The sequence below is a fragment of the Pieris napi genome, chromosome 20 (assembly GCF_905475465.1).
Source record: "Pieris napi chromosome 20, ilPieNapi1.2, whole genome shotgun sequence".
In the NCBI taxonomy this organism is placed as follows: domain Eukaryota; kingdom Metazoa; phylum Arthropoda; class Insecta; order Lepidoptera; family Pieridae; genus Pieris; species Pieris napi.
Window position 1 is genome coordinate 72,402 of NC_062253.1, and position 1,131,686 is coordinate 1,204,087.

A 1,131,686-nucleotide genomic window follows, 5' to 3' on the forward strand; every position below is an offset into this window, starting at 1 on the left:
GATGGAACGAAATTCCTTTCGATTAATTTATATGTTAATTGGTATCATAACAGTATGATAGATTTTCTCGACACCAATCTTACGACGAAAAAAAAAAGCCAACATCACGAGGTGTTCCCAGGCGGTCACCCATCCAAGTACTGACCTCGCCCGACGTTGCTTAACTTCGATGATCGGACGAGAACCGGTGTATTCAACGTGGTATGGACGTTGGCGATAGCTAAATCGAAAATGTAAAATATAACAACTATAGCAAAAACATGGTTCTAGGTTACGTATTTTAAATGATGACTTAGGACTTGTAGCCTATAAAAGAGACGTACTGGTCATTTCTTAACTGATGAAACCGAAACAACTACTGAAGCGGTACGCAAAGGGAGGTCACAGAAAAATGTTGTTTACGGATGAGAATTTTTTTAAATTTGAGCAACGTTTTAACACACAAAATGACCGTATTTATGCTCAAAGCTCTAACGAAGCTTCCCAATTAGTCGACGGAGTGCAACATGGGCACTATCCGACTTCAGTGATGGTTTGGTGGGGTATTAGCTTACAAGTGTATCAAGATACCATTCTTGAGAAGGTTGTGAAGCCCCTTAACAACACCATGCTCAATAACCAAGAATGGTCCTTCCCGCAAGACTCGATGCCAGGTCATAAAGCTCGGTCTACGCAGACTACGTTGGATACGAACGCTTCGGATTTCACCAGACCTGGAGACTGGCCGTCGTTAGGGCCCGATCTCAATCCGCTGGATTATGATTTATGGTCAGTTTTAGAGAGTATGGCTTGCTCAACACCCCATGATATTTTGGAGTCCCTAAAACAATCCGCACGTCGGGCAGTGAAGAATTTTCCCATGGAAAGAGTGATATTCCATGGGAAATCTATTGATAACTGGCTTCAATGTTTAAAGGTCTGCAGCCAATGGAGACCACTTCGAATAAGAATTTATATTATAAATTGTTTTATATTTATGTATTAAACTAACACATTGTAAAAGTAATAAATGTTATTTGCAATAGAATTTTTTTCTTTGTTTCAGTATTTATAGCAAGACTAGGTATAATTATTCGCTATTTTGCGCTTTCGGTGAACAAAATTGATGTTGTATGACATCAACAGTCAATCCCTTTGTTTCAGGCATGAGGAAGAAGCAGAGGATTGTCGTCAGTACACAAACTCCGGCAAACATGTAAAAGATTGGGCCCAATCCTGCAATTAATTATCAAATTTAGGACATTCTTTAATTGAGTTGTATTAGTATAAGCAAATTATTTTAAATATAAATAAAAATATATACGGCTGCTGTCTTTTCTTGTCTATAAATAGTTTTTTGATATTTTAATACATAGTATTGTCTTTGATTAACATAACCTTTACACATTTAAAGAAACAACTTTTTACCGGATTAAAGTTATGTATTATTATAAGTTTACAATTATTTAACATAATTTTAAATTTATCAGACGTTTCGCGTGCTTTACAGCGTGCGTGGTCACGGTGACTGAAGACAAAAGGTGTTGGATGTCAAAAAGTATCACAGCTGTAGAGAAAGTTGCATTATCTGTATTTATTTCCCCGGAGTTGGTATCGACTAAAATGTTAAATAATTGTAAATTTTTAATAATACATAACTTTAATCTGGTAAAAAGTTTTTTCTTTAAATTTTAATACATACTATTTTAGTAAATTAGACCTTAGAACTTGGGTACTCAAAAACTAAAACGAGTTAAGATATTTTTTCTTATATGTTACGCAAATACTTAAGCTCGAGTCTAATTAAAAACAAAATATTGGAAATGAATAAAAATTGCATATTTTTAGTCACAAACAACGTAACGATATAAAAAATATCTAGATAAACGCGTGTAAGTGTAAATTAAATCATATTCTTACGCTCTCTTCTGTTTTCTTAAATTTTAGCATTTCAAACAACTCGCTAACAACTTATCACTACTCACCAACTGCAGCGACAATAGGATTATAAACAAATAAAACGAAGAAAAATCCAAGGAACAGGTACTCGAAAGAGACTATAGTTGCAAAATTCTTTATCTGAAAGAAGAAAATGGAGAAAATATTAAAGATATTGCAAATATAAATATATTAAAGAGAATGAAACCTCAATTAGCGCTGAGTTTGGGCAGCCCCAACAGGGACTGTAGACTCATCTGATGTTAAGTAAAACCGCCGCCCTTTGACACTCACATTGCTAGAGAGCTCACAAGTGCGTTGCCGGTCTCTTAAGAATTGGTATTGGTCTTTTCTTGAGTCCTTCAAGTAACAAGTCAAATTGGTTGGGTAAAACATGAGTGGACAGCTGGTACAACATAGTGGTGGTTCGCGCCAACTGCCTTTAAAAACGCTCAGTTGTGGAACGACGGACGTCGGGGTGATACTGGTGGAATTTTGTATTATGCCTCAACGTTCGATGATGAAACTCAGCTGCTAGTATTTATCCGAAAATCGCGGGTAGTGGATGGCTTGGAATATATTTCAAAAAGATTTATAAATTAACTCACATCCGGCAAGAATATCTCCGCGCTCATAGTGAAGGGTATTGTCCCGGCCCCCGTAGTATAGGTGAAGCAGAAGAGATAAATGAAGACGGCTGTGACCCAGTTAGGAGCCCAGCTGAACTGGATTTGCGAGCCAAGAGCGACCGCAAATACCGCCGTGCAAATTGACGAGTATATCATCAATGGCTAGAACAAGTTTAGTAGAATATCAAACATTATGCTCTACGGTGTACATCTCATCTAGGATAATATAGTTAAGTAAGATGCTGTTAATGGCTTAGTGGGCTGATCACCCAAAAAACATGATTTGGTATTGACAGGCACAGAGATTTTAATAAATTATGTTAATGAGAGCATTGTGGTGATTAACCGACCGAAAGCTTTACCTTTCGGTCTTGAGCTGGGGCCGGTCATCCATCTATGTGTTGTAGAAGCCCAACACACACAGACTTGTGCAATAACACCTCCTCGGTAAATTGGCCAAGTTGATACATTATTCTGAGTGAACTCACCCTTCTTCCTGAACTGTCCACCAAATAGACCACGAAAAGTGCTGCAAATATGTTAACAACAGCGAATAAAACGCTAGAGAGAGTAGCGGACATACTAGGAACCGCTAAGCTAAATAGCGGTTCCGCATAAACTTGAACTACTATTTGACCCTGAAATATTGCAGCTGTGTAGAGGACCAGCGATAATAGAAGAGCGCGACGCGTCGATCGGGACTTTTCTGTAAGAAGTAAAAATACGCTTAGAAACAGTAAAAATACAATAACGTTTTATTTATTTGAACTTCCTTAGTGATAGTGATATACTCTTATGATACTATAATAGCAGACGGACAGATTAGGTAAAGTAGGTATTTTATTAGTAGGTAGTTTCTAGCGACTCGGCGAAAATCGTACAGCTTAAAAGACACCGAATGAAGTTTACCTACACTGTAATAAAGGGCGGCAGCATTTCCTCGCTGTGTATCGATATTTATTCGTTGAGCGAGGAGAGTACTTGTCATGAGGGGGTCAACGGTACCAGGCGCCAGCCTGTGCCCTTTGAAAGGCCCAAAAGTCTCACAGGGGAACAAAATTTTGGAGGAAAGACTCTTTTATGTATAAAATATAAAGAACAAAAAAGTAAGATAGAAATAGACGCATAAACAATAAAATATTTCCTCAAAACCTATTCACTAGTTCTTAAGTTACAATTAGTGTAAATAATCCGACTGAATTTTATTTAGGCGCGTAGGTATATGTGAATGAATTAAACTTACTTAAAAATTGCCATGTGCTAAGGCTTTTATTCTCCTTCTTGTTCGGGTGCAGTTTTTCTGTTTCGCTCGTAACATCTAAAACATAAAGACAACTCACACACACTTAGGAATATTTCTGTTTTGTTTGTATGAATTTGTTTCTACAATTGTACCAAATGCTATTAACGTAGCGTCGCCAATCTTAAATTATCAAGAGTAAGTCGGCGTCAACTTTATCCATTTAATAGACAACGTTATTATAACCTTCCAGTTCGCTTGCACCGAGGACCCCAGCCGTAAATGTTGATGATGAACTGATGTTGTACAGTATTGTTATGTTTTTCAGAATGTTTATACATTTTATAATAAAACACAATGTGTACACAATGTTATTAAAACTCGTTTACCTAATTGTACATTCCTGGAATAGATAGCAACAATCATAAAGATAGTTTTAGTTTAGATTGTAATTCTACAAAATAATCATAAAAGTTAATGCGACAGTTTAAAAACAAATAAAGAGTGGTAATAATTATATCTCTGTTTCACCAAGGTCATAATATATCCGCGAAAAGAGTGGTTATAAATTATTACGTTTTGTATATTCGTCAAAACAATGTTTAAATCGTCGAAGACGAATGAAAATAGCTTTCATTGTAATGTATGCACATGCATGCTACATACATATGTAGTATGCAATAAATGAATGGCATCCAGGTAATAATATCCTTCCATTATTTTTCCTAAAAAATAGATTTTGCTTTTATAGTGCTTTTCATGAAAGAAGTCCCGCGGTGATTTTTGGAACTAAATTTGACAGGTCGGCAATGTTGTCATTCGTCGATGTTATCAAGTTCGTTTGTTGTGGTAGATTTTTGTGAATTTTTAACTAGCTTAGTGCATTTTAAAGATTGATTACAATGCCAAAAGTTGTAAAAAGTTCGGCTCGAGAAATGATATTAAAGGTGAAAGAGTTCTGTGAAGCGGAACATAAGAATCAAGGTGTTTTAATACCACTAAACAATGTTCGGAAGAGAGTTGCCGCCATAACAGGTACTTTTTAGAGTTGCTATTTAATATTTTTTTGCTGTATTGATGGGACTTTTATGATTTAAATTCGTTTTTGCGACAATATTGAATAAATACATAACGTGATGAAACTAGGTAACTGAAATTAAAACATATATTACATATTACATAAGCATTATAAACTTAAAGTTACTATTATTTTTAATTGTTCATAATTTAATTGCAGGTGTGTCAGAGAAAACTGTAACAAGAATTACAAACGAAGGTATAATAGTGGCGTGTACTTCGAAAAAAATTGTACCCAACAATTATTATGCAATAAAACTCTGAATAAAAAATTGTATTGCTTTTCTTTACCCTATTTTCTCATCTTTTCCCTGTAAGTAGGTAGAACACCGCTAATATAAGTAAATAAAAATATACTTTTTACATAACAGAAATGCAAACTTTTTACATGCGGAAAATAATATTATTTGATAAATTACATCTGCTAAATGTAAATAAAATAGGTAAATTTTTTACTCATAAATGGCAACATTACGTTATTCGATTGCAGCGCCGCGTCTGGGGGACTTCTTTCATGAAAAGGACTATACTACTGTGTTCTCCGGGATAAGCCAACTGTAGCTTACATACAAAAAAAGACATTACTCTTTCTCCTTTATTTATTTTGCTGCGCTTATGACGTTTCTTTAAAACATAGACAAAACAAAAGGAAGTTACCGTAAGACATGTCGGTTTCCTCACGACGTTTTCCTTCACCGTTCGAGCAAATGTTAAACGCGCATATAGAAAAAAGCGTCCATTGGTGCACAGCCGGTGAACGAACCTACGACCTCAGGTATGAGAGTCGCACGTTGAAGCCACTAGGCCAACACTGCTCAATTTATTTATTTCCTTATTTTCTTTTCTTACAGCAGCAGTAGCTTAATACTAATGAAACATAATATTATTCAGATCATTATTCAGTTCAGAGGAGTTATTCGGATTAACACCTGCAGCTGAGTTTCATTAATGGACATCTAGGCAGAATACGAAATTCCGCCTGTATCCCCTTGACGTGCGTCGTTCCATAAATAAGAATTTTTTCACTATTTGGTACCAGTTCCCCAATGAAGTAGTTAAGAACGAATTCGACTCAAGGTCTTCGGTCTTCAAGAAAAGAGCATATCAATTCTTAAAATGCCGGTAACGCACTCGCGAGCCTTCTGGCATTGAGAGTGTTCATAGGCATATATCACTTAACATCAGCCGCCTAGCCTGTTCTATATAAAAAAAAGGAAATCCTTAAAAATCTTACCATCAAACACAGGGTTGAGAGCACGTTGGATATTTTCAATTTCCCGTTGAACCTTTTTATTATTAACCTTTATTCCCCTATAGTGGGCTATCACTTCTGCCGCTTCCTATTAACATAAATTGTATGTTGGTGACAAGGTGGCCATCACAGAGTGTCGTCATGAGTTCCACATAAGAAATATTTAGTTCTGAATATACTAAACTATTATACCAGACCGTTTCCAAACCCTTTTTCATTAGATATAAAGGTGATTCTCGCAAGTAGAACATCAGCAGAGTCCCTACAATACTTATAGTGAGACAGACGTAGTTCATAGTATGGTACTCCAACATTCCCAGCAGGTAGCTGAACATCCAACCCACAGGAAATAGGACTAATACGCCTGATGTCATTGTACCTGATACAAGAAAGGTAGACGATCAAACAATTTTAATTTGCATTTATTATATTCGTAAGTAATATGAAATTTATAACAAATAAAAAAATTCAGTCACGTACTCTTTAACGGAACTATCAATTAACTCTAGTATTTACGAGATTTTTTGACCAATTTAGTTTACGCGGTGACGAAACAAGACATATAATATGATGTATAACTGAGCTGAATAGTTCGTAGGTAGAAATTTCTGTCCAGCGAGCATTCTCTTGGGGTTTGAGAACAGGAAAAAGTCTCTGGGGGCTTTGTCGATGTACAGCGACGTAAATTTTCTAGAACGCATTGAATACCTTTTTTAAGGTTCATAGGTGCACCGACAAGTCATATCTTTACCACGTAGTAATAATTTTTAGATATTTTACCTCGAATGCTCTCTTGACAAAACTCTCCAACATATACCGGCACAGAAAGGTAAATGCAGGACGATAGGCCGGTGATGAGGAAGCCAATAAGGGTTGATAACACGTAATCAAACGTACAAACTATTGACCACCCGATCTGAAAGAAAGCTGCGATTTTGACCAGGACATATGGGTGTCATACTTACGTAGATTTAAAAAATATTATAATTTTTCACACGTATTTTGTTATTAATCTTTCTTATGTTAAATATCTTATCAAGTAGGTACGAGATCCGGTTGCAGGATTATTGCGCTCATCGGTTATTTCCTAACAACTAAATTTTTATGTATTATATTTAGGAGAATGTATATGTACCAAATTGCCTGTCAAAATTTGGCCGCTAGTATTTTTAATGGAATTATTTTGAATTGATTTTTAGGCACCCTTATACGATAATTAATAGAGAAAAATTAGCTTCAATTTGATAAATCATTAATAAATGTACTTTGTGAACGTATAAATGTACCGCAATCATACCTGTTTACACCTGGCTATGAAGATGTGCGGCCAGATGGGCAACGGCATCTGTGATTTTTATAATCTTCATGTAAATTGCCGTGATGTAGACGATATTTTATTTAAATAACAAGTGAACGAAATGTTTTCCCTAAAATCAATTCAAAATAATTTCATTAAAAATACTAGCGGCCAAATTTTTATAGGCGACTTGGTACATATACTCGTACAATATACATTCTCCTAATGTAAACAAATCCGATACGACACAAGAATAGATAATGATGTAAAATAAACTGATAATCCCATATATGAAAGTAACATACATTAAGAGTACCTACAGCTTTATAGCTAACATAACTTTAAAATATCACTTATATAATAATAAAATAATATACATTGAAATAAATAACTAAACTTAACATAAACTAAAATATATCATTAAAAGGAGTCCCTTTAGGCAAGGTTCCGAAGATACTGACAGCGTTCCCCCTTTGACTTGCTAGACTAATTCTTTGTCCGAGGTAGAAAAAAAAAATAAAGCATGCAAGTACAGGGGTCTAGGCTCAGAATATGATTTTGTCCCATTCGGTGTCGAGACCCTTGGTCCGTGGGGTCCTAGCGCTTTAAGGCTGTTTAAAGAAATTTCAAAAAGGTTAGTCGACATCACAGGAGACCGAAGATCTGGCAGCTACCTCGGACAAAGAATTAGTCTAGCAATTCAAAGGGGGAACGCTGCCAGTATCTTCGGAACCTTGCCTAAAGTGACTCCTTTTAATGATATATTTTAGTTTATGTTAAGTTTAGTTTTTTCTCCTAATTATACATTTACATAAAAATTTGGTTTTTAGCAAATAAACGATAAGCGCACTAATCCAGCAGCCGGATCGTACACCATTAGTAAATTAGGTAAGACTACAATTATTTGCCTTAAGTTAAGCTAGATTGTAATGTTCCATGACGTCTTAGTAAAGACACATGTATAAAAAAATTATTAATATTATTAATTATTATTTTATTTTGATTTCCGTCTGAATTCCGTATATGTGCGTGATATAACTGCCACAGACATACAGGATGGCCGATAAATAGTTTCTGTGTCAGACATATGTCGTTATGTATGTTTAATTGATATATTTCTAAACATTCTCGCAACTCCTATTCCACATATATTAGAAATTCAATTAAACCGGCTTCAGGGTGATTTATGGTGGCTTTATTTCATTTTCTTTAGTTGGCCTTGGTATTCAAATTTTTCTTATTCTTTATTATTTATCATTTTAATCGACCCACACTCGATAAGACACTTACCACTTGAAGTAGAGAAATCATAAGTATCGTATATTTGCGCCCCAATGTATCAAAAACCTTCCCCGTTAAAGGAATGGTACAAAGAGCCCCGAAGGACGGTAAACCTCCAAGAAGAGATATTTCAGTCTCCGTCATTACTCTATTTAATGTTGTATTCTCGGAGCTGAATACTTTCATCACTGATGATGGCCAGCAGGAGATGATTCCGGTGGAAAAACAAAGGTAGCTCACTGAAAAAGAATTAAGAAATAACTAGTTAAGTTGATACATTATATTGCGAGAACTATAATAAATAGTGGGTTCTATTGATGTTTGGTCATATTTCTGTTTCCTTGATATATTATATATAAGCAAGTGGATGAATCGAATTATAAACCTGAAAGGAGTGCAACGCAGGATATTTTATAAGAAAGTATTTATTGCAGATAGATAGAAATGTTCGTTGGTACATTGCCGCGGCGTTGCACGAACTACCTTAAATCACATAGTGACGTGAGAAAAATAAAACATTAAGGAATTAAGGAAATTAAATCGTAGGAAAGGTCTTAAAGACAAAAGTCTCTACACTTGGAAGACGCATTTAACGTAAAGAACCAAGTCATGCCTCCAACAAGGCCATTTCCATTTTAGAGTCTTTTCTATTGTTTCGTTGCCGGATTGTTATATTATATGTCTACTATACGTACGAGAGAATGAACAATTAAGCGGGTCCTCTCTAACCACCAGAGGCGAAAAACAACTATAAATATTTCCTACGAATCATAGCCATTTTTTTTATTGAATTATTTAGCACGGTACTGCATAACTAAAACATTGTGTTGCAATTTAATACATAATTACTAAAATTAATAGATTTTGCATTGTTAATGTTACTTTCTACATACAAATATGTCGACACTATCGACATATATATATGTTCGCAGAGTGAATTCACAGTAGCGATATTGTGTATATAATGTGTTTAATTTTATATATGTACCTACTTTATTATATTTTATTTAATGTTTCTTGACATTATCGTATTGGCATAGTCTGTAAGGATAATGTATGTATTTCTGTAGTAAATAAATAAATAAATAAATTTCTATCCTTATCTGTTAATCACAAAAACAAACTGTATTTAAACATTTATTCAGCATAAATTTCAGAATTTTTGTATTACGTCAATTATAAGTACTGGTGCTCGGGAGGGCCTGGCGTAAATTCCCAGCGAAATTTTACCATTAAAAATGTCTAAAAACTGACCCAGAAATATGCCCGACCCATTCCCTAATATTTTGGCTCAGTTAATACTTAATTAAACAGAAAAATTCGTGAAATCGTGAGCGTAATATATAAGAATAGTTTTCTACCAAGGAATAAATTTTTAAATTTATTCAAATGTACGTTTTGTAGATTAAGCCGCAGCATGATAATATCTTCAATATATCGAAGATCTTTCACATCACTCGGTCTCATTCATTCACTCACTTTTCATATTATGAAACTTAAAAAAAAACTACTTTTTAAATTACATCCTACAAACCTTATCCGAACAATGACGAACAAACTTTTATAAATATGTTATGTAACTAGATTTTTATATAAATGATCTATGAATAATGGGTGATAACAAAAAACATGTTCTTTTATGCTTATTAAAATTGAAATCTCACAAACTTACCTACGGAACAGGCGAATACTTGATTTCGAATACCCATTTTGACTCAGACACCCACTACACATGATATAATTCATATAAATAACAGCAAAAACTAATAATACTCTGCATCATTCCGGTTTGTTTGTAAGGCTTAGATAAGTTTTACAAATACGATGTCAAATAAACTCACCGAAGCTATCAGCTGAAGATTAGGTTTATTAAATAGAATTTAGATTGAGTTTAAAAATTATATAAATGAGTTTAAAAGTATTTGTGAATGTACCTAAAACTTCTTAACAGTTATAAAAGCGAATTTATTATTGATGTTTCGAATGAAGAAGTCGTGGTCAGAGAGAGAGAGAGAGAAAGGACGATAATGTCTGTTATGTAGTTTCTCGCTTTATCACTTTAAATCGTCATCAAGATTATTGCATCCTAATTCACTTAAATAAGTCTAATGCTCTTAGGGTATCGTAAACTCGTATTAGTTCAATACATTTCATACATACGGGAGCTACAGTTAGCGAGTCTAAATACCTTACGCAAACTTCAAACACCTTCATAGCTCAGTAGTTATGTAAACTTGTTAGACAGAAATGTATTAGGCCGATGCTCCGTTATTGCAACCACGCCTAATTCGCTGTTATGTTTTTTGTTTTGTTACAAATGGTTCTGATTTTCAGTTTGATTAGCTAATGCAATTTAATTAGAAAAATTTCCCTTCCATGTTCCTGCCTATCAGACTCGTCATCAACACCAACTATGCAAACTCAGTTTTGTTTCGCGTAGCCCAGACATACAGCGACCGCTATTTAAGCCTTGACTTGTTTAAGCTATCGCGGAACGTGAATGCACCTGCATCATGAGCACACCCTCTTTACACACCATCACACAGCACATCCGAATAAGGTATTACGTATTTAATATATTTAATGTTTAAACATTTTTGTAAACAATATGTATTCCATTTAGGGCTATATCTTTAGTATAATTGTCTTTTTTTGTATATATTTTAGTTAGCTGTAGTATTACGAAATAAATAAAAATAATGACTGATAAATTTATTACTTAGATTGTTAGTAAAATAAAAAAAAAACATATGTTTGATATTTGAATTGAGCTCCATACACGCTCTTCGCTTCTTACCAAATCGAAAAATATGGGCTTTTTTTAATGAGGCATCAAGTTCTTTTAACGCTGCAATCAACCTTTCCTTGACGACTGATGATTAAAGATTTTAAGAGTGGAATTTTGGAGAATAGAATAGATGTTACGACTATGAAAAGATAATCAATTTTAATCTTGTGTTAAAATCTCAACAGTGGAAATAGAGCAGTATTTTTTATTTTTATTGGAAGCACTTAGAATATGCTATTTTTTTAAAGGCATGCCATGTCAACTTTGTATGTCAATTCCAATACGATTTTTTTGAAGTTTTGGTATTTTTTTTTATAAAATCCCTCCCAAGTGTCATTTTATGAAATCAAATCGTTGACGCCCAGTCACTTTCCGAGCGGATTGATGCCTTGGCATTGCGCAGAGATGTGCATCTGCATCTTCTACCGCTTTTACCACGAAGAGTGTTCAGCAGCTGAGTTTGCTCATCGAACGTCGAGGCTGAATACATCAATTCCACTCGTATCAACGTCCGTGGTTCCACAACTGAGCGTTTTTTAAGGCAGTTTTTGCCGCGACACTCCACTATGTGGAACCAGTTGCCCAGTTGTTGAACCAGTTCGACTTAGGGTCCTTCAACAAAAGAGCGTACCAATTCAAAAAAGACTGAGCCATCTGGCATTAAGTTTCTATGGGCGGCGGTATTAATTAACATCAGGAGACCCTCCTGTTCTATAAAAACCGTATAATTGTAAGGTCTATTCTTAGATTTCTGTTTCTATTTCGTGATCAATTATTTTTCTGAAAAGGCAGGTCGGTAATCTGTCTTCTGTGCCAACACATGTAGTTTTTCCATTCTAAGGCATGCTGGTTTCCTCACGATGTTTTCTTAGTGTTCAATGCGTAATTGGTGCACAGCCGTGATTCGAACGCGCGATTTAGGTTTGAGAGGAGCTCGTTCAAATTTGGATATTTGTCAGTTGTTCATTATATGCGTTCTATTCATTTGAGTATAAAATGTAACAATATAATCTGAATAGTTATTACGTAAAAATCCTCCTTTATCTGTAGAGTTTAAGTGAGAAATCTCTGTACAAACCTAATAAAGCTATAAAATTATGACTGTCCTATACTTTAAGATGTACTTTTTAAATGTAAAATAGCGAAACGTAGGGGGTAAATAGTGACGTAAAGTATCAAATTGTATGTAGAGAATAAAAATATTGTACTTTGGTCATCAATAGTGTGAGTCGACAAAACAAAGTAGACACATGACGTGTTTATTAAGTACGAGTAGTCATTAAATAAGCGCTTTGAGTTTAATGTTTTTATTCACAACAAACAACTAATTAAAATATGAAGAAGGATCGGGTGATGATATTCAATTTTATTCATTTTCAAAGGGAAGTGACAAAGTGTTGGCCTAGTGGTCTTGGGGTCGTAGGTTCGATAGAAAGTCAAGTAACGTGATTATGGCTCTGTTCGATACTACGGAGCTAGCAATGATAGCTGTTGCTTTAGATGAAAAAGAAGTAGCATCAAGGAAAAAAAAGAAAATGGGTGCATGAAGCATGGCAATTAAGAGAGAAAGAAGGAGAATTCATCACATTATACAAAGAATTAGTTAAAGATGAAAGAAAATATTTTGAATTTTTTAAAATGTCAGAGAGCTGTTTCTATATTCTTCTGCAATAAACAAAATGTTACACATAATAACGCGGCGTCAGTGATCTGACAAAAAATATCGTTGTCAACGAATCCGTCCGTGATTGTCGGTGTCGGCACTGACACTGAGAGCACTGTGTCGTCTCTGACACTGACAAGTGGGGATGCGTTCATAGAGAATGTATAAAAGAATATTTTGCACTGTACCGGTACTGTAGCTTCACTGATATGTGAATCGACCTTAATACAATGAATAAAACAAAATCCGTTCTGACCATAGTTGGTTCTACGATATAAAATAAAAATGTTGCTATTGTGTATAGTGGAACCTGCACACTGCGACAGGAGTTTGGCAGTGTAAGGGTGACATTCAGAAAGTATTCAATTTTGTCCTACGGAAGTCCTACTTCTAGCAAAGTCTCGCTTCTGAATCTAACCCTAACAAGTGATTAAAACATCACTTCACATTTGGACGTTCTCAAGTTATAAAAATCTAAAGTGTAGAGACACTAAATATGTCCCGTACACTTCTATTCTGACATACTTCCCCGCTATTATATGCATAGCATATTTGACATTACTTAATATGTCTAGACATAAAACCGAAGATCATCTAATAGAATAAATGTATATTATTAGGCATATTTCATTCCAATAAAAAGCATTAAAAAGCTTAAATTGTATCGCTTTTTATATACACATGCCTAACATTACCACTATAACATTCCACGTTGATTTGATTTAATTAATATGTTCGCAAGCGTTCATGTGCGTTACATTGTGTTCTGACAAGTTTATTTTTAAATTACATAAATGGCTATTATAAATCAAGTTTTAGCGACTGGTGTTGGTAAGTCCATTTAATGAAATTTTACAAATATTGGATTGTGCTTAGATTATAAAATAAAGTATATGTTACATTACTTACTGAAGAGAAAAACAACATACGTAATAACAAAAACTTAATAATAATACAAACTTCCAGCTTACGTTGAGTACTATTTTCGGCTATGAGATTTTATTAAATAATTTATGATTGTGAAGAGTTTTAAGGCTTTCATAATTTTACAACAGCCTATAATATAAACATATCAAACTAAGTCTAAGAAGCGGACGATTACTTGACAAAAAAACTGCACTTGTATATTTATAAAACTTTAAATTACCTAAAATAACCTGTATTTTTTTAGGTTTATTATATATCTTATCTTCTACTGTGATGTTCACATATTGGTATGATTTGTATAGTAAAAGTAGATGAAAAGATACTAAAACCTTTATTAAGCTAGGCATAATCGAATTATTACAAAGACATGCTGATGTGTGGGGATAATTTTAATGTAAGAAAACAAGAATAATTTAAAATTATATTTTATACATATGACTAGACTAATCTTCGACATATTTGAATATAGTAAGGTTTTGTTGCTTTTAGTAAGGTTCAAAACTCATACTAAACATATAACACTATATTTTTGACATTTCTAGAATACAGCCGTAGGCAAAATATATCCTTTCTTAAGCGTCATGTTTAAAACGTCTAGCTACGGCGTAGCGTCGCACGTAGTCTACTACGTAGGGACTGCTACATAAGTGATTAATTTATTCCCGAGAAGTCTATTAAAACAAAAACTAGAATCTTCTAGAATTTAAACAAAACATTTAATGGGATAACATTGTTTGTTTTTGTATCAAAGCAATAAAAGATTGAGTGCAATAAAATACGTTGAATAATACAGTTATAAAATTCAAACCAGATAAAACCTTAATAAAACAATTTACATACATAATTAAAAGTATTGTTTGTTTGTAAAAGTTTTCAGTATACAGAGGTATATGACCGAAGACAAAAATAACAACTATAACAAACAAAGAGTAAAACAGATAACGTGTTATCTCATAATTCCGCCTTATTTGATAGGATTAAATCGCGTTTCATTACGTGCGTTAGCGGATTTTGCATTCTTTGATGGACGTCATTTTGTATAAAGTACTTATTAAACGACCTCTCAAAAAACTTTCACGCGAGCTAAAGGAAACAGCTTTGATGGATGCACTGATTAACGCCTGAATGTGGGCTGTTTTAAGTGATCTTATAAATATAAGCAGGCAAGGGGACTGGTCATCGTATGGTAAAATGAAAACTGTACACATATTCACAAAAAGCAGTGCAATAAATACTTAATAACACAGTAAAGAACATTCTACTACAACTAGCACAACTAAAGCCCAAAAAAATAGTTGTGTTACAGAATTTTGCTCATTAAAGATTCTTAAGAAATATAAAGAATTTTGAAATTCTTCTTTTACCTATATATAAATTAATTAAAAACCTCTTTTTTTTCCTTATCTTACTCAAATTATAAACATTACCCCACCCTGTATACTCGTACATCTATCTAAAATCCGAACCGAATACGGTCGCAAAAATATAAGATCGCAGATGTACTCTAATGCAAAAACTGTGTACAACTGTGGTTATGATTTTATTTTTTATGTTTTTTAATATTAATATTTTTTTGTCATGTAAATCACAAGAGTGTTTTTGTTTTTAGTGAGAATAATCTTCTTTAAACCTTTATAGTTATTTTACTTAACGAAAGAAGTTATAATGAAATAATTTTCAAATTCTAAAATTTTTATCAGCTATATCTTTAAAATTACTTTACTATTCGTCGTAATTCAAAGTAATCAATGACGCATATCTTAACTAAGCAAACTTTTAATAAAACCTTCATGATTCAAATTCAGTTGAAGACTTAAAATAGATAACACAGGGACCAAGCTTTTTAAAATTTAAATGATAATTAAAAAGTTTTAATTTTCTACTTATAAATTTTTAATGATTATTACTATATCGGTTAAGAATATTGTAAATTCTGTACAGTTGCCAATTCTTATAGTCCTTTCTTAAATTGAGAAATATCAGAGATCATAGTTTAACACTATAGATTATTAATGTATCTAACTTATAGCATTTTAGAAATACAACTTATAAAGATTTACTTTTTCAGTCAGCTACCTTTGCATGACGATGGGTATTATGTATACTTGGCCGTCATCAGTGCTGGGTCTCTTCAGCTCCTCTAACACGACTCTAAATAGAGTTATGTCAGAGACTGAGCTGTCTCTCCTCGGGAGCCTCTCTTCTATCAGCGCGGTGGTCACACTCCCTTTCTCGGGATATATTTTAGATAGATTGGGACGGAAGTATACGTGTATCACATTCTCTTTGTTGCAAGTGGTAAGTCGACATTTCCAAGATTATTATCACAAAAGTACTTAAGGTACAGGCTCATAAAATGATTCACTGGACAGGACTAATTCGCGCGAGGGAAAAAAATAATGAATCAGTGGCGCTACAATCTTTTTAGATCTGAGCCTCAGATTTATGTATCTGATTCATGATCATTCGTCAATCTAATAGGCAAGTACACACGACGACTTTTTGGGTCTAAGACATGTCGGTGTCCTCACCATGTTTTCCTTCACCATTCGAGCGAATGTTAAATGCGCACATAGAAAAAAAGTCCATTAGTGCACAGCCGGGGATTGAACCTACGTCCTCAGGGATGAGAGTCGCACGTTGAAATCATTAGGCCAACATTGCTCAGGGAAACTCACTGCTTACGGCGAGGAAAAACATAAATATTTATAGATAACAAACCAACCAAAACAAGATATAATGTAACGTAGCTTTAAAATTTAATTTAATTTTTTCAGTCCAGCTGGGCTATTGTGATAGCCTTCAAGACAGTGGAGGCCGTGTTGACTTCAATTTTCATCTCTGGTGTTACCAGTTGTACATTCATCGTTATTCCACTGTAAGTTTATTATCATCTAAACTAATGTAAAAGATTGATTTAATTATAAAAAGCGTCAAATTACCCCATAGAGAAGAACAATCTGACTTGTTTTATGTAGAACGAAAAGTGAAGCGTAACGAATTAAAATGATAAATGACATTTTCAGGTACGTGGGAGAATTCTGTCAGGAATCCATCCGTGGTTCCATGGCATCTGGTGTGATGATGTTCTTCGGTATTGGAATGCTAATCTCCTACCTTCTCGGTGGTCTGGTACAGTACGAGATCATGAACTACACATGCCTCACTCTTACTGTCATTGGAGTACTTCTTCTTTGCTATGTTAGGGAGTCGCCTTTAATGCTGATGAAGAAAGGATTCGAAAAAGTATGTGGAAATGAAAGATAATAAGCAGTTTTGAGCGGTGTAATAAAACTACCTTCTACGACCATAGTGTAAAAAAAAATATATTAGTCACAGAGGCCTAATGTAATGGTCACCTTTCATGGTTACAAATGAAAATTGTTGAGATTTATTTATATTGCCGATAAATGTACCATTAATTGTAAATACAAAAGATTAAAGTTAATTAAAATAGAAACATACATAATATTATAAAATAATTATAATATTGTAGAAAACTAAAATTAATTTAAAAAGTTTGGTCCCTGATTACATTTATTTTATCAAATTTCAGGAAGCTGCGAAATCATTAGCTCATTACAGAAGTGTTCCAGTGTCATCAAAAGAAGTTCAAGAAGAGATGAACAATATCAGAAGGATACTGAATCCTCAATTAGATGGTACTAATTTGTTTTGAAACCTAATCCTGAACTGAATGTGATATCACCTTTTTTCGTTGACGTTTAATTTTCTTTTACAACATATACGTACAAGACTGCAGTACATAATATAAACAAATGAATCATTTATATCTCAGTACAAGAAATTAATGTAATTATAAAGTTCTTATTGATTTTTTTCAGAAAACACCCCTGAAGAAGAAAAAATGAGACCGGACTTGAATTCAGTACAAAAATTATCGATTTGGCAATTTTTCAGTAAGTTCCACTGAATTTGACTATCTCACAAACTATTTGTCTCCGTGAATATTTCATACTCTTTAATTAATTATTTATTATGTATATTAAATACGTTAAGAATAACCCTCAAATTTTTCACTTGGCTTAGGCCCGTGTGCAACAGTGTACAGTGAAACAGAGCTAAAGTAAAGCGCGCTATACTCGTAACCCTATATTTTGGCCTGGAGATTTTCTTGTTTCTTTAATTATTTTTATAGAAAGGCTTATAGCTGCTTTTTGAAGGATGATCTACCTGGTTTTCGGAAGGTCTAATAATTTGATTGATTCGTGTAACTGTTTTGGCGTTATTCCGGTGGTGGACAAAATGATAGGAACTATTGATACTCTGTTAAGGGTCCACATCCTTTGAATTTATTTTTTAAGATCAAAATCTTTCGTGATTTCAAGAGCTATTGTTTCTTGGAAGTCGTGAGTGTTGCATATGGCAATATCTATTAAATGTGTTCTTTATTGACTTCAAGAGTTACATCTGGTCTATTGCAGTGTATTGTTTTGTCTGTTATATAACTGAGTATAACTTTCTAGAATCGTTTCTGGGATATATTTAAAATTTTGTATGGGTTTAGAGATTTTAAGTTTATATTCAAAAGAAAATTTCTGGTATATTATAAGTGCAACCTCGTTTATTTGTTGCTTGGTTTTATTTTGGTACTATTGATTTGCAAGCTCCTTTAATGTGTTGTAGCATTTCCGACATTTGTCCTGCGTATTCGGTATTTTCATAATATGTTTTCTATAGTTTTGTGTCTCTATAGTTTGCTCATGTATTGCGATCATGAATTAACATTACTAAATATCTTGTATTCTAATTTAAAGACTTCTTAACTATTTCTTTCAGAAAAATCCCGCTCATCGCGTCGGGCCCTAGTCGTATCTTTAATCCTCAACTCAGCTGTGGTCTTCCAAGGCCTCGTGGTGGTCCAAGTATATGCGCAGCCATTATTCGAGCAGGCCATCCCCAGCATGTCTGCTACTGTGTCCAGCGTTATATTTGCCATCGTCACTGTCATTGCCGGCTTCTTGGCCGCGTATTTGGTGGAAGCTTTGGGGCGAAAGGTAAAATAAAAAAGTAGCTTTTATTCGAGTACTATAAGTTACATTAAATTTATGTTATTGTTAGATTTATTAGGGCCTCCTTAAAAATATAATTTTAACAATATACATGCAAGCCGTTTCGGAGGAGTTTGGTTACAAACACTACGACACTGGAATTTAAATATTCAAATTGGCTGTGATTCGGTTACTGAAAAGCACACGTAACGTTGAGGTGAGTGAAAGAAAATTCCAGTGAATCCGTATTATATTTTTTTCTATGTATTAAAACTCAATAAAATTTAGATAATAATATGCGTATAAACTATACCTGTGGATAGGTTTTATAAATCGCAGGTTTAATAACATCAATGTCACCTTACTATATTGTTAATATTTAAAAAAAACATTTATTTACTATCTTCTAGGGCCTGATGATCTACTCCTCTATATTGGCTGCAATATGCTGCGTCATTCTGGGCACCCAGATTCAGTTCACATGGGGTCCTCACTGGGTGGCCGCTCTCTTTATATATTTGTATTGTGTGGTGTATACAATCGGAGCCGGAACCATACCATATATTTACAGCGCAGAGGTGTTTTTGCCTGAGGTTCGTTTATATTATTTATGACAACTGACAAGTCTTAAGTATGAATAGCACCTGCTAATACACGAATTCATCGCAATATTTTTTTATTGTCTATATTATATCGAAATGAATCTCAAAATATGTGCTAAGGCTATACTTAACTCGAAAATGGAATTCGAGTAATTTTTATTTATTCCTTGAACTCTAAGGTAGGTTTTTATGGAGAATTAGAAAAAATATAAATAAATTAAAATGTAATTAATAAACTATAACTATTAAGCATTATGAACTTTTACTGGCATTTTTTTTTCAATAAGCTAACACTACTGAGCAGCCTACTGGTTAAGCGTGTCTGTCAACCTTTTAGTTGCGTGTTTAATAAGGTCGACTACAACTAACTAACTTTTTCATGTTTGCAATTAACACCTTCACTGACACAGAACCGAAAATCGACCTCGCTTTTTGGAAGGCTGGTCACCTACTTGCCTATTTAATAAGACAAAAAATGGATGCAATCTGAAGGAGTAGACTAAGGGTTGTAGCGCCACTGGATTAATATTATTAAGCTAACAATAAGCTCAATTTGGTGCTATTTAACATTTTAATGAAGTTATTTTTTTACAGATCAAAACATTTGCTTCCATGTTGATAATGGAATGGACATTCATGTGTTTCTTTGTCGTTCTTTTTATATTCAATCCTCTTGTTAACTGTATAGGTAAGTCTGGAACATAATTAAAACTAGAAATGACGTAGATGCGTTGTCTGCTCTGTAACTTAGACGTAGGGCGAGAACAATTGTATCATAATAATTAGAATAAAAATGTATTAAATCCTGGCCTCTTCTGGCCACAAACTAAGGTTCTGTACCTTAGTTTGTGCGAACTCTATAAAGTGAAGATTCAGTAGAGTTGTTGTTACATGAAAAGAAACATTACATTTTATGGATAAGAAAAACCATAATCAATAAACATTCATCAAAACAATGAGACCCCATCGTTTAATACTTTCTACGGTAGAGGGACTTAGGGCAAGATCTATAGAGCGCACTTAGACTTAGCTCAAACTGTACTCACGAAAAAGCTTTGCTAAGTGTACACTAAGCATAAACTATGATTTAGTATTTATAGACATTTTAACGGTGAGATTAAGCTAAGCACAAGCTAAGACAGAAAATGACAAAATACAAATATTGATGGAATTCATTTCATGGAATACCTTCTTTATTATCCTTTAAAAAAGTATAACAATAACAAATATTTAAACGTCTTAAACTGTACACATCTATCTTCTATGTATTGTTATTGATATGTAATGTCAATATTCAGTTACCCTAAAACTCTTGCGTCTTCTTGAGATTTGTTAAATTTTCAGGTCTCGGCGGAGTCTTCTACATATTTGCAGTAGTATGTGGCTTAACATCAATATTTTGTGTATTTTTCATGCCAGAAACTAAGGGTCTAGCCGTGGACGCGATACAACTGAAATTCGCTACTCCTAGAGCTCGTAATAAAGTGTAATAATGTTTGATTAACCTAAGCTTGTAATATAAATAAACTGATAGAAGACTGTATAACACGAAATTCTATATCATTAGATTGATAGGTATTGCTCTCCCCCCTGGACCGCGGAAGCGTTTAGACGTGTGCATTCTATTTGTTTTATAACTTAAAAATCAAATTAAAAATAAATTCCGTGCGAATAAATTAAGGTGTGTACCAGGAGCGCATGAGTTGCGTTGCAGTAAGTGCATCTGTGCGAACGGGACAACACTTGTGAGACAGCTTAAGTTGTACGCTCCGTCTGCGCGCATCATCGATACGCAAGCTTTGTAAGTTGCCGTAATTCATAAGCGATAGCGGGTAGCGGAAATTTATAGGGGGCTGGTCCAAGTTTATTTTTTCGTGTACTCTGGTGTCATCTTTTGTCAGAAATATGCCTCTTAAGCGCACACCTCCCAGCACCCCCACTCCCGAAGACTTAAAGGAAGCTAGGTTGAACGCGCCGAAAGCTTCTTTTTCGGGCTCCGCGCCAGATTTATCTAATGAGGAGCGAAGCAATGTAACTATGAGGCGCAAGCAGGATGAGTCCTATATTAAAAAATTCATAACCGAAATTAAGGATATGCTTGCTAAAGCAAACTCTCAAAATGAAAGTAAATTCACCTCCTTGCAATCCTCCATGAGAGAAATCTTGACACAAAATACAGAAATAAAAGACTCCATTGCTTTTGTCTCTAAGCAGTACGAAGATATGAAAGCTAAATACGAGAAGTTGGAAAAACAGAGGAATGAAGATCGTCTGTATATTGATCAGCTTGAAAAGAAAATCGAGTCGCTGGAACGAACGTCTGCCTCAACTAAACTTGAACTAAGAAATATTCCTAAGATTACCGGTGAAAATAAGGATAGTTTATGTAAAATTGCTTCAAAAGCTGCAGATGTTATTGATTTTCCCATACAGAAACAGGATATTAAGGATATTTATCGTACAAAAAGTAAAACTGGACATGGAGCAATTATTGTGGAATTGGGCAGCGTTATATTGAAAGATGGTATTATTGAAAAGGCACGCAAATTTAACAAAATGAATTCTGCTAACAAATTGAACACGGCACACTTAAGTTTGGAAGGACCAGCAAAGCCATTTTTTATTTCAGAATGTCTATCACCCTGCGGAAAACGATTAAATTATCTGGCTCGTGCATTTGCTCAGGAAAATGGATATAAATTCTGCTGGACCTCATTTGGAAGAACCTACCTGAGACAAGATGAAGGTAAACGGCATATTAAAATTGATAGTGAGGGTGATTTAAATAAACTTCGTCTAAAACAATGACTTTTTGAGGTCCCCAGGAAACTCCGCCGGCCTACGATAACTTTCCTGTTTGTGAAAATCCGGCACTTAATTATTGTTTTTATAGATATTATTTTATTTTTTTATATATTATATTATTGTTTTACTTTATATACATACTTATACTCTGTTCATTGTATTGTATTTTACATAACTAAAAAATTATACATTCTTAGTCTAGTGATCATGTTGAAATCGAGATCTTATCTTTGTAAAAATGTCAGCATTTCTCAGACACGAGTAGCTGCGACAAAAAGCTTAATATTTTACAAATGGCTAGATTTATTGATAATATAAATAATGATATTGATAATATAACAGTGGCAACTGCCTACAGTTGTGATATAAATAATTGTAATGATTTAGTAAAAAAATCAGGAAACTCCCTAAAAATTATAACACAAAATATCCGTAGCGTTTACAAAAATATTGATGCATTCTTGGCCCATATAGCTCGTCTGTACTTTGATCCAGATATAATAATTTTAACTGAATGCTGGTTAAACGATAATAAACCCATACCCAGTCTCAAGGATTATAATTCTTATTTCACAAAAAAATGCTTAAATCAAAATGACGGTATTATAATTTATGCTAAACAAAATATAAATTGCGAAATTGAAGAACCTAATCCTAAAGATGCTAACTTTCTGCTAGCTAAAATAGTACCAGATATTGTACTTTTAGCTATTTATAGATCACCATCCTTTTACTACACTGAGCGCTTTTTGAATGCTTTGAATGATATTGTTAAATCTATAAAATCTAAGAATATATTTTTAATAGGTGATATAAATATCGATATAAAACCTGGAAACGGTGACAGAAACAGTAACTCTTACTTAAATTTAACCAGCGAATTGGGTTTTCTGCCAGGCCACACATATCCAACACGATTAAGCAATTGTCTCGATCATGTAATGGTTAAAACTGTTTTACAAACTAGTGTTATAGTTATAAATTCCACCGTAACTGATCACGACTCTATTCTAATAAATCTATCCCTTAACAGTAAACGGACTAATACTCAGTGCCCTTCCATTGTTGAAAGAGTAAATTTTAGTGAAGCTATAAAATATGTTGAATTGGCTGATTTTACTTTTATGACTAACAAGCAAGACGCCGAGTCTGCTGCGACTCGATTTGTTGAAATTCTGTCATCTGCTATTAAAGCTAACACTGAAAAAGTCCGTGTACCCAGGCGCAAAAAATCTCTTAAGCCCTGGATGACTCCGGGCCTACTTCGCTGTATCCGTCACCGGGATAAACTGCATCTTAATTTAAAAAGGGACCCCCAAAATGAAATTCTTAAAATAACCTATAAAAGGTACAGGAATTTTTGTTGCTCATTACTTAGAAAATTGAAGCGCGAACACGATAAATTCTTATTAAAAAGTGCAAAATCAAATAAAGAAACCTGGGCTGCAATAAAATATGTCACCGATAGTTCAAGTAAAAAATCTTCTGCCGATGAGTTAATTAGGAATTGTAACGCATTGGATGCGGTTGAGGACATAAATAGTTATTTTTCTAATGTTGGTAGAGAGCTAGCTGAAAAACTTACAGGGTGTAAGTATAACTACATATGTACAAGATCTAATTGCTTGACTAACTCCTTCGTACTAATGCCACCAGATGAGGGTGAGGTGGAATCTCTCATCTTAAGCTTAAAAAATGATTGTGCCACTGGTTGGGACTCTATACCAGCTCGATTTCTAAAAATGGTAAGACATGTCATTGTATCGCCGCTTACTATCTTGTTTCAGACATGTTTTAGGGAAGGCTGCTTTCCAAAAGTCTTTAAAAGGTCTCTCATTACTCCTGTTCACAAGGGTGGGGCACGGGATTGTGTTGCAAACTACAGACCGATTTCTGTGCTTACAGCACTATCAAAAATCCTAGAAAAGATGCTTAACGTGAGGTTAATACAGTTTTTAAATCGGTACAATATTCTGTCCAGCTCACAATTTGGTTTCAGAATGGGTATGTCAACAGAAGACGCTGTGGGTAGCTTGATTGAGTTTGTCACAGAAAAACTTGACAGGAAACAAAAGTGCCTTGGTGTCTTCCTCGATCTTGCCAAGGCATTTGATACCGTCTCAATACCTATACTTGTGGACAAATTGGAGCGAATTGGAATAAGAGACTCAGCCCTGCTTATTTTTAAAGATTTCCTTAGTGGTCGGGTGCAAAGGGTTAAGATTAATAATTATATTAGTTCCGACGCAAATGTAACTTTTGGAGTTCCGCAAGGCAGTATTCTTGGTCCAAGTCTTTTTCTTATTTACATAAACGACCTATGTAATATGTCCCTAACTAGTTGCAGGTTGTTTACCTATGCCGATGATACGGCTATAGTTTTTTATGGGGACACCTGGACCGAGATACAAAATATTGCCGAAAGCGGACTGCAGAAGGTGGCTAGATGGCTCAGGGAAAATTTACTTACTTTAAATATTTCTAAAACTTCGTATATTCAGTTCCAAACTATTAATTCCCATATGACTGATATTAATCTTAAAATACACATATGTGTCTCTGAGCGCAATTGTACTTGCATTAATATAACAAAATCCAATACCATTAAATACCTCGGTATCGAATTAGATAATAAATTGAGTTGGCTTCCTCACATTGAGATTATAACGGCACGCACGCGAAAACTAATCTGGACATTCAAAAAATTACGTTATGCCGCGGAATTTGAACTACTCCGCACTGTTTACTTTGCCTTAGTAAAATCGGTTATTGGATACTGCGTGAGCGTGTGGGGTGGAGCGTGCAAGTCACATCTAATTCAGCTTGAAAGAGCCCACAGATCTTTACTAAAAGTAATGACTTTCAAACCCTACAGATTTTCAACCACACTTTTATATAAACAGTGTGAGCTCCTCAGTGTTAGACAGTTATTCGTCTTTAATATAATAGCCAAACAACATGTCCATACCCCTTATAACCCAGAGGTTTGCAGTAACAAACGCTGTATACCAAATGTACTCCCCACAGCAAAATTCCGTACTACCTTCGCAAGGCGACAACGAGCATATCTCTCAGTCTTTCTATATAATAAAATAAACAAAAAATTAAATTTCTACCCTCTTTCACTACATGACTGCAAATCAATTGTTAAGACTTGGCTTTTGTCCTTAAATTATGAGGAAACAGAAGATCTATTTAACTAACATGCTACAATAATATTTTAGTTATTTTGATTCATTAATTATGTGTATAATTTATATATTTATACTAGTGTTACATATACCCATATGTAAAATGTATAATTATGTATATTTATGTATTATGTATATTTATGTATTTTAGTATTTTATGTGTATGTACCTATTTTATTACCTATTATATTCATTGTAATTTATACTGAAACATTTTTTTCAATATATGTTATTTTTGTTTAAGTATATTATGTGTAAGAAGATAATTAGATGTAATATCTGGAATTTACAAATGTCTATAAAAAGTATTGTCTTGTAAAATCTTGAATAAGCTCTCTTGACACTTGTTACGAATTATATTGGGAGAAGCCACTGACTCCTGAGATACAGGCACTAAAGCCTAGTTTAGGTGTCAGAGTCTTCATAGGATTTCTGTAATTACAAATATGTCAATAAAGATTATTATTATTATTATTATTTGTGGATGCAAATGAATTATTGAAGTGAAACTTCTTTATCGACGTTGGAAAAAAAATTACGTACGCGTCACATTTTTCCGTTACGCGCCATCTTTTTCTTGTCCGGCGATTTGGGATCCAATTTATTGATTAGTTGCAAGATTTGTTGTTTGTGAAGTTTGCCTACCTCTGAAAACTAACTTCAGGCTTACCGCAACGTACTATTATTTATATTGGATAATTTTTTCACGTTATATTTAATAAATATTGCAGTATTTAATTTAGTTATAAATAGAAATTATGCTTTTAAATCATTATTATTTATGTCAAAAACCGTGTAGTGCGTTCATAAAATGTATAAAATTTATATTAATAACAAAAATATATAATAACGATAACAATGATAGTAATAATTCTATTACAATTAATGAAATTCTGTAATAATCTTAGTAGTAATAAGGTAAAATAATTTTACTTTACTTTATTTAATTTAATTATTAAATAATTGTATTATTTGTTTTCATGTCTATAATAATAAAAGCCTTTTGTTAAACTTTTTCTAATTTTATTGAAGTGAAACTTCTTTATCGGGGTTGGAAAAAAATTTAGTTTAACATTTTTTCGTTACGCGTCACATTTTTCCGTTACGCGCCATCTTTTGAAGTGAAACTTCTTTATCGACGTATGGGAGAAATTTTGTAGCAGGTTACGCGCCATGTTGCTTTTTGAAGTCAAACTTCTTTATCGGCGTTGGAAAAAAATTTACACACATTTGTCACATTTTCCGGTTACGCGCCATCTTTTTCTTGTCCCTACCACGGTTGATCCGAAGAGATTCGAAGCCATTAGTAACAAAAATATATAAAAACGATAACAATGATAGTAATACTAATAATTCTATTACAATTAATGAAATTCTGTAATAATCTTAGTACTACATAGTAGTACAGTAATAAGTTAAAATTAAATAATTGTATTTGTATTCATGTCTATGATAATAAAAGCCTTTTGTTAAACTTTATCTTATTTAACCAATTTCTATAAAGTTGTATATAGTAGATCATTTTTCGAAAAATAAGGTCATAAAGAGGTTTCACTTCTTACGTGTGTACATTAGTACATGCACACATTTTTTATTACTTATAAAAACATAAGATTCGAAGAAAATTCTTATCGATAGATAAAATTTAATATGATATCACTGTACAATTGGATAATTTTAGCCGGTGTTACCTTCTTATATAAATTGCTAGATAATCATATACAGAGCAGTGACCTCTTACAGGATATTAAAATTGTCGTCCCTTATTCATTCCATAGGTCTAAAATCAGCAATATTTTCCAAATTCCTTCTCCCAAAACCAACCTAGGAGTTCAGGCACCACTCGTTCGAATTCTTCGCGATTTTAACGGATTGAACACAGCTTATCCGGAGCTGGATATATTCGGTAGTGGGCTGATGGGTTTTAGAGAAAGCATTGTGGGGTGCCTTTCTCGAACCTAATTCGCTGTTTTGCTGATGATTTTTCTTTTTTGTCTGCTTTAATTACCAACAAATTTCTAATAATTTTATTTTATTGTGTGCTTATATTATTATCTTGTACCTATATGTTTTAATTGTATTTTTTAATTTCTATTTTTTTGTAAAATGTATGTTTACTTTAATTGTCATACATTTTAGATGGAAGATTTTGTAAAATGATCATGTAGATTTAGTACTATGTATGATATCGTAAACTTAATAACTAAATAAATAAATATGAAATGAGAGGCGAAAAAATGTTCTTTTGTATTTTTTCTTTATTTAAAATACGCTAGCCTGTTGAAACGTTCATAGTGACCCTGTACAATATTTTATTTTAGCAGTGATGTTTGAATCGTTTAATTATAAGCTACTAAATTAAATGTTTTTAGACTTAAGCCCTACCCTTAGTGCGTAATCTAAGTACTTATATTAATCAAACTATAAATTATAATAAACTAATCGCATAACATGTTACTAAGCTCAATTCTAGCATTTCTTTTAATTTATTCCTTGAACTCTGAAAAAGTTTTTATGGAGAAATCTAGTTGTATGTAGTACTTAGGTTATTATTTCGGTTAAGCGAACAGTTTCTATGAGGCATAGCAACATGTTCCATATGTTGGTACGTAGCTACTAAAACGGTCATATTAAGGCGAAACGATTTATGTTTCTGTGTAACTGTTATACATCAGGATACATCCAATATTAACTATACAGATTTTATTTGACTTTTATTGTTTCTACTTCAAAAAATAAAAATAAAATATGTTTATTATGGAACATAAGATACATGTATCACTTATTCCACGTCATTAAATTTGAGTCTGTAGGCAACCCTACTCATCGGCAAAGAAGACAGAGGGAAAAAGTATACTTTTAAAATAGCAAATCATCAAACAACACTTATTTTAAAACAAATATCGCAAATTAAGTATAAGAATAGTGATATATCTATCTGTGATCCTGATAAATAGAAGATACTCATGGCCACATAGGCACAGAAGCGGTTTACCAAAAATAGTCTTAGATAATAGTCTCGAATGATAAAATAATTCGAAATCAAATCATGAAATAAAAATACCATTTAGTATTACTTTTTACTTCGGGTAAATTAAACAAATGTTAAAATAAATATCTTCTTTGGTTCTAAGCGACAGAAACACACAATAATTGCCAAGATATAATCCAAACGGGCAATAACATCGTCGTCGCCACGTTGAACAACCAGTTTCCATATATCTGAAAAGCATTTTTATTATTACTACAAGATAAGTGTCGTTTCCATTCCCATTATTTCTCAAGCTCGCCCCGTGAAGGAAGACATTTTGTGGAAACCTGCGACAAACATACAGCGACTGTGGCACCACAGCTTAAGGCAACTTGCTGCAATAAGCCAAAAATTAAAAACTAATGTACTCGATTAGAACAATCAATGAATAATTCTTACCAAGGAATCAACAATAGAGAACATTATCGCTTGCATCGCCGCATCCCTCCCTCGACCTAACGCGCTCAGAAGTGGTTCTTCCGGGAACAGAACCCGGGAATACACCATCATACACACTGTTAATATCACCAATGGATTCAGCAGGAGGCATATGCCCCGTTTCAGATATGCTGAAAGTGACCTGTAAATTGGATCATTGATAATATGTATAACAATAAATCAGATTTGCTTGCTCTGTCTTATTCATTTCTAGGTCTATTTATATATTCATTGTGTTAGACTACATCTGTGGGGCTTAGGGATCACATATCACATCTAATATAGCTAGCTAACACATATTATATACAGATACTCTTGACATTTAAAATATATAAATTTAAATACACATTTCAAGCAAGTTTTACAGGCACCCTTGTATTGTATACAATTGGGATACTCTTCAAATAGCGATATAGAGTTTTGGTCCCACGCAATGTCAAGTTTCTCTATTGAAGAAAACATTATCTTTTACTAAATTGAAAGATCTCTCGACAGACCCACAGACTTAATCAGGGTGGGTACTAAGTAATTCTTAATAATGAAATTAATAATTTGAAAGTTAAATAACACCTTTTTACAATAATTAAACAGATGACGCCGATGTGTCGAGTCAGCTTAAGCTGATCGTAAAATAACCGTGATTTGTGAGTTTGTATCTGGAGAGTTTGACTATCTCAGAATCCATAGATTGGGAGATTTTATTACAACGAAAGGAACAAAATACATACATATATATATATATATAACGATATTTACCGTTTGAGTCCACCCTTTGCTTCTCGGACACCGACCAGTAGAGCTAACGGAGTATACAACGCACACACACACAGTCCCAATGATATATTATGCATACCCACACAAAGACCCAACGTGGACATCTCTATGAGGAGCAGAATGTTGATCTGAAAACAATATCATACGTCACTCCCTACTCGTATAAGCTTCGAAAAATATTAGACACACAAATTTATTCTATTTTTAACCTAAATCTTAAGCTAATAATGTTTCATTTTAATGTTTGTTTCATACGCCGTCTTAAAAAAAGAATCTCTTTTAACTGTACGTATATTGTAGGAACTGAAAAATAATAATTCATAAAATATCAAAATAAGTAAATTCATTAGATTAGTTAATAGATGTAAAAACTTGGTTGTTTCAAATAAAGGCTTCATTAATTCAACATATATATTATATATTATGTTTGTCGAAAAAATTTTCGGAAGCTGAGTCATATCGAGATACTCCTTTTTGATGTCAGGTATGCATATATATGAAAGTTAAATTTTCTTTAATCAGTTTAGTAATTTTAGAAGCATCCGCATTTTTAAAGAGTACACGATCTAAGTTCAAAAAAAATTACTTTCAGTTGACAGGTATTCGAAATCAGTTAATTTTTTCTAAATAATTTCTTCTTAATATAGAAGTTTATCAAAACGTGTTACTACTTTTGTATACAAATGGAGAATTTTAACTTACAATAGTCAGTTCCTCTCTGTTCGCGGGGCGTTGACGAAATAGCTTCAAGAGGAATGGCGATATAACCACTATGAGCGCGGACACACAAAATAGTCCGTAATAGACGGAGACTTCCGACGGCTTATCGAAGTATTTTGCTCCTGAAAATATCATTTTCAAATAAGTATTTTAATCAGAGGTGCATCCGATACCGATATATCGGTGATACTTTGGGTTTATCGATATATCGACATCGGCGATATTTTAATTGCCGATACGACGATACTTTTCAAATATCGCGCTTTAAAAAAGCAATTGCTAGCGTTTTGTTCAGTTTGTTGTCTCTCTCACCCGCTTTTTCACCGCGTATTCCATTTCGCTAGACACTTTAGTTGGCTTTTAACTGCTATCGCGAGTAGTATTTTTTCGATACCAAATTTAATAAAATACAGAATTATAAAAATCTTTTCAATATTAATTTTAATTATTTACAGTTACTATTTATATTATTTTAATTAATTTATTACTCTTAATTCTTAATTTTAATAACTAAACTTTTAATCTTATTTGTTTATAAGTTTGCGACTTAATATGTTTGAATAAAAATTAAAAACTTTAACTAAACTTTAACTATATTTTTACCTTAATTTAATTTTAATTCAATAAGCGTTGGTATCGGTATCGACGATATTTCTCTAAGAGTATCGGCATCGGTATCGTATCGACAAAAATGCGTATCGATGCATCCCTAATTTTAATGATAAAAAAATTAAAACTATTAAAATTAATAAATACACGAAATAATTTGATTAGTAATTTCTTTAAGCAGCAGTAAAAACTATTAATTAATTTCGGCAATTTTTGTACACCAATATTGGCCTAAAAAGTTCTTAAATTTTTTTTTTTTTTATATAAACTAAAGGTTTATGCAAGAGTAGAAACTAATTTTAAATTCTACCTTCATTTAGTTTAATAAAAATTAATTTATTATTATTTTAACTTACCAATATGACTAAACACAACAGGCGAATTCATAACACCCAACCCAATCAAATGCGCCAAAAAATAATTCGCCCCAATACTGACAATACTAATACTTTCTGTTTCTTTTATATCGCTGTCTTCTTTAAAAATCTTTTTATCTTTAACTTCTTTTAAGTCTCCCTTAACTCTTTTTCTTAACCCTTCACGATTTTCGATAACTTCACTTTCTTCGTTATCCTTTTCATCTTTATCTTTGTCGTCGTCTTTCTTATCTTCTTTTTTATCCTCTTCTTTTTGTATCGTCACCCATAGAGACAGAGCGCGAATCAGCATCGCCCCGCAGAGAAGGCACAGGGACGGCATGTACTGACCTTAAATTATTACATTTATTAATTCATTACAAAAAACTAAACATTATAAAACGGTAAATAAGAACGAGCGAAATGGATATTTTAATTTGGTTTAATTACAAATTAACTTTTTGATAATTATTGTTTACTGGATTTTAACGAAACCGACATGTAACGATAGTGAATATTATTTAATCAGCAGAAAAATGTCAAGCGATGCGTAGGAGAGAGGTATAACTGGTTTCCAGCTATAGAAGCAGGGCTCCCCCCTCCCCGACAAAGAGGCCCTCGGCAGACCGCGACGCGTCTTAAGGGTCCGATGATCCAATCAGCGAAGCCAATGATAAATGCAAAAGGCGCCGACTAAGGTGAACTTCAGGCGATGGTCCAGCCCGCGACGACACAAGCCGGTCCAAGTATTACGTACTAAAAATCCCAATAGGACATAGCTGGGCTAGCCAAAACGGCCCGAGCCGAGCTGTAAAGGCTCAACCTCACTTCTTCGCTATTATTTTTATTATTCAAATAGTGCTTTTCTTTTGGTAAATTAATATGTAGTCGTGTAATTGCTAAATAAAAATTGTTACCGATAGAAATGAAGCGATCGGTCGCTGCCAGCAAATAGAAGAAGTAACTTTGATGGAATCTCTCCAGCAAGTTATTCAAAGATCGGAATATGCTTTCCAATGCCGTTCCTAGTCTGTAGAAATTCGTTGCCGTCAATTGGTGGACCCTCGGGGGAATCCCCGCCGGGTCGTCGGCGTCTCGACCTTCGAGGGTCACGGCTTCGATTCCGAATCGATGGAAGAGGCCGTGGTTGCCGTTCGGGACCTGTAAAGTGATAATGCGTAAAATAGAATATCTATCGTTATTGAATTGTAAGTACATTTTTCAATGGAAAGCAGAAACGGTTACGGAAAAATGAAAGATAACATTATCATATCATGACCCTCAAGTTTTTATTAGCTTGTCAAAATGAGTTTGTTGCAAAAAATTTAATCCAAGATTTAAAAGTAAATGTTTAGATGTACAAAAATTAATAGATCATGACTTACATTTTTTTTTAAATTAAAGAAAAATTTACTTTTATTCCATAGTTAGAAATGCTGTTAAACAAATTTTAAGTTCCGAGAAACTTACCCCCGCTATTTGAGCCGACATCATCCCCAACATAGTCCACACTCCATCCACCCATCCGTCCATACTGTTACGATTTCTTACCCAGGCATAACTAGAACACAATTGAACTCTTTGGAAAAAAAATTCATCTTAAATCTGTACTAATAAAACCCTTTAGTTCTTTACTCAAAAGTTATAGGGAAGCTTATGCTAATGAGAACAGAATTTAGTACTGTTACCTGTTTTTATAGGAATGATGTATTCCAGACTTAACGCATAGTTTGTGCACTAAATTAACTAAATCTAAGTTCGGCAATTGTCCATTCAGACCCTCCACTTTCACTTCTATGTACTCTGAAATAAAGTTCATACAAACACCTGATTATATAAGATGATCAGAATACAGCATCTTTCAGATTAACACCCCAGGAAAGAAAAATATTAAATAAATAGTAATTATGATTTTTTTTTTAATATTTAGACTTTAAGCCGGCTTTTAAATTCTAGCCTTATGTGAATTCACAGCAGGTCAAATTTTTAAATAGAAATACATACTTATCTTTGGTGTATGAAACTCCAAATTAATAGCTGCTTGTATCGATCCTGACCTTCCTTTTAAAGTACCGGGATCCAAACACCGACTATGATCGGTCCATTCCCATCCTTTTTTCTTTGACTTCCAAAAACTACCAAGGTTGGTATAAAATGTGCCAGAATCACTTTGAAGACCGTGGTAGGCTTCGAGCCATGCTTGCATACCTAGTTGCTCATGTTCCGTTACTAGAAATATTATGTCCTTGGCCCAATACTTTTTAGCTGAAATTGTAATGAAACATTTATATTTTGAAATCAAAGACAATCCTTTACTTATTAATAGCTATTTAAAGTACTCAGTGAATATTAAGGTAAGTGATGAATATTTGGATTATATTTTTTTTACTATTTACCTATATTAATTTCAAGACAAAATATTTAAGAATTTACAATGTCTAAATTGCTACTCACGTCTAGCAAATTGAGCAAAAGCCAGCATTAGTGCAATACCAGCTGTAGTTCCCTTCTGATGAGAGGATAAAGGTCTATATGGAACTGTGAGCACCAGTGCTTCCAATGACGATGTTCGAGGTGCTCTGAGAATGCCATATACATTTGTTCCTTTAAATACCTGTAAAGATTATAATCAAACATTAATAATGGATACAAATACAAATAGTTGCTTGATGTTTTGAGTGCTTTCAATTATTTCTGGTCAGTTAAGAATCTACCACATCAAGTTAACAGGTGACTATTTAATCTAATTGAGCAGTCTAGTTCAACATCAAACTATGTAAATACTATTAATAGAGTTTGAATTAAATGTGTAGTACTCACATAAAACAATATTAACAGGTTCACACTGATCATTCTAAATTGTTTATTACCACTTTATAAAGTAGAATTTCTAATATATACAGGAAATACTATTGTGATGAAGATACATTTTCCCTGCTTCAGTGAGTGCAATCGTATTGCACTTTACTGTTGATAAACATATCTGATGTTTTATACCTGTCCTTGTCCAAGAGGGTAATTAAGTGTGAAATTGTGTGTGTACACTTCTAAATGAATCTGCGACATCTTAGCAACCAACCATGGCACTGGCATCTCATCCGTATCTTCATATTTATCCTGTAAGAATTGCAGATTTGTAACCAATGTTTTGTGTTATCAGTACCATGAAAAACTTAATTCATTAAATAATTCGCAGATTTCGTTTTAAAAACACTATCTATGTCTGGTTACACTAGACGGGAAAAAGTATCGCAATTACCTCAAGCTCTTGAAGAAGTTCATTATGAAATTGTTTCGCAGCTTGTTCTCCATTGAATTCATTGGTTACCAGGCCTGGCAGTAATGCATTTTCCGAGAAGTAAGTATCATTATTAAACTCCCGGTGCCCTAATAAAAAGAACCATACAATAGCACCAATGTAAAATAGAAAACACAGAGGCGAATGGATCCTTTTCAGAACTTTTATGAATCGCATCGACCCATATTCTGGGTCTGATAGAAGGCCCATCTTAATTTAACTTATTTTTAATAGTATTTGTAATTTGTGATCATTTATTTATTGTAGTTTTTTTTAATCAAAATGTTGACGAAAATCTAAAATCTATTTGAAAATTGAAACCCATTGATTATTTGATATTTCCAAGTCAATGTCACTGTCAGCAGTCAGGTATTAACAGTATATACAATAGCGGATATATACCACAGACTAGAATGCATTAGACAAGTGGCAACATTGCCTTAAAAAAGTAGTTCTATGAAGACGAAGACTAGACGGTATGGTCGGAAGAAGCCTGGGCCATGGGCGAAAAGAAAACAAATGAAATTGTAGTTTTAAATGTTCATAAACAATCAAACCCCACGAAAATACCAACTTTTTTTATCTATATATTGATAGTTTGATATTAAAAGTATTTATAAGTTACACTCTGGGAACGACTCCATACTGGAGAGAAGTACGGATGAAATTTTTTAATTTAAATCAACTGCGTCTTTTTGAAACGAGCCTTCTTGAGCAATTAACAAGGGAGTGGGTTAAAGTTTGCGCATCTGGGACACAAACGTCAACTGATTTACCAATCACGCGATCGACACGTCATTCTCCCGCCGCCGCGACATAACGCCTTACGAGAACGTGGCGACCAGATGTTTCGTCTCATCTGCAAAAAGGTGTGGCAGAGAGGAGTTTGGCCTTCGGAATAGACACAAACCATATTCACAGGCCCAAAAACCTACCGAAGGCCACGAAGACCAGGCTCGTGAAGACAGAAAATAGACGCTCTGGTAATGTGGTGCTGGAGGAGAATGCTTGGGGTTTCGATACTTTAAGAACTCAGTATTAAGCAGCGTCTGTTCTCAACAGTTCAATAGGAGGTGGAATAGTGTCTTTCGCGCGCGGTCAAATAAAAATAAAACGTCCCGATCCGCACGACATGTGCGCCTACTAATACTACTACTACATAGCGATCACGATCGTTCTGTCAAGAGTGTACCGGATAAGAAGAAGAATTGTGTACCTAAAGGAGTTCAGCTCGACGATAAGGGAAAATGCAAATTGTAGTGGGGAGATGGCGAATATACGATAGATTTTCAAATACACCAGCAGCCAGCAGCTCAAGCGATGCAAGTGGAAATGGATAGGCCATACACTCCGATAATATCGGATAATACCTTACGAGCGCCAAAAAATTAATATATATGAAATGCTTCTAATTTTACATTTACTGCCAGTTGTCAAATCAAGGGCGTAGAACGGAAGAGAAGAACTACCAATAAACTCTCCACCACTCTTTAATCGCCAAGTTTTTTGTTTTACACAATGTTTGTAACCATCATACTCCACATAACATCTTAAGTAATTAATAATAATAAAATAAATTAAAAACAAAGATTTGTCCTCTATAAGCAGGAGACATGGTGAAATAGGCGCAGGCACTTTCATTCTCGTAGGAACACCACGCAAATACATAGTCTTGGCTTGGCTATGGCTTTTAAGCACGTACTCGTAATAATTGTAATAGGTTTTTACGACATATCAGTTCCTTTTTAAAATTCATCAAACCAAAATTCCTACAGTTGCCCAAGAAGATACAGTTTGCGCGTTTTCCGATAAAAAAAATACCCTTTGTTGCTACTTTTTTCTTTAAAGACACTTTCCTTAAAGCCTCAACTAGCATGGAACCAGCTGCCCACTGAAGTATTTCCAATTATAAAGTATTTCCAATTAAAAATAAACCAATTCGACTTAGGGCCCTTCAAGAAAAGAGAATACCAATTCGAACTTGCGAGCCTTATGGCAATGTGAGTGTCCATTTGTGGCAGATCAACAAACATCAGTTTGCATAGTTTTAGTAGAAGAAAAAATCTTTACAGAAAACAAACCGTTATTCTAGTTCAACATTCACGATAAATGATTACCTTAGGCCGTTTCTCCACTGCTCCGGTCCGGCAAACGTTAATTGCCGTTCCGATTTAGAAACTCACAACAGTACTTACGTGCTTCTCCACTACTCCGGCATCCGGTTTTTAACGATCCGATAACTTGCTAGATCGGAACGCGGTGTTTTATCGGTCCAAGTATATCCAAGAGGTTATAAATTATTATTCATAGGTTTATTTATTTATAGTTATATTATATCATTCAGTATTAGTGAACTATTTATTAAGTAGATTATAATATTTCAAGATAGACAATATAAAAAAGTAATAAACTAGCCAGGCAATAAAATATTCAGAATTTAGAACGTTTTATTAATAAAATAAAGTATGTATATGGGTTTTAGTTAATATCAGTATTGTATGATAAATATACAAGTATCGGTTATTGTCGGATCGGATATAGTGGAGAAGCGCAATCCGGCTTTCCGATATTTTTTTAATGACTCATTCCGGCTTCCGACGCCGGACCGGAGCAGTGCAGAAAGGGCCTTAGTCTCGCAGCTTTAACGTCATGCTAAAACAATGTAGAATGCATAAGTTTGCTTTTTTAAGATTTTATTTTTAACAACACAATGCAGCAGTTTCAAATTACGTTTTCTTTAAATGTAACAATGCATTTCCAGATATACAAGAATTTTCAAGAGGGCAAACATTCTTCAAGAACTTTTGAGGTGTATGAACTATATATGTATTATGAAAGTTAAAGGATAAACCGCGATAACTGAAAATAGAGGATCCGTTTTATTAAACTTTATTAAGTTAAATATTGCTAACATTGGAGTGGTGGGAGCTGACCTTTTTCTCGGTTTTTATTAAAATCATGAAAGATATTCCTTCACTAAAAGATGAGAAGAATTCGCAAGTATTCCCGAAATATTGTATCGTCAGGGTGACGCGTGCCTCAGCAAGATAAGGCGGGCTCCAAATTCCATCGAATGACCTTCGTCATTAGGTATTTGATAATCTAAAAGTAATTTCACTTTTTAATTGTTAATTTGCTCGTTTTCAAAACTAATTATCTTATTGAATATTAATTGTTTTGTATTGAGTATAGGTATTATAAACTTAGTATTATGCATGGCCCCAAAAACCATTTATTTGCTAACAAATTATATTTATTGCTATTTATTTGCTAACAAATTATATTCGTTCTATTGCTATTTTATTTGAAGGTCCTAACAACGGAATATCATGAAATCAGAGAGCCAGCCTGAACCAGCCTTTCCCGAAGGCATGGAGCAGTCGAATAACCGCTTACTTTTAGGGCTGAAAATTAAAAAATTCTAAGGAAATCGGACTGCCGTATCCCACCGGGACTTAATTCTGAGATCCTAAACCTGTAGTCAAGTAGAAAAAAACCACTAGATAAATTTGTAATAAAAATAATATATGGTAAAACAAATTAAAAAAGTTTTGTCTGTGGCAGTGTACCTATAACGCTGACAGCTTTTCCTCGCTGTACGAGTATTGCTAAACTTATACGTTGAGCGAGGAAAGCACCAGCTCTGGGGTCACCGATACTATCTAACAGGCGCCATTTTAAATCTTTAATTAGTGCCTGTGCACTTGAACCCCACGACCCTCTAGAGTCTAGAGTCTCTACTCCAAAGGGAACTTTAATTTTTATTTATTTTTATTATTACTATGTAAGTTAAGAAAATTGTAAATATGTACTGTATTTGACTTTAGATCTAATAATTACTTGGATGTAATCCTTATTATGTAATATGTGGTATAAGGTGTAATAAAATAAATAATGGTGTTGCATGCTATGGCTATGACAGTTGAATTATAAAAAAACAATATTATCTTAATAATATTTTACGACATCTTGCACGACATTTCTGGACACCGGTTTTCTTCTTTAAAAACCATGGACATAATGGTACCTTAAAATAATTAATATATATTTATATTTTTTAAGCTATTGGGATTTTATCGCTTTCCGGGACCGAAGAAGCTCTAGTTGTGTCGTGAAAGACCAAAGAATTTATAGTGATATATTTCTTTGCATTTTTAAAAATTATACTAAATTGCATTGCTGGAGTTCCTAATTCCCATTTTAAGTTCTTAGCGCTACAGCTGTACAGTTGTATTATGTTTTTGTATTTCCGCAATGCAGTTGAGAGACTCGTCCTGTAACTGGTGTCCACAGGGAACGCTTGTTCATTTATGCAGAATATGTTTTATTATCTATATTCCTCACTGATAGCGTAATTTATTTGGATTTAGATTGATAATGTTCGATAAGTGAAAACGTAATTAAAATTACACCGAATTGTTCTTAAAACATTATAAAGAAAGAAAAATCTTTATTATACACAATATACAGGATATTTAGATAAAGTAAAGTGCACTTGCCCCCACACTAGGATTTCCTGTGTTGTGGGTAGCCTTTGTAGCTTCCTTTTGACATGTATGTTTACTTAATTATTTCTACATATCACATTCATTTTTAAATTATTTTCTTTCACAATAAGAATATTTTCAGTATCAGCATAGGACAGGTTAACAACATATTGTTTGAATGTATGTAATGTGAGTTGAAGGGCCTCGGAAGGAGAAAAAGCGTTGGGCGAAGAAAGTGCGATTTTTGGGTTGCTTATTGGTAATAAATATAATATGAATATGGTAAAACTTTTAGGTTTGCATTTTGTTCGATGTGGTTCGGCGGGTGTTTGTTTCCAAAAAAGTCTGCATATTGCTATTTAGTAAGTATATTTATTAAGGGTCTATTTCACAATGTACAGATAAGTTCGACATAAGTTCTAAATTAGCTATTATTACTTATTGGTAGGATAAACGCTATTGTTGCGTTTCACGAATGTCAGATAGCGCTATTCGTCACATAAAGTCCATCATAAGTTATGAGTCAATGAATGTCAAATAGCACAATTTATCTTCCAAATAATTTATGTGTTACATAGCTATTTGGTACTTTATACATACATTGTGAAACAGACCCTAAGTATAATAATTGTCTTACAGTTAAAAGTTTTGTTTCGTTGTACAATTTTGAAGTTGTTGGTTTCCTATAGGATATCTTAAGAGTGCGCTCAATTTTCAGCATTGAAGAAAATGCCGCTCCACCCCAAACCGATATGCAGTAAGATATAATATGTATATTGTATACCTATAATATCGACTGGCATAATGCAGTATACACTATCTTGATTGTATGACGATCAGAAGGTTTTCTAAGGCGTTTGAAAACATTTATTAGTTTGCGAACTCGAGAACATAGGTAGTTTATTTGAGGGCCCTTGAATCAATAATTAATCCCAGGTATTTGGTTGTTTTAGTGGGTTCCAGGAGAGGACAGTTGCAGTTGCTGTGAAGGTTCAAACATGAGTGTAATTTAAAAGGCGGGATAAGGTTTGGTTTGCTGGATTTCGATATGTGAAAACATATGTATATAAAAATTAATATTAAATAGATTATTATTTAAATATTTTTTTAATGTACAATGCCACAGGGACCAAACTTTTTAAATTTGTTTTGATTTTCTTTTTAATAATTTTTTATTATTTTAAGGTTAAGAAAATTGTCAGAATATATTCTGTATATGTGTAGGAAATATATTTAAATATTATAATTAGTATAATAATCTATTTAAGATTTGATATTCTGGTAGACAATACCGGTGACCCTAGAGCTGGTGGTTTCCTCGCTTAACGAATAGGTATCACAATACATCGTATCAATAATTTAGAATTTTCTTTAACAACAACCTTGGTTCGCTATTTCCAAACTATAATTTGGCGTTACCGACCAAATTTACATAACAATATACATTTAAATTGAAAATTAACTTCAAGTTAATCGCGTTTTAAAATTATTGTATTTATTTTCTGCAACTACCATTCTGGTTACAACTAGTTAAACATTGATCAAACTTGAAAAAGTAATAAATAATTTTCTGATACTCATACATTTATATTTATTCTAGATACTAAAAATATTTCTATGTAAAAGAATACATCGGGACATTCATTACATTAGGAGAATCTAGGACATTAGGATAACCACTCTCTTGTGTTGTGCTGTGCTGATCAATATATAATATTAATTTTATTTATTTATTCAAATCAGAAAATCATTAGTCCATATTTTTATTATTGTAATACATATTATATTAGTAGGTTAGCTTAGAGCTTGGCACATGTAGTCCATTGCCATGACCCATGTGAGGGCAATCAAGAATTCCCGCTACTGCCGCCAGCATGCTCCCACGCACGCGCCTTAACAGAGATGCATTATGGTATATTAGGTATTTTTATGCGGTGCGCATCGTGGCATAAAAATATCACCGGCCCATCAACATCCTGAACGAATTATTGAACTGAACACGGTGATTCTAATCTCACCTCTACGATCAATCCCTATTTTATTTCTTAAAAGCGTTGAAAAAAATGAGGTTAGAGTTAAAGATTATATAGAAAAATTCACAGAAAAATATAAAAAAAATTAATTCCGGAAAACCTAACAGTCTCTGAGGTGGCATAGCATAATGTTCCATGTTGGAATACAGTACTATAAATCACATTAAGGAGCAACGAAGTTCGCCGGGGCTAGCTAGTTAACGACTAACATTTATACATATAACATAGTCTCGTAACTCGATTCGCCCCATTTTTATACTTGTGATGCGACTAGCTATCTGTTTCCATACAAATATGGCCATGGGCACTTTCATTTTGAAAAAAAAAATGTCGCTCTTCGATTGTGCCAGGTCTGTAACATCTATCTATCTAATCATCGTTACAATTAATGTTTACTATTGTATTAGTATTACAGTCAAAACCGTTTATAACGACATCGTTTACAACGACCTATCGGTTATTACAACCAGATTGTATGGTCCCGTCCGAATCCCTAGTAAACTATTCAGTAAATAAACCGCTTATAACAACATCGGATACAGCGACATATCGCTTACAACGACGAAATTTTATCGATATTCATCGGATATAACGACCAACCGCTTCTTATCTCGACAAAACAAACGATTTTAAATCTTATTTATAAGCATTGAATGAATATTTAGGCATATTATTACCTACGCACTTTCTCCCAACGAACAGTTTCAGCCAACAACGATTTCCGAGGCTCTTAAAAAAATTTGTTGCCTTTAACGAACAGTTTGATACTGGTGATACTCATACCTTGAGGAGTATGAAACGTAAAATGCAAAAAATATTTGAGACTGGGCTAAAAAAAAAACAGACCAAAATGACTGATTACTTTTGTACCTAATTATCTCGTAATAAATATTTTTGTTTCTTTTTTGACTCGTTTACATATTATAATATTAACATACCATATTATAACCCATACCTACCTATTTTAGATCGATAACTATGATAATATAACTATGTACAATGTACATACATATGTACTGTACTTGTGTATATGACATTGCTTATAACGACTATCGGATATAACGTCGGCAACTATACGGTCCCTTCAATGTCGTTATAACCGGTTTTGACTGTATTTTACTGTAAGAATAGAAAATAAGGATTTTATTTTAGATTTCAGTTTAATTTAGTTTAATGTAGAAGTGGTATATTTCTAGTGTGACATGTATTTTTTTTATATTATTGCAGCACTTCTTGAACTTTACTCTCCGTAGGTGTTTCTTTTTTTCCATACACATGCCTGGAAGAAAACGCTTGTTAGAAATAAGTCCACGCGTTGCCGTGTTTATGTAACTTTTGTGTTGCTTTTTCAAAACAGGTTTTGTTACCTAGATTTCATAAAATAATTGTAAATTGCCTACAAAATTGTACAAATTTCTATCAATTCTTAAAATCCTTGAAACACATGTTAAAATATAATAAACCTATTTTGAGAACAAATACAAATGATGACTGATTATATGGTTTCGTTTCTATACAGGATGCTACCTTAAGCATAATTATATTAAATAAAACAAATACGCAGTGATACGAGTAAGTAAGTTTAGAAGAAAAATCTTTACTAATTCACAATTTTAACGAATTGAATTTCGCCTCTTACTGCTCTAAAAAAAGTGTTATTAAACTGTAGCAACAAAGATTTGCTAAGATTTTGAGAGTAACCACGATTTGCATTTTTCACTGAGCTAATCCATTACTGCCCCCGCGTACTACGTTTCGCCTTAATACCAACGTATGGAACCTTTTTCTATGCTATCCTATAGAGACTGTGCGCTGTAAGTCCTAACTAAATATGAATTCAATTTTTATATCCATAAAAACCTTCCGCAGAATTCAAGGAATAAATTAAAAAATACTCAAATTGGTCCAGCCCGAGACTTAGTAACATAGTTTGCGTCATTTTGATTTATATTAGGAAGACATTTCATCAAAAAACAATAACGTCACTGACCACATCTCACTTTGCTTCAAAGTTACTTAAATGTATTATTTAGTACATCATTTGGGTATAGTAACACTAATTACCTATTTGATGTTCTTATGTTCTTGAAGGACGTAGCCACACGCTGTTAATATTATTTATTCAGTTGATAATCCTACGCGCAGTGCATAGTATCAATATATAAACGAACAACAATTCAGTGTTAAACTTTAACTAAAATGAGATAATAATGAAGATAGCGAGCTATATTTTGAATCAAAACCCTTCTGAAGGACATACATATAAACAATGGCTGTTTGTTATTTTGGGTATGTATCGATTTTATTAATATTTTACAAAACTCAAAGAGCGATATTACTATACGCTACTCTTCTATTTACTCAATTTAGTGTTCTATTATATATATAAATATATCGACGGTCGCAACGTACAAAGCGACATGTCAGAAATAGAGATTTTCAGAAATTAACCTATTCAATTTTTGTTTTATAACATATTTGAAGTTTATGATTCTATTTATAATGTATACGTTTATACGTAGGAGATTTCAAATAAATTACATCAACTAGTTTTTATTCAAATTTATTTTAATATAATAAAAGGTACGATTTCAATATTTTAAGAATTTTACCCTTAAATGTGAAAGATTTACTTCTGTAGACATATTTCTCTATACGTGGTTATTTTTATCATAGTACGACTGCTTTAGGGGAATGTAAATAACGACGTGTACTGCATTAAAATAATAATCAGCATGATTTTTATTAACAAATAACATTTTTAACTAAATTGAATATGTTTAGTTTTCAATACTATTCTTATCTACTTTTTTAAAAAGGCACAATTAAATATGAACTTAAAATAGAAAACAACGCGACGGTGCAATTAATGCTTCACATTCAACCCTCCTAAAAAGAGATTAATAATAAAAACTTTAGAGGTGTCAAGGGAAGAAATTCCTTTCCATTAATTTATGTGTTAATTGGTATCATAACAGTATGATAGATTTTCTCGACACCAATCTTACGACGAAAAAAAGCCAATATCACGAGGTGTTCCCAGGCGGTCACCCATCCAAGTACTGACCGCGCCCGACATTGCTTAACTTCGGTGATCGGAGGAGAACCCGTGTATTCAACGTGGTATGGACGTTGGCGATAGCTTAATTGAAAATGTAAAATATAACAACTATAGCAAAAAGTGTCGTTACAACTTTTGGTCTTAATTTATTCCGTCTAGCCCCCTTTCGCAACGCTCGATAACTTCGTTCCAACAAGACTAATTTAGTTAAGTGATTCAAAAATAATTTTCATTTCTTATCCCTACAAAAAAAGCCAACATCACGAGGTGTTCTCAGGCGGTCACCCATCCAAGTACTGACCTCGCCCGACGTTGCTTAACTTCGGTGATCGGACGAGAACCGGTGTATTACAATAGCAAATAGCAAAAAAGTGTCGTGACAACTTTTCGTAAGAATTTATTCCGTCTAGCCCCCTTTCACAACGCGCGATAAGGAACTTTGTTCCAATAAACTATTTTATTATTTTAATGATCTGAAGATATAACTAATCTTATTTTCGTCACAGTTTCATTCAGACTGATTAGTATTATTATTTAATTTATAAACTATTAATTTTTATTTTTTCAAAATAAAAATAATTGTAGTCATAGATCAGTTTTCTATAGCTATCATCAATAAAATCATATTTAAATTCTTAAACGTATGGACTTTTAACTTCTCTTGTTTCCATTCCAAATATTTTTTTCAGAGTTCGTATCTTTTAGCCAGTATTATGTAGTACGATTAGCCATTCCCTGAAATTTAAATTAAATCTTGATCTATTTCTATGACTGTATCGGGAAGGACATTTTGTATCCCAACAAACCAGCGTATACCATTCATCAAGTATATAAATGATTTTGGTTTTAACTGAACTTTTTATAGGCGCATGAACGCTATCTGCCTCGTTTTGAGAATGTCCCTTTTCAAAGAAACGATGTCACAAGTCTATCTTAAATTTGTTGCTTAAAAACACGTATATAAATACAATAAGATTACGATTCTAGCCTGCGCAGTTGTCTGACCAGATTCTAAAATCTTTTACTCCGGCTACAGCCTTTTTTATAAAAGAAAACGAACAACTTGCCACTTCATTAGCGCCGCGTTTACCAACTGTTTCGTCCCACATGTAACAAACAGCTTCTTTTATTCCAGCACCAAATACCAAAAATAGTAAAATTATATACGGATATAATTTTACTACTTTTGGTTAGAACACTGATGTTAGCATGTGGGGTGTTATTCATTTTCTGAAAATCAAATATTGTTGTACAAATTTTTGGTAGATTCTATTGAGCTTTTATTTTATGAACGTTTCTCCTCTCTCTGCCTAGTTTTATGTTGTAACTTATATTTAAATTTCTCACTATGGAATCGAGAGGTATTGTTTTTAGTGACAAAAGTCACACTGATCCTTTTTCCGTACGTAAGAACGAATGTTTAACTGTTGATTGACGATATCATTGGAGATTTAGTTCTAATTGTCACTTCACTATATTAAAAACGTATTAGTATTCAAACTTTCTAAAATGTTATGTCTAATAACACTACGTTGTTTACGATTTTCTTATAGCATTATAGAAATAATTTACTTGCAAATACCCTTTTCATGTAATTTCCAGCCAACTTCGCCTTATTCGTTTACGGAGCGGAGAGCAGCTGGGTTTCACCCATGACAAAAATCCTCCAGGCACCTGATTCACCAGCAGGAGAGCCTTTATCTGACTACGCGATATCATGGATAGCCAGCCTTATGTGTTTCGCGGCTATGTTGGGAACACCTATTTACGCATACATCGCGGATAACTATGGAAGAAAGATTGCCGTAATGTGTCTTTTTTACCCACAGGCGGTAGGTATTACGTGGTGATTGATTGATATGATTCTACTATTCACTATCTTGCTTACAAGTCAAAGTAGGTAACTATACCATGTTGTGTATTTATCGCTCCCCGTCTAACCTTAACGCTGAAAATTTTATAGATTCATTAAATAGTCACTTAGTAACTTTACAAACTCAGAATAACATTATAATAACAGGAGACATCAACATAAATCTAATACAAAAATCCAGTGAAACATCTCAGGAGCGCTCGAACCGATTACATTACCTCAATATGCTAGCCATGCATGGCCTGCTCCCGGGTCATACACTGCCTACTCGAGATAGCAATTGCATAGATCATTTCATACTAAAACTTGATAGGTGCATAGGTACGTGTGCGTCTATTACCGTTATTGATTCTACAGTTACTGATCACAAAATGTTATTCTTAAAACTATCCTACCTCGCTAAGTCGAATTACAATACCTCGAAAATTAAATCTTCAATCAACATGGAAGGCGCTTTAAGTTATTTAAAAAACAGCAACATAAATGATCTAATTTACTATAATAACCCATAATCTTAACTAATAAATTAATATCTATTTTAAAGCAGTGTATTCAATCCAATACTATCACTAGAGCTATCCCGAATAAGGAACGCCTTATTAAACCATGGATTACCTTAGGAATTGTTAGATGTATTCGTAATAGAAATGCTATGCAAGCAAAACTCCGAGCTGATCCTCATAATGAAATTCTTAAAATTACATACAGGAGATATAGGAATTTCTGCAATAGTTTAATAAAGAAAGTCAAACGTAAATATGAAAATGAAGACCTTGCTAAGAGTATAAAAAACCCGAAAACTTTGTGGAAGAAAATAAATACCCTCACTTATCGTAACCAACCTAAAACGCAAAATCTAGAATTACTAAATTTAAATGTTTCTCCTCAAAATTCGGTTAATTTGGTAAACGATTATTTTTCAAACATTGGTAAAAACTTAGCTAAAGAGATAATTCCAGTTACGACGTTACATAATAGAACAGATGTGATTAGACCCAACTGTTCCCAGGTCTCGTCTTTTGTGCTTCTAGAAACTGACCCTCATGAAGTATACCTGACTATTGTGAGTCTCAAAACTGACAGTGCTCCTGGCTGGGATGGTATAAGCACCAAGTTTTTTAAATATACTAGGGAGCTAGTTGTGCCCATAATTACTCATTTGGTTAATCTCTGCTTCCGACAGGGAGTGTTTCCACCTGCGCTAAAACAAGCAATTATTACACCTGTGTACAAGAATGGTAACAGAGAAGATGTTTCAAATTATCGCCCAATCTCCGTTCTCACTGCCATATCAAAAGTACTTGAAAAATTAATTAATAAAAGACTAATTACCTACCTCCAGAAGTATAGTCTACTTTCAGACTCACAATTCGGTTTTAGACAGGGTCTGTCAACCGAAGATGCAGTTACCTCACTATCTTGTCATATTGTTAATGAAGTTGATAAAGGTAATAAATGTATCACAGTTTTTATCGACTTAAAAAAGGCATTTGATACGGTTTCTGTCCCTATTCTGGTGCAGAGACTAGAGAACATTGGTATTAGGGGTATTCCACTCACATTGTTCGCTGATTACCTCAGTGAACGAAAGCAAGCAGTTAAAATAGGTCAATACATCAGCGAACAATCTGACGTCACATATGGGGTCCCACAAGGTAGTGTTCTGGGGCCGACCTTATTCTTAATCTACATAAACAGCTTATGCGATTTAGGAATTGATAGTGGGAAAGTCTACTCCTACGCGGATGACACTGCTGTTGTCTTCACTGGGAAAACTATTGACTCGGTGCGTCGACATACAGAAATAGGGCTTTCCAAAATGGATAACTGGTTAAGAGAAAACTTATTATCATTAAACGTAAGTAAAACTAACTACATTTTCTTCACTAAATACAATAGCGCCCAACCTCAAACAGATCTAGAAATAAAAATACATAACTGTAGCACCAGAGTAAACTGTACATGTAAAACTATAAATAAAGTTCATCACACTAAATATCTAGGAGTGGTAGTTGATCAAAGAATGTCATGGCATGAGCACCTAGAACAAGTTATAAGTAGGATTCGAAAGCTTATTTGGACATTTAAAACTCTAAGGCACATCGCTGACAAACATCTACTAATACAGATATACAAATCGCTGGCTCAGTCAATTTTAGTGTACTGTATCCCAGTTTGGGGGGGTGCTACAAAGATGAAGTTCCTGGAACTGGAGAGGGCACAAAGAATTTTACTAAAAGTAATGATGTTTAAGCCTTATAGATTTTCCACCTCTGATCTTTATGCCTCTTGTGGTGTCTTATCGGTCAGGCAACTGTACATTTTTTGCACTACCTTAAGATTGCACAAGTCTCTTAAATATGATGGTCGCAAACTGAGCAAAAGACGCAAATATACTGTTGCTCCTGTTGAGAGATCTAAATCAGTTTTTGCTATGAGACAATTTCAATGCCAAGCTGCTAAACTTTATAATAAATTAAATAAAATATTAAATATATACACATTGAATAAACATGAATGTAAAACGTCGCTACTTAACATCCTAGAAACATTTAGCTATGAAGACACTGAAGCCTTTGTAGGTAATCATGAATCATAATACACTAGTAAATAGTCAACTTCTACAATCAGTCATGAAAATTCATTCTCATAAACACACAAACACACACACACACATACACATACACACATATATCATTATTCACATTTTAACCTTAGATTATGTTTAGTAAATTGTAAAATTGTAATACTTAGCTTAGCTATACGTGTTAAATTAAATTATAATTAGTTAGTACACCTATGTAATGGAAGAGCGGGTTCTCCTAACACAAGTGCTTATGCGCTTAAAAGGAGGTCCCAATCACTTATCAGCTATTGTAAAATCTTTGAGATAACGAATAAAGATTATTATTATTATTATTATTACTATACATCTAATAGCTGCAAAAGTAATAGCTATGTCCAGTTGTTCTGTCGAACCGAGAGTTAAGTTCGGTGGTGGTTTTTGTATGGATATGTTCAGATACATATTAAATGAAACAGTTTGTTTGAAGCTGGGTACCAACTGTCAATAGGCTGTCTTTAATCGTTTAAAATATGAACTTATGACTAACATAAAATTAGGAGTTGTGGGGTTGCGACGCTAATAAAAACTAACTTGGCTTATCTATGGGTTCATAAAACTATGTGGCACTACAATATTTATGAGTGTGGAAAAACTAAAGGGCTCATTTTGACTTCAAGTGTGCGATGATTGCTAACATTTGGTTTACTAATGTTAGGTTACATAACTCGCGATTGGACTACAAATTTCTAGAAACACGACATCGTTTTGTTATTTAAATCAAATTACCATATTCTTTCCCTTTTTAATTTTGAATTTTGGTAAGTAATAGGCATTGTTTATATAGTTGTGCAGGTGTGGACTGTTATACGCCACGATGCGCAAGAGAGCTGTATCTTTGTTAAGGCGCGTGCGTGCCCTAACAGAATGCTGGCGGTAATAGCGGAAAGGCTGGATTGTCATCACATGGGTCATTGCAATGGACTTCATGTGAATTTTAATTAACTAATATATTTAGGACATAGTAACCATAATATGGACTTATTATAATAATAAAATTATTGTTATGCTATTATTTCAGATGTCATGGGCACTAAAACTATACCCGACAACAGTAACTCTAACCTTATCAAGAATATTCGGCGGAATACCCGCAGGGGGTTGTTTTAATGTTGTCCCATTGTATGTGAAAGAAATTAGCCAGGACAGTATACGTGGTGTTTTAGGTTCGCTCCTTATTCTGTCACAGAATCTAGGAGTTTTGTTCATGTATATTATTGGAGCTTACTTAGATTACTATACAGTACAATGGGCAATTCTGGGGTTACCAATTGTAGCATCAGTGCTGATGTTTATAGCCCCAGAAGCGCCTATGTATCTGGTCAAGCAAGGTAAAATAGATGTAAGTAAATATCAAGATTTGATTTGTGTTCGTTCATTGAAGGTTCATTAATTCCATCAATTTATCTAGTTTTATTTATCCTTATTAAGGAAAGGAAGTAAGTCAGTAATTTTTATACTGATCTTTAACGACCAAGTTTAAACATAGTTTTAAAATTATGAGCAAATAGCTAAAAGTACTAAAAATAAGTGATGAAAAGAATAAAGAACTATAAAATTCAACATTTAGGCGTTGTTTTTAGGAAGCAATTGAAACAGTGGCTTCACTCAGAGGCCTGGACAAAAGCGACAAGACAGTGCAAGATGTAGTTGATTGGATGAAAAAGGAAGAGGAGGAATCCAATAAAACGCCAAATATCCCATTAACAAGTATCTGTAAGTATATTGTACAAATATCTATTGTTTCCTACTGCTCCTAAGAGTTGCTGCTGGTACAGGACTTGACTCGCTACAAGAGACTAACGGCCAACCTCCAGTAATGGATAGGCACTACTAGAAGTACCATCCGTATCACCTCGACGTCCGTCGTTCCTTGACTGAGCGATTTTAAGACAGTTTCTGCCGCGCACCAACACTATGTGGAACCAGCTGCCCACTGAAGTATTTCCGAACCAATTCAACTTATGGTCCTTCAAGAAAAGAGCATTCCAATTTTAAAAAAGGCTGGCTTCGCATTCACTGGCCTTCTGGCAATATTAGTGTCACGGCGGTATCACTTCATTAGGTTAACCTCCTGCCCATTTGCCCTTCGTTACATAAAAAGGTGGATGAGTTATATATTTTATTATTTTTTCAGTGATTGACAAGAAATGGCGACGCAGTATCATAATAATCTTCGTAGTAACAACGTTGTATGGTTTTAGTGGCGCCTTTTCAATAACAGTCTATGCTTTCACACTTTTATCATACGCAGGGACTGACTTTGAAATAAGCCCAGAAGTGCAGTCGTTTAGTTTTCCAATAGTTATGATCAGTGCTTCGTTTGTTCTCGCTTTTACTATAGAGAGGGCCGGTAGAAAGGTAATTAGTATTACAATAGTTTATTTACAGTTAATATCATCAGTTTATAAAGTATTCATACAAACTAAATAAGTCTAATTGCAGTTTTAACGAAAGTAATCTTACGTCTCTTTCTGTCTAATTATGCTTATGCTGTGAAGAAATGGAAGAAGTACTTCAGTTAAAACGGCACAATTAGACTGATATCTAATAAGGGTCTTCATGTGGGGTTTTTAGTTTAGAGGCTTGTTATATATTCATGGATAATAATAATAGGACTTCTAAGGAAACATCTACTTTTTAACATTGAACAGTCGAAACTTTTGAATATTGGAAACGACTGATATTTTTAAGTCTCTTATATCTCACATCATAGGTTTGGACCCCAGCTGTTTACAAATTAGGGAAGCATCGTGAAATAACCGTCTTTTATCTAATAAATCCACTGCTTATGTCAGGTAATGTTGGCCTAGTAGCCTCATCGTGCGACTCTCATCCCTGACGTCGTAAGTTCGATCCCCGGCAAGACCAATGCACTTCCTATGTTTCTATTTTAACATGCTTTAGACTCAAAACCTCGACGGCAGGTGTCAGGCACAGGAGGCTGATCACCTACTTGCCTACTAGATTGACAAATGATTATGAAACAGATACAGAAATATAAGGCGCAGACCTAACCAGATGGAAAGAAAGACGGAATCTTTGTTTAACAGACGTTTATAATTCTTTCAGCCCATACTTGTCGGAGCGTATATAGCATCTGCCATATCATTTTCAGTTATAGCGACATCTTTCCTCATTAAAAATAATGGTGGTTCAGTGCCAGGTTGGTTACCACTTTCGATGATGATTTCATGTGTTTTCTGCTTCGCTGGAGGGATTGCGTCTATAATATTCATATTGATTCCCGAAATGTTTTCCTTTCAAGTAAGTTATGCTTTAAGCTTTATATTGTATTGAAAGTAGCAAATGCTGTTCAAAACTCATGGATTTTATAAAAATTTGATGTTTGATAAATGTCATGAAATACTGTGATCGGACCACGATAAGTGTACATTTTTAACGAGACAATAAAACCTTTTTAATCTTGAGTGACGGGCAGAGGTTTATTTATTTATTGAAGTTTACCACATATTTACCAAGCTTTCTTTTCTAAAATATATAACAATTTTAGTAAACATAAATCTTACAAAAATTTTAAATACAAAAATATATATATGCTTAAAGAAAAACGCTTTTTACCGGATTAAAGTTATGTATATATTATATTGGAAGGGAGTTACAGATAGAATTAGCCGGATCCTAAAACCAGCTTCTATTCATACAATTTTCAAGCCGCACAAGAAGATTCAGCAATTCCTAAGACCAATCAAAAGTAACACCCCATTGCAAGATGCAGGTATATACAAACTGGATTGCGACTGTGGCCTGTCTTACATAGGGCAAACTAAACGCAATATGTCCAGCAGACTCAAAGAACACATTGCTGACATAAGACATAGACGACACACAAAATCAGCAGTCTGTGAACACATACTAGATAGGCCTAATCACTACATACGCTTTGACCAACCGAAAGTACTTGGGAAAGAGAAATGATTCTTCCCAAGATTTGTACGCGAAGCCATTGAAATCAAAAAACACCCCAATTTCAATAGAGAAGACGGCCTAAAATTGTCAAACACCTGGGATCCAATAATATCCAAATTAAAATCTCAAAAAGAAAAACAATCCGCGAAAATAGAGGACACCGTGAGCCATTTTTGCCAAAACCCTCCATCTTTTAGTCGATACCAACTCCGGGAAATAAATACAGATAATGCAACTTTCTCTGCAGCTGTGATACCTTTTGACATTCATCATCTTTTGTCTTCAGTCACCGTGACCACGCACGCTGTAAAGCACGCGAAACGTCGGATAAATTTAAAATTATGTCAAATAGTTGTAAATTTATAATAATACATAACTTTAATCCGGTAAAAAGCGTTTTTCTTTAAATGTGTAATAAGGGTTATGTTAATCAAAGACAATACTATATATATATGCAATAAAAATACTTAAATTTTTTTGCTTATTGTTAAGCACTTTTACTTTTTTAAACAAAGATCGACTTGATGTCATGTACTTAACCCAAGCTTTATTAAAATGTATTCTGGGTTTAGGAATAAAACCGTATTCCCCTTTTTTCTATCTTTCTTTTTGAGTTTTGTTAGTGTAGCCAAGTTTCTTTTGAATTGTCTACTCACATAGAACATAACAATATAGCGTATTTTAAGTATAACCTATGACATTCTAGGTGAATCGAAAAGGTTAAAAATATAATTTAAAAAAAACTTCCGCTTCATGTGGCATGACCCCTAAAAAAGTGTCCAACAATACAACTACAGTCGCTATTAAGAGGAAGTTCTCGTGTTCTATTGTTTCCCACTTACCTGTCTAGCTGTGTGCTGTAAAGCTAAGTAATAATAAAAAGCTTTTTTCAGATTTGCGGGAAAATAATGGGCGTTTTCGTAACATATATTTGGTTTATAGAGTTTCTACAACTGCTTCTTTACGCACCAATAATAAAGCTATTTGGTTACGATATACTTTTCTACTTATATGCCACTCTCAATCTCGTCAGTGGAGTTTTTATTTTAATATTTATTGTGGAAACAAAGGGGAAGACCGAGCAGGATGTCCAGAATGCTATCAATTCAAAGCGGCTGTTTAAGAAATAGTTGTACAATTTTTATTAAAATCGTAATAACCATCTGCGATGTTTTATTATTCCGTATCCTTGATGACCTTCAATCGTTGCCTCAGTTGGTATGACTACACAACATTGATCTTCATCTGTTTACAGAAACAGTACTTCTTTTACAATATCCGTTGAAGAAAAGGAAAAAAACTACCAAAACCAATTGACAAAGGGCATCTTTAAAACTTTTTATAATCTATAATCTATAATCTCTTTCTATTTATTCTTTCTTATTCTATTTCTTTTTTGACGTTCATAAGTGTACATTGTGTTACCTACATGAATAATGCCCGCCTTCATACATGTTTTCATACATGTGAATCATCGTTACGAGTATAGCGGAGTCCGTAATGGGTCCGTTCCGCTCGCAGTGGAAGGCGGGCATAAATGATTTTTGACTTTGACTTTATTGGTCGAACGTTAGTGATGGTCAAACACAACTATAAAGTGAAGCAAGCTTATGACTAACGTCCGTCCGGCACGGCTGCGTAAATCTATCTAAAGACTAAAACTATACAAATAATAACTTAAAACTACACGCTGGTAAAAGGGATCTACTGACCCTTCCGCTACCTGCGCACCCGCCGACCATTTCCTAGAACAACATCTTGCAGGCAGCTTCGTTCACCAGCTTTCTAAATTGCATTGTTTGTTGTCCGTAACATTCTCCCCTCAGTGTTACCTTCCTAAGACGTGAGGCTTTTCGTAGGTAGGACAACGATGCTCGTCAGCGGTCTCAGCTTATAAATTTTCTAACAAAAACATAATTCCCCAATATATTATATTTATAATAAATAAGAATGCCATATCACTAGTTGACATTTATTATAATTTAATGTTTCCTTATTATGTTTATGAATTATTGTATTATTCTCCTCTGCTTTTTGTTGTATAAAAAAAACATAGGTATTTTTCAAATTTATAATGTGTATATAATTTGAAAATATTATAATAACAGTATTTATTTTTTGTTAGTTAGGTGGACTGCATCCAGATAGAAAAAGAGGTCTTTATTCTCTCAATTCAGCGTTTGTCAGGTTTAAGCTGAAAAAATTATATATATATATAATTATTTATATCATATGAATTAGTTAACGTATAAACTGAATTGGTACAATTTGAAGGAATTCATTTTTATTATAGTTACTTATGAGTAATAAGTTGATTTGTATTATTATATTTTGCAAAGGGAATAAAATAATATATCGAATTGAATATCAGGAATTCAATTCGATATATTATGTATTTATTTTTAATAAACAAATTTGTGAACAATACTTACCCAATCATATTATTTTATAAGTTAATTAATTTCTAAAACTTTCAAAATTTGACGGAAACGTTTAAAAATAATAAGTGTCAACTATCATAGCACCAGAAAACTTTACGTTTAAAATATGTATGTCAAAAGAATAGTTTTATATTAAATTAATATATACAGGGTGGCCAAAAAGTCGTGGATCAAACGCAAATAGGGGATAGATGTGGTCATCATCTGCAAAAATTGTTCTACGGGAGGTCTCTAAGCTCAACCCTCAAGGAAATTGCCTTTTTTTTTCTAATTCTTATTAATATTCGAAAAAATCTACATTCTGTATCTTTTTCATGATATCCACAAGATTGGCACTGATGAGTTCTTGCGTTAGACATACTATTTAAAGTTGTTTATTGAGTGTATTGAAGATAATATTACTCGTAAGTTATACGATATAAATTTTTTTCAAATCATAACTTTTTGTTTATTTCGGCCCCCACTGTGAAAAAAAATTACTCTACCGAAAAGTGACCCTGTATTACACGTTTTGTCGCAATTAATAGGGATTCTGAAAGGTATTACATATGGCCATGAGTCTCTCTAATATCTTTCTAACCTAACCTAAACCTTATGGTTTATCTACCATAATTGAGGAAGTGCTCCGGTTCCGCTGTTCTGGCAAGCATTTGACGATACTCTTTTCACCGTCTGCTTTATCTAAGTCAACGGCGATTTTTCTTAAATATTCTTTTTCCTAATGCCACCAAGCGTTTTCGTTGTAGTACTTTCGATGGTGATTCTAACGCCACGCGTTCTGTCCGTTCATCGATTTCTTCTGCCCTCCTAGCTTTTCGGCTTCTTGCGTTCATATTGAAGTCGATTGTATTCTTCGCTATAATATAATTTATAGTGTTATTTTTCTCTGCATTTTTTAAAATTATACTTAATTCCATTGCTAGAGTTCCTAATTCCCATTTTAAGTTCTTGGCGCTACAGCTGTACAGTTGATATTATGTTTTTGGACTGAATTTTATTATATTACTTCCGCAGTGTAGTTAAGAGACTTGTATGATAATGTCCTGAATACGTAATGAAAGTACGCAAATAATGTATCTAAACCTAACTCAAATAATATTTTTGATCATTCACAATATTAATACTTACATGATATGAAGAAGGCCAGTTTCAGTTTTGCATCTGAATATATTTTGGCAAAAATAAATTAGTTAAACTACGCAGAACATGGTCTAGGAAGCAGAAACAAAAAAAAATCATTTAATCATAGGTAACACATTGTACACTTATGACTTGTCAGTAAAGAAATACATATTAATGCTTCTAATTTCACATTTAGTGCCAGTTCTCAAATCAAGGGCGTAGAACGGAAAAGAAGAACTGGCAATAAACTCTCCGCCACTCTTTTTAATCGCCATGTTTTTTTTTACACAACGTTTGTAAGGAGCTGCAACCAAACGTGTATGTATCTCACAATTTATTGTATTCATAACTGGTGTCCACAGGGAACGCTTATTCATTTATGCAGAATATATTTTATTATCTATATTTCTCACTAATAGCGTAATTTATTTGGATTTAGATAGATAATAATGTTCGATAAGGGAACGTAATTAAAAATACACCGAATTATTCTTAAAACATTATAACAATAAATATTAAATAGATAATGTATATTTAATATTTATTTAATAATTAGAATTAATATATTAAAAATTAAAAATAAATTAAAATATTATAATTACATAGTATAATAATCTAATTAAGATTAAGTATCACAATACAGCGAGGAAATGATATCAAACTCTTTAAATTTGTTTTAATATTATTTTTATTATTACTATGTAGGTTAAGAAAATTGTAAATAGGTGTATATTTGATTTAATTGTTGTGTTTAGGTTTTAATAAACAATTGCGATAAAAAAAATGTAATGTAATATAATATTATAATATAATTATTGTTAAATATTCTTAATAAATTTAAAAAAAAGTTGTGAACATCCAATCGTGCACATCATTGCAATATGTTAATCAAAAGGAGGAAAATTACAGTTCGTGTTTTAAATAAATTGTGCATATACTGTAGGTATACTATTATTTCTCTCGTAGTTTTCTCTTACCTGCAGCTAGGCTTCATTATCGGAAGTCGAGGTAGAATACAAAATTCCACCTATCTATATAGAAATATTTTTCAGCCATTTGGGTATCAATAATCTAGAATTTTCTTTAACAACATCCTTGGTTCGCTATTTCCAAACTATAATTTGACATCACCGACCAAATTAACATAACAATATACATTTAAATTGAAAATTAACTTCAAGGTTATTTTAAAATTGTATTTATTTTCCGTAACTACCATCAATTCCGTTACAACTAAATAAACATTAATTAAAGTTGAAAAAGTTATAAATAATTTTCTGATTATAACATATTTATTCTAGAAACTAAAAATATGTCTATATAGAGGAATACATCGGGACATACATTACATTAGGAGAATCTAGGACATAAGGATAACCACTCTCTTGTCTGGAGCTGTGCTGATCAATATATAATATTAATTTTATTTATTTATTTCAATCAGAAAATCATTAGTCCATATTGTCAAAGTATATTAAATGATAAAATTAAAAAGGGCACATGCAGTCCATTGCAATGACCCATGTGAGGGCAATCCAGCCTTCCCACTATTACCGCCAGCATGCTGTTAGGGCTCCCACGCACGCGTCTTAACAGAGATACAACTCGCTATTGCATCGTGGCGTAGGGACCACGCCTGCACAACCAACCATTGTAGACGCACTGCAATGGGGAGCCCCATCAACATCCTGAACCAACTATTGACCCTGAACACGAAGGGCATTTTACGATTTTTTGTATAGCAAGACTCCAGGCTACAGCTACAAGATGAAGTGCAATATGCCCTAAAAAGAGTGATTTTGAAGAGAGATTTGAGCTTAGCAACATATTTTGCGTCATTTTGACTTTTAGTAGGCATTTCATCACTGATCACATATCACTTTGCTTCAAATTAACTTAAATGTATTATTTAGTAAATCATTTGGGTATAGTTACACTAATTACCTACTTGATGTTCTTATGTTCTCGAAGGACGTAGCCACACGCTGTTAATATTATTTATTCAGTCGATAATCCTACGCGCAGTGCATAGCATCAATATATAAACGAACAACAATTGAGTGTTAAACTTTAACTAAAATGAGATAATAATGAAGATAGCGAGCTATATTTTGAATCAAACCCCTTCTAAAGGGCACACATATAAACAATGGCTGTTTGTTATTTTGGGTATGTATCGATTTTATTAATATTTTACAAAACTCAAAGAGCAATATAACTATACGCTACTCTACTATTTATTCAATTGATCGTGTTCTATTATAGATATTATATATCGACGGTCCCTACGCACCATGTCAGAAATAGAGGTTTTCTGAAATTAATCTATTACATTTTTGATATTTTTTTTTTCCTTAATTTTTGATTGTTTATAATCGTTTTTTTAAATATTTCTATTGTTTAAATAATTTTTAAAATTCTTTTTAATATTACAATTATCAAGTATACAGTATTTACAATTATCTTAACCTACAAAGTATCTAATAATAGAAATAATTAAAATTAAAATCAAAACAAATTTAAAAAGTTTGGTCCCTGTGGCAGTGTACCTTTTTTCCACCATTGTGACGCTGGTGTTGTTGATGATGCGCTCCACACCTTAAAGGATTGCCTAGCATGGGAGATGGAAAGGAGGCCTCTACTGGGCGTGCTACAGGGCGAGGACGCTACCCTCGATAACATTGTGAGAGTAGCAGTTACAAACTCGGACGGTGTCGGCATGTGGGTCGGCAGAGATTCTGTGAAGCCGTCATGCACCAAAAGCAAGAGGCGGAAAGGGCCAGGGAGGATGATCCTGCAGCCCACCCGCGTCGCCGTAGGAGACCACAGCGCCGCCGTTGCACCGTGCAACCCCGTGTGTAATCCTGGGCACGCAGTTGCTCCAGCGGGGGAACAGGGGTTCATGCGTCGAAAAGAAGGGATGCTGACGCATCCCTGCAAGCATCGTGCCCGGCCTCCCCCAGCTTTATAAACAGGGTGAATTGGCCGATGTGAAAGGCCCTTGCTGTGCCAAGGTCCATTCCACATCATTCGTGGCCGTAGAGGACCGTGATACTAACGGCTGATCGCGTGGCTGGATGCGGACAAGGCTACGCTGTTACCGTGTCCTGCCCCGGGCGATTGCTGGTGGCGCCGTGGGGTTTTAGTGGGTATGCACTGTTGTGCGAGTCCCACATAACCCTTCCCCACCAAGGTCAACCGTGCCGCGGGAGGGTATGCGTAACGCATTTCCCCACGAAAAAAAAAAAAAAAAAAAGGCAGTGTACCTTTAACGCTGGCAGCATTTTCTCGCGATACTTATTCTTTGAGCCAGGAAAGTGCCAGCTCTGCGGTCACCGGTACTATCTACCAATCGCCAACTTAAATCTTTAATAAGCGCCTGTGCACTTGAACCCCACGGCCCAAGAGTCTCTACTACAAAGAGAACAAAATCGAAGTTGGAGGAAAGACTGTTATATCTGTGCCGTTTGTTATTTTCTGCCTGCTCTGCGGCCGCGCCAGCTTTTTTGCTTGTCCGAAGGAGATGAGACGGGGCAAAAGTGTCTACATGGGTAGCATCCTATACTAAAGCCCGGCCCATTTTCCAAGGGATCAACGACATCCCATCCGGCCGCTTGCCATCGTCTCTTGCGATGCCCGTTGGCACCAAAATTGCTGGAACATTGACGGAGGCAAGAGAGCGGCGTCTAATGTCGCTGAGCGCGGCATGGCGAGGAAAACGACCTGCACTCTTTTGGAAGTGTTTGTAGAATAAGATCTAAGAATTTTACCTACCAGACTGCTAGATTTGTGAGCAGATGAGAGAAACGCTGGAAGAGCTATACTTGTTATCTTGCGTACCTACTCCTAATCCACCAAAGCGAATAGGGAGCGACGCTTGATACCAAGAAGGTGTTTCAAAGGAACATTTAAAATAGATTCCAAAGAAGTTTTTAAAAGATTCTCCAAATCACTTAAAAAAACTGAATGATTCCATAGAGGGCTACAGTAAAGTAAATAAGTTAATTTGGGAATAAAAAGGCAGAATTTTAAAATGAACAAAACTTGGCGATTAAAAAGAGTGGCGGAGAGTTTATTGCCAGTTCTTTTTTTCCGTTCTACGCCCTTCATTTGAGAAGTGACAGTAAATGTAAAATTAGAAGCAATATTTCTTTTTTTTGACGTTCATAAGTGTACATTGTGTTGCCTACATGAATACATTATTTTTGACTTGACTTTTTAATTATTATTATAATAAAATAATCACCAATAAAATTTGACTTTTTTTTTCAATGAATACAGAAGCTAATAAACAGAGAGTTAGCTCTAATTATCACTTCAGTATATTAAAAATGTATTTGTAATCAAACATTCTAAATTATTCTGTAAATACCCCTTTCATGTGATTTTCCAGCCAACTTCGCCTTATTCGTTTACGGAGCGGAGAGCAGCTGGGTTTCACCCATGACAAAAATCCTCCAGGCACCTGATTCACCAGCAGGAGAGCCTTTATCTGACTACGCGATATCATGGATAGCCGGCCTTATGTGTTTCGCGGCTATGTTGGGAACACCTATTTACGCATACGTCGCGGATAACTATGGAAGAAAGATTGCCGTAATGTGTATTTTTTACCCACAGGCGGTAGGTATTACGTGGTGATTGATTGATATGATTTTACTATTCACTATACATCTTATAGCTGCAAAGGTAAAAGCTATGTCCAGTTGTTCTGTCGAATCGCGAGTTAAGTTCGGTGGCGGTTGTTGTGTGGATATGTTCAGATACATATTAAATGAAACACTTGAAGCTGGGTACCAACTGTCTTTAATCGTTTAAAATATAGACATAGACATATCATTTATTACAAACAAAAACACTCACACATAATCACACAAAATAACAATAATCAAAGAGAAAAAATTAAATAAAAATATATTATGAGAGATATATATAATGGTATCAATCGCTTATACGATTACTGGGAATAAATAAGGCGCAACTGCGTTTCTCTGTGAATACAAAATATTTATTTACAAAATAAATATCTAATAATTTACATTTAATAAAAAATTTATTTTTACAAATTATTCACTCACCTGTGAATACAAAAGAAACAACATTTAAAGCCTATATTCTAGGTTTTATAAATGGCGCTTCTAAACGGGCCATGTTTTGCTGCAATTTATGGCTGCAACACTGTGGCCGCCAACATTACAAACAATAGCAGCCACACTATGCAATATTGCAGTAATGTCCCGGCCATATAGCCAAACATGTTTTGTATAGCCACATATGGCCGATGTTGCCCCGATGGGGGGCCGGACGATCGCTGAGCTATCGAATTCAACTGCAATATTGCACAGCCAGTTCTATTGTTGTTTCAGTCACTCTCTTTGTTATGGCACAGTGTATCCTAGTATTGTCTTTGATTGACGTAACTTTTGCTCATTTAAATAAAACACTATTTTGACCGGATTGAAGTTATCAGTGTATCCTTTTTTACGCGACATGAAGTTTGCTATGAGTGAAGTGTGCCTGTTGCTATATTCTGTGTTTTGCGATCAGCTGCATTTTGACGTTGCATTAAATATTAATTAAAATTTAGGCTACTACGTAAAAATGACTGCTACGTGGTCTAACGAGAAAAGTACTGATTTCATTAATGAAGTACATTAATTATACCCTGAGTTGTGGGATATAAAAACCGGCATATACAAAGTTAGTCATTACAGGAATGCTAAAAAAGATGCATGGAATGAAATCGCTGAAAAGTTTGGCATAACAAGCAAAGAGGCTTACAAAAAAATTATTTTTATTTTTGGTCCAATTTTGTTTAAAAGAAAGTCAAAGTCGCCTTTTGACATTCTTCTAAAGTTCTTGAATAATTTATTATCAAGGCTTATTTCAAGATTCAAATTGTCTACAGTTTCAGGCCTATTTAAGTAAGGTCGAATCCACAATCTCTTCTTTTTCTGTTTCTTTTTTAAAACAATATAAGCTGCTGCGATCAGTGTGATTTCGTCGGCCATTGTTGCCGGTTTGTGTGGCCCGTTTAGGAGTCTGCATCATGGGCCATACTATTGCAGACATATTGCAACACATGGCCCAGCCATAGATTGTTCGGCCATCAGCTGCATTAAAATATTTTTGTAATGGCCGGGCAATTAGTTGCCAACAGTGCAGCCATTAATTACAGCAAAACATGGCCCGTTTAGAAGCGCCAAATATAAAATAATAAAATTAAAAAATTAAAACATCTTACATCTATTATCTAAAGTGACAAATTAAACATCGTCGATCAGACGGCAAAGAAGAAAAATAAAATATAAAAAGAGTTTGTATAGGAAAATATATTTTCCTTACATATATATATTTTTTCCTTTTCACATTCGGTTCGTCTCAAGAATGTAATGCGTGTATGCTGTGGCTGTAATTGGCCCTGGCTCAGCATTATGCTGAGGAGAAAAATGTTCCACAGCGCTGGTCATTCTGCCAGAGACCACATAAGCTAGTTTGCGTTTCAGTCGCAAAAAAAATAAATACATTATTTTCTTTATATAATAATACTTAGAGTAGAAAATAATAATTATAATATTAGTAAAAGTTAGCAGTGTAGGTAAAGAATATGAACTTATGACTAACATAAAATTAGACGCTATTAAAAGTAACTTGGCTTATCTAAGGGTTCATAAAACTATGTGAAACTTCAATACAAGTGTACGACCTTGTTGGACATTATCGAAACAAGAATGTTGTATTACAATTTATGAGTGTGGAAAAAACTAAAGGGCTCATTTTGACTTCAAGTTTGCGATAATTGCTAACATTTGGTTTACTAATGTTAGGATACATAACGCGCGATTGGACTACAAATTTCTAGAAACACGACATCGTTTTGTAATTATTTTAAATTAAATTACTATATGCTTTCACTTTTCAATTTTAAATTTTGGTAAGTAATAGGCATTGTTTATATAGTTGTGCAGGTGTTGATTGTTATACGTCACGATGCGCAAGAGAGTTGTATCTCTGTTAAGGCGCGTGCGTGGGAGCCCTAACAGAATGCTGGCGGTAATAGCGGGAAGGCTGGATTGCCCTCACATGGGTCATTGCAATGGACTTCATGTGCCTTTTAATTAACTAATATATTTAGGACATAGTAACCATAATATGGACTTATTATAATAATTACATTATTGTTATGGTATTGTTTCAGATGTCATGGGCACTAAAACTATACCCGACACCAGTAACTCTAACCTTATCAAGAATATTCGGCGGAATATCCGCAGGGGGTTGTTTTAATGTTGTCCCAATGTACGTGAAAGAAATTAGCCAGGACAGTATACGTGGTGTTTTAGGTTCGCTCCTTATTCTGTCACAGAATCTAGGAGTTTTGTTCATGTACATTATTGGAGCTTACTTAGATTACTATACAGTACAATGGGCAATTCTGGGGTTACCAATTGTAGCATCAGTGCTGATGTTTATAGCCCCAGAAGCGCCTGTGTATCTGGTCAAGCAAGGAAAAATGGATGTAAGTAAATATCAAGATTTGATTTGTGTTCGTTCATTGAAGGTTCATTAATTCCATCAATTTATCTAGTTTTATTTATTCTTATTAAGGAAAGGAAGCAAGTCAGTAATTTTTATACTTATCTTTAACGACCAAGTTTAAACTTAGTTTTAAAATTATGAGCAAATAGCTAAAAGTACGAAAAATAAGTGATGAAAAGAATAAAGAACTTTAAAATTCAACATTCAGGCGTTATTTTTAGGAAGCAATTGAAACAGTGGCTTCACTCAGAGGCCTGGACAAAAGCGACAAGACAGTGCAAGATGTAGTTGATTGGATGAAAAAAGAAGACGAGGAATCCAATAAAACGCCAAATATCCCATTAACAAGTATCTGTAAGTATGTTGTACAAATATCTATTGTGTCCTACTGCTCCTAAGAGTTGCTGCTGGTAAGGACTTGACACGCTACAAGAGACTGACGGCGAACCTCCAGTAATGGACGATCCGTATCACCTCGACGTCCGTCGTTCCACAACTGAGCGTTTTTAAGACAGTTTCTGCCGCGCACCAACACTATATGGAACCAGCTGCCCACTGAAGTATTTCCGAACCAATTCAACTTATGGTCCTAAAAGAAAAGAGCGTTCCAATTCTTAAAAGGCCGGCTTCGCATTCACGAGCCTTCTGGCAATATTAGTGTGGCGGCGGTATCACTTCATTAGGTTAGCCTCCTGCCCATTTGCCCCCCGTTACATAAAAAGGTGGATGAATTATATAGTTTATTATTTTTTCAGTGATTGACAAGAAATGGCGACGCAGTATCATAATAATCTTCGTAGTAACAACGTTGTATGGTTTAAGTGGCGCCTTTTCAATAACAGTCTATGCTTTCACACTTTTATCATACGCAGGGGCTGAGTTTGAAATTAGCCCAGAAGTGCAGTCTTTTAGTTTTCCAATAGTTATGATCAGTGCTTCGTTTGTTCTCGCTTTAACTATAGAGAGGGTCGGTAGAAAGGTAATTTGTATTACAATAGTTTATTTACAGTAAATATCATCAGTTTATCCAGTATTCATACAGTTTTAAATGCAGTTTTAACGAAAGTACTCTTACGTCTCTTTCTGTCTAATTGTGCTTATGCTGTGAAGAAATAGAATAAGTACTTCAGTTAAAACGGCACAATTAGACTGATATTTAAGAAGGGTCTTCATGGATAATAATAGACTATAGGACTTTTAAGGAAACATCTGCTTTTTAACATTGGAAACGACTGATATTTTTAAGTCACTTATATCTCACATCATAGGTTTGAACCCCAGCTGTTTACAAATTAGGGAAACATCGTGAAAGAACCGTCTTTTACCTTACAAATCCACTGCTTATATCAGGTAGTGTTGGCCTAGTAGCTTCATCGTGCGACTCTCATCGCTGACGTCAGCTAAGTTCGATCCCCGGCAAGACCAATGGACTTCCTATGTTTCTATTTTAACATTCGCTCAAACGGTGAAGAAAACATCGTTAGGAAACCGGCTTGCCTTAGACTCAAAACGTCGACGGCGTGAGTCAGGCACAGGAGGCTGATCAACTACTTGCCCACTAGATTGACAAATGATTATGAAACAGATACAGAAATATGAGGCGCAGACCTAACCGGACGGAAAGATAGACGAAATCTTTGTTCAACACACGTTTATAATTATTTCAGCCCATACTGGTCGGAGCGTATATGGTATCGGCCATATCGTTTTCAGTTATAGCTACATCTTTCCTCATTAAAAATAATGGTGGTGCAGTGCCAGGTTGGTTACCACTTTCGATGATGATTTCATGTGTTTTCTGCTTCGCTGGAGGGATTGAGTCTATAATATTCATATTGATTCCCGAAATGTTTTCCTTTCAAGTAAGTTATATAGCTTTAAGGTTTCTTTAGTATTGAATGTAGCAAATGCTGGTCAAAGCTCATGAATGTTATTAAAATGTGTTCGATGTTTGTGAATGTGGATGTCATGAAATAATCAATACCTAGGTAACACTGAAAATATATATAAAAATAAAAACGGCTTAATGTAGAAAGTTGCCAATACTTTTATTGTTTATCGCAGTAATCTCCGTTCCTCTCTACACATCGTCGCATTCGATGGAACCACTGAGAAAAGCAGTGACCCCATTTTTCCTTAGAGTTCTATGGCATTTTCGTACGCTTTCACCGCATCTTCAGGGCTCGTAAAGCGAACACCTCGAATTTTATCTTTAGTTCTTGGGAATAAATGAAAGTCGCAGGGCGCCAGGTCAGGACTGTATGGTGGATGACTCATTATCTCGACACCTGCCATAGTCAAATATTCAACAGTCCGTTTTGAGGAGTGCGCTGAAGCATTGTCGTGGTGAAGGAGGATTCTGCTACGAGGGCGCTGCTGTCGAATTTTTTCCAAGACAACAGACAAACAGCGATTGACATACCAGTCTGTAGTGACTGTTCTTCCATTTTCTAGCACAACTGTCGCGAAATGACCTTTCAAAGAACGAGGCAATCATCTTTTTTCCTTGACTTCTTCCTTTCTTTACCTTAGTTGGCCGATCCTCGAAAGGAAACAGTCACTGAGCTGATTGTCTGTTGGTTTCGGGTTCGTAGCAATATATCCAGCTTTCATCACCTTTGACGATGTCAAATTCAGCATTTGAGTCACCGCCGTTGAACTTATCTGACATTTGGCGACACGAGTCCATGCTAAGGTGTTTCTGGTCGTTGGTTAAAGTATGGGGAATCCATCTGATACAACGCTTTAGCATTTTTTTAACTTGACTCATACCAATGCCCTTGCCCGTATCTGCTGATAGATCACTCTCTTATCTTCCTCTATCGTGCGTCGCACAGCACTGATGTTGTCTCATTAAACTCGTTAAACCAATAGTAAATAGTTACACGAGATGGGGCTTCATTAAGAAATGCTAATCGCAGCCTATCATAGCTTTGTTGTTAAGTAAGCTCACAATGAAAGTCAGATTAAATCATGGACCGAAAATTTTCTCGCGTTAGGTTCATTTTAACGTGTAACGCCAATTCATAAAATCAAATGACAAATGAATGCAATATACTACATTAGGTTACCAAAGAGTCCTAAAATTCAAATTCAAAAATAGTTTAATTAGCAATGTTTCTAACTGGCCAGTTCTAAACATTTTCAGTGTTACCCACGTATATCGAAAGCTGGCGCGTTCACAGTACTCACACTAATGCAATTTCACTATACAGTATGTTTAAAAATATTACTTTTTTGCCAAGCTATATATTTTAGTCTACTCTGGTTTTAGTAAGGTTGGGTGGGTTGTAAATAAATAAAAATGTGTCAAATACATATAAATATTATGTGCATACGAGGGTGGATCCAAAAGTTCTAAGCCCGACCAAGAACGTATAAGAGTAGTTTGTGTAAATAATTTTTCATTTTTTGACATAAGCTCCATCTAGCTCAACACACTTCACTTTTACTTCACTAACTATTCTTTCAATACTCCTCTTAGAAACCCCAGTCGCATCTGATGTCAAATTAAATATAACATTTTTTCATTAAACTGTTTTTATTAAGATGCTTAAAATAATTAAAAACATTGTGCACCATTTCACGATTTCAGATTGCCCTGGTAATGTTTGAAAAAAGATCAACATGTATAAAATAATAATAATATAAAACAGTAAAGATCAACATAAAGAGTAGCAAAAGAAAAACAATAACTGTCTCTTTTATACTCATAAGCTTGACCGAGCGCGAGAGACACGGGCAGTCTTTTCGTGATATATTTGTGATTGTATTTCAGTTTGACATCACGTCTCGCGCTTATTCACAGACACTACACAAGCACAAAGTGTAAATGTGTTGAAGCCGCCAGCTTTAGATAACATACCTATACCACGTTACATATGTATACGTTTTTTACGAAACAATAAAACTTTATTAATCTTGAGTGACGCGCAGAGGTTTACCACATCATACATAATCTCTGCGCTTATGTTACAAGCTATCTTTTCTAAAATATATGACTAATTTTACTTTTTTCAACAAAGATCGACTTCATATCCCCTAACCATAAGTATCCCAAAACTATCCCAAGCTGCACTAAAATTTATACTGCGTTTAGGCATAAAACCGTATTCCCCTTTTTTCTGGAATTTAGTTAGTGTAGCCAATTTTATTTTGAATTTTCAATTCACATAGGACATAAGCTAGCCTCTTTTAAGTTTAACCTATGGCATTCTAGGTGTCCCACTTTACAGTATTCCATTGTTTTCACTTACCACTTTCTAGCGGTGTGATGTGAAGCCAAGTAATAATAAAATTCGTTTTCAGATTTGCGGGAAAATAATGGGCGTTTTCGGAACATATACTTGGTTTATAGAGTTTTTCCAACTGCTTCTCTACGCACCAATAATAAAACTATTTGGTTACTATATACTTTTCTACTTTTATGCCACTATAAATCTTGTCAGTGGAGTTTTTATTTTAATATTTATTGCGGAAACAAAGGGGAAAACCGAGCAGGAGGTCCAGAATGCTATCAATTCAAAGCGGCTTTTTAAGAAATAGTTGTGAATGTTTTTATTAAAATCGTAATGATTTATTAAAACCTTGAATGTTTTATTTATTATTCCGTATCGTAGATGTATCTTGATAATGCAAACCAGAGTTTAATAACTTATATAAGTTACTACTTGACATTAAAATGATTAAACGTCCATGCTCGAGCAAAGGATCTGATCCTTAATTAAAGCAACGCACATGCAATATAAAATAAAAATATCTTTATGGATTTTAAGTAGATATTCTTTGTTAAGTCTTATAATTAAAGTTTATGAGTATTTTTTTAAACATTGGCTATCTATACACATGGTGCTATACGTTATATCGTTAGTGCAGTAAAAGTAGGATTTATTATCTAAGGACTACTCCATAACTCCAAAATCCACACGCATACAAGTCGGGCTATTCTTGAAATCCTGAAATTTGGCCTGTGTGTGTGTGTGACTACATAACATTTCCAGTACTTCTTATACAGTAACCGGTGAAAAGAAAGAGAAATAAAGTAAAGACTCCTTGTAAGAACCAAGTGACATAGGGCTTAAGATCTACTTTAACAGCGAGTCTTTGAGAAAATCAAGATCTTTTAAATGAAAGGTACTTCAGGTTAAGTTGGTGTATCCAATTTTTTTAGCCACCCTTAGAAACTGATTTTTTAATTCTTAATGCTGCATCATGAACACTCGACACCCAATTATCAGACGCTTGTCACCTTCGTAACATTACGCACGCTTAAACAGATTCATTATCCTTGTGGATTCGTTGTATGTATTAACTCTCGAATCGAAAATATTTTCACAAATGCTATGTTTATATTTTAACATATTCGCCTTGTTTCAAATATTTTAAACTATTTTAACGGTTACCTGTTTACTTGTGAGCAAATAGTATAGATAATAATGTCTTAACGTGCATTTAGTATTGTCTTTTATTTAATAACATTAAATTTTAATGTGCATTATTTTTGTTTAATTGATATACATGGAAATTCCTTTGGAGTGTATGGCGTATCCATTTCCACTTCCGTCGCTTGATGGCTAATCGAGACACCTAGAATACAACAGAACTCCCGTAGAATAAAAATTTGATCTACGTAGAAAAATTAAAACCACCTTTAAACATTAACATTAACATCCGTGAACATAAAGTCACGTTCCGGCACACCCTGAATAGTAAGGTTATTGAATTTAAAAATAAAACGAGAATATTATCGCTTTAAGTAAATAACATATTAACAATTTTTTATTGTCTTAAAAATTAAATATAAGAATGTTATCTTTCAATATGTTTATTTTGGTTTAATGCTATTTATTTTACGGCGATTTTATAATTTTTTATACAGTTTTGCGATATGAAAAGCAAATAGCAAGGTCTTAACATGTATGATGAAATGTTGACTAGATTTTAAAGGCGATTTTGATTTACATATTAACCAATATTTACTATGTTACGCTGATGGTTAAACAAAATAGTCGAATATTATTTTAATACATTGTTTCAGTCGAGTATTTAGGTGAGATCGATACAGCTTTGTGATTTTTTAACTCGTATGAAGCGAGTCTTTCGCTGACTACGATTGCTGAAAAGCATTGGCGGTATGTCCACATGAACTGGAGCTCCCTACTAAGGGATGAATGGGGCGTTCAAACACAATTTCGACGTCTAAGCTTCTTTAGCTACGTCTTTCTGACTACAAAGACCCCGACACATTTTAATAGATCCGGATAATCGGATCACAGCTGATGATGAATTAAAAGCCGCCAGGTCAGATTAGAGTAAAACATCGCCTTTACCGGGGAAGGCGAGATCACTTACTTCGAACTTGTCTTCTGTCCTGCCTCTCAGGCGATTTACCATCCACGACGGTCCAAGCCGAGGTCTGAGTCTCACAGAAGGTCGTCCGTTGTGGTAGTTGTGGGAAAAGCCCATTTCCGACAGAGCTACCCTGTTTTACTAGTGTTTTATTAAACTAATTAGTTGATTACATTAATATGATTTTTGATTGATATTTATGTTTATCCCTTGCAACATAATTCTTAAAGTACTTTGCAGTTTTAACAAATGGAGTAGCATTTGACACGTTTGGAGTACATACACGCAACTTGTTTTGACAAAGAGTTTTTGAGTTACAAAAACTGTAACATCTGTTTCTTGTGATTTCTATTCCATGGGAATGGCATTGTAGAAAAATACAACGAATATTGAAATCTCAGAACTAGTGGTTAAACAATGTATTATTAAGCAAAAATAGAATAATTTCGACATATTTTTTGTTTGGTGCATTTTAACTATTCGTTATTATGTGTTCCGTTTGACGCCCAAGGTGAGATTCATTATGAGAGTACCTACATCGTTTTCGTTTCCACTCAATTCGCTAGTATCCGACCCTTTCCCTTTACGTGACACCGCCTTCAGCGCCCAGCGGTCGAAACTGAAACTTACTTTTTACCGCGTTAAAGCATGCTGCCAGAATTCTTCGTTTATTGACACATTAACCAATGCAAACTTTAATACTAGTAGTAAATTTAAAGTAATATTGACCCTATATTTATTTAAGTAGAAAAATTATTGCGTAAAACGTATACAAAACAGCTGATAAGAGTGCACACGTGGTGAGTGAACAGTCAAAAAAGATATTGTTTCTGCGTGTTCTGATGAGCCAAGTTCTTAGCAAAGTCTTCAGTACGAGTAAAGAGGGTGAAGAACCGCCGCAAAAACAAAGAAATAAACAGCACGTGCGCAGAAATGTACGTGATTAATAAATTAGTAAAATATAATAATGGCTAATTAAGCCAGCCAAAAGCTCAGAAGTTTCCTACGACCTCACTGCTCTGAGAATTTCTGCTTTGATGCAATCTGATGGTAATTATTGTTAATTCAAGTGAAAAATAAAGCCTGGCGCCGGGGCTTCATACTGTTACTCATGGCACGGCTAACCCTGACGTGGAATGGTTCCTTCGCGATCGTCACCTACGCTTCAATAGTCCTACAGGCCACAGGCTCCAACCTGAGCATCAGCCCTGAATTACAGTCCGTCAGTTTTCCAATTATCATGATTATTGCATCCTTCACGTTGATTGCAATTTCCGAAAAGTGTGGTAGAAAGGTGAGCTTTAATATTTTTCAATGCGTTCGATAAAAATGATTCTTACAAGGTATGGAATTGAATACCTAAAAAAAATTGGTCTGTAAATTCGGTTGACACACGATAATTTTCAATTGATAAAAAGTGAATTGAATTTTTATCACTAAATTATCATTATTTTGTATAATACAAGGAGTTAATTGAAAATTATAATTTTTCGCTAAATTAACATTATATTTGCCCTCGTTAATGGAGTGGAAGACAGATAAATGTCACAAGCCAACCGCATAAGCCGATGGTACCTACATCTATATCGCTTGTTCCGCGCTCTCGCTTGCACGCTGGGCTCTGGCGGAACACAACATTGATGACCGGGATACACGTGGCTAGTTTTTCAAGCTAGGATAGCAAGCTAGTACTGTCCTGGCTTGCTGACCTGGCTTGGAACATGCTAGTTCTTTTTACATGAGGCTAGGATTATTTTAAGCTAGTACTATTGCAGTGACTTAGGTAACCACACGTCCAAAATGAGCTGCATGCGAAAAAAAACACTATTCAAAAACTGTGCCAATTCGCACTAGAATTTTTAGTAGTGCTGAATCACGTTTAGATATTTCGTCTTTAAAACTTGGAAGGGTTGAAGGGTATGAATGTCTGTAGAACGCCTACAGACATTCATGGTCACGGTACAGTTGTACAAACTTTAAATTAATATCCATACTTAGTTTGGGCATCTTAAAATCTCAAAAACACGTCGCGGTGACAAAAAGAAACAAAACGCGTGGTTCCTGCTTACTAGCCAACTGAAAACTAGCTTCGCCGGCCATACGAAGCTAGTCCACAAGCCAGGATAGTAAAATCAGTGGTGGGGGGCCCTACTATCCTAAAAAATAGAACTCCATCCTATTAAAAACTATCCTGGCTTGTAAACTAGCTTACTACCTAAGAAATGAAGCTAGTTTTGTCTACACGAAGCCAGAAGTACTAGCTTGCTAGCTTACTGACACTAGCTTGCTATCCTCGTGTATCTCGGGCATGAGTCATGTTTACGTGCGTGCAGCCGGCGTTCATCGATTTATATCGCGTCAAAAGAAGCCTGAGTAAATCGATAACATATTAAAAAATCTATTTGGCATATATATAACTCAACTATGTTTTGTGAAGATATATGGAACCAGGTGGAAAAAGGGCAGACGTTTTATATTATGAATGTTGCCTCATTTTACTTAGTTTTAAGTTGTATTTTTTCAGCCCCTCCACGTTGGTGCATATCTTCTGACGTCTATCGGTCACACAGGTATTGGAGTATCACGGTTACTTATGCGGGTCGGATATTCCATATGCTCATGGATTCCCATTCTGTTTATGATATTAGCTATTTCCACGTATGCGGGTGGAGTCAGGCCGCTGCCCTATATCATTAGTGTTGAAATGTTCAACTTTCAGGTAATATATATTCTTGACTTTTAAATACATTTCTTACATTGTAAAGTGATTTTTAATTTAATTGCGATATACCATTGGTATGATTTTAAATAATTTATGAAATAAAAGGTTGGAAACTTATTACAGAAAATCCGCTGACTTTTACAATACACAAACCAACTAAATGTAGTGTCTTCATATTGTGCTATTTTTTGTAATGTATGAAAGAAGTCTTGTTACCACTTCCGGTGGGGCAGATTCTGCGTCACTCTTCTTGAAGCCCACTGTGTTATTTTGCTGATATTAAATCTCAGCTTATCTGTAGTACTAAATCTAAGACCTAAAACTCGTAGACTACAAAGGCACAAATGTGTCCTCGTAACACCCCAAACTCATTATTATTCCATTAATATATGCCCCACTGATTTAATTATTTTAAACATGATTTTTACAGGTACGAGCAAAACTTTTAGGCCTACTACACACCTTCGGCTGGTGTTCAATGTCATCTCAGCTCTTTGCGTTCGGCCCACTTGTGGACTCATTTGGACTACATTACACGTTCATTCTTTTTGGAGTTATCAACCTACTTGGTGCCTGTATTGCTATGTTTATACCGGAAACGAGGGGGAAAACGGAGGAAGAAGTTATGGGAAAATTGGGCAAGAAAAGAAAATGCTTTTGATGCATGATTTCAGCGGTAGGAACCCTTTCGAGCAGGGAATCTGTAGCCATTTGGATGTGCTCAATGAGTCGGTCAGTTTCGGTATTTCCGCTATGGGACCTATACAGGCATGCGTAGAATCGCGGATGGTCATCGCAGTCTACGCGCAGCCAGAGGTTAGATAGGTCCCTTCCTTCAAGCGTCCCGAGGCGACGAGAACAGATGTCCTCTCTGACGTACACGCAAACTCCCGCCCGCGGCACAAATGAATGTTCCAATTTGTACCCCGGGTAGGAGAGGTAGGAAGTATCATATCTGAGTCTCGGTAAGAAAGAGCAAGGCCGGCTTCGCAGTCTCTAAGTGGTAGTGGACAGCGTTGATGTTGGAATTGAGCCCCCTAACATTTGTGGGCTCAAGGGGGGGGGGAATGGGCTCCGGGAGTCTCTCTCACCGCACGAAACGCGAGTACAATAAGGCGAACTTATTGCATCACTTCACGCCGGTTTTCTGAGAGACAGTGGTACTGCCCCGGTCGTGCCTGCCCATTTGGCTGAAGCCCGAAGGCAACAGCATGGCACTCCCACTAGGAAGGGGTTGAATGATTGCGCTGATGAAATAACCTCTGTCACAACCTGTGACCCCATCGCCCACTGGTGAAATAACCATTTCACCAGTGGGCGATGGGGTCGTCACGTCCCGAAGCCGACTATTATTGTATATTAATAATTTATTTTTATTTTTATTATTTAATTAAGATCTATACCTATATAAGTTTAATTTTAAATATAAATAACGTATTTATACTTAATGTAAATAATAATAAAAAATTGAAAATATTGCGATACACATTCGTTAAACGAGGAAAGCACCATCTCTGAAGTCACCGGTACTACCTACCAGGCGCCCACTTAAATATTAGGCCCTTGCATATGAAATAGCGTTTCGTCGTTCTTCGTCGTTAGGAATTCCAAATTTAATTTTGTGCAGCTATTTGTGGGCATTACATTTTCTTGACCATGAATCTAATTAAGTGAGGGCCAGCGGTGAATCCAAAAAAAAACAAAATGTGTTGAAATTACTTTAATTAATCACTGACAATAATTAAGACTTAACTAAATATAAATATTTAATCAGGAAATTGGAAGGACATTTAAGGAAATTGTAATACTTATAGAAAGCAAGAAATAAAAGGCTTTTTATTTTTTATTTATTTATTAAATATTTAATCGGCCCGATATTAGGTGCACGACAAATAATCTCTATTATAAACTTAACTAGTTGAGAATTGACCGGTCCGATGTGAGGTATCCGATCAAAAGCTTCTGATCTCTATTGTCCATTTCCTTTTATAACGGTGTTGCGTAAGAGGGGTACAGGTATTGGTTATGCGGGGCAAAGGGAGTGCAATGGATAAGTAACATTCTTATAATATTTTTTCTTTGCGTCACTCTATTTATAAAATTGAAAACATGAAATATCGCGTTATGTACGAGTACGATTTCCACCGTGGTACCAGTGCTGCAGAAACGGCTCCAAAAATTAATTATGTGCATGGTGGCGCTGTCTCTAAAGAAAACACAGTGCGTTTTTGGTTCCAACGTTTTTGTTCTGGAAATTTCGTCCTGGCCGAAACAAGCGCCGTCGACGGCCGGAGACCAGAGCGAATAACGAAGAATTGAAGGTTATTGTGGAAGCGGATCCATCGCAAACTACGTCTGAGCAAGCTGCAGGCTGCGCTGTTAGTGATAAAGCTGTATCAATCCACTTGAAGTAAATTGGGGAAGGGGAAAAGCTAGCTAAGCAACCAAGGCTGGTCAATCACTCTAGGCCACTACTGCTTACCGATAACGCTACACCACACACTGCACAACTACCTTAGGTCTCTTGGGGCAGTCATCCCGTACTTATTTATATATTCACTATTTATGTGTTAGAGTACGTCTGTAGGGCTTAGGGATCCGTATGGTTGTTAGATTCTTATGTCTCACCCTCTCTTATATTTAGTCATCTAGTGCAGCTTGCTCAAACATACATTACAGATACTCCTGACATTCAACATAATATATAAATTCTAAACACACAGTCCACCGACTAGCAAGCTGTAAAAAGACCTAAGATTTAATTAGCGCCTGTGCACTTGAACCTGACGGCCCAAAAGTTTCTACTCGAATGGGAACAAATCAAACTCCTCGCACAGTTTTGAAGTTATACTTCTTTAGGCGCGTTATGAAAAATAAATGAGAGTGAAATTTTACGATGCGCGCGCACCTGAGACACAAAGTTGTCAGTGTGATTATAGCGTGCGCGAGCGAGATGGGAATAAGACAATCTACAAGTAAAAAGAAATAGAATATGCGTGAAGTTAGCAGCTATGCCAAGAATTTTGAATGAACATAATGACATAATTACCTTTTAAACAAATAAAGGAGTTTTAATTATTTTTTCAAAGAAATTTAGCAATGCTTTTTCACAAAGACCTATTGTTACTTAGTTAAAAGGTTATGAAACATCCGTAGTTTTTAAATTATTAAATTGAATGAATAATATAATAAAATAATAAATAATAATAATTATTAATATTAATTAATAATTGAATAATAAACTAAATATTAAATATTATTAAATTATTAACGTTAAATATTTGTTATTAATTATTTAATATTTTAAAAAATAAAGAAAGCCAAAGAAGTATAACTTCTTACGCGCGTACATAAGGACACGCACCCTTTTTTTATAACACAACATCGAAATTCGAATTACAAATCTCTTTTATTGCAATTTTACTCTCTAATGTCCGTTGCAGTTGAATAATAATAGTTCTTTTTATAAGCTTATCATAAGTTGTGGTGCTACAAATGAAAAATAAATAAAATGACAATTGTTTGCTTAATTCGATGGGGAGCAATAGCAAATTATCATCGAGCAATTTGGAGCTGTTTCATTGCGGCGCCGCGGTGGCGCGATCGTGGACTGTGAGGATGATTTTACGTTTTCGGTTATCTTGGTTTCAGAAATTTTAGTATACAGGTGTCCCATTAATCAATCGGTACAAGTCGGGTATGTTTTTCTGTGTAAATGTAAATTACTTTGAAATTGGGACTAAATACGCCATCTTTTCGTTCACTTGCCAACTGCACACATTTTTTTTACAAGATTGAATAGTTGGAAACAATCACAGAAAGTGCAACTAACAATAAATAAACGTGAAACAGTATAGCATATTAATACATATTTCAATGTTTGTCATAAGTCTGTAGTGAAGTTTAATTGTCGTCTAGTGATATGTATATTTATGCTTTAGATAAATTTGTATGTGCCATTTTGAATACGGCACGGCCGAGTGCTATACCGGAACTCAAATATTCGTTTAACAGTTGAAAACGTTGAAACTGTTTTAATGAGTAAACAAACTGTACGAAATATTTACAATAATAAATTGTTATGTATTTAAAGTTGAATACTTCCAGCGGCTTTAGACAATTTTTTTTAAATCTTCATTGCTTGGCTAAAAAATGTTGACATTTATGTAGGATATATTGTAGAGCACAAATATGAAAAACACATGTACCTACCATTCTTTCAGTACTCACGTATGCTATTGGCATTTGAATTTTCATATATGGAAGTACTTCGACTTCGCTTCGACTTTTGAATGAAAAAAAAAATGTATGTGTGTGTGAGGTATAGTTGTCGGTGCAACGCCACTCTATTGAGACGTGATGAAGGTCTTTATTGAAGCCGTGAGAAAATATCCTTGTTTATGGAATACAAATGACAAAGATTATCGTGTGTGAAATTCACAAAAAACGTCTTGATGCTACGAAGGGCTGCCTAATACTGGTGCTCAGCTCCCCGCTCGCAAACGGACGCACAACCTTGCTGGATGGAGCGAGAACTAGGCAGAAAATGAGCGGAGTAGTCGTTCATTTCCCGCTTCCCGCTCCGCCTAGTTGACCTCGTTGACAGTGGAAGGCGAAATAAATTATTTAAAAAACTCTTTCTTACTGGAAGGCAAAAACTATTTTCAAACTCCGTTCCGCCGGTCAACCATTTCCCGCTCAACACTTACGCAGTGGAAGGCGGGCATTACACTATAGTAGTAACACAGAATATGCGTTAACACGATATTTACAGAGACTCAAAATACACTACAAAAAATATAATGAAATATAAACAATAAAAAAACTTGATTTATACAATAGTGTGTTTCTGTGCCATATCTTACCGGTTGCCAGATTTGGACGTTTGATTTAAAAACAAAACAAGAAGATAGACAACAGGCAGTCCTGCGATTACGCGAATACCAGATGTGGATGGTCATACCCCTCTCTGCTGACTTCGCATCCGAAGAACTTCCAAGTTGACCCGCCATCCGGGTAGATAGGATCATGGCGTGGCCCGGAGCATTGTGCCCTTCACGCGCCCTCTACGACCTCGCTTCGTGGGCTGTCGCCGCGTGTGTAACAAGTCAGCAAATTGGGATAGAATACGGTCTTAGAGTCAAATTCTAGCCTTGGTTAAAACGTTCTTGCAATGCGGCCTTGCATCGTAAGCGAGAATGCTTTAGGTTTAAAGACTTTATTTCTCAAAAAAGACAAAAAATGTCACTTACATGAGAATAATACTCTAGATAACATAACATTGTAGTCGTTCTTAAAATAATCACAATAAAATATGCTTTTAAATCCTGGGCAGAGTGGTAACATTCTGTGATGCGTCTGTCCTCGAAAAAAGCATACAACTCAGCCTCCAGGTCCCTCAAACGGGAAATCGCTAAGGCAAAGTTACAGCACATGGCCAGATTTGGCGAAATTGCCCCCCTCCATTTGGAGGATGACTCGCTGGCCCATATCCAGAAGGAGAAGGCCGATCTTCTAGGCTTTGTTTTTGCGTCGATCACCACTTTGTATGAGCAAGGGAAGGCACCACCGACATTATTGCGGTGTGATACTACGTACGTGCTTTCTGCAAAGCATTATCTTACGAATTTATACAAAAGGACCAGAATTAATCAGGAATATTAATCCACTTACACTACGATTTAAGCTTGAAATCGGCCAGACATTGCATTGGCACCTATCCATTACATTTGCATTACATCCGTTACAATTTTAAACATACTGTACGTAATTATATATCTACACAATTAAATACAACTGTATTATCAACTTGTATATAAGATAACGAATCTGAAACTATTAACCATTCGTTTTAGCATTTAGGTGGAAGAGGTTTAGAATGGCACCAGAAAAAAAGGGCCATACATACATACAATGGATGTATTCGATTATAGGTAAGTTTGATTCATGTTATTTATTATACTCCATTAGTATCGTCCTCGGCGGTGAAGCAATGGACTTTTTTTCAATGTGTGCATTTAATATTCGCTCTAACGGTGAAGGAAATCATCGTGAGCAAACCGGCTTGCCATAAACCCAAAAAATGACGGTGTGTGTCAAACATAGGAGGCTGATCACCTACTTGCCTAGAATAAGAAATGAACATGAAAAAGATACAGAACTCTGAGACCCAGATTTAAAAAATTTGCAGTGCCACTGATTTATTTTGTTTTTTATTTTTACTAAATCAGTCTTATCTCTTGAATTAAACCATCGAATTAAGAATATTTAATTTATTTCTATAAAGGAGTATCTTTGTTCTTCCTCTTCTGATATTCAAATCAATTTTAATAATTTGACGTATTTTAATTCTGCTAATTTGGCCTGGTTATTCTAATTATTGTTTGTTCACCTTTTATTTGAGATAATGACTTAACACAAATTTTGTTTTAATGAATAGTTACATAACATGTCTTTAAGCGTTACCTAAAGACAAAAATACCAAAACAATTTCATAATAAAAATAATTTCCATAGTAAGCATCGGTTTCCTCATATATGGATTGGAGATTGGATGGACGTCTCCAATGCAGAAAGTTTTACAAGCTGACACCTCTCCTCTGGGTCATCCCATCTCCACGACCATGATATCCTGGATTGCCAGTATCGTTGTATTCAGTTCTGCTGGTGCAGTACCAATCTACTCATACATGGCTAATGTATATGGGAGGAAGTGGATGGTTATTGCAACCACGATACCTCAGATGGTGAGTTCCTCGCCACACCGTTATAAATACCGTACCCTTACCGTTTTTTGTGCTCACACTCGAACTTTGAATTCATGCCCTTTGATCAATGTCACTGATGATGTAGTGAAACGCATTGTAGTAAACCCTGAAGAATTTGTTAATTAAATCTTAAGTTTAGGTAAGGTAAGGTAAAAATTAATTGACTCGAAAAGTGAATCTTTTTATTTCGAAAATGTTAACACTTTACTCTTTATATAGAATATAGCGAAAATAACTGAGCCCCGAAGACCATAGACAAGTATTTTGATAGAGTAATCGATTAACCGAATAATTAATGTCATTATCGTTAGTGTATGAAAAAAGCGGTCTTTTTCATATTATAAAAGAAGCCTAGAGATTGCGCGGTGACGCTACCGCGGTTATTGTACTCCAACTGGTAATTCAGGTTGGAACATGACAGTTTTTTTGTAGTATAGGGGAGAAAAGCCTAGGAGACAGCCATAAAAGGCCTTTGAGAGAGAAGTAAGCTCTCTTTTCAAATAATTTGAGGTCGGTAGGAGGTTATTCTCTGTATACTACACGATAACTAAGATCCGAATAACTGAGGGATCCAATTTTCATTGTATTATATTATGGTAGTGTTCGCACAGAGTATTTAGCGGAGTTGTTCGGATTAATACCAGCAGCTGAGTTTAATTTATCAACTTTTTATCGCACCTTGAACCGTTAATAACAAAATAAACGTGAAACTTTATCAATTTAAGTAAATAACGTTAAATATGTTAAATAGCTGCTTTATTTGAAATTAAATATTACAATGTTATCGTTTTGATATGTCTATTTAGGTTTACGTTTATTTAATTAATAGTTGACTTGAATTATTATATATGATAGGAAAAACATAAATCCGAGGCGGTGGCTTCCATTAGTGGAAGCAGTAACCGTTATGCAATAACACAATTGCACAACTCCAAGGTTCCTCCCTGATTTGTGAAGGAATTGTGTAGCACAAACACAAGTTTATGTCTTAACTTCTGTGCCAAGAATACTATCATTAGTATATCTTCAAATTTAAAATGTTAAAGAAGAACATATCTTTTTTTAATTAGTTATATTATAGACTTAACGAGCTAAGGGTATTAAGGGGTTAAGCTAAGATCTGGATTCATTTATTCAATATTGTTCTTTGCTGAGATATTATTTGAAATATTTGTCATTCTAATAACATCAAACTTTTTAATTGTAGATATCGAGCAGTATAAAAATATTATTTCCAAACATCACAGCGCTATGCATAGCCCGAACTTTAAGCGGTTTTTTCACTGGGGGCGTATTCGTAGTTGGGCCAATGTATGTGAGAGAAATCAGCCAGTCAGACATGATAGGATCCTTAGGATCCATCCAGGTGCTACTGCAGAATATGGGCTTCCTGATAATATACTTAGTTGGTGCGTACATGGATTATTTTCAAGTATTGTACGTAATGGCTGCGTTCCCAGTATTGATGGCTTTGCTGATGTTAAGAGCGCCGGAATCTCCGGCTTTTTTGGTCAAGTTGGGGAAGATTGAGGTTGGTTTTATATAAGACAATATTAATTTGGGGTCCCTTATGAAATTTGACGATGACATTGATAAAATATTGATTGATTCGTTTCAGGAAGCACATAAAGCTGTTGCGTATCTTCGAGGTTTGGATACGGATGATAAAATTGTGATAACAGAAGTGGAAGCTATGCAGCGTCAGGAAAAAGAGTTTCAGGCAATGCCTAAGCTCGATTTTATTAGTATTCGTAAGTCATTTTACGAATAAAAAGCTGTATAATATATTATTATTATTAGTATTTATGTTAAGAATGTAAATAAATATATTTTCACATGTTTATAGATATGTAATATTTAAACTGTTTGCGTATTACCTTATATAATGCCTTCAATTATTGAACATAACTCTTTTTTCAGTGAAAGATAAAGCTTGGAGACGTGGTCTTATAATTATCCTCATCATCTTCACGTTCCACGCTTGGAACGGTGCTTTCGCGATCATTGCATATGCGTCTGCCATCTTGTCTTCGACGGGGGTAGATTTTGGTATAAGTCCAGAATTGCAAACGCTAAGTTTTCCTATAGTTAGTATTATGGCATCATTTACTTTGACTGCGGTTGCTGAGAAGTTTGGAAGGAAGGTAAGTTATGTTTAATATAAAGATATAGTCAAAGGCAATCTGTTTTTTGTCGTCAGAGGTGTGGTGACTTACCATCAAGCTAATGTACATCATCGAAAGATGATAAACAGAACAGCCTTTCAAATCAAAACATCTTTCTCGAAAAGATGGTTTAAGGAAGGTTTACCAACGGGCATTACAATGACAGCTTACATCTAAGAAAAACTCTAAAATAACTACTTTTACACCCTTTAACAGGCAAACATATAATAATAAAGCCTTAATTTACACATCAAATGTTGGTAGTAGTATTAGTATTTACTTATTTACCATGTGGACCCCTCTATTTATCTGGCGTTCGTGAGTTCAAAACCCGGCTGTGTTTAAGAATTGTTTTTATGTGACCTTTTACCATTTAAGATAAGAGATGCTCCTCAACTACCAAAATGAAGATGTGTCAGGCACTGCTGGTCAATAAAAACAGTGGCGTTACAACCTTTTTACGGCCTCAGATTTCTGAATCTGTTTTATGATCATTTGTCAATCTATTAGGCAAGAAGGGTTGCCTTAGGGCAATCCGGTTTCCTGACGATGTTTTCCTTCACTGTTCGAATGAATATTAAACGCGCGTACATAGAAAGAAAGTCCATTGCCGAAGATCGAACTTACGACCTCAGTCACTGTCTATAGACCAACACTGTTGTTGAACATGTTTAAATAAATTTTACATTATTTGATACTTTCCAGCCCTTACTAGCGGGAACCTTCTTCATATCAGTATTTTCTCAATCAATCCTTGGTATCGCAATGTTGATGCAGAAATATGGGTATGTCATACCAAGCTGGCTGCCAGTTGTGTGCATGATTGTATCTGTGGCGACCTATGCGGGTGGCGTACGCCCTTTACCTTATATAATATTGACGGAAATGTTTAGTTTTCAAGTAAGTACACACTAATGAATATAGACCTACTTTGTAACCAAAAAGTCATATAATCTATATACTACTATTAAACTTTGAGTTATAAGTTTTTTTAAACACATACCTAACTTCTCTTTTAAAACAAACAGAAATTCGGTCGTAAAAACACCTATTTCAATAAACAATTTTGTTTCAATAAGTCCATAAATGTATGGAATTGAGACTACAGATACGTAGTGACTTCTACGAATAATACCCATCTTGGTTATGGATTTACTGCCTCATATATAATTCCAGGTCCGAACAAGACTCATGGGTTGTGTCGTAACCCATGCGTGGATATCCGGTGCTATTCAGCTTTTTGCATATGCACCTTTAGCTGATGCCTTCGGTCTACCAGCTACGTTTATTCTTTTTGGGGTATTCAATCTTTTAGGCGCAATTGTTACCTTCTTCTTACCCGAGACCAGGGGAAAGACTGATGAAGAGATTCAACAACAGTTGACAAATAGCCCCAAAGAGACTAGCACGGTTTAGTTTTTAATCGTTAGAATTATAAATTGGAAGTTTGAATTAACGAAATGTTCAATTTGTTTTAAACTTTGTGACAGAGGAACCCTATTATATTGCGTAATTATTAAGTAAAGCAAGTAGTTATTCATATACTATGGTATAAGTCAGATATGTTTTTACATATAAAAACTTATTTTTAATACTGTTTACGTACCTATCTTTTCTGTGCTCCTCGCGGTATGAAAATATCGTGGTTTAATATGTCATTGGTTAATTCACTTTGAACAATTTTTTGTGAGCTACGACCTTTATGTAAATACATGTTTTGACAATCTTACTTCAGTAATTTGTTTGAATATCGTTTAATATTTATATTAAACCCAAAAGCATTGCGACGTGAGCTGATTAGTTAACATGCGTAGTAAAATGATAGCATTAAGGTTCATTTAAGATTAATAAAACTCTAATAATTAAATCGTATTTTTTTATGTTTCATTATTATAATCCTACATATGTGGTGCTGCAAATCCCACAGATAATTTTGGATTTAAGATATGCCAGTTTCCTCACGACGTTTTCCTTCAAGCAAATATGAATAGCGTAGTTTTATTTAGTATATGATATATTCCAGTTATACCAGTTCTTTATTTATAATCAATTGGCCATTATAAAATTTCGTAACCAACTCTATATCTACTCCAAACAAGGAAGGCTCTTTATCTAGCACCTAATAAAATTAATTCCCAAACCACACTTCCTAACCCACAACACTTCCTTGCCTGTGCAACAGATTTTGAAAAACGCGAACGAAAGTTTACTTAGGAATTCTACGTCAACATTATAACATATGGTATTTACCTCATTCAAAAGAAGCTGTGTTGTCAATTTGCATATTCAAGAAATCCCGCGTTTCTCGAATTAATGGATGGATAACATATCCAGGCAATGGATTTTAGGAACCGAATCAAGGGGAGACCACTTCCAAACTTATACTACCAATAAATTTTCACTCTAAAAATCTACAATATTCACCCCACCCGGGAATCGAACCCGTGCTTGCTGCACGGGTTGCATTGTGTATTTAGACTAAGCCGGTAGTTATAAAATACTTAGCCAACAAACAAAGCAGGTGTGACTACGAACAATGCACATCGTTTTTTAATCTTTCTTTTTTACACCTGTGATCACTTGTTATAAAACGATTTTACATTATACGAGTGTCTTAGTATGGATTCGAATTTTAAATCCAATTATATTGAACTAGTCACGTGCGTGTAAATTCAGAGCCTTAGCCATATTTTATTTTTAAAGTTAGATCGATTATCAAAGTACTACTAACCTGAATTGTTACTTAGAAATGAAATACCATATATATGTCATTCTTCTCCTATTCTACACAATAAACGCAGAAGATTATAAAGAGGAAGAGTACGATGGAGATACAAGTTCGTCAGTTGATTCTGAGAGTAATGAAGTTTTTAACAAGAGTTTATCGCAAAAACCAAAACGGGATTTTAAAGAAATGAATGAAACAAAACTAAGTAAGTATATATTATTCACTTTGTGCATTTAAGTCATTTATTAAAGCCTTAAATCTGTCGTAACTGAGTATATATACAGTTAATATCCCATGAGAGGTGATTTATATGTGGACTGTAGTTACAGCTTAATAATTTCGGCAATAACTAACCTTCTTGAAGTGTTACAACTGTAACATTATGTAGCATTTAATCTGTATTTGCCCCACTTTGTCAATGGTGTACGAGTAAGTGTTAATTGCGAACAAAAAAGAAATTAATGTCTCTTAAACAACCAGAATTTTACGCACGAACTGAAGATGGCAATATATATTTAAAACTATTCGGTGTATATAAGTTACTTTTATTTTTGTAGATGAAAAACCTATCAAACTAGAAAATAAAAATGATATGAAAAAATCAAGCTATCCATATGCTGTGTCGATACAAAGGAGGAACTCGCATTTTGCGTCTGGAGCTCTTATTGACTCCAAATGGATTTTATCTGCAGCTGGGGAGTTTTATAAGTAAGATAAAGAACATATATTCCCTCTGTAACTTAGTTTTATATAAGGTGATTGAGCCTCAAACGAAGACCATTTTCATTATATATATATAGAAATATATTCCTTTATATAACATACTTCACCAAGAAATCATTAGTAAAATAATGTCCAAGAATATTTATGGTCAGTATACGAGGTTGTTAGGTTAACTACTTACCTGATAACTTAAAACAGAAGGATCCTTAAGTAGGGACTGAATAGACCGACTTGGATCTCACTATTTACGGTAGAAGAACTGTTTTTCATGGAAATGTATGTTAATCTTCATATGAATAACCGATGTCTACCCGGCAAAGCTATTATTTATTATTAAAATTTGTTTAAATACGCATTTATTGTATTGTCATCGTAACAAATATGTTTCAGTATCAGAGAAGCAATCAAACAACTCAGGGTCCGTCTCGGCACTTTTAACTACAAGAAGGGTGGTGTTCTGATGGCTTTGAAGGGCATCGAGATCCACCCCCTTTACTCCTATCAGCAACCAAACTATGACCTAGCCTTACTAAAGCTAGCTCAGCCAGTGACTTATAGTGCTCAAATCAAGCCAATACCTATATCGACGGAGGCAGGAGAAGTCGTTAGTGGAAAGTTCATCGCCACTTATTGGCCAAGGCTAATTGTAAGTTCTTAACTTAATTCTTCTTTTCCGGAAGCCTTTTTCTATGAGAAAAATCGGTTGTCTGTAAAGTCGGTTTACTGACGATAGTTGAACGTGACAACGTCACGAATCGGTCACTCAAGTAGGAGAGAGACAGATGTCGAACGCTGAAGAGCGCGGAGTCCGATTGTGCCTCTCTGTCGCTTCGCGCTCTCGCTTGCATTTCAAGCCTTAAATGGAACGCCTCAGAGCGAGGTAACGCCGCATGAGTAATGTTTTTTCGTTTTTCCGTGCAGCCGGCTCCATCGAATTATTAGACGTTGTCACGTCAAAAAGAAAATTGAGAGAAATAGAGTGAGGTGTAAGGTAAAACAAACTCACATTCGCTGTCGCGCTAAAACTAGACAGCTGATTAGCGACTGAACACTTTCAGTGATTTTTGATAAATATTGAGAACAAACTCAATGTTTAATGTTTATCGAGCTTATTGTACTTCTAAACACACGCCCATAATTTCAGGTGAATGGTCAAGTTTTATCAGCATCAGCTAAAGAGAGGGTGAAATATAATAGCATGCGTGTGTCCACACAAAAGTTGATTCCCTGGGCCAAATGTCTGAAACAAATGAAGCATTTGAACAAAACACTGGACCAATCTACGATGTGTTTAAACCCAATCGTCAGCCTTCATAGTCCTTGTATGGTAAGTTTATGGTATTTATTTATATTGTAATACTTACATAAATCATACTAAAGATATAGCCAAAGATGGAATATATATTATGTATATTCAAAACGGTTCTAACATAACGAAAATCTATAAAAAATATTAAATACATCTAAGTAATGCTCATGATGCAGTTTATTAACTAAACGGCGCTATTTAACTAGCGGCCTAAAAGATGTTCAGCCGTAGCGTTTGTTACAACATTTAATTAACTGGCTGGCTAATTCTTAGGCCATTCGTACGATAGAGTCATTGTGGGCAGCATTGACACAATCGAGACTTTGACTAGGCCACTTCAACCACCTTAAATAATCAAGGGTTTTTTTTCAGCCGGATGTAGGCGCACCAATAATAGCTGACGACCTTCTCTGGGGAATAACTTCGGGTTGGCTTTCTGACTCATGCGCTAGTGAATCCAGTCCTACACTCTTCACGAGACTTTCCGATGAAAATGTCAAGTTCTGGCTCAACTCAATACGAGATATAGCTATTTAGTATTACCATTGTTTAGTTTAGAATAAGAATTTCGAAGCTATGGTAGCTTGGAACATAAATATTTAAAATGTTTTGAGTGGTGGCCAACCATTATGCACTTTTAGTAGCAAAACTCCTAATGAACGTCACTGTATCTCATTACATTTAACACGTAGTAGTATAAAACCTTCGTAACGGATATCAATTTAACTAATGCCATTGTCCAACACGTTCCTGTGATATCTTTAGGGTCTCAGCTATCTTAATCAGAAATTATTTTGTGGACTTTTTTGATGTTTCTTAGCAAACCATTTCTCAACGGTTGATTTTCATGGTGCAGAGTCCATATAATGATTATCGAGACACGCCTTGGCGTCAGAAGCATTTTTTTTTCTCTTTAAAAAGCATTTTTTTGACCTTTAAGTATACTTCAATTGACAAATTGAAAAAATGAGCCAGAACTATTTTTCACGTATTTTTCTATATTTGTTTTGTACTAAGAATGTTGTAAGTAAATAAAATTTCTACTTTTGTAAAAAAAATCTTTTCTTTTTAGACAGATATTCCCGTATAGCGGAAGTATATTGTCCTAAGTATTTATGTCATTTAATTCAGGTTAGTGTGTGTTGATTTCAAATCCATTTTTCACCATTAACATTACGTTTGTTTATTGTTCTTACGTCTACATCTTCAAATTGTTTACCTGTCAAATACTGAATACTTTTAGTTTTCGTAATCGCTTTATTTAAAAGAAAGTGTGAATTTAATACAAGGCCATCCGTCGTGCCCCATAGACCGGGACGTAAAATTAATTAAATATTGTACTGAATTTACTGTCCTAACATAACTATGACACCACTAGTTTATTTATTTATTTAGTTATAAGTGCCTAAATTATATGAATGCTAAAAAATTAAAGACGATATGGCCTTACAATTTGTTTATATATCGCCGCTCATGGGCACTCTTAATGTCAGAAGCTAGCGAGTGCGTTGCCGGCCATTTAAAGTTTGGTACGTTCAGTCTTCAGTCAGCTACAAGGAAACATCTGGATCGGACAATCTGTTTCCACCGGTTTCTGTCCAGCGCCTCTCGTGTGTGTTTGGATTATGACATATACAGAATCAGCCAGAAATAATTCCTTTTCCAGAAATAATAACGAATGCAGTTTTTGGCAATTTAGGGATCTCTTAAATACTCACATATTAATTCTTCAGAATTCTAAAAGGTTGTAATGAAACTAATCTGTTTTCTGTATTAGAATGGTACAAACCCGAAACATTTGAACATTCTAACTTTTATAAATATTTTTTTTTATACTTTACTAATAAGTTACTTGGAGCAGTAAGATCGCGGGTAGGTCGGGTATGCCTGGCAGGGTAAAGGAAGGAAAGGCGTAAATATGTTTACGGAGTTATTATTGTCCTTTTTCTTTCTCTCTTAGCACTCATTGTCCAGCAATTTTAGAGCAGAATTTCATTCTATGCCCTAAGCATTTAAAATCTCACTTTACCAAAAAACAAGCTGAGCGAAACATTCCAACTTCTAAAACCACTTCGAATATATTCAGGATGTTTGAGACAATCCCACTCGAAGCTAATAAGGTACAAGGTGATGTTTTGTGACTGTGTAGGACAGGACACACATTTATATGTTCAGGGTATTGATTTACAAGTATTACAAATAAAATCAGTACTTTCTTGCACTTGGCCTGAGTTGAAAATGTTTTAACCATCATATATACGAGTACCTTTTGTACATCCGAACAATGTCGGTTTTGTAACCTGAACCTAAACTGCGCTAACAATGTTGTTCCGGCCGCCAAGAATATATACAACTTCTCAAACTTAGCCACTGGTTCTCACTTGAGGTTGGAGGAACAGTAAATCTTTCTTCTTTCACAGATATTTTGGCTTTCTTACGTTGTTTTCCTTCTCGGCATAAGAAAATTAATTGAGCACATCTCGTATATAAAATTGCATTAGACATAGCCTCTATATGTCAGCAAGTACTAAGTTAACCACCAATATTGACTTTTTAAATTCAGCCGTTTTAGTTGGGTAGAAACTAGATGCTTAAATGTTAAAGATACCTATATTACTTCGTATAATATTTTGGAAACCTATTTATAAATTAAAAATGAAGTTTTTTATAAATGAGCTGTTACTGATTTTGTGTACTTTAAAAGGCATTATAACTGTAATTTTGTTTTTGATGTATTGTATAAATTTATATTTAAACTAGACACGTCGTGGCCAGAGAAGTAAATAAATAATCACGAAAACAAGCGTGAAAAAGCGTGTCTAAATAAGGCAAAATAAATTAAATGGTGTTTTTAAATTCTAGCCACTACTTCATTCAATCAGAATATTTGGCGATATTTTGCATTTTAATAGTGTTTAGGAAACTATTATATTTCATACTATACTCCATATACACTTTTATTTATATTTTACTTTAGTCAAAATTATAGGGCAAAGGCCCACTTCATATTAGGTGATACCGCCGCCCTCACACTCAATGCCAAAGGGGAGTGTCTCGCGAGTTCGTTGCCAGCTTTTTAAGGATTGGTACGCTCTTGTGTTGAAGAACGTCTGTCTGGAGAAGATTTAGTAAGATTAGCAGCAGATATTCTATTATATTTTCAGGTATAGAATTCGCCTTGTTTGTTTAATAACAACATAACACAAGAAATGTCTAAACAGATGAATTTAAAATGACTTTAAATTATGATTAGCGCCAACAAGGCCACACATAATGCCTAACCTAAAACAGAGAGGGAAAGAAACAAGTTATATACCATTTATAACCAACGAGTGGCCTCGATAGTAGGTGTGGACGGCACAAACATAGTGCTTATATGTTTACAAAGTATTTATTAACGTTCTACAAATATAGAAAGCTAAATCAATACAAGTGAATATGTGGATCCCCAAGGATGCTGGTGGACCTCGGAGGTACATTATTCTAGGACACTGATAGTTTCCCATAAGGGAATATTATAAAACGTGTTTTGTATAATGTGTAGTATTATTACTTGATAAAAAAAAAAACATTATTTAAAAAAAATGCATTCACCTTGAGATTGACATATTGTGTAATGCAAAATGAGTTCACTTCTGAATCATAAAAAGTACGAACGCTCTTAAATGATTAATGTAAAAATATTTAATGATAAACGTTGAATAAAATAGGTGAAAACACATTACTTTATAAAAACAGTATAATTAATTGCCTGAGAACATTTGAATAAATATGAATAAGAAATGTAATTGTTTCTGCTTTTGAAAATTATAAATAGTGAGCATTTAGTTTTAATGATACATGCTTGTTTTGTGAATATGTTTTTTAAATTTAATGGCGGACATACCCTATGGCAGTGGCTGTTTGGAATTATTGGTAAATATGTCAATCGCTTGTGACCTTCTCAATTTGCGCATAGATAAACCAAATTAATATTTTCAATTTGTTTTTTATTTAAATAAAAGATAAAGCACTATATATGTTTAATATTTATGGCGGAATAATGAAATATGTAACTAAACAACTACAATATGTTTAAAAAAGATTTAGTTCCTGATTTAATTAAGAGAGTAACTTTCCAGTTATATTCTGTAACTGTTGTCTTTCGACCAGAGGCAAGCGTTTTACTTAATTTGTGTTTAAGTATTGTTTAGTTATTTTCGTAGTATATTTTTTAATTATAGACTTATAAAATAGAAACACGAAGTAAAATGTATCTGCTGTCAAGTAAAATAAAAATTCGGCGCATATAGTCCGAACTCCAAAGTTAAATTTAAATTAGTTATTATTCAAATAATAACTAATTTAATAAATTAAAATAAATATAATAAAAAAATAAATAAATATAATAAAGTTAAATTATTTTTTTATTTTGTAAACAAATACGTAACTTACAAACAAAATAAAGATTTATCGCCTAACTATTAAATTTATATAAAATAACAAAGCTTAGAAAGAGTTTATTTTTATAATTACTACTTTTCAGGATCGTTGGGATACCTTCTCTACGGCCTAGAGGCAGCCTGGCTGTCTCCAATGACAAAGTACCTACAATCCACTGAATCCCCCTTGGGATATCCCCTTTCCAAGTACGCCATATCCTGGATCGGTAGTATTAACTGCTTCGCATCAGCGTTTTTCGTCATACCGTTCTCCTACTCTGCTGATAAATTCGGCAGAAAATGGATTGTGATTGCTACTGTTACTCCAAGCATAGTAAGAGTGTCTCATTTATGGTTAAATAATGTTTATTTATCTTACAACTTAAATTTTTTTATACAAAGAAATATTAATAAATCAGTGGCACTACAACTTTTTTCGGTATGGGACTCAGATTATTGAATCTGTTTCATGATCATTTGTCAATCTAATAGGCAAATAGGTGATCAAACACACGCCGTCGACTATTCGGTTCTAAGACAAGCCGATTTTCTCACGATGTTGTGATGTTCCTTCACCATTCGAGCGAATGTTAAATGCGCACATAGAAAGAAATTCTATTAGTGCACAGCCGGGGATCGAAACTACGATGTTAGGGTTGAGAGTCACTGAAGCCTAGTGGCTGGTATATAAATGTAAGGGAGTAGTCTCCCATACATATAAAGCTTACAACGAAACAACAACAATGACTAATAAATAGAAGTTATTTAACAAATAATACACAAATCTATAATTTCTTGTCAGTCACTTCAATAATTGCGCTCCCTCAAACGTAGTTTGTACGAATTTTTGTCAAGGCAATGTAGCTTGCTCACCTATTAACCCGACTCCTAATGTTTTTTTATTTTTATTTTTGGAATAATCAGATTATTATATATAGCATTTATAATGCAGCAGCGCCTTACTGAATTTTTGCTTATTTACTAACCGTTTATTTCAGATTTCCATACTTCTGAGACTTTTTGTACGAAGCCTAATAGTGTTGCTTGTAGCGCGGGCCCTCGTCGGCATAGCGGGTGCCGGCATCTTTGTTGTGATACCGATATATGTGCGTGAATTGTGCCAGACTAATTTAATAGGTATTTTTTTTTCTTACAATTAAATTCACGAAAGAGAGTGATTTACATCAATCACAATCTATACAATAATTGTGGCTAATAAGTTATATATTGATGACTTAATTTTCTACAAAACTAGTTAATAGCTTAAACTAAGGTTGTTCGTTAGCAGTCTTAGTGTAATGTTTTGACACTATGTTCGCGTGTCCGACCGCTCTAGCAATATTTATAAGCGCATATTTAATTATTATTATGTTCCACAATCCCTTTTCTTTTTAGAACATCGATCAGTCTTCAGTGAAATGCGATATTCTAGGTAAAAATGTCTCCTTGTGCTTTTCTTTTACCGTCTAGCCTTAATTACACTTGAGAAATAGTGCCTAGGCGAGGTTGTGAATTGCTTAACCACCCACCCACTTCGTCTGCTTATCCAGCTAGCTATTCCTTCGGTGTTTTAATAACCATGTTTAGTGTTAGTGCTATTAAGAATTATTGGAAAATACATGGTTGTATAGATGGATACAATATGTATATTAAAATCTATGAAGATTGTCATAAAAAATCTCTTCCAGGTACCATAGGATCTTTGGGCGCCCTTTTACAAAATATTGGAATTGTTTTAATGTATCTCCTCGGAGCATACTTCAATTATTATACGTTGCTGTGGATCTGTTTAGCTTTTAACGTTTTTATGGCGACAATGATGATATTTGCTCCTGAATCACCAGCGTATCTCGTCAAACGTGGCCATATTGATGTGAGTATTATTTATTTAGTTATTAAGTTTACGACATCATAATATTTAGTACTAAATCTACTAATTATTTTACTAAATCTTCCATCTAAAATGTATGACAATTAAAGTAAACATAAAATTAAAAATACAATTAAAACATAAACAAGGTAATATATAATTTGCTTTGAATTTTTGAAGTTAAGAATACTTCGTTAGGCGCGTTATGAAAAATTGATGAGAGTGAAATTTTACGATGCGCGCGCACCGTTACACAAAATTATTAGTATGAAGTTAGTGGCGTATGCCAACATACGCACACCGTCTATGTTCACTGTGTATTTATATTTATAATATTTATCCACAAGCTTTGAGTTTCTACATTTTAAACACCTGTTTTCATTTTGTTTTCATTATGTAAGTGCGAATTTTATATGTGCGTCTGAATTATAATCAGAAGTTATTTAAATTGAATATTTATTTTAATATTATTATGTTATTTATTTAATTTTTCAAATGTAAACTGAGCTTTATTGTCTATAATGACTCCTTTTCCAATCTTTGATTATTTAATTGTATCTAATTAATTATTTGCATGCAATCAAAAAATATTTTTATTTATACCAAAGAAGTGTAACTTCTTACACGCGTACATATTAAGTACACGCACCTTTTTTTTATACTTGTAACTTTATGAAACTTTAATAAAACGTATCCAAGCCAAAATAACGAAGATTGATGAATTTAGATTTGATGATAATTTTAAGACTTTTGTCTTTTGAGATAAATATTAAGGTACAAAGTAGTATTACAGAAAGTTTTGGCAACTATAGTAGGAGATGATTTAGGACTGTTCCTACAAAATCATTACATGATTTTTTTTATAATATAACTTCAAAAAAATATTTTGTTTCAATCTTATAATTGAGCTTTATTGATGTATATTTAGTGAAATATAGTTTTTTTTAATAACATAAATTGGTTTTAAATAAAGAGCAGTGTTGGCCTTATGGCTTCAGCGTGCGACTCTCATACCTGAGGTCATAGGTTCGATCCCCGGCTGTGCACCAATTGACTTTCTTTCTATGTGCGCATTTAACATTTGCTCGAACGGTGAAGGAAAACATCGTGAGGAAACCAGCTTGACTTAGACCCAAAAATTCGACACCGTGTGTCAGGCACTGGAGGCTGATAACCTACTTGCCTATTAGATTTAAAAATGATCATGAAACAGATTTAGAAATCTGAGGCCAAAACCTTAAGAGGTTGTAGCGCCACTGATATATTTATTATTTTAAAATAAAGTTCCTGACAATTTTATAAAAGCAAAAACATCATTTACGTACAGTGACATAGCACTTGGAGGAATATTCCTCCTATAACATCTATATACACCTTGCAGTATTCTTTAAAATCCAGAATTAACATTTATTCCCGTTTTAGAAAGCATATTCAACTGTAGCGTTTCTCAGAGGAGTTAATGAAAACAATGCCATTGTGAAAAATGAAATAGAACATATACAACGAAAGGAGGAGGAATATAAAAATATACCTCGGCTGGGTTATAGGGAAATATGTAAGTATTTATTCACCTAAGCATTGAAATTATACACATAACATGACAAAAATGATTTGGCTCAAAGTCACCAAGGCTGCCGATTTCAAGCTATAACGATGACTTTTTTATACCGTTGAAAAATGTATATATTAATAAATTATGACAGGATTTATACTTTTTGTTGTATTGCTTTTTAGTCAATATCGTACAGAAAACCATAAATTCGAAAACGTTTATCCAAGTATGATAAAATAATCAAAACCAAACCAAAGTACTTATATATATTTTTAATTAACAAATAAAGTTACTAAAAAATAACAAATAAGTTTACATTAAATTAACCACACTGTATCTGTTAATTTATAAACAACATATAACCATTAATCGAATAATAATAGCTATTACTTATAGTTCTTATCTGGTGCGAGCGTTGAAGAAGTATTGCGCACTCCTATGCATCACTGTAAAATTTTCAGCCTATAATATGTATTTGGAATTACATCAATCCTTATATTATAAAAAGGAAAGATTTGTAACAAATTTACTCCAAATATCCACTGTTCGAATGCTTATTTACCTCACTTTTTGTTGAATTGTGCTTACGCTGTTATGGCGGGTCTAAACGGGCCATGTTTTGCTGCAATTGATGGCTGCAACACTGTGGCCGGCAACATTGCAAACAATAGCAGCCACACTATGCAATATTGCAGTAATGTCCCGGCCATATAGCCAAACATGTTTTGTAAAGCCACATATGGCCGATGTTGCCACGATGGGTGGCCGGACGATCGCTAGGCTATCGAATTCACCTGCAATATTGCACAGCCAGTTCTCTTGTTGTTTCAGTCACTCTTTTTGTTATGGCGCGTCTAAACGGGCCATGTTTTGCTGCAATTGATGGCTGCACTGTTGGCCACTAATTGTCCGGCCATTAGAAAAATATTTTAATGCAGCTGATGGCCGAACAATCTATGGCTGGGCAATGTGTTGCAATATGTCTGCAATAGTATGGCCCATGATGCAGACTCCTAAACGGGCCACACAAACCGGCAACAATGGCTGACGAAATCACACTGATCGCAGCAGCTTTTATTGTTTTAAAAAATAAACAGAAAAAGAAGAGATTGTGGATTCGACCTTACCTAAATAGGCGTGAAACCTTAGACAATTTGAGTCTTGAAATAAGCCTGGATAATAAATTATTCAAGAAATTTACAAGAATGTCAAAAGGCGACTTTGACTTTCTTTTAAACAAAATTGGACCAAAAATAAAAAGAAATGATACAAACATGAGAACAGCAATATCTGTTACCACGAGATTGGCGATAACTCTACGGTTTTTGGCAACTGGAGATTCATTTAAAAGTTTGATGTACCTGTTCCGAGTGTCAGATGCTTCGATTTCTACTATTATTCCAGAGGTGTGTGCAGCTATTATAGAAGGATTAAAAGAATACATCAAGGTAAGTTGACATAGGTTTATTAAGTTTGCTATTATAAATATTATTAATAAGGAGTAATTAGTAATAAAGTAATTATTATGTACTTTTTAAATTTAATAATAAAAGGTTTCTAGTAATAACAATTAGTGGCTAATCATAGTAAGAAATTTGGTAGTCCTTAAAAATACTAATTTTCAGTTTCATGCATCATTTTGGATAGTAAACGACACAAGTTCTTCATAATTTAATTTTGACTGTGTTTTATCTGAAACGGCGTTATCTTCAGATTGAGGATTTTGAGGAGGTGGTGTGGATAAATCTGAATATAGACTTTCTGAAGTACCAGCTCGAGTTCTGTACATTGACATGTCACATTCAAATAGTATTTTCATGATTTTCAATTCAGCCTGCGAACGCGTGTAGTCGTCATATTTACTCATTTTGTTGGCAACATGCTCTCCGAAAGCAGCATATTCGTTTTTTTTTTCGCCAGCATCGCGTATAATATTTTGAGCCTTTTCTAATAGTGGATCTGTAGTCTTGGACCTTTTAGTTCGTGGTTTTGGTGTAGTATCGACGGCATCCAAAGAGCCAGTCGTTTCTATTTCTACGAATTCACGTGGGTCAGCATTGATGTCAGTGTGTGTAGTTTCAGTCGCCTGTGAATACATGAAATTGTTAGTATATCTTTAAACTTTTTCAGAAGCCGTCAGGAGTCACAGAGTGGAAACAAGTTGCAAAAGATTTCAAGGATCGTTGGAATTTCCCTCACTGTTTGGGTGCACTAGATGGCAAACACGTCGCAATTACCTGTCCACCGAACAGTGGCAGTCAATATTACAATTATAAGCAGTTTTATAGCATAGTGCTATTTGCTGTAACAGATGCACGTTACAATTTTCTTTATGTACATGCTGGAGTTCAAGGAAGTATATCTGATGGGGGAGTTTTTAGACATACAGCTTTTGGGAAAGCACTTCTGCGTCAAACTCTCAACATACCACACCCTGAAACCCTTCCCGGCCGAGAAATGTTAACACCGTATATTTTCCTGGCAGACGATGCATTTCCCTTAACAGAGAATATTTGCAAGCCCTATACGTTAGATTTGAACATAGGATCTCCAAAACGTGTATGTAACTATAGAATATCTCGAGCACGCCGTATTGTAGAAAACTCTTTTGGTATCTTGTGTTCAGTTTTCCGTATATTACACACAACTATTGATGTTGAGTTAAAACATGTGCAAGATATAGTTGTGGCTTGTGCACATTTACATAATTTTTTGCGACGAAATACAAGAGCAAGATCTCTGTATTCACCTCCTGGGACCTTTGATAGTGAAGATATTGACGTTGGTAGAATAATGCCAGGCTCATGGAGAGATGACGAACAAAGTTTAACAGATTTAAGAATATTGGGAAGGAATGCAACCACAAGAGCAAAAGCAATAAGAGACGAATTTATGCATTATTTTATGACAGAGCAGGGGCGAGTAGCATGGCAAGATAAATATTTAGAAGGAACAAGTTCAAGATAACATAACATTCAGTAACATAACATAGCATTCAGAGGGAAGATTTTTAAGTTATCAATCGATATGATGCATACTTAATACACAGATATGTACATTTTTAATTTCTAAAATACTTTATTAAAGATACTTACGTTAGAAGTTGCATTTTCACTATCTAATCCTATATTAGCGGAATTTTGTTTTAAGAGAAACGATAGCGCATCGTAAGCAAACCACTTTACTGTTTTACCGCCAGCACTACCACTTTTCTTCTTTTTCTCCTCATTATTTGCGTAAGTTCTTAGGCTTCTGAATTTTTTGTAAGCCTCGTTGCTTGTTATGCCAAACTTTTCAGCGATTTCATTCCATGCATCTTTTTTAGCATTCCTATCTTTGTATATGCCGGTTTTTATATCCCACAACTCAGGGTATAAATGTACTTCATTAATGAAATCAGTAATTTTCTCGTTAGACCACGTAGCAGTCATTTTTACGTAGTAGCCTAAATTTTAATAAATATTTAATTTAACGACAAATACAGCTGATCGCAAAACACAGAATAAAGCAACAGGCACACTTCACTCAAAGCAAACGTCATGTCGCGTAGAAAAGGATACACTATGCCATAGCAAAGAGAGTGACTGAAACAACAAGAGAACTGGCTGTGCAATATTGCAGTTGAATTCGATAGCCTAGCGATCGTCCGGCCACCCATCGGGGCAACATCGGCCATATGTGGCTATACAAAACATGTTTGGCTATATGGCCGGGACATTACTGCAATATTGCAAAGTGTGGCTGCTATTGTTTGCAATGTTGCCGGCCACAGTGTTGCAGCCATCAATTGCAGAAAAACATGGCCCGTTTAGACGCGCCATTATGGCATAGTTTATCCTTTTCTACGCGACATGACGTTTGCTTTGAGTGAAGTGTGCCTGTTGCTTTATTCTGTGTTTTGCGATCAGCTGTATTTGACGTTAGATTACTACGTAAAAATGACTACTTTTGACATTCTAGTTCTTGAATAATTTATTATCAAGACTTATTTCTAGACTCAAATTATCTACAGTTTCACGCCTATTTAAGTAAGGTCGAATCCACAATCTCTTCTTTTTCTGTTTCAAAACAATATAAGCTGCTGCGACAAGTGTGATTTCGTCAGCCATTGTTGCCGGTTTGTGTAGCCCGTTTAGGAGTCTGCATCATGGGCCATACTATTGCAACACATTGCCCAGCAACAGATTGTTCGGCCATCAGCTGAATTAAAATATTTTTGTAATGGCCGGGCAATTAGTGGCCAACAGTGCAGCCATCAATTGCAGCAAAACATGGCCCGTCTAGACGCGCCATTATAGAAAGAGCCAGTCATCTAAAACTGTTCTGTGTTTTAGGCAAAACTGTGTAAGACTAATATAACAGACATGAAAATAGTATTTTTTTCTACCAGATAACTTCTTAATTAGCAATTATTTGTACTGAAATTTGTATAATGGCGCGTCTAAACGGGCCATGTTTTGCTGCAATTGATGGCTGGACTGTTGGCAACTAATTGTCCGGCCATTAGAAAAATATTTTAATGCAGCTGATGGCCGAACAATCTATGGCTGGGCAATGTGTTGCAATATGTCTGCAATAGTATGGCCCATGATGCAGACTACTAAACGGGCTACACAAACCGGCAACAATGGCTGACGAAATCACACTTGTCCCAGCAGCTTATATTGTTTTAAAAAAGAAACAGAAAAAGAAGAGATTGTGGATTCGACCTTACTTAAATAGGCGTGAAACTGTAGACAATTTGAGTCTAGAAATAAGTCTTGATAATAAATTACTCAAGAACTAGAATGTCAAAAGCAGTAATTTTTACATAGTAATCTAACGTCAAATACAGCTGATCGCAAAACACAATATAGCAACAGGCACACTTCACTCATAGCAAACGTCATGTCGCGTAGAAAAGGATACACTGTGCCATAACAAAGAGAGTGACTGAAATAGCAATAGAACTGGCTGTGCAATATTGCAGTTGAATTCGATAGCCTAGCGATCGTCCGGCCACCCATCGGGGCAATATCGGCCATATGTGGCTATACAAAACATGTTTGGCTATATGGCCGGGACATTACTGCAATATTGCATAGTGTGGCTGCTATTGTTTGCAATGTTGCCGGCCACAGTGTTGCAGCCATCAATTGCAGCAAAACATGGCCCGTTTAGACGCGCCATAATTCATATTCCTATCTATTTACGTACATTTAAGCCTAGTGTAAATATATAATTTAGTTTGTGGAAATATCAGTATTCTTATCTCACTAGCGATAAGAGTCAAAAGTTTTGGAATCCAGGTAACAATTTTCCGACTTATTTTCAAAACATAATTAATAATGAAAACAAAAAAATACTATGAAAGAATATTATGTGGAATGCATTCTTGCGCTATGTTAGATAATTTCCCTTGATTCTACTTAATGGACACCTAAAATATATACGTTTTTATATAAGGGGCGACGTGAGGCTCGTCTGATGTTTAGATACCGCTACCATGGACACTCTCAATGCCAGAGGGTTGCGAGTGTGTTGCCGGCATTAGAATTGTTATGCTCTTTTCTTAAAGGACCCTAAGTCGAATTGGTTCAGAAATACTTAAGTGGGCAGCTGGTTCCACATAGTGGCAAAAACTGTCTTAACAAACGCTCAGTTGTATGTTGTAGAATACTGTATTTCTACCTTATACAATAATGTAACTTGTTCTTTTTAAGTTAAAAACAAGTCCTGGCGCAACGGTTTTATAATAATGATGCTAGTGTGGACCACATATGGATGGAATGGTGCCCTCACGATCATTACTTACGCTTCAGCTGTACTTGAGGCCACCGATTCTAACATTAATATCAGCCCGGAAATACAATCCATCAGCTTTCCCGTTGTATCGATTATTGCTGCCTTTACTTTAACCATTGTTGCTGAAAGGTGTGGAAGAAAGGTAAGTTGTATTAATAAAATTATTCGTATGATGTGTAAGGATTAAATTATCGACGCCAAATTAGCCTCTAAGAAGCTTGGCGTGCTTAGCAAGGCGAGTCGACACTTCACTCCGGGCTACCGCTTGCAACTCTATAGAGCGCCAGAAGTCGACCCATGGAGTACTATTGTCACTTTGGCTGGAGTTCCAAATTAGCTCCTCAGCTCTTTCAAGAAGTGACAATTTCAGTGTCTATGGACGGCGGAACCACTTAATATCAGTTGAGCCTCCGGCCCGTTTTCCCCATTTTATATAAAAAAGATTAAATAAATAAGTGAGTATAAATTGTGGCAACCACGATCGGCATAAATGTTATTTTTTTTAAATCAATTTATTTTAATCTTTATAAAAAGCGCATATAAACATTTAATAGACCATTCTAAGACAGAAAAATAATAACTACCTACACAATACTTTCAAATAATTTAAATTAATATTGAGCTATACGTATACTATAAATATATTATAATCGTCATCCTTAGTTGGATAACAGAATAATAACGCTCGTATCCAGAAACCCCTGGTTAATCGTAGCGGAAACTGGTTCCTATATGCACCTATGCACCTATTGTACACACCGAAAGTTAACACCAATCACAGAGGGAACAACTTTATGGTTAGGGCGGCGAGTAAGTTTAATAGTCTAACTTGTGATATTGACCTATTCGCCTCAAGTGTGGTGTCGGCAAGGAGAGCTATGACATCTGAGCTCCTCAGTGGAAGGAATGATGAACCATAAGTTTTTATAAGTGTACATATAAGTTATACTAAACTGTTTAGCGTAACTTAACCAATTTTTACTTAGTTTATTACTTTCTTTGATATATATTTATTTAATTGAATAAAATCATTTTATTGTTACCAATACAGTTAATATTATTAGTACCTAACTATTTGTAAAGATTTATTTAATGGCGTAAAAGAATATTGTATTTAGTAAGTAAGTTAGTAATAAGCTGTAAATCTTTCTCAATAAATATAAAAAAAAATACTATGAATACCTGTTTCAGGTTCTTCATGCAGGATCTTATGCTCTTTCTGGGTTATCCTTTAGTCTACTTGGAGGAGCAATGCTGTGTCAAAAACTAGGCTACATGATCCCTGGCTGGCTCCCAATCACGTGCATGATCATCGCAGTTGGCATGTTTTCTAGTGGAGTCAGGTCTCTTCCGTTTATTATATGCCTCGAGATGTTTAATTTTCAGGTAATTATTGTTATATAGCCTTCCAGATGGTATAGCCGTCAAATTCTCAAAGTAAATAGTTAATAACAAAACTTCCTCTGCCGAATATTGGTCTAATGGAGACTTTATACAATGGTTAAGTCAGAAGTACTTAAGGGCTGCTCGTTATATCATTAGTTACAAGATGTGGGAATATGTTTTTTTATTTCCAACACACAAATATACAATGTTTACAATATTCTTAACTTACCTAGTAATAATAATAATTAAAAATTTATTATTTCTTTAAGAATTCTCTTAACATTTATAAGTACGTACATATCAGAAGTGAAACTTCTTTGGCAAACAAATTTTTAAGTCTTGTTCATATTTATACAAATTTAAAACTTTAGATTTCCGAGACTTAGAGGGAGGGAAAAAGGACAAATTAAAAAATTAAATTAATTAAATAATTAAATTAATTTTTATGTTATGAAATTAAAGAATTTAATTGTCATTAAAATATTAAAAATTAATACAAATTATAAATTAAATTTATTTCTTCGATAATTACAACACGTGGCATTTTAATTTACAATTCGTCATTTGAGATTTCAATACATTATTTTGCATAAACTATAAATACTAATATTTCATTAATTCTCTTTACGAAATTTTAATTTTAAAAATATAATTTCTATAAGGTGTTTCGCCTTTCTCACTCTCTCTCAATCGCTCTCTCGATTTTCTTCGACAAAAACGCTGCACATCTTCGTGACGTTTTCGTAAAAATTTACCCTCATACGCCTTAAGAAGTTTCACTTCAAAAATTAATAATGAAGCAGAAAGGTAACTGATTTTGTTCAATACACATATCACACTATCTTTTGAAAACATTATTGAAACAAGTTTGTTTAGAACAAATTAAAATCAACTTTGACTAAGTTCATCCGAGTTCATTTTAAATGATATTTACTTTTACTTGTGTGGTTATATTGTTCAGAATCATAATGGAGTTTATTCAGAATAAACGAAACGAGCGAAATTTTTAAATATGACTTTAAATCTGTTATAGGTTCGAGCACAAATCACAGGAATCATACAAACGTATGGATGGGCTTTGGCATCGACACAACTTCTGGCTTTTCCCACACTTATTGAAACTTTTGGTCTTCATGTAAGTTTCATCATTTTCGGTGTAATCAATTTTACTGGGATGGTGATTGCTCTTGGTATACCAGAAACTAGAGGCATATCTGAAGAAGAAATTTTGAGAAAATTAAACAAATAAATAATAAATGGTGTAACGGTGTATCTATGTAAAAATAGTATATACTTGTAAACAACTTTTATAAGTATTTCATGTATGATGTTTGAGTGCACAAATAAAAGAATATAAATGCACACTTTTATTTCATCTGAATACTGCGAATTAACAGTAGTCGTAGCGTCGGTGGTGTACAGGTCTACGCAGTGTGTAGAGGAGGTCTACGCGATTGTACCCCGCTACGGCGTGGGCCTATTAAATAATATACGGAGTAAAACGATATGCTTCTAACTTAAAATATACATCATAAATATTAAAAATATATTTTCGAGATAATAATTTTATAAATAGTATTTATATAACGTTAAATATTGATTTAATAAAATGGTAGTAGTAGTGATAAGAGCTATAGTAATAAGCAAATAAAAAGAATAAACAGTGCTACATAATTATTTATAAAATGTGCATGATTAAATTAATTTAAACACGAAAAAGGCTAGTAACTATCCTTGACCGTGTCATGTCAAATAGTATATTTTTTATCATATCTATATAAAAAGGGGTTATATGTTTATAAGGGTTGAGTGGTTTGAATTTGGAATGTGAACATTCACTCATTCATCACCAAAGACATCGATCAGGAACATAAGAAAACATTATTGGCTGTCAAAAATAGAGAGGATTAAATTAAATTTAAAATTGTTTGTAGTAAAAAACATAAAAATTCTTTCTTGTGTTGCAAATAATACTTTCTTAACACTGCATAAAAAATATGGAAAATCAAGTTGCATGCGGCGTTTAAATTAATATCAGATTCAGCATAAAATAAAATAGAAATCAAATAAATAGACAAACAATAGTTTCATTTAATTAGAGTTTCAATTACTACATAAGCTATCCTTTTTATTGGCAGGTAATTAAGCGATTGAAGGAGCCATTCGCCATTTGAAATGATGTTATAATTCTACAGTATTCAACAACTGTGAAAATTAATCGTAGTAAACAAATTATTTATTTGATTGTTTTTATCTTTTTAGGGTTTATTTTGTGTATTCTAAATATAAAAGCGAAAATAGATTGTATAATGCACTTGCAACTCCATGTTTAATGGTTAAGTGAAAGCCAAATATCGGTGTAATGTAAAAAAAATATACTTCCGTTTCCGTACAAAATATAAGAACAAACAAATACTATTATCTATCATAATATAACATTTTATTTAAATACAACTTCTTTAAACGATATTAACGCTCGTTGATTACATCATTTACATAACTAGAAGTGAACAAGGACTTATGTTAATATGTAATTAATTTTCGTATATTTCTTTAACAATTATTTTCGTGAAATAAGTCAAATTATTTTCTTAACCGAAGTGCCAGACAGTGTAACATTTAAATTTAGTTTTCACCACTATTTACTATTATTTCATATTCTAATCAAATAATAAACATTACTTATTATAACACACTATCTACATCAGTTTGTTAATGTCAATGCTCTTCATTGCACGTATATTGCGAATTAAATTCAAAAATGGTGGTGGAATTGAAGACGCAACTACAAAACTTAAAGGGTCATACATATTGGCAATGGCTTTTTGGAACAATAGGTAATTTATTATTTGGTTTCACTACTGTCGCTTGAAACCACGCTGTTTTAAGACGACTACCTTTTTAGGTCTGGGCCTCAGATTTCTGTATTTGTTTCATGATCATTTGTCAATCTAATAGGCAAATAGGTTATCAGCCTGCTGTGCCTGACGCCGTCGAAGGTAAGCCGGTTTCCCTAGGATGTTTGCTAAACAATATATATAATAAAAGAAAAAACTAAACTTTTGGAATTGGATTTGGAATTCACTAAATGTCATGTATTTTTGTACATTAAATGTCTAGGTTTACGGACGATCATTTTTACGCGATAACGTCATAAGAAAACATGATCTATAGCTAAATTATCATTTTTTTGCATAATACAAAGAAGAAGTTAATTGGAAATTACAATTTTTTCAATGAATTAACATTTATTTGCACTCGTTAATTTTTTTTAATCATTAAAGAACAGGTATATGATATTATATCGATATTCATTTAAATTATTAAAATGCAAATTATTTACCGTCTTTGCTGCAATTGTTGTTGTAATAAACAATGGAATTCTCACGAACTCTTCTCTTCACAAAAAAGGCCTAATCATGATATACGATAAGTGTGCGTACTTATTTATCTCGTACTTGGTTGACAGCAAGTTTGGGCTTTTTGGTCTACGGCCTGGAGGCAGCCTGGTTATCTCCCACAACAAAGCACCTTCAATCGGCCGACTCTCCTCTGGGCTACCCCCTTTCTAACAGTGCCATATCCTGGATTGGGAGTATAAACTGCTTCGCGTCAGCGTTCTTCGTAATCGCCTTCTCTTACTCGGCTGATAGATTTGGAAGGAAATGGGTAGTGTTTGCTATCACTATACCAGTAATGGTAAGAAATTAATTTCGATCTACTTATTAGAATCATAGACAATGTCACAAACGCAGCGTTTGAAAAACATTTATAGGACTTTTTTAGCTTATGCTCGCATTCGATTCGAAAATGGATATTTTTCATTATATGTTTTGAACATTTACTTACTGTGTTTCGTTTACAATTTCCTAGTATTCTGTTCCTAAATACTGTCATTTATGTTAATAAGTCTTAAGTGAAGGATTCAATTTTTAATATTAAAAATTATGAATATATTGAGTTACACAAAAAATTTTGGGAAACACTAGTTCTAATGTTAACCTAACGTGTGCGGTAATTAAATTCCTTAGGTTTCATAACTAAGAGATTAAAAACTACTACTTGTGTGGACACATTAGCCCCGTCTCATCTCCCTCGGACAAGCACTAAAGCTGGCGTGGCTGCAGAGCAGGGAAAATAATAAACGACTCAAATATAAGTCTTTCTCCAAGTTTGTATTTGTTTCCTTTGGAGTATACTCTTGGGTTTAAGTGCACAGGCGCTAATTAGATATTTAAGTTGGCGCCTGGTAGGTAGTAACGGTGAGCCCAGAGCTGGTGCTTTCTTCGCTCGACAAATAAGTATCGCAATACAGAGAGGAAATTCCAGCATTAAATTTTAATTTTCTATATATCAATTTATTATTATTTTTAATATACCTATTGTAACTTTTGTATATTTGTGTGAGGTCAGATTAAAATAGCGTATACAAACTAAGAACTCGTTGCTTCCTTAAAATATGTTATGGAAACAAAATAAGTAAAAATCTTTGAATGGTATATTTTGATATATAACAGCTTTTTTTTCAACTAACGCAGCTATAACCTGCAAGCAAAAACAAACTACAAAAAATAAGCTTAGTACAACATTTTTGAATTATTTTTCAGCTTTCCATTCTCTTAAGACTGTTTGTGCCAAACATAATAGCTTTGTTGATCGCTCGCGCCCTCGCAGGCAGTGCAGCCAGTGGTGTCTTCGTAATTATCCCTATGTATATACGGGAGTTGTCTCAGACTAACTTAGTAGGTAAGCAATATGTATGATTATATTGCCTTGAACAATGGGCTTCCTGTCTGTATATAATTATAGTAGGATTCTGGTATTATGGTTCTTTAAGCAACACACATTAAGTATTAAAACATAGCGAAAGTTGTAAAACATTACTGTTGGGAGATAATGTATAATGCATGAGAAACTCAGCATGTCTTAGACCTCAGAATTGACATTTGTCTGACAGTGCTGATCTTCAAGTAGTTAAAAAACCCAATAACATGCACAGAAATGTGTCCCATGCTTTATTAAGGGGACGGGTATTGAGAAAGAACTTCAAGACGCTGAGGCATCTAAGTACACATTTAGATTATAAATATTTCTCAACGAATACGTTCAATTATAATCTTTTGATAACTTTAGGTGCCACAGGATCGTTGAACATATTGCTCCAAAATACTGGCTTCCTCATAATGTATCTGATAGGAGCATACTTTGAATATTATACTGTGTTATGGATATACTTGACCATCACAATTTTGATGGCGTGCTTAATAACGCTTGCCCCGGATTCACCAGCTTATCTCGTGAAACGAGGACGGCTTAATGTAAGTATGTACATTTTAACTTACTATCGAAAATGCTTGTGAGAATCGGATACTTTTTCACTTTCTTACGATCACATCACTACTTTTCGTAAAAAATAAAATAAAATAAAAATAAATATAAGTCTCAGGTTTTAAAAGCAGGATAGATTTGTTTTGTAATATCATCCATTTGTTTACCCGGTAATTAAAAACAAGTGAATCCGCAGTCAACAGCTTCCTAACAATATGGGCGTTAATTTTTCTAGTACACGAGATTTGACTTTACAATTGTTTCATGAAAATTTTTGTTCTTTATCAGGAAGCCTATGCGACAGTTGCCTTCTTGAGAGGTCGCTCAATAGATGACAAGGAAGTAAAAACAGAAATTGAGTCCATGCAACAGCAGGAAGAGCAATTTAAAAACCAACCCAAACTTAGTTTGAAAGAAATATGTAAGAAAATTTTTTATGAAACTTGAAAAAGGCAGACAATCTTTATTCATCGAGAAATCTTTATAATCTTCATTTAATCTTCATCTACAATAACCAGCTCAATTCACCGTGTATTTGATTGATTCGGTTTACTTAGGTACCATTATGCTATATGTATTTTTTACTTTATATGAGCATTTTTTTATTTATTAAAGAATGTTTTATAAGAAGATCCCAATACAACAAGTATTATAATCAAAAACACAAAAAAGATAAAAATACCGTAGCCATTAACATTAAAAAATCCATTCATACATTTTTTTATATTAATTAAGTTGGTATATTGTGTGTTGGTATTAGTGAGTTGGGTTAGTTTCATCATTTATATCTCGAGAACCGAGATTTGCTTTCTTTAAGACCGATTTCGTCACCGGAATAGGATGATACATATAAAAAATTACGATGTATCAATAAATCATCGAGCCATTTATGTTTAATTAATGGCGTAACAAAAGGGTACATGACCTGTCACGTAATGTTGTCTATGGTTTGTTTTGAAAGTAATGTATAGCTAATAGTAAAACGTTGAGATTGGAGTCTCCCGGGCGATGTTGTGATTGAACTAATAATGTTGAATCAATTTTAAAATCATAAATCTGCTCATTCATTAACTGTTAGACGGAACAAGGTTATCCGGGTCAGCTAGTAATGTATATAAATAATTAATACCACACATAACATATTGTGATCCCAATGTCATAAAATATACCAATTTTATAATATACGCAATTTAAATTTCAGTCAAAAATAAAGCATGGCGCCGTGGTTTCATTCTCTTAATGGCATCATGGGTAACCCAGACATGGAATGGTTCCTTCGCTATCGTGACCTACGCTTCAATAGTCCTGCAGGCCACAGGCTCCAACTTGAGCATCAGCCCTGAAATACAGTCCGTCAGTTTTCCAATTATCATGATTATTGCATCCTTCACGTTGACTGCAATTGCCGAAAGGTGTGGTAGAAAGGTGAGATTTAATTCAAAAATAAAGCAAGAACTCTTTAGGGGTTTCGGAAGAAAAACCAAGGTTTTACTCGACAGTTATCAAAGTTTACCTGGTGGCCGATAAAAAGTAATTATTTATTGAATATCTCGAAACTGAACACACTTTATTAACTAACACTTTCAACTAATTATTTAATTGAAGTCGCGTTCATTCAAAGATAATCAAAGTAATCTTAAAATAACTATTATTAATGCTGGCCATAAACATCTTCAACTTTATATGGTGCTGCGAACATATTATGTGAAAATTTCAGTTGTAGCACTTATATCTCATGCCAGCGAGATCATACTGCACGTAGTCAATGAAAACGGACCTGCAATGGCAGATTCCAAAAGTGCAAGTAGTTTGTTTAAAGCCAATATAAGATCTGAGATCACCTGTGGATCTACTACGAAACTGGGAGTTCCCAAGCACCTAAATTGGAATGTACCTCATCCATTGTGAGGTTCAACCGTATGACTTCCAACCTATTTAAGCCCGAAAGGGGATTTTAGCAAATAATAGGATGAAAAAGTAGGATGTTAATTTAACTTATCTTAATAAAATCTTAATTTAATTTTTAAATATACAGTTTTGGTTTTTTGTGAATGATGTAAAGGAGCACACGGTCGGACACTCAACTGAAGTTAAGTAAAATCACCACCCATGGTCACTCAAACAGCCAGAAATTGTGGTGATATGGTAGACACACGGTCCATTATTCCACATAAAGCCTTTTATGGATATATAATTTTGTATTTCTCCATCTCTTTCAGCCTCTCCACGCTGGTGCATATCTTCTATCATCAATCGCTCACACTGGTCTTGGAGTATCTTTATTGATTCAGCAGACCGGATATTCCATTCCCTCCTGGCTTCCTATACTGTGTATGATTCTAGCTGTGGCCACATATGCGGGCGGAGTGCGGTCGATGCCCTATATCATCAGCGTTGAGCTGTTCAACTTTCAGGTAATATATTCAATAGATTTGTGACGATTATTCAAGCGAGATTAGTGTTTCAGTTATAATTAAACTATAGTAATAATTATAACACTGTGTGATAACTTTGCACGTCAATATCATTTAACCTTCGGCCTAGCTCCTCCAGAATTTTTCTTCTGGCTTCTGGTTGACTTCTGACTTCTGACTCTTCAAAATTTTTAGTTAGAGTTTTGGTACTCCTCTGTTTGTAACAAAAAATAATTATACTAAAGATATACCCAAATATGAAATACATAATATATGACCTAACTTTTACAAAAGAAAAAAAATCCTAATTCATTAAGATTCCGTGATAGCTTCAACAAGTCAAGGTTTAAATAGCGGTCGTTGTATGTTTGGGCTGCGCGATACAAAACTGAGTTAGCATAGTTGGTGTTGATGTGAGGAATGTGAAGCAAAACTATTTTTCTAGAAGTGAGCTGCAATTCATTTTATTTGAGATGATATCATATTGTAATACATATAAATCGTATTGTTTTCGTCGAGAGCCTAAAGTGTCAATTTTAAAATGTTCACACGCGTTTTAATAGGTATTAAACTTATTATGGGCCTTATCGTAGATAAATTTGTGTAACTGTAATGTGTGACTAGGTGACCAAACCGAGCAACCATATTCAAGAACAGTTCTGACATATGACGTATAGTTTAGCATTTATTCTTTCTTCATGAAAATGTTCACTGACACGTCTAACAAAAACAAACTGCTTATAGGATTTGTATATCTTTATAGGTACGAGCAAAACTCTTGGGCCTGCTACATACCTTTGGCTGGTCGTCGGTGTCATCACAGCTCTTCGCGTTCGGTCCCCTTGTGGACTCATTTGGACTACATTACACGTTCATCCTTTTTGGAGTTATCAACCTTCTTGGTGCCTGTATTGCTATGTTTATACCGGAAACAAGGAGGAAAACGGAAGAACAAGTTATGGGGAAACTTGACAAGAAAAGAAAATGTCCTAGTTAGTCCAACAGAATCTCTAATAGAAAGTGTAGAATGTTCGTTTTGTATAATTAAATGTATAAATAAATTGCTACGAATTGTTATTTTAGATTGTTAAAACAATTAACTATTCATTATTTCCATGTGATTACTTGTATTCGTTTTTATAAAACCCAAACCGGTTTTTATAAATTATTTTTTTTTGTTTCAAAATATAAATTAGTTTTAAAATGAAAACTAAAAATTTGATACAATTGACAACATGTTTTAATACACTACAAATTTAAAGCTTAATTTACATGAATACGTATATACTAAATTCTTCTAATTAAACTGCTTTATAATTCAGTTTCTATTTGACAAACTGTATACTGAAACGAAAAGGACAGATTTGTGCTTTTATTAAAATTATGGTTTTAGGATTTCCTCAATAATTGGTTGGAACTTGTATCTTGGAAACTTGGATCTTCATTGGAATATATCAGTTAAACTTTTAATTTCCAATATTATTACCACCTCCGTGATTTAGTAACCGCCATAAGTCGATGGTGTCGAAAAACAACCTAGTGGCTGAGGGAAAACATCGTGTGGAAACCGACATGACTTAGACTGAAAAAGTCAAAAGCGTGTGTCAGGCACAGGAAGGTGATCCTTACCTATTCGATATACAAATGATCATGAAACAGATACAGGAATATGAGGCCCAGACCTAAAAAAAGTTGTAGTGCCACTGATTTTATAAGTCGGAGGGCCTGGGTCTATTTTCTATAGAAATAGGATACCAAAGGCGACGTGCCTTTGGTATTAGAGGGAAATGCACTCAATTATACACAATAATCAACATCGACTATACTCGTAATTTATGAACTCGACACTTTAAACTTTAAAGGTAGGTAGTAAAGGAAAACAAACAAAATAACAATGGTTTAAAACATTGCTTATCAGCGATGTTGTGCAAGAAACCTCTAGAAATTAGTGTATTTTGAAATGAAGCTGAGAAATGGCTGTACAGAGTGTATTTTTAGCTTATTTTCTAATTTTTCTTAAAGATTGGACCATATGTGGTAAGTAATACAAATTTTAGAATTTTATATTGTTTAAAATAAAGTCACTGTTTAGTACCACTGTTTGTTACCAATAATAGACGCATTTAATTTAAATGACGGTGTTTCACCACATATCAGTATCCCAATACAGCCTGCCTGAAAAACATTTTATTTTAATGTATAATTTTACAGTATTTAGTATTTGTATGTGTTAGATAGTTCTCTACTTTTGCGTACCAATTCTTAAAAGGCCGGCAACGTACTAAAAACGTTAAAGAGCGGCGGTTACTTAAACAAAAGTTATAATATATTAATTAATTTTTAATTAAAAGATATAAAAAGTATAATTCAGTTCCAACTCTAAAGTCATCATTCTCTCGTGATTTATAAACATAGATGTTATAACTCTCTAAAAATAAGACTGAAAAAATTTCACAATTTTTAAAGCATCTACAACAGCAAAATCTGAGTTAGAATGCGAATTTCCCCCAAAAATGGAAGAGGATTTGACCCACGTTCGGCGCAAGCGACTTACAACTGAGATGGGGCTAGTTTGTCTCGAAGACTATCCTTACACTGTATCAATAAGGTTAGTTATAAAAACATTATCTAATAAAATAAAAAATCAGTAGCGCTACAACCCTTTTAGGTCAGGGCCTCAGATTTCTGTATGTGTTTCATGCTTAGGTTATGCCTTAGACACAAAAAGTCGACGCCGTGTGTCAGGCTCAGGAGGCTGATCACCTTGCTCTATTCGATTGACAGAAATTTGATTATTTTTTATATTTAAAAACTTGTAGTTCAATTAACCTGTTAAAGAGAATATTACATACATTATCTGTATTTATGTTGACGTAACAGCTCTTGTTCAGTTTATAAACCATGTATATTTGTGTACATTAGGTTTACTTTGACGGTATATATTTATTTAAGAGTTATTTTTGATAATGATATCTTTTTAACTAAATCTCATTTAAATAAACGACTTATCAATGACACGATAGATATTACAGAGTACATATTTAACAAAAATAGGCTGCAAAACCTATTAATTAAATTAAATCCTACTCGTATATCTATAAATAAAACATAAATTAGTAACTTTTGACTAAAGCAGTGATGAAAGGAGATAGAATTAAGCCTGAATAATGTTTCATCAATTTGAAATTACGTGTAACCCACCCACTAAATAAATTAATCCAAAATTATGTTACTTGTACCTACCTGAAATGTACTATTGTAGAATAATAAAAGTGCTGTAGTAGATCTTAAAACTGAGATATCGTGAAATCTTATGTAAGTCCAACAATTTTGGATAACAAGTGAATTCGAATTATCTCATAAGTATAATATTATTATGCCATTTACAAAATTCCGCCGGTCCGCGTTATACAGACAACTACTTTAGAAATGGTAATTTGTATTTTTTTTAAACTTTATTTCTCATTACAAAAATTATTTTTTATTCATATGAGAAATTTAATATTATATACGAACGAGATACACGTCGCCATCAGCAAGCCCAATTTTAGTCTAATGGGCTCCTTCTGATGTGTATCTTTAATGCCCTTTTGAACTGATTAATCACGCTAATGTTCGAACCTTAGACGGCAACTGTCTAAACAATTGTAACACCCTAATACCTAATAGATCTCTTTAAATAATTTGTGCGTGGCTTTGGCAAGACAAGCAAACTCACTCGACGAGTATTGCGTGTAGTGATGTATTTGATTTTTTTAAATGATAAGTTACTATGGAGAGAGCTATTTTTTTTTTAAATAATGATACAGGTGTAAAAAACATATAGTTGTTTAATCGTCATAATTTTGGTTTCTTGGTAGATTTTATTAGTAGGTGTTAAAAAATTGTATCTAAATAGTGCTTTTATTAATTTATTTTGTAGTGTTTGTATCTTAGAAATTTTGTTTTTGCATGCTGTACCTACTCCATATTTCAATGAGGTACCTATATGAAATGTGGCTTGACTAAACAATTATAAATCAAATGACGTACAGATTGCGGGATGCATATTGCATTTTGATATTGAGCAAAATCTGCCTATAAGTGATTTTAGTTTGGTAATTATGTGGGATATATGAAAGTTCCACTTTAAATTTGTATCCTTTCTAAGACCCAGATATTTCTCCCATTTTTTTGCACTATATTAAGCAATATTAACATTTTATTTACATAAGATAAAAACACGTCAGCGTGAAATAACTTCAAATTTGTTGCATTTTTCTTTTTATAATTCAATAAATTTGAAATTATAACAAATTAATGTCTAACAATTATTGTAATATTTAACTTTTAGCGCCATCTGTCAATAACTACAATAACAGTTAACAGTACGGTTATATCTAGCGGCTTAATTTAAACTCTTTTAATTGTATACCTGTACGGTATACTCAAAGTATTGACCATTTTAAATTAGTTCGGTAAAAAGTATTGTGTTGTATGTGAATTGAGAATTCAACATTATCAGGACCTGTAGCATGATAGTCTGGCGAACGTCGAAATCTTGAAGAAAAAAGGAAACCGACATATTTTGTTGCCTGGAACAAGCAAGTCATACAACAGAGATAGTCAGAGATTAACTAATAACTGCCAATTCTATCTTATCTTATCACTCCGTGTATCTATCAGCGGCCAGACATGTTGAACGTAACCTTTCGGCTCGTTATAATATTATTAATAGTTTCAATCACTTCATCACTGTACTATATCTACCAAACACGACTTTACGACATAAGAGCAAATCGAAAAAATATTATTTCTTATTTAAATCATACGGAGTTAAAGTATATCCTACAATGGACAAGAAGGTTCAGCGCGCCATTCGACTACCTCGAAGAAGGGAACAGTGTTTTTATAAAACACAAGTGCAAGTACACCAACTGCTACGTAACAGACGACAGAAACTATTTCCTAGACTTGAAAAACTTTCAAGCGATTGCTTTTAATGGAAGAGATTTAGACATGTGGAGTTTCCAATTACCACAACAGCGAACGCCGGAACAGAAGTATGTCTTTGGAGCAATGGAGTCACCTGATTTCTTTCCAGCATGCAATGAATATTTAGATGGCTTCTTCAATTGGACGTGGTCGTATAAACTCGATTCTGACTTTCAATGGGGGTACATAACTATTTATGATTTGGAAGACAATCTAATTGGACCAGCAATTGATATGAAATGGATTGAGAATATGAAACCAGTAGATAATGCTCTAAAAACTAAACTAGATAGTAAGAGTAAAGCAGTAGCATGGTTTGTATCACATTGTCACACAAAGCGTGGCAGAGAAGACTTTGTAGAAGATTTGGGCAAGGAGTTAGACAAATTTGGATGGACTATTGATGTGTATGGTAAATGTGGGACTCTGTCATGCCCCTTTAGAGGAGAGAAGTCTTGTAACAAGATGTTAGAAAATGATTATTACTTTTATTTATCATTTGAGAATTCATTTGCTGAAGATTATGTGACTGAGAAACTATTGACTGCTCTCAATAATTATGCGGTGCCAGTTGTTTATGGCGGTGCTGATTATTCAAGGTGAGTTAAAATAAATAATATGTTTTAGTAACAGATTTTATTAGGATTATTTTGTTGTTTTGTTTATGGTTTTAGTTAATAATTATGACTCTTAATAACTTATTTTAAAATATAAACAACATAGTGGTCAAATTGTTTATATATTAGGTAATATATTTTGCTGTATGGTTTTTAAAAAAAAAGATAAGAATATTTAATTATACTTCTATTTATTAAAAATTTAAAAATATAAGATCCATATACTAAAAATAAATGGACCAATTTAGTATTAAATCAAACTCTGATTGTCCTTGTATTTAAAAATTATTCACTACTATTTAAGCTATAATATTACACATAAATGTTTAGTATAAGTGCCTATTATAGTAAAGTTAAAAAATGAATTTCCATAAATGTTTAAGAAGATAGAAGTTAATATTAGTTAAGTATATTTATTATACTCATATGTATATGTATGTATATATATATATATATGAGTATGTTTATTAGGCAGTATGTTTAATTTTATACATTGTTATCTGTATTTCAGATTTCTACCCGAGGGCAGTTATCTCAATGCAATAGAACTTGGTCCAAGAAGACTTGCAGAATTAATGGATGAAATTATTTTAAACAAAACTTTATACTACAATTTTTTTAAATGGCAAAATCATTACAAATACAAAAGTGCAGACCATGTGAATGCATGCAGATTGTGTGAACAGTTGAATAACGATAAAAAACTGAAGAATAGAACTGTATGGAGTGTTTTTAGAGAGTGGTGGAACGGTGAAAGATATATAGAAAACTGCTTTTAACGGTTTACTAAAACTTTTGAAACTAAGAAAGTCCCACCGATCTACGTTATATTATTTAAAACCCTTAACAATTAAGTTTTTATACATTTATGATCAACATCCCGTATCCCGAGTTGGATCGCGGGTCGCGTGCCGTATTTAATTGTTGTTATAATAATGGTGCTAGAACTAAAACAGCGACTGTGTCGAAGTCAATATAATTATTATAAATTACGGTCTAAAGAAAGTACAAGGTTTGGTGGTATCAACATCGCAATTCGCATCGTAATCACATCTTTAGTCCACGTTTTCAATAAATTCTAAACGTTATTAATATAACGTGGAAAGTAATACGATAATACCGCATGTGTAATTTAATAAAAAATTGTAACAAGTACTACCGTCCACAAAAGAGCGTTTTATTTTGGACAATTTCCTATAATAACTATGAGGCGTGTGATCATTCATCCTCCTATAACATGATATTATCACTCCATTGGGGGATTCCCAATGTATGTAGAGTGAACCCACCTAGGTACACTTAAGTGTAATATTCTAAACTATTGTGTGCAATTATCAAGTGTCCTTTATAATAGCACACGAACACACTAGTCAAAAGACCAAACTATGTTTAAATATGCCTTATATCTTAGGCTTTACAACTATGAATTGTACTTCAGATTACATGGAAAGCATTGGTGCGGAGGAGCGATTGTCGGTAATCAATGGGTATTAACGGCAGCACAGTGCTTTGATTAGTAAGTTTTTACTTTCCTACATTATTTTGTACTTTCCTCATTATCCCTTATTACACTAAATTTTAAATTGCTAAAAATAAGGTGTACTAAAACTGCCTACTAAAAATTTGTAATTTTTAAGTGAATATACTTCTGCATTTGCATACATTTTTAGTGTGTCTAAAGAGGAAGTGACTGTACGTATGGGTTCAGTATTTCGTGACTTCGGCGGGAAAATTCTTTCCGTTATTGACATTAGACGACACCCTGAATACAGGACGGATCAATATTATCCTGAACACAATTTAGCTATGATTAAGGTAGATATGATTCTTCATATATTTAAAAAGTACGCTTTTCATCCTCAAATATATATTTGTACCATATGGTACGGGATAATAAATTGCGCCTACGTAAAAGTAATGAGCAAGCAAGTCTCAAATGTCGTGTTTTCATTATATTCAACCTTTTCAGTTAATAACAAACGCAAAATTATTATTTAATAAGAAACAAGATTGTAAATGACTGTTAACTTTCAATAATTGGAGAGGCATCACAAGAGGGAGAATAATATATATACGTATATATTATACATCGAACAATTCTATACAAATAAAGAGCTGCTGCATAGGTTTTCGAACATCCGTGCGCAATTGTAAATAAATAAGATCTACGATTGATAGTTGAGTAGTTTAACTATAATATATTTCCTTAGCTTAACATACCTGTCACGGTCGGTAGCCGAGTTCAGATTGTGTCAGTTGCCACTCCTGGAGCTGAACTTCCCTCTGTCTTCGGAGAAACCATAATCACTGGATATGGAAGCGTGGTAAGAATCTTGTAGTTCGTATAAAAAATAGATGTTTTTTAGGGGGCTCATCTGATGTTAAGTGATACCGTCGCCCGTAGACACTCAAATTGCCAGAATGCTCGCAAGTGCGTTCCCGACCTTTTAAGAATTAATTTTAATTAAATTAAATTAATATTCTAGATAGAACAAGACAGATACTGATTTGCCTCTCATAGTCGCTAAATGGTATTTTAAAAGTGCGTAAAAATTATCGAGAATCTTTATTAGTTATTAGGGAAATAACGTGTTAGTTCTTCAGGTAACAGGTCAAATCCGTGAAGGGCAGAATCAAGAACTTCGTCGTATGATAGTAAAAGAGATGCCTCGACCAGATTGCAGGTAACCCCGGACCAATAATAAGAAAATCAGTCTGAAATGTCATTTTTTCACCTTTCCTTCCACTTAGCTATGAACCTTAGTAATGCTGGATCTCCAGTTCCTCTGTCAGCTATTCTATATTTGCCTATATTTTTTGTTTGAATGGCCTCATATTTATAAAAAAAATGGCGCCTGCTAAAAGTTGATATGAGTTTGGTTAAGGCAGTACGCTGGTAAATCAAGACAATTCCTATTAAATTACTAAACTCTTTGAAATAATAATCAATGTTATTTATATTTTACAATGCATAATACGGTCCTGTTTCTTTCAAAAACAAGTTCTAGAGCCGCTTATCTATATATATAAAAGAAAGTCGTGTTTGTTACAACACTTATAACTCGAGAACGGCTGGACCGATTGCCATGGTTTTTGATTTGTTGGATTTGTTTCCGTCCCGAATAGCAGAATAAGCAATAAAATATCGGATAAGTTATCGAATAACAATAAATTAATTAATTAATTTTACGAATGCAAAAACCATATGGTGCCATCTGTTGACAAAACTACGCATCATTTTACGTCGAATTCGTGTCAGTTCAAGAAATTCCGATCTTGAGGTGAATGAGGAGATGCATAACCATGCTTTGATCCTGATCAAAAGATGTTGGATATCAGAAAGTACTTAACATGCAGTATCGCCATATTGACGCTAGAGAGAAGATGCCTAATGTGTAAAACTGCCATTCTTCTTTCGCAATGGCAAGCAATAAAACATTTCTGTATTTGCAAAAAAGTTGTATTAATGTAATACTTAACATTAATGAAATCCTAAAATAAGTTAAATTAAAGTAACAACGATATTATAAGGTTGTAGGGCGGAACGAAGTTAGCCAGGTCAGCTAGTATTTCAATAAATTAAACAACTTTTCTGAGACCGTTAAGTTTGTGAACTTATTTATTACGATTCTTTTTATTCTAATATTTTCGTTTAATTGGTTATATTCTACATGAGCTTATAATATTTTGTTTTTATTAACATTCAACAATGTTATAAATAAATACGCAACTGTAAATCTTTACAATATTATAATTCAGGCGTATTTACGGAAACGAATATCGACTACAGCATGACCACATGTGTCTTCAAAGCGTGATGAGAGGTGTCGCGTTGTGTGCGGTGAGTGTTATAATACAACTATTATTAGCTTAGCAGTGTTGGCTTCAGTGTGCGACTCTCACCCCCGAGGTCGTAGGTTCGATTCCAGGCGGTGCACAAATAGACTTTCTTTCTATGTGCGCATTTTACATTCGCCCGAACGGTGAAGGAAAACATCGTGAGGAAACCGACTTGCATTAGACCCAAAAAGTCGATATGAATCAGACAAAGGAGGCTGATCACCTACTTGCCTATTAGATTGATAAATGATTATGAAACAGATACAGAAATCTGAGGCCCAGACCTAAAATGGTTGTAGCGCCACCGGTTTATTTATTTTATTATTAGCTTAACCATCTCATCATTCTAAGCTATTATTTGCACTATGAAATTACACATTTATAATTAGTCAAATCATATTCTACCAAATATCACTTTCATATGTAGTCATTTAACATGGATTTTAAATGGCCTGATATACTTAAATAAAAAGTATTATAATTAAATGGCCGTCAATCCACGCGTAACCCTCCCAGCGCTACAAGTTAAAGCAGCGGTTAACACTTCGTCCTATGTGACCCGCAAATATCTTGGACACCTAATTAATAAAAACTAATAAACGCAAGAGTTTACTAATATTGTTCTTTATTGAAGCCAGTATTACTTTAAAAGAAAACGCGATACATGCCCATGATAAATTTAGCAAAACTTAATAATTTTCTTGAGAAAATATAATTCTTTGTGTAGGGTGATACGGGGGACCCAGCAGTCCATTTTAGTGGCGTGAACCGAGCGGGGACGTTGTATGGCATTGCTCTCTTCTCTGGCACAGAAGAATGTGCCCATAAGCAGAAACCTGGTGTTTATGCTAAGGTAAAACAAATATAATAATAGTTAAAATACTATTCGAATAAATAAATGCGAATTGATCGTAACGTGCCTTCGCTATAATTAAATATAAAAAAAAATATTTTATTACCCTGTGTTATTACTGAAAACAATTATCAATGATGTGGAAATAAATATAATGCTTACTATCCTGGTAGTTTATAACAATTAACAGCCATTATTAAGCGCACATCTAAATGAAAAGGCTTCGAAACTAATTTCACTATTGGACATTGGTTACCTACTAGCGAATAGCTTTAATCTACGCAAAGAAACGAAAATACTGCAGACATATCTCATATACTATTAAGATTTATAAGAGTACTAGTAGACTCGGCCAAGCGTTGCTGTGGCTAAGATTTTTGTTATATTCCATAGTGCTTTTTTGGTGGTTATGCTATTAAATTGTAGCTTATGTGAAACGTTGGGACATACTTTCAACACAGCGCCATCTGTTAGAATTGCGACTATCAAATAATAAACAAATATTTTGCAATTAAATAATATTGCGGGTATAAATTGAGATGTAAGCTATCCTATCTTTTAAGTTGGATCAAACTACACACGGTGTGCAAATTTGATTGATATCGGTTCGGTAGTTTAGGAGTCTATAGCGGACAAACAACGTGACACGTAATTTATATATATTAAGATTATGAAATTAATAGGTACATTTTTGAAGTGAAAGTTCTTTAGTCGCATGAGAGTAAAATGTTTACGGATGAAACGCAATAATAATATCAGCATCACGAAGATGTGCAGTGTTTTTGTCGAAGAAAAGGGAGAGAGCGACTGAGAGAGTGAGAAGGGCGAATTACCTTATTTTATTTTTAAAATTAAACTTTCTTAAAGAGAATTTATGAAATATTAGTATTTTATGCAAAATAATGTATTGAAATCTCAAATGACGAGTTGTAAATTAAAATGCCACGTGTTTTATATGATCGAAGAAATAAATATTAAAAAAATTAAATTTATAATTTGTATTAATTTTCGACACTTTTAATATTTTAATGACAGTTAAATTCCTAATATATTATCTTCCTTAAGATTCGGAAATCTAAAGTTTTAGATTTGTATAAATATGAACAAGACTTAAAAATTAGTTTGCCAAAGAAGTATCACTTCTGACATATGTACTTTGTACGCACGCACTTTTTTGTTCTAGGTCTCTTATAGCAAAGGATGGATTAGCAACGTATTGAACAACCAGGATGTTAACGAAAGCGTGGACAGTGGAGATAATGCAATACCATTAGATATATAATTACTTTTAAATTTTAATAAACTATGCGAAATGATTGCAGTTGTATTATTTAATAAACGATCCAAAGTAAATCTGAAATTATGAGAAAGTATTTGTTATCAAACTATATAATTTCGTAAAATGGCAAGCGTGGCGTTTCCTGGCTAAATTTACAATTCAAAGCCATTATTAGGATTCCACGCAATGGAAGTTAGGTCAAGCCTGGCAACATCAAAATACAATTTAACACTATTTGTATTTTGATAATACAGCATAATGTAGCAGACTGCAGACTAACAGTTCTTTAGTTACTACTTACTTGCTGTTTGTAGAAGTACAATCATTAATCACCTCGAGCTTTTCCTATTTTTTATTTTCTCACATAGTTTTTCAAGTGCCAACTGCCAAACTTCCAAATATCTGTCATGTGTACAAATACTTCTTGTCACTAATTAAGATAGTCAACCAAAGTGACAATTGCTGATCAGCTGTACTAAGTTGTCAACAAGTTAAAGTTCCTCAAATTCTAAATTAGGTTATGTTTACTTTGGATACAATTTTACTTAATTTTCCTAAAATTATTTAGCCATGATTCTCAACTCGTCCGAAAAAACAAAACGATTTTAAAGTTAGAGTGCAACTTTTGTTATCAAAGTGGCGTGCATAACTATGCAGGCAATCACGATCTATTTTGAGAATAAAATATTTCAAATGGATTGCGGCCAAAGGTTAAATTCTGAATGAATTTGGTATGACTTATTAGTCTATTTGGTAGAGGGTGACCCTCTGTAGTGATAAGTATTTGATATGGATGGATTTAAGCACAGAGCTGGAGAAAAAATTGATGCACTTCACGTAAGTATAATTCTTACCTGTATAGTTTCTGTATGTAAACAACTTTTGTGGCGGGGAAAGTCTTTAAGATTTTCACATTTTTAAATGTCGTCACAGTCGATCCAACCAAAAATCGAGCTATTAAGTAAAAACATTGGGTTAATATTAATTATTATTTATTACCACAATTTGACCCTGGAACTTACGTAACTCCATTCGCGCCAAATGTACCTCAATTATTCATCAATGAAATAATGTGTAATGTTTTATTTTCGTAATATCTACTTTTAAGTAGTTTTCAACCTTATTTTAGATAGTTAGTGTAATAAAATAAGTTAAATAACATGCTAACATATTATTTTTAAATGGGTTGGTTATTGATTACCTAAAATAATATTATGATATACTTAATATTTTTACCAATAATTTTTTGTCCATTTTCAGGATGCTGCAGTAGTTGCCGCTTCAAACAGTAAAGTTCGTTTGGAAAGTGTTTATCAGCAAACAACAGATGCTATACTGAAGGTATATTTGATTTCTTCAACAATGAAGTTATCACCTCACCTGGCACTCCATATCAATTTTTTCCATATAAAGTTTTCTGTTCTGCATCACAACTTTAAAAAAAGCAAGTACTTCACAATTATTTTGGCACATGCTTAGTACATAAGGCAAAGCCCTTGTAAGAATCCTAGCATTACATGTTTAAAATATTATAAAAAGAAAAGATAGATATTTTTGTATATATTGAAATAAGGAACCTTTTTGAAAAAACAATTTACTAGACTGGAAAATAATTTTTTACCTTTAGTACGCTATCTTATCCCTGAGAAGCATAGGCTATACAAATGTACAATAGTGCTATAAAATCAATTTCAGATTCGTGAACTCTTTAACGAGATCTGGCATCATGAGTTAGTAACAGAGGGTCGAGCTAGGGCTGTGGACTGGGGTCGTGAAGCAGCCAAGCGCATACGAGAAGGGGCTCTACCCTTATCACCCGCTGTGCTGTATCAGGAGCTGGTCACTTTATTAAAAGATAGAGGTAGAAAGATTGTTTTTGAATTTACTAAAACTAATTTTAATATATAACTGTTTAGTGTCGTTGTGCTTTATTAATGTTTCTTAAATTAAAATATTATTACAATATAATTGATAATCAATTTTAGTTTGGTCTCTGTCACATTCAATGAACTTCAATTAATTATTTATCAACAGTGAGACAACTCAAAATAAACCAGTATATGAACCAGGACTACTTAACTTTAAAACTATAACATAATATTCCAGTATGGCGTCGCAGCATGATAATATTTGCATGTGGAGCAGTTCTCGGTGGCAGCACGGGGCTGGTGATAGGGCTTCGCACTGCGACCCGAGGCCCTAGTGGGCCCCACGCTAGGGCCCTACAGACACAAGCAGACCAGAGTGTTATACTTGTCGAGGATGCTGTTTCCCATGGTATATTTTTTTACTTCAAATTAAAGTGGTAAAGCTTAGAATGTGCAAAATTTTAACCTTATTCAATTAAGGGTTTATTTATGATCTCGTTTCAATGTGTCATGACATTTATTACATAGCTCAAAAATGCATTTATATATTTTATTCTTTGTTGTATGTAATTATGTTAAATTTAACTTAATAAACGAAACATGAAACCGCAATGAAGATACAACATGTTATCATAATAATAATTCTTATTAACTACCAACTAGAACCATTAACGATAAATTATTTTCAACGGTTTTTTGGCGAATCCCTTTGAATGTTACATTACAAGTCAGTCGATGCCTGCGTTGTGCGCTATAGCGCGGTAATTTAAATGCAGAGGAGTCAAGTGAAAACTCTTTTATTTATGGATAAATACCGTAATCTACCCCAACTGTGGGATCCTACACATCCAGATCATTAAAATAAACTTAATCGCGAATATTCAGGTGTTGTGAGCATTCTGACAACAAACAAATATTCAATGGCAGTCGCCACCTTTAGGTATAACATCTTTGTAAAGTAGATATCGAACTGTCAGGAACTGCAGGACGGGTCAACAATACCAAAGAGTTTCTATTTCGGCGCTCAATTTGTAGTCTATGGCCTATTTTAATTATCTATGTCAATTTATCATAAAAAGCTTTATAATCGTAAATGGATAGGGTAGAAGGACTCCTTTCTCCGCAATTAGACTCGTGGTTGGTCCGTTGTGCGTACATCGTAAATGGTTATTCAAATACCCAATAATAATTTCTTTAGGTGCGGGTCCGAGCGAAGTCCTAGTCAGAGTGCAGGCCTTTTCGGTGTCAACGATAGACCGCAGCGTACTGAGGGGTAGGGCTTCGGCCCTCCGGTCTCTCGTTACTCGCTCGCATGTCACTGTCGGGAGAGGCTTCGCTGGTAAATATTTTAATTAAAACAATTGGAATCACTAATACTTAATGTGAAAAAGAGAGGCGCAGAGTTTATTGCCAGTTCTTCTCTTGTGTTCCACGCCCTTGGTTTGAGAACTGGCACTAAATGTAAAATTAGAAGCATTTAATATATATATTTCTTTTTTGACGTTCATAAGTGTACATTGTGTTCGGGAGCGTTCAAGTATTACGTAACGCATTTTTTTAAAATTATTGATTCCCCCCCCCCCCATGTTACTCGCCGTAACGTTTTTCAGTACCCAAGTACAGTAGTCTACCCAAGTATAGTAAAACGTTTCGTGACCACCTGGTGACTCTTCAGTTACTATTATGTGGTGTAAGTAGAAAATAATATTAACAATAACGTGTAATTCAATCCCCGCCCCGCATCGTAACGTTTTACAAAAAATTTTCTTAATCTTATTTCAGGCGTAGTTTTAGACGTCGGCCAAGGCGTAACAGAATTCGAAATGGGTGACGAAGTTTGGGGATGTCTTAGCGAATGGAGTGGAGGGGCTGCTACCGAACTACTGGCTGTGAGAAGGTATCATTTATTATTTTACATTTTTTTTTTCTTTTGATCGACACTTACAGAGAGAGAGCAGTGCTGGCCTCGTGGCTTCAGCGTGCCACTTTCATGCCTGAGGTCGTGGGTTAGATTCTCGGATCGCCCCAATGGACGTTCTGTTAATTTAACAGTGAAGCAAAACATCGTCAGGAAACCGGCTTGCCTTAGACCCAAAAAGATCGACGTGAGTCAGGCACAGGAGGCAGATCACCTACTTGCCAATTAGATTGACAAATGATCAAGAGGCCCAGACCAAACTAGGTTGTAGCGCCACTGGTATTCAACAAACAATTATTGTACGCGTATTTTAAATTCCAGTTCGCGTATAAGCAAGCGTCCGCGTACGTTGGGCGCGGACTCGGCGGCGTCCCTCCCTTGGGCGGGGTCCCTCGCTCTCATCGCTCTCGACGCCTTGCGAATCACTCCCGACTCTTGCAAGGGCAAGCGGTAAGTGATTCCATAGTAAAACTCTTTTTTTTTTGATTTAATTCACTTTAGCTTAGATCAATAAAATATAGTTTAATAGGTTTTATATTAAACTATTTTTTAAATATAATGTATATTTAAACAGGGGGTAATCGGGCAGAAGGCTCATCAGATGTTAAGTGATATGCCCATGGACACACTGAATGCCAGAGAGCTCGCGTCGCCGGCTAAAACCTGTTATCGTTACTAACCTTCGGAATCCATCTGAAGTCAAGAGTCCGGGGCGCCCTCTATAGAAAGCTCTAAGCTCAGTTTAATTAACAGTCCAGTCTTTTATGAATTATGAGTGAAACATGATGCAATCGTTCCTGTCGTGTGGCCACCGAGCCTCTCGAAGACTTAGCCCGCTGGGGCTTTGGGCAATTTTATCTACTTATTTCTTTATTTATTTCGTAAAAAAAATATATATAATAAAAAATAATTATACTAAATAATCAATATTTCAGCATATGAGCAAAATCAGGTTTTTGGTTTCTGCCTTCTTTGTGCAATAGAAATGTGTTCACAGCGTGCTCGTGGCGGGTGCGGCGAGCGGCGAAGGCTGTGCCCTGATCCAGCTGCTGGGGTGCTGGGGAGCTCGGACCTCTGCCGCTGCCCCCAGGCATTCCAGGGACACTCTGAGGAACTTAGGTGATGCTTCATTTCAGTGCTCGTGTACTTAAGTATTGAGTACTATCACCTTTTAGACCTGTACAAGTGTTGCAATGGGGTTGGAAACATATTTAGATGATTTAATTTATCGTTAACTTAGGGAACATTCAAACTTTCATCAGACTTGGTTTAGTTGTTTTTACGGTACGAACAATGTACTCATTTCTGAACTATAAAATAGGTAAATAATATTGACAGGTATTCTTGTGAATATTTGTGATTTAGTTAAAATAACCTTTTATTTTATCATATAAAAGTATATTTAACCAATTACAATGTCGCGGTCGTCCTTTAAAAATATAAATCCAGGTGCCCAAGACTTCATGGAGCTGGAAGGCCAGAACGAGCACTCGGCCGCCTCTTGGCTGGTGGTGGAACAGCACGCGAGTCGCACCGGGCCGTGGGACGCTTGCATCGCTTGCGCCGGGGCGCCGCCCAACCGCCCGCCCTACAACACTTTGCTCAAGTGAGTACTATGGCATATACATGTCTCAGTAAAGTAGTTATATCAGAGAGTTAATTGAATCTTTAGATAGTTAATTAAAGATCGATATTCAATGAAGTCGCTAAAGTTTCGTCAGACAAGTGAGTAGGGGAGACCACGATGCTAAATGGGGATTTACTCGAGCGTTATAGAGACCAATTGGGTCGAACCTAAGACAATTATAAGAAAATAATGTTCTATAATGTATACCTTTTCATCGGTGAGGGCTATAGACTTTCAAAAATGTAAAAAAAAACTGTGCCATGGACATCGACTCGGACTCGAGCGCGTCAGATATTGATAACATCTATGTCCTACGTATTTTTAATAATGTACGTATGTTAATCTGATTGTTTGCGTGGTGGGGGTGGTCGTACGTAAGGGTTGAAATGTAAAAAAAAATTAATAGAGCATGTCAGATTGTCTAAGAGGGTGTTAAGTGAACCTAAAAGAAAGCTCTCTTCTTATAATTTGACGATTTGGATGTAACGTAAACTCGAGGTTATTAAATGAATGTGCAAAAAAATTCGTCATTTTGACATACTCGAGCGCGTCAGATTAAAATATATACATATCGAATTAGTGAAATATACACGTCTTAGCATACAATTAACTCACCTACTTTAATCTGACGCGCTCGAGAAAGTCTGATGATTAATTTTTTTACTAATCTGATCCTTTATCCTTGACGGGCGGCCATGTATATGGAGCTCATATTTAGTGGAGGTACTTCACTAGGGAGGTGCTTCAAGGTATCCCCCTGTATATTAACCTGCCACGCTGTACTAAATCCCGAAATCTCCGCTTGGGCTCCCCTACCATAGGCAACAAGACGCATTTCACTTTGTTAGGGTGACCAAGATATTTGATTGGAAAAAAATGTATGCTTAAATCTTTAAAACTACGCAACGGATTTTGATGCGATTTTTTTTAAATAGATAGAGTGATTGAAGAGAAAGGTTTATATGTATTATTAAATAGTGGAGAAATACTGTTATTTTTGAGGTTTCTAATGTGATGTCGTAAGTATTTACATTTTTTTCGCTTACATTGCAAACGCAGGCGAGATTTATCAAAATAATGTACTAAGTATTGTACACATTGAAAAGGTCTACAGAAAACTCCGCGATGGTATAAGTCTATCTCTTATGGATATCCCACAATAACATTTTTTTGTCATTTACTTTTTACGACAAATAATGCCTAATTTTCGAAGCGATTTTAACCAATACAGCATTAATCCTTATCCAATTACCTATAACCTTAAAAACATTGTTGAAATAATATAGATCTTGGTATATGCCCTTTACAGCAAATTTTACAAATTACGCATTACAAAAATTGCGGGATGTAGCGTCGGCGGCGGGAGCGTGCCTATAAATAGCGTATTTAAATATTGGTTGTATATCAAAAAGTGATTTAAGCTGCAGTATCGCAATATTGGCGCTACAGAGAATAGGCCTACCGCATAATGTGTAAAACTGTCATTCTTCTTTCGCAAGGCAAGCAAAAAAACATTTCTGCCTTTTTGGCGGGAAGTCAAACTAAGCGGGTGCTTTAAATTATTGCGATTTTTCAATAATTCTTTTTTATTGTATATAGTTGTATTTAAAAAATAGACTGGACAGGAATTGTAACATTTTGTAAATAGTAGATGATAATAATGGGTGAAAACAGCGCCGGGAGGAGGCCCCCCGGTGACAAAGACGCCGAGAAAAGAAAATTAGAGGTCACTAATGAAAATTATAGTGTTTACAAAACCGAACTATAAAAGATAATTTCCAGACAACCATAACACGGTGTGGTTTATGTGGGACCTGGGAAAATGAGAAGTATTTACGGACTATGTTAAAGGAATAGAAGGAGTTCACCGAGTGAATGCACACAACATAGGCATCACTTTCAAAAAAACCAGCACCGGCTAATAATTTCCTAAAAATGGACAGTTTTCTAGGGCGACACAAGCTTAAAGCTCTTGTTCCAGCTCACGTGACCGAAACGACGGGCGTCATACGATATGTGCCCGAGGAGCTAACGAATGCGGACATATACAACATTATGTGCAATACGGAAGTGATTTCAGTGACTTTTGCTACCCTATGCATACATACAGATGTTTAGATACCCGATCCACATATTCCACCACTGCTGCAATGCCTCAGATGCCAGAAATTCAATTACTCAGCTCGAGTTTGTCGCGGAGAGCGTTCCTTGTACTCCTTGTAGGAGTGTGACGTAGGTGAAATTATTTGGCAATCTCCAGGGATTGTCCCATTAAAAGAAAATGGAGGAAAAAAAGAGTAAATTTCTCAATGTCAACCGAAGTTATGGCACTGTGATGAGTACAACTCCCATAGCCCCTCAAAGCCGAACAATAATAATGTGAGTACAGGCCCGTTCAATACACAGCAAATTCTCAATAACGACATTATCATTGACGCTATTAAATCTCTTATTACTCTGGATAATGATAAAAACGACACACTCATTACAAATAAAAAGATCCAAGAAATAGTTTTAGCTGATTTATTCAATTAAATAATTGATACATTTTTAAACATAGCACAGTTTAATATACAAAGCATACAGAGTAAGGCCGTTTCTCCACTGCTCCGGTCCGGCAAACGTTAATTACCGATCCGATTTAGAAACTCACAACAGTACTTACGTGCTTCTCCACTACTCCGGCATCCGGTTTTTAACGATCCGATAACTTGCTAGATCGGAACGCGGTGTTTTAGCGGTCGAAGTATATCCAAGAGGTTATAAATTATTATTCACAGGTTTATTTATAGTTTCTTTGATTTGAAAGAATCTGGATAACCTGGACCAAACCAAATTATGTTGCTATTTATTTATATTTTTATACCTTTGTATTAGTGAACTATTTATTAAGAAGATTATAATATTTTAAGATAGACAATATAAAAAAAAGTTACAAACTTGCCAGGGCAATAATCTATTCAGAATTTAGAACGTTTTATTAATAAAATTAAGTATATGAGTTATATAAGTGTTGCATGATAAACATACAAGTATCGATTATTGTTGGATCGGATATAGTGGAGAAGCGCAATCCGGCCTTCCGATATTTTTCTCATGACTCATTCCGGTATCCGACGCCGGACCGGAGCAGTGGAGAAAGGGCCTAAGAAAGCCTTATTGAATATTTTTTTATCGGAACATAATATTGATATCTGTTTATTAAATGAAACTTGGCTTAAAATACAAACCAAACTTTGCACCATATAACTTTATACATAAAAAATCCGTTAACACCCATAATGGTGTGGACATACTAATCAAACAAAATTTACAGTATGATATAGTTAACAGTACTTTTCATGAATCTGTTCAAAATATCTGTGTAGCAGTAGAAACATCTATGGGCAAATTGCACATTCTTTGTGTATATTGCCCTCACAATAATCATGTTAAAAGGTTTAATATTTACACAATGAAAATGTTTTACGAAGTACCTGAGCCATGTATAATAATGGGAGATCTAAATGCACATCATATAGTTTTTGGGTGTCAATCAAATAATAGTAGAAGCAATAGTTTGTACAATCTCATTGATGGACTAGACTTGTGTATTTTGGACAACTGTTCAAATTTCAAACAGAAATGCATCTGCTATCGATGTAACTTTGGTTAACCCAACAATAGCGCCTCTTTGTGAATGGCGAATTCATGATGATCCGATGGGCAGCTACCACATATAAAGTCCGGCCTGTGGAAGAAAAATACATATATAGTAAGGCTGATTGGACTGAATATTATAATTTATCTGAAACATTTTTTTATCAGTTAGACACCGAAAATACAGAACCAATTGCTTTATACAATAATTTTATAAATATTTTGTGTGACATCAGATCAAATACCTAAACAAAAGTCTAGGCAAACTGTGAACGTCATGAGGAATCCTGTTCCCTCGTGGAACCAAACATGTCACGATGCGGTTTGAAAGTCCAAAGAAGCCCTTATACAGTATAGAGCATTTCTAACTTTATTAATTCATGGCACAAATTATGTAGTAGTTTCAATAGAATGACACCTGTTTTTAGAATATGGGGTTAAGTACATGAAAAGGTTCAAGAGAATAGATTCATGTAATGATAGATTTTGCCTGCCTTCATTCCTAGATAACATCTCTGATTCAAATCAAATAAATTTAAACAATATAAGTGGTATTTTAAATAATTCATCTGAAAGTAATTCCTTTCTGAATAAGCCATTTACATTAAATGAATTGTACATGGGATATGTCAAAAGCAGAAAAGATACAACACCAGGGTTGGACAATATACCATATATTTTATTTAAAAAACTACATACTACACTACAACTACAGAAATCTTATTAAATATTTATTATATACTATGGGAACACCTGTTAATACCAGATTCATGGAAAACTTAATGCATAATTCCCATCTTAAAGCCAAAAAAACTGCAAATAATCCATCATATAGACCCATTTCATTATCATCGTGTTTAGGTAAACTCTTTGAAAACATGCTAAAGATAAGATTAAATTACTTTGCTGAATCGGAAGGAAAGTTACCAGATATTCAGTTTGGATTCAGGAAAGGTAGAAGTTGCTCTGAAACCTTTGTATCTTTCATTGCTGATCTCAAAAAAGCTAAGATTAGACTCTAATGTGATTTGTGTATTCTTAGATGTTAAAGGTGCATTTGATAATGTTGATATTGAGAGCCAAATCAAAATTTTACATAAATTGATTATACCAGGAAAAACTCTAAATTGGATTTTCAATTTCTTAAACGACAGGACTAAAATATATTATGTTAAATTTAATAATAAGTTACATGGACCTAAACAGGCCAATTAAGGAACAATGCAAGGTGCAACTTTGTCAACATTGTTGTTAAACTTGTATACATCCCAAACAAACACTGGATTATATAAATAAACCCCAGGTTAATATATTGCAATTTGCAGATGACTTGCTTTTGTATAGTGAAAATCAAAGTTTAAACAAAGCGGTAAATAGTATAAACAAAGCATTAAATAAACTTCAGACTTATTACAGATTTTTTTTAAATTAGAAATAAGTTCAGAGAAAAGCTCAGTATTAGTATTCAGTAAAGATCCATTTGCATTTCCAGTAGATATTTAGCAAAGAAACATTATATAAAATTAAGGATTTACTATTTTTATTTCGAGTTTCGACTGCGAAACGTTTAACATCCAACGTTTATTACTTGTCATTTGTCAGTGTCATTAGTGATGTCGCAGAAGAAAATTTATTAAGTGTTCCAAATTCCACGCCGCCCTCAAGATTTATTATCTAATCGTGCTTTTTCTTACCTGTGTTTAAATTCATTTCTAACACAGTTGAACAAATTTAATTACATTGCATTAGTAGGAATATTGAGTTAGGAGAGAGAAGAGCAATAAAAAGTAATATTTTATCACGAGCAAATTATGCAAAAATCGAATAAAAAGTCACTGCATAAACTTATTTATTGATGCAAGATAAACTGGTGTGGCACTTAGAGCCGCAAAGCACTTTATTTTTATAACATGCACATCTGTTTGTGAAGCATTGCTTCGGTGCCGGCTTGCAGGTGCACTTTTGGAAGCCCTGTCCTCCAAATATGGACTCATTCCTAACAGCTTCTCTTAATGAAATTGGGACATCCAATAAATCATCATGGTAATCATCCACCGGCTCTTGCAATTCATGCCTCGGAAACCAGTTTTTTATAGTTCCAGTTTTCGTCCCTACTCTATAAACACCATTGCGGATATCTACAACCCTTCCTCTTATAATTTTGGTGTCCAGGGGTCCTCGATCCACTTCAGGCACGTTGATAAGAACGCTACTACCAAGATTCAGTGGTTTAAATTTTTTGGCAGTATTGTCTATCATTATTTCTGCCGCACGCTTTATGCCAATATGCGCTTGGTTCCTGACAAGCTGGGTTTCTTCTGGTTTATTTATTAAAACATGTACGTCCATAAGGTGGGTTTCTTCTGGTTCCTTTTTTAAGACCGGTACTTTCACAAGCTGGGCTTCTTCTGATTCATTAATTGAGACCTGTACAGCTTCAAGCTGGTCTTCTTCTGTTTTAACCTTTGGAATTTGTTCGTTCACGATCTCGTCACTTTGAATTGTAAGGGTTGTAGCCGCGTAGTCATTAGAATTACTAACTTGGTCTGAAATAATTTTCTGGTCTGGATCATTACCAAATAAGGCTTTATATGGTGAGCGGCCAATTATCCGATGGAATGATGAATTTTTTTGGTATTGAACATAATAGCACCCGACTGACCAATTAGTTGATTTATTATCTTTCATCCACATTCGCAGCATGTTTTCCACATCCCGGTTACTTCTCTCTACACTCCCTTGCGTTTGAGGTCTTCTTGGGCTCTCGTGTATAATTTTGAATTCAGGCCACATTGCAGTCAGTTCTTCTATGATGTTTTCTGTAAACTCACGTCCATTGTCTGATTGTAAAATGTAGGGCGCCCCAAATGTCATAAATATTTTCATGAGCTCCATGGCAACTTCTGATCCTCGTTTAGATTTCAGGGGGCGAAGACTTACAAATTTGGTGGCATTATCCTGATAATTTAATAACCACTTGAAGTCACCGTCGGAGCACGATTGAAAGTCAATCAAATCGACTTGTCCTCTAATATTGAAGTCTTGTGACACGATTGGTCGCGTAACTATACTGTTTCTGGGAGCGTGTCTTTTTGCGTCACACGTAGGGCACAGAGCTAAGAACAATTGAATTGCTCTTACGGGTATATAAAATTTTGATTTCAGGGAGTATACTATTTTATCTCGCCCTCCGTGTCCACAGCTCTTGTGGGCACTCAGCAGGATGTCAAAATAGTCTTCACGGGCAACAATTTGAATAATTGGTTCTTCTGCCGCTTTTCTTTTGAAGGTTAAATATTCTTCACCACCTGTCGTCATTATGTCATATTTGGCCAACCAGTAATAGTTCATGGACGTTTTATTTCCCCGTGTAAGCATGGTCACCCTAGCATTCTTCACATTGTTGATTACGTCATTAATTCTTTGCCGCGTCCAAGACTTTCTTGTAGATCCTACAAGAGAAAATACACAAAAGCGTTAGTGTAGAAATGAATTGAGCTTATTTTAATAAGGTAACCAATATAAAACTAACGAAATAAACTCACAAACCTACCTTGATGTCGCTCATCATCTTCCAAAAGCTTTTCGTAAAATGTTTCTTTGAACGAACGTGTCGAGTCTTCTACTAGTAAAGTCATGTTTGCGACAAGAACTCACTACAAAAACTAGGCTCTTCTTCTTAATTTTGCTGAGTAACCATTTACAATAAAACAAAACACGTAATTTCCAAGCTCTCAGTTCTTCACAATCACACCGAAATAACAATAACAAACGAAATAATCATGGCGGAGTCGACAACAAGTTTACAATTTCACCAAAGACCACAATTTGAAACAACAAACCATTAACCAACGTTGCCCAACGTTCGCCAAAGGAAAGACTCTAAAAGTAATCAGCTGTTGTCGTGACCGCCATCTTGTTTTAGATGATTAATCAACACGCTGGCTTTCGGTCAGACAGATAGTTAACTTTGACGTGATTGAATATCGATCTTTAATGAACTGTCTAGGGATTCAATTAACTCTCTGATTTAACTACTTTACTGCGTCATATATATGTAATTAAATTAATTTTAAAGATATTGTTTGGTGGTAAGTGTAAGCTGTTAAATTTAGGTCTGTAAAATTAATAATTTTCTTAAATATTTCCGTAAATTTTTCCATTCTGTTGCTAATTATTTCATTTGTGCTGTGTTAAAATAGGATTTTGCTAACAAAATTAGGGTCTAAAACGCTAATATTGTGACAAAAAGTTAGGTGTCAATTATGTTGAAAAAGAATTCAATTTTTAAGAAATATCTCTCTATTAAACTTGTGTCAATTAGTGTTTTGTGTATCATACATATAAATTAAGTACTACTTTAGGTATATATAAAAGTAACACTAATAGACTTGTACCAATAGTTTATAATCACCACTTATTAACTTGAGCACCCACACTTCTTATTGGAAGCCAATACAACACCTTTCTAGCAATATGCTGACTCGCAGAGTCTAAACGCTTCCAGAGAGTTATGAGCTCAGTTAACACTAGAGAGAGGACAATGAAAGAGAGCTGTTGGATGTGCTAGAGGCCAATTAAAAGCTTAAAGTCGAACTATCATTGATATTTCAGCAAAATAACACACTCCACGATGAGAGTAACTTGATAAAAAGTCAATTGCACAAGCTTGATGGCTATGGCTTAGAATATGAAAGTGCCTTGAAACGCATAGCTGATCTTGAAAGGGAATTGTATGAGGCTAATCAACATATTATCATAAAGCTTGAAGAAGCCTCACACCAAAAGTCAGAAACTTTAACACAAGACCTTTTTAAAGACTTAGTTTGCAATGGTTCACTTTCAGAATCAAATTCCTCTACAGCATATAAAAATTTTAGTGGATGTAGTATATAAAGAATAAAAAAGTACATTAAAATCAATAAATTTGTTACTAAATCACAAAAATTTCTTAAAAAGCACAACATTGTATTAGATAATAAAAAAATTATAAAGGAAAACATAAAACTTAAAGCTAATATTGATATAAACTTAATTGAACTTGAAAATGTTAGGATTAAATATGAATTTGACACCCAACAATTGCCAAAGGAGATCTTGGAACTTCAAAAAATAGCAGATTCCATGGTATCAAAATTGCAGGAGTCTCAAAGCATGATCTCTAAATACTTGGCTGCTATGGAAGATCTTATCAAGATCTCCACACATGCAGCACAATGCCTTGAGTGTGGAAAGTCAAGCCAGGCTCTACAGGTGGAGGAACGTAATTTATGCTTAAAATAAATGTCTTTATTTATATAACACATACAAAATGACAAACAATATATATTTATAGGTTACCCTTTTGCTTGTAATAATATATAATCAGAATACAATTAATTAATATTTATTTATTATAAATAAAACTAAATAATGTCGATGCGATTTCTGGAAAATAAAAAAGGAGAGGAAATTTTAATATGTGGTCTTGAACGTAACAAACGTACATTACAGAGCCACCGCACCCCGAAGAGCGGCGTTGGAGCTTCGCCCTGGGGCTCTGGTGACGGATCGGCTGCCTTCTCCCCTCTGGGCGGTCTTCACCGTCTCCTTCTATTCTCTTCGCGTGCTCAGGGTAATACGTCTCTCGTTTATTATAAAAATATATCTAAAGTAATATCGAGAACATTTTTTTCGACTTGTTTAATTAACGAATTTGTGGATAAACACAGACGTTTTAACAAAGACCCAGAATATTGAAACTAGACTAGATTTTTAAGTAACAAACTATTTTTTTTTTAATTAATTAATTTACCCTTTAAATTGGAGAATCGTTTTCGTAGGTTATATCTCGGGGGAACCTATTATCGTCTCTTAGATATTTGAAAGAGTTGTTCTAACACCTTTATTTTGCAGTGGTTGACGGGCCACGGCTGGCATTGTGACTGGTTCGAGTCCCGGCATCGGTTGAGCGACGGACTCGACACCCTGCGCCACCTGGTGGAGGGGGGACAACTGTCGCCCGTTCTCGACAAAGTGAGTGAAATATTGTTTTGATTTTTCTTTAAGTGAAAACGTTTATAAAAATTGTAGCTTTTGCCTTTATCTTATTTTTATCCCAGTAGTGCTGGGTTCGATTCCCCGCAGAGTCGTTATTTCGAAGGCAATTAAAATCACCTTTTTGAGTATGATATTTTTTTTTTTAAATTACAGGTTTATTTCCCTCAAGATTTTGAAGCAGCGCTTGCGCACGCTTGTAGCGACAAAGCGGTCGGCACCACTGTTATAAGATTTCCCTGAGACCTAATGTGATATGCACAAATGTATTGTCAAAGAAATGTATATTTATATGAAATTATATACTTTTAAACGAGGCTCAAAGAATTGCACAATTTGTGCTTTTACTTCGTATTAATAAATCATCATTTCATATTTATAAAAAAAATAATATTAACTTGTAAATTCATTATTTTACAGATTTTTTTTTATATTTTGTTCTGAAGTAGCGAATTTATAATAAATCATACCAGTGCCATCTATTCGATAAAAAACATAACTTTTCCGGGATTATAAAATAAAAAGTGGTTCTTTATTTAACCAACTGCGAAAAGTTACGAGTTAACGTAATGTGTTCATAATATTGTATTATTTATAATTATCTTAGAAATATGGGAATGAGATGTGATGTGATTTTCTATACATTTATTAAGTCGGTATTCCCAAAGATCGATACCTAAAACCTAGCACAATAATATATCTAGTATAAACGTTATTCCTACAACAAACAATAATATACAAGTATTATAGGAATCGCAATTGGGTCTATAGCTGACTGTTATGTCTTTATCACTCTCATGGTACTAGAATAAATAAATGCGACAAAACATTCTCGATGTTTTATGTACTAAATGTCCATTTTCGGTTCCTGAATATATTTTTGTAAAAGGTTTAAAAAATAAGACTGCGAAATAGTAAACTGATTATGTAGAAATAAGAATTGTAAAAATTCATTTCAAATGTCAATATTACATCAAAGTTAATTTATTTTTAATATATTTTTGTATATATTTAGTTTCAAATAAAATATCTTATTATTCCGTCGTTTCATTTTTTTCGTTTCACTAATGCCATTTATCAGCGAACATATTTTTAAGCGAAACACAAACTATTATAAAATTATATGTATAACCTGTTTAGGCGTGGGCCTCAGATGTCTGAATTTGTTTCATGATCATTTGTCAATCTAATAGGCAAGTAGATGATCAGCCTCCTGTGCCTGACACACGTCGATGTTTTCGGTCTAAGGCAAGCCGTAATTCCTCACGATGTTTTCCTTCACCGTTAGAGCGAATGTTAAGTGCTGGATGAGAGTCGCAGGTCGAAGCCACTCGGCCAACACTGCTCGGTATCTGCAATGACCAGGTACTGAAGAATCGTTAGAAATAACACAAACTTTGATCTACGTAATAATTTATTAACCTTATAACATGTGTAAGTACGAATAACAATAAAAAATAATATCGAAAGCTACATTTTACAGAAAATGTAAAAAAGGCTAGTCGAGAGAAATTCCTACAGATTTTTCATCTTAAAGGAAGAAGGTAGTGTTTGTTTTAAGTAAGAGATTTTGATAAATAATTTTTATTCAATTACAACTCCTTCCGTAATTATGAACCATTAAACCGCTCATAAGGTGTCGTCTATCGTAATCCACAGCTTAGGCGAACGGTTTAAATATGCTAAGCGAACACTTTTTGAGTTTGATCAAAAAAAATTAGACAATTGTCTATGGAATGTCATTATTACTCGGAAAAAAGAAACGAGTAAAAGAAAAAAAACTTTATCTTCGTGAAATTCAGACGGATTGAATGATAACAGAATCAGTGATCCGCAATATAAACTTGTATACTCTAGGGCTCCGATATCGCCATTTACCGGCTTCGTTTTCTGTAAATTGTCTATTTTCACACAAACATCTATGAAGAGAATGAAAAATAAGGAATAAGTGAATTCACACAAAGCGCTTTTACATATTATGTGCTTACCGTTAGTGAAGCAATATATTAAGCGATATATCACTCGTGCCGTATTTGTTCACTTTCAAGTATGAAGGAAGATTCCAACCAATATTTATTATGTATTTTGTGTTTATTACTACAAAGTACATTGAATTTTAATTACCAACTATATGCTTGATAATATTATGTTATAAATGTTACTTTATATTTGATTAGACATAGATTTAGTCTGTCTAATAATTATAGATGTCTACAAGTTTCTTGGAATTTTTTAAATGCAATTCAACCCCATATTAAACAATTACCTTTAAAAAATAAAACCAATACGAGTAATACTCAAAACTCGAGTAAGTCTCGATATATAAACGTTTTAATCGAATCAATATCGCAAAGTTCACGCCAAAATACGATTCGTATACGTGTACGTAACATATTTAACGCACATAAAGAACGCGTATTCAACGAGATGAGCTATACACCTCTCACTGTAAAGCCGACCACGTTCCTTAGACATAGAGAGAATACTATAGTGTGATTTTTTAATGCAACAATTAAGTGTCCTATTTTTTACGTTTACTATTCGATGTTACGTATTTGTCGTCCTGAGTTATCGTTTTCGTTTGAGGGACATTCTACCTCTGGATGAGATAAGTTTATAACACTATCACCCAAATTCCTAGTTAACTTAACCCTTTTGAAAATTCACACACCGTTGTCTTAATTAATAAGTGACCCCGAAAGATTGGCCTGGAAGAAGAATATATGAAGATGCTCTCATAAATGAAACCTTTAAAACAATGTGTTTTAATCTTTCAATTTCACTAAATCGGCTTTTAAATATTGCATTGCCTTTATTACTAATTTCTGGAAAACTGCGAGAAAAGTCCACTACGCCCTTAAGTATGGAACTGCTAACCATATTCCACCTGAAAACATAAATACTAATTAATCATCTCTATTGGGAAGAAGTAGGGATACGAAACGGTCAAGCGATCGAGTCCGCTACCTCAGTAGAGAAAGAGCTCCGTCAAATACTTGGTGTAAGGCTGGTTCTGAGTCTTGCCCGCGGGGGAGCCGGCTCCGATGGGCAGAAGGGGCTCCTCGGAGATGGAGTTGAAGATCTCTTCCAGCTTGTCTTGGATCTCGTACTGAGGGTAAACATTGCATTTAAAACATTTGCCAATATATAAATTAAATAAAAAAAAACAGTGGCGCTACATTTTTAGGTCTGGGCCTCAGATTTTTGTATCTGTTCGTGATCATTTGTCAATCTAATAGGCCGTCCACTTTTTTCGGTCTTAGGCAAACCCATTTCCTCACGATGTTTTCCTTCACCGTTCGAGCAAATGTTAAATGCGCACATATATAGAAAGTCCATTGGTGCACAGCCGAGGATCGAACCTACGACCTCAGGGATGAGAGTCGCAACGTAAAGTAATACTAGGCCAACATTGCTTTAAAAATACATATATCTAATTTGTTAAAATTTGAATTTGTGTCATTTTAAGTCTTAAGCAGTTTTAGTTATGCAAATTCTAAAACAAACACAATAATAGATTTATAAAACTCTTAATAATGAAGACGTGGAAGAGTGTAAGTCTGATACCTTGGGCTGCGTGATGTGCAGCAGATGGTCGAAGGGCGCAGTGCGGAAGGTGTTGTTGAGGGACACCTTCCTCCTCTCCGCGTCTCTCCTCTCGGCCTCGCTGGGCCCGCTCGCCGCCCGCCGCAGCGCCTCCAGGCTCACGTTCTCGCTCTGCGTGGGGTGCTGCGGCCGTTTATTAATTACGCGTCATCATATATATAGATATAAACACATGTATGTATGATGAACTACGAATACGTGGTCGAATGATATCGAGACTGAACGAATACCACACTAGTCCGCGTGTCGTGTACGCTAGCCGTGTGCGCGTCTTCGTGGCCCCAATGCCAGAACTCATTGTCCGTTCGCTGGAGGAATACGGATTTTCAATATTATCAGAGACGCAAATGTATTGCGTTAATCATTTTAAAGTTTTTTACTAAAGAAATGAATGAATTACATAAGTCCCAAAGTGGGGCATCGAGGGCCGGTGGTTGTAGTTGTACTTTTCAATGAACATTCGGTACTCTTCGTCCAACGCGTCGTACTGGGTTTGCTGTCATAATATATAAATTATTAAGGAATATAATACATATACGAGAACTTATAAATCGTCACATTTCCCAACAGTTTAATATTGGTTCATCGTCGGTCGCGGAGGCAGAACCGAAATTCCGTATCACCTCGACTGAGAGTTGTTTAAGGAAGTTTTTGTCACTACTATGTGGAACCGGCTGCACAATAAAGTATTTTCGAATTAATTCTTAAAACGCCGGAAACGTAATCGCGAGCCTTCTGGCAATATAGGTGTCCGCGGGCGGTATAATTCAACATCAGATAAGCCTCCCGCCCGTTTGTTATATAAATAACTCACCCTCTGTACTCCGGGGGAACTGTTGGCGCTGTCGAGTTCGGTGACGGGTCCCGCGGAGATGTCGGCCAGGCTGTCCCTGCCCTGCGTCGCTCCTGAAAGGGGTTTAACGTCTTACGAAGGCTGCACTCACTTCACGGTTCGAAATAGATACGATACGTTACAACAACTATTGCAGCAAAAAAGGTAAAAGAATTCAATTAAAGATATAATCCCATATTTGTACTTTGATTATTAAGAAAATATTGAATTAACGAGTACAAATAGATGTTAATTTATAGAATAAAATGGACTGTCAATTAATTATTTCTGTTAATCTATGCAATTTGTTATTTCCATACATTGTGTGATGTGTTCCCTTTTCGAGTGGTTAGTTTTCGCCGTAAGTTCAGATTTCATTTGAACCAACTGCTGACATGGGTGTTCCAGTAATATCAGCTGAAGATGCGATACACCGACACAAGAATGATATGTTGTAAGAAGTATTTATGATGTATGTAGATGTGATATAGCGCTTACCGGCTTCCACCCAGCTGTGGCGATGGGCGAGGCCGACGGCCGTGCCTCCGGAGTAGGGGGACGCGGTCTGCAGGCGGCTGGGCTCGATGCCGCACGCCTTCAGGCATTCGCCCAGCGCCATCTGGCGGGAGGTTCATATTAACAGCATATACTTAATTAAATTTGTTTATGATAAAGCACACATTATTTTATATGAATTAAAATTAAAATTATTTTGTTCCTTTTGAAATGCATACATAGGCACTAATTAAAGATTTAAGTCGGCGCCTGGTAGATAGATCCTAGAGCTGGTGCTTTCTTAGCTCAACAAACAAGTATCGCAATACAGCGAAAAAATGCCAATATTAAACACTGCCACAGGGAACAAATTTGTGATCAAAATTATACTTTAATAAGAAAAATACATTTTCTTTGATTTTAAATTTTGTATGTAAGAATTTATTACGAGACAAAAATGGCCGGCCCGAGAGGATCACCTCGTCGAAAACCACTTCTAAAGAGATTATTATTATTACTATGTAATGAGAATATTGTAAAATTCAAATAGAAATACCTGGTCGATCATCAGGTAGGGCAACTTGTTCGGCAATTTGTTGGGCGACACGTCGTAGTCGTCCGAGAGCGGCGGCAACATGTGCTGGGCTTCTTCGCGACGAGCTTCTATTATCTGAAACGGTTTATATTCCAAATATATATTTAATAAACAAAATACTTTTTTCTTCATTACTAGCTTCAGCAAGCGAATCTCATCAATAAACTTTCTTTTGTGTTTGCGCTTAAATGCGCTCGTACGAAGGAAAACAAAAATTGTTACATTAACAAACGATCACGAAACAGATATAGAAATCTGAGGCCCAGACCTAAAAAGGTTGTAGCGCCACTGGTTTGTTTTTCTAACGTGGAGTTTTAAAAGTGAATTTAATTAAAAACATAAAAGTAAATCTAAATATTTACTTACTCAAGTGACCTAATACAAAAATAACAAATATTTCAATATCACGAACAACATATCGAATTAACTTTAATTACTATATTTGATTCTTTAGCTGGCATCATTGCATACTAATTCTAGGTTTTAAAAATAAATAAAATAAAAATCATTTAATCACATAGGTAACATACATAATGTACACTTATGACTTGTCAGTAAACCTTTAAAAAAAAATAAAATGATATCTTTACTTGTGTGTTTTTTGTTTGTAATGAAAAGGGACTTAAATATCACTCGCCATTAAATTACTTTTAATGTAGAACACCGCACTTAATAAAATTAATATATTAACTAACAATAAAATGTATGTATGGACTCAGATGTTCAGAGTCGTATTGAAATAAAAAAATATGCCCGGCCAAAAAAGTTTGCCATCTCTGACATGTCAAAAAATGATAGCTGTCAGAATTCTACGGAATTAAGAATCAGAGTATAAAATACCTGTTTAATATAATCGCCGAGCGGCGGCAGCGCCAGCACGTGCGACACAAGAGCCGCTAGCGCAACGGTTATGGCGTGGAGCTGACACTGTTGAGCCGTAGACAGGACCGGGTTCGATATCGCCGACTGTTGGATGCTGGAAATATTAATACATACAAATTATATTCACCATTAGCACGGCCGTTTTCAAAAGAATAGAGAAACTCACGCCAGAATGAGTTGAAGCATGTCGCAGACGGTCTCCTCGGAGGCCAGCTCGATGGCGAGCAGAGACAGGGTGGTGTAAATGGCCGATATGTTCTCGGCCGTGTTCGATTCCAGTTGGAGCCCTGAACGTCGTTTTAATTAACTTTTTTATGTAATATTGTTGGCAGAGTGTAATTGAACACCATTTACTTGTGGAAAAAAGTTGTATTGTTTTAATATAACAGAGATTACGATGGGTACAATTAGTTTATCAAAATCATCAAAAGGAAGTAACTAAGTTTAGAGTATAAACGGACCACAGACTATAGAATGCGCCAATTTTATTTTTAATAAATATATTTAAATAAGATTTAAAAAAAACATATATGTCAGGAAATGTTCTAATCGAGTCAATTGACGTTGATTTGGTTAATCATTGAGATTCCTGATTCATATTTATTTTAAGCATCATCATTGAAAACGTTATTATTTAATTGTTTCATAGTTTGGAATTATTATAACGAATAAATGTACGAATATTCTTGCGACCACTTTTGGTTGACATTAATATATTTTTCTACGAATATGTACAAGATATATGCATATATTTTTACGATAATTATCAAACACATATTATATTTAATAAAAATGTGTCCAAATAGCACCACAGTATGTAATATATTATATACATAGACATAACATTAATTGTTTGTAATAAATGTTATGTCTATGTCTAATATAAATAAATCTAAGCATGAAATATATTAAGAAAATGTAAAAATGGAAGTGAACGTATACCTTCATACAGCGAGCTGAAGATGGCGTGGCCATGTTTGCTGATGAAGATCAGGTCGGGTCGGGAGCATTTTTCCACTGTCAGGCCTAGTTTTTCATACTGCACCCTGAAATTCATAATTACTAATTATATATTTTAAAATTGGATCTATCCGTTTGATCGTCAAATTATTTTTATTGTAAGTACATTACATCGACATCACACTTAACCACAAAAAGTGGTCTCGATCGTTTCGCGCGTACGTGTGCGTGCACGCAAGTGAGTGGAAATAGTGCGCTTTCCGATTTATTCGTGAATACCCTTTTGACTCTCACTTAATACACTTTACCTTTTAAAAATATCATAAATCAGTGATTTACGTTATTTCTCTCCCATTTCAAAAATACTCACGTGGGCACAAGAAGCAGCGGGGCGTTCGCCCGTCTGTCGAGCAGCGTGTGCAGGATCCTCTGCAGCAAGGCCCTGGTGCGAGCCTCGCTGGTGCTCGACACGCGCAGCAGGGCCTCGAGGAAAGCCGCGGGGAAGGCTTTACTCAGCTCCGTGGTCTTGTACGTCGTTCCCACCTTGTAACCACGTACAGACATAGTAATGTTTGTCTCTTTTCATCACAATTTGAGAGAGAGAGATGAAAACATACCTTGAGCAGGGACTTGAGCAGAATGCTTTGCAGCATACAATCGGCCTTGGTGGGTTTCCCTCGGCCGCTCGGTATTTTGCTGACGATGAACATCATAATATCTATCTTCTGGAAGTCGGGCAGGTGGTCCGCGAATTCGCCCAACGCGTTGATCAAGGCCTCTTGGTAGAGACGCTCGTCGGACTCTTTCTGGAAAGACAACTATTGCATGGAGGACTTTTAGTTAGTGGTCAGGGTGACGCTTCATTTTCAACGAAATATGTCTATGGCTATGTTTAGTTGCTTATCAACTGATCAATTTAAAAAAAAAACATTGTAAAGTACCCATCTGATACCTAATAGTTAAATTTGAAATTTGAATAATTTATCATAATTGTCATATATTTTATAAAAGATAGCTCGTAACATATACTGTAGATATAGCATTATGATGCGGAACACTTTAATAAATAAATAAACAGTTATTTCATAATTTGTATGTATTAAAAAACCATTGTCACAACATCTAGCTGATTTTATTTATTAATAAAAAAAAGGTGCGTACAAAGTACACAGAAGTGAAACTTCTTTGTAAATTAATTATTGAGTAATTAAGCCAAATACCATAATTTAATTTTGCCAGTCAATAAAAATATGCCAAAACCGCTGCACATCTTCGTGACGTTCCGTAAAATTTTTACCCTCATGCGCCTAAAGAAGTTTCACTTCAAAAATATCTATAGATGGGTATATACGTCGCCAGCCTTTTAATAACTTTTAACCAATAAAAAAAGCTGTTTGTTTTTCTCTGATCTAAAATTTCGGCTCAGCGATTAGGAAAGAATAGGAAGAAAGAAAACACTCACTTCGGAATCTCGAGCTACTGAGGCTCGGAGATTTGTCAGGAGATTGTTGATTATTTCCAACACCGACGGACCTGGAATATTTACGAAATAGACTTTAGCATAGAGTCATCAAAGGGAAAAAAGTAGGATTCGAGACAGCCATTAAAGGCAGTTACGTGGACATCCAAGTTAGTGGATGCGTTGACGGCCTTTGAGGCAGGAGTTCGGTAGGCCTCCACTGATCGAACAGATTCCCCAGCTCGCTAGTTGTAATAAATAAACTCACCAACACTATCACCGGCGGCGATAGCTACGATATTACTAAGTACTGTGGCTCGAGCGGCGCGGACACGCGTGCCTGACCCCCCTCCACTGGCGTCCAAGTGCTGCATCAAGGCCTCCACCACGCTGTACGAGTACTGCGCCTGTAAGGTGTCGCGCAAGGGTCTCTCACTAGTCCTCAGTATAAGATGTCAATCAAATATGTATGAATTTCAAAAAATATATCTGGGGAATTTATGTTATATCCTGTCTCTCTTATTGTTGGATGACGTCAAAAATGGACAAACTAACACTTATTTTAAATATTTACGTCTACTTATTAAATTTACTTTCTTAGAATATACGTTATTTAGTATATGATCATTACCTGAATAGAGAACATGATAATCTTGAATATGTGAACGGCGAAATCGCACGGCAACCACAGCTCGTGGCGATCGAAATGCCTAAAAATACGTTAAAATAAGAAATAATATATATACATATGTTTTTTGTATGGTACTATAGAATTAGACGACGAATGGTCCTTACGTAAGTACGGGTCGTAGAACTGATCGGATGTGTCCGTAGGAGGCTCTCCCGACCAGTTCCCGGAGACAGGCTTCGGCCAGTTTGGGCGGTTCCTCTATCCCTTCCCTCGTGTCCGTCTCTGACTCCAGACACGACACCGTCTCGTATTTCTCTGCGCCCTGATTGATTAAAATCCAAAAATCCATGTCAAAATGATGTTTATGAGTTGTTTAAATACCTATAACTAGACTAGACTATAAATTTATCGAGAAGTATTTGTAATTTAGCTGTAGCTTAAGAATTAATATCAATTTGCATATGTATTGTTCTTAGTATAACATATAGAAAATGAAAAAGATATTATATGTTGTTTCTTTTGTATTCACAGGTGAGTGAATAATTTGTAAATATATATTTTTTATTAAATGTAAATGAATAGATATTTCTTTTGTATTCACAGAGAAACGCAGTTGCGCCTTATTTATTCCCAGTACTCGTATAAGCGATTGATTACAATATATGTATTGTCAAAGAGTTTACCTGCATATTATATAACAACGAAGGCACAATCTTATCCATGTGTTGAGCCTCCCAAATATTCTCCACCAGATCGTCAGACACGGTCTTCCTTATCACCCCCTGAAATATTATTGCTGTCATACAATCGAAATTAAATTAATTAATTAATATCGCACCAAGAAAAAGTATTTTATTAGCAATACGTTATAATTTATAATTAGAATTATGTTATGTATTCCATGTTTAAATTACTCCTTTTCGTATTGACTAATAATAATTATCTATTTTTGGGAATAAATAAATAAAACATGTTTACCACATCTTACATAATACTATATCTACGGTATATATTACAAGGTCTTTTATCTAAAATATATCAGTTTTAAAAAGGTACAAAAAATATGACCAAAACAGCGAATTACGTATGAGATAGGCACTTGAATATATTCTTAATATGTTGCTATCACTTAGTAAAAAATCATCTTATGGCATTTTTTTATTTGTCAAAATACAGATTAAATATTTACGTCTTTTGTACCTCTCCTGATTTATTAATCTCTCTATTTTGATCGCAAGAAAATATTTTTTGGCCAGCGCAGGAATGTGTTGTTAATTTTTTTTTATATTACTGAAGCAAACCGGCAGGAGGCTCACCTGATGTTAAGTGATTCCGCCCATGGACGCTCTCAATGCCGGAGATATCATGCCTTTAAAAGTTGGTACTGTTATATCATAGCCTTGTACCCTATCTGGCTGACACACTAATATCTTTTGTCTAGTCAGCATTTCCCACCGAGAGGTGAAACAATAACTAAATTATGAAATTAGTTCGGTATCATCCTTCGTCGCGGAAACACATTTATTGGTTTTCATTTTATTCTGTTCTTATAATTAATTAATATTCAAATAAAACTTCAATTGATTGTATTGTGAAATCATTTTTCTTTTTTTAAAAACCCAATCACGCAGTAGTGTGAAGAGTATCAATGTCTATTGCTAACTTGCAACATATCATTAATATGCAGAAGACGGAAAATTCTAAGCAAAGTCACCTTAAAGGTGACATAACGAAAATATTCACGTAATATAAGAAGCCGAGCGAATTAATCTCAAGGCTGTATTTTGTTTTAATCTTGTAATACTAAGCTTACAAGGTTTCACGCTCAATTTATTCATACGTAATTATTAAGATAAAGTAATTATTTTATAAGATACATAAATGTTCTTATATAAAATTCTTACGACGCGGCTTTATGCTTTTAAGATATAAAGAGGTAGTTTCTTTATTTCTTCTTAAATTTAAGAAGTTAAAGTTTAGAAGGGCAGGTCAAAAGGACTCATACCTAACCGAGCGTGTTTGGTGTATGATACGAGTTAATTATTCAGGGAGCATTGCAAGCAGAGGTCTCTGCCCACCTGTTAGGTTAACAGGAATGACTGACATAAATAAATACATATAACCAAACGACAATTAAATTAATAACTAACAAATTTAATGCTAATTGCGGGTAGTTACAAGAAGATTGATTAAGACAGTGTTGTTTAAGGTAAAAATTGTGTGTTATTTTGTTAAGCGCCTTAAATTTTTATTATTTTTTGTTAATTGAATTTCTTTATGGTATATTAAATAAAATCTTTTTTAAAAATTAAAAATTATATTAATAAGAGCCTTAAATCTCGCAAACAATCATTCAATCTTTCATTCGTTCTTCGTTCATTTACCTGCAACCCCCTTATCCCGGCGAGTCGTATACTATCTCTTGTGTGTTTGTCTGTATGATTGCTGTGACACATGGCAGAGAACTTGGACACGAAGAAGTCATACCGACGGTGGTATGATGGCGTATCCTCTTCTATATTCGCGAAACGGACGAACTGGAAACGATATATACATATTTTATAGAACGGGCAAAAGGCTCATCTGATGTAAGTTATACCACTGCCCACGGACACACACTTCTAGAGGGCTAGCAAGCGCGATGCCAGCCTTTCATTTTTTATCACAGCTGCTGGCTATACCAAGCTTTGGTTAATATATGACGATACTGTAATATTACTAAATGTAAAGTTTTACTCTCTGAGCACAGAAAAAGTCCAATATTAGTTTTAACTTTGTTAAATAATTGTAGAATTCGTAGAATCAAGTCCCAAGGCAAAGACCCAACAACGTAAAAACACTTTTTATTTTAACATGACGTACATGATTTAATTGAATTAAAAAAAGAAATAATACAGAGTTTAATACAAATTACACTTATTCCAGTCTTTATTTGATTGGTCCAAAATCTTTAACGAATTTAGCAAATATAAAAAGCAGTAATGTCACTCACGCTCTGCGTCGCAAGTATCTGTAGTTGAGGATCTGTGGACTCCAGTAACTTCTGCACCATTTTGAGGAAGCTCTCTACGAAGAGGTTGAGAGTCTGCGAGTGACACGCTAAGAGGAGCTGGTCCATTGCCTCCATGGCTATTATTACGAACCTGGATAAATACCCTCCGTGTGATGTAAACTCACTTAAACTAAATTACATGATATACATTTACGATTATTACCTTATATAATTTAACACATTTTAATTCTTTTCTTACAGTGGTTGCCTAGAAAAGATCGCTCGAAAGCGAAGAGGCCGCCAGATGCCCTCCTTTATATTTAATTATGTTAAATTTTTATATTGTAATGCAACGAAGTGTTAATAAATAAAATACCTTCCCTCCTATATACCCAATTCAGATGGATCTCTTTTACATATTTTTATATGAATTTAAAAGTGTAAATATTACTGTTTTAAACATTTAACAAATTGCTTAAAATAATTACACGATTCGAGATACACGAACGAATTACAGATACACCTTTTTAAAAGTAATAACTACTTATGGGAGGCACTCTCGCATTGAGTACTGCCAATTATGATATAACACAATGTATTGCCTGCCAAGTATCCTTGCCCAAACTAGACCAATCTGAGATTATTGTGTTTAGGCACTAAAATTTAAAAAAAAATTCAAGTTATTGCAGGAATTTTATTTCACTAGTAAATTCGCAATATAGTTTATTAGAACATATGTATCTATAATTTATATAGAATAATAATATCAGATTCCTCAAATATAAACAATTTTATTAAAACAAGTGTTACTACACAGTATGAACTTTTTTGTCGGTTGTAATTAGCATAATTGTCATTGCCTTTAAATCTCAATGCTGTTTCTAAGCCAGGTTTTCTAAATACGTTTTTGCTGTAAGTATTAATTACGGACATAGAAAAACAAGTCCAATAGCACTCAGCCGTGATTTTAACGTACGACCTCGATTGAAAGTCGCTCAGACCTACTACTACTTTGCTTTCTTGGTCTCATAATAACCTGAAAAGATTTTATAACCATACCCATGTCTTCGCCGATATATATCCCTCGAAGCCTTTTGAAAGAGGTAGTCCCCGATTCTATCGAGTTTCTCCGGACTGGAGAGTGAGTAGAACGTAAGCTTCTCCATATTTGACTTGACGAGGCCATCTTGTGGCAACGCGGGGAATATATTGTCAACCAAACGTTTGTATCTTGGCCGAAGTGCGGAGCAACAGCCACAGCAACCTGAAATAAGTCAAATCCACAAATTCATACATCATCATCGACATCCTCTTGGTTGGAAATGAAAGTTAAACTCATCAACTTAAAACTAATAATAATTAAAATCTAAATATGAATTATTAATATACCATTCCGAACCCATATTATGTAGTAAGAAGTGACATAAAATATAGCTTTGGTTTTAAATCAGTAGTAGCAATAGGCGACCACAGCCCTCATAAGTGCGATAGGTTAGCACTGAGTCAAACAAGTGCTAAATAAGGTTCATGAATACAATTATTGTAAGGATCGGAATGGAGCATTCAAAATCAGGAGACACCCTATTTTATCAGTTGACTTAACATTAGATTAACTTACACGTTATATACAAAGTCCTACTCATCATAAAGCAAAGACGATGCGCAATTTTGTTCACCGGCAGCATAATCACTTCCTATTTAACACTTCAATTAAATTTGCTAAACACTATTTAACTTCTATACACAATTACAATTAATTTTAAATATTTTTCTATGTGTTATTAAATAAATCTACATTGTAAACACGATTAAAATAGCAATCTATGTGTATGACTTGCTATACTATGTCAGAATTGTGTCGTAAAAGATAAGGTTAAGATAACATTTATTTAGTTAAGTATGATAGTTAAATGTTTCCGCGGGTCCGTACGGATTATTATTATATATTTATCAATATTTACTATTGTTAGATTTCACCTTTCAATATTATTAGACAATGACTTTAAATATTTTAGTTTTATTTTCTTATCCTCTACATACTTTTAAGACCTATTATTATTCCTGAACCACCTGAGACTATTTGATTTATATTGAGTACTATGAAACATCTTAAAAACATAAAATGACATGTTTATTACAAGTATAAAAACTTTAAATTAGACCAAGTAAATTAATTCTAATCCTATTATAAAGAACAAAAATGTTTCACAAATACATTATATTTCTTTCATTGCTTCTTAAAGAATTAAATATGACATTCATATTCTTAATTTAATTTCAATAAAGTTGATTGCTGATACAATGCCAATAATCCAAGAAAATGATAGTATGAGAATCACTAATAAATATGGTAGTTTTTATTTAAGTTATTTTAGAATTAACACTCAAAAACTTCTAAACTCACTATAGCAATACACCAACTACAAACTCCAGATGTAAAAGTTATTTTTAACTCTTTAATACATCAGTTAAAAATAGAAGCTGCTTGTGACATTTTATATTTGACAGCATGAGTTATGCTAAGTTTGCCTAATAGATAGGGCTAAAAGAAAATGTAATAATATAATTAGGAAGTATTTACCTTGTATGATGCTATGCTTAATTAGGTGTCTGTATGTACGTTTAGTAGGGACTTTTAGGTTCAAATTTTTTAAAATAAAACAAAAAAATCCTTTACTGGTTTTTTAAATAGCACAATTTGTTAATTAATGTTTTCCAAATTTCTAAGTTCACTATAGCATTGTATACACACAGGTTGGTTACGCTTATCTTCCTGATAAAATACAATTTATAAATCACAAAATTTAAGATGAACAATATTTCAAAAGTTCACAATTAAAATATGAGTATCAATTATTGATATATACTATACTATTAACTAAATATTAATGATTTAGTTTATTGTTAAAAAAAGAAGACATCTCATTACATATTTAGTTACATATATTATTTTGTAGGCTAGAGTGGGCTTGTAAAGGTATAAAAAAATTATTTAAATTCCATAGATTTGGAACAATTCAGCAATTGCTTTAAAGCATTGCATGCACAAATTTGACTTTTTTACTTAATAATTATTTCAAATCTTGTTGTAAAAAAGTTGTGTCAGTAATTCAGTCACAAATGTAGTTCATATTATAGAAAAAAATTAAAAGCCATGTTGTTAAGTCACCTTACTTTATTTATACATTTAATATACTATTTAATTAATGAATTAATGCTTTCTCTTATCTTCCCTACTATCCCTACTTGATTTTGACCGCTCATAGTCATCGTACTTTCTGGAGGATGTCCGACTCCTCTTATCATCAGACCTTCTTTCCCTTGACCTGTCTATTTCCCTTTCACGAGATCGAGACTTGTGCCTTTTGCTGGAGTATTCCCGTTTTCTTTCATATGGTGAACGAGACCTCCTCTCCCTCTTCTTATGACTTGTATGATATTTTGAAGATAATGGTGGTGTCTTTGGAGACTTTTCATTCTTAGTTTCTCTCTTTGTCTCCTTTGATGTTGATGTTGAAGGCTCACTTTTTTTCTCTTCTAACTTTGCTTCTCGTTCCTTCTGTACTTGCATTTGCCTATTAGCTTGATAAACCCGTCTAAGGGAATCTACTTTGCTCTCCAATTCTTCAGGATTTACTTTAGTCCTTTTGTATAGTTGTAGGATTCTTACACAGATTTCTCGAATTTCTTCTTCGGTTACTTTGAATAACAAGAACCAATGGGGGTTATTTGGGAGTGGTAATCCAATTTTCCGTGCAGTCAAAAAGATACAAGCACATGCTATAGTTTCTGGGGGAAATCTCATAAAAACATCAGTCCTTAGAGCATCATTCATGTAGTTCCAAGCCATTTGCATAAGCGCTTTATTCTTTTCATATTGTAATAATTGCAGATAGACTACAATGAGTTTGTGTGGATGTTTTACATGAACACAGAAACCAAGTTCCTTAAGAATGCGTCGTTCAGCTTTAATCACTTGATTTTTGAGTTCTATGTAGTTGAGGTCTACTATTAATGGGGAGATTGTTTTCTGAGCTCTTACTTGTTTGATGTGATGAAATACGTTGATGACGTCACGGATACGACACGGCTTTTCCTCAACCTTGGATGCTAAATAGATGCTTCCCATTGCAGTGGTTTCCATAGGATATCTTACAAATGATTTTGAATAGTAGAATCTTTGAAGATACATTTGGCCTGTAGCCATGGCAACTTGAGGCAGTTTGAGCAAAATTCCAGCGGTTTGAATCATTTCACAACCAAGGACTCGGAGATCAATCTCAGTTTCTATGTCTAACCCATCTGCTTGTGATGGCGTCTCCTTGAACGTAGTTTCCGGTAGTAAACAGTTATGAAGCGTTAAGACTATTTTTCCATAGTTCTTTGGAACCTTTGTGGCTGTTGTTCCATTATTCTTCGCTTGATTTTGAGTAGTCACTGTAGTGGATGTGGTCATTTTGGAAAATAGCTCCAACTTACAGTAACCAACACTTTCACTGAATAGTTATCACTTCATTAAATAATCTTACTTTACAATTAAAAAGAAGGAACTATAGAGTTTTAATAGAAATTAATATTTGTTGCAAAAACGCGGTTTGACAAGGCAATCGAAGAACGACTATAATGAGCAAGATGGCGCCACACGAACATATGTCAACAGTATTTTCTCTTCATTTCGAAGGAAGGCATTTTTTATATAAAGTTATTACTTACCTAGAGCCATATTAAATAACTCCTGATCTTGTTATTATATATTTAGCCATTAACGCTTTTTATAGAAATTAGGGCGTAGTTTTAATGATTCAGAAATCAACAATCAATTCTGATAGGCATTTTTCCATAGTCAATTGTTTGTCTATGGAGTACTTACACAAACAGTAGCCATAGATTAGGCAAAACGCTAACGTCGTCCAACTTAAGACGATTAACCTATTATCATTCAAATTATATTTTAGTATGAAATTTAAGGCATCATATAAAATTGTCAAATAAAATACATAGAAAATAAATTCTAACATTACCTCTAGTTTCCCTAATTAGTAAAAGAAAACCTTTATTTTAATACATAAATATTTACTTACTACAGTAGCTTTACACTATCATTATTACGAGGCATTAAAAACTAGACAAAGGTTATCCGAAATATACATTATATTAAGACATAATGAAGTTTCTGAACTGTTGACGGAAACGGATATCAAATTATTGGCGCCAAGCGACAATTAATAATCAATACCTAGTTTTGTTATTACATATGATAGATTATGGTGACCTAATTATATGAACCACCAAAACATTTCAAACCTATTTTTATGTTTTCAATTGAAATACGTTTAGAAAAATATTTGGGCAAATTCTCTCTGACTTAAAATAAAGTAGGACATAATTCTTCTTCACCTCATTCATTTCATCTTTACAATCATTATTATGTTTTTTATTAAACTAAAATAAAATATGGCAATTATATTAAGTTATGGAATTGACGCTGAAAAACATACTTACAGCCAGGATCGGTACATTTTTGCACAAATGATTCCAGAATGTCATGACCTTCGCCAGCATCAAAACAACATTTTACGAAAGACATAATATTTGTCTTCTACTTTTTACTTCGATAAAATAATTGAGCTTTTTACGTAAATTCTTAAAACAGAATCTATTCATAAACTAATATAGAAGATAATAATCTAATAACAGATATCACTTATTTATTTATTAGATAAATAATTATTGCTTTTTTTTTATCCTCGAATATGTAAATAAAATTTTATTCAAGATATCACAGTGAAATTGAACTAGAGACGAAAATTGAACTCAATCACCCACATTATTGCCAAAAGGTGTACTTGTTTAGCTCTTTTTATTGAAAACTGCTATAAATAAAGCACTTAGATCTTGAATTAGGTCAAACATGTCACGTCATTTCAAAAATAGGCAAAACATGTAGCGGAATGTATGATAGTCGACGTTCAACTGACTATAAGCCAACTAAATAAAATAGCTTGCTTCACTTAGAAGTTTACTATTTCGATTTGATGTGTTCCTTTCAATTTTTCAGTATAATGCGCAAAGATAATTTATGCGCAATCTTGCTCGTAAAATCGTCTACAAGTTCTACGAATGGCACATGCATTTACAATAAATTTAATCAAATAATTATTGATTAACTTTACGTTCTCAATTCTTGCACAATTAGTAACTTTAATTTTGCTACAGAACTATTGATATTTCTTTTTATTTTAAATCTCGAAATAGGCGCCTACAAATTGCAAAAACAGATGCCGCTTTTATACGTTACGAGAATACTTGATGACAATAGTTAGTCTATTGTCTACGAGATGGCATTACTTGTATAAAAAATCTCTATATTATAGAACTTTATGAATATTGTATAATAATGCTTCTAGAGCATTTTTGCGTGAATTTTAATGTTTTGAATGTGGTTAGCTGTTTTGACCATCAAGGGCCTATAATTTCGCCGGCAACCAGGGACTTTCGAAGTTATACGCTTATTTCATTATCCACTAGCCACACAATCACGTGACAGTTTTAAGATAAACTTATTAGTATGTTTTTAAGAGTTCGAATGCTTAGCTTTTCCATGCAATTGGTAGTTTACTTCCAATTGTGTACGTTTTTTCAACAAAATCCCTAGTGTTGTCAATAAATAGATTTATATCGTACATTAAAGTAAAACTGCTATTATAATATAAATGAGTATTAAACGACCCTAGTGCTTGGATATGAATTGCTCCAGTATAAGTAGGTAACGCGACTGAATCTTTCGGCTGCATTTCCAGACTCTGGGGCGATCGTCAACATCCACGACTGTTTTAAATGAAAGTGGGAACAAACCGTGATCCATGTGGTATCAAATTATTTCAGTGTAATTAGTATTATTATTAATGCGCTGTGGCTGCGTCCATGCGCCGGGTTGTCTCTCTCCCTAAAATATGGCGATTTCGACTATGTATTTGCGTGTTGTTTCCTCGAAAATGTAAGTGCTGATAGAGGACAAATCTTTGTTTTTAATTTATTTTATTGGTCTAAGATCCCGATATACAACGACCTTCACCGAGATGCTTATTTAATGAAACTTATTTTATATTTAATTTAATATGTCAATAAATATAATCCATATGGGTTGCCTAGCAAATTTCAGTCCAGAGTATTTTAATTAATATTTTAATAAAAATATTTTTGTTATATATCGGGATCTTATACTATATTATTATTTTTAAGATGTCACATGGAACATGGTGTAATGGTTGCAGCTCCTTACAAACGTTGTGTAAAACAAAAAATTTCGCGATTAAAAAGAGTGGCGGCGAGTTTATGGCCAGTTCTTCTCTTCTATTCGAAGTCCTTGATTGAGAACTGGCAGTCAATGTAAAATTAGAAGGGTTTATTGTATATTTCTTTTTTGACGTTCATAAGTGGACATTGTGTTATCTATATGAATAAATGATTGTTGACTTTTGACTCTGACTAAACAAATATTTACAAAGACAATATAGAATAATAGCTAAAAAGGTTAAAAGTTATCAGCTACCAACAGGAGCACTTCTCTATTACTTTATCCATTCAAATAACGTATTCAAGGAACTGGTTCAAAGGGTTTGAGCCAGCATAATCTCAGCTGTCTTGTGTATAACATCATGCATACTCTTGACGCGCGCCTCGTAGCTGCCCGAAACTTGAGAAAGCCCAATACATTTATTGTATATGTCAGGTGGCTTTAAGAATCGTTTCTTTCGAGCTGATATAAACATCACTGTCATCACACTGCTGTAGTTTGAAGAGTGCAAATAAACAAATTTAATTTTTTCAATTAGGGGATTATTAATTAGATTTCAAATCCAACATCATTAATAAAATACTAACTACTTAAACAATCTCTTTTCTTGTTGTGTAGTCACAAAAAAGTTAAAAATGATTCTATTCAGACTTTGACTCGCTCTACTTCTAGGAACTACTATAAACAAAATACTTCACTTAGATCTGAGATCTAAGTTTTAAAGTAAACGTGGAAATAATTTAACTTATTTCGTGACAATATTTGAATTCCGACCTTCATAGCCAGACTAGATGACAGATAATAGCACTGTTATAATTTGGCTGCACGACAAAAGCTGTGTTTCTTAAAAAAGTCAACATCGAGAAGTTTTCCTTGCGAACGCGGCCTCCTTAAAATTATTCGCAGTGGAGCCTTTACACGTAATACACTCACTACCATTTTAAACTTCAGTCGACCTCGGCGCACCGAAGAGAATGGTCGCTCCCGCCATTTTAGATGTCAAACAGTGATAGTGATAAAAAAGCGCGAATCGCCGGCTCATTAGTGGCCAGGTTTTATTACCTGTGATTGGTTTGGATTAGTCTGTGATAAGTGAGTGTTTTTTTTTTCGACTTTGAGCTGTCACTGCGGATACGATTTTTGTAAGTAGCTCTAGTCTTTGTTTAAATTTTTAAATTGAATTATTATCTGTATATAGAGTTATATATAACCTATTTAGCTCGCTAAATAGTAAAAGTAAAAGGGACATAAATCAATGTTGCATTAGATTGCTCGGTAAAATATATTAGTGGTTTAGTTTTGTAACTGCGCTCTTTAGAACGTCAGTACTAATATTGTGACTTCTAAATATATGTAATGAAGTTGGCATTTAAATTTATGGTTGTATGGATACTGGTATCATAATTAAGATTACTTTAACAAATAGTCAAGAATAAAATTCTGGCTATAAACTGACTGCAGAATTTTATTATAGGAAATCTACTACTATAGGAAAAAAACTGCATTAAAAACTAAGTAACGTATCGCAGAAAATGATGACTCTATTCTGTATTTGTTACGTTATATATATATATATATATATATATATATATATATGTATATAACGTATATATATACGTTTGTATTCAATTATAAAACTCTTACAAATATATAAAACTCTTAAAGTTAACGAGAAGGTCGGCAAGAAACTCAGTAGTAGCACAATTTTTTTTATCAAAAGTATTTTTATACTGCTATAAATAATTATATATTGTTTGTTCAGATTGTATTGCAGACATTAATTCAATAGATTTATAGTAAAATGTCTAATTTTTATACGAAAATTAAGTGTTCGAAGCTTTAAGCGCGTTGAAATCTAATGTCCCCAATTATGAATTCTTAGATTCGTTTTTTAATAGTATCGAAAAAGTAATAATGTTTTTATTATTACATCATTAAAATATATAAAACGTTAAATAAATAAAAAACTTTGTCGCAAAACTATGAATGCGAATGCTTTCTACTAATGCACACATTATACTTATAATATACACACATATGACTTGTATAAAAGTAATAATAAATTAGTGGGACAAGGGTCTACCTTTTTACCTTAGTTAGTTAGCCTATAGTAGGGTTAACTTATTGGAGAAACCTAGGGCTGTTCCCAACTAACCCCTTTCGCATCAGCTATGCTACATTTTCCTGCCTTAAAAGTACCTGTGAAGGTTCAGAATAAGATGAATTACGCCATAAAACCACAATTAATACTAAACAAGTAATGTTATCAAAACCATCTATTTCCTATTTATTAAATACTAAATTATGTTCTAAAATATCAGTAGCAAAAAGTCATTTCCTCCCTTTGTTGTTTTTCTTATGTTATTACGTATTAAATGATTTATCGCATATCTGTCCAAAATGTAACCTTGAGTCTGTGGGATTATTATCAAAAGGAAACGTAAAACATGAATCAAGTTTTGTATTATGCAACATTTAAATAATAATTACCTTGACCCTACGTAATGAGTCAATTTGTGATGGGTAAAGCGAATTTAAGGCATTATTATCCGTTTTTTTACGTTTTCGAAAAGAAAATAATTCAAATATTACAATGTTATAATTAATTCTCGTTTTTTGTAGCAAAAGTCTGGTCACACACGACACAGGGTCGACCAGCGTCCTCATTTATTCATTTAAAGATTTTTTTTTTTTATCCAAGGTCCTCTTATTGAATATACACCCCTGTGTATTAAAACACTCAGTGCGGGTGTGTCTTTTAGATATAAATATATATAATATGTAGTTTTTTTAGTATAATGTTACTCTGATTATATACGTAAATACAAAACTGACTGGTAAAGTGTTTTAAAAATATGTTGCCGCAAACACAATTTCACAAATAGTAGCATATAAAAGTATTAATATAAAAAACAATAATTAATATTCTAACTATAATAAATATTAATATTCAAGAGATCACCATATGTTATTTAAAAAAAAATAGATTTTTCAATACCGCGTCGAATTATCAATATTCAAAATTAACAATAAGCACAGGCCGAAAAAACGTCGTGGGTGGATATTAATGATAAAATAAATCATTAATGACGTCATAAGGAGCTGGTGATGCGGTCGTGGCCCACGCAACGCCTGCGCTGACACCTTGCCACATAAAACCTCATTCTTATGTTTTTACATTCGAGTAATATTTTTTTCAATTATTCTAAGGGGTAAAAAGAGAAACATAGTACTCAAAAAGAACTAAATTTTGGTTCTCATTATTTAAATAAAACTATACTTATTAAATTATTGGAGGAGACTCTCGCCGACCACCATTAGTGGAAAGCTTAAACAAGTCACCTTTTAATATTATTTTGTTGCCAGGTTCTCTACCGTCTCATGCCGCCAATATTTCATGGTTTTTATTTTTGCTCTCAAACATCACACGTGTTAAAATGAGGACCATTAGATACTTTATCAAATATGTTATAGAAAGGATATACACGTGTGAAAATGACATGAGAACTTAAATAGGCGCAGCGCTAACCAGATCCATGCAACTTCCTCACAATCGTGTAGCTCGCAATATTGTAGCACACAATTTACGAGGGGACTCTTGCTATTAAAGAAGTCCGAATAAACACTAATACATAATTGTGTAGTAATAAAGAAAACAATAATATTAACAAATAATTAACACAGCAAGGTTGCTGAAACGACTCGGCAAAAGGTATCTATGGAGCTGCTGAAAATGTCCACCGAGTTTCATCACAGTTTTATTGTAAATCCGACACAATGTGTTACCAGGACCATTAAATGAAGAGCACGAATTTGCTATCTTCAAGGTTAAATATATGTCTAGTGTAGACCGAACCAAACAACACAACAATTTAGTAGTTAACGAGCGCAGAACGCAATATTTGGCCCTCCGAGCTTAACATGTCACCTACATAGCAATAGAACAAGTCGTGACAAAAATTGAACACTTACTGCAATAGGACAAAGAATTTAAAAGCTTTATCCGTCCGTAAAAAGAGTTTCTCTATTATGTTTTCATAGTAAGAAATAGTTATAATATATTATATATTTAAATTTTAATGCAAAAGACGCCAAGAGTTTTAAATTTAATAATAGGACTCCTACATAGTAGCCTAACAGACACGCGATCAGGCAGATCTGTGGCTAAAGCTAGGCATCAGTTCAGAGTCAAATCTCCCCTTTCCTAGTTTCACGAATTTTATTATAATTATTGACTTGAGCTAAAGTCTGCATTAACAAATATAACCTAGATTTATCCTAGTTTTGAAGGTTATTAACAAAACCACTTAGCCCATGTCATTTTATGTTTGGGAGGATGAAACTCAAAATCTAATAGACCGATTTAAGAAGAGAATACTCCTCTCTTAAATACCCTCATAGCCACTATTGATGAGTTTCAATGGTCTGCGAAGACTGTCCTTTTTGGGACTCCCTATGCTATAAAAAAACCCTTTTACCATTGGAATGTTATCGCGAAGTAACATAGACTATATTTATTTCCAACATAATTTACACACTTATAACAATCAAAAGTGATATCTTAATTTGTTAATGACAATTATTTTTATCTCCAAAGTGTGCCGAGCCAAATCAGGCAGGTGGTATGTAGTTTATCTTTCGAAATACGGCCTTCGGTACCTTGTTACAGGTGCTTAGCTTATCTCAGATATGTCAATATGTGCAATTATAAATCTGTTTCAATACAGTATATGTAGGCGTGAAGAACTAGTCAACATTTATTTTGATTGTATTTGAAATGCGCAAGGGTAAAAAATTCGCAATACAGCGGAAGTACTGCCATCAGGGTAATCGTTACAGGGACCAAACTTTTTAAATTTTGTAATAATTTTGTTTACAGCTCAGCAATTATACGTATTTTTTAATTATTAATTGCCTTATTTAATTTCATTGCTCGTATTGATATCAAAATTCAGTTTATAAAGTTTGTCAACCTTGTTAGAAACTAAACTTGTTTTTACGTATTTCATTAATTTCTAATTACTTAAATTGTAAAAGCGTTTAATATGTAAAAAATGAAATTTAAATCTTATATATTCATAAAGGTACCTTAATTTATTTTAAAAGTTCTAAAACAACATCCTTAACAAATACAAGAAAATATGACGGTACATATAACATATCAATTAAATTAGAACATAACAATTTCAAAATAGGAAAAAACTTAAACCTCCTTAAGTAATACACATAATTACTGTAAGTAGGAAAATTGTTGTGAAATATATTAATGTAAGTAATTCAGGTGTAAGAGAGATATAATATAGAGCCTATTCACACTATTATTTATTAGGTTAGCATGCCGTAGGTAGAAGACTTTTAGTTCTAGTAACTCTAGGAATACCAAGAATGAAAATTTTGTAAGATGTCAGTAAATACAGTAACTCAGCAACTCTTTTATTGCCATATTGTTTGTTACAAGTACACCATGCTCCACATGATATCTTGAAGCAATTAATCATAATAATTTTCATCAGCTCAGGAGAATTTTGGTAACAAATTAACAAAACCAATATGCGTGTAATGCTTCGATTTTGCAACTCGTAAACAGTACATCTTGATGTCAACTACGTGCCAGTACAGTTTCTTTTGTAAAACCTCTCCTTGGCCGAAATGTCAACACGATCTCACTCATTTAAATTAGCTTCAACTATTAATTATATTCAAACAATGGAAACTTGTGTTTTTAAAGCGAAACAAATTGCTTTGCGTCTATAATCATGTTAATATAATATCATTTAAAATTATATATTATACAATATTCGAGATACAGTATTCATACATCCAACCACTACAACACAGGTCACGACCAATACATAGACTACAATTATAAATATATATATGTTGGGACGTGTTGCCTTTTTTTTTTGTACCCACAAGTGTCATTCTGATTATTCACCGGCTATACGCTGTGTTGTTTTAATGAACCTTTTAATCATAATAACGAATTAAAAACATCCATTTATTGAGTTTAAGTCAACTGAATTGAAGCGTTACTTTGTTTTGCCCTATGTTATACAGTAGGTATATATGTGAAGTACATAGGTGTAGGTAGAGCATGCCTCAATCTTAATTATGTAGTTATTTGCACATATAAGGATCTGAATATGGATATAGATTGCAAGACTAGATCAAGATTCTTGCCACTGCAAGTATTGCTTAACATCGCTGATCATTCGTACTGACACGCTGTATGAATGTGGTTTAAATCTCGTGGGACATGGAGTTTCGAACCAAGAACCACATAACGCCATGTTAATCGTGATGTCACGGAGGAGTAAAGTCCATTTAACTATAGTTTTCAATTGTTTTCTCGCTTGCTAACGATATATTTTCCTAATACGAAAATATAAATAGATTTTTACACATGTACGTAATGAGGAAAACTGCGCAGTTAGTCATAAATTTTACATACAGATATTACGTCTTTTTATAGAGATTTCATAGAGTAGGCAATATTTAAGGCAACGTAATCAAAGAACAGTACTTGTTCTTATACAAATAAACACGTTAAACTTTGGTCTTAACATTATTTATTATTTGAATATTACTGGAAATTCAAGAGTCACTCTTAAAAGGCCCGGTCCTTTAGCAGGCTTACGTGGGACAGGTCCAACACGCAGAGACTCAAATCATTTATTACGCTTTTAAACACCATATTTGTCGTGCGGCGTATGTGTGAGTGCAACAAAGAGTGCAGGACTTCGTTACGTTATGATACAATCTAATCTAACACTTGAACAATCAAGTCAAACATTTTAACATCTAAGAGAAAGAAATTGATGGTTACCCGGATGGGTAATTTCGATGACACTAACCCCGTTAGGTTGATTCCTAATCTGAATATCCTTGAGGATGCTGGAATACCATCATAAGAGTTAGAAACCACGGGGATCTAAGATTTAGAAAGTTTAATGGTTTTAAAGGCTAAAGGTTCTATTGTAAATCTATTCCAAGACATGTTCTGCATCTTTATCTACATTTACTATGGAGTGATCAGAGGAGTTGTTCGGATTAATTTCTGCAGCTGAATTTCATCTTCGGGCAAGGCCGTATACGAACTTCCACCGGTATTACCTCGATTTTGCCGCGCACCGACACTATGTGGAATCCACTGAAGTATTTCTGAATTACTTAGGGTCCTTCAAGAAAAGAGACGTTACACAAGATGTTAATAGAAATCTATGTTATCTTCAATATTATCACGTGGTTATTGTTTATATTTAATATTTTTCAAGATACGAGGGTCTTGAAGTTTTGTGTAATTGAAATTTTAGAATGCAACCCGTACAAGTGCAGTGTTCTCACAGGTGCAAATTTGTCCCGGCTATGACGTCACTCCTGCCCACTTCAGCACGAAATGCAAATCGCGTCCTTTATCAATGTGTGCCGTTATAACAATAATGGAACACATAAATACTGTTATCACACGATTTGTGCGTAAATTATTGCTAATAAAATGTTTTATTTCGTTTCCAAGTTATGTCGAAACCCGAGACAAGTTGAGAATAAATATTATATGTATATCATCATATACATTAAAGGTACTGTGTGTGGTACGGTGTTGCATACATTTTATGATTCATATCAAAGTTGTAGGGAAAAGAAAACATCATTATTTTTGGTTGTGAGGTAAATCTATATCCGCGTAGTAGATGTTCGAATGCATGACAGGTTTAAAAACTAAGCTCTATGTATAGCTTAGTTTAACTATTATCTGTGGAATGTATTTCTAAGTGAACGTAGTATAAAAAAATAAAAAACCAGCTAAAATATTATCCTGAATTCATAATTGCAATTGGTTATAAAAGTTATAAAAGTGAATAGTTACTTCCAATGCAATTTCAATGTAGTTCTCGTAGGTCCATATTTCAAGATAAAGATCATCTGAGACCACATTTGGGAACAGATTGCTACTCAATTAGCTACTTTATTCTAGTTTGTGTTTTAAGCATCGATCCGTTGAAACTATGTAGTTTCTAAGTAACATATTTTGATTAATTACCAATAAGGGTATGCTTTATTCTGAGGTGGCAATTAGCAATCCATTGCGTTTTTAATATCAATAAAACTTTCAACTTTATTACACGCTATGTGATTAATCAGATTAAATAAATAATAACATTTCCATTATATAATCTGTATTTATTTAAAATAAAAAAATAAAAACTCTTTGCATTAGGATTCAGAAATATTGATCGTTTAAACCAGTTATTTTCATTGAAATAAATATTACTATGAAACTACGCAAAATGAAATGGAAGAATGTCTATTGTCACAAGCTGAAATTACTTACTACTCTCTAATCTTAAGATTATTTTCATTAAATCGTACTTTAGTCCTATAACCTAAACAACATTATATTTTGTTTCCATATTTTTCATTTCATATCTGTAGCGCTGATGTCGCATTTTGAGCGCGGTACAAAAACTCAATATTGCAGTTGGTATTGCAATCGATATTGGGAGTTTTAGGATACTGGTATAATTCTCCGAGCAGCGTAAAAAGCGTGTCTTGGACTTTCTTTTCAGGTTGTCCACTGAGCACCCGAAATTAATCATAACAACTTAGTCTCTCTCTTCAGTTGGTAGCTCATATCTGAGCGTCGTGGTCAGCAAGGAACATCTAGAGCGGACAATCCGTTGCTATCGGATTCAGTCCAGCGCCTATCTTATAACAGTATATAGCTTTGAGGACGATGAGTCTTGCCCTTGATCGGTGGTGGTTGGTGAACGACCACGTGATTGCGTTCTGTGGAACCACGATCAGTATCTCCAAATTCTTATCGCCTTTGGGCATATGTATAGTCGCATAGTCGCTTGGTTTTATATTTGAATCACTGAAAGGTTTAGAAAGTGCTATCCAGCTTAATTTCCCTTACATTGGGACGCTTTGTAACAGTATTTACGTTGGAGTGACGCCAATATGATCCTTCTGATTGCATCAATGAATAATTACTAATTGTCTTTTGATAATTAGCTTTGTATGTAAATGTATAGATTCAAAGATAAGAATACGGATTCATATGTTAGATTTTATTATAACTTTATGAAGGCGAATTGAATGTTTTGTTTAGAAGAATAAAATTGATATACTTAATTTCAGGCATATATAATTAAATTATTATGTAGTCAACTCAAAATGTCCTGGATTCGATTTACGACGATGAAAATATTAAACATGTGGTAATAATAATAGCCTTTTATTTCAGATACTTTTACACTATAAGATATTTATATTTTATCTCATTATTTTAGGTATCTGTGTGCTCCATTTTTGGTAAAGGCCTCCTCCAAATCCCATCATTCCTGTGCACCGTGCCACTCTCTGCCATGTATCATCTACTGTTTCCTTAATCTGGTTTATCCACCTTTTTAATTGTCTTCCTCTTTTTGGGTACCAGTTTAGTACTTTCTTACGCGACTAATATGTATTTGAACCTGGTCCTGCCTACTCTTGAAGAGTTGTTCAGTATAGCTAAATATAATTATGAACACGTTATATGAGTAAGCTTTTGCCTTAACATTTTAGGTCAACCGCAAAGGCCCTAGAGGTCTAAAAATCCGCAGGTGACATGACATGAGACCGTGCGTGCATTGACCTTGAACCAACGGTCACGAAGAACTGACACCAAGGTCAAAGCGATATGGGCGTTATTCTGTTTACTATTAGACCAACTAAAGTCAAAGGCTTCTTTTTATTTAACAAACAAAAAAGTGTGTGACTACAAAAAGATCTCAAGATTCGCACCAAATGCTTTAAGGGATATCTTAAATAGTTGTAGATTAAGCCGTTAAACAATTGAATAACAGCTTAATTAAAACTTAATTACAGCTAGTACTTACATGAACAGAGTATGAATATTCCACATACGTTGGTAATTGTATATACAGTAGCCTTGCTCTAGCATATTTATCTTTAAATGGTCGCGCGTCGTGGTTTCCTTTAATAGATATCTTGAGTGACTATTGTTAAATGTATGTAACAAAGCCTTTGTATTTTTTATCACACTTTTTCATTACCAATAAGCAATGTGGTCTCAATTCGATTCCAAAAGCTTCAGAAAGTAAAATATTACAAGTAAAATGAGGGGAAACATGTCTAATACCATTTTTGATTTAATTTTATTACATTTCAACAAAGCAACACGTTTTCTACGTATTGGAATATATGTACATATATATACATATATATTCGTTAAACTGGTTTTGTCTACAGAATGTTAAAAATATACATAATGGATATTGGAAAATGTCAGGCTTACAAGACACTCATTAAAAATTACTCTTTGTTTCCTGTATTCCCTTTGGAGTACAGACTCTTAGGCCTGGAGTTCAAGTGCACAGGAGCTAATTAAAGATTTAAGTTGGCGCCTGGTTCTTCCGGTGACCCCAGAGCTAGTGCTTTCCTCGCTAAACGAATAAGTTTTGCAATACACCGGAGAAATCTTACCAAACCTTTTAAATTTGTTTTAATTTTCTATTTTTAAATATTTATTTGTTATTATTATAGGTTAAGAATATTTAATGTTTTATATTTATTTATTCTCTACCACATACATTATCAATGCATAAGAACTAAATGTTTGACTGTGTTTTAACTTTGAAAACATAAACACTATGTCGGTGACTCAGTCAATGGGTTTAACCTGGAGGACCTACGTAACCAAAATTCTCCGCAAAACAAAATTTGTTTTAGTTTGATCATCACGTGCTTGATACTAACGTGATTGGTAAAATTGAGACAGACAGGCTATCAGTGTCTTCCTATGGCTTCATCATTTTTATACACTAATTAAATTGAAGAATATTTTTCGGCGACTGATCTTGTTGAATAATTGAATTATGAGAGCAGCAATCCTACAGTTTAAATGACAAACTGGTTGCTATTTAGAGCAAGTGAGCGAAGCAAGGTCGCGCCTTTTACTTTTTGTTGGGAGTCAGGTGGAATGTTTATAAAAAAATGCGGAATCCCTTTTTTTAATAAAGAATTAAATTCGAATTAAAATTCTATAACTTCAGTATCGAGTATTAATTGTTTCCGAAGCAAAAACAATACGAATTTCAATTAGGTATTATATTTATTTTCTCATATATTTTTATGATAAAAGTTTTACTATAGATACATATAAGATGTCGTTAGTCAGGGTTATCCAGATCACTTTTTAAATTTTATTCGTTTATTGTTTTCTTAGGGACTCTACACTCAACAAATACGTAAATAAAAATAAAAAGGAATTATTTTGATGATCAGTTTTCTGTGCCTGACACACGGCGTTGCCGTTTTAGATGTTAGGCATGCCTGTTTCCTTCACCATAGCATTACAGCGAATGTAAGTTACAGAGTACACACACAGAAGTACGAAAAAAAGTACGAAAGTACTAAGGAATGAGAGTCACTCGGCAAATACTGCTACATTTGCTTGAAGTTGGTAAATAATATAAAATTAATTTGTATGTATTAATAATAATTAACTATATTTGTCACTGTTACGAGTAATTAAAAATAAAATATTTGGTATTCAATAATGAAAAATAGTAATTTACAATATCTCAACCTTTAAAACCGCTTACATTGTGCTGAATCAGGTTTCGTCAATCGTGGTTCAGAATATTTACCAATTTTCAAGGAAATATGTCTTATTGAAGTTTAAATTTGTTTAAATAAATACGTGTATTTAAGGGAATTCAATTTAAGTTCGAATAGTATTTAAGACAAATCGCCTTTTTTGTATCTTTTCTTATATTATTTTATAATGAAATTTTGATTGTCATTTTCTGTTTCAAATAAATGCATTTATTTGTATTTTATAACAAGTTACTGTTTCAATAAGCTATGACATCCTAATATTCAAATATTAGTAAAAACTAGTTCAGGATTTTTACAATAAATGCTCTACAATATAAGTTGGTCACCTCTGCCTTATCAGCCAGGAAGCGTTGCAAAGGACACTGCGAACCGGTCGCCGCGTTACATAAACCCACGTTCTGATTGGCCAATTCCTTACTATATTATTCCTTTTCTTATTTTATCGCCACAATTATTAAATATATTTTGTTATTTAATATATTAGGTCGGGCTTTTGTCGGCTAGCTCGTTACAGCCAAGAGGAATATCAGATTGATATTTCTTTGAAATCCAACAAACGGTAGTAGTGGAGTTATCGCCTAAAGGCGTTTAAAGGCAAATCGTGCTAAAAAGAAGCTAAGAGAAGTGTAAATTTTTTTTTTAAATCTTTCATCCATAAGATGTGATTTTTTCACACGTTGATCACGATTTTGAATCTTTTTGTCAAAGGTTGCAAAATTTCACGTATTTCGAGTAAGTATTCAACGTATACTTACCATTTCACGTATACTTTAAGTATGAAAATAGCTTAATAATAGACATTATTGAGATGTCATATTAGTAAAAAATAGTCGAAACAAATCCAAGGATAATGTATTCGAAAACCCATAATCACCGTGAATTCGCCATTCGTTATTGTAAATGATATTTAATTAGTTCGTTAGAAGTGACAGGATTGCCTTGACCACGGCTTGTTTTATAGAATAACAAGTCTTATATTTGTCATTAGATTCTCACTTGTATTATGTAGAATTTTTCTTTAATATAAATATGTTCACTGATTGCCCATGGACTCACATTGCGAGTAGGCTCGCAAGTGCGTTATCGACTTTCAGTGGGCAGCTGGTTCCAAATAGTGGTGGTGCTCGTTATAAACTGCCTCAAAAAACACTCAGTTGTGGATGTCGAGGGGGTGGGATTTCGTATTCTGCCTCCACGTCTGATGATGAAACTCAACTGCAGGTCTGAACAACTCCTCAGAACACTCTTCACAGTAATGTGATAGACGATGCAGAGAGACTCCACATTTTTACGCAACGTCGGTGTGTGACCGTGTGTCTGGTGTCTGGTCGTCGACGATTCGAACCGCTCTTCGTTGAATACGGCCAAGTGGAAGGAGCTGGTACTGGGGAGCTCCCAATATGATTTTAATAAAAAAATTAGGAGATATTATAATTTAAAAATAACTTTTTCTTTTGGCTTGGTGGATCTCAGGCAGCAGGTGATTGTGGCCCAGCAAACAAATTTACAGAAAGGGCTCTTACTGACCTTAACACAAGGTAATCGGTCATCTTACCTTGTAAGTCCATTTTGAGTCATCCGCCATTTTCGTTTCCGTGGGCCGAGCAATGACAACCGCATGAAATGACGCGGCCATTGAGAAATTTAACTGTACGCAAAAATGGCGTGGCATCAAAAACAATATAAAATATTTTTTATTATTAAAAAAAGGGAATTTAAACTAAGCCAAGATTTCAAATAATATACTTCTATATACAGAACAAAAGTAAATAACCTTCTACAAAAATTCAAGAAAGTAAAATGGAAAGTAGATGTATTAGGCAAAAGGAAGAGGGGACGTCAAGTGGTCTCCCGAAGAGATGGAGCAGGCTGGCCAGGATAGAGCAGAATGGGCTAAAGTATCGGAGGCCTATGTCAGAAGACCTGATCATAAAACTGTTTTTCTTACCACTTATTTATTATTTTGTTTGTCAATAACAGTCCGAGAATACAAGCTTTATTTATTCAACACATTTTCTATATACAATTTTTGGGAATATATTTTTTATACAATAAAATATTTCGTTAAAAAAATGGTGATATCCTTATTTAAAACATAAGAACACTACAAGATTATTGGAATAATAACTTAGAATCTGGTTTTCTGTTAACATTTTTAATTAATTACCAAAATAGAATTTGATAAATCAGGTCGAAGCAGGTTTGATAAATGATTAATTGGTGATTATAAAAAGTCTATTCTATTCAATGTCACACTTCCGCATCTCCTTTAAAGCATATGTCTGTTTAGGCAAGTCGAGATCAGCCTTCTGATCTTCATCTTTACCATCGCCGTAATTAAATGACACATACAAAATGCTCAGATGGAGGGGAGGTACAACCAACGAACTTACAATAAATAAATAAATCAATCAATGGCGCTACAACCTCTTTAGGTCTTGGCGTCAGATTTCTGAATCTGTTTCATGATTTTTTAAATCTAATAGGCAAGTAGATGACCAGCCTCCAGTGCCTGACACACGCCGTCGACTTTTTGGTCTAATACATGTCGGTTTCCTCACGATGTTTTCCTTCACCGTTCGAGCAAATGTTAAATGCACACATAGAAAGAAAGACCATTGGTGCACTGCCGGGGATCGAACCTACGACCTCAGGTATGAGAGTCGCACGCTGAAGCCACTAGGCCAACACTGCTCAAACTAACAACTAACTTACAACCTATATAAAATAATCTATAACATATTTATGATATATATAAATAATATATAAAATAAACAAAATGTTTATTTTTAATATGACAAGGCTTTTATGAATTAAAATGCACCGAAGTACCAGGAAAGCAGAAATGAGTAAGGTCAGCGCCTTGCTTCAACCCACAGCTGCCTACAACACATCGCTTAAGGAAACAACTATTTTAAATACTTGTGTAATGTGTGAATTTCAAAGTGTCAGCGTGACCTTCGCGATGATACAATATTATTGTATTACATAAGCATTACGCCAACATCGAAGCAACCAACAACATATTATTGTAGCGACTCAGTGGTTAGACAGGTTGAGGATCCTGCCTTTCCGAGAACCTTCCTTCTTAGTTCGACTTCCTTTAAGAGCGAACCAATTCTTAAAAGGCCGGCAACGCATTCGCGAGCCTTCTAGAATTGTGAGTGACCATGGGCTTATTACTTAACATCGGCTGAGCCCTCTATTCTGTATAAAAAAAAACACAAACAGATGGATTAAAAAGTCAGGAGCGTTTCAAAACCCAAATCTATGAATCTAATAAATAGAAAATTAAATTGTAATTTCCAATTATTTGGGGAGTTACCTTGACCGGGAAACGAACTCTGCCGTATTAATCAAAATATAAAAATATCTGAACATAAAGCAAAAAAAGTCGGAACACGAAAATTTTAAGTAGTTATGAACTAATGATGATATTAATGAAATGTGTATTTGTTAATGATACCCTAAATCCCTCGTAATCAAAAAAAAAAATTACACAAGACTTCATATTAAGGAAATCTTGCGCAAAATACTTGTCCAGATATTTATTATTGCGTGTGATGGCAATTTGGTCAGTGCTTACGAAATCAAGCTTTTACACGAATATATGAGCTTAAAGCCTAATCATTTTTGATCGTTACTAAGTCTAAATTGGTTTAATGATATTTTAACTGAGAATGCTGAGTTACATAACGTGTTACGAATCTAATTCCTTCGTCAATCAACCATGATATTACAAATATTTGAATTATATGACAAACATGAATTTTATATGATTACTAGTAGACTCGGCCAAGCGTTGCTGTGGCTAAGATTTTTGTTATATTACATAGTAGTAAACTATTCAAGAGAAAAGGCAGGAGAACACCAATCCACCATGCTTTTTTGGTGGTTATGCCATTAAATTGTAGCTTATGTGAAACGTTGGTAATTATTTGATAAGGATCAATACCTAGGTACGAATAAAGAGCCTTTTCTAGCGGTGGTATTTGTGACGTATCTTTAAAAGATAGAGACATGCTGTCGCGACATTTTTTATACATAATGATGTGTCCTGAAAAATTTTAATACATCATTTTGTTCTATCATTAATAGGTTTTTGTTTATTTTTTACACCTTGGGTTAGATTATTCAAGTTTTAGTAAGCATCCCTAATTTTTTTGAAAATGAAACGTAGCCTATGTCACTCGGGAATAGTGTAGCTTGCTAGCTTGCTAGCTAGCTTTATTTAATATCTTATATATTATTTAAATACGTGTTTTACAATTCCGAGGCATATGTGATTTGAATCTATATATTTAGCGTTATTTTTTATTCTTGCTCTGAAAGCACTTCATTAAGAAGTAACCTCATTGAAACCTATAAAATCCTTACTGGAGTTAACTCTAGCCACTATAGTATTCTAGAAATTTAGATACTCCACTATAGAATTCTAGAAATTTAGATACTACAAATACCCCAAAGAACTTTCTCCCAAGCCGAGTAGTGGCTGAATAGGCTTCCGGAAAGTGTAATTAGTGCTCCCTCTATGAACTCTTTTAAAAAGAGGTTGGATAATTTCACCAAATCTGCATATACGCGCGCATCAGATTAATAAGCTGTTTATCTACATAAAAATAATATTAAAATAAACAGTATCTTCATTGTTAGGCAAAGTGAAAAATATACATCTAATGCAATTAACAATTAACTAAATATTGCAGGAATGTATAAAATTTATAATAACAATAACTTTATTGTTACAGGTCAAAATGCAACCTTCATAGGCAATGACGAAGCCGGCCTGCGTCATGTCGATATTACACAATACTGTAAGGTAAGGGTAATTAAAAATATAAGCTACGAGCTGGCTAATCATTTAATTGTACTGAAACCATGTTTTATGAAAAAACTAATTTATTCGAAGAATATCTTCGAATAGAGTTAGTTTTCTTCATAAAATCGTCGGAAATTTATTTTATTAATTAAAATGTTTAATGTCCTCTTAATGGGAAGCTAAATAATTTAAAGATTTAATCAGGGCAGTGTTTATTTTTTAACTGAACGGTAACGGTATACATTATTAGCCAGGTCCTAGACTATAATTATTACAAACAGAAGATATCCTATAGTTATTTTCACAGATAACAAACTGATGCAACGAGAACAATAGACAACGAGGTACCATAAACTAGGTACCTCTGTACTCAATGTCCAATGAAATTAGTCATAAGGCAGACGCCCAGCAAGGCGATGAGATAGCTACCGAAACCGAAACGAAAGCCGGTAATTCCGAACCAAAACCCGGTAATACCGAAACGAAGGAGCCTAACAAACGAACAGTGTCCTTTAACAGAGACGTTCACGTTAAGAGATTTGGTGAGTGTTGAGATGTTGGGACTGACTAAATCACCAGACTAATATTATGCTCTTGTCAGAAAGATGTTAATGATATGTTATCTGTATTAATCCTCGATTAGGATAAGCTATTTAATCTGATAATAAAGAGCGCTTAAACCATTTAAAATATACATAAAATATTCTGCCTTAACCCCTAATTCCCAAACCCCAATTGGAGAAATTGTTGCTTTTCTTTAAAAAGAACTTTTCGAACCAATGCTAACTAAAATCTTAGTCCAAAGTAGTTATACGTTTATAAAGGTATTAAATATAAAGATTTACATAATTTTAACTGTAGGAAAATCACGTTTTTCTGACAAGACCCCGTCTCTACTAAAAGGACTAAACTATCACTGTTCATTGACTACTTACAAGTTAAACCAAGTCTACCCTCAACTGTAGATCGTTTTTGCATGTCTCTTACTGTCTCTTTGTACCCTTGAAAACTTCTTCAAGTTATTTACGTAGGTAGTCTAGCTCCTAAGATTTTAAAATGCAAGATAATTTCCGTTGCTGAAGAAGAATGAAGATCTTTGGACATTCCGCAAATACAATATGACAACATACCAACAAAAATGCTTACAAACATTATGATCAAATACATCATAAAAAGATTTATATGTATAAGATAAACTTGACAACTTGATTTGACAGCTCCAACGCTTAAGGGCCTGTGCAAAGTTCGTGCTTTCGTTTAGTTTAAAAACTCTCGTTTGAGCTATACATGCAAAAATTAATTGTTACTATTATATAATATATTCAATCTTACGTATTATTCGGGCTGAGGGTACTGGTATGACTGCTCTATATACAAATCAATCTCATTGAAGAATTACAATATACGAGGCTACCGTGGGAATTTATCGGGGTCAGATTAATCACGATCAGCAGGCAAAAACATCGATTGCAAAATTGGAGGAAGTCCTGTTACTGTTATTGGTGTATTGAATCATATTTAACAATTTCTATTACGTTATTATTAATCATTATTTCATAATAATACAGAAATTGACTCAGTACTAATTAAGTTCTAATATTTTCTGTTTTCACTTACTTAGTTATAAAGGAGAAATACAAAGATACTTAGCAAGTCAAGGTCGTCACGCAATAACATCAATTTGTTTCACTCTATCCATACCTTTATTTATGACACGATCATTCAATTTCTAGTTTGTTAAATCCTGTTTGTCATTAAATCATTATTAGTCCTTGATTTATTTAATGATAATATTCCCCAAATGTATTATTTCTGATAAAAAAATAATTAAAAGTTTAAAAGGAAGAAGGAGTATTCTAACAAAGCTGCTAAGTAAAAATTTGAGAATCTTTATCGTTTCAATACAAATACATTGTAAATTCTATACATAGTTTTAATTAAATTACAAATAGTACTAAGGAGATAGTACTGCCTCCGTACTATTTGAAAAAAAACATGTTATAATATGAAGGTAAAATACGATTTACAATTTATTATATAATAATAACTACTTTCAATGTTTTTACCAATAATTACGCAATTACAAACACGTCAGCAAAATTGAAGCTTCAAGCAAACATTTGTACATTATCATATAGATTATTCATAAATTAAAAGAAACAATTCAGTATAACTACACCGTTTTAAATAGGGTCTCAACTGTCACTTTCAAACACAGCGAAAATACAACCTGACAAAATTCTTCGGAGTTTCTTCCGCTCGAAAATAAGGAGAGCAAGCTCGTCCTTCTTGCTAAGAACCCAGGTTTCAGAACCACAAGTGAGCACTGTTTTATAATACGTCTTTTGATTATTCTTGGGTTAAATATCAAAGCAGACTGCGACATATAAAACTATGTTTTTGGGTCTAAAACCTGCCGGTTTCCTTGTAACTGTTAATAACGTTAATATTATCCATTAAATGTACTAATATTAGAACAGCCCGGCTTTTTAACGCACCGATATCTCCGAATGTTTCATGGCAATAAATTTCGCAAAGTAATTTGAACGTTCTTTCTGACGACTTTTAGGAGAATAATTGGTTTATTAAAAATCAAATAGAGACGCAATAGTCGATCGCAATGGCTACTGTGTAATATAAATCTTTTCTTCTATTAAGGAGTTAAACTCGAGTCAAACCATGAGTTTACAGCCATAATTCGGATGATGAGCACTTATTAAGTGGGCTGTAAAGTTTGTTGGCAAAAAAACAATTTTTTTTATAAAATATGATTTGATTATTTACGTTTGAGCGGTCATACAATTTTTCGATACCAATTTTATAATACGATTTGTCTTTAGCGTTTACTTCCTACGTCTTCAACGACCATTTTGTTTATAGTTTCATGGGGTTATAAGGTAAAATGAGTAATACAAATTTCTCTTGAGTGAATGTTGTAGCCTGCGCCTGCCATTGCCAAATGAGATTTTTTCACGGTTTAATGGCAGACGTGTTGCAATGCAAAATCTCGACAGTAGCGGATGAAGGGAAAGAGTCAAGCGTGTGTTTGGAAAAAATAATTTCTGAGAATTTTGGTTTTGCTATACCTATGTGATCTGAGGCAAAGAATATCTGGAAATATTTTGGGCATAATTTAAAACTATATGATATAAATTAAGATGTTTTAGCCTATATGTATGTTAATGTGTTTTAGTGTTAAGTAGACCCACTTTTTATTATTTAAATCAAGTTATTTTGTATGTATAATATATAAAAGTTACTTATGTTAGTCAATGTGACATGAGACCCCTAAAAGGCTGTGCAAAACCGGATCTGAGTTGCGCATGTTTATTTCGTAGAGATTGAATTAGATGAGGTTATACCCAAATATGGTATGTTTTTTAAACATGGCGCTTTCGCGTTCACTAGCTTTGCCATGCGATTACCCGCGTTATTAAATTAATATAAATAAATAAACATAATAAGAAAGCACGTTTATTTCGAATCATTACATATGTTTAATATACAGTTCAGATTTGTTATATACACATGATCGGAACCCATTCACGGGTAAAGGCCTCCTCCAGGTGTTTCCAAATATCTCTACGCGTGGCTTTCTTTCACTTCCTGCTAAAAATAACTGCATTTATTTATTCATTTACCTTTACCATTACCTTAATGTAAGATTTTAATTGAATATTATTATATTTATTTATGCATACGCCAGAAATAGTTCAACCCCCAGAAATATATAATTATAACAAATGCGACAGCGATAGTGAAATAATCTAATAAGCCTATAAATTACTACAAGTCTTTAAATAAAGTAAAAGGAAAACAGTAAAGAACAGTTAAAACGGTCATATAGGATAATTACAAACACAGATCACCTAAATGTTGTCATTGTCTTCGCAAGCAGGCAAGTTGTAAGCGGTAGTAAAAGTTATTTACTACCAAAAAGCACTCGATAAGTGTCCAGCACGAATGTTACATAATATTGGAACTCACAATTTACAACATCTTAGTAAATACGTTTAGCAATAGCTCCAGGCAGACTGATACCGGTAGTTGAGAAATGTGTGTTAAGTAGGTACTTCTATAATAGCAGAGAAAGATTAAAGAAACCAAATTACGCTAGTTGAGAGTGCGATTGTGATTTGTTTTGCTTTCCACGCGGGCCTATTATTACATCTGAAGCTTCGTGACTATGGTATAAAATAATAATCCTTTGCTAAGTTTTAATGCCATAATTGTTTTGAAACTTTTAAAGAAATATTTACTATAAATTTACAAAACAGGTTTTTACTTTACGTTAATAAAAAAATTGGTTTGTCGAGTGTTGGTCATCCACATCCTATCGATTTTATATTCAAGAAGTTAGGTCAGTGACGTGCTGTTTTCAATCATCATAATTCAAAAACATTTATAACGAAAACACGGCATATTCATGTTTGCATAAATTTGACATGAATCATTTCACAACGATTGGCGTTAATGTACTTTTAATACAACAATAAAATCCGGCTATTGGAGCTCGAAACGTGGATTAATAAAATTGGTCCAAGAGCGTTACCCTGCGGCGGTCCATTCGTTTTTACGCGTGGGGGCGGGTGATTTCAATCTGACGCTTCTCAGACATACCTAAAAAGGTTTCCGATGACGATACAGGCCGAACACACCAATAAAGGATTGGCATTGACCTGTTCGAGTCATTCTTTTATGGTCAGCTCTGACGAAAGCTCGGGTGCATTCAATTTGTAACACATTTTATTGAATATTTTATTGAGATTCATGACTATGGCTTCATCATAATTATATAATGTTGGTTTTCCTGCTAACCATTCATTTTCCACCACTTCCCGCAATTATTACAAGCATTTTTATTTTACTTTGTGGAAACAAAACATAAGTAATTGGTTTATGTAAACAAATTAATATGTCATCTCTAATTCTACCTAGGTACATGTCTGATTGCTGTAGTTTATTTACATAAAAATGGAACCGGAACTAAATAATGTTAAATTAAATCAAATATATAAAGAACGTGTGCAAACAAAAACATGAAATCTAATGTTATCTCCAAATAATTAAACTAGATGTTCTCCGTTAGCTAAACATTTGCTCTGGCCTCCATCTATTTATCATTAATTTTACATTTGTAGGCTGTAGCTCAGTCTAATGTATCGATGACATAAGCACACAGAATAATTTTGGATCTAAGTAGATCACTGGAATTTATGCGGCTAGAAGATTTAATGATGTTATTTATTTAAACTATTTTATAGTAGGTTAAAATGCAATTTATTCACGAACGTGTAACAACAATAAACCAGACTCATTTCTGAGTCTTTTGAATTGATTATTCTTAGACACTATGCTGAGCCTAAACTAACAATAATAGCGTTAATTATATTTTTTATGGCACACTAGTTACAGCCGCCTATTGGTCGGGTTGACTTCCGACATAGGACCTTGTTTCCTTTCGTCTCTTTTACGAGCCTACACCAGCTAACCTATTTGGGGTAAGCTAGTGTAGGCATTGCTTATACTTCTAAAACAATTATTGTTTAACTAAAAAACGAACACATGATCTCTGCGTGCATACCACACTATGATCGTTAGCTACTAACGAATTAGAAGCAAGGCTTACCTGAGGCTGACCTAAGGCTTTGCGGGACAGTTCCAAAATCTAAGATGCACTATCTTAGATAGATGATAATGTTACTATCAAATCAGTCAGGAAATAGTATAATATTCTACTATCAATAATAATCTCTAAACTAATAATAATGCAAATATTATAGATATAGTATAAAACATTATATGTTAGGTCCATTTTCGCGGCAAACAGTTCTATCCTTCATCGTGCTAAATGTAACCTCGCGAATACTTAAGAGGCATTATGAATTAAAGAATTATCCACATTTGGCAAACTCCTAATCTCACTAAATACAGCTTACCAATGCTAACAACAATTCAATCAAATCGAAGGTCCTTGTTTTGCATACCGTTACACTCATAAAGATAAGAATGATGTACAAAAACTGCGTAGGCGTCTTTAGTCTAGGAGATTTTCTACTAAACAGCTCGCCTTATCTCAATGGACTATGTTGTAGACATTCCTGGATCTGTTTCACTAGTTTTTTTATTTATAATGAAATAGTTCCGTATTAACAAAAATGAGTTAAAAACCAAACTATAAACTCGCTAGTTTATAATCAAAGTTAAATGTAAAAAGAGAAGAATATAAATATATCCTCCCTTTAAGGCTGGCAATGCACCTACTGAAATGAGTGACCATGGGCTGTGATGACTGCCATTTTTGGGCGTCCTGAAAGCTCGTTTCGCCACCTATCCTATAAAAAAGGACTACAAATTACCGCACCGATACACATTGAACATTAGACTATTAGACACCACGTAGCAATAATAATGAAATATTACTTGCCCACTTCGTCGTGCAGGCTCTTAGGCTATAAGTAGCGCCGCTGAAGGGCACGCGCATACATTTCAATCAACTTGCTCGCATCTTAATTGAAATATTCTCTTTAAGATTCAAGAGAATTTACTCCGCTATTTTTAACTTTAAGATTAAAAGCTACATCGATCGTATACATTGTTAATTACTAAAATGTATTTATAGCCGATTTTAAAATTAGGTTTAATATTAACTTATTTATTACGAGTCTTAAACGATTTGATATTTAATTTGGATGAAAATAATTTGGATTCTTTTACATAGTAAAAAAATATCGTATTTTAGAACATAAAAACCAATTCGAGAAATGTTTAAATGTGCTAAATTAAGATTTTAAAAGAAGAATTTCTCTCTTGTCTATGAAGTTTGACAATATAGACAATGCTTTAAAATAGATTATATCAGCGTTTGATCTTGTCTTTGAATGGATTTCATTATTTTCACGTTTATATATCAATATTTATTAAATTAATTCATAATAAAATAATTTCATATTTAAAACCCATGTGATTTAAAACGAGTTAACGAAAGATTAAGTAGCTTAAGACGTTTTAATTGATTGGCTATTTGGTCGCTTTTGACAAAGCTCATACAATTTAAAGGCTTGAGTCACTTGAGATGTTAACGGAAGCTGTCAAGGCCCAGCCCACTAAGCTGAAGTCTAATTAGCGCCTACAACAACGTACTCGTTGTATGAGGAAGATGTAGGAAGCACGTGTGCCTGCTATGACAGCGAGTAATTGATTATCCGGTGGATGCTTATTGCAAATACATTCCTATGAAAATTAACGCGGTTTTTAGTACCACGTTTTTATTTGCAAACGGACACCTGATATTAAGTTATACCGCTCATTGACACTCTCAATGCCAGAGGGATCGCGAGTACGTTGCCGGCCTTTTAAGAATTGGTTCGCTCTTTGAAGGACACTCTAAGTCGAATTGGTTCGGAAATACTTCAGTGGGCAGCTGTTTCCACGACATTGTGTTTGTTAAGATTTACGACAAATGTGGTTACAATTAAAATAATTAGGTAAAGCACTAAACCATATGCTCGGGGTTATTATCTATCGATATTTTAAAACATAGTTTCATATAAGACTGACCAATCAAAGATTACGCAGATTTTAAATATACACGAGAAATTAGATTTTTTGATTAAAACATTCGTTAGTTGATTTGCTCAATAAACAGCTCGCCCATCGCTCGAACTAAAGCAACACATATCTTGAATTGACCACAAAGAAAACAGTAGCTCGTGACGTCATCACTTCTCGCGTCTATGTTTGTTCAAGTGATGTGTATCACGCGCAAGGACATCGCTTATTCCTTCATTACTTTATACGTTAAATGGATCGTATTTACTTTATAATACCTTTCTGGCTTAACCAATCTTTATGTAACATTACTTAACTTAAAAATCTATTTTGTACTACACTTATAGAGACAAGATTACAATATTTTTAATAAAATATTAACTTTAGTCATATTGCCTATTAGTAGACATATAGGATAATTACTAAGTCAGTATTGTTAGACATTGTTATTAATCTATGCAATAGCCTATGATCAGGGTCTCAACTACTTATACTTAAATGTATTTGAATAGTAAACAATTCAACTTTTATTTCTGTTTTTTGTACCATTGACGCGATAGAGATTATGTAGGTACGTCTGTGGTTTGCACTTGTCAATAAATATCATCATTCCTATTTTAAAAATATTGCATTATGCATATTCTATAGGTCATTGTTTATCGCATCAATGGTACAAAAAAATAAACCTATCTATCTAGCAAATAATGATATAAAAGCGGTTTTTTTTTGCAATTTAAATACATTTTAGTATAAATAGATGAGACCCTGTTCCCTGAGAATAAACTAAGTTCCTTGTTCTCTCAGAATCATAAGTTTGTTATATTCAACGTGTTAATTCAAATTATCTTCTCGTCAACACACACATGAAGCCCGTGAACTGTCGATATTTTCGGCAACATTATTCACGTCATAAAATACAATTTAGTGTTTAGACCATCTTGAAGAATAAAATTGCAATTTCGTTAAGCATTTTTGGCGCTTTGAAGCTTCGCCGAAGTGAATTTATTTGACATCTTCGAAACCTAATTTATTTTGATTTAGCACTTAATGGTGACATAAAATATTAACTGCCTGAGATAAAAATTATGCATTTTTATTGAGTCTTTTAACGGCGTGTTGCTAGAAGGAAAATATCATGGGTTCACAACGTTAGGACGGGTATTGCGACTCTGGAAGCGTTGCTGCATCTGGCACAGCCCTGCGATTCTGTAACTCACTATTCGAACTCACACAATCTGAAAAGGTGGGAGCTTGTAGTTTATCGTTTATTAGAATGCCAAATCATAAAATGACTGCTTCACGACTGATTTCAGAGCGACCGCCGATGCGAAAACCGCTGTGTGAGTTCGAAAAGTGAGTTACAGAATCGCAGGGCAGGAAAAGATATGCCTCTCGAGACTGACGACCAACTTACAGTAATGTAGAGGCTCCAGAAGAAGAAGAATTGTGTGACGTTTCTGTTTGTGTTTTTAGTAGGCAAGTAGAAATATAGCATTTTGTGCTAATCAATCGCGACTATCTCGGCAGAATCAAAGAACAAGACCTACTAGACCTACTTTTAATTTTACTTTAAATGTTTTGTTATGATAGTACAATCATTACAATTAGTTTACGATCCTCCGGTCGGTACGAAACTTTGATTTGTTCCCTTTGGAGTAGAGATTCTTGGACGCTTGTGGACTTCAAGTGAAGAGGTGCTAATTAAAGATTTAAGTTGGCGCCTGGTAGATAGTACCGGCAACCCCGGAGCTGGTGCTTTCCTTGCTCTTAGAAGTATCGCAATACAGCGAGGAAACGTCAGCATTAAAGGTAGACAGGGACCAACCTTTTTAATTTTCTTTTAGTTTTATATTTATCAATATTATTTCTATGTAGGTTAGGACTATTGTAAATACTTTGACCAACGTGATGCCTTCATCCTAGCGGCGAATTGAGTCTCTCGATACTAACTCAAATGATATTTTAAATACACCTACATATATTACTCACTGAGTCAATCGTTGAACAACGCCAAAATAAATATGAAATCATTTATCTGTAATGTTCATTCACCTTTAAGGATATTGAAACAGTGTTTTAACCAAACATTTGAAGAGGAAAGATTTTATAATACGCCCGGGTTATACAAGTCAGTATTTCAAGTATTAAAAAAAAACCAGCCGTTCAGAGACAGGCCGATATTCAAGATATAATAAGAATGATCTTCCGGCCAACTCGGCACAAGTTATATCTATTGAGACTGGCCGTGTAAGCAAAAAATATACGCTGTACGCACGGTGCACTCACTATTCTAAAAAAAATTGGGTTGCGATGTGTCTTTTATCTGATTAAAATGGCATATCACGAGATCCATCCTGAAAGAAAACCATTAAGATGAAACTTTGTATGTTTCGCATACAGCCTTAATTTAGCCTTTATTAGTCATGAGTATGCTACTTTTATTTACTACTATTATTCATAATACTTGTAAGTAGCAGTAGCTTCAGAAGTTCAAATATACACATAACTTTTCACATTTCAATATTATTGGCAAAATACCTTTGACCGGTTCCACGGTTCATGTAATTTAAAAAATCATAATATTAAGTTTGATATCCAATGTAATTTGAAGTGAAAAATCTGTATTGTATTACTAATGCGCAGTTAGTAAAAATATTAAAGAATTCTCATCTTTTTATTCTCTAAGTCTACTTATACTTATTACTAGCCGTTTCGCGCCCGCTTTGCTGGACGAATTAAAATAAATTTTATGTTTCATTATTTTATTTTATTTTCATATTTTTATTATTCTTCTTTTTAACTTCCCGCTAAGAAAATTGAAATATTTCGAAAATCGGAAGCCTTCCCGAATGTTTCCGCGGTGAAGTCCGTATGGATAAATTTTCATAAAAGTAAAACAGCAATAAAAAAATGAAGGAACGTTGGAATTTAAAATAAATAAATAGCCATAAACCATCTAGGAAAAATTTTCATCGAATGGTGGTAGTTTCATGTCGATACGATCAGTGGTTTAGGCGTGATTGAGCCTCAAACGAAGACCATTTTCATTATATATATATATATACTAGCCGTTTCGCGCCCGCTTTGCTGGACGAATTAAAATAAGAAATAAATAAAATTTTATGTTTCATTATTATTTTTTTCACATTTTTATTATTCTTCTTTTTAACTTCCCGCTAAGAAAATTGAAATATTTCGAAAATCGAGTTTTTAACAGATGTTGACGTTTTGCGGTTCTAGGAGCCTTAGCCTAGCCTCTTTTGTTTTTATTAGCGGGAAAAAATTTCATAAAAGTAAAACAGAAATAAAAAAATGAAGGAACGCTGGAATTAAATTAAATAGCCATAAACCATCTAGGTTGTAGTAAAAATTTCGCATCGAATGGTGGTAGTTTCATGTCGATACGATCAGTGGTTTAAGCGTGAAAGAGCCTCAAACGAACACCATTTTCTTTTTATATATATAGATAGATTATTATTGTTCTACAGTTTCAGTTTTACTGAATTAATAAAGAGTATTTACCATGAGATACAAGATGCTGAACTAACTTTGATAATTGTAGGTACATATTATTATTAAAGTATTTTAAAGAACGTTACCGACGGTAACTAACTTAAAAATCAACCTCCTGACAGTAGGAACTAGGAACTTTGCAATTGTTGACCTAAACAATTTTGAGGACCTTGTAGCCTATCAGTTTCGTAAGCGGACATAATACCGTAAATATTTATTCTATCACCGTGAAAAACACATTTTAAATATGGCATTTCAACCCATCGGAGACTGAATTTTTTTTAAAGAATTTATGGTCTAAATTTGCGCTCCCCGTGAAATGCCAACGGATACTCTTAGTTCAATAACGCTTATCGGGGTTCAAAGAAGGAAACAGTTTCCAGATTTGTCGTAAGTCTGGGCCCCTTATATAAGCTTGTGCGAGCTAAAATATTTTGCTACGAATGTCGACATTAGACTTTGACATAGGAATTAACTGACCTTGATAAAGTCAATCAAAAAGGCATAATGTCGCAAAAAGTATAATTCAAACTAAATCCAAGTATCATCGTCCGAAGTAACGCAAAAACACTTGTTTTGACGTCTTGATTAATGCGTGGAGTGACCTAAGCATAATAACATCATGTACGTCAAATCAATTTAATTCGATAGCTAGAACTTAGCAACTGTGTCTATAACTCTATTGCTTCGTATTGCGGTTCTTGGCTAAAATATATTAGTTAATTTTTGTGAATACTCCGATGACATCTAAAAGTCCTTCAAATCAGTAAAAAATTTAATGTTGTTATCTATAAAGCTTTAATTTATGAAATCTCTCACCTATTCCTATATTTGTAGACTTATTCAATCCATATAGGCTTTTAATACAAGTGTTTCCTAGTTGTGAGCTCGAAGCTGACTTCTAATAACATTTATTACGTAGACTTTAGACTTATCTACAAAACCTGTTCGATAATATCACACTTAATAATATTTTAACCCGTTTAGTTATTAACAATCTAATGAATTTCAAATGCTTTTAATGTCTTGTGTTTAACAGCACCTTGTCCAACCTACATTTTGAGCATCTAGTTAACCATATCTTCTCAATGGTTATAACGCCATAACGTTTTTGATACCTTGGTATATTACTCCTGCTTGACTATTTCCTGAAATGTAGTAACACTAACATCTTATTTCCTTGCAGGTAAACCACGTGAGCGGAGTTCTATAGAAGCAGCACCAAGTATACGAAAAGAGCCATTTACCCACTTATCTGAAAAGGAATTGATAGAAGAGGCTAATAAAGTTATAGCGCAAGCTCAAAGTGTAACTTGTACAGCAGATAATCCTCCAGAAAAGTTCTTTTCATTACCACACAGAAGGAAATACAAAGAAGACAGATCTGGAAGAAGAAATAGTGACGACGCAACATCTGCAGATGGTATCGTTAAAACACCACTGGGTCGGTCCTCAAGTGATGTGACTTCAAAAAAGAGAAAAGAACGTACTTCACTTTCTACGCTATTCAGGCGAGGTCAAAGAACAAAAAGCCCGGATACACCTGTAGTTGTCAAAACAAAACCAATAGTTGTTGTGAAAAGAAGTAAAAGTGATGTGTCTGATTTAAAGTCTAATACAACGTTGACAAAAAATAAACCCCAACGAAAAAGATCTGGCAGTGAAACCGAAGAGTTCCTTAAGTCTCTAAGAAATAAAAAGACTCAACTATCCCCGATAATTGAAAGTTCTCCTAGAGAAGATTACTTTAAAAAGGTATCACCTTTAGATGTATTCCAAAAAAAACACCTCACTGAAACAGAAACTTGCAATTCTGAATCGGAACACTCTATAAAAGGAATTACAAAAGTAAATCCTATTGAGAAGCCACCTAGGCATAAGGCTCAAGACTATCAAGAACCGAAACCCCCCTCAAGGACAAAGCGTGAAAAGTCTAGTGAAATAGAAAAAGAATCGTCACCCCCAATCAGTGAAACTCCAAAACGTTCAGTAGAGGTAAAAAAAAATAATCTTGCTAACAATATAGAATTGTTGAAAGAGAAAGAAATTGTTAAAGACAAAATAAAAGATAGCATTAGAAAGATTGAGGAAAACGTCTATGGAACTAAGGATATGATACATAGTAGTCAACAGCCACCTAAAAAACCCCCATTAACTAGAGGGCATACTGTAGACCATATGGTTAGAATTCTCAAAGAAGATCAACAGTCCCCTCCACCAAAGTCGCATTTAATTTCACCTTCTCACGGGAGTAACGTCAATCAGCCATTTTCTTATACAAAACCTAGCACAAGTCCAGATCCCAATCTTTTTGTTAGAACAGCAAGTCCAGAGAGGGCTTTAACCCCAGTTAATAAAATGGTCGACAAAGGTGTCGTTTATGCAAAGGTCATCAAAGACCACGATGATTTGCGTTTAAATTTTCCTAAACAAACAATGTATAAGACGTACTCTCCTCCACGAGATAAATTAGGTAATTTTTCAGATGAGGACGAAGGTTTAGGATATGAAGATAGATACAAGTACAATAATAAGTTTGGAGATAATATTCTTGATTATGACTATAAAAGAGAAAATAATTTTGACAGCATCGATGGATTTAATATTAAAAAGTCGCCCATTATATCTCGATTCAGTGAATATAAATTAACGAGTTATGATGATGAGCCTACCTACGCTAACGAGGATTTCAAAAAAGAAACATTACGCGACCCTATAAATACCTTTAGAGGAAGAGCAGATGGCATGGATACCAAACCAAAAAAGCCCTTTGAAACGGATACAAAAATAGATTTAGATTTCAACGAGTTAAGTCACAGGCGACAGTTACTGGAGTCTCGTTTAAATGCCCGTAAACAAGAACGAGGACGATTACTTCCTGCAGATGAACCTGTGTTGCGTTACTTGACCGAACCAGATCCTATCTATGAAGCCGAGAAACGTATGAAACAAACAGAAAAGTACGTAAATGACACCGTAAAGTACTATCGTCATACTTTAGAGAGAGAAGGGTTTGAGAACAATGTAACAGATTATAAATTTGACACCGACAGTCAAGTAAAGTACAATACAGAATCAAGATCTTATCATAAAACTACTAAAGAAGAATTGGACAGACGTGAATTTATAGACAGCTTGGAGAAGCCGAAAAGGTTGAAAGACGAGAAGAAAGTTTTTCCACCAGAACCTGAATATGAGCCTCCAAGCTTAGAGTCTAATCCTGGGAAGCCAGTATCACCGCTTGAATATAAAGAGAAAAAGTACAAAGTTAAAAAACCATTCAATTCTAGTCACGAACATTTACATTCTGGTCAGAAATATAAAGTTAAAGACGATTGGTTCGGAAAAAGAAAAGGTCATTATTCATCTAACCCTGAAATAGCCCAAGAGCGTGAAGATGAATATGCAAATCTAAGATATAATCCAAAACAAGAAAGCTTTCATAACTCACTACGTCGAGTAAAAAACAAAGATACTACGAATTATAATAGTGTCAGACGACACGATTCTGGTGACAGTAGAGATTACTATCGTGAACAATTATCGCCGCGGCGAAATGATTTCGATAGCAGATTGGTTGATTCTGGAATCGAAAATGATTTTAGGCTAAACTCTAGCGGGGAAATTCATAAATCGAGACGTAGGATACATGAGAGCGATGATGATGTCCGCAATACATCGCTCTTTTTAGCTAGTGAGAGACAGTTTGCTGAAGATAACTATCCAGGAGAACAGATATATGCAAACAGTGACTATTTGTCAAAACGCAAATATTATAAAAATGATAGAAGATATGCAGTGGAAGGAAAAGATGACGATTCGCAATTTGATCCAAAACCAGCGAGGTACGATAAAAGTCCTAAACACGATGACAAAACTAGTGCGAAACCGCCAAAGGTGAAAAAACTTTCGGGACTTGAGAAGGTTATAATTTTTAGATACAATTTTGTTACGCTTAAATTGAATATAATCCTTTATCTTAATATTAATTGCATTATAGGTAAAACAGCTATTCTCTCGCGACTCTTCAAAGAAGAGCAAGAAAGAGAAAGAAAAGGAATTAGTCCAGAAACCTCGCACGCGGGTGCTCAAGAGCCCTGAACATCTTGCCAGACATGATTCAGACTATAGAAGGTACGTCACTTAAGCTACCTGTAAAAATTTTGTTCGTATATACTTACTTCCTTATTGTTATTAGCACAGGTTGAACTAAAGAACTCATCTGTCTCAATCAATCAATTGAATAAATAAATTAATGTTTTAAGAATTAAGGGAAACCACATCTATAGAGCGATTTTTCTGACAAAAATTAATAATTATAACTTTTAGGTACACAGATCCGGAACCCAGTGACACTGAAGTAAGAAAAAAAGACTACCGAGAAGATAGAAAATATAGGCACTCCCGAGAAGATCTAGATAGGTACCCGCGTGACGAGAAGAAAAGAGAGGAGAGTTATAAGAACACAGATGTTGAGGAAAGGTATAAACAGAATTTATGCTTAAACCAATTACTAAAATTCAATAATTACTTACATTAATATATATTGGATTAGATTTGGCAGAACACTTAAAGAAGAAAGGAGATACAAAGAAGAAAGAAGACGGCATACGTCTTCAGAACGAGAGAGTGACCACCAAAGGACGGAAAGAGAGAGTGAAAGAAGAACAACACGATCCAGGACTGCGGGGCCTTTGGACTCTCCTGCACTGGTATGTATTTATTTTAAACTAAACAAAACGAAAAGCTGTTACCACAAGTAATGGGAATACACACACACGTGTTACACACAGAGCATTCACAATATTTGTGTATTGCGTATGATCTTAATAATATAAGTGAGTTACCATTATGCAATTTTAAATATTTAACTATAATAAAAAACATCTAAATAGCATCTGTATTGCCTTTAATAAGCTCGAACCGTCTGTGTACGTACTTTTTGAATTAAAGTAAAATTAACTTAAGGACCTTATCAACTCCTACACTCTCTTCGTAACTTGCATAATTGATTCCAATATTTTCATAATTAAAAAATATCGGTCTCTGAGTGAGTGAGTGTGAGTGAAGATTAAATAACTCATAAGTATTTTTAAAGCGCAATAGAGTCGTTACAAACAAAAGCAAACGTTATGTGAACAATGACTATGCTGACCTATGCAATCATTAAATGTCGCAGTTCAGCTCTGCCCTGCACCACTCCCATCATAGCAATAATTACACGCCACAAACTAAGGTATTCTGAGATAAGGTGCGTTTCATCTAACGATAGGAAATGAAAAGATTTAATCTTTTGAAGGTTCTTAGCACACATTTCTGTTAGTTGATATTTTTTATAGAGAAGCATATCATCTTTTTTGTAGACATATGTTGTCTATGTTTGAGTCTAAGATATAGAAAAGATTCAGCCGGAAGTAAGTATCAGTAGGAAGAGGAAATTGTGTTCATTGTAGGAAAAATCCTTTGGCGCGTTATCCGCAACCCAGCGTGTTATAAAATATGATTAAGTATTAATTATAAATATACACCTAAATGATTTTCCAAATATTCGATTTTTATAAATTAATACGGAAGTCGAAAAAATATAAATTAAAATAATATGTTATATTGTTTTAAACATCTTTTTACAATTTAAATTATAGTTTTATAAACAAAACAAACCCTAAAGCATTTTCAATTCAACAGAATGGACGTGAAGTTTTAACTTGATTGTACTGTCGCGAACAATATTATGTATGTACGAGCCATTGCATTGCTTTAAATTTGGCTCACTCAAGCTTTCTCAGATTTATAAGTATAGCGATACGACTCCACAAAAGAGGGCCCCCACAATAGGAGACTTCGGAAAAAATGTTTAAAATTCCGGACTAGTTAACACTAGTAAACAAAATTTTTTTTTCGGTGTTTTACCTTTACCTTTGTACAGACATGATTATATGGTTCTTAATTATTAACAGAAATCATTGATCTGTATTTATACGGCTTTGTCTCTGGTCTTCACCCTCTGTCTTCTTTGTCGTTGAGTAGGATACGTAGAAATAAATAGTACAGAAGAACAGAGTATAGTATAGAACACTACTTACAGTCACTACTAAGGAGGTCTTCCCCTTAAATGTTAAATCACTTATTAGTCTTAAGTTAGGCTAGATCGTAATGTTAGATTATGTCTCTGTGCAGAGACAATTTATTTTAAAAAATCCGATTTAAATGTAAAAGTATTATACAATCATATATTTCAAATATATCTCTATTTAACTCTAAATGCTCAATTAAATCTTTTTTTTTATTCACGACTGTACTAATTGCAATTCTAGTGATGTCCGGACAATCCATCGATAATTCAGTGCGTGTATGTCGATGACTGATACATCACGGTTTATCGATACTTGGAACTCATTACACGCGTGTTAACATATAAATACTTCGTACGCTCGTAATTTATTTTGGGAATTAAAAAAATATGATTAATTGCTTTGAAGAATAAAAAAGTATTACCTTAATAGATTTCGAAAAGGTTTTAATGATTGGGTATAAGGACAAAAATCTCTAACTAAGACAGTATAACTAAGAAAGAGTATATTAAACTATCTTATGGAAATGAGAAATAGATAGATAAAATTAAAATGACCTCCAGCTATTTAAAAGAAAGGCCTTCAACGCATCGACTAACAAAACGGTTGTCCATAATGCGATGCGGATGCGATAGCTGTCTTTTATGGCCGTAGGCTGGTTTGAAAAAACGAGTTAACGAAATAAACCCTAGACCCTTTGATAAATAATTGTGGTTGTGTTGTAAATTAACTTTACGTCTTGTATAAGTAATTTAAATTAAATACCAAAAATAATTAATTTCTTAACAGTATGTTTAAAATAAGTAAAAATTTATTTATTATTAATTATTATAAAGAAAGGCAAGTAACATCTCCTCAATATTAAATTTTCGATCCCTCATTACCATGCCAAAAAACGACCATAACAAATTGCCAGATAAAATTAATGAGCCATAATACAGGACCACAGATTATATATAAACACCGATGACATCACTGTCAAACCGACATTGACCTTAGGGTGTTGAACCGTGATTTTGTGCTGTAGCTAATGTACGTACATAATTTGTTTAATCAGGTCCTTCAGGCGCCATTAACAACACATTTTTACGTATATAATAATAATAAACACCTCGGTTGAAAAATGGAGCCACAGATCCACTTTCCTGTAACTTGCTTATAGAGAATTCCGTCAAAATCTTGCTGTAAGTTCCACTGCTTGTTTAAAATTTAAACGACTCCAAAATGCACTAAAAGATTTTTATAACATTGTTTATATTTATTGCTATTAAGCTCTGAGAGAATCCTATTAGTTTTATTTTTTGAAGTCGTCTGTATAAAGTCTATATTATGGCTCGCACTATTAAAAAGTTCTCAGACCTCATGTACAACTCCTAACTCTTCAAGCAAATTCAAATGAGGTAAAACATTTATTCACTGTTCTTCCCTTTATAGCAACGAAATGGTTGTTAGAGAAAGTGATCAGCGATTATTTACCTAAACAGCCAGTAGAAAATCGGTTCCTTTTTCAAAATACTCTTTCTCTTCAGTCGGTAGCTCATGTTTGAGCGTCGTGGTCAACAAGGAAACATCTGGAACGGACAATCTGTTACCACCGCTCCTGTCCAGCGCCTCTCTTATCACAGTGTACAGTTTTGAGGACGATGAGTCTTTCACTTGATCGGTCCACCTGGTTGGTGAACGGCAACTTGATCTTTTGCCTTTTGTGTTACCAACCACGATCAGTTTCTCCGAGTTCTCTTCGTCTCTGCGCATTGTATGGCCGAATATAATATAATTCGTTCCCGGCATATCGAAATATAAATAAACATAGTATTGTTTATAACAAATTATATAATTTAATGTTATCTATTTCCGACTCAACACCGGCAGTTAAAAACAATTAGTCGAAACATTTTGATAAAATCTTTTGGAGGATGTGATTATTCCGTTAGTTTTTGTGCGTCTTGTTACTCTCATTGATGACGCATTCATTGCTGGTGCTGGTCTCATATCGATTCTTATAGACTTATATATTTATACATATATAGTATTAGCTACCTGGTGCAGCACGGTCAAATTTCATTCAGAAAAATGGTTTGACAGCTCTTAAAACTATTTTTTTGGTTTCATATACTAAGTGTCTACTTGTCTACAAAGATTAACTATATTATAATAATAAAGTATTTTTTTTTATCTTATGACGTTTCACTCCGTAAAGCAAAAGATTATGCATTTGGGTAAATACTATTCGTCTAACTGTGAAATCAATCACAATTTGGACACCTATAATTATCACATTCTTGACAATATGTGATAATTGACGAATACTGTTATCTCCGTTTAACTATGTTTACCGATTTAACTGGTTTTATGTATGTCATAACAGAAATTTATCCGATCCAAATGTTTAAAAACCAAAGCGTTTATTATTAGTACTAGTAGACTCGGCAAAGCGTTGCTGTGGCTAAGATTTTTGTTATATTACATAGTACTAAACTATTCAAGAGAAACGGCAGGAGAACACCAATCCACCATGCTTTTTTGGTGGTTATGCCATTACATTGTAGCTTATGTGAAACGTTGGTATTTATTTTGATAAGGATTAATCCTACCTAGGTACGAATAAAGAGCCTTTTCTAGCGGTGGTATTTTAATAAAAAAAAATTAATAAAAGGACGCTTATTGTGACGTAACTATAAAAGATACAGACATGCTGTCGCGACGCGTTTTAATACATCATTTTGTTCTATCATTAATAGTTTTCGCAGCGCACACGATTGAAGGACGTTTTTTGTTTATTTTTTTACACCTTGGGTTAGATTATTCAAGTTTTAGTAACTAACTAACTACCCTAACCTAATTTTTTTAAAATGAAACATAGCCTATGTCACTCGGGAATAGTGTAGCTTGCCAACGGTGAAAGAATTTTTGAAATCGGTCCAGTAGTTTCGGAACATATTCGTTTCAAACAAACAAAAAATCAAATCTTTCCTCTTTATAATATTAAGTATTAGTATAAAGCCATGAAGTGAATCGCCGAACACATACACATACACAATACAGTGTTTATTGACATGTATCGCAAATGTAAAGGAATTGTAGACTGGAGCATCGCTCGCGTGCATCTCGTATCTATATTTTGGAAAATCTTTGGGATACCTTCAACATAATATGTATTCCTAGTTAAGACAATTGAGTGTCTGCAAAAAGAGTAGCAGTGTAGTAGTTATGCCAACTAGTATAAATCACTACGCGTCATTTTATTTATTCACTAAAATTTGTTTAATACTTTCTTATTGAGTATTAAGACAGTCTATAGAGCAGTATTGGCCTTCAGCGTGCTACTCTCTTCACTGAGGCCGTAGGTTCGATGCCCGGTTGTGCACCAATGGACTTTCTTTCTATGTGCGCATTTAACATTCTCTCGAACGGTGAAGGAAAACATCGTGAGGAAACCGATGTGCTTTAGTCCCAAAAAGTCGACAGCGTGTGTCAGGCACAGGCTGACATTGAAAAAAAGTCATGAAACAGACAAAAACATCTGAGGCTCACAACTATAAGGAGATCCTCTAACAGTGTTGCCAACATAACAAGAAAGGTACTGTAGTGTGGACTCAGATTCCGCACTTTGACGCACATTTGGTGCGTTGTCCTGGCTAATTCAGCCAGCCAGGGCATTTCGCAGGCTTCACTGAGCCACCTCACTATTCTGAGAATTTCTGCTCGTTGGCAAACCACATCTACGAATTTCAGGATTATGTAGGCTGATTCTTTTGCGCTAAAGTAGCCTCTGCACAAGGGACTTTGTCGTGCCAAGGACAAAGATTATATTTATTAATTGTTGAGGCTTGCTACTAGCAGTTTAATGCAAGCAGTGCCATTTTGGACGCGTTTTGCGACCGACCATGATTTTGTAGTTCTGTGGATTTTTGCGAATCGCACTTGCGACAAGGGCAAAAGGAGCAAGAAATAATCGCAACTACGGTTCTCTTTACGCACGGACTACATAAAACAATAATGGCTAGGTGTACCATCGCCTTTTCTATAAAAACTTTTACAGTCACCAGCCAGTTTAACGGGTCAAATAAATAAAATGAAGCGTACAAAGTAAAGAATACTTAATGGATATAACTGGTCCTGAGCCAAATTTGCATATCCTTCGTCAGGATTTGAACCGGTTATTATTTGTCACAAATTTCCTACTAATATTTATTTTGCTTTAACCGTAATTTGAAGAACTGTATTCTACGAAAATGTCTTAGCTATAAATTTTAAAAGTCACTACACCGATTAACATAGCACCTTACCTGGAAACATTCCATCCTTCTTTGCCTAGAACTTATCTTAAGTTTACATACATTTCACAAATTTTGTTATTCTATTATCTATGCATATATTCTTATAAGGAAATTTTAAATGACAAATCAAATTAGCAAGCAGCAAAGTTAGGAAATACCTTTAATACATTGTAAATCTGAAATTAATTTAAATTCGAATTCGTGCACCTGTCAAGATATTTTCACTTAACAGTAAAATGTAGATCTAACAAACATCTAGGCTAGAAATAAACATTGCGCAAACGCATGACTCAGACTGCACCTAGCGAACTAAATATGGCAGGTCAGATTTCTTGATCCATAATCCTTTGTTAAACACATTCATTCTGTACCTAATTGCTTTATTTTCTTATCTTAATCATAACACGATGGGTTTTGGGGAAATCATTGTGGGTCCATTTATTTTTCAATTAAACCTAATTATATGTTGCATTCCTTTTAATCGCGAAACATGATAAAGTTTTGAGAATTCTGTGTTTTTCTTTTAGGTAGGGTAGACTTCTATAAGCTCAAAAATAGCTCTATAATTGAATGTTACGTTTAGTTAGTTGTGATCCCTACGACATTGTAGCATTTATTCAGGCAATTCCACGCTGTATTGTGATACTTATTCTTTGAGCAAGGAAAGGGGTCACCGGTGCACTTAAACCCCACGGCCCAAGAGTCTCTACTCCAAACGAAACAAAATGCTTTACAATAAGTTTGAACTATGACCGATTGTTTTAACTTTGACTATCTATTAAAGGCAAACAAAAACCATATACCCAAACTAATACACAAAACTTAACCAGCTCACCACCAGTATCACCACAGCGTAAATACAATATTTTCACAGAACAATTATTCTTTTTACAATGATACAGAACTGGCACACCAAAACCGCAATGGAAAAATGATGATTGTAAATTCTTAAACTTACTTTTATCTACCAATATAGTTAGTCTAGTGTTAGAGCAATTGATCTCCTCTGCCCGTATTCTGTAACTTACTATGAGAAAAAAAGAAAAAGAAAAAACTTACACTAGCCCCCACACTTGGGTTCCCTGTGTCGAGGATCAGTCTCTTCCTTTTGACAAGTTAACGGTAGGTACTTGACAATAATTTCTACATAACATTAACATTTTATAATTAAACTATTGTTGCACAATATGATTGCTTTGTGTTTCAATATAGGACAGGTCGAGAAGGTGTTGTTTAAGATAGTTATTGTATATATAAAGTTTTAAAACGTTAGTGAACATTTTCGTGAAATAGCGATGACGTAGCGCTTAAACTGGGATGTGCTCTATAGACTGTCTATGTGCGCAATAAACAATTGAAAACACTTGAAGAAAACTATGTAAAGACACAGCTTACCTTCTTTTTAAGATAATAATAATCAAGGAAATCTGCGAAAGTAAAACTCGAAAGGTTAATATTGTTAGTCATGATGTCACAGATAAAAATGTTTTATTTTATTGGCGTCATAAACTGTGTCTTATCCCGCTATTCCATAACTCAATGTGGTCAGTATTAAGATCGTAAAGTGTTGTCGAAAACGTAATCGAAAAAGGAATATCTGATAACATGATTTAATCGAATTGATATATACGTTTTGATTCAATAATAATCGTTAAGGAAAAATTACAATATACAGGGCATTTAGTAACTTATTAAACATAACTTAAAATTAATAAATTGGTTTAAAGCGTTGTTCCTACTCCATAATGATTTTAGTCTCAATACTCATTTAACAACACACAGCTTTTAACCTTCAAAAACCAAATTAATAAGCAATTCTCGGTTAAAAAAATATTGTTTTAACAGTTTACTTACAAGTTTGTGTCGTCTTAAGTAATCAAATTATTTAACAATATTGTTTATGAATGAGATCTTTTATTTATGGCAAAAGCAAAATCATGGGTTTTAGAGTTAAATCCCAAGTAAAATCGATTTAAGCCGATAAGGTCACGCACCATATGGTTCGCGGCCTTGTGTCGTGAACGTCAACTCGTTCCGGCTCAAAGCTATATATATAATAAAATTGTACCTTACCAATGTTTATATATTTATTGACACTGTATAGAACAAAACAATAATCAACATTCGGTAGCAATTCCTCCTCTCACCTCTTCCTGGAACCAGTGCCTAGTGACCTAAAAGTAAAACAGAAAAGTGCAAACCGTACACATACTAATGATATTCATACAACATTACATATAAAAAAATATATGAACTCGTTGTGTATAGATACAGTAAAAATTAAAGCAAGCAAAGTTATGACCAACACGTTTGTCTGTACAAACAGTACTTATAGGTATATAAGTACCAACTTAATTTGGCCACATCTCAATACATGCAGTCGGCGAAGTTTCATCTGGCGACGACGAGAGTGGTAATAAACTGGAGGCTTTTGTTGAAAGACTAATTGTGGCTTAAAGCATCTCTAGGGCACACGATTACCTCACTCCTCTCCGGTTAACCAATGACAAACAAGCGGATCGTCTTCTTTCCTCCATTTCCGGTTGGTCATTTCAATTCGCTAATGAATTGAGCGAATCTTTTAGGTAGACATGACTTAGAAAAATCTATTTTGATATACGGTACTTATAAACTCAAACTTGATCTGTACTTTTCTTTAAGTGGGACTTAGGCATGACTACTTACAGTAAACTTAATGGCAAGTGTAATCTGGACGTGTAACGAGATTAACGAAAACTATGGTTTATATACAATGAACCTTTTAAATCATACACCTACAGTTATTTAAATGGAAAGTTCTTCAAATAAAGGGCCTATTGAGCATTTAACACGTGATCAGATAATTTAATTAATATAATTTCTAGGTGTAATATTTAAATAATAAAACAAAATGTATATACCGATAATAATAATAATGCCTTATTTATTTCCATATCAACTGTTGTTAGTAGTTATTTATAAAGTAAAATGGTAGTCGCTTAGTTAGTTACTTGGACCCTTCTTGGGTAAAGGTCTCCTCCAACGCTTTCCAGGTATCTCTATCTTTGCCAATAGTCTGCCAGTCTTTTCCTGCTATTTCTATCAAACCTTCAGTCCATCTCCTTTTTGGCCTGCCCACTCTTAGTTTCCCGGGTGGTCCCTTCCATTGTGATGTCTATATTGTCCATGATGTAGGTAGTCTAGGTATCGTGTTACATGGACATGTATATATATTTACTAGAAGCATATTTTTGACAATTTTTTCCACTAGACTTCTCATTATCATGGGTAGGGTATCCCCTAATGGGATAGATATGCATCTGTATGGTTGATTACTTTTCATTAAGTGAGTCTATAATTTTTTTTTGTCTGACAACAGAATTTTTTTTGAGACAGCAATACGGACTTTTTTATATTTTAAAAGTGAAAATATTGATTACACATAGAAAATTGGCTCAATAACAACAAGCTGGGCTAACACAGATAAATGTAATTCAAAATTACCTTCTCTATAGAGATTACGCACAGTAGCTGTTGAAGAGAACCGTTTTTTGCAGACGAATTCCATTTAGAGGAAAAAACTATTTTAATGAAACATCGTGTGAAAGACGTGATTGATGGTCACTGTCTATAGTCCATTGACCTCTCAACCATTATTTTTGGAAGTATTCTTCGTTTGTTTTGTCATATAGGGTATTAAAATACACTCATATACGAGAAAGCTATGCTTCCTCTAGCTTGTATACATTTATTGGCCGATGCAGTGTTTAACTTTGGATGCAATAGATTCCAATCCAGACATAATTTGATTATGTTCGGATACATATAGACTCTTTATTTATATAAAAAAAAGTGGAATAGAGTCAGTCACACTGCCCGCGTTAGCGATGGTGAAAAAGTCCTTACTTGAAATAGCCTAGTGGGTAGAAAGAGGAGAGGACGTTCACAGGGAAACCTGGGTAAATGAAATAAAAGAGATAACGGAGAAAGATCAGTAAATAGGAGCGAAGATGAGAGACAAGTAGAAGAATTTGGAGAAGGCCTCATTAAGGAGTCGCGTATAAATATAATAATAACATTAACTTAATGTAACTCAAATGATAGTAGGTACTCGAATAAAGGCTTATATTTATATGTATCGTATAGGTCCGATAATTTAGTCTAAAATTATAATTTTATACTAATTTATAACATCTTTAACAGTGTAATGGCAGATTTCTGCTTTGAGTTAAAAACTAACACCAATTTACGAAATTTGAAGGCAATGAACTCGGTTCTATGTAACATGATGCTTTTTATTAAGAGATGTTAAATCAAATGTGATGATTGATAGCTTTTTTGACGAAACCTGTATTGGATAAAAAAAGCAGTGCTATACTGGCTCTGCGCAATGCTTTTTAGTTGAATAATCTCATTGATTCGAGTAGTTTTGAAACTATTCCTTATTAGAAAAAGAAATGTGTTCTGCTTGATTGAGTCAAGCAGAATGTATGGTGTGAGACCAATATGGGTTTGAATGGGCTTTACCAGGCATCAAGACTTTGCTGTTGACATTAACTATTAAAATAATAATTTCAATATCACAATTAATCTGGAAAAGTACTTATAGTCTTATTACCAGTAATAATAGATTTTGTTGTATAATTTGGACGAACATTAATAAGATTTTATCGTGGTTTCAGGCAGAGCGTTACCGCGAGAGGAGACGTCTAGCCACTCCCAGTCCTACACCGTCACCTCCTCGTCGACAACCAACACAGTCGTCCAGCTGGTTCAAGTCAATTGACCGCCTTGGGAAAAAAAGGGATAAACATATTAAGGTACTATATTAAAATCCTATTTATAATAAAAAGAGTACCTATATAAGAAGATTTATAATAATCCGGCTCGAATTACCTATTTTTTCTAATATCAGGTGCCTGGATCTCCATCGCTCGTCATTGCTGTCACATATTAGATACATATATACAAAACAGTATAGACTCATGGAAAATTCTACTACAGTTCCTTATTGTTTCTTGCATGCATTTTACAATGATAATACATCACTAGCTCAAAAACTCAAAAAATTAAACAAATCTTAAGCGACAAAAATGCTTAAAAAATTGTAGAACAAAAAAAATTACAAAGGCATAAAGGCCGTAAGACTTCTTTTCTCAAATGATATTCTGGCTTATGAAACTCCAGATAAACTTGCAGCCCTTTCGTCAAAACATCCCAGTGCAACACCTTTTTTTAGAACCTAAATCCCATAAATTAAGGAATTAAGTTTACAACTTTAACACTATTCCTACTCAGAAACAGATACATAATAAGTAATTATAAATCCAGGCAGTAAATTCAGTGCACATGATCGTTAAACTTTGCCATTATACTTTTCTAATAATTTCAGGTAGAGAAAGAAAGTATCATAACAACAGAGGATGAATTACCACGACGTTCCTATCCCAAATCAAGCAAACCATTAAATTCTCCAGCCAAGAATCTACGTTTCTTTGGTGACACTGACCCAGAATCCGATGCAAACGTCAAACAAACTGTAACTAAAACTAAGAGCCATCCGATCAAGTCTCATGGAACTCTACGGAAGACTATTTCCAATTCAAGCACAGGCCAAGATGAAGTGGACCATGAAGTGCCAAGCAAAAGCTACTCTCTATCTAATTTACAAAGAGATGAAAAACTTAGAGATAGCGTGTCACCCAGAACGAAGGATTACTATAAGAGGAATCTACAAAATATTTCAGAAATGAGTAACTCCGAAGTGGACAGTCAGTTTAGTAGGAAAATGGCATCTAAGCCACCTATCAGCCCTTATGATAGATCTCGGAGCCACAGCAGTAATAAGACCCTAAAAGGAAGTAAAGGAGATTTACTGAGGCAAGGAAGGGAAGAAAGGGGCAGTTCTTCAGAGCTGAGGAATGGAAAACCAGATATAAACAGAGACCTTAAGTAAGTGCTATTGTTAAAAAGAGAAAAAGAATATAGTATATAGTAGCTATCTACATTTCAACCAACTTCAATCATCCATTCACGTCATAAGTCCTAATAACTATCATATATGATATCGCTTGCCCTGGGGAACAAATCAGTAAAAGCTTAATCTATTTTTTTTTTCAGTAAATGTATTTAGTGTAAATAGTTTAAAAAAATAACTAAATGTACATTACAGTAATTTATCTAATTAGACTTAATAGCAACGGAGTTTTACGATTATTTCACTGTTAAAACATAGTTACGGATTACACAGTAACCGCAAAATACGATGGCACATTCTGACGAATGTCCAAAACGTAAGAATTTATTACCACTCTTTTCGCTGAAATATTAAGACCTTGGTGAAACAGAGATATATTATTACCAGTTTAAAAACAAATAGTGTTTTAGACAGTCGTAATAGTGGTTTTACTGGGGCAAGCGATATGCTGTAGCCTTCAACATAATATATTTTTTAGACACCGTCGTCGAACGCCAGTAGCAAACTCTGGGGAGAGCAGCACTGAAGGAGACTCCAGTCATCAGTCTCAGCGTAGCGTTGTCTACTTACACGCGACTACTGGTAATATTCTTAATTTAAAAGATTATTATCTGTTTTAGTAAATGTTTTAACCTGTGGTGGCATGCTATGTAATAATGGCATTTCGCAAACCTGAAGAGATTAAATATAATTTGTATTTAAACTTATACTGTGATTAACAAATAAACAAAACTTGCTGCGCTACAGCCTTTAGTCTGGCCCTCAGATTTATGTATCTGTATCATGTTCATTTGTCAATCTAATAGGCAAGTAGGTGATCAGAGGTTAGTTGATGAGTCTAAGGCAAGCCGGTTTCCTCACGATATTTTCCTTACACCATTTGAGCGATTAAATATACAGAAAATGCACAGCCGGAGATCAAACCTACGGCTTCAAGGATAAAAGTCGCACGCTGAAGCCACTAGGCTACCACTGCTCCGATCAACATATCAACAAATAACATCAATTAAAAGCCCCTTAAAGAGTATTATCACCGAAAGTACCATAAAGCTTATAAAATGAACTTTTCAAATTCCAGTTGGTGACATACCCGACCCTGGCAGAGTCGCACGCAACCGATCCCGTGATGACGTATCATCCGTCATGTCATCCAACATTCAAGTGCGAAACTCTACTAAAACATTCTCCATATTTGCGCCATGGACACCGAAACACTACAACGACCAATACGACGTACATTACGCCCAAAAGCCGAGGAAAAAAAAGGAAACCACACCAAAAAAGTACGCGTCAACGAAAAATTTATCGGACGACAGGCCGGCAACTTTACAAAAAAAGTCTTACAGTCAAACCACATTGAACCGTCGTCCGAATCAGAATAATCGGCTGACGAGTTCCAGTACAACGCTATATAGACCGAAGCGAGGAAACGAATCACAAACGTCCCAAAGTACGATACCCCGTAAGAGTAACGTAAGAAGTCAATCGAGTGAAATTTTGAGTCGTGATGATCGAAATCGAGTCTCCCGGTCGACTTCCATACCGAAAGATAAAAAAGCTGGCTGGTTTAAACTCTCCAAAACGAAAAAGCAAGAGAATACCCGTGTGCGATAACCTGTGTCATTCTATCGCTCTATTCTCTTGCTCTCTATTACGTACTCTACACTTAAATACTTACACATTTTTATTCCATAAATATATATAATATATATATATGAGTTTTAACAATTAATCTTGAGAACATTTTAAACAAAAAAACAATCTAATAAGATGTTTTTACAATTCTAGTACTAGCACATTTTTCACATCGCATGAAACTCAATCTTGTACTACAGAATATATTTTTATTAGATCAAGAAGTTTAAATTTATTAATCTTAGGAATTAGGATCTGTAAGTTAAGTAATAAACACTAATGGTAATATTACTGAATTTAAGAAGGCTTATAATTATTTACACCAAGCGTTTATACATATTTGGCCGTGCCTTTTTTAAATTGAAGTTATAAAAATTATTTATAAATAATGCAGATTACTAAAGTGCCATTCGTGAATGTAAGCGCAAATTAAAATAAAATTTTTTTTGAACTATTGAAACTTACATTTTATTTTCATTTGCGCCCTTGTCTAATACTGCCTGACAAAAATTAAGTTAAACGAGGTTTTATGCAAATATTTTTTTTTTGCCAGGTGGTTAATTAATTAAGAAAAGTGTTACCATTTAATTATAAATAACAAAAAGCTTGAAACTAATATAACGTGCATACATTTGCTTTAGATCTCTGGTAGTTATTGCTACAAAGAATATTTTTTATTATAAGCATTTGAAGATTTAGCCTCTTAGAAAGACTTAATCAGTCATATTACACTGAGCTTACTAAAACTAGGTCAAACATGAGTAAAACAGTTTCAATCTAACGTAAAATATTTCTTTTTCAAACATATTTATAAAAAATCTTAATGTGCACCTGGTCTTCCCGTAATTCAATATAATTCGATGTATTTATTTCAATAACTGAAATAAGGTTGCATCCGCTATTGGTCATAGGATAAGCTTGCTGCAGCTCTCTACTTCTCACAAGAGAATTTTGTTTAAAGTGCATTTTTTTAATATTTGGCGAAGGCAAATTTTACGACATTGTTTAATATTTTGTCAAGCTCATGGTAAAGGTAAAAATCGGTAATCTTTCTGTCACATTGTGTTATAGTCAAAACAGTGTAAATGGTGATTAAGTTTATGAAGGTGACGATTTAAACTGTAAAATAAAGAATAAGTAAATGATCTAATTACAGTGTTTTATTTCCACTTCGTTGTCCCGCAAGCCAATATTCAATTAGTATTAAATGAAGAAATCGTTTATTTGCAAAAAAAAATTTAATAATTAGAGTCGTCTATCAAATGCAAAAGTAAATAAAATTTTATAATTAAAAAAACAAATTAATATAAACAATTGTATAACATGATGCTTAAGTTGAACTGAAGTACAGGGTGTACGATTCCCATCACGAACTTACCAAAAATTATCGTATGCGTCAATAAGGTAAATTTAGTTCTTCAGAGCTTGAATCGTTTATAAAATTTGTACAATGTACATATACTTGTTTGTATATTATAAAAAAATACTTACTATTATAGTACGGTAGATAACTATTATATTTTAAAACATCGGTCGGTCGCAACGGTCAACGTGCGATATGTTGTTTATTATGGTTGACAACTCAGCTCGTACTGTTATGGCGAGCGTAGCTCGACCAAAATATGCTTTCCCGCGACTAGCGCAAGGGCCTCTCCTGCGAGACTCGGACCTTGGGCCGCCCAGGGGTGGTCAATCACCGGAAGGACCGAAGCTCACTGGAGTGTGTGGTGCCGCCGGTGAAGGCGGTTTTTACCCTAATGTGACTCTGCTTTGCCGCGAGGGCGGCTTTTCATTTGTTAGCTAATGTTAATGGATCCGACGTGTACGCTGTGGGTTCATATCACATCTATATTATATGTTTTAGGCCTAAATAAGTGATGAAGAGATAAACACGCTTAGACGCACCATAGCGGATTTATGGTAGCACTTAGTAAACATGAATAATAATAATTCATATACGACTGTCATGACTCATGAGCATGACTCATGAGTCAGCGTATGGTCCTGAGACAAATACACATTTTGCGACAGGCGTAACGCACTAACGCCAAAATAATTTGTATGGAATTGGTCTTGTCAAGCTTGTCAAAAACGTATTGCACTTGACGTTCAGGGGGCCAACCATGAACTCTAATTGCGAGCCTATTGACAACCTACAACTGAGATGCATCGCTAATTCGTACCATGACATCGAAAAAACGAGACAGTTTAGGTTCCCACGTGACCTTAGCGATTATCAGATTTCGTTCGTTCAATTTGTATGAAAATCCGTACCATGACCGCTCGGCTGAACCGAAATTTGACAGTTGCGCCTTCCAACTATGACAGAATAAGCGATTCTAAAAAAGTTACTTTTTGTTCAACTTTTTTGTATCGAAATGTCCAAATAATAGTTTAGAACTTATAAAATTCAATATTTGTATTAAAACTTGTTATATGGCTAATATATGAAAAAAAAATATAATTTTTATATTTTGGGGTATTTTGAGTTTAGAGAGTGATAATAAATAAATTATTAAAATATCGACGGAGATGAAAAACAAGACGGCAATGCCCTTCTACCGACTTCGTAGATATTGAGTTTTAATTTATTATAGATTAACTACTTTGACTCATTGAAGATTTCAGTGTACCTACAAATAATTGCACATGGTTCAATAATATTCAATTAATTATTTAGGCATGTCTAACAAAAACATAATTTCCCAATATATCATATTTACAATAAATAATAATGCCATATCACTAGTAGATATTTATTATAATTAAATTTTTCCTCATTATGTTCATGAATTGTATAATTCTCCTCTGCTTTTTCTTTAAAAAAACAGAGGTGTTTCTCAAATTTATAATGTGTAAATAATAAGCCATTTGAAAGTATTATAATAACAGTATTTATTTAGTTAGGATGACTCCATCAAGATAGAAAAAGATGTCTTGTCTTGTCTTGTCTTGAATCAGGAAATGTTCAATTGGATATAAACATATATTCATTTATATATGTATTTCTAAATAATAAGCCATTTGAAAGTATTATAATAACAGTATTTATTTAGTTAGGATGACTCCATCAAGATAGAAAAAGATGTCTTGTCTTGTCTTGTCTTGAATCAGGAAATGTTCAATTGGATATAAACATATATTCATTTATATATGTATTTCATTCTCTCAATTTAGCGAGTTTGTCAGGTTTAAGCTGTAAAGAAAATATAATTATTTATATTATATGAATTTGTTAACGTATAAACTGAATTTGTACAATTTTAAGGAATCAATTTTTATCATTATTTACTTATAATTTTCGAGTAATAGGTTGATTGTAATATCTTATGCAAAGAGTTTAATATCAGGAATTCACTTCGATATAGATATTTATTTTTAATAAACCAATTTTTGAACAATACTTACCCCATTATATTATTTTATAAGTTAAACAATTTGTAAAACTATATTTATTAAACCGAAATTTTGTAAACACCAAATATATTGAAAGCTCCTATCAAAATTTGAAGGAAACGTTTAAAAATAATAAGTGTCAACTGCACAGCACCAGAAAACTTTACATTTAAAATATATCAAAAGAATAGTTTTATATTAAATAAATATATTTATTAAGACATAATAGCTTATTGTAATTGATGAATTATTTAAAATAATTTTATATTTTATTTATTTTTATAGAAACATCAGTCGAAGTAAGTTTGACAGTTAAATTTCTAAACTTACATAGAAACCACAAACAAAATTATCGTTCTTTCATTCGGTCTTGCGATGCAAATGCGTTTCAGCTTATAGGCGGTCATGGTACGAAAAAATGCTATTCACTTTAGGTACCTAAACTCAACTGCATCTCAACTGGATCGTTTTAAGAAAGTTCATGGTAGGCCCCCAGGTGTCTTAATTAGTTCTAAGTAGCAGCTTTCAATCTTACCGTGAATCTTATTCAAATTCAAAATCCAAATTTGTCGTAATTATGGGAGTAATCAAGTCTCGACTCTGAAGCTTCAGAAACGAGACTGCCACTGCGCAAACTATGATTTCCGTATGTCAAAGTCCGAAACGTTTTTTACTGAATGGTCTAAAGTCTAAACGTTATCCTCAAAGTTGAAGCTCAGCACTAAGTATGACTTCCGTATGTCAAAAACGTTTCGTTTTTTAATAGTATACAGTAGAAATAACTAATAATAGTTCGCACAAAAAATCAGAGTCGCCCCAAATTTTTTGACCCATGGTCTTCTGAATTCTGATTTCTGACACGTACATATATACCTACCGCTCTAATTATAACGATACCCTTATCTTAGATTTTGACTTCTGTCTGTTTCTGAGTTCATCACAAGTAATAAAATTTCGATTATAAATAAAATGGGATGTTACCCAATTGTGTGTACGTTATCAATATCCTGCTAAAAACCGTCTATAGCAGTGATTGTAGGATTTATATTATGTGATTGTGGCAGCATTTAATCATATTACTACATAATTACGTAAATTTAATAATATTATTCAATAAGACAAGGACTCTTGAGGTACGTTTTTAAAATTAGTGTAGTTTAAAAGGTAACAATAAAGTCAAAATATTAATAAGTTGAGCCCCATGAAACCTAGATAAATTGTCAAGGTAATTTTAGCCAATTAATATATTATTATAAGCACAACTTTTAAAGTTATATTAATTTAAATAAAAAAACATCAGTATGTACCTATTTCATTAATTATTAGAAATATGTAAACATATTTTGGTTTCTCTTTCAGATAAGCTACAATGATGATAGAAACATTTGTGTTTTTTGATATAGAAGCTACAGGACTTCCCCAATTTGAAAAGAATAGAACTAAAATTACAGAATTGACCTTTATTGCTGTAGCTCGAAAGGATATCGAGACAAGTGAATGTTTACCTCTCATGAATAAGTTGTCTTTACTTTTCAACCCAGAAAGGAAAATTCAAAAAGAAGCTTCAAGGATCACAGGTTTAACAAATAACAATTTAAAAAATCAACCTATATTTAAAGATAAAATTCAAACAATAAATACTTTTCTGTTAGAACTCAACCAGCCGGTGTGTCTGGTTGCTCATAATGGCAACAGGTTTGATTTTAAAGTACTTAAAGCTGAATTTTGTGACGCAGGCCAGGATTTGCCATCCCACCTACTTTGCTTAGATTCACTAACAGGTTTTAGAAAGATTGCTAAAGATAGTATGAATATTTGTAGTAAAGTTCCTTCAAGCTCCAGTAAAAATATTACTCTTAAAACAAATAAAACTCTAGAAACAAATATTACAACTTCTTTAAAAGTTGATGATTTACTAACTGATGATGATGATGATTGGCCACAGCTTAACACAAGCACTGAAATATGGGAAGAAATTGACAAATTATCGTTAAATGAATGTCCTGTGAATAAACCAAAAACAACAGAGAAGGTGTCGTGTCAATTAACTGCTTTATACAAAAGATTTTTAAAAAAAGAGCCACTTACCTCACACAGAGCAGAAGCAGACTGCATTATGTTATTAGAATGTGTTACTACAACCAAACAGAGCTTTTTACCATGGGCTGATAAAAATTGTAAATTAATTCGTGAAATTAAGCCTCTAATACGTAGTTAAGGTTCATTTAATGTTAAGTTTAAATTAACAATATTTAATAATAATGTATACTTTTACATTTATATTTTATGTCTGATATTAATTTCAATTTTGTATTATATTTAAATTCTATTTTTATTATTTTAAATACATATGTATAATGACTAAATCCTAGGTGATTTTTTAATTAGGTTTAAGGTTGTAAAATAAATATAGTAGGTAGGTAATTATAAGCAGTTTTCTTACACACATTTAAGATAGCATATTTTTAAATCAGTCTTTATACAGGGAATTACTAAATAAATAATAATATAGGTATAAATAATATATATGAAGCCCGTTTTGATATAGGATAGGATATAATAAAATATAAAAGTTGAAATCACAAACCAGTTCACTGATTGAATGAATGAAAACAATGAAAACTCAATGTTGGCCAAATTTACATTTGTGTGTAAGTTGCAGAGCCAAGGACCAAACGAAGCTTACGCTTAATTAAGCAAAAAAAAATATTTTTCAAGTAGACTTACACTAACAAAAGTAAATAGGTTTACACAAGTTTTAAACTTTTGAATGTGCCGGTATCTTATGTCATCATTATCATATTTTGATTGTCAGGTGTCATTTATTTTCATCCCCAAAGCGTGATCGCATAAAAAACACCATTAGCTTTTTAATGTTGCTACGATGGAAAAAAGTTTTCCATATTGGGTAAAAATGATTCCCAATTTCCATTATTTTTGGAAATCTATAGGGAGGAGTGAGGACTATGTCCAGCAGTGGACGTCTGTTGGCCGATATGGTGATTTCCAATTGATTACGAATACAAGGTAGAAAATTGGACATTGTGACAACTAACACGGAAATAGGTTGGGACAAACTTAGTGCTTTTCTTACTAGGAATTCGTGGTATGAACGATGGCAGGACGTTGGCAGGAAAAGGGTAGAAATAAATATCACTCATGATAGCTCAAAAAAATATTTACATAATTTTCCTTTAACGGTGTACTGCCCCTTAAATAAAACTTGCTTAGTGTAAAAGTTTCTAATTTTTGAAGTTATACTTCTTTAGGCGCGGAAAAATTTATGAGAGTGAAATTTTACGATGCGCGCGCACCGTGACACAAAATTCAGTATGGGTGCCGAGCGTGCGCGAGCGAGATGGGAATAAGACAAGTAAAAAGAAATAGAATATGCGTGACGTATGACCATAATGACATTTGTAGTACCTTTTAAACAAATAAAGCAGTTTTAATTATTTTTTCAGAGAAATTTAGCAATGCTTTTTCACAAAGACCTATTGTTACTTAGTTAAAAGGTTATGAAACATACCTATCTATTAAATTAAATTAATAATATAATAAAATAATAAATAATAATTGTTATTTATATTAATTAAAAATTGAATAATATACTAAATATTAAATATTGTTAAATTATTAATAAATATCTAAATATCTATTATTAATTATTTAATATTTAAAAAAAATAAAGAATGCCAAAGAAGTATAACTTCTTACGCGCGTACATAAGTACACGCACCATTTTTTTTATCTTGTTGAGATAGAGAAGTCATATTTAAATGAATTCTAACTTCCATATAATAAGTTATTGCTTTAATAAAAAACGAGACATGATTCTCTAATGCCTTTTTTCAGTAACATGGTCGCACAGATCAGAAAAATATTGTACCTACATCAATGGATTGTAACTATTTAGATATAATAATGATGTGGAAAATAAATAACTTACTCTATGGTAACCACAGGTTAAAGTTTAACTCAAGGAGACAATAAATCTATGTTTATTCCTCAATCCTCATACGATTTGCTACTCGGTAGGTACTCTACTTAATCCTAATCTATCATTGTAATGGATTATTAAATATGGTAATAAAATTGATGATTAATCAAAACGTCACCTTATTATAGGTCTTATTGCGCGACGTGTGTCAATTTACGTGAAAATTTAAAAATGAAAATGTGTAAACTGAGTGCTGTAAGCAATAAGCTGTTTGAATCCGCTATCCAATGAAAAAGCAATCAAAGAAAGATTAACTTCTATTCGTTTTAATTTCCGATACTTCATATAAAAGCATGGCACGGAGATATAGGGATGCTGCTGCAAAGCTGCAGCAAAACATACACAAGCACTTAAAAGAAATAAAAGATCTCTCATCATCTGAAGATGAAGAGCCATATGAACCTAGTGTTCTGGAGGGTGTTTTCCAGAGTTACTGGCGAGGCGGTGGTGATACGCACATGACCAACAGGACAAGGAATCTTCTAGAAGAAGCTCTAAGCGGTCGGTCTGTTACTTGTTTAATTTGCATTGGATCTATTAAAAGAGCCGACGCCATCTGGACATGTGACCACTGCCATTCTTACTTCCATCTATCGTGTATTCAAAAATGGGCTAATGATAGCATAAACTTACGTTCCGAAGAAATCCAAGCTCCAATTGTAATTGTCAAGCGAAAAAATATTGAGTGGTGTTGTCCCAAATGTAGGACGACATACAGTAAAGAGGAAATTCCACACAAGTATCGTTGTTTTTGTGGAAAAACAGATGATCCACCATACCACCCTTGGTTAGTGCCTCATACTTGTGGAGAAATATGTGGGCGAAAAATTTCATTTGGTGACAATTGTAAACATAAATGCTTATTACTGTGTCATCCTGGCCCTTGCCCTCCATGCCCTCAAACAATAAACGGAATATGTTACTGTGGAAATGAACAGAAAAGAGTTAGATGCAGTGCACCTAAATGGTCTTGTGGTGAAACATGTAGTAAATTACTTCCATGCAGGTCTCATAAGTGTGAAAATATTTGTCATGAAGGTGATTGTTCGCCTTGTCATTACACTAGTCTACAGCATTGTCTCTGTGGCGCAGAAAAAGCAAAACGACCATGTACTGATCTGATCTGGCAGTGTTCTAAAGTTTGCAACAAAAAATATTCATGTGGGTTTCATAATTGTTTGGATACATGTCACTCTGGGTCCTGTGGCCCTTGCCCAAATTCTGGCCTCAGGACTTGTCCTTGTGGAGCTATTAAACGGCATGTACAATGTCCAGATTCTATAGAAACATGTCTTAGTACCTGTGGGAAAAGGCAAGAGGGTTGTGAACATACTTGTCCTGAAAAATGTCATAAGGGACCATGTCCACCATGTCAAGTGATGGTTGAAAAAAAATGTCATTGCTCTACACATGCACGATCATTGCCATGTAGCAAAGACTTTAGATGTGACACCAAATGCAGAGGTATTAGACCTTGTGGAAAGCATGTTTGTGCTCGTAAATGTTGTAGTGGTAACTGTCCTCCTTGTGAAAAACTTTGTGATAAACCATTGCAATGTGGGCGTCACAAATGCACAACAATTTGTCATCATGGGCCTTGTTATCCTTGTCCAAGGGAATCAAAAATTATGTGCCGTTGTAAAGAAACATTTATCACAGTACCGTGTGGCAGAGAAAAATATGTAAAGCCCCCTAAATGTAATCAAAAATGTAATATAAAATATAAGTGTGGGCATATTGAAGAAAACAAACATTCCTGCCATTTTGGGGACTGTCCTCCTTGTAAAGCTGTGTGTAACAAATCTTATGAGAAATGTGATCATAAATGCAAGGCCCAATGTCATGAATATGTTATTGTTGTATTTAAGCAAGTTGAGAAACCAGCAACACCTTGGGAAGTTCAGCCTCCAAAGACAAAAGTTGTAGCTTTGGATTGCCCACCTTGTGAGGCTCCTGTAACAGTTATATGTTTCGGAGAACATGATTCTGAAATGCAGCCCTGCCACTTAGCATCACGTCGCTGCTGTGGGCGGCACTGCAACAAAGACCTGGATTGTACCAACCATAAGTGTTCACTACTATGTCACTTATATAGCCCTGATTCTAACTATCCAAATGTGCCTTCCTCATGTAGACAATGTGATAGGGAGTGTTCTGTGCCTAGACCAGCAGAATGTGCTCATAAATGTCCTAAACGTGCTTGTCATCCTGGACCTTGTCCACCTTGTGAGGTATTAGAAAGAATTAAATGCTTTTGTGCTGTTACAGAGATATATTTACGTTGCCGAGAGCTATGTGCAGCAAATGATGAAACATTAAGCTGCAAACAACAATGCCCTAAGAATTTAGCATGTGGACATAGGTGTAAAAAATCCTGTCACAGAGATAGCTGTGGAGAGAATCAAATCTGTATGAAAAAAACGAAAATACACTGTTCTTGTGGTAATTTGAAGAAAGAAGCATCTTGTAATTTGGTGCGATCATCTGAAATTAAAGTTGACTGTGACAGTACTTGTGAAGCAAAGAAGTTGGCAGTTAAATGTGAGAAAGAAAAAGAAGAAAAACGATTGAAAGAGTTAGAAGAGGAAAGAAATCGCAAAGAACTTGCAGAATATGAATGGAAACTGAGCGGAAAAAAGAAACAACACAGAGAAAAGAAAATGATTATCAATGAAGACAATAGAAATTATGTACAAAAATACTGGGTTCCTATTTTAACTATTGTAATTGTAATTTTGTCAGGAGTTCTATATATTATAAATTTTTCAGGGGTGTAATATCTATTTTTACAAAGAACTCCAATTACTGTAAATTGGCACTTGTATAAATATCAAAATACTGTATTTGCATATATTTATATTTGGTATTATTTAGAGAAAACATCTTGTGAGTAATCTAAAATACAATAAATGTAAATTTCGAGTTGTTTGTTTTATGAACAGTCGTAAGTTCACAAAATTAGTAAATATATATTTACTTTAGTTATATAGTACCTACCGCAAAAAGTATAAATATATATTTTTTAGTGCCTACAGCCTAATCTCTATGGCCAGTTTCTATTCTGCTACTAATCTAGAAATATAGCGTGTAACGATAAAAGTATAATATTTTCATTTTATCTTCCGAATACTATTTTTTATTTCCTGTAAATATTTATAGCAGGGCTTATTTTAGAAAAGCATTAATAATTATAATTGACCTATTCTTTTATTGATAATAGTATTTTAATTTATTATAATTGACAGTGAAAATAAAATGGCAGAGTGACAGCACACTTGTTCTTTATTTTACGTCTTCCACAAAGTAGGTTTTAATTTTTTTTTTTTTTTTTTTTTTTTGTAAGGAATCTCGCTGTTGGCCTTTAGGCCTTTACAGCTCAGCTCGGGCTGGTTGGCGAGCGTAGCTCGGCCAGAATGGCGTTTTTCCCGCGGCTAGCGCAAGGGCGTCTCCTGTGAGACTCGAACCTCGGCTTGGGCCGTCGCGGGGTGGTCAATCGCCTGAAGGGCAGGACGGAAACTCACTGGAGTGAGCGAAGTGCGAAGTAGAGGTCCTCGCCTTCCCCGGTGAAGGCGGTTTTTAACCCTAATCTGTGTCTGAATGCTTGATTGTTATTATTGGCCGCGCGGGCGGCTTTTAATTTGATGTGTTATCTACGATAATTGGATCATCCGAATCCTTTAGTGTGTGAGTGTACCTGGGCCTCCTAAGAGCCTTATGTGTCGGGAAGGGGTAAAATGGTCGTAACTATTGCGGTGTGCCGGATTCCACAAATTGCCGCACGGACTTAAGGAGCAGGGCGTGCTCGGTTATTACCTCCACCTTGGAGGAAGCAGTTTTGGCGGACTTATAGGCCTCCGCGAATGCGACGAGTGCGTCTAAGTCTATAGCGTCTATTACGCTGAACGCAAGATTAAAAGCGTCGCGGACGCTGCCTGACTCCTCAGTTGCCTTCACGGGAGGGCTGAGGGCTTTAGGAGGGCTCGCATTTAATGAGGGCCTCTCTTTTAAGGTAGGAATTGGCGCAGGGACCTGGGAAGGCGCTGCGGCTGCCGATTTTGATGGCAGAGGCGGGAAGGCTTCTGCCGTGAGTTGGGGAGGGCCCTCCGTAACGGAGGGCTTGGCCCATGGACTAATACCGGGGGGCGGGGCCGGCACGTATGAGGGCTTTGCTCCCGTGCCACGACGGGCCGCGTCGCGACCCACCATGCGCCAAGACGGCGGCTTATGCGCCTTGGGGGCTCTAGGACAACCGCGATAATTCGCAGGGTGCCCATGTTGCCCGCAAAGCACACACGCCGGCGGCTCAGCGCACGGGAGTGTCCGCTTACAGTCCGAGGTGCCATGGTCGCCTAAACACTTGACGCACCGCGCCCTCGCAAAACAGTTTCGGGCTGCGTGCCCGTAGAGTTGGCAGCGATGACACTGCCTTGTAAAAGAGTGTTTGAGGGGAGTTTCAACCCTCAACCCCGAGAGCTTACAGCACTCCCGAAGGTTAAAAATCTTTTTCCCACTCGGAGTAGGGTCTAGGACTACAAGTACCATATCGTACTCTTCTTTGGTGGAGCGGTTTAGCATACGGAATACATCCCTAACGGGGTATCCCTGCTCGGTCAGGTCTATTTGGACGACCCCGGAGTCTATTTCCTTCGGGATGCCCTTGATAACTACCCTAAGGACGCGCTCCTCGGGCAAGGGGAAAGTGTGACCTCCGATACCTTCGGAACGAAGGTAGGAGGTAAGGAACCGGTGGTGCTCAGGTGTGAACACCTGTATGCATATGTTATCCCTCAAAGTTCGGGCTTTATAACTGATCGACTTTGAGTCGAGAAGCTTAGAAAGGGTGGGCCATACGCCCTTGTCCCTAACATAAACGGGCGGGGGGGTTTTGATGCGGTCCGCGGGGGCGGAGGGCGCAGGTTTGTCCGATTTGTCCGATAACAACGAACTTAAATCCCTCTTCGGAGGGTTTATTGGCTGTGTAGGCCTTTTCGCGGGTGGGCCGCCGTTAGCTGAACGCTTTTTCTTACGTCCGACGGTTTGGAATCCGTCGGATTCCGAAGAAGATGATAAAACGGCTTCGTCAACCGTTTCCGCCGGAGCGGATTGGGCCGACATTGCCGACAATGGACGCGCTAGATTTTCCGCCTCCTCATCGCTTACGCTTTCCACTTCGGAGAGTGGTGAGCGCGAGCGCGAGCGAGGGCGGGATTGGTCGGGTGAGGTTTTATTATTATTAGTTCGCGGTGCCTTCGCGGAGGCATTTTCCGTCGTCATAAACGGCGACGGGGAAGGCGAGCGAGGTGAGTCCTCACATTGTGACTCGTAAAATTCCGTAATGATATCCGGATATCTATTTCTTAAAAAGTTTAAGAATAATCTTACATCGTCGGGGGGTTGAGCCTCGGACGCCATCCTGTATGCGGGAAGCAATACAGTTTGGCGGCGAGTGTGTACCTACGTCTAACGTGTGAGTACCTAAGCTGTGGTTTGCCCTAATATGTATGTGTCTCCGCTGGTGATAGCGGAGGTGAGGTTTGTCACAGACCTAACCAGCCCGCAGGGGTTTGGGTAAGTAGAGCCCCCGCGGAAGTGACAGGACCCGTCCAACAGTGGACCTGATTGAAGCCGGTTTCAAGAGAGTAGTTGGAGTTCCTACTCCCTAATAAGTGCCTACTAGGAGGCCCGGCTGCGCACAGGACTTGGAGGAAGCGGAGGGGCTGATTCGCGCCTTGAAAAAGGCACGGTGTATGCACCCCGGACAAAACACCCGCACAAGGCGTTAACCGTTCGATAACCGTTTGGCACCGTTAGGTGGCTATCGGACGGCCGCAGGTAAACCCGCGCTCATAAATTGCAGCCTTCAACACGATGTCCAATCACCGAAGACGCGAAGCGACCAATGAGAGGGCAGCGGGCAGCAAGGGCAGCAGTCGGACAGCGCGTGCGCACTGTACAGCGGCAAGCGGCGATGACTCACAGCGAGTGAGCGAGATGGCAGCAGGATGGCGCGTTGGCAGGAGCAGACGTCCGCACAGGTCGGCAGTCGGGCGCAGAGTCGTCTTTTTTTTTTTAATTTTATTATTTTTTTTTTTATTATTATTTTTTTTTTAAAAATGTAGGTTTTAATATGGCTGGCTTTGGCTTATATAGGCTCATCCCCTCCAAGTGGCTGGCATTTGCGGTTGGCAGGCATGGCGGTTGGCTGGAGGGTTGGTCAACATGGCATGGCTTGGCTTTGGCTATAGCTTTGGCTTTGGCTTTGGCTTTGGCTTGGCTTGGCTTGGCTCTGGCTTGGCTTTGGCTTGGCTTTGGCTTGGCTTGGCAGGATGTGACTGGCGACGTCACGTCCGTTACACTCGGCCATCCTGAAACAGTTGTTCCCGTGGGAACAACAACTACAATTAGCTCTCTAATAAATCAATCAGATCTTCGGTTTCAAGTTGCTCATCTGAACTGCTGGCACTATCAGATACAGTAATAATGCTTTTATAGGGTCTTAACGAATCGGCAGATACTAATCCAGTAAAACTCTTATATCCACGTAAACCCTTTAGGTGTACTTCTCATTTGGTACCTATCATTGCCCATTACCTTAGTTACGACATAAAGACCGGAATACAAGTCGTCAAGTTTAGTGTTAACTTTGGATGCGCTACAAGTCGGTGTTTGTCGCCATAGGACAAAATCACCCTGCTTATAGATGTGAGCAGATTTTCGCTTTTTGACAAAGTAACGTTTCATTGTAGAACTCGCTTTTAGTATCCTATCAGATGCATTCTTTCGACGCGACTCTACTGGTTCAGAAAGACGCCCGGGAACTGCAACATCACATACTGATCTACCGGCCCGAGCAAACATCAAATCGTAAGGTTTGTAAATGGTGGTGTTATCAATTGTGTTGTTAATTCCCCAAATTATGTCGGACAAAGAGTTAGCCCAATTGCTAGAGGCTTCACTGGGGTCTGTGGCTCGTAATGCATCCAGTATTATCTTATTTGTACGTTCCACTTGACCGATAGAACGCGGACAAGCGAGAGTATGTCTTAATTGTTTATCGTTCGAAAACTTCTTAAAGTTACTCGTGAACGCCTTTCCGTGATCGGTGACTATGTGATCAGAGAAGGAAAATAAACGAAATATTCTTCGTAGTACTCGAATAGTTTAACCTATTGTCGTTCAAGGTTTTACGATAGAGCCTATCATCAATAATTTCGAAATTATTTTATATCCGCCGGTATTATCTATTAATTGACTAACGATTGCGCTCAACTATCGTCCTGACATTGCACCGTATAAAACTAATCCGCCACTTCTAGACGATTCATGTTCATAGCATCAACCGGATGTCTACTAAGCGCATCTACATGTTTCATGTGTTCTCCCGGCCTATACTCGACACTTATATCGTAATCTTGTATAGAAAGCCACCACCTTCGCGATACGTGGTATAATGTCGCGTTTAGTAAGCGTAGCGCGGACTGCTGCACAATCTTAACCTTTTTCCCGACAATGTATACGCGAAAACGACGCAAAGATTCCACCGACTGCCTGGCGACGTCGCCAACAAAATGTATGCGAGCAAGTTGCGTCTCACTCACTCGGTAGCCAACGGTCCGCCAAGCAAGATGCCAAATTCGCGCTCATTGCAATAAGATAGCGAAAAATTAGTTTCGATACTGAGAGATTTATCGTAGAAATTCAGAATCGTCCCTGTTTATAGGATGCCTCGTTATCTGAGTATTCTGATCGTAATATGAAAATTAAATGCTGGGAAGAAATAGTAGATATCTTTAAAGAACCAGTTAATATTAACGACATCGCGTCGCCAATGCATTCAGTTCTGTCTCGACTCAAAAATCAAAATCAAAAATAAATTTTAATTAAATGATCAATCAAATTATAATAAAATAATAATTATTATTTTATTTAATTATTTTAAATCAAATTTTAAAATCATTATTATGTAAAATATTAATAATTAGGAGAGCAGGAGCCTTACTAACAATTTCTTTCAGGATACCTAAGTAAGAAAAATAATTAAGAGACTATGCAAAAGCAAAAAAAGTGCTATAGTGTGCTAATTCGCCAGGTAGCCAGCGTCGCCAGTCGCTGCATGCGGAGCGGTCGCATTTCATTTTCGCAATTTGCACTATTGTGCATACGCATTAAAATCCTACGATACCACCGGTACCATATACAGTAAACGCCCGAGATAGGACACGCTTAAAGAAAATGGAGTTAGGTAAAATCTGCATTTCCACGTTGGGTTGAACAAATTAGATACACAGCACAATCTGGGCGCCAAACGTCAATCGCATTACTAACTTACCTCATACTCTATGTGTCTATTTGATCTGTGCATATATCAGACGTTTCACTTACGAATGACGTATATTGTAATCATTAGTGTTGCAACTTATAAAGTATAAACAAAATTCAAAACAATAAATTTGTAATTTTACAAGGAAGTCTTAAATCTTATTTATAGTTCGCGTTATTCTGTAAAAAAATATTTATTTCTAAATTAATATGCAGGATTGAATAGTAAATAAATAAAATATGAATAATAATATTGTGATCACCAAAGTATTCCGATTATTTTAATGTAAAAAATTGCGTGATAAGCGATGTTGAATGGCTTGGGTAAGCTTATCATTTTAGTTTCAATGTTATATTTAGTCTTCACTAATCGGACATTCTTATAACGCGTACCATGTCTCGTGTTGCGACCTACGTGTTTCTAGATCTTGAGACTACAGGGCTCCCTTCAGAAGAGATTGGTAAAACTCGTATTGCCGAAATTAGTTTAATTGCCGTGAAACGTAACCATTTCCTTGATACTAAACAAGGAAATGTGCCTCGCGTTCAACATAAGGTTACACTTTGTCTCAATCCACTGCGGATGATTCAGCCTGAATCAACAGAAATCACAGGCCTGTGCAATGAGTTACTAGAACACGAGCCGGCGTTTGAACAAAATGTTTTCAACATATTAAACACCTTTCTTAATATGCTTTCAAAGCCAGTGTGTCTTATTGCCCAAAATGGACTTGGATTTGATTTTCCGATTCTCAAGCGTCATATAGATATACTTGGCAACAAGTTTGCTGAAGATTTACTATGTGCTGACTGTTACCACGGTTTTTATGATATTCTACAGAAAGACAATTATAGTAAAATAAAAATGCCCATTGTGGGTATCTCATCCATAAGTGATGTTACTGAAGTTGACAGCTTATCAACCCATACATTAGGTGATTCTGAAAACACATTGTGGATGAAAGCCATAAATGAATCAACTCCAGTTAGACAAAAATTAACTAAAGAAATTTCAAGAAGTAACATACTTAAGGCCAAACGTAGATTTCCATGGAGCAAAGGAAATCAGCCAAGAGAAAAGTATAAGTTAAAAAATATACATGAAAGACTCTTAAATCGTCAAAATGTGGAAGCCCATCATGCTGAGAATGACTGTATAATGGCTTTGGAATGTGCTGTAGTATTGGGCAAACATTTTAGTGAGTGGGTGGATAATAACTGTGTGCCCTTCTCAATAATAAAACCTATGACACCTGGTGTTCCATTAGGATACTGATAATTATCAATTTTAAATATATTATAAGAATTTTATATATTATACTAAAGCCAAAGCTTTTTAACAATTTGTAATTTTAATTCTTATATTTTAGATGTAGCCTTATAAATTTATTTTTAAATCTATAAACTACTTTATTTTAAATGAAGCATGTCTTTACTTTAATTTGTGATAATTTAGTAGTTTTTTTTATTTTTATATTTCAGATGTATAGTTTTGTATAATTTTACAATTTTAAAGTATGATTTATATAAAGGAATTTTATAAAAACATATACGAGTATGTGTTGTAGTATAAATTAAGGAAGGACTCAAGACAAATTATTATAAGTAGTTCAATAACTATTAACTTATTGTAAAAAAAGTTAATAAACATATACAAATATTTTTATTGTGTTCTTTATTACATACTCATTTGTACACTTGAGTCATATTTTTGACTTCATTATTGAATATCACACAAAACTTATTTTAAGTATAGATGAGAATGGAAATTTTATAAGTTTTGGAACTTTTTATATAATTTGTAAAGTTAATGATATAGAAGCAGTCAATTGTGGTTTTCAGGTCTTTTATTTCTGACGGGGGTGCTATGGGGTTGCACAAATCCATTTATTCGTCAGGGAACCAAAGGCCTTCGCTCGGTGCAAGCTAAGAGTAAGGTGGGCCAGCTGTATGCTGAAGTGGTATTCTTGCTAAGTAACTGGAAGGTATGTAAATTAATTTTAAAAACTTTAGTGTCTGTCTGTCTGATCTACCTCATATTTAAAAAATAATCACAAACTATGATGCTAAACGTCTTTAAGATGATATTCCAATGAGTTTTTTGTTAGTATGTTCTACCATGGCTGATAAACCAAGCGGGTTCCCTGGTCTACTTAATGGCTGTACAGCGACTGCCCCTATCAACAGCAGTTCCAGCAGCGAACAGCCTCGCCTTCGCCTTCACTGCTATTACTGCCGCTGCTATTGGGTCTGAAGAACCGCTTGATTCTCGTAAGATAACTCAACTTTGGCTTTGCGAGGAGTAGTATTTGTTGTTTATCCAATACATAATATATATAATCTAGCAATTTCATGATGTTATAGTATTAAAATTAATATCAGTATCTCAGATATTTTTTAATTCCATCAGTAAACTTAAAATAGATTATTTATTTACGTATTTTAATTCGGAACGGCTGTTGTACGTAACGTTATTTTCTTCTGCCAGTTTGAACTCAAAACGACTGATTGATTATGTTTATTAAAGATAAACTCTGCATAAAAACGGGCTCTGTAAATTTTTTTCTCTACTTCGTTATTGACCTCGTCCTGGACCTCAATCCAATTTAGCATTTCTGGGATGTTCTAAAGAAGTGAAATCAGTTCAACCCGCTCCACAAAACGCCAGGGAGCTTAATCTTCTTGTCTTTCTTGCCAACCATTTCTGATTGTTAGCCGTGTTTAGGGTTATAATAAATTCATTGAAATTTCCAGAATTAACTTCACGCGAATTATTTTACACGATTATAAGTATACAGACTATGTCAGACAATCAAATTAAATTTAATTAACTGAAATCGTCCTTAGATCGTAAATTTAATTAGGTGCCCGTTTATTGCAAGAGTGTATTAGGATTTGAGCAGATTCTATAACAATGCTGGTCTCTAGATCTGTGAATAAGAGCATAAGGTCTGAATAGTCTGTTAGTAAATGAATATTATGTCTTTGTTTTCAGGAGCCATTCTCGGCGTGGTGCTGGTCGTCGGTGGAACATTCCTCTGTTGTATGGACAATGTTTAGTTAATTATATAACATATTAAGTTGAAACTATAAAACTCTGTTTCCGATATTGAAAGAAACCAAAATTTAAGCTGTAGAAGGATTATTTTAATCATATCTCTTTATCAGCTGCCCCATAGAAAAAAATACGACTCGTAGTTATTACTTGGATATTGAAACCTCGGGTTTGGTGACTTATTCTGTGATGTTATGTGATAAAAGTAATACACAATTTGTATGACAAAGTTCTTTATTTCTATAGTAGTAATTTACATATAAAGTATTTTATACAAATAATAAATATATGTTAAAGGTGAATAAATAGATGTATGTTCTGTAAAGAAATCACAAGGGAATAAAAAAAATATCAGTATATTTGATATTTCAATAATTATATTCAAATGATCAAATCGCAAATATAAAAATCTTGATAATTTATTTTCTTTTCTTCTAATATTGCTGTTTCTTGAACAATTATATATCCTTACTCTGAGTAGTTTAACTACTTTTATCTAAACTGTTTACATTTTCACTTTTTTAGAATAATACAATTATTCACAATCAATATTTAAATGTAAAATTAACATAAACACTGTCATTTGTTTCTAAAATAAAAAATACTAAAAAATAAAACAATTGCTTGATCGCAAAATATATGATTTAACAGACAAATTGGGTTTTATTCATAAAGTACGAAATATTTTTACAGTCATATTTATTTGAAATATGAGATGAGAACAAAATATTTAATACTATTAAATAACATTAGTCTTATTAAGTTAAGTTAGTTCTACTTTGCAAAAATATATTTTAATAAGTACTTTATTACTTATATTATTTATGACAATTTGTATCGAAATATGGATAAAATTCATTTTTTGCTCTTATTATTACAGTATACTTGTTATTATATCAGTTGCAAACTTAAAAAAGTTATCACTCTAATATACTAACTAAATGGATGTTTTCAATATTTAGCTGATGCCTATGAGATGATATGAATTTTTTTCACCTGCTAGTCTATATTAACAATCTGTGATGGCAATAAGTATTTTAAGTATAAACTGTCTCAACTCTTTGGTAAACAATAACCTAAATTATGAATCAACGCAATTACAATTCTTATTGCGACTAAGATTTAATGTGACTCCTTATAGTTTCTAAAGCGCTGTACAATTTCTTTATGGACTTCCTTACAGCGGTCTCCTCTTTTGCCAAATGTTTCCTTTCAGCGACTAGAGCCTTCGCCCTGTCGGAGTCTCGGGACGCGTTCCTAGTCACATATGCACTCCCGACACGAAGTGTTGTGTTGCTACGATTTAGATCCAATATTTCTTTCTTGCGAGCTGTTTATAGGATTTCCAATATTAAATTAAGCCTTGACGGAAGGGTTATAATGTAATGCTCGATGGTAATTTTATAATCAGTAACATTTTAGCTAAAATTTGTATTTTAAGACATTTTGGATTTACGATATGTACGATTAAATGTATTGTAAAATAGGACAATGATAAAAAAACTAAAATTTCTTAATTGACTTGCCTTACCTTCGCCTCGCCTGTACCTTTTACATTTAAACTACTAAACCAATTTTGATGAAGTGCGAGAATAGTACAGTAATGTGAAATATTTTTATTTACCTGCGTCATACTCTTTATAGTTTTTAATAAAGGTTTCCACGCCGGGCCAGGAGTTGTTTGAGGTTTGACAACTGGCGTCCCTGAATTTTTCTCCATCGTCAATTATCTCTTGCGGTTTTGTTTCCTCCGTGCTAGTTATGGTTTCAGTGACACGAGTTTTATATATATTTGGTACCTTAATTGGTGTATAATTGGCTATCGGTTTAGTTACTTGGATATTTTCACTGTCAAAGCCTGGCGTTAAATCACGTTTTCTTGTATCTTGTCCACTAAAAATCTTTACACTTATATCGGCCATTTTGGACAGTCGATTCAGTACAGAGAAATTCTTCTCAGCTAATATTTTAATGCTATCGCCAGCTTCGGTGTGAGAGTCTAGTCTTTTTTTAATTAAATTATTGTTTTCGTTGACTTGATTTTTTATTTCATTGAGAAGTTTTAATTGGTCGTTTGTGCCTAAATTAAGATCACCTTCAAGTTTTCGTTGTTTCGTTTGGGAATTTCCTGATGGTTTTTCGCGACGTTTCCTTTCTTTTAAAACTTCTTGCCATATTTTCTCGTAACCTGAAATCAAATAGAGATAAGAGTCTCGAATGTAGCCTTTTGTACTGATGCTATTTTTGCGGCGTACCGTCTCTTGCTTTTCTAGTAACTGGAGAAAGCTTCAGTCGCGATAGAAAAGTTTGTTTTATTGGATGCATCACACCGGACTCTTCTAAAAATGTAGGGACTGTATGGTCATTTGATTCGTCCCTTTTGCGCTCGTAACAATTATTTTCTGCCGTAAGGCAGTCTATTCGACCGGCAGATATATATGCCGATGCAATCGCATCTTTTTTAATAGACCTCTCCTGTCGATCCATTTCTCGTTCTAAAATTACAAGAGGGAAATCATTAATATGCTAATTAATAATACCTGTCTTTTTAATGCCATAAATATCTAATTTGAGGTAATGGCCTCGAAGGAAAACATCGTGAGAAAGCTGCTTTAGCTTACTCAAAAATCGTACTTGTACTTTCACGTATCAGGCACATAAGGCTGATCATTACTTGCATAATAAGCAAGAGAAATTATCAGGAAAAAGAAATCTGTATTTTTTTTATAATTATTAAAAATAATCTCACCTTTGTAATCTTTGAACGTTGTTAATTGAAAATTTTCAAGAAATCGTTTTTTATCGTGAAAATTGTTCTTGGTTGTTGAACTGAAATCCTTAATAATTTTTTCATAATCGATAATATCGTCATCTTCATACTCACTCCCACTTTCTATATCATTTCTATCTGATTTCTTTGTATAAAATTCGTTAGAGATTTCATCTATAATTTTTTCAGGTGTTATAATGTGGTTTTCAACTTCTTCTGCTGGTATAATATTTTTTTTAGGTTCTTTACTATCACGGTTTGTTAAATGCTTTAATCTCCTCAATCTCTTTCTTTTTTCATAGAGATCTAGTGAGCTTACTTCTTCTGTTGCATTTAAATTAGCTCTTATATTCGTTATTAATAGTTTTGGTTGTAATTTAGAATCTATTTGACAAGCTATGAAAACTTTATCATTGGTTCTGTTCTTTTCAAGTTTTTGAGCTTCGTTTTTGCTTTCTACAAATTTTGTTCCATCTCGCCCGATTATGTTTTGATTATTAATTGATTGATTATCTCTTTCTTTTATCATCGGGACTTGATAAACTATTTGTGGATTCATTATAACTTTTGAATTTGGTGTCTGTATGACCATATCTGTGTTACTGTTTTTACTTGGTAATTTTTGATTTAAGTTGTTATTTCTAAGAATTTGAATCTCTTTATTTTCCTGCGTTGTCTTAGTAATTGAACTATTGGCCACAGATTCGATATTGTTATTCATTTTACTTATATCTGCATTAGGTTTGATTTCATTAACTGATGGTTTTATGGATTCATTATTTACTTTAACGTTATTTTTAATCATCATAACATTTGCCGGAAACTGAACATTGCTTAAGTAAACAAAATTAGATTGTAATACTAGGTTTTTTGCAGTTGGTTGAACCGCTTTTTCCACATTGTTTTTGTTTTTAATTTCTTGCTCCTGTAAGGTTCCTTGCGACTTCTCCTTCACGACTATCTTATTCCCATAAATTTGATTTTCCGTTATTAGATTTTCAAAATCATTCTCGTCACAGTCGTCTTGGTGCATCCTTTTTAAGGAAACGACTTTGGACGATGTTTCATTTTCATTATCCAATTCTTCTTTACATTTTTTTGCTTGGCTAGACTGCCGTGAAGGAGTTTGCAAGTTTTTTTGGTCGACTCCAGTTCTAGGAATTGGCAACTGAGGGGTTTGTTGTTGTATGGCAAGTAGCATCTTCTGATTTGAAGAATTTTTATTTTGTATCAGTAATAGTTGGTTTGATTTTTGATCGTTTGTTCTCTCTTGTGATGGTGATGAAAATTTTGGAGTTATTGAGTCTAAATTTATCGGGTTAAAAATTGTGCGAGATGGTATTATATTGGGAGGTAGCATACTTGTTTTACATGCATCTTTATTTAGTTCCACGTCTGTTTTCGCATCAGGCTTGCGAAATTGAGTTTCAGCCTGATTTATAACTTCAGCGGCTGTTATCAGAGTACTTATACTATTAGTCGAACCTGAAACATCTTTTAACTTTTTTTCGTTTATTAGCACATTACTTTGTATTTCGATTTTTGGTGCATCTGCTTTAGAGGTATGGAAAGCTGGGTTGAAAGGTTTCTTTAGTTGAGGAGATTGCAAACTGTCTGAAGTATTGGTTACACACTTCATGTCTATCTTACTGATTGGGATGCTGGTTTTTAGACTAAACCTTTCTGATGTGGGTTTCTTATTTGAATCTTTAAACATCGGTGTAGAAATTGTACCAGGACTATTTAAATTATTATTTACACTGTCTATTTTACTTTTATTACCTTCAGGAATATTTGTATCTATATTTGCAGGTATTACTTTTGGGGTAAAATTTTCTTCAAAGTCAGTTTGAGATTTTGTTTCGTCAGGAATTGTTTCTGGGAACTTTTCTTCCACTTTCCCTTCTGCTGAAGCTGTACCGTCTCTCGTTTGGGGATAAACAACTTCTGTCGCTGTCGGTTGATCAGTTACTGGTCTTTGATTATTATTTGGCTGAACAAAATCAGGATATGAAACGGGTTGAAATGCCGAATACACTGGCACTGAGTACATGTAGCAACCATAGTTGGCATAGCCTAATTGTACAGGTTTGGTTGTGGTGGCACTTGGACTCGGGTTGGGAATTGATGATGGTGATATCTTCGGTGACTGGGATATTGGTTTGGGTGGTACAAAGGTTGGTTTCTCTGGAAACGATGGTGTGTCATCCGGTGGTTTCAGTGGTTCTGAAGATTTAGGCATTGGCTGAATAGTAGCTATGGGAATAGTCGATGGTACCGATTGTACTGTTGATAACATTGGTGGTAGAGATGGCACAGGTACATTTGGCATGGAGTCCGCTGTCTGTTGTGTTCTGTCATCTGTTGTGGGCATCACAGGCTGGACTGGTTTACTGGGTCTAGCTGTAACCGGAAATTAAGTCACATTTTTATTTTATTTCTCTCGGTTGTTTTACCGCTTTATTTATAGTTAAGGTTTATGATTTGAGAAGATTTTAAATCTAAATTTTTTTATTGTTTTGCTTTGTGTATGAACTCCGAAAGTAAAATACATAACTCTGTTATCCCATTGGCTATCTACATTTATATCCATATTTATTTTGGGTGAAGAAATTTTACTGCTCAATAGGGGAAGGAGTAAGCTACTTTAGTAATAATTTTGTAATATACAAGCTAAGTCTGTTTGAAAATCTACAGTAATATTTTTAGTTTTATCAATAATACTTAAATGGAATAGGATTGCAACTTAATAAACGATCAGTTACTGAAGCAAACAAAACATGCATAATCTGCCTTGATATAAAACTATCATTTTGTCTACTCTATGTGACAGTGTTTTCTCTTCTTTAAATCGTCTACGAGACAAATGGTTCGCTAGAAAAATCTTAAGTTTAGAGACTAATCAACAATATGTAATTTTGTTTCGAACAGTTTGTCTAGCAGAAAGTGTTGGCAATTTAATTCTATTTTTAATTATAGATATATTTTCAGCTGACTTAAGTATTTTTGTTATAGAGGCCAAATGTCAATTTTACTTTAAATAAATATCCTTTATTTCACCTATTAGGTACTACATTTTCTTGCATTACGAAGTGGTTATATGACCTGATAAATAGAGGTGCGTCATCTTTACTTTCATGTAGCGCAACATACTCGTAGTGCGCACGACGGACCTATTGAGAGTCTAGTAAGTGCGGAAAATGAGTCCACAAACCAATAACCAATAGCGCAACATAGTTATTTTAAGGAACTTTAATGATGTTAGGTCTTATTATATAGTAGTAGTGTAGTATATTTGGTCTAGTATATACAGGTGTAAGTAAAAGACGACAACAAATATGTTCTGCGCCGTGCTCTGTAACTTCCAACGATAGCGCAATTATTGCGGTCCGGATCAACGTTTTTGTATGCAATTTCTATGAAGGTCTCTCTCTTAATATATTATGTTGCGCTGATGTCGCAACCCTTAGAACATTCGGCCCAACTCATCACTTATGTCGGATTTGCAATAGCTATCGTTATTGTAACATGTAATGTTCATATATCTAATAATAATTTATATAATTATTTGATGTTATCAAGTTTCTAAAATATTTTTTTTATCTGTCGAGGACTTTTTATAGATAATCAATATGATTATAGGTAGGCACATTATAAATAGCTACTTATTACTTTGTGGATATGCAAATTTTTAATACCTTCTTTATCACTCGTTTATTTTAGTATCTAGGCATTGTAAAATCAGTGAAGTAGTTTTAAGATTATCTTTCAAATATAAAAACAAAAAGTCTTTTCACTTTATATTGTCTACAGTAGATACTTCGTTCTTGCACCAGCATTGGCTGTATGAAGTAGTGGCATCTGTTACCTATTTAAAATGACTTCTTCGTGGTGGAGGGAAAAGGCCTCGCTTATCTTACTGCATTACCATATTCCCGTTTCAGGGAACAAACGAAAGTTGGGATCATACTAAAAATCGGTTTTTATTAGAAATAGCTTTTTATTACTGGATGCTGGTTATTTGCTTACAGCCAGTGGCGTAGCTACCTAGGGGCTAGGCGGGGCAGTGCCCCCGGCTCTTAAGCTCAGGGGGGCCTCAAATCCTTACCAGAAATCTCGATCGTTCTGAACATTTGTAAATTTCTCCCATTTTCAAAATTAATATGACAGGATGCAACCCCACTTTAATCAAGACAACTCAGTTGTGAGAAATTCAGAAGTTATGCCTAGGGAATTACCCTACAATTCATTGTATAACGCGAATTAGATAGCATTTGAAAACAAAAACAACAATCAAGCTTGGATTTAAACGAAGTCATTGATACTTTTGTGAAAACTAAAGCTAGGAAAAAATTGTTAATATAATTGTTATTAAGTTGGTTGGGAGGCCCGACCTTTATATAATAAACCCTTGAATCTTCTCTATTTCGTTTTAGGTTTAGGTTTAAAGACTTTATTTCACAAAAAAGACAAAAAAAAAAAATCGTTTTATTCGCCAAACCTACACCAAGTATTACTTGTAATTTATGTTGTTACTGTTTAATATTTTTATTACCTGCCCTGCACAAATAGAGCTTAAGAACCTCAGCATTTTTAAAGTATTTGTATATTTCATATTTTTATTTGATAAAACCTAATCAGTTTACATAGCAGTGGGGCCCCATTTTTTAATTTGTCCCACGGCCCTTGGTCACCTAGCTACGCCACTGCTTACAGCATCTTCCTTTTTGACGTGACTACGTCATTGACCTATCTAGCTTTACCAGACTATAAGTATATAATCTTATTTTAATAAAGATGTGTTTAAATGTATCTTGTAGTAAGTGCTGCTCGTGACTTCGACGACGGTAGAATATGGCTCATTGACACATATTTTATAGGTACTAGATTAAGACGGTAGTAGTTTTTGCGTTATATGAATAATGTAAAAGAGAACCTACTGAAGGGTTGTAGGTACGCGTTAAGAACGCGCACTTCCAATAAATAGTATTTGTTATAAGTACTTTAAGTTAAAAAATACAGCGACTTATAGCCGCCAATCAAGTATGTACAATACAATTAAAAACTCCATCAATTCATAATTTATTGATACCACCTCACGTTGATCCTACGCCAAAGAAGAAACCGCCAACGAATCCGACAGAGAAACAGCTATTTTTTCTCACGAACCGCAGTACAGCATCCATCAACTCTTGACTATAACTCATAGCTTCTCTTACTTTTTCCCAGTTTACACACAAATATCCTAATTCCGTAGCAAAATGGAGTAACAATATACTTCCACCAAGGCCTACGGCAGCTGTTTTGCCAACTTTTATTACTCCAACTCCCGTTATCCACCCACTTATGGTTCCTAAAACTAAGTCCTTACCATTGCCTTTACTAAAATTATTAAGTGTTTTGTCAAAGTAGCTATCTTCTGGTTTTACGTCTCTAGATAAATGCCGAAGATCGAAATCAGCTGGTATCGGCTTTGCCATGTGGATGCATTTTTCTATATTAGAACGCAAAACAATATAAAGTATATGGTATGTTTCAATTTTTATTAGCTTTTGATGTTATTATTTTGACCAACGTTTGAAATACGTGAAAGTTGACAGAATCTTTAAAGAGTATTTATTGAAAGGTAACAAAAGTTTTTGATTATAAGGCACGAGTAATACTATTAGTTATTTTTTGTGAAATGTTCCTAGTGACTGATGAATCAGTAGAACATTAATAAAAATGTCGATGATTATGTAAGTAGTTTACCAGGTGGTTTTAATGAAACTTTGTAATCGTCAATGCTAGATGACTCAAAGAAAAAAGTTATCGTTACTCGCCACTAGATAGCGCTATCACATTAACATGACGTCTTACAGTAAGAAGCCACTATCGAGAAGTTTTCATTGCAGTACCTAGTCGTATCATTCATTTTATGTTTATGGCGAAAATTTATAATTCTCGATCTTGAAAATTATGTCTTTACGTGGGCGGCACGGAGTCAGTTATCAATATTTTAATATAAAAATGTAGTATACTATTGTAATAAGACCCTTTAGAATAGAATTAGAATTTGGTCACTAACCCGAGGCTATGTAGTTTAGGGAAATCAATAATACTCGACCATACATCACTGGTTCGAGTTTATCGAGCAAGTCAATATGCTCCGGCTTTTGTTTTATTTTTAATGGATATTAGTCATTTCAGAACTGATGGCTAAACAAAAATACAATAATTTTCTCTTATCGATAATAAATTCATGAAAGTATTTCGTTGTTACCAAACTAGGACTTGCCAATGTCGATGCCAAAAACTTCGTGTATTCTTGACAAATTTTTAGACTAATTATTAAAGTAGAAGCAGACATTTAGTAAATGATGTAAAATTTATTGAGAACTACAATGTTATAAACACACATATAGCCAGTTGCTTTCAAATGGAGAGATGATAGGTTCCAAGATTATTTTTGCTTTTCAACACTAGGTGGTATTTTTCTTATTATTGTAAAGAGGTAACTCAAAGTTAAATTGGAGTCCCAGCGCTGCCCCTTCTCATTATTTTTGCAAAGTTTTCTTAATAATAATACAAATTATGTTTTAACCGTTTATACAAGGCTGTGTTTGTTACCATTTAACTTTGGAGAATAGACATTTGTATTTTCTTTTTTACTTGATACATTCTGTATGGAATCAAGGCGATGACTTAGTGCCAAGGACGTACGTATGTCTGTCTGTATATGTTATTTGATCATAATTGTTGACCAATGTGTTGTTTTTGCATTCCCTATTTCTGTCATAGAGAAAATGATAGTTTTAGTAGTAAATCTAAAGTTAAAACACTCGAATACATAATGAGAAATAGCACACAATTTCCACTACACTACTAGAAGCTCAGCGGGTGGGGAGGGAGAGGGTTCAAACAAAAAATAAAAGCAGGCCGGTCCGCGGGAGCTCCGCGAGGGCGGAGGCCCCGCGGCGCCGGCGCACACGTCAATTTCACCGAATGTATTTCAATAAAATCATACTTTTTCACTTGTTAGGTATTGTCCATATCGTATCTAACTATTTTATATTTACAAGGGTAAATGCTTCGCTTACAAAAAGAAAACAAAAGTATTGAACACCTATTACGAGCTATAATTAATAATAGAGTCTATCTATCGATACAGAAAGAGTTTCGTCTCTCGGCGACGACCGGTCGGGTCCCCCCGCGCCCGGCGTATCACAAATGCGGGAGCGGGGACGTTTCGGCGCCATCTAGTGAATAAATATTACAACTGCTTCTGCAAATATGCCAAACCGATCACGAAACGCCCGACCGAACGTCGCCGGGTCCCGAGAGTAGGCCTTCGCACGTCGCGACACGCCGAGGTAGAAAACGCGAGCCGAACACGTAACATACATTCTCTCTTCTCTCGCCGTCTCCACGGAAAAGAGGTCCACAATAAGTACATATTTTTCAATCACTCTACGATATACAAAGGTTTGTCCCGATTCATACATTGACAGGCGAGACGGCGGGTCGACGGCGCTCGAAACGATCGCGACACGTATTTAAATACAGCGAGGATTACATATAAAATATAGTAAACGGGGATACAATATAGTACAGGACGCGGCCGCCGCCCGCGCACGCGCTACGGTTCGTTGCGAGTCGCTCTAAACTAATAGCTGCTCCCGGCAGTTCGCTTCGTCGACTCGTAGAACGATAAGGTTGTAGTAAAAGGAGGCGTCTCACGAGAAGAGTTCGGGGAGTTAGTGTTTGTCGGTTGTCTCTTTCCATCGAAGCGCAAACACGATTCGACAGAAAGAGACGAAAGAGGGTAGTTAATAATTATGATGAGATAGGATAGGATTTCGACAGAGATAATATTTCTTTAATACGACCTTACCGTTCTATTTAATCGGATTAAATCTAAAGTAAAGTGTGAAGTTTACCGCGAGAGTAAAAATCTTCGGTAATTTTGTAAACATTTTTCAACGTTTAAACGTTTATATTGTATAAGTCTTTTGAAATTCAAGCCCTTCTTTCCATCGAAAGAAGATTTCACGAAAAGAACAGATTTTTTAATCTCTAACTAAATTTTGTACCTTTATGGTTATCACCTAAACAGTTCGAGACGACTCGTCCGTCGGTCGTCGAAGCCCTCTCGTAAAGTGGGGTAAAGTCAGCCCATCGAGTGAGACTATCACATTTACGGCGAGGTCGGACGATACCTCTGTACCTCCGCTCTCCTCTTTTATCACAACTGAGACGAACCGAACGCTCTCGAGGCCTCGGGCGTAGACCCGATTCGAGAGTTCGATCGCGAGTCGCGCTCTAAGACGGGGGATCTGAAACCGAACGTGAGCGAGACCGGGAGGGAGTGAAGCTTCAGCGGACGCGAAGGAGACGCTATCGGCCCCCCTCCGGGCCCCGGGCGGTGTGTCAGAGCGCGGCGGGCTGCGTGGCGGATGCGGCGGTGGGCTGCGGCGCGGGCTGCGTCGACTGCGGGGCGGAAGTGGGCTGCTCACCGGGGTCGGGCTCGTAAGGCCGGAAGGGCCGGTAGAGCAACGGGGGCGGGGCCGCGGCTCGACGCGACTCCTTCTCCCTCGCCGCTCTCTCTCGCTCCCGGGCTTCCTTTTCTCGCAGCTCTCGCTCTCTGGAAACGTCGAAGCCAGTTGAGACAAAAGCGTCTAAATATTAAGGTGGCTCTTATCGTGCCCGCGAGTATCCTCACCTCTCCCTTTCCCTCTCCCGTTCGCGTTCCCGCTCCCTCTCCCTCTGCAGCGCTATCTCCTTTTCCCGCTCGTCGTGCAGAGCGTGCGCGTGCGCCGCGTGCTGATGGTGTGCCGGATGACCCGGGTGCGCCGGGTGGCCCGGATGTCCCGGATGACCGGGGTGTCCGGGGTGACCCGGGTGTCCCGGATGCACCAAGGATAGAGGCGGGGCGAGGAGAGGATAGGCGGGATAGGGCGGGAGCCAACCGACGCCCATTCCGCCTCTGAACATGCGTTCCAGGTAGATTTGCTCCTCTGCCGCGAGCCTGTATCAAAGGTGACTTAAAAATACCCGAAATAGCATAGTAAAAGAAATTAAATTATTACGATGAGTGACTTTTGATTTTACTAGCACGTATTGAAAATGATACCTGTACTGCAAAGCGGCGCTGGAGTAGAGCCCCGGGTGCGCGTAGGGCGAATAAGTGGCCGGCTCCAGCAGAGGGAACGACGCCGCGGGGTGCGACAGTCTGGTCGAGGATTTATTAAATTCACGTTACCAGATTTATTATTATGTGAATAGATAACAATATTGCAGTGAGATTATTATTATTTTCATAATCGGACGTTGAGGTAGAATACGAAATTCCATCCGTATCACCTGGACGTCCGTAGTTCCACCACTGGTGGTTTTGAGGGCGGCTTTTGCCGTGCACCTGACTTATGGTCCTTCGAAAAAAGAGTGAACCAATACTTAATGGCCCGGAAACGCACTCGCGAGACGTCTGGCATTGAGAAAGTCCATGGGCTGACCATTCTTAATGATTTAATATCAGATGAGTCCCCTGCCCGTTTGCCCCCTGTTATATAAAAATGAAATTTGAGTCTCACCTGTCGTCGGGGCGATAGGGCTGGAATCCGGAGGCCGGCAGATGGTGTGGTGAGGCGCGCTTGGCCGGAGCCGGAGGTGGCTTGTCCTTGCCCGGGTCCCGCTCCGCTCCCGTCGGTCCGCCTCCCGCTCCTGTACACTCGCGCGGTCAGCCAGAGGCCCGACACAGAGACCGACGTAAAGGTCGCTCGATACAAGACCGTCTTTACGGTGTTTCGACATTACAACTACGTTCACGAACACGTGTCTTTGACGGTATTCAAAATAAAAGTAAAAACTCCGAGCGATACTGCAATCCGTGGTATATTTAAGAAATCCCACACGCCTCGGGGAGGCATCTTCGTCAATAGTAAAATTAGAAAGCTTAATTACGTATCATCGTCAGACAACACGCGGAACGCATTAACATTAATTGAGAACATCTCTGTATACAACACGAATAAATAATCACAAAACGTCGTATAATAATTGAAATAGTACAGTATTGCTCGTGGGGGTCGGTTGGGGGATAGCAAGCGTGCGACTCACCATCTTTAGCATCTGGGCCGGCGTTTTTGGCGAGCGTGCGTAACGCCGCCGCAAACGGACCGCCTTTATTCGCCGCCAGCTCCGTCCGCTTGGCAATTTTATTCGCACTCACACCTGGAAAGAAGAGAAACATCTTGCTTAGTATCATACTCTGTTTAAATAGTTATAGTTAGCTAATGTAGATACTAAATAATTCAAAATTTATTTAAACAAAACATTGTGGCCGCCATGTTATACCACGTTGGAAGGTGTGTGTGATATGTCGGCTGCTCACCCTAAGCAATGGTGCGGAACCGAGGGTAAAACTTACTTTTGTATTTTATATATGAGATAATGATCGTAAAAATGACTTGTTATTTATAAAATCCGTATTTATTTAATGTTGCCTGATACATAAGAAGGACGTTCGACGTATCGTTTCTATAATATGTGCGTGCACTGGCAGTGATTTACGGTGATCTCTGATCAACAATTTTTACTTGTTTCTTGTTCTGACGGTGTTTAAGCACGAACTTGTGTACCTATACATTCCCCTCAAAGCATCCTCAACAGTGTAAATTTATATACCTATATTGTGGCAATACTCTTCAAAGACAATGTAAAAAACAAAACAATACAGCGGGTTCACATGTTAAGTGGCTGATATAGTGGAGGGCATAAGTGACATTAAATAATGTCAGACGGTTCGTTCGGGCAACCCGTTAATTGACCCATGAATTAAAGTGGCCCGGGCTGATGGGAGCATGTGATCTCATTGCGGCATTGCCGGGATCAGGGGTCACGGGTCTGAGGTCTTGTACATAGTTAATATACATGAGTTTACATGTATATTTTACTTGTAGGTAAATTAAATGCTTTTATTTTAGTTCGGGGTTAGCTAAAAACACTACATAGTTTTCGTCTCGTTAATACATTATTATGGATAGATCTATTAACATAAGTCATTTTATAACAACATGTACCGAGTCATCGGGGAGCTTTAAATAATAGAGGATTTTAGTTTCACTCTATATTAACCACTCGCGTATAACAATAGCATATAATTGAAATAATGAAATGTTAAGTGCTATGTAACGAACGAATGCAATGTAACAGTTCAAGAGAGTGCCTACGTCAGGCTATACTGTCGGGGCGTAACTTCGACGATTTAGACTAACTGGACCAAATGTACAGCAACCTACAGTTTTGGCTCGTACAATATGTGTTGAAACATTATATTATGAAAATGTCGCCGTGGCTAATGGGATAAACAATATTTACACTTGTTTTGAAATACATAAAATAAATTATATTACAAGACTTAATTTAATTAAATAAACAAGTTTTATAAAATACTTGAGAGGGTAAGTAAGCTGTAGGCATTTACACAATTATAATCTCTATACTAGATAAGTGGAGCAATAATAAAGTCAATTGACGAGACAGCGGTTGACTAATACATTAGCGAGGTACTGATGCGGCGAGTCAATTGTGCCTTCACCCCCTGACCTTCTTCATTGCTCACATTGTGGCATTGCTCAACTGATACGGGACTCTACGACCATATCAATGCCGACGAGATCGAAAATAATAAGAGTTTATTTTTAAACATATATAAGTGATAAAAACAGGTCTCTCTTTCTTATGTATTTAGAAAAACTAAAGAGGAAGAAAGGGAAGGAGTGCCCGGTCTATTAAGAAAGGCGAAAAGGCTTACGTGCCACGTAGATCACAACAGCGGCTGTTTTTATAAATACAACAACAACCACGGCACAAATACACAAATCCAGATTTAATTTAGTAAAACTTTTAACTTTGTATGGAACTCTCAATAAAAAAGTGTGCGGTAATTTCGTATATTCATACAACATAATCGTCAATAAAGAGGCCGATAGCGTGGGTAGCGATAGGTGGGCAAATATAACACGGGGCATAAAATCAATTCTCGCCGAGCGTCTGACTGAGACGTACATCTTTGTTATCAACATGAATAGTTTTGTTAACACACTACACTGAAAACAATATTTTATAATGAACTTTACTACCTTAGTTCTTTATTATGAACAAAAAAACATCCCTACCAGCCCCTTGGACAAAGCATTGACCCCAAATTTCTGCATCTTTAATTCATCGTCCTTTGGTGTTCAGGGTTTAAATAAGCACATTCTCCTACACAAGACAGGAATATCTCTTATATATTATATCTTGTTTTTGTTTTAAAGCTGTAGCCACAAATTTTTTCCCCAAATATATATGTTTTACAAAACACTTCAAGATAACAATAGATGTTACTCAGCAATAATGGACGTTCAGTGTTTGGCCCTTACCCCCATCGGGGGCTATTCCCGTCCTTAACGACCGGCATTATTGATAAACACACATAATGAGGTCGGGTTTGTTTAGTTTAGTGCCGGCAATGTTGAACCGATATTGGGGAGTGTTTCCATTACAATAATTAGTATTGGTTATACACAGCGAGATTTGTTTGATGGTTTCGTGTCACGGATTAAAAGGATGGTGAAAAATCAAATAAAAAAAGTCTTATTCATGAATTATTGTTAAAACATTCGTAGAGCCTCTACGCGTATTTCTACGATGATTTTGCTCGGTAGTTGGAAAGGTGCTCGCTACAACGACTTGGCGACGTCATTTTAATAATTAAAAACAATAGTGGCGTCAAACCTTTTTTTGTCTGGGCCTCAGATTTCTCTTCATGATCTTTTGTCAATTTAATAGGCAAGTAGATGATCAGCCGCCTGTGCCTGACACGCCGTCGACTATTTGGGCCTAAGGCAAGCTCGTTTCCTCACGCAATAAATATTCATGTGAAGGATGATTTCACCGTTCGAGCGAATATTTAATGCGCACATAGACAGAAAGTCCATTGGTGCACAGCCGGGGATCGAACCTACGACCACAGGGATGAGAGTCGCACGCTAGTGCCACTAGGAAAACACTGCTCTCATTTTAATTTGTAGTAGAATTAATATCTTACGATAATTATGAACGGTAAACATTCACATAAACCATTACATCAATTTCTACTTCACGTGTTCGTCGCGCAGATAAATATATACATGAAGCCAAACCTACAAATGCAAAAAGAATTTCCATTTGTTTCACTTGAAACTTTTCAACGATATTATTAAATGCATTGTTGCAGTGTAATGTGAGCGGAAATTATATATTTGAGAGTCAAATAGGTAGCGGCGGGTAGTTGCCGGCGCCGAGTGGCGAAACCTCTCACCCCTAACCACTGCAGTCATTATAGGGTTGTCGAATTGTCAGACAATTGTACACGAATTGTCAGACAATTGTACACGAATTGTGTCGTAATATTTCTTATTAGCAAACATTTGTCGGTTAAACGTACAATCCAATGTAATAATTTCTCAGGATTAACTCATATAACTTACGTTCGTATTAAGAACCTCAATGCTAAAGTGAATTTCAATCGTTTTCGTAGATTATTGCTTATTATAATTCTATTTATTCCAGCACTCGACAGCCCTATCCTGAAGTAGAGTAAGTTCGCATCGGCACTCGCAGTACACTACAAGTACAACAAGTGTGCTGTATATTCAGTTCCGAGTTCGGAGTCTGCGCATTACGCCGCTTCACGGTCTGTGGGACATGGGATAGGAGATAGGCGGTTGGCGTGGAACATTGTATTTGATACGGTACGAACGAAATGATAATTCATCATTGCTCACGCTGGCTTTTTATAGATTTACTAGCTGACCCAGCAAACGTTTGTTTTGCCTTGTATTTTATTTCGAGGAAACATTTTTTTAGTTCAATAAAAATAACTATCTACAATAATAAAAAATAGTGGTTAATCGTAGAGGAGTGAAAATAAGGGGTTGGATGTAATTAAAAATGGGGGGGGGGGACACCCCTTATCACTTAGGGGTTTAAACCCTAACTGATAAGGTAAAAAAGATAAATAGTAGCCGATTCTCAGACTTACTGAATATGAATATAAAATTTTATAAGAATCGGTCGAGCCATTTCGGAGGAGTATGGGAACGAACATTGTGACACGAGAATTTTATATATATAGAGATAGCTCCGCAACAATAATTTGTACCTATTATTGAAGTTCCTACTCCGAGAGATTAAGCCTAACACCAGCACTCTTTTTGGGACAGCATCTTATTAACATGTGCTTTATATATTCTACACTCTACAGGAACCCCAAAAATAGCATGAGTTTTTATCAATTTTAATAAACAAATATTTAATTATGACTATTAAATATAATAAAAAAATCTGGGCCATACAAATAAAAACAAAGTCCATAGAGCGCATAAGCGCCGAGACCCCGAGTAAATACAAACAAGAACAACGCTCGAGTTCCCAACTCAAACCGGGCGTTGTCGGCGTCGTCTGCGGATTTCCATTACAACCCCCACCCCTTGGCCCCTCCCCCGGTCGGCAAACACTAACACCGCAAATGGGCCACTTTGCTGCCTACGCGATTTATTACCATCGTCCACCGAACGCTACCACTACTTGTGCCTAGTTACGCTTTTATGACTTTATCACACACAAGTACTCTTTAAAATTCCCGTCTGTATTTACTTAGCACCAGAGAATATATCTTTCTATACCAGTGTTAATTTTTATTGCAGGGTCATTGTATTGCAGTGTTGGCCTAGTAGCTTGAGAGTGCGACTCTTATCTCTGATGTCGTAGGTTCGAACCCCGGCTGTGCAGCAGTGGACTGTATCCATTACCACTTAACATTCGCTCGAATGGTGAAGGAAAAACATGGTAAGGAAACCGACTTGCCTTAGACCCAAAAAGTCGACGGCGTGTGTCAGACAGAGGAGGCTGATCACCTACTTGCCAATTACATTGAATAATGATCATGAAACAGATACAGAAATTTGAGGTCCAGACCTAAAAAAGTTATAGCGCCACTGATTTATTTATTTTTTAATGCAGTATACTATCTGTAGTCAGATATTTATTTGTCGTATTAATAACAATATTTTGACTTGACTACAAATAATCCGGCGCCCTCACACTCTCCGCTTCGACTCTCCCTCCCACGTGTAACTCAAACCTGAGATGGAATGTATACTCGCCTTTTAATAAATTTTAAAAGCTTTTATCTGAAAACAAATATTTTACGATTATCAGAATCGCAGACTCGATAAAAAAAGGCTATAACACGGGAAACTTTTAATCAAGATTAAGTCTTCGAAAGCTGTACAAAATCTGGCAGCGGCGCATATTATTACGTTTCGGGCTATTCAATTTCTAGCCGGCTCTTTGCGCGGAACTTTATCACGGGGCAATACAATCTAATTTCGATTGGACCACACCGAGATTACCCCAACTTGTTAGGGTAAAAGGGGCTTCGGAACATCGGCTTTATTTTCATACTTCAGTCGACATTTATTTATTGAAGCTCTTATTCGTAGACGGTTAAGGGCGAGTATTCTCGGCTCGTTCGCATTTGTGTACATTATCTCGGCAGCCGGTGTCAACTTTTAATTGAAGTTTCCGAGTTGGGCGACAACTGTATCCAAACCGCAACAACGCTAATTGAAATTTTAATAATTACGCTTCCGTCGAAACGCGCCCCGTTGGTCGCGTAATAATTGTGCTGATTAATTATATAAAGATACGGCAAAATTTTGTTTCGCAAATATATAAACAACGCAAAAAAAAAACACTTCTAGTTTCAAGAGGCGCAATCTGCACTAGCTTCAATATCAATAACAAAGCGTAAACACTCGAACAAAACATAAGATCCACTTACAGCATCGCGATTTAGCGCGGGTCCGTTTAGCGGTTCAACGCACCGCGTGACACCCGCGCGCGGGCGAGCGATCTACCGGGGGTTAAGCCGGGGGACGGGGGCTGCGGGGTGAGGCCGGGGGAGTTTATCACCTCCAACGATCCGCGGAATAAGGACGTTTTATACGCTCATCCGGATGTCAGATGGTGAGAGAATTATTACTGCAAACGGTGTCCGTGTCAAGAGTCAAGCCCGCGACTTGCGATTCTCATCGTGCCTTATGAATTGTTGTCAACACATATTTTACGTAATGTTGGTACAGATTTAATTTTGGTAACGCTAGAATGTTTTAAATAGAAATTACTTTTAACTATATATATAAAAAGTAATTGTTTCCAATGTCGTAAGTATCTTAATGTCTAGAAAATAACGAAATTTTTTAAACTTTTACTTGTATTATGGATTAAATTGCAAAATACGGTTCTACCTAGATTTCAAAACGCTATCGCTTATGTGTTGCGCCTTATTTTGCGGGTAAGTCGGGGATGCGCGCGCACGTCGCGAGCGAGGGTAACAACGTGATTTTTATTTAAATGAGACCCTGAGATTAGGGCGATCATGTGAAATCATTTCTTATTTAAATATAGAATCCACGAGCTTTTATCCCTCGGGGAAAACTTTCCTTTCGATAAGGAAATCTACCAAGTTAGTTATTTTTATATTATTCCTGTACAATGATAGAATATATGCGAAATAATTAAATGTTATTTCGCTATAAAACAAATGAATGCAACGTAACAGTTGAAGAGAGTGCCTACGCCTGGCTATTCTCTCGGGGCGTAACTCCGACGATTTAGAAAATAGCCACACTTATAAAACTAACAAAGCCTGCGTGAGCAAAATGTACAGCCTTGGCTCGTACAGATGTGATAGTAAATAGTAAAACAAGAGTCATAATAAACGCAAACTCAATATGAGATGAAGGACAGACTTTTAATACGCATGAACTGCGATGTGTATCACGAGAAGTGTCAAATGAAAAAATAGAAAACACAAAACGCGCGTCCCTCTAATTGAACTGTCAGAAAATATGCCAAAAGAATTACAGCCGTGATAGATATCGTATCGTGTGTCGTGCATCAATCACTATTCTGTATTGGTTGTGTAGACTCATTTAGACTTCAAAGGGAGAGTTTTACTATGTGTCTACAGTAGGTAATAATCTGTGTTTATTTTGGATAAGGAACAAGACCTTTGAATTCTTTCCTCATTATACAAAGACCGGTAAAATCAGTAAAATGTTTTAATAAAATTCACTGACTTTACCTTTATGAAGAATTCACATATTTTAGTACAATAAGTGATAGACATAATATTAATACTAGAAATAATGATACAATTGTTCAACCGTTAGCCAAAGCCATTTTACAATTAATTAGCCAAAGTACAAACATATTTTATGTGGCATATTAACATATTAAAACTAAATGAAGGAAATTTTTTTTATATGCACTTTGAAAACAAGCTTATTACAAATTAGAGGATTATATTCAAGATAAAAAATGCTTGGAAACATACTGCATTTTAGTATAATAGTTTTTTTTAGTAAGTATGGAGTTTCTTGCCCATTCTTCTCCATATGAAACTACCTTTTAGAAGGGGCAACTAGAGACATTTTTTTATTAAATATTTTTAACTTGTATTTTTGACTTTCAAAAGTGAAGAAATCAAATTCATAGATTAAAGCTTTACACGGATAACATCTAAAGTCAAGCCCCAAGACAACCCGAGCCGTAAATTCAAACGTAGTGCGGGACGTCTTTGGCGAGGGTTCGTAGTTCACATTCATTCATCACGCGTTGTCAGCAGCAACCTCGCAGAAGCCTAATTGAGCATTTAGCCCACCGCGAAGTGTAGAGAAAGATTACTTAGGGGAAGGCTCTGATGACATGACAATCCGAAACTGGGATCACCAAACCAAACTAACTTATCAGCTAGATTAAATTTCATAATACTCTGCGCAACGTATATTTATAAACTGGTTAAGGATATAAATTTTAATAGGTTAATAGCTCAATCTTTCATGTGGATCATAGTGTAATGGTTGCAGCCCCTAACAAACGTTGTATAAAACAAAAAACTTCTTTTTCTTTTCAGTTCTTCTCTTGCGTTCTACGCCATTGATTTGGCAGTAAATGTAAAATTGGAAGCATTTCATATACATATAGTATTTCTTTTTTGACGTTCATAAGTGTACATTGTGTTACCTATATGAATAAATGATTTTATACTTTGACTTTTCAAGAAATTAACTTTGCCTTTTAAAACAACGATTCGGATTTAAGTTTTTTATTTTCTTCATTTTTAATAAGGCGCTAATAAAGATTGGAGTAACCAAAGGGCGATGGAGCGTTCTATTCTTCGGTTGAAACTTAAAGTTAAAAACTGTGCAATACGAAGCCTTACAAACAACAAACATCGCAACACATTTTAAAAAGTTGAAACGGAAATAGGCCGGTCTCGTTACCCAATTACTTGGAATATCCCAGCGAGAAGACGGAACAAAATGGATAGCGGGGAAGAATTGGAAATTGGTGGTGAGGATGAGACACAAGTGGAAGAATTTGGAGCCTCCTCCAAATTCATGACATGTGGACACACATGGACTTAATCAACTATTTTGTCAATTAAAAGCTGAAAATATTCTTTACCCCACAAATAGAGAACTAGCGGAAGCTTTTAAAACTTCAAATACATGCGAGGCATGGAGGCAAGACAAATCCATTTCTACTGACATATGAGTTTGTGTAAATAATCGTCCCAGCATGGCTAGGTGTGCACAGCTTTCCGGATCATTTGTAAGGTCACATACCGACCTGACGGCTCCCGTCCGCCCTCCATTAACTTGTCACTTAGGGGCTTAACGGGATGACCGATCACCTGCGCGACGTTATCGATAAGATACCGGTTTTTAGCAGAAGATTTAATCATATCGTGTAGACGAAATACCAGTGCTAAATATGAATAGTTATTATTTTGGTAGATGAAACACGTGGTGGTACACATACCTGGGTGGGGGTAGTAAGGCGCCCCGGCGCTCATCGGATGCGGCGCCCGGTACTCCATCACTCACTATTCACGCACACATCACCTCACCGATATCAAGTGTCATCTATCGATTAATCAAACACCGCACTACAGTCTGATATGAGCAATTCATCGGTATCATTTTATCCAAGTGTTTTTTTAACTTCACGAATAGCCGTTATTTTCACGTACACAGTAATAGCTGTAATTCTTTGTTTTGTACGATAAATATCAGAAATCTAGAAAAAAATCAATGACAAAATGTGTCGATAATATTCTATTTACACGATGAAGGTTAAGTGATGTAACCATATAAACCACGTTATCGATAATACGGTTTTCGCGACATCCTCAGTTCTTTGTCCTGTCGCCGGTGATTTAATACCTTTCTGTCGTCGGCCCCTACTCGACGTTTGCCCTGACAATATTATGTTACAAAGGGCTTATAAATAATTACGTGAGCCGCATCCGCGAGGCAATTGTATTTATTCATTGGAAATTCATAGGGAATTTATGAAATTCAAAATATCAGTAATCAGAATTTTTTAATTATGTTTTCTAAAACATTTCAAACAATTTCAATGTAGTTTATTGCCTTACTCCCATTTTATCCTAGAAACGTGTTGTTTATGTCAACATCGCGATTCTAAATTGACTCCCAAAGCAGAGTGGAACACTAATATTATTATAATTATATCATGTATTTGCATAATTTAAACAACATTAATTTTAACCTTCCTTAATTAAACGCTACATTGTAAATGAACAGCCTTTTAAGGTATGAACATCCTTTATAAATCTTTGCCAAAAACGGACCGTACGAATAAAATGAAGCAATTTTTGGGGGCGAATAGCGGGAGCCAGCGTACACAGAAAAAAGGCTTTCGCAAATTAACAAAACGACCAAAAACACTGGACTGCCCGGCTTTTAGACATAATGCGATAAATCGAGTCTGCACGTAAAGATTTCTAAGCCATTTTGTTGCTTTTGATTTTACATACTAAACTAATTACCATCCTGAATACTTAAAACGCCAAGAAACGCATTTGAATGTGAAAGAAAGCCAACTAAAAATATAGGCTTAAATGCGATTAACAGAGCACTTAAAGCGCTTCAGTGGTTATTCAAACAAGAAAGAGTATGAGTGCGGCTGTGTATTTGCACTCGCTTTAAGCGGCGTTAAGTGACAAATCCTCGGGGATAGCGGAATGAAACTCGCTAATGGAAGCGTATACGGGATCAGTTATAATTACGTACTCAGCGCTCGTAAACCACACAGCTTATCTAATAATGCAGATATTGAAACAGACTATAATTCCTTTTATGAGCAAAATTATGGAAAAGAAAATTGGTTTGTTCGAGTACAATAAGTGAATGAACGTTGTTTTAAACAAAATGTTTTAGGAAATCATTTAAAATAGTTTAATTAATAAAAAAAGTTTTTAAGCGATTACAATTCGCGCGTAAATGGTAGTCTATTTTAAAATGCATTCAGCTGTCGATCTATCTCGATAAATAATTAATGAGACAATTCTCGACTTCGCTACAGCTATTTCATGAAAATAATATTGAAATTAAATAATAATGGTTAATAAAATACTTAAGATGCTAATGTATTATGAAAAGTATTAAAAAGTTTATCGTAAAAATCAGATTTATTTTCATTTAGTTACCTATTCGTTCAACTTTAACTTTGACGACGCAAGAATTTGTCAATCACATAAAATCGTATATATCGATAGCAAAATCACATCACTACAAATTGCGACAAGCGATATACGACCGCACACAACGTCACGACGCTTTCAACTGACAACTATGTAAACGGTCCCACTTCGGGGCGCTTGCGCGGCATTCGCCACTTCTCACAGGCAAATATAAGCCCAACGACCCACCAATAAGGCAACATTTCACTTGGAGCAAATAGCAGCCACCTGTACAAGTGTGCACGGCCGGAAGTCCACGATGCACTGTCATTTCCACTCTTCCACATTGCTTCCCTTATAAAATTGCGATTTGCCCCGCACCGGCGAAATGATTACGCGGGGGATAAATAACGCCCCATCGATACATGTTTACGTAAGTCTGGATTAACGGGTCGTTATCGGGTGCATGATTAAGTGGCGAATTAATATAATTGAATATAAATACTCTTTCAATAAAAATATATTGTTAAATCAACAAAAATAAATCCTATAGGGCATTTTAATAGTGACGTCGAAAGGCAAATACCGGAATTGAATGAGCGGCGTAAATAAGTTACGAGGGATATCAACGCGACGCGGCCGGCCATTTACACCAACCCACCGACTGTTGCGTATGTGCAGGGATAGATTTAGTGATGCGCTTATACATCGACAATTGTACAACCGTTACTCATATTAAATCAATCAAAAATCACCAATTTAAAGTTACCAACAAGTTCTTTTGTTGCTAACCAAATGTTATATATTTCAAATAAAATAGATTTATGTATATTCTAAAAGTCAAGTGATATCAAAACCATCGACAAATGCAACAGCTAATACATCACTAGTAACTCTGAACTCCCCCAGCGAGACAGCCGACACGGCATGCATCATAGACACAATTTATTTATACTATTGCGCGCTGTTTTCACTTACAAATTGCTGAAATCAATACACTACGTTACGCGAGCAAAATTGGCATTAACTATTTGCATTTGCTTGTTGTTGTATGCGGTTAAAGAATCTATATATTATGTAGTAGATGATCTGCAATTGAATGACGCAGAACAAAGGCAATGCCGATATTTGAATGGCCTTGTAGCAATGAGGGGTAGCTCTATCTCGGCATGGCTACACAGTGTAGACAAACACAAGTACTTGAGCCGTGTAAGCTACAGATCCCTACTAACCACTTCGTTCGGCGCAAGCGCCCTATACTCGATGTAGAACTACGAACGAATAGACTTTAACCAAACCCAAAACACGATTTATTAAAATGTTGTATGTAATAAATCATCAGCAATATCATATAACTTTATTTCGGTTTTGACATAGTTCGCACTAAGTATCTGAATCAGAGAGTTTCATTAAATTTTATTTAGTCGAGTTGTTCGGATACCATATATAAAACCTGCAGCTGAGTTTCGTCCGTCATTTCACAACTGAGCGTTTTTTTAAGGCAGTTTTTGCGAGCACCACTTTGTGGTACCAGCTCACCAAAGTAATTCCGAATCAATTCTTAAAGGCACTTGCGAGCTCTCTAGCATTGAGTGTCCATGGGCGGCGGTTTCCCTTAACAGGTGAGTCTCCTGGCCGTTTCTTCCCTTGTCTATGACTAACGAACGACGTCGCACACGCAAAACCAACTTCAGTATACAAATAAACTGCATGGAAAAATACAACTAATAAATCACAAAAAACACATGAGCATTATATAGAGTTGGTTAAATATAGGATTGAATATTAGTCTATGGGTTCAAAGCTCTACACTCGGGGAGTCGGAGTATAGACGGGGTGTGATTGCATTAACCGTTCGCCCCCGCACTAATCACACTACACGCTATACAGCGTGTTCCGCACTCGTCCAACTGTAATGGAAGGGTTGGACAACTATATGTACTTTTAACGCTTATAAATTAATGTCAAATTTGTCAAAGATAAGAAAAGTAGCGGCTCATTTGGAACACGGAGCTTTTCTCATCGTTTTGCGTGTGTAATTGCGCATAATAAAAAATAAAAATACAGTGGCAATAAAACCTTTTTAGGTCTGGGCCTCAGATCTTCTGTATCAGATTGATTGATCATGATATTTTGGCAATCTAATAGGCAAATAGGTGATCAACCTTCACCGTTCGAGCGAATGTTAAATGCGCACATAGAAGTAAAGTCCATTGGTGCAAAGCCGGATAATACCCTCCTTTTTAAACTCGGTCTATGAGTTATTCTCACCCTACGTGAGCCGGTCATTTGGTCACTCGGTGTCATCCCGCCCCCTTATGGTGGCCATTAATTGCTGTATTAACGCTCTGCTTGTCTTACTGTGGCCTATTATTCGCATCACTGATCTCAATTGCCTCGACGTATAACCAGAACTGCCATGACCAGTATATATATATATATATATATATATTGTTTTAAAGGAATTTCCGATAATATATAGATTATGAGTCATGTCTGGTCATATCCGTGATAGACATAGACATAACATTTATAACAAACAAAAACACACACACATCAACACACAAAATAAGAATAATCAAAGAAAAAAATAAAATGAGAGATATCGAAAACAATAAAAAAAAATCCCTTTTCCCATTCGGTTCGTCTCAAGAATGTAATGCGTGTGTGCTGTGGCTGTAATTGGCCCTGGCTCAGCATTATGCTGAGGAGCAGAATGTTTCACAGCGCTGGTCATTCTGCCAGAGACCACATCATCTAGATTGCGCCTCAGTCGTAAAAAAAGGAATGTAATAAATACTTAGTAAAAAATAAATAAATAATAAAAGTTACCAGTGTACGTGATACTCCTCTGATCTTTCAGAGTAACATTTAGTTCGAAAAGAGATAAAATTAAATAAAAACAAAACATATTTTTTTCCGCCAAATTATCGCAAATCGATTCAATTAGTCGTTAAAAAAGTTACCCTTATAATGCTAGGGGACAAAGTTGATTGGAGTATTAGGCTAAGTTCACACTTGAACAATTCAACAATACACGTTTGTAAAGCAGACAAAGGTGCGCCTAGAAACCTTTTTTTTGTCATAGAAAAGGGTCATCTTGCAGTTGTCCCAATAATACAATCGTTTTCAGTTCTTATGATGAAATTGAATCTCACAGTTCTACTAGAACGTCTCCATCCCTTTGAGAAATAAGCTTTTAAGCGCCCTAAATGTGTAAACGATAATTCGATTCACAATACGATAAAGTTTCGAGACAGCTTTGTGTACATAGCGTTACAACCCAAGTCTCTGATGTAATAAAGCGTCCTATTGAAGGTCGTGATTTTAATTTGAGATTCACGTTCCGTCTTACACAACAAAACTTCGTTCAAAAGTAATAATTCCCTCGCAGTTATTTAATTTAATATTTACGCTCTCAATCCTGCATTTATCTATTATTAATATCTCATCTATTAAGTGTAGTGATCTATGTATAGACAATCTCGACTGGTGCCCTATCGGCCGCACTGCTGTCGCGCCTGCGCATTGCACTTCCCGTTTCCATACTTACACGGGATGAAATACTACAAGATTGATAAAAAACAATTATAAAAATATATAGATTCATGTCACATAATAATAATGTATTAATAATTTATTCAAGCAGATATTCAAGTTTTAGTTTTTGTTATTTTTTTAATTTGCTTGTTTTATTTTATCGATTGATAGCTTGCTTATGTTCTAATATAATTGATGTGTATGTGTTAAATAAAATTTGTTATGACATACTTTCTTGTATAATTTTATGCATACACGTTGTATTAGAACTTTTAAATAAATAAAAAAAATCATAAAATTAATAAGTAGCGTCCATTTCAATAACCCATCACAAAGTTATATGTTAAACAGTACAAACCAGATACGATTTCTTAAAATTTTCAAAAGAAACAACGAAAACGCGTTCCTTAGCGACCCCAGAGTACTCATAAAGCCAGGTACTACCGTTTTTAAACAAGGCCACACACTCCAACATACGCCTTACAACTCTCATGTTACGGGCTATAATAATTCAGCAAACACAAGTTTAATACACTCGAGAACATAATGATCCACATTCAAAGCCTTACTCCCAGTGAATAAGGACTACGATCGCTTCATCCGTTCGCTGTAATGTACGACACATGTCCATTTTAGTACTTTTCAGGAGTTTCGAATGTTTGCGGTCGATTTATAGAAAACGCAGCGCAATTTACAACTTATTTCTAACGTAATACAGGTCGTTTTAGAACGCTCGTGTTGACATTTACTTACAGCTTTCTGATATTAAGTATGACTTACAAGAGTGAGATTGTAAAAATAGAATTAGGGAGGCGTTTCTTTGCGTTGGGGTCGATGAAATTATTTCAGTTTATCGGGTAGGAAATACTTATGATGCCGGAAATTTTGGGTAACATTTTCGTTTAGTAAGCATACCAGGCTTTCAAATGTCAAGAATGAACTATTTTACCATGTTGATGCCCTAAGCCAAAAGTCAAGGATATGAAGTCGTAACAGTCGAAAGTGGAGTGTGAAGTGAAGTGGAAGATATTCTCATCCGCATATAAAGTACGGTTCGTTTAAAAGGAAAAACACATAATCGCGTGAGCACACGGGCGAAGGGATACGTGATCCCGACGCGGTGTCAATCGAGACCCCTCACCTCTAGGGCTGTCTCATTCCGTCTGCCCCATATTGGCATGAGTTTTTCAATTCATTACAAAATATTGGTAAATAACATTGAAAATTGAACATACTAATATAATAGGAACGGCCATATTTTATAGCTATGGATCACTCTTCTAAAAATAGTTCTGTTTACAGTAAAAACATACACACAAATCACGCTGCTTAAAGCCTGCATTTAAGAAATGTAGTCTCAGTGGCAAATCACAACACGATGTTTTGACAACCCTGACACAAGCCGTCCCCCTCGTAAGCGTCTGGCTGGTGGAGACGGTAAAAAGCGCGTCCCCCAGGACCCCCACCATTAGCCCCTCTCCCGGGTGAATAATTCAAGTTGGCCAATAAAGCAGAACCCAAGAGCAAACATCCGCCCTCGAGAGATAAGTGTAAAAATAAAACTACACAAATTCAAGAGCAGCCTCTAAAATAATTTTTAGATCATATATTAACACATCCTAATAAGAAACATTTTATTTATTCATTTACAGTAAGCCATTACGATATTGGCAAAAAAAAAAAATATTATATATTAATATAAGATATATTCGCTATTGTGAACTCACTCTGCGAACATATGCGGACCGCATTCAGCCCTGCGATTCTGTAACTCACTTTTCGAACTCACACAGCGATTTTCGCATCGGCGGTCGCTCTGAAATCAGTCGTAAAGCAGTCATTTTATGATTTGGCATTCTGAAAAGGTGGTAGCCTGTAGTTTATTGTTTATCAGAATGCCAAATCATAAAATGACTGCTTTACGACTGATTTGAGAGCGACCGCCGATGCGAAAACCGCAGTGTGAGTTCGAAAAGTGAGTTACAGAATCCCAGGGCAGTAGGCGCAACGTCTTTGCTAACGGATATCTGTGCAACAGATTATTTTTTATTTTTATTTTATTTTATCAGTAATCCAAAACACGCTCCCGCACACGACTTGCTCCCTACTTGCACAAAACGCGTTGAGTCGTAAACACGAGACGGCTAATACCATTCCACAGAGAACTCAGTCGCTAACAAAACGTCTCGTGCACGCACTGGTTATTACGAACGTACGTCATTGTTTTTGGTATAAGAAACAATCAAGTTAGTAATTAAATTCTGTCAAGTCATTGCTTTTAAAATTACAAGTACACATTCATAATTCCAGAACCGCCAATAATTCTTTAGGCAAGATCCGCAGTCCCTTTGACGTACCTTGCTCAGAGACACGTAAACAAATGTCATTCTGAAATTATTTTATACATGCACTGTCATTGTCGATTCCACTAATCTATGCTGTGTTGTGTCATGTGGCTGACGTATAAAATATTTAATTAATCTTGTTTTTGAAGTGATAAGTTCTCATGAGAGGATTAACCGCTTCGTTACGTAACGCGTTACGGCGCCAGTGTATCTAGCTTCCTTTTCTCTCACGCATATGGCAGCGGTAGCCGTATTTCGGACAGACGCTTTTCCCTCTCTCTACTCAGTGTTTAGTGTGCATTAGACATTTACTGTTAGAGTAACAGTGAGCATATAACTCCAAACTATCACCTTTTCGAAAGTGATTATAACAAATATATATACAGAATGAAATAGTTCAACTTAGATTAGTTTAGGTATCGGGCGTCCTGAGACGCACACATTTTGTTCATTTTAATTCATTCAACTCCACATAGCGTTTTACATACATTTTTTATTCAGATAACTCTCAACAACATTATTTGTCATTCTAGCAAATAGCCTATGCGCTAGAAAAGACTGTCGGAGGTCAAAGGTCGATTTTCTGATCGACCAGATTCCAGGACCATCATGAGATAAATCAATGTAAGAAAACGAATTCCCTTAAAATGTTACTGCTAGCTTCTAGGCAATGCAGCAAAAGCGTTATCGCGGAGCTAATAACAATTAATTAGAGAGTGTTTCAATTGGATTCCCGCGAGGTGAAGTATCAAGAGAGCTGGCGTTCTGCCAACACTATCTCATTACACGCAGATCTCCCCGCCTCGGAACTAGAGCCCGATCAATTTTATTGCGCTGTATTGTGTATAATGTAAGAATTTGAACAATATTTTAGTTTTAAACTTCTCATTAGACAATTCGTTAATGGACGAAGTATCGAGAGATAAAATATAGCTTTATTTTAATAGAACAGGGGGCAAACGGGCAGGAGGCTCATCTGATGTTAACTGATACCGCCGCCTATGGACATTCTCAATGCCAGACGGCTTGCAAATGGTTTGGAAGCCCTCTGTTCTTGAAGAAACCTAAGTAGAATTGTTTTGGAAATACTTCAGTGGGCCGCTGGTAACACATAGTGGAGGTGCGCGGCAAAAACAGCCATAAAAAACGGTCAGTTGTTAAACGACGGACGTCGAGGTGATACGGGAACAACTTTAAACATATCAATACTGTATCGAAGCTCGGATACAGCTTATGACAAAACCCGCATATTATTTCATGTGGATAACATCGCTGCAGCAGCTAAACAATGGCAGCCGGTATCGACAACAGTTGAGAGTCTTAAGAACAATGCACTGTAGGGATGTGCCGTTTTTATTCATTTATCAGAAATATATTTCTGGAGATGTTTTACGAATTAAGTTCATACAGACCTTTTCATTGTAACAAAATTTCCATTGAAAATAGACATAACTATTTTTAATGGAAATTTAATAAATTCAATAATTTGTCAATAGTTATATTCTTGTCTATAGTTATCCTTTGCCATTAAGTCTCCAAAGAAAATTCCTTGAAATATTACATCACATCGAATGTAACACCGAAAATAAACCCATCACTTCGACAACACTAGAGCAAAGTGCAAAGCTGATCAAACGGGACCACGCTGACAACGCGATACGACAAGCCCCACTATCGAGTATCGACACTCCGCACATACATTGGCAGCTTTTAGCGCAAAACTCCACCCATTGCAAGTTTAAATGTTCACACACTTCAGCGATTGCGATATCAATGTTATGATCACTTAAAATAATTACTTTTTGAAGCGAAAAATACATTTATTACAATATTCATGAATATATGGAATGGTAGACAAATTTATAAGCAGTAGTCTAGGCCTTGAGATCAGTCAGCTATGCCTATGCATTAAGAAAACAGATCAGAAATCGCGTTATCTCGTCACCGGCAGAAAGAACTAATTTTTAGTTTTGTTGGCTGGTGACTTGATTATCATTTGATTGCAATTATAATTTAAGAATACTAAATTGTACACGTTTACCATGCTTAAACTTAATAAAGACCGAGTTATATGTTTTAATCACATATTTGAACATTGATAACTGATAAAACCAATAACACAGTATGGAATGCAATAAAGCGGCTTATCGGAAAGCTATTGTTGTGAGGGGGGCGAGTGGGCGAGAGAGGTGAGAGGGTGGGATTGAGTCGCACCTGTGACGATGAAACGCAAATTGGAGAACTGGAATGTCACAAACATTGGATTCAGGCTACCACGTACAGTTACGAAGCCACTCTAATTTTGTATTGCATCATTCAAAGTCAGTTTACATTGCGTATTTTATAGGAAACCGACTCGTAAATATTGCAACCAAGCGTTAGTGGTTAATGCATGCGTTCATTAAGATATCATAGCTTATTGACAAATCAATAATTGTTTCAGATTAATTATATGATGTTTTTTAAACATCTTATATATACAGTCAAACGTGAGTAACTGAGTAAGCGAGAAAACTCTATTAAGTGAGAAAAATAAAACCTGTATATTGTATAAGTCACAGTCATTTTTCACGCGTGAACCTTTTTAAGTCTACGGTTCCTGGGTCATTGGGGTGCTTTAAATAATAAAGGATTTAATAATTTAGTTTTACTCTATACTAACCACTCCCGTACAACAATAGAAAATAACCGAAATAATTAAATGTTAATTGCTACTTAACGAATGAATGCAATGTAACATTCGAAGAGAGTGCCTACTTCTGGCTGTTCTCTCGGGGCGTAACTCAGTCGATTAAGAATATAGCCACGCTTATAAAACGAAGAAAGCCCGAGTGAGTGGAATGTTCAGCCTTGGCTTGTATAATAAGAGAGATTGACACTTGCCGGTAGACATCCCTACTCATCGGCAAAGAAGACAGAGGCTGTAGGCGTAAAAAACTCTCGGTACTCTTTTAAAATATCAAATCATCATACAAAATGACTATGGCAAACATAGATAAAAACCAAAAGGAGGGAGATACGGTCCGCTCTTTATTTGTATTAAATTACAAAACTGAACGGAAACCTCGCAGTCCAGTTTCCGGATGCGGCATCTGTTCACCAGCATGACGTGTGAGCCAGCTACGTTTTACTCAACCATATTTGAGGGAATTAAACGACCCGTCACACAACGCCACCATACGTGAGACTGACCCCTTCTGTAGCTTAGTAAGCTAGAAACTAAGGTAAGTGAGAAACCTCTATAAGGGAAAATGAGATCGCGGTCCCTTGAGCTCTCACTTATCCAAGTTTGACTATATATAATTTCTATCCGATGCCATCAGTCAAGATCCAAAAGTGCAAATCAACTTTGGATGAAGAAAGGGCGATGTTGGTTTACCTAATATATCAGCATATTAATTTTAGAAACTCTATGTATAAAACTGTAATTTTGTTCATATAAGTAAAATTAGTTACTAAGTCAACTTTAAAAAGTAGAAAATGCGGACATTTTTGTTTTTAAATTGTAATGGGCTGTATAGCTACCGGCCTGTGTCAGGATTATCGTTCCGCCAATACATTGATACGGGCTTTGCAAACTGCGTCAGCGAACAGCGAACTAATTTAAACTTTATCACAATTGATTAAAGTTTATATTAATTTTCTGTTTACAATGTTTCGAAACGCTCCCCCACTTATCTTTATACACAAGTTTTGCTAAACAAATTGATACTTAAGGAGATTTCAAGCAACGAGGAAAAACAAACACTCTGCGTACTAAACAGGGATATATCAAATTCGTTTCCGTGTTTCGGTACCATGAACAAAAATAACCTAACGTATGGTCCACCAAAAACTATCAATACTATTTATTATTAACCGAGTGACTCTTTCTTATATTACATAGAATTATATCGAGAAATTCTTCTTGAGGGCTTTTATAGCTCAGTTCTGGCTGTATTGGCGAGCGTAGCTCGGCCGGAATGGGCGTTTTCTCGCGACTAGTGCAAGGGTGTCTCCTGCGATACTCGGACCTCGGCTTGAGTCATCGCGGGGTGGTTAATCGCCTGATGGCAGGGCGGAAACTCACTGGAGTCAGCGAAGTACAAAGGAGTGGACCTTGCCTTCCCCGGTGAAGGCGGTATTTTACCCTAATCTGCTACGGTGATTGGATTATCCGGATCCGTTAGGACATGTCGGGGCCTCCTACGGAGCTTTTTTGTCGGAAAAAGGGAACAATTGATGTTTTTAATGGACGGCTTTGACGCACTAACGGGTTGGGATGATGTTTAGCTACGTTAAAGTGGAGTGTGGCGTGTCAAAGTGACTTAAGTAAAAGTAAAACTAAAGTAGGGAGCTGTATGTCGTGATAGTGGATCGACGGTAGTCACGTAGAAGGGCGCACAGGCAGCTATTCTCATAAATCGCGACTGAAGCGCTTGTAGACGATGGATATGGGAGAGAGCACATTGCGCGAAGACTAAGCTAGCGTAGGTCATGATCGGTTATAAACGGTTCAAACAAATTTAAATCCTAAACACAACATATATTTCTGCGGCGTCGTGTTGATATCGCGTTTTACACAATGCCATCAGTTGATTAATAATTAAATGATGAAATTTAGACAGCTACTTAAAGTGAAAGCGAATAGATTCTAATAGATACTATTTTATTTCCTGTGATTATGTGACAATAACTTAGATTTTTATAAGTTGCAGTTGTTAATATTATATTCAACGTATTGGTATTAAAATATAGTCTATATTTAAACGTTCTTATTTAATGAGATGAGTATAGTTAATCCTTTAAAAGAAAAGGAAACATCATCACTGTTATACAAAATATTAAAAATCGCCAAAACGCTTCTCTAAGATAACGTCGCCGTCATCGTGGTTTCTGTGACGTACCATGCTTGTAAACACGTAAACAAATGTCAATTACGAAATTCTTAAATTCCTACGCCAATTTTAAACTCTGATTTTTGACATATTTAATGATTATTAAAACATTATACGGATTACTCCCAATATGTACGGCCACGTACCTGCGTCGTGCTTGTCGATCTTGTGGTGCGCGGGAGTGGGTCGGCGCTCGGGCGGAGGCTTCCCGCTGGGACTGTGGCGCTTGCCGCGACCCACCACCAGGGACTGCGGAATCTGCCGCAAGGCGATAGAGTACATTAGAACGCCTCCTCGGCAGGGGAAGGAGTCGAGGTCGCCCACCCACCAGCTTGTCGGAGCGGTCTCCGGAGGGCAGTCGGGCGATGGTGACGTCGGCGCTGTCCTCGGGCGGCGGAGGCTGCTGCAGCCAGTTGTACTCGCGCTTCTCCACGGGCACGCCTCGGCGCTCGTAGTCCTGCGCCTGCGTCCTGCGTTCGTACGGGCTTTAGTCGAAGTTAAGCGATACTTCAGTTATTTATTGATTCAAGTTCACCACATCATACATAATGCTATATCTTCAGTATATGCTACAAGCTATCTCTTTAAAATATATGGCAATTATGGTAAACACATTTATCACAAGTTTAATTTAAAAATAAAAATTTAAAATTATTAGCAAAACAGTGGATTAGGTGTCAGATAGGCATTTAACAACGTTATTTTTAAATTGAACCACCCACTACGGAATATAACAAGCCCTGGATAACTAGTGTTTATTCTGTAGAATTTGAATAAGAGGTGCCTGAACTCCTAGGTTGGTTTTTGCAGACGGAATTAAGACCTTGGAAACGAATAGGGGGAAATTAACACAATTTAACAATTTGTATGAAAACGTAACACCGGCTAGAGATCTCCGATCGTACAGTGACATCATATTAAATTTCCCGAGTCGCTGATGGACGGGTGCCTATGCGAAGATCCTGTCCTAGTGAATGCAAGGTGACGAGTATATGATCTTTGAATACTTTCAATGCTGTCAATCACGGCGATTGTATTGTATATCCCCGTCACCTAAACACCTCTCAGACTTCAGATGCCAAATAAAGCGTCGAAGTGACTCACCTCAAGCTCTCGTAGCAGTCCAAGCACACGACGGCGTAGTCGCCGTTCTCCAACAACAACGAGTTCTCGGTTCTCCTCTGGCTCAAGAAGGGAAATTCCTGGAACAAACACCAGAGATGAGCACCGCCGTCCGTGTACGTGTCGTACGTCGCAGGAGAGGGCCTCACCTTGATGGGCAAGGCCCGCACCCGCTTCCTGTAGGTCTTGACCGCGCAGAGGTGGCAATGGTAGTCGTGCGTGTTGTAGGCGCGTCTCTCGGCCGGGAAGTTGCCGCTCTCTTCGTATCTGCAGTCGGATACGAACAGATTTAGAAAACTCTTGAAACAATCAAATATCTTTATTATAACTGGAAGCTTCGATTATGTTTTAAGACGAAATTAAAGAGCAGGATCAACCCTGAGGTCGTAGGTTCGATTCCTCGATTCTAAATCCTCTATTTTCGCATTAAACGTTCTCTCGAACGGTGAAGGAAAACATCGTGAGGAATAGTAAAAATTTACTGTCAGAAGGCTAATCATCTACTTGCCTATTAGATTGACAACTGATCATGAAACAGAAACCTGAGGTTCAGACATAAAAAAAGTTTTAGTGCCGCTTTCTTTTTTCATATATTTTTGTTAGTCTAGTAAAATTCTATTGATATAAAGTATGAATCTCACCTCCTCCACTGACTGAGCAAGGAATGGTAACAGAAGGTACAGACTAGGGCGGAACCGTTCTCGCGCAACTGTTCCGCGTTCGGATGACTCTGCAAGGGAAACGATAAAAATAAAAGACCTTTCTGTCGCCTCTCGATATGGGCGAATCACATAAACGAGATTAAAACCTGATGCGTGAGCAGACAAGGGAAGTAGGGCGCGTTGCCCTGCGGCTGGCCGTACAGGATCCGCGCCAGCGTGAAGTCCGAGTGCAGCCCGCAGAGGAAGCAGTAGATCGACGTGCACGCTGCAGCATTACAAGATGGAGAGCATTACGGAACGTAGCACGCAATTCTGCAATTTGTGAGGAAGGCAGAAATAATCAGGAAAAAGATCAACCTACCGCTATTGCTGGCCACGGTCCGGTCCGAGGCGGTGGAGGGCGGCGTGGGGATGACCCTCTCGCCGCCGACCGAGGAGTTGGAGGGCAGGGGGGACGGGATGTTGTAGCGCCGGTGCTCCAGCGGCACCCGCTCGGCGTCCATGAGCTCCCACTGGCGGGCCAGGTGGCGCACGCAGCGCGAGCAGGAGAGCACCCTCCCGCCCCGCGGCCCGGGCCCCGCGGCTCCCGGCCCCGCCCCCGCCCCGCACACGGCCAGGCACGGAAAGTGCATGGCGTGCGAGTTCATGTACTCGGCGCTCGTCGACAGCCACTCCATGGACTGCTGCGGGAACAGCCCCGCGCACACGTAGCACCTGTACAGGCCCAGCCCGTTCTCTCCGCTGACCGAGTGCGAGTGGGGGCTGGCCGCCAGCGCGCTGGACGGCCGCTTCGTCGCCCCGCCCGAGCTCTTCATCTCGTACGGCTTAAACCTGCAATCGCCGTTGGCATATGTCAAATTACTCTGCCTTTCACGCCATCACTTTTTGAAGGGAAACTTCTTTAGGCGCATGAGGGTAAATTATTACGAAAACGTCACGAAGATGTGCAGCGTATTTGTCGTAGAAAGGGAAGAGAGCGATTGAGATACCTTATAGAAATTAAAATTTCGTAAAGAGAATTTATGAAATATTAGTAAGTATTTTATATTTTGTGCAAAATAATTTATTAAAATGACACATTGTAAATTAAAATGCCACGTGCTTTAATTATCGAAGAAATAAATTTAAAATATTAAATTTATAATTTATATTAATTTTCGACATTTTAAATATTTTAATGACATTTAAATTCCTAACATATCTTCCTTTTTCCCTCCCTCTAAGTCTCGGAAATGTAAAGTTTTAAATTTGTATAAATATGAACAAGAGTTAAAAATTAGTTTGCCAAAGAAGTTTCACTTCTGACATGTGTACTTTGTACGCACGCACTTTTTTTGAATTAATTTCGACATCAGGTCTTATCGGTAAGTGAAAAAAAGAAAGAAATACCTAATATTATTGTTCGTGTGCGCATTGTTGAGGTTGACGTCTCCGTTTTCGCTGAAGGCGGGATGCTTGTGCGGGATGCTCTTGTTGCACGACGCGCAGATCTGCACCATTCCTGGAGAAGCAGTCATGTTGTATGATTATACCTTTGCGTCTTGCGACTGGGAATCAGAATATCTTTCTCTGTGTATCTATGCTCACCCTGTGGACTAATAGGGCTCGCGTCGGGGTGGGGTTTGAGGTTATATATAAAAGGGTAGTAGGGTTCTCTCTCCGGGTTGGGACAGCAGTACACCAGTCGGAGCTGCGAACTGGGCGCCGAGACACCGCACACGTAGCACACGAACGTGGCCGTGGTCTGACTGGGCGGCCGCTCCAGGGAAGGGGAATGCGCGTGCGCGGCCGACTTGTCCCCGCTCGAGGCGAGGCTCAGCGGCGAAGGTGGAAGTAAGGAAGGCGGCCGCGTCCGCAGAGTGTATACGCGTTCGTGGGGAGGTACGCCTCGCATCTGAAAACACAAAAGAATAATTTACTTACTGTCACACGCGGAGATACACTATTTAAGAATCTTCCTTTGGTAATTGAGGAACTTAATAGAGAACGTCATTAAAATTGAATATCAATCGCGCTTTTATATAATTTACATTTATGACGTTGCCCATAAAAGGTGTGTTAGTTAGTAATTTGGTCATTTGGATAACAATCGTAAATCATTATCATAACGGCCGTCCAAATATGATAAATATCAATAGATATTGTTTAATCTTGCAGACTTGTGATAACTATTGCGAGTGCGACTGCACTCACTTACTTTTATCTTAACAAAAACCTAATGTTCCAATGTTAATCTTTAATTATTTCTTACATAGTGATATGCTATTAAATTATAAGCTTAAATTATATCATTTGGGGTAGCCGAACTTATTATTATCATTATCAAAATTCTTAGCTACCTTTTACCGTAAGTTATTGAACTAAATTAAAAACAAAAATGGTTGCCTGTAAAGTCGGTTTACGGACGATAGTTTAACGTGACATGATAACAAAACATTGATGAAATGAATGCATATATTTAAAATTAAAGCATATTTTTTATTATCACTATTTTGTACGGATATAAAGGAGTAAATCCTAGGACGCATAGGCCAATCGAGTGGAAGAGAGATAGATGCGGCTCAGTATCGTAGTGTAACGGGACAATGAGTCATAGGTACTATTTCGTATGTGCAGCCGGCGTTAGATTAGACGTTGTCACGTCAATAATTACCAAGTACTTTTGTGCACTAAACTATGAAGAAACTGAATTACTAGTACAATAATAATCTAATCATTTATAATTTTCACATTGCACTTACACTCTTGTACACTTTCCCACCTCCCATCTCATCCATCCCTTACCAAACATTATCACAGACATTCACTACTGGTATGTACAAGCGTTTCAACCATGTAAACCTGTATCTTTATTTAAGCAATGACTCAGCTTTCTATTTTTATTTATATAGTTTTGGTAACGATTTAAGTTACAATTACACTCCCTAGACTTAGTTCAGTGGCTCCAATACCTGCTAAAACAATGTAACTTAATATTATCATTATCGAAATTAATAGCTCATTGTAACTTTTAGGGTATACTAAGCAGATAGCAATTACATTCCATTTAAGACAACAGAAACATTGTAACGTTATTGCCCATATTCGTAATAGCTCTAATAATGTTAATATCAAGAGTTAACTCGTGATGGATGTAGTGGACATGACACCGTTGTTCGCAGGTTATCACACGATGTCAAGCTCTGCGATAACCGCTTTATACGCTTTGATAAAAATAAGTTCAATTATTGACACGGCCGACCCTGTCGATATGATCACGTCTATATACGAGCAAGAATTGTGGCTCGAATACGGTGCCTTGTACGACACGCATTATCTTATCGGTGTACATTAGACTGGGACATCCGATTTTAATATTGTAATCACAATATCGTACTTTGACTCTAAAAAAACCGACAAATAACTTCAAGATATAATATATATTTATTATATACTATTTATATAACATTAGAATGTTGTATGATTACTTAAAGTTATCAGCGCACGTAATGATCTTCAACCATGTGCTCGGGCGACCCCAGCGGTGGGCTATCGCGGGTCAAGTCGCTGTGGACAGACATCTACTGTCATTGCAAGTAAACATACTTAATTATGTATCCACGAATGCTTTGAATTATGAAGAACTGTATTCCAAATATAATAAGTAATATATAAGATTACATTGTTTGCCTTTAGGTGACGCGTTCCTTGGCTGTCGAACCTAGTTTAACGGTCGTATGGTAATAGTATGTTATTTACTTTGTATTATTGAGACCTTTTTTTAGATGTCTTCTATAACACTCTAGTACTTAACAAAAAATACACGGATATAACTATTAAATCTACATAGTAACAATAATAATTGAAAACTAAAATTTCGCCATTTCCTCTCTGTATTGCGACACTAGAAAGTAACCAGGCGCCAACTTAAATCTTTAATTAGCACCTGTGCACTTGAATCCACGGTCCAAGAGTCTCTACTCAAAAGGAACAAAGCTTGTGAGACGGATATATTTTGTTGCACACTGTCTGAATTCACAAGAATTGCATTATTTATAAAATGGTTTAGGTTTTTTTCTTTTTTTAATAATATATCACTTTTCTACTCCCCTGCCATTGTGTCCAGGGACCTTTGCACATCACACGTCTCGCGAACTCGCCCCGGCTACATCTGTAATATTTTTGTTTACAATATTCATGGGCGAGCCGGGACGCGATTCCTCGCGAGACCCGTTCTTGGGGTTTTGTTTGCCGCCTTTATATATTCCACAATTTTTTCGCAGAACCGTTCCAGGCACGATCTGTGCTTTATTAACATGTCCTGTAGGCCGTTACGGTCTACAGTCATCTGCATTTGTTGCTCCAGGTCGTGCCTGGACGATGCGAAAATAGGGCAATGTATGAGCACATGTTCTACTGTTTGTTCTTCATCGCCGCAGTCACATGCTGGGCTTGTCCTAATTTTAAACCTATGAAGGTAATGTGCAAAGGCTCCGTGCCCTGTAAGAATTTGCGCCATCTGGGGTGTGAAACGCTTCTCTTTTATTAATTTGTACGCAGTTCTAACATTTGCGATAAATAATTTTGTAGTTCCAGCTGTTTCACCCCCCAGGTAGCGTTCATTCCATACATCTAGAGTCTTTTGCCTTATCTGATGTTTTACATATGACAGGGGGTATGCGGCGTATTCAGGTTTTGACCTTAGTCTTTCCGCCGCTTCTTTTGCTAACGTGTCCGCCCTCTCGTTCCCTGGCGTACCAACGTGCGCCTTTACCCAGAAGAGGCTTATATGAGTTCCTCTTTTGCGGCACTCTTCCAGGCTCCGGCGGATCTCGGCTACCTGGGGATCGAGAGATCGTCCACTCACAATAGCATCTAATGCTGACCTAGAATCACTGTATATTTTAGCGTCACGCTTATTTTTATTTATGTGGCTAGTCGCGTTTCGTAGTGCCGTCAATTCAGCTTGAAAAACTGTGCAGTGGGGCGCCATCTTAATCATCTTGCTATTTATTTCCATTCCATCTTTCCATTCCGTCCAAGCGAAATGGTTTAGGTTATAAGTGTTTACTTGCTATGTTTATATTATGTTTTTATTTTAGTTTTCTATTGTATTAGAATAAAGTTACTGTAAAAAAAAAATGGAAAATAAATAAAAAATCAAAATTGGAGAAAAGCCGTTAAATATTTACCGCCTGACGTACCATCCCATCTGGCCGCTTGTCATTTTCCCTAGCGATAGCTGTCTTGCTCCAAAATGGCTAGAACATTGACGGAGGCAAGAGAGCAGCTTGGAGAGCCTGACGACCTGCACGCTTTTGGCGATGGAGGCCATGGTGTCCAAGGCTACTTACTTCAAAGCCAGAGGAACACCTATGAGGAATACTAATTAATTAAATTTTAAACGCAATAAATCTTGTTATCTGTCAATTTAATGTTGCCATCAGCGACCACGATTGCTGGAAACCACTTGAAACGTCAAAGAATTGATTATCTACACAACGACAATAATGAAACAAATTTGGGTGAAGAAATATCGTTCTCTATATGTAAGTTATTTTATCATATAAATAAATTTATTATACTAGATGCGAAATGTAAATACTAAGATTTACTCCAAGTATAAGTCGCCATCGAGAAAGCATATTAAAAATAAAACCCCGAGAATATGAAATTCATTTAACAATCAGTCATTATTAGCACATTTGGTATCGCTTGTGTAAATAACGATGGGTCCGGCACGAACCGGATACCTTACGATACGCTTAACTAAGAATTAAAAAAAACAAATGTGTATGGATCATTACGTTATCGTGATAAAAAAAACTAGGTTTTAGTGATATGTTATCAATAAAAGTAATTAAGAAAATAATTTGAACGATCATTATCACGTAAAAATATATAGTCCAAATATGAGTGATCAAAGTAACTTTTTTTATGTTACAGGAGGCCAACGGGTAGGAGGCTCATCTGATGTTAAGTGATACCGCCGCCCATGGACACTCGCACTGCCAGAAGGTTCGCAAGCGCGCTGCCGTTCCTTTTAAGAATTGGTACGCTCTTTTCTTGAAGGACCCAAATCCTATTGGTTTGAATATAGTTCAGTGGGCAGCTGGCTGTGCGCGGCAGAAATTGCCTTAAGAAACGTTCAGTTGTGGAACGACGGACGTCAAGGTGATACGGATGGTATTTTGTATTCTGCGTCAACGTCCGATGATGAAATTCAGCTGCAGGTATTAATTAGTCCGATCAACTATTCTTCAATTTAAACGTTGCGTCAATCAATCAGTTTCATATAATAATAATCAAAATAATTTAACCAATCAGTCAGATAAGGCGGACTATTAGACTGTTTCCCGTTTACTTTTCGTTTGATGATATCAGAAACGAAATCCATTAATAACACTTAGGGCCAGTTTTTTGATCCGTAGTAAAAAATGGTTTTACCATTTGTTACATTAACTATAGTTAAATGAATAACCATTGGTAAAATCGTAAATGCGTTTTTCAATGCCTTTTTTAACTATAGTTAATCTTAACAATTTGTCAATTTGTTGCCAGTGCAATGAGCAATGACATCCCAAAAAATGTGGTTGTTTTTTGTGGGGAACATTTATTTTGTATGACAACACTAGACATATTGAGTGAATGAAATCCATTTTTGCCATTTTCATTCGTTATTTGCGCTTTGAAGAGTTTGAAGTGTCAAATTAATCTAAATAACACGATATAAATAAAGTTGTTTTTCTGTGTTTTAATACGGTTTACACTTTTTACGATACTTAAATATATAAATAACGATGTCCGCAAACAGCCAACGGTCAAATAAGTAAGTACAAACATATTTTCGTGTTATTTATTCCGGTTTATCTTGTGTTTCGTAATAGAAAGTAATACATTTATATTTTGTTAAAGGGACCATACTGCTAACTTCGCCAAAAAAGAAACTGCCAAACTGGTGATGCTTCTCAAGGATTACACAGTCGTAACCTGCAAACAACTGATCACTGCAGCAATCTACAAAAAGATGCAGCTTGGAAATCTCTGTGACGTTTTCAACTCAGATGGGTCTAGACACCGACGTGTTAAATTTAATATACATTTAATGAAGGTGTAGGCACATTTTTATATTTATTCTTGTATAGCTGTGTCCTACAACAAAAGGAAAAAATCTTTTAACCCTTTGGAAACAAGGAAGCGGATTATGATCCACACGGATAAAAAAAATTGAGTTTTTGAAACAAAGACAAATAAGAGAGGATGATTTGTTCAATTATGCTAAGGAAGAGCATCAAAAACATTTGCTGCACCAATGAGAGGCCCACCAAAAATCCATACTGCATAAAGAGGAGGTGCACCAAAAAGTGATGCAGCAGATGGAAGAAAGGCACAATAAATATATGTAGCAGCAAAAAGAGTTGCATCAAATTGAGGTGAAATGCAAGAAGAAACAATTAGAAAATATTTAATTGCTACTTTAGGGTTTCATGTAAATGTTGTAATGTTTTTTTAATAAAGATGGTTTGTATTTAAGTTATAATTAAACAGTTTATTAATCAAGTCAAATGTTTTATTTATAAATTCTTGTAACAAAGTAGGTAGATGCTAACTCACAAATGTAATAAAAGCCCTAAAGAATATCATAGGTCCCTAACTAATGTGTAGCTGTAGTTTTTAGTATAAGTACATACTTGTATGTACTTATAATAATTATAAGTTAATATTATTAGTAATATATAAATAATATTAACTCTAATTCATTATATATTCTATTGCCTATAATATTAACAATAATTATAAGTTAATATTATAGGCAATAAAACACATAATGAATTAGTAATATACTTAATTATATACTGCTGCGGTTCTGTAACTAGTAATGAAGTAAAATAGGTTTGTATGAGCTGCTGTCTATATATACTCATGTTCTTGTATTTTATTTAATTATAATAATTATAAGTTAATATTATAGGCAATAAAACACATAATGAATTAGTAATATACTTAATTATATACTGCTGCGGTTCTGTAACTAGTAATGAAGTAAAATAGGTTTGTATGAGCTGCTGTCTATATATACTCATGTTCTTGTATTTTATTTAATTATAATAATTATAAGTTAATATTATAGGCAATAAAACACATAATGAATTAGTAATATACTTAATTATATACTGCTGCGGTTCTGTAACTAGTAATGAAGTAAAATAGGTTTGTATGAGCTGCTGTCTATATATACTCATGTTCTTGTATTTTATTTAATTATAATAATTATAAGTTAATATTATAGGCAATAAAACACATAATGAATTAGTAATATACTTAATTATATACTGCTGCGGTTCTATAGTTAGTAATGAAGCAAAATAGGTTGGTATGAGCTGCTGTCTATATATACTCTTGTTCATTGGCAGTTTAAGATCATTGCCAATTTCAGTAACAATCCAGAGCACTGTTCCCTTCGATAGGGGGTAACAGTGACAAAAATCTACATCATCCCAGGTTTCTAATGGCGGATGACATTGCCTAAATATTTTTGGTCACTCATTGACTCATTCTCATATAATATTATCGTCTTCTTCATCGTCTCATTAATTAAAGTAATAATATGTTTAAATTCATCATTAGATAGTAATAAACGTATTTATCATAGTTTGATTTCTGTGACAAACAGCTGTTACTATATAAATTACCAGCGGCCATCTTTTTAACCCTCCGATACTGAGTAGTTAACTTTTTTGCCTAATGGTTAGATATTTTACCATTGGATGCTCTTACCACGGATCAAAAAACGCATTTTGCTGATATTTAACTAATAGTAACGATTTTTTACCAATAGTTGAGTTAACTACGGATCAAAAAACCGCCCCTTAGTGAATATTCTATTAAACGATTGGATTTTACTGTCAAAGTTTCATAAGATAAAAGTGGATAGCTAAAGTTTGCTAGTAGCCAGCTTTAGTTGAGAAGAGTACTTCCGTACTCTATAAATCCAACTCCGATTTCAATAATTAACATACAATTTGTTCAATTATCAGCCTACGCTGACACAAGGACCAAAATCAATAATAAAAGTGCAAACGACATCAGCCCGCAAGACCTTCTTGAAGGAATCACTTCGACTGTGACATGGACTTTATGTCCACAAAAATCACTCGATGTCTAGGTGCCACATGTACTTAAGGAATTAGTGTTAATAATATTATTTGAATAAAATTTTAACGCTCCACCTTATTATTAAACCATTATTGCGTATTATTTACATTTCTCGATCTGGCACGAATAACATTTGTGTAAATATTAAACATTTAACAAAAAATATTCTTGGAACTATTAACTAAACAACTTACGTGGCAGAATCTTTCTTAGTCACACGGTCTTGTTTCGAGCAAATATAAAAATCAACCCATGAAAAATTTAAATAATGAGGATTTACCAATCGACGCGTGGCATGCTTTCACCAGCTGCTGATACGCCCATTCATGATTATCACTCAAATTAATTTTAAAGATAAAAATTGCGAATGATAGTTTATTTGACCTGACCACAAAAGCCCATTTATTTTTATGAAATCATTTTACTCGAGCAAAGGTCACGATAAGTTGACATGCGCTGATAACACCATCCAGTGTTTAGCAGTTCCGAATCCCTACAATCTTATTGCCACCTTACTTTAATAAAGTAAAAATATTGGACCGATATTATGATAGTTAGAAGAGAATTAATCAGATCATTAAGATTAACTTTGTTGGCGGTAATAGCTGGAAGGTTGGATTGCCCTTATGGGGAATTACAATAGACTACATGTGCCCTTTTAATTATATGATTTAATATACTTAAAAGCTAACCTTCTTATATAAAATTTAGGACAACACTGTAACTAACAAAATAATAATTATCCGCGGTCGTTTACGCGATTTAGCGTTAAAACAAACAGTAACTTTCTTAGTTATGGCAGTAGGACAACTCTCAATGTGCTACTGAAAAGCATAGACTAGTCATTGAATAAACATTACATTCACCTAAACAAACACGCCAAGGCAGAATTGCGTAGTCTAAATACTATAGAAAACCACAGGCAAACCCTTAATGTAGAGATAATAATATTAAGATTAGGAATATGTTTAATTTTTCACCACGGTCATGAAATTGTTACATTTAAAAAGGGGCTTAATATTGAAGAGATTGCAAACTAAGATTTTTACTACATTTACAATTTAGCGTGGCCTTTCAAGCAAGCACAAGATTCGCACAGGCTTTTAACAAACACCACTCCTAGATATTTCTACAATCTCTTTCATGCCATTTCAATATATTACAACGTTCTAATATCCACAATTGTTAATTGCAATTTCTTATTGCAAACTCAAACTCAAACTTTATTGCATTCCTTATGTACATAATTAATCAAAATAATGAATAAGGACCTTGGCTAGGCACAGCAATGTTTTAAAAGGGCATGCTTTATTATATTTCATTATATTCTTATACATTCCTATTCTTATAAGATACATTATTTATTTGGTATATTTACTTTGGTTTTACGTTGCGAAAAGGTACTTAACATTATTTATAAACTTAACTTTTATAAAGAAATTAAAATCTATCAGTCAGATACTCTGTAACAGTGTAATAACATTTCTTATATAATAATTCCTTTAGAAATTTGGTAAACCTCAGGTTATTTGTTTCATTCTTCAAATTTTCTGGTAATTTGTTATATATTTTTATGGAGGAGGTCAATGGTCCTGATTGATGTAACTTTAGTCTGGATGTAGGTGGAATCAGTTGGTTTTTACGAGAAGGTCTTAATGAGTAAAGGGTTTTTGTATCTTCCCTTTTTTTATACATATTAGGATATTTGCATTATTGTAGCCTAGCCTATCTAAGAGTGGAATGCTAATCAGCCTGGCTAATTATTAGAAATCAGATTACAGTTCCTAACATGGTATAATAAAAACCAATATGAATATCTGGTGAGGTCCAATCCTTCGATGTTTGTTCTCGTTGTTTAAGGCATAAAGATACGGCGTAAATAGTTACAGATCACTGTCATCTTAACCCATTTAATTGCTGCGATAACAATGTACGCTACAAACAAATACATTGATAAATAGTGGAATATTCTTTCGTTTATCGGCTCAACTCTAACATCAAAGTATTACGATTCCTTTATGATCTGGTTCATATAAATTTTAATAAAAATTCCCTAGTAAAAGATCCTTGTAGAAACAAATTATTTAAATAAATTCTGTACGATTTTAACCAAAACGCAGCAATTCCATACCTTGCCTATTTTCCCCTCCTTCCCGTACATGGGCAAGATCTCAATATCCACTTCGATCCCCATCAATATCCATTTAAACACACACACACCACAAACACTGCACGTTCAACGAACACGTACGAAACTACGTACTCGCGGCGCAGAGCACGCATGCGTGCACGCTCGATCGCGGCGCTGGGAAAGTGTCACCCGCCGTGCACGACTGATAGCGTTTGGAACGGATGGACGTAAGATATTGAGAAATTAATAATGTCTTTGCAAAGTGTAAGTCTAATATATTTTATTGTTACTCTTCAATTGCACAATTTTTTAATAGAAAAAGCCCAGTAAAATTTGAATTGTAAGAATGACTACGACCCAAACTTGTCGATCCTTTATTCTAACTCTGCTCGGACCCAGTCGCAAACATATGTGGCCTCATTGAAGAACGTGGACTAAGTACGGCACTTGTCACCATGGCTACTAATAAATAAAAATCGTTAATACAACAAAAAAAAATATGAAAAAGGCTGATATCAACACGTATTAATTTAGGTCGAAATTCGTCTTTGGAGAGACAAGTTTAAAAATAACCACTTTTGCTAAACAAAGTAGACGCGACAGGTGTTGGCACGAACAAGTATTAGCACTTCGGCAGTTGCAATATTTACTGAACCACTTTACGCCTATTCATGGAAGCACGGATGTGCAACGTTACAACAAGTTAATGTGGGAATTTATCAGATGTCTCTCTATTTCTTTAGTTCCAACTTGATGCTCTCATAAAGCTTCGAAATTGTATCCTTATATTACATTTTCAAAGTTTTTTAAGCTGTATTTGAAATATCATTAAAATTCGTACTTTTTTCCTAATGCGACGTGGTGACATACGACACTTGTTTTTGAAATTATAACTTCTTATAGGAGGGTAAACCGCTTCGTTACGTAACGCGTTACGGCGCCAGTCTGTCTAATTTCCCTTTTCTCACGCATACGGTAGCGGTAGCCAGGCTGCTCCTTTCTCACTCTAACCCACTTTCCTATGTCTCTACGCAGTGATTAGTGTCCGTTTGACATTTACTGATGAATGAAGCAGAAGCAGCGGAACATTACAGAATTACATAGTTCAACTTAGATTAGTTTAATCATAACATCTGTCGTGGGGCATCCCGATACGCCCACATTTTTTTACTCTTTTTCTAGTAATATTTAGACAATCAATTATTAATTTCAAATTTTTTCCGTTAATCACTCTTAAAATAGGCATTATGCGGTTGCCCAGGTGTAATTTAGCGTCATTACGGTATTGGCTGTTTAAATATTTTGTTGGTATTTTCGTGATTTGAAAGTTATTTTCTTTCCGTACAAAAATAGAACAATAAAAGTCGTGAGCAAATAAGGGGCTATCTCTGACGCATTACTTATGGCAGGTTATCGTCGCCGATCCCGCCCTTGAGGTCGGGCTATCGGCTCCGTCACTTTTATTACTTATATTATGTACTTGCTTTAATCGTGTATTGAAATGGCGATTTGAACCGATCGACAATATCATTAGTCCGTGATTTATTCGCATCGAAAGAATTATTAAATTCAAACCCACATAAGCAGTACACGGGGTACTGGCGAAATGGTATTTAATTTTTGTCCGTTGTTGAATATTCGCTTATTCGAAGAAATATTAAGAATCTGGATTGTACGTTATATTGATCACATTCATTTATCTTGGGTCACGCTACCTATAGTCGAAAGAAGCCTATTAAGTATGAGGGTGTGCAATTATTCAATAAATAACCGTCTAAAGGGCATTAAAGATACATATCAGAATGAGCTTAGTAGACTCAGATTAAGACGGCTGTCTGATGGCGACGTGTATCTCTTTCGCATATATTAAGTTTCTCATGTAAAAAGAAATAAAGTTCTTAAAACATTGATTATAAAACTAAAACATTTAATAATGAATATATTGGTTGCTACCGAATGTTATCTATGGAAAAGGGATCGGAAGGGAAGGGACCGATCAATACTACTGAAGAAAGTTAGGATACCAAGAAAAATGTATATAACAAATTTAAAAGACTAAATTGTATATTCTACATTTGTAAAGATTGGAAACAACCGGGATTAATTATTGAATGACATCTTCTCTGACATTAAAAATATACTGCATACCATACATCACAACCTAAGTGGGAAAGTAAAGACTTGCGAGAAAGCAGGCTTTATTAAAACCTCTCGACACCGAACTGCGCAGTGCCGTAATCCGACTGTGACGTGGAAGACAATATTGGAACAAGTTATTTCACACATCTAGGACATTATATTCGCATTTGTTATTTGCCATTCACCACAATATCTCATCTAAATATAGGAAATAATGAAATTGTACTAATTCAAAACTAATAATAAATTGATTGAGTGTTTTTAATATGATTTATAAAACTCGCGAAGTGTTTTGGTAGAATGGCGATTGAGTAGTTTTTTATTGATTTCTTTGAAGTTTACCATATCATACATAATACTATATATAGTATATATGTTACAAGCTCTTTTATTTTAAATTTTGTGTATTTTACAAAAAAATACTAGCATTTTTTGTGAAGCAGAAACTAAACAGCGGATTAAGTATGAGATAGACATTACAATGCTTTCTTGAAAATTAATGATCCTAGTTTTCAAAAACCTATAAAAAAGATTTGCTATTGTTTATTAGTAAACTCATCGAAAATACAAATATGAGTATACATATTTAACATATTATTTTACGCAATAAAGACAAATTTTGAGTTCAGGTGCCCAATAAAACATGTTCGTAGAAATGAAATAGCAGAGGCATAGTTACAATGGCAGATTTGACCGTCTTAAAAAAAAATCATTTGTTAATAAATCAGTGGTGGAGTCGTTTTTTTTAAATATACAGGGACCCCTTCATCCTATCCTATCAGACACGCAATCATACAGTTGTGTACGAGTAGCTAAGCGGCAGGGCAGTGTCGAGATCTCCCCTTTCTTAAAAAAGGACATTATTATCTCAAAGGGTTGGAATTTGGTCGTCTCCCGCCGGGCCCGGGCGATGCCTACTCCGAAAGTATCGTCCCCCGGAGACAGCTAGTTTATTTATTTTTCAGGCCTTAGAACAATTTGTATGGATAAGTTAAAAGCCATTGGAATTAAAAAACGGAACGTCCATCTATTACTTGTGTATACACATCGAGCCGCGAAAACTACAATTATCGTATTGACACGTAATATATTATCGCTTAGCTAAAATTGTGCAATGCCCGTAACCATTTTTTTATCAGTTACGATAAAGTAATCTGTGACGTACGGAAAATTTTAACGAATTTATTGATATCTATTACTGCAAAAAGATAATAAAAGTTATAGTCATTCAAGTCAGTCAAGACAATAACGATCACATAAAGAAAGGCATGACAAGAGTCAATGGTACTGAGTCCAAATAAGTTGTCTGACTAAAATACTCTTTATTTTCCTTAGTTTTTATGAGGGCACCCATATATAATTTCTTCATAAGAGTGACCACATCATTGCTTTCGAGCGTCGACATCAGTATTATCAACATGTAGTTTCGTCTAGTCTTCGTTTACGTCGTGGTGACGTCAATTTCCATACAATATACGGTTACGGTTTATGGGTCTGAGGGTGAACCTCTCGAATCCGAGCTTTTGAGTTTTAATCGGCTCTGCATCAATGGACTCAAAGTGCGGATTTAACAAATCGGCCCGCCCTAGTTCTGAGAAGTCGACGTCGTGTTAGGCCGAGAAGGCCATTTAAGCGCTGCTAAGTTTCCGCAGACGTGTAGATGCGGGTAAAATGAAAAATATACATATTTGTTTGGTCTAAAGCGTCGGGCATACGTCAACATTATGAAGAATTCACGTCTCGTGACATGTGAAAAAACGGTTGGAAAGTCCGCGTCGTGTGCGTTCGCTTAGCGAGCGGGCGCTAACGGCCACGCCCCCGATTTGGCGATCGGACCCACCTGGTAGGAGTTCCACTGGTGCACGAGGTGGGTGTGGCAGGCGGCGCAGGCGCGGACGGTCCCCGCGGCGTCCTTGGGCCTGGACCGAGGAGGTCGCGGGTGCTGCTCACCGAAGATGGGGAAGTACGCCTGCTTGCTCTGCGGATCACATCGCACTGCTTTATTACGACCGTAATATCCATTACAAAGAGACCTAGAGCGCCCTTAAACCTAAATGATTATTAGTGTAGACAGACGGATGAGCAGCCTTTTGTGATAAGCCAAAACAATTATTGTTTCGAATCCCTTTTCCTATTTTGCTACGTAGAAGCGTCAAAATCGATATATGAAATGAAAAACTACGTATTGTTTTTAATAATCGTTTTGTTAAAGGAATGGGCAATAAAAATACCATCCACTATATAACCCAAATGTGTATGAATACTTCGTCGTATATTAATTTATATAAACACGCTAAACATTTACAGAACACGACAATCTTATCTTGTCTTGACGTTTTATATTTACGACTCAATGTGTTACGGTAGTGAAGTGCAATAAAGTGTAGTGAAGTGAAGTGCGTGCGGCGCGTCACTCACACACTTGTCCTTGGGCGAAGTGGTGTGCAGATTGACGAGTGCCCCTCGGCGGTACTCGTCTCCGCAGACGTAGCAGACCTCCGTCATGCAGTTCTTGTCCGGCATCGACAGGTCCAAGATGTCTCTGTCCGAGCTCGAGTTCGAGTTGCCCGAGTACACGGACACGGTCGACCTGCAACGGTGAGCATTCGTTGAACGAGTTTATGTACTGATAACGGGTCAGCATTGAAAGACAAGACTTTTTATAGAACAGGAGGCAAACAGGTAGGAGGCTCATCTGTTGTCAACTGATACCGCCATACACGAACATTTTTACTGCCATAAGGACGGCAAGCGCGTTGCTGTCCTTTTTAGAATTGGTACGCTCTTTTTATTTAGACGGACCCTAAGTCGAATAAGTTCGAAAATACTTCAAGGAGTAGCTGGTTCCACATAGCGGTGGTGCTAGGCAAAAACTTCCTCAAATAACGCTCACTTCTGGAACGACGGCCGTGGAAGTGATTCGGGAGGAATTTCGTATTCTGCCTCGACGACCGGCAAACTACATAAACTCAGTCAGTTGCAAGTATTAAACCGAAAGACTCCTCTGAACTGTCTCTATGGTAAATGCGGTAGAAGTCCAGGGTATTTTAGTAGTCATGTAAAGCAAGGCACAACGGTTGCAGCGATAGAACAAAGAGTCACACCTGACCGCGTCGAGATAGCCCGCCGGCTCCGAGGTGCCCGAGTGCTGAGATCCCACGGAGATGACGGAGGGGTCCCTCGCCCGCAGGTCCAGCACGCCTTCTTCCTCCACGCCCCCTGCGCCGAAGCGCGTCTGCGACGTCTGTTTTTGAATTGAAACAAATACAAACACTACTCGTTTAGGGCCGTATCATACGGTCGACGATGAGGCCGTATGTTACTTATATTAAAAGAACTCACCCTCCCGACATTGTTGAACTTGCCGTGCTCCTTTTTGGGCGAGATGGCCCTCGGGGCCTGTTCGTGGAGGGGGCGGGGCGTAGGCGGCGCGGTGGGCGCGCTGGGCGGAGCGTCTACCCCGTCCCGCGCGTTGGTCCCGTCCGCACCCAGGCCCAGCACCTGGGCCGCGTACTCGCCTTGGAAGGACATGTCGGCCCCTGAAAGATTGTATTGGTCAAATTAATGCATTGAATTGTTTAAGTCTGTTCAAGGTAAAATACTTGAAACTAACTTATTCTTTAGGATATAAATATGATTTTGAGTCATACTCAACGCTAAGTCTAGACTCGGATTTTAATAAAGCTTCGCAACGGCGACGGGTTTGATAGCGATAACGCAGGTAAATCGCAACGGGTCACGGTCACTCGACGGATCGGTGAAAGTGAACAGCTGATAGTGATACCGTGTAGTCAGTGGCGTGACAGAGTGGGATCTCATTGATCATGCGTGACCTCGAGAAAACGTAACTCAAGCCTCGACAGAGTCATTTTGTGGGCTGTGATACAGCACCGAACTTGGCTACATTATATTTCTTCTCTTAAAGATTTTAAACAATTTAAAAATATAGGTTTCAAGATTTAAGTTTTTGAAGTAATACGTCTTTTGACGCGTTAGGGAAAATGATGAGAGTAAATTTTTACGATGCGCGTGCCCACCGTCAAAAAACCGACACCCTGAAGTTAGCATAATCAACATTTTAAAATAAAAAAATTATATTTTATTAATTATTATATTAATTAAATAAGTGTCGTTTTTCTACAAACGCGAAACAAGGGCGAAACATAAACATTTTAAAAAGATCTTTATCTTATTACGCCAAAGAAATATAACTTCTAACGCCTGTACATAAGTACATACACATGTTTTTTTTTATGGCAATAGTTTTAACTTTATGCAGGTTTAAGTTTGGTGTTGTAAGATATTTGAATCAAAATTTCAGTTGAAACTATTTGTAATACAACCGACGATTAATCATAAAATACGTAGTTGGTCCCAAAGTTCTGTCACTGTCACATTATTTTTAAATTTCGAACATGATTTTATAAAAAAAATATTGCATTATATTTTTGAATGTTTGACTATTGTTTTAAAAGAAAAAACAGTTACTTTCCGTAATTTTTCACGATGGAGTGGACATTGAAACAAAACGGAATAGCTGTTATTGCGTTGCACCGCTGTGGGCACTCGCCGAGTACCATTTTCAAGTTGCTCAAAAGTTTGAATATAACGCTTAGGTTTGTGTGTCGTACTATTGATAGGTAAAATGAAGTCTCCCGTGTTGAGGACAAGAAAAGAACTGGCCGGCCACGCTCTGCAAGAACACCAGCGGCAATCAAAGCTATCAAGGCGCGGATAGCACGAAATCCTGTCCGAAAACAGATGTTGATGGCTTTGCAGATGGGTGTCAATAGGAAAACAGTAAAAAAGGTTTTAAATGAAGATCTCGGTCTACGAGAATACAAAAAAAAAGTGGGCACTTACTTTATGCTCGTCTAAAAGCAATAAGGCTTAAAAGATCGCGGGTGTTGTTGAAGCGGTACGCGAAAAACCGACACCGTGATATCTTCTTTACGGACGAAAAAATTTTCGATTTTGAAGAGAAATACAATAAACAGAATGATAGAGTGCACGCCAGGAGTTCTGAAGAAGCTGTAAATAAAGTTCCAAGGGTGCAACATGGACATCATCCATCATCAGTAATGGTCTGATTGGGAGTGTCCTATTACGGGCCAACTGACGTTCATTTTTGCGAAAAGGGGGTCAAAACCAGTTCAAAAGTGTACCAAGAGACGGTTTTGGATCGGCTTGTCAAAGACCTGCCCGGCACGCTATTTGCGGGACATCACTTCGTGTTCCAGCAGGACTCTTCGCCTTCACACACAGCCAGGACCACTCAAGCCTGGTTTGAGCGTCAAAACATCGACTTAATTAGACATGTGGATTGGCCTTCCTCCAGTCCGGACCTTAATCTTTTGGACTATAAAATTTGGCAGGCCTTAGAGAGGAAGGTCTGTGCTATACCACATAAAAATTTGGAGAGTCTGACGCAATATGTAAATAAATCAGTCACTGAAATCGACATGAATATGGTGCGTGCTGCGATAGACGACTGGCCGCGGCGCTTAAGGGCCAGTATTAAAAATAAGGGAGGTCATTTCGAATAATTTTATGCTATTTCTATTCCTTAATTAATGTACAATAAATTGATATATCATTCATTAAAAACTGATAAGTACTTTTGTTTTTATCATTATTTCCATTTATGACAGAACTTTGGGACCGACTACGTAGGTACATGAGCAAAATAAACAGTAAATTTAATGGAATCGAAAAATAATATCTTTTAAAAAACGAATGTATATATTACACAATTGTGCGGACGCGATTTCATATAACAGTTGTCAAAACAAACACTTTGGATGATATCGTAATGAGCATTACTCACGGTGAGACTAGACGATGAACTGACTTCAACCAGTATGCGCCGGAGCATCTGCTGTTTGAGTGCCTGTTCACCTACATCAGAACTTTTGCTTCTCGATTAGTAGCAAATAACAAAATGATTATGATAAATACAATTGAATGTCATCATCGAGACTTTTGCGTGCAAAAATTTAAAATCAATCCACGAAAGCTCAACAGCTGTACTGATTATAAGCCGAATTACACTCTAAGTTACTGTTTCCCAACGTGGGGCCCACGTCCCACAGGGGCAATGATCATTAAAAATTTATTAAAATAATTTTGAATTTTTAGTAGTTCATTATATGTTTTGAAAATTGATTTGAAAAAATGATTATCACAAAGGGACAAGGCATTTAAGTATTTGACATCAGTATTATATATTTTTTTAAATTCAACTATTTTCCTGAGCATGGTTGCAGATCATATTTAAAACTAACTTCGTTTGGCCTTAATGTTATGCTTTACTTAGCCTACCCTTATAGTACTTAGCTACATATGGGATATTTTGCTATGCTACCCTTAGTTCACTTTCCGGAATATAAACCTAAGTAGGTAGGTACACTAAAACTAAATGTTTATAATTTTTTCAATTTCTCTCCAAGAAAATCTTCCTCAAAGTTCAAGGTATAAAAACCCTCGAATTTGTCCAGCCATCTTCGAGTTTTGTGCTTAGCAACATGTATTGCGCTTAACTTTTATATGGCTTATAACGCAGTTACAGCAAAAAAGTTATAAAGAACGGCACTAATTTCGTATATTACTTACTATATATTTATTTATATTCAAATTGGAAAATCATTTATTCATATAGGTAACAAAATGTACACTTATGAACGTCAAAAAATAAATATATATGAAATGCTTCCAATTTTACATTTACTGCCAAATCAAGGGCGTAGAACGGAAGAGAAGAACTGGCAATAAACTCTCCGCCACTCTTTTAACACTAATATGTATATTACATCATATCAAATATCTAAATCACTATTATAAAATGTATATGTTGTGTATACTATATAGTACTCGTAGTAACAAATAAATTTTTTATTTACTGTTTCAGTAGTTAATATTTTAGATTAATAATCATAATTTACGAAAAACGCGGGGTGTAACTCTACTGTTATATAAACAAAAGCTCGCATCGATCGTCCGTTCGTAACCCACCTTGTTTATCCAAACAAATCTGGACGAGAAAGAAAACCAACACGATACAAAGAGTTCCGTATCGTGCTTGTAATGGAAAACATTTTATTTTGCGTTATTACTATATTATAGAATTCGAAATGCTGTCTCGAACTGTGTAAAAAACTTTATAATTTTACATATATTTTCTTTTTTCTGTTGATCGCACCAATAGACGTTCTGTTAATTTAACATTCACACGACGGTGAAGAAAAACAACGTGAGGAATTGACTTGCATTAGACCTAAATAGTCGATATGAGCAGGCAGGCAGGCACTAGAGGCAGATCACCTACTTGCCAATTAGATTGACAAATGATCAAGAGGCCCAGACATAACAAGGTTGTAGCGCCACTGGTTTTATATACATACTGGCGGTCGGACACGTACGTCATAATACATTCGAGCAATATCTATGTATTTATAGATCACTCTTTCGTGGTGTCCTTTTATACATTAAGATTCAAGGTCAAATTTATGAATATCATAGTCATATCTAAGCGATGCTCTTTCTATATGATTCTGATAAAACTCTTTCAATATTTACCAATCAGTATAATACACGTTTTAGTTGGAATTACGCAACTCTAAATATGAAATAACAAATAATTCAGTGCGTGGCGATCCCTTTCAACCGTTTCGCATTGATTGAATCCTGTTTACAGATTCTACTGTACACGATAAACACGACACGTTACATGGAATATTTCAATAGAATACGAAATTAGAAACCAGACAATAAGCCGTAAAGCTATCCTCTGTCGAAAAATTGCTATTTATAAGTTTTTCATTTAACTAATACTAAGGCATGGACGGGGCGCATGGCAAGAGGAACAGAAGTACTAAACTAGTGCCCGAGGAAAAAGAGGGAGACAAAAGACCAAATTAAAGAAACAGCAGAGAGTGGCACAGTGCAGACTGAAGTGGTGGGATTTGTTGGCGGCATTTGCCAAAAAAGGGCACACTTATACTTTAAAATAATGAGATAGAAATATAAATGTGTTTCAGTGTAAAAGTATCTGAAATAAAAGCCTATTATTATTAGGTATATTTATTTAGTTACAAGCGTTAATGATATGTTCGAGTTTATCATAATTATGGTTGAACACTTGTCACTATTGGTCCAACACAAAATCGGTTACGATTTAAACAAATAAAGTTTTTTTTTAAATTTATTTATAAAAACACTCTTGCCCTAACAGGCGAACCTAAATTGACAAAAGTAAACAATAAGTTAATAAAATTTACAGACGAAACAAAAAAAACAAACATACGAAATTAATTAGGAAAAGCAAAATTACACAATAAAAAATTTTAACTAACTAAGTTACTATAGGCACTAACAAATAATTCGGTCCGTTCACCTATGTAATTCGTTAACTAAATTAATACACCGAATCATGTGTGCCCTTTTCAGAAGGTTAGTCCTAGCTCTGGGCACATGAAGTAACGGCCGACGATGTCGCTTTCTGACGATTAAAAGCATAAGCCTACACAAAACTCGATAAGGCAAATGATCCGCATTGTAGTCGTAATTATCGGCGCGCAGTTTTTCCTTCGATACATTATTCATGGTGGGTCGTTATCCCGGGCACGTACCAGTAGCGAACCGGAATGTTGATTAACCACTGTCACCACACAGCAGACGATACGCTTGATAGCTTTAATTTATCACACAGCAACGAACAAATTAAGAGTAGAAATTATTGACATAACACTACCCACTGCCTACGACCATTGTAATTTAAAAACAACAAATAATGAGCCCCTTCTGTTTGATTGTAACATTTCCAAAAAGACTAACGGTCACAGACAGAAAAGAGCAAAACATTCTTAAAAAAGATAAAACGTAATGTATTTACGATATGTGAAAACGTGTGAAATAGCGAGGCAGAATAAGAGATAAAAATATCAATTTGACGGAGACAGGGCTAGGCTAGGGCGGTGGCGTCGAAATATCGAGCTTTATCATACAAATTTAACATGAATTTATGTTTTTCTTATAAAAGTATAAGGAAAACATGTCGGTTTGTGTACGCTTCAAAAACTCAAAATTCTTCACCGATCGAGCTGAAATTTTATCGAGATATATATATCCGCATCTCTTTTTTTCCACAAGTATTGCAAAATTAAACTTATATGAAATGTTTTCTTTGTTTTGTTTCTCATTTCTCAACCATTTAATCACAACGTGCCACAGCGAAACGTGGCAGGGAACAGCTAGTAGTTTTATAATTTGAATGAACAACGCATTCAGTAGAAATTTACTATAGAAAATAAACGTAAAAATTTCTTATATAACGTGTTGTAGAAAATATAGCAAAAATTATATGGCAAGTGGGGAATGTAATAACATAGACAACAGTGCTTTTGACTGATGAAGTCAAAATATCTTTTGAACATTCGTTACCGACACAAGGATTTTAATAAGGCTGCTTATATGGGATATATTTATAAAATTTGGTCCGGAGTCTCTTAACATGCACGGATTGGGACCGTATTGTACAAGAGCGGTCCATCCCTAGTGGGAGGGTTGACGTGGTGGTCCGTAGGGACGGTGCGATACGAACACTCGTTTAGATATTGAAATTCGTCTAAAAACGATCAATATTGTGAGCACATTACAAAATACAGATGTATAGTATCCGCTATTAGTATGTTATACACCGTATAATGGCACTTTTTATTTAATAATTATCATTTATCTTAATACCAAAGCCGATTATAGGATTATCATAATTTATTTAAAGGATTACATTACATAATTTTTACTAGAAAAGGTATTTACTAATATAATAATAAAATGCAAAAGAAAATTATCACCTCAATCTAATCTAAGGTTTTGTATATGAGGAAGTGAGTCCTACGTAACGCTGGGCTTATTTGTGGTGTGATTGAGACGGAAAAATATATATTTTGAGACCATTGTTATCTGACTTCAAACCAAATGTGAGATTGTTTGTTGTACTTTAACATCTTTTTTAATACAGTTGCTCAAAAAGTGGCGTATTGCAGGGACGTATAGCGTTCGGGATGTGGGCTATTACACACTCGTGCTTTTTCTTTACCTTTTCCGAACTAGTGCGTTTTCTTTCCCAACTGTCAAGATAATGTCTATTAAAAAGAAAAAAAACAACCACGAAGTTTTTACTAAAAAAAATCATAGAAGTTTTTATAATTCATGCAAATATTTCAAAAAAGAAGCTACTCATTTGTTTTAATATCAGATTTAATGATTTGATTCAATGAGTTTTAGGTTAGGTTTCATTTCATTTCATCTCATTAAATTTCATATCAATAAAAAAATTCTACTGAAGATTTGGCTGTATGGGCATAGTTCCCTTTGCCTACCCAGAATGGGTGAAGAAAAAAAAAATCTCTGCTCATATTCTTTTACAGTTGGCGCCATTTTCCAAAAATGTTCTTTGCTAGTTTAGTTGTTTGTTATATTATATATTAAATACACATGAACAATCATACAAAATTAATAATAGTTTGTCTCAAACAGTAAATATGCAACCTAAAACTTCCCCAGTAAGTAAAAAAACTGTAATTTCGATGAATATGTGAATTATACCTTTTATAAGAAATAACTGATTAGTTAGTTGAGGTTATTGTGTTTTAATATTTTATTAAATTGCTTAATTTTTTCGCAACTGTATTAAAAATAGTCGTTCAGTACACGTGCGGAACCATCATTGCAACTTGTTCCGACTGTCAACCCTCACCTTCGGCTACGCCTCGGCTCGGGTAGACATTTGTCGGAACTCTTTGCAATGACAAGCTCGTAATGAAATATACTATTTCGTTGAATTTTTGTTTGTTCATTCCTGTTAAATGAAAGTAGCCTCCTTCGGTACGCGAGTATGTGCCTTATAAACAGCAATGTAAATATAGGCGATTGATCAAATAGGATACATAACTCATCTTCGATAAAAAGCTGATCGTTTTTGTGTGAGAGACAAAAAAGTGGACATCGATTCATAAATATGCAGATGTTGCACCCGTAAGAAATTTCTTTTGCCCGCAGCTAAGTGCGACTAAAAATAAAACTGCTACTACACTCACGCCATACTGAGTGCACTTAAATTATAAAACGAACATCAGATTCGCTCGAAAAAAGCAAACTCTAGTCTCAATGACCGAAAACTTTAAAATTCCGTGAAAAATAGTTTTATATGAAAAAATTCGCTAAGGAAAAATTGTCTAAAACATTTTCCAACGAGATCCGTTTCCCGTGACCTATTTCAGCGACTTTCCTTAGTTTTTCACTCTTGCTGGAGTCCGCGCTTTCAAATAAAATTCCGGGCGAATTTGCGAATAATTCCTCGGAGAGTTTTTAAAAATGAAGGTGCTACATTATGACATGGCCTTTTAATTAGGAAATGTCGTAGCTCTCGCTACTCGTGTCTAAAGAGCATGATTTGCGAGTTTTTTAAGCCGTCGAAAAATTCTTTCAGCATTCTAGGTAGCAGCGTTTCGTTACGTCCCGAAATTCTTTACATACGTTATCAGATACCTTATCACAGCGAAAGACATGATATTGAGACTCATATTTTAGTAATTGCTACGGTTCTCACAAAGTACCTTAGATATTTAATAACGATAATAATAACAATTGAAAATGTTATAAATATATAAACTTTCATTCGTAGGACACAGCTGTGGAGCTTGACCTGTTTATCATTAAATTATTCAACAAACCAAATTATGCACATTTTATTACGCGTCCATTCAAATCTAAAAAACATGTTATTATATCTTTCGTCGCTTGTTTTTGGCGAGAAATTATAAAAAAAAAAACTATTTCGTGTATTATATTAGTAGTATAAATTACAAAGTATTTTCTTTTTGACCTGCATTTTTACGAAGCCTTTATTGTATTAAGTACATCTTCATCTAAGCCGGAACGGTAACGTCAATCTAATAATGATAACCTTTAATGTTGTCTATATTTAATTTATTCTAAACGCGGTGATAAGGAATATATACAATTTGTTCACAAGCATCGGAAAATTTCTCAAACCGCACTTCGGCAGAGGAGATTTTCCTTTGGAAAAATGTACGGAATATTTCGCGCAAGAATAACTGAAATTTTCTCAAGGAAAAATGTGAGGAACTTTTAAAATAATTATTGTAGATATTCATTTTTGTTCGACATTTACACACATTTTTGTTACTTTCGACGTCAACGTCATACATCCATTAACCACCGTTCTTATTAATATTCTGCTACGAAAAGACTCGCTTAACTTTTTTGTTTATATGGAACAGGGGGCAAACAGCAAGGAGGCTCATCTGATGTTAAGTGATACCGCCGCTGGACTCTTAATGCCAGAGGACCCGCAGGTGCGTTGCCGGCCTTTTAAGAATTGGTACGCTCTTTTCTTGAAGGAACCAAAGTTGGTTCGGAAATACTTTAGTAAATTATTGATTTAATATTTTCTGTTGACGTTCATAAGTGTACTTGGTTACCTACCTATGTGAATAAAGTTGTTTTGAGTTTCAGTTTATGAGTTAATGCAATATTAATGTAGTACCGGTCCATGTTTTATTTAAATGTTATTAGAAACAGGTTTACCTTATCACTGTTTTAATTAAACTGGTTGAATCACATTGGTTATTTTCGTTACAAGACTTACCAATAAAGGGCTTCCCGTCCAGCCTCTTCATCCAGTAGAATCGTTGCGTGTGAGGTTTGTTCTCTCTGTCGTACTGCTCCCATTGCGATCTCAAGAAGGTATAGCACACACAACAGCACTTAACGGTGCCCTCCTCGTCGCCGTCGGCGCGGTAGCCGACCGGCGCCGCGTGCGCACCCAGGAACGGAAAGTAGGGCTCGCTGCTCTGTGGATGTGTGTCGGTTTAAGATTAAAATTTATTACTTCATTAAACTTTTTTATCACCACTTGCTAATTTATAGCTTCGCGTAACTTTTTTAGCGTTCCCCGACGGTCGCAAAGTATAATAATTAAAGTTATTATTTTAAACGAAACAATCAGAGCATAATAAGATGTCGCAAAATAAATTGATCAGCAAAACAAATGAATTCGAGGGTCGCGCGATGTCAACCAGACCAAATTGTGCGGGTCACAAGTCAACTGTTTTATGCGTCCCGACGATTGAGAACTAGTCCAAAGCGGTTATATCTGGCTGACACGTCTTTGCAAATTCTTGACGAAAGTGCTAATATTTTATATCGGCCAAGAATTCATCTTATTAAAACGTAACATTTAATTATTATTAAGAAACGCAGAGTGGTTGTGAATGTATGAGTGCGATGTTCAAATGTAAATGGCAAGGCATAGCCGGCAAAAAAACAATAAAATAAAAAAATATGGTTATTATGGAATATAAGATACATGTATCACTTATTCCACGTCATTAAATTTGAATCATTAGACATCCCTACTCGTCGGCAAAGAAGACAGAGGGCCGAGAGAAAAAGCTGGCGTAATAAACTTTCGGTGCTCTTTTAAAATAATCATCAAACAACACTTATTTTAAAACAAATATCGTTAATTAATTACAAGTAGCCTGTCTAGCACTAGTCCCAGGCCCTTTTATCAACTAGATAATCGTTAACTTTATAGTAAGCCTTTTAACACAACTTTTCTTTAATACATTTCTTTAATTTATTAAAAGGCAGAGATAAAAGAGCCTCAGGGATTTTATTAAAGAAAAGTATCTCTATCCCCAAAAAAGAATTACTAACTTTAGATAGTCTAGTACGGGGAAATAGCAGCCTGAGTTTGTTCCGAGTATTAACATTATGCGTATGTTCTATTTTAGTAAACTTATCACTATTTTTGTATAAATCCGATATTTGCTTAAATATATTGCGAGGGAAAGGTAGTATATTAATTTCCTTGAATTTATCTCTAAGAGATTCCCTATTTTATTTATCGATTGTATTTTAAATTAAGTAATACAAAATAATCACCACCATACTCTGATATGATATGACAAAATAAGAGCGTTTAAGACATACCTGCGGATCAGGCTTCACCCGTATAGTGAAGTAATCGCTGAAGCCGTTCCCACCGCACACGAAACACACGCGCTCGTCGGGAGCGTCGCGTGCAGCGGGCGCGGCGGGCATAGCGGAGGCGGCAGGGGAAGGTGAGACGGGTGACTTCCCAGCACCGGGAGTGGTATTTCCGTTCCCGTTGGTCGTCGGCGGGCTAAGGTTAGGCCCGCCGCTCGTATTCAACGAGCTTTTTATGTAGGCTTTCGCTTTTTCCATACTAGCGAAACTGTAACACAAGGTGGAACTATTAATTTATCATAAAGGAAAAAATAAAACAAAATCAATAATGTTAATAGCACATAGCATTTAGTAAAATTTTATTTTTATTGACACATTGCTCGTTAGTTGAAATGATAGGAGTCCCGAGTTGCTAAACAGACATAGAAGATCTAATGTTGCCATCTAGATATTGCCTTAATTCACACGTTACTGTCACCAAAAAGAGGAATCATCACTTAAACTTACACCACTGAGGGTTAGTACTAACCCAAAGTGATTTCATCTGTGTGCTGTGTGATTTGCTAAGATGGTCTAAGCAAATATTACAAAATGTTTTTTATATTGATAAATAATGTATGTATAGTTATCTAAAAGCAATGTATCAAAGACCTTAAGCCCTACCTACACGATACAAATCCCTAAGCTCCTCCATACACATTCGCCCTAAGCCCATTATCAATATCTGTCTCGATAGGCAATATCGAACCTTATCTTATCAGCTATAAAGATTATTTTGTCGTTGTGAGCTATTTTAGGGCTTGCCACGACGGACAAAATTTCAAACGTTTTTGGTCACTAACATGACATTTTAATTAGTATTTTAATAAATCAATAAATTCGATGTATGTTTTAATTGTAAATAAAAGTAATGTTATAACTAAGGGATACACACGAACACTGTTTAGTTTAAACCTATAAACGTATATATAAGTTTGGTTTATTATACATACAGTCAAAACCGGTTATAACGACATTGAAGGGACCGTATAGTTGCCGACGTTATATCCGATAGTCGTTATAAGCAATGTCATATACACAAGTACAGTACATATGTATGTACATTGTACATAGTTATATTATCATAGTTATCGATCTAGAATAGGTAGGTATGGGTTATAATATGGTATGTTAATATTATAATATGTAAGCGAGTCAAAAAAGAAACAAAAATATTTATTACGAGATAATTAGGTACAAAAGTAATCAGTCATTTTGGTCTGTTTTTTTTTTAGCCCAGTCTCAAATATTTTTTGCATTTTACGTTTCATACTCCTCAAGGTATGAGTATCACCAGTATCAAACTGTTCGTTAAAGGTAACAAATTTTTTTAAGAGCCTCGGAAATCGTTGTTGGCTGAAACTGTTCGTTGGGAGAAAGTGCGTAGGAAATAATATGCCTAAATAATCATTCAATGCTTATAAATAAGATTTAAAATCGTTTGTTTTGTTGAGATAAGAAGCAGTTGGTCGTTATAGCCGATGAATATCGATAAAATTTCGTCGTTGTAAGCGATATGTCGCTGTATCCGATGTTGTTATAAGCGGTTTGTTTACTGAATAGTTTAATAGGGATTCGGACGGGACCATACAATCTGGTGGTAATAACCGATAGGTCGTTGTAAACGATGTCGTTATAAACGGTTTTGACTGTATTTTAAATGCCAAAGGGGTTGGGCTTGCTATGCTTCTTTCTTGAAAGACTCTAATTCGAATTGGTTCGGAAAGAATTATATATAAATATTATTTGGCGATTAATTTAATTTCCATCAGTGCAACCTTACAGTTCATAACTACAACATCATACAGTACTTTTACTCCACCTCCATACACAACTCCCCTAAACCCGTCAATTAGTGACGCATGTCTATCCAGAATAGGGTTGGCAGGTGTTTCAAACTTTTATTGCTAATCGTTGTTCGTGCGTTATTATTTTTTAATCGCCATTTAATAGCGCAGCGTGGCACGAAATGTGTTAAGTTAATATTGATTGTACTCTATGGTCAGACGAAGTACTGCCTTTTTTATTTAGAACATTTCGCAAAACATTCTTGTATATTATGCGGTTAAAATACATCAGTATCAGAAATAATTGATTCTAAATGACAACAGCACAATTGTAATTAATTTAACACGGTTCAACCCTATAACAACCTGCAAAATAATAAACGATACATACGTTGATGGTCCGTCTGTATTTCGAAATGTAATTTGCGTAGGGTTGTCAACGACGCGTGGGGAGGATACGTGAAAGCCTTATCAGTACCTAACAGTTAACATGGTCTGACCGAACCCCGTCCCTATGTAATTGGGTACAGATCAATCTCCCGAGTATATATATTTTGCGAGGACGTGGATGTGCTGATCACTGCTTTCCGATTTGATTTAATCAAATCCGCGTCTACTGGAGATAGCAATTTCATTATCGAAAAATATATTTAGGCATACATTTTCATAGCATGGTAAAGGTAAGATAATAACGCTCAGGAAATTCTCTTAGTATTAAACCTATTGAGGATATAGGCAGTCCTCGTACTTACGGCATGTTAGGTTCTCGAAATACGCGACGTAAATCGAAACGACGTAAGTCGAGATATATTTTTTTGTATGTTTACATATAATTGTCTAGTATCGAAAAGTAAAAAACACCAAAATTCCTGTATTTTTCCTCGTTAATAAATTATTTCTAAATCTAATCTAATCGCCCTGTGGTAATTACAATAATCAACATCTCGAACGTTACTAAAGTTTGTATCTGCTCAAATCTTATCCGGATTAATTATTAAAATTATGATAATAACGTGTCACAATTTAGAGACGGGGTTTAAGACCCGGGAGCAGGCAGCCGGGGCCAGGGACGTTGTCAAACAAGCCGTTATCAGCCAATCGATATGTATTATCGCGACATCGATCATGTCGGTGTCGTTGCCCTTCGGAGTCTACTCTCATGGATACTGACACACCTCATTTTTTGCTCATAGTTATTTTTACTGAGGACCCGTCTGAGAATTACATAGTTGCAATTCACTGATGTAATCTAAGTATATTATACAATCAATTCCATTTTCCACGTAGTTGTAAAAACAAAGGGTTTTTATTTCATTCCGTGGTTTATAATGAAGTAAACGAAATATGAAACATCGAGAAACTATGTAGGCAGTATTATTGTAATTGCAACTAGATATAATATATGCCTGAATATTTTTAAGGGCGGCGTAATTTAATATAGTATTATCAACAATATTATGTATGTATGCATAAATTTATACTGTAGTTATAGTGCTCTGTCGTGAGTCGTGATATTTTTATAATAATAATGTATTACAAAGATATAAATTCTTGTAACATTGCTATAATGAACCTATATTAGATTAGACCAGTGCCGATAATTTTTGAAACCTAAAAAAATAATAGTAGGATGAAACCTATTGGAAAAGGAGGAGAATATTATAAAAATTAAAGGAAAAATTATTTACGGGCGATCTGAGGTCGGGAAGGGACGGGGGGGGGGGGGGAGTTTTAAGGGTAAAAAACGGTTTATCTCGATTTCCGGCAAAACTAAAAGTCCTATCGAAGAAAGTTAGAGGTTTTGTAAAAAGCTGATATTTTGACGGGTCAATTTTCGATTGAAAATTAGGGTGTTTTTTCGATATTCATTCAAAATAAGGTGAAAAAATAAATATTTTTCATCAAATAAATTACAGCGTGTTTGGGACATATAAAGGTTAGTTTTCACCAAATTTCGTTAAAAAAAAAGAAATTTGTAAAAGATAAAAATTAAAAACCAAAAACTTGGTTTTTTGAATTTTTCACATAAATTTTTAGGTTATGTGAAAAATGTGTGAATAAAAAAGTTTTAGATCTTTTTATTACCTACAACTTTTCCATTTAACTTTCTTCGATAGAACTTTTAGTTTTGCCGGAAATCGAGATAAACCGTTTTTTACCCTTAAAACTCCCCCCCCCCCCCCCAACCCTTCCCGACCTCTGATCGCCCGTAAATTATTTTTCCTTTAATTTTTATAATATTCTCCTCCTTTTCCAATAGGTTTCATCCTACTATTATTTTTTTCACTTTTTATTTATTTTAAAGGCTATCTGCACTGGTATATGTATAAGATGTAGTTAAACAATAGTAAATAAGCGTTATGTCCACTAAATAATTGTTTATTTTAATATAGGTATGTCAGAGCAATGGCGTCACTGTCAGTTGACAGTCATTGTCATTGTGTATAACAGAGCTAATAAATTAACAATGTCAAATAAGTTGAAAACCGTTGATACTAGTTGTTTATTTGATTTGCTAATATTGCTAGATCTAGATTATTGACCATATATACTATATTAATCACTATTACTATCTACCATTAATTAGTGTTTAATAGATATATCTAGCAATATTGACAAATGAAATAAACCACTAGTGTTTATTGTTCATTTAAAAGCAGCTAACGGTAACGGCATTGCTCTGACATATATATAATATATATTTAAATACATACATTATGAAATCTTAAATACAAGTTTAATATGTAATATATTAAAGCAGATACTAAAAGCATTAATTCACTATTGACGGGCTGAAACTAAACTCAATTGCCAACAGAGGGCATATAACTAAGTCATTACAGAATTGTTGAACGTTCGCCAGTGTTGCAGTGCACCCGCCAAGCGCCTGTTACACCGAGACGATGCAGAAATAATGAACGCAATCTCATATTTTACGTACGAGATATTTCTGCGTTATATTCCAGCTATTATATTGATGATCGACAAGACTTAACTATCGTTGGCAAGGGCAACATAATCCACCCAATAAAATCGCATTCATGAACTCATTACGCCTCTATGTCGTGGTTGCATATGCAATGGTGCCAAGAGAATTCGATTAGCGTTCGGTATGCGGGTCGCGGTTGCACTGTCGGCACGATCCAAGCCAGTACTGGCCGGATCGCTTATGTAACTTGCCCACTTTGTAGCTCGCTCGTGCGCGCAGTTGAAGACATTGGTGATATATGTCGCACAATTAAGAGGAATGTCCTTACGTCAGTGTGACTTTCCTTACGGCAGTGTGACTTAATAGGTGATGTAGCGCTCTACATTTGATTAAGTTCTGTGGAAGACCTACTCCTCGCGAGCTTTAAACGCGTCCATTCAGGTCTTTTAAGATATTCAATGTAACCCACTTGTTAACGATGTAATAAAATTAACGAACTATTTGTATTAATATTTAGTTGAATGGGAAAATCACAAATAGCAACAGGTACTTACAAGTCGTTTTATTTAATGGTTACTGTACTACCTACAAAGCTGTAAACAGCAACTAGCTAAGCTAATTATGATTTTAATAAGTTGTTTGTTAAAAATACTATTTATTCATTCCTATCTAGGAAGGGCAAAGGACAGGGCATAATTAAAAACTTAATTTAACTTTTACTAAATACATACCACCAAAATATAATTTAAAAAAAATATATTTTTAATTTAAATTATAATACTTCTCAAATCAAGATAAAGATAAAGAGAAAAACGAATTTCTAATAATGAAACCTAGATTGTTTTGAGTTTTTACAGTAGTGATGACCGGACACACACGGTCCCGATAGTGAGGACCGTTTATTTACGTTTGTCTGTTTACTATTTGCGTAGTGAGAATATTGACACTCATTACGTGCTATCTAAATCCTCATTTCCACCACAGAAAATTTGTAGTGAGCAATAGTCACAGGATTCTTGGTAAATTTTATGGAGTTTAACTAAAATGCCTGTACCGACTATACGAGACAAAAGTTAGTTTTGCAATAACTAAAAAGATTTTATATAATAATGTCTTTACAACACGATATGAAAACTAAATAATAAAAAATATCCATTTAAAGGTGGAAAGCTTGTGTTGTTGGAAGCTAATCTTAGAAATTTCAGTGGTTCGAATTTCAAAAATGTGTTTGTTCTGGATAGTCTTTAAGTATTTTACTTTAAGTAAGATTATAATATAACATTTCGTAACAACTTACGTTATCATGTTGGCAAAAAACCTGAGTTTTTAACATTTATTGTTAAAAACTCAGTTTTGCCATTATATTTGCCATTATTATTATTATTTTGCCTCATTGCCATTTATATTTTAATGTTTACATTTATTATATTTATCAGATTTATAAAAAATAAGTAAATAGCAATGAAATTAATAAGCCTTCGGGTTACCCCACTGTGTTTGCTACATCATAGCCGAGCACTCACCCCAACCAATACAATTTGTGCCCCTTCGAGTGTGTTTTTATTGCTCTTCAAACTTCCACCGACAGAAATATGAATATTTCCCTAATTTGTGTTGGGTTTAAACAAGGTCCCAAGAAAAATTAGAGATTTATCACTAAATAAATTCAAAACTCTCGTTAAACGTAAATTAATAAGTAAAGCTTTTTATAAATCTGACGAATATTTAAATCCTAATCCTTGGGATTGATTTGCTCCAGTTCAAACAAATTGTATGACTCAAAACTTAGCGATTAAAAAGAGTTGCGGAAATTTTCTTGCCAGTTCTTCTTGCCCGCTCTACGCCCTTGACTTGCGAACTGGTAGTAAATGTAAATTTACAATCAATTTAACTTCTTTTCTGAGGTTCATAAGTGTACTTGTTTACCTATATGAATAAAGATATTTAGACTTGACTTGACGTGCGCAGATACTGAAATAGGACACATTGTTATCGATATTATATTCTATATATATATTTTATAAACGACGTGGTGGACAAAAGAGCTTCTCCCACGCTGTCGCTGTATCTGGACACTGTGGCATTTACTTTTAAGTTCTAACCATATTGCGTAGTAGGTACATGTGAATGCGTGTATCGTGCTTGATAGTTGTTGAACTTCCCTGGGGTCAAACATCGTCGGCTATCGCGGGTCATCGATATGACGACACACACAAACATTGTTTTATTTATATAGCACGCAAAACAAAATAGAGTTTTGGCGAGCATATTATGCGTACATCGAGAGAACATACTGTACATCGCAATAGTTAGTACTTTTTATATGTGTGTTTAATAGGTCAGATTGAGGTAGAATCGGAATTTATTACTATTGATTGGAGAGAGGAGTAAGACAGGGAGATACCATCTTCCCGAAACTTTTCACTCTTGAAAACGTCTCTAAGATACCGTGGGATGCTACGATGATAAGGCAATCAACATTGACGGTCAAAGACTTGAGATTTGCTGATAACATAGTCTTACTGGCTGATAACCCTGAGGATATGGCTACCATGATCAGCGACATAAGCCAGGAGTCAGTAAAGGTTGGCTTTGAGATGAACTCTTCCAAAACCCTCCCTCTCCGTAGCACTCAAAAGAAAAGCCTTCAATCAGTGCATCCTGCCTGTTTTTACTTCAGGAGCCGAAACATATGGCGCACGGCGGAAAGCCTAAGAGTCGCTCAACGAGCGATAAAGAGTCCATGGACATGTACCGATGGACCCGCAGGCTCCTTGAATGGTGACCTCGGCAGAACAAAAGACGGCGCGGCAACCCACCGACTTGGTGGACTGACGACATCGCCAAGGAGGTTGGCTCCCAGTGGATACCGGTATTAAACGACACGACGAAATAGACCTTATTAAAACAACGGTGTATAAATTCATGTTTCACAAGCATTTCAACAAAACTAAAAATATAAACTGTCCCGAGCCATTGTTTAAACCACTCGAACAAAATTGCGGATGTTTAAGAGCTGTGTAATATTATTAGGTGGTTTTGTTGTAATATGTAAAGAAATATTTTATAAGAAAAAAAGTGTTATACACTTAATCCCCTGCTGGACGACAAGTTCAAAATGCAAGATAAAATTTATATAAAACATGGTGAACATTTGTAATTTCAGGATTGACTTGGAAGGAACGGCTGTTATTAGATATTGGACTCGACATCAGGTATGGTGATGCCGTATTCATTTCTTTCTAAATTTTAGAAAAGCAACGTACTTTCCCATTAAAAATATAGAAGAAAAGTATGTGGAGGTGCCCGGCAGTTTTATATTAATAGCAAATGTTTCAATACTCAAAGTAGCCGGTATGAATTTGTTTTTTAGAAGTTTTCATCTTTTGTGTTGTGCTGTTAAACTGTTAATTCTCTTCAAGGGAAGTAAGAGCGGCTTTATCCCGTGGTGTTCAGAGGAATTATTCGGACTAATACCTGCAGCTGATTTTCATCACAAGGTAGAATACAAAATACCATCCGTATCACCTTGACGTCCGTCATTCCACAACTGAGCGTTTCTTAAGGCAATTTCTGTTCTTTTTCCGCGCACCACCACTATGTAGAAACAGCTGCCCATTGTAGTTTTTCTGAACCAATTTCACTTAGGGTCGTTTAAGAAAAGAGCGTACCAATTCTAAAAAGGCCGGCAATGCACTTACGAGGCTTGTGGCAATGTGCGTGTCCACCTAACATAAGGTGAGCTTCCTGCCCGTTTGCCTCCTGTTATGCACAAACATAAATCATTGCAGGCAAGTTTATTTTACAGAAAAGAAACAAGTTTATACAATGAGGTTTCTACAATTGCCCATTTCCATTAAAATATTACAATATACTATTTACGGTTGTTTTAACAAAGGTTTTTTTATTATATTCTGAAAATGAAACTATCACTTGCACAAGAATGTGTTTAGGTCCTAACCTACGTAGTTCAAGAATTATGTGACTTATTAATTTGTTAATCAAACACTTGTAATGAAATCAAATTTTAATGAGATGAAGATTTGCCTATAGTTTATTTTAATAAATAAACTTTCAAGTTACTCTGGTCTATGTATTAAAAGTTTAAAAGGTTTAAGCTATACATAAACCCAATAGGGTATATTTTAACAACAAAGGAATTTCTTTTAGATAAATCTATTTTGTTGTGTACATAATTATTTATTTCAAATACATACATATATATATTTATACATAATAGGTTGGGGAAAAAGTTTCTTCGCATTTTTTAAGAAAATTCAAAACATTTTTTAATATAGTTTATTTACATTTAACTAAAGTATGTAGGTACCATTTTGTTTGATAACTTTTTGCCATTATTTAGGTAGGGACATGATCCCATTGCTATAGAAATTTTGGGGCTTCTGATCAAAATACCGCGATAATTGGATTTGTCAGTCCTCTCGTGATGACAACCTGACACTTCCTAAAGAATTCTGAAGAGACTGAAACAGGTGGAAATCTGAAGGTGCAAGGTCAGGACTATACGTCGGATGCATTATCACCTCCCAGCCAAGCTCTCTTAGTTTTTGCTGAGTGGCCAAAGATGTGTGAGGTCTAGCGTTATCATGATGAAAAACCACACCCCTTCTGGTGATTAATTCCGGCCGCTTTCTCTCAACTTCTTGCTTTAATCTCATCAGTTGTTAGCAGTAGAGTACAAAATCGATGGTCCTGCCTGGTGGTAACAGCTCATAATGAATAATGCCCTTCCAATCCCACCACACACACAGTATCACCTTGTTGCGAGTTATCCCGGGTTTCGCCACAGTCTGTGAAGCCTGACCGGCCTTTGACCACGACCTTTTTCGCACGTTCTTGTCGTACGTGATCCACTTTTCATCATCAGTTATCAGCTTCTTCAAAAATGGTTCGGTTTCATTAAGTCGTAATAAAGAATCAAAAATGAGTACACAGTTCATTAGGTTTCTTACAGTGAGCTCGTGAGGTACCCAAGTATTGAGCTTTTTTGTGTACCCAGTTTTTTTCAAATGCGCCAAAACTGTTTTGTGGTCAATTCCCCGTTCTTCAGCTACGTCGTAACTACTGATATGCCGATCTTGCTCCACTTTTTCAAAAATTGCATCCATTTTATCTGTCACAGGGCGACCAGAGCGACTTGGATCTTTGACATCAAAATTTCCGGATTGAAAACGCTTAAACCAAATTTGTGCTACTCTCACAGACACTGCACTAGGTCCATAAACATCGCAAAAAAATTTCGCGGCTTGTGTTGCATTTTGACCTTTTTTGTAGTAAAATTTTAAAATGTATCGAATTTCTTCATTCGATTCACTCATCTTGACGGTACGAAAAATAAATAAAAAACAGTCACTATCCTAATTTGATTTTGGAATTATCTTCTTTAAAATCTCAACTTTCCTTGATAACAAAACCAGCCAGATACATATAGTATAGCCAAAGAGATTTTATTACAAGTTCATACATACTATAATGCGAAAAGACTTTTTCCCCAACCTAATATATGCTAATTTGACTACGAGCTTTTGAAAGCACTTTCGGAAACATCATAGCTATTGTTAATATCTTTCAAATGCAACAGTGTCAAAGGAAATAAAAAAGATTATGTTTAGTAGTTAGTAGTAGTTAGTAGTTTAGTAGTGTAATTTGCGTGTTGTTCCCACGAGAATGTAAGTGCCTGCTCCTATTTCACCATGCCTCCTGCTGATAGATTAATTTATTTTATCATTAATAATTAACTATTCATTACTTAAGAAGTCATGTAGAACGTGGTGTGATTGTAGCTCCTTACAAACATTGTGTAAAACAAAAAACTTGGCGATTAAAAAGAGTGGCGGAGAGTTTATTGCCAGTTCTTCTCGTCTGTTCTACGCCCTTGATTTATAAACTGGCAGTAAATGTGAAATTAGAATAATTTAATGTATTTTTTTGTTTTGACGTACAAAGTGTTACCTCTTTATGAATAAATGATTTAAACTTTACTTTATTTTTGTTTGCTCCGTCCAGTTAGAACTCAAAAGAGTGAAATCTGTTCCAAATTTAAGAATGTCGATGTCCAGTCAAAACAATTAGTCTACATTGCACACTTATTTTCAAGAAAACAGATGCTTAATAAGTTTAAAAAATGCTTCAAAGCTGATCTTGATTATCATAACAACTATTCGTCTTGCGGCAAAAAACTGCGATGTTTTCTTTAATGAGACTACTAACAACCTATGATAAAAATATAAAGCTAAATCTTATCGCTATGATCCATGAACACAACCTTTTTGCTTTCTTTTCTTTAAATACTGTATTATATTTTAACAACCTCCTTTTTTAAATTACATTTGTTAAGTCTGAGACAACTATTCAGTTTATAGTAGATAATGTGGCCAATGTTAAATAAGTTTGTTGAGACAACCATGATACATTTATATCTATATATACAAATACTGGAATATACTGTGGATGATATAGTGTAAATGTAATGTGGCGATCACATTCAAATCTGCTACGGACGCAAAAACCATATACAGTAGAACCTCGATAACTCAAACCTCGGTAACTTAAAAACCTCTATAACTTCAAAAAATAATATGTTCCCTTCCCATCAGAGCCAAAAAACCTCCATAACAATATAAAATACGCAACCTCTGTAACTTAAATAAGTAATCTCTGAATTGGCCCTCAGTAACTTAAAGAAATGTTTCCACAACCTCTATAACATAAAATTGTTTGTCAATGAGTCATTTTGCGTATCAATTAATGAAGCAAAAAGAGCTTTAACAACTGTAAGATCATTTATAGAGCAGTGTAGCAACATAAAAGATAATGTATTCTCTATTTGTCATTGAAAATCAAATCGATTTAGAAACTGTGAATTGTTTAAAACAAAAGAAAATCACAGATTTTTTTAAGTAGACTAAACCTAAATTGTTGTTTTATTTTTATGTAACGTGTGTAATGTGAATAAATAAATAGGATTATTTAAATTTCTGTATTTTATTCAACCAATCCTTCCGATGCATTTGAGTAAAAATAGGAATAAGGGTACATACATATGTACATACCTACCTCTATATTAACCTATCCCTAACATAGCCCCGTGATAACTTAAAACCTCTATAACTTAAAATATTTTGTGTTTCCCTTGGACTTTAACTTATCGAGTTTCTACTGTACTTTTTAAGAGATAAGCATATATACTTGCATTGATAGGTGTATATAACATGTTACGCATTGTACAATCCATATACTAAATGAATAGTAAGCTTTTTAGATATCCCAAGAACGCGCCGAAGCAATTCCGCTGAGCGAGTGGCGCGCCGAGCGGGAACTCGACGGATGCTGTCCGTTTGCGACACAGCTCTTAAGATAAATGCGCTCTTTGTTTACAGTCGTAAGCTCCCGTTTGATGGCCGGGAGATTGGATGTCTGGGTCCTATACGGAACGTCTTGTACTGCAGAATAGCTGTGTGCATTGTTGGATCAAATTAAACTAAGTTTAAAAAAATATATTGATTTGTATTTATTTGAACATAAAGCAGTAAAAATTACTCTGTTGCAATTCTTAGCCAACAAATTGCGTTTATCTAACCGTGCAAATGATCGTTTAGCAATCTAATAATAATACATACACTCTATCTGTGTAGGCAAGTGTAAAGGCTACTATGTCCGCTCATATGACCCTTTTTGCTTAGTTCATAAATAATCTTTACTTAAAAAAAAAGTGCGTGCGTACAAAGTACATAAGTCAGAAGTGAAACTTCTTTGTAAATTAATTATTGAGTAATTAAGAGCTGCCCAAATAGCATAATTTAATTTTGCCAGTCTTTCTATATTAATGAATGATACTAAGGCTAATTAAAAACCAGATCAAAAATTAGTTGTTATGTATATAAATATGGTAACAATTACCAACTAATATAACAAATTCATTATTATCATAATTGCTAACTTATGTCCACATTTTCTAAAATACCCAACTGGGTCTTATCAAAAAAGGTATTGGTTCTGTGCCCTTATAAAAATACAAAACCAACAAACAAATAGTAATTTAGTTACTTAATAAACTAATAATTATATTGATATGTATTAAAAACATCATCAGCGTTTAAGTCTCAATCGCTCTCTCCCTTTTCTTTGACAAAAACGTTGCACCTCATCGTGACGTTTCGTAAAAATTTTACCCTCATGCGCCTAAAGAAGTTTCACTTCAAAAACCTTAATAGGTAGCATATGATAGACAATCTTTAGTTCCAGAAAACTCATAAAACATATTCCTAAACACGTCGAAGACATCAAACAGTGCACGGTGTCCATAAAGCTTGCCATAAACGGGATATCGTAAAATTGTTTTATTTTCAATAAAATAGATACTGTACAGAATACGCTCTGCGTGATAACAATATATAATTTATGGTCGCCGTTTCATTCCAACATTGTGTATTTTTTACTGGACGTCCGTTATCCATTCGAATGATAAATAAGATAACATTTGCTATCTATCTTTGTTTACGAGGCATTTTTATTCAATGGCAATGAACCTTACATGAAATTAATATTGAAACGGCAACGAATATATACCAAAATTTCAAAAAATGCCTATAACTTTTGAAACTGTGTTGAAAATATCTAGAAATCAAATTGTTTACAAGTTCCGAACAAATCACAAAAACCCATTCCGCAAATAATTGTCGCCGTTGTGAAATTTCCTCTTTATTTGCAAAACAAATGGCGTTCGTAAGCATTCCTAACACAATGGTCGGGTTTTCGCACTTTTTGCCCAGAGAGGCTGGGTGTTTTTTCTGCCCGGTGCCATTATTGTTCGTCATCCACCAAGGCCGTGCTGAGAGAAATCGTTTGGTAAACGCATTATATTTTATTTGAGATTGTCACGCTTTTAAATCGATAGATGGTAGAAGCCATCGGTTGAGTACACTTTTTGCGACATTATTCGCCGTAGGCATCGCTGTGTACTATGAGGGGGAGCTGGGGGAAGGAGGGGTAGTAGGAGTAGAGGGGGAGTGGTGTCGAAATGCGATTGCAACAATAACATTGATTCAATTTATGCGATGACCCGGTTCGGACCGCGGCCGAAACTACGCAGGTCCGCTCTGATTGTTTATTGATTTTATTGTTTTCATATTTTTATACACCGCATGTTTCGCTACAAAATGATGCATCAAAGCAAAGGATGCAGACTATGAGTTACGTACCTTTAACTGAAACATGTAATAGTTGCAATGAAAACCCCCTAATCCTCTACTCATTTATAAGAATTGCGAGAGCAATCCTATTCTATTTTTCCGCTTAACTTAGCTTACGCGTACTTTTCCCTTAAAGGCCGACACTAACATGAGGTGATTGCTGATTGCATCTCCAAGGGACAGCTAAACTCCCTGTGGATTAAATGTTTTGTTTGCCTCTTATTATTTAATTTTATGCAGATGGATATATCTAGTCAATTAGATAGTATATTTTTCGCATTTACTAGGGACCGAACCTACTATTACTTACTGGAGCACTAACCAAAAGCACTCATCGTAGCTTTTGTATAATTTTTATGCAATCATGGCGAGTATTATGGAACCAAAAAATAAGTGAATCTCTCGGTCAAAGTAATGGACAGCATTGTTACAGCTGTTACTAGCGATTAAATATTGTATATTTTACGAATTATATAAATATACAGCAGTTGGCGTTTACTTCATATTTGTTCCGCGAAACACTGTATCGTCCGTCTCATTTTACGCGAACTTCAGGCATACATTTATTTTTCACTTATAGTCACTAGAGCGGGCGGAGGGAGACGCGCGGATGAAATCATGAATTTTGCAAGCCTAATGCGCGCTTTTAAGTATAAAATGCCAACCAATGAAACGTGTATAACAAAACATAAATTAATGAACTTAAATATTTTACTGATATTACAAACTGGCTATAATGAAAAATGTGTAATTATTGTGAAAATGTCTGCCATAATTTCCCACTTACATGATTCAAAGCGGCGAGCGAGTGTTCCCCACTTAACCTCGAAGTCTGAATGTGGCGAAAGTCGCTAATTAGCCGTATTTTTGCCCAACTTCTACAATCGAGGACTATGGTTATTATTTTACGTTAACTTCGTTTTACGGAAGAAATACCAATTTTGATACTGATTGACTGGGATATAAATGGACGCAACCAAATGTAAAAAGAAAAATTCGTGTTAAAATTCTTATATTAATAGCTAAAACTTTGCCTTCATGGAACCGAGGTTTTAATTTAACCTCGGTCTTAATTTTCCTGGAAGCTTTTAGGGTGTGATATTAATATCGATCAGTAGCGATGACATTTGACACAGCTTAAATGTAATATTTAACGTTACATAAGTATAAATTAAGCAATAAAACAAAATGTACAACTTATTTATTTGTAAGTCGTAGTAATTAATGAAGTGATTAATGCCTTTGTAAGAGTATATTAGAGCTTCCTAATATATTAACTTACGTAACTACTGATGGCTGCTGAGGGCAGCTGCATCTAGTACGGCATTTAGGTCAAGAATCCCTTAGCGCCAAGTAAGATCTCGTCCCTAAAATGTTTAAGGAGACTATCGTTCATACTCGGGCTCGTGTCTGAACCTTTAGCTGAACAGTTTTATAATAATAATGTGTCCTAGAAGTAAGAAAAGGTTCTGGAATATTTCTTAACAGATTATTTTTAACTAGCTGCTGCCTGCGACTTCGTCTGCGCAGGATTAAAATAATATTTGTCCAAATGATGTAGCGTAAAAGATATATTTTATCTACTTTAAATACCAAAAGCGATAAAATTATCTATTTTCATTTAGGAATCAAATAAATTATGAATTTTTAAGATTTAATTAGATTGTTTCCTACTTACTTGATATTTTGGACAATTCACAGAATATCTTTATAAATTGTAGCCTATGTGTTATTCTTATGTATAAGCTATATTATTGTAAAGTTTAAATAAAATCCATTCAGTAGTTTTTACGTGAAAGAGTAACAAACATCCATCCATACTTACAAACTTTCGCGTTTATAATATTAGTAGGATAATATATAAAAAAAATATTATACTCTACTAGTGAAAGACAAAATGTAATTATTGTTATCTATACCATTCTAAAATTGGTTTACAATCGTTGTATTATTAAATTATAAAAGCCAACTCTTGGAACATTTGCACAAGAAAAATAAAATACATTTATTTAATTATGACTTTTTTATAATTTATGATTTAATGTGAGAAGCACTTATAGGCAAACATCCTACCAAATACGAAGAGATAAATGAAACTTAAAGGGAAATTGATTTCAAAGTGTGAGGGGAGCAACTATATTTAATATTTGTTTTATAATTAAAATAAAATACAGGTTCCGCTTACTTTGGTTTTGAAGTGAATTTTTTTGTACATCATGAGAAATAGGCTTGCTAAAACTCGTGACTGAACACACCTTCAGCGTTGACGAATGAATGGCAAATAAAGACTATCAAGGTCTGCAAAGAGAGTCGTCACGACCAACTCAACCTTTGATGACGCAAAATGTGCGAGGTGATTTTTATGATGATAATTATCTGCAAATCGTGTTATTGTTATTTAATTCATATATACGTTAGAGATTTTGGTCACGCATACCGATTATGTAAAGCAAACAAAAGTTATCTAATCTAATTTAGTAAAGTTTAATCTTTTATCAATCTAGAAGTTTATAAGGTGATAAGCCTGCTATGCCTGATACACGCCATCGATTTTTTAGGGCAAGCCCGTTCCCTGATGCTTTCCTTCACCGTTCGAGCGAATGTTAAATGCGCACATAGAAAGAAAATCCGTTGGTGCACAGCCGGGGATCGAACCTACGACTAGGCCAACACTGTTAGAAAACATCTATTAAGTTAAAAACTTTACCTCCATAAAGTAAAATGAACAGTCATCTAAAAGCGTTAGCGAGATGCTAACAAATGAAAACAAAGTTAAATCTTTTATTCTGTGACTTTAACATTAAAAGTCAGGCATACCCCAAGAACTATTGATTCAAATTTCATGTAAACGTTATTTTCAGCATTAGAAATACATTAATTTTAAGTTATTAACCCGAGTCTTTTCCAGGCGAGATAGACAGACCGCTAGTTACACAACCGTCACTGCAGAAAGTGTGGTAACGTCGCTTCGCCGCGACCAATTCTGTTTTTAAAAGCGTTTTATTGCTTTTTGCAGTGGTAGAACATTTATCATCGCTCGGAAACTCTTGCAGGAAATATCAATTTGTTAAGAGGTTTATAGTTAGCAAGAAAAACAAATTAGTATACATCGCATAACATCTGAGGAGGAAGTTTTAGTAAAATGTTTTGTAGTGGCGACTACTGTATTAGGATCCTGGTACGCAATATTTATAAAACACGGGACTTCGTATGCGAAAATTGCATAACTGTTTGATTATGTTTACTATTACAATAATATAAAAATAACTTCATCACTTATTGTTCTACATTTAATAACTTTATTAAATTCCACTAATTACAACTTTAACAAAATTATTACTTAGTTGTTTCGAATGTGTTGCCTCAAACAATTTTTATTCATTGCAAATGTGATTAGCATAATAATTCAAATACAGTGCCTCCTGCATAAATAACTATTTAATATGTTAATGCAATTCCGATAAAATTTGCCGCAGATAAAGTGTTATTAATGATATTGCCTTCCAAAATTATAATTTAATTTTATCGATAGTGATTTAATTTAATTTGTGAGCGAGCTAAATCCGATATACGAGATTTATAATTGACTATCGACCCGCTCTGACTTCGCGCAAGAAAGAGTGACCCGTAAGCATTCAATCAAGCCAAAATAATATGCACGTAAATCATTTTAGATATTGGTGACAACCGCAAAAAAATCCATGTTCGCAATTTTTGACATTGACTAGCGAAATAATATTTTTATAGTAGTAGCTGACCCGGCAAACGTTGTTTTGCCATGTTACATATTATTTCTAGTAAATATATTTTTAGTTCAATAAAAATAACTATCTACTATAATATAAAAGGGGTTGATCGTAGAAGGATGAAAAAACTTAAGGGTTGTATGTATATCATTAAAAAAACAAAAAAAAATTGTCTAAAAAAAAGAATACAATTTAGAGGTAACATTAGGGGCATGAAAAATAGATGTCCGATTCGCAGACCAACAAGCCCAAAAATGTTCATGAAAATCGGTCGAGCCATTTCAAAGGATGCCGAATTACGACCGTGACACGAGTATTTTATATCTTGGATAAAAGTTAGACATCTGAGGTATTATCAAACTCGACAATGATAAATCTCATCGTTAAGGCATGGTTCGTAAGAAATATTTTCGTTCAAACATTTTTTCTTCGGTTTACGTAGCAAATCCGACTACCAAGGATTATGCCACTCACAAATAACTTGCTTATCTATTGGTAAAATAATTTTCAAAAAAGATTCAGTAACCGAAAGGTTCTCATAAAACCTCACAAATTTTACCTCTCTATAATAATAGTCTGTGCATTTTTTTCATTATGTTTGAAGTGAATTTAATCGAACTGATACAATAGTTTTACAATAAGGGAACAAGACCATCTTTGGATTATTATCAATTGCACACCTGCTTTCGAGTTTCCAAACGTTAAAATGTTTATGTAATTTATCATAGATGTTTCGATTTATTCAATGTTTAATTCCTCTACGTTCAAACATTTTCTGTGGGTTGCTTTGACATTTCGTTGCTTTTAAGACGAACCATTGTATATAATATATATATATTATATTTAAATGAATTGCTGTTCCTTTGTCTCGCTAACACTCGGGAATAGGCTGGACCGATTTGGCTAATTATCATCTTGAAATATTTGTGGAATATAGTATTGTCTTTTATTGACATAACTTGTATGCATAGAAAAACACATTTTTACGGGATTGAAGAAATTATGTAATTTTTATATGTAAAATAATTGTTAATATAATTATAATTGTTAATAATAATTTATAAAAAAAATACATAACTTACAAACAATAATATAAACGACAGGTGAATTTTCAAAATTTTAAAACCGGTCTGTTTTAAAAAAAAATTGTATAAAGTTCTGACCCAAATATATGTAGGTGATATTAAGTTCACCGGGTCATGTAATAGTAAATAAAAAAAGAAAAATATAACCTAATCTATGCAGTCTATTAGCGGTGTATCAAAAATGAATCAGCTAATGCCCATATGCATTGTAAAGTGCCATACTAAGCCGCGGGTCACCTATATTTAACCTAGCCTACTTTACAGTATAATTTTACATCAATAGCTGTAATTACTACTTAATTAATTCCTTGAATCTTGGAATACATGTATCTATTACGTTTCCATTATCTTATTTTAAACAAAACGAGATAGGGTTATGTACAGGTTAAGTGAAAGAGTATTTGTTTCTAGATTATATGCAAAAGAACGAATGTTTCTTGGATATCTAAATGAATGAAATTTTCTTTAGATCATATGATTGTCAGACCATAAATAATAACTTATTCCAACAGGAATCTAACCCATGGCCTCTCGACTGTGCGAATCACCATGAACACGGCAAAATGTACTATATATTGCAATCCAATGGCCTCGGGCGGAACTCTGGCCGTTAATCCGTCAGTGTCCGCGTTTGATGTATCGCTCTGCTCGTAATATCAACCGCAACCACGAACCGAGCACATACAAACATACATATTGCATTAATAAATAAAGTATTACCGGGATACTGCTTCATGTTAGGCTCTTCGTTAGTGATGAAATTTTCATTTACCAAACGTTAGCAATAGGTATAACCGTCGGTAAACTTTGAATAATTTAGTGTTTCAGGAAATAATCGAATTATTCATGCTATCATTATTGTTACATTACAGCTATCATTGTTACTGTTACTTATATTTCATGGATAAAGCAGAAACAATTTAAATAGGTTTTAATTGGAAATTGAAAAATTGATTACCGTAGTCAGCTTTGAAAGTGCCATAAATTCAATTACAATTTAATTAAGTGCAAATATTATTACGAGATTTACTAACATACTATTGCAACATATTATTGTGTGCTCGTGGGTCGTCATCTTTTACGTGGTAATTTCTTTATTTCAAGAAATCGTACGTTAGTAACAAGGTGTAACCAGGCCGGCCATATCCAGGTGTACAAATATATTAGAGGCAGCTGCGTTACAACACTTCGAAACATGATAGTTCATTTTCTTTGTGAGTACTGGAGTAAGTTTCGACCAATATCGCCTTCGGTTGGAAAAACATTACAAAATTGCGTGGAAGTGTTTGTTTTGTGTTTTAATTACCTGTTTATTAGTATATCTACTACTAATCTTATTCTAAATACTATAAAGTAAATTATAGTATAGTATATCTTGTATGTCTGTAATAATCGACACAAAACACTTGTATATTACAAGAGCTCTCATCTAAAGTCTCAATATTTACAATGTTTGCAATTATTCCGAAGGGTTTTATGGAGATAACTGTATCTTATCACAACTTTCAATTACAAGAATTGGGTTAACGTAATTTCGAACGGCGCTAAACTAATTTAATTTTGTGCGCACATAGGACAGCTAACAAGCTAAAACGACTCTACAGGTCAAAGGTAAAATGTATTATTTCTAGACCATGAGTGCACTTGAACTAAACATTTTAAGAAGTTCTATTACATTGTCATATTTTAAGAAGCATGTGAACATGAGTTCTATATATACAATATCAATTGAAGTTCAGACCACATATATCCTATTCCTTCTCTTTCATCGAGGAGGCCATGTACCAACGTAATGTGGTGCTGCTTTAATAAAAATCGTCATTAAATTATGGTAAACCTGCATTAACGAATTTCCCTGATTAACGGCTCGTTAATCATAATAGCTGTTGCGACTTATTTAGATGTTTCTCTGGTACTAAGTAAAGATGCCTTAATTCATGAATATATATTTCGCAGCCAACTAGCTTGATTAGCCGTTCAATTAAAAGCCTAGCCTTTTAACTAAACGGCGCCATTTAACTAGCGGACTGAAAAATATTCAGCCGTAGTGTTTGTTACAACATTTAATAAACTGACTGGCTATTGCTTAGGCCATTGCGGCGTTTAGTGAAGCGGCTAGGCTGTTAATTGTACGGCTAATTAAGCTAGTTGGCTGCGACATATATACCCTTTGCTGCAGTCAAAATCATCTCAAGATCAACAGACATGTCAAGTTTAGACGCATCGCAGTTATCAGGACAGGCAGCGCTATATAATGAACTAACAAGCTGACAGTGAAACAATCGTGATAGATTGTTCTAGTGTTCTGTGTAAATGGCAAAACTTGTCGTCACAGCAGTTAGCTGCACACACAACGTAGACGTATTCTGTTTGCTCAGCGCTTGCTCTCCCCGAGACTCGTTCGCTAATATTTGCTAACAAACAGCATTATGTGCTCCAAGTCCAACTTCAGAGACAAATTCGAAACGTTTGCTAATGTTTGGCAGATGGAACGCTCAAGAGGCTGCCCTTGTAAAGGACATTAACGACCGTAAACTTTTTGTGGTCGCTAGGTCTCAGTATTTTATTATTTTATGTTTTAGTATTAAAATAAACCAAACTACTGCATTGATGTAAAACCAAATGAACTAATCACAAGGAAGAAAATTTATTTCACTGTGTAATTTTGGTTTTTTTCTGTTCAGAAAACAACAAAGTATTTTGAGTTTCTACGATTTCAATTTGTTTAGACAGGAAGAAATTTAATTCAAAGCCAAAGTAGCGTTTAAGGTATTTGAAGATTCGCTCTCATATTTATACTAAACCATTTGAAATATTTCGGAAAAGATGAACAATTTAAGCATGGAAACAACATTTACGACTAATTAAAGTTTATTTCAGCCACAAGTATAAAACCGCACTAACTGAAAGGTATTTTAATGCTTTTAGTTATAAAACTTAACGTCAGTAATTAATACTGTTATGCGTTCTGCAATTAAATTTAACGGTATGAAAATACAGCTCTCGATATCATAGCGAATATTTTTGCAGTCAATTATGTATATAATATATATATGTATAGTATGTGTGTGTGTAAAGACGATTCCCACACAAGCGTCTAATTGAAATGCTACGACAAAGTTTAATTTCTCTATAACTGATTTATCTTTTCGATGAGTTAGATAGCTATTAAAAAAGTTCCGCTGTTCTGTCAAGCTGTACAGATTTCGGCTTGAGCAGACTCAGCAAAACTCTTTTGTACCTGGGCTGATACTTACAAATCCCCAGACATCTGCGTTAACCATAAACCTTTTTATTATAGCTGTCAGGAGCTGTAAGCAGACTGACAAACTGGATTGTGTGTGCGCCACGAAATATATGTTGTCTTTATTTTTTAAAAATTCTCGCATGTACATCATTCGCTATCTGGATAAAAAGCTCAGGAGCTGATGAAATATTGGCATAAAGCTTGACAACTGTCTTCAGTCGTTAGTTGAACTATGATGATCTGAATACCGATAGCCTCAGTAATAATAAAGATGACAGTGCGTCTACTAAACAAACGGTTGTTCATCTATAACATAATTAGTTACATTGGACAAAATAGCAATAATTTTAGCGGGGATCAGTTCACTGTTGCCCTACTGCACGCTATATTATGTTCTACTTTATATGTTAGACATTCCGAGGGTGAGTGTGGATGTTGGTTTTACAAGACTCAAGAAAAAACACAAAGGAGCCATAATAATGTTTTTTTAATGTCATAATAAAGGTTAACGAGTGTAAAGTCACAAGTCACGACTCACGGCCCCCGACTGTTTTATATTTTTAATCGCCACTACTAATACCGATTTTTCTCAACGTGTATTAATAAAATATTTTGTAAGACTTCTTCTAAAAAGTGAAGAATAAGAATTTATTTTTTAAAACATTTACAGAAACCTACTAATAACATGTAATACTATGTATTAAGAAACTGTGGGCTATACTTTCAATTTCGAATCGTGTATTAACAATTCACGCATAAGTAGAAACATATGTATATGTACTTCTAAGTGAAAATTAATTAATTAACTCAGAACGAGATCATAACTTTAGCTATCTACAGTATTCACAGCACCAGTCACAAATGTGCAAAAATATTTCAAATTAAATGAAGTGAGAGTCGAAAGTTGTGTGAGTTTTTTTCATGTTAGTCACCGAACAAGCCCGTAGCACGTACATAAAGCCTACGTGCGCCAGTCTCGTACTCTTTCACGTATTAAAAATTATACCGTGTTTTCTCATCAACTTTATGAAATTTTAAAATATAAAATGAAAGTACAATTTTAATTCTGCAACACAATATTTCTCTGCGCCATAATCCTCGTCTATGAAAAGTAGAAATGTTATTGTTATAGCATTCATAATTTTTCCCCTATTCTATTTTATTTGATGCATTTAAAATTTAATATAACTCAATTTGTGTTTCAAGTATTATATACATTAAGGTATTATAAATTACTTCATACTAAGAAATATTTAAAAGAATGCAGTCTACCAAATATTACAAGTATGTACTTCATATTTGACTGAGTGTTGTTACAACAATTTTTGTAATCAATTATTTAAAACATTCGTAATAACTTCAAGTTGAAACAAGTTGTTAATAATATTATTATTGTTGTTGTTTGTTACATTCACATAAAATCAAAGAATGTTATATGGATCAAATGACAACACAATGCATACAACAAGACATCAATCACTTGACAATAATGGTTAACCAATTATAAGCATTGTGTAATTAACTTTACAGTTATTGTTCTCTGTATCTCACATAGCATATTAAAATATGGGAATATTGCAAAACAATATGAGCCATGTTTGAGCAAAACCTAATAATGTCAACTGTAAATAAATGGTGACTTAGAAAATGAGACAGAAACTCAAGCTAGACAATCAATATGACGAAATGTGAAAAGCCTATGCATCTTTGTTGTCTTTAAATGCCAATAAAGATAAATAATATTAATTAATATTGAATCCATCCAGTTAAAAAGGGACAGCCGACAGCGAAGTAGACAGTTTCGAAGGTGGGAAGATGAAATAAAATCTGAACTGGGAAAATATGGACAAGGAAAGCTAAGAACAGCAAAGTGGAAAGAAATGGAGGAGGCATTTGCCAAAGTTGGCAAACAGATGGGTTGTCGGTACCGGCAACTCACTAGAGACAATGGTTTAAGTTTAAAATTATGTTAAAAAAATCTGTCTGAATAAAGGCTTATATAGTTAAAACTAGAACCTAAGACAAATTTATGAAGGTGCCTCATTGAAAGCAAGCCTTATGCTATTCACATAAATTAATATGTATATAGCAAGACTATATACATATTATAGTATATTATATATTATTGTGGACTCAGTTTCCGCACTTATTAGGTCTGTTGTACATAATACATACATATTATATCAAGGTCTCTGGCTTTGTGGGTGTTAACAGCGGCCTGGTCAATGTAATTGTTACAGAAGCCCAAAAGAGTAATGTACAATAATTATGCCATTTGCAAGAACAACCCTCGCTGAGGTTTTTCTGATAGCTAATGGTAATAATGCCAACATTACAAATAAAAGCCCCAACAATGTAGTAATAAATAAAATATGTGTGAGTAGGCAGTAGTGAGTTTTCTATTCAACCCACATTACATTACTCAATATTGTAATATACACAGCTTTACAAAACCACAAAACGTTTCCATAACCTTCTTTTACTGAGTAACCTGAGTTTTACTACAGATTATATTATATTATACAATATTGATTAAAATACAAAAAAATATATATTAGACTGGTTGACTGTAGTATAAAAAGTAAGTTTAAAAAACATGTGTGCAGAAATTGTAACAAAGAAAAATATGTGATTTTAATTTTTCAAATACTTTAAGTGTAAAAGTTCTAAACTGTATTTTTATTTTATTTATTTATTCACACCTTGTTACATTTATACAAAAATAAAAAATACATAAAAAAATTAAGGAATGCAACAGGCAGCCTTATCTCTAACAATCAATCCACTTTCAGGCAACCCTAGTAAGGGAAAAACTAAAATAAGGAATATGAAGGGTAAAGTGCAAGAAGTGCATAACCAAATCCTATAAAAAAAATATTATAGAACTTGAATCTAAAATAATAAATCTGTATTTAAAGTAATATAAAACACGGATTCATGAATTGCGATGCAATACAAAAGAATAAGAAATACAAGAATTACAAAAGTAAAAAATAATATGATTTAAGTCATAATCAAACATTTCATCGACATAAAAACAACTTATAACTTGATATAAATATCAAATTACCAAAGCCGACAGGTAGATATTAAATTTTGCAAACACTAATTTATAACATTTTGTAAACATGTAATATGTAGATCTGATTGTAATTTATTTATTTAGTTTTACATTTTTATTACTATAGACATTACATTGTGTTAATTGAAGCATTTTCATTAACTCTGAATATGACTATGCATATGGCCTTTTTAGTTTACTTTATTAATAATTTATTGTTAAACAATGTTGTTTTTTTTCTTATTCCTGAATGAAAATATCCCTAAAAAACATGATTCTTTATCTTACTCTTTTTTGTAATATCTTAAAGCTTTATTGGTTTAAAGTAAGTATAAGGACTTAACATTAATACCAACTATAATCTGCTGCATATCTGCAGTATGTAGGTATAATGAATACAGCAATGGGTGGAAACTGGAGCTCTTAAATTTATAACTGCCACAACTGCATGTTTATGGCTCAATAAATCAATTTAAAGAATCAACCATTGCATGTTTCAGAAGATATTAAAATTTGTAATTTTTTTTGTTTTATTTAAATGGGGTCAAACATTTGCTGTTACTTTATATGTGATCAGTTACGTTGTTTATAGGGTTACTCAATTAAAAAATTACCTAAACTTTGTTTTTTATTTAGCTAGGATAATATATTTGATAGTAGATAAATAATAGAAAGATAGAATATATATATATTACTTGTACAAATAGTATACAATTAAATTACAAAATACTACTTTACTTACTAATTCATTAAAATTTTATTGATAAAAATAAACAAATTAGAAATAAGTTAATATCTCACCCAATAATGAGTTTCAAAGAAATAGTTTAAGGTGCAGAAAATTTTGATGTATCTTTTTACTTAGGTCACATATTATTTCTCCAGTCACATAATAGTATAGATTTATTTTCTACTGTTAATTTATAACTTGAATATGAAAACCAATTAAAGTAGTGAACATGATATAATCATACAACTTTATAGAGTTCTCTTTTATGTATAAGTATTTAGAAGGAGAATAGATCCTTTTAGAAGATACTAAAAAACAGCTGCGGACAACCGGCGATAACACAGCGTCAGCCACGCTAATAAAACTACCCTATTTAGACAAATAGGTTAAGAACAGAGGGCATCGGATTTAAATTTTAAATATGAAAATAGACTATTTACTTACGTGAAATCACCAATATCATCCAATAACACGCATCGTTACGCCCAAAGGAGAACTATCACTATATAAATAATAATCACAATTGAACACTGAACATTTTTTATGCCTTGTATAGCAATATTGCACATATGACTTCAAAAACATCGATAACTCATAACATATAGCACAAAAACACATACGCTTAGTTAAAATAATGATATATACGGTAATATCACAATAAAAACAATAATTTCAACATGAGAACGCGAAATAGTTTTCTACTCGTCCTTGCGTTCACATAAATTGGCCGCCATCTTGAGTTCGTACGAAAAAAACACTGAGTTGCCATTTTCCAAAGATAGAACTCCTTACAACATTTCTATTCCGTCGTCATTATTCAACAAAAATAATATAATTTGATTGATAATTGTAATTCTTTATATTGTATTATTTTAAAGGATAACCATTTCTACTTTATAACCATGCATATAATCCTTTACAGGCTTAATTTTTCTTATTGTTAAAATACTGCTTTTTTTTCTTTAAAAATTATTACAGCTAACAAAATAATTATCATTATATAAATAAATTGATGTTCCAATAAAGTCAATACAAGTGTAAATTTTCTGAACTGGTAACTCTAATACAAAAGAAAACCATCGACAATACAATTTATTCTTCTTGGATATGAGAATCCGACATAAAAGCTTTTTACTGTCTGTTGTATATTTTTTTATTTAATTAATTTCAAAAATGTTACTAAAATTGCATAGCTTGGGAAATTCGAAAGATAATTGCAATTATATAAATTATTCAAGTCATAAAATTCTGACACGTTATTCGAAAACTCCGCTAGATGTAGCTTTAACAATAATAATATCGGAGACGTCCAAAAATTTATTCACAGGCTTGCCTTGCGCGCTGTATTAAATTAAAATATACATATTTAAATTCTATGCTCTTAACAGTTTTCACTATTTTCATTGGAATTCAATACTGACTAGTATAATACTATTAATATTTAATATTGTTCAAAAGAATTAGTTGTTATGTTGTATTTTTGGATGTAATAGTTTAATTTAGTGAAATCAATAATACATAGATTTTATTTGTTTTGAGCAGTAGTTGTTTGCAGATGTAATGAGGCCATTCTAGGTATGAAAAGTTGTGTTTCAGCTCCTAATCATTTATATTTGTTTTACTTAGTCTAAAATCTGTATAGTGGTCCTTTCGGTCGACCGTAGTTTATATATGTGAGGACATAAAAAATAAAACTGTATTGTTGAAAGTTCTTTTATATTACACATTTCACAAATAATCTTACAGACCATAGGTCTTACGCTTATAAATAAATTATTGATATGATTAGATTAACAGAAAAAATAATGTTAATATAAAGAAATGCAAAATGTTCAAGATTTAACATACATTTTTGGTTAAACTACTTTTAATTCGTATCACAAAGTTATACAAAATACCTTCTAAAACGAAGGAAATCTTTATTGGTTATTTTATTAATAATATAACTAGGTAAACACTAGAATTTCATTATTAATAACTCGATAAGTACCTTATTATGAAAGGGCCAATAAGTGGCAGTTGTTTTTATTATCATTTTTTTTAATTGACTGGAATGGGCAAAATCATTCCGAAATAAAAATGCAAAACATAGTCATTCATGACTAGACAGTCACACACTAGTCGTCCACATTAGCGTCACTGACATCTCATAACTCCATCACTAACAGATCTAGTCTGTGGCCGGCCGCAAGTTGACACGTCCAAAATGGCGGGCGTCCAACGAGTTCGAGGGAAATGAACGTTTCGTACGGGGATCGTCGTCAAATGCGTTTTTTGTTCATTTAATGATCACTCCGGTACTCTTCTGATATTCCACTGGAAGAAATATGTGCATCAGCTTTTCTATTTCGCCACGGCAGAGCGGGCAACGATTACATCTGGAAACAAACAAACATTTTTAAATTAAATTTCTAGGTTAGGTTACCTTATACAAAAGTTTTGCAGTTTTTAATTAATGAAGAGATTGCATATTCTTCGTTATGTTTCAGTTTTAAGCACAGGTCTCTACCATAACTTAAACGCAATTTGACAACTCATGATAATAATAAAACAAAAAAAAATCTAAAAGTGTGGTAATGAGCAAACAGTTACCTGGGAGCGCAACTTTCGCAGCAAACGACATGTCTGCAAGGCAGAAACAGCGTGTCGATAGCCGAGTCCATACAGACGCGACAGGCCAGCCCAGAACCACTTCGCGAACGCGAGCGGGACTCCTGCAATATATATCACATAATTATATAATATAGAGATTTGGGCGGAAGTTTAAGTGGGCGGGTCATGTAGCACTCCTCACAGATCACAGGTGGACGAAATCAGTAACATGGAGAGGCCCACCAGGCAACCGAGAGCAGAGAGGCAGACCCTACGCTGGGATGATAACATCAAAAACATCGCGGGTCCTCAATGGATCCCAATAGCTCGGGATAGAGAAAGATGGCAAGCCTTGGAGGAGATCTTTACCGGAGAGGGTTCCTGATACATACTAACTGTAAAAGATATTTACTATCACATAGCATAACTAGATATTAGTGTATCAGGAAATAATTTAGAGCTAAAAATAAATATAGAGATATCGACGATCAAATTAAATTTAGAGAATCTTTCAGCTGAGTAAAAGACTCTTTACAGATTGTAAACGCAAAGACTGAAGGAAGAAAAAGATCTTACCGTGTCTCCAGTCCCGCTGGCTGAGCGTCTCCTGGTGCGTGGCTCGTGCTCGACCCTGGAGTGAGCTTCTCGCCTGGCTCTGTCGTGGACTTCGCGACACGTGCGTCGGATGTCGAACACGTACCGCCGGCCTAGGGTGGTGGAGTCGTTGAATATCGACGCTATTGTGCCCTGCAATTCAATTACAATTATTATTCTCTGCCAATCTCTGGTTATTTTTAGTTAGAGCAGTGTTGGCCTAGTGGCTTCAGCGTGCGACTCTCATACCTGAGGTCGTAGGTTCGATCCCCGGCTGGGCACCGTTTGCTCGAACGGTGAAGGAAAACATCGTGAGGAAACCGACATGTTTTAGAACCAAAAAGTCGGCGGCGTGTGTCAGGCATAGGAGGCTGATCACCTACTTGCTTATTAGATTTAAAAATGATCATGAAACAGATTCAGAAATCTGAAGCCAAGACCTAAAAAGGTTGTAGAGCCACTGATTTATTTTTTTAATCTCTGGTTATCTTTAGTCTTAATTCACAATAGTTTCATAATAAATTTATGAAAGTAAGACATTACTGCGGTACCTTCTGCTACTGTACACTTTTTTGTTTCAGACAATATTAAATGAATCGCTGGAGTCGTTATTATAATGTTTAGTTTTATTGAGCCACGCCTTCGCAGAGGGCAATAAAACTTGAATAATATTAATTATCCAAATCGTACGTGAACTCATGTTCACTTACTCATCATAATTCAGAATAATAAAGTAATTGCTATTTTTAATATTCAAGTCAAAAATTAAAATGAATATAAAATGGCCTGATACAATTTAATTAGCCAGCGAAAATTTACGTCCCAACATAATATATTTTCACATTTTGTCCGTTGGTGGAATAAAATATAGTATATATTAATATTATAAGGAAAATTATTTTATATTATTTCAATTTAATAAATGTAATAACAAAGACATTCTAAAATATTAATCCAGCAATAATATCTTAATTTAAAAGAAATAATATACAAAGTGATATAATTCCGAAAATTTTAAATGCTTTTACGTATATTTTTGACTCATTTCTGATATAAGCAACTATGCAAAACTTAAAATTCACCTTTAAATCTCTTATGAACTGTTCAGTGACGTCGCTTCGGACGGTTTCGCAGCAGAAGAAGGCGTGTTTCTCGGTAACGGCACGGTACAGCGCAGCCGCTTGTCCCGACGTCGTCATTTTCACGTGAAAAGTTGCTTCGTTGCCCTCGTCCGTCACGTATGACAGCTGGAAGATGCGCCTGAGTGGCTGAGCGCGGTGAATCGCCGTGTATGGGATGCTGGAATAATAGACAATAATCTTTAAATAACATTTAATGATTGCTGTATAGTACAGATATTTAAAGTTAAGGACTGATAGTTATATCCATTTCACAACTTTAAATATGAATATACGGTTTTTCTAAGTGTAATTTCGGGTTAATATAATAATGAATTTTTATACTTATTTTCGTGACTCATTTATTTTGGATACATATAAAAGTTAATAACGCGAATCATAATGTTTTTCAAGTATTCAGAATGAATAATTGGGTAAGTATATATTTAGTTACATAATATTAGGTCCTTACAAATTGAAATTAGCGTTTTGTATGGGAGCAACAAGTTTTTTTTAAATAGAATATATTTAATTAATCAAAGTATGTACTATTGCTATCTATGCATTTTTGCCATCTTATAGGTTGTTCATTGATACCTTTACTAAAAAAACAATTCGGACGGGAATAAATAGGCGCTTTCGACTGCCCCATGAGAGTTGAATTTTTTACCTTGCAAGAGTAGTTGCAAAAAATTGAATTTGGAATTCCTAACCAAAGAGTATATTTCCGGTCAAAGTGGCCTCATATTAATTAATTTTATATTTATCTTAACATTGTTGCTTTAAGTAATAATATGTTAAAAGTATTATGTAAAGGCAATTAAATTTATATAAAATTGCACCATCTTTGTAAGCACAACTGTTGTATCCTTGGTTTAAATAAGGAAACAGGATAAAACAGATTAATATTAAATGAATTATTCGTTGGAGTAGCTCAATGTTTATTAGTATCGTACGCAAACTTAATTTTTAATTAAATTATTATTTTAAGAATTATTTAAAAGTACAATTATACTATTTTGGAGTTTATATACCTGAAAGTTTCACTTTTTTGTTTTTGTTTTACTGGCATAAACTTTTCTTGGAGTATGCGCTCTTTAAGTGATTGCTACTGGGTAATTATTAAATGTAAAACGCAATCTAGAGCCTGTTGCAAAACAATAATATGATAAGACAATGAAAAACAAGGTAACCGACTTTCTATCTATAACGTGATAAGGAAAATCTTATTTATTTCCAACACAAATGTACAATATTTACAATTTCCTTACCTACATAGTAATAACAATAATAATTAAAAATTAATAAATAGAAAATTAAAACAAATTTAAAAAGTGGCATTTCCTCGCTGTATTGGGATACTTATTCGTTGAGCGAGCTCTAGGGTCACCGGTAGTACCGGGCACCAACTTAAATCTTCAAATAGCGCATGTGTTTACTCCAAAAGGATTAAAATCGAAGTGGGAGAAAATAATTTTATATTTGAGCCGTTTAATATTTTCCGCTACATACTATCAAACTGCTGGTACTGTTCCGAGATAAAAAAATAAGTCAGAATAACTATCAGAACATTGATCGATCGTTCACTACATCGATATTCTAACACAATTTATCGGCACGTTTTATTGTATTGCAATAATCTGTTTTTGGCAAAAACATTATGCACAGACGGCAGACCGGTTTCAAATTTGTTCAAACTTGACAAGGTGACATTAGCGCTCACAAAACAGTCTAGAAGGCGTAGAGATGAATAAACGATACATTATAAGATCACGACAATGTTTATCTGACAGAGCTGTAAATAACGAGATTTAAACGATAATAAAATATACAAATGGTATTTAAAATTATCTACGTGATTTTTTAATGCTGATTAGTAATTTGAAACCTAAATAAGTCAAATATGATATGGATTATGAACGTGTAGTTTGTGTGAGCTCACCTCTGCTTTTCGACTCCAATATCTTGATCTCCATTACAAGCCGGCCTGTAGACGACGATGCCATGGGGTCCGACCCCTACGCACGTGCTCAGCCGGCACCCGCATCCGCCGCCGCTCTGCCCGGACGTCAAACACCCCACAGTCGCTCCCCCGTCAATCTCTTGCTCATCCCTCGCCCTCGGCTCCTCTGTCTGTTGCTTATGGTATAGTAGATGACAGTACAGGTTATGCGCATTGTTGCTCTGCGTGACTGGTTTGCAGAAGAACAACTCCTCTCCGAAGGATTCCAATTTTGATATTTCTTTGAGAAGTCTGTATTCGGCTTGGGACGCTCTCATTCCAGCTATCTCGCAATGATAATCTATAATCTTTTCCACGTGATCTTCGGCCTTTTCACCCTGCGGTCCAATTTTGTCGCACTTCTCGTAAACATGTGGAGGCATATCGGGGTCACAGTCTCCTGTCTCAGCTTGAGCAATGTAAGCGATCAGCCGCCTGGCAACTTCCTGGTCGGCCACGACCAATCTGCCCTCTATGAGATCTAACTTAGCCTGTAGATAGAAGATGTGTCGCGTCTGTTCGTTTATCAAAAGGTGTGGCGGCACCCAGAACTTGACTCGCAAGTCAAGTCGTCCCCCAGGGATGCGGTGTGGATCGAGTGGATTCCGAAGATTTAACCATCTTCCGGGCCCTGATCCTGAGCAGACGCTGAGGCCGAAATAATCAGCTTCTGCGCCAATTTCCAGTTTCTCGCATATCTGAAATGAAGAAATATAGAGTAAGTAATACTAAAAAAAAGTGTGTGTGTACAAAGTACACATGTTAGAAGTGAAACTTCAGTGGCAAACTAATCTTGAAGTGTTGTTCAAAATCTAAAAGTTTAGATTTCCGATACTTAGAGGGATGGAAAAAGGAAGATATGTTAGGAATTTAATGAATTTAATTGTCATTAAAATATTAAGTGTCGAATAATAAATAATAAATAATGTGACGGTAAATTTTTTTCCAACGCCGATAAAGAAGTTTGACTTCAAAAAGGAACATGGCGCGTAACCGAAAAACGTGACGCGTAACGAAAAATGTTACACTAAATTTTTTTCCAACCCCGATAAAGAAGTTTCACTTCAAAAAAGCATTTGGCATAGACATTCTTTGTCGTTTTCTTTATGTAAACTAATGCACGTTAGGACACGGATAGATAATAGCAGTTACTCCGAAATGGCCGCACTTATTAGAGGGCGTTGTATGTCGTATTTCGACAACGCACGCAAGTTTAATTAGGACTAGTTTTTTGGAAAGGCTCTGTTTGATTTATAGATGTTAATAATAGTAGACGACTAACTGGTTTGTGTTATGAAATATGTAATTTTGAGAAAGTCGACCCAAGACACATCTTAGTTTCACTTGTCAGGCGATTTGGAAAGGTCAATTGTTAATTTAGTAAAAGGATAACTACGAAATGAAAGAAAAAAACATAAGAATGTAATATCGGATAATTAGTATGCCAGCATTACCTAAACACACTACACTACACTGCCACAGGGACCAAACTTTTCTAATTTGTTTTAATTTTCAATTATCATAATAACTAACAGGTTAAGAATATCGTAAATACTGTATATTTGAGTTGAAAATAAATTATATTATTTCAGTAAGTAATATAAACTAAACAATAAAAGTGTTTTTCACACAATAATGCGTCGTTGTCAATAGCTGAGTAAACGCGCAGTACATATATACATAATCAATTCGAAATTGTTTACGGCCCATATATTACCGCATTGTATAACATTTAAATCGTTATATTATGTATACGGCAGGCAGAATGTTTGTGAGATAAATAGATGCACATAGTTACACAGCGTACGTTTACAGAAGGCAAACGCGATAAGATACTTATTTATAAAATCGTAAAAGTGTTTTCAAATACAATAATTAGATGATTAAATGCGTGTGAAATGTTCTTAGCTAGAAATCTCAATTTTCAGCATCAAGAATCGCACGATTTAAAACTTTAATGGAGTTTTTGTTCAATGTTTACTATATGTCGGTAACTTGAAGCCAGCGATAACTATGACAATGAAGATATCAAATAATACCACGAGTGTTTTGTTTGTGCGACGTAATATCAAAATTAAATTGCTTTACATACAATGAACAATAATATGCGACCTATTTCTTGGAAAATACACCGCAAAATATTTTTAATTATTCTTTGTTCATAAGTGACTATTTTATTCTTTAGCTGCTATTACCTAACTACCAAGTGTTTTCCTTCTCGATGGTTGAACTGCTTGAAGTGTGTTGGAGGATTGTCCGCAGTGGTCTCATCTACGTCATAATCTTTGTTCTATGATGGACCTTCTGTTGTCCAAAAAATGGTCGGCAGTGACGAGGTATGGAATGTAGCGGTATCCTTCTGTGATCAAGTAATCTACAGAAGGAGATAGCAGAACGAGAGAGTGAGCGCTTTAGGACTAGGATTCGTCCTTAGAAGACGCGGTGTAAATAGAAGAAGATATGCCCATCTCCTGCTTCCTATGTAGTGTGAACTGCAGCGGTTTTTGAGCGTAACATGCCGTTGAGGTCCCGCTAGAATGCGAGAGCGACCCCGGATCCTCTGTAACGAGGTGGTCACAACTGGTTATAGTGGGTATTGCTCACCCAGTCTCTGAATAGCAGAGATTGGCCTGGGTCGAGGCCCATCTGATAATTTTATAAAAATAGCATCGTGAATTTCATTATATATTTTATTATACTTAAATTAAAATGGCCATTAATATATTTTCCACGCGCCTTTATTCCTACAATTTAAATTGGCATTTATACATTTAGATATCCTAGAATTACATTGTAAGACTGTGATTAAAGTGTCTTTTAAACAGGTATGTGACGCAACTGTGGCATGCTTGTATCTCGTGATCATTAAGGTATTATGTCAGAAGAATGATAAATATTGTAAGGATAGAAATATGTTTTCTTTTTTTGACACTAATTAACAATAGAATTCAGATGTGGTCGCGTCTCCTTTTAATTTTATTAGTTATTTGGGTTTGACTCTAAAAATAGGGAAATGATAAATATTATTTCTGGGAGCCAATGTCCGGGACTCTTGATATATGATTCTCCGACGCAAACGCTTTCTGAATATTTTTGTATTACAAAATAAGGTTATGCGCACGACAAGTAGCGACACAACGAGATCCTACAGTACAGGGGTCAATGACCGATATGATGACAACCTTTTTTAATAATCTGGAAAAACCTATCTATTGATTTAAGTAAAATTCTCAGGAAATTTCCAAGTAATAAATCTGAATAAGGATACAAGAAACTTCGGTAGAAAAACACAATTGTCCGTAATTATAATTATGGCGGTGTACAAAATTGTTTCCCAAGAACCAAAACCCGTTGTGACCAACTTTACTTTTTTTTCACGAGAAACACAAATTATAAGAAGACGCTTTCTTTGGGGTGGTAATTATAAATGTTACAACGCAGTTTTGACTTATAACCATTGTTTATTAAGGTATCATTAATATTTCTTTGTTTACGCTAGCGTAGGGAACATAAGTCTATGCTAATATAGGTCGGCAACGAACTCGCGAGCCCTCTGACATTGAGTATCCATGGGCACAAGGACAGGTGCGGAGGGCGGTGTGTGTGTGTAACTTAACTGCTGCCCATTTGCCCTGTTCTATACAGAAAATACTGCACAGGCAGCAACCTCATCTCCAGTACAACTGCACGATATAACAGTTAGTTGACGCGGTCTGGTTCATATGTAGGACTTGTGCAATTTCTTATTTGTCACAAAAATTTAGTTCTTCTATATCCCGGACATTCTAACGCATGAACTTCGCACGCGGAAAAGGTGTTTATTTGATATAGAAAAAGCAAAGAGGAAATACAACACCCACTTATATTAATTCTTTTAATATCGTATTAATTCACGATATCATTCAGTCTTCTGTTAACGAGTCTTTGTCCTGTTTTGTATCGCAGCTGTGGTTATAGAAAACATAAAGAAATGCGAATCACTCAATTTGATCAGCAACAAAGCGTATCGAAATCTAATGCATTTCTCATTGCGATTTGATGATGCTTAATGGAGACATGTTTTGCTCATAAACTTGATACAAGAAATATTGAAGAGAATGGCCAAATAGCTAGAAAAGCACACGTTACAAAGAAAAGGCGAAAACATCAACCAAAGAGCAGTCTTGACGAAAGAGTGAAAGTGGGTAGTAATATTAAATCTGCAACTGATTTCCTCGCTAACGAAAATAGACCAACATAATCTCACAAAACGTAAAACGGTGAACAGGCGTCCATGTTTTCTTTACATCTCGTTCTAACCTATGTTTGCCTCGCGGTCCCACCAGAGCACGCGGGTTGCACGCGTTAGATTCGTGCTCTGTAACATTCAACTAGTTGCACGACTGGTCGCACAACGGCCCGCTATTTATACAAAAGAGATGACCGGTCGGACGACGAGTCTCTTGAGGGTTTAATGTAGAATGTAGATGCCAAATACATCTTCGAGTTTGGTAAGGTGTCACGATTAACGAGGTTTATATTTGAAGAATGAAACTTACATGTTGTACTAATGATTGTTAATTGACTTTTCAATTAGAGGACAAAGCAGTACTTAGATAAAAATATGATAATAATTGTAACGAAAACTTGGGTCACTGGTTTTATAACAATTGCGACCTTCAATAATAAGACATTTTATTATATGCAAACCTTGTTGAAACTTTATATTCAAACAAAGGCTCGACCTAAGGTAAGGTCATTTCGTGGTCAAAAAAAACGAAGTACCTACCTACCTCGGATAGTAATATAACCTGATTTGAACGTTTTCGCATCAACCTCATCGCAATAACATACTAAATATGTTCCACATGTTCTGCGGTTAAACAAATAACTTTGGGCCAAGCAAATAATTGATAACGGAAGTCAAGGTGTCATTGAAAACATTCCTGTCTGCGATTTCGCTTTCCGTATAGCATTTAATTATTTTTATCTCATATTATATGTATTAAGAATAAGAATATTCTTTTACAATATAACAACGAAACCAATTAGCAGCTAACTGAAGAATTTTCGAATGAATAATATTAACCACAAATATTAAGAATTCGTTAGTATCGGCGTCCGTCCCGCTATTTACCAAGTCGATTAAAGTAAACGTTGGTTTTGCACAAATACCGAATATTATTTAACAAGTAGGTATTCAATTGAATAAACACTAAGCTAATAAGCAAACAACTTAGTTTTGAATAATTTAGAAACACGTTTTTGTTAATAAGGAAAAATATTAATTATCAAAAGCTTGAAAAATATTCGCAAAAAATGGTGACTGATAACATTTATCTAGCTTGCAGATTCAATATGATGATAAAAAAGTAAAAAAACTAATTATTCAGGATTAAAATATTAACTATGACGTCACTTGTTTTGACAAATGACAAGCGAACCTCATTTCAAAAGTAATATTTATGGCTTACGATCAACGAATTATACATGAAACAGTATTATACGATATTAACAAAAATTTAACGGCTTAGCTAAGATTTACCATTAATAGTCTTAACTACTAAAAGATTTCTATTTATTCAATGTCTATTTAAACTAGGCTTCAACGCGATCTCTTTGTCGTGAGTGTTCATAATTTTCGTATGCAAGCTGCATAGTTACAAGTATGCAAATGATAGCTATAAAGTCGATTTGAAATAACTATGCAGGAATCAAGAACAGTTGTAATAAACTTATCAATTTACGTTCGCATATTAACGCCAACTAGCCTCGTTAATAAAATGCTAAAGCAATCAACGAACGACCTAAATTTTTATATTTTTGTTTACTGACAATGTAAAATGATGTACTCCAAAGGGAACAAAAGCAATTAGATTTTCGCCTGCTCTGCGGCAATCCAGCATCTTTTGTTCCTGACGGAGGAGAGTCGGATCCCATACCAAAGCTCGGCCGCTGTTGTGATGCCTGTTGGCTCCGCAATGGGTGGAATGGTGACGGAGTTAAAGGTGCGGCATAATATGATGTCGTTGAGCGCGGCGTGGCGAGAAAAACGACCTGCACTCTTTTGGAGAAGGCCCTAGTAATATTTTCAGTTTAGCAAGCAGTAATAATCTCAGTTTGATGCAACTTTTCATGAAAATCTGTATTTAAAAAGGAAGATAATAAGTAGTATTATTGTAGTCATTAACCACAAATGTGTTACGTAAGACGAAAAAACGTGAAATTATAAGCAAATTGGAAAAAGTAATCGCGGGCAAAGTACGCATTTTTGAAATGTACATAATTAATTACATAGACAGTTGAGTTCTAGGGTCAACGCATTTTACCTTAAATATAATACAAAAACCAGTATTTTTCTAAAACATCAAAGGTTTATAGTTAAATTACCTTTGTTAAGTTCTAACACAAGTTTTAAATCCAATACGTCTTGTAAGTCAAAGGTTGTAATTATATTCGTTTGTTCTCTATATTTTGTTAATATAACCAAACGTAAAAATAGACGTCGCAATTTTTTGAATATGTACTAGCAAAATGACGCAATACATATTATCTAGTTTAAAAACGAGTTCGCAGCCTCAAACTTCCGTATTGTGTCTATCTATCTATTATACTTTTTTAAGGACATAACTAACTTCCTAGACATAGTTTTATTATTATTTATACACTATTTGCTTAGTGATGCTAGTATAACGTATAAAGATATTTTGTTTTTGTTATTAAGGCTTTTTGACGCCGAAAATTCACTCTCTAATCTCAATGTTGAGTGGTCATGTGATGAGTTCTTGTTGTCTAAGTTTTAATACCGATTTGGAAGTTGAGCCTACACGGCTTTAGACAAAAAACTAAATTGGCATACTACAATATTTAGAACAAAATATAGTACACGTGAAATTCTGTGGATTTGCGAGTTATTTCTGGATTTGGGCAATGACTTCAATCTGGATACCAGCCAACAATATCTAAAATTAAAAAATACATTGCCTTTTCCAAAATAGACTAATGAACATAGACAATAGACATGACATTTATTACTAACAAAAACACACACACACAGACACACATAAATAACAATAATCATAGAAAAAAATACATGAGATTAATAAAAAAAAGGAGCACGGAGCAGACCGTTCCACAGCGCTGGTCATTCTGCCAGAGACCACAGCAGCTAGTTTGTAACTAGTTTATAAAGTATAAATGTGCTATTTATGCCCTATAGACAAACGGAGACATGAGGGACATCCTCCTCAAGCGAAGTTTATCGAAAGCAATCCAATTGGAGAAAAAAATAAGAAAGAATACCGGAATATTAGAATTTAATAAAATCCGTGCGATTAAAACCCGGCTTTGTGTTTATTTTAGGTGTTCGTCCATATAATATCGGCGTTCATAAATTAGCCTGAAATTGTTTAGATACAACAAGGGATATTGGAATAGTGGAGAACGGAGAGCGTAGACGAGTGGGGAGCGCGTACGTGACCGGTGCAGCGTTTAACAATTTCTATAAAGAATTTCCGAAGGTAACCGAACCACAATTAACATGCGCATTTGTTTTTATATTTTATCCGATTTAGGATAGCCTAAAGCCGATAATTCAAGCGTAGAAGTTTAAAAAATATACAAATTACCAATACAGCAGTACATGTGTTGACCCAGATTTCCAATTAGAATTACAACCAGCTGAACGCTCAAAGGGCTTTTGCCTTGGATCACATTCTAATCTAAATATGATAAAGTCGTTAAGGCAATCGGTCATGGTGAATTATCAGGTTCTAGAATAACTAGATTTGTGGTTTTAGCACCGTACACGGCATCTAGAACGTAACGTAATAGGAACCGCTGTACCGCCAGGTAACTATTCTGCTTTTTTATTATATTGTCAAGCACAATTATAAATACGTAGTATCAGGATGGTAATTGAACTTAAAATAGAGTTGAATGACATTTGATAAAAGACCGTGCCCTTCATGTGATTAAATTAAAGGTCTTTTATATACGAATAATTTAACTATAGACGATGTCAATATCAACATTTCTATGCATAAGAAATATATGTGCATCAAAAATGGCAACGACATCAATTTTAAACAGCTTTCCAAACCAATTTGTATTCAGTACGATCATTCTGGGCTCTGGGTTCATTCACATACAACAAAGTTAAGAACAGCTAAGAAATAAATCTTACCGAAACTATGACTAAATAATAAATATTGTTTAAACGACGATTCAATTAATATAACGCTAATGCAATTTATTAATTTATAAAAGCCTGTGCTCGGCACACTGATACGTTGGTACAAGATAATAAAATACAATATATATTATGACAAGCTGAAGCAAATAGAGATTCAGTATAAAAACTAAAGGAAAAATTTATTTCATTTTAAGTCTGAGGGGAGCTATGGTTATTGGAGCTATGGACGGACCTAGCTGGATATTAGAATGCTCAATCTGGGCATCGGTGAGTTTAGGCCAAGACGCGTTCTTATGAAAGGGACAAATGGAATGATGGGATGCCTGGGGTATCTAGAATTAAAAAGTATGATTAATTGGAATAAATATGATTGTTAAATATCTTATATATTTAGGCCAACTTCAAAATATCGTACCGTATCACCTCGACGTCCGTCGTTATACAAATTATCGTTTTCTCAGGCAGTTTTTACCGCTCTTCACCACTATGTGGAACACCAGCTACCCACTAAAGTATTTCAGAACCAATTCGACTTAGGGTCCTTCAAGAAAAGAGTGTACCAATTTTTAAAAGTCCTGCAACAGACTCGAGAGCCCTCTAGCATTGAGGGAAGGGCGGCGGGAGGCAACATTTAACATCAGATGAGCCTCCTGCCCGTTTGCCCCCTGTCATAAAAAAATATACTCAAAATAGAGTACCTATATTAAACCCATATGTTAAACTATTAATCGGTGACGTCATCTGTTGTGTATTCTCAGTGTAAAAAATTAAATAAGCCTCCCCATACAGACTGCAGTCGAGGACCAAATTCTAAACAATTATTCCATTGTTCGGAGGGGACATTAAAACAATCATACAATGATTCAATAAGGACTGTTTAAAGTCCAAATCCGGGTTGATATCGATATCCACGTAACGACACATTATCAATCAAACGCGTTATAACTTGATTTAGCTATCGTTTTTAAATCGTAATGTATATATTTCGAATACAAATTGTTTCTATGTTTCAATAATTCTTTAGTGAAAAATCTGTGTATCCCCATCACTCAATGATGTTTATTCTTTCATTAGGTCAGAATCTAATTTCTTTCTCTTCAAATTACTTTTAGGCGTTTGAATAGTTTCATAAAACAGAATTTTCTGCTTTAAAGAGAAGAAATAAAAAATAATACTAGCTTATTTTTAATCTCTTTATCAACAGCGACAGATCAAAGGTCTGTGCTTATCACTCATTATGTAAATATGAATTAAAAAATAGTATTTTGTTAATTCACTTTTGATAAGATCAACCATTTTAAAGTCTTCATCAACCGACGGAGGACAGTGTTTAGTAAAACATTTATCAACATTTTGCCAGCGATAAAGGGTCATGACCGCAGTGATTGCGGACACTACTCGGTCATGGGAGCCTTATCACTTATCGTTCATACTTGGATGTCATGGCAACATTGCTATTCCCTACTGAAATAAAATAAAAATACATATGTTTATTATGGAATATAAGATACAGGTATCACTTATTCCACGTTATTAAATTTGAAACGGTAGACATCCCTACTCATCGGCAAAGAAGACAGAGGGTGTAGGCCGAGAGAAAAAGCCGGCGAAAAAAAACTCTCGGTACTCTTTTAAAATAGCAAATCATCATACAAAATTACTTAGGCAAAAAATTGCAAATTAATTAGAAGTAGCCTGTCCAGCACTAGTCCCAGACGAAGTCCTACTACTAAGCGTTTTTGTAGTCTAGATACGATAAGGGATTTTTTCTTTACAGTAGAAATTCTAATAAAATGGTCTCAAGTATGAAGTGTTTATTAAAATAATAAATTTAATGATTAGAAGCAATTTAAAACAAATCTATACCACTTTTAATTATTATTTAATAACTCGGCGATAAAACATAACTGTGAAGAAAACGAGTTAACGAAGATTGCACTCTGCACATCGCAAAGGTCGGCGCTTGGAAAATGGTTATAATGTAAGCCAAGGCCCATTAGCTGACTGAACCGTGCTCTTCGTCACGTATAACTTCACTCTTCACATTTTTCTGACTGTATTTAATTGATTAAATGTAAATTTTGAGGTATATATAGGTGGATAAAGAAATGGTCCTTGAAAAGCGTAAAAACGCAGTTTTCCTATATGAGAGAATAGGAGCAGGTGTTTCATTCTATTGTCTGTCGTGAGGAACTGTTCTGTTAATCTGTGTACAACTAAATGACCATATTTTGGGGGTACCACATTTTTCATTCGAGAACTTATTCATAATAAATAACTAGTAAAGATTACCTATTTCCTAAGAAGTCCAATATAGAAGAATATACGAATCTAGAACCAACATTATGGCGGTTCAAATCATTATCAATGTTAATAATTCTGAAATATTTCAGTAATCATTACATAATTCTATATGTACCTACTTATCAAGAGCAAAATGAAAAATAGTCACGTCTTGAATATATTTTAATAATTCAAACATTATAATAAAAAATATTAATTGACAACGATTATAACCAGTCGTAACTATGGAAAATCTTAGCTCCGATTCAATAGAATTCCAAGCAAAGTGCAAAGGTAAGAACTAAAAAAAACTGTTTTTATAATGATTATGCAGGTACGAATACTAGTTTACCGAATTTTTTAGTTATAATGTCAAACTTGATAATTTTTACGTATAACTAATTGATTTAATATGAATGGTTTTTGGAGCAATGAGCTGATATTGTCTAAAACATGGAATTTCAGTTGAATTTTTAACGAACCAAACATCGAGTACACAATTGTAAAAATGTTATTGTGAACACGAATTGGACGGTTTATTCACGGCACACTCAGAGTCCAAAGTCCATCATTGAGTGTTTCGAATGCGTGAAACTTATTACATCAACATTTATAAATAACTAAGGGAAAATGCTTGTCAAGGAATTTAAACTGTATAAACTAGGTACAATAGTATGTAAAGCATATTAGGTTTTTTTCTCATCAATTTACTGATACTTCTTCCCCAACACGAAAGAGACTGTATGTACTTTTATTTTGCTGGGACTATATTTCATGGGATGCCTAACCAACTGGTGTCTATTTCTTACTAGAAGTTGCTGAACTATCCGTTCGTAAATATCTTCTAGGTACATTGTGTTCGTGGTGTGTCATTAACTGGGGCAACCTTTGTCAAAGTTCGTACCTGAATGTCCCACACGCCGGACAGTCCAGCAGCATGTGCAGCAATGACAAACAAGGTTTATATAATGTTGTGCAATACACGTACAACAATATTAAGTTGTTCACCATAAACCAATTGTGGATAAATCCGATTAGGGTCTTACGAAGCTATATAATTTAATTATGACGTCTCTATAAAATAAATTCATTTCAAAATGAATACATTTATTTTTAAATTATTTGTTTTGCAAATTATTTAAAAGTGAAATTTTTGTACATTTTCGCAGTTGCAGAAATTCTGTTGTTCTAATTAGAGCAGTCTCAATAACGGGGCTTATTGCTTTATCTAGGGTACTCAAAATTATTTCTTGAATAAATTATGAAGAAAAACATAAAACCCAGTTGACACTGGCTGGCACTATTTATGTAGATTTCGCGTAAACCGTAATCTTAATAGGTATAATTCTTATTTACTTAATAGAGAAAGGTACATATTTGACATTACTCAAAACCATATCTTAACTAATAATATTAAAGTTAGAGACGATAAACTTTACTAAGTTTATAAAATTATATAATTAAGATGATGATTTTACCCTTATTCCGCATAGACCGCATCGCAGACAGTTAATAATAAAAAATATATGTATTAATGTGGATGGTAACCCTATTTGAAACATTCAAATTGTTTTGGACTTTGTACTGTGATGTCAGCAGTAATTGAGCCGACCAAAGGTTATTTTTTCGATTTCAGACTCAGTTACTAAAACGTAACAAGCTATTTAAATGTCTAGAAAATTGTTATTCACAATTTTATATTATAATTACGCAATTGTCTTGCGAAACTTTCAAAACACTGACAAAGCAGTAACCAATTTCTATTTTCAGCAAAATAATAAGGTAAAAATAATATTGAGTTAATTAAGCAAATTTAAATGTCGCAATTGTACCATCTACGCTGCAATTTAAAAATTCACCTGAAACAACATTATTTGCATTTGTCTGTTAACATTTCCTGCTAACAAATTTGCCTGTTTGCTTTGTCTGCTTACAGTCACTAAATTGTAATCAAATATTACATGTACTAGACTAGGCAGTTAAAAGATGCTCTGTTTAATCTTTGATCTCGTTTCTTTACACTACGCCTATAGTAACCAAGGTTCTTTGTTGCAAGGCGATGTCCTAGCTATAAACTAACACGGTGCGTCACCGGTGAGAGGGGCCAAAGTCCATTTGCCTGTACCATGCGGTCCCCACGTGTGCACTGCGTGATCGTGTGTAGCATTATTGGAAAATACATGCTATTCCATGCACTTAAGAGCCCTTATCGAGAGCAGTTACAATTTTGAACTTCCGACCGAAATGTGTTTTGAGAGAGAAAGTAAACGCGGTGGAGTTGGGAAAAAATATGTTTGTAAAATAACAATCGATAATTTTGTGTGTCTAGAATGCACATTAGCAGCTAATCATTATAGTGATAGTAGTAGTAAACAAGTAATTGCCTTAGAGTGTCTAGACTAGTGACTTTAATATCATATATATAATCATTATATTCGCTTAAGTTTTATACCTTAACATTTTATAATCACTTACCGCGTTTAGTTTCTTGAAACAGCACATAAAATATATAATATCAGAATTTGTTCATGACCATCTCAATGCTTACCTAACGTAGCAATCTTGGTCCTTTTTTAAGATCATCACAACAAAGGATTTTGTATCTCACTGATTGAATTTACAGTTAAGCCGTTAACATTTAAATATATCTATCTAATACATAATAAATACGGTAATTGAATAATAATATCGTGATTTATTTCTTATGAATAAAATTGAATTAAATTTATTTATTGATTATATTCTCGAGCTAGAGATATTTTTATATTCTCCTGGATGAGTTTATCGTTAGTACAATATATTTTAAGTCCCAAAGACTATGATAACTTGTTTGGACTGTTACATTATATTAAACAATACTCGGAATGTGTGCTTGATAAAAATACCTACTTTGATTGAAATTTATACTAGATTAAAACGGCCCAGATTCGTTTTATAATGCATTCGTGGGCATTGGATTACTGCCAAAAGCACGTGTACTTGATGTTGAGCAGATAATATAAGTGTGTAATCAAAGAATTTTAATTTTGTTAGGGCGATAAAAAATTACTGTTACCTAGGTTAGTTATTATGTGATTTCATAACAATACAGTATACCTAGATATTACGACTAATTATATATACATAGCTAAAGAAACAAAAAAGTGTGTATGGATTATAATTATTTTGACTTTAATGGAATTCAGAATAACCAAATATTCAATAAATCAGTAAATGCTAAAATCAAGAAACAAGTCGCGTAACACGTATAGGTGAACAATGCCGAGTCCAAAGTCCGCAAGGTAAACGGAGTGACGTTGCAAGCACTATTAGCTAGCCGCTACATAACACGTTTTAATTTTTTATCAATACTCTGCTATTTAAAAAGCAGTAATATTATTAGAGAAACAGTAGTGTAATACAATTGTTTAACATTTGGGATCATCGTTTTGAAATTCGCGCTGAACACCAGCTGTTGTGATCTCAGATGTGCTATAATACATACAAGATGTGGTGCTAAAGTTTACAATAAACAAAAGCCCTTAAGATTTATTCATAGTGTTGCGATTTATCTCAAACTTGTGTAAAGATACTAGTGCATCCGAGCCATAACTATTTAGCTGGTTATATTTTCCTCTCACACCTGAATTATTTCTTAGGACTAATACTAAAATAGAATGAGAATAAAACTTACCCTTTCCAATAATTGCTGTCCAATCGCGTTGTTGTCCACCTTAACTTCCAAAATCACAGAATTAGGCTGGCTAACTAACCACATTTTGCTAAAAATCTTGGCGAAAACCGAAAACGTAAATTAGGTCTCGAAGCGTTATTCAGTATCAACAAGTAAACACTAGATTTATTGTTTATCTCACACGCGTGAAGAATTTATTTAAAAAAGTTTTTCTTAATTCGCTCTGTGATATGTTTATCGCGTATTCTTTGTGGAAGTAAAACTGTGAATAACTCCCGACGACGGCCATACTATGTTAAGTTTGCCACCGAAATGATAAAGAAATTGTGATTTGTGACGTGACGCTCGCCGATCGTGAATAGAATGTACAAATAATTATACGCGATAACATGTTATTTCGTTACATACATCGCCGCTTTAGGCAAAAGTTACACAGACAGGAACGTCAGCGATACAAAGCAATGTATGTAAAATGCACAACATGTCATGTTTTAATTTATTTTATTCAATTTATATTCCATCTACTCTTTCGTAAATTTAGTACGGTTAGAACGAGAGGTAGAATCTATGACGAACCCTTCTATATCATTATTAATATTTATCGTTTTATAATATATACTGAAAAACAAGTAAGGGTAAGTTCAGACTCTGAATTCTGAGTTTTAAGTACCTAGCCAGAATATTGATTTGGCCAGATTTCGGTAATAGTTAATACACATTATATAAAATATTTCTATTTATATTACCGTTTTTGTATATTGTATAAGCCATACAAAAAAAATACTGTCATTATTTTTAATGAAGTCAAAATATTTTTTTTTTTAATTTGTTTTTAATCTATTTGTCATTGTTTTTGTTAAAACAAGAGTTAAAAATAGAAATTATATTCTTAAAATAACTATAAGCATAGATACAAGTACTGACAATTCTTCATGGTGCATTACCTAACCATTACCATCTTGTATTGATGATGTAGGTATCGTTCCGTAATCGCATTGATGATTTTTCTAGATATTTTATCGTATATTTCTTTAAAAGAAAATAAGCGAAGTATTAAGCGTCTTTAAGAACTAGAAAGAAATTGAAATTGAAGAAACTACTGACCAATAAATTCATCAAATACAAACCATCAATATACATCAGATCTTCAATCACACACAGACGAGTCAGAACAGGACAGGACACGAATCAAATGAAGAAATATCTGATGTCATAGAGACACCTGTAAATGGGAGAAAGACGTCCACCAGCTTGGACTACCGACTATGTGGTAAATATCATGGATGAAGATATAACATCATAGTAAGTCGCTTAACTATCTGATGAAAATGAAGACCTTCAATATTGCCACGATGCTAAAAATTGTATAAGAAAAGTAGAAAATAAAACCAACAACATAAAAGAAGTAGATTATAAAATGACTTTAAAGAACAAATAATAATCAATTAGCTCGAAAAGCTAGATTAGTTGCTCGACGATTTACTCAGGGTCCAGGAATTGATTTCAATGAAATGTATGCTCCCGTTGCAAAATTACGACAATAAGATCTATATTTGGATTAGCTATGGAAAACGATTTAAATTTGAACCAAATCGATGTCACAATTTCTTCTACACAAAATTTAAAAAATTGTTCATGAAATTTCCAAAATTATATAGGAACTTATTTGAATGAAATCATGGTTGAAAGTAGAGGAAAAGATGACAGTTTATATCATAAAACAAAAAGGTGGAGTAAAACAAACATCGACGTGTATGAAGATGATATGTCAATTGCTTCCTCATGTCCAAAAGCGCGGAAATAGAAAAGATCTACTTAAAACTAAATTTGGAAAGACCGAAATGAATGCTCGGTATAGATATTTACTAAAAAGACGATGAAATTAAATTAAACCAAGAGACTTTCATAGAAGACAGCTTCAAAGATATTTAACTAAAATATCGCCTACACCCCTGGAGGCAGGTCTTATATTAACAAAAACTAAATTGTAAGAACAACAGTCCTCTTTCATACAAAAATCTAATTGGAACTCTCGTGTACCTGGCAATAGCCAGAAGATTTGATATTATGTTTACCGTAAGTTATTTGTCTCAATTTAGTTACTGTTACGAAGAACAGTATTTCAAAACCGCTTTCAACAGCGGAGGCTGAAAACAGTTACGCTAACTGAAGCTGCAAAGGAAGCCATACATTTAAAATCCTTGTTCAGCGACTTAAATGTATATATTGATTGCATAACAATTGGTGTGATAACCAAGCACCATTAAAGTTAAGCCAAAACGATATGGTAACGTCGAAATTGAAACATATCGACTTAAAGCCTTACTTCATCTGGAACTTGATTGAGGTGTAACAGAAGTAAAGTGAAACTTATGTACAGAAAATATGGAAGATATCCGATATCCTGACAAAGCAGCTGCCTGGGCCGCGGCTGCAGAAACTAAGAACAAGGTAGTGGTAGCTGATAGCGGCTGACAAGATGCTTCCGACCTTTTTAGCTATACATATTCTATATTGTCTTTGTATATATAAAAAGTAAAATCTATTTGACATTATCACATTCGAAATAAAAAGCTTCACTTTTCGAGTTAATTAATTTTACCTAATGATGTAAAAAAATAATTCTAACTTATTCTTTATTGAATTTTAGGTACCACCTCATTTAAAATAGCCGCGTGACGGTTACGGAAACTAAACTCAAAAGCGCACACCATGTCAAAAAATATGATGCATTTTATAGTTATAAAAGTATTATTTAATATAATTTGTATTTTACACTAAAGTTTTGTTATTTTTCTAACAATAATTAACATTAATAATTATAAAATTTAAGACATTTCATTACAGTGACATCTACATTACCAGAAATAAATTAATTGTTTCATAAAATTAATTGTCTACTGTCAACACCTAAGCAATACGAATTTTACCACCGTTTATGTTTACGCATAATGTCAAATTCCCTATTTTAATAAAATTGCAAAATCGAACATAATAAACTGTTTAACTGTCAAAAAATACATTATTTATATATTTATGAAACAAATACGTCTTTTGGATGTGGGTTATGGGTTTAAATAATTCTATTAAATCAAAAGAACATTCCTTTACACGTACCAAAGAGAACGCACGAGCCGCTGACAGCGCCAGCCGTGGAAACGTTGTGAAACTAAAATAATCATATGACTCGCACTCGTCACTTTTCCTTCAGATATTGATTTGCGCCTTGTTCTCGTTTGCCGTCGCATAGTTTTTGTGTAATCATCTGGAATGGCGAGTCAAACACAAGGGATCCAGCAATTGCTGGCAGCTGAAAAACGTGCTGCAGAAAAAGTGTCAGAGGCAAGAAAGCGTAAGTATTTAGATTCTAACAATTACTTCTTGAAAATATTTTCATGAACGTTTTTCGTTTAGGTAGGTACTACAGTGAACAGTATATATTAGTAGTTTTAACATCTAATTAGCGTTTAAGTCAGATTTTAGTATTAACAATGTATAAAATATGAGTTTGGGTATCGTAATCACATGATTGGGCGTAACTGGGTTAGATGGCTACCTTTGTCGTTGCTTTGGTATTCAACCTTTCATGGCAGTCTTCATACCCATACCTTTCTATTTATAGCTTTATTATTTGTATTCTATGTTAAACCTACATCTTTAATCTTTGGTTTAATTAAGTAGAGGGACTTGTAAAAAACAGATCTCATCAACTCTTGATCAATTAGTATGTCATCTCATAACATGGATATGTCATGTAACTAATATTACAGGAAAAGCGAAACGCCTAAAGCAAGCCAAAGAAGAGGCCCAGGATGAAGTTGAAAAGTACAGACAGGAGCGTGAAAGGCAGTTCAAGGAATTTGAAGCTAAGGTTCAGTTTTAGCTTTCTATTTAATTTATAGTCCAAGAGGTAGTGAACCCTGGGAGTAACGGTCTCCCTGTAAGGTTAGAAATTTGTATACTTACGATTTATGACATGCTAAGAGCAATAGCCATGACCTGGCAGGCGTCAGCCCTGCACGTCATCAGCCCCTTTATTTTTTGGACTGTTAAGTAAATTGAGTTTCAAAACTTGTTTCTGTAAATTTGAAAATTTAATAGGATAAAGTTTATTTATTGTACATCTTAAAAAAAAATTGACAGGCGATTACAATAAGCAGAAGTATATGACAGATCAATTAGAAAACGTACAGTTGATGAGGTAAAATAAACTTTATCCTGTATACTTAAAATTGTTATATGTTTTCAAGTAAACGTCTCAGAGTAAATATGTACAATGCCAGGCGGTTTTGAACAGCATAAGACCTTGACAGGCGAGGGGACAGCTGCTAAGGGCGTGCAAATAAGAAATGTTATATGAACGCATACAGTAAATGCAATGTATTTTATTAGGTTTTATGCAATCTACATTATTTTTAACATTCATTTTCTTCAGCATCATCCGAAATATCGCTATCACTGTTTTCATCATCATCTGATTCTTTAACAATGTTTTCCTCATCTGAAAATAGTAAAAAAAAATATTTTAATGAATCAATAAGGTTGTTAAGAATTAAATATCAAGCACAATTACATAGGACTGCGTATTAAATGTTACGGAATAAAATAGTTGTATGTTACCTGAAATGCATTCCTCAGTTTCAGTCGATTGTACGGTGGCAGTATCAGCAGGTCCTTGTAAAAGTATGTCGTATATAGAAGATGGAACCGTATTCCCCTCAAACCAATTAAATTCGTAACGACTATCAATTAAGTTCCAACCGTTATTTTCAGGTGTAAGAATTGTTGGTTCTTTTAAATTACAATTTCGCCATATATTTGTAATGTAGGCAGTTCTTAATAATTGTTGATGTAGTTCACGTTTGCAGGGTGGTAAATTCGATGAATCATAGCTTACTACTTTGATTTACTTTTATTCAACGTAGTCTCTGTAAATCGTACAGTTTTTTCGTCAGTGTCTTCGTTACAAATCACACAAACCACGTGTTCCAATTCCATCTTGCACACTATTTACTGAAATGTTAATATTAAGTACAACAATACACAATATCACTGCACAATTGATAATAATATTTAATTTTTAAAAATTCGAAATCACTCAACATAAGAAATGTTATAGCTCAAAGCATCTTCACAAGTAAAAATCATTGGCACAACTGACGAAATTCTTCTCTGTACATTGTTACTCGAGAGCAGGTATACGTCCCTTCGTATTAGATAAACGGTCTCACTCGCACTATAGGCATTCACGCAACACCTCTCACTCGCACGCCCTTAACGCCTGACGCCTGTCAAGGTCTTCTGCTGTTCAAAACCGCCTGGCATTGTACATATTTACTCTGAGACGTTTACTTGAAAACATATAACAATTTTAAGTATACAGGATAAAGTTTATTTTACCTCATCAACTGTACGTTTTCTAATTGATCTGTCATATACTTCTGCTTATTGTAATCGCCTGTCAATTTTTTTTTAAGATATACAATAAATAAACTTTATCCTATTAAATTTTCAAATTTACAGAAACAAGTTTTGAAACTCAATTTACTTAACAGTCCAAAAAATAAAGGGGCTGATGACGTGCAGGGCTGACGCCTGCCAGGTCATGGCTATTGCTCTTAGCATGTCATAAATCGTAAGTATACAAATTTCTAACCTTACAGGGAGACCGTTACGCCCAGGGTTCACTAGCTCTCCAGCTATTATGTCTAGTTTTCTATTATTTTGATGATCTGCCTTACTTTAAATGTACATATTATAGATAACAAAAGTCATATTAATTATATTCTAAAATCTAAGGGATGGTATTGGTTCTGACTAAATATAAATTTAGTTTAAAAAGAAGCTTCTAAGATTATATATAAGTATATAGTTACTGTAGTAAAGCATAATAACCGAGACAGAAAAGTGCTCCAAGAGCAGTGCTACACTTTTTACCATGTTTCAATGTTTTGATCAATTGACATAGTTAACTTTTGTTACTTAAATATAAATTTCATATAAGTTTCACTTACTGAGTGTAAATCACACTAAAACAATCTTGTTTGAGATTTAAGGAGATTTAAATTGGTTTTAGCTAATAAATACTTATATTATGTAGAATTCTCCATTTCTACAATAGAAATATATCTCTCTTTATTGTACTTTCTATCTTTTACATTATTAATTAATTAATAATAATCAGAAAGACAAAAGTTTATAATAGTGAGGTGGAAACTTGGCACAGTTTTTCAGTCAATTAAGGATGTGGGAACAGATTTAAAACTTATATACCTTAAGACCATTGATATATATAACATAAAATGATTATATTGCACATATAAAACGGCACAAACCCATTCAAACATTGACACTCCATAGTTATCCTATGCAAGAAACTTGTTTTCAACAAGAATTCTTATTCAAATACAGGATCTCTGTATAGGTGTACTAATTAATAAAATTTATTAGTTTTGTATAATGTTGCAATAATATGTAAAGCAGTATTAAATGTATGACATTACTTTCCAGCATATGGGCTCAAGGGAAGGTGTTGCAGCTAAGATCGAAGTAGAAACCAAGGTCAAGATTGAAGAGATGGTCAAAATGGTCCAGACCCAACAGGAAGCTGTAAGTATTTGATATTTTTTCCTACTTCATGTTGAGTTACTTATTATTTTTAGCATTTTCATAGGGTACTAACAACATATCTTTTATCTGCTTTCTTAATAAAATAAAATTCGAAACTTTCAGGTCATTCAAGACATTCTTCAGCTGGTGTATGACATCAAACCCGAGTTACACGTCAACTACCGCATAGTCTAAGCCCTAATGTTTTGCCTCAAATAATCGCTTATAACAAGCACATATAGTCTTTATTGTTGTTTATATTCCGTAGCTATTCGGCGTCATTAATACCGCGTCATTGTCACATTTGACAACTTGACCGTCGACGCCTATCGCTGTACATACCTAGCTTGGTGTTGCCAGTTAATGTTAATCACTGGATAAAGTTATTTATAAATCAGCTCGATATCATTCCATAATACAATATTGGAAGACCGATGAGAAACAAAAAAAATTGTATGTTATTCAATGTTGTATGTTGAATAGAAATATATATTTAAAATAATAATTTGGAATGTTTTTATTTGTCTTGTTACAATGTAGTCCTAATGATTACAAGTGTACAGTATTAGAGAAAATATATTGCATGTTAATGTAACAATTCATTGTTTTATTTACTCTTGTTTGTTGATCCAGTCTGGATATTTCAACTCTGAATTCCTGTAAATAAAGGACTATTTTAATTATCATTTTCCTACACTATAAACTGCTATGTTCAAAACACATGTTATCTCTATATATCTATCTAGTCTATTGGCAATGCAACAACATTTTATGGAAATTTTTATAGAAAAATTATTGTGTTAGGAAAAAATGCATGACCAGCTCAGGGTGAGCTAAGATACAATCTAAATACTGGATTCTGTGCGTATGTATGTGTAAGTGAAGGTATATGTGATAGCAAAACTTACGTAAGTTTAAATGTGGTTTCACCGATTGTGTCTATCCATGTTGTGACGGCTCCTACTGCAGAGAAAACTGCTGGCTGGTCCAAGAGGTCGCAGCGTTTGGAGGAAAAAGAGAGAATTCCTACCAGTACCCCATTTAGTATAGCTGGTCCACCTGCATCATGCTATAATGGAATAGAAAAAATCCTTTGGCTGTAAATTCTAAAGCTAGGCATGTTAGAAGCATTGTTGAAAAAAATATTTTGGCTTGACTGATTTTTTTTAAATTGTGTTGAAGTCAGAAGAATATCTTGGAGCTGCAGAGCTTTATATAAAATACCTTATCTGAATTGAACAGAACTTACATTGCAAACATTTTTAGCTTTTGTAATATATCCAGCACAGAAGTTTGTACGAGTCACCAATTCTCTGTAAAAGTGGGTATAACATCAACATATATTTGCCGTTAATTAGTAGAAAGAGACGACTGAGATACTTTAGTTAATATATGAATAAGACAAGATAGTATACTTCTGAGATATTACCGCCCATATATTTCTTGACAATCGGCTAAGTCGTATATAGGTAACTCCAACTTTTGCAGTAACACTTGTCCACCGAGGCCACCGATTCCCTTAAAACATATATTTGTTTATAAAAATGAATATTGAAGTACAGAACGTGAGTCCGGATTAAAAAATAGTGTTAGAGATATGGTCGAAAGAGAAATAGCTTATTTTGAATTTTAAAACATAATCTATTTAAGTAACTAACCAAAACCGAACCCCATCCCAGAAAAGTAATCACACTGTCCGTGGGTACAATCCTTTCTGTAGCATAGTCGATTTTCGCAACTTTACTTTTCATTCTATCATTGGATATATATCTATGTAATCGGATCACTGCGAAATTGAACTCAAGTGTATCTGGCTTGTAATTGGGGTGAAAGAATATCTCCGACACCCTGTATATCTCACCACCGGATGTGGCATTTGAGGATCCCAATCGGATTGTTAGCATCTTTACGTATTCACGGAAAAAACGATTGTTATATTGCCTGAAATTATACAACACATACAATGTGAGCTTCCGTAAACATAAAAATATACGTAATAGATATCGTAGACTGTCTACCCGCTGAAAATCTAATGATTTATAAGAAATATTCATAAATATGTATATTCTTTTGCAGTTTACGGCAATAGTGTTTATCAGATAAAAAAATAAAAAAAAACAATCATTTAAACATATAGGTAACACAATGTACACTATTGAACGTCAAAAAAGAAATATATATTAGATAAAAAAAATCAGTGGCGCTACAACCTTTTAGGTCTTGGCCTCAGATTTCTGAATCTGTTTCATGATAATTTTTTTAATCTAATAGGCAAGTAGATGATCAGCCTCCAGTGCCTGACACACGCCGTCGACTTTTTGGGATCGAAGACATGTCGGTTTCCTCACGATGTTTTCCTTCACTGATCGAGAAAATGTTAAATGCGCACATAGAAAGAAAGTCCATTTGTGCACAGCCGGGGATCGAACCTACGACCTCCGGTATGAGATTCGCACGCTGAAGCCACTAGAACAACACTGCTCCGTATATTAGATAAATGCTTCTAATTTTACATTTACTGCCAGTTCTCAAATCAAGGGCGTAGAACGGAAGAGAAGAACTGGCAATAAATAAACTCTCCGCCACTCTTATTAAACGCCAAGTTTTTTGTTTTACACAATGTTTGTAAGGAGCTGCAACCATTACACCATGTTCCACATGACATCACAGAAATTAATAGTTCATTAATAATAATAAAATAAATTAAAAACAAAGATTTGTCCTCTATCAGCAGGAGGCATGGTGAAATAGGAGCACGCACTTAGATTCTTGTGGGAAGAACACGAAAATACATAGTGGAAATAACTAACATCACCGCAACCGTGAAAACTTACAACTGAAGACAATGTGCAGCAGTGAGGACTCGGTCACTAGCGATGACGGCAGCGCCGCACCAAAGTTGCTTGTTTACAAGTAAAGCGGCCAAAAAGGGATATTCCTCAATAGAGGCTACTTCATCTGCGTTGTAAATACGTCTAAAGCGCTTATCTGGAGTTTCTGAAACTTATAACGTATAACGTTCATTAGTATAAATTATTTCACTCGTGTAAATTCTTAAAATACACTATGAGTAAATTCATACAAATATCAAATAGGAAATTTGGGAGCTAGATTTGGTCGGTCGGTAAGATTATTCCTTCTACTAAGTTACCTTGATCTAATGTCGTAGTGAGTTTATCTGTCCGTGACGACTTGACTGGGTACTCTATAGGAAGACCATCATACTCCTGCTGCGTTATGCTCTTCCGAAATATATTCTCTGATTCCACTAAAACATACTATATTTTACATTTGAAGAACTGTGCTAACAATTTAATTGCGAAAGGCAAAAAATCACGCTAGTATTTGTGAAAAGTGAATCCCTAATTTCTTTGTTTTTAAACATTTGTAATGTTAAGATTTTTGCTAATCTTTCTCTTTTTAAAAATAGTTTTCTTATTTTTAGACTCGCGTAACTTCGTAGCTCCATAACTCGCTATAGACCACAAGCCCATGAACAAAAAATACCTGTGAAATGACCAACGTGAATTACGCTTAGAAGGCTGTTACTATATCTGAAAATAGCTCTGAGCACTATGCCGTCATTTCTGAGCGGTACATGTGAGTACGTGAGTGAATGGACTTTCTCAGGTACAATGGGGGAATTTCGACTAATTATTAATGTACGGCTATGTTATAAGCGTATAGATGATTTAAAATAAATGTCGAAAAACCTAGTGCCGTACAAAAGTGATGGTGCCGGAAGTCGGTGCAAATTTTTAATTCGACGACAGTTGCAGAAGCAATATAGGTCATTTATTACTGTACGGCATTTGTGTGATTTCTTTCGGACACATATACAGATACTTTACCCGTAAAGGCCGTACATATTTCCAGCGGAGCGGTCGAAAGCCAAGGGTCGGAACCCTACCCCTACACCCATATACCCTAAGGTCATTGTAAAATGTACGGCAACATGTTCAAAATATTATTTAACACGGACAATAATGTTTTATAATTATGCCGTCCAAATATTATAGTTAATATTTGTGTAATTAAATATTTATCGAAATTTCAGGATTTACCAAGTTCTTACTGCTGTAAGATCAGAGAATAATGTACGGCAACTTGTTTTTTTACATAATGTTACTAAATATTACCGTTGTACATTATAGCCGTTCATTATAAATGGTAACAAATAAAAATATTATGATAAAAAATATATGAAATTTCCGAAATTTAGATGACTTTTCAAATGCTCCTAGAGTAATATGGGGAGTAATATTTTCAAAGATTATTGTTATTTTATATGTAACAAATATAAATAAACAAAAAAAACCAGATGCCGTACATTTTACTCCAGATTATTCTTTACAGCTGATAAAAACTTCGACGACGTTTGAGGTGTCCCTTAAGGTCATTAATAACTGTACATATCTGAGTATACTACCATAAGGCTGTAAAGTGTATTTACAGCCTTTTCGTACCAGCAGAGAGAGGTAAAGGAAAAATATTTTTAACAAAAATAAAAATACGTATAATACAGGGCGTCCCAAAGTTATAAGACATGAAGGGAAAGTACCTTAAATATCGCAGATAGGGTATTTTACTAAAAGAAGACTTTATGTTATCTTTAAAAGTTAGTAATTCTGCATTCAAAGATTTTTTGAAAACTACTTGCCTCGTCTGGAAATCGACCCGGCTTAAATTTAAAAAAAAAAACACCCCTACTTTTATGATGCCAATCGAAAGAATGGCCAAAACCTAATAACTTTTCTAAAGTAACAGACTCGTAGGGGATTATTTAGGCCAAATACGATAGATAATGTTTTTAATTTGATTAAAAAGATATATTCACACTGTTCCTTTCTTTTAAAATACTATGTTACTTAAGAAGAGTTATTAGTTTTTGGCCATTCTTTCGATTGGCATCATAAAAGTAGGGGTATTTTTTTTTACATTTAAGTCGGTTCGATTCCCAGACGAGGCAAGTAATTTTTAAAAAATCTTTGAATGCAGAATTAATAACTTTTAAAAATAACATAAAGTCTTCTTTTAGTAAAATACCCTATCTACGATATTTAAGGTACTTTCCCTTCATTTCCCATAACTTTGGGACGCCCTGTATTGGTAGGCGGTGGTAGCGGACTATCAAAAGTGTACGGCATTTATCTTTTATTGAAGATTGTCTAAAGTATTAATAACCTGTGTTATTGCCGTACTGATAAAAGTTACCGGAAAATGACTCTTTTCTGAGGAAAGTAATTTACCCCATACACATATGTGTTCCACAAAAAATGTACGGCATGCTGGAAAATTTTATCTATTTGTGAAGTACTCTATAGATCATTTAATTTTATGTTGTTTCATATCATCATCACCTATATGCTAATCAGACATATGTTGCGACCCTTGGCTTTCGACCGCTCCGCTGGGAATATGTACGGCGTTTACGGGTAAAGTATCTGTATATGTGTCCAAAAGGAATCACACAAATGCCGTACAGTAATAAATGACCTATATTGCTTCTGCAACTGTCGTCGAATTAAAAATTTGCACCGACTTCCGGCACCATCACTTTTGTACGGCACTAGGTTTTTCGACATTTACTTTTAATCATCTATACACTTATAACAAAGCCGTACATTAATAATTAGTCGAAATTCCCCCATTGTACCTGAGAAAGTCCATTCACTCACGTACTCAAATGTACCGCTCAGAAATGACGGCATAGTGCTCAGAGCTATTTTCAGATATAGTAACAGCCTTCTAAGCGTAATTGACGTTGGGTCATTTCACAGGTATTTTTTGTTCATGGGCTTGTGGTCTACTACGGACTGCTACGCCACTTTGCTATGTTTTCATGTTTATGTCTCCTTTTTTGCTAATTTTCCTGAGGTAATATAGGTATTTTTAAATAATAGCTACTTACTTTCGTCTGAATCTGTTTCGCAAAAACTTTCGCGACATAAAATTGATACGAAAAGAATCGCCCACAGAGACATTTTAAACGTTACTATTTTATTGAACCTTTCTATGTTTATCGATTCAATATCGATAAAACGCGTAGTAGTCCAAGAGCTACTTTAATTTTTATTGTACCTCTCGATTCGATATGTTTTTTATAAATCAAACAACTCAACAACACACAAGTGATTTATTAAAGTCAATGCCAGCCGTGCCCATGAGCGTATACAGTGGAGACAATCGGTGCGGTGTAAACGGTTCGGATAATTGGTGCGACTGGGGCTACGACCAGGCGAGGGACCGAGTAGCCGTGGTTGATGACGCTAGACGTGTAGACGCCCGGCGCGTGCGCTGTGGAAGAAACAAACTTGTACAACCGTTAAGTGGTGCGGTTACGCGCGATGGCGCAACCTCCCATAACGCGTTGCTCTCTTCATGTTTCCCTTCACTGTAAAGGGAAGCTACAGTCAGATTTTAGACCGCTTTAGCTAATTAGTCTTTCGAGAAATCTAAATGTATTATAACTAAATACAAGTTACATTTATTTATTCTTGCCTTTTAAGCTGGGCCTGCGCTTACAATAAGCCTCCTAACTCCCTAACAAATTACATATCAATTGTTTTAGATTCCAAATAACTTTGCATAGCTCTTAAACTATTAAAACAAAACATGTAGCTATGATAAATATAATATATAATATTAACACTCACCTAAGGTTGTCAATCCCAGCCCAAGGGGAGTTGGGTTAGCTACGGATAAGCCTACGAGGGCCAAAACAATTGCCACCTGAAAAACGTGGTTTTTATGAAAATAAATAATCATTGACGCCAATAAAACTTTCGGGTATTTAAATAATTCAATTTAAATAAAAATACTTTATAGGATTGAATCACGAATTTCTTAAAATTTTTAACTTAACTCAACGTTACCAAGGGCATTCAAACAATCGCGGAGAGACGAATGTGAAATTTAATAAGTTCTTATTTACATCATTTGTACTCGTGTAAACGAATGACAATATGACATTCTTCTCTTTTTTTATTTTAAATATATGTGTAGGTACATTTTAAAATAATATAAACGAAAAATTATACTATTGGATAAAAATGTTGCACCAAATTAATGTAGAGTAAAAAATGAACTTACTGCGCACTTCATTTTTATGTATTACGCCACTGAAACCGTTAAACACTGATTTTCAGGAAAATGCTTCGTCCTTTATAGACGAGTGTCACGGTTCGGCGCGCGCGCATCCTTTGTTGGTTATAAGGTATCAGTTATAATTTACTAATTAATATATTAATTATTAGAAATCTCCCGTATAGGTAAGGGTGAATGATCGATGTTAGTAATTGAAATAGTTTCAAAGTAATTACAATATTACAATACAATATACATTTTGTGTGAACAACACGAAACAACAATCAATTAATGTCATGTAGAACAATTGTTTACGATTAACCTTGAGACACCTAAATGGTCAACCTATTTTTCTACACCCTAGAATATATATTTAAATGTTATTAAATAACTGGATTTGACCTCGAAAATAACTTGACTAAATACCGTACCTACTCACTTCTCTTTGGTTTGATTCTCAGTGAAACAACGTATTTATATCTGTAATCAGACTACATTATATTTGTCTTATTATACATTATCCATGTTTAATAAGCGGCCTGAATTACATTCAGTCATAGAATTTGTTACAACATTTATAAAACTGGCTGGCTAATGCTTCGGCCAATCGTACAATCATGTCACAGAAATAAATATGGGAATATAATATGACATAAGAAATTCTTTATTTAATGTGTTCTTACGCTTACTCTTAGTGTCACTACACTATTCCACACTATTTTTCATTAAACTTTGGAAGAAATCATCAAATTTGTTGTTTGCCGACGCTTTATTGACAGTTTGGAGTAGGTGGCAGAAAGTGGAACTAAATTGAAATGAACACGATAGGCAAGTAATGGAAGGTCATCAATTCGAGTCATTTGCCTAGCTGTTTGTTTAAATGGCTGAATATCATTCAGGCCGTTAGTTGAACTACTCTGTTTACTCAGTTTAGTAATAAGACAAGGCTGTTAATTGAATGGCTAGCTAATAGACCAGTGCCGATAATTTTTGAAACCAAAAAAAATTACAGTATGAAACCCATTAGAAAAGCAGGGGAAAATGATCAAAATGAAAGGAAAAATAAATTACGGTCGATCTGAGGTCGGGAAGGGGTAGGGGGGGGAGTTTTAAGGGTAAAAAACGGTTTATCTCGATTTCCGGCAAAACTAAAAGTCCTATCGAAGAAAACTAAATGGCAAAGTTGAAGGTCATAAAAAGATCTACAATATTTATATTTGCAGATTTTTCATATAACCTCAAAATTTAGGTGAAAAATTCAAAAAACCAACTTTTTGGTTTTTTATTTCTATCTTTTACAAAAAATTATTTTTTTAAACGAAATTTGGTGAAAACTTACCTTATTATGTCCCAAATATACTGTAATTTATTTGATTAAAAATATTTATTTCTTCACCTTATTTTGAATTAATATCGAAAAAACACCCTAATTTTCAATCGAAAATTCTGACGTCAAAATTTCAGCTTTTTTCAAAAAGTTGATGTGCTTTCAGTGCGTTGAAATCTCTACTTTCCTATGGTAAAAAAATATATATATATTACCATAGTAAATCTTCTCAGAAAATGCAAAAAATCGTATGCAGTAACGCCCAGACCCGTCATCCCCTTCCCTACTTCTCTATGAAATACGAAAATTTTAGCCCATCTAAAGGCTAAAAATTTTTTTTAGGTCACTCAGGTATATATAAGTTTTCTTAAAATAGTAATAAATAGGCATCTAATTATAATTTAAAGAAGATTCATAGAGAAGTAGGGAAGGGGATGACGGGTCTGGGCGTTACTGCATACGATTTTTTGCATTTTCCGAGAAGATTTACTATGGTAATATATATATTTTTTTGTACCATAGGAAAGTAGAGATTTCGACGCACTGAAAGCACATCAACTTTTTGAAAAAAGCTGAAATTTTGACGTCAGAATTTTCGATTGAATATTAGGGTGTTTTTTCGATATCAACGCCTTTAGTACACCTACGCGTTCGTATGCGGCTGCGAATCTTTGCGAAATAATTGCGGTAGCGAAATATCTGCGGAACGTTAGTACACTGCAGGTTTTTCGCTAGGATATGTCATTGTAGCTTTCGTGGGCTGTAGGTGCAGACGTCGTTTCAGAATGTCATCTGAGTCGTCCCAGTCGTCGCTTTCAGATTCTGAAGAGGATTTTGTAATCAACATGCCCAACTAAATATAATTCAGGATAATTTCGAATCAAATTCAATAATAATTCAATATTTTCGGCTTCCATTGTGCGAAATTCTGTCCTCACTGACAGAACGCGTGGTGACGCCTTGCGATGCGAAACTCCAGTAGCGAAACCTCTGCGTCTGTGTAACAGCCATTTAGTTGCGAAACAATACCGATAAGGACGCAACTATTTCATCTAGCTATATATTAGAGCGAGACAAAACACATGCGAAACGTTGCCATACAACTTACAGTTTTTTCGTCGTTTCGCTGCCGCATGCGATTGCGTAGGTGTACTAAAGGCCTAATTCAAAATAAGGTGAAAAAATAAATATTTTTAATCAAATAAATTACAGTATATTTGGGACATAATAAGGTAAGTTTTCACCAAATTTCGTTTAAAAAAATAAATTTTTGTAAACGATAGAAATAAAAAACCAAATAGTTGGTTTTTTGAATTTTTCACATAAATTTTGAGGTTATGTGAAAAATGTGTGAATACAAAAGTTGTAGATCTTTTTATGACCTACAACTTTGCCATTTAACTTTCTTCGATAGGACTTTTAGTTTTGCCGGAAATCGAGATAAACCGTTTTTTACCCTTAAAACTCCCCCCCCTTCCCCTTCCCGACCTCAGATCGACCGTAATTTATTTTTCCTTTCATTTTGATCATATTCCCCTGCTTTTCTAATGGATTTCATCCTACTGTAATTTTTTTCGCTTTTTATTTATTTTAAAGGCTATCTGCTCTGGTCTATAAGCTATTGGCTGCGACTTAATTGATCCTAATTTAACAAAAGTCGTGTCGAAAGAATAGGTATTGCTAGTTGCTACTTATTTTCATATTATTAGAAATAAAACACTGTAGGTAAAAATAATAGCATTTATTTTAATATAACCAATAAACTGAACAAGCTTTTTTAAACAAGTTAAAATTAAATGTAAATTAAAATAATAATTAAATAACGTCACTTCTGGCTTATTCACTGCAAGAATTATTTCTGAAAAAGATAGGTCTTATTAACACTTGAATACTTAGAAAAATCGCAAAAAGTTTTCGCATGATAAATAATTTAGATATTCGTTGAGAAATTGCGAGCTGGAAGTAGATATTTTTTTAACGACTTACCTTCCATCGATCGTTGTCGTAGTCCCAACGCGAGGAAAGCCCATCAATCGGTGCCACGCGTAGCTCGAGCATTCTTCGAAGTTGAGCCTTCTGCGATTCCTTTGAGAACGAGCTCGGTAGAGGTTCCCATACTGTAAGATGTAAAACGACAAGTTATATATCATATAATAGCATATTGAAATAAATGAAGATAGATTGGAACGTAAGACTCAAGGGAAAACTGTGTGGCGTTAGCTTGACAATCGTTTCGCCAGTTTGGACTCACCATAACGGCGGGAGAACATGATCATCCAAAAGCAAAAAGACGTAGCAAAGAGCGCCCATCCCAGACAGAACTTCCACTGACCGGTGGGCGCTTGAAACTCTGCAAACGTCTGGCAGAAGGAGGCACGATACAGCGCCTTCTTCTCCTCGATGCACAGAGTGCGCCAGTCACACCTCTCTCTGTCGCGAAGGGCCTAGAGGACAAGGGTGGTATGAAAAGGGAGCAATTAGTACCATAGTAGTGGCTGAACATGACCATCCAGAAGGTGAAGGAAGTGAGGAACAGCGCCCAGCCAACACAAAACTTCCACTGGCCCGTCGGATGCTGGAACTCCGAGAATGTTTGGCAGAACGACGCCCGGTATAAAGCCTTCTTTTCTTCGCAGCAAAGTAGCCGCCAGTCCCCCTTCTCCTTCTCACGAAGAGCCTAGATAGGATAATTGCTTAGTGGAAGCGGAATCTGTTAGCTATTGTTTGTTTGTAAAAACTATATACATAATATATATATTTGTTAGCTATGATAGTTTAAAAAAAATTAAGTAGGTAACGATTCCGTCAATAATATTATTCAATCTTTTAGCAAAACATCAATCTATCCACTCTGTTAAGCCGGCAGGTAGTAGCGATCTCTGTTACACTCACACAGATATCCCTGGTGTTCTCCTTGAAACGCACAGCAGGGAACGGGAAATGGGCATCATCCTTGTAGTTAGCCATACCATTGACCCCGTGACCCACCCAGTCGCGGTTACCTATACGAGAACAATTGTACGTCGTTCTCACAGTGAGGCCGAAAGCTCCACATTTTATTGGCAAGGAGGAGATATTCGACAACATTCCGTGGGTTTCGAAGTCACAACCAGTGACGTTGCGTCACTGATATCGATATTATGTCTTTTAGTTTTTTATTCAATTTTGTGTAAATGTTAAAGAGTTCCTATGTATTTGTCAAATTATTAAGCGGTTTTTGCTATAGTATGAGAAATTGCTGACTACGTATATCATGTTTAAATCTATTCTCGTTGAAGATGTTCATTAGAATTACTGCATATCTTTTAGATGTTTCACTCTTTTATTTTCAAAGTTGGAAACACAATTTAACACATCGGAAGCATATAAATATTTTAAACAAGTACTTGTGAACAAAGATAGTTTCGGAAACGGAACGTGTTTGGATAGTTTTGATAGATAGAATGATAGAGGGACAGACTGACATGGCGAGTGATGATCGCGTTTTGTTTTGTTTTGTTCTGCAGAACTGTAATGTACTACGGTGTTACATACTCAATACTAAAGTTAAATAAATCAATTGCGAAACACAGTTACATATAGAATCCGTTATGTCGATTAGATCTATTTGTTTTACATGAAGAACAGACAAAATCATTTTTCAACAGGCGTGATACACTGACGCTAAATTTATATGGGAATCTCACGTGACGATTTTCTCAAGCCCCTGAGTTTCAATTCCTATTAAAAGACGAAAGCCTCTACATTAATAAATAAACAATTTCCTAATGTGGTTTTCCACATACATCTTAATTGTGCAACACAAATTTACTACTTATAAATATTTCGAAACAATTGTTATGGAAATAAAAATCAGTCATAAACTTTTAGATTATTTTATGCCATTTACATTTCACAATATTTTAAGTGTTGAATACAGATTAAATAAATATATCAATAAATATTTTTAACATATTCCAAAATGTACCAGAACAAAATGATAATTATTGTAGCGATTTTGGTAACGGGAGATTGCTTAGAAGAAATCCCAAGGAGGGACGATATACATAAAACGGAAGCCATCGTTGAACATACGATTAACAGTCTTTTCTCGACATTGAAATTGAAGAGAATTCAGCAAAGACCAAAGATACTGGAATATACAACTTTGCATAAATATTTCGCGTCACTATCATTGCAAGATGATTACAACTTGAAGAAAATTCTACAACTAACAAAAGTCAATTCGGAACATAAATTTTATAATGGAACTGACTTTATAGCCGTTATAAATGAAATAATAAATGAAGATATAGTTAACAGATTAAACGTGGATGACATTAGTGTGATATCGTATATTGAGAGATTTATTTCCAGATTAAAGAAATGGAGAGAAATTTACGCGCCAAAAACCATTTACGTCAATATTAATTTTAAAGTCCTGGAACATTTGCAGAAAACAGTTAATAAAAGTTTTGATTCTAAAAGTCAAGATAATCTCATTACGAGCGACAATGAATTTTGGGGTTTGTAACCATGACTTTTTATAATTAACAGTAATCCTGAACGTAGTATAGGTACGTGCTTTAAAGCTATCTTTGGCTTGTCTTTACCATTTTTTTTTCACAATCTGTTGGACGGCGTATGGAAGAATTCAACTGACTTGCACTTAATATTATTTATCGGTTGTCTAACAACGGAATTGCTAATTTTCAGAGCCAAGTGGTCGACGTATTTACAGAGGTCAAAGAACCAAGATCAAATATTTCCCATTCATGGCTAGTGTGCACATCTTCAACAACTTCCATTGCGCTGGATCTATAATAAAATCTGACCTCATCATCACAGCTTCGTCGTGTTTACAACTGTAAGCCACTTATATGAAATATAAAGTATTCTATTCGATCGATTCGATTTCAACATTTGAAAGGATTCTAACAACTCAAATATTTTTATACAGAGCCTGGAATAACCGTCTATTCCGAGAAAATCCAGCATTCCTTTCTGTTCGAGTCGGGAGTTCCTTCTATAGTGGTGGTGGTGAGGTCATACCGGTATTAGAAATTTACTTCCACCCTGGATACGACCCTAAAAGTCTTAGAAACAACATCTGTATCCTGCGGCTCGTTCGCCGTTTGAATTTCAGAAAACGAAATAAGAGAGTGAAAAGGATAAACATAGATAGAAACCCATGGAACCTACCAATGAATACTCCTGGTGTCACGATTCTTGGTTGGGGTGCGAAGGGTGTAAGTTCAGTTTTTATGATCAAGCAGAAATGGTTTTTATGACAAAAATGTCTCATGCATTTATTACTTTTAACACATAAATAAATGCCTAAAATTTCAGAGTAGCGGCATAGTTTACGATCCATGGAAAAATATATTATCATATTCGATTTTGGATATTTATCCGTTGCCAGACTGTCGCGACGTGTATACTAGGTTTGTATAATGTTCAATACTTCAACATTAAACAGTTCAGTACTTCCACGTACACATTATTTTTTAATTTAATATTATTTTGTTATCAGACGGTATGTGACACACAAACATTTTTGTGCTGGTTTCTTGTCCAAAGGCGGAGGTGCATGTAACGTACGTATTGTTTATATTATTCCATGTAACCTTTTCTATAAGGCAAGTGGAAATAATCCAAGAATGGAACTCTCGTATCTATACTTATTGAGCTTGTGTCACTGTATTGCAAAATAACCTTACATGTTACGTTATGTCATTTATAGCGTGACGTAGGAGCCCCGGGCGTGGTGGATGGTAAGCTGATGGGAGTGGTAAGCTTCGGCTCCCCCACTTGTGGGACTCCTGACGCCCCCACTGTCTTCACTAAATTAGGATACTACACTGACTGGATAGAAGACGTTATGGAAAAGGTAACAATTTGTACTTTATTAAATTCATACATAGCAAACTTGATTAAGGTGTGTGCGTGTTTAATATAAGGCAAATACCAATTATATTCAATGGCACTCTTAATATCACTTATAATATTCATCATATGTTTCAGCCCGTACCTGTTTCCTTGAAGCGTACCACAAAGAAACCATTGTTCGATGTATTTAGTGTTATACCTTTGGAAGGACCTACGACGACCACATTCAAAATACCACCTATCACAGGAAACAAGTTAGACCCTATATCAATTCACGACATCGACAACACATTAAGACATATAGACGAAAATCTTTTTAAAGAATTTGTGTCCACAATGTTCACCAGTAGTGAAATCGATAAGTATTTACAAATTATTAGACAACAACCGAAAACAAAAGGAAATGTTGAAAACAAAACAGCGACAGTTAACGTCAATAGTGAGAGTGATTCTTCTATTGATAAAAGTGATGTAGTATTTGTAACCAAATCTCCCGAATTTGACGAAGCTGTAGTTAAAGCAGAAGATATTGAGATACGGGGCTCAGAATCTGACAGTGACAACGAACGAAATTCTCAAGTACTATCACAAGAATCTTACAGGGGCGAAGAAAATCAAGCAATAGTAGACGAATCCAAAGTAGAAAGTGATATAATTCAATTCATGAAAAACATAGATTTGAAAAAAATTATTCAAGAAGAAGTAATGGATACGCCAAAAGCGGGAGAAAAGGGAAAAAATGAATCCTTTTTAAAATTAGCATACCTTAATGATACTGATAAAACAGGACATGGTGATAACCTGGACGATAATGATGGATTAAGCTTAGTAGGAGATAATAGTTTCGAAGATATGACGAGGTCAAAACTCAACAGCACCAACAGGATTTTTCCCGAAAAGGAGGTTTATGGTTTATTGTCCGATGTTATCGAAGAGGAAGTACAAAATAAATTAGTAAAGGGTTTTAAATACTTGGGTTTTTTATTTAGAATACTACTAAATAGATATATTAGAATAAAATTAAAATATACACCCATTTTTATGTAATAAAGTAGCATAATTTAGAAATTGTAATATTAAATAGTATCTGTCTACAAAGTATTGATTTATATGTCAACTTGAAAATTCGAAATTGAGTTTGACGTTTAAGTTTTCACTGTGAAGTGTGAACGATCGAATGTCCATTTGGATTCTCGGAATACAGTAGCTAAAAATTTTCTTAAGGAAATAAGCAAAAAGGTAATAATACTTTAAACATAAGTCTTTTTGAAAAGCGCTTGTAGTGTGCTGTGCTTATTTATTTATGATTATTTTAAATTTAAGTCTACAAGGCACCGCAGGTAAGTGTCAAAGTTTTTATTTTTCTAAATGATTTTGAAATTGGAATAAACGCATCGAAGCAATCTTTTCTGTTATATTTTTCGAATTTTTCGTATTTTGCAGTTGATTATTAAAATCAATTTCTATTAATGTCAAATCTAACAATATTTTTTTCACTGTTATGTAACTGACGATCGATTGCCATAACCTATCAATTCTTATCAACAACACCTTTGAATTTAGAACACCTCACTCTGTGTCGTTATTACTTGCGTCCTGGTGAAATATTTACAGAACTTATCTTGGTAGAATATATTTCCAGAGTTACTGTATATTCCCTAAGCTATATACTGTATATAAATATTTTTATACCATTTTAACTCTAAAATCTCCTATCATATCCCATATCACATATCCTCCAAAAGTCCCAACCATACATAATGTATGAGTTTGGTACCTGGTTTGGTTGGTAGGATGTGTTAACTATTTAATCTTGTACAGACAAGTTGATTTTCCTCATACCTTATTACAAAAATGTGCTATTCAAACATATTTGCGCCATATTACTATACTTTACACTGCTAGTTTGTTAAGTTCTTGTACTTCTACCTATTTGAAATTTGCATTGTTTTTATAGCAAAATGGCCAACCTCCTTATGCGCCAGGCACTTATAAATGCAATCCGTGTTCCAGTTGGTACCCGATCTGTTAGTGAATTAGCTAAGGTAAGTCAAATTCATTTTTAAAACATGTGTGTGCTCTAAAATGTATTGTTAATATAGTTTGAAAACATTTACCAAATAATACTTATATATACAATATATATATTAATTTAACATAAAGTAGAATAATAAAGTATAAAGTAAACTATTTACTTTATGTAAATGTTTAATATTTTTTCCAGATTGGAAACCGTGAGTGGGTGGGATATGGTTTCAATGGACAGCCCAACTATGTCGACAGGCCTGACTACCCTTTGCCTGCTGTCCGATTCGGTGTAGAGACACCTGATATCAAAGTGCGTATTGTAGTTTTTTTAGAAAAGCCTTAAGTTAAGTTTACGTTGTCTCTTTAAATTTTGATCTATGAGAATAAGAAATATATAGATATAACGTAATGTATGAACATTCTTAAAACAGGTCCTGCGTGAAAAGGAAAAGGGTGACTGGCGCAAGCTGACCGTTGAAGAAAAGAAAGCACTTTACAGAGCATCCTTCTGCCAGACCTTTGCAGAGTTCCAGGCTCCAACCGGGCAGTGGAAGGGAGCCGTGGGATGGGCGCTCTGTTTGGCCTCATTGTCCCTTTGGGTGTACATGGGAGTTAAAATGTTTGGTAAGATTGATTCTATCATATAGTGAAGTTATCTCTTAAACGGAAAATGAGGATTACTCATTAAATTAGGACATATAAATTACGTAGAAGGGCTAATGTGTGTGTTTATTACTGTGTTTTGTGTTAACTGTTTTCTTTTGTGCAAGGAATTGTAGATAAAAACCATTTATGTTCAAAACTTGTTAGATTTCTTTGACATGAAATTTAATTCTTATGAAGTTTGGTAATTTTATAATATATAAAAAACTAAGCACTCAAAAACATCTGTTCTAAAACTTAAAACATACAAAATTAACTAATTACTTCTGATTAAAATGGCTTGCTTAGTTACTTGTCTGAAAATGTATTTCTTTTTAATAGAAATGCAGAACTGTCTGCCAAATGTTGCAATGATATTTTTAGTTGGTCTAATTTTGTCATAAGTATGGTATCTTAAAAACACTAAGACTCCTCCAGGCTCTCATTTCTATTCGTGCATCAAATTCTATTTAAATTTAATGTTAAAACATACACTTAACGAATTTGTTGATTTCAAATGTTCAAAATTTGATTTTCAGTATACAGCCCTCTTCCGGAGTCCTTTAGCGAGGAGTCTCAGAAGGCTCAGCTCCGCCGTATGCTGGATCTCAAGGTCAACCCTATCGATGGAATGTCCTCCAAGTGGGACTACGAGAACAACCGCTGGAAGTAAATGGTATGCTCATTGCTTTTGTTCTTCCGTTCACTCAGTGCCCATATACAAACGTCACTGACATGTCATTACACCAGATATCTCTTGAACAATGAGAAGTTAATAATATATTTGAAGACGTTCCTGAATATTATATTTTAGAATTGTTTGAAGTAATTAGTCAATACAACTTTTTGTTAATTCTATAACTAAGTCTGAGTTATTTACATTTATGTCTGCCCATCACATCCCGTGAAAACTACTTGATTTTTATTTATATAGATAAAATATCTTTATAAATGTATTTTGTTAATTAAAACATCTCATAAAGGTCCTTAATTTTAAAATATCTCTGTTTCTTATTAAATATCGCTTTATACGGATGATTTCAATCGACTTCAGAAATCCGGAAAGAAGATGTTTAGGAGCAAATGTTATTACTATTAATATACAATGAAAACCAAGAGATATAAAAATTATATTATTCAATGCAGCAATAAATAGTTAATTCCTTGTTTCAGGCTGTCTGAAAGCGTTTTGTGGAGGCTGGTGTAGTGTAGACAACGTTATCGTAAATAATTATATTGTTCTGTAAGATATGCAAATAAAATTGTGATTCCATCAAGGTTTTTTTTCTTAAGTAATATTAAATAACATTAGAATTGAGCGCATTCTAGAGATGAGTAAAATTTACGAACACCGTGAATATTATCGAAAGTCGAAAACTTTAATACTACCGTCTACAATATGTAAGAAGAAGTACCCATAAATATTTTTTTATAATTTTTTTTGAGTATTTAATTATTATTTTGCAATGATTTTGAAGACAAAAAAAATAACTACGTATCGCTAGCGATGTCCACCTATTTTTGAAACCCCAATGGTCACTTACACCATAATATCTACTACTGATAGAGGTTAAACGTTTTATTTATTTATTATTATAGTTGATTCCAGTAAGATATGTATGAAGAGCATGGTGAGTTGGTTGGTTGGTTAAAGACATTTTGTAAAAAAAATGGCGATTTATGAGTGATAGAGTTTATGCCAGTTCTTCTCTACTGTTCTACACCCTCGAAGGTAATTTAAAACCTGCTTTTTGCTTACGTCCCTAAGTGAACTTTGTGTTAGCTACATTGATTCTTTTTAAATTAAATAAATCATCCAACACGAATGAGAACAACAACAAATAATTAAAGGTCAACAGAAGTAATCCTACGGGCTACGATTGCGCCGTTTTTGCAAATAAAACTTATTTCGGAAAATCATTTTTTTATCTATTTGAGTGTAACGTTTCGTTACTCGGTACTAGATGGCGCACTCGTTACTCAGTACCGAATACATACGGTTTGCTACAACTCTGTTTGTGGTCCATGATTTAGTTAAATACATTCGTGTCACCACTCATAATAGTACATGTACCGCAGAAGAGTCGAATTCTTCTGAAGGAATTGTATCGCAGATTTAGATTTACAAATCATACTTTTTAACTATAGAAAACAGTGTAGTGTTGGCCAAGTGGTGTAGGCGACTCCCAAAATTAAAGGTTGAATCTAGGCTTTTAAAAAGTAGATTTTACCACTTACCCGTAGGTACGATGAAGATAAACTTTGTGAGTTTCCTCACAAAGGAACGGTGTATCTTAAGACCCTTAAACCGACGACACAATCTCAGGCCTACTTGACTAAAAGTAATATAAACGATCAAAGCTACAAACGTCATCTGATCAATTTGTCATAATTATTATGAGAGATATAATATAAGAGCTGCCCGACACTATGTAAAGTTGTTTATTTATATTGTGCGACAAATTATGAGTTTACTTGGTGCCGCAAGACCTTTAATATATTATGTTGTTTTATTAATATAGGTATATAAGTATATATTAGTACTGTTGTAAGTTCCATATTAAGGGTGTAATCTTTAGATCGCCCTTTTGGCCTTTTTTGTTTTTTTTTTAGACAATTCACACCAATTGACCGAGTCCCATGCTAAGCTGGTGAAGCTTGTGTTATGGGTACTAGGCAACGGATATACATATATATTATAGATGGATAGACATATAAATACATATTTATACACCCAAGACCTAAGCACAACACCAAATGCTCATCACATCGATGTTCGTCTCAGCCGGGGATCAAACCCGGGACCCATGGATTCGCAGTCAGGGGTACTAACCACTAGACCAATGAGTCGTTAATGTTTAATTCTAATCAGTGTCTGACAACCTTTACACCGGTTGTCGGGTCCCAGTGTCTTTGAGTCTTCCTGTCACTGTATTCCTCTACAGTACGAGAACTATTGGTGCAGTCAGGGTACAAATTCTCAGCTCAAGGTTGAGAGTCCACTTAACAATAGTCAATAAGGCAATGAAAGACACTCAACCGTGCCTAACCTAACCTCTTAGACTCTCAAAGTGCAAGGCGCTGCTGGATGAAGAGTGCCTCATAAATCTGTATAATAAATTGAAGTGCCGTTTTATTGTGTTATTTTCTTATTATTTTTGAAATCAATAAGAAACTATAAATAATTTTCTCTGAATGTTGCCACAAAGGCTCCAGATGTCTAGCCAAGCACATAATAATGAAATAGGTTCAGTTAGAAATTTTAGAAGTTTTATAAGGTAGAATAAGATAAATAAATTTTAGAAGTTATAAAAGCATTCTTTTTATACAGATTGAGCAATAATTAAATTTGTTTAAAAAGAGTGCGAATTCCACGCTGAACGGCCATTTCATGAGCAAGAACCTTGAATGCGAACTTAACAAATTTTTGGGGTAATAATTTTATAAAACTGCAGTTAAAACAACTTTTATATTTTATTGTAACTTCTCAACATAACCACTGAGCATAAAACATAATAGTACACATACAAACCTAGATTAATTAAATCACATTCATTATACAAGGAAAATAGGCAAACAATGTCGCGTATATGGCATTCATAAAAAAATTACCTACGTATAGGAGATAGAGGAAACACATTATTATGAAAATTTATGTGTATCAGAATTGAAATACACCTACAACATTGCCATGAAGCAGCAAATATTCTAAGATAAAGACAAAGACAATTGATATGGAAATTATGATCTGCTTGTTCTGATGATCAAGATATAGCAATAGGAGTTAAGTCTAACTTAACTAGAATTAGAAATTCGAAAAGCGTTGCCTTCCTTGTAATAAGTGTGCCATATAACGTGATTCCATAGGAAACTAAGATGTAATGTCATCGTAAAGATGAAATGTGTTAAACATTTTATATTTCAATTTATTAATAAATGTTCCAAACATTTTTTTAATTGAATTCTATTTTAAATCAATTGTAGTTAACGACAAGAGAGAGAAATAGAGTATGCAATGGCTACAGTTTTATGAAGAAACAAATTAAGAGACGTTTCCAAACATATCATGAACTCTTACAATAAATAAATTCCTTTACCTTTATTGAACCGAATATTCAAATGAAATTAGTTATTATGCCTACGTATAATAATGATTTTCTTGATAAAACAAAGTGGCAGTGAAGAATCATTCGGATACTTAAGGAATAAAGTGTTAAAATAAAATAGACAATGACTAGTTATCGACTAGAAAACGTTTGTTACACAAAATATACACAATATTATCTATGACAACGATATTTCTCTGTATTACATAAATACGACATCTATAACATGGATTTTTATAATATACTTTTTATTATTTTTATAAAATCTATTTGTTTGAATATTTTTATTAAAATGTTCATTATCTAGCAATCTATGTTTGGTACTTGATCACTAAACATACATTGTTGGTTAAAATTGTATCAGTCACGAAGATTATTAAACATTTAAATTAATTTAAAGAAATATCTTTAATCATCGTGACTGTGACGCGTAGTAGAAATAGAATTTATTTTGGAATAATCTAAAAATATTAAAGCTAAGTTACGATGACATTCAAAGCGACATTGAAGTAAGTAGGTACATAGACACAGGTAAGTAGGTACGAAGTACACTTACGCTAAAATATACAACATTTATACCTTATTATAATCATAAGAAAATTTTCAGAAAGCGTCGAGCTCAAACATAGTTTGTGAAAAAATAATCTAATACGATATAACAATATGTCGTAAACTGGTAAGACGTCAGAGGAAAACATATAAGTCAGAGAGATATTTAAATAACAAAATATTGTAAAAAATTTGGTCAATTGTTTTTTTCACAAACTATTGTTGTTACAATTCATTTATCTAACAATAATAATACATCAAGGTAAAACACTCAAATTCTCATTTATTTCAAAACTATCAATCTATTAAAATAACTATTAATATTGTAAATATGCACCATTTCAATAATCTATTCGTGTAAAATAACGGTGCAAGGGTCAAGACAATTTGTTTACTAACTAATTGGAATTATAATTTTACATATTCCATTTGACAAACGATTCCGATAAAGAGGTAATCTCCAACTTTCTTTAACCAGACGACGAAAAGAAGGTTTTACATATGAAAATTCTCTGTAAAGTTCTTATTTTTGTCCTTTTAGGGTTTGGGTTATAAGGACGGCGTTTTTATTTTTATTATTTTGCCATTATATGGTATATAAACAAAAGTTTCAAAACTGATTATGTATGCTGGAATCAAATTATTGCCTAATATTATAATGATAAGTTCATTTCTAACTAGTGTAATATACATAATATATATACGTTATATAAACGTGTAACGAAAAAACCGACTTTGACAAACCGGTGCTTCGTGAATATTTAACTAATAATAATAATAAATCAAGTGGTACATTTAGATCGATCGATTATTATAAAAATCCGCACAATCGCCCATATAAAAATAGGCATGCAAATGTCATATTGATTTTAATTTTAATTAAAAATATTGAAGACAATTTAACTCACATTTTTTCCTTGATACACGCTTTACCTTCAATGTGTGATAAGGGATCCCATATAAATTAAAATAACACTTAATAAAACTTATATTCATATAATTTTTTTTATTACGTTTATTTAAATATTTACGTAATTTCCTTTTTTGTATCTGTAAACGACCATAGTATGTTTAATGTTTCAACATAATCAGAACTGTTAATTACATGTATATATTTTAAAATAATAATAGTCATTAGTCCCGGAATGGGAATAGTCCCTCAACCCCTGTGTCCCAATCTGCGACTTCAACGGGACCAAAGCATTCGTCAAAGAACTGCTCCAGGGTCCTATATAGATGGATCTGGGATTTCTCGAAATTGTGACCCTCATCTGGGTAAACCTGTAATAGATACATTTTGTCAGAAATGCTTTTTTTTCCTTTTCAAACTATTGTAATTCAAAGCGTCAGTATTTTTAACTGGATTTTTGACTGTTTGTCTGGTCACGTAATTTCTAACACGTGATCAAAATCGGCTTTTGATATACGGCAAAGTGATTTTGATGATCAAAATTCATTAACAAGAAAACATCAGGTTTATGAGTTTATCTAGAGAGGTATTAGGAAAGTATGAAAATAATGTAATAATAGAAATCGAGGTTCTGTAGACACCCACATGATGAGTGTAGAGCGCTCCTGCTCTAATTAGAGCGTGTGCCAGGGCCAACGCGTGGTGCGGCGGGGCTCGCGTGTCAGCCGTAGCGTGGGCCAGTAATACCCTTCGAGGGGGCAAGTTGCCTGCGCGACGCCAAACTGCCCCCCCACCACCGCCGGCCCCTGCACCCCCATACCGCTCTGTCCAGAATGACGCTGAAAACACACGTTTGTTACAACGGAATCGATATATATATTATACATTACAAATCAATACTAGTGTAGCTTACTGTGGTGCGTAAGGTCAGCTAGCGGTGCAATAAGAGCAAGACATCGAGTGAGGTTTCTGGCGTCTCCGGCGGCAAGAGCGTGTGCAGCGGCTGCCCCGTACCCCGCGCCCCACACCCCTACACGGCTGCCGTCCACCATCTTGAGGTTATCGCGAAGGTATCTGCGTAATCAGAAATAGTGTTCGTGCATTCTGTTCATTAATCGATTTAAATAATTCAATAAATACCTGTTTATAGCCATTAAAGGAGATCTAATTTAAATATTTAACTTTATTAGAATAAGAAAGGTAAATGAAATTATTTAATACTTACGACAAAACCGCGATTTGATCTTCTACGTCGACTGAAAGTAATTTTTGATATATCTCTGTTCGTAATTCTTCACCCTGAAATCCATTAAATGAAAATCAACTTTCGTGTAAGTAAACCACACGTCTTATTCAAATATGAACCAATTTTTTATTAAATAAGGAATATAGTTATTGTTATCAAACTATTGACTAAATTACCAATCAAATTCTCATTTTACATCTTACTTTTGTCTCTAAACAGAGGAAGGCATTTTATCCTTTTTCATCTAACTGCAGCGTTTTGATCATGTTTAGAAATCTTTTCATTTCATACTATTACTAATTACAAATCCCCATTAATTAGGAACACCAAATATTATCTAAGGCTGTTTTTAAAAGCTTATTGACTTAGTTATTATATGACAATATTTGTTTAATCCATCGGGATTATGTAAATTGTGGTTTAACAAATATGTTTTCAAAAACCCTACGCAGTTATTACCTGTCCAGCAGAGCCTCTTGCGTCAATTTGTGCAACTATGAAGTTCCGTGTTGCGGCGAGGTACCACGCCCATCCCATGCCCCACCGAGACGATACTAGTTGACCGCCCGGTGATGCAGACCTGATGATAAATTGTATTTCAATCAAGTAAATCTGGGTATGTGCCATTACGATCATAGCTCATTATTTGATGTATGCTCAACCTTCAAAACGAAACGCCATTGATGCAGGTGTTGATGCATAAACCAATCACAATGAATAAAAATCAAGAAGGTGACATGAAGTACATACACGTGTAAAACAAGAGGAAGAGGTAGGTCATCGGTGTCTCTGAGTCCCGGCGGTAGGAAAAGACGCACTCGAGCCTCCCTGTGAGCTTGCACCTGAAATATTCATAAGATATAACGAAACATTTAATTTAAAATCAACGTTATCACAATATATTTTGTCACGAAATTTGTACGTCATGTGTCGCTTGCCCCGTGGAACAAAGTCGTAATAGCAAAATCATTTTTTTTTCCGGAAAAATAAAAGAATTATTACTAGGATACTAAAAAACTAAGTAAAATATATTATATCAAATGAATTTTTCCTATTCGACGATTTAAACATTGTTGTTATATATTTAAGGTAAATAGTTCAAAATAACTAAATGTACATTACAGTAATAATTTATCTAATTAGACTAAAGAGCATAAGGGAACAATCGCTAGTTTTACTGTTTTAATTACGGACACAGTAGCCACACATTACGACCGCACATTTTGACAAATGTCCAAAACGTAACAACTACTCTTTTCGCGAAGATATTATGACTTTAGTAAAACAGATACAATATTGCAATTCCTTATTCGTTTTTAGACTCGCATTGCGTTTATGATTATTTGATAGAATTACAATCTAAACTAAAACTATCTTTATTGTCGTTGCTATCTATGTCAGGAAAGCAAAATTAGGTAAACGAGCATTACTTAAACTGTGCACAGAATACTTTCCGTAGAATAAAGACATCCTCGCGTTTTTTTATAATAAAATGTTTTACAGTTATAGTCAAGGAAGTCGAAAATGAGAAAACATTAAAACAGTCATAATAATGCTTTACGACTTTGCTCCCGGCAAGTGATATATTGAGATAATTATGTCTCATGATGCAAAAATAACAAGCACTATTCCATAGTTGATATTAAATGTATATTCACCTCCACTCTAAACACCTTGATGTGCGGAGAAGCAAGAGCAGCGACATGTTGTCGTAATGGCTGTCCATCGTGAAGCACGGTGAGACGGGTGCCGCTCATCGAACACAGAAATATAGCTGGAGGACCAGGGCCGAGGCATTCCTGCAACACGATTAAACTACATTACTCCTTCAGAACTAGAATGTAATAAAACTACCCATATGGTCTATGAAATGTATTTTCCAAAGCTAAACTCAATACGGAAATTTGTTTAATGTACTCGGATATGTGAGGTTCTCTGGGGACTTATCTTAATATATATAAATCTCGTGTCACAATGTTTGTCCTCAATGGACTCCTAAACTACCGAACCGATATCAATTAAATTTGCACACCGTGTGTAGTTTGATCCAACTTAAAAGATAGGGTAGTTTAAATCTCAAATTATAGTCGCAATATTATTTTATTGCAAAATATTTGTTTATTATTTGATACAATTCTAACAGATGGCGCTGTGTTATAAGTATCAACGTTTCACATAAGCTGTCATCTACCTTTAACATAAGTTCTCCTACCGCTAACAGATGGCGCTGTGTTAAAAGTATCAACGCTTCACATAAGCTATCTACCTTTCACATACGTTCTTCTACCGTTTCCCTTGAATAGTTTACTACTATGTAATATAACAAAAACCTTAGCCACAGCAACGCTTGGCCGAGTCTGCTAGTAATAATTAAAATTTTGGATACTAGCCTGTACATAATAAGAGAAGTTCCTGCTAAAATACACTCTGTTGTAGAGACACTCGGTTGGCAGTGAATCATTTTCGTCGGCTACGTGGGGCAAGACGGTGGACGTGGGCCACGAAGGAAGTGATGATGTTACGTTATCGTAATCCTGAAAAAATAACACAAATTAACATTGAAAGCTTTTTGAGGCCGTCTTCTTTTAATATTTATAGTAACGGAACAAGTTATTCCGTCTTTTATTTAAAAATGCATACATACTAGCAATTTCAATAAAGGAACAAAAAAACTTCTAACTTGACTATGCTAACTTCAGGGTGTCGGTTTTTTGTGACGGTGTGCGCGCGCATCGTAAATATTTATTCTCATCATTTATCCCTAACGCGCCAAAAGAAGTATAACTTCAAAAAAACTTTCACACACTCATGGATTACCGTGTGATCAGTGGTAGGTGATGTATCCTCATCAGGAAGGGTGTTGGGGCAGGTGAGGCAGCGGGGTGCGGGGGGCCAGCCGTCCCTTGGCACGCGCACACGATACACGTGACGCTCGCCTGCACGCTCCACCGCCGTGCCTATCACGTATCTGTTAGTGTTAATTTAGATATTATTATCCTTAGGTTTTAACGTCTAAGATTACCGACCATGAACATCGTCGTGCCATGACATGTAACGCTAATTAGTCGTTTTATCGTCGGGAAGGAAAAATGTCTGTTCTTAGATGTGTCTGGATTTATTAGTCGTATTAATTTATTAGTTTGTGATCTTAAACAGGTGGATAAGCTTTCTTACTAATTAGATTTTTGTTTCTAAGTGGAGTTTGACTATGAGATGTCTAATACGGTTTGCGATAGGCTACTTTTTGCGGCTTATTACTCTAAATATGCTCACAAATATCTCCGTTGTTCGTCCCATCCCACTAGTTGCGTAATTTCAAAGCTGCCCTGCGTCAAAGTATTTCTGGAGTCCTTCCCCAACAACACAGCATGTTTCCATACGCCCCCATGATCAGTGATGGGCATGGCTGTGAACACACCCCCTGGACCTCCGACTAAAGCTCCCCCGCCGCACCACCCGCACTCCTCATCCTCTGGATCCGCGCCCAGTCCCGACCAACGGGTCCCGTCTGTTTCGTCACGATATATCTGAAAAAGTTGTTTACTAGGTATGAGGAATGCCAATAAAGCAGTGAGGGAAATCTTTACCAATTGTTTTTTGCCAAAACTTGAATTATGGAGTACTAAAGTGTATTTTATAGATAACTAGCGACCCGCCCCGGCTTCGCACGGATGCAATGCTGATACTAAATTCAAAGTGCTATAGAGTATAGGGAGAACCGCGGCCTCCGACGCGCTGCGTCCCGCAATTATTAAATTTGTAATATCATTGAAAATATTCATTTAAATCATATGTTGTAAAGGGCCATATAAATCTATATTAAATCAACAATTTATTTAAGGTATTTAATTAGATAAGGATTTATGCTGTATTGGTTAAAATCGCTTCGAAAATTAGCCATTATTTGTCGTAAAAAGTAAATGACAAAAAAAAGTTATTGTGAGTTATCCATAAGAGATAGACATATACCATCACGGACTTTTCTGTAGACCTTTTCAATGTGTACAATACTTAGTACATTATTTTGATAAAACTCGCAGGGTTCAGCCTGCGTTTGCAATGTAAGCGGAAAAAATGTAATTATTTACGACATCACATTAGAAACCTCAAAAATAACAGTACTTCTCCACTATTTAATGGATGTTATTATACATATAAACCTTCCTCTTGAATCATTCTATCTATTAAAAAAAACTGCATCAAAATCCGTTGCGTAGTTTCAAAGATTTAAGCATACAAAGGGACATAGGGACAGAGAAAGCGACTTTGTTTTATACTATGTAGTGATGAGAGTGGAGGTCACTTACATCCTGACAATTGTAGTGCACGGCACTGCAAATCGTGATGATGGAGACGTTCTGCGGCCGGTTAAGCAGCACTACGCCGATCTGCCGCTCTGATACCCAGCTGCTCCATCTTATATACCAATCTACAATAATATACTGATATTGGAACCAACCTTCTCGATTTTACAAAACTAAGGTTTGTCAAAGTTAAGAAATAATTTACCAAAATCAAATCTAAATTACTGTTTGTGAAAAAATAAAGTTTTTAAATTTAATAAATGAATATAAAGTATACGTACTTTTGTCGACTTGCGGAGAAAATTGTATGGCGTGAGGAAACAGAAACTTGGGCGTCTTCAGACTAACGACGTATATAGTCGCTACTGGATTGTTGGTGGTGACCTGGAAATCACGTCACGTAGAAAACTCGAGATATAAAAGATTGATTCTCAAACAGGGAAACGGACTAAGAATTGTACGGTACAAGCATTCTCTATTTCTATTGTAAGCATTCTCTATTTCTATTACAAAAAAATATTTCAAAGGTTTAACGTTGTTTAACGCTCACCTGCGGGTACCTAAGCGTCCTTATAGTGGGGTATGGCGGTGGCTCGGGCTGATCCAGGCCGTACCATGGGTACATATACTCTGGCACCAGAGTGTCATTATAACTGACGTACATCAGGGTCTGACCATCTGGACTGAACCAAAGAGCTCGATCGAGACGGAGCACTTCAGTCTCATATAGATAGTCAGGTACGCCATTGAACAGTACACCTGGGACACCTGAAAAATGGGAATAGATCAGATATCGCTTTCATGACTACTTAGTGTAAGATTACTGCTATTTTAGTTATTTATTAAAACAAAAACCCCCACAGGATTTGCTATTTAAAGTTTAATAATGTAATAATACCCACAAATATATAACAACTTTAAAACTATGTGTAATAACAAAACCTTTAAAAAAACTATCCGCGATAGAGATCCACGAGAGCGTCTGTCATTAATACTCTGTCAGTGGTTAAGGGACATCAAACATCGCTTGTAGCTTCTTAGCAACACATTTCTTTAAACTTTTTAAGGGGAAAACATCAGTACAAAAATAGTTATGGGCCAGCATTGGAGTGGGAGCATAATTTGTCTTATTGAAACACAAGATTGTTAAATAACAATAAATATATTTAACAGAGTTGAAACGACGTGATATTGTAACACGTTAATTTTCTCCATAACACGAAAACGATCTGCGAACGCCCTTTGATTTGAAATCCAATATATTTGAAAAGAATAGCTTCGCTGAAGCAATAACTTTCGCTTTCTCGGGATATCGTGCAGTGCACGTACAAGGTCATAAGAAACTAAAAAGGTTTTCCTATTTGAATAAAGGCTCTTATCGAAAGGATTGGGACGAGGGCGGAATGTTTGTAATCGCCTAAATGTATTCTTAACATGTTTTTGTTCAAGGTACATTACGGTATTGGCAAAAAATAAACGATGCGAAACCAATATTACTTTTCTTTTCGGCCATCAATGAGGGTATTTACACTTTTTATATAATAATATAAGGTTAAACTATTCAGTCAAGCCGTAACACTTGCTGCAAAGCCCACAAATTACAAAAACTAAACTGAAACAAATGATATTCTGTGTATTTTTATTGCAATAAATAAAACACAATATTATCTGTATTAGTTACGTACCATTGCTAGTGATTCGACAAACTAATGCCTTTAGCACTTTGGGCTTGTAATAAATGTCATTATCATGAACGAAGACCAGCCCTGACCCAACAGGGGCCCATTCTGCGTGTTGTAGCAGTGGTGCGGACCGATCATCCTCTATTGGTGATACGGGAATTCGGTTCCTACGGAATACAAATTAAAATACTAAAATAACAATGTTTCTTTTGCTGATTTTTTAATATTTGGCCATTTCTTCAGGATTTCTATCCTAGTGAAAAACATTCCTGACAAATTATAAAAACATAAAAAAGCCAAAAGTCAAAAATCAGTTATTCATATAGGTAACACAAACGAACGTCAAAAAAGAAATATACATTAAATGCTTCTAATTTTACATTTACTGCCAGTTCTCAAATCAAGGGATTTGAACGGAATAGAAGAACTGGGAATAAACTAAAGCCTACGTATTATATCATAGAAAATAACCTTGTTATAACATCGTAGACGTGATATCTCGCGAGCCTGGCATGCCTCCATCCCGGTCGTACATCAGATATGAGCAGCACAAACTTTAGGTCCGCTGACACTTTGAAGTCTACGGCATTCAATTCTCTCTACATGCAACAACAAAGAAATTCAATAATATTAAAACCTGTCAACCGTAACAACGCTTAATAATAATAATAGCCTTATAATTCAGATACTTTTACATTTAAACACGTTTTTATTTCAATTTTCTTTTAGTGTATTTGTGTGACAAAGTGTTTTTTTTGGCAAAACTCTCCTCCAAATCCCTGCCATGTACCACCTGCTGTTTTTTTTTTAATTTGGTCTATCCCCTAAGTTTTTTTTCTTTTGCTGTATCTTGGGCACCAGTTTAGTACTTTTTTGCATGATACAAATAAATTTAAAAAAAGCTAGTTAAATTTAATAATTTCATTTTAATTTATTAACGCTTTGTTACATTTATACAAAAACAAATAACATACATAAAAATGATAAGGGATGCAACGGGCGGCCTTATCGCTAACAAGCGGTCTTTTACAGGCAAAAACTAATAAAGAAATGTGACGGGTAAAGTGCAAGAAGTGCATAACCAAATCTTATTAAAAAAATTATTGAACTTTCTTCTTAATAATAGGAAAAAAATAATAATAAAATAAACTAAAACATAAAAAGCTAATCTCACGTCACATGAATTGCGATGAAGAAAAATATTTTAAAAAAGTTTTTAGCAAAAACCATTTTGAAATGGCAGCCCTAGAGACGTCGTGTATGTGACCGAAATAAATGGAGGAGCAAAATGTGGAAATCAGTTTTATTGAGTGCACACTTTGCATACAAATTCTTTACTCACTGTGATACAGTAACGAGACAGAAAAATTTACATTATTTTCACAAATTATATGTTCTTGATTATGAATTTTTATGAATACGAACCAAGTTGAACTGGCACTTTTCTTAAATTTTAAAATTGATTAAAATGTTCTGAATTAGCAAAAATATGTACCTATAATTTCTCTTAAATATAGAAAACTAGTAGACTCGGCCAAGCGTTGCTGTGGCTAAGATTTTTGTTATATTACATAGTAGTAAACTATTCAAGAGAAAAGGCAGGAGAACACCAATCCACCATGCTTTTTTGGTGGTTATGCCATTACATTGTAGCTTATGTGAAACGTTGGTATTTATTTTGATAAGGATTGATCCTACCTAGGTACGAATAAAGAGCCTTTTCTAGCGGTGGTATTTTAATAAAAAAAAATAATAAAAGGACGCTTATTATATACGTAACTATATATATACGTAACTATAAAAGATAGAGACATGCTGTCGCGACATTTTTTATAGATCAGATTACATCATTTTGTTCTATCATTAATAGTTTTCGCAGCGCACACGATTGAAGGAAGTTTTTTGTTTATTTTTTTACATCTTGGGTTAGATTATTCAAGTATTAGTAAGCATCCCTATTTTTTAAAATGAAACATAGCCTATGTCACTTGGGAATAGTGTAGCTTGCCAACGGTGAAAGAATTTTTGAAATCGGTCCAGTAGTTTCGGAGCCTATTCATTTCAAACAAACAAAAAATCAAACCTTTCCTCTTTATAATATTAAGTATAGAAATGACGGGATTAATCGATTAGATACAATAAAAAAATTCAAAGCGAAATTTTCAGTGAAACTAGTACGTTTTTAATCCAAAATTTGTTTTATTTTTTATCGGATCCGATTTAACAAGGTTTTATTTGAATGCGTCCAACAATAAGGCTAGAGCCGTCTACATCCAGATAAATAGCCAATATTCTGTCAGCTGTAGACAGGGCTCTCGCTGTTTCGGAAATAAAGTATGCTCATAAAATTAATATACACACTGTGCAATTTATCATTTTAATTGAATATTATTTAATTAATATAATAAAAATATAAAAAATATTTTAAATAAAGTACGGTTATGGTTTTTGTGTACATCATATTTATTTATTTGTTTATAAGCTACTTATTATACAATATCTAATCTAGTAAATTACATTATACACAAAAGCCAAAAACGTAGTACACATTCAAACATACAAAAAAAATGTATTTAATAAATTGTAAGATGCATTGATCATTATAATAAATTTAATATTAAAGAGGAATAACAAAGCCATTATAAAGGATACCAGAGTTTTTATAATATTTTTAGATAGATTTATATTTTAGTTATATTTATTAGGATCCTTACCTTTATGGTATCTATTAAAGTTTAATTATTTTAATAATTAAACGATTACAGCAATCTTTTGTATATTTATAGTTATATTTTATAAACTATCCCAATTGGCCTCTGTAAGCATTGTTTCCTAACCTTATATACGAAATCTGGTCATTGACAGCCCTATTGGACGCGCTGTAGCAAAAACTTCCGCGCCGAACAGATTGTTTTAATTTTTCTACTTTTTGGTGGAGAATGAACAATTTATTTCAACGGGCGCTAAAGCTGTGGAAATAAAACTTTCCAAAACGATTTTTCTTGAGTGAATTTTAATCTAACTGCTATTCAAAGCTTCAAAACGCTTTAGTTTGTTGGAAATTTTAAATAATTTTGAAATTTTTGTGTGATTCGAATTCTGACTCTTTGTCTTTAATTTTGTTTTATTCTTCCTTCGCTAGTTCTGCGATCTTTGTGTTTTTTTTTGAAAGAACTTGTCTTGGCTAAGTGTTTGGTATAATATAATCTCTAAAAGATAAGATTAACAATCTTAAGAGTGAACGGAGGTCGTCTCTCTTACGGTTAACTATTTCACCAATGCCAAGTAAATGATTCATTCATTTTCTAATAATATAACGCCAATTCTGTTTTCTAAAGATTTTTTTTTAAATACATGTGTCTTTACTGAGACACCATGGAACATTACAATCTAGCTTAACTTAAAACTAATAAGTAATTGAATGTTTTACATAAAGTGTCCAATAACTCTTACAGTCTCTAATAAGGGGAATACTCTGTTCTTGTTTTCTATTTTTTCACTTACCTCTGTTTTGCAATTAAGAATAACGTGCACTAATGCTAAGTCACTAATTCAAATGGTTTCTTCCTTTTCAATCTTCTCACTTGGCCCGTGGTCTCAAGGGGTTGAATAGTCTGGACATTCACTTGATGGTGGAGCCTATGTTCGTGGGCTCTAGCAGTCGTCTTTATTATTGTGTGTCAACATCCTTTTCATTAAGGTTCCGATGACGGTCGTTATTGTGAATGTACCAAGGAGCATAGACCCTAAGTCGAATTGGTTCGGAAATACTTCAGTGGGCAGCTGATTCCACATAGTGGTTTTAGTGGTTCCAAAAACTGCTTTAAGAAACGCTCACTTGTGGAACGACGGACGTCGAGGCGATACGGGTGGTATTTGCTGACGTCCAATGATGAAACTCAGCTGCAGATATCGAACAACTCGTCTGAACACTCTCCACTCTCTAAAGCAATGATTCAATATTAATACAGTACCTTGCAGCTTTGAATGCAACACTAAATTCACCCTAAGCGTACAGTCATTAGGGACATCACGATTTCCCGCACGTGACGCCCCATTTGGCCTAATGCACTGTAATGTCGTCTAACTAGACATTAACTGAATCATAATAATATTAAACTGTAATGCCATTACCATAAGTAGCCAGCGTAAGGTGTTTGTGACAACTTCCACGTCCTAGATTTTGTTCCAAATCTACTTTACATCTAGAGGCGAAAGGCCGAGAGCCTGTAGCAGGAAAAATTACTATACCTAATGTGCGTGTCATATATGTATAGATAATAAAAAATTTATATACTCAACACCAGAACCTAAATCAATAAATCGAACAATCTTTAGAAACCTTGCTGTGTTCATTATTTGCTATTATTATTTTATTTATTCCTACTCAATTATGTATTTACATAGTATATTGTTACATTTATAAGTAAGCTGTTGATGTCGATATACAGAACCCAATCACACATTTGATTATGACAAAAAGAAGCGTGAGGCAGCTTTAGTTATTAAAAGGCGTTCACGGGGTAAATACAAAACGTTTCCGTCGACAACAAATGCTTGGCAAGATATATTGGAGATCTCTATCATCGCATAATATCCGCCTCTTTATTACACTGAGATCGAGAAAAATGGCGGCAGGTTGCCTTTTAAGATATTGCTTATTTGCACTTATCCAACCTTTTATTAGATATATATATTATATTATTATATTAGATATATAGATTATAGATATAGATTTTATTAGACACAACCTTTTTAAAAGAAATCAGGGTGGTTGTAACAGGAGATAAAATAAGCAATATATGGAATATAAAAAAATATACATATATGTTACAATAAAGATAAATGAACTTAAGTTGAAAACGTCGATGGCGGGGCACATAGCAAGAGGAACAGAAAAGTGGAGCAAGAAAAGTACTAAACACTGTACAATGTACAATTAACGAAAAAGAAGAAGACTATTTAGAAGGTGGATAGATCAAATAAAGGAAACAGCAGGTGGCACAGTGCAGACAGGAATGGCAGGATTTGGAGGCCTTTGCCAAACACATGTACCTAAAAATGATGACACAGAAACATAATGTATCTAAATGAACTAATAGGCTATTATTATTATATATTTATAAGATATTAAATATAAGGTATATTACGTAGTCCTTACGAATTAATATGCTATGTAGTTTATGTCAAGAAGTGGACAATGCAACAAAAGCTATATTTTGCTGACCCTTTTTCATTTCTTTAAATACGATAACAATAACATTGACTTACGAATGTAGAATTGTTCATGAGAAGTCTCGTGGTAAAGTTTTTCACGTTGAACAGTGTGAGGCCGCCCCATCGCGATCTGAACACTAATTCTGTGTCTGAAACAAAAAATATCAAAATTTAAATTAAAATAAGAACGGAAACATTGCGCAGTAAAATGTAGTTTACAGGATATATGTATATATAAACATCAGTGGCACTCAGACCTTTTTAGGTCTGGGCCTCAGATTTCTGTATCTGTTTCATGATCATTTGTTAATCTAACAGGCAAGTGGGTGATCACCCTCCTGTGCCTGACGCACGCCGTCGACTTTTTGGATCTAAGGCAAGGCGGTTTCCTCACGATTACTTCTCCGTTCGGGCGAATGTTAAATGCGCACATAGAAAGAAAGTCCATTGGTGTGAACGAACCTACGACCTCAGGACTGAGAGTCGTTTTTAATTAAAACAGATCTTCTGAAATCAAACGTCAATCATCTTAAAAGTCTACTGATAGAATTACAGCCCAATGATACCAAACTATTAGATATTTAATTACTTTAAACAAGCAAAAGTTTTCAATTAGATGTTCCCAAAGTTTAATAACGTTTCCCAGTCAAGTCGGTTGTGAAGGCTCGCAAACTGTTGGTATATCAACGTCGTGTGATCCCGTTCAATCAATCACTCTCTTTGAATTAGGCTGGTTTCACATGTTCTAATACCTTTATTTAATATATTATGATCAGTCTTTTTACGATACCAGTCTGAATGTAATAACAGCCTGTAATTTTCAGTCGTAAGATTCACAGACAGCAATGACGTTTTCATTAAAATTCGATGTACCTCTGTCACAAAAGCAAAAGTAATCAGACCTGCTCGCCTAAAGAATATCATGAAATGAACAGTAAGAGACAGGTCTTTTTGTGTTTTTTTACTATTTGTATACATGTATAGTTAAGGTGGAGATTTCTATATCTTAGAACTGAAAACAAATATCACATGCACTTTTTCTATTTCATGTGTCATTTTTTTTTAAAATTGTCTTATTCACTATTACTACATATGTTTGTTGTATTGTTAACATATGTTTTAATTGCTTTGTTTTGTTTCTTTCGTTTTGTCTATATGTACCTACTATGTATTTTTGCACTTCTTGCGCTTGCCTTATCTAATTTATTATTATAATTGTTTTCTTACATTGGTTGCCTGGAAGAGATCGCTCGAAAGCGTAAGGCCACCAGTTGCCCTCCTTTTAATTTAATTATGTCAACTGTATTATATTTCTGAATGCAACGAAGTATTAATAAGTAAATATTATTTCAACTTCAACCCCAGACCACTTTAAATAACTTAGATTATATCGAAACAACCTGAAAGGTCAGAAGAATCGTGTAACACAAATGCAAATTTTCTTCTGACAAATGAAATTAATATAAACTTTTGTTGTAGTTTACTAAAGTACCTTTTACATGTGATTACCCATCTCACTTCTATGCATAAAACCTAATAAACTAATATTTCTTATATGTATATGCAGCCTAAACCCACCTCAAACGTCGTATATAACCGACGAAGCGGGAGTGGCAGCACGCTAATTGAGATTTAACGAATTTTTCTATTGCCTAATGGAGAAAGATTGCATGTTGCCACACTACAAGGTTGAAACATTCAAATGTCGAAACATGAATAATGTTCATTTTATGTTTCGATTATGTAGGTTCTTATTTTATATTATGTAGGTTCGAATATTAACTCGATAACATATTATTTGTTATTTACCACTAATGCTGGAAGATTAGCGGCTTTATGTCGACGTATCGTAGCTCAGCTACGCCGTAGCAACAAATTTTATTTTTATAATAGCATCTATCGCGTAGCTTCCAAGTTTAATCAGAAAAGTGTTCGCTTGAAGATCACAAGATAAACAGACATCGTAGGTCTATTTATACATTTCACGGAACTTTAATTTGATGGATCAAGCAATAGAAAGTACAGCGATGGTATATTTATATATAGAAAAAAGAAAAACAAAACAAAGAAAAAAAAAACAAATTCCAAGAAAAGTGGTTAAAAATTTTCTTAAAAGTGATATATTATTTTAAGCTAAAGATAGAAAATAAAGGTTTTTGTATTATAAACGATAAATCAACGAGTTTAGAAGTCTTTATCTGGCCTCTCTTATTGGTGTTGTATTATATTTTAGCTATTTCAAGAATTCAGTGAGCCGCAAACATAAACGCTTTTCGTTCTTTTGAAATTAAAAAATCTATAATCTAAATATCATATATTTATTTTATTATTATGGATATTGATGCCTTCTATAAAACTCCTTTTCTCTATTGTCAATAGTTATGTATTCAAATATTTTTATGGCTCGATTTTTCATTTCTTAGGTAACATTAGCGAAGTTTTCAAATGGATTTGTAACTTTTGAAAATATTCTGTAGCCCATGTTCATGAAGAATAATATAGGATTCTAATCGTGAAATAAACAATTAACAAATCTTTCCTCTTTATAATATTAGTATGAACATATAATCATACACTGAAATTGCAATCGTAGTAGCTGTTGCATTTGTTAATATGGCTGATGAGTGGTACATAAATCATGACAAAGACTCGTTGTAATGATTGTCAATTGAACCGGTCTGTTAATGTTGCCATTCATCAAGGGCGGCTTTGATTTAACGGTTCAACGACGTTTACAATGGTGCACTGGCAACATTGATTTATTACCCACGGCTACACGGTTTAAAGTGGTTTCTAAAAAGTTGGCTTTCATGATAAATGGGTTTGCATCAGATTTATAAGTTGCGTCTTATAAGCGAGACTTTGAAATAGCGGACAAAGAATCTTTTAAGATTATAATAAACTTCTTTCACTGGTTATGTAACCTAACATAGTTATAATAGTTGTTAATAATCTTATACTTGTAGCCAATAAATTGTAAAACGTTAGTTTAGTAATAAAACCTTTAGTTTTTCATACACTCATAAATTGTACTATAAAATTCTCGTTTCCGATAATGTCCAATAGGTTGACTACACTTATATTCTTTATAGGTGACATAAGTATCATTTGAATTTAAGAACCCTTCAATAAGGTAAGTTAGTTGTTTGTTAGTCTAGCGTCGCAACCCTACCCCTACCCCTAATTTAATGTTAGTTATAAGCTCAAGTTTTAAACGATTAACAGTGATACCCATCTTCAACCAGCAACAAAGAGTTTTATTTAACATACATTTGAACATCCTTCCAGCTTAACTCACTACACTATGAATTATACATTAATTCTTTTTTTTATTTTTTTTATTGAGAAAAAGCTTGCCAACGCTTGGCACACTGAGACATTGGTAAAAACAAACACAAAAAACAATTTTTAATGTGACAAGCACTTATAGGCAAACATGACATACATATAAAGATTTTTAAAAAAACAAACATTACAAAAAAAAAAACAAAACAATTACTTATCAAAGAAAAAATTCTAATTACAACTAAACAAAATTCCATTTAATACTGTGAGGAGAGCAACTATGTATATCCAGACCTAGCTCGTTTATAAGAATGCTTAATCTGGACATCGATGAGCTTTGACCAAAACGCGTTCTACGGAAAGGAGGGACAAATGGAACAATGGGGCGCCTGGGGTATCGAGAGGGTACACGAAAATTAAATTTAGAAAGGAGGTTCGGGCAATCAATCCGATTATTGAATGCAAACGATATATCAATTGATTTTCTGCGATTCTCCAATGACTGAATACAAAAATATCGGAAGACTATGCTATATGATCTAAAACTGAATTTTAGTTTGTCTTGGGCAGGACACAAATTTAAACGGTAAAGTACTTTCATTACTAGGTTATCTATATAACACATAGTAAAAGTTTGTTACATTATAAAGCGATAGATTAATATCGTTTTTATGTCAATAACAACTTACTTTACGTTATTTGAAAAAATCTACCCAATCTCATTTCATCAAACGGGGTCAAATAGCAGGCCGTTTTATCTTAATCTTCCATATACTTTAGTAGTATCTAGATAAACATTCGTTATGTTGCGACTAAAACGAATAGCTTTTGAAATAAAACATGTAGTATAGAAAATTCTTACTAATTATTCGATTAGGATTAAACTTAAGGTTATAACTAACCATTAACGTTAATTCATGTATACATGGAGTTGTACGAATTTGATTAATAGATTCTAACAAAAAAAAGTCCAACTCAGGTCTAAAAAGTTGCAAAAATGGATTCCGTGTGCTCTCAACACTCCAACTCAAACTTGAGTCGATCATACGAGATATATCTTAAGGCTATATAATAAAAAATTAAATGAGCTTTTAATCGAGTACTCAGGATTACATTAAGTCCACGTCATTTGTTTAACATTAGTGCACGACCTCCCACGGAGTGAAGGCCTCCTTCAAATTCTTCCATCTCTCATCCCCGCTATCCCTTGTATTCCATCTTCCCAGGTTTCTGGTAGGCATCGTCATTTTTTTCTTCCTTCCATTTTCAGGGTCTTTTTGATCCATCTGTCAAACAAACGCAGGCAATGTGACCGGCCCATTTCCAATTTATCTTTGTTAAATGTGATACGTCATCTGTTATGTTTGTTATGCTTGGTATTACCCACTTTTGACTTTGTCTTTAAGTTTCAGTCACACAACGTACCGTACGTAAAGAACAATCTTTAAAAGAAATTTATTTTTTATCTTTCATTCTTTTTAATATTTTATAATTTTTGTTATTTTGTCTGTTTCTGTGTGTGTGTGTGTGTTTTGTTATTAATAAATGTTATATGTCTATGCTAGATACACCAGACCGCAGCAGACCACATAATGTAAAGCAAGAAATTAGCAAGCAATCTTAGCAATCGTTCGTTTAGTGATAACATTAGCAATAATGTCGGCCCACTGACTGCCCCATAACCTCCCCAGCTTACGAGATTACACAGATTTAAAGCCAAGATTAAAATCATCTTGAAATGAAATCGAAATAATACGTGTGGATTACGCTACGGCCGTATAACAGCATGCTACTACGCGGCTACGTAATTTCATTACGTTTAAGTATTTCAGTATTTATGTAATATTCAAATTAAAAAAAATAGTATTTTTATTTTCTTAGATCAGGCGTAAATATTACATAGCACTCGTATATACGAGTGTTTTTAAAGCGGTTTGTGAAACTTCTTTGGCAAACTAATTTTTAAGTCTTGTTCATATAGGGAATAAGGAAGATATGTTAAGAATTTAATGAATTTAATTAAAATTAATACAAACTATAAATGTATTTTATAATTTATGTCTTCGATAATAAAAACACGTGGCATTTTAATTTACAATTCGTCATTTGAGATTTCAATAAATTATTTTGCATAAAATATAAAAAACTTATAAGTATATTGTAAATTCTCTTTACGAAATTTTAATTTTAAAAATAGATTTTCCGCCCTTATCACTCCCTCTCCACCGGTCTCAATCGCTCTCTCTCTTTTGCTCGACAAAAACGCTGCACATCTTCGGGACGTTTCCATAAAAATTTACCCTCATGCGCATTTGAAGTAAAGAAGTTTTACTTCAAAAACTTAAAAATTCACATTGTTTTAGTATATTATAATAAATAAACAAAAACACAAATTATTTGTAAAAATGATTTTCCTTTTTTGCTTAAGCCTTTATGACAAACGTTAAAGCGTAGATAATACTGTGACACGTTTTCTCTGTACTGTTATATAGCGCGCAGCGTAGAAACTCAAACATATACTATATTCAGCCACGTGCAGGGTTGTCGGCAACTCAATGCTGTTGTTGACAGAAGAAGACATTCCAACGAGTCTTTTATTGCACCTTCTGTTTATTTAAACTCTTCCAAATAATGGGAACCCTAACCTCACTTATTAAAATGTTTGAAGGTTGATAATAAACGAAGATGTAGCACTCAAAATATGAACTCTAAATAAAATCAGCCAATTACGGCTTGTACTCGTAGTTGCAGCAATAGACTTGGAGTCTTCAAGTTGTATTGATCAATGTTTCCTTTGGTTGCGTCCGATAGCTATATAATATTCTACTTTGCATTCGCAATCAAATTGCCGAGTTTCTTAGAAATATGGTTTGTTGGATATTGAAATCAGTTTTATTGTAGACTACTAGGAACTTGTAATATATTGGTTGTTTGAGTTTTGAATCAATGCTAGATTTCTGACTTTCCACCATTGTTTTTTATTTTAAACTTAATGATAAAATATTGACTGTACAAAACATTTTTAAGAATAGTGGAACCTTGCATGATATTGGAACGAAGTTCCTTATCGCGCGTTGTGAAAGGGGGCTAGACGGAAAAAATTCTTACGAAAAGTTGTCACGACACTTTTTTGCTTATTGCTATTGTAATACACCGGTTCTCGTCCGATCACCAAAGTTAAGCAACGTCGGGCGAGGTCAGTACTTGGATGGGTGACCGCCTGGGAACACCTCGTGATGTTGGCTTTTTTTTCGTCGTAAGATTGGTGTCGAGAAAATCTATCATACTGTTAGGATACCAATTAACATATAAATTAATCGAAAGGAATTTCGTTCCATCCGGGTGTCCCTTGACACCTCTAAAGTTTTTTATAATTTAATAATACTTTGCTACTAATAAAATAATTTGAACATTTACATGATTTGTCATTGAGGTATTATTATTTGTGCCACTAAGAACGGTTCGGTGACCGTTAAAACACGATTTTATATTCAAATAATAAGAGAAACATAACTCGAGAACATACCTCGTTTTGATATTTTAACACGCGCACAAAGCAAGGTAAGGCACACGATTTTCAGTCATAAGGATATGGGAACAATTAGAGAGTTTAGACTGATAGTATACTACTGATACTTTGCCTTTAAAATAGTTCACAAAACGCGCAATCACTCACTTTAAAATTATAATATTGACGACGTAACTAATAATGAATATAATTGGCAAAAAAAGTAATAAAAATAAAAAATGCGTCTGGCATAATCCGATCGAAACAATGAAGCAATTCAAAGTGACGAACATAACAGATCACCCCCATCGAAAATTTTGAAATAAATATGTAATTCAAACATTATTATATGATACTTAAGGCAACAATAGTATGTTAACATGATCAATCGTGACTTATGTAATTCTTGTATTTAATTTTCTTTCGTATACCATCGCGTGAGATTAGCATTTTGGTTTTTTTTTTAATTTTGTATTACTTTAGATTATGGTTCTATATTTTTTTATATATCATTTGGTTATGCACTTCTTGCACTTTACTGGTCATATTGATTTTTTAGTTTTTCCTTACTAGTTACATCCCTTATATCTTTTATTTATGTTTTTTTTAATGAAACAAAGTTACACACTTTGTTAATAAATAATAAATCTATTAAATGTAATATATAATCCGATATTATAAACTCAAGAGAACGATTACTTAAAGCAATTAGGCGGTATATAACCGGGCCGGCTACCCGGCTATTAATTTTACGCGGGTCGTTTGACCCGGGTAAAACCCCCATCCGGGCAAAGACATGTCTCACACGGTTCTATTGCAATAAAGGGCAATTTAGGAACTTTTGTAAAATTAAAAACTATTTCATATTGTAATGTCGGCGTTTACATACGATTTATTCAATTATCAAAAGTAGATAAAAACCTGTGATTTCCTGACAGTCAAAGTGTACATTAGTGGGATTACTGTCAATGAATCAATGGCCTAAAACCGGATGCTGGCGTGAGGCCAGATACGACTGCGGTACTGAAGCCTGCGATGATGTAATTCCGGTTATAGATTGTTTTTCTAGAAAATTACAAAACAAGAATATGGAATAAGGATTATTATTATAGGCGTAATATTCTAGTCTTCTTTCTGTCAGTCAGTGTTATTTATTATTTACTAAAAGCTAACAATTAGGCGATCATAAATACAAAAACATATCTAATAATGTAAATCATTCTCAACTCCACTTGAACACACAAAAAAGTTTATCAAAATCTGTCCAGCAGTTATATCAATAAAATATCATCAGTTTTTCTTCTGCTTTTAATTTTTTCACAATATACTCGATATTGGTGAATTTGGAAACAATATTCCTTTTGATTTTATGATATTAAAGCATGAATTGTTTTAACAATAGCAAAGTTATATTATTTTATATACCAAACACTTTCAGAGACTAGAGTCGTAAAAGTATAGTATTATTGTCGAATTTTTATTCGAATAATAAGCAATATTTAGGAGCCAATACAGTAACGGAATCGACAATAGCGAAATTCCGATATGTGCCAACTGTTACCAGATTCAGCGAGGCAGACCGCCGCCATTTTGCTGACCGATACCCGGGAAATATTTCCAATAACTTAAAAATAGTTTTAAGTTAACAATTAGCAAATTCATTATAATCCTGATTATAACTACAAATTAATAAATTAATTGAACTAAAAGTAAATACAAGTAGTACAAGTATTGTCCATACATTAAAGTTACGAGTACTTGCTGCAACTTAAACAATAATATTTTAGTTTCTAGAGTAAGATTTAGATTCAACGCAAACTATGATTCCCTTATGTCATAAACACATTGGATTTTGACATACAGAAGGCACTCTTAGTGCCTCGTCTGTAAATGTGCTCTGAATCAAATCTGCTTATACCTACACTTGCTCCTTTGCTTCAGTTATCCCTCGAAATGAAACCTGGCTCAGTTCAAAAATCAAATCAATCAAAATCAAAATACGTTTATTCAATTTAGATGCGTCTTAGCGCATGCTTATGAATGACAAAAACGTTTACAAAATTCGCGAAAGAGGAAGACTATGCCATCCATTCGCAAAACTACCAGGAGGCCTTGTTCTGAGAAGAACGGTAAAAAACTCAGCAAGTTTTACCCTCCCTCTACATTACAATTATTCAAAGGAAAGTTGTCGGGGTAAGTGCTACATAGCTGCTATAAGTTATGTTTCTGTAATCCGTTCCGCTTGTATAAGCATCAAATAAAATAGAAGATCTATAAAAACATTTATAACCAAACTATATTTGTTGTGTATCTAGCGGTTTTGGGAACCTACAGCTGTATATATGGTAACACGAGTACTGAGTGCGTTATAACCGCAAACTAACTGTGGGAACAGTCACATGACGAAGTATTGTGTACAACATCACTGCCGGTTAGTGGTCGGTATATAGGCTTCCGATTTCCTACATTAAAGAAAATGCGCCGTCAAAGCCTACTCATGTGAAATGTGTTGTTTCTAACATTTAAGTTCCAAGGTACGTCGTCGTTCAACGGGATAGTTCCAGTATAATTAAAAGTTTAGTTAAACTTGTGATTCAAATATTCTATAAGTCTTCAGAATCAATTTTACGTTGTTGGATAAGTCTGAATATATAAATGCAGCCTTGGCTATAAAACAATACAGTGTTTGACAGTTACAACAAGGGTTTTCGTATGTTCCTTAAAACCTAAACATAACAAAAAAATATACAGTAGAAAAACTTTGGTCCCTGTGGCAGTGTACCTTTAACGCTGGAAGCATTTCCTTGCTGTACTTTTTCCTTGCGATACTTATCGGTTGAGCGAGGAAAGCACCAGCTCTGGTGCTTGGTCACCGGTACTATACAAGGCGCCAACTTAAATCTATATTTATATTTTGGTATTATATTCCAGGGAACGCTTACTAGACGTAAAAGAGGTTTCGGTTTAAAGAGGAGAGTTTAATTTGGTTAAGTTAATATATTGTTTAATTATAAACTTACCGCCGTATTCATAAGACTAATTTAGTTTATTTACCCGATTGAACTACACCTCTGCTCTATTTCTTTTTCTCACAAGTCATGAAAAATAAGAAAACGAGCATGGTAATTAAAAGGAAGCTTAAACACAGCAAACAACGCTACAGGTGTGTCAAACATCGTTGGATCGATGTATGATAGGGAAGAGAAGAATACATAAAATAAAGACTACATCATTATGAATAATAACTAAGGTTAACTCAATGAAAATAAATCAACTTAAGTTGAAATGGGCGGGCATGGCATGAAGAGTAGAAAAGTGGAGCAACAAATTATTAAACTGGTGCCTAAGGTACAATAAATGCAAAAGAGGAAGACAATTTAGAAGTTGGAAAGACCAGATTAAAGAAACGCGGCAGAGAGTGGCACAGTGCAGACCCAAGTGGCGTCATTTGGAGGAAGTCTGCCAAAAAAGGCTAAACAGATACGTAGGAATGAAGGAGATAGAAATAAAAATGTATTCATTCTAATTATTGACCTTTAGGGATAAAACCGTTTTAATATGAAAACTGGACTTTCAAACGTAAATTGATAAAAAAATATACATTGTACATACCCTCTCCTATATACAGTCCTGAACTCGGATTAAATAATATAACCACGTGAACACGGGTAGGCTTTTGTTGAAAAACAATCGCGAACTTTGCAAAGGTTCAACAATTGAGGCCTGACGGCCTATTGGCTCGGAAAATTGGTGAATTCCTAAACAAAAAGTCCTAAACTTTCGCTTTATAGAAAAGAAAATTGGCTTTTTTCGTTTTGAAATCACGTTTTTTTACAAATATTACTTCTATCATTTCATTCAAATCGAAGCTAAGTGAATATGTTAGACAAAATTACTTTTAAAGTCATTTTGTATAATTACTTTTAATCCATATATCTTTGGTTACTTTTAAGTTTATTGCATGTACGGCTATCTTTTATTGTGATTATTTTAAGAACGACTACAATGTTATGTTCATCTAATGTAGTAATTTATGTAGGTGAAATTTTTTGTCTTTTTGAGAAAAAAGTCTTTTAACCTAAATACTTACCTATTTTTAAATTTTGCATCTAGACATAATTATTTCTTTGTATTCAATTATTATTTGGAAACTTACGAAGGGTTAAATGTAAGGAGTTTCGAATAAACACCCATCGACATCCTTTTATTGTAAATATAACATTTTGTATTTTGTAAAAAAAAATGTTTTGCAGTACAGTGTGTAACGTGTAAAAAATAAATAAAACTTATTAAACGGATATAGACGCGAATCGACATTTGTTACGTAATTTAATGTTTCCAGTTTCAGCAATTGCGAGATTCTAGAAGTGAAATATCTACTTGCTGTGTAAAAAAAAATAGCTGCTAAATTCATCCCTGAAATCCACTGTTACATTGAATAATTTACCGAACAATAGGCTTAAGAATAACCCTTTTTCGTCCAAAACGTCAATCACTAAACAGCAAACCAAGTTTTTTGATGTCGATTTCGTGTTTGTGGCTTAGAAATATATTTGAACCAATTTCGGATGAAACTACCCGCCGGCCGCATTATTCATTCTGTCAGTCCATCTGTCTGTCCGTATGTCTATTTTGAATATTGCTACACCTTTAAATTTATTCCTCGCCCAGTGTTATTTTATATGCACAAAAAAGAATTTGAATATGTGTGGGACGTTAAAAGAGCATGATAGAACAACATTTCGCATTTAAAACTACCTTCATGTAATGGGAATATAAAAATGAATGTATTTTTAACTTTTATGTCATCTAACACACAGCTCTGTTAGAAATGGGGGCGAGTTGACCTGGTGTTAAGTAACGACCGCCTACAAAACGCCGGCAATGAACTAATGACAAATGCATTTTCGTTTTTAAAATTGGTTCACTTAAAAGACCCGAAGATACATTGGTTCCGGAATACTACGAATAGCTGGTCTACAGGTCTGGTGTGTCGATCGGCCCAGGTGGAACGTGACAAGACAATATGTTTTTTTCGTGCGAGCAGCCGGCGCGCAATCTATTCAAATTCAAAAATCATTTAATCATACAGGTATACAGGTACATTGTACACTTATGACTCGTCAGTCATCGATTTATAAGACGTAATCACGTCAAAACCTTCTATGAAATAATTTAATGATGGTTTTTAATTTTGCAATAATACAGCTTTTTCATCAAATTCGTCTAACATACATAAAGGTTCTGGAAAAAATAAATTTCCCAAATCCATTGAGGCTCAGCGAACCCAAAAATGATGAATACATGCGAACAGGGTTGAATATCTAAGATAAATTATTGCTAAAATTTGTTTTAAAATATTTTCGTTTTGTTGGAAGTTGTTTTGATCTAATAGAAATAACATTATTAAGACTTTCTTTAAATAACGCTGAATATTGATTAATACTATAAAAATCCGTAATCTTGACAAGGAATCTCCTTTTTTTTTGGAAGAATTAAAAGTGGTAAAAAGGATATAAATTGACATGAGGTTGTATGGAGTGTACCCATTTTACCCAGTTATGTATCCAACTTTGTTTGTCTTGGGTATGGTATACAGCAGGTTAGAGGTAAGTAGGGACCTTACTATTACATTATATTTCTTTAAGGGCCTTAGAGGTAGAATATATAATGCGAAAATGTTGAAGAAGCTGGGGCTGCGAGTTCCAAATAATCACACTCGGCGTGGTAAGCGTTCGCAATTGCTCGCGGTGCATTGAGCGCGTACAAATTAACTCAGAAAAGCGCCATTTACGCATGTATTGTGCACCCTGAATATTATTGCATGGGAGACGGATATATTTAGTTGCACACTGGCTGTATTCACAAGAATTGCATTATTTATAATTTGTTATAAAGAGGTTTAGGTTTTATGTTTTCTTGTTTTGTTTATATTAGGTACGTAGTTAAATTTTTATACTAATAAGTTTTCTATTGTATTTGTATTAAGTTACTTAAAAAAATAGGAAATAAATAATTACTTTTTATACACTTGACTATATTTTATATATTTGTTAAGTTGCATTCTTAGATTGTCATAATGTATATTTTCTTAGGGTTTCATCTTCCTAGTTAAATCCGTTACAAAGGCGAGTATCATCTAGTTTTCACGAGCAAACAACGAGGCTCTCATAATACTCGTTGAGTCTGTTTGAAGTTAAAATGAAAAATGGCTTAATGAAAAATGAATTGTGGACTGAAGCCGTTTGGGACGCAATTTCATTATTTTATTTAAAAAAATAAACACACTGCAATTTTTCATATTTAAGGTATAATTATAAAGTAAAACCTCTTTGTTTGTTAAACAATTATGGCTTATTTTAGCATTTTTCCACCCGAAGCCAATTCAATCCCAAGTACGAGAAGTTAAAAAAAAAAACAACGCGATCAGTGCACCCATGGATTTATCTTTGGGAAAGGGAAACTGAGACTTTTTAAACCTATACATTAGAATAAAGAAAAATTATTAATTGAGAAATCCAAGGATGTATAAGGATTTCACTACTGGGAAATAATGCACATAATTACGTGCTTTATCTTATTTCCACGCAAAGCCGCCGACACCTGTTAGTGTAAAAAGTGAAAGTTGTGAAAAGTTGAAAAGTCACGAAGATAATAAGTTATCGGAAATGAAGAAACTTTGGGCACGTTTTGGGAATTTATTACTTTCTTCGATATAACAATGAAACTAAGTCATTTTGCGTAGTCTTTATAAGAAATGTCCCCTATCTTAAAATTATAATGTCTATTTGAATAACTTAAACTGGGTCCGATTCCAGGCTTAAGGCTGACGCCGAACTTTTTGTACCAATATTGGGCCACGACATATAGATATACATTTTCAAAATTTGCTTTCGTAAGCTAACTAAATCTCATTCTCAAATACGTTTCTATAGAATTTTAAATCCATGAACATCCCGTACATAGAATCACAAAGACACTGCTTCAAAGCCAATAATTCCCCTAATGAAAGATAACTCCGTCGTTTTTTAACAAAGACCGTTTTCACGACTAATTTTCACATTCTCACTATAACAAAATCAATTTCAAACCTAAAACAAACCTTATTTCATTCACATAAAGTATAATTTCCGTTACCGGAAATAAACAAAATACAATTTGAAAATGTACCTTATAGCATTACAATAGCGGAGTTTTGTGTTATAAAAAGTGTTGTTGAAAAATGAATCGTAACTCATAGGTGATACAGCTTAGTATCGCTCGATGTTCTTGCTTTGCTCAATGCCTTTGAGACTAGGGCTTGAAAGTTATCTCAGGTCTGAGAAGTAACTCGAGTGCTAAGCGATTTTACTAGACTGAGCAACACACAATTCACAATATAAATATTCGTTTTAAAATGAAAAATAGTATTCTGTCGCACTTTTAAAAATCTCAAGCGTCTAAATTTTAAAAAGCAGCAACTCATTCGCGAGGCACCTGGCAGTGAGACATCAGTTCATGATGGTTTATGGCTTATACCTATTGATTAACTTGTAACGGAATAAAAAATGTGGGATATTTGGTAAACTGAAATGTATTTGAGTCACAAAACTAGTTTAAACAACTTATACCTATAACCTTCAACAACAGGTAATTACAGTAATTGTGAGAATAACAAACTTTACACCAAGTTATTTCCGTGACTAGCGCACCCCTTTGGGACCGATTCCTACCTAATAGCTTCAAGTTGTACTAAAGTATAATATTTCTATGTAATTTCAAGTACACTGATGCAACTGGACTCAAAAACAACCAAAGAACTTTTTTAATAAATATTTGAGTTACGGTTGATTATATACATGAGATACGTTGGTATTATGTATTCTTTTTATTGATTTAAGTTTTGCATAGTACGCGAGTTATGTACATATAACAAATGTATATTATGTTAATGTTATCATTATAAATAGACAAATTGAGTTTTAAAACGTTTCTATGTCAACGATATAATGTTTGTAATGTGGAGGAGTGATGGTATAGTGTTCCTCCAACCTTAAGAGAGAATCCTCAACTATTCTAACGACTAACTGGCCGGCCTGAAGGCCCGAATGGCTAAGTTCCAGAAGTTGTGTATATCCTTAGCGGCCGAAATAACTTAGCGCTATTCAGGGTATGACATAGTGATTCGTAGGCATATAATATGTGTCGCTACATTAATATGAGTAACTCTGTTCCATTGGTTTTGTAAAATACGTCCATATCAGTGTTTATCTATACTAATATTATAAAGAGGAAAGATTTGTTTTTTTGTTTGTTTGAAATGAATAGGCTTCGAAACTACTTGACCGATTTCAAAAATTCTTTCACCGTTGGCAAGCTACACTATTCCCGAGTGACATAGACTATGTTTCATTTTCAGGTGTAAAAAAATAAACAAAAAACTTCCTTCATTCGCGTGCGCTGCGAAAACTAATAATGATAGATCAAAATGATGTAATTCAATTTTTCAAGACACATCACTATCTATAAAAAATGTCGCGACAGCATGTCTTTGTCTTTTATAGTTACTTCACAATAAGCGTCCTTTTATTAATTTTTTTTTATAAAAATACCACCGCTAGAAAAGGCTCTTTATTCGTACCTAGGTATTGATCCTTATCAAAATAAATACCAACGTTTCACATAAGCTACAATTTAATGGCATAACCACCAAAAAAGCATGGTGGATTGGTGTTCTCCTGCCGTTTCTTTATAATAGTTTACTACTATGTAATATAACAAAAATCTTAGCCACAGCAACGCTTGGCCGAGTATACTAGTAATTGATAAAGATTCAATGTACATGTTTTAATTTATGTAGAATATATAATAATCTCGAATAATTGAATATCTGCAAAATCTGCCGCCGCAAGACTCTCATACAGTTACAGGCTTATGTATAAAAGTAGGTAGGCTCAAATAGCTATTATATGTTTGACATACAATTGATATATAAACGTAAATACAGATAGCTAATTCGAAAATCTAAGATTAAGACCATTCAACAAAATAAATATTCGTTTTCAGCGTAAGTCATTTATCAAGATTCCATTCTTACCCATTTGAGCCGCTAAGCCTTATACAAATATTCCCGTACCGACGTAGGGAAAAGCGGGAGGGAAAAGAGGGTGGAAAAACATAGCCGTTTTCACCCTATATTGTTTCTTCAACGTATTTTGTACCGTACACGCTTTTTTAACGATCGAAGTAAGTTTTAATGGCTTTTAACAACTCTTTTGAAAGCTTTTCACTTAACTTGGCATAATTCTCTTTTGTAAGAAAGTAACAGTGTTGAAATTAAGTGTTAGATTAATAAAGTTTTAGTTATTTATCAACTGTGGAGACTCTTTTGTCCTTCCAATGTCTAATATAAAAATATTTTTTTATATTTATTTTGTTTATAAGTAAATACAGCTACATATTTCCATATTATAAAAGATAACACGTAGGCAATGTACCAATCCAAAACCGATTACGTTACGTTGATAAACAGAATATATTAAACCGAAAACATAAGTCTATTAACTACATTAATATATAAAGAAAACTGAAATTAAACATTAAACTAACAACTTAATATTTACAAACAACTAAATTGTTGCTTCTTAAAATATTTCCTCACACCTCCTTTGGTTAAAAAAACGTCCCGTAACGTAAACCCGAAACTCCATGACAATTTTATTTATAAATATTATATCAAATTAGTTGTTACTATAAAACTAAGTGTACTACTATTTTGAGTCAGTTAAATTATTACACCAATACGAGAGCTAAGTTCGGTGGCGGTTGGAAGTTGGAAGACGTTTGTTCAAATATATGTTTAATGAAACTGTTTGAAGTTGGTGTCAACTGGCTTTAATTGTTTAAAACATGAGCTTTTAACAAACATAAAATTAGGGATAGTGGGGTTGCGACGCTAACAAAAACTTAACTTAGCTTATTTAAGGGTTCTTAAATCTAAGTGACACTTCAATATAAGTATAGTCGACCTTTTTGGACATTATCGAAAGTAAAAATGTTATATTACAATTTATGAATGTGGGGAAATAAGGGGTTCATTTTGGCTTCAAGTGTGCGATGATTGCTTTGGTTTACGCTTTTAATTATTTACTAAAATATATACATTTAACATACGATGTTAGGTTACATAACTCGAGGCAAGATTTAAATATCCGTTTAAAGTATAAATTCGAGTTATTTGAATAGTTTCGTTATAAAGAGGATTAATAGAAAGAGGAATAGAAAGGCATTCTTTGGCTCATGATTTAATTTACTTTTGAAAACACTCTGCCTGAGATTTAGTTTAATTTACTGCGAAATGAGAATTTTATACGAACTCGTTTATTATTGCATTTAATTAAAGTACCGGAATAAATTTAGCCTCAATTTCCTTAAATATATATGATTCTACCTTGTTTTCGTGACGTTTTAATCTTTTGGGGCTTAAGGTTAACAAAAATGTTTTAAAAATCTGATCTGAATGATGTAAATAAATTATATCGTCCTAGAAACTATGTTTATCTGTTTTTTTATGTATAATAGCTAATTTAAAATAAAAAATCCACTTCCGTGGCGCACAAGCCGAAGGTCCTGTGTTTGATATCCTGGTGAAATAGTAATAGGCATTGGTAGGTACAGAAAGTTTCGTCGTGTCGCGTTCAGATTAAAACAAGAGACACGAATACAAAAAGTTTGCCCCACCTTTTGCAACAGTAAAAGGGACAAAAACAACAAGATACATTATATGCGATCAAAACGAATTCAAAGGTCATTTACTCGACACCTAGTTTTCATAAGTACAGGATTTTCTGATAGGCACCAGTACCATCAGCGAGGAACTTTAATTTGATATCACTGTACGATCGAAGATCTTTAGCTAGTGTTACGTTCTTGTATCAATTGCTAAATAATCAAATACAGAGCAGTGACCTCTTACAGGATATTAACATTGTCATCCCTTACTAGTTCCAAATCAGCAAAACTTTCCAAATTCCGTCTGAACAACTAATCTAGGAGTTCAGATACCTCTCTTTCGAATTCTTCGCGATTAAAACGGATTAAACAGTACTTATCTGGAGCTGGATATATTCGGTAGTGGGCTGATCAATTTTAAAGAAAGCTTTGTTAAGTGCCTATCTCGTTTTGCTGGTATTTTTTTCTGCTAAACAACAATTTCTGGTAGTGAAGTGAAACTTCTTTATCGGGGTTGGAAAAAAATTTAGTGTAACATTTTTCGGTTACGCGTCACATGTTTCGGTTACGCGTCACATGTTTCGGTTACGCGTCACATGTTTCGGTTACGCGTCACATTTGACCGTTACGCGCGTCTTTTTGTCGTCCCTACCACGGTTGATTCGAAGAGATTCTAAACCATTAATAACAAAAATTTATAATAACTATAACAATGATACTAAAAATTATATTACAATTTATGAAATTCTGTAATAATCTTAGTGGTAATAAGGTAAAATGAAATAATTGTATTATTTGTATTCAAGTCTGTGATATTAAAAGCCTTTTGTTAAACTTTATCTAATTTAACTTTATTTAACCAATTTCTGTAAAGTTAGTTGCATATAGATAATTTTTCGAAAAATAAGGTCATAAAGAAGTTTCACTTCTAACGTGTGTACACTAGTACACGCACATTTTTATTTTTATTTTATCTTGTATACATTTTTATTTATGTTTTGTAACATTTATGTTTACCTAAATTGTCATACGTTTTAGATAAAAGAGTTTGTAACATATACCTTAGATATAATGTATGATGTGGCAAACTTGAATAAATAAATAAGAAACAATGAATCTAATAAATAATTAAACTACCAAAAAACAATAATTATTACCTAATTTCATATCTGACTGTATCAGATTATTATTTCGTTTAATTGTAAGTTTATATTAACTGAAACATACATCAAAGTTTATTGACCCGATATGGTCCGGTGTAAAATAACTCGTTACTAACTAAAAGCGGTTCAAAGGTAAATTATCCGTTGTTTAGCAGCTTACTTTACATAGGGTAGTCACGAGTTTACTTTTTAAGAAATGTGTATAAAATTGTGGGATAAACAAATAGAATTTTCGTTTGGAAAATATGGAATCGGCTTATGCCAACGCACTAAATTACAAAAGGTTTAAGTTGAAGTTTTCGTCTTTTAAGACACGCCGCGACGCGACGCCACGACGGCCGCCCGAGTGTGCCGCCGAGTGCGTAGCATCGGTACGCTCTTTTCTGGATGGACCCTACGTCAAATTGTTTCGGAAATACTTCAATGGGCAGCTGGTTCCACAAAGTTGGTGGTGCGCGGCAACAACTGCCTTAATAATGATGAAACTCAGCTGCAGGTATTAACCCGAACTCCTATGAACACTCTCCGTGGTAAACGCCACATCTCTATTCAACGCTAAGGCGCCTGACCGCTGTACATAGTGATCGTGTCACGTATCTGTAATTGACTGCCGATTATGTTAACTAATCACTATTAAACGAAATATTCGTTTTACCTTTTTATATTAATATAATATAGATTTGACAAAAAATACTTATGTCACATTTAAACTGCTCCGGCCATGTTCTGTTTGTGAATAGCCAGTGGAGTTAATAATTCTGCTGTTTATTGTCTACTACCCACTAGTTGAGTAATAAAAATGAAGGTTCTACGTGACAGCCCTAGGGTGAACGTACGACCCGACTCCGTGTGGAAATGATATTTTGCAAGAATAATGAAAAAACTTTCGTGGCGTGTTATAAGACGGTGTTTGAAAGTATTGGTTAATGCTTAGCGTGATTGTTAGACGAAGAATATATAATTCCTCCCTCGCTTAATATATGTATTTAAAATTTGTTACATACAAGAAAAACTTAACAGAAATTATTAGTGATGCAACGGACGGCATAATTGCTAACAAGCGATCTCTTCCAGGCCAACCTAGTAAGGGAAAGACTAAAAAAAGGGAAATATTAAGGGTAAAGTGCCAGAAGTGCATAACTAAATCAACAAAAATTAACACTACAAGTCACATCAATTACAATGCATTAGAATAAGAAACATGAATTACAAAAGTCACTATTGATCAGAATATGAAAGGGAGCTCGCCAATCTTATGGATTCCGGCAGCCTATTCCACAACTGAATGGCGGACTTTCTAAACGAATTGACTAAGAAGGATGAGCTGTGAGATGGAATTTACACAAATTATCTACAAGAGAATAGTGATAAGAAAAGGACCTGAGAAAATAAAACCTTATACATTTTTGACCTTTGCGTAATAAAATATGTAAATATATCCTAGCAACAATGCTTCAACACGTAGCATTCCTTTAAACGTTGTCTATTAGTTACAAACGGAGGTTAATACAGGACCAAACCTAAAAGTATTTTTACTTTATGACTGTAGCTTACCTGATAACCAAGTGCCGTTAAATTGCTTATAATGGTCCGTGAGCACATCGGAAAGAGTAGGCCGTCTTCCGCGCCCCCTTCCATCGTCTCCTGTGGGGGTGAGGAGTGCTATGCTAAACACTATCAATCCGAGCACAGCCGCTATCACCAACAGCGCTATGAGAATGCCTCGCCAGTTGCGTTGTGTGGGCGTGGCAGCTGCTAGTTCCTAGAACAAAAATATAAAATTATTAGAAACAATAATTGTTTCGTATAAAATAAAATAGACACATATATCGAGCTGCGGCAAAGTGAGATAAAGCTTTAGTGTAACTACCGTTTATCAGAGACATCAGGCCAACTATCATTACACCGCTATTTTTATAAAAAATAATAATAATATTTGTTTATTATGGAATATAAGAAACAGGTATCACTTATTCACCGTCACTAAATTTGAATCGTTATACGTCCCTACTCATCAGTAAAGAAGACAGAGGGTGTAGGCCGAGAGAAAAAGCCGGCGTAAAAAACTCTCGGTACTCTTTTAAAATATCAAATCATCATAGAAAATGACTATGGCAAACAACACTTATTTTAAAACAAATATCGCAAATTAATTACAAGTAGCCTGTCTAGCACTAGTCCCAGGCCCTATTATCAACTAAATAACTTTATAGTAAGCCTTTTTACAAAGCTTTTCTTTAATACATTTCTTAAATTAATTAAAAGGCAGAGATAAAAGAGCTCTCTCTGGGATTTTATTAAAGCAAGGTATCCCCTTTCCCAAAAAAGAATTACTATCTTTAGATAGTCTAGTACAGGGAAATTGCAGTCTGCGTTTGTTCCGAGTATTAACATTATGCGTATGTTCTATTCTAGAAAACTTATCACTATTTTTGTATACATACATAATATTTTCATAAATATATTGCGAGGGAAAGGATATTATTGATGTTAAGTAATACCGTCGCCCATGGACACTCCCAATGCCGAGGGTTCGCGAGTGCGTTACCGGCCTTTACACAACGGCCTTTTAACATTAGCATGGCTATAGTAAACTCAGAAAATGTATTTTACTTAAATTAATTAATAAGTAAATTCCATAGTTGGTAATGAGAAAGAACGGTTGAAGAATGACGAAGACTCTGCTGCAACCGAAACCATCAGCTGTCGGGAACTGGTGCCGGTTACGCAGCCACAGAAGTTTTACGTTTGCAAGATTAAAGTAATAACTAAATTGAACAGTGTATATACAACTTATAACACCAAAGTCGTATTATCTGACATTTTAATTTTAAATGGTTATTAGTAATAATAATTGCCAGTTATTTTAGGTTTTTATTCAATCAATTGTATTAAATTAAAATCTTGATCACAATTTTATTCATATGAACTTTCAGTTAATTTTAACCAACAGTAAATTGCTTGTGATACGGAAACACAATAGCCGAGCTAGATTGAAAGGGTTTAAATTAATTGCAACACAGGGAAATAACAGCAGCAGATTTGTTGCTTGTATTGTTTTGTTTAAAAAATTCAGTTTCTCTTACATAATATCATGAGTATAAAATAAAATAAAAACTGTTTATTTCGGAAAATAAGGTTCCATAACTATGATAGTAATTACAACTTAATAACTTAAATCTAAGGGTTAGTAGTTTTATATTAGAACACACAAAAATACCTAATATTAATACCGCTTCAATTATTCATACCCGCATAAAAATCATTCATAGCAATCATTCCGCATAAAATGGCGGAACAGTTACTATTACTTACTTATTAGTTATTAATAATAATAATCTAGTGGCGCTATCTTAAATGGGTCTCGGCCCCAAATAAGCCATTCGTTTCATCAATCATTTTATCCTAAGAATTAATCATTCTAATTCAATTTTTTTTTATTCATTAACGAGTTACATTTTTGCAGATATTGGAGCCCCTGAACTAAGTCTAGGGAGACCTGTACATAAGGGTACTCCGCACTTCCAATGGTTTAATGAAATAGTAACTTAACAATAATTGAAACCAAAATACTATATTATAAAGAAAAATAGAAAGCTAAGATTTATATGCATTAAAAAATACTAAACTAAAGATACAGCTTTACATGGTTGAGACATTTGTTCATGGATTTTGTGTGGATGTGATGGGAGGTGGAGAATGCTAGTATTAAATAGAGTAAGTGCATTGTGGCAATTAAGAATGGTTAAATTATTCTTAAACTAGCAATTCTTTTTCTTCATAGTTTAGTGCACAAAGCCACTTGGTAATTATTGTTTTAATTTCGAATAATAACTTAGGGTAAATATTAAGCATACGCAAACGATAGTAAACGAAACGAAACGAAACGATCAGTAAAAATAAAATTATTCAATTTTAAGAGCTAATAAAATCCGCGAAATAACGATCATTTTTAAACTCCATACTTATTGCAGCTGTCTAGACTAAATACAATATACGTACGAAATTTAATAAAGTTATTTAACACTCATAGTTTTTGTTAACGTTAACTATTTTGTATTTTTAAAGTCACTTTACATAGTAATGGATAACTTTAATAATCGTCTTTATCTATTGATAGATAAAAAATATTGATATAAAATAAAATATTATTATATTCATCTGATTGATGTTCCTTGATGACTATTCATATAAATCGTGTGTATGAATCGCGCTACCGACTTAGTAATCAAGATAATATCGGCTTATAAATCGAGCGGGAGGTAACATTTCGAATCATTGATTACTTTTAAGAAAAAAATAACAATTAATAACTAATACGTATTTGTTATATTGGAATAATCAGCTGCTTTTGATGAGCTAGCTAGTTGTTTGTGGTTTTCAAAATTATAATGCACACCAAAAAGAAAACAACTTCGACTTAAGATATTTAATATGATATCGCTGTATGGAGATATTGGAGATCTTTAGCCGGTGTTACGTTCTTGTATAAATTTCTTAATCAAATACAGGGCAGTGACCTTTAACAGGATATTAACATTGCCGTCCCTTACTCATTCCCAAAGTCTAAAATCAGCAAAACTTTCTAAATTCCGTCTGAATAACTAACCTGATGAAACAGTACTTATCCGGAGCTGTTTATATTCGGTAGTGGTCTGATCAATTTTATAGAAAGCATTGTTAAGTGCCTATCTCATACCTAATCCGTTGTTAATTTTTTTTTCTGCTTAACAAAAATTTATGGTATTTTAATTGTAGATATCTTAATTGTATTTTTTATAATATTTATGTTTACCTTCGCCATAGTATTATGTATGATGAGGTAAACTTGAATAAATAAATAAAGACAACAAATTTTGTTTAGATTGAACAATAGAACCGAACACTGAACTTATTGGTAGTGTTTAAGACCCAAGAAAAAAATTTGTACTTGCTCTTACGTATAAAATCTCGTTCTTAAATTAAGTTGCAAAATAAAGATATAAGGCAACAAAACATTCACTTTGAATGCTTAAAATTATCTACGCCATTTTGCTGAGCCTTTCATGAAAGCCTCAAACGAGTTAAGTGCCTCTCTTATTTGATTAATAGGTTTGGGGAGTTCATTAATAAATGAATACGGCTTTTAATGATTCAAAGTAAACGCTCAATCATCAGCTTAGCCACTGAAATCCATTTGCAGAATGCCTGATTTTAAAATAAACTAATTATTAAAGGTGAGAGAACATTTTCAAACAGTTGTTAGACAAGTTGATGACTTATGTGGTCTCTTGTATTGTAATCTACACATGATTTATGAAGCTCTCGAATGCATCAAAGATGTCTAATTTAAGTAATTAAACCAAAGTCAATATTTTAAGTTTGAAGATTCCGAATTTTTACTGAACAATTAAGTTGTTTTTAAATGATGTAAACAAAATTGTCCACGTTATCTAATCTGCTGGCTTTTAAACGAAAGTACGCTTACGCCGTTGAGATAGAACTGTGGATATCTAAATTCGGAAATTTCTGTGAAAGTATTTTGTCCACTGGAAAGAAACATTTTCGCTATGTACAAAATTGTCCGTAGTCCGTTGGAACAAGGTCTGGCTGGTATGAAGTGAACTTGTTTCTTTTTGCAAATCAGTCACATTATGGGGTTTGCCTTATCTTATTGATTTGGATGAAAATGAAAAGATATTGTCTATTTATTATGTTTTCGTAGTAGTAGCAACGAAAACATACATATTCATATGATTTATTTAAAACTGAAAATAATATATAGAAACTGCGTGGAAATTAAAGTTCTATATAAAGAAATGTTTCCTATCTTTTAGGAAATTTTTTGGGTTTGTAATTTTGTTTGGGTGTTGTAACTGCTCGATACGTCTTGTCAGAAAGTTTGGCATGCGATTACGTGACAATATTTATTGTACCGCGAAAACTTTGTCGTAAATTATTCATCCATCACAGTGTTTGAAATATTAGAAGGAAGGAGGGCTGGAAGGTTTCTCTTTGTTGTTTTAAAATAAGCTTTTTTAAGTAAGCTTTTTTCGTCGTGTTATTTTACTATGATGTGGATGAACTATTTTAATCTTTTAAAACAAATTAGTAATTTTTGTAATCTTATATTTTACAAGATACATAGATAGGAGCTGAATTATTTAGATTAGATAACATAGGTATTCTTTATGGCTTAGGGGCCATATATAATTTAAAAAATCAAAATTTATGGGACAAGAGACTAACCAAGAGGTGGGCAACTCACGCCCACCTATGGAGTCATTGCAACGTCGAGACTGTTACGGGTGAATTACTGGATATCAAGGGTATGGTACGCCCTTTCTGTTTTTGTTTTTAGTACGGTTGTTTTAAGACCTGAGTTCACTGAAACAGATAAGGTTACTGTTCTCTTAAACAGACCATAATCGCAAATAATAAACGATTTATTTCGTTACTTTATGGTGATTGGTACAGGTGAATAAAGGGCAGTTATTTTGAGGACTGTCTATGGCAGGGTTTTCAAAATTGTTATTGCCATGCTTTACCTTAGTCTTGCTAAAATTTTTATGTCCACCAACGTAACATACCTATTTTTTCATATTAAAAATTGAATTGATCACTTAAGAAACAAAATTGATAGGTTTTAGAAATTACTAGGAAATTGTTAACGAAATACTGTAAGTATATTCACAATATATATAAAAAGGACTGAAATTAAAACTACAAATAATTTTAATACATTTTCGAATAGAAACCCAACCCCCCCCCCTACCAATCAAATTGATCCCCTGTGGGGTGTGGGCCCCACGTTGGCAAACATCGGTCTATGGTGTTCTTGTTTGTAAATAACCAACAACAATGATCCTTATTCCTAATCGTAAATTTAATATTTTTCATCCAACTAATCAAACTTATACGAGAACTATTCATAATATGATTTCAGTTCTACATTTAGAGGTAAACTGAGAAAACCGAAATTGAAATATTATTTGAGCAATACCTATATTATACATATTTATTTTAAAAGCCCGGGAGCTATCGATCGTCGCAACCGGCTGTTGGGGTGTAGGGGGGCAGGGGAGGGGAGGTCTAATAATAGGATCTCATTGTTATCGTGATAAAGGACAGCGAATAGAAATTATCTAAGAAGAGTCTGTTAACATTTGTGACAGTCAATTTATGTTGGTTTTAGTAGAATTTATTGTTTGAATAAATTATATAATTTTTATAGAAGACGTAGCGATAGCGAAAAATATATTGATTATATATGTATATCACATGTAATAGTAATTAAGATTTTACAAATAAAAATGAAAAAAGAGTCGTTTCATTATCAAAATTTCAATGGCAAAAGCGACAAAAACAAATAATTAAAGTGGATTCAAAACTATGTAGTTAATCCTTAAAGAAAACTAATATTTTTTCTGTCGCCTTGAACGTTGTGTCACTAGTTAGATTACCAATTTAATCTTCACGGCTTAGCACACCGACACCGGAATCCACTGCAGAGCCGAGTGGCTTTGCAAACGATTAAACTTCTCTATGGCTCAGTGCTTAAGGGAATAATGTAAAGTTTAATTTAATTACATCTGGATTTGATAAATTATTGTTCGTTTTTTATGTGTGCGATTCTTACAAACTTCGAGTATTCTGTACTGTTTATAAATTGAGCTGAGGATCTGTTTATGTTGATAAAGGACAAAACTTTGTTTTAAATTTATTTTATTATTATTTATTACTTAATATGTTATGTGGAACATGGTGTAATGGTTGCATCTCCTTACAAACGTTGTGTAAAACCAACAAACTTGGCTATTAAAAAGAGTGGCGGAGAGTTTATTACCAGTTCTTCTCTTCCGTTCTCCGCCCTTGATTTGAGAACTGGCGTTTTTGACGTTCATAAGTGTACATTGTGTTACTTATATGAATAAATGATTTTGACTTTTGACTATGAAACTTTATTTATATAAATGTTTAAAGTAAACCGAATATACGAGAAAAAGCTTATCTTTCCTTGCGTTTTTCCAACTTAGACTGTAAATACAAGGAACTTATCATTTAATTCTCACATAGTTTTCTAAAGCTGGATGGTTATCTTTGAAACATTTGCAAGTAATAACAAAAGTTAGATAAAGTTGGAAGCTCTGTTACAAGCCACTATTAGTCAAGGTCCTATCTGCTATGTGACTAGTTGCGAACCGGCTGAGACCAAGTTTAATATTCTTTTTAATTAGGCAATTACTTACAACTTTTCTCTCGTAACTATTCTAGTTGCCTGTGGAGCAAGCACAATTTTAAGTGGTTTATTTAGACAAGAAGTTATTATAACATTATGTGTGTCTGCGGGTAAAGCAATTGTTCATGTTTATCAGTAGATATGGAAAAATAAAAAAAATAAAAACTTGGTTTAAAAGATATCTTTGAAAATAAATCAGCGGCGCTACCTTTTAGATCTAGGCCTTAGAGTTCTGTGTGCTCTGTTTTATTATAATTTGTCAATCTAATAGGTAAGTAGGTAATCAGCCTCCTGTGCCTGACACATGAGCAGAAAAAAATAGAAAGAAAGTCCATTGGTGCACAGCCGGGTATCGAAACTACGACCTCAGGGATGAGTCGCAGGCTGAAGCCATCACTGCTCTTGCGAATTTACATATCCACATTAATCATTGGTAGTAGATTCAAATCCTGGCTATGGATTATGTTTTCTAATTGCGTTATTAATATATACGCCTAGAAAAATAATTTAATGATTTCTGGGCCTCCTGTGATCGGACTTCTAGCTAAACCACAATTACAAAGAACATTAATTAACGAAACAAATGCAATCTGAGCCCAAAACAGAGTTTTTATTCTATGTTTTATTAATAATACTATCTACTATAGTTAAATTTCAATATATAATGATTCGCAGTGGTACGTATACGACTGTATACCTAAGGATATGTAAGAAAATTAAGGCATACAATTTCAAATATTAAACGAAATTGTACAAGAACGACGGTACATTTTGGGATGGAACGATATCGAAATGTTAAATCAACTTTGATTAATTCATATGAATGGATTCGTAAAATAACCATTTTTGAATAAAGGATTTCTTCGTTACGATTACAGATAATGTTGTGGATGAAAATTTGACATGCCATAAGATTGTCAAATATTTCACTAAGATAAAAAGTACGAGAGGTAATGCGGGTCCCGTCGGCCAGCGGGTTCCAACTCGCCTATAATATCCTCACGAGGATATTTCCGGAGTAGTTGTCGGCCGGGCCCGGCGGGAGACGCCAATCCTTTTGAGTAAATAAAGCTCCTTTTTAGAAAAGGAGAGATTTTGACACTCCCCTGGTACCTAGCTTAAAAAAAGATATATATATGCATTAATTTAACTCAGATACTAAGTTCAGTGCATATTTTACAATCCTAACGAATGCTTACATTAAACTAATTATTTAAAAACGATATTGTATAGAGAATAAAGTAATGTCAACATTACTTTATTGTTGAGTCATTGTTTAATGATTTTCAGATAAATATTTGATGGATCCAATTGTATTGGGTAGGCACCCACAGTGGTTAAATTAATTGTAAAGTGACAGATGGAATTTTGAGGTTAATTAAAAACTATTGAAGCACACGAGGATTATACTATGTCTATATATGTCGAAAGAGATTCAAAATTGTAAATCAAATCAGTGATGTCTAACAGTAAATAAAAGCACCCATCAAAAATATAATGTTAAAAGTTTTCTCGTATTCCTTATGAAGAATTCACAATAAATATAAAAACTCTTTTCAGACTCTAACTTCGAAAGAGAAAAATAAACCGATGTTTTCCTTTATGAGAAAGTTCTTTGGCGAAATGATGTTGCTGCATCTAAGTGCATGCTCGTAAAAATATCATAAACTGCACAAATTGCCCGGATTTCAGTGACATTTCGTAGTATAAAAGTGCACAACGACCCGCGCAGATCCGGATAATTTGATGGGTTTTTAGCTTGGATAACCCCATTTTAGTAGGTACTTCGACATAATTCTGTATCTATATATGAATTGTGGCGCACGTCACGACGTCATGTAGGGTGATTTACTTATTTTGAATAAAGGAATTCAATATGTAATATGTAAAACGTCGGATTAAGTGTTTTCTTGAAATTCTAAATAACTTTTGGGTTCTAAAACGTTAACCCAAAAATCATCAAAACTGTTAAACAGAGGGACTACTCTAAGACATCCGTTATGGATGTTATTAAATGTGGATTAACAATACCTACTCGATAATTTGGCATTCTATTTCAAGAGACAGATTCTTCGGATAGATAGGTAAGATATTATGGAGAGAAATGCCTCAAGTTACTCCATGCCTGTGTGTACTGAAATATTCGGTTTATGCAATGTAAATAAATATGAACTCTGAAAGGTTTCCGGAGCTTTTGATCGATATGCAGGCGCAAGATATTTTGAGACGGGAATATTTTAAAATAAAATTTCGCTCAAATAATGTAGGTTTTAAAGTTATTGTATGTTTCTTATATCCAAACAATAAACAGTCATTTATTTTATGAAGTAAAACTTCTTTAGGCGCATGAGGGTAATTTTTTTACGGATGAAACGCAATAATAAAAATATTAGCGTCACGAAGATGTGCAGCGTTTTTGTCGAAGAAAAGGGAGAGAGCGATTGAGACCGTTTCAGAGAGAGTGAGAAAGGGCGAATTACCTTATATAAATTCTATTTTTAAGAGAAATTATAATATATATTTAATAATATATATGTAAATGAAATATTATTATTTTATATTTTATTGAAAAATATGTTATTGAAATCTCAAATGACGAATTGTAAATTACCTCGTGTTTTCATTAACGAAGATATTAAAAAAAAATATTATTTGTATTAATTTCGACACTTAATATTTTAATGACAATTACACATCTTTTTTCATATCCATTTTCCCTCCTTCTGAGTCTCCGAAATCTAAAGTTTCTAAAGTTTAGATTTGTATAAATATGAAAAAGACTTAAAAATTTGTTAGCCAAAGAAGTTTCACTTCTAAAATATGTACTTTGTACGCACGCACTTTTTTTTATAGTTCATAGTCTCGACTGGTAATGGCTGGTAATGGTCCCTAGCATGGAGTGATGGCAGGAGAAGTCGGGGTCGATCGACACCCGGTGGTCTGCCAAATTAAGACTAATGATTAATTTAGACTATCCCTAATGCACTAAGACAAGCTGAGGATAGAGTGGTGTGGAGGCAGCAAGTGGACGTAACGGTTAGGGCTTTTCAAGATAGACACGAGTTTCAGTATTGAATACGAAGAATGTTATTTCTGTCTACATAAGTTTGAATAGTCAAATCTGGTTTCAAATAACCTATTCCCAGAAGAAGCAATTCACCACCAAAATATGGATCTATACTTGGTAATACTTCCGATATTAAATACAATACAACAATAATTGATAGCTTAAAATGTTCATAAAGAATGTATAATTTTAATGACACAATCTGCTCCGTTAAGTACAGTTTATTTTACAAGGTAATAAATAAAACCGGTTATGAACAGTTAAACTTTTAATTACCCGTAAAATGCACTCACAGTGATTAATTTAACTATATATTAAAGGCTTTTAACATTTAAGTCATAAATTGTATTACGTATGCCTTGTTGAAATTTTAATAGCCATCGAGGTTTAAGCATATTATAGATTTAAATAAAAATCTTCGATCAAAATATTAACTGTCATACAAGAGTTAATTATCTTTTGAAAACTGTTATGTTTTCAAAAGAAAAATATATAACAAAACTAAAACAGTCTTGGATTTGCCCCTCCTGCCAGAATGTCACGGCAAGGCGTAAAGGTGACGAGACACCCGTTAAGACTCAATTTGAGTCCTCTCCGGAAAGCAGTGCATCATCAAATAGCACTTCGCACACCGGAACTAGCCCAGTAACGTATGAACAGCTTAAAGTACTTCTGGAATCGAACATAAGTGCTGCTCTCACCGAGATTAAAAAGGAGTTCTCGCAAACGGTTGATTTTTTGACCGGTCAATTAGCTGAGTATAAAAATGAATTGAATACTCACATGGGGAGAATCCTGGCACTTGAAAGTGATAATATGGAATTGCGGGCTGAACTCAACACTGTACGCAAGCAACTTTCGTCACAGAATACCTCAGGTCTTAGTACCACCGTCACAGAATTGCGATATGAGTTAAACGAACGCTGCCAAATGGATTTACTCAACGACATTGAAATATCTGGTATCCCGGAATTTCCTAATGAGTCCCCAGTGCACCTCGTTCTCACTACCGCACAGAAGCTCGGAGTCATTATTGAGGAGCGCGATATAGTTAGTGTACACCGCGTCGGTGCTAAACCTCCAACTAACAATGATTCGGACGGCTCGCAAGTCATTACCCGTCCCTCCCGTCCCCGGCTAATTGCAGTGAGACTCGTGCGCCGTTCCATTAGAAATGATTTTTTAAAACAGGCTAGAGTAAAACGTAACTTATCAACAGCTGATTTTGGCTTTCCATCACACGCCCCGAAGCCGATTTATATCAATGAGAGGTTAACAAAGGTCAATCGCTTGCTTTATGGTAAGCTACGAGAGAAATGCAAGGAACACCGTTGGAGATTTGTGTGGACGAAGGGGGGTCGTGTGTTTGCTAGGCAGACAGAAACAACTAAGATAAATATTTTTCGTACTGAAGCCGACATTCTACGTGTGTTTGGGAGTATCCCTAGTGTATCTCATACATGTGGCTAAGATTAATGGTAGTGTGTCTTTCTTTGATTTAATATTGTATACTGTCTATACTTTGCCATCGGTAATCGTTTCTGTTAATGATGTGTGTGTTGTGGTAGTATTCATCTTGATCTATTGGTTCTTTGGTATGCATAAACTTATATACTTAAGACACAGTCTAATTTACTTACATTTGTGTGTTTATATATTCTGTACACAGGGTAATAATTGTTTGACTTATGAATACCATCAAATGATACCTCATGACTTAAATATTATTATTTTATTAATTTATTTAAAGTATTGTGTATGTATATGTATATGTTTTTACTATTGTGCATACCAGAAACTTACTGCTATGTATCAATTTATTCATCTTCTGAAAATACCTCTATGTATAAATTGTCTATCTTATTGCTTTCTTATAATTATAATATATCGAAGTTGGGTATTCATAGCTATTACAAGGGGGGATTTATTTATTTATTGCATATTTTTATTTTTTTATATCAAGTAACATGAACAAGCATAAAAAATTACTTATTGGTTTTTTTAATGCGGGGTCGTTGGGTACCCGGCATGATGAATTGCGTGTCATATTTGATCGCCATCTGCCGGATATCTTTGCAATCAACGAGACTTGGCTTAGGGATGGGCAGGAGGCTCGTGCACCGACAATACCAGGATACACCTTTCGCCATAGGCCCCGGTCCCCTGAAGTTCGTAGCAGAGGTGGTGGCGTTGGTTTCTATGTCAAGTGTGGTATTAGTGCGCGTGTCTGCTGTCTTCCCCATTGCAATCAGTCTGTGGAGCAGTTATGGCTTAAGATTAACGTCAAATCACTTCGTGTTGCTGTGGGTACGGCGTATCGTCCGCCTTGGCTGAATGTAGACGTTTTCTTAGACGCATTGACGGAGACTATCTCATCGTTAGGTAGCTGTGATTACTTGGTACTTACCGGTGACTTTAATATAAATCTTCTGAAACATCTAGACAGTAACACAGCTCGTCTTAATGCATTTTTGAAAACAGTGGACTTAGTTAATCATGTCAAGGATCCTACGCACTTCACTTCTCACAGTCAGTCACTCATTGATGTTGTTTGCACAAATGCCCCAGTTGCCTGCATAAATATCGAATATATCCCAGATCTTGGTGCACACGCTTTTATTCTAACAGAGTTTAAATTGAACAAACCGAAAGCACCGTCCAAGCGCATAACGTTCAGGCCATTAAAAGATATCGATAAATCTAATCTCGATAAGGTTACTGCATCGATACCTTGGCATTTAATTGAGAGCTTTGCTGATGTGAATCAAATGGTTGATACTTTTAATCGTTACATAATCGAACTCTTCGACAGGTTTGCTCCAGTAAAAACAAAGGTGGTAAAAAAGTTATCATACCCGTGGCTTACCAGTAATATCCGGTATATGATGGAGTTGCGAAATGATGAACATCAAAGGTACCGCAGAACCAGGCTAGATGTTCATCTTGAGTCATATAAACAGTTAAAAAGTTTGGTTAATTGCAGTTTATTTTATGAAAAAAAAGCTTTCTTCGACTACAATATCAATACACATCATAAAAACACTAAGTTGCTTTGGAAAAATCTAAAAAAGAATATCTTGCCTGACTTTGCACGTACAGATGATCTACCCCGGTACCTGTGTGATGCTGATGAGATGAATAAGCATTTCTTAAATATCCCGGGGGATAATATTGTAGACCCTTCCTATCTCGCATACTTTGATGACAATCGATTCAGCGAACGAACTTTTACCTTCGAACCTGTCAGTGAGCATTACGTCGGTAAGCTTATTTTGGACATCAAGACTAATGCACAGGGGGATGACGGAATTAATAGAGATATGTTTATTTTAACGCTTCCTTATACTTTAAAGATTATAACAGCCATAATAAACAAATCTCTTTCAACCTATACCTTTCCATCACAATGGAAGATAGCCCTTGTCCGGCCAATTCCTAAAATACAAAACCCAATAGAGCTCAAAGACTTAAGACCGATCAGCATTCTCCCTTACCTTTCAAAGATCCTGGAACGAGTAGTTTATAACCAAGTCATCAAGCATTGCGAAGCCTGTAACATACTCCCTGCATTTCAGTCAGGATTTAGAAAACTCCGCAGTACCACTACTGCATTGCTTGATGTAGTGGATAATTTGATCTCAGCTCAAGACATAGGTAACCCGTCCATCCTCACTCTTCTTGACTTCTCTAGAGCTTTTGAATGTATCAATCTTCCTCTTCTTATTTCTAAGCTTCGTTACTATGGATTTGACTATATATCTGCTTCGTGGTTTAGTAGTTATCTCAGGCATCGATATCAGAGAGTGTGTTTTTTGGGAAGTGATGGGATCCGTGTTTCATCGTCTCTGGGCCCTGTCGACAGAGGAGTACCTCAGGGGTCTATTTTGGGACCCCTATTATTTATCTTATATTCAGCAGACATAACTTCATGTATCCAAAATTGTCACTACCATCTATACGCTGATGATCTGCAAATATATCTTCCTGTTGATAGGGCTTGTGTCAATGACGGCGTCCGAAAAATAAATGAGGACTTGGAACGAATTTCTGTTTGGTCCCATAAAAACGCACTCCTCTTAAATCCAACGAAGTCGAAATTTCTTATGGTCGGCACCAGGAAGCAAGTGTCTGATCTCACAAGACAAAGTCCCACAATTCTAGTTAATTCTTCGCCTATAGCTCAGGTACCAATGGCAAGAAATCTGGGCGTAGAATTCGATAGTCATTTGAGGTTCGAAGATTATGTTACAAATATAGTTCGTAATTGCTTTTTCCGTCTCAAGGTTCTATACAATATACGACCTTTCTTAAGTATCGACCTTCGTATTAGACTTTGTGAAAGCATTGTGCTCTCCAAACTTACCTACGCTCTTCCGGTGTATGGGCCTTGTATAACTGCTAAAGCACAACGGTTGATCCAGAGAGTACAAAATGCATGCGCCCGGTTTTGTATCACCATACCACCTCGCTCACATGTCACCCCCTATTTGAACAACTTAAATTTTCTAACAATGGGGGGTCGACAAAAATTGTATCTGGCTTGTTTATTATTTGACGTGGTATGTACTAAGCAACCGGAATATCTATACAAAAAGCTCCTCTGGCGTAGTAATGCCAACAAGCATAAAGTCAGGAGTTGCACTCAGGAGCTGGCCATTCCCAAGCATCGGACGGCTTCATTTCGTGGGAGTTTTAAATATAACGCGACGAAGTGCTGGAACAATATCCCTCCTCCGTTGAAGTGTCTTCAATTAAAGTCGAATTTTAGTCGCACTTATAAGACACTTCTACTTATGCAACAAAAGTCCCACAAAATTTAGTTTCTACCCATAAAACAAACAAATATTTACTTATTTACGTTTATTCTTATTTTTAACTTTTAATTTAATTCTATTTATTACACAACGTTACACACGATTTACTCACACTTCTTTAATACTTATCTTTAATATTATTATTATTATTTTTTCTACTTGGTATTATAATTATTTATTTTATTTTATTAGAGGCGCAAACTAGCTGCTGTGGTCTCTGGCAGAATGACCAGCGCTGTGGAACTTCTTGCTCCTCAGCATAATGCTGAGCCAGGGCCAATTACAACCACAGTACACACACATTGCACACTAGAAGCGAACCGAATGGCAAAAGAAAATTTCTTAATTTTAATTTCTAATTTTTATTGTTTGTGATGTCTTATTTTATTTTATGTTTTCTCTAAGTATTGTTATTTTGTGTGTTTATGTGTGTGTGTTTTTGTTTGTAATAAATGTTATGTCTATGTCTATGTCTATGTCTATGTACATACATCGGCGCAGTGTTGGCCGGCATTGTGCTTCTCATCCCTGAGGTCGTAGGTTCGATCCCCGGCCATGCACCAATGGACTTTCTTTCTATGTGCGCATTTAACATTCGCTCGAACGGTGAATGAAATCATCGTGAAGAAACCGGCTTGCCTTATACCCAAAACGACGGCGTGTCAGGCACAGGAGGCTGATCACGTAGTGACTATTGGATTGACAAATGATCCTGAAACAGATTCAGTAATCTGAGGCCCAGACCTAAAAAGGTCCGGCATTGATTTATTTAATAATACGTCGAACCGTGCAAAGATTGATTATGTTAGAAATGTACAACCATTTTCTATGTTAAATAATTTAACGATCTCTCTTTTTTATGGATCAAATACTGGGCACTGAAGGACTTATACAAAATCAGCAAGCCGATAAAAATTAAAACTAAAGTACTAAACTCGTGCCTAATACCGTGCCTCACGTATGCTTGCCAAACATGGAAATTCAACAAAAAAACAAAGGATAAAATAATTGCATGTCAGCGGGGTAAAGAACGCAGTATGCTGAATATTAGAAAGATGCGAAAAATAAGGCACACCAAAATTAGAAACAAGACCACGGTAAGGGATGGATTAGAACACGCTGAGTCACTAAAATGGAGGTGGGCCGGCATGTGGCGCGTTTCCATGACAAGAGATGGACGAAAACGGTGACCACATGGGCTGGTCCACGGGGAAAAAGGAAGAGAGGTAGACCTGGATTCAAGTTCTTACAGAATGAAGAATAATAGTTTAATAGTACCTATGGAAAGGAAAAACTAACACAAGCAAATTTAGGATGCAAACTTAAGTACAAAACTAAATATTGTATGTAAGTAAACTAACTTAATCTAATCTAATTTCCTGTTTTATAAGCTGTAAGAAATAAAAGTTTATTTTATTTTATTTATTATGCTCTTTGTATTTTATTCGAGGCCACAAAGCGATGACAAAAAGAATTCAGTCTCCATATTTTCAGTAAGCTTATTAATCATTTTATTTTCTATATACAAATCGATACCTATTACAGTATAAGCTAAATTCTAACATAGACTTTTTATATAATAGTATTATATTACGTATATTTTAGTTGTAAACGGCTTAAATATCCTTTCTTTTTATTATTTTTGAATTATTAAAAATAACTAAAACGTATTACGGTGTAGGTTAAGAGAATTGTAAACACTGTATATTTGATTGTTATAATTACTAATAAACATTACTTTTAGTTGTTGTACGTTGTCTACGTAAAAAATATTTAAATATTATTAGGAAAAACAAAAAGTAACGTCTTAATTTTTTGAACCTGCTCTGTGTTCAATTTGGATTTGAAACCAACTTTTTTGGACGTTCACCAAATGTTTAATATTGTCATATATGCAATTTATTTGTGCAATGGCGACTATCAACCCGCCAGACAGCGCAATAAACTTGATTTGTGGCTTAGGGGTAATTGCTTATACGCCATATTGCCTGTTTAATTCTGGATTCATGATAAATTTGAAGACCTAATGTAACCACAGTGTGATTTTAAACAGCCTGTATCTACCGAGGGATCCAACGCGGCTGTATGCATGTTGCACCACGATATATTCAAAAAATTACTACGTCATGGCTATCAAACTATTTAATCACCTACATAGAAGTTATAGATAAATTTTTAAAGGCAAGGTGCCTTTGTTGGTAGACTATTTAGACCATAAGTTTGACAACAATTATAAATAACCTAACTTATTATTATGACACTATGATAATACGACATTTGCATGCCTATTTTTATGTAGCTGATCGTGCGGCTTTTTATAATAAATAAATCTAAATGTATCCCTTTCTTTGCAAATAAACGATTTGTTTATTTATAAATTCGATTTATAACGTTAGCCGTGTGAAGTTGAGTCAAATTTATTGCCAGTTCTTCTCTTCTGTTCTACGCCTTTGATTTGAGAACTGGGAGTTAATGTAAAATTAGAAGCATTTAATGTATATACATTTATGAACGTCAAAAAAGAAATATTTCTTTTTTGACATTCATAAGTGTACATTGTGTTACCTATATGAATAAATAATTTTTGACTTTGACTTTGAATTGATCATTTACATTTAACATTTCACAAACAATGTACTGAGGTTCTGTTGCGGCATTAGATCAAAGGCAGTAAGATTTATTCGTAAAAAATAAGTTCGTATACATTCCCCATTCGTCGTCGGTTAAAAATAACAATCCAATGTTAAGCCAACTTAATGTAAGTGGAATTTATTGAATTGAGTTGTTAAGCGGATAAAAGCATTGTTAGAGAATTTCCGTTGAAAAGTGTGGAAAATCAATTAGCTCGGAGATAAGACGGTCTGCAGGGAAATCAACGAGCAGCTGAATAATTATAAGCTATTATTTGTATTTTCAATTAAAATATTGCGCTTGTAACAATTAATTAATATTTTCGTAAAATTAATATGCCACCATAATTGTGTGCTTTGTGGAAAATCTTTATACATTGTTTTAGTGAGACACACTTTAATTTAATTTTATCGTGTAGTGTTCGTATCATTCATTATCTTTCTTATGTATTTATTATAATTTAATATATTCTTATATTATAAAAAACAATTTTCTTATCTGTAAAGACAGTAATAGTGATAAAATAATATAATAATTGACTTTAATGATAAGACTCATTAATAGTAATTGTAACTTTTAAGTACCTTTTAAGACAAATGTGCACGCCATTATGTGTGGCAGAATATGCGAACTTTAGATTGTATCACCATAACATTTATGCACTATGTTCTTGAAAATAAATTATTATTATTATTAAACATAAAAGCAGTACTTTTGTGTCAATAATGTTTAACATAACACAGAAAACTTACCTCGTCTACATGTTGTGTAATAAACTGTGATAATTTAAAAGTTAATCAACACAGTTTGAAAAAAACTAATACATAATTTTATGTCATCATTGTGAAGAAAACAGATCAGTGTCTTAATTAACTATAATTTCACACATTTACTTTTTAATAACACACAGTTAAAAAGGTCAAACAAATGTCCTGCGACATTCCCTTGTTGAGAACTGCACAATATTTTTGGGTCGCCTTCACGTATCACGTTCAGACAGCCACAGACTTGGCAAGAAACCTTCCTTCTACAATATAGCACTAAAATCTGCAAGCTTTTTGCAACTTTTAATAACGGAATATTTCAAACAAAACTTTCACTACACTAAAGAAAAGAGAACATGACTTTTATCGATAATCAAACTATTTTTAAACAGTGTTTGTTTAGTCCGGCGTAAAAACCCCGGCTGTATAAATACACATGCGCTAGACAGAGATCATTCATGTGAAAGAAAAATTATCAGATGTAATTCAAGAAGAAAGATAGTACCGCTGTTGGATTAGAATTAAGCTAAATTTATCTTCTGTTCACATTCCATACAAAATTGTCAATTTCGTACCGTATCATTCCCCGCATATTACACAGCTTTTAACGGAGTGACGAGGCTTTCGGTAGGTACATTAAGCTGCCGCAGATATAGCTGAGGAAGCTGTAAATCTGTGCTTCCGAATGATAGATGATCTCGCTTTGAAATTTAAGCTTGGCTGGGGTTTCTCAAATTTTCAATGTTTGCATCAAAGACATGGGGTACTTGTTAGAACCTATTCCTTATTCCTATCCTAGTTGCTGCCCGCGACTTTATCTGTGTGTATCGTGTCACCTGTATCCGAATTTAATACGTAATTAAGAGTTCTAACAAGATAAAATACAATGTACATTAAAAAATTTCAACGGAATTCCTAACTAAGCTAAATCTTTATGAATTTCTTAAAAAATCTATTTATCTATTTATATTTGTCTTTGATTAACATAACCTTTACACATTTAAAGAAAAAACTTTTTACCGGATTAAAGTTATGTATTATTATAAATTTACAATTATTTAACATAATTTTAAATTTATCCGACGTTTCGCGTGCTTTACAGCGTGCGTGGTCACGGTGACAATTATATAAAAATTGTAAATTTATAATAATACATAACTTTAATCCGGTAAAAAGTTTTTTCTTTAAATCTATTTATTTATCGCATTAGGTACACTTAAAACTTACACGAGATGGACTGGACATGCTTATAGCGGAGATATTTAAATGAAAATGATTTACAACATTCATAGCAATTTGGAGTTTCAGTTTGTAAAGGCAACTGTAGTTTCATAGGTTTAAGTACACAGCAAAGCGCGGTGCATTAAAGCAAGTGTATTACGTACTATATAGTAAAAGTTACTTTAAAGTTATATGTAGTTTTGTTAGCTTAGAATATGTGTTTGAGCTTACAGGAGTGCTGAAGTGCCCTGAAGCCTAATTTGAACTGATGCCTAGCATCATCTCACGCAAGGATATATTGCAACACACGTACTTAAGTCAATACATTCTGAAATACCGAAGTACATAGTTGTTGGATTTAAGACGGTTTCCTGATGATATTTTCCTTCTATCACCGTACGAGCGAGTGTTGTTGCATATACAGAAAGTCTATTTGTTTACAGCCGGGGATCGAATCTACGACCTCAGGGTATCGCACGCTGAAGCCACTAGGCCAACACACCTATTTTCCACAATAACTACAAAAGCATGACAAAGATTTAATTAAATTTTGTATCGTCTTGTTGTTAGAACCTTATTCTTATTAACTTTATTTAATTATATTTAATTAATTTAGTGCTTCCAAATGTTGTTTCAGTCTTTTCAATAACTAAACAAATAAAACCAACGGGATTGATAACCAACCAGATGTTGACAGGTCACGCTGAATTCTTGTCGTATTTTTACAGGGTCAGAGTTAGACAAAGTGCTGCCTGTCCTAGTAGCAATTAGTGTTGCCCAAAATCGGTCTTGGTCTTGCAGTCTTGGTCTTGTTCTTGCGTTTTTGCAAGACCAAGACCAATACCAAGACCGCCTTATTATAGCAAGACCAATACCAAGACTGAACCCTGCAAGACTTGAGCAAGACAATACTTAAGCCTGCAAGACTCTTGCGTCTTGCAGTTAAGACAAACTGAGATTTGGGCGTTATTAAGTAGGTATTTGGTTTCAATCCCGATTTTGAGAAACGTTCCCCAGTATCAAAACCGTAGGTATCACAAATCATAACACTAAACTAAGGGCTGCAGTTGTATTTGTAAGTGGCAACGTGCCGCTCGTCTGAAAGCACCCTGAAACGTATTGTATATTGATTAGGTAGGTAAGTACTTATTATATTTCAACAATTTATTAAGTAGGTAGCGTGTTAATACTCACAAATCTGTTCCCTAATAACATTCTAGCAAAGTTCATACCTTGTAGGTATCTACCTATAATAATATGTTATGCTTGTTTATGTCTAATGTGCAGATCTAACGTTAGTACTCGTAGGTTGGTATGTGCTTAAAATTATAGTTAACAAAATTATATAAACATCATGTAGGTGTGAAACTTATGTTTCAAAGTTTATATTATTCTTCTATTTAGCAAAATTTAAAACTAACAGCGAGTCGAGTAGGTCTAGTAACAGTTTCTACGGCAGCCAATACTATGGTACAGACGCCAGCACATCAAGCTACTACAATCTATCAAATTTCTTCAACAGATTTTCAAGTTTATCGCTAAAGAATTAAGGTTCAAAGTTGATTGGGGAAATGTGACGTTCTGCGAATAAACTGTTGGTCGGTCGGTGTATTAAATACCTACTTATTTGATAATTTACCGACAAAGACACCGCGGTTTGCAACAAGTGTAACACAGCATTTGACACTGAGCGCCGCATTCGCCGACAAAGAGTACGGACAGAGGCACACAAATTTTTACCTATTTTGGTAGGGTTGGTATAGGAGTATAAAATTAAATGACCTTGAAGATGTCCCAGCAGTATGTAGGTATAAATTGAATGCTCTGAGTTTTTTTTATTTAAATACATTCTCACACTGGCTTGAATTCGAACACTACAGCGTTAAAAGCTGTCGGGCGAGATGATAATTAATAACTAAGTAGGTATTGCATCTATTGAATTGCGAATATTTTGATTTCGAAATAATCATTGTTAATATCGGTAAATGATAGATAGTGAGTGATACCTAGGTACTAAAATGTGAGCAGCAAGATTGAAAAGTGTATATGCCATGTCAGTGCTTTCAATAAGTTTATTTTAAAAAAGCTCTCTAGTAAGATTTAGAGTTTACCATTCAATTACACACAACATATTATTGAAAAACAAAAATTATGAAAAAGATATTTAGACTGAGTACTTAGGGTCGATTCGACCAAACAAGAGTAAATCTTAATCTTAGAATAAATCGTCAGTTAATCGAGAGTAAATAAATTTTACGTTTTACCAACTACAAATTCTAAGAATAGTGGGCTTATTCGGGAATTGCTACTATACCGCCGTTTCGCACGGAATAACAGCTATTCCTAGAATAATTTATTGGCGTCAGTCAGTCCAATCAGCTGATTTCTGTCATTTCACAAATATGTATTCTGTGTTTTAATTTCAAGTCAACGCAACGCACTAAATTAATAGTCTGGCATTGTATAATGAAACGTTTAAACAATTTAGTATTTATTTATTTATTTTTAGATTTTTTATTTTCTATAATATTAGAATGAAATTCAACTAGGCTCAACAGAAGTTCCTTTTTAGACGAAAGCCTCAAACAAACAAGAAATAAAAACTTTTTGTTGTCGTTTGACGCCTGTTAAAAGCTACTTTTTCACACTATAATACGGCAAAATCGAGTTGACATGATGTATGCTCTTACACTGTCCCGTTGTAGAACAACATTTATTTGCCGAGTTTTATTTTCGTTCACCATTTTATTGCTATTCGCGTATTGTTATTCCTAGCGCAATTATACTATCGATTACGTGGACAAACGACTATGGATTTACTCGAGATTAAAATCATGGAATAGATTATTCTTGGTATAGTTACTCGTGTATAAATTGAAGTTTGGTCGAATCGACCCTTAGGAAATTAGTAGAAAAAATATTCTATCGTGGATACCTAGTTATTAAAAAATGGATAAACGTTGTGTTTACTTAATTTTATTTTTCTGTGCTAATGCCAACATTGACAACCCCACCAAAATAGGTAAAAATTTAGTCCGCTTCTAGACTTTGTGTTGCCGCCGTCGCTTTCATGTCAAAGGTCGCCGCCACTGCCCATGTTCTAAAAAATAAAATAAGTTTCCGGGTGCTCAGAACGGACGCAAATAGATTATGTTGTCCTCGCAAGGAAGAATGTAGTCGTAAGGATAGGTAGATTTTATAAAAATTGTTGTAAGTAATAAAAATATACCTAGTTTATATTATTACTAGCTGGCCTGGCGAACATCGTACCGCCTAACAGTCGATTCTTTATTTGTTTAAAATACTTATTCTGCTATTCGGGACACCGGTCTAGCTAGTAAGATAAAAAAAGAAAATTGATAAGACAACAAATACATTATGTCAAAAAATAAAAATTTACCTTCCCGGAACCCCTCCATTAACACTTGAACTTTATGCTATGGTATTAAAGTTCAAATTCACTTTTAAGTATTATTACGAATATTTTGTATGGGAATATAGAAAAGTGTTGTTTTTAGACTGATTCACTCAATTTTATTTTAATTTTTCTCCGTAAGAACCATCTTCGTACTTCATGGTATATTATTAAAAAAAATCAGACAAATCGGTCAAACCGTTTTCATGTTATGTCGTGACAACGGAAAACGGGTTTCATTTTTATATATATAGATTACCTATTATACCTTTTTAAAGGACATTGCACTGCAAAATTGGAAGTGGGTGATTTTAACAAACTTGAAACGTGGAAAAGCTCCAAATATGAGCGACGTCATATTGCTTTACGCATTTTGTTTTAAAATCATCGAGAATTGTAGTGTCGGTTTATCAACTTCTAGTCTAGTCGACAAGTTGAAAATGGAACAAAATAGAGATACTACTCCTAAAATTATGTGCGATAGCTCATTGGATCCGGAATGACGTCTAGAAAAATGTGCTAAAAGCGTGTATTAGCACATAAAAAATTGCAAAAGTTATAGACCATTAAAGATGAAAAAATAATGGCATTTAGTTTTTTGCCAATATTTAATAAACTATTAATATTTAAGAAATTTCAAATAAAGATTCTGAAAGAAGAGGAAATTTCTAATAAAAAACTCCTGACTCCCAGAACTCTATCTCCATTATTTATAATGTTAATTTAACGCTGAAAATAGGTCTGCGGGTGACATTTTTAGGATTCGCGCGTGGCGTCAAAAGCGACTACGGCACATTAATTAATTTATTTAAGGTATTGAATATTTTTTTTTAAATTTGAAAAAATTATGGTGTGTTTTGAACACTATAATTAATTTATTCCCGTTGAAAATTTTACTTAAAGTTAATTTTTCAACAAGTAAAATAATTGTTAACTAACGAAATTTTCTCGAACGACCGTCTTAATTGTAAGTGAAAAAAAATGTTTAAATAATGGTCGTAAAAATATTTCGCTTCGTAGAGCCTTTCTTACATACATACTTAACAAGATCGTGCCATAAAAGTTAAAAAAATATTTATACTTTGTTTATAACAATTTTTTTACTTAAACAAAAACTTAAAAATCCATGTAATGATGTTAAAAAAAAATTTTTTTTTCTCAATCATCATATAATCGTTTTTATATTAATACAAGATATTTATTGATTTGCAAAAAAAAAAATCCCGCCATTTGTTGATAAATTTTTTTTAAACAAATTGATTAAATCAATATTTAAAAAAAAAAATTTAACACAAATTTATTACATTAAAAATTTTATGATTAAAAAAAAAAATTTTCCTTAATAACAATTTTTAATTGTTTATAATAGTTTTTTTTAATTTTCTATTGTTTAAATAATTAGTTAAGAATTTTTTTTTCCTAAAAATCATAATTGACAGTCTTCTATAAAGTAACAGAAAAAAAATTTTTTTTAATCAACAATTCTGTTGTTTATTAACTTACCAATTTGTTATAAACAAATATTCAACTTTTGTTTATTTTTTTTTCTAAAACTTCTAAAATTAACAAAAACAACCATATATAACAAAGTATAAAAAAAAAAAAAAAATTTTTAAATAAAAGTAATATTCATGATAATCAAAAAATTTACAAAAAAATTTTTTCTATACTTTGTTATATATGGTTGTTTTTTTTGAATCTTTATTTGAAATTTCTTAAATATTAATAGTTTATTAAATATTGGCAAAAAACTAAATGCCATTATTTTTTCATCTTTAATGGTCTATAACTTTTGCAATTTTTTATGTGCTAATTAATACACGCTTTTAGCACATTTTTCTAGACGTCATTCCGGATCCAATGAGCTATCGCACATAATTTTAGGAGTAGTATCTCTATTTTGTTCCATTTTCAACTTGTCGACTAGACTATTCTATCGTACCTACTCTAGTAGCGACTATTGTCTTCAGCGATGATTTACTAAATAAATAAAAATAATCGTCGTGTAGGTACGACGATTATTTTTCTAAGGAATACAATTTTGTTGTAGTAGGTACCTACATCGTTTCTTACTTACACATACTTTAACGACAGTACCTACGTAGCAAAGCGCGACAGTCACGAGTACGACAAATTGCCTAAAAAATGTACCTACGCACACTGTAATGAAATCTGTTAATCTCAACACAATGCCTGTAGCCTGCCTGCTATTATTGGTTGATGTACAATACATTGGTGAATGCTCCAGGATAGCCCGCAAGCCCCCACAAATAGCAATAGGCAAATAGGTATTTGCAAGTCTTGCGAGACTTGCGAGACTCTTGCTGCAAGATCAAGACCAAGACCAAGACTGAGAGCGCAATACCAAGACCAAGACCAAGACCAGGTGTATTGACGCAAGACAATACCAAGACTGGCCTAAGTCTCGTCTTGGTCTTGCATTTGGGCAACACTAGTAGCAATACAGCTGAAGAGACAGAGTTACAAGTCTTGACCGTCCAATGTATGAATGTTCAGTGTTATGACAGGTATAACACTGAACAAGCTATGGGAACAAAGGAAACAGTGACGAACTTAAAAGAAATAATGTTAAAAAAAAGGTTAAGAGACATACAAAAAGTTGTTAAAAGAAATAGGTAGTAGTGTTTGATAATCCGGGTTACCAATGCTATTTACGTAAGTTATTTAATACCAGAAACAGCAAAGTCGGGGAATTAACTATGAAATATATTTAAAAAAAAGTTATAATTGCAATTTACAGGAGCGTAATTTTTAATAATGCGTACAATTAAAATCGTCAGTATAGAAAAGCCCACGCATAGGAACTTTTCTAATTAAAGCCACAAAGGTTTTTGCTTCAGCCACCTGTAGTGCCAATACCGATATTTTTATTGTACCAGGTTAAATTTAACTTCGCTGCAACACAATAAGGAATAATATTAACAACAACAAAGTTAATGAAAAGCTTTCAGCGTATCTCTTGGGATTATTCAAACTGGTTGTAGTTTAAAAGCTGATAGTTATGACTCACAGATACACAGTTAAGTATACTATACAGTTACCGATACATGCCATGATTGTAGAAAATAAAAGCTGTTTATATCGTGATCGATATATCATATAAAGTCATAGTTTGTTGTGAGTCACGAAGCTAGCGTGCATTAGACATTTACTGTTGACGGTGAGCATATAACCAAACTATCATTGTTTTTAAAAGTGATTATGAAAAATATGATGAATGAAGCAAAAGATGATCCACGGAACTCTCAAAAATTAACGCACGCACACATTTTTTTTTTTACTAAAATGCATGTTGTTTATTTATACAGCTGTTTAATGTTAATTATTTTGTGTCAAAGTATAGTTTGTTAGTAGAAGTAAGTGTAGGATAAAAAAGAGGATTTTAATTAATTTATATACTTCTATCAAATATAATAAATGTGATATGACTAAGGAATTGTATATTATTACTCGAAATGTTGTTGGAAAGCATCTAGCAATCTCTTTATAAATATATTTAAATTGAACTCGTAACAAGACAAACTGTACCTAGTTCGTTGAGGCTGAGGTAACTCGACGAGCCGGAAAATTGGCTTTTCAGATATTTTATTAGCTTTTAAATTAAATACAACGATTACCTTATTTGACCCGCTCTAGAGTAAGTTGAGTGCGACTTGAACTATTTTTTTCCATCGAAAAGTCTATTTTATTTTTCAAAATGTTGTTAATGTTATAAAGAAAAACATAAAATAAATTAAAAATAGCCTTTTTTCGAGTACTACATAATCAGGATAACATTAAGTCCGAAGTTTAAAATATTTCTTAATCTAGTTTATTGTCTTTTATTTGCATTGTATTATTTATTTTCTCTTTTATCATTGTAATGTTTCCTCTTAAATGTTGTGCACACTTGTCATGCATGTATTGTGCTTTTGTAATACGTGTATTCTCTGTAAGTGTTTGTATGTGTTTCATTACTGTGTCTTAAAAAAATAACATTAGTACTCGACCCCCAACATAGTGAAGGAATCCTTTACTTTCTTCCACATGTCTCTCATCCTCGATCCAACGCTTCCCCGCTATCGCTTTTCAGGTTTTCTTCCAATCTTTCCAGGTTTCTGGTGGGCGTCCTCTCTTTTTTCTTCCTACTGGGCCATTCCAAGTAAGGGTCTTTTTGATCCATTTCCATTAACACCGTTTTTAACTGTGTATTTAAGTTTTAACCGAAGATTAGAACGCTCCATAGCCCTTTGGCATAGTGTGTTAATGTGATATAATGTTTCAATTAATTATTGTTACGTTTACTGTATAGATTTTTTACGTTCGTAGCCTCTCGCTGATCACAATCGCTAATAAGCACTCGAAACGTCGTAAATAATGTAATAAATGCGTGTTTATATTCGTTAAAGATATATTTAAACTCATACAGTCCCCTAAAGGGTTGATGAACCAGTTCTTGCTAGAAAACAGATGCCATTGTTAACTAAGACATTGGAAATAGCTTGAATAACAGTTTGTCTACATTACTCGATACGTGCCTCTACGACACGTATCCGCCATAAAGTTTGGCGGCCATCTTGCGAGACAATAGAATACCGTAACATCGATGTCACGCAAGTAACTTGTGTCGCGTAAATTTGAGCAAAGCATTATTTACAACCTAGCATAGAACTTACGTTCATATTGTACGTAGACATAGACATAACATTTATTACAAACGAAAAGACACACACATAAACACACAAAATAACAATATTTAAGAAAAAAATAAAATAAGACATCAAAAACAATAAAAATTAAAAAATTCCCTTTTGCCATTCGGTTCGCTTCCTTATTATATGTGTCGTGGGCTTATCGTTAGATTGGCCAGATCGAGATATGCCCGGGCACTTCTTGAAACGCCGGCACATCATGATTCGGCCGGGCATATCGCGATGCGCCAAGTAAAAGGTTGGGCAGATCGACGAGAATAACGTATTTGTCGATATTCCGAGCTAACAACACGGCGGATCGTGAAATAGTTGCATTTCGCGCCGATAGTGGCGCTGTCTTCGCGCGCTCGGCTTTGTTTACGCGAGCGGAAGATGGCGGCGTTACAAACAAGTGAATGTGGTGTTGATATTATCAAAATGAACAGTGAAAACGAAACAAAAAGTGCATTTAAAGAACAATATTACCATCAGTTACTTGATTTCTATGAGGGACATAAAGATTCTTCGCACAATGTAAAAAAACCATGGACTTCTCAACGTATTTTAGAGGTTAGTATTTAGTTGATAAACAAGTGTTTATTTTTGCATAATAATGTGTAGGTGATGCGTTTCTCTCATGTCATTATGTATTAAAATTCTTAGATTGATTAAGTAACTAATGTTTGTACGCTAAAGTTCCATTTTATTTTTTAGGTTATTGAACAAATAAAAAGAAGTAGGGTGACCATGCAGCGGGTCTCTTCGGACTATTATTGGAGTGCAAAATATGATGTCATGGAAACTTCTGACAAAGATTACTTAATTTTCAAAAGAAAAACTGCCGATGATCCTACAGTGCGCATAGTCGCCGTAGATGAATATTTTGATATATTAACAGAAGTTCACAAAGCTGTTGGGCATGGTGGCAGAGAAAAAATGATATATAGTATTAAAAACAAATTTCACATACCGAAAAAAGCTATAGAAATATACATTAAATTGTGTGCAGTGTGTGAAATGAAACGTTCCATGCCAAAAAAAGGTATAGTGACAAAACCAATTATATCACCAGATTTCAACTCACGAGGTCAGGTAGACCTTATTGATTTACAATCAGCTCCGGACGGGGAATACAAGTGGTTAATGAATTATCAGGACCATGCTACCAAGTTTCTACACTTGAGGCCATTGAAATCTAAGAGGGCTGTGGAGGTGGCGTTTGAACTATTTAAAATATTTTTGGAGTTTGGTGCACCATTAATTTTACAATCTGATAATGGGAAAGAGTTTACAGCTCATGTCATTGAAGAACTTGTGCAGTTGTGGCCAGAATGCAAGATCGTTCATGGAGGCCCTAGACGTCCTCAAACGCAAGGAAGCGTCGAACGTAGCAACCAAGACGTAGAAAACATGTTGCGTTGTTGGATGAAAGATAATGATTCTGCTAATTGGTCTGTGGGTTGCTACTTCGTACAGTATTATAAAAATTCATCTTTTCATCGTATAATTGGTAGATCACCCTATCGTGCCTTGTTCGGTTCTGACCCCAAAACATTACTGAAAGGTACTAATATCCCGGACAGTGTTATTTCATCTATTCAAACTGAAAAGAAGAATACTACGACAACCTCGATGGAGATAATCTTGCCTGAAGGGACAAATGTTGATGGCTTAAGTAGTAAAGCACTAACGCTTGATGATGAGATGGTTTCGGCCAAAGTGAATATTTCTGAAGCATTAAGTGTACAGGATGCCCCAACATGTATAAATGCGGCACCGGCGCCTGCCAATATCGCAGACAGTGTTATTTCATCTATTGAAACTGAAAAGAAGAATATTACGACAACCTCGATGGAGATAATCTTGCCTGAAGGGACAAATGTTGATGGCTTAAGTAGTAAAGCACTAACGCTTGATGTTGAGATGGTTTCGGCCGAAATAAATGTTCCTAAAGCATTAAGTGTACAGAACGTCCTAACAAGTGTAAATTCGGCAACGGCGCTTGCCAATCAAGATCTGAAAATAGAAAATATTGAAACCGCCGAACAAAAACTTGAAGCAACTAATTGTTCACCCAGAAATGATACGTCCTGTATAGAAGATTTAGCTTTGCAAACTGTTAACAGAGCTTCTACTAGCAAAGATGTTTTTGTCGTTTCAATTCAAGGGGTTTCAGCCAGTAGCGACACGTCACTAACGACTAAGAAAGCCGACTGCAATACGCAGATTTGTTTGGTTTGTACCAAAGAAACAACTGGAGCTCATAGTTGTAGATCGTGCTTTAAACCAGTTCACGTTATATGTGGTCTCACTGACGGTGAAGAAGGTTACGGGTCTCAGATTTTATGTTTCATATGCAAAAGAGAACAAGACATTGCAAAAGAAAGAGCACAAACTCTTAAAGGTACCAAACGGGCTGCAGAAAAAATGATTGACCAAACAGTCAAAAAGCTTCCGTTATTAGAAGTTGGTAATAGCGTCTTGATAAATGTTCCAAAATTTGATCGTGGACCACTTGATACCAAGAACATCGCAGGTAAAATTGTTGACATTAGGAATGGTGTATTTAAAATTGGTACTACTTCTGGAACAATAAAAAACTGGTTCCCGAGACAAGAATTACAAATTTCAGCCAAAGATTATAATGGAGACATTTCTGAATCATTTATAACATTGCGTCATGCAGTCACATGTCAGTCCATGTTTGGAGGTCAAGGTTTCCAGAAATGCTCCTGCAGGCCTGCCAGAAATCAATGTCACACGAAAAGGTGTGCATGTTATAAGAATAATGTTCTCTGCACTTCAAAATGTCATCAAAGTATATCATGCATCAACAAATGATAGATATCTCAAAAAATATTTGACTTTCCTTTAATATTCAATACAAAGTTTATTTTCAACTGATTAAGTCTGTTGTTAGTCTGATTGAGGAACATTTTTTAAGTAGGTACCTATTTAATGTTTATAAACATTTTTTAATTTAATTTCTCTTTCTGCATGGCGGTTGTCGGGTTGTATTACCTATTTCTAAAGATTTTTTAGGTATTTAAATGTTACGAACGTTTGGTTTGTTATCTTATTTTATTACCAAAGGGCTGTGATTGAATGTGCCATTTTTAGAATTTTTTGACGATGTTATTAATGTTTGTCATATTTAATAACAAATAATAGGTAACTATTCTTTGAAAAACTATTTGACGTTCCTATTAATATAAGTTTGTTTTCAACTGATTAATGAGTCTGATTATTTAGTTACACTTTATTATTTAAATAACTCATTTTTAATGTTATTCATTATTTTTTAACATTTTCATTTAATTCTAGCTGTTGCTCGTACGTGCCGTTTTCTACGTGATGGCTGTGTTAACATTTTATTAAACCTTACTGTTTATTTACATATTTTATTTGCCTCAAATAGGCGTTTTGTTATTTTCTCTCCAAAGAACTGTGATTCTATGTGCCACATTTGGAATTTTAAAAAATAATGTTAAGTTAGAGCTTCATAACAATAATTATTTTCAATTTTAATAAACATTTTAATTCTTAACTTTATTTTTATTTGCTAAAACCTTGGACACCCTACATAATCGATATGCCTAAAGTATCTCTGGCCAAATCGCCAAACGTTAAGTGTTGAACGATATGCCCTGTGTTGGATGGCCAGATCATGATGTGCCGGAGTATCACGTTCTGCCTGGGCATATCTCGATCTGGCCAATCTAACGATAAGCCCACGACATATGTAAGTCGGCAACATTAGTACATATAAATGTTGCAAAAACACAAGCTATACAATATTGACTACACAGACTTTTATTGCTTGTCACCGAGTGGGGAAACACATTTTCGCTTTTTTTCTATTTAATTGTTTTACCAACATCTCTATTACAACATCCGGGATCGAAGACTGAGCCATGAGCATTGAGCATGCATAGGGATAGGAACGAATTAATATGACATAATATGGCCTGAGTACAAAATAAAAGACAGTGTAAAAAATAAATATGAAATCCTGAATACAAAGTCAAAAAGAAAGTCGTAATAGCACAGCTTATATGATTACTATGTGAGGATACATATGTGTAGCACCTCGAACCTCCAGTTCGTCCTCCAGAGTCTAGAGGGAACATCTAATGGCCTGATATTGATTTACACCGACATTTTGCGAGTAATGTCCATTTCTGTAACTTGAATATGCTGACAGACTAGTTAATATTTATTACTAACTGGTATGCCCTGTTATTCTACTAGCACTGTCACTACAATTCAAAACAAAATAATAAGAAAATACGTGAATTACAAAAGTCACGATTGAGCAAGATATCCTATCTATGATCCTAGATATGGTTAAGAAATGTTTATGTAGAAGAATTTTAAAAGAGGTTACGGAGGTAGCCAATCGTACGGAGTCCGGCAGCCTATTCCACAACTGAATGGCGGAGATTATAAACGAATTGCCTAAGAAGGATGAGCTGTGAGATGAAATTTCCAAAAAGCATCTATTAGAGGAGCGTAACATATAGTTATAAGGACCTGAGAATTTGAATTCATTTTTCAGATAAGAGGGAGTTTTGGGTATTGAAAATAATTGATTATAGAAGAGATATCGTGAAAGAAGGCCTCGGAGTTGAGAATCGTGAGTCTAGCCACGCTACTAAAATGTTCTAACATTTATGTTAATAAATATAAAATATTTATGTTTATTTTATGTAGAAATCTGAGTAAGATTGTAACTTTGGTATTTGTAATCTGCCCAGTAGTTTTGCTTTCGTAAGAAACATACAAACATTCTGATCTCTCCATCTCATATAATTAAATATCAGTATAGGCACCAGAACATTTATTCAGAACCTTACAAAATCGACACATTCACCAGTGAATAACATAAAAAGTTTATCTTTCAAACAAAAACCGTTTTATGGATGTGATAAATACAACACTAAATCCAGGTGCTCTGTGACGGGTTGATGGGTGTTTTACAACCGGGAATCGAAGCCACGACCGCGGACAAATAAATAACGTATCTTTTTATAGACTGTGTTTATCTGTTTAGCGAAAAATCTCAAGTTTACCTCAACCTAAATTATAGAGTGATTTTGACACACTGAAAATCTTAAGAACTGGCCAGTTAGAAACATTGCTAATGAAAACTATTTAAATTTCAATTTTAGAACTCTTTGGTTTCCTAATGTAGTCTATTGCATTCATTTTTCAACGGCGGTGACTATTTGACATCGTCGCAGGTGATGAAAGCTGGATATATCTTGTCGAACCCAAAACCATAAGAAAATCAGCTGAGTGGTTTCCTTTCGAGAATCGGCCTCTCCCTCAAGATAATTAACTGAAAATTAAAAGCGATACAAGTAGCACTTGTACGATGTTAACGATTTAAAATGATGAATCTATTTGAATTGAATTCAAATCGTCGGCAATCAATAGTAAAATATTCAGCGAGCTGAACCGGGCAGTGGGGCACTTCAAATGCTAATTTTTCATCAAACGTTTTAGGCGCGACGCGTTCGCGAATTTTAATGAGACCTAGGTTTCATTCAAATAAAATACAACAGTTTTACTTCTAAAATAATACGATGTCATAGTTAAACGTGTGCGACTGTTTAATTATGATTGTGTTTTTTTCTTCTTAATAGAGAAAAGGAAAGATTTGCATAGTCAGTAAGTGTTAAACAAAGGTGATAAGTGAAAAAAATTACAAAATCCACAAAATATAAAAATTGCTGACAGCCTGGCAATATTTAAATTACGACTGAAAGACCATCAAATTCAAATTCAAAAATCATTTATTCACGTAGGTAACACAATGTACACTTGTGATTCGTCATTAAAGAAATAAATATTAATGCTTCTAATTTTACATTTACTGCCAGTTCTCAAATCAAGGGCGTAGAACGGAAGAGAAGAACTGGCAATAAACTCTCCGCCACTCTTTTTAATCGCCATGTTTTTTTTTTTTTCTCTTGAGTGATCCTAGATCTTTAAGTAAATGAAAGTCCACCCGAGTTCTACTTCGCTAATTCATCCTTGAAGCTCGTCAATGACCCGCGACGTGATAAATTGTATCTTTTGTATATAAGTTCTCATGTAAGTGACTATCGTCTGTTATGAGTATAAATGTCTGTAAACCTAATGAACACAAGAATAAATTCTTCCCCTAGAGAGACTGTAAGTCACACTGTCTCATGTTAAATATACTTTTTAGTAAATTAGTTAATGTCTCAGTGATGACACCAGTTATGTAATCTAACGTTAGTTATGTTACATATATATATTTTAGTAAATAATTAGTAGCGTAAACTAAATGCTAGCAATCATCGCGCACTTGAAACAAAATGAGCCCTTTAGTTTTTCCTACCCTCTTAATTGTAATATCACATTCTCCTTTCCGATAATGTCTAATAGGTCCAATATGGTGACACTTATATTGAAGTGTCACAAGTAAGCGAAGTTAGTTTTTTGTTAATCCAGCGTCGCAACCCCACTACTCCTAATTTTAAGTTAGTTATAAGCTCATGTATTAAACGATTCTGCTTCACACAATGTGTTTCCGTTAACTTATATTTAAACAACATACAACAACCGCCAACTTAAGTCACGTGTATTAAAAAAAATCTCATTATTTATTATATTATAATCGTATTTGTAATCGTGTTTAAATATAAATTTGTGTTTAAATACCTCCTTAACAGTGTTAAGCAGAATTAATGACAGATCTTTCACATCTATAAAGACAAAGAGGCTGCATTCGCATTTAATAACTCCCGTCAAAGCGAAGTTTCCAACTTTTAGCTGCGAATAACTCGAAACTTTTAAACTTGGTTATTCGTGGACTCGCTACACCTCCGTCTTTTCTAAATTTAATAATAGTTTGAGGTAATTTGACGAATGATAAGAGAAATTAAAATGATACCCTAGCTACAAAATATATTTTTCCAGTCCAATAAAATTGTAACAAGTATATTAGAGGACATCTATGAAGGTTGAGTGATGGTCGATGATTGCACTTCAAAAACAGTGTTGGCCTAATGGTTTTAACGTGCGACTCTCATCCTTGAGGTAATAGGTTCGATCCCCGGTGAAGGAAAACATCGCGATAAAACTGGCATGCCTAAGACCAGAAAAAGTCGACGGCGTGTGTCAACAGGAGACTGATCATCTACATGCCTATTCAAATTCGAATTCTTTTATTTATTTAGGTAACACAATGTACACTTATGAACGTCAATAAAGAAATACATATGAAATGCTTCTAATATTATATTTATTGTCAGTTCTCGAATCAAGTGCGTAGAACGGACAAGAAGAACTGACAATAAACTCTCCGCGATTTTTTTTTTACGCCAGGACATCTTTAAATAATTAAAAACAAAGATTTGTCCTCTATCAGCAGTAGGCATGGTGAAATAGGAGCACGTACTTACATTCTCGTGGGTGGGACACAACAACACGAAAACGTCATGATCGTAGAATAATGACGGATTTGAAAAAAATCCAAAATCCACTTTTTATCATATTTGGTTACTACATTGACTAAATATTACGGCTAGATAAAAAAAAATCCATGTTTTTTTTCTTTTTTTTTTCTAGAAAACTGTGTAATTTATTTTTAATATTTTTATTTTGTTTCAATAGAGTTGTTCGCTTGTATGCCAATTTTCATAATTACAGAATATGAATTAAAAAAGTTATGACCAAAAACTAGTTCGAGCTTTTACAGTAACATATATACAAAGAATATGCTAAATTGACTTACACAAGATCAAAATCAAAAAATCAAAAAAAAATCAAAATCAAAATACGTTTATTCAATTTAGATGCTTCTTAGAGCATGCTTATGAATGTCAACAACGTTTACAAAATTCACGAAAGAGCAGGACTACGCCATCCGTTCGCAAAACTACCAGGAGGCCTTGTTCTGAGAAGAACGGGCAAGAAACTCAGCAAGTTTTGCCCTCCCTTTACATTACAATTATTCAAAGGAAAATGTTATAAACCACAACGTCATTTAAGTTACATAAGTAAAAAAATAAAAATCTGTTCTGTGATTTACCACATTCACCATTACACACATATTCATACATAATTAGAACTATTGCCAAGCATTTTTATCTTCCAGGTAGTCATTGACTGTGTAGTAACCTTTACACATTAAGGTTTTTTTGATATGTGTTTTGAATCTGTTTAAAGGCAGTTCCAATATTTCACTAGGAATCATGTTATAGCAGCGTATACTTAGGCCCATAAATGAAGTATTTATTTTCTGCAACCTGTAAGACGGCTGGAAAAGTTTTCCCTTATTTCTTGTATTCCTATTGTGAATGTCGCTGTTCTTTTAAAGAGAACTAATATTACTACGCACAAAAATGATACAGTTGTAAATATATTGGGAAGGTACCGTCAAAATATCGATTTTCTTGAACAAATTTCTAAGTGAAGTGCCTGGTTTCAAGCAATAAATTGACCTAATAGCACGTTTTTGCAAGATAAAAATAGATTGTATATCAGCTGCTTTGCCCCATAAAAGAATTCCATACGACATAACGCTGTGAAAGTAACTAAAATATACTATTCTGGCAGTTTCCTCGTCTGTGAGTTGCCTAATTTTCCTAATAGCGTATGCCGCAGAACTAAGCTTGTCAGAAAGTTTAGTGATATGCTGACTCCATTGAAGTTTTTGGTCTATTGTAATGCCCAGAAATACCGTAGAATCAACTAAATTTAGTTTTTCATTGTTCAATTTAAGATCTATAGTTGTAGTTTTAACATTAGGTAAAGTAAATCTTATGCATTTTGTTTTTGTGGCATTTAACTGTAAATTATTTGCAGAAAACCAGCACACTATTTTAGAAAGTGCATTGTTCACGTCGTCAAAATTTGTCTTATAACTATTTACTTTAAAAATCAAGGACGTGTCATCAGCAAACAATACAATATCACATAATGGCTTTGCATAAGAAGGCAAATCGTTAATATATATAAGAAATAAAAATGGTCCCAATATTGATCCTTGCGGGACTCCCATTGTAATGTGTGATCCCGAAGATTTAGTTCCATTTATATCAACTTTATGAGTTCGACAACTTAGGTAAGAGGTTATTAAGTTAAGAGCTACATTTTTTATACCATAGTGGTCAAGTTTGCAAAGCAGAGTCTCATGATCAACACAATCAAAAGCCTTGGACAAATCGCAGAAAACTCCCAGTACATTTTGAGTTTTCTCCCATGCATCAAATATATGTCGTAACAGAGCTATTCCAGCATCGGTAGTGGAGCGACCTTTAGTAAAACCGTATTGTGCGTTGTGTAGAAGACTGTTTGTGTTAAAGAATGTAATTAATTGTTCTAGTATAATTTTTTCAAAAACTTTACTTAAAGTTGGCAATATTGAGATGGGTCTAAAATTAGTAGGTTCTGTCCTGCATCCAGATTTAAATAAAGGTATTATTTTACTATGCTTCATTAAATCTGGGAAACTTCCTTCATCAATACAATTGTTAAAAATATACGCAAGATCTGGGGCAATAATATCTATAATGTCCTTAATAATACGTACAGAAACATCCCACAAGTCTCCAGAATGTTTTAATTTTAAAGATTTAAAAGTTTTAACTACATCACCAGCGCTAACGTGCTTAAACTGAAAATTTATTTTGCATTCCGGTACGTGACTTTTAAGAAAACTAATAGCCTCTTTGGGAGAGGAATTCAGAGAAGATGAAGTAATTACAGGTATGTTTGTAAAGAAATCTTCAAAAATATCAGCAATCTCTGAGCTTTCAACAATAATCTTATCATCTACCTTTAAAAAGAATAAATTATTACGGGATTTAAGGTTTCCTGTTTCTCGATTTATAACATTCCAAGTAGTTTTGATTTTATTACTTGAATTCTTAATTTTCTCACGTATATGCAATGCTTTTGTATATTTGCAAACTTTTCTAAAAGTTTTGGAATAATTTCTGACATATTCCATAAACACTGCGTTGTGATTATATTTTCTTAATGCATATAATTCATAAAGCCTATTCCTACTCTTAAAAATACCACTCGTGGCCCAGTCATCAAACTTGATTTTTTTGTTGCACTTTACAGTCTTTAATGGGTAAATACTATCAAACTCATTTTGAATAACATTAAACAATCTTTTGTATTGACTCTCCGAATTATTTAGAACCGAGTAATCTATTGCACAAACCTTAGAATTAATATTTTGCCTAAAACTTTCGATGCGACTTTTTGTGATGGGGCGATACTTAACGTGCTTGGCTTCATCAAATATTTTGTCAGAGAAGCCAACTATCAGACCACAATGGTCAGAAGTAAGGTTTGTTATTACTGATTTAGAAATAGGTTTGTCACTCGAAAATATGTTATCTAAGCAAGTTGCTGAATGGGAGGTGATTCTTGTTGGTTCAGAGAATTGGTTTACTAAATTGAAGCATTTAAACATTGAAATAAATCTAGTGCTTACTGAAGTACTTTCAAGTATGTTTACGTTAAAATCTCCGCAAATAATGACCGACTTTCGTTTTCTAGTCAGTCTTTTAAGTACATCTTCCATTACTGACTCGAAATTGTAATAATCTCCGGAAGGGGGCCGGTACACGCATACTATAACATAGTTCTCCAGTTCTACACAAGATAATTCAATAACACATTCAATTGATAGACTTACAATATCCTTACGGTCTTTCGATTTGACAGTACTATTAATTAATATTAATGATCCGCCACGAATAGAACTACTTCTCATGAATACGCTACACAATTGGAAGTTGTCAATAACAATCGTTTCATAACTTCTTAGCCAATGTTCCGTAATACAAATAACTTCAATTTCGCGACTTATTGTGAACAGTTCTAATTCTAATTCCTTGCCAGCCAAGCCTTGTAGATTTTGAAAAACAATATTTAATAGTGCTGGCTTGGCTTTTGTCTTAGGTGCTAGTTTAAATTTGTAAAATGTACATTTTTCGTGACAATTTTACTACATGTCACCGTAGTAGTTTCTTTAAAATTATATGCTAATAACTTAGCAATTTCTTTTTTTATTTTATATGAAAGATACAATGTATCTTTGGTCAGAGTAAATTTAGTAACAAACCTGTTACAATCAAAATATAAAAATACGTCACTATGACGACATGTCAAATGGTGAATAAATTGATTTAAAACATAAATCTGTTGATTAAATTTATAATCCATATTGCTTGCATATGGAAAAGAACAAAGTGTTATTTTACATTTTTTTTCCTTACCAAACTCCAAAAGTTTAGTAATTGTTTGAGTAATGTGGGTTTTTTTTATCCCCATACTGTCACCACACAATAATATTAATTTAGAGCTACTATCTACTGACTGATAATTTAATATTTTATCTACAATACCTTGGTAAGATATTCCAGGTAAACAAATATTAAGTACATTTTGAGATAACTCATCTCCTAGTAACTGTCCCAGCCCTTGCCCCAACCTATCTGAAAAGATGTAGGTATTAGTTCTTTGAGTGTTTGCACTGCTTCTAAGAGAAAACTCTGGCATGGGGGACTTTGGTGATGAATTATCTTCATTCAGCTGTGAAGGAACTTGGTCATGGTAAATCAACTTATTACTTTGCTCAATAGCACATGCACATTGCTTACTTGTGAGAGATGCATACCTCTCAGTACTATAATTACAAAGATTAATCATGTCATGCCTAGCAGATACTTGGTATTCTAAAATTTTTTTAAACATATCATGATGATTGTTACACATACTATTTATGCACTGCTCCAGTTGACTAATTTTAATATTTAATTGTTTGTTTATACTGTCATATGAACATTGCCTTTTAAATACATTTTCTTTACAAGATTTCCATTTCTTTTTTAATAATGCATGTGGTTGCCTTAGTAACAAGTGATCTTTAAAATGATTTTTCCTTTTAATTAATTTGTTAGTTTTTTTAATAAATTTATTAAGCCGGACATATTTTTTAAATCTTTTGCAACTTATAAATAGGGAACCAATTGGGTTTGACTTACTGCACCCCATATCAATATTGTTACATTGTTCATTTACTATACCTGGATCATACAACGGCGGATCCAGGGGGGGGGGTCATGGGGGTCATGACCCCCCCCTGAGCAGGACTTAGACCACTAATTGAACATAATGATTTTATATATAAATTTGTCACCATACAGATTATATGTAACTACATACCTTCAATATTTAATTAATATAATATAATAAATTTGTATGATGGCAAACGTTTGGGAACGAACGCATGAATGAAAAAAATGAATTTTCCGCGCCACACTTGCGCGCGCTTGTCGACTATGAAACGTCTAGCTAGACCTTACCTCAATCGGAATAGGAACGACTAAACTTCAACATATCATAACATAGTCTTATTTTTAATTGTGACATCAATGTGTATCCTAATATAGGAAAATTGGATTCACTACCCTGTCAGCGAAGCGACAGCAAAAAGGTCTTTCTCTACGTTGCGCAGAATTAAATCGTGGCTAAGATCTTCAATGGTTGAAGATCGCCTAATCGGACTGGCACTTCTCCACGTTCATAAAAACGTACCCGTTGACGTCTAACTAGTGACAGCAATAATTTTTTTTTAGATTCCTCACACCTAGGGTCATACGAAAATACCCCATGTACCTATGTTCCGCAATTTTTTGTAGTTTTCGAGTTATACATTTTTTTGTGTTTTTTGAATGTTTTCTGCCAGCGAGGTTTCAAAACTTCATATCTTTTTTTGTTGTAGGTATTTTCAGTTTTTTTTTCTGTTAAATGATTGTCTTAAATGTTGTTCAAATAAAAAAAATCCCAGCTTCTTAAAATTAGTTAAAGCTACTCAAAAAAGGTTTTAAAGTTAGAAGTTAAGTTTTTAGCTGGATTCGCCCAAGGGGGCGTCCATAAATTACGTGAGGAATATTTTTTTATTTTCTGTACCTCCCTCCCCCCCTAGTGAGATGTCGTGAGATTTTATTCAACCGCCTCCCCCATCCCCCAATCTCACGTGAGATTTTTCAAAATGTGGATTTCTTACTTAAACGCGTTGGATTGTTATTGTAAAAAGAAAAAAAATTGCTTCGTGCTTTTATTTACGACTAAAAATAAGTGAAATGTTGAGCGTTTAGGTATGGAGTTAGCGGGAAGTTGCAGAGATGGCCTTTAGGGTCAACCGTTTTCCTAAATTTTTTTTCAATCAGAAAAAAAATTGCGTGATATTTGCCGCGACCCTCCCTCTCTCCAACGTAAGATTAAATGAGATTTGACTCGACCCCCTCCCCCCCTTAAACACCTCACGTAATTTATGGACGCCCCCCAAACATTTGACTTCAATTTAAAAATACCAAAAGAAGTTTCCATAGCTTCTGGCTAAGTTTAAAAAATCCACAGGGTTCTAAGCTACCAAAATCATAGAAAAAAAATGGTACTTAATTGGTCTTTTTTTGTTGTAATCGGTGGATTTTTTTTTGGTGGATAGGCTAAAAATTGTTTTTATGGTAAATTAAACTTTATAATGTGATTACCCGTAAAAAAAAAGTAGCTTTCCTTCGGGTAAACCAGCTCTTTCAAAAATCCCCAAGCCCTGCGGAGTTTCTAAACTTAGCCAGAACCTATGGAAACTTCTTTTTGTATTTTTAAATTGAATTCGAATGTTTGGACAAATCCAGCTAAAAACTAAACTTCTAACTTTAAAACCTTTTTTGAGTAGCTTTAACTAATTGTAGGAAGCTGAGATTTTTTTTATTTGAACAACATTTAAGACAATAATTTCACAGAAAAAAAACTGCAAAATACCTACAATAAAAAAAGATAGGAATTTTTGAAACCTCTCTGGCAGAAAACTTTAAAAAAACACAAAAAAAATTATAACTCGAAAACTAAAAAAAATCGCGGAACCTACTTGGGGTATTTTCGTATGCCCCTAGGTGTGAGGAATCTAAAAAAAAATTATTGACGTCACTAGTTGGACCAACCTGTATGTACACAATATTATGTGTTAAGTTTTTCAAGTGTACAATAAAGAATAAATATTTTTAAGTGCATTACTTACGTACTTTAATAAAATACCTACTTTTTACTTCTATCTATTGTTATCAAAATTAAATTATAAGTTCTTGACTTGACCACGACTATGTGACCCCCTCCTGGCGCTAAAGCTGGATCCGCCCTTGGGATCATAGCTGTTTAACTCACTGAACAAGCTCTGAGAGGCATCAGCTTCTGTGGCAACCTTATTTTCAAGTATTTGCATAGTTTTATGTGCCTCTGACAAACTTAATTCCAAGTCACTGATGCGATTCAAAGCCTGCTCATGAGTATCATAGCACTGTTTATAAGAGTCAACAATATCCTGTAATTGCACACACTGATCCACAATATCTGAATATTTAATATGTATTTCAGAAAGTTCACATTTACTTTCAGTGTTTTTCTTAACAATATTCTGAATTTCCAGTTCACTGTCCTCACGTTCTTGCAGTAATCTATTATTGAGATCCTGCAATTTCTTCTGCTCCAGCAAAGCCTGCTTCAGTCTCATTTCAATATCTTTAGTTGTAGCTTTACGAGACATCATTTTGTGGTGTTATTGTTATTTAAAATATCCCGTGTTTTAATTTAATTTAAATAAATATACAGAGGTAATGTTAACTGAACAAGAAGTATTAAAGTATATTGTAAGCAATACTTTGTTAGTATACATTATCCATTACACAATTCGAAAACCAACAAAACAAGACAATCAAACGATTTATCGAACCAAAAACGTATAAGTTTGCGATTGTTTGGGCGAAATCCGATATCAGTTCATTATTCGGGGCTTTGTGTAAACTTTTGTGTCTTGAACGTTTCTTCGATATGAAGTGAAAGGGAAATTATGGGATTCATGTTAAAGAAACTTGGTTGAATACGCATTTCATTTTAACTTTTTATTAAAAGAAGGTATCGGAAACATTAATTCTACTTTATGTCATTCTGTTAATCACCTGAACGAACTTGCTCGCTTCCGCCCATATTCCAGAGCTATAAGACCGGCAGTAGCACCGGCAGTAGCACCGGCAGTAGCAATGAATACCACCCGTATTCATTCTTGTCACTTTCGCAATGAATCATTAACTTAGTACTCTATCATTAAAATAAAAAACTTGTGTGGTGTCAAGGGACACCCGGACAGAACGAAGTTCCTTTCGATTAATTTATATTTTAAATGGTATCATAACAGTAACTATGATAGATTTTCTCGACACCAATATTATATTTCATCGTCTATTAAAGTTTTAAGAGACCAGGAATCTAGAAGAGGAAGAAGTATGATGTCCTTGTGCTATCTCAGCGTAGCACAAGGACATCATACTTCTTCCTCCAAATAGTAAAATAACCTAAATATAAAATCAAGTGGCACAATTAATAAGCATATTTCGTATTTCGTGGTTCAGATATTTTAATTCAGTCTCATCTGGTTCATCTCCTTGTATAAGGTGTTCTCGTTGTTAAATTAGTTCACTAAGTTTTGAATTCGCAGAATTACAATGAATATTTTTTAAAGGTATTGCATTTTGCAAGGAAACTAGGGACCCCGAATTTATTGTACAAAAAAATGTTATTGGAATCTGGTGTACGTTTACTACGACTAATTTAGTTAAGAGATTCCAAAAATAATTTTAATTTCTTGTCCCTATGAAAAGAAAAAAAAAAAGCCAACATCACGAGGTGTTTCCAGGCGGTCACCCATCCAAGTACTGACCTCGCCCGGCGTTGCTTAACTTTGGTGATCGGACGAGAACCGGTGCAATAGCAAATAGCAAAAAAGTGTCGTGACAACTTTTCGTAAGAATTTTTTCCGTCTAGCCCCCTTTCACAACGCGCGATATAAATAATAATAATAATAAGGAACTTCGTTCCAATAAATACGATGAAAAGTAACTCGTATTAGAATTTACGCAAATAGTAATGGCATACGTTTTATTGTATTCACCCGAAACGAACAATAGCAGCATTGTTAGATTTTTACGAGCGCGTAAAACGTTCTACACTATGTCTGTTATACTGAACTAAATACCGATATATATATGTACAAAGCATTACATACAGTTGGCGCTGAATATTGGCTAAAGGCTATTAGGTTTATTGCTTCACGTATGAAGTTTTGTCCTTTTCCAAAGATTTCAGTTCAAACTAAACAATAATTGTTTCGCGTTGGCACAGATCCTGCAGAAATACTGTTACTTAGATGTTGGCAAGATAGTATGGTATTATTAAATTGTGAAATGATCAGTATTTTGTAAGAAATAGGTGACCATAGGTGCTATATTATCCTAGCAAAGTTGCTGCGTCACATTGCGCGAACAAGGAAAGTTTGTGCAAAGTTCAGGGAAGGACCTTGGCACCATTCGAGCAAAATGCAAGGCTGTGGATAGCTCACTTGCGTAATGTAACTGAAATTTATACACTATTTGGATACAGCTTTATCTAGATTTCATCATGTCTACGACTTCAGTTGAAGCAATGCATGACACCAGGTCTATTTGGGTTTGTATTCGGTTCAAGAATAGTTTGTGTGATGAAATTATAAATTTTTTTATTTATTATTGAAAAGCGATTTCATTTTATAAGGCTCATTGAAGTATTTCCGAACCAATTCGGTTTAGGGTCCTTCATTTATTGATTTCTTTATTTGGACATAGCTGTACAATAGAATTCATATTGAGGCCTCCCTAGTGAGTCAGAGACCTGCGACAGAGAGTACCAATTCTTAAAAAGCCAGCAACGCACCCCCGAGCTCTCTGGCATTGAGATTGTCCATGGGCGGCGGATCACTTAACATCGGGTAAGCATTTGCCCCCTGTTCTATAAAAACGAACTGAGTGGGGATCTTTTCTAGGAGATACGACCTTCAATTGTTTAAAGAAGGGTGATACTCCCCCCTCAAAGGCCGGCAACACACCCACGTAAGTGTCCATGTACTGCGTGCTGCCCTTTTTGCGATGGCTTGCCCCCTTATAATATAAAAATGGAATAATAAATGTTGACTCTATGTTTTCATACAAATTATTACAAAACTTTAATTAATTTCTATGAAATGATATTTTTATTAACTCGTGCATTTCAAAGAGCATAGAATGCTTTCATTAAATCTCTGGCTATGTTTAATGTGGCCGAGTGGTCAGCGGCAATATGGCGCTTACAGTTTTAATACATTTTTAATTTCATACTCCAATGTTTGAAAAAAAATCTACATTGAAACTCTTATGAAACTTGTAGGAATTATACAACAATGCAGTGGCTCTTCAATCCTATGTGTGTCTCAGATTGCATCCGTCTGTGTCCGCATGTGTTAGGACAGTGTTGGCCTAGTGGCTTCAGTGTGCGACTCTTATCCTTTAGGAGGTTCAATCCCTGGCTGTGCACCAGTGGACTTACTGTCTATGGGCGCATTAAACATTCTCTCGAACGGTGAAGTTAAGTCGATGGCGTGTGTCAAGCAAGGGAAGGTCACCTACTTGCCTATTAGATTGACATATGATCATGAAACAGATACAGAAAGCTGAGGCCCAGATCTAAAAAAGTTGTAACGCCATTCGTTTGTTTTTGTTGAATGGAAAGAAAACTCAAATCAAATGCTTAAATTCGAATGAACGACAGTCGCGCTTTTAAATTATTTAGTTTTTTTGTTATTTGAAAACTTTCATTTATTTTTTTGGTAATGTTTTTAAACGGTCTGTCAACATAATATGTATGTCGAAAAATGTAATGAAAGATTTTCTTATTTTAAATCTCAGATACTGAAATATTATTTAAGTATATATATCTCTTTTTATTGTATAATATATAGATATATATAGATACATATATATCTAGTTTATTTTTAATTATTTGTAACATTTATATTTACCATAATTGTAATGTATTTTAGAAAATATTGTAACATGTACTATAGAGATAGCATTATATATATGATGGGATGATAAATAAATCTCTAAGTTCTCACTTGTTGTCTATTTCTATATTTTATTTAAAATTACAATGGCAGCTGACACTTAAGCCATTACTCCGACATTCATAATAATGACTGAAGTTATTATTACTACAGACTATCAAAAAGTCTGTTAATTTATAGATCTATTAATATTGGCAAATCAAATAAACTTTATATTTTGATGTTATTAAATTATAATGAGATTGAAAGCCGATACCAGCGCCATTGCTCCGCTATGTATAAAATCAGCTGTGACTTATTAACTAAAGTTAGATTCAAAACTGCAGATAGTGCTTAGAAGTACTAAGCTGGTACTAAACTGCACTAAGGCAATTCACAGTAACTCTAATTGATTTCTATTATAGTTTCAGCAAAGTGAGTTGGATTTAGAGTTGCTTAGTTAGTAATGGAAGGCTATCTCATCTACAATATTCCTTATTAGCAGACCTTGTGTAATCTGTAATGAAGCTCCAACCAAATCTCGTTCTACAAGCATTTACCAGTTTTTTTGATTTTCGAGAGAAAGAGAAGACGACTTTAGTGATATGAAAATAAATATTATAATAAAAAATAAGAGGGAAAGACAAAAAAAAACTTGCGCTCTTTCAGGTTTGCGAGTTACACTTCATCATAATCTAATAAACGAGTGCAAATATTTAACAAATTAAAAACATTTCAACGGTTTTTTTTGTAATTAGATTTATATTTTTTCTTATGTAGAACCTATTCTTAAGAAGAATCCGTGGTTGGTACGCTCTTATCTTAAAGAACCCTAAGTCAAATTGGTTTGGAAATAATTCTGTGGGGGCAGCTGGTTACACATAGTGGTAGTGCGCGGCAAAAACTGCCTTAAAAACGCTCGGTTGTGGAACGACGGACGTCAAGGTGATACGGGTGGAATTTCGTATTCCACCTCGACGTCCGATTATGAAATTATTAATTAGGACAACTCCTCTGAACACTCTGCGTGGTAAATGTGGTAGAAGATGCAGAGTGACCCCAAATCTCTACGCAATGCTAAGGAATCTAGCCGCTCGGAAAGGGATTGGATTTCGACGATTCGAACCGCTCTTGGTTGAATACGGTCAAGTGAAACCTGGTACTGGGGAGCTCCCGCCCAGATGTGAGGACAGTATTCCATATTGGGTCGCTATTTTATATAGTTGCTGGAGTAAAGTACCGTCTTACCTTGTTGAGCACACAAAGCTTTAATTTCTTTTAAAATTAGTTTAATTTATTGATACAATATGTTTCTTAAAATGTTAAATAATTAATAGTGCCCCTTCAACTAACCTCTGGATTAATCTGTGGCGGCATCACAATCTTCTTCTGTGGTGGAGAACGTAGCACCACGTTCTCATCTCTTATTATTATCTGTGGTTCCATAGCCAATAACTTCTTCTTACACTCCTGCATTTGGAGACATTCTTTGTCCTTCTTCGATAGCACAGACTCAGAAGACGCATGTTTAGACGTATGCTTACTCGACACTTTCAAACTATCCGTAGAAACGGTCACTTTTGCACTTTCCTTACCATTTGACGAGGCCATCTTGACTGATATAACTGAGAGCTTAGTTAGTTCCACGATTGTTGTTTATTTAAACAGTTAGTGCGGAAAATAGTTACATTGATCTAAGATTTATTCTAGAATGTATTAAAGTACTAAACTTACGACCTAAATTATAGAAATTATTGCCAATCTATTTAGTATAAAGTTTAAAAGGTCATCAAACTGTTGTGACTTCTAAGACGCGTTGAATGCTAATTATGAAAGTAATAAATATTGCTATACAAGAAATGTGGATATTATAATCGCATCATGATTGTAAACATAGGAATAACGCAAAATAAAAGCGCGAGAAGAGTCTAACGTAATTGTGAAGGCTTTACGGGTTTATTGCAACGTTTAAGATGAAAGGGTGCTAATAGAGCAATGTAGGTGTAATAGCTACCCTCCTGCCTCACCTGATAAGAGCATTAGCATAGCAGTGCGCTCAGAGTGAGATGTGCACTGAGAAATGTATTTGGCATAATTCTAACTCAAATTATGTTGCCTTTACTAGTATAAAGCAGTGGAAAAAGGTTTTTTCTTTTATTTATTTATTAGCGGCCAGTCCCGACATAGCACGGGTGGATGTTTATTTTTTAAACATTTTTTAGATGTTCCTTAATATTGTATGTATGCATTTTTTTACACCTCAGGTAACGTATTGTAATTTTAGTAGGGATCCTTATTATATTGCGATTAAAATAGCCTATATTAATCAGTGATAATGAAGCATTCAAACGGTGAAAGAATTTTTAAAATCAGTCCAATACTTTTTGAGCCACAAACATACTTATATACAAATCTTTCCTCTATATAATATAGATTTACAGAAATATTTATTATCCAAACAGACTATGCCAAAACTATATAATATTAAATACATAATATACACAATATATACTGTGAATTCACTCTGCGAACATATAAATATGTCGATAGTGTCGGAGACAGAAATCAGTAGCAACGTCTTTGATGACTGGGATCTGTGAAACAGACTGGTTCTCGCCCTTGGTATCGCAAAACCTTGTCCTTTGCCGTCGACCATCCCATAGGTACAAAGAAACCCAATTCTTGGAGCACACTTGGGTTGCACACTTACTTTAAGACTTTCCAATTTATTGTACTACACCATCCCTAAGACAAATAATGTTGGTTACATTAAAGGATAGCATTTTATACTAATTCAGCAAGTACCCAAATGATTCTATGATTATAAAACACACGTTTAAAGTACAGGGAGCATTTTATATCACATAAAGTTAATCACCCCATCAATCAAAAAGTAAAGTGTGAGCTTGTTAAGGTACTGAATTCATCATTCGCGTGGCATTGTAATTTAACCAATACGTATTCGGTTTATAGTAAATACGTTCCGATACGATAGTTTTAATAATATATTTATCTTGAATAAAAATAATGGTTTCTTCCTATTTTAAATTTAATTTATACAGACAAATGAAAAACTCTTAGCGAGTTCCTAATCTATACATGTAAAAGGTTGCTTTGGCTTTGAATACCACACTGTCATATATACACATCTTAAGTAATTACAGTCAAAATAAAAAAAGAAAATTCTACATTTCTAAAAAGCCTACGATGCAAAAGAAAATTAGATTTCCATAGCCATTTAAGATAGACTTTGAATTGAATTCTTTCACACACGTGTAATCCACACTTTCTTACACATATTCACACACCCATAGCTTCGGTTTTATTTTGTTTACTACTTTAGCCATAATATGTAGTCATCTTCTGTATTTCCTGTCCGCCGATGGAAGGCTGGTGCTCAGAGAACTCCTACAGTCCTATTAAAGGCACCAGCCTCTCACAAAGATGATACCTGCAGCATGTAAAGCCGTAAAATTCGATATTGTGTTGCAAACAAAAAGGAGTTTCATTAGTTATTTTCATTATTATCTTTGACTTTTAGACCAACATCGTAATCGTATCGTAGAGTGCAAAGTTTGATTAATCTATTTTATCAAAATCACGAAAATATTTTTGTACACGAGAAGGCTATTAACGCGAGTCGTTCAATAAATCAGATGTGCTGATACCGTTACACTTCACGCCGTCAATCTATCAACATTCCATCAACGTTTGTATTATCAAGATTGTTAACAAGTGTATTTATTTTAGCACAAAGAGATGCTCGCCATCACTCTGCATTGTTAATACTTGTTTGCTGAAAATTCATAAATAATATTGTAATTTTCTGCGCTGTACTACGCTATTATGTAGCGTTAGTATATACATGTGTATATATAGTTACTTTTTCCTGCTAATATTATAAACGCGAAAGTTTGTAGGTATGGATATTTGTTACTCTTTCACGTAAAACTACTAAATGGATTTAAATGAAACTTTACAATTATATAGCTTATACGTCACAATAACATATAGGCTACAATTTATAAAGATATTGTGTGAATTGTCCAAAATTTGCAATATTTGTTTTAAAATAAGTGTTGTTTGATGATTTGCTATTTTAAAAGAGTACCGAGAGTTTTTTACGCCGGCTTTTTCTCTCGGCCTACACCCTCTGTCTTCTTTGCCGATGAGTAGGGATGCCTACAAATTCAAACTTAATGACGTGGAATAAGTGATACATGTATCTTATGTTCCAAAATAAATATATATTTTTTTTATCAAGTAAGTAGAATCTACCATCTGCGAGCTATTCTGGCGTGCGCTGCCAAAACCGCTGGAGTTACACATATGTAATGTATGATGGAAATGTTTCTCTTAAATAGCGCTACAAAAAAGCCCACCACAGTATATATCTATATGTTATATTTAAGCCATTATAGCCAAGATAGTAAACCATAATTAAAATAAAAGTTAATAATTTATTTCATATGCACATTTGGTAGTAATAATTTAATTCCAAAATGAAAATAGATACTTTTATCGCTTCTGGTATTTAAAGTAGATAAAATATGTCTTTCACGCTACATCATTTGGACACATATTATTTTTATTCCTGCGCACCAGCTAGTACATAATAAAGGCATAGCTTTGTGTCTGTATTAATAATCAGTTTTATAATTGACAAATTGGTGAGAAAACCATTTGACTATTGTATCGTAAATTATAACGATTATATTATTAAGTACATAAGAGATAAAATACTTTTTAATTAGCAGTCGGACAGAAATCCCAAACTGCAGTTGCTTATCTGGTATAATTTGAAATTTAAAGCAATTTCAGAATCTATCTTGATTAAAAATGATATATGAAAGTGTATAGTTTGTTAGTCACAGGAAAGAATTAAAGTATTAAGATGAGATATTTTTTTAAAAGATATCAACTTTGACGAAGCTAACATACTGTTTGACTGTATGTTATTTTTTTATAAAGAATAATGGAAAATGTATAAAATTTGAAATATTTGTAATATAATATAGTTTGTATAATAATATAGTTATCTGCTGCTTTGCTTTTTATAACACCATGCGCCAATTTATTTTAGTATAGTAGTTTTTTTTGTTCTAGGTACATGGTCCTCGCATATAATTATCAAATTTTAAAATAGTAAGTATGGAGTTTCTTGCCTATTCTTCTCCATATAAAACTACCTATTGAAAGGGGCAACTAGAGTTTTTTTTAAATATTTTTAACTTGTATTTTGATTTTCAAAAGTGTGTTTTAATAGGCCTAATTGAAATAAATGATAAGACCTTGATCAAACAATAGAGGGTTAGACAAAAAACTTATAAAAAGAAATAATTTATAAAAAATTTAACACATTTTTCGGTGTTTGTGAACGAAATTATAATAATGCTTAAAGGTTATCCGCGTAGCGCTCCACACTTTACATAAATATTTGAAACAGAATTTGTAAATATTTCTGTATTCTTCAGAATAATAATTATTTATTATATCAGTGTCATGCAGAAACTGTTTTAGATGAAATGTCTGTTATTTAAGTATTTTTTATTAATACATAAAGCTTTGTGATTAACATCCTGAGTCAAGTTTAGTTAGTTTCTTGCCCTGATTCTCGTTGAAATATATTTTCTCTCGAGATATGTAACCTAACATTAGTTAAGTTACACATATGTATATATATGTTTTAGTTAATAATTAGAAGCGTGAATCAAATGTTAATAATTATCGCACAGATGACGCAAAATGACTCATAAATTGTAATATAACATTCTCGTTACCGATAATCTACAATATTTCGACTACACTTATAATGAAGTGTCACTTAGATTTAACCCTTAAATAAGCCAAGTTAGTTTTTTATTAGCGTCGCAACCCTACTACCCCTAATTTTACGTTTGTTATAAGCTCATGTTTTAAACGATTAAAACCAGTTGACACCCAGCATCAAACAAAGTGTTAAATAAACATATATTTGAACATTCCTACAACAACCGCCACCGAAATTAACTCGATAACTTTTTTATTAACATTAAAATCACTTGTCATGGCTACGCTTCACTTTCAAAATAGTATTTTTTTACAATACCACAACATATTATAAACATATAAATAAATGAAATTATAAAGAACTAATCATAATAAAAGACTTAGTACGAAATTAGATTTACATTATATGAGAAATCAATATCTACCTAACCTAATTAGGTTCTCCATGAATTTCCAAATAATGTTTGTTTTTATAATTATAAAAACAAACATTATTTGGAAATTCATTTACATAGATGATTTATAAACTACTGTATTATATTTAATTTAATTTTAAATTTAAACCTTTACCTAACAAATCAATATTCAAATATTATAATTACGATCCTTTATTAAAAATGGAACCTTAAGGCGGCTTCACATTTAAAATTTGTTTTATAACTAATTCACTTAATTATTCTCGTCCTCACAAATGAACGTTTTCCACAGCCTTTCTTACAAATTATGAAATATTATGTAAGTAGCCTCGTTCTACTTGTAAAGAAACCTTATATCATAAATAGATTGGCAATATATAAGCACTAATTGATACAGAACTCACGATGCTTTTAATAATTTAGTTTGGTATTATCGTATTATTTTCGGTCGCGCGCGACGTCACCACTGGTGTAAGGCGGGCGGCAGACTGGCGGGCTCGCAGGGCCAAGGGTGGCAGGGTTGACACCCTAATCATAAAATAATTTACTCTCTTTACATTCTAATAATGTGGGATCATTTATCTTATTAGAAAATTGATTTCAGTGTCTATGCGATGAGAACGAATGTAGATAAACTTTTTTCAGCATTAAAGCAGTAAAATTAGCTTTATATTAATTCATTTTGTCAACGTAGATATTATAATAACCCTCCTTTCTAGTTTCCGAGGGTTCCTTGGAACGGAGGCAGCACAGTTAGGGAACCAGCATGCCTTGTTATATTGACCGCAGCTGTAGTGGGCGGAATTAAGACCCACTGTTGTTGTTGTTGAAGAGAAGTTCCATCTAAAAACGGGCTGTCGCAGTAGGTGACAGTAATGACAGTACAGAACTGTAGTTACATAATATACTTTACTGACTCAACAAATTATATATAATTACACGCTTTATATTAGCTTCACCTGTATGTATGTAACCGACTCCTTCGGACTCGATTTTGACCCACTTTAAACGGACAGATTTAATTCAAACTTAGAACACTTATAAAGAATCAGCGACAATATAATAATTTCATAGGTTTATCACGAAAAAACAATGAAATTTTTTTTAAGTCCACAAAGCAATACGATTAAATTGAGACAACACGTATTGCTGCTAGTAGGTAATACTGGTTTTATTGTGAAAAAGCGTGGGTTGCTCGATAGACGAAAACCGACCAGTATTTTTTGTTCATTACCATTTTCAGCCTAAATTAGGACTTATTTTTCACTTTTTAGTTTAATGTGCTTTAAAAGCGTGTTTTATAGTTTTTTTAACTATATTTATTACAAGTGCATTTTTTTGTTATTCAATAATTATAACAAAAAACGCTTTGTTTGTGCAATCACGTAATGATCAAACCAGTTATAGTGAATATGATAATATCGTTATTAAAATAAATGTGGGTCATTTGAGTGGGCAATTACGTAATCAGTGTAAACATATGCTTATTTTTAAATTGCATCAACTTGAGCTTTTGCTTTTTTAAACTACTTAAATTTGCACTAACAATATAGATTAAAGTATAATAATGTCAATAGTGAGAAGTCTAATAGTATTAGGTAGAACATGAATCATTCTGCGTTCGTTAATTGTATCATAAAGATGATTAGTCAGTCTTTAACATTTCGAAATATACCTCCATTGTTTTTTCACGGCATATCAAATTTGAATAATCTCGCTGCATAATTTTCCTTCACCTCTTTTTAATCATAATTATGTACTAATTGAACCACACGAGTAACTTGATAACTTATAAGTTAAATTGAAACGGTATATAGGTGGATGATAATAACGTATTACGAAATTTAAATGCATTTTTTTACTATTTGACTTTTTACTGATTTTATTTATTAAAATAATACCAAATCATTCGATACTTGGCGTTCGGTAGTAAAAGTAAAAGTAGCCCGAATGTCCCCGTATGAGCTACGAAAATGTTACGGCTAGACATAGAACTCACCGTATTTTATTGTTATATCAAAATGTTACAGGAGGCGAAAGGTTCCCCTGTGGTACTGCTTTTATGAAAAAAGAAAAACGATTAATGTAACATGTATAAACTGAAGACAGACATAGAAAGAAAGAAAATAAAGGAAATCTTTAATAAAAAAGAGCTCGTTAAATAAAAGAGAGCTTCAGAAAAATTACAAAAGTACTAATTTCCACACTAAGATTCCCTGTCTTGTGTGCAGCTATTTCCTTCCATTTGACTTGTGATAACTTGAAGTTATAAATTCTATATGAAACTATATAATATATCCTACTGTTGCACATGTATAGTTTAGGTTTGAGCATAAGACAGGTTTAGAAGATGATGCTTAAGATTGTTATTATAGTTTTAAATATTGCATGAAAATTTTATTTTAAGAAAGCGAAAAATAAAGAACATATAACAGCTTTATAATTTTAAAAACAACAATTATATATCAAGCGAAGAAAATGGAAAAGGTTAGGCCGTACTCTGCGAAGAGATACCAAACATATTCCCAAGCAGACGCTTCATTGGAACCCACAAGAAGAAGGGTGGCCATCCCAGGCAAACCTAACGTCGTACAGTTGCAGATGAGGCAAAGAGAGCCGGAAAGACGTGGAGCGAGGTAAAATACGAGGCTCAAGACCGAACGCGATGGAGACCTGTCAACAATTACACTTATAAATTACAGTATACTGATTCAGTGGCATTTGTGAATGTACTCGTATCCCAGGCATCGGTACGTGACGTGTGACTTTCCTCTTTCCCACTGGGAAGGTCATGCCATGCAGATGCTTTCAAGCTTCAGCCTAATGCGCAAGCACGACCGGGATAGTACCAATGTCTCTCAGATAACCTAGAAACTGTAAAGCCTTATTCTTCCTTACCGAGACTCAGATATTCTCCACGTTAGATATTTCTTTACTCTCATGTCCCGGGTACAGTAAAGGTTTAGGTTCTATAAAATCGATAATCTGAGGTTTCGCTAAGAGGCTTTAGAGCAGACTTGTGGCTTAACTGTGAACAGTAAAGGCTAAAGTTGATCTTCAGATGTTTCCTAAAGTTTAAACCTCAAAATACAACCTAACTTATATAGTTAGGTTTCTAAACAAGTCCGTGTTTTATATATATAAATATAGTAAAGGACACAGACGGCAAGATCATGTTGCTAGTAATTACCTAAAGCCATGCACACGTCGTGTCACGAACTCGTACGTAACGTAGGATGTCCATTTGATCCATTTGATGACTTTGACGTCAAAACTAACTACTTACTAGCATCCTGCTGATAGAGGACAAATCTTTGTTTTTACTTTATTTTATTATTGTTAATTGACTATTAATTACTTAAGATGTCGTGTGGAACGTGGTTTAATGGTTGCAGCTCCTTACAAACATTGTGTTAAACAAAAAACTTGGCGATTGAAAAGAGTTCTATGCTCTTGATTTGGGAACTGGCAGAAAATGTAATATGTGTTTCTTTTTGACGTTCATAAGTGTGTTACCTAAATTAATATATGATTTTGATTTGATTTGATTTGCATGTTTTAACTCTAAATAAATCTGAGTCCCTTAGAACCTTCTCGGTATGCTAAAGTACAGTCCCTTTATGATTCTCGTCATCAAAAAGATTCGTGTAGTATCATCGAAAATAGCCATCTTTCAACTATAACTTGTTTATAAGTTATAAGAAAATGGTAAAAATATACATCTTTTTTATATTTTACAACAAAAATAAGCAAGATTATGAATACAAACTTAACAGCAAGAACCAGAAAACAACTGAAAAAACAAGAATCTCCTCTCAAGCAACCTATTCACGAGATCCTCTGATTGATGATTAAATCAGGTCTTGAGCATAGATCTCGACTTTTGGAATGAGGCAGAGTGGAGATTAGGCGATCGTTAAAAAGAGTATTCAATTAACAATCAACGCTTAAGCTGCTACTTCAAATACGGACCCAAAATATTATTTGGATTAAAATTATGTATTACGCCATCTCGTGTTATTTTACTTAAAGCTCAAAGTATGAAATTTTGGAGCAGTGCCCTCTATTGTCATGTAACTAACATATTTAAGTTAACAATAAAAGAGCAGTTGGTAAAAGTGTAATCTAGTATTATAGATGTCGGTGTTAAACAAAAAGCTAGATTACCATATTGAGATGACAGATGGCGCTTTAATACAAATCTATATTTGTTTCAAAACAAATAAAATAATATTTTTTTTCTTGGTTTAACAACGACATCTATAATACTAGATTACTTTTTTACCAACCGCTCTTCTTATGGTTCACTATAATGTGTTAGCTATATGACAATAGAGGGCACTGTTTAGAAAATTCGTATAATACTTTGAGTTTAATGTAAAATAACACGAGATGGCGTAATACACACAAATAATAATAATATGTTTTTAGTAAAAAGTATATTCCAATATCTAAATGTGAGGTAAACATTATGTGAGCCTAGTATAATAATTTTTAACTTGGCAGCTAATCAATTAACGATTCTCGTTGGAGTATAAGTAGAGTTGAAAGCGATTAATTAAAACTTTGTCAGAGAAGTTTCCGAGATTAAATTTCGCAATAAATCTGAAGGGGTGTTCATTCCGCTTATCAAATTAATAACCGCATTTCTCACAACTGTAGAAGTGCTGGCTAACACAGCCGATTTTTTTTATATTATATATACCTATGTATATATATATATAAAAGTCAAAAAAGTCAAAAAAGATTCAACATATATATATATATTACTTTTTCTATTAAGTGAACTCACCTTTTATATGTGCATTAGACGTTTGGAAACTAATTTAAAGGTTGTGAACCAATAAAATATATTACTAGCAAAAGACGGACACAAATGATTATTAATATATAACTGTAATTATTTATGGACAAAATAGTTTCTTTTTTACCAAAAAGTTTAAAATCAGGAAAAAGGCTATATTATATATGGATGAAAAACAAATTCCCTTCGGATTATATTTATATTTTATCTTCCCCTTATTTGTCTTATTGATTCAACATATATATATAAAAAAGAAACTATTTTGTCCATAAATAATTACAGTTATATATTAATAATCATTTGTGTCCGTCTTTTGCTAGTAATATATTTTATTGGTTCACAACCTTTAAATTAGTTTCCAAACGTCTAATGCACATATAAAAGGTGAGTTCACTTAATAGAAAAAGTTAAATAATGTTCTATCAACATCATTTCAACTTTGTTAATTTAAAAACAATGTTTGTAACGACGTTCGCAGTTTTCTACCTAGTTTTAAAACGAGTTAACGATTTCCCAAAGGAAATAAGCTACTTTATTTAACCGCAAATCAAGATGTCATAAAAAAAATATCAATTATGTTTTATAAACTTATGGTAATGTTAGTGTCCATGGGCGGGGGAATCACTTAATTTCAGGTTAACCTCCTCCCATTACATAAAAAAAATTTTTAGTTTGATCAATGCCCTAAGAAATAACCAGTGTTATCTAACACTCTCTAACAATTGCTAGAAGGCATGCAAGTGCGTTGTCGGCCTTTTAAGTTTTCTTACGTCTTTTCTTGAAAGACTCTAAGTCGAATTGGTTCAATGCTGTAGATTGATGAGGAGACTGGAGTGATGACTGGTACCTAGGACCTCACGAATTATTTATAAGCTTTGCCTACACTGAGTACATCATATTGTATTTGATTTTCAATAAAATTTTGTTACATACTTATTTTAATTCATTCAGTTTCATAGAGAATTCTATTCTACTAATCAAGCCCTTTCATCTGATACCCATATTGAGGAAGTAGTGATAATAATATCAGCAGAAGATATTGTATTGTCATCAAGACTAAAGGTGCGTATCAAATTTCAGATCAATACGTCAACTTTCAATTACTAGATTTGATCCAAACTTAATAAAACCGTTTAAAAAGCAAATTTTTAAGAGTAGATACATTATGTTAAAATGTTTTAAAATAAAATAATCAATATTAATGGAAAGATCGTGTAACTTGCACGAAATTTAAACTGGGTATTGCGTATAATTTATAGCCCACGCACGGCCATTATGAACACGGACAATTTCGGCAATTCGACCAATTCATTCAAAGTTTAATAAAAATATAACACGAATAATATTATCATTTATGCGGAGGACATTATTGTATGTTGTAAGTTATTTCGTTCTCACTAGGAATATGGTTTATTTTAAAGTATAGTTGCTGCTATTATTTCTTTAATATTTCTCACGTTTAATCAGTAGTTGGGTGTGATCTGCCATTCTTTTGTGACATAAAAAGTGATGGTATTAGAAAGTTTCCATTATTTATTATTATAATTAGAGCTTTATTAATGAATCCATACGAAAATTAGTTAGTTAACATTTCTTAATATGAGTGTTAGTATAAGTTGTAAAAAATTAAGTTAGATTTTTGTGTGGTCTAGTATTGTATGGCCCCTTTTAGGGTAAAAGCCTCCTCCATACATAACCATTTCATTTTTATTTTTTTTATTTGAGAATGCATTGTTCAGATCTAATTGTCTTGTTTTGGATGATGATGAGGGATCTTACGTTAAAAGTGCATAATTTTAATTGTTGTGACGTCGAGCGCCTTTATTATTTTCATTATGGCCCTGTTCTTCGTTTTTCATAGGTAATCCTCCCTCGGGGGCCAGCCGGATTGGGGAGTATTTTATTAACATGGTAATTGTTATGGTTGTATTTTCTTTGTTTTCCGGAAAGCTTACATTATAAAATAACAAATAGAAACATTTAATCTCCATATAAATAAGAATAAAAATAATCGTTCTGTGGCTATCTACTGCAAGGACCTGTTATAGTATCATTGTTCACCTAATGCAGTTATTAAGATTATTATTAAAATATTTCTCAATATTTACAAAATATATATGGACTGCATTCCATGCTGCAGGCACTAAAAATGGCGGTTAAATGTATTAATAAAACCTTTCACAATATTTCTCTAAGAGATGTTAAATTCCCAGTAAAGTTTTATCTTAAGATATCCTTTCTCAAGAGACAAACAAAAAGTATATTTAATGTTATGTCCGCATTGCGGGTAACACTCCCGATAGGATTCGATATAAAACCAACGAACGGCACTTTATAAGAATACTGCGGTGTAATCTACTTTTTATTTATGACACAATACTTATGAAGTTTTACTGTAAAGATTACCTTGACTTATTTAAGCTATCGCGGAATATGCTTAAGGAGTATTAAGAATATCCATAGCGCAAAATCACCTACATCATGAGCACACCCCACATACACACCTTCACGTACATACCCTCACTTTCACACCATCACACAACACAACCAAATTAGGGAAATACTTAGTTAAATGTATTGAATAATTCTTATTGATTTTTTCCTTGTGTAAATTTTTGTATCCTTTTGTATATATGTATTCCATCTTTGGCTATATCTTTAGTATAATTGTTCTTGTTATATATAATTTTCGTTAGCTGTAGGATAACGAAATAGTTTAAGTTTGATTTATTTGGATCTATATATATATGTCGCAGCAAACTAGCTTAATTAGCCGTTCAATTAACAGCCTAGCCTTTTAACTAAACGGCGCCGTTTAGCTAACGGCCTGAGAGATATTCAGCCGTAGCGTTTGTTACAACATTTAATAAACTGGCTGGCTAATGCTTAGGCCATTCGTACAATAGAGTCATTAATTGGCAGAAATAAAAAAGATAAACATATCACATAAAAAAATATTAGGCTAGGCAAGTAATGAAACGTCATCGATTCCAGTCATTTTCCTAGCTGTTTGATCAACTGGCTGAACATCTTTCAGGCCGCTAGTTAAACGACGCCGTTTAGTTAAACGGCTGGGCTGTTATTTGAACGGCTAATTAAGCTAGTTGGCTGCGATATATATATGATAAAAATATCTTAATTGTACCTACCTACTAACCTACTAGATTAAAGAATTTCTATATTAGCTTCTCATTTGTTCATTTTGCATTTGCACACTTGTTTTTTATGTTTTAGGAGGCGTGCAAATCAAGAAATACAGCCATGTTTTCCAAATTTATACAATATAATGTATTCGCAAGTGAAAATGGTTGATATAATGCTTCATTTCACTATTGTAGTGTGAAGCATTAATGAATGCCATCGTAAGTAGCTTTGGTTTTTTATATTTTTTACAATGCTTGTGAAGATTTCGTGTCAAGCCAGTATAATCCATTATAGTATTAACAAAAACTCATTTTACATTAACGAGAGTAACAAATTTATGTTTCGTATTTATCATTACAGTGAAACGAATTTACGATAAATAGAAAAGTTAGTAAAATGCTTACTTTAATGGCAACACTTTTTCCCATTAACAAGAGAACATGGCGGGGTCTGTCTAAACCGGTGACGAAGTTAGCCTCGAGCCATTTAATAAAATCCCCGATGTACTGGAACATTACATTTTTAAAATGTTTGTCCAGAAATGTCTTTTATAAAATTTAATAAATAACTTTGCAAAAGACTTGTATTCATTAGTGTCTCTCACGAGTCTGTTCCTACATTTACGAAATAAAATATTTTGAGTTTGCAGATTAGGGCCATACCTGTTCAGTATGTTATAATTAATGTTCAGTATGTATATGTCACCGTAAAATTGTAAACACCGTTAGGTTGTAATCTATCTCGCGAGATTATAAACTGTCGAAAGATTGTGAACCTCAGCGTACTGCTTACAATTCAACGTATTATTATTCGGTAGATTGTAATCTATCGAAGTGAAACCGTCAAATTATGAAACGGATCGCACCTCGCGCGCTGATTGGTTGAACGGAATATGCCCCGCGTTAAATTGTAAGTGCTGAGGTTCACAATCTTTCGACAGTTTATTTATTTATTTACACTTCGTTGCAAATAAAAGAAACACAATACCTACATAAAAATATAAGGGATGCAATGGGCGGCCTTATCGCTAATAAGCGATCTCTTCCAGGCAACCCTAGTTAAAGAGAAAAACAAACAAAAAAAATTGTAATCTATCTCGCGTGTTTATAATCTCGCGAGATAGATTACAATCTAACGGTGTTTACAATTTTACGTTAACATATATATGTTAAACCGAAATATACCGAGTATGCAGAAAAACACATGTATAAATAGTTTATTTGTTTATTAACTAGAAATTTTGCCACATTTTTACATTTTAACTTTGGCGAGGAGTTAATGATTGAATTTCTAAGCGATAGGTCACTTAATAGATTATAAAATTGGATTGATTTTATTCTTAAAAAATGTAACAACATGTTGTTGTTGACAATGTTATGAGCGGCGTAGAAATCTTAATTTCACCAAAGTTGAAATATGAATAAAAATTGAGTTAAACATCTAAATTACTTATCGTTATTTAAATTATAAATGTCTGTTACATACAAAATAAAGTGCTGCAGTTGAGAGTTGGCAACTACAACACGGTGAAATCATACAAGTTTAAGCTTTCATTTACTTCACGCTAAACTTTGTTAGCACTTTAACTTATTGTACTATAACTTAATTTCTTAGCTTGTATAGGAAAGGATTCACTTCGTTTAAAAACCACCTTGGTTTAAAAACCATAAGATTCTGAAGCTCGATTTGGAAAAATAGCGAATTTTTCCTAATCGGATTAAAGATAAGTAGCTCCTTTGTATTCCCAGCACACAAAACACACGGATGTCTTGTAGAAGGATAAAGGAATTATTTGTTGGAAGCACCGCCAGCATTGGAATTAGATTGAGCATATTGTATCAATAATAAGATAAAACAATGCAGGTTTTCTCAGTAATCTGGCATTATTGGAACGAAGTTCCTTATCGCGCGTTGTGAAAGGGGGTTAGACGGAAATAATTCTTACGAAAAGTTGTCACGACACTTTTTTGCTATTTGCTATTGTAATACACCGGTTCTCGTCCGATCACCGAAGTTAAGCAACGTCGGGCGAGGTCAGTACTTGGATGGGTGACCGCCTGAGAACACCTCGTGATGTTGGCTTTTTAATCGTCGTAAGATTGGTGTCGAGAAAATCTATCATACTGTTATGATACCAATTAACATATAAATTAATCGAAAGGAATTTCGTTCCATCCGGGTGTCCCTTGACACCTCTAAAGTTTTTTGTTTTATTTTATCATTTTACGTTGTGTTGTTACCTACATGAATAAATGATTTTTGACTTTTGACGTGTGCAGTCTACTACATCATTAACATTTCTAAAATTTTTTTATTTATGTCCTCCTAATTCTCGCAATTCTCGTGTAAGACTCGCAATCTCGGAGTGATACCAACAACTTATTGCCTCAGTGACAACCGTCTCAGTGAGGTTAATTTAATTAAAGATGATCTAAATTAACTTTTGAACAACAAATTAACACTAGTCAAAAAAGCATCTGACATGAACAAAACACCAATCCTGTGTGTAGTATATTTTGGGGTATTTAATAGTTATATATTTATATGAATTTGACATAATATTAAAGATTGCAAACTAAACAAAAAAAATATCTGTGCTATTAATTTATTCATGAACATTACAATCAGACATTTAGATTAATTAGTGATTAAATCAAAAAATTAGTGATTATGCATGTTCTTCTCCCTTCCCTGCCTCTTCTTCAAATTGGTGTTTCATTTTCCATGCCTTCCCTTCCTTTTTTTCCTTGCTAATTCCGGATCAGCCGCATTTGCTTCGTTGGTCGCATTTGCTTCGTTTGCCGCATTCGCTTCGTTTGCTGCATTTGCATCGTTTGCCGCATTTGCTTCGTTTGCCGCATTAGCTTCTGCTGCTGCATTAGCTTCCGCTTCTTTTAGCGTAACAGTTTCATTTAGCTCTTCACTACCAATAGGAGAGGATCCTGGTAGTGCAGCGACAGACAACGCAATTAGCGAAAAAATTGTGATATCTGGAATTTTAAAAATGGTTTAGGTTAGGACTTTCACACGTTTTATCGGATTTTTCACTGATGCATTTATTTATGTTTTTTTTTTAATTTTTACCACATTTTGCCCATAATCAAACAGGGACGACATAAAGGTCTTAATTCAATTCAGATTTCATATTAAAAATTTGCTTTTTAAGTTTCATAATTTTAATTAATTAATTGATTTGAAAATAAACTACCAAATGTATACTCACACAGAAGTAACTTCATTTTGAAATTTGCCACAACAGCTGTCACAACTTGAATTGAAGTGTAACAGAAACAAATTAATGTCGCCTTATATTCGTTTTCTTCAAGGCCAATACAAAATAGTAATTAATATTAGCATAAAAAATACATTTTAAAAGATTGACACAAAAAATTAATTGTTTTTTTTTAATATCCTTTTGCTAATATTACTTGTGCTAATCATAAAAAAATCATCTATCATAAATTATAGTTCAACTTCTCTAACGGAAAAAATCGATTTCTTACTTTATTAACGTAACTTGACGTGTTAGGGTCCGTATTAAAACAAACATCAATCAGAACAAAGACCGCCCGAAAAATATTGCTTTTCTTTTAAAATATATAATGAAAATGTAATGAGAATGTAAATGTAAAAATAATGTTTTCGTGAATGTATTATTGCCGTGTAAATATTATATTGAGTAAATACAGTACATATATTTTGTTTATTTCACTAATTAATTAAGGATCACAATGTTAGACAATTTGACAAAAGCAGTTCTTTGATTAAGACTATTAGAATTATTTAGTTTTATGAATAAAGGTATGCTTATGATGAGCATAATACTTAAACTACAGTCATATGGAAAATGTACTTATAATGACAGCCTGAATAGCATTCCCATCATTTAAAGCTCATCTGTGATATGAACACTGTCTTCCTTTACCACGGGTAATTCTTCATTCATAAATAATGATATATTGTGTAAATCTGCACATGCAAGAATAACGGTTGATATTTTGATTCGGTTTGACCTTCTCTTCTCCTTCCAAATGTCCGTTCTACAACAGTTTCAGTCAAATATAATATGCTAGTACTAGAGCTAAATCTGAAAATGTGCAATGTTGATTTAAATTGTTAACTAAAAAATAAAAAATAAATAATAGTGTTACGAGCTAGGGGGTCGGATAGAAACGCCGTAGATTTCTTCAAGGGTTTATTTCTAAATAAATCTACGAGGAATTTGTTAACACTAAAAACTGGAAATTACGCACTAAAATTCACTGAATACACACACAAGATACTGTCACTAATTACTCTAATAACACGCACTTCACACAGTACTTGTATTCACTTTTCTTCACTATATTCGCACTTTGTCACTCCGGTGTTTATCGCTTGGTATCGCATTCAAAACTGAACTAATCGGTCGCGTTTCGGCTCGCTTATATATCACTGGGAGCGATGTTCGAGAACTCTCTAGGCGGCGGCGCAACTGAGTAGCGATCGCACAATTCTAGAACGTGCGTACTAGCTATCTCTTTCGCACATTGCTCCGTCCTTGTCGTACGGCGTTCTAGAGTGCTCGGTCTAGCTTCGAGAAGGTTCCGATCTTCCCTCTCTCTCGCGTATCGTTCCGTCCTTGTCCCACACCTAGAAAATCGTTCTAGAACATTCCTTCATCAAAGGGGTATAACCAGGCCTGAAAACGCCTGAAAACGGGTTTCCTGAAAAGTGTTCCATTCGACTACACGTGCTCTGAAACGGCCTGAAAAAATGTTTCAGGCTCCTGAAAACTAGGGTAACATTATGTAAATTACGATTTTCTAATATGTGATTGACCCTCTCCTGAAACGGTCAGAAATCACATTTCAGCCTGCTGAAAAGTTCTCTAAGTAGTGGAAAAATCAAGAAACATTGCAGTCGACCCGTCTTCGTAACACTACCCCCTCCTTAGACATGCTCGTCCCGAGCATCATTACTTCCTTTATAGGGAGCCAATCGATTTATGTGAACTACTTTCGGTTTGCTTCTTAAACCACTCATTTTCTTTATCCGGTAAGTAACGTCATTAATCTTCGTGACTATCGTGTATGGACCGTCCCAGTCAGCTTGAAGCTTTGGTGATTTGCCTTTGCGTTTTGTTGGGTTATGAAGCCATACTTGCGAGCCTTCTTTAAATTCTATGTGATTCGTCTTTCTGTCATACCTAATCTTCGTAGTCTCACTTATTTTGTTTTGTGATGCTCGTACGTGTTCATGGATTTCATGCAGTTTATTACGCAGATCCGCAGCATATTCCGTAACACTCTCCGGGGTGTCAGGTGGTCGTCCCGTTACAATGTCTGCTGGTAATCTAAGTTGTCTCCCAAACATGGCTAAGGCAGGTGTAACATTCGTGGTTTCATGAACCGCAGACCGGTATGACATTAAAAATAACGGAATATACTTGTCCCAGTCTTTTTGATGGCCGTCCACCAATTTTGCCAAGTGCCTTTCCAAGGTTTGATTAAAGCGTTCCACCATTCCATCTGATTGTGGGTGATATGGAGTAGTCCGCGTCTTATGAATTCCCATTAGTCGGCATACTTCTTGAAACAATAAAGACTCAAAATTTCTTCCCTGATCACTGTGAATCTCCAAGGGTACTCCGAATCTAGAGAATACGTCATTTACAAGTATCTCAGCTACTGTAACTGCCTCCTGATTGGGAATAGCGAACACTTCGGGCCACTTCGTAAAGTAATCCATAACAACCATGATGTACTTATTTCCTTTTTCTGTTAACGGAAATGGTCCAGCTATGTCAAAGGCTATCCTCTCCCATGGAGCTCCGACATTGTATTGCTTCATACCAGCTCTAGTTCTCGTCTGTGGGCCTTTGACTGCTGCACAAGCCTTACATTTCCGAATCCAGTCTTCCACATCTTCACGGCAATGTATCCAATAAAATCTCTCTTTAATTTTCAGAAGAGTCCTTTTTACTCCTAAGTGTCCGCCCGATGAGCCATCATGAAACATTTCCAAGATGTTGCGAACCTTGGATCTTGGCACAACTAACTGTAGATGAGATGCATCCCCTCGAGTGTTTTCCCATTTGCGACATAACACTCCATTATGAAGAACTAAGCTATCCCATTGAGCCCAGTAACTCTTGGTCGTGGTGCTAGTAGATGCAACATCATTCCACCGCGGCTTGATAGCTGAAGATTTCATCCAGTCCAGAATTGGTTTAATGTCAGAATCTTGTTGTTGCTCTTCCTGAATTAATTTCCCACACCAATCTGGACTAATGGTGTCTGTCCTTAGTATCCTTACATGGGCTAGCTCTCTACCTTCGTGTCTTGTACAATGTTTGCAATCCTCCTCACATGGCCTTCGAGACAATGCATCTGCGTTCCCGTGGGCTCTGCCCTTGCGATGTTCAGTAGCAAAGTCATACTCTTGCAGTTGTTCGATCCATCGAGCCACTTGTCCTTCCGGATTCTTGAACTGAAGTAGCCATTTTAATGCAGCATGATCTGTCCTAAGACGGAACTTGCGACCTAGCAAGTATTTACTGAAGTGCTGCAGCGTCTTCACAACAGCCAGTAGTTCCCTCCGAGTGACACAGTAGTTCCGTTCTGGTTTCGACAATGACTTGCTGAAGTAGGCTATTACTTGCTCGTGTTCACCTTTTACTTGTGATAGTACACCTCCAATGCCAATTCCACTGGCATCTGTATCTACCACAAAGTCACCATCTTGATCCGGGTAGCCTAGTATTGGAGTCTCACACAGTCGGTTCTTGAGCTCATTAAACGCATCTTCACACTCCCCATCCCATGTGAATTTCCTCTTCTGTTCCGTGAGTCTGTGAAGTGGTTTTGCAATATCCGCGAAATTTTTCACAAATCTTCGGTAGTAAGAACATAAGCCTAAGAAAGCGCGGACTTCCGTTTTATCTTTAGGTAGTGGCCAATCCTTCACCGCAGCTATTTTTTCCGGGTCTGTTCGAACTCCGTTCTCCGATATAATGTGACCCAAGTAACTCACTTCTCTTTTGAAAAATAAACATTTCTTTGGACTAAGTTTAAGGTTGGCTTTATGGAGTCTGGAGAGCACCCGTTGCAGATTTCGTATGTGATCATCAAAATCCTTCCCAATGATGACTACATCATCCAAGTACACTAAGCAGGCTTCTCCTATCAGTCCTGACAGTACTTTTTCCATTAGTCTTTCAAAGGTGGCAGGTGCATTGCAAAGCCCAAACGGCATAACTTTAAACTGCCATAGTCCTTTACCAGTTGAGAACGCTGTTTTCTCTTTATGACTTGGGTCTATCTCCACTTGCCAGTACCCACTTTTCAAGTCTAAAGTTGTAAACCATTTTGCCCCACTTAAGGTATCCAAGGTGTCATCTATTCTAGGTAAGGGATAACTGTCCTTCTTTGTGATATCGTTAAGACGACGGTAGTCGACGCAGAACCTTAAACTGTTATCCTTTTTCTTGACTAAAACTACTGGAGAGCACCAAGGGCTGGAAGATGCTTCAATAACATTATGGTTCGACATTTCTGCAATCATCTTGTCTATATTCTTTTCATATGCGACAGGTACTCGTCGCGGTCTTAAACGTATAGGTGCTTCGGTTCCAGTCTCAATTCGATGTTTAACTACACCTGTCCTTCCTAAATCTCCATCGTGTGTAGCAAACATGTCAGAAAATGTTTTTAATAATCCCTTTGCTTTCGACATTTCTTCCCTCGTCAAGGTTTCCTTACAGTCCTCCAGTATTGCTTGAACTATATCTCGTTGTTTACTAACTGTACCATCTTCAATGATAGCTCTATACATGTCGTACCCGTTCTTCATTGTGTTATCTTTTAGGGAAACTACTTCATCTCTACACTTGAATATGCCGTTCTTCAGGTCAATCTTACAGTTGTAATGCTTCATGAAGTCTAAACCGATAATACAGTCATCCACGATGTCAGCAATAACCACCTTATGTCTGTATGTTCTTCCACCAATCTTGAAGGTAGCGATACCTTCTCCTCGAACGGTTATGTGCTGACCAGTAGCTGTAAGGAGCTGTACATTTCCACCAGAAAGGCTCTTGTAAAATGACTTCAGAAGTTGGTATCTGATTACTGTCCGGGAAGCTCCAGTATCAAGGGTTAACTCACACCTAGTGCCGTTAACTTCTCCGTCGATGACAATGGTATTCCCATCCTGAGTTTGAGAGATCATAACTTTTGGGGCCTTCCTTACAGAACCGGCCAGCACCCGCCCCGTGGTCCTGGCTTCTATTCGTTTCCCTGCCGCTGTTCAGCGGCAGTCACATCCACGTCATCGGGCTCCCCACGTCTTGTCTTCATTTCGCCTCGGGGATCTCTCTTAGGGCACGAAAACCTCATATGCCCTACTTCCCCGCAGAGGTAACAGGTGGGTCCACGTTGGGAACTACGTTTTTCCGAGACAGCCCTAATGCGGTTAGGTCGAGAATCCTTGCAAAATGCTTCCACTTCCAACGCATGAGCAAGAGCATTCTGGAGGTCCTTATGGTGACCTAGGTTCACAGCCATTCGAATTTCACGGTCTCGAATACCGTCAACGAAGGCTTGAACCAACATCTTGTCTGCAACGTCTGGTGAGGATGCGTAGGCTTTCCTAACCAGCTTCTCTATTTCAAATCCCCATTTTTGCAAACTTTCATTTGTCTGCTGAATTCTATCCTTTAATTGAGCCCTATAGACGTGCTCATAATGTGCGTCTCCGTACCGTGATTCCAGGGCATCCAGCAGTTGCTTTAACGTCACTTTACCTGTCTTGGTTTCTAATATGGTGAGGGCTTCATCTCGCAGTCCCATAATAAGGGCGGTGACAGCCTGATCGTCATTCCACCCGTTTGACTCTGCCATAGTCTCAAACTGTATTTTATACGCGCCCCAGGAAGATGTACCATCAAAGGGAGGTACTTTCAGATTTCCAGATGGTGCTACAGTCGTTACGACACCCGTGGTCTTCAGGCACTGCATCTCTTGTTCTAAACCGAGAATCCGTTTGTCCTGTTTCGAAAATTTGCAGTCCACGTCAGATTCCAAATTTTCGATTTTCTTATCAACTTCCTGTTTCAGATCTCCTAATTTTTCTCCTATACGTCGAGCCTGTTCCTCCATCATACGACGTGTCTGAGCCTGTTCTTCCACCATTTGGCGTGCCTGTTCCTCTTGACGGCGAGCCTGTTCCTCCATCAATCGCCGAACTTGTTCCTCCTGATGACGGGCCTGTTCCTCCTGACGGCGTGCCTGCTCCTCCATCAATCGGCGTGCCTGTGCCTGTTCTTCCATCATTTGTCGTGCCTGTTCCTCCTGACGACGTGCCTGCTCCTCCATCAATCGGCGTGCCTGTGCCTGTTCTTCCATCATTTGGCGCAGCGCAAGAAGCATGTTTGCATCGTTGCTTTCACCCATCCCGCGGTTTGCATCGAAACTTTGTCGTCGGGCAGCGTCGCGTGCTGATTGCGCCCTTGTCTGCACTCCCTCAGCGGCTGGAGACTCTGCTACAAACTCCTCTTGATTCTCCCTTGGAGTAATTGGCATTTTTCTATCCCACTTCTGACACCAAAATGTTACGAGCTAGGGGGTCGGATAGAAACGCCGTAGATTTCTTCAAGGGTTTATTTCTAAATAAATCTACGAGGAATTTGTTAACACTAAAAACTGGAAATTACGCACTAAAATTCACTGAATACACACACAAGATACTGTCACTAATTACTCTAATAACACGCACTTCACACAGTACTTGTATTCACTTTTCTTCACTATATTCGCACTTTGTCACTCCGGTGTTTATCGCTTGGTATCGCATTCAAAACTGAACTAATCGGTCGCGTTTCGGCTCGCTTATATATCACTGGGAGCGATGTTCGAGAACTCTCTAGGCGGCGGCGCAACTGAGTAGCGATCGCACAATTCTAGAACGTGCGTACTAGCTATCTCTTTCGCACATTGCTCCGTCCTTGTCGTACGGCGTTCTAGAGTGCTCGGTCTAGCTTCGAGAAGGTTCCGATCTTCCCTCTCTCTCGCGTATCGTTCCGTCCTTGTCCCACACCTAGAAAATCGTTCTAGAACATTCCTTCATCAAAGGGGTATAACCAGGCCTGAAAACGCCTGAAAACGGGTTTCCTGAAAAGTGTTCCATTCGACTACACGTGCTCTGAAACGGCCTGAAAAAATGTTTCAGGCTCCTGAAAACTAGGGTAACATTATGTAAATTACGATTTTCTAATATGTGATTGACCCTCTCCTGAAACGGTCAGAAATCACATTTCAGCCTGCTGAAAAGTTCTCTAAGTAGTGGAAAAATCAAGAAACATTGCAGTCGACCCGTCTTCGTAACAATAGTTTAAAAAAACTAGATCACACACTTTTAAAGCACATCAAACTAAAAAGTGAAGTTGTTAATTACCATTTTCAGCCTAAATTAGGAATTATTTTTCACTTTTTAGTTTGATGTGCTTTAAAAGCGTGTGTTCTAGATTTTTAAAATATTTTTTTTCGTAATAATTGTAATAATTTCGAAAAAAAAGTTACCACCATATTAAACCAGATTAGCGCACTTTAAGATGTTAACATTGGAGAATCGCAGAAAATTAACTGATGTATCGTTTGCAATTAAGATACTTAACAATCAGGTTGATTGCCCCAACCTTTTAACAAAATGTATATATTTTTTTTTTTAAAGGGACCCCTACATCCTAGCCTATCAGCCACGCAATCTGGCAGATTTGTGACCGAGTGGCCAAGCAGCAGGGGAGTGTCAGAATCTCCCCTTTCTTAAAAAGGGACATTATTGTCTTAAAGGGTTGGCGTCTCCCGCCGGTATATTTCGGTATATTTTGTGTACCCTGTACGTAGCCCAGGCATCGTACGCGAAACGTCGGATTTTTTTTAAATTATGTAAAATAATTATAAGTTTATAATAATATATAACTTCAATCCGGTAAAAAAGTTGTTTTCTTTAAATTTGATTGTTTACAACAGGGTTTTAACATACACAACATAGGGACTTGCCCAACACCCGATCTGTTCCTGATCCCTTCTCTCTCTGTTAATCAATGATTACTTTTTATAATTTACTCCGTTTTAATCCGTTTTTGCACAGCTGAACATTATTTTTGTTAATATTTTTTAAATAAATATAACCTTAGAGAAAATGTATGCATTGGTAAAATCCTAGGACAAATCTTAAGGGCGCGTATCTCTGAATTGTGAAGGGGTTTAAAAAAGTGATTCTAATGGTGAATAATATTATTTTCTACAAACATTCAAATAAATCTCTTTATAATATTAAGGCACATATAATTAAATAATGAAGCCTCATTTATTTCTTGAATCAATTATGCAAAAAATCACCTGTATCTTCAGCGTACACAAATTACCCATATTAATAAACTTGAGAAGTTTTCTCACCATCTTCTTTAAGCTCTCCTTCTTTCCCTGGTGGCCCTTTCCTCCTTGTTTAACCATTTTTGTCCATTTGCCATTGTTCATACGAGCGGTGTGGCCCGTCCATTTCCACTTTAGTTTTTTGCAATATGCTAGTGCACCAATATTTTTTGTTTTCTTTTTTGATTCTGTACTTCTTGTCTTGTCCTTTAGTTAAGGATTCATATAGATGTAGCTCTTCGATTGCTCGGTGCTGTCGGTACAGCCGCTTTGTTGTTTGCCGTTAATAATCTTGCAAGTAAGTTCTTAGAAATATATTATAACAAATAATTTATATATATAATTTATCTGCGAACGTGAAACTCCACCTTGGCGAATATGGTTTATTATAATGCTGTTATGTTGTTTCTGAATGATATTATACAAACACCATTAACACGTATGCGAGTAGTTTCTGGCAAACTATTAGCAACTAAATATTTGAAGCAAACATGTGTTTAACATGACACCATAGCTTATAACAAAAAATTAAAGCTTTTTATGGTTTAATGTTCCTAACATAAATCTAAATTGTAATATTTAAATATGAAAATAAGCATGTTAGAAAGAATCTATACATTTTTAGTAAAATAAGTGATAGACATAATATTAATATATTTATTTCTTTTTATGAAGTGAAAACTTCTTTAGCGGCGTTGTACACTTTCTTTGGAATGGGTAAAAAATGTTAAACTCGCGTCAGACACGTGACCTGATCGCAAATTCGTAAGACGGATGGAGAGTAGACAGCTGGCGCGGCGTATTTAATATAATATAAATTGTGATGTTTGTATACGATAGCGCAATAAATAAATATTGTGTTCTACCATATAAATTATAGTACTTTCCCATTCTTCTCCATATGAAACCTTTTGTTAATAGGCCTAAATGAAATAAATGATTTGACTTAAAGAATAAAACACAGACTTGGCACAACTATCGTATATCAATTAAAATCGCAGATTAGACAAATTCTTCTGAAATAAAGGGACACAAACGGTTTATTGCAAATATTAACCTAAAATCATAATATTAAATAGCTATCTATCTATATAATATTACTCCTATACTCGAGAACGGGTCCTACTTGTGGTGACTGGTCGTACTTGCATTCGTGTATGTTAGTTATTTAGACTATGTATTTGCGTGTCGTTCCCACGAGAATGTAAGTGCGTGCTCCTCATGCCTCCTGTTAAAAGGAGTGGCTGACAGATTATTGCCAGTTCTTCTCTTCCGTTCTACGCCCTTGAATTGAGAACTGGTAGTCAATGTAAAATTAGAAGCATTTAATATACATTTCTTTTTGACGTTCATAAGTGTACATTGTCTTACCTAATACCTATATGAATAAATGATTTTGACTTTTGACTTTTATTTGTGGCAGATTCTTCCTGACTTATTCCAGTCAAGCACTGTAAATAGATATAACACAGACTGAAAAATAGTGTCATATAAAAAGGTTTACCTCCTGCTCAAGGCATATAATTTATTACTAGCACTATTAGGCCACTTCACTTACCAAACTGCCTTTCAAAGGTAGTTTGGTAAGTGAAGTGGGCGGAAGTGTGATGCCGACGAGGCCGGAAGCGACGATTTGTGAACGGCCGGAAATCGAGTAAGTATATGATCCTAAAGCTGGGTACTGACCAACGTTACGAGATGTAATATCGAGCATTCGAAAACGAGCGGCTTGTTACTCACTTTGAGCGACCCGGCTGTCGGTTTTTTGGCAAATCCTTTGAATGTTTCTCGGTTCAGTCACGCGCTGTCGTTACGAGCACAGGTGCACACGTCGTTCCTCTCGTATTATTTCTTGAAAAAATGGAGTGGGACAAAGAAAAAACTATGTATTTAAAAAAATATACTCTGCTTTTTCTTCTTAATATTAAACAATAATTTAGCTTTTAGCTTTCCACTAGGGCTGGCGAATATGGGCCGGAGTTCAAACGAGCATGTTACGCCGGTTTTAGAACACAGCGTAACATGCTCGATGCGAATGTTACATTACACCTCGTAACGTTGGTGAGAACCCAGCTTTAAGTATTATATTTTGAGCAATAAAAAAAATTAATATTAAAATAATTACAAGTTCATGTAAGTTCATAAAGTTGAGTAGAGCTACCTTGGCAATGGGGAAATGGGAATTGGAACAAACTTTTGCTTCAAACTACTCGGACTTCGCAATATATTTATTAATTTATTGCATTTTAGGAAGATTTACAGTATTTTAACAGAAGGTAAATTATGATTACAATAAAATAAAGTCAGTACTAATTACAAATCTCCACCTATAGATAATCCATAAATACCTTAAGGAGATAGGAGGAAAAAAAAATTACATTTATGAATTAATAATACTATGAAACAATTAAAGAACTTTAGTAAATAAAAAATTAAGTATGACTATTCTAATGGAAATAGCTAGATGTGAGTGTGCATCTCACAGAGTCAATGGAAGAACAGAAAACGATAGCATTCTAAAGCAAATCGAATAAAATTATAAAAATTATCCTCACGTAGACGAACAGTCAGATATCAGACTTTATGTTTCTTTAATATACCCTCACAAACAAATTAAAAGCAATTAAGCGCATTAAAAAAACTGTTTTATTTTTTTAAAAGACTAAATGAAATCTGCCCACAAATTGTACCCGTTTCACTTGCATGGTTTAGAGTTGAACTTAAAAGCACAGCCATTAAGCGAACCGCTATTCCAGATCCCAAAAGGCAACCGACATTTTACTCTAAAAATGCGAGTTTTCCGCCACTTGTACTGGGTAGGGCTGTCAAAAGAGACTGTATTTAGGTGTTGTAGGAATCTTGTTTTGTGTCACACCACACTGGAGGCCTCAGTGAAACACGACAGGGCCGATACGGTAAGCTTTTACAGTATAACTTATTTCGAAAGTTAATTTCAATAGTAACAGGTTATGCTGTATTTTCAAATTGCTGCTTGCTTTTTTAAAAATATTTTAAATCACGTCAGTATAATTGATAAATTACTAAGTTTATTGGTAGAGACTCTTAGGCCGTGGGGTACAAGTGCACATGCGCTGATTAAAATTAAAGTTGGCGCCTGGTTAGTACCGGTGAACCCAGACCTGGTATTCCTTGCTCAACGTATAAGTATGGCAATACAGTGAGAAAATGCTGCCAGCGTTAATTTTTATTTTTTATTTTTTTTATAAATTTTTAATTATTTTTATTATAATCAGACTAGTTTTATTTGTTTCTTTTTGGTTATTATCTGAATAAAGTGAGTTTATTGGTTACTTGTATTCTATTGATGTTGATTTCGGGCTGGATAAAGTTGTAGTTTAATTAATGGTTCCAGAGTAGGTTTAGTTAGAAATACCCTAAATAGACCAGTGCCGATAATTTTTGAAACGAAAAAAATTTACAGTAGGATGAAACCCATTAGAAAAGCAGGGGAATATGCTCAAAAAGAAAGGAAAAATAAATTACGGTCGATCTGAGGTCGGGAAGGGGTGGGGGGGGAGTTTTAAGGGTAAAAAACGGTTTATCTCGATTTCCGGCAAAACTAAAAGTCCTATCGAAGAAAGTTAAATGGCAAAGTTGTAGGTAATAAAAAGATCTAAAACTTTTGTATTTACACATTTTTCACATAACCTCAAAATTGGTGTGAAAAATTCAAAAAACCAAGTTTTTGGTTTTTTATTTTTATCTTTTACAAAAATTAATTTTTTTAAACGAAATTTGGTGAAAACTTACCTTATTATGTCCCAAATATACTGTAATTTATTTGATTAAAAATATTTATTTTTTCACCTTATTTTAAATTAATATCGAAAAAGCACCCTAATTTTCAATCGAAAATTCTGACGTCAAAATTTCAGCTTTTTTCAAAAAGTTGGAGTGCTTTCAGTTCGTTGAAATCTCTACTTTCCTATGGTAAAAAAATATATATATTACCATAGTAAATCTTCTCAGAAAATGCAAAACATCGTATGCAGTAACGCCCAGACCCGTCATACCCTTCCCTACTTCTCTATGAAATACGAAAATTTTAGCCCATCTAAAGGCTAAAATTTTTTTTAGGTCACTCAGGTATATATAAGTTATCTTAAAATAGTAATAAATAGGCATCTAATTATAATTTAAAGAAGATTCATAGAGAAGTAGGGAAGGGTATGACGGGTCTGGGCGTTACTGCATACGATGTTTTGCATTTTCTGAGAAGATTTACTATGGTAATATATATATATTTTTTTACCATAGGAAAGTAGAGATTTCAACGAACTGAAAGCACTCCAACTTTTTGAAAAAAGCTGAAATTTTGACGTCAGAATTTTCGATTGAAAATTAGGGTGTTTTTTCGATATTAATTCAAAATAAGTTGAAAAAATAAATATTTTTAATCAAATAAATTACAGTATATTTGGGACATAATAAGGTAAGTTTTCACCAAATTTCGTTTAAAAAAATAAATTTTGGTAAAAGATAAAAATAAAAAACCAAAAACTTGGTTTTTTTAATTTTTCACACCAATTTTGAGGTTATGTGAAAAATGTGTAAATACAAAAGTTTTAGATCTTTTTATTACCTACAACTTTGCCATTTAACTTTCTTCGATAGGACTTTTAGTTTTGCCGGAAATCGAGATAAACTGTTTTTTACCCTTAAAACTCCCCCCCCACCCCTTCCCGACCTCAGATCGACCGTAATTTATTTTTCCTTTCTTTTTGAGCATATTCCCCTGCTTTTCTAATGGGTTTCATCCTACTGTAATTTTTTTCACTTTTTATTTATTTTGAAGGCTATCTGCACTGGTCTAAAAGGGTTGTATAGTAATTCACTTAAAGCCTCCTTAAACAAAGCTCCAATTTAATATCCAACGTTAAAACTTAGTTTACTTATGATTCAATTATTTAAAATCAATAATAGATTATAGACTTAGGGTCTTTCAAGAAAAGAGCGTACTAATCCTTAAAAGGCCGGCAACGCACTTGCGAACATTCTGGCAATGTGAGTGTCCATGTGTATAGACATCGACATAACATTTATTACAAACAAAAACACACACACATAAACACACAAAATAACAATACTTAAAGAAAACATAAAATAAAATAAGACATCACAAACAATCAAAATTAAAAATCAAAATTAAGAAATTTTCTTTTGCCATTCGGTTCGCTTCCAGTGTGCAATGTGTGTGTACTGTGGTAGTAATTGGCCCTGGCTCAGCATTATGCTGAGGAGCAAAAAGTTCCACAGCGCTGGTCATTCTGCCAGAGACCACAGCAGCTAATAAAATAAAATAAATAATTATAATACCAAATAGAAAAATAATAATAATAATATTAAAGTTAGAAGTGTGAGTAAATCGTGTGTAACGGTGTATAATAAATAGAATTAAATTAAAAGTTAAAAATAAGAATAAACGTAAATAGTGTATCACTTAAGTCCTTGCCGTTTGCCTCTTATAACATAAAAAAGACACTTAAAGGGCTTTAATACAAAAGATTATCTTTATTATTTATATAAGAATATACGTAAAATCGTTGCTTTTAGCGGGCAACCCTAATGATGAGTGAAGGCTTATGTGCGTTCAGAAATGTTTAATATTTCTCGATATTTTGCTTTGGAGAGCTATCGAGCTGTGAACCTGCCTCTTTATTAAATGTTCTGAGTTCTGAATGAAAACATTCTGAGTATGTTTTGTGCACTTCAAAGTTTCCTTGTTCCATTAAAAATATGAAGCGTTCCTACAAATATATCTTTTTTTATCACCTGCAAATCTAATCATTTTAATGTGTCTAGAATTGTAATACTACATCGTCAGATGTAAATTTCTAAAATATTCTCTTTTTAATCGCCAAGTGTTTTGTTTTACACAACGTTTGTAAGGAGCTGCAACCATTACATGACATCTTAAGTAATAAATTTAAAAAAAGATGTGTCCTCTATCAGCAGGAGGCATGGTGAAATAGGAGCACGCACTTACATTTTAGTGGGAACAACACGCAAGTTAAATAACTATCATCACCATTACCCCAAAGCTAGACTGAAACAGCTTACTAACCTAATGCTTTATTTAAAGAAGACATTAGAAAGTTACGCAGTTGCTAGATATTTGGTTAGTTGGCTACTTACTCCTTTGACAACTTGGCGATGTGCCAAAGCTTAATGCACTTTATGAGTGAATGCAATTTTATTTCAGCGTAACTTTTTTCGGATAAATTATTTGTGGATCGATCGAATTCAGGAATCAGCCAAAGTTGTCATTTTATGGTTTCTTCCGATTCTTCTCAAAAGCAACATATTTTGATATTGCTTGTCCTTAAAAAAAAGAGTGGCGGAGAGTTTACTGCCAGTTCTTCCGTTCTACGCCCTTGATTTATACGCCCTAGAATCAGAAGCATTTCATGTATATTTCTTTTTTGACGTTCATAAGTGTACATTGTGTTACCTATATGAATTAATGATGATTGAATTTTTTGATTTTTGACTTAAAAATCGGTGCATTTTTATTAAGTAATATTAATCAATTTAGATTTTATACTGATTTAAAAAATCGAAGGGACAGCTTATCAATTAAACGTGTACTTTAAATAATTTGCATTTGCAGCACTTAGGAACAGCCTATAGATTGACTTGGCACTGACTTCCAAAAAGACCATGTAAATGAGGATAGAGAAGTGCGAGCGGGAGCGCGGAACAAGCGATAGAGATAGATAGACCGGAATTCGATTCGATTCGAAATTTTTTTAATACACACTATTCCTACAAAAAAGGTAAAAAAATTATTGTATTTTCAGTATTTGATTAGCGATATAATCTCATATATTTGAGATTTATTAAAAAAAATGAATTAACGAGTATAAGTTAATATCTCGAAAAAAATAATCATTTCCAATTAATTACTTTCTATTATACAGTTTAATTAAGTGATAATAAGTATGCAATTTTTCATCAATGTATTCTTATGACGTTATCACGTAAATTTATCGTCTTTACAGACAACAATGTTTTTTAAAGGAATAAACAAACATGGCTAAAATTATAAAGAAAGTGAACTGCAAAAATAATCCTCCTCTATTCCGTTTGTTATATCTCGCGGTTAGTTGTATCGAGCTGTATGTGAGGCTGAGGGTGAGGTCATCATTTACATTTTTCCATTCATATGTCGCCGCTCTGCCACGTCCCTTCGTAAGTGACACTTTTTCCATAAATAATATCTTTTTTTTTATTCATCGTCATTTGTTATTTTACCGTTCGAAATCCCAAAAATGTCGAGAGCATTTCATAATACTATTGTAAGAACAAATAATTTATCTGATGCCAGGGTACGAACCCCCTCAGGTTTGCGAGTCACAAGCTACACTCTGACTAGGTTAAATCACACACACCTTACGGGTTTTTTCGTTAAGTATTTTGGATGTTAAAATAATTTTTATCAATTTGAGAATGAAAAATGGTATAAAATTATCATTATAATATTGTAAGAGTAATACAATTTACATTTATCTCATAAAGTTATCGTGAAAGCTCTCCAGGGCATCGTGATCCGAATCAAATGTGCTTTGATGAGGTATGGAGCAATGTTTCTTATTGGATGCTACTTTTTGATACTAAAACATTAAGTTCAGCAATGGTATTTTATTGCGGAGACATATTGTAGTGTTTCCTACTATTACTTTGGATTCGATTATATAAAATCAAGGAAATAATATTAAATCCAAATGAATGGTGTTTTACAACTCCCACACATTTAAATAAAATTACTTTCATCCCTTTATGAACCTATAAATTCTAGCTTGCATTTAGTTATACCACAAGTAACATTTATCAGCTGTGTTAAACGGTTAAGCGGGTAAAACAGTGACTAGCATTACCAAAAGTTAGTCGCACGTGTCACCCCATTTGTTACACCCAATGTGGGTTTAATACTGACTTTGAAATAGCATTTTCATGGCCAACAGTATTAAGAAATTTTCATAAGGGAAAAAAATGAATATTAAAATATATGTGGCGCAGGAAATCAAGCATTACAAGTGGAAATAAGCACAAGGCCAAAGGCAGTAATCGACACCAATTTATATGAATATATATTGCCATAAAAGCTTCTGCTTGGTTCGACACCTCAATCAAATTGAGAATCGTATTTGTTTTTTTTTAATAGAAACCCGCTGTTGGCCTGAAGCGCCTTGAGAGCTCGGGCAGTTTGATAACAAAGGAAGGCGGAAATTCGTATTCGAACTAAACTTAATTCTTTAAAAACACCATAAAACAACTGTAAATAACAACTAACCAAAATCAGCTTTATACTATGCAGCAAAATTTTGAACGAACTTCACATAAAACGTGCAGTGTAATTTATGATGCCATATTGTAGCCAGATTTTGTAGAACAATATTCAACTGCACAAAAATGTGTTTACACCCGAAACAAGTATGCTGGAATTCATTTAATGCGTTTCCACGAAGAACTTATATTTCAAATTGTCATTTCATACTTAAATTTGAAACTATAATCCTAGTTAAATTATTATACATTTGGTTTTGTTATTTTATTTACTTATACTTACCGTATCAACGTTATTGATTCTTGCGAATTCGTTTTGAGAAAATATGAAAATATCGATAGTTTCGGAGACAGTATTAAGCAATGGCAACACCTTTGATAAGGGGGCCTGGTGCCACAAATGCGTTCTGCCCCTTTCCACCGTTTGTTATAATAAACTGAGTTCGTGGAAACACTAGAATTACTAATAATTCCCCGAAACATACGTAGCAGGCAAGCTGTAACTCGCGTCGGGTTTCGAGCATGTTATTCAAACATCCCTAACACAAACAACGTTGGGTACATTTAAGGATAGATAGGAAACTGTATACCATATGATATGGTACCATAAAGCCGTTGGAATAGAAATCGTGTAAATTTATTCTGAATGCGCTCCAACATAAGCCACTTCATCTCATGCTGAGCCCAGACTGCCAAATTTTACCCGGGCTTGCTTTATAAAAGCTGTTTTTTTAAGTAAACGATGCTGCTGCTTTATAAAAGTAAATGTCGTTTAAAGATGAAATCAATATCACATTAATAACTATATACATTTTTTTGAATTTAATAAAATTCCAGATTATACCGATATTTGCGTGTACACGGGGTTTAGCACTATATACGCTGTGCTACGCCTTGCTACGCCGCGTAGAGCGTAATGATGAAAAGAGAATAATGGTAAAGCGAGATTATTGAAAATCTGCGTATGTTCTATTTTGTACTTTTTTAAATTAATCTAATAATAAACATAACAATAACAGTTAGACTTAATGAACATTTGGTTGGAGGTTGTCATTACCAATATATTTTATTATTATTTCTTACTTAATATGTCATGTGGAACATGGTGTAATGGTTGCAGCCTTACAAACGTTGCGTAAAAAAAAGTAAATGTAAAATTAGAAGCATTTAATGTACTTATATTTCTTTTTTGACGTTCATAAGTGTACATTATGTTACCTATATGAATAAATGATTTTTGACTCTTGACTTTTGAATATTATTTTTGAAGTGAAACTAATATTCTTTATCGGGGTTGGAAAAAAATTGAGTGTAACATTTTTTCGTTACGCGTCACATTTTTCCGTTACGCGCCATGTTGCTTTTTGAAGTCAAACTTCTTTATCGACGTTAGAATGAATTTTTTATCGACGTATGTGAGAAATTTTGTAGCAAATCGTCACGTTTTTCGGTTACGCGCCATCTTTTTCTTGTCTCTACCACGGTTGATCCGAAGAGATTCGAAGCCATTAATAACAAAAATATATAATAACGATAACAATGATAGTAATAATTCTATTACAATTGATGAAATTCTGTAATAATCTTAGTAATAAGGTAACATGAAATAATTGTATTTGTATTCATGTCTATGATAATAAAAGCCTTTTGTTAAACTTTATTTAACCAATTTCGTTAAGTTGCATATAGTAGATAATTTTTCGAAAAATAAGGTCATAAAGAAGTTTCACTTCTTACGTGTGTACACCTAGTACACGCACACATTTTTTAATGTTACAGTAGGCAGACGGGCAGGAGGCTCACCTGTTATTAAGTGATGCCGCCGTCCATGGACACTTGTGCTGCCAGAATGCTCGCAAGCGCACTGGCGGCCTTTTAAGAATTTTTAAAAAAACGCTCATTTCTTGAAGGACCCTAAGTCGAATTGGTTCGGAAATATAATAATATTTCTGAACCTATAATAATATTTTTGGGATATTATTATCAAATACATCAATGAAGCAATCATACTTCTAATGAAATATATGTAGTTAATAAGTGTAATTATTGTTTTATCACCTCTTCATCATACTTTTTGCCAACGAAGAATCAATCATATTTAACTAGTACGCCGCTTAGCACAACTAACGCGAATTAATCTATCGCCAAGATTGATGAATGGTCATACATCACGGTCGTCAGACATCACTTCCGAAGTGATAATAGGAGAATAATATAACGGATTTTATATCACCCAAGTGATTTAACCATTTTCTTTCTTAATGCTACATCTGTAATGTACTACACTTAGAACTTTAGTTTAGTTTTCAGGTCTAACCCAACACGATTTATATAATTACATTCACATTGTCTATATTAAGTTAATAAGGCCCTTTCAAAACGGAGGTTCTAGTAAGCGAACCGATATTTTAAACACGTAAAAAATTTCATATAAAACGATTCAAACCACAAATTCTCATTTGAGCCATTCGTTATAGGTAATTTGTTCAAATTAACCTGTTTACCCAGGTTTGCGAGTGTATTATATCTCCACATAGTTAAAGAACATAACTTGATTTTTTTATGTAAAATTTTCAAACGAAGCAAAAAAATTAATGGTTACCTAAAACTTGCAAGATACAGGAACACGTAGAAATATTAAATATAAGATTACTTTCTGCATTTGTATTCAAAGCTGCCGATGTCGCGTGTGTAATATAAAACTAAAACTATTGTTTTAATTTTACAAAGAAGTTGCCCGTAGTTGTGTGAACGACAAAGAATGCAGATTGCGTTCGTGTTTCTTTCCTGTATCTTATTGACGTGATAACGTCTTTAAAATCGTTTTAGTCGGGTGACATGTTCAGAAACTTGTGTCACACCAAAACCTCACGAGCGCGATCGCAGGTATAACGAGAGAGAGACGGACCGATCTCCCGTCTCATCTCGAGCGCTGCCAGTCATTCCGTGAATGTATGAAGAAAAATGTATATCATAGTCGAATAAGTAAACTTGTCATTTTACACCCGAAATTTATCATCAAAAGTGTGAATAAAACGATAGATGTAATTTAAAATTTGAAAAAATTGTTATCTTCATTAATTCCTTACTTCCCAGAAACTTATATACCTATCACCAAACGTCTATATCACCAATAAGACGTTATCACGTAAACATCTCGATCGTAAACCTACTTTACAAACAACCAATATTTTTTTTTTAACATAATAGTAGTCTTAAAAGTCTCAAAACACATTCAAAACAGCTTATATAAGCTATTACGAGACAAAGAAACTTTGATTGTCTTAAATGAACTTTAACTTTGAATTTTTACGGATACTGAAGACTGGACTATATATTATATGACTTGAAAGACACCATTGAAACACATCATTTTAGATTTCCAAATAAGTTAAAATTAGTTATTTATTTGCTTAACTTTACATAACGTAAATTAACATAGTTACGTAGGTTTTCTATAGGTAACTTCATGTTGAGTATGACGTGGTTGGTTATGTATGGTTTTTTTTCTTTAGTAGTTCATACTAAAAACCTTGAAATAATAATGACATTTTGAAACTTATTTATTTTTTAATATGTAATCCAATCTAATTTACATAGTAATTATTAAAATATTTAAAAAAGTAAAATTAAACAAATTTAAAAAGTTTGGTACCCGTGGCAGTGTTCTCGTAGCATTCCCTCGCTGTATTGCGATACTAAGTACTAGCTCTGGGGTCACCGGTACTATTTACCAGGCGCCAACTAAAATCTTTAATTAGTACTTGTGCACTTGAACCTTACGGCCCAAGAGTATCTACTCCAAAGAGAACAAAATCTAAGTTGAAGAAAAGATAGTTGAGCTGTTTATTATTTTCCGCCCGCTCTGCGGCCGCCCCAGCTTTTTTGTTGTAACACAACCTAATTTACAGTACCTAACTTTTATTAGTTAAATATATCTTTATATTAGGAGCACGAAGAACGAAAATGAATCGAAGGTTAATATTGACAAATAAATAAAAGCGTCAGTACTAACTCGTATACTGAAAACCGGCTTTTGTAAAATCAAGATAACTTTAAGTAACTTTTACGCCGATTTACCTTAAAATTTCACTACTGTATTTTATCTAAAACTAAATATTTTTTAAAATAAAAAAGCTGTTGTTTGTTTTTAAGTTCAGTATTTTCGCTGACTGCTGATGGCCCAAAGTGAGGGTGACGAAAGATGTATGTATCGCAGTGAGTTAGAGCAAGAGTCGCTAACGTCGGATCTACTTATGATCTACAATAATATTATGTTTAATAAGAAAAGTGTCGTAAAAATGTAAGAAATAGAACTTCCGCGGTCCATATAATGATAATTTCATGTGACAAGGGTTATGTCGAGTTTATAGAGGCGCAAAATTCACGTTTTTTATCTTCTTGTGTTTTAACATTCGATTCACGTAGACCCTAAACCTTTAGGATTAGATAATTATTTATAGGCACATAAGCGCGATTATAATATAACGTGTAAACGTTAGCGTCGTGTTTTATTATTTTTTATAGTATAATCTACATTTATACCTAAGGAAGGAATCTTTTCTACTTTTTTTTTAAATGAGGTGAAAAAAAAAAGTTGGACTGGGTCTACACTCAAATCCCTTTGCTATTCAGAGGGGTAGCGAGACCCCACCCACTAAAAACACCACAGCCCCACGCCCTTAAGATGGGTCCTCGGGGTTCGCTAGGCATTCTACCCAAGTGACCCGTTATACCTAAGGAATCTGCGTTATCCCACAGTAACGAAGGTTATATCTATCAATGCAATATTTTTAAAAGCAGTGAGTCAGTCTTGTGAAGCGGGAAGACCGCTATTATGTTACAATTATAAATGTTGAATGATAAAATACATTTCAGGTGAGAGTGTGTAAAGGAGTTGAGCTCGGCCATAAGAGAAAATGCATTGGGGAGATAATGTTGTTGTCAGTCGTAGCTCTTGATTGTAGATTCCATTTAATGTATGCAAAGTAAAATTATGTATGTACTTAAATAATTAAAAATATAATTTAATTTACCCCTTCGTGGACACATTTAGTACACCATAGACGCCATCATATAATTAAAAGAATTATTCGTTTTTATATCCATAGTAAATTTTTGTTAGAGCAGGCAAAAGTCGTATATTCGAATAGTTATGAAATAAAAACTAGTAAATCTCGAATAGATTTATCAATATCAGTTAATTTTTTGTGTAGTTTTAGTTAAACGTTTGGTATTATCAAATATTATTTAAAGTAAAGGATTATAAAATACATGAAATGTGTTAACTATTTTATGATTAACTAGTTGACCCGGCAAACGTTGTTTTGCCATGTATATTATTTCTGGAATATAATAAAAATAACTATCTACTATAATAAAAAATAGGGGCTGAAAATTAAGGGTTGTATGTTTATAAAAACAGAAAGTGTTCTTATAGGGGTGGGACCTCCCTTAACATATAGGGGGTTGAAAAATAGAAGTTGTCCGATTCGCAGACCTAACCGACAAAATTTTACGAAAATCGAAAATCGAGAGCCATTTCGGAGGAGTTTAATTACAAACGCCGTGACACAAGAATTTTATATATAAGATTTTACTCAGTAAGTAAGGTTACACACTGATTTAAAATTCATAAAATATTTCGGTAAAATAAGAAATGATAATATTCACAAATGATTTAATTTAAATTTCTAGACATCCTTTCTTCTTAGTTTGAATCTAAATTGTTCTAAATCTTTTATAAAATGAGAAAAAGAATTCCTAACCGACGAAGGCTCAAAGAGAAAGAAATGGTAATGCAAACAAGTTCTTTACAGCTTGTGTTATGTAGGTAATTTTTTTTTCGCGTCGTAAAATGTTGAACAGTTGATGCTAACGAAAGTTATAGGGCCTATTAAGGTGCGTATAATATGTGTCGTGGGTTCGTATTTTTAGTACTACTTGTACTATTCAGCAGTGTTGGCCTAGTGGCTTCAGCGTGCGACTCTCACACTTGAGGTCGTAGGTTCAATCCCCGGCTGTACACCAATGGAATTTCTTTCTATGTGCGCATTTAACACTTGCTCGAACGGTGAAGGAAAACATCGTGAGGAAACTGACATTTCTTAGACCCAAAAAGTCGACGGCGTGTGTGGCACTGGAGGCTGATCACCTACTTGCCTATTAGATTTAAAAATGATCATGAAACAGATTCAGAAATCTGAGGCCAAGACCTAAAGAGGTTGTAGCGCCACTAATGCGCCGCCTTTTTTTTTGTATAAATGTGATATGGTTTCTTGGCTTATTATTTCCACACCTTTTTTTTTAAATATAATAGGGGGGCAAACGAGCTTGCGGGACGACCAAAAAGGGCAGTCTAGCAGCCCATAGACACCCATTTTTAGTGGGTGCGTTGCCGGCCTTTCATTCATTTACCTTTTAGGCATTATTGCAATGAACGATATGTGAAAGGTTTGAATTTCAGATAAAGGAATTTATTTTTGAAATAAAATAAAACACTTATTTTTTTTAATTTTAATGTGGCAAATAGATAATAATATATCGTTTTCCTTTAAATCATAATAATTTATCTTACGCATTGTCCTTTATACTTAAACTCACCATTGTAGCATTCTCTCATTCTGAAAAATAATTACGTAATACTTTAAAATTACTGTGTCTTCTGACTATTCTAATAGAGCAGTGGGTTCTTAAAGCTTTGTTAAAAAAAAAAACACTAAATAGGATCAGAAATGTTCACCATAGCAATGCAATATCGACTGAAAATATCGACAACTAAAATAATCACATACAATGGCATTGCTATATTATTAACTCTTATAGATAACTACGTCTTCTTATAATCAAATACAATTAATATTATAAGGGTAAGGGTAAGGGGGCTGCTTTGATAACTGACCGAAAAGTACTAATTGGCCTTTAAGCACTTACTCGCAATAATTGTAATAGGTATTTCCTTTTATACCACATAACAGCTCCTTATCAAACTGCATACAGTATTCTCTACATGATCCACTGGTCAATTTTGGGCACACCAAGAGCATTAGTATGCAAAATACTGAAACATTAAGTCACCATTACGAGTTATGTAATAAACGACAATTTATTGTTAGTAAATAAACGTTTGCAAATGTTAGTTTGACAATTGTTGTATTATATATAATAGTTATACTCACCAAATGATAGCTTCATTTTAAAATAATAGTTGTTTCTAATTAGGAGTTATAATAGTGCTGTAGCCTGTATTTATACGTCTACGTTATCCTTCAAACCATTATCACAAAATTAAAGTCAGTTAATTATTTTAAAAAGTATCGCAAGAAACAGTACAAAAACTTTTATAAACCCCTGTACACAGAGATGTACAACAAAAACTTCAAACAAATTCAGATGAAAAGTTTTATACTTTTTACACTTACCATAGGGCGGCACTAACTTATAATAAGTTCTATGAACCAATATCGTTAAATGAAACAATATTAGAATTACCGAACGGAAATTAAGGCGTCGGGACATGACGATCCCAATTGCCCATAGGTAATTTCACCAGCAAGATCAGTGAACATAAGAGAGTGACGTCCTGTTGCCTTTGGGCTTTAGCAGGCATGATAGGGGCAGTACTAATATCTCTCAGAAAACCAGCGTGAAGTAAATAAGTTCGCCTTAATGTACACCCGAGATTCCCGGAGCTCATCCCTCCCCAAAGAAATATGAAGGTGCGGAACAAACACAAACTACCTCATACGGGTACTCCACGCGCTCGCGGTGGTAAGTCCTATGGGCCCTGTGGGCGTACTCTTGGGCAATTCTGCGCTCTTTGAACAACGCAGGTTATCTATTAACCGATCTTGGGGGCATACGAAGCAAACCAACAAAATCATCCCTATCCAAACTCGCTATGGACCTCACAAATGTTAGGGGGCTCAACTCCAACATCCACGCTGTCCACTATCATCTAGAGACTGCAAAGACGGCCTTGCACTTTTTTACCCAGAGTCAGATATCCTCAAAAGAGCGTGCTAATCCGCACTTGCGAGCCTTATGTAGCAATGTGAGTGTCCATGGGCACTTAACATCGCATGAGCCTCCTATTACATGTAAAAATATATAATAAAAATGTTTTTGTGAAATAAAAGAAAACTGCTCCACAGAAAATAAATAGTTGATTATATTTTTCGATCTATTTAGATTTTTAAAAAATACAGAAATATAGAAAAAAATATATCATAACCTTAGTCCCGCAGCTGCTTTAACGTCATGCTAAAACAATGCAGAATTCAAAAGTTTGCTTTCTTAAGATGTTATTTTTAACAACACAATGCAGCAGTTTCAAAATACATTTTCTTTTAAATGTAACAATGCATTTTCAGACATACAAGAATTTCGCATTCTTCAAGAAAATTCTGAGATATATGTATAACTAACATAAACTGCGATAACTGAAAGTAGAGGAACCGTTTAATTAAGTAAAATCTAATATACTTATAATATCATAGCTAACATTTTTTATTAAAATCATGAAATAAATTTCTTCACTAAAATATGAAAAGGATTCGCAAGTATTATCGAAATATTGTATCGTCAGGGTGACGCGTGTCTCAGCGAGATAAGGCTGGTTCCAAATTCCATCGAATGACCTTCAGCTGTCGTTAGGTATTTGATATTCTAAAAGTAATTTCACTTTTTAATTGTTAATTTTCTCCTTTTTAAAAACTAATTATTTTGTGGAAAATTGTTTTGTATTGAGTATAGGTATTATATAACGGCCCCCAAAAACTAATTATTTGATAACAAATTCTATTTATTACGGGTTAAAGAAAATTACATGTATTATTAAATATTACCAGAACTATTTAGCCATGATGATCTCTATTGAGACTGTCATTAAAGTTTTTGAGTAGAATTTTATTCGGAGGTCTGACACAACTAGAATATCATAATATCAGACGTACAAGACCTTCCCAAAGGCATGGCAGTCCAATCACCGCTTACTTTGAAGTATACAAATAAAAAAAATCTTAGAAAATCGGACTGCTGTAATATCCCACCGGGACTTAAACCCAAGATCCTTCACCTGCAGTCGAGTATAAATAACCACTAAACGAATTGGTAATAAATATAATATATGGTATAAAAAGAAAATTAAAACAAATTCAAAAAGTTTTGTCCCGTGGTAGTGTACCTTTAACGCTGGCAGCGTTTCCTCACTGTATTGCGATACTTATTCCTTGAGCGAGGTAAGCACCAGCTCTGGTATCAACGGTACTATCTACCAGGCGCCAACTTAAATCTTTAATTAGCGCCTGTGCACTGGAACCCCACGGCCCAAGAGTCTCTACTCCAAAGGGAACAAAATCGAACTTGGAGGAAAGACTTGTGCCGTTTGCTCTGCGGCCGCCCCGTGTCCACACAAATAGCATCCCATACTAAAGCCATTTATTAAGATATTAAGATTATTATTAGTGCTTTTCTCGCTCAACGAACAAGTATCCCGATACAGCGAGGAAATGCTGCCAAACTTCTTAAATTAGTTTTAATCTTCTTTTATTCATTTTTAATTATTTTTATTATTGGTCAAGAAAATTGTAAATACTGAATATTTGATTGTTATTTTTAGGTTTTAATAAACCACTTCATCAATATAATGTAACTAATGTTAAATATTTTTAATAAACTTATGGTGTTATATGCATATAATGTTGTAAAATATTATTTCCCTTGAAGTTTTCGACTAATACCTGCAACTGTGTTTCATAATCGGACGTCGAGGCAGAATACAAAATTCCACGTATCTATATCGAAATATTATATTTCAGTCATTTGGGTATCAATAATGTAGAAATTGTCTTTATCAAAAACCTTGGTTCGCTATTTCCAAACTATTACTTGACGTCACCGACCAAATTAACATAACAATTTATATTTAAATATAAATTGAAAAATTGTTTTTATTTTATGTTAATAGCATTTTTGATTACAACTTAAAACATTGATTAAACTTGAAAAGCCAGCAAATAATTTATAATTACAAAAATACAGTTATTTATATTCTAGAAATTAAAAATATTCTTATATATAGACGAATACATTAGGACATACTATTCTATACTTTAGGAGAATCTAGGACATTACGATAACCACTCTTGTCCGGTGCCGTGTTTAAAAATAAAACATAAAATAAACACACGACACAACACGACAAACATACCAGTAGCTATAATAAATAAGAAAGAGACAAGGATTAGGACAATAATAGTTGTTTTAAATTATTTTTAAATGAAGCAGTAGAGGAGTGCGAAAAAGGGTCGATGTTATTGACAGAATCTAAAGCAGAACACATCCTGTGAAGTGGCTCGCGAAACCCAATGCTGGTTCTGGGAGCTTGGGAGTTCTGTAGGTGCTGATCCATGTATAATTTTAATTTAATTTATTTATTTTAATCAGACAATCATAAGTCCATATTGTTATTATTTCGTTAGTAACAATTTTGTAATATTATATTAGTAGGTTAGCTTAGAATATGTTAAATTATAAAATTAACAAGGGCACATGCAGCCCAATGCAATAACTCATGTAAGAGCAATTCAGCCTTTCCGCTATTACCGCCAGCATGCTGTTAGGGCTCCACGGCACGCGCCTCACCAGAGATACAGGTCGCTTGCGCATGGTGGCGTAAAAACAGTCCACACCTGCACATAACGCACTGCAATAGTGAGGCAGCCCCATCAACATTCTGAACGCATTATTAAACTGATCGATTGTACGATTTTTTTGTATAGCAAGACCACAGCCTATAGGTAAATAATGATGTACAATATGCTCCAAAAAAGATGATTAAAATATATTTACGACTTCCTCCTGGTATATGAGATGCTATCATCTTTTTACATAGAGCGTCGTAAAGTACAGGGTCAAATGCCTTCGAAAGAAAGCAAGCGTAAACAGGAGTTTTTCCCAAAGTGTAGTTTTGACAGGACTCTTAAAACACAGTATAGCAGATTCAGTAGACAGCCCCGGACGATAACCGAACTGGCTGTCCTTTGAATGTAAATAGTTATTTATATGTGTAGTTACATAGGCCTATAATTATTATTTTTATTTGATACTATTTTCATTGGTTAATTTCCAGCTTACAATGAAATATTTATCATTTTTGGTAATTCATTTATCTTGACTATTAATTAAACAGAATAATTGCAATGTAATTAAAAAAGTTGATTTTTTTAAGTTTACAAAAATGTTTTTTTAAACACGCTAATATTACGAATTTTAGAGGGTAATTCATAAATAATTGCACACCCTCATACTATTGAGTGATTTCATTAAATAATTTGTGCGCTTCGGCAAGATATACAAACTCCATCGACGAGTATTGCGTGTAGTGGTGTATTTGATTTTTTTTAAATAATAAGCTACTCATTATTTTTTTTTTATAAGATACAGGTGCTATAAACATATAGTTGTTTAATCGTCATAATTTTGGTTTCTTGATAGATTTTATTAGTAGGTGTTAAAAAATTGTATCTAAATAGTGCTGTAATTAATTTATTTTGTAGCGTTTGTATCTTAGAAATGTTGTTATTGCATGCTGTATTCCCCATATTTCAATTAAATATATGAAATGTGGCTTGACTAAACTAAATCAAATGACGTACTTATTGCGGAATGCATTTTGATATTGACCAACATCTGCCTATAAGTGATTTTGGTTTGTGTGTGATATATGAAAGTTCCACTTTAAATTTGTATCAATTCTAAGACCCAGATATTTCTCCCATTTTTTATTATTGATTTCAACGTCTTGAACTTTAAGCGGTTGAAAGATAGGAATGAGTTTATTTGTTGCCTTGAATATTACATAAAATGTTTTTGAAATATTAATTGTTAGAAGATTTTGTTGAAACCAAGAAGATAGAACATTTAGGTCTGATTGAGCTTGAGCAACCATAGTCTGGATATTTGAACCAAAGTAAAATAAGCAGGTGTCATCAGCGTAGAGAGTTATTCGGCCGTGTAAACCGATTTCGTGAATGTTGTTACAATCAAGTACTAATTATAACTTTCTTAACCTACAAAGTAATAATAAAAATTATTAAAAAGAAAATCAAAACAAAATTAAAAATTTTGGTCCCTGAGGCAGCGTACCTTTAACGCTGGCATCATTTCCTCGCTGTATTGCGATACTTTTTCGATGAGCCAGAAAAGTACCAGCTCTGGGGTCACCAGTACTATATACTAGGCGCTAACTTAAATCTTTAATAAGCGCCTGTGCACGTGTCAACACATATAGCATCCCGTACTAAAGCCCGTCCCATTTTCCAAGGGATCATCGACATTCCATCCGGCCGCTTGCCATCGTTTCTTGCGATGCCTGTTGGCTCCAAAATTGCAGAAACATTGACGGAGGCGAGAGAGCGGCGTAAAATGTCGTGTTTTAACCAAAAATAACTATAGATATGATCTTAAACTTAAGACGTAAAAGTTAAATTGTTGGCTTTAGCTTACGCCAATATTAAATATGTTTTAAGTAAATCGACGGTATTAAATACAACGTCGAGTCCTTAACTGAAATAATCGTCAGAGACCTCATAAGTTTATTGACAATAAACGCATTTGCAATGATTCTGATGTACCTAAAGATGCTTAACTAAAAATTTCCCTTAATTATTTAATTATTAACCTAGTATTGACAGCAACAAAAAGAACTTGAATATGATCAGTCTCTTTATATAGACAAAGATATTACGAAGCTTAGTCCAGTCTCTAGAAATAAATAACGTTATGAAACACGTAATTATAGAATGCTCCTGAACAATACGAACATCTCAAAGGAGGAAATAGATGCTCTGGAAATTTGGTGTTAGGATGTGGTTTAGGATTCCCTGGACAGCTAAGAAAACAAACGTCTAACGGGTTACGGGTAAAAACTTGTCTTTCGACACTTTGCTACCAATGGATCCCAAGTTGATGTGGAGGAAATTATATATCATGTCGTAATAATAGTAATACTATTTTTTTAATTCATGTGTGATAAACAGAAATTGGCAAACTAGTGCGAATACGTTCGTTAATCTGCAAAGACTTATTTCAGTATTACTCATACATAGGTATGGCGGATTCTTTGAAACATATTTTATGTTAAACTCAACATAACTATTTAGTCTCTTCAATATGTTATGGCGTCCTGCTTGCATACTTTGTCGTCGAGATAATACTGCAGAAAATACAAAATCTAAGAAAACAGGAAAATAAACGCATTTCATGATATTGACTATAAAATATTGTCGGAAATTAAAACTCCTGACTGCAGCAATGAGAGCTGGATAATTTAAAGCAACTTTACAAATCTATCATTCTACATGGCACCTCCATAAAAGGAGTTGCCATATAGAAGTATCTCAAGAACTGCACTACTACGACACAGTTTGCTTGCATTGAATTTGGATCATAATGTTTAGATGGATTATCCAATCAACTTCAAGTCATATAAAAAGTCAATAAACATTTATGACGAGAAACTGAATTTAAATTGTCAATTTATTTAACAATAAAAAATTAATTAGTTCTACGTATTATCAGTTCATTAGGTATTTTTCCTCAATTATTCGTGTATTATTTATTTAAATTAACAATTACTCATATCATTTTAATGACGCAAAACATGATATTAATTAAAAATTTCAATTTTCTCTAAAGCAATTTATATTTTAATTTCCGCTCCTACATTCGACAAACATGCTTTCAACTAAAACTAATTACTGAATATTATACCTAATTTTATATTCATTAAAAATAATAATCCAGCAGCGTTTTTAGATATGTCCTTCGGTGTCTGACACTAGCCACTCGGCTACCTCACGCAGTGAGCTTCGAAATGATTATTTCCCTGATTAACAATAATTGTTTGTAATGTATATCCCTAAACGAACAATGATATAATGATCGTAATATTTTGTTTACGTAAAGTTTAACTTATTACATAAAATTTTGCATCTGTGTGAATTGCTGCCATTAATATTAAATGAGACTTCTCAAGAGGTATTGTAGACGTCTTGAGTCCATAAATATCAAGAAACAATATGGTTTAGATAAAATCGTTTGGTAAAAATGAAGGAGGAGTTGGGGCGAGTTGGCTTCTCGCCAGACAATCGGCTAATTGGACACGTCACTGATTCTTCGACATCTCAATCTTTATTCGTATTGTATCTTTGGCTGAATGGAGATGAATACTATCGATGACCTGTCAATTTCAAAATGAATGCAATTTCTTAAAAATATGTGAACCGCTTTAAAGGTTTTGGTACAATAGTGTAGTTCTCTATCTAATATATAAAATTCTCGTGTTAAAATACCGATGGCTCGACCGATTCTTATGAAATTTTTATGCATATTCAGTAAGTCTGAGAATCGGACAACATCTACTTTTCATCCCCCTGAATGTTAAGGGTGAAAATAAAAATTTAGGGGTAGGACCCCTAAATTTTTATTTTACACGCTTTATATTAGCTTCACCTGTATGTATGTATGTATGTAACCGACTCCTTCGGACTCAATTTTGACCCACTTTTAACGGACAGATTTAATTCAAACTTTGCGCACCCGTCAAAGATCGATGACAATGCAATAATTCGAAAAAAAATTTACTAAAAAATAAAAAATTAATAATAGTTTAAAAAAACTTGAACACACGCTTTTAAAGCACATCAAACTAAAAAGTGAAAAATAATTCCTAATTTAGGCTGAAAATGGTTGCTCGATAGACGTGGCACAGAGCGCCCCACGCTTTTTCACAATAATACCAGTATTTTTTGTTCATTACCATTTTCAGCCTAAATTAGGAATTATTTTTCACTTTTTAGTTTGATGTGCTTTAAAAGCGTGTGTTCTAGTTTTTTTAAACTATTATTTATTTTTTTAGACAAAACTTTTTGTTTTTATTTTTTTATGATACAGCATACAAAAATACATACAACCCTTAATTGTCACCCATCTACGATCAACCCCTATTTTTTATTATAGTAGATAATTATTCTTATTGAACTAATGGTAAAACGACGTTTGGCGGGTCTGCTAGTAATTTATATTAATATTTTAAGAGGAAAGATTTCTAGAAAGAAAGATTGTATCAAATTAACAATGAAACGAAGGGACGAATTTCAAAAATTCTTCTATTAATATATATTATGTCAAAATAATACGTGTCAGTGGGAGTAATATAAATAACAGGCCGCTAGTTCCTTTTTAATTTTTTAATTGTGTATAAAAGTCAGACATTTTTGAACCAAATGAAATAAGTATTTACAAATTAAAAATTAGGGCCTGCGTTGAACGTAATTGTTTAACGGTAATACGGATAAAAAGTCATAGATTTCCGTATTTCATTGTCTATGTAATATACATATATACTTATAAACTTATTTTTGTTTCAACATCACGAAATAACAAGACTGTCCTTTATAAATCCAAATGAGTTTCTTAGTTTTAAATGCCAAATTATTTGATAATTAATAATACTTGTGACATTAGGTGTTAATTTATTTCAGAAAAAAAATTCAGTCTAATCGTTAACTCTTTTGAAGAATCCTTCATGGACAATTATTATAATAAAACTTTAGATCTATTGTACTCGTTTAATTAAAATTCATAAAATATATTTCTGTAAAACCGTTAACAATATTAACTTATGACTTACTTTTTTTTTCGATTTGCAAAGAAAATAATGGAAATTGAAATTAACATGTACCTATTAACGAATACACACGCATTATGTGTAATATATGCACTGCACTATTTTCCTCAAAATTTTTCAAATAAAAGTCTTCGTATTTGCATACTATGTAGTGGTAGTCAAATTCCTGTATTCCAACATATAATATGTTTGATAGTTTACACATTCCACAAAAGACAAATAGCTTAATCGCCATCCTTTGTGAAGTTTCTCTGTTACCTTTTTAATTCGATTTGATTTAATCACGAAATTTGGGAACATATTCAATCATTTTGAAGCAACGATAAATTCTCACGTTCTGTAACATTAACAGAAGATGACAATGGTATCTCATCAATATATTTTTTTAAGATTTTAGTCGGCACCTACCTTTGGAGTAGACACTCTTGGGCCGTGAGGTTGAAGTGCGCAGGCGCTAATTAAAGATTTCAGTTGGCGCCTGGGGTAGGTAGTACCGGTGACCCCAGAGCTGGCTACAGCGAGGAAATGTTGCCGGTAGGTACAATTATTTTAAATTATCTATTTATTAATTTTTGATTATTAGTATTGTTATTACTTAATTTAAAAAATTGTAAATTCTGTAAATTTGTGTGTTGGAATTAATAATTAATTACATACTAAAACGTAATAGTATTTTAATTATATATACATGTTAATATTAATTACTATTTTGTACTGGCCTTGAAGAAAACGAATATAAGGCGACATTAATTTGTTTCTATTACACTTCAATTCAAGTTGTGACAACTGTTGTGGCAAGTTTCAAAATGAAGATTCTTCTGTGTGAGTATACATACTGCATTTTTTGTAGTTTATTTTCTAATCAATTATTAAATAAAATTATGAAACTTAAAAAGCAACTTTTTAATATGAAATCTAAATGGATTAAAATCTTTATGTCGCCCCTATTTGATTATTGGCAGAATGTGGTAAAAATATTTTTTTTTATAAATGAAGCAGTGAAAAATCCGATGAAACGTGAGAAAGTCCTAACATAAACATTTTTTTTTAATTCCAGATATCACAGTTTTTTCGCTAATTGCGTTGTCTATCGCTGCACCACCAGGATCCCATCCTAGCAGTGGTAACGAAGAGTCGAAAACAAAAGAAGCAGAAGGAATTCATGTGGAACCGTTAGAAGCAAATGCGTTAAACGAAGCAAATGATAATGATGAGAAACCAGCAGAAGCTAATGACCTAGAAACCCTTGATAAAGGGAGGAGGACGCACAGGCATCCTAAGCGAGGCGGAGCAAATGCGGCAAACGAAGCAAATGAGGCAAACGAAGCTAATGAGGCAAACGCAGCAAATGCGGCAAACGAAGCAAATGACTTAGAAACCCTTGCTAGAGGGAGGAGAAGGCACAGGCATCGGGGACGCGGAGCAAATGAGGCAAACGAAGCAAATGAGGCAAACGAAGCAAATGAGGCAAACGAAGCAAATGAGGCGAACGAAGCAAATGAGGCAAACGAAGCAAATGCAGCAAACGAAGCAAATGCCGCCAACGAAGCAAATGCGGTAAACGAAGCAAATGCCGCCAACGAAGCTAATGGGAGGAGGCGCAAGCAACAACGGACAAACGAAGCAAATGAGGCAAACGAAGCAAATGCAGCAAACGAAGCAAATGCCGCAAACGAAGCAAATGACCTAGAAACCCTTGCAGAACGGGGGAGGAGGAGGCACAGGCATCGGGGACGCGGAGCAAATGAGGCAAACGAAGCAAATGAGGCAAACGAAGTGAATGCGTCAAGCGAAGCAAATGCAGCAAATGCAGCCAACGAAGCAAATGCAGCAAATGCGGCCAACGAAGCAAATGCGGCTAACGAAGCAAATGCGGCTGATCCGGAACCATCAAGGAAAAAAAGGAAGGGGAGGCATGGAAAATGAAACACCAATTCGAAGAAGAGGCAGGGCAGGAAGAAGAACAGGCATAATCACTAATTATTTGATTTAATCACTAAAGATAAATTAATCTAAATGTCTAATTGTAATGTTCATGAATAAATTAATAGCACAGATATTGTTTGCAATCTTTATTATGTCAAATTTATATAAATATGTAACCATTTAATACCCCAAAATACCTACCAAGTAATTTATTGACTTTAACTTTAGTTCTTTTTTCCTTTTCCCTATTCAGAGAATTGGTGTTTTGTTCCTTATAATTAATCCGAGCATGTCAGATGTTTTGACTAGTGTTAATTTGTGGTTCTAAAGTTAATTTCGATCTTTAATTATATTAACCTCGCAGAGACTTGGTTGGTTGGTTTTTTATAAGATGACATTTACTGTAATTTAATGCCAATGCATCATTATTGCGCCAGCCTACTGAAGCCTTCTTGAAGGTGTGTGACGCATTTTATTGCGTTTTAATAGTGGCAGGAGGCTCATCTGATGTTAAGAGGTACTGCCGCCCATGGACACTCTCAATGCCAAAGGGTGAAGCGAATCAAAGGATCTCGTGAATAGGTTGCTTGAGAGGAGATTCTTGTGTGTAAATTATTGTTTTTTCAGTTGTTTTCTGGTTCCTGCTGATAAGTTTTTATATGTTAGTTTAATTTTTGGGGTATTTTACGTTACCCAAGATATTTATACTATTTTCTTACAACTTGTAAACCAGTCGAAGGTGAACACGAATCTTTTTGATGACGAGAATCATAAAGGGTTGGACTATAGCATACCGAGGTTTCTAAGGGACTCACAAGACCGATATACAATGAGTCTACATGATTTTAAAAGAGGATGCAGAACGTGGATTTTTTTTTAAATTATTTGAATCAGAATACATTACATAAATTTTAATTATTGGCATTTGTAGAACTGGTACTATAACTAGTATTGGTCTGAAAATATATTTATATATATAAAAAAAAAATTATTCATAGTTTATTACAGTACCCAACCACAAGTTTAACGCGTAATCACAAACATTTCTAAAATTGGGTAAGAATTAATAGAGATATTATTATACCCTTACGATATTTTCTCACATAGAAGAGAGTTTTGTGAATAAGGACATAAAAATAACTGTCTTAGAAATGTTAATGGTGTAGTAGACTGCACGCGTGTTAAAATAGTTAATAGGAAAAAAAAAATCAATATGAAGTTAATAGAAATAGAAAATCATTTGATATTCTATTAATGTTCATGGAACTTTCATATAAAACACAATTTAAATCAATATTGCACATTTCAAGATTTACCTAGTAACTGTAGTTTAGTATATTTGATTTAGTGTTTTAATATCTACAATCTTATTGCGGGCTGTTGGTTACTTTAGTGCTTTAGTTGCAAGATGGGCTGGGATGACACCATTAGCGTTCCAAGTGCTGCTGAAGAACAATGCAATATTGTTCATTATAAATCAAGAATGAGAACGAGACTGTTGTAGAACGGACATTTGAAATGAGAAGAGAATGTTGGAAGAGGTTGCTATGAATGGCTACCGAATCAAAATATCAACCCTTTTCCTTGCATGAAGGATTACCCGTGGTAGAGGAAGACAATGTTCATATCAAAGATGAGCTTTAAATGATGGGAATGCTATTCATAATGATGGGCTGCCATTATATGTACATTTTTATTAATTTTTATTGTAGTTTAAGTATTATTTACTCTGAGCACATACCTTTATTCATAAAAACTGAATTAATCAATAGTCTTAATCAAAGAACTGATTTTGTAAAATTTTCTAACAATGTATTTGTAATTAATTAGTGAAATTGTATTAATATGTAAAACAATAAAATTATTATGTGCTAATGTGTCCATATACCTACTTTTAAAGCCTCAAAATTCTTTTAGGGACTTTATTTGGTTACTTAAGGAAAAGCAATGTTCAATTTGAATTACGGTTTTTATTTTAATCAAATAAGCTTTGTTACAGTTATAACCTTGCTTACAAATTTTTAACTGTAACAAATAAAAAGTAAAAATAAATTCTATGACAATAAAATAAACATGAAAACATTTATTTTAAAAACAAAAGCTTGACTGCACACAAAATTAGATGCATATTTTTTCTAATAGAAATACACATAAATTTGTCTCTTAAATGTAAATATCAAATGTTAAAAAATGAAAACAAAATATAACGTTGTTTAGGAACTAAGACTAAAACATGATTTAATTAAGCTTGTGACAATGGATTATGGACTTTCATCAGAACTCCCATTTAATTTTACGTAGATTCTTAGTACTAAGTATTTCAACGAAAATTACTGGTTTAAACGCTTAAAATTGTATTATAACGTAATGCAACAATTTATTAAATACTTTTTTATTAATAAAATAGTTTGTTATTTTAAATAAAAACATATTATTTTAATGGAAAATTATTTATTAAGTCACACAACGTGTAATGAAGTTGAAACTTTATTTTGTATTAAAAATGCAATGGAATGCTAATTTGCACCACAGAATAAAGCAAAATCTTATTGATGAATGATTAAATGCCACTTAAAACTAGCCTCAACGGATCGACGCTTAAAACACATTCTGGAATAAAGTAGCTTCTTGAGTAGCAATTTGTTCTCGTTGAGGTTTTTAATATGGACCCTAAACACGTCGAGTTACGTCAATAATGCAAAAAAATCGTTTATTTTTCGTTAAAAAAGTTGAACATGATAATTTAATTTTTTTTAAACAGCTCAACTAATATTAGCGAAAGGATGTTAAAAAAATTAATTAATTATTTCTATTGTCTGTAGCAGTGACGTAGATCGTTTTCAAATGTGTGACCTTCAAGTGAATGTTAATAGAAATTTATATCTATTTATTTATAAAAGTTAACCACGTCATATATACGTATAATGCTATATCTACAGCATATGTTAAAAGAAATTATATAATAAAATAACGAGCAAAACAGTAGTTGATAAGTTGTGTTTATTCCGTTATATTCGCGAAGAATTCGAATGAGAGGGGCCTCAAATCCTAGGTTGGTTTTTGCAGACGGAATTTGGAAAATTCTGCTGATTTTGTCACAGCCACAGCCGCCAGCAGCACAGTCACAGCCGGGGATCGATTCTACGACCTCAGGGATGAGAGTCGCACCCTCAAACTAGTAGGCCAACACTGGTCAAAGCTGCAATGCGAGCTAGTTTAGTTATGACGTAGAAGATTATATTATATAGTCAAATAATTTATATCAATTAGGGCTATTAAAAAGGCTCTTTTGAAAGTCAACATTACAAATTTAAAAATATTAAAAAAAGTACTCTAGTTGCGCCTTCCAAAAGGAAGTTTCATATGGAGAAGAATGGGCAAAAAACTCCATACTTACTCTTTTAAAATAGTTTTAATATAATTCTTGTTCTCTAGAATGCTCGAATAAAGTGAGGCCGACTGGGTTTCTTGTCTTGTTCTTTTTATCACTTCGCGTCCATTTAAAGTGTATAAATAGTGTAAATATCTTTTATACTTTATTATAATATTTATTAAGCGTAATCTCTCTTTTACTTGGAATTCCCATCATGTTTATCACACAGTGTTTATACGTTGAGCCAGTTTTTAATAAGGAAAATTTTACTTTTAACCAGTTTAGATATTCACGATGAATTCATTGGTATTGTTTGTTTACTCGTTGATGTAGACTTAGTATTTTTTATTTATTTATGTAACAACGAATACATATCTAATATTGAATGATATTTAATTTCAAAGTAAATTTTTATTTTTATATTAAGTTGTTGTCGCTATAATCCCGGTAAAAAAATAACACTTCTTCGCATACAAGAGACAATAAACATAAAAGCCTACCAAATTGTTAATAAGCGATCTCTTCCAGGCAACGTTAATCATAATATAACAACAGATTAAGTCAGTACTTAATATAGTGATTGGTGATTAAGATCTGTAATTCAGTTTGTACTCCGAACATGTCTGTAAATAGCCAAGATTTTTACGCTATGCAGTTTAATTAAAGGTTGGAAGTGCATCTGTATACAATGAAGTTATTCTGGAGTAAGTAGCAATATTTTTTAATATAATAGGAGGCAAAATATTATATATTTAAAATCTTCATCATAACTTTCGGCGGTATCGTCATAGGGTTTTTGCGATACCCCTTGGCAAATGTACCTTAGTGCTGTTACTTCTTAGAATGTAGTAATTATAACCTAACTCACCGTATGGTTTCTGGTCAAAAATAAATAAAAACATAATTAAAAGCAATTACTTTAGTCTTCCATTATTATTTAACTATATAGATTTTGTACAGCTTGTTTGATTAAATGTCAGGAGTATCTGTATAGTATATGTAGTGTATGTATGAGCAAGCTGCACTAGATAATTAGTTATCTAGTGCAGCTTGCTCATATATGAGAGGGTGAAATGTAAGAACCTAACAACCCTACGGATCCCTAAGCTCTACAGACGTACCCTAACAAAACTAATAAATAGTGACTATATAAATAAGAACGGAATGTCTGCACCAAGAGACCTAAGGTAACAGATGGGGCCCTTCGGGTAGGATCAAAGGCTCAAGGTAATGGGATTATCTCTAAGCTATCGGGCACGCTCACCACGATAATTAGGGGCTTAAAGTAGTCTTCGCCACTTCAAGCGAGAAATGAATAAGACAGAGCAATATTCAAATCTGATTTATTGTTATAAAGCAACATCTTAAATACTTATACCTATTCTCACATTCATCATATGTCTTATGAGCTTTTGTGTTTCGCATCTTCAGCTGTTATAATTAAGATCAACCACGTGAGCCGCGTCAGCAGTTGGTCAATGTTCAGATTTCATCTGAACAGATTTAAACTACGTATTAAGTCAATATGCACGATTACTGACAAATGCGTGCACTGACTGGACAGGTCCACTCAATCTGTGTGGTTCTTTCCTTAAAAGACCATTTCAGACTGCAATCTACATGGTCTTCACATGATCTGACCAAGATTATGTCTGGACTTTAAAAGAGACTTTAGTCAGATAGGAAACGTCGAACTCATCTAGTTTAAAAAAAATATGCTTGACGTGTAAAAGTGTTTGTACAAACCTACTTACAGAAAAATAAATAATTTATCATTTATTAGGGAAATAAAATTCTCTGGAATAAGAATGTAATGTAATTTGTACTAAAATTATATGTAATAATTAATAAAGTCTATTAATATGTTTGATTCAGTATTAGCAGTGATCTTATCAGTTGTGTCATGGACGGGTGCAGCTCGCGGCGGAGGCTGTATATGTCCCGCAGTTTTTGACCCCGTGTGTGGGGTCGATCGGACGACATACAGCAACAGTTGTCGGTGAGGGGAGAAACATTTGTTCAATTCTACTTTTTTAATTTAAGGTTAATTTATTTACTCCTTAAATCTAAATATTTTTTTTATTTATTCATTATAATAGCAAATTATTCTGCGCCCTCTTTTTTAAGTGGAATATTATTATAAAAAAGGAGCCTATAAGATGTAACTTAGGCCGTAGCGTTCATAGTGCACAGGCTAATTAAAGTTTTAAATTGGCGCATGGTATATAGTACCGGTGACCCCAGAGCTGGTACTTTCGTCGCTCAGCGAATAAGTATCGCAATACAGCGAAATGCTATTAGCGTTAAAGGTACACTGCCACAGGCACCGAACTTTTTATATTTGTTTTAATTTTCTTTTTATTATTTTTTTAGTTAATTTTATTATTAAAAAAAAAAAAAACAATGGTGCTACAAGCTTCTTAGGTCTCGGCCTCAGATTTCTGTATCTGTTTCATAATCATTTGGTAATCTAATAGGCAAGTAGGTGATCAGCCTTCTGTGCCTGACGCACGCTGTTGATTTTTTGGGTCTAAGGCAAGCCGGTTTCCTCACGATATTTTCCTTCACCATTCGAGCGAATGTTAAATGCGCAAATTGAAAGAAAGTCCATTGGTGCACTGCCGGGGATTGAACCTACGACCTCAGGGTTGAGAGTCGCACGCTGAAGCCACTAGGCTTGCTCTGCATTATATATATTTTTATTATTACTTAAGAAAATAGTGTATATTTAATAAAAAGTTAAAATGACATGTAACATGATTTTTGTATTTCAGTTTGCAATGCGCCAGATTGCGGCTGTCACATAAAGGAGTGTGTTAGTCATAAATTGATAACAAACGATGCTTTAATAAACACTCGATTATATTCAAATAATCAATATATTTTTTTTACTTTCATATATTTTCCGAAAAAATATTATTTTGCTTCTCAACAAATATATTGTAGTCCCAAATACCTTCATCCCTATCTGAATAAGTTATTAAAAGGTTAAGTTAATCATCTCCATGTAAATTGTTGTTTACAATGTATAATATCCTCCGGCGCTGGTGGGTTGTGTTGTTAGTCGGGTTGTAAATTGTTGTTGCTTAGATGGCACGTACATGATAATCTAGAGCTAAAAGATAATTTTGCCTCAGGAATTCACTTGCCAGTCACACGTAGATTTCTTAGATAGGATGCCTAAGAATCCTTAAGTTGCTTGAACGCTTCTTTGAGCTAACACATTTCTTTAGTGTTAAAAAGGCGTAGAAAATAAAATAATCGATCAGAGATTATATCTATAATTTTCCATTTGTTACACTACAGTAGAGTTATTGTGATAAATTGTGCTCACTGCGTAACTACAGGTTGGTGCTGTACATAACACTTCTAAAAAAACAGATTTGATGAAAATTAAATAAGTAAGTCAAGTATGTAGTTTAATTATAAAATTAGATTATTTATCAATTTTATTTACAAATCATTAGTTATAGAAACTTTTTGAAGTGAAAACTTCGTACTACACTTAATTAAAAGTTTATACACTGTATAATGCTTCCTATCTCATTTTCTCCTACGTCCCATTTTAGTTTTTACCAAATTAAAGATTGATATTAAAGATATAAATGAAAATTTAACATTAAAATATATATTTTTTTAAAGAAAAGATCCTACATTTAGATAGAGATAAAGTCTAATTTACATATTTTAATTATAAAAACTTTATTTTTGAAGGTTTCACTTCTACCACGTGTGAATTGGACACATGATGTTTTTTTTTTAATATATAATTTTTTTAAGTGGTTTGGATAATCTTTTAAAAACTTAATTGGAATCTATTTTAAATGTTCGTTTTGAAACACCTTCTTGGAATCAAGCATCGCTTCTTGTTCGCTTTGGCGGATCAGGAATACGCAAGATAACAAGTGTAGCTCTTCCAGCATTTCTCTCATCTGATCACAAATCTAGCAGTCTGGTAGGTAAAATCCTCAGATCTTATTTTACAAACTACGAGATTGCGGATTTAACAGATGCAAGAAACACGTGGCTAGCAACCAACCCAGGCTTGAGTTTGTCTTCTAGCGTCAACTTTCAAAGAAGCTGGGATGATCCTCTTTGCAAATCTGAATTCCAAAAGTTATTAGGTAACATTTCAATAACAAAACGCGCAAGGTTGGTGGCTGTGGGGTCTAGGCAAGCCGGTCATTGGCTTAATGCTTATCCTACGCCAAACACTTTCACCCTTTTAGACCCTGAATCACTTCGCATTGCCATCAGCCTCCGCTTAGGAGTGCCCATATGTACTCCCCATAAGTGTCCCTGTGGTTTTGAAGTAAGTGGCCTTGGACACCATGGCCTACGCCAAAAGAGTGCAGGTCGTTTTTCTCACGTTGCCGCGCTAAACGACATTATACTCCGCTCTCTTGCCTCCGTCAATGTTCCAGCAATTTTGGAGCCAACCTGTGTAGACACATTTGCCCCGTCTCACCTACTTCGGACAAGTAAAAAAGCTGGGGCAGCCGCAGAGCAGGCAGAAAATAATAAACGGCACAAATATAAGAGTCTTTCCTCCAACTTCGATTTTATTCCCTTTGGAGTAGAGACTCTTGGGCCGTGGGGTTCAAGTGCACAGGCGCTAATTAAAGATTTAAGTTGGCGCCTGGTAGATAGTACTGGTGACCCCAGAGCTGGAACTTTCCTGGCTCAACAAATAAGTATCGCAATACAGCGAGGAAATTCTGCCAGCGTTAAAGGTACACTGCCACAGGGACCAAAAGGACCAGAGACATTTTAAAATTTGTTTTGATTTTCATTTTAATTATTTCTATGATTACTTTGTAGGTTAAGAAAATTTTAATTTTTACTGTATACTTAATTAGAAATAAAATTCAAATATATAAAATTCTCGTGTCAAAATGCCGATGGCTCGACCGATTCATGAAATTTTTTATGCATATTCAGTAAGTCTGAAAATCAGACAACATCTACTTTTAGTCCCCCTAAATGTCAAGTGTCCCACCCCTAAATTTACGTATATATACCCTCTACGATCAACCCCTATTTTTTATTATACATAGTAGATAGTAATTTTTATTGAACTAAAGAAATGTTTCCTAGAAATAATATACATACATGGCAAAACGACGTTTGCCGGGTCAGCAAATCTATATTAATATTTTAAAAGGAAAGATTTGTAGAAGGAAGGATTGTAAAAAATTAACTCAGAAACAAAGGGACGAATTCCAAAAGTTCTTCCATTCATCTATATCAAAATAATACATGTCAGTGGGAGTAAGATAAATAACAGGCCGCTAGTTCCTTTTTAATTTTCTAAGAGTGTAAAAAAGTAAAATATTTTTGAAACAAATAAAATAAGTATTCACAAATTGAAAAGCCTACGTTGAACGTAATTGTTTAACGGTAATACGGATAATAAGTCAAAGAATTCCGTACCTCATTGTCTATGTAATCATTTTGATGATATTATGATGATTGATATTCCAAAACTTGTCTTTTCAGCATGACGAAATAACAAGACTATCCTTTATAAATCCAAATGAGTTTCTTTGTTTTAAAATGCTAATTTATTAGATAATTAATTATAGATGTGACCTTATTTTTTAATATATTTGAGAAAAAAATTAAGTCTAATAACTCTTTTGTAGAATCCTTCATGGACAATTATAATAATTAAACTATAGATCTATTGTACTCGTTTAATTAAAATTCTATAATACCATAAAATATTTCCCTGTAAAACCGTTAATAATATTAACATATGACTTACTTAATGCCTATAATGGAACTACTTGCAGCGAAAAATTTTTTTTTTTCGGTTTACAAAGAATAGAAAGGAATGGAATTGACCCTATTTATGTACACACACACACACATTATATGTGTAATATATTGCACTATCCTCACATTTTTTCATTTAAAAGTTTTTGTATTTGAATACTCTGTAGTGGTAGTATAATATGTTTAATATTTTTGACATTCCACAAAAGATATCAATATCTCAATCGCCATTCTTTGAAAAGTTTCTCTGTTACCTTTCTGATTTCGATTTTATTGATCACGAAACTTGTGGGCAGATTCCATAATTTTTAATGTTTAAAAAGATGACAATGGTATCTCATTAATAAAATTTATTTTTAAAGATTTAAGTCGGCACCTGGTACCGGTACCGGTGACCCCAAAGCTGGTCCTTTCCTCGCTAAAAACGAATAAGTATCGCAATACAGTGAGGAAATGTTGCCGGTAGGTTCAATTAATTTAAATTATCTATTTATTAATTTTTGATTATTATTATTGTTATTACTTAAGTTTAAAAAATTGTAAATACTGTATATATTTGTGTGTTGGAATTAAAAATTATTTACTTCCTGAAATGTATTTTAATTATAATATTATATCCATGTTAATATTAATTACTATTTTGTATTGGCCTTGAAGAAAACGATTATAAGGCGACATTAATTTGTTTCTGTTACACTTCAATTCAAGTTGTGGCAAATTTCAAAATGAAGGTACTTCTGTGTAAGTATAGATTTGGTAGTTTATTTTAAAATCAATGAATAAATTAAAATTATGAAACTTAAAAAGCAAATTTTTAATATGAAACCTGAATTGAATTAAGATCTTTATGTCGTACCTGTTTGATTATGGGCAAAATGTGGTAAAAATAAAAAAAATAAACATATTTTATTATAAATGCATCAGTGAAAAAATCCGATAAAACGTGGGAAAGTCCTAACCTAAACCATTTTTAAAATTCCAGATATCACAGTTTTTTCGCTAATTGCGTTGTCTATCGCTGCACCACCAGGATCCCCCCTTCTATTGGTAGTAAAGAGGTAAATGAAGCTGTTAAGCCAAAAGAAGCAGAAGCTAATGCAGCAGCAGAAGCTAATGCGGCAAACGATGCAAATGCAGCAAACGAAGCGAATGCGGTAAACGAAGCAAATGCAGCCAACGAAGCAAATGCGGCTGATCCGGAATCAGCAAAGAAACCAAGGCATGGAAATCGAAACACCAATCCAAAGAAGAGGCAGGACAGGAAGAAGCACTGGAGTAATCGCAAAATACATAGTTGATTTAATCGCTAAATATTAATTAATCTAAATGTCTGATTATAATGTTCATGAATAAATTAATAATAAAATAACAAACATATTATTTTAATGGAAAATGATTTATTTAATGTCACAGCGTGTATTGAAGTTGAAACATTTTTTGTATTTAAAACGCAATGGAATGCACCACAGAATAAAGCAAAACCTTAATGATCACTGATCAAATATCACTTAAAACTAGCCTCAACGGATCGACACTTAAAACACATTCTGGAATAAAGTAGCTACTGGAGTAGCAATTTGTTCTCAAATGTAGTCTCAGGTGATTTTGTTCTGATTGATGTTTTTTTTAATATGGACCCTTAACACGTCAAGTTACGTTAATAATGTAGGAAATCGATTTTTTCTGTTAAAGAAGTTGACGTATAATATATGATAAATGTTTTTTTTTATCATGGAGCATGAGCATGGAAATGGAAATGGAAATGGATCATGGAGCTTATCTTGTGTAATTCCCACACATTATATTTTCATATGATTAATTTTCACAGATATAAAATTAATATTATAATTTATATGTATTTATTGATTAAATTTAACCACATCATACGCAATGCTATATCTACACTATATCTATGAAAATACAATAAATTTACTAGCAAAACAGGGTTCATGTTATTGTTCTGTATTTGACAATTTAACAATTTGTATATGAACGTAACACCGGCTATATTATATAGATCGTATCATAGAATTAATAATTTTTGATTTATGCCAGTGGACAAACGTTTGACTCGTTTGCTTTGCTTCGGCAGGCTCGGGAAGGCTGAAACCTTAAATAAAAATCATCTGTCAGACGTATTGGATGAAAAGAGAAGTCTTATTTCAACTGAATTCTGATTTGAGCTATGATTGTTACGGCCCCGGTAAACAGGGTAACATCATTCCTGTGCATAAATGCGAACCTTTGTGTGACACTCACTGAGAGATGTAATTAAATACTGTTACCGTTAATGTATGCGCTACTTGTCGACACATACGTTGCAAAAGCGGTAAAAATTATGTACCGATATTTTTTTTTAAATTTATATAACTAACTAAATGTAATGAAATGAACTTCTGCGCACGCACTGTAATCATAAAAACAGGCAACGTTAATCATAAAAATATTACAACAGATTGTCAGGACTAAATATAGAGATTGGTGATTATGATCTGTAATCTAGTTTGTACTCCGAGTAGACAAAAATTATGCTATACAGTATATATATGTATACAATGAACTTATTCTGGAGTAAGTAGAAAATTTTTGATTACTCCGTAATAACTTTTGGCGTTTAGCATCATAGTAGAGTTTTTGCGATAGCCATTGGAAATAAATGATCCTAGTTTTATTGTGTAAAAAGTAACTAAGTAATGTTACTTCTTACAGTGTAGTAAAGAACCTAATTTACCTAAAAACATTATAAATCAGTGCCGCTACAACAATTTAGGTCTGGGCCTCAGATTTCTGTATATGTTTTATGTTATTGTTCATATAATAGGCAGTCGGTGATCAGCTTTCTGCTTCCAAACGATGTTTTGCTTCACCGTTCGAGCGAATGTTAAATGCGCATATAGAAAGAAAGCCCATTGGTGCATATCCGGGGATCGAACCTACGACCTTAGGGATGAAAGTCGCATGCTGAAGGCACTAGGCTAACACTGTTCTGCTCAACAATTTGCCCAATAGGTAAATATAAAAAGGTTGGTTTTCTGATCAAAAATAAATAATAAACGACATTAAAGGTAATTAAGTCTTCTATTATTCTTTAACTATATACGAGTAGATTTAAACTTATTATATCGACGTAGGAAAGCATATTTGCTGTAAGTAGACAAAATACCTACAGTGACTTTATACTGCCATTAGTATCAGAAAAAAAAACGCATCGAATGTCCCGGGGCCTATGTCTCTACGATGAAAAAAAAATTACATACGCGGTTGAAAACGCCTGTACTTATATTTATTTTAGTTAGATTAAATGCTGTATGTAGACCAAAATCCAGTCATTTTAGACAATTTGTACTTACAGCAAAAGAAAAACTGCATTTTTTTCTATACAAATACTTCTTCCCATTTAAAAACTTAACGCTACTTACAGCATTTCTGCGGCGTGTGATTTTTACATTCGTTTACTTACAGCAAGCTTAGGGAACCTACAGTTTTAGTTTTTTTTTACCATTTTACTTTTATTTACGACATTTTATTTCAACCAAACATTACATTACCAAATGACCCACTGCATTTCTAGATCTAATCATAATTATAAACTAATCTTACATCTTGAATTGCAATTGAAAGTACCCTAATACTAAATTTACTGCATACAGCATATTTACCGCCTGTAAATTGATAATATTTCCGCGCGTACATTTTTCTTCCTTAGTTACAGCGTTTTAAAGGTTTGTGATTTAAAAAACTGTATGCTGTAACTAGCCAAACACGTACCCCGTGTGTGTTGTCGATCGGACGATGTATGCAGCAACAGTTGTCGGTGAGAGGAAAACATTTTCTCCCCAAAAATATTATTTTGTTTCTCAACAAATATATTTATTTCTTCCACATCATTATTATATCTCTAAAGTTATTACTAATGCTATAGAACGACATATTAATTATACTCACACCGATTAACCTGCATGAAAAAAAATTTGAGAGGTGTCAAGGGACACCCGGATGGAACAAAGTTCCTTTCGATTAATTAGTGAAGGAATTGTAATAAAATTTTCTTTTCTTAAGTTGTAATAATATTTTTTTATTATTAACAAATATAATGTAATATAAACTATCAATAGGTTCAGTTTTAGTTATAATTGGCTTGTGGAAAATGAAGTAGGAACCATATGTTTGGGATTCTATATTATTTAAATGTCTTGAAAAAACTGCATCAATAGTAGTATTATATTTTGTTGTTGATTCTGCTGGATTATTGTTTATTCTTAAATCAAATTCTTCATCTAGAAACTGTAGCAATGGTTTTGATTTTTCCTTATTGAAGTTGATGTTAAAATCACCGGCTAAAATGAGTGGAAGTTTATATAAATTTTTGTTGTAACTGCTAGAGTAATCTTTAGAATACTCTAGCAGTGCTCGATGAATGAACTCCTGAATATCTATTAATTTGTTATTTGATGAGACGTATATGACCGCCATGATTAAGGTAACTTCGTTTTCCATTACACACTTAATCTGCAACACTTGTACGTCTTACGTGCAAGTCCTGAATATTGTTCATAATGACCGACATATTTGGTGTTAGAAGATTGGTCGTATCATTTGTGTTGTGATGTATCGCAACTCCACCTGACCGAACAAAATCACATTTAAAGTGGGTTACACAATTAAAATTCGGTATATCACATTCTTCTCGATTGTCCAACCATGTCTCTAATAATAACAAAATGTTAGTTTTTTCTGTAACAGAGTCGATTAATTCAACTGAATATTTACGAAGGCTTTGGATGTTGAGCGTACACAATGAAATGCCTTTATATCTAGTAATGAAATCAATGACAGATTTTGCCTTCGTTTCAAGCTAATTTAATGACAATCTCTGAAAAAACTTTTGTTAATTTTTGCTATGGCTTTTTGTTGTAAAATTTTAATAAACACTTGATCATGTAATTATTATTAGAGTGCCTAAAATTATTATTTTGTATTAATTTATTGTGTTTCATTTTGACAACAAATCTGAAGATAGATACATCTATTGACGAAAAAAACTATTTTTACGTAAAAGTCCGTTCCAACATAGAGATGTCGCTAGCTCCGTCCTCTCAACTTTTCTTTCGCAACGCGCGATAAGGAACTTCGTTCCAATATATTTATAAAAACTAAATCTTATAACTAATTTTGTAGTCCCTATTCCCTCCATCACTATCTGAATAGGTTACTTAAAGGTTAAGCGAATCAACTCCATGTAAATTGTTGTTTCAATGTATTATGTTAAATGGTTGTTGCTTAGATGGCAGAGCCACGATATTCTTGCAAGCATCGTGCCCGACCTCCCCCAGCTTTATAAACAGGGTGAATTGGCTGATGTGAAAGGCCCTTGCTGTGCCAAGGTCCATTCCACATCATTCGTGGCCGTAGAGGACCGTGATACTAACGGCTGATCGCGTGGCTGGATGCGGACAAGGCTACGCTGTTACCGTGTCCTGCCCCGGGCGATTGCTGGTGGCGCCGTGGGGTTTTAGTGGGTATGCACTGTTGTGCGAGTCCCACATAACCCTTCCCCCCAAGGTCAACCGTGCCGCGGGAGGGTATGCTTAACGCATTTCCCCACAAAAAAAAAAAAAAAAAAAAAAGCCACGATATTCTTGAGCTAAAAGATAATTTTGCCTCAGGAGTTCACTTGTATCAGTCACACGTAAATTTCTTTGATAGGATGCGTAAGAATCCATAAGTTGCTTGAAAAATAAAATAATCTGTCAGAGAAACCATTATAACTATAATTTTAAATTTGTTACACTGCAGTAGAGTTATTGTAATAAATTGTTCATGCACAGAAAAACAATGCAGAATTCATAAGTTTGCTTTCTTCAGATGTTATTTTTAACAACACAATGCAGCAGTTTCAAAATACATTTTCTTTTAAATGTAACAAGGCATTTTCAGACATACAAGAATTTTGCATTCATAAAGAACATTTTAAGATATATGAACTATAATATACATAAACTGCGATAACTGAAAATAGAGGAACCGTTTAATTAAGTAAAATGATAATGATAAAACTTATAATATTATTGCTAACATTGGAGTGGTAATAAAATAAATTTATTCACTAAAAGATGAAAAGGATTCGCAAGTATAATCGAAATATTGTATCGTCAGGGTGACGCGTGTCTCAGCGAGATAAGGCTGGCTCCAAATTCCATCGAATGACCTTCAGCTGTCGTTAGGTATTTGATATTAAAAAGTAATTTCACTCTTTAATTGTTAATTTTCTCGTTTTAAAAACTAATTATCTTATGGAAAATTGTTTTGTATTGAGTTTAGGTTAAACTTAGTATAATGCACGGCCCCAAAAACTAATTATTTGATAACAAATTCTATTTATTACGGCTTAAAGAAAATTACATGAAAGGCTTTTTGCGCTTTTTTCGCATTTGGGCGCCCAACGTCAGAAACACAACTGTATTTATAAATATCACCAGAACTATTTGGCCATGATTTGGTGGTCTCTATTGAGACTGTCATTAAAGTTTTTGGGTAAAATTATATTCGGAGGTCTGACACAACTGATATATCATAATATCAGACGTACTAGACCTTTCCAAAGGCATGGAGCTGTCCAATCACCGCTTACTGTGAAGGCTACAAATAAAAAGAATCCTAGAAAATCGGACTGCCGTAATATCCCACAGGACTTAAACCTGAGATCCTGTAGTCGAGTATGAAAAACCACTAGACGAATTGGTCTAATGCACGACTTTCCTGAACATCTTCTTTAAAAATCGCAGACATCATAGTACATTAAAAATTATTAAAACATATTTATACATTTTTAAGCTATTGGAAGGTCAGCGCTTTCCAACGGAATCTAAGAAGCTCTAGTTTTGTCGTGAAAATCCAAAGAATTTATAGTGTTATTTTTCTCAGCATTTTTTTTATTATATTTAATTGAATTGCAAGGCAAGAGCTCAGTTACTAATATCCATTTTAAGTTCTTCGTGCTACAGCGGTACAGATGATATGTTTTTTGATTGAATTTTACAATATTACTTCCACACTGCAACTGAGAGACTCCTAGGATAAAGTCCTGATTACATAATTAAAGTACGCAAATAATTTATGTAAACATAAATAACTTAACCTAATACGTATAATGTTATGATAATGATATAATGATATTAACAAAACCTTTAAAAAAGAACTAAACACAAATAATATTTTTGTTTATTCACGATTTTAGTACTTAAATGATATAAAGAAGGAGAGTTTAAGTTATGCATGTACGTACCACTGAGGTGATATATTTGGTGAAAATAAATTAATTTAATTATGCAGAACATTGACTAGGTAGCAGAAACGTGTATCCTATATTATATTGTATTCATAACTGGTGTTACGAATACAATATAAGAGACAGGGAACGCTAGTTCATTTATGCATTTATGTAGATAAAGATATTACCAAGCTTAGTCCAGTCTCTAGAAATAGATATTATTATTGAACAAGTAATTATAGAATGCTCCTGGACAATATGAACATCTCAAAGGAGGAAATAGATGCTCTGTAAATGTGGTGGATGTGGTTTAGGATTCCCTGGACAGCTAAGTAAACAAACGTGTCTAACGGGTAACGGGTAAACTCGTATTTCGACACTTTGCTACCAATGGATCCTGAGTAGATGTGGAGGAAATTATAGATAATTGCGTCATAATAGTAATACTATTTTTTTAATTCATGTGTGATAAAAAGAAATTGGCAAACGAGTGCGAATACGTTCGTTTATCTGCAAAGACTTATTTCAGTATTACTCATACATAGGTATGGCGGAATCTTTGAAACATATTTATGTTAAACTCAACATAACTATTTAGTCTCTTCAAGTATATATATGTTATGGCGTCCCGCTTGCATACTCCGGACTTTGTCTTCGAGATAATACTGCAGAAAATACAAAATCTAAGAATACAGGAAAATAAACGCATTTAATGATATTGACTATAATATATTGTCGGAAATTAAAACGCCTGACTGCAGCAATCAGAGCTGGATAATTTAAAGCAACTTTACAAATCTATCATTTGGTGGTACCATGTAGAAGTATCTCAAGAACTGCACTACTACAACACAGAATTTGGATCATTATGTTTAGATGGATATTTATCCAATCAACTTCAAGTCATAAAAAAAGTCAATAAACATATTTTATAACGAGAAACTGAATTTAAATTATCAATTTATTTAACAATAAAAAATTAATTAGTTCTACGTATTATCAGCCCATTAGGTATTTTTTCCTAAGTATTAAACTTCGTGTATTATTTATTTAAATTAACAATTACTCATATCATTTTAATGACGTAAAACATAATTAAAAATTTCAATTTTCTTTAAAGCAATTTATTTTTACACGCTTTATATTAGCTTCACGTGTATGTATGTAACCGACTCCTTCGGACTCGATTTTGACCCACTTTAAACGGACAGATTTTATTCAAATTTTGCGCACCTGTCAAAGATCGATGACAATGCAATAATCCGAAAAAAAATTAACTAAAAAATAAAAAATAAATAATATGTAGTTTAAAAAAACTAACGCTAAACACGCTTTTAAAGCACATCAAACTAAAAAGTGAGAAATAATTCCTAATTTAGGCTGAAAATGGTAATGAACAAAAAATACTGGTATTATTGTGAAAAAGCGTGGGGCGCTCTGCCCTGCGATTCTGTAACTCACTTTTCGAACTCACACAGCGGTTTTCGCATCGGCGGTCGCTCTGAAATCAGTCGTGAAGCAGTCATTTTATGATTTGGCATTCTAATAAACAATAAACTACAAGCTCCCACCTTTTCAGAATCGCAGGGCTGTGCCATATTTTTCGTCTATACTACTCTACTTCACGCTCTTACCCGACAGTGAGCTCCGGAATGATTATTTCCCTGATTAACAATAATTGTTTGTAATGTATATCCCTAAACGAACAATGATATAATGATCGTAATATTTTGTTTACGTAAACTTTAACTAATTAGATAAAATTTTGCATCTGTGTGAATTGCTGCCATTAATATTATATGAGACTTCTCAAGAGGTATTGTAGACGTCTCGAGTCCATACATATCGAGAAACAATATGGTTTAGATAAAATCGTTAGGTAAAAATGAAGGAGGCGTTGGGGCGAGTTGGCTTCGCGCCAGAAAATCGGCTAATTGGACACGTCACTGATTCTTCGACATCTCAATCTTTATTCGTATCGTATCTTTGGCTGAATATAAATTGGATCTCTATAATCTATATTAATATTTTAAGAGGAAAGATTTGTAGAAAGAAAGATTGTAACAATTTAACTCAGAAACGAAGGGACGAATTCCAAAAACGCTTCCATTCATATATATCAAAAAAATACGTGTTTGTGGGATATAAATAAATAACAGGCCAAATATTTTTGAACCAAATAAAATAAGTATTCACTAATTGAAAACTTAGGGCCTGCGTTGAACGTTTAACGGTATACGGATAAAAAGTCATAGATTTCCGTATTTCATTGTCTTATGTAGTGGTAGTCGAATTCCTGTATTCCAACATATAATATGTTTGATAGTTTACACATTTCACAAAAGACAAATAGCTCAATCGCCATCCTTTGTGAAGTTTCTCTGTTTCCTTTTTAATTCAATTTGATTTAATCACGAAATTTGGGAACATATTCAATCATTTTGAAGCAACGATAAATTCTCACGTTCTGTAACATTAACAGAAGATGACAATGGTATCTCATAAATATATTTTTTTAAGATTTTAGTCGGCACCTACCTTTGGAGTATTGGGCCGTGAGGTTGAAGTGCACAGGCGCTAATTAAAGATTTCAGCTGGCGCCTGGGGTAGGTAGTACCGGTGACCCCAGAGCTGGCTACAGCGAGGAAATGTTGCCGGTAGGTACAATTATTTTAAATTATCTATTTACTAGCCGTTTCGCGCCCGCTTTGCTGGACGAATTAAAATAAATTTTATGTTTCATTATTTTATTTTTTTTCATATTTTTATTATTCTTCTTTTTAACTTCCCGCTATAAAATTGAAAATTTTCGAAAATCGAGTTTTTAACAGATGTTGACGTTTTGAGGTTCTAGGAAGCCTCTTTTGTTTTTATTAGCGGGAAAAATTTTCATGAAAGTAATACAGAAATAAAAAAATAAAGGAACGTTGGAAAAATCTAGGAAAAATTTCGCATCGAATGGTGGTAGTTTCATGTCGATACGATCAGTGGTTTAAGCGTGAAAGAGCCTCAAACGAACACCATTTTCTTTTTATATATATAGATTAATTTTTGATTATTAGTATTGTTATTACTTAATTAAAAAAATTTTGTAAATTCTGAATATTTGTGTATTGGAATTAATAATTAATTACGTCCTAAAACGTATTAGTATTTTAATTATATATACATGTTAATATTAATAACTATTTTGCACTGGCCTTGAAGAAAACGAATATAAGGCGACATTAATTTGTTTATATTACACTTCAATTCAAGTTGTGACAACTGTTGTGGCAAGTTTCAAAATGAAGATTCTTCTGTGTGAGTATACATACTGCATTTTTGGTAGTTTATTTTCTAATCAATTATTAAATAAAATTATGAAACTTAAAAAGCAACTTTTTAATATGAAATCTAAATTGATTACGATCTTTATGTCGCCCCTATTTGATTATTGGCAGAATGTGGTAAAAATATATTTTTTTTGACGTGATAACGTCTTTAAAATCGTTTTAGTCGGGTGACATGTTCAGAAACTTGTGTCACACCAAAACCTCACGAGCGCGATCGCAGGTATAACGAGAGAGAGACGGACCGATCTCCCGTCTCATCTCGAGCGCTGCCAGTCATTCCGTGAATGTATGAAGAAAAATGTATATCATAGTCGAATAAGTAAACTTGTCATTTTACACCCGAAATTTATCATCAAAAGTGTGAATAAAACGATAGATGTAATTTAAAATTTGAAATTTTTTTTATCTTCATTAATTCCTTACTTCCCAAAAACTTATATCACCAATAAGACGTTATCACGTAAACATCTCGATCGTAAACCTACTTTACAAACAACCAAAATTTTTTTTTATAAATGAAGCAGTGAAAAATCCGATGAAACGTGAGAAAGTCCTAACATAAATTTTTTTTTTTAAATTCCAGGTATCACAATTTTTTCGCTAATTGCGTTGTCTATCGCTGAACGACCCTATTGGTGCAACGAAGAGTCGAAAACAAAAGAAGCAGAAGGAATTCATGTGGAACCGTTAGAAGCAAATACGTCAAACGAAGCAAATGATAATGATGAGAAACCAGCAGAAGCTAATGACCTAGAAACCCTTGCTAAAGGGGTTTGGCCGCACAGGCATCCTAAGCGACGCGGAGCAAATGAGGCGAACGAAGCTAATGAGGCAAACGCAGCAAATGCGGCAAACGAAGCAAATTCCGCCAACGAAGCAAATGCGGCTGATCCGGAACCATCAAGGAAAAAAAGGAAGGGGAGGCATGGAAAATGAAACACCAATTCGAAGAAGAGGCAGGGCAGGAAGAAGAACTGGCATAATCACTAATTATTTGATTTCATCACTAAAGATAAATTAATCTAAATGTCTAATTGTAATGTTCGTGAATAAATTAATAGCACAGATATTGTTTGCAATCTTTATTATGTCAAATTTATATAAATATGTAACCATTTAATACCCCAAAATACCTACCAAGTAATATATTGACTTTAACTTTAGTTCTTTTTTCCTTTTCCCTATTCAGAGAATTGGTGTTTTGTTCCTTATAATTAATCCGAGTCGATGTCAGATGTTTTGACTAGTGTTAATTTGTGGTTCTAAAGTTAATTTCGATCTTTAATTATATTAACCTCGCAGAGACTTGGTTGGTTGGTTTTTTATAAGATGACATTTACTGTAATTTAATGCCAATGCATCATTATTGCGCCAGCCTACTGAAGCCTTCTTGAAGGTGTGTGACGCATTTTATTGCGTTTTAATAGTGGCAGGAGGCTCATCTGATGTTAAGAGATACTGCCGCCCATGGACACTCTCAATGCCAAAGGGTGAAGCGAATCAAAGGATCTCGTGAATAGGTTGCTTGAGAGGAGATTCTTGTGTGTAAATTATTGTTTTTTCAGTTGTTTTCTGGTTCCTGCTGATAAGTTTTTATATGTTAGTTTAATTTTTGGGGTATTTTACGTTACCCAAGATATTTATACTATTTTCTTACAACTTGTAAACCAGTCGAAGGTGAACACGAATCTTTTTGATGACGAGAATCATAAAGGGTTGGACTATAGCATACCGAGGTTTCTAAGGGACTCACAAGACCGATATACAATGAGTCTACATGATTTTAAAAGAGGAAGCAGAACGTGGAATTTTTTTTTTAATTATTTGAATCAGAATACATTACATAAATTTTAATTATTGGTATTTGTAGAACTGGTACTATAACTAGTATTGGTCTGAAAATATATTTATATATATAAAATTGATTCATAGTTTATTACAGTACCCAACCACAAGTTTCATGCGTAATCACAAACATTTCTAAAATTGGGTAAGAAATAATAGAGATATTATTATACCCTTACGATATTTTCTCACATAGAAGAGAGTTTTGTGAATAAGGACATAAAAATAACTGTCTTAGAAATGTTAATAGTGTAGTAGACTGCACGCGTGTTAAAATAGTTAATACCCCAGAAAAAAAAATCAATATGAAGTTAATAGAAATAGAAAATCATTTGATATTCTATTAATGTTCATGGAACTTTCATATAAAACACAATTTAAATCAATATTGCTCATTTCAAGATATACCTAGTTACTGTAGTTTATTATATTTGATTTAGTGTTTTAATATCTACAATCTTATTGCGGGCTGTTGGTAACTTTAGTGCTTTAGTTGCAAGATGGGCTGGGATGACACCATTAGCGTTCCAAGTGCTGCTGAAGAACAATGCAATATTGTTCATTATAAATCAAGATTGAGAACGAGACTATTGTAGAACGGACATTTGAAATGAGAAGAGAATGTTGGAAGAGGTGGATGGCTACCGAATCAAAATATCAACCCTTTTCCTTGCATGAAGGATTACCCGTGGTAGAGGAAGACAATGTTCATATCAAAGATGAGCTTTAAATGATGGGAATGCTATTCATAATGATGGGCTGCCATTATATGTACATTTTCATTAATTTTTATTGTAGTTTAAGTATTATTTACTCTGAGCACATACCTTTATTCATAAAAACTGAATTAATCTAATAGTCTTAATCAAAGAACTGATTTTGTCAAATTTTCTAACAATGTATTTGTAATTAATTAGTGAAATTGTATTAATCTGTAAAACAATAAAATTATTATGTGCTAATGTATCCATATACCTACTTTTAAAGCCTCAAAATTCTTTTAGGGACTTTATTTGGTTACTTAAGGAAAAGCAATGTTCAATTTGAATTACGGTTTTTATTTTAATCAAATAAGCTTTGTTACAGTTATAACCTTGCTTACAAATTTTTAACTGTAACAAATAAAAAGTAAAAATAAATTCTATGACAATAAAATAAACATGAAAACATTTATTTTAAAAACAAAAGCTTGACTGCACACAAAATTAGATGCATATTTTTTCTAATAGAAATACTCATAAATTTGTCTCTTAAATGTAAATATCAAATGTTAAAAAATGAAAACAAAATATAACGTTGTTTAGGAACTAAGACTAAAACATGATTTAATTAAGCTTGTGACAATGGATTATGGACTTTCATCAGAACTCCCATTTAATTTTACGTAGATTCTTAGTACTAAGTATTTCAACGAAAATTACTGGTTTAAACGCTTAAAATTGTATTATAACGTAATGCAACAATTTATTAAATACTTTTTTATTAATAAAATAGTTTGTTATTTTAAATAAAAACATATTATTTTAATGGAAAATTATTTATTAAGTCACACAACGTGTAATGAAGTTGAAACTTTATTTTGTATTAAAAATGCAATGGAATGCTAATTTGCACCACAGAATAAAGCAAAATCTTATTGATGAATGATTAAATGTCACTTAAAACTAGCCTCAACGGATCGACGCTTAAAACACATTCTGGAATAAAGTAGCTTCTTGAGTAGCAATTTGTTCTCGTTGAGGTTTTTAATATGGACCCTAAACACGTCGAGTTACGTCAATAATGCAAAAAAATCGTTTATTTTTCGTTAAAAAAGTTGAACATGATAATTTAATTTTTTTTAAACAGCTCAACTAATATTAGCGAAAGGATGTTAAAAAAATTAATTAATTATTTCTATTGTCTGTAGCAGTGACGTAGATCGTTTTCAAATGTGTGACCTTCAAGTGAATGTTAATAGAAATTTATATCTATTTATTTATAAAAGTTAACCACGTCATATATACGTATAATGCTATATCTACAGCATATGTTAAAAGAAATTATATAATAAAATAACGAGCAAAACAGTAGTTGATAAGTTGTGTTTATTCCGTTATATTCGCGAAGAATTCGAATGAGAGGGGCCTCAAATCCTAGGTTGGTTTTTGCAGACGGAATTTGGAAAATTCTGTTGATTTTGTCACAGCCACAGCCGCCAGCAGCACAGTCACAGCCGGGGATCGATTCTACGACCTCAGGGATGAGAGTCGCACCCTCAAACTAGTAGGCCAACACTGGTCAAAGCTGCAATGCGAGCTAGTTTAGTTATGACGTAGAAGATTATATTATATAGTCAAATAATTTATATCAATTAGGGCTATTAAAAAGGCTCTTTTGAAAGTCAACATTACAAATTTAAAAATATTAAAAAAAGTACTCTAGTTGCGCCTTCCAAAAGGAAGTTTCATATGGAGAAGAATGGGCAAAAAACTCCATACTTACTCTTTTAAAATAGTTTTAATATAATTCTTGTTCTCTAGAATGCTCGAATAAAGTGAGGCCGACTGGGTTTCTTGTCTTGTTCTTTTTATCACTTCGCGTCCATTTAAAGTGTATAAATAGTGTAAATATCTTTTATACTTTATTATAATATTTATTAAGCGTAATCTCTCTTTTACTTGGAATTCCCATCATGTTTATCACACAGTGTTTATACGTTGAGCCAGTTTTTAATAAGGAAAATTTTACTTTTAACCAGTTTAGATATTCGTTGATGTAGACTTAGTATTTTTTATTTATTTATGTAACAACGAATACATATCTAATATTGAATGATATTTAATTTCAAAGTAAATTTTTATTTTTATATTAAGTTGTTGTCGCTATAATCCCGGTAAAAAAATAACACTTCTTCGCATACAAGAGACAATAAACATAAAAGCCTACCAAATTGTTAATAAGCGATCTCTTCCAGGCAACGTTAATCATAATATAACAACAGATTAAGTCAGTACTTAATATAGTGATTGGTGATTAAGATCTGTAATTCAGTTTGTACTCCGAACATGTCTGTAAATAGCCAAGATTTTTACGCTATGCAGTTTAATTAAAGGTTGGAAGTGCATCTGTATACAATGAAGTTATTCTGGAGTAAGTAGCAATATTTTTTAATATAATAGGAGGCAAAATATTATATATTTAAAATCTTCATCATAACTTTCGGCGGTATCGTCATAGGGTTTTTGCGATACCCCTTGGCAAATGTACCTTAGTGCTGTTACTTCTTAGAATGTAGTAATTATAACCTAATTCACCGTATGGTTTCTGGTCAAAAATAAATAAAAACATAATTAAAAGCAATTACTTTAGTCTTCCATTATTATTTAACTATATAGATTTTGTACAGCTTGTTTGATTAAATGTCAGGAGTATCTGTATAGTATATGTAGTGTATGTATGAGCAAGCTGCACTAGATAATTAGTTATCTAGTGCAGCTTGCTCATATATGAGAGGGTGAAATGTAAGAACCTAACAACCCTACGGATCCCTAAGCTCTACAGACGTACCCTAACAAAACTAATAAATAGTGACTATATAAATAAGAACGGAATGTCTGCACCAAGAGACCTAAGGTAACAGATGGGGCCCTTCGGGTAGGATCAAAGGCTCAAGGTAATGGGATTATCTCTAAGCTATCGGGCAGGCTCACCACGATAATTAGGGGCTTAAAGTAGTCTTCGCCACTTCAAGCGAGAAATGAATAAGACAGAGCAATATTCAAATCTGATTTATTGTTATAAAGCAACATCTTAAATACTTATACCTATTCTCACATTCATCATATGTCTTATGAGCTTTTGTGTTTCGCATCTTCAGCTGTTATAATTTAGATCAACCACGTGAGCCGCGTCAGCAGTTGGTCAATGTTCAAATGAAATCTGAACAGATTTAAACTACGTATTAAGTCAATATGCACGATTACTGACAAATGCGTGCACTGACTGGACAGGTCCACTCAATCTGTGTGGTTCTTTCCTTAAAAGACCATTTCAGACTGCAATCTACATGGTCTTCACATGATCTGACCAAGATTATGTCTGGACTTTAAAAGAGACTTTAGTCAGATAGGAAACGTCGAACTCATCTAGTTTAAAAAAAATATGCTTGACGTGTAAAAGTGTTTGTACAAACCTACTTACAGAAAAATAAATAATTTATCATTTATTAGGGAAATAAAATTCTCTGGAATAAGAATGTAATGTAATTTGTACTAAAATTATATGTAATAATTAATAAAGTCTATTAATATGTTTGATTCAGTATTAGCAGTGATCTTATCAGTTGTGTCATGGACGGGTGCAGCTCGCGGCGGAGGCTGTATATGTCCCGCAGTTTTTGACCCCGTGTGTGGGGTCGATCGGACGACATACAGCAACAGTTGTCGGTGAGGGGAGAAACATTTGTTCAATTCTACTTTTTTAATTTAAGGTTAATTTATTTACTCCTTAAATCTAAATATTTTTTTTATTTATTCATTATAATAGCAAATTATTCTGCGCCCTCTTTTTTAAGTGGAATATTATTATAAAAAAGGAGCCTATAAGATGTAACTTAGGCCGTAGCGTTCATAGTGCACAGGCTAATTAAAGTTTTAAATTGGCGCATGGTATATAGTACCGGTGACCCCAGAGCTGGTACTTTCGTCGCTCAGCGAATAAGTATCGCAATACAGCGAAATGCTATTAGCGTTAAAGGTACACTGCCACAGGCACCGAACTTTTTATATTTGTTTTAATTTTCTTTTTATTATTTTTTTAGTTAATTTTATTATTAAAAAAAAAAAAAACAATGGTGCTACAAGCTTCTTAGGTCTGGGCCTCAGATTTCTGTATCTGTTTCATGATCATTTAGTAATCTAATAGGCAAGTAGGTGATCAGCCTTCTGTGCCTGACGCACGCTGTTGATTTTTTGGGTCTAAGGCAAGCCGGTTTCCTCACGATATTTTCCTTCACCATTCGAGCGAATGTTAAATGCGCAAATTGAAAGAAAGTCCATTGGTGCACTGCCGGGGATTGAACCTACGACCTCAGGGTTGAGAGTCGCACGCTGAAGCCACTAGGCTTGCTCTGCATTATATATATTTTTATTATTACTTAAGAAAATAGTGTATATTTAATAAAAAGTTAAAATGACATGTAACATGATTTTTGTATTTCAGTTTGCAATGCGCCAGATTGCGGCTGTCACATAAAGGAGTGTGTTAGTCATAAATTGATAACAAACGATGCTTTAATAAACACTCGATTATATTCAAATAATCAATATATTTTTTTTACTTTCATATATTTTCCGAAAAAATATTATTTTGCTTCTCAACAAATATATTGTAGTCCCAAATACCTTCATCCCTATCTGAATAAGTTATTAAAAGGTTAAGTTAATCATCTCCATGTAAATTGTTGTTTACAATGTATAATATCCTCCGGCGCTGGTGGGTTGTGTTGTTAGTCGGGTTGTAAATTGTTGTTGCTTAGATGGCACGTACATGATAATCTAGAGCTAAAAGATAATTTTGCCTCAGGAATTCACTTGCCAGTCACACGTAGATTTCTTAGATAGGATGCCTAAGAATCCTTAAGTTGCTTGAACGCTTCTTTGAGCTAACACATTTCTTTAGTGTTAAAAAGGCGTAGAAAATAAAATAATCGATCAGAGATTATATCTATAATTTTCCATTTGTTACACTACAGTAGAGTTATTGTGATAAATTGTGCTCACTGCGTAACTACAGGTTGGTGCTGTACATAACACTTCTAAAAAAACAGATTTGATGAAAATTAAATAAGTAAGTCAAGTATGTAGTTTAATTATAAAATTAGATTATTTATCAATTTTATTTACAAATCATTAGTTATAGAAACTTTTTGAAGTGAAAACTTCGTACTACACTTAATTAAAAGTTTATACACTGTATAATGCTTCCTATCTCATTTTCTCCTACGTCCCATTTTAGTTTTTACCAAATTAAAGATTGATATTAAAGATATAAATGAAAATTTAACATTAAAATATATATTTTTTTAAAGAAAAGATCCTACATTTAGATAGAGATAAAGTCTAATTTACATATTTTAATTATAAAAACTTTATTTTTGAAGGTTTCATTTCTACCACGTGTGAATTGGACACATGATGTTTTTTTTTTAATATATAATTTTTTTAAGTGGTTTGGATAATCTTTTAAAAACTTAATTGGAATCTATTTTAAATGTTCGTTTTGAAACACCTTCTTGGAATCAAGCATCGCTTCTTGTTCGCTTTGGCGGATCAGGAATACGCAAGATAACAAGTGTAGCTCTTCCAGCATTTCTCTCATCTGATCACAAATCTAGCAGTCTGGTAGGTAAAATCCTCAGATCTTATTTTACAAACTACGAGATTGCGGATTTAACAGATGCAAGAAACACGTGGCTAGCAACCAACCCAGGCTTGAGTTTGTCTTCTAGCGTCAACTTTCAAAGAAGCTGGGATGATCCTCTTTGCAAATCTGAATTCCAAAAGTTATTAGGTAACATTTCAATAACAAAACGCGCAAGGTTGGTGGCTGTGGGGTCTAGGCAAGCCGGTCATTGGCTTAATGCTTATCCTACGCCAAACACTTTCACCCTTTTAGACCCTGAATCACTTCGCATTGCCATCAGCCTCCGCTTAGGAGTGCCCATATGTACTCCCCATAAGTGTCCCTGTGGTTTTGAAGTAAGTGGCCTTGGACACCATGGCCTACGCCAAAAGAGTGCAGGTAGTTTTTCTCACGTTGCCGCGCTAAACGACATTATACTCCGCTCTCTTGCCTCCGTCAATGTTCCAGCAATTTTGGAGCCAACCTGTGTAGACACATTTGCCCCGTCTCACCTACTTCGGACAAGTAAAAAAGCTGGGGCAGCCGCAGAGCAGGCAGAAAATAATAAACGGCACAAATATAAGAGTCTTTCCTCCAACTTCGATTTTATTCCCTTTGGAGTAGAGACTCTTGGGCCGTGGGGTTCAAGTGCACAGGCGCTAATTAAAGATTTAAGTTGGCGCCTGGTAGATAGTACTGGTGACCCCAGAGCTGGAACTTTCCTGGCTCAACAAATAAGTATCGCAATACAGCGAGGAAATTCTGCCAGCGTTAAAGGTACACTGCCACAGGGACCAAAAGGACCAGAGACATTTTAAAATTTGTTTTGATTTTCATTTTAATTATTTCTATGATTACTTTGTAGGTTAAGAAAATTTTAATTTTTACTGTATACTTAATTAGAAATAAAATTCAAATATATAAAATTCTCGTGTCAAAATGCCGATGGCTCGACCGATTCATGAAATTTTTTATGCATATTCAGTAAGTCTGAAAATCAGACAACATCTACTTTTAGTCCCCCTAAATGTCAAGTGTCCCACCCCTAAATTTACGTATATATACCCTCTACGATCAACCCCTATTTTTTATTATACATAGTAGATAGTAATTTTTATTGAACTAAAGAAATGTTTCCTAGAAATAATATACATACATGGCAAAACGACGTTTGCCGGGTCAGCAAATCTATATTAATATTTTAAAAGGAAAGATTTGTAGAAGGAAGGATTGTAAAAAATTAACTCAGAAACAAAGGGACGAATTCCAAAAGTTCTTCCATTCATCTATATCAAAATAATACATGTCAGTGGGAGTAAGATAAATAACAGGCCGCTAGTTCCTTTTTAATTTTCTAAGAGTGTAAAAAAGTAAAATATTTTTGAAACAAATAAAATAAGTATTCACAAATTGAAAAGCCTACGTTGAACGTAATTGTTTAACGGTAATACGGATAATAAGTCAAAGAATTCCGTACCTCATTGTCTATGTAATCATTTTGATGATATTATGATGATTGATATTCCAAAACTTGTCTTTTCAGCATGACGAAATAACAAGACTATCCTTTATAAATCCAAATGAGTTTCTTTGTTTTAAAATGCTAATTTATTAGATAATTAATTATAGATGTGACCTTATTTTTTAATATATTTGAGAAAAAAATTAAGTCTAATAACTCTTTTGTAGAATCCTTCATGGACAATTATAATAATTAAACTATAGATCTATTGTACTCGTTTAATTAAAATTCTATAATACCATAAAATATTTCCCTGTAAAACCGTTAATAATATTAACATATGACTTACTTAATGCCTATAATGGAACTACTTGCAGCGAAAAATTTTTTTTTTTCGGTTTACAATGAATATAAAGGAATGGAATTGACCCTATTTATGTACACACACACACACATTATATGTGTAATATATTGCACTATCCTCACATTTTTTCATTTAAAAGTTTTTGTATTTGAATACTCTGTAGTGGTAGTATAATATGTTTAATATTTTTGACATTCCACAAAAGATATCAATATCTCAATCGCCATTCTTTGAAAAGTTTCTCTGTTACCTTTCTGATTTCGATTTTATTGATCACGAAACTTGTGGGCAGATTCCATAATTTTTAATGTTTAAAAAGATGACAATGGTATCTCATTAATAAAATTTATTTTTAAAGATTTAAGTCGGCACCTGGTACCGGTACCGGTGACCCCAAAGCTGGTCCTTTCCTCGCTAAAAACGAATAAGTATCGCAATACAGTGAGGAAATGTTGCCGGTAGGTTCAATTAATTTAAATTATCTATTTATTAATTTTTGATTATTATTATTGTTATTACTTAAGTTTAAAAAATTGTAAATACTGTATATATTTGTGTGTTGGAATTAAAAATTATTTACTTCCTGAAATGTATTTTAATTATAATATTATATCCATGTTAATATTAATTACTATTTTGTATTGGCCTTGAAGAAAACGATTATAAGGCGACATTAATTTGTTTCTGTTACACTTCAATTCAAGTTGTGGCAAATTTCAAAATGAAGGTACTTCTGTGTAAGTATAGATTTGGTAGTTTATTTTAAAATCAATGAATAAATTAAAATTATGAAACTTAAAAAGCAAATTTTTAATATGAAACCTGAATTGAATTAAGATCTTTATGTCGTACCTGTTTGATTATGGGCAAAATGTGGTAAAAATAAAAAAAATAAACATATTTTATTATAAATGCATCAGTGAAAAAATCCGATAAAACGTGGGAAAGTCCTAACCTAAACCATTTTTAAAATTCCAGATATCACAGTTTTTTCGCTAATTGCGTTGTCTATCGCTGCACCACCAGGATCCCCCCTTCTATTGGTAGTAAAGAGGTAAATGAAGCTGTTAAGCCAAAAGAAGCAGAAGCTAATGCAGCAGCAGAAGCTAATGCGGCAAACGATGCAAATGCAGCAAACGAAGCGAATGCGGTAAACGAAGCAAATGCAGCCAACGAAGCAAATGCGGCTGATCCGGAATCAGCAAAGAAACCAAGGCATGGAAATCGAAACACCAATCCAAAGAAGAGGCAGGACAGGAAGAAGCACTGGAGTAATCGCAAAATACATAGTTGATTTAATCGCTAAATATTAATTAATCTAAATGTCTGATTATAATGTTCATGAATAAATTAATAATAAAATAACAAACATATTATTTTAATGGAAAATGATTTATTTAATGTCACAGCGTGTATTGAAGTTGAAACATTTTTTGTATTTAAAACGCAATGGAATGCACCACAGAATAAAGCAAAACCTTAATGATCACTGATCAAATATCACTTAAAACTAGCCTCAACGGATCGACACTTAAAACACATTCTGGAATAAAGTAGCTACTGGAGTAGCAATTTGTTCTCAAATGTAGTCTCAGGTGATTTTGTTCTGATTGATGTTTTTTTTAATATGGACCCTTAACACGTCAAGTTACGTTAATAATGTAGGAAATCGATTTTTTCTGTTAAAGAAGTTGACGTATAATATATGATAAATGTTTTTTTTTATCATGGAGCATGAGCATGGAAATGGAAATGGAAATGGATCATGGAGCTTATCTTGTGTAATTCCCACACATTATATTTTCATATGATTAATTTTCACAGATATAAAATTAATATTATAATTTATATGTATTTATTGATTAAATTTAACCACATCATACGCAATGCTATATCTACACTATATCTATGAAAATACAATAAATTTACTAGCAAAACAGGGTTCATGTTATTGTTCTGTATTTGACAATTTAACAATTTGTATATGAACGTAACACCGGCTATATTATATAGATCGTATCACAGAATTAATAATTTTTGATTTATGCCAGTGGACAAACGTTTGACTCGTTTGCTTTGCTTCGGCAGGCTCGGGAAGGCTGAAACCTTAAATAAAAATCATCTGTCAGACGTATTGGATGAAAAGAGAAGTCTTATTTCAACTGAATTTTGATTTGAGCTATGATTGTTACGGCCCCGGTAAACAGGGTAACATCATTCCTGTGCATAAATGCGAACCTTTGTGTGACACTCACTGAGAGATGTAATTAAATACTGTTACCGTTAATGTATGCGCTACTTGTCGACACATACGTTGCAAAAGCGGTAAAAATTATGTACCGATATTTTTTTTTAATTTATATAACTAACTAAATGTAATGAAATGAACTTCTGCGCACGCACTGTAATCATAAAAACAGGCAACGTTAATCATGAAAATATTACAACAGATTGTCAGGACTAAATATAGAGATTGGTGATTATGATCTGTAATCTAGTTTGTACTCCGAGTAGACAAAAATTATGCTATACAGTATATATATGTATACAATGAACTTATTCTGGAGTAAGTAGAAAATTTTTGATTACTCCGTAATAACTTTTGGCGTTTAGCATCATAGTAGAGTTTTTGCGATAGCCATTGGAAATAAATGATCCTAGTTTTATTGTGTAAAAAGTAACTAAGTAATGTTACTTCTTACAGTGTAGTAAAGAACCTAATTTACCTAAAAACATTATAAATCAGTGCCGCTACAACAATTTAGGTCTGGGCCTCAGATTTCTGTATATGTTTTATGTTATTGTTCATATAATAGGCAGTCGGTGATCAGCTTTCTGCTTCCAAACGATGTTTTGCTTCACCGTTCGAGCGAATGTTAAATGCGCATATAGAAAGAAAGCCCATTGGTGCATATCCGGGGATCGAACCTACGACCTTAGGGATGAAAGTCGCATGCTGAAGGCACTAGGCTAACACTGTTCTGCTCAACAATTTGCCCAAAAGGTAAATATAAAAAGGTTGGTTTTCTGATCAAAAATAAATAATAAACGACATTAAAGGTAATTAAGTCTTCTATTATTCTTTAACTATATACGAGTAGATTTAAACTTATTATATCGACGTAGGAAAGCATATTTGCTGTAAGTAGACAAAATACCTACAGTGACTTTATACTGCCATTAGTATCAGAAAAAAAAACGCATCGAATGTCCCGGGGCCTATGTCTCTACGATGAAAAAAAAATTACATACGCGGTTGAAAACGCCTGTACTTATATTTATTTTAGTTAGATTAAATGCTGTATGTAGACCAAAATCCAGTCATTTTAGACAATTTGTACTTACAGCAAAAGAAAAACTGCATTTTTTTCTATACAAATACTTCTTCCCATTTAAAAACTTAACGCTACTTACAGCATTTCTGCGGCGTGTGATTTTTACATTCGTTTACTTACAGCAAGCTTAGGGAACCTACAGTTTTAGTTTTTTTTTACCATTTTACTTTTATTTACGACATTTTATTTCAACCAAACATTACATTACCAAATGACCCACTGCATTTCTAGATCTAATCATAATTATAAACTAATCTTACATCTTGAATTGCAATTGAAAGTACCCTAATACTAAATTTACTGCATACAGCATATTTACCGCCTGTAAATTGATAATATTTCCGCGCGTACATTTTTCTTCCTTAGTTACAGCGTTTTAAAGGTTTGTGATTTAAAAAACTGTATGCTGTAACTAGCCAAACACGTACCCCGTGTGTGTGGTCGATCGGACGATGTATGCAGCAACAGTTGTCGGTGAGAGGAAAACATTTTCTCCCCAAAAATATTATTTTGTTTCTCAACAAATATATTTATTTCTTCCACATCATTATTATATCTCTAAAGTTATTACTAATGCTATAGAACGACATATTAATTATACTCACACCGATTAACCTGCATGAAAAAAAATTTGAGAGGTGTCAAGGGACACCCGGATGGAACAAAGTTCCTTTCGATTAATTAGTGAAGGAATTGTAATAAAATTTTCTTTTCTTAAGTTGTAATAATATTTTTTTATTATTAACAAATATAATGTAATATAAACTATCAATAGGTTCAGTTTTAGTTATAATTGGCTTGTGGAAAATGAAGTAGGAACCATATGTTTGGGATTCTATATTATTTAAATGTCTTGAAAAAACTGCATCAATAGTAGTATTATATTTTGTTGTTGATTCTGCTGGATTATTGTTTATTCTTAAATCAAATTCTTCATCTAGAAACTGTAGCAATGGTTTTGATTTTTCCTTATTGAAGTTGATGTTAAAATCACCGGCTAAAATGAGTGGAAGTTTATATAAATTTTTGTTGTAACTGCTAGAGTAATCTTTAGAATACTCTAGCAGTGCTCGATGAATGAACTCCTGAATATCTATTAATTTGTTATTTGATGAGACGTATATGACCGCCATGATTAAGGTAACTTCGTTTTCCATTACACACTTAATCTGCAACACTTGTACGTCTTACGTGCAAGTCCTGAATATTGTTCATAATGACCGACATATTTGGTGTTAGAAGATTGGTCGTATCATTTGTGTTGTGATGTATCGCAACTCCACCTGACCGAACAAAATCACATTTAAAGTGGGTTACACAATTAAAATTCGGTATATCACATTCTTCTCGATTGTCCAACCATGTCTCTAATAATAACAAAATGTTAGTTTTTTCTGTAACAGAGTCGATTAATTCAACTGAATATTTACGAAGGCTTTGGATGTTGAGCGTACACAATGAAATGCCTTTATATCTAGTAATGAAATCAATGACAGATTTTGCCTTCGTTTCAAGCTAATTTAATGACAATCTCTGAAAAAACTTTTGTTAATTTTTGCTATGGCTTTTTGTTGTAAAATTTTAATAAACACTTGATCATGTAATTATTATTAGAGTGCCTAAAATTATTATTTTGTATTAATTTATTGTGTTTCATTTTGACAACAAATCTGAAGATAGATACATCTATTGACGAAAAAAACTATTTTTACGTAAAAGTCCGTTCCAACATAGAGATGTCGCTAGCTCCGTCCTCTCAACTTTTCTTTCGCAACGCGCGATAAGGAACTTCGTTCCAATATATTTATAAAAACTAAATCTTATAACTAATTTTGTAGTCCCTATTCCCTCCATCACTATCTGAATAGGTTACTTAAAGGTTAAGCGAATCAACTCCATGTAAATTGTTGTTTCAATGTATTATGTTAAATGGTTGTTGCTTAGATGGCAGAGCCACGATATTCTTGCAAGCATCGTGCCCGACCTCCCCCAGCTTTATAAACAGGGTGAATTGGCCGATGTGAAAGGCCCTTGCTGTGCCAAGGTCCATTCCACATCATTCGTGGCCGTAGAGGACCGTGATACTAACGGCTGATCGCGTGGCTGGATGCGGACAAGGCTACGCTGTTACCGTGTCCTGCCCCGGGCGATTGCTGGTGGCGCCGTGGGGTTTTAGTGGGTATGCACTGTTGTGCGAGTCCCACATAACCCTTCCCCCCAAGGTCAACCGTGCCGCGGGAGGGTATGCTTAACGCATTTCCCCACGAAAAAAAAAAAAAAAAAAAAAGCCACGATATTCTTGAGCTAAAAGATAATTTTGCCTCAGGAGTTCACTTGTATCAGTCACACGTAAATTTCTTTGATAGGATGCGTAAGAATCCATAAGTTGCTTGAAAAATAAAATAATCTGTCAGAGAAACCATTATAACTATAATTTTAAATTTGTTACACTGCAGTAGAGTTATTGTAATAAATTGTTCATGCACAGAAAAACAATGCAGAATTCATAAGTTTGCTTTCTTCAGATGTTATTTTTAACAACACAATGCAGCAGTTTCAAAATACATTTTCTTTTAAATGTAACAAGGCATTTTCAGACATACAAGAATTTTGCATTCATAAAGAACATTTTAAGATATATGAACTATAATATACATAAACTGCGATAACTGAAAATAGAGGAACCGTTTAATTAAGTAAAATGATAATGATAAAACTTATAATATTATTGCTAACATTGGAGTGGTAATAAAATAAATTTATTCACTAAAAGATGAAAAGGATTCGCAAGTATAATCGAAATATTGTATCGTCAGGGTGACGCGTGTCTCAGCGAGATAAGGCTGGCTCCAAATTCCATCGAATGACCTTCAGCTGTCGTTAGGTATTTGATATTAAAAAGTAATTTCACTCTTTAATTGTTAATTTTCTCGTTTTAAAAACTAATTATCTTATGGAAAATTGTTTTGTATTGAGTTTAGGTTAAACTTAGTATAATGCACGGCCCCAAAAACTAATTATTTGATAACAAATTCTATTTATTACGGCTTAAAGAAAATTACATGAAAGGCTTTTTGCGCTTTTTTCGCATTTGGGCGCCCAACGTCAGAAACACAACTGTATTTATAAATATCACCAGAACTATTTGGCCATGATTTGGTGGTCTCTATTGAGACTGTCATTAAAGTTTTTGGGTAAAATTATATTCGGAGGTCTGACACAACTGATATATCATAATATCAGACGTACTAGACCTTTCCAAAGGCATGGAGCTGTCCAATCACCGCTTACTGTGAAGGCTACAAATAAAAAGAATCCTAGAAAATCGGACTGCCGTAATATCCCACAGGACTTAAACCTGAGATCCTGTAGTCGAGTATGAAAAACCACTAGACGAATTGGTCTAATGCACGACTTTCCTGAACATCTTCTTTAAAAATCGCAGACATCATAGTACATTAAAAATTATTAAAACATATTTATACATTTTTAAGCTATTGGAAGGTCAGCGCTTTCCAACGGAATCTAAGAAGCTCTAGTTTTGTCGTGAAAATCCAAAGAATTTATAGTGTTATTTTTCTCAGCATTTTTTTTATTATATTTAATTGAATTGCAAGGCAAGAGCTCAGTTACTAATATCCATTTTAAGTTCTTCGTGCTACAGCGGTACAGATGATATGTTTTTTGATTGAATTTTACAATATTACTTCCACACTGCAACTGAGAGACTCCTAGGATAAAGTCCTGATTACATAATTAAAGTACGCAAATAATTTATGTAAACATAAATAACTTAACCTAATACGTATAATGTTATGATAATGATATAATGATATTAACAAAACCTTTAAAAAAGAACTAAACACAAATAATATTTTTGTTTATTCACGATTTTAGTACTTAAATGATATAAAGAAGGAGAGTTTAAGTTATGCATGTACGTACCACTGAGGTGATATATTTGGTGAAAATAAATTAATTTAATTATGCAGAACATTGACTAGGTAGCAGAAACGTGTATCCTATATTATATTGTATTCATAACTGGTGTTACGAATACAATATAAGAGACAGGGAACGCTAGTTCATTTATGCATTTATGTAGATAAAGATATTACCAAGCTTAGTCCAGTCTCTAGAAATAGATATTATTATTGAACAAGTAATTATAGAATGCTCCTGGACAATATGAACATCTCAAAGGAGGAAATAGATGCTCTGTAAATGTGGTGGATGTGGTTTAGGATTCCCTGGACAGCTAAGTAAACAAACGTGTCTAACGGGTAACGGGTAAACTCGTATTTCGACACTTTGCTACCAATGGATCCTGAGTAGATGTGGAGGAAATTATAGATAATTGCGTCATAATAGTAATACTATTTTTTTAATTCATGTGTGATAAAAAGAAATTGGCAAACGAGTGCGAATACGTTCGTTTATCTGCAAAGACTTATTTCAGTATTACTCATACATAGGTATGGCGGAATCTTTGAAACATATTTATGTTAAACTCAACATAACTATTTAGTCTCTTCAAGTATATATATGTTATGGCGTCCCGCTTGCATACTCCGGACTTTGTCTTCGAGATAATACTGCAGAAAATACAAAATCTAAGAATACAGGAAAATAAACGCATTTAATGATATTGACTATAATATATTGTCGGAAATTAAAACGCCTGACTGCAGCAATCAGAGCTGGATAATTTAAAGCAACTTTACAAATCTATCATTTGGTGGTACCATGTAGAAGTATCTCAAGAACTGCACTACTACAACACAGAATTTGGATCATTATGTTTAGATGGATATTTATCCAATCAACTTCAAGTCATAAAAAAAGTCAATAAACATATTTTATAACGAGAAACTGAATTTAAATTATCAATTTATTTAACAATAAAAAATTAATTAGTTCTACGTATTATCAGCCCATTAGGTATTTTTTCCTAAGTATTAAACTTCGTGTATTATTTATTTAAATTAACAATTACTCATATCATTTTAATGACGTAAAACATAATTAAAAATTTCAATTTTCTTTAAAGCAATTTATTTTTACACGCTTTATATTAGCTTCACGTGTATGTATGTAACCGACTCCTTCGGACTCGATTTTGACCCACTTTAAACGGACAGATTTTATTCAAATTTTGCGCACCTGTCAAAGATCGATGACAATGCAATAATCCGAAAAAAAATTAACTAAAAAATAAAAAATAAATAATATGTAGTTTAAAAAAACTAACGCTAAACACGCTTTTAAAGCACATCAAACTAAAAAGTGAGAAATAATTCCTAATTTAGGCTGAAAATGGTAATGAACAAAAAATACTGGTATTATTGTGAAAAAGCGTGGGGCGCTCTGCCCTGCGATTCTGTAACTCACTTTTCGAACTCACACAGCGGTTTTCGCATCGGCGGTCGCTCTGAAATCAGTCGTGAAGCAGTCATTTTATGATTTGGCATTCTAATAAACAATAAACTACAAGCTCCCACCTTTTCAGAATCGCAGGGCTGTGCCATATTTTTCGTCTATACTACTCTACTTCACGCTCTTACCCGACAGTGAGCTCCGGAATGATTATTTCCCTGATTAACAATAATTGTTTGTAATGTATATCCCTAAACGAACAATGATATAATGATCGTAATATTTTGTTTACGTAAACTTTAACTAATTAGATAAAATTTTGCATCTGTGTGAATTGCTGCCATTAATATTATATGAGACTTCTCAAGAGGTATTGTAGACGTCTCGAGTCCATACATATCGAGAAACAATATGGTTTAGATAAAATCGTTAGGTAAAAATGAAGGAGGCGTTGGGGCGAGTTGGCTTCGCGCCAGAAAATCGGCTAATTGGACACGTCACTGATTCTTCGACATCTCAATCTTTATTCGTATCGTATCTTTGGCTGAATATAAATTGGATCTCTATAATCTATATTAATATTTTAAGAGGAAAGATTTGTAGAAAGAAAGATTGTAACAATTTAACTCAGAAACGAAGGGACGAATTCCAAAAACGCTTCCATTCATATATATCAAAAAAATACGTGTTTGTGGGATATAAATAAATAACAGGCCAAATATTTTTGAACCAAATAAAATAAGTATTCACTAATTGAAAACTTAGGGCCTGCGTTGAACGTTTAACGGTATACGGATAAAAAGTCATAGATTTCCGTATTTCATTGTCTTATGTAGTGGTAGTCGAATTCCTGTATTCCAACATATAATATGTTTGATAGTTTACACATTTCACAAAAGACAAATAGCTCAATCGCCATCCTTTGTGAAGTTTCTCTGTTTCCTTTTTAATTCAATTTGATTTAATCACGAAATTTGGGAACATATTCAATCATTTTGAAGCAACGATAAATTCTCACGTTCTGTAACATTAACAGAAGATGACAATGGTATCTCATAAATATATTTTTTTAAGATTTTAGTCGGCACCTACCTTTGGAGTATTGGGCCGTGAGGTTGAAGTGCACAGGCGCTAATTAAAGATTTCAGCTGGCGCCTGGGGTAGGTAGTACCGGTGACCCCAGAGCTGGCTACAGCGAGGAAATGTTGCCGGTAGGTACAATTATTTTAAATTATCTATTTACTAGCCGTTTCGCGCCCGCTTTGCTGGACGAATTAAAATAAATTTTATGTTTCATTATTTTATTTTTTTTCATATTTTTATTATTCTTCTTTTTAACTTCCCGCTATAAAATTGAAAATTTTCGAAAATCGAGTTTTTAACAGATGTTGACGTTTTGAGGTTCTAGGAAGCCTCTTTTGTTTTTATTAGCGGGAAAAATTTTCATGAAAGTAATACAGAAATAAAAAAATAAAGGAACGTTGGAAAAATCTAGGAAAAATTTCGCATCGAATGGTGGTAGTTTCATGTCGATACGATCAGTGGTTTAAGCGTGAAAGAGCCTCAAACGAACACCATTTTCTTTTTATATATATAGATTAATTTTTGATTATTAGTATTGTTATTACTTAATTAAAAAAATTTTGTAAATTCTGAATATTTGTGTATTGGAATTAATAATTAATTACGTCCTAAAACGTATTAGTATTTTAATTATATATACATGTTAATATTAATAACTATTTTGCACTGGCCTTGAAGAAAACGAATATAAGGCGACATTAATTTGTTTATATTACACTTCAATTCAAGTTGTGACAACTGTTGTGGCAAGTTTCAAAATGAAGATTCTTCTGTGTGAGTATACATACTGCATTTTTGGTAGTTTATTTTCTAATCAATTATTAAATAAAATTATGAAACTTAAAAAGCAACTTTTTAATATGAAATCTAAATTGATTACGATCTTTATGTCGCCCCTATTTGATTATTGGCAGAATGTGGTAAAAATATATTTTTTTTGACGTGATAACGTCTTTAAAATCGTTTTAGTCGGGTGACATGTTCAGAAACTTGTGTCACACCAAAACCTCACGAGCGCGATCGCAGGTATAACGAGAGAGAGACGGACCGATCTCCCGTCTCATCTCGAGCGCTGCCAGTCATTCCGTGAATGTATGAAGAAAAATGTATATCATAGTCGAATAAGTAAACTTGTCATTTTACACCCGAAATTTATCATCAAAAGTGTGAATAAAACGATAGATGTAATTTAAAATTTGAAAATTTTTTTATCTTCATTAATTCCTTACTTCCCAAAAACTTATATCACCAATAAGACGTTATCACGTAAACATCTCGATCGTAAACCTACTTTACAAACAACCAAAATTTTTTTTTATAAATGAAGCAGTGAAAAATCCGATGAAACGTGAGAAAGTCCTAACATAAATTTTTTTTTTTAAATTCCAGGTATCACAATTTTTTCGCTAATTGCGTTGTCTATCGCTGAACGACCCTATTGGTGCAACGAAGAGTCGAAAACAAAAGAAGCAGAAGGAATTCATGTGGAACCGTTAGAAGCAAATACGTCAAACGAAGCAAATGATAATGATGAGAAACCAGCAGAAGCTAATGACCTAGAAACCCTTGCTAAAGGGGTTTGGCCGCACAGGCATCCTAAGCGACGCGGAGCAAATGAGGCGAACGAAGCTAATGAGGCAAACGCAGCAAATGCGGCAAACGAAGCAAATTCCGCCAACGAAGCAAATGCGGCTGATCCGGAACCATCAAGGAAAAAAAGGAAGGGGAGGCATGGAAAATGAAACACCAATTCGAAGAAGAGGCAGGGCAGGAAGAAGAACTGGCATAATCACTAATTATTTGATTTCATCACTAAAGATAAATTAATCTAAATGTCTAATTGTAATGTTCGTGAATAAATTAATAGCACAGATATTGTTTGCAATCTTTATTATGTCAAATTTATATAAATATGTAACCATTTAATACCCCAAAATACCTACCAAGTAATATATTGACTTTAACTTTAGTTCTTTTTTCCTTTTCCCTATTCAGAGAATTGGTGTTTTGTTCCTTATAATTAATCCGAGTCGATGTCAGATGTTTTGACTAGTGTTAATTTGTGGTTCTAAAGTTAATTTCGATCTTTAATTATATTAACCTCGCAGAGACTTGGTTGGTTGGTTTTTTATAAGATGACATTTACTGTAATTTAATGCCAATGCATCATTATTGCGCCAGCCTACTGAAGCCTTCTTGAAGGTGTGTGACGCATTTTATTGCGTTTTAATAGTGGCAGGAGGCTCATCTGATGTTAAGAGATACTGCCGCCCATGGACACTCTCAATGCCAAAGGGTGAAGCGAATCAAAGGATCTCGTGAATAGGTTGCTTGAGAGGAGATTCTTGTGTGTAAATTATTGTTTTTTCAGTTGTTTTCTGGTTCCTGCTGATAAGTTTTTATATGTTAGTTTAATTTTTGGGGTATTTTACGTTACCCAAGATATTTATACTATTTTCTTACAACTTGTAAACCAGTCGAAGGTGAACACGAATCTTTTTGATGACGAGAATCATAAAGGGTTGGACTATAGCATACCGAGGTTTCTAAGGGACTCACAAGACCGATATACAATGAGTCTACATGATTTTAAAAGAGGAAGCAGAACGTGGAATTTTTTTTTTAATTATTTGAATCAGAATACATTACATAAATTTTAATTATTGGTATTTGTAGAACTGGTACTATAACTAGTATTGGTCTGAAAATATATTTATATATATAAAATTGATTCATAGTTTATTACAGTACCCAACCACAAGTTTCATGCGTAATCACAAACATTTCTAAAATTGGGTAAGAAATAATAGAGATATTATTATACCCTTACGATATTTTCTCACATAGAAGAGAGTTTTGTGAATAAGGACATAAAAATAACTGTCTTAGAAATGTTAATAGTGTAGTAGACTGCACGCGTGTTAAAATAGTTAATACCCCAGAAAAAAAAATCAATATGAAGTTAATAGAAATAGAAAATCATTTGATATTCTATTAATGTTCATGGAACTTTCATATAAAACACAATTTAAATCAATATTGCTCATTTCAAGATATACCTAGTTACTGTAGTTTATTATATTTGATTTAGTGTTTTAATATCTACAATCTTATTGCGGGCTGTTGGTAACTTTAGTGCTTTAGTTGCAAGATGGGCTGGGATGACACCATTAGCGTTCCAAGTGCTGCTGAAGAACAATGCAATATTGTTCATTATAAATCAAGATTGAGAACGAGACTATTGTAGAACGGACATTTGAAATGAGAAGAGAATGTTGGAAGAGGTGGATGGCTACCGAATCAAAATATCAACCCTTTTCCTTGCATGAAGGATTACCCGTGGTAGAGGAAGACAATGTTCATATCAAAGATGAGCTTTAAATGATGGGAATGCTATTCATAATGATGGGCTGCCATTATATGTACATTTTCATTAATTTTTATTGTAGTTTAAGTATTATTTACTCTGAGCACATACCTTTATTCATAAAAACTGAATTAATCTAATAGTCTTAATCAAAGAACTGATTTTGTCAAATTTTCTAACAATGTATTTGTAATTAATTAGTGAAATTGTATTAATCTGTAAAACAATAAAATTATTATGTGCTAATGTATCCATATACCTACTTTTAAAGCCTCAAAATTCTTTTAGGGACTTTATTTGGTTACTTAAGGAAAAGCAATGTTCAATTTGAATTACGGTTTTTATTTTAATCAAATAAGCTTTGTTACAGTTATAACCTTGCTTACAAATTTTTAACTGTAACAAATAAAAAGTAAAAATAAATTCTATGACAATAAAATAAACATGAAAACATTTATTTTAAAAACAAAAGCTTGACTGCACACAAAATTAGATGCATATTTTTTCTAATAGAAATACTCATAAATTTGTCTCTTAAATGTAAATATCAAATGTTAAAAAATGAAAACAAAATATAACGTTGTTTAGGAACTAAGACTAAAACATGATTTAATTAAGCTTGTGACAATGGATTATGGACTTTCATCAGAACTCCCATTTAATTTTACGTAGATTCTTAGTACTAAGTATTTCAACGAAAATTACTGGTTTAAACGCTTAAAATTGTATTATAACGTAATGCAACAATTTATTAAATACTTTTTTATTAATAAAATAGTTTGTTATTTTAAATAAAAACATATTATTTTAATGGAAAATTATTTATTAAGTCACACAACGTGTAATGAAGTTGAAACTTTATTTTGTATTAAAAATGCAATGGAATGCTAATTTGCACCACAGAATAAAGCAAAATCTTATTGATGAATGATTAAATGTCACTTAAAACTAGCCTCAACGGATCGACGCTTAAAACACATTCTGGAATAAAGTAGCTTCTTGAGTAGCAATTTGTTCTCGTTGAGGTTTTTAATATGGACCCTAAACACGTCGAGTTACGTCAATAATGCAAAAAAATCGTTTATTTTTCGTTAAAAAAGTTGAACATGATAATTTAATTTTTTTTAAACAGCTCAACTAATATTAGCGAAAGGATGTTAAAAAAATTAATTAATTATTTCTATTGTCTGTAGCAGTGACGTAGATCGTTTTCAAATGTGTGACCTTCAAGTGAATGTTAATAGAAATTTATATCTATTTATTTATAAAAGTTAACCACGTCATATATACGTATAATGCTATATCTACAGCATATGTTAAAAGAAATTATATAATAAAATAACGAGCAAAACAGTAGTTGATAAGTTGTGTTTATTCCGTTATATTCGCGAAGAATTCGAATGAGAGGGGCCTCAAATCCTAGGTTGGTTTTTGCAGACGGAATTTGGAAAATTCTGCTGATTTTGTCACAGCCACAGCCGCCAGCAGCACAGTCACAGCCGGGGATCGATTCTACGACCTCAGGGATGAGAGTCGCACCCTCAAACTAGTAGGCCAACACTGGTCAAAGCTGCAATGCGAGCTAGTTTAGTTATGACGTAGAAGATTATATTATATAGTCAAATAATTTATATCAATTAGGGCTATTAAAAAGGCTCTTTTGAAAGTCAACATTACAAATTTAAAAATATTAAAAAAAGTACTCTAGTTGCGCCTTCCAAAAGGAAGTTTCATATGGAGAAGAATGGGCAAAAAACTCCATACTTACTCTTTTAAAATAGTTTTAATATAATTCTTGTTCTCTAGAATGCTCGAATAAAGTGAGGCCGACTGGGTTTCTTGTCTTGTTCTTTTTATCACTTCGCGTCCATTTAAAGTGTATAAATAGTGTAAATATCTTTTATACTTTATTATAATATTTATTAAGCGTAATCTCTCTTTTACTTGGAATTCCCATCATGTTTATCACACAGTGTTTATACGTTGAGCCAGTTTTTAATAAGGAAAATTTTACTTTTAACCAGTTTAGATATTCGTTGATGTAGACTTAGTATTTTTTATTTATTTATGTAACAACGAATACATATCTAATATTGAATGATATTTAATTTCAAAGTAAATTTTTATTTTTATATTAAGTTGTTGTCGCTATAATCCCGGTAAAAAAATAACACTTCTTCGCATACAAGAGACAATAAACATAAAAGCCTACCAAATTGTTAATAAGCGATCTCTTCCAGGCAACGTTAATCATAATATAACAACAGATTAAGTCAGTACTTAATATAGTGATTGGTGATTAAGATCTGTAATTCAGTTTGTACTCCGAACATGTCTGTAAATAGCCAAGATTTTTACGCTATGCAGTTTAATTAAAGGTTGGAAGTGCATCTGTATACAATGAAGTTATTCTGGAGTAAGTAGCAATATTTTTTAATATAATAGGAGGCAAAATATTATATATTTAAAATCTTCATCATAACTTTCGGCGGTATCGTCATAGGGTTTTTGCGATACCCCTTGGCAAATGTACCTTAGTGCTGTTACTTCTTAGAATGTAGTAATTATAACCTAATTCACCGTATGGTTTCTGGTCAAAAATAAATAAAAACATAATTAAAAGCAATTACTTTAGTCTTCCATTATTATTTAACTATATAGATTTTGTACAGCTTGTTTGATTAAATGTCAGGAGTATCTGTATAGTATATGTAGTGTATGTATGAGCAAGCTGCACTAGATAATTAGTTATCTAGTGCAGCTTGCTCATATATGAGAGGGTGAAATGTAAGAACCTAACAACCCTACGGATCCCTAAGCTCTACAGACGTACCCTAACAAAACTAATAAATAGTGACTATATAAATAAGAACGGAATGTCTGCACAAAGAGACCTAAGGTAACAGATGGGGCCCTACGGGTAGGATCAAAGGCTCAAGGTAATGGGATTATCTCTAAGCTATCGGGCAGGCTCACCACGATAATTAGGGGCTTAAAGCAGTCTTCGCCACTTCAAGCGAGAAATGAATAAGACAGAGCAATATTCAAATCTGATTTATTGTTATAAAGCAACATCTTAAATACTTATACCTATTCTCACATTCATCATATGTCTTATGAGCTTTTGTGTTTCGCATCTTCAGCTGTTATAATTTAGATCAACCACGTGAGCCGCGTCAGCAGTTGGTCAATGTTCAAATGAAATCTGAACAGATTTAAACTACGTATTAAGTCAATATGCACGATTACTGACAAATGCGTGCACTGACTGGACAGGTCCACTCAATCTGTGTGGTTCTTTCCTTAAAAGACCATTTCAGACTGCAATCTACATGGTCTTCACATGATCTGACCAAGATTATGTCTGGACTTTAAAAGAGACTTTAGTCAGATAGGAAACGTCGAACTCATCTAGTTTAAAAAAAATATGCTTGACGTGTAAAAGTGTTTGTACAAACCTACTTACAGAAAAATAAATAATTTATCATTTATTAGGGAAATAAAATTCTCTGGAATAAGAATGTAATGTAATTTGTACTAAAATTATATGTAATAATTAATAAAGTCTATTAATATGTTTGATTCAGTATTAGCAGTGATCTTATCAGTTGTGTCATGGACGGGTGCAGCTCGCGGCGGAGGCTGTATATGTCCCGCAGTTTTTGACCCCGTGTGTGGGGTCGATCGGACGACATACAGCAACAGTTGTCGGTGAGGGGAGAAACATTTGTTCAATTCTACTTTTTTAATTTAAGGTTAATTTATTTACTCCTTAAATCTAAATATTTTTTTTATTTATTCATTATAATAGCAAATTATTCTGCGCCCTCTTTTTTAAGTGGAATATTATTATAAAAAAGGAGCCTATAAGATGTAACTTAGGCCGTAGCGTTCATAGTGCACAGGCTAATTAAAGTTTTAAATTGGCGCATGGTATATAGTACCGGTGACCCCAGAGCTGGTACTTTCGTCGCTCAGCGAATAAGTATCGCAATACAGCGAAATGCTATTAGCGTTAAAGGTACACTGCCACAGGCACCGAACTTTTTATATTTGTTTTAATTTTCTTTTTATTATTTTTTTAGTTAATTTTATTATTAAAAAAAAAAAAACAATGGTGCTACAAGCTTCTTAGGTCTGGGCCTCAGATTTCTGTATCTGTTTCATGATCATTTAGTAATCTAATAGGCAAGTAGGTGATCAGCCTTCTGTGCCTGACGCACGCTGTTGATTTTTTGGGTCTAAGGCAAGCCGGTTTCCTCACGATATTTTCCTTCACCATTCGAGCGAATGTTAAATGCGCAAATTGAAAGAAAGTCCATTGGTGCACTGCCGGGGATTGAACCTACGACCTCAGGGTTGAGAGTCGCACGCTGAAGCCACTAGGCTTGCTCTGCATTATATATATTTTTATTATTACTTAAGAAAATAGTGTATATTTAATAAAAAGTTAAAATGACATGTAACATGATTTTTGTATTTCAGTTTGCAATGCGCCAGATTGCGGCTGTCACATAAAGGAGTGTGTTAGTCATAAATTGATAACAAACGATGCTTTAATAAACACTCGATTATATTCAAATAATCAATATATTTTTTTTACTTTCATATATTTTCCGAAAAAATATTATTTTGCTTCCCAACAAATATATTGTAGTCCCAAATACCTTCATCCCTATCTGAATAAGTTACTAAAAGGTTAAGTTAATCATCTCCATGTAAATTGTTGTTTACAATGTATAATATCCTCCGGCGCTGGTGGGTTGTGTTGTTAGTCGGGTTGTAAATTGTTGTTGCTTAGATGGCACGTACATGATAATCTAGAGCTAAAAGATAATTTTGCCTCAGGAATTCACTTGCCAGTCACACGTACCTAGATTTCTTAAATAGGATGCCTAAGAATCCTTAAGTTGCTTGAACGCTTCTTTGAGCTAACACATTTCTTTAGTGTTAAAAAGGCGTAGAAAATAAAATAATCGATCAGAGATTATATCTATAATTTTCCATGTGTTACACTACAGTAGAGTTATTGTGATAAATTGTGCTCACTGCGTAACTACAGGTTGGTGCTGTACATAACACTTCTAAAAAAACAGATTTGATGAAAATTAAATAAGTAAGTCAAGTATGTAGTTTAATTATAAAATTAGATTATTTATCAATTTTATTTACAAATCATTAGTTATAGAAACTTTTTGAAGTGAAAACTTCGTACTACACTTAATTAAAAGTTTATACACTGTATAATGCTTCCTATCTCATTTCCTCCTACGTCCCATTTTAGTTTTTACCAAATTAAAGATTGATATTAAAGTTATAAATGAAAATTTAACATTAAAATATATATTTTTTTAAAGAAAAGATCCTACATTTAGATAGAGATAAAGTCTAATTTACATATTTTAATTATAAAAACTTTATTTTTGAAGGTTTCACTTCTACCACGTGTGAATTGGACACATGATGTTTTTTTTTTAATATATAATTTTTTTAAGTGATTTGGATAATCTTTTAAAAACTTAATTGGAATCTATTTTAAATGTTCGTTTTGAAACACCTTCTTGGAATCAAGCATCGCTTCTTGTTCGCTTTGGCGGATCAGGAATACGCAAGATAACAAGTGTAGCTCTTCCAGCATTTCTCTCATCTGATCACAAATCTAGCAGTCTGGTAGGTAAAATCCTCAGATCTTATTTTACAAACTACGAGATTGCGGATTTAACAGATGCAAGAAACACGTGGCTAGCAACCAACCCAGGCTTGAGTTTGTCTTCTAGCGTCAACTTTCAAAGAAGCTGGGATGATCCTCTTTGCAAATCTGAATTCCAAAAGTTATTAGGTAACATTTCAATAACAAAACGCGCAAGGTTGGTGGCTGTGGGGTCTAGGCAAGCCGGTCATTGGCTTAATGCTTATCCTACGCCAAACACTTTCACCCTTTTAGACCCTGAATCACTTCGCATTGCCATCAGCCTCCGCTTAGGAGTGCCCATATGTACTCCCCATAAGTGTCCCTGTGGTTTTGAAGTAAGTGGCCTTGGACACCATGGCCTACGCCAAAAGAGTGCAGGTCGTTTTTCTCACGTTGCCGCGCTAAACGACATTATACTCCGCTCTCTTGCCTCCGTCAATGTTCCAGCAATTTTGGAGCCAACCTGTGTAGACACATTTGCCCCGTCTCACCTACTTCGGACAAGTAAAAAAGCTGGGGCAGCCGCAGAGCAGGCAGAAAATAATAAACGGCACAAATATAAGAGTCTTTCCTCCAACTTCGATTTTATTCCCTTTGGAGTAGAGACTCTTGGGCCGTGGGGTTCAAGTGCACAGGCGCTAATTAAAGATTTAAGTTGGCGCCTGGTAGATAGTACTGGTGACCCCAGAGCTGGAACTTTCCTGGCTCAACAAATAAGTATCGCAATACAGCGAGGAAATTCTGCCAGCGTTAAAGGTACACTGCCACAGGGACCAAAAGGACCAGAGACATTTTAAAATTTGTTTTGATTTTCATTTTAATTATTTCTATGATTACTTTGTAGGTTAAGAAAATTTTAATTTTTACTGTATACTTAATTAGAAATAAAATTCAAATATATAAAATTCTCGTGTCAAAATGCCGATGGCTCGACCGATTCATGAAATTTTTTATGCATATTCAGTAAGTCTGAAAATCAGACAACATCTACTTTTAGTCCCCCTAAATGTCAAGTGTCCCACCCCTAAATTTACGTATATATACCCTCTACGATCAACCCCTATTTTTTATTATACATAGTAGATAGTAATTTTTATTGAACTAAAGAAATGTTTCCTAGAAATAATATACATACATGGCAAAACGACGTTTGCCGGGTCAGCAAATCTATATTAATATTTTAAAAGGAAAGATTTGTAGAAGGAAGGATTGTAAAAAATTAACTCAGAAACAAAGGGACGAATTCCAAAAGTTCTTCCATTCATCTATATCAAAATAATACATGTCAGTGGGAGTAAGATAAATAACAGGCCGCTAGTTCCTTTTTAATTTTCTAAGAGTGTAAAAAAGTAAAATATTTTTGAAACAAATAAAATAAGTATTCACAAATTGAAAAGCCTACGTTGAACGTAATTGTTTAACGGTAATACGGATAATAAGTCAAAGAATTCCGTACCTCATTGTCTATGTAATCATTTTGATGATATTATGATGATTGATATTCCAAAACTTGTCTTTTCAGCATGACGAAATGACAAGACTATCCTTTATAAATCCAAATGAGTTTCTTTGTTTTAAAATGCTAATTTATTAGATAATTAATTATAGATGTGACCTTATTTTTTAATATATTTGAGAAAAAAATTAAGTCTAATAACTCTTTTGTAGAATCCTTCATGGACAATTATAATAATTAAACTATAGATCTATTGTACTCGTTTAATTAAAATTCTATAATACCATAAAATATTTCCCTGTAAAACCGTTAATAATATTAACATATGACTTACTTAATGCCTATAATGGAACTACTTGCAGCGAAAAATTTTTTTTTTTCGGTTTACAAAGAATAGAAAGGAATGGAATTGACCCTATTTATGTACACACACACACACATTATATGTGTAATATATTGCACTATCCTCACATTTTTTCATTTAAAAGTTTTTGTATTTGAATACTCTGTAGTGGTAGTATAATATGTTTAATATTTTTGACATTCCACAAAAGATATCAATATCTCAATCGCCATTCTTTGAAAAGTTTCTCTGTTACCTTTCTGATTTCGATTTTATTGATCACGAAACTTGTGGGCAGATTCCATAATTTTTAATGTTTAAAAAGATGACAATGGTATCTCATTAATAAAATTTATTTTTAAAGATTTAAGTCGGCACCTGGTACCGGTACCGGTGACCCCAAAGCTGGTCCTTTCCTCGCTAAAAACGAATAAGTATCGCAATACAGTGAGGAAATGTTGCCGGTAGGTTCAATTAATTGAAATTATCTATTTATTAATTTTTGATTATTATTATTGTTATTACTTAAGTTTAAAAAATTGTAAATACTGTATATATTTGTGTGTTGGAATTAAAAATTATTTACTTCCTGAAATGTATTTTAATTATAATATTATATCCATGTTAATATTAATTACTATTTTGTATTGGCCTTGAAGAAAACGATTATAAGGCGACATTAATTTGTTTCTGTTACACTTCAATTCAAGTTGTGGCAAATTTCAAAATGAAGGTACTTCTGTGTAAGTATAGATTTGGTAGTTTATTTTAAAATCAATGAATAAATTAAAATTATGAAACTTAAAAAGCAAATTTTTAATATGAAACCTGAATTGAATTAAGATCTTTATGTCGTACCTGTTTGATTATGGGCAAAATGTGGTAAAAATAAAAAAAATAAACATATTTTATTATAAATGCATCAGTGAAAAAATCCGATAAAACGTGGGAAAGTCCTAACCTAAACCATTTTTAAAATTCCAGATATCACAGTTTTTTCGCTAATTGCGTTGTCTATCGCTGCACCACCAGGATCCCCCCTTCTATTGGTAGTAAAGAGGTAAATGAAGCTGTTAAGCCAAAAGAAGCAGAAGCTAATGCAGCAGCAGAAGCTAATGCGGCAAACGATGCAAATGCAGCAAACGAAGCGAATGCGGTAAACGAAGCAAATGCAGCCAACGAAGCAAATGCGGCTGATCCGGAATCAGCAAAGAAACCAAGGCATGGAAATCGAAACACCAATCCAAAGAAGAGGCAGGACAGGAAGAAGCACTGGAGTAATCGCAAAATACATAGTTGATTTAATCGCTAAATATTAATTAATCTAAATGTCTGATTATAATGTTCATGAATAAATTAATAATAAAATAACAAACATATTATTTTAATGGAAAATGATTTATTTAATGTCACAGCGTGTATTGAAGTTGAAACATTTTTTGTATTTAAAACGCAATGGAATGCACCACAGAATAAAGCAAAACCTTAATGATCACTGATCAAATATCACTTAAAACTAGCCTCAACGGATCAACACTTAAAACACATTCTGGAATAAAGTAGCTACTGGAGTAGCAATTTGTTCTCAAATGTAGTCTCAGGTGATCTTGTTCTGATTGATGTTTTTTTTAATATGGACCCTTAACACGTCAAGTTACGTTAATAATGTAGGAAATCGATTTTTTCTGTTAAAGAAGTTGACGTATAATATATGATAAATGTTTTTTTTTATCATGGAGCATGAGCATGGAAATGGAAATGGAAATGGATCATGGAGCTTATCTTGTGTAATTCCCACACATTATATTTTCATATGATTAATTTTCACAGATATAAAATTAATATTATAATTTATATGTATTTATTGATTAAATTTAACCACATCATACGCAATGCTATATCTACACTATATCTATGAAAATACAATAAATTTACTAGCAAAACAGGGTTCATGTTATTGTTCTGTATTTGACAATTTAACAATTTGTATATGAACGTAACACCGGCTATATTATATAGATCGTATCATAGAATTAATAATTTTTGATTTATGCCAGTGGACAAACGTTTGACTCGTTTGCTTTGCTTCGGCAGGCTCGGGAAGGCTGAAACCTTAAATAAAAATCATCTGTCAGACGTATTGGATGAAAAGAGAAGTCTTATTTCAACTGAATTTTGATTTGAGCTATGATTGTTACGGCCCCGGTAAACAGGGTAACATCATTCCTGTGCATAAATGCGAACCTTTGTGTGACACTCACTGAGAGATGTAATTAAATACTGTTACCGTTAATGTATGCGCTACTTGTCGACACATACGTTGCAAAAGCGGTAAAAATTATGTACCGATATTTTTTTTTAAATTTATATAACTAACTAAATGTAATGAAATGAACTTCTGCGCACGCACTGTAATCATAAAAACAGGCAACGTTAATCATAAAAATATTACAACAGATTGTCAGGACTAAATATAGAGATTGGTGATTATGATCTGTAATCTAGTTTGTACTCCGAGTAGACAAAAATTATGCTATACAGTATATATATGTATACAATGAACTTATTCTGGAGTAAGTAGAAAATTTTTGATTACTCCGTAATAACTTTTGGCGTTTAGCATCATAGTAGAGTTTTTGCGATAGCCATTGGAAATAAATGATCCTAGTTTTATTGTGTAAAAAGTAACTAAGTAATGTTACTTCTTACAGTGTAGTAAAGAACCTAATTTACCTAAAAACATTATAAATCAGTGCCGCTACAACAATTTAGGTCTGGGCCTCAGATTTCTGTATATGTTTTATGTTATTGTTCATATAATAGGCAGTCGGTGATCAGCTTTCTGCTTCCAAACGATGTTTTGCTTCACCGTTCGAGCGAATGTTAAATGCGCATATAGAAAGAAAGCCCATTGGTGCATATCCGGGGATCGAACCTACGACCTTAGGGATGAAAGTCGCATGCTGAAGTCACTAGGCTAACACTGTTCTGCTCAACAATTTGCCCAAAAGGTAAATATAAAAAGGTTGGTTTTCTGATCAAAAATAAATAATAAACGACATTAAAGGTAATTAAGTCTTCTATTATTCTTTAACTATATACGAGTAGATTTAAACATATTATATCGACGTAGGAAAGCATATTTGCTGTAAGTAGACAAAATACCTACAGTGACTTTATACTGCCATTAGTATCAGAAAAAAAAACGCATCGAATGTCCCGGGGCCTATGTCTCTACGATGAAAAAAAAATTACATACGCGGTTGAAAACGCCTGTACTTATATTTATTTTAGTTAGATTAAATGCTGTATGTAGACCAAAATCCAGTCATTTTAGACAATTTGTACTTACAGCAAAAGAAAAACTGCATTTTTTTCTATACAAATACTTCTTCCCATTTAAAAACTTAACGCTACTTACAGCATTTCTGCGGCGTGTGATTTTTACATTCGTTTACTTACAGCAAGCTTAGGGAACCTACAGTTTTAGTTTTTTTTTACCATTTTACTTTTATTTACGACATTTTATTTCAACCAAACATTACATTACCAAATGACCCACTGCATTTCTAGATCTAATCATAATTATAAACTAATCTTACATCTTGAATTGCAATTGAAAGTACCCTAATACTAAATTTACTGCATACAGCATATTTACCGCCTGTAAATTGATAATATTTCCGCGCGTACATTTTTCTTCCTTAGTTACAGCGTTTTAAAGGTTTGTGATTTAAAAAACTGTATGCTGTAACTAGCCAAACACGTACTTATAGTAACTTTGGATAAAAAGTTTACATTACAAATGGTGACTGGCAGTTAAATAAATATATGTTTCAAAAATGGTATCAATATCATGAATAGGTTCGACACTATTAATTTTTTTCCGAAATTAATTAAGTTTTTTGGCTCTGGTGAACAATTGCAATATGTCTACTTACAGCAAATATGCTTTCCTACGTCGATATTAAGTTAATATAACATATTGAATAAAGTATTCATAATTAAATATATATGTAATTTGTGCTAAAATTATATGTAATAAAGATTGTTTCTATGTTTGATTCAGTATTATCAGTTGTGTCATGGACGGGTGCAGCTCGAGGCGGAGGCTGTATAATGTATATGTCCCGCTGTTTGCGACCCCGTGTGTGCGGTCGATCGGACGATGTATGCAGCAACAGTTGTCGGTGAGAGGAAAACATTTTCTCCCCAAAAATATTATTTTGTTTCTCAACAAATATATTTTTTTCTTCCACATCATTATTATATCTCTAAAGTTATTATTAATGCTATAGAACGACATATTAATTATACTCACACCGATTAACCTACATGAAAAAAAAATTGAGAGGTGTCAAGGGACACCCGGATGGAACAAAGTTCCTTTCGATTAATTAGTGAAGGAATTGTAATAAAATTTTCTTTTCTTAAGTTGTAATAATATTTTTTTATTATTAACAAATATAATGTAATATAAACTATCAATAGGTTCAATTTTAGTTATAATTGGCTTGTGGAAACTGAAGTAGGAACCATATGTTTGGGATTCTATATTATTTAAATGTCTTGAAAAAACTGCATCAATAGTAGTATTATATTTTGTTGTTGATTCTGCTGGATTATTGTTTATTCTTAAATCAAATTCTTCATCTAGAAACTGTAGCAATGGTTTTGATTTTTCCTTATTGAAGTTGATGTTAAAATCACCGGCTAAAATGAGTGGAAGTTTATATAAATTTTTGTAATCTTTAGAATACTCTAGCAGTGCTCGATGAATGAACTCCTGAATATCTATTAATTTGTTGTTTGATGAGACGTATATGACCGCCATGATTAAGGTAACGCCGTTTTCCATTACACACTTAATCTGCAACACTTGTACGTCTTACGTGCAAGTCCTGAATATTGTTCATAATGACCGACATATTTGGTGTTAGAAGATTGGTCGTATCATTTGTGTTGTGATGTATCGCAACTCCACCTGACCGAACAAAATCACATTTATAGTGGTATAGTTAAAATTCGGTATATCACATTCTTCTCGATTGTCCAACCATGTCTCTAATAATAACAAAATGTTAGTTTTTTCTGTAACAGAGTCGATTAATTCAACTGAATATTTACGAAGGCTTTGGATGTTGAGCGTACACAATGAAATGCCTTTATCTCTAGTAATGAAATCAATGACAGATTTTGCCTTCGTTTCAAGCTAATTTAATGACAATCTCTGAAAAAACTTTTGTTAATTTTTGCTATGGCTTTTTGTTGTAAAATTTTAATAAACACTTGATCATGTAATTATTATTAGAGTGCCTAAAATTATTATTTTGTATTAATTTATTGTGTTTCATTTTGACAACAAATCTGAAGATAGATACATCTATTGACGAAAAATACTATTTTTACGAAAAAGTCAGTTCCAACAGAGATGTCGCTAGCTCCGTCGTCTCAACTTTTCTTTCGCAACGCGCAATAAGGAACTTCGTTCCAATATATTTATAAAAACTAAATCTTATAACTAATATTGTAGTACCTATTCCCTCCATCACTATCTGAATATGTTACTAAAAGGTTAAGCGAATCAACTCCATGTAAATTGTTGTTTACAATGTATTATGTTAAAAGGTTGTAGCTTAGATGGCAGAGCCACGATATTCTCGAGCTAAAAGATAATTTTTCCTCAGGAGTTAACTTGTATCAGTCACACGTAAGTTTCTTTGATAGGATGCCTAAGAATCCATAAGTTGCTTGAAAAATAAAATAATCTGTCAGAGAAACCATTAAAACTATAATTTTAAATTTGTTACACTGCAGTAGAGTTATTGTAATAAATTGTGCGCACTGCGTAAATACAGGTTGGTGATGTACTTCGTGCACAGAAAAACAATGCAGAATTCATAAGTTTGCTTTCTTAAGATGTTATTTTTAACAACACAATGCAGCAGTTTCAAAATACATTTTCTTTTAAATGTAACAACGCATTTTCAGACATACAAGAATTTTGCATTCTTCAAAAACATTTTGAGATATATAAACTAAACATGAAAGTTAAAGGATAAACTGCGATAACTGAAAATAGAGGAACCGTTTAATTAAATAAAATCTAATATACCTACTTATAATATCATTGCTAACATTGGAGTGGTGGGAGCTGACATCTTACTCGGTTTTTATTAAAATCATAAAAGAAATTTCTTCACTAAAAGATGAAAAGGATTCGCAAGTATTCTCGAAATATTGTATCGTCAGGGTGACGCGTGTCTCAGCGAGACAAGCTCCAAATTCCATCGAATGACCTTCAGTTGTCGTTAGGCATTTGATATTAAAAAGTAATTTCACTCTTTAATTGTTAATTTTCTCGTTTTAAAAACGAATTATCTGATGGAAAATTGTTTTGTATTGAGTTTAGGTATTATAAACTTAGTATAATGCACGGCCCCAAAAACTAATTATTTGATAACAAATTCTATTTATTACGGGTTAAAGAAAATGCTTTTTTCGCATTTGGGCGCCCAAAACCATTACACAACTGTATTTATAAATATCACCAGAACTATTTGGCAATGATTTGGTGGTCTCTATTGAGACTGTCATTAAAGTTTTTGGGTAGAATTATATTCGGAGGTCTGACACAACTGGTATATCATAATACAGACGTACCTACTAGACCTTCCCAGAGGCATGGAGCAGTCCAATCACCGCTTACTGTGAAGGCTACAAATAAAAAGAATCCTAGAAAATCGGACTGCCGTAATATCCCACCAAGACTTAAACCCGAAATCCTGTAGTCGAGTATGAAAAACCACTAGACGAATAGGTCTAATGCACGTCTTTCCTGAACGTCTTCTTTAAAAATCGCGGACATCATAGTACATTAAAAATTATTAATACATATTTATACATTTTTAAGCTATTGGAAGGTCAGCGCTTTCCAACGGAATCTAAGAAGCTCTAGTTTTGTCGTGAAAATCCAAAGAATTTATAGTGTTATTTTTCTCAGCATTTTTTTAATTATATTTAATTGAATTGCAAGGCAAGAGCTCAGTTACTAATATCCATTTTAAGTTCTTCGTGCTACAGCGGTACAGGTGATATGTTTTTGGATTGAATTTTACAATATTACTTCCACACTGCAACTGAGAGACTCCTAGGATAAAGTCCTGATTACATAATTAAAGTACGCAAATAATTTATGTAAACATAAATAACTTAACGTAAAACGTATAATGTAATTATATTAACAAAACCTTAAAAGAACTAAACACAAATAATATTTTTGTTTATTCACAATTTTAGTACTTAAATGATATAAAGAAGGAGAGTTTAAGTTATGCATGTACGTACTACTGATGTGATATATTGGTGAAAATAAATAAATGTAATTATGCAGAACATGGCCTAGGTAGCTGACACGTGTATCCTATATTATATTATATTCATAACTGGTGTCCACAGGGAACGCTTGTTCATTTATGCAGAATATATTATATTATCTATATTCTTTTAATTTACTCGGATTTAGATAGATAGTATTCGCTAAACAAAGGGAAAACGTAATTAAAATTACACCGAGGTATTCCTTAAAATATTCTAAATTTAAATCAGATTATTTTTTGAATATTATAATTAACATGCTGGCCTGGCGAACATCGTACCGCCTAACAGTCGATTCTTTATTTTTTTTAAATACTTATTCTGCTATTCGGGACTCCGGTCTAGGTAAGATAAAAAAAGAAAGTTGATAAGACAACAAATACATTATGTCAAAAATAAAAATTTACCTTCCCGGAACCCCTGCACTAACACTTGAACTTTATGATATGGTATTAAAGTTCAAATTAACTTAACTAAGTATTATTACGAATATTATGTATGGGAATATAGAAAAGTGTTGTTTTTAGACTTTTTCACTCAATTTTTTGAATTTTTCTCTCCGTAAGAACCATCCTCGTACTTCAAAGAATATTATAAAAAATAATTGGCCAAATCGGTCAAGCCGTTTTCATGTTATGTCGTGACAACGGAAAACGGGTTTCATTTTTATATATATAGATATAATAATCTATGTAAAATATGATATCCTGGTAGGTAGTACCGGTGACCCCAGAGCTGGTGCTTTCCTCGCTCAACGAATAAGTATCGCAATACAGCGAGGAAATACTGCCAAACTTTTTAAATTCGTTAAAATTTTCATTTTATAATTTTTTAATTATTTTTATTATCACAAGGTAGGTTAAGAAAATTGTAAATATTGTTTGTTTAGGTTTTAATAAACAATTGCGCAAATAATAACAACAATTACATAATGTAATTATTGTTTAATATTCTTAATAAACTTAAAATTAAACTTGTGGAAATCCAATCGTTTTCATCATTTTAATATATTTATAAAAAGGAGGAAAATTAGAGTTCGTATTTAAAGTAAATTGTGCATATATTGTACAACCTGCAGCTGGGATTCATAGTCGGACGTCGAGGCAGAATACAATATTCCACGTATCTATATTGAAATATTTTTCAGCCATTTGGGTATCAATCATGTAGAAATTTTCTTTATCAAAAACCTTGGTTCGTTATTTCCAAACTATAATTTGGCATCACCGACCAAATTAACATAACAATATACATTTAAATTGAAAATTAACTTCAAGTTAAACGTGTATAAAAATTGAATTTTTTTTCCGTAACTATTTCTGGTTGCAACTTGTTAAACATTGATTAAACTTGAAAAAGCAGAAAATCATTTATGATTACAAACATACATTAATTCATATTCTAGAAATTAAAAATATTACCATGTACTGGGAGAATCTAGGACATTAGGATAACCACTCTCTTGTCCGGTGCTGTGCTGATTAATATATAATATAAACTTAATTAAATTTATTTACACAAATACAGTATTTACAATTTTCTTAACCTATAAAGTAATAATAAAAATAATTAAAAATAATTAAAATGAAAATTAAAACAAATTTTAAAAGTTCGGTCCTTGTGGCAGTGTACCTTTAACGCTGGCAGCATTTCCTCGCTGTATTGCAAGACTTATTCTTTGAGCCAGGAAAGTGCCAGCTCTGCGGTCACCGGTACTATTTACCAGGCGCCAACTTAAATCTTTAATAAGCGCTTGTGCACTTGAACCCCACGAATGATTATTTAGTCACGAACTGACTACTTGAGAAGAATATGTATGAATATAAATTAACAAAAAAAAAAATTATTTATTTCAATCAGAATCTTAGTCCATATTGTTATTATTGTGTTAGTAACAATATTGTCCTAAATATTATACTTTTAGCTTTAAAGAATATTAAATTATAAAATTAAAAAGGGCACATGCAGTCCAATGTACGAGTAAGAGCAATCCAGCCTTCCCGCTATTACTGCCAGCATGTTGTTAGGGCTTTCTCGCACGGTGGTAGTGGCGTAAAAACTGTCCACACCTGCACAAGACGCACTGCAATAGCGAGGGAGCCCCATCAACATCCTGGACGCATTATTGAAGTGAACGTGAAGCAATATATGATTTTTTGTATAGCAAGACTACAGGTATAAAATGATGTACAATATGCTCTTAAAATGATGGTTTTCTATACCATATTATTTCTATCTTTCTATCGATTAACTATATTAGCTCTAAAACACAGCACCCTTCGTTCCCGCTCAACGTCAGCATCATCTTTCATAGTAGAGGTAACCAAATGCCCGAGGAATTCCACCTTATCTACCTTCTCTTCCTATTTCTCTATCCTAAAGTATACCATTGAGATAAAGCGGAGGCACCCCTTTAGAACCACTCTAGAAGACTAAACACTGACATTTATTATCATTTTAATATAACCCTTGATCAGCCGCATTGTCTTTTGAATGTAAATAGCTGTTATTTATGTGTGTATTGAGAATATTGTTAAACACTTTTGCTATGATTGTGGCGAGTTAGATAGGCATATAATTACTGTTTGACTGTTTTTTTTTTATTAAAATGTATGATATTTAACTTAAGACGTAAAAGTTAAATGGTCGGCTTTAGCTTACGCCAATGTCGAAACGTCGAGTCCTTGACTGCAATAATCGTCAGGGCCCTCATAAGTTAAAAGACAATGATTCTGATGTACCTACAGATGCTTAATTAAAAATTTCCCTTAAGTATTTAATTATTAACCTAGTATTGATAGTATTGCAACAAAAAGAACTTGAATCTGATCAGTCTCTTTATATAGACAAAGATATTACCAAGCTTAGTCCAGTCTCTAGAAATAAATATTATTATTGAACAAGTAATTACAGAATGCTCCTGGACATACGAACATCTCAAAGAAGGAAAATAGATGCTCTGGAAATGTGGTGGATGTGGTTTAGGATTCCCTGGACAGCTAACTAAACAAACGTGTCTAACGGGTAACGGGACAAACTCGTATTTCGACACTTTGCTACCAATGGATCCCAAGTTGATGTGGAGGAAATTATATATCATGTCGTAATAATAGTAATACTATTTTATTAATTCATGTGTGATAAAAAGAAATTGGCAAACTAGTGCGAATACGTTCGTTTATCTGCAAAGACTTATTTCAGTATTACTCATACATAGGTATGGCGGAATCTTTGAAACATATTTATGTTAAACTCAACATCTTCAAGTTTATATATATGTTATGGCGTCCTGCTTGCATACTTTGTCGTCGAGATAATACTGCAGGAAATACAAAATCTCAGAAAACAGGAAAATAAACGCATTTCATGATATTGATATATTGTCGGAAATTAAAACTCCTGACTGCAGCAATGAGAGCTGGATAATTTAAAGCAACTTTACAAATCTATCATTCTACATGGCACCTCCATAAAAGGAGTTGCCATATAGAAGTATCTCAAGAACTGCACTACTACGACACAGGTTGCTTGCATTGAATTTGGATCATAATGTTTAGAAGAATTATCCAATCAACTTCAAGTCATATAAAAAGTCAATAAACATTTATAACGAGAAACTGAATTTAAATTGTCAATTTATTTAACAATAAAAAATTAATTAGTTCTACGTATTATCAGTTCATTAGGTATTTTTCCACAATTATTCGTGTATTAATTTTAATGACGCAAAACATGATACTAATTAAAAATTTCAATTTTCTCTAGAGCAATTTATATTTTAATTTCCGCTCCTACATTCGACAAACATGCTTTCAACTAAAACTAATTACTGAATATTATACCTAAAAAAAATTAATATTAGGTAATAATAATAATCCAGTAACTTTATTAGATATGTCCTTTTGTCTGACACTAGCCACTCGGCTACCTTCACGCTCTTACCCGACAGTGAGCTTCGGAATGATTATTTCCCTGATTAACAATAATATAATGATAGTAAAAAATTTTTTACGTAAAGTTTAACTAATTACATAAAATTTTGGATCTGTGTGAATTGCTGGCATTAATATTAAATGAGACTTCTCGAGAGGTACTGTAGACGTCTCGAGTCCATAAATATCAAAAAACAAAATGGTTTAGATAAAATCGTTTGGTAAAAATCGAGTTGGCTTCGCGCCAGACAATCGGCCAATTGGACACGTCACTGAATCTTCAACATCTCAATCTTTATTCGTATCGTATCTTTGGCTGAATGGAGATGCATAAAATCAAGGACCTGTCAATTTCAAAATGAATGCAATTTCTTCAAAATATGTGAACCGGCTTAAAGGTTTTGGTTGTATATTCTCTATCTAATATATAAAATTCTCGTGTCAAAATGTTCGTTCCCATAACCATCCGAAACGAGAGGTGAGACGGGCCCCCACTGGCCCATGAATATAAAATAGAAATATGTCTATTTTTATGTATGGATATATATGTATATTAGGAAATCTCTTAATGTATGTATGTATGTATATGTTTCTACAATATATATGCACAAAATAAGGTCCCGCACCACAAGAGTCGGGGATAGTGGGAAATCTATAAAAAAAAAAACCATCCGAAACGGCTCGACCGATTCTTATGAAATTGAATAAATGTTAAGGGTGACCCCCTAAATTTTTATTTTTTAGGAAAAACTTTTTGTTTTTATTTTTTATGATACAGCATACAAAAATACTCTTAATTGTCACCCATCTACGATCAACATATAATATGTTTAATAGTTTTGATATTTCACAAAAGACATCAATATCTCAATCGCCATTCTTTGAGAAGTTACTATGTTACCTTTCTAAGTCGATTCGATTGACCACGAAACTTCTGGGCAGATTCCATAATTTATTAGCAACGACACGATGTGCACGTTTAATGTTACAAAAGATGACAATGGGATCTCATCAATATAATTTATTTTTAAAGATTTAAGTCGGCACCTGGATAGTACCGGTGACCCCAAAGCTGGTCCTTTCCTCGCTAAAAACTAATAAGTATCGCAATACAGCGAGGAAATGTTGCCGGTAGGTACAATTATTTATTTATTAATTTTTGATTATTATTATTGTTATTACTCAAGTTTAAAAAATGGTAAATACTGTATATTTGTGTTGGAATTAAAAAATATTTACATCCTGAAATGTATTGGTATTTTAATTATACATATATTCATGTTAATATTAATTACTATTTTGTATTGGCCTTGAAGAAAACGAATATAAGGCGACATTGATTTCTTTCTGTTACACTTCAATTCAAGTTGTGACAACTGTTGTGGCAAATTTCAAAATGAAGGTACTTCTGTGTGAGTATAGATTTGGTAGTTTATTTTCAAATCAATGAATAAATTAAAATTATGAAACTTAAAAAGCAAATTTTCAATATGAAATCTCGTCCCTGTTTTATTATGGGCAAAATGTGGTAAAAATTAAAAAAAAAAAAACATATACGTGGGAAAGTCCTAACCTAAACCATTTTTAAAATTCCAGATATCACAATTTTTTCGTTTATTACGTTGTCTATCGCTGCACCACCAGGATCCCATCCTAGTGAAGAGCTAAATGAAGCTTTTAAGCCAAAAGCAATTGATGAGGAATCAGCAGAAGCTAATGCGTCAAACGAAGCAAATGCGGCCAACGAAGCAAATGCGGCCAACGAAGCAAATGCGGCCAACGAAGCAAATGCGGCCAACGAAGCAAATGCGGCCAACGAAGCAAATGCGGCCAACGAAGCAAATGCGGCCAACGAAGCAAATGCGGCTGATCCGGAATCATCAAGGTGGCATGGAAAATGGAACACCAATTCGTAGAAGAGGCAGGCAGTGCAGGAAGAAGAACAGGCTTAATCACTAATTATTTGATTTAATCACAAAATATTAATTAATCTAAATGTCTGATTGTAATGTTCATGAATAAATTAATAGCACAGATATTGTTTACAATTTTTATTATCTCAAATTTATATAAATATGTAACAATTTAATACCCCAAAATACCTACCAAGTAATATATTGACATTAACTTTTGTTCTTTTTTCCTTCTTACTATTCACAGAATTGGTGTTTTGTTCCTTATAATTAATCCGAGCATGTTAAAAGCTTTTTTGACTAGTAGATTTGTGGTTCAAAAGTTAATTTAGATCTTTAATTATATTAACCTCGCTGAGACGGTTGCCATTGAGACAATAAGTTGTTGGTTTTTTATATGATGACATATTTTATACTATTTTCTTACAACTTGTAAACCAGTCGAAGGTGAACACTAATCTTTTTGATGACGGGAATCATAAAGGGTTGAACTATAGCATACCGAGGTTTCTCTGTATGCTATAGTTCAACCCTTTATGATTCCCGTCTGACTCACAAGACCTGAGTACATACAATGAGTCTACATGATTTTAAAAGTTTGGACGTGGACTTTTTTTTTTGAAATTATTTGAATCAGAATACATTCCATAAATATTAATTATTGGTATTTGTAGAACTGGTACTATAACTGGTATTGGTCTGAAAAATATATTTATATATAGATATATATATTTGTCAGACCAATATAATATAATAATATTTTATTTATTTATTTGATCAACGGTATTCCTACAGCTACTTATTAAACAATATTGAAACAATTACACTGTACACAATAGCCAAAACGGAATACACATTTAAACATACACAAAGCATAATTTCACCTATACAAATACAAAGAATATATGTATTTATAATAAATTCTAAGTTCTAAGACCTAAGATTCATTGCTCATCACAATATATATTTAAAACAATTTTTTAAATTATTTCAGTTTTTTAAAATTATTTTTTAAACATTTTTTAGTAACATTAAATATTTGCTGGTAATTTGTGTTATAATCTGACCGAGGAAATAAATTAAATTAAATATTTGGGTTTGCCTTGTATTGTATGAAGAAGGGGTGTGAAATAGTAATAGCGACTAATATTTTATCGATTTTTTTATTTATTTTTATTTTTATTATTTGAGAGAATGATCTCTTTAATTTGAATATTTGCGCGCACTGCTAGTTCGTGAGTGAGCCGCGTCGTGTCACGTCAAGCTAGCTGACATTGTCAAAGATGTAAAGGACAAATATGCTGAGATATTTGTTGAATTGTATTTTAATCTTATTTGTTAATTAATTTCATACTTAGTTAAGCTATATGCTTCTTTACTTACAGAGAAACAAATAGAAGTTTTATTTAGCCTCTTGCAATTGAAATACAAACTATTGTCTTATATAATTATATATATAAAATCGATTCATAGTTTATTAAAGTACCCAACCACAAGTTTCATGCGTTATCACAAACATTTCTAAAATTGGGAAAGAAATAATAGAGATATTATTATACCCTGACGATTTTTACACATAGAAGAGAGTTTTGTGAATAAGGACATAAAAATAACTGTCTTAGAAATGTTAATGGTGTAGTAGACTGCACGCATGTTAAAATAGTTAATACCCCAGAAAAAAATAATATCAATATGAAGTTAATAGAAATAGAAAATCATTTGATGTTCTATTAATGTTCATGGAACTTTCATATAAAACACAATTCAAATCAATATTGCTCATTTTCAGATTTAGCTCTAGTACTAGCATATATTTGATTTAGTGTTTTAATATAGTCTACAATCTTATTGCAGGCTGTTGGTTACTTTAGTGTTTCAGTTGCGGCTGGGATGACACCATCACGAGCGCCAAGTACTGCTGAAGAACAATGCAATATTGTTCATTCTAAATCGAGAATGAGAACGAGACTGTTGTAGAACGGACATTAGAAATGAGAAGAGAAGGTTGCTATCAATGGCTACCAAATCAAAATATCAACCCTTTTCCTTGCATGAAGGATTACCCGTGGTAGAGGAAGACAGTATTCAAATCAAAGATGAGCTTTAAATGATGGGAATGCTATTCATAATGAATGGCTGTATAAGTACATTTTCTATATGACTTCTTTCATTATTTAATTTTTATTGTAGTTTAAGTATTATTTACTCTGAGCACATACCTTTATTCATAAAAACTGAATTAATCTAATAGTCTTAATCAAAGAACTGATTTTGTAAATTTTTTTAACTATGTATTTGTAATTAATTAGTGAAATTGTATTAATCTGTAAAAAAATAAAATTATTATGTTCTAATGTATCCATATTTGGTTACTTAAGGAAAAGCAATGTTCAATTTGAATTACGGTTTTTATTTTAATCAAATTAGCTTTGTTACAGTTATAACTTTTCTTACAAATTTACAACTGTAACAAGTAAACAAATAAAAAGTAAAAATAAATTCTATGACAATAAAATAAACATGAAAACATTTATTTTAAAAACAAAAGCTTGACTGCACACAAAATTAGATGCATATTTTTTCTAATAGAAATACTCATAAATTTGTCTCTTAAATGTAAATATCAAATGTTAAAAAATTAAAACAAAATATAACGTTGTTTAGGAACTAAGACTAAAACACGATTTAATGCCTAAAGCTTGTGATTCTTAGTACTAAGTATTTCAACGAAAATGACTGGTTTAAACGCTTAAAATTGTATGATAACGTAATGCAACAATTTATTAAATACTTTTTATTAATAAAATGTATATTTTAAATAAAAACATATTATTTTAATGGAAAATGATTTATTAAAACACACAGCGTGTAATGAAGTTGAAACTTTTTTTGTATTAAAATGAATGAATGAATGTAAAGAATGATTAAATGTCACTTAAAACTAGCCTCAACGGATCGACGCTTAAAACACATTCTGGAATAAAGTAGCTTCTTGAGTAGCAATTTGTTCTCGTTGAGGTTTTTAATATGGACCCTAAACACGTCGAGTTACGTCAATAATGGAAAAAAATCGTTTATTTTTCGTTAAAAAAGTTGAACATGATAATTTAATTTTTTTAAACAGCTCAACTAATATAAGCGAAAGGATGTTAAAAAAATTAATTAATTATTTCTATTGTCTGTAGCAGTGACGTAGATCGTTTTCAAATGTGCGACCTTCAAGTGAATGTTAATAGAAATTTATATCTATTTATTTATAAAAGTTAACCACGTCATATTATATACGTATAATGCTATATCTACAGCATATTACAAGAAATTATAAAATAAAATAACGGGCATAACAGTAGTTGATAAGTTGTGTTTATTTCGTTATATTCGCGAAGAATTCGAATGAGAGGTGTCTCAAATCCTAGGTTGGTTTTTGCAGACGGAATTTGGAAAATTCTGCTGATTTTGTCACAGCCACAGCCGCCAGCAGCACAGTCACAGCCGGGGATCGATTCTACGACCTCAGGGATGAGAGTCGCACCCTTAAACTACTAGGCCAACACTGGTCAAAGCTGCAATGCGAGCTAGTTTAGTTATAACGTAGAAGATTATATTATATAGTCAAATAATTTAAATCAATTAGGGCTATTAAAAAGGCTCTTTTGAAAGTCAATTTTTTATTTGTAAAAAATTAAAAAAAAAAATACTCTAGTTGTCCCTTCCAAAAGGAAGTTTCATATGGAGAAGAATGGGCAAAAAACTCCATACTTACTCTTTTAAAATAGTTTTAATATAATTCTTGTTCTCTAGAATGCCCGAATAAAGTGAAGCCGACTGGGTGTCTTGTCTTGTTCTTTTTATCCCTTCGCGTCCTTTTAAAGTGTAAATAAGCGTAATCTCTCTTTTACTTGGAATTCCCATCATGTTTATCACACAGTGTTTATACGTTGAGCCAGTTTTGAATAAGGAAAATTTTACTTTTAACCAGTTTAGATATTCACGATGAATACATTGGTGTTGTTTGTTTACTCGTTGATGTAAACTTAGTATTTTTTATTTATTTATGTAACAACGAATACATATCTAATATTGAATGATATTTAATTTCAAAGTAAATTTTTATTTTTATATGTATTAAGTTGTTGTCGCTATAATCCCGGTAAAAAAATAACACTTCTTCGCATTCAAGAGACAATAAACATAAAAGACTACCAAATTGTTAATAAGCGATCACTTCCAGGCAACGTTAATCATAATATAACAACAGATTAAGTCAGTACTTAATATAGTGATTGGTGATTAAGATCTGTTTATCCAGTTTGTACTCCGAACATGTCTATAAATAGCCAAGATTTTTACGCTATGCAGTTTAATTAAAGGTTGGGAGTGCATCTGTATACAATGAAGTTATTCTGGAGTAACTAGCAATATTTTTTAAATAGAATGGTGGGAAAAATATTACATATTTAAAATCTTCATCATAACTTTGGTCTGGTCAAAAATAAATAAAAACGTAATTAAAAGCAATTTTACTTTAGTCTTCCATTATTATTTAACTATATATATTTTGTACAGCTTGTTTGATTAAATGTCAGGAGTATCTGTATAGTATATGTAGTGTATGTATGAGCAAGCTGCACTAGATAACTAAATATATGAGAGGGTGAAATGTAAGAACCTAACAACCCTAGTGACTATATAAATAAGAACGGAATGTCTGCACCAAGAGACCTAAGGTAACAGATGGGGCCCTACGGGTAGGATCAAAGGCTCAAAGTAATGGGATTATCTCTAAGCTATCGGGCAGGCTCACCACGATAATTAGGGGCTTAAAGTAGTCTTCGCCACTTCAAGCGAGAAATGAATAAGACAGAGCAATATTCAAATCTGATTTATTGTTATAAAGCAACATCTTAAATACTTATACCTATTGACACATTCATCATATTATGTCTTATGAGCTTTTGTGTTCGCGCATCTTCAGCTTCAAAATTTAGAACAACCACGTGAGCCGCGTCAGCAGTTGGTCAATGTTCAAATGAAATCTGAACAGATTTAAACTACATATTAAGTCAATATGCACGATTACTGACAAATGCGTGCACTGACTGGACAGGTCCACTCAATCTGTGTGGTTCTTTCCTTAAAAGACCATTTCAGACTGCAATCTACATGGTCTTCACATGATCTGACAAAGATTATGTCTGGACTTTAAAAGAGACTGTGACCTCTGAGTTTGTTTCGGCGTTTCTTCTCAGAGTAGTCAGATAGGAAACGTCGAACTCATCTAGTTTTAAAAAATATATGCTTGACGTGTAAAAGTGTTAGTACAAACCTACTTACAGAAAAATAAATAATTTATCATTTATTAGGGAAATAAAATTCTCTGGAATAAGAATGTAATGTAATTTGTACTAAAATTAAATGTAAAAAAGTCTATTAATATGTTTGATTCAGTATTAGCAGTGATTTTATCAGTTGTATCATGGACGGGTGCAGCTCGCGGCGGAGGCTGTATATGTCCCGCAGTTTTTGACCCCGTGTGTGGGGTCGATCGGACGACATACAGCAACAGTTGTCGGTGAGGGGAGAAACATTTGTTCAATTCTACTTTTTTAATTTAAGGTTAATTTATTTACTCCTTAAATCTAAATATTTTTTTTATTTATTCATTATAATAGCAAATTATTCTGCGCCCTCTTTTTTAAGGGGAATATTATTATAAAAAAGGAGCCTATAAGATGTAACTTAGGCCGTAGCGTTCATAGTGCACAGGCGCTAATTAAAGTTTTTAATTGGCTCATGGTATATAGTACCGGTGACCCCAGAGCTGGTACTTTCGTCGCTCAGCGAATAAGTATCGCAATACAGCGAAATGCTATTAGCGTTAAAGGTACACTGCCACAGGCACAGAACTTTTTAAATTTGTTTTAATTTTCTTTTTATTAATTTTTTAGTTATTTTTATTATTAAAAAAAAACAATGGTGCTACAAGCTTCTTAGGTCTGGGCCTCAGATTTCTGTATCTGTTTCATGATCATTTAGTAATCTAATAGGCAAGTAGGTGATCAGCCTTCTGTGCCTGACGCACGCTGTTGATTTTTTGGGTCTAAGGCAAGCCGGTTTCCTCACGATATTTTCCTTCACCATTCGAGCGAATGTTAAATGCGCAAATTGAAAGAAAGTCCATTGGTGCACTGCCGGGGATTGAACCTACGACCTCAGGGTTGAGAGTCGCACGCTGAAGCCACTAGGCTTGCTCTGCATTATATATATTTTTATTATTACTTAAGAAAATAGTGTATATTTAATAAAAAGTTAAAATGACATGTAACATGATTTTTGTATTTCAGTTTGCAATGCGCCAGATTGCGGCTGTCACATAAAGGAGCGTGTTAGTCATAAATTGATAACAAACGATGCTTTAATAAACACTCGATTATATTCAAATAATCAATATATTTTTTTTACTTTCATATATTTTCCGAAAAAATATTATTTTGCTTCTCAACAAATATATTGTAGTCCCAAATACCTTCATCCCTATCTGAATAAGTTATTAAAAGGTTAAGTTAATCATCTCCATGTAAATTGTTGTTTACAATGTATAATATCCTCCGGCGCTGGTGGGTTGTGTTGTTAGTCGGGTTGTAAATTGTTGTTGCTTAGATGGCACGTACATGATAATCTAGAGCTAAAAGATAATTTTGCCTCAGGAATTCACTTGCCAGTCACACGTAGATTTCTTAGATAGGATGCCTAAGAATCCTTAAGTTGCTTGAACGCTTCTTTGAGCTAACACATTTCTTTAGTGTTAAAAAGGCGTAGAAAATAAAATAATCGATCAGAGATTATATCTATAATTTTCCATTTGTTACACTACAGTAGAGTTATTGTGATAAATTGTGCTCACTGCGTAACTACAGGTTGGTGCTGTACATAACACTTCTAAAAAAACAGATTTGATGAAAATTAAATAAGTAAGTCAAGTATGTAGTTTAATTATAAAATTAGATTATTTATCAATTTTATTTACAAATCATTAGTTATAGAAACTTTTTGAAGTGAAAACTTCGTACTACACTTAATTAAAAGTTTATACACTGTATAATGCTTCCTATCTCATTTTCTCCTACGTCCCATTTTAGTTTTTACCAAATTAAAGATTGATATTAAAGATATAAATGAAAATTTAACATTAAAATATATATTTTTTTAAAGAAAAGATCCTACATTTAGATAGAGATAAAGTCTAATTTACATATTTTAATTATAAAAACTTTATTTTTGAAGGTTTCACTTCTACCACGTGTGAATTGGACACATGATGTTTTTTTTTAATATATAATTTTTTTAAGTGGTTTGGATAATCTTTTAAAAACTTAATTGGAATCTATTTTAAATGTTCGTTTTGAAACACCTTCTTGGAATCAAGCATCGCTTCTTGTTCGCTTTGGCGGATCAGGAATACGCAAGATAACAAGTGTAGCTCTTCCAGCATTTCTCTCATCTGATCACAAATCTAGCAGTCTGGTAGGTAAAATCCTCAGATCTTATTTTACAAACTACGAGATTGCGGATTTAACAGATGCAAGAAACACGTGGCTAGCAACCAACCCAGGCTTGAGTTTGTCTTCTAGCGTCAACTTTCAAAGAAGCTGGGATGATCCTCTTTGCAAATCTGAATTCCAAAAGTTATTAGGTAACATTTCAATAACAAAACGCGCAAGGTTGGTGGCTGTGGGGTCTAGGCAAGCCGGTCATTGGCTTAATGCTTATCCTACGCCAAACACTTTCACCCTTTTAGACCCTGAATCACTTCGCATTGCCATCAGCCTCCGCTTAGGAGTGCCCATATGTACTCCCCATAAGTGTCCCTGTGGTTTTGAAGTAAGTGGCCTTGGACACCATGGCCTACGCCAAAAGAGTGCAGGTCGTTTTTCTCGCGTTGCCGCGCTAAACGACATTATACTCCGCTCTCTTGCCTCCGTCAATGTTCCAGCAATTTTGGAGCCAACCTGTGCAGACACATTTGCCCCGTCTCACCTACTTCGGACAAGTAAAAAAGCTGGGGCGGCCGCAGAGCAGGCAGAAAATAATAAACGGCACAAATATAAGAGTCTTTCCTCCAACTTCGATTTTATTCCCTTTGGAGTAGAGACTCTTGGGCCGTGGGATTCAAGTGCACAGGCGCTTATTAAAGATTTAAGTTGGCGCCTGGTAGATAGTACTGGTGACCCCAGAGCTGGAACTTTCCTGGCTCAATAAATAAGTATCGCAATACAGCGAGGAAATTCTGCCAGCGTTAAAGGTACACTGCCACAGGGACCCAAAGGACCAGGGACCTTTTTAAATTTGTTTTGATTTTCATTTTAATTATTTCTATGATTACTTTGTAGGTTAAGAAAATTTTAATTTTTACTGTATACTTGATTAGAAATAAAATTCAAATATATAAAATTCTCGTGTCAAAATGCCGATGGCTCGACCGATTCATGAAATTTTTTATGCATATTCAATAAGTCTGAGAATCGGATAATATCTACTTTTAATCCCCCTAAATGTTAAGTGTCCCACCCCTAAATTTACGTATATATACCCTCTACGATCAACCCCTATTTTTTATTATACATAGTAGATAGTAATTTTTATTGAACTAAAGAAATGTTTCCTAGAAATAATATACATACATGGCAAAACGACGTTTGCCGGGTCAGCAAATCTATATTAATATTTTAAAAGGAAAGATTTGTAGAAGGAAGGATTGTAAAAAATTAACTCAGAAACAAAGGGACGAATTCCAAAAGTTCTTCCATTCATTTATATCAAAATAATACATGTCAGTGGGAGTAATATAAATAACAGGCCGCTAGTTCCTTTTTAATTTTCTAAGAGTGTAAAAAAGTAAAATATTTTTAAACAAATAAAATAAGTATTCACAAATTGAAAAGCCTACGTTGAACGTAATTGTTTAACGGTAATACGGATAATAAGTCAAAGAATTCCGTACCTCATTGTCTATGTAATCATTTTGATGATATTATGATGATTGATATGCCAAAACTTATCTTTTGTTTCAGCATGACGAAATAACAAGACTATCCTTTATAAATCCAAATGAGTTTCTTTGTTTTAAAAGCTAATTTATTAGATAATTAATTATAGATGTGACCTTATTTTTTAATATATTTGAGAAAAAAATTAAGTCTAATAACTCTTTTGTAGAATCCTTCATGGACAATTATAATAATTAAACTATAGATCTATTGTACTCGTTTAATTAAAATTCTATAATACCATAAAATATTTCCCTGTAAAACCGTTAATAATATTAACATATGACTTACTTAATGCCTATAATGGAACTACTTGCAGCGAAAAATTTTTTTTTTTCGGTTTACAATGAATATAAAGGAATGGAATTGACCCTATTTATGTACACACACACACACATTATATGTGTAATATATTGCACTATCCTCACATTTTTTCATTTAAAAGTTTTTGTATTTGAATACTCTGTAGTGGTAGTATAATATGTTTAATATTTTTGACATTCCACAAAAGATATCAATATCTCAATCGCCATTCTTTGAAAAGTTTCTCTGTTACCTTTCTGATTTCGATTTTATTGATCACGAAACTTGTGGGCAGATTCCATAATTTTTAATGTTTAAAAAGATGACAATGGTATCTCATTAATAAAATTTATTTTTAAAGATTTAAGTCGGCACCTGGTACCGGTACCGGTGACCCCAAAGCTGGTCCTTTCCTCGCTAAAAACGAATAAGTATCGCAATACAGTGAGGAAATGTTGCCGGTAGGTTCAATTAATTTAAATTATCTATTTATTAATTTTTGATTATTATTATTGTTATTACTTAAGTTTAAAAAATTGTAAATACTGTATATATTTGTGTGTTGGAATTAAAAATTATTTACTTCCTGAAATGTATTTTAATTATAATATTATATCCATGTTAATATTAATTACTATTTTGTATTGGCCTTGAAGAAAACGATTATAAGGCGACATTAATTTGTTTCTGTTACACTTCAATTCAAGTTGTGGCAAATTTCAAAATGAAGGTACTTCTGTGTAAGTATAGATTTGGTAGTTTATTTTAAAATCAATGAATAAATTAAAATTATGAAACTTAAAAAGCAAATTTTTAATATGAAACCTGAATTGAATTAAGATCTTTATGTCGTACCTGTTTGATTATGGGCAAAATGTGGTAAAAATAAAAAAAATAAACATATTTTATTATAAATGCATCAGTGAAAAAATCCGATAAAACGTGGGAAAGTCCTAACCTAAACCATTTTTAAAATTCCAGATATCACAGTTTTTTCGCTAATTGCGTTGTCTATCGCTGCACCACCAGGATCCCCCCTTCTATTGGTAGTAAAGAGGTAAATGAAGCTGTTAAGCCAAAAGAAGCAGAAGCTAATGCAGCAGCAGAAGCTAATGCGGCAAACGATGCAAATGCAGCAAACGAAGCGAATGCGGTAAACGAAGCAAATGCAGCCAACGAAGCAAATGCGGCTGATCCGGAATCAGCAAAGAAACCAAGGCATGGAAATCGAAACACCAATCCAAAGAAGAGGCAGGACAGGAAGAAGCACTGGAGTAATCGCAAAATACATAGTTGATTTAATCGCTAAATATTAATTAATCTAAATGTCTGATTATAATGTTCATGAATAAATTAATAATAAAATAACAAACATATTATTTTAATGGAAAATGATTTATTTAATGTCACAGCGTGTATTGAAGTTGAAACATTTTTTGTATTTAAAACGCAATGGAATGCACCACAGAATAAAGCAAAACCTTAATGATCACTGATCAAATATCACTTAAAACTAGCCTCAACGGATCGACACTTAAAACACATTCTGGAATAAAGTAGCTACTGGAGTAGCAATTTGTTCTCAAATGTAGTCTCAGGTGATTTTGTTCTGATTGATGTTTTTTTTTAATATGGACCCTTAACACGTCAAGTTACGTTAATAATGTAGGAAATCGATTTTTTCTGTTAAAGAAGTTGACGTATAATATATGATAAATGTTTTTTTTTATCATGGAGCATGAGCATGGAAATGGAAATGGAAATGGATCATGGAGCTTATCTTGTGTAATTCCCACACATTATATTTTCATATGATTAATTTTCACAGATATAAAATTAATATTATAATTTATATGTATTTATTGATTAAATTTAACCACATCATACGCAATGCTATATCTACACTATATCTATGAAAATACAATAAATTTACTAGCAAAACAGGGTTCATGTTATTGTTCTGTATTTGACAATTTAACAATTTGTATATGAACGTAACACCGGCTATATTATATAGATCGTATCATAGAATTAATAATTTTTGATTTATGCCAGTGGACAAACGTTTGACTCGTTTGCTTTGCTTCGGCAGGCTCGGGAAGGCTGAAACCTTAAATAAAAATCATCTGTCAGACGTATTGGATGAAAAGAGAAGTCTTATTTCAACTGAATTCTGATTTGAGCTATGATTGTTACGGCCCCGGTAAACAGGGTAACATCATTCCTGTGCATAAATGCGAACCTTTGTGTGACACTCACTGAGAGATGTAATTAAATACTGTTACCGTTAATGTATGCGCTACTTGTCGACACATACGTTGCAAAAGCGGTAAAAATTATGTACCGATATTTTTTTTTAAATTTATATAACTAACTAAATGTAATGAAATGAACTTCTGCGCACGCACTGTAATCATAAAAACAGGCAACGTTAATCATAAAAATATTACAACAGATTGTCAGGACTAAATATAGAGATTGGTGATTATGATCTGTAATCTAGTTTGTACTCCGAGTAGACAAAAATTATGCTATACAGTATATATATGTATACAATGAACTTATTCTGGAGTAAGTAGAAAATTTTTGATTACTCCGTAATAACTTTTGGCGTTTAGCATCATAGTAGAGTTTTTGCGATAGCCATTGGAAATAAATGATCCTAGTTTTATTGTGTAAAAAGTAACTAAGTAATGTTACTTCTTACAGTGTAGTAAAGAACCTAATTTACCTAAAAACATTATAAATCAGTGCCGCTACAACAATTTAGGTCTGGGCCTCAGATTTCTGTATATGTTTTATGTTATTGTTCATATAATAGGCAGTCGGTGATCAGCTTTCTGCTTCCAAACGATGTTTTGCTTCACCGTTCGAGCGAATGTTAAATGCGCATATAGAAAGAAAGCCCATTGGTGCATATCCGGGGATCGAACCTACGACCTTAGGGATGAAAGTCGCATGCTGAAGGCACTAGGCTAACACTGTTCTGCTCAACAATTTGCCCAAAAGGTAAATATAAAAAGGTTGGTTTTCTGATCAAAAATAAATAATAAACGACATTAAAGGTAATTAAGTCTTCTATTATTCTTTAACTATATACGAGTAGATTTAAACTTATTATATCGACGTAGGAAAGCATATTTGCTGTAAGTAGACAAAATACCTACAGTGACTTTATACTGCCATTAGTATCAGAAAAAAAAACGCATCGAATGTCCCGGGGCCTATGTCTCTACGATGAAAAAAAAATTACATACGCGGTTGAAAACGCCTGTACTTATATTTATTTTAGTTAGATTAAATGCTGTATGTAGACCAAAATCCAGTCATTTTAGACAATTTGTACTTACAGCAAAAGAAAAACTGCATTTTTTTCTATACAAATACTTCTTCCCAATTAAAAACTTAACGCTACTTACAGCATTTCTGCGGCGTGTGATTTTTACATTCGTTTACTTACAGCAAGCTTAGGGAACCTACAGTTTTAGTTTTTTTTTACCATTTTACTTTTATTTACGACATTTTATTTCAACCAAACATTACATTACCAAATGACCCACTGCATTTCTAGATCTAATCATAATTATAAACTAATCTTACATCTTGAATTGCAATTGAAAGTACCCTAATACTAAATTTACTGCATACAGCATATTTACCGCCTGTAAATTGATAATATTTCCGCGCGTACATTTTTCTTCCTTAGTTACAGCGTTTTAAAGGTTTGTGATTTAAAAAACTGTATGCTGTAACTAGCCAAACACGTACTTATAGTAACTTTGGATAAAAAGTTTACATTACAAATGGTGACTGGCAGTTAAATAAATATATGTTTCAAAAATGGTATCAATATCATGAATAGGTTCGACACTATTAATTTTTTTCCGAAATTAATTAAGTTTTTTGGCTCTGGTGAACAATTGCAATATGTCTACTTACAGCAAATATGCTTTCCTACGTCGATATTAAGTTAATATAACATATTGAATAAAGTATTCATAATTAAATATATATGTAATTTGTGCTAAAATTATATGTAATAAAGATTGTTTCTATGTTTGATTCAGTATTATCAGTTGTGTCATGGACGGGTGCAGCTCGAGGCGGAGGCTGTATAATGTATATGTCCCGCTGTTTGCGACCCCGTGTGTGTGGTCGATCGGACGATGTATGCAGCAACAGTTGTCGGTGAGAGGAAAACATTTTCTCCCCAAAAATATTATTTTGTTTCTCAACAAATATATTTTTTTCTTCCACATCATTATTATATCTCTAAAGTTATTATTAATGCTATAGAACGACATATTAATTATACTCACACCGATTAACCTACATGAAAAAAAAATTGAGAGGTGTCAAGGGACACCCGGATGGAACAAAGTTCCTTTCGATTAATTAGTGAAGGAATTGTAATAAAATTTTCTTTTCTTAAGTTGTAATAATATTTTTTTATTATTAACAAATATAATGTAATATAAACTATCAATAGGTTCAATTTTAGTTATAATTGGCTTGTGGAAACTGAAGTAGGAACCATATGTTTGGGATTCTATATTATTTAAATGTCTTGAAAAAACTGCATCAATAGTAGTATTATATTTTGTTGTTGATTCTGCTGGATTATTGTTTATTCTTAAATCAAATTCTTCATCTAGAAACTGTAGCAATGGTTTTGATTTTTCCTTATTGAAGTTGATGTTAAAATCACCGGCTAAAATGAGTGGAAGTTTATATAATTTTTTGTAATCTTTAGAATACTCTAGCAGTGCTCGATGAATGAACTCCTGAATATCTATTACTTTGTTATTTTATGAGACGTATATTACCGCCATGATTAAGGTAACGCCGTTTTCCATTACACACTAAATCTGCAACACTTGTACGTCTTACGTGCAAGTCCTGAATATTGTTCATAATGACCGACATATTTGGTGTTAGAAGATTGGTCGTATCATTTGTGTTGTGATGTATCGCAACTCCACCTGACCGAACAAAATCACATTTATAGTGGGTTACACAATTAAAATTCAGTATATCACATTCTTCTCGATTGTCCAACCATGTCTCTAATAATAACAAAATGTTAGTTTTTTCTGTAACAGAGTCGATTAATTCAACTGAATATTTACGAAGGCTTTGGATGTTGAGCGTACACAATGAAATGCCTTTATCTCTAGTAATGAAATCAATGACAGATTTTGCCTTCGTTTCAAGCTAATTTAATGACAATCTCTGAAAAAACATGATTGATCATGTAATTATTATTAGAGTGCCTAAAATTATTATTTTGTATTAATTTATTGTGTTTCATTTTGACAACAAATCTGAAGATAGATACATCTATTGACGAAAAATACTATTTTTACGAAAAAGTCAGTTCCAACAGAGATGTCGCTAGCTCCGTCGTCTCAACTTTTCTTTCGCAACGCGCAATAAGGAACTTCGTTCCAATATATTTATAAAAACTAAATCTTATAACTAATATTGTAGTACCTATTCCCTCCATCACTATCTGAATATGTTACTAAAAGGTTAAGCGAATCAACTCTATGTAAATTGTTGTTTACAATGTATTATGTTAAAAGGTTGTAGCTTAGATGGCAGAGCCACGATATTCTCGAGCTAAAAGATAATTTTTCCTCAGGAGTTAACTTGTATCAGTCACACGTAAGTTTCTTTGATAGGATGCCTAAGAATCCATAAGTTGCTTGAAAAATAAAATAATCTGTCAGAGAAACCATTAAAACTATAATTTTAAATTTGTTACACTGCAGTAGAGTTATTGTAATAAATTGTGCGCACTGCGTAAATACAGGTTGGTGATGTACTTCGTGCACAGAAAAACAATGCAGAATTCATAAGTTTGCTTTCTTAAGATGTTATTTTTAACAACACAATGCAGCAGTTTCAAAATACATTTTCTTTTAAATGTATCAACGCATTTTCAGACATACAAGAATTTTGCATTCTTCAAAAACATTTTGAGATATATAAACTAAACATGAAAGTTAAAGGATAAACTGCGATAACTGAAAATAGAGGAACCGTTTAATTAAATAAAATCTAATATACCTACTTATAATATCATTGCTAACATTGGAGTGGTGGGAGCTGACATCTTACTCGGTTTTTATTAAAATCATAAAAGAAATTTCTTCACTAAAAGATGAAAAGGATTCGCAAGTATTCTCGAAATATTGTATCGTCAGGGTGACGCGTGTCTCAGCGAGACAAGCTCCAAATTCCATCGAATGACCTTCAGTTGTCGTTAGGCATTTGATATTAAAAAGTAATTTCACTCTTTAATTGTTAATTTTCTCGTTTTAAAAACGAATTATCTGATGGAAAATTGTTTTGTATGGAGTTTAGGTATTATAAACTTAGTATAATGCACGGCCCCAAAAACTAATTATTTGATAACAAATTCTATTTATTACGGGTTAAAGAAAATGCTTTTTTCGCATTTGGGCGCCCAAAACCATTACACAACTGTATTTATAAATATCACCAGAACTATTTGGCAATGATTTGGTGGTCTCTATTGAGACTGTCATTAAAGTTTTTGGGTAGAATTATATTCGGAGGTCTGACACAACTGGTATATCATAATACAGACGTACCTACTAGACCTTCCCAGAGGCATGGAGCAGTCCAATCACCGCTTACTGTGAAGGCTACAAATAAAAAGAATCCTAGAAAATCGGACTGCCGTAATATCCCACCAAGACTTAAACCCGAAATCCTGTAGTCGAGTATGAAAAACCACTAGACGAATAGGTCTAATGCACGTCTTTCCTGAACGTCTTCTTTAAAAATCGCGGACATCATAGTACATTAAAAATTATTAATACATATTTATACATTTTTAAGCTATTGGAAGGTCAGCGCTTTCCAACGGAATCTAAGAAGCTCTAGTTTTGTCGTGAAAATCCAAAGAATTTATAGTGTTATTTTTCTCAGCATTTTTTATATTATATTTAATTGAATTGCAAGGCAAGAGCTCAGTTACTAATATCCATTTTAAGTTCTTCGTGCTACAGCGGTACAGATGATATGTTTTTTGATTGAATTTTACAATATTACTTCCGTACTGCAACTGAGAGACTCCTAGGATAAAGTCCTGATTACATAATTAAAGTACGCAAATAATTTATGTAAACATAAATAACTTAACCTAATACGTATAATGTAATTATATTAACAAAACCTTTAAAAAAGAACTAAACACAAATAATATTTTTGTTTATTCACAATTTTAGTACTTAAATGATATAAAGAAGGAGAGTTTAAGTTATGCATGTACGTACCACTGAGGTGATATATTTGGTGAAAATAAATTAATTTAATTATGCAGAACATTGACTAGGTAGCAGAAACGTGTATCCTATATTATATTGTATTCATAACTGGTGTTACGAATACAATATAAGAGACAGGGAACGCTAGTTCATTTATGCATTTATGTAGATAAAGATATTACCAAGCTTAGTCCAGTCTCTAGAAATAGATATTATTATTGAACAAGTAATTATAGAATGCTCCTGGACAATATGAACATCTCAAAGGAGGAAATAGATGAAAATGTGGTGGATGTGGTTTAGGATCCCCTGGACAGCTAAGTAAACAAACGTGTCTAACGGGTAAAGGGTAAAAACTCGTCTTTCGACACTTTGCTATCAATGGATCCTGAGTTGATGTGGAGGAAATTATAGATCATTGCGTCATAATAGTAATACTATTTTTTAATTCATGTGTGATAAACATAAATTGGCAAACTAGTGCGAATACGTTCGTTAATCTGCAAAGACTTATTTCAGTATTACTCATACATAGGTATGGCGGAATCTTTGAAACATATTTATGTTAAAGTCAACATAACTATTTAGTCTCTTCAAGTATATATATGTTATGGCATCCCGCTTGCATACTCCGGACTTTGTCTTCGAGATAATACTGTAGAAAATACAAAATCTAAGAATACAGGAAAATAAACGCATTTAATGTTATTGACTATAATATTATATAATTATTGTCGGAAATTAAAACGCCTGACTGCAGCAATCAGAGCTGGATAATTTAAAGCAACTTTACAAATCTATCATTTGGTGGTACCATGTAGAAGTATCTCAAGAACTGCACTACTACAACACAGAATTTGGATCATTATGTTTAGATGGATATTTATCCAATCAACTTCAAGTCATAAAAAAAGTCAATAAACATATTTTATAACGAGAAACTGAATTTAAATTATCAATTTATTTAACAATAAAACATTAATTAGTTCTACGTATTATCAGCCCATTAGGTATTTTTTTCCTAAGTATTAAACTTCGTGTATTATTTATTTAAATTAACAATTACTCATATCATTTTAATGACGTAAAACATAATTAAAAATTTCAATTTTCTTTAAAGCAATTTATTTTTACACGTGTATGTATATATGTATGTAACCGACTCCTTCGGACTCGATTTTGACCCACTTTAAACGGACAGATTTTATTCAAATTTTGCGCACCTGTCAAAGATCGATGACAATGCAATAATCCGAAAAAAAAAATTAACTAAAAAATAAATAATATGTAGTTTAAAAAAACTAACGCTAAACACGCTTTTAAAGCACATCAAACTAAAAAGTGAGAAATAATTCCTAATTTAGGCTGAAAATGGTAATGAACAAGAAATACTGGTATTATTGTGAAAAAGCGTGGGGCGCTCTGTGCCATATTTTTCGTCTATACTACTCTACTTCACGCTCTTACCCGACAGTGAGCTCCGGAATGATTATTTCCCTGATTTACTTTAAACAATAATTGTTTGTAATGTATATCCCTAAACGAACAATGATATAATGATCGTAATATTTTGTTTACGTAAACTTTAACTAATTAGATAAAATTTTGCATCTGTGTGATTTGCTGCCATTAATATTATATGAGACTTCTCAAGAGGTATTGTAGACGTCTCGAGTCCATAAATATCGAGAAACAATATGGTTTAGATAAAATCGTTAGGTAAAAATGAAGGAGGCGTTGGGGCGAGTTGGCTTCGCGCCAGAAAATCGGCTAATTGGACACGTCACTGATTCTTCGACATCTCAATCTTTATTCGTATCGTATCTTTGGCTGAATATAAATTGGATCTCTATAATCTATATTAATATTTTAAGAGGAAAGATTTGTAGAAAGAAAGATTGTAACAATTTAACTCAGAAACGAAGGGACGAATTCCAAAAACGCTTCCATTCATATATATCAAAAAAATACGTGTTTGTGGGATATAAATAAATAACAGGCCAAATATTTTTGAAACAAATAAAATAAGTATTCACTAATTGAAAACTTAGGGCCTGCGTTGAACGTTTAACGGTATACGGATAAAAAGTCATAGATTTCCATGTTTCATTGTCTTATGTAGTGGTAGTCGAATTCCTGTATTCCAACATATAATATGTTTGATAGTTTACACATTTCACAAAAGACAAATAGCTCAATGGCCATCCTTTGTGAAGTTTCTCTGTTTCCTGTAATTCAATTTGATTTAATCACGAAATTTGGGAATATATTCAATCATTTTGAAGCAACGATAAATTCTCACGTTCTGTAACATTAACAGAAGATGACAATGGTATCTCATAAATATATTTTTTTAAGATTTTAGTCGGCACCTACCTTTGGAGTAGAGACTCTTGGGCCGCGAGGTTAAAGTGCACAGGCGCTAATTAAATATTTCAGCTGGCGCTTGGGTTAGGTAGTACCGGTGACCCCAGAGCTGGCTACAGCGAGGAAATGTTGCCGGTAGGTACAATTATTTTAAATTATCTATTTATTAATTTTTGATTATTAGTACTGTTATTACTTAATTTAAAAAAAATTGTAAATTCTGAATATTTGTGTATTGGAATTAATAATTAATTACATCCTAAAACGTATTAGTATTTTAATTATATATACATGTTAATATTAATAACTATTTTGCACTGGCCTTGAAGAAAACGAATATAAGGCGACATTAATTTGTTTCTATTACACTTCAATTCAAGTTGTGACAACTGTTGTGGCAAGTTACAAAATGAAGATTCTTCTGTGTGAGTACTGCATTTTTGGTAGTTTATTTTCTAATCAATTATTAAATAAAATTATGAAACTTAAAAAGAAAACTTTTTAATATGAAATCTAAATTGATTAAGATCTTTATGCCGCCCCTATTTGATTATTGGCAGAATGTGGTAAAAATATATTTTTTTTTTATAAATGAAGCAGTGAAAAATTCGATGAAACGTGAGAAAGTCCTAACAAAAAATTTTTTTTTTAATTCCAGGTATCACAATTTTTTCGCTAATTGCGTTGTCTATCGCTGCACCACCAGGATCCCATCCTAGCAGTGGTAACGAAGAGTCGAAAACAAAAGAAGCAGAAGGAATTCATGTGGAACCGTTAGAAGCAAATGCGTTAAACGAAGCAAATGATAATGATGAGAAACCAGCAGAAGCTAATGACCTAGAAACCCTTGCTAAACGGGGGAGGAGGAGGCACAGGCATCGGGGACGCGGAGCAAATGAGGCAAACGAAGCAAATGAGGCAAACGAAGCAAATGAGGCAAACGAAGCAAATGAGGCGAACGAAGCAAATGAGGCAAACGAAGCAAATGCGGCAAACGAAGCAAATGCCCCAGAAAACCTTAGTAGAGGGAGGGGGTGGCCCAGGCATCCTAAGCGACGCGGAGCAAATGCGGCAAACGAAGCAAATGCGGCAAACGCAGCAAATGAGGCAAACGAAGCAAATGAGGCAAATGAAGCAAATGAGGCAAACGAAGCAAATGAGGCAAACGAAGCAAATGCAGCAAACGAAGCAAATGCCGCAAACGAAGCAAATGACCTAGAAACCCTTGCTAAACGGGGGAGGAGGAGGCACAGGCATCGGGGACGCGGAGCAAATGAGGCAAACGAAGCAAATGAGGCAAACGAAGCAAATGAGGCGAACGAAGCAAATGAGGCAAACGAAGCAAATGCAGCAAACGAAGCAAATGCCGCTAACGAAGCAAATGCGGTAAACGAAGCAAATGCCGCCAACGAAGCTAATGAGGCAAACGCAGCAAATGCGGCAAACGAAGCAAATGACTTAGAAACCCTTGCTAGAGGGAGGAGAAGGCGCAAGCAACAACGGACAAACGAAGCAAATGAGGCAAACGAAGCAAATGCAGCAAACGAAGCAAATGCCGCAAACGAAGCAAATGACCTAGAAACCCTTGCTAAACGGGGGAGGAGGAGGCACAGGCATCGGGGACGCGGAGCAAATGAGGCAAACGAAGCAAATGAGGCAAACGAAGCAAATGAGGCAAACGAAGCAAATGAGGCGAACGAAGCAAATGAGGCAAACGAAGCAAATGCAGCAAACGAAGCAAATGCCGCCAACGAAGCAAATGCGGTAAACGAAGCAAATGCCGCCAACGAAGCTAATGAGGCAAACGCAGCAAATGCGGCAAACGAAGCAAATGACTTAGAAACCCTTGCTAGAGGGAGGAGGAGGCGCAAGCAACAACGGACAAACGAAGCAAATGAGGCAAACGAAGCAAATGCAGCAAACGAAGCAAATGCCGCAAACGAAGCAAATGACCTAGAAACCCTTGCTAAACGGGGGAGGAGGAGGCACAGGCATCGGGGACGCGGAGCAAATGAGGCAAACGAAGCAAATGAGGCAAACGAAGTGAATGCGTCAAGCGAAGCAAATGCAGCAAATGCAGCCAACGAAGCAAATGCAGCAAATGCGGCCAACGAAGCAAATGCGGCTAACAAAGCAAATGCGGCTGATCCGGAACCATCAAGGAAAAAAAGGAAGGGGAGGCATGGAAAATGAAACACCAATTCGAAGAAGAGGCAGGGCAGGAAGAAGAACAGGCATAATCACTAATTATTTGATTTAATCACTAAAGATAAATTAATCTAAATGTCTAATTGTAATGTTTATGAATAAATTAATAGCACAGATATTGTTTGCAATCTTTATTATGTCAAATTTATATAAATATGTAACCATTTAATACCCCAAAATACCTACCAAGTAATTTATTGACTTTAACTTTAGTTCTTTTTTCCTTTTCCCTATTCAGAGAATTGGTGTTTTGTTCCTTATAATTAATCCGAGCATGTCAGATGTTTTGACTAGTGTTAATTTGTGGTTCTAAAGTTAATTTCGATCTTTAATTATATTAACCTCGCAGAGACTTGGTTGGTTGGTTTTTTATAAGATGACATTTACTGTAATTTAATGCCAATGCATCATTATTGCGCCAGCCTACTGAAGCCTTCTTGAAGGTGTGTGACGCATTTTATTGCGTTTTAATAGTGGCAGGAGGCTCATCTGATGTTAAGAGATACTGCCGCCCATGGACACTCTCAATGCCAAAGGGTGAAGCGAATCAAAGGATCTCGTGAATAGGTTGCTTGAGAGGAGATTCTTGTGTGTAAATTATTGTTTTTTCAGTTGTTTTCTGGTTCCTGCTGATAAGTTTTTATATGTTAGTTTAATTTTTGGGGTATTTTACGTTACCCAAGATATTTATACTATTTTCTTACAACTTGTAAACCAGTCGAAGGTGAACACGAATCTTTTTGATGACGAGAATCATAAAGGGTTGGACTATAGCATACCGAGGTTTCTAAGGGACTCACAAGACCGATATACAATGAGTCTACATGATTTTAAAAGAGGAAGCAGAACGTGGAATTTTTTTTTTAATTATTTGAATCAGAATACATTACATAAATTTTAATTATTGGTATTTGTAGAACTGGTACTACTACTAGTATTGGTCTGAAAATATATTTATATATATAAAATTGATTCATAGTTTATTACAGTACCCAACCACAAGTTTAACGCGTAATCACAAACATTTCTAAAATTGGGTAAGAATTAATAGAGAAATTATTATACCCTCACGATTTTTGACACATAGAAGAGAGTTTTGTGAATTACGAGGATATAAAAATAAATGTTAATGGTGTACTAGACTGCACGCGTGTTAAAATAAAATGATACCCCAGAAAAATATCAATATAATATCATAAATTTGTCTCTGAAATGTAAATATCAAATGTTAAAAAATGAAAACAAAATAAAATGTTGTTTAGGAACTAGGACTAAAATACTAGTAAATTTTAATGGAAAATTAATTATTTAATATTATTAATCACAGAGCATGTAATGAAGTTGAATCATTTCTTTGTATTAAAAACGCAATGGATTACTAATTTGCACCACAGAATCAATCAAAATCTTTTTCATTGATCAAATGTCACTTAAAACTACACTGACGGACTCATAAACTGCATCAAAGTAAAAAACGACTTGAAATAAATATTTTAACCAAGTATGCAAACTTTCTACACAGATTTAAATTGAAACGTCTAGATTGGTTCGTTAACTTTAAAACAGCGTAGGGTCATATCCTTAAGTTTAAGTTTGTGTACTGGACAGGACCTTAAATTTTTTTTGAAGAAAAACAAAAATTTAAAGAAAATTGGTTATAACAATAGACACAAGCTTTATGCAAGGGTTTTTTTATGTTTTAATAAGGTGTATTACCTCCACGTGCCCTTATTATGGATTCTAATCGGTATTCGGTACCGCATAGATTTGATTAGGGTTATTAAAACATCTTGCAAACAATATTTGTCGCATTCTTCTTAAAGTGCTGTTTTTAGTTGTGTCACTGTCGTAGGCACAGGATTTCTCGCATATACAGCTCTTTTTAAATTGTCCCAAAGATGCTCAATGGGATTAAGATCCGGGCTGCGTGCTGGCCAATTCATTGTACGTATTCCAACCTCTTAGCAATATTGTCGAACTCGTGCAGCAGCGTGAGGCCGGGCATTATCCTGCATTAAAGAAAAAATTTTCGCCTATAAATCCCATGTAAGGCACCATGTGATCTTCTAAGATCTCTACTACCGTTTTGACGGACCATGTCTATGAACACAAGTTCTGTTCGCCCGTTCATCGATATGCCACCCCATACCATGCACGAACCGCCTCCAAAAGGAACAGGCTCCTCCTCCTCAATGCAACTTTGAGCATATCGCTCCCGACGTCGACGATAGACTCTTCTACGACCATGTACACCATATAAACATGTCCTATAACAAAACGGAGGCCACGCGCAAATCTTAAGCGAGCTTGTCTGTGAGCTACAGACAACTTTGGACCATTTGATGGTCTAAAAGGGGTAACCATGGTACCATCATTCCTGTGCATAAATGCGAACCTTTGTGGGACACTCACTGAGAGATGTAATTAAATACAGCCTTGCGATTCTGTAACTCACTTTTCGAACTCGCACAGCGGTTTTCGCAGCAGCGGTCGCGCTCAAATCAGTCGTGAAGCAGTCATTTTACGATTTGGAATTCTGATAAGCAATAAACTACAAGCTCCCTCCTTATATTTGTATAATATGTATAAATATGAACAAGACTTAAAAATTAGTTTGCCTAAGATTACTTCTGACATGTGTACTTTGTACGCACGCACTTTATTTTTATTAATTTTTATAAATTTCAATATCAACTAAATGTAATGGAATGACCTTCTGCGCATGCACATATTTACCCCACTGCGCAACGGCACAAAGTTAGACAGCCTCAAAAACAAGAAAATATAATTTAGTGGCAGGGGTATAAAACTATCTGGTACTTATTTAATTTGTTTAATGCCTGACAAAGGATATCAGTCAAACATACTGTTCTGCCTTTAATGTGAGGTACTTAAAAAATAAATGAGTGGCGCTACAACCTTTTTAGCTCTGAGCCTCCGATTTCTGTTTCATGATCAATTGTCAATCTTTTAACCAACTTTTTGGTTTTAAGGCAAGTGGGTTTCCTCACGGTGTTTTCCTTCACCGTTCGAGTGAATGTTAAATGCCCACATAGAAGGAAAGTCCATTGATTCACAGCCGGGGATCGATCCTACGACCTCAGGGATAAGAATCACACGCCAACCACTATGCCAACACTGGTCAATATTGCAATGCGAGTTAGTTTAGTAATAACATAGAAGATTATATTATAGAGTCAAATCATTTATTTCAATTAGTCCTTAAAAATATTTTAAAAAAATACTCCAGTTGCCCCTTGAAAAAGGTAGTTTCATATGGAGAAGAATATGCAAGAAACTCCATACTTACTCTTTTAAAATAGTTTTAATATAATTCTTGTTCTCTCGAATAGTCGAATAAAGTGAGCCCAACTGGGTTTCTTGGCTTGTTCTATTTATCACTTCGCTTCCTTTAAAAAATTATAAATAGTATAAATATATTTTATACTTCATTATAATATTTATTAAGCGAAATTTTTCTTTTACTCATTATTGGAAATTCCCATCATGTTTATCATACAATGTTTATACGTTGAGTCTGTTTTGAATAAGGAAAATATTACTTTTAACCAGCATAGATATGCATATGGATACATTGGTATTGTTTGTTTACTCGTTGATGTAAACTTAGTATTTTTTAATTATATATGTAACATCAAATACATATTTAATTCAATTCCAAAGTAAATTTTTAATTTTATAGTATTATAAAAATTTTCGCTATAATCCCGGTAAAAAAATTAATACTTCTTCGCATACAAGAGACAAGAGGCAACGTTAATCATTATAATACAACAGATTAAGTCAGGACTAAATATAGTGATTGGTGATTAAGATCTGTAATCCAGTTTGTACTCCAAACATGTCTATAAATAGCCAAGATTTTTACGCTATTAAAAAGATATAGGAACACACAATAGGAACAGATTTTATTGGAAAATTTAATTGTCGTTTTGAGTACGTTTCAATGCTTATTATTTATATTTATTTATCCATCGTTTAAACCTTCTCTGGACTTCCACAAATAATTCAAGACCAAAATTAGCCAAATCGGTCCAACCGTTTTCGAGTTTTAGCGAGACTAACGAACAGCAATTCATTTTTATATATATAGATTCCCCAAAAATATTATTTTGCTTCTCAACAAATATATTGTAGTCCCAATCCCTTCATCCCTATCTGAATAAGTTACTAAAAGGTTAAGTTAATCATCTCCATGTAAATTGTTGTTTACAATTATATCCTCCGGCGCTGGTGGGATGTTGTTGTTGGTCGGGCTGTAAATTGTTGTTGCTTAGATGGCAGGTACACGATAATCTAGAGCTAAAAGATAATTTTGCCTCAGGAATTCACTTGCCAGTCACACGTAGATTTCTTAGATAGGATGCCTAAGAATCCTTAAGTTGCTTGAACGCTTCTTTGAGCTGACACATTTCTTTAGTGTTAAAAAGGCGTAGAAAATAAAATAATCGATCAGAGATTATAACTATAACTTTCCATTTGTTACACTACAGTAGAGTTATTGTGATAAATTGTGCTCACTGCGTAACTACAGCCCTGCGATTCTGTAACTCACTTTTCGAACTCACACAGCGGTTTTCGCATCGGCGGTCGCTCTCAAATCAGTCGTGAAGCAGTCATTTTATGATTTGGCATTCTGAAAAGGTGGGAGCTTGTAGTTTATTGATTATTAGAATGCCAAATCATAAAATCATAAAATGACTGCTTCACGACTGATTTGAGAGCGACCGCCGATGCGCGAACCGTTGTGTGAGTTCGAAAAGTGAGTTACAGAATCGCAGGGCAGGTTGTACATAAAACTTCGTGCACAGATTTAAAACAATTTACTAAAGACGATAAATACCGTATTGTTTAAAAAGTTGTCTACGAAGAATGGGCAAGCATATTTTATATAAAAATTAATTAAGGTATGTAATCATAAAAAAGCGAGAAGCTCAGTTATCGTACACTAGCAATTAATTTTATACAAGATATATAAAAAATTAATTAAGAATTTAATGAAACATGTTTGTACATTTAACAAAAAACTGTTATTTAAAACGTAGATAGGTATATGGTTTTAATTTTCTGTCTCCACTCGCGACTCTTATAATATATGCGATAAACACTCACATTATTTACAAATCTCGACATTTCCTGTTCTTTAAAGAAGTCTTTAGCTGACTGAAATCATTTATTTAATTTAATCGATTTTATGTGTTGAAATTTATTAAAATGCTAGATTTATTTATTTATTAACACTTCGTTGCATATACAGTACAATTGACATAATTAAATAAAAAGGAGAGCAACTGGCGGCCTTATCGCTTTCGAGCGATCTCTTCCAGGCAACCACTGTGAGAAAAAGAAAAGTATTAAATTACATAAGAAAGGCAAGAAGTGCAAAAATACATGTATTACATTTAGTTGTTTAGAAAAAGAAACTTATCAGGAACAAAAAAAACAAACTAAACTAATAAAGAATACATGAAAAAAATAATAATAATTTTAATAAATTTATATTAGTAGACTTAGTTACTTTCTTGATTCATGGGCCCCCATGACACATTTGTGACACACATGATTTTGTGTTAATAATTATTTACTATATATATATGCTAATTTTAATTACTATTTTGTAATTAATTAGGTGCTATATTGTCCTTGAAGAAAACGAATATAAGGCGACATTCATTTGTTTCTGTTACACTTCAATTCAAGTTGTGACAACTGTTGAGGCAAATTTCAAAATGAAGATTCTTCTATGTGAGTATAAATACTGCACTACAGGTAGTTTATATTGAAATCGATAAATAAATTAAAATTTTGTCACTTAAAAAGCCAATTTTTAATATGCCATCTGATTTGAATTAAGATCTTTATAGGTACGCTATTTGATTATTGGCAAAATGGGGTAAACTTGAAAAAAACATTTTTTTTTTATAAATTTTCCGATGAAACGTGAGAAATTCCATACCGAAACCATTTCTTTTTAATTACAGGTATCACAATTTTTTCGCTAATTGCGTTGTCTATCGCTGCACCACCAGGATCCAACGAACCAACCACCACCAACGAAGCAAATACGGCCAACGAAGCAAATGAGGCTAACGAAGCAAATGCGGCCAACGAAGCAAATGCGGTCAACGAAGCAAATGCGGCCAACGAAGCAAATGAGGCTAACGAAGCAAATGCGGCCAACGAAGCAAATGAGGCTAACGAAGCAAATGCGGCCAACGAAGCAAATGCGGTCAACGAAGCAAATGCGGCCAACGAAGCAAATGAGGCTAACGAAGCAAATGCGGCCAACGAAGCAAATACGGCCAACGAAGCAAATGCGGCCAACGAAGCAAATGCGGCCAACGAAGCAAATGCGGCCAACGAAGCAAATGCGGCCAACGAAGCAAATGCGGCCAACGAAGCAAATGAGGCCAACGAAGCAAATGAGGCTAACGAAGCAAATGCGGCCAACGAAGCAAATGCGGCCAACGAAGCAAATGCGGCCAACGAAGCAAATGCGGCCAACGAAGCAAATGCGGCTAACGAAGAAAATGCGGCTAACGAAGAAAATGCGGCTAACGAAGCAAATGCGGCTAACGAAGCAAATGCGGCCAACGAAGCAAATGCGGTCAACGAAGCAAATGCTATTGATGAGAAACCAGCAGAAGCTAATGACCTAGAAACCCTTGCTAAAGGGAGGATTACGCACAGGCATCGTCGGGAACTCAAAGCAAATGAGGCAAATAAAGCAAATGAGGCAAACGAAGCAAATGAGGCAAACGAAGCAAATGAGGCCAACAAAGCAAAATGCGGCAAACGTAGCAGATGCGGCAAACGAGGCAGATGCGGCAAAGGAAAAAAATGTGGCAAAGGATACAAATGTGGCAAACGAGGCAGATGCATCAAAAAAACAAATGCTGCAAACGAAGATGATTAGGTTGATGAGGTAGAAACCAATGCAAAAAAGAGTAAGGACATAAAGAAGAACGGGCAAAATCACTAATTATTTGATTTATTCAGTAAAGATTAGTTAATTTAAATGTTTGATTATAATGTTCATGAATAAATTAATAGCAAAGATATTGTTTACAATCTTTAATATGTCAAATTTATATATATATAAAACTATTTAATACCCTGAAATACCTACCAAGTAATATTTTGACTTTAACTTTAGTTGTTTTTTTTCACTATATATACAGGATAGGTGATTTTTTCTTATAATTAATCCGAGCATGTCAGATGTTTTTTTGACTAGTGTTAATTTATGGTTTGCTGAAACGTTTGCCATTGAGACAATAAGTTGTTACTGTCACTCCTAGATTGAAGGTGTGAAGCTTCTTATTGCATTTAATAGTGGTCGATAGTTTGAGACAGGAGGCAAACGGGCAAGAGGCTCACCTGATGTTAAGTGATACTGCCGCCCATGGACACTCTCAATGCCAGAGGGCTCGTGAGTGCGTTGCCAGTCTTTTAACAATTCACACCCTACGTCGAACAACCCTAAGTCGAATTGGTTCAGTAATACTTCAGTGGGCAGCTGGTTTAACATAGTGGTTGTGTGCAAAAACTGCCTTAAAAAATGCTCAGTTGTGGAACGACGGACGTCGAGGTAATACGGGTGGAATTTCGTATTCTGCCTCGACGTCCGATGATACAACTAAGCTGCAGGTCCCCAACAACTCCTCCGAACACTCTCCATGGTAAGTTTGGCAGAATATGCAGAGAGATCCCACATTTCTACGCAACGCCAAGGGATCAAGTCGCTCGGAGAGGGATTGCTCATCGACGGTTAATAACATGTTTCGACATTATAAATAAATAATGGAGTAATTATGGAGTTTCTTGCTCATTTTTCTCCATATGAAACTACCTTTTGGAAGGGGCAACAAGATTATTTTGGAACGAAGTTCCTTATCGCGCGTTGTGAAAGGGGGCTAGACGGAAAAAATTCTTACGAAAAGTTGTCACGACACTTTTTTGCTATTTGCTATTGTAATACACCGGTTCTCGTCCGATCACCGAAGTTAAGCAACGTCGGGCGAGGTCAGTACTTGGATGGGTGACCGCCTGAGAACACCTCGTGATGTTGGCTTTTTTTTGAAGGGATAAGAAATGAAAATTATTTTTGGAATCACTTAACTAAATTAGTCTTGTTGGAACGAAGTTATCGAGCGTTGCGAAAGGGGGCTAGACGGAATAAATTAAGACCAAGTTGTAACGACACTTTTTTCTATAGTTGTTATATTTTACATTTTCGATTTAGCTATCGCCACCGTCCATACCACGTTGAATACACCGGTTCTCGTCCGATCTCCAAAGTTAAGCAACGTCGGGCGAGGTCAGTACTTGGATGGGTGACCGCCTGGGAACACCTCGTGATATTGCCTTTTTTTCGTCGTAAGATTGGTGTCGAGAAAATCTATCATACTGTTATGATACCAATTAACATATAAATTAATCGAAAGGAATTTCGTTCCATCCGGGTGTCCCTTGACACCTCTAATGTTATTTTTTTTGATACGTTTTATTTGTAATGTTGACTTTCAAAAGTGCCTATTTAAAATAAATGATTTGACTTTATACTATAGATTCTTAGATAGGATGCCTAATCCATATGTTGCATTAAACGCTTTTTTGAGCTAACTAGGTGTTACAAAGGCGTAGAAAATAAAATAATTGGAAAGGACTGGAAGAGGAAACTGTACTAACTTGTCTAAAATCCGTCATTTCCATCTGTTAAGGCTCATTTAGATGGAGAGAGTTTTGGTGCGAGATATCGTACGCGACTATCACCAGCAACAAAAGCCATAACATTATCGTATTAAAATGTTTACATAAAGACAAGAACTAAATTCTCACCTACTATTATGTCATACGAGAATCGCCAGTGATTTATCGCTATGCGATAATTTCCTGCATCTGTTTACTTACGACATTGTAGTAAAAAGATTCTTACTTACGAGAATTTCGACTAGTATAAACACGATATCGTATGACATTTTTTTATGTTCATACGAGTATCGTACGTTTCATTCGAGTTTAGGTTTAATTTTAAAGAACTTTATTTCTCATAAGAACTTAATACTAGTTCGCTTATAGTGAGATATAGTACTTAATTCTAAATTATATAATATTAGTAGCCTCTAGAGCGTTGGAAACATTACACTGATTACAAATAATCTTTTAGATTTCTTTTGAAGACATTCATATTATCGCACTGTTTTAATTCCTCTGGTAAATTGTTGAACAACTGTGCTCCTTCAAATAATATCGTTTAGTGATTACTAGGGTATTGTTCTCAAAAATGACAAAAAAATCCTTTTAATTTTGGGGCTGCCGATAGTTTTAGGTTAATTGAACTTTTTAGAAGTCACGAGTGGTTCCATAGCAGAGCTATTGTGATAAATAGTGAGCACTGCGTAACTGTGCTTAACATCAGGTGAGCTTCCTATTACATTAAAAAATTAGTACTTACCTCGTGCTTATGGTCCTTCTTGATGGGCCCATGACCCCCGCCCGAGCTTTGCACCGTGTTCATGTCGCACAATCACACACTACGCACACATTGTTACAATTAGTTAACGTGTGTATACATCTACACTTATATGGACTTTAATGAGGCACTGAAACTTTGATTATCACTTTATTTATTTGAAATAATAATAAGTAATAACTGATTCAATCTATTTGTTAGCACAAAATCAAATAACTTACTTTACAATAATATAAGTATTCAGAAGTATTTTTAAACCTGACAGAAACTGCACAAATGGGCTGGCAACTCCAAAGCTTTGACAGAAAATAAAAAGCTCACAGACGCAAGTTTGCGATTCCAGTTATTTCGTTTATAAATACTGTAAATTTTCTTTTAAATGCCATTCGTATATTGTTCAGAAGAAATTGATATGCGACGTCTCCTACTACGCTTCGCTCGCATTCCAGTTACTTTCAATTTGCATTGCATTCTTGAAAGCTCAAGAGGTGATGTTTTTAAAAGAATTCATTCGTATTTAGAAATAATAAAAGCTTTTTTAACATTGCGTGTTGTTCCCACGAGAATGTACATACGTGTTCCTATTTCACCATGCCTCCTGCTGATAGAGGACAAATCTTTGTTTTTAATTTATTTATTAATTAACAATTAATTACTTAAGAAGTCATGTGGAACATGGTGTAATTATTGCAGCTCCTTACATTGTGTAAAACAAAAAACTTGGCGATTAAAAAGAGTGGCGGAGAGTTTATTGCCAGTTCTTCTCTTCCGTTCCACGACCTTGATTTGAGAACTGGCAGTAAATGTAAAATTAGAAGCATTTAATGTATATTTCTTTTTGACGTTCATAAGTGTACATTGTGTTACCTATCTTTATACGAACTTGTTAAAGTAATATGTTATCAAATTACACTAAATTTGTAGTAATCTGGAACTACGATATGAAATAAGGAACAAAAGTGTTTATATAAATCCTCCGGTGAAGAGTCTTAAATTAAAGTCTAATTTTAGTCGCAGCTATAAGATTCATCTACTATCTCAACAAAAATCGCACGAATAATCCGCCCAAAAAAAAATCTACTTCTTAACAATTATTCTTATTTTTAACTTTTCATTTTAATTTTATTTACTTGTTTATTAATTTTACTACACACCTTTAGACAAGACTTCATTACCTACAGTGGTAACTGGTTTTATTATAATTTTTCTTCTTCTAAGTATTTATTATATTCCTTTTCTTTCTTTTTTTGCGACTGAGGAGCAAACTAGCTGCTGTGGTCTCTGGTAGAATGACTAGCGCTGTGGAACATTCTGCTCCACAGCATAATGCTGAGCCAGGGCCAATTACAGCCACAGCACACACGCATTACACACTTGAAACGAACCGAATGGGAAAAGGTAATTTTGTTAATTTTGTTATTGTTTTTGATATCTCTCATTTAATTTTTTTTTGTGTGTTTATGTGTGAGTGTTTTTTTTTTAATAAATGTTAAATCTATATATATAATATTTGTAATTGACATTTTTCCTTCTTTATATCTTAGACTATTTCTACATGGCAAACTCGTATGTGTGTGATGTGTAATGTCGCTTACAGCATTCTGAAGCTGTAGGAGTTTAATATATGTAAATAGAATCTGTCCGTCAATGTGTCCAATCAACCGCAGGTTTGTCAAACTGCCATTTATTTCTGTACTCTTATTTCCAATGCAAATTATATTTATTTCGGCATTCGAAACGGGAATTCCAACTGAAAGGTAGATTTCATCAATCATTGCTCTTGGCAGTTAAAAAACGATTTTCAACTAATATAAAATACTGTTTTCGATAAAAATATTTCGTGTGAGAATATAACACTTTATTACTGACGTAACAATGTAATATTTACGCAACATACGTGAATAATACAATTTATTGGATAAGAAAAGATACATTTAGCGTCTTGTAGATCGTGAGCATAAGAGAAGTAGGAGAGAATAAAGTAGAGATGTAAGTGTTGACGTCACGAGTCATTAGTCAACTCAAGATGTGGTCCCATTAGGCCGCTGTTGACCTCTCACGTGCAGCACACGTCTTTCAAAAGAATTTCATAAAATACTCATTCACTCGTATTCCTTATTTGTACGCCCTATTTTCTAAAAATAAATAAAATAATTCAGAGGCGCTACAACCTCTTTAGGTCTGGGCCTCAGATTTCTGGATCTGTTTCATGATATTGTCTTTTGTTAACATAACTTTTACACATTTAAAGAAAACACTTTTCTACCGGATTGAAATTATTATTATAAACTTACAATTATGTGAAATAATTTTTTTGTAAAACAATTATAAGTTTATAAAAATACATAACTTCAATCCGGTAAAAAAGTGTTTTCTTTAACTGTTTCATGATCATTTTTCAATCTAATATGGCAAGTAGGTGATTAGCCTCCTGTGCCTGACAAGCCGTCGACTTTTTGGCTCTAAGACATGTCGGTTTCCTCACGATGTTTTCCTTCACCGTTCGAGCGAATGTTTAATAATAGAAAGAATGTCCATTGGTGCACAGCCGGGGAGCGAACCTACGATCTCCTTACCAAGCTCTGGCCAACGCTGCTTTTAAAATAATTACTATGTATTTACTTATTTTACCTATTAAAATAAAATACATCACTTTAAATCTCTACTGTACAAGCATTATCTAATTTTAACTTTCGTACTAACTGATTTAAAATTATCGTGATTCATGTGTCCTTTTTTATTATCACTTTACTTCCCTTTCACTGTTTACATATGTTGACATAACATTTATTACTAACGAAACACACAAAATAGTTTTAATAATAGACAAAAAGAAAAATAACAAAAAATTATGGAATTAAAAAAATGACTAAGGTACATATTGTTGTTTGTTGTGGTTGTAACTGGACCTGACTCAGCATTATGTTGTCGGGCAGACGTGTTCCATAGCGCTGGTCATTCTTTCAGAGACCATAACAGCACACAACACATAATTGCTTTGCTTTGTTCCATTAGTTTTGTCTAAATAACTTTACGTCATGTAATTTTGCACTTCTTGCGCTTACCTAGTCTAAATTTTTTTCTCTCACAGTAGTTGCCTGGAAGAGATCGCTCGAAAGCGATGAGACCGCCAGTTGCCCTCCTTTTTATTTAATTATTTTAATTGTACTGAATTACAGCAACGAAGTGTTTATAAGTAAATAACTACCTGACAATTTAATTGCGTGTGCGGTATTAATTTAAAAAGTACCTGTTACCGCTGTTCAATTTACCTATTATTTAAATGTGCTAAGCATAACGAGTAAAGAAGTTAATAAATGATTAAAGCCCTATAGATTCTAGTTATAACAAAAATTGGTGTCAACGGTTTCGATGTTTAATTATTATCCTACTTTGGTACAGAGCCCAACAGTTTAGTTCTAAACTCGTTGAAGAAGTTCCTGAGCAACTGAGCTACGAAGTAAAGACTAATTACCTTTTAAAACTTTGCAATTTTTATCACAATTATCCGTTTTTTTAATTAAGTTTATCCAACATTAAGCTTTCGTCTTGCTTTCAAAAGATATAACGTTATATCTGGGAAACTTTTTTCCAATGCGATTTACGGACGTGAGAAATCCTTAGGGTGTATTCTGAAATGGCAGAAAAGATTTTCCGCGGAAATTGTGTTATGTGAGTTTTTAACTTAAGCAATGAAATTCTGAAGTTTTTTCAGTAGTCAAAGGGGTCGGATTTAATGTAAAAAAGTTACTTATAAAGCCAAATTTAACTTATTTAAATTAATATCTTATTAATTTAATCTTGTTGGGTTCGAAACCAGGGCTAGCATGCCAAATGAAAAGCCTTTTTCCCTTTTTTCGAAGTAAATTTAACTGACCGTCGACTGATAAATTAAATATACATACAGCAGGGGAACAGCGACATGACATCACACTTATTCATTTTACAAAAAAGGGAATTTCCTTTTTTATTAGGCCGATGGCTGACCATGCGTCATACTCGTGAACGGGACTTGTACTCATTCCCACGAAAATGTAAGTGCGTGCTCCTATTTCACCATGCCTACTGCTGATAGAGAACAATATATCTTTGTTTTTTAATTTTTCTTTGTTATTATTATTGTTTTTTTAACTATTAATTACTTAAGATGTTATGTGGAACATGGTGTAATGGTTGCAGCTCCTTACAAACATATTGTAAAACAAAAAACTTGGCGATTAAAAACAGTGGCGGAGAGTTTATTGCCAGGCCTTCTCTTCCGTTCTACTCCCTTGCTGGCAGTAAATGTAAAATTAGAAGCATTTAGATAATGTATATTTCTTTTTGACGTTCATAAGTGCAAGTGTGTTACCTAAATAAATAAATGATTTTGATTTGATTTGAATAAAGTAATGGAGAGAACGATGAGTTTTCGTTGAATTCTAATAACTAAATAAATAAATAATAAAAAAAAAATCTAATCTTTTGTTTACGGATAAAGTTTACCTCTTAACTTTATTTATTTATCTGTATTTTATGTTTAACGTTGAGGTGTCATATGAAAACTTGCTACTTCAGTGCTCCAAGAGATATTAAAAAGAGTAATTAGTATATTATTATATATTAGTATATTAAGTTTAAAATAAGGTTACGTTTTGAATGTTTTCGGAATCGGCACTTAGTTAGAAAGTATTCATTAAATCCAACTCTTGAGTCAATATTCGAAATCAGCGTTGGTTTAACAATCGTCCTGCAAAATATTTAGATTTTGTTGAGACATTTGACAATTCCGATTTCAAAGCTTGATCATGTCATCGAATGATGTATATTGATTTGCTATTTTAAAAGAGTACTAAGAGTTTTTCGTTCGGTTGTTTACGAATTGACTCGAGCGACTGCCCGAAGTGGAATGGTCGAGTCGGAGTGGGGAAAAGATGATAAGAGGTTGTAACACATGCGCACGGGCAATTTTCCTTTGTTCAAGTTTGAACTTATACAGTTTACGTAAAATAAGTGTGTGAATTATAGTGAATCAAGTCATCATTGGAGTGTTCAATTTCCTAGACTAGGACTACCTCAACGACCTAGGACTAGATCAACTAGCCATATAAAAAGTCAATAATCATTTATAGCGATAAACTGAATTTAAATTGTCAATTTATTTAACAATAAAAAATTAATTAGTTTTACGTATTATCAGTCCATTAGGTATTTTTCCCCAAGTATTAAACTTCGTGTATTATTTATTTAAATTAACAATTACTCATATCATTTTAATTACGTAAAACATACTTAAAAATTTCAATTTTCTTTAAAGCAATTTATATTTTAATTTCCGCTCCTACATTCGACAAACATGCTTTCAACCAAAACGAATAACTGAATATTGAGAATAATTTTATATTAGTTAATAATAATAATCCAGTAACTTTATTAGATATGTCCATCGGTGTCTGATACTAGCCATTCGGCTACCTTCACGCTCTTACCCGACAGTGAGCTTCGGAATGATTATTTCCCTGATTAACAATTATATATATATATATGTTCGTAAAGGGATATAATGATTTAATGATCGTTATATTTTGTTTACGTAAAGTTTAACTAATTACATAAAATTTTGCATCTGTGTGAATTGCTGGCATTAATATTATATGAGACTTCTCAAGAGGTATTGTAGACGTCTTGAGTCCATAAATATCGAGAAACAATATGGTTTAGATAAAATCGTTTGGTAAAAATGAAGGAGGCGTTGGGGCGAGTTGGTTTCTCGCCAGACAATCGGCTAATTGGACACGTCACTGATTCTTCAACATCTCAATCTTTATTAATATCGTATATTTGGCTGAAAGGAGATGCATAAAATCAATTTCAAAATATGCGAATCGGTTTAAAGGTTTTGGTTGTATATTGTAATTCTCTATCTAATATATAAAATTCTCGACTCAAAATACTCGACCGATTCTTATGAAATTTTTAAGGCATATTCAAGTCTTAGAATCGGACAACATCTACTTTTCATCCCTCTGAATGTTGAGGGTTATCCCACCCCTAAATTTTTATTTTTTAGACAAAACTTTTTGTTTTTATTTTTTTGATGCATGATACAGCATACAAAAATACATACTACCCTTAATTGTCACCCATCTACGATCAACCCTATTTTTATTATTGTAGATAGTTATTTTTATTGAACTAATGGCAAAACGACGTTTAGCGGGTCAGCTAGTAATCTATATTAATATTTTAAGAGAAAGGACTTCTAGAAAGAAAGATTAAAGCTGTAAAGCACGCGAAACGTCGGTTAAATTTAAAATGATGTTAAATAATTGTAAATTTATAATAATACATAACTTTAATCCGGTTAAAAAGGTTTTTCTTTAATTGTGTAAAGGTTATGTCAATAAAAGACAATACTAAGAAAGTTTGTAACAAATTAACTCAGAAACGAAGGAACGAATTTCAAAAAAAATTCTATTCATATATACGTATACGTATATTACATTAAAATAATACGTGTCAGTGGGAGTAATATAAAAACAGGCCGCTAGTTCCTTTTTAATTTTTTAGCTGTGTATAAAAATCTGATATTTTTGAACTAAATGAAATAAGTATTTACAAATAAAAACAATTACGTAATTGTTTAACGGTAATACGGATAAAAAGTCATAGATTTCCGTATTTCATTGTCTATGTAATATACATATAATATACTTATAAACTTATCTTTGTTTCAACATCACGAATCACGAATCAGGTGATGTTAATTATTTCGACTATGTGTTTGCGTGTTATTCCCACGAGAATGTAAGTGCGTGCTCCTATTTCACCATGCCTCCTGGTGATAGAGGACAACTCTTTGTTTTTAATTTATGTTATTATTATTAATTACTTAAGATATCATGTGGAACATGGTTTAATGGTTGCAGCTCCTTACAAACGTTGTGTAAAAAAAACATGGCGATTATAAAGAGTGGCGGAGAGTTTATTGCCAGTTTTTCCCTTCCGTTCTACGCCCTTGATTTGAGAACGGGCACTAAATGTAAAATTAGAAGCATTTATATGTATTTCTTTACAGACAAGTCATAAGTGTACAAAGTGTTACCAATATGATTAAATGATTTTTGAATTTGAATTTGTTTCCAGCGAAAGAATTATTTTTTCGATTTGCAAAGAAAATAATGGAAATTGAAATTAACATGTCCCTATTAACGAATACACTCGCATTATGTGTAATATATTGCACTGCACTATTTTCCTCAAAATTTTTCAAATAAAAGTCTTCGTATTTGCATACTATGTAGTGGTAGTCAAATTCCTGTATTCCAACATATAATATGTTTGATAGTTTACACATTTCACAAAAGACAAATAGCTTAATCGCCATCCTTTCTGAAGTTTCTCTGTTAACTTTTTAATTCGATTTGATTTAATCACGAATCTTGGGAACATACACATAACAATCATTTTGAAGAAACGATAAATTCTTACGTTCTGTAACATTAACAGCAGATGACAATGGTATCTCATAAATATATTTTTTTAGGATTTTAGTCGGCCTTTGGAGTAGACACTCTTGGGCCGTGAGGTTAAAGTGCGCAGGCGCTAATTAAAGATTTCAGTTGGCGCCTGGTAGGTAGTACCGGTGACGCCAGAGCTGGCACTTTCCTCGCTCAACGAATAAGTATCGCAATACAGCGAGGAAATGTTGCCGGTAGGTTCAATTAATTTAAATTATCTATTTATTATTTTTTTATTATTATTATTGTTATTACTTAAGTTTAAAAAATTGTAAATACTGTATATTTGTGTGTTGGAATTAAAAATTATTTACTTTCTGAAATGTATTAGTATTTTATTTATATATCCATGTTAATATTAATGACTATTTTGTATTGGCCTTGAAGAAAACGAATATAAGGCGACATTAATTTGTTTCTGTTACACTTAAATTCAAGTTGTGAAAACTGTTACGTGGCAAGTTTCAAAATGAAGATTCTTCTGTGTGAGTATACATACTGCATTTTTGGTAGTTTATTTTCAAATCAATTATTAAATTAAAATCATGAAACTTAAAAAGCAACTTTTTAATCTGAAATCTAATTTGATTAAGATCTTTATGTCGTCCCTATTTGATTATTGGCAGAATGTGGTAAAAATATTTTTTTTTAAATAAACCAGTGAAAAAATCCGATAAAACGTGAGAAAGTCCTAACCTAAACCATTTTGTTTATTTCCAGGTATCACAATTTTTTCGTTAATTGCGTTGTCTATTGCTGCACCACCAGGATCCCATCCTCACAGTAGTGACGAAGAGTCGAAAACAAAAGAAGCAGAAGGAATTGATGTGGAACCATTAGAAGCGAATGAGGCAAACGAAGCAAATGCGTTAAACGAAGCAAATGAGGCAAACGAAGCAAATGGTATTGCTGAGAAACCAGCAGAAGCTAATGACGTAGAAACTCTTCCTAAAGGGACAATTAAGAGGAGGAAGGACAGGAAGAAGCATAGGCACGATCATTAATTATTTGATTTAATCACTAAAGATTAATTAATCTAAATGTCTAATTGTAATGTTCATGAATAAATTAATAGCACAGATATTGTTTACAATCTTTAATATGTCAAATTTATATAAATATGTAACGATTTAATACCCCAAAATATACTATACACAGGATTGGTGTTTTGTTCCTTATAATTAATCCGAGCATGACAGATGCTTTTTTGACTAGTGTTAATTTGTACATAAATCTTTAACTAACTTAACCTCGCTGAGACGATTGCCATTGAGTCAATAAATTGGTCGAATCACTCCGAGATTGCGAGTCATTTTTATATGATGACATTACTGAAGCCTTCTTGAAGGTGTGTGAAATAAAATGCTTATTGCGTTTTAATAGTGGCAGGAGGCTCATCTGATGTTAAGTGATACTGCCGACCATGGACACTCTCAATGCCAGAGGGTGAAACGAGTGCGTTGCCGGCCTATTAAGAATTGGTACGCTCTTACGGAGCGTACAACAAAACTTAAGAGGGTTTTAAACCTTTGACGATGACGTCAATTAGGGGGAACATTCTGTAGGTGTTGGCACCACTGATTTAATCGTCAATAAGAGGATTCTCGTGAATAGGTTGCTTAAGAGGAGATTCTTGTGTGTATATGAATGCTTTTTCAGTCGTTTTCTGATTCCTGATAAGATTTAATATGTTAGTTTAATTTTTGGGGTATTTTACGTTACCCAGCTAGATAAAGAGATATTTTTACCATTTTCTTATAACTTGTAAACCAGTTAAAGGTGAAAGATAGACATTTTTGATGATATTTGAGGAGGTTAGGATCAAAACTACATCATATCCGTTTTTTTCAATAAGACAGAAATCTAAAAAAACTTAATGAATTGTGAGAGCATGTTTTTGTATTTAAAATAAAAATACCATATTAATGTGGAGATAAATCGGCAATTAAAACATTTTTTTGCTATTTGATTGCTCGCGCTGTTGTTGATTATTGGGCAAAGTTATTTTGGATAAGTGCTGTTTTGTGAAGACAAATCAGGATATGTGTTGTTTTGTACCTTCTGCATGGATAAGTGTGGTTTTGAACGTCACCTGTCTGGATATGTAGTGTTTGTTTTAATTGTTATGGAAATGTGTACTTAATAATAAAAAACCGTACAAAATCAACACTATTGTTATTTTAAAAAATCAAGTCTTTAATATAATGTCTACATCACACTCTTAATGTTACTGTGTCCGGTTCAATACAATCACATTCATCATCATTTTCATCTTTATTTTGTGATAATATAGGTACTGTTTCACACAAAAGTCTTTTGTACTACTCTAATTCAGGCAGCGATTCCCAGTTTTCTCCAAATTGTTTGGTAAGTAAATTTTTGACATCTTTTTTTTTTTGCTGCAGAAATATAACAGTAAATATATTTTACTGTTATATTTTAATATAAACAGAAGAAAGGGCACAGAAAACAAGTATTGAAAAACGAGGGAACACTGAACAGAGCTACCTATCGTGCCATAAATAATGACTGTGACAATGGCAGTACAGACAGTGGCAGATGACGTTTAATGTCAAAATAATGTTGCCACTTTACACGGCAAGATACTAAGGCAAAGAGTTTTGGGATGGACAAGCCAAAACTCTTTATATTGCGGGATTATTCGAAAAAGTACGGGATATGTGTGGTGTTGAATGTGCATACATTACAGCATAGTAAAATACTTATTATACTTATTATATAGGAGATGTGCGGTTTTGAATCAATTTTAAATAAAAAAAATTGAATTAAATTTTACTATTACACGAAACTTTTTGATGGCAAGAATCACAAAGGGTTGGACTATAGCATACCGAGAGGGTTTCTAAGGGACTCACAATACTCATATACAATGACTCTACGTATATATGCCTTTCAAAGGGGATGACGTGGATTTTTTTAAATTATTTGATTCAGAATACATTACTTAAACTTTAATTATGTGTATGAGTAGAACTGGTACTATAACTAGAATTGGAAAGAAAAATAAATGTATATAAAGAATTGCTTCATAATTTATTAAACTATCCCAAGCACAAGTTCCATGCGTAATCACAAACATTTCTAAAATTGGGAAAGAAATAATAGAGATATTATGATGATATTATACCCTCACGATATTTTTACACATAAAAGAGAGTTTTGTGAATTAGAAGTATATAAAAATAACCGTCTTAGAAATGTTAATGGTGTACTAGACTGCACACGTGTTAAAATAAAATAATACCCCAGAAAAATATGAATATGAAGTTAATAGAAATAGAAAATCATTTGATGTTCTATTAATGTTCATGGAACTTTCATATAAAACACAATTTAATTATTGCACATTTTAAGATTTACCTAGTAACTGTAGTATAGTATATATGATTTAGTGTTTTAATATCTACAATCTTATTGCAGACTTTTGGTTACTTTAGTGCTTTAGTTGCAAGATGGGCTGGGACACCATTACGCGCTCCAAGCGCTGCTTAAGAACAATGCAATATTGTTCATTCTAAAACTACAATGAGAACGAGAATGTTGTAGAACGGACATTTGGAATGAGTAGAGAAGGTCAAACCGAATCAAAATATCAACCGTTATTCTTGCATGTGCTATTTTACACAATATTTCATTATTGATGAATGAAGAATTACGCGTGGTAAAGGAAGACAGTTTTCATATCACAGATGAGCTTTAAAATATGGGAATGCTATTTAGGCTGCCATTATAAGTACATTTTCCATATGACTGTAGTTTAAGTATTATGCTCATCATACGCATACCTTTATTCATAAAACTAAATTAGTCTAATAGTCTTAATCAAAGAAATGCTTTTGTCAAATTTTCTAACATTGTGTTCTTTAATTAATTAGTGAAATTTTATTAATCTGTAAAACAATAAAATTATTATGTTCTAATGTATCCATATACCTACTTTTAAAGCCTCAAATTTCTTTTAGAGACTTTATTAGGTTACTTAAGGAAAAACAACGTTCAATTTGAATTACGGTTTTTATTTTTAATCAATTATTATAGAATCTTCTTTGCTAACAAATTTTTAACTGTAACAATTAAAAAGTAAAAATAAATTTTACATGACAAGAAAATATACATGAACACGTTTATTTTAAAAACAAAAACGTGACTGCACACAAAAGTAGATGAATATTTTTTTAAATAGGAATACTCATAAATTTGTCTCTTAAATGTTCAAAAAAATGAAACGATTTATTGCCTGCATGCTTTAAAAGCTTGTGACAATGGATTATGGACTTTCATTAGACTTCGATTTCATTTTGCAGAGATTCTTACTACTAATTATTTCAAAGAAAATTACTTAAAATTTTATGAAAACGTAATGCAACAATTTCATACCTTTTTATTATTATTATTTTAGGAAAAACATATTATTTTAATGGACAATTAATTTATTTAATCTGATTAAGTAAGCGTGTAATGAAATTGAAACATTTCTTTGTATTAAAAACGCAATGGATTACTAATTTGCACCACAAAATAAAGCAAAACCTTATTGGTCATTGATCAAATGTCATTTAAAACTAGCTGCAACGCATTCTGGAATAAAGTAGCTACTTAAGTAGCAACTTGTGCTCAAATGTAGTCTCACAAGATCTTTGTTCTGATTGAGGATTTTAATATGGACAATAAACACGTCGAGTTACGTCAATATTGCAAGAAATCGTTTATTTTTCCGTTAAAGAAGTTAAACTATAATATATGATATTTATTTATAGATATTTATTTATAGAGATAATGATGATAATTTTTCATGAATATCTCAACTAATATTTACGAAAGGATATTAAACAATTTATTAATTATTTATATTGTGTAGCAGTGACGAAGATCGCATTCAAATGTGCGACCTTGAATTGAATATTAAAATAATTTATATTCATTTATTTATTAAAGTTAATCCTTATATAATGCTATATCTACAGCATATGTTACAAGAAATTATGTATAATAAATAATTAATATATAATTACGACAATGTTATTGTTCTGCATTTGACAATTTAACAATTTGTAAAAGAATGTAACACCGGCTAGATATAGATCGCATCATAGAATTAATAATTTATGATTTATGCCAGTAGACATACTTTTGACTCTTTTGCTTTGCTTCGGTAGGAATGTAAACCTGTGTATTTTTTTTAAAAGAAATACATGTTAAATGCTTCTACTTTTACATTTACTTCAGGTTCTCAAATCATGGAAGTAGAACAGAAGCGAAGAACTCTCCGCCCCTCTTTTTAATCGCCAAGATTTTTGTTTTACACAATGAATATTAACTATAACCATAACTTTCTTAATTTCTATTAAGACTTCATCTGTTGTTGCCTGTTTTTATGATTACAGTACGTGCGCAGAAGTTCATTTCATTACATTTAGTTATATTATATAGTAGTCGTCAAAATATCGGTACATAATTTTTACGACTTTTCTAACGTATACCTACTCTTTTAAAATAGAAAATCATCAAACAACACTGTCTAGCACTAGTACGGGGAAATTGCAGCCTGCGTTTGTTCCAAGCATTAACATAGTGCGTATGTTCTATTCTAGTAAACTTATCACTATTTTTGTATACATACATAATATTTTCATAAATATATTGCGAGGAAAAGGTAAGTATATGAACTTCCTTGAATTTATCTCTTAGAAATTCCCTACTTTTTAAATTATAGATTGCACGAATAGCCCTCTTCTGCAGGATGAAAATAGTTTCGACATCAGCAGCATAACCCCATAATAAAAAGCCATAAGTCATAAAGCTGTGAAAGTAACTAAAATAAACAAGTCTAGCTGTATCGACATGAGTTAGTGAGCGATTTTTTTTTAACCACGTAAGCTGCAGAACTAAGTCTCTTCGCCAATTCGTTAATATGAGGGGACCACTGAAATTTTGAATCCATGGTGATTCCAAGAAATACAGTTGTATCCAGATTCAATTCCTCATCATTTATAATTGGTCTAGTATCCATAACCCTTGCATGTTTTTGCACAAAATTTATTATGTTTTTTGAAGTCAAGTAGAAGGTTATTCATACTAAACCAATGGACAATCGAAGAGAGAGCATTGTACACATCGTCAAAATTTGTTATTTGTCGTTTGATTTTAAAACATCAAGGACGTGTCATCAGCAAACAAAACTATCTGAGTTTTTTCTCTACCATGAAAGGTAGATCATTTATATAAACAAGAAAGAGGGAAGGGCGAAGAATTGAGCCCTGCGGTACCCCCATATCTACTGCCGACCCAGAGGAACTCTTACCATTCAATTCAACCTTTTGAGTTCTACCGTGTAAATAGGAAGTCAGAAGATTCAGTGCGGTATTCTTGATGACATAGTAGCGGCTTGATCACAAGTTGCTAATTCAGAGCTCCAAGAGATATTAAAAAGAACTAGTTCAAAATAAGGTTACGTTTTGAATGTTTTCGGAATCGGCACTTAGTTAGAAAGTATTCATTAAATCCAACTCTTGAGTCAATATTCGAAATCAGCGTTGGTTTAACAATCGTCCTGCAAAATATTTAGATTTTGTTGAGACATTTGACAATTCCGATTTCAAAGCTTGATCATGTCATCGAATGATGTATGATGATTTGCTATTTGAAAAGAGTACCGAGAGTTTTTTACACTGGCCTTTTCTCTCGGCCGGACGGTGTACCTCTGTCTTCAATGCCGATGAGTAGGGAAGTCTACCGATTCAAATTTATGACGTGGAATATTTGGTACCTGTATCTTATATTCCATAATAAACATATTTTAGTTTATTTTAATGTCAGTCTTTGTGAAATAATTTTAGTTATGGATTGATTAATTGTATTATACTCAGGCTAATGAAAGCAGGAATATTTAAATTTCATAAATAAAGATCGGGAAAGGAAAAATTATTATTCATGATTTCTGTCGGTACCGTGGGACCAGTATAAGGCTATAATAAGATTCATTGATTCTCGATAATTCGAAGCTGAAGTTGGGACATAGTTATGTAAATGTGGAAACTTCTAAATAAGGCTCGGTGTATAAAACTGGATCTTCGAAACTTTTCAAATAAGACTTTTATAGAGGAAAGCTGGTTTGATAATTTGTTCTCTTGTGGGTAGGTTAAGAATAAATCATGTATGTATGCAATTATAAACTATAATGTTTCATTTATATTGTTTTTTATCCTATCATATCATTTTGGAAAATAAAACGTAAATTTGTCGAATCACGGCTTAAAACAGCTCGAAATTTTGTTCTACCTTTTATCATCACTCAGCAATAATGTGGTGGTTTAATCCCATAGAAATTAAATAAATTATCATGATTTGTAAAATGAATGAATGTAGGTACAAATTTTTGCCTTAACCTAACCTAACCTGATCTGCCCTGCGATTCTGTAACTCACTTCACGAACTCACACAGCGGTTTTCGCATCGGCGGTCTCTCTCAGATCAGTCGTGAAGCAGTCATTTTATGATTTGGCATTCGGAAAAGGTGGGAGCTTGTACTTTATTGTTTATCAGAATGCCAAATCATAAAATGACTGCTTCACGACTGATTTGAGAGAGACCGCCGATGCGAAAACCGCTGTGTGAGTTCGTGAAGTGAGTTACAGAATCGCAGGGCTGATCACAAACGTCACTTAGAATCAAAAAAAAATAAAAAAAACTTACCTAACTAACTCTGGGAACTGAAACAATATCATTTACATCATGCATGTAATGTTATCAGTTTTTTTAATTTTTTAAATGGTCCAAAGCCAAAGCGAATATTAAGGAGATGCAATCCTTAATATTACTTAGGGTATTATTTACAAGTCGTAAAAAGCGATAGAAAACAAATTGGCGCTGTTTTTAGGTAGAGCAGTGATTCGACAAATTTACCAAATATAATAAGTAAATTACTTGAACAAACTACAAATGAAAGCATATTAGCTGACTCAAAAAAACTTGTAGAAGGAAATAAGAATACAACAAATCTCTGAATAAGTATATATTAGTAAGAATTTGTGTTATTACGTAACAAAAAACAAACCCAGACCAGATATATTCCCATCTTTCATAGTCAACATCCAAGTCTCACATTCGTATAACAGGTTGGCCCTAATAACCGTTTGATACGAAGTGTGTTAAGCTGAACGATAAGATTTTGCCAACAGATATGTTAGATTGATACACAATGAATGTTACACATTTATTGTTAAGATTCGTCAACCCAATTTTACAAGCTGACGCATTACAGAAAATGTATTATGTTTTTGGACCTTTTCGTAAGTGCTCAAGAACATTTAAACCTTACTTACTTACATTATGCTTTAATTTAGAGACTGCCATTCGTTGTTTGTGAAGCAATCAACATAAACCAGTAACATAAAGTCTTCATGGACGCCTAGCTTCCTTTCGAGAGGATTAAACCGATAAAACATTTTATACGACATAATTGGGAATAAATTTCGCTAACGATAATGTTTATTTACATAGGTTTCATCCAGATATAACACACTATTGTAAATTTGATTTGTAAATTAATTACTTTTTATTACTCTCAAATGAAACTCATAAACCTGTTTTCTTATTCGCTTATCATTATCACTTTTTGCCTGTTCTTTGCAATAAGAGTATTTAAAAAAGAAAGAATACTTAATTAATGCACACCAAAACTTTTAATTTTTAATAGATCTTAGCAAAGAGCTTGGGTTCAAGATGGGATTGTAGGACGTACAATTACTGTGACGAGAATTTTGGACGCTTTGTATGTAAAGGAAAAAGTATATTGTTAATCAGTGCAGACCTTAATTGGGTATTAAATTAATAATACTAATTTTAGTAAGAAAGATTGTATGGTTAGTTCTAGTTCCAGTTCTTAATATGTAAAACCAATATTATATTACCGATAGTCCTTCAACGCAGATGTTACCTGAGAAGTTATTTCGTGTGGGTAAAGAGTCCTTATAACCCAAATATGTCTGATCCTATTCAAGTATTATATTATACTAGCTGACCCGGCTAACTTCGTTCCGCCTTAATAATAATATCGTTGTTACTTTAGTTAAACTTATTTTAGTATTTCATTTTGCAAATAGAGAAATGTTTTATTGCTTGCCATTGCAAAAGAAGAATGGCAGTTTTACACATTAGGCCTCTTCTCTCTATCGCCAATATTGCGATACTGCATGTTAAAGCACTTTCTGCTTTACAACATTTTTTGATGAGGTAACACATGTTTTCGATCAAGATCAAAGCCTGGTTATGCATCTCCTCATTTACCTCAAGTTCGGAATTTCTTGAAGTGACACGAATTCGACGTAAAATGATGCGTAGTTTTGTCAACAAATGTCACCACATGCCGTGTGCATTCGTAAAATTAATTAATTTATTTATTTATTGTTATTCGATAACTTATCCGATATTTTATTACTTATTCTGCTATTCGGAGTGGGGAAAAATCCATCAAAAAAGACATAACTAACATCGGTCCAGCCGATCTCGAGTTATAAGTGTTGTAACAAACACGACTTTCTTTTATATATATAGATATGTATTCATGAAGTACCAATCTGTAACTTTTATATATAGATAAATAAGTAACCAATGTCTGCGTGACGTATTAAAAGTTTATTTGAAATTCTTGTTTCAAATTTTTAATTATATAACTAAAGGTGTTCTCCTGTTTCCCTTTGTTATGATACTCAAGTTTATTAACGTAATAAATTGGCAATGTAAATTAAGTACATTTTGATTATTTATTTAAAACCACGAGTATTTCAAAGTTACTTTCAAGAGCTATTCAATATTATTTTATCATCTCGATGAGAGCTTGATTAATCGAATTCAAATGTATCTCTTTAGTGTTTCTTGTAAATGTAATTCCAAATTGTTGGTATCAAACACTAAATAAATTATGCAAATAGCTATATAAAATGTATGTCTCCATACAAAAGTAAATAAATATATTCTATACTAGATCCATTTCCTTTGTCTGTTCTGAGTATTTAGGAGTTATTCTAGTATAACAGTAATATGTTATTTTAGTTACCGATCGAATTGAGTCAGTTTAGGTAACTATCGGGCCTCATAAAAATTCAAGACTGTTCTCTTTTGTTGACAAAAGAATACTGTGACTCTCTTTTGTTTTCTACTAAATCTTTTGTTAGCCTTAACGTGGAGAACACGATAATAGAAATTTATATGTGTATATGAGTATATTTCGTATGCGGTTTATTATTATAATACGTTTTATCCGAATAACTTTCAATATTGAATTTATTAAATAAAGGACACCTATTAGTTTGGCCTATATTCCTAAAATGGAAGACGTCTACGTTATATGTATATAACTTATAAAAATTCTTGAATATCTGCCAAGTAGACACTTATATTTGTCGTGTCTTGAGACGCGATATAAAAAAAAACATAATATACTATGCCAGCCCATTGCAGCAATACCGAAGGCTCATTTAAGACATACGTAGTAGTAGAGTTTCCACTGCACTGTTCACCAGTATCATGAATAAATTCCTAATTTTAAATTGTATTATTTTTTCTATAGAAAATACAATACTTTATTTGCAATATTTAATACTGTTCCGTAAAGTTCAAATATCATCATATTTCCTAGCGAAAGTTGACAGGATTATGTTCTCTATGAATTATTTATATGCTTCATTTAAATAACAAATTTGAAGTTTTAGCAGCAAGGTCTCTATAACCTCTATACCTACAGTTACCTTATAAATTGAAGTAACCAAAAAAATGAATAATACTTTATATCACAGCACAGATAAAAAGCCACATTTATTTCGTAATTTGATATCCGGATAATTTTCGCGCAACGCAACGCCCACCTGTAGATTTAAAAGTTTTTAAGTTAATTTTTAGATAGAGAGTTAGAGTGACTATTAAGATACAGATTTAAGATTAGTTTTAAGTTATAATAAAGAAGATTTTTGGGAAAGGACATCAGAGGGGCGTCGATGCGTGCGACTTCCGCCGCGTACCGTTAGCGACTGAGGCCCGGCGTTCTGCACACGAAAATCTGCAAAGGATTTTTGGATTAACTACTCCACCCGTTGTGCAACTTGTTGGATGTAGATCAACATATTTAATTTTAAAATATATATGTTCAAAAATGAAAATAATATCTACGTAATAACGCATTACGCGTCTCACAAATTGTTAAATTTGTGTTTTAAAACTTAAAATTTTACTCACTATTTATACAATACCGACATTATTTATTTACCATATTTTGAGTTCCATGAAACAGAAACTGTTAAAATTTTATACGTGTTTTAAGTCTCACCGACCCAGAAACAAAGCATTAGTGAGCTCATCTAGAGCTTTCATGAAGCTTAAAAGCTTAGCGATGTTGCGGTCATTGTGATCGTCATAATTATTTGGTTCTTCTTTCATTTGTACGAAGTAAGTAATTATATTTCGATTTCGCGTTCGATTCTTCGATTTAAACTTAAAAACAATGTGATACGAAGCCGTACAAACTTTAAAGACGTTGTAACATATACAAAAGAGTTAAAGTGGCGCATTTGTGATGGCAGATGGGTCAAGAAGACCCTTGGAATGGCCCAGTGGGAAGAAGAAAAAGAGGACCCCCACCAGAACCTTGGGAAGATGGGCAAAGTGATACCGGGGCAGGATTGGAAAATTGTCCCGAGTAATAGAGCCAAGTGAAAGAACTACACTTCATAGGAGGTCTAGTACTAGTGTAAAACATTATGACATGGATCTTATATTATTTAATTAAAAAAAAGGCTAATTAAAGCTTTTTTATACATATTTTATTTAAGTAATGTTATTTAATTATGATGGATAATTTAGTAAGGAACAGTGAAATTCTTATTGTTATACGAGTTTTAATGTTTATATTAAAGCTAAAAACTTATAGAAATCTCGCAATAATGAATTAGCTACTACGTGTTACGTGCTACGGTTCACCATTGCTACGAGCTACGTGACTACGTGCTACAACTCTGGGACACTTCTATGAAAATACGTCAATAAGAGCTAATAAATGCAAGGGTTTGCTTTGAATACAATTAAATGACGGCCAAACATTTATAAATAGCTGCTATCCCAATGCCACATTTAAAAACATTGTGAAAAATCATATAATCAAAAACAATGATAAATGTAATAATTTAATAATTTTTATAGGGAACAGGGGAAATGTAAATAAACATGATCTTTTAGTATTATATGAAAAACTTTGTTGTTTAGACTCTAAGAGGATTGTTATGTTTACATTTCCCTATAGCCAAAGCTTTCCTAAGGAAGAAAATGACACAAGATATATTCTTAATCAAACATTGCATACATTGGCAATGTATAATGATAAATTTTGTGTCATAGATACCAATAGGTATACAAAAAAGTTTTTTATTACAAAGGGTAGATATTATTACCTACCTGCTTTCTTAAAAAGACAGATAGCTGTTTCGCTATCATATTTTATAGAGATGACAGCCAAGAATTTGGCTAGACCCCTTGCTTCTATTGAGCAAGCATTAGATTATAAGACCTTGGAAGAAATTCCAAATAATATTTATTTAAATTAGATAATAGGACAACAGAGCACCACTCTTGCAATAATAAGGTAAGTATATTATGTGATAAAATTCATTCCCAAAATATTATTGTGGTTCATCAAAATATACAGGGGATGAAAAATAAAGAATTAGAAATTGAACTATTCTTGAATAGTCAAAAAATAGACTTTTTGTGCATAACAGAGCACTGGCTAAAAAAATATGAAGTTTTGTTTAATTTTTGTAACCACAGGGTTGGTAGTGTGTTTTGCAGAGAAAATGCAATTCATGGTGGCTCATTAATCCTAATAAGTAAAAAACTTAAATGCAAAGAAAGAAAGGATATTATCAGCCTCTCTGTAGAACTAACTATTGAAATCTCCTGTGTGGAACTGGAGCAATTCATTGTTGTATGTCTATATTGTCCTCCATCAGCTGTCTATAATAATGTTGAAAATGTATTAGAGGAGATATTGTGTAAATTAGTAAAGTGTAATAAAGGGCTAATTGTGTGTGGGGACTTTAATGTCAATTTACTTTGTCATTCTAATTCAAGTGTACGCATACTTAGTCTTTTTCGTTCATACAATTTAATAAATCAATTTCATTCACCCACAAGAATAACAGCTAGCACCGCAACTTGTATAGATAACATATATAGTGACATAGCCCCTTTGAATGTTTGTATTTTCAATAGATTTAAATCTGATCACACTGGTCAATGGTTTGAATTCCAATTAAGGAAACAAAAAACATGTAAAAAGAAGAAAATTGTGATAACTCCTATTACAAATGACCGTTTGGACAGATTTAGAGAAGCATTGGTCTATAGAATGCCATTTCTGTGTGGCAACTCATCCCCTAATAATTTATACAATACTTTTTTTGGATCATTTATTGATGAATTCAAGAAAGTATTTACTCAAAAGACTTTATTGGTCTCTGAGAAAACAAGTTTCTGTGACTGGGCAAATGAGGAGTTACACAGGAAAAGGTTAAAATTATATGAAATCTATGACGAAATGCAATATAACACTAGTGTGGAATTTAGGGAATATGTTAGGTTGTATTCAAATAATTTCAAAAAAGATTGCAAAACTGCAAAGTCTCAATATTTAAGTTCAAAAATAAAAAATAGCATGGATAAAGTAAAAGCTACCTGGAAAATAATAAATGAAGAATCAGGTAAAACGTCTGACAAACGAACTGATTATATGTTAAAAGTTAAAGGGAAGTTAATAAAATCTGACCCAGAGGTAGCTTCTTCTTTTGAAGAGTTCTTTACAAATGTACCACTAAATACGACCAAGTCCCTAGATTCTTCACCTGCTGCTGCGATCTCATTGCTAGAAAAATGTGTACCTGAATGTAATATTAAATTTCAGTTTAAACATATAACTTGTAATGATATCGTTAAAACTTTTAAGCTTATTAATTTAAAAAAAAGTAAAGATATATGGGGTATGTCAACAGTCATTTTAAATTCCGTTATTAATGTAATAAGCTCTGAATTGTCTATAATTTTTAACAGCTGTATCGATTGTGGAGTCTTTCCGGACGAAATGAAATTAAGTAAGATTACACCGTTGTTCAAGGCAGGTAGTGAGTCTGATCCGTCAAACTTCAGACCTGTTTCCGTGCTCCCTGCGTTCAGCAAAGTTTTTGAAAAGATAATGCTAGACCAGCTTTCTTTACATTTTAATAAAAATAAACTCTTACATAATAAACAGTATGGTTTCACTAAGGGTCGCTCCACAATCGATGCCGGTGTGAAGTTGATTTCGGACATATTTAACGCCTGGGAAGAATCATATGATGGAGTCGGCGTCTTTTGTGACCTGTCAAAGGCCTTTGACTGTGTTCATCCTGATATACTCGTTGGAAAGCTTCAACACTATGGCGTTGATGGCAAAGCTTCCAGCCTGATGAATTCATATTTAAAGGGAAGGATCCAAAGAGTTCATGTCAATGGAGTCACCTCTCCGGGTTCGCAGGTATCAATGGGCGTCCCCCAAGGATCGATTCTCGGGCCTTTCTTATTTCTGATTTACATAAATGACCTCCCATTCTTTGTCAACGAAGTTCATGAGATGGTATTGTTTGCTGATGACACTTCACTTCTATTTAAAGTGAATAGGAATAACGTATTATTGGACGATGTAAACAATTCTATCTCTCGTATAGTTAACTGGTTTAATGTAAATAACTTATTGCTTAATGAGAATAAAACAAAATGTATTAGATTTACAACTACTAGCGTAAAGCGAGATATTGGTAACCTGAAAATTAAGGACAGTGAACTAAACTTTGTTGACAAAACTGTTTTTCTAGGCATAACAATAGATAGTAAACTCCAATGGGGCCCACACATAGAGACTCTTTCGAATAGGCTGAGCTCTGCAGCATATGCAGTAAAGAAAATCCGACAGTTTACTGATGAGGACACGGCTAAAATTGTGTATCATAGCTACTTTCATAGCGTTATGTCGTACGGCATTTTATTGTGGGGTGCTGCTGCAGAGGTTCAATCCATATTTGTGCTGCAGAAGCGGGCTGTTCGGGGTATTTGTTGTGTTTCTCCGAGGGAGTCGGTACGGAATAAGTTTAAGGAATTAAATATTATGACACTATCTGGTCAATATATTCTTGAAGCCTTGTTGTATGTCCAAAAAAATATAAACGATTTTAAAACAAATGGTGACTTTCACCAGTATAATACGCGAAATAGAACTAATTTGAGTGTACGACCAACCAGGCTCCAAAAGATAAATCACTCCTTATATGGAAATTGTATTCGTTTTTACAACAAACTCCCAAGCGCAATTAGAGAATTATCACTAAATAAATTCAAAGTCCTCGTTAAACGAAAATTAATCAACAAAGCTTTTTATAAATTTGAGGACTACTTAAATGATCCTAATCCTTGGGATTGAATTGCTCCAGTTCAAACAATTTGTATGACAATACTTGGCGATTAAAAAGAGTGGCGGAAAGTTTCTTGCCAGTTCTTCTTACCCGCTCTACGCCCTTGACTTGCGAACTGGTAGTAAATGTAAATTTACGATTAATTTAACTTGACTATTCAAAAGTGTACTTAGTTACCTACTTGAATAAAGATATTTTGAGTTTGAGTTTGAGTTTGAATAATAACAAGAATTGTAATTCTTATTAAATTCTATTCTATGTAAATTCTAATATGAAAGAAACGATATAAAAATTTGATTGACATTAAGTAACTTGTTTAAGTAGAGGCTGTATGAATGATGAATTAATATTTTAGGACATGGGTCGGGTCGATCGCAACCTAAGTTTTGAACTACTCTTGTTTTAAGCCTTTAGCTCGTAATTATTTAATTTCACATATCATCATGATATCAGTAAAATAAAAAAAAACTACTTAATTTTGTTTATTTGTACAATTCTTAAATCATATATCTCGCATAGTGTTATGCGATTCTACTCATCGAGCAACTAGTTCGGCAACTAGTCGTCACTTTGCGTCACGGTAATTACGCATTGATTAAACTGAAGATTACTTATAATTAGTAGCGCCTGAGAGGAAAACTAAATTAACCAGCACTTCTAATGACAAGCCACATCATTTGTTATTAGGGTTATACACACACACATATACTTTATACAAATATAAACTTTACAATTTTGACTTTTCAAACAATATGAAGTGTTAGTAGAGTGGACAAGCAATCGACTCTCATTTCAATCATCTCACATCTAATATCGTACCTTATAATTCTGACACTAAAGGTTTGGGGTATAGTGGTGTCAGAGTTTTAAAATGTGAGTGTCACATTTTCGGAGAAAAATGTCAGCGACATATGTATGATACAGAAGGCTACCTACTGGCCTTTAGAATACAAATAATTCATGGAACAGACGCAAACTGAGGACAAGACACACAGAGAGTTGATTGGTACTAGAATATTATCATTGCGCAGGCATATCTATTCGGTTTCATGTGTTCATATGTCAGCGTTTAAATTATTTTGATATGATAGGCTTAGAAAACAATTAATTTATTATAAACGACATGTACGATAAACGTAAATTAAATAGCTGTGGATATTTCCTACTTTATATTTAGCATCATAAAATTATTAACTTATAAAATAAATAGAAATATATAAACATTACAAGTATGGGAATTACAAAGACGGAGAATATTGGCGTGCGTCCTACGTTGGCGGTGTTTGTAAGCTGCCAAATACCTACTTGAGATGACCCATTTTAAGAAACCTTTCTGTTGTAAACAATTTAATTGGATTTCAATTGAAGACCTGTTTTAATTAGTGAGCGTATTTTTACGCTGTTGGTACTTCTAAATATTGGCTTTTATATCATCAGCCTATGTGCCTAGTAATTATACCTAGAGTAAACAACGAAAATCGTAGAGAGGATTAGGCCTAACAATTCAGACGCAGTTTTGTTGTTTTATTTTTGTGACCCACTTCGAAATTATTTGCATTGTTAGTATAATGACACCACTGATGTGTAAAAGAAACATTTTGATATTCCGTAATCTGGGCCAAAATTAAAAGTAAAACAAAAGCCGGTTTCATTTAAATATTGGCCGCGAACAATAACTTTGCTGGAACTTTTAGACTTTTTGTCATTCCGTCAAAAGGTTGGTTGAAAAACATGAAAATATGCTGGTTGCTTGGCGAAAACGGCTTTATATTGATATTATATATGAAGGCATCTATTTACCCCTTCATTATTTTAATTGAGTATATTTGATAAAATGTTTATCTACAATTACAGACTACAATCGCACATTACTTTTTCACGATTTAATCCAGTGTTAGTACAACCACTCAAGATTCGAGGAGGTAAGTGTTTAACTCAATTTTTTTGTATCAAACACAGTTTCGTTGTTAAGGCATTTACATCAAATTGTAGCAAATAAGATAATTGTTCAAAGTAAATTCAAAACTATTTTAATAAAATATTTCCTTCAAGGTTAGCTGGTCCATTTAGTAATTCCGTCTGTAGTCATTTCCTAGCAGTTTCCTAAAACAATAAATCATTCTTCAAAAGAATTAAACGTAGTTTCCTTTGTTCAGATCTTAGCAAATATATCTTCAATATTTATATAAGCAAGTAAACTAGGAGTGTAATTAATTTCTCTAGGTCTTGTAACAGGGAAACTCAGAAATTAAAGGATAGTCTCATAAATAATAGAAGCGAAGGATAAACATCACTATCTCTATAGAGAATTGTTACTAGACCGGACGTGACGTCATAACTCTAACTTCGGTTTCCGCTTCCGCTCTGCGGCTTCACACTTCGACTGGGGTGTGTTCACTTAACTTTATCTACCTCAGTTTGTAGTAAAACTTTGTACAAACTTTTTGCGGTATGCAATTTAAACTCCTTATTTAATGTATGAAAGAGGGCTGTCTACTTAAAAATGAATGAATGAAATGATTTAAAATTATCACGATAAAATGTTGTATGGAGGTTTAAAAATAGTGTAAACAAAAGTATAAATCAAAAATATTCACCGTTTCAGTTATATATAGCGCAGAAGTATTAAGACCTGTACTGCTATGGATCCTCAAAGTTCGCTGTTTCGATTTATCTCTGCGATTTATATCTTACATTCCTGTATTTCTCAAATATATTGCTCTTCGATTACACCTTAACTTCAAGCAAGAAATAATGCTATGAAGAATTTGTATGCTAAAAAGAAATTGTACGATTTGTGAAGAAAAAAGGACAAGTAACTACAACTGAAAAAGAGGGGGTCTCTTTGTTTCGGTAAAAACACTTATTAAGAGCGTGATAGTCGGATAGGGCCTTTTCTTCTTTATGTAATAGGAGGCAAACGGGTAATAATTTTAAACCATCGTGAAATATCGTAAGTCCCAGAAAATCTAATGTTTTTATTCAGGTTTTTCGGACTGCTTACGTGACTCGGTCGAAACCGGACATACGTCATTAGAGCCATAATGGCTGCCGCACTTCCGCTATCCATATCTGTCTGAACTTGAAAGGTGTAAATATAATATTTTGTGAACGCTTTCTTGTTAAAGATTACTTAGTGGTAAGTTTGTGAATTCTTCGTTTGTTATAAAATTATAATCAATAAAATGTTTTTCTTTTTTACGAATGCAAAAAAAACATCGTATAACGATCGCCTAAAGCACTACAACTTAAAGCCCTTAGGGATCTGTTGAACGAAATGTTTCTTTAAAAAGTGTGCATCAGTGCTGGACTTACCTCATATCTTGTTTAAATTAAGGGTTTCAGTTCCTAGATGTTTGAGACGTAATCAGTTCCTTAGGTTCTTCACAGTTCTCCACGGTTCTTTTGCTGCTTTTTTTTTTTGGAAAATTTATCAGTGTAAACCTTATTTATAATCATTACGTTGCTACATGCCGTCCGTCTATCCGTCCTATTATCGAGGCCACACATTGATAGTAATTCGGCAAACTTTTCTTTTTAGCCTTATTGGTGCGGGTATAAATTATTAAATATAATGATTCGGAAACCTACAATAGGATGAGGGTAGGGCAAAACGACAGACACGGCCGGTGATTGCCGTATATGGACGCTTATTGAGTCAGATTGTGTCTTGTGTGTGATATTAAATTTTGAACGCTTTCTGTTATAACTTTGTTGAGGGGTATGTTTTTTAAATTATTATTTTAAGGTTTTAGTTTTATTTTGTTGTGAAGCTATCTGATTTTTTTTAATTTTTTTTTGGTTTGGGAAATGGCCTCAAATTAGGTGTTCAATTACAATTTGGGATTGGATCTTAAAAGCGGTCGCCCGAATCTGATGATACTGATTATGCAGGAGTCTCGGGGCACCTTGACTGGAACATCTCCAAGTGGTTTTTGCTGCCGGAAATGCGTCTAACTATTTAAAAAAAATTACTAATTTTGGCTAATTTTGTTTAATTTAATAATCCATAACCAATTGTATAAGAGTGAACATTTGTAAATTATTTTTCGGTGGAACAAACTGAATACTTGTTATATATATGTTTGCTTAACCACCATATATGTTGACGTAATATTATCAACGGTATAAGTAAAATTTACATGCCCGGAATAGTTTTAAGCTGATATACTAAACTGTTTTATTAAAGATATTCGAATAGAGAAATTAATTGGTTTTTAGAAACTAATTTACCAAAATAATTGTAACAAATAGTTTTAGGAGTAGACTAAGTGCTACGTAAAATTAACGTAAATTCGAGGCCAAATCGTCCCACTTGAAATTTATTACGTCTCGAGTGTTTTTAATGTTTGACTATTGGAAAACCAATTTCGAATAAAAATCATTTCCCTATTCTGATTAAAACCGATATTGAAGTGTAACGTTACGCTTTACAGTGCTTTTTTGTGAAGCCGGGTTAATCGTCTTCATCTGAAATTTATTTATTCCGTATAAATGCATTTTAGGCGTGTTTTTTTTAAATAATTATTTGCTTGTAGATATATTGTAGAGTTTAGCAAGTATGTGCTTTTTCAATTGGTGAATTTAATAGTGTTTTTAATCAATTTACTATTGGACGTTCAGTGGTCTTACACGTCATAGACATAACATATCGCTTGCCCCGGGGAACAAAGTTGTAAATGCTATTATTACTTGGATGCCAAGTATATTACATACACAAATTTTTATATCAAATGAAAGCTATTTTTCCTCCGGTTTAACATTGTTGATATGTATTTAATGTATATAGTTAAAAAATAACAAAATGTACATTACAGTAATTTATTAAATTAGACTAAAACCCAAAAGCGTTTAAGGATTATTTCACTGTTTAAACATAATTACGGACGACACAGTAACCGCACATTACACACATATTTAACATGACGGTACATTTTGGCGAATATCTAAAACGTAATAATTTATAATGACTCTTTTTGCGGAAATATTATGACCTTGGTGAAACAGAGATATATTATTATTACCACTCTTTATTTGTTTTCAAACTGTCGCATTAACTTTCATGATTTGGTAGAATTACAAACTTAACTAAATCTGTCTATGGTTGTTGCTATCTATTTCAGGAAAGCAAAATTAGGTAAACGAATATAAACATTGTGCACAAAATAAGTTTCGTTGAGTATCATCCTCGTGTTTTTGTTATAATAAAATCGTATGCAAAAATTCTGGAAGAATTTAAAAAAGGGTTAAAACATTTGTAATAGTGCTTTAAGACTTTGTTCTTCAGGGCAAGCTACACATTTTTCTTTATTTGGCTAGTTCAATCTATATTTGCTGTTATAAAAAAAAGTGCGTGCGTAGTACACATGTCGAAAGTGAAACTTCTTTGGCAAACTAATTTGTAACTTTGTTATTTATACAAATCTAATACTTTAGATTTCCGAAACGTAGAGGGAGGGAAAAAGAAAGATATTATGTTAGAAATGTAATGAATTTAATTTAAATGACAATATTAGAAGTGTCGAAAATTGATACAAATAATAAATTTAATGTTTTTAATTTATTTCTTCGATAATAAAAACACGTGGCATGTTAATTTACAATTCGTCTATTGAGATTTCAATAAATTATTTTGCATGAAATATAAAATACTAATGTTTCATAAATTTTCTTTACGAAATTTTAATTTTAAAAATAGAATTTCTATAAGGTAATTCACCTTCTCACTTCTCACCAATCAGTCTCTATCTTTTCTTCAACAAAAACGCTGCACATCTTCGTGACGTTCCGTAAAAATTACCCTCATGCGCCTAAAGAAGTTTCACTTAAAAAACAATTGATTGTCTATTTTGTCTTAAGTAAAAGAAAGAAAATGTAGATTTCCTTATTGATTTGATATTTGAAAGACGTATCTCTCGAGAAAATGAGACTCTTAAATTGTTTAAAAGGTATATTATTTATTAAAATCTAGTCTGGAAGTAAATATTTTTTAAATGTATGATATTAAATCATGAAATAAGCTCTTATAAAAGTTATATGCAAACAAAGGAAAGAGAAAATTAAACATTCACGTAATTATTATAATTCATATTTTCGAGTTCACAAAGAAAACAAAAGCTATATTTGAAAATGTTTTAGGTTGGGAAGCCATGTTTTTAATTTATTACTGACTTAAAAGGCATCTTTACGTAATAAACTCCGTAATTAAATTGCGGAACATATTTGTTTGGCAATTCGAAGTCCAGATTATAAAATGTACCTACGTATTTTCCACAATATTTTGTAACAAGAATGTTTTTACGGCATTACCACTATGGTTTAATTGTGATATTGTGATACATTAGTCTTGTATGAGCCAAGGCACATTTGCTCACACAGCCTTTCTTAGTCAAGAGTCAGAGTAACCCCAACCGTATAGACGCAGGCACTATCTTCAGCGTTTTATAATCATTAATTTATTCTGTTGTTATACGCGAGTGATAATAAATAGTATACTTTATATTTATGCTTTATTTAATTTTGCTTTATTTCAGTTCCTGGGTCTACGGGAGCATCCCGTTACTGCACAAGACTTATAAATTTTACCTTGGGGCCTACCATGAACTTTCTTAAAACAATCCAGTTGAGATGCAGTTGAGTTTAGGTACCTAAAGTCAATCGCATTTTTTCGTACCATGACCGCCTATAAGCTGAAACGTATTTGCATCGCAAGACCGAATGAAAGAACGATAATTTTGTTTGTGGTTTCTATGTAAGTTTAGAAATTTAACTGTCAAACTTACTTCGACAGATGTTTCTATAAAAATAAATAAAATATAAAATTATTTTAAATAATTCATCAATTACAATAAGCTATTATGTCTTAATATATATACTTATTTAATATAAAACTATTCTTTTGATATATTTTAAATTTAAAGTTTTCTGGTGCTGTGCAGTTGACACTTATTATTTTTAAACGTTTCCTTCAAATTTTGATAGGAGCTTTCAATATATTTGGTGTTTACAAAATTTCGGTTTCATAAATATAGTTTTACAAATTGTTTAACTTATAAAATAATATGATGGGGTAAGTATTGTTCAAAAATTGGGGTTATTAAAAATAAATATCTATATCGAAGTGAATTGCTGATATTAAACTCTTTGCATAAGATATTACAATCAACCTATTACTCGAAAATCATCAAGTAAATAATGATAAAAATTGATTCCTTAATATTTTACAAATTCAATTTATACGTTAACTAATTCATATAATATAAATAATTCTATTGTCTTTACAGGGGGCCTACCATGAACTTTCTTAAAACAATCCAGTTGAGATGCAGTTGAGTTTAGGTACCTAAAGTCAATCGCATTTTTTCGTACCATGACCGCCTATAAGCTGAATCGTATTTGCATCGCAAGACCGAATGAAAGAACGATAATTTTGTTTGTGGTTTCTATGTAAGTTTAGAAATTTAACTGTCAAACTTACTTCGACAGATATTTCTATAAAAATAAATAAAATATAAAATTATTTTAAATAATTCATCAATTATAATAAGCTATTATGTCTTAATATATATTTATTTAATATAAAACTATTCTTTTGATATATTTTAAATTTAAAGTTTTCTGGTGCTGTGCAGTTGACACTTATTATTTTTAAACGTTTCCTTCAAATTTTGATAGGAGCTTTCAATATATTTTGTGTTTACAAAATTTCGGTTTCATAAATATAGTTTTACAAATTGTTTAACTTATAAAATAATATGATGGGGTAAGTATTGTTCAAAAATTGGTTTATTAAAAATAAATATCTATATCGAAGTGAATTGCTGATATTAAACTCTTTGCATAAGATATTACAATCAACCTATTACTCGAAAATCATCAAGTAAATAATGATAAAAATTGATTCCTTAATATTTTACAAATTCAATTTATACGTTAACTAATTCATATAATATAAATAATTCTATTGTCTTTACAGCTTAAACCTGACAAACTCGCTGAATTGAGAGAAGAAAATATATAAATGAATATATGTTCATATCCAATTGAACATTGCCTGATTCAAGACAAGACAAGACAAGATTTTTCTATCTTGATGGAGTCATCCTAACTAAATAAATACTGTTATTGTAATACTTTCAAATGGCTTATTATTTACACATTATAAATTTGAGAAACACCTCTGTTTTTTTAAAGAAAAAGCAGAGGAGAATAATACAATTCTTTTTTTTTTTTTTTTTTTTTTAACGTTTCCAGATTATTCCCCGACTATATAGTCGTCGGAGGTGTTAAAAAGCTTACATAAATGTATTGGTAACCCGAATGTTTACTTTCTATTACCATATTACTACTCTACTACTACCTATTTCTTTTGACAACCCCCTGCATGACCCTCACAGCAAATCCCAAAAAGATGCCCCTCAACCTAACATTGAGCATTATTCCCTTCAAACTCGTCTCCGTTAGAATAATACAATTCATGAACATAATGAGGAAAATTTAACTATAATAAATATCTACTAGTGATATGGCATTATTATTTATTGTAAATATGATATATTGGGGAATTATGTTTTTGTTAGACATGCCTAAATAATTAATTAAAATATTATTGAACCATGTGCAATTATTTGTAGGTACACTGAAATCTTCAATGAGTCAAAGTAGTTAATCTATAATAAATTATAAAATCAATATCTTCGAAGTCGGTAGAAGGGCATTGCCGTCTTGTTTCTCATCTCCGTCGATATTTTAATAATTTATTTATTATCACACTCTCTAAACTCAAAATACCCCAAAATATAAAAATTATATTTTTTTTCATATGTTAGCCATAGTAGATAAATCTTATTATTTTAACTTTATTAACAAGTTTTAATACAAATATTGAATTTTATAGGTTCTAAACTATTATTTGGACATTTCGATACAAAAAAGTTGAATAAAAAGTAACTTTTTTAGAATCGCTTATCCTGTCATAGTTGGAAGGCGCAACTGTCAAATTTCGGTTCAGCCGAGCGGTCATGGTACGGATTTTCATACAAATTGAACGAACGAAATCTGATAATCGCTAAGGTCACGTGGGAACCTAAACTGTCTCGTTTTTTCGATGTCATGGTACGAATTAGCGATGCATCTCAGTTGTAGGTTGTCAATAGGCTCGCAATAAGAGTTCATGGTAGGCCCCCAGCTTAAACCTGACAAACTCGCTGAATTGAGAGAAGAAAATATATAAATGAATATATGTTTATATCCAATTGAACATTGCCTGATTCAAGACAAGACAAGACAAGATTTTTCTATCTTGATGGAGTCATCCTAACTAAATAAATACTGTTTTTTTTTTTTTTTTTTTTTTTTTTTTTTTTAATATAAATTTCCCACTATCCCCGACTCTTGTGGTGCGGGACCTTATTTTGTACATATATTTTGTAGAAACATATACATACATATATACATTAAGAGATTTCCTAATATACATATATATCCATATATAAAAATACACATATTTCCATTTTATATTCATGGGCCAGTGGGGGCCCGTCTCACCTCTGCTACGCTCTTGTTGCAGCGAGTGACACATCTCACTACCTCACTGCAGAAATCTTCCAGTTGCGATCTGAAGTTTTTTAATATATCCGGTAAATGCTCGGTTGTTACCTTTGTATTGATTTGTTGCTCGAGATCGCACCTGGAGGCTCCGAATACAGGACATTCTACAATGAGATGTATCACTGTCTGACTCGTTTGTGAGTCGCACGTACACGACGGATCTGACTTCAAGCCAAATCTGTGCAGGTATTCAGCAAACGCCCCATGTCCTGTTAAGATCTGCATCATTTGTGGGCTAGGTCTTTTTTGTCTAATAATTTTGTACCCGTCTATAACACTACTTATAAAGAATTTTGTTGTTTTAGCGGTATGGGTATCTTTGTACCGTTTGTCCCACTCCGATATCGTTTTCTGTCTAACCTCTTTCCTGATGTAAGAAAGCGGTATCTTTACGTAATCCACTTTTGTCCCCAATGTTTCCGCCGTCTCCTTTGCTAAGGCGTTCGCTCTCTCATTTCCCGGTATACCGATGTGGGCCTTAATCCAATGAAGGTCTATGTTGATGCCTTTTTCTCGGCTTGTTCTTAGCTTATGACGAATTTCAACTACCTGAGGATTTAGAGAGCGTTCGCCCGTGACGGCTACCAGGGACGCGCGTGAGTCACTATAAATTGCGGCATGTTTTTTGTTTTTGATGACATCATCGACTGCACTGCGGATGGCTATTAATTCAGCTTGGTATACAGTACAATGTCGTGATAGCTTGATTTTTAGATTTTCCGTTTCGCTTCCATTTTCCCATTTAGACCAAGCCGCGCCCACTCCGAGGTTAGTCTTGCTACCATCGGTATACATTTTTAGGATTTCTTCGTTATCCAGCCGTTCGTGGTTATCAACGATGTTAAAATGTAGGCCTGTTTGTTTTGCAGGGTGTGGTAGATCCTTAAATGATGACCTTCGTTCTATCTTAAGATCCTCTAATCCACTCGGAGATAAACCCCTTCTGGCTTCATACATAGTAGCTTCCTCTTGTACTCTTAAATCCAGAGGCAGTGTGCCTGAGAGTAGTATGGAGGCGTTCAGTGAAACCGTCCGGTAGGACCTACATATTTTCTGGGCAAAGCCTCGTTGTAGCTTGCCCAGTGTTTTGCGTACATAAAGCTTTTTCACAGATGGTGCCCAGGCCGCAGCAGCATAAGTAATAATAGGTTCTATTACAGTGTGATATATACTTGCGATAATATCCGAATTTAGTCCCCAGTTAATTCTGGCTGCTTTAGATAGCTGTTTGTAAATTTTGATTGCCTTATTACAAACGTTTTTTATATGGCCGTTAAATGTAAGTTTTTGATCTATTTCAAGTCCCAATACTTTAATTTGTTTATCGATGCTGATTGGTTCTGAGTTCATGGTAAGGCGTGGGGTATAAAACTTATGTTTGCGCGTTACCACCATGGCTTTGGTCTTGTGAGGCGCAAATTTAAGTTTGTTTCGGGCACCCCACTCGTGTACGAAGGCAAGGACACGGTTGGCTTTCAATTGAATCTCCTGCCCACTGTTCCCTTCAAATATTATCAGTACGTCATCCGCGAATGCCTGCATATATTCCGTTCTATGTGCCAACTCCTTAAGAAGAGGGTCAATTAACAGGTTCCATATGGTAGGGCCTCCGATAGAGCCTTGGACGCACCCTTTTGTTGTTCCCTTGCTTATCTCTTCTCCAGCATATCTTAGTGTCACCTTCCTATTTTCTAAATAACTATCCATAACTCTTCTGAGGTTTACCGGACAGCCTTCTTCTGCCAGTCGAATTTTTATTTTGGGCCACCACGTGCTGTCAAAGGCGCCCTCTATATCGAGTGAGACGAGAGTAAGTATTTTCTTTTGTTCCAGTTTTTTGCGTATATATTTCACTGTAGTATAGAGAGCGTCCTCGGTGCTTTTCTGAGGCATAAATCCGTATTGGTGCTTGCTGGTTTTCGGTATAAGGTGCCACTTAAGTCTGCTGACAAACATTTTTTCATAAATTTTTCCCAATATAGGCAGTAGACCGATCGGTCTATACGACTTTGGGTCACCGTAGTCTACTTTGGCTGGCTTTCTCAGTACTATGGTTACTGCTTCTTTCCATTTGTTTGGAAAGTAACCTGCTTCGAGACACTTGTTTATCACAGCTAAGAATATATCTGGACTTGCATTAATTGCATGCCAGCAGATATCTGCTGTAAGACCATCATTTCCCGGAGCTTTCTTCGGATTGAAACTGCAAGCGGCGGTGTTTAGCTCCTCCAACGTAAACGGTGGATCGTGGGTTTCATTATGTTCCACTTTGTTTACCCTACTTGCTGTTTCTCTGACTCGCCTGTGTTCTTCAGTATCATTTTCCTGATCATCGTCCGGAAAGAAGGTTTTGACAAGTAATTCCGCGGATTCTTTGGGACTCTTGTATTCACCGTCCTTGAGTAATAGTTGATCTTCGTATCTTTTGGATGTTCTAGTGATGACTCTGTATATTCCTTGCCACATATTTTCTTTGTCTTGTTTGCTACAGAAGTTTTTCCAACTGTTTGTTTGCGCCTCCCTAGCTTGGGTTTCGTATTTTTCTTTCGCGTCTAGATAGTCTCGTATTACTTTTTCTTTTCGAACAGCAGCTGCACAACGAATGCGACGTCTTTTTGTTGCGACTGCTTTTTTGAGCGTGTCCAAATCTTTATTCCACCATGGCACTTTTGTTTCATTTTTTGTTTTTATTTTGGGTAATATACAGTGACTGGCTTCTATTATTATATCTGTATATTTTTCCACGACTTGTTCAATATCTTTAGTATCTATGCTTTCCGTTACATTTTCTCTATTTATTTTGTGTTCTGTTAGTAATTGTGTGATTTTCTCTTTAAATAACGACCAATTCGCTTTTTTAGTGTTGTATATCCTAGTTGTTCTCTTGAATGGTGCGCCTTCAGATTTTGTTAATTTTATCCTGAAGGTTATTGCGTTGTGATCAGAGGATATTAGATCTGGTTCGACTTTCCAGTCATCTATTCTGCCAAGGATGTCTTCTGTACATGCAGTTACATCGATGAAGCTCGTGAACCTTTTTCCGTTTCTTATGGTGTCGAAGGTAGGGACTTCACCATCGTTTAACACATGCATTCCAAGTTGATTCAGTTTGGTTTCTACCTCCTCACCTCTTGGATCGGTTTTTTGGCTGCACCACCAGATATTTTTAGCGTTCGCGTCTCCTGCTATGATAATATTTTGCTGTAAGGTCTCATGTATTCGCATCAGATGACTCATGTACGGAGTTAGGTTATGGGGAACGGGTTCGAAGTAATACGACACCAGAACGATTTCCAAGTCACGTGTTCGAAGCCCTACCACCACGACATTGGGGGTCGTCAATTCAGGAAATTGAGTTATATCGATGCCGCTATCAAAGACAACCACCGCCGCCTTAGTTGTCTCTCCCTCATTACGTAAACATTGGAAAATCCTTGCCCCCTTGTAACCCTCTACTTTTTTATCCGGTCCCACGTACGGCTCCTGGATCAATGCTACAGCGATCCTTTTCCGTTTTGCCTCCATTAATAATTCACTCGTCGTCAACCTCTTCCTTTGAAGGTTTATCTGACACACTAGACACCTATCATCTACTTTCAATATCTCTTCAGCCTGTGCGGGAACCTTAACAATACGCAACCGATAATCGAGCCAACGCATCCCACTTATCTCTGGTTGGGCACTGAGCATCGAACGCATTGTGGTTCGTTTTTTCTGCATTTGCTTTTTTGCAGTTAATGCATATTGGTGCGCTACCCTCTATGTGTTTTGTGCATTCATTTTTCTTATGGTCTCCACCACAGTGTGAGCAAACGTCTTTTTCAATTTCGCAGAATCTTTTCCCATGTCCAAAGGCAAGACATCTAGAGCACTGTATGAGTGGGGACTGGTCCTGGGCTACAACCCTTTGCAACTCAATATGAAGCTTCCCAGCCTCCGTAATAACTTTCCAAACTTGTGGTGAAACCTGGAGCACTATATTATTTAAAAGTGGATTCCGAGCTTTCCTTCTAAATTTTAATTCAATTCTCTTTTCCGATTCGTCTATTTTATCGAGAAGATGGCCGTTTTTGTTGGGTTATAAGTGTGCAGCGGTAGTCGCGTGCAGCAGTCCAGTTTATTAATAAGTGACAATATAAAAACATAACAAGACCATAGCAACGCCAAATTTAAATAACGAACTATGACGATATAATATGTATGCAAATTACCAAAGAGTTTCCTCTAATACACCCCCTTGATTTGCATACACATTTAACAACAAATATGTACTAAATAGTCATTACAAAAATATACAGACATGCAATCTTAATCTACACCTAACATTGAGATGCAGCGGTAATGTTTCTGTCTTTGTAAAGCTTTTGTTAGCACATCCGCCGCCATCTCCTCGGTAGACACATACGATAATTGTATGTCAGTATTCTCCCTTAAAACACTTCTTATAAAATAATATTGAATATCGAAATGTTTAGTTCGGGCGTGGAAGACTGGATCCTCCGATAGAAATAAGGCACCTTGATTATCGCAGTACAACACTATGTTCCCGAAATCGCGCAACCCTATCTCTTTCATAAGACTATTCAGGTAAACTGCCTCTTTTATCGCCAAATTTAAACTAATATATTCGGCTTCGCACGTTGAAGTTGCTACGCATTTCTGTTTCTGGGATTTCCATGAAATCGCAGCCCCTCCTAACAAAAAAGCATACCCGGAGTATGACTTCCTATCTATAGGACAATTTGCTTCCTCCCATAGAGCACGTTCAGCGCTACTTAGGGCATCCCCTAAGGAAGTTTCCACAGTCAACGCAACATCCTCAGGTAAAGTTTCTTCTGCACGGCCATTATTATCATTGGGTATCATTTTATAGACCTTCTTAGGTCGGCCAACTTGGCCTTTCTGAAGTTTTGGTCTTCCGGGACCTCTCTTATACGTTACCTCTGTATCAGCTTGCGCTATTTCACTATCTTCCTCATGACATAGAGAAGGTGAACCAAGGGGTGAATCAGTCGTCTCCACGATCATTTCTCGAGTTCCTGAATAAGATGTACTTGGTATTACGTCCACCTCTACATATTTCGGCTTCGGTGTATCAACATCAGCAGAAAATTGATCTAGCTGAAAAGGATCATGAGTAATTGTCGATTTCCTGTCATCATTAGTATCGAGCCTCGTCTTGCAGAATTTCACATCCCTAGCTATAATGGTTTTATGGTCTACTGGTATCCATAACTTATATCCCTTTTGGTTCATTGGATATCCAATAAATATTCCATTGACACTTCTGGCAGCAAACTTGTCCTTGGTTGGACTCTTGTCTAGAACATAAACTTCAGCTCCAAACTTCTGAAGATACTCAATCTTCACTGGAGAGCCAAACCACTTCTCGTACGGAATTGTACCACCCAAACTACTCGTGGGACAACGATTCCTAATATGACATGCCACCAATACAGCATCTCCCCAAAAACCTGCTGAGAGATTAGATGAAAGTAACATACACCTAGCCATTTCAACTAATGTCCTGTTCATTCGTTCTGCTACGCCATTCTGCTGTGGGGTTTGAGGTATAGTCAGTCTTCTTATTATCCCCTCTTGTTTCAGGAATTGATCAAACTTATTATTACAGTATTCTCCACCGTTATCAGTTTGTAAATACTTTATTCTCTTAGCGGTAAGGTTCTCAACATAGCTCTTGTATTCTTTGAAACATTCCAGAACACCACTCTTACTCTTCAGTAAGTAAACTTCGCACCATCTAGTACAATCGTCAATAAACGTGACAAAATATTTTGCACCACCGACAGTTTCATTTCGAATTGGCCCAACTACATCGGAATGGATGATGGACAGTTTTTCGTCACATGGTCCACTCGACTTGGAAAATGGGAAAGAAGTCATCTTACCCTGCACACAATACTTACAGTCGTATAAAATATTTATATTTGACATATCAACTTTAATGCCCACATGACCTAATACTTTTATTAAATCCTTCACATTTAAGTGACCTAAACGTTCGTGCCAGGATGGTAAATCGTTCTTAGTTTCGGAAATCGCAGAAACAGAAGCATGGCCCTCCCGCATATAATAAAGGTTGTTTTTTCGATCTGCTATGAACTTAATATTCCCTTCAGAATCGGTTACATAAGCTGAATCTTTCTTAAAAGTTACATTAAAACCTTTGCTTGTAATTTTAGATACGGAAATTAAGTTGCATCGCAAATCGGGAACATATAAAGTGTCTGATAGTTTTATCGGAACCTCCCCATTCAAACTCACAGTTCCTTTACCTTTTGCAAATGTACTCACATTGGTGGCCAAACTTAACTTACTACTGCAATTTGTCAAGGTGTCAAATTTTCCTTTCGATCTACAAAGGTGCGATGTACACCCACTATCTATGAGCCAGTTTCCTCCACATCCCGAACCAATCACTCCGTTACACTCTGAAACAGATAGAACACATGAGTTAAAATTCTCACTAGCACCTAACTCACTAACACATTTTGAGTCCTGCCTTGTTCCTTTACACGGGCATTCCGAAGCTTTATGCCCAAATTTATGACATCTGTAACATTTAAATTTAAACGCTTGATCCGGTTTATAATTCTGCGGATTTTTAGATGTAGAACTCTTCGTGGTTTTTCTCCTAGCGAACATTGCTGACGACCCCCTCTCTGTCTCCTTCCTTTGCTGTCGCCTAGAGGCATCTTCTTCAAGAATTTTAACTTTCAAAGAATTCGGGTCTGGCAATGAATCTCTAGTCTCCATCGCACATCTAAAGTTCTCATAACTTGGGGGCAGACTATAGAGTAAAATAATAGATGCAAGATCATTATTTATATTTATGTCCATGTCTAGTAACTTTTCTTTGGCTTCAAAGAAGCTTAACAGATATTCACGCATGTCGTCCTCCTCACACATTTTCTGTAATATGAGCTGCTTTAACAGTGTCGCTTTCTTAGCGGGACCCGAAGACGCGAAGATGCTTTCTAATTTGAACCAACATTCTCGCGACGTACTCGTCCCCTTAATGTGTCGTAGCTCACCTGGACTAATTGAGAGAATAATCTCCGCTCTCGCCTTTGCAGCCGCCGCTTCCCAAAGCAACGCCTCTGCTGGCTCAGCTGGCTTCTTAATGCTACCATCCACATAGCCCCACACATCGCTCTTGATCAATAGAGCATGGGCCTGGATTCGCCATGAGTCGTAATTATCACGGCTTAGTAATTCTATCCGCACACTCGCCATCGTTACTAGGTTAAGCACTCTAGTTCCCCCTTTTTTTTATTAATTTACTAGACTATGACTGGGCCCATAACCTTTGTTGGGTTATAAGTGTGCAGCGGTAGTCGCGTGCAGCAGTCCAGTTTATTAATAAGTGACAATATAAAAACATAACAAGACCATAGCAACGCCAACTTTAAATAACGAACTATGACGATATAATATGTATGCAAATTACCAAAGAGTTTCCTCTAATAGTTTTGGGCTTTGATGTAATGCATTATGTCTTCATCTGAGTGCGCCTGTAGGACTCCTCGTAAGATTATTAGCGGATCCTTATCCTTTGTCGGTTTTACTGTAAGGGTATTGTCCCTTTTTATTCGTTCTGTTACCTCGTTTAGACGTTGTTTTGTGTTACAACTGATAACAACTTTTTGGTCTTTTGCTTTCCTTAATTTATCGATTCTTAGACCAGTGTTCTTTGGGTCTACAGTGACTTTAATTCGTTCCAAAATCTCTGTGTTCGTCTCTTGTTTTGTGGAAGAGATTATAATGGAGTGCATTTGCTCTGTGTCAGTTTTGGTCGGTATGTAATTTTTTCTTGCGGGTTCGTTTTTGTGTGTTGCGAGCACACTTGCGTAGGTCTTAAGGTGTGTTCTTATTGTTCGCTCGATTTTGTTTTCCATTTCTAAATTTATTTTTTCCCAGTCAATCAGTCTATTTTCTATTTGCTCTAATTTTTCCATTTCTTTGCTATTGTTTGCAGTGCTTTGTTCTTTGTTCTTGTTTACTTGTTCTTTGTTCTTGTTTATTTGTTCTTTTCTCTGATCTTCCGCTTCGCATACTAGGTCGTAAAGTCTTTTAATAGCATCCAGGACCGCCAGTTTTATTTCTCCTCTAAGATTTTTCGATGCTTCGATATGTTTTGTAGCGCTTTGTGTTATATGTGCGGCTTCAGATATTCTGTTTGGAAGTGTTTGTGTTGATTTTGGAGCCCCTGGACTTATTTCCATATAATTTAGTTTTTTCTGAACTATGCGTTTCACAGGGTGTTCCATTTTTGTTGCAGACGTCGCATCTATCGCGCTTATTTTGTTGGTTTTCATTGATGTTAATGGAATATTCTGGTTGGTCTCAGTTGCCTCCCGCTTCTCTGTACTATCTCTGACTTCAGATCTTGTCTCTTCTATTCTGGTATCTTTTCCTGCTTTAACTACTTCCTGCTGATTACTCCTTTTCTTTCTTGTTGGAGTATGCATGGCTTGCATGTTTGTTTTGTCTGTTTCGTTTGTTGTGCCCAATATCTTTGTCAAAGTCAAAATCACTTGTTCGCTAATATGGCTCTAGGAGTATATGGTAATTTAGTCAAGTTTTAAGATATAAGTAGTGTTTTAAATCTTTAAAAAAAAATAAAGAAAAAAAAAAAAATAATAATAATATATATATATAAAAATGTATATATATAATAATAATAATAAATATAATTAATAATAATACAAAATTTAAATAGTTGCCTAATAAAATAAAAAGACTTAATGATTTAATTTTACAGTTTTGCTAGTAGTGACAATACTACAGTAACCCTGTTAATTTCCTACAATTACTATTACTGCCAATAGGCCAGTTACTTTGTCAGGTTTCTTTGGGACAAAGTTATGTGATTTACAAATGTTTTAAACAGACAATTTAAGTTTTCATGCATAACAACTTTATAATTTCACATTTCACATTTATAACTATAACTTTTTGCCAGTAACTATCAATTTTAAGTAAGATGGATATAATATACAACTTCATTCAATTCATGTGTTTAAAATGATGAACTCTAATTTGCAAACCTCACAACAACATAATACCTAATATATTGCTAGTTACAACCAACAGGGCTAAGACTTAGCTTCCTGTAGAATATTTACATTTATATTTATTTTACATAGAGTATCTTTCTAAAACATAAAATTTCACAATTCTGCAGTGGTGTTTCCGTCAGTGGGTGGCTTGTAGTCTTAGTACTTCGGTTTAAAAAATAATTTATTTGAATTTTCCTTTCGGCTACTAGTTAGTCACGATTCCAAGTCCAAGTTTGTTCATAGTAGGTGTATTAATCTTAAAACAGGTCCTTTGATGGTTTACTTTATTCTGGGCTCTGTCTCTTCATGGAATCTTTGGGCGTATCTTAATCCCTTTTGAGTTTATGCTGACATCACAAGGGTTTCCGTTTGTTTGTTGTGGTAGTTTATGCACTACCACCAAAGTTCACTTTAGCAACAATTTTATTTTATTTTTCTAATTCCAACTTAACATATGCTATTTGTACTTCCAATTACATACAGATAGTGTTTTAGTGAATAAGAACTAATTTTTAAGCTCGCAGTTTCTTATGATGTTGACTTACGGGTAAAATTTTTTGTCGCCAAATTAATATCTGTGAGGGTATTTTTGTAATATAAATTGTTCAGTATATGTATTTCACTAATTTCTCAATAAATCGGGATGCATGAGAAAGAACTCCAATGTATGTTGTTTACAGTACCTTTTTAAAGTAATGGATGCACTTTTTAATAGGATTCACTTTGTATTTACTAGGTTATTGAATTTAATAATACTTCACACAACCGCTCGCTTTTGAGCGCAATTTTCATATCTCAAATACTGTTATTGTAATACTTTCAAATGGCTTATTATTACACATTATAAATTTGAGAAACACCTCTGTTTTTTAAAGAAAAAGCAGAGGAGAATAATACAATTCATGAACATAATGAGGAAAAATTTAACTATAATAAATATCTACTAGTGATATGGCATTATTATTTATTGTAAATATGATATATTGGGGAATTATGTTTTTGTTAGACATGCCTAAATAATTAATTAAAATATTATTGAACCATGTGCAATTATTTGTAGGTACACTGAAATCTTCAATGAGTCAAAGTAGTTAATCTATAATAAATTATAAAATCAATATCTTCGAAGTCGGTAGAAGGGCATTGCCGTCTTGTTTCTCATCTCCGTCGATATTTTAATAATTTATTTATTATCACACTCTCTAAACTCAAAATACCCCAAAATATAAAAATTATATTTTTTTTCATATGTTAGCCATAGTAGATAAATCTTATTATTTTAACCTTATTAACAAGTTTTAATACAAATATTGAATTTTATAGGTTCTAAACTATTATTTGGACATTTCGATACAAAAAAGTTGAACAAAAAGTAACTTTTTTAGAATCGCTTATCCTGTCATAGTTGGAAGGCGCAACTGTCAAATTTCGGTTCAGCCGAGCGGTTATGGTACGGATTTTCATACAAATTGAACGAACGAAATCTGATAATCGCTAAGGTCACGTGGGAACCTAAACTGTCTCGTTTTTTCGATGTCAGGTACGAATTAGCGATGCATCTCAGTTGTAGGTTGTCAATAGGCTCGCAATAAGAGTTCATGGTAGGCCCCCTTGTGTTGAAAGTTAATTGTGTCGTTTGCTCAATGGTAGTATATTTATATATACTATACTATACTAAATTCTCGTGTCACAATGTTCGTACTGCCATTATAGTAGCAAATTTTTACAACATTACCATACTCTTCCGAAACGGCTCGTGCGATTCTTATGAAATACATATTCAGTAAATCTGAGAATCGGCTACTATCTATCTTTCAAACTCTTAAGTGATAAGGGGTGTCCACCCCACCCCTCTATGATCAACCCCTATTTTTTTATATCAGATAATTATTTTTATTCAACTAAAACAATGTATCTTAGAAATAATATACATGGCAAAAAATCGTTTGTCGGGTCGGCTAGTATATTTATATCATTGCGTTCTATCGGGCTACCTAATTATGAAATTCTTAAGTAACAATAAATCCAATGGGAGGCGGACCTTATTAAAAGGGGGATGTTAGCTAAGCCCACTTGTCAGACGTGACGAGTGAATTGTTTAATTTCGCTGCGTAATTGCAGAGAACGAATTTTGTTTGGCCACGAAATGTTTTGTGGTTTGGTGGTTAGGGAGCGTTCAAGTATAACGTCACGCAATTTTTGGAGATTATTGCCCCCCCCCCCCCCCATGTAACGCGCCGTAACGTTTTACTGTACCCAATTATAGTTAAACGGTCGTGACCACCTAGTGACTCTTTATACCTAAAAGTTACCATTATGTGGTGTAAAGTACTGAAAAGTCGAAAATAATATTAACAATAACGCGTAATTCAATCCCCGCCTGCATGGTAACATTTTACAAAAGGAAACCCCAGCCCAATTAATTATTATTATCAAAAAAAGAACGCTCCCTTATAAGATAAATCAATTTTTATTATCAAACTCTTAATTCAAATTTTATCATGATTATTATAAACAACCGTACTGAAAATCAATAGCCTGACAAGCATGGCCGGATCGTGAATTTTTGGAACTGTGGGCTATTACGGGAAAGCCCCTTGTGCGGTTAGCACACGCGAAAAAATACACCGACCAAAACGCGACGGGGAAATCCCCGTTCCGTTTGATAGTAGCGCTTCGCACATGAGTTGATTGATCTGAAATCTCATCTCTCTTAAAAAATGTATCCTGGGCTGCAGCCCAAAGAGCCCTTAAGTAGATCCGCCCCTACTGACAACCATATCACATGTCCAGTACAGAAATATATATTTAAGTATACATGTAGTAAATCCTGTATTACCATGTTATATCATAACAAATATATTGCTGTGTTAGGAATGCTTAATGAATGCCGCACCTATCTTAAAGTGTAATATCGGCGATCAGATACGAAATATCTTCTAAGTTTTCGCTATGTACTTAAAAATTATTCGAAGCCATTAAATTATCGCTAAATTAGTGGCTTCGAAATATCTATTAATTCAACAAAATGGATTTCGCGGCGATTTCATTTCAAACAAAGCCTTTGTTAGCCGACAAGGAGAATGGGGGGGGAGAGCTTAGCACAACGTTTACACTATATTCCTTTTAATTCATTCCGTCAAGGTGGGCTTGGAAACAATTAAGGATATTAAAACATTTTCAACTGAATGTTATTAGTTCGTCTTAATGGTAATAGCATATTTAGCATTCGTGTTTACGGTGATTACCTTGATGTTGTTCCCACAGTTATGTATATTATGCATGTTCCTATTTCACCTTCGTGTAGGTGCAATAGTTGCAGCTGCTTAAACGCCAAGCAATTTTTAAAGTGAAACTTCTTTAGGCGCATGAGCGTAAATTTTTTATGGATGAAACGCAATAATAATAATATTAGCGTCACGAAGGTGTGCAGCGTTTTTGTCAAAGAAAAGGGAGAGAACTTGTCTTTTAATCGGTTACTCGATATCTAAAAACTACCGACTATCAATGGTTGATAATAATACTAATTCATTAGTGAGAGTAGGTCAGTATTTTTATTTTTTTTCACTTTAATTCTTAACATTTAAAGACAATAATTTGCCGCGCACCACCACTATGTGGAACTAGCTGCCCATTGAAGTATTTCCGAATCAAATTGACTTAGGGTCCTTCACCGCGCACCAATTTTTAAAAGGCCGGCAAAGCACTCGCGAGCCCTCCGACATTGAGATTGATAGGCGGTATCACTTATCATCAGGTGACCTCATGTCCGTTTGCCAATGCCTGGCGTCCGAAGCTGTAGTCAGTTCGGATTCAGTCGCGGAACGAGAACAAGAAATGTCACGAATCTTGTTTACCAAAAATTTGGGTCGTCAAATTTGGGTTGCAGGTTGGGTCGTGGTATCAAAGTAGGTAATAACTATTTCAACAAAAATAAGTGGTTGAAACACTTAAAATGTTAAAACTTTATGAAATCGTAATACAAGAGAGTATCAAATACTTTTGTATAATTAAAGGAATTGTTATTGTCAATAAATACATATTATTGAAATGGAAAAGTTATCATTTATTTAATCTGATTAACAACACATTAAACACAATGTGTAATGAAGTTGAAACTTATCTTTGTATTAAAAATGCAAATTAAATGCTTATTTGTAAAATTTTATTGATTATAGATCAAATCTTAATCAAAATTAGTTAGCTACTTGAGTAGCAATCTGTTTTAAAATGAAGTCTCAGGTTATCTTTGATAGAATAGACGTTTTGGAATACTGACCTAAATGTTATTAGTTTTTGCATTTTAGTTTTTATTAAACTGCCCTCTCGTAGCAAACAAAAGAAACACTGCGACGCTATAGTTCAAACAGCCACACAGTTGTTACAGTCTTATCGGGTTCTGACTTTTATAGCTAGATGGCAGTTACATTCATATTTTTTTAACTTGCAGACACCATACAACATACAAATTACGGAAGTCGATTCAATGTTTCCTTACCGAGATAACCCTGCAGAATGGCAAAAGTTTCTATTAACCAATTTAAATTACGCTAATTATAAAGTAATTTACTGTTCCAAGCAAGGGTAGTCACAGACAGTGGAGTTGAACTCTAATTGGATTAAAAGATTACCAAGTGATTTATGAATGCCCACATTTATTTGCAAACCTGCCTAAAACGAGTTATCATGAATAGCTTCGTGTGTATTTGCAATAAGAGAATGACAATAAAAATTGTAATTGTAATGAAACAGAATTTATAGAAAGACATTGAAGATAAAACGAATTTATGTAAGCTAAAGGTATATTGTAAATAACCTTTTTAGAATTGATAAGAAAGTTGCGACTCGTAAAAACCCTTATAGTGCATTGAACCGTCGTTGGGAATTTAAATATTTCGCGTTGTTCAGCTCCGAGATAAAAGTAAATATTAAGCCTAATCGCCTCGTCAGTTTATTGTCTATGCGAGCGTAAAGGTGTACGCAGCTTAAATACCTATACGCTTGAGTTAAGGGAGTTTGAGGGATTTTAGAGTTATACTCGTCCATTTCAGTTGAGTATTGTTTTACCATTTTTAACAAATTAACGGCTGTTGTATTGACTGATAAATTTTTTGTTTTTTTGTTTGTAGCGTTTTGTTATACCACGTTTTATGTCAAGTACACGTCTTTGTATAGATTGTTTCTATTGTACCACCGGTATTGTGGTACAATCTAAACGTGGACGTGGAGGACGGAGGACGTAAAGTTGGCATATTCTGCCACGCATGCAAAATTGTCCTAAAATAAAAGGTACAATTATATTATGAGTAAATTCTAATATAATTTTATCACTACATAATCACATTATTACGTTATCAAAATAATATCAATTAATTTCACGAAATAATTATTAATACAATAATTTTTTTTCCAAAAGTAGTGTATGGAATCTAGTAGGTAGATCTTTGAATGTTTTTGGTAAATTATTATAAACCATTGCCATACAAAAGAACCACTTTACGCAAATAAATATATCTTTACTGAAATAGGTGTTTGAAAATTGATATATTAAAATGTAGAATAGCAGGTGGGACTTGTGCATTCCGTGTTCCAACTCTAACTAATGTTTTGTTTGTTTAGGCACGAATACATAACATTAGCACTGGTCTAAGCTCCTGCGATTTACTGAAGCACGGTTTACTTAAATAAATCATGTCTCTGCGCTTATAAAGTACTAAATATACTTTTAGAAAATGTTTCGTAGTATAACATACAATTTACAAAACTTAATGGATTTTATAATACTGTACGAAAAGTAAACCGATAATATGGAAACACCACTCAACGATAGTTCTCCGTCCCTTCACCTGTCTCCGTGGGGGAAGACGAAAATATAAGTGTAAAGACAAGTGTAACAGACGTAAGTACAAGTACAAGTTCTCTGCAGCGGGAGCATGAAGAATTGTCCCCTCAAGTGTAATAGACACTTGAATATAGCAAAAGAGACCCAATGGTGTTTAGGGAATGGGTAAGGACAGAAAATGACAACTGAGATGAGGTATAATGGTCAACACATATTATTCATAACTATTTTAACGACAAATATAGAGTTTGTATATTCAAGGATGACAGAACAAAGTTTATATTAATTGTGTTTCCCTTACTGTCCGTCAATTAAACTTTATAGTTTATTAATTACATTTAAATTTTTAACGATTTAGTGGGTTTAAAAACCAAATGTTCAATAAGTTGTTTTTATTTCTTAAAACTTTATTTAACTATACTATATTAATATGTTTATTATATACACTATACAGATATATATATATATATATATATCTGTATAGTGAATTTATATATATATATATATATATATATATAAATTATTTCTTTGATAAGTCTTGATATTAAACTGGAAATATTTTTGGGGCTGTTTCACTAATTTTCGATTCTCAGCAAGAACTAAATAAGACAAGGTATAGAAAAAATATCACCCACTTTTCTACAATCTCTTTAAGAATACATTCCTGAGTATTGTTTTAGAGTCGTTGCGATGCTGTATTATCAGGCCACAGCCAGCCAACACGCCATCAATCACGGCCCCAGTAAAGATAACATTTCGAGATACTACATATCAACGATTACGTACAGAGAGAACGAACGTTTTCACCTTAATTTATGTTTAAATGTGTGGCATTCCAGAATTATTCTATCCCGTTGTGATTCAATCTTTATTTCTAAACCTATAAAATAAAAATCAGTGGCTCTACAAACTTTTTAAGTCTGAGCCTGGTCTGTATCTGTTTCATGATCATTTGTCAACCTAATAGGCAAGTAGGTGATCAGCCTCCTGTGCCTGACACACGCCGTCGACTTTTTAGGTCTAAGGCCGGTTTCCTCACGATGTTTCCATTCACTGTTCGAGCATTGTTAAATGCACGTTGAAAGAGTCCATTGGTGCACAGCCGGGGATCGAAGTTACGACCTCAGGGATGAGAGTCACTCGCTAAATCCACTAGGCCAACTCTATTTCTAAATCTATAGTTGTCATAATAAGTATTATGACTAAAATAAGAAATTTTCTAAACTACGTCATTAATCCTCAATATGGTTCAGTAGAGAAATGTAATTTTCTGTTAATTTTCATGTAGGCAAAGTTGAGCGCTTCACTTGCGACCTAGTTATCGCTAGGAACGTGCGACGTGACTAGGTACGCTACAGATTATCGCAGCTGATAGTTATTATACATACATCTGTATAGTCAACTGTTTTGTTAAATTTGCTTGTTAATATCCAACCACAATACCCTATTGTTTTATGTAATTACTATTACGTTGAACTTTTAAAAAATATGCCAATTATACAATAATTAATGAATTCCGAATATAATGTAATAGGTGTAATTCATTAACCTTTTGTTATATATTAATTATGTCTGACTAAACATACGATTAGCTTTTACATGTTTGTTTATAGTATTATAATTTTTTATTTTACTTTATTTTAGTTATAGTTAGTGTTAGTTTACCCTCTGTAGGTATTTCTTCGTCTATTGTTCCATACTAGGGTTGCCTGGATGAAATCTCTTGTTAATAAGCAATAAGGCTACCCGTTGCCTGATAACTTGCTTCTTTATATGTTTGTGTAATAACGAAGTGTAAATAAATAAATGTAATTTCTGTACGGTATTTGAATGGCCTTCATTTGTGATATTTTTACTTATAATAAAGGTTGTGAATAACTCAATTGAAAAACATCAAATATTTTCTCTGAACTCATTTCTATAAATAATAAAAGCGTAATAAATTTTCAAACGATAAATTTTATTGTAAGAGCAATATTTATATACCGCGCGCGAACGAATATGCTTTTGTTTTATTTTGTCCTATTACATTTCGTAGAAGGTAATTCGAACGACTCGTCTGTTCACGACGTCGCTAATTCACTCGTCGCTATTCTAAACAATGAAGACAACGACCGAATCAAAGAGCTTAGAGACAAATTAAAAGACATAGAGAAATATGTCGTAGATAAAGATAAACAAACTGAACTTATTCTGATCGAAACGTCTAGTACAAATCTAAATGAAACAAACTTCTTCAAAGCGCTAAATGAATCAGATAACTTTAATTTACTCTTAGATAGAGAGCCGAAGCATTTATATTTGAAATTGAAAGAAAAAATGAATCGAGATGATATTATGAAGATATTATCTGAAAAAGCTGAGGACAGTAATTTGATGCGAGCCGCCAGAAGGATGATGGAGAATGATCATGGGCATAATACGGAGATAGATGATGACGTTATAGACGGTATTGTTGATAAAATGATTGCTGAATCACCTGCGGATGATCATCGATTTGACATACAAGAAAATAAATATTGGGGTAACAATACAACTTCTATGCTTTGATTGACTCACGACGAACTGGTTTTAAAATATACTAATGACATGCAAAGGAAAATAAAATTCTCGTAGTAAATAGGTCTCATAGTATCGTGTCACTATTGTTCGCAAACATCCTATGCAACGTACACGAACTTTGACTAATTGGATTTTGCGACACAAAAATGCATTCGTTTGTATATTATGTTCGTTTTAATAAAAATACGGTTAATAAGAAATGGAATGCTATGGAAATTATTTTTTTATATTCATTTCTCTTTATGGTTATTCCATAGGCTTGGCTTAACGATATTATAATAATTCACTATTAACGTAATAGCTGTAGAAGCTAAAATACAATTTTAATTACAGACCCGCAAGGCGAGCTGGAAGACCTGAAAGAATACCACAAGCACGATGGGAGGAGGTTATTTAAGGGCGAAAGAACTACCATCAAGCACTATCCCTTCATGGTGTCTATTCATGTCATGGGGAGGTTTTGGTGCGGAGGCGTTATATACTGGCATGATCTGGTGCTTACTTCGGCTTCCTGCTTACAGCTGTAAGTTCTTTATTTTGTTTACTGTTAGCGAAATATTTAAAATTGTGTGATGTATATGACGGAGTGTCATGAGAAAATGGGTGAAAGAGTCATACAAATGAGGTACGAGAGCGAGAGAGGTAAATAATGGTCCAGGAAGGTCAAGGATTACACGTGGAGAAGGGAAGAAAACTAACGCAGAAAGAGAGCCAGGGACCGATTGTTGACACAGCATAACAGTATTAACTGAGCTGATTGAAAAACACGACCTGAATTTTAACAAAAACAGGACATGCAGATAAATTGTTGAAGATAGTTATTTTTGACGTCATAAATTAGTTTGTTGGTATCAGCCGGTTAATTTCGACTTCAGAGTCTGTTTTTTAAAGGCTTCTGCTTGGTTCATCCGGCTGCACCAACCAGTTCCTACATTGATAGCAACCTGAATTTGTGATAAACAAGTTTCGGACATTTCGTGTACATGTTCCACGACCTTTCCCCAACCGACTACAGAGTCGGACAGCATACGTCGGTATAAGTGTCAAACGATTAATGAGATAATAATTTACTTTTGATAATAATAATGACTCACTCTCACTAATTAATTACTATTATTAATGACCATTGAATAGTCGTTAATTTGTAGATCTAGTAATAGTTGCTAATCGAATAAACGACAAGTATTAACGGTTTTGACGTTGACGTTGTTAATTTATGAGCTCTGTGACAGATGACAATGGCAGCTGACAGCAACACGCTAAAGGAATCCCGTATAAGTAATAGCTCGCGTTGTACTTATTACTTTTCCAGTATGCACAACAATCGCTTCTTTCGCGAAAACCCGAAGGCTCTGTATGTACGTGTGGGAAGTAATCATAGCAGAATTGGGGGAGAATCTATTAATGCACTGGAAGTATGTACCTTATAAAATATAAATACCTTAATCTAATAATAATAATAATATAATTAATTTATTAATAATAATAATAATAAAATAAATAAAATAAAAAGCCTTTATTGTTGTTAACAAGTTTTACACAGAGTAGTTTCGTGTGCCTAAAATTACTTATGACTACTATCTAAAAAACACATTTTGACTATTAACTAGAGTTTAACTAATATACTAAAAAATTAATATTTATTGACTATCGGCAAACGGTAGTTCGGATACAACTTGTCTTCCGACAAAGGCCTCCTCTAAAGCTCTCCAGTCTTTTCTCATTTTTGCGGTGCGAGTCCATGTTGAACCCGCTATTTTCTGAACGTCATCCTCCCATCTCTTAGCCTGTCTTCCTCTATGTCTCTTTCCGTCTAAAGGGTACCATTCTGTGATAAGTTTTGTCCATTTTTCTTGCTTTTCTCTCATCATATGCCCTGTCCACCTCCATTTCAGCTGTTTGTATGTTGTGTATGCATTCTTAAACTTGGTTTTACTTTTGATGTCTATTAATTTTTCTCGGTCTTTTCTTTTGACACCTAATGTACTTCTTTCTATGCTGTTTTGACAAACTTTAATTTTATTTGCTAGATGTTCTGTCAATGCCCAAGTTTGACACCCGTATAGTAAACATGGTAGAATGCACATATTAAATACCTTCCTCTTTTCTTTCCTAGGCATATCTTTGTTCTTCATCACTTCACTGAGTGACCAATATCTTTTCCAAGTATTGGTAACTCTTCTTTCAATCTCTTTTTCCATGCAGCCTTCAGTAGATATTAGCTGTCCTAAGTATACATATTCCTGTACGTACTCTATTTGCTCATTGTTTACTTTTATCGTGTCTGTTTGTGATGAGTTTGTCATGATTTTTGTTTTATTTAAATTCATCGATAGTCCAGCTTTGTCACTTACATCTGCTAGTTGTTGCAGCATCATTTCTAGTGATCTTGAATTTTCCGAGAATATTATTAAGTCGTCTGCAAAGCGTAGGTGGCTCAAGTTTTCACCGTTTATGTTTAGTCCCTCATTTGTCCAGTCTAGGTTCCTAAATATTATTTCCAAAACGGCAGAAAATAATTTGGGTGAGATAGGGTCTCCTTGGCGTACACCTCTCATGATAGGGAATTCTTCGCCTATAGTTTGTAACTTAACTTGCGCAGTACTCTTGGTGTATACATTACGAAGTGATCGTATGTATTTTGTTTGTACACCCTGTATTTTTAGTGCATCCCAGATATATCCGTGTTCTAGTGTGTCGAATGCTTTATTGAAATCGACAAACCCTAGGTAGTAGCTTTTGTTGTATTCTTTATATTTTTGTAATATTTGTCTAAGGGTGTGTATATGATCTATGGTTGAAAAATTTCGACGGAATCCAGCTTGTTCTTTGGGCTGATTCTCTTCAAGAATATTTGTAATCCTCAATAGTATAATTTTAGAAAATACCTTATAAATATTAGACATTAAGCTTATGGGCCTGTAATTTGATATATCTCCTTTGTCACCTTTTTTGTGTAGTAATATAATTGTAGATTTAGTCCAATCCTCTGGAATATTTTCCGTTTTAATAATTTCGTTAAATATATTTGTAAGCATTGGACCAATTACTGGTGATGTAATTTTCAGTATTTCATTTGTTATGAGGTCTGATCCTGGAGCTTTATCATTCTTTTGTGTACTAATTGCTTTTATGGTTTCTTCGTTTAGTATTTCAGGTATTTCCTCTTCATCGGTAGATGCATCATATTCTCTTACCACTTGTCCCAACTTTTGACTATGATATAAATTTCGATAAAATTCTGTAGCAGCTTTTAGTATCTCGGGTCTCTTCTCTGTAATTTTACCATCCTTCTTTTTTATATTTAGTATCCAATCCTTTTTTCGATTTAGTTCTTTCAGTGCCTTTTTTATTCCTCCGGTTTTTTCTATATAATTCTTCATAGTATTAGATCGTTTCGTTTTTCTTTCGTTCCGTAGTTCTTTGCTTATACTTTTGCTTATTTCTGCGATTTTTCGACGGTTCTCTTTAGTTTTCTTTTCTTGTAGTAGTTCCTTACGTTTCAGTAGTAGTTGTTTACTTTTGAGTGAGACTTTCTTCTTGCTGTTTGTGTTTACTTTTCCAGGTATAGTTTTTAGTTGGTTTAGTAGTTTGTTGTATTTTTCTTGTATTGATACGCCTTCTTTACTGTCCATTGATATTTGTAAATTATTAAGTAGGACTTCTGGTTCGCCTTTGTATTGAATAACTGCGTATTTATTATGAAATCGTCTTGTTTTCTTAGGGCGTATCCCTGTCAGTGTAGCTCGAACCATTCTATGGTCTGTATTAAAATTTAAGTTATGTATGACCGACACATCTTTGAATATTTTTCTATTGTTAGTCATAATAAAGTCGATTTCGTTCTTATAAAGGCCGTTCGGTGAGATCCATGTCCATTTATTTCTTAATTTCTTTTTATAAAAGCTATTTAGGATACTTAGTCTGTTTTGTAATGAAAAATTGACTAACCTTGTTCCATTTTTGCTTCTAGTTCCAAACCCGTAGCTTCCTATACATATACATATATATTCCTTCTTCTCCGATATTTTGTGTACCGATTTGGCCATTAAAATCTCCCATTATTATGACGTTTTTATATGCAGTTTCAATTGTATTTTGGAGGTCTTCGTAAAATTTCTCGATTTTTGTTATGTCTTCCTTTTTGATAGATTCCGTCGGTGAATACGCCTGGATAATGGACCAATCTTCTTCTTTTTCTATATTAAGTTTAATGTTGAGAATTGCGATACGTTCAGTTATTCCCCTTATTTCTTCTATTTTGTTTATAAGATGTCTTTTAATCATGAATCCTATTCCATACATACCCGGCGTCTCTCCTTTATGATATAATATATACTTTCCATGGTCTTCTATATGTTCTCCAAATCTTCTCATTTCGCTGATCCCTATAATATCCCATTTTATTTCTTGTATAGCTAGTTCAAGTTCTTCAAGTTTTTCGGGTGTTCTAAGAGATCGACAGTTGATGGTTGCTATTTGAATATCATTCGTTTTCTTTTTAGTGTGAGTATTGACGTTGACGTTATTTTTAACCTTTAGAGGGTCGTGGTCATTTTCCCCCACGATGACCAGTCGGCTTGGGGGAGCGTGGTGTTTTGTACTTGTGTTGTTTATATTATAGGTATGTCGTGTTTTCCGTTTACCGATATTCAATTGTTATTGCTTATTATCTAATGAGTTTGAGGGGAGGGAATTGCTTCTAGTTCGCATTAAATCAAAAGCATTTAATCTGTTGGCGTTCGATGGCATGAAGGTTTGTTGTTTCCTTGGTTGATTATTATTTTCTGGTGATGTTGATGTTTCTCTTCTCCGTTTTCCATTGCTTGTATTGCTTTTTCCTTTTATTATTATTTTATCGAATTTTAAGTATGCGATATTTCCTTTCTTTCTCTCCTCTATAAGTTGTGGCTGCAGTGTTTTCCTTTTCTCCAGCATTAATAATAATAATTTACTCTAAATACCTAGTATCACAAAAATCCACTATAGAGTGGATTACACTATAACATTGAAGAAAAACCACAATAATTGGACAAAATTCAATAAAAACTTTTCAATTGTATCTTGTTAATTGTGTGTACTGTATACTACGTTGCTTTTCAACGACTACGTAATAAATAACTTTGATATAATCACAATAAATTTAAAAGGAAAAGTCCTGCATATAGCTTAGTAATATGTCAAAGGACAGCGTTTTCGATGAAAGCTTCTGGTCAACTTACTTTTTTGCCCTCTGATAAAATTGCATTATTTGTAAGGATCGTCCTTCATACTTTTACGTCTCGCTAAAACTACTCGTTACGCTTAAACACAATTACATCAAAAACTAACCTTTTTTTTCTTTATCATGGCTGTTATCGACAAAAAATAGATAGATAGAAGATCGGATTCCATTGATTTTAACTAACTCTGCAATGTATTTGTGAATATGTCAGGTGTACTTCCACCCTGGCTACAATCCTCGCACGCTGCGTCATAATATTGCTGTGATCCGCCTTCGGCGTCATCTGTTCTTTGGGTACCATCGAGTGCCTAAAGTCATTGACATCTCAACCAGCGGACGTGGACTTGCACCAACTGCCGAAGTCTTGGTGCTAGGATGGGGGGTTACGAAGGTAATACGAGTTTCGTATATACGTAAATATACTAATAACATTATCTGGCGGTTAGGTTAAGCTAAAGAAAACATATGGAGCACGAACTTCGATTTCCAAAACAAAACGAGGGCCAAAATGCGTTCGCGCCAGCGTAAAGAAGAAAAGAAAGAAAAAGGAAGAAGAAAAGAAGAAAAAAAAAGAAGAATCATTTTAATTTGCTTAAAGAAGTATTATTTCTGAGCAACATGCCTTGCAACTTAAACGGAGATGGGTAGGACACGTACCCAGTTATACAAATGACAGATTATACAAAAAAAAAACATGAGGGCTGACTATGAGCGATTGGCCGGCGAGATCGAAAGGGTAGCTAGAAAAAATTGGATGACGACGGCAAAAAATAAAATGAGGTGGAAAAAGTTGAAGGAGGCCTTCTCCAGGACAGGAATATATATATACAATTGCGGCCCCTGTCTGTGTGTAATGTGTATTATATACTATTTTTGTATGTCAATAAGATGTGGATGGATAATGGCTTATTATTGTTATTATTACTCTACTAATCGGTATGACTTTTATCCCTATTAATAATAATAATTGGTTCCTTTTGTGATTGCTTGCCGTCCACTCTTTTGTTCTCGGTGCTACCCCATTTATTGTTAGAACTATATTTAGTTATTCAATTTAGGCATGTCAAAATGCAAATCTCATCTAAAGATTGCATAATTACCAGGTAGTTTACCTCATTGTTATAGTTTGTTATTGTTAAAACTTTTCGAAACATTATAACTTTAGTTATATCAATTTTATAAGTTTTTAAAAAGCAAAATAGCTGTAAAAACGTGTCTAGTTGTAAGTTTGTTACATTCCAGGAAATAATGTACACTGGATATGTAGCTACTGGATGGCTACTGGAGATACTATAAATTTTTGTGAAACAGAATGAAGAATTTTTGAACTTGATTTTTTTTTTGAGTGGTATACGACGCTATGTTAATTTGCAGATGTCACAAAGGTTGGCCTATGAGCCAGTGTTTCTTAATCGGAAGTTCCTCCCAATATACCCCAACATATTCTGCAAAGAGATCTACGGAGAGTGAGTACTGCTCGTTTTTACACAAACATTTTTCAGTGTGTATGAAAAGTGTTGAAAACTCGTTTGTCATTTGTTATTTTATATGAATGCAAGCAATTGACTTTAATACATACTTTTTGCAGTAAATTCATAGCGTCTTCTATGTTCTGTGCGGGAACCATGACCACGGGAGAGGGAGCTTGCGATGTAAGTAACAATAATTATTAGCGATAATAAGTAATAATGTTGGCCTAGTGGCTTCAGTGTGCGACTCTCATCCCTGAGGTCGTAGGTTCGATCCCCCTGTGCACCAATGGACTTTCTTCCTATGTGCGCATTTAACATTCGCTCGAACGGTGAAGGAAAACATAGTAAGAAAACCGGCTTGCCTTAGACCCAAAAAGTCAACGGCGTGCGTTCGGCACAGAATGATCACCTACTTGCCTATTAGATTACCAAATGATTATGAAACACATACGGAAATCTAAGGCCGAGACCTAAAAAGGCTGTAGAGCCATTGATATTTTTTTATTAGCGATACACGATTATTGTCTATATTTTGTATCACAGGAATTAAAGGATTACGATGCACACACACGTTTAAGCTTACGTTCAACGCGTGGCAACGAACAGGCCATTTCAAGATATATATATATATTTAATTGGCTAAAGGGCCTATCTTTCACTGTATAATATATCTCTAAGTAGTGTGCGTCGGGAAAATTGTGTGAAAGTGAATTGGTGTATCAGGCCCATCCCCAATCTAGTTTAAAAGGCTGCAATTATTATGATTACTAGAAGGTTACATTAATACTATATAATCAGGACACTAGTAGGTAAAAAGACAATTCGACTGTTTTACAAGTTTCTTAGGGTCTGTTTCACAATGTATGGATAAATTACCAAATAGCTATGCAACACATAAATTATTTGGAAGATAAATTGAGCTATTTTACATTCATCGGACTCATAACTTTTGCGGACTTTATGTGACGAATAGCGCTATCTGACAGTCGTGAAACGCAACAATAGTGTTTATCCTACCAATAAGTAATAAATAGCTAATTTGGAACTTATGTAGAACTTATCCGTACATTGTGAAACATACCCTTAAAAAAACAATTTTTATAAATGGAACGCATTTATATACTTCACTCATTATTTCAAAAAGAAAATCCAAAGTTCGTGATGTTCCATGCTCCTCGTAAAAGTTACATTAATTTGCAAAAACTCAATATTAAAGTGAGAGCTCAAAGGAAACTTCTATCTTGACGGGAATTACTTAAGTTTCAGAGTTAAACCAACAGTTGGTTGTGTCGCGCGGAATTAAAAACTAACGTAGCGCCCCACTGCTCGACAAACAACTACTTAGGATGACATGCTCTTCTTTAGCTGTTGACCAATCACAATTAAGCGAAATTTGTCATCGAATCTCAAAATGTCGTGTACTTTAAAGTAACAATTAATCTATTTAGACCCCGCTCTGCCTCTTATGACACGTGCAGCGCGTTTAAGAGGCTTTAATTCCTTCGATTATATACTTGTTCTGACCACAAGAATAGTAAATTTGCACTTATTGCTTAAATCTCTAAAGAAAGCCCTTCAATACTTGTATACTATCTGTACTGTATACTGTATGTTATGGATCTAAAACTTCGTCACCTACTAAAGCGCATCAACCAAGCTACAGGTGTGTCAAAGATCGATAGAACGATGTATGAAAGGGAAGAAAAGAAGAGACACAATAAAGAATCCAGCGTTAAGAAAAATACCTAATGTTACAAATGTTACACTAACAATAAATAAACTTAAATGGAAATGGGCGGGGCACATGGCAAGAGAAACAGAAAAGTGGAGCAAAAAACTGGTGCAAAGCAAACGAAAAAGAGGGAGACAACTTTATTATCTATATATATAAAAATTAAACCCGTTTTCCGTTGTCACGACATAACATGAAAACGGCTTGACCGATTTGTCTGATTCTTTTTTTATAATATTCCTTGAAGTACGAGGATGGTTCTTACGGAGAGAAAAATTAAAAAAAAATGAGTGAAAAAGTCTAAAAACAACACTTTTCTATATTCCCATACAAAATATTCGTAATAATATTTAATGGCCATTTGAACTTTAATACCATATCATAAAGTTCAAGTGTTGGTGGAGGGGTTCCGGGAAGGTAAATTTTTATTTTTTGACATAATGTATTTGTTGTATTATCAACTTTCTTTTTTTTATCTTACTAGCTAGACCGGTGTCCCGAATAGCAGAAGTATAAAAAAAAATAAAGAATCGACTGTTAGGCGGTACGATGTTCGCCAGGCCAGCTAGTTTATTTATAATAATATATAACTGTCACTTGTTTATGTACGAAGTTTTTGTGAGAAAAATAAGTAAAGATTATTATTATTATATTAAATGTCTCCTTTAAGATTGAGACGCCCACAAAAATGTCTCTATAGCTTTTGTAAATTTAAAGTAATGGCGTTGCGTAGAGATGTGGGGTCTCCCTGCATCTTCTACCGCATTTACCTTGGAGAGTGTCCAGAGGAGTTGTTCGGCCTAATACCTGTAGCTGAGTTTCATTATCGGACGTCAAGGCAGAATAAATACCATCTGTATCACCTCTACGTCCGTTACAACTGAGCGTTTCTTAAAGCAGTTTTTGCCGCGCACCATTACTATGTGGAACCAGCTGCCCACTGAAGTATTTCCGAACCAATTCGACTTAAGGTCCTTCAAGAAAGCCTACGAATTCTTAAAAATCCGCCAACGTACTTGCGAGCTTCTGGCAGTGTGTGTGTGAATATGTCTTAACATCAGATGAACCTCCTGCCCGTTAGCCTCCATAAAAAAAGTAAAATTGGACTTTCTATCAAAGGAGTTTCAATTAATATACACTCTTATGTTTTAGCATGACGCTGGAGGTCCAGCAGTGTTGGCTGGAAAGCTGGTGGGAATTATATCTTTTGGGCCATCCGTATGTGGCTACCCCAACGCTCCCACGGTGTTTACTCTCGTGGGAGCCTACAGCGATTGGATAGAAACTATTAATGAAACTGTAAGTAATGTAATCTCATAATACTGTAGAACTAAGATTGGTTGAAATTAATTTATATATACCTATACTAGCGGACCCGACAGACGTTATGCATGATATTTCAAGCGATTAGGGCATCAAACAAAGTATGAAAGTACCGACTGCAGCGCCATCTGTCGGGCTGATTTGTGAATCTAAACCATCCAGGGCACACTTTCAGAGGAGTTGTTCGATCTAATACCTGCAGCTGAGTTTCATCATCGGACGTCAAGGCAAAATACAAAATACCATCCGTATCACCTCGACGTCCGTCGTTCCACAACAGAGCGTTTTCTAAGGCAGTTTTTGCCGCGCACCACCACTATGTGGAACCAGCTGCCCACAGAAGTATTTCCGAACCAATTCGACTTAGGGTCCTTCAAGAAAAGAGCGTACCAATTCTTGAAAGGCCGGCAACGCACTTGCGAGCCTTCTGGCATTGTGAGTGTCCATGGACGGCGGTATCACTTAACATCAGGTGAGCCTCCTGCCCGTTTGCCTCCTATTACATTAAAAAAAAAAAACCCAAACACATCTTAAAACATTCATTCAAATCGGTCCATCCGTTTTAGACGAGTACAGTGAAATACACACGTACAGTAGAGTTATATATAAAGATAAGTTTAGATATTCTGATCTTTATAAATTAAGTCATAACGTATAATTAATAAGAAAATCATGTCAATAACAGATGCCAGAATACTTCCGCGGTAAGAAGCGGACCACAACAATAGATCCGATTCCCTTGTTCGAGGATATCAAGTTCAGTAAAATGGAACTGAATAAGTATACGACTCGAGAGACTGAAGCCACTACCACCGCGTTCTACGTGCCCACCACTACTACTCCTCCGACGAAATTAAGGAACAAAGAGCTTAAATATGGAAAAAAATATAAGTATGAAACCGATAGCTGGAGTCTTGAGATGGATTAAATGATGGCCATAGCAATTTTTTTTTTACACGCTTTATATTAGCTTCACGCTCAAAAAAATTGTATGTATGTAGGTAACCGACTCCTTCGGACTCGATTTTGACCCACTTTTAAAGGACAGATTTAATTCAAACTTTGCGCACCTGTCAAAGATCGATGACATGCATTGTCATCCGAAAAAAAAATGAAGAAAATAAAAAAAAATTAACTAAAAAATACTATTATTTTTTTTTTTAAATTATTTTGTTTAAATTTCAATTAAGACTAAGAAAATTTACATTTTACATTACACAACTTATTATTATCATTACATTTGTATTGTTTTTGATGTGAAACATCTATAGCCATCGCATATAGGCATGGCGATGCATGCCGTGGCGACGCGTCGCCACACTATATGTTGGTATATATATACAGTCTATATGCAGTAGTGTGTAATATAACTATTACCGAAGTCACTGATTAAACGAATTAAGTAGTCATGATTTGAAATAAATTCGTAAATTTTTGTATTTAATGACAATAAATGTTTATTCAATAAATAGTCATCGACCATCGTTATCTGAAACAAAAATCGTAATATTTTATTTTATCATTATGACATATTTAGTTCCTATCACAATCTGTTCTTTTCTGCATATTACTTTTACAAGTGCGGAAACTGAGCCCACCAACCAACCAACTACCAACAGTTTTTGCTTACATGAACAGTATAGCAATCAGTACATAATCTTAATGATAATTATGTACATTTATATAAAATACAGTCATAATAGAAAGCAATTAAGCCAACCACAGCCGACGAGAATGAAAGCGGCGTGAAAATTGTTTCAGACCGCACCCTGCGGAGCGTGCTGTGTGGTGTTTGTGGTCGCATATAACATATATTAAGTGTTCATTGTAAAAACAGTGATATATCATTTTGTATAGCCATATATTACAATCAAGCATTAACTGTTAGATGCCTTGAAGACTCGTAAAAAAATACTATCAATAATTCAGCTTTGTTCAGTATTCATTTGAAAGCAGTTTTTCTGATATTAATATAAACTAGGACGCGTGGTGTATTACGGAATAATTTATGTTCCACATTGAGAAATATTGAAGCTGTCTATTGCACTCATAGCTAAGGTGTCATGATTAATAGATTTTACGTAGCATAAAACAGAGCAATGACGTAGAAGCAAATGGAGTATCACAATTTTAAACGAGACACATCCGGTTCCTGCCGTTACGTTCCGTTACGAGCGGATAACGGCCTAACGACGCTATTCGTTAGAACTGCACGTGTTCTAATAGGATTCGTTTTTTAACAGCCTGGTTGGGAAAATGTTACGAGATTTAGATAATGTCATATCGTTTCTCCAAGCGGGTAATAAATGTTAATCAAATTGATTATATTCAAACAATGAAGCGATTAAGTGCGATTTCTTGGAATTATTAGCACTATACGTCTTGATAAATATCTATTAAATTTTGTGCAAATAACAGTTAAATAGGCTTGTGTAATCTAACCCTAATTTATTTAACCCTACATTATAAAACAGTTTGTTTCAACTAACTTTCCTCGTCCCCGGTGTACGAGTCCCCTGAATTATTTTAGTTCATTACGATTTACATTATACGTTTTTAGTGCCGAGTCACAGTTGAGTATTGCCTGATACAAACGGGATAGTTATAATAATAATTTTTGACGTGATAACGTCTTTAAAATCGTTTTAGTCGGGTGACAATATGTTCAGAAACTTGTGTCACACCAAAACCTCACGAGCGCAATCGCAGGTATAACGAGAGAGAGACGGACCGATCTCCCGTCTCATCTCGAGCGCTGCCAGTCATTCCGTGAATGCATGAAGAAAAATGTATATCATAGTCGAATAAGTAAACTTGTCATTTTACACCCGAAATTTATCATCAAAAGTGTGAATAAAACGATAGATGTAATTTAAAATTTGAAAAAATTGTTATCTTCATTAATTCCTTACTTCCCAAAAACTTATATCACCAATAAGACGTTATCACGTAAACATCTCGATCGTAAACCTACTTTACAAACAACCAATATTTTTTTTTGCAAGAATATGGTACAAAAATGTGATGATGGTTCAATCTAAAGTTTGCATATTCTACCACTCATAATGGCGTGCAAATTTGTCTTTATAGATAGAAACTAATATCAATTATAATAATGTTTCACGCAAATAATCCTTAATATAATAATAATTTTATTCCAAAAGTAGTACATTATATCGATTTTTAAAAACTCTAGTAGGAGGATCTTTGAATGTTTTTGGTAAATTATTATACACCATATAAAAGGTGTTTTTCCTATAAAACTCCAAATTAATATTGCCACAGCCAATTTCTACTTCACAAAGTCATGTTATTAAAGATGTAAGTAAGTTTTCCAAGTTATATTCTCAGTTCCCAAGTTATTGTTCCACGTGGTAGCTGTCTTCAACGCAAAGACAACCCTACCTTCAAGGAATACAGTTACTTTAACACTGACTTGATGTATTTATTCGATTTTCAATAATGCATTATATTAAAATTCAATTGGAAACTTTGGAGCGATATTGTTGTTGACATAGAAATTAGTTATTCAAGTTATTACCACTTCATAAAACCGAAATGAAATGAAATGAAATAGTTTATTCTTGCAAGTAGGACTATATAAATCACTTTTACAATGTCTTCCTAAACTAGATGAAGTCGACATTTCCTAACTGACTGCCCTGAGAAGAAATGTCGAAACAAACTCGGGGGTCTTAGTCTCTATTATAGTCCAGATAATACAATAATAAATTAATAAGTTGGTGTAAACAAATGCAGAGTATTTACTGGACTGGTCTTTGGAAGAAAGAACCAGATCGATCTGAGCAAGCCTGCGCCAGCAGACAGCTAGCATGCCCCGAATAGCTCATGCAGTTCAACCATTTTTGAGGGAGCTGCACAACCCGGTACACAACAATACCTACATGATTTATTAGTATTTCACAAAGTAATACGTACTTAATTAGATCTAACGGTAGGATCTTAGTTGAATTTTAGTAACAGTGGTTGTGGAATTTGGAACTCTCAATACAACTGTTTTGTGCATTGTAAATGTCAGAACCGACGTGGTATTGAGCTTACTTACCATAATCCTAAAAACATATAATTATACCCGTGTAATGAAGTAAATAACAGTTATGAAAGGGAGTGGAGTGTTGGTCCATAGTTAATGTGTACTTACCTGAAACAAAATAATTTTATATTAGTTTAAAAAGCTCTTAACATAAAAGCTCAAGCTTTTAAAAGTTGTACGTAGTAATTAGCTTTTGTGTAATTAACGCTTGCGAATAGTTTACAAGTTTTAAAATCATTTTTATGTTTTTCTAGTTATACTAGATACTTATTATCCAATCAATATGTATAACTTTTTCCCTGGAGTGCTACAGATGAATGATAACTTAATAAGACACTTACACCTTTATACTAGAGAGGTATTTCGTGATAAATATACACCAACAGAAAAGTATTAAGGCATGTGATATTCCCAGACATATGTTAGCCAAACATTTATACAAATATTGGTACAGTTGTCGAGTAGCAGACATTGGTATCACAAGATCTGGATATATAGCATTCACTTAATAATGTTTGCACAATCCATCATCGCTTGTACGATTGTATGTACGCGAGCACATAAGAGTATTCAATATTTTCACTGAATTTGTTTACTAATGTATAAACGTATGTACGTGAAGGATTGCGGTTTTAATGTTACATAGAGTATAAAATAATGATTATCGATTATTTAATTTAAGTTAGTTATATTGTTTATTAGTAATCATAACAATCAAATATGCAGTATATACAATTTTCTTAACCTACACAGCAATAATAAATTAAATTAAAACAAATTTAAAAAGCTTGGTCCCTGTGGCAGTGTACCTTTAACGCTGGCAGCATTTTCTCGCTGTATTGCGATACGTATTCGTTGAGCCAGGAAAGCACCAGCTCACCGTTACTACCAGGTGCCAACTTAAATCTATAATTAGCGCCAATGCACTTGAACCCCACGGCCCAAGAGTCTCTACTCCAACGGGAACAAAATCGAAGTAGGAGGAAAGACTCTATTTAAGTTAGTTAATTATAGAATGTAGCTGATGTGTGCCAAGTTTGACGGAAAAAACAATGAACATTTGTAAGGAGCTTGATTCATCACGGTTCAGACTCCACACGAGTCGAGTTGTAATATTTTCATTTCCGTACTATTATCAAAAAATATCCCGAAAAAAAAAACTAAAATAAGTTCCGCTTCCGTTTAAGTATATAGAAACGTAATATTAGAGTGAGTGTAAACACATTCATCAAGAGGCCGCATCGATTGAGGAAACATCTTCGTGTTTACATGACACACAGGGTGCCTTACGATTTGTATGTATTTGTGTGGCTTCTAGTTCCTTATTTTGTGCTACGTAATTGTCAATAAATAAAACTACACCATAAAATAAAATATGTTTATTATGGAATATAAGATACAGGTATCACTTATTCCACGTCATTAAATTTGAATCGGTAGACATCCCTACTCATCAGCTAAAGACAGAGGGTGTAGGCCGAGAGAAAAAGCCGGGTTAAAAAACTCTCGGTACTCTTTTAAAATAGCAAATCATCACTTATTTAAAAAAAAATATCGCAAATTAATTAGAAGTAGCCTGTCTAGCACTAGTCTCAGGCCCTTTTATCAACTAAATAATCGTTAACTTTTTAGTAAGCTTTTCTTGAATACATTTCTTAAATTATTCAAAGTAGAGATAAAAGAGAATCTGGGATTTTATTAAAGAAAAGTATCCCTTAGTGATAAATCAAAGATATGTGCACTCTGCAAAACGTTTATTCAAGACTGGCGCTCAGTGTTGCCCACTTAGTCTGCCAAATATCTAACACCTTCCCCCTTAAATGCTAAGCTCTCTTACATAGCTAATTAATTAGTTAATAAACTCTGTGTTCTAAAGATTTTTAAGATATATCAAATACCTAGGTAAATTCACAAGTAGATAGGTTGCTGTCTTAATAACAATAGTAATTTAATAACTCAATGATGGAAATACATAATAAGGAAAACAGTAAATAACAAAAAAAAACAATAAGTATATTTCTATGTAAGCTACCTCAATACCTACCTACCTCTCTCCCTATTTACCGAAATTAACACTTTTATTAAAGGTGACAAAAAAAAAAAAAAAAAAAACTTAAAAATAAACAGCTGCAATCTATTTTAAAGATTTACCTACTACTACAACATACAACATTTATATTTAATGGTCTAAATCTCTACTTGTTACAAGAATATAACAATTTACATTGACATACATGTGAAAAGATAAAAAAAAAATAAGTTTAATTTAAAAAAAAATAATCTAAGATGCTTATATGCTACCTGAAAAAAAAAACATCTTCGAAGCCGTATCTACGAGGGGGTCTACGAATCCTACTAATTCTGTCTGTTTGCTGATCAGACGTTAACTCCCTGTAGACTACATTATCTTGAATCGGTCCCCCGGGCGTGGACACTGCTGGCACGGTGACGGCGGTGATAGCTTCCTGACGTGACGTATTGCCATCTGGGCTGCTCATTTCATTGTGGGATGCTCTTTGATTACGAACCGTTCTAGGTGACGTCAACATATCAGCTGTGGCAGACGACGCTGTCATAGAATCGGGGTCTCGTTCTGGGCTCTCTGAGGTTGGAAAAGCTAATGAACTTCGGGACTTAGGTTTTGGATTAACATGTGAAGGTTGACGATTTATGTCCCCTGTATTACTATCAACTACTTTGACCTTTCTAAACCTTAATTGATCGATATGTCTTTGTACTTCGGTTCCGAGAACAGATTTAACTTTGTAGTCAGTGGTTCCTAACCTATCCGTCAGCTGGCCTGCTAGCCACTTGTCCCGAGAGCGGTAGTCGCGGTACCACACCGGGTCACCGGGTGTAAGTTGACGCCGCGCTCCCCCCGCAAACTCCTCACTGCGAGCTTGGTGCGATTGAACTCTCGTCTCGCGTGAAGGCTTTAAGGCATCTAAACGCATACGTAAATCCCTGCCCAACAGAATTTTAGCAGGACTCTCTCCTGTAGTGTAATGCTCCGTATTTCTATAAGCTAATAAAAATCGAGAAAGTGCTATGTCCGGGTCTAGTTTTTGATTAACCGCTTTTTTTATGACTCTCTTACATATCTTAACTGCGTTTTCCGCTGCTCCATTTGAAGCCGGATGATACGGGGCTGAGAAAATATGCTCAATTTTATTTCTTTTCATGAACAACTCAAATTCCTTACTAGTGAAAGGTGGACCGTTGTCACTAACCACTTGTTTTACTAAACCAAAGCGAGCAAAATTATCTCTAAGAACAGCAATTACAGAATCTGCCTTTGTGCTTTTCATTCTGATTGCTTCAATCCATTTAGAGCAAGAATCTACTATTATAAAGTAAGTTACACCGGAAATAGGTCCCAAAAAATCTATGTGAATTCTGGACCAAGGTCTACTTGGCCATGGCCAGGCCTGTGGCGTGTGTGAAGGTGGAGCATTTGCGACCGCACCGCACACTTCACAAGACTGACATATTACTTGAATACTTTCATCTACCCCAGGCCACCAGACATAGCTTCTTGCTAACGACTTAGTTTTAAAAATACCCATATGGGTATCATGCAATTCTACTAATACTTTATTCCTACATGAAGCTGGAATGACTAACCTATGGCCCCATAAAATACAACCTAGTTCGGTGTAAAGTTCATTTTTTCTATTAAAATATGGTTTTAATTCTTTGATTTCATTTCCTACCGGCCAACCATCTCTAATATAAGTTAACACTCTTGATAATATCGGGTCAGACAAGGTTTCTTTTTTTAAAACTGAGTAGTCCAGAAGAAGAGCTTCTGTCGCAAAATGCAGATATGTTTGCTCTGGCAAAGTATCTTCACCTATCTCTTTATGTGCTGTAATTAATCGCGATAGTGCATCTGCTGTGTTTTTGTCGGTTTTAATATACTCAATATTAAAATCATATGCTGATAACTTGATAGCCCATCTTTGCAACCTACTCGCTGCTGTACAAGGTACTGCTGAATTCGGACCGAAAATGCTTACTAGTGGTTTATGATCTGTTTTTAATGTAAACTTCCGACCATACAAGTATTGATGGAATTTATCAACAGCAAATATAATAGCGAGGGCTTCCTTATGTATTTGGCTGTAGTGTCTCTCCGCAGGAGTGAGTGAGCGCGAGGCATAGGCCACGACCCGCTCCGAACCGTTAGGTGCGCGCGACGCTAACACACAGCCCACGCCATACGAACTTGCGTCACAGGTCACTATGGACTCTGCAGATATATCAAAATGCACTAGAACTTCTGCACTACATAACAATTTCTTTACTTTGTTAAATGCTAAACTACTCTCCTTAGACCAAATAAACTGTTTACCTGCCTTTAATAGCTCATATAAAGGAGCCAGATGAGTGCTCAAATTTTTTATGAATTTTCCATAGAAATTAACCATTCCTAAAAACGATTTTAACTCAGAGACGTTCTTTGGATAAACCATACCTACAATTGCTTTTACTTTGTCTGGGTCCACTCTTATACCATCTTTATCTATAATGTATCCTAAGTACTTAACTTCGGAAGCCAAAAAATTACATTTGTTTTTCTTAATTTTTAACCCGTTGTTTTGCAAAATACTAAAGACTTTCTCTATTGTTTCCAAATGACTTTTAAAATCCCTACTTTTTAGCAATATATCGTCGTAGAACGTAATCACATCTGGAATATCTTTGAACAAATTTGCCATAAATTTTTGAAATATTCCTGGACTTGAAGCTAAGCCATATACTAAGCGATTATATTTAAAAAGCCCCTTATGTGTATTGATTACAGTGTACGCTTTTGATTCTGAATCTAGTTCAAGTTGATTATAAGCCTGTGATAAATCAATTTTTGTGAAGTATTTATTTCCACTGAGGTCGCTAAACAATTCATCAATCCTCGGAACCGGATACCTATCAATCATTAAGGCTCGATTGAGTGTCACCTTGTAGTCGGCACAAATACGAATTCCCCCGTCTGCTTTGGAAGCAATGACCAGCGGAGTAGCCCAGTCGGAGTGGTCCACCGGTTCCACAACGCCGGCCTGAAGCATGGCATCTAGTTCTGCATCCACACGCGCTCGCATAGAGAAAGGCAATGGCCTCGCTCTGCAAAATATAGGCTCTGCGTCCTCACGCACCTTCAACGCCACCGTACCACCAGTGTACCTGCCCAGGGTCCCGTCAAACACCGACTTATATCTGGAAAGTATATTATTGATTTGATCATTCGATTGGCTTGCTTGCACATTATTTACATTGCAGATTTTAAATTTAGGAATATCTATATTCAGTTCTGAGAGCCATTGTCGTCCTAATAAATGGGTACAGCCATTGTCGATAACATAAAGGTCCAAAACTTTACATATGTTGCCATATTTTACACTGATTTCTAAATATCCTAATGGTTCAATGGTAGCCCCGTCATAAAACTTTAATTTTAACCTGCATGACCTTAACTTTAATTTGTTAAAGTATTTTAAAAATGTACTCTTACTAATACAGGATAAAGCGGACCCAGTATCTATTTCCATATTCAACAATGTATCGTTCACTAACAAGGAAATACACACCGGTTTGTACTTAGCTAAGGACATCTGATAGATCGGCTCCTCATCCGTGTAGTCTACTTCCTCTTGCTGGCGCACCTCGCTCGCCGGCGCCGCTTTGGCCACCGGTCCAGCCTCGCATCCGGCGGCTCCCTGCAGCCAGTAGGTGTCGGCGGGGGCTCCTTGTCCGGCCCCGCGCCCGGCGCCACGTGATCGACCGCCACGCTTCCCGCGCCATCGCCCGCGCCACCCGCGCGATCTGCCACTGTACCCGTAGCTGTTCATCACGCCCTCACCGCGTACCCCAGTCTTCTCTCGTCCCGAACACATACGACGGAGATGGCCTGTCGTTTTGCAGAGGCTGCACACAAAATTTTTGTAGACACAATCTTCCCAGCGATGATTTGTGTCCCCACATGCTTTACACTCACGTATTTGCATTTTATTTACTTGCTCCACAATGAGTGAACGATCCACAACGCCCGCGTCACGTTCCGCCGCCTCAAGGTTTATCGCGAGCGACACGGCTTTTTTATAACAAAGATTCTCCTCGGCAAACAGCCTCTGTCTTGTAGATTCACTTTTTAGCCCGCACACAAATTGGTCTCTAATATTATCTTCTAGTGTTGTTGAGAAATCACAAAACCGTGATAATTTTTTTAAGTCTGCCACGTAGTCGGCAATCGATTCGTTTTCTTGCTGCCTTCTTTGACGAAATCTGTAACGCTCCGCTAATATTGAAGGTTTCGGCTGCAAATGCGTTTCCATTAAATTCACAACTTCTTTGAAAGTTAGACTCGAAGGTTTCTTCGGACTGGCCAACGTAGATAGCAAGTCGTAGCTATCTTCCCCCATTACCGCTATAAGCGTGGGTAATTTGACGCCATCTTCAATTTTATTTGCCAAAAAGTACATCTCCACACGTTCAATATATGCTGACCAATTGCCATTTTTAACGTCAAATGCACTAATTTGACCAATCATTATAATTTTCTCAACACAGTTTAATTAATTTTTAAATTTATGTGAATTTTTTTTATCCTCGTCGCCACTGATAAATCAAAGATATGTGCACTCTGCAAAACGTTTATTCAAGACTGGCGCTCAGTGTTGCCCACTTAGTCTGCCAAATATCTAACACTTAGTACGGAGAAATTGCAGCCTACATTGTGCGTATGTTCTATTCTAGTAAACTTATCACTATTTTTGTATACATACATAATAATTAATATTGTCATAAATATATTGCGAGGGAAAGGTAAGTTTATTAAACACTCAAACACACACCACATCAAATTAAAATCAGTTGGCGTGAAGTCGATGTCCAGCTAAGCTATCTATCTATAATATTGGACAGCTCTGGATAAAATACCCAGGAGATTACGCGTTTAAACGTGTATTAAGCACGAACCTCGATAAGACGTCTCAAAATGGCTGCGAGACTAATGATAACTCAATCTCGCACGAAGCCTGATTTACAAGCTGTAGCGAGCAATTGTTAAATAGCGAATCTTGATTGAAGTATTGTGTAGATAGTAGATTCATTTCTCTGGCAAAGTGACACACGTCTGCTTCTCAGCATAATGCTGAGCCAGGGCCAATCACAACCACAACACACACAAAATGTACCTTTTTTTCCATATTTTTTTATTATTATTATTTTATATGTTTCTGTGTGTGTCTTTCGTTAGTAATAAATGTTATGTCTATGTTACATACAGCGTAAAGTAAATATTAAGTTACAGTAACGTCCATTTTATAGTAGAATATTGAAATCTTTTATTTTATTTATTCACATAATATATACAAGAACGTCTACTGTAAAGCACTTTGATCGTCAATTTATTTAAGTGTCGTTTAAAGTGAGTTAAATGTTTTAGTATTAAATATAAAAAATAATTCTTGAATTCGTGTGTTCATTATAATCAGAGAGGCGTCGAATTAGCCTTGATTAGCTACGATGATGTCGGGGATCTCCTTGGGTTATCACGTACCGGAATTAATATTCACTCAGTATAATGAGGATATAGGATATAGTTGGAAGTAATATATAGAGATGTGTGAGGTATATCAAAGCAAAGTAAATTTTTATGACTCTTGACTTGACTTTTTTTAATTTGGTTTTAATACACGGAACGAACCCCAACGTATATTATTTTGTAAATCCTTTATATATAGTTATATTTAAATAAAATAACAATCGCCCCATCGCCCACTGGGGAAATAACCTGTGACTGGAGTTATTTCACCAGTGCAATCGGTCAACCCCCTTCCTAGTGAGACTGCCATGCTTTCGGGCTTCAGACAAATGGGCAGGCACGACCGGGGATTCAACACCCTCACAGCATAGTGAAGTGAGCAATGAGGTAACGGGTATTGCACTCCCGTTGCGTGCGGTGAGTAAAATTCCCAGAGCCCATCACGCCTTCCCTTCCTAAGTAATATGAAGGTGCGGAAAAAAACAGAAACCACCACACACAATAGTCGGGTACTGCAGATGCCATTGCTGACTCTGTCGAATACCTTTTGTCGCTACTTATCTCTTCTTAGACACTCTTTTTGAAACCATAGCTAGCATCGGAATATCAGACATATCAAATGACATTCAGTCTCGCGATAATTTGGAAGGGAAAGCTAAATTAGCCTTTAAAAAGCTTGATATACTCAGCAAGGCGAGACAGTATATCACTCTTGTAACTCTAAAGCGAAGATTTGGCCCTACATGGAGTACCGTTTTCACCTCTGGGCGGGAGCTCCTCAATACCAGCTCCTTTCACTTGGCCAGTCACTTTCCGAGCAGCTTGATCCCTTGGCGTTGCGTACAGATGTCTCTCTGTATTTACTGCCGCATTTAGAATGGAGAGTGTGCAGAGGTTCCAAAACTAAGCGCTTTTTAAGGCATTTACGCCGCGAAACACCGCTATGTATAACCAGCTGCCCATTGCAGTATTTCCGAGCCAATTCGACTTAGGGTCCTTCAAGAAAAGAGCGTACCGATTCTTAAAAAAATAATAAAAACTAAATAACCTAATATGATTTCAAAAGGGAGAAAGTGTAACTTTCGTCAAAACAAATTAGATTTCGGAGTTCTACTATACCAAGTATTTTACTCTTCGTTTTCTGCAAAGTTAAAGTATGCGTAACCTTTGCCATATAAAATCATAATAATTTATGATGAAATGACTAGATAGGGAGTCTGATATTACGATCTCATTTGGCAAATGGTCTGTCTGAATTACTTGCCGTCAGCGAATTATAATATATCATCGCGGGCGCGGCCTACGGACACGGCAAATGAACTACGTCATATTTTGGCATCTCGAAAATTGAGGTGATAAAATATTATTTTTATTTTATCATTGCAGTTTATTTGACAACCAATTAGGCTATGTTCAGATGGCAAAAACTTGACGCGCGTTTTCATATCGCGCGACTAGACATTGTGGTATTTTCATACAACTGTTCACATGAGCGCGCGTTAACGCGCGTCAACGCGGCGCTCAGAGAAAAAGTCTCTAGACGCAGGTGATCGCGCGTTGACGCGCGCTTTGATATTAATGTAATGTCCGTTTGCTGTTCAGATGAGCGCGCGCTTTCATCGCGATCGCATGTAATTTTGTTAATTTTCGTAATTATATTTTGTTCTTGCATTTATAGGCGCATACAACATTCTTAATTACTAATCAGTTGAGCCGCTAACTTTTTGAGAATATTATTTATTTTATTTATAAAAGCTTTTTTATAAATAAAATTTACGACCCCCCCCCCCTGCGATCCAATACCACCATCAATTTCAGCGTTATGAGATTGCGGAGAATATATCAAACTCAAACTATTTCCGGCTTTTTTATGTAATGGGCTCACCTGATGTAACACCTATGTTACCGCCGCCCATGGGCACTCACATTGCCAGAAGCCTCGCAAACCATGATATTTACCTCGCAAATATGACGTTACCGTTTTGTAAAACGCCTATATCTCTACGCAGCGTCAAGTGTTCAAGCTGATTAGCACATGCTGGTATTAGGGAGCCAAGACATGGGAACAGTATTTCACGTGGGCCGGATTAGCGCTTCATTGTAAGCGATGGCCCGTAGTGAAATACTGTCACGTCCAGATGACTGCGAAATACTTTGCAACATGTCGAGCGACATTCAGTATTCTAATACTAGCTGATTCTTTTTGGGGAGTGTTTGCGAATAGTGGTGTTACGACGAAGCGACTCTTCTTAGTAGTAAACGCGCATACTTTTGCGCGCGTCTTATTAGAGTTAAATTAGATTTTATCTTTTGCCCCAACAATGGGGCAACAATTTCAAATCTTTAAAGTTATGATAAATAACTTTTAATAATTATTATTATGTAGTCACTATTTATATCGCCCATTGAATAGGCGCTTTTATGAAATTATATTAACTATGGCAGTCGTGGCGCATTATTGAACACCTCTCGAATACTTTGAAAATTAAATAGCACTGATTGTGCAAAAGTCTCAAGCCCATTTTTGTAATATCTTTTGCAATGAGAATATCAAGTTTCAGTTAATACAAATTGAAACAGATACCATTTATTGAAATCGGAGTATATCCTGTATCCAAAGGGCTTGTCAAAGTATCAATTTGTTCTGTGGAAATGTCTGTCCGTTCTAATCAGCTTTGCGGCGCGGTTCCAATGAGAGTCGGATCGAATGAGGATTGATGAAAGGGATACGAACTTAATATGACTTAACAAGAGTGTATGTTCTATTTATAAATATTAGTCAAATACTTGAGAAAAAAAGTGCGTAAAACAAAGTACGTACATGTCAGAAGTGAAACTTCTTTGGCAAACTAATTATTAATTTTTTCTTCATATTTAAATTTAATTTTTTTAATTTAATTTATTATAAAATACTAATATTTAATAAATTCTCTTTACAAAATTTTAATTTTAAAAATAGAATTTCTATAAGGTCATTCGCCTTTCTCACTCTCTCTCAATTGGTCTGAATCGATCTCCCCCTTTTCTTCGACAAAAACGCTGCACATCTTCGTGATGCTAATATTATTATTATTATTGCGTTTCATCCGTAAAAAGTTAACCCTCATGCGCCTAAAGAAGTTTCACTGGAAAAAGTCACCGTAATGGAAGTGAACGTAAAGTAATGTCAGTCACGCAGAGTTGCTTATTGTACTATACTGTAAATATGAGTATTTTCAAAAACTTATACACACACGCATACATTTTCTATTGTGTGTTATGTATAAAAAGGCAGTAAAGAAATTGTACCTAACAATAGCTTTCTCAATGTAATTGCTGCTCGGCTCTGCCCCTTCAAGTCCTTTAAATTTCCAAAAGAAAACTGTTTTAACTTTTCAAACGAGAGTACTTTATTGTTGGTATTTTTCCCAGCTGGTAAAATGGTTATCTAAATATCAAAATGAATTTTTGTGATTGAATCAATCACTGTCGGTCGCGTGCCCTCCTCACATCAACCCGGTATCTAGGTAAATAAACCGCAATTTGACAAATCGTTTTATATGCAATTTTGTTCTTCCTTGAACTATAAACCTCATCGTTTGGAGAATTTTGATTTAAACATAGATTGTCACAGCCAACTAGTATTGCAATAGACCGGACAGCATGAGTTTGTATGGATGCTGGTATGGGATGCAACCTGTTCAGACACGTTGGCCCCTTCCCATCTAGATGAAACCAACAACAGAGCTGGCGCGGCTTTTGAAGCAGCTGAAAAAGCTCAAGCATGCAAATACAGGGGTCTAGGCCCGAACATGATTTTGTCCCATTCGGTGTCGAGACCCTTGGTCCGTGGGGTCCTAGCGCTTTAAGGCTTTTTAAGGAAATAGCAAAAAGTTTAGTGGACATTAAGAATTGGAAGTTGCAAGATGCACTTAAATATAATAGTATTAAAATCTGTTTATAAGCACTTGGTCTATATGTTACTAATAAAATATTCTTACTTGTATAAATAAACAACTTTCTTACACAAAAACATGATAAAGGCACACGAGAAAGTTTATAAAATTCTCATAACAAACTTGTAAGGATCTTGATATTCCCCAATAATTCAGCATCAAGTAAACGAGAACAAAGGATCTCAAAAATGTGTTTTTACGAAGATATTCGTCGTAAGTTAATTTAACTCCGGCCTTCACTAACAATTGTGAATTGTTTCTCCGAAGACAGAAAGGAAATGGTGATGAGGTATACTTTCTTAAGTAGCTTCTTGTCTCTAAATATTATTTATTTTTATCAAAAGACTTGCTATCGTAAGACCACTTAAGAGGCCTCATTAAGCACCGACAGATAAAATACTGTTTTTACGTTGAAAAAAGAATCAGTGAAATATACTTTTTTACCGGATTGAAGTTATGTATTATTATAAACTTATAATTATTTTACATAATTAATTTTTTTTCCGACGTTTCGCGTGCTTTACAGCGTGCGTGGTCACGGTGTCACCGTCAAATAATTATAGGTTTATAATAATACATAACTCCAATCCGGTAAAAAAGTGTTTTCTTTAAATGTGTAAAAGTTATGTTAATAAAATACAATACCAGTTAGATATAGATAAATTTTATTTTCATTGTAGTTATTCCATATTAAATAAGCTACAAATTCTTTCAATCTAGTATATTTAGACTTAGAAAAAGAATAAAAGGCAGCATCCGCAACTCGTATGATAAAACCATTGCGGATCAGCACTGATGAAACTGATGCGCCGTAGGGCTTTTCGAATGAATTATATAGATTGAAAGCATTCCTTATAGCTAAAGGATTGGCTATTGTCCCGAAATTATAATTGTTAATTTGCGTTCCACATACAAATCACTTTTAATTAATGAATAAAATAGAAATACAAAGACAATACTGAAATAAAATCGGAGTTGTTTTATTACAATTGGATGAAAGGACACTCTACGTTTTGCCTACGAACCGCTACGAAACATAAACGTGGTGTGGATGAGCTACGACGTGACACAGATTAAATAGACGTTCCATTTTGTACCGAAATGTAGGAAAATTGAAGGAATTTAAAATCAAGTTCAAGCCCAGTTTCGCGCTCTACTTTTCCAAGATTTGTTGATTTCATATCTCGTCATAGTTCCCAATTCTCTCCCTTCCCCGCCCCCTCCTCGCACCCCGCCTCAGCCCTCAGATAGCTAGAGATTTAATCAAATATTCAAATGTCAGACAACACTGTTTGTTTTTACGAAGGATGTCGTAGGTATGTTATTTTCTTAGTGCATACAATAAATATCTAAAAAATTTATATATATATAAGGAGATATCGACGAATATTTACATTTATATATTGTATGTTTAGACTTTAGGTTCTTTTTTCGCAGCTTTTTATTACTTAAAAAAGCAGTACTGTCTTTATTTTTATTTTGTACTAGTAAACTCGGCCAAGCGTTGCTGTGGCTAAGATTTTTGTTATATTACATAGTAGTAAACTATTCAAGAGAAAAGGCAGGAGAACACCAATCCACCGTCATTTTTTGGTGGTTATGCCATTAAATTGTAGTTTATGTGAAACGTTGGTTATTTTGATAAGGATCAATACCTAGGTACGAATAAAGAGCCTTTTCTAGCGGTGGTATTTTAATTAAAAAAAAGTAATAAAAGGATGCTTATTGTGACGTAACTATAAAAGATAGAGACATGCTGTCGCGACATTTTTTATAGATAGTGATGTGTCCTGAAAAATTTAAATACATCATTTTGTTCTATCACTAATAGTTTACGCAGCGCACGCGATTGAAGGAAGTTTTTTGTTTATTTTTTTACACCTTGGGTTAGATTATTCATGTTTTAGTAAGCATCCCGCATTGAGAATGAAACATAGCCTATGTCACTCGGAAATAGTGTAGCTTGCCAACGGTGAAAGAATTTTTGAAATCGGTCCAGTAGTTTCGAAGCCTATTCATTTCAAACAAACAAAAAATCAAACCTTTCTTCTTTATAATATTATTAGTTTTAGTATAGTATATTAGTATTAGTATAGATGTTTATAGGTATATAGTAATCATTAAACAGACTTTGCTTATAGCTATCGGTGAGTTAACTAGGTTGACAAACACCAGTAAGTAAGGGGCGTAGGCAAATTGTGTTAGAGAGGTCTAATTGTGTTCTAGCTAAACCAAACGCTGCGGGCATTAAGACAAAGTTATTTAGTTACGCCAATCAATTGTAAAGTTGGATGTTTATTCTAAAGACCGAACAAATTTTGCGTTTTTCGTCTTAATTTAATGTCGTAAATCGATTTTGTTGAATCCGATTTAAATCTAGTTTATAACTAACATAAAATTAGGGGAAAGTGGGGTTGCAACGCTAACAAAAACTTATGTAAGGGTTCATAAATCTAAGTGACACTTCAATACAAGTGCAGGCGACCTTTTTGGACAATATCGGAAACAAGAATGTTGTATTACAATTTATGAGTGTGGATAAAACTAAAGGGCTCATTTTGGCTTCAAGTGTGCGATTGCTAACATGTGGTTTACCCTTCTAATTATTAACTAAAATATATATGTAATGAAATGATATTTCATTAATTTGAATTTGGCGCGTTTTTACAAGTTGTCTGTAAAAGTTGGTAGGGGACGATTCGGACTGACGCGCGATTTAATGGCGGATGACGTGCAGATTAATTTAGTGCATTGTATTGTAAAAAGATAGATTAAAGGATAAGTGAACATTAAATGTCGTTTCTTTGTATTTCAGGTAAGAATAATTGTTATAGTTAGACTATAAGTGCATTGTATTATAAAATGTGATGAATAAAATAAAAACTTTGTATTTCAGAGAAACAATTTTGTGATTCATTTTGAAAAAATCCTTAATAATATTTCTTATATATATATATGTAACTTAACTAATGTTAGGTTACATAACTCACGAACTTAAACAGAAACGAACAAAAGTGAGTTATAAAAATTCCATCATCATAAATTCTAAAAGACTAATCATTATAACGTTCATAATTAATTTCTAATCGAGTCTCGTGTCAGCGACATGCCGTTATTAAGAACATGATCTAGTTTGCATGAACTCCCACTAGAGGGCATCACGTATGCCGAGGCGTTATGTAATATTCAGTGAGGAATATCATCTAAAATAATAAACATGTATTGAAAACATTATACGCTGGTTTCAATGTGTTATAGATAGTTTTCGCCTTAATGGAACAGAATACAGGCCAATTGCATTCTCTTGTGTAGTGAAAGAAATAGGGATGTTATCGTCGGTCCATAACGACTGACTGCACCAACATGCTAGACTATAGCTATAAATAAATCAGTGGCGCTTCAACCTCTTTAGGTCTGAACCTCAGATTTGTGAATCTATTTCATGATCATTTTTCAATCTAATAGGGAAGCACGTGACCAGCCTCCAGGGCCTGACACACGCCGTCGAGTTTTTGGGTCTAAGACATGTCGGTTTCCATACGATGTTTTCCTTCACCGTTCAAGCGAATGTATAACGCGCACAAAGAAAGAAAGTCAATTGGTGCACAGCCTGGAATTGAACCTACGACCTCAGGGATGAGAGTTGCACGCTAAAGCCTCTATGTCAACACTACTCTAGACTATATCTATAATAGGTTAAATAGGCTGCTTAATAAACCCACAATCTAAAAATACGATTAATGGACTGGCTTATGAACACACCTTACGCAGTTGAAGATGCTCCTGAGACCTAATATGTAGTTACACATTTCATTCACACACACACTCACACGCACCCACACACACTTACTCATTCACTCAGACGTGTTGATGTAATTGATTAATAAAGAATTTACTATTAAGTTTGTTATAGAAGAGCTGGGAACCCTGACACAAATAATTTATTGACTTAAAAGGGTTCCCAAATCTTACATATAATAATGAATTGTTGTCAAATGAATAAACACATTTTATATATGAGGAATAATACAAATTGAATTTCGTCATATCCAGTGCAATAAAAGGCTTTATGTAGCATATGTTCAAAAAACATTTTCTTTAAGGTTGATTTTTGCGTTTGACCTACAGAATTCTTTTTGAAGTGAAACTTCTTTATCGGGGTTTGAAAAAATGTAGTGTAACATTTTTTCGTTACGCGTCACATTTTTCGGTTACGCGCCATGTTGCTTTTTGAAGTCAAACTTCTTTATCGGCGTTGGAATGAAAGTTCTTTATCGACGTATGGGAGAAATTTTGTAGCAAATCGTCACGTTTTTCAATGATAGTAATAATTTTATTACAATTAATAAAATTCTATAATAATCTTCGTAGTAATAAGGTAAAATGAAATATTTGTATTCATGTCTATGATAATAAAAGCTTTTTGTTAAACTTTATCTAATTTAACGAATTTCTGTAAAGTTGCATATAGTAGATCATTTTTCGAAAAATAAGATCATAAAGAAGTTTCACTTCTTACGTGTGTACACCTAGTACACGCACAATTTTTTTTATATATGTTCTAGCTAATTCTAGTATTAAATAACTTACGTATATGTACAAGTAAATGGTATAGACCGTAGCCCGTATGATTAAGCACTACTACCAAGTTCTTTTAACAACTTTTTGTGTAACATTTACAGCAAACTCCAGAAAGATGTCTCTTAACCTTTTTTGAGTTCCTTTTAGGTCGTCACTGTTTTTTTATTCCCATAGCTTGTTCAGTGTTATAGCTGTCGTATCCATACATTGGACGGTCAGTACAAATAACACCGTCTCTTCAGCTTTATTACTACAAGGACAGGCAGCACTTTGTCTAACTCTGAACCTGTAAAGATACGACAAAAATCCACCGTGACCTGTCAACATCTGGGTAATCAATCTCGTTGGATTTATGTGTTTAATTATCGAAAAGGCTGAAACAACATTTGGAAGGAATTACGTTATTGAAACCCACAGACTTGCAGTGTAACATACAGAAAACATATAATTTTAACTGGACGGCAATATACTATATAAAACACCACAAAACGAATGGTTACTCTATTGTACGAGATAACAGAAGGGCTACGCAATAAATCGTATCGCGTTATTTATCTCAGTCTGCCCTTACAGAGTTCCACAGTAAACACTCAGTGGGAATTTTTAAAAACGCAAATCAGTCAAAAATTTTAGTTACACACACACATACAGCTAACCACTTTAAAATGGCGATTGGAATTTGTTAATGGTCAATTTTTTCCGGTTTTCTACTGACTTCACACGAATGTATACCGTATATATTTAATTTCATTTTAAAATAGACAATAAGAATTTAGAATGTCTTATTATTTTTATTTTAAATATGAAAAAAAAATGTGAGCCGTCACGGGATGTCGTCATGACGTCATGATGACGTCAGATGTGAAACATCGACGTTATTTTGTAAAAGTAATATGAAAAGCGGAAAAGAACAGATTGTGACAGGAACTAAATATGTCATAATGATAAAATAATATTACGATTTTTTTCCTGATAACGATGACTATTTACTAAATAAACATTTATTTTCATTAAATACAAAAATTTACGAATTTAATTAAAATCGTGACTACTTAATTCGTTTAATCGGTGACTTTGAAATACACACACCGTACACACTACTGCATATAGACTGTATATATAACATCATATAGCGACGCGTCGCCACGGCATGCGTCGCCACGCCAGAAATCGGTTTTATGTGCGGCTATAGATGTTTCACATCAAAAGTTCCGTAACACTACTCAAATACCTTAAATCAAGAGAGATTTAGGAAAATTAAGTGATCTTAAAAAAATCATATTATGATTGAAAATACTGTTCATTCTGGATTCATATTCCGACTGAGTAAACTCTCGTGTTTGGGTCAAACGGTTCGCTTACATCGTAAATCCATACTCCATGCGATATTATTTTTCCATTTAAAAAGCAATTTTTTATGCTTTGAGGTTCAGTTTTACGCACCAATGATTAACGATAAACAAATAAAATATATGTTTCACCTATTATTATTATTAAAGCTTTATTAATCCATACAACAATTGGTTAGTTTGCATTCCTTTATATTAGTATTAGTTGTGTCAGTATAAATTTATGTTAGATTAATTTTTATAGTGGTATATTTTGTTGTATGGCCCCTTTTAGGGTAAAAGCCTCCTCCATATTTTTCCATTTCTCTTTGTCATGAGCAACATTCATCCAGTTTTTCCCTGCTAATTCTATTATGTCATCTGTCCATCTTCTTTTGTCGTCCTATACATCTTTTTCCATTAGGTCCAGTCCATTCTGTTATTTCCAGCGTCCATCTTATCTTGCGTTCTAGCAATATGACCTATATGTTATGTTTCACCTATATGTCTTATTAAATACATTGTTTTATTTTACGGCTTCGATGGAAAAGAGTGGCGGAGAGTTTATCGCCAATTGTTCTCGTCCGTTCTACGCCCTCGATTTGAGTACTGGCTAGTAAAATTTGAAGCATATAATATGTATTTCTTTATTTACGTTCATAAGAGTACATTGTAACTCAATGTACCTAAAGTAATAAATGATTATGAAATTTTGATGATGATATAATAAACAATCGAATCGCTAGTGATAATAATGTTATACTAAATATAAATTAAATTTCGCAATAGAACGTTAATCGCGCCAGCCACGTTTAACGTCAAAACGAAATGTTCTCAGACAATTCTAATAACTATTAAAGTAAATTGAAACACATATGTGTGGTAGTGAATATCCATTTACTCTTATAAGAAAGTCTGTAACAGTATTGTCGCCTTATGTTGCGGTCGTTGACCCCTCGTAAACCGTACGTTTTAGATTTAGTAGAGGTCTTATGTGAAGCGTTAAATTGGTAAAAAGCTCCCTGTACGAAGGTCACTCAACCTTCCGATCGAATTGTCTCTTAACCGTTTTATTTATACTTAGTATAGAGATGGAGAATATAGAAAATAAGCGTGTATACTCACAATATAAAATATTTACATTTCTTTTGTAGGTTTAAATATAGTTCTCATTTACGGCCATAGACTAGATTCATCATTAAATGTTCATGGTTTATTCTTAAGAAGTAACCGTATGCCATGAGTACTAAAACTAATATATACCTACTTAATATTATAATAATAATTAATTGTAAAAATTATTTCACCATTTGAATGCTACACTATCATTGAATAATATAGGCTATTTTAATTGCAAGAAAAAAATAAGGATCCCAACTTAAACTACAATAATGTTACCCCAGCCTTGCGATTCAACTCACTTTTCGAACTCACAGAGCGTTTTTCACAGCTGTGTATTGGCAGGGCGCGAGACAACACGCGAACGGACCTTAACACCCCCCTCGGGAGGGTGTAACAAAAACAAGATCATGAGTTATCAAAGTCTATTACTCATCTCTTTTTGCGGAGTCCCAAGGAAGCTTGGAATCTGGAAAGTAATTTTCAACTACAGAAAACTAATCAGCGCCATTACATTATTACCATAGCAGTCTATAGACATTACAATATTTTAAGATTGGATGCCTGAAACCGGATCTGATCAATCTCATACATCCAATCAGCTGTTCGTTTAGGGATTTATCCATTCACCCAAATGTCCACCATTTGTCCACTCTCACAATTTATCAAGATTGAAACTAGATAACTTTTGACATTGGGATGTTATTTTATAAATTGTCGTGAAATATTTATGCATAGGAATTCAGGTGCAGGATAAAGTTTCAACCGAACTATAAAATTTATGCCATTTTATATAGTTTATTTTAGCTTTAGGAAGTTGGTGGAGAGGATTCGAAGAAAAATGCTCAAAACAGAGAGAGATGGAGCTAATTGAAGAAAGCCTATACATAAATATATACACATAGGTATATATTTATGTATGTATAATGTAGATATAATTTATTTATTTTGTGTAATAAGTGTGTGTATATTTTGTAAAAATGTTTAATGTTCAAGGAATAAATGAGGCTTAATCATTAATTATTATTACATATATATTTTATCATTGTCACTGCTGAATCTTTACTGAATTACTAAGCTAAATTTTATTGCTTTTATGAATCATTTTAGCTCAAACCCTACAGGATCATTAGCCAAACGTTTGACGGCTCAATCATCAAATTCCTCGAACGACGCAGATATGCTTCGACATAAATTATAAAACAAATGCGTAGAATTGTAAACCTCATATTTAAGTCATATTTTTGAAGTTATACTTCTTTAGGCGCGTTATGAAAAATTGATGAGAGTGAAATTTTACGATCGCGCACCGTTACACAAAATTAACAGAATGAAGTTGCCACGGAAGAAGCTACGGCATTGGACATAATTTAAAAACTACCTTCGAATAATAATAGAATTTATATTACACTTAATGTAAGAGAATAATAATAAATATTTATTTATTTAATTTTTCAAATGTTAACTGAACTTTATTGACTATAATGACTCCTTTTCCAGTCTTTGATTATTTAATTGTAATTAATTATTTGCTTGCAATCAAAAACTATTTTTAATAATGCCAAAGAAGTATAACTTCTTACGCGCGTACATAAGTACACGCACTTTTTTTTTAATGTTCGGAATAAAAAGAGTGACACAAAATGCTACATCTAGATTTGAAAAATAATTATAGAACTTTGGTTTTATAAATCACAATGAAAAAAAAAACTTTTAATTGTTAGACAATTATACTTAATAGCAATATGCAGACTTTTCTGGAGTCAAACACCGACTACACGCTTTTTCTCCTTGCAAGGCCCTTATATCTTTAACCATTTATTTAAAATATTAATTTTCACTAACATTTCAAAACTCACGTTACTGTATACATTCATTAAAAATCTTGAACAATATCTTTATAACCTGTCCTATGCTGATACATCCTAATTGTGAAAAAATTGTTTAAATATAAATTGTTTTATGTAAAAATTATTGCCAAGTACAATCAACATGGAAATCCCAGTGTGGGGACTAGTGCAATTTATTTTACCTAAATATGCTGTTACTAGCTGATCCGGCAAACGTCGTTTTGCCATGTATATCATTTATAATAAAAAATAGGGGTTGATCGTAGAGGGGTGAAAATTAGGGGTTGTATGTATTTTTTAATGTTGTATCATAAAAAAAAAAATAAAAAAAACTTAGGGGTGGACTACCCTTAAATTAGGGAGATGAAAAATAGATGTTGTCCGATTCTCAGACATACCCAATATGCACACAAAATTTCATGAGAATCGGTCTAGCCGTTTCGGAGGAGTTTAACTACAAACACCGCGACACGAGAATTTTATATATTAGATTACGTAAAATAAAGTTTTTCTTTTCTCTTTCTTTTTTACAGCATTTTTTGATGTAATATAGAACTAATATGTTAGTTATTTCGACTATGTGTTTGCATGTTGTTCCCACGAGTGCGCGCTCCTATTTCACCATGTCTCCTGCTGATAAAAAAAAAATGTGAGGAACATGTATACTAACTTTTTTAGTATAGTAGTTTTATTCTAAGAGTACATTGTCTTCACATATAATTATTTAACTAATGTAAACAAAATATTGTAAACCTATTTTAAAAGAGTAAGTGTGGAGTTTCTTGCCCATTCTTCTCCACACGAAACTATCTTTTGGAAGGGGCAACTAGAATCTTCTTTGTATTTTGTTTGACGTTCAAAAGTGCCATTTTAGGTGGTCTAATTGAAATAAATGATTTGACTTTGACTTTGATAGAGGACAAGTCTTTGGTTTTCATTTATGTTATTATTATTAATTACTTAAGATGTCATGTAACGTTGTGTAAAAAAAACATGGCGATTAAAAAGAGTGGCGGAGGGTTTATTGCCAGCTCTTCTCTTCCATTCTACGCCCTTCATTTGAGAACTGGCACTAAATGTAAAGTTAGAAGCATTTCATATACATTTCTTTTTTTGACGTTCATAAGTGTACATTGTGTTATGATTAAATAATTTATGGCTTTTGATTTAAAATAAACAATCGTAAAGTTGCAGTCCAATTGAGAAGAATATTTAAATAATCTTGATTGAATCGAGTCTTCAGTAATTGGATTAAAAAAGCGCGATTCTTTGCCTCGTTACCCTTTATTCGTTACGTAGTAATGCTCGTAGATTGCTCTTCAGTCGGTTTTATTTCAATAATTAATTAACTGTCGCTTCCAGACACACCCGAGTAGCGGCATTCGACTGATTTTAATTACTCGTATTTAAGATGCGTCATTAGTATTTAACTATGTTCTGTTGTTTTGAGATAATGTCTTTTCATTACGACGATATGTTTGAATGGGATATTAAATGTTGTTGAAAAAGTAAATCTATTCTAACCTTTATATATCGACAAAGTGAAATGCACAGATTTGTATTAAGAACATACAAAAGTCTCTCGAATTGTTCAATACAACTAGAAGTAGCCAGCAAACTTCAATGTGGCTTGATTCCGAAGCAATAAATCCACTTGCCATTTACTGACATGCACATATTAAACTTCTGTATATAATTTCGGCCACTTGATGCGCAGAAGCGATGAGAACTTGGAGAAACGGATTGTGGTTGGTAACACAGAAGGAAATGTAGTAAGCGTGGATGATCACCAACCAGATGGACCGATCAAGTGAAACTGAACTCAACGTCCTCAAGACCTGAGTGTCTGACTCTCACTGATACCCTGTCATAAGAGAGGCGCTGGACAGAGACTGAGACATAAGCTGCCGATTGAAGAGAGAGATATATTGAACAAAGCGAACATAATTATTACTTCTAATACTGACGTATTAATAGACATCAATGTAATGCCTTTATTACCTTAGTATCAAGACTATGTAACTCTAAACAGCGATTCAAGTGAAACCATTTGAGAACATGTAGCAGAATAGAATATTTATATAATTGAGCTTCACAATAATACAATATTAATAATGCTGCTATTTGTCAAGTTAGCTTATGCATAAAACATTTATGTAAAAATAACATTATTTTTTGACCCTATGACCCTTAGTTACGGAAATACCTCGACGGGCAGCTGGATCTAAATAGTGGAGTAGCACAAAGTACCTTAGGAAACGCCTGCTAATAATAGTAATTAGTTATTAACAGCTTGTTAACAATTAAATATATTTCTAATGCAAATTTCGCAATATACGCTTAGCATTAGGTACCTTATATCGGCGTCATTAATTATTGGTTTTATTATTGAGAGTTACTTTTCCTCCTCTTACCCGTGGTAATGTTAGTTACGTATGTATGAGGAAACTGTAAAAAACCGTTTAGAAAATAAGTAAACACGCGAGTTATGTAGACTATTTATTATACCATTAGTTAAGTAACATACATATTTTAGTTAATAATTAGAAGCGCAAAGCAAATGTTAGCAAATGCCGATAAGGTCCAATAGGTCGACTACACTTATATTCTGTATAGGTAAAAGGTGTGTCACTAAGTGACTGATGAATAGTGATTTAAATAAGTCTAGTTATTTTTTATTAGCGTTGCAAACTCACTATATCAATATAATTATATGTTTTATATTAGATATAAGCTCTTGTTTCGAACGATTAACACCAGTTCACACCCAGCTTCAAACAAAGAGTTTCATTTATACATCCCTCGAACAAATGCCACGGAACTTAACTCGCGTCTCAAATAAATAATATCAATCAAGCTTCAGTAACAACCATACAAAATGCACTAAAGAATTTAAAATAATTTTCATTAAAAAAATATTGGTTGTTTGTAAAGTAGGTTTACGATCGAGATGTTTACGTGATAACGTCTTATTGGTGATATAAGTTTTTGGGAAGTAAGGAATTAATGAAGATAACAATTTTTTCAAATTTTAAATTACATCTATCGTTTTATTCACACTTTTGATGATAAATTTCGGGTGTAAAATGACAAGTTTACTTATTCGACTATGATATACATTTTTCTTCATACATTCACGGAATGACTGGCAGCGCTCGAGATGAGACGGGAGATCGGTCCGTCTCTCTCTCGTTATACCTGCGATCGCGCTCGTGAGGTTTTGGTGTGACACAAGTTTCTGAACATGTCACCCGACTAAAACGATTTTAAAGACGTTATCACGTCAAAAACAATTTTGGTCGCGCCACTTGAAGTAAATAAATGTAATCCATCCGTTCATTCGTTCACTCTCCTTACAATAGACAGCGTCCGCGGATCTCGGTCACAATTTGTATAATTTTACCAGCACTTGACACTTTTTCACTGAAAAGCTTATTAACATCCAAACAAGAGATCCATAAATTTTTGGCTAATTAATTTGAATGTCTAAACTTTCATTGCGCGCTTTGACTGATGAGTTGCCGTAATGGTAAGTACTCGTAATGTAATGTAAAGAAAAACCCATCTTGAACGTAATAATCAACGATTGTCAGGCACAGTCGTCTGTTTACTTATGTACAGATTTCCAGCTAGTGGACTGTGAGATGTGTGGTTAAGTTTATATATCAGGAGTATCTGTATAGTATATGTAGTGTATTAAATATATATGTCACCGTAAAATTGTAAACACCGTTAGATTGTAATCTATCTCGCGAGATTATAAACTGTCGAAAGATTGTGAACCTCAACGAACTGCTTACAATTTAACGTATTATTATTCGGTAGTTATATGAAATTGTTGGGAAGTAAAATTGATCTGTAATTGACCAAAGAAGTTTGAATGATAACTAAGTTAGTGTCGTACAATCTACCTAATAATAATACGTTAAATTGTAAGCAGTAAGCTGAGGTTCACAATCTTTCGACAGTTTATAATCTCGCGTATCTCGCGATTACAATCTAACGGTTTTTACAATTTTACGTTAACATATATACAATACTCTACACTGCAAGCTACACTACATATCTAAATATATGAGAGGGTGAGATATGGGAACCTAACAAATCTACGCCATACAGACGTATCCTAACACATAAATAGTGAATATATAAATAAGTACGGGATATCTGCACCAATGGACCTAAGGTAACAGACGGAGCCCTACAGGTAGAATCAAAGGTTCAAGGTGGTGGGATTATCTCAAAGCTATCCGGGCACCACGATAATTAAGGGCTTGAAGTAGTCTTAGCTTCTTTGAAAGCGAGAAATTAATAAGACAGAGAAATATTCAAAGCTAATTTTTATATAACCATATCTTAAATACTACTTACACCTATTCACACATACATAATATTATCTATATAATATGGTGTATCGCGCACCTACAGTCATTGAAATTTCAAGGTCAATGTTCAAATGAAATCTGAACAACCTACTTGTCTAGAGGTGGCCTTTGATAAAAAATATATATGCTTTTAATTGCATTTCAATGTCGAACATATCTAAAGGCTTGCCCGTTTACCGTTAGCGCCAACGTGTCTGCGTGCGGACAATAAGCCTCTATTGGCCATAAAGTAATGTAACGATGATTATCGGCCAATAACGGCGTATCGTTAAAAGGCCTAGGCACCTCGATTTAGTTTAATAATAATAAATCGTTATGTGCAAAGAAAGGTACATTTAGATGTATTATTAATAAAAATCCGGACAATCCAAATAAAAGTAGGCATGCAAATGTTATGACATTGTTCATAATGTCATATAATAAGAACATAAACATAATGTCATAATAGTGAGTTGAATTATTTATAATTGTTATCAAACTTATGGTCTAAATACTCGCCCACGCTGTAAAGTCACCTTGCTTTGAAAAATTTAATCAACTTCCCCTTGAAAGCATTACAGTGATATATAACTTCTAGGAACGTGATTAAATAGTTTGATAGCCATGGCGTCACAATTTTTGGAATACATCGTGGTGAAGCGTGCATGCACCCACACTCCACAGCCGTGTTGGATCCCTCGGTAGATACAGGCAAGTTTATTTATATGTTTTGAACAATTTTGAATGCTTTTTTACAGTCATAATTGCTTCAAGGATAAACTTGGTACTGTCAAAATATTTGAGAGTTCGTAATAAATGGTCTAGAACTTACAAGAGGTCCAACGCCTATAATAGCCCGAATACATTCTTTTTGAGTAATAAAAATATTATTCACATGTACCGAATTTCCTCATAAAGGAATACCATAGCGCAGAATTGAAGCAACAAAGATTCAGTGTACTACGATTATTAGCAGCTGAAGAAGAGAATATTTAGATTTCAGATCGAATAGTTGAAGCAGCCTCCAACTTCAAAACTTGATTCGCATTTTTTCTAATTTCCTTTTGATTTGATATATTATTTGTGAGAAACATGTATAATAACTTTTTTAGTATAGCAGTTTTATTCTATGAGTACATTGTCTTCACATATAATTATTTAACTAATGTAAACAAAATATTGTAAACCTATTTTAAAAGAGTAAGTGTGGAGTTTCTTGCCCATTCTTCTCCACACGAAACTACCTTTTGGAAGGGGCAACTAGAATCTTCTTTATATTTTATTTGACGTTCAAAAGTGCAATTTTATGTGGTCTAATTGAAATAAATGATTTGACTTTGACTTTATTGAAATTTATATTGATGAACTTACTTTTTCATTTCTTTAACTGTTATATTTCTTAAAAATGCTACAAGTAATATAAAACAGTGGTAATATTATATATACCAAATTTAGAAGATTTAAATGTTGTTAAATTAATGAAGAACATTGAGTTTCCAGCACATCTTAGTATAATTGTATTTACCTTTTGAATTATTATACGTGTTATATTGAATGAGTAATGAAAGAAGACATTAAAAATCTAATCTAATTTCGGGTCCGACACCCTATGAAGTAATTGCATCGTAAAATTGTCTGACCATCGCGAGTGGGTGGGCGACGTATAACGGACGGTTACTTTACGACACGGCCGACATTAATCCATAATCCAGAAAAAACCTATCAGTAAAGAAAATTCCTGGAATTTTCTCTACGGTACATATTAAAACATTCTACATTTTTTTTATGTAATAGGAGGCAAACGGGCAGGAGGCTAGGCAGGGCACCTGATGTTAAGTGATACCGCCCATGAACACATTACCAGAAGCACGCAAGTGCGTTGCCGGCCTTTCGAGAATTCAAATCAAATCAAAATCATTTATTCATATAGGTAACACACTGTACACTTATGAACGTCAAAAAAGAAATATACATTAAATGCTTCTAATTTTACATTTACTGCCCGTACTCACATCAAGGGCGTAGAACGGAAGAGAATTTATGAGAAATTGGTACGCTCTTTTATGGAAAGACTCTAGATGTTATATTTTACTACTTAAAAAAATTTTGGAGGAAGCCATCTTAGAGTAGTAAAAATTTTATTTATATCTATTTTTGTTAAATATAAATATATTATTATATATTGTATTAAGACCCTTATGTATTAGTGTACGAATCCTACCTATCAAAGTACGAATTTTTAATCAAGAATGTACTTAAAGTATTCTTATAAACGGAGAAAAACTAAGTAAAATGTAATAATCAGAAAGCTGACGTCACAACAATGAAAGGGGGATGGGCGGTGATCGCGAGCACAATGCGAGTTAGCGGACTACATTGTTCCATATTTACAGCCCTACAATTTCATTTCTCCCAGTCTTCCACCTTAGTACACGAATTATTCTAAACTGCTGACAACAATGGCACAGGTTTATATTATAACGACTATTTATTTAAAATCACGAAGAACTGAGACAGATATACAACCCGTATCACCTCGACGTCCGTCGTTCCATTACTGACCGTTTCTTAAACCAGCTGCCCACTGAAGTATTTCCAAACCAATTCTAGTTAGGGTATAAGAAAAGAGCGTACCAATTGTTTAAAGGCCGGCAAGCACTTGTGAGTCTTCTGGCAATGTGAGTGTCCATGGGCGGCGGTATCACTTGACATTAGGCGAGCCTCCTGCCCGTTTGCCTCCTATTACATAAAAAAATGTGTGCGTGTACTAGGTGTACACACGTAAGAAGTGAAACTTCTTTATGACCTTATTTTTCGAAAAATGATCTACTATATGCAACTTAACGAAATTGGTTAAATAAAGTTTAACAAAAGGCTTTTATTATCATAGACATGAATACAAATACAATTATTTCATTTTACCTTATTACTACTAAGATTATTACAGAATTTCATCAATTGTAATAGAATTATTACTATCATTGTTATCGTTATTATATATTTTTGTTATCTTCGAGTTCGGCTTCGAATCTCTTCGGATCAACCGTGGTAGGGACAAGAAAAAGATGGCGCGTAACCGAAAAACGTGACGATTTGCTACAAAATTTCTCCCATACGTCGATAAAGAACTTTCATTCCTACGCCGATAAAGAAGTTTGACTTCAAAAAGCAACATGGCGCGTAACCGAAAAATGTGACGCGTAACGAAAAAATGTTACACTAAATTTTTTTCCAACCCCGATAAAGAAGTTTCACTTCAAAAAGCATTTTCCAATTTATACTATCTAAAATTTGTAGCAACTGAAAGTAATGAAAAATATGAAGAACTGCCGCAATTGACAACTTTTCAACAAACTGAATGCTACAGATTGTGCTTAGAGCTTTTATTTAGTTTTTAGAGCTCATTCACACTGCTCATTCTGTACTGACTATTCCCAAGGCAAAAGCAATATAAAATAGTAATAAAGAGTAGTTTTTTAGAGCTGAAAATAGATATGGCAACCTCATAAAATGTACTCCCGCTAATTAAATGATCAATTCACGTATTTAGTATGATAATAAAACTCTTTATTCTGACAAAACGCATAAAAACCTATCCGTTTTTTTTTGCTTCTGCAGAGGCCTTACTACATATTTTGGCATGACTCTGAGGTTCCAAAAATTAACACAGACACAGCATATGCTAAAACAACACTCAAATACAGAGTGTATTATGTACACCTATTCACACACTCATACATTCACTCATACCTAGCACTAAACTTTTCTTAAAAATTATTTTATTGGTGCATGCAATGTGGAATGCTTAGAAAAAGCCAACAAACCATCTGCTTTGTTATGTTGTGGAATAAAGTTTTATTAATATTTTTTTTTAGCTAAGCTAGTCTTACTAAAGTCTTAGTGTTTGCGACTATGTATTTACGTGTTGTTCCCACGAGAATATAAGTGAGTGCTCCTATTTCACCATGCCTCCTGCTGATAGAGGACAAATCTTTATTTTTAATTTATTTTATTCCTTACGATGTCATGTGGAACATGGTGTAATGGTTGCAGTTGCTTACAAACGTTGTGTAAAACAAAAAACTTGGCTACTAAAAAGAGTGGCGGAGTTTATTGCCAGTTCTTCTCTTCCGTTTCCGCCCTTGATTTGAGAACTGGCAGTAACATTGTGTTACATATATAAATAAATGATTTTGACTTTTTAATACTTCTTTATACATCAACGGTCGGGCGTTCATATTTTATTTGTTGTTTGAAATAAAAGGTTTAGTTTTCTCAGTACATATCGTTTATTCCAAATAGAACACGAAATATTTGAAAAGTTGCTTTGAATGTTATAGATTGCTGCAATAAATTGCATCGTTAGAGGTGAGTGTCGAGAGAGGAGAGAGGAAATCTCTTGAACGCTCACTGCCGCTTGTAACTTCTTTTTGCAAGAGCTACTTTGTTAACACTGTGTAACGTTTAGTAAACTATTATAGCATATAAAGGCTTCTGGTTAGTGTCAAAACTGATTTTTTGTCATTAGCCTAATTACATGGTTGTGCATCAATTTAAGAATATTCAATAAAATTTATGCAACATCGGTCGTGGTCCATAATGAATAGCGACGCTACTGGATGTTTTACTTCTCCAAGCCGACTGTGAAATATTCTTTGCGTACCGTGAGGTAATTTTAATTTGTGCACTATTTATCTATTTACCACCTTACTGATAAACGCCTTTCAGATTTTTGGACGGAGTTTTAATACTTTTTTCACGGATTAAAAAAAATTAAGCGAATTTCCTCAAACGAAGCCTTTATATAAATACTAAGACAATTCATATTTTTATGATTAAGAATACGGCCAGTATTTAATAATTTAATTGAAATAATCACGGTTTTTTCGGTAAGAAAAATTCTACATTGATTAGATGTTCAGAGTTTAGTTACGAATTTATATTACAATTATTAACCTAGGCATTATCATAGGAGAGACCTTTAGTATGATCAACGAAAGATATGAATTGTAATAAAGCTATAAATTTCCCGAGTTAAACGTTCTACTGAAGAGTATCATCAGTAGAATAAGAGCGGAAATTCAGTCTAGCGACGAGTTGGGAGCAAAGTGGCTCTTACCCGTCACTTCCGGCGAACGTTTCCGGTACAGATAACATACTGCGATGTACTATGTAGATAATAATAGTAAGCCTTCGATTTTCGATACTTATTTAAGATATACTTTAAATTGTTATAACCCTTATCTAACCTAACATTAGTTATATATTTTAGTTAATAATTAAAAGCGTAAACTAAATGTAATGTTCGCACATTTGAAGCCAAAGCCCTTGAATTTTTACCACACTCATAAATTGTAATTTAACATTCTCGTTTCTGATATAGTCCAATAACATAAGTGTCACTTAGTTTTACGAACTTTTCAATAAGTCAATTTATTTTTTACAATCCAGCGTCGCAATCCCACTACCCCTAATTATCTTAGTAATAAGCTCATGTTCAAAACAATTAAAACTAGCAAATTAAGGAGTTCTACATTTTATATTATTAGTCAAAGTCAATTCTTATATTATCTGTATCGTGCATAATCATACTTTAACAAATTTACCTTAACTACAATCAAATCAAATCAAAATACGTTTATTCAATTTAGATGCTTCTTAGAGCATGCTTATGAATGTCAACAACGTTTACAAAATTCACGAAAGAGCAGGACTACGCCATCCGTTCGCAAAACTACCAGGAGGCCTTGTTCTGAGAAGAACGGGCAAGAAACTCAGCAAGTTTTGCCCTCCCTTTACATTACAATTATTCAAAGGAAAATGTCATAAACCACAACGTCATTAAAGTTGCATAAGTAAAAAAAATAAATGTTTATATTGTTTCACGCAAATAATCATTTATTGAATAGTAAAATTTTTCCCAAAAGTCTAATAGTCACTAAGTCGCTTTTAAAAGTTGGAAGATTTTGTAATTCTTTTGGTAATTTATTGTAAACTTTAATTGCCATACAAAAGGTGTTTTTCCGAAACAATTCCAGATTGATTTTTGGCCATGGCAATTATTTTTACTTTTGTAAGTGTTAAACTAAAAAGTTTAATCGCTTACGTTTGTGGACGTGTAAAATGCTCTCTTTCACGTCCTAAATATTGTAATTCCTGTCTGCAAAAGTTGATACAGGTGTAAGTTGTGTTTTTAACGCAATTCTTATTAGAGATGGCGGAGTTAGGGCAGTAGAGCAAGGTCTGACATTGTTATCCTTCACGGACCTTGTTCAGCTCGTGAATATTTATTCTTCACTCAAAGGATGCATCTTTTGTGAAACCATTTTCAACGTCAAAATGTTTTAGTGCAATATCCATAATACTACACAGTATAAATATGAATTTTAAAATTTAAGAATATCGTATAGTTCAATAGGAAAACCTTATGAACAGTACACTGAACTCCTCTTAAACGGCTGGACCGTATTGAATGGTTTGTTTTTATACGTTTGGGTGGCCTCCTGGATGGTTTAGATTCACAAATCAGCCCAGCAGATGGCGCTGCAGTTGGTAATTTATCTATACAGCAAATAAACAGCTGGTATACATAAATCTGTGCATGTGTTCGTAATTAAACTCCTAAACGGCTATATAGATTGTGATGAAAATTTTTGTGTGTTCAAGTGGAGTCGATAATGATTTACATTATTAAATTTTTTTTTGAAAACGTTGGGTCCACTAGTATTATTATTACTAGTATATTAGTAGATATGCGTAAAATTAAGAAATCTGAAAGGCGCTACATTTGTGAAATATTTAAGGCTCTATTGGACTCGGCGAATGATGAATTGTAAAAGGTCGACTCTGCAGTGATTGATGTTACATAAGAGTGGCTCAAAGTGTAAAAACGTTTCCAATTTTGATTTCCAAGTAATTGCTAAGAGGGCTCAAGACTTAAATTGTCTATTGTACAGTATTTTATAATAATTATACGTTTATTAGTAATAATAACAACCAAATATACAGTAGGATTTACAATTTTCTTAACTTGCATTATTATTATTTATTTTTTGATATCCGAGGTTGAAATGCATTAGCGCATCTGCCCTTAAAAGTTGCAGGGGTATGTGGGACTCGACCCACGCCAAAATCTCTGCTATTCAGAGACTGGGTGAGCAATACACACTAAAACCACCTCGAGTAGTTCCTAGAAAGTCGCGTTGGTCGCTGTCGCATTCTACCGGGTCCTAAACGGCATGTTACACTCAACAACCTCCGGTGCAGTATACACTGCATAGGAGGTAGGAGACGGGCATATCTTCTCCTATTTACTCCCCGACTTCTAGGATTCATCCTAAAGCGTCCACTCTCTCGTTCAGCTGTCTCCTTCTGTAGCATAACATGCCTACCAGCACATGCATTCCATACCTCGTCACTGCCCACCATTTTGTGTACAACACAAGGCAAAGCAAGGTTATTACCCACCATAGAGTTTCTTAACCTACATAGTAATAATTAAAATAATTAAAATGAAAATTAAAACAAATTTAAAAAGTTTTGCCCCTGTGGCAGTGTACCTTTAACACTTGCAGAATTTCTTCGCTGTATTGCGATACTTATTCATTGAGTGAGGAAAGCACCAGCTCTGGGGTCACTGGTACTATCTGCCAGGCGCCTACTTAAACCTTTTATTAGCACCCGCTCTTCTATAATTATAACATTAATGTTGACTACACCCGTCGTACTAAATCAGTGTGTAAAGTGAGTGTACTGTTGGTAGGTGGTAGATTGTATCGAGCTCTCAGTGAGGCTGTATATCATTAGCATGAACTCGATCAGTAATTGATACGTGCCGCACTATATTGTACAGTGTGCATTGTCAAGGCCGGATTTAGAGCCTTGGAGGCCTCCAAATAAAATGAACAATTTGTTTCAGTCGAGTTTTTCAATCAATAATTTAGTGTGAAACAAAGTAAACCTTTTAGTATTTAACAAACATATATAAATACAGATTAATGATTTCCGTTAATATTTAAGAACAATTCAATCATGTTTGTACAAAAGTAACGATAAAATAACGAACAAAAATATCAAAAGAAGAGTTGTTTACTAGTGTTAACTAGTCGGAATTTATAAATTTTTTTCCGAAGTCTCTGTTGTGGATGCACCTCTTTTGTGAAGGCTCTACTTCTGGGCTCTATCCGGTCCTGTGCATTGCCATACAAATACTCTGGTTCATTCAGTTTGCCTAGTAGATACAACTTAAAAGAAAAACGTTTACTAACAGGTTCTATGAAAAATTCAACCTAATAGGGAGCCATTACTAAAATATTGCACGAGGTCCAACAAAGAGAGTGCTACATCTTTTATTTTTTCACAAATATGAATCACATACAACACCAACTATACTAGCTCAATAAATTATACATTATATATACATAAAATACATTTAATATATTTTGTAATCGCATATTTAAAACGAGCCACTAAACACAACACAAACGAAAAAATACAAAAGAAGAATTTCAACCAAGTTTGTAACTAGCATTCAACATAAAACATCGTTGTGAAGGAGGTTGAGAGATAAAATAAAATAATTTAAATGTTTCTGAAACAGATTTCAAAAGCCCTTGAAGGCAGAAATGAATGCAGTTTGGTTTAATATTTTTTTCAATGAGTTTGAATACTGGTCGAAAGCTTCCACACCGCTGACCGAAGAAACGATGATAAATTTTATTTAAATCACCTTATTATGGTGTCACCATCGAATAATAAGCCATCCGAACTTACATATTAGATTTAACGCTTGCGAGTTGTTCCCACGAGAATGTAAGCGTGTGCTCCTACTGTTGTTAGAAGACAAATCTTTGTTTTAATTTTTTTTAATATTATTTATTACTTAAGATGTCTTATGGAACTTGATAAAATGGTTTCAGCTCCTTACAAACATTGTGTAAAAACAAAAATCTTGGCGATTGAAAAGAGTGGCGGAGAGTTTATTGCCAGTTCTTCTCTTCCGTTATACGCCCTTGATTTGTATTTCTTTTTGACGTTCATAAGTGTACTTTGTGTTATTTAAATGATTTTGACTTGACTTGACGAATGCTACGTCATCTTCGGTCAGCGTGGTGGTTAGGCATAGAGGGTAGAGCAGGTAGATACATACATGTCGCACGTACTGATCAAAGTTCCTCACCGCGGTGCGGCCTAGCAGCAGCGCATCCATCTCGCTCTCCGGAACCGGTACCACCGCCACCGTCGGCTCACCTGACTTCACCGTCACATTCATCGTTCCAAATACCAGATTCCTACACGACCACAAACACTTCTATTCTCCCACCAGGTCTTGATTACTTCTCAAATAATCTACTATATCTATACCTAGTTACCGTAACTAGGCATATTTTATCTTAGACAATCCTTCATCTATGTTATCTTCTTTTATAATCTTTTTTTTATAAATTAGTTACTGTACAGTTAATCTTTGTTTTCAATTGTTTATTTAACTTCTAATGATAAAACTAAAACAAAAATTAGTATTACTTTAAACTTAATTTAAATTGGTCGTTTCACTGTTTTGTAACTCTTTTTCTCTTTTCAAGTTCATCAAACTCTCTCTTGTTGTTCCCTTATCAGTCTTCACTTTCATTTGATATATATAGTGGAAATTTACTAAAAAACTACTTTGGTCCATACTGATAATGTTTTATAATAATAATTGTCTAAAATGGTACACCTGAACAGATTTTAATGTTGTTATAATAATTATTGATCTTGTTAATTACTTCCGTCAGCTACGGATGTTAACTCGAGAAATCAATTTGTATGTTATTGTTTGTTTACCTTATCTTTCTACGTTAAATATTTTATCCTACAATACTTACTACAGATATTTAAAACTTTAATTCTAAACAAAGTGATTAATTTTTTTGTCAAATAAAAAAATTATCAAGAAATATTTTGTATGAGTGGATTACGTAAAGAGCTCCTGCTCAATAAGAACATTCATTACTTCTATACGTTGTTTGGAACTCAAAATTTTACATAGGTACATGTATTTCAAAATTGCTATCGTCAAGAACATCATATTATTTTGAGGGCATATCCCGAGAGACGTGTTGTCCTCCAGGGATGATTTAATGCGACCGAACGTGTCCTGAATCACTCACTCATTCTTCTCCTATGTGTGTTACTCACTTTTGTAACTTAATATGTGGATCAGATGTAGGGCGTTGATATCATATTTTATTGCTACAAAATAGAGCTCATTTTCACATATTTCATCTTCGTAGTTAGTGACTAAAATAATTTAAAAGTATGAAATTTAAAAGATCCTTTTCGCAAACTTCAAACAAAACATACCTATAAAAATAATCCAAAAATATAGCTAATAATTATTAATAAATCTTAACTTTTGAATAAAGCTTTTGCTATTTCTGAGGATTTTTTTTTCTTATTTAAATTATCCCTTATGCCTATTCTTTTCGTAGTAACCAGGTAAAATCACACACACTTGGTGACACCGCAATCAGGCGTACACTCAGAAAACGAGGCTAGCTCTTGCTTGATCAGAAAACCTTATTTTGTAGCTCTAAGGTATACAAAAATATTTGATATTTTCAACGACCTTTATAACTAAATTATTGATATTAATTAAAAAAATTGATTATATATGCATCATCGGTTTCTGTATCAAACAAAACCACCTAGCACGAACTTATACACCTAGTAATTCTCTGTCGTGTGACTTAACATTAATTAACTTATTATTAGTAAGATATAGATAGACTAGCGAATATTTCTTATACGAGGTCAAATAAATATCGAGTCTAGAATGAACAAGTACGGGATCAGGCACGTATTCAATCGTATCTATACATTATACAAAAGTCGGTTCTGTCCCTTGCAATGTTTATTAAAAGAATTCAACATCTCTCTCAATATTATTCATTGTCCTAAAGCTATTTATAATATTATTATAATCAGACAGTATATTTTTTTTTTATTAAACTAGTTTAATTTTTATTACTGCTAGTAGCTGCTACTAAGGAACAGTTGCTTGTTAAACAACATAATGAGTTATTAAAAAACAATGAAGAGTTTAATGGCAGTTGTTCTCATTCGGTCTACGACATCGATTAAAGAATTGGTAGTAAATATAAAAAAAAAAAATATTTTTTTATTGGCGTTCATAAGTATATACTGATGTGTGGCTTTTGATTTTATACGCGTCTGACTTTAATCGAGTTATATGTATTTTTTTTGAAATCCCAAATATTATTGTTTTTTTAAACATCGAATCCCGCACTAGCGCATAAAATTTATTAAAATTAATGAGACCAGTCCCGACGTACGGCGAACTGTATAGCCGAGTTAATCTAATAATCTTTGTAGCGCTCTCAAAGCTCTCGCCGCAAATATTCTCTAATTGTTTTCACAACACAACCACAGCAGCAATAGCTTTTACGGTTATTGTGTATTTAACTGATTATAATTCTTCTAACGTTGGTTAAATTAGATTAAATGTCGCTGTTACATTTTCTAAAGTCGCCAAGGTTATATCGTTGATATGTCTTCAATGATTTCACGTGTCAACAGAATACAAGACATCGATCTTTAAATCAGTGCTTGGTTGCTTATCTTCGCAAACGAATTATTCAAACCAATTCACAAGAGCCTTTCCACCTAGTTAACCTTTAGAATTAATATTAAAACAGGTCCCTAATTAGTGCTATTTAAACATAATTAATTGCTCGAGTTCTGTCTGATACGATTTGATTCATCTCCCTTTTAACAAGATCAGTAATTACGCTGTAATGAGTGAAACTCACGAACACAAACAAGGACACGGCACACACTATTCTAAGGGCTGTATAGACCTAACACTCATCTAAAATAAATCGTATAAAAATATTTAGTTTTGCGCGGGAAAGCGAAGCGAGAGAGGCTGACGCGTCGTCACCGCCACGGACGACCGCGCACTGACGCCGCGGCCGCTACGAAAGGCCCACGAAACCTTAGGAATACAACTCTGCTCATACCACTTATATACAATCAGCCAAACCATCCAATTACATCATTAGTTTCCTATTCAACAGGTACACTATTAAAAAAATAAACAGAAGTCTTAAAAATAAATCAGTGGCGCTACAACCTCAGATTTCTGAATCTGTTTTTATGATCATTTTTAAATTTAAAAGGCAAGTAGGTGATCATTTTGGGTCTAAGACATGTCGGTTTCCTCATGATATTTTCCTTCACGGTTCGTACAAACGTTAACTGCGCACATAGAAAGTCCATTGGTGCACAGCCGGGGATCGAACCTACGACCTCAGGTATGAGAGTCGCACGCTGAAGCCACTAGGCCAACACTGCTCTGCTGTTGCTGGTAAGCTATTACATAATAAAATATCTTTTGGATACGCAAATAGTATAAAACTCCAGACCGCTTCAGAATGTCATGGACACAAGTCAGAACCCATCAGACGTGCGGGAGACGATTATCAATTACTTTATTCTGAATTAATATATTTACTAACTACTAATGAGATTGTTAATCATGTGGAAATAATTTTTTATATTAACTAGCTGCTCCCGCAAACTTCATTTCTCCTTAATGCCTAGCCTACCTTTTATGTACATACCAGCATGGAACATTTTGCTATGCTACCCCAGAGATTGTACGGTTTTCCGGAATGAAAACTTTTTAGGTTTTTTGTGATTTTTCTCTATAACAGAGTTCAAGTTACAAGTTCATAACTAACAAATAAAAAATAGGGGTTGATTGTAAAGGGTAAATGAATGTTGTCTCTACATGTATGTTGTATCAAAAAAAAAATTGTCTACAAAATACACATTTTTTGGGGTGGGCATCCCTTATCACTCAGGGCTTTGAAAGATAGATAGTAGCCGATTCCCAGACTTACTGAATATGCATTAAAAAATTCATAAGAATCGGTTGAGCCGTTTCGGAATATATATATAATATAATATATAAAATACATAAATACATATTTATATATATATATACCTATATATAGTAGATGAACAAACAAGTTCAGGAGCGTCTATATACCATCATTTTATTAAAAAGTGTTTTGTTTCTAATAAAAATAAGTTTAACATACTAAAAATTTAATTACTACCGACCGAAGATACTGTGGTCTTCAGAAGGTGAAACGTGTAGAGGGTTGAACGGCACTCGACACTCGACGACAGCACTCAGCGGGTTAACTGGCGTAACTTGATATTAACATGGTCACGGTTTAATTGCATTTACGTTATATGGTCACGTTGAAAGCTTTAATACAATTAACAACAATTATAAGGCATTCATAATTTATATTTGTTCGGCGCGTGCTAGGCTTTTGGCCGTGGATACGCCGGCTACTGGCTTCACGCTTACCCTTCGTCAAATACAGGAACATTTCTTGACCCTGACACGCTCCGAATCGCAACCTGTCTGCGGCTTGGGGTTCCCGTCTGCGCTCCTCATATGTCATATCCTCATATGTCCCTGTGATGTCGACAAGTTAGGACATCACGGCCTGTCATGCCAAAAAAGTGCAGGCCGCTTCTCGAGACATGCCGCACTCAACGATATCATACGCCGGTCCCTTGCCACCGTTAACGTGCCAAGTCTACTTTAGCCCACTGGAATTGCAAGAGGCGATGGCAAGAGACCGGACGGTATGAGTTTGATTCCATGGAAGATGGGCCGGGTGATGGAATGCAACCTGTTCAGACATACTGGCCCATTCCCATCTACATGGAACCAACAACAGAGCTGGTGCGGCTTGTGTTGCGGCTGAAAAAGCTAAAGGCTGCAAATACAGGGGTCTAGGCCTCGAATATGATTTTGTCCCATTCGGTGTCGAGACCCTTGGTCCGTGGGGTCCTGGCTTTTTAAGGAAATATCAAAAAGGTTAGTCGACATCACAGGAGACCGAAGAGCTGGCAGCTACCTCGGAAAAAGAATTAGTGTAGCGATTCAAAGGGGGAACGCTGCCAGTATCTTCGGAACCTTGCCTAAAGGGACTCCTTTTAATAATATATTTTATATATTATATTTTAAGGTTAGTTATTGTTTTTATTGTTCTTCTTTTTTGTGTATTATAAGCTGTAAATATTTCCTGTGTTATACGCTCTGATACAATATCGCATTGAATCCTCAAAGCAATATAAGACGCTGAGTCCAATAAAATTAATCATTTATAAAAGGACAATCTCCATTCGTGTCTCTTCTATTAAGTTATCACGAATTCTTAATTCAGTGATCAGGAATTTACAACCTCACAATTGTTTAATTTATTATTTCATATCTAGAAAGTGCCAACTGATAAGTTTCTTCTGACAAATGATATCTCAATAGCTATAGTTATCTCGGGTAGTATATTATTATGTCTAGTCTGTACATTGTAGTATAAAAAACCTTAACTATTTTACATTTTTTGCCTGGACTTGTATTGTTTTATTTTTAAATATGTTTATTCAATAATAGTATTTTGCGAATAACATTCGGGCATATTCTCCTTTTTCGACACATTTAAATTATGTAACACTTAAAACATATTTTTTTACTAATAAATGACTAATAAGTACATCTTAACTAACCTAATTTACTAAAAACTTTATTTAGCATAAGTAAGTGTGCAATATCACTTACAGTCTTTATTAAAACGAAGCATTATGCTCTTGTAATATTAATTCATGTATTGTGTACTAGCGACCCGCCCCGGCTTCGCACGGGTGCAATACTGATACTAAATAGACCTTTTGAATGCCTACAATACTTAGACATATTTTGATAAATACATTATTTTGATAAATCTCGTGGGGTTCAGCTTGCGTTTGCAATGTAAGCGGAAAACATGTAATTATTCTCAACATCAACATACACCTACCCTTGGGCACACAGAGCACGATCTTTCAATGTGAATGTGTCGCCTTAACCGAAGCAGCCAGAGCCGTGCAGCGGCTAGGGATTAATGACTTTTGCATTAAATTCGTATCCGACAGTGCATCCGTGCTGATGGCGCTCGGAAACAAAAAAACCAACAGCAAACTAATACTGGAGTGTCATGAAGCACTGGAGGCTATAACCCGAACCAATAGGGTTACCTTACAGTGGATAAAGGGACACAGTGGATCTCTCGGCAATGATGCTGCGGACGAGCTTGCGAGAAGAGGCTCCGGAATGATGCCTGCTGGCCCGTATCCGCTCCTTCCTTTGCCCTTCTCGCTGGTGCGAACCTGGATCCGCCAGAGATCCGCTGAACTCCAGCAACAACGATGGTCGCATGGTGCGGCCTGCAGACAGTCCAAAGTGGCTCTGCCAGCAGTAAACCCGCAACTGACAAAGCGACTACTTAACTTAAATAGAACCAACCTTAAAATAATGATAGGGACAATAACGGGTCATTGCCTCCTAAATAAACATCTTTTTAACCTAGGCGCGACAGACAGCCCCCTGTGCAGAGGCTGTTTCAGCGCAGAAGAAACAGTCACCCACGTAGTCCTGGAATGCGAGGCTGTGGCTAATCAACGTGAAAAAATCCTCGGAACGGTGAGGTCGCTCCGGGAAGCCTGTGAAGTGCCCAGGAGACTTCTGTGCTTCTGGAAGGAGCTAGGCTGGCTAAATTAGCCAGGACTCGTACGCACAACGGACCAACCACGAGTCTAATTGCGGAAAAAGGAGTCCTTCTACCCTAACCCTAACCCTAAACATGTAATTATTTACGACATCACATTAGAAACCTCAAAAATAACAGAATTTATCCACTATTTAATGGATGTTATTACACATATAAACCTTCCTCTTCAATCACTCTATCTATAAAAAAACCGCATCAAAATCCGTTGCGTAGTTTTAAAGATTTAAGCATATATAGGGATATAGGGACAGAGAAAGGGACTTTGTTTTATACTAGTTAGTGATTCAGTAGAATAATTTGTTCCGCGCCGTCCAGTGTCAACAGTTCGTACTAGCTCCGTGAGAGGGTTTGTATGAAGTATATCGACAACTATTCTGAAACCCCGTCGTCGTTTTGTCGTCGTCCTTTAACATGTAGTTCTTCTATTCATTTACAGAGGGCGCTTGACACAATTTTTTATAATAACATTACGGTTTTTATCTAAAATGTTTATGTATGTTGTAATTTTATTATGTTAAAAGCACTAGTTAACCTTAGAGCGGTGTTGGCCTAGTGGCTTGAGCGTGCGACTTTCGTCCCTGAGGTCGTAGGTTCGATTCCCGGCTGTGGACCAATGGGCTCTCTTTTGTATTTAACCTTCGCTCAAACGGTGAACGAAAACATTCGTGAGGAAACCGGCTTGCCTTAAACCCAAAATGTCGACGGCTTGTGTCAGGCACAGGAGGCTGATCACCTACTTGCCTATAAGACAAACGATCATGAAACAGATTCAGAAATCTACGGCCCAGACCTAAAAAGGTTGTAGCGCCACTGATTTATTATTTTATTAAAAATAATAGCTTAAAATGTTTAAAATACAAGAACATAAAAACTCTTTCGTTCTTGAAATATATATATATAAATATAAAATAAATAATCAAATAAGATAAGCCTCGTTTAAAACAATTGCCACGTTTTTTAGATCCCATTACTTTATACGTTCGGGTCGGAAAATAGAGTTTTATAGCGAGCTGGCGAAATAAAAAGGTTTTATGGGACTTATAATAATGTGTAAACCTACGGAATTGGTATAAAACAGCTGAAAACATTCATAAATTCGAATAAGTAGTCATAAATCGGTGACAGGCGATATCTTGGCTTTTCAAATTCTTGTAGTTATACCTTACAATAAACTAACCGCACCTGCTTTAGTTAAATTTGACTAAATATCAATGTGACCTTCCGAATATAGTGGAGTGCGGAACTTCGAACTCATCATTACTTTTAGCCGTTTTCCTACCACATAAAAATATACACTAGTGGTGTGAAGCTGCTATGAAAATATTATCAACGCAAGAACAGAACTATGAGGCGAGATGAGCGGCTGCGTTTAGTGGGATTCTATAGATGTAATACGTGCTTACCTCAGCGGTAGCTCGATGGGATCCCTTTTGCTGAGCATGGTCAGGCGAATGCCGCAGCGTCTTGGTGTCTATCTGCACGTTCGTCTGCATCTTTTGTCATCTCACTTTTAAACTTCCTGCAACAATTTTAGTACATTCAGATATTTTCAGCAACGAACCCATGCATGCTATGTTAAATATTAACATAGTGACATTGTCTTTTAACTCAAATATGCAGGACGTAATTACAGAAATACGGAGAAGGAAACTTTCTAAATCTGTGTTTTCAGAAGAGTACCTCGACCGGTCACCCAACAGGGCGTGGCAAAAACTATTATTTTATTCGTTCTTCAGATATGTATTAGAAATACTGACATGAACATAACATAAATATTTAATTATTTATCACCTAAAGGTTATAGCACATATAGAATACATAATGAGAATTGGGAAATGTCGGAAGTCACGTGACAACACTCCAGGAATATTTTCCCCGTAGCGTTGGAATTTTCTTTAGGAGTACACCAAATATCAAACAGTATGTTTTTTTCGTAAATGTATCACAAAGAACGTTGTTTGTTGCCATTGTTTTTAACATATTTTAACAAAGCAATACACGTAACTTGAATTATTAGGAATCAGCTTCCTGTGCGAAAACGAAAATGCTAATAAAAAATGAAATTGTTTCACTCGATCGATACGAACCCTTATGGATAACTTGAGAACTTGTCTAACCACTCTACAAAATCAGCTGAATTTTTTTGAAGGGTCCTTTGATGAGAGCTATCTGGTACACTTTCAAAAAAAATACTAATTAACAATGATTACAATATTTTATGGTGGCAAGATTAATATTATTTCTACTCGTGTACATGTTTTGTATTTACACGAGTAGGATAAACTGAACGTGGATGTATATACTACAACTATATAGTACAAAATATATAAGTTATTTGATAACAAATGGTGACTTTCACCATTATAATACTCGAAAGAGAACTAATCTAAGCGTACGATCAACCAGGCTCCAAAAGATAAACCACTCCTTATATGGAAATTGTATTCGTTTTTACAACAAACTTCCAAGCGAAATTAGAAAATTATCACTGAATAAATTCAATACTCTCGTTTAACGTAAATTAATCAGTAAAGCTTTTTTTATACATTTGACAATTATTTAAATGATGATTGATTTGCTCTAGTTCAAATAATTTGTATGACTTTAAACTTGGCGATTAAAAAGAGTGGCGGAGAGTTTCTTGCCAGTTCTTCTTGCCCGCTCTATCCTTGACTTGCGAACTAGTAATAAATGTAAATTTTGAATCAATTTATCATCTTTTCTGCTGACGTTCATAATTGTTAACCGTGTGAAAGTTATTTTGAATATGAGTTTTTGAGTTTATATTTAGAAAGACGTTATATCATATAAGTCAGATAAGAATGAATTGATGAAAACTGTTTAATCAAAAATACATTTGGTTACAGAAGAACTGTTTGTAAAATACAATTATCGTAAGAAATGTTTATTGTTGGCCTACTTAAAACTAATTACGTTATTAGTGGGGGATGTCTAAATTCGCATATTATATATTTACATAGTAAGTTGAGACAGAACTTGATATACGAAAAACGTTCTTAGGAATCTTTCTTCTTCCGCGCGCCACCACTATGTATTTCCGAACCAATTCGACGTAGAGTCCTTCAAGAAAAGAGCGTACCGATTCTTAAAAGGCTGGCAACGCACTTGCGAGCCTTCTGACTATGTGAGGTTCCACCTGATGTTCAGGGATAATATATCAGCCTCCTGATACGTAAAAAAATACGGAATAACATTGTTGTGTTATGTGAACAGAAGCAATGAAGACACGCATGAGTTACATTTACGAGTTTGTTTACTTAGTTCGTTCCTTGCTTAGATCCTTTCTCAAGACTTGCTTATATATTAATAAATATTTATATTTTTATTGTTATACATTATTGTCGAATAAGATTAAGACATATAATAAAACCAAAATGTTAAGAGAATAATAGAAATGACGCTTTGTGATTATCGCATACAGTTGTTGCGACTTTCATTGTCATCATGTAGATTACAATCTATTTACTGAAGCATGGGCGTAATTGTAGATCCCTTCAAATGCTAAACAAGGCTGAATTAATTACGCAAATTTACAAAAAGCTTAGCCGTGGACTAGTTCTTCTTCTACTAGGACTAGGACTTCCACGTTTGCGTCATCCAACAAGTGGAAAAACATCACCTATTTTCCACCAGAAGAATTATCGTTGCTAGCTTCCAACAATATTCCTACCGGTGAAACCTTAACTTATCTTCATTTACGACCGTTATAATTATGTTGTTGTTCACGTCGTTTAAAACACCTATAAACTTACATAAACTTGACGAAAAAGTACTATTATTAAAATAGTACAATACTTATGACATCTTTTTTTATATTATCGGAGCTAGGGCGCTTCTGTCAGCTGCCATTGTGACATATGTCACAGAGCTCATTATTTAATAACGTCAACGTCAAATCAGTTTACATTTATTTGATTTACTAAAATTGCTATATCTATAAATTAAGGACATCTACATTCGATAGTATTAGTGATTCCATAGTCCTTATTATTATTAACACTTATTTAGTATCACTTTAAACCGTTGAAACTCAAAGGCAAACCATATTAAAGTAACAATTTTTCACTTGTTCCCAAGTACTCTGTAGTCAATTCTAGTTCGGTTATGGAACGAGTACACGAATTGTCATAAATCCCTGTACTCGGGTTGATATAAATACAGGCATTGGTGTGCTGCTTGGTTCGATTGAGCGGTTGAGCCAAGCAGAAACCTTTTATGAAGACTTTTATGTCGAAAATACACGACTTATTTATAACAATATATCTGCAGGTCTTGTTTTTGCTTATATTCAGGTCATGTTTTGTAATAATTATTTAGGTTTGCTGCTGTGTTAACAATCGATGCTTGTCTCTACCTGTCATCACTGTCAGTTACTGCCTTTGACGGCAGGTAACCTATCTCCACGAGTAGTTCTTGACCTTCCTGCTCCGTTATAAAGGTGCTGCTCTCGTTCCTGACTCATTGTTTTTTAATCTATTAACCCCGCTCACTCCGTCATGTATTTAAAAAACTTCACTATATTTAATATTTTGCATTTGATGTGTCCTACATTTTCTTCACAACTCTGTACGCGATACGCTTACATCGCGTACCATAATTCAATTGTGGTGACGCGAGAAGGTTGTTTGTATGTACTCGAGGTAACTCTTTGAAGGTTGCTTAGAGGAATTATTTTTCGTGGAGAGGCGGACAACAATGTTATGGTGCTCTTACATATTTTACGGAATTTAAAAATAAAACTGCTTTAATTGAAATCTACAACCCCGATATTAAGAAGAGAAAATGACCCAAAATTCTTATGAACTAATGAATGAAGATAATAATTAAAAATGTAATGTTTCTTAATCAGTTGTTTCACATCCCTAGTCGTAAATTTCGTTCGTGTAAGGATTGCGGGGGCATGCTGTTAACTGTACACCCGAGAGCTCTTACTGGCCATGCTGGGAATATATTGTCTGAATTAAGCCCTCGCCAGCCCCTCATTTACATAGTACAACTTTGACACTACGGATAATGTGAATAAAGTTGCCAGTTTTATTCAGCTATAAAGTATCATGGGCATATTCGTTACTCTATAAGCTTAATATAATATCTGTCTGTTAAAAAGTTTGAGACTGGACACAGCAATACAATAATAGTTTATTTTGTTTAAGATTTTTTCCTCTCATTGATTGCGCCCACGAAATTATATTTAATTGAGTCATATTCACAGTAATTAAACAATAATTAATTTAAATAACAACATTTTTAATACTTTTCGTTATAAATTTAATCTCATAATAGTATTATTTATGTTTCATGAAAGCACTGAGAATAAAGAGCCGTAGCCTCGTAGCCTCGTAGCTCGTAGCGCACATAAATCGTAGCACTGTCGTAAAAGCTAGTCTACTGTTTTTTTACGATAACTAGAAGTTCGTACAATATATTTTTATTCTTAATCATTCAGCACTTCACCTAAAAATTCGTTATATTGTTCTATATGTACTACATAATCATGAAGGTTTATTTCGTAAATATCGCTTTGTACTTATGGCTAATGCGGCAAGTTAAACGGATTAGAGATAAGATATGGCATGCACAATGATGTCTATCGTTGGATAAACAGTCTATTATATAGCTCATAAGGCTTATAAAGAAAGACACATGACTGAAACTTGTTGCCTAACATATGGTTACGTTAAATTCGAAATAAAAAACAGTCCAGTTCCAAATTATGTTTACAAATCTAGCCATAAATAAATGAATCTTGGCCTCAGATTTTTTAATCTGTTTCATGATCATTTTTAAATCTAATAGGCAAGTAGGTGATCAGCCTCCACTGCCTGACACACGCCGTCGACTTTTTGGGTCTAAGACATGTCGGTTTCCTCACGATGTTTTCCTACACCGTTCGAGCAAATATTAAATGCGAACATAGAAAGAAAGTCCATTTGTGCACAGCCGGGGATTGAACCTACGACCTCAGGTATGAGAGTCGTACGCTGAAGCTACTAGGCCAACACTGCTCTTCGCTTAATGTACTAAATAATTTATTTTTTAGATCTATTATCTTATGTGTAGTAAATAAAATACCGCTTGTTCACTTACACTGCGTAGTAAATCATTAATGATGTCGTTTTATTAACGACTTTACGACAAAATGTTGTTCACGCTTAATATGAATAATCTTCAAGTTCGTTAATTATCAATTAAAAGTGTAATCAAACAACATCACTTCAAAGCCTCCCCTTTTACTGCCGAGCTCACTGAAATGTAAATGACTAATGATCATTTAGCATATTTGAATTAACTAACCATTGAAAAATTGATTGATTGAGAGTTGGCCTAGTGGCTTCTGACTCTCATCACTGAGGTTGTAGGTTCGTTCCCCAGCTGTGCACCAATGGACTTTCTATGTGAAGGAAAACATCGTCTTAGACACAAAAAGTCGACGGCGTGTGTAAGGCACAGAAGGCTTGATGACCTTAAGGCCGATTAAATTTTACAAATGATCATGAAACAGATACCTAAAAAGATCTTTGATATTATATATATATGGATAAAACAATGTTACGTTGTAGAAAAACTTTGAAACCGCTCTTTTATTATTTTAACTGGTCTTTTGATGTTGGATATCCTATATATTTCTTTTTTATCGTCAAAGTCATGAAGATTCAATCCTTTAAAAAAGTAAATCAACAAAACCTGTTTTAAGATATTTTTATACGTAACTTTATTTGTTGTTATAACACGTGTTTGTCTTAATTTAATGGCTCAAATATAAACAAATTCAAAGAGTATATTATTACTAAAGTAAGATGCTCTTTAGTTTGTGTCTGTATATATTATGCATGTATTCGTAGTTGTTCAGTTCAGTGAAGCGAGGAATTGACACCTCGTAAATGCTGATCTATAGTAATATATATTCAAAACGTAGCCTCAACGTCAGAATTAAATTATAAGAAACAAAATATTAGTGATTACATTCTCTCTGATCTCTTATTACTCCTTCAATGTGATATTGGTTGGTTGTCTTTCTTCTAAGATTAGGCAATATCAAACAATAATATTTATATATTTACACTTCATTTTATTTATAGAAAAAACAAATAACATAATTTATGACAATTACGAGTATAAGGCATGCAACGAGCGGCCTTAACGCTAACAAGCGATCTGTTTCAGTATATGATGGGAAAAGTGCAAGCAGTACATAACTAATTCTTTTAAAAAAAAATATAGAATCATCAACCTTAATCTAAAGTAATACAAAAAAATTAATAAAAATAAACTAAAAGCTAATCTCACCGATTTATGAATTGCGATGCAATATAAAAGAATAAGTCATACAAGAATTACAAAAGCGACGATTGAGCAGAATGGTTAAGAAATGGCTAATATTACAGTTGCGTATTAAGTGCAAATTTACATTTTAACAAAAAGAGAAGAAAGAAAACTTTCGTTATAAAAGAAGACTTGTTACGGATAAGAACCTGTTGCACTCCTTTATAATGCAAATACACTAGTGGTACACAATTTAAACTCAAATAATTTTCCACTACTTTTGCATAACTGTCGATACACAATTATACGATTAATTTTATTTAAACGTTTATTAATTCTTCGTTATAAAGACGTTTTCCCATTACAGGATATCCTTTCTATAACACACAGAGTGCTGGGAGATGAAAGATGGAGTTGAAGGGACCGTAATTGGTGGCGTCTGACAAAGACGGGATAAATGGGGTTGTGGATAACTTTACACTAAAAGTTAATTTATGTTTAGATTTTATGATTTAAGGATAAGGGAAAATAGGTAAAAGTTTGTGTTCCTATAATGGTAATCACTCTTATAATTTCGCACCTTGATTTCGAAACCGTTATTAAACAAAAGAACTAAATTTTACAGGAGAATTTATGATTTTTGCATCATTATTTACATCTTTATAAAAAGTGAGTTATATAATTTAATATTTTCTATGATTACCTTTTGTATAGTAACTTTAACTTTTATAGTAACACTTTTGCAATAATTAATATTTCAATTATGTAAAGTTTGTTTAAAGATAATGTTACTATATTCAAAATAGAATTCTTGCTATTATAATTAATTTTAAAGGTATTTTATGCATAGGTCAATAGGTCAATTAATTAATTTAAATCAATATGTTAAATTCGACTAAAAATTCAGTAGCATTAATGTCTAGTTGACTAAACTAAATAACACACTTTATCAAATATATAATTTACATGAATATCAAAATCTGCCGTAGTTAAACAAATAGTTACACTTTTTTTATAAACTTTTAAGTCGATTCCGTAAGTGCTAGGTGACAACTGATGTAGTAACGGATTTGCTAATAACTATGTTTTAAAATTCAGTTTAGTAACGTTTAAATTTAGCACCATTTACCAATATACTGGGAAATTAAATGGACATGTCAAATTCTTTTTATAGATTTTGACGATTTAAACAAATTGATTACTATATTTAGTAAAAATTTCGTTTAGCAACGGTTTCGAAATAAAGGTGCGATTTGTCTAAAAAACCGGTTAAACAACATTATCCACATAACTTTCTAGGAAACATTTTTTTAGTTTAATAAAAGTAACTATCTACTATAATAAAAAAGGGGTTGATCGTAGAGGGGTGACAATTAAGGGTTGTATGTATTTTTGTATGTATCATAAAAAAATAAAAACAAAAAGTTTTGTTTCAAAAATTAAAAATAAAAATTTAGGGATGGGACCACCCTTAACATTTAGGGGGATGAAAAATAGATGTTGTGCGATTCTCAGACTTACTGAATATGCATCAAATTTCATGAGAATCGGTCGAGCCGTTCCGGAGGAGTATGGGAACGAACATGGTGACACGAGATTTTTATATATTAGATATTATATTTGGATACGTAGTCTAAGCGATTACCAGATGAATATTTCCCTTTGAACTAAGTATCTCACTTTAAGGAGGTTTCATTCACTTTCACAAATTCACGCAAGGACTCTTATATTTTTTATTCCACTATCTTCATAAAATAACATTTGCCAATATATATATATATTAAAGAAATTTAAAACGTGCTATTATCACTGCTATAAGTAAACGATATTATCACAATGTAAGCGAATATTTCCTGTTATTGAGGAAAATCTTTGAGAAAAAATGTTGTCATTGCTTATTGTCCGGTGATAAATTGGGAAAAACTCGGCAACGTGGAGCCAGTATATTTATACACACAAGTAAAGATTTGGACATCATTCCTTAACCAGCAAATTCGGTACATTACGTAAAGATGTTTCAAAAATGTTACTTTATTCTAATCTTTATATATATATATAATTCTACTGTACGTGTGTATTACACTAAACTCTTCTGGATGGTTTAGATTCACAAATCAGCCCGGCAGATGGCGCTGCAGTCGGTAACTATGTAATTTTTATCTATACAGCAAATAAACAGCTGGTATATACATAAATCTTCTGTGCATGTGTTCGTTATTACACGATTGGACAGATTGTGTTCAAGTGAAGTCGAGAATGATTTAAATTATTAGATATTTTTTTGTATATAAGACGTGTGTTCAGGACAATGTCTGTCGGATCCGCTAGTATCAAGTATATTTTGAAACAATAGTTTATTAGGTCGAGTCCGCTATAATTAACAAATTTTATGTAATAACTTAAACTTAATAAGCAGAGTCAGGACTCTTTCTTTTGTTAAAAATCCATTTTAGTAAATTTGTTTAGTTTAAAATTCTTAAAATTCAAGAATCATTTACCTTTTTGGCTGGCATTGTTGTTGTAATAAACAATGGAATTCACATTTTTCACCTCACTTTACAAACAGTTGACAAAACAGTTCACGTATAGGTTGTGCGCAGGCGCTGTCTCTCTTGGACGGACGTGACCATGAGTGATTTTTTTTTTAGTGCGCGCAGCCATCGTCGTTCGTCGATGTATAAGACGTTGTCACGTCAAAAAAAATATGTACCTTATAGATTTTTTTTTAAAGTTTGGCAGTTGTAGAATTAACTAAAGTTCTCCCCCTCTCCCATTATCCTCAAAGGAAACACTCACAAACAAGTGAAGAGAGAGGAATCGAGGTTACTATGATGTCGCAAGATCAGAACATGAATACTTTGGAACGAAACGACTTTGTTGACAAAAACATTTGTTTGTTTTGTACGATCTTTCTTTGTTCGCCGAATTTAAAAACTTTATATGCTCGACGCTATTCGTCGGTTTTAGATTTTCTGGTTTCCTTGTGGTGCTTTATTTTCGTATGGGCCAGTAAAATAAAATGGTTCGCAGTTCTTTAAAACAAATGCGTAAAGAAGTAGGGTTATCGACGGACGGACGCCGGACGGCTAAAGTTTGCATATTCTGCCACACAGAATCTGAGTCATATCATTATAGTTATTTTTTGTTTTATCACTACATCATCACATTATTAAAATATAATATTACGTAATTTTCATCCTGCAGAAGAGGGCTATTCGTGCCCCGTACTAGACTATCTAAAGTCAGTAATTCTTTTTTGGGAAATGGGATACTCTTCTTTAATAAAATCCCAGAGGCTCTTTTGCGTTTTAATAAATTTAAGAAATGTATTAAAGAAAAGCTGTGTAAAAAGGCTAACTATGAAGTTAACGATTATCTAGTTGATAAAAGGGCCTGGGACTAGTGCTAGACAGGCTACTTCTAATTAATTTGCGATATTTGTAAAATAAGTGTTGTTTGATTATTTGCTAAGATTCAAAATTAATGACGTGGAATAAGTGATACCTGTATCTTATGTTCTTATCAAAAGTAGTGCATTAAGTCGATTTTAAAAAACTAGTACGAAGAACTAGTACTTTCAATATTTTTAGTCAACGAAAATTCCCAAAATTGTCGCACACAATATTGTTAATCGCGAGCGCGTAAGTGAATAATAACAATAAGTAAGAGCTGGATACAATCACATCACACTAAATCCTTTTCCGCACGCAACACCACCCTACGAACCCCCCAACACCCCAACACCCTGCCCCCATCACAGGCTATTACCATCAGTTGGCTTACTCTGATTGAAAGTAAATTGATTTCTCAGTTGCAGCCGGGCTTACAACTTTCATAGCTTAGTGTTTAAATGTATATCGCTACTGATATTGTAATACTATCGTTACTCCTATTTCACCATGCCTCGTGCTGATAGAGAACAAATCTTTTTTTTTAAATTTATTTTATTATTATTTACTACTTAAGATGTCACAACATGGTGTAATGGTTGCAGCTACTTACAAACGTTGTGTAAAACAAAAAACTTGGCGATTAAAAAGAGTGGCGGAGAATTTATTGCCAGTTCCTCTCTTCCGTTCTACGTCCTTGATTTGAGAACTGGCAATAATTTGAGAACAATTTCAGAACGTTCATAAGTGTGTACATTGTGTTACCAATATGAATAAACTAGCTGACCCGGCGAACTTCGTTCCACCTTACAGTCTAGTAATATCGTGTTAGCTTTAGTTAAACTTATTTTAGGATTTTATTAAGGTTAACACTAATACAACTTTTTTTCCAATTACAGAAATGTTTTTTTGCGTGCCATTGCGAAAGAAGAATGGCAGTTTTACACATTAGGCCTCTTCTCTCTAGCGCCAATATTGCGATACTGTTTTAACATTTTTGTTTTGTTATCCGGTGCAAGAACAAAGTGGTAGGTTTCTTTTATATGCGTAATTTTGTCAACAGATGGCACAACATGCTGCGTTCGTAAAATTAATTAATTTATTTATTGTTATTTGATAACTTATCCGATATTTTATTACTTATTCTGCTATTCAGAGCGGAGAAAAATCCACCATAAAAGAGATAACTAACATCGGTCCAGCCGATCTTGAGTTATAAGTGGTGTAACTAACACGACTTTGTTTTATATACATATTTAGATGATTTTTGACTTGACTTTTTTATAATTACCGAAAGGGGCTCGATTTATGAGCAAAGTTGCTTCACATTTGTTAAAAACTGCTACCGCACTTTCAAACGTTTGCACTGTTTGTTTCTTGTGTAACGATTTGAACCCTTCTGATCCGTGTCTAGATATATTTTACAGCGGCTTTGAAATATTATGTAATTTATTTACGGCGAAGGACGACGGAATTTCTAACGGATATTTCAAATTCATAGCTAAATATTTTTGCTACGAAATAACATCGTGTAACACAATTTCTTATTCCTTTGGAAACAATATATAAGGAATTTATAGTAAAATCTTTAGTTGCCATGTATCTACATAATAATTCAGTTATCTGCTGCATTGTTTTTTTATAACACCATGCGCCTATTTTATTTTAGTATAGTAGTTTTTTTTTCATTCTCGATACATGGTCTTCATAATATAACAAAATATTGTAAAAACTAAAATAAAAGAGTATGGAGTTTCTTACCCATTCTTCACCTTTTGGAAGGAGCAACTAGTAATTTTAAAAAAAGAAACTAACTTGTAATTTTGACTTTCAAAATTGCCTTTTAATAGGTCTAATTGAAACAAATGATTTTACTTTGACTTAAATCATATAATTGTATTGGTCAACGTACTATGTGTGTTTATTCATGTTATAGATTACGTCAAAACCACGACTAGATATTCTTTGCGGAATACAGTTATACACCATAGACAAATATCAATATCAATAGTCAGTTTAGCACATGAAGAGATTGCTAATGAAGCGACGCGAAAGAAAGGGAATTCTTGTGAGTTCGTTCAGCCGCTCCCAGATGAAATCGCAATGCTCGTTGTTCGTGGAATTTCAATGCCTTTATTTCAGACATTCAGTGTGAAGCTATTTTCATTATTAAGGGATATCGAATCTTATATACGTTTCTGCAACCAAATATCCAGGTTGTGTCCGGCTTCCAGGCGCGAGTATCATGTGGATTAATTAAATATTAATAATAATAATGACTACTAATAATAATGTTGTATGGAAAACATGTTTGTGCGACCATTGCTGCGATATAATTTTATCTTTGTTTTTCACTTTAAGTTCTAGGCTTTTGCGTATTAATAAAGTAAAACAGCAAATAAAAAATTGTTTCTGAGTAATCAAGTGATGTGCGGTAGTGGGTCAGTGCAAGTTCTCCACCTCGATCAGTCAATAAGAGTATCGGTTTTCAATTTATTTGTATTTACACTTCGAGACGAGCAACTGAGCAGAGAGAGATCAGTGCCGTTGCCAACACAACGCGTACAGGCGCATTCCACTTTGCTAAAATTATTGGAAAGTAAATAATAAATAAGTTAGCTTATTTCATTATTTTCTACGTTATTAAATTTTGTAATTGGAATTGAAACCCGATCACAATACCTCCTTTTATAGCCTAAAGTTAGGTAACACTAAAAACAATTGTTTCCAATATTATTAATGAAACAATCAAATCAGTTTAATGTGAGGTTAATCGTGCTTTGTCGTATTTTTATTTTTAATTGGCAAATTATTTCTATTACAAACAATCAATAATTTTGTTTTAACGTCTGTGGAATTAGAACAATCTGAATAGGATATAATTTTTATTATTTAATTATTTGATACTATATTCAGGGGCAATGTTTTACTAAAACGACGTATCACTAAGTCTATTATATAAATATTAATCTCTATGTAGCGTTACACTTGGCATAATAATACGTATAAAATGTGTTAAAATAGAATCTCAAAGGGCTTATAAATAACTCGTATAAATAAGTTTGGAGTTGCGTGTGAGGACAGAGGACGCAGTGACAGAATTAATGGAAATACGTAAATATAAACCCACGTAAGAAATTACATTTGAAATTCAATTTAAGTTTATAGATCTCAGAACTGTGATATCCTATATATCCTGTGGGATAAACGTAGATTGTTATTTTAAATATTGTATTTAAGAAGTTATTTTGATAGTATTTATTGAAACGTCTTTTGTTTATAAGAGCATAGACGCTAGTTGAAGATTTAACTCGGCGCCTTGTAGGCGGGACCGGCGCGGGGACCCCATTTATTTAAATATTATGTACTGCACATTCTCTTATTCGAGATTAATTGAATAAATCATTATATTAGGTCCTTCCATATGAAATTGGCGTTTTGTCTTTGGTTAGGAATTCCAAATAATTTTTTGTTTTTTGACAACCATGATTCATTACATTTTCCCGTTTACCTTGTGAGCGTTTGGTGGAATATTGTCGTTCACCATAACTTTCTTAAATCTGGCCAGACGATTATGTCTATTGTCAGCAACTGCAAACCATGGAAAAGCTAGCTGCTAAACAACCAAGGCTGGTCAATCACTCCACTTCTGTTTCACAACAACGCTAGACTACACACTGCAAAACAGACTGCTACCAAATTAGGGGACCTTTAATTAGAATGCTTAAGACATCCACCGTACTCACCGGACATTACTCCGACAGATTACCATTTCTTTTCAAAATTTGGCTTACTTCTTGCAAGGTAAAAAATTCAACTCTGATGAGGCAGTCAAAACCGCTTTCAAAGATTTTATTTTTTCCGTCCGAATGTTTTTATTTTGTAAAGTGCATAGATAGCAATGGTACATACTTTAATTATTTAAAAACATCTACTTTTTGTTCCTCCCATACAAAACGCCAATTTCCTATGTCGTAATATTGTCATTATTATGATTGAATTTTAAACAGTCTAATAATTATTTTAACGTCGTTTTTGGACAGTTATCAAGAAGACATCTACCTACTTGTTGAAACTGCGCTTATCCTAAAGTCGTGCTGTCAGCAGCAGATCTTGATAATCCGGCGATATTACCTCGATCGAGCAATATTAGAAAGGTGCAAAAGGTTGTGGGTGGAGAGCGATAAAATTAAGTACATTTTTATTCACTTGATGTGTGTCGAATCGATGTAATGAACTAAGAAATTCTTATTCTGTCGGGGATTTCGTTTGGCATTTGCAAAGAACGAATTTATATTACAGCGAAACGAAGAATTATGCATCATTAGTGTTTATGTGCTAAAGACAGATTTTATTTTATTATTTAAACATTTATGTGTGAAAGAAACCTTTATTAATGTTTGAAAAAGATAATGTTTGATGTGAACTAATCATAACTAATCCTAGAATCGTAAACGTATTAAAATTAAGATCTTTACTTATTAACGAATATTAAAAAAAAATGGTGCGTACTTATTTACGCGCGTAAGAAGTTATACTTCTTTGGCTTTCTTTATTTTTTTTAAATATTAAATAATTAATAATTAATATTTAGCGTTAATAATTTAACAATATTTAATATTTAGTATATTATTCGATTATTAATTAATATTAATAATAATTATTATTTATTATTTTATTATATTATTAATTAAATTTAATAACTAGGTATGTTTTATAACCTTTTAACTAAGTAACAATAGGTCTTTGTGAAAAAGCATTGCTAAATTTCTTTGAAAAAATAATTAAAACTCCTTTATTTGTTTAAAAGGTTCTACAATTAATGTCATTATGGTCATTCAAAATTCTTGGCATAGCTGCTAACGTCACGCATATTCTATTTCTTTTTACTTGTAGATTGTCTTATTCCCATCTCGCTCGCGCACGCTCGGCGCCCATACTGATAATTTTGTGTCACGGTGCGCGCGCATCGTAAAATTTCACTCTCATAAATTTTTCATAACGCGCCTAAAGAAGTATAACTTCAAAAACTTATACGTACTTTACGTTGTTACGTGATAAAGGCACATAATAATATTAAATAGCGAGCTAACGAGGTCTTGTAGGCTAGACCGATTTTGTAATACATATTATTAACTCAAAATAACCTTCATATTTAGAGGTCAGAAATTACATAAATCACTTTAATTTCTTTGAAGTATCAAGATGGAAAAGTCATGAAAACTGTATGAAAATAGTTCAGCATATAAGACGAAATGTATTTAAGCTTTATTTCCGTATATATTTAATATTGTAATATAATATTTTCTTAGAGGTACACTACATATATTGAATTATTAATCAATTTCGAAATTATTTAACTTTAATTATTGATTTTTGATTCGGGGTTTTCGTTTAATCGCCAATATGTACATTCCCCAACTTAGCATTTCTTTAAATATTCTTATGTAAGAGGTAACATACATAATTATTAACATTTAAAATTGAATTAACTTGAGTATTTCGGACACGTTTTACGTAACTCCAAAAAATATCTCCTCCTTCAACTAAGACCTGACCTGACTGAAGGGCCGCAGACGCACGTCCTGGTTTAAAAATTTAAGACAATGGTTTGGTCAAAGCACCAAGTCATTGTTTAGAAGCGCGGCATCCAAAATCAAACTAGCCATGATGATCGCCAACCTTCGCAAGGAGATGGCACTATAAGAAGAAGAAGAAAATTGAATTGCTCACTTAAGAAACTGAAATGATAGTTTTTAGGAAGAAAGTACTTAGAAATTGTAAACGAAACACAATAAGTAGATATTAAATAAAATAATACATTTTTGAATAGTCTTTGAATTTGACCCCCTGTGGGGTGTGGTCCCCACGTGGGAAACACTGGTTAAGAAGATAAACTATTATTTCGACTACATGATATTCAAATTATCACAATGTAGGTATTTGGTACAGTAGTCTTGTTCCGTTATCTTATATTGGGAAAAGGGCGGTTCCACTCCCCGATTACGTACCGAGAGGTCGATACCCTCCTGAAGTTACCTGTTGCCTAACATATGATGCGCTCCTGACGGAACTTTCAATTGAAATATGCCTTGAAGTCATAATGTGGCAATGGACCATGCTAAAATAATATTCAATATAATGTTAGTTCCAAATTAATGCAATCTTTCCTCTCCTCATATGTATCTACATATATATTATATATAGATAGCTAAGTACATAGGACCAGATTCCTTCCTACTCTTCTGTCACCTTTTACGCCGACAAATCTCATCTCGACAAAACATAAAAATTCAATTATGGCTATGGTTTTTTAAACGTTTTTATAATTTAATATCCATTTTGACAATTTTCGGTAGTGGTAATGTGTAGAAGAAGTCCTCAAGAAGAGAGACAGATAGGACATTACAAGGACCATAAACGAATCAAATACTTGATAGTCCGTAACTAACTGAATGATCAAGAGTAGGAAAGTTTTCCGAAGTTTCGACTATGATTATATATACCAATCGCCTGTTCGTTAATTGAGTTAGGACTGAAATGAATAGTGAATAGTTACAAATTTGTTTACTTCTCTCCATCACGGTTTTCGTCACAACTTCGGGTCTGATCCAACCCGTAATAAAGATATATTAATATTCATTTTTGTATTTACATGGTGTTAAAATGGCCTTGGCCTCAGATTTCTAAATCTGTTTCATGATCATTTTTAAATCTAATAGGCAAGTAGGCTTCAGTACCTGACACATGCCGTCGACTTTTTGGGTCTAAGACATGTCGGTTTCCTCATGATGTTTTCCTTTACCGTTCGAGAAAATGTTAAGCGCACATAGAAAGAAATTCCATAGGTGCACAGCCGGGGATCGAACCTACGACCTCAGGTATGAGAGTCGCACGCTGAAGCCACTAGGCCAACACTGCTTTTAATAATATAAAATAATTAAAAAAAACTTTAATAATATGAATAAAATTGGCTTTGAATAGTCATAGATAAAAAGGAACGTAACGCAGTGATTCAATTATTGGGCATACAATTTTGGGGCGTCTTTTGTCCCCATATTGGGACAAACAAGGACATTAAAGTCCAAACGGGATGTTTACGACACGATATTATACAGTTTTATAGCATACATTAACTTTCATGAATACCTAAATCGATCTCCTAGCGTTCCTGCATTTTATAATGAATTTAAAAATACTGCCCTATTTGACGTCAATTTGAATTGATTTCTAAGTGTTTTTTGTTTACTGTTATACGATATTATAATAAAGCCATAAGATATTTTCAACCTTATAAATTTACAAAAAAAAAACTTAATAAATGAAACACTTAAAAATATATGTATATCAGAGCGAAATTATTGTGTGCCAGAAAATTAAAATAATTAAATAGATGAAATAAAAGAAAGCTAATTGTACGTGTACTAGTAGTGGTAATAACACCTTTGTGAAACAGAATTAAACGAATTTACAACATATTCTAAACGGTTGAAGTTGCAACGCGATGGGTGGTCTAAAAAATGTATTATTAGTTGACTGATGTATAGATAGCTTTATAAATACAACCTTTTGTTGAGAATCGTATCTTTTATGCCAGACTGAATTTATTTGTATTATTATTCGTCTAGGTTTCAAAGTTTCTAGGTCATTTGGAAGTGGATTTGGTTTGGGATCTATATCTGTAATAAAAGATGTGATTTCAAGATTCGTTTTCACCGATTTCATGGTTTAGTTACACGTACATCGATGAAGCGGTTCTGTAAAACTGTTGTTCTTATAGCATTAATATAGTAGGCAGGTTTTTCGCCCTAGAAAACTATGAAGAATATCAGAATCAACATGAAATCCTAGACGCACGTTTATTTCGGTATAATCTTTATTATTCTCGTCGTGTTCAATCGATCGTGTCGTCTCCTCAAAAATAAGACTAAGGAAAATGAAACTCAGGAATGAATATTAAAAAGACAATAATAAATATACCTGAAGATAATTCAACACAATCTCAACACTGAATACAAATTTCGCGCCGTAACTCGTCGGCAACACCATCACTCCCGGTACGAGCGTTCAGCGTCACGCGGTATTACTTACTGAACGCTGAATAGGCAGGACGAAGGATGGCGACCGACAGGTCCATCGGCCGATAGACTGAAGATAACACATCCTTTAATATTTTATTGGTTTTTGTTTTCTAATTTCTGTCTTCGAAGCTGAGTGAATTATAATGTTAATGTAAATTCTGTGAATTGCAATTACGTAAAGAATTGTATTCGTTATGGTTAGGTTTTACTGATAAGCTCTTTAAATTAATCAATCAAATAGTACTACACTTCTTCGGGCTCTGGAAACTTAGACGTCAACTACATTATTACCAGCATATAGAGTACATTGAACGCTGACGCCAACTTGATCCTAGCTTTCTGGAGGTTCAGGATGCTATGACGAAAATAGTCGAAGTAAGTAGTTAAATACTCAATGTTAAAAACATTTATTCATATAGGTAACACAATGTACACTTATGAACGTCAAAAACAAATACATTTACATACATTTGGTTTTACACAACGTTTGTTAGGAGCTGCATCCATTATCCATGTTCGATAAGACATCTTAAGTAATAAATAATAATAAAATAAATTACAAAGATTTGTCCTCTATCAGCAGGAGGCATGATGAAATAGGAGCACGCACTTACATTCTCGTGGGGAAAACACGAAACATTAATTACTTAAGATGTCATGTGGAACATGGTGTAATGGTTGCACCTCCTTACAAACGTTGTTTAAAAAAAAACATGGCGATTCAAAAGGTGCGGAGAGTTTATTGGCAGTTCTTCTCTTCCGTTCTACGCCCTTGGTTTGAGAACTGGCACTAAATGTAAAATTAGAAGCATTAATATGTATTTCTTAACTGACAAGTCATAAGTGTACAATGTGTTACCTATATGATTAAATGTTTTTTTTTTCTTTTTTTTTATAATCAATACGTAATTATCTTATTACTAGCCGTTTCGCGCCCGCTTTGCTGGACGAATTAAAATAAATTTTATGTTTCATTATTTTATTTTTTTTCATATTTTTAATATTCTTCTTTTTAACTTCCCGCTAAGAAAATTGAAAAATTTCGCATCGAATGGTGGTAGTTTCATGACGATCAGTGGTTTAGGCGTGATTGAGCCTCAAACGAAGACCATTTTCATTATATATATATAGATTAGAAAGTTCATTTTTATTTTATTGCATAGTTGGTTACATTTGTTCAATGTCTTCTACCCAAATGTCTAATAGAAATAAAGAAAGCAGGCACTCAATTGTCTGTTGTAGGAACAAATAACTATAGGAACAATTACAGATTTGTAGATGTATTCTGCAATAGATATTACTCCTGCCACTATCGGTGCACGTTTTGGTGTAATCCAACGTTTATTAACTTAAATAAATGGAATTAGTTAGCACTGTATTGTAAGTTTGACAGTTGATGATAGACTGGGCATAATTAAAAATAAAATTTGAAAACAAAGCATGTTAACTAGAGTTATATGAAGCCCACAGCGAATAGCAATCGGATAGCCCCGCGTTAGAGAAAGGTAGGCTATTATATGTAGGATATAAGAAAATAGGTAGGCTATTTTCTTTAATTAATCGAGTATCTGAACTGAAGCCCCGAAAAATAACAAGTAATCGATGTTTTGATCAAAAACACTCAACTAAGTTACACAAAATCAATTGTTGTGTTGTTTTTGTCCGGAGGGCGTTTCACATCAAAAGTCCTACTGAAATAGGCAATTAAATAGCTTAAGAAGAATTAAAAGTTTCGATAGAATATTTATTTATTTACACTTCGTTTTATTTATAGAAAAACAAAAAACATCTTCTAATATACAAAATTCTCGTGTCACAGTGTTCGTTCCCATACCTACTCCTCCGAAACGGCTCGAACGATCCTTATGAAATTTTGTATGCATATTCAGTAAGTCTGAGAATCGGACAACATCTATTTTTCATCCTCCTAAATGTTAAGGGTTTTTTAAACAAAACTTTTTGTTTTTATTTTTTATGATACAACAAACAAAATAACATACAACCCCTAATTGTCGCCCCTCTACGATCATCCCCTAGTTTTTATTATAGCAGATAGTTATTTTTATTGAACTAAAAAAATGTTTCCTAGAAAAAAATACATGGCAAAACGATGTTTTGCCGGATCAGCTAGTAATACATAAAATTATAAGGGATGCAACGGGCGGCCTTATCGCTAACAAGCGATCTCTTCCAGGCAACCCTAGTAAGGAAAAAACTGAAAAAAAATATGATGGGTAAAGTGCAAGAAGTAGATAACCAAATCTTATAAAAATAAAATCACAAACCTTAATCTAAAATAACACTAAAAAGTTTAATAAAATAATATTAAAAAGGTCTCACGGATTCATGAATTGCGATGCAATACAAAAGAACAAGAAATACAAGAATTATAACAGTCACGATTGAGCAGGATAGGAAATGGTTAAGAAATATTCAGGTAGAAGAGTGTTAGGGCGGTAGCCAATTGTATGGAGTCGGTCAGCCTATTCCACAACTTAATGGCGGACATCCTAAACGAATTATCTAAGAAGAATATTATTTGGAATTTCTCCCAAAGTCTTATAATCTAATGCTTGCTCAATAGAAGCAAGCGGTCTAGCCAAATTCTTGGCTGTCATCTCTATAAAATATGATAGCAAAACAGCAATATGTCTTTTTAATGTAAGCAGGTAGGTAATAATATCTTTGTAATAAAAAAAATTAATATAGGTACCTGTAGGAATCTATGACACAGAATTTATAATTGTACATTTTCAATGTATGCAATTTAAGTTAAGAATAACCGTGAAATGTGTAAAATCTATCTTTTGACCGTTCTGCTCATGGCGAATTATTTCACATTGAAAGGTAAAATTAGGTAAGTTAGGTAATCTCTAAAACAAGATTTGAAAACGTTATTTCGTGTTTCCGTTCTGATAAATTAACAAAATGAATTAAAAAAAATCAATTATATTTTAGTTTCAATGAAGAATTGATCCGCCTATTCTTGCAAAGTTTTAACAATTTTATTTCCAATTAAACTTGTTAGTATCGGGGTTGTCTCTGGGTACCTTATTAAAGTTAAGCGGATCCAATGTTCCTAGTTCTTTCGACCGAGTTTGCGTAATAAAAACAAGTGGCGGACCTAAGCTAAGCAAACATGGAAAAATTGTTGTAGAAATAATTGATATCTTTAAATGTCAAGTACGACAACAATAGTGAATACGTGAGCACACTAAAATTTTGAATCATTCATCAAAAACATCCGTAGTTTCCTAAAATTAGTGCACAGAATGGCAAAAGAAAGATAAGCACTTCTTGTGTTTCTGAGACCAATAAACTGAGAATCGCAGAGAAAAGAAATTATAAGAATAAATATATTCACAACTTGACGAAAGTAATTAAAACAAAATTACAACATATCTCATCAAGCCATCAATCATAGGCCCGCCATTGCTCCGGAAGCAAAAGCTAGATTGTTACAAGCAAATAGAACTCCTAGCATCAACACAATAATTTAGAAAAATATAAAAATCCTGAACCACTTTCTGGCATTAAGAGTGTCTATGGGCGGCGGTATTCGCCACTCACCTTATTTTTGGAATCGAATGGCATCCTGTCAAGCAATTTTATTTTACGTAATGTAATGTAATACTTCTATAGTAAAAAAAAAACCCGTCAATAATAGCCTAATATAAATATGAAATATAAAGACGTGTGTATTGATTTGTGACAAATTATATACCTCACAACCCCGTCTGGCAAGTGGGCCACTCAAAGGCAAGTAATTCTATTCATATTACAGTATATTACGCTACGTGTCTTGTTTATAAATTCCACATAAGAGTTGGGGGACAGACAACTTAAAAATATTAATTATGTTTTAGCGAAACTTTATTTCTTATTCCTGCAATATCATCGGGGTATATAGTTACAATATTGATATTCCTAGCTTAGCAGAAGGATTATCAGATTCAGCTGAAACGGATTCTCTCAGCGAATAGTCATAGATTTAGACGAAACGTGAAGAATTGTGTTAAATTTCCAAAATTTTACTAAAAGTACCAATGTTTACATAAAATATTTTGTTGGAGTAATGACAAAAAGTAGCAAGGGATCGATTTATAAGGTGGTGGTACTCAAAGAGAGTAAGATCAAACACACAAAAATAATATTACATATGTTATATCTAAAATTCATAAAAACTAAATAGAAGTTATATTAAAATCATTTTATAAATATAATAACAATCATAGTAAAAAAATTATAGGAATAAGCAATGTCTAGAAAAGAATTAATGTTTGTGAGTTGGCAAATTGTCAAAAGCTAAATTCAGAACGATGACGTATTTATTTTTAGTTTTTCTAACAACAAACTACAAAGTTAAAAAAAACTATTGATCCAAATATTAATGAATTTACTAATGTACAAGCATATTTTACGTATAAATAAAAAAAATCTGAGGGTTTTTTTTAGATAATTTTTTGTAGGTACGGTTATAGATACTAATAATTAGGGTCGGTTTCCTTGCTCATTTAATAAAATAAAACATTATTTTAATGGTATATTTTGGAATAAGCGAAAAATCTAATAACAAAAACGAATATAACAGAACAGACTAGAAAACTGTAAACATTTAATTTATTTTTATTTATATATATATTAGTTATAATGTTTATGAAACCTTTATTTATATATCTATATATGAAACCTTTCGCTGTAATTAATAAAATATGACTTCTCAATGTTTTTCTTAAGGAGAATGCTACTTTGATCTCAAGGAAATGATATCAAATCGAGGTTAGGTATACTATAAAGTTCTTAATTATGAGAAATGAGTTGTAGTTGAAAAATATAACAAAAAATATTTTTCTGTTAAACAAGACTTCTTTTTCAGAGTGATGACTGAGATCGCAGGTTTCAGTGGTCCGTGTGGAGGTCTCTGAGTTGGCGGGTCAGCCAGGCGAGGCCGTCGGTGAGACCCGCGCCGGACACCGCGCTTGTGGCACACACGTGCCATGGTTTATCTGTCACGCGCTCCAGACCAAGTGCTGCAAAACAAACACGGTATACCAGGATAATATAAAATGTCAAAAATTAAATTTTCAAAATTCAATATCATTTATTCATATAGGTAACAAAATGTACACTTATGAACGTCAAAAAATAAATATATATGAAATGCTTCTAATTTTACTGCCAGTTCTCAAACCAAGGGCATAGAACGGAAGAGAAGAACTGGCAATAGACTCTCCGCCACTCTTTTCAATCGCCAAGTTTTTTGTTTTACACAATGTTTGTAAGCTGCAACCATTACACCATGTTCCACATGACATCTTAAGTAATTAATAATCTATATATATAAAAATGAAACCCGTTTTCCGTTGTCACGACATAACATGAAAACGGCTTGACCGATTTGTCTGATTATTTTTTTATAATATTCCTTGAAGTACGAGGATGGTTCTTACGGAGAGAAAAATTAATAAAAACTGAGTGATAAAGTCTAAAAACAACACTTTTCTATATTCCCATACAAAACATTCGCAATAATATTTAAAGGCAATTTGAACTTTAATACCATATCATAAAGTTCAAGTGTTAGTGGAGGGGTTCCGGGAAGGTAAATTTTTATTTTTTGACATAATGGTATGTATGGACAGGTTTTTGTATTATCAACTTTCTTTTTTTTATCTTACTAGCTAGACTGGTGTCCCGAATAGCAGAATAAGTATTAAAAAAAATAAAGCACCGACTGTTAGGCGGTACGATGTTCGCCAGGCCAGCTAGTAATAAAATATACTCAAACTCAAACTTTAGATAACACGCAAAAATAAATAGAGCAAAACAAAGATTTGAGGTCTCGCCTATGATTGGTTTTGGACTAGTATGTTAACAAGACCCAAGACAAACTGCGTATTTATAATGAGTACAAAATCTGCATAAAACGAGATTAATTATATCTTATAAGATTTATGTTAAAACATTTATAGATATTATTTGAGATATATTACTAATATAATAATTTAAGTTTGTCGTACTTATGTTAGAAATTAACCAATTCTTTCATAAATTTGCAAGGATGTTATTGAGTTCCGTAACCGTAACCGAAACTATCGGATAGAAAATTATATGTAACCGTAACGGTATCCGTTTTACAAGTATCATATACTTATAAGGGCGGAATCTAAATAAAACGACATGTTTCGACAGGTTTTTGTTGATGGTTACATTGCTCACAAGATTTTTTTTACAACTCTTAAATTTATTGCATTTTTATTTTAATAGATAAAACTTAAAATGGAGGAGATATATAATAATTACTTACCTATATGACTGATTATAATATCTACCAACTGGTAACATAAATATAAACCAAATTATTACATACTATTTGTATTAATATTTTACTTCAATCTAATAACCGAAACCGAAACTATCCGAAACTAGCGGATAATCCGAAATAATTACATAACCGTAACCGTATCCAAAATATCATATCCATAACATCTCTCCTAATTTGCCATTAAGTTGTTCAAAGAGCAATACTTTTAGTCATCTCTATTCCTCAATGCTACGGTAATGTCTGTCGGGGCTTACCGGCAGCGACTTGGGCGGGTGGCAGGGCGTGCGGAAGATCAGCCTTGTTGGCACAGACCAGCAGTGGTAGTCGTCGCGCGCGCATAGCCGGGTGCTCCAGCATGAGCTGCATCTCATCGCGGGCAACCGCAAGTCGGAGAGCGTCAGCCGCATCCACCACCCACAGCACTCCACTCGCCGCTGCGTACTGGCGTTCCCACAGCGCCCGCACTCGCCGAGCTCCACCCGCTTCCACCGCCACCACTGATAATCCGCCAACTGGAAAGCATACAGATCAAATCAGGCATAAACATCAGTCTATTGAATGAGGTGATATGTATAAAAACAGTATATGTGTGTATAGGCAAGTGCGGCCAAACTTTGTCATTTGAATACATAATGCTGTCGTCATATGTTCTGGTCGTGTTTTCAGGAAAAATTAAAGAAGGTGCTATTATTACTTGGATAGTAAGTACATTACATGTACAAATATACATATATATGAAATGAAAGCAATTTTTTCCTGTTATGTATTTAAAGTTGAAAAATGACTGAATGTACATTACAGTAATTTATCTAATTAGACTGAAGAGCAAAAGCGTAGTACTATTGTTTCACTGTTTAACATATTACGGACGACACAGTAACCGCACATTACGATGGCACATTTTGACAAACGTCCAAAATGTAATCATTTATTACCACTATTTTCGCGGAAATATTATGACCTTGGTGAAACAGAGATATATTATTACCACTCTTTATTTCTTTTTAAAATGTCGCATAAACTTTTATGATTATTTGGTAGAATTACAATCTAAACTAAAACTAACTTAATAGTTATTGCTATCTATTTCAGGAAAGTAAAATTAGGTATAATGGCGATATAAATGCTTTTGTTAGTAACAAAAGCACTTGACGTTTTTAATGACATTATTAAAAATGAAAAAGTAAATATTACACGTAAAGTTGTCCTGTCTGGGCGCGAGTGTCGGCTCCGAGGTGACTCTCCGGTCAGGTGGACGTAAGGCGTTAAGGAGGGACGTCTTCCCGCTGTGGTCCAAACCTAGTACCAGGATCGTGATCTCCCTGCCTGCAGCTGGCCCTCCGAGCCACGAAGACAGTTTCTCCATTAGACCCATGGTGTAAATTTCCTAGCAATGCCTAAAATACCAATGCTTTAGTGGCCAGCAACACGGGACCAAAAAGTTATATGAGTAATATGAGTAAGATAACGCAGAAGGCAAAAGATCACGTGGCCGTTCACCAATTAGATGGACCGATCAAGTGAAAGACTCATCTTCCACTTGATTCCACCGGTGGAAACAGATAGTCCGCTCTAGATGCTTCGTTGCTGACCACGAAGCTCAGACATGAGCTGCTGATTAAAGAGAGAGATATTTACGGCTGTGTATTTTGCTCACTCTGGTTTTCTTAGTTTTATAAGCGTGGCGATTTCTCAAATCGTCGGAGTTACGCCCCGAGAGTATAGCCAGACGTAGCTATCTTTTACTGTTACATTGCATTCATTCGTATTATAGCAATTAATTATTTCGCTTATATTCTATTGCTGTAGGCGAGAGGTTAATATAGAGTAAAACTAAAATCCTCTATTATTGAAAGCACCCCGATGACCCAGGAACCGTACAATATTAATAAAGGTTTTTATCGTTGCATCTTAATAAGTAGACTGATATACTTACACGTCTTTATTCGCTGTTTTTCCAACCTAATACTAAGGTTTGCTCATTTAAATTCGTATTTGAGCTATTTCTTGCTTAATGTTTTTCAAAAACAGATCTTAAAAACACGCTTAACAACGCTTTAAGAGTGTTTTAAAGAACAAACTAATTAACATAAATTTAAAATTAAGTATTCGAAATTCCAAAAACTTTGCTTATGAAAATTATTATTAAATGTCAAATATGTTTGTGGTAAGGTCGATTTACATCAAACGAACATAGAGCTAGAGCTAGAACAAGAGCATTCTTTCGTAATCTTTTAGTGTAAACGAAAGCTAGAGGTATCGATTTACATCAAACGAACATAGAGCTAGAGCTAGAACAAGAGCATTCTTTCGTAATCTTTTAGTGTAAACAAAAGCTAGATCGAATGTTCTTTGCTCATTCGTGTCAATTCTGTGGTTAGTATTGGTAGTGCTTCGTTATGTCTGACTCTGACAGCGATATCATTATTGCAAGTGCTGCAATTTATTATTTTGTCGCGAAAACGCAAAAATAAAAGAAGGAAGAGACGTTGGTGGGTTACAAATTTAATGCATCGAAGGACACTGGATAATGTAGGTGAAACAATGACGGATATGCGAAAACAAGAAGAAAGTGGACAATTCCAAAACTTTTGTAGAATGGCGCCGGAGGATTTTGATCATTTACTATCTCTGACCATCGAAAAAATTCGAAAATCAAGTACGAATTTTAGAGACTCGATTCCTGCATATGACAAACTAGCAGTGACTTTGCGATTTTTGACAACTGGAGATTCCTATGGAAGCCTGATGTATTTTACTAAACTGTCTAAATCGACAATATGTAATGCTATATCTGAAGTATGTGCAATAAATAAACAACAATAAACAACAAACAAAAAAAAAACATTCAAAAACATTTTTCTTGAGACCAATCCATAATTTAATCGATAAGATACGTAAACAATCGCTAGAACACAAGAACGCTTTGAAAAGACCGCTCAGTGGCGCGAGCACGTCCGAACACGATAGAACGCTCTAAGCAACTGTTCGCGCGCTCTTGCGCCGTTTACATCAAGCGAACGAGCATTCTTAGAATATTCTATAGAATCTTTGCGAACGCACTAAGAACAACGAAAGAATGCTCTACGCCTGTTTACACTAGAAGAATTTGATGTAGTGGGGATAGAATGAGCATTCGCTCGTTTGATGTAAATCGACCTGTAGATGTCATACAGACTCGAATGAATAGTAGATCTCGTAGTAAAAAGCACAATTCACTAGCGCACAGTAATTCTACACTGATTATAATAATTGTGACTGAAGTAAATGCAATATTAAAGAACAAACAAAGCAACCTTAACCTTAATGGTGAATAGTGAGGCGTTGTCATGGCAACGATGCCTGTAAATATTGCTTTAAAGAGTTATCGACTTAACGGACTCGAAACGGAGCTCACCTAACATATACTTTATAAGTTCGCATTTATATCCATTATAGAAGTTTTATTTATATGTACATAGTCAACAATTGACACGCGTTTACATTGTCTAATTTACCTTAAGATACAAAACACATTAATATTTATTTAATAATATCGATATTTCAGATCTAACCTTTAATAACTTAAAAACTAGTACAAACAGAATGTTTTTCGCCTCTAGTCCCACTTTTCAACTTATTGCTAACTTTAACACTGTGGCACTGACTTGCCGCCGGACAGATCGCGTCATAAATCTGCTCGGGAGTCTTGAGCCTGGTTTCGGGCACGGCGATTGTGGTAAATATGGCGTAAGCCAACGACAACGCCGCGGCCGTCAGAAGGGACGCCGCCACGCCGCTGTGCACAACTACCGCCGGAAACATGACCACTTCGATCGCGTTGCCCAGGCACGCGCCGGTGATCATCAACATCGTCGCGCACCCTCGATACTGCGCAGAACATTACAAAATTACCCACTAAAGGTCAAGGTCAATCAACTCGGAAAGGGATCGTCACCCTATCACGTTTCGTATCAGCAGCACTGTACGTCGGCTCGGCTACGGCTAGGCAACAACGCGCTTACGGTTCGCCGACCGCAACTGCCTCCTGTCGCGGGAGGGGACAGGGGCAAGGATGGACGAAGAGACGTGAGTACTGAGAGACGTAAGCGCGGGAACTGCAAGTTGACCAGTGACCACGCACCGCATCGCCTGTTCCAAGGCGAGGCGATTACGATTGGTGTGCGTTGCAGTTATGTAGGGAGTTTCATACAATACTGAACGGTTCGAGGTGATACGTTGACGATCCCTTTCCGAGTTGATAGGTGTGCTGTAACCCTAAAACCTCAGTGGTCTCACTACGACGGCTACTACTCGCAACTACCTCGTAGGCGAACATATCGGAGAACAGAGCGTAGGGCGCGGCCTGCAAGCCGGCGGCGTCGACTGCCACAGCCAAGGCTACCGCTACAGCCGCACCCTCGGCTTTCCCTGCCCAGACCGCCCCCGCCGCCCCACCGAGCGACAGGCCCACCGCCCACGCGCACCCTACGATAAGCGGCTGCGAAATAATACAAATAAATGAGACCACTCGCCGCACCGAAGATATGTCATCTATCGCAAATGGCACTCACCCTGCGGCCGAGCCTCTCCACGAGATAGAGGGAAAGGGCGGACGCTACCAGCTGCACGGCGCCGAGGATGAGGGCGTGCCGGGCGGGCGTCGCCAGCACCAGTGGACCTTCGGGTGTCGCAGCAATCGAGACCGCGGCGGCTCGGTCCCGCGTCAACATGAACAGCCGCTCGGCGTACTGAGTGATGGCGAGTATACCGCACATCTCTTGTCCCACGACCGCCACGAACCCGATGGCGAACGCCCAACGTCTCTGGCGGTCTCGAACTGCGGCCGTTTTATATCGACGTAAATTATTTTCAAGTGAAATAAATTGATCTTCTCAATAGTAGGCACGTACACAAATCCAGGACTCGCGAGAGAGACGACTCCTCTCCTTGCTCGGCGGGTGGCAACGTCTTAAACTCGGCATCGAGTTTCGGTGAATCAGTCGATCGACCTCGTAGCCACGCCAGAGAGCTCCGGGCTTCCTGTACAAATACTTTTATTTCAAGTCTAATAAACGCACGCCACTTGATTCGCTTTTGTGTGTTTGTTTCCAAGATATGATATTTCACCTCGGCTATTGACATAGACATAGACATAACATTTATTACAAACAAAAACACACACACATAAACACACAAAATAACAATACTTAGAGAAAACATAAAATAAAATAAGACATCACAAACAATAAAAATTAGAAATTAAAATTAAGAAATTTTCTTTTGCCATTCGGTTCGCTTCTAGTGTGCAATGTGTGTGTACTGTGGTTGTAATTGGCCCTGGCTCAGCATTATGCTGAGGAGCAAGAAGTTCCACAGCGCTGGGTATTGATGTTAGAGACAACACGATTACTTTTATTCGTTTAAATTTTATCATTACAATTTCATTTTAGACGAGAGAGAGAGCGAAGAGATTCGTGCAGCATGTTACAAATCGTGTAAACTAAAAATCTTGAGGATTTTTAAACATCTTTTAACTGTTTTTAGAGTGGTGGAGAGTTTATTAACAATCCGTTTTCTTTCTTGAATTTTAGAAATATATGTAAATTTGGAAATTTTGATGTTTTTAATATAATATAACGACAAGAAAAATATGAAAAGTATACGAAATAGGTACTAATTAAATTATTTACAACCTCAATTACAATAATATATTAATTAATAATAATCCGTGGCGGTACATTCTCTTTAGGTCAGGGCCTTAGATTTCTATAATCTGTTTCATGATTTTTTTTAATATAATAAAATAAATAATTAAAACTTTATTTATGACAATAGGCAAGTAGGTGATCAGCCTCCAGTGCCTGACACATGCCGTCGACTTTTTGGGTCTAAGACATGTCGGTGTCCTCACGAAGTTTTCCTTTACCGTTCGAGCGAATTTCAAATGCGCACATAGAAAGAAAGCCCATTGGTGCACCGCCGGAGATGGAACCTACGACCTCAGGGATGAGAGTCGCACGCTGAAGCCACTTGGCCAACACTCGCATACACAATATATTAAATACATTAAATAAAAAAATAAAGGAAACATACTTCATTCTTTCCTTTAGCGGCAAGAAACGAGGGCGACTCCGGTATGAACATAAACACGAAGAAATGAAAAGCCGATACCCCGAGACACCACCATATCACAGTTCTGTAAATGACATTGAAAAATGTATGAGCATAACAATATAAGACACCGAAGGAATATCGTGACGATGTTTTGATATACTTATGATGCATCCTAGCATCGGCGGCGAGATACATGAGCAAGATGCCTGCGTTGTGCGCAAGCGGCAATGCTGATACTGCTGCTCCACACCATCCCTCGCTGCACATCTGCATTCACATTCCATTAATTATTTTCTACGGACTATCTACTATGGCTATCACGCATCTAAATCACTGACAGAATCTCACCTCTCTAGCCAGCAACGGAGCCAGTGTCCACGCCGCGGTGCCGCCGAACCCTGCTGCCAGCCGTCCACCTATCATCCATCCGTCACTCGCTGACACCGAAACCAGCTTGAGCGACCAACACAACTACCGGCAGAGAAAAGTCTTAACATTACTATTGTTATTGATTATCTTTTTCAAAACACAATAATGAAATAGATGTCAGTAGCGTGCACTTCTGAATATTGAATAATAATTTATTGTTACCGCTAAGCAATTTGAGGAATTAACAAAATTAAAATATAAATCTGCGGAAACTGTCTAATCTTAAAGATTGAAGCCAAATCGACGGAAAACAACTACGGCCACCAGCCAAGCATTTTTTGGAACGAAGTTCCTTATCGCGCGTTGTGATAGGGGGCTAGACGGAAAAAATTCTTACGAAAAGTTGTCACGACACTTTTTTGCTATTTGCTATTGTAATACACCGGTTCTCGTCCTATAACCGAAGTTAAGCAACGTCGGGCGAGGTCAGTACTTGGATGGGTGACCGCCTGAGAACACCTCGTGATGTTGGCTTTTTTTTATGATACCAATTAACATATGGTTTAACATATGGTTTAACATATGATTATTATAACGTAAATTATTAAAAAAAAATAACAATTAACATATAAATTAATGGAAAGGAATTTCGTTCCATCCGGGTGTCCCTTGACACCTCTAAAGTTTTTTTAAACATAGCACAGACCACGAAACATGCAGAGGCGGCCATGACAGCATACTTTCTGCCGTATGTGATGATCTTGGCGCTGATCGGTACGGACACAAAGCACGCCAAAAACGTAGTGACGGCCGCGAAGACAGCGCCCATGTCGCCTTCATCAGCCGCTTCGCCGCTCACCAGAGACACCCAGCCCAACGCCAGGCCAAACGATACCGAAGGTATGTTGACTGAAAATTATAGGGATTTTTTATTTAGCTAAACAAGCTTTAGGAGATGTGAAATACTGGTAATAAATGTAATATGATAAAATATGGAAAAAAATATTTTAGTTGATTTCTAATAATTTAAGCGCAAAACTTCTTTGTGCCACGGATGTTTTAAAAGTGTTTTGCGCATCCTGAACACTATTGCTTGTGAGACGGATATATTTTTTAACACTGGCTGAATTCACAAGAATTGCATTATTTATTAATTAATAAATAATTAGTTATAAAATGGTTTAGGTTTTAAGTTTTTAATGGTTACTTTTATGTTATGTTTTTAGTTTAGTTTTCTATTCTATTAGTATTAAGTTAGTGTGAAAATAGGAAATAAGGAAAATAAATAAGAAAAATGAAATGAAAATTACGTATAATTTGACATTTACTACAATTTGAATTCATACATCGACCTCCACACGATGTTCAATATTGACACCGGCGTAACATTAAACTCGCACGAGTGGAGTAATGTTTGCGTGATCATTTCCACATCTCCCACCTTGACCGTGCTCTGTGCACGGTTTGTAGATTACCTAGATAACTAGCACTTCTTGAATTCTTAACAACAAGTTAGGAATCCGATTACAGGAGGTAATGGGATGAGATCATTGACCTCACCCTCACGTCACGTCACCTCACGTCTTTCTACGATTGCACGTTTTATTATAGTGTAAATAACGTTGCCGTGTTATTTTTATTTATTTATTTATTTATTCACACTTTGTTGCATTCATAAAAAAATTAACATAATTACATGTAAAGGAAAGGCGGTAAGGAGGAAGCGTGGTATTTTTTACCACGCTTCCACAATTCTAAGGTTCTGATTTATTAAAAGGACGGTTCTGTTTTACGTTTTTTGGGCTAAGCATAAACTTCTCCGAAGTGTCGGTTTGTCAGAATTGTACTTTTTATATTGTTTCTTTATATACGAATACTAGCAGACCGGCCAAGCGTTGCTGTGACTAAAGTTTTTGTTATATTACATTATCCATAGTAGTAAAATATTTAAGGGAAACGGTAGGAGAACTTATGTGAAAGGTAGATAGATAGCTTATGTGAAACGTTGGTACTTTTAACACAGCGCCATCTGTTAGAATTGTATCAAATAATAAACAAATATTTGCAATAAAAAAATATTGCGGGCATAAATTGAGATGTAAGCTAGCTCTTTTAAGTTAGATCAAACTGCACACGGTGTGCAAATTTGATTGATATCGGTTCGGTAGTTTAGGAGTCCATAGCGGACAAACAACGTGACACGTAATTTATATACATATATTAAGATATTAACTAAAACCCTTTATTAAATACAAATTGAATAGTTCGGTTATCGGAGTATTATAAAATAATTAGAAGCAATATTACGAGTATTAATTTCCTATTTAATTAAAATTATTTATTTTTAACATATCTACAAGGTTATATGTCTAAATTCACACAAAATATTTGTTTCGTATAAAAATGTAAGAAATACGTGAAACAATTAAATATTCAATATACCTAAACTAGTATTTGCATAAAGAAATAATTAATTACCTACATATCCAAATTAAATGTGTTATTTTTTTGTAGAAGAATCATCAAAAACTATTATTTTTTTATTCGCCTATGCTGTGATAATAAAATCTTCATTTTTGTAATAACTGAGCTATCAGTAATACTTCTAACGATATTTTTACTCACTTAGAATCACGACGAGCGCCTGATGAAAAGCCGATAGCGCATCCGCTCCGCTCCAGCCCTTTAAAGTTCTCATTTCGACTCACTGCTCACTCTGATGTACTTATATTTAGTACTTAATTTAACTGGATTACTTTAAAAAAATCTAATCTGTAAATTTGTAAGCGTATCGTATAGATCCAACGATCGCAAGATACGCGCGACTCTTTCTGCTGTTCTCTGCGCAGTGGCAGTTTATTAGTTTTTTTTAGTCTGTCCCTTGAACACGCGTGGTTACCGTCTAATCGTAATCATGGCCTCATAGCCTAGCGGTCTTATTAAGTGGCAGCTAGGTGAGGGGTACCGGGTTCGATTCCCGGTTCGAGGGCAAGTTTTAATTTAATTTTAATTTGTTCTCGGCCTTTGGGAGGGTTGTGCGGCACCGGGCGAGTGCTTAAACCGTACATGGAGGACACGGTCGAATTTCTAAAGACAAAGCACGAATTATAAAAAAAATCCTATACTTGACGCTAGCTAATGCACATATCGTGCCAGAACCATAAAAAAAATCGTAATCATGTTGTGAAACGTGTCGCCGCCCTTAGTTTTTTTAATGTAATAAAAGGCAAACGGGCAGAGAGATTCACCTGATGTCAAGTTCCTATGAATACTCACATTGATGATGGCTCCGGCCTTAATCTTAGTCGAAGGCAACGGAAGCAAATTACTATGGAGTCCATTAGTATTAATGAAAATCACATGGTTTTATTAAAAGGTAGTTTTTAGAAGATAAAAGATATAATTATGAAAGGTTATTTAAATTCTACTTATATTCCTGTTCCTGGTGCCCAAAATACAGCAAACGAAAAAGAAGGAGTCATCTTAGACCAAATTGAAGAAACAGTAGTGGCAGAGAGGAATGGCGGGATTTGTAGGAAGCCTATGCCAAAAAAGGGCACACAGATCACTAAAAGAAGATTGAAATACAAAGGTGTTTAAATGTAAATTTATCTGAATTAAAGACTAATAATTATTATTATATTTTACAACAGGATATATTGCTAGTATTATTTTGTGCAAATATAACTCCCATTGTTATTCAATCTGCTTCGTATCGTATTTAAAATCAACACGTCGCAGTTATAGTCTTATTATCCTCATCGATTTATTGCATCTGACTGAATTCCCCACTTGAGGAAAACAACTGACGACGAAGATTCAAGACATAATTTGCATGTTGCATTATCGCTACGAATAATTTTAAAATGACCGCGTTTTACCCTTTTCATCTATACTACTATTATAAAGAGGAAAGGTTTGACTTTTTGTTTGTTTGAAATGAATAGGCTCCGAAACTACTGGACCGATTTCAAACATTCTTTCACCGTTGGCAAGCTACACCATTCCCGAGTGACATAGGCTATGTTTCATTTTTTTTTAAATTAGGGATGCTTACTAAAACTTGAATATAGAACAAAATGATGTATTTAAATTTTTCAGGACACATCACTATCTATAAAAATGTCGCGACAGCATGTCTCTATCTTTTATAGTTACGTCACAATAAGCGTCCTTTTATTATTATTTTTTTATTAAAATACCACCGCTAGAAAAGGCTCTTTATTCGTACCTAGGTATTGATCCTTATCAAAATAATTACCAACGTTTCACATAAGCTACAATTTAATGGCATAACCACCAAAAAAGCATGGTGGATTGGTGTTCTCCTGCCGTTTCTCTTGAATAGTTTACTACTATGTAATATAACAAAAATCTTAGCCACAGCAACGCTTGGCCTAGTCTACTAGTTTATAATATAGCTTTTATCAAGATGATTTATTAAACATAAGTTAATTCATATCATTTCATCAGGTGAGCCTCCTGCCCGTTTATCTCCTATTACATAAAACTAAATTTGTAATACCTATACTTACTTTTATTTATTTAAAATGAACGGTTCGCTTTTAGTTTTCAACCAATATCAAAACGAGTCAAACTCGATAACAATCATAAAATTTTTTTAATGTAAACCACCATAAAATTAATAATATCTTTCAATTTTACACACATAATAATTGTGTTCACAGAAACACATTCGAGACGATTATATGCCAATATATTCTATTAGCTTATCGGACTTTTTTTCCACTTTTACATCCTTTGTAAAAATAAAATAAGTAAGTTTATTACGTGAATACCTATTGTTATGCCTATCTGGTTTAGTCACCTTGATTAAAAAAATGGCTTAATTAAAAACTAAAGTACCTAATTAACATATAACGTTAATAGGATCAGGTATTTATCATAATGTCGTCCTTCTCACAGTGACTACTATCAAAGATATATTGAGAGTTATACTTTTAATAAAATTGAAATGATGGTACAGTAATACCATCGGTACGGTACTGTACGAGCTAAGGCTGTACATTTTGTTCACTCAGGCTTTTATCTAATATGTATATAAAATTCTCGTGTCACAGTTTTCGTTGCCATACTCCTCCGAAACGGCTTAACCGATTTTGATGAAATTTTTTGTGCTTATCCGGTATCTATGAGAATCGGCCAACATCTATTTTTCATCCCCCTAAATGTTAGGGGTAGTCCACCCCTAAATTTTTATTTTTATTTTTTAGACAAAATTTTTATTTTTTATTTTTTTATGATACAGCATTAAAAAATACATACAACCCTTAACTTTCACTCCTCTACGATTAACCCCTATTTTTTTATTATAAATGATATACATGGCAAAACGACGTTTGCCCGGTCAGCTAGTAGTCTTATAAGCGTGGCGATTGCCAAAATCGTCGAAGTTACGCCCCGAGAGTATAGCCAGACGTAGACACTCTCTTCAAATGTTACATTGCATTCATTCGTTACATAGCAATAAACATTTAATTATGTAGTTTTTGCGAAATTCCGGTATTGTTGTAAGCGATTGGTTAAAAAGCAAATTTAAAAAGCAATTCGTATAAATCATCTTTATTAATATTATATAGAGGAACCATTTGTGTCTTGACAACAAAAAAAAACAAAAAACTGCGGGACCGAATTAAAAATTGGTTTCCAAAATATTTACTATGGAACAGGCCGCTAGTCATACACACCGCGTAATATTTAATGTGAAGTCAAAAACACGGGCCCATGTGTTTGTATTAAATACTTTTTGGCTGTTATCGCTTCGTAATTGGATAAAAAAATTTTTAAAGGCAATTTTTTTTTTAATGTTTCTTTTTTTTAAAGATTGTTAAAGATGTTCAGGGTGAAGTGTTATGGCTATGTAGACATCAGCAGGAAATAGAGAAATTACATTTTCATGCCGTAATAGTTCTATTTATATCTATACATATATAATTTCGTAATTATTTTAGTTAGTTTAGGCCTTGAAGACTTTTTTCAATAATTATATTTAAACAATTGGTTATATTTTCACATAAATCTTTTTTTGAAGTTATACTTCTTTAGGCGCGTTATGAACAATGTATGAGAGTGAAATTTTACGATGCGCGCGCACCTGTGACACAAAATTGGGAGTGTGATTATAGCGTGCGCGAGCGAGATAGGAATAAGACAATCTACAAGTAAAAAGAAATAGAATATGCGTGAAGTTCGTATGCCAAGAATTTTGAATGATCATAATGACATTTGTCATTTACCTTTTAAACAAATAAAGGAGTTTTAATTATTGACTATAATGACTCCTTTTCCAGTCTTTGATTATTTAATTGTAATTATTAATTATTTGCATGCAATCAAAAACTATTTCTAATAATGCCAAAGAAGAAGAAACTTCTTACGCGGGTACATAAGTACACGCACCCTTTTTTTTCTGTGGAAGATCAAGATTCTGTTGAGTTTATAAAGTACGTTATTTTATTGCTTGTATGCCTAATTAAACAATAAGGATATACATATGTAATTTATGTTTCTTATATATATTATGTGCATGTTCTGAATATAAAAAACAAATTAAATGTGCAAAGGTAAACTGGTTTATAAAATGAAATCTTTGTAAATAAGATTATATTCGAAATTAAAAAACGACTCAAATATAAGTGTTTCTTCCAACTTTTTGTTCTCTTTGGAGTACAGACTTGGGCCGTGAGGTTCAAGTGCACAGGCGCTAATTAAATATTTAAATTGTCGCCTGGTGATAGTACCGGTGACCCCAGAGCTGGTGCTTTCCTCGCTCAATGAATAAGTATCGCAATGCCAGCGTTAAAGGTACACTGCCATGGATCAAACTTTTTAAATTTGTGTTAATTTTATGTTTATTAATTTTTATTATTACGTGTAGGTTAAAATACTGTATATTTGATTAGGTTTAGGTTTTAATAAACGATAAAAATCTAAAATTTATTGCTTATTAGAGACAGATCGCTGTCATTCAATACCACTTCCGGCCAAAACCAATATGCAATATCAATCCAATTTTAGCTGTCATAGACTGACAATTCAATCCATTTCTAAAGAAAAGCATGCCAATATTCAATACATGGACTGAGATACCAATCTAATTATTCAACCAATCGTTCAGAGGGCGGATAAGAGATTGAAGATTGCCCTCTGTATGAAAATGAATGTTTACTCATGCCAACAACCTATCTGTCCATTTTGACAGTTGCTTCGATTAGCCAAATCAATCTCGGATTGCTATCGGTGAAACTCGAATGATTTGGGTTTGGGATTGCGACCTAACTTAATATTCATTGGGAAAATTTATTCATCTTCGTCATCTTCCAGTTCTAGTGATAGTGATTTGGAAGTTTAAATGCAATTATCCGATTGGGATAGTAATTCTGAAGCTGGAAGAAGACAACGTACTTCTGTGCGAAGACATAAGAAGACAAGAATTTATTATATCCAGAGCCTGAATGACGCCGAATTCACATTTAGATTTAGGTTAACAAAAGAAGCTTTGGAGACACTTTTACACAAAGTGATGACTATCATATATGACTTCTTGCAGGTTTCATCTTTTCATCAACTTTTGTAAAAAAAATTTAAATATTAGCTACAACCAAAAATATTTGTTACTATAGATACTACCTACTAACTCCACTTCACAACCTCAAGACTCCAGCAGAACATCTTTATAACGAATCTCAAATACGAAGCAGAAATGTGGTGGAAAGGACATAATATGGTGTTTGGAAAAACTCGGTTCCCCAAAATCGGTTTGTCAAAAAAGGTTTTGCTTCAAGTATCTCGTGTACAAGCCGTGATAGTGGCATGTGCAGTGTTGCACAATATTGCTATTGATATGCGAGATGAACATTTTGAACTACTGCAACAAGTAGATGACAACGTGGGAAATGCAAGTGTGCGAAGTAATCTTATAAGTGATTATTTTGCTTTATTACTATAATATTTTATAAATTACAACATTTTTGAGATAAATTAAATAAAAATTCAATGCTTTTATTTAAATAAAAATACAAATTTTTGATACAATACATCCTCGCTCCAGGCACAAAATCTATTATTTTTCTAATTTATTTAACAATATATTTTTTTCTATGGCACATAATTCTCTTTTATGCTCTCTTTCTTCCTCTTCAAATGCCCATTGCTTTCTCTTATTTAGGAGCTCTTCCTTTCAATTGACTTTCATTTCCTTCGACAGACAACAATATCATGTCTTTGACTTTTTCCTCGATAGGGGGTAAGAGGAGTAGCAGCACTAGGGCCACCTCCTGTACGATATGTTTCAGCATGTATCAAGGCAAACTTTTTTCTTGTAGCCCTCTTTAAGCTTTAGTACTGCGAAAGTTTACCCCACTTGTGCTATTAAACAGCGCCTCCAGCGTCTTCCAGCACTGCTCTTTCTCCTGCCAGGTGACTGAGTCACTCTTTTTATTTTCTAATATATTTTTATGGTCAGCAACAAGCGAAGTTAGAAGGTCAACGTCTTCCCGGCTGAAATTGACGCTTCTTTCACGTTTTTGCGTAGACATTTTTAAAGTTTGTTTTTAAGTTAAAGAACCAACCTCGAATCACAAAAACAACATACACAAACTACTCAGCGAAAATTTATATTTGTAATAATATGTACTAAAATACTCAATAACCTAACAAACAATAATACCATATGAAAATGACAGCCCGTTTCGTTACAAGTAATATTAAATGACCAGCAAAAAGGTTAAGGTTCTATGTTTTTCTATAGAATTTTGTAACTGTAAAGTTTTAATAAGTCGATATGAAAGATAGATCAGGATTTAAGGTTTTATTAATATTACAGAAATACATAGCTTTTGTATAAGACATTTTTTTAATCAAACTAAATTATATTTCTTAAAACGAGATTGTTGCTAAGGCAACTTCTTGTATGCCAGTAATCAGTATATACATACTTCACACCCTCTTAAGTTTTTAGAGAATATATGTATATAAATTCTTTAAACCCAATTGTAAGCAAAGTTCTTTTAATCTAGGGCCATACAATGGTTTCGTTAGCATATCGGCTAACTGTATCTCTGTGGAAACATGTTCTACTGTAAAGTCTCCATTGGTAACACATTCTCTAATGAAGAAATGTTTAAGTTTAATGTGCTTAGTACGCTTATGGTACTCATAGCGTGGATTTAGCGCGAGCTTTACAGTTGATTCATTGTCTAACTTCAATACTGGACTTTCGGCTTCTGTAAGTTGGCGAAGTAGGCAATTTAGCCACAAAATTTCTTGTGCTGATTCACTAGCTGCTATTAGCTCTGCTTCAGTAGATGAGATGGAGACAGTTGCTTGTTTCTGACTTCTCCAGCTAATTGCAGCTCCAGAAAATAAGCAAATCATTCCGGACGTTGATTTCCCACTTGCTGGATCTCCACCATGATCTGCGTCACTATAACAAATTAAATGACCGGGAGATCTTCGTGTATAAGTTAAACCGTTATGTTGCGTGCCTTTCAAATAACGGAAAATACGTTTTACCAACATAATATCCTTTTTGGTAGGTGAATCAAGCTTTCTAGAAGCGACACCTACAGCATATGATATATCAGGTCTCGTGCCTACAGATAAATATGCCAAAGCACCTACTGCTTGTCTATACGGAAAGTTTATATTGATATTAACTTCCTCTTCCGTCTCAGTTTCTTTTATTATTGGTGTTGGTGCTGATTTACAATTTGACATTGCATATTTTTCTAAAACTTTTCTTGTGTAAGCCTTCTGACATAATGTAATGGTCTTGTCTTTGCATATGTCTATTTCTAATCCAAGAAAATATGAAGCAGGTTTTATTGTTATTTTAAATCTGGTTTGCAATTGCTTAATGAATTCATCACCCGCTGTGCTTGTGTTATATGCTACAAGTCCATCGTCTACGTAAAGACCAATGAAAAGTTTCGTTTGTCCTTTATTTCTAATATATAAACAAGGATCCGCTTCACTCTGCCTGAATCCTGATTTTTGTAAAAACTCAGCAATACATGAATTCCAACAACGTGGAGCTTGCTTGAGTCCATATAAGCTGCGTTTCAACTTGCAAACTCGTTTCGTGTTATCGGAATAGCCTTCAGGCTGTTTCATATAAATCTCTTCCTTTACTTCACCATATAGGAAAGCGGTTGAGACATCGAACTGCAATAATTTTAAATTTTCTTTAGCAGCAATTGCAAGTAAAGTTCGTACTGTGGTCAGACGAACTACTGGGCTAAACGTCTTATCATAATCGACACCAGGTATTTGGGAGTAACCCTTAATTACAAGTCTGGCTTTGTACCTTTCAATGGAACCATCAGGATTCATTTTAATTTTATATACCCATTTACAAGGCAGGGCTTTTCGTCCTTTAGGTAAATTACCCAGTTCCCAAGTTTGGTTGTCATTTAGTGAAGTAATTTCACTCAGCATAGCGTTTTGCCATTTTTCTTTATCAGTAGAATCCATCGCTTCTTTAAAGGTTGAAGGTTCAGTAGGTTTGTGAATATTTTCAATTTCTTCCGCTGCGGCTAAGATAAAATCATCATAACGCCTAGGAGCTGTGATATTTGATCTACTTCTTAGTGACCTTATTTGAACGGAGGCGTTTTCTACATTGTCATTACTGTTTACTGCTTCTCCGACACCGTTTTTAACAGGGTCTTCAATATTAGAAGAACCAGAAAGTGAGTCGTAGTCACTTTCAATATTTGTTGGTTCCTGAATATTTTGTTCCAAAATTGTATTGTTATCATTTTTCGTGTCAACATTGTTGTCATATTTATCAATGTCATCAAGCGTCATAGTAAGTTTCTTTTGTAGTGTTTGTTGTGAAGACAATTGTTGAGGTTTTGCTGTAGACTCAATTTCATTAAAAAGTGTTGAAATTCCGTACTTGTTTTCTTCGTAGTACATGCATTTCATAACTCGAATATCTTTCGAAGTAATGATTTTGTTTTTCGAAGGAATGTAGATTCTGAAAGCTTTTGACGTTTCAGAGTATCCCACAAACATCCCTGGATTTGCTTTAGGTGCAAATTTGTGACCATTAGATCCCTTTTTCAAAACAAAAGTCTTACTACCAAATATATATAGATGATTTACACAGGGCTTTCTACCAACCCATCGTTCGAATGGTGTTCGATTTTGAATGGCATTGTTTATGTTTCTATTTGCCAAATAATTAGAAGTAGCCACTGCCTCGCTCCAGAGTTTCAATGGTGCATTTGCATCTATCATCAATGCTCTTGCTTTTTCTAATAGGGTACGGTTTTTACGTTCAGCAACTCCGTTTTGGTGTGGAGTATAAGGTGCGGTAAGTCGTCTTTGAATACCACACTGTTTTAAGTACGTGTCAAACTGCTTATTAACATATTCAGTGCCGTTGTCAGATTGTAAAAACTTAATTTTGTTACCTGTGTGTGTTTCCGCTAACTCTTTGAACTCTTTGAATTTTTCAAGTACTTCGCTCTTATTTTTCATTAGATAAACTCTACAGTATCGACTGTAGTCATCTATAAAAGTAACAAAGTATTTATTTTCGCGTATGGTGGGCGTATGAATAGGTCCACACACATCGCTGTGAATGATTTGTAAACATTCTGTTGTTCTTTGAGTTGTTTTATTACGTGGAGCAGGTTCACGGTGCAGTTTTGCTTGTATGCATACTTCACAGTCATTCAAATCTTCCGATGCATCAAAATTTAAGCCAATTAAGTTTTCATGTCTACGCGCATATTTCAGATCTTTTACGTTCATGTGACCCAGTTTTCTATGCCAGTCATTAATACTTGATAAAGTCGTTGATTCCTTCGGAGGAGAACTTGTGACCTTATCATTAGTGACCAAATAGTTCCTTTCATGTTGATCTGGTTTCACATAGTAAAGACCGTCTTTTTGTTTATATGCCGTTAGTTTTATTCCATTTTTAGGGTTATTTACAGTTGCTTTATTGTTAGTAAATAGCACAGAACAACCAGCATCTGTCATCTTACTTACGGACAGTAAGTTGGTGCAAAGGTTCGGTACGTATAAGGTGTCTTGTAAGCGCGTTATTGCCTTACTGTTGCCATTTTTAGTTATAAAGGAAACTATTCCTTTACCTTTTATCTCTGCAGTGTACTCGTCCGTCGCAAAGTTAAGTTTTCTGGATGTACTATCTATTGTTTTAAATAAGTCTCGTTGATAAGTCATATGAGACGTGCAACCACTGTCTAAAACCCATATGTTGTTTTTAAGTTTCTTATTATTTGTAAAAAGGCACTGCATTATGTAATTATTTTTATGAGAAGAATCAAATTTCTTAGCGTGTTTACCTTTATTTTCCTTCCAGCAGTTTGAACAAATTTTATGGTGTTTGTGTTTAAAGATATTACCTCTTCGTTTACAAACTTTACACGATGCATATAAAGCTTCTTCTTGAATAGAGGATTCAGATTCGTCGTCATTGGTTTTATTGTGATTATGGCGAGCTTCATATTCTTCAATTATTTTAATTTTAAGCTCTTCAGGCTTAGGAAGAACATCTCGTGATTCAATAGCGACTCTGAAGTTCTCGTATTCTTTCGAGAGGCTGTATAGCATTAATATTGTTAAAAGGTCTTCATTGATAATTATGTCCATGTCTGCCAGTTTGTTAACTATATCCATAAATTTGTTTAGATGACTTTGTATCTCATGTCCATCTAATTTATTAAGGATTAGTTGTTTCAGTAAAAAAGCTTTACGGGCAGGTCCTTTGCTAGCGTAAATGTCTTGTAGTTTACTCCAAACGGCTTTTGCAGATAGGCATTTTTTAATTTGGTTAAGCTCAGAGGGAGAAATCATAAGAATTAGTTCCGATCTGGCTTGTCTGTCACCTTCTGTTTCAGCTGCACTTGGATCCTTACTTAAAGGACTTTCAATGTATTTCCATAATTTGTTTCGTACTAGGACTGCTTCAGCCTGTATTACCCATGTATCATAGTTTTCTTTTGTTAGAGGATCTATTCTTGCGATCGACATTTTTTATTTCGCTTTTTCCCTTTTTTTTTTTTTTATTCCTTTTACTAAACGCTCTGCTACCATGTAAAGTTTTAATAAGTCGATATGAAAGATAGATCAGGATTTAAGGTTTTATTAATATTACAGAAATACATAGCTTTTGTATAAGACATTTTTTTAATCAAACTAAATTATATTTCTTAAAACGAGATTGTTGCTAAGGCAACTTCTTGTATGCCAGTAATCAGTATATACATACTTCACAGTAACTTTATTTGTTCGTAACAAAAAAACAAACAAAACGTTGCATAGCTATTTGCTACTTTATCCATACATTGTGAAACAGACCCTAAGTCTTACTTATTTTATTTCGTTTCAAAAACAGCAAACTTTTGGTATGCTTGAACACAACATATTGCATTGAACGAAACGCGGTCGAGAGGCAAGGATCACGCAAAAGATTGCTCTCAATCTTTTGTCAAATAATCAATCGGATAGCAGAAATGTTTATTGGCGTGCAGATTGGAGTTCGGTCTTTAGATATGAATCAGTCCAAGATTGGTTATAATCATAGATTGAGGATACATTATTAATTTTGGCCGTTCTAGTACCTCAATACCGACGTCAGAAAAAGCACGAAGTAATGATATACGGTTCATCTCCATTAAAAGTGTCTTTGGGCTCAAGTGTGTGCGCAGAGACGCTTCATTCCATAATTCTCTAACTGCAATGAAACGACACCTTTTAATTTTCGGCTCCACCAAGTCTGCAGTCGACGATCAGCCCATATTAGGTAAAAAAAGGGGTCAACCTCGGAGTTAAAGAGAATAAGCTGTTAATTGGTATAAACCTTTGTTTTGTCGTTCTAAATGTTGTCTCAAAAGCCACAAGTTCTATCGTGTCCGCGGTTTTTCGTGAATATATCGCTTTCTATTTCTTAAATGAGATTTGCTTCTTTAAAATCTTAACATATATAAATTACGTGTCACGTTGTTTGTCCGCGATGGACTCCTAAACTACCGAACCGATATCAATCAAATTTGCACACCGGGTGTAGTTTGATCCAACTTAAAAGATAGGATAGCTTACATCTCAATTTATACCCGCAATATTATTTTATTGCAAAATATTTGTTTATTATTTGATAGTCACAATTCTAACAGATGGCGATGTGTTTTAAGTACCAACGTTTCACATAAGCTACAATTTAATATCATAGCCACCAAAAAAGCATGGTGATCCCCATGACTGTTGTTTTCCTGCCGTTTCCTTTGAATAGTATACTACTATGTTATATAACAAAAACCTTAGCCACAGCAACGCTTGGCCGAGTATGCTAGTACATATAAAATTTTCTACAATTTTTGTTTGAACTTTTTTTCATACGTGCAACCGTTTTGCGGTAGACCGCGTTCTTTTGTTTACAAATTGGGATTGCTTCCTTTATCACGAAGATGCCTCAATATCGCAAGATTTTAATATAATATGTAAAAAAAACACAACATAACCACTGTTGCAGCAAAATACGTCACGTGAACATAACAGACTACGCAATAGCGGTCAAATAAGAATAGTTTTTTATGTAATTACTAAACAAAAAAGTTTATTTCAGACTAGTGTCTGTGTGTGAAATAAACTTTATCTTTTTTTAATATAGGTATTTCTTCTTTCCATTCGACCAACCAACGACAACTCTTTGTAACGTCAAATATGCAGTCCATTGACTGTCGTTATATAGAGTGCACTGTATTTGAGATATCTTTTCTTATGCTGTAGTATAGTCACTTACGACACTGGGACTCCGGAGTGACTGGGGAATAGCGTCATAACTATTTTCTCACATCTCTCACAGTATGGTTAAATAACATACGTCTTACTATAAAAAAAAATCAAATGGTGCCGTCCCGGACATATTAAGATATGACAAGCGAAAACAAATAAGATATCTTTGCTGTAAACAAAAAAATTCATTCAACAATAAAAAAGGGAGAAAAATTCAAAATTTGACTTAAGGCCGAGGCCAGACTATTTTTTTATTAAATAAACGTAAGTATTATTCACTTAATTTTGTATTTCCAAAATTTATGAAGCCCATTTGATTTGATAAATATAAAAGAGTCATCATTGGCTTCTAATTTATTTAATTACATTAATATAATATTTAGAACATCTAATTAAGTTCATAAGTAGATCAGTAAGATTTCTGAGCTTTTCCGCCTGAAATATACATGATGGTCGACATTTTACCTAATGATTACAAGTAATGCACTTAAATAGTATAGTGTTTGTCTAGTAGTATGTAACTACAATCAGTTTTTTGACGGCTTATTACAAAGCGCGGCGTGGTGATTAGTGCCCTGTGCCATCAACGAACATTAATTAATTCATGAATTTTTCAATCATTCACTTTGTCACAACACTATTTTTATTTCATTAAAAAATAAAAACTGATAACACCGTAAACGTCAGTTGACTTCGTCTAATTAAAAAATACGACTATAGAATATATTGGGTACATTAGCATAGATGATAGAGTACATTTTATTTAGATTTTAGTTGTATAATTGAGATTTCAGAGTTTAGACAATAATTGTGTAGTGACTATAGTCCTATTTTTAATAAGACGAAGTCAACTGACGTTTACGGTGTTGTCAGATTTTAATGAAATAAAAATAGTGTTGTGACAAAGTGAATGATGGTAAAGACCCCTGAATTAATGATCGGTGATGGCACTAGTCGCCGCGCCGCGCTTTTAATAAGCCGTCAAAAAACTAGTTGTAGTTACATGGTACTAGTTCCTAACTTATATCAGAGCACTTTTATACAATTTTGAAATAGAAATAATATTCTTTTATAGTTTGAAATGATTAACTATTCACACTCGTTGTTCATTTATCTGATTGAACAAGAACTGAACGTATCACTATTACTTTAAACATTATGGCAACATTATTTTACAAAGTGACATTAGGTGCCAATGGACTTTGTATCCGGCTAATAAATAAATTAAAAAAAAAAAGTGACATTAGCTACTGTCAGTTGGCTTCGTCTAATTAAAAATACGACTATAGTGTACTGCTATTCTACATTAGCTTTATCAATAATGTATTGAAGTTAGATTGTTAAAAGTTATCTGCAAGTAATTGTTGATAAGCTTCACATTCTGAGTGAGATTGCATCGTCGACGATGTTATCACGCTACGTGGTGTCGCAAGTGAAACACAACTCCTTCTTCCTGGTGGGGTTAGCGTTAGGTTTATGGGTGTCGCTGGTGTTGGTGCCACTGGAAGAGGAGTCTGAATGTGTTCGAACAGAGCCAGTAGAGTCAGCTGTCGGGGCGGGCGACGAATGGGAGCCGCAACGCGAACAACGACCCCTAGGAGCAGGTGCGCCTCCTGCGCGTGTGCTACAGAGGCCGCGTTACTACTCCACCGAGCTGGGTATGCGTGCACCGTTGCTGGCGGGCGTGCTCAGTTCCGAGGAGGCGCTTGACACGCGCGCGGCTGCCATCAATGAGACAGCAGCGGGCCTGTTACCAGCCCTTCGCTTCTTTATCACAGCCAGTTCCCTTCAGTTAAAACCGGGGCGCGCTAACGTTGTCGGCTTCACAGATACACGGGAGATGTTGAAGCCCTTCCATGCTCTCAAGTATCTGGCAGACAACTACTTGGAGGACTACAACTTCTTTTTCCTTGTGACTGACACCTCATACATTAACGCCCGTCAATTGAATGAACTTATCTCAAAGTTAAGTGTCAGTCAAGATGTGTACATGGGAGCTGTGGCTGAAGATGATACTCATTATTGCACTCTAGGTGAGTTATTTGATATCCAATGAAAATGTTATGTTTATATAAGCTTTGTTAAACTAATATTTTGCTATGATGATAATATTATTGGTACGGTTCTTGGGTCAACAGGATGTTTTAAATAATAGAGTATATTATTTTCTATGCGAATAATGCTTAAGGTAGTGCGTGCTTCGGGCTATATTCAGGATGTAGCCCAGACGATTTAGGTATTTTATTTTATTTTAGGTATTATAAAGTTACAGTAAAAGATCATGTTTGGGTCAGTTACCATTCAGTCGATTGCTCCAACACGCACTTGTCTGGAGATTGGATTAGTGCCAATTTCAAAATATAATTTAATTTATACAATTAATGTTCTGAACACCAAAAACAAATTTAATGACACTTAACACTGTAATGAATTGTATTGATTAATTAGTCAGTTCTTAATAAACAACAGCTCAAACAGACTCTAAATATTATTTACTATCAGTTCTTTAATCAAAGGTGTAAGCCAAGAAAAGCTCCACCATTCATAAATAACAAAGATTTTTTGTTTTAAAAGTTATGACATTAAAAAGGCTTCGCCAAAAAGTTAAATGCTGCAATCAATTGGAATTTATATTGCAGAGGGGGGCATCCTGCTGTCGAACTCGGTGCTACGCGCGGTGCACGGAGAGCTGGACTGGTGCGTACGCAACTCGTATTCACCCCACCACCACGAGAACATCGGCCGCTGCGTGCTGCACGCCGCACACACGCCTTGTGCGGCGGCCTTGCACGCCGCGAACTACTCGGCGGCTATCCTTACCGCCGCCGATGCAGTCTCCGACTCGCTGCCCGACGCCGTCACCGTGCACCCCGTCACCGACCCCGGGCACTTTCATCGCCTGCACGCTTTGGTGTCGCGAGTTCGATTGCAACGCGCACACGACTGCGTAGGAGACGAAAGGACGCTCGCGGCCGCAAGCTTCCGTCGTCATCCGCGCGGCTACCGCAACGCGACCTGGCCGCCGGCTCTGCGGGCCGACGCCGGGCTCGCGTCGCCGCCGCCGCCCACCAGGTTCGGTCACGACTATTATAATATCTGTCCGAGCCTTTTCAATTTTAGGGAGTTCTAAAATCCGTCTATCCGTCTGCAGGTTCGACCATTTACGTTGGACGCGGTTCAACGCGACGCACGCGTTCATGCCGGACGACGAGCGCGCCGTGGCGGCGCTCGGCGGCGCGACGCTCGAGGCCGTGAAGCTCGTGGTCCGGGAGGGCTTGGCTTGGGCCCGACGACATTGGGACGCCGACGCCGAGCTAGACGAGGGCGCCTGGTGCTGGGACCCGCCGCACGCTCTGCGTTATCGCCTAATCGTCCGGCTCGCAGCGCAGGACCGGCGAGCGGTCCGCCAGCTCGAGGCCGTCCGACCGCTGGGCGCCGCGCGACTCGCTCCCGCCCGCTACGTCACCGAGACCGCGAGGGTCACGATCGTGGCGCCGGTTTCGGCGCCGCCGAAACTTGCCGCCGAAGCTCTCGGGCTTCTCCGCCGTTATGAGGCGTCGCTCGATCGCGACTCGAACACGGCACTCGCGCTCGTCGCCGTCGGGGCCTCGGCAGACGACCTGGCGGCTCTGCGCGAAGCCATCCGCACGCTCGTCGAACGTCGCAGGGACGCGCGCGTGCAGCTGTTCGAGAGTCCGCCGCCAGATGGGGACTCAGCCGGCGTCGGGGAGCCGGAGTGGCGCGAGGTCGCAGCGCGGCTCGCCCTGGAAACGGCGGCGCCTCGCTTCCCCCGCGACGCTCTGTTGCTTTTGATTCCCGGCGACGCAGAGTTCTCGGAGGACTTCCTGAACCGGGCGCGCATGAATACGATCGCGGGCGAGCAGTGGTACATGCCGAGCGGGTTCGCGCGCTTCGCCCACTACGCTCACCCGCGCTGGCGAGAAGCAGACGGCTCGCGACCGACGGTCAACACGGGCCGGTTCGAGAAGGCACCGCTATCGCTGGCCGTGTCCCGCGGCGACTTTTCCGATGCCCGCGAGGCGTGGCTGACGCGCGGCGGCGACCCGTCGGCGGGGCCGGCGCTGCTATTAGCGGCGTCTTCGCTGCGCTGCATCCGAGCTCCGGAGCCGGCTCTGGTGCGTGCCGCCGCGGGTCCGCCCTGCGCCCTCGCCGACTCCGCGACGTGTCTGCGTCGCGAACGATCGCGCGGCCTCGGACGTTTGCACTTGGGCGCGCGACACACGCTGGCCAAGCTGCTCTTGTCCGAACAGGCGCTGCTGTCTGCCGACTGACAGCATTGTCTCCATTTTTACAAAATAAATATATTTGAATTTTTTTTTTGGGTTTATATTGAATCAAAATTCCTTGATTCCTTGCGACGGGTTGTCTCTCTCATTACGATATGGCGATGGCTGAGAGAGGCTTGAGAACAAAAACCAACGCCAGTTGCGTAAATGGTATGCTGTATGGACTTATGGTTGCCAGCTGTGGGGCTGTACCAGTAATAGTAACATCCAAGTAATCCAACGATTCCAAAACAAAGTGCTCAGGGGAATAGTCAATGCTCCCTGGTATATTCGCAATAACGACCTCCATCGGGACCTTAATGTAGAGGACGTCGCCACAATAATAAAAAAGACTGCCGGAGCCCACGAACATAGGCTCCAACATCACGTGAATGTCGAGGCTATTCAACTCCTTGACACCACGGGCCTAGTGAGAAGATTGAAAAGGACAGAACCGTTTGAACTAGTTAATTAGTGTTAGTGCACGTTAGTATTAAGTGCTAAACAGTGACTGAAAAAAATAGAACACAAGAACAAAGTGTCTTCCCTTTAATAGAGACTGTAAGTAGTGTTATTGGACACTTTCTTATGTTAAATATCCTTTTTAATAAATTAGGTTAGACTTAAATTACTTATTAGTCTTAAGTTAGGCTAGATCGTAATATTCCATGATGTCTTAGTGAAGACACATGTATTATAAACAAATAAAAAAAAAGTTGCGAAAATAATTTGGCTTGGGAACGGAGAAATTTTTGACTCTAGTAACAGTCTATCGGACATACCGCAATTCAACTATCTACTAAGTTGAGCCGGCAGACACCTCAGACCTTAGGTTTCTTATCTTGGTGTCCCAGTGAAGTCTAGTGAAAAATAATTCACTTAGTAGTTTAGATTTCATTTGTACATTGACTGCTGACACGGCTCTCGTGGTTATTCTATACCCTAATAGCTGTAATAAATACACTTAGTCTAGTCAACAAGTTCAAAAACGTGAAAAATAGAGATAAAGGTCCTAAAAATATGAGCGATGGCTCATTCGATTCGGAATCACCTCTAGAAAAATGTTTTTGAAGGATTTTGGTGCAGGTTAAAAATTGCAATTGTTATTAACAAAATAAGATGAAAAAAAAATGATATTTTCTTTTTTGTTAATAACTCGAAAAATATTAACATTTAAGCAATTTTGAAAAAAGTTCGTTAAAGAGGAGGAAATTTCCAATAAAAAAGTCTAGACTCCCGGAATTCTATCTGCATTATTTATAATTTTAATTTAACGCTGAAAATAGGTCTGCGCGTGACATTTTTAGGATGCGCGCGTGGCGTCAAAAGCGAGTACGGCACATTAATTAATTTATTTAAGGTATTAAATATTTTTTTTTAAATTTGAAAAAATTATGGTGTGTTCTGAACACTATAAATAATTTATTCCCGTTGGAAATTTTACTAAAAGTTAATTTTTCAACAAATTAAACAATTGTTAACTAACGAAATTTTCTCGAACTACCGTCTTAATTGTAAGTGAAAAAAAATGTTTAAATAATGGTCGTAAAAATTTTTCGCTTCGTGGAGCCTTTTTTACATACATGCTTAACAAGATCATGCCATAAAAGTAAAAAAAATATTTATACTTTGTTTATAACAATTTTTTTACTTTAACAACATTACTTGGATTTTTTAGTTTTTGAAAAAAAATATTTAATACCTTAAATAAATTAATTAATGTGCCGTACTCGCTTTTGACGCCACGCGCGCATCCTAAAAATGTCACGCGCAGACCTATTTTCAGCGTTAAATTAGAATTATAAATAATGCAGATAGAATTCCGGGAGTCTCGACTTTTTTATTGGAAATTTCCTCCTCTTTAACGAACTTTTTTCAAAATTGCTTTAATGTTAATATTTTTCGAGTTATTAACAAAAAACTAAATATCATTTTTTTTTCATCTTATTTTGTTAATAACAATTGCAATTTTTAACCTGCACCAAAATCCTTCAAAAACATTTTTCTAGAGGTGATTCCGAATCGAATGAGCCATCGCTCATATTTTTAGGACCTTTATCTCTATTTTTCACGTTTTTGAACTTGTTGAATAGACTAACTACATTTAACCACACTTTTCACAGTCCACTGACTGGAAAGCTGTAGATTACTTAAATGGATTTTATGTATCTAGGCTATTTAATCAATGCTTTGTCCTAGATAGATATAGTTTTTCCCTGTTGGTCATCGCGAATGTTTTTTTCAGAGGTAATAATAAACTAATTTTTTATAAAACTACTAGCTGACCCGACAAACGTTTTTTTTGCCATGTTTATTATGTCTAGGAAACATTTTTTTAAGTTCAATAAAAGTAACTATCTACAATAATAATAAGTAGGGGTCGAATGTATTTTTGTATGCTGTATCATAAAAAAAATAATACAAAAAAAAATTCTAAAAAATAAAACCAAAAAAATAAAAAAGTGTGTGCGTGTAACCTTTACGCGCGATTGAAGTAAAACTTCTTTGGCGTTGACGACATGTATCACTGAAATGATTAAATATTAACTTAAATAATAAATATCATATTATAATTTAATTATATTTATTATTCATGGGCTTTACAAAGATTATTCAAATACGAAGGTTAGATCAGCACATGTCAATATACCTACCTAACCTTGTTATTGAATATTATAGAATGTCGCAATCGTCAGAAAATTTATTATTAATTTACTTATTTTAAAAGTAATAAATCAATAAGTATATTTAGAGATTTTCAAAAAATTCTAAATATCACATCCCTAATCCTAATCCTTGGGATTGATTTGCTCCAGTTCAAACAATTTGTATGACAATACTTGGCGATTAAAAAGAGTGGCCGCAAGTTTCTTGCCAGTTCTTCTTACCCGCTCTACGCCCTTGACTTGCGAACTGGTAGTAAATGTAAATTTACAATTAATTTAACTTGACAATTCATAGGTGTACTTGTTTACCTACATGAATAAAGATATTTTGAGTTTGAGTTGTACGCGAGTAGTAATTATAGGGTAAAAATAAAATCCTCTATTATTTAAAGCACCTCAATGATCCAGGAACCGTACACTATTATCTCCTAAAGATGTGTATTTCCTGCACTATGGAAAAGTCTCGTGTCGTACCTGTGTATAAAATGGGAGAATAATGTGTATAAATGTCGGACTTGTATTTTATGTTTTTCTCGTTGAATATTAACTATTTATTTACGACACAACTAGTAATACAAAATAAACTAGTATAAAGAATAAAATAACTTTATTACGTACTAAGTAAAAACAAACGACAGGAAACATTCCCAATGGAAGAAAAAATATAATAATTAACCTAAAATACAAGTAATGTCTTTTGAAACAAATCCGAGGAGACATCGGTTCCTCGTCACCTTCGAGCATTTCTACAAATGCAAACTTCCTGCCACGGTCAATGCTAAATGCAAAATTAATATTTGCCAATATTTTAAAATATTATGACAAAAGAAAAGCCTTTCAAATGGAACGTAAAGTTTCCAGAGATCGTCCAGTGCTCAGTCATCGGGTGACTGAAGAGTCGCAAATTGGGTAAAAAAAGGGTTTCACTCCGCTCTCTCATTCTATCTTTCATTAATAAATATATATCACCGAAACCCGATCGACCTTAAAAGCTACGACAGTAGTAAACTAGACGGCGTCAAAAAGGACGGAGGCGTCAGACGGCCTCTTCGGTCTCCCGCCCCGACGGAGTCAGAGAGAGACGCGTCGCGTCCGGCGTCACCTCGACGGACTCGAGGAGCGTCGTCCAAACTCCGTCCGGCTCGTGGAGGCACTCGACGCAAGACAGGAACCGCTTGCCCGAATATCCGCCCGCCGCGAACAGCGACGCGCCCACCGGCACCAGCGCGGGTGCCGCCCGAGGCCGCCGAAGCGAGGGCCCCGGCCGCCAGGTGGCGCCCCGAGCCGCCAGCAGGACCGTGCAACGCAACGAGGCCGCCCCCGCCGAACCGCCCGCCGCCCACAGTGCCCCGCGCCACACGCACGCTCCGACGCTGCGCCGCGCCGACGGCAGCGCCGGCCCCGCGCTCCACGCGCCCGCTTCGGCCCCGTCGAGCGCGAGGGTCTCGGTGGACGCGAGGCAGCGCCACTCGTCGCACCCGCCGAGCGCCCAGAGCGCCCCGGCCCACACCGCCGCGGCGCATTGCGAGCGGCCGGTCGCGAGCGGCGGAGCGTCGCTCCAGGCGTCCGCGGCGGCGTCGTAACGATGCACGGCGCGTAGCGAGCGGCCCCCTGCCGACCCGCCGACCACGTACAATTCGCCGCGCGCTTCGTGCGCCGCCGCCGCCGCGTACTGTCGGGCCACCGGCAGCGCGGCGACGCCGACCCACGCGCCGTCCGACAGCACGTCGACCGAGTCGAGCTCCGAGTAACCGTCGGAGCCGCCGAGCACGTAGAGGCGGGCGCCGAGGCGGGCGGCGGGAAAACGCGCCCTCGCGCGGCGCATGTCCGGTAACGGCGCCCAGACGTCGGCCTCGGGGTCGTAGGCCTCGGCGCTTCGTAGCACTCGCGCGCTGTCGTAGCCGCCGCACACCACGAGTCTGCCGCCCAGCTCGGCGGCGCCCACCGCGCAACGCCCGACAGACATGCGGGCGCGCGTCGGGCCCTCCTGAGAATCGAAGAAAAATGTTCATGTTTGCGTGCAAGCGTCCTCTTGGACGTGCGGGGTTGCGGTCGACCGAAGTCCGTCCGTCGAGGGTAAATAATGAAGAGACAAACCTCGGTCGGAAGTTCGGCGGAGTCGTCGTCGACGGCGGGCGCGGCTAGGCGGCCCCCGCGGGGCGTGTCCGAGGCGCTGACGCCTCGCCACGCCACCTGCGCGGCCACGAGCGCTCCTCGCAGAATCAGCACGGCTCGCGCCCCCCCCTCGGCCGTCTTCGCCGCTACTACGGCGCCCTCGTCCTCCGCCCCCGCCGCCGGCCGCGGAGCCTCGCGGTCCCGCTCGCGCGCTCTCTTCTTGTACTCCTCGAGATCCGGGGCGTCCCCGCGCGCCGCCGGTAGATCGCCGCAGTCCCGAAGCGCGCCACCCGCGTCCACGTACAGTAGGTGGGACCGCGCGGCCAGCTCGGTCGGCTCCGACGGAGACGCGCGGAGCCACGCCAACGCGGCACTAGCCAGCGTGGCGGCCCTCTCGCCGCAGGAGTCGGCGCTCGTCTCGCGCAAGAGCTCCAAGCGGACGAGGGGAAGGGCCGCCAACGCGCTCGAGCCCCACACCTCGTCGAAGTGCTGCGCGACGTACGCGTCCAGCTGTCGCCTGTGAGGCGGAGCCAGATCCGGAAGGGAGCGAAGCGTCAGGCAATCCTGAGGCGTGATGCGGCGGAGCAAACGATCGGCCAGATGAGCGCGGGCCGACTCGACGCGCAGAAGCGCCGCGGCCCGGTAGAGGCGACGCGCCGCGGTCGCGTCTTTCACTCTTAGACGACCCGTGTACGCGTAGTCGAGCAGCGCGTGCAGCGCGTCCGGGTCGACGTCGAGACGCAGCGGCGTCGCGGTGGCGGCGGCCGGCAGTGAAGCGAGCATTGCGGGCGAAAGTGCGGCCAGCAGAGCCCGGTGCGCGGGAAGCTCGACACCGCGCGCCAGAAGCGTCACGTCGTAGTGCTGACGCGCTTTGCGTAACGCGTTGAGGGCGTGCAGAGTGCGCGCGGCGGCATCGGGTTCCTCCAAAGACAGCTCGGCCTCGAGCGCACTCTCCTCTTCGTCCGCGCTGTCGTCGGACCGGGACGCTCCCGACGCGCCACTGCGTCCTGTGACAGATCATGTTTACATTTCTAAGTAAGAAGAGGAGCAACTCCGTCTCAAGCTCTGATGAATCTTTGCATTATAACAGGGTGCCTATCTTGGATAAGGGATAGCATATTTTAAAATCATCATCTAAATTTCTAAGTTTTCTTTAAAGTAAAGTAAAAATACTAATAATGTACCTAAAATAAATAAATAAACATATTAATTTAGTTTTGCACTGACAAGCAAATTGTGTCTAGCATAACAACCAGTTCTCAGCATTGGAGTTATTCTAAGAAGGAATATTGTTATGTTGTATGAAGAATTCTACTTCAAACATTAGGAAAATTCATTGAATATTTAGCATTTTACTAAAAAAACTCACTCAGATTCACTAATAACAAGTATATTATCTTATTACCGAAAAGCATGCGCATATAGAAAATATAATGTTCCAAGTGTTTACTGTTCAATAATTTAAGTATATCATGGTCAAAGTAAAAAGAAACAAGACTTTAGGTATTCACATATACTAACCTTCAACTAGCATTTAAGTAATCTATTTCAAGGTCTTTAAAATTTAATATATTATTATGTACATGAAAGTCATTATCTCTTATCAGTGGGTTTTTATTTATTAATACAATATACTACTTTATCAATTTATGTTGTTATAAACTTTATAAGTATAATTTCCTCTGATGAGTAATAGCAGATGTATTAAATATGCTTACCGTCTCCATTTCTGTACTCGTCGCCGATCTCCATGATGAGTAGCAACTGGCAAGTACTGTTAAACGGCTAAGGCGAAGACACGCGAGTGTTTGCTGCTTCCACACCGCTATTGAGATGGTAAAACTGCTCACTGCTCAGATATTCTTTAAATACAGTGAAATGGATAATAAGCCTAAACCAGTAACCGCTAACCGGATTACACTGCTCAAGGCCGCTTACAGCAACGCAATAACGCACACTATGTCACATGGCTAGCACGCCACACCTAACATTATTGTTTACTAATTTAATCAACAATTCAACATACAACCTATCACTCTTTAAAGTCTAACGACAGTAATTGTCATGTAATCATTAAAGTTCTTCGCAACAGAGGATTTTTTATAGTTCATATTTATTAAAAATTAACATGGTATAAAAAGAAAAGAAACCATTATAGTGTAGTGTTTTAAAAACGAAAGTACTCAAGTTTTAACATAAAAAATGGTGAATTTATGTTATAGTTATTGGTTAGGAAGCAATGGCTTGTCAATCAATGACAATAACGTGCACAGACCACACACAGACGTGGTTGTTTTGACAACTGAGAAATAGTACATATTATTATAATTAAATTTACTATTTATATTTTAATTAATATAATATATTAAGTGCTTTTTGTTTTAAAGACGAGTTAGGATTTAATAAAGTCTATACATAAAATAACCGTCAAAAAAAACACAAAGTCGATGAACGGTAATTTTTTTACAATAATTTATGTTTTTCAGGATAAGTGATATTGTTTATTAATATGCTAACCGTATTGCGTTGTTTAAATATTACAACAATTTTAAATGCGTTAATGCGCCTTATTACCACCATACCTTTAAAATTCGAAAATACATATATATTGGATATACAAATAAATTGGATATACATATTTATTTTCCATTACGACTTGAATGTTTTTACTATAAAATAAAACCTTAATTTCTAAATTAATACAAATTTCTGGGTATAATCAATTGTAATTGGGCTTGCAATAATATGGCATAATATAACTATGCTGGTCGCTGGAGATCTTAAAGCAGCCACGCCGGCGTAGTCTTTTTTTTTAGGTGGGCAGATCAGGCCCGACCCACTCGTTTCTTTCCATTTTTATTATTTATACTGTTATTTATAAAGAAATAATATTTATTCTAATGAAAAAAAAATGGAACCGCGCTTTTTTAATTTCCCGCCAAGAATCCCCATAGTTATTTAATGTGTGTAGACTGTAGATCAAAGAGAATATAATTACTTCGTTGACCGATGTAGACGAGCAATGAGTATATTTATATTATGGTGGCTGTACACACTCGGCGAGAGCTTCTCGCCGGGAGTCTCGACCGAGAGGACCGAGAGAAGAGCGCAGCCTGTACACACTCGTTACGTTAATTGTATTTAAAACACCGTTGATAATGGACGTGGCAACCGCTGCTGCTGTTTGTCTTTGTGCAATGAGTTATTATAATTTTCTTCACGTTAACCATTAAAAAAAATACGAAGCCATGGCGAAGAAGAAGATGGTCACTATACACCGCAACAGAAATTGGTAATTCGGATCATAAAGTTTTAATATTATCCAAAATTTAATGATTGAACGAGTGTGTACAGGTCGCTCTCGTTTTACTCGCGAGACCCTTTGACTCGTGCTCAAAAAACCGACAGGCGACCGAGAGAGGCGAGACCAACTGCGAGGAAGCGAGGCGAGACGAGAGCTCTACTGTACACTCTCGCACTCGGCCTGTCTCGGGGTGTCTCGACGAGTGTGTACTGTGTACAGCCACCATTAGATATCTGTGATTCAATATTCGATTATGTCAACATAAACATTGTGGGTTGTTTTAAATTTTAATATTTCTCAAAAGTTTGAATTTCGGTACTTGTGTTCAATTTATAAAAACATTCAATATTAATACTATCAATAAAAGATGTCAGAAATAAAAAAGGAAAACAAGAGTGTTGAGACACAAAAGAGCTGCACGTCGAATTTACCGCCTGTTGTTGACGAGGGCGAAATTAACAATAAACTTAAGGATCGTTTAAGAAAATACATTAAGAAGTTAGACAGTAAGCCAAATTTAATACCGCTGAAGTAAAATTTCGTACTTTCTCAATTCATTTGTAAAATATATTCTTATAGAGTCTGGAACAAGCATAACCAAGGAAGAGAGTGACAAAATTGAAGTCGAGACCTTCAAACAACTATATAAACCAAAATTTGATGGTATTGAAGAAACTTATAAAAAAGTTCCAAAATTTTACTTCAAACTTCCTCGATCTGATGATATGCTATCACAGAAGTTAAGAGAGGAGACCCGAGCTCAGTTTCTTCAAAAGAAAAGTAAAGAGTTACTTGACAATGGGGAATTGAAACATTTATGGAGTTTGCTTGAGAAATCAAATGGGAGTTACAGTATGTCAAATAGTGATGAGCTGACTATTGATTATTTACAGTATAGGAAAATAAGGGATGAAGCAGGGCCTAAATATAGGTACATTGCTCTATTAATTATTTTTAAATGTTTTCTCATTACAAAAATAGGGTCACAAGAATTAGAGGTAAATATTGAATATTTGAAATTCAGTAATTTAGAAAAGTATTAAAATATTACTGATTGTTTTGTTTATTTCTGTTATTGAAAAAACAATTTGGAAAGTTAAAAAGTATTAAAATTTCACTGTTAAAATAAAAAAAACATTTCATCAAACAATCATACATTCCCAGACCCTACTTCACTGCCGAGATATTTGGCCGTCTTCAAGCAGCAGAAGGTGGTATAGGACGGGTTAGAGGTGTGTCCCTGTTCAACTATGTCATGAGACGTGTTTGGTTACAGCAGACTAGAATAGGACTATCTTTGTATGATGTCACTGGACAGGGATATCTCACTGAACATGTTAGTTTTCTTATATTATAATAATTATTATATATATTGTATGAAACTTAAGTAGTAAGTTATATTTACGTTTATAATGTTCATTATTTTAGTTTTAGTGAACTGTCCGAAAAGGGTGTGTAATACTTTATGACCATGGGTTTTAATACAACTGAAAAAAAATCTGACAAAATTAAAGCAAAAATGCCCTAGTTTTATTTAGTTTTCTTGTTACTATTACTTATAGACATTTCTACATAAATACATTATAACTTTCTCCGCATTCCCAGGACCTAGAGAGCTATATAGCTGAGTTAGTCCCATCTCTAGCAGCCCTAGATGGTCTAGACTCATCATTCACATCATTCTATGTGTGCACAGCGGCAAGAAAGTTTCTCTTCTTTTTGGACCCACTGCGAGTTGGAAGAGTAAGGATACGAGATGTGCTTTCTTGCTCTTTTCTTGATGATTTACTAGAGGTGAGTTAAAAAAAAAATAGTTTTATTATTACATTATAATAATATAATAATAATAATAATAATAAAGCATATTTATTCAAGACTTACAATTTGTTTTGTTTACAACCTATTTTGAGTTAGTATATTTCTTAAACTATGTTGGTATAAGTTATTGAAGCCTTGACCCCATCCGGGTATATGCCTCCTCCATCCCATTCCAAACCTGTCTATCCCTTGCTTTCTCTAGCCAGTTTGTGCCTGCCACTTTGGCAATGTCGTCCATCCACCTCATTTTTGGTCTGCCCCGATGTCTGTTCCCTGGGGGGTTATTATTACATTAATGTTTTGTATTTCATTTTGTAGGTTTTTGGAGCATTACATTCAAAATAAATTTTCGTTTGCATAAACTATAGAAAAGTAAGCTTAAACATGTAGCTGGGCTTGTAATACTATTATTAGACTTAGCCAAAAATAAATATTCTTTCAATCAAAAGATTTGTTATCATTGTTTCACTACAATGAAGTCCTGAACACCATTTGCTTTAACCACAAGGCATGGAGAGGTTAAGGCGTTCTGTTTATATAATATTTTAGTTAAGAGAAGAAGACCTGCCGATGGAGCTCCAGGAACAAAACTGGTTCAGCGCAGCATCAGCCCTCCGTGTGTATGGACAATATCTTAATCTGGACAGAGATCATAATGGGATGTTGAGTATTAATGAACTAGCTGGGTAAGTTTATATTATCTTACCTTTGAATGCACAGTATTAGGTACCACCTTAAGTTAAAAATTAATTAGGAGTATAGTGACATAAATTAATAATAAAAGACATAAGCAATTATAGAGATCTAGCTAGCAAACTCCCTTTGGAGTAGAAACTCTTGGGCTGTGGGGTTCAAGTGCACAGACACTAATTATAGATTTAAGTTTGTTGTTAAATAGTACCGGTGACCACAGAGCTGGTGCTTTCCTCGCTCAACGAATAAGTATCGCATTAAAGCGTATAAATGCCATTATTAAAGGTACACTGCCACAGGGACCAAACTTTTTAAATTTGTTAATTTTCTATTTATTAATTTTTAATTATTTTTATTATTACTATGTAATTATAATAGAGATTTTGTATGTAAAAAAATACAAACTGCATTAATTTACTGGCCACTTGATTTAATTCTATAATTATAACTTACTGTTACTCAATATAGCCTGTTACTCAGAAATATTTTTGTTTATCAATAAAACATTTAAAAAAAAATTGTCCTAAAAAAAGTTTTTAGTTTCAGTGTCAGTAGTTATTGAGTTTGGTACAAACATACAAAAACCTTTCCTTATAGGAATATAGATTAAATATTGTTGCTGTTTTTAGCAGTCCCTAATTTTGATATAACAAAATTACCTTATATACAATTTATTTTTTAAATACTGTCCTGATCACTGTTTACATATGTTCTAATTGCTATGTTTTGTTACATTAGTTTTGTATAAATAACTATGTCTTGTGTATTTATGCACTTCTTGCTTACCTTATCTAAAGTTATCTATTATCTAAGTGGCACATAGTTTCTTGCCCGCTCTACGCCCCTGAACTGGTAGTAAATGTAAATTTAGAATTAATTTAACATCATTTATGAAGTTATTTTGAGTGTTATTTAATTATTTTTTCTCACGGTTGCCCAGAAGAGATCGCTCGAAAGCGATAAGGCCGCCAGTCGCTCCTTTTCATTTAGTCAAGTCAAGTCAAATCATTTACTTCAATTAGAGCACCTAAAATGGCACTTTTGAACGTCAAATAAAATATAAAGATGATTCTAGTTGCCCCTTCCAAAAGGCAGTTTCGTGTGGAGAAGAATGGGCAAGAAATTACACACTTCACTCTTTTAAAATAGGTTTTACAAAATTTTGTATACATCATTTAAATAATTATATGTGACGACAATGTACTCCTAGAACAACACTACTATACTAAAATAGGCACAAAATATTACTTACAATGTTTTTATTGTCAATTGTATTATATTATACTAGTGGACCTCACAGACGTTGTCCTGCATGATATTTCAAGCTATTAGGATATTAAAGTATGAAAGTACCGACTGCAGCGCCACCTGCCGGGCTGATTTGTGAATCTAAACCATTCCCAGATCCCCTTGAACATCAAAATCGGTCCAGTCGTTTGAGAGAAGTTCAGTGACATACACACTCACAGAAGAATTATATATATATAATAAAGATTTCTGTATGCAACGAAGTATAAAAAAATAAATTGTTTCAGTTATGGTTCAGGAACCTTGACTCGAGCTTTCCTTCAAAGAGTTTTCCAGCAATGCCTAACCTACGATGGGGAGATAGACTACAAGACTTATCTAGATCTAGTCCTAGCTCTGGAGAACAGACGCCAGCCGGCAGCCCTAGCATACCTGTTTAGAGTTCTAGACATCAATTCTCAAGGATTTCTTGATGCGTTTACTTTGAATTATTTCTTTAAGGTACGTTTCCATAATTAATAATTAAATAAATTAAATAATTTATAATTAAATTAAATTAAATATCAATAAGAGTAGTCTACTCTTATCCCTGAAGTCGTAGGTTCGATTCCCGGCTGTAACAATGAATGGTGAAAGAAAACCATCTTTCTTCAGACCCAAAAAGTTGACAGGAAGCTGATCACCTACTTGCCTATTCGATCATTAAACAGATACAGAAATATGAGACCCAGGCCTAAAAAGGTTGTAGTGCCACTTTTTTTTTTTTATTGGAACTTATCAATTTCTTTTTGTGGTTAAGGTCTATAATTTCAGTTAAACACTTATTTTGGTAACAAAAGGTCTCTACAAATAATATTGATGAGTTTAAATCACCTTCTTTTTGTCTATTTCAAGGCGATTCAAGAGCAAATGGTAGCCCACGGCGCAGATCCTGTGAATTTCGATGACGTGAAAGACGAAATCTTTGACATGATCAGACCAGAGGATCCATCCAAAATAACTCTGCAGGATTTAGTTAGAAGTGGTCAGGGGCACACGGCCGTGTCCATACTGCTGGAACTTCACGGATTCTGGGCTTACGAGAACCGGGAGGCTTTAGCTGCTGCAGGAGATCATTCCTGACAGGGTCCTATTGAGCCGAAAATGATGGAGATTTTGAAAAAAAATGCAGGAAATTTAAAGACTACTGCAGCAATTGATGGATAATATTTTTGTATAAATTTTACTGTGAAGAGAGCGTTCAAGTATTACGTCACGCAATTTTTGGAGATTATTGCCCCCCCCCCCCCATGTAACGCGCCGTAACGTTTTTCTGTACCCAAGTATAGTAAAACGTCGAACATAATATTAACAATAACGCGTTATTCATTCCCCACCCCGCATCGTAACGTTTTACCCCCCCCCCCCCCAAATTTGTTACGTAATACTTGCTCCGTACGTAAGAGGCGTAGCTAGCGCATTCCAATCGACCATTTGGAGCAAAAAAATAGCAGAAGAAATACCGATATAGTCTTTCGTATGTAATTTCGATGTAATCGAATCGTAATTGCAATCTTGAGTGGCAATTACAGAGGATGTATTACACGTAAATGACGTAAAATGTTTGCATTTTTTTATCAGATGTATAAAAAAGTACACCTATTAAAAACGTCCTAAACCATATGTAAACAATACACTTCCTTATGTTCATACAATAAAGTTATTTAGGATTGTTTGAATTAGTTTTATTTTATTATTGTTTGTATACCGCGCTTGAAATTACTCTAGCTATCTAATAGCGGGTTAAATAAGGCCCTCTAGAACGGACCATTTTAATACGTAAAGCTTATGGTCGGTCTAAATAGTCCCCTACCGTAGATATAAAAACTATTAAATATAATATGTTATTATGGAATATAAGATACAGGTATTACTTATTCCACGTCATTAAATTTGAATCGGTAGACATCCCTACTCATCGGCAAAGAAGACAGAGGGTGTAGGCCGTGACAAAAAGCCGGCGTAAAAACCTCTCAGTACTTTTAAAATATAACATCATCCAACAAAATTACTATGGGCAAACATAGAAGAAACCAGTAGGTAGATACGGTCCGCTCTTTATTCGTATGAAATTACAAAACTGAACGGAAACCTCGCAGTCCTGTTTCCGGAAGCAGCACCTGTTCACAAACATGACGTGTGAATTAAATTGCGACCATGTCTTTTTCAATTTGCGCGTAACGAGCTTCTCCTTTGAAGTGATTTGATCCTTGAGTGTGGAAGTGAGAAAGCTAACTCGATAAGTCGATAAAATTATTTTTGACACCGATCTCTGTAGATTTTTTTAATAGCACTAACTTGTATTCATATTTATCAAGAATCCACGCCATCTAACTTTTCTTAATATTGTTTCGGTTATATTGTACCTGTACTTTTTGAAGTGAAACTTCTTTATCGACGTATGAGAGAAATTTATGTAAAAAATCGTCACGTTTTTCGGTTACGCGCCATGTTGTTTTTTTTAAATACCAACTACAAAATGCTTGATCGATCTGTTATACGGGTACTTAAAAATCTCTTTTTAAAAACTAAATGATTTTATTTGGAAATAGTAATAGAATACAGAGGTGTAACCTTAATGGATACCGAATGAGAACTGACCCTGCTCCCGCTCGCTATGCTTATATGCTTTCCTCTTGATTACTTAGCATATTAGATAATCAAGAGGTTAGCCATTACTCCTACATATTAAGGGTATAACAACCCCTCGCATAAGACCGAAATTCAGGGATATAACTGAATTTTCGGAGAGTATTCAAACTAAGATAGATGTCTAAGAGGAGCAGGGCTTACATTCATTTCCACATCTTCAGGTTCAGTGGTTTTATGGAGTTTAACATTTTTCCTTAACTTAATACAATAAACTAACTTATAAGCTAGTAGTATAATAGCAATAATAAAAATAATAATTACAGACACTGTGTAATGAGTTTGGAATTTTACAATAAAAGGTTCCTTATTAATTAAATTGTCTAGTTCTTTCATTTCACTTTCACTATAAAGTTTTAATTTATTTAAATCTATGACCTTCGGCGTCTTATAGTCAGAACTGAGTTCACTTTTAATTTCGGGAATCATATTACAGCAAGAATCGTTTGTCAACGTGAAATCCAGTATAGGTGTGGTAATATTAACCTTGAAGTTTTTGTAAGCTTTTATCTTCATTGTTCTTGTGAATACAGTGCAATGTTTAGGTATCCTAAGTATACCTGTACCAAATACTGTGGTTTCAGATAGGCCATTTGCACCACAATCTATAGAGATCTTATTTCGATGTGATTGGATAAACACCCATCTGTTATTTGTGAGAGGTTCCCATGCATCAAGTGGTCCAATGTGGGTTTTCGTTATGCATTGCTGTGGTAGTGAACTATGAGGGTTTTTCAACAGTTCTGTTTCACACGTAGGGTTGCCACTGGTCGAAAGGATTGCCCGAGTTTCGCAGATATAGAGCTCAGAGTTTACAAGGCTACATTTTCTTAAATTATCAAAAATACAATAATCATTCTTATCATTAGAAATAGCAATATATGGATTATTTGGTAGAATAAAACTAAACGAATTCGGGTCATTCATATTGTGTGGAATTGGTATAGCTAAGGTTCTGTATAACACATATGTTTCTCTAGTTACTAAAGGGATTTGTAATATGAATACTAATTTATGATTATAATAATAACAGGCTACACTAGAAATACTTAAAATTAAATGAATATTACTTAAATCTAAGGGTACAGGAATATGTGTATCTTCCGGCAAATGTCTGATGTTGCTTACAAGTTCTTTGTAAAGTTGAGAAGGAGATAAAATATTAGGATGAAATACATTTTGACTGGCAAATAGAATACCATTAATAAGGTCTTGTACTTGGAATGACATGGTAAGTAAAGAACTTTCTAAGTTACTAATAATTGAATTTATGCTAGAGTTTATGATAAGTTTATTTGTTACATTTTCATATTTAGAAAAGAATTGGTAAATATTTTTATTTAATTTTTCTTCATTTAGTTCAAGTTGCTTTATCGTTTCTTTAAAAGAGTTTAATGTATTTGTTGTTATTAAAATATTTTCTTTAATTAATTTGGCAAGGGTTTTCTCATCTTTCTGAACGGACTCTATAGCCTGATCATATTTTATTGCATCGTCTTCGTCAAGAGTTCCAAAAATATGCCGAAATGCGATACCGATAGCGCCAAACCATGCTGAGCGTTTATTACGATTAGAAATAAGATGAGATATAGAATTGAATTCACTTTTAATATCTTCAAAGCGAACCAGTAAGGAAGACAGGGTGTTCTCGCAGGGCTGATAATTAGCACGTTTGCATATCTCTTCCAGAGTGGTAAATACGCCATTTAAATTATATAGATGAGGGCCGATATAGGAAATATTAATGTAATTAATTATATCTAGTTGTCCCTTTTTTATTTTTATTTTACCCAAACCATCGAAAAGGATGCCGGAACTAGAAGGGAGTGGTTCAATAAAACCAGAGGATGTGTGCACCTCACCCATGGCGCTGAAATGGAATTATATAATTTAATCGTGTTAAATATATGTTTAAAACTAAACTTAAATTAGAATAATAGAGTATTAATTATATAAACTTTTATTTATATCTTTGATTCATTGTAGAAAGGAATGTTCGTTGCTTATCGTTTGTGTTTATATTAACCGATGGAATTGTACCTGGGATAGGATGTTATCTTCTTATACATTCGCAATTAGTTAGACATAGTTTAAGAGACGCTTATTTAATTGATGGGATTATTAAGTATAATATATTATACTATAAATTATACTTTGAGTTTTATTTAGGTATTAGCGCCGGTTTCATTTGATCGAAATGATGTGTTACATGTTTCCTATTTATTAGAAGTGTCGCTGTATGATTATTATTAACCATTATTATTTTATAAGGTCCCTTCCAGATAGGAGACAGAGCTTTTCTTAGCCTTAAGTGATTTTTAATATAAACATAATCTCCAGGTTTATAACGTGGAGGAGGTTTGGTATGTGAATCGTAATAAGATTTTGACGTTTCTTTAGATTTTGTAATGTTTTGCAAGGCAATTTCCCTTGAGAATTTTAATTTATGTTGTAGCATTTTTATATAATCCAAATAGGTAGTAGGTTCTTCTTCAAATACAGAATTTGGTATATAAGGCTTATGTCCAAATATGAGTTCGTAGGGCGTGTATTTTGTAGTTGTATGAGGAGTTATATTATATGTGAGTATAGCAGTATAAACATAAGTGGGCCAGTTGTCTTGATTATTATTAATAAAAGATTTTAAATATTCTTTTAATGTTGAGTGGCTGCGTTCTAGCGCGCCTTGAGTTTGAGGATGGTATGGTGAAGACCAGAGTTGTTTTATTTTTAGAAATTTACAGGTACTCTTGAAAAGATCAGCTGTGAAGTTAGTACCTTGGTCTGTGAGAATGGTTTTAGGAATGCCAAAAAGTGAGATAAAATGTATTAGACAATCGCTGGTCTCTTCAGCAGTTGTGGACCTTATTGGATAAGCTATTGAATATTTTGTAAGATCATCTTGTATGGTTAAGATGAATTTGAGTTTTGCAGTACCTGATTCAGGAAGAGGACCGACTATGTCCAAAGCTATTCTCTGGAAAGGGGCTGTAGATGTTGTTGTTATTTCCATGGGAGCTTTGTTAATTTTTCTAAGAGCCTTATTTTCCTGACAAGATCTACACGTCTTTACATAATTTTCTATGTCGCTCCTCATTCCTTTCCAGTAATATGACTCTTTAATCCTTTTGTACATTCTGACAGATCCTAAGTGACCAGCTATAGGAATGTCATGGTTTTCATGTAAAATTTTGGATCTTTCACTTAAGGTTGGATATATTATTTTATTTCGATATACATCGACAGGGATGTTAGTATTATGGAATATGTGAATAATTATATTGTATATTTTAGTATAAGATAGTTTATCAAACGGATTTCGGAAATCAGAGATAGAAATGTTTGTTGAATCAGAGGATAGTAATAGGTCGTTCCTCACTTTCTTCAAAGCATCGAATATAGAAGGATATGTCATTTCGTCGAAATGATGAACTTTCGTAAATAGCAAATAAACAATTTTATTTTCATAGTGTATTTTAAGAAAGGAATTTAGTTCTTTTTCGATATTCAAGATTTCATCTTTATTTTCTGTATTAAGAATGACCTCCGATACGTATGGATTGCTTTCGTCGAGGTCTATGGATGTTGGAATAAGAATTATTTTATTTGTTGTTTTCAAGAGATGTTCGTTGTGTTCTTGTAATGTAGTATTATAAATTATGTCTTTTTTAGAATTTGATTTTAGAAACTGTGAGTAATCATCGTGGGAAATATTAGGATTACCGGAATTAGATTCATTAGGCGACGGAATTTGGAGTGAGTCGAAATCTAAATTAATATCGTCTTCTGTGATATCTAAATCGATTGGGCCTAGATCAATTAAATCTGAGTGTGGAGATGGTAGTTGATCTTGGTCTGGTGTAACACGAGGTATGGGATTAAGTAAAGGATTTTGAACAGGATTTTGCATTTGATTCAGAGGATTTTGAATTGGACTTGTTTGAAGTATATCTTGATCATTGAAAGAAAGTGGTATAGGAGATGGTAATTGAGAAAATTGATCATCTAAAGAATTGTTTGAATTTTCATCGATATTTGGTAAAAGAGAATTTGGAGATTTGGGATTAGTATGTATAGGATTTACCGGAAATCGAGATAATGCATCAGCATTTGTGTTAATTTTTCCTTTTTTATGAACTATCTCGTAATCAAACTCTTCCAACTTTAGTCTCCATCGCACAAGTCTGGAACCAGGATCTTTACAATTAAAGAGCCATTGGAGGGGCTTATGGTCTGTGACTATGGTGAACCGACGACCATAGATGTAGGGCCGGAAAGTTTGAGTACCGAATACTATTGCTAAACATTCTTTCTCGGTTACACTATAATTGCATTCCGCCTTGTTTAAGGTGCGTGAAGAATAAGCTATTGGCCTGTCTTTGCCCACGGGACCTTGGGATAGAATGGCGGATATGGCATAATTAGACGCGTCGCAGGTGAGAATAAAAGGCTGAGTAAAATCGGGATATGCTAGTATGGGAGGAGAGATGAGTTTACTCTTTAGGATTTCGAAAGCTTGCTGTTGTTCAAATTTCCATTCGAATTCAGTGTCTTTCTTTAATAATTTTGTTAATAATTTTGCAGTCTTGGAAAAATCAGGAATGAACCGTCTATAATAAGACACAAGCCCTAAAAATGACTTAATGTCTTTGGCACATTTGGGAATTGGAAATTTTTGTACAGCTTCGATTTTCTTTGGATCAGGTTTCACACCATGTTCGGTAATAATATGGCCTAGATACCCCACTTCTTTTCGTAGGAATTCACATTTATCGGCTTGTAGTTTTAGGTTATGACTTCGAAGTTTTTGAAATACGGACTTAAGATTTTTAATATGAGACTTTAAATCATATGAATACACTACTATGTCGTCTAAATATACAAAACAACGTTCACCTTGAAGACCAGCTAGCACGTTGTTCATTAATCTCTGAAAAGTCGCTGGTGCATTTTTAAGGCCAAATGGCATACGAGTAAATTCATAATGACCTTGAGGTACACTAAATGCCGTCTTATTAGTGTCCTGTGATTTTACCTTTATTTGATGGAAACCGGAGCTTAAGTCTAAAGTTGTAAAATATTTGGATTTACCTAATTGATCAAGGATTTCAGTGATGTTTGGTATCGGATAAGTATCGCCTATAGTGATGTCATTTAATTTACGATAATCAATAACAATCCTCCATTTTTGAGTTCCAGAAGCATCTATTTTCTTAGGTACCACCCATATAGGTGCAGACCACGGGGATGAAGATGGCTTAATTATGCCTTGATGTAGCATTTTTTCGACTTGTGTTTGTACTTCCTTTTTGTGTGCCTCTGGGAAACGATACGTTTTTACACTTATAGGATTGTTTGTGTCGGTATTTATTTCATGTTGTAGAGTGTCGGTTGCTGTCAATGATTCGTTTGGGAAATGGAATATATCACTGTATTGGGCACAAATATCAAAGAGGGACTTAGATTCTTCTTCATTTAAATGAGCTGTGCGTAATGATTCAATTACTCTTCTCGAGCGGTCAATAGCAGATTCAGAGAAATGATGTTTAAGATTGGATGTTGGATGATATTCAATTGGATGCAGAGTGATTAACATATTTGGATTTAGTGATATTGGGTTTTCTGATACATTAACAATGGATACGTTTACTCTGTTATTCTCTTTGACTTTCACGATACAATTTGCGAGTAATAATTTGTCCGAAACGTATTCATCTAGTATAAGGCCTTCCTTAATTTCGGGATTTACGACGGAACATTCTACAATAGTCTCAGATCGAGGAGGTATTTCATAAGTAGGTTCGTTAAAGTGGAGTTTGATTTTATTACCATCCGGTCCTTCTAAGTGTCCTGTTTTATAATTAATTTTCATGTCAAAAGTTGTAAAGAAGTCATTGCCTAGTATGCCGTCATATTGAAGACATATTTCCTCAACAATATGAAACTCGTAAGAAATAGTAAGTTTATCTACCTGAAACTTGAGATTTGTAGTACCGAGACTACGGATTGGTTCGTCTTTAATATCTACTCCTTTAATAGTAACTATGTTATTTTTATTAATTGTTTGAATCTGAGATAGGCACGAGCGCTTAAGCAAACATATAGAGGATCCAGTGTCGACTAAGAGATTTATAGGTTGATAGGATTTAGAGGTTCGTAATACAACACAAGGTAAATATCTTTTAGAATTCGTATTAATTTTATATATTTTTTCAGGAAGATCATTTGATAATAGTGAAACAGTGGGCATAGTGCTCATTATAGGTTTAGAAATGGTTGACGTAGTTGATACAGTAAATGCGAGAGTTTTGGGAACTGTGGATAAAGAGGATACAGTGGACACAGTGGGTTCAACGGATGTAGAGGAAACAGAGGATACAGTGGACACAGTGGGTTCAACGGATGTAGAGGAAACAGAGGATACAGAGGATGCAGTGGATCTAGAGGTTGTAGTGTTTCTACCTAATGTAGAGGATACAGAGGATATAGAGGATGCAGTGGGTACAGTGGATACAGAGGATGCAGTGTTTCTACATAATGTAGAGGATACAGAGGATGCAGTGGATACAGAGGATGCAGTGGATGCAGAGGATGCAGTGGATACAGTGGATACAGAGGATGCAGAGGATGCAGTGGATACAGTGGATACAGAGGATGCAGAGGATGCAGTGGATACAGTGGATACAGAGGATACAGAGGATGCAGTGGATACAGTGTTTCTTCGCGATACAGAGGGTTCAGTGAATACGGTCTTACTATATGATGCAGAGGATACGGCGGATGTACTGTTGTTGTATGATGCAGAGGATACAGCGGATATGATGTTTCTGTGTGACGCAGAGGATACAGTGTTTTTACGTGATGCAGATGATTCAGTGGATACAGTGTTTTTATGTGATGCAGTGGATACGGCGGATGTAGCTTTTTTATATGATGCAGAGGATACAGTGTTTTTATATGATGCAGAGGATACAGTGTTTTTATATGATGCAGTGGATACAATGTTTTTACGTGATGCAGAGGATTCAGTGGGTGTAGTGTTATTATATGATGCAGAGGAAACAGAGTTTTTATATGATGCAGTGGGTACAGCGTTTCTGTGTCGTACAGAGGATTCAGTGGATACAGCGTTAATAAATTTGGTATCGGCTTTGAAATTATTATTTTTATTTCCCGGGCGATACCATTCGGGAAACCGATTTAGTTTAAATTACCTTGGGAGGTATATTCGTCATTATTATCCTGGTAATTAAAATGTGTGTCAATATGTTGTGCGCGATTCTGAGTAAAGTTTTGATTGCGATTTTGATTAGAGTTAGAATTACGATTAGGGTTTCGGCTGTTATTATATTGTCTTTTACGGCAATTTTCTATACTATGACCCATGTTCTTGCAATATCTACAAGTTATCACATTTGCAGTATTATTTGAGGAAAAGTTTGGTCTCGAGAAACGATTAGGTGTTGAATTAGGACGTGGTATGTTGTTATGTTTTTTATTCGTCATACCCAATATTTTTTCTTCTGCTATCGCAAAAGCAATTGCTTCTGAAAGCGTTGATGGGTCCTTGCATCTCACTATTGTGGAGAGTTGTGGCTGAAGGCCGGTTGTGAAAATGTTTAATGCTAAATCTTGCATTGCTGCTACGCGACCTACGAGTTCATCTTTTTTCTTTGTGGGTATCGAGATATTAATTTCAGCCAATAGTTTTGAAAGGCATGACTCCACCTTCAAGGAATATTGACTGATGGTTTCATTAGTAGACTGTTTACAGTCTTGTAAGTCTGCCAAAAGATATGCATAATGTTTCTTATCGCCGAACTGGGCTTTTAAGAAATCCTCAAGTTGAGGCCATTTATTAAAATCTCTAATTGAACACGCTGATTCTGCCTTTCCTTCTAGCCTACTCAGAATATATTTTAAAAGGACATCGGTTTGTGATGGTGTGGCCATACTCATCGCATTTTGACAATTTGTTAAGAATGGGCCTAACTTTTCTCGTGACCCATCGAATGTAGTAATGAACTTGAGTAGTATGTTTAAGTCGATTTCTGACATTTTGTTGGAACTACTGTCTTCGGTTTTTAAGTTTTTAGACATATAATTTTTTACACAAAATAAGATATAAAAAATGAACGAGTCACAAATGAAAAGAATACACTGTCTCTTAGACTACCTAACTCTGAGCTCTGATAAGTGTTTGGGACTTACAGCGCAACGATGATTGCAGTAACCTTGAAGAGCATAACTTCACTGGAGATATATAACTTGTAACACTTTACTACACTCACTTAACAGGCCAAATAGAACTATTGTTTAATTACCACTTGAAACACACACGAGATAATTATATACGGAGTCGTATTCGGGTAGGGGATTTTCGTATCCCACCGCTGCCACCATTTAATGTTATACGGGTACTTAAAAATCTCTTTTTAAAAACTAAATGATTTTATTTGGAAATAGTAATAGAATACAGAGGTGTAACCTTAATGGATACCGAATGAGAACTGACCCTGCTCCCGCTCGCTATGCTTATATGCTTTCCTCTTGATTACTTAGCATATTAGATAATCAAGAGGTTAGCCATTACTCCTACATATTAAGGGTATAACAGATCGCAGGTTGAATCCGATATTTTATTGAAAGTTTTGAAATGGCCATTCCATTTCCAAAATATCGGCGGCAAATCTCGCGAGAAAACCTTGAAATTAGTCGGATTACTTCAAGTAAATGCAATTAATGAAATTCTGTAATAATCTTAGTAGTAATAAGGTAAAATGTAATAATTGTATTATTTGAATTCATGTCTATGAGAAAAAAAACTTTTGTTAAACTTTATTTAACCAATTTCTGTAAAGTTGCATATAGTAGATCATTTTTCGAAAAATAAGGTCATAAAGAAGTTTCACTTCTTACGTGTGTACACAAGTACACGCACAATATTTTTCTTTTATATTTGTGTTAACAAGAGATCCCCTAGCTTAGGGATATTTTAAAGCCTCCAATATTTGATAGTGGTTCGGGATACATATGAAACAGGCGCCACTTATTCGACAATATTCTTTGAAAATTTACAGGCAATTTGCGGCTCTCGCTGTAGTAGTAGCTCGTAGCATTTCGTTGAAAAGTTCCAGGTGTGACCAGGTATGGAGGTTGTTCCACAGGATTTCTTTCCAGTAGTTATATTAACTATATAATCGTATAAGAGAGTACTTAGGGTAGTCTAGCGTTCAAATCCCGTCTGTGAACCAATTTTGACGTGATAACGTCTTTAAAATCGTTTTAGTCGGGTGACATGTTCAGAAACTTGTGTCACACCAAAACCTCACGAGCGCGATCGCAGGTATAACGAGAGAGAGACGGACCGATCTCCCGTCTCATCTCGAGCGCTGCCAGTCATTCCGTGAATGTATGAAGAAAAATGTATATCATAGTCGAATAAGTAAACTTGTCATTTTACACCCGAAATTTATCATCAAAAGTGTGAATAAAACGATAGATGTAATTTAAAATTTGAAAAAATTGTTATCTTCATTAATTCCTTACTTCCCAAAAACTTATATCACCAATAAGACGTTATCACGGAAACATCTCGATCGTAAACCTACTTTACAAACAACCAATATTTTTTCATATTGGCCATTGTACGCAAAACTTCCTTCCCACGCTGATGTTTGTGTATACTTTTGTAAACGCTTCCTAATCCAATATATTATGCTGAATCTCTTATATGAAAATCGTGTAAAATTTATTTGCTAAAGTAATGAAACAAAAATAAGAATATGTACATTTTTTTAATTTAAAGTTCTGATATAAAACTTTTTTTATATAGGTAACTAGCCAGTATAAACAAGAAACTTTTTTTACACGCTTTATATTAGCTTCACCTGTATGTATGTATATATGTATGTATGTAACCGACTTCTTCGGACTCGATTTTGACCCACTTTTAACGGACAGATGCACACATCTGGATGGCACAGAGCTCCCCACGATTTTTCACAATAATACCAGTATTCTTTGTTCATTACCATTTTCAGCCTAAATTAGGAATTATTTTTCACTTTTTAGTTTGATGTGCTTTAAAAGCGTGTTTTTTAGTTTTTTTTAACTATTATTTATTTTTTCATGTGTATGTGTATGATATAAGTATGAGTGCGACTCTCAGAGGTTGTAGGTTCGAACTCCAGCTTGGTCTCTGTTGGACTTTTCTTTCTCTGAGCACATTGCTTGTACGATGAAGGAAAACATTAACAAACACAATAAAAACTCAGGCACAGAAGGCGAATGCCAAAGTTGTTTGGATACCAAGGGCCAGAACTAGTCTGTTGCACAGATCCCCGTTATCAAAGACGTTGCGCTTACTGAATGCTGTCTCCGACACTATCGAGATCTTTATATGTTCGCAGAGTGAGTTCACAGTAGCGATATTGTGTATATTATGATATTGTATATATATTTTTTTTCAATATTATCATATTGGCTTAGTACAGATAATGTATGTATTTTTGTCAGTAAATAAATAAATCTTACATTATTGTATGTTACATTCCATACGTCATAGCTAACGCTTATATTATTACGTGACGTAGTTTTATATTTTAAACTAAGCAAACACAGCATAATCTTATAATCTCAATGAATATAAAATTTAAGCTTACCTCACACCGAAATACTAAATTTTCTTTTGTTTTTCATTCAGTCGTTTTAATGAGTAGTGGTTAGTCGTAGTTTGGAAAAAAAAAACAAAAATGGGGGTGATAAATCAGGTCTCGTCGTGTGTTATTGGTAAGGAACCATAGGAAATATTTTTGAAGCTTTCAAAAGGTGTCCAAACTAAAAAACACTGAGCTAACATTTTATATTTAATAATTTCAGGCACAACTAACGCATAACTGTTTTTATTTAATCTATTTAGATAACTTCTGTTATTGCATTAACATATAGATTGATTGTGCGTAGGTACGGGTTAATTGCTGGAAACTTTAGAAAATTACTGACACATTCTAATTATCGTAACGATGTGGATCATTCAAACAATACCAATAAAAAATAACTATTTTACGAAGAATGTGGCAAATTTAATAAATTCAACTTTATTTTAAGAAATCATTAACCATAAACTAATTAAATATTATTATTAATTTACGGAAGCCGTTCTACGCGATCTACGTAGGTACTAAACCTTTTGGAAATACTTCGTTATTTTACGAACGATAGATGATGATTTTCTAAATATTGTTTTTAAAATCGGAAATAACGAATTAATTGTAATATTAGGATATTTATTATTATATAAATAGACATAACGAAGCTAGGAAGACGAAACCTACGAGTATTACTAACAAAAAAAAAATATTTACCTAGTAGTTTTCAGTTTTCCCGCAAATACTCGGCACTTATATTTGTTAATAGTATTTCTTCTATTTGGACTACACAATTAGGACAAACACTTGATACAAACAAATTGACATACATACAAAAAATACGAAAAGCGTTGCTTTCCTATAATATACGGACACGATCAACGAAATCAAGTGGATACAAAAAACAGTGTTGATACAATAAAATAAATTACATTAATTTTCAGTGGGTTTCCTCTGTTTTTCCACCGGTATCGTCTTCTGTTGGCCATCGTCTATGATCAAAGTATTTGCTTCAGAAAATACAACTTTAAACAGAGTAATGACAGAGACAGAAATATCTCTACTTGGAGGCTTACCGCCCATCGGGGCTCTTTGTACAATTCCCTTAACAGGAAAAATTTTTGACACCTTAGGGCGGAAATATACTCTCATAGGGATATCATTGAGTCAAGTGGTAAGTACAAGATAAGTAGTACTAGTAAGTACAAGCGTATTACCTACATTATATTAATATTTGAATAAATGGAAGATGTTAATAAAGCAAACTTTTTGTTCTATTTCTTCTAGGAGCTCGGTTCATTTCATTGTTGGCTACAACTAACTAACTTAATAACATTAGTTATATTAAAAAGAAGTTCCTTATTATGCCTGTTCACGAAATACTTAATTAAATATTATATTAATTTTACAATTACCATTTCAGATTGGTTGGGCGATAATATGTTCATTTAAATACGTAGTTACGGTCCTTATTGGTTTCTTCATCACTGGCTTGTCAGCCTGCATGTACCTTGCAGTACCAGTGTTCATTGGAGAGTTTAGTCAGGAGAGCATTCGAGGTAACGCAATAAATAATTAAGTAATTATAATAAAAGCCTTTTATTTCAGATACTTTACATTTAAATCCATTTATATTTCTATCATCGCATTCATTCCTAGCTATCTATGTGCCCTTTTTTGCAAAGGCCTCCTCGAAATCCAGTCATTTCTGCCTGCACTGTGCCACTCTCTGGCATGTACAACGTGCTGTTTCCTTAATCGGGTCTATCTATGTTGTAAATTGTCTTCTTTTTTTCCGTTCATTGTACCTTGGGCACCAGTTGAATACTTGGTTGCTCCACTTTTCTGTTCCTTTTGCCATGTGCTCCGTCCATTTCCACCTTAATTTATTTATATTTATTGTGTTTTCTTAGTTATTATTCTTAATAATATATTCTTTATTTTACCTTTTCTCCTTTTCTCCTTTTCCCTATTATACTTCGTTCCATCGATCTTTGACGGACCTGTAGCTTTGTATGCTGCGCTTAAGGGGGCACCCATGTTTGAGATGCATATGTTTGTACAAATAGTGTATTAAAAAACTTCCTTTTAATTACCATGCTCGTTTTCTTATTCATGACTTCTCTAAGCGTCCATAAGCTCTTCCAAGCTTTTGCTACACTTGTGTGAATTTATTTTACTGTTGCATCAGTCATAGATTTTGTAATATTGTATAAAAGTGTTGTTTAAAAGTATTATTTTCTTTCTGAAATTATTAATGACTGCTACTAAGACCTACAATTCTGCTTTCCGTGTCAAGTTCTGTGACCATCCTCTCCAATGCATCGCGTGTTGAGGCAAATACAATCAGGGCGTCTGCAAACCTTAAATGGGTCAATCTTTCGCCGTTATTATTATCCCAACTGTGAAAAAAGTCATAAATATGACAAAAGCACATATCGTTTATTAATACACTTTGATGAAGGTTGAAGGTTCTTCAACTGCTTTCAAAAATGCTTCTAAAATAGTTCAACGAAATATTTCGTCACATTTATTGTTTTGGTATATATTATACTTATTTTTAATTATTTTTGAAGTTATACTTCTTTTGGCGCGTTAGGGAAAAAGGATGAGAGTAAATATTTACGATCCGCACGCACACTGTCAAAAAATCCGACACCCGCACATCGGCACGAAAAAAATAAACCCTGAAGTTAGCATAGTAAACATTTTAAAATAAAAAATGTCCATTTCTTTAATTATATAGAAATATTTTTTTTGTGATATTTAAATAAACTTTAATAACTAGATGATACGTTATAATAAAACTTTCAATGTATTCAATACCTTTGTTCTATTGTTAGTGTAGTTTTTTCTACAAACGTAAAATAAGGCAAAAGATGAAATTTTTAAAAAGATTTTTATCTTGTTACACCAAAGAAGTATAACTTCTAACGCGTATACTTAAAGTACACACACATGTTTTTTTTAATTAAGTTAAAAATTATATTTCAAATGGCAAACTAGCATCAGGCTCATCTGAACTTAAAAGATTGCCGCTAAGCACTCATACGTACAGAAGATAAGTTAACCTTATCTTGTTTTAATTCAATAAAAGTACTAAGAAATAAAAAATGAGTACGGAACACCTCAAGGCAGTATTTTGGCCCCGCTACTTTTTCTAACATACATAAATGACCTTCCAGATGCTATACACCAGAACTGTATACTATTTGCTGATGACACTACACTTATAATAAAAAGTAAAAACGAACAAGACTTAAAAAACAACTTAATTAAATCTCTAGACGACGCCATTAACTGGATGAATTCCAATAATCTACAAATAAACATGACCAAAACTAACATAATCCATTTTCAGACATATAACTCTAAAACACAATTAGACTTACAATATAAAAGCAATAAACTAGACATAATGAACGAGTGTGTATTTTTAGGTATAACGATAGATAAATTTTGTAGTTGGAAAGCACATATTGAAAAATTACAGAACAAAATAGACAGTTTTGTTTTTGTGTTAAAACGACTAAAGGAAACTGTTAACCATGCTACGGTATTAGCTGCTTATCATGCATATGTTTCATCTATACTTAGATATGGAATTATAATTTGGGGAAATTCAGTCGAAGTAAATAGGGTATTTAAGGCTCAAAAGAAATGTATTAGAGCAATTTGTGGAGCAAACTGTCTTGATAGTTGCGTACCTTTATTTAAGAAGCTCAAAATTTTATCTCTTCCATGTATTTATATTTTAGAGATATCGTTATTCGTGCACAGAAACATACATATTTTTAAGTCGAATGTAGAAGTTGAAGTAAAAAGTAGACATGGGATGAAATTGGCTGTGCCAAAAATCAATCTGGAACTGTTTCGGAAAAACAGCTTTTGTATGGCAATTAAAGTCTACAATAAATTACCAAAAGAATTAAAAGATCTTCCGTCTAGATTCTTTAAAAAGCGACTTAGTGAATTACTTTTAGAAAAAATGTACTATTCAATAAATGATTATTTGCATGAAACACCGTAATTGATATAAAGCTAATGATATAATGTATATAATATAATAGACTAGATAGTATAAGAATAATTGACATTGAATAATAATGTGAAATACTTTAAGACAAATTTGCGCGCCATCGTGTGTGGCAGAATATGCGAACGATTTATGATTGTATCACCTTAACATTTTGTACCATATTCTTGCAAAAAATAAATTATTATTATTATTATTATTATTAAGAACTAGTACTACTATGACTAAACATAATTGTATAAATTCGAAAATTCAGGTTCATTAACCGCTGGAGCGTTAGTTCTCTTTCCTGTGGGATCAATGGTCAGCTATCTCCTCGGAACCTTGGACTACCACACGATGAACTACACCTGTCTCACCATCAGCACCGTGGGAACTCTGATGATGTTTTATTTGCGAGAATCACCTTTATATCTTATGAAAAATGGTTTGGAAAAGGTGGGATTTATACTACACTATATAGATTCAGAATATGAAAGATACATTAAACAAGATTTAAAGACACTTTTTCTAATTGAACTATTTATTTTTTTGCATTAATTTTACGAACAAAAAACTTTGCACCTATAGCACTATAATTTTACAGGAAGCTGCCGTTGTAATAGCATATTATAGAAGTGTAACAGTTGATAGTAAGGAGGTTCAAGAAGAAATGGAAAACATCAAACGTGCTCTTAACCCTGACTTAGACGGTAAGAGCTAATTCTCAGCTTATTTCTCTCAAATAAGAAAGATCTCGCCTAAAAGATAAATATTGTAAATAACAATATTTCCAATGTAGCCGGGGTTTATCTCGCGAGACGCGTAACACGAATGAGTATGATTTTAATTTATGTTATTTTCCTAAATCTTTTTAGTCAAATATAAGAGATGGAATAAAGTCCCTGGACTTAATGGCAGGGGAGTAGATCGAGAAAAGAAAAAAGAGACTTTATTAGTTGGCTGTTTAAAACTTTATGTTATCTTGCATATACCGTTAACGATGAACAAACAGATTAATTGAAACCTATATTTACCTAACCTATATACAATTGGAAATTCCGTCCTCACCGTCATTAAGAATAGAACTAGCTGATTCATATAATAACATTACTAAAGCAACGTATAATTTCGTAGATTCTACACCTGAAACAGAAAAATTGCAACCCAATCCCAACAAGCAGCGAGAAAAACTTAGCACCTGGCAATTTTTAAGTAAGTAAGCGATATATATTCTCATAGATGTAAAATTTAAACGGTATCATTAATTAATTATTATACATATACTAGCAAACTCGGCGAACTCCGTTTCGCCACCTCGATGGCTTCGTTTTATGTAACATTTCGTTTGGTGATCCCGCTTTTCTGTTGAAATTTTTCCTGAATTTTCTTAGCTATAAACCTTTCTAACGAATGCAAAACCGTGGAAATCGGTTCGTGCGTTCTGGATTTATAGCGTCAGGAAGGAAAACCCGACTTATTTTTATATAGTAGATTTTTTTAAAAAAATATTGATTTATTTTACAGAAGAATACCTATAATCGTGATATTGTTAGAAACCCGCTGTGGTTTGTATAAATGCGTCCGTACACTTATACAAACCACAACAGCTGTCTTGTTTAGGAGTGTGACAAATGTATTTAAAGTAGTTTTTTAACTGTTCTCTCGCCATATACGTTGTTTTCTCTCGATGTAGGTACATAGCCGAACGTGCGTTACCGCGTTCTATTATATAATTAACTTTAATTCTACATTTGTATTGTGGTAGTTTAAGAATAGTTATACCGGAACGAGTTGAAAATCATAATTGATAATGAACGAAGATCTTCGATTAAGATTCATTCATTAGAAGTCTTAATAATACATAACATCAAGTGACATAGCGAACATTATATTCCCTTTTTTCAGAGAAGTCCCGTTCTACCCGTCGTGCTCTCTTTTTATCCCTAATTCTCTACACCGCAGCAGTATTCCAGGGTCAAATAGTGGTTCAAGTGTATGCAGAACCTTTATTCAGTGCAGCGGTTCCCAGTATGTCTGCTACTCTTTGCAGTGTGTTATTCGCAGCGGTTACAATTTTTGGAGCTCTGATTGTAGTTTATCTAGTGGACAGATTGGGTAGGCGGGTGAGTCATCAATTATATAAACTGATATTATTAGTTATTATTTAGTTCTGATAATTTAAGTAAATGAAAAATCTTGACCTGTGTTAGCTCACTCACGCACTCTAAACACGCAACATGATCCAACAAATACAATAAAATTCCTAGTTTTTCTGAATTTCCGAGTTGTTGTGACCGTATGTATGTATGTAAAAGTGTCGAAAGCTTATGGCTAGATCAAGAATAACACTAATACACCTTTGCCTTTCGTCTAATTTTATGCTATTAGTTGATACCACCAATCCAGCAGTTGCATCTTCTGTAGATCTATTGTGAGAACCCAAATTGATTGTTTACTAGGATAAGTATTTCTGTAATTTTAGCGAGGTTCCCAGGAAGAGAAATGGGACGTTAGTTTTCATTTTATTGCCTGATTCAGGGAAGATACCTTTGTCAATACTAAGATCGCAGATATAAGAAATTTGTGCAGCAATGTTTATTTAATTAAATGTATCACCTGGCGCAGAATTAGGCTTAAGAGAGCTATTACTTCTTATAATTTCTTACTAATCACAAGAAAGGACTAGAAAAGCCAATTAATTACCCACCAAACAGAAATAACCGTTTACAATATCGAGAGACTTTTCAAGGGATTTTTCTTCCCTGTAAATCAAGCAGTTTGTTAGATTAAGTTGCTTATATTTTGATGTTAATACGAACAAATACTTAGTATTAAAACATTTACAGACTGCGAGTATAGAGGATAGATTTAAAACTAAATTGTGACCGTTAATTTCTAGCCGCTGATGATTTACTCTTCAATATTGGCATCAATATTCGCAGCATCTCTTGGCACGCAAATCCAATTCAATTGGGCTCCGAATTGGATGACAGCCGTTTTCATATATCTCTTCTGTTTCTCCTACACATTGGGTGCTGGGACTATACCTTTTACCATGAGTGCGGAGATATTTTTGCCAGAGGTAAGATTTAACCCATCATCCTTGTATCTGGCTATCGTGAGTTGTTTAATCATAACTATTAAAAATAATCCACAATTTGCTTTGTTTTATCTAGTGAATAAGTGTAGGAAGTAAATGTTTTTTTATTGCCATCTTTTTGACATATAATTAGTCATGAAAGATTATGCTTGACATAGCTACTAAAGTTTACTTAAACTACGGCTTCATATATGTCGCCTATATCAAAGATATAATAACATATGCCAAATGCTATTTAAATAAATAAATGTTATATTTCATTGTCTGTCTTGTGTCTGAGCTGCTTTAAATGAATCTAATTTTGTTCTAATTAATATTTTAATTTCAGATAAAGAATTTCGCTACGATAGTTTCATTCGAATATTCTTTTCTTGGATGTTTCTTTGTTTTATTTATTTTTAATCCTCTTGTCGCTGCACTGGGTAAGTTTTGATTCAAAAAACCATTCTTGAATTTACAATGTTTATTATTAAATGTTTTCGTTATGCCATTATATTTTTACTTTTAAATGTCTTTGGCTTACGCCTGCGCAATGAAAAATTTAATTTGGTAAACTAATTATTTTATCAATTTGCGTTTATATTCGTTACAGAAGTTAAAGTAATATTATAATAAGTTTTAATGTACAATTACCAATTACTTTTAGGAATTTATTATTTTAATATTGTATATTTAAAAAAAAGGGTGCGTGTACTTATGTACGCGTGTAAGAAGTTATACTTCTTTGGCATTATTAAAAATAGTTTTTGATTGCATGCAAATAATTAATTACAATTAAATAATCAAAGACTGGAAAAGGAGTCATTATAGTCAATAAAGTTCAGTTGACATTTGAAAAATTAAATAAATAAATATTTATTATTATTCTCTTACATTAAGTGTAACATAAATTCCATTATTATTCGAATGTTGTTTTTAAATTATGTCCAATACCGTAGCATCTTCCGTGGGCAACTTCATTTTGTTAATTTTGTGTCACGGTGCGCATCGTATAATTTCACTCTCATCAATTTTTCATAACGCGCCTAAAGAAGTATAACTTCAATAATAAATATATTTTTAGGATTGGGCACATTATTTTGCATGTTTGCTGGAGTATGTCTAATGACTGCAATATTTTGCTATTTCTTCATGCCAGAGACGAAAGGATTAACAGTGGATGTGATACAACACAAATTTTACTCACCAAGATCTCAAAATAATGTTTAAGTATTATATTATGTTTTTCTAATAAATACCAAAATATATTATGACTTTCTTTTTTGGTCAATTGTGTGCATATGTCAATTGACTAAAATGTCATAACAATTTAACAATTGTGTGTTTGACACTTCGAAGAAAAAACAAATATTGTTTATTGTTATTCGCCTATGTCAACATAAACAAATGAAAATAATGTACTGTTTGGCAAAAAAATGGACAACTAAGCAAATTTATATTCTAAAGTCGATTTCAGTAAATTAAATGAAATTTAATTGTCTGACCGTCAGACAATTAAACGTCAGACTCTGACGTACAAAGGCATTTAAGAACTCAAAATATTGTTAGTTAAATAGCCACCCAATTAATAAAACAATCATAAAATTGAATAGAACTTTAATAATCAAATAACAATTCACATGAAAACTTTGTCTATATCTCAAAACAAAACTAACAATTATTTGTACGTTTGGTAACATTGTGTGCTAGTATATATCACTGCTCAATATCTAAATGTATAAAATTGTGCTTATATATTATCTTTATCACGCTCGTGAAAAAGAGCAATTCCATTTTGACTTTGAAATAACTATGACTTATTTCTACCAGAAACTGGAAAATGCAACTGTCTCTTTCTTACAATAGCTATGCCTAGATCCTAAAATCCTTTATTACACCGTCTATATTAAAAAAAAAACACTTTTGCCTGGGGATGTATGTACGAGCCGACATTTTGCTAACTCGGGCTTTCTTAGTTCTATAAGCGTGGCGATTTCCTAAATCGTCGGAGTTACGCCCCGAGAGTATAGCCAGACGAAGGCACTCTCTTCAACTGTTACATAGCAATTAACATTTCATTATTTCGCTTATATTATATTGTTGTACGCGAGTGGTTAATATAGATTCAAACTAAAATCCTCTATTATTTAAAGCACCCAGGAACTGTACAAGCTTCTTTGATTAGATTGACATATGGAAAAAGCAAAAACAAAAATTGCCACGCCCACGAAGCGTAAAGAGCTCCGAATATTTTCTACTAAAACCTTCTAACACACTTCATATTTACAATCTGTAAAAATGCTATTTATTCGAAATTGCTAGAATTGTTTAAATAAGTTATTTGATTTCGACATTTTCACTGCATTGTAATAATTGCGTAAACCAAAGACAATTATGTACTGCCCTGCGATTCTGTAACTCACTTTTTGAACTCACACAGCGGTCGCTCTGAAATCAGTCTTGAAGCAGTCATTTTATGATTTGGCATTCTAATAAACAATAAACTACCAGCTCCCACCTTTTCAGAATGACAAATCATAAAATGACTGCTTCACGACTGATTTGAGAGCGACCGTCGATGCGAAAACCACAGCGGTTTTCGCATCGAGTGAGTTCGAAAAGTGAGTTACAGAATCGCAGGGCTGATAGTATTATTCTAAAAACGTGACAAAATTTAATTTCAAATCAAGCGATATTTTACTATTTGGAAATTTTATTTTAACTCCCACTCATTGTGAAAGAAGGTTGTTGTGGGGAATGAAGGAAGCTCCAACTCAAAAGAACTGACCGACCCGAGTCGAGACGTTGTATATGTTAAATACATATATTAAATATATATATAAATGTATGTTACGTATTTTTCGTTAAGGCATCTGTTTTAACGAAAATTCGCCATTTATTAGTTCTCACTACGTAGACTCCTGCGCATTCCGGTATTCGAACACGCTTCCTCTTTCCTGGAACATTTGTTGGGACTGGACAGTTTCTTCGTTTGTCCGTTTGAGGCCATTTCCGAAACCACCTCCACCGGGAGAGTGCATGATGTATTTATCCTAAAATATGTTAATCATAAAATTTACTAATAGGCCGACAGCGCACTAGCTTTTCAGCGTTGAATAATCAAATATAATCTAAGTCTCTTCCCTCCCAGTTTTTCCATAATATTCTAGTTTTTCTAAGAAATAATATACATTTCGATACAGACCCCTTTCGGTCATTTATTTGAAAAAGGTAGCTTTGTTCTATTAATAAAGTATTGTAAAATAATAGGCCCAATAAAATTCATAATAAAAAAAAAAGAATTTTTAAAAGGACTTTAAAATATCATACCCCAGGATAAGCCTCTATGGACGCCTTTCCTCCGAGATTAATAAGTCTTCCGCCAGCTCTCTGCAGCAGGTTCAACCCCACGGCTCCAGATGAACCACCTTCAATTAAGTTTTTAGAGGTTTTCTACGTGGATGGAAAAGATGTGGAACTAGCGCCAGTAAAGGACACACACACACGGGGGCAATATTATTGTTAAGGGGGTTATTCCAAAATTTATTAAAATTATTTGTAATTCCAATTTCAGCTTAACAATCATTGATATACAAAAAACCCAAGATGCACACTCAACGTCTAAAAAACGTCCTCAAAAAATGAGCGCAACATTCTAAATTGTGCGCTCATTTCAAATAGTCTCGCGTCTAATAAGTGGAGTCGATGTTATTTATTTGTGTTTTTTTTATAAATAAATTTATGTACTTTTGAACTTTTTTGTGTGTAGTTTTTGACAAATATATTTACGCTATATAAAGTGTAGTTCAGGAGGTAGCCAATTTAACATTTTTTTTTTATCTAAAGAAAAAACTTTTTAACCGGATTAAAGTTATGTATTATTATAAATTTACAACTATTTAACATCCAACACCTTTTGTCTTCAGTCACCGTGACCACGCACGCTGTAAAGCACCCGAAAAGTCGGATAAATATAAAATTATGTTAAATAGTTGTAAATAAAAAAGTCATGTTCGACTCCACTCAATACCTTGTCCTACCGACCACGGTCGGTCGTAAAATTTTATTGCTTTAAGTACGTATACACTGCATTGTAATAACAACTTTAAGCAATTCGCGTAAGGTTGATTTTGCAATAATATATGCTTGTAATATATACTGTTATAGACATACTGTTATAGAAAGGGACAGAAATAGTGTTTCGGGATACTTTCGAGCGTTACTTTTATTCGAGACTGTGCATCTTGGGTTTTTTGTATATCAATGTTAACAATATATGTTTTGAAAATTTACATAAGTTCACATCTAAGTTTTTAAGTTAAAGTTAAGAACAATTCAATATTTAAATATAAAAAATTATGTATGTTACATAGTGAGGCATAAGAATTTTAGAAAGATTAAGGTGGAGCTTGGCGCAAAAACCGTTGGGAAACACTGCTCTAGAATATACCTTGATCTTGGAGTCCAGGCCTAAACCGGGGTGGCTAATTCATTTACAACTAGGTTTTTTATTTGTCTAAAAAAGAGAATTTATTCTAGTAGTAGGCTAGTCTAAAACCACGTTTTAGTTAGCTTTGAATCACTCTAAGTTCTGGAAAATTCTTTCTTTAATTAATTTTGGTAGTAATACCCGGCGAAACATTGCATATCAATATTCAATTAAACAAACATTACCATTAATCCCATATGGTTGAAAAACTCTTCTCTCGGTGAGAGCAGAGAGTTGTACAGTCCTTCTGAAGACCAGCTCTCTAACCACCCCATCGCCTCCACAGAACACACCTGAAATACGTATACATTCCCTAATATAAGTCCTTGTGTATTAATTTATTCCCTTTGGAGTAGAGACTCTTGGGCCGATAAAAGGCTAGAGTTGGCGCCTGGTAGATAGTACCGGTGACCCAACGTGATACAACGAGGGAATCCTGCCAGCGTTAAAGGTACACTGCCACGGGGACCAAACTTTTTAAATTTGTTTTAATTTTCTTTTTTATTATTTTTATTCTTATAGGTATGTTATCTAAAGCTGGCGGCTTCAACACATTCACACTTTGTGCTTGTGTAGTGTCTGTGAATAAGCGCGAGGCGTGATGTCAAACTGAAATACAATCACAAATACATCACGAAAAGACTGTCCGTCTCTCTCGCGCTCGGTCAAGCTTATGAGTATAAAAGAGACAATTATTGTTTTGCTTTTGCTACGGTTTATGTTGATCTTTATTGTACATGTTGATCTTTTTTCAAACATTACCAGGACAATCTCGTGAAATGGTGCAAAATGTTTTTAATTATTTTAAGCATCTTAATAAAAACAGTTTAATGAAAAAATGTTATTGAAGTTATACTTCTTTAGGCGCGTTATGAAAAATTGATGAGAGTGAAATTTTACGATTGCGCGCGCACCGTGACACAAAGTTGTCAGTGTGATTATAGCGTGCGCGAGCGAGATGGGAATAAGACAATCTACAAGTAAAAAGAAATAGAATATGCGTGAAGTTCGAAGATCGCAAACTTTGAATGACCATAATGATTAATGACATTTGTCATTTACCTTTTAAACAAATAAAGGAGTTTTAATTATTTTTTCAAAGAAATTTAGCAATGTTTTTTCACAAAGACCTATTGTTACTTAGTTAAAAGGTTATGAAACATACCAAGTTATTAAATTGAATTAATAATATAATAAAATAATAAATAATAATTGTTATTAATATTAATTAATAATTGAATAATATACTAAATATTAAATATTATTAAATTGTTTACGTTAAATATTAATTATTAATTAATTATATTTAAAAACAATAAAGAAAGCCAAAGAAGTATAACTTCTTACGCGCGTACATAAGTACACGCAACCTTTTTTTTTTAATTTGACATCAGATGCGACTGGGGTTTCTAAGAGTATTGAAAGAATAGTTAGTGAAGTAAAAGTGAAGTGTGTTGAGCTAGATGGAACTTATGTCGAAAAATGAAAAATTATTTACACAAACTACTCTTTTACGTTCTTGGTCTTGGTTTAGAACTTTTGGATCCACCCTCGTATGCACATAATATTTATATGTATTTGACTCATTTTTATTTATATACAACCCACCCAACCTTACTAAAACAGAGTAGACTAAAATATATAGCTTGGCAAAAAAGTCATATTTTTAAACATACTGTATAGTGAAATTGCATTAGTGTGAGTACTGTGTACGCGCCGATATCAGCTTTCGATAACCGACCTATACATGTATCGAACACAAACATCAAGAATGTCTTATTATATTGGTCTTCTTGGCTTCCCAAATTTGTTTAAATATAAAGCTGTGCTCTCTGGTATAAAATTCTACACAACCATATCCATTTAATTTAATTGTAAAAAATAAATAAATAAAAACACGAGTAGTCTGGTCAATAGGCGAGCAATTCGTACTTATTACGGCAAGAGTATGACGTTTGAGTCTTAATGATTGCATACTTAAGTCTTCGAGTGGAAGAAAGATAGATGCGGCGCAAGCTTACAATGAGCGTAATGGGACAACGAGCGTAACGGGACAATGAGTCATGCTTTTGGTGCGTGCAGCCGGCGTTCATCGATTCAAAATCATAAATTAATTAAAGAAATTTTAATGCCTTAACAGAATTAAAAATAAGAATTTGTATATGTCATACAGTAACTACTAAATATTCTCAATGGTTTTTAAAATCTTGTCAAATAGCCTAATGAATCACAGACTCTTACCTAAACCACCAGAATTGGGTCTCAAGGAGAACGCCGTTATCAGGATAGGATATCTCGTCTCCACAATTTCCACGTCCGTGATCCGAGTGTTCGTCATATGTGTATGTACACCACCCGTCCCGTGCCAGGATGGACCCTGAAATAATATATCTACCTTACAACAGATTTAAAATAAATTAAGAGGAGGGGGGGGGGGTTTTAACTTGTATTTCTGTTTTTTTTTTTAATTATACGAACATTTTCATGCTTTTAAAGACATTGGAATGTAAGGGAAGTCAGCAAAATAGAAGAATTTATTTTATACAATTTATGAAGATGTAGACATTTTCCACCTTTTCAAACTGGGTGAGAGGAAATATTTTCAGAAGCGGGAAGAGAAATTGTTACAACTACACTACTTACAACAAATAAAGTCATATTTGAGAGTTGTAACAATTTCTTTTTTCTTTAAAACATTAAGTTGCTGTTTGTTTAAAGTTTACAGTTTTCTATTAATGTACTTCTGGGCGGATGCCCTTCATCATTAGAATCAGCCATGTCTTAATAATTGTAATGTGGGTAGGAACAAAAGAATCACCAAAATCTATTTACTAGTAATTAGGGAATCACTTTTAATTAGTTTTGTAACAAAAAGACACAAGATTATTTGGAACGAAAGCGAATCGTCGCAGACGTGGTGCGCTCGCCGTTGACGTTCGAAAACTAAACGAAATTCAAAATGGCCGCGCTGACCATCGACACGACGCTCCGCCAGACTGTCAATTGTCAAATCTCGTTCCAATATTTCCAGTATTTCTTAACAGATGGCGTTTCGATTGTTTTCTGTTTCGTATATTTTGTTTATCAATGTGTTTTGGCTTTGTATATCGTCTAATATAGATTAGATACTTACCGCCCCACTTCCCCCCGCCACGGTCTCGTAATAGCCCCAATCACTCTCCCCTACTGTCAAATTGTTCATACAGCCTTGAGATGCCGCACACACCTGACAATTATTTATATATTTTAAATAACAATTTTATTATATCAAATTAAGGTATGGCATCTATTTAGACTTCTAAGCATATGTGGAAATTTTATTAAATGTAAATGTTTGTTTGTCCACAATTTCCTCAAAAACTAAACGTTCAGTAGATTAAATATATTCCAAATTAGAGAACACGCGAAAGTTCATCCAAATCAGTTCAGTATTTTTTGAGGTATCGGGTCCACGGGCATGTATAATATAAGTAAATGATATTAACGGGTACTTAAATTCGATTTATTTTTTTTAAATTATTAAAATACTAACCTGAAAAGCCTTCAACACAACATCGACGACCCGTTGCGACGTCAGCACATTTCCGCCCACAACAGCCGCTTCCTCCGAAGGGTCGAGGATTGAGTTTGCCGGGATTATCACTTTCACAGGATTTAGGCAACCCTGAAAGAAATACTTTAAAATTAAATCTTATTTTTTACATTCATTATTAATCTGTTCGAAATACATATTTTATATTTTCATAAATTTTAATTCGGCCAATCCTCACATTTATTTATTTATTGAGAAAGATTTAGTTAATAACTTACCGACTCAATATAAAGTACCTTTTTACTTTCATTAAACAAATTATTTCTTATACATATAATTAAGTATTTATTTACACTTCGTTACCATACTATTTAAAAAATAGGGTGCGTGTACTTATGTACGCGCGTAAGAAGTTATACTTCTTTGGCATTATTAAAAATAGTTTTTGATTGCATGCAAATAATTAATTACAATTAAATAATCAAAGACTGGAAAAGGAGTCATTATAGTCAATAAAGTTGAAAAATTAAATAAATAAATATTTATTATTATTCTCTTAAGTGTAACATAAATTCTATTATTATTCGAATGTTGTTTTTAAATTATGTCCAATGCCGTAGCATCTACCGTGGGCAACTTCATTGTGTTAATTTTGTGTCACGGTGCGCGCGCATCGTAAAATTTCACTCTCATAAATTTTTCATAACGCGCCTAAAGAAGTATTAAACTTCAAAATACATAAGTTATTAGGCAACGGGCTGCCTTATCGCTAACAAGTGATTTCTTCTAGGCAACCTTAATATGGAAAAATAAAAAAAGAAACACATACAAGAAGTGCATAATTAAATAAAAGAAAAAAAAAACTCAAAATAATAAACATGTAAAAGTGTTATTTGTAATGTTAAAAGGAATCAATCTTAATTAATAATCTCTCCAAACTAAATCCGTTGATGACGATACCCATATCGATGGAGTGACGATAATTTACCGAAATAACTTTTAATATTAAAATAAATTACCTGATTAAGAGGGACATCGTGTCCCACCATACACCTCAAGCAGTAGATGATAGCAGACAGAGTTATTGCTCTCGGGGCATTGAGGTTACCCCAGACCTCTATACCAGTTCCCCTGCAAAAGCGTTTAGTACAGTGAAGGAATCGTGAAGAAACCATGTCTCACCCAAAGCCAAGAGAATGCTGACTTATTTGGCTAAAACTTTTTCAATGAATCAATTTAAAAAATCCCAAATGGCGCAATCTCATATACAGCGTAAACTCCTTATAACGTCATTCGTTATAACTCAATGGTCTCTATAACGTAAAAATAGTTACATTTGTTTGGTTTAACACAAAACCCATACATTAATTCACTCTTTATAACACAACATGCATTGTCTATAACGAAGAAATATTTTCATATTTAGACATCAACAACATACTTAAATGTAATTGTATTTATAATCAGCTTACAAAACTAAACTTTTGAGGTGCCGAAATTTCTAAGAAAGACACCTGCGGTCATAAACAGACGGCTCGCGTTTGTTATTGTAAATTGCATTAACACGTGTGCCATTACTCTTAGATTACAGTGCTTGTAGGAAATTTTGGTCTCAGTTACTAAACGCACCATCGTCACCTATCGTGTATTATCAGTCGTAAAGAAACTTTGAAAATGTCAAGATGGCCAGTAAAAGAAAAGCGTTGTGTTTAGAATAATTTACCTATTGATAGTAATATAAATTAATACAATTGGTTAAATTTGTTGTTTTTGTCTATTCACTCTCTATAACTCTCTCTCTCTATAAAGAGTTTACACTGCATCTTTTTATGTTACAGGAGGCTCATCTGATGCTAAGTGATACCTCCAAGGACACTCTCAATGCCAGATGACTCGCAAGTGCATTGCTGGCCTTTTAAGAAATGCTACGCTCTTTTCTTGAAAGACTCTAAGTAGAATTGGTTCGGAAGTGCTTCACATAGTGATGGTGCGCAGCAGAAATTGCCTTAAGAATCGCTCAGTTGTGGAACGACGGACGTCAAGGTGATACGGATAGTATTTCGTATTCTACCTCGACGTCCGATGGTGAAACTCAGCTGCAGTATTAGTCCAAACAACTCCTCTGAACAGAACTTCTAGGTCTGGGCCTAAAATGTCTGAATCTGTTTCATGATGATATTTTTGGTAATAGGCAAGTAGATGTCGACTGTTTGGGTCTAAGCCTCCTTCATCGTACCAGCGGGTGTTAAATGCGTTGCTATTTCACCATGCCTCCTGCTGATAGAGTACAAGTCTTTGTTTTTAATTTATGTTATTATTATTAATTACTTAAGATGTCATGTGGAACATGGTGAAATGGTTGCAGCTTACAAACGTTGTGTAAAAAACATGGCGATTAAAAAGAGTGGCGGAGAGTTTATTGCCAGTTCTTCTCTTCCGTTCTACGCCCTTGATTTGAGAACTGGCACTAAATGTAAAATTAGAAGCATTAATATGTATTTCTTTACTGACAAGTCATAAGTGTACAATGTGGTACCTATATGATTAAATGATATATGAATTTTGAATTTTTGCGTACAAAGAAAGCTACTAAGCCAACACAGTCTTAAAGTACAGTATAACTTACGTAAAATCACAAATAGCTGATCCCTGGTCTTCATCAAGGGTGACCGTGAGTACTATTGGACTGCCATTATCCATGTGTTCGGTGGCCTTTAATATTTTTGTTCCCGTGTTCTTTAGAGATTTTCTAGCAATTTCCTGGAATTGAACTTGGTACTTAATTTCTAAACAAAAAAAAAAAAAATTAGTGGCGCTACAACCTTTTTTAGGTCTGAACCTCAGATTTCTGTCATCAACAATCATTTGTCAATCTAATAGGCAAGTAGGTGATCAGCCTCCTGTACCTGACTCATGTTGTCTTATTGGGTCAAAGGCAACCCGGTTTTCTCACGATGTTTTCCTTCATCGTTCGAGTGAATCTTAAAAGCGCTAATAGAAATGAAATCCATAGGTGCACAGCCGGGGATCGAACCTTCGACCTCAGGAATGAGAGTCACACGCTGCAGCCACAAGGCCACCACTAGATTTATCTAATATAATCATATAAAATTAAAAATCAAGAGAATATGTCAAAGAGTTATTTAAATAGGAGAAATAAAGTCTCGTATACCATAAGCATATCCCTAACTGCCAACTCAGCGTTCTTCTGTATGTGCGCCATGTACGCCTGTACCACTGGAAGAGTGTACTCGTCTATCAGCTCACCGACTAATTGGATCCCCTGAAAAATACATTTAGCTTTAAAGAAGTCTATGAGAACAAAATTAAAACTGTTAGTATATATCAATACAAACAAGATATAAATCCCGCCTTATACAAACATTTTTTTTATATAACAGGAGGCAATACCGCCATGCACACGGCCTCAATGCCAGATGGGTCGCGTATGCGTTCTCGGCCTTTTAAAAAGCGTACCAAACGCTTTTATATTTTGTTTCCACTACTTTTTGTAGAGGCGTCGTTCAGTGCGTTATGTGTAAGTTCGTGTAAAATAAAATAAATAAAATTATAGTGGGATAACCCACCAGACAACTGGGAAGATGTAATAAAAGGGACAGCGGGGAAGGATTGGAAAATGGTGGTGAGGACGAGAGACAAGTGAAAGAATTTGGAGGAGGCCTTTTTTCCTTCGTAAGTCGTGTATTAAACATAACGACATGGACTTAAAGTAATCCTGATTATGTAATACTTGAATAAAGGTTTTTTTAATTAAGTTGATTAAGTACTTATGACGTTTCTATTCTAACCTGATATAATCCTACATGCCTATCTAACTCTCTATAGATAAATATTACATACCCTCTGATTGGCCGCTACCTGCGCCTTTAAATCCGATAAATTATCAGTCAGGTTCCTCGTACCCGAACAACCTGGTACTTCCCCAGGTTTCATCAGCTCTGAAAACATTAAAATTCATATCAAATTTAGTTACGAATTGTTCTCTTTCATTCAACATGTATTTTGTGAATTTTGGTGATTAGAAAAAAACCCTAGCACTAGTAACTAAAAAGTTCATATAAGGGTAGTATTTAATTACGTTTGCCTAAATTGAGCTCATCAGGGTGAAAACTAAGATCACCGACGGGCTAACCCACGCCTTACAGCTAAAATGGTAACAGAAAGCCGATATTGCATGGTGTACAGACAAAAGAAGGACCTCAGAAGCCACCTCTATGAAAAAGAAACGTGGGAAGACCACATCGATGGGCTGATGACATAGGTTTCTGGGGAGAAATGGACGGAGGAAGCTAAGAACAGATCCAAATGGAAAGTTCAGGAGGAGGCGGAGGAGGTCCATACTGCAGAACACGAAGTAATGGAAATAACTAACTTAGACTAAGTGTTTAATAACAAAACTAACACCCATTTGATATGTAATCTTTAACAGTACTGAATTGAAGTGGCTTTATTTATTAATAAAAAAAAATAAGTTAGTACATTTATTTTTGCCTCGATATAGGTGTTGAAACTCACCTCTGACCAACTCTTCTTCATTAAATTTCCCTCCGTCGACCAATAACATGGACTTGAAAGCCGCTCCCTCGTGAGCGAGACTGGTGGAGTGGGGAGGCATGGAGCCGGGAGTCAAACCCCCTATATCTGCGTGATGGCCACGCGACGTCACGAAGAATATCGGTTTTTTGGAACTGTGTCGGAAAAGATGATGTTGCTTTAACACTCAAATATCACAAAGTAATACTTTTAGCCAGGTGCGATCTGGACCTCGTGACTGGCATGAGGGTATGCCGGGCTATCCGACATGATGCTTGAGCACAGATCGCAGCTGGAAAAATTATGCCATGAATTGCTATGAGGATATTTCCAGAGTAGATGTCGCTCGGACCCGGCGGAAGACGCCAAGCCTTATGAGCAAATAGAGTCTCTTTTTAAGAAAGAGGAGATTTGACACTCCCCTGCTGCCTAGCTTCTCGGCCACAGATCTGCCTGATCGCTTGGCTGATAGGCTTCTATAGCCACGCGAATCCCTCACATATAAATAAAAATAAAAAATTATAATGCTGGATATTTTTTTTCATGTATTTCGTTATATAAAAGTTATCTTACTTGTGGAACACAGGCGTTATAACAGTCAAATCTGGGAGATGAGAACCCCCGGCCTTCGGGTGATTCGCGAGAAACACATCGCCTGGCTTCATTGAGTCACCGCGGACTTTCATCTACGATAATAAATATAAAATTAGTATCGTTTAGTTCCACGACATCGTGAAGCCGAGCAATAATCTTTTTGAAGTGATAACTTCTTATGAGAGGATAAACCTCTTCGTTACGTAACGCGTTACGACGCGCCTGTATGTCTAGCTTCCCTTTCTCTCACGATTACGGCATCGGTATGCATGCTCCACTTCTAACCCGCAGCGCCAGCCGTATTTCGGACAGACACTTTCCCCTCTCTCTACTCAGTGTTTAGTGTGCGTTAGACATTTACTATTGACAATGAGCATATAGCCTTAAAACTATCACTGTTTTTGAAAGTGGTCTTATAAAAAGGGTTTAAAAAAAAATTACTTAAATAAAATTTAAATAACCTGAGCTTTCTCAAGTTAAACAATTTCATTATTAAATAGTTCTACTTGACTCAGTTTAAGTTATTACTTCTGTCGGGCGTTCCGAGACGGCACACATTTTTATACTACTCCGAGATATATATGGTATCGAGGTACGCACAACGGACCAACCACGAGTCTAATTGCGGAGAAAGGAGTCCTACTACCCTATATATGGAAAAAAATAGATATACATACAAAAGACGCTAATTAACCATTAATTACAGTTGTAATGTATAGGTACCTGGTACTGCACAGTTTCCTGCATGGCTCCCAAATGCACCGGAATATGTGGCGCGTTCGACACTAAGCCCCCGTCGGGGCCGAACAGGGCGCACGAGAAATCCAAACGCTCCTTTATATTCACCGATATTGACGTCCTTTGTAACACCCTGTAAATCAAGAACCTCTATAGAATAGAACAAAAAAATACGGGAACCTGTCTAAAAATAGAAATTCGTCCATCCGAAACCGACCCAATTCCCGGCGTAGAATCGTCCAAAAGAAGTAAAAATCCTTCGTTCGAAAACTACTGTCACGTGACTCTAGGACCGTCTATTGCGCCTGCGCGATAGTTAGGAGTCGGAGTTTTTTTTTAATGTAACCGGGGGCAAATCAGCTGGAGACTTACCTGATGTTAAGTGCCCATGGACACTATCAGCGCCAGAGGGCTCGCAAGTGTGTTGCTGACTTTGTAAGAGTTGGTACGCTTTTTTCTTGAAGGACCCTAAGTCGAGGTTTTTGGAAATACTTTATTGCGGAGCACATAGCGTGTCGCGGCAAAAACTGCTAAAAACGCTCAGTTGTGGAACGGTCGAGGTTATTGACGTTCATAAAAACACATTGAATATGAATAATTCATATTTCAATGAAATGTCATTTAAATATTTATTTACAAAAGCTTGCCAACGCTAGGCACACTTATACATTGGTACATTCAAAACAAGAAATATGTATAATTTCAATGGCTGACTCTAATTTAAACACAATACAATATAAAAAAACACAAAGTTTGTTTTTATTCAATAATGGCGAGTATTACTAGCGATTTGATTATATATTTTACGACTTATATAGATAAAAAACATTTGGCGTTTACGTCATTTTCGTTCCGAGAAACACTGTATCGTCCGTCTCATCTCACGCGAACTTCAGGCATACGTTTGTTTCACTAGTCCCTAGTAGTAGGGGAGCCCACGATGCTAAATGGGGATTTACTCGAGCGTCGCAGAGACCTATTGGGATGCAAAATGTGCAATGCCTTTACATCGGTGGGGGAAGCGGCTATAGATTATTAAATATGTAAAAAAAAACTGTTGCATGGACATCCTCGAGCGCGTCAGATATTGATAGCATCTATGCCCTACGTATTTTTAATAATGTACGTATGTTAATCTGATCGTTTGCATGATGCGGGTCGCTCGAGAATGTCGAGATTTTTTTTACATCTTTGTTGCCCTTCCCTTTTTTTACGTCACTCTCAAATTGTCAAATTAGTGGAATATACACTTTTTAGGATGTAATTAACTCACCCTACCTTAATCTGACGCGCTCGAGAATTTCTGTTGGTCAATTTTTTTTACTAATCTGATCCTGTATCCTTCACGGGCGGCCTTATATATGGGCCTCATGTTTTGTGGAGGTACTTAACCGGGTACAAGGTAAATCCCGAAATCTCCGCTTGGGCTCCCCTACTATAGAGGAGGGAGGGAGACGCGAAGGTGAAATCATGAACTTTGCTTACCTCCCCATTTGTTCAGCGATGGACATAAATCTATGTGAAAATATACTCAGTTGGACCGAGTCACAGTCCGTCGACACTTCCTTGAGTTTGCCCTCGCCGATCGTTATACGGATGTCGCCGTATTTCGTTATAGTGGCTCGGCAGTCTGAATAAAATAAAAATATCGGAAATTAAAAAAAAATTGTAACGGTTGTAAGAGGTTTGGCCCAGTGGCCAGTGCGACTCTCATCCTTGAGGTTGATCCCCGGCTGTGCACCAATGTACTTGCAATGTGCGCATTTAACATTCGCTCGAACGGTGAAGCAAAACATCGCGAGGAAACCGCCTTGACTTAGACTCGAAAAAATCGATACAGGAATCTGAGGCCCAAACCTAATAAGGTTGTAGCTCCACTGATTTCTTTTTTGTAATAGATTTATTATATGCTATAAATATGTTGTTATCATTGCCTACATAATACATATTGATTTAATTGTTTTGTTCCATTCTTTTTCTTACGTAGTTTTGCACTTTCGATGCTCACTAACTTAATTTAAATTTTTTTCACAATGGTTGTCTGGAAGAGATCGCTGGAAAGCGATATGGCCAATTTTTAAAAATTTAGGCTATCATTTTAATTTAATTATTTGATTTGTACTTTATTTCTTTTATGCCAGCGTTTTCTTAAAAATCAAGTAAATATATTTTTCATAACTAATAACTATGTTTTGTTTTGTAACATTATAAATGCTATATCTATTGAATTTTCAGTCATTATCTAATCTTGTCAATTGAGGTTGAAAAATGCTGACAAACATAAATATTAATTATAATAACTACTTGGAGACAATATTACAAAAGAAGAAGAATAAAGAAGGTATATAATACACTAAGCAAACAAAACAATGGTCAGAATACAAGAACATACCAGGCTCAACTAATATAGTGGACAGACTGTCCATAATGATAGCGGGACCGAGGACTTCTTGGCCTGGTTGTAGCTTCTCCAACAAGTACACAGAAGTCTCTTGATAGCCGCCTTCGAAGTAAACTTTCACAGTCTGAAAGTGATCATTATTTATTTAAAATTTACAGAACTATAAACGCAACCAGTATTCAAACTTAAAACGAACGAAAACTTAAAAATATTTAAAATAAATTAATCTATCCCGATTTTTAATTCCGTTGAATTCTGACAGCTACCATTTTTTGGCATGTCAGAGATTACAAACCTTTTTGGCCGGGTACATTTTTCAATTTCAATACGAGTCTGAACATCTGAGTCTACAACATACATTTTATTTGTTAGTGAATGTATCCATTTTATTAAGTACGGTGCTCGACATTATAAGTGGTTTGACGGCGAGTTATAATTACGTCCTTTTCATCACAAGCAGTAAAAAACGCACAAGTAAAGACAACATTATTTTTTTTAAAGGTTTACTAAACCTGGAATTAGTAGGCAGTGATGCCAGCTAATGAATCAAATAAAGTAATTAAAGTTAATTAGATATATTATTCGTGATATTGAAATATTTGTTATTTTTTTATTAGGTCACTTGTGTAAGTAAATATTAAGATTTACCTTTTTGTAGGTAAAACATAAAATATACGTAGCATTTTTTTATTGCCCTCAAATAAGTCAAATTTGTCCCTTTTTCGGTGGAGAACTTTTTTAGTAGCAACACTTATGAAATGTCAGAATTCTATGGAATTAAAAATCAGAGTATAGGTTACATAACTCTTATTTTTTTTTAATTTGTGTAAATATTAATGACCTTTGGTTTGCTTATATCACTTTTTTTAATTTTATTACACTGAATTTTTTTTATTACCTTCTCAAACGGTGGTGTCCCTTTACCGCTAGGTGGCGCGTTCTCTTCTAAAACTTGACTCCTACCGATCCCACGGACTCTTACATCATCCACCAAAACATCCCTCTCTGTTAGAGTAAAGCCAAATTCTTTCTTGTACCTAATAGTTAAAAATATTCCAAATTTACTGTCAATTTTGGGAACCATGAATATTTAAGTATCACAATACAGCGAGGAAATCCTGCTAACATTAACAAATGAACCAAATTTTTTTTAATGATTATTATTGTGTAGGTTAAGAATATTGTAAATCTATTACATATATACAATTCTCGTGTCACAATGTCCGTTCCTATACTCCTCCGAAAGGGCTCAACCGATTCTTATGAATTTTTTAATGCATATTCAGTAAGTCTGAGAATCGGCTACTATCTACCTTTCAAAACCCTGAATGATAAGGGGTGTCCACCACAAAATATTTTTTCTGTTTTTATTTTTTTATGATACAGCATACAAAAATACATACAACCCCTAATTTTCCCCCTTTTCAACTCCTATTTTTTATTATAGTAGATAGTTATTTTTATTGAACTGAAAAAATGTTTCCTAGAAATAATATACATGGTAAAACGACGTTTGCCGAGTCAGTTAGTACTTACTATATGTATAAATTGTACCGACAGTACCAGGCCATTTTAAAGTCGCATCGTGCTTTTGAAAGAGTTACTCGCTTTGTAGAGCGTCATCTCCGTCACACGAAACACTAACAGTCCGGGTCCATATTTATTAGGAGACAGAGACGGCACTATACGAAGCTGAAGCTAGCCGAGTATCTCTTTCTAAAGCACGATGCGACTTAAAAATGGCCGGGTACTGTACATAATATGTATTGAATACTTTTTACATAACGAATATCATAATTAAGAAAAATTCAGTATTACATTTAAAATTTCAATCAAATTATAGTAAATTTTTCGTAATGTTATCTTTATTAAAAATTTCTTTATTTTAATTCTATTAAATCAATTAATTGTAGCCATGTATAATTTATATTAAAACACACTAATTAAAAAATTGGAGCAAATACATCATAAACAACATGAAATTGAAATAAGTATAATATTTTTATATTATTTTTTTATAGAAAAGGTGGTAAACTAGTAGCTTACCTGATGATGAATGATGGACCCATTGGCAGTCTCTCACAAGATACGCTCAGAATATATTTATCTATCTATCTATCTTCTATCTTTCTAATATATATATATCAAGAAGCAAATATAATAATATTACTAAAAGACATTTTCCCGGTCTCACCTGTTAATAAACGAAGTATAGAAGTCCCCATGTCTAGTTGTATGCGGGGAGTCCCCGGGACTGGGGGATACCATTAAAGCACAATCAGTACCAGAGTACCGGAGATGCAAGTAGGGCTCCAGCACTATTTGGGAGTCCTTGAAACCCTGGAATTATTTTTCTATCTTTAGTGATATATTGGCATTACCAAAAATTTATATGTGGGTACTTGTTTATAGCTTCTACCCGCGTTTTAATAAAATAAAAAAAATAGTGGCGCTACCACCTTTTTTAGTCTGGGCATAAGATTTATGTGTCTGTTTCAAGATCATTTGTCAATCTAATATGCAAGTAGGTGATCAGCCTTCTGTGCCTGACTCATGTCCGGAACTGGAACTTCCATTGATGCACAGCCGGGGGTCGAACCTACGACCTTAGGGAGGAGAGTCGCACGCTGTAGCTAGCTAGCTAGTTATATAAAATTTAAAACACAATAATTAAACTCGAAATTAAATTGAAAATACCTGTTCCTTTAACTTGCTCTTACAGACACCAGCTAACACTTCCAGTTGTCTATCCAGCTCGGCGAAATTATTCGGAGCGTACACCAGAGCACACGGGTTCTGCGCTTCTTGTACCACATCGGCTAAAGCCATGCCGTACGCTGATAGGATACCTGTAAATGTGTATGAAATTTAAAGTCTTAATCATAATTAAAATGTTGAATTGTATATTTAATTCAATATATTTTTAGATTTGTTCAGTAATAAATAAATAAATCCTTTATTTGCTAAGATAGTGGTACAAAATAAAAAACCGAACAACAAGATCCGCACAATCAGCCATATTTAAATAGGCATGCAAATGTCAAAATAAGAAGTCAAGTCATTTATAAGTAATTGTTAATCTTATGTTCTAAATATTCGGTCACGCTATAAAAGCACCTTGACTTCAAAAACCTAATCACCTTCCCCTTGAAAACATTACATGGCAGCGATCTATAATTTTTAGGAAGGTGATCATTAATGTACAGAAGAAACAGCAATGGGCCCAGTATATTTTTTTGTAATCCTAATATCCTAACTTTCTTCAGTACCAATTATCGGAGCCCCTTCACGGGTAAAGGGCTCCACCATCTTTTTTTTTCCATTCGCTCTATCCATGGCTTTCTTTCTCCATTCGCTTCCCGCAACCGCATCTATTTCTTCTTTCCACAATTTTTAGGGCGCCCTGTTCTCCTTTATCCTTTCCATATAGTTGTCTTTGAAGTCCTGTGCATCTTGCTATATGCCCAGCCCAATGCCATTTCTGTTTAAGGTCATAATGTCATCTATCACTTTTGTTTTTCGTCTTATTTTTTATAATAATATAGCAAGAGTTAAGTTTTTAAGGCAGTTTTACCGCTACCACTATGTGGAACCACTATATACATGTTCGTCATAAAATGAATTCAAAGTGTCAAAAATTGGTTATGTTTGGATTTTTTTAAGCGACGTTATTTAAATCGTGTATCGATCTTTCAAAATGGATACATAAACTACTCAACTCCACCATATATTGTTTCCATTCGCCCTACTTCAAGAAACGATGACGAAAAATGGAAAGAAACAATGTACTACTACGTTCGTAAAATGATTTAAAAAAAAGTTACATCGAAAAATATAATTTTTTTTCTCGAATTTCTGAAGATTTTCGCTTATAACTTTTTTATTTATAGTTCTACGACAAAAAGTTACTAGACCAAAGTTGTAGAGAATTTAATTTGCAACAAAAAATGATAACAATTTTTTTTTATCAAATAAATAGTTTAAGAGATATATCGTAAATACCATTTCAACCCCTATTTCCAAGATGGCGGCCGTGGGACAAGGGTGGCGACCCCACAAACTTGTTTTTAGCTTTACACTGACCCCCCTACACATCAAAAAATTAAAATTGCGTCCTCTAAAAAACGCAACCCCAAATGTAACTTTTCAATGGACTACCAAGCGCCATCTGTATCGGAACCTATAATCGACGCAGGCAGGCCATTCAATAGTTGCGCTCCTTCAAACGTCATACTAATGCCGTAATTGTATAGAAAAATAAATTATTCTAAAACGTACCAGCGTATTTATGGACAAGTACAGTAGTAATGCCGAGTTGTTTGGCGACAGCGCATGCGTGCTGACCTCCAGCGCCTCCGAAACACGACAGAGCGTGCGAACGGGCATCATAACCACGGGCGGTTGTCAGCGCTCTGACAATAAAAAAACAATTAAGGATAAAAATATTGTAAGTACTGTATATGAAAAAAAAATATGAATTGAATATTTCATACATAATAAAGAACAATTCAGTATTACATTGAAAAATTAATTGGAAAATGCGTTTTTGGCAATAAAAAAATATAAAATTGAAACGACAAAGATAATGGTTGTCTGTAAAGTCGGTTGACGGACGGTAGTTTAACGTGACAACATCATAACAAAACATTGATGAAATGAATGCATAGATGCGGCGCAAGGGTACAATGAGCGTAATGGGACAAAGAGCGTACTAGTACCAGGCGTTCCTCGATTTTTTGACGTTAGCACAAGTCAAAGAAACGGAAAACTCTTGCTTCTATTTTCCTAGTTTTTCTGATACAAAGTTGAATGTTAATTCACGTTATATTTCCTCTTCATATCAGGGAACTTACTTAATGAAGATATGGAAAGAAGATTATACAGTTCGTTGGAATGTTCTATTAGACGAAGCATATTTTCATAAGAGACAAAGAAACTTTTTTATCAATTGACTTTCATTATATACGGCTGTTATTTAAATTCATAGCTACTACAGATATAATAAAAAAAATCTTAAATATTTTTCATTAATTTAACAACATCTAAACCTTCTAAATTTGGTATATATAATATAACCACTGTTTTGTATTAATTGTAGCATTTATAAGAAATATAACAGTTAAAAAAACGAAAAAGTAAGTTCGCAGACTATTGTAATTTGTTTATAAATATTGCTAGAGATAGTATAATTATTTTAATTCTGAAAATATAGGAATAAATTTAATAAATGGACCACAAAAATATATTGCGTTTAAGCGGTGATAAAACAAATTTAGTATTTCTAAATAAGGTAACTGAATTAACCTGATCACTCACCTGATAGGTCTACACATGGCCTCGTTAGCCACATTCAGAAAACCCATTGCCACCTCCTCCATAGTCATCTGAAATATGTATGTTCATTGTGTTTGTATGTGTTCATTTTATTTGTACGAAGCCTATGCTCAAACTTAAATCTTTATTGCACTCCTTATGTTATTATAGTTAATTATATTCTTATACATTTTTATTCTTATAAGACACATTATTTATGTGGTATATTTGTTTTGGCTTCACGTTGCGAAAAGGTACTTAACTTTTGTAAAGAAATTAAAGTCAGTGTAATAACTAATAACATTTCTCATATAATAATTCCTTTAGAAATTTGGTAAACATCAAGTTATTTGTTCCATTCTTCAAATTTTCTGGTAATTTGTTATATATTTTTATGGAGGAGGTCCTGATTGATTTAATTTTAGTGTGGATGTAGGTGGAATCAGTTGGTTTTTACGATAAGGTCTTAGTGAGTTAAGGGTTTTTTATCTTCCCTTTTTTATACATATTTACGAATAAATTTACATGCTTCCAGTATATATATATGTTAGAGAGATGATTTAAAAAATAGAGCATACAATTATAATATATATATCAGGAACTGCTAGGATTATTAGGAAATGTTAAATATAAGATTACACCGAGTGTAACCATTGCTAAAATAAAATGCTTTAAATACCTCTTTGCCGCCATCTTGTTTTAAGAAGTTATTGATGTCATGCGTCATATTCGTAAAAGCTTTCGTTGTGGCCTCTTTATCCAACGACTCGTTTTCATTGGTTCCAAAGATCTTGGGGAAATACTCTGGCAGAAGACGGCCTGCAGAGATTAATATGTTTTAATAATCATAATTAGGCAAAAGGGAACTTTACCTTGGCTATAAGTACGACGATAAAGAAGAGCCATTAAATGTTTGTTTTTGAAGTTATACTTCTTTTTGCGCGTTAGAGAAAAACTATGAGTAAATTTTTTCAATGATTTTTATCTTGTTACGCCAAAGAAGTATAACTTCTAACGCGTGTACAAACACACACATGTTTTATTTTGTTAATTTAATTATTTATGACAGGAGACGGATGTACCGGAGTTGGATTAATTTCATTTGACCCGAGAACTAATAATGTATGAGATATTTTTCATTGATTTTTTTTCAATTAAATTTATTAATTCTCTACAAAATATTTCTTTACCAAGTAATAAATTGGCATCCGTGACTGTGAGCGGTCCATTCTTGCGGTAACAAGCCGGTCCGGGATGCGCACCCGCAGACTCCGGACCCGCTGCGAATAGCCCCGATCTAAAGAACAGCATTGATCCACCACCTGCAGCCACTGTGTTTATATCTGTGGGAAAATCACTGTTTTTATATAATTCTAATGTACGTGTGTATGTCAACTCCTCTTAAACGGCTTGACCGATTTGAATGAATTTCGTTGTATACGTTAAGGTGGCGCCCTGGGCGGTTTAGATTCAGCCCGGCAGATGGCACTGCAGTCGGTATCTAGGTTATTTATCTAAACTACAACTAAACAGATGGTTTTTCAAGTTAGAGTCAACTATTGAAATTATAGTGAAGAATCAATACATATTTTTATCGTTTTTAATTCAAGCATTACATACTTCTTCTTACGCTGTTTGGTTAAGAGGCTAGGCTGTTTATTAAACGGCTAATTAAGCTAGTTAGCTGCTGCTAACACATACTTCAAAAACTTTTAAACCGATAATGACCTAACTGAGGCGCCTGTATGGTCACTCCGGCCGTAGTAGCTTCGTGTACGTGTTCCAACGTACCCGCGTAACGAGATACGTCCGTAGACGTCCCGCCCATATCGAAACCTGCAACGGGAAATAGCGTTTTTCAAATAACTATTACATTATTTAAACACAATTTTAGAAGTTAGGCGCGTTATGAAAAATTGATGATAGTGAAATTTTGTGATGCGCGCGCACTGTGGCACAAAATTAACAGAATGAAGTTGCCCACGGAAGATGCTACTGCATTGGACATAATTTAAAAACAACATTCCAATAATAATAGAATTTATATTACACTTAATGTAAGAGAATAATAATAAATATTTATTTTTTTAATTTTTCAAATGTATTAATTATTTGCATGCAATCAAAGACTATTTTTAATAATGCCAAAGAAGTATAACTTCTTACGCGCGTACATAAGTACACGCAGCCGTTTTTTGTAGTAAAAAGTCAAAACCATTTATTCATATAGGTAACACAATGTACACTTCACTTATGAAATGCTTCTAATTTTACATTCACTGCCAGTTCTCAAATCAAGGACGTAGAACGGAAGAGAAGAACTGGCAATAAACTCTCCGTTTACACTATATATGCATACACTAACGTTATAAAGACGAAAAATTTGATTGTTTATATTGACTTCAAAACTACTGGACCGATTTGAAAAATTCTTTCACCTCTACTATTAGTACGAGATCCCGCTGCAGGATTGGTGCGCTCATCGACTATTTGTTTAAAACCAAATTTTTATGTTTATTTATAATTAAGAGATTATATATTTACTAGGGTGCCTATCAAAATTTGGCCGCCATTATTATTAATTAAATTATTTTTAAGTGAGTTTTGGTAAAAAATTTCGTTCATTTATTATTTAAATAAAATAACGTCTACATCACGGTAATTAATATGAAGATTCTAAAAAATCACGGGTGCCGTTGCGCACATGGCCGCACCTCTTTGCAGCCAGGTGTAAACAGGTATGATTTCGATAAATTTATACGTTTATAACCTATTTTTATTAATTATATGTCAAATTGAAGCTAATTTTTTTCTATTAATTATCATATAAAGTTGCTTAGTTAAATCTGGCCGCAAATAAGGGCTACTGGCTGTTAAAGATAATAAATATTTAAGGTAGAGTGAAAGAGAGTTAGCGCGTAACATCATTTGTCAGACGAGGACAGCGATTGTCGGCTGTGCGACGCTTTTAAGCCATTGCGCATGCGTCGAACGTTAGTGTTCTCACCCACCGGGGAGTAATAGAGACGACTTATAATAAATACTCCAAAAAATATGTAATTTTTTTCAAAATGACAAATTTAAAAATTGCAACAAATTCAGCCCAGAATGGCTGGCTGGTACTAGATGGTTTTTTAAAACCAACATGGTTCCTGGGAGACTCAACTCCAACGCAAGTTAATAGTGTGCTATGTGAATCCACGAACAAAGCTTCCGATAACGACGATTCTGATATTTGTAGCGATGAAAGTGATAGCTCCGATGATAGTACAACAGAAAGCTCCGATGATTCAGATTTTTAAATAAGAGTTACGGAAATATAAGAGTTATAAGATTAATTTTTTAATTTGCTTAAATGTTTAATTAATATGTAATAGACAATTAATTACTTGAATAAAATCTAATAAAATTTTTAAATAATACTTTCGCAATAAAATTTTCTTTTACTTAAGTCACCTTGGTTTTATTTTTTAATTTTTTTAATTAATATTAAATATCGACGTTCTAATTAGCAAATTATTTTTTATTTTATTTATTAAAAAAACAATGACTTCAAAATTTATTATCATTTTAAATAACCATTTAATATCATTAATATCTAATAGAGATATAATATTTAAGTTTAAATCATTCAAATAATTTGTAATTGGATTATTGCTTCATCAAAATGTTAAAAAAATCACCCTCTAAAAAATAAGGAGTTAGACAAATTGCTAACTAGACCGTCGATATATCAAATCAATATTAATTTTTTGTTGCAATTATTAAATTTGTCATTTTGAAAAAAATTACATATTTTTTGGAGTATTTATTATAAGTCGTCTCTATTACTCCCCGGTGGTTGAGAACACTAACGTTCGACGCATGCGCAATGGCTTAAAAGCGTCGCACAGCCGACAATCGCTGTCCTCGTCTGACAAATGATGTTACGCGCTAACTCTCTTTCACTCTACATTAAATATTTATTATCTTTAACAGCCAGTAGCCCTTATTTGCGGCCAGATTTAATTAAGCAACTTTATATGATAATTAATAGAAAAAAATTAGCTTCAATTTGACATATAATTAATAAAAATAGGTTATAAACGTATAAATTTATCGAAATCATACCTGTTTACACCTGGCTGCAAAGAGGTGCGGCCATGTGCGCAACGGCACCCGTGATTTTTTAGAATCTTCATATTAATTACCGTGATGTAGACGTTATTTTATTTAAATAATAAATGAACGAAATTTTTTACCAAAAATCACTTAAAAATAATTTAATTAAAAATAATGGCGGCCAAATTTTGATAGGCACCCTAGTAAATATATAATCTCTTAATTATAAATAAACATAAAAATTTGGTTTTAATCAAATAGTCGATGAGCGCACCAATCCTGCAGCGGGATCTTAGACCATATCTTATATTATCCCTGATCAACATAGGCTGTATAATTTATGCTATTAAAGACATGTGAAGCCAAAACTGACCGATAGTTACTTCTATAGAATTTCTATATTAACAAGCTAGTTGATTCACTTGTTATGAAAAGTAAACTTACCAATGACAGGTAGATTTGTATCTCTCTGGTATGAAGTCAAAGCATAACCAACAACTCCACCAGCAGGGCCTGATAATATTGCACGAGATCCGTTAAATCTAGAAGAGAAGAAAACCACATTACAGAAGACATTCGATAAATACAAAAGCGGTTGAGTTTCCATTTTTATAAGGCAGGAGGCTCATCTGATGTTAAGTTATACTATATAGACACTAGCATTGCCAGGTGGATCGCGGGTGCATTGGCGGCCTTTAACTATTTGTTAATAATCATTATCCGTTGAGTTTTTATGTGAAGTAAGTTTTTTAATAGTTGAAATACCAAATGCGATATTGTATTGTTTAATAATGTTCACAATTAAATATAATTTATTTCCTCGTTCACCTCGTTCGTGCGATCCGTTTCACCATTTGACGGTTTCACTTCGATAGATTACAATCTACCGAATAATAATACATTTAATTGTAAGCAATACGCTGAGGTTTACAATCTTTCGACAGTTTATAATCTCGCGAGATAGATTACAATCTAACGGTATTTACAATTTTACGTTAACATAATATATATATATTTTTAATGGTTTTAAATTTTAGGATTATCGGTGTAAGTATTATTGAGTAGTTTTATCGCATTAGTAGTAACTGTTAAGATGAAATAAATATGTGGAAATAAATAATAATAAATAGGTTCCGTCGTAAAGTCCTGGCTAAATAAGCCAGCATAGCTCCTTCCATAAGCTTCACAGAGCAACCTCACTTTGGCGAGGATTTCTGTTCTTTGGGAAGCCACAACAGTTACAACAATCAATCAAGTGCCAAGAGACAAAATAATACTTTCCAATTTATATTATTTTAATTCACAATTTTACTGTAAAATTAATATAAATTCACTCACAAATTCATAGGAGTCAATCCGCCATCGGACTGCATGAATAGGACATTTGAATTTTTCAAATTATCGGTGAATCCTTCAGAAAATCCTCTCACATATTCCCTTATATGCGGGGTCAGATATGCGTCAGCACTGGCCGTGTAGCCCCGAGGAACTAGGCGCACCATGGACGTCACAGAGTGAGATAGAGATATCTGAGAGAAACCTGTGAGCAAGAGACAAAACGATCACATAGCTTTAAACAAAAATAAAACATAAAATTTCTTTGTTAGGTGAAGCTATTAAAAGAACATTTTCGAGAAGTCCGAGGTTAAATCGGGTAAAATCATTTAAGTATGGGGTACTAAGTCAAATGCTGGGAAAAGTTTATTAATGCAACAAATAATGCACAGCACTCATTGTAACTATACAATATTAAAATTCTTAATTTCCTGTGGTGCAATTCTTAAGAGCAGTGTTGGCCTAATGGCTTCAGCGTGCGACTCTCATACCTGAGGTCGTAGGTTCGAACCCCGGCTGTGCACCAATGGAATTTCTTTCTATGTGCGCATTTAACATTTGGTCAAACGGTAAAGGAAAACATCGTGAGGAAACCGACATGTCTTAGACCCAAAAAGTCGACGGCGTGTGTCAGGCACTGGAGGCTGATCACCTACTTGCCTATTAGATTCAAAAATGATCATGAAACAGATTCAGAAATCTGAGGCCAAGACCTAAAGAGGTTGTAGCGCCACTTATTTGTTTTTATTTTAATTGCCTGTGGTATTTTTTAAGATAAAAATATATATATTTAGAAAATCTACCTAAATTGCTTGCAATCTTGCCAATTGTCACTTCATGTTCCTGATAGTTATAGCTATGAGCAAGAACAACCGCAATACTATCTATCCCTTTCTCTCTTAAGGCGGCTAGATCTTTCTTTACCGCTTCCTCGTCTATATCTTTTATGACCAGCATCTTTTGACCTGTGGTACCCTGTACTTCTTTCCAGTTTTGTTTGGATTTGTCAATTTGACAGCGCTCTTCTAACGCTGGTATCACACGACAATCAACTTCCACTACTTCTTTATAAAGAACTTCGGGTCTTTTTATATTCTGAAAAACAAATTTCATAAAAATTTAACAGGCTTAGTAAAAATATTTTTTTGGGTATTTCTCTAGTTTGTACTGTTAAATGGCTAATACGATATGAATAGTTAAATATATAAGGAACTATATTGATTTTGGGTACAAGAGCTTAATATTGAAGCTGCTCACTATTGCTATTACAAATAGTGTAAGGAAGAGTGTGGTAAGAGAGCGTTAAAGTATTACGTCACGCAATTTTTGGAGATTATTAAATCCCCCCCCCCCACATGTAACGCACCGTAACGTTTTTCTTTACCCATTAGTTAATCGTTTCGTGACCACCCACTGTGACTCTTTATACCTAAAAGTTACCGTTATGTTGGAAAAAAATCGTGACGATTCCAATGACGATTCCTAAACAATTCCATGACATTACATATTTGAATTTTTATTTATAGAAGGGATAAGAAAGTGACATGAGCTTACCAGCCAAAATTAAAAAAAGAACCATTACTTTGCATCAAGCACAATACTTACTAATTGAAATATATTTGGCCGAGCCTGATTTCCAATAAGTAGCAAATCTTTAAAACCTTTATTGATAACAAGTGCCATCTTCGCTCCTTTCCTCTCTAACAGGGCATTTGTAGCCACTGTTGTACCCATTCTTATTGATTCAATTAGTGTGGAGTTCACTTTTCCGTCTTTGTCTAGGGCATTTCCTGTTTCCTGTAATTTGATAAAGATTTGTTACAAGTAACTATTAAAACTATTCAACAGCTTGCTGTACATATGATAAAAAAGTTTAGAAAGCTTCCCTGACTAAATATAATATGAATGTTTCAAATATTTTTAAGTACATACAAAAATTGTAGTGAAGTTTGACAATATAATTACTTCATGTCCCTTATAGCTTTCTTATGCCCTAAATAAAAATAATATATGCTATATGATAACATACAAATAAAACATACTTTAATAAAGTTTAGTTTTTTTATTTATAATTGAATATAAATAAAAAAACTCAAATTTTATACTTTTGAAGTTATACTTCTTTAGGCGGGTTATGTAAAATTTATGAGTGATAAATTTTACAATGCGCGCGCACCGTGACACAAAATTAACAGAATGAAGTTGCCCACGGAAGATGCTACAGCATTGGACATAATTTAAAAACAACATTTGAATAATAATAGAATTTATGTTACAATGTATGAGAATAATAAATACTTTTTTATTTAATTTTTCAAATGAAAACTGAACTTTATTGACTATAATGACTCCTTTTCCAGTCTTTGATTATTTAATTTTAATTAATTATTTGCATGCAATCAAAAACTATTTTTAATAATGACAAAGAAGTATAACTTCTTACGCACGTACATAAGTACACGCACCCTTTTTTATACACTTCGTGAGATATTTGATCACTTTTATGTAATTGTATCTAAACTGATGACTTCTCCTTTTCTAAAAAACATGGTAGTTATTAATTATTATACAAACCTCTTGCAATATCCTCCTTATAGCTTCTCGTGGTGCATCATCATAATTTTGTGGATCTACAGACAGTAGCTTCATAACCCTCACTTTGCCATTAGGACATTTTGCAAATACATCAGTAAATGTACCACCTCTATCAATTGCAAACTGGAATCCTCTGTTATTCATTATTTCTGTAAAAACCCAGTTAAATAATTGTAAACATATATTCTTTCAAGATCTCTGAAGAACAAAAGTTACTTTATAAGTTTTATTTTTATTTCAATTAATTTATCTGCAAGTCAATGGTTTATCACTGTACAAATAAAAGTAATACCCATTTATAATGCTCTTAGAATAAGATTTACTCTTCTGTCTTCAAGTAAGACATTGAATGTGAACTAATACCTTATCTACTATTTCACAATTATTTGTTGAACTTGATAAGAAATAAACATAAAGATCTTTGTCTTTCATAGTGATATGGCATAAATAGCTCAAATCATCATTACATAACATGACACTACATTTTTTTATACACTAAACAGAAAATCAGCAGACTATAATTAGCAAGAGATATTGAATATCAAGGTTAGCTTTTCCAGAGCTTTTCTCTTAGTGCATTTGGATATAAATAAATTGTGTTAGACAATGTAAACATTTAGAATAAGATTCAGATTTAGATACATTACAATTCCACCAAAACATAGTAAAACTATGTAAGTATGTAACAGTTGTGATGATGGTGAAAAAAGGTATGGTTTATTATGGACATAAGATACATGTATCACTTGCCTTTGTTTTAAAAAATACGTCGCATACCATCTGGTTAGACCAGTTAGATATATTATTTTTTTTAATTTTGGTTCAGTTTTAAGTTAAGTCACAAAAAACAAATAATCTTAGCTACACATAAAATGTTAGTAAATATTTAAATTGACAGTAGTATAGGTTCCAAGACGCATTGCGGCTGCTAATAAAAAAATTATATTTAGATAAAACTATAAATCTATGTAATTAAATGGGTTTACAAACATTTATTTTCTTATTGCTCTTCTTTTGAACCCAGTTCTGTTCAGATCAACTGTGATATACAGCAAGAGAAAGATAATATAAGAAAAAAATAACAAAATATGTAAAATATAAAAAAAACAACAAAAATTTAGTTTCACTGATAACGATAAGTGATAACTGACTTTATAAAAATTAACAAAATAAATTTGGAAAGTTTTGAATTAGGCGAATTAATATGTCAATTGTCATATCCAAATAATCATAATCTGACATCACAGACTGAAAATTGGAAAGTAAACATTTGATAAAACTAATTTATGACATCTTTCGGTAAAAATTTATTGATTCGATAAATGATGAATGAAAATGTTTACATTTGAGAAGCTGAATAAATTGTTTTAATGAATGGCTTTCTTTGCAGCTTTAGTAAATGCAACGTATTTAGCCTCCGCTGTTAAAAGTGCAACACTACGTTGGTTTTTTACGTATCCAGCTTTTTGTTGATCCATTGTTTTGAAAACATAATCCCGAAAAACGTCATTTTCAGTGTCTTCTTGAAAGTTATCCTGACAATTTTTTATTCTTTTAAGTATTGCAAAACAAGTACATATCAGACAATAGGCTGATCATCTACTTTGATATGACATATAACAGATACAATATTAGGCAAATAGGATTGGGTTATTATAATTTATTATTATTATTATTATTATAGCCTCTTTTCGGACATGACAGTATTTTTCTTTATTTTTCGTAGATTGTTCTTTTGTTCCACTTTTGCGTGTCCGTTTGCCAAGTGGCAAAGGCCTCCTCCAATCTTCTCTATTCTGGCCTTTCTATGGCCACACATAATTTATTAATAGTGATGATATTCAGAAACGAGACTTAGCGCAAAGTCTGACTTCCGGACGTCACGAACCTGTTAAATTTTGACTTCAGCTCGTCTTCTGAATCTTACCCCGACCACTAGTAGACTGCTAATATCTAATCTGTAACCCACAGAAGTAATGTGTCAAATGTGTCAGAGATTAACATTAATCATCGGGCATCGTGGTTAACGTTACCGACAATAATTGTATCAAAGACAACACGATATCATTTGATTTTTGAATTACTTGATCAGCAAATGATTTAATTTTGAGTTAAATATTTGAATGCTGTTGTGTATTTTTAATCAAAAAAGACTAGTATCTCTTGGAGAATATATTAGAAGAATGGGCCGCAAGAACCGAAACGTAAATAAGTTTGCACAAAGAAAGCGAGAAAAAAGAGAGCAGGTACTATACAAATTTAATAACATTTCCTCTAAATTTAGTATGAAAAGAATAATATTGAATTAAATGCATTAAATTGCAGGAGAAGAATCCACAAGAGAAGCCCGCAGAAGATACACGTAAACCGTATGAAGATATTGTTAGAGAAAATGCCAGTTTTGAAGAATATTATAAGGTTACTTTTAAAAAAATTTAAATGTTAAGTTTATTTTGTAAGTAAATACTAATACAATTGGAACCCCTTTTTAACTCTAGGCACAGAAAGTATGCCCGGATGAGGAGTGGAGTCAATTTATGAGTGCTCTTAAAGAAAATTTACCAACAGCTTTTAGAATAACTGGTTCTAAATGTGAGGCGAATGCACTTATGAAGATTGTAAAAAGTGAATATTTTTCTGATATTCTCAATATGAAATTAAAAGTGGAAGGTCATGAGGAAGAGGAAATTAAACCTGTTAACTTGCCATGGTAAGTTGTGATGTCTATAAAACCCATCAAGTGGTTATAACTAAAACATCAATAATTTTTCAATCATCAAATCCCTTCCATATATCAATAGTGTTAAAGTGAACACCATGTAGAAGATTGATCAATTATTGACAAGTAATATTGTCATTACTTAATCATAACTGGAAAAATTCCATTTCCATAATAATAATAAACTTTCACAACAAACACTATTTCTATTGAAATACACTTATATTAGTTAAGTCATGTTTGGCAAGACTGTAATGTTAAAAAGAAACAAATTTATATAAATATTGCAGTGTGCAGCTCTATTCAAATGTTTTTATGCTTTACTATTATATATAGTTGTTCTAAAAATTCTTTTACAAACTAAACTGTTTTATCATATTTTAAATTCTATTTTGTGTGAGGTTATTTAACAATATACTATTGCATAATAAAACTCAGTGTGTATGAATTATAAATGAATACCATAATATAATTAATACTGTTGTTCACATACACTGTAATTATCTATTGTGTTGTAGGTACCCTGGAGGTCTTGCATGGCAGTTAAGAGTATCACGAACTGACATCCGTAGGAGTGAAGCATTATACAAGTTACACAATTTTTTAGTCGCAGAAACAGCTGCTGGTGGCGTGTCAAGACAGGAAACAGTGTCAATGATACCACCAGTTGTGTTACAAGTTCAACCTCATCATAAAGTAAGTTCTGAAATAATAAACACCCTCTATCTTCTTTGCCGATGTGTAGGGATGTCTACAGAATTTATTGACGTGGATTAACTGATACCTGTATCTTATGTTCCATAATAAACATATTTTATTTTATTTTAGCTTTTTTGGTTCTTAGTCAGCATGTCCTGTAGACACAGGTCTTCTCCAGCTAAATAATCTAACGACTAAGAGACTAAGATTATTATTACTCTTTAAATAATCTGTAAACTAAATGTAAATATTGTTTATGATTTCCTTTTACTTTCCAGGTATTAGATATGTGTGCTGCCCCAGGATCAAAAACAGCACAATTAATTGAATTTCTTCACGCTGATGAAGACAAAATGCCCACTGGTAAGAATTTTATATTTTTATAATATTTTCGTAATTTATTTAAAACTAATAAAGTTTAATAATAATAAATGCTTTAAATATCTCTCTTATTCGTTTATATCATGAATTACAGGTTTTGTAATAGCAAACGATGTGGATAATAGTAGATGTTACATGTTGGTGCACCAGGCGAAGAGACTAAATTCACCAGCTATACTCATCACCAATCATGATTCTGCTGTTATGCCAGCACTTACTATCAGTGATCCAAAGGTAAAATTATACAGTCCAGCCCCAGTACTCTTAAATTTTCAATAGGAATAGAGATCCCCACTTCGATATGGAGCTACATATATCTCAAAAACCATATTGAAATGTACACAATCTTAGTTTTAAAGGCAGGATTGCTAAAGAAAGACTGTATAGACAAGACAAGAGAAAAGGAATTCCGTTTAATTTTTTTTTTTATTTTTTTTAGTTTCCAGTCAAACATGTTAGGTGTTTAAATATTTGCATTTGCTTATGTTAGATAAATATATTTATTAAACATCTTAATCTTAAGTATTATTCTCATGTAGGTAAGTGGCAGTTTTGTCTTTTTTTTGAGAAATAAAGTCTTTAAACCTACAAAAAACCTACTAAAATTATACCAATTAATATAACAGTGTAACATGTGTATTGTGTAACAATAATATAATAATAATAAACCGATATTTGTCCACATCTTATTTATATATGATATACAAAAAGAAATATATACAATTTTATTAACCTAAGCTGTGGCCCTCATCCGGGAGCCTGCTCTAACTTTTGAATCCTATTTTATTTTTTACAGTGGAACATATGTTGATTTAATTTTGTCCATCCACAATATTGTAGACTTTTTAATCTACAATATACTTATAACAGAAATGTTACTTCATAAAAACATTTTTTTTATAGAATCCTGAATCAACAAAACCATTGAAATATGACAGAATATTGTGCGACGTGCCCTGTTCTGGAGACGCTACTTTGAGGAAAAATCCTGATATATGGCTGAAATGGTCGACTGGCAATGGAAATAATTTACATGGGTATGTTTGTAATTATACTTATAAAGATAATATTTTTTTTCAATAATATACACAAAAATAAATCCTGAAATGAAGCTTTACGCATTTATTTAATATGTACTTTTATAATTAAACTCATAAATTTTTTTAACTAAATTCCACCATCATCTTGAAGGCTGGAGGTCTTCCACAGTCCGTTTCACTAGGCATTTTCTTTTGCGAACTAGCGAATTGTGGAATCGACTCCCGGTGGGAGTCTTCCCTCAGAGATGCGACCTCTAAATGTTCAAAAAACGAGTATACTCCTCCCTCAAAGGCCGGCAACGCACCCGCTATGGGTGTCTATGGGCTGCGATGACTGCCCTTTTTGGACGTCCCGCAAGCTCGTTTGCCCCCCCCTATTATATATATAAATAAAATCAGAATTGGGCTAAAATTATTTTATATTTACTATATAATTTATTGTTCAATTGTCTCTCTATACTCAATAGCTTGGCCACTATTATAGGCGGTAGACATAAAGATTAAAGATATCTTTCTCTAATATATACAGTGTTAGTACTCTGCAACTTTCTATAGCTTTCAAAACTAAAAGCGTGGACATAATATAGACATAGAATAGTGTGATACATAAACTCCATGTTGAAGTTGGGGAACACTATTTCTGTTAAAAATTTTGATGCTGGACTGTATATTTTTACTTTTCAATCAGTGATAAAAAGTGCAGGCATGACGGCAGAATCACAATTGGTAGATGAGCTGCTATCTGGTGAATTTATTCTCATCGCCTGATGAGACATCTATTACAGAAAATGTAATTCATGATATAAACTATGAATAAGAGGGATATTTGAATTATTATTATAAATAAACTTTATAAGTTCCAAATAAATTATGAAAATATTATAACAATGAGATTAGATCCTTAGGTTCTGTATTTACAATTTTTTTTTTAAAGACAATTTACACCAATTGACTTAGTCCCATGCTAAGCTGGTGGATATACATACATATTATAGATCGATAGACATATAAATACATATTTAAACACCCAAGACCTAAGCACAAGACCTAAGCACAACACCAAATGCTCATCACATCGATGTTCGTCTCAGCCGGGGATCGAACCCGGGACCCATGGATACGCAGTCAGGGGTACTAACTAGCTACCCGTACTAGCTAGACCGTCGATATAATACAATAGAAGATATCTTTATGTTACTTATGTATACGCGTTTTGATTAATAAATAATTCATAGATTTTGTTATAAGATATCAAAGGGGAATATTGGACCTGTAATCTTTTTCCCTCTTCCAGGATTCAATATAGAGTACTGCGTCGTGGTTGTGAATTGCTTGAGATCGGTGGTCGCCTGGTGTACTCAACCTGTTCGTTCAATCCAATTGAGAATGAGGCTGTGGTGCACCGGTTATTGCAAGAGACTGGTGATTCCGTGAAGTTGGTGGATGTAACTGGGGAATTGCCCGGATTGAAATATAAAAAAGGTAAGTGTTTTTATGCTGATCAAATTATAGTATTTAAAGTTCGGTATCACTATATAAAATACATTGAAAGCTATATTTTCTTATATAAAGAAAATATACAGGTTGTCTCATAATAAACGTCAAATCAAAATCGGGTAGGTAGAAAAAAAATTCTAATGTAATTCAAGTGTTTTTAAATTATCGCGATTAAAAAAAGTAAATGAATGTTATGCACTCTTGTAGTGTATGTTTTTTCGATTACTAGATCCAACCGTCTGACCGTTTCAAAAAAAAAAATGCACGGATGTTTCTAAATTCCAAAGTGAAAAAAAATAACTTACATTTTTTCCCTTGTACATTCCAATAAACTATTTGTTGTGCAAGCCCCAACCTGCCCTATCACTTGAAGTTGATTTATAGAATAATAATAATTGAATTCACATACATTTAAACATACTATGTATTTCCATTTCAATTTTCTCTCTGCCATGTACCATCTGCTGTTTCTTTAATTTGGTCTATCCACCTTCTAAGTTGTCTTTCTCTTTTTCGTTTGCTGTACCTTGGACACCAGTTTAATACTTTTTTGCTCCACTTTTCTGTTCCTCTTGCCATTATATTAATTATAGAATACTATTTCTTTTTTCTCGTATCTAAAAATATATGTTTACTGTACTTCTACTGTACAGTTTTTCCACTTAATCGATCTAAATGTACTAATTTCCTTGCAAATAAAAGATTCTTTATTTATTTATTTTGCGTAAAAAGTAAATTTTCCTTTGCTTGATTCCAATATTAAAAACACACCTTTTATATGATTAATACATTCAACTATAACTAAATTCATCTTAAATTTCGGGTCAATTGAGATATTGCAATATCCTTGCAGGTATGACCTATTGGAGACCAGCCTCCAAAGACATGGTCTTCTACGAGAAGTATGAAGAAGTACCGGAGAAATGGCAGACTGTGGTTAGACCACAAATGTTTCCACCATCTCCCGAATCTACTGATAAATTTAACTTGGACAGATGGTAAGTGTAAATAATTACCAAATAAAATTGTTTTCTTATTTAGAAGATAATTTAAAGGCACTTTCAACATTAAGTCGTTCGCCCTGTGCAGAAACATTGTACGAGATAGCTGATATTTTGGAAATAAATGTTGCCTTTGTTAATCAGGGATAATATAGGCCTACCCAAATGTCTTTTCTTTGGTATTGTTCGTCGAATCGTTAAGCTCCTTAAGTTTTGAGTTGAGCTGCACGATTACTGACAAATGCGTGCACTGACTTGACAGGTCCACTCAATCTGTGTGGTTCTTTCCTCAAAAGACCATTTCAGACTGCAATCTACATGGTCTTCACATGATCTGACCAAGATTATGTCTGGACTTTTAAAGAGGCTGTGACCTCGTGAGTTTGTTTCGGCGTTTCTTCTCAGAGTAGTCAGATAGGAAACGTCGAACTCATCTAGTTTAAAAAAAAAATATGTTTGACGTGTAAAAGTGTTTGTACAAACCTACTTACAGAAAATAAATCATTTATCATTGTAATGGCTCCCTTAGCGAAACCCGAAGGCCCATGTTAAGCGCGTGGGAGGGCTGTGGGGTTTTTAGTCGGTAGGGTCTCGCAAACCCTTTGAATAGCAGAGGCTTTGAGGGTAGACCCAGCGCCACAGCCCCGCGTCAAACTCGGCATACATGGCGCGATACTGCGTAAGCGCATAATTTACACCTCATTAAAAAAATCATTGTAGTGGCCCTTAACCTCATGGCGTTGCGATCTTATTATTACATCGCAACGCTTTGGTTCTAATCCCAGTCGGTAGGCAAATTATATTTTTTTTAATTATTACAAACTACGATATTTTTTTGTAATAAACTTAAAAACCTGATACGTTCTTAATAATTTTATATTTATTAGTATTAGAATTCTCCCACACCAACAAGACACCGGTGGATTTTTCGTTGCTGTAGTTGAAAAGGTGGCCCCACTACCTTGGGAAAAGGACGAAAAAGACCAGAAAGAACAAACTGATAACGAAAAGACTATTTCAAAGCCTGAACCGCCCAAAAAGAGGAGAAGAATGGGGGGTTACAGAGAAGATCCCTTTGTCTTCTTTTCAGGAGATCAAGAAGATGTCTTTCCGTGTATAAAAGAGTTTTATGACTTAAAAGAAGATTTTGATCCAACTTGTCTGCTGACCAGGTGTTAATTATTTCTAAACTTTATAACAAATTAATAGAAATGTTTATCATAAGATTCAAACTTATGTCCCATTTTTTTTAAAAACTACAGCTTTTAGGCAAGAAATGTAATACGGTGATAAGTTATCATAGACATACACATAACATTTAATACTAACATACACACAATAACAATACTCAAAGAAAAAAATAAATGATATCAAAAAATAATTATGATTTTTTAACCTTTTTTTCTGTCATTATAATGTAAAATTTAATTTCCAAAAAAACTAAATAACACCAATGGCGCTACAACCTTTGAGTTCTGGGCCGCAGTTGTCTGTATCTGTTTTATGATATTTTTTCAACCAAAGGTGAACACCTCCTGTGCCTTCACCGTTAGAGCGAATGTTAAATGAAAGTACATTGGTGGACAGCCAGGCATCGAACCTATGACCTCAGGGAAGAGAGTCTCACGCTCAAGCCACTAGGCCACTGCTATCAATTTAATTTCCACAGAAGAAATTTAAATTATGACTGTGATTTCGAATATTTTCCCCACGAATTAACAAATCCAGTTTTAATTAATTATTTTCAGATGTCACGTAGGAAAGAAGAAGAACATATACTTGGTCACGCCAACAGTGAAAGATGTGGTTCAGAGGAATGACAAAAGTATTAAGATCATCAATACGGGTGTCAAAACGTTCGTACGTTGTGACAACAAGAACATGACGTGCCCGTTTAGGTGAGTTCCTTTAAAGTTATTTTTCACAGTGTTATGTAGAATTTATTAAAATTATTAATATGTCAAATGGAAGAGACCAGCTGCCCACATAGGGAATCTTGGCTAGTGCTCAAAGAGCTGTACCAATTCTTAAAAGGCCGGCAACGCACTTGCGAACCTTCTGGCAATTAATGCTGGTCGTCAAATCACTTAACATCAGATGAGGCTCTGGCTGGTTTGCCCCCTGTTTTATATTAAAAAAAAATCGGTGTATTGTACTTGATTAAAATTTATACTTATTGAGTTTTCAGCGCCTTTCTCTTTTTTTTTTTAATTTTTTTTAATGTTAGCTTTCTGATTAATAGATAGATTTAAGTAGATGATAAATAATAATTTAAATCCGATATTTTTTGAATAAAAATAAATCTTTCCAGGTTATCCCAAGAAGGCCTACAAAGTATATCCCATTGCATAGGCCCTAAGCGGCGCGTGCGCATACTCAAAGAGGATCTAATATTAGTTCTGCAGAACGATGATCCCAGTAATCCACCCGAAATCAAACAATTCTCGGATCATACGAAGGCATTGGTCAAGGATTTTGGTAAGAATTTTTTTTTTTATATAACAGTGGGCAAATGGGCAGGAGGCTCACCTTATGTTAAGTGAAAGTGCCCATGAACACTCACATTGCTAGAAGGTGCGCAAATGCGTTGCCGGCCTTTTAAGAATTGGTACGCTTTTATTGGAGGAACCCAGGTAACTACTGAATAAATAACTCAATGGATAGGTGGTTCCAAAAACTGGCTTAAATAACGCTCAGTGGAACGACGGACGGTCTCTTTTCATCACAGCGGTCACAATTTGTCAGAAAGAGACGAAAGAGCCGTTTTTATGAAAAAGTGCAATCAGATCGATTTCATTTCATCAAGGGACGTCGAGACAATACAAAATAGCACGTTTTCATCAAAAGTTCTCTTTCATCTCTTTCTGTCAAATTGTGTTTATGCTGTGATAAAAAGAGACAGATGAGTATTGAGTACTTTATAAGGGGTTTAAAATAAAAATATCAATTTACAAAAAAATAATAAAACAAGAGCTTTCAGACCGCATAATTGTCACTCTTGAGTATTATTTAAACAAAATAAAGCTTCCCAACGCGTGACTTGTCATTAGATGTCTTGAACAATGGAAATTGATTTTTCTGAACATTTACAGCTACCGGCAGCTGTATTCTGGAATACAAAGATGATGAGCTGGATCTAACACTAGTTGGATGGCGTGGCGTTCATTCTCTTAGAGCCTACACGGCCACCCCCGATGCGGTGCACTATTTGCGATTATTGGGGGCAGATTACAGCAAATATGGTTAGAATTATTTAAACTAAATTAACCTTCACAACTTAAAAATGCAAGCAGTGTTGGCCTAGTGGCTTCAGCGTGCGACTCTCATCCCTGAGGTCGTAGGTTCGATCCCCGGCGGTGCGCCAATGGAGTTTCTATGTGCGCATTTAACATTCGCTCGAATGGTGAAGGAAAACATCGTGAGGGAACCGTGAGGTCTAAGGCAAGACCCGAAAAGTCGACATAAGTCAGGCAAAGGAGATGGTCACCTACTTGCCTATTAGATTGACAAATGTCAATGAAACAGATAGAGAAACCTGAGGCCCAGACCTAAAGAGGTTGTAGTGCCACTAGGTTTTTTTTATATGATCGTGACTGAATGATGGCTTTTTAGTAAATATTAGTTGGGCGTGCGATTCGACCAATTGGACGAATACGACTGTGACCTTTTATTTTTTCTAAGTACGCATTTATAAGCTGTGTGTCAGGCACAGAAGGCTAGTCACCCTCTTACTTGAATATGAAGAAAAACAAATGATCAGAAAACAGATAATACCACCTCTAATAATTAGAATGAAAAGCTTTTACTAAAAAACTCCCATTAAACTAGTTCAACGAAAATTCATCAAAATAATTTCGGTGGCTGTAGACATTTCAATTATAAAGAACTCTGAGCCCCAGATCTCAGATGTGGGATTTTTTTTAAATAGAAAAAGTAAAAATGTAGGCGCGAACATATCTTGTTACAAAACGGTAACCATGGCAACTGTATTGCGGCCTACAGCATAACACATTTTTTCAGATGTAAACAAATTCAAGAAAGCATCCGATGTACCCGAGGCTGTCCCTGAACCACAGGCCATGGACACGAATTGTGAGAAAGAGGAAGATACAGTGTAATAAATAATGTTTTGACATTTTAAATATATTTATGTTAATATAAATGTGTTTTAATGGTTTTTTAGAATAGATTTGTGGTATAATCCTGGGTCTAGTGTAACTAACATGCATAAGACAGGTACTTACTGTGTTATGTTTGAGATATTTAGCAATCAGATTGATTGTCCCCAATCTTTTAACTTAATTTAAATTTCGTGCTCCTTCTTTCAGAGGAACGCGTTTTGGCCAAAACTTACCGATATTCAGGTTAAGCCTTCTGATAGAAAATCCATAAAAACCTCTTTAAAAACAATTTTCTTTTCGTTTTTATTTTTTATTATTTTGGTTCAATTTCTTCGTGTATGATATGATTGCCTATAAAGGTACTCACATACGGTATTACTTGATCGAGCTAAACTGTCGAGTATGGCATGGGCTTTCGTCCACACATTGAGCTTTGATCTATCGAGTGAGGCGCGCCCATGAGTATTCACCAAACTGTTCGAGCCAAAGGATGTGTGTGCAACAAAGGAAATGGTGGCTGTATTTAGCAAGTCTCACAGTGCTTTATAAGAAAATGAAAAGAAATTTATCATAACATTCATTTCTCTTATTTTTGTGGGAGTAATCTTTGGACTTGACATTCCATAAACACTCACACGGTCTATGTGTTAATAAAGTCTTCTTAGTGCTTTTGGAATAAACTCGCAAATCCATTTCTCTTAAAAACACGTGTTTCAATCACGATAAACAATACCAGACTGACGCTCGCCTCGCGCCACTCGCAGTCAGTACACACGTTCGAGTCAAGATTGACGGCTTGCTCCGAGTAGGTTCGAAGGAAATTACTTTCATGTAATTCCATCGAGCCGGCTCGGTGCGAGCCTTCGAGCTGTGAGTTTTGCGGTCCACACGTAGATTTTTACTCGACTTCGAGTAAAACTATCGAGTAATATCGTATGTGAGTACTGACCTTTATTCAAATTGGTTCCGAAATACTTAAGCAGGTAGTTGTTTGCAAGTAGTGGTGCGCGGCAAAAACTGCCTTAAGAAACGATCAGCTTTGGAACAATAATTATAAGAACTACCTGGGAATACTCGGTTTTGTGTAAAAGAATTCTTGCGATTGCATGTTTGCAGTGTTTAATGATAAGAAAACAATATTAAACCAAGAAACCCTTTATTCAAAGTTCAATCTCGCAGGAGATAACACTTACAATCAAACTAAACTATATTTTACACACAAACTGATGTTAAGTTACATAATATGTTGCAAATGCTTTATGGTTAAGAAATGTAAATCTTGTTTACCTATCGAGTTTCCTTTACGAGCCCCACGTTTTTTTCTGGTTAAACAGAGTGGTGCTGCGCAGTAAAAGCTGCTTTAGTTACATATACAAAAGATACATATTTCAGTTAAACCTTTTGGTAATTTGTGCCAAGTGATTTTGTTGAAAATAATCACACCTCGCAAATATATTATACATCAAAACAGTTAGTGTTGTTTCAAGTGATTTATTAATTACTAGTAAAGGCGTTGCATGACATTTAATTCTTGACAATTTACAAACCAGGGTAACGATTGTAATAAGGTCTTCAAAACCTTGTGTTATATATTTTACAGGGTACACATTTTTAAGGTTTCAGTCTTACATCACGGATTCCCTGGATTCAAATGAAGTAAAAAATAATTTAAATAGTAATTTTCATATACGTTTTGCTGGTTACAATAGAACCTAAACACGACTGGGACTTGTTAAAACTAGACATTATAAGAGTATAGTTATCACGAAACAAAGATTTGGTTATTATTAATAGCATTACTTGTGATTATCATAAACTTGAATGGTTGTCGTCAAATGTTAGCCTACACCCGTTAAACCGACCGATTTGACGCAGGGGTACAATGTTTTAAAATCGTGTTCGAGCATTTTCTCAGAAAATGAGTAATATTATATTTCAATTCGTGGGTAACGCCGAACATATTTAATTAGTAAAATTAAATTAAAAAGCTTTGCAAAAAGAACTATACTTAGTTTTTGGCTTTTGCATAAGTATAGTGAGCTAACAGTAGAGCAGGCTTTATATCCCTTTATTATTTTACTAGATTACTATTTAGTGTAATAATGTATCTACATATAGAACCTATTTAACTAATTAGTACAGAGATTTCCATTTTATTTGTCCATGTAATTACATATTTCAGTATTACTTCTATTAGTATCATTACTACTAGAAATATTATTATTAGTAGAATCTGGTTTAAAATATCAAACGATTGCAATTTTTTTAGGCACTTTCGAAAATGTTTAAACTTTCAACCTTCACTGCTATTTGTCTATTCTACGTTGTAAACGTGGCAATATTTATTTTAAGTCAATTTAATAACTCTACGTTCAATTACCTTATAATTTATCTTAATATAATCACCAACTTTTAATCTTTCCATGGTATTCACAATCTTCACTTCAAACGGCTAATATTTTGAAATATTTTAATTTATTTTCTGCAAACTATAAAGCCTTCCAAAATACGGTAACTTTGTAATTGATCTATTTATCATAATATGTAGCTCCTAAAAATGGTTCAAAGCCATCAATAATGTTTTTATACACTTTCCAATTCTCAACCCATTATCACAGGAGATGTGGCCCTACACTACACTTAACAACCTACTATAAACCCTATTTAACGAATACAAAGTGCTGAATGCTAAGTTGTAGCTTAAAGCTACGCGTTTCGTAGACCGAATTTTGCTACAATTTCCTACGCTCGTAGAGACAGCTACAATGCTACGAGCATTATTAATGTAAGGAACTACTACGGACACCTATACATTCTAAATTCTAACCTAAATTGAACTTTGAAACCATTGTAACTTGGACGACCGAAAAGCTAGATTTTAGTTATTTAATACCTGATAATCACAAGTAATTAACAGTAAATAAAAACAATATATTAGTACCACAAATAATAACAATAACATGGTGCGTTTTAACAAAACTAGTAACAAACGTGTACACACTTAAATTTAATGCTTATCCGTCTTAATAGAAAGTAAGTTATTATTACACCATATTAACTAAATTACTCATTTATCTCTGCGTAAGTTTTTCTTAAAATAAGTGGCATAAGTGAGAACTATCGGTGGATATCTTGACAAAGAGATAGTCACCGATTACGTGTAGACATATTGTGTAATGACGAACGTATGTTAACTATCTTCTTGGTATTCTTTTATTAAAAGATTAACGTATCAAGTGAACTTGAAGTAAAATTCTTAGGGCGTGACCAAACAGGGCGTGCAAGGTGCGCGGCAGCAACATGTGGTATTGGTAGCACAAAACAACGAATTCTCAATGCGAATTAGGGATGCTGGATGATCATCAATCTTCGATGATCATCTATGTTGAAAGCAAAAACATCGATGTGTTTACATCGATAAATGTCGACCATCGATGCTGGGATTATGATATTATTGTCAATATCGACGTTTTTCTAATATCGATCATTCTTAATGCGAATGTACCTGCACACAATAAAGCGCGCGGCACTCGGACAAACTGAGCGATATTTGGTCGCGCCCTTAGAGTATTTTAAGAGAATGGCACACAAAACTTCGCAGCAATTTTCCGCTATTAAAAGCATATCGTCGCTGCGCGTGCAATACCGCGGAAGAGCACTTTGTAAAAACCGCGTATCTGCGTTTTTGCGATTTTACAGGAAGAAGAAAAAACTAAATATCTCAGTCATTTAACTACATTTTGCTGACTGAACTCTATCACTACTAGTTTGGGGCTTACTTTATGGAGTAATAGTGTAAATTTATTTGTAACTTCCGTAAATTCCGTGTAAAATCACTTACGCGGTTTTGTTGCAACAATTGATAGAAAAAGTAGTATAGTATCAGTAAGTACGCGGGTTTGAATTTTTTTTTTATTATTAGAAAACATTATTAATTGTGATAAAAAGCAAAAATTTTTCAGAAAAACAATATCTTTCTATTATTAATAATCAAAATTATAAAGAAAACTTATTTTTGCTAAGTATAAGATGTGAGCTTCTTATAAAAAAAACTTCTAATCTGTAGAAAATTAATATTTTATTCATTAGTTGGACGAGGAATAGATTTTTATTTTCATAAGGAGTTCACATCTTTTACTTAGTAATACACAGAAAAAACTTTTTATAAACGTTTTAAAAGAAGTACAGGGAAACTAATATTTTTTTTACTATTCTCTATCAACATTCATCTATACTTAACATTACGTATATAAAAAAACTTTTTTATTGGTAAGTTTAAGATTTGAACTTAACACTCTTAAGCTCCTGTAAGTGATCGTACTTGGTCTTGGATATTGGCTGTCTAGATTCATAAAGTGAAGGCACACTGTCAATCGGAACTATTTTCTTTGGCCGTCTTGGTAGAGGAAAAAATCATCTGCAAAGCGGAGCTTATAGTCTATTGTGCCACTTGGATTATATCTGAGTGCTTTTATTTCAACGACACAATGACCACCCGCCCCACGACCAGGTCTTATTGAGTCATAAATCAAGCATTCTTTAAGACCGAAGTCTTTAAAAAATGTATAATCAGGTGTAATAACTTCGTAATGACTTGGTACTTTTCTCGCTTCCTTCGTGATCGTGGCGTATTGTGAGGGTAAAATTTTTTCCGATTTTTCAGCTTTCTCTCAATCACCGAATGAACTGAATCTACTTCCCTACTTTACCTTCATTTGAGTATGGCCCCTTTCTAGATATTTTTAAGTAATAACTATGTTCTTAGCCATAGCCAAACGCAACAATGCATTGGAGACAATGTTATTTCTGTTCTGCGCTGTACAGCCATCTGTAAATATCACAACGTCCTTCGGATCATTATCCAGTAATTTGGTCAAATAATCCACAAAAAATGAAGCGTATGTAGTGGCTTTTAAATCGTATGCCGTCTCATCGAACCAGTAACAAGTAACTCCATTATTACCCAGATTGTAGACGGAAAAGTTATGGACGGCAAGTTTTGTTTTAAAGTAAAGTGCACTCGCATTGAGGAAAAGACATAGTTTTACAGCTTGAAGATCTGCTGTTAATGCATGTATGGCACCTTTCTGTGCCGCTTCTTTGTCAGAAGTTTTTTCAGCTCTAGCTAAGTCTTTCCGTTCAATATGTTCAGTATACTGCTCATGCGATATATTACCTGCTTTGTAAGCGCAGCACTGGTCGCATGCATCTTTTTTAGGCTGAAACAACCCTATATTCTCTTCAAATAAAATACTTTCAAATACTTTACAGCAGCCGTGGTTCATTTTCCGAAAATGAATAGTCTACATATAGACGATACAATTGCGCTTTTGATTGGATTATGGGTTCTAAATATAATTTTGAAGTAGATTGCCTACAATAAAGGGACGGCAGTTTCGGTAATGCAGTGAAATATTTTCGGGAGCACGCGGTAATCGTGTCATAATTTCTTCACCGTTTGGGTAAATACGCGGACTTGCAGCCAACTTCAGGCATAGGTACTGTTCCGCTGTATTGCTACGATGCCAAAAAAGAGGTTTCCCATTGGCTAATTCAAATTGCGTGAGAGCTAGTTTAAGCCAATCCGCATCTAGGATCTATTGGCGCGATATCTCAATTTTGTTCCTTTTGCTGTTACGCGGTATTAACAAAGTGCTCTTCCGCGGTATTGCACGCGCAGCGACGATATATATACGTGAGTTGAGTTTTTTTTAGTTAAAACGGTGTAAATATGGTTTAAACAAGGTACTTAATTTTAATAAGAACGTAATGATACACATACTGTTTTATTTGGATTTTGATACTTGCTAAACTCCAGACAATTTTCGAGATAAAATGGACAGTTTTGGACCTTTGTCTTATCTTTTAACACATTAAGCAATCAATAATAAAATAATTATTTATAAGTGCAAGGGTAAGTAATCATTCTTTTATAATATTGATAAGTCGTAAAATAAATGACTTAATTTTAATAAAAAAATTGTGCGCGACGGATAATATTCTGTGGACGGTCGAAGTGGACATAAAAGACGGTTTTAAGGAAATTGACATTTTAAATTACTTTTTATATAGAAAAAAAACCAAGAAATGTGTTAAAGAAAACGTACGTTTTTTTTAAAAATATGAAGTGAAATGGATTCTTCTATATTCAATACTACTCTAGCACTTTTAAGCCTTAAAGAAGAGTGAGATAGCATGTGACTACCAAACAAGTGCAGAGTGTATTTACATACTGACTTAAAATTTATTACACACATTGTTTGTAAGTTGTCTTGCTCATATTGACACATATAGAGCAAGACAGAAAAGATGTAATTGTATGCCAATTATGGTAACATAGATTTAATCCCTGTTTTTATATAATTTAACCCTAGTTTATGTTCGAATGTCTTATCAACTTAGCTGATAGACCCGTGACTAGGATCGCGTAGAATTAAGAAATTGGTTCAGAGGTTTCCGGAAACTAACAAACGAACATTCGACTATAACTGTAGGTTTTTAATACTGTATGTATTTGTAAAAACTTAATACAAGCATCGTAATTTAAAACATATTCTTTAAACCAAAATTATGTTAAGCTATTGCATAGATTTTATCGCGGGCTTTGAGCGCGACGACCAAGTCCTAACACACGATGACGTAAAATAGGTGCGGGCAATACGCGTTCGAGAGGGACAGAACGCATACTGCGTATTCACATCTCTCTGGCGAGATCGGTGACGCCGGTACGCGTTAGAGTGTGACAGACTATATAGGCGTGTTAGTCTGAGTCTGGTATAGTGGTAGATTGAATAAATATCAACGAAAAACTTGAATAATATCAAACATAAAAATACTGCATCAATAAAAAATAAATAAATAATTATAATTGCATAAGTTGATAAAAAATGCTATGCAATAGCTTGACCGCGGCAATCCCCGCATACTTTATGAAGACTGCAAAAGTCGCGGGTTCCTCGGGCATTGCATGAGATGTCTCTGCCAAGGGAGGTCTCTTGCCAACACATTGGTGAAACAGTATGGACATTTCCACTCGTCAAGACCCAGTGCTGAAATAGAAAAACCTTCAAGATTCGAAATACTTTAACAATTAGTTTCACAGAAAGACGATTTTTAAATTATATAAATGGTATTCATATATCACCATTCTTTGCTTCAGATATGCTAATATTAATATGATATATAAGCAGATATATAGCAGTAATCTTATTATTTCTATATGTTGCTGTCCGGTACGTGGATTATTGAAACAAGGCGTTTACCCAAATAGAGTTTGATTCCCGGTGAATCATATATAATATAGGACTACTATGTGTTGCCATATCTTAGCTCTATGACAATATTGTCATAAATATATTTTTTCAAGTTTAAGAAATAAATAAGATTGTAAGAAGAAACTTACGAATACAATTAGCGTGGTGATCACTTTCATTGGTGCGTAATGCAGCGCCACATTTTGTGCAAGCTTTCCACATACCCTCGCTAAGGGAACATTCTTCTGAAAGACGAAAACATCTTTTATATACTCACAAATCATAGTAGTCTTTGTATTCTGATTTCTCATTTGATTTTCTTTATAATTGATGACCATTACTTGTTCTTAGACTTATATTTTAATGTCATTTAAAAAACTTGTTAAAAATGGCGTGTATCAATTAATATTAAAAAGAAAATCCCTGCAGTTGTTGTAAAAAGAGGACGTAATGACACGGATACGAAAGGGAATGCTTAGGTGGTTTGGCCATTTTGAATGAGAAGCGGCTAAACTCAAACTCAATCTTTATTCAAGTGGGTAACCAAGTACCTACCTACACTTTTGAATCGTCAAGTTAAATTAATCGTAAATTTACATTTACTACCAGTTCGCAAGTCAAGGGCGTAGAGCGGGTAAGAAGAACTGGCAAGAAACTTTCCGCCACTCTTTTTAATCGCCATGTATTGTCATACAAATTGTTTGAACTGGAGCAAATCAATCCCAAGGATTAGGATCATTTAAGTAGTCCTCAAATTTATAAAAAGCTTTGTTGATTAATTTTCGTTTAACGAGGGCTTTGAATTTGTTTAGTGATAATTCTCTAATTTCGCTTGGGAGTTTGTTGTAAAAACGAATACAATTTCCATATAAGGAGTGGTTTATCTTTTGGAGCCTGGTTGGTCGTACACTCAAATTAGTTCTATTTCGCGTATTATACTGGTGAAAGTCACCATTTGTTTTAAAATCGTTTATATTTTTTTGGACATACAACAAGGCTTCAAGAATATATTGACCAGATAGTGTCATAATATTTAATTCCTTAAACTTATTCCGTACCGACCGACTCCCTCGGAGAAACACAACAAATACCCCGAACGGCCCGCTTCTGCAGCACAAGTAAGTAGTAAGTATAATATTTAAAATGCAACGTGGATAATGAAATCCAGGAGGTACGTTGTAAATGTCATGAAAGAGGATGCCTTTCCCAAGCATTTATTACCTAATAAATGACTTTGAAGAGCTCTTGCCTCCAGTGCTAAATGGCAGTGTGGGCAACGGGCGAGGACTACACAACGGCGCCAGTAGTGGGTCTCAAGAGCTGCAGCACGTACTCGACGACCGCACCAGGTGCACGATGTACTTCAAATAAAGAATAAACTTCATATTAGAAAGTAAAATCTTTGAATACCAAATTAGGCAAAATAATGACAGAAATGTATACGAAACACGAGGCTACTAACATTGATGAATATATTGATATATTTTACAACTAACCGTAACTTTGTTTATCATGCTCTTAATGAGGTTTAAGTTTTCATTTAGTTTTATTATTTTGATTTTTGTAGTTTATTTATTATTATTAGTCATTATTTTGTGGTTGCTTGTTTATTTCTTACCCTTCCTAGCTTGCTTATAATTGATATGTATGCGTTTAATATCATATTTCTTGTATAATTTTATGCGTATACATTGTTTTAGAACTTTTAATAAAAAAAGACACTATACAAAAGTAATTCAATGCGTTACTGTCTAAATCATAACCTTATTAATTATGGTTTATCATATCACTATACACTCCGAAGAGAGATATCCCCAAGCAGTCTATTAATTGGGCCCCACAAATAAAGCGGTAGCCGTACCAAACAAAGTAGAAGAAGAGAGTTGAATGGCTTGGACCGAGGTATACTAAACGAAGCTCTAGACCGAACGGAGGCTTATTGTGAACGCCCTCTGCCCCACCCTGGGGTCTTAGGGCATTAAGTAAATTAAATAGATATCATTCATAAATTTAAATAGTTGTTAATTTTTTAAAACTCACTTGCATATAGGTTCAGGTGTAGTTTCACTGCTGGCTTCTGCACCAACAGCTTCATAATTATCAAAGTGCTGCTCATTTAATACCTGCTGTCTCCTCCCTTAAATTATGAAGAAGTAGATGTAAAATATATAGTTTTAAAATTCTAGTCATGACGAAGAAATATTATTTCAAAGCCATCAAAGATACAAGCAAAGTCAACCAAACAGTCTACCCTCCAAAACACATCGTCTTTACAGAAACCGGCAAACTTCTTGAGCATTAAACAAGGGAGTGGGGGAAAATTTGCGCATCTGGGAAACAAACGTCAACTGATTTACCAATCACGCGATCGACACGTCACTCTCCCACCGCGATACCTAAAAATCGATTCTGCGCAGGCAAGGACATTTGTTCAAGATGTTTGCCGGTATCTGTATAGCTAAATCTTTAATAATCCAGCGTGCTACAGTTACTTATGTTACCCTAAAACATCATACCTGGACTATAGTAGCCACTTTCATCCATTTGACTGTGGTCATCCAAGTGGAGATTCCGCACTCCAGCCACCAATTTAGGAGACTCCAGACCCGTATCTCTAAAATAATCCAATCTGAGCTTTGGGGAGTCAAGACTTCTGTCAGAATCGCGCAAATCTAGACGAGATAGCTGTGGAGAGTCCATTGGCAGGGAATCTAGACTTCGTAATTCGGTTTTGGAGGTTTTAGGGGAGCCAATTGTTGGTGAGTCAGCGTAGTCTATATGCAGCGGGTCGTAGACAGTAGCTGGTCGTTCCTTTATCTCAGGTTTTGATGAATCATGATCGTAGTGTATCATGGAATGGCGGTTTTCGGATTTTCTATTTGAACGACGGAAAATGATTTCGTCTTGGCTTTCTTGAAAGTGTACCTGGAATTTATATATGTTCATGATAAAGGAGAATATGTTGGAAGTCGTGACATAGTACAAAGTTGACATGTTAAACATTCAAGAAAAGGTAATATAGTAGTTTCAAAACACACAGAAATAAGGGAAAATACGAAGTACTACATAAGCTTAATAGGTTTAGATGGATTGATAAAATGCGGAAAGTAGTATATTAGACACGTCATCATCGATACGACTTGTTGTATCTTATAATGATGGGCAAAATTCAAGGTAAGAGACGGGCTACTTGAAGAAAGAAGTCGTGGTTGCGGAACGTACGGGAGTGGACCAACATCACATCTGCCGAGGTGCTTTTTAGATTAAGAAATATTGTTGTACTGCCAACATTTAGTAATATAGTGGCACCAGAAGAAGGTCTATAGAAATTTAATCTCATAAGAAAATGACGACCTTCATCGGGACCTTAATGTAGTGGATGTTGCCACAATAAACAAAAAGATTTCTGGAGCCCACAGACAAAGGCTCTACCAACACGTGAATGGCGAGGAAATTCAATTCTTGACACCTCGGACCTAGAGAGATTATTGAAAAGAAGAAAACCACTCGAATTATTGAATTAGTGTGAGTGCACGTCAGTCTTAAGTGATAAGTGAAAAAAAAATATTCAAGAACTAAGAGTCTTCACCTTAGTAGAGACTGTAAGTTAAATTTATTAGACACTCTTCTTATGTTAAATATCCTTAAGTATTTGTCGTAAAATTGTAATTTTATGATGGCTTTGTGCAGAGACAATTTAAAAAGTGATAATTAAATACTACTAATATAAAATATAAATCATTTACCTTTTCATTGGCAGTTGATGATCTTGGCGAGTGTTTCGGGCTAATTGCACTGTCCAACCTAAGTTTGTTATAACCTGGATAACTAGAATCCTTTGTCCCTATTCTTGGTGAATACTTCTTAGTTGGAGTTTTCTTAAGACTACTTTTACTTCTAGATGTAGTCAAGCTGCCGCTTAAACTCGACGGCGCTAGTGTCACACTGCTAGCACTGGATTTGAGGGCATATGATGTGTCCATGGAAGTCATGCCAGACGAAGTTGTCATGCCTAATGACGTGGTCATGCTACTGGCAGTAGTCCCACTTCTTGTCGATTGGGAGGCGCTAGCTTCGTGTAAGGATTCTCCTTGGTCTATCCTGTTCAGGATTTGATCTTCTGTGGGAGCTTGGTTTAGCATTTTCTGCAAGATTTGATATTCTTTTCGTTTATTTTGTAACATTAGACACAATTTCACTCTACGCAACAGAAAGGAAGTGGTATCCACGAGAAAAGTTCTCTGATCTTAGATATTTAGATGAATGAGAGAGAGAGCTTCAGGATAAAAATATTTTTATACCAATATTATAAAGAGGTAAGATTTGTATATTTGTATGTTTGTTATGAATATGGACCGGTGTCAAAAATTCTTCCACCATTAGAATGTCATAACATCCTGGCTATATTTAATTCCATAATATTTAAAAAATAAATGATCAACATTTGCTGATATGTAATAAAAAGGTAAGGAAGACGGAAATAATGTAGATGCCATCAAAAACATGTAAAAATAAGAAGTCTCGCAACACAGTTCTTCTACCGTAAAAAGTGAGATCCATGTCCAATACCAAGTCGGTCTATTCAGTCCCTAATTAAGGGACCTTCAGTCTTAAGTTATTACGAAATTAGCTAACAACATCTTATAATGACCATATCAATATTACAAATCTTTTATGTTTTACGGATATTGACTACTGTCCGTCTGACAGGGTTCTAATTTTCAACAACAACGAAGTTATAGGGGTCAAAATACCCTGAACGGGTTCAAGAAAACGATAGTACGCGTACTATCGTATTCGTATTGTATAATTAATTTACAGTTTTATATTAATGTATTCCTAATTTTAATCTTACCTGCATGTCAATCCTATCGAACTGCTGGAACAGATGACGATAGATCAGATTTCTTCTGGTAACAGCATCGTCTGGCGGGAGCTGAGCTCGCACGACCCGAGGAGACCTGGTATAAGCAGCTAAGAGGATTCTTTCAGCCGCGGCTCTAACAGAACCAGCTGCATGTTGAGCGCCTGCTGCACCGCATTCAGCTAAACGGCGGACTGTTAGGCCACTGCAAGATGCAGAATAGGTATTATTGTTCCCGTGTGTTCAGACTCAGTTTACTATTTTGATTAGGAAAATTTGCATTATTTTGTTGTAAACATATACATACAACATATTCGTTTAACAGTACACAGAAAAAAATATAAAAAACCAGTGGCTGAACAACATTTTTAGGTCTGGGCCTCAGATTTCTCTATCTTTTCGTTAACATTTTTTAATCTAATAGGCAAGTAGGTGACCAGCTTTATGTGCAAGACAAGCCAGTTTCCTAACGATGTTTTCCTTCACCGTTCGAACGAATGTTAAATGCGCACATAGATAGAAAGTCTATAGCCACAGCCGGGGATCGAACCTACAATCTCAAGGATAAGAGTCGCATACTGAAGCCAACTAGGCCAACCCTCTCATAACACGTACAGTATAATTTACGTAAAATAAACTTAACACAAAACAACGGCACAGATAGCCGATACTGTATAAATATGTCAGAGATAATTATCGATTTAAATGATTTATGAATAAAATGGTCTGATCTTACTACATATGTTTTGTTGTCGTAAGATCTAGTCTTAAATCAGTATATTTATTTATGAGTCTGTATTACAAGTTATATTTTAAGTAGATCAGTTTTGTACACAACCCAAAACATATTATTTTTCCAAGATTTGAATTCCTGTGACTCACTAGACTTTATTGTAGACATTTCTAAGTAAACTTTTAGTTTCAATAAAAATACCTGTTCTTATCAGTCGAAATCCCATGGCTGAGAATGAGCTGTTCCAGCATTTGAAGTCTCGAAAGAGCTAGCCGTGGATGCATGGAAGCGGCAACAGGTCTAACTAACTGTTGTGGTATCATGTGTAAATTTCTGAAAAAAATTTGTTTGATTTTTGGAAAGGTTCTTAGAACCACCTAGAATATTCTATGAAAGATAATCGCCTATTTCTGCAAATCAACCTGACCTTGTTTCGCCGGAAAAAGAACCATATTAAATACGTGAACCTCAAAGGCTCAAAGCAGAAATTATATTATTAAATTTTTCATAATCGTTATTTTAAACATCAGTTCGAAAGAAAACTCCATCCGGGCACAGCTGTTTTAACTAAAGTCTGACTCTGCTCTTTTATTATTTGTGAAATATGCAGATTCATCTAGTGTTTCTAAATAGAATAACCTTGTTTTTATTGTTATATTATACCTGACATGTGGACAATCAGCTACAGTAAGAACTGTATGTTGAGCTGTCGAGTGGACGCGAGGCGCTGGATCTCCACACGCTCTTAATAACTCCGGTAATATCTTCTCTAGACATCGTCCTACTTCAGCTGCACACACTCTGAAACCGTTCAAACCTTATAAAAAATCGTTATCAAATAAATATAGATAAAATATAACATAAATACAATTTACGAGAGTACTACACGAGTGATGTAACAAATAAGAAAATGTTTCGGCAACTAATAAGGTTAAATCTAATGAAAATTATGAAATCGGTTTTAAACAATTCTGCTTTTAACATTTTCCTATTAAATTCATCTGGAGGCTCGCAAGTGCGCTGCGGGCCAGTCCTTAATTAGTTTTGCGTACTTTTACACCTTCAATTGTGATGTTAAGCAAAATAACTTTATTAAATTCGTGTACCTAGCTTTTGAATTGTTTAAAAAACGGTTTTATGCTGTTCTACAACGCGATTTCCTATAACGGGTTCCGTGTCTATCGCGTTAGAATGTTTAACCAGTTTAAAAGGGCATAAATATACACATCAGAATGACCCTAGAAGACCCAGTGCGTTATACATTTTGTAATGAGAAATAAAGATCGTTAAACGTTATTCATATTAAATCAACCCAGACCATTTTTTTTCTTTATTAGTATAGATTGTCTCACCTATCAGGAACAAAATCCTTGAACAGCACTCGCACCACCTCATTAGCCTGACTGTATACAGAAAAGACCTTGTCTCTAAGCACTCTCTGCAGCAAGGTAGCAGCGGCCCTCGCAGTTTTGTTTGGTGATGTCTTTGTGCTACCATTTGATGGAGAGGTTAGTTCAGCGCGAAGCCGAGCAAGGCCTTCTTCTTTGTCCAGGTAGTTCTTGGAGAAGAACTTTTCTACCTGAGAAAGGAATGTTTTTCTTTATCATGTTACCGATGCGGTAACCTATTTATGAGAAATTTATGTTTTAGATACAGCCCTACGATTCTGTAACTCACTTTTCGAACTCACACAGCGGTTTTCGCATCGGCGGTCGCTCTCAAATCAGTCTTGAACTACAAGCTCCTACCTTTTCAGAGTTACAGAATCGCAGGGTTGATATAAAATATTAGCTTCTTTTCTATTTGCGAATTTAACATTCGTTCGAACGGTGAAGGAAAACATTGTACGAAAACCGTGTTGAGTTAGACCCAAAAAGTCGACATAACTTAGGCACAGAAGGCTGATCACCTACTAGCCTATTAGATTGACAATTGCTAAGAAGGTTGTAACGCCACTGATGTATTTATTTTATATTTAACTTACAGGAGAAAAGAGGAGGAATCTATCTATTCATATATTACTCATAACATGTATGTAAAATAATTCCAAGATAGTTTTAGGTCAGACTAGACTTAGGATAAATCCGACAGTGATTAGATAGATATTGATTTTAACAATGGCGTAGTTACAATGCTGTCTATTCCCTCGTTACAAATTTGTGCGTATGTAAGCTATGCAAAAACGTGCTATTTAATTTCGACATCCAAAGTTCTTATGTGTGTAGTAGTTTTAGTTTAATAAAAGTAAAGCATTAAACACTCACTAAAGGATATCCAAATATAAGTATAGGTAGTGCAGCCTGTTTTCTTTCCCTCTCATTCAGTTTATGGACGGCACGAGGATGTGAGGAAGCACTTCCTCCACCACTACATTCCTCTTCACGGGCCTCACGCAAGTACTCATTTGTATGAGAGCTAAAAAAAGACTTTGTGTTAAAAAAAGTTTTGTCTATTTAACGTAAATTAACACTGTTTTAACTTATTAATATGATAAAACAATATAGTTGTCATATATTTGTTTTTTATATATCGCTATATATTAATGTTTCATTGTGATTAACAAAATTTAGTTTAATGAGAAAAAAAATTACATGTCCCACATCTAAAAATCTTTTTAATTAAAATTAAACATCGTATTTCTAATATTAATTATTGTTACTTTTGCTATTAGGACAATACTTGTATACAATAATCGTCTATTAAAATTTAAGTGTTATACTGACTGCCGTAATGCTGGTAATAGTCGTTCTTCATAGGCCTCATAAGTTGATCTTGGACCAGCACTTTTGTTTCTTCTGCGTACTATCGAACCTAGAAAATATATATTACACTATGGTGCTTTCCTAGCTCAACGAATAAGTATCACAATAAAGCGTGCAAATGCTGCCAGCATTAAAGGTACACTGTCACAGGGACCAAACTTTTTAAATTTGTTTAATTTGCTTTTTATCATACATCTTTTCATCATAGAGAATCATACGCATTCAAAGTATTATTACTAATTGAAAAATTGATATACCTTAGTAATATTCCTTGAAATTAGAATGTTATAAGGTCCCCATATGTTATAGGTCTAGGATTAAAATATTGTTAGGGACTTGTATCTATATTACCATTGGCAGCATTTGGCGTTATACTTCTTCGAGGGCTGTCACTCTCCTTTCGCAATTCCTCTTCTTCTTTTTTCTGTTTTTCTAGCTGGTGCAGTTTCTCTTCTTGTTCTTGTGTTGGTTGTGGCGTTGGGGGTTCCGGTTGCACATCTTCCTGTAGAGTTTGGATTGGGGACTGAAAAATAATATTAGTTAAACTAATTAAACGTCTACTAAATATTTTGACTTTGATATATGGGGTATATGTCTATATTCTTGACATATGCGATAAAAATAACCTGCCAGAGGCCGTGTACACATAGGAGGATATGATTGCCAAAAGGGAATCAAACTTTAAAAACATTTCATAGTTGTACAGTGTATTTTCGCTGGCGCTGTTACTCCACTGCTCTGATACAACGGGACTTTATACATTGATCAACTTACAGCAGAAATATGGTTGGGTTCCTCATCGTCGATTCCGTTCATCTGAGGATGATCCATCTCTATTGGTGGTACTGGTGATGGGATATCCAGGCTCATAGCACCAGCTGCCACAGATGGCGATAAGTGGTGGGAGAAGTCATAGGCTTGGGGCATTGACGAGTCGTTCCGTGTGTCAGGCTAGAAGAAAAGTCACGTGATCACAGACAAAAATAGTGTTTTTTCGAGATTTAAGAGATTCCTTTTACTATTAGGATTTAATTTTAAGACTGCGCTGCCTGTAGTTATTAAAAGCACTACATCGAAATTGGGTAAAGCTTAATATTAAAGTCGCTATAAAAAGCACTGGTGGAATTACCCCCTCTTCCTCAAATAGCCGCAGTAACTCAGAGTCCTCTTTCACGCCCATGAGAGCATCTGATATTCTGTCCCTCATTCTTCTTGCAAGCTCGAAGTCATCTCTTGCTGCAGCGGTCCTCTTTCGAAGTCTCCACCTCCCGATTCTGATCCCTGCTGCTGCTAACGCTGAACCAGCAGATTTGAGACGACGAGCGTATTCAAATCGTTCTTCTGTTAAACACATAGTTTTAAAAGTGTTTTTATATGAACTTTTGCGAACTATGACCGTATGACAAAAGCCAATTTTGACGGGAATCAAACTTTACGGTTATCAGGAAGCTCACTTGATCCGATTTAAAGAGCTTAAAACAAAAATCTTTAGGTGTGCAAACTGCTCTCTGTAGTGGTTCCGAACCAATTTGACTTAGGGTCTTCAAGAAAAGAGCGTACCAATTCTTAAAATGCCGGCAACGCACTTGCGAGCCTTCTGGCAATGTGTGTGTCCACGGGCGGCGGTATCACTTAACATCAGGTGAGCCATCAGAACATCAGGCGATACATAAAAAAATGTAATTGGGGTGTTACATCTTTATTTATATAATAATAGTCCAATGGCGCTACAAACATGGCTCTTGGTCACAGATTACATTATTTTCTATGATCATTATTATTTCAAAGACAAGTAGGTGATTAGCCAGACAGAAGTCTGACACATGTCATCGATTTGAGAAATGCCGGTTTCCTCGCGATGTTTTCCTTCACCGTTCACCGACAAAAAGACAATTGGTGGACAGCCTTGGGGAGACTTACGACCTTAGAGATGAGAGTCATACGCTGAAGCCACTACGGCAACAGGAAATCTTATTTATTATTAATTAAATAAATGTTTATAAGTTTTTTGATTAGTATTACAATAGTAATATGACAATTTAAAATATGATTTCTCATTAGAAGGTATTGAAAAATCCACTTGGTAATAAATAACTTAATATAAAAAACGTTCAACGATATTTCTTACCAGAAACAGCGATTCTCTTCTTCTCATCCAAACTTCTAACCAGATCAGCAATCTCATTGTCCACATACATTATAAACGCCAGATCATCATATGGAGAGAAACTTATTTCGTTTTTTATATTCTCTGCTACTGTTCTTTCTTCATCCTCCACCTCATCCCCGAGTACGTTCACTGCCATTAATGCTACCTAAAGAACCAAAGTATAACATACTTTTTATTATATTTAAAATACTATCTATAAACTCGTCAACTGAAATGACGTTAGACCGATCATTCTTATATCAAATAATTTTGACAGACTTTTCTTCTTCTTTCTTCTTTTTATAGACGACAATAGACAATGAAACACACAAGACTATCAAAAATTATTATATAGCTGAATTTGATTATTTTTGTATCTTTTGTTTATTGAGTTTTAACGAGTCGATACGAAAGATAGATCAGGATTTAAGGTTTTATTTATATTAAAGAAATACAATGCTTTTCGGTAAGACATTTTTAATAATCAAACTATATTCTTCTTATAATGAGTTTGTTGCCAAGGCAACTTCTTGTATGCCGGTATATAAATACTTCACAGTTTCATTTAATTTAAAATATACCACTGAACCAAATAATTTCATTATTCTCTTAAAAACTTTACCTGATCATCTTCTTTAGAGGGTGGGTGAGGCCCCGACAGTCTAAGTTTCACAAAACGGGCTACTGTTGGTTCTGGTAAAGCAGCAGACCTGTAAAAACACCTAAATTCTAACCTGGTTCTACTATGAAATTATGTACCACCACTAATATTGGATTATGCATCAAGCATACAATAACCTATATTATTAACAACTCGCAAACAATCAAAACCATTATAAAAAAACCTCCATTAATAATTACGTATCATATTTTATCGTCTATGGTATTTATTACCTTATTACTAATTTCTAGATCTTAATGATTAACTTTTTTTTCGTTTGCTGGTTGTAAATATTGTTATTGTATGAGCAGCGTTGGCCTTGTGGCTTCAGCGGGCGACTCTCATCTCTCGTCGTAGGTTCGTTCCCGGACTGCGCACCAATGGACTTGCATTTGTGTGCATTTAACATTCGTCGAACGGTGAATCGTGAGAAAACCGGCTTGCTTTAGACCCAAAAACTCGACGGCGTGTGTCAGGCACTGGAGGCTGATCACGTATTGGCCCAGGAGATTGACCAACGATCATGAAACAAATTCAGAAATCTGAGGCCCAGACCTAAAAAGGTTGTAGCGCCACTGATTTATTTACATTGTTATTTTACAAGAGGTCAAATTATTTACCATTGTTCTGTTAGATGAGAAACGAGAATAACATTCACGAGGTATACCTAAGTTCTCTAGTCCTGGCCTGTGGAGCTGGTCTTGCAAGCGTGACCTTACCGACGCTGGTGTAAGTGGCTCCACATGGCGTAGCAGCACCTTCAGACACCAGACCACCTGATACTAGCACCTCTACACACGCCGCTGTAATAAAATCCACTATACAGAAGATGCAAAAAACAAGGACATAAGAAAGAACCTTGTGGAATACTTTGTTTTGTCGTTGGAGAACCAAACTCTCCAGTGTATAGTGTAGAGTATTTTTATGCATAATTATTTCTGTGTTTGTTTTACATGCATTTTCTAAAGATATTTTACATGATCACCAGGTTAGAGGATTTTTATCGGAGATGTTTAGATTTGTATAAACTATAAAAGAAAAATGCTACCAACGTATAAGCTGATGATGGGCCAGGAGCTGCAGCTTGTGAATGCTTGTAACAGAGGTCAGGCGCAACAACAGCTCGTGTGGCTGCTTGCCGATGCTGCGCCAGCCTCTCACAGCTGGTCCTTGTGCGTTCAGCTCGCATGCTGGATACGCGCTATCCTCACCTGAAAATGTTACATGACGGATTAAAAGACGTGTTTTGTTTTCGCCTTAATAAGCTTATGATTCACATATTAAAAACTGTCTCGTATATTATGCCTAAAAAAATGGATAAAATATAAACTGCATAAAGATTGCTCATCCTTTGATAGCATATCAGGAATCTGAGATTAATTTAAGTTATCGGCTGTTACTGGTGGAAGATGCTTTCACTATTTATACGTGTACTCCAAGAAGTAGATCTAAAAAATCAGTCCTACCCCTTATCATATTAATCGCAAATTAATGCAGATATACTATGGCAAGAGAGGAGATATATACGATAACGGAAATATATATAAAAGACTTAATTTTTAAAAAGGATTCCCGCTATCCCTAACGGGTTCGATTTTTAACCCTAAAAGCCACCCCAACTCTAACAAGACTGATATGACTATCAAGATTATAAACGAAGTATCGTAATACAAGGATTTCGGTGTATCTATATTTATATTTGCATACTGGCGTTACATCTGATAATATACTTTATTTTCAACACACAAATATACAGCATTTACAATATATTTATTTGCAAACTAAACATTTAAGTTTTCCACTGGTTGATAAGTAAAGTAAAGTAAAAAATCATTTAATCATACATAATGTGCACTTATGACTTGTCAGTAAATAAATACATATTAATGCTTCTAATTTTACATTTACTGCCGATTATTTTATGCCGATAATTGGAGAGAAGAACTGGCAATAAACTCTCCGCCACTCTTTTTAATCGCCATTTTTTTGTTTTACAAAATGTGTGTAAGAAGCTGCCACCATTACACCATGTCCCATGTGACATTTTAAGTAATTAATAATAATAACATAAATTAAAAACAAAGATTTGTCCTCTATCAGCAGGAGGCATGGTGAAATAGGAGCACGCACTTACATTCTCGTACAACCCGATATACCGTTATAGTGATAGTACAGGTGACCCCAGAGCTGGTGCTTTGCTCGCTGAAAGAATAATTATCGCAATACAGCGAGGAAATGCTGCCAGCGTTAAATCAGCCGCAGGGACGAAATTTGTTTTAATATTCTATTTATTAATGTTTTACTATTATTATTACTATGTACGTGAAGAATATTGTATATGGAAATTAATTATTAAAAATATCCTTATTCCATACTGCCTCTCTTGGACTAAGTCTAGACTAGATAAATATTTCAACGCAGTACGTTGTATCGATCCTATACTGAATAGATTTAATATTCTATATGCCTTTGTGTGAGGGTGTATTAATACATAAGGTTTAATGCCTTTTATATGGCTGAAATAAATAAATCAGTGGCACTACAACCTTTTTAGGTCTGGGCCTCAATTTCTGTATCTGTTTCATGATCATTTGTCAATCTAATAGGCAAGTAGGTGATCAGCCTCCTGTGCCTGACACACGCGTCAACTTTTTGGGTCTAAGGCAAGCCGGATTCCTCTTGATGTTTTCCTTCGCCGTTCGAGCGAATGTTTAATACGCATATAGAAAGAAAGTCCATTGGTGCACTGCCGGGTATCGAACCTACGACCTCAGGGATGAGAGTCGCATGCTGAAGCCACAAGGCCAACACTGCTAATGGCTTAAGAATAATATGCTAAATGCTGGCATATTTCTGTCACACTTCTCTCAAAATTCACATTTTAGCACTTTTGAACTATTTTGGGGGTTTTTGTAGTTAATTAACATTGTAGTTTTAATTAATATTATATAATATACTGTATATTTGTGTGTTAGATAAGTTTAACATTATGAATAACCTTTGTCAACATCCTATAACTCTTGAATAATAGGCGGTTTCTTTTCGTCTCTGTAACTATTTTATCTAAATCAAAACGGCGTGGCAATCTTACTTTTGCATAATAATTAAGGCCTAAAAGATGTTACAAATGTAAACCAAGAAACTATCTCTGACGTGATAAGAACGAACTTAATACAAAATGAATCTTAAAATACAATCTAGCTTACACTGACGAGCCCGCGGCAGTAACCATTACGACTCGTATTTGGTTTATAAAACCCAATACTTTATACATTTTGATCTTAGTCATAAGTTTTAATTTTACGTTCCGGTAGTTAAGTAACTTATCAAGCTCTGAATATGTATGGGAAGAGATCCACTGCATTGCAGGTGCATTTATAATTGACCCTAATAATCATAACATAAACAGCATTTTCTGCGCAAAATCAGATGAATCTGATGTTATATGTTATATATACTGAATTATATAAAGATGTAAGTTATATTTTACATTAAGATTATTATATGTTGTAACAAATAAACTTAAAAACAAGTAGACCGATTTCAAATTCTTTCATTAGAATGCTACTTTATCCTTGAGTTGCGGCTTATTTATAAAATATTTTACAAAATCAAAAACCAGTTGTCTGAAAGGAAAGGTCGCTATTACTAAATAGTAAACTAAAGTCAATCTGTGTCAATAAAGAGAGAGAGCTCTTCTATGATTTAGGTTCAGAGATGTCAATAAAAGATTCCTTTAGGAATATACAACTATTTCTTATTTTTTTTATAAGCTAAATCTTCTTTAGGTATATAATACCAGAGATTTAAATATAGTACACATGACTATATTTAACTTAATCGGTGAGTTGGATATTTATGTATCTACATAATCACGACTGATAAACTAAGATGTGTACAAAACTTTGCATTAGATATACATATGTTTATATATTTAAATAAACCTATTTTTATATATTAAACTTACTTGTTGCATAAACAACGTGAAATGGTATACGTTTCGGCATTTTCTTCTACCTTGTGATCGGTTTTATAGTTATCGTTCCCATATTTATAATTGCACTGTGTCAAGAATTATAATTCATATTAAATATATATAATACACATCACTAATAATTTAGATTCTAAATTAGGACGTTGTGTGGACGAAGTCAATTTGTCTGGGAGGTAAGATCAATACTGCAGGAGACAACGCGGCTGAGGGGCACGTTATTGTTATCAACGCCATCTCGAAGAGGGTTGATGAAACGGATTACATCCGACTGCGTTGTTTCACAAATTAGAGTGAACCTTTAAAATTCACAAAAATTTAAGATTCAAAGTGAAATAAAAATGTGAAATTTGATATCGTAAGCTTTTAAGCGTTTTGAATGCCTTTTATTAAAACATCAATTTCATACAATATATAATATTATATTATGAACTATTTCAGAATGGCGCAGTAAACACCGCCATCTAGTGGAGGCTAAAAGGTTCTACCAAGGTGTATGTATTGTGTCAGCCTCTATATGAATCTTACATATTTTTTTTAAGAACTCCCTCTTTCAACGCAAAATGTAAAACTTAACAAAGTTTAGTAACATGAATTATAACTGCGACATAAATTTTTTTGATATTATATTTCTCCTTTGCTGGGGTTGCCTGGAAGCTGGATAGCTTGTTAGCGATTAGACCCGTTGCATCATTAATAATAATGTTATTTAATTTTATTTAATGTAACGAAGTTAAAATAAATATTTTATAATTATTATCTCATGCAGGTTCTGTTGCATTTTGGTCCTTCCAAGCCGAAACAGTACTTGTTTTCGAGGGTAATCGAACGTAGTAATCTAAAGCTAGATATTGGTAAGCTGAAAGATAAGGACAGTGAACTAAACTTTGTTGACAAAACTGTTTCTAGACATAACAATAGATAATAAACTTCAGTCGGGCCCACACATAGAGACTCTTTAGAATAGGCTGGGCTCTGCAGCATATGTAGTAAAGAAAATGAGAGAGTTTACTAATAAGGACACGGCTAAAATTGTGTATCATACCTACATTCATAGCGTATTACGTATATACTGTGGTATTACTGTGGGGTGCTGCTGCAGAGTTTTCTGGCTGTTCGGGGTATTTGTTGTGTTTCTACGAGGGAGTCGGTACGGACCAAGTTTAAGGAATTAAATATTATGACACTATCTGGTCAATATTATATTCTTGAAGCCTTGTTGCATGTACACAAAAATATAAATGTTTTATATATAATATATAAAGATTTTAAAACAAATGGAGTCACCATTTTATTACGCGAAATAGAACTAATTTGAGTGTACGACCAACCAGGCTCCAAAAGATAAACCACTACTTATATGGAAATTTTATTCGTTTTTACAACAAACTCCCAAGCGAAATTAGAGAAGTATCCTATATAAGCCCTCGTTAAACGTAAATAAATAATAAAGGCTTTTATAAATTTGACGAATATTGATATAATCCTAATCTTTGGGATTGATTTGCTCCAGTTCAAACAATTTGTCTGACTCAAAACTTAGCGATTAAAATAGTGGCGGAAAGTTTATTGCCAGATCTTCTTGCCCGCTCTACGCCCTTGACTTGCAAACTGGTAGTAAATGTAAATTTACAATCAATTTAACTTCTTTTTTGACGTTCATAAGTGTATGTTTACCTATATGAATAATGTTATTTTGAGTTTGAGTTAGTACTGATGTAATACACATTTAGGATTATTTGCCAACTAATCTACATATAGACATTGTTTAATGACACTCTCGTTTAATGCACCAAATAAAATTTATTAACACAATATAACAAACATAACGTGTTTATAGATATTTAACTATTTATTTTACACAATAATTATCTGGAGCTGTCTGGACAATCCATTCAAGTACATCCGTCACTCTTGTATTAACTGCTGGATTGTTGGGAGAGGCACAAAGCTTGCCCTTACTCACCATGGCAGCAAGAAAGAGAAAACTTGTCTCTCTGTCTGTGTATAGCAGTGGACCACCTGAATCGAACTGAAATATATTTTTTATTAATATTTTATGAGTTGAATCGCTTTCTATGTAGTTCGTAGTTTTCTTGTTCATATTATGTCTTTTAAAACGCATAAACTTAGCCGAGCTTTATCAAATAAAGAATTGTTGCAATATTTGTAAATATGTGAGCACATGTACATAATAGTTTAGTTATCTGATGCATTTTTTTTATAACACCAAGCGCCTATTTTATGTAGGTGTAGTAGTTTTTTTATTCTGGGTCCATGTACACACATATAATAATCAACAATCACGTGTCTTCACATATAATAATCAAATCAATGTATACAAAATATTGTAAAAACTATTTTAAAAGAGGAAGTGTGGAGTTTTTTGCCCTTTCTTCTCCATATGAAACAACGTTTTGGAAGGGGCAACTAGAGTTATTTTTAAATATTTAACTTCTACTTTTGACTTTCAAAAGTGCCTTTTTAATAGGCCTAATTGAAATAAATGACTTGACTTTAACTTTTGGATTTTATTTAAACTAATGAGTAATCTTATATCATATTTTTTACAACAGAATAGTTAGTATTTCGGAAGTAGACGTGTTAAAAATAAAAATGTACTACAAAGCTACCATGGCGGTCTTTTGCATATAATTGCAACGAACATGTGAACCATATTAGTTCTATTATTTAATGATTTATTTAGTATTAGTGATATTATTTAGTGATGAACCATATAAGTGATTACAGAAGCTTTACATGGAATATATTCTTCTGTAATCAAAATAATTAGACGTAAGAATTACCTCGACAATGCTATAAAAATTATTGACCTGGAGTACCATTTCTTACCTGACATGCGTCTTTACCAGGTGTATAGGTACATAGCTGACGCGGGGTCAGAGATGACACATATTTGCTGCAGTCATTCTGACTAATCACATCTACTTGGACCTTCTGAAGGACATCTGATTTCGGACCCCCAATAAAGATAGTTCCCCATCCTGTGAGAAATGAATGCTTTTCTTAATTCATACAAATTGTTTAAGAAATAAATTTGTTGCCACTAAGAGATTTAAACTCCATTAAGAGAGTACAAACATACACAAAAAAGATTGTTATAAAATATATCAATGTTTTCATTAATGTTAGTAATTCTAACCTCCGAATTTAATTTTAATAAAAAAATATTTACAATTTACGATTAAATTAATTAAATACTTATCATAATAAAATAATATACATATTATTTTATTAATTAAATAATAATATAATTAAAAATTATATAAGAAAATAATATACATATTATATGTTAGTAATTAAGTTGTAAGAGCGAGAAAGCTCGATATATGACGGTAAATCATTGTTATATTTTTTACAATGAAATCAAATTTTCTTACACCATTTGTATTGGGCTTTTCGTAAGCCAAGCCTGCTCTCAAGGTTAGATATGAATAAACATTGATAGAAAATATTTACCTAGTATAGTAAGCTTAGCCCCAGTGAAGTCAGAGCCTGTAAACTTGAACGGTAAACATACTGGCATTACGTTCTCACTGAATTGTATATCCTCTGTTAATGATAGGAGACCTACGTCATAGTCGTAAGTAGAACTGAAAAATTAAGGGTTATGTATAGATGATATTATGTTAAAATCAAGTACACAGTATTTACAATTTTCTTAAACTACAAAGTAACAATAAAAATAATTACAAAAATCAAAACAAATTTAAAAAGTTTGGTCCTTATCGCAGTGTACCTTTAACGCTGGCAGCATTTCCTCGCTGTATTGCAATACTTACTCGTTGAGCCAGGAAAGTGCCAGCTCTGGTGTCACCGGTACTATCTACTAGGCGCCAACTCAAATCTTTAATAAGCGCCTGTGCACTTGAACCCCACGGCCTAAGAGTCTCTACTCCAAAGGGAACAAAATCGAATTTGGAGGAAAGACTTATACTTGTGCCGTTTATTATTTTCTGTCCGAAGTAATATAGCAATATATCAATTTTTTAATTATTATAAAATATTATAATAATTATATATTATTACAAATTAAAATATGAATTTAATTATTATAACAATTAATTACTTAATATTTCAATTATTTAATTTTATTGGCAGTTTATTATTTATAATTTAAATTTATTTTGTACAGAAATGTTGGTAAAATCCATAACGATATTTAAATTTGTGATAATTGAAAATTGTGATATACATCATGAACTACAGTATTTAAATAATTATTATTTATTTTATTTAATTTAATAACAATCATTCTAATTCTTCGCGAATATAACAGAAAATACACTACCAGAGCTTGATATATTGATTATTGTAATATTTTTTTATTCTTTGAAACATTTATGTTTACCATAATTACTGCTTACATATACTGTTGAAAATACATCATATATGATATGGTTAACTTCAATAAATAAACACTTTATTGTATTATTAGCTGCGAAAATACGTCAGAGGAGGTTAATACGAGTATACACTATACCTTTACTATAGTTATATGGACCTACAAATATTGTAGGATCATATATCTTAGTATAAGTAGGCAATACAGCATATATCTATATGATATAGATGAGGCTTATATAAGCTTATCGTATCAGTAAAGACCGTACGGTATATCGGCTATCAATAAACAAAGATCCTGTAATATTTAGTATACATGGATGGATCTAGACAATATGACGAAGAAATCGAAATTGAATAAATAGTAAAAAAATAAGTACTCACCTATTATAATAGGGATGGGTTCTGAAACCTGCAACTGCGTAGCCTCTGGTCGATGGCGAATCGTCTAAAACAAGGTGTTTTTGTATAATGGGTAAAAGAGTGTATAGTATTCAATGTATAAGGAAAGAACAATAAATGCGGGAAGACCACAAAAGCAGCAATAGATCTGTTCATAGATATAGATCTGCCCTGCGATTCTGTAACTCACTTCACGAACTCACACAGCGGTTTTCGCATCGGCGGTCTCTCTCAAATCAGTCGTGAAGCAGTCATTTTATGATTTGGCATTCTGATAAACAATAAAGTACAAGTTCCCACCTTTTCAGAATGCTAAATCATAAAATGACTGCTTCACGACTGATTTGAGAGAGACCGCCGATGCGAAAACCGCTGTGTGAGTTCGTGAAGTGAGTTACAGAATCGCAGGGCTGTTCTGAACACCCATTTGATATGTATATTTTTAACAGTATGGAATTAAAGTGATAAAATAATTAATTAAATTAAACATGAATTCAGCAAACACCAATTGTTTAAAAATTTTAGATGAACAATGTTTTAATCAAGCCCATATGATATTATTTTGTCTCTTTCTGTCATATCACGCTGATGTGTAGAGACAAATTAGGTGTATAGCAGTGTTGGTCTAGTGGCTTCAGCGTGTGTCCTGAGGTTTCCTGAGGATTCCTGAGGTCGTAGGTTCGATCCCAGGCTATGCACCAATGAATTTTCTGACTATGTGACACAAAAAGTCAACTACAGGAAGCTGATCACCAACTTCCCTTTTATTTTTTTAAAGAGGCTACACAGTACAGATTTATCATTTATAAGGGGGTATATACCTCCTCGTGAAACATCATGTTCTCCTACCACCACCCCCAAATTGGAGGCTATCTTTCCTACGATGCAATGGGCAGCTGTGACGATATATCTCTTGGAGATGATGGTGCCTCCACACACAAATGTATCTTTCCCACGCTCCACAAGACCAGCCATCATAGGATATTCATTTGGGATGGTATCTTGACCGTTTACTATGCGTCTCTGTATCGTGAAATGAGAATAAATTAAGACAGTAGAATAATAATTTACAGCGGATTGAATCATTACTTATGTTCTAAACGAAATAAGTTAAAAAAGGAATCAGTCAGATTTTTTTTATTACACATAATAAAAAAGGATATTTAGTTAATAAGAAAGTGCACTAGCGCCTACTCTAGGATTCCCTGTATCGTGGGCCAGTCTCTTCCTTTTGACATGTTAATGGTACTTGACAATAATTTCTACCCAACACTAAGGCGCCTGTTACACGTAAAGTATTTACTGTGTTTCGCCGAACTGTAACTAGATTTATCGATTCCGTATTGACGATCCTTCAGAATGTGATAAATATTGAACGTTTAATCTCAATAGGTTCACTTTTCAAGTCTTTCAGATGTACATGAATACCTAACACAATATGTTTTTAAGTAGATAGATAAGTTTTATGAAACTTTAAGTTTATAAATAAATATTGCTTACAATAAGATTTTTACTGACTTACTGACTTTATATAGTCTCGAAGAACATGTATCAACGCTTCGCAAGTATCCATTATTATAATTATTTTGTATTAGTAGTAGATTTAATTTTTATAGCTCTTTCTCCGTTTTAACATTTAATCAGCAAGCCATCCATCATTAAAAGCAGACATGATCAAATACTGAACTGACGAATTGTGATTCCTTACGTTTTATAATTAAACTATTGTTGCACAATAAGAATACTTTCCGTTTTAGCATAGGACTGGCTGAGATGATTTTGTTTAAGATTGCAATAAACGCGTTAAACTTTTGCCGGTGAAAAAGCGTTGAGCGAAGAACAACCGTTAACCGTTGTTTAACCGTTAAATATTTGTCAAAAAACTTCAAAATTGTACAATGAAACTAAACGTAAGTGATTGATAATTAAAATTTACGGTTTTAATAGCTAAAACTCACAACTTTCTTGATACCACAATTGCAGGTTGATGGTGGTAGAACACGCTGTGTTATTACGTTACACGAGAAATATCCAACGCCATCAGGAGTTAGTAAATCTGGAAGGTAAAATATAAATGTTATATCTGCACAGACTATGCTTTAATTCCTTGTAATTATGGTCGCGAAAAGACGGGTAAATCGTATAAAACACGCAGTTGTATTTGATGTTTAGATTTTTGCAAATAGTGTTCTTATATTTGTTGGAACTTACACATTCACATTGTGTGATAGTAGAACTTTTGACCAGTGGCTATACCATCTGGGGCCCGTGGCCAATTTCTTTTGATGGGAAATATCGTCACATTGTACTCAGTTTAATTTTAATAAACTTCGAGATTTATATATCCCACTAATGGCCATAGGCCTCCCCTCTTAGGCGAGAGGGAATGGTCTGTAGTCCCCACGCTAGCCCAATGCGTATTCACATTCATTTATAGAACATAATCTTTTGGGCAGAGTCCGTCTTGGGTCGTGGGCCCGTGGCATTTTGCCACCCTATTGTTACGCCACTGCTTTTGACATTACCTCCTAATTCACAAATACTATAACAATTTTGTTAAGACTGTATTGAAAAGAGTTAAAAAAGTTTGTATTACGTACTTATAATAAGATTCTGTTTAGTTGACACAGCAGTCAGTGTTCCTTGTCCACAATACACTTCAGCATCACGAAGACTTGGGTCACCACTTTTGGAGACTTGTACCTGCGCTCTTGAGCATTGCTGATTCTAAAGATTAATTCGAGTATGTAATAAGTACCACAAACATTTCAATTGGTTTTATATTTTCTAAATAAGTATTTGTTCATCACCACTATGAAATATACTTATTAATTATTGATAGACTGGCTTAGGTATATTAAATATATCTTAAATATTTATCCTTTTGGATTATATTAAATTTATTATTTTGCGTTTTTGTCGTCATGTACTTTAAAAATATACTACAGTCAAACCTGGATAAGCGAGAGTTCAAGAAAGCACAATCTCATTATCGCTTAAAGAGGTTTCTCACTAACCCAACATATAATATGTACATATATATTTTATTTAGAACTTATTTACACTTAAAAAAATCCCTCAATTTTGTTTGGGTGTCTCCTTTTGTATTTTGAATGTTTTTCTCTAACTCATAAATTTTGTCGAATATTGCTTGTATTTTTATTGTAGCTATAGTTCCTCCTAAATAGTATAAATAAATAAAGCTCGACTGTCGCTTATAGAGGTATAGAAAAGTAGCAGTCTCACTTACGGAGGTCCATGAGGGAAAAACGACTCTCCCTTACAGAGGTTTCTGTTTCTCGCTAATAGAGGTTTTGCCAGTTGTCACTTACCCAGGTTTGACTGTATTTACGTGAACAGTTATAAAACCAATAAAAAGTTGATTCAGCCATATAATCAATATTTTTGATATTATTATTTCCTATTTTAGTTGCCCTCTCTTGTTACAGCCCTGCGATTCTGTAACTCACTTTTCGAACTCACACAGCGGTTTTCGCATCGGCGGTCGCTCTCAAATCAGTCATGAAGCAGTCATTTTATGATTTGGCATTCTGAAAAGGTGGGAGCTTGTAGTTTATTGTTTATTAGAATGCCAAATCATAAAATGACTGCTTCACGACTGATTTGAGAGCGACCGCCGATGCGAAAACCGCTGTGTGAGTTCGAAAAGTGAGTTACAGAATCGCAGGGCAGATACAAAAAATGTCATTCACCTTGCAACAGACAATGGAGCAGTCATGAACTGTAGATATGATTATTATATAAATAATTAATTCTTACCGCTGGCACGTTTATTTGGCAGTCCGTCCTACAGTTGTATCCCGAGGGGCAAGAAAGCGCCCATGAGCACTGAGAATAACATGAACTATATCTCGGACACGCTATACTGTATATCTGTCCCGGTTGTACCTACAAAATATATGTTATACATCTTCAATATGTTTTAAATATAGACCTATTGTTAAGATGCTATGAGTTATTTATATTTTTATCAGGACTATCTATTATAAATACTATTTCAAGTCAATTTAACAGGAGGCTTGAGTAATATAGCCAAAACAGTCTTAATAAAATTAATTTAGGAAGAATTATGTTAGAAAAATATTGATAAATAATTACATTGAGATTGAAAGCACATCCCCCGTTCTGTGCCCGGACGTAGACAAAAAAAGAGAATACGTAAAGTATTCTAAATATCTGGAAAAAATAAAAAAATTGTTGTAATATAAAAATATAAAGTTAGAGAAAATAAAAAATAACAAAAATTCACCAATGTATCACTATTCCACATTTCTGAAGGTTGCTTTTGACTATAAAATAAATGTCATTATCTTTTATACTAAATTTTGAAGTAAAAACAAAATTATCATTGCCAAATTAACATGTTAATTAACTTTAAATCAACGTGACTTTGGTTAAAAATTTAAAAGTAGTTTTAATTTATTATTAATACTTATATGATAGTTTTTTTTCGTACTAGAATGTAAATGCGCCCTCTTCTTGACTGAGTCCTGGATAGTGAGGCCCTTTCTCCACTGCTCCGGTCCGGCGTCGGAAACCGGAATCAGTCATGTGAAAAATATCGGAAGGCCGGATTGTGCTTCTCCACTTTATCAGACAATAATCGATCAGTTAAAATAAGTGACCCCGTCGCAACGGACGTAACGCAGTGCTTTATTAAAATTCATCGGCTTTACGATTCACAATGAGTCCTGCCTTTTTGGCCACTGTTCGATATACACCAAGATATTAACAGCATTTCTAGTCCGCTCAACGCGTAGATCCGACATGCCGTCAGGTCTCTATCGTTTCGTCTTTCATTCCACCCTCCTGGAAGCTGGGGCTAATGATGATTTGGCATTCTGATAAGAAGGGAGCTTGCAGTTTATTGTTTATCAGAATACCAAATCGTAAAATGACTGCTTTACGACTGATTTGAGCGCGACCACCGCTGTGAAAACCGCTGTGAGAGTTCGAAAAGTGAGTTATAGAATCGCAAGGCTGAGCTCCTCAGTCATTAGCCCCAGTCATTTATCCAAACTATTATGTTATTTATATAAATTGTTTATGTTCAGCGTAATACCTAAACGGATGAACAGTTTCTAAATTCGAAAAACCACTAATTTACTTCAACATATACGTAATTTTATACATTATTACTTATATCTATGTAATATCCGTAACATAGACTAATTAACCACATTTAAATAAAAAAACAATTAAAATTAATCACTTTCTTTGTACTACATGAATATTAAGCATGTATGGCGAGAAATTTAAATTTAAATTGGTATTTCGGATACACAGATAGAGATTGACATGAAATTGTTTTATATGAACCAGTTAAGGAATTTATTACAATTTAAAAGATGATAAGGTTTCATAGATGTCTACACTTCTCTCCTGCTAATGTGATTTGTAATTGTGATTTATATTAAATCGATGATGTAATAATAATCTATTTCAATAATGTCATCACATCACACAGCTTTCCAGGGAAAGGTGATTAAATTTTTAAAGGCATGGTGCCTTTATAGCGTGGGACAGTATTTAGACCATATGTTTTGACAACAATAATAATTAACTGGTCTTATTATTATGACATCACTAGTAGACTCGGCCAAGCGTTGCTGTGGCTAAGATTTTTGTTATATATAGTAGTAAACTATTCAAGATAAATTGTAGCTTATGTGAAACGTAGGTATTTATTTTGATAAGGATCAATACCTAGGTACGAATAAAGAGCCTTTTCTAGCGGTGGTATTTTAATAAAAAAAAATTAATAAAAGGACGCTTATTGTGACGTAACTACCTATAAAAGATAGAGACATGCTGTCGCGATATTTTTTATAGATAGTGATGTGTCCTGAAAAATTGAAATACATCATTTTGTTTTATCATTAATAGTTTTCGCAGCGCACGCGATTGAAGGAAGTTTTTTGTTTATTTTTTTACACCTTGGGTTAGATTATTCAAGTTTTAGTAAGCATCCCTATTTTTTTTGAAAATGAAACATAGCCTATATCACTCGGGAATAGTGTAGCTTGCCAACGGTGAAAGAATTTTTGAAATCGGTCCTGTAGTTTCGGAGCCTATTCATTTCAAACAAACAAAAAATCAAACCTTTCCTCTTTATAATATTAAATGATAAATGATTTATTTCTGTAAGTAGGTTTTTACAAACACTTTTTTTAAAACTAGATGAGATCGACGTTTCCTATGAGTATAGATGATAATTAATATGACATTTGGATGCCTATTTTTTCATATAGTTGATTGTGCGGTGTTTTGTTTTAATCAATCTGAATGTACCACTTTCTGTGCAAATAAACGATTTATTATTATTATTATTATGTCGTCGTTTGAGCGTGTCAACGTCCACTGCTGGACATAAGCCTCTCCCCCCCCCCGGTTACGACCGGTTCCCCGCTCATTGATACCAGCCCCCCCTCCTCCCGCCCCGGGGGGAATCTATTTACCTAGTGGGACGCCCTCCAACGCTTCGCCGACTGGTCTTCGGTCTCTATATATGAACTATTTACGTCACAATGTTAATTTAATAGTAATTCAAAATTTAACTATATTATCTTTGACAAATTTGCCATTGCGTGAATCGAGATTAACAGAATACTCGAACTAACATATTGTACCATTGTATTCGTACAAATATACTATTAGAATGTCGCGACTTATTATTTTTGCAGATCATTATTTAAATTTAGTTTTTACGAATAATTGCATAAATGTTGAAAACGTGTGATTTTTATTGAAAAAATATTATTTCCCAATTTAATCATTTTCTGTGTTAGAATGTGTTCATGGAATTTATTTATTTATTTTAAAAAACTTTGCAAATGCTGGGCACAGTTATATATTGGAATTTTGGAAAAATTAAATACTACTAAATAAAATACAAACAAAACGAAAAGACAAAAAATCATCGAGTGATAGATTATTGATATTAATGTAATGTATGTTATGGTTTGTATAGTATGGTAATAAGTATGTTATGTTGAAACAAAAATTATTATATATCTTTGAATGATTTAATGTAAATAATATAAATAGTCAAAAGATATCATTTATTTTCTACAGTAATCAGCTGGTGCGTTTTGCACAATCCAGTTAAGTACTTCTGTGACTCTCGTATTCACTCCTGGCTCGTTGGCTGACGCGCATAGTCTTCCCGAACTCACAATACCAGCGTGGAAGAGCAGACCGGTCTGTGGATCCGTGTAGAGCAGTGGACCGCCCGAATCAAACTGGGGAAAAATTTGTAAGGAAGGTATTAGAGTTTATATATATATATAAATGAATCCCTATTTCCCTTAGTCACGGCATCACGCGTGAACGGCTGGACCGATTACGCTAATTCTTTTATTCTTGTGTTGTTAGAAAAAATTAAGAAAATGCGCGGAAAATTTAAGAATACTTAACCGTCAAATTAAGTAACTGACTTTTGTTACGATCGCAATTTTTTTTTTCAGTGCATAGCGCATTTACAATTTAAACTCGTTTGATGTAAACCTTATGGCGTTTGACTTAACATTGACAGAATGCGCGCTGCAAATATCGTCAAAGAGTTTGTAAGAAAAATTAATATCGTTTAAAACAAATGTTTCGACCGGAGTTATTATATTGATAAAATACATCTATTCCCGTGTCGGAATACCAATAAATCTATTTATATACGCGCCAGAAAAACGAACAAAGAATGTTCTATATCATAAAGCATTAGAATAATAAACACTTTGTTTCTGAAATATATTTTAGTTAATTAAACTAATTCGAAATCAATATTCATAGTTAAGACAGGACGTCTGTCGGGTCCGATAGTAGAATCCTTTACAAATCCAAAAAAATATTATTATAATAGCTAGAAACTAGATCAGGTATCTAGATACCTGGCAAGCATCCTTTCCAGGTGTGTAAGTGCATATCTGTCTTGAGGTAAGACCGGGAACCGCCCATTTGCAGACGTCTTGTTTTATTACATCCACATCCACCTTTTGCAGGACATTGGGAGTTGGACCGCCGATAAAAAGTGTACCCCAACCTGTAAAAATGATAGCAAAAATGGAGCCAATAATCAAAATTTCATTGTATACATGTAATTTGTATGATACTCAAATTAGTTTTATTGTTAAAAGTTTAATTTTAATTAAAGTTTTATTGTTATATCTTGCTGTAACTTATATAGGAAATGTAATAATTTATATTGAATAATGAAATCGCTGTAAAAAGTTGACATTACAAACTAGAAACTAAAATTCATTTCTTTTCAAATTTCATTATAAGAATAAAATATTAAATACATAAGAATATAAGATACACAATATCGCTACTATGGTCTCACTCTGCGAACATAAAAAGATCGGTCGATAGTGTCGGAGACGGCATTCAGTAGCAACGTCTTTGTTAACGGGGATCTGTGCAACAGACTGGTTCTGACCCTTGGGTTAGAAAGTAACCATTACAATAAGTACCATTACGAATAAAAAAATCCTCTGTCAGTCTTCTATCAATCTAGCTAGTTCTTTCCACTAATTAAACCTCGCCCGGGAGTAGGCTATTAGGAAAACCAATTTATTAGTTTTTATTGGTTCAGTTATTTCAGAAACTACGGCTTCGAATTAAAAAAGGTTGTGTATTCTATTTATCGAATGTTGAATTTTGTACTTACCAATAATCGTAAGTTTTTGTCCAGCAAAATCGTAGTTTGCAAACTTGAAGGGCAGACACACAGGACTGGCATATTCGTTGAACTGGATGTTTTGTGCTGCCGTGATAATCGCAACGTCATAGTCGTAGTTAACGCTGAAAGAACATTTTAGATATAGTAATGAAAAAAAATCGATTTTAAATTAATTACTATTTAAAATGTACCAATTTAAAAGGTGATGTAACATATGTAAAACACGTGATGTTTTTGTCTATATTTACATATACTGCCAGTTCTCAAAGCAAGAGTGAACGGACGAGAAGAACTGGCAATAAACTCTCCGCCACTCTTTTTAATCACCAAGTTTTTTGTATTCCACGTGACATCTTTAAGTTATTAACTAAACTTAACTTATATAAATTTGAGTAATGCTTTCTCTCTATTGAGTAGAAATAGAAAAGTACTAAAAATATGAGTAAATACATTATTAAGATACTTACTCGCTAAATTGAGGATGTATTCGTATGTTAGACACTAGATACGCTTTTGTTCCTGGCGTGTCCGCTGAAAAAAAGGTACAGCATATATCTTAGATCAATTTAATTAGAACATATATTTTTTTAAATATAAATTATTGTATTTAATAATTATATATGTAAGTACTTAATAATGGTAATCTCCAGAAAAAAATCTGCATTTACTAAACATAGGCTACTTAAAATTTATCGGCTAATCGCATTTTATATTTTTCGGGTCACCCAGAAGGCTCATGATTCAGTCAAACTTATAAAAAGTCTCAAGGCGTACACCAAGTATTTTCGTGACGTGACTTCTAATAGTAGGTACGGGAGGTAGCAACGTTTTCGAGAAAGAATTTCAGGTCAGCTGATTTTGTGATATGTCTTCCTTCTTGCACTTTCAGTTAGAGTCTGGGCTATGTGGCGGTAGCGGTTGCGTTCATTAGTGCGCATCCTACCTGTCCAGGTAATAATCCTGGCTTTTAAAAGCGTTTTAAGAAGCGTAATTTTTAATAACTTGCTAACGATTCAACCATACGCTGAGGCGGTGAGAACTTGAAGAAACTGGTCGTGGTTGGTAACACAGAAGGCAAAAGGTCCCGTGGCCGTTCACCAACCAGATGGACCGATCAAGTGAAAGACTCATCGTCCTCAAAACTGTACACTGTCATACAGGTGCTGGACAGAGCGGTGGAAACAGATAGCCAGAAGCTTCGACACACGACGTTCAGACATGAACTGCTGATTAAAGAGATGAGAGAAAACCAATGAACCAATTGACCTGAACATTTAATACTCACTGCCAGTAGAAATATCATGTTCGCCAACAATAACTGCTAGATTGCTGGGATTCTTATTGGTGATGCAGTGGGCTGCAGACAGCACGTATCTGTTGGAGATAATAACTCCGCCACACATAACGTTGGAGCTGCCTCTCTCAACGAGCGCTACCATGCTGGGGAATTCATTGGGGAGAGCATCTTGGCCACCCACTATACGTGTCTGAAAGTTCATTTAAAAATATATAATAATAACTTTAATACTCATACTGATCTTCTTGATAATTGTTCCTCTCTTTGTAATCCTAGAGTTGCTAAAACTAAAATTCTTCTATACCTACGGCTTATCTGCTATTTTGAATGGTCCAGTGAATTGGGTATCTCGCGCTTACAACTTAATTATACATACATCACTAAGTTATTTCTAAATTAATATTTTCCACAGCACTAACCGATTTCCTCGCGCCACAAGAACATACAGGACTGGGGCCTGGTGTAGCTGCTTGAGCAACCAGCGTGCAGTAATAGGTACCTCCTCTGCTGTATATTGATGATATCAGACCTAAAAATTAAAAACATAAATGACATGAAGAATAATTTACTATAGGGTCAACTAGCTTAGACCACATTAAGAAAAAAATCTTATTTTTAGTGCAACCCACGCAGGCAATAGTTACTTATTATATAAGGTATAATAATTAGCGCTGGTACGCTACCAATCGTATCATACGAACGGCAGAAAAAGTTCTAATTTTTCTTGAAGAAACAGAGATACTCTTTAAGAGCAGGCACTAACCAAAACCACTCATCGTAGATTTAATTATATCTAAGAATGAGATTATTGAATAAAAACTATACATAATATGTATTGTAAGTCTTTGAAACCTTCACAAAAATTTCCACTCTAATTAAAAACACATTACCATATAACTTCCTCAAAACAAAAAAACACAAAGTCACCTCAAAATTTTCCCTAATTACGTATTTATTCGATCACGGTGAGTATTACTGTTACTAGGGATTTTATAAAATATTGTATATTTTACGAGTTATTCAAATAAATACGATTTTGCGTTAATCTCATTCTTGTTCCCAGTAACAATGAATCGTGCGTCTCATCTCACGCGAACTTGAGGCATACGTTTGTTTCACTAGTCCCTAGAGCGGGCGGAGGGAGGCCCGTGGATTAAATCATGAATTTTTTCTAGCCTAATGCGCGCTAACTCAAAGCAAGTATTATGAAAGGTATATCATTCCACAGCTGGTAACTTAGTTCCTATACAATAGGTGACCAACTCGCATATATTTATATAAAAAACTAGCTACAAAACGTTTGTATTGCCATGTATTTCTAGGAAAAAATTTTTTAGTTTAATAAAAATAACTATCTACATTAATAAAAGTAGGGGTACATCGTAGAGGGGTGAAAATTTAGGGTTGTATACAGTATTTTTGTATGATGTATCATAAAGAAATAAAAACAAAAAAAATTGTCGAAAACATAAAAATAAAATTTTAGGAATTTTTTTTATTAGGGGTTTGAAAGATAGATAGTCGCCCTTTCTGAGACTTTTTGAATATGCATAAAACATTTCATAAGAATCGGTCGAGGCCGTTTCGGAGGAGTATGGGAACGAACATTGTGACCCGAGAATAGAGGTATAGCTTATTTGAACTAACTTCTACGGTCAATCTGCGTCAATGATTGAATCACTTGCGAGCTCTGTTTAACTCTACAATTGTTACTTGAACGAGTTTACAGCCTCGTGATTAAAATGTTACTACAGAAAAAGTCTTTTCAAAGATTTACCTCATGAAAATTGTTACTGGTGCGGTCGATTGTATCGAGCTAGTAAGCAAAATAAACCTTCGAACACATAGTAAGCCACTTAGAATGATGAACTTATTACATGTACCCAAAGTAAACACAAATTATAGAGGGAACAACTTTATGGTTAGAGCGGCGAACAAATTTAATAACTTAAAGATTGGCATCGATATGTTCGCTGAGAGTGTGGTGACAGCCAGGAAAGCTTTAACACAAAATTACTTCAACCAGGATGAATGAAATGCATTGAGATTTAGATTCTGTTTTTTTTTCTTTTTTGTATTATAAACTAAAAAATATTTGGCATGTATACCTTCTTGTTGTAAAAAAAAAACTATATGTGAAGATTTTTAATTTGCCCATAATGTTATATATATATACATCTATTTCTGTATTGTGCTGTGAATCTTCTGAATAAATAAATAAATTAGTTACCTATAGTAAGCGTCTGAGCGACTGAGACCGCACTGAATTGTCCACGGCCGCAGTAGGGATCAGCCGATGCAAGAGTAGGATCCCCGGTTCTGGAGACCAGGAGACGGTCCATGTAACACCCAGAAGTCTAGTGGTGAGATAAACATTAGTTTCTGTTAGGTTTTTGATTACCTGTGTTACTTAAATGTCTGCAAAGTATCTTTTTTTCAAACTTAATTAATTTGACCATATTTTACTAATTAACCATGTTTAAATCAAGGCTAGTGGTTTGGAATGGATTTTATGAATGTAATAGGAGCCAGACGGACAGGAGGCTCATCTGATGTTAACTGATACCGCCGCCCAAGGACACTCACATTGCCAGAAGGCTCGCAAATGCGTTGCCGGCCTTTTAAGAATTGGTACGCTCTTTTCGTGAACTAGCCGTTCCTTGTGGTACAATAGAACCCAAAAATTAGCCCAACTCCTCAGCCTTAGTTCTTATTCTTAGCCGAACACATTTTGAGTTAGTCATGGAAATAACACCGGAAAATTTCAGTAGAATTCATAAATAACATTAAACATAAATACAAGTATACATAAATCCTTAAAATCCATCAATTACGTATATATTAACATATAAATATGTCATTAGAATTCACAAGCAAAATAATTACTTTAATTAATTATCGTTATTTGCTTCCAATTCTTTTGCGACCACTTCAATTCGTTATATTTCATTCAATTTACATAAAGCAATAACGAATTTTATGTGAACGCCGTAAAATATAGCCCTTACCCTGTAACTTCTAATATATTGAAACAACTACATAAAAATTTAAAACAAAAACGTCGGGATCGGTATATTGTTTGTGAGATTCAGTGGGTTTCAATGCGATGGCCAAGTTAATTTATTTATTTAAAAGATTTGTAATATTGATATGGTCAGTATAAGATATTGTTAGCTTAGCTAATTACGAAACAACTTAAAACAGATGATGTACTTAGTAGTAAGTAACAGGACTGAATAGGTGTTACATGAATCTCACAACTTTTTACGGGAGAAGAACTGAGTTGCTTGACTTTTTTTTACAAGTTTTTAATGGCATACAATTTTAACCGACTTCACAATTTGAGACGTTTGCCTTTAAAAGCCTGATTGGCGTTTAATTTTTATAGTACCTCTTCTATAAATACACTAATTAACTATTGGAGACCGTTATGGTTTATTTGAAATATAAATATTAAGTTAAAACTTCCTACCTCTGGTATGTCAACTTGGCAGTTTATCCTGCAATTATATCCTCTAGGGCAAGTAGCTATAGTCCTGCACTGAACTCCAGGTCGATAATTTCCAGGATATCCAGGATTGTATACATAGTATGTCCGTCCCGGCACTACCTGGAATAAATTTTAGACGTATATATTTGCCGAATTACACTACATTGTAGTTTATAAATGGGAATATGTTATCTCTATAGTTAAGTGCATTGCTTTTATATAGTATCCACAAAAGACATTATAACTATTTATAAAAGCTTGCCAACGCTTGGCACACTGATACATTGGTACATGACAAATAAAATATATTAATATATTAAAAAAACAAAAGTGAAATTGATTTCAAAATGTGAGGTTTCAAGCTAAGGATATCCAGACTTAGTTTAGGCCAAGACGCGTTCTTTTGAAAATAGGTGTCCCTATTTGCAATGGGACACGAAACTTACATTTTGATAAAAGGTTGGGGCAATGCACCTGATTCTTGAATATCTTAAATTCAAACGCTGCCTGTATCAATAAACTTGTCTATATAAAAGATTGTTAGACAGTAGAACTACTAATAATAATGCCAAATGAGAATCAAAAGAATTCTTCTCTCAAGAATAATCAGTAAAAACTAGATAACAATTTTGTATAAGAAAAACTAAAACTCACACAAGGAATGTATGTAAGTACAATTATTATAAATAAATAGTATACCCGTTGGCTAAAATCGCAATTTGCGTCCTGGGCCTTCACATACGCTATCAAAAACGCAACTACGCATAATATCTGAAAAAGAAAAACAGATAATTAAGGGGACACCCGGATTTGAACCGGGGGCCTATCGATCTGCAGTCGATTGCTCTGCCACTGAGCTATATCCCCTATGACTAACTATTGAAAATATTGAGTCAAAATATTCTGCAATCAATGCAACGCCCACGATACGCTGTTGTAGATAAATGTACAATTTTAAGCTTATTTTACACCCAAACAAAATGTCTTTACATTCCTATCGAACATATTTTCACTGTTTATTTATTTATAAAAATACATACATTATTCTTACTGTACTAATCCAATACAATGATGTCAAAAAATATAAATAAATATATATTATTAAATATACTTAGGTATATATTTTATCGAAGTACCTATTATATATTTCAACGCCTCTACCTATTATCAGTATACAGTGTTTCATACTGTACATTTATTCATTTCTTTCTTAGATTTAAGCCATAAAAAGCAATTGAAATTGGTTTGGCAATGGCACCAACTAATCAAAATAGGTTTCTAAACTAAAATCTTGCCAAGGTTAACCGCAAACCAAACATTGATTATTATCAACACAAAAGAAAATATGCTAGTTATAATGTAGCAGGCACTTATAGGCAAACACAACGTTCATGAAACATACGTGAATAAAGAAGAATCTTACTTGATATTTTATCAAGAAAGATTTTAAAGCGTTATATGCAGACTACCCTGGCTAAATTAAGGCTTTACATGAACATCGAAGTTTTACTTTTAAAGCAAAACGCAAAATATTGTTGATTGAATTATTTCATTAATATTATTTTATTTTATAAATCATCACATGTAGGTACATGTGTGAAAATGGAATGAGAATTTAAAAAGGTGCAGTGCTAACCAGATCCATGCAACTTCCTCACAATCGATAAGCACGCGATATCGCAGCACACAACTCAAAAGGCGACTCTTTGTATTGAAGAAGTCCCACCCGTATACAGAATTATGTAGGAATACAGAAAATAATAATAATAGCAAATAATTAACCAACAACGTTGTTAAAACGACTCGGCGAAAAGTCTACGTGGAGTTGCTGAAAATTTCCACCGAGTTTCATCACAGTTTTATGGTAAATCCGATACAATTTGTTAATTACATTAAACAAATTAATTTGTTAAAAATTGCACAAATCTGAGACAGACGCGTAAAATATTTGTTTCGAATCAAACGTGTACAGAATCATTTAGTTTTGTTCTCATACACTACCAAATTTTAAATAATAATTTCTTACCCATCGATAATTACTCGGACCCCGCATCTTTGAACGAAAACTAAATGTTCGCAAACAGTAGGGAGTATTTATCAGTTTTATATAATTAATCTAATCTAAATCTAATCATTGATTTGATACAACTAGATTATTTTGTTTTTTTCTGCTGGTTTAAGTGGTTATTATGCAAATATATCAATTATTGTAAAACAAAATACTTGGCGATTAAAAGGTAGCAGGCAGAGTATTTCACCAGTTTTTCTCGTCTTTTTATTACTTTCTATAGCCTGGAGGCTCTCTTGGTAAATGGACTTTACAAAAATCTAACCAGAATCTACTGACATAAGCGTATTTAACAAAGCAAGCAGAAAAAAACTATTCAACTTTATTTATTTATTTATTAACACTTCATTGCATTACAATATAAGAATTTAACATAATTAAATGTAAAGGAGGGCAACTGGCAACCACTGTGAGTAAAGAAAAAAAAATGTATTAAATTAGATAACTTATAATAGACTTTATAATAATAAACATCAAATTTCGAGCAGAAAATTAAAACAATTAAAAAAAAAATGGTCACTGTGGCAGTGTACTTTTAATTCTGGCAGAATTTCCTCTCTGTAATGCGATACTTATTCGTTGAACGAGGAAAGCACCAGCTAGGGTCACCGGTACTATCCACCAGGCGCCAACTTAAATATTTAATTAGCGCCTGAACCTTCAATTTTTGTTAACTAATTTCTGTATTTTGATAAGTCAGAACCCAATGACGCTATAGGTTTTATTACGGGGAAAGATCCCTTACCAGGGTTTTATTGGCATAACAATGCACGCGGATTTCAGGGTATAATCTTTTTATTATCAAAATCGTGTTACCACCAGAACAAATATCAATCACAAAGCAATTTACAATCAATATAGATATGTTTACTAGAAATTAGATTAATTTATATAAGATAAAAAGTAATGATGTATTAACTGTTCCAATTTCCCAAACAATAGCCAGAAGAGAAGATAGTTTGGAATTATTTAGTAGGTACTGCCCTGCGATTCTGTAACTCACTTTTCGAACTCACACAGCGGTTTTCGCATCGGCGGTCGCTCTCAAATCAGTCGTGAAGCAGTCATTTGGTCAAAAGGTGGGAGCTTGTAGTTTATCAGAATGCCAAATCATAAAATGTGAGTTCGAAAAGTGAGTTACAGAATCGCAAGGCAGTATTCGCAAACAGGGAAGGCAAGGAAGTATTGTAAATAGAGAAATTAGTGTAGGTACACACTTACTGGCGCAAGGGCTGAGAGACTCTGAAAGTTGTTCCTTAGAATTTCGTTAATTCTCTCTGTTGCTAGATCTGCATTGATACCGATTTTTGTAGTCTTCCATGGAGCAGAACAGAATAATGGAAGATAGAACAGAAACATAAATAACATTTTGCTTCAGTTCTAATAATGCACAATACGTATTGAATTTTTTGTTATGTAACAGGGCAAAAACGAGCTGGAGGCTCGCCAGTCGCCTAATGTTAAGTAATATCGCCCATGAACCCTCATATTGCCAGAAGGCTCGCAAGTGCGTTGCCGGGCTTTTTAGAATTGGTACACTCTTGAAGAACCGTTCGGTTGTTTGAGCCAAAGGCGAATTGGTTGGGAAATACTTCAGTGTGTTTCATAGTGGTGGTACGCGACAAAAACTGCCACAAAAAACGCTCAATTGTGGAACGACGGACGTGATACGGATGGTATTTTGTATTCTGCCTTGACGTTCAATGATGAAAGTCAACTGCATGTTTTAGTCCGAACAATTAATCAGAAAACTCTCCATGGTAAATCTGGTAGAAGATGCACAGAGATCCCACATCTCTTCGCAACGTCATGGGATCAAGCCGCTCAGATAGTGACTGGTCGTCGACAATTTGCATAGCTCTTCGTGGAATACGGTCAAGTGGAAGGAGCTGGGACTGGGGAGCTCCCGCCCAGAGGTGAGAACAGTACTCCATGTGGGGCCGAATTAGCATTTTATAGATTTGTTGTTTACATTTACAACATACAAGTAGTTTGACGTTTGTAAGTACATTGATATTTAACTTAGGATGAGTCTTTCGTTTGAAAGTTGACAAGTTTTTAATGTTTAAGCACAAAATGTAGGAATGGCATTTTTTTTACAGAACACATTTAAATCTTGATGAGGCCTAAAAACAGAGATTAAACAAGAGAGAGAGAAAGAAAGACGAGTTGAGTTGTGAAACTGATTTTCCTAAAGTCTTTGGTTAAGTTAATTCAGTAGTTATAAAATAACGATTAGGAAATTAGTCTTGATTTCACTCATTTATTTACGATTCTGAGTTGAATCAAAAACAAAATTTATTAACAAGAATAAAATAATACCTACTTATAAAAGGAGGTACGATACAAACTTACATGCATTATTAAACACGGCAACACGAGATTCGTAATGGACACAGAAGCACAGACAAACACATACAGATTCACTTTTGTTTTAGAATCACATTTCCCGCCACAATAGCCAAGTCGTGTGCGCGAAGGCACGGCTTTAATTGTTTTATAACCATCATTTGCACATTCAGTATAACTGATAACATAGTTTACTATCGCATTTTAACTAGAGTCTACCCAAGCTTCGTATCTCGCTCTTATAAATAAAAAATCTTTTGACCAAATTCAGCGAAGGGCTTGTCGAATTGTCAATCTCCAATGTCTTACCGATCGGCTTGATTCTCTCTCTCTACGCAGAGACATTGCGTCTCTTTGCGTTTTCTATAAAGTGTACTACGGTAAGTGTTCTGAAGAATTCTTTGGGTTGATCCCTTCTGCATCGCTTCAACACCATACGAATTCTAAATTTCACCAACATCACCTTGATGGCTGGAAGTCTTCTACAGTCCGCTTCACAAGGCATTTTCTTTTGCGAACTGTGGAATCGACTCCCGGGATCTCTTCCCTGAGAGATACGACCTCCAAATGTTCAAAATTTGAGTATACTCCTCCCTCAAAGGCCGGCAACGCACCCACTAAAAATGGCTATGGGCTGCGATGACTGCCCTTTTTGGGCGACCCGCAGGCTCGTTTGCTATTATATAAATTAAATAATCAATCGTTATAGCATGTCAATAATGTAATAAATTCATGTTAAAATCCGTAAAAAAGTTATCTTTAAATGTGTAGCACTCTCGTTAACCAAAGACAATGGTTAACGAGAGTAATGGTACTCTATTTATAAAATAATAACCGTGTGTATATAATGCATGTCTCGTTCGCTCGTTCAATTCTGAGCCATTGACAAAATAATCTGGTTCATTCGACCCGTTCAATCTAACGATTGATTCAATTTCAAACGAACTAAAGGTTATTTCGAACTGAAAGGTTCCGGAATGTAGAACAACTTCGGTTCAGACTTCAGAGCGAACTAGCCCTTTAACAGCCTTGTCCTTCCGAACAAACCCGAATTATATTGAACCATATTGTGTGTATGTGTGACAAGTACGCATACACACAAGCTATCTCTTCCAATGCTATTACATCGAACATTATGACTTTTGTCAAAGGTTTTATGGTCTAATACATGTTCGACAAAATTCCACAGATTTTTGTTCTGAATTCTTGACCTTGCGAGTGTCCGCATTCTTTGGAAATTACGACTATTAGTTAGTTATATTAGGATTGATATTTTCTTTTCACCGTACTTCTTGGCATCATTTTGCATTAGATTAATTTCCTATTCATTATTAACTAGAAATTTAACTTACTTAATTTAACTATTGTGTACATACCTATTATCTAGCTACTACCTACTTAATATATTTTTTAATAAATGAAATTTGTATTCTATAAAAATCAAAATACATGCATTTATTAGACCAGAATTCAGATTTGTATTTTGAGTTTAAAAGCACTATAAAGTACCTACCTACTTTCATTACATTCAAACGGGCAGGAGGCTCACGTGATGTTAAGTGATACCGCTGCCCATGGACACTCACATTGCCAGAAGGCTCGAAAGCGCGTTGCCGGCCTTTCAAGAATTGGTACACTCTTTTCTTGAAGGACCCTAAGTTGTTGAATTGCTCCGTTTGCCCCGAGAACGATAACAATTTTTGTTGAGCGCAGAATCTAAATTTAGATTCTTTTGCATATGAGCAGTTACCCGTTAAATATTAAAAGGTTGGTGGATTCAGTTTCCGCACTAAGACTCTCACTAGGTCCGTTGTGCGTAAATTCCTGGCTACCTGAGCCAGCCTAGCTCCTTCCAGAAGCACAGAAGTCTCCTGGCCACTTCACAGGCTTCCGGGAGCGATTTCACTGCACCGAGGATTTCTATACGTTGGTTAGCCACAGCCACGCATTCCAGGACTACGTTAGAGCAGTTACCCGTTTGTTTTGTATGCTTAAATTTTATGGAATAATATGTCAGGGGTCTGTGACTAGTAAAGGTCACCTGACAGCATCCTGGCAGACTGAACTGAATATTGAGAGTTTAACTAAAAGCCTAAAAACTCAACGGATTGTATGCAGTGGTAGCGCTAATTACTGCAATTATATTTGTTCCGTTTCTAGAGTAGAGACTCTTGAGCCGTGGGGTTCAAGTGCACAGGCGCTAATTAAAGATTTAAGGCGACTGGTAGATAGTATTGGTGATCATAGAGCTGGTACTTTCCTCACTCAACGAATAAGTATCGCAATACAGCGAGGAAATGCTGCCAGCGTTAAAGGTACACAGCCACAGGGACCAAATTATTTTTATTACTATGTAGGTTTTAGTTACATTAATAAATGTTATATATAAAGACAAGTCCTTAATATACGAGTCAATGGACTGTCTCTATGGACACGATTTGGGGGTTCAGTTATAGTAGAATCCACTTTGAGGAGATGTGTGACCACCTATACTGTAAGTTATTTCACGCTGTTTTTGAAATAATACGATACTTTCGGAAACTTATCGATACAAATCTACAGATAAGAGTAATTATCTGATATGCAGGACAAATAATATATTACATGTTTACGAAATAGATGACCATTAAAACTGTGTTCAAATTTACCAAAGACACGAAATTACCTAAACAGAAATTAATTTTTCCATTCCTTAAAATTAGCGCTCACCGTAATATAATGACAGTAGTAGCTTAGCCTAAAAGAGTGAGGACTCCCACCATAAACCTGGGAAGATGGAAATTTTGTGAGGAAGTTGGATCTGTTAAGCGCTACGCCTTCTTAAGTTCTCATGGCATTTTCATATTTATATCCTTTCAATAACATATTTTCATAAGTATCTGATTGTCCTCATGTGTGATGTTTGTGAGTAAAAATAAAATAAAAATAAATAACTAACGAGGAAGAGAAATATAGGCGTTTGAGCCCTGGCTTTTTTATATCTACGTGGCTAATTGACGCATATTTAGTCAAACTGACGCAGAAATATTGCCCAATGCATCATTATTTACTTAAATACAGTTTATGAGTGACGCACGAAACACACATAATAAAATTGTTGTTTTTTTTATGTTACAGGAGGCAAACGGGCAGTAGGCTCACCTGATGTTAAGTGTTACTACCGCCCATGGACACTCGCACTACCAGTTCTTAAAAGGCAACGCAGTTGCGAGCCTTCTGGCAATGTCCATGGGTAGCGGTATCACTTAACATCAGCCCTGCGATTCTGTAACTCACTTTTCGAACTCACGCAGCGGTTTTCGCATCGGCGGTCGCTCTCAAATCAGTCGTGAAGCAGTCATTATATGATTTTGCATTCTGAAAAGGTGGGAGCTTGTAGTTTATTGTTTATCAGAATGCCAAATAATAAAATGACTGCTTCACGACTGATTTGAGAGCGACCGCCGATGCGAAAACCGCTGCGTGAGTTCGAAAAGTGAGTTACAGAATCGCAGGGCAGGTGAGCCTCGTGTTCGATTGTCCCTTATTACATTAAACAAAATTAATAACAATAATTATTGTTAAAATACTAAAGTCTTAAAATTACGAAAGCCGTTTACTAAGTACTATAATATAGCAAACATACATACTAAACAATTAATATAACTGCATTTATTTTGTCGTGACAACAAATCAAATGAACCAATATATAGTTTCCTCTATACAGAATATAATAAATTTTAAGAACAATTGAAGAGTTTTCCTTTTCCTTCAGCGTGCGACTGTTAACACTGAGATCGTAGGTTCGATCCCCGCCTGTGTACGAATGGACTTTTTATTTGCGGGAACCGGCTTGCTTTAGACCCAAAACGGCCTATTAGGCTGACAAATGATCATGAAACAGATACACAAATCTGAGGCCCATACCTAAAAAGGTTGTAGCGCCATTGATTAATTTATTTATTTATGGGATGGGCCTTGTAAAGATGCTTCTAATCGCCCCTATTTCATGCCATTAACCTTTTAATTATCACTTTTATTTACATAATGTTAATACTTCCAAGAGACATGTATAAATAAGAACTGAATGAACATGTAATTTAGACGACAAAAAAAGAAATATCACTGTTATTGCGGATAATGAGTGTTAGAAATTCATTGTTATACGGAATAGTTGGAAGCTTGCTATTACACAAATTAGGTTTAAATAACATTAAAATAAAGATATAATAATAATAATCCTACCAAAAAGCAGTAATAAATACGGCAAGAATAGTATATATATATATAATAAGATTTCTACTAGAAAGTAATCCAAAAAACTGTGTTCACTTGGCTTAGGGCCGTGTACAGTGTACCATGATCGTGTATCGATCCTGAGATAAAGTAAACACTTACCAAACACAATAATTATAAAGACACTTTAATTCCATAATATAAAAAATACATATCAAAGTTTGTTATTATACAAATCAACCTGTAATTTTCTGTAGATCTTTATATATATAATTCTTCTGTGAGTGTGTATGTCACTGAACTTCTCTCAAACGACTGGACCTATTTTGATGAAATTTTTTGTGTGTGTTCAAGGGGATCTGGGAATGGTTTAGATTCACAAATCAGCCCGCCAGATGGCGCTGCAGTCGGTACTTTCATACTTTGCTTTACTAATCGCTTGAAATATCATGCAGGACAACGTCTGTCGGGTCCACTAGTAATTTTATAAAAGCCGTAATTGCATACAAGCGTAGTGTTTTGTAGTATGTGGAATCGTTTATAATTTCAGGACCTACCGAAAGTGTCTCTTGAACCTCTGCCTCCGCATAGCAATTCGTTTATAAATGTATTATTTATACACATAATAAAACGTTTTTAAATATTTCATATAAAGCAAAAGCATTCCTCCTATTACTGTTTTATTTTACATATTACGAAAGGCAAAGTAATTTTTATTGCTAACAATATTTTTCAGCCTTGGTCGCTACAGAAATACACGCATTCTTTAAATTCAAAACATAAATTGTATTTATTTAACATAAATAGATGCTTCTTCGGTCAGGGTTGAGATAATGGTTAAGGCAAATAAATGATCTCTCTCTTATCGTTGTATGTGGGTGAAACCAACGCCGAGAGTTAATTAATTGACAATTTCAAGAAGTACTGAAAAGGACGTCACTGTTTTAAATTAAAATTCTTCACGCAACGCTTTTTCATCTTGCCTCTTCCCTTTGTTAGTGAATGTATCTTTATACAATATACATGTATAAATTATACATTCACTTACAATCTCTAACAACATCTTCCAACCTGTCTTATAGTGAAACAGAAAATATTCAAATCAATCTGCTCTGGTGGATCTGGACATCCATTGTTGCTCCCCTCACACATTAAGAGCGATTTTCGTTTAATGTTTATTTAAATTATATTGCTGTTTTGCTTAGTTTATTTTTATTGTTTCTTATATTATGCTATGTTTGCCTGTAAGCACACATTAAAAATTTTATTTTATTTTTAATTTATCAATGTATCAGTGTGCCGAGCGTTGGCAAGCTTTTATAAATAAATAAATCAAAATCATTTATTCATTTAGGTTGTACACAATGTACCTACACTTATGAACGTCAAAACGAAATACATATTAAACACTATATGCTTCTAATTTTACATTTACCTACTGCCAGTTCTCAAATCAAGGGAGTAGAACGGAAGTGAAGAACTGGCAATAAACTCTCCGCCACTCTTTTTAATCGCCAAGTTTTTTGTTTTACACAATGTTTGTAAGGAGCTGCAACCATTACACCATGTTCTACATCATTCTGATTGTGCAACAGATTAATAATAAAATGTAAGTGTTATGTAGAAATTATTGTCAAGTATCGTTAAAATGTCAAAAGGAAGAGACTGGCCAATGACACAGGGAATCCTATTGTGGGGGCTAGTGCATTTTCTTTTTACCTAAATACCTATCCTTTTTATTATTTATTATAAAGTTTTTTCTTTCTTTTAAGACCAATGTTAGCAGTGGCTTGGGTGTACGCCTCGCAACCCTGATGTCGTAAGTTCGATTCACGGCTGTGCACCAATGAACTTTCTTTTAACATTCGCTCGTACGGTGAAAAAACCATCGTGAGAAAACCGGCATTTTAGACTCAAAATGGCTGATTGCCTATTAATAAAAAAAATATCACGAAACAGATAAGAAATCACAGGCTACCTAGGGGTGGTAGCTCCACTGTATTATTTATTTCAGAAATTTAATAAAGTTTTGGCAAATTTAATAGCATTATTAATGAAAAAGCAGTCTCCGGTGCAACCTACCAGATGCCCTAATTTAGTAATTAACGTTTGATTTTTGTATTCTTAGGCTTTGAATAATTTTTGTATAGCTAATACTTAATTTTATCAAATATATATAATCTTTCCCATACTCCTCCGAAATGGCTCGACCGATTTTTATAAAAATTTTATACATATTCGGTAAGCCTGAGAATCGGCTACTATCTATCTTTCAATCTACTAAGTGATAAGGGATGTCCACACCTATTTTTTATTATAGTAGATAGTTATTTTTATTGAACTACAAAAATGTTTCCTATAAAATGTAACGTTTGCCGGGTCAGCTAGTTATAAAGTAAAAAAATCGTTGGCGTATTCAACTATTGACAAGATTATTACATTAATTAATTCTCGTGAAAAATACGTCATTAGAGCTAGCTTGTATGCTCACTAATTCAAAAAACAGTTTTTTATGTGTACGAAATTCCTTCTGTTCAGCGTCTATTGCAGTTCTGAATTTTAATAATCCAGGCAATCATAGAGCCTGGAATCCCAGCACGAACCACTACAGTATCTTAGGAGAATTAAAACACCACAAATATTTTATTGTTTTATTATATATAATTCTATATTCAACATAATATATAGTATGTTATCAACGTGAATTATTTTAAAAAATCCGATACAATAACGATTTTATAATAACATTATTGTAGATAAGGCAAAAGAAAATATTTTCATATTTATATTACTTAAAATTTAACATTCAATAATACTTTAGACTAGTTTCGACTAGTAATTTAAGTATTCAAAAACGTACTATATAGGACCCAGACCGTATACCATGACTGCTAGGACAGTGTTAGACGACAAACATTCTTTGTATGGTAAAGTACCACCGACCAACACCGTGACGCAACGTACGCGAATGAAACGCACACACGTATATACGTAATACGTATACACGACACCGCGTCTGACACGTTCATAGAACGCTATCTATGGAATATTTTGTCTATCACACTCGTAATTTATAGAGAACAAAACGAGGCAAGTGCGTTTATGAATAAGTTATACTATACACAATATACTTTTATATATAATTTTCGGTATATTCTAATAATTATGTAATTAAGATTTGACCAATAAAACGTGAATTATTTTAACTGTTTTTTACAGTAATGTTAATTGAAATGTTTATTAATCAACCAAAGGGAGCGTTCAAGTATTACGTAAAGAATTTGTGGGTAGTGGGGGGGGGGGGGGGGGCTGTAAAACGTTACGATACGTTAGAGGGACAGAAGGGACTGCGAGTTATGTAGCTATGTGATACATGACATGGACACTCACATTGCCAGAAGGCTCGCAAGTGCGTTGCCGGCCTTTATATTTTTTTGTAATATTAACGCTATATATAAAAACAGATAGACAGATAGGTCAAAAATACCCTTACTAGGAATGGCCCAGTGGAAAGAGAGGACACCCACTAGAAACCTGGGAAGATGGAATAAAAGGGATAGCAGGAAGGATTGGAAGGCGAGGATGGGGGACAAGTGGAAGAATTTGGAGCAGAACTTTACTCCGTATGAGGTCGTGAACTAACGTAAACATATGGACTTAATGTAATCCTGAGTATGTAGTAATCGAATAAAGGCATTGTTTTATTATATATATATGCTATCATAAGTACATACAGTCAAAACCGGTTATAACGACATTGAAGGGACCGTATATTTGCCGACGTTATATCCGATAGTCGTTATAAGCAATGTCATATTATATATATACACAAGTATAGTTCATATGTATGTACAATACGTACAAGTTATATTATCATAGTTATCTATCTAGAATAGGTAGGTATGGGTTATAATATGGTATGTTAATATTATAATATGTAAACGAGTCAAAAAAGAAACAAAAATATTTATTACGAAATAATTAGGTACAAAAGTAATCAGTCTCAAGGTATGAGTATCACGAGTATCAAACTGTTCGTTAAAGGCAACAAATTTTTGCAAAATCGTTACAGCGTTAAGAGCCTCGGAAATCGTTGTTGGCTGAAACTGTTCGTTGGGAGAAAGTGCGTAGGTAATAATATGCCTAAATATTCATTCAACGCCTCTAAATTTAATATTAAATAATATTTAAAATCGTTTGTATTGTTTTGCTGAGACAAGAAGCGGTTGGTCGTTATAGCCGATGAATATCAATAAAATTCGTCGTTGTAAGCGATATGTCGCTGTATCCGATGTTGTTATAAGCGGTTTGTTTACTGAATACTTTACTAGGGATTCGGACGGGACCGTACAATCTGGTTGTAATAACCGATAGGTCGTTGTAAACGGTGTCGTTATAAACGGTTTTGACTGTATATAGAAAACCTTAATAACATTACTTAGGTGATGAAACGCCTTCACGTGATCATCAGTATCAAATTAAATCACCATAGAAATATCAACGTAAAAAATCTATAAATCCTAAAGTACGAAGCACAGTGCTTTCAAATCGAATTTTCACAGATTTACTAAAAAAACCTACATCTAGCTACCACTATCCGAAGCTTTCCTTCTATCTTCTCTTTTACATCTAATCTCTTCCCTTTTCTTCTTATCCTCTTTGAAATACCCTCCCGGTCCCGGAACTAACTTCATTTTTGGTTCTTGACTTTTTGACGAGTCTGATGATGAAACGATGCCTTGTAGACGATGTGCGTTTGCCTGACTTAATCTGCAAAAGGTATTTTTTAAGTGAGTAAGTATTATTATTCTGGAATGCAAGATACAGGTATCACTTATTCCACGTTATTAATTATTCTCGGTAGACAGCCCTACTCATCGGCAAAGAAGACCGAGGGTCACTTTTAAAATATCAAATCATCATACAAAATAACTATGGTAAACATGGATAGAAGAGAGCAGAAGTTTGTTTGGGTTGATTCCTCCTGCCTCTTTTCAACACCGTACGAACCGAACGACCTCAAACTTTCACCACCATCATCTTGATGGTTGGAGGTCTTCCACAGTCCGCTTCACAAGGCATTTTCTTTTGCGAACTAGCGAACTGTGGAATCGACTCCCGGGGGGGGGGGGGGGTCTTCCCTCAGAGATACGACCTCCAAATGTTCAAAAAGCGAGTCTACTCTCCCTCAAAGGCCGGCAACGCACCCACTAAAAATGGGTGTCTATGGGCTGCGTAGACTGCCCTTTTTGGTCGGATTCGGATTCGTTGGTTTGGATACGGCCCGGTCTTCAACCATATTTGAGAGAATTAAACGACCCACAACATATATTATTAGATAATTACCAGCCGTAAAACAGACACATGATGTGTTTTCTATCTACACTTATATTATACTAGCTGCCCCCGCGAACTTCGTTTCTCCTTAATGCCTAGCCTACCTTTTTATTACATACCAACATGGAAAATTCGGTTCGGTTTTCTGGAATTAAAACTTTTTAGGGATTACTGTGATTTTTTTCTATATAAACTATAAGAAATATCAGAGTTTACGTCATAAGATTTCAATTAACAAATAAAAAATAGGGGTTGATCGTAGAGGGGTGAAAATTAAGGTTGTATTTTTGTATGCTGTATCATAAAAAAATAAAATCAATTTTTTTGTAACTTTGTTTTGCAGACTCTTAATGTGGTTTAAGTTTTCATTTAGTTTTGTTTATTACTGTTATTGTTATTTTTTATCTTTTTAGTTAATTTTAGTTTTTAATTTTATTTGTTGTGTTGTGTTATTGTTATTATTCTTTTTTGTTTTATTTTTATTTTATGGTTGTTTGTATGTGTGTATTTATGTAATTGATGTGTATGTGTGTTAAATTTGTGATGTCATATTTTCTTGTATTTTTAGGCATACACATTGTTTTAGAATGTATAACAAAATAAATAAATTTCTCTTAATATTAAGTCATTTTACTAAACATTTGTAACTTCGGCCATTAACTGCGCCATTTTACCGACAGGTTTTTCGTCTGACAGTTATGATAGATAATGACTTAACTATTGGGTTTAAAGTATGTTATTTAAACGTTATCATACAATTTTTACTGCAGTGTTGGCCTAGTTATGACTGTATGTACTATGTAATAATATTTACAAATTTTTAATATTTCACTTTTTTATTTTTAAACATATTTTTTAACATTTATTTTAAATATTATTTTTCATTTGATATACCTCCTTTCAGCAAAGTATTTTTATTAGACTAGGGGGTTAACCTAGTACAGGTAATGCTAATTGATATCACGCTCAAAGTCTCGAAAAAAAAACTAAATCAGTCTTTCACATTTCTAGCTAAAATAAACCTCTCTTTCAGGGTCAGACAGAATTCGGAAGACCTCACCTTACTTCCTCTACATCAGCCACCTTATCAATCAATGATCGTATGATCTCCTCCTTATGTTGGAGAGCTAAGGAAGCCCTTTCCAGTGACCTCTTATATTCAGCCTGCGCGTGCGTCGCCCGTCGTTCTTGTGACACAATACGACGTTCCAATTCTTCTAACGATGTGTAAGCACGAGATTTTACTACCTACAATTAAATAAATTTATATACCTAAGACCCTCCAAGGGCCATGTGCCAGACGCATGAAATTAAAAAAAAAATGTTTCAACAGAATACATTATAAAGTTGGTATTCTAAAGTTCTAATTGCGCAAATCAAAATCGGCACTAAGTATTTGACATATTTTAGAAGAAAATCTAAAAAGAACAAAAACACAATCACAAGTCAAAAGAATCGGAATCTGCTTTGCCTTACCTTAATCTCGGATTTAATCTTCTCAAGCGCCGCCAAAGCTTGTTTCAGCGGCTCGTTGTCGCGCCGCACCCTTTTGGCACGTACTGCACGGGCGCTCGCAGAGCGTGCACGTTTGCGAAACACTAACGCCGCACGACGGTACAATCTTAAATCAATGGTAATAATTACTTATTCCTATAAAGAAAGTGCGAGCGCACAAAGTACATGTGTCAGAAGTGAGACTACTTTGGCAAACTAATTTTTAAGTCTTGTTCATATTTATACAAATCTAAAACTTTAGATTTCCGAGAATTTGAGAGAGGGAAAAAGGAAAATATGTTAAGAATTTAATGAATTAAATTGTCATTTAAATATTAAGTGTCGAAAATTAATACAAATTATAAATTTATTTCTTCGTTAGTAAAAACACATGGCGTTTTAATTTACAATTCGTAATTTCAGATTTTGACGCTCCGTAAAAAATTTACCCTCATAGATAAAGAAGTTTCACTTCAAAAATCTTTACACCTATAGAGAGCATTTAAATAAGAGTTATTTTAGGAACGTGTTCTCTTAGATTCTTCGCGAGCCAAGGCTGTACATTTTGCCCACTCAGGCTTTCTTAGTTTTATAAGCGTGGCGATTTCCTAAATCGTCGGAATTATGCCCCGAGTATAGCCAGACGTAGGCACTCTCTTCAACTGTTACATTGCATTCATTCGTTTCATAGCAATTAACATTACATTATTTCGGTTATATTCTATTGTGGTACGCGAGTGGTTAATGTAAAGTAAATTGCTATGAGTAACTAGAATATTTGATTACAGATTTCGAAAAAAGGCAAATATTGTAGAATTTTTACACATTTTCTTACATAATTTTTGAAAGAGCAATTGACGTCAACAAATTTTTTAGTATAAGTATAGCAATACCAATAAAAATATGGAAATAAATGAAATCTATTTACACCATACATGACTTCAAAAATTATCTACAGTTCAACAGGAATAAACCACTTTATTTATAAAAATAAAACTCACTTAACATTCTTCAGCGCAGCCTGCAACTCTTCTTGCACAGTATCAAGCTGCTGGCAGACCTTTTCATATCTGCAAATCATATATTATGGTCAATAGTTGTTGGTTGATAGAGCAGTGATAGTGCCTTTAGGGTGCGACTATCATTCAGTAGTTTCGCACTGTGCACCAATGGACTTTCCTTCTTTGTGCGCATTGAACATTCGGAAGAACGGTGCAGGAAATCATCGTGAGGAAACCGACATGTCTTAGACCCAAAAAATCGAAGGCGTTTGTCAGGCACAGATCATGAAACAGATTCAGAAATCTGAGGCCCATATCTAAAAAGGTTGTAGCGCTACTGATATATTTATTTTAGTTGTTGGTTGAGTTAACCCTGTGATTAAAGAAGAGCAGTGAAGTTAAAACGGTTCGTTTCAACCTGCTATAACCGTAATTTGTTTATATATATATTTTTTTAAATGTATACCACTGATTTTTTGAATATTCACTATGCTTCACTTGAAATAAACCGTAGAAATACAAATTATTAAAAACCTGAATGAACTAAAAGCTCAAATTAGTTAAATAATGTTATGTTTTAATTTATCTACCAATTTACACTAGTGAACAAAACATGAAATATTGTTTTTTTATTGCAAATTAATTAGAAGCAATGATTTTTAAATTACCTCTCATCCGCATAGGACAAATCTTCTTGCATCTTCTTTATTTGCTCATTTTTCCTCTCCGTGTCCATGCTGTATTGATGCTTTAACTCCTCTAGAAGCCTGTTGATATTGAAACCCAGGCATTTTTTAAAACTTCCTCTTTACAACTAATTCGTATCGAAACCAACATGTCTTACACCTAAATTCAGTCATCGCTTAGTCTATAAAAAGTCCTTAAAAATATATGTCAGAGTAATAGCATTACTGTCAGCTGTCATTGTCATTATGTCACAGAGCTCATAAATTAACAACGTCATATCAGTCTAATAGCGTAACACTTGTATATTTGCCAATATTAATAAAAAGTGTATAGTAATAGTGATTTCATAGTCATTATTATTAAAAGTAATGTATGCGTTTACTATTAAGTTGGAATAGCATATTTATAACTCGAGAACTGCTAGACCGCTTTTAATGATTTTTTTTAAATATGTTCGCTCCAAATAGCAGACTATTAAAATATCCGAAAATTCTTGCTTTCAACTCTTTTCAACTTTTTTTTTTTTTTTTTTTTTTAGACAATTCACACCAATTGACCTAGTCCCATGCTAAGCTGGTGAAGCTTGTGTTATGGGTACTAGGCAACGGATATAGATACATATTATAGATAGATAAACATATAAATACATATTTAAACACCCAAGACCTAAGCACAACACCAAATGCTCATCACATCGATGTTCGTCTCAGCCGGGGATCGAACCCGGGACCCATGGTTTCGCAGTCAGGGGTACTAACCACTAGACCAATGAGTCGTCCTCTAAATGTAAATAAAAATATAGAGAATTTTCCATTTTTTCATTTAATTCATAGACAATTATTTGACTTAAGCTGAAAGCTATGACTAAATTAATTGACTGTTAGGTTACCTCTTGCAATCCTCCAATCTCCTTTCGTGAAGGTCAGCAGGTACTGTTCTAGTTCTCATGACGTCCATTTGGGCCATTTTCCCCGTAGACGCCTCGAGAGCGGTTTTCACTGTGAAGTACTCACGGTGTACCATCTCGTAGTCACGCATCATGGCCGCCACTGAAACATTTAACACAAATAATAACAATAGATCAGTGGCGATACAACCTTTTTATACTCTGATTTTTAATTCCATATAAATCTGACATTTCATAAATGTTGCTAGTAAAAAAATTCTCCACCGAAAATCGGACAAATTTGACCCATTTCAGGGCAATACAATAAAATGCTACGTATTTTTTATGTTTTACCTACAAAAAGGTAAATCTTAATATTTTACTTACTTACTTACTCCAGTAACCTTATACAAGAATAACAAATATTTCAATATCACGAACAATATATTAAATTAACTTTAATAGCTTTATTTTATTCATTAGCTGGCATCACCTTCTACCAATTCCAGGTTTAGTAAACCTTTTTAAAAAAAAAAAAAATGTAGATAACATTACTTGTGCGTTTTTTACTGTTTGATGGCAAGGTATCATTGGCGTAATTATCATTAAAAACCACTTTTAATGTTGAGGACTTAATAAAATGGATACATTCACTAACAAATAAAATATATGTATAGAGACAGATGTTCAGACTTGAATTGAAATTGAAAAATGTGCTCGGCCAAAGAGGTTTGTAATCTCTGACATGCCAAAAAATGATAGCTGTCAGAATTCTACGGATTTAAAAATCAGAGTACAGGCCTGGGCATCAGATTTTTAAATCTGAATGATCATCTGTCAATCTAATACACAAGTAGGTGCCTGACACACGCCGTCAACTTTTTGTGTGTGAAAGGATTGCTCACGATGTTTTCCTTCACGTACGTGTTAATACTTAAAAATAAATCTACTCACTCTTATCTTCGTACAACTCGTACACTTCTTTCAACTTAGACTCCGCCCTATCAGCCCTCTCCAAAAGCGAAGCTCTCTCAATATCACCGGTCTCTTTCTCGACAACGAGTTTCTTGTAGTTCTGTCTCACTCCCACTAACTCCGTTTCTAAATTAACGACTCTGTCTAACAGAGATTTGTTCTCTGTGACTATTTCTTTTGATTTTTTATTGATACTTTCGAATTGCTTTTCGTAGTCCATTATCAAGTTTTCCTTTTCTTGCAAATTTTCTTGATAAGCATCGAAAAGAGGTGCTGAAAAGATAAATTTTTTTTTATTTTTCATCCTCTTAGCAGCCAATATTAACGATGAGACATTATTTATGGACTATAAATACATTGGACATTATTAACAGACTATTAATAATTTACGTTACGTTTATTGCCAGTTCTTCTCTTACGTTCTACGCCCTTGATTTGAGAACTGGCACTAAATGTAAAGTTAGAAGCATTTCATATACATTTCTTTTTTTTGACGATCAGAAGTGTACACTGTGTTACCTATATGATTAAATTATTTTTGAATTTTGAATACATTAGACGTTATTAATAGACTACCCTATAAATACATTAGACATTACTCACAGACTATTTTTTTGAAATAAATATAATTAAAATTTTATATCATACATACTAGGATAACAATAAAATTGTATTTAAAATGAAATTAAATAATCATTTTCATAATTAATATTGATTTTAAATTCATACCTAATGCCTGTGCACTTAATAAACCTGAGATATCGACAAATCGACTTGTTCCAACATCTTCCGCTTTTGTTTGAATTACATCATTTTCTCCATCTAAAATCAAATAAAAAAAAGTGGTTGTCAGTAAAGTCGGTTTACGGACCATAGTTAACATGACGACGTCATAACAAAACATTGATGAAATAATTTTATACTTTTATGAATAAAATTGAATCATTTTTATTGCATTGTCACTATTTTGTATGGATACAAAGGAGTAAATCCTGGGACGCATAGGCCAATCGAGTGTAACAGAGATAGATGCGGCGCAAGCGTACAATGAGCGTAACGGGACAGTGAGTGTAACGTAACAATGAGCGTAACGAGACAATGAGTCATGCTTTTTCGTGCGTGCAGCCGGCGTTCATCGATTTATTAGACGTTGTCACATCAAAACATTATTACTGAATGTTCAATAATAAAAATATCAGTTAAGTCATGTAACTATGTATTCTAACTGACTGACTTTTGGCTATGCAAAGCCTATCTAAACCTAAATCAAATAGTTAAAAATCGTGACCACTTTAACTAATTAACGTACCTTGTTTCTGGGCAAAATTAACTGTTAGAAGTGAATCAAAGCATTCATATTTTTCACTCTTGAAATCTTTGCCGTCCGTCTTAGTCGTACGCAACTTCTCTTGGTACCGAGATAGTTGCACGTTCAATCTAAAATATATAAATTAAACTTGAAATTTTACGAGAAAACGAGCACTTAGAATTAAGTGCTTACCGCTGCCCATGGACCATACTTACGCGGACTTACGGATGTGTTGCCGGCCTTTAAGTACTTTAATAAATAATATAAGTTGTATTAATTCGGAAATACCTCTACGGGCCATCAACTCGATGACCGTCATTTTTCAAGTGAGCGTTTCTTAAGGCAGTCTGCCACCACAACTATGTGGAACCAGCTGCCCACTGAAGTATTTCCGAACCAATTCGACTTAGGGTTTTTCAAGAAAAGAGCGTGAAATGCTGGCAACGCACTTGCGAGCTTTCTGGCAGTGTGAGTGTCCATGAGCGGCGGTATCGCTTAACATCAGATGAGCCTGCACGTTTACCCAAAAAAAAAAAAAAAACACCAGGCTCTTCCTGGTGTTTTTTGTTCACTCTACTGAGAGTGCGCAATAGCCACTAAAACACTCATCAGGTGTATCCCGCCCTTCATGAGACTCTCGGGATCGTTCATATTCGATCGACAGTCACCGCATCCATTTTTGTAGGGGCTGTTGCCTTTGAGTGCACTCTTTCTTTAAAAAAATGTGCGCAGAAAAAGTGTCTTATGAAGCGGACCGTGGAAGAGTTCCAGATATCACGGTGATGCTGATGTAAGCTTTAAATGTGTTAAACTTTGGGTACGTTTTGAAGTGAAACTTCTTTAGGCGCATGAGGGTAAAATTTGTAAAAAAAACGTCACGAAGATGTGCAGCGTTTTTGTCGTATAAAAGGGAGAGATCAATTGAGTGAGAGTGAGAAGGGAGATTTATTTTCCTTATAGAAATTAAAATTTCGTAAAGAGAATATATGAAATATCAGTATTTTATATTTTATGCAAAATAATTTATTGAAATCTCAAATGACGAATTGTAAATTAAAATGCCACGTGTTTTTATTATAGAACAAATTTAATTTATTATTTGTATTAATTTTCAACACTTCATATTTCAAGGATGTCAAACACTTATTTATATACAATAAATTGTTTATATAAGACCTTACCTATAGAGTACATCCTTCATTGCCTGCAAATCTTTCTGAAGCCTTGTATTATGTTCTTTGCTTTGGTTCAGAACAATCTGTCGACTACTGCAGCTCATGCATACTTCTACTAACGGTATCGCTTGGGGCTCTGTATCTAAACCGTTTGAAACAATTCAGTTAAATTGTTTATGTATATCTTTTTATATAAAATAAAATTATAAAAAAATCAAAGTAAACTTATCCTATTACAATTTTTAATCTTTCTTAATTAAACTCCTCCATTGTTAGTTTTAATTTTGACGACTCATTGGTCTAGTGGTTAGTACCCCAGACTCCGAAACCATGGGTCCCGGGTTCGATCCCCGGCTGAGGCGAACATCGATGTGATGAGCATTTGGTGTTGTTCTTAGGTCTTGGGTGTTTAAATATGTATTTATATGTCTATCTATCTATAGTATGTATGTATATCCGTTGCCTAGTACCCATAACACAAGCTTCACCAGCTTAGCATGGGACCAGGTCAATTGGTGTGAATTGTCTTTAAAAAAAAAAATATTTATTAAAACTAACAATGTCTAAATATATGAACAGCTAAATGTTTTTTTCAGGAAAAGGAACCAAAAAATCAGCTATGATCTTTATAGCTCAGTGGTTAATTCAAATACTGTTTTTGTCATAAAATTCAAGTAATTATTAATTTTAACTGACAATTAAATGTATTGAGTTTGACTAGTTTGTATTGTTAGCATTGGTACAGTGATCTTTACTTTATCTGTAACAGGAGGCAAAAAAGGCAGGAAGCTCAACTAATGTTAAGTGATAGCGCCGCCCATGGACACTCACATTGGCAGGAGCCTCGCAAGTGCGTAGCCGGCCTTTTAAGAATTGGTACGCTTTTTTTTGTAAGACCCTAAGTAGAAATGGTTCGGAAAGTTCAGTGGGCAGCTAGGTCCACATAGTGGTGGTGCGCGGCAAAAACTGCCTTAAGAAACGCTCAGTTGTGAAACAAGCTGATGCGGGTGAATTTTTTATATTCCAATATAGAATAGTTCAAGTTTTACAGATATACAAAATATTTACCTCTATCTGGCATGTGATATTGCTTCACTCTTTCTTCTAATTCCTTACATTTCTTTTCACACTTGCCACTTCTATCCCTCTCTCCTTTGATAACTCTTTTGCACTCTTCTATATATTTTATTAATTCTTCATTTTCACCTTTTAATCTATCGTTTTCATCTGCAAACAGTCTGTTGTAGTCTAGTATAGCTTTCAATTTTTCTTTCAGCTTTGATATTTGGGTGTCTTTTTCTGATATCTGAAAATACCATTCATACTATTAAAATACACTTCCGGGTAAGTTGTGCACAAAGGAAATAATTTGTAGATTGGGGTTCGGCAAGAAGAAAGAACTTCAAAAAGTTAATTTTCATTCAATTAAATACAAGTCAATAATACAAGAAAATAATTTCAATTAATTATACAGAGGTTGTGGTAGGATATTATTAAAAATTACACACACCATAATTAAATTTTCCTCACACTTATCCATTAAAGCCGTAACCAGACCTTCATATTTCTTTGTTAGTTTTCTCTTGTGTTCCTTACTTGATTTATCTTTCGTTCTTGGTGAAGATACAGCAACAGCATGAAAGTTGCGTTTTCTTGGCGGTTTTAATGGCTTATCTGAAGGTATGATAGGACTAGTAATTTAAGCAAGTGGACATTCATTTGGTTTATATAGAGTTATATATTTGTTAGATTAATTATATTACTATACTAAAACTAAAATTTATGGGGGCTGGGCACATCTCTCATTACAGGGAAAAAAATATATTTAGAGACAATAAAATGGAATAGACCAGGAAGAAAGGGGAACATAGAAAGGCCAATAATACAATGGGCTGATGAGAACTACTGACTAAACTGAGACTAAATAGACTCACATTGCCATTTTCTATTTTAGGATTGTCTAGTTTATATGACAAATAAATAATAAATAGGTTAGCAATAATTCTTCACATACATTGACGATTGATATGAATATCTTACTTTACCTATAACATCTCTAGGATCTTCATAAAGTGGATTAACACCTATGTGGGACTGTGTTCTCATCATAACAGCATTTAATATATCTTGCCGCATACTGTCTCTGTCTGCCGTTATATCAAAGTGACGACCACTTTCTGCAAAATTTCCACTGAATGTAAGCCTTTGTTTATCATTCTTACTGTCTTTTGAAATCCTTCTTGAATGTGGCTGTAAAGAAAGTAACAAGAACCACATCTAAATATACTTGGTTAATTTATCTTATAGTGATTATATAAATCAATTGATTGAAAAGAAAAGATACTCAGCAACATATCTGTTCACAAATTTAAAATACCTACAAACAAAATTACCTACTAATATGAATTGTCCTTAAACACTGATTGGGAATTTTAAGTATGGATAGTTTTAATTTAAAAATAATATAGAAATGTATTTCATTAAAAGACCAGTCTACCTCGGTGTTGCAATTCCTGTTTAAAACCAACCTGTACGATACGCTCACACTCAGCCATTATCAGCTTGCTGTAGGTAATTTTGATTCCACCAAAGCCATGATAGGCATAATACAACTTCCCATAATATAAAGACAAAGAATCAAAATGTAGGTCACGGAGTCAACACTTAGCAGATATTTAGGTCACAATAACTTTTCCGTGCAAATTTATTGATAAAACTTGCTGAAAACTTTAATTTGAACATACTGTCAGACTTATGATTTCTATATTCCTATAGGAATCAATTATTAGCAAATATTGATTCTAGTATAAAACATGGATGCTCTATTAATTCCAATTTAAATCAAATATTAATCAAATGTACAATTTACAAAGTATATGCATATGTTTAAAGAATAAAAACTTATAGAACTTACAAGTTACAACAGCTACTTTTTTATTTTGACATTTTCGTTTATTCGTTACTATGACAACGAGGGTTACCAGAACAAAAAGATTGTTCCAAATATAGGTAAAACTTGTATTTTATGTATTAGGAAGTATTGTTTTTTATTATAGTTATACTTATATATAGGTAATTTATTCGCAGTTTTTTTCCTTTTATTAGTTCTCTGGTATTTTAATCTAGGCCATAGACAGACTGCAAAATGGCAGTGTCTGGTGATAGGAGCCTCATTACCTATGGTTTAGAGGAAAACTATACATTTTTATTAGTTAGATTCCCTAAACTAAGAAAAGAATTCGTCAATGGCAATACGCATTGAATATGCGAGTATTTTCAAATACTTAGCCCAAGTCCCAACATTGTCCACTCCCAGCTTAATCCTTATGTTGGGGTTGTATGGAGCGCTGGGCCACACGCGAGTTGAAAGGCTTAACAGTTAACGTTTTAAGGTCAATTATCTGGATGATGGACAATCAACAGGATTTCGCAATAATAATACCTGTGAAAAGTTGAAATGCTTTTAAACGGTGAACCAATTGCTTTTCGCTCTCAAAAATTTCCTGACGTCGAAGTTAAAGGAAGATAAGTTAAGTTATAGTCTGCACGCAGCAAGTTAAGGAGTTAAATTACCATAAGGAGCCATATCACCTAGGAATAGTAATAATAATAATAGTAAATACCTTAAAAAGGACCAAATTTCGCAATTACCTGTAAAAGTTAATATGCTTCCAAATGTTCTTGTTTTCACCGTATTCAGCTAAATCCTTATGTAGGTACATATATAGTGCACGTAGACAATTTGAAATACAATAATTGAACAATAGAAAATGTATGTAAGAGTGTATGAGGATTTCCTGTAAAATGTTAATCTTTTCCGGATATTTGCGTCAATATACTGGCAAAATTTAATGACGTAAAAGGACAAAACTTACTCGATTTGCATCTCTTCTGTCGATTTCACATTATTTCAAACCACTCTCATCCTTATAAGTGGATAAAATCAGCTGTTCCGTGGAAAACAGTGCTATTACTATTCCACCTATCACCATTTCCGCGGGCCGTTCAATTTCACGTTGTATGGAAAATGAAATACACAGGTTTATCCGATCTCTGTATTCACCACAAAAAGAGCGAAGGCATGGCAGTCCTCAATAAACCTGGTGAGATAGTGATGAGCTAAAGCAGGCCGGAAAGCCTTGAAGCAGGTTTAATAAAATGCGAAGCTCGTAACCGATAAAAGAGGACTACTATGCATGACCTCAGCACAATCAGTAAAACTAAGTCTGTAATTTTTTTTTTAATTTCGTCATCATTTCGTTACGAAATTAAAAAGTATTTTCATCTAGGTATGTTCTACAATAAATTTTGTACAAAATTTTATCAACTACTAAGTAGTTGACATTTATTACCATTTCAATAGAATAGGTGCAATCTGTTATCTAAGTAAATGTTGACTGCTGAATAAGGATAAATATATTGATAAAAAAATTAGTTAAAATATAAACATGTTTAGTATTTGGAACACTTATTAAAAATAAAAATGGGAGTTTTTTGGTAAGAAATGGCAATCCTCTATACTGCAAGACTGCTTCGGTGATAAATATAAAGATGGCAGCATCTACGGTTATTAATGTATAATCCTACTAAATTTTAAAACTAAAATCCATAAATGTTGACATCTGGGTATTGGTGTTTTAAAACTAGTAGTATAAAGATCGTGTGAGCGTGCGCGGAAACAGCTGAGCGATCGCGGCGACGCGACGGTTATAATCTGAACTAAACAGTCGCGTCATGTCTGCCCGCCGGTTCGGTACAAGACGCTCGGTGAAATAACCTATAACGTTTGCCTGTCCCGTGGGATTTATTACATTTCTTTAATATTACTCGTTAATTAATTAGCCGTGTTCAGTTATAGTGTGTGCTAAGCGGACCACCAGTGTACAAATTCGAGATACGCAGTGGCGTATCTTTAGTGATTTTGTATTCGGTATCGATTTTCATTTTTATAATGAAAGTATTGTTTTGTTTACCTCCTATTTGCGTTTAGTATTGGTTATAGTGTTTTATGTGTCTGTCGACGTTAGGGCTGGATTGGATTGATTCAAGTATGTTCGCGGGTCCGCGCCCGATTGCGTGTTTTGGATGACAAAAATATGGAATTCGAAAACGACTTTAGCTTGAAGGAATGGGCGAAGGACAAGCCTTTGTCCATTCTGCAGCTGGATCCAGCGGATCGTGCAGTTTTAAGAATAGCAGGTTAGTTAAAGATAATTACTTACGCCCTAACGCTCCGGCCATAAATGCGTACTTCCTATAAAATTTCATAATCTACTCTCGTTATCAGTGATAGTAGTTTATATTAAGTTCTGTGATTCTGTCATACGTTTTCACACAATTACAGAGCGTGTTTTGTTATTACAAGGTAGTTTTTTATGATTAATTAGGTTTGACCTCGATTCTTTCGCTTTCAATACCTAACGTAAATGAGACGCTGAAATTTAAATATAATGCCTAAACACCGTATAGCTGTCATTTACCGTCGCAATACCGACAAAATTTAAGTGGTTAGTTATGATAAAATAATTTCTAATCCTACCTTATTAATTTAAGGTAACTTATTGATTGGTATTGAGGGTTAACAACCCTCAATGGGTAGGATTAATGAGTCCAGGCTTTTGACTAGCTATAAATTAGAGAATTCTTATCTTTTAAAGACCTACACATTGTAACACTGGCTGAAATCATGCGTGTCGACTAATCTCTCACTACGATATAATATCTAACACACATTTGTGACAATTATTTCCACTGGTAAAGTGTTCTGTCTATAGTGAATAACATTCCTTGAGATATTAAGTATTATATAACTAGACGTTAGAAGTATAACTATTGCTTGCGCTTTTCAATTGCGGTTTATAATGGTTGGCAGAGACAAAGATCGGCACATGCAGTGAAATTGCACAATGTTGTGGAAGTTTTATTAACACTAAAAAATTAATAAGTCTAAATAAAATAGTTTCAATGCTTTCACGTTAGTCGTATAATACGATATTGTTATTCCATATCGCATTTGGGAAACCTGAAAACGATGTACCTACTACATACTAGTAGGTACCACGGATTTTTTTTTTTAATTTTGTCTACATTAGCTACCGCTGGTCATTTATATTATCATATTTAACCTATTATTAATTAAATTGTGGTCTCTCCTTGACTACGAATGTTGTTAAGCACTACATGCAAGGAAAAAAATTAAATGTAATTGTTTTGTTCGCGATGTTAATTTTGACGTATAGATAAGACTTTCCGTTTAGCATAATTATCGCAATGCCACACAACTATTAATGTTTTAATTATGTAACCTTCAAGTGATAGGTACTACTATATGTAAAGGTCGCAAGGACGTTTTTTCACTATATCTATTAACAGGATGTGCACCTTGAAATATATACTATATCCCTTAACAAACTTAAACAAACTTGGACTTCGTCATATGTGGCGTTTATTCTTTGTTAGAACAATGACAGCTAATTATTAACTAATCATTGTAATGTAATCGTTTTATAAAGTAAGTGAGGCTGGGAATGTAAGGTGCTTAAACTATCTTCGTACTTAGTCAATTCAAATGTTAAAATATACATCATTCTAATATATATAAAATTCTCGTGTCGCAGTGGTTAAAATCCTCCGAAACGGATTACCCAATTCTCATGAAATTTTATGTGCATATTGGGTAGTTCTGAGAATCGGACATCTATTTTTCATCCCCCTAAATGTTAAGGGTAATCCGCCCCTAAAATTTTTTTTTACATTTTAAATAAAAAATTTATTCTTTATTTTTTTATGCATTAAAAAATACATACAACCCCTAATTTTCACCCCTCTACGATCAACCCCTATTTTTTATTATAAATGATAAACATGGCAAAACGACGTTTGCCGGATCAGATAGCAGCATATAACCTTTTTTTAAACCCCATTAAAAATAACAGCTAGGAATGAATACTATTAAAAAGCTGGGGTGCTGGGCAGGTGCGTATTGTGAACCAACAGGTGCTATTCGTGTCCCCTAAGATGAAGGGTTCATAACGTGGGGATTTATACTAAGCTGCAGGGGCTGGGTAACATATCACGCATTTTGGACAAATACCGAGCTTAGAAGAGAAAACTACACTTCACTGTTAGGTTATTTAATACGATATTATCTGTGGAAGAACAACCGAACCGAACAACAATTTTTTTAAGAGATACATATTATTTTTGAATATTATTAATATTTAATATAATGCGAAGGCGAGGCTATACATCTTTGTACACCAAATCTTGGCGATTATAAAGAGTCGCGGAGTCACAGCCAGTTCTTCTCTCTCTTATCTTGATTGGGTAATTGGTAGTCAATGTAATAATATACGTGATTAAATACATTTTTGATTTTATACATAATAGCTACATGTTCCACAACTGAGGGTTTCATAAGGCAATTTCTGCAGCGCACCACCACTATGTGGAACCAGCTGCCCACTAAATTATTTCCGAACCAATTCGACTTAGGGTTCTTTTAGGAAAGCGCGTACCAATTCTTAAAAGGCTGGCACTTGCAATCCTTCTGACAATGTGAGTGTCCATGGGCGGTGCTATCACTTAACATCAGGTGAGCCTCCTACCCGTTTGCCTCCTATTACATAAAAAAACATGTTAAAATAAATAGAAAATGTGGAACGACATTATTATTGAAAATTTCTTGTTTAAAATCACAATTTTTAAACGTAATTAAGTAATTTTTCTGCTGAAAATTAAATTTCATTTCTAAACCACAGCGTAATCACTGGAGTGTATCCACTATCCATTGAATAGGGGTTTTCCAAGCTAAAATAAAATTTACGTTAATTTTGTAGTAAGTTGGTAGTTACCGCTACTAAAACCTAAATTGTTGTCCTGTCCTGTCCTAAACCTAAATGGTTACAGAGAACGAAGTTCCCAAGGTTCGATTCTCAGCGTAACTGTTTTATTACGACTATTCCTGCAACTAACTTCTAAAATAGACGTAAAAATAATAATAATTGAATAGTTTCATAAAGGTAGGAAACTTGTTGCATAGCAAAAAAAGCACTTTGGAACCGAATCTAGAATTGATAAAAATAGCGATAAATTTAAAATTAATAGTCTCGAGGGGATTATTTATTGAGTATAAAACGTTGTGAAAACAATTTATAATATTTGTTTTAATTGGCAAGGAATATAAGAAGCATTAAATGCTATGGCAACACAAAAGCCGATTAAAAGTTGCCAAGTTACGGTATTATTATTTTCTATATATAACTCTCTAATATATATATCTATATAACTCTATAATACTTCGTCTCTTACTATCAAGTTCTGTTTACACCGTTATGGAAGGAGATAGTTACCGTGTAAATTGACTTAATTTGTAAGAAATTTGTAGTAAGTGATGTCTTATGTAATTAGTGTATTTAAATTTAGCACATTATGTACACAGTAATTACATGATTACCAACACACAAATATACAGTATTTACAATATTCATAAACTAAATAGTAAAAATAATAATAATTAAAATTTAATAATTTATAGAAAATTAAAACAAATTTAAACAGTTTTGTCCATGAGGAGCAGTGTAGGTAACTTTAACGCTGGCAGCATTTCCTCGCTGTATTGCATTATATTATATACCCTTTCGTATGTAAATTCCTTTTCTACATAGCTTAAAGCTCAGACCCGTCTGCACCTACTCTTTGGGTAGGATTTAGAGTCGGGATTTGCCTCTCAGTATGACAAAAACGTATTGCATTATGGCATATATAATATATAGCAGTCTAAAGTTCGCGTTTTAATGGCGTCATCAATGGATAGTGAGTCAAGCGGAACACTTACCATGATAATAGTGTTAATCACTTTATACTGACTCCATATTGCATACGAACTGGACTGGAAGCAAGTTGGAGTTAAAAATATAACCATTTTCAAAATGTACTTAAGAGTTAAAAAAACAAAATGATTGCTACGTTTCGTATGTCTCACATACGTTGTCAGAACTTATACCTATGGTATATTTGATAACCTACGTCCATTGGTAAGTGGAAAATGGGAATGGGGCGTCGACTCGGGAATACACAAGCTTTCCAATGCGTCATACATCGATTATACTCCCACGCGACAGCCTAGAATCTAGATACAGCTGTGATATATATGGCGTTTTCCGCTTGCATATGAAAATATATGGAAAACTAATATGAAAGTAAAGAAAGTGAAAATAGGTCTCTACACTATTCTTTTTTTTACTATTTTCTTCTTATAGTGTCATCTCCTTGCCAAGGTTGGCGATCATAATGAGTAATTTAATTTTTGACCAAACCAGTGTTAAAGGCTTTTCACTTTGCTTTGTATTGGTTGAAAGAGCTCGTATTTTTTCAGTGTTACGTAAAATGTGTCCGAAATATGTACTTTTTTGTTCTCCTGCATTCTGTTCAACACGTATACTATTGTTGATCAACATAATTCGTTTTAGTTAATTTTTTTGTTATATTTTCATTATTATCAACTTGTGCGTCTCTCAAGTAGGCTTGATACAATAGACTATGTATGTGCAACATTTGTGCAAATATTAGTATTTAAGGTTGTCGTGTTACCCGTCTTATGGCCACTGGTTTCAAGTAATATTAATATCTGAAAATTTTAATTTTATGTTTTAAATAATCAATCGTATCATTGTTTTGTCTGGAGTTGAACTATTGAATCAGTTTAAGGATGTTTCAGGATGAACTGTGATAGAGTAATAGTTTTTTTTATTGAGGACTAAGTTATTATTGTTAAGTTTAATTGATTAAACCTTCTGGCCCATCCTGGGTCTCCATAATCTAAAATACATATATACAAATCTGTAATTGCTTAGAATGAATATTAACAACAGGAGTTGTGATCCACGAGACACTGCGATATCAAATTGACAACAAAATTTATATTAAATCAATGTCTATATAAAATAATTAGAATTACAATTTGGTCTAACACCAACATCTTCCTAAGTTTACCGTACATTTAAAATTATAAGTTTCAGCACAAAACTAGGCCAAATTTTGCGTGGTACCTTTAGTGGGAAGACATGGTAAAACAACTGAGCATCAAAAGTCTTTGGGTAACTTATCATCAATTCGAATTCAACCATCGGATTGGATACAAAATCCTTTTTTATATCCTATAAAGATTTATTTACCAAGACAGTATTCAACAAAAAGAGCCGAGTTAAAAAGCGGACTTTCACCAACCTTGGTTAAATGGTAATGGTGTATTGTGAGTTCCGCGTCGGGATTCTCAGACGTTCAGATGCAATTAATGTCCGAAAATATCTACTGTTTTTGTCTTATTGTGTATTAAATTGGTATTTTAAGTTTAATGTCACGAGTCAGGGTGAAATATATTGTTGTTATATTCAGACAGCGGTGTAGGTAGCTTTTGCGTTATACTCAGTTTTTTAAGTTAACTAAAAGGTTTTAAATAACCTGATATACTTGTTGTTGGGGCAACGGGCCGCACATTGCCAGGAGGTTCGCGAGTGTGTTGCCAGCCTTTTTGAATTCGTACGCACTTTTCTTGAAGGACCCTAAATGGAATTGGTTCGTATTAGGTTTTGGTAATGAGCAAACATCGTTGTCGAAAAAAAAATTTGCTAGGTGCTAAAATATCTCACAAATTGAGGCTCAATTAAGAATTCAATCAAAGTTCAACGAACTTTCGGTAATCCTATATGATAGTTAAAGCGTAATATTTACATTTATATTGGAGGAGGCCTATGCCCTATCATGGGGTTGTAAAAACTAAAGTCAAGAATTTGTATTATAATTATTTAATCATAACATTCCTAGCAATTTTGGCTTTATTATTTACATTTAAGATATTTCTTCCTTAAGATAAGTATGAAATTCGCTTCTTATATTATGATTACCATGTTTGTATGATAAAATAAACCAATTCTTTGCATAAGCAATTGTTGCAAAGGTCGTGTCAATGACCTTGGCGCTCCTACCGTGGGATCGATATACGCCCGTGTTCACAAATGTGTCTAAAACTTATTTTTGCGCTGATTTCAACATACGAATGGTATATTATCAGATTCTTCAATAATATTGAAAGTTGGTTTCTAAAATAATATAAAAAAAGGTTTGTTAAAAAGGTTTTTATAAAAACAATAAACGGAAATGCTTTGTTTTTGTTTCAATTTATTACATAACTTTGTTTTATTGTTATAATCTATTAAAATTTGATTATATACGGCCGTAGATAGAATCATCCATTGAATTATCATTGGATTTATTGTTTCATGACTAATGAACGCTTACTTCAGTACCGTCGATCGGAACCTTCACGGGTAAATGCATTCTCCAGCTTTTTCCAACTGTCTCTATCAATGACTTTCTTTCTCCATTTGCTTCCTGCTACTGCTTCTATTTCTTCTATCTACCTTTTTTGTGAGTGCCCTCTTCTCCTTCTTCCCCTTGGTCCTTTCCATATAGTAGTTTTTTAAGTCCAACTTCTATCTGTGCATCTTGCTATGTGCCCCGCCCATTGCCACTTCTGTTTTAAGGCATCATGTAAGGCATCTATTGCTTTTGTTTTTCGTCTTATAATGAAGGGTTAACAACTCTAGACGACTACAATCAAATCTAATATGTTTTTGATATACGGCATTCATACTTTGCCCTTAGACTTACACTTTGACAGGTTATTATTTGGAAATTTAGTATTAATAAGTGAATCATTGAGCACTTATTATTATTATACTAACTCTTAATCATTCTCCTAGGATTATATTCTCGGAAAATCGACAAAAACAAGCCGTGGACGTAATAAAGAGACAAATGCCAACCGTGAGACGTAAAAAAGTATAAAAACTGGTTAGGCGTAGGTAATTTATTTGATGTTTGTTATTAAGATTGTATCTCGTAAAATATGAGGTCAATTTTGACGTTATCAATCTTCATTCACGATGAAACTAGATTAATAATAAAGGTTGAAGTAGTTTTTATTGTAACAGTGTAATACAAATTTTCGGCAAATAGGTCTTTGTCATTTCTTTATTTACAGCATAAAAAAATAACAAAAATATGTTATACAAAAACTAATAATGTAATACAATGAGAAGATAACTTAATTATCAATCAATCAATCAAAACACGTTTATTCAGTTTAGATGAGTCTTAGCGCATGCTTATGAATGTCGAAACGTTTACAAAATTCGCGAAAGAGCAAGACTACGCCATCCGTTTGCAAAACTACCAGGAGGCCTTGTTCTGAGAAGTACGGGCATGAAACTCAGCTAGTTTACCCTCTGTTCATCTTCCATTAATCTTAATTAACCTCCGTACGCTTCACATATAGGTCGCATAGATCGCTCACAAGCGAAGAGTCGAGAAAACTCTTGAGCTTCTCAGCTCAGCAAGCGGGGAATGGCAACTTGCTGACGCTAGTATAGTATAGAATATTTTTCGCAGCAGCGATGATTGTCCAGAATTTATTATTTTTAAACCGAATTTGACTAAAGGTAAGAAGTCCCAGTGAACCATGTGATGCACGAATGTCGTGGGTTTTTTTCCTATTAAAAATACATGTATGTTTTCGTCAACTACGCAAAATCTGGCCGAGTTACGTGCCGAGACTTGTAATAATAAATGTACGGTAAACTTAGCGGCGCAACCTTTCAATAGTATTTCTGAAACCAAATATATTAACGAATTTCATTTATACGAATCTTATTCTATCCAGGCAGATACAATTATTATTTTGACGACGTAGTGAAAATGAGTTATATTATATTTGTAAAAAATTACATATGTATTTTATTATGTAACATAGTAGTCCATATCCAGCTGTGTTCGACATCATTTACTATTAATCTTGTATAATATGTTTTTAATATATTAAGATAATTTATAATCAGTGCACTTTTCATCAGATCTAAACAGTTTTGCAAAAACAACAATTATATTTTTGTATAAAATTTAGTTACTAAACAGATAACGAAAATATATTTTACGAATTAGAATGGAAAACCTGTTTGTGCTAAATTAAATTACGCTAAGGATTTAAGTAAATGGTGTCATAAAAGTAAATTAGTGTAATAAATAAACGGTGTGCTGAACAAGTTATATGCTTAGTTAATGTAAACGATTTTTATATGTTTTATCTTTGAACCGGTGGAAGATTAGGCTTTGTAAATCTTATTTGAATAATATATACAAAATGTATACATTATTATTATTATAAATATTTATAATATTTTATTACATTTCTTCCTTAAAAGTTCTAAAACAACGTGTAATGCATGAAGTTATACAAGAAAATATGACATCTCAAAGTTTACACATAATATGATGTACACATCAATTTTATTAGAAACTAAGCAAGCTATCAAAAGAAAAAATTAAACAAGCAACCACAAAAAAAAAACAAATAATAACTAAATAAACTAGAAACTTAAACCTCTTTAAGACATTGCGGTTAAAAGCGATCAAAAAGCGTAGAAAGTCTTTTTTACTAAAGAAATGTACTTAAAAAACAGGGTTACAAGTGATTTTGTTGTGTTACATACGATAACACAACAAAATTAGTTTTAATAAGACAAAAGAAAAGTCGTGCACGACTCACGTATAGTACGGTGTGAAGAAAGTTATCTCCGTGGGAAGTTGCGAATACAAATTGTTTATGAATCTGTTGAATATCAACCATAAAACGTGTAGCTTTAATGCGGGAAGTGCTAATGGTGTGTGGTTTTCATTTGATAAAGATTGTTGTACTTCGTTTATTTTATTAATGATATTAATTTTGTAACTATAATAAATATATATATATATATGTACACATAGAACTGATTTCTTTGTAATAAATCTATTATAATTTAGTAAATAAATCATGGTTTTATATAAATTATTATAATAGTAAAAGTGTACTCCTCCCTCAAAAGCCGGCAACCCTAACTAAACTAACTTTGAATAGTCGGAGGTCGTATCTCTCAGGGATGACCCCCACCGGGAGTCGATTCCACAGTTCGCTAATTCGCAAAAGAAAGTGCCTTCTGAAACGGACTGTTGAAAACTTCCAGCCATCAAGTGAATATCAAATATCTGCGTATCATATATAGTACATAGTGTGATAATTGAGTAGATTTAGGTGTAATAAATTATGGTTTTATGTAAATTGACATTACAACTATTATATCAAGAGGTTGCTATTTTTTTGACAAAATACACGAAGTCCACGCGAGCAAGTAGTCTAACTACCACATACAGTCTATTAATATTTAGCTATTTAATTAGATAATCGTTACTTTATATCCAGTCTCTTAGGTTTTCTAGAAGAAACTTATAGCATTTTATGAGAGTTAGCAGTCTTTTGTTGCCGAATAGCTGTTTCTTTCGTTTCTTTAGGCATAATAGTGGCGTGATTGAGGAAAACCTATTCAAAAGTGTTGGATTTGTTGCGGTATTTCTTTGGTGAAACGGCGAATGTGCTTGTAGTTTAACCCGCAGTGCGGTTAATGTATGTCGTCTTGGTAGTTAGATGTTCGTGACTAAGGAGTTATTATTATTAATTTAAACTATACTTAATTTCTTATCAAGGTCTTCATTAAATATTTATATGTCACTTGTCATTGCTTGTGGCGGCGTCCATGCGTCGGGTTCTCTCTACCTAAATTATGGCGAAGGGGCCGATGGCTGGCCATGCGTCATACTCGTGAACGGATGCTACTTGGTGTCGGACTTGAATTCGTGTATGCGGGGTTGTTAGTTATTTCGACTATGTATTTGCGTGTTAATCCCACGAGAATGTTTCACCATGCCTCCTGCTGATAGAGGACAAATCTTTGTTTTTAATTTATTTATTAATTACTTAAGAAGTCATGTGGAACATGGTGTAATGCTTGCAGCTGTACATTGTGTAAAATAAAAACTTGACGATTTAAAAGAGTGGCGGAGAGTTTATTGCCAATTCTTCTCTTCCGTTCTACGCCCTAGATTTGAGAACTGGCAGTAAATGGAAAATTAGAAGCATTTAATATACGTATTACTTTTTTGACGTTCATAAGTGTACATTGTGTTACCTAAATGAATAAATGATTTTGTGGGATATTTAGATTTTGTGTAATACAACTTTTAGAAAAAAACCTGACACGTTTTTATAAGACTGCTCAAGTAACAAACACAGCTCGCGATTGTGCCGACCTTATCAATAAATAGCGACTTAGGCATAAAACTGTTGGAACAAAAAGCCACAAGACAGGTATGTGGGTAACGTTGTGGGAACCATTTCCGGCGTACACGGTGCGGAACAACACCTGTAGGTTATATATTGTTATTACATTTTTATATGACTAGATATTTGCTAATTCGTGTAGACTTAAAAACTCGGAAACGTATATTATGCTAAATAAATAGAACCTTCAAGTTATCTGTAACTTATGGCACTAAAATATGCCGTTATAATTAGTAAGGTAACGTAAGACGATTTCCCAGACCATCTAGTGCAGTGAAATTTTTGACGTGCATCAGTTTTCTAAAATTCTTATGCCCCCCATGTAACACAATTTTTAAAATAAAAAAAATAATTGAACACTTAAGTAACTTAATTGATAAGTTTAGGAGGAAATTACAAGGAAATTGTTAGCGAAACACAGTAAGTAAATTACTGTGTATTAAATACCAAAAAAAAGCGATTAGTTCGAGCTAGCAAAACTTAAATGTAATAATGTAATAGCGTTTAAAAGATCTATCCCCTTATAAAAACTAAATCAGTATAATTGCATTGTTTTAAATGAAACTGTCTCTTTTCATCACAGTGCAAACACAATTGGATAACAAGAGACAAAAGAGGACTTTAGCATTAGCATGAAATTAAAAGGGGTTAATCTTCTAAACTGTTTTGTGTTTTTTAATAATTTCAACTTTATATGAGATTCTTCCGGAAATGCGCTTATAAAAATCTGTCTCCCTAGAGTACTTATTAACAAATAATCTGACCTATAAACATGGACGGCGACTACACGACTGGCGCCAGACAAATACAGGATACTGCAGTTGTATTATGTAAGACATTCCGCGGTCAGGGTTAATACAATGCCATAGGAGTAAATGTTCTTATTACGACATTTGAACTTTTGCTTTGAAAAATGTGCTTAGATACAGATATAGTATATTTGTGAAGAACACCTACAAATTCATACAAATTTTGTTTCGTTAATATGATCGGAAAAAATATGTTATTATTTTATGTGTGTGTGTGTTTGTATATTTTGTAACTTTTTGTAAATTTTATTTTGTGAATTTTTCAAGGAATAAATGAGGCTTAATTATTATTATTATTAATATGATCGGAAAAAATAGAAGCATACAGGCGATTTGGGCTACTTTTCTGTTTTTTACAAGAAGCTTTCTACTGAAAAAATAAATTCCCTAAACACAAAACACAACTCAAAAATAATAGAACTTACAGAGTGTGATTCTACAGAAAAACCTTCCAGATCTAAAATATATTTTTATGTTTATTATTAAAAGAATTGCAATTTAAAAAATATATATATATATGAAACTTTAAAATATATAAAGAAGACAAGGCTTAATCAGACTAATAAATATATATCGGAACGTATAACTATGAGGATGTATAGGATATGGTTAGAGAGTGCTTATTTAGACGGTTAATTAATGGCGTTTGGGATTAATGAGTTATTATGGAAGGCGATTTCCTTGCCTTTCAGCAGTCTTTAACGACACATGTTCACCAACTAGGCTTACGAAACATTACCACATTAATACCCCATATATAGTAAGAAAATACAAAGATATTTATTGTGGAACTAACAGGTACACAGAATATAGTTTCATGCTATTATACCAAGTCCAACAGAACCGTGGCTAATAATGGAATGTCTCAAGTTTCTATCTACAAGTTAGCTAAAATTCCTGTTATATTAAACTTATACAAAAACGAAATATTTTAAGGTAAATGAAACATTTTGAATGTGTATTATTACGGAAAGATATGTGCAATAGCCATTTTTATCATTTTTTATTCTTGTAGATAGCAAAGTTCAAGTCTAATTTAAATTAATATATATCTAAGTAATAAAACTAAAAGTATAGTTATATAACATGATAAGAACAGTCAAATACTGCGTCGTTTTTGCGTCGTCTCCTCAATAAAAACGACAATGCAATGGCAAGAGGAACAGAAAAGTAGAAAAAGTCAACTTAGAAGATTGATAGACCAAATTAAAGAAACAGCAGGTTATAGTACATGGCAGACAGTGGCACAGTGCAGAGAGGAATGGCGGGAGTTGGAGCAGGCCTTTGAAAAAAGGGCACACAGATACTAAAAGAAGATTGAAATATTAACGTGTTTAAATGTAAAAGTATCTAAAAGAAAAGGCTTTTATTATTATTACTTAATTAAATATCAAACTAAATCAATTTTCCATGGTTTCAATAAAACTAAATTTGTAAAATGCTTTCACAAACAAAGCCAGACTCAAAAGCTCGCGAGCGCGTTCTCAGGCTTTGTTCTGTTACTTTACCAAACAATTAATGAACACATGTTCCAACAGAATTTCATAACATCATAACAATCGCATCAGTTCTGACAAATCTTACACAACATCATCAAATTACGTTACCTTGAACTTGCCTTTTAATTCTCAATACCCGACCGTAACCATCTTTTGATGATTTACAATCACGCGAGCACGAAGAAGCAGTGCGTACAAATTTGTATCATTATGTAAGTCTAAATGCCGTATCGTTTCTAGTAATTATTTTTTCTATTCCTAGAAATTACTAGTTTTTGGATTTAGACCACCGATAAAACGATATGGCACGTGTCTACTATTGGACTATTTGTTCGATGCTTTTGACCAATCACAATCAAACGAAGCGCGCTATCGTGTCGCGTCCTTTTCTGCATTCTCGAATTGGATATTGATTAGAATAGGACCTATTTAAACTTGCGAGTTTGATTAGTTTATTGTGACTCTTGGCAGCAGGTTGTCACTGATACTTAACATGTCTTTATATAGTTTTAACGATTAAAAGAGACGCCTTGACTTAATCAAGTTAAATTATGACTACGAATTACGTCCTTCGGCTACGGCTTGATCCCTTGGCGTTGCGAGGTGTGGGGTCTCTCTGTATCTTCTACGACATTTACCCCGGAGAGTGTTTTGAAGAGTTGTTCAGATTAATATCGTGGCAGAATACGAAATTCCACAACTGAGCGTTTTTTAAGGCAGTTTTTGCCGCGCACCACCACTATGTGGAACCTACCTACCCAATGAATTATTTCCGAACCTGGGATCCTTTAAGAAAAGAGCGTACCAATTCATAAAAGGCTGGTAACGCACTTGCGAGTCCTCTGGCAATTTGAGTCTCTATGGGCGGTATCACCTAACATCAGATGAGCTTCAGTTTGCCCCCCGTTACATAAAAATAAAAGTTGTTTAATCACTTCCATACTCTTTAAAACTACAATATAAACCTATTTTTACAATATATATCTCTCATATCACAATAGACCTTGAACCAAAGAATGAAGAACGATGTGCACTACTTTATCGGCCTATCGTGGAAGCCAAATATGGACTCGGAAGCCTTACAACAATTAGATTTGAAACTGTACACTCAAAGAAATTAGACTGTGGATTAGTTCTTCCGACAAAAATATTATACACTGTAAATTATTTTTTTGTCAAAATTGTGACTAATACCAGTATATTATGTAATTATAATAGATAATTTAGAAAATACACCATGTTTACGCCTTGTTGTACTACTTATAAAGTGGTATTAATTATAATGCTTTGTTTGCATTGTAAGGAATTTTTAATTTGTAAAGAATAAACCATTGTAGGCAAATTTTATCCTTGTACTCATAAACGTAACTTAAATTTTAAATAACTATTTATTTTAATAAAACGTAGCCGAGGCTTACTTTTATAAACGATACGCTATTAATAGTTTTGAAGTTGTTTAGTACTTACTTATAATATTTTTCTAATGTTATCAATGGATGAGGTGCGCATTGCGTAGTAGAGATGACATAAGTCAAAGTAAAAAAAGTCAAATCATTTATTTCTATTAGGCCTATTAAAAGTCACTTTTCAAGTCTAAATTATAAGCTTAAATTATAAAAAAATGAGTAATTGTCCCTTCCAAAGGGTAGTTTCATGTATAGAAGAATGGGCAAGAAACTTACATCGACACATATGTACATTGATTTGATAATTATATGTGAAGAGCAAACCTAGAACAAAAAATACTACTATACTAAAATAAAATAGGCGCTTGGTGTTATAAAAACACAGGAGATAACTAAATTATTATGTATAATAATTCTCACAAATTTACAATAATTGTATATAATATAATTCTTTTTTCTCTCATTTATAACGCCACTACATCGGCATTTTTTTAAATAAATAATATGTTTCTAAAATTGAATGTCCTTTACAATTCCTATTTTCATATCAAACAATAAATAATCTACTATAACCCAGCCGGTAATCAAGTCAATGCATCTCACTCGAGCTGGTGTAACGGGTTCAGGACAAAAATAAATTGTACCGGTTTCACCACAATGAGTTCTATAAAAATTTACACGCTTTGTCCTTGTAACTAACAGTAATCATCCTTTATGCGAAATTCTTTGATCACACAATTTAGCTGTTTGATCAACTGACTGAATATCTTTCAGGCCGTTAGTTAAACAGCGCTGTTTAGTTAAAAGGCTAGGATGTTAATGGAACGGCTTATTAAGCTAGTTATAGCTTATTATGCTTTCCTTTATACTTATTTCGTATCTGACGTAATCTAACATCTTTCATTAAAAACAACTAAAGAAAAAAGTTAATTTTTACAAACAAACAAAAACAAATACAAGCAAACGGGGGCAGGAGTCCCACCTGATGTTAAGTGATACCGCCTATAGACACTCGTATTGACTGTTTGCAAGTGCGTTGTCGGCCTTTAATTGGTACGCTCTTTTCTTGAATGACCGTAAGTCGAATTGGTTCGGAAATAGGTTGGTGGGTGGATTCACATATTAGTGGTGTCCGGCAAAAACGCTCGGTTGTGGAACGGCAGACGTGATGATACGGGATACGGAATTTTGTATTCCGCCTCGACGTCCGATGCTGAAACTCGATGAAAGGTTACTAGACTTAACGAGGCATAGAACGGACACACTTCTGCCTTTCTCACTGATTTTTATAAGGATAAGAATCAGCCAATTAGACAATATTTAAAACAAGCGAGCACAGACACTAGAACACATCTGGACAATTCCGATATATCCTCCTCCTCATTAATAGACTAGAGTGCCACACCTATAAATACATTCAATAATCAATACGTTATTATGAAGCTGTCAACTAAATATAAGAAGTAAATTTCTCTTTGGTATATTGATCGGTAATTTAAACAACAAAAAAAAACAGTGGCGCTACAACCCCATTATATCTGCGCCTCCGATTTCTGTATGTTTCTTAATCATTATTGTCTAAAAAGCAAGTAGGTGATCAGCCTCCTATGCCTGACACACGCTGTCGACTTATTTCGGTCTAAGACATGTCGGTTTCCTCACGATGTTTTCCTTCAACGTTCGAGTTAACTGCGCACATAGAAGGAAAGTCCATTGTTACACAGCCGGGGATCGAACCTACGACCTCAGGGGTGAAAGTCGCACGCTGATGCCACTAGGCCAACACTGGCCCGTTCGGTAATTATTAAAAAATTTACTAATACCCAAATCACCTTTATTCGTTATTTATGTTTTGTTTGCCACCTTGTCGAAGGTAACCACGACAGCACAGCAAAAATCAATAAATTACGACTAAATATTGAGGGCGTTCCGCTGAGTCTAGACTTGACGCATATACTGAATGGTGAACTACTTACTTATTCATACATATCATATATGTATCCATATATGAACGTTACCAGATTGACATATTTGAATAATCACAGAAATTTTCAATGCATTTTACATACATCTCCCACTTTTCCAGACAGCGTCTGCACATTAAAATTGTATAGAAAAATATTAACTCCGCACACTGAGACACACAAGAAAAATAAAATAAAATATTTAATATGAAAAGCAAAATAGGCAGACATAACATACACGGAGAAATAAAAACAAATCAAACCAATTTTTTTTTTATAAAAACTAAAGGGAAATAGTGTGTGATTTGTTGTATATTTAAGTAGATAAAGGTATGTTTAATATCTATATAACATACAACATATAAATTACAATTAAAAAACATAATAATAAAATAATATACATTGAAATAAATAACTAACCTTAACATGAACCAAAATATATTATTAAAAGGAGTCCCTTTAGGCAAGGTTCCGAAGATACTGGCAGCGTTCCCCCTTAGAAAAAAATTAAGGGAAATTGATTTCAAAGTGTGAAGTTTCAAGCTGTGGATATCCGGACCTGATTCGTTTATCAGAATGCTTAATATGGATATCGGTGAGTTTTAGCCAAAACGCGTGCTTCTGAAGGGAGGTACAAATGGGATGATGGGATACAATATTTTATAAGTAATTTTGTAAGACAGCTACCGTGTTTCCACTAATCTACGGCGCTTTTGAACTTAACGGCAACGCACCCACTATAAATGGGTGTCCATAGACTGCGATGTCTGCCCTTTTTGGGCGTCACGTAGGCTCGATTGCCCCCATTTTGGCCCCTGTTATATAAAAAAAAATGTATCTGTAAATCACATGTTTCTTCTATGGGACAGGACAGAAACGAGCAGGCACTGCATTGCCAGGGGGCGTACAAGTGTTTTGCCTTTACGGTGAAATATCGCTAAACTGTTTAATCGAATCGACAAACACAACAAACAATTGCAAAACTCAATATGACAATTACCTTTCAGTGTAATCATAGGAAGCCGTACTTGCCAATTGTCTGCATGTCTTCAACGGGGATTGTAAATGGCATTCGTACGGTCGACTGGTTTTACGTAACTTTATCAACGAATATGGCATTGGCATTATCGTGACAGAAATCAGTCCCATTAGAAAATTACGAAGACTCTAAAAATACAGATTTAGTTTTTAAGAAGTGATATAGCTCACTAACATTGGCTGATTACAGATATTAAATTATATTATGTTATTTCAATTTGTAGGTACGTACTAAATTATAATTTGAAGAAACATCATTGGCTTTTATTTATTTACACTTCGTTACATTTATAGAAAAACAAATAACATGATACATAAAAATTATAAGGAATGCAACGGGCGGATGCTAACAAGCGATCTCTGCCAGACAACCCTAGTAAGGAAAAGAACTAAAAAAACAAATATGATGGGTGAAGTGCAAGAAGATCATAACGAAATCTTATTAAAAAATTATAGAATCACCAACCTGAATATAAAGTTAAACAAAAAATAATAATAAAAGAAACTAAAAAGTAAAAAGCCAATCTCACGGATTCATGAATTGCGATGCAATACAAAAGAATAAAAAATACGAGAATTACAAAAGTCACGATTGAGGAGGATAGGATAAGGTAAATTTCAGCGGATCAATAACTTATTATTGAAGCATTCAAATAAGTGTTACAGAGTAGTGGGGCTGGTATATTTATCCAAACGATATAAGTTTAAAACTAGAAGTACCAATCCAAAATTTAAAAAAAATATATATACGTTTTAACGTTTATATATATAATACATATACGTTTAACATTTTTTTTTGACAAATATATATATATATATACGTAACGAATACATGACAAAATCAAGGAATTAACAAACGGCATGTTGGAAATAATTAAGGTTCAATACATTGTTAATTGACATGCAACATCCATAATTTACATGCCAATTGGCCTAAGTCGTATTTTGTCACACTCATGAAACCATTTCGTAGAAAAAGCATTATAATATTAGCCCAGCCGCTCCCTTAAAAATGTTCTATATGGAGATATTTTTAAAATCATTTTAAAAATGGAACGTAATGTTCAAGCCTATTTTTAACAAGAACTATATTTTACATGACAATTGCCATCCCAAGTCGTAATTCGTCAGATGCCCTTCGCTTTTGTTGTGCGTCGTGACATGTCTTCACGAAGTCATTGTTTTCATTAAATATATTCCTTTGATTTTACAAAGATATTTTGTAAAAGATCTCAGATTTTAATTATGTTATTATTTATTTACTTCTTTTGGCGCGTTAGGGAAAAATTATGAGATACATTTTTGTCTATTGTTAGTGTCGTCTTTTAGAAATAAGACGAAAGATATAAAAAAAAAAAGATTTTTATCTTGTTACGCCAAAGAAGTATAACTTCTAACGCGTGTACAAGTACACACACATATTTTTTAGTTTAGTTTCTTTTTATACTATGAAACGTTTTATAAAGTTTGGATAAAGCAATGTTTCACCACGAGGGCCCATTTTAGGTTCGTCTGGGTGGGTGACTTTGAGTGTCAAGTCCGTCATCCAAGACTGACAGACATTTAAATAGCATTAAAAATGTCGAGAGCGCTCTTCAAACATGAGGTTGTACTGTTAAACTTCAATGCACCAATGGATAATGCTTGTGCAGAATTTATTCTTGCAAAGAGTCAGATATAGCCAAGTACACAGTAGCGCCACTGATTATTGTATTTTTTTAATAATAATACTCGAATAAAGGCCTTTTTAATTGATATATAATTACCAGTACGTCGTAGAAGAAAATGCCTGCGCACCTCACCGTAACAAGTAATTTGCATACTAGACATTCATAATTTTTATATCAGTTATAATTACACTCTCGCTCAATTAGATATATTAATATGCAATAATTGTTACTATCAAAAAATAGGTAAAACTTCTAGTTATGGATAGACGAGTATCTGTTTGTGACTAGATTTCCTTGTCAAAATATAAAATGAGATATCTCAGTGTTTCCCGACGTGGGACCCTCGCCACACAGGTGGGCAATTTGATTGTTAAAGGGCTATAAGAAAATTTATTAAATGAAGTTCAGTTTTTTACAACAAGCTCCAAATAAATAAATAGCAATTCGAATCGTCGACGACCACTGACTTACCGAGCGGTTGATGATGAGCCCTTGGTGTTGCGTAGAGATGTTTCTCTGCATCTTCTACCTCATTTACCACGGAGAGTGTTCAGAGAAGTTGTTCGGATTGACTCGCAGCTGAGTTCCATCATCGGGCAGAATACTATATACCATCCGTATCACCTCGACGTCCGTAGTTCCACAACTGAGCGTTTCTTAAGCAGTTTTTGCCGCGCACCAGCACTATGTGCCCACTGAAGTATTTCCGAACCAATTCGACTTAGGGTCCTTCGAGAGAAAACAGAGTACCATTCCTAAAAGACCGGCAACACTTGCTAGCCATCTGGCAATGTGACTGTATATGAGCGTGAGCCTCCTGTTACGTAAAAAATAAATATCTTTAATTTTCTAAATCGATTAAGTTTACAGTTTTATTGTTTGTAATTTTTTACACCCGGGTTTGATAAATTATCAATACATAATAACCGTAAAATGTTATCAATAGTAAAATCTTTCGTATAACGACTTTGGATAAGGAACTAAATCGGTTGAACGATCCTAAAACTAATAATCTTGAGAAAATACATGTATTCATGATTTCCCAGTGTGATTTGTGTGAAAGTGGTGTACAATGAACTCGAAACAATACTGTGTGAACTCTTCTATAGATCTTATCTCAAGGCCATAAGACTTATTATTCGTGTGACATTTTTTTTAATTGTTCACGTGAATTTAGGATGTAGCCTAGTTTCCAGCAAAACAAGGTAATTAGCGACTAAGTGAAATATTAATAGTTATAAATTCCATTAAAAAGCTTGTAAAAAAAGAATTCTCGCGAGGCAGTTCTTGTACCTTAAGAAGTGAGATCCATGTAAGGGAGCGTTCAAGTACTACGTAACGAATTTTTTCCCTTTGTAAAACGTTACATTACGGGCGGGGATTGAATTACGCGTTATTGTTGATATTATTTTCGACTTTCCAGTACTTTACAACACATAATGGTAACGTATTTAGGTATAAAGAGTCACTAGGTGGTCACGAAACGTTTTACTGTACTTGGGAACAGAAAAACGTTACGGAGGTCAATAATCTCCAAAAATTGCGTGAACTTGAACGCTCCCTTAAGGCCGATTGACATTATCTTAGTGTTTAGGAGAGTGCTTTAGGATAGTACTTTAGTTGAAACATGTAAACGCTACTTGCTTTAGTAAACGCTACGCTAAAGAACTTGCCTTTCAAGTTGTACTAAAGCACTCTCCTAAACACTAAGATAATGTAAATCGGCCTTAATACCAAGTCCGTCTATTTAGTCCCTACTTAAGTGACCTCCTGTCTTCTGGGCCTAACAACATCTTATAGTAATATCACAAATCTTGTATATTTTATCTGGGGACAAGAGAGTTACTTTAATTTCTTGTATGGGTCGATCTGCCTAGGTCTTTAGCTTTTCACTTCCTAAAGAAGCCTTCCTAAAGAAGGTTCACTTCAAAAGTTAGATAGGTGCAAAAATTGCAAGTGCAAAAATACATAAGACATTGAGTTATTGAGACAAAACTAATGGAACAAAGCAAAGCAATTAATACACATGTAAACATTTATTGATTAAAGATACATTATGTATCATTGAGATTCTGATGATAAAATTATTGTATTAAACATAGATTTACTATGAAAATTGCTTTGGCATCAAGTGAATGACGCACTTAACGTTATGATGTCATTATCGATTCAACTTCAAATGTCAAATTGCTATAAAAACTGGAAATCTTATTGCTTACGTAAGCCTTCTTAGAATTAAGATCAATAAGTTTAATATTGAAGGACATGTGCATAAGTACTGTAAGAAGTCAGCTATACTAATTTTATAAAGCATGGTAAGGAATGGTTTCATAGACTAGCGGTCTTCTTAAGTGGCAGCTAGCTGTCTGTATATTAATATATTATAAAATTATATTAGGACGTTGAGTATGAATAGAACCTTAATCTACCCATTTCCTTTCCATTGAATTTTAAATGACGTAATTCCCCGTTGACGGAAAATCACATCGGATTTTATATGAACCTGTATATTGAAAGCATTTTCCTTTTTGTAACACAGCATAGTTTAATTCGATTTGTTCGAAAGGTACGAGGTCATTAGCAGCTACTGTCTGTCTCTCAAAATTACACCTATTTCAGGTGTAATTTTGAGAGAAATTTATTTAAATTATTGTACACAAAAAGCCGCTATATAAGCCTTGACTTGTTAAGCTATCGCGGAATATGGTTAAAAGGAGTATTAAGAATGTCCATAGAGCAAAATCACCTGCATCATAAGCATACCCCACCTACACACCTTCACGTACTTACCCTCACTTTTACACCATCACACAACACAGCCAAATTAGGTATTACTTATTTAAGTGTATTTAATTATTTTTAAAGATTTTTTCTTTAAAAAAATATAATTTTGTTCACATATTAAGTACTCCACCTTTGGCTATATTTTTGGAATAAAGATTTTATTTATTCTATTTTAGACTGATAAGGTAGCAAAATAATATATTCAAGTAAGTTTGTCCTGCTCGCTTCTGAATGGAAGTATTGATATAATCATACGTATAGTTTAAAGTGATGACTTTTTCACTCACCATTCACAACATCAAATTGTTATTTATTTAATGAGGCAATCCATAAATTACTAAACTGACTGTTAACTTGAAACGTTAGTTATGTAAATAATGTTAAAGTAACGCGTTAAAGAAGTTTCATTTAAAAATATTAGTGCAAACATAATATCATTAACACGAAGTCATTAACGGGTAAAGTGATGGAATTAAGTAAATTTAAATTCGGAATGTCAATGTCAACCCTGACCGGACATATATACGGGCAATGAACCACTTGACTCAAATTATTGCACGTGCGTTGGTTTTAAATAAGATATCTTTATTTGCGATAGATAAAGAATTTTATTATCATTATAAATGTTATCTATGGAATGTGCGAAAAATAGAATTGCTAGAAAACGCTGAAATTTTGTAACAAGCCTAATACTTGCTGAGTTTCATCATCGAACGTCGAGACAGATACGAAATTCCACCTCGACGTCGATAACTGAGCGTTTATTAAGGCTGTGCTGCTGAGCGCCACCACTATGTAACCAGTTGCCCACTGAAGTATTTCCGAACAAATTTGACTTAGGGTCCTTCGAGAGCGTACCAATTCATAAAAGGCAGGCATTTGCGAGCTATGTGGCAATGTGAGTGTCCATGGGCGCCGGTTTCAGTTAACATAAGATGAGCCTCCTATTCGTTGGTCTCCTGTTACATAAAAAAGTAAAGAGCGTACCGATTCTCAAAGGGCTGACAACGCACTTGTGAGCCTGCGTCATTGTGTGTTTATGGGCATCGGTATCAACATCCTCCTGTCCGTTTATAACTCTGTTCTACACCAATAAGTAGGGTATACATGGTACAGCTTCCGTAGGTTAGTTGGTATATGAAACTATCGATGAGGATCCTGGATCTGAATTCCGGCGGAAAAGTTGATTACCTAATTAATTAAATTATCACAGAAACATAATGGACGATTATGGATGGTACATCAAAGCTTATACATAAATAATAATTTTTCCTCTTCAACAAAATAATCTTCCACTTCACTTATAATACGTTTTTAATTGAGTAAGATGCGGAAGTAATTACATACATAAATTAATAATGATTAAGTTTAAGTAGGATTTATTAAAGCCCTCACTCTAAGAGTAAGTAAGAGGTTTGTCTATTTTTGTATCACAAATAGTCTCTCATAATAGGATTACATATTTTTTATACTCTCTTATGATGCTAAAATTCGTTAAATTTATAAGATAAAACGTGCAAAATATAATAATGAAAATCAGGATTTTTTGTATACATATACTCTTACATAAATACACATCTTATATGCCATGAGGTTATTACATGTTGTACTTACAATATGCATATAGAGCAGTGTCGGCTTAGCGGCTTCAGCGTGCGACTCTCATTCCTGAGGTCAAAGGTTCGATCCCTGCCTGTGCACCACTAGACTTTCTATGTGCGCATTTAACATTCGCTCGAACGGTGAAGGAAAACATAGCGAGGAAATCGACATGCCTTGGACCCAAAAAGTCAACGACGTGTGTCAGGCAAAAGAGGCTGAGAATGACAAATTATCATGAAATAGATAAATAAATCTGAGGCGCAGACCTAAAAAGGTTGTAGCGTCTGATTATTTTTTTATTAATATGGCTGTACCTCAATTTCGAAATTGAGTCTTGTGTGATAACGTGGTAAATACTTTTGGAATTAGCCACCTTATATCATGGCATATTACAAATTAACGCTTAGTTGCAATAATTTGAAGAAGAGCTTTGGGGCGTTTAGAGATGTCATGAAAAAATATAATTAATAATTAATAAGTTTTTAGTACAACCGGTATACCATATGGGTCTTAAACTTGGGTGCTAAACTATCACTAAAGCGTAGTACATACAAAAATACAGGTGGAGAAATTACGACTCGTATTTAAACATAACATAACATTTATTACTAACAAAACACATACAAAGAAACACACAAAATAACAATCATCAATAATATATAAAAAAAAATAAAAGATAACCATTTTCATTTCATTTAAAGAACACGGTACGTTTTAATTGTGTAATGCGTGTGTGTTGTGGTCGTAATTAGCCCTGGCTCAGCATTATGCTGAGGAGCAGACTCGGATATAGAAACTGCCTAAATCATCGTCATCAATCACATCATTGTGTTTATCAAGTCCATAGTTAAATGTCAAAATAATATTGCTCTTGACCGTAATACATGAAAATAACGACTGACCTCACAAGTATTAAATAATATTTAATTTTGAATTAGTGGTTGCTTGTTAATATTACATCATCAGCCTTGTTAAACTGCTAATTAATGTGTGTTTTTACTATTAATTTACGGAAATACAAAACTTTGGATATTTATTTAAATTGAGGGAGTGGAATGAATTTAACAAACTGTACTTATAGTCGATATATATAGAGATACTAGTGGACCCGACAGACGTTGTCCTGCATGATATTTCAAGCGAGTAGTAAAGCAAAGTATGAAAGTACCGACTGCAGCGCCATCTGGCGGGCTGATTTGTGAATCTAAACCATTCCCAGATCCCCTTGAACACACACACAAAATTTCATCAAAATCGGTCCAGTCGTTTGAGAGAAGTTCAGTACATACACACTTACAGAAGAATTATATATATAAAGATGCATAGTCGGGCGCAATGTCCCAAAGCACTCCTCCACGGCGGAGAATATAGTACAAAGTCAATTCATATTGATTACATAAGAACATTTGTACTTAAAATACTTTCACTAACTTCGAATATTTGGAGGTCGTAGGTCTGGGAAGACCCCTAACGGGAGTTGATTCGATAGAGTTCGCTAGTTTATTTGAATTTATAAACAGTTTGGTATTCCAATTATTATTTAGATACTCAGGGTTGGGAGTGGTCACGTGGAAGCGACTCCTATTGTACTTATTGTATACTGACCTTCGACAACTATTGACTATTATGCAACGTCAGCGTTTAAATGGTATAAGTAAAATATATACCATTCCTTAACAAATAGGTTTTTTGTGTGGCAAACATATGTAGTATTATATATAATTATGAGAGCTAAATCTGTTTTTTTATCTAGAAGATTTAATTGTAAGTCATAAGTTATATCCTAATGGAACAATACATTTTGACAAAAACACGATGTAAACGTTAATGATAAACAAATTTTTAACTTTTTAATTAATTTAAATTTGAAACTCATTTTGATACTTTCATAAATTTAAGTTCAGTTTGAAATACATCCTAAAGGCCGGCAACGCGAGCCTTCGAATGTTATCACTTAACTTTAAATCTTAGTCATCCTTGCCCCGTACTATAAACAAAAGCATACTCGTCAAATTATGAATATTCTTCCTTTAGTCTTTAATTTTCTTTCTACAACATATATTAAAGGCGTAAGTGCTATCATGCGTGCTATTCGTGATTAAAACATCTAGATGGCAGTGATACCAATTAGAAGAAATTCCTAACAGTTCATTAATCGGTGCCGCATCAATAACCATTATCTAACAAGTGTCTGCTACACCTGCTACATTGTTTGCGGCCAGTCATGCGTGACTTATGTCTTGGATTAACGCTTCTGGGAGACGATATGCACTTAACATAGGTCTCAAGTCACCTCTGAAGCTAACCAGGACCCTAAAGGAATAATCATTAAAGCATAATTTTAAAATTGTCGTCCCTTATTCATCCCCAAGGTACAAAATCAGGAATTTTTTTCAAATTCCGTCTTCAAAAACCAACCTTTCAAGGAGTTCAGGCAACTTTCTTTCCAATTCTTTTTAAAGAATTCGAAAAGAAAATTCCTAGAGCTGGATATATTCGGTAGTGGGCTGATAAATTTGAAAGAAAGCATTGTTAAGTGCCTATCTCATACCTAATCCGCTGTTTTGCTGGTAATTTTTTTTGTTAATAAAAAGCAAAAAATTACATGTATTTTTATTTTTTGTAACGTCAATGTTACCAAAATTGTCATAAAGTTTAGAAGAGATAGCTTGTAACATATACTGTAGATATTATGTATGATGTGGTAAACTTCGATAAATAAATATATTTTACTAGCTGACCCGGCAAACGTCGTTTTGCCATGTATATTATTTCTATGAAACATTTTTTTAGTTCAATAAAAATAACTATCTGCTATAATAAAAACTAGGGGTTGATAGTAAACTAGGGGGTGACAATTAAGGGTTGTATGTATTTGTCTATCCTGTATCATAAAAAAAAATAAAAATAAAAAGTTTTGTCTAAAAAATAAAAAAAATGAGGTGGGACCACCCTAAAGGGGAATGAAAAATAGATGTTGCCCGATTCTCAGACTTACTCAACATGCATAAAAAAATTCATAAGAATCGGTCAAGCAGTTTCAGAGGAGCATGGGAACGAACATTGACACGAGAATTTTATATATTAGGTAATATAGAGGTAAAATACTTTCCACTATGTAAATGTTGTTGGGCATCTTGACTCAGGATAAAACTTTAAAAAATATAACAAGTAACAGTAATGAACAGTTAACATTAGTATTCTTGTCACCTGCACGGTTTAGCTAACTGTAGGCTGTCAGTGACATGTCCCCGGCCATTGATTAGGGGTCTAAAGAAAAGTCATAAAGCCTTTTTCACTTAACTCACTTATGTGGTGGTATACGTTAATTAGTTACGAGTCAAAATTAGATGGAGATGACAGAAGTATGTAAAAGTATTTTATGAGGGTAGACGACGAAAGTTTACGCAGACTGTTAAAATACGGAAAGTCGCATATCTCGGACGAAGAAGAACGAACGAAGAATTAGCGGTTGCGGAACGTACGGGAGAGTACCGGAGTCGAGGAGCTTTTTAGACTAGCGCAAGATACTCAATTCGAGTTGTAAACAGCCATTTAGCAATGAAGTGGAACCAGCAGAAGAAGATATGTTTTTAATAAATATATTGACTTAGCCAACGTGTTTTAAATACAATCTCCGCTTGGTATATGAATATCAGGCTTCTAATTTTATCCACAACGAAGTTATAGAAAAATGGCCTGAACTGCTTCGACAAGTGCATGCTACTAGATAGACATCATTTTCTACAATTACAGGAACTAAAAAGTAATTCTAAAGAAGCATGCATACTCTGCAACATTTTATTTATTACATTTGACCCATAATCGTGGAATGGTATATAGTCTTCGTATGTTAAATCTCATAGATATATTAAGAAAGAAAATCCAATATTCATAAATATACAGCTGTAGCAACTACTGTATAAATGCGTAAAAAAAATGTTCACTGATTTTCATTTTTGTTCAACTAATTAATTAGTTAGTGACTTATGAAAAAGAGATTATTATTATTATTAGAGCTTTCTTAATAAATCCATACAAAAATTGGTTGGTTAAAATTTCTTAATATGAGTATTACTTGTGTTGTAAGAAATTAAGTAAGTTTTTTTTGTAATGGCCACTTTTAGTGTAAAAGCCTCCTCCATATTTTTCAATTTCTCTCCGATTTTTTCTCTAAGACTAAGAGATAACCTGTATATATTTTGGCAAGAATCCAACGGATTATAGATAAATTGTTCCTGACCACTTTTTTACTCTACTTATCTTTGTTCGCAGGTAAGACGAGCGCTGAGCGGACTGACAATCAGCCATGGGAGGTTAAAACAGGGCTTTGTACCGTTACCTTTGTTTTGGTTTAAAGAGCATTAGCTTGAATAGAATGTTAACAGTGACAATTGACACACCGTAAAATGATCAAATGTTTACCGTGCAAAGTAGAGAGCTTCTGATAGGTCTCATTTATCTATCTATTATTTAAATAAATATATAGGCGTAAATATTTCATATTCATTATTGCGTTTATAAATGCACATATACTTTGACATCGGAGATGAACATTGATCAAATTTTCTTATTTAAAACATATAGGATTTGTAATGATGATCAGCGTAAGGTGTTGTTAGGTTAGCTAATTACGTAATAACTTAAGACTAAAGGTCCCTTAATTAGGGACTGAATAGACCGACTTGGTATTACATGGATCTCACTTTTTACGGTAGAAGAACTGTGCTTGGAGACTTCTTTTTTTACAAGTTTTTGATGGCATAGCTTTGGTCTAAGAACTATCATTAATACTGCTGATTGAATCATCTTAATTTAGGTTTTCATATAATTCTTATTATTAGAAATATAGGTCTTAACCTTAGATTTTTAATTTCGTGATATTTTTATTTCATAGGCAAGTAGATGATTCGTCTTCTGTGCCTGACACTCCGATGTGCCGAACGATGTTTAACGTAAATCTAGACTTGTGTTTTTACACTTACCACTGTATAGCACTTAAGACTAACGTGCACTAACACTAATTCAAAAGATTTTATCCTTTTCAATCATCTCACTAGGCCCGTAGTAGTGTCAAAAAGTTGAATTGCCTCGACATGCAGCTGTTGGTGAAGTCTCTGTTCCTGGACTCCAGCTATATTTTTAAATATTGTGGCGACGTCCTCTACACTAAGGTCCCGATGAAAAGGTCTCAAGGACTTTTGGGTCCCATTTATGTTCCCTTATACATTGATCAAGACATCGAAACGTTATAAAAAGTGTATCACCGTCTTCGAGTAATTAACGAGAAAACAAAAAATATAGCATTTGTAAGCGTTCCGATCTAATTGATATTAGTTCGATGGATTGTCTCGTATGGCGAGAGAGTCACATTCTACGACCATACTGGACTACTAGCATTTATGCTGAGTTTCCATATAATACTTACAGACAGACGTAGCTATCATAGGTAACGGCAACTTTATTCAATACATATTATCGTAAGCTGTATCGAAAAAGAAATAGGGTTGTTGTCGTAAGTCAGACAGAGAAGACAGTCTTCGCCAGACGCAATCTGCAGGCAGACTACGTCTATAATAAATTAAATAAGCTGCTTAATATCTACCCTCTTACCGTACACAATCTAAAAAACAGATTAAAACCGATATGGTCGCCAAACTCCAAAAAAGTACATTAATTCTTTCCATTTATCGTCATCGTTTCTTGAAGTAGGGAGAAGGAAAACATATATGGTGGAGTTAAGTAGTTTATGTATCCATTTTGAAATCGATACACGATTCAAATAACTACGTTTGATAGAAAAAAATCCAAACATAGCCAATTTTTGACACTTTGAATTAATTTTTTCATTCATAGTACATGATTTCAGAAAAAAATTGATAAAATTACATTAATTTAATGTTGTTTACATAACTAATTGTTATTACGGGCCGGCGCGCCTCAGTGCTCCAGCTCTCCACTGCGCCCCGCAGTCCACCCCGAGACACTGACACAGCAATTCGTGCTGGGATAGGGCCTTAAGGACTGGCTTATGAACATATCTTACACAGAACTCCAACTGGAGATGCCTACTTCTGAGACCTAACCAGTACTTACACATTGCACTCAGTCACATGCACCCCCAATCTCACTCGTATACCCACGCGTGTTGTAAACAGTTAAAAAAAAGTAAATTGTAAATGAAAGAACAAAAAATATTTGTTATGGAAGAGCTGCGACACAGGTATTCTTTTACTTAAAAGGGTTCCCAAATTTTTATTGTAATGCATTCTTTATAATATTAATACATTTATATTTTTAATTACACCGAGGGATTGTTTGGTTTCCGGAGAAATAAATATTTGTTCATAACTTACTGAGAGATATTAAAATTAAGTATCAAGGTTAAGTAATAACATTTCATTCATGTTGTATTAAATGTTACAGTTTACACTGCACTTTATCTAACCGGTTTTCTGATTACTTTATTAAATAAATACTGTACCTTTTACGAGCTTGTCTTTAATTGGCCGTTAAATGTTTAATATTTAACAGTCCACAAATTAAATTGATTTTTATATTTCAATTTGAGTTCAAATATATATAATATCATACACTATATATGTATTTAAATCAAAGATCAACGATCGACATATTTAATTTGGCGCCCGAGATAACATCAGTTGACGCCCACGACTTAAGCTCAAAACATGAATTATGTATCTCCGATATCGATTGAGCTTATCGGTCAATGACCTCGTTCGTGACATGCGCTCGCGCAAAAAGCGCCCATTCGGTCACTGACCTTCCCCAACGCGAGACGTATTGGGCGTTGGGCCAGATGCCTTTATTTGATGTATCGCATTTTTTATAACAGACGAGAGACTGTTGGCCGGTTTTGTCTTTAGGAGGAATTGTTTTTGTTTGTTCTCCCAAACAGAGCTCCCAATTTTGGAATTTTTAAAAATATGGTCTTATAATAAAACTTTTCTAAAAATTTACTAGAGTTTAATATGTAAAGCTTTATTGCTAAAGCTTGTTGAATACACATATAGAAACGCAGATATTAATTACATTTGGTCTAGCTATGTCAATTATTATTTTATATTCTCACTAGCTGACACGGCAAACGTTGTTATATTATTTCTAGGAAACATTTTTTAGTTCAATAAAAATAACTATCTACTATAATAAAAGTAAGAGTGAAAGTTAAGGCTTCTGTGTATTTTTGTATGCTGTATCATATATATAAAGACAAAAAGTTTTTCTTAAAAAATAAAATTTAGAGGTCTAATAATTTAGAATTATTCCGTCGGTGGACAAAATTATAGGGACTAAACCAATAAATAATATCAATAGAATTAAGAATAAGAATTTTCTTCACTTTTTTCTTAGGAATTTATTTGTAATTACTATATGTGATATATATGAAAGTTGTAAACGCGATGCGCGAAAGTGACTGAAAACTCGTAAAGTTCATTGTGATATTGTAATGTTAGAATGAGATAACGTATTGGTGCACGCGATTCAGCTGAGAAAGTGCACGTCACGGTACACTGACGATGTTCTTGCAACTACTTGGTGCGAAGTAGAGGAGACAGCGGTTTGCTATATCCGGGAAGAATGTTCTAAATAATTTTCCTTTATTCAAGTACCTACTGTATAATCAGGATTACATTAAGTCTATATTTAATATTAGTACACGTTATACGATGACGTGAAGGCCTCCTCCAAATTCTTCCACTTGTAATCTCCATCTTCCCAGGTTTCTGGTGGGCGTCCTCTCGTTTTGCCCACTGGGCCATTCCAATTAAGGGTCTTTTTGACCCATTGGTCATCACAAACGCCATGACCGGCCCATTTCCTCTTTTGACTGTGTTACGTCTGTTATGTTTCGTATTAACTTTGCATTTAGGTTCAACCAAATCGTAGAAAGCTCCATATCCCTTTGGTATACTCTAATCTTCTTTATTAGAGCCTTATTAAAAGTACACTTCTGGCATCCATATGATAGACATGGAAAATAAAGAAAGTATTGCTTCAATAAGATATGATATTGGCGCGAATTTGTTTCAAAAGTGGGCATTTTTAGTAATAGTTTTGGTTTTATACTGTATATTGTTAAGTAATAAGTTTTTTTGAGGGAGTCTGGTCACCCACAACACAGAAAAGGCCTATTGTAGTGTTTTATAAATCAAGTTTTATTATTACGTAGCTGCGGTGTGGCTATGGATTTTTTGCTGTCTACCCGCTTAGATCCTTCTCTATTTTACTTTTAATCCTACTGTACCATTACTTGTCCACATCTATAACATAATTTAGGAATTATCATGATTCAAATCTCCTTAACATCTTTCTTAATATTAGTTAATATCAATGTAAGATTGTGGAGAAAAAATAAAGATTTGTATTTGTATTTGTATCTATTTTAATTGCTTTTTTAGTTCTTTTCTTATGTAGTTTTGCACTTGCAACTTATTTATATTTTTCCATTGCATTGAATATCATTTGAAAACAATAATCCTGTTATTTAATTTAAATTTTACAAATAAATCAATTAGTATAAATTATTTAATTATTATAAACTGACTCTTGCAACTAAGTGGTAAATAAATATGTTTCAAATTTCAAGCGCCATCTTTTGATAAATTATGTAAATCTGCGCAGCTTTATCACAAGGTACTTAGTAATAAATATAACTTCTGCGCATCTACTTTTACCCTACGCCATTGAAGCGTTTGCGCAGTCGCTTTGTTTTATACCTTGCCCCAAACAAAGAGATCTGTTTACTTTGTTTTTTGTTTTACGTGCACTGTTTGCTCTCGTATTTGCCAACAACTTGTTACATAAGTACTCTGTTGTTCTAAATGTACTGTGAAGATGTAATTACTGAAAATTTAATCTTTACAATCTACTGTTTTGAACTTAATAATATTGAGGGTCCTTGCGAGCCCTCTGACATTGAGAGTGTCCATGGGCGGCGGTATCACTTAACAATGCAAGAGGACTGGAAAGTGCGTTGCCGGCTTTTAAATATGTTTAGCTTCTGAAGAAAAATTACTTATTAGTCTAGTAGGTATGGTAAATGTATCTTTGTGTAGAGACAATTTATAAAAAAAAACATCTTTTGTGTTAAATATTATTTGTACTTAAATGTTTTGAATTAATTTATTTCAATTAATAGTATAGTAACTACCCTGAATTTAAATAATGGCTGGCATCATAATCACGAGAGTATAAAGTCAGCAGATAAGATTAAAGGGCCTCAGTAAATAACTGATAACAAGATGGTTAAGCCTTTTGCAAACTTTGTACATACAGAATAATGTACTCTTAATTTTATTTCAAACTACGTATGTATAATTTGTATTTACAATTTTCTTAACCGACAAAATATTAATAAACATAATTAAAAATTATTTATAATAATGTACCTACTCTTAATAATATTTAATAATTTATATTTGTATCATCGCAAATAACTAATTATAAAATTTCTTTCACGTACTACGTAATTGTCATTTAATCTAATTTTCCTTGAAACGCCTTGAATTTATATTTTGCGAAATTCATATCAATCGGTTGAAAACTGGTTTCAAATCGTTGTTAAGTGACCGCCCACGTTGTTATCATTGTCCATATCAAGTTTGGTGCAAAATATAAATTAAAGCGTTTAAATTTTAAACTACAAAATAAACCTTAGTAGGCTTTTAATACAATCTGCGATAATTAGATTTATATACAATAACTTTTAAGCAAACAAAGGCGTTTCTGCCTCCAAAGATTTACAAATAATTGTGTTTCTTAAAGTGATAGGTATATATATGTCCGTGGTAAAAGTAAAAGTAAATAATAGAATAGAAATTCCAGTACAAAATGTTTGTGGGTTTTTTTTCGGTCTATTCCCCTGCCAGTGTCCAGGAACTTTCGTCCATCTCATATATATTCTTGTATATACATTTTACTAACTAAAAAGATGAGTAAAATGATATCATATATGGGCGGGCCGGGTCGCAAAGTCCTTGTAGGTTTCTTGTTTAAAACATGGTTGTAAAGAACGAAATGTTCTCTTTAATAGGATTTGCGTTAAATTAAGTTTGTTTGTAATGTCAAAATTTAATCTTAGCATAACATTAAAATGTAAATGATGTACATAAACATAAATTTTCCCGTATCACCTCGTCGTCCAACGCATCGTTCCACAACTGAGCGTTCTTTAAGTATGTATATCCGAACCAATTCGACTTGGGGTTTTTCAAGAAAAGAGCGTACCAATTCTTAAAAGGCCAGCAACGCACTTGCGAGCCCTCTGACATTATTGAGGGGATCCAGGGCGGCGGTATCACTTAACATCAGATGAGCCCCCTGCTCGTTTGCCACCTGTTCTATAGAAAAAAAAAACATAATGTTATTCATTAATGCCTGATGTTTAAAAAATTATTTCACCTAAATTTTTTGTAAAAACAATTGTTATTTGAGCTTCAGTATGTTAATTAATTAGATTTTTAATTGAAGGCCGTAGCTACAAAATAATTGATTAAATATTGCCTCCATTTCACTTGTACCACAATCTAACGTCTCAATTGTATTGGCTCGGGGTCAAACCAGCTTATTACAATTTTACAGAAGTCACTCACACCTTTGTCCGATATAATTTATAGAGGAAAACGTTTATTATTTGAACAAATAAAATCCTGAGAAGTTTGTTTACCAAAAATGTATTCAAAACCGTTCTGTATATTTACAGCACAGCATAAATACTCAGTCATCTCTTAATGTCAAATAGTTGTCAGAAAGAGTCATCTCTTAATGACAAATAGTTGTCAGAAATAGATGACTGAAATTTTATAAAATGGCAAAACAACGTTAGCCATGTACCTACCTATATTATTTTTAGTAAACATTTTTTAGTTAATAAAAATAACTATCTACTATATTACAAAATATATATAGACACGAAATAATAAAATAGATATGATTTCAAGTGTGTGCGTGCGTTGCGTGCGTCTGGCGTACATGTACTTCTCTTTTAGTGCCGTAATGCTTACTTTAATTTGTATGCCGAGCTCCTAAATAACGACTTGCAGGTTTGATATAACCATTGAAGAATCGTTAGCCAAGATACCCCAGGCTACCCAGGCATCCCATTTAGCCCTACTTTCAGAAGATCATTTTTTGGCCAATACTCACCGATATCCAGGTTAAGCATTCTGATAAACAGGGTTGGTCTCGATAGCTCTTTGAAGCTCTCCTCTCACATTTTGAAATGAATTTCCGTTTAGTTTTATAATAAAAAAAATTTGGTTTGATTTGTTATGTTCGCCTATAAGTGCTTGTCAAACTAAAGCTTGTATTTATTTTTTCTTAAGTAATGTATCAGTGTGCCGAGAGTTGGCATGCTTTTGTAAATAAATAAAATAAAAAGTTAATAAATAAGAAATGCGTCTGCGGCCAATCTCCTACTAGCATTTTGCCTTGAATTGTGTTTTTTGGTGTTACATATGAAGTTAATTACTAAAATTTAAATACTTAATTCACTTTGAAGTAATATTAAACTCACGTAGTATTTAACGTTTAATACATATTAATGGCTCGCGCACAACGTTCGTTAGCGGACAACGAAAGTTAATTTACAATTACGTATATTATGTACGTAACTGTTGCGAAACTGCTCTACATTATGTATTTATTATTAAGTATATGTTGGCTGTTCAGTCTAACACTGTCTATATTCAAAATCATTTATTCATTTAGGTAACACAATGTACACTTATGAACGTCAAAAATAAATACATATTAAATGCTTCTAATTTTACATTTACTGTCAGTTCTCAAATCAAGGGCGTAGAACGGACGAGAAGAACTGGCAATAAACTCTCCGCCACTCTTTTTGTCGCCAAGTTTTTTGTTTTACAAAATGTTTGTCAGGATCTGCAAGCATTACACCATGTTCCACATGACATCATTAAGTAATTTACTATAGTAAGAAAAAAATAAATGTATATTTTTGATGATGATGAAACTGCATTTATCTTTATTTTTTTAATAGGAGGAAAATGGGCAGGAGGGCATTGCATGGACTCTCTCAATGCCAACGGTCTCGCAAGTGCGTTGTCGGCCTTTTAAGAATTGGAACACTCTTAGATTTTGATTTTATTTAATGACTCGGTCTTCCTGTCATAAGCCTCCGTTCTTTCTAGTTTAACAGTCCAGTGCGAGTCTAGTTTAACAGAAGTGTCCATCTTCTGTTATCTCCTACCAGTTCAACATATTATATAAATTTAAAATGTCTCAATAAAACCCATAGTAAATTATTTTTACGGAATAGAAATTATCGTCTGTCGTTAACAGTTTAACAGCTGTACCCAGTTTTGATTAAGCCAATAGACAATACAATCTGTAGTTATAAAAGTTAGATAAGACCGTTCTTTAGATATTTAGGCAAGAAACCTTGTAGGTATGTCTGATGGTGAGTCCACAATCTGAACCCAGATAACACTATTGGCGGAACTTAACACCTTAACACACTTCCTGATAACGTTTATTGCACGTTATCAGTTCAGGCGTTATCTTTAAACAAAAGAATTGGTAATACGGAAGTAGGTGTGAAATGAGGTTAAAAAACTGGTATATTTATCTAAATTGGTTTTGTGTAACTAAATACAGCTCTCAAAAAACGTGCATAAGACAAACCATAAAAATATTTGCTTTTCCTAATACTGTTAAAACAAGTAGTTTAGTACGCCCATATTCTTTGTAAAATCGATAATTAATTAAAAAAACAAAAGAATGCGGGCGGACAAAGTACACATGTCAGAAGTGAAACTTCTTTGGCAAACTATTTTTTAAGTTTTGTTTGCTTTTTGGCCTAGTGGCTTCAGCGTTGGACTCTCATCCCTGGTATCGTAGGCTCCGCACCAATGGTCTTTCGGTTTATGCGCATTAAAGATTCGCTCGAAAGGTGATGGAAAACATCGTGAGGTCGGCATGCCTTAGACACAAAACGGAGACCGTGTCGAGGCATAGAAGGTTGATCACCTATTTGCCTATTAGAAAAGATCGCGGAACATACAGACATCTGAGGCACAGACCTAATAGATTGTAGAGGAATTGGCAATACAATTATTGTACACCATGGATGGAGCATTGTAATCGAGCGAGGAAACGCAGCTAGAATTAACCTATTTACTATATATATAATATTGTGTTTAGAACTATTAAAAAAAATTAATCAAAATCAAAATTCGTTTATTCAATTTAGATGCTTCTTAGAGCATGCTTATGAATGTCAACAACGTTTACAAAATTCACGAAAGAGCAATTATATTATCTTCTTATTTTCACTTCTCTTCTTTTTTATTAGCATTGGTATGGTTCCCTGTACGAGAGCGCTCAGAGGCGCTCAAGTCCTATATGCCCGTTAGTTTATTTCTACTAGAAATATTGTTCTCCCTTAAGACTTGTAGTACTTAATAACAAATTATCCAATGAAACACACCAATTTCCTGACGTGGAGGGAGCCACGTTGACGATCTAAATTGACGTAATTTGAGTTCGTTTGAAAGCTCGTAAATAATTTTAAAACGTCAAGACATAATGTGGTGGGCCATTGATAGCAGTTTTGTGTTTGATGATGTCATTTTATGTGTCTCGGTTCACATTCGTTTATTTTTAAAATTTTTTTGAGTTACCAAGTAGAACAGAGTTGTCCCAGTAAAGGCGGGATACCTATGAAGTGTGTCCAAATCACTTCACCAATTCATCTTTCTATGTACAGAATAAAACTTGGTCCTACGAAAGGCAAACATGAGATTAATGCCATCTGTTGACCAAAAATTTAAGAATCGCGTCCTTCTGCCTAAACGCAACTGCAACGAATATCGTACTGTGAATTCTGTAAAAATAATTCACAATATTTAATTGGTTATGGTATATCAAGAGAAATAAACTATTAAACGATAATTAAATTTGAAATTCATATTTCACATGGAAGACCAATTTGACTTAGGGTCCATTATGCAGAGAGCGCATCAATTCTTAAAAGGCCGGCAAGGCACTTGCGAGCCATGGCAGTGTGAGTGTCCATGGGCGGTGTATCACTTCAGATGAGCCTCTTGCCCTGTTCTATAAAAAATACTATTTTTGGAACTCTGGGAGTAAGAGGTGGATCATCCGGATCGTCGGAGAAATAATTACTCCGTCCGTGTACCGAGCTTGTATGTATACAAAAAATATACTTCTTAATAATCTTCCTTCAGTTTGAATTCGGTTAAAAAGTTGTTTCTGTGGTAGTAGATTTAAGAATTACGATTATATTATTATTATTATTTTATTTATTTATTATTTACGATTTACTTCCACGAGTACAAAACACTCCATTGACAAATGAACTATTTCTCACTGGCATTCTTGAAAATATCCAATTCTTATACTAAGGTTACACGAGGAATGTTCTCATAGAAATCGCCCGATGCGCCGGAGCATGACGTTAACAACAATCTCACTTTCGCATTTACTATATTAACTGTATTATTAATTATTGTTGACTACAGACATTAAATTTAATTGATAACACTCGTTTACATAACACGCGAGTTAAAATGAAATATTTGTTCTTTGATTTAGTTTTTAAGTGACTTCAAAAAATTTGGAAAGTAGAGTTAAGTTCGGTGGGATGAGCTTATAACTAACATAAAATTAGGGGTAGTGGGGTGCGAAGCTGACAAACTAACTTGGTTTATCTAAGGGTTCATAAATCTAAGTGATACTTCAATACAAGTATAGTCAACCTCTTTGGACATTATCGGAAACGAGAATGTTGTATTACAATTTATGAGTGTGGAAAAAAGTAAAAGTGTGCGATGATTGTTTACATTTTGTTTTCGCTTCTAATTATTAACTATATATATGTAACTTAACAAATTTTAGATAACATAACTTGGGTCTATCTCCCAGTCTCCTAGTCTTTCTCGCAGATCGACATGTGTCGAAATCAATCCAGAAACCGTAGCTGTATATCTGTTTAAATATTCAATTTTTTTTGTATTCTAGCTGTAGAATAAACTTTATATTTATTTGTAGAATTAAATTGCGTAAGACTTTAACTGCAACAGGGTTGGCAATTTAATTTCAACAAGGAAAGCATCGTGAGGAAACCGGCTTGCCTTAGACCCAAAAAGTGGATGGTGTGTGTCAGGCATAGGAGGCTGATCACCTACACTTGCCTATTATATTATTAGATTGACAAATGATAATGAAACATATACAGACATCAGAGACCCAGATCTAAAGAGGTTGTAGCGCCACTGATTTATTTATTTTAGCTTTCATTTCTGGTGAAGCAATAATTGCTTTTGGATTGTGGACAATGATAATAATTAAGCATTTAAAGCATCATTAATTATTATTCCTTGAAACATTCATTCTTACAAAAGATACACACACATAAAGTTTTATAAATAAATAATTACATTTTTTTCCCAAGGACCTCTCATTAATAATAGTAATAAAAGCTTTTATTCAGTACCCAAATATATATATATATATTATATATGTATATACATTTACATAATTTTAACCTAAGCGATATCATACACTTTATCTGTATATTTCTTATAGCACACTAGCTATCAGCAGCCAGTTGGTCAAGTTGTCAGTCATTCCTCCAGGAGCTGATCTCCATCCTTTCGGCAGATCATCTCCTTGACGGCCTCTCCCTCCCTGTAGTATTAATATATCTTGGCTTGTTGCAACAGCGTATACAAAGGAGTAAAACAAACAACGCGTAGCTAGGAAGTGTCCATCAGGTCGCTAATCCCGTCCTGCTAAGTGCTATTGTACTTGTTTTATTGCCTCGAGTTCATTAGACGAGGCGACGAAAGGAAGCTCTTAAGGCGTGGTCATACTCGAGCTATTTTCACTAATTCATTTATTAATTCATGTAATATCAGCGTAGTGTTTAGTACAATCAATATTGTATGCTTTAGAATAACGATTGCTTCTGAGATTTTGAAAACTTCTTAAACGTACGTAAATATTAAAAAAATCTACTTTACGAGATTTTTAATTATATGTCAGGAGGTAAACGGGCGGCTCACTTGATTTTAAATAATACATTGCCAAAGGGATCACAAGTGCGTTGCCGGCCTTAAAAATTAACACTTTTAATCGTCATTTTTAATCATAGCTTTACTGTAAATCCGACACAATTTCATAACAGGACCATTAAACGATGAGCGCACATTTTCCACAACAGAGCGTTCTCTACGGTAATTTTTGCCGCGCACCACTATGTGGAACCAGCTGCCCAATGAAGTATTTCCGAACCAATTAGATTTAGGGAACGTACTCACACGAAAAGAGCGTACGAATTTTCAAAAGGCCGGTAACGCACTCGCGAGCCCTCTGGAATTGGGAGTGTCCATGGGTATTACTTAACATCGGGTGAGCTTTATGCCCCCTGTTCTAAAAAAAACAAACGTGAGACGCGTGTAAAATGGATATTTGTCTAGTCAGAATGTTAGAACTAGCCTTAAATGTAAAATGAGTCATGACTTCCGTAAATACATTTTACTACAAACTATAAAATGTACTTTACATATATATATGTTTATTTTTATCAGATGGAAAAATATCGTGCTTAAGGACGATATTCACCGAATTTAACATATTTTAACCATAAAAAGATTTTGACTTGTATATATGTGACATTGTTGGATTTATTATTTAAGTTATTTTTATTTATTATTTAACTTTAGTTAGGCTACGTGTGCGTTTCATAAGTGTATGTTTGTTTATACATTTCTGGGCAACTTCGGATTTATCATGTATTTGAATTAAATATATTCTTACTTAGGGAACAGTTTTAGAAGATGATATGGGTATTTGCATATCTGGCTGGATTTCTTAAATACATTTTGACGGGTATTTGAAGTCTAAATTTTTCGAAACCCTATTTTTTTTTAAATATATTTTCGTCTTATTCATTTAGAAGTCCTAAAACAATATGTATGCTTAAAAGATACATGAAAATATGACAAAAACACAAATTTCATACTAGCATGTTGTAACTCATTTTCTATTGCGAATAGTTCGCATTGTGGAAGATACAACATCCAAAAGTTTGAAAAGACCAAACTCTCTCAAAGGCCGGCTCCCATATCCTATAAAATGTAGTTTATAGTTTAGTTGTTCAGTAAAATAACGGGAATATCAGCACATATGTAGTATATTTGTATCTAAAGAGTGCATGCAGTGCAACACATAAGAAATTTAAAAAAAATAGTGGCGCTACAACCCTTTTTGGGTCTGGGCCTTAGTTTACTGAATCTGTTTGATGATCATTTGTCAATCTAATAGGCAAAAGGTGATTAGCCTGTAGTGCCTGACACACGCCCTCGACTTTTTGGGTCTAAGGCAAGCCGGTTTCCTCACGATGTTTTCCTTCACCGTTCGAGCGAATGTTAAATGCGCGAAAGATAGTCCATTGGGACCGATCCTACGACCTCAGGAAAGAGAGTCGCACGCTAAAGCCATTAGGCCAACACTGCTTTACAAAAAATTTAATGCCTGATTAATTACTTGTGGGAAGCATAAGACAGAGAAAGAGCTTTTAAGATTCCAATTGGATTCATCACTTTAAAGTTTTAAAAGGAAACATCGCATTGCACCGGAAATTTTTAATATTTCAAACGAGTTTTAAGGAAATGGTTTGATTGCATTTAATAAGTATAATTACGAAGAGTCGATGCATTTTTTGGTTGTCGTTTAGTATGCGGAAGATAAATTTATAAATGAATTTTTAATTGAGTTATGTACTCGAGAACGGCAGGACCCGATTATCATGATTTTTCATTTGTTGTATTTTATTTGTAATTCATAACCATTTTCAGGCCTTCAATATTTATTTATTATTATATAAGTAAAACTTATATAAAAAAACATATTTAATAATGGTCCCTATTATCCAAAACAAGACAATTAGATATGAAAAATGCATTGAGAAAGATCAGAGAAAAAAAGGGAAATGGACAAATATGGAGGAGGCTTTACCTTAAAAGGAGCCATACAATACCTACTGGACCACAAAAAACAAAAAAAAAACTAACTTAAGTTTTTACAACTTATTCCACTAATACTCATAAGATAAAATTTTAACTAACCAACTTTTGTATGGACTCATTAATAAAGCTCTAATAATAATATGTATATAGGACCACCCACGCTGTAAAGCACGCAAAACGTCGGAAAAAAAATTAAAATTATGTAAAATAATTATAAGTTTATAATAATAGATAGCTTAATTCGTTAAAAAGTGTTTTCTTTAAATATAGGTTGTCAAATCTTTACGCGTTCAGAAATTTATATATCTACTTAAATATATAAAAACTAATAAAGTGAACTAAATATTGTATTTCTTTCATAAAATCATAAATTAAGTTCGCCGGGTCAGTATAGCTGTGTAACTAAAGGATATGCTTAAAATATCAATAATCATTTCAAAATTAATAGCTGTAATCAACCTGCAAGTGATTATACTTAATGTACAGTTAGCAATTACTGAAATTGGTTTGATTTATTGTTAAGCTCGTAAGATGTTCAATATCTTTGATAAGGAAGGTAATTAAATGAATTATTTCCGTTACCAGTGTACTACAGTTCTTCATTCATCTCTCATGGTAGATTATATCTGAATGGTGAATTAATCTTGATGAATGTTAGTGAACTGAGACCAATTGGACCTGGGATATATATATATGTATGTACATACAGAGCTATGTTCATACAAGAACTGTAGGAGTTATATTTTTTTTGTGACGTGTTATAGATCCTGTATTTACAATTTTCTTAACCTACATAGTAATAGTAATAAAAATTAATAAATAGAAAGTTAAAACATATTTAAAAAGTTTGGTCTCTGTGGCACTTTACCTATACTGGCTGTATTGCGATACTTATTCGTTGAGCGAGGAAAGCACCAGCTCTGGGGTCACCGGTACTATCTACCAGCCAATACAATTTTTTAATTAACTGTGTACTTATACCCCAAGCCCCAAAAGTCCAAAGGAAACAAAATCAAAGTTACGTGCAAATAATGCCTTCATACTAATTTCAGGCTCAGAGCGCAGAAGTCTAACTAATTGCGTATTGATTATTGATTTTTATTATTAATTAGAAATACTAGGTGCGCCCTACGGTTTTATTCGCGTTGATTCGTTGGCTTTGGTGGATAAACAAAAAAATAAATTTTAACTCGACCTTAGATACAATCTTGTGACATTACTTATTTTTTTCTTTTTAAATCACATAGCCGTTGAACTAAATGAGCTTCTAACTAACACTGAGATTTTATTAGCTCATTTCCTTTAAAAAATAAATTGTTATATTTTGATGATGTCGAACTAAATCTTTTTTATTTTGTTACAGGTAAGATCAGCTAAGGTGTTACAAAGTACTGCTTATGGTATATTACCAATCTGGAGAAGAAAAATTAAACATGATTTTTTTTAACATAATCGTAATTCCATTGTTTTAAAGGTTTCTGCTATACGTACATTTAAATCTACAAATAAATATACAATTGATTGATAGGATGTTATAATGAAATGACGGTGCTACATTGAAATATTACGCCCGCAATTGGAAATAGGAACGGAAAATATTTTTTTCGTTCATAACCAACGGTTGAGAATACCTTTTTAGGTCAAAAGTTTTGGCGTTGTACCAGGTTTTATACAATTTGAAGTGAAGTACAAATTCCAATTTTTATCTATAATTTTTATGGTGTATTTAAAATACATTTTTATTACCTGCTATTTGTAAATGCTATAAAAATGTATAAGTTATATTTTATAAATCAATAAAATGTAATATAACAATTTTTAATACGAATAAACATATTCTTGACTAGTAACACCATCTATCGTCATGATAAGATATTACTATTACGCGTCAATACCGAGTAAACAAGTGTTATAGTAGTACTGGTATCTGAACATAGATGGCGCAATTTCAGCTTTTCGAAGATTTCTCATTTTGTGCTTCTGCGACGTACGATTGGATGGCTTGTTTTGTCAACATGACCAGTGGCGAAGACTTCTTTAAGATTGCCACCTGTAAAATTGATTAGTACTGCTATGCAAATATAGTTTATACTTTATGATTATTTTGTTAGAATTTAATTTAACACAAGGAAACTCGAAACTACGAAAAATATATAATATTTGTTTATTTAAATGATTATTAAGTTATGTTCTTTTTTAAAAAGAAAACTACATATCATACACACCTCTAATTCCTTCTCTGTAGTCTGGACCTCAATCAAAGAGCGGACAGCCAACTGGATGGTGCCATGGTCGTTTGATGTCTTCTCTTTACTGTAGTTCTTCTCTAAGTAATCTCTTACAGTCTTTTCTCCTCTTCCAGCTGAACAGGCCTTAAAGAAACGTCTAATTAACTCCTAACAACACAGCTCTAATATTTGAATGTTTCAAAATAGACTAAGGTTTTCATGTGATTTCTGGTCATAGTAATGCCATCAAGAACCTAAAAAAAACCATTTCTCGCAACTCAGTTTTTTTACTTAAAGTCGGTTAATTTATTAAGTCCCTATTTAAAGGAAGAGAGAACTCTTGCCCCCAAATACTTATACTACTTTGACAGGAGTCAATATTTGCTTCGGAATGTAATTGTATTCAGATGGGGCAGGTTTATTTAATAGAAAAGGCGAAACAACAGTCCGTCTTTCAATATTTTGCTTATTTTTTAAATGTTTTATTAGTTTCATATTTTAAACATATACCTTCCACTCATAAAAATTCCCCGCGGGTTCCGTCTGGAACAAATGCGGTCCATCAGCATCAAAACCACCAATAATACAGGAAACGCCAAACGGTCTTCTGCCATTGTTCTGTGTGTGCTGCTGCATCATACTGGCGATGTACCGGGATACATATTCCACTGTTATTGAATCTTCCACTGTGAGGCGATAGGATTGACACTCCATTTGTGATCTGTTGAGCGATAACGAAGATTTATAGAAGTTTTTTCCAGCTAGTTGTGGGAGGACAGGCCTCATCAAATATATATATACAGGGTGGTCAAAAAGTAGTGGATCAAACGAAAATAGGGGATAGATGAGGTCATCAGCTGCAAACAATTGTTCTACGGGAGGTCTCTAAGGTCAACCCCTGCAGAGTTATAATTTATTTTGCGTTTTTATAAGAAAATTGACTTTTTTTACTTATTCTTATTAAAATTCGATTCGAATACCTACAACCTATATCTTTTTCATAATATCCACTAGATTGGAACTGATGAGTACTTGCGTTAGACATACTATTTATAGTTGTTAATTGAGTGTATTGAAGATAATATTAAGTTAAACGATATAATTTTTATTTACTTTTTATTTAAAAATTACTCTACCGAAAAGTGACCCTGTATTACAAGTTTTGGCGCATTTAATAGGGATTCTGAAAAGGTATTACACATGGCCATGAGTCGCTCTAATATCTTTCTAGGATGAATTACAAACAACAACAACAATTATTTCTCAATGGTTGTTTACAACTCTAGTATACAACTCTAAAATATTTAACAAAGTAATTTAGAGTGAGAACAAGAAAGAGAAGTCGAAACTCGTACGTCAAAATCTAATATATTTTGGCAGTCTCGTGGCTTTAAGAGATTTGGCGTTGCGTAGAGACGTGGGGTCTCTCTGCATCTTCTACCACATTCACCTTTACCTTTTCTACATTAAATATCATAAAACCTCAAAATAAGCACTCTGGCATCGGCCCTGACTCCCGCGAAGCCAAGAATTATATGGTCATCCAATAACACTATCTTCTTTTCTGTTCTTTCCACTTGTAAAGCTGGGACTATCCTCTTTTCCACTGCGAGTACTACGCTATTCGAACCACGTACACCGACAACAGCTGACCCTTGACTGGCAGCCGCCTGGGCATATTGAACTTGGAGTAGCTGACCGTCTGGTGAAAATACTGTTACTGCTCTGTCGTAGGTAGCCATAAAAAGAAAATTATAAAAGAAAAATATGTATTATAAAAACGCTGTCATTGTATTTTTAGATCGGATGTCAAAGTTCCATAGACTATGTATACTTTTTGGCCAATCTAGAAAAGTCTTGCCTATGACCTTGGTAACTCATAGAGGATTTTCTTTGAGTTTGTGGTTTAATTTAATTTAATACACTAGTGGCTCAAAATCTTTCACAATTGTTTACCTCTAAAGCCTACGTCCGTAAGGCTTCACTTCCTTGAGTAAAGATTATTTTCGACTTATGTCTAATCGTGTTTCGTGACAATTAGTTAATATTGTATTACATAGGTACAGGTTTTTGGTTAAAATAATAACAAATAATTTCACGTTATTAAGATTTTATAATTTAAGAAGTCACAAAAGAGTGCAAGTTTACAATTGTGAAGTAAGCCAGTATGTATATTGGTCACTAGGGCGTTCAATATGTAGTGAGCTTTCCAAGCCGAAAAGCCGATTAAATTTTTAACATTTGTCATCCTTCAAACACTTACTGTCAGAATTTTCTAAAAAAATGCATCTTTTCGAAAGACAATGCACCAGCTCTCAAATCAATCAAAATCATGGCCAAATTGCACGAGCTACGCTTCGAATTGCTTCCCCATCTCCAATATTCCCCAGAATTAGCCCCAAGCGACTATTATCTGTTTCCGAACTAAAAAAGATGGCTCCAAGGACAGAGATTTGCGACGAATGAAGAGGTCGAATGTGAAACTGATGCATATTTTGGAGGTCTTCAGAAGTCGCACTATTCAAAAGGCATAGAAAAGTTGGAAAATTGTTTGGCTAAGTGTATCAAGGTAAAAGTGGACTATGTGGAAGAATAAATAGTAATTTTGACAATAATCGTGTGTTTTCTCGGATAGGCTCACTATATATTTACCACCTTCTGTATTATCTATATCTGTATTGAGGTATCATGTTTTCATAGGTCCCCAAGTAACATATATAAAATTTAGCTTTTATACTCTAACGAAAGTATAATTATAATTAATTAATGTTTAGGGGTGTCTGGCAGGGGGAAGCAACTGTCATAAGTGTCCGGCAATGTATGACGATATTTATAAAGTTATCCCTAATAAAATATAAAAAAATTGAGCTTTATACTTTAAGGGATTTAAGGTACTATTTTATACACCTTTACTACCTGTTATCTGCCAAAGTAACCACTACCCAAACTCTATAGTCTCTGGTCGTTCTTACCTGTATAGGGGACACGCACAGAAGAACTTTCAGCTTTTATAAAATTTAGGTCTGGCAGTCCTGGGCTCTTGATCTATTTACGATACTTGATGTTTGGCGTTTTTTGCCTCGACGCGCGACAAATGGTTTACCGCCTCAAATCGAAACAACTGAGTGGCTACAAATTAAACAAGAAAAGTTATACATAATGTACCGAATGTGGATTGGAAATAAAAAATAGATTTCATAATCTGTGACACAAAATAATTACTTTACATATTTATATTACTAGCAACCCGCTTCGGGATAATTATATACCTAAACCTTATGAATCAAATAGATTTTTTTACATAACACAGGGCAAACGGGCAAGAAGCTCACCTGATGTTAAGTGATACCACCGCCCATGGACATACTCAATGCCATAGGGTTTTTAAGAATTGGTACGCTCTTTTCTTGAAGGACCCTAAGTCGAATTTGGTAATAGAGGACACGCGACTCATATGGCATCCAGATACTCTATAGCTTTAAGCCCGAAATTATTGTTTTTGTTATTTTTGAAGTTATACTTCTTTAGGCGCGTTATGAAAAATGTATGAGAGTGAAATTTTACGATGCGCGCGCACCGTGACACAAAATTAACAGAATGAAGTTGCCCACGGAAGATGCTACGGAATTGGACATAATTTAAAACACAACATTCGAATAACAATAGAATTTATGTTACACTTAATGTAAGAGAATAATAATAAATAATATTTATTTATTTAATTTTTCAAATGTAATTGACTATAATGACTCCTTTTCCAGTCTTTGATTATTTAATTGTAATTAATTATTGCATGCAATCAAAAACTATTCTTACGCGCGTACATAAGTACAAGCCTTCTTTTTTTATATAACTGATAAGACAAACAAAATTAAACCTCTTACCCCAACAGAGGCAAGGATAATAAGCGATAATCAATAAGCACACATATTGTAAGTTAAATTGTAGTCTAAGTTACACCCGGAGTTATATTTGGACATGTGGTAATATGTTTTTAACATACAGTAATGAATGTCAGTGAGTAGTAGACAAATAGAGGACAGTAAATATATAATTTTACACCCAATACATCAGGTTGTGCGCGTAATAATTTCAAATGTTTGCTTTGTTTGCGCATGTTTGGTTGCTTGTGTGGCTTTGAATGAGGCGGGGGAATATTAAAGGGGGAGTATGAATTATAATGTGTATTGGGAACCCTTTTAAGTAAAAAATATCTGTGCCAGCTCAAACCAATTTAATTCCGTAATTATAGAAAAAATTAAAAATATCTAGTTAACAATTTATTTTATACTAGCGGACCCGACAGACGTTGTATGTACTACTAAAAAAGTAGGCTAAGTAAAAATTTAAAGGAAAAACTAAGTTCGCGGCAGTTTTTAATAAAATACACTTTGGATTGATATCGTCCGATGAGACCGTAAGAGAAATTCGTTCGAATTAATTATCTCTTATATCTCTTACTAGTTAGCCATATAATATACCAGCCGAAAAAAAAAATATATATGTCGCTTGTAAAATTAACAACTATTTATAAAAAAATTAAATACCTTTGTACCAAATCGCCTGTCTTGTAGCTTCTGCTATATGTAATAAATCTGTCCACTCGTCTTAAACATATGAGTATTAGCGCAGTGCTTAATGTGCACATTACTGATATATTAGCTTATTCAGCTGCAAAAATAAATGCGTGATAACAGTTTTGTTGGTCAATTTATAATATAGCAAGCAGAAATTCAAATGGATTGTTTGTAACTGTTGAGAGGAGGAATGTAGTATTTTCAGTCAAGTCTAATGCACTAATTTCTTATAAAAATTGGGTTATATTTTTGACGTGACAACGTCTTATAAATCGATGGAGCCGGCTGCACGCACGAAAAAACATGACACATGCGGCGTTACCTCGATCTGAGGCGTTATCTCGCTCTGAGGCGTTACCTCGCTTTGAGACGTTCCATTTAAGGCTTGAAGTGCAAGCGAGAGTGCGAAGCGACAGAGAGGCACAATCGGACTCCGCGCTCTTCAGCGTTCGACATCTGTCTCTCTCCTACTTGAGTGAGCGATTCGTGACGTTGTCACGTTCAACTATCGTCAGTAAACCGACTTTACAGACAACCGATTTTTTTCTATCGAATTACTTTTTAGTTCCTGTTTGTAGATAATAATCTGTGGGTGGGGTCTCGCTACCCCTCCGAATAGTAGAAGGCTTTGAGTGTAGACCCAGCACCATAGTCTCCGAGTCAAGCCCCGACATCCATGGTGCATTTTCACGCCATTTTAAAAAAGAAGCTGTTTTACGTAATAACTTAAGTCAGCGTTGCGAAGTTATGTTTTTGATGGCTCAAAGTCTTTACTGAGTTAAGCGATTGTTAGAGATCTTTTACCCAAGAGTTGACAATTATTAACCATAGATTCTTTAGAGTTTGTATGCGCGTATCTCAGTAAGTACTGCTTCGAATTGAAAAATTCCTGTGGCTATTTATCCCAATAACGCTACCGAATGGTGAAACGGATAGTTTTGCTATATAATTTAAATTCCTTTACAGAAAATGTCAATTTATCAAACATCGGTTTTGTTGAAGAAGTATTTTAAATATTTCGTTTGAAAGTGAATAGAAACAGAAGTGTCGTGTTTGTGGCTAAGTTCAAGTGCGGTCAAGGACTGCGGGAATGTCTGCCGCATACTGATGCGGGCATGTGCTGGATTACACATATGTTGGGTGAGGTTACACATATGAGGAGTAGGTATATCTTCAGGTACTAACGTGTTTAAACTTTTGATGTCTCAACATCTCATTTGAGCACACGTGTCCTTCCGGTCTGTCTCTTCTCTTTAATGCAATATTATTTTAACGGTTTTTGAAATAAATTAATCAGACAAAGATTCTTTTTCACTAATTTTCTGTATACAACATCCCATATATAATGTCTAATGAAATAAACTGATGTTGGCCTAGTGGCTAAGTTTGCGACTTATCCCAGAGGTCGTAGATTCGAACCCCAGCTGTGCTCAAATGAAAAGTTCTATTATCCTTTCTTTGTTCGCAATTAACACTCGTACGGTGAAGGAATCATTTGTCCATTTGGCCGACAGGCTAAAAACTTACTTGCCTCTTAGAAAAATATCAAAGGCCGGCAATGCACTCACGAGCCCTCTGGTATTAAGAAGTGTCCATGGTATTAAAAGCCTCCTGCCCGTGTGCAGAGGGCACACATAAATAAACAGTTACAGAAAACTGAGTCCAATCAGTGGTTGTAGCGCCGCTGGTATTATATGTAAACTTGGCGATTATTCTTCTCTTCCGTTCTACGTCCTTGATTTGAGAACTAGCAGTAAATTTAAAATTAGAAGCATTTAATGTATATTTCTTTTTAGACGTTCATAAGTGTCCATTGTGTTACGTATATGAATAAATGATTTTTGACTTTAACTTAACTTGTACTTCAAAACTAGAATAAAAAATACATTTCTATTTCGAAGACTTTTAATTGGTTTGTTATAGGTTTTTATTTTACGCCCTTAACCGTATCAAATTAGCATAGTGCGTAGGTACGGACGGCGTTGGAGGGCCATTACCAAATATAAACGTAGGTTTGACTCCTGGCTGATGTCATCCAACACGTCATTGTTTGTGACGGATCGATCATGTTTGCGCAAAAGGCTGTAGAGCGCTTTAAATACTCATATCCGAACAAGTCAAATTTAGTTGAATATTTTAAATTTTTCTTTAGTTTAGTTTTGGCGAATAAGAAATGGCGTAATATATAAAAATTAATTAATTTTGACTAGCTATTTTATCGTTAGATTTTTTACTCAATTTTTACATATATGTATGTGTATATATAAATCTTATGTGCGTGTGTATAATAAACTCTCCCTGGACCGATTTTGATTAAATGTGTTCAAGTGGTTTGATAATGGTGACTTACAATTATGATTTTTTTTTCAACGTGTGTTCAGGAGAACATCTGTTGAATACGCTAGTAAAATATAGTTCTTAAGAAGGTTAGGTTAAGTATTCAATATTATTATTATACTAGATTTCTTTTAACTTTATACTACGTTACATAGTATACATACATATATCCCTTTTTTTTAATGAGGTGTAAATGCGCTTACGCAGGCCCGTGCCACGGATGTCGAGCTTGACGCGGGGACTATGGGGCAGGGTCTACTCAAAGCCCTCTGCTATTCAGAGGGGTAGCGAGACACCACCCACTAAAAACACTTCTGCCCTTCACGCGCCCTTGAAATGAGCCCTCGGGGTTCGCCAGGCATTCTAATCAAGGGCTTATATCCGACATAGAGCTTAATCACGATCTGCGGTTCCGGGCCACTCGATATCGAGACTCCAGCCTTGAACCACCAGCTAATCTACGGTCAACCCCAGACCTCTCCCTCAATTTCTCAGCAGCCTCCTTCTGCAGCATTACATGCTCACAGAAGTAGACCGTTGTACTCCAGGCCTCTTCACTTCCTAGCATACATATATCGCTGAGTAACAAACTGTATTTATTTCCAAAATATTTGTAAAAATTAATGTCCGATTCAGCATACATTTTTGCGCTCTATCTTTATTTGTAAATAAATATAGCAAACAATCTATTCGTTTACATTATCATAGATATGTAGAATGTATGTTTAAACTATTTGTGTATAGTATTAAAACTACTTATGAACCATAATATGTTTAGTATTAGCCGTACTACGCGCATTTAAATCAACCAATCATCAATCGAAATATCGATTTTGTAATAAAATATTCGATGTTATCTCAATGGCTTAAATATAAGACTAATTTATGTGTTATGTGAATTCATCAAAGTTAATCACTAATCAATGTTTTATCGATATGAGTAAATCATTACATAAGTATGATTTAAATAACGCTAACAAGTTAAACGAATTTGTAATAATTAACATATTTACTTAAATTATAAAATACAACCAGTTTTAAACACTCCTTTAAATCAAAATATGTAACACTAGAATCTAATAATATTATTAACTCAAACTTTGATTTTGTATAATGGAAAATGGTGCAAAAATATAATTTAATATAGTATTATGAATTAAAAATTATGATATATTTTAAATATAATAATTTCTATATTTATGTATTCCAAAACCACTTAAAGGTATTTGGATGTGGTTTTCACAGATATTTATAGTTTTATCGTGTTACTAGAAGCCAAGATGTCTTATTACAAAGGTGCAAACTGTGTTATTATTATTTTTTGTTTTTACGTAACACAACAAACAAATATCAACATCTGATGTTAAGTGTTACCGCTGCCCATGGACACTGATTGCCAAGAGGTTCGCAAGTGCGTCGCCGGCCTTTTAGTCGAATTAGTTCGGATATATTCCAGTGGATAGTTTAATAGATAGTAGTGGTAGTCTTAAGGCAATTAGCCGTGCACCACCAGTGTGTGAAACCAACTATCCACTGAAGTATTTTCGAACCAATTAGACTTAGGGTGATTCAAGAAAAGAGAGTACTAATTCTTTAAAAGACGGCAACGCGCGAGCCCTTTCGAATTGCGAGTGTCCATGTATCACAACATCAGATGAGCCTCAATTATTTCTTGAGCAATCACTAAACGCATTGTACATATTTAAATACTTTGAAACACTTTGACTTTATCTTAACAAATTCTTGAGTAATAGTTAAAAGCCCACACAGCAAGTCGCAAGGGGCCAGAATATAAATCGCGAATTTGCATACCGGCTGCTATACTTTCGCAATATTTGCAACACTGATTCATAGATAAGATGTCATAGAAAGAGCTTTTACCTCCTTCAGAATTTTTCATATATGTAAACTCTACTTTAAACCAATGCGGCGTTCAAAAGCGATAACGTTCAAATATATAACAGGAGGCAAACGGGTAGAAGGCTCATCTCATGTTAAGCGATATTGCCGCCTATAGACACTCACATTGCATTGCCAGCCTTTTAACAATTGATACGCTCTTTTCTTGAAATACTTCAGTGGGTTCCACATAATGGTTGACGACTCATTGGTCTAGTGGTTAGTACCCTTGACTGCGAATCCATGGGTCCCGGGTTCGATCCCCGGCTGAGACGAACATCGATGTGATGAGCATTTGGTGTTGTGCCTAGGTCTTGGGTGTTTAAATATGTATTTATATGTCTATCTATCTATAATATGTATGTATGTATATCCGTTGCCTAGTACCCATAACACAAGCTTCACCAGCTTAGCATGGGACTAGGTCAATTGGTGTGAATTGTCTTAAAAAAAAATCTAGAATCTAGAAATCTAGTGGTAGCCGCAAACAGCTCAGTTGTGGAACGACGGACGTCGAGATGATACGGGAAATTCCAACTGTTATATAGTTTTTATGCTATTTCGTCCAATATACATAGCGCTGATGTGAATGTTATATCATCATACACCTTTAGATTAAGTCACTAATTACAAATTGATTACAATTCTAAAACATATGAAGCGGTATTAAGTGGAACAAATAATTGTACAACCTTTCTGTAAGCATAGTTATTCTTATAGTTGTGTCGTATCGTATATTCCTGTAATATCGAGAGTACAATAGGCAATAGAAATTCAACTTTATTGAATACCTAATAAAATACTTGCTATTTCCGGTTTAGGATAGATTGCACTTTGCATTCATCTTACGCTGCGAAGTTTTAGTTAATCAAGCATTGATAGTACAAATGAATTTTGTTATTATTACGAAGAGTATTCATAGGTGTAGTTTCTATTAATACCTCCAGGTGAGTTTCATCATCGGACGTCGAAGCGAAATACGAAATTCCACCCGTATCACCTCGGCGTCTGGTGTTCCAAAACTGAGCGTTTTTTAAGGCAGTTTTTACCACCACTACCGAACCAATTCGACTAAGGATCCTTCAAGATAAGAGCGTACCCATTTTTAAAAGACCGGCAACGCAATCACGAGCCGTCTGGCATTGAGAGTGTCCATAGCCTCCAGTTCTAGTTTCTCCAGTGTAGTAGTTCATGCGTTCTCTGAGAGTTATGAGTAGAACAAACATACAATACTTCTTTATAATATATAAAAACACACGAATTAAAATAAAAGAATTACATTTTTATTGCCGATAAAAAATATTTTATAACGGAAACCACATTATTATAATACCTAAATAGGCTGTATCCTATAAGGCTGTTTCGATAAGCTGTCGTTAGGCAATACATTTCCGACGACTTAGATCACTCTCGCCTACGAGTGAACCCACGCGACGGATATAGTAGGCATATATGTCTTAAATATAGGGGTATATTGTTTGGACTGGAGATAGTTCTATATAATCAAATAATTTATACGGTAATATTACTTATAGTTAAAAAAACTGTGTTTTTGTCAGCGTTTTATATAATTCTTGCTGTGTTTTATATTTGTGACAAAAGTTTTACTATTATGTTATTGTGTAGTTATTATAATTTATTTAATTTAACAGCACTCATACGCCAAATAATATTACATATTATACAATTATAAGTTTATAATTATACAACTGACAAGAGAATCATCCAGTGACGAAAATAATTAGTCTTATTTATCTTCAAAAAATTTCTTAATAGGGCAAGTAGGTGATTCGCCTTCTGCAATACATCGACGATTTTATGTGTAAGACATGAGGTCTGCAGTAACCAAGCTAAGGTAGCCTTTTTATTTTATTTAATTTTTCTCTCGACATCACTATATTCTCCAAAACAATTCGACTTCCTTTTCTTCAAGATAAGAACGTACCAATTCCTAAAAGGCAGGCGACTCACTTGCGAGTCTTCTGGTAGTGTGTGTCCTACGATTTGGCTCTGTACTATACAAATTCTGAAAGCGACAAAAACTATTGAAATAATTGTTATTTACACATTTGCGTTCCATATATGGCCTTAACGCCCTTTAACATTGTCTCACGTAAAGATACTACATATGATAACGTCATAAGTACTAATTCCTCAACTCCTACGCATAATTACGGCATCGTTAGCCGCGATCGCCATATAAGGCGTTACTTGTTGACATCGGCAATCGAACTTCCGATTCTTTTCGCTGTTTTTCAATACTTGGTACCAACTTGTATATTGTCTAAGTATGGATGTAAGTAGCTGTAATATTTCTAATATATACATATAATACATATACATACATATAATTATTAAGTAGAAATAATTACCAAAACAAGAATGATAGAACTTTAAAATATGGAAACATATTATTGTTGTTAATTAATAAATTGCAGTATATTGTTGTCGATAAAACTTATGCAGAACATTAACTACGACAAATTGCATACCAGGGCCACGTATTGCGCCATGATAGCTACCACCTCCTTTAATTAATTATAATGGGTGAAATTCTGGGTAAACAGCGTTTGGGTAGAAGTACGAAATCATCGCAACCTGTGGTCGGTTATTGCGACTGAGGAAGAGTTGCTGCATCTGGCACAGGACAAGACTCGCTTCAAGAGACGGACGGCCAACCTCCAGTAATGAGAAGGCACTAAAAGAAGAAGAAGTATATTGTTAATACGTGGGTAACACTGAAAATGTTTAGAACGGGCCAGTTAGAATTTTTATATTAATTCAAATTTTAGGTAACTAACTCTTTGGTAACCTAATGTAAGTATATTGCATTCATTTGTTTTTGTGAATTGGCGGCAAATCTTAAACTCTTGTTACACGTGAAAATGAACCTAACGCGAGAAAATTTTCGGTCAATGATTTATCATGACTATCGTTGTGGGCTTACTCAACAACAAAGCTATGTGCCGTTTTTCATTTTCTAAATATTTTCAGTGTTACCTAGGTATTGTATCCAACACAAGCCAAAGGAAGTCCTTTAATTTGCCCAAAGGAAACCGCAGTTACCGGAAGAAATAACCACTTTATACAAAAACAAGTGAAAATTACTTGTTTAATTAAACCTATAAACACACAAATTAATCTTATTTCATTACATGTAAATGTTATATCACTTGTAAATTCCTTGAGATATAATTAACCGTTTATATGCAAGTAAGGGCTTTAAGACACACATTTGAAAATCTAATTAATTTCCGTTCATGCAATAGGATATTTATATTACGATAAAGGATTCTTAAACCTTGAATTAAAAATAAATCAGTGGCGCTACATCCTTTTTAGGTCTGGGCCTCAGGTGTCTCTGTCTGTTTCATGATCATTTGTCAATTTTATTGGCAAGTAGGTAATCACTAATCATAGTCTAGTCGACAAGTTGAAAATGGAACAAAATAGAGATACTACTCTTAAAATTATGTGCGATAGCTCATTGGATCCGGAATGACGTCTAGAAAAATGTGCTAAAAGCGTGTATTAGCACATAAAAAATTGCAAAAGTTATAGACCATTAAAGATGAAAAAATAATGGCATTTAGTTTTTTGCCAATATTTAATAAACTATTAATATTTAAGAAATTTCAAATAAAGATTCTGAAAGAGGAGGAAATTTCTAATAAAAAACTCCAGACTCCCAGAACTCTATCTCCATTATTTATAATGTTAATTTAACGCTGAAAATAGGTCTGCGGTTGACATTTTTAGGATTCGCGCGTGGCGTCAAAAGCGACTACGGCACATTAATTAATTTGTTTAAGGTATTGAATATTTTTTTTTAAATTTGAAAAAATTATGGTGTGTTCTGAACACTATAATTAATTTATTCCCGTTGAAAATTTTACTTAAAGTTAATTTTTCAACAAGTTAAATAATTGTTAACTAACGAAATTTTCTCGAACGACCGTCTTAATTGTAAGTGAAAAAAAATGTTTAAATAATGGTCGTAAAAATATTTCGCTTCGTAGAGCCTTTCTTACATACATACTTAACAAGATCGTGCCATAAAAGTTAAAAAAATATTTATACTTTGTTTATAACAATTTTTTTACTTAAACAAAAACTTAAAAATCCATGTAATGATGTTAAAAAAAATTTTTTTTTTCTAAATCATCATATAATCGTTTTTTTATTAATACAAGATATTTATTGGTTTGCAAAAAAAAAATTCCCGCCATTTGTTGATAATTTTTTTTTAAACAAATTGATTAAATCAATATTTTTAAAAAAAAATTTAACACAACTTTATTACATTAAAAATTTTATGATTTTTAAAAAAAATTTTTTCCTTAATAACAATTTTTAATTGTTTATAATCGTTTTTTTAATTTTCTATTGTTTAAATAATTAGTTGAGAAATTTTTTTTTCCTAGAAATCATAATTGACAGTCTTCTATAAAGTAACTGAAAAAATTTTTTTTTAATCAACAATTCTATTGTTTATTAACTTACCAATTTGTTATAAACAAATATTCAACTTTTGTTTATTTTTTTTCTAAAATTTCTAAAATTAACAAAAACAACCATATATAACAAAGTATAGAAAAATTTTTTTTGTAAATTTTTTGATTATCATGAATATTACTTTTATTTAAAATTAAAAAAAAATTTTTCTAAACTTTCTTATATTTGGTTGTTTTTGTTAATTTTAGAAATTTTAGAAAAAAAATAAACAAAAGTTGAATATTGGTTTATAACAAATTGGTAAGTTAATAAACAATAGAATTGTTGATTAAAAAAAATTTTTTTCTGTTACTTTATAGAAGACTGTCAATTATGATTTCTAGGAAAAAAAAAAATTTCTCAACTAATTATTTAAACAATAGAAAATTAAAAAAACGATTATAAACAATTAAAAATTGTTATTAAGGAAAAAATTTTTTTTAAAAATCATAAAATTTTTAATGTAATAAAGTTGTGTTAAATTTTTTTTAAAAAATATTGATTTAATCAATTTGTTAAAAAAAAATTATCAACAAATGGCGGGAATTTTTTTTTTGCAAACCAATAAATATCTTGTATTAATAAAAAAACGATTATATGATGATTTAGAAAAAAAAAATTTTTTTTAACATCATTACATGGATTTTTAAGTTTTTGTTTAAGTAAAAAAATTGTTATAAACAAAGTATAAATATTTTTTTAACTTTTATGGCACGATCTTGTTAAGTATGTATGTAAGAAAGGCTCTACGAAGCGAAATATTTTTACGACCATTATTTAAACATTTTTTTTCACTTACAATTAAGACGGTCGTTCGAGAAAATTTCGTTAGTTAACAATTATTTAACTTGTTGAAAAATTAACTTTAAGTAAAATTTTCAACGGGAATAAATTAATTATAGTGTTCAGAACACACCATAATTTTTTCAAATTAAAAAAAAAATATTCAATACCTTAAACAAATTAATTAATGTGCCGTAGTCGCTTTTGACGCCACGCGCGAATCCTAAAAATGTCAACCGCAGACCTATTTTCAGCGTTAAATTAACATTATAAATAATGGAGATAGAGTTCTGGGAGTCAGGAGTTTTTTATTAGAAATTTCCTCCTCTTTCAGAATCTTTATTTGAAATTTTTTAAATATTAATAGTTTATTAAATATTGGCAAAAAACTAAATGCCATTATTTTTTCATCTTTAATGGTCTATAACTTTTGCAATTTTTTATGTGCTAATACACGCTTTTAGCACATTTTTCTAGACGTCATTCCGGATCCAATGAGCTATCGCACATAATTTTAAGAGTAGTATCTCTATTTTGTTCCATTTTCAACTTGTCGACTAGACTATCAGTCTCATATGCCTGACATACGTCTTTTTGGGTCTAAGGCAAGCTGGTTTCCTTACGATGTGTTCGCCGTTCGAGCGAATCGTAATTGCGCTCATAGAAGGTCCATTGGTGCACAGCTTCAGTCTGTTCCGTGATTGTCGAATTGTTCTCGAGTTAAACTAATCTAGATTTTGTATTTGCTTATAATCGTAATCTCTTGGCAGTGTTGCTTTCAGCTTTAAGTTCTATAAAGTTATGTTGCTATTGAAGTTACCAAAATACCATCCGTATCACCTAGACGTCCGTCGTTCCACACCTGAGCGTTTTCTAAGGCAGTTTTTGCCGCGCACCAGAACTATGTGGAACCAGCTAGCTACTGAAGTATTTCCGAACCAATTCGACTTAGAGTCCTTCAAGAAAATAGCGTACCAAAAGGCCGGCTATGTGAGTGTCTATTGGCGGCGGTATCAGTTAACAACAAGCTAGCCACCTGCCCGTTCGCTTCTTATTACATTTAAAAAAAAGTTCCATGTTGTATGTCCTGGTAGATAAACTGAATGAATGAATGAATTGCTCATGTATTAAACAATAACTATAACATGACTCAGTGTATGATTAGTTTGAATCTGAAGGGAGACAGTTTATAAACATTCTAACTAGTCACAGAACTTACAACCTAAAGGCAATTCTGTTATTAGTTATGCTAGTTACGGTACATTTAAAAGCCTCGTCGACACACCTGTAAAACCTAACAACTGTTCTATATTTCGATAACAATTAGATAATTTCATATCGACGGAATATTGATTCTGATATATAGGAATTTTTCCGAGGTTTTTAACTGAATAATCGTGGCGCCTGTGTAGATATGTACTTATTGTACAGCCTTGGTTAAAGGCTTTTTAAAGGTGATTGCGTAAGTAGGTTCGTTTAATGTATGCGTCACTTATAAATGGAATTTATTTTCATGCTTGGTTGGTTTGTATGTGACATAGAGCATTTTTTTATAGTATAGTATCCGATGTGACATTAATTTAACCAGTCATAATTAAACGCACGATTCTTTATAGAAAGAGTTAACTCCTCCTTCAAAGGCCGACAACGCACCCACTACAATGAGTGTCAATGGGCTGGCTGCGATGAGCGGTTTTTGGGAGTCCCGTAAAACCCTATTTTATCTATATAGGCTTTATGAGTATCGAAACATAAATATTTTATTATTTATTTTTGGTTGAAATATTTTAGAAAGCTTTAAATTAATATAATAAAAACTTACTACACATAATTAAAAAGAATGCATAGTTAAAAGAGAAGTGTTAGAGTTCCCTGAGTCGTGGGCAGGTAGTCTCTTCCATTTGACATATTAATAATTTTAATAAATTCTACATAAAAATTATAATTTTATAATTAAACTATAGTTACTCAAAAATACTCCGTTTCAGCATAGGATAGGTTGAGAAAATGTTGTTGAAGATTGTTAGTGAATGTATAAAGTGTTATTGAAAATTATTAAATTATCATTTAAAGCTGTCGAGTGCTTTTCAGCAATCGTGGCGAGAGATATACGAATAGTTTCCTGTCAAATAAGTAATAAATAATACATTTATTATATTTAGTATTATAACCTAATCAACATTATTTTTAGGTATTCCTTCACAGTTTCATAGTTTTTTTCCTTATCATATAACCTTTTTATTATCAGCCTATCAATTATTAAGCCCTTAAGGAAAAAACGCCTTTAACGAGAAACCGATCTGGGTCGATTGGACCATATCAAGCGAATCTTCCATATTGAGTGAGTGAGGTGAACCGCACTAGACCTTTGTAATAATTGTCAAGAATTAATTGCAAGTAAACATCGTTAAATGCTTTTTGTAATTCGAAGACAGCTATACCAGCTTCTGCGGGCTTTTTTTTAAATATTTTCTAGCTAATTTCCCAACTATGTTGTCGTTGGAGGTATTAAATAACTTACAATGTACAACTTATGTAAGTGGTATTGGTATTTTTTTTAACAACTTTTCTATAACATTTACAGCAAATTCCAGAAAGATGCACAGGGGATGTGCATATGCAGTAACATCTTGGATATAATAAAAGGAGATAGAAGTAGAAGCACTTGCATCTTACGTCTACTCTCTGTTAGGAGTTAGGACTGATATTCGGAGTATTATTTACGCGGGCCCAGGACTTTCTGTGCTCATCCAAAAATGGTCTCTCAACCATCTGTTAAACTTATCCCTACCAATAATATTTTTTTAAAATTTACAGCCTCGCAGTATTAGTTTTTTTTACGTCAACCTCTTACCTGATGTGGAAGAGCTTTGTTGCTAATTGATTGCCATAGTATTAAAGTAGCTTCATTCTTAGAAACCGAGTTTTCTGTCTTTTCCACCTGGTATTTGAACTCGTGACATTCCTGACTGTAGTTGAGGATCGACAAATAAAATATGGGTAGTTTAAAAAATATATTATTTCGAAAGCAGACGGTGACCTCAAATATTTAAGTGTAAAATTACATCTATTATTAACAATTATACTGTGACTGAGTCAACTGAGACATCTGTTTTCGACGAAATTGGTGACGTCAGCCGTAAAGGAAAATTAAGTATTTTGTAAATCTATAGACCATAAGAACTGTGAGCGAATTTATATCATTGGCATTTTTTATGTATATTTATTTAAACGAGGCAGACAAATAAAAATATAGGACGATGATACGCCAAGAGTAGCTGGCCCTATGTGGCTACGAAAAGCTAGAAACAGAGAAGAGTGGAAGCCCTAAAAGGAGGCCAAATTTTTTAGTATTTCACATTTTTATGTACTTGTATAAGTAATAACAGCAATAAAGGCTTTTATTATTATTATTATTATATTTATTAATACAGATGCAAAAAAATACTAAGCTGTGATAATTGCTAATTTTATTTTAGTTATCGCGAATTTTCTACTCCGAGTTGACGATTATGTAAATTCTGATTTATAATAATAGTTGAACATACCTTGTTAGATATTCGGTCAATTATAAAGCAAGCATGCGATCAGACAAGTCCAATCAGGAGTCGAACCCGCTAAGCTTTTCTTACTTTATTATAATTATATTTTGTTCCAATATGTCAAGTGAAGCATGGTATAATGGTTGCAGTTCCTTACAGTTTCCTTGTAAACTAAAAACTTGGTGATTAAAGAGTGGGGGATTTTTGGACAGTTCTTCTTTTCTACGTCCTTGATTTGGGAACTGGTAGTCAATGTAAATTTAGATCTTTTTTTAATATTGACGTCCATAAGTGTACAATTAAAAATACATACGCTTTGATTTTTATTTGCTTGAAATTATAAACCATATTATTTGACCCAATTTCTATATGTATTTCTCGGTAGGGATAAATATATTACAATGACGTCTTGATTCTAAGTAAATTTAATGTAGGTCAGTATGTTAGACCTAAATATTCATTTATCTGTTTGATACAATGTCCCAACAAGTCACCATAGTAAATTAAATCGGTAATCTGAAGAGATGGGCGTTCCTGATGGAGGACCGAATTAAGGGAAACTGTTACCCTGCCTCCCATAACGAACAGATGGGACGTTAGGTTTAGGTAGGTCCTTTGCACTTTCGGGGCCATCATACTCCCCGTGTCACTCTTAGAACTTGCCTTTGCGCTTTAGTTTGTAAATAGATTTCTCTAGACTTAGAATAGCTGGAAAAATACTGCCATAAGATTGTCACTAAGATAAATAGCACGAGATGTAAAGTGAGCCCCAACTCGCAGATAAATATCATGTGGATACTTTCGGAGTAGTTGTCGCTCGGTACCGTAGGATGACGCCAAGCTTTTTAAATAAATAAAGTCCCTCTTTAGCGTCTCGGTCTGCCTGGTAGGATACTATGTAATGGTCCTTTAAAAAAATACTATTGGTGAAAACTTTTCATTCAAAATCAGGTCGGTGAATTCTCCCTACACCCTTGTATATTAGTAAAATATCTTCATCCAATAGATCTTTTAAAACCATAAAGTTTTACCATAACACTTCTAAATACGTATGCGATTATGATGTATATATGAAAATATTATAAATTTAAACAAAATATTCGGTAAAAAGGCGTGCGCGTTTATGTCTAATACAAGATTAAATTTAAATAAATCTCAGTGATACTGGGAACCACGATAGTGCAAAGTAGGTAGGTATATGTTATCTATGGTAATACAGAATATTTACTTAGTAAATAGTGTTATTATTATTAAGCCTTTATTGCTGACACCCAATATAAAATATATAAACATTTGTTTAAGTAACATAACCTAACTTAATCTATTACATCAGATGTGCCGGTTTTGTTATTCACAGTGTCCTATGACACATAGGCCTCTTCCAGCTGTTTCCATTATTTTCTGATGTTAGCTCTTCTTGTCCAAGTTGTGCCTCCTAATCTCTTTATGTCGTCTGCCCATCTCTTGCTATTTTCCTTTTCCATCTCGTGGTTGCCATTCTGTGCTGCTTTTTCTCATGTGCCCGGTCCAGCGCCATTTCAATTGCCTTATTTTCTTTATAATGTCCTCTACTTTGTTCGGTAATCTTAGCTCTTCTGCTCTTTTGCGATGTCTCAGCGTTACACCCGCTATGCTTTTTCTCCTCTTTGGCATATTCTAAATAGTATATAAATAAGTAAAATTTATAAAAATTGGCCCATGCTTATTTGTTTTCTGAAAAATGTACCAAGAGTAATAAAACAAAAAGCTGTTTCTAGGATACAAAAAACCGAAATACATTTTTTTTTCTACTATCGTTATGTTCGTTAATTGACTTATTTTTTATTCGGATACTTATTTATACATATGTATTTTCAACTTGAAATAATTTCTACAATGGTACTTTTGCTTATTAGAGTAATTTCAGTAAGAGGTAAGTTTTAAGATACAAAGAATAATTGCTTGGAATTATAATTAAACATGCTAATTTAATAATGACTGTATCATATGTACTACTTTTAAGACAAATTAAGAATTTTTTATCGTTACTAAATGTTATGAGTTGGAAAGAATCCAAGAAAAATAGAATATTTGAAATTGATTTCAAACATTAAATATTACGTACCTATTTAAAATAAAGAAAAAAATGAAAATATTTTAAATTTTTCTCAAACTTTGTAAATATCCAAAACCGCCGACGTCAATGTTCTAACATCCTCATAACGTGACCTTGGAGTTCGTTTCCTCAGCAATGAACGTTCAACTGATTTTTCACAATGTTTTCCAGTTTATCAATGCCGGGCCCCAGCTTTTTATAAGTCGGTGTATTGAGAGAAAATATAAAATACACCCACAACCTTGACATTTATCATATCACCAAATTAAAAAAATATATTTTTACCACCTACTTGATGATTTGAGTCATACTGCACACATAGACATTTTATCAAAGAGTTACGCACACATCGGAACGAAGCTAGTTTGAACGTTCCGAATCAGTTTGCCGCGGTCCGTTGTAACAGGCGGTCGTCTTTTTCAAAAGTATCGGGGTTTTTTTAGTGCTGTGCTGTGTACGTTGTCGGTTTTCGACAGGTTTTGGGTACTTCGAAGGTTATATTTACGGTTTTTTTCACGTGTGATTCGTATATCTATGTGATTGTTTACACTTTTATGTAATTCAACCTGTGGTATATAGGTTACGGTCAATGTTCTGGTAGTTGGTAAGTCGGCGATCGGCAAAAACTTGTTTTGCTGTAGGATTTTGATTAATTTGACATTTGACATATCTAGCGGTAATATGCTGTTACGGTTAAGCATATATCTTAAACGGCTAAAGATTACGTTTAATACGGTATATCTATCACTCTCTCACAGATTACCTAAACCATATTTTGTCTCCTTTTGTAACGTATCAAAAATTTGGCCACGTTTTTGTTGATATTAGCAAGTCGTTTGTCGTTTCAATGTTTATGTTTTCACGATTTTGTTGATACAATGCGGGTAAGCTGGTATCGGATTACGTAGTTAAAATTCACGGCATAATGCATTATACAAAAAATTCCTATAATCACCTTTATGATGAAAGTCTTTGAATCAGCTATGATACCCATCCGGGTTGGCATCAGCGCGATAATCAGTAACTTTATTAGGTGCATAATAATAAACTTATCTGTTTATTGTTAATTAGTTTAAAAGGTAATGATAAGGTGTGTTTCCGTATTGTAACAGCTGATTTGCATCAACAATAAATTATATCGTAGTTTTAATGGAATTGTTTAGCTGGTGCATTTGGTTTTTTATGTCAGGGTTGCCAGGAAACTCTTTTTAGCAGTAAGATCGCCAGCATATCATTTGGATAATTTTTACCTCACGTTTTGTATTGTACATAAATTATAATTATTATTACCAATACAAAATAACAATTTCTTGAAGCCCGGCTTTGTACTCGCGAGTATTCTAGTATCATATATTCTTTTTCTTTAAAATAATTTAAAGCAATTTCGACAATTAACATTTGACCCACAATTTTTAAGTAATATGCTCCAAATTACACAATATTTATAACAGTTATAGCGTAATATACTATTTAGTCACGTTGGATTAAGAAATATTTAGCGATTAGGTGAAAATGAGTCGCTATTTCGTGTGTTATTTTTAGAAATGATTGAATGTAACGTTTGATTATGTTGAAAAAACTAAATTCTTAAGAATAATATTGGTGGGTCTTTTTTTCTTACGACTTTAAACCATTGGTTTTAATATATTTATAATAAAAATGAAACCCGTTTTCCGTTGTCACGACATAACATGAAAACGGCATGACCGATTTGGCCAATTCTTTTTTTATAATATTCTTTGAAGTACGAGGATAGTTCTTACGGAGAGAAAAATTAAAAAAATTGAGTGAAAAAGTCTAAAAACAACAGTTTTCTATATTTCCATACAAAATATTCGTAATAATACTTAAAAGTCAATTTGAACTTTAATTCCATATCATAAAGTTCAAGTGTTAGTGGAGGGGTTCCGGAAAGGTAAATTTTTATTTTTTGACATAATGTATTTGTTGACTTATCAACTTTATTTTTTTTTATCTTACTAGCTAGACCGGTGTCCCGAATAGCAGAATAAGTATTTAAAAAAATAAAGACTGTTAGGCGGTACAATGTTCGCCAGGCCAGCTAGTATATTTATAATTTAACTAAAATTAAGGAGGAAATTATACAGAGCAATGTATTTTATAGTCACGATAATTCAACTAACACGGGGTCTTTACTTCACGCACTATATGTATTAATCAAATAACGTATCTTTAAAAATATATTTATATCCAATACACAAATATACAGTATTTACAATATTCTTTAAGTAGGTACATAGTATTTATAATAATATAGGAAACACTGCCACAGTGAAAAATTTGGTCACTTTGGCTGTGTTCCTTAATGATGGCAGCATTTCCTCGCGGTCGTCATCTGCTCTGCGGCCGCGCCAGCTTTTGTGCTTGTACGGGGGACTTAAGACGAAGCTAACGTGTCCACACAAGGATCTTTGTAGTAGTATCTATAACATATTTAACATACTTAAAGGGGTGTATATCCAAACAAAATTGCAACGCCGTGCTAACTTTAGCTTGTAAATTAGTTTTTTTATTAGTTGCTTTTCGAAATTTTACTATTACTAAAATAGCAATAAATGATTCACATAATTTAACTTAAACCACAATTCGTTATATAGAAATCATTATGCTAAGTATGACAACACGACATGACATCATCATACAACTCATAACGTTGATAATGTATTGATATTTTTGTTTATTATTGCAATTTTCAAGTCAGGCTTAGACTTCATATGCACCAGTGAGTGAAGGCATATTAAAAATTTGTTATCTAATATATAAAACTCGTGTCACAATGGTCGTTCCCATACTCCTCTGCAACGGCTCGACCGATTCTTATGAAATTCTTTATGCATATTCAGTAAATCTGAGAATCGGCTACTATTTATCTTTTAAACCCCTAAGTGATAAGGGTAGCCCCATCCCTAAATTTTTAATTAAAAAAATACCTAAATTATTTTAATCAATATAAAAACCCACATTCAATGGTTTAAAGTAAAGTTAATGTATATACATACGTAGTTGCAGTAAGAAAAATCACATAATCAAATTTAATGATACATCAATTTATTATATTTTAGTTCAAAGAAAGTACATAAGTAATATCTAATCATAAAACTGCACACGCGAAACGTGGCGTTAATATATCACTAAACGCATCTAGAAAAGACAATTATTATTTTTATTGTTACATTTCGCTTTTCCTTTTCGATAGAATAGGATGTAAATACATAAATAAAATAAAAAGTCATCCTTCGTTTTTTTTTATGTAACAATAAATAATAAATCAGTGGCGCTACAGCCTTTTTAAGTCTGGGCCTCAGATTTATGTATCTGTTCCATGATCATTTGTTAATCTATAGGCAAGTAGGTGATCAGCCTCCTGTGCCTGATTCAAGTCGACTTTTTGGCTCTAATGCAACTAACCTCTCGATATTTTCCTTCACCGTTCGAGAGAATGTTAAATGCGCACATAGAAAGTCCATTGGTGTACAGCCGGGGATCGAACCTACGACCTTAGGGATGAGAGTCGCACGTTGATGTCACTAGGTCAACACTGCTCATATATAAATACGAGGTAGGGTAGGCAGAGAATACGGATCTCCACTTACTACGGTATTGACACTCTTTCCCTTCCACTTACATGACATTCTTATGCCTGCTCGTCGGTTATGGGAAGTTTTGACTTGTCTAGAGTACTTCGGCTATATCTTAATATATATAAATTACGTGTCACGTTGTTTGTCCGCTATGGACTCATAAACTACCGAACCGATATCAATCAAATTTGCACACCGTGTGTAGTTTGATCCAACTTAAAAGATAGGATAGCTTACATCTCAATTTATACCCGCAATATTATTTTATTGCAAAATATTTGTTTATTATTTGACACAATTCTAACAGATGGCGCTGTGTTGAAAGTACCAACGTTTCACATAAGCTACAATTTAATGGCATTACAACCAATAAAGCATGGTGGTCCCCATGACTGGTGTTCTCCTACCGTTTCTCTTGAATAGTTTACTACTATGTAATATAAAAAAAACCTTAGCCACACAACGCTTGGCCGGTCTGCTAGTACTTTATAAATCGTATTATCTTAACTGGAGTTCCTAAATCGTCTAACGGTAACGGGTTCAAATGAGTGGGTCAATATTTACAATAATAACGAATCTACTTTCATTGCTTGAGGCTTGACATGGTACGGTATTGGTATTAAGTCGTTAGCCAAATTGACGTGGCTGGAAAAATGGATTTAACTGCAGCGTCTGATTAAGTATAGGCATCTGAGATAAGACTGTTTAGTCTTAAAGTTGGTCTGGTTGTTGATTGTTTTTATATTTAATTTGTACTAGGTGCGATCAATCAAAATCATATATATGAAAGAACTATTTTTCTGGTTGAAGACTGTTTATAGATTTTTTAAATAAACAGATCGAATGTGATATTACTGATGTGTTCAATCTTTCAAAATCTATCTTTCTCTATCTTTGTTTTTGAGATTATTATGAGTATATCTTTACAAGCTGACCCGGCAAACGGCAGAAAAAAAAATCTAAAAAATAAAAAAAGATATTGGGATAGACACTCCTTATCACTTAGGGGTTTGAGAGATAGGTAGTAGCCGATTCTCAGACTTACTGAATATGCATAAAAAAATTCATATGAATCGGTCGAGCCGTTTCGGAGGGGTATGGGAACGAACATTGTGTCACGAGAATTTTAAATAAATAGAGATTAAAATTTAAATAAAAAAAAAAAAAAGTTTATTTTTATAAGATAGCTAGATTTAATTGAAATAGACCATCTTATAAAGGTGAAAGGCACCGAACATATTGTTATAACGTGTGATTTGATTCAGTGAGATAGTGTCAGTACTGATACACTTTCAACAATGAAGCTATATTCAAAGTTGTGCTGGTTTAATAATTGCGTCGTATTTAATTGTATTTTTACTGGGTGTAACATAATTGAAATTGTTAAGGGGGGTGGGGCGTTTGCTATTTTATTAGTATGATATTTTGTTTCAATATGTCCAGTGAAGCTTTGTATAATGGTTGCAGAGCTTTGCAACTTTCTTGTAAACTTAAAAATCTAGGCGATTAAAAAGAGTGGCGGAGTTTCTTGTCAGTTCTCACCAGCGTTGCGCCTTAGATTTGGGTATTGGTAGTTAATTTAAAATTACAACTTTTTTGAAAAATTTACGTACATCATTACATAGTTGCCAAAAATACATTTTGATTTTTACTTTTGGGTGCCAATTTTTTTTGTAGTTTTAGTAATTTTATAATTTCACGCTATTCCGTTGTTTTAGCTTAGGTATAATGTTGGTTTAGATTATGATACTCATTCATTTACTTTTTTTAAATCGATTTAAAGTTCAAGAAACCTACGCCGTTTTCTTTTGTACTTTTCGAATAAATGTGTGTATCGCATTACTAAACAAATGAAGGTAAGATATCTTGAATTTTATACAAAACTATCATATGTACTTACTTCGGATAAGCACGGTAAAATAGAGGCTTAGCCTATCTATATACGTAGTCACATTCACTTGCGGTCATTAACCTCTTATCAACCCCACTTGAGTGTGTCAGTAATCTATGACATAATTACCTGTGCATTGTTTATAGGAAACAGGTTAGGTTTGTTGTGACCTTTTTTATGTGTAAAAATATATTTATGTAATATGTAGGCTAAATTGATTTACATTTAATTTATATATAGAACTAGCTGACCTGGCTAACTTCGTTCCGCCCTACAACCTTATAATATCGTTGTTACTTTAATTTAACTTATTTTAGGATTTCATTAATGTTAAGTATTACATTAATACAACTTTTTTGCAAATACAGAAATGTTTTATTGCTTGCCATAAGCCATTGCGAAAGAAGAATGGCAGTTTTACACATTAGGCATCTTCTCTCTAGCGTCAATATGGCGATACTGCATGTTAAGCACTTTCTGATATCCAACATCTTTTGATCAGGATCAAAGCATGGTTATGCATCTCCTCATTCACCTCAAGATTGGAATTTCTTGAACTGACACGAATTCGACGTAAAATGATGCGTAGTTTTGTCAACAGATGGCACCATATGGTTTTTGCATTCGTAAAATTAATTAATTAATTAATTGTTATTCGATAACTTATCCGATATTTTATTGCTTATTCTGCTATTCGGGACGGAAACAAATCCAACAAATCAAAAACCATGGCAATCGGTCCAGCCGTTCTCGAGTTATAAGTGTTGTAACAAACACGACTTTCTTTTATATATATAGATTGAGATTCGTCTGATATATGCTTTTTATATAGGATATATAAACGTACTGTCAAAATACCGAGTTCGTAATAAATGGTGTAGACTCTAGAGCTTAAGTACAACGCCCTAATGCATTTTTCTAAAAAAAATACGTATATAAATAATATATAATGTACATAAATGTCTAATCGAAATAATAATATACCATTTACTTGGAAAAATCTGTTAATTTTTTCGCGATTTTGTTTTTAAATTTTGTGTATGTTTTTCAAGTTCATGAATTTATCAAATATAGTTTGATCAACGGTATATTCATAAAATTTGTGAAGTGTCTCCAATGCCTTTAAAGCTTCTCGTTTTATTGGAATTTCCTCCACCTCTATACAAAATCTGTGAATGGCTGTGACTGAAATTTACTCGTAATAATGAGTCATAACTAGCAAAAGTTAAATGCGTTAAACTGTAGAGGTTAGTGCAGTTAGTTTATGATTTTATTTACAATAAAATTATTACCCTTCCAGGCATTAACAAAGCTTTAAAAATGTAAATGTTTTATAACAGTAATATTACGTGTGTTTTGGCCATTCAAATCGAAATGTATCGTAACGAATGAATTTCACGCGCTAATGGAAGATAGATAATTATTTTAGTAATCTACGCTTTCGTAATTGATAAAGTACGACGGGAATTAGTATTTATTTATAAAAGCTTGGCACACTGATACATTGGTACAAGAAAATAAAATAGGCAAACATAATCACGAAAAGATAAAAGAAAAATTTAATTATAAAATCTAAAGGAAATTTCTGATTTCAAAGTGTGTAGTTTCAAGCTATGCATATCCAGAGTTAGCTCGTTTATCAGAAAGCTCAATCTGGATATCAGTTTTGGCCAAAACGCTTTCTTCTGAAAGGGACAAATGGGATGATGGGATGCCTGGATCTAGAGAGAACACGAAATTTAAATTTAGTTTAAAGGTTGGGACAATCAAACTGTGTTTATACATTAGCTGCAATAAACAGCTTGGAATGTTCATAGGTTATATGAGAGAGTATGCTTGTACTGTTATAATCTATGCCTTTTGAAATAATTATCTATAATCGTCTGCAATCTTTGAATACATTGTGTGCGTTTCATCTGAACTATTGCTAAATGCATTCGTTTTAATGTTCTATTTATCAAGATTAAATTATTATTATTATATAGGTTTAGAATACCTATTGTAAATTATGTATATTTGTGTGTTGGAATTATATAATTATAATAATAAATTACTAAATGCATAGCTCCGTCCGTGGATAATCATCACGTTTGTCTACTCACGTCCAAATTTTTTGCTTGCCTTTGTAGAATAAACCAATATAAATATTATACAACAACTTGTATGAAATCGAAATAGACAAAACCAAAAAATATAATGTAGTCGTGTTTGGTTGCACACCTCCAAAAAAACCAATTTTCATGATTAGTGTCTTTATCCAGATTAACTTCTTTATTTCCGCATAACCTCAACGTACGTCGTTCCACAAATGAGCGCTTTTTAAGGCACTTTTTGCACCACCAATATGTGCCCACTGAAGTATTTCCGAACCAATTCGACTTGGGGTTTTAAGAAAAGAGCGTAACAATTCCTAAAAGGTTGACAACTAACTCGCGAGCCCCTCTGGCATTGATAGTGTCCATGGGTGGTATCACTTCAGATAAGCCCTATGTTCGATAAAGGAAGGAAAGCTAGTTATTTAATTCGTTTATGTTTGAAGTTGTAATTTATGTACAATTGAACAGTTAATGTGCTAAACAGAGATTTGTATCCCGTTAGGACCGGTTCGCAGTACTCCTGTTTGCATTCCTGTGTCCTTGTCTTGAACTTGCGTCTAAACGCTTTCTCCAAGGGTCTCAGAGTCGAGTTAGCGCTTAGTATGACTTCTGTATGTTAACACATTAGCTTAGATATTTATCCATATCCACTAGTAATGTCTTACAAAAAATACTTAGAATTTGGTACGAAAACCGCCTGAAACCATAGGCCTTCCCAAGCAATGTCCACAAAGGTTTGTCCCTGTCTGAAATCATCATCCAATATTCTTCTTTCTATTTTCGTTTTTTATTCTTCGACTTAACTGAAATTCTATAGGAGTAACATTATTTTTAACCTTTATTAACAGTAAGGAAAATTCTCGTTATAATAATGACGTTGCATGGGGGTTGTTTAAGTTGTTGTTGCTAATTATTATTATTATTTATTTACTAATTCAGATACAATAATCCATCATTATGTTAGTATAAACTTACGGACTAGTGTTAGTATATTATTATTAAAAGCTAAACATAAAAACATATAAACCCATGAATCATTCTATGCATACACTCGTCGATCTGAACCGACAAGTGTACGCACAAAATGCTTCATGATAGGCGAAGACAGGTTATCTGCCACAGTCTTCAAGATGCTATTCCGACAGCCCCGCACCCGGCTCAAAAGAGATCTTGTTTTAATTCTAATAATAGCCCAGAAGTCATTTGTACGGGCTTGGGCGAACATCTCCGAAGCACTGCAGAAACGAGGCAGTCCCAAGAGCATCCTAAACGCATTATTGTATTGAACACGCATGGCAGTTAGCGACCTGACAGTACAGTCGACCCATAGACTACTCGTGTAAAAGTTTTGACAAAACGCCTTGAAAAGGGTGATTTTCACTTGTTTACTACAACGAGCAAATCTACGAGCCAACATGTTACCTCTGGCCGCCACTGCCCTGCGTTCCCGTTCTATATCGATATTATCTTTTAGATTTTCAGATAGCATATGCCCAAGATATTTAAATTCCTTCACTCTCTCGATGCCAAGACTATTTAGAGAGATATTATGAAACATCCCCGAGCATATACCATCTCCCCCAAAGACCATGTATTTACATTTATTTACATTGTAAATGAGGCCGTGCTTACAAGCGTATACCTCACACACACGCAGCATTTCTGTAATCGCCCCTGCTGTCGGAGCCAGCAGCACCATATCATCAGCATAGCTAAGGTTGTTGATGCTTACTCCATTAACCCTACAACCTACACACATGCTGCTAAGTTCTACAATCAGGTCGTTAATGTACATATTAAATAGTTTAGGAGATGACAGACCACCCTGTCTTACACCACTCTCCGACCTATACGATGTAGAAAAAGCGTTAGACCACTTCACAGTGTTGTTCTGGTTGGCATACCAATATTTAAATATATTTAACAGTTGAGTTGGCACACCCCTGTCCTCCATCTTCCTCCAAAGCACATCATACGATACAAGATCAAAGGCCCGAGTCAAATCCAAGAAGCAAGCATATACCGGTGTATTGCGCTTCGTATAATACTGGACAGTGTGCTTCAGACTCAGAATAGCAGCTTCAGTAGAGAGTCCTGGTCGAAAGCCAAACTGAGCGTCATGGAGATTCATATAACTATTCAAACTCGAGTCAAGCACACTGTCCAGCACCTTAGCCATTATAGTGGCAAGAGATATAGGACGATAGTTTCCCTTATCAGAGATGTCACCAGATCTATTTTTAATAACAGGAACCACTATGGTATCCATTAAAGCCGCAGGTAGATACGAGTGACTGATACATAACGAATACAACATAGATAGTACTCTAGGTAAGTGACCACCTGCATACCATAAATGCTCAATACTGAGCCCGTCGTGCCCGGGAGATTTACCTCTGCCCATGGTATTTAAAATATCTTTAATTTGTTTGGCAGATACAAAAAACCCTGGCGATTCACTACACCCGTCGGGCCTAGTGAAAGGTGCCCCAACTGAGGGGCCTAGAGGAGACCGTACCTTAAAATGTTTCATAAATTCATTCGCAATCTTCTCTGGGTCACTTTCACCCCCTACACTCGCTGGGATACTAGGCCTAAGATTCAATTTACCTGTGGACCTCCAAAATTGAGCAAAGTTTTTGTTGGCTCTCTGCTCAGCTATTAAATCCATTTTGATCTGCTCCTGGTTATTTTGAGCCCACTTCAGGCGACTCTTGAAAACTTTTCTAGAAAGGCACATTTGTTCATAAACCGCCCCTGAAGTAGGTCGATTATTAAATAACCAGGACTTGAACCTAAGCCGAGCCTCCAAGTGAGCCTCTCGAACATATTTATTCCAACCACATAACTTATTTTGTCTACATTTCCTAGGCTTTACCACTTGAGTTGATACAGCAGCCTCAGATAAAATATTAACTATTGTATGATATAATTTATCTAAAATAAGCTTGTGCCCAGGCAATGAACATGATTTGTGACAGCAGCTAGCTAGCTCCTGAGGGAAATCGACTTCTTTTAAATAATTATTGCAAAGATCACGGTAGCTATTTATTTGAGCATTATCTCTTTCACCCCAGGTAACTGCACTACGTGGCAGGTCAGAGATCAGTTTCTTACATCTGACAACCCCTAAATCACATTCTAAGAATATGGGCAAATGATCAGACATATACACATCTTCTTTAATTTCTACATTAATAACGGTATGCCAAGCCGACACGGATACAACGCAGTGGTCTAACCATCGTCTCGTTCCATGAGCCTCACTAAAGAAAGTGTAATTACTCAAAGAGATACCCAGTTTTTCAACATCTGCACACAACCACGACTGATCAGAGCAAAAGCTAAGCAGTTCCCTATAGAATAATTCCTGAGGATGTGCATTAAAATCACCCAGTATATATACACTTTCCACATCATGACTTAATTCGATAGCACTTATTTCACTAAGAACCTCCTCCTAAATGTTCGATTAGAAATCAATTGCAATATATTTTCACTATATGATCTTCAAATAAGTTAATATGTAGTTAAAAATATTGTTACGTATACATAACGCTAGTGATCTACCATGTTCCAATAATAAATTTATTCACAAAAAATATCACTATCCTTACCGTACTAAACCAATACTATAATATCGAGGAAAAATAATAAGATACACATTATCGCTACTGTGAACTGCCTCTGCGAACATATTAAGATGTCGATAGTGTCGGAGACAGCATTCAGTAAGCGCAACGTCTTTGTTAACGGGGATCTGTGCAACAGACTGGTTCTGGCCCTTGGTATCGCGAACAACCTTGGCCATCGTCATTGCACATGTCCCTTAGGTACAAAGAAACCCAGTTCTTGAAGAACGCTTGGGTTGCTTACCACCTTAAGACTTTACGTTGATAGTAGGTCCCGTCTTGTTTCTAATTTATTGTACCACACCGTCCGAATCATTGATTGATTATACTGCTATAGTCCAAAAGCGTTTTAGAAAAAATCTCTGAAATATTGTTTTAAAACTCAAAGAACATTTGCCATACTAACGGTTATCCGTTAGTCAAATATGGAAAACGCCTATCATTCAATATCACGGCTAACACGGCCCACGTGCGATGTTCTCGTAACGAGACTCAAGCACGTCAAGTAACGGTCGGTCAACGGTCATATTAATTTTATTATGAAGCGATTGTTCTTAACAATAGTTATTTCTCATGCGTAATTGTTAACTGGAGTTAATTTTAGGATTTAGTCAAGCTTTAACTATAATAATGGTGCGTATGAAATCCCGTAAACCACAGACACATTACATCTGTAATTTATAGGTGTTGCTTACACGTCACCATTTATTGAGTCTTGCATGTCGATGTCGCAGCAAACTAGCTTATTAAGCCGTTGAATGAACAGCCTAGCCTTTTAACTAAACAGCGCCGTTTAACTAGCGGCCTGAAAGATCTTCAGCCAGTTGATTAAACAGCTAGGCAAATGACTTGGATCGATGACGTTTCATTACTTGACTAGCCTGTTGACTGTTAATTTAAATTTAGTGCCACTTTCTACTACCTACTCTTAACTGTCAATAAAGCGTCGGCAAACAAGAAATTTGATGATGTTTTCCACAGTTTAATTAAAAATAGTATGGAAGATTGTAGTAACACTAATAGTAAGCGTAAAAATACCAAAAAGTTACATTTTAAATATATAAAATAAAGAAAGTCAGATATTTCAGCTTTTTTATTTCTTTCTCATGATCGTACAAATGGCCTAAGCATTAGTCAGCCAGTTTATTAAATGTTGTTACAAACGCTACGGCTGAATATCTTTCAGGCCTTTAGCTAAACGGTACCGTTTAGTTAAAAGGCTAGGCTGTTAATTGAACGGCTAATTAAGCTAGTTCGCTGCGACATATATATCGTAATGTTTTCCTTCGCAGTACGAGCAAGTATGCTTAAGAGACGGCTTTTCAAGCTTAGCCTAACAGTTTCTCCGAAATATATTTGAAAAAGGTTTCCTAAGATATTCCCACGTGCTTAAAGCAAAAACTACAATGTAACCCAAGTACGGCGGTCACAATCAAACGTAAAAGTCAACGAACTTAATGCTCATATTTCAAACAAAAACGTTTGATACAATTTCGATTATTTTTTATACTTTTGCTTTGGCTTCGTGGAGCCACAAATAATATGTTCGGTGATGAAAGAGATGATATGATTAACAGCCGTACATAGAGTCGTTTATTTAGATTTAACGGAAGATTTTAATAAATTCCCCATTCAGAAGGTAATTATCATGTTAGCCGAGATAGCGTTGTTCCATAAATCAGTATTTAAAATTTTCGTTGCTGGCTTAGGATAAGTAATCTAATTGAAGACTCCTGAGTATTTTTAAGGCATCCCAATGTCAAATCTTTGAATTATAAAAAAAAATCAACGGTGCTACAACCTCTTTAGGTCTGGGCCTCAGATTTCTGTACCTATTTCAAGATCATTTATTTGTCTATTAGGTAGTTAGCTACGTTATCAGCCTTATTTCGACTTTTTGAGTCTAAGGCTTTATTCTTCACCAAAAAGACAAAAAGTTCAATCACAGCCGGTGATCGAACCTTCGCACTCTGAAACCACCAGCGCTGTGCTTCCTACTATCAGGTCATTTTAAATTTCTGCTACTCCACCAAAGAGTAATTATCGATGTCGAGACAATTTATTTTTAATTCTCAACATTCGCGCATCATAACTGAAAGTCTCAACTTGAAAAGCAATCCATCAGTATTAAACTATGCTTATATTCTGCTACAAGGTCATAAAAGGAAGATAATTAATCATAATATGTGGCAAAAAAGATTAGAAGCTTTGGTATAACTTTCGATATCCGTTGAGTCAGCCATACTGAATATCCGATGACGTAATTTTTGACCTTTTTAATTAGGTATTTGCGAGCGAGTTTACGTCTTATTTAACTTTGTTTAAGTACGAAAAAGACTAAACAAGAGCTTCTAGATCAGCATAAGTAAAAAACTAATTCTGTAAATGTACTTTTTCTGCCAAATTAAAATGAAAAGATATATTTTGATGACATATGGTTTGATTAGAGAGACACAAACAAATGCCAATACACAAATAGTACCAACAGATAGAGAAAAGAGCGTATAAATTCTTAAAACGCCGGCAAGCACTCGCTTGCCCTCTGGCATTGAGTGTCCATGGGCACTTTACACCAGATGAGCCTCTTGCCCGTTTGAATTTAATAACTGATCGGGTAGTTCATTAGCCGCGATAGCAAATACCTCAATGTTCTGTTGCCATAGATGTTGTTTTCCCTTGAGAGCTGATATTGCGTTACAGCTCGGGTCTGTACGTCATACTCTTACTATCTCGAAAAAAGTGGTCGACTAAAAGATTTATCTTTTCTGTTATGGGCTGTATTTTAGAGTGTTTTAAAATTACCCTTCATCATTTTTATATAAGTCGAGTACGAGATGTAATATGAATACGGTCAATTAATTTTATATTATGTTGTATTCAACATTTGTCTTTAGTCCAATTCTTTAATAGCTTGGACGCTGATATAGACGAACGAGCCGACAAATTTGGAAGACGTCAATAAAGTCTAATTGAAAAATTGTGTTCGAATCGCTTTAGCAAGGAACGTTTTTTATGTTATTTTTACTTGAAAGTGACCTCGCAATAACGAGATGTTATTGGGGTCCGAAACAAAGTCATTGTTGTCTGACCTTCGTACGGTGGGAATACAAGCGTGTATATCAGCTAAGCGGACGAGATTTCGTATAATGCGTATACAAAAAGAGTACTATTGTTTGTATTATTGAATGGTGCTGGCGGCGAATGCTAAGAATACCGTGGACTGCTAAGCGCACCCAATCGTGACCCAACTCATACGGACTCGTCTAACATATGCCGACAGCGAATTATATCAAATTTCGGGCATACAATGCGCAGAGGCGATGAGAACTTGGAGAAACTCGAGGTTGGTAACATAGAAGGCAAAAGATCACGCCGTTCACCAACCAGATGGATCGATGAAGTGAAAGACTCATCATCCTTTAAACTATACACTGTCATAAGAGAGAAACAGATGGTCTGCTCTAGATATTTCCTTGCTGACCACGACCCTCAGACATCAGCTATTGATATGAGAGAGAAAGTAATATTAAGAACTTTTGCATTATTTAACAATGTCTTGGTATTTGAGCACAATAAGCTTTATTGATAAATTTGTATTGTTTAAGACACCTACAGGAAACGCGTCAAAATTGGTCAAATGGTTTTATGGTTTATATATATGGAAAATCCATGTCCTCATACGCTACGCGAATAACCATAAAATCTTCACCTTAGTTTATTGTTTAAATTTGTTTGATTCAAATGGTCTTTTGGCTAATAAATGTCACATTTTAAAGCCTCTAATTAAAACGACGTTAAAAGTAAGGGTTCTTTCCGCTACCGCTGCGACCACACTAAATTTGGTTCCCACGTATTTATTTGCGATATCCGAAGACCTTGTCTGAATTTCGTCTGTGAGGGTTCCTGTGCGAGAACTTGATTCATTTGCTATATATATGTTCTAATATGTATTTGGTTGTTTAGAGTTAGGGACCTTCAAGAAAAGAGCGTAACACTTATTATAAGCAACGCACATGTGAACCCTTACGGTTTAGTGTACATGGGCTAATGATTTAAATAACTTTGCTCCTTTCAAAACAATTTAATCCCATTAAAAATGCTGTAAAATCTCTATGAACCCAATTTTATTAGGTCCGTTGCGAATTTGAATAAAGTTTGCCCCTGATATATAAATTCACCTAATTTGACAGCTGAATCGTTAATTTTATTTAAATCACATCTAAATATTTTTAAACTCGTTAGGCGCCTCTTCAAGGTCTTAGAAGGTTGTGCCTGGTTGTATTTTTAAATGCTTATGTTGTCTTATCGTTAAGTAAGTCTAAACTTTGATTTTCAATAGATCAAAACTGCATCCCACAGACTTTATTATTGTGTTTTTGTACCGCCAGATTCCAAGGCCATATCAACGCTATGGATGTCAAGAGATATAAATTGCCTACAATAACGTCGGTTTCGCTTTTGGAATAGATGAGAGCGCTGAAAGTGACTGAATTCTGGTTGCATTAACATTTCATTATACAACGGTATTAACATCGTCTGCCTCTTAGTAGCTTTAAATTAATTTTATCTTTTACAACTAAGGGTTAATAAAATGCATTTATAACATCGGCTACCGTAGTAACCGTTTTAGGTGTGGGCCTCAGATTTATGTATCTGTTCCATGATAATTTGTCAAGCAAGTAGGTGATCAGCCTCTCATGCCTGATTCATGTCAACTTTTTGGGTCTAAGGCAAGCCGCTTTCCTCACTATTGTTCCTTCACCGTTCGAGCGAATGTTAGATGCGCACTAAGGGTGAGATCTATAGTGCGCACTTGGACTTTGCTCAGACTTTACTTACGAAAAACACTAAGGTTAAACTATGATTTAGTATATTTATAGACATTTTAACGGTGAGATTAAGCTAAGCTCAAGCTAAGACAGAAATTGATGTTTCATTTCATGCAATACCTTCTTTATTATCCTTTAAAAAAGTAAAGAATGGTTATAGTTAAGTCTGAGCAAAGTCTAAGTGCGCTCTATAGATCTCACCCTAAGTCCATTGATTCACAACCGGGGATTAACCTCAGCGAATAACCTTGTAAATCCTAATAATTAAAAATATTGATATAAAACCTTATCAAAAATCAGTTAAAAAGATATTAAAAGATTAGTATGTATGACCTTGTCGATTTCTGTTTCGTTATTTGAACCTAAGTGTAATGACCTAAGCTCAGGTAGGAATCTTTCCCCGACTGGTTTTCGTAATGATCTTTCAAATTCGCGTCTTAATAACAAAATACTCGTATACTCTTTTATAAAAAAAACTAAAGCAGTTATTAAGTGTTTTATTTTCCAAACAGGTATAGTTCCAATAAGCATCTAGGTTTAAAACATATTTTCTGTACATATTTTCACCTCTGTTAAGGAGTTATCATAAATATATAATAATAGTACATGCTTGAACTACGAGTAGGTATATCTTAATCTTTATAGTTCAGATTTTTCTGAAACGAAAATAATTTTATGGTTATTAGGTATTATTCCAACACACAAATAAACAGTTTTTACAATGTTCTTAACCTACATAGTAATCTATATATATAAAAGAAAGTCGTGTTTGTTACAACACTTATAACTCGAGAACGGCTGGACCGATTGCCATGGTTTTTGATTTGTTGGATTTGTTTCCGTCCCGAATAGCAGAATAAGCAATAAAATATCGGATAAGTTATCAAATAACAATAAATAAATTAATTAATTTTACGAATGCAAAAACCATATGGTGCCATCTGTTGACAAAACTACGCATCATTTTACGTCCAATTCGTGTCAGTTCAAGAAATTCCGATCTTGAGGTGAATGAGGAGATGCATAACCATGCTTTGATCCTGATCAAAAGATGTTGGATATCAGAAAGTGCTTAACATGCAGTATCGCCATATTGACGCTAGAGAGAAGATGCCTAATGTGTAAAACTGCCATTCTTCTTTCGCAATGGCAAGCAATAAAACATTTCTGTATTTGCAAAAAAGTTGTATTAATGTAATACTTAACATAAATGAAATCCTAAAATAAGTTAAATTAAACTAACAACGATATTATAAGGTTGTAGGGCGGAACGAAGTTAGCCAGGTCAGCTAGTAATAATTATAAAAAGGGTGCGTGTACTTATGTACGCGCGTAAGAAGTTATACTTCTTTGGCATTATTAAAAATAGTTTTTGATTGCTTGCAAATAATTAATTACAATTAAATAATCAAAGACTGGAAAAGGAGTCATTATAGTCAATGAAGTTCAGTTTACATTTGAAAAATTAAATAAATAAAATATTTATTATTATTCTCTTACAATAACATAAATTCTATTATTATTCGAATGTTGTTTTTAAATTATGTCCAATGCCGTAGCATCTTCCGGGGGCAACTTCATTCTGTTAATTTTGTGTCACGGTGCGCGCGTCGTAAAATTTCACTCTCATCAATTTTTTATAACGCGCCTAAAGAAGTATAACTTCAAAATGTTTGGTCCCTGTGGCACCTTGTGTGTATCTTTAACGCATTTCCTCGCTATATATTTATTCGTTCTGTGAGGAAAGTACCAGCTCCGGGATCACCGGTACCTACTACCAGACGCCAACTTAGATCTGTAATTAACTGTGTACTCTACTCCAAAGGGAACAAAATCAAATCGAATTAGATTCCAATGTTTATTTTGATTTAAATATGTCAAGCGTTTTAATCTGGTTTATTTTATAACAAGTAGGTAAATATGTAAATTATTAAAAATTCTTTAAACTTGTTTAAAGCTTTATTTAAATCATAATTATGTAATCATTTACGCATATCGATAAAACTTTGATTAGTGATTTGATTAATCCACTTAACCCATAAATTAGTCAAATGTGGCCAAATATATAATAGGCTATTTACATACGTTTGTTATTACCGATTTCTGTATTGGAAAGTTAATTAATGAAACCTATATACCACTTTATTCTATCGCAATATAATAAATAAAAATAGTGTGTACAATTATGTACACGCGTTAGAAGTTATACTACTTTGGCGTAACAAGATAAAAAAACGACACTAACAATAGAAAATACTAAAATGTTGACTATAGCTAACTTCAGAGTATCGGTTTTTTGTGACGGTGTGCGCGCTCATCGTAAAAATTTACTTCCTAAATATTTAAAGAAGTATAACTTCAACAATAATAAAAAATTGTGTGTACCTTGCAATATCTGTCGCATAAGTATTTTAAATAAATCTGATTAAATCGTTAAATATAGTAGTCGCGTTAACGGAGAATCATTTATACAAGTGCCCAAAGCCTTAATAAAACCTTAAAAATACAAAAAAAGTGTATACAAGAGTGCAATAAATTACAGGCAAATGTATGAAGGAGATCGAACTCGATACATTCCATAAACGTTGCCATATTAAAAGTGTGTCAAGGGGTGGCAACATTCCTTTTAAGACGGTTAAGCTGTGAGTGAATTGTGCCCCCATGAGTTCGTAATGTCGACCCAGGCGTACTACAAGGAGCGTCTCGGCTTCGACCCCCAAGAGGCAGAGGCGAACGGGGGCTACTTCGATGGACCACAGACGAAGCGTCACCGCGGGGACAAGGAGAGTCACGATCAGGTTTACGAGGAGAACCTGACGAAATTCAAAGGTACAACTTGTTGGGGTTTCTTTATTCAACAGGCAGGTTCGTGGTGCTGGTATAGAGAATGCGAGTGGCTTGTGTTATTTTAACACTGTCGTCCGCTTTTAATAAAACAATTGCTTTAATGTACATCAATCAGTTTCTTTTGGAGGAAAATAATTGAAATATTTTTGGAACGAAGTTCCTTATCGCGCGTTGTGAAAGGGGGCTAGACGGAAAAAATTCTTACGAAAAGTTGTCACGACACTTTTTTGCTATTTGCTATTGTAATACACCGGTTCTCGTCCGATCACCGAAGTTAAGCAACGTCGGGCGAGGTCAGTACTTGGATGGGTGACCGCCTGGGAACACCTCGTGATGTTGGCTTTTTTTTCGTAAGATTGGTGTCGAGAAAATCTATCATACTGTTATGATACCAATTAACATATAAATTAATCGAAAGGAATTTCGTTCCATCCGGGTGTCCCTTGACACCTCTAAAGTTTTTTTTTATACGTTGTAGTAAAAACTTCTGTGGGTCTGATAGCTGGTTGTTACAGTAACAATAAAGATGAAAGCTCCGTCTTGCACTTATAAAGCTTATATTTAGTAAGCTAATCTATTTAAATTAAGAATTTTTAGGTATATATATTATATAGTTATACATTCTAAAGTTCTCGTACACAGTAAATGAAAATTTTCTTTGCGATTTGAGAGGTTGCACAAGTTGTTGTGAATACGAAAATTGACTTCCAAATATGGTTGGTTATTGCCAAGTAACTTCAATATAACCTACTTTCAAGAGGTATTTATCAAAACTTTTTTAAATTTACAAGAGTCATAATGTAGGTTGCCCGCGGCTTGTTTTATGTTTCATTTTCTGCCATTCATTAAATGGATCCTATTAAAAAGATTTTTAACATTTTGACGAAGTATCATCTTACATTATCAAGTATATACATTATACAGTGTAAACTCTTTATAACGAATTTCAAGGGACCGAGCATTTTTTGTCTTTATAGAGAGGTTTCGTTATAGGTAGGAAAGTATATATATATGTATTCTTATTGGGTTAAACCAAATAAATTTAACTCATCTTTACGTTAAAGAGAGTATTACGTTATAAAGACTTTACACTGTATATGACATATCTGTTTTTTTCTCCTTGTGTAGTATATTAGTAAATTAGCCCATAATTGTACTAGAAAGTGGAAAATTGTGATTAATAAGCGAAAGAAATATGTTCGTGATTTGGTTACTGAATAATAATACGACAACTTTAGTTTATCTTTACCACAGACAGAGAAACCACAAAAAATATTTCCTAAAACGGAAAAAATACTTCTTTAATTTGATAGTAAAACAGACTATACAATTATACCAATGATTGATGATATAAATGTCTTACCTTAATTTAGCGTATCAAATGTGGATATTTTTTTTTTATAATCTATTCATTAACTATAATTTTAGCTAAATAAATCATTGATCAAACGAGATTACTAAAACTTGTTTGTGTATTGAATGTTGTGAATTTGTTTTTAAACTTAACTCAACTACCTTAGCATGATGTCTTTATATATCATCGCTGTAGAATGATAACCTCGTATGTCCAGAGCACCAAACATTACAGGAAAGGATTTTTTTTTTGATTTCGTCATGTTCGTTAAAATGTTATTAGGTAGCGTTCAAGTATTACGTCACCCAATTTTTGGAGATCATTAACCCCCCCCCCATGTAACGCGCCGTAAAGTTTTTCTGTACCCAAGTGTAGTAAAACGTTTCGTAACCACCTAGTGACTCTTTATACTTAAAAGTTACCATTATGTGGTATAAGGTACTAGAAAGTCGAAAATAATATTAACAATATCGCGTCATTCAATCCCCGCCCCGTATCGTAACGTTTTACAAAAGGACCCCCCCAAAATTACGTAATACTTGAACGCTCCCTTATGTGGTTTTGTCCATTGTAAACGATGGTAAAACGGAATTATTTATTAATAACATAAAAATATCCTTCATGATTATACCAGTTAAATGACATAAGAGTCTAAGAATAAAAAAAAATGGCTTTTTGATATACGAGTTTATCATTCTACAGTGACGATATGTAACAGTTTTGACCTTCCAAGATTCGTAGGATGATATTTTGAGTCGAGGCTCAGTACGAAATACGACTCGTGAATGTCAAAAACGTACTGGATTATGACAGGAGTGTCGACTTAATTTGTTTACATTAAAATTAACCAAAAATAACAATTAATTAGAATTCAAAGTAGAAATAATAAGGCAATACAGTTTTTAATAGTTTTATTAACCGTTTTGCATATAAAACGCATTAAATATTTATCTGATATGTAAATTATAGCCAGCTCACGTGTGATACCTTTACTGATAACAGATAAGTCAGATAGATAACGTAGGTATTGATAATTTCCTTTAATGTTATTGAAAATTCTTTTAGGTCGTCACGTCAGTCACATAATCAGTCACCGAAAAAAAAATAAAAAAAAATATCAGATTTCTGTATTTTTTTTCATGATCATTTGTCCGCGATGGACTCCTAAACTACCGAACCGATATCAATCAAATTTGCACACCGTGTGCCAACTTAAAAGATAGGATAGCTTACATCTCAATTTATACCCGCAATATTATTTTATTGCAAAATATTTGTTTATTATTTGATGGTCACAATTCTAACAGATGGCGCTGTGTTGAAAGTAGCAACTTTTCACATAAGCTACAATTTAATGGCATAACCACCAAAAAAGCATGGTGGTTCTCATGACTGGTGTTCTCCTACCGTTTCCCTTGAATAGTTTGCTACTATGTAATATAACAAAAACCTTAGCCACAGCAACGCTTGGCCGGTCTGCTAGTAATATATATATATAACTTCAATCCGGTAAAAAAGTGTTTTCTTTAAATGTGTAAAAGTTGTCAATAAAATACAATATTATCAAGTCTTGTTGGTCTTTGACAGCTATCGCAGTATGAGACAGATAATGATGAACTAATACAAAGTCACGTGAGTAATGACTTCGGTTGAAGCGGTCATATTTCACATCATCTCATTCAATTGGCGAAGTTGATTGTTCAAATGAATTGATTCGTTTTCAATGAATGTACCGACTTGATGCCATTATTGAGTTTCGTGTTTATTAGATGAATTTAAATATTTGCAAACCTTTTTTGAACATTGGAATATTGCTTATTCTAAAACCAAACTGCTGCATTTTAGTTTGAAATGCAGCTGAATTTATGGTTTTATGAAAGAAATACAAGTTATACAATAATTAGTTTCCTTTATTATCCTATAACACAAAATGAATTAATAATTGTTGTATATTTAAGTAGATATATTCCTCAGTGTACACAAAGAGCAGTGTTGGCCTAGTGGCTTCAGCGTGCGACTCTCATACTTGAGGTCGTTAGTTCGATCCACGGCTGTACACCAATGGAATTTCTTTCTATGTGCGCATTTAACATTTGCTCGAACGGTGAAGGTAAAACATCGTGAGGAAACCGACATGTCTTAGACCCAAAAAGTCGACGGCGTGTGTCAGGCACTGGAGGCTGATCACCTACTTGCCTATTAGATTTAAAAAAAAAAATGATCATGAAACAGATTCAGAAAATCTGAGGCCAAGACCTAGAGAGGTTTTAGCGTCACTGATTTTTTTACACAATATAATAAGGTTTCGACAAGTCGACTAAAAATATTATACAATTAAATAATTTTATATTTTTTATGATAGCTTTTGCTGTCCATTAATCATTTCTATGTCTTAAAAAGCTTGCCTTGTTTAAAGAAAAAACTTTTTAACCGGATTAAAGGTATGTGTTATTATTATAAATTTACAATTATTTAACATAATTTTAAATTTAACTGACGTTTCGCGTGCTTTACAGCGTGCGTGGTCACGGTGACTGAAGTTTAATCAAAATATTTTTCTAAAGTTTGTAATAAAATCGCGTGTGGTTAAAGACAAATGTCTAGAAGCTCGAAACTGATACGGTCTTATGGGTATTTCAACAATTCTAAACAAGTGCTTAGAAACCAAAGTTTAGTCTGAGTTATGCGAAATGAGACGCTATCAGACTTCCACGAAGGCTGACGTCACTCCATGCAATAGTCTAACCATATAAAGGATATTTGCATACTTTTAGATAAGATCCGACGTGAGTTGTGTTGGTGTGGCGCCTTTAGTAACTTTAACTTTAAGTTACTATATTAATAAAGAATCAAGAGCAGAAAAGGCTAAATTAGCCTCTAATAAGCTTAGTGTGCTTAGACGAGACGGTAATTCACTCCGGGCCATCGCTTGCTCTATAAAGAGCTTAGGATAATTCAAGAAAAGCGTAGGTACTAGTTCTTAAAAGGCCGGCAACGCACTTGCGAGCATTCTGGCAATATGAGTATTACGGCGGCGGTATTACTTAACGTCAGATGAGCCTCCTGCCTGTTTGCCTTCTATTACATTAGATTCATGAGCGTGCGCATGAGCTTGCTTTGTATTCTATTCCCCACCGACTCGACCATCTTCAGGTGGATTTTGGACGCAAACAACTGGATAAGTCAAGATTCTTAAGAATATGTTTATATATTTCATGAATTTAATAAAAAAAAAAAAATATTGGTTGTTTGTAAAGTAGGTTTACGATCGAGATGTTTACGTGATAACGTCTTATTGGTGATATAAGTTTTTGGGAAGTAAGGAATTAATGAAGATAAAAATTTTTTCAAATTTTAAATTACATCTATCGTTTTATTCACACTTTTGATGATAAATTTCGGGTGTAAAATGACAAGTTTACTTATTCGACTATGATATACATTTTTCTTCATACATTCACGGAATGACTGGCAGCGCTCGAGATGAGACGGGAGATCGGTCCGTCTCTCTCTCGTTATACCTGCGATCGCGCTCGTGAGGTTTTGGTGTGACACAAGTTTCTGAACATGTCACCCGACTAAAACGATTTTAAAGACGTTATCACGTCAAAATTAAAGAATTTAATTACACTAAAAGTAAACAGTATATATAGACTTCAAATTGCCTATTAATGAGAACAATGTATATAACCATTACTCAGATAATTACAAGTCCATTGTATGGGTATGTTCGAAGAATTAGGAAGGTGTTATTTATTATATTTATACAATAATATATAATTACTCTTCTATATATAAAAAATATAGTAAAGTAAAAAAAAATTGTAATTGAAAAAACAAAACAAAAATGTCATGCAATTAACAACTAAGGTTTAACACAGGTTTTTACTTAAAAGGGTTCCCAAACCTTACACATTATAATGCATTATTATAATGAATAAACACATTTTTATTTATTTACTAACCAAAATGATACCCTAAGATTTTTAATACAAATATTTGAGACGTTTTATATGCACTTACTTGTGTAGCGCACAAATATGTTCCCTACAAACGTTTATAACTTTAACGATAATTTTCTACTCATTATGAACGCAAATATAATAAAAATAGAACAGAAGAACAGAGTGTCTTCCCCTTAGAGGCTGTAAGTAGTGTTACTGAACACTTTCTTATGTTGTATTGTCTTTGATTTACATAACTTTTACACATTTAAAGAAAAACGCTTTTTACCGGATTAAAGTTATGTATTATTATTATAAATTTACAACTATTTGACATAATTTTAAATTTATCCGACGTTTCGCGTGCTTTACAGCGTGCGTGGTCACGGTGACTGAAGACAAAAGATGTTGAATGTCAAAAGGTATCACAGCTGCAGAGAAAGTTGCCTTATCTGTATTTGTTTCCCCGGAGTTGGTATCGACTAAAAGATGGAGGGTTTTGGCAAAAATGGCTCACGGTGTCCTCTATTTTCGCGGATTGTTTTTCTTTTTGAGATTTTAATTTGGATATTATTGGATCCCAGGTGTTTGACAATTTTAGGCCGTCTTCTCTATTGAAATTGGGGTGTTTTTTGATTTCAATGGCTTCGCGTACCAATCTTGGGAAGAATCTTTTCTCTTTCGCAAGTACTTTTGGTTGGTCAAAGCGTATGTAGTGATTAGGCCTATCTAGTATGTGTTCACAGACTGCTGATTTTGTGTGTCGTCTATGTCTTATGTCTGCAATGTGTTCTTTGAGTCTGCTGGACATATTGAAAGTCGATAAAGATCCCACAAACAAGGTAATAAAACAAACATCTAGCCTCCTTACTAAATATTCTGAAACACTGTCATTAGACGTCAAATCTTTAACAACAGCCTGCGTAAAACCTCCAAAAATGTATGGATTGCCAAAAATACACAAACACAACAATCCTTTAAGACCCATAGTCAGTCATATCGACTCACCCACATACAAATTAGCCAAACACTTAGTGTCAATATTATCCCCTCTCAGGGGGCACACTAGTGCTCATGTTAAGGACTCTTACCATTTTGTGGAAACATTGAGAGATCTAAAATTACTCCACAATGAAACCATGGTGAGTTTTGACATTGAGTCACTATTTACAAACTTACCACTAAATGACTGCCTAGATATCATTGCAAAAAGACTTAGGGAACAGAACATGTCACCAGATTATGTAGATATTGTAAAACACTGTCTCACATCAGGATACTTAATGTGGAAAGATGAGTTCTATGTGCAGGTTGATGGAGTAGCCATGGGTTCTCCAGTGTCACCTATAGTCGCTGACATCTTCATGGAGGACTTTGAGGAGAGAGCTCTAGCCAATGCCCCGGTTAAACCTCGACTGTACAAGAGATATGTCGATGACACATTTGTAGTACTCCCCAATGACAAAATATCTGCATTTCTAGCACATTTAAATTCAATACACAAGAACATTAAATTTACTGTTGAACAAGAAAACAACAACTGTCTGCCCTTTTTAGACATTTTAATTATACGCAAAGCAGATGGCACACTAGGTCACACAATACACAGGAAGGCAACCCACACAGATAGGTACCTCAATGGTGAATCCCACCACCACCCTTCACAACTGCTTTCTGTCGGTAAATGTTTGTTTCAGAGAGCCCAGCGTCTTTGTGATGATGCCCACCTCGAGGAGGAACTACAGCATGTCAAACAGGTGCTACACCGAAACAAGCTGCGCATCCCCCGGCTACATCACAAAAACAAAAACAAGACACAAACAGTTCCACGCCAGCCAGCCTACTTGCCATATGTAAAGGGAGTTACAGATAGAATTAGCCGGATCCTAAAACGAGCTTCTATTCATACAATTTTCAAGCCGCACAAGAAGATTCAGCAATTCCTAAGACCAATCAAAAGTAACACCCCATTGCAAGATGCAGGTATATACAAACTGGATTGCGACTGTGGCCTGTCTTACATAGGGCAAACTAAACGCAATATGTCCAGCAGACTCAAAGAACACATTGCAGACATAAGACATAGACGACACACAAAATCAGCAGTCTGTGAACACATACTAGATAGGCCTAATCACTACATACGCTTTGACCAACCAAAAGTACTTGCGAAAGAGAAAAGATTCTTCCCAAGATTGGTACGCGAAGCCATTGAAATCAAAAAACACCCCAATTTCAATAGAGAAGACGGCCTAAAATTGTCAAACACCTGGGATCCAATAATATCCAAATTAAAATCTCAAAAAGAAAAACAATCCGCGAAAATAGAGGACACCGTGAGCCATTTTTGCCAAAACCCTCCATCTTTTAGTCGATACCAACTCCGGGGAAACAAATACAGATAAGGCAACTTTCTCTGCAGCTGTGATACCTTTTGACATTCAACATCTTTTGTCTTCAGTCACCGTGACCACGCACGCTGTAAAGCACGCGAAACGTCGGATAAATTTAAAATTATGTCAAATAGTTGTAAATTTATAATAATAATACATAACTTTAATCCGGTAAAAAGCGTTTTTCTTTAAACTTTCTTATGTTAATTATCCTATTTAGTAAATTAGGTTATACTTAAAATACTTATTAGTCTTAAGTTAGGCTAGAGTCAATAACGTATTTGTATTAAAAAAAGGACAAATACATTTCAACTTATCGTAAATTAGGTAATTATTACTTGAAATAAATTAATTTTGAATTGTTAGTAGATTGCTATTTCACAATAATTTAAAATACAATGCAGATAATAAAATTAAATGCAATAGACGTCAATAAACGTTTTATCGGCGACCACAGTTTCAATCTTACGCGATAGGGTTGCCTATGCCATTTTACAATATTCTTAACCACATCATATGTAATGCATTATCTATTCATTGCAGTATAGGTATGTTACAAGCTATCTATTCTAAAATATATTATGTTAAATAACTTCAATAACAAAATCTATAACGACAAACAATAACTAATCTTAAAATATAATAACACATAACACATATAAACAACATATAAACACACGATAATAATTCATCATCCATATATTAAATACTTTAATCTTTGTATTTGAATGATCTGCCAACCCTATCTATATGTCCTATGTTTGTGCTAAAGTGCTGCACTATATAAGATTGCCTGAGAACTAAATTTAAGGTTGTCAGTTAAATGTTTTAGAATTAACAGAAACTGAAGATATTATCTTAAGAAATCATCACTACTCTATCCAGGGTTAAAGGGCTCTAAAGAGTTCTCACCTTAGAGGCCAGGGCCAAGATAAGATTCACATTCAAGTTTCAGGTGTAAAGGCGAATGTATAGTCAATGGTCGCATCCCACAAATGTATCCTATAAAAAAAATCTAATATGTGTTTGACATATTTGAGTTATCGTGCAGTAAACTAAACTAAGCTAAACGCTACAGATTTAGTTAATTTAGTGGACACAAGACGGCAAAAAATGACGGTAATAAATTTAAAGAAACGTGCGGTCTTATAAGCAATCTCTTCCAAGCAAATCCAGATTTAAGATAAGCTTTTCCCGAGTGATCAAATCTGCGGCTAACTTGAGGTAGGTCGGGATGTCGGTTGGATTTCTCTAAAGCGCCATAAATACACAAACGGTATAAAGAAAAATATCACAAGGAGTCCGGGATAACATAAACTATAGTTATGAGTAGAGTTGGACCCTGTTGAGTCAACTGTTTTTCTTGGCATTACTGTTGACGCCAAACTACAGTGGGGCCCACACATTAACAAATTGTCTGGAAGGCTCAGTTCAGCTGCTTATGCTGTAAGGAAAATTAGACAAATTACTGATGTGGATACTGCCAGAATTGTTTATTTCAGTTATTTTCATAGCTTGATGACGTACGGCATTCTCCTTTGGGGAAACTGTGCGGATATTAATACAATCTTCTTATTACAAAAAAGGGCTGTCCGCGCTATATATAAGTTAGGTCCTAGAGTTTCTCTCCGAGAGAAATTCAAAGAGATAAACATTCTGACTGTAACTTCACAATATATTTTTGAAAATTTACTTTATGTTTACAAAAACGAACCGGATTTTGTCAAATTGTCTGATCTTCACTCCCGAAATACCAGGAACAAAAATAATTTAACAGTTCATGCTACTCGCCTTCATAGAATAAGCAACTCGTTCATGGGTCAATGTATACGCTTTTACAATAAACTTCCTATGGATGTTCGTAAACTTCCCCTTAAGAAATTTAAATTTTTTATTAAATCAAAATTATTAACTAAAGGATATTACAGGATATCCGATTATTTAAATGATAGAAACGCCTGGGATTGAGCTGCTCGCTTATACAGCTATCGCTTGTGTTTTTGTAAGCTGTCTTTCACTTCTTTTTTTTTTTTTTTTTTGCATGTTGTACATATTTACAATCTGACATGTCTTGTGCTTTTGCATATGCATTTTATTTTATTCTATTGACATGTTTGTGCTTAGTGCATATTCATTTTTTTACATTTTTTTTTTTTCTTTCTATATTACTGACATGTTTTGTGCTTTTGCATACAATATTTTACACTTTGACATGCCAAGTGAATAATGATTATATTTCGATTATATTTTTCAATTTCATTATTTTTTCCTTGCTTTAAGGTACACCTTAAAAATACATTTTGTATCCATTGTAAGTGTAAACATTATGCGGGTATATCATAAACTCTTTTGCTTGATTTATAATTTGATACATTTTAGTCTATAGTTATTTTGGGCTGGCGATCTGAGTGAGTTGTTGCCCCACATATTTTTATGGTGCCACTGGCGGTATTGTTGTGTACCGGGTTGTGCAGCTCCCTTAAAAATGGTTGAGCTGCATGAGCTATTCGGGGCATGCTAGCCGTCTGCTGGCACAGGCTTGCTCAGATCGATCTGGTTCTTTCTTCCAAAGACCAGTCCAGTAAATACTCTGCATTTGTTTATACCAATTTATTAATTTATTATTGTATTATCTGGACTATAAAAGAGACTAAGACCCCCGAGTTTGTTTCGACATTTCTTCTCAGGGCAGTCAGTTAGGAAATGTCGACTTCATCTAGTTTAGGATGACATTGTAAAAGTGATTTATATAGTCCTACTTGCAAGAATAAACTATTTCATTTCATTTCATATAATTTATAATATACTTGTTTATGTAATAATGAGTCTAACAGACAAATAAGGAAATATACACATTTTTGAGTCTTTCATTCACTGGTTGAAAATTAAAAAATAAAATAAATTGGGCACAAGGTCAAGAAAGAGATTTTTGTAAACGTGACATGTAAGTTGACCATTACAGTAAATTATAGGATTATTTTTAACCAAAATACATGTTACCCTTGAGTGAGTCAGCAGTTACATAATGTCACTTTAACTGATATAATGAAGGTCTCGTGAATAATGAATGAAAAGTACCTTTACGAGTGATATGACAATTAACATTACGATCTGCCTGTGGCTTTTAATCGCCATTTTTTTGTAATGAGGTGAAAATGCACTTACGCAGGCCCGCGCCGGGGACTGTGTGGTTGGGTCTACACAAAAAAAAAACATTTAGTCATATATATAATACAATGTACACTTATGAGTGTCAAAAATGAAATGAAATGCTTCTAATTTTACATTTACTGCCAGTTCTCAAATCAAGGGCGTAGAACGGAAGAGAAGAACTGGCAATAGACTCTTCGCTACTCCAATTGCCAAGTTTTTTGTTTTACACAACGTTTGTGGAGCTGCAACCATTACACCATGTTCCACTTGACATCTAAAGTAATAAATAATAATAAAATATATTAAAAACAAATCTCTGCTGTTCAGAGTAATACGTAACCAGCTGCCACTGAATTGTTTCCAAACTAAGTCAACTTAGGGTCCTTCAAGAAAAGAGCGTACCTAGTCTTAAGTGTAGTGTCCATGGGCGGACACTAACACTGTCACTGAGCCTTCTCCCTGTTTGCCCTGTGATAAAAAAATAAATCTTGGTTTATTTATATAAAGCTTATGCTTAGGTACGAATTTAATTTCTCGTAAATATGACGACAGCTAGTATGTACAGTATTTTAATGATCTGTCTGAGAGCTTAATTAAGATGTAGTTAATGCTTAGCTGTCTCTTCTTTGATTAAATATTCTTGTAGGAGAAATTTCTATTTAACGTGTTCATAGAAATTGTTAAAGTTATTTAGTCTTTTTAACTACCCTCATTACGTATCTTAAAATAATGGAATTCATTCAAAAAAGAGAAGTCTATGTTTAATGTAATATATTATTGCCTTTGGTTTAAATAAAATAGTAATAGCCGTTAATTCAGATACTTTTACATTTAAACACGTTTCTCTTTCAATTTTCTTTTAGGTAACTGTGTGCCCTCTTTTGGCAAAGGTCATAGGTGTCATCCTGATCTTAAATGAGGCTTTATTAAAAATAAATGTTTCTTAGAAACAAAACTATTGTCACTTCTCATTTTATACAAGAATAGCTTTTTTTTCTCAATGTCCTCTTAAAGAGTAAAGGCTTACACCAACCGGCTCTATCTCTATTTTCTTGAGCTTTTTTTCTGCCTAAGCCAACGTCTTTAAGCTCGTCAGCCCACAGTGCAAGAGCGACCCCTTTTTTCCCTGGTGGGCCTCGACAAACAGGTCAATCTGTCATTCGAATGGAATGATGAAATTCTAGTGCTATATATATTGTATACACAAATAACAAACACACTTTTGCGTCTAATGTCGAACTCATCCATATATGGCAACTAACAGATGTGTAATTACTTTCCGTTCATTATCCATTTAAGCCGGTACTAGATATAATCTTCGATTTTAATTACGCAAAAACATCTCGCGTCAACACATGGCGAGTTCAACGACCAATCTAGACCTGATGATAGACAAAGTATTTATATCGGAGGTCGTTGCCAAACTATTCTCGTTACGGAAGTAAATCTAGACTTGAAGAATTTTTTGGTAGATTGCGTGTGTACACGTATGCATTATACTCACTGAAGCCCGACTACGGTTTTTTAAAGTCCAAGGAAGACAACACATAGACATAACATTTATTACTAACGAAACACACACACAGAAACACACAAAATTATAATAATTATTATAAAAAAATAATTTTTTTAAAGGAACAAGGCACATTTAAGTGTGTAATGTGTGTGTTGTGGTTGTAATTGGCCCCGGCTCAGCATTATGCTGTGGAGCAGACGTGCTTCACAGCGCTGCTGGTCATTCTGCCAGTTACTTGACGCAAAAATAGAAAAATAATGTAATAATAAAAGTATTAAAAAAATTAGTAAAATACACTAGGCTCTATGCTAAAATTTATAGTCGGTCGTTTTTTTTAATAGATTGTCTCTTTACTGAGACATGATGGAACATTACGATCAAGCCTAACTTAAGACTAATAAATAGTAAGTAATTTAAGTCTAACCTTATTTACTAAAAAGGATATTTAACATAAGAAAGTGTCCAATAACACTTACAGTCTCTATTAAAGGAAGACACTCTGTTGTTGTGGTTTTTTTTACTTATTATTCACTAATTTATATGGTTTAATCAATTTCATCTTATTTACTTTATACTTTGTACAGTAGAACCTCGTTAAGTCGAACCTCGATAAGTCAAAAACCTCCAAATCTCGAAAAAATGTTGTGTTCCCTTCCCTTAAAACACCAAAACCTCCATTACTTGAAATCTTGACCCTCTGTTAATCGAAATAATCACCGAGTCCCTCCAAGCTATTTTGGTACATATTTTCACTCTATAACTCGAAAAATTAAATTTGACCTCTGTATCTCGAACATAGGAACGTTTTATTTTACAACCTTTATAACTTGATCATTTGGAATTTATTATCTCTATTGTTCGAACAAAAATCAGTTACCGACTTTAAGAACTTGCCGACAATATGAGTACACTATTGTTTCTTAGAAAACATTTTAGGAGTATACAATAATAAATTTATGACTCATGGAAACACGTGTTTGCTTGCTTTGTGTCAGGTGTTCAATTTTGATTCCCTTTGAAATTTAGCTAAGCCAGTCATTTGTTTTCGACTTAAATACTGTCAGAAGTAGTTTGGTTCTACTGCAATACACATCAATTAGTACAACAGTTAACATGAGTGCTGTGAAACGTAAACTAAAAACTTTGAGTCTTGCTGAAACCTCAAACTCTTTATGTCGAATCAAAATCCGCCTAAGTAGAAATCCTCCATAAGTTGAAAACTCTATAACTCGAATTTTTTGGCGTCTCCCTTGATGTTCGACTTATAGAGGTTCTACTGTATTTTATTTCGGCCATACAATGCGCAGAGACGATGAGTACTTGGATAAACTGATCGTGGTTGGTAACACAGAAGGCAAAAGATCACGTGGCCGTTCACCAGATAGACCGATCAAGTGAAAGACTCATCGTTCTCAAAACTGTACACTGTCATAAGAGACGCGCCGGACCGAAACCGGTGGAGATGGTCCGCTCCAGACGCTTTCTTGCTGACCACGACGCTAAGTCATGACCTGCCGATTAAAGAGAGAGAGAGTCCTTTTCAATATCCCGTGGTATCCACAATTATATTAACATTATTTTATTTTATTCCAGATGAGCGAGATGCGATCCAGAAGAAAACGTTCACGAAATGGGTCAACAAACACTTGAAAAAGGTAAAAATTTAATTAAACCACTTAAAAGATATCTTTTTAAAATTAAATGCTTAAATTCAAATGTTCTTCAAAACTTGGAATTTTGAAGAACATTAATTACGTTGTGTGTGTTATGTACCTAGGTAGGATTAGTAATTTTACACTGCTCATGGTTTTGTAGAATAATTATATGTGTTAAGATCGTAGCGTGCTGCGTAAATGTATATAATAATAAGTATTTACTAGTATATATACACATGTTATTTACATACATTATAACAATAAATATATGTATATATATACAATTTTATTGAATCTATGGAATCGACTTCCCTAAGATATGCGACCTCCAACTATTCAAAGTTAGAGTGTACTCCTACCTCAAAGGCCGGCAACGCACTCACTAAAAATAGGTGTCCATGGGCTGCGATGACTGCCCTTTTTGTGCATCCCGTAGGTTCGTTTGCCCCCCCTATTATAAAAAATCACTTAGTAAGATGCGGCCCCTGTCCGGGAGAAGGAAATTGAACCAATTTGAAATGCCGTTTCTACATTTCAATGATTAGATCAATTGTTAAACTGTACAAATGACAAAAAGTACTTTTATTGGTCATCTGTACATATCCTTTTACTGTCAGAACTAAAGACACAACAAATTGTTTATAATACTTGAAATCAAAATGAATTTCAACACCAGCATTATTCGGTTTACACATAATTTATAATGATTTATACGATTGCACAACGCACCCGGAGTTAAGATGATTCAGCGAACATTTGGCGATGTGAAAGTGTATTTATTGCGTCTGCGCAGATGTTTAACACCCTTTTGTATAAGGGAAGATAGCATTCTTATTACTGGCGATAAAAATTATCTTGTTATATTTAGTGTCTTTGTTTTTGCGAAAGGTTCCTTCCTGCCTTTCGTGGAAAAGGAAATGAATACTTAGTTTAAAAAAAAAAATCTATAAAAAGTACAATACTTAACGTTTATTTTGGAAAGTTCGTGTTCTGTATATAAAAATCTAAAAATAAGTGAATAATAATCATTGGGTAGTCTACTATCAGATTACGAGACATTGGACGGAAATTGGTCCGGACAAACATCTTCCATTCCTTTAATTCTTAAAACGGCGTGTTGGACGGGTAATGCGAAGAGTTGCAGAATCTGGCACAGCACCAGACACGCTTCATGAGACTGACGGCCAATCTCCAGCAATGGAAAGGCACTAAAAGAAGAGAAATTGTAACACATATCTGACAAATGTATTGGTACCGGTCCAATAGTTAAATATTAATTGTGAAGCAAGTTGAAGAAACTAGTGGGTACAGTGTGTCAACTTCTGAATGGCCTTCTGCTGAATAAGCTATTATAAAAGCTGACTCTTGACAGTTTCAATGTCACTTTCGTTAGAAAATATATTTGTATTCTTTCGTCAAATCATACCATGGACGTGTGTCAATACGTCAAACTGACCGCGCATGATTCGGTTTGACATGGACTGAATAATGATTATCCTTGATTATTCTTCGGATTACGATGTCGTGGTCACGCTAATACGTGGCATTGATGATAATATAAAGTATTAGAACTCAAGTAGTCTTGGTGTTAGAATTGTACTGTTGCTCTACCGTGAGTTATTCAAAAATACTGTTAAAAAGGCGCTACAACGATTTTAGGTCTGGGCCTCAGATTTCTGTATCTGTTTTATTTGTCAATCTAATAGGCAAATGATCAGCCTCATGTCGACTTATTGGGTCTAAGGCAAGCCGGTTTCCTCACGATGATTCCTTCATCATTCGAGCTAGTGTTAAGGACCGATCTGGTCGCCAAACTCCATGAAAGTACATTCTTTCTTTCCATTTTTCGTCATCATTTCTTGAAGTAGGGAGAATGGAAATATATGGTGGAGTTGAGTAGTGTATGTATCCATTTTGAAAGATTGATCGATACACGATATAAATAACATCGCCAATTTTTGACACTTTGAATTCATTCGAAAATGTATATTGAACATGATTTCGAAATTAACACGATATATTTTATCGCAAGCCTACTTGGCTTCCATCCATTTCAGAAAAAATAATTGATTAAATTACATTAATGTAATGTTTTACTTAACTAATTGTTATTACGAGCCGGCGCTCTCTCCAGCTCTCCACTACGCCCCGCAGTCCAGTCCGAGACACTGACACAGCAATTCGTGCTGGGATAGGGCCTGAAATGCGCACATAGCACTATTGGTGCACACACGGTGATGAAATTTACGACCTCGAGGATGAAAGTCGCACGCTGAAGCTACTAGGCCAACACTGCTCCTTTGCGTAAAGTAGTGTTAAAAAAAAGACCAACGCTTTTCGTTTTCGAGTAGAGCCTATGTCTCTTGCAGCGCTGCAGCCCCCACCAAGGGCCATAGGCCCGCCCCGTAGCGCCCTGAATCAGCAGGTTGCGAAACTAAAACACCACCCGAAGGGGGCATACTCTCCCAACGGGCCAAAGCTCACCCCTCTCGAGGGATAACAAATACTACTGTGCTTTTCGTCTTATTGTGATTGGCAATATCATATCTAGTCCTATCATAGACTCGCCAGACTTGACCAGTTCTGTTTCACCGTCCACAATTCAGCCAATTTCATCAGTTTCGTGAAATGACTCGCAATATAACCAGCCCGTTTAACATAAATTGTTATTAATAAGATGTACTCATTTATTTTGCATTCCGAGCGTTGCCCGTTTATTTATCAATGCCGTTATTAATCAACAAACAACCACCCATTTATCTGACTCAGACGTACAGTGGCGTCTTTGTGAAAGTATCATTTTTAAGTGACCCGATTGATACATCTGTTTCATTGTATTCAGATGAAAGTAAAATGCCACGAAGGGTGTTTAAAATGGTAAAGTCAAAGTTAAAAGTCAAAATCGTTTGTTCATTTAGGTAACACAATGTACATTTATGAACGTCAATAAAGAAGTACATATTAAATGCTAAATGCTTCTAATTTTACATTTATTGCCAGTTCTCAAATCAAGGGTGTAGAACGGACGAGAACTGGCAATAAACTCTCCGCCACTCTTTTTAATCGCTAAGTTTTTTGTTTTACACAACGTTTGTAAGGAGCTGCAACCATTACACCATGTTCCATATGATCTTAAGTAATTAATAGTTAATGAATAATAAAAAAACTCGAAAACTATAGTTCAAGAATGTAAGTATAACCGAACTAATTCAACTTAGGGTCCTTCAAGAAACGAGCGTACCAAATCTTTAAAGGCCGTTAAAGCACTCGCGAGCCTTCTGGAAATGTAAGTGTCCATGGGCGGCGGTATCACTTAACACCAGATGAGCCTCCTGCCCGCTTGTTACCTTAAATTAAAAAAAACGAGTCAACAAAGAATTCGTGTTCGAAAATATGAACGTATCGTTCAGTAGATATAGAAGTGCGATAATTTTGAATGGGAGTTATGTTATTAAAAGTCATTGATTCAAAAACTAATATATCTTTGGTTGAATATCTAGTAATACTAATAAAATCACTTTAATTGCATACTATTAAAAAATTCATATCAAATAGGTTTTAGTTTTGTTATAATACACATAGTCTACGTTAGTTATTGTTATTTCTATTCGTGTAAAGACATCCGCCTGAACTTGCCATTTGTATCTGTTCTTTACTTCCTCCATCCATTTCTCTCCCTCAAAAGGTCCAGTACCTAAAGGTAATCTTTATCCCTAATTTGTCGTCTATTAGAAATGTGTTAAATTATTATTTTCCTATAAAACTGGTCCAGTGTGTTTGCTATATCAACTATAAAATACGTCTTAGTATAGAAATAGTTTTCACGTCGTAACTGATATTGCATCCGGCATTCATTCACACCCTATTGAAATCAAAATAGCTCAGTCGTTGAACTATGAACTGCAATATTGCAAATGTTTATACAACTCAACAAAGGATGTTATGGCAGCCTGCGCGTGAGTCACTGGTAAGGCATCGAGATGTTTGCCTCCCAGGTTAGTCATGCGAAATTCTAAAACCGAATTAGTAACTCATATTTGAAAATTATGTTCAATCATGACGGCATCTTCCAAAATACATTCAATCAATCAAAATACGTTAATTCAGTTTAGATGCATCCTAGGGCATGCTTATGAATGTCAAAAACGTTTACAAAATTCGCGAAAGAGCAAGACTACGCCATTGGTTAATCTTATTAATATATTTTTTTAAAATGCGTTTATTCATTATAACAATGCATTATAACGTGTAAGATTTGGTATGAATATATATTTATTTAAATTACAATCTTGGATCAAATTCGTATTTGTTAAGTCAAATTAATCACCCATTGTAAGAATTTTCTTAAATAGTTTGTGGTCTTTGTGAATCTGTTATGAAAAGAAATAGTGTAATGCTCTAGTTAAGTCAAAGTGAAAATATATTTGTTAAAGCAACATTTGTTTTACTAATATCAAATTAAAGTCAATTTACGTTAACTACCAGTTCTCAAGTCAAGGAACCAAAAATCTAGTAAAAGAATGCATATTACTCATTTCATTTGATTGACATAGTGACGTAACGTACATATGTATTGTTTAATAACTTTATTTATGTACAATATTTTTGTAAGATTCACTATATATAGTATTTGTAAGATATACAACCGATTATATGTAGCTATATACGGTAAGGTAGCATAATTGTAAAATTATAAGTTTCGCTGACATTATATTTACTAAATTTCAAAGTATCCAATGACATACATTCGAATGAACAGGTTTTACATTGAATAGCCATTGTAATTAGCAAAAGTAGGTAGTAGGTAGGTAGTTGACATTGAAATGCAGATATGTTTAATAATAATAAACACTCAGATTACTTTTCTAAATTAAAAAAAAATTGAACCAATGCAAATGCAATGGAAAAAATAAAATATAAGTGCGAGGTACGTTTCTAATTAATAATAATAATAAAAACTTTATAACTTAAATTGGCGTCAAAATTAACAGGTTTAAGCGAAAATGTAACAAGATTTTGTTTTATTGAAGTTCCTTGAACATCAATCAAGTGTGGAAGCGCCGCTAATAATGCATTAATCATATTTAATGAATCACAAATTCCTTGGATCCTGATGCGCCGTTATGCGATCATGTCTTTATTGATATATTAAGTGCAATCAATTTTCTTGTCGTTTAAGTTTTATTTATAGTATAAAGTCCCGTAAACAATATGGGTCGGACGCATTTACGCGTATGTTCTTATATTCACTTATAGGGGTTTTGTCTATGATAGGTTCTTGTTAATTAAAAATAAACCAGTCTGATTGCTGCATATTAACGAAATTCTGCCTTTTGTTATCAGGGTAAACACAATTTGTCAGGGACGATGGAGTACCTTTCAAGGAGTGTATTTATTATAAGCCTGTTTTTATTATAAATATATCAATGGTGATACAACCTTTTGAGTCAGGGCGTCTGATTTAATGTATGTTCCGTGATTTCGACTTTTTTGGTCTAATCTCTCTCTCTAATCTAATCTATCTATCTATCTCTCTCTAATCTCACGATGTTTTCCTTCGCCATACGAGCGAGTGTTATATGCGCACATAGACAGAAAGTCCATTGGTGCAACTACGACGCCAGAGATGAAAGTGGTATGCTGAAGCCACTAGGTCAACACTGCTATTTTAAATAAGGGGGAATTTCGCTGAAATTGCCACGAAAGCTATGAGTTTTACTCTTTGACTATAATCTATATTTTAATTCCCTAAGCCTTTAATTCTCTTTCATATCGATCGAATTGACGTGATTTAATTAAAAAACGTGGTTGTATTTTAAAAATTAAATTTTATAATATATATATATCGAACGGATAAGTAACCCAGAAGCCCAAACCCCATTTCAATGCCAAGTGTCACAACGTTCTTTCTACGTATGCTGGACAACAATCCAGCTGTATTGAATTGGCTCAAAGTTTATAGAAAATCTCTACGGTAGATCCAAAATAATACATAAATTGTATGTACCAAACCATGAGCAAGTCAGACGTTTAATTAGTTTTAAGTTAATTAAGTTATAAGTAACCTATAAATATGCTAAATGTTTTCTTGTAATTTTTTCAACGCTTACCTGGATTAGCACTGGAAGTATTTAAAGGTACTGTATGTAGTAAATAATTGTGTAGATAGTAGATTTTTTTTATTTTTATTTATTTAAGGTCTCGCCCAGGTCTCAGACGACCACGTTATAACTAAATTTTACACAAAACAATCACAGTTACATTTCTGGCATAAATATGAACTATAAGTTAGGCAATGTTATTTAGTGCTACAATTTTAGAAATAAATCTAAAGAAAAATGAAAAATCTTCTTCAGCTAAATCAACTTATACATAGCCATGAGAAATTGAATTGTATATACGCATTTTCATTAAGACTCTTTTAAGTTGTTCGGTAATTTGCAAAGTATTCTTTCATTGGTATTTTTATTTTGTTTAATAGTTCCCTCTATTTCACAATAGCTGTTAAAAATACTCATGTATCTAGATATTATGAACTTTCATAAACTCAAAGTAATAATGAAGTGTTCGTGCTAATAGTGTTTACTTAGGAGGCATGCACTACGTGATTAGAGGTGATAAAATTGTTATTATTGTGGATCATGGTAGAATGTTTTTTTTATTTATTTCACAGTACACTAGCTGCATGTTAATCACATTGTTAAATCATTTTTAAATAAAATGTTCAAAATTTAGCTTTAAGTTATTTTTATGTTCGTTTCGTATCAAGTATGGATAGCATTATAAGCATGCAACCTTTTTATGTCTGGGCCTCAGATTTCGGTATCTGTTTCATGATAGTTTGTCAATGTAATAGGCATGTAGGTGATCAGCCTCCTGTGCTTGACACACGCCGTCGACTTTTTTCATTCACCGTTCGAGCGAATGTTAAATGCGCTCATAGAAAGTGCATTGGTGCACAACCGGGGATCGAACATACAACCTCAGGGATGAGAGTCGCACGCTGAAGCCACTTGCCCAACACTGCTTTCAATTCAATTGAAACATTAACGTTTCGTAAGATGTTTTTATGCGTGTCAAGAAACGTCTCACAACACAATAGTTTTGTTATTCATGCTTGATACAAATAATGTAAATTCAGGTGTTTGAACTTTTCACGCTGCTCGGACAGACGTACACACGTCTTCATGTCTGCGAGATTGTCAACAACCAACCCTGTTGTCCGCCTCAACAAGTAAGTTGGCATGCGCCTTGTGTGACGCTTCGCACTGTAGATAATAGGCGCTAATTAAGGGAATATATCAGTGCTATCATTGCGATAGATACTTTGATTCTTGAAAAAATCTCTAATACTGGAAAAATCGCTACCTAAATTCCACCACTATCATCTCGATGTCCATCGTTCCACAACTAAGCGTTTTTTAAGGCAGTTTTTGCCCTGCACCATAACTATGTGGAAGCTGTCCACTGAAGTATTTTCGTACCAATTTGACGTATACCAATACTTAAAACAACGCAACGCAAAAAGCGATAGCAGTTGCATTTGGTGACTCTTATGATTGTAGTGTTCTTTTTTAAATGAAATAGAAAACAGAAGAAAGATCAATCATTGATATATTTGTATCTCAAGTCTAATTGAGATACAAATATATATCCGTGTCTCACTTTTATATTTAAGATATATAGATCCTCAAATCGAGAATGTATTCGTAAATTTCTATGTAATTAATGTTATAGGTATTTAAGTTGCAAATTTTTTATTTAGAAAAGTATATGTGCGAACATTTCTCTAGCGTACCTAAACTGGCCAAGATACGGACCTAAATGTATTATTAAATGAATAGATGAGATTTAGTTTTGTACAAAAGAGATAGTAAGTAGTAGTTAAGAGTTCTACTTTCTATTAAACTAGCCCTTAATAATTAAAATTTGGAGATATTGTATGGTAGATCATACACACTTACTATAAGTAGATTTCATAACTAAAGTTGCACATAATTTTTTTTTAAACTTCATTATTAAATGTAAAGCATGCAGCTAGTTTAAGTTGTTATTTTTAATGCCATTTTGTATAATATACTTAACTTTGTATCAGTCCAGAAAAAAGGGATTTTCATCAGTTGTTTGTTGTCTTATTTGGCTTTGAAGTAGATCCCACTTTAAGTGGTATATAAAAAATCTTAAGTTTAATATTTCTTTATTTTTTTCTGGTCTGATTCGTGTGCACTTAATAGCACGTAGTTTTAATCTTGACTAATGTAAATCACAATAAAATTAAACTTCTTTAACGGACTTAAACGAATTAATTACTTTATCAAAATCGAAAATTTAAATGATTGCAGCAGAAATAGTCAATAAATAAAATAAATTGTTTTAATTCCGTTTTAGCAATTTTAATTTAATAGTTTAGAAACTATTTGTGCCTAGTTATAATTTAACTAATATAATGACATATAGATAGTTAATGATAGTTCTTGCTTGTATGTAGATTGTTGTTTTATCTATAAAAATAAATAAATGTAAAATGTTGATTAGTCGTTATAGTTACAATGTCGAAATATTACTCTTTACTTAATATACTAATAAGATGCTATAATTTCCAGGTGAACAGACACGTGAACGATCTCTTCGAAGACCTGCGGGATGGACTCAACCTTATCTCCCTGCTGGAGGTGCTTTCTGGCGAACACCTGGTAAATATTACTATCATAATGATCGGGTTTAAACGTTAATTTAAACTCTTCTGTTCTATAAAAAAGTTACCACAGTATACAGTCCGATTATAAGGCGTACAGAGTTTGATTCCCAGTGAGATTTATTGTTGTGGTTTTGTAGATATGTAAGGAATATTGCTAAACAATTTTCATGCTGGTAGCATGTTTAGCTTTAAATTAATCAAAATCGATGTTTTAAATGCTTACAGCAGTAGTGGTCAATAAATATTTAAAAAAAATATGTTAAATTCCGTTTGAGCAAGTTTGACGACTCATTGGTCTTGTGGTTAGTACCCCTGGCTGCGAATCCATGGGTCCCGGGTTCGATCCCCGGCTGAGACGAACATCGATGTGATGAACATTTGGTGTTGTGCTTAGGTCTTGGGTGTTTAAATATGTATTTATATGTATGTCTATCTATCTATAATATGTATGCTTCACCAGCTTAGCATGGGACTAGGTAAATTGGTGTGTCTTTAAAAAAAGACAATTGTCTTTAAAAAAAAACTATTTTTATTAAAATAATTTAAGTATAGTTAAGGAATACGATAGTAAAGTTAGTTTACTGTATATTAGTTTGACCTCAGCTGCAAGGGTATGGGTTCGGCACCTGCCCTAATTACCCTGGTTGATTTATTTCACCAGCTGTTCCGTTTGTCTATGTATTTAATTAAACTTAATAAATAATTGACCTAAAATAAAAAAATTAAATCTATTTAGAAATATGGTTATGATTTCCAAGCTTTGTTTTAAAAGTAGATAATTTTTTTTAATTGAAATTTTGAGTCGGAATCGTTAATTATATTTATTTACAAGTTATATAAATATAATAATATTTATATAACTTATTAAATATATACTAAAATAACGAAAGACGTTATAAAGAGTTTACACTGTATTAGAAAAACGAAAAAGCTTCAAAAGACCGTGCATGTCATGTTAGGAAGGCATCGCTTAGTTGGGTGTGTCGTGATTTACGATAACATGAATTTGCGAAGGGCTTGACTATTTTAAAGTATTGCTTGGGTGTGGTTGCGCGATGCCAATTTTAACTAACTTGAAAGGTTCCGTTAGTATCAATCAAAAATTTGCTAAAGGAGGATTTTCTTGATGAGTATTTTTGTGTTAGTCTATTATGATTATTACGTATAACTTGATACCTTCCTTTAAGTTATTTACATATTTGATTACAATTTATATTTCTCTTAGTAATGGTGTTTTATTATCTCTTCTCTATAATATTATAAAAAATAATAATAATAGCCTTTAAGTGAGATACATTTAAATTTGAGCACGTTTTTATTTCAATCTTCTTTTCTGTGTGCCCTTTTTTGGCAAAGGATTCCGCCAAATCCTGCAATTCCTCTTTGCGCTGTGCTACTCTCTACGATGACCCAGATCGCTGCTGATTCTTTTTTTGGTCTATCCTTTGAAGTTGTCTCCCTCTTTTTCGTTTGCTGTACCTTAGGCACCAGTTTAGTACTTTTTGGTCCACGCATGTGCCCCGCCCATTGCCACTTTAGTTTATTTATTTAGAAAAAAAAAAATCTTCTTTTAAATCTTTACTTTAACTTTTCATTGTCTACGTATGTTTTATTGCTTGGTTTTGTTCCTTTATTTAAGTCTAAGTGTTTGTACATCTTCTATAGTTGTACTTATTTAATTTTTTCCTCGCGGTGGTAGAGAAAGAGATCGCTTAAAAGCGATAAGGCCGCCAGTTGCCCTCCTCTTTATTTTATTTGTACTGTTTTTCTTGCAACGAAGTGTAAATAAATAAAATTATAAAAAATACCGATTTTCTATTAAATTTTAAGTGTCACAGACTATTACAACACTATGCAAACTTAGGAAAGACCAAAATTTGCGCTGAGTGTCTGCCGTTTATCTGAAATAAATTAGAAAATGATATACGGGAGTCACGCTATTCCTAATTTAAGTTTTACCTATTCACAAATCCTGATAAAACTCTTCTTTCAGCCGCGGGAGAGAGGTCGAATGCGTTTCCACATGCTACAGAACGTTCAAATGGCCCTGGATTTCCTCCGATACAAGAAGATTAAGCTGGTCAACATCCGAGCTGAGGACATCGTCGATGGCAACCCCAAACTTACCCTCGGCTTAATATGGACCATCATTCTGCATTTCCAGGTTAGTGAATTGTTCTTCAAGCCTAGGCACAAAAGCTGGATTATCTATTTCTTTATGATTGTGGCATTGAAATTTATCTTTTAGTTTTTTAAAGACGGTATTATTTGTGATATTTATTTTAAATTCTAATACATTTGGCACTTTGTTTTTTTTAATGAGTATCATGTTAGGCAGAGAATTACTTCATTTGGGTTCGGTTAATCATATTTGATTGATATTATCTTCTGAAAAAGTGGTGTTTTCGATATAATGTTAACAACGTAACCTATACAAACTCTTCTGTCGCTGTACCAAATATTTCCCGCTAAAAAAATGAAACCTTAATTGGAAAATGTTTATTTTAATTATTTGTTGTAACGTTAAATTGCCTATTTAAGGATACTCCGAATGTTTTCCTCAAAGTGTTTGCCCGTTTCTATTACCTTGTACTACATTTTAATGTGCTTGCGTTTTATTTTGCTAGATTTCGCGACATCCACTTGACCTTAAATATTTAAATTGAGCCAAGTACCGACGCGCCTTAAATAATTCAACCGTTTATTGAGACATATTTTATATGGTATTGAGATACATTTGCAAATAAATTAAACAATTAAAAGCTTTAACGTTAAAAAACATGTTATTGTCAGCATTTTTGATTAACTGTTTAGGTGATTATGAAAGATGGAAGACAAAATAGAACTGTAATTGTACATAATTCTTTAGGTATAATTGCCGTGCGTGGTTGAATTTGAATAAAACTACACAAATCGTGATATTAAATTTAGACTTGTGGAAGGTTCTTCCGATTAGCTATTATAACGAGCTTTTGATGCGATTTTACGATGTGTATAAAAACAATATTGTTACATAATAATTGTATCTAGGTTTGAAAAGTGTAGCTGTTTTGAAAAACTCTTTCTTTGTCTTTTTCATTTTTATATTTACCAAAGTGATTACGAATCACTATACAAACATACTTATTTCTATTCAATATAGTTCAGTACGCTACATATAATAATTTTCCTTGTTTGTAAAAAAACATTAATGACAAGAGTTCTTTGGCTACAGTGCGTACGGGAATTACCCTGCGGTGCGTTTTGACCTAAACAAAATACAACCAAATTTTAGGCACTAGTAGTATTATTATGTAATGAAAATTCTTGAAAATATATGGGTCTTGCATTAGTCTTGTAAATATTTACAATGTTATCTTTGTGGGTTAAGATGTGATAGTTACGTAGTCAATAAATTTGTATTAAAGGCCGGCTACTACGAGCCCTTTGGCGTTAAAGCCTTCAGGATCCTGCCAGTTTTTACCATATTATAAAAAAAAAAGTGCGCATACAGAAGAGCTATATTTATCTGAACAAATGAATAAATTATATTTATAACGGCCAGTTTTTATTTATATGTTTGTGGGAAAAGAAATTGCATGCCAAGTAATAGATTTCTTTAAATTTGTCTTCGAACAAGCTCGGATTTTTGTTCGTATTAATACCTGCTGAGTTATATGATCGGACGTCGAGGCAGAATACGAAATTTCACGTGTATCACCTCAACGCGTTCCACAACTGAGCGAATCTTTGCCGAGCACCACCACCACGTGGAACCAGCTGCCCACCAATGTACTTCCGAACCAATTCGACTTAGGGTCCTTCAATAAAAAGAATCAGATGAGCCTCCTGCCCGTTTATTCTATATAAAAAAAGCTAAAGAAAAGTTATCCACGAACCGGATTTACTGATACTTTTGCAATATTAGGTATAGGTTTATTCTTCATCCGTTAGCTTGAACTTAAATAGGACTAGATAAAAAAAAACATGAACTTAATTCGTGTACCGGTTCACCTCGTCAGGACATTTACGCAATAGAAATGGAAAGTATAAAGTAGATTGAACTCACGTAATGTGACATTTCAAATGACGCCATCGCATTGAAGACGCCTTATTTGGCTCGACAGCTTTGAAGCTCCTAATCATACATTGTATGACAATCAAATTCTGAAAATGAAAGTTGGTAAATACAAATTAAATAGGCTGCTTAAAATGTCACCGCCCAAAATTAATAAAAACAATTAAACCAACACCTTACGCAGAGTAGGAGATGCTCCCGAGACCTAATAACATATAACATATTGTTACACATTACATTGACTCATTCACTCACATGCACCCACACACTCACAGGAAAGAATTGAGAGAAGAATTTGTTGTAAACAGTGCTTCTGGAAGGAGCTAATGAGAGTCTAAGTGCGAAACCTTTTTACTTTTGTAAACTGTTATAAAAAAATCTAAATTGTAATTTGTAAAAAAATATATTAAAATTGTTATGGAATTAACAATATAGTTTATTATGGAAGAGCTGGGAACCCTGACACAGGTATTTTTTACTTAAAAGAGTTCCCAAATCACTTTGTAATGCATTGTTATAATTAATAGACACATTTGTATTTATTTAATTACTTTTGTTAACATTCATTGACAATATACGTTACAGTTTACATAGTTTTATATATATTGGAAAAGCTTATTACGATTTCCCTACATAAAAAGAAGGAAAAGCTGTACAAGCTTTCGCGCTTTAGACCCAGTTATTCCAAAATCGCTTTCAGGTCGTTAGAAGTTTCTTGTAATAATTTCTGCATAGGAATGATATATCTGTTATATATTTTGGCTTAATGTTTTGATTCCTGCCAGTCTAAAGATACGAGTTTTGTCGGATTGTGATAACAAAGATTATGAGAGTGATAATCTTATCAAGGAGAGAGATATATAAGTAAACGAAAATGTTATTTGATATTGTAAAAGCAGTATACTGTTACATATGTAATATTTTTATATTTGTACCAACTCGGAAGTCCAGGACATAAGCGATTTAGATAAATTCTTAATGGGTTTACAAAAATGCTTTAATGCAAGTAATAATATGAGAAAATTAGTCTTTTTTTTAAAGAAAAAACTGTTTTTAACGGATTAAAGTTATGTATTATTATAGGTAACAGTCTTTTTTTTGTTTTTGTTAAGTGAGCTGTGGCCTATTGGAAATGTATATTTAAACGCTTCTTAAATGAACCCATATTATACAATCTAGGGAAGATGGAAGGAGGGAGCAAAGCGTTCTACTCTTTTGCTGTTTAAACAAGAGTTTTACTTAACGATTATTTAATTAAGTTAATACAAAATTGTATAAACAGATATTCAGAGTTCAATGACAAAAGCCGTTTAAAAAAAATCTAATGATAATTTTTTAACCAGTTGCGGAGGCTCAAAGGCTACAGAGATTTCCGAGAAGACGTTAAGCGGAGGTCTTGGGTTCGAAATCAGATGGGCTCGGTAATTATGGGGGTGTGTTCGTCTGAAGCTGGGTTAATGTTTGCTTGATATTTACGCGAATACTCTATGAAGTACCTTATATGATGAATCTATATTCTCGTCTTTTATCGGCTAATATGAATTACGACTAACTATAATAGTTATATACGTATATATTATGTTTTTGCGAACTATCGAACTGTAGAATCGACGACTGGTGGAGGCCTATACTGGGAGACCTGTAATTGTTTGAAAAAAGAGCATAGTCATAGGCCGGCAACGCACCAACTAAAATGGGTGTGCTTGGACTGCGATGACTGCCCTTTAGGAGCCCGTTTCGTAGGATCGTTTGCCAACTATATGCTATAAAAAAATATCACAAAGCGATAGTCAGTGAGCTGGCTGGCTGATATTTTGACAAAATACCTTGCTTTTCCATAAGAAACGGAATCTTTTATATTAGAAAATTTAGGTTAAACTTTATTTAATGTTTGGCTAGTAAGAATTGAATAGTTTAAAATGCTCACACACATTACTGATGCAGGTAAAATTGTTTTTAAATTGAAAATAAATATGACAAAACAGGATAGTAAAAATGAGAGATTTATCAAAGTTGCGGAGACAGGAAAATTGCATATTTCCACGCGAAACGGATATTTCCTTTAATGCAGGTGGTGATGCCATCGTAGTGATCTATTACTGTCTGTAAATCTATTTATATCGAGTTATGTATGGGTTGGATAGAAAAATCTGCGCGAATTACAGAAACAATTCGAAGAATTACCGTATTTGTAAATTTTAATAATTTCGGCTCATTATGCCAATTTTTAGATTATAAATTCTTGTATAAGGACACATTGTACGCACGAACGTTTCGTAATGAAGTATTTATGTCTAAACAGCTGAAGTGATTATCATAAATATTGGTAAAGAGATACAGATATAGGCTACTTCTAAGCGAAATATGTGCTTATAAGGGAGTTATATGAAAAAAGTTTAAATTAATGAACGAGACAGCAACCCAACTGGTCCGTTTTAAATAAAATCACCCGATTTGAGATAAACAAACTATCCAGATATAAACAAAACGTGTAAAAAATATGCTAGTTGGAGCCTACATTATTTTAAATTACCGAGGTTCCAAAAACTAACACAGATACACTCTCAGCCCACTCTAATACAGAGTGTAATATACACACACACCCATTCACGCATACTTAAGTCGCGTAGACTATTATTTGATTAAAGGTAACACTAAAACCAATTTAAAAAAAAATGTTTTAAATATGCACCATGTACCGTGTTCCACAACACAGGGGCTCCCTAGTGCTAAATCAATTTTGTCACAACCATTTTTCTGTATTGTATAAAGTTTTTATTATTATTGAATAAATGTCTCACCGTAATGGATTTCTTAATCGAGTTAACATAAAAAGACGATAATTAAAAATCTTGAAAACTAGTTATATGTGTGAGTTAAATGTGTGGGTGGCGCGATTACGCTAACCATATATAGGCATTGAATGTCTACATTACATATGCAACTATATTGAAATTAAAATAAATAGTGTTTTCTTAAGTTGTAAAACTCGAGGTTGAAGATGTCAGGTCTATATGAGTTCAAAGTTCATGTATGATCGAAGGCCATCTATGGAAGAGATATAAGTACACAAATTTGTGGAGAGATGTATTGCTGGACTTACAGCGCCAATGCTTTGTGACTTACATTCATTTTGTTGTTTTAAATATTTTATTGTATAATTTAATACAAGAAAATGAATTTATGAAATTTATTATTTTAAATTTAAATTAAAAGGCCGGCAACGCATTGGCGAGCCCTCTGGCATTAACAGTCCATGGGCAGCGGTATCACTTACCATCAGATGAGCCACCTGCCCGTTTGCCTCCTATTACATAAAAAAATGTTCTATAAAAAAATACTCTCATCGTATCGCTGATGCTCATAAGAGGCATCACGGTAATCCTAATATAGAGCTGCTGTTTATTTTTTCTTAAAACAATTTTAATTTTGTATTTTATCCCAGCCGGGATTGGAATCAGACAGCCCAGGTGCGACCACCTCGAGCTCCATGCCAAGTCCAATACGACTCCTAACCTAGCGATACTGCTGCATTACAATACGAGTAGTGTTAGCCTAATGGCTTCAGCGTGCTCACATCCCTGAGGTCGTAGATTCGATCCCCGGCTGTGCACCAGTAGACTTTCTTTCTATATTCCCATTTAACATTCGCTCGAACGGTGAAGGAAAACATCTTAAGGAAACCGGCTTGCCTTATACCCAAAAAAGTCACTGGCATAATATGTCAGACACAGTAGGTTGATCACGTACTTGCCTATTAGAAACAAATGATCATGAAACAGATTCAGAAATCAAAGGCCCATACCTAGAAGATTGTAGCCTAGAAGGTTGTTTCATTACAATACACTTAAATTATTAGGGACTACTGACCTTATAAATCGATATTTTCAGACCACCACTGTAAGAAGAGTCTACTCTCTTCGCTTTTCTTTCTTATTTATAGCAAATGTTTCCTATACTCAGCTCCCCAAAACACAAAACTTTACGATTTCGAGCTTTATATATCGTTAGTCATTCTGGCCACAGCTTTAAACAAAGATAAGCGTTAGGTCAAGGGTCTGACAATCTAGAATCTAGGCGGTCTTGAGTCTGGCGCCAATCGCCTTGTCCTTTCCAAGCCAACATAAAGACAATAGATTTAAATGCAATATGAATAATTTGTGAGCTGTGTTTACACTATATAAGAATAATAAATTTTGAATTTGCAACTGCGTCGTAAAATGTGTATGTGTTTTTAGGGGCAGACATATCTGTGATATTATTAGCCTGTCTCATATAAATTTTCGGCATAGACAATACCACTGTCACAATGTTCTCTTCACTGTACAAATCTGGCGTGATATATGCGCATTCAAAAATATATCAGTGATTAAACTTAAACTTAAACTCAAAATACTTTATTCGTATAGGTAACCAAGAACACATGAACTTCAATAGAAAATATGTTAAATTTATTCTAAATTTACATTTACTACCAGTTCGCAAGTCAAGGGCGTCCTCGCTTTATTAGGCTGCTTTTATATGTTAAAGAGCGTAAAGATTCTCAAAGGCCGATAGAGCAACTGCGATTTCGTCCCATTGGCTTACCCTTATTGTAAGCACTTCGTGGCACAGTTTACGTTTAACTTGATTCCAGAGGAAAGACTAAGTGTTACAGTTTGGAGCAGAATAAAGATTAAGAAAGAATAGTTACAATTACGTAACTCAGTCATGTATCGTATACCTTCAGAATATTACACAAATTACCGGCAAATAGCTGTATTAAAATATATGCTTAAAAAATTAGAAAAAAAACTCTGGTGACGTTTATTAATAATGGCTTTTCTACTTCCATTACTTTAAATATATATTATAATAATTAATGTGTCTCGGAATTTATTATAAATATAATTTTTATTTTTTATTTAATAAATAGGTAAAAGTTGTAAACTTTATGTTTGAATGTGTATTCCGTTTTTGGCTTTTGTGTATAAGGCAGCGTTCAAGTATTACGAATTATTAATAGCTGCAGGAAATAATTTTTTTATAAATCATAATAAATCACTTTTTGTTTGCAATTTTTCTCTACAGTGTAGACACTCCTAATGCAAATTGCTTGTTAATTTATTGTGATAGCTCCCCGTACTGTTTACAAAACAGTTGAATTAATTCACTTGTACTTATCTATTTCAAGCATTATAGTGCATAGTGTTTTAACTATGTGAATTGTTTAAGTGTATTTGCTCTTCTAGACAGGACACTTGAATATAATTCATTAATGGTTATAAATCTAGCTGTCTAGCAAACGTTGTTTTGCCATATAAAGATTGTTACAGTACTAATAAAAAAAACAGCCTCCTGTGCCTGACACACGCCGTCCACTATAAGGCCGGTTTACTCACGTTGTTTTCCTTCACCGTTAGAATATACATATTACAGTACTGAAATCGTATCGAATGGGGTAGCATATGTATTATTAATGTTAAATGATAACATAAAAAATCTTCGTGGGTTTGGTGACAGATATATTTATAGATTAACAGACAGGCAGGTGAATTTGAATTGTTGATGAAAATTATAATCTTAATAAATTAAGAAGACATTTGATAATAAAGTGAGAAAAAGAAACTTTATTACTTCAGAGTTCAGACACGTCTAAGTTGAAAAAATATACGAGCTTTTTTTTTTTTTTTTCGTGGGGAAATGCGTTACGCATACCCTCCCGCGGCACGGTTGACCTTGGTGGGGAAGGGTTATGTGGGACTCGCACAACAGTGCATACCCACTAAAACCCCACGGCGCCACCAGCAATCGCCCGGGGCAAGACACGGTAACAGCGTAGCCTTGTCCGCATCCAGCCACGCAACTAATATTTTAAGGCAGGTAGAAGTAGACCTAGCACATGCATGACTTAGTTGAAGAATGGCTATGCTTTGGGCAAAGCACCAAGAAATTATTCAGAAGCGCGAGATCCAAAATTAATGTTGCCATGACACGAAGAAAAAGAATTAAGTAACACGTTTATGAAAAAGTCTTTGAACAGGGTCTTCGCAGCGGCGAAATTTAAAATTAAATTGTTGAAACCTGACCATATTATTATACTTGTCCCAACACAATTATAAATACATAATATGTTTATATTATGTCAAGCATGTGTTACATTTATAATTACAGCAATTTCCATACCGCATATTTAATTATGCTCCCGCGCATAACATAATCGTTTACATGATTTTAATATGTAGTGAACGAGAAATATATACTTAAATACTTGTATGTACACAGATTTTCTTGTAATTTCAAAAAAATATGATTACAATTGTTCCTAAGCAATTGTATATAAAAATCCTTGTCACGTACTATTTTTATATATCATATACCCCGGTATATAATATACAGGTGTATATATGATCTAATTAACCCACTTTTAAAGGAAATTTGTCTCAGTTTGTTGGATAGGGAGGTAGGATCGGTGAGTTCTTGGACAGCCAATTGACATATATATATATAATGAATAAATATATCCGCCTCTTAATGAATGTAAGTTTTTATATGCACTGCGAGATATCACATCTATTTCCTTAAAGCGCTTCGGTATTTCAGTCCAGTTAACATTCACTTTACCTCGATATGTCACAAAAAGTAGTACTGTACGGTGGGCGACAAGGCCGCAGCACAGATGTTCTAGTCGCCCACAGTACACCCACTGTCCAGAGATTTATTTTCTTACGTAACAAATATGTTCGATAAGAAACTTATAGGTCTCCTTTTGCATAGTCTGTTCCTCTTGTAATCACAGCAATTATTCCTCGCGACAAGTTGATGAATTTTTTAAAGTCTTTTAGATTTATTTTGTATTTATGTTATACTATACTTAACGCTGATTTCTTGCGTAGCAATTTTACGAAATTATTATAGGTGATGATTTAAATTTATTCTAAAGTCTATTGAAATCACCTGTAAAGTTCGATAAATATTAAATTGTATCAAGAATGATAATTTGATTCTAACTAATTGGGCTTTATAAATTTTTCGATATATTTACATAAATATTATTAAAATTATATAGTTATAACGCCCTCTATCGTCGCATTGTAAAAATATACTAAGAAATCTGTATTGAAGATATACTGTGGGATATATTACAATGTATAGACTAACAGTTATAATATTGTGTATTTAATAATTTATTTGTACACGCACCTCTGGCAGACTATGATGGTAAGTTGTCAGAGAACTGGGCCGCTTGCTTGCTTACCAGTTTATATCAGCGGAGCTAGATGGCGCCAGTATGTATAAGCTTAGTCGAGCTTTAAAGCGACGCTCAATAGATGGCGCCAACTGTATAAAGGCTGATAATGTAACTTTCTTGGTTTAATTTATATGAGTTGTTAACATCACCCATAGTACAGTAGATTTTAATTTAATCGAAACTATATCAGATTATTTGCATATAATTATCAAAAACAGCGGACTGAAAACTAAAACTGACGGAAAAATTGATAAAAATATATATTTTTATAACGCACAACTTTTAGAGACCATTTAGGCTTTAGGCATTCTATTTAATTCATTGACTAGATACACGGCCAACTAGAGATAAGCGGAATTACCTTCTTTTGTCTCTGTCATATATCTAAGACCATTCGCTGTATCCTCTTTGTTTCTTCTTTGACAACCCACCAGTGGAATTTAAAGTACTAATAGTTTACATTTCAACAATTACATAATATTCTTCTGATAAGTAAAACGTAGTCTTCTAAAAGAATGCAGTCAGGCTATAATTAACTCCCACACAAATCATAAATTATGTATCATTTTTTTATGTTCTAATTATGTAGTACAATGTTATTTATGCTTTGTCCATGAGGGCCCTACGCCCCAGTACTGCTTAGAAAAGACGATTATCATTGGTATTAATATATATTCATACATGTTTCAAAAGCCTCTGCGAAAGTAAACCAAATATATATTTGTATATTCATGTGAAACATCAGATGTTTTAGGAGTAAAAATTTAATAATCTAAAATTCATGTATTTTACAGTGAACATAAATTAAAATAAATAGTAGTATTTACAATAAATACTACACAAAGTAGAGTTAAAAATGTAACTAATGTTAGTTTTTGCCTATTTAAAAATACATATTTCGACTCCTTCAAGAGAAGAGCGTAACAATTCTTAAAAGGCCGGAAACGCACTCGTGAGCCCTCTGGCTTTGAGAGTGTCCATGGGCGGTATCACTTAACATTAACACTAACCTGTTCTATAAAAAAATAAATTATTCGCCTAATTCGGATTAGGTACCCGATAGGTTAACCATGCTTTTTTTCCAAATTGATCAGCCCGCTACCGTATACTTAATTAAAATCTGAATGATTAGAGTTAATTCTGTTATTTTCGCGAAGAAAAGAGAAAAAAGAAAGTAAGTTGGAAGTAGGTAATAGTATTTTTGCTATTAATAAACTTTAGTGTAAAATGCGGGGCATATGATAAGAGGAACAGAAAAGTAAAGCAAAAGTAGAGTAGTGTCAAACTGGTGCCCACAGTACAATAAACGCAAAAGAGAAAGATAATTTAGAACGTAGATAGACCAGATTAAGGAAACATCAGTTACTTGGCAGAGTGGCACAGTGCAGTCAGAAATGACGGGATTTAGAAGAGAATTTTGCCAATAATGAGAATAATTCTGAAATAAAAGGTTTTTTTTTAATATAATAGTAAACTTTAATCTATATATAATTACTTAAAAGGTTAGGTTCGTGAATACCACATATTTTTATATTTTTACGTACAAATATATAATATAATATGTACTTTTAATAATTGAGGAAACGTTTTTTAAAGTTGACAGATTTACGGTTGATTTAATTTCATGGGATTTCGGATGTGGGTAATGTTACAATGTTATCAATACTGTATATTATCTTATAAGCTATGTTTTAATATATGTATACTCATAGGGAGTTCATTGACCTTGTAACAGCCAATTTCCTCCGACTTCAAGAAATTAGTTTGTATGTATTATTTCCGGATAAAGTCATGAATAATTAAAGCAGAGAACCAATACAACACTATTACCGATGTTCCCCTTTCTAAAAATAAGATTATCTGTATTTCTTCTGTTGTTTTTGTTAAGAACCGGTAACGAACATAAAGTCATCTAGACTAAAACAATGAAATACAAAAGAAAACATACCTTTATTCACATTTCCTCGTGAATCGTGAATCGAGTCATGGTTTGGTGCTCTTCGACATGCGCAAGAGAGCAAAGCGCCGACACTAGTGCATCTTCACTCACTGTTATTGCAGTAGGATCCAACACAAATATACAGTATTTACAATATTTTTAAGATACATAGTAATAATACTTAATAGTGAACAGAAAATAAAAACAATTTTAAAATGTTGGGTCCCTGTGACATTGCACCTTTATTGCTGGCATTGACAGGCTGTATTGCGATACTTATTTGTTGAGCAAGAAAAGCACCAGCTCTGGGGTCACCAATACTAACTACCAGGCGCCAACTTAAATCATTAATTCGCGCCTGTGCATCTGAACCCCACGGCCCATGAGTGAGAGGCCCTCTACTCTATCTGTTATATGTTTAAAGTTCTAGAATCTTATAGACGCAAAGAAAATATAATCCCACTTAAGCACTTTAAACGGATATAAAACAATGATAAAAACGGATATACAACATATATATGTATAATTGTATATAGTGTTCATGATTTATATAAAATATAACAATGTTTAACAAAAGCTTTTTTAAAAATATCTACTGTATTTTGATCCGATACTACTGTTATAAACTGGGAACACTTTCGCGAGCCGACACTAGCCGGCGAACAAGCTGGCACCGGCAGTCACCTGCCAGATACCGAACAGCGCGCGCGCAACGACAATCGATTCGCGACAATCGAACGAGATCGTTAAATCGATTTTAATAATAAATCGGAATCGTGTGGTCTGTGATGTGATTCGATACGCGTTAAGCTTTTGTTTTACTAAGTTTAATGAAGTTTAGGTTGCGTAGGGCTGTGTATCCCTCTGGCTCTATCCTTAACAATACTTGTTCGTTTAAGTCGTAATTTACGAAATTATTTTTGAAACTAACTGTATTTTTTTGGTTTAATATTAACTGGTTTTTGAGTGTCCATTTAATCCAAGTTATACTTCGCAGTTTGGTACGATATGGTTCGAGTCCTTTGTTTCAAAAATATCGTTTATTTATCGGTCTGAGTTATATATAATTAATAGTATGTATAGATAGTCTCAATTACATTAGTATGTATTACTTAATTCTAGCAAAAACTATAAATTTTAATATTTTCCATTAAAGTAATAATTCAAGGTTACAACGTGAGCCTGTTATGTATGTATATAAATACGAAATTATGCACATAAACAAACGTAGTACGCCAGTGTTTTGTTTGGATTTTGTTTATCCCTAGTCTTGGAAAGCTATAAGATTGAATAACATTATTAATATAAACAATTAATATTAAATTATGGGTTTAATTCGTGATGAAACAATAAATTGTTTCGGATTAATAGACACAGTAGTACGTTGATCAAACTGCCTGAATTTTTATCTGTGGATTACATGTAATAAAACGGACGGGTTTCTTGAGAGAAATAAGGAATTGATAAACAGTTTTCGTTTAAATGCAATATCTTTACTAAACTTATATGAAAGTTTTTTTACGATTCTTTCTTGTTTATTCAAAATTGTCACACATTTTCATATTTGGTCAACGAAGGCCCCCGTGGGTGTATATGTGTCCCCCGCAAAAAATACTTACGCAACCCACCTGTTTAATTGTCGCCATGATGTATTGTATAAATAATTTAATAGATCGTAATTTTTACAGCCCACGTCGATTTTGTAACTAATTGTGCAATATTGGTTTTTGACTTAGTGCTGCTCTGACGGAAACGGAAATTCGACAAAGAATAAACAAGTTTACATCGTATGCTGTTTTAGATAAGCTCTAATTGTAAATTTAGTTGCCAAGAATTTTTTTTCTATAAACCAAATTAACCAACCATTTCAAATTGTAGTTTTGTTGTTCAAAATTTAAAACTCATTTAATCATATAGGTAACACTTTGTACACTTATGACTTGTCAGTAAAGAAATACTGTATATTAATGCTTCTAATTTTACATTTAGTGCCAGTTCTCAAATCAAGGGCGTAGAACGGAAGAGAAGAACTGGCAATAAACTCTCCGCCACTCTTTTTAATCGCCAGGTTTTTTTTTTACACAACGTTTGTAAGGAGCTGCAACTATTAAACCATGTTCCACATGACATCTTAAGTAATTAATAATAATAACATAAATTAAAAACAAGATTTGTCCTCTTTCACAGGAGGCATGGTGAAATAGGAGCACGCACTTACATTCTCGGGTCTCGTTGTCTATATTTCGTTAAATTTCCGTTTTCGTGCCTTAAATTGTTGTACAGTGATAGTTTGTGAATTGTAAAATCTTACAAAATTGTATCGGAAACAATATATGTATTGTTGTATGCGAATAAGGTCGAGGCGGTGTGTGCACGCGCAATTAGCATCCTTTGCACCGTGACATTTGTACGTGTAACAAGTTATGTCTGGGAATTGAAATTTTAATTTAGAAGGATTTTTAATCGTATTCATATATCTCAAGTAAACCCCTTAATAATCGCTCACACTCTCAATTCCAGAGGGCTCGTTAGTTTGCCGTTTAAGAATTAGTACGCTCTTTGTTATTAAAAAGTTCAATGTTTTGACTTACCATAAACGGAAGACCCTCCCTAGTTTACTCAAATGTTTGGAAGTCACGAACGTTTCAAAGACAATTTTCAAGTTCATACACAAGCAGCTCGTTTGTTAATAAATGAATTCTTGAAGACGTTAAACTTAATCCAAACGAAAATCCATTGAAACGTCTTGGATCTAGCAGTTACGAGGTTTCGCATTACCAAACGTAATTAATTTATAGTTTATCCTTCCTTACCGATTACCATTATCCCTAATAAGGCTTCTAAGGAGTGATATCGCACGATGAACTTTGATTGGATTGAACAATATCCTTTGTGATAGATCGATCTATGTTTATATGTTTTACACTCTTTATCCTCTGAAGTATTATTATAAATAATAGCGTGTTTAATAAAATACTGCTTAATTTTTCTTTAAGCAAATAATGCAATTCCATAATGATGTACATCTGTGAGTTATGGATTGGAAACTGACGACGTGTAACCAAATTGTCAAATCATTGCCTAGTCCAGTGATAAAAGATAGGTCAAAACATTTTTGTTTCAATACCAAATAGTTTATGTATGAAGTATCAATAACAAGTGAATTACATCACCTCATTTTAATTCAAGTTGTGCTTAATTTTACATAACTTACGTCAGTCTCAGTCTAGGTCAAGGTACACTTGTACTTACGTATGTGCCACTATTTGGTTAAATTCGGCAGATATTTTGCGCCTGCGAAACTACACCAATTTTAAAAGTCCAGAAATATCTTGTTATTATATATTTAAACGTCTGAAACAATTAATTTGTTAATTTCGATTTTTATTTATTAATGATTAATCGAAAACTTGGTACGTCCCAACTCTGAATAACCCTAGGTAACAATATACAGCGCAAATAGGCGCCGATATTTATTCATACTTAGGATATAGCCGTCCAACGCGTTTCCTTGACGCAGTCACTCCGGAAGGGCCGAACCATATTCGTACATCTTCCCAAATACGGCTCGGTGACTATAATCCGTTCAAGCCTTGAGTACATACGCAGACGTTTACTTTCTTTACCAGTTTAGCTTTTTCTTGATAATATGATACTTAATGAATCGAGTTCCAGTTCTAACGAGCTTTGAGAGAAATAAAATCAATTTCTTTAAAATCACTTATCTCGTCTATTGACCAGTTTTGTCACACAGTTGTGTTGTAGTGGAACGCGTATCGAATCAATAATAAGGAGATAATGCCATTATAGTGTGGAGTATGTGCCGGCCTATGAAGGCCTGACGAATCGAGAATGTCCATGTATAGATTTGTAAAAGAGGGCAGCAGTAAGCGCCTCTTCGTTCAAGGAACCCTCGAAGGGGACGAGAAGCCGTTAAAATCCAGTTTAAAGAAACCACAATCAGAAGTCGGTTCACCTATAACAACGAGTTTGAACTTGCCATCTGTTCCGAGAAGTCTTCGAGAGAGTTTGACGAGACACGAGACCGTGTATGACGGGAATTATCCAGGCGTGGAGCGTTACCGTTCAGGGTCATACAATGGCAGGATCGTCCATGAGGGAAACCAGACGCACTTCGAATATGATGGTGAAAGCGCGCTCGCGGTGCCCACATCAGCGGGTGGAAGGGGTATATCGGAAATGCAGGCGATTCACACGAACAAACGTTTGTCGACCGAGGTCCTAGGCTCCTCGCTGGAGTCTACGAAGATCTCGAAGAAAGATGACAGTGGGCAGAGGAGGATCACGACGAGAATTGTCAGGAAGGTGACGACGCTGACGAGGGGAGAAGAAAAATCATCGATGGAGGACTTACGAGGAAGGGAAGTGCGACGGTCTTCGGAGCAGTACAGACATTACGAAGTAGAGTCAACGCCACCTAGACGAACAAAGGTATTTCATGCTATGTGGTTGTGTGGTTAGGTAATAAGGAATCTGTGTTAAAATCTTGTTTTCACGCAACTTGCCCGCTAATTAGTTGGAGTGAGGAAAGAGTTATTTAAGTCTGTTTGTGCATCTTAATAGAACAAATGAAGAAGAGTGAGAATATTCCTATTTAAAATTTAAAGTACTAAAATAATAAACATACAAAATAATAATAAGAATAATAATCAAAAAGGAAAACTAACAAAAATTATGAAAGGAATAAGGTACATTTTAAGTGTGTAATGTGTGTGTGTGTTGTGGTTGTACCTGGCTTAGCATTATGCTGAGGAACAGACGTGTTCCACAGCGCTGGTCATTCTGCCAGAGACCACAACAGCTAGTTTGCGCCTCAGATGCAATAAAAGAAAAATAATGATTACAAAGGCATGTAAAATTGTAAATTCTAATACATTCCTTGAATGTAGAGTCATTTAAAATACACGTAATGTATCATTGAACTTGCAATACTAATTACGTTTTTTACTAAAGGAAACTGTATTTTAACACATCCTTCATACAAACTAGTTATCCAACTCCGGAAATCCTTAGTTTTTGAACATAACTTTGATTTATGTTCTGGCCTTAATCTGCAGACGAAATTATCACGTTTTTATTGCATTGTTTTTGTTCCCATATTTTTTTGGTTTTAATTGCGTTTTAGATTATGTTTTGAATTTATAAAGGTCAGTGTTGATAAACATAACATTTTTATTAATCTTTTCTATGTTTATCGATTAGTGAGCCCTTCGATTTATCTTCTCTCTTTTTGTTTCTCTTGTACACCTTGATTGTTGAGAAGTGTTGGCCTAGAGGCTTCAGCGTGCGACTCTCATCCCTAAGGTTCGATCCCCGGCTTTGCACCAATGGACTTGCTATATGCGCGTTTAATATTCGCTCGAACGGTGAAGGAAAACATCGTGAGGAAACCGGCTTGCCTTAGACCCAAAAAGTCGAATACGTGTGTCAGGCACAGGAGGCTGATCTCCTCTGCCTGACTGACTTAGAAAGGTTGTAGTGCCACTGGTTTATTATATACATTGATACATGTGAACCTAAGATTGATATATCTATCAACCACTATTATCTTAAAAGGTTCGTGTTTTAAGTTTGTTTAAAATCAATCAATTACAATTATAAGACTGAATTTATATTGAAGGCCACAACTTGGAAGCTTGAGATAATAATTTATATAAAAGCATGAAGGGCTACCTCTTCAGATATTTCTGGATTAAGTGGATGAGTAACGCATCTTTTGAACATCCATCGTTATTAATATATTTGTGTTCCCAGATGAAACATTACCAAAGTTAAAGTTTCTGAGAGCTTTGAGTCCGGACTGGTTACTGAAATTTTCACCTTAACTTTAACATCTTTTTCAAAGGCCGACAACGCACTTGCGATGAGCTGCGGTATCACTTAACATCAGGTGAGCCTCCTGCCCGTTTGCCTCCTATTAAATAAATAAAAAAACTTGAACATTTAGTTTTTACTGAATTAATTCAAGGAAGTATCTCGAGATCAAAGTGATGAATTTCTAAATGCAAACCGCGTTGCACTCCTGATTGATATCTGTCAGGTGGTCAGCCATTTCGTATTCCTATTCATGAGCAAAAGCGACGCGTGCTTTGATGATTCTATTTTACGTTTTTGAAATAGTGAGTACGTGCACGTTAATTTTACGTGCTAAACTACGTATATATACAAAAACATAGTCTCTTTCCCTTTAATACAGACTGTAAGTGTTATTGGACACTTTCTTATGTTAAATATCCTTATAGTAATTTACTTATTAGTCTAAGTGAGGCTAGATCGTAATGTTCAATGGTTTCTCAGTGACGAAACAATGTATTAAAAATATATCATGGGTTCAGCCTTAGATTTCTGCATAGTCTAGATTTGTGTCTGAACTTGGAACGTGGGATTACTTAGAACTAAACGGAAGCACTGCCTTGTGTAATGTACAAAAATTGTATGAAGAAGTGATGCCTTTGACCTGATAACTGATATTATACACGAATAATAGTAGAATTCCTACTGAGAGCTTTAAAGCTTGACGCACTGTTGCCTAAAATTGTATAATATCTCTCTAATATATAAAATTCTCGTGGCATATTCTACATGCAAATTTTCACCCGTCTACGATCAACCTATATTTTTAATTACTATCTACAAGATAGTTATTTTATTGAACTAAAATAATGTTTCCTAGAAATTATATACATGGCAAAATAACTTTTGCCGGGTCAGCTAGTTTTAATATATGATTATAGATAGATTCTCCTCGTGATTCTTAAAAATATTCTTTATAATATTTTAGCTGTAGTCAGCTAATATCTAGGAACCCCAAACCACTTATGAAGCCAAAGCAATATTTTTATGCAAATGATGAGCGTCTTTGACCGAATGACGTCATTCATTTTATAGTTGACGACTTAGCTGTCATTCATTTAATTTTTATTACTAACTGATATCACCGTTGTCTAAGTTTTAACATCTTCTGTATAGAAATTTGCTTTTTAAGCTTCGTTCGCAAGGAAACATAAGCTATTGCTAAATATTTAAATTAAAATAAATAAACCAGTGGCTCTAAAACCTTTTTAGGTATAGGTCTCAGATTGTTTCATGATAATTCCAATCTAATAGGCAAGTAGCTGATCAGCCTCTTGTGCCTAACACACGCCGTGGACTTTTTGGGTAAGGCAAGTCGGTTTCCTCACGATGTTTTCCTTTACCGTTCGAGCTACTGTTAAATGCGCATATAGCAAATCCATTGGGTGCACAGCCGGGGATCGAATATATGACCTCAGAGATGAGAGTCGCACGCTGAATTAATTACCTCTTACCAATTATTAAAAAAAAAAACATTAAAAAAAGATTTGTTTATTATTTACAACTTAAATGTACATACTTTTTAAATTGTAATACAAAGCGTTCAATGTCGCTTTTGCGAATTCTGCGATCATATATTAAAGTCTGTTCGACTCAAAAAAAATCGTTATTTATTTCTAAACCGACACCATCTAAGGCATCACTCCAAAAACGACTCCGAAGATCAATGAACTACTCGACGAGATGAATTTAAGATGCATATATATAAGATTTGTCACGTTTTAGTGTATAAAAACATAGATTGGAAACCTAACAAACATATTTCCATACAATGTAGGACGTGTATTCATTTTCAAATTATGCAAAGATAATATATTGAGAATGAATTAAATATATCTTTCAACAATGTCCTTTAAATACGAGTCATACTTATTGTATCTCTGAAGGTGACAAATCGTTAACAAAAACAAAAGACATTTGTTTTAGTACTTGTAGATAAATAATGGCAGCATCCTCTTGCAGTATGTTCTCCTGGTACTTTGAAATTTGTTTTTCAAAGTACTTCTGAATAACTCAGATTTTGTTTAATCTTATATTGAAGTGCATGTAGTTACATATATATCCCAGTATATGTAAGGATATATAGAGCCTTCTTTCTACGGGATAAGCCTATTTCATGAAAGGAATTTTAACCTTAAATTTAGATACATACAAAATACATATATAAATGCGTTGCGGAATGATTTATAACAAATCAGTTAAATAACGTTTAAGGCTTTCTTATTAAGTTACTAAGTATTTTATCAGAAAATCGTGTATAAATATCTAATTATTTATTTTATTTAATAACTCATATAATGCAAACAGACTATATGACGAATAAATGTAATCCAAACGTGATAAATCAAGTTTCACTTAAACAGTAGTAATTAGTTTTCAATCGAGCGTAAGATATGCGGCGGCCATCTGCAATGCATAAGATGTTAATTACAACGTCATTGATGGCGTAAATGTGCATCTATATTAATTTTAAGCATGCACTTTTAGTTTTTACTTTACACGATTCTGATAAAATTATTTTCATGTAAATAAACAGAAATGAATCGGCGTTGAGAAATGAATTGCCGCCCCTGTGGCGTGGGCCCCACGTTGAGAAACACTAGTCTAGAGAAATGAAATGTTGACGACTCATTCGGTCTAGTGGTTAGTACCCCTGACTGCGTATCCATGGGTCCCAGGTTCGATCCCCGGCTGAGACCAACATCGATGTGATGAGCATTTGGTGTTGTGCTTAGGTCTTGGGTGTTCAAATATATATTTATATTTCTATCTATCTATAATATGTATGTATATCCGTTGCCTAGTACCCATAACACAAGCTTCACCAGCTTAGCGTGGGACTAGGTCAATTGGTGTGAATTGTCTTTAAAAAAAAAAAGTAATATGTCATTTATTTAAATTAATAAATATAATATTTATGTCGGTTTATGGGTGAAATTTGAAAAGAAGTCTCGTTTAACAGCCTTTTAAATGTAAAATGTAAAGTACGAAATAACGACTTGTAGAAATTACGATCAGTTATATATATATAACACCAAACGTAAGTTAACGTGACATATGGCTAATTAACTAAACGCGTAACTTTCATGAGCATTTCATAACATACATACATAGTGTCAAAGATATTTTTTCTATTCACCAAGATCTAAGTTAAACGTTAAATGTATTTAGAATAGAATCAAATACATTCGTTTTACAGCGATATCGTTAACCGTTTGAGTTATTGCCGTGGTTTATTTCAGATTTGAACTTTGACTCGTGAAGAACGCAACGTTCATTACTGTATTCCTCGCTCATCATCTATTTTCATATCGTGATCTGTAAGTTTTATGAAGGTGTCTGTATAGTCGAAGAAGATACAGCCACAGGAGGCTGATCTGCTTGCCTATAAGATTAACAATCGATCATTAAACAGATACAGAAATCTAAGGCCCAGATCTATAAATGTTGTAGCGCCACTGATTTATTTTCATTTTATTCTAGTAGAAACAATATGTATTGTGTATTGTTTTGAATTATTTTAAATTGTTCTAGAATTATGCCTGTTATTATGTAATAGTAAAAATTATTTCTCAGTGTAATTATGAAACATATAAATGTTTAGTTGACCGAAAGTCAAGTGTTGCAATATTTAATGATTTCAAAATTCAAGGTATGACCGCTATCTCACAAATCACAAAGTGCGGATATCTGGTCTGGTGAACCTTTTGTTTCCTTGAGACATACAGTTAAAGAACTTAAACATAGAGCTTTCAATTGGAGCAGCTATGCAAGGAAAGACTATTGAAAGTAGGTAAAAAAAATATAAATAAAAAACTTTTTTAATTTCCAATCATTACAAATGTAGTTATAGTATTACATACAGCTTAGATTTGTAATATACATTTTTTTTCTTCTTATCGTAATATCCTAGCTTCCTTCAGTACCGTTGATCGGAACCCCTTCACGGGTAAAGCTCTAGCCGTGTACAAATATCTATCTATGGCTTCCTTTGTCTATTCGCTACCTGCTTCTGTTTTTTCGACCCAATGTTTTAAAGGATTCTCTTTTAAAAGGGTCTGTTGTGGTCTCTGGCAGAATGACCAGCGCTCTGGAACATGTCTGCTCCACAGCATAATGTTGAGCCAGTTCCAGTTACAACCACAACACATTCACACTTAAAATGTATCTTATTAATTTTTTTCTTTACATAATTTTTTGTGTGTTTCTTTAGTACCTAATATGTTATTATATATATATAATAATGTTATGTCTATGTCTAATAAATGCCAGGGATTACCTCAATTAAATGAAGAATGAAAATTTTTCTACAAAATTTATGATTATATCAAAAAGAGAGTATATTTGGTAGTTAGTAGGTAAAGCGATTTATTTCCAACACACAAATATACAGTTTTTACAATATGCTTAACCTACATAGTAACAATAATATCGTGAGGATATATCCGGAGTAGTGGTCGCCCGGGCCTGGCGGGTGAACAAATAAAGTCCCTTTTTAGAAAAGAGGAGTTTCTGACACTCCCCTGCCGCCTAGCTCCTCAGTCACAGATGCCTGATCGCGTGCCTGATATGCTACCATGTAGGGTTCCTATGTATAATAAAAAATATGAATAGAAAATTAAAACAAATTAAAAAAAAATAACCGCAGTAGCAGATTTTAATAAGGAAGCAGTAGTAGTTTTTTTTCAACTATGAATAATATTTGTATCTTGAAATATCATTTTATTAAAAGCCATTTCTCTAGTCGTGGTAACTGAATAGTCCGTTACCAAATCTATATTGTGTCTGATACCGTTATGTCGCGATTTATTTGTTCGTGCCAGACGAGAATCAATTTATTCGGTGGATGGTTTTGTGGTCTGAGTTTTATTTTATGTGGTATTAGATGGATAATGTCTGTACAGTATTTAGAAATGAGTTTCAACAACTATAGTAGGTTATAGGGGTGACAAATCTCGTTATAAATTGTTTCATCAGAAATTGAAAGCAGACATCACGGAGATGCAGTGTACATATAAGTTATTATGGCCAGAAAAATTAATCATTGCTTCTTGGTTCTTTTTCTGACCGGGTCCTGAACTCTCTTCTAATAGCGTTCCTAACTGCAAGCTGTTATACCCAATGTCAATATGTTAGAAAAGCAGAAAGCAGCCGTATTTTAAATTTGTAGAGTTTATTATTTTCATATAGGTAAAAGATATTTTTTTCATATTGTTAAAAATAATTTTTACGAATGTTAGTTCTTAAATTTATGGTGTAACGGAAACGCTCTCGTAAATAAGTTCTAAAGTCGGAAGTGGAAGATCCATATGGTGTGCACAGGATACATAACAGGTGCGCCTGCGCATCCATGCGTGCAGTATTCGCAGTTGACTAACTCAACATGCGTGATTAGTTTCGATATTAAGTTGAAAATTGCTAGAAAGTGTTTATAGATTTTTATTTATTTTAGTACATACCTTGTGATGCGGTTGATATCCGCGTATATTTTAGTATAAAATATTATTCACGATGATATATTGAGCCTGGTCTTGTCAAAGACTGTACTACACTAAGAGATACTTCTCTATACAAAAGTTTAGTTTACCTCTTTGAACATAGCGTAGGTATACTCGTTGTGCCAAATTCGATTACGTAGAAACAGTTCCACGTCACTCAATAGTAGAATTACGAAATAAAAAATAGTAAAAATAAAACATCTCGGGTTGTTAATTATAGGAAAGTGGATTAAGTCATCAGTGACAAGTGTTAAGTGATCTCTGACTTTCTCAATTAGCGCCCTTTGCTTTCATACGCGGTCAGGTGTAGAGCTCTCGATTCCGAGGAAATGCGGAAACATTATGATTCCAGTCACACATGGCTGACCTGGGGTCAATGGTCAGCCAAGCGAGAGTACGAAGTTGTTCATCGGTAATAACGTACCGATAATAGTTTGGTGTGCTTTATATAGCGTCTGTTTCTTTCTATAATTTATAATCTGCCTTCTTCGTTAGTCGCATTCTTTATTTCTGACAGACGTATTGGTGTTGCATATCTTCCTCCATTCCTCGTATCTTCAGCAAGCCTTAGCGGCTGTGTAAGGTGTTGGTGTGGTGGTGCTAATGCGTGTAAGGATCTTGACTTGGTCGGTCCAGCTAATCGGGAATCGGCCTCGGGGTCTCCTGCCTTACCAGTCACCTGTGACCGGTTGCAAAGTGTTAAACTGTGCTTGTTGATTGTCTTGAGACGAATTATCTATTTATTTTTTTTATAATTACTAGTTTTTTTTATTGCTTAACAATAAGTCAAATCTAAAAAATGTGATTAGCATTTTTATTTCTTGTAATCTTTATTTCCATAATTGTCATATATTTTAGAAAAGATAGCTTATAACATACTGTAGATATAAAATTTTATATGATGTGGTGAACTTTAATAAATAAATACAAAAACAGAAAGCTAGTAGGTATACATGAAAGCTCGTTAAGCTCGGAAGTGTCGTCAATGTAGTCCCTCAAGTTTCAATCAATATATAAGATATTTCATCTTCCATTAGGTGGTCATCATTGCATTTTAGGCGTTTTTTATTTTCTCTTGAGTTTTTTACAAAAAAACCAATGATTTATTTTTCTAAACTTTGCTTATTTATAGTATTGCCAGTGTCAAGTGACTTCTAACAGTCAGCAACATTTCAGTAGTCATGAGCCCGGTATAACATTTCTTAGAAGTAAATACTGCGCATGCACCGTAATGTTCACTTTATTACCTCGACTTAACCATATATGTAGCTTATGATTTTATCTCAGTGAGAAAGGGCAAACTTGTATCTTTCACAGAATTCAGATTTCGCCTCATTTATTTAACAACGATACTGTTATTAAAAGGAAAGATTTGTAGTATATCACGAATAAAAAATATATTTTCTTTAATTGGTAAAAGCTAAAAAATCTTATTTTAAACCATAAGTTTCTGTAGCAAGGGTATGGAAATAATAAACTTTATTCATTTCTTTACAAATATGTGATGTTATCCCGTAACCCCGTAATGAGGTAGACATAGAAATGTCTGTTCTAAAATTCCTCCGTCGTCCATTTTTGTACATGCCAGTTGCTTCTAGATGTTTACTGCAGTACTTTTTGACACTATGTATTTATGTTGTAAAGTTATAATTCTTAAAAATACGCTCTTAAGAAAACTATTGTTGCACGGACAGAGTTCGACCAAAACCAAAACAAGTCAATATTCTGTAAATATTGTTTTAACTAATCCGAGTGATGTCATCATTGTGATGTCATGTTTGGAGAGGTCGTATATTGATTGTTCAGAGGTCATTCCTTTGAATTCATTTAGACATTAGCTCATCTGCTAGGCATAAGTGTAATAAGTGTTTTTCTATGCTTGAAGTTTAATCGAAAAGCTTTAAGTATACATTACTAAATCGATTTTACATTACTAAATCTCGAATTCATTTGAGTGTCAAATTTATTCTTTTGCGTATTAAGAAATTGATAAGTTTATTTCCTTATTTTCTATTCTTTCAGTAACTTAATACTAATACAATAGAAAACTTATTGATATATTTTAAAATTAAACTAAGTATATGATATAAAACTAAACCTTTTAAAACTAATTATTAATAATGCAATACAGCCAGTGTGAGTATTTTCATGTGAAATAATATTCAGGGTGCGCAAGACACGCGTAAATGGTGCTTTCCTGAGTAAATTTGTACGCGCTCGCAAAGCAAGCAATTGCGTCCTCTTACCAAGCCGATTCTGATTATTTAACACTCGTAGCCCCAGTGTCTCTTACATTTTCCATATCTAAGGACTTGAAAAATATAATGTGATAAGTCCCTACTTACCTCTAACTTGTTGTATCCTACCATGCCCAAGACAAACAAAGCTGGGTAAAATGGGTACACTCCATACAACCTCATATAAATGTATCTCATTAATTTATTCTGAACTCGCTCCATTTAAAAGTTTATTTTTCTTGTGGGGCCAAAACATAGAGTTGCATTCCAACATAAAATGAAAGAGTGATTTTTATAAATATCTATTTCTATCAATCAATCATTTTATTTTGAGATCATAATTGTTACGGACTTAATTATTTCCGTAAAGAATGTCTAACCATTGTCCAACAGTATAAATGACTTTGTTAATATGCTTTCTTATTAGACGCTATAAGGCTACAATAAAGCATGTTCCCAGTGTATCTGCGATCTGCTCTCACGTTTTATGAGGTTTAATTAGCGTTTATGTATTTTAAAACGAGCTTTATTAGGTGGAAAAACTATAATATGTAGAAATTCTATAAGTGATCTCATTTAGATTTTTGTATCCAAATAATAATAATATTTTTAAAAGTTTAACAAAGATAACACTGGCCGCGTTTTATACGGCTTTATATAGAAAAAGAATTTACTAAGTGACAGCGGAGTTATAACTTAAACTTAACACAGGATGACATCACGAATGCCTAAGTCGTAAGATCACCCACCCACACTTTAAATAACCACCTCTACCACAGACTGCATTATCTATATCGCTGGTCACACTGTGCTATATGGTGTCAATCAAATTTAAATCCTAGCAACAAAGTTAGAAATCTATAGATTAGTGGTTAAACTTGGGCTGCAAAGCTATTCTTGGGGCGACCTACTACAATTATTTTACGTAGATAGATGAATAGAACAAGAAGAAAAAAATATTCCTGTCCTAAGATATTAGTACTATATTTCTGCCTATCTTTGATATCCGTTCGAGCGAATATTAAATGTGACATAGAAAGTCCGTTAGTGCACAGCCGGGGATCTAACCTACGACCTCAGGGATGAGTGTCGCACGCTGAAGCCACTAGGCAAAGGCAAGGCAAGACAACACTGGTCAGAAAGATAAGAAAGAAATAATAGGGTATTTTATATGGAATCGCGAGTTAACTCTAAAACTTTTTGATATTAGTAATGAATTAATTGATTTTGTCATTTAGATAAACAACACTATAGACAAAATGAATTCAATCAGATATATTGATTTTATATATAATTTAACATAGTATATAGAGCCACACCTTACTTGGATTAGAGAAATGTGAATTGATGTCGCAGTGCGATGCACCGTAAAAAATGTTACCGCGTGCTTCGCGCGTTGGTCTAAATAACTGATCTGGCGCCGTGGCCGGTACCATACCGAGAGATCTCCGGTAATGGTCTGAATTTACAAAAAATATCTTTTACGAATCTAGAATTAAAACCATCATGTGATACGCAGAAGATTCTTTTCTAAGTCAATTTCAATTCCAAAAATTATTGATTTCGTTACACTAAAATTTATAGTGTTAATGTTAGTGTAGTTCAATTTAAAGAAAGGAGAGTAAAAGGCCGGCAACGCACTTGCGAGCCTTGCAATGTATGTGTCTATGGGTTTGTATCACTTAACATCAAATGAGCCTGCTGCCCATTTGCCCGTTACATAAAAAACCTATTAATCACTGTTTCACTTAGAGATTAGATACCCTAAATTGTATTTAGATTATCCATATTTTAGCTTCATCACTCATGAAAACATCCTTTCGCAAACTTCTAAGCACAAAAAACAACAAAAGGCTATGTCCGTTCCATATTCCATAACGTTTTTTACTAACAATTTTATTGATGCAGTCACAACTATACAGTTTACATGTATTTTGTTCACTTGTTGCGTTCCCACAAGTGTATCGCTAAGTTGGTGTTCTCTTGAAGCATGACCATATCTTTTATCTATCGCGGTTGGATTTGGTATTGAATTGTAACAGCTTGAGTTTCTAATACAGTTTAATAGTGGTCAATTATTATCATTGTTAGATTAATTTCTCAAGATATTTTAAATTATGTTTTTTATCGGATTATAGTTGGTAACTAACTGGTTAAGTTTTGATTCTTATTAACGCTGTAGAAAGCTTTGTTTTCATTATCTATAGATTATTAAACTATATGGTATATGCAATTCTACTAATTACTATGATATTCTATAGCCTAAAGCGTGTCTCAGTAAAAAAAATAATGCAAAAAGATTTTTTTGTTTCACATCTGGTATCGCGGATTTTTTTTGTAGATATTAATGTCTTCTACAAAACTGCAGTACATCACTTTGCTCTATTGTCAATAGTTTCCAAAGCCTACGCGATATAGGAATTTTTATAAGTTTTTCAAACCTTGGGTTTTCACTATCGTGATTTCATGCAGGACCCTATCTTTTTTGCAAATATTCTATAGCTTTTGTTCATCAGAGATAAAAAGTTCTGATGGTGAAAGAATTTCATACATCCTGGAGTTTTGTAGCCTATTAATATAAATTCATAAATCTATATATATAAAAATGAAACCCGTTTTCCGTTGTCACGACATAACATTAAAACGGCTAGACCGATTTGTTTGATTCTTTTTTTATAATATTTCTTGAAGTACGAGGATGGTTCTTACGGAGAGAAAAATTAAAAAAAATTGAGTGAAAAAGTCTAAAAACAACACTTTTCTATATTCCCATACAAAATATTCGTTATAATATTTAAAGGCAATTTGAACTTTAATACCATATCATAAAGTTTAAGTGTTAGTGGAGGGGTTCCGGGAAGGTAAATTTTTATTTTTTGACATAATGTATTTGTTGTATTATCAACTTTCTTATTTTTATCTTACTAGCTAGACCGGTGTTCCGAATAGCAGAATAAGTATTTAAAAAAAATAAAGAATCGACTGTTAGGCGGTACGATGATCGCCAGGCCAGCTAGTAGTAAAATAAAATATTGTCAATTTATATTAACTTACCTGATCATAAATGAATTTAATTTGTTTCATTATTTTGTTTTAATAATTATTAAAATTAATTTTATATATTGCATGTAACTAACTGATTAACTAACAAATTTTGTCAATCTAATAGCCTCCTGTGCCTGACACACGCTGTCGACTTTTGGGTCTAAAGCAAGCCGATTTCCTCACGATTGAATTGGGTTGAATCGAAACATATTTCAAGTGTTTTTAGATTCCTATTCCCCCCGCCACTCTTTATAATTTAATATATACAGTGATATAATATAAAACAGTAATACATTGATGTCATTCTTCGTAATAAAGGAGAGATGACGCTGTGTTAGCCGTAATGGTGGGAATGATTGATGTTTCTATAATGGTTCAAATTGCTACTATTAACTCTTTATTAAGATATGATCGTTAAGTATTTATTCAGTTTTAAACGTCAGAGAAGATTTAGATTTAACTATAATTTAGTACGTATTAGCTTCGTTGAGTAGAGAGAGTTTTAAAGGATTTTCGTAAAATTACAAATCTGCATACAAGATAACTTTTCTCAAACATAACTAAAGATGTCCAAAAGCGTTGCCTAGTAATTGTTTAAGCTATACGTTGGAGTGTATTTGTCTGTACTGAGCCTACTTCCTCATACCGCGGCTATTCTTGCATCTGGAGCATCGCCAGTGAGACAGGACATGACACACTCTTGGTATTTCATATACGAACATGTCATAATGACAATTGACCTTTGAGCGTAAGGAAGTGTCATTCCAAGTTGTGTTCAAGTTGAAATCGGTTTAAGTTAGGCGTCTAACATTTTTAATTAACTGGTTTTTAACATTGATCTGTATGTACTGATAGGGGCGCAAAAAGATAGAAAGATGATGGAATTAAAATACTGTAATACGATGGATTTAATTTTATTTAATAGTTTAGTACTAACTTTATTTTAGGTAGATTATTATATTTGAAAATAAAACATTGAAAGATAATAAAAGTTATCACGTTCAATGATTTCATTATTATTTAATTATTAAAAGCTGTGCCTTGTTCTGCGTTTATTTTGTAAATATTTAAGTAATACATTTTACATATGTTACTCAGGGAGTAGAGTGTTGGTCTAGTGGCTTCAGCGTGCGACTCTCATACCTGAGGTCGTAGATTCAATCCCCGGCTGGACTAAACGAGTTTATTTCTATTTGCGCATTTAACATTCGCACAAACGGTGAACGAAAACCTTAGCCAAAAAGTCGACGGCGTGTGTCAGGCACAGGAGGCTGATCACTTACTTGCCTATTACATTGATAAATGATCATGAAACAGATACAGAATATAAATTCTATATTTATTTTATTATTTCTTTGATTATGTTACTTAGGGATAATGTAGCTAATTCTAATGTTGGAATTTTTGAAATCAGTCCAGTATTTTAAGTTACTTATGTCAATGTACCGAAATAGAAATTATCTTTATTACAGTATAGAAGTATCACCAACTAAAAACACATTTAAATTTTATATGCGTTAATGTTGGAGAAAATATTCGACACGAATTTTAAAGATTGTTATGCGAAATGCAAATCACGACGAGTGAACTTGATTTGTTATCGCTTGATTGAACATGAAGTTTTTAACAGGATTTGTTTAAATGTGTCTACATTTTGTCTTCTTCAAAATTTGTCGTTAATTAATGCTATACATATAATTCATACATGCTAGCCAGATTCCATAGTGTGCTGGTGTTCTACTATATTTTTTTTTTTTTGACAATTCACACCAATTGACCTAGTCCCATGCTAAGCTGGTGAAGCTTGTGTTATGGGTACTAGGCAACGGATATACATACATATTATAGATAGATATACATATAAATACATATTTAAACACCCAAGACCTAAGAACAACACCAAATGCTCATCACATCGATGTTCGCCGAACCCGGGACCCATGGATTCGCAGTCAGGGGTACTAACCACTAGACCAATGAGTCGTCAAAAATCACAGAAATAGACTCGCAAATGTATCATTCTAACTTTAAAGAATGGTGTCATATATTTGGTGCCTTAAATAATATCATTGAACGGGCATGACCTGGAGCAAAAACACAGATGACAGTAGACCGTAACGGCCTACAGGATCACATAGCACAGACCGTGCCCAGAACAGGTCTCGCAAAAAATTGCGCCCCGGCTAACATGAGTATTGTAAATAATAATCGGGCGTATCGACACGCGCGACTCAAATGAGTATATGTTTTTACTTTATGCATGTATTTTATTAAAAAAATATAGACACTACGGCAGAGGGAGTAGATTGGAAAAAAATATTGAATATTACAGTTAGTAAATAACAAATAATGTTACTAAAAAAAACAAATTAGATTATATGAAATTAACCACACTATTATTTTATGATATACCCGAAGAAGCGACCACCGCGTGCCGTACTTTTATAGCCTAACAACCAGTTCAGTCCAGAATCCTTCACTCCTACGCATCACTTAAGATTTTTCAGCTTATCTAAAGTAAGAAGTGATCGCAAATATAACGTTCGAACGAATCGTTTTTAATAATGCCTTCTAAACCTGTTAACCTAAAAACATGAAGCAGTGGAAATTGATCATCGTTTTCACATTGTTTTTGCGTTACGGTTATTTTGTTTTACGGTTCGAAAGAGAGAGCGGTTAATTTACGTCTGGTTTTTTGATAATCGATTAATTGGAATCATTTACTTTATTATATATTATTACTAGCAGACCGGCCAAGCCTTGCTGTGGCAAAGGTTTAAGTTATATTACATAGTAGAACACCAGTCATGGGGTATGTACCATGCTTTTTTGGTGGTAATGCCATTAAATTGTAGCTTATTTGAAACCTTGATACTTTCAACACAGCGCCATCTGTTAGAATTGTGACTATCAAATAAAAAACAAATATTTTGCAATAAAATAATATTGCGGGTTCAAATTGAGATGTAAGCTATCCTATCTTTTAAGTTAGATCAAACTGCACACGGTGTGCAAATTCGATTGAAATCGGTTCGGTAGTTTAGGAGTCCATAACGGACAAACAACGTGACACGTAATTTATATATATGTATTAAGATAATACCGTCTGTGTAAATACACAAGTATTTAAATATTATTCATGCAACTATGCTTTTAGCTTAATTTACACTCAACCACTTGACAATTGAATTTATTAGTGGGCTTTTTAGCCACTGGGCGTTATCTGTTATGGACCTTAAATAGCCTGGCTCCTTTTGATATCCGGTTTTTATAGAATACCGGTTGGATTTTGAATTGCATAATAACCAGACGTAAAAAGCTGCACCACAGTACATATATATTAAATTAAACATTCAAACAGCAAACAGAGAAAAAAATAATCATTTTATAATTAACGTTCAATTATTACGTAAGCACTATAGGGGGAGGTGGGGTCTATGATTTTTTTATTTGGTGATTACGTCTACAATAATGATTTACTTTTTTACACATTGTCTATACTTGAAAACGAAATGCATTTTCGAGGACTCTTACAAAAAAATAATACGTTTATGTATCTACTATTAATATGAAGGGGGGGAGATAAATTAAGAGGGGGGAGTAAATCTGCTTACGTTATACTTGATCGGCCCCTTATATATAATATTATATCTATCTTAAACTTATATATGTTACAGTTATCCAACTAAATGCTATTGCATTGAAACCATATGAGTTGGTTTGATGAGTATAATTAATTAATAATGATATATCTCTTGTTTCAGATATCTGACATAGTGGTTGGCCAAGAACCCAACGTAACAGCCCGGGAAGCCCTGCTAAGCTGGGCCCGTCGCTCAACAGCCAAGTACCCTGGAGTCAGAGTATCAGACTTCACGTCCTCGTGGCGAGATGGACTGGCCTTCAATGCGCTGATACACAGGAACCGCCCCGATCTGATTGACTGGCGTAATATCAGGTAGCATTCATGTTTCAGTAATGTGTACCTATATAGTCTAGTTTAAATACCGTTCCTGGGTCATCGGGGTGCTTTAAATATCTATATTTTTTTACTCTATATTAACCACTCGCGTACAACAAAAGAATATAAGCGAAATAATGATATGTTAATTGCTATGTAACGAATGAATGCAATGTAACCGTTGAAGATAGTGCCTAAGGTGGCTATACTCCACCCTTATAAAACTAAAAAAGCCTGAGTTAGCAAAAAGTACAGCCTTGGCTTGTACAAATATTATGAAACTATGAAAAATTCAACTTGAAATGATTTTTATAAAACTTGCAGAAAATATTTTGCTATTCATTAATATTTTCTAAGTACATTTTTAAATCATAGTAAAGCTTAAACTTCAGAATTAACAAATTTCTATAGGCTGCCTTAAATCAGACATTAAGTTATCGCAATTAATATTGCAGCAGGTGTGTTTTTTATAAATCTATTATCATCAATGGCTGTACAAGCTCTTGTGGGGCTTTGCCATCGCAATCTATTTCGTTGTTTCGAGGTCCTTGGCAACACCATCCCACCAACAACGCACCTCGGATTTTGATCTCCTCAGAAAAATTCTAAAATATTTTTTTAGCTCGACAAGTTTCATGAAGTATTAACAAAAGATCCGAAGCTAGATGTGCTTTAAATGTTAATGAAGGTCGTCTTAAGATTTAAGATTTTATATTAATTGCAGATCGCGGCAGGTTCGTGAGCGCTTGGAGACAGCTTTCCACGTGGTCGAAAAGGAGTACGGAGTGACCAGATTGCTAGACCCCGAAGGTAATATATAGAAAATGTAATAATAAATGGCGCTACAACGCCTCATGGGCAATCTGACTCTTGTGCTTGACACAGGTCGTTGTTTCTTTACAAATCCACATGTACGAAGTAAATGATAATTACGTACATGAAAAATCCGTCCGGGGTGCAAACGCACTATCATAGGTTTGATTCCCCGCTTATCTGTGTCCATGGGCGATGATTGCCCTTCATGGGTGACCCATAGGCTTGTTTGCCCCCCTATTATATAAAAAAAAACTACTAGGCTAAATCTGTCTGTTATACAATTTAACATTAGATATTTTCGTACAACAATTTCTCAGGAGACTGAACATTTTCTATTTTAAGAACACAATAAGGATAGAATATTCTTCTGCCAATACACATTGGATTTTATTTTATATTAAAAAATAATTCTTTGTTAGACTCAATATATATTTCGGTGTATAAATCCCACACGATCTAAGAATAGCTAGTCGGGGCTTGACTCACGCGCTTCTAAATGTTAAGGATCAGAAGTGAACGTGAAATTGCAATATCTTATTGTCTTGCCTGTCAATTATTTACGCTAGGCCTTTGCCCTTGTGTATAACTTTTATTACTATGTTCATATGTGTCATAGTTTTGTAGAAGTAGTAAGTAGTTTGAGTTTTGAGTTTGAGTTTGTATTGCATCGCCATTCATGAATCCGTGATATTATCTATTTAGTTTGTTTTATTATAATTTTTTCTTGCACTGTACCCATCATATTTATTTATTTTTCCTTACTCGGGTTGTCTGGAAGAGATCGCTTGTCAGCGATTAGGCCGCCCGTTGCATCCCTTATAATTTTTATGTATTATGTGTTTTTTATACATGTAACGAAGTCTGATTTAATAAATAAAAGGACTCAGAGTCGAGACTTTGCGCTAAGTCGGATTCTCGTCTAAACCGTAACGGACACGCGGCTTAAATCTCTAAGAGATGGTGATCCCTTTGGTGGAAAGGTTCTTTGTTTTATCCTGTCGTTGATGTTCTATTCTTCTGTTATTAGTGTGAGATGTTAATGGCATATGGCCGAAGACTTTTGTTTTCGGATATGAACTTAAAGTGTTATTAAAACAACGTGAGATGTTAAATTAATAGTTTAAATTAAGATTCATACATTTAGCCATCGAACAAAGGTCAACATCTGAACTATAACATACCTATTGACGTCACTGAGTCCTAGTCCCTGGTAATGCGTGAACCATAGCTCAAAACCTGTATGCAACCTGCGCCGCACTTGCTCCATATTTATCGACCTGTTGCAATCTGGGGTTGGGGCAGCGCATGCCATTTAGACATTGTCGTATTAAGTCCTTTTCTGTCCGGGATCCAGAGGAACAACAGGAGTTAGGTGACGTGGAGCTTCTAAGGGTTCTCTGAAGGTATTGAGACGGTTTTTCGTCACTGTACGTATTTACTACGACATTTACAATAAAGCTTCAGTGTTCAACGGTGGGTAGATTTGTCTTTTTTGTTGTTTATCTCAAATTTGTTGCATCATAGGATTTGCGTCGTATCTTACGAAAGTAGGTCATCGTTTTGGCTATCCTTTGAGGCCTGATGAAGTCCAATATTTTAATATGCTGTAAATTTTTCTATCAGAGACTAACTTACGTCTTATGTTCCAGATGTCGACACACACGAACCAGACGAGAAGTCCCTCATCACCTACATCTCCTCGTTATACGAGACCTTCCCAGAACCACCAGCGGTTCACCCACTCTTCGACGCTGAGTCCCAGCGAAGAGCCGCAGCGTATACTGAAAATGCCGCGCAACATCGCGCCTGGCTGCACGAGAAATGCTCCCTCATGCAGGTGAATATCAACCTTAGATGCATAGTAATGAGGTCTAATTTCTATAATCACATTTCATATAAAACCATTCAATTACAGGACCGTGCTTTCCCGTCTACTTTGATCGAGATGAAGAAGCTGCTAAGTGAGAGCACGCGTTTCCGCAACGAGGAGGTGCCGCTCCGACAGAGGGACAAACAAAAACTATTCCATCAATACAGGGAATTAGAGGTGAGAAGTTTTATAATCTATTATTTATTGGTAATTCTCTTTATATTCAGGGTGTGCCTTCATCTAGGTCATCTAGGTGACTAGGTGATTTCTGCGCATGTGCAAAAACACCCACGCAACCGCCCTCTATAAAATATTTATTCTCAATTTAGTTTTATCTATTACTTCATTCAACTTTTCGGACTCAGTCCGCTAGCTCAGTCATTGAAAAGTATATAACAATTATTTGATATGCCACGACTCCTGCTACTCCTCTCCTACATTTTTTTCCACTTCTGCGCAGTATGGTCACCAGACTTACGTAACGGGAGATGTATTATCTATGCAGACCTACTGGATGGTAACATTAGAACCAATTACTAACGCTTATCAGTACAAAAATATGCTTAAAAAGAAATTATTTTTTCAGAAATATTTCGAAACCGTCGGCGAAATAGAAATAGAGCCTAGTCTACGACCAGATGCTTTGGAGCAGGCGTGGTCTCGCCTCATGATGGCGCAGCAGGAAAGAGATCGCGACTTGGCAGACGAAATAAGAAGACTCGAGAGGCTGCAGCGGCTAGCTGAGAAATTACACAGGTACTGTCATCTAGTGAGAAGTTCCGTAACCCACCCGCCTTTGGGAGACAAGATTTTAACATATTTTATTGTTCCAAATCTCAAAATCAATGCTTTTTAACATTTCTATGCTAAAATTAAAGTTAAATTTCAATTCCGTACACCCGTTTATTAACTATTGTAAATAATTTATTTAAAAATAATGTATAAAATATAAAAACGTAGACTAAAGATTTTCAATTTCCAGGGATATAAAACAAACTGAATCCGGTCTGGACAACGTTGAAAGACACATCGAAAGTGAGATCCGTCGAGTTGAAAGAGGGGTTCATCCAGCAGAAGCCAAAATGGCGGCAGAACAGATCGAACAGGAGTTGAGGACTATGGAACACACCATTCAAGAGATGTTCCAGGATTCGCAGGCGTTGAGGGAGGGACGGTATCCTCAGGCCAGCGAGTTGCAAAGACGGTGAGTTTTCCCATATAATGGGCAAACGGGTAGAAAACTAATGGGAAGTTACACACAGCAAAAGGGTATACACTATACAGTTTTGTGCGTTCTGCCTTTAAGATTAAATTGTGGTAATCTTTCAGAGTCCAACAAGTCCACGACAGATGGATAAACGCACGTCAATCGTTCACGGGGCGATTGGTACCAAGATTATCAACAGTGCGAATGCCGGTACAGCAGACCACAGTACGAAGGGAGACCCGCACGGTCCTGGAGACCAGGGTGCATGATACCGATCCCAGATTCCAGCAATTGCATGATGCTACTAAGTGGTGTAAGGAACGATTGGTAAGTGATTTTTTTAATGAGGATAATTTTACTGTTTTGACGCAAAAAGTGAACGAAGAGGTTTTTCTGATTCCTCAGGCTCTGTCAAAAGTTTGACAAGTAATAAACACTAATAATTACGTAAAACACATGTATGACGTTAGTTCTGCACTTAACCACTAGGGGCGCTGTAAACAAATTATAAAAATATTCTACGCAGACGTTGTGATTTGATACAATTTTTTTCAATAGTAATTGAATTGATGCCTAAATTTTGTTATTTACAGAAAAACCTTCACGAATCCGAATACGGCTCTGACCTGCCAAGCGTACACCACGAGTTGGACAAACACCAACGCGAACATAAACAAATCGACCAGTTCCATTCTAAGGTATGCAGAATTTACATGATATAATATATATAATGGATAAATATTAGCTATATTTAAAAAGTAATTTCTTGTAACATTATGTTTTTATATTTCAGGTAGAACAGTGCGTACACAACAGAGCGAACTTTAGCGGTGAAGAACTGAACCTATACAACCAACATCTCAGTCAGTTACAGAAGTTGTATGCTGACTTGCTTTCCACCAGCACTAAACGGTAATATGTTTTTTTTATATATATATATATATTATGGCAATAGTTTTTACTTTATGCCAGATTCAAGTCATATGTTTATTTAACTTGCATTAAAAACTAAACAAAAATATTAAAAATATATTTGCAAAAGCGCCATCTGTTAGCCATAAACAACATTGTATAACGCCATCTACCGGTTACTCTGACAAATACTTGGTTTGATCACTAGCCTATAACTAAGGGACATTTCCTACGAAATTTCAGTCTTCAGATTTGTATCTGAACAAGTTGATTATCCATTAGATTTGGTCTGAGTTGTATAGAGAGATTGCTGTTTAAAATCAAAATCAAATTGCAGCAAATATATAAACGCCATCTACCGGGAAATATGTTAACTTAGTAGGAAAGTGGTTATTTGTCAAGAAATGATTACAAACTATGAAACAATTAAATATTAACAAAATAAATTATGATTTTTAAAAGTAATAAATGGAATGTCAATGATTAACCAAAGAAACATTAAAAATCAACGGTCAACTGACTCGATTACATTTCCTGATAAACTGAGCATTAAAGCATTAACGAGCATTAAAAAGAGTGGTGGAGAGTTTATTGCCAGATTCTCTTCCGTTCTACGCCCTTGATTGGAAAACTGGCAGTAAATGTAAAATTAGAAGCATTTAATGTATATTTCTTTTTTGACGTTTATAAGTGTTCATTGTGTTACCTACATAAATAAACGACTTTTGACTTGACTTGGCTTGATTTCCTGACATTTATTTAAAAAATCATATTACAGTATATCAGACCTGGACGCCCTCCAAGACTTCCTCCAATCCGCGACAGCAGAGCTCAACTGGCTCAACGAAAAGGAACAAGTCGAACTATCCCGCGACTGGGCAGACCCACACATCAATCTACCCGCAGTTCAGCATTATTATGAGGTAATTTTGGACTACCCACATTTGCATGTTAGTTTCATTCGTTGTCATTCCCATATCTATTCATTTTTTTCATACTTTTGATGTTTACGATAAGCAGGTAAGAATATAGAAACGATATTTTTGTAAACTATGTTTATATATGCAAATCTTTTAAGCTTTGATCTTATAGATGGTCCTTAACTTGTCCAAATGTGAATAATATTTGTCAAAACTCTTATGTTTTGGGTCAAAGGCGTCGCCAGCCGATTCTTAAGAGGGCTCAGGAGGGGGTTAAGAGTGTTAGAGGACGGAAAAGTATGAGCTGTATAAAGTAAAACTTTCAGTTAAAGTGTAAAAGTAGCCTTGTGTGTATTAAAATAATGTTTGATGAAGAAATTAAAAAAAAAAATACGATTATCTTTGAGCATCTACCCATGCTGACAATAAATAAATATGGTAATATAATAAATGATCATGAAACATATTCAGAAATATGAGGCCCAGACGAATAAAGGTTGTGGCGCCATTGATTTATATATTTTTTATTATTATTACTACCTAGGTTATTAAATAAGAGATAATATTTGGGGACATAACAAATACCATCTCATCCTGTACATTATCATCTCATTGTAATATAGCTGGGTAAGTTACGTTACGATTATTTCTTTAATATTTTATTTTTTTCCGCGCAAGCATTCATTCGGAGATGATAGAGAGGTTTGTTTTTCACTTTTCATTTTCTTTTATTAATTTCTTAGACTTTATGCTATATTTAATCACATCTAAGATATAAAATTCAATGTCGAAGGAATTAATTATTTTTGATTCGCACTTGGCCACTTATTTTGAAAGAGCCATTATAAATGTTTCGTAATTTTGTATTTTAAAGAGAAATTCATTGAGTCCTGTATTCCAACGAGTATATCAGGTCTCAATCTTTACTCTCATAGAAAGGATGTTGAATTCATTCTAAATTTACATTTACTCCCAGTTCGCAAGTCATGGGCGTAGAGTGGGCGAGAAGAAGTGGCAAGAAACTCTCCGCCACTCTTTTTAATCTCCAATTTTTGTTAAAAAGGTCATACACACTGTTTGAACTGGAGAAAATCAATCCTAAGGATTAGGATCATTTTAATATTCGTAAAATTTATAAAAAGCTTTATTGATTTTGAATTTATTCAGTAATAATTCTCTGATTTCGCTTAGGAGTTTGTTGTAAAAACGAAAAGAATTTTCATATGAGGAGTGGTTTATCTTTTGGAGCCTGGTTTGTCGTACACTTAGATTTGTTCTGTTTCTAGTATTATACTGGTGAAAGTCACCATTTGTTTTGAAATTGCTAATTTTTTTTGTACAAGGCTTCAAGAATATATTGCCCAGATAGTGACATAATATTTAATTCCTTAAACTTATTCCGTACCGACTCCCTTGGGGAAACACACCAACAAACTTCAAAGAAATTGATTTGACTTCAGATGTCTTGAAATTTAAATAATGAACGGGTCTACCAGTTCTAAATATTTGGTCCAAGTTGTATTCTCGTTTAAATTTGAATCTTGATTTTAGTATGAAAACGTCATCTAACTAATTTCTATCTTCAGCAACTGATGTCATCCTTGGAGAAAAGAGAGCTGCAGTTCAGCAATGTGATAGACCGAGGCGAAGCGCTCATAGCACAGCACCATCCAGCCATGAAGACGATCGAAGCTCATTTACAGGTGAAGTAGAAAAATATATGTAACTTTTTCTGATTTAAAAATATTTTCATTTGTATTGAATTTGAATTGTTCTTTAAAATAAAATGTTATTGTTATACAGGTGATGCAATCCCAATGGGCGTGGGTACTGCAACTCACTCTCTGTTTGGAGACACATCTCAAACACACGACGCACTATCACAATTTCTTCGAGCAAGTCAAGGAAGCTGAGAAATGGATACAAAAGTATGTGGTCCAGGGTGTTTTTTCTTATTTTATGTCTGCGTGTTCACATAATAAAGAGGGAAAAACAAGAATTTATCATATGGAAATTGTTTAATAAGGCGATTTATAATAAACGGCTCAAATTTAAGGGTTTTTTCCAACGATTTTGTTCCCTATGGAGTAGAGACTTGGGCCGTGGGGTTCAAGTGCATAAGCACTAATTAAAGATTTAAGTTGGCGCCTGGTGGATAGTACCGGTGACTCTAGAGCTGGTGCTTTTCTCGCTGAACGAATAAGTATCGCAATACAGCGAGGAAATACCACCATTAAAGGTATACTGCCACAGGGACCAAACTTAAGATTTTCTATTTATCCATTTTAATTATTATTATTACTATGTAGGCTAATAAATAATTATAAAACTTTTTATCATATACATTTTCTATATTTATTTCTTAATTACAGACGCGAAGAAGCCCTTAACACAACCTTCTCTCAATCGGAGTTCACCCTGGACCAGGGCGAGCGACTACTCAAAGGAATGCAGGATCTTCGTGAAGAGTTGAACCAGCATGGAGCTGGAGTCTCCCGTCTGGTGGAAGAGTCGCAGGAGATCAGACCTGTGAAGCAACGCCGGGCGCCAATCACAAGGCCGTTGAGAGCCGAAACCGTCTGCGCTTATAAACATGCTAATGTATGTATTTTTTTTTAATTAAGGGTAAAAATTAAAGATTTTAATTGTTAAATATTGTGTTAAATTAAGGTCTCTCTCATGGCACAGTTAAACACTTATAATATATTTCATGTCTAGGGTTCGATTGCAGAACAATAATATTGCTCTACATTCATTGCTTATCAGATATAATATACAAACAAATTTCAGTAGATGTAATCTCTTGAAAATTACGAAGGGTAACACATACAAAAATTTCTTTTTTTTATTTTATAAAATATGATTTGATTATTCAATATCGCCTTCGAGAGCGATACAACGATTATAGCGGTCAATTTACGATACCAATTTTATAGTACGATATGTCTTTAGCTTCAGTTTCGGCGATTACCTCTTAATCAGCGCAAAAGCTGTCCAGCAAGAATTCTCTAATCTCTTGAGGTCCGAGAACAGAAAAGGTTGCTGGGGACCAAATCCTTACAAAAAAAAAATACGATTGAACAACTTCGAATACTGCTCAACTTCTGAAAACATGAAATACTTTTATTGCGCATACGCATATATATTAAAATAAAAAATTGTGATAATAATGCTAACTTATATATACAGGTGGCGATAGAAAAAGGTTCCGCTGTGACAGTAGTGGACAACTCCGGCAGAAGCCGTTGGCGCGTGCGCCTGGGAGGGGCGGGCACCGAGGTACAACTGCCTGGTGCTGTCGTGGCTCTTCCACCTCCGTGCCAGGAAGCCATCGATTCTGCCAGTCGACTGAGGAATGCTTATGATAGGGTAAGATACAATTCTGTTGTATAATTCCAATGGGCTGTAATATGACTCGAAATGTCGCGTCATATTAAAGTATTTGAATCTAATATATAAAATTCTTCTGTCACGGGGTGCGTAATCGAACTCCTCCGAAACGGCTCGACCGATTCTCATGAAATTTTGTGTGCTTATTGGGTATGTCTGAGACTCGGACAACATCTATTTTTCATCCCCCTAAATGTTAAGGGTAGTCCACCCCTAAATGTATTTTTTTTATTCTTAAATATTTTTTTCTGTTTTAATTTTTTTATGATACAGCATTAAAAAATACATACAACCCCTAACTTTCACCCCTCTACGATCAACCCTTATTTTTTTATTATACATGATATACATGGCAAAACGACGTTTGCCCGGTCAGCTAGTATTAATATATATTCTTAGAGAAGTTTGAGAGACCACTATGTGGAACCAGCTGCCCACTGAAGTACTTCCGAACCATTTCAACTTAGGGTCCTTCAAGAAAAGTGCGTACCAATTCTTATAAGGCCGGCAACGCACTCGCGAGCCTTCTGGTCTTTAGGGCCACTTAGCATCAGATGAGCCTTCTGCCCGGTTTCCTCCTAATACATAAAGAAAGAGTTCAGCGTCCTGACTACCTCACCTGATTTTTTTCCATTCGGGCTTGGACACGACGGAAGAGTGTAAATCAATTTTAGATTGATTTGTTTTTTAAATTAAATACTCTTCTGATTGTAGGAATGTTATATTTAATGCTCCACTTCGGTATTTTAACCAACCCAGAAAGTACCACTTAAATAAGATTAAAGCTTATTCTAGACTGGATAAAACTGAGTCGTTCGCCTCAATTTTATACCTTAGACTAAAGTACTACTTGGCCAGGAAAAATTAATTTCTGAGTACTGTATTTTACTAAGTAAAAGAACGGTGTTATCTACGCAAATATAAATGCAATTAAACAAATATTATTTGACCTAGTATGACTCAGTGCAAATGAGCGATTAAGCATCTTTCAATATTGTTTATATTTTATATTATAGTGCTATCGGTATTTTGTTCTTCGGTATTCATTGAAACCGACAATTAATATTGTACCAAGTGTGGACCAGTATTGTTTTTTTTTTAATACATTTGTGTTTACTAAGACATCTTGGAACACACACGCTTAACTTAAGACTAATAAGTAATTTGAAGTATAACCTAGTTTACTAAAAAGGATATTTAACATAAAAAAGTGTCCAATAACACTTTGTCCCAGCTCTTCCAAAACAAACTATAGTTAATTTCATAACAATTTTTTTTTCTATCACAATTCTAACTGTTTCCAATACGCGTGTGTGTGGAAGGATGTGAGTGAGTGTTTAAGTGTTATGTGTAACATGTCTCAGGAGCATCCAACTCAGTGTGTTAAGAAGAATATAAGCAATATCTTAGCTGTAAATTATTCTTTACATTTTTAATTTAATTAAATAAGCGGATTAATATCTATCCGCTCACCGTCCACAATCTCCAAATATATTCTTTAAGGAATTTCTAACAATATTACCGTAACTCTACTACTTATGGCGAACAAGAGGCCACCTAAACCACAGACGAAATCACTGACGATTATCAAACGATATGTTTACTTGCAAATTCAAGAAAGATTGCTATACCGTTTTCGATATTGGTATTGTAAAAACCGGTAAATTCCCTACTATACTCAGTCATGTGTTTGTATGTATCCAGGAATGTATGTTTTGTGTTTTCAATTTTGTTTTTCTGTGTGTTAAAGGTGATACAATTATGGCAGAGGAAGCAGTTACGGATGAGACAGAATATGATCTTCGCGACCATCAAGGTTGTTAAAGGATGGGACTTCCCACAAGTAAGTGAAGAATTATAATAAAAATAAATCGTTTATTTGCGATGAAAGTGATATATTAAGATTTATTAATTATGAAAAAATATTTTAAAAATATTTATTAAAAATCGCTTATGAAAAGTTGCATACTTTTTTGAATTGAATTATTATCACTTAATTATCATTATTTTGTACATAAATAGGAGTTTATTAAAAATTACATTGTTTTAGATAAATGAACATAATATATTTGCACTCGTCAATTCAAATATTTTTTTAACTTAAATTATACGGATTGATTACAAGTAACATCGTGCTTTTAACAACTTAAGATGCGTCACAGGCCAAACACTTAGATCGATCTTGCCTCTCTATCGCTTGTTCTGCGCTCTCGCTTTATTTCTGCATCAATTCAAAGAACTATAGCTTTAGCTGACAATCTTAATATATATAAATTACGTGTCACGTTGTTTGTCCGCTATGGACTCCTAAACTACCGAACCGATATCAATCAAATTTGCACACCGTGAGTAGTTTGATCCAACTTAAAAGATAGGATAGCTTACATCTCAATGTATACGCGCAATGTAATTTTATTGCAATAATTTGTTTATTATTTGACACAATTCTAACAGATGGCGCTGTGTTAAAAGTACTAACGTTTCACATAAGCTACAATTTAATGGCATAACCACCAAAGAGCATGGAGGTCCCCATGACTGGTGATCTCTTACTGTTTCCCTTGAATAGTTTACTACTATGTAGTGTAACAAAAACCTTAGCTACAGCAACGCTTGGCCGAGTCTACTAGTCAAATATATATTTTTTTAATCACATTAAAATGTCTCCCAAGTTCGTGGCCATGGGCGCTGAGCAGCGTCAAGCAATCCGTCGCGCATTAAACGAAGACGCCGAGAAGCTGTTGGCTGAGGGTGACCCAGCTGATCCCCAGTTAAGAAGACTGAGGCGGGAGATTGATGAAGTGAACCGCTTGTTTGACGAGTTTGAACGACGAGCGAGGGCTGAAGGTAAGTCTCATTCAGAAAAGATAAAATATTATTGTTTTTTTATTCCCATTATCCAAGCCAAGGAAAATTTAATATGTAATTGAGTTACCAATAGAGCAGTGTTTGCCTAGAGGGTTCAGCGTGTGTTTCATCCCTGTGGTCGTAGGTTCAATCCCCGGCTTTGCACCAATGGTCTTTCTTTCTATGTGCGCATTTAACATTCGCTCGAACGGTAAAGGAAAATATCGTGAGTAAATCTACATAATCATATACATAACAGGCGAATTTAACGTAAACCCCATAAAACATGGCTACGCAAGCGCAATATTAAATAACAAAATAAAATGTTTTAGAATTTTTCTCATGAGCAAGTTTCTAACGTAACCACGATTCCCAAAAACAATTAATTAACCAATTGGTTCAAACAATTATTTCATTTATTTCACAATTGTTCTGAAGGCTTTTATTACAAGTTATTTAATGAGTTCCACAAGATCAATTTTCTTCTGTCTTTATTCTAAAACTAAACATCAGTCCCGGCTTCGCATGGCTGGTTTAATTTTATTAAATATGTAATAGTTAGGAATATGGTATTGTTAGATATTGATGTCTTTTATAAAACTGTAGTAAATCACTTTGCTCTATTTTTTACGTTTTACCTATATCTAATTAAAAAAAAAACTAAAACATTCATCAACAATTATGTAGGATAATATTGAAAGAATTTTTAAAATCGGTCCAGTTTTGGAGCCTAATAAACAATCAAACTCTTTACGATATATGTATAGTGTATTTTTGTTACAATTGCAAAGTAAATAACACTCTTTTGTTTAACGCGTTAAAAATTATGTCAAAAAATAAGTCCAAGGTCTTAAAAAGCTGGCATCCTATATGAGCCTAAAATTGTGTCTATGGGCGACGTATATAGTCAATCTAAATTTTATAATCATTTTTGTATGAAAAAATTGAACGGGAATATCCGTGGTGCCCATAAAAATGTATTCTTCCAGTTGTCAAACTCAACCTTGCATACTTGTTATGGGTACTTTTAACTTGTCCCTAGTACTTCCTGGATGTGGTCCAGGTCTATACGACGAGGCCTACCCAACCCGATCGCACCATCATCATCCGTTCATGGCCAAACCACCTAAGCATTCCTTTTCGTATCCTTGTTACGTCTTATTTTAAACCAGATTAGATACTATACAATAAACTTGAGTTTTTAAAAAAATATACTTAGGGATTTTTTAAAGAAAGAAATTATTTTATTAAATAACTGAATTTTGATTGAGTAAAGATTTAAAATATAGGTCACAATATATTCAAGAACTAGATATAAAGCCTTAACGCTATAATTTATTATTATTTACAATGTGTCACGATATATATGCCAATTAAACAAGTTAAATTTAGTTCGTCCCGATAGTAAATTATCAAGCCAATTAAGATCTGTTCACAAGTTCAAGGGGAGTGACCGATGCGATCATACATACATGAAAAATTATTTATTTCGTTCTCCTACAGCTTACATAAATAATATATAACAACAAACAATTATACCTTCAAGAAAAGAGTGTACCAATTCCTAAAAGGCATATAAAAAAAAATTCAAACATTTCTTATTGTTACGGGTATGTACCAAGTTTTTGACATGTACTAAGATTTTGTCGTTTTCACTTGATCTTTTAGTTAATGTTTTAAAATATTTCGTAGATACAATTTATGGAAGATTAGATTTTTGCTATATATTTGCCGCCTTGTTGCTGCACAGAGATCCTGTGTTATTTTAATCCTATCATAGAACACTAATCCCACCTATAACGCGATTTCCCAACTTTAACGCGGAGATTTCTCTAGTTATATTTCTATAGTGTGAAACTTATGATAATTTGTCAAGCCCATAATGAGTATTGCGTACATTAGCACCTGTTTAATTGTGTTGTTATAAAATTAAACTAAATATGTTATATTAAATTCGTGTTCCTAGTTTTTTAATTGTTCTAAAATATGGGATTTTACATTACTGTAACTATATTTTGTATTGACTGGTCTGATTTGGAAAGGAGCATTCTAAATCGGGCCAAACAAACAAAAATTGTATTAGTGTTGCCGTATAAAATTAGAAAAAAGACATAAATGTCTGTCAACCATTATCTACCACAACATCGTTAAAAAGAAAATGTTTCCTGTACACGTGAAGTATTAAAAATAACCCATTGATGTATCATGACTGCGTGTGCGCATCCTACGGGACGATTGTCACTCACAATTAGTACGTCGCGGTGCGTTGCGAGAAAAGTGTTTCTCTTGAGGATTTAAAAACTTGTTAAAAATATTTAATCAGTTTTCTAAAATTTTGTATTTACTAAGCTATAATAATTAGACCTTAAATTAATACATATTATTAAATTAGAAATCATTGTTTATGTTTGAGTCTTATCAACAATAACGAAAAAGTAAGGTTTAGTAATTTAAAAAAAAAATAAGCATAATAAATAATTATTAAAGTCAGAATAGTTGAAGATTCTAAATCTATTTTGGATAAATCTTTCTGCCAAACGTAACAATGAAAGTGGGAAGTTTTGTGAGTAAACAGTGAATAAAACGTTACATTTTGAACCTTATATCAAAGTAATAAAAGCAGAATGAAGAAGATAAAACGAATATTTTCTTTTGGGAAAGGTGGTGAGTAGTTTCTAGATTTATTGTTAGAGTATCCTAGCTGCTATCTATCTCAACTTATTAACTGAAATACAAGCAAGAAAACATCGTAAGGAAACACGCCTTGGACCCAAGAAGTCGACGGCGTGTGTCAGACACAGTGATCACCTACTTGCCTATTAGATTAACAATGTAACAGATTCAGAAATCTGAGGCTTAAAAAGATTGTAGAGCCACTGATTTATTTATTTTATAAGCTAAGACTAAGTTTGGCACGTTAGTATTTTCCTTTTAGTGTCTAGTGTGTTAGTGTGTTCCCCTTAATAAAGACTGTAGGTAGTGTTATTGGAAGCTTTCTTATGTTAAATATCATTTTTAGTGAATTAGGATTATCCTTATCACCTCGACGTCCGTCGATCCACAACTGAGCGTTTTTAAAGCAGTTTTTGCCGCGCACCACCACTATGTGGAACCAGCTGCCCACTGAAGTATTTTAGAACCAATTTGACTTATCCTTCAAGAAAAGAGCGTACCAATTCTTGAAGCAACGCAACGCACTTGCGAACCTTCTGGCAATGTGAGTGTCGATTGGCGGGGGTATCACTTACCATCAGATGAGCTTTCTGCCCGTTTGCCCCCTGTTATATAAAAAAAATATGATATCAATGCACAGTAAATACGGAAAGATATTCCTTGCGTGTCCTATGTACTTGACCCCATAATAGCGCTTACGTCAGGGGACATCTTGTGATAGTAATCTCGTCTAATGGCAATAGGAATAGACCATTTGTCTATTAATACGCAATGTCACATGTCAAATGAGTTCATGGTGAAAATTTTGCTTGCAACTTCGTATAGGGCAGGAGGCTCACCTAATGTTTATTGATAACGCCGCCCTAAATGCCAGGGGGCTTAAGAGTTCTTTGCCGGCCTTTTAAGAATTGATACGTTCCTTTCTTGACCAACTGAATTATATTGTAGTCGAAATTAGTATACAGCTTGTCGTATATATGATGACAGTGCTTAAACATTTCTGAAAAGCTGCTAACCATTTTAATGGATAAGGGCAATCAAAACCTTAAATTTTATAGTATTACTTGCGAAAGCGAAATACGTATACAATAGACTACTGTTTTTGAAGTGAAACTTCTTTAGGCGCATGAGGGTAATTTTTTACGGATATGTCACGAAGATGTGCAGCGTTTTAGTCGAAGAAAATGGAGAGAGCGATTGAGACCGATTGAGAGAGAGTGAGAAGAGCGAATTACGTTATAGAAATTCTATTTTTAAAATTAAAATTTCGTAAAGAGAATTTATGAAATATTAGTATTTTATATTTTATGCAAAATATTTTTTTGCAATTTCAAATAACGAAGTGTAAATTAAAATGCCACGTGTTTTTATTATCGATTAAATTCATTAAATTCCTAACACATCTTCCTTTTTCCTTCCATCTAAGTCTCGGAAATCTTAAGTTTTAGATTTGAATAAATATGAACAAGAATTAAATATTAGTTTGCTAAAGAAGTTTCATTTCTGACATGTGTACTTTGTACGCAGGCACTTTTTTTTTACACACAACGGACCTAATGAGAGTCTAAGGAAGGAAACTGAGTCCATAACCATTATTCGACTACTGCTTCCAGCGATTTAAAAATTTAAGTTACCCACCAGTCATTAATAAAATATATTTTCCTTGAAGTCATTGTTCACGAAATCTGGAGTCATCGTCCCGTTATCCGTAAATAATTTATTTATGTCGGTCACTTACCCCTTTCCAGATTTATAAACTTACGTATACCAACGTTATAATAATTATTTTGAGTCATCCTTTACATCAAAGGCAAGTACCATACTTTTAAAACGTTATAAGATATTTCGTAAGAAATATTTCAATAAAAATATATGTTGTTTAGGTTCAGAGAAACAATTAGTGTTACGATTTGAATTAGCAAAAACCTTGTTACTAATGAAATATACCTGGATGATATGATCGAGGCAGACAAGACAGTCCAGTCAAATCTATGGCTTCTAAAATTATGTGGGAGACACATACAGAAGTATGTATCCGAGCGTGGTAGCGCCACTTCTTTAACTCCTGAGCCTTCATGCAAGCAACCAGGGAGGATGTCTCTGATCCGTAGACACATATAGCTAAAACAGCAATGAGCAAACTGAGCAGAATATGGAAGAATAGAAACATGTCGAATATCTAAAAGCAGGCTCGTCAGAAGTTCAGTATTTTCCATATTTTTCCACGGGAATCGTGGCCCCGTGAAGCGGATCGAAAAATAATACAAGCATTCGAAATGTGGAGGAGGAGAAGAATATTGTGGAGTTATTGGTTCCTTTTGCCAGAAGAGAACTGGATAGTTTCGACAAATTTGTAGAAGGGAGGTCAGGAGAAGTCGGGTTCGATGTCCTACCCCAGTAAATACGGGTCTGACCGAATCAAGACAATTATGGATCTCAACATCCGTAAAGCCCGGGGACAAGTGGAAGATAGAACAGCGTGGTAGTCGACGTATCGGTTGGGGCTTTTCGAGTCAGGCACGACCTTCAGTAATGGAGATTACGAAGTAGCATCCGTGGCCCTTCACCTAACAGTGTATCTAAAGGCTATAATTGGCTTAATTGGTTCCCAAATATCCACCCACCATCTATTTAAGGAATATTTCATCTGATGTCATTTGCTCAATTCAACGGCCTTGTCACTACCGGTGTCTCAATTTCGTATTTGTAAGCGCTTGTGGGAGTACTACAGTGTAGTGAGAATGGTATGCAAAATACTTGTTTTTATATTAGAAATTTTTGTTCACTCTTGTGTGAGGGGTCTTAATAAAACATTATAATACGTTTTAGGTTACCTATATCTTGACTTAGTTTATTAATTAATGGGTCAGATATTTACATACCGAAATAAGGTATTTGGTATTTATGTAACTCGGGAACTAGTCATGTACAAGATTATAGTGTCGATTTATTTTTTATTTTTTTTATTACATCACACACAATGCTACACAGTATATGTTACAAGCTATCTTTTATATTACAATTTTGGTAAATATAAATGTTACTAAAAATTAAAATATAAAAAATACATATAAAATATAATAAATATATGAGTATTTTTTTAATTAAAAAAGGTCAACAATCGCACGTATATTTTACAAAATTTATTTGACATATAGATCTTCTAAGAGATGGTTAATATAGGGACAAAACAGATTTCTACGAACCCTAACACGCAAACTCAAGTAAAGCTAAGATTAATTCTCGTGTTAGATAGAGTTCATATCCACTGCATACGTAACTGAACAGATCCAAGCGTTCAATATAAATCTAAAATAAACGGCGCCATGGTCTCGCAAGTTAGTCACTGCACTTTTTTACTCTGTACGCGTCAGAATTGTTTTGCTGAAACACAAGTTAGTGTTTAATACGAGATGAAACGGATAGTGTATAGAGAGAGAACGCTCCGGAGACGTTGGACCGAGTATCGATTGTCAGGTTTGTCTATGTCTAGAATGTGACCTTGTTTTTATCTGTATTTTTTGTTTTGTTTTGAATTTCGAATTGCAACGTTATTGGTTACATATTACGCTGTTGTTAATTTATTTTATATAACTAAATGCGATTGTTGGTTGTATTATTAGTCTCTAGGTGTGTCCCTTTAGTTAATTTAAATGAATAAAAATTACTACAAGTAAATTGTTTATATTCGTTTGGTCTCGAAAGGCTAGCTGTCTCTGGCCATCTTTGTTCGTAATGAGAATTAATTAAATGATTAATTTAAAAGAAAGCATTGTTAAATGCCTATCTCATACCTAATTCGCTGTTTTGCTAGTATTTTTTTATTATTATTTTTTGCTTAACAATAAGCAAAAAATTCTTGTATTTTTTGTAACATTTGTGTTTAACAAAATTGCAATATATTTTAGAAAAGATAGCTTGTAACATATACTTTAGATATAGCATTATGTGCGATGTGGTGAACTTCAATAAATAAATCGGTATTATAACCAGTTATTACCAACGTAGTTATTATAATACACCAATTTATAGAAGGAGCTACCTAGGATCAAAGGGGCTGAGTCCTGATCAATACTTGTAGCTTACGTCATAAGTAACGATCTAGCTTTTAAACTTACAGACGTACTGAGACGTTCTTTATCTATCACCATTGGGAAAGGATTTAAATTAGATAATATAAAGGTATATTTAGGTAATCAGAGAGAGCACTTGCCCGCACACGAGGACTATCTCTGTGTCGTGCACCAGTCTCTTCCTTTTGACATGTGATGTTGTTTAAGATTGTTATTGAATGTATGAGAAAGAGGAAAAAAAGATGAAAGGGCCTCATGGCAATATATTTATTAAAATACTGAATTATTAAAAATAATATCGAACCATTCTATATCTGGTTCTTAAGAGCGGGCACAAACCAGAATCACTCATCGTAGATTTGATTTTATCTAAGTAAGTATGTGATGCTTGAAAAACACATTACAATATAAATTCTTCGATACCAAAAGAACAGAAAGTCACCTCTAACTTTTGTCTAATATCGTTTTTATTTAAATTATGGCATGTGTTATGGAGACAAAAATTATTTGAATTACAGCACATTAGTTTGGCCGAGAGCTGTTACTAGTGATTTTATTAAATATTACGATTTATTTAAGTAAAAAGCATTTGGCGTTTACTTAATTTTTGTTCCGCGAAACACTGTATCGTCCATCTCAACGAACTTTAGACATACGTTTGTTTCCTAATCACTAGAGCGGGCGGAGGGAAACGCGCGGGTGAAATCACGATTTTTTGCTAGCCTAATGCACGCTCTTAATGGGAAGAAACAACTTCTTTAGTAAACAATGATTATAATGCGTTATTCGCAATAGTGTCTAGTGTCTTGATTTTTATCAACTGTTGGACGACTAATTCACTGATTTTTTAAATCAATCGATACAGACCGTACACCAAAAAGACACAATTTTGCTGATTTGAACCTGGAACCGAACCGTTTATTGTCATTAACCACTAATCAATAGTAGCAATGTTGTGTAAAAGAAATATCTTGCCTTTGCAGAAGATTCAAAGAATGCAGCCCGAATATTCACCGAGCAGTCCTCGAACCTCCTGGAGCGTTTGGAAGTGTACGAGCGTCAGCTACACGAGAGAATCGCTTCACATATACCCAGAGATCTGGATTCTCTGGAACACCTGGTGCTGCAGCATAAGGATTGGGAGACCAGTCTCCTCGCACTATCGTCCGATGTGGAAGAGGTGCAGATTACGTTTAGAGGTGAGAATGTCATAATTAAGAATTTATTTTATTTAAAAAAGTTATATGTGCGCTAACTCGAACGGTGAAGTAAAACATCGTGAGGAAACTGACTTGCCTTGACAAAATAGTTAAAAAATCTATTTTAATTTAAAAAGACATCTTAAAATTTTAGAAAACGAAGGCTGATATTTGTCGGTTAATAGCGATCAGCCGTTGGTGTCCAATACCTGTTGTTGTATTATTGTATATTTTAACACGTGTTAACGTATAGGTATTGCTCTGAAAACACCGGCCATGAAGAAGAACCTCGACAAAGTAATGGGCAAATGGAATGACATGCAATCGAAGAGTCAACTGTTCGTCGAAAGGTATCTACTTAATAATTCCTTAATCTTAAGGGCTAATAAAAAAAAGCTTTTTTAGAGAATTGTTATTAAATTTTAGATTTTTTTTTAAACATTTAAATTTACAATAAATACACACAATTGCTCATAGCATCATATTTGTTATCTAATAGTCAAAATTTGAATGTTTGACAGATGAAACATAAAATAGTAAATTAAAAGTAGGAATATTATGAATATGGTTGTAACAGAAACTATATGTTTTTTTGTAAGAACAATTGAGAGTGATATTTCTAAATATGTATCTGATGCATAGAAAATTGTTTGTATTTACAACCTTAGTTATTCCAAATATTTTACCCAATTATATACAATATGTTCTTGTTCTGAATGTATTTTTAGTCGTAAAAAACTCAAAAACGACTTGACGTATTGAAGGATTGGTTTTTTATTTCTTCCTTGAAATCTGAGGAATGTTTTTATGAAGAGAAAAATTTAGAAAAAATATTTAAATAGTTTTATTTAGTCCGGAAAAGCGACCAGTCTCTATGGAGTTGTAACAAATGTTCCATACATGTATGTAGCTACTAAAAAGGCTGGCAAAAAAATCGTATTTAGGCGGAAGGAAATTCGCTACTATCTCTCTCTTTAATCTGCAGCTCATGGTCAGCAACGAAGCATCTCAAAATCCAAAATTCAAAAATCCTTTAATCATATAGGTAACACAATGTACACTTATAATCGTCGAAAAAAAAATGTATTTTAAATGCTTCTAACTTTACTTCGATTCTGGAGCGGACTATCTGTTTCCACCGGTTTCTTTCCAGCGCCTCTCTTATGACAGTGTACAGTTTTGAGGACGATGAGTCTTTCACTTGATCGGTCCATCTGGTTGGTGAACGGCCTCGTGATCTTTTGCCTTCTGTGCCAACCACGATCAGTTTCTCCAAGTTATCATCGCATCTGCGCATTGTATATTAACTATACTATATCTAAATATATTTCTTTACAGATTGAAGTTTGTCGAAATTGTGGTGAACAGTATGGAGGAGAATAATCAAACGATATCCGAATTCGAAATCAAATTGGCGCAATTCAACGACTTGCCCAACGATGTCGAATTACTTAAAGATGTAAGTTATTTTTTTGTTGTAAATAGGACGCAAACGGGCGGGGCGTGGGACGTGGCTCACCTGATGTTAAGTGATACCGCCGCTCATGGATAATTACATGCCCAGAAGCCTCGCAAGTGCGTTGCCGGCCTTTCAAGACGCTCTTTTCTTGGACCCTAATGTTAAATAGTTCATCAATTCAATATAAATAAGAAGAAAAAAATACTCTGAAGCCCAGACCTAAAAGGTTGAGGCGCCACTGATTTACTTATATTAATGTGTCGACAACGGGGCAATAATTTTATTGAAAATACATATTTAATGGTGCAGGAAAAAATCTATACAATTATTGGCTTTAATTCCCATTTTTCTGTCTACAGATGCACGAGGACCTGCTTCGTATGCAAGTAGCAGTCAGCAAGCAGCAAACCCAGGTGGACCAGATGAACGATGATGCGGAGAACTGCCGTCGCCTGGTGGAGAGCTCCAGGGCGTCACTACCACACTCCTCACTTCCGAGATCTGGAAAACACATTGACCTGGAACGCCTCGATAAGGAGATCACGCAGCTGAACAACCGTTGGAACAATGTTTGCACTCAGCTGGCGGAGAGGTGAGATATGAAAAATATCTTTAAGTTTTTTTTGTATGGAAATCGATGTTGCCAAAAACGTACATACAAACAATGTATAGTATTGGTTCGCACCATTTCTTAAAAGGCCGCTAACGCACTCGCGAGCCCTCTTGCATTTAGTGTCCATGAGACGGTAGGTATTTCCGAACCAATTCCACTTATTGTCCTTCAATTAGCGTTCCGATTCTGCAAAGGCCGTCAACGGACTCGCGAGCCCTTTGGCATTTAGAGTGTCCACGCGCGGTTGTTATTTCCCAACCAATTCCACTTGTTGTCCTTCAATTAGAGTACCAATTCGTAAAAGGCCGACAACGCACTCGCGAGCGCTATGGCATTTAGAGTGTCCATGTGCGGTAGGTACTTCCGAACTAATTCGACTTAGGTCCCTTCAATACGTACCAATTCTTAAAGGGCTGACAACGCACTCGGGAGCCCTTTGGCATTGAGTGGCCATGGCTGACTGTATTACTTAACAACAGATGAGATTCCTGAACGTTTACCCCCTGCTATATATAAAAAAAAAACCTCTCTTTACCACCCCGATGCAAGTCAAATTAGGTTAAATCAAATAATATTTTGTTATTATAAGTTCTTATATTAAACAGATTGCGTAGCTGTGAAGCAGCGTACCAACTGCTCCGCAACTTCAACGCTGGCTTCGAGAAGGAGGCAGAATGGATTGACGACTCCTTCAGCAAGCTGCAAGCACAGCCTCCCATTGAGATACGGCCCAAGGAACAGTTTGAGCCAACCAGGGTAAGTACTATATAGCTAAGAAGAGTCCTTTGTTTTCAGCGCCATCTGTGATTGACATTTGTTTCAGTTTATGTTTAAGGTATCATAAATTGTATTCCCAATAAATTAGGAGTATCAAGGTTTCCGTGGTCGGGACGGTTTCAGGAGCATATTACTTCCCAGTTACATTAGTAATACATACAGTGTAAACTCTATATAACGACACTGAAGGGACTTTGCATTTTATGGCGTTATATAGTGCTGTCGTTAAATGGAGAGAAGATTCCGACTTATTAGTCATGGTCAACAGCAGTCTACACGTGCAAGCAATTCCAATTTTTAACAAAAGATCAAATTTCTTAGAAAGTTCCTTGCCCACATGCAAGTTTATTGCGGGCTAGGATAATAAGCCGACAAAAGAACGTACACAGCTGTGCAGTTTTTACTAATTTTAGCAACATAAAAAGTACTTTATTACTCCATGTTGTCGTTATTGAGAGTGGGTGTAATGCTATGTAAAGAGTATCGTTGTATGGAAGATAAGCTAAAACAACCAAAGCCTATTGATTTAGACGCTTTAGAGATATCATCAAATCGAGGGACGTTACATGGAGTTTACACTGTATTTATGTAGCATATCTCATGGAGAACAATATAAAATTTTAAATAGATTTATCCTGAATTGGTGTCTAACAACTAATTTATTACAAGTGTTGCACTTTGCATGATATATGCACAAATAACTTAAACATGGGATGTCTTGTGGTTATTTTGCAGACATTACTCACGAACGTTGTGGAGCGGACGCCAAAGATTGAGAAGGTTAACGTAGATGGGGGCAGATTCATTCGAGAGGCCAAGGTAAATATGGAGCCTCTAATTGGCATATCTCTGACGTTGACACTTGACAGCTGACAGCTGTCATTCACGTTACGGCATAATCTGTTTCCATATTCGTTTGTGGAATATAGCTGACAGTTGACAGCTGTCATTCACGTTACGGCATAATCTGTTTCCAAATTTTTTTGTGATATATTAGGTTTTGTCTTTTCTATAGGTTTGTTACTAGAATACTAAAATACAACGGTATTTTAGTTTTTGAGAGATTGTGAAAGGTTTTTAGACGAAATCGTCCAGCTATCCCTTTTGTCCTGGATATTTTGGTGTTGTCTCTGCGGTTGTGGGCTGACTAAATAACGCTTGCTTTGCTTTATTCAACTAACATTAATCCTTTGAATGCGGGATGTGTGTATTGTATTGTGTATGGCTTTCCTCAAATCCTTACAAAGTTACTACAAGTTACTATAGTAACTATTACATTCATTAAAAAAATATTTGTCAGTTTAAGCAAGTACAAAGTTAAAAAAATAATGTATTTTTTTTTTATATTGGTCAAATTCTAATATTATATTATATTAAGTCTTTTAAAAGTATGAGAATATAAAAAATATATATGCGATCGGAAAAAACAAGAAACATATTGGGGTGTGTTTCCCGTCCATATTTATATTATTGTAATTATTTCGTTTGCACACCATTTCTCGAAGCACTTGCTATTTCCATTAAAACTATATAATCAATGGCTCTATATGACTGCCTATTATATTTGTATGACAACCAAATCAATCTGTCTGGAAATTGAAAATTCAGATCATGTTCACAAATTGAATAGAACTATTTTAGTAAGGGCAATGAACTCTAGCGATCATTTTTGTTAAATATATATTATTGGGTTTTACTATATGCTGCGATTCAGCCTTAGCAGGTGTTGGTAGCTCGAAAATGGTTGAATCTTTGAAGTTTTAAGATTAAAAAAAACGTGGCTTGCACGCTGGGTGTCGCACGCTTAGAAAATGTTTCTTAGCATGTTCCTAGACTACCTAGCTGGACCTATAAATTGGCCATTGTCTTCCTTGTATGGGTGAGACTAAAATGAACGATGAATATATGTGTGGTGACGCCTGTCTGGTCGATTTAAAATTAAGTGTGAAAGGCGTGTGAATCTTAACAAACACAGGTTGCTTTTAAATAGACTGTGCTAGCAAAATGTCAAAAGCATTTAATCATTGACAGCATCGATTAAAAGCAGTCTGCTTACTAACAAGACGTAACTTAACCCTAACTCGCTTAGATCCATACGTCAAGATGCCAACGATACGTCGAATGGCTTTGCGAAGAAATACATCCGTCGCTTGACGTAAAGCAACTGAAACGTCAAGCTGACATCGACATGGCGGAGCGGCTCAGGAGCAGAGGTCGTAAAGAGCTGGCTGGTGCGGAAAGTACCTCGGGAGCGGATGCTGTAGCGAGGGAGTTGGATGAATTGAACGGGAAGCATCAGAGATTGTTGGACATGTTGTATGAAAGATTGAGACGTATTGCGGCGGCTAATCCAGGCGATATTGTCACGTTGGTAAGTGTATTTATGTTTGATTTATCATGGAATATTGAAGCCCTTAGCCAGGAATCTTTTAATAGCACTTCCAATAATATTTAGAAACAGTTAGCCCGTTGTTCCACAACTGAGCGTTGTAAGTCACTTTCTACCGCGCACCACCACTGTGGAACCAGCTGCCCACTGAAGTATTTCCATAGCAAATTGACTTAGGGTCCTTTAAGAAAAGAGCGGACCAATTCCTTAAAAGGCCGGCAGCGCTCGCGAGCCCTCTCGCATTCAGAGTGTCTATGGGCGGCGTAATCACTAAACATTAGGTAAGCCAGTTTGCCCACTATTGCTTAAAAGGAATGCTTTTAAATGGGTGTGGTCGTTTGTAGTGAAAAGTAATTGACTATTTAGTATTTAGTCAATTATTGAAATTGTGATAGGTTTTAGATCTGTTAAGAACATATAATACAATATCATATGACAGACTTTTTGTAACGTGTGGGTAATAAGGAGCAGTGTTGTCCTAGACTCTCATCCCTGAGGTCGTAGGTTTGATCCCCGGTCGTAGGTGTGCACAAAAGGACTTGCTATATGCGCATTTAACATTCGCTCGAACGGTGAAGGAAAACATCGTGAGAAAATCCTATACCCAAAAAATCGATATGAGTCAGGCACAGGAAGCTGATCGCCTACTTGCCTATTACATTGACAAATAATCATGAAACAGATTCAGAAATCTGAGGCCCAAACCTAAAAAAGGTTGTAGGGCCACTGATTTATTTATTTATGTAGATGATCTGCGTACTAAACCAAAACAATAACTAACTGTTAAAGCGGTAATTAAATTATAAACGAATCTTAAATATAAGTGCTACATTTGATTATAATTAACGTAACTGCTAGCGAAGTATAGAATATAATTTCCATATTTACCTATTTCTCACTGATGACATCACCACGGACCTCGGGTGACGTTGTTTATTCACCGATTTGAATTTAATATTAACGGCTGACATTCTTGTGTCAAGGTTTTTAAGGCAATTAGTCTTTCTAGGACAAAAGTGGTCATGCCTCTGGGATTAAAAAATATATTCGTAGTAGGCTAATAATTTCGTAAATACAAAGTGTGTTCGTGTTTTTAATAATCCGTATTTATATCAAAAATAATAAAAATCTTTGGCTAATTCACACTTTGATCTGTCAAAATTCTATAATAGACACATATTGTCCTGTGATTTGACTTTGACGGTGAGATAGAGATGTCAATGACAGGTGATTTAGGTAAATTAGAGTGTAAAATACAAATGCGCATCATAAAAAGAATATATCCGAAACAATTCGACTCAGGGTCTTCAAGAAAAGAGCGTACCAATTCCTATAAGGCCGGCAAAGCAATTGCGAGTCTTCTGGCAATGTAAGTGTCCTTGGGTATCACTTAACATCAGGTAAGCCTGTTGCCCGTTTGCCTTCTGTAACATTAAAAAAAAAAACAAAAGAATATCATTTCTCTAAGACCTAAAGGATAACTTAGTCATTCCTCCTACGCGAACTAAGATTACATAGGACTATAAGCGAATCCACTTCCTTCTAAGGTGACACCCACGATTCATCAATGCGTAGGAATAAACACGATATTATTGCTTGACTTGTTTTGTTTGCAATAAAATTATTACTATGAAGTCATACTTATTACTATAAAAATTTCCCCAAGTGTATTTGGAATTAAATTAACCAAGTTTACGATAGTAAAGTTAAATCGGATAAAGAAATGAATATTTCCTTAGTAGGAATTGTATTACAGAACAAGTTCAGACTCTGACCTACTTCCAGAACTGGTTGCAGATTTCTATTGCAAGAAAAATACTCGCTATTCCTGTCTGAAACAATGTCTATAACTTCGCTAGCTATCATTCTAAAAATAAATTAAACAGTGGCGCTACAACCTGTTTAGGTGTGGGCCTCAGATTTCTGTATCTGTTTCATGATTTGTCAATCTAAAAGGCAAGTAGGTGATCAAACCCTGGTTCCTCACGATGTTTTCCTTCACCGTTCAAGCGTTTAAATGCGCACATAGACTGAAAGTCCATTGATGCACAGCATTCTTGATTGGCGATTATTTTTTTTAAAGATATAAACAATTTAATCTATAAAAAAAACCCTCTTAGGTCTACTACGAATGTCTATTGTTGTTAAACCTATTTCGTCACCTCTGGCTGAAGCCCAACAAATGACGTAATTACACGCGCTCTATCAATCGCGACTTCGCGGTTTTTTAGTACGGCGCTAACGACTTCACACACATGACGTTCGCGCCAATCCGCGATTCGAATTTCGAACGAAACGAGCAAATAGATGTTTGAGTGCCAGTGTTAACAAAAAGGTTTTGTGAAAGTTTTTAGTGCTTTGTCTGTGGATTTTCGGATTAACCTTTTTCAAATTTTTTATGAAGTTAGGACCGTTATTGCGCATAAATAAATAATAATAATTTCGAGTATCGATATTTCTAAGTCTTCGCGATTAAAAAATATAATAAAGCTTTAATCGTCAATAGTGTTATCTCGCTAATAAATAGTTAATATTATCGATATTTATCATTGCACTCATAACCTTGAAGATATGGTGTGCAATTTGTTTTAAGAAATAAATATAGCGTTTAAAAACGGTTTTAATTGGACAACGTGTAAACTAATGATGAACTTAAAGTATTTACAAAATATAACCTTTCTAGTAGATAATAAAAATTGTATATAACATTCATACAATTTAATTCATAAATTAAAAATGAACGGGGACATAAAGTAGTAAATTTATTAAAGGACAGATGAAATAAATACATAAATGTAACTGAAACCGGTCTTCACAGTTATTGTGACCACACGAAATTCATTGAAGCGAAATGGTTTTATTTGTGTCATGGTAGCTGATCGGTGTAAAATGACAAACAAAAATAAAAATATTCGTAAGCTTGGATTTTAAAAAACAATCGAAATCCAACAAAAAATCCTGACGCCTGGTGTATATAAGCGAAATTTGACCATTTAAGCAGCGGTTGAACATTCGTGCCCTCCACAAAGGTGGGTGTATCACTTAACATCAGATGGGATTGTGGTAAAACGTCGGTCCAGTTCTGTAATAAAAAAAGTGCGTCCAAAATACACATGTCAGAAGGGAAACTTCTTTGTAAATTAATTATTACTAAGGTAAAAGCCCCAATAGATGATCATTTACCAGTATATGATCACTCCATGTATTTGTATATCTATATTCACACTCTTTACATACTGTATACATGCTAATGATAATATCAATAAATAAAAAATCTGCGTTTACTGCACAAGACGTTATGCGACAGAATTGCCATCTAAAGTTCTAATATGTAACTACTAAACGAATACATCAACCAATAGCGTGTATTTTCTCTCGAACTCCCTTACTCTTTCTCTCAATCTTTCTCACTATAGCTCTGTCCCACCTCTCGCTCCATGGCTATTCGCTTCATGCTACGTTCGCCCTTTCTCACTCTCTCTCAATCGCTCTTTTCCTTTTCTTCGACAAAAACGCTGCACATTTTCGTGACGCTAATATTATTATTATTGCGGTTAATTTAGATTTCCCTTATTTCCGTTTATTTTTACGACAAGGATATAATCATCAACTTATCCTCATATAGCAATAAATCACTTGACCTTGCAATCAAAAACGGTTTAAATGACATCACGGTTAAAATAACTATTTATGTAATTGTAAAAACATTGCTCCGCTTATCTGACCTTGGATTGTGTAGATAATGTCATCATAAGGGTCAAAATCAGGTATTCTTAGTTATATATAAAAAGGTCTTATTCACATTGATTGGTCTTTAGAAGAAAATTAAATGTAATAAACGGTATTTTTATGCGGGATTAGAGGTTTCTTTTAAGGCAACTTTATATATATTCAATAACTTCAACATAAAAATAACAAATATGTCTATATTGTACAGAAATTTTTCATATCTTTTTTAATTATAAATTTTGATGTTTAGTAATGTTATTGCATTGGATTAAATTATCATTGTCCTCAACAAGTGAACAATTTATTGCTGGATCGTGCGGTGTCTGAATTAGTCAAGGTCTGATGGATATGACCACAGAGAATACAAATGCATATTGTATGTAATCAAGTCATAGTTAGAAAATGTATGTCTTTTTATGATTGGTAAAGTCTTTTCCTTCGTTACTGAAGGTGCTTTGACTTGAAGTAGGTGTAGTGTGGACTCAGTTTCCGGACTTAGATGGCTATTTGGTCCGTTGTGCGTTAAGTCCTGGCTAATTAAGCCAGCCTAGCTCCTTCCAGAAGCTCACAACTTTCCTGGTCACTTCGCAGGCTTCACGGAGCGATCTCACTTCTCCGAGGATTTCTGCTCGTAGGGAAGCCACAGCCACGCATTCTAGGGCTACGTGGGTGACTGATTCCTCTGCGCTGAAACAGCATCTGCACAAGGGACTGTATCGGGCCAAGGACAAAGAGATATTTATTTGGGAGACAGTGGCTCGTAATTGTCCCTATCGTTACTTTGATATTAATTCTGTTGAGACTCGTCTTTCAGTAGTAATTCTGCTGGCAGTGCTATTTTGGACTGTTTGTAGTCCCTGTTTTGCGACCAACAGTGATTTTGGAGTCATTGTATCTTTGGTGAATCCAGATTCGGAGAGGATCATCTCTTTGCAAGCTCGTTGCAGGCGTTGAAAAGCCCTAGCCGATATGTCGATTTTCTGCCTCCACACTGTTCTATCAGACAGTTGTCTCAGGGCATCAGAGATGTTGAGATTCCTATGATTGATTTCGTCAGACCACCGGGGATGCAATTGACCCTAACATCTCCTCCCATCACACCTAGATATACAAGAATTACATACAGCCTGCAAACATGTCGAGATCTTTTCTTCAACGTACGTTTTAAGATTGCCCAAAACTATTCGAATACGATACCCTCTCAACAGAATGATTGAATTGTTAAACTAAACATTTTTGGAACTCAGAAAGTCTACTTTTAGGTTTACAATATTGATGTCTGGATGTCGGTCGTTTGGCAAGCGTTATCTTACAGATGCCAGACCTATTTTTAAAGAGCATGCACTTGTTATTAAACAATGTAAAATGTTTTGTTGACTATCGTAAATTGGGTAAATATTTAAAAGATTATTTAAAGGTTTTCGTATAGTTGAAAACAATAATATTATGTTCTAAATCCCTTTCTACGGCTAGATCCTTTGGCGTTGTGTAGAGATGGGGTCACATCTTCTACCGCCTTTACCATGTGTTCTGAGGAGTTGTTGAATTGAATCTAATAAGCAAGTAGGTGAACAGCCTTCTGTGCCTGACACGCTGTTTTGGGTCTAATGCAAGCCAGTTTCCTCTCGATGTTTACCTTCACCGTTCGAGCGATTGTTAAATGCGCACTTGGACAGAAAGTCCATTGGTGCACAGTCTGATAAAACCTACGACTTCAGGGGTGAGAGTGGCATGATGAAGCCACTAGGCCAACACTGCTTAAAAAAATATCTTTAAAAAAACATAAATGGATCGTTTTGTATTAGATTTAAATCATCAAAAACAATGACGTTTTGCCAAAACAAACGTTATTCAAGGCTACTATTCTATGACTTCACTCGGGCTTCATGGCCAAGGTTAATGATATATTCGGAATAACAAGTAGATTTCGATTTGTTTTACTTAAAATCTTTTGAGTTATATAATTTAATTTTCGCCAAATGTAAAGTTTTTGGTTCTACTGTTGGTCTTTCTATTACATCATTCAAGCTGGCTTATCAATGTTTAGTAACAGTAAAATTGTTATGAATAATCGATTTTCCCATGAAAAGTAAATCGGTTTTCTTATATACTAGTGTAATTTAACATTACGAGTGTATATGATTTGGTCGACTGCGGTTACTAGACACTTGCTGTTATGTGAAACGCTGCTTTAACGATTCTAAATTCAAAATAAGTTACGTTAAATAAACCTCTTTAAATCACGATAAAAGGTATATTACTAAAATTCCTCTCGCATTGAGTGTGTCCATGGGCGGCGGTATCACTTAACATCAGATGAGCCTCTTGCCCGTTTGCCCACTGTTCTATTAAAAAAAATCATGTTTTTCAGTCGTTCAAACTTTTTTAAATTTCTATCTGGGGGGTCATGAAAGGCATATTTCTCAAGTTCCAATTCTTTAGTCACAAACTTGTTTAAAGCACTGTTAAATATGTCGTATTGAACAAATCGTAATAGCTCCACAGACTAAAGTTTAGTTAACTAATCATTAATTTTTATTGTACAAATAAGGATAATTTAATGGACGACTGTGATGGCTGTCATGCATTAATGATTTAATTACAATTTATATAAGATTTTATCGGTTTGGTCTTCGCATAAATGCGGAATCACATCCGTTTCGAATTTCTTTTTAAATAGAGCGTTTCAAAGAATGTGTAAAGTTTTATGACGAATAAATGTTTATTTATCGTTTAAATATACTTTTACGTCTGTTTTAATAAACATTTTATTACTGAGCAATCGCAATTTTTTCCCGTAGGTATCGAATCTAGGACCGATTAGAGCTGTTTATTATTTCCCGCTGCTCTCTGGCCGCGCAAGCAATGTTTATCTTATAATTGCATTACCATGTTTATTCTTATGTCTCACTCTGCAATAGAAAATATATATAAGCTATAAGTATAATCGCGATAAATAAGATACATTGCGAGGAGTTATTTCTATGTATGTTTTTGTCGAAATCACACCCACTAAAGCTAATAAATATATACTTATACGGAAACATTGAATGCAAGAGAGGGCAACGAACTCTGAAATTCCAAGTTTTTGCACTTAGTGAACGCTTGGTCGGATTAACAAAAAGTATATATTGTCATCTAGGTATTGTTACTTGATGGGTTTTTAATAAATGCAAACTGTTTACAATTTTATAGGTTTATGATGAAATCAAGTTATTTATTTTAAATACACTTTTTTTAAAGTGAATACAAATCATTAAATTTATTAGATATTATATAAATTATTTACAAAGAATATGCAAACAATTATCACGCTGGTCTCTGTAGCTACCTTAAACGCTGGAAGCATTTCCTCGCTGAATTGCGATACTTATTCGTTGAGAGAAAAAAGTCCCAGCTCTGGGTTTACCAGTACTATCTACCAGGCCCCAACTTAAATCTTTAATTAGCGCCTGTGCACTTGAACCCCACGACCCAAGAGTCTACTCCAAAGGGAGCAGAATCAAAAACTCCAAAGTTGGAGGAAAGACTCTTATATTTGAGCTGTTTATTGTTTTCCGCTGATCTACGGCGGCGCCCGCAATGTTTATTTTATAATTGCATTAACATGTTTATTCTTATGTCTTACTCTGCATTAGAAAATAGATATAAGCTTTATGTAATCGCCTTAGAATCAAGTGTATTGTAATATGATGTAAGAGGATATATTTCTACTTTGAATTAACATAAATCTGGTGATTATACGAGTAGTAGACAGCTTCGTGGCTTATTATAGACTAGACTTTGTCACATGTCACTCTATTGTTATAAAATCTTTACTGGAAATCATAATTTGTTGAAATTACGTTTTTCACTTGTTTGGATTAATACCTGCAGCTGAGTTTCGTCATCGGACGTCAAGGCAGAATACAAAATAACATCCGAATCACCTCGACGTCAGTCGTTCAAAACTGAGTGTTGTTAAGGCAGTTTTTGCCGCGCACCGCCACTATGTGGAACCAGCTGCCCACTGAAGTATTTCCGAACCGATTCGACTTAGGGTCCTTCAAAAAAGCAGCTTAAAAGGCCGGCAACGCACTTGCGAGCCTTCTCCCATAAAAAACATAACTTTAAATGCAATAATCCTATGATACAAGCAAATCTCTCACCTACTACATTAGGTATAGGTCGTAGTATCGATTGGCCCATTTCGCCACCGCATAGGGTTGCGCGCGCAACATTGAAAAATCGAAGTCCCAGGAATCTTCCTAACCTCGAACCCTAAACAGCTGTTTTAAATAATAATTCGGCAACACCGAGCGCGTGGACGCGATTACGAAATAATTTAAATTTAGACCCGGCGTTTTTACGTTGTCCAATTCATTCAGTTTTCAGACTTTGGTGAGACGTAACGTTTAATACGTTGTGTTATTTAGGTTACATTAAAGAGTGATTTTGTGAACAATGAATAGTGGTTGTGTTTAGTGAACAGAATGGAGGAGTTTGATTATGACTTCGCGTATGAGTGCCGGGTTGGTATTTTCTTACCTGTTCTGTTGCGGAAAACTGTCTTTTGTAAATCAATTGATAGTCCGCTGTTTTGATATTCCATGTTGTTTTTATAATATTTTATCAGTGGCTATGCAGCCTTTTTAGGCCCGGCCCTCAAATTTATGTATCTGTTTCATGATCATTTGTCAATACACTAGGCAAGTAGGTACCTGTGCCTGTCACATGAAGTCGACTTTTAGGATCTAAAGCAAGCCGGTTTCTTCACGATATTTTTCCTTAACCGTTCGAGAGAAAGTTAAATGTGCACATAGAAAGTCCATTGGTGCACAGCCGGGGATCGAACCTACGACCTCAGGGATGAGAGTCGCATGCTGACGCCACTAGGCCAACACTGCTCTGCTGCTTTATAATATTTGAGATAAAAATAATTAAATTAAACCTAAAATCTAATAATACTTATTACTTATAAACATTAAATTTAATAATACTTTTGAATTATATTCAGAAAATTTCAATATTCCATGGTAATTGTGATTAATATTTCTACAATATTTAAAATTAGGATTTTTTTTTATTGTTTTGTTATATTATTATTTTTAATTATTACAGCGCCTTGTCGAGGCAATGGCGCCGCGCTCAGCACGCTCTTTCCGCCAAGAGTTTAATATGCAAGACGTGGCCAGCACAGAACATACCTACACAACTCATTATACCTCTGAAAAGTAAGTAATCGTTTTAATTTTAGCTAGGTTAATTCGCTGCAAACGAAGATTATTCTCTAACGGCCTCGTTATTCCTTCACCTGACAGATATGTGAAAACTTCACACACGACGGAATTAGATGGTCATTCATCTGTTAAGACAATGACCAATGGCAAGCTCCCTAACTACAAAAATAAATCTATATCGCCCGATGAAGACCGACCTGATGTAAGAAATCTTAAACGAGTCCACAAAATGTATGAGGGACCCAATATAATTGAATCCAGAGGTATAATTCACCCTGAAACAAGGGAAATATTGACAGTCGGTCAAGCGATTAGTATGAGGATATTAGACGTACGAACGGGGAGATTATTATCTTCTCCTGATACAAGGCAAACAATAACAATTGAAGAAGCCGCGAAGGAAGGCCTCATCGACCCTAAACTAGCTGCGAGGCTGACAGGACCTTGCGGCATGACTGAAGATGGAAACGAAGTCACATTGCTAGAAGCCATCCAAAGAGAACTCTACGATGCAGAACAAGGACTCTCAGATCCGGCGGAGAAGCGCATTAAGGTGACTGTCGGAAGCGAACCAAATCAAGGAATGAGTATATCGGATGCGGTAAATCGTGGTCAAGTTGACTTGCAAAGAGGTCTTTATAGACTGCCTAATGGAACTTATATTACCATAGCAGAAGCCTATCAGCGAGGCTACCTCATATATAACGAGATAATAAAAATAAAATCGAGTGCTTTGTCTTTATCAGACGCGATTAGTCAAGAACTTGTAGATAACAGTGGTTGGATTTTGGACCGTAATTCCGGTGATAGGTTTCAATTAGATGTAGCAATTAATAATGAACTTATAAACCCAAATGTTAGGGAAATTGTTGACCACAAAAATGATACAAAAGTTACGCTTGCTGAAGCGTTGGAGATGAATTTAATTAATACTAAACACTCTAAATACGTACATAATGTTACAAAAGAAAAGCTATCTTTCAAAGACGCTGCAGCTAAGCGTTTCATTTGTAAACCAATGACATTAAAAGATATATGCGATAAAAGCTTGATGACGAATGATGGTAAAGTTTTGTCTGCCGCCAATAAGTCACATCTTAGTATTTTAGAAGCAATATCCACAGGTGTGCTCGATAGTGATACAATTAAATGCGTTACTGATACGACTTCTGGGCAACTTTTAACCCTATCTGAAGCGTTGGCTGCTAGAATTATATTGCCCGATAATAAATATCGTGATAATTTAACCGGTGAAATTTGTAGTATACCAGAAGCAGTAGATCGTGGTCTTATAACATCAGTGTCACAGAGGTCTTTATTCGATATAGACGGTTTTCGAGACCCAAAAACCGGTGAATTCGTATCCTTTAACGTCGCTCTTGGTAAAGGTAATCTTAAATATGTAAATGGTGAAACATTCCTAAAATCAGAAAGTGGTGATTTTGTGTTTATAGAGGATTGTACAAAGGTATCGATTGTACGTCCCGAGGTTTTGGAAATGTTTAGTCGAAAAATAGGAGTATATGAAAGTGATAAGGAACTTACTGTGTTAGATGCCGTTTTTAAAGGTGTCCTAGATTCTAAAACCGGTTATCTCCTTGAACCCATTTCTAAAAAGCCCATTCCATTTAATAAAGCTGTTGAAATAAACATAATAACACCTGAAGGAGCTGCATTGTTAAATTCACTTTTAAATATTACACTAACAGTACAGACAGTAACTAAAACTGTTAAGCGTTATGTCACAGTTACAAATACTAGCGAAAGAAACAAATTAGAAACAATCATAACTTTCTCAGAAGCGGTAAGACGTGGTTTAATTGATGAAAATACTCAAACGTTCACAGATCCCACTACGGGCATAGTGTTTCCAATTCAACAAGCGTTAGATGAGGGAATTTTAGGGGTTGACCAAAATGATCCACGCGTTACTCGAATCTCTGACCGAGTGACGAGAAAAGATTTAGTGCCGGGCCAAGTTGTAGAGTTAAAAATTACAAAAAAATCGTTCATAAAAGAACTTCCGGCTAGCCCCGAAAGTAAAGTAGAATTCGATAATCAACCAGAAACTGTAAAAAGTCCTGATTTTGTCATGGACTCAAAACATAAAGAAAACATTGCACAAGAAGTAAAAACTTCAACATCTATGGAAACTGAACCGTCGGTAACATCCCTGACTATTAAGAAAAATACCATTGAACTACCACGAGGTGGATGGACTCTGAAAGAGGCCATTCAGCTGAACCTTTTTGACCCGGTTAATGGTATTTTTGTTATTCCAGGTACTGACAGAGTTCTTGACTTTAAGGAGGCATTAAAATTAAACCTGATTAATAATGAATCGGCACACGTAGTTGATCTAAAAACTAAAAACAGATTGCTATTAGATAAGGCAGTAGAACGTCATATTTTAGATAGCAAAGGCCAATATAATCATCCTAACGGAAATCTTACAATGAAAGATGCTATTGCCAAAAAATACGTATTATTTATAAGCCTTTCAACATCTTCCCATTCCCAAAAGGTTATAACATTTACTTCTATGTCAGGAATGCCAGATAAAATGGACGTCACTGACGTACAAGAACCGAGCGTTGTGTTGACAGAGGATCAATCTGTTCTCGAACCAGTACAAGTAAAGCCCGGGGTCATCTATGATCCCTCAACTGCGTTATTTATTTCTACCACTTCGGGTACCTCCGGCAATATCATTGAAGCTATAGAACAAGGTTTAGTGCCTAGTGATTCCGTCAAAATTTTAGACCCTCAAACAAGAGAAGTAATTAATTTGAATCAAGCATTAAATAAGGGAATTGTTGATAAAAATACCGCGCAATACCTTCACGAATCAGGTCAGAAAATTAGTTTAAATGATGCCGCTAAAATAGGATTAGTTACGGTTGTAGGGGCCCCATTAGTGGCCGCCTCAAAAATAATTCAGCTTGTTAAAAGTACTATGGTGGTCGATCATAAAACAGGAGAGGAGGTGCCTATGGAAGTTGCGTATGAAAGAGGGTTAGTTGATACGAATACGTACAAACGATATGAGGAATCATTGAGAGAAAAAACACCTAATGATGAATCAGTATCTGTTCCAAAAGATGCAACAGATACAACAATACAACCAAAAACAATCGTTTCTAAAAGTAGACTAACCGTCGATACAAAAATAAATACGAGTTCCGATTTTCCTATTAAGACACAGCGTGAATACGAAATAAATATTATGGATCCTAAATTTGTTGAACTTACGGACGAACAGTTAAACAATAAACCGAAATACTTTCCCAATGAGTTAAATCCAATAGTTGAACAAGCGGGAGACTCTAAACCAACTATTTTACAGAAACTAAGAAAACGAGTAATCACTGTGAAAGAAGCATACGATGAAAGTTTAGTTGATGAACGCACAGCTACGATACTGAATAGCATTTCTACCAATAAATATGAAGACGGGACAACGTTAACCCTAGATCGTGCGATGGACTTACAGTGCATAGATAAAAACACAGGATGTATTAAGGATCCCATACGTGGTGATACTATGGTTATTAAAGAAGCACTCAACAGAGGTATGTTGGATGAAAGCGGTCACGGTGAACTACTGTTACCCCTATTTAGACCGTTAACAATACCTGAATTGTTAGAACAGGGACTTTTAGATGGCACTTCTGGTAAAATCATTCATCCTGAAAGCGGTGTTCTCTTAAATTTGAAGGAAGCTATAATATGCGATATTGTTGACCCATTATCTTCAATAGCGATTTATCCTGGCGGAGATATAAATATTTCTGAAGCAATTTTGCATGGAATAATTGATGATGAAAAAAATATAATACAAACTAGTCACGGACCTGCAGATTTATTGTCGGCAACAAATTTAGGTGTTTTCCCCGAAAGAGAGGTCCTGTGTGACATTCCACCTGCAGCTATGACACTACCAATAGCCATTAAGTATGACCTGGTAAACCAAGAAACAGGTACCTTTAAACAACCTCTTACCAATGAATTGATTCCCTTACACGAGGCAATAGAAAAGAAAATCATAATGGCAATTCCTTACCCCTATGATACCAAGACAGCCACGACTCTCGAAAAAGCTTTTAAAGAAGGCTTAGTTAATTTTAACAAGGGCACATTTACTGATCCAAAATCTAAACAAGTGATGTCAATTGACAAAGCTTTGGAACAAGGTTTACTTATCATAGAGCCAAATGAAAAATCCTTAGATATTAAAGGTGTTATTACAACAATCACTGAAACATTTTCTTCTCAGCATACAGTTACAACAAAAATGGTAGAGCTATTATCTGATTATGTTCTGGTCAATGCAAAGGAGGTTAAAAACATGAAAACGGGAGAAATTATTTCTATAGAAGAAGCCCGTCAAAAAGGCATTGTTAGAGACGAACAGACTAAGAAGGAAGAGTTTGTTACCAATTGTTCAATGATTAATTTCAAAGATGCGCTGGAATTTGGATACATAAACTTGGATGATAATACTTTTACTCACCCTAACACAGGAAATACTTGTTCTATCTTTAAAGCTGTTAAAACTGGCCTTTTGAACACAGCTGCTCCAGCAGAGAAAATAACTGTCGAGAACTTAAAAAATGTGGAAATGCTTGACCTTAATGAGGCTTTTGATCTTTTATTTGATGACAAAACAGGAAAATACAGAGATCCAAGATCCCAAAACAAAATGGTAACATTTGAAGAAGCTTTAGAACAAAGTATTATTAATGCAGAAGGTATTATATATGACATTAATTCTGGCAAACCAGTTACTCTTAAGAAAGCCTTAAAAACTGGATTGTTAGACAAGAAAACAGGAAAAATTCAAGAGCCAGATTCAGGAAAGTCTTTTGACATTAAAGAAGCCGCAAAAATGGGTTTGGTTGCAATTGTAGGAGCCCCTGTTCTGGCAGGAATGGCTCTCGTACAAGGTGCGAAAATAGTGGCTAATAAAATAATGGATCCTAATGTAAATGAAAAAACGAATTTAACAGAAAATGCAGATGCCATCAAAACTGTTACTGAAATGTCCACTAGGAAAGCAATCATTCCAATCGACAAGACCGAAAATCAAGGAGTTGAAAAAGATGCTCAGAATAAAGATACTAAGTCTAAATTAAATGATTTGAATAAGAATGTTAAAGTTAAGATAACGGATGATAACGGTCAAATAAGTAAAAATGACGCCGAGAAAGTTACACAAATATATCAAAAAGCATTATCTGAGGACGCAGCTGTTTCACAACAATCTTCCTATAAAAAAACTGAATCTTTTCAAAGTATAACAGAATCAACTAATTTAGTCTATGAAAAACAATCTTTAAATGATTTTCAATCAAACTTGAAGAATGTAACCACTGAATTTATTAAACACGAAAATAATGATAATGTGTCTGAACCTATAATAAATATCCCATCGAAGACAAGTAGTCAAGAATCGAAAGACACTATATCTACTGATGACTCAGTTACATCCCCTATATCTACGATAACTAACGAAAATAATACATTAGTAAAAACTAAAGGATCAAGTGCTGGACCGGCATTAAATGTTGTTAACGATAGATTTATTGAATCTTCACAAAGCGATATTTATAGCCATTCGCCACGACAGGAAAAACTACAAAGCAAATCGGATGAAACTCTTGCAGAGTCTTTCAAAGTTACTGAGCCAGTTTCTCATGTGGTAGAAGTAACACCTGGAATTGTTTATGACACAGAAAGAAATGTGATTATATCCACAGAAACAGGAAGAATCAGTGACGTTATATCTGCTGTAAGTGAAGGACGTATTCCACCTGATGCAGTAACAATTTTGGACCCTAAATCTCAACAGAAAATTAATATAAGTGTTGCTCTTAGCAAAGGAATAATCAATAAAGACAACGGTGACGTACAGGACAAAAGTGGAAAAAACATATCTTTTGCGGAAGCTGCTAAATTAGGCTTAGTAGCAATTGTAGGAGCACCTATATTAGCAATATCAAAAACAGTAGAACTCGTAAAGGACGTAATGTCTGAGGATAGTAAACCTAGCCAAGTGCTACAAAAGACGGAAGCCTCTAGCGCCGCGATTCCAGATAAAAATGGATCTAATCAAGTCAACATCAAACAGTCTGAAGTACCATTTACAGTTGACAGGAATACCCTTGACAGTGTACTAGAATTCGAAAAACCTAAAAGGTTAGATGTTACTAGTATACATGATATTAAAACTGAATCAGCTAAGCTAATAGATGCAGAGAAACAGCCATTGCCGGATACTGAAGAAATAATAGAAAATGCTGCCACAAAAGAGATAACCGAAAAACCTAAAATTCTTTTTGAAAATATACCATTAATTGATGCAATCACAGAAAGTAAAATTGAACCAAAGATATGCAGAATTATTGTAAATGGCTCTGAAATGCCTCTTACTGTTCAGGATTCTATTGATCAGGAACAGATTAGCAGATTTACACCGGTAGATGTTATTTCTAAGAGTTGCGTTGTTGTTAGAGTTTCCCAGCCTAAAACTCACATAGCTATATCATCAAAATTGACTCCAGAAGAACTATCAGAGATGAGAGTATATGATATCGAAAAGCAAGGCTTTGTAAATCCCGAAACTGGAGCCAAAATATCGTTTGAAGAGCTTGTTTATGGTCTCCAGGTATTTGATCCTAGTTCTATTTTAGTAAAAGATTTAAGTTCTAAATCGGACACGTTTATTCCATTTGACGAAGCTATTGCTAAACCAATTATTGATAAATCAACTGGGCAAATGGTAAATCCCAAAACTGGGAAACGTGTGTCATTTTTAGAATGTGTACGAATTGGATGGATCGTCGAAAAACCAGAGGACATGTCGATCTTAGAACATGTTAGCATAGAAACTGCGTTAGAAAAAGGTACATACAATGCACGCACGGGTGAAATTCAGGATCCTAACACAGGTGAAATCATTCCTATCTCTGATGCTATACAAAAAGGTGTTATTGATCAAGATACGCTCTATATAACAATACCGGTAACAAAAGAAACGATAACGATTTTAGAAGCGGTGGACCGAGGAACTATCGAAATTTGTAACGGATTTATTACGATTATTGAAACTCAAGAAATAATCGAAATAAGTGTTGCTATTCAAAAGGGTATTCTTACATTCTCGCGAAGACCAATATCTATTAAGGCAGCAATTGACAATAATATGTATGAACCTATTTCTGGAAAAATTAAGGATAGTGCTACGGAACAATTAGTTAGTGTCGGAGATGCAGTGTCAAGAAATATTTTACATCCAACTATATCTGAAATAAAAGATACCGCGTTAGAAAAGTACATACCTTTAGTAGAAGCAATTGAAACAAAATTGATAAATCCAGACACCGGAAAAATTACCGACAAAAAGACTGGTGTTGTGATGCCGTTGGACAGCGCATTGCGAAGTGGACTTGTAGCCACTAAAGCAGTTACCTTTTCTTTATTTGATATTATTGAATTGGGATATTACTCACCAGACACCTGCAAAATATTGAACCCTAAATCAGGTGAAATTGTTTCATTGCGCAAGGCTATACATGACCAGTTGGTTGATACATCGGACGTTAAAATAAAAGATGACAAAACCGAGACAGTTGTAGCTTTTGATCAAGCAGCCAAATTGGGTTTGATAGATTTAGAACAGGGTGTTCTAACATCGCCACCCTTAAATTTAAAAGATGCTTATGAAAAAGGATATTTACTTAATGACAAAAAGCCCTGGACTTTACAGGAAGGCTTAGTTCAAGGATTCTATGATTCAGAAACTGGACTGTTAACTATAAATGACAAATCAATGACATTAGCAGACTCAATTGAGGTAGGAAATATTAATCCTGAAGCACTCACGGTGAGAAATTCTGTAACGGGTGAAATAATTTCACTAAATGACGCCATCAATGAAGGTATTATTGACTCAAAGGAAGGCAAAGTAAGAGATCCAATTCAAGGCGATAAAATTTCTTTGACTGACGCATCTGAGCGCGGTCTTATTCTTCCAGCGAAACGTAAGCTTAGTTTGCCTGAAGCTGTTTTTAAAGGATTTTATGATCCAAAAACAGGTAAATTTTCACACCCACACAGTAAAGAAAAAGTTCAAACCGACAGGGCTATTAAGAAACGAATGATTGATCCCCAATCTACTCTAGTTCACGTTGGAGGTAAAGTAATTCCTTTCGAATTTGCTGTAGATAAAGGTATTGTGGATGGCAGAACCGGAACAATATCATTAGGTGACGAAAGAGTTGACTTCCGCGAAGCTTTTGAAAGGGGTATTCTAGTTGAAGTTCGTAGACCGCTCTCTCTTATAGAAGCGCTTGAAAAGGGTGTTTACAATGAAATTACCGGTCTGTTTATGGATCCGCAATCGGGTAAAAAATATACATTATCTGAGGCAATAAAAATAAACCTCATTGATCCCCAATCCGTTCACATACAAGATAATAGACTTGGTAAATGGGACAAAATTACTATATCCGAATGTCTTGAAACTGGTGTAATTGATGACGAAAGTGGTAAGATAAAAAATATAAATAGCGATAATGAAGCTATAAGCCTTCACAAAGCTTTTGAAATTGGTTTGCTAGTAGACGGAAAAGCTCCCATAAGCTTACAGAGAGCATTGCATCAGGGAATATATGACGATGCTTTAGGTAAAATTGTAGATCCCATTACAGGTCGTAAAATAACGTTACACGAGTCGATTAGACGTTCCATAATTAGTCCCAAGTATCTTTGCTATTTTGATAAAAAATCTGAAAAACCCCTCACATTGGCTGAGTGTTGTCGAAGTGATATTATTGACCGTAGAAGCGGTATGTTTAAGGAGCCCGGTTCTGATGTCCAAATATCTTTATCTGAAGCAATGAGTCTAGGCCTAATTGTCGATATTGAAAGTGCAGGCTTTTCGTTGTACGACGCACTTTCAATGAATATGTACAATATTTCGGAATTAGTTTTTGTTCATCCAGTCACAGACAGAAAGATTACTCTTAAATATGCAATCGCTGAAGAATTAATCAATCCTGAAACCTCTCTCGTTAAACACATTCCGTCAAATAAATATATCAAATTACCTGAAGCTATCGAAAGTGGTATTGTCGATGAAAATAGCAGTGTATATATTTTACCGAATGGTAGCCAAATTAATTTACTCGATGCCAAACATCGGGGCTTAGTCGTCACTTCAAAGAAAAATCTGAGCTTGGAGGAAGTTATAAAGAACGGTCTTTTTAGGGCAGACAATGCAAAAGTAGTTGATCCCACCAACAATGAGTTTGTTGATATCAAAAAAGCCATTGAAATAGGTCTTATTAATCCTGAATTAACTGTTGTTAAAGACAGCTCATCAGGAAAATTCAAACCTTTACTTAATGCTATACAACAGGGTGATGTTGATGTTATCAAAGCAAGAGTCCTTGACACTAAGGCGAAGAAAACGTATTCTCTTGATATCGCTTTTGATAAAGGACTTCTTGTAACGATTGCACAGCCTATCACTAGTCAAACAGTTTCGAAACGCTACGTTTCTGAGGTGACGTCGAAAGAACCTTTGTTACGCGAGTTTACTTTAGACGAAGCCATAAAATATGAATTTATCGATCCAGAAACCGCTTTAATAAAAGATCCTCACAAAAATAAATACATTCCGCTAAAACTAGGTATTACGGAGGGTATAATTGATAAAAACGTTAAAGGCCTCTTTGACACACAAAATCCTAAAACACTTTGCTTTAATTTTGAAAACAGTTTAATCGTTTATGTTAGGCAACCGTTAACTTTCGAGGAAGCTATAGAACAGGGTCACCTAAATGTTAGTAATGCTCGGTTTATTGATCCACAATCCAAAGAGGTATTATCCATCAAAGACGCTGCTATTTTGGGATATATTGATTCAGACACTGCGCTCATTAAAGATAATCTCAAAAAGAGGTTAGTCAAGCTTCCTGAGGCTTTCCGTAAAGGGCTCATGGATGCCGAAAAGGGTAACATATTAGATACTGAAACATCTAAACTCAATACGCTTAACGCTGCTATCGAATCTGGTCTTCTAATGACCCCGAAGAAGAGCTTTAGTTTGATTGAAACTATAAACTTTGGTATTTATAATCCAACAACTGGAGCTCTGAACGATCCATTTATTACTACTAGCGTCATCGATAGAAAGAAATTGACTTTAGGCGACGCGATAAAGCAAGGTATTGTCGATCCGTCTAGCACAGTTGTGAAAGATCCAGAGACCGGAAAAATCTTGCCATTGGTACAAGCAATTGAACAACAGCTTATAAATCCAGTAGAAGGAACAATAACGATTGACCCGAAGAAAGGCATCAGTCTCGATTTGGTCAAAGCTTTTAAGAAGGGTTACTTACTGCCAGCAGAAACCAGGGTGAGTTTGTTTTATTTTTCTCAGTCGTTGTGCTTTAACAAAGCCGAGGTGTTGCTTTTACTTTTTATTTTCCCATTCCTTGGTGATCTTTTTTAAGCGTGTGGCTTAAATTGAGCATGGCACAACGTCACTCACTTTATTTTTTTTATAAATAGGTGGCATAATCATCGTATCATAAAAGCTTTTAGTGAAAATGTTACAAAAATAGAAATGTCTATGACTAGCACAAAAAAGAATTTTACACTAGATTACACAGTATTCTACTTTGTTAAAAAATATTAATTTATTTAAAAATCGAATGTTATTAAAATATAATTGAAATCTTAACTTCGATATTGTTTATTTATTTCGTAAATTGCATTTCATTTTTTTTTCTATTTAGATGCTTATGATTAGGTAAATACAGTTTGCAACTGATTGTGTTCGTTTATTTTACAAAACAATCGGTATTAAATATGTTAGCTAAGCGTTTAATGACAAGAATATGTATTTCAATAAGGAGCAACCAATAAGTTGTAAATGTTTAATGTGCTTTCACATTTGTAATAAGGCTCGATGTATGTTGTTTTTTATTTCCAGCTGTTGCCTGCGATGCTAAAGAGCCCTTTTGAGCTAAATCGTGAATGCTTGCCTTTGAGGGATCATATTAACGACGATTTAAAAGAACCATCACAAAATATCTAACATCCATATTCACTTTGTGCTAAGAATGTCTAGAGAGGCCGACATAGACGCAATGTCAGCATCGGTCTCTCGCTTTCCTATGTTTGCTTCCTCATTTGGAAACCAGTGATCTATGACAGCTGGTTTAATATTGATATCACTTAGCGTTATACCATTAAATATACGTTCCGACGTACTCATTCCTTGGGATATATTATGTTTATTTTCGATTTTCGAATGCATGAGTGATGCTAGTCGGAAACCCGCGGTGCAAACATTCACAATATCAAATGGTAAAACATTTTCTGCAAACACAAAGGTAGTATTTATACGTTCATTACCGTTGTATTAAGCGTCTTGATGGGAACTTATTTCATTTGTTTTGTTTTTTGCAAATTCTTTTCGATGCTTTAATCAACAAATGAAATGAGATCTCCAAGTAATTAAGTGTTATCGTTGAAATCATATGAATGTAAATTTAAAACGAAAACTTTCCGAGTTTCAGATATCTACCGAGGTATTTCTATTCTTTTATTATTATCTTAACACATAACTCTAACATTAATACAAACGAAGATGTTGATACCATTACCGTGCTCGAATTGCAAATGTCATTTGCATTGTACACAGCTTGCATGCCACGCTTTTTGCACCTTTGACGCACCAAAACAGGATGTGTTTCTTCACACTCATGATCTATGTTGTCTTGTCGTATATTGGTTATCGTCTGCGCTCTGTAGTTCTGCTTCTAGAGGCTTGGGTAGAACTGTATATCTCAAGTTATATATCATTTCACTTTTGTTTACGCGAGAACTACACATGTGAAGAAAACTTTTTAACGGATTTAACGCATATTTATTACTCACTTAACTCGAAGTTTCGAATGCTCATGGTCAGCTAGATTCAAGATAGAGTCTATACCAATTAATATAATCTTCGAGATTAAATTCGTAAAAAAGTTTTGATCAATTTTCACTGTAATGCACCTTGTGATTGAAAGGCACTGCTTTTAGTGAGCATTGTATAATATTGTGTAGTGCAAGATGTTGTTATGGGTTTAACCCATTTGAAAGTCGTATAGAAGAGTACTAATACTATGTTATTTATGTAGCAAGCAGTCGAAGAGAAGTACAGGCTTTGCGATGAGACCCTGTCGAAGTTATTGGAATGGATCGCAGTGGTGGAAGAGAGACTGGCGAACCAAGAAGCGGTGAAGGAGGACATGGATGAAATTCGTAACCAGATAAATATATTGAAAGTATGTACTGAGATTTAGATAATAATAATGGACAACTGGTGTTTTAAGTATCTGTAAAGGCCAAATTATAACTGAACATTTGAATAGTTGCATATCCGGTCCACTGTCTTACGTTCCACAACCACGACTTTTTTTTAATTTTTATTTATTTATTCTAACTTTTCTTTCTTTATGTTCACCTAGCTCTTTTCTCTCTTAATAAGACATGATTACTAGAAAGTGTACCTTGTCCTGATCTTTCTTTAAAACAGTCTTTCTCATATTACAGTTAATCAAGGACGACCTTGACAGTCACCAACGTCAAGTATCAGCTTGTGCCGATCAGGCGAAGCAGCTTCTGGTCTCTGGAAGTGATGTGTTAGCTCCGCATGAGGTAAGCTGTTATTCAGATCTTGTGGTATCATGGAAGGTCTTATAGGGGCAATGTTTCCCTCCTTCCTATTGTAAAGTAAATGTCATCTGTCAAGCTTGCCTTAAGAGTCCTGAGTTACCGATTGTTTAATTTTGCAAATAAACATACTTGTATTAAAATTAAACTAATTGTTAATATTTTTCTGCTAGGTGGCAGCATTGGAACGTGGAGTGAGACAGCTGAAGCAGCGCTGTGACAAATGTACGGACAAATGCGATAAAATGTTGAGAAAACTTGTTGTCGCGAGAGACGAACTTGGAAAGTTTACGTAAGTTAAAAAATCGAATTAAAAATATAAAAAAATGTTTAAAATAAGTGGAGAATGATAGGTACGAATTTAATTTTTTAATATTATAAATTTAGTTTACCAAGTCTTTAATATCCAGGACTTCATGGTTAAGGCACAGCCGTCCTGGATTTGATAACCAGCTAAAACAATTGAATAGGCATAAATTCAGGTTAAAACTTTCTTTTCTTTTCAGGAATGAACTTAATGCTTTCAACACCTGGATGGAGGGTGCCTACCGCACTCTCGAAGACAAGGAAGTGGCTTTGTCAAAGGTTGACAACCTGGCAGGACAAAGCGATGAGGTCAGAGATTTTGTTTCTGACGTCATAGCGCACCAAGCAGACTTGCGTTTCATCACTATGGCTGCGCAGAAGTTTGTGGACGAAAGCAAGGTGTGTAGGAAATATATATTTTAGAAACCGCGTGAATATTAAAAAGAAGAATTGACGAATCTCTCGGAATCATGGCAGCGTTATAAAATAGATTTTTTTAGTCGTACCAATTCAAAATTTCATTTGCATCACCTTGATGGCTGGGATTCTCCCACAGTCCTGTTCACAAGACACTTTCTTTTTCTTGGTCTTTCTTCTATGACCTCCACGTTCAAAGAAATAGTGTACTCCTTTCTCAAAGCTGTTCGCTTTTCCGAAATAAAACTATTCTTTTTATATATTTTCCAATTTTTCTGTCCATAAAATCCTTTCCCTGAGTTCATGAAATAAATATTTTAAAATATACCGTAAGACGTCTTCGACTTAGCGCTTAGTATCATATTTGGCAATTTCTTTTTACCTAACTTTTCATTGACATATAGTTATAAAAATGATTTATCTTTCAGGAATTCCTCAACATCCTAAACGACTACCGTACGTCGTTACCCGCGCGTCTGTCGCACGTGCCCGTGCCCGTAGATAGTGCCGTACGCGAACATGCTGGTCTCGCGAGAAGGAGACACGGAGAACTCGCGTCTAGGGCCCAACGCCTATTAGACCGGCTCAGGATGGCCACTGACGGCTCGTCCAGGTACAGGGAGGCTGTACAGCGGGCTCAGAGATGGATGCAGTCGGTAAGTACTTTTGTTCATTTAAAACACTTGACGTAGTTTACAGTTTATAAAATAATTATTATGTTAACTTTTTACGTCCTCTAGTTTTTAAAAACAGTTTATTTTTATTTTTTTACAGTTGGAGCCACAAATCCGTACAGTCCTATCTGAGGGCGTGGCTGGAGAACCCCGAGCTGTGGAATCTCAGTTGTCGAGAGCTAAGACTCTGCACAACGAGATATTGTCTCAAGGAAGACTTATTGACAACGTCAAAGATGTAAGAAGTTTTTGGATATTGTACTTCATTTGGTATCTTTAGTGTGTTAAGACAGATTCGAATCCCCAGAAAAAAAGTTAACATCGGCTCAAAAAACAGAAAAATTGTCCCATTTATTAGAATTTTGCTTATGGAGCATTCTTTGTAATAAAAAACTGGTTATTATTAAAGTCAAAAAAAATTATTTTTTTTCAGGCTTGCGAACAACTAGTCAAATCCCTCGAGGGTAACCTCACACCTTCAGAAATCCGTCAACTCGAAGTTCCAGTGATTGAACTACAAGAGCGATACAAAGAGATGAGCGACGCCGTCGCTGGCAAATGTGGGGAGTTGGAGTCGGCACTTCTGCAGTGTCAGGGCATTCAGGATGCGGCTGAGACCCAGGCCAACTGGCTCAACCAGGCCGAGAATAATTACAAGTGGGTTTTAGAACTAAAATTTAACTTTGTTAGAACTTACATACTTCTAGGCGAACCATGAACCGAACTAAATTTTTATTTAAAGGACCCAAACAAAACCCGCGTCACTGATTCGTGAGCGGCTCGAAGAACAAATTCGCGAACAGCGCATCTCCCAAGCAGAGGTGGAAGGCAGAAGAGCGGCGCTTGCGCAGTTGCAAGCCGCAGCTCGTGAAGCCGCACTCACGCCATCCAACGCGCGTATCGCGAACAAACTGGAACAGCGTGCGCAGGATATATTCTTAAGGTAATTTTTTAACTTTTTTTAGGTTTTTTTATTTTTTTTATTTTTTTCTAAACAGATATTTTTTTTTAATAAAATATCTATTTTTTTTAACCTTTGCACAGTTACAAACATTGAATTTCCTATTGTCTATTAATATTTACTTATTTGTCACAGATACGAGAAATTAGTAGAGCGCGTAACCAAACGCGGACAATTCTTGGACGAAGTGATGTCCGAGTTGAGTCAGTTCAATCAGCTCGCGAGTCGACTCGAAACGACGCACGCGCAACTCACCGAGTTGGACTCGAGGGACCTCGCTAGAATGTCTAGTGATGAGCTGGCTTCGAGATTAGCCGATTTGGCTCATTCTAGGTAAGTTTGTAACAGTATTCTCCATTTTATTTAAATGACTAGCAAACTCGGCGAACTCCGTTTCGCCACCAGATGCCTTCGTTTTATGTAACATTTCGTTTGGTGATCCCGCTTTTCTGTTGAAATTTTTCCTAAATTTTCTTTGCTATAAACCTCACGGAGCCCGAGACCTTTCCAACGAATGCAAAACCATGGAAATCGGTTCGTGCGTTCAGGAGTTATAGCGTCAGGAAGGAAAACCCGACTTATTTTTATATAGTAGATTTTAATGATTTTTATTATTGTGTTAACATATTTGAGACAATTTCCTTAAATCGTTATAAATAAATAGTTGATGATTTTTGTTACTATTAAGAGGGTAGTACGAAAAAAATATTTTCAAAGAAAAATGCTACTGTCATATAATTTATTGGTTTGGTAAGGAGTTACTTTTCAAGGTGTATCAAGCCTATATCCTGTGTATATATATAATATATATGTATTCGCGTTCTATATCTGGAGTTTTTTTGACTATGGACACTTGTGTCATGGACGTGGATTACAATTTGAATTATGGTTCTTTTAAAAGCATTCAAATTCTTCGCCAATGCGTCTGGCATTACAATAAAAAGATTCAAAAACCAACATTGTTATTTCAGAGACAAGCAAATGCCGCTGGTAGAGGAATGTCTTCGTCTCGGCAAACAACTGGTTGCTAAGAAGGATGTCACCGACACGCACGTTGTTCGGGACAGGATGAAGGTATGAAAACCTTTAAACATCATTAAATATTTATATAAATTTTATTTAGATAATAATAAATTCTTTATTTGGTCAGAAAGTGGTACTTATGGATTTCTAGGAAATAGATTTCTGAATCGGTTACATGATTATTTGCCAATGTAATAGGCAAGTAGGTGATTAGCCTCCTGTGCCTAACTCTGTTGACTTTTTGGGTCTAAGGCAAGCCGGTTTCTTCAGATTTTTCCTTCACCGTTCAAACGAATGTTAAATGCGCCAAAAGCAAGTCCATTGATGCACTGCCGGGGATCGAACCTACGATCTCAGAGATGAGAGTCGCATATGTACAGTGTATTATAGAGGTCTTTAAAAGTTGACTTGGCTTTGTGTGATTTTGTTATCAATGATAGTTGATAGAAAACATTTTATCGCAGGCCATAGAGAACCAATGGCGTGACTTCAACACCTCATTAGAAGAGAAACAGAAATTGTCTAAACAGAAGTCGGACCAGCTCAACCAGTATGAGACTTTACGCTCTCAGGTTGGTATTTCTTTTTTTTTTCACTTATTTTTTCTTAATGAAAGTTTTTTTTTTAATAAGCAAAAATTACTAGTATTTTTTATAACATTTATGTGTACCAAGATTTTTAAATATTTTAGATATAGCTTATAAGATATACTATAAATATAGTATGTATGATGTAGTAAACTTTCATAAATAAATGAAGATCAGAAATTTAAAGTCAAAATCATACCTTTTAATATTATATACTGTCTTTTTAGCTCAAACAAATTGAGCTCTTTGTATGCGATTCCATGTGAGTCGATATTATCTTATTACATCTCGGTATGGGCTGGAGTGACATCGTCTTTAATGCTGAAAAGATATCCTATTTGGAACCTTTTCGGTAGTCTACTTCAAAATTGTACAAGGAAGCAAGATTTTTAACAGTTGGAAAACTATACTTAATGGGAGACTTTTTAGAAACAAACACCGACCACATCGCATTATACACAACGCAAACCTACATATCAGCTACCAAAAAACGCACTTCCAACACTTTTTCTCCTTCAAAGGCCCTTCCTGTAACGATTCAAAACTTATACATTCACTAACAATTACAAGGAACAGAGAGTGACGGAAAGTTTCTTACCAGTTTCTCTTGCCCGCTCTACGCCCTTGACTTGCGAACTGGTAGTAAATGTAAATTTACAATTAATTTAACTTTTTTTTGACGTTCATAGTTTTATATGAATAAAGTTATTTTGAGTTTGAGAACACCTTTTAACCTGTCCTATGCTCAAACGGAAAGTATTATTCCTGTGCAACAGGTATATTGTAAATGTTATGTAGAATTATTATTTCAAGTAGAAGACACTAGCTGCCCATGACACAGGGAATGTTAGTGTAAGGGCTAGTGTACTTTCTCCTTTAAGTTTTTTCTTTCTTTAGTAAAGGTATCAATCTATATATGTTTGATTTAGGTCCTCGAATGGCTGCAAAGCATCGAAAATCGCATCAACCACTTGCGTCCGGTTGCAATAGATATGGACGTCATCAAACAACAACACGACGAGCTGAGACCACTCGCTAAAGAGTACAGGGATTTCTCTATTACCATCGATAAGGTATGATCATTTACGATTTAGACAATTTTAATTGACTAAGTAATAGAAACCTATTGATATACCTATATATATATATCTATTTTAAAGCAAGCATTGTTAAGTGCCTATATCATAGGTAATCCGCTGTTTTGTTGGTTTTTTTTTTCTGTTGAACAAAAATTTCTGGTAATATATTTTATCTTGTATATATTTTAATTGTATTTTTTATTATTTGAAACATTTATGTTTGTCTAAATTGTCATACATTTTAGATAAAAGAGTTTGTAATATATATGTAGATATAGTATAATGTATGATGTGGTAAATTGAATAAATAAATAAACCTTAAACATCGGCCTCGCTGAACGGGATTATAAGCTTTTTATTATTTCAGTTAAATGAAGCCGGTGCTGCCTACGAAGCGTTGTCACGCGGTGATCGAGCCGATTCTCCGAGGAGAAGACATGTGTACAGCCCTACAAAGAGACATACTCCTAGTAAGTAGACAAATTATACATATAGTAAATAATCATACTCTTGTTTGCTCAATTTATTGCAATAATTATTATTTGAAGTGGGACTTCCAACAAGGTTGCATTAAACGTTCAACGCTCCTGGAGTGCGCGAATAGAAAGAGACAGAGCGAGAGTGAATGCGTAGCACTCGAACGCATGCGCATAATATACCTGTTACAGGCCAGCGCGTTAGCAGCGAGTAGCGTCCAATATTTAGGAATATTACGCAATACGCAAGAGGGAGAGAGAAAAAAAGATACATATAGAAAGTAGGAGAGAGAAAGACTGACTCGGTAGATCCCAAGCACATGCGCGTGGTATTCTAGCTATGCAGCGAAGTAAACAGTGTGCATAGTGAAATTAGCAGAAATACGTACTTGTTGTTCTACCTTAATTTGTAATATTCATTATTTCATTTACAAAGATGCGATCAATTGTGAATTGTAAGCAATGTTAATAAAGTTTGTTTTAAATTGTTTCTTTAATATATTTAATGTGATTTTACTAAAAATAAATTTCTACCCCTTCCTATTTTTATTTCCACATTACGAAGTTTCACTTCTTTCGCGCGGAGGGACTCCACGCAGTGTTTTTTTTAACTGTCATGAATACTTACGTTTTATAAATCAAACAATTTCATTTCCAGGTCGAACCCTCGATACTCGATCGCCATCACCTGGAAAGGGTGGAGTGATAAGTCCTGCATCAGCTCACTCAGCGTCGAGTGGCTTCTCATCGAGACGCTCCAGCCAGGATGGATTCCATCTTGAAGGTATGATATTACAATTGAATGTAATATGTTTAGTGTTTGACTTAAAATGTAAAGTTTCATTTAAATCATACGTAGTAAACTGATTTCCCTTATTTGATTTTTTTTTCACAGACCTATCTCCAGTACAGCAACAAGTATCAGAAGTCAACAACCGCTATGAGCTGGTCGGAGCTAAGCTGTCGGATAGACAGAGCGAGTTGGACGCCATGAAGGAAGAAGTCAAACGTCATCTAGATAGCTTCCGAACACTCAACAACTTCTTAGATAAGGTAAGTCTACAGGGTACTATAATAGGTCCATTTTTATTCATAATTTATGTCAATGATAAAATTTGTTTCATTAAAGTTCTGATACCATGACGTGGTACTAGTGTCATAGTATATTAAAATAACATAATTAGTGTATATGAAAATCTATAGGTACAAAGACAACTGCCAAAGGAATCAGTACCTACCACCAAGGAGGAGGCAGATAAGACTATCAAACAAGCACGCGCTGTGTTAGAAGAAATGTACGAGAAACAGAGCATTCTTGACTCTACTAAGACACAGGTATGGCATAGCTTATTAAAACATCCAAATAGAATATTAATGATACGATTTTTGCTTTTAATTGATTTATCATTATAAAAAGATCTTTTTAATACAGTTGCTCAAAAAGTGGCGTATTGCAGGGACGTATAGCGTTCGGGATGTGGGCTATTACACACTCGTGCTTTTTCTTTACCTTTTCCGAACTAGTGCGTTTTCTTTCCCAACTGTCAAGATAATGTCTATTAAAAAGAAAAAAACAACCACGAAGTTTTTACTAAAAAAAATCATAGAAGTTTTTATAATTCATGCAAATATTTCAAAAAAGAAGCTACTCATTTGTTTTAATATCAGATTTAATGATTTGATTCAATGAGTTTTAGGTTAGTTTTCATTTCATTTCATCTCATTAAATTTCATATCAATAAAAAAATTCTACTGAAGATTTGGCTGTATGGGCATAGTTCCCTTTGCCTACCCAGAATGGGTGAAGAAAAAAAAATCTCTGCTCATATTCTTTTACAGTTGGCGCCATTTTCCAAAAATGTTCTTTGCTAGTTTAGGTATTTGTTATATTATATATTAAATACACATGAACAATCATACGAAATTAATAATAGTTTGTCTCAAACAGTAAATATGCAACCTAAAACTTCCCCAGTAAGTAAAAAAAACTGTAATTTCGATGAATATGTGAATTATACCTTTTATAAGAAATAACTGATTAGTTAGTTGAGGTTATTGTGTTTTAATATTTTATTAAATTGCTTAATTTTTTCGCAACTGTATTAAAAATAGTCGTTCAGTACACGTGCGGAACCATCATTGCAACTTGTTCCGACTGTCAACCCTCACCTTCGGCTACGCCTCGGCTCGGGTAGACATTTGTCGGAACTCTTTGCAATGACAAGCTTTCCGCACTCGTAATTAAATATACTATTGTGGTCTACCCTTATTGGAAATAACACACTGCCATGTTAAAAATTATTCCCGTCGTTGCAGAATTGAATATATTATGTTGTTCGTTATAGGTGCGTGAATTGTTGAAACGCAAGCAGAGCGTACAAGGAGCCGATCGTTTACACGACGAATTACAAGATGTCGCCTCCAGGTGGAAGGCACTGCATGATGCTTTTAAGGAAAAGTAAGTTTTATACACAAATATTATAATATGGAATTAGTAGAAAATTTTGCAAATCACATCAACAAAAATACTAAATGAAATAAACACGTCGTCATAATTAGAAGTAATAATGAAACAATCTTGTTAATAGTGTTTTTCTTATTATTTAAAAATGTGAAAGTGCCCCAATGGACTTTCTATGTGCGCATTTAACATTCGCTCGAACGGTGAAAAAACCATCCTGAGGAAACCGGCTTGCCTTAGACCCAAAAAGTCGACGGCGTGTGTCAGGCACAGACTTGACCATGAGACAGATACAGCAATCTGAGGCCCAGACCTAAAAGGTTGTAGCGCCACCGACTTACTTATGTTTTTATATAATATGACATGTTTGCATTGGAATTTATATTGTAACTGATTTGTTATTTGACGTCTGCTCAATTCTCATTCTTCAGTTATGATCAGTTATGGGAAAGAAATAAAATTAGACAAAACTGTGAATAGTCCTAGGACTTGACGCGTCAAAGATGATTTTTCTTGTAAGAAAGATCGTCGACGCAAAATAATGTTTTCCTATACTTGTATTTTTTTTAGGATTCAACTTATGGAAGAAATGAAAGACCTGCTTGACACGCACAGCAGTCTGTCAGGCTGGCTCAGTGCTAAGGAGCGCATGATGACGGCTCTCGGACCTATATCTTCAGACTCCAGAATGGTGCAGACACAAGTTCAACAGGTATAGGAATATATTTTTGAAGTGAAACTTCTTTAGCTGCATGAGGTAAATTTTTACGAAAACGTAACAAAGATGTGCAGCGTTTTTATCGAAAAAAAGGGGAATTTATGAAATTTTATTTTATATAATATGCAAAATAATTTATTGAAATCTCAAATGACGGATTGTAAATTAAAATGCCACGTGTTTTTATTATAGAAGCAATAAATTTAAAAAATTCAATTTATAATTTGTATTAATTTTTGACACTTTTAATATTTTAATGACAATTAAATTCATTAAATTCCTAACATATCTTCCTTTTTACTTCCCTCTGTCTCGGAAATCTAAAGTTTAAGATTTGTATAAATATGAACAAGACTTAAAAAATTAGTTTGTCAAAGAAGTGCCACTTCTGACATGTGTACTTTGTACGCACGCACTTTTTTAAATAGATTTTTTACTTTGGTCTATTTTAAGAGTGATTTGGGTAAAATTATCCTTTCAAGCAATCAAGAAAAGTCAATATTATTAATTAAATTTTAAAATTAATTAGATTGCTTTTGCAAACGTAGCTCCTTTGATAGCTATAGATAGAATATTGTTTTTGTTTACCAGGTCCAAGTTCTTCGCGAAGAGTTCCGAAGTCAGCAACCACAGCTGTCGCATTTGGTGGATGTGGCCGGATCAGCTTTGCAGAAGCTGCCCCATGATGATCCAGATGTTAAGAGATTGACGAAGAAGGTCCAAGACCTGCAGGATAGATGGAATGATCTGCTTAACAAGTAAGAAATCTTGTTTTTAATAATTCAGTCATATGAATCTTGGATTTAAAAAGATCTCGATATTTTTCTTGCATTATCACATTTATATAGTGACACAATTGTCATAAAAATAATATTTAGTTTTTTTTGTATTTCTATAGCTAACATTAATATATATAACAAATTATACTAATGATATAGCCAAAGTGGGAATAAAGAATATTTACAAAAGGAAAAAGTCAATAAAAATTATTCAATACATTTCACTAAGCCACACCTAATTCGAAAGTCTTTAAATTAAAAAAAAACATCTAGTCTCTATGGCCACTTAATTGAAATATAAGTTGAATATGTTTTTAATAATGAATTTTAGCAGATTCAGATGCTTGTAATACAAATTTAAATGTTTAACTTCTAGACTGGAACAACGCGCAGACAGCCTAGGCGCAGCAGCTGATACGTCTCGCGAATTCGACGCAGGCCTGGAACGGCTGAGAAACGCCTTACACAGCATCGGTGATAAGTTGGACGACGTGACCACGAGACAAGAGCCAGCTGATCAGCTGAGAGAGGTCGAGGTAAGTTAAAAAAAAGATTTGAAATATGTATATGTTTTTAATTCAAAACGTATCGTTTTAGTTACGAAGTTATAAAAATGTATAATAATTGACAGTCTGGTCACAGACTACACATCACAATTACAGCGGACTTTGGCAATTGACATTTCTTGGTTAAATCGCTTTGTGTCTTAATAGAGATGGTTAAAGTTACATTTAAAAGTTTGTGTTGTTTCGTCTGTCCGTTTTTATAATTGTACCATAGTCGAAAACTACTTATATCAATTGGATAAAAATTTCGTCAGAACTTTAAAAAAAAACAAAGTCGGTAGACAACAAAATGTAAATTCCCCTTGCTGGTGAGTTCTATGCATATTCTACTCGAGGAACTCCTAAACGCTCCTATAATATATTTTCCCCAGCATGATAAGCTATTCTTTTATTTTACGAAGGTATTTTATAATATGTCGCGTCATAATAAATTTTGACTAAAAAATGTTAATTCGAACGAACCAGCTTACGCCAGCTAGTAAAATAATACATATATTAAGTTACTATTAAAATTATAATATTTGTGTTCGTTTCCAGAATTTGGAACGCCAACTCGAAGGCCAGCGCCCCCTGTTGGCTGATCTCGAGGCAGCCGGAGCAACATTGGCCGAAGTCTTGGGAGATGCCAGCTCAAGGCAAGACATCCAGAGCAAACTGGCAGCTGCCGTGAGGCAATACGACCAGTTGCAGCGGAAGTTGGATAATCGGAAGGCGGAAATTGAGGCAGCACTCAAGTGAGTTTGATATTTTATTTCACATCCATTAAGTATACAATGTATAACATTAATTTTCGATTTCGATAATTAAAACACTTTGCAATTTGTTATTCGTTCTGTTACGCGAAAATTACTTAACATTAAAAAAATAAAAACAATAAATTTATAATTCACAAAGTAAATAGAACAAAATAAGAGCACGTCTGCTCGGATAAGAGTTAGGAGATCGACTGGCTTGGGAACGTAAGGTTGTTGATGCATGGGAAGAAATGATGACGAGGATATAGCACAGGATATGTCAGTTCGTTCGTTGACGTCCTGTTGACTTCCACTGCTGGACATGCATTGGAATTTGTTATACAATCCGCTCAATTTCTTTAAACATCTACTCTCACTAACAAAAGTGCTATGAACCATGAATAGCTATCACATGTTTTGTCATTTTCTCAAACATAACGAAAGCTTTTCGATTCATATGATTCTACCCTATATAGTGCACGTTATTCTTACGTGCTAAACAGTGGTAAGTGTAAAATAGAACACAAGTGAAGTGTTATTGGACATTTTCTTAATACCTTGTTAGTAAATTAAATTAGATTAGATTTAAATTACCTATTAGTCTTAAGTTAGGCTACATCGTAATGTTCTGTGATGTCTTAGAAAAGACACATGTATAATAATATGGTTCTTTTAAACAAAGTATTTTTTATAGGGATGGTCGCAACGTAGAAGAAAGCGTTGCACGTACATTGGGCTGGCTACAATCAGAATTAGGCACATTACCAGCGAGATTGCTCGTCTCCGCCGATAAGCCTCGTTTACAACAGGCCTTAGACACACACGAACCACTCTACAGAGGCCTTACACAGAGGGAACACGAAATTATTATGCTATTAGATAAAGGTATATATTTTATTTTCTATTTGGATATTTATGTAATCCAATATATCTGTCTCTGCCACACCTGTGTTGCGAAAAGAGATAGAGATAGTTTTTTATATGCATTATTCTCGTATAGGTCGTGAGATGGAGAAGAAACCAGCGTTCAGCGGTCTCCGTAAAGATCTGGACAGGATTCAGAGCCAGTGGGAGAAACTCAAGAGAGAGACGGTCGACAGATACAACAGACTGCAAACTGCTATGGTGAGAATTATTTTACATTTTAAGCTGCTGAAGAGATGGCTTTTTAGTGAATAGTAGTTAATTGGTGCAATTTTTTTAAATAATTTCATAATTCTCTCTTGGAATCTGATGGTTTGGTTGGATGGTTCTTTTTCCATATTCCTTCATTAAATAATTAAATAAACAGTAATTAATGTAAATATAATTAATTATTAATTCATGACAGATATTTTTAACTAATTCAACATACAGGTAGTTCTGGGAATTACAAATACATATAATTAATATTAAATGTTTGTATACTATGAAAATAAAATGCAATTACAAATTTCAAGAATCAAAAACTATATCTCGCTGAACTATGGTTTTATATATACCCTGGTATGGTATGGCATAGTAGTGTTGGCCTAATGGCTTCAGCGTCCGACTCTCATCCCTAAGGTCGAAGGTTCTATCCTCGGCTGTGCGCCAATGGAATTTATATTTGGGTATTTAACTTTCGCTCGAACGGTGAAGGAAAACATCGTGAGGAAACCAATTTCCTTAGACCCAATAAAGTCGACGTCAGTCCGGCGAGGCTGATCACCGACTTGCCTATTATATTATATTGACTAATTATACAGCAATATGAGACCCAGACCTAAAAAGGTTGTAGTGTCACTGATTTATTTTATTGTTTATGGTATGGTATAGGAAAACCTGAATATCTCAAAATAACACATAAATGTAATCTCTCCAGGAACATTGTCGTAAATACAACAAAGCGCAAGAGTCCTTCCTGCCTTGGTTGGGTGAGGCTGAGAAGCAGCTACGGGAGTTACCAGCTGTTGCCTTCACTCGCAAGGAACTCGAGAGGCAACTGAGAGACCTGCAACACATCAGGAACGATGTTTGGAAGAGGTATACTAACTTGTGATTTGTCAAATTTGTGAAATTGATGTTTAAACTTTGAACTTTTCAACAAAATTGTGTCTTAGTTTGAGTTTTTTTTTTTATTTTAACAAGTATCGATTATTATGATGCTCGAACGCATAGCTGTTTAAATTTCGTATAGTTTATTATGTAATTACTACATATTTGTATATACTCATACGTACGACTTACAGATACGTGCGTTGCAAATGGCTAGCAGAATTGTTGGCACACAAACAATCGTTACTTCTTTATTACGTTAGATATTAAATGTTACGTACTGATCGTTGTCAGAACACACATTGAACAATGAAATTTCCCTAGAAATTCTTAGATTTCTGGAAATTTTGAATTTTTAAGTCAGTCACGATTTAAACAGGCCAACGAAAGGCACCAAAATATCCAACACAATTTGAAATGTATTATTCTTAAAACAATTATATTGTTGTTTATTAGATCTGGTGAATACGAAAACAACAGGACATTGGGAGAGACCTTCATATCGGCTTGTGACGTTGACCAAGAGATAGTGAGGAATCAACTTGATAGTATGAAAGAGAAGTGGGACAGGATTAACAACGGTAAGTTCTTTTTTAGTTGTCTTCTTCTTCTCTAACAATTCATTCTGAAATTTACATTGAAATAAGTTCAAAAAATTCTATAAATAATAATTCAAGCATTTAATATCGTTTAAAAGTGATAAGTTAAATTCTCCTTTCTTCTTGACAAAGTGTATTTTTGTGTCCGTGAACTAATGTGACAGCGACCGAAAGTTAAACTGTTTATTCTTTTTCGCAGAGGTGCTTCAACAAATAGAATACCTGGAGTCCACGAGCCGGAAACTGGGTGACTTCTTGGAGAAAGTGCGAGCTGTGGAGGCTCCCTTGGCAAGATGCGAGGAACGCCTGGAGGCAGCTCTTAACTCAGCGCCTGCTGCTGCTAAAGATGCAGTCGCCAGACTCACTGACCATGTTCACGCATTACACGCGCCTTTGCAGGTAAAATTATTGTATATATATATATATGGCAGTAGTTTGAAATTGTTTTTTTTTTGTTTGTTTTTTACTCTATCTACTATTATTTTGTAATGTTTATTAACCAAGTTATTAATTTTTAGAGCGTCAACATGGCAGCGGACGATATAGTGTCGATCGCGAATGAATTCGCCGGACCTGAAGCTGCAGCCCGCGCCCGTCAAGTACTGGACGAAACCACTAAGTCACTGGCTGATCGTCTACGAGACCTGGAAACCAGCACCCTAAAGGCTGGTGAGGAGATGGCTGGAGTAGCCAAGGCCATCACCTACTTCCTGGTAAGTTGATAATACAAATGTGTTTCGGAATTTAAGGTTCAGTTGTTCAAGCCTTGTTTGTTGCCATAACTCTTGGAGGTAGTAATTTTTTTATCAGTTCTCAGTCTCTTCTTAACGAAGTCAAGGCTGTCTTGTGTTATCTGAGATAACATAACTAATATTTTGTATTTCCTATGTATATTGCTCCAACTTCTTTTAATGCCAACTTTTAAAATGTCCCTTATAATAATAATAAAAGCCTCTTATTTTAGCTTTACATTTAAACACGTTTCTATTTCAATCTTCTTCTCTATCTGTGTGCCCTTTTTTTGCAAAGGCCTCCTCCAATTCCCGCCATTCCTGTCTGCACTGTGCCACTCTGCCATGTACTACCGGCTCTTTCTTTAATCTGGTCTATCTATTTGCTAAATTGTCTACCTCTTTTACATTTATTGTAAATTGGGCACTAGTTTAATACTTTCTTACTCCCTTTTTTGTTCCTCTTGGCATGGCCCCGCCCATTTCTACTTTTTTTCTTCGTGACATCTGCTACCTCAGTTATTCTTTATGATGTATTCTTTTGTTTATCTATCCTTCTCTTCCCTATTAATACATAGTTCTATCGATCAAGTTTGAGATCCATATGGTAATACACAAGTATTGAAGAGCTTTCTTTTGCATGCTCGTTTTCTTCTATTTCATGACTTCGCTAAGCTAAAAATTACCCTTTAAAGATAGTATATTTCTAATATGTATTTTAACTAAATCGAAAATCAACAGAATAATGTCAAAGAATCACAAGATCTGATATCGAACCTGGAGAAAGAATTCGACGCGATGAAGCCCCCCGGACGGGACCTGAAAACAGTTCGGGCACAAATCGACGAGATCTCCAAATTCTGGACTAAGCTTGAGAGTGGGGAAGCAAATGTCGACGAAACGGCAAGGACCGCTGACATCTTCGACGATTCACCGCATTCGGAATTCGCTAAGCCGCAAGAGCATGTAAGTAATACCATCAGCAGGGTTACTCAGTAACATCATAAATATTATGAGGATATTTCCGGAGAACTTGTCGCCCAGGCCCGGCGAGAGACCACTTTAATCAAATAAAGTCCCTTTTTAGGAAAAGGGTGTTTTGACAATGCTCTCATCCCTGAGGCCGTTTCGATCCCCGGCTGTGCACAAACAAACCGGCTTGCCTTGTTGTATTATATATTATATACTTGCCTATTAGATTGACATATGATCAAGAAACAGAAACAAAAAGAAATCTGTAATCTAGACCTAAAAATATTGTATTTATGTTTTTATTTGTATGAATCATTTTGTAGCTAAACCATTTTTACATAATTAACTAATGTGGCATTAGTGGCTTAATGCATGCTTCTAAGTATCGGTGTTAGTCTTTAGGTAATTTTATTCGTGATGTTGAAGAAGGGTGATCCCAATTCTAATTTGGCGTATAGAAAAATGGTTGTTTACATATTTTATTTATATTCTTACAGTTTTATATTACACATCAAATCAAGAAGCTTATTATTAAATATGTGTCACATTACTGAATCATTAATTATTTCTAAATCCTACCGGCGTGCATTCTACGAATGTGTCTGATTTAATTTGTTTCCTCAGATCGCACCCCTCAAAGAGAAAATAAGGAAGCTTCAACAGAAAACTCGTCAAAGAGAACAGGACCTAGATGACACTCACAGCAAACTCCAAGCTTTCTACAAAGTCTACGATGCTGTTATAGACGATATTGATGAGGTAAGGTCACAAAAAAAAATATACTTTGTCTTAATAATGTTTTTTTTTTTAATTAAAAGTGGTAAAGTGTGCTCACTTTAATGACATATTCATTTTTCAAATCAGATTCCTAAAAGGCTGCGTTTCTAAACTTACATTTTTTTTAAAGTTGGGATATTATAAGTAAATTAGGTTACACTTAGATTACTTATTAGTCTTAAGTAAGGCTAGATCGTAATGTTCCATGATGTCTTAGTAAAGACACATGTATAAAAAAAACGACGGGTTGCACTCCGGGAGTGCCGGCAGAAGTGAAAACTTGAATATTAACGTTGTGCATTTTTGATATTTTGGAATGGTTAGGGAATAATTTTCTATGAATTGCTTTAATTATCAGTATAAAAGTACTATCATTTATGTGGTAGAATACAATATTTATGCGCTATCGTACACAAACATGACAATTTATATTACATTAAATACGCCGCGCCAGCTGTCTACTCTCCATCCGTCTTATGAATTTTCGATCAGGTCACGTATCCTGACGCGAGTTTAACATTTTTTACCCATTCCAAAAAAAGTGTACAACGCCGCTAAAGAATTCTTCACTTCAAAAATTGGGATAATATAGCAGACAAAACATACGAATGTTTTAATTACAATTCTGAAATTGTAATAATTCTAATCTAAATGTTTACCCAGGCAACAGAACAAGTACGAAACTTAAAACCAGTTTCCTCGGACCTGGACCAAATTCGTGCCCAGCAGAAGGACTTCGCCGACCTCAAACAGCGTACTGTTGAGCCTTTGGGTCAAAATGTGTCCCATTGCAACAAGATTGGTCAGGGTCTGGTGAGATCCGCTTTACAAGGGGTCTCCACTCAAGAGCTGGACAAAGACTTGGAGAAGTTGAACGACAGATGGAACAATTTGAAGGAAAAGGTGAGATTTTATTTATCTTTATCCTGGGGAAACCCCATTACAGGGCGCTTGGGCAGAAGTGCCCGGGAATTGGGGATCAAAGCTGCGTAAGTGCAATTGCCCCATACCCACTATAACCACCGTGACCGATATCCTAGTCTTTGAAAAAATACTTTTATTTGATGTTCTATCTTATAATAAATCACAACCCATATTTAACTTTGTTAATTGGTTTATTCTTCACAAAACAAAAGTAATTAATTTATATTCTTATAGAAAAACTCATGGAAAAAAATACATATCTCACTCGTCTAAAGTCTGTCTTGAGTGACGTTTTGTTTTCTTCTTTTCTTAACGACCGGTATTTATGTTGCCACATACATCAAAATATAGAAAAACTACACCAAAATAGTATTTACATTGAAGTGCGTATCTACGATTCGCTACACTTTCATATATTTTGAAGTTATAGGAACTGCTACCAGAGAAAGAGATATGCTTGATTCGTGCCTATTAAGCAGTATCAAAATATAGCAATTTTTTTTAAATAATTAAAATACCTATTGTATTAGGGAAAGTTCTGATGTTACAAAGTTAATTATTTTTCTTTGAAATTGGGTGAAAATAAGACTTTTTATCATCAGATGAACGAACGTGGACGTCGTCTCGACGTGGGTCTGCTCCAATCTGGTAAACTTGCTGAAGCCTTGGCTGGTCTCGCTCGTTGGCTTAGTGATACAGAGGAATTGGTACGAAACCAAAAACCACCTTCAGCCGACTACAAGGTGGTGAAGGCGCAGTTACAAGAACAGAAGGTATGTAACGTTGAAAAAATTGTGACATTTAATATTTTCTCTCATTCTGTATACAAATTTAGACAAAACACAAATTCCTAATTCTGCCAATATGACACAAAAATCCTAGAGTTACTAGAAAAAAAGTATTCTATACGTACCTACGGCTCGGTTATCCGCTACTTTTAATGGTCCAGTGAATAAATAGGCTATTTCGCTCTTACAACCTTATATTACATTTTACTTTTAACTTTATATTACCTTATATTTTACAATTTTGCTCTTAATGAGGTTTAAGTTTTCATTTAGTTTTAGTTATATTTTTTTTTTGTGGTTGCTTGTTTAATTTTTTGCCTTGCGAGCTTGCTTATGTTCTAATATGTGATGTGTTGTTGTTTTAGAATTTACAAATAAATAAATACTACAAATTTTTTGCTTAAAGGCAGTTTTATCTTCCAAAAAAAATAAACCTTTAAGCGAAATGATTCCCATGTTATTTTTGGCATTGCACTAATTAATCATCATTACAGTTCCTCAAGAAGATGCTGATGGATCGTCAGAACTCCATGTCGTCTCTCTTCGCGATGGGCAATGAAGTCGCAGCTGATTGTGATTCAAATGAAAAGAAGGCGATTGAAAAGCAGCTGAAGGGTCTAATGCTGAGGTTCGATGGCCTCACCGCCAGCGCCCAACAGAGGATGCTGGATCTGGAACAAGCTATGAAGGTATAACATTTATTAAACAGTATACTAAAGAGAGATGCTTTTGTAAAACTTATCAAATTTCATTCAGTAATTAAGACGTAAAATCTATATATTTTTAATATTTGAAATGTTTGGTAATAATCTAGGTGGCCAAAACATTCGAGGAGCAATTACAACCGCTTATGGAGTGGCTTGGAGTGACTGAGAGGAAGGTGAATGCTCTCGAGCTGGTGCCCACTGACGAGGAGAAGATACAGCAGAAGATAAGAGAACATAAGGTGATATATTTGCAGCAATTGCAGAAAAACAGTTATTGTAATATTGAAATCACCAGTGCATTCTGTTCTTAGTTTCTTGTATTTTTTAACGGAATTTTGTGTAAGAAAGAAAATAACCAGAAATAAAACTATACAGGGTTGAATATCTAAAGTTCCTTCTTGATGTAGTTAATATGCTTTAAAATGTTGGGAAAACTAAACTTCTTTTCCTTCTACAGAACATTCACGAGGACATCCTATCAAAGCAGCCCCAATTCAAGGAGCTGACCGAAACTGCGTCTACTCTCATGAGCCTGGTTGGAGATGATGAAGCGGCTGCTCTAGCCGACAGATTACATCTTGCTACTGACAGGTAAAAATCTGTTCTTATTATCTTCTTTTACCGACGGCTTCGTTCGTCTTTTCTGTATTACAATTCATTTTTCCTTACGTAATGACGGTGAAGGAAAAAATCGTGAGGAAACTGGCTTGCCTTAGACCAAAAAGTCGATAAGTCGACAAGAGTCAGAGCACAGGATGCTGATCACCTACTTGCCTATTAGAATGGCAAATGATCGTGACACAGATTCAGAAATCTGAGGGCTTAGGCTAAGATGCTTGTAGCGTCACTGGTATTATAAAATATTATTAGTAATAGGCTCTCTCTCTCTGTCTCTCTCTCTCTCTGTGTGTGTGTGTGTCTCTGTCTCGCTCTAAATTCTTTAAATTCACAATGTTAACTTAAAAGTACTTACGCGTTTTGCATAGAGTTTATAAAGAGAAGTTTTTTTTAATTATTTGATAAAGATTACCCTTTCAGATTATTTACTTTAAACTTTCATAATAACTAACTTATATTGCAGATACCAAGCTCTGGTAGACCACAGTCTTAACATTGGGGACCTTTTGGACAACTCACGTAAAGGTCTCCGTCACTTGGTCCTGACTTACCAGGACTTATCTGCATGGATGGACAGCATGGAGCAATATTTGGCGAAGAGGAAAATTCTGCCGGTTCATATGGAGAAACTTCTTCGGCAGATGGATGAGTTAGCTGTGAGTTTTACAATTTTTAGATGTTAAATCTAATCAAGAATTTTGCGACATTATTTTGTGTTATTCTTTGAGTTTGAGATTTATAAATAATTACTATTTTCCCAACAATCGTACCTCCCGAATGTATGTGTAATATGACATTTCATATATTATCATATTTATTTCGTAATCCTATAGCTCACATAAATTATATATAACAACAAACAATTATACTAAAGATATACCCAAAGATAGAATACATATATACAAAAAGGTTCAAATATTTACGAAAGAAATAAAAAATATTAAATACATTTAACTAAGTAATACCTAATTCGGCTGTATTGTGTGATGGTGTGAAAGTGACGGTATGTACGTGAGGGTGTGTGAGTGTATTCTAATGATGCAGGTGATTTAGTGCTATGCATATTCTTAATATTCCTTTTAAGCATAATCCGCGATACCTCAAGTCGAAGCTTAAATAATGATCGCTATCCGGGTTGTGGAATATAAATCATAGTTGGTGTTGATGTGAGGAACGTGAATCAAAGATATTTATGAGAAACTCAATCATTCACAGGAAAAAACGGAAGAAATATCAGATAAGCAACAAGCAGTGGACAGCACAGTGGAGTCAGGTCTCGAGCTGATGAAACACATCTCCGGCGATGAAGCATTACAGCTCAAGGATAAACTGGACGCCCTGCAACGTCGGTACAATGACCTCACGGCGAAGGGAGCCGACCTGCTCAGGTTGGCCTCCGACACGTTGCCGCTTGTGCAGCAGTTGTACAACTCACATACAAAGTAAGTGTCATTAAATAGAAGATTAGGCAAAAGGAAAATAAATAATAATAATAATCTTTATTCATTTTTTCTCACAAAAAACTTAGTACATAAACGAGTGACAGTTATACACTATTATATAAATAGATGAAGATTCAAATTGTTCAACATGTAGGTTCATATATAAAAAGCCGTGTTGGTCTTGTAGCTTCAGCGTGCGACTCTCATCCCTGAGGTCGTAGGTTCGATCCCCGGCTGTGCACCAATGGACTTTCTATGTGTGCATTTAACATTCGCTCGAACGGCTAATCACCTATTTGCCTATGATATTGATAAAATATTATGAAACAGATACAGAAATCTGAAGCCCAGACCTAAAAAGGTTGGAGCGCCTCGGTTTTTTTATGTTGCTTCATATATCTATATATATATCTTTATCACATTTGATGTGTTGTTTATGAAATAAAATCGTCGTTTATATCTTTTTTTTATTTAGGCTTAAAATTTAAATAATTAATTAAATAATAATAAAAAATAAGACAATTCATTGTTACAAATATACAAAAAACATGAGAATAGTTTGGCAAACATCAAAAACTTTTCAGGCTAACAGAATGGATGGCAAGCGCCGAAACTTGCCTTCAGTCGGTGGAACCCAGGGAACAGGACATCCTCAGACTGGAAGCTGAACTTCAAGAATTCAGGCCACTGCTTGACAATATCAACGTCGTCGGACCTCAGCTTTGTCAGGTATTTTTTGTTAATTTGAGTAATAAAAGATCATTAGTATTTGGTTCCTTCAAAGAGCGTACCAATTCTTAAGAGCACTCGTGAGCCCTCTGGCAGTGAGAGTATCCATACATCACTTATCATCAGGTAAGCCTCCTGCTAGTTTACCCCGTGCTCTATGAAAAAAAAAATCGATTCTTATCGATCTTTTTTGGTCCTTTAATTTGTGTTATGATTATCTATAGGACATTGCGGTTAATTTTTTTTTTTAATTTTGAACTCTGATTATAAAATGTATGTCTACAAGGAACTACAAAAATGATATATTTTTATTGTTACAACACAATAAATTTAAAGAAGTTATTATTGCGTTTTTAAGTTAAGAATCTATTAACTTAGGAAAACACCAATCATATTCCTTTGAACATAATATAGAACAAAATAATGAATACATTCAGTTCGTGTATAAAATCTTGCGTGAATTAACAGATATCTCCCGGAGAAGGCGCCACTCACGTGGAAGGGATGGTGACCAGAGACAACAGAAGGTTCGATGCCATCGCGGAACAGGTGCAGCGGAAGGCTGAGAGACTGCTGCTTAGCAAGAAAGTATGCTTTCAAATCTAATGATTTTCTTTTGTCACAGTGAAATTTTCCAAGAAATATCTACATTTTTTCCTCCTAAAGGAGTAGTAAAGATTCTTAAATGTCTTCTCTCGTGTTCTTCTTTCGGTTTATCGGGGCATGATAATTAAATTATTTTTTGGTAATATTAATCCAATTAATGACGTCAAACCCTTTCCAGCGTTCCCTAGAAGTAGTGGGAGACATGGAAGAGTTGGTGGAGTGGCTCCGGGCTGCCGATGCCCAGTTGAGGGCCGCCGAACCTCCGGCCGCTTCCGCGGATGTGTTGCGGGCCCAACTCGCCGAGCAAAGGCCGCTCAGTGACGACGTCGCCGCACAACGCGTTAGGGCAAGAGAACTGCTCAGTCAGGCTAAGAAGGTAGACAGCATCTTCACTATTTTATATCAGTTTTGGAGATTACCCCAAATTTTCTTAGAGGAAGTATGAACTGATTGGATGTTTTTAATGCAGGTCCTCCGCGAATGCCAATCTGGTGATGAGGCCAGTGTGATCAGAGAGAGGAGTGAAGAGTTAAAGGAGATGATGGAAGAAGTCGGTCAGCTCAGTGCCGCCAGGCTGGCAGCTCTTGAACAAGCATTGCCGCTAGCCGAACACTTTGCAGATACTCACCACGGGTAATTTTTTTTTTCTAAATGCTTTGCAAATATTACCACTACACTAAGCCAAAATTTATTTAAGCTAACAAAGGGATAATTAAAATTAATTTATGATGAATGAAACTCCAATGTCTTGCTGGAGTAACCTAACCTTAAGTTTTTAACTAAAAATCTTAAAACTTATTTATATATGTGAAGAAAAGTAAATTAATGAATAATTAATTAAATAACTCAGTTTCATCATCGGACTTCGAGGCAGAATACGAAATACCATCCGTATCACCTCGACGTCCGTCTTTCCACAACTGAGAGTTTCTTAAGGCGGTTTTTGCCATGCACCTCCACTATGTGGAACCAGTTCACTGAAGTATTAACGATCCGATTCTACTTAGGGTCCTTCAAGAACGTACCGATTCTTAAAAGGCCGACACCGTAATTGCGAGTCTTCTGGCATTGTGAGTGTATATTATCGGCGGTATCACTTAACATCGGATGAGCTAGCCCGCTTACAAAAAAATACTTGAAAAGATTATTGAAACACCATATAGTTTGATATTTCACAAATTTTCTTATAAAAAATGTTAATCTTATCCTAATTGTAACAAAAATAATTCTTGTAAAAATTTAAATGACATACCAAAACTCGCTTTTCCACAGACTCACAAACTCTCAAATCTCAATATTACAAATTAAAGAAATCGTCAGACTTGACACATGACAAATTATTAAAAATCTAAAGAATCTAATTTAAGAAACGTAATTACTTCTTTACATTTATATAAAACTAGCGGACTCGACAGATGTTCAGTGATTATTTTCGAGTTCTTGCTCGTTCTTAATATATTATGTACCTACCTCCATAGGAGCGTGAGAGAGTTTTTTTATTTTGTCTATGATTGAAATCTGATCTGCAGATTGTCATCGTGGTTGGACGACATGGAGAAGCAGGTCCAAATGTTGGCGATGCCGGCGCTCAGACCCGAACAGATCGTTCAGCAGCAAGACAAGAATGAGGTTTGTTTATAAACGATTTTCTCTTCGTTAATTCCTCTTAACTGGTATTCTGATTTCTGTTATATACTCTACTAGCCGTTTCATGCCGTTTCAGCCGTTCATATTTTTATTATTCTTCTTTATAATGAAGCAATGAAGCGAATGGCAGTAGTTTCATGTCGATACGATCAGTGGTGTAGGCGTGAAGGAGCCTCAAACGACGACCATTTTTCTTATATATAATATATAGATAGACCTGGAGGATTCACTTAAGGCTTTGACTTTTCTAAATATGTTTGAATTTCAGATGCTCCAACAATCCATCGCCGGCCATAAGCCACTCGTGGACAAGCTTGTGAAGACTGGAGAAGCGTTATCCAGACTTTGTGGGGAGGATGATGCCGCTAAAGTTCAAGATATAGTGGAGAATGACTGCGAGAGATATAACGCGCTCAAAGCTGAGCTTAGACAGAGACAGCAAGAGTTGGAACAGGTAAGAGGAAGAGGGATAAAGAGCTTTTGTTAAATGTTTGACATTTTTGAGGGTGATTGGTTAAGTTTACATGTTTATGTCATTTTTGGATTATTATGATAATTTAACCTTATTAAAACGTGTTTAATATATTGTTGTGCCGATAAATAAGTGATTGTGCCTACTAACATTGTGTTACCAACCACCCGCGTTTGCTATTTATTCGGATAGAGGACGTAAATTAATTGTTATCTTACTCCGAAGAACTAGACAACGTTGGTGGTGAATTTCACCACATGGCGCATCTTTAAGCATTTTGCTGACATACAAAGATGTAAGTTTGATGTCACACAACAAAAAAAACGTGTGTGTTCTTATGTACACGCGTTAGAAGTTATACTTCTTTGGCGTAACCAAAAATCTTTCCAAAAAATTTATTCTACGTTTGCAAAAACGACACTAACAATAGAAAAAACTAAAATGTTGATTGTAGCTAACTTTAGGGTGTCGGTTTTTTGTGACGGTGTGCGCGCGCATCGTAAACATTTACTCTCATCATTTTCCCCTAACGCGCCAAAAGTAGTATAACTTTAAAACTGTTAAGAATAAATGTTCTAATCAAACTAAGAAGCATGTTCGGTGTTTGGGTGTTTCGATCGAGGCAAAAACAAATTTTAATGGATTTATTCATTTCAGGCGCTTCAGGAGTCGTCAGTATTCGCAGAGAGGCTCGAAGGTATGGTTCGGGCCCTGTCAGGCGCAGCTGACCAATTGCAGCGTGCCGAACCTGTCTCTGCCCATCCGCACAAGATACAGTATGTTTTTTGTTTACCTTCAAAATTACTATGATAGAAAATTGTATTAATTGAAAAGCTTATAAGCATGTGACTGATAGATATATTTGATATTGTACACTCACTCCGCCGTCTTTGCGACCCAAAATGTCTTGGTTCCCGAAATGAGAAACTTCCAGCCCCTAAGATCACTTCCTTCCAATTGCGGAGTGGACTCCCGGTGGGGGTCTTCACTGAGAGATACGACCTCCAACTGTTCAAAATTCGAGTGTACTCCTTCCTCAAAGGCCAGCAACGCACCTACTAAAAATGGGTGTCTATGGGCTGCCATCGTTTATCTGCTGTCTATCGTTTGCCCCCTATTATATATAAAAAATCGCCTACAGCTGCAGCAGATGCTGCTGTACTCTGCTAATCTATCAGTTTAATAGTCTACTATAATTACTGATGGTTAATGTAGTGAAATGCTTTTTGAAGAGCCATTATTCCTTTTTTATAAAAAAAAAATAAACTATACTTCTAAGTAAACATTGATTTTTTAGCCGAATAAAAACGCCGTATAGAAATTAGTATCTCCTAGGAATCATCTTGAATCTAGTATATTATATATTTGACAGGAAAGTCTAACCGATTTTATGTTTTTACAGAGACCAAATCGAAGAGAACAACGCGTTAATCGAAGATCTAGAGAAGCGTGAGGAAGCGTACAAAGCGGTGCAAAGAGCGGCGAGTGACGTCATGAGTAAGGCCAGCGCGACCGACCCAGCCGTCAGAGACATCAGAGGAAAACTGGAGAAACTTAATAAGTAAGTAATAATTCACTTTTTAATACATTTTTGGCGATTTTTAGTCAAAATTCCTGGTCTTTAATAAAAGCAGTTCTATATTCAAGATGTCCAAACCGTTTGGTCAACTGATGAGTTGAGTCTGAGAATGTCAAACTATCCAGATATAAACTCGTAAAACGCTTAAAAATTTGCTAGCCGAATTGGATTTCTATTCTCTATTACGTATTTTGGTATGACTGAGGTTCCAAAAACAAAGACACGACCTCTAAAAACTCTCAGCCCACTCTCTAATACAGAGCACACACATAATTCACGCATACTTGATGAAACACTACTACATGTACTACGGAATAATTGGAATCTATCAACACAGGGGCTCTTTAGCGTGAATTTTGTCACAACCATATTTCTGTTATGAATAAAGTTTTATTATTATTTATTTCCAAATTTATCAACAGACTATGGGATGAAGTCCAACGGACGAGCAACAACCGTGGCCAATCTCTCGAGAGCGCTTTAGAACTGGCTCGTCGCTTCTGGGAACAGCTGGAGGCAGTCATGGGACAACTGGGAGAGCTGGAGGACACTTTGGCTGCTCAGCCACCGCCTGCTGCCCAGCCCCATCACATCCAACACCAGCAGTTGCAGCTGCAGGAGATCAGACAGGAGATTGATCACACTAAACCCGAGGTAAGATTAAAGTTTATGAAGGGATTTCTTCTTCTTCTTCCATAGTATTTCTTGCTTTTTCTAGGGATTCCTCGAACGTTCGTTTTTTTCCTAAGACTGAAAAAAATAAGTTGACTGAAATTTTTTATACTCTTAATGCATCGAAGTGTTCTTCAGTCGTTAGCTCATGTCTGGCGTCGTGTTTAGCCAGAAAACACCTGGAGTGGACTATCTGTTTCCACCGGATTCTGTCGAGCGCCTCTCTTTTCAGTTTTGAGGAAGATGCGTCTTTCACTTGATCGTTCCACCTGGTTGGTGAACGGTCACGTGATCTTTCGATCTCACTATCAGTTTCTCATCTCCTCTTCACATTTTAATAGGAGATAATACGTATGTGTAACATCGAAGTGTTAATAAATATGAAACTAGGTGGAGAAAGTCCGGAAGACGGGATCGACTTTGATGTCCATCTGCGGTGAACCGGACAAACCCGAAGTCAAGAAACACATCGAAGATCTGGATACAGCTTGGGACAATATCACGGCTCTCTACGCTCGACGGGAAGAAAATCTCATTGATGCTATGGAGAAAGCCATGGAGTTCCATGATACGCTTCATGTGAGTATGGTTTAGTATAAAGCTTATTAAACTTTAAACCAGGTTTCGGATCTGTTAAACCGTATTTTTTATAGTATTTTTCGGTGTTTATTTTCTTTTATAGTCCAGTGCCTAAGTTTTTCTGTCTTAAAAATCTTTAGTGTTTGATTTCATCTGTACATTATTTTTTAAGCTATTGCATAGATTTAATCGCGGGCTTTGAGCGTGTCGACCGAATCAAGAAATTCTGTAACGAAAAAAACGTTACGCGTTAGAGTGGGATAGAACGCATACTGCGCATTCCCATCTCTCTGACGAGATCGGTGACATAGCGTCAGCGGGACCGGTACAGCCGGTACATCAAGAATTGAATTAGTATCAACGAAAAACAAATACTGCATAAATAAAAAATAAATAAATAATTATAACTGAATAAGTTGATAAAAAATGCTATACAATAGCTCGGCAGTCCCCTAGTGCCACACGTTTTTTTATATTTCTTTATTTTACAAAATAATATAATACGATCACAATATGTTACATTAGAAAACCGCTGTGGTTTGTATTAATGTATCCATAGCAGTCTTGTTTAGGAGCGCGACAAATGCATATAAAAATAGTTTTTTAATTTACTGTTTATGTTGGTTGGCGTTAGGCAATCTAATATCTGATTGGGTAGACCATTTATTAGCCGCGGTAGCAAATACCTCAACGTTCTCTCGCCGTAAACGATGTTTGCTCTCGATGTACCGAAGTTGCGTTACCGCTCGGCTCTGTACGTCATGCTCCACTCGTTTTTTTATGTCATCTCGTAAATAGTGCTAGACTAGAAGACATTTATTTACTTTTTCTGTTACGGGCAGTATTTTGCAGTATATATAAATAAAGAACTATAATATTCGAATTTGGGTTTTAAATATGCTGACTGCACTCTTCCCGTTTTAATATCTCTATCCAAAATCCGCAGAATCTCCAAGAATTCCTGGACACGGCCGAAGATAAGTTCTCCCGGATGGGACCTTTGGGCTCGGACATCGACGCTGTGAAGCGACAGATCTCACAACTTGCAGGCTTCAAGACCGAAGTAGACCCTCACATGGTCAAGGTTGAAGCTTTGAACAGGTAATTAAAAGAAATATATTTTGACCCATGGTCTAACTAAATCTTTCCTATGAGGTTATGGGACCTAACTAATCTCAATTGCACAGCATACGGCTTAACGCAAACTTCTTTAAATCTATACCAAAATTTATCAAAATCGGTGTCTCGTACACTCGTAGGCAGATATTTTTCAGAAATTTGTTGCAAAAACATCACAGATCGAAAGCATTTAGACATTCATAATTATAATAGGTAGTTAATAAATATCGGCCTTTCCAGTATCCCAAAACTGGTCTTTTTTTTTTTAAATAAATATCGCCTATGACGTCACATACGATCATTCCTTTTATATTTGTATAAATATACAACTGTGGATAACTTAATTAGAAAATATATAAACAATAAAAAAATATATATATATATATGTTTGAAAATACTTCAAAATATTGTAAGAAGGAAGATATCAATGATTTTTTTTCTATATATAGTTTCAAAAGTTTGCGTTACGCCAACATAGCAATAATTTTGATAATTTCTCACGATACTAATAAAATGTTTTTTCCCGCTTCACCAACGGCACACCTAAAGGAGTTTAATGAGGCAAGGAATTGACTTTAATTTTGTGTGACTGCTTTTGTTGTTGTTTAAGCGTCGACCAATCTTGTACCAAAACGACAGACAAAAATAAATTATAGAGATTGGTCGTAATCTTCTGGTGTTCATGTTTTGTGTTGTTTTTTCTTACATCTGTTTATATTTCATTAATTCTATATTATACACTTCAATAATTAAACTCTGACGAGTCTTTCTTCTCTTTCATTCTTGGTTCTTCCAATTTTGTGTTCCATTTCTGTTATAATCGGCCTTAGTTGCGGTATGTTATTCGCTTTTGTGCAAATATATCTATTGCCATATCAATATTTAAATTGTTTTTAATTGTATTAATAAATGATGAAACGTATATACTGGTAGCACATTATTTTTATGTCAATTAAAATAACAACTCATTTCAAATTTAATAGTACGTGTTGCGAGATAATTGCATATGGGTTGCCATATTTAATTTTATTAATAAAAACTATATTTATTCGTCAAGCATTCCCACCGATTCAATATTAAAATTAAATATTATTAATAGACAAGCCGCGGAGTTAACTGAACGAACATCCTCCGAACAAGCTGCGGCAATCAAACAGCCCCTCACAGAAGTGAACGGTCGCTGGTCATCACTACTTCGGGGTATGGTGGAAAGGCAGCAGCAGCTGGAGAAGGCTCTGTTAAGGCTGGGACAGCTGCAACATGCCCTAAGAGACATATTAGCTTGGATACAGCATACAAACGATACCTTGGATACCCTAGCACCGGTAAGATCATGTTTAGTAAAAATATTATTTTATTTCAAATATACATCTTCTTCTTTCAAACGAATAAGGCAAGAGATACCTATTACTTAGTATAAATAAAAATATTATTTTAGATTTAAAAAAATAATTAAGTTTCCTTTGATTTTGCAAAAAATATTTTTTATTATTATTATTTATTAATAAATAATAGCTATAATTGTAGTTAATCATTACCTAGACTATAATATTTCAAATGTAAAACCCACAAAATTAAAACAAGGTTTTTATAATCATAACTTTTATAGGTGGCTGGAGATCCCCAAATCTTGGAAGTGGAACTGGCAAAACTGAAGGTGGTAATGAACGATATCGCAGCTCATCAGGCCAGCGTTGATACGCTCAACGAAGCTGGCGCTCATATAGTCCATCATGGTGAGTTTCGAAAAAAAAATTATAAATAATTTATTTGTATTTGTAAAATTGATTGTATTTTAAACAATCTTTTATTTCGTATAAGCACAAATACTGTTACTTATAAACATAAGAAAAGGAGTAAGGGGCCATCCATAAAGTACGTCACACGAATTTTAGGACTTTTGAACCCCTCCCCCTGTCCTTGTCACAGGTTGTCACATTTTTAACCCCCCCCCCCCCCCCCCCCTCCTGATGTGACGTCACACATTTTTTAAATTCATGTATGTATTTAAAAATAATCGAGAGAAAACAGCTATTTTCATTTTTTACTTATTTTTATTAAATAATAATCTAATAAAATCAACATAAAGTCCATTTCATTTCATTCATTTCATAAAACCGAAAAAACAAACGACTAGTTAGAAAATAATAAACGATTAATTACAATATTAATTAAAGATAAAAATATTTATATTTTTTGTATATCAATGTAAATATAGATCAAATTTTTAAAATTTTTAATTCACATCCAAACTTTGCGTTTTAGTATTTAAATTTTTTACATGTGACGTCACAAAAGTATTGACCCCCCCATGCCCCTTGTCACACGATGTCACACTTCGGTGATACCCTCCCTCCCCATTAACGTGTGACGTACTTTATGGATGGCCCCTAAAGAATCATCTTGATATTTTTTTTATTAAATACAAGTAACTTTTACAAAAACAGATATACATATAAACACAAGAGACGGTTTAAAAGAATCAATGTTTGTCGTGAAAACGTCTAATAAATCGATGAATGCCGGCTGCACGCAGGAAAAATCATGATTCATTGTCCCATTACGCTCATTGTACGCTTGCGCCGCTTCTATCTCTCTTCCACTGGATTGGAGTATTCACTCCTTCTTTGTATCCATACAAAATAGTGATAATTCAATAAAAATTATTAAATTTTATTCATAATAGTATTCAATCATTTCATCACTGTTTTGTTATGACGTTGTCACGTTAAACTATCGTCCGTAAACCGACTTTATAGACAACCATTTTTTTACACAGGCACAGACGAGGCCGGCGAGACCGCCGAGAAACTGGCAACACTCAACAAGAAGTGGCGCGAGCTACAACAGAAAGCAAGAGATCGTCAATCCGAACTCGAAGATGCATTAAGGGAGGCCCAAAGGTAGGATTCTTAAATTTAATTGTTTTATGAATCTACTCCCGGTGGGGTCTTCCCTACCAGATACGACCTCCAATTCTTTAAAGAAAGAGCATACTTCTCTCTTGTCTCTCTTGGGTGTACATGAGCTGCGATGACTGCCCTTTTTTGGTGTGTCATAAGCTCATGTAACCCCCTATTCTATAAAAAAATAAATTGTGAAGTTCGCTTCCGACCTCTTTATAGTTACATACATACATGTATTTTTCAAGACAATAGAGCCCAGGTTTGATGCTGGATTATCAAAAAATCCTCAAAATAATAACAAATAAGTTGATTTAAAAATTACATTTTCCATAGTTTCAACGCGGAAATCGGAGATCTACTGTCGTGGTTATCTGAAGTAGACAGCGTAGTGGTCGCATCCAAACCTGTCGGAGGTCTGCCGGAGACTGCCACAGAACAGCTGGAGAGGTTTATGGTACGTTTGAGGGTAGATCAAAATTTAGCCATTTAATCGACATATAGCACATTAGACCTTATAATATTATGACTTAAACTAAACAGGAGGTGTACCACGAGATCGAAGCCAACCGCCCGAAGGTGGAAGCCGTCCTGCAGCAGGGTCAGGAGTACATCAAACGACAGGAGAAGCCCAACCCCACCAGTCAGCTCCACCTCAACTTGAAGAACTTGAAGTCACGATGGGATAATGTCACTTTGAGGTTTGAATACAAGAATTTATTTAGAGGCACAAACTAATGCAATAGGGAATATATTTAAAGGAGTCCCGGGTTCGATAGTGTCAACTTTAAAAAAACATATTATTAGTGTTACTAAACAAACCTAGAAACTCAGTACTGATTCTTTTTTTAATTAATATGATTTTAAATACGTAGAAAACTCCAAAACTATTTTTAATGTAATAATGCAGACAGACGTGACAATATGTCACGGAACTCCTCTTAAACGGCGGGACCGATTTGAATGAATTTTTGTACGCGTTTGGGTGGCCCTGGATGGTTTAGATTCACAAATCACCCCGGCAGATGGCGCTGAAGTCAGTTCTTACATACTTTGTTTAATATCCTAATCGCTTGAAATATCATACAGGATAAAGTCTGTCTGGTCCGCTAGTTATATTATACAATATATCAATCGCTTTAATATATTTTATCTTCATAGAGCGTCAGACAAGAAGATAAAGCTGGAAATAGCGCTGAAGGAAGCGACGGAGTTCCACGAGGCTTTGCAAGCGTTCGTCGACTGGTTGACTTCGGCTGAGAAGACTTTGACCTCTGCCAAACCTGTGTCCAGGGTTATGGAGACGTTACTCAGTGAGTTTTTCTGTCTTGTATTTGCAGTTCCTTAAAAAACGTTGTCCATTAAATAATTAAGCGTTACGCTGGAACGATGTTTTATTGTGAGTGAACAATTCCTATATTAGATTTTATGAGTTATAGGTATATGGTGACTTGGCTTTTTTTAAGTAAATTTAAAAAGTTTGGCCGTTCTTACGACTTTTAAAAGGTTGTACTCCAGACAGTATTTGTTTCAAACACCGAAGAGAATGTAAATAATGAAGTAGGTACTTGCTTAAAATATCGTGTGTCAACTTTAAAATTAATACATAAAATTCTAACTCTTTCTCTCCAGCTCAAGTGGAAGAGCACAAAGCCTTCCAAAAAGAAGTGTCTACCCACCGGGAGACGATGCTGCAATTGGATAAAAAGGGAACGCACCTAAAATACTTCAGCCAAAAGCAGGATGTTATCCTCATCAAGAACCTTCTGGTTTCGGTGCAGCATAGATGGGAGAGGGTGGTCTCCAAGGCTGCTGAGAGGACCAGGGCTTTGGACCACGGTATCAAGGAGGCCAAGGAGTTTAATGATATGTGGTAAGTTTTAAAAAAAATATTACAGGCTCTGTAATAATAATAATAATATAGCCCGTTTTATTTCCAATCATGAAAAATCTAATTATTACAGCTTAGATTATTTTATATTTTTTTAAATTGTTATCCTTTACCTAGCTACCTTCAGTACCATCGATCGGAACCCCTTCACGGGTAAAGGCCTCCTCCAGCTTTTTTCCAACTGACTCTGCCTATGGCTCTCTTTCTCCATTCGTTTCCTACTATCGCTTCTATTTCTTCTATTCACCTTTTTTTTGGCGACCTCTTCTTCTTTCTTTTGGTCCTTTCCATACAGTTCTTCTTCAGGCTCTTTATTAAACTAAACTAAATCTTTTGAGTTTGAGAGTCAAAAACTCAACCAAAACTGGAACCTTATAAAATCCCTGGAAATCTTAAAGAAGATAAATAATTATTGCTGGATTGCCTACAGGAACAACTTGATGAACTGGCTTAACGACACAGAACAGCAGTTGGATCAGCTCAACGCTGAAGCCAATGTCAACGATCCGGAGAAGATTAAACAGAGGTGATTTTTTTGTGTTTTTTTAGTTTATATAAAAATATTATGTTATATTTAGCTACGAAAATTTAATAGTTAAAAAATCTTTACTGGTTCTAAAACTACTGAACATCGGAACTGTTGAATAGTTTTTGTTTAATGCACCGACGCAAAACCACGTTAAAAATTAACTGAATAAAGGTTACAAATTTGCGGTAATTTAATTAAAATGTTATGTTTTTCTTATAGATTAACAAAACATCGTGAATTCCAAAAGGCGTTGGCTTCGAAGCAGCCAGCTTACGACTTGACAAGCAAAACAGGCAAAACCCTGAAAGACAAAGCGCCGAAGAGCGACGAACCCGTGCTGAGGGAGAAGTTGGCCGAACTCAAGTCTAAGTGGACCACTGTTTGCTCGAAGGCTGTGGACAGGTACGCTATTTTTATGTAATATGAGGCAAACGGGCAGGAGGCTCACCTAATGTTAAGTGATACTGCGCCCATGGACACTCACACTGCCAGAAGGATCGCAAGTGTGTAGCCGGCTTTTAAGAATTGGTATGCTCTTTTCTTGAAGGACCCTAAGTCGAATTGTAAATCTTAGCAGCATTTCGATAATTCAGTTTTATAACCTTTCGGAACTGAGTTTTTGTTTATAGGTATAGAATGAATTTTGGTTATCTATTGAGTGTTCAAAACTACTTTTAAATGTGTAATGTTGCTTAAATCGTTATGAAACCTTTACAAACTCAAAAAATACATATATTTTTCTGATGGCTTGTCGGCCTAACTAAGAAGTTTAGTTTTCCAAAGGTTTTTTTTGTAATACAAAACAAAATATAATTTTCAGGCAAAGACGTCTGGAGGAAGCTCTCCTATACTCGGGTCAGTTCAAGGACGCGATGTCCGCGCTCCTCGAATGGCTCAGGAAACAGGAGAAAGACTTATCATCAGAATCACCGTTACACGGAGATTTGGATACCGTTATGGCACTCATTGAACAGCACAAGGTGAATATATCAAAATAATTTAGGTTTGGTTTCATTACAGTGATCTCTTTCTGGCTGAATTATTTTACTTGTAAAAGAATTTAATCTCGATCTTTTTAATGTTCTTTTACAAATATACAAGTAACAAAAATTACAGGATCATAAATCTAATAACTTTTGTTTTATTACAAAAAAATTCACGCGTTAGAAGTTATATTTCTTTGGCGTAATTAAGTTAATTTGAGTGTAATTAAGAATGAAACGGAAAGCGCATACTTGCTGGGAGAGATCATGAGGCTATACGTCCCGGACAAATATTGCCGCTGCCGGAAACATAACCTTTTCGCTGTGCGTTCGGCTCGCACTGTCCAGCGACAACAAGCGCCCATTCCCCGGCTACTCTCACTGCTTAATGGGTTTCTCGACTCTTCGCCGGAGAGCGACCTGTTTGGGAAGCTTATGGGGGAGGTATACTGTGCTTTCAGAGTGTACCTGGAGGGGATAAGGGGGTAATGCTACCCTGTGTTGTAAATCTTAATTGTATTTTATTGTATTGTTTATTGTTTTTTAGTCTAAGTTAGGCCATTGTGCTGTTATTAAATAAATAAATAAATAAATAAATAAATAAATAAATCTTTTTCTAATATTTTATTCTATGTTTGTAGAAAAAACGACACTTACAATAGAAAAAACTAAAACGTTGACTATAGCTAACTTCAGGGTGTCGGTTTTTTGTGACATTTTTCCCTAACGCGCCAAAAGAAGTATTTAAAAAAAATATTTAATTTTTTTTCTACTGTTGCAATAAAATATCCTCTTTTCAGCAATTCGAGGAAGATCTACACTCGCGCGAACAACAGATGCAGTCGGTGATGAAGACCGGACGAGATTTGGAAGCCACGGTAAGGAGGAAAACAATTTCATCATTTAGTTAGCTTTTCATCATAAAATCATCTCAATATCTTCAGAACTTTTTCAGATATTATTATCATACCCGTTGTGTCTACCTGTGTGTGTATCTGTAGATATTCCCTCATTAAGCTAGTATGTGTATCAGGTGCCAGCGGAGGATGCGCTCAGCATCAAACAGCAGTGCAGCGAATTGCAGCAAGCCTGGGACACCGTGTTTACGCTCAGTGAAAGAAAAGCGCACAAACTGGAGACCGCGCTGAAGGAGGTTAGTTTAAACTTTAAACGCGTGTCACATCGACGTCCATCGTTCCACAACTGAGCGTTTTTAAGGTAGTCTTTACCGCAGAAAAAAGAATAGAGCGTAACTATTTTTACATGGTCGGCAACATTGTTTCGAGCCCTCTGCTGTCTATAACTTACCTGATCGGTATATCGGTTTGCCCGCTGTTACATAAAAATAAATCAGTGGGGCTACAACCTTTTTAGGTCTCGGCCTCAGATGTCTATATCTGCTTCATGATCATTTCTGAATCTGATAGGCAAGTAGATGATCAGCCTCCTGTGCCTCACTCATCTAGACTTTTTGTGTCTAAGGCAAGCCGGTTTCCTCACGATGTTTTCCTTCACCGTTCGATCGAATGTTATATGTAGTATACGAGTATTGTTTTTACAAATTCTTGAACGATGTAGTAATGGGTTTATCATACTAATATACAACCTAAACATTTTTATTAAGTTCTTTAAATCTTTGGACAAGTATTAAATCAATCGTCATATATGAAATTCACAGGCTGAACGTCTCCACAAATCGGTGAACATGCTCCTCGAGTGGCTCTCCGACGCGGAGACCAAACTCCGTTTCACGGGACAGTTGCCAGAAGGAGAACAAGAGACGCAACAGCAGATCCGAGACCACGAGAGGTTCATCAAAGAGCTGAATGAGAAGAAGAGAGATAAGGACGATACCATATCTCTCGCTCACTCTATCTTGGGCAAGGCTCATCCGGATGCAGTGACAGTCATCAAACATTGGATCACGATTATACAGAGCAGATGGGATGAGGTAAGATAATATAGTTCTTAATGTGTATAACCCCCAGATGGGGCACAGGGCGTCGACAGCGTGTCTCTCTCGGGTTCCGTCAATATAGGAACCACTACCTAGAGCTCCAACTGAGCTCCAAATATACATGTTTATGTTTTAAACATACACATGTATATTTTAATGTTGTTTGTACGGTTTTATTTACTTTATTTAGTTCATATTGATTATCAAAATATATGAGTGAAAATTCGGTAAAATGGAACGACAAAGAGCATTTTATCCGTCTCCAAAAATGGATTGTCTCCAAAAATGGATTGTCTCCAAAAATGGATTGTCTCCGTAGGGTTTGGTTATTGGAATGCAGATTGGAGATCAATCGACGGTCACGGTCTGATCTCAGATTGCCTCAATCTTAATATAAATTGTAATTGTGTAATTATTATAATATATAATATATTATTATAATAATAATTTTGTTGATTGGTGAATTAAATGGGTCATCAAAATAAGTGAAATTATCAATTTGCAATCAAAATAATTCACCAACCTTGCAAGATTGACATGATTATGATAAATATAGATAAAAAATATCTTATCCAAAAATTAGACTTTTAAACACTTAGACGTTGAGAACAATGCACGCCTATAAGCCGAGAAAATTGATGGTTTCTGTGTCACCAGTGATTAGAATCTTTAGTCAAGTGTCAGCTGGTCAGGTAATACTTTGTTCTATAGGTGACCTAAGTATTACTTCTGAAATACTGGAAATTTCGTTTCTTATTAAAAAAAATATTTGTGTACACGCGTTAGAAGTTATACTTCTTTGACGTTAAAAGATAAAAATCTTTTAAAAAATTTATCATTCGGTTGTAGAAAAACCGACACTAACAATACAAAAAAGGTATTGAATACATTGAAAGTTTATTATAGCGCATTACAATGAACAATAAACTTTATTTAAGTATCACAAAAAAAAATATTTCTACATAATTAAAGAAATGGACATTTTTATTTTAAATGTTGACTATGCTAACTTAATAGTGTCTGTTTTTAGTGACGGTGTGCAGGTGTCGGTTTTTTGTGACGAAGTGTGGGAGTCGGTTTTTGTATGCGCGCGCATCGTAAAAATTTACTCTCATAATTTTACCCTAACGCGCCAAAAGAAGTGTAACTTCAATAAAAATAAATCAGTGGCGCCACAAACTTTATAGGTCTCAGATTTCTGTATTTGTTTCATGATCATTTGTCAATGTAATAGGCAAATAGGTGATCAGCCTGTCGTGCCTGTCTCATGTCGAGTTTTTGGGTCTAAGGTTTCCTCGCGATGTTTTCCTTCACCGTTCGAGCTAATGTTAAATGCGCACATAACACAGAAAGTCCATTGGTGCACAGCCGGGGATCGAACCTACGACCTCAGGCGTCAGAGTCGCACGCTGAAGCCACTAGACCAACACTGCTCTCTGTCTTTCTTATTACTATTTTAAATTATTCAAGGGTCTATTAAGTTTAGGAGAATAATTAATAAATAAAATATTTAAATTCACAATAATATTTATAAATTTCATAAAATCTAGGTATGGCAATGGGCAATGCAACGCGGTGGAAAGCTGGAAACGCACATGCAGAGCTTGAAGGACCTCGACCTGGTTCTGGAAGAACTCTTGCAGTGGCTCAGCGGACTTGAAACTACGCTTATAAGTATGTATACATACGTTTATTCTAAAACTCCAGTTCCATTGCCATTAATTAATAAGATATTGTAAAATTATATTGGCAAAATTTACTAAGAGAACAGTCTGTAACTAGTAAATTTAATATGATATGTTATATCGGTGTTTATTTTTTATATAAATAAAATAGGCAATGCAAAATTTTGGCAAGATTTTTATGAGAGCCCTATCGCTATGAAGTGGGTACTTCACCCTCTACATCGTTCCGACAACTGACATGTCCTTACCTCTTCATATAAAATTATTAATCTTAATGGTATATTTAGCCCTGGAAGCCGAGCCTCTACCCGAATCTATCGAGGTATTGGAAGGCCTCATTGAAGACCACAAAGATCTGATGGAACACACGCAGAAGAGACAGAACGAGGTGGACCGTGTCTGCAAGGCTTACCAGGTAAGATCCTTTAGATGGTCAAAGGTTCGGTTTATAGCTTTCGGTATTAAACATAAAATCCCCCCCCCCCTCACTTCGTTGTGTATAAAATTAGAAGCCTGAATTTGTAGTTATTGTATAAACGTGGTATATTTGAAATTTCATTCAATTTGATCCAATTAAAGAGTTTTAAATTTATTAATTTTGTCACTCACTGACTGGCCGATCATCAAAACTCTTACGCACTTCTAGCAGACATAGAAACTTCAAATTTAAAGTGTGTCAATCAAGGAAACTCTTGGCAATCGCACTAAACAATATCATTTAATTGAACATGTATTATTTGCGAGATTGTTTCCATGCGATTACCGAGTCAATGTATTTATTTAAAAGATTTTAAATATTAATATGGTCAGTATAAGATGTTGTTAGGTTAGATAATTACGTAATATCTTAAGACAGAAAGTCCCTTAAATTGGGATTGAATAGACCGACTTGGTATTACATGGATCTCACTTTTTACAGTAGAACTGCGTTGCGAGACTCTTTTTTACAGTATATATTTTTGATGGCATATTAATTTTTAGGTGAAGAGCCAAAGTGTAGGACGCGAGTCGACCCCACGCAAAGTGTCGGCCAAGAGTGCGATCAAAGGAACGCCTGGGTATGTATCTTGTGTGCCACTTAATACACAAACACAAAAATATAAGTGTATATATATATATAGGTAGGTGATGCATACCTGTTGCTGAGTTTCATCATCAGACGTCAAGACAGAATACGAATTCCACCCGTATCACCTCGACGTCCGTCGTTCCACAACTGAACGTTTTTTTTGCCGTGCTAAGTGGATCCAGTACTAAAGTAATTCCGAACCAATTCGACTTAGGGTCCTTCAAGAAAGGAGCGTACCAATTCTTAAAAGGCCGGCACCGCATCTGCCTTTTGGCAATGTGAATGTCATGGTATAATTTAACATCAGATGAGCCTCCTGCCGGTTTGCCCTCTGCTGTTCTATAATAACAGTATGATAAAGATTTTAATAAATGCCTATAGAAGACGGCCATGGATAAACATGTTATCTCTATGGATAAGTGATGAATGTCTCTTTCTCTCGTATTATGTGTACGCTACGATAGAAAGAGACAGAGGCATTGCTGTAAATTAGCGATCAAAGACGGGAACACTTATATTTTTGTCGTTGTGTGTGTAAATGTTTGTTTGCTTCATATCACAATCGCTCATGTGTTCGGCTTCTCACGTGTTTTGTCTCTTTCACTCGCTCGCCGCCATCTTGTGACGTCATTGCACGTGTGACCAATAGACGCGGCTCTCAGCACGACCTTCATAGAGATAGGTCAATGTCACCAGATTATTATGGCAGTAGGCGTATTAGGTGTGTATTTTGAGTTTTTTTTTTTTCATTTTTAAATTTAAATTTTGCGTTTTATTAAAATTTAATTAATTTAATTTCTTTTGTGAGATAATTTATATTTTAAAATTGTTTAATTTTTCTGTTTAATGGAGGACTAAACACTGTAACGTCATTGTAAAATAACAATTCTACTCCTTAAACTGTTCATGTGAATAAAATACTGGTTAATAATGGTAAAAGCATTTCTCTCGCACCTACGAGCTGTCTCTTTCACTCGCTCGACGCCATCTTGTGACGTCACTGCACGTGTTACTCATACATTAAATAACATATTTGGTTACAAGAACCACTAAACATTGTCTATACACAGTAATTTATTCGTCTTTGATCTATGGAGTAGCTTTGTCTCGCTCTAACATGTGTAAATGTGGCTTTCTGTCTCACCCGTCACGCTTGGTGCAGGTCCCGGATTCACTCGCGAAGTAGTAGGAGAGGAAGGTTTGATGTTACTTTTAAAGGGTTTTTTTAGTTTAGTTTTTGCACCTATGTACTTCAAAGTTGTTATATTCTGATATATATCATTCAAAATGGCGTACTAATTCTTAAAAAGCCTGCACGCACCTGTGAGCCTTGTGGCAATGCGAGTGTCCATAGGCCGATCACTTAACTATTTTTAAAGTCGGTTAAAAAGTATATAAAAATGCAGTAATTTTAACTTTTTAAAATCAATGGTTTGTTCCATTGATTTATACATATTAATTACCAATTTTATATTAAATATTTAATCATTTTTAAAAAACTGAATTTAACGCGGTAAAGCAAGTCCGTTGAATTGATCATTTTATAAGATAATAGCGGACCCGATAGACGTTGTCCAAATTCAAAGTCACACATACAAAAATTTCATTCAAATCGGTCCAGCCGTTTAAGAGGTGTTTCAAAAGTCAAAAATCTATTATATAGGTAACACAATGTAGACTGATAAACGTTTAGTAACATACACACGTACAGTAGAATAATAATAAAGATAAACTAACTATTAATTAAAACAAAAACCGATATATGATTAGATATAATAACTTTGAAGTATTTAAAGCTTTTTGAGAATAGTAATGTAGTTAGTGCTGAGTGGTTTACAGAATGCCGTAGTTTTAAAAATCTCTAAGATTTTTTATATGCTTTCGTTGTTATTAGTATATAAACGTTGTGTTATATGAATACGTCAAATCCTCTCTGTTGGTGGTTGGATTAACACGCTTTTATAATCTGTTTACAATTATCACGTGTCTATGACCACGCGCTTCTTGGACTAACCTCGACTAACAGGTATTTTACATTGTAAAATTTATTCACGTTGAAATAAAGCTTCGATAACTAATATAAACGCAAGTTTATTTATTATTTACATAACTAGACATAACGTGGTGACATCAAGATGACACTTAACAGTTAACTATTTGACACATGGGCAATATGGTGGTGATTTTTTTCGAAAATTGGCGTTTATATTCGTTAAAGAAGTTTTATTTTAAGTGTGGTACTCACGTTAACACGCACATGTTAGCTTAGCAATTTTACTAACTTATTAATCAAAATTAAATCAGTTTCATATTTGAAAGCAGTCATTTGTCTCTTTTTGTCAAATTGTGTTTACACTATGAACGATAGAGACAGAATACTTCTTTCGTTCAAGCTGGTGCTACGAATTAGTTTTTGTAAGAGCAGTGTTTCCCAACGTGGGGCAATTCGAAAATGGACGTATTTTATTATAATATGTTTCGAAAGTTTACTAGGTTTCGTTCATAATTTCCTAGTGATTTTTTCCTAAAACCTAAGATAGGTTAGGTGAACTTTTTGTTTTATTCATTTTAAAAATTATGTTTGCTACATAAGGAGGACATAAGAATTTAAGAAAGGTTAAGGCTGGGCACAAAAAAATTTAGGAAGCACTGGTCTAATTACTAAGCGTGACCCAACTCTGACATCTGTCAAAATGTTTACTTTTGCTGTAGATAAATAAATTTGACAGTTGAGAGCATTGTTATCTAGCCTCTGAATCCTACACAAAGTCTAGTCGTTAGTTAGACAAAGTACTAAATTACGGCTGGTTTTAATTGAGGAATTTCCGCTTTGCACATTACACCATAAATTATAGTTTCAGTAGATGTCATTGTAAATCTACTCAACGCCAAACTTACTTACACAATTGCTAAGCTAACATTAAAAACGCTCATCTGAAATTGTCAACTGGCAATGTTTTAAATAAAATTGATGGAAATTATTCCATTATTTAAAATTACAGCAGTCCTGGTAATGTAATACATTGGCGGCCATTTATATAGTTTACTCTGTAACCAATATTAAATCGAGTGATTGACAATTTCGGGTGACATTTGACACACTAACTATAACCGGAACGAGCATGGGAACTAACTGCGGTCATGGTTTGTATTTCGTGTTTTGATGATTGTGTTGCTTTAGTCGCGTCAGTCCGGGAAGAGATTCGCCTGACCGCGCCCTGCCGCACTACGGTCCGCGGTTCCCGGCTAAGGGAAGGTAAGGAATACGGCCATATTAAGATAATCATTACAACTTTCATATAAATAGTTTTAGTTCTAGATAACTTGTACTTTAATAGATAAAAAAGTTAAGTTGGGAGTAGAACGCAATTGTAAAACGGAACGTTTATTGCTCGATTGTGATTGTTGATGTCATAGCAGTAGTGCCAACTTGAAGGTTTTCCCCCCAAACTAAGGGGATCAAGATGTCTTGGGGGACTTTTAGAGGGTACTTTGTTATTATATTTTTTCTTAACATAAATTCCATACAATTTATGTTAAGTATAGAATCCAAACTACAAACTAAACCATTATTCTAGCGTGGCTATGACCGAAATATCGAAAAGCTATGATACTCCAAGATATACATTTTAATGCATATTTAAATTTACCTCTCAAACCTTTAGGGGTTTTTAATCGATATTTGTGATTTTTGAAGGTGGGGAACATTCTGTATGAGTTGGTATCACAGAGTCATAGACAAATCTCAATAATACGACACGACATTTCGTTTTTCATGACATGCCAATTGTGTATTGATAGCAATATATTGAATTATTGAAGTATAAACATTTATTTTCGAATAGTATTACTTAGTTAAATTTTTCGTATACTGACACTTTGTTTTCCTAGAATACAATTCAAATATTACACCAGTCATTATAGACATTCGAAATCGAAAATTTGATAATAATTCCAAAAGTTTTCAAACTTCGGTCAAGTGAATGGTACATTGGGACGACATTAAATCTCATTTTGCAACCTTGTCCGCAGTCCGGAACATTGTTAAAATTGCAATTAAATTAATTTTTGCTGTATGGTCGTGAAAAAAATTCCAAAAGTTCTGCAAACTTGGGGAAGTTTTCGATATAATATTTCATATCACGTATAAAATTTGCAACCAACCTAAGTGTACGGAACATTTTTTGTTATTTATTTTATTTTCGATATATCTGTCAAATTTGCAGAACTTTTGGAACGTTTTCCTTCAGTTTAATAAAGAGAAACATTAATTTTTAATAACAAAAAATGTTCCGTACACTTAAATTGGTTGCAAATTTGACACGTGATGTAAAATAATATATTTAACACCACTCCAACTTTGCAGAACTTTTGGAATAATTTTGGTCTCAAGAACTGAGCAAATTATCATTTATTGCATTTTTAACAATGTTCCGGACCGCAGAGCAGGTTGCAAAATTTTACCACTCCCGACCTTACATCAAAATTTGAAAACTTTTGGAATTATAATGAATTAATTGTCTTGACTGACTGGACTATATAGAATACACAAAATAAGCTTTAAAAAGCAATTCAATTTGAAATCATACTTAGTTCCAAATAAAAATCTATAGAATTTTGGATTCACAATTTATGTATTTATATAATACAGATATATTAATCGCCCCAAACGGCTGTTCCATTTGTCTTTTTAAGCAATTTATAAATAATTTTCAAAACATTCCTTAGCGTAATGAGAAATAAAATGCCACAAGAGGGTGTAATTACGTCTCTAGAGTTTCCATTTCAACTCTCTTCTTCATTGACTCTTGAAGAGGGGTTAGGACGTGGGTGCTTTTATAATATTTTGTTTGAGTGCTTCTCAGCGTAGTGAATTGCTTGTTCAGCGGTTTTGAATGAAAGGTTTTTGTTGCTTGTTTTCAAAGCTAGGGGTAATATTATAATAGTGTAGTGCATAATATTTTTGTGCTTTAGTGATTTTTCATTGCTTTTATGTGGCTTCTGCGTGCGACTCCTGTGGTTCGATGCCCGGCTGTGCACCAGGACTTTCTGTCTATGTGCGCATTTAACATTCGCTAGAAAGATGAATGAAAACATCGTGAGGAAACCCGCTTGCCTTAGCTTAAAAAAGTCGACAGCGTGTGTCAGACACGAAGCTGATCACCTACTTGGCTATTAGATTGACAAATAATCATGATACAGAAATCTGAGGCCTAGACCTAAAACGTTGTAGTGCCACTGGTATTTTTATAATTTCACTGGAAGTTTTAACAATTACAAAATTTGTTAATATAAACATTTATTAATTTTTGCCCCCACATTTTAAAGATCACAGGATCTTTGAGAAAGTTTGCTTGAATTTTGGATTGTACGATAAAATCCCCTACAGTGTCGGCGCCGAGCCGGAGTTCAGGTCTAGTCGGGTGAAACAACTATGGGACAAATGGAGACACATCTGGCTGCTCGCCTGGGAAAGGCAGAGAAGGCTGCACGACCGCCTGATGCATCTGAGGGAACTACAGAGGGTTTCCAACTTCAGCTGGGATGAATGGAGAAAGCGGGTAAGGGTTTGGTTACGCTACGTCTAAATAACATTTTTCCAGAGCGGGATATATTCGGAGATTGGCTGATCTATTTAAAAGCATTGTTAAGTGCCTATATGATACCTAACCCACTGTTTTGCTAGTAATTTTATTTTATTTATTTAACCATAATTGTCATATATTTTAGAAAAGAGCTTGTAAATATACTGTAGATATAGCATTATGTGTGATGAGGTTAATTTTAATAGAAAAATATATAAAGAAAACTGTATTTAAACGATCGCGTTTCATAGTTTTAAAGTTTATAGTTTGCGTACCACATCTAAAATCGTATCTAACGACTGGTTATAGTGCCACAGCCTTAACCAACCTTTTCATTATTGTATGGATCGAAGTTGAACTTAAGTTAGGTACTTCATTTAATTACGCAAAATTTCAATGTGGAAAGCAGCAAAAATATTGATGCGTCTATGTATCATTTCGCAGTCTGGTGTGCCTTCCAAACAAATATATTTTATTTCCTTTGAACTTGTCAAATCATAATAGAGGTCGTAGAGCCTAGTATTATTAGTACGATCACACTTTTTGTCAATTCGGGCTTTAAATAGAAATAGAAATAAATTTTAAAAGTTCGGTCTCTGTGGCAGTGTACCTTTAACGCTGGTAGCACTTCCTCGCTGTATTGCGATACTTATTCGTTGAGCGAGGAAAGCACAGTGCCGGATTAGCCACATAGCAAGAGTAGCAAATGCTACGGGCCCCGCGAACTTAGGGGCCCCGCGCTCCAACGCCTGTCTGACCGTAATAAAAAAAGTATTAATTTAGATAGTAGCGTAAAATATCTTGCATAACTTTTAGTCTATGCTTAACTTACACATAAAATAAACTCGACTTCGTCAAGTATAATCGTAAAAATAAGTACATAATTATCCTTTTAACGATAATTTTCAAATTATAATCGAAATACATATTTAGACTAGCATGTTATTTGTACCCTTCAGATTTTTATTTTTATAAAGGTATACATTTATTTTGCGAGTTTACGTAGCCGAGATTGTACTTTTCTAATCGATTTTAATATAATATCGATTATAAGTATTTCGACGAAACAGGCGAACTATTTCAATCCTAAAGCCTAACCGGGGCCCAGGTCGGAGTAGGCAGAATTTGCTACAGGCCCCGCGCTGGCTTTATCCGGCACTGGAAAAGCTCCAGCTTTGGAGTCATCATCATATATCTAATTAGTGTCTGGGTACTTGAATCGGACAGTCATGAATTGCAAAATCAAAGTGCCTTTGTCTGTCCAGTTCCTGAAGTTCATGAACCACAAGAAGTCCCGTCTGACGGACCTGTTCCGAAAAATGGACAAGGACAACCACGGAATGATTGCAAGGAACGAGTTTATCGACGGAATCATTAATACCAGTAAGTTATTTTTTCTTTTTGACGTTATACCTACTTCTTTAGGCGCGTTATGAAAAATTTATGAGAGTGAAATTTTACGATACACGCGCACCGTGACACAAAATTAACAGAATGAAGTTGCCCACGGAAGATGCTACGGCCTTGGACATTCGAATAATAATAGAATTTATGTTGCACTTAATGTAAGAGAATAATAATAAATATTTATTTATTTAATTTTTCAAATGTAAACTGATCTTTATTGACTCTAATGACTGTTTGATTATTTAATTGTAATTAATTATTTGCATGCAATCATAAAACTATTTTTAACAATGCCAAAGAAGTATAGCTTCTTACGCGCGTACATAAGTACACGCACCCTTTTTTTTTTAAAGAAAAAACTGTATGATACACAATATACAAGATATTTAGATAAAAAAATTAAAAAAATTCATACTGCTTTGATTTCATCGTAAATTTTCGATTAAAATTATGGCGGTCATATGTTTACTAAAACAATCATTGTTTCAGCGGATATACAAATATATTACATACATACATAATACGTATATATACGTTGTATATAAGCAAATTAATTCATAACGAAAATTATCTTTAGATGAGGTTTAAGTTTTTATTAGACATGCAGTAACTACGTGATGATAGCATCATCATCATCTAGGCGTGGTTGATAATATTTTCAATTATTAATTCGGTTCTTGAGGCATCTTAATTCCATTTTACTGATTGCCCTTACCTTAAGGTCAGAGGCTGTTCCTTTTGGGCTTCCAACACCAAAACAAATAATTAATGGCGGTTAATTTTAGGTTTATTATGTTTCAGGCTCTATATAGAATCTAAAATGATTGTTTTTACAGAATTCGACACATCCCGCTTGGAAATGGGCGCTGTGGCCGATCTGTTTGACAGAAATGGCTCTGGGCTGATCGATTGGGAGGAGTTCATCGCTGCGTTACGCCCTGATTGGGTAAGATACAAATTATCAAAAGTTTATTTATTTATTTATAAAATTACATACACTATCCTTAGAGTTCTAAGCGAATACGATAATGTCAAACAAAATTAAAATAACTGCTCTTGTTTCTAATTTATTGTACCACACCATCCCTAAGACAAATGTTGGGTACATTAAGGGATAGTAGGGATATATGCTATACAGTCTGTAATAAAGAAAACGTGTAAACTACTGTATGCACTCCTAGTATGAGTTACACATTAACAGAATAATTCTACCTAGGTATAACGCGATTTCTGTCACCCATATATTTCTGTAGTGTGCAATTTACAATGATTTCTAAAGCCATAATTAGTTTTGCGTACCTTTGCCCTTGTTTCAAGTGTGTTGTTATAGAATTAAACTAATTTTAATAAATTCTATATATTTTTTCATTAATTTATATCTAACTAGCTGACCCGGCGCACTTTGTTCCACCTTACAGTCTAGTAATATCGTGTTAACTTTAGTTAGACTTAGGATTTCATTATGGTTAACTTTAATACAAATTCTTTTTGCAAATATAGAAATGTTTTATTGCGTGCCATTGCGAAAGAAGAATGGCCTCTTCTCTCGAGCGCCAATATTGCGTTACTGCATGTCAAAGCACTTTCTGATATACAACATTTTTTGATGAGGTAACTTCGATCAAGATCAAATCATGTATCTCCTCATTCACCTCAAGATCGGAATTTCTTGAACTGACACGAATTCGACGTAAAAATGATGCGTAGTTTTGTCAACGGACTGTTGTTTGGCACTGTTTGCATTCGTAAAATTAATTTACTTACTTATTGTTATTCGATAACTTATCCGATATTTTAGTACTTATTCTGCTATTCGGAGTTGAGAAGAATCCACTAAAAAAGATATAACTAACATCGATCCAGCTGTTCTCGAGTTATAAGTGTTGTATCAAACACGACTTTCTTTTATATATATATAAAATTCTCGTTCACAATGTTCGTTCCCATACTCCTCCGAAACGCCTTGACCGATTCTTATTCAATTTTTATGCATATTCAGTAAGTCTGAGAATTGGCTACTATCTATGTTTCAAACCCCTAAGTGATAATGGGTGTCCACCCCAAAAAAAAATACATACAACTCCTAATTTTCACCCCTCTACGATCGACCCCTATTTTTTTATTATTGTAGATAGTTATTTTTACTGAACTAAAAAAATGTTTCCTAGAAATAATATACATGGCAAAAGTAAAGTTTGCCGTAAGTCAGCTAGTAATTCTATAAATTAAAGAAAACGAACCACTGTTTCGTATACATTTAGCTTTATTATGAACGTGTTTGGACATCGAACCAGTGAAAATTATCTTGTGAATATCTTTATGAAGGTGGAACGCCGAGGTCCCCCCACGGACGCAGATAAAATCCACGATGAAGTGAAGAGGCTGGTCATGCTCTGTACCTGCAGGCAGAAGTTTAGGGTGTTCCAGGTCGGAGAAGGCAAATATAGGGTAAGTCAATATTTTATCTTAACTAGAAACTGCCTTTCTTAATTTAAAAAAAACTTTAAACGTAATTTATTTGACCTTAAGAAGTCCTGAGTTCAATTTTTAGGAATCATTTAAAAAATGATGTCATTTTAGTGTTATCGACTTGTTTTAAAGAAAATTTTGTTAAAAACAAAATTCAAATAGGTTCTTCCTTACGGCTTAAAAAGCGTATTATCAATTGACAATGAATTTAAAAATCTAAAGCTGTATACGATAGTAATTAGTTATAAATAATACTATTGTTTAACGCTTTTTTATAAATGTCATTGAAATTTGATACTACGTTTCTGAACGCGTTGTTCTCTGAACAGCTGTTTTATTATGAAACACCTAGATGATTCTAGAAAATATAAAGTTAACGTTATAATACGATAACAAAACAGTTTGGTGACTCGCAAAAACTCCGTCTGGTTCGGATCCTACGGTCTACTGTGATGGTTCGAGTTGGCGGTGGCTGGGTGGCCTTAGACGAGTTCCTGGTCAAAAATGACCCATGCAGAGGTACGTACTATAACGAAAGTTTGTTTGGTTACTGTGTTAAGATTACACGAATCAAAAATACTTCGAGAATATAATAGACTAATAATAAGTAGTCTACTTAAATTGTTGATTATATAATTTGATTGAATGAACTAAACTGAAATTTGTAACCAAACAAACGGTGGCAGAAATTTAAGAAAAATATTGAAAACTGATATTTAACTCTTAATCCTTGCATTCTAATATTTTTAGATATTACTTAACTTATCATGTTTTGTGGAAATATGATTAAATCATGTTTTACAACTTTTTTAAAAGAAACATTCTACTCAACAGTGTACTTTACAGTCAAAATTAGTCTAAATCGGTCGTGCAACGTTACAGTTATATCAATACTTCCAAACTTGAACACTGTGTAAAATGTCTGGTTTCGAGGTAAATCATGGAAATTCAAAGTTTGTCATTCTGGAATATGAACCTGAGACTTGCTATGATTGCGACAAAGGACTTAATGTAATAATAATGATAAACAAAAATTAACATGTTATTAATTGGTTCAAAAGTTATTTTTAATCCAAGGAAAAAAATATATTTTAATACAATAAAAATAATTATTGAACTATAATTTAAGATTTATAAGCCAAATTGATTTGTCTCTAATAACTAGTTTATTATAATATGAACTTTATTATTAAATATTCCATTTGGCTTATAACAATTTATGACTTTGTAATGTGCATTTTTTCTGCTACATTAAAAGTCCAATTGATATAAGAAATTCAAAGTGTCAATCCCAAGCGTTAACTTGTTTGTGTCTTAACCCTTAACTGTTTTAACGTCCATTAACAGGTTTGACGGGCAAATTCAGCTCATTTTAATAAACTAAAGAATGTTACTAACATAAAATAGAAACAAATAAAAGAACAATACATTTTTAAACATTTATTTACTACACATGCTACAAAATGATACTGGCAACGTAGAAAAGAAAAATATCACAGAATTAATGGCAAAAATTTAGTCTTAGAATTCGTTAGAAAATCAAGGTAAAATAAAGACATTATAGCAAAGGTTTTTGCATATTAAAAATAGCTTGTTAGTGATAAATGCATTTAAATATACTTAAGACTAATCTAAAAATGTTATCTCTATTTTCCCATACATGGACAATATTTAACTTGAGTAATACTGATTTTAATCTCTAAAAATACAATGAGATTCATTAAGTACATTATACTGTTACATTTCTAAATATTAGTTAAAAATATTTTATGGTTAAAGTTTACACAATTATTTAATCAATAGCCGATTTTGTTATGAAGGATGTAAAGGATGATATTTCACTCTTTTCTGGCATATGGTTAAATTCAATTTCCTCACTCAAATTCTGTGTGTCAGATGTATTTTCATTGACAGGCCATTTTTTGTGACTCGGCGCATACAATACCAATAAAGCAAAAATATAGATATTCCACATTCCATAAACGCCGGTGAAAAATGCCGAGGTATATTGCAGTTCAATGTTGTCATCCCACTTCCATTGCCCCTCAGCCACTTGTCCTAGTATAAATCCAATTACTGTCATGGCAGCACAAATCAGAGTAGCTAGCATTAAAAACTTGAAACGGTATACAATTCCTTCATAGTGCAATCGGCGGACTGAGCACATAGCTGGTAATGATTGCCTTTTCTGTGATATATTCATAAACACTTTCCACACCATGTAGGTTAAAAATAGGAAGTACATTCCAGTCGAGATACCTGCCAGTATTATAAAAGTCAGAGCCAAGTTAGTTCCCAATTCTGATACCCAGATAGAATAAAATGGGTTTCTCAGTTGTATCCCACGCTCACACATGTCAAAGACAAAAAGTGAGACACAACCCAAAAGTACAGCACTTAAGTGCCGCCAATATTTCCTTACACTGTTTTTATCTTTTGACTCTTGTATCAACATGTGTTCTCCAGCAAATACAAGCCAAAATGAAAATAGACTTGCATAAAAATATCCTTGACGAATGTCACTTAATAATAACATAAAAGGCAAGTCAAAAACCAGTGTTAAATATTCAATAGGCATGTCTAGAACACAAAGAGCTATGCCCAATGCAAATAACATCTCCTCCAAGAGAACAGGTTTTCTTTGCAATAAATGTATTCTGTGCCAGAACCACACCAATATTCCAACAATACACGGAAAGAAAACAGTTTTCAAGGACAGCCATACTTTAGTAAAACCTCCATTTTGATTTATAACAGTGACCCACATGTCCTGTATGTGACCAATATGGGCATTCATATCTTTTGTTTCAACTGGCAGGCGAATGTTAAGTAAATAATAGTCATGGTACAAGGAACCAAGCTCAAATAAAGGCATGGCAGAGCAATTGTACAAATATCCTTCAATTTTGACATTTATGTCACAGTCCAAGTGCCGTTTTTCCCTTGAAAGCGTGTATAGCTTCCAGGCGTCGTCGGGGTCTCCTTTGTTTTTATACGCTAGACGAGCGTCAATAGTTATAGTACTTTGTCGAGTTACCTCCATTGATGAATGATACCTTACATCCATTTGAAGCACCCCAATCAAGTTTTGCTGCCACCTAGAATAGTCGATATTCATGCCCTCGCGCGGCAATGGCAATTGAAACGCAAAAACAATGTCGGTCTCAGACAAATCGTGACTCAGTTGTGCTTCTGTAAGGTCAACAGTCTCGCATTTACCATTGCCACGATTGTAGAACCATTTTGTCGTATCATTTTTCACTTTAGATCTATCTCTGCATACAGTTCCTAGAATAGTTTGCGAATTTGCGGGCATGGGTGCGACCAAGCCGCCAATCAAGAAACACATCGTGAGACATGCTAGTAGAAATGAAATAAGTATCGCGAGTTTACGTCCACTGAGATTTTCTAACACCGTTCCAGTCATTTTTTTCTTATTTTTTACATTTAATTTACACAAATAGTCAACACGCCCAAACACATTAGATACAACGCAACCGGCCGAGATAAAACTTAAGAGTGAAGGACGGAAAATGGAAATGACATGCGCTGTCAGAATGTCAGAGTTGCGCAGTCGTGAACCAGTTGCCAGTATCACGGCTTAGAAAATATGTATAATATTTTTTCAAAAATATTATATTTTAACGGTATTATTACAAAATGCAGCGGTTACAACGCTTACACGTAGCACTTAAAACGAAACACGTTTAATTAAAATAAATCACTTGTTTTATTGCAAGGTTATCATTACACACTGAAAGCTAGTTATAGTGATCTTGCTAAGTAAAAATATTTTTTCGTATTTTGATGTTGCTACTAATTAACTAATTCGTATTTGCTTTGCCCATTCCATCCCTGATTTCCCTTTTTTATATTATTTCATTGCGTTTTTTTCCTTATACCTTGACGTGAGTAGTTTCGTTAGTGCTACCGCTGCCTGATCCGAGTAAACCGGAACAGCATGAAGCTTGTTGCCCGCTCGGTAAGATAATACGATTTGCTTTTGGAAACTTGACATTTGTTCAATATTGTTTTTTTTTAATACGAGTAATAAGAGATGAGTTCCATAGCAAGTCCTATTGATTATACGTTAAATATTGGTGTTGCTTAAATATTATGTTTGCTATGAATGTATTTTATATTTTTGTATACTATTTGTATTACTTTGTTAATATAATAATTTTATCGATGTTTTTAATTTATTAGGTGCAGTCTTATTTTATTGTCTTTGTAGACAAATGCCCGTAACTGGGGATATAATGATAATAGTTATTGGCTTCATCTAATCTTTAATTATTATTAATTATGCATGTTTGAAAAGTTATTTGCTTAATTAATAATATTTCACTTTGTAGGTAGATACTAATTTATATTTAAATGAATCAAGTGCAAGGTTGACCTTAACATTATAAAATTGGGTTTATTTATTCAATAAGGATTCTACATATTTTAATATTTTTATTTTATTAATCTTGCTCTTGATTTCATATTGATTGATTTGATTTGGTGTGAGAATACTAATTATTGTAATTTAATGTTCCTGTTCCTTATTGCACACTTTAAAAAATAATGATTTAATTTTTTAATTTTTTATTGCGTTTTTTGCCTATGTTTGACATGATCTGATTTTTGTTTGTTGTTTTTTCCCTCTTCCTCACAACCGATGCACGCTCCTCTTTTGACACATTGGTGTAATTTTTGACCCCTCATTTTACCAAACGGTTTTGTTTTGACCCTATTCCATCCTGTCCCTTTTAATCCTGCACTGGACGCCGCATGCAGCCAAGGGACGCACAAACATCGAACTCCGGGAGCAATTTATTCTGGCCGATGGAGTATCGCAAAGCATGGCTGCGTTCAGACCGCGAACGCCACGCTCAAACACAAACACGCCTCCGTCCACTGGACCAATAACGAAGGTAAGTTTAGCTAAAATTGTTCTAATGTAATGTTTCTCTCTACAGGTTATGTTTAGTTTTAGTTTCGCACTTGTACTACATATTCGCACAGCTGTAGTTATAGAGGGTCAAATCGGTTTGGGTTTTCTTATTTTTGCTTTTTTCTGTTGAATCTTGTACATGGATAGATGTATCCATTTGCAAGAGGCAATCGCGTCGTGAACAGCATGTAACGAGCTCGTAGCGTTGTCGTATTGCATTAGTGTGCTAAGCTAAGCATTCACTGGCTCGTGTAGTGTTTGGTGTTTTTGTCTTCCATTGCAACTTGGATTGGAGGTGGCACGTCAACACGTACGGACGTTCCGGTAACGTATTCTGTTTGTCCTTCCCTCTAGATCCCTTCACACCCGCATTACACAATTATAAGCGTGTCCGTCGACTAGTGTGTGGACTAATCGTAACATCGTTTTGTTAAAACCGCGTTTTCGGCAAAAGATTGGCACTATGAAAGACTATTTTTCCTGTCAAATACTTCCTTTCTTAATGAGACTTCTACTTCAATTGATGCGTTTAGCTGAAGAGTTTATGGAGCAGTTGAGGCCCATATTTGAGGCTTTGAGACAGAGGGAAGAGCTCCCTTGCTCGTATCCGCTGCATGTGGGCTCGACGCACGGCACAAAGCAGGCTTTCATTTACGGCCATTCAAGATCTCAAGGTTCGACGACTCCGGGTGCCCACCACTATACACACCAACACGGATATCAGCCTTCTCCAGGATACCATTGGGTAATGATTAGGCTGTGTGACAGTTTGCTGGTTGATTGCACTCGATCTAATAGCAGCTGTGATTTGTTTGTATTAATAATTTAATTTTTATTATCAGTGTTAGTATGAGTTAATAGATCATCAAATCATTTTAGTTCGGCATGCACACGACACGTATTTGCCTTGAAGTGTTCTTTACGTTTTCATCGTGTTTATCATTTAACTCCATTGTTTGCCACCAAGATATTGTGAATAATTTCAATAAAAATAATAAATATATAGGTAAGAGAACGTACGGCTCGCTCTGTACCAATGTCGGCTGGAGGAGTTCATGGTCGAGCTTCACGGTCTTCGCTCAGTGCGGGAACACCAGATTCGCTGAGCGACAACGAAGCCGCTAGTGGATTGGGACAAAGATATAGAAAGCCGAGTGTACCCAGGTATGTATTATAAAATTATAAATCCAATGTTATTCGACGGTACACTTTGCCTCATTCTCACTTAATGTGTATTCCAATATTTTTAGATCTACCTTAACACCTGGTGGGTCAAGGCCAGGATCGAGACCCGGATCTAGAACTGGGTCAAAACCACCTTCGAGACATGGATCCAACTTATCTTTGGACAGCACAGGTTAATATAAGTCCTTACACTTATCTACTATTTTGTTTTTTCATATTATGTGGCTTTAAACACTAAGTATTTTCACATTTCTATCTAGATGACGTATCAACTCCATCTCGTATACCTATGAGGAAAGTGACAAACACGCGGGCATCTCTTGCCCGTGCCGCGGCAACCGCTAACAAACTGGGTGTCAGTACACCCAATGGTGGCTCTCGTCCACGAACACCCACTGGTATTCTGACACCAGCCAGTGGAAGGTGAGATATCGTTTCTTTTATATTTCTTACCTTAATAAAGGCCAGAGTTGTCTAAGTTAGAATTATTACATTTTTGAAGTTTTTTAGGGAAGTATAATAATATTTTAGATTTTCTGCCAAAATTCCGGCCAAGGGCTGACAATTTACGGATTACCCAAATTTTGTACTCTTGTGTCAATTAATATAGTTTACCTACTTCGATAAAATCACATTGAGTTTGTATTCAAAATTATGTAAACATTATTTAAATTATTTGGTAACATGAATTGGTTTGACCGGGTCCGGGCAGGTATCATAGCGGAGCGATGTACCGCACTTCCAGTATTCCTACATTGTCACCGGTGCCCGCTCTAGTGAGGTACACTGTCAAATGCTAGTAAACGTTTTGATTGGGGTGGTGCTAGAATCGCAATTTGGCTTTTGAATTTGTTATTGCAAGAAATTTAATTACCACTAAAATCTAATATTTTTTGATCGATGCATCAATTAATATTTTGATTTATTTTATTTTATTGAGAAAGAAATTCAAATTGTGACAGTAATTTGTTTGATTGCACCTATGAAGCACGAAAATTGGTGGGGTTGTTTTGAGTTTACAGGGAAAAAGTTAGTTTTCTATATTGTCTGTCATCTGATGTATCTGTTCATACAACATTTGGTGGTGGCAACACTTTCAAAGAGCATGCAAGGAGAAATTTAACAATGCTTCCAAAGGCTATTTTTGTGTTAAATTAACCAATATTATCAAGTATTTTTATTGTATCGAATAATATTATAATAAATTGTATATTTTCCTTTCCACATGCATCGATTCTAACATGGATAAAACAGCTCTACACATTCCCAGCCATCGTCGATGGCCTCTGAACCTCCTAAATCTTTATCCCATAATCATCCAGCATTCCAAACTCAAGGTACCACGAAAATTCCAATTTACGTCGGCAACCGATCGCAGCGATCGGTATCGACTGAGCGAAGGCTAAAGTCTGGAAAGTCCAGAGAGACCTCGCAAGATCCCAGTCCCATGTCCCAAGATCCGAAATCCGACCAAAGAAGTCCGGAAGACGATTCCTCCCTGTTCAGTATATCGGGAATGACGAGCGACAATGAATGTGAGAGTAATATTAGCGAGTCGAGCGGTGATGCTTCCAAACCGAAACAACGCGACGCTAAAGGGTACAGGCTTTAAAGTGTTAGCTTTGTTTTGGCCCGATTGTTTTTGATACTCATTTTCTCCACACAATCCATCGCCTCACACATTCCGGATAGTTTCATACATTATTATTGGATCATCACTTTTTAAAAACCACCCAGTTCCATGAATCATATTAGCTTGTGTATTTGTCGCGTGGTTTTAGCTTGAAGCATAATCTACTAATTTTTAGGCTTAGATACTCACATTAGCATAGTTTTGGCTTGCTGCAAATCATAGTAAGTGATTTGTCACGTTCACGTATTGTGGAAATGTCTATTCTTCTATCAAGCTTAAATCTGTGCCTTTTGTAATCTCTTTTATTACTGCACATGCACTTCCTCCTAGATGTTAAGTGAGCACTCGAGCACACAATATTTTTTACATCTACCTTTGTTTTTTTAATTATATTACCTATTCAAAGAGTTTTCATTACTGAGTATAGTCTATTGGGATCTAATACATGTGCACTAATAAAACTATATTTCTTATAATCTGTTCCTAATGTCTATCTTTGTGCTCGCTAACATCATCTGCATAGGAGTGGGTCGTTTGCCTCAACCGATGGATATACACCTGGCAGAAGTCGTATACCAGTACCTAAGGAGCACATCACTAACACTAATCAATCTAGGTAATCTATGGCTGTGTACTTCTTAGCGTAGTTGGTTATTTCTGGCATGGTCGTAACAATTATTATTTATGGGTTTGTTTTTTGCTATGTACGTTATTTTAAGCGTTCGTAATTTCGATTGGCCTATTTCTTTAGCTGTGTTTTAGATAGTCGATGGTGTTGAGCTTGCTGCATGGTGTAATAGTCTTTCACTGGTTACTTTAAACGTCTTCTGTAACAGGCAAAGAACACCTTCGGGAAGCACAACACCAGTGCGTTCTGGTCAGCAAACTGCAGTGTCTAGATTGCTGCGAAAGACCTCAGATGCCTCTGATAGCGGCACGCCGACTACACCAGTCACTCGACGTACATCGACAACAACACGAACCACGGATAAACGAGAACCATTCCGACTTTAGACGATTTTAAATAACGGTTGAAATGCTAATTGTCGTTTTGACATTTGACACGCCTGATTTTTATTTGCGAACGTGTAAAATTATAATAGCTAAAAATTTATCTAACAAATTGTAACAAGCCTAATTGAGTCAAAGTGACACGAAACTAACAAATAACATATTTGCGAATCGCGAAGCTTAAAAGCTTACGAATATGGCTTGTAGTAAGTATAGATGTAGTAATAAACACAAAGTCTGCACTTGTTGCCTTGTATTTTTTTCTACCGAGCAAATTCTATTCGACTAAGTTTTATAGTCTATTTGATCGTTTCCAAAACTATTTCTTTATTGTGAATATTCCTTTGTCTTATTTATTGTCAATGTTGCCATAATTGTTAGGGTATAATACGTAATTCGTCTCGAAATAGAGACAAATGTGATTAAATTTTTATTTTTTTTCTTTAGGGACCATATTTTTTGTACATGTAATTATCGATTACGGTTTTTTCACCGTTGTCTGTGACATAGTAACGCCAGACTATACTCGCGGAGTTGCGGTGCTCAAATGGTTGTCGGTAATAAATGACAGGTGATAATAGGGATAATTTCTTTGTAATGCACAATCATGTTTTTCGTGTATACAACGTATATTCTGTTTGCGTTTTATTGATTACGTATGTATGTGTTTTTGATTGCACAATATTAATTGTGAATGTTTATAAAGTTTGTACTCGGCGACTGTCGCCAGAGTCGTTGAGTACATAAGCAAAATTATGCTCAGTTTATTGAAATTCCACTGCGGACTTTTTTATTTTTAAGTATACTAAAGTACATTTTGTCAACACAAAAGACATTTACTTAATAATCTAAGAATACTTTTATATATGAAAAGAACGCTTTAATATGTAACCTTCCTTAAAATGTTAACCAACACTCACATTTACTTGTTTTACTTTTTCATATTTCTGACTACTATTAAGCGTCTATTATTAGAAGTATAGTTATTATTGTAAAACTATTAATCTGGTCATTTTATTTAAATCATTGTTATATTTGTTATTTATGTAAAATCCAAACTATAGTAAGTTTATTTACAAAAGCTTACTATATTTTTTTGTAAATGTGTCGTGCTGCAGTTAAAAATCTCATAATTGATTTCAAAATAAAATGTAACAATTATTTGTTTTTTATTACTTCACTCCAATGATTTAACTGTTGATAATATTTTATGAAATATTAAGAAATGTATATTCAATGGCTTATTCAAAGCCACGAGCCAAATTGGGCTACAGCCGTGGACAGCTTGCTTTACGTGGACATAAATCGTAAACCCACCGTTTTACAAAATTCTTGTGTACACGTGACCCGGTACGTGCGTCTTAACTCTTAAACTAACTTTTTATGTCCAAAAATGCACCAAAAAGACCTAAATAATTAAATATGTCTGTGGATAGAACTCAAACGTACCGTATTAAAATTTAAAAGCAATTTCGACGAACCATGAGTAGCGATCATTTAATATTTTTAATCTAAAGTAAACTTTAGAACATCTGTCCTAAGTAATAGACATAACATAGTATTCTGTGGTCAAATATGAAATATGTAAATTGTCAAAATTTTATTTGTATATTGTGGTCCAACTTCAAAACGAATATTACAAGCTAAAGTAAACCAATAAATTACAAACTATTTCCTACAGCTAAAATATATAATTTTGTATTTGAAGTAAGTCAATAAAAAACTAAACAAAAAGTTCCCTAGATTAGCTTGGCTTTAGTATTTGACGAAAACAACTAAAATGGTAGGATTGAATATGGATGGACCAGCGAGAGATAGGGTTTTGAAACTAATGCAAGAAAAAGATAGAATTGAAAGTGAGATCAGAGATCAAACTGAAATTTTGGAAACCAGTAATGTGGGTATGAACGACCCATTGGTGGATCACCAAGGATACCCTCGAAACGACATTGACGTTTATAAAGTAAGACATGCCAGGCACCGGATAATTTGTACGTATGGATATTTCTTGTTCCTTCCTACTCGTAAATTCTATTAAAGATATTAAATTTGTAATACTTAATTTTAATATACTTGTTTCAATGCGACTTGCCTGCGATGCTTGCTGCATGAAAAACACCTAATTGATCCATTCCGCAACTATTGCTGAGTCATTTATGAACCATTTTCTAATGTAATTATTGCAGGCTTACAAAATGACCACAAAGAGCTCATGAAACAAATTGAGCGAGGCTTGACAGAGGTCCATTCTGGATATGTGGGGCCAGTCGTGGAGGGAGCATCATCAAGAACTGCACCAAGATATGTTAATGGAACTAGTAATGGCCATAATACACAATTTACAAATGGAGATGATACAAGCCAAAGCTTTGCTACTGTTGGCTTTGTACAAGAAGGATCACCAGCTGATATGGCAGTAAGTCATGTGCTCTTTTAATATCACAATTGCGGCTGTAAATTTAAATACATACTGTATGTAGCAACATTGAAGGAACTGCACATTTTTAGTGTTAAAGTTGTGCAAATTTTTTTTTTTTTTTAAACTAGGGAAATAATTGCGTAAGTTCATGTTTTAAGGAGTTATGTGTATTGTGTATTCCATTTAGGTAACACATAAAGCTAAGTTTTATTTATTTATTTCAGGGGCTATGTGAAAATGATGAAATTCTGCAATTTGGTTCAATAAACCATAACAATTTTTCTGATGTCACACAGTTGCATCAAATAGTGTCTCATTCAGTGGGACAGAGGATTCAACTAAAAGTAAGACGGGACCAAACAGTACAAAGCATCACTGTGGTACCTAGACCTTGGGCTCAACCTGGCTTACTTGGATGTCAGATACGGCGGCTGTAATCTGTTATTACCATAAGAATTTAAAAGTCTTATGCATTATTATTATTATACAAAATAAAATATAAAATTCTTATTACAGATATTTCCTTCTCCAACCAAAATACTCTTGCAGAAAGATTTATTATTTGTATCATAATAATGTTATATAAGTTTTAAACCTGTAATTGTTTGTATATTTATATTATATATATATATTGTAAATTTAATAAGGTGTTGAATAAAGAGTCTGTATGGTTGATCCTGCTGTTTTAATTTGTCTTTAATACTTAAATACATTAAAAAAAAACTCTTCTCCTTATTAAATATCATAGTATATAGGTACTTATTGCAGAATAATACATAAATTTACCCTTTAACATAAACTTAAAAATAAATTTTGTGATTTATAACCATTGCATTTGTTTTTGGTTTAACTTTCAATATTGCTTCTTCAACTCTTTCTGTTAGTGTTTTTTGTTCACTTTCATCAACATCATCATTTAAATCATCATCATCAGAGCTTCTATCATAGGTATACTTCATGGTGTAGTCAAAATACAACTTATCATCCACCAGTCGATAATCAGGCTTCGTAATTGTTCCTCGAAGACAATCATTGTAATAGCACACCGCTTTTTCTTGTTCGTATGTCTCGCAGGAACCTGAAATTATTTATCTAGATATAATAAATGTTTTATAAAAGATTTAACATTGGTTTTCGTTTCGTATCTGTGTCTAATATTTTGTGTTTAAAATTCCTGCCTACTGGTGAAAATTTTTGAATTTGATTCCCAATACAATAGTATCTAGCTATTGGGTGTGTAGACTAAAAATGCACGGAGAATTGCTTTCTGTAGATTCATGTTAAATGCGGAATTAGAAGACGCGTCTCTTTAGTGAAATATTCTATGGACCAAAAAATCCAAATTTTAGACATTTTACTGGAAAAATATTGAAGTAATACCCATTTTCGTCTCGCATTGTTTAATCTTCCGATTTATAAAAATGACTATCGATCCAAATTTTATGAATCGAAAAAAACTTAAAATGGTACTTTTCTAAAAAAACAAACTTATTTTGGAAAAAGCTAAAAAACATGATACATAACTCAAAAATGGTTCACTTTTGCATATTGGGGTTAATAATATTATCACAAATAGTTACCCCTCCCAAAGGGAATACGTCGAATTACCAATCACCCTGTATATGATTACTTGTCCAAATAGTCTATCATCAGCTTTCACCGGCCACGCTCTTTGCAATTATTAAGAGTTACATTTATTAAAAGCGACGGTATGTTAAAGTTACGTGGTTATAAGTAAGAATTCTCATGTGTGACCTGGTCTTCTCAATCGGGTAGTGAGAACGGCTCTTTCTGGAGCCATGTTCTGGAAGTATACGAGGTAGCACGCTAGCATAGTGCCGGTCCGGCCTCGGCCGTGCCTACAATGCACCCCTACAGTCTGAAAATATTTAATTATGAACAGTTTGACATTTCTTGGGACACGTTTTAGAATGCAGCCGTACCAATAAATTAATTACATTATTTTTACCTACTTACTAATTTACAGTCCAAGACAGTGTTTTTCTACGTGGGGCCCACGCCCTGCAGGGGGGCAAATTGATTGTTAAACTATTCGAAACTTAATTAAAGTTATTTGGAAACTGAATCACCTACAGGTTTTCATCAAATATTTTGAAAATTTACTTACCGACTGTATTTCGTTAACAATTTCCTAGTCATTTGTTCCCAAAACCTATCATTTAAGTTTCTTAAGTGAACAATTCAATTTTTTAATAAAATAATTAAAATATGTAAGTAAACACTGGTCTAAGTTATTATAAGGTAACATACCTCTCCCATCATCTCAGCTTTCTTACAGATTTCAATAAACTTTACAATTTGCTTCAAAGATGGCGCGCTAAATTCTTTAATCTTTAAAAGCGTCCATTTTAATTTCCTGCATTCCATTACTGGAGGTATCCTTTCCGGAGAGAGAGTTATAATGTGATTTATACCAGCATTAACCAGGAAGTTTAAATTTTCTACTGTTTGTGGCCACCCCATACCAGCAATCTTTGCGTCTACGAACCATGAGAAGTTGTAGGGAGGGTAGGCCTCGACGTCTACCTCCGTTTGCGTATCATCTTTACTACTCTCAATTTCGTTTGGAGTTTCTTTTATAATTTCCGATTCTTGAGCCTTTTCGGATCTATCTGCATATTTGTAGAAGATTTTTGCTAATTTTACGTTAGGTCCTGCTCGTAGTGTTGACATTTTGTCTATAAAATTATTAAACATGAAGTTATTATGTATTTTTAATCTATTGCATTATCTATGTAATACATAGATACTAATGTATATACAACTCGTTACCATATTCACCAATATTTCTATTTATTTTATTTATTTATATTAATTCGGTTATGTGTTTTCCTCGATAAATGCTACCAATTCTTCAATTCGAAGCGTAATCACTTTATTGCGTTCTACCAAATTTATAACCCCTTAAATTTAAACCAAATATTTATGTACTATATATTGTATATTGCCAAATTATGTAATAACATTATACCTATACTTACTATAAGATTGACACTTCACTTTCCCAACCGCTGACACGTTTATGCACTTGTTTCAAACTACTATTTCAAGAGATTGAATCGAAAGTTTGACAAAAGTTGGATTCGCGCCAAAATTTTACTTTTTGGCATTCAATTTGGCGCGACTAGACCGCGACATTGATAGAAATGCATTTAAATGGGGCAGATGAATTGTTGGATATTTTTAGAACTTGTACTATCAATAATGGTTTACTAGGTATTTGGGTTGTTGGGTTTGCCGATTATAATCGAAAAATTATAATTATAAATATATCTTTTTGTCTGGTCGAACTCATCGTTTTCATTTAATTACGGAAGCCTTAAAACGTATCGATTTCTATATATCTGTGGCAGGCGCCAGGCACTAGTATAACTACGCTTTATTTGATAAAATGAATTGGCATATACATTATACATATCTTAAAACCTGTTTTTACGGTTTAGAGACTACAACAAATGAATAAGTATTCTAAAATACAATTTAGTTGTATAGGTATGATTGTAATTAAGGAATTAATAAAACAAAATAGATCAAACGATATATTAACATTTATTATCAGGTACACAACAAAAAAGTGCATCACAGACAAACCTTAGTATAATGTATCTATATGATTCACTAATTTTAAATACATTATAATTTTTATTTCATAAAGGCTAGTAGTTAACGCAGGAACTCGAAGAACCTGGTTTTTATTCCCAGTAAACAATAACGTTTTATTAATTTACTTAGTCCCAAAAAAACAATGTTTCAGTTTTGTAAGCACTGAAGGCTGATCACCTACTTCCCTTAAGAAATACGCAGAATTACAGGACTTATAAAACGAGCACAAACTTATTTCCTAAATATCAAAATGTCATAATTTTTATGTCGACAATTTTCATACAAATAAAAACATTATGTGCTATCAAAGAAAATGTCTAGAAATAGTTTCCGTGTGTATTCGTGCCAAAATAAACAAAAGCGTCTCACGTAAAACAGAATTTACAATTTCCGCAATTACACTCATCAAACGATCCAATTAATTGCTTACAGTATAAAAATATTTTATTTTTTAATAGCGTCTGTAGAGCCGCTAAGCATTAAAAATCAAGTAAAATCGTTTTTAATTTTTGAAATCTTTAAAATTCATCTAAAAATGTATTTTACATGCTAACCCAACAAATGTAACATTTGACCCAATTTTATTTACTGAAATGACAATAGACTTGAGACAAAATCCCTCAGCGACATCCAACGAATATAAGGACATTATCACGTGACAAAACGTCAGCTAATGTTCCCATACAAATTTTGATTCTGACCATCTTCAAGTCGAAATAACAGTCCTTTCAAAAGGCTTTCAAATTTTGACATGACATTTAATTCGTTCTTTTATTAAAAAAAGGCAGGATGTGATTCTAGCCTTAGACGCAACACTTCTGTCACACGAAACAGACCTATACATAGAGCTGATAATAATATTTTCGTATCCAACAACTATGTCACTATGCACTGGAGGCAATAGCCCTGAAAAACCGGGTTATACAGTGGATCTCTCGGCAATGATGCTGCTGTCGAGCTTGCAAGGATATTAACCGAATTGCTTCCGGCTGGCTCCTTACCTTGCCCTTCTCGCATGTGCCAAACCGGATTCGCCAAAGATTCACAGAACTCCAAAATCACCGTTGGTCGCAAAACGCGGACTGCAGTCCATAAGTGCCAACTTCCAGCAGTAAACCCGCAGATGGCAAAGCGACTTTTAAGCCTCAACAGAATTAATTAATCACACGTAACAGACCTATACATAGAGTAGACCTTTAAATTAACACAACAGCTTTTGGTTTTATTATTATTTTAAATGTAAAAACTATTATTTCCTTATGAAGTTTGACGTAAAAGTGATCAAGTTAAAATCTGTAATTAGCTTAAAACTTGCAACTAAAGCATTTTCTTAGTATATTCCTTAGCTGCCTCTATAAATTCTTCCATAACATCGCCGCTAACACCAAATCTTAAAGGATTGTTTTCTGTTAGTCGTTCGTAATATCTGCCGACAGCCTCTTCTTGATCGCCAAAGTCACAGGAACCTGTAAATTAGAGAACATGGCCTAAGCTTCTACTATTGAGTAGTTTTGCATTTGTTCCGTGCATTTGAACCCCAAATGTTTCTACAACGATGAAGTAAAGTACTCTGAGGAAACCGGCAGTTTTTTAAAATATGACGATACACATATGTCAGCCAACTCCACGCCTACAAAAAAGATAAATCAAACTAATGAAGAAATTTGCCAAAACTGAGCGTTTTAGCGTCTACTGTCACTGGTGACGATTCTTTCACTGATAAATCTTAATATATATAAATTACGTGTCACGTTGTTTGTCCGCGATGGACTCCTAAGCTACCGAACCGATATCAATAAAATTTGCACACCGTGTGTAGTTTGATTCAACTTAAAAGATAGGATAGCTTACATCTCAATTTATACCCGCAATATTAATTTATTGCAAAATATTTGTTTATTATTTGATAGTCACAATTCTAACAGATGTCCGCTGTGTTGAAAGTACCAACGTTTCACATAAGCTACAATTTAATGGCATAACCACCAAAAAAGCATAGTGGTCCCCATGACTGGTGTTCTCCTACCGTTTCCCTTGAATAGTTTGCTACTATGTAGTCTTTACTCCCTACTACTACTGCTACTAACAAAAACCTTAGCCACAGCAATGCTTGGCCGGTCTGCTAGTAATATATAAATACTTATCGATCTGTGTGTGGCCAATGGAAAATAATGTATAATAATAATTTATTGCCATAATAAACTTTTGGCAAACAGTGACAGTGCGTCTACAATGTTTGCTTGTGTAGGTGTGGATTGTTTTTATTATTTTAGCCACGATGCGCAAGAGAACTGTATCTCTGGTAGGATGCGTGTTGGGGAGCGCTAACAGCATGCTGGTGGTGATAGCGGAAAAGCTAGATTGCCATTACATGGGTCATTGCAATGGACTGCATGTGGTCTTTTTAATTTTATGATTTAATATACTTTAAAGCTACTAATATAATATTTAGGAGAATATTGTAACTAATACAATAACCACATTGACTTATGATTGCCTGCTTGAATAAATAAATTATTATTATTTTGTCCTAGACTCCTGATGTTGTGAGAACTGTACTGGAGCCCAGTAATATGTTATAGCGATATTAAATGTACCTACAATTCAAATTATGATTCCGTATGTATTGAATTTTAAATGAATTACCTGGTCGTATCATCCGAATGACGTTTAACGCTTGCTCAGGGTGGAATCTGTGGAAGTGTACCAAATAACAAGCCAGCATCACACCAGATCTGCTGCGTCCTTGACGACAATGGATACCGAGTACCTGCCCAATAACGTAAAATCATTTACATCGACAAAATTATGCTTAAATTAAGACAGGAGACAGGTGGAAGAGCAAATTTAGACGTAAATTTGACGCTGCTAAGAACTATCTGAAGACCAAATCTGTACTCAAGAACGAACGTAGCAGAACGTTAAAATGATTCTATATATACTAAGGTAAGAGTTCAAAATAAAACAGTGCTTTTAACCGCCAAACAACTCCACAGATCAGATGGCGCAACAGAATAAATAGATAAATGTCGAGTATAATATAAAGAACATAAAAATTTTGTCAAAAATCTACACTTGAAACGTCATTAGCAGCTTTTTTGTTTGACTAATAATATTTCATGTTTTGCCAAGTTTTTTTTAATGCACGAGGTTGTTGACATCTTAGAACAAATTTCTTGTGGTTGTTGTCATTTTCCTGATAGATGATTTTATTTTACTGACCATAAACTCACCTCTCCATTTTTATCAGCTTTCTTACAAATATCAACAAATTTCTCGATTTGCTCTACCGTGGGGACTCCGAACTCTTCGACGGGTATCTCCGTCCACCGCAATCTTGGTATATCGTCTATCGGCGGCTTTTTTCCCGCCGTCAGTGTTATCAGGTGTGTTATGCCTTGGTTAACCAAAAACTGTAAATTCTCCTTGTGCCGTGGAAACGCCATGGCTGCAAGTTTTTCGGGAATTACCCAGGAGTATTTTAGAGGTGGGTATGCGTCCACTTCTTCATCAGGGAACGGGTTTTCGGGTATAATAATGTGCAAATCATTTCTTATTTCTTTCCGCGCGCCCGCTAGGTGTCTGTCGTCCTGCTCGGTTATGTCTTCCATCCTTGTCACCACGTGGTAATAATCGTCTTCCATTTTTTTCGCTGCCGCCAAAATTTGAAATTCGAATATGTTAATCACAGATTATGATAAAAAAGTGTGATATGAATTAATTGTTTATTAATACGCACATAAACACTTTTCGCACTGGCACTTTACACGATTGTCCATCTGCGACGATTTTCTTCAATTGACTGACGACACAACGTAAAACTTGGCACCATTTGATTCTGGAGTAATATTTATTTCTGGAGACCCAGACCTTGGCTTGGTGTTATGTGCGACCGAAATTAATATACTCGCTTCTATTACAGTGATGTAAGGTTGAAAATAAACTATTTTTAAGTATCAAATAATTGTTTAGAAGACGTGTATGTAAAACAGATATAATAAATTTTACTTTCACACGTAAATTAGTTGTATTTTCGCTAGTTTCAAACGATTGCGTTGTCTATATAAATAAGACAGGTTGAAATTGACGAAATCTACTTGGCACGTCTGACTCTTCTATTTTTGTTTTAAGTATTCATTATCTTTATACCTTTTAAGGTAATAACGAAGGCAACGTGACTAATTAAATACTGTAGTGTTTTTTTTATCTATATTATATATTTAATTCATTAAATATTTGAATAGGTCTACTAAAGGAAAGATAAAAAATCTTTTAAATTTCAAATTGGAGTATTTTATGAATAGGTATATCGACTTGTGAAATCTGAATGAGAACTTAATTGCAGTAAAAATGATATACAGAAGAAAAAATCATTTTCGTATCAAACAACTATGTCACTTTGCACTGGAGGCAATAACCCTGACAAACAGGGTTATACAGTGGATCTCTCGGCAATGATGCTGCTGACGAGCTTGCAAGGAGAGGGACCGGAATGCTTCCGGCTGGCCCGTACCCGCTACTGCCCTTGCCCTTCTCCTAAATGCGAACCTGGATTCGCGGACTGAATGAATGAATGAGAAATAATCTTAAAATAATGATAGGCACAAATGATAAATGATTTATTTCTGTAAGTAGGTTTTTACAAAGACTTTTACACGTCAAACATTTTTTTTAAAACTAGATGAGATCGACGTTTGCGAATTGACGAATTACGGGCCACTGTATCCTAAATAAACATCTTTGTCCTTGGCGCGACGGAAATTCTCTTGTGAGGCTATATCAGCGCAGAGGAATCAGTCACCCTCGTAGCCCTGGAATGCGTGGCTGTGGCTTCCCAATGAGCAGAAATTCTTGTAACAGTGAGGTCATTCCGTGAAGCCTGCTTCTCTCCAAGCGATACTGCCATACGAATAAATGCCTTTGCTTGCAATTGCTATTGATTGTCAGGAGCAAAGTAGATTTTATGATATCAGGATCGTGAACGTGCCTGATTTTTTAAAATAAAACTATAAGTTTACTTAGTCTTGTCTCGTCAAATTTTGTATGTGCCTTTAAATTGAAAAATATAACATTTTTAGCAAGAGAAACACCTAGTAGTCCCATGAAAAACTGCAACTAGGTATATCATCGTCAAACTTCAAGATAGATTAGCATTATCAAGCTGTTGGTTACACATACACAGTGCATTGATGTAAATTAAAAAAAGTGTAGGACCTTACCCGCTCTACGCCCTTGACTTGCGAACTGGTAGTAAATGTAAATTTACGATTAATTTAACTTGACTATTCAAAAGTGTACTTGGTTACCTACTTGAATAAAGATATTTTGAGTTTGAGTTTGAGTTTGAGTTTATAAC

At 34.3% G+C, this 1,131,686-nt stretch overlaps 53 protein-coding genes, 17 long non-coding RNA genes, 3 other non-coding genes and 1 pseudogene across 145 annotated transcripts; 42 read left to right on the top strand and 32 right to left on the bottom strand.

The window, feature by feature from the left end:
- Positions 1-96: 96 nt before the first annotated feature.
- On the bottom strand, positions 97-215 carry LOC125060067. Its single transcript, XR_007118794.1, has one exon. It is a non-coding gene; the product is annotated as a 5S ribosomal RNA (ribosomal RNA).
- Positions 216-13,867: 13,652 nt separating this feature from the next.
- Positions 13,868-21,239, top strand: LOC125059659 (facilitated trehalose transporter Tret1-like). Its single transcript, XM_047664179.1, has 10 exons — positions 13,868-13,975; positions 16,140-16,369; positions 16,849-16,949; positions 17,098-17,317; positions 17,628-17,733; positions 17,917-17,991; positions 18,872-19,089; positions 19,494-19,676; positions 20,280-20,373; positions 21,030-21,239. The coding sequence occupies exons 1-10, from the start codon at positions 13,939-13,941 to the stop codon at positions 21,173-21,175; spliced, it is 1,410 nt and encodes a 469-aa protein (XP_047520135.1). The 5' UTR covers positions 13,868-13,938; the 3' UTR covers positions 21,176-21,239.
- A 7,508-nt stretch (positions 21,240-28,747) lies between these two features.
- On the bottom strand, positions 28,748-35,222 carry LOC125059800 (glycosylphosphatidylinositol anchor attachment 1 protein). The gene is made up of 12 exons (XM_047664419.1): positions 34,869-35,222; positions 34,607-34,726; positions 34,064-34,223; positions 33,614-33,874; positions 33,298-33,412; positions 33,080-33,170; positions 32,527-32,770; positions 31,610-31,960; positions 30,627-30,766; positions 29,907-30,052; positions 29,112-29,292; positions 28,748-28,903 (listed from the first exon to the last, which is right to left on the bottom strand). Exons 1-12 carry the CDS (start codon positions 35,115-35,117, stop codon positions 28,811-28,813), a joined length of 2,151 nt encoding a protein of 716 aa, XP_047520375.1. The 5' UTR covers positions 35,118-35,222; the 3' UTR covers positions 28,748-28,810.
- An 8,302-nt stretch (positions 35,223-43,524) lies between these two features.
- LOC125059621 (facilitated trehalose transporter Tret1-like) lies at positions 43,525-68,602 on the top strand. 5 transcript variants are annotated; one of them, XM_047664120.1, is made up of 7 exons: positions 43,525-43,716; positions 46,091-46,320; positions 63,676-63,996; positions 64,238-64,370; positions 64,772-64,995; positions 65,684-65,878; positions 68,325-68,602. In XM_047664120.1, the coding sequence occupies exons 1-7, from the start codon at positions 43,638-43,640 to the stop codon at positions 68,559-68,561; spliced, it is 1,419 nt and encodes a 472-aa protein (XP_047520076.1). In that variant the 5' UTR covers positions 43,525-43,637; the 3' UTR covers positions 68,562-68,602. The 5 variants fall into 5 exon arrangements, with proteins under 5 accessions (XP_047520076.1, XP_047520073.1, XP_047520077.1 ...); XM_047664117.1 differs by lacking the exons at positions 63,676-63,996; positions 64,238-64,370; positions 64,772-64,995; positions 65,684-65,878; positions 68,325-68,602 and adding exons at positions 50,006-50,326; positions 50,568-50,700; positions 51,122-51,345; positions 52,057-52,251; positions 53,808-54,076 and having other exon boundaries at positions 43,530-43,716; XM_047664116.1 differs by lacking the exons at positions 63,676-63,996; positions 64,238-64,370; positions 64,772-64,995 and adding exons at positions 50,006-50,326; positions 50,568-50,700; positions 51,122-51,345 and having other exon boundaries at positions 43,535-43,716.
- LOC125060059 lies at positions 44,446-44,564 on the bottom strand. Its single transcript, XR_007118791.1, has one exon. It is a non-coding gene; the product is annotated as a 5S ribosomal RNA (ribosomal RNA).
- A 2,750-nt stretch (positions 68,603-71,352) lies between the features above and the next one.
- Positions 71,353-73,735, top strand: LOC125059627. Its single transcript, XR_007118703.1, has 3 exons — positions 71,353-71,658; positions 72,889-73,083; positions 73,517-73,735. It is a non-coding gene; the product is annotated as an uncharacterized LOC125059627 (long non-coding RNA).
- Positions 73,736-78,911: 5,176 nt separating this feature from the next.
- Positions 78,912-83,884, top strand: LOC125059623 (facilitated trehalose transporter Tret1-2 homolog). Its single transcript, XM_047664124.1, has 7 exons — positions 78,912-79,019; positions 79,602-79,831; positions 81,060-81,383; positions 81,471-81,603; positions 81,773-81,996; positions 82,723-82,917; positions 83,194-83,884. Exons 1-7 carry the CDS (start codon positions 78,965-78,967, stop codon positions 83,431-83,433), a joined length of 1,401 nt encoding a protein of 466 aa, XP_047520080.1. The 5' UTR covers positions 78,912-78,964; the 3' UTR covers positions 83,434-83,884.
- Positions 83,885-84,723: 839 nt separating this feature from the next.
- Positions 84,724-87,750, top strand: LOC125059625 (trypsin-7-like). The gene is made up of 5 exons (XM_047664126.1): positions 84,724-84,950; positions 85,303-85,453; positions 85,859-86,114; positions 86,613-86,795; positions 87,150-87,750. The coding sequence occupies exons 1-5, from the start codon at positions 84,767-84,769 to the stop codon at positions 87,312-87,314; spliced, it is 939 nt and encodes a 312-aa protein (XP_047520082.1). The 5' UTR covers positions 84,724-84,766; the 3' UTR covers positions 87,315-87,750.
- Positions 87,751-90,089: 2,339 nt separating this feature from the next.
- On the top strand, positions 90,090-103,152 carry LOC125059622 (facilitated trehalose transporter Tret1-2 homolog). 2 transcript variants are annotated; one of them, XM_047664123.1, is made up of 8 exons: positions 90,090-90,250; positions 91,303-91,532; positions 92,197-92,335; positions 92,887-93,071; positions 94,491-94,623; positions 100,323-100,546; positions 101,596-101,790; positions 102,824-103,152. In XM_047664123.1, exons 1-8 carry the CDS (start codon positions 90,232-90,234, stop codon positions 103,037-103,039), a joined length of 1,341 nt encoding a protein of 446 aa, XP_047520079.1. In that variant the 5' UTR covers positions 90,090-90,231; the 3' UTR covers positions 103,040-103,152. The 2 variants fall into 2 exon arrangements, with proteins under 2 accessions (XP_047520079.1, XP_047520078.1); XM_047664122.1 differs by lacking the exon at positions 90,090-90,250 and adding an exon at positions 90,412-90,692.
- Positions 95,457-97,638, top strand: LOC125059624. Its single transcript, XM_047664125.1, has 2 exons — positions 95,457-96,068; positions 96,751-97,638. The coding sequence occupies exons 1-2, from the start codon at positions 95,661-95,663 to the stop codon at positions 97,585-97,587; spliced, it is 1,245 nt and encodes a 414-aa protein (XP_047520081.1). The 5' UTR covers positions 95,457-95,660; the 3' UTR covers positions 97,588-97,638.
- Positions 103,153-104,383: 1,231 nt separating the features above from the next.
- LOC125059924 (facilitated trehalose transporter Tret1-like) lies at positions 104,384-110,609 on the top strand. The gene is made up of 8 exons (XM_047664623.1): positions 104,384-104,627; positions 105,260-105,489; positions 106,398-106,536; positions 106,924-107,108; positions 107,407-107,539; positions 108,320-108,543; positions 109,338-109,532; positions 110,296-110,609. Exons 1-8 carry the CDS (start codon positions 104,552-104,554, stop codon positions 110,527-110,529), a joined length of 1,416 nt encoding a protein of 471 aa, XP_047520579.1. The 5' UTR covers positions 104,384-104,551; the 3' UTR covers positions 110,530-110,609.
- Positions 110,610-111,093: 484 nt separating this feature from the next.
- Positions 111,094-121,133, top strand: LOC125059678 (vitellin-degrading protease-like). The gene is made up of 9 exons (XM_047664204.1): positions 111,094-111,569; positions 111,999-112,140; positions 116,562-116,639; positions 116,794-116,938; positions 117,334-117,447; positions 117,728-117,807; positions 118,883-118,964; positions 119,691-119,816; positions 121,000-121,133. The coding sequence occupies exons 1-9, from the start codon at positions 111,506-111,508 to the stop codon at positions 121,096-121,098; spliced, it is 930 nt and encodes a 309-aa protein (XP_047520160.1). The 5' UTR covers positions 111,094-111,505; the 3' UTR covers positions 121,099-121,133.
- LOC125059677 (alpha-(1,3)-fucosyltransferase C-like) lies at positions 113,824-116,452 on the top strand. Its single transcript, XM_047664203.1, has 2 exons — positions 113,824-115,105; positions 115,635-116,452. Exons 1-2 carry the CDS (start codon positions 114,207-114,209, stop codon positions 115,900-115,902), a joined length of 1,167 nt encoding a protein of 388 aa, XP_047520159.1. The 5' UTR covers positions 113,824-114,206; the 3' UTR covers positions 115,903-116,452.
- A 454-nt stretch (positions 121,134-121,587) lies between the features above and the next one.
- Positions 121,588-137,152, top strand: LOC125059676 (reticulon-4-interacting protein 1, mitochondrial-like). Its single transcript, XM_047664201.1, has 12 exons — positions 121,588-121,932; positions 122,356-122,436; positions 122,791-122,956; positions 123,202-123,372; positions 124,162-124,302; positions 124,746-124,860; positions 125,203-125,331; positions 125,879-126,000; positions 126,331-126,487; positions 135,641-135,761; positions 136,043-136,162; positions 136,340-137,152. Exons 1-12 carry the CDS (start codon positions 121,885-121,887, stop codon positions 136,424-136,426), a joined length of 1,458 nt encoding a protein of 485 aa, XP_047520157.1. The 5' UTR covers positions 121,588-121,884; the 3' UTR covers positions 136,427-137,152.
- On the bottom strand, positions 131,006-134,401 carry LOC125059675 (KRAB-A domain-containing protein 2-like). Of its 2 annotated transcripts, none has more exons than XM_047664200.1 (2): positions 133,697-134,401; positions 131,006-133,599 (listed from the first exon to the last, which is right to left on the bottom strand). In XM_047664200.1, the coding sequence occupies exons 1-2, from the start codon at positions 133,716-133,718 to the stop codon at positions 131,993-131,995; spliced, it is 1,629 nt and encodes a 542-aa protein (XP_047520156.1). In that variant the 5' UTR covers positions 133,719-134,401; the 3' UTR covers positions 131,006-131,992. The 2 variants fall into 2 exon arrangements, with proteins under 2 accessions (XP_047520156.1, XP_047520155.1); XM_047664199.1 differs by having other exon boundaries at positions 133,701-134,400.
- Positions 137,153-137,579: 427 nt separating the features above from the next.
- LOC125059611 (protein EFR3 homolog cmp44E) lies at positions 137,580-154,609 on the bottom strand. Of its 5 annotated transcripts, none has more exons than XM_047664100.1 (20): positions 154,138-154,608; positions 149,695-149,899; positions 148,636-148,786; positions 148,028-148,180; positions 146,327-146,425; positions 145,808-145,965; positions 145,644-145,722; positions 145,281-145,419; positions 145,016-145,086; positions 144,171-144,359; positions 143,924-144,096; positions 143,536-143,639; positions 142,760-142,880; positions 142,552-142,687; positions 141,673-141,786; positions 141,120-141,240; positions 140,604-140,695; positions 139,751-139,912; positions 139,151-139,292; positions 137,580-139,070 (listed from the first exon to the last, which is right to left on the bottom strand). In XM_047664100.1, exons 1-19 carry the CDS (start codon positions 154,220-154,222, stop codon positions 139,152-139,154), a joined length of 2,493 nt encoding a protein of 830 aa, XP_047520056.1. In that variant the 5' UTR covers positions 154,223-154,608; the 3' UTR covers positions 137,580-139,070; position 139,151. The 5 variants fall into 5 exon arrangements, with proteins under 5 accessions (XP_047520056.1, XP_047520055.1, XP_047520058.1 ...); XM_047664099.1 differs by having other exon boundaries at positions 137,580-139,068; positions 144,171-144,371; XM_047664102.1 differs by lacking the exon at positions 154,138-154,608 and adding an exon at positions 153,349-153,488 and having other exon boundaries at positions 144,171-144,371.
- Positions 151,793-153,270, bottom strand: LOC125059612 (cyclin-L1). Its single transcript, XM_047664104.1, has one exon. The coding sequence runs from the start codon at positions 153,089-153,091 to the stop codon at positions 151,847-151,849; it is 1,245 nt and encodes a 414-aa protein (XP_047520060.1). The 5' UTR covers positions 153,092-153,270; the 3' UTR covers positions 151,793-151,846.
- A 2,237-nt stretch (positions 154,610-156,846) lies between the features above and the next one.
- On the top strand, positions 156,847-202,532 carry LOC125059496. 2 transcript variants are annotated; one of them, XM_047663925.1, is made up of 11 exons: positions 156,847-157,074; positions 172,306-172,376; positions 172,684-172,918; positions 184,627-187,364; positions 187,441-187,574; positions 187,770-187,922; positions 187,996-188,152; positions 198,453-198,590; positions 199,163-199,722; positions 200,226-200,329; positions 200,826-202,532. In XM_047663925.1, exons 3-11 carry the CDS (start codon positions 172,750-172,752, stop codon positions 201,359-201,361), a joined length of 4,689 nt encoding a protein of 1,562 aa, XP_047519881.1. In that variant the 5' UTR covers positions 156,847-157,074; positions 172,306-172,376; positions 172,684-172,749; the 3' UTR covers positions 201,362-202,532. The 2 variants fall into 2 exon arrangements, with proteins under 2 accessions (XP_047519881.1, XP_047519882.1); XM_047663926.1 differs by having other exon boundaries at positions 172,306-172,371.
- A 2,973-nt stretch (positions 202,533-205,505) lies between these two features.
- On the top strand, positions 205,506-207,084 carry LOC125059874. 2 transcript variants are annotated; one of them, XM_047664520.1, is made up of 2 exons: positions 205,506-206,003; positions 206,138-207,084. In XM_047664520.1, exon 2 carries the CDS (start codon positions 206,148-206,150, stop codon positions 206,994-206,996), a length of 849 nt encoding a protein of 282 aa, XP_047520476.1. In that variant the 5' UTR covers positions 205,506-206,003; positions 206,138-206,147; the 3' UTR covers positions 206,997-207,084. The 2 variants fall into 2 exon arrangements, with proteins under 2 accessions (XP_047520476.1, XP_047520475.1); XM_047664519.1 differs by having other exon boundaries at positions 205,510-205,911; positions 206,138-207,083.
- Positions 207,085-208,743: 1,659 nt separating this feature from the next.
- LOC125059641 (NF-X1-type zinc finger protein NFXL1) lies at positions 208,744-211,700 on the top strand. Its single transcript, XM_047664148.1, has 2 exons — positions 208,744-208,812; positions 208,907-211,700. Exon 2 carries the CDS (start codon positions 209,072-209,074, stop codon positions 211,553-211,555), a length of 2,484 nt encoding a protein of 827 aa, XP_047520104.1. The 5' UTR covers positions 208,744-208,812; positions 208,907-209,071; the 3' UTR covers positions 211,556-211,700.
- A 5,473-nt stretch (positions 211,701-217,173) lies between these two features.
- LOC125059643 (transmembrane protein 234 homolog) lies at positions 217,174-220,487 on the top strand. Its single transcript, XM_047664151.1, has 4 exons — positions 217,174-217,421; positions 218,940-219,082; positions 219,206-219,368; positions 220,093-220,487. The coding sequence occupies exons 1-4, from the start codon at positions 217,406-217,408 to the stop codon at positions 220,155-220,157; spliced, it is 387 nt and encodes a 128-aa protein (XP_047520107.1). The 5' UTR covers positions 217,174-217,405; the 3' UTR covers positions 220,158-220,487.
- On the top strand, positions 217,420-218,468 carry LOC125059642. Its single transcript, XM_047664149.1, has one exon. The coding sequence runs from the start codon at positions 217,492-217,494 to the stop codon at positions 218,371-218,373; it is 882 nt and encodes a 293-aa protein (XP_047520105.1). The 5' UTR covers positions 217,420-217,491; the 3' UTR covers positions 218,374-218,468.
- Positions 220,369-222,639, bottom strand: LOC125059750. Its single transcript, XM_047664297.1, has 3 exons — positions 222,623-222,639; positions 221,777-222,438; positions 220,369-221,482 (listed from the first exon to the last, which is right to left on the bottom strand). Exons 1-3 carry the CDS (start codon positions 222,637-222,639, stop codon positions 221,268-221,270), a joined length of 894 nt encoding a protein of 297 aa, XP_047520253.1. The 3' UTR covers positions 220,369-221,267.
- Positions 222,640-229,893: 7,254 nt separating this feature from the next.
- Positions 229,894-310,052, bottom strand: LOC125059640. The gene is made up of 21 exons (XM_047664147.1): positions 309,733-310,052; positions 283,456-283,720; positions 282,107-282,311; positions 272,779-272,975; positions 272,541-272,680; positions 271,855-272,026; positions 271,277-271,414; positions 257,619-257,925; positions 257,421-257,532; positions 256,393-256,862; positions 256,178-256,296; positions 256,011-256,099; positions 255,519-255,636; positions 255,352-255,449; positions 254,576-254,732; positions 254,394-254,505; positions 233,021-233,134; positions 232,495-232,624; positions 232,035-232,133; positions 231,624-231,929; positions 229,894-231,545 (listed from the first exon to the last, which is right to left on the bottom strand). The coding sequence occupies exons 2-21, from the start codon at positions 283,708-283,710 to the stop codon at positions 231,332-231,334; spliced, it is 3,552 nt and encodes a 1,183-aa protein (XP_047520103.1). The 5' UTR covers positions 283,711-283,720; positions 309,733-310,052; the 3' UTR covers positions 229,894-231,331.
- Positions 262,410-263,213, top strand: LOC125059644. Its single transcript, XR_007118705.1, has 2 exons — positions 262,410-262,839; positions 262,926-263,213. It is a non-coding gene; the product is annotated as an uncharacterized LOC125059644 (long non-coding RNA).
- A 935-nt stretch (positions 310,053-310,987) lies between the features above and the next one.
- Positions 310,988-330,045, bottom strand: LOC125059673 (E3 ubiquitin-protein ligase MYLIP). Its single transcript, XM_047664198.1, has 6 exons — positions 329,724-330,045; positions 315,535-316,292; positions 313,557-313,773; positions 312,457-312,627; positions 311,881-312,002; positions 310,988-311,666 (listed from the first exon to the last, which is right to left on the bottom strand). Exons 1-6 carry the CDS (start codon positions 329,805-329,807, stop codon positions 311,567-311,569), a joined length of 1,452 nt encoding a protein of 483 aa, XP_047520154.1. The 5' UTR covers positions 329,808-330,045; the 3' UTR covers positions 310,988-311,566.
- A 2,856-nt stretch (positions 330,046-332,901) lies between these two features.
- Positions 332,902-336,930, top strand: LOC125059719 (V-type proton ATPase subunit G). Its single transcript, XM_047664262.1, has 4 exons — positions 332,902-333,075; positions 333,494-333,594; positions 336,234-336,332; positions 336,456-336,930. The coding sequence occupies exons 1-4, from the start codon at positions 332,994-332,996 to the stop codon at positions 336,525-336,527; spliced, it is 354 nt and encodes a 117-aa protein (XP_047520218.1). The 5' UTR covers positions 332,902-332,993; the 3' UTR covers positions 336,528-336,930.
- Positions 334,083-335,018, bottom strand: LOC125059720. The gene is made up of 2 exons (XR_007118719.1): positions 334,344-335,018; positions 334,083-334,224 (listed from the first exon to the last, which is right to left on the bottom strand). It is a non-coding gene; the product is annotated as an uncharacterized LOC125059720 (long non-coding RNA).
- LOC125059718 (trypsin 3A1-like) lies at positions 336,543-342,363 on the bottom strand. Its single transcript, XM_047664261.1, has 8 exons — positions 342,244-342,363; positions 339,484-339,600; positions 339,167-339,335; positions 337,991-338,273; positions 337,762-337,850; positions 337,582-337,645; positions 337,241-337,401; positions 336,543-336,989 (listed from the first exon to the last, which is right to left on the bottom strand). The coding sequence occupies exons 1-8, from the start codon at positions 342,314-342,316 to the stop codon at positions 336,944-336,946; spliced, it is 1,002 nt and encodes a 333-aa protein (XP_047520217.1). The 5' UTR covers positions 342,317-342,363; the 3' UTR covers positions 336,543-336,943.
- A 4,108-nt stretch (positions 342,364-346,471) lies between these two features.
- On the bottom strand, positions 346,472-348,215 carry LOC125059799. 2 transcript variants are annotated; one of them, XM_047664417.1, is made up of 4 exons: positions 347,638-348,215; positions 347,230-347,422; positions 346,732-346,862; positions 346,472-346,603 (listed from the first exon to the last, which is right to left on the bottom strand). In XM_047664417.1, exons 1-4 carry the CDS (start codon positions 347,830-347,832, stop codon positions 346,598-346,600), a joined length of 525 nt encoding a protein of 174 aa, XP_047520373.1. In that variant the 5' UTR covers positions 347,833-348,215; the 3' UTR covers positions 346,472-346,597. The 2 variants fall into 2 exon arrangements, with proteins under 2 accessions (XP_047520373.1, XP_047520374.1); XM_047664418.1 differs by lacking the exon at positions 347,230-347,422 and adding an exon at positions 346,997-347,189 and having other exon boundaries at positions 347,638-348,213.
- Positions 348,216-348,630: 415 nt separating this feature from the next.
- LOC125059842 (ovochymase-like) lies at positions 348,631-350,299 on the top strand. The gene is made up of 4 exons (XM_047664483.1): positions 348,631-349,250; positions 349,441-349,591; positions 349,685-349,973; positions 350,074-350,299. The coding sequence occupies exons 1-4, from the start codon at positions 348,707-348,709 to the stop codon at positions 350,176-350,178; spliced, it is 1,089 nt and encodes a 362-aa protein (XP_047520439.1). The 5' UTR covers positions 348,631-348,706; the 3' UTR covers positions 350,179-350,299.
- On the top strand, positions 350,263-351,615 carry LOC125059843 (the record flags this gene model as incomplete). The annotated part of the gene is made up of 3 exons (XM_047664484.1): positions 350,263-350,321; positions 350,468-350,614; positions 350,749-351,615. Coding segments are annotated over exons 2-3 (975 nt in total), but the record flags the coding sequence as incomplete, so codon positions are not given.
- A 124-nt stretch (positions 351,616-351,739) lies between these two features.
- On the top strand, positions 351,740-354,560 carry LOC125059840. 2 transcript variants are annotated; one of them, XM_047664478.1, is made up of 6 exons: positions 351,740-351,852; positions 352,571-352,658; positions 352,838-352,951; positions 353,073-353,265; positions 353,823-353,959; positions 354,457-354,560. In XM_047664478.1, exons 2-5 carry the CDS (start codon positions 352,575-352,577, stop codon positions 353,954-353,956), a joined length of 525 nt encoding a protein of 174 aa, XP_047520434.1. In that variant the 5' UTR covers positions 351,740-351,852; positions 352,571-352,574; the 3' UTR covers positions 353,957-353,959; positions 354,457-354,560. The 2 variants fall into 2 exon arrangements, with proteins under 2 accessions (XP_047520434.1, XP_047520435.1); XM_047664479.1 differs by having other exon boundaries at positions 351,818-351,953.
- A 2,178-nt stretch (positions 354,561-356,738) lies between these two features.
- Positions 356,739-705,620, bottom strand: LOC125059999 (inactive dipeptidyl peptidase 10). Of its 6 annotated transcripts, none has more exons than XM_047664738.1 (19): positions 705,518-705,620; positions 688,268-688,383; positions 391,518-391,725; positions 371,352-371,446; positions 366,552-366,679; positions 366,084-366,247; positions 364,949-365,166; positions 364,680-364,782; positions 364,402-364,523; positions 363,368-363,621; positions 362,912-363,062; positions 362,485-362,628; positions 361,753-361,893; positions 360,845-360,936; positions 360,554-360,674; positions 360,074-360,147; positions 359,762-359,922; positions 359,494-359,687; positions 356,739-359,219 (listed from the first exon to the last, which is right to left on the bottom strand). In XM_047664738.1, exons 2-19 carry the CDS (start codon positions 688,355-688,357, stop codon positions 359,073-359,075), a joined length of 2,607 nt encoding a protein of 868 aa, XP_047520694.1. In that variant the 5' UTR covers positions 688,358-688,383; positions 705,518-705,620; the 3' UTR covers positions 356,739-359,072. The 6 variants fall into 6 exon arrangements, with proteins under 6 accessions (XP_047520694.1, XP_047520695.1, XP_047520689.1 ...); XM_047664739.1 differs by lacking the exons at positions 688,268-688,383; positions 705,518-705,620 and adding exons at positions 582,586-582,739; positions 600,869-601,132; XM_047664733.1 differs by lacking the exons at positions 688,268-688,383; positions 705,518-705,620 and adding exons at positions 438,082-438,465; positions 443,318-443,394.
- LOC125060000 (SCAN domain-containing protein 3-like) lies at positions 418,934-422,331 on the top strand. Its single transcript, XM_047664740.1, has 2 exons — positions 418,934-419,354; positions 419,499-422,331. The coding sequence occupies exons 1-2, from the start codon at positions 419,178-419,180 to the stop codon at positions 421,623-421,625; spliced, it is 2,304 nt and encodes a 767-aa protein (XP_047520696.1). The 5' UTR covers positions 418,934-419,177; the 3' UTR covers positions 421,626-422,331.
- LOC125060012 lies at positions 453,451-454,193 on the bottom strand. Its single transcript, XR_007118771.1, has 2 exons — positions 454,085-454,193; positions 453,451-453,851 (listed from the first exon to the last, which is right to left on the bottom strand). It is a non-coding gene; the product is annotated as an uncharacterized LOC125060012 (long non-coding RNA).
- Positions 477,084-477,870, bottom strand: LOC125060011. Its single transcript, XR_007118770.1, has 3 exons — positions 477,761-477,870; positions 477,516-477,642; positions 477,084-477,205 (listed from the first exon to the last, which is right to left on the bottom strand). It is a non-coding gene; the product is annotated as an uncharacterized LOC125060011 (long non-coding RNA).
- Positions 486,987-509,024, top strand: LOC125060004 (induced during hyphae development protein 1-like). The gene is made up of 3 exons (XM_047664754.1): positions 486,987-487,095; positions 487,331-488,142; positions 508,700-509,024. The coding sequence occupies exons 1-3, from the start codon at positions 487,080-487,082 to the stop codon at positions 508,889-508,891; spliced, it is 1,020 nt and encodes a 339-aa protein (XP_047520710.1). The 5' UTR covers positions 486,987-487,079; the 3' UTR covers positions 508,892-509,024.
- LOC125060018 lies at positions 491,182-491,874 on the bottom strand. Its single transcript, XR_007118777.1, has 2 exons — positions 491,597-491,874; positions 491,182-491,398 (listed from the first exon to the last, which is right to left on the bottom strand). It is a non-coding gene; the product is annotated as an uncharacterized LOC125060018 (long non-coding RNA).
- On the top strand, positions 492,148-494,982 carry LOC125060006. Its single transcript, XR_007118765.1, has 3 exons — positions 492,148-492,276; positions 493,448-493,571; positions 494,347-494,982. It is a non-coding gene; the product is annotated as an uncharacterized LOC125060006 (long non-coding RNA).
- Positions 497,904-498,552, top strand: LOC125060013. Its single transcript, XR_007118772.1, has 2 exons — positions 497,904-498,091; positions 498,333-498,552. It is a non-coding gene; the product is annotated as an uncharacterized LOC125060013 (long non-coding RNA).
- LOC125060007 lies at positions 512,804-515,638 on the top strand. The gene is made up of 3 exons (XR_007118766.1): positions 512,804-512,932; positions 514,104-514,227; positions 515,003-515,638. It is a non-coding gene; the product is annotated as an uncharacterized LOC125060007 (long non-coding RNA).
- LOC125060014 lies at positions 518,560-519,208 on the top strand. Its single transcript, XR_007118773.1, has 2 exons — positions 518,560-518,747; positions 518,989-519,208. It is a non-coding gene; the product is annotated as an uncharacterized LOC125060014 (long non-coding RNA).
- On the top strand, positions 528,508-580,187 carry LOC125060002 (extracellular matrix-binding protein EbhB-like). 11 transcript variants are annotated; one of them, XM_047664745.1, is made up of 4 exons: positions 571,221-571,324; positions 571,558-571,676; positions 571,788-571,889; positions 572,043-573,224. In XM_047664745.1, the coding sequence occupies exons 1-4, from the start codon at positions 571,309-571,311 to the stop codon at positions 573,090-573,092; spliced, it is 1,287 nt and encodes a 428-aa protein (XP_047520701.1). In that variant the 5' UTR covers positions 571,221-571,308; the 3' UTR covers positions 573,093-573,224. The 11 variants fall into 11 exon arrangements, with proteins under 11 accessions (XP_047520699.1, XP_047520700.1, XP_047520701.1 ...); XM_047664750.1 differs by lacking the exons at positions 571,788-571,889; positions 572,043-573,224 and adding exons at positions 579,158-579,208; positions 579,281-580,187 and having other exon boundaries at positions 571,224-571,324; positions 571,558-571,605; XM_047664753.1 differs by lacking the exons at positions 571,788-571,889; positions 572,043-573,224 and adding exons at positions 579,158-579,208; positions 579,317-580,187 and having other exon boundaries at positions 571,224-571,324; positions 571,558-571,605.
- On the bottom strand, positions 532,525-533,179 carry LOC125060017. The gene is made up of 2 exons (XR_007118776.1): positions 532,940-533,179; positions 532,525-532,741 (listed from the first exon to the last, which is right to left on the bottom strand). It is a non-coding gene; the product is annotated as an uncharacterized LOC125060017 (long non-coding RNA).
- Positions 539,218-539,866, top strand: LOC125060015. The gene is made up of 2 exons (XR_007118774.1): positions 539,218-539,405; positions 539,647-539,866. It is a non-coding gene; the product is annotated as an uncharacterized LOC125060015 (long non-coding RNA).
- On the top strand, positions 551,182-552,007 carry LOC125060005. Its single transcript, XR_007118764.1, has 2 exons — positions 551,182-551,383; positions 551,568-552,007. It is a non-coding gene; the product is annotated as an uncharacterized LOC125060005 (long non-coding RNA).
- On the top strand, positions 556,178-558,332 carry LOC125060008. Of its 2 annotated transcripts, none has more exons than XR_007118767.1 (3): positions 556,178-556,292; positions 557,333-557,456; positions 558,229-558,332. It is a non-coding gene; the product is annotated as an uncharacterized LOC125060008 (long non-coding RNA). The 2 variants fall into 2 exon arrangements; XR_007118768.1 differs by having other exon boundaries at positions 556,274-556,292; positions 557,342-557,456.
- On the top strand, positions 561,787-562,435 carry LOC125060016. Its single transcript, XR_007118775.1, has 2 exons — positions 561,787-561,974; positions 562,216-562,435. It is a non-coding gene; the product is annotated as an uncharacterized LOC125060016 (long non-coding RNA).
- On the top strand, positions 581,379-581,497 carry LOC125060062 (annotated as a pseudogene).
- LOC125060010 lies at positions 590,479-591,262 on the top strand. Its single transcript, XR_007118769.1, has 2 exons — positions 590,479-590,587; positions 590,823-591,262. It is a non-coding gene; the product is annotated as an uncharacterized LOC125060010 (long non-coding RNA).
- Positions 612,890-613,748, top strand: LOC125060019. The gene is made up of 2 exons (XR_007118778.1): positions 612,890-613,054; positions 613,584-613,748. It is a non-coding gene; the product is annotated as an uncharacterized LOC125060019 (long non-coding RNA).
- On the top strand, positions 632,120-643,410 carry LOC125060001 (transmembrane protease serine 9-like). Its single transcript, XM_047664741.1, has 8 exons — positions 632,120-632,666; positions 633,038-633,227; positions 634,017-634,119; positions 638,140-638,319; positions 639,303-639,394; positions 639,517-639,580; positions 642,285-642,431; positions 643,141-643,410. The coding sequence occupies exons 1-8, from the start codon at positions 632,144-632,146 to the stop codon at positions 643,381-643,383; spliced, it is 1,542 nt and encodes a 513-aa protein (XP_047520697.1). The 5' UTR covers positions 632,120-632,143; the 3' UTR covers positions 643,384-643,410.
- On the bottom strand, positions 648,249-653,215 carry LOC125059998 (uncharacterized protein K02A2.6-like). Of its 3 annotated transcripts, none has more exons than XM_047664732.1 (2): positions 652,098-653,215; positions 648,249-651,726 (listed from the first exon to the last, which is right to left on the bottom strand). In XM_047664732.1, the coding sequence occupies exons 1-2, from the start codon at positions 653,055-653,057 to the stop codon at positions 651,721-651,723; spliced, it is 966 nt and encodes a 321-aa protein (XP_047520688.1). In that variant the 5' UTR covers positions 653,058-653,215; the 3' UTR covers positions 648,249-651,720. The 3 variants fall into 3 exon arrangements, with proteins under 3 accessions (XP_047520688.1, XP_047520687.1, XP_047520686.1); XM_047664731.1 differs by having other exon boundaries at positions 652,098-653,202; XM_047664730.1 differs by having other exon boundaries at positions 648,249-649,676; positions 650,436-653,202.
- A 3,853-nt stretch (positions 705,621-709,473) lies between the features above and the next one.
- LOC125059529 (ADP-ribosylation factor-like protein 6) lies at positions 709,474-714,063 on the bottom strand. The gene is made up of 4 exons (XM_047663982.1): positions 713,880-714,063; positions 713,138-713,340; positions 712,198-712,455; positions 709,474-710,648 (listed from the first exon to the last, which is right to left on the bottom strand). The coding sequence occupies exons 2-4, from the start codon at positions 713,316-713,318 to the stop codon at positions 710,518-710,520; spliced, it is 570 nt and encodes a 189-aa protein (XP_047519938.1). The 5' UTR covers positions 713,319-713,340; positions 713,880-714,063; the 3' UTR covers positions 709,474-710,517.
- Positions 714,064-715,464: 1,401 nt separating this feature from the next.
- Positions 715,465-721,371, bottom strand: LOC125059527 (sugar transporter ERD6-like 2). Of its 3 annotated transcripts, XM_047663978.1 has the most exons (9): positions 721,034-721,370; positions 719,115-719,317; positions 718,388-718,510; positions 718,200-718,306; positions 718,019-718,121; positions 716,836-716,965; positions 716,497-716,762; positions 716,247-716,423; positions 715,465-715,813 (listed from the first exon to the last, which is right to left on the bottom strand). In XM_047663978.1, the coding sequence occupies exons 1-9, from the start codon at positions 721,104-721,106 to the stop codon at positions 715,508-715,510; spliced, it is 1,488 nt and encodes a 495-aa protein (XP_047519934.1). In that variant the 5' UTR covers positions 721,107-721,370; the 3' UTR covers positions 715,465-715,507. The 3 variants fall into 3 exon arrangements, with proteins under 3 accessions (XP_047519934.1, XP_047519935.1, XP_047519936.1); XM_047663979.1 differs by lacking the exon at positions 716,247-716,423 and having other exon boundaries at positions 721,034-721,371; XM_047663980.1 differs by lacking the exon at positions 719,115-719,317 and having other exon boundaries at positions 721,034-721,101.
- Positions 721,372-734,430: 13,059 nt separating this feature from the next.
- On the top strand, positions 734,431-737,534 carry LOC125059525 (chondroitin sulfate synthase 2). Its single transcript, XM_047663975.1, has 3 exons — positions 734,431-735,231; positions 735,838-736,270; positions 736,350-737,534. Exons 1-3 carry the CDS (start codon positions 734,604-734,606, stop codon positions 737,488-737,490), a joined length of 2,202 nt encoding a protein of 733 aa, XP_047519931.1. The 5' UTR covers positions 734,431-734,603; the 3' UTR covers positions 737,491-737,534.
- A 3,208-nt stretch (positions 737,535-740,742) lies between these two features.
- On the bottom strand, positions 740,743-744,556 carry LOC125059526 (influenza virus NS1A-binding protein homolog B-like). Its single transcript, XM_047663976.1, has 3 exons — positions 743,984-744,556; positions 742,248-743,272; positions 740,743-742,137 (listed from the first exon to the last, which is right to left on the bottom strand). Exons 1-3 carry the CDS (start codon positions 744,015-744,017, stop codon positions 741,187-741,189), a joined length of 2,010 nt encoding a protein of 669 aa, XP_047519932.1. The 5' UTR covers positions 744,018-744,556; the 3' UTR covers positions 740,743-741,186.
- A 1,243-nt stretch (positions 744,557-745,799) lies between these two features.
- LOC125059528 (serine/threonine-protein phosphatase 2A regulatory subunit B'' subunit gamma-like) lies at positions 745,800-750,631 on the top strand. The gene is made up of 7 exons (XM_047663981.1): positions 745,800-746,075; positions 746,149-746,500; positions 746,734-746,905; positions 747,175-747,363; positions 747,937-748,073; positions 749,616-749,829; positions 750,223-750,631. Exons 1-7 carry the CDS (start codon positions 745,937-745,939, stop codon positions 750,448-750,450), a joined length of 1,431 nt encoding a protein of 476 aa, XP_047519937.1. The 5' UTR covers positions 745,800-745,936; the 3' UTR covers positions 750,451-750,631.
- A 5,878-nt stretch (positions 750,632-756,509) lies between these two features.
- On the bottom strand, positions 756,510-759,211 carry LOC125059751 (uncharacterized serine-rich protein C215.13-like; the record flags this gene model as incomplete). Its single annotated transcript, XM_047664299.1, has 2 exons — positions 756,510-756,535; positions 758,116-759,211. Coding segments are annotated over 2 exons (1,122 nt in total), but the record flags the coding sequence as incomplete, so codon positions are not given.
- A 3,310-nt stretch (positions 759,212-762,521) lies between these two features.
- On the top strand, positions 762,522-771,033 carry LOC125060026 (facilitated trehalose transporter Tret1-like). The gene is made up of 10 exons (XM_047664767.1): positions 762,522-762,807; positions 763,610-763,839; positions 764,089-764,224; positions 766,958-767,139; positions 767,288-767,393; positions 767,818-767,895; positions 768,589-768,806; positions 769,583-769,765; positions 770,112-770,205; positions 770,847-771,033. Exons 1-10 carry the CDS (start codon positions 762,771-762,773, stop codon positions 770,990-770,992), a joined length of 1,410 nt encoding a protein of 469 aa, XP_047520723.1. The 5' UTR covers positions 762,522-762,770; the 3' UTR covers positions 770,993-771,033.
- Positions 771,034-772,407: 1,374 nt separating this feature from the next.
- On the bottom strand, positions 772,408-799,834 carry LOC125059713 (5-oxoprolinase). The gene is made up of 29 exons (XM_047664256.1): positions 799,707-799,834; positions 799,394-799,563; positions 798,425-798,616; positions 797,623-797,914; positions 796,823-797,024; positions 795,929-796,026; positions 793,112-793,219; positions 792,574-792,726; positions 792,063-792,202; positions 791,387-791,454; positions 790,349-790,482; positions 788,768-788,919; positions 788,265-788,410; positions 786,969-787,107; positions 786,062-786,194; positions 785,155-785,299; positions 783,655-783,802; positions 782,911-783,023; positions 782,320-782,492; positions 781,645-781,742; positions 780,956-781,066; positions 780,410-780,543; positions 778,803-778,914; positions 777,784-777,915; positions 777,385-777,477; positions 776,493-776,628; positions 774,437-774,544; positions 773,093-773,190; positions 772,408-772,815 (listed from the first exon to the last, which is right to left on the bottom strand). The coding sequence occupies exons 1-29, from the start codon at positions 799,708-799,710 to the stop codon at positions 772,672-772,674; spliced, it is 3,876 nt and encodes a 1,291-aa protein (XP_047520212.1). The 5' UTR covers positions 799,711-799,834; the 3' UTR covers positions 772,408-772,671.
- A 1,601-nt stretch (positions 799,835-801,435) lies between these two features.
- LOC125059827 (tRNA (cytosine(34)-C(5))-methyltransferase) lies at positions 801,436-810,913 on the top strand. The gene is made up of 14 exons (XM_047664468.1): positions 801,436-801,660; positions 801,740-801,832; positions 801,913-802,124; positions 802,652-802,829; positions 803,111-803,195; positions 803,308-803,447; positions 804,117-804,250; positions 805,548-805,735; positions 806,604-806,748; positions 807,639-807,923; positions 808,500-808,649; positions 809,063-809,229; positions 809,844-809,993; positions 810,772-810,913. The coding sequence occupies exons 1-14, from the start codon at positions 801,538-801,540 to the stop codon at positions 810,867-810,869; spliced, it is 2,148 nt and encodes a 715-aa protein (XP_047520424.1). The 5' UTR covers positions 801,436-801,537; the 3' UTR covers positions 810,870-810,913.
- Positions 810,914-817,684: 6,771 nt separating this feature from the next.
- On the bottom strand, positions 817,685-833,449 carry LOC125059928 (centrosomal protein of 104 kDa). Its single transcript, XM_047664625.1, has 20 exons — positions 833,262-833,449; positions 830,347-830,505; positions 829,962-830,097; positions 829,256-829,343; positions 828,613-828,799; positions 827,614-827,825; positions 827,259-827,435; positions 826,836-827,007; positions 826,446-826,533; positions 825,987-826,137; positions 825,075-825,301; positions 824,386-824,523; positions 823,924-824,055; positions 822,981-823,194; positions 821,872-822,270; positions 820,642-821,050; positions 820,166-820,262; positions 819,347-819,486; positions 818,275-818,370; positions 817,685-817,921 (listed from the first exon to the last, which is right to left on the bottom strand). Exons 1-20 carry the CDS (start codon positions 833,299-833,301, stop codon positions 817,800-817,802), a joined length of 3,384 nt encoding a protein of 1,127 aa, XP_047520581.1. The 5' UTR covers positions 833,302-833,449; the 3' UTR covers positions 817,685-817,799.
- Positions 833,450-835,068: 1,619 nt separating this feature from the next.
- LOC125059911 (venom serine protease-like) lies at positions 835,069-842,434 on the bottom strand. The gene is made up of 10 exons (XM_047664605.1): positions 842,323-842,434; positions 842,172-842,249; positions 841,833-841,961; positions 840,653-840,779; positions 840,011-840,108; positions 838,874-839,075; positions 838,035-838,098; positions 836,766-836,899; positions 836,139-836,290; positions 835,069-835,317 (listed from the first exon to the last, which is right to left on the bottom strand). The coding sequence occupies exons 1-10, from the start codon at positions 842,341-842,343 to the stop codon at positions 835,138-835,140; spliced, it is 1,185 nt and encodes a 394-aa protein (XP_047520561.1). The 5' UTR covers positions 842,344-842,434; the 3' UTR covers positions 835,069-835,137.
- Positions 842,435-845,120: 2,686 nt separating this feature from the next.
- On the bottom strand, positions 845,121-851,674 carry LOC125059912 (venom serine protease 34-like). Its single transcript, XM_047664606.1, has 8 exons — positions 851,517-851,674; positions 850,275-850,401; positions 848,464-848,573; positions 848,033-848,234; positions 847,215-847,278; positions 846,736-846,869; positions 845,957-846,108; positions 845,121-845,314 (listed from the first exon to the last, which is right to left on the bottom strand). The coding sequence occupies exons 2-8, from the start codon at positions 850,384-850,386 to the stop codon at positions 845,135-845,137; spliced, it is 954 nt and encodes a 317-aa protein (XP_047520562.1). The 5' UTR covers positions 850,387-850,401; positions 851,517-851,674; the 3' UTR covers positions 845,121-845,134.
- Positions 851,675-852,329: 655 nt separating this feature from the next.
- On the bottom strand, positions 852,330-852,401 carry Trnac-gca. The gene has a single exon. It is a non-coding gene; the product is annotated as a tRNA-Cys (tRNA).
- Positions 852,402-864,584: 12,183 nt separating this feature from the next.
- Positions 864,585-876,296, bottom strand: LOC125059892 (protein Cep89 homolog). Of its 3 annotated transcripts, none has more exons than XM_047664572.1 (14): positions 875,952-876,296; positions 875,076-875,280; positions 874,541-874,704; positions 874,099-874,336; positions 873,037-873,172; positions 871,856-871,983; positions 871,276-871,368; positions 870,526-870,819; positions 869,575-869,734; positions 868,667-868,765; positions 867,999-868,067; positions 866,980-867,124; positions 866,564-866,751; positions 864,585-864,936 (listed from the first exon to the last, which is right to left on the bottom strand). In XM_047664572.1, the coding sequence occupies exons 2-14, from the start codon at positions 875,164-875,166 to the stop codon at positions 864,750-864,752; spliced, it is 1,992 nt and encodes a 663-aa protein (XP_047520528.1). In that variant the 5' UTR covers positions 875,167-875,280; positions 875,952-876,296; the 3' UTR covers positions 864,585-864,749. The 3 variants fall into 3 exon arrangements, with proteins under 3 accessions (XP_047520528.1, XP_047520529.1, XP_047520527.1); XM_047664573.1 differs by lacking the exon at positions 875,952-876,296 and adding an exon at positions 875,559-875,940 and having other exon boundaries at positions 875,076-875,207; XM_047664571.1 differs by lacking the exon at positions 875,952-876,296 and adding an exon at positions 875,559-875,940.
- A 1,480-nt stretch (positions 876,297-877,776) lies between these two features.
- On the top strand, positions 877,777-1,121,448 carry LOC125059885 (dystonin). Of its 34 annotated transcripts, none has more exons than XM_047664555.1 (112): positions 877,777-878,229; positions 973,857-973,918; positions 980,038-980,055; positions 981,090-981,152; positions 982,522-982,611; positions 984,610-984,780; positions 1,016,262-1,016,455; positions 1,017,183-1,017,268; positions 1,018,924-1,019,111; positions 1,019,190-1,019,321; positions 1,019,731-1,019,900; positions 1,020,127-1,020,348; positions 1,020,474-1,020,678; positions 1,020,945-1,021,049; positions 1,021,145-1,021,263; positions 1,022,042-1,022,186; positions 1,022,862-1,022,885; positions 1,023,770-1,023,886; positions 1,023,987-1,024,111; positions 1,024,556-1,024,784; positions 1,025,373-1,025,552; positions 1,027,324-1,027,416; positions 1,028,246-1,028,420; positions 1,036,150-1,036,365; positions 1,036,619-1,036,715; positions 1,037,704-1,037,824; positions 1,038,184-1,038,416; positions 1,039,043-1,039,193; positions 1,039,950-1,040,033; positions 1,041,304-1,041,585; positions 1,050,433-1,050,545; positions 1,050,633-1,051,104; positions 1,062,749-1,062,895; positions 1,063,164-1,063,268; positions 1,063,457-1,063,575; positions 1,063,790-1,063,988; positions 1,064,435-1,064,662; positions 1,064,781-1,064,918; positions 1,065,114-1,065,337; positions 1,065,423-1,065,623; positions 1,065,777-1,065,974; positions 1,066,613-1,066,715; positions 1,067,129-1,067,236; positions 1,068,181-1,068,324; positions 1,068,698-1,068,800; positions 1,069,465-1,069,590; positions 1,069,702-1,069,859; positions 1,070,010-1,070,141; positions 1,071,152-1,071,264; positions 1,071,838-1,071,979; positions 1,072,577-1,072,743; positions 1,073,141-1,073,300; positions 1,073,868-1,074,064; positions 1,074,759-1,074,949; positions 1,075,065-1,075,189; positions 1,075,908-1,076,068; positions 1,076,537-1,076,661; positions 1,076,879-1,077,078; positions 1,077,198-1,077,392; positions 1,078,152-1,078,376; positions 1,079,007-1,079,141; positions 1,079,823-1,080,062; positions 1,080,686-1,080,856; positions 1,081,366-1,081,560; positions 1,081,686-1,081,817; positions 1,082,036-1,082,169; positions 1,082,660-1,082,852; positions 1,083,412-1,083,638; positions 1,084,223-1,084,367; positions 1,084,836-1,084,955; positions 1,085,152-1,085,349; positions 1,085,443-1,085,606; positions 1,086,503-1,086,602; positions 1,086,889-1,087,074; positions 1,087,750-1,087,868; positions 1,088,495-1,088,653; positions 1,089,094-1,089,325; positions 1,089,734-1,089,922; positions 1,090,869-1,091,023; positions 1,091,591-1,091,602; positions 1,092,141-1,092,366; positions 1,092,651-1,092,777; positions 1,093,821-1,093,944; positions 1,094,281-1,094,401; positions 1,094,488-1,094,645; positions 1,095,106-1,095,257; positions 1,095,577-1,095,817; positions 1,096,266-1,096,361; positions 1,096,584-1,096,766; positions 1,097,185-1,097,344; positions 1,098,148-1,098,225; positions 1,098,381-1,098,500; positions 1,099,026-1,099,298; positions 1,100,855-1,100,978; positions 1,101,277-1,101,404; positions 1,101,971-1,102,047; positions 1,102,708-1,102,779; positions 1,103,221-1,103,256; positions 1,105,240-1,105,314; positions 1,107,448-1,107,619; positions 1,108,909-1,109,026; positions 1,109,887-1,109,996; positions 1,111,376-1,111,498; positions 1,111,921-1,112,038; positions 1,116,992-1,117,203; positions 1,117,465-1,117,622; positions 1,117,709-1,117,815; positions 1,117,904-1,118,066; positions 1,118,356-1,118,424; positions 1,118,898-1,119,242; positions 1,119,800-1,119,892; positions 1,120,113-1,121,448. In XM_047664555.1, exons 1-112 carry the CDS (start codon positions 878,127-878,129, stop codon positions 1,120,288-1,120,290), a joined length of 16,962 nt encoding a protein of 5,653 aa, XP_047520511.1. In that variant the 5' UTR covers positions 877,777-878,126; the 3' UTR covers positions 1,120,291-1,121,448. The 34 variants fall into 34 exon arrangements, with proteins under 34 accessions (XP_047520511.1, XP_047520510.1, XP_047520514.1 ...); XM_047664552.1 differs by lacking the exon at positions 877,777-878,229 and adding an exon at positions 959,603-959,885; XM_047664554.1 differs by lacking the exon at positions 980,038-980,055 and having other exon boundaries at positions 981,060-981,152.
- Positions 920,570-923,079, bottom strand: LOC125059889 (proteasome subunit alpha type-7-1-like). 2 transcript variants are annotated; one of them, XM_047664569.1, is made up of 4 exons: positions 922,762-923,079; positions 921,790-922,000; positions 921,277-921,423; positions 920,570-921,101 (listed from the first exon to the last, which is right to left on the bottom strand). In XM_047664569.1, the coding sequence occupies exons 1-4, from the start codon at positions 923,019-923,021 to the stop codon at positions 921,000-921,002; spliced, it is 720 nt and encodes a 239-aa protein (XP_047520525.1). In that variant the 5' UTR covers positions 923,022-923,079; the 3' UTR covers positions 920,570-920,999. The 2 variants fall into 2 exon arrangements, with proteins under 2 accessions (XP_047520525.1, XP_047520526.1); XM_047664570.1 differs by lacking the exon at positions 920,570-921,101 and having other exon boundaries at positions 921,309-921,413.
- On the bottom strand, positions 1,112,945-1,115,053 carry LOC125059888 (protein wntless). The gene has a single exon (XM_047664568.1). The coding sequence runs from the start codon at positions 1,114,944-1,114,946 to the stop codon at positions 1,113,312-1,113,314; it is 1,635 nt and encodes a 544-aa protein (XP_047520524.1). The 5' UTR covers positions 1,114,947-1,115,053; the 3' UTR covers positions 1,112,945-1,113,311.
- Positions 1,121,449-1,121,914: 466 nt separating the features above from the next.
- On the top strand, positions 1,121,915-1,123,381 carry LOC125059812 (26S proteasome non-ATPase regulatory subunit 9). Its single transcript, XM_047664434.1, has 3 exons — positions 1,121,915-1,122,278; positions 1,122,474-1,122,703; positions 1,122,931-1,123,381. The coding sequence occupies exons 1-3, from the start codon at positions 1,122,068-1,122,070 to the stop codon at positions 1,123,141-1,123,143; spliced, it is 654 nt and encodes a 217-aa protein (XP_047520390.1). The 5' UTR covers positions 1,121,915-1,122,067; the 3' UTR covers positions 1,123,144-1,123,381.
- Positions 1,123,378-1,125,840, bottom strand: LOC125059811 (dual specificity protein phosphatase 23-like). 2 transcript variants are annotated; one of them, XM_047664431.1, is made up of 4 exons: positions 1,125,709-1,125,840; positions 1,124,978-1,125,405; positions 1,124,462-1,124,585; positions 1,123,378-1,123,784 (listed from the first exon to the last, which is right to left on the bottom strand). In XM_047664431.1, exons 2-4 carry the CDS (start codon positions 1,125,398-1,125,400, stop codon positions 1,123,507-1,123,509), a joined length of 825 nt encoding a protein of 274 aa, XP_047520387.1. In that variant the 5' UTR covers positions 1,125,401-1,125,405; positions 1,125,709-1,125,840; the 3' UTR covers positions 1,123,378-1,123,506. The 2 variants fall into 2 exon arrangements, with proteins under 2 accessions (XP_047520387.1, XP_047520388.1); XM_047664432.1 differs by having other exon boundaries at positions 1,124,978-1,125,401; positions 1,125,705-1,125,775.
- A 1,787-nt stretch (positions 1,125,841-1,127,627) lies between these two features.
- Positions 1,127,628-1,130,327, bottom strand: LOC125059878 (dual specificity protein phosphatase 23-like). 2 transcript variants are annotated; one of them, XM_047664522.1, is made up of 4 exons: positions 1,130,070-1,130,327; positions 1,129,564-1,129,982; positions 1,128,977-1,129,100; positions 1,127,628-1,127,796 (listed from the first exon to the last, which is right to left on the bottom strand). In XM_047664522.1, exons 1-4 carry the CDS (start codon positions 1,130,107-1,130,109, stop codon positions 1,127,648-1,127,650), a joined length of 732 nt encoding a protein of 243 aa, XP_047520478.1. In that variant the 5' UTR covers positions 1,130,110-1,130,327; the 3' UTR covers positions 1,127,628-1,127,647. The 2 variants fall into 2 exon arrangements, with proteins under 2 accessions (XP_047520478.1, XP_047520479.1); XM_047664523.1 differs by having other exon boundaries at positions 1,129,564-1,130,324.
- Between the last annotated feature and the right edge of the window lie 1,359 nt (positions 1,130,328-1,131,686).

Bases quoted from the DNA above. Each gene is read 5' to 3' on its own strand.
- LOC125059622 (XM_047664122.1), top strand. From the start codon at position 90,611: ATGATACATGCTTGTTTTGTGAATATGTTTTTTAAATTTAATGGCGGA. The intron at 92,336-92,886 runs GTATTTTTTTTT...AATCTCTTCCAG, and splicing joins GTGCCAGACTAATTTAATAG to GTACCATAGGATCTTTGGGC. The intron at 100,547-101,595 runs GTAAGTTGTATT...TACCTGTTTCAG, and splicing joins CTGAAAGGTGTGGAAGAAAG to GTTCTTCATGCAGGATCTTA.
- LOC125059889 (XM_047664569.1), bottom strand. From the start codon at position 923,021: ATGGCTACCTACGACAGAGCAGTAACAGTATTTTCACCAGACGGTCAG. The intron at 922,001-922,761 runs GTTTTATGATAT...ATCGCTCAACAG, and splicing joins GCCAGAGTGCTTATTTTGAG to ATCACAAATGGAGTGTCAAT. The intron at 921,424-921,789 runs GTATATGTTTAA...CGTTTCTTTAAG, and splicing joins GGAATTTTTATGAGTGGAAG to GCCTGTTCAGCTGGAAGAGG.
- LOC125059911 (XM_047664605.1), bottom strand. From the start codon at position 842,343: ATGTGGAATAGTGATACATTG. The intron at 840,109-840,652 runs GTACGTAATACA...TTTACCTTCCAG, and splicing joins TAAACAGAATCTTATTATAA to ATTTACTAACTCCTGATGGC. The intron at 838,099-838,873 runs GTATATACCCCC...ACCTTGTTTTAG, and splicing joins ACATGATGTTTCACGAGGAG to ACGATTCGCCATCGACCAGA.
- LOC125059525 (XM_047663975.1), top strand. From the start codon at position 734,604: ATGTTATCACGCTACGTGGTGTCGCAAGTGAAACACAACTCCTTCTTC. The intron at 735,232-735,837 runs GTGAGTTATTTG...TTTATATTGCAG, and splicing joins TACTCATTATTGCACTCTAG to AGGGGGGCATCCTGCTGTCG. The intron at 736,271-736,349 runs GTTCGGTCACGA...ATCCGTCTGCAG, and splicing joins TCGCCGCCGCCGCCCACCAG to GTTCGACCATTTACGTTGGA.
- LOC125059718 (XM_047664261.1), bottom strand. From the start codon at position 342,316: ATGTCTCTGTGGGCGATTCTTTTCGTATCAATTTTATGTCGCGAAAGT. The intron at 339,601-342,243 runs GTAAGTAGCTAT...AGTATGTTTTAG, and splicing joins CGAAACAGATTCAGACGAAA to TGGAATCAGAGAATATATTT. The intron at 337,402-337,581 runs GTAAGTTCTGTT...ATTCCATTATAG, and splicing joins AAGCTAAAAATGTTTGCAAT to CATGATGCAGGTGGACCAGC.
- LOC125059675 (XM_047664199.1), bottom strand. From the start codon at position 133,785: ATGACTTTACTAGTAGAAGACTCGACACGTTCGTTCAAAGAAACATTT. The intron at 133,600-133,700 runs GTAGGTTTGTGA...TTTCTCTTGTAG, and splicing joins AGATGATGAGCGACATCAAG to GATCTACAAGAAAGTCTTGG.
- LOC125059800 (XM_047664419.1), bottom strand. From the start codon at position 35,117: ATGGGCCTTCTATCAGACCCAGAATATGGGTCGATGCGATTCATAAAA. The intron at 32,771-33,079 runs GTAAGTTTCTCG...ATCACTTTACAG, and splicing joins TGTCGGCTCAAATAGCGGGG to GTCCCGAACGGCAACCACGG. The intron at 30,053-30,626 runs GTAAGTTAAAAT...TATTGTTTTCAG, and splicing joins ACAGAGAGGAACTGACTATT to ATCAACATTCTGCTCCTCAT.
- LOC125059874 (XM_047664520.1), top strand. From the start codon at position 206,148: ATGATGATAGAAACATTTGTGTTTTTTGATATAGAAGCTACAGGACTT.
- LOC125059625 (XM_047664126.1), top strand. From the start codon at position 84,767: ATGAAATACCATATATATGTCATTCTTCTCCTATTCTACACAATAAAC. The intron at 86,115-86,612 runs GTAAGTTCTTAA...CCATAATTTCAG, and splicing joins CTTATTGGCCAAGGCTAATT to GTGAATGGTCAAGTTTTATC. The intron at 86,796-87,149 runs GTAAGTTTATGG...GTTTTTTTTCAG, and splicing joins GCCTTCATAGTCCTTGTATG to CCGGATGTAGGCGCACCAAT.
- LOC125059924 (XM_047664623.1), top strand. From the start codon at position 104,552: ATGGTGGTGGAATTGAAGACGCAACTACAAAACTTAAAGGGTCATACA. The intron at 104,628-105,259 runs GTAATTTATTAT...CTTGGTTGACAG, and splicing joins ATGGCTTTTTGGAACAATAG to CAAGTTTGGGCTTTTTGGTC. The intron at 109,533-110,295 runs GTAATATATTCA...ATATCTTTATAG, and splicing joins TTGAGCTGTTCAACTTTCAG to GTACGAGCAAAACTCTTGGG.
- LOC125059528 (XM_047663981.1), top strand. From the start codon at position 745,937: ATGTCAGAAATAAAAAAGGAAAACAAGAGTGTTGAGACACAAAAGAGC. The intron at 746,501-746,733 runs GTACATTGCTCT...ATACATTCCCAG, and splicing joins GAAGCAGGGCCTAAATATAG to ACCCTACTTCACTGCCGAGA. The intron at 749,830-750,222 runs GTACGTTTCCAT...GTCTATTTCAAG, and splicing joins CTTTGAATTATTTCTTTAAG to GCGATTCAAGAGCAAATGGT.
- LOC125059827 (XM_047664468.1), top strand. From the start codon at position 801,538: ATGCTGTTGTGTATTTTTAATCAAAAAAGACTAGTATCTCTTGGAGAA. The intron at 801,833-801,912 runs GTTACTTTTAAA...TTTTAACTCTAG, and splicing joins GTTTTGAAGAATATTATAAG to GCACAGAAAGTATGCCCGGA. The intron at 807,924-808,499 runs GTGTTAATTATT...AATTATTTTCAG, and splicing joins CCAACTTGTCTGCTGACCAG to ATGTCACGTAGGAAAGAAGA.
- LOC125059529 (XM_047663982.1), bottom strand. From the start codon at position 713,318: ATGGGTCTAATGGAGAAACTGTCTTCGTGGCTCGGAGGGCCAGCTGCA. The intron at 712,456-713,137 runs GTAATATTTACT...TATGCTTTCCAG, and splicing joins CAGACAGGACAACTTTACGT to TTGGCGGATTATCAGTGGTG. The intron at 710,649-712,197 runs GTAAGCCCCGAC...TTTGTTTTGCAG, and splicing joins ACCCGCCCAAGTCGCTGCCG to CACTTGGTCTGGAGCGCGTG.
- LOC125059892 (XM_047664571.1), bottom strand. From the start codon at position 875,585: ATGGCTGAGTGTGAGCGTATCGTACAG. The intron at 873,173-874,098 runs GTAAATATTTTG...CAAACGGTTTAG, and splicing joins ATATCACATGCCAGATAGAG to ATACAGAGCCCCAAGCGATA. The intron at 864,937-866,563 runs GTGAGGTCTTCC...TACCTTTTGCAG, and splicing joins GCTGATGTAGAGGAAGTAAG to ATTAAGTCAGGCAAACGCAC.
- LOC125059612 (XM_047664104.1), bottom strand. From the start codon at position 153,091: ATGACCACATCCACTACAGTGACTACTCAAAATCAAGCGAAGAATAAT.
- LOC125060002 (XM_047664743.1), top strand. The intron at 571,890-572,042 runs GCAAACGAAGCA...GAAGCAAATGAG, and splicing joins AGGCAAACGAAGCAAATGCG to GCAAACGAAGCAAATGAGGC.
- LOC125059676 (XM_047664201.1), top strand. From the start codon at position 121,885: ATGGATGGATTTAAGCACAGAGCTGGAGAAAAAATTGATGCACTTCAC. The intron at 124,303-124,745 runs GTAAATATTTTA...ATCTTATTTCAG, and splicing joins TGTCGGGAGAGGCTTCGCTG to GCGTAGTTTTAGACGTCGGC. The intron at 125,332-125,878 runs GTAAGTGATTCC...ATGTGTTCACAG, and splicing joins GACTCTTGCAAGGGCAAGCG to CGTGCTCGTGGCGGGTGCGG.
- LOC125059999 (XM_047664733.1), bottom strand. From the start codon at position 438,339: ATGGCCTCGTCAAATGGTAAGGAAAGTGCAAAAGTGACCGTTTCTACG. The intron at 364,524-364,679 runs GTACGTATACTT...ATATTATTGTAG, and splicing joins TTCTCCGCAAGTCGACAAAA to ATTGGTATATAAGATGGAGC. The intron at 360,148-360,553 runs GTAATAACTGCG...AATGGATTTCAG, and splicing joins CAAGAGGCTCTGCTGGACAG to GGTGAAGAATTACGAACAGA.
- LOC125059643 (XM_047664151.1), top strand. The intron at 219,083-219,205 runs GTATGTAAATTA...GTTTTTTGTTAG, and splicing joins TCTTGCTAAGTAACTGGAAG to TATGTTCTACCATGGCTGAT. The intron at 219,369-220,092 runs GTAAGATAACTC...CTTTGTTTTCAG, and splicing joins TGAAGAACCGCTTGATTCTC to GAGCCATTCTCGGCGTGGTG.
- LOC125059719 (XM_047664262.1), top strand. From the start codon at position 332,994: ATGGCGAGTCAAACACAAGGGATCCAGCAATTGCTGGCAGCTGAAAAA. The intron at 333,595-336,233 runs GTTCAGTTTTAG...ATTACTTTCCAG, and splicing joins TCAAGGAATTTGAAGCTAAG to CATATGGGCTCAAGGGAAGG. The intron at 336,333-336,455 runs GTAAGTATTTGA...CGAAACTTTCAG, and splicing joins TCCAGACCCAACAGGAAGCT to GTCATTCAAGACATTCTTCA.
- LOC125059526 (XM_047663976.1), bottom strand. From the start codon at position 744,017: ATGGAGATCGGCGACGAGTACAGAAATGGAGACG. The intron at 743,273-743,983 runs GTAAGCATATTT...GATCTGTCACAG, and splicing joins CGAGTACAGAAATGGAGACG to GACGCAGTGGCGCGTCGGGA. The intron at 742,138-742,247 runs GTTTGTCTCTTC...TTCGATTCTCAG, and splicing joins CCGCCGAACTTCCGACCGAG to GAGGGCCCGACGCGCGCCCG.
- LOC125059677 (XM_047664203.1), top strand. From the start codon at position 114,207: ATGTTGAACGTAACCTTTCGGCTCGTTATAATATTATTAATAGTTTCA. The intron at 115,106-115,634 runs GTGAGTTAAAAT...TCTGTATTTCAG, and splicing joins GGCGGTGCTGATTATTCAAG to ATTTCTACCCGAGGGCAGTT.
- LOC125059842 (XM_047664483.1), top strand. From the start codon at position 348,707: ATGTACCAGAACAAAATGATAATTATTGTAGCGATTTTGGTAACGGGA. The intron at 349,592-349,684 runs GTAAGCCACTTA...ATTTTTATACAG, and splicing joins GCTTCGTCGTGTTTACAACT to AGCCTGGAATAACCGTCTAT. The intron at 349,974-350,073 runs GTAAGTTCAGTT...CTAAAATTTCAG, and splicing joins TTGGTTGGGGTGCGAAGGGT to AGTAGCGGCATAGTTTACGA.
- LOC125059621 (XM_047664120.1), top strand. From the start codon at position 43,638: ATGAAGATAGCGAGCTATATTTTGAATCAAAACCCTTCTGAAGGACAT. The intron at 46,321-63,675 runs GTAGGTATTACG...GTATTGTTTCAG, and splicing joins GTCTTTTTTACCCACAGGCG to ATGTCATGGGCACTAAAACT. The intron at 63,997-64,237 runs GTAAGTAAATAT...CGTTATTTTTAG, and splicing joins TCAAGCAAGGAAAAATGGAT to GAAGCAATTGAAACAGTGGC.
- LOC125059998 (XM_047664730.1), bottom strand. From the start codon at position 653,057: ATGATTGGTCAAATTAGTGCATTTGACGTTAAAAATGGCAATTGGTCA. The intron at 649,677-650,435 runs ATTGAGTATATT...AAAAGAAATAAA, and splicing joins TATCAGCATATGATTTTAAT to ATTGAGCATATTTTCTCAGC.
- LOC125059885 (XM_047664531.1), top strand. From the start codon at position 1,051,135: ATGAGTATATCGGATGCGGTAAATCGTGGTCAAGTTGACTTGCAAAGA. The intron at 1,068,801-1,069,464 runs GTAAGTAGACAA...TTTCATTTCCAG, and splicing joins TACAAAGAGACATACTCCTA to GTCGAACCCTCGATACTCGA. The intron at 1,080,063-1,080,685 runs GTGAGATTTTAT...TTTTATCATCAG, and splicing joins GGAACAATTTGAAGGAAAAG to ATGAACGAACGTGGACGTCG.
- LOC125059912 (XM_047664606.1), bottom strand. From the start codon at position 850,386: ATGGACCGTCTCCTGGTCTCCAGAACCGGGGATCCTACTCTTGCATCG. The intron at 846,109-846,735 runs GTAAGTACAAAA...TCATTTTTACAG, and splicing joins ACAAAAACTTACGATTATTG to GTTGGGGTACACTTTTTATC. The intron at 845,315-845,956 runs GTATCTAGATAC...ATTTTTCCCCAG, and splicing joins CTGGAAAGGATGCTTGCCAG to TTTGATTCGGGCGGTCCACT.
- LOC125059811 (XM_047664431.1), bottom strand. From the start codon at position 1,125,400: ATGTCAACACTACGAGCAGGACCTAACGTAAAATTAGCAAAAATCTTC. The intron at 1,124,586-1,124,977 runs GTATGTTACCTT...AAATATTTTCAG, and splicing joins AAGCTGAGATGATGGGAGAG to ACTGTAGGGGTGCATTGTAG. The intron at 1,123,785-1,124,461 runs GTCACACATGAG...AAATAATTTCAG, and splicing joins TACCCGATTGAGAAGACCAG to GTTCCTGCGAGACATACGAA.
- LOC125059527 (XM_047663978.1), bottom strand. From the start codon at position 721,106: ATGAGAACTTTAAAGGGCTGGAGCGGAGCGGATGCGCTATCGGCTTTT. The intron at 716,966-718,018 runs GTATGTTTCCTT...GTATTTGTACAG, and splicing joins CCGCTAAAGGAAAGAATGAA to GAAGCCCGGAGCTCTCTGGC. The intron at 716,763-716,835 runs GTACGTGCCTAC...AAACGGCCGCAG, and splicing joins CTCGCGAGTCCTGGATTTGT to TTCGAGACCGCCAGAGACGT.
- LOC125059640 (XM_047664147.1), bottom strand. From the start codon at position 283,710: ATGGAAAAAGCGAAAGCCTACATAAAAAGCTCGTTGAATACGAGCGGC. The intron at 257,926-271,276 runs GTGGGTCCGATC...TTGTGTTTTCAG, and splicing joins ACCAGTGGAACTCCTACCAG to ATGCGAGGCGTACCTCCCCA. The intron at 257,533-257,618 runs GTGAGCATAGAT...CTGCTTCTCCAG, and splicing joins GAGCCCTATTAGTCCACAGG to GAATGGTGCAGATCTGCGCG.
- LOC125059878 (XM_047664522.1), bottom strand. From the start codon at position 1,130,109: ATGGACAATCGTGTAAAGTGCCAGTGCGAAAAGTGTTTAT. The intron at 1,129,983-1,130,069 runs GTGCGTATTAAT...TTTTGGCGGCAG, and splicing joins CCAGTGCGAAAAGTGTTTAT to CGAAAAAAATGGAAGACGAT. The intron at 1,127,797-1,128,976 runs GTAATTCATTTA...TCTAATTTACAG, and splicing joins CATTCGGATGATACGACCAG to GTTCCTGTGACTTTGGCGAT.
- LOC125060000 (XM_047664740.1), top strand. From the start codon at position 419,178: ATGGCGGCGTTACAAACAAGTGAATGTGGTGTTGATATTATCAAAATG. The intron at 419,355-419,498 runs GTTAGTATTTAG...TTTATTTTTTAG, and splicing joins CTTCTCAACGTATTTTAGAG to GTTATTGAACAAATAAAAAG.
- LOC125059799 (XM_047664417.1), bottom strand. From the start codon at position 347,832: ATGTTGTCGAATATCTCCTCCTTGCCAATAAAATGTGGAGCTTTCGGC. The intron at 347,423-347,637 runs GTGAGTGTAACA...TATCCTATCTAG, and splicing joins AGAACACCAGGGATATCTGT to GCTCTTCGTGAGAAGGAGAA. The intron at 346,863-347,229 runs GTACTAATTGCT...TACATCTTACAG, and splicing joins CATGTTCAGCCACTACTATG to TATGGGAACCTCTACCGAGC.
- LOC125059840 (XM_047664478.1), top strand. From the start codon at position 352,575: ATGGCCAACCTCCTTATGCGCCAGGCACTTATAAATGCAATCCGTGTT. The intron at 352,659-352,837 runs GTAAGTCAAATT...TATTTTTTCCAG, and splicing joins CTGTTAGTGAATTAGCTAAG to ATTGGAAACCGTGAGTGGGT. The intron at 353,266-353,822 runs GTAAGATTGATT...TTTGATTTTCAG, and splicing joins CATGGGAGTTAAAATGTTTG to TATACAGCCCTCTTCCGGAG.
- LOC125059496 (XM_047663925.1), top strand. From the start codon at position 172,750: ATGTCCAATGAAATTAGTCATAAGGCAGACGCCCAGCAAGGCGATGAG. The intron at 188,153-198,452 runs GTATGTATTTAT...TCGTGGTTTCAG, and splicing joins CTTTGGACTCTCCTGCACTG to GCAGAGCGTTACCGCGAGAG. The intron at 199,723-200,225 runs GTAAGTGCTATT...TATATTTTTTAG, and splicing joins GATATAAACAGAGACCTTAA to ACACCGTCGTCGAACGCCAG.
- LOC125059641 (XM_047664148.1), top strand. From the start codon at position 209,072: ATGGCACGGAGATATAGGGATGCTGCTGCAAAGCTGCAGCAAAACATA.
- LOC125059888 (XM_047664568.1), bottom strand. From the start codon at position 1,114,946: ATGACTGGAACGGTGTTAGAAAATCTCAGTGGACGTAAACTCGCGATA.
- LOC125060026 (XM_047664767.1), top strand. From the start codon at position 762,771: ATGGGGGTGATAAATCAGGTCTCGTCGTGTGTTATTG. The intron at 762,808-763,609 runs GTAAGGAACCAT...ATTAATTTTCAG, and splicing joins GGTCTCGTCGTGTGTTATTG to TGGGTTTCCTCTGTTTTTCC. The intron at 770,206-770,846 runs GTAAGTTTTGAT...ATATATTTTTAG, and splicing joins TCCTCTTGTCGCTGCACTGG to GATTGGGCACATTATTTTGC.
- LOC125059642 (XM_047664149.1), top strand. From the start codon at position 217,492: ATGTCTCGTGTTGCGACCTACGTGTTTCTAGATCTTGAGACTACAGGG.
- LOC125059659 (XM_047664179.1), top strand. From the start codon at position 13,939: ATGGCTATTATAAATCAAGTTTTAGCGACTGGTGTTG. The intron at 13,976-16,139 runs GTAAGTCCATTT...TTACTTTTTCAG, and splicing joins AGTTTTAGCGACTGGTGTTG to TCAGCTACCTTTGCATGACG. The intron at 17,734-17,916 runs GTACTAATTTGT...GATTTTTTTCAG, and splicing joins ACTGAATCCTCAATTAGATG to AAAACACCCCTGAAGAAGAA.
- LOC125059678 (XM_047664204.1), top strand. From the start codon at position 111,506: ATGGCTGTACAGAGTGTATTTTTAGCTTATTTTCTAATTTTTCTTAAA. The intron at 117,448-117,727 runs GTAAGAATCTTG...TTAGTTCTTCAG, and splicing joins TCACTGGATATGGAAGCGTG to GTAACAGGTCAAATCCGTGA. The intron at 117,808-118,882 runs GTAACCCCGGAC...ATTATAATTCAG, and splicing joins ATGCCTCGACCAGATTGCAG to GCGTATTTACGGAAACGAAT.
- LOC125060004 (XM_047664754.1), top strand. The intron at 488,143-508,699 runs AATGCGGCTGAT...CCAGCAGAAGCT, and splicing joins CAAATGCGGCTAACGAAGCA to AATGACCTAGAAACCCTTGC.
- LOC125059624 (XM_047664125.1), top strand. From the start codon at position 95,661: ATGGCTGACGAAATCACACTGATCGCAGCAGCTTTTATTGTTTTAAAA. The intron at 96,069-96,750 runs GTAAGTTGACAT...AAACTTTTTCAG, and splicing joins GATTAAAAGAATACATCAAG to AAGCCGTCAGGAGTCACAGA.
- LOC125059623 (XM_047664124.1), top strand. From the start codon at position 78,965: ATGGCACCAGAAAAAAAGGGCCATACATACATACAATGGATGTATTCG. The intron at 79,020-79,601 runs GTAAGTTTGATT...TAATTTCCATAG, and splicing joins ATGGATGTATTCGATTATAG to TAAGCATCGGTTTCCTCATA. The intron at 81,384-81,470 runs GTTGGTTTTATA...GATTCGTTTCAG, and splicing joins TCAAGTTGGGGAAGATTGAG to GAAGCACATAAAGCTGTTGC.
- LOC125059928 (XM_047664625.1), bottom strand. From the start codon at position 833,301: ATGCCGAAACGTATACCATTTCACGTTGTTTATGCAACAA. The intron at 823,195-823,923 runs GTATTTTTATTG...TGCATCTTGCAG, and splicing joins ATTTCGACTGATAAGAACAG to TGGCCTAACAGTCCGCCGTT. The intron at 819,487-820,165 runs GTGAGTTTTAAA...CTTTATTTGAAG, and splicing joins ACACCTGAACCTATATGCAA to TACATCGTGCACCTGGTGCG.
- LOC125059750 (XM_047664297.1), bottom strand. The intron at 221,483-221,776 runs GTAAATAAAAAT...TCCTATAAACAG, and splicing joins CTATAAAGAGTATGACGCAG to CTCGCAAGAAAGAAATATTG.
- LOC125059812 (XM_047664434.1), top strand. From the start codon at position 1,122,068: ATGGTAGGATTGAATATGGATGGACCAGCGAGAGATAGGGTTTTGAAA. The intron at 1,122,279-1,122,473 runs GTACGTATGGAT...TAATTATTGCAG, and splicing joins TGCCAGGCACCGGATAATTT to GCTTACAAAATGACCACAAA. The intron at 1,122,704-1,122,930 runs GTAAGTCATGTG...TATTTATTTCAG, and splicing joins GATCACCAGCTGATATGGCA to GGGCTATGTGAAAATGATGA.
- LOC125059673 (XM_047664198.1), bottom strand. From the start codon at position 329,807: ATGTGGTTAGTTAGCCAGCCTAATTCTGTGATTTTGGAAGTTAAGGTG. The intron at 313,774-315,534 runs GTGAGCTCACAC...CTATTATTCCAG, and splicing joins ATTGGAGTCGAAAAGCAGAG to CATCCCATACACGGCGATTC. The intron at 312,003-312,456 runs GTAAGATCTTTT...TATATATTGCAG, and splicing joins CCAGCGGGACTGGAGACACG to GAGTCCCGCTCGCGTTCGCG.
- LOC125059713 (XM_047664256.1), bottom strand. The intron at 791,455-792,062 runs GTATTTAAAGCA...TACATATTTCAG, and splicing joins AACAAGATGGCGGCAAAGAG to ATGACTATGGAGGAGGTGGC. The intron at 772,816-773,092 runs GTATGATATTTT...AACATATTTTAG, and splicing joins CCATAGAGGCTTATCCTGGG to GATAAATACATCATGCACTC.
- LOC125059611 (XM_047664099.1), bottom strand. From the start codon at position 154,222: ATGTCTTTCGTAAAATGTTGTTTTGATGCTGGCGAAGGTCATGACATT. The intron at 140,696-141,119 runs GTAAGCGCTATA...AACCCCTTTCAG, and splicing joins CCACAGCTGGGTGGAAGCCG to GAGCGACGCAGGGCAGGGAC. The intron at 139,293-139,750 runs GTATCAGACTTA...GTTTACCCTCAG, and splicing joins TGCACATCACGCAGCCCAAG to TACGAGATCCAAGACAAGCT.
- LOC125060001 (XM_047664741.1), top strand. From the start codon at position 632,144: ATGCTTTTGTTTTATTTTGTCCTATTACATTTCGTAGAAGGTAATTCG. The intron at 632,667-633,037 runs GTAACAATACAA...TTTTAATTACAG, and splicing joins ACAAGAAAATAAATATTGGG to ACCCGCAAGGCGAGCTGGAA. The intron at 639,581-642,284 runs GTAAGTAACAAT...CTTATGTTTTAG, and splicing joins CGGGAGAGGGAGCTTGCGAT to CATGACGCTGGAGGTCCAGC.